Below are 877,724 nucleotides of genomic sequence, written 5' to 3' on the forward strand. Positions count from 1 at the left end.
GGGGGGTCACATGGGAGCGGCTGTTTACCGTCTCCGGACCAGATCGAAAAGGTGTGGACCCCCCTCCCCCCAAAAAAAAAGCTGGAGTCTTCATTCAACAGGTCTGCCTGCTGATGCTGCTCAGGAGGTTTAAGTTAAATGCGGTCACATCAAATCTGGAAAAAAGCACAACACAAACATACCGTGTATCCTCCACGGCGCTGCAAGGCACGCACACTGTGCGGTCCCCACGGCCGCTGCAAGGCACGCACACAATGCTGGCCCCAGCTTTACTTTCGTTCACCCTCTGCTCTCGTCTCCCGGTTCTGTTTTTAATCCGATCAGCACTGTCCTAGCCCCGGTTTGTGGCTTGCCTTGTTGTTGCACTCACTGCCCTTCCCCTGGACACCCCGGGATGCGCGTACTCCAGACCCCTCCCTCCCATCCCCAAACATAGCTCCCCCACCACACACATCCTGCACGCCCCAGCAGAGCCCCCGAGCCCTCCTGCATCACCGAGGCACTCGGTAAAAGCAAAACTAAACAGGTGTGATCCTGCGTTTAAAATGACGTTATTCAGATAAATGGCAACAGCGCAGTGTGACTGCAGCCGGAGCGGGAGATCTGTGCTAATGTAGCGCCTCGATGTGTTGTTTCACTTACCTAGCGCCGCCTTTAAGCTCCCAGAAGGCGGACGTGCAGCGCGTCAGGGCGCCTCTGGTGCTGGGAACCGTCTGAGGGCTCCTGCCACGATCCAGACACCCGGGGGATCCGAGCCCCCACACTTCAGCAGGGGTGAGTGTGAGCAGACCCCGGAGCCCCTCACCCTCAGGGTCCTTCCACAAGACACAGAGACGCCTGGGGGACCCCAAAGTCTGCCGCGATCCTTTCACACGGAGCACACGTGCATGCGAGACCCTTGGAAGAACACACGCACCCTGATATCCTTCCAAGCTCCACGGGTGGGGGGGCCCCAGGATCCGGGAGTGAGTGCACACACGTGAGCACGGACACCCTCGGTGCTTCCTTCAAGGTCCACAGACGGGATGGAGCTCCGGGTGTGAGTGCACTGTGCAGACTCCAGTGAGCACGGACTCCCTCGGGTGCTTGCTTCTTCCTGGGTCCACCGATGCAGTGAGGCTGTGAGTGCACACACGTGAGCACGGACTCCCTCGGGTGCTTCTTCCTGGGTCCACCGATGGAGTGAGGCTGTGAGTGCACACTCAGTGAGCACCCTCGGGTGCTTCTTCCTGGGTGCAGGCGGGACGAGGCTCGGGGTGTGAGTGCACACTCAGTGAGCACGGACACGCTCGTTGTGCTTCTTCCTGGGTCCACCGATGGAGTGAGGCTGTGAGTGCACACACGTGAGCACGGACAACCTCGGGTGCTTCTTTCTGGGTGCAGGCGGGACGAGGCTCGGGGTGTGAGTGCACACTCAGGGAGTAGTGAGCACGGACACCCTCGGTGCTTCCTTCAAGGTCCACAGACGGGATGGGGCTCCGGGTGTGAGTGCACACTCAGTGAGTAGTGAACACTGACTCCCTCGGGTGCTTCTTCCTGGGTCCACCGATGGAGTGAGGCTGTGAGTGCACACTCAGTGAGCACCCTCGGGTGCTTCTTCCTGTGGGCAGGCGGGACGAGGCTCCGGGTGTGAGTGCACACTCAGGGAGTAGTGAGCACGGACACGCTCGGATGCTTCTTCCGAGTTCCACAGATGGTGTGAGGCTCCGACAGTGAGTGTACACTCAGTGAGTAGTGAACACTGGCTCCCTCGGGCGCTTCTTCCTGGGTCCACCGATGGAGTGAGGCTGTGAGTGCACACACGTGAGCACGGACACCCTCGGGTGCTTCTTCCTGGGTCCACCGATGGAGTGAGGCTCCGGGTGTGAGTGCACACTCAGTGAGTAGTGAACACTGACTCCCTCGGGCGCTTCTTCCTGGGTGCAGGCGGGACGAGCTCTGCGGCGGTCACTGAGTCGGAGACGAGGTCGGGGGCTCCGGGGTGAGTGCAGGTCACCCCTCTAGCTCGCTGTGGTGTGACTGCTGCCGGGGGTGTGTCCGGACTGTTCCTCGGGATGGGGGGCGCTCACTTGACCCCTCCCCCTCCCTCCACTCAAGGCTGATAATCTCCTCAGGCCTCTTATCTCAGCCTCTTTCAGAAGTCGAGAAAGATCCCATTGGCAAACCGAGGAGGGAGGCGCCGCGCCTCCTCTTAAAGGGACAGACCGGGTGAAATGCGGAGCCGTTGACAATCATCCACCCATCACCAAACAGCAGGGAACTGCTGAAATGGGCGCTTCAGTGAACGAGGACAATCAAACATAAACAAAAGTAATGAATAACCCACACTAAAGAAACAAAGGCCCCGACTGCCGAGCGCCCAGAAACCAGGGGGAGTGTAACTGATGCTTTCCGCACTGATTCCGCCCCAGCCCTGCAGTCCTTTCTCTGAGGAGTCACTGACATGGCACGGACTCCAGCCCAGCCCTACCGGCCTTTCAGAAAAGAGACGGACAACGCTTGAGTCTACCCCCGCCCGACCACCAGCCTTAAAAGAGTGACGTAGCTAGCCCTTCAGATCTCAGGCTGGCTTTTGTGTGAGTCCATGTACCTGGAGAGAGGATGTGGCCTAAGGTCTAGAGCGGTCGACTAGGAAGCTGGGGTCTGTAATTCCCCATTTCTCCTTCGTGGCAATGGATGCGATTAATGAAACTTTGCGAGGCCCGGCCTGTGACATTATCTGGATGCGCCGGGATTCAAACAGCGGCTGGAGAAAAGGGCGCCCCCTGCTGGAGGAAACTGTGGCTGTGTTTAAATAATACACTATATGGTATAACATCCTTCATATCCTGGCTGTATGTTATTCAATGAAAAAATCCATACTTCTGTCTCGGATGGACTCGTCCGTGGCCCCGCCCTTTCCAGTAGAACAGTTTGTGTAAACTCTGTGCACTGACTGGGCGTGGAAACCCCGCCCCTTTTTGGAATAAAAGAATAAAACACGTGTCTGTTCCTTTCACACTTCTGTGCTCAGACGCGTCTTCGGGCCCGGTCCCATCCTGTGATCACACGATGGTGGCCCTCGCAGGACCTCTTAGCGCCAAGAAGCAGCTCCCGGAGCAGCGCTGCACGTGTGACTGGACTGGAGGCGCTTTAGGAATCATGACGTCATCACCTCGCGGCATCAAACCTGCTTCTGCCTTCTAGACTCTGACGTCTTGCTTCAAAGGCACACAGGCCAGTAGGGCTGGGGTTACTGCACCAGCGCTCGCCCCCTCCTCGCACATTAGTGTGGGGCGCAGAGGGGTCCGTGGTCCTGAAGTAGTCCCTCTCTCAGACCCCTGCGAGCCTGCACTGACGGCGGAAGGATATTAATGTCGGGTAAAGGGCCCCGGTGGAGCCCAGGGGGTGAGGCGGATGGGAGGATCCCTGCGCAACAGGTTCCTCCAGATTTGCAAGTGAAGGAGCTCCTCATTTCTTCCTCGAGCGCCTCCTTTCAACCTCTGGTAAAGCAGCGCCGCGTGGCCGTGGTGGATTAGACGCGTGGGTTCACGGGAAGTGAGTGACTGACCTGTCACGTGGCCTCACCTCTGCTCTCTAGTTGTGACCACGAGCCCCCCCCCCCCCCACCCCCCCAACCCCTGCCCTATGGACACCCAGTGAGCGCTGGACGATGTGTCTGCTGTGTACTCGCACTCACCCTGGGCACTGTGCCTCGGAGACTGGTGAACCAGGACTCACTGTGTGATCTTTGCTCTCTTAGGGCCTCAGAGTCAAGCACTTAAGGCTCACTGAGAGAGGTGAACCAGGACTCACTGCGAGAGGTGAACCAGGACTCACTGCGAGAGGTGAACCAGAAATGAAATGAAATGAAATTTAGGTTTTACATAGCGCATGGCTGCCCATGAGCGTCCCAGCGCTGGGAATTGCAGAACATCTGAGGGTGAAGTCGGAGAAAGGGAGGAGGTTATTGCGGGAAGAGGTGCGTTTTTAGAAGCTTGCGAAATTTCATAAGATTGGTCTCGGAACGAAGATGAAATGGCAAAGCATTCCAGGAGGTGGCCGCTGTAACCGAGAAACGGCGTCCTCCAGTTCGGGCTTTTCTGGTTTTGTGGACTGTGGCCAGATGACCTTGAGCTGAGCGTAGGGGCCTGTTGGGTCTATATGGGAAGATCATAGCTTTTAGCATTGGGGGCCCTTGATTTTGCAAAGCTTTATGGGTGGAACAAAGGGCCTTAAATTTGACCCTTTCGCGGATCGGCAGCCAATGTAGTGCCTTAAGGGCGGGTTTGGCTGAGACTCTACGGGAGGTCCCTGTAAGAATCCTAGCAGCGGCATTCTGTGTTCTTTGAAGAATGTTGATCGTGGATTCTGGGGCAGCCAGAAAGAGAGCATTGCAATAGTCCAGTCTTGATAAGACTAGACCTTGAACGAGCAATTTCTGTGAAGGTCCCGGAAGTAATGGGAGGATCTTTCTGGTGGAACGCAGTAACCCCACACATGTGCCAGCTGTTTTTTTCGCTTGCGTTTTCAGGGATAGGTCCTGTTCAAGCCTGTTGGACAGGCCACATGAAGGGCCGCTCTCCCCCGGCCCAACCAGGCCCGAGTCCAGGCCCACAAGTACCACACACCACCATTGCACGTCCTCTGCCCCCTCAGAGACCCCTGCCCTCGAGCATGTCAACCTCGTGGGTCCAATCCACTGCCGGCCCTCGCGCCCATCCTGGGGCGCCATCTTGGACCATCCACCACGAGGCCGCCTGGCCCCCGATCGACCTCAACCCTGGGCCTGGCCCGACCTCAGACATCCCGGCACCACCATCCACCCAGGAGGTGAGCGGGCTACTTGGCAAGTCAATGGGAGAAAGAGGTGTCGATGGCTCTCCCCCGCCAAGTGCCGCTCGCCCATCGCCTCCCCGGGCGCCGGCTCCACCCCCCTGCTGGGTGTCTGGACTCCCTCATCCCGGACCTCCCGACCTCCAAGTGCGAGGGTCCGGACATCAAAGCACACCAGCCCTATAACTGGGGCAGCTCCAGAGCAGGAAGGCAGTTGTATCTTGGAGTCGAGAGACGCAAAGAAGAACTCATCCTTGACGGACTACCGGCGCTGCCGTAGCTCTGTCTTGTGCACCATCGTCTGGCCTGCTGGTGCTGCCGCAACCTTCGTAACCTTCATATCCTTCATCGTCGTCGGGACCTGCTGGCGTGGCCGCGGACCGTTTGTAACCATCATCTTCATCGGGACCTGCAGGCTCCGCCGCGGACCGTCGTTTCCTTCGTCCATCTCGGGACCTGCTGGCTCCGCCGCGGCCCGATCATCTAGAACGCCGAGCTCGAGGATTGAGAGCTATTTTCATCTTTGTGGTAACAAGACTGTCCCGCTACCCTTTTCCCAAACCAGAGACTAGAATCGAGGGGACCCCTGAGTCCAGACCTCCTTGTACCAGTCCATCGTAAACTTAAAGAATTGCCTATAAAGTCTCGTTGAACTTCAACCTTGTGTGGTGTCCGTCTGTGGGGGGGAAGTTACTTGTCTGTGCGATCGCTGGAGACGGCTCTCCCCGGAGACCTCTCCCCTTATCCTCGGCCGACCCTCCCGGTCCGTCTAACATTGGTGGCCAGCGGCGCGATCCGAATCACCGCATAAACGTACAGAGAGTAGCTCACCCCACGACGAAATCACAATGACAACTAAAGAAAGCGGATCAACCGAGAAGTTCCAGATGGAGAAATTGGATGAGTACAGCCATCATGAACTAAAACAATTCTGCATCGAACTAGGTATCGCTACCACCGGACTAAGTACCAAAGACGATTTTAAGCATGCCCTAGAGTCTTGGGCAGAAACCGGGGCCGCCGGAACCCCCGATCAGAGCACCGCAGCAAAAACCACCCCGGCCCCTGAAGAGCAAAGAACGGGTCTCTCGCAAGACGAGATCCAGGAAAGAGAAAAAACCCGACTACACGAGCTGGAAATGGCCCGACTCAAAATGGACATTGAGCTTAAGTTGGCCGAACAAAAAATCAACTTAGAGCACCTGCGTCTCCGAGAAGAAAGAGAGGAGAAACAGAGACAAAGGGAGCTCGAGGAAAAGAAACTAGCGTACGAACACGAGCGGAACCTAGCTGAGATCAACCTACGCAAGCAGAATAAAGGAGTAGGGGTGCACGAACAACCCCACTCCCCAGGGGCAACAGAGAAAAAGGTACACATCCCCAAGGATGTCGTTCGAGAATACTTCCGAGAGGACGACATCCAGCAATGGTTTAAGGCCTATGAAATCGCTATGACTGCACACCGGATCGATAGAAGCGATTGGGGAGCCGGTCTATGGGGGAGATTCCTCAATGAGGGCCGCGATGCCCTGCTACAGCTCCCGGACCACCAGATGACCTCCTATGACCATATGAAAGCTGCACTCCTCACCCGCTATGGCCTCACACCCGAAATGTACCGGCAGAGGTTCCGAGACTGCACCCGCATCCCGGGTACAACTTGGGTGGACTATGTAAACTACTTTAGCCGAGCCTTCGAGGGCTGGATCAAAGGAAGCAACGTCACAACCTACGAACAACTGTTTAATCTTATGGTATGGGAGCATCTGTCGAACAATTGCTTCATTGAACTCCGCCAGCACCTCCTCGACAGCAAGTTAACGGATCCCCGGCAGCTCGCAGCCGAAGCTGACCGGTGGGAGATCACCAGAGTGGGCCGGAATGGGTCCTACGAACAGAACCGGAACAACAATGGTCAGCACCGTCCCCGAGGGGGAGGAGGGGGCCAAGGACGAGGAAGAGACAACGCCCCGGTCGCCCCCGCTACCAGCACCACCCCCCCGGCCAACCGGGGCAGCACCCCGGCGCGACCGGGATATCGAGCCAATGTTACATGCCATCGATGCCAACGAGTCGGCCACTATGCGAACAACCCAAACTGCCCCCAGTACCAGAGCCCAAGGCCCCGCCAGGTAGCTGCTGCTGCCCTAGGGGAGGAACAGATCACAGAGGAACAAGAGGAATATGAACAAGAGCATCAAGAATGGGAGCCAGCCGCCATGGCCCTAGCCTGCTTAGGGGGGAGAGACATGGTCCCGCGGGTCCCCCTACCCGCTAACACCCAGAAGTACAGCCAATGGGTGAGCATCAATGGACGCCGGGCCGAAGCCCTTCGTGACACCGGGGCCAGTGTAACAGCCGTCCGCTGTCACCTGGTGACCCCAGAACAATATCTACCGAACATTCTCTGCCCGGTACGTTCAGCCGATAACTCAGAAAGTCTGTGTCGGATGGCCTGCGTCCCTTTCGAATGGGGAGGGGTCTCCGGCATGTTGAAGGTAACAGTCCGAGACGATGCCCCCGTAGACTGCCTCCTGGGGAATGACCTTGAAAGCTCTCCGTGGGCAGCCGTAGAACGAAGAGAACACCTGGGGATGTTAGGCGTCCCAGACTGGGCGTGTGTCACCACCCGGTCCATGGCCGCCCGTGCCAACCACCGCCCAGAAGAACCCGAATGGCCGGCACCACCGCCTCCGGTCGCCCCAGCAGAAACCACCGACCATGACGTCCCCCCCGAACCAGCTCAACCTTCCGACCTCGCTAACCTCGACCAGTGGCCTCAAGAGGGGGGGCCCACGCAAGAGCAATTTCGCCAGGAACAGAAGACCTGTCCCTCCCTCGAGGGACTCCGCCAGCAAGCGCTCGCCCAAAGCGCAGGGGATACCTCCGGAACTCACTGGGTCTACTGGGACAATGATCTGCTGTACAGTGAGCAAAGAATCGCAGAGCTGGGGGCCAGCCGAGTACTAGTGGTGCCGCTCCGTTTTAGAGACTTCCTGCTAAACCTGGCCCACGATGTCCCCCTAGCAGGACACCTGGGACAAGATAAAACCTACAGTCGCCTAGTGACCCACTTCTTCTGGCCCAAAATGAGAAACGATGTACACCAGCACTGCCGATCTTGCCCCACATGCCAAGCCAGTGGAAAGAGCGGCCGCAAACTAAAGGCCCCCCTGCAACCTTTTCCCGTGGTCACCACCCCGTTCGAGAGGGTCGGGATAGACATCGTGGGACCCCTGGACCCGCGTACCAAACAAGGCCATCGATTCATCTTGGTGCTAGTGGACCACGCCACCCGCTACCCTGAGGCTGTTCCCCTGCGGACCGTGACAGCCCCGGTAGTCGGCCGGGCTCTAATGGGGATCTTCTCCCGGGTGGGCTTCCCCCGAGAAGTCGTCAGCGACAGAGGCACGAACTTTATTTCTAAATATATGAAATCCCTCTGGCAACAGTGCGGGGTTACCTACCGATTCACGACCCCCTATCACCCTCAAGGGAACGGACTCGTTGAGCGGTTCAACCGCACGCTAAAAGGGATGATCGGGGGGTTGGAAGAGCCCCTCCGTCGCCAGTGGGATGTGCTGCTACCGTGCCTCCTCTTCGCCTATCGGGAGGTCCCTCAGAAATCCCTGGGCTTCAGCCCGTTTGAACTGCTATATGGACACCCAGTGCGGGGACCACTCAGCCTAGTCAAGGAAGGCTGGGAGATGCCCCCGCTAAAGAACCCTCCAGATGCCTTCCGGTACCTCCTAACCCTCCGCAACCAGACCCGGCGGTTCAGGGAGCTGGCGAAAGCTAACCTAGAGGCCAGCCAAGAGGACATGAAAAAGTGGTATGACCGGAATGCCTCTTCCATTGAATTTGAACCTGGCCAACAGGTATGGGTGATGTCCCCCACCGAGCCATGCGCCCTGCAAGACAAATGGACGGGGCCCTTCAAAGTAATCGAGCGCAAGGGCCCTGCCACCTATCTCATCGACATGGAATCGCCCCGGAACCCCCTCCGGGTCCTCCACGCTAACAGACTGAAGCCCCACTTTGTGCGTACAGAACTCAGCCTCCTGATGGCCACAGACAGTGGGGCTGAAGAAGACTCCGAGCCCCTCCCTGACCTCCTACGGACTCGGGAGCAAGACGGCTCCGTGGATGGGGTCCGACTCTCGGGGGCCCTCACCAGAGAGCAACACCAGGAGTGTCGAGTCCTCCTGTCACAGTTCGCCAGCCTGTTCTCCCTCACCCCAGGTGTCACTTCCTGGTGTGTGCACGATGTGGACACGGGGGACAGCCCCCCTATCCGCCACCGGGCCTACCGCGTGCCAGATCGGGTACGGGCCTGCATCCAGGAAGAAGTAGCCAAGATGCTCGCGCTCGGGGTCATCGAGCCCTCAGACAGCCCCTGGGCCAGCCCTGTAGTACTGGTCCCCAAAGCAGCTGCCCCCGGCACCACACCAGAACTCCGGTTCTGCGTTGACTACCGGGGCTTGAATGCGGTCACCAGAACAGACGCACATCCCATCCCCCGGGCAGATGAACTAATCGACCGCATGGGAGCTGCCCGCTACCTCAGTATCTTCGACCTGACGGCGGGCTACTGGCAAATCGGCCTCACACCCCGGGCGCAAGAACGCTCTGCCTTTTCCACCCCCGATGGCCATTACCATTTCACAGTCATGCCCTTCGGCATGAAGAATGCCCCAGCAACGTTCCAACGGCTCGTCAATCAGGTCCTGGCGGGGCTCGAAGAATTCAGCGCCGCCTACCTAGACGACATCGCTGTATACAGCCACCATTGGTCCGAACACCTCCACCACCTCCGAACAGTGCTGCAAGCCCTTCAGCGAGCTGGCCTCACGATCAAGGCCAGCAAGTGTCAAATTGGGCAAGGGTCTGTAACATACCTCGGGCACCAGGTGGGAAGCAGCCTGGTGGCCCCTCTGCAGCTAAAAATTGCCGCCATCCAATCCTGGCAGCCCCCCATCACCCAGACCGAAGTACGAGCCTTCCTGGGCCTCACGGGCTATTACCGAAGGTTCGTGAAAGACTATGGTACGATGGTGGGGCCCCTCACAGAACTCACGTCAAAGAATCAGCCCAAGAAAGTCAACTGGACCCCCGAGTGTCAAGCTGCATTTGAACAATTGAAAGCCGCCATGTGTTCCGCCCCTGTGCTCCAGGCCCCCGACTACAGCCGGGAGTTCGTCGTCCAGACGGATGCCTCCGACCACGGCATTGGGGCGGTCCTGTCGCAATTGAACACCGAAGGCCTTGATCAGCCAGTGGCCTTCATCAGCCGGCGACTCCTACCACGGGAACAACGCTGGAGCACCATAGAGAGGGAGGCCTTCGCTGTAGTCTGGGCCCTCAAGAAACTCCGGCCCTACCTTTTTGGTACCCACTTCCGGGTGCAGACCGACCACCGACCCCTGCAGTGGCTGATGCAGATGCGGGGGGAAAACCCGAAGTTACTACGCTGGTCCATCTCCCTGCAGGGTATGGACTTCACAGTTGAACACCGGCCTGGGCCAGATCACGCCAACGCGGATGGCCTGTCCCGATTCTTCCGCCTCGACGAGGAGAGCCCCCAAGAAGATGGGTAACTCTCCCCGCCTTCAGCTGGGGGGGACGCATGTTGGACAGGCCACATGAAGGGCCGCTCTCCCCCGGCCCAACCAGGCCCGAGTCCAGGCCCACAAGTACCACACACCACCATTGCACGTCCTCTGCCCCCTCAGAGACCCCTGCCCTCGAGCATGTCAACCTCGTGGGTCCAATCCACTGCCGGCCCTCGCGCCCATCCTGGGGCGCCATCTTGGACCATCCACCACGAGGCCGCCTGGCCCCCGATCGACCTCAACCCTGGGCCTGGCCCGACCTCAGACATCCCGGCACCACCATCCACCCAGGAGGTGAGCGGGCTACTTGGCAAGTCAATGGGAGAAAGAGGTGTCGATGGCTCTCCCCCGCCAAGTGCCGCTCGCCCATCGCCTCCCCGGGCGCCGGCTCCACCCCCCTGCTGGGTGTCTGGACTCCCTCATCCCGGACCTCCCGACCTCCAAGTGCGAGGGTCCGGACATCAAAGCACACCAGCCCTATAACTGGGGCAGCTCCAGAGCAGGAAGGCAGTTGTATCTTGGAGTCGAGAGACGCAAAGAAGAACTCATCCTTGACGGACTACCGGCGCTGCCGTAGCTCTGTCTTGTGCACCATCGTCTGGCCTGCTGGTGCTGCCGCAACCTTCGTAACCTTCATATCCTTCATCGTCGTCGGGACCTGCTGGCGTGGCCGCGGACCGTTTGTAACCATCATCTTCATCGGGACCTGCAGGCTCCGCCGCGGACCGTCGTTTCCTTCGTCCATCTCGGGACCTGCTGGCTCCGCCGCGGCCCGATCATCTAGAACGCCGAGCTCGAGGATTGAGAGCTATTTTCATCTTTGTGGTAACAAGACTGTCCCGCTACCCTTTTCCCAAACCAGAGACTAGAATCGAGGGGACCCCTGAGTCCAGACCTCCTTGTACCAGTCCATCGTAAACTTAAAGAATTGCCTATAAAGTCTCGTTGAACTTCAACCTTGTGTGGTGTCCGTCTGTGGGGGGGAAGTTACTTGTCTGTGCGATCGCTGGAGACGGCTCTCCCCGGAGACCTCTCCCCTTATCCTCGGCCGACCCTCCCGGTCCGTCTAACAAAGCCAAAAACCCAAACTTTTTAATTCAGTCTTGGGTTGAGGGAGGGGGCCTAAGCATGCTGGCCACATGGCAGAGGGAAGAGAAGGTATTTTATTTCCCAGCAGCATGAGCTCAGTTTTCGAGCCATTGAGCTTGAGCCTTGAGGTGGACATCCAGGCATGAATTCCCTCTAAACAGTCATGAAGATTTTTGACCTTGTCCTCTTCCAGTGAGAATGATACGATCATTTGGGTGTCGTCAGCATATGTGACGGCTTTTATCCCAAAAGGGGAGACCACATCTTCCAGGGGGGCCATGTATGTGTTAAAAAGTGTAGGGCTCAATGATGAGCCCTGGGGGACCCCACACTGGAGAGGGAGAATGTCGGATCGCACATTCCCTTCGCAGACCTGAAATGTTCTGTCTTTTAGAAACGAAGAGAGCCAGCCAAGGGCTGTGCCCCTTACTCCCAAACTGAAGAGGCGCTTAATGAGAGTTTTGTGGTCCACCGTGTCGAATGCAGCGCTTAGATCCAGGAGGATCAGTAACACTGATCCTCCCGAATCCAAGATGCATCTCGCCTCCTCAACCACTTTCAAAAGGGCTGTCTCCGTCCCTTGACCTGGGCGGAAGCCTGTCTGTGTGGGACGAAGGAGATTGTTGGTTTCAAGGAAGGCAGACAATTGCCGGTTGACCACCTTCTCTGCAATCTTACTTAGTCCAGGAAGGAGTGAAATTGGGCGGAGATTGGTCAAATCCGCAGGGTCCATACCAGGTTTTTTCTGAAGAGCTTTGACAATGGCATGTTTCCAATTGGGAGGGACCACTCCGTGGTTAAGCGAGGCATTAATGAGGTTGGTGGCCAAATGCGAGATGGTGGGTCCAACTTGTTTGAGGATGTGGATAGGTGCTGGATCATTAGGGGAGCCACTTTTCAAGTCTGAAAGGACTTTTAAAAACTCGTCATTAGAAAGTTGGTTGAAACTGTCTAAAGTAGGACCAATGACGGAGGCTGATGGGGCGGTCAGGGGATTATCATCGTTTAAAGGTGGAAGTGACTGTAAAATATTGATGATTTTATTTTGAAAAAAACAAGCTACTTGATTGCATCTGGCAACTGTGGGTTGTTGGTTTGAGGGGGGGTTGGGTATAGTGAGGAGCTCTTTAACTATTTTATAAGTCTCTCGAGAAGAATTAGAGGCAGCTTTGATTTTTTTATCAAAGAAGGAGGCTTGAGCTGCTTTTCGCGCAGCTTTATAAGTCCTCATCGCTGATTTGTATTCTTCCTTAATGGTGGGGTCCCATTTTTTCCTCCATTTGCGCTCATGGATTTTGCAGATTTTCTTTAGGTTCCTGTGAGAAGTTGGCCTGGTATATAATGTTCACTAATTCTAGTGATCACTTTGTACCATGCCAAGCAACCCTTATGATGATGGTTGTAATTCAACCTTGTAGACCAGTTATCCTAGTGGTAACGTGGACAAAGCAGTCTTAGGCTAAACTCTGAAAGGCATGTGAAGCCAGCTGTTATACCATACACAACCCCCTTGAATACCAAATGAAAGGGACACCACACAGATATATATTGAAAATATATATTGATTTATTAACTATAAAATCCCCCTGGACTCTTTATGAGCACAGAAGCACAAGCGTTAAATCACAAGACAGTTTAAAATACACAAAAGTTGCACAATATGGATGAGCCCTAGGGGCCACCTAAACCATATACTAAGAAAGTGGTATAAGAGATACCAGGAGGAAAGTGAAGAGGCCTAGGGCCTTGGGAATCGCTGGAGCTATTCGAGACTGGAGTTAACTAAGTCGGGAAAGGCCCACGGGACTCGGGTGCAGTGTTCAAAGTGCACGCACTTTTCAATGCAAAGTCTATGGTGCGTAAAAAGCACAAAGTTAGAAAGTTAGGAACCTTCCGAGTGACCTACGGAGCTGAAACTTAAAACACAGGCCCTTGGGATGTGTACCAGTGCAGGAGCACCGGCGGAGCTGAGTTACCTCACCCACAGGAAGCGGGTGCACAGGGTCGAAGTTGTGTCGGGTTTCGTCACGCTGGTCGATGGTGCTTGGAGCTGAAGATGCTGCAGGCGGCTCGATGAGAAGAGTTCCGGTGGATCCAAGGGTGGATCTGAAGATGTGAAGACCTGAAAGCAGAGGGGACAGTGTTCAAAGTCACTAGCCAGTGACTACCGTGGAACCAGATTGGAACCAGGCGATGTCGGGTGCAAACAGGCGTTGTCGGGTAGCTTCTTTCTGCAGCCACGTGGATACCCGGGGTCGAGGACGTCCAGGAGTCGGTCACGAGCTGTCCCACGTAGGCTTCTCGCTGTTGGCGGTGTCGGCGACCTGATCGGAGCAAACAGGCCTTGGCAAATGCAAGCCACGCAGAAGTTGAAAGATGCTGTTCACTCGGACCAGCAAGGTCAGAGCGGGTGCTCCTTTTCACAGGAGCTTGGGTAGGTCTGGAGCAACCAGACCTGCTGTTTAAATCTTCGGGTTCGTCGCCAAGATGGCCGCTGGCCGCGTGGCTAGTGGCCGGGATGGCGCGTCGAGTGGCACAATGCAAAAGGGCCCCACGCAGATCGTGGAGATGCTGGAGGGCTGATCTTCGGTGCAAGGGCTGCTCGGTGGAGGGGGTTCTCAATCCCCAAAGCACAACGTCGAGGATGCCTCAGAAGCTGCGCAGTCAGCTTTTCGAGTGTCTTCCAAGAGGTCCGGTCCCACGTCACTCGGTGCCTCCACGGGTCCCTTCTTCGCAGGGACTGTGGATCGGGCTCTGAGAGGTCTGGGAGTCTGGTTCTTGTCGGGCTCTGGGCTCGGTCTCCGACGGGAGGCGGCGGCAAAGCAGACGTCGAGTTGCTGGTTGGTACCTGTGTTCACAGGGTGGCCACTCCTAGGCCACAAGGGAGATTCTCTTCAGTCTTCTGTGCAGCAGAATGTCGAAGTCCAGTCTTCTTCTTGTTTAAAGTTGATTTCGGGATGATCTGCTGTGCAATGGCACTGCTCCCCCTCTTATTCCCAAACTGGGGGTGGATCACCTACTAGGTCCCTCCTCTGGGAGGAACCAGGAAGGGGGGTGGTTACACCCCCTTTCCTTTGTCCAGCTCCGCGCCAGGACTGGGGCTGGAAGGCCCCAGAACCGGTTTGGACTGGCCTATGCACGGGGACACCTTGTGTGCCCCGGGCATGTCTGATTCTATTCAGCCCTGTCCTACCCAATACACAAAATCCTGTCTGGGGTGGTGCTCGCACCTCCCAAGGCAGGAAACCCTTTGTCCAGGCCACCATCTGCCGAGTTTCGGTCAGCAGCAGGAGGCCAGACTTGTGTCTGTGGTGGCAGCGTCCATTTTGTGAAGCTGAGGCTCTGTTTAACTTTAACCGGGGTTAAGGCTACGCACATGTCGTGTCCCTCTAGAAGGGTGGAATGCTATCCCCGTCGCCAGAATTGGCGAGGGGATAGTATTGCAATTCGTATGACACCTTACTCGACATGTTTTGATAAAGCCAAACCAAAGATAGCATTTAACCGCGAGGATTATAATGCACTTAAGAGTATATGGTATGGCAATATCCCGGAACAGCTTAGGGAGTTGTTCCCGACAGCTGCAGACAGGCTCAGCTCATGCCAGAGCACCATCTCACATATTTCCAAGCACTCTGCCTCCAGGATTGATGAGGCCTTCCATAGGAGTGGCTGATAGGAACATATGTGTCCAGTTTAGGGTTAGGCACAGACATACTGTACCTAAGTAAGAGGTGGTTACACCGACTTACCCCAGCTGAGTGATCAGCCAGTTGTGTCAAATATGGAGGCCAGGCCAGGGGTGGCACAATACATGCTGCAGCCCCTGGTAGGCCTTGGATACACCTATGCCCTGGGCACCTAGGGTGCACTAATACAGGGGCTCATAAGGTGAACCAGTTCCAATTCGTAATGCACCTAAAGTGCATTGGCAGTAATTTAGAGAGAGAACAGCAGGCTGTGGGTCTGATTAGCAGGCCCACAGCCACATTAAGTCAGAAACCAGTGAAGCAAAAAGCAAAAATTTGGGGTGACCATAGGATAGCAGACCCTACTCTCCTACATAACCCCCCCCCAAACGCAGGGACATTAGACTAACCTTGACCAGTTGTGTCTTCATGTTCTAAGTGGAAGTACCTGGAGAGACCATCTGCGTTGCCATGGTCAGTCCCTGGGCGGTGCTCCACTGTAAAGTCCATCCCCTGTAGGGAAATGGACCACCTGAGTAGTTTGGGGTTTTCACCCTTCATCTGATTAAGCCATAGGAGGGGCTTATGGTCGGTCTGAATCTTGAAGTGAGTGCCAAATAAGTATGGTCTCAACTTCTTCAGGGCCCACACCACAGCAAAGGCCTCCCTCTCTATAGCTGACCAACGTTTCTCTCTGGGGGTCAGCCTTCTGCTAATGAAAGCAATGGGCTGGTCCTGGCCATCTACATTAAGCTGTGAAAGCACTGCTCCCACTCCCAACTCAGAAGCATCTGTTTGGACAATGAACTCTCTTGAGTAGTCAGGACTCTTCAGGATAGGTGCAGAGCACATGGCCTTCTTCAGGTCTTCAAATGCCTTTTGACAGATTTCTGTCCACTGAACCTTTTTGGGCATCTTCTTGGATGTCAGATCATTAAGAGGAGTCACAATGGACCCATAGTTCTTAACAAACTTCCTGTAGTACCCAGTCAGGCCCAAGAAAGCTCTGACCTGAGTCTGGGTAGTTGGAGGGGACCAGTCCTTGATGGTCTGGATCTTACTCTCCAGTGGTTGAACTTGGCCTCCACCTACAAGGTGGCCCAGGTATACAACCTTGCTCTGCCCTATCTGGCACTTTGTTGCCTTGATAGTGAGGCCTGCCTTCTGCAGAGCCTCAAGCACTTCCTTCAGGTGGATCAGGTGATCCTCCCAGGTGGAGCTAAAGACAGCAATATCGTCCAGATAAGCTGCACAAAAGTCATCCAACCCAGTGAGGACTTGGTTCACCAACCTTTGGAAGGTGGCAGGTGCATTTTTCAAACCAAAGGGCATCACCACAAACTGATAATGCCCACTAGGGGTAGAAAATGCTGTCTTGGCTTTAGACTCCTCAGCTAACCTGATTTGCCAGTAGCCAGCTGTCAAGTCAAATGTGCCCAAATATTTGGCAGAAGCCAACTTGTCAATGAGCTCATCTGCCCTTGGAATAGGGTGTGCATCTGTCCTGGTGACAGCATTGAGTCCTCTGTAATCCACACAGAACCTCATCTCTCTCTTGCCATCTTTGGTGTGAGGTTTGGGGACCAGAACCACTGGGCTAGCCCAGGGGCTCTCTGAAGGCTCAATGACACCTAAATCCAGCATCTTTTGCACCTCAGTCTTTATACAGTCCCTGACGTGGTCAGGTTGCCTGTAAATTTTGCTCTTTACAGGAAGACTGTCACCAGTGTCCACCACATGTGTACACCAGTTAGTCTGACTGGGTGTCAAGAAGAACATATGCCTGTATGCCTGTAGAACTTGTCTGCAGTCATGTTGCTGATGTTCAGTGAGGCTGCCACCTAAGGCCACACCATCAACTGAGCCATCCTCAGGGTTCTGAGTGAGCAGGTCTGGGAGAGGGTCACTCTCTTCCTCCTGTCCCTCATCTGTAGCCATGAGCAAGCCCATGTCTGCCCTGCTGACATATTCCTTCAATCTGTTCACATGGAGCACCCTGTGGGGGCTCCTGGGAGTTCCTAGGTCCACCAAGTAGGTAACCTCTCCCTTCTTTTCCAGAATTGTATGGGGTCCAGACCATTTGTCTTGGAGTGCTGCTGGGGCCACTGGCTCCAACACCCATACCTTCTGTCCAGGCTGAAATTCAACAAGGACAGCCTTTTGGTCATGCCAAGCTTTTTGTAATTCTTGGCTAGCCTCAAGGTTTTTGGATGCCTTTTCCATGTACTCTGCCATCCTGGAGCGGAGACCAAGTACATAGTCCACTATGTCCTGTTTAGGCTTTTTGAGAGGTAACTCCCATCCTTCCTTCACAAGACACAGGGGTCCTCTTACAGGGTGCCCAAACAACAATTCAAAGGGGCTGAAGCCAACCCCCTTTTGAGGGACCTCTCTGTAAGCGAACAAAAGGCAGGGCAGAAGGATGTCCCATCTACGCCTGAGCTTTTCAGGTAATCCTTTAATCATGCCCTTTAGGGTCTTGTTAAATCTCTCAACAAGCCCATTGCATTGTGGGTGATAAGGAGTGGTGAACTTGTAGTTTACACCACATTCCTTCCACATAGCTGTCAAATATCCAGACATGAAGTTGGTACCTCTATCTGATATTACCTCCTTAGGAAACCCCACTCTGGAGAAAACTCCAAGTAAGGCCCTGGCCACAACAGGAGCTGTTGTGGTCCTAAGGGGAATTGCCTCTGGGTACCTGGTGGCATGATCCACTACCACCAGTATGAATCTGTGCCCAGATGCTGTAGGGGGATCCATTGGGCCAACAATATCAATCCCCACTCTCTCAAAGGGTACCCCCACCACAGGTAGTGGTATCAGGGGGGCCTTTGTTGTTCCACCTGCTTTACCACTGGCTTGGCAGGTTTCACAGGAGCGACAAAACTCCTTGGTGTCTTCAGACATGTGAGGCCAGTGAAAGTGAGGGACAAGCCTGTCCCAAGTCTTGTTCTGGCCTAGGTGTCCTGCTAAAGGAATATCATGGGCCAAGGTGAGTAGGAAGCCCCTAAATTGCAGAGGTATAACCAACCTCCTGGTAGCACCAGGCTTGGGGTCTCTAGCCTCTGAATAAAGGAGTCGATCGTCCCAATATACTTTATGGGCACCTTGAGCATTCCCAGCAGCCTCAGCAGCAGCCTGCTGTCTGAGGGGTTCAAGAGAAGGACAGGTTAACTGAGCCTGCCCCAAGTCTGCCCTAGAAGGTCCCCCTGTCCCCAGAAACTCAACCTGATCAGGTTCAAGTTCTTCAGGGACAGTTCCTTCAGGGGTCTCAAGATCAGTTTCCTGTGAAGCCTGATCCTCACTTGTAGGCAGTTGGGAAGGCGCAGCCTTAACCCTCCTGTTCTTCTTCTTGGGAGGTACTTGGTCCATTGTTCCAGGATCCAAGACCTGAGGTTCAGAGAGGCACTTTTTGGCCTGTGACCTGGTCACAGCAAGGACATGTGATGATATCCCTAACATCTCTGCATGAGTCCTGTACTCAACTTCTGACCATAGAGAGTTCTCCAGGTCATTGCCCAACAAACATTCTACTGGGAGATCAGCACTAACCACAACTTTCTTTAGGCCAGTTACCCCTCCCCAGGAAAAGTTAATAAGTGCCACACTATGTGTAGTAGTGACATTGCTGGCATTGGTCACCAGGTAATCATCGCCTGGCATGTATTGTCCAGGGTCCACAAAGTTAGGTGTCACCATAGTGACACTGGCACATGTGTCCCTGTAAGCTTGAGCCACTTTATTGTTGATCAAAGGTGTCTGTCTGTATTTGCCCAGGTTACTGGGACTTATGTCAGGGGTCAAATCTATGTCCCCTTCACAAACCAGAACAGCCTGTGTAAGGGTTCTGACTAGGTCAGAATCTCCTTCAGTTCCCAAAGTGATTCCCACTAATCCCTTGGCTTGAGGACCAACACTGCTAACTGTACTAGTGGGTGCAGGTGCCTTAGGGGCTGCAGTGCTGGGGGCTCCACCCTTTTTACACTCACTTGTCCAGTGAGAGGTGTTCTTACAAGTTTTACACCAGGGTTTCTTCTGACCTTCTTTCTTCTTCTTCTTGGAAGTTTGGGACCCACCCTCTGTCTCAGTTTGGGGCCCTGTTGAAGACTTCTGGTCTTTAGCTTTCTGCTCCCCACCCTTCTGGTCTGTTTTCTTCTGGTCACCACCCTGGTTCTGGTTCTGGTTCTTTTGCTTAACTCTGGTTCTTACCCATTTATCTGCCCTCTTTCCCAATTCTTGGGGAGAGGTCAAATCTGAGTCAACCAAATGTTGATGCAACTGCTGGTTCTGACAATTATTTAAAATGTGTTCTCTCATCAGCAAATTGTACAATCCTTCATAGTCTGTAACCTTGCTTCCCAGCAACCATCCCTCCAGAGCCTTAGTGGCACACTCAACAAATTCAGACCAGTCCTGAGTCTGTGTCTTCTGGGTATCTCTGAACATTAACCTGTACTGTTCAGTGGTTAAGCCTAACCCATCAATCAGAGCACTCTTCAGGACCAGGTAGTTTCTAGAATCCCCATCACTAACTGTGAGGAGTCTGTCTCGGCCTCTACCTTCAAAGGAGAGCCACAAGATTGCTGCCCACTGCTCCTGAGGGATCTGCTGTACTCTGCAGGCTCTCTCCATTGCAGTAATCCATTTATGGATATCATCCCCAGCTTTGTAGGGGGGCACAATCTTACTCAGGTTTCTATTATCAAAAGACCTGTCTTTATCCTTGTGGATATTGCTGCCACCAGTGGGTTCTATTACCCCACTCTCTCTAGGCTGTCTTGCTCTAGCAAGTTTCTCCTTAGCCAGGGCAACCTCTAACTCTTGCCTCTGGATCCTAAGCTCAGCCTCTCTCATCTTGGCCTCATGTTCCCTTCTCTGAGGGCTAGTCATCTCCTTTCTGGAGTGACCATGAGAGCCTCTAGAGACATGGGAGGTATTGGATTCACCTGAGTGATGCCTCCTCCTCCTATGGCCCTGGTTAAGTCCACCTGGGGGTCTGAATGGGTTGTTACCTGATTCATTCCCAAGTTGACTTAAGTTAGCCTGGTTCAGTCTACTGACCAGCACCTGACTATCTCTGTCATCATCTGACTCACTGCTTTCCACCTCCTCCTCCTCTTCTTCTTCCTCTTCCTCTACATCTACTTGAGGAGCTCCAGTGGTGGAGGCTTCCTCATCTACTAGGATGATAGGGGCAGGGGTGTCTACAGTGTCATCCTCTGAAGGATGGCCTCCTTCAGCATCCCCTGTGGGGTTTGTTTTAGAGGTCTTTAGAGCCTCAGACTGATCCAAGAGCTCTCTTAGGTGATCTGTAGTAGGGGAAGGCCCTGTCTTCAGACCCCTTAAGACACAAAGCTGTCTTAATTCCTTAAAGGGAAAAATAGCAAACTGGGATGGTGCCCTTGGAGGGTCACTCTCAACAGGAGTAAGTCCACTGGACCCCTCTGTTCCAGACATTGCTCTAGTGTGGGTGGATGTGTTGCAATCTACCTACACTGGTGTTTACCTACTAAACCTATCTAGTAGTTGTAGCTAGGGTGTGCTACTCCCTTTGCTCTACAACAACTAAGTTCAGTAGAACTTACGTATACTAGTCTCGTTTTATATGTACCTAGCAGGTACCTGTATGATCTTTCAAATGATAATCTCAAAGATTGTAATGGTAAAACAACAGCAAGCTCAGATCCCAATCCGCTGCTCACCAATGTGAGAAGTTGGCCTGGTATATAATGTTCACTAATTCTAGTGATCACTTTGTACCATGCCAAGCAACCCTTATGATGATGGTTGTAATTCAACCTTGTAGACCAGTTATCCTAGTGGTAACGTGGACAAAGCAGTCTTAGGCTAAACTCTGAAAGGCATGTGAAGCCAGCTGTTATACCATACACAACCCCCTTGAATACCAAATGAAAGGGACACCACACAGATATATATTGAAAATATATATTGATTTATTAACTATAAAATCCCCCTGGACTCTTTATGAGCACAGAAGCACAAGCGTTAAATCACAAGACAGTTTAAAATACACAAAAGTTGCACAATATGGATGAGCCCTAGGGGCCACCTAAACCATATACTAAGAAAGTGGTATAAGAGATACCAGGAGGAAAGTGAAGAGGCCTAGGGCCTTGGGAATCGCTGGAGCTATTCGAGACTGGAGTTAACTAAGTCGGGAAAGGCCCACGGGACTCGGGTGCAGTGTTCAAAGTGCACGCACTTTTCAATGCAAAGTCTATGGTGCGTAAAAAGCACAAAGTTAGAAAGTTAGGAACCTTCCGAGTGACCTACGGAGCTGAAACTTAAAACACAGGCCCTTGGGATGTGTACCAGTGCAGGAGCACCGGCGGAGCTGAGTTACCTCACCCACAGGAAGCGGGTGCACAGGGTCGAAGTTGTGTCGGGTTTCGTCACGCTGGTCGATGGTGCTTGGAGCTGAAGATGCTGCAGGCGGCTCGATGAGAAGAGTTCCGGTGGATCCAAGGGTGGATCTGAAGATGTGAAGACCTGAAAGCAGAGGGGACAGTGTTCAAAGTCACTAGCCAGTGACTACCGTGGAACCAGATTGGAACCAGGCGATGTCGGGTGCAAACAGGCGTTGTTGGGTAGCTTCTTTCTGCAGCCACATGGATACCCGGGGTCGAGGACGTCCAGGAGTCGGTCACAAGCTGTCCCACGTAGGCTTCTCGCTGTTGGCGGTGTCGGCGACCTGATCGGAGCAAACAGGCCTTGGCAAATGCAAGCCACGCAGAAGTTGAAAGATGCTGTTCACTCGGACCAGCAAGGTCAGAGCGGGTGCTCCTTTTCACAGGAGCTTGGGTAGGGCTGGAGCAACCAGACCTGCTGTTTAAATCTTCGGGTTCGTCGCCAAGATGGCCGCTGGCCGCGTGGCTAGTGGCCGGGATGGCGCGTCGAGTGGCACAATGCAAAAGGGCCCCACGCAGATCGTGGAGATGCTGGAGGGCTGATCTTCGGTGCAAGGGCTGCTCGGTGGTGAGGGTTCTCAATCCCCAAAGCACAACGTCGAGGATGCCTCAGAAGCTGCGCAGTCAGCTTTTCGAGTGTCTTCCAAGAGGTCCGGTCCCACGTCACTCGGTGCCTCCACGGGTCCCTTCTTCGCAGGGACTGTGGATCGGGCTCTGAGAGGTCTGGGAGTCTGGTTCTTGTCGGGCTCTGGGCTCGGTCTCCGGCGGGAGGCGGCGGCAAAGCAGACGTCGAGTTGCTGGTTGGTACCTGTGTTCACAGGGTGGCCACTCCTAGGCCACAAGGGAGATTCTCTTCAGTCTTCTGTGCAGCAGAATGTCGAAGTCCAGTCTTCTTCTTGTTTAAAGTTGATTTCGGGATGATCTGCTGTGCAATGGCACTGCTCCCCCTCTTATTCCCAAACTGGGGGTGGATCACCTACTAGGTCCCTCCTCTGGGAGGAACCAGGAAGGGGGGCGGTTACACCCCCTTTCCTTTGTCCAGCTCCGCGCCAGGACTGGGGCTGGAAGGCCCCAGAACCGGTTTGGACTGGCCTATGCACGGGGACACCTTGTGTGCCCCGGGCATGTCTGATTCTATTCAGCCCTGTCCTACCCAATACACAAAATCCTGTCTGGGGTGGTGCTCGCACCTCCCAAGGCAGGAAACCCTTTGTCCAGGCCACCATCTGCCGAGTTTCGGTCAGCAGCAGGAGGCCAGACTTGTGTCTGTGGTGGCAGCGTCCATTTTGTGAAGCTGAGGCTCTGTTTAACTTTAACCGGGGTTAAGGCTACGCACATGTCGTGTCCCTCTAGAAGGGTGGAATGCTATCCCCGTCGCCAGAATTGGCGAGGGGATAGTATTCCAATTCGTATGACACCTTACTCGACATGTTTTGATAAAGCCAAACCAAAGATAGCATTTAACCGCGAGGATTATAATGCACTTAAGAGTATATGGTATGGCAATATCCCGGAACAGCTTAGGGAGTTGTTCCCGACAGCTGCAGACAGGCTCAGCTCATGCCAGAGCACCATCTCACATATTTCCAAGCACTCTGCCTCCAGGATTGATGAGGCCTTCCATAGGAGTGGCTGATAGGAACATATGTGTCCAGTTTAGGGTTAGGCACAGACATACTGTACCTAAGTAAGAGGTGGTTACACCGACTTACCCCAGCTGAGTGATCAGCCAGTTGTGTCAAATATGGAGGCCAGGCCAGGGGTGGCACAATACATGCTGCAGCCCCTGGTAGGCCTTGGATACACCTATGCCCTGGGCACCTAGGGTGCACTAATACAGGGGCTCATAAGGTGAACCAGTTCCAATTCGTAATGCACCTAGAGTGCATTGGCAGTAATTTAGAGAGAGAACAGCAGGCTGTGGGTCTGATTAGCAGGCCCACAGCCACATTAAGTCAGAAACCAGTGAAGCAAAAAGCAAAAATTTGGGGTGACCATAGGATAGCAGACCCTACTCTCCTACAGTTCCTGAGTTCCTGTGAGTACCATGGTGATTTAAAGGTGGTACTTTTTTTCTTTAAGTCTATCTTAGGGGCGATTATATCCAAGGTGGAGGTAATCCAATTGGTAAAGTTATCATTGGCTAACACAGGGTGAGGGTCTGCAGAAGGGGTAGATCGTGTCAACTCCTGTGTCCAGTCTTCAAGAGGTATTCTGGACCATAGTCTGTCACGTTCTCTTAGAGTTTGCAAGTGGCCGGAGATTTTGCTAATTTGCCACGTAAAAGGGATGAGAAAGTGAACCAGGACTCACTGTGAGAGGTGAACCAGGACTCACTGTGTGAGGTGAACCAGGACTCACTGTGTGAGGTGAACCAGGACTCACTGAGAGAGGTGAACCAGGACTCACTGTGTGATCTTTGTTCTCTCAGGGCATCAGAGTCAAGCACTTAAGGCTCACTGTGAGAGGTGACCCAGGACTCACTGTGAGAGGTGAACCAGGACTCACTGTGAGAGGTGAACCAGGACTCACTGTGTGAGGTGAACCAGGACTCACTGTGTGAGGTGAACCAGGACTCACTGTGTGAGGTGAACCAGGACTCACTGTGTGAAGTTGGCTCTCTTATGCCCTCAGAGTCAAGCACGTAAGGCTCACTGCGAGAAGTGAACCAGGACTCACTGTGAGAGGTGAACCAGGACTCACTGTGAGAGGTGAACCAGGACTCACTGCGAGAGGTGAACCAGGACTCACTGCGAGAGGTGAACCAGGACTCACTGAGAGAGGTGAACCAGGACTCACTGTGTGATCTTTGTTCTCTCAGGGCATCAGAGTCAAGCACTTAAGGCTCACTGTGAGAGGTGACCCAGGACTCACTGTGAGAGGTGAACCAGGACTCACTGTGTGAGGTGAACCAGGACTCACTGAGAGAGGTGAACCAGGACTCACTGTGAGAGGTGAACCAGGACTCACTGTGTGATCTTTGCTCTCTTAGGCCCTCAGAGGCAAGCACGTAAGGCTCACTGCGAGAGGTGAACCAGGACTCACTGTGAGAGGTGAACCAGGACTCACTGTGAGAGGTGAACCAGGACTCACTGTGTGAGGTGAGCCAGGACTCACTGAGAGAGGTGAACCAGGACTCACTGTGTGATCTTTGTTCTCTCAGGGCATCAGAGTCAAGCACTTAAGGCTCACTGTGAGAGGTGACCCAGGACTCACTGTGAGAGGTGAACCAGGACTCACTGTGAGAGGTGAACCAGGACTCACTGTGTGAGGTGAACCAGGACTCACTGTGTGAGGTGAACCAGGACTCACTGTGTGAGGTGAACCAGGACTCACTGTGTGATCTTGGCTCTCTTATGCCCTCAGAGTCAAGCACGTAAGGCTCACTGCGAGAAGTGAACCAGGACTCACTGTGAGAGGTGAACCAGGACTCACTGTGTGAGGTGAACCAGGACTCACTGCGAGAGGTGAACCAGGACTCACTGAGAGAGGTGAACCAGGACTAACTGTGTGATCTTTGTTCTCTCAGGGCATCAGAGTCAAGCACTTAAGGCTCACTGTGAGAGGTGACCCAGGACTCACTGTGAGAGGTGAACCAGGACTCACTGTGTGAGGTGAACCAGGACTCACTGAGAGAGGTGAACCAGGACTCACTGTGTGAGGTGAACCAGGACATACTGAGAGAGGTGAACCAGCACTCACTGAGAGCGGTGAACCAGGACTAACTGTGTGATCTTTGTTCTCTCAGGGCATCAGAGTCAAGCACTTAAGGCTCACTGTGAGAGGTGACCCAGGACTCACTGTGAGAGGTGAACCAGGACTCACTGTGTGAGGTGAACCAGGACTCACTGAGAGAGGTGAACCAGGACTCACTGTGTGAGGTGACCCAGGACTTACTGAGAGAGGTGACCCAGGACTCACTGTGAGAGGTGAACCAGGACTCACTGTGTGAGGTGAACCAGGACTCACTGCGAGAGGTGACCCAGGACTCACTGAGAGAGATGAACCAGGACTCACTGTGTGAGGTGAACCAGGACTCACTGTGTGAGGTGAACCAGGACTCACTGAGAGAGGTGAACCAGGACTCACTGTGTGATCTTTGTTCTCTCAGGGCATCAGAGTCAAGCACTTAAGGCTCACTGTGAGAGGTGACCCAGGACTCACTGTGAGAGGTGAACCAGGACTCACTGTGAGAGGTGAACCAGGACTCACTGTGTGAGGTGAACCAGGACTCACTGTGTGAGGTGAACCAGGACTCACTGTGTGAGGTGAACCAGGACTCACTGTGTGAAGTTGGCTCTCTTATTCCCTCAGAGTCAAGCACGTAAGGCTCACTGCGAGAAGTGAACCAGGACTCACTGTGAGAGGTGAACCAGGACTCACTGTGAGAGGTGAACCAGGACTCACTGCGAGAGGTGAACCAGGACTCACTGCGAGAGGTGAACCAGGACTCACTGAGAGAGGTGAACCAGGACTCACTGTGTGATCTTTGTTCTCTCAGGGCATCAGAGTCAAGCACTTAAGGCTCACTGTGAGAGGTGACCCAGGACTCACTGTGAGAGGTGAACCAGGACTCACTGTGTGAGGTGAACCAGGACTCACTGAGAGAGGTGAACCAGGACTCACTGTGAGAGGTGAACCAGGACTCACTGTGTGATCTTTGCTCTCTTAGGCCCTCAGAGGCAAGCACGTAAGGCTCACTGCGAGAGGTGAACCAGGACTCACTGTGAGAGGTGAACCAGGACTCACTGTGAGAGGTGAACCAGGACTCACTGTGTGAGGTGAGCCAGGACTCACTGAGAGAGGTGAACCAGGACTCACTGTGTGATCTTTGTTCTCTCAGGGCATCAGAGTCAAGCACTTAAGGCTCACTGTGAGAGGTGAACCAGGACTCACTGTGAGAGGTGAACCAGGACTCACTGTGTGAGGTGAACCAGGACTCACTGTGTGAGGTGAACCAGGACTCACTGTGTGAGGTGAACCAGGACTCACTGTGTGATCTTGGCTCTCTTATGCCCTCAGAGTCAAGCACGTAAGGCTCACTGCGAGAAGTGAACCAGGACTCACTGTGAGAGGTGAACCAGGACTCACTGTGTGAGGTGAACCAGGACTCACTGCGAGAGGTGAACCAGGACTCACTGAGAGAGGTGAACCAGGACTAACTGTGTGATCTTTGTTCTCTCAGGGCATCAGAGTCAAGCACTTAAGGCTCACTGTGAGAGGTGACCCAGGACTCACTGTGAGAGGTGAACCAGGACTCACTGTGTGAGGTGAACCAGGACTCACTGAGAGAGGTGAACCAGGACTCACTGTGTGAGGTGAACCAGGACATACTGAGAGAGGTGAACCAGCACTCACTGAGAGCGGTGAACCAGGACTAACTGTGTGATCTTTGTTCTCTCAGGGCATCAGAGTCAAGCACTTAAGGCTCACTGTGAGAGGTGACCCAGGACTCACTGTGAGAGGTGAACCAGGACTCACTGTGTGAGGTGAACCAGGACTCACTGAGAGAGGTGAACCAGGACTCACTGTGTGAGGTGACCCAGGACTTACTGAGAGAGGTGACCCAGGACTCACTGTGAGAGGTGAACCAGGACTCACTGTGTGAGGTGAACCAGGACTCACTGCGAGAGGTGACCCAGGACTCACTGAGAGAGGTGAACCAGGACTCACTGTGAGGTGAACCAGGACTTACTGAGAGAGGTGAACCAGCACTCACTGTGTTAGGTGAACCAGGACTCACTGTGTGAGGTGAACCAGGACTCACTGTGTGAGGTGAACCAGGACTCACTGTGTGATCTTTGACCCTCTGAGGCATCAGAGTCAAACACTTAAGGCTCACTGTGAGAGGTGAACCAGGACTCACTGTGCGAGGTGAACCAGGACTCACTGTGAGAGGTGAACCAGGACTCACTGTGAGACGTGAACCAGGACTCACTGTGTGATCTTGGCACTCACAGGGCTCAAGAGTCAAGCACTTAAGGCTCACTGTGAGAGGTGTTAGCAGGCTTAGGACTCCGTGTCAGAGATCAAAGCGCCAAACGTTGTATAGCGCTTAGGTGCAAAGGCGCTACGTGCAGTTACATTGAAGTCTAAGGTCGGTGTCTTCGTATGGTTGAGGGAAGCCCATGGAAGTATTTTTTCGGGGTGGGGGGGGGGGGGGAGGCTTGCTGACGGGTAAGTCCGTCTGTCTCTGGGGGGTTGGGGACAGGGCGGGTGGTGGGGGGGGTCGGGGGGGGGGGGGAGGTCAATGAATCAAAGGATAGGCAGGTCTTGTTTAAAACAAATCTTCGACTTTTGAACCCCTCCCTGATTCCATGATTTCTCACGGAGATTGGGTCCTCGCTGTCATCAAAACCGAAAATGCAAGCCCTATCCAAACAAGCATTGTCAAAGGCAGTAGATCTGGGTGTAACATTCCACAGGCATTCACACACAATGGACGCACACACATTCAATCCGGTCTGTTTTTGTCAATACCTGGAAAAAGTAGCAAAAATACTGCCTTCTGTTTCGTAAACATCACACCGGCCAAGTCACACGATGCCACAGTGTGACCCAGGATATCGGCTGCCATCAGACTGTCACACGGTGAGGAGCTGGTATCACACGGTGGCAGGGACTGAGCTCCAGACCACTGGAAATAGGAGTTTTCCAGCTCGTTCTCGAGAGGTTTCGAACTGAGTTCCTTAAAGGGGTGTGAAAACACCCAATGACATGGGGAGGGGGGGGGGGGGGGGGGCTAGGGTACTTCTCTGCACTAGGCCACCCCCCTTCAAGGTCCCGCCCCCTTGTCACACTGTGAGATTGTTCTTCATGCTGGCAGGTATGATTCATAAAGGAGAAACAGACCAGAATGTACCGCGGCACAGGGGAGTCTCTTTTTCAGATAGAATACCGCCCCCCTCCCCCATGCATGTAACGGAAGCACTTTCTGGACGGCGGAATGATACATCACCAGCTGATAGCATGAGGTGAAAGGGTCGGAATCCTGGGCGGAGCCAAGCCAAAGCCCACCATATGCCTATTTCAAAGATTCCAGAGAGGTGTACTGTCAAGCCAGACCTAAAAAGAAAAGTTATCCTCAGCTAGGTAGGCCAACATTCCGAAAATATAGAATTGTCGTGGACTAATATATGGACCTACTACTTTCGGGTCATTTAGAATATCTTGAATATCTTGGAAGCTATCAAAAATAAGTCAAATTTGAGGCGAGTGGCTTTCAATACATTTTTAGGGTTCAGGGAAGGGTAGCGTGAAGGGGTAGTTAGAGCTTTTCCAGTTTCAGGGATGGGGGGCTATTAAGGGATATCAGTGGGATTTTAGAGTTCAAGGGAGGGTAGCATAGATAGGGCTTTTAGGGTTCAGGGATGGGTAGCATTGAGGGATAGTAAGAGGTTCAGGGAACAGGCAGCGTTAACGGGTTTGTGCGGTCCAAGGAAGGATATTGTTAAAGGGTAGGAAGGGTTTTTAGGGTCTATGGAAGGGTACCTTTAAAGGGTAGTATATCTTTTTTAAGGTTCACACATGGGTAGCGTTAAGTAAGGGTTCATTGGGTTTAGGATGGTTAGCGTTAAAGCAGTGTGGGTTGATCAGATTTGGGGAAGGGCATTGGTAACGGGTAGCAAAGGGTATGTCGGGTGCAAGGATGGGTAGCAACAAAAGATAGTGAGTTTTGTTAAGGTTTAGTGAAGAGTAGCATTAAGGGGTAGTAAGATTTTTAGGGTTCAGTGATAGCTAGCGATAAGAGATAGTAAGGGTCTTTATGCTTCACAGAGCAGTAGCATTAAGGGGTAATACGAGATTTTAAGGGATATTACGTTTGCCCAGCTCAGGGAAGGGTAGCGTTAAAGGGTAGCATAGATTCCCAGGGTTTATGCAAGGGTATCAGTAAGGATAGTAAGGGGTTTTAGGGATTATGGGAGGCTAGCAATAAGGGGTGGTAAGCATTTGTAGGGTTTAGGAAAGGGCAGTTGTAATGGGTAGTAAGGGGGTTCTAGGTTTCAGGAATGGGTAGCCTTCAGGGGCGGTAAGATTTTTTAGGGTTCAGTGATGGCAGCATTAATGTATTGATGTTTTTAGGTTCACAGCAGGGTAGTTTTAAGGGGTAGCAAGGGTTTCTTAGTGTTCAGGGATTGGTAGCTTTATGAGGTAGTAATATTTTGGGGGTTCAGGGAAGAGTATTATTAACGAGTAGTAAGGGCTTTCAGGGTAGCATTAGGAGGTAGTAAGACGTTTTTATAATTCAGGAAAGGTAGCGCTAAGGGGAAGTGAGAGACTCATAGGGTTCAGGAAATGGTAGCATTAAGGGGTAGTGAGGGATCTTTAGGGTCAAACAGACTCGATAATTCTCGCCTCGGTGCCTACTCTGACCAGGGAACACACTCGGCAACTCTGGGCATTAGATTGCCTCATCTCTACAACGGCCCCCCACAGACGCCGGGGATGCCTGGTTTCACCTTGGAGATACCCAGAAAGGGACCATCTCACAGGGAAAACCAGGACGGGTTCCCCAGCGGTCTTCAGCGCCAGGATACTCCATGGAGTCGAAGTGCGCTTTACAAGTACACCCACACATTTACAGGGTTAAGGGTAGGGTAGCCATAAGGGGTTGTAACAGGGTTTTTGTTAGAGTTCAATGACGGGTAACGTTAAGGGGTAGTAAGGGGTTTTCAGGGAAGGGTAGCGTTAACGTCTGGTAAGGATTTTTTAGGGTTTAAGGATGGGTAGTGTTAAGAGGTCGTACGAGTTTGTAGGGTTTAGGTATAGGTAGCTGTAAGAGATGGTAAGGGGTTTTTAGACTTCACACATGGATATGATTAAGGGGTAGTACGGTTTTGTAACAGTTATGAGCAGGTAGTGTTAATTGATAGTAAGGAATTTCAGGGCTTATGGTGGTAGTAAGGGGATACTATGGGTTTTTAGGGTTCATGGAGGGTAGCGTTACAAGGTAGTAAGGAGTTTTAGGGTGAAGGGATGGTTAGCATTAGGGGGTAGTAAGGATTTTAGGGTCAAGGTAGAGTAGTGTTAAGTGGTAGCAAGGGAGTTTTAGAGCTTAGGGAAGGGTAGCAGGGTAGCTTTAAGAGGTAGTTGGGTTTTTTAAGGTTCGGGATGGGTACCGTAAGGGATAGTTAGAGGTTTCTAGGCTTCGTGGAAGGGTAAAGTTAAGCAGTAGTGAGGGTTTTTAGCGTTCATGGAACGGTAGCATTAAGAGGTAGCAAGGGATATTTAGGGTGTTACAGATGTGTAGTGGTAAAGTGTAGGAAGGAGGGCTTAGGTTTCAGGGAGAGGTAGTGTTAAGCAATAATAAGGCCTTTTTGGGTTTCAAGAAAATGTAGCATTAAGGGTAGTAAGTAGTTTTTAGGTTTAGGGAATGGTAGCGTTAAGGTGCAGTAAGAGGTTTAAAAGATTCAGGGAAGGGTAATTTAAATTGACAGTATATTAAATAAATGTAATTTACTATAAGAAAATATTACATGCGAAGTGAGTTAAATATATTAGTTAGGTAATAAAAAAAATATATAACACATTTTAATTAATATTTAAATTAATGTTTGGATCCCAAACAGCTTAAAAATAATAACTTCAGCCTATAAATGTTAAATCTAGAAATTATAAAGAAAAGCACTGTTTTCTCAAGAAGAACCATGTTAATGTGTATCTGAAGTTGATGAAAAGGGAAGGGGGTGGTGGCTTGGACTGCGATACAGTTCAACATTCTTCCTGACGCCCTCCTCCCATCTGCAGAGGCTGCCACAGAAGGACACACACCATCATTATCCAATCATCAAGCAGTCACGCTGCATCGCAGAGGGTTGTGTGTAACCCAAAGGCCAGGCTCTGTGGTACCACAATAGCTACTCTTGATGTAGAGCGCTGGTCACCCAACTTGATAAAGGCATTATCACAGCTCTTGGAGGGTCAGCACTGTTTCTGTGCAAGCTTCAACTTCTGCCCAATCAAAGCATGTCCTGCAGTTCATCATCATGTGGGCGGAGCCAAAGCCCACCTCTGTACTACTCCTGAAAGCTCCTTTTTAGGTTGATCACATTACGTATGGCCACTGCTGCGCGGTCAAGCCTGCCCTAAAAAGGGGTCGCGCTGCGTGACCAGGGGTGTTTTAGATTTTTGTTTGAGGTTATATTTTTCAGCATCATTTGGAGTCTTAGCTTTGCATATAAATGCACCACTTTACAAGCACAGACTAACGTAAAATGATTGGTTTTGAAACATGTTCTATGACGTGTAAAAGTGCATTTTCTTAATGATTATTAACTATGCCACATTTCTGTATAACTCATCATCTTGTTTAAGATGGAGTCGCCTCTGTCACTCATTCAGTGTCCCATCCCCAGGTGCATATCTTCTCCTCACAAGCTTCGCAGGACATAGTCAAGCTGTAATGTCTGGAGCAGGCCTGGGCGTAGTTCGCAGAGTTTTGCTCCGCGAAGTTACAAAAAAACTCAGCGAAGTTCCGCAAGTGGCAGAGTGCAGTGCGAATTGCAGTTAGTGCTGGTATTTCTGCCACTAGGGTAGAAATTCTACCCGAGCAGCAGCTCGCCTTCCCGAACTTACCGTTCACGATCGCGAGCTCGGAAAAAACACCCCAGCCTATCGCGAAGCGGAGTTCACCGCCCAGGCCTTGTCCGGAGTTATTTTTCACTGTTTATTTTGTTTGCTCACATAGAGCCTTCCCCATTTCAGCTACAACTTGTAACATGTTTGGTTTTCTTCTGCTGGCAAACTGAGGTCTATTCATTCACATAAGACTTTATTGTTAATGTGCTATATTCTTTTCTAACATCTCTGGTTGACAGTAGCATAGAGGTGTCAATTCTCACCTGTGTTTCCACAGGAGAGATAAGAAACACAAAATGTGAGGTTCCAACTTCCCTGCACCACCAAGACTGCCCCAAAATGTCAAAGCATGTCCTGGGGAGAGGAGGGAGAAAAAAAAAGGGAGAGAGTGATAACCCTGATCCCACGGAGCCGACTCAGAGAGGTAAGTAAGGGCCCAGGCATCTCTGTACTTTCCCTGTATATGAAGAAGGAAGAAAAGACATCAGTAGGTGTTAAACCTTCCTATTTGTGGGCAAGACCAGTGTACTCTGCTATATATACATTTCTTCATGCATTAACCACCTGTGCAATTCACCTCTTGCAAAAATAAAGGAATGACTGCGTACACAGGTTTTGTATACTATCTGTAGAAACATAAACAGAGAAGACAGAGGCATTGGGAACATATGGATATTGGAATAGCTCTAATAGGGAATGAATGAATAAACACCCAACCCTCCTAAAAACATTATGTGCCCCGCATATCAGTAAAGCCCAAAAGCATAAGCAATTTCTAAAAGTGGAATATAAGAAACAATTAGAACATTGGAATGTTGGAAGGACCTCTGAAAACAATGGAGTGCTCTGGGCTTATAATGGCTGGTATAAGCCCGGAGCTCCAACATTACAATGCTTCTTTGTTCTCAGCTCTGGCTGTGAGCAAAGGCTTCAGGGAGCCTGAGGGGATTCCAATCCCCTCGCGTTCACTGAAGCCTTTGTTTTATTTGTTAGAACATTCTGCCCTCTAGTGGCAGAATGTTCTAATAGCCTTATAGCCCTTCGTTGCTGGGCTATACCGGCTATTAAAGTCCCGCCCCTTGTTAAAGTCCCTCGCCTTCGGCTCGGGCCTTTAACGCTGGAGAGGGCCTTTAATAGCCGTTATAGCCCCCTACGGCGGGTTATAAGGCTATAGTGTAATCCTAACAGTAAACACAAAACTAGAGCACAAACATGAGTGTTGGCTACAAATCAGGATGCACTGCAGTCTCATGCGATTAAAGAATCTCTAAAGCAAAGACCCCCTCCCGATGGACTGGACTGGAACCTGCGACCCCCTCCTTCCCCAGCGCCTTGAGATCCTTAAGGGTGAGTAGTCGCGCTTAACAAACACCTGATTGATTTATGAGCATTCTCCTTCCTTATTTAATAGGTAAAGAAAAGGCTGGCACAGTCGAAATGGAACCTCCAACAAGCTGAGAACAATGACAGACAAGTATAGGCAACGAGGCTCTGAAAGCAGCGCAAAGCACCTTACCGCCTGAGAGGTGGGGGAGCTTAAAGGATCTTGTTTGTTCTTTTCTTTTTGCAGTTGTATTCTATTCGGAAAGAATGAACAAGGAGGTCAATGAGAAGGGAAAGGAGCCGCTAACAGCCCGACGAGGAGGGAGGACGCAACGGGAACGCGACTCAGAAGCATAGGAGAGTGGATACAGGGTGGAAGAGATGCATGCAGCAACTAGAACGCCCTCGTCAGCCGGCTTATTCAGGCGCTGCTCCGCTCCTGCCGTACACACGACCAGGAGTGGAGCACACCCGACAAGAGGGTGTTGAATAATTACTCATGTAGTGGGATAATGCCTAGGTGTTAAGATACTAAGGCCCACATGAGTCAAAGCAAAGACCGGTCGCAAACAGTCAGATTCTCAGAATCTGCCCCTTTGCGACCGGTATTTTTGCATTTGGGATGCATCATCCCAAATGCAAAAATCACAATTTAAGTAATCTCTAAATTGTGGTAACTTAAATTGCCATTGCATTTAAGGAATCGTGAATTGAGATTCCTTAAATGCAATGCTTTAAAGTAACAAGCATTTACAATGCAACGGTCTCGCCTTTGCAAAAGTTAGAGCTATTGGCATTGTTTATTTATGTGTTGGCTTTGAAAACAGATAAATAAATGGCATTGTCATTTACTATGCCAATAGCTTAATCTCTCGCAAATGCGAGACCTATTGCATAGGTCGCGTATTTAAGCGAGTTTGAGCTATTGATATTGCAAATAACAATGCGATTTATTTATGTTTCAAAAACCAAAACAAATAAAAGGTTTCTCACACTACTGTCTCTCACACACTGCTATCTCTCACACACCATGCTCTCCCACACACCATGCTCTCCCTAGAACACTCACACTGTTGTCTCTCTCACACTACTGTCTCTCCCACACACACACATACAGAGAACATCACACACACACACACACAGAGCCACACACACACACATAAAGGGGGCCACAGCCACACACACACACACAGAGCCACACACACACTAGAGAGCCACACACACACAGCCACACACACATACAGAGAGCCACACTTACACAGCCACACACAGACAGACAGACACACACACACACAGCCACACACATATACAGAGAGCCACACACACACACACAGACCCAAACAGAGCCACACACACACACAGACACACACACACAGCCACACACACATACAGAGAGCCGCACACACACACACACAGACCCACACACACACACACACACACACAGCCACACACGCAGCCACACACGCAGCCACACACACAGCCACACACACAGAGCCACACACACACACATAAAGAGAGCCACACCCACACAGCCACACACACACACAGAGCCACACACACACTAGAGAGCCACACACACACATACAGAGAGCCACACTTACACAGCCACACACACACAGACACACACACACAGCCACACACAGGAGGAGAGAGTAGTAGAGAGTGAGGAGTAGAGAGTAGTAGAGAATGAGTAGAGAGTAGCAGAGAGAGAGTAGAGTAGAGAGAGAGAGTAGTAGAGTGAGTAGTATAGAATGAGTAGAAAGGTAGTAGAGAGTAGTAGAGAGTGAGTAGTAGAAAGTAGTAGAATGAGTAGTAGAGAGTAGTAGAGAGAGAGTAGAGTAGTAGAGAGAGAGTAGTAGAGTGAGTAGTAGAGAATGAGTAGAAAGGTAGTAGAGAGTAGTAGAGAGTGAGTAGTAGAGAGTAGTAGAATGAGTAGTAGAGAGTGAGTAGTATAGAGTAGTAGAGAGAGAGTAGAGTAGTAGAGCAGCAGTAGAGTGAGTAGTAGAGAGTGTTACACAAACACGGGTTAACCCAAGGAGTCAATGGGACCTGGGCAAAGTATTGGTACAAACAAAGTGGTTCCAGACAAACAAGCAATAAACAAAATCGCAACAAGAGTAGAAACATACACAAGTAATTATAACAGCATTGTTTTTAATCACAACGTGTATTATATAAGAATCATTCATAAAAATTAGTACAGGTTAAATCACATATAGTGCCCCTAAGAATGAAATAGGGAAGGGTAGTGCTGGGAAAGTGAAAGATGAGAACTAAACAAAAGGTCATAAAGACCAAAATATAACAAAATTGATAAGAAAAAACACAATGGAACAATAAATTAATCAATAATTTTAGACAATCATGCCTCAAAGGAAATCAGTAATAATGAATGATGACAGAGGCTGACCACAGGAAGGAGTGTCGACGTTTCGACCCAGGTGAAATGCAGGCGTGGTATAAGCCTTGCTAGAGGGTCTTCATCAGGACAGAAGTGGTGGGGGATGGGGCAACGGATCTTTCGAAGGGCTCGCTCACAGGAGGGGCTTTCTAAACTGTGGATCACAAAGCAATATGTGGGTTCTGCCAGAGGCAGAGTAGATCTCAACTGCAAAGTTAGTAATATCAGTACGTGGGGGACAGCACTGGATCAAAAATGGAAACAGCCCTCCTTGCTTCAAGATGGCAGCAATCTGCCCGTGGCAAGGGCTGTTGCCAAAAGGGACGGTGGAGTTAGAAGAAATGCTTCAAAGGAGTGTGTGCCGTAGAAAAATCTAGCCAAAATATTATTGAAGGCAGTGGGGTTCGATCTCAGGCGTGATGCAAATTTCCCAAACGCCGATAGATAGCGTGATCGTAAAGTCTAGTGAGCTCAAGGAGGGGGACGTAATCGTATGATTTAGAGGTCCGGTACGGAAAAGAAAGATTCCTGATAGCTACCGCTCATAGCTGGTAGAGAGTGAGCAGTAGAGTGAGTGAGTAGTAGAGAGTAGTAGAGAGTGATTAGTAGAGAGTGAGTAGTAGAGAGTAGTAAAGAGAGAGTAGAGTAGTAGAGCAGTAGAGAGTGAGTAGTAGAGTGAGTAGTAGAGAGGTAGTAGAGAGTGAGTAGTAGAGAGTGAGTAGTAGAGAGTAGTAGAGTGAGTAGTAGAGTGAGTATCTCAAACACAGTGTCTCACACATACAGTGTGTCAGTGTCACACACACAGGCTTATAATAATTGTTTTACAAAACTAACCATTGCACCAGCTGGCCAAAGCCAGGCCTTTTGGCATTGCCAGTGCTTAATATAATTGCATTACTCTCTTTTCTTACTGAATCACAAACACGTTCACACAATCCTTTGTTATCCACTTCCCCTCGCAGCCAGGAAAAGGAACTGCTAAAAACTTCGAGCACACAAAGATTGTGATGCTATAGTCGTGTGCGCACACAGACACGTACCTGTGTTTTGGGATATATTTGGCTCAGTTCAGCCCAAAGACCCTTTTAGTATGTGACCATTCAAGACATACTTCCTCTCCGGAGCAAACCATAAGATTGAAACATCTCCCACATACTCTCCTGCCACAAGATGACTGCTGCCAGCTCGAACACTTGCTTCCATTAAGATTATTGAAATTTGCTTCATATTTGGACGACTCACACAAATCTTGCTCTGAGGGGCTCACAGTAGACATTTGTTCCTTCAAATGAGGAAGGGCATGCCTGTTTGTACAACCCTGAGTATTTCCCAGTTCTTTCAAGCTGACTTTTCATCACATCTAGGTGAAAGTCACATCTTTCCTTTCCTTTAACAACAACATTTTCTCGTAGCTGCCAAGGTTTCAGATTGCTAAGTGTGACAATTTTATAATTTCTGTGTTACAACGAGTGACATTTCAATGACTGAGTGACACTTTCTCGCGAGCAAAAAGAAGCAATGACATTGGGTGACCAGATTTTTAAGGCAAAAAAAGGGACATTTCCCAAAAATAGGACTACAGTTTTACTTCAACACAGTGTACAGAAGTCTCATTTTATATTTATCGTTCATGTAGAACAGAAAACGAGAATCCATGCCAGGCACCGACCCGCAATCAGCTGCAGGTAAAAAGCAAACACTCGGCTGGCACTGAGTCTCACAGTGGCACTGTCACTTACATGCGAGGCTTGCCGCAGCAATTCAATGGCCAACCGCCGCCTGTCGCCTCCGACTCCTGGCCGCTGCAACAATCACTCCCTCAGCAAACGTGCCATTGTTTCGCTAGAGTATTCGTTGTGACTAATGATCCGGTATAGCTCGGGTAATGAAATGTACCTCACAAAGATAGGGAAAACGCATTTCTTGGGAAACCTACTATACAACTTTTATAGAGGTAAAGCAAGCAATGCAACGAATACACAGGTAGTTAACAAGGATTGCAACTCCAGAAAAATAAACAGGTAATACACCCACCAAGTATTACTGCTGCCACAAGGAACAAGGAAGTGAATATAACTTCGAGGGAGTTGGTGGGACATCGAATTTGTAATTACTACTTTTAAATTTACCTTTTTAGCTGCTGGAAACTTCATGATATCGCCCTCTTACTCGCACAATAAAAAAACGAATTCACAAACGCACTCCGCTGCTTTAGCGGGAGTTGGGGAATACATCTCACCTCTGCGCCATCTTTGTTAGCGCTCTAGTGTTTCGCTTGCCTGCAACTGCCTTCCTATTTAAGCAGGGCAATGCAGGCGCGCAGAGACGCACCGGAGATGCGCCAAAGATAAGCCTGTCTGCGCCCATCCGCGCGCCGACCGCGCCCAGTGCCAGGGATGCTGCCGGTTTGATCCCTGCCAAATTAAACTACTCAAGGAGGCCCTACTGAGTCTAGGAAAGGGGATAATGGGCGGGCCTCAAAAAGATCCTCCACAGACCTCTGCTATCCTGGCCTGTGGCCTGATGAACAGTAGATCCCTGGTCAAACACCGTCAGGAGGTGTCGGGATTGTTGGAAGATAGGGCCATGGATGCTCTCTTTATCACAGAGACCTGGACCAGTGCCGACTCCTCTGCTGAGTTGGGCTTTGCTTGCCCTGAAGGGTACAAGGTGTTTCATAAACCCAGGTCCCAGGGAAGAGGGGGGGGTCGGAGTCATATTTAAGGAGAGGTGGAACTTTGCTCCCCTTCAGATCGATGAGGTTGCAGGAATAGAACTGCTGGGCTTCACCCTGCAGGAAACTAAAGGAAGGGTGCTAACCGGTATGGTTTGCTATAGGCCTCCAGGCCTAGACACGCAGTATCAGGCGTTGTTTGACATTATCGCCGCCCTGGCCTTGAACCACTCCAGACTGCTGTTCCTAGGTGATGTTAACCTATGGGACAATGGGACCCTAGGGAGTCATCTGAAGGACCTACAACATATATGTGAGAACTGCGGCCTTGATCAGCTGGTTTTGAAACCTACTCAGGTGGACATGTGCTGGATCTGGTGTTTGCTAATCAGACTGAGACAGAGGTGACTGGCATACTACCCCAATGGTGGACTGACCACTCCCTAATCCACTTTAAGATCACTATATCCACTCATGTAAATAAAAATGCCTGTCCTGCAACCTACCGAATGGGAAGAGACTGGTCTAAACTACCAAAAGATAAAACGGATCCTACCTTCACCAATCAGACACCTTTTGCTCCGGGTAATTCGGTGGGTGAGAATTATCTTGCCTATTGTAATTATATCACTGATACCCTTGATAAACTTGTCCCCTTGAAAAAGATAAGGAATAGAGGGAAACCATCAGCCCCCTGGTTCAGGGAGGAGCTGACATTACTACGTAATCAGTGTAGACGGCAGAAAGGAAGTGGCGAAGGCTCTATCTAGAGTCAGATAAGAGACTGCTAAAGATAGCGCAGAATAAATATAAAGGGGCCATCGTCAAATCAAAAGCTCTTTTTTATGCCACTTCTATACTTCAATCACCGAACAGCACAAAAACTCTCTTTAATATTATAAGGGACCTCTCCAACCCGGACTGCACGAGCAACAGGGTGGGTGCGACACAAAAGCTCTGTGACGAAATCTCTATCTTCTTTGAAGAAAAGATTGCCAAAATCTTGGGGGGACTTGCTCAGGGTAAGGCCAGCAGTCAGGACACTCTCCTTTTGACTGTCGAGGAGGAAACATGGGCAGCATCATCTATTGAGAGTTTTCAACCTCTGACAGAAGAGCTCTTTAACTGCCTTGCTCTCAGTGTATCTTCTGGCTCCCCCTTAGACCCCCTTCCTCATAAGATCTGGAAGGAGTATGGGCCAGAGCTATTTCCCTGGATGCGACTGATCTGCTGCCAGTCACTGGAGGAAGGAGTAGTGCCGGAGGTATGGAAGCAGGCAACGGTAACTCCCCTACTTAAGAAACCCTCACTGGACCCACCCATCCCAGCTCATTTTAGGCCCATATCCCTCCTACCCTATAAAAATCTTGGAAAAGGCTGTTAAAAGATCTTTGTCGAGCTATCTTGAAGTTAAGCGCCTACAGGATAAGGATCAGTTTGGGTTCAGCCCAGGCCATGGGACAGAGACTGCGTTGGCTACCATGCTGGACACACTGCGAATGCGAGCCGGCAATGGTAATTCATCAATACTAGTGTTGTTGGATATGTCGGCCGCATTCGACACGGTAAGCCACACAGTCCTGCTAGGCAGACTGGAGAAACTGGGGGTGAAGGGCAAAGCTCTGACATGGCTACAATTGTACCTGTCAGGTAGACAACAGGTAGTGACCATGACTCTGTATGCTTCTCCTAAATCCCTGGTTCACCATGGAGTGCCACAGGGCTCGGCGATCAGCCCTATCCTTTTTAACATATATTTGCGGCCTTTGATCCCCATTATAAAATCTTATGGGATCGACCTGATCAATTACGCTGACGACACCCAATTGGTGTTTTCCCTTGAAGGGAAACGTGCAGTGTCTATGGACACATTCCAGGAATGCATGTGTCGGTTTCTGGTTGGCTCAATGCAAATTCCCTACAATTTAACAAGGGGAAAACGGAGATAGTCTACTGCTCGACTGCGAAATTAAATCAGCAGCCACAGTGTCAGCTTAGGCTCTCCCCAGGGGCTGATTTATGTGTTCCCAGTTAAGACAGTGCGTAACCTGGGAGTACTGTTTGATGAAGATCTTCAAATGGTATCGCAAACTAACAAAACTATCAGCGTCTGCCGTGGTCTGCTAAAAGCACTTAGACAGATTCTCCCTCTTCTCCCTGTCGAGACCAGGCCCCTGGTGGTGAGGAGTATGATCTTATGCAGACTGGATTACTGCAATTCCCTATATTTAGGTGCCCCCTCATATATCTTGCAGGGACTGCAGAGAGTCCAGACCTTTGCGGCCAAGATGGCACTTAATAGACCACGTAGCTCCTCTACCACAATGGCTCTGAGAGACCTCCATTGGCTGCCCGTGAGGGACAGGGTCACATTTAAATCACTGTGCATTGTCTATAGAGCATTGTACAGTATGGGCCCCCTACCAATGCAGGAAAGATTTACATGGTACAAGCCCACTAGGCCTCTTCGCTCCTCTAGTCTGAGTCTAGCAACAACTACCAGATTCCAGACAGCCAGGATGGGCGGTCGGGCTTTTTGCACAGTAGCGTCCCGGCTGTGGAATGAGCTGCTCCAGAACATCAGGCAAGCCGACTCCCCGATAGGTTTTAGAAGGAGCCTAAAGACCTGGCTATTTTCCAAAATCTGATATTTCAGTACCCACTATTCAGCCCTTCCATCGGCCGGCTACATCTGATTAGGTTCTCTCTGAAAGTGCCAGGATACCCGTAGGGTGGCAGTTGCGCTATACAAGAACGATATACAATACAATACAATACAATACAATACAATACAATACAATACAATACAATACCTGAGTATAGGTGGTGAGGCCATGAAGGCTTAATCTGCCTCTAATGCAACTATCGTACTAGATACTTTTTCGTGCCTCCATAGTCATAGAAGGCGGACTGGCTGTCTGTTTTAGTTTGTCATCGGCCAAAAATACATTTTTCTGCCATTTTTAAATGGTATTACCACCGTTGAAATGTCAACTTCTCAAGCAGATGACGAAACTACGCCTAAAGTGTCGGAATTATCACATATTAACTCGCTAAAATGTCTACGTTTCCTATGAACGTGTAGAATTTAATTTGGATCAATATTTTTTGTGTGTATCTGATTTGGCAACATTATTGGTTATTAGCTTTAATTTATCTTCATTTGGAAAATATTATTGATATGAAGTGATATAGGTTAATGCATCTTTTGCGTTCATGCCCATTTTTTTTTAATTTACCCGTGTTTTTGTTCGGCACCTCCCCGCCCTCGGGCTGGCCCCAAAGTGGGCGATGTACTTCTAGCCTTTTGTCGTCATTTTGTGTGGGGTGGGTTCTAAGTTGATAACAAACTGTCCACAATAATCGGTCGCGTTTTTACGGTGATGGTTAGGAATGCTATGTCTTTGACGGAATCATTATTTTGCGTCCAGTTTATCATCTGTTTAACTGGGATGCTTGAAACGTGGGAAATCGCTGCAGTCCTAAGAACATGCATATTATTTTCCAAACTATAGTGATAACGTATATAATTCTTGGTTTTGATACAATTTAGAGATTTCATCGCAAAGCAGGCGGACCTCAACTGTATTTGGAGCTTTGCTAATCCCTATAACGGAGCCATGCTCATTGCCGGCATGCTTCCCTGGTTCTTCCGGGGCCGCTGTCGCCTTCCTTCCCTGATCTCTGACTGCCACCTGCTTCTGAGCTGCCGCTTTTGTGTTTGTGATTGACAGACCACCCCAGTGAAGAGGTTCAGATCGCTGGTCATGAGGATGAGGAGGTCCTTGCTGTGGTGTCCCCTCCGCTGAGCCCCGAGCAGCTCGACCGAATTTAGCTGAATAAGCAGTGGCCGTGCAGGGCCTGCCCACAGCGGGATTAAGCAGCTTTCAGGAGTTTAAAGGGCTGAAAGCAGCTGGGCGCAGCCACAGAGCGGGTAGTCACTCGGTGCGGTGCGTTTGTCCAGTGACTGGAATTACGACCCGCCCGCCCCAGCTCCACGAAAAAAATGGCAGCCGCAAACATCATGAACAAAAAAAAAAAGGAAACACCCATCTCTTCATGATGAGGCAAAGGGGACGGAGCTTAAAAAAACACAGGAACGCCCACGAATCTGCCCTGAGAATGATTGCCACATCTCTCTCCAATGGCTAGCCTCCATTTATGGAACTAGCCAATGGAAGAGAGAGGAGGGTTAAAGCCCCATACTGGAGATCAAAATTTCTCGCCTACGCGACACTGCTTGCGCAGTGAACGCCAGGCTTCGACCTAAAAAAACTAGTGATTTCGCTAATAGGGGAGCAAATTACCATGAATTTGGACTTCATGGTAATTTTCAAAAACTTTAAAAAATGCACTAATGTGCATTTTTCAAAGTTCCATTTTACACACACACATGCCCTGGGGCATGTGTGTGTGCAAGATGTACTCATATGCAGAATTCAGGGGTGCAACAGAGTGTCCTTTAGACACCCTGGCACCCTTGAAATTGCATTCTCAATTTGCAATTCTCTAATTGAGAATCACAAATTGAGAATGTCTTCCTATTCATTCCTATGGGCCTCTAGACCCATAGGAATGAATGGGGAGGTATTCCTTAATTGCGAGTCGCAATTTGTGAGTCGCAATTATGGAATGTTTAGAAATCGCTATTTTTTTAGGGATTTCTACATGCATTGCCTTTTGCTATTCCTTATTAGAGAATCCTTATTTTTCGCTAATAAGAAATCGCAAATGGCATTGTTGATGCATGTGCAAGTTAGACATTTATTTTTCATGGCTGGTTTGCTGAAGAAATGATACATTTGATCGCACCACAGTGAATTTGCAGATTAATTATCCAAAAATAATGTATACAACTCCTCGATTTTGGGGTGAGTCAGAGGTTTCCTTGAAGCTGCTAGGGAGGCGGTCCATTTTTCTATCGATTTTGCTGTGCATTTGGGACTTGTAAATGTAAATTGATACTTGTATAGCGAGCTACTCACCCGCAAGGGTCTCAAGGCACTTGTACGAATACTGCTGTGTAACCCATCCTGGCTTTCCCTGTGAGGCGCCACTCCTGGGCACCCCCAAGGTGGAGGCCAGGCATCCTTAGCATTGTGGGGGCCGTTGTGGAGATTAAGCAAGCTATTGCCCAGAGTTGCAGAGTGGGACCCATGATTCGAGTAGGCACCGAGGCGAGAATTATCAGGTCCGAGGAATTTTGAGCCCAAGACCTGCCGAGGCAGGGAATTGAACCCTGGTCCCGGGCTAGACCTCTGCATCAGGGTCAGCCCCTCTAACCATTGAGCCACACTTCTCCTTGGAATAATGTCTTCATTGTACATCCTTTGTGTACGTCTAGTGTAAGGGAATGCCTCTTTATGCGTCATCACCCCAGGTCTTTGGACTGAAGCTGCTGGTTTTATCAACTCTGAGGGTGCACGGAGGCCTGCTGAGCCGACCTCAGTACCAGCCCTCTGACGGCTTTAAAAGGTATGTGTCTAATTGTTTCACCCATCATTGGCATAGGTTAACTTATTTATAAGTCCATAGTATATGGTACCAGAGTACCCAGGCCAGTAAGTTGATGTGACTCTTGCGGACTGCAGCCCTTCTTGTCCCACCACAAGTCCGACAATGCGAAGTCCGACTCCCAGCCGCCGTTGCCGGCGGCCAGAGCAGGTTTCTCTCCTGGCTTGACTTTGCATAGTAAAAATAATGGCGACGCCTCAACCTTCTTTTTTCATTCATAAGTCACCTGTAAGGCAGGTTTACAGAGTCCTGAAGGCAGGGAGCAGTATTTCAAAAAAAGTTTCACATGTATTTCATCATTTCACACGTCCTCCCAGTAAAAAGCCTGCATTCTTGTTTTAACGGTGGAAATGCTAGTAGCCCCAAGGGCGAGTACAGAGCTAAACGCCGACAGCTCGGCAGGGCGAGCTTCAGAATGCAAGACTAAAAATAGTGCTTTAAAGTATCAAAAGATTCATTGCATTAAACCCGACTTGATGGTCCAGTGGAATTTAATGTACATGTTGCACAAACGGCAGCTTTAGTAATTAACAACTTCTTTGCACAAAGTTTTCGAGTGACTGTTGCGGTTGCTGGCCACGAGTGAGTCTTCCTGAGGGAAGGGGTGAATGACCACCCAGAAGGAATACAAAGGGCCTGAGAGGTGTGACCTCTCCCTGGCAGGACGGCCAAAGAGAGTGTGAGCCCAAAAGGCGAGCTTGAAGGGGGAAGCCACCTTTGAAGGACCCCCGGTGGACACACACGAGAGAAGTTGCTATTTTGTTCCTGCAGACATGTTGGCGTTGAGGATAGGGAGGGACAAGTCAATATCAAAACAGTTTTTCAAGGCGAGTGCAGCCCCCAGGTACGCACACCTTTGGGGGGGGGGGGGGGGCTAGGGAGCGCCACAGACCACGAGGGGGGTTCTGCCATGTTGGGAGTGTACAGAATTATGCATTCGGTGGTAGCCAGATGCCACCCTTCATAGGAAGCTATTTAGGAAACACCCAGCATGTCTGTACTGCGTGAACAACAAGTATGTTTATAAAGAGATTTTTTATTCTGTTTTATTCAAATTTCATTAATTCGTCGGTATGTCTTCAAAGAACACCTTTGTCAAACTAACATTCAGACAAACAATGTGCGCAATATATACAAGAGTGGGAACAGGTCACAATAAATACTCAAATTTACAGACACCAAAACAGAATATACTATGTACAAGTCAATTGAAACATGAAAGCATTTAACAAAACACCAGTCCTTCTAATAATGAACCATTGGACAGGCGGACACACAAATTCAATGAAACTGCCTGCCTGTCTCAATACACCTGTGATTGAATCTTTTTAGGATTAAACAGCTCGGGAGAGTAACAGTGATATTGATTATTCCCTAGCTGAACCCTTCTTCCTTATCACAGGCTGGGGGTCAACGCGTTTCGAACCACTGGTAAGTTGAGGGTTCTCCTCAGGACGTGGACTGGGTGAATCCTTATCTGCAGGAATCGCGCAGGAGCTGCAGCTGTTTTAAGTAGCTTCACACAGTGTGGAATTCCTGGACTTGAAAAAATTCGAAGACATGTTGATTTGGACGCTCACAGGTAAGTAGGGAGATCAGGGGAGGATGCTGCTGACCTTTGATTAGGAATCAGACGGGAACTCGACTGAATCTGTTCCGCAGTCTCCGGCGTGTCCAACCAAGCTTCCCTTGCCCCTGTAAATTGCTCCCTGCCAGAGCTGGTCTCCCAAAGCAGGGCAGTGTAGTAGTTTCCAACTTTATAAAAGTTTTCCAAAGTTTGCCTGCACGTGCAGTCCAGTTTTACTGCTTTGGGTGAAAAAGCAGCCATGTATTTTTCCTTTAAAAATGAATATCTCCAGAATCTTTGAGTGGATTTTTGTAGTTGAGGTCTCATTATAAAGATATAACCTATTTTTATAAATTGGTGTGGGATTTTTAGCGTTTCTCGTTTCTTTCCTAATTGACGGTTTCAGTTTTTCTTAATGCTTTACTCTTGTTCTTTTAATGAAGCCTGACTGTTTAATGTCACACCAACCTAGGTTTGAGCTAGGGTTTTTCAAATAAATCTGGCTGGACCCAGTACAGGTAGTGAGTTTATTCAACGCTGAGGTCTCGCGACCACACCATATCATAAACCCCTTTCCCCACAATCGGCATCTGAGGACATATGTGGCATTTACTCGTTGTTGCTTTGTTTCTTAATTTTTGTAGTAAACCCTTGAACTTTTGATTGACCTAGAGCTCAGTTATTGAGTGAGCCAAATCCATTTCAAATCAAATACATTTTAATGTCTTGTATTTCTCCTGAGTTGATGTTTTGGGAGGTGCCTTGACGCGGGACACATTGCTTCATGAATTTGAGGCTTACCACTGTCACTGTTTCAGGTCAAGTTTGGGGTGTCATGATTTTGGGGTACAGTGTTGAGCTCACACAGATGTTATTCAAAGGAGGTGTCCAATGAACTGGACTCAGCGCCTCCTGGTTCTCTATGGGCAGTCGCAGCGCTTGAAGGGAGTCAGCTGGGTGCCCCACGATGACCCTCGAAGCTCCCTGAGTATTGGGGTTCGAAACTGGATCCTATTTCCAATTGGCACCAAAAGGTTTTGGCAAATTCCAAAGAATTGTATCTCAGATTTGTCCAGTCGTGTCGATGATTGTTTGCAGTCCTTGAGACACCCGGGAATCTTGTAAGGAAGGTGAATTGTGAGCCACGCATCTAGAGGGTGGCATATGGGTTTACACGTTAGAATTCACCTCAAGAGTCTTGTGTGTGATAGGGAGGGGGAGGGGGGGGCATAGTAACCGCCTGCGAAAGGAAACAGGCAGGGAATTACCTTAATATCCATCCTAGCCCCAAAAAACATCTGAGTAGAGAGCAAAAAACGAGGCAAGAGTGAACAGACATGGCTCAGGGGGTGAAAGGGAGAAAAGCACCTACACAGTGAACGAGAGAGAAGGGCAGAGAATGGAAGCAACAAAAAGAAGAACGGAAGGGAGACAGAGGCAAAGTCCGAGAGAGGAACCATAGATGGGGCAAAAGGAAAGAGAGAGGAAAAGAAGGCAACAAGAAGAAAGAGCGAGAAAGATGGACAGGAAGAAAAAGGAGGGAACGCGAAAGACAGAAAGGGAAAGAAGGAAACTGAAAGAAAACAGGATATAGAATGAAGGAAGCGGATGCAATAGTTACAAAACAACGGGAAGGAGACTATAGATGGAGCAATGCACATGTTTATTGTCATGTATACATTTCGGGGTGTATTTAGAGATTGGGGGCAGCCCGGCGCCCACCAGGGGAGGCCAGGAATAATGACCCCCACCGCCCTGGTGGTCTCCGCCGGCCTGCGGAGCTCTCTACTTCAGAGAAGCCGCCGCCGCGACGGCTCCTATCACAGCGCTGAGTGTCGGCTGAGCCGTCGCCATGTCTCATTGGCCGCTCAGCAAACATGTTTACCTTCCAAGAGCAAAGTCCCAACGGGAGAGCTTGTTTTTGTGAAACAAAAAACGAATGATCCAGAAACCCTGGGAGTTTTCTGGCTGGGTGCTGGAGCCACCTTTCGTTGTTTCTTTTCAGGAGGCCAGACTCAGGCTGGCAGCTCCTAAGAGAGGAAAAGTACTTCAGGCTGTGGCATAGACGGGCCCCAATGTGATATTTCATTTATTTCAATGTGTGGTAAATGGGCTAGGTTCCATTTTGAGGTTGAGCCTTCCAGGCAGCGCGAGCGGTCTGGCTGCAAAAGGCCTATTGTGGGTTTACCAAGAACTTAGAGCCGCCCATTGCGTACCATTGGCTGGCTTTGTGGGAGCGATTGTTTTGATTGGAATCATATGTGCATATTAACATGATTTTACTTTAATTGAAACAGAACAATTGAGATGTTTAGAAATGCATTTTTCTGGGTTATTCTGAATTAGGTCTCAACTAGGACTCGCCTCCATCTCATGATCATCGCTGTGTGTTTGTAGTGTTCCGTCTCTTCCGCTGACATTAGGTTAGAAAGCGTTTCACAGATTCTGATTAGGGCAATGCTTCCAAAACTTTTAGAACAACAAACCTTTGCAACCTACATAGCTTTAATAGACATGAGATGTAATAACAGCACTTGTTTGTAAATATCAGGGCTGTGACCACGTTCTTCGATACCAGACTTTGGCCACCACATGGATCTGCCCACAAAAGTGGCGGATGGTGAACTGCGCTGGAGTCTGGAGCTCAAACACTTCCGTCGCGGTGGGGTGCTGGCCTCTGGCATCCATTTTCTAAAATCACAATTCTTGGTGTTGATACCAGTGGCTTTAGACATTTTGAGAAACCCCTTCTGCAGCAGAGTATAGGGTAAGGCCTCATATACTCATATGTATTAAAACGAATGCCCACTGGTGCATTTTGGAGTCCATGCATACATATTTTTCAGTTTTATGCGGCGCAAACACTGACCAAGGGAATTGGAGCACTTCCCATGAGCAATGGTTATATTACACTAGGTCGGGCCATCAGGCCACATCTGAATTTCTCTCTATGAAAGTCATACACAACTGGTATGGTTGGGTGTGATTGTGTATAGCAAGCATATTCTCTGTTATAATGGCTTTGTGAAATAAAAAACAAGTACTAGAAGGTTCACCCAGAGTCTTGCTTGGGAAAACTTGCAAGGGTTTGTTTTAAAACTGGACTTAGGAACATTGCTCAGCCCCTTTGCACTGGTGCACAAACAGGGCTGGTTATTTTAACCCGTTCCATGTTGGCCAACGGGAGCACTTCCTCCCTGGTGCTGTGACGGCCAATGGCCGTCGCAGCCCCGCCCACCTTTCAGAACACCCGCACTGCAGTGGAATCGCCGCTGTGGTTAAGGCGTTAAATATCACCTACTCTTAGACTGAGACTTTTGTAACCTACCCAAAAGTCGCCTTGCGTCTCACCAGTGTGTCCCGACCCACAGTTTGGGAAGTTCTGTATCACGGGACAGTGCTAACATAATCGGTTTATTTGAAGTTTTATAACACGGTACTGCGACTGTCATTGAAATAATTCATTTGCTCACCCGTTGCCGACCGTGGAGTCCTTCATTGCTTTCTATGCTGGAAGGCGCTATATGAGCCCTCAAAAGTGGGGGTGAGCCAGAGCCGGGTTCCTACCGGCGATGCTGCTCATTTCTCTCGCGATCTGCCCCACATTTGAGACGTGGGCTGCTCCATTTCTCTGATTTTGCTCATCACGGCATCTATTACTAATGCTGAGAGCTCATATTGCAATTCATATTCCATGTCCTATGATTTTTTTATGGAACTGAGCTTTATTTTTGTCTTTTATATGTTACTTTAATATTTTAATAAACCCTCGTGGTTTTCCTAAAATGACTGATCTCAAATTCACTTTTCGAGTCAGTCCTTTTCTTTCTTCCTATTGGCCGTATATTTATAATGCTGTTTTGAGTCTTGTCGTTAGGGACGTGTTATCTATACTTGAGGTCAGCACCGTTCCCGACCGTGCAGTCTGAGAGCCACTTTCATGTAGATTATGTCATTGATGGCGTCAGCACGCCCACAGTTTTATTGTCCCTCTCATTGGCTAGCTTTTTTATTCAATAGCTTTCCTTCCTCTTCTTGTGTTTGTACCACCCCTGAGCATGGCCTCTTTACTTGTGTCCTTCAGCTGCTCACATTTAGGGTACTACTTTTTTACTTCTTGCTGAATCACTCCTTGAGAGTGCATGTGTTTTCCAGTTGTCTCCTCCTCGTCTGCATCTCTCTCCCTCCTGCTCTGTGTTGCTCTCTCATCCACTTATTTCTCTCCCTACCCCGTGCTTCGTTTTGCTCTTTTGCAAATGTGCTTCTGTTGTGGACTCTCTGTTGTGCTTCTCCCCTGTTTTCTGTGTGCTTCTTTTCCCCATCCTCCCCTCTCACCTGCTTCTCTGTTATCGCCCAACACCTGTGGCCCTTTTATTTTTTAATTGGTGGTTTCAAGCAAAAAAAAAATATATTTTTAAATTTACTGAAACGAGTGGTGTCCGCCATCTTAGATTGGTCAATACAAAATGAAAACAAATAGCGCTCACGTCATTCCACTGATGCGTGCATGTGTCCTGATGCCTTTATCAGTAGAGCTAAGGAAAAGACGTAATGCTTTAAATCAAAATGATAAAGTTCATATATCGTCTGTACTTTTGTTTGACTTGTGACAAGATCAATATCCCAGCTCATATCAGAAGAGAAACAGGACCAAGATATTTATAAACCGGCACATGTTCTAGCCATACATTCCACAAGCCTTCTTAGCAAATATCAAAGTCTGTGTTTAGTCAGAATGAATAATTAGCTAATGTTCTCTCAGTAATGATACCGAGCTAAAAGTTTTCTATGTAGTCACACCAGACAGTAATCCGCAATATCAAGATCGTTGATGTAACGTAAGCGTGACACGCATCACGTCCACATATTTTGCGGAAAAGAGTTTGTAACTGCCTACGTCACTAGGAGGTCCTCTAGGTAGACCCTATACTGCACTGGTGCCGGACACCGCCATGTTTAGGGCATTCTCCATAGGGGCCATAGCGGCGAGAGCCCTTGGGCCACCAATGACATCACATTCCAGCGGAGCCCAGTTCTGCGAATGCAGCTCCTGGATAAGGGATGAGAACCCCTGGGGTTCTATTCCCATTCACTAGGTTCACCCACAGACACTTGTGATCAGCCAAATCAAACGATGAGCGGAAATCCACAAAGCAGCAGCTCAGCGAGCTGGCCACCTCAATGGACCTCAGTGCTATCGACCAAAGGGAGAAGCAGGTCCAGAGAGTCAGAGGCCGAAGTGGACTGACTACCTGCTGCATGATGTGGTCGGCGGAAGCATAATGTGAGTGACAGTTGAACCGACCAATAGATGAGGGAGGCTGACCCAGTTTCCTTCTATGTATGTGGAGTTGTAGGTATTTTTAAGTCATTTTTTTATTAAATGAGGCTGTTGGAACAGCTAAAACTGTCTCTAGGACCGACCTAACGATGGTTCATTGACATTAAGGTCGCTCATTAATGACCAACTCAATGATCGAAGCTCAGAGAGCAAGAAAGAAACAGAGAATACAAGCGCTATAAACAGGCGCATGTTTCATTAACTCAGAGACCACTCAAAGTCCAAACCTCCTTCCAGGTCTGAGGAGCCTCCAACAGGCCAATGAAGTAAACGAGGAGGAAGAAGCTGTGCAAAGCCAATAGGCCTGGGCTGTTTTGTGGTCGTGAAACCTTTGTGTGTTCAGGGGGAGATGACAAGAACAGCAAAACACACAAGATAATGGACGGAATGTCACACAATGGCAAAACATTCACCCCCTGTCAGAGATCAGGGTTGAATCCATCGTTATTTTGCTCACCAAGGCACCCCAGTTCAGACATGGCCATATGCAAATCAGTCTGACCCTGTGCCTCATGGGAACAGTCCAGCCCGAACGGCCAAGCCATGTCTTCCCTGGACCGGAATCAAGCATCCAAGGACCGGTTTCTGGCTATCAATGGGATAGAGTGGGAAGTTAATTAGGTAAAAATTTATTGTGAGTTATTTAATAAATTCTATACAATTATATGATTGCTAGTTATTATACAAATGATGTACTATTGATTTTTATTTGTGGTAAATGTTAATCGCATGCTGTTGGGTTTGTAGGGGAATAGGAAGCAAAGTTATTTAACCAATAATTACATTAACAATTATTAATTGTTAAATATTAAATAGATTTTTAATTATGGAATTCTTTTTTTAAAGTTGTATTTTAGGTATGAGCTGCTAGGTTTGTAGTGATATACGGTGGGTAGTTAATAATTGAATAATAAACAGATATTGGTTGATTAATTAATTATTTAATTGAATAGTATTTGTGTAAATTGGTTAGTTGTTTTTATTATATATTATGTATATTATGCTAATTAATATTTTTTATTGAGTTTAATATTTTTTCTATGTCCACAGTGTTACTTATATACGCAATATGTTTGAAGTGAAGTACTTTCTGTAAGGATCCAGGTGTCGTTTCCACAGGAGTGTCCCAGAACTGAAGACAAACTCAACCCCTCTCTCCTACACCTAATGCGTCTATCAAACTCTAGACCACAATGGTGATAAGGAGGGAAAGGATGGAACAAAACAAGGAAAGGAAGAGGGAGGAAATTCCTTGGATGTGGTGATTCTCCAATCTGGCTTGTAGGACACAAGTACTGAAAGGAAGAATAATGTCAATACACACTAAGAGAGAGAGACAACACGAATCCAACTATTCTTTGATAAGTTTACCTAAGGTTGTCTTGCAAGTCCCCAGAACACAGGTTAAAAAATCTCCTCACAGAATTCTCCACGAGATGGTTCCGGAAGCTATAATTATTCTAAGTCGCTTAAATGGGTAAAGAAAAGAGAGGTAAGTATGTCTGGACTATTCAAGGTTATACTGTATGATACCAAAAGCCTAAATAAAGGTCTCACCCTATCCAGCTATCTGCAATAGGCGTAGGTCTGCGGGATCCTGGATTTAACAGGTGTGTTCTGAAATATTTACCACACTATGAGCTCTCACGGGTAATTTAACTGGGAAGAGGTAATATAAAAGTTGCGCAAAGCGCCTTAACCCGTTCTTCAAGTTGGTACCGCTGTGACGGGTGTCTGGAGCCAAGACGTCAAGGATATCCAAGGCGGGCAAATTAAATAAGGGAATAAGCAAAATAAATGTATTGCGGACTTCAACTACCACAATGCCCCTTATGAATCTGACGGAACCGCACCACTCAAGTCCGGCTGGCAGGCGGAACAGCAAGTCCGCCGGCGGGCGGAACCCATCAGCAAAAGTCCAGACAGTCCACGGAACTGTGGAGAAAACAGCCGGCACAAAGCCCAAACAAAAGGAGGTGAGTCTCCGTTGCAGCCCAGAGGGCATAAGTGGTCACGCTGCTCTGGAGATTCAAATCAACTGCCAAGGACGCGACTCAAGAAAAAACTAGGAACCGACAGGGGGGGACTCCGGGAAGCTAATACACACGGATTCACGGGGAGCACCGGAACGCAGGGAAGACGGCAAGGACAGAAAGAGGGTGATGCGGCGATGCGGCAGTGACACAACGAAGAGTCGTGCACTAGAGAGCAAAGCACCGCAGTCAGGGGAAGTCAGGCTTTTAATGTTGCCTGACCTCCTCGCACATGCACGATGCGAAGCGACCATCTTTGCTATGAAACGGAAATTGGCAAGCGTGACACTTTCCCTATTGTTGCTCAGACTGCAGAAGGAATAGTAAAATTAACCTCTTTGCAGTTTAACACTTTCTCTACTGTTGCGCTGTTTGCGCTGGGTATACCAAATTTCACCCCTCCAAAGTACAACACTTTCCCTTGTTGGAGAGAAAATGAAACATGAAGAAATTATGCCTACAACTGACATTGGTAGAACATTTTATGAAATTATATAGGGTGAAAGAGCAGTGCAGGCCTAAACCCCGTGCTGATGCCAGAGAGGTGAAGAGTTCACTAGAAAATAGAATGCATGACCAAGGCATTAGTTAAAGGAATACCCGTGTGTAAACTTGAAGGAATTTATCATCTCAGTACAAGCATGTATTCTGTTGTCCCAGTAAATAAAAAACATGATTGAAGATAAGGAGCAGGAGACTGAATTAGACAAAAATTGCACAGAATCTGATAAGAAGTCCTGGGAGCAGAACGATAAAACACACACATAAAATACACATGCAATCAAAAGAAGTAAATACATGGCTTGTTAAGCATTGTTAGAATTAAAACGAAGAATGTGTAGGAAATAGGTTAAGACGTGAGGAACACAAGTGATGAGATGTGTTCTGTAACCAATATGTAACTGCTAACTAACTTATCATTCTATCTTTCTGTAATACACATTATTCATGTTGCTGTATCAGTGGCTGCTTCTGAGGCAGCAAATTGAGACTGGCTGTTTACATGTGTGGACAAAGCTGCTACCCTGCAACACCCTACTGTTGCGTTGACTGGAGTGGCAATAGTCAGTTTTACCCCTCCAAACTCTAACTTTTCCCTACTATTGCACTGACTGGGTGAGAATAGTAAATGTTACCCCTCCGAAATCCAACTATTTCCCTACTGTTGTGCTGTTTGGAGTGGGAATAATACATTTTACCCCTTTGAAAGCCAATGCTTTCCCTACTGTTGCACAGACTGGAGTGGGAATCGGAAATTGTACCCCTCCAAAGTCCAACACTTTCTCTACTGTTGTGCTAACTGGTTTGCGAACAGTAAATGTTACCCCTTTAAAATCCAACGATTTCGCTACTGCTGCACAGATTGGATTGGGTATAGTAAATTTCACGCCTCCAAAATCCAAAACTTGCCCTACTGTTGCGCTGTTTGGAGTGGGAATAGTACATTTTACCCCTCTGAAATGCAATGCTTTCCCTACTGTTGCCCTGTTTGGATTTAAATTAATTAATTGAACCCCTCCCAAATTCAACAGCTTTCCTTCCATTTTATAAAGAAGAGTGGGAATAGTATATTTAATAGTCCTAAACTCCTATAGTTTTCATCATGTTGGTTAATTCGAGTTTATAGCATTACTTGTTTTAATTTTCTATATATTTAAATGTATTTAATGTTTATAGTATGTTTTATAAATCTGTTTTTCAGATTTTTTAGATTTTAATAATGTATTTATTGTCTAAATTAATATAGTTTTTCTTATTACATTTTTAAATGGTTTTATTTTATTTATGTTATATAGATAAGAATTGAAATATATAATATATAATTGTAATATAATATAAATTACATATATTCCACTGTTATTCAATATTATATATAAATAGATAAATAAATATATACTTATAAAACACATACATATGTGTGTGTATATATATGTGTGTGTATATATATATATATATATATATATATATATATATATATATATATATATATATATATATATATATATATATATATATATACATATATATATAATAATTGCTCCAATTCCTCTAGGATACCCGGCCAGGTTAGAAGAAAATACAGCACTCACTGGGTTTTCAGCAATCACCAAAGGATTTATTCACAGAACAAACGCGTTTCGGGAAAGAATCCCTTTGTCAGTGTTGACATCTAAACGCGCTGCGCGGCACCATTATCTGTATTCGCTGGGGTCATTGAAACAAACAACGGACATCAACAAACATTTGCGTTTGCGCGCCATCTTTGTGTTAGGAACCAGGGCCAGTCTGTCCTCCATGGCCATGCTCCACCATCACATGATCAGCACTGGGGGAATATAAGCACCGCCCTCCTTTGAGTCAGTGCTTGGTATCTTTAATTTTGGGTTCCAGGTGCTGGGTTGTTGTTCCTGAGCTATAGCTTTGTCTGGGGTTCACGGGCTCGTGTTCCCTGGTTGATTGTATCCCGTTTTTTGTGGAGCTTCGTTTTTCTAGTCCTTCCCCCCTCCCTCCCCGTTTTACGTTATTTAGCCTTTATTTCATTTTCCTTGTTTGGCTCCTGGCTCCTTTGAGCTCGTAGATTTCTGGCTTTTGTCTGCAGAGCCGAGGTAAACCGGGGCCCCGGTTCACTCGGCAACAAGCTGAAGCAGAAGCGTGTGTTCGCGCTAGAAGAAACTCTTACCGGTGCCTTCGGTATCTACACGGAAGCAGTATACTTGGTTTCCGCATTTTGTGTAGGCAATCCGCCTCTTTGTGTGCCGCTTGGGCGTTTTCTGCCGCGCTGGACAGAGCTGCAGACGCTGCCGATCCCGGAGGAGAGAAACGTAGTTGTTGGAGACTTTTACCTATTGGTGTACGGAAAGACGCTTATGGACAGTAGTTTGGGGGTTTTTTATGCCTATGAACCTGGCTTTTTCCCCCTAGAATCCCTGATTAGCGCACTTGATTCCAGAGAGCAGATTCCCTTTCATAAACCCCTTCTGGAATTGGAACCTCCCATCCACTTTGGAGTTTCCCTCTCCTTGCTGCAGAAACCTCCGAAAGCAGTTCCTGTATCATTCACAAGTAAGGAGATTGTGGGTTGTGTATGGTGGAGTGTGGTTATGAGACAGGGTGGAAAGGGAGGGTACAGAGAGAAATAGGAGAAATACTGATTCTGTGTATCTTGTATTTCTAGATACAGAGGCGTGATACGGAGGTTGGATATCGTAGTCCATTCCAGCTTGGGGGTGAAGCTTTTTTGACGTCCCTTCCCCTTGAATTCCTTTCCGGCCCCCTATCCTAGACTCGAGTGTCTTCTTATGTTATTATATTACATGAGTCGCATTAGAGTCGGGGTAGTGGGTTGGGCATACGTCGTTCCTGCAGTGTCTGGGCCGGTGGAAACCAACAGAATACCAAGCCCACGAAATTAATACACTGCCTGGACGAGGTATGGATGAGGATTTGGGTGGTCCTACGGAGGGAGCCGAACGGGTTCCTACTTTTCAGGATATAATAGGGGCTGTTGCTGCATTGCAGACTCAGGTGCAAGATCTACAGCAGGAGAATGCAGGACTAAAACAGGAGCTGGGAGCAGTGAGAGCCAGAGAACAGCTGAGAGAAAGGGGACATGGTCCTGTCATACAGCCAGCCACTTTTCAATACGGAGGTGGGACAGGTCAGAGAGCGGATGGGGGTGCTCCCGTAGCGGTAACTGTCACAACTCCTGTCCCTGTACCTTTGGCCCCCCCTGAGAGATTCATGGGAGATAGTAATAAGTTTGGGACCTTTATGACGCAATGTCAACTGCATTTTTTGTGCAGGCCGACTGCTTTTCCGGATGACACGGCAAAAGTGGCGTTTACCATCTCGTATTTGGCTGGCACAGCCGCTCAGTGGGCTACCCCTCTTGTGGATAACGATGATCCGGTTATACATGACTATCGGACATTTAAAGAACTAATGAGAGGCCTCTTTGCTAAACATGCGTTTATGCAGGCAAGTGATGCAGAGCTCCTAAAGTTGCGACAGGGCAGACAGGATTTGCTAACATATATATCGACATTTAATAGATTGGTGTCGGAGACACACTGGCCAACAGACAAACGGACATCCTTGTTTTATCAGGGTTTGTGTGATGAATTAAAGGACGTGGTGTCGCAGGTGGTAGATCCCCCAGACGACTGTGCCGCCTTTATAGATCTGGTGGTGAAGTTGAATCACAGGTTGTCTGAGAGGCGGGGCGACCGTAGTCGAGGTCAGTTGTCTAGGTGGTATTATCCTAAACCAGAAACAAGGCCACCTGGTGAACAAAAAACTGCCCCTGAACCCATGGAGATAGGCGGAGTGAGAGGTCCGTTAACCATGGAAGAGAAGAGGCGAAGGAGAGAGTTGAATTTATGTCTGTACTGTGGACAAGGTGGCCACTTTGCCCGTGAGTGTCCAGTTAAACCTTCAGGTCTGGCCTTCAGTAAAAAGATAGCCTGTGTACATGGGAATCGGGGTTCAGAAGTGAGGAGAGGAGCAGTGGGGACCTACGATGTACTGGGAGCGATAGACCAGATTCCTCGGCATTTTATGATCCCGGCACATTTATTGTGGGTAGGAAGGAGCCGTGTCTCCGTGTCAGTACTGTTGGATTCCGGAGCCACTGGAAATTTTATCGACATATCATTAGCGGATACATTGGGGATTCCATGTCAGTACAAACAACAGCCAGAACCGGTGAGGGCTATTGATGGGACGGAATTGACTTCAGGCTCTATCACACGTCAAACCGAACCAATTACATTGTTGTGCGAAAACGGACACTCGGAGTTAGTGGTCTTTGACCTTATAGATGCCCCTTCCTTTGGGGTGGTGTTGGGAGTCCCATGGCTTCAGAAACACAACCCGAGGATAGATTGGGTGCAACGTTTGGTTACCCTAGATTCCAAATATTGTCTTACACATTGCTATAAGGAAGCTAGTGAACAGATCTCTCCTTTGTCTTGTGCTGGAGTAGAAGGGATGACTATCCCTGTACAGTATTCTGCCTTTCAGGAGGTCTTTGATGAGACCCAGGCGCAGGGACTCCCTCCACACAGGTCGTTCGACTGTAAAATTGATTTAATACCAGGTATTCCTTTACCATCTTGTCGCATTTATGCCCTCTCGGAACCTGAAGAAGTGCATCTCAAAGAGTATCTGGACGAGATGTTGAGGATGGGTTTTATTCGTCCCTCTTGCTCGCCTGTGTCCTCGGCGATCTTCTTCATCCCGAAGAAGGAAGGGACCTTGAGGGCTTGTGTAGACTACAGGGCCTTGAATAAGGCTACTGTAAAGAATAGGTACCCTCTTCCACTCATCCCTGTGCTATTAGACCAACTACGCAAAGCAACCATATTTACGAAACTGGACTTGCGGGGTGCTTATCATCTCATCCGAGTGCGGCCCGGGGATGAGTGGAAGACGGCGTTTAAGACCAAATTTGGCCTATTCGAGTATTGTGTAATGCCGTTCGGTTTATGTAATGCACCGGCGGCATTCCAATACTTTATCAACGAGGTTCTCCGGGAACAACTGGACCGAAGTGTCATAGTCTATTTGGATGACATCTTGATTTTCTCGGAGACAAGGGCTGAACACCACGACCACGTAGCGGAAGTATTGCAGAAGTTGCAGGACAACCATTTGTATGCCAAACTGGAGAAGTGCCAGTTCGGTACACAAAAAGTGGAATTCCTGGGGTTTATCATCACAGCAGAGGGTATCCGAATGGATCCCAGGAAAATAGAGGCTATTATCACCTGGCCTATCCCAACCACGGTCAAACAGATTCAGGCCCTTTTGGGGTTCGCCAATTTTTATCGGCGCTTTATCCCCAATTTTTCTGACATCGTGTCTCCTATGACCCGATTATTGAGGAAGGGGGTTTCCTTTGACTGGTCCTCTGAAGTCCAGAATGCTTTCCGTTCGTTGTTGAGGTCCTTCACGTCAGCCCCTGTATTGGTACATCCCGATACTGCTTTACCGTTTTTTGTGGAAACGGACGCTTCCTTGTGTGCGGTAGGAGGGGTGTTGTCCCAGAGGGATGCTGAATCAGGTCTGATGCATCCTATCGCCTTCTTCTCTAAAACCTTGCTGCCTGCGGAGCGCAATTATACTGTGGCAGAGAGGGAGCTGCTGGCGGTGAAATTGTCGTTCGAGGAGTGGCGCCATTATCTTTGGGGCGCTAGACATACGATCACTATCTATACGGATCACAAGAACTTAGAATTCTTTCGCTCTGCTCGTGCGTTAACACCTCGGCAGATGCGGTGGGTCTTGTTTTTTAATGAGTATGACTTTGTCATTACTTATCGACCCGCCGCACAGCAGATAAAATCAGATGCCCTTTCCAGGATCCATGTGGAGGGGAGGGGGGAGAGTGGAGTGAAGGAGGATAGACCCATGATCAGTGCTGAAAAGATTGTAGGGGTGACGCAAGTTGAGGATTTTCCCACTCTAATCAAACGGCACCTTCAACAACTGGATTTGGCCCCTTGGATGGCGGTGCCACAGGTATCGATGCAGGACGGGCTATTGTACCATGGGGACCGTCTGTTTGTGCCCCCCTCCCTCAGACAGAAGGTATTGGAGTGGTGTCATTCCTCTTCATTGGTAGCACATCCAGGGATACAAAAGACGAGGGAGATGTGTCTGCGTTGGTTTTGGTGGGATTCACTGATCAGGGATATCCAGGGTTATGTGGCAGCGTGTCCGGTGTGTGCCATTAATAAACCTTCCCACACCAAGCCATCTGGTCTTTTGCAGCCCTTAGAGGTCCCTCCTGCTCCTTGGCATACTATTAGTATGGATTTTGTGACGGATTTACCTTTGGTGTCAGGACATACCGCTATAATGGTGGTGGTTGATCTGTTCACAAAGATGGCACATTTTATTCCCTTACCCAAGGTGCCTACTGCGAGGGAGATGGCATTAGTCTTCATGTCATCAATAGTTAGACTCCATGGGTTACCATCTGCGATTGTGTCGGACAGGGGAGCACAGTTTGTGTCTCATTTCTGGACGGAATTGTGTTCGGTGTTGAAGATAGAGATAAGGTTGTCATCAGCCTATCATCCGCAATCAGATGGTCAGACTGAACGGACGAACCAGACCATGGAGCAATACTTGAGGTGTCTGGTCACGTCCTTGTCCTGTGATTGGAGGGTGGCTCTTCCCATTGCGGAGTTTGCGTATAATAACAGCTTGCATTCCGCCTTGGGTATGACTCCTTTTTTTTGTTCATTGGGTTATCACCCCAGGGCGTTAGCCATCCAGCCTACGGGGCGTGTGCCAGCCATAGACGATGTATGTAGGTCCCTGGGTGGGATATGGGACAGAGCACGAGAACAGTTACAGGTCTCCAAAGAGTCTATGAAGGTTCAGGCAGACAAACACAGAGTTCCCGCTCCTTTATATAAGGTAGGGGATCAGGTGTGGCTAGCTTCGCGCAATCTTAGGTTGCAGGGCTCTCGTAAACTGCAGCCTCGGTTTGTGGGACCATTCGCCATACAGCAAGTGATTAATCCCGTGGCCATGAAGCTAGTCTTGCCCAATGAATACAAGGTCCATCCTGTGTTTCATACATCACTGTTGAAGCCCTATGTTCCATCAACACAGGTTTTGCCACCTCCCCCTCCTTTGTTAGTCGATGGGGAAGAGGAGTTCGAGGTTCAGACTATTTTGGATTCCCGGCGTAGGAGAGGTCGTCTCTTCTACCTGGTGGATTGGAAGGGTTATGCACCTGAGGATCGGACCTGGGAACCAGCTGGTAGCGTACACGCTCCTCGGCTGGTTCGAGCGTTCCATAGACAGCATCCCTCTAAACCCCGTCCGGTAGGGAGGGCCTTTGGGGGGGGATACTGTTAGGAACCAGGGCCAGTCTGTCCTCCATGGCCATGCTCCACCATCACATGATCAGCACTGGGGGAATATAAGCACCGCCCTCCTTTGAGTCAGTGCTTGGTATCTTTAATTTTGGGTTCCAGGTGCTGGGTTGTTGTTCCTGAGCTATAGCTTTGTCTGGGGTTCACGGGCTCGTGTTCCCTGGTTGATTGTATCCCGTTTTTTGTGGAGCTTCGTTTTTCTAGTCCTTCCCCCCTCCCTCCCCGTTTTACGTTATTTAGCCTTTATTTCATTTTCCTTGTTTGGCTCCTGGCTCCTTTGAGCTCGTAGATTTCTGGCTTTTGTCTGCAGAGCCGAGGTAAACCGGGGCCCCGGTTCACTCGGCAACAAGCTGAAGCAGAAGCGTGTGTTCGCGCTAGAAGAAACTCTTACCGGTGCCTTCGGTATCTACACGGAAGCAGTATACTTGGTTTCCGCATTTTGTGTAGGCAATCCGCCTCTTTGTGTGCCGCTTGGGCGTTTTCTGCCGCGCTGGACAGAGCTGCAGACGCTGCCGATCCCGGAGGAGAGAAACGTAGTTGTTGGAGACTTTTACCTATTGGTGTACGGAAAGACGCTTATGGACAGTAGTTTGGGGGTTTTTTATGCCTATGAACCTGGCTTTTTCCCCCTAGAATCCCTGATTAGCGCACTTGATTCCAGAGAGCAGATTCCCTTTCATAAACCCCTTCTGGAATTGGAACCTCCCATCCACTTTGGAGTTTCCCTCTCCTTGCTGCAGAAACCTCCGAAAGCAGTTCCTGTATCATTCACAAGTAAGGAGATTGTGGGTTGTGTATGGTGGAGTGTGGTTATGAGACAGGGTGGAAAGGGAGGGTACAGAGAGAAATAGGAGAAATACTGATTCTGTGTATCTTGTATTTCTAGATACAGAGGCGTGATACGGAGGTTGGATATCGTAGTCCATTCCAGCTTGGGGGTGAAGCTTTTTTGACGTCCCTTCCCCTTGAATTCCTTTCCGGCCCCCTATCCTAGACTCGAGTGTCTTCTTATGTTATTATATTACATGAGTCGCATTAGAGTCGGGGTAGTGGGTTGGGCATACGTCGTTCCTGCAGTGTCTGGGCCGGTGGAAACCAACACTTTGAATATGCATTTCATTTAGTTTTTACAATGATTGTTTCAATAAGATTGTTCCACCATCTAATCACGCCGTGTATCGGCAGGTGATGTAACACAAAGAATATTATTAAGTGTTACGACAATAATGAGGACTTATAGGTATTATTTACCTGGACATCGCTTCCCTGAGGAATAGACGCTATAAAACTATAGCGTCTCCATAGGTATACGAATAGCGTAGATTAAATTACCAATTTGTATAAAATCTTGCCGTGTGTCTGCAATTGCAGCCAAATGGCCGCAAAAATCTCAGGAAGATGTCGTGAACAGGTAAATTTTAACATGCCTCAGACATTTTTAATACCCAACGTGATTCAAAAGTAGGTGCATTTTCAATTCAAATAAACCCTTATATAGTTTACATACTTCATGTTTCCATACTGTTAAACATTTTCTCTACAATTCATCTTAACATTCATAGTTTTCAGGTATTGTTGTTCTGTAATTATCCCAGGTGTGATGACAATTCCTCTCCCATATTCAGTCCACCCGGTGCCCTGCTCTCCAGATCAATTATGTATCGGGATTCTAATCTCCTGAGTGTCTGCAATTTGTTGCCTCCCCTCGGGCTTTCAACAACACAATCCAAGCAAAAATATCTCAGAAGATCCCTGTTGCTGTCGTGTTTGATCGCAAAATGACGGGCCACCGGATAGGGGAAATCTTTGTTCACGATGGCCCGCATATGCTCCAGCACTCTCAGTTTTACAGGATTGATCGTGCTGCCAATATATTTTAGTTGGCAAGGGCACATTAGACAGTAAACTGCATGATCTGTATGTTAAGACTTACATTTGTTGATTTTCTTACCCCCTTTACAGCCTTTCACATCATATGTCAAGGTTCTCTTACTAGCTGTGCAAGCTTTGCATTTCCCACAGGGGAAAAAAAACCCTACCAAATTTAACTAGGAACCCTGGGCCAATGGGCCTTTATTACCTGCTGAGAAGTGTAAAGGGGCGAGACAACTCATTTCAGTCTATTTAACAGTCGATAATAACTATTGTTCAAATGATCACAGACTCTGAAATCCAGTTTAGGGGTTTATTACAAAGCCAAAAACAACTGAATATACAATCATCTTAAGAAAAATACATGGGAACTAATACAAATCCATATCTATGAATAAGTCAAATCCGATGAATCATGAAGAGAATAAAAAGTTCGAAGAACAGGACACAAGCAAGAACTGCTCCAATATTCAGGTCAGACTTCATCTGTGTCTGAAAATTAAAAGCATTAAATTGTCCCTAATCTATTTCTGAGGTGACATTCCTAATTAGCATCTCCCAGGTAAAGTCAGTTAAAGGTGTCAGCTTGTGAAGACTTCCTAAGAAGTACATTCACAGAATCAATCAGGTAGCCAAAGCTACAAATCTCGTTCTAAGATACTCTTCCCAGATCGATCTCCAAACCCCTTCTCCTAACTCAACCCCAGCGGCACTGTCCCTAATACAAAACGCTAAGATGTGAAAACACGCCCACAGGTCACCTCATGCTAACGGACACCTCTCCGAGGTAGTTTTCCACGGCCTTCCTCACGTGTAGTTCGATGACCTTGGTTCCCAGGCCTCCTCAGCGAGAAGGAACACCGGCTTCCAATTATCGACCTTCTGTTTACAAAGTATCACTCCTCCTCCATGCCTAACTCCTAAAACAAAAGGTGTTAGTCTAACTAACAAAGGCAGCTTCTTACACCTGCAACTGAAATGTGAGAACAGAACATCCTTGCATACACATGGAATGAGCTGACTACCTCCAAATGCGAGAGCTTACCAGGGAATTACATTTCAGGCCTACACAATTCGACCAACATAAGAATAAATGAATAGGCCTTTCATAAACACAACATACATTTTGTTTAGGCCTTTACACATCAAATAATACACTCCTGTTAATAATGCTTTGTGTTGCAAACATCTACAATTATTACACGTTAAGCATAACTCATTATTTCTTCGTGCATTCTTCATCATGGCGGACATTTAACTCAAAATACATTACATCACACATAAGCTTTTCATTAGGCAAGTGCAATATACTAAAGGTTACAGTTTCAGATATAAATTCTCTTTCGTTTCTCTTCTGCATGGCACGAAATACTTTTGCTGTTCGTTTACTTGCACATGTTTGTTATTACAACAGAATTCTAATAATCAAGTTAATACAACACAGAAATATATGTGGATGCTGACTATCCATGATTATAATGCACCCCTACAATTTTAGAGCACCCTCTCGCGCCAGCAAGACCGGGATAGTAATAGGCCATAGTGTCTTTGATACTTCTATAGAGCAAGCAAGAAGGCTGCTTCAGAGCACTATACTAACGTAAGGTAAGGGCAAAACTTAATTTGTAATGTATTCCTGGCACCGTAACATAAGAATACATTGCTTCTTGAAGCTTTTTGTCATTCCTTAAATGGTGTTTCATCATTGCCTGGCAGGTTTAAATGAGTCAATTATTTTATATAAGCATATTAAAGAGAAGTAAGAGTAATGTATGCCCAGACATGTTTATAAGCGTGAGTTATTCAATCATTCATCCTTATAGCTACCAAGTGGCCCTAGGACATTTGACGTGCTCAGCCAATCCAGACTTATTAGCCAACAGGACATTTTAAGGCCGTTTATGTAATGGGAAATTGAGAACTACAACTCCCAGAAGGCACAGAGACAATGACTGAAAAACCAGGTCCGAGTTGCAACACGGAGTCGCTCTCGTGCCATGAGTTAAAGTTTGTATTTTTTGTGTAAGACAAGCATTTTCTCTTGTTAGTTTTTATTTTCAATCTGTGGGTACGCATGCTATTTTCCCACAGGGACGTGTTAGAACCTGGTGGCAGCTGGTTCGCGGCAGCTGCGGTGCTTGTAGGCTCGCTTTGTAATTTTAATCTGTTGCTAATTTTAACCCTCACTCTTGTTGGTCTCCTACCTGGTCGCTGCTGCTCCCTCGCTCCAACTACCGCTCCCCTAGCCCCGGTCCGGCACGGCTAAGTGCCGCTTGATCCGGAGGGCTGACGGGGTTGCGGTCTCCATTTTTGGAGGGGCAGAGCATTCCCTAGGGTAGCGCTCTAGTCACCGCGCACCTAGGCTACAAAAACCACGCCCCATGCGCACGCGCAGCGGACACGTTAGAACCTGGTGGCAGCTGGTTTGCGGCTGCTGCAGTGCTTGTGGGCTCGCTTTGTGATTTTAATCTGTTGCTAATTTTAACCCTCACTATTGTTGGTCTCCTACCTGGTCGCTGCTGCTCCCTCGCTCCAACTACCGCTCCCCTAGCCCCGGTCCAGCATGGCTGAGTGCCGCTTGATCCGGAGGGCTGACGGGGTTGCGGTCACCATCTTTGGAGGGGCAGAGCATTCCCTAGGGTAGCGCTCTGGTCACTGCGCACCTAGGCTACAAAAGCCACGCCCTATGCGCACTCGCAGCCGACGCGCGCAGTGGGCGCGCCAAAGGCAAGCCCGTCTGCGCCGTCCACGGCCGGCCGGGGCAAGGGGCACCTCACTATGCCCAAATATTAACTTACTCCCCATAAGAACTTTATTGTTATCAAAATCATGGAACCCTCAGCCCCACTTCAGCGTCCATTATTTCCAACCTCGGCCTTGCCCTGCCCCTTCCTGTCCTCCCCTCCGTACTCACCTTGCCTTCCCTTTCACCCCCACCCTCCCCCCCATTAGAACCTTGTCAGCTCTCGAGGCCAGTGTCTACCATCTCGGCTTTTCTCCTGAATACGAGATCAGCAGTGAAACACCACCTTGAAATTTTTGTGTTTCTGGACTCCTACAAACCTGATCTTTTATTCTTGACAGAAACTTGGTTCTGCCCAGACTCCCTTCCTAATATTCTTGCATCACTACCCTCTTCTTACTATACCCTGTGGGCTGATCGGCCGTTGGGCAGGGCAGGAGGAGGTGTCGCCCTGATTGTCCGATCGGACCTCCACTTTCAAACTCTCTCCTCTCCGATTATCCAGGGAGCTGAGTGTTTAGTGATGCGATCTGCTTCTTTCCAAACCCCTATCACCTGTGTCCTTGTCTATCGCCCACCTCACCATACCCCCTCCTACTTGCCACACTAGCAGTTAACCACTCTTCTGTGCTAGTTCTCGGTGATTTTAATTTCTGGCCACTTGACCCCGCAGAAGACGGAGTATCCAGAGACTTCACAGACCTTCTTCATAGTTTAAACTTCACCTCACATGTGTCTGTTCCTACTCACATTAAGGGTCACATCTTAGACCAAATTTGGTCTTTGAACACCCCGATCTCTCCTACTACCATCACTCCCTGCTTTTGGTCAGATCACTTTTTGATTTTGTTCTCTTTAGATTTCCATCGGTCCAAGCACCCCACCCTTCCTAGGAATGTCTGGGCCCGCAATTGGAATAAGGTTGACATCCCTGCCCTCTGCCTTTCCCTCCAAGACTCCTACCCGGCTCTAGAAGCACTCCTTTCCTCTTCCCACGTAGCCGCTATCAACGACTGGCTAGGCAGGTCATGCAGTCAAGTGGCCCCCTTGAAACTTGTTGCAGTGAAACGTGCTCATAACGCCAACAAATGGTTCACTGACGAACTCAAGGGAAAGAAGTTAGCTGCTCGTCAGGCTGAACGTGCATGGAGGCGTACCTATTGCCCAATATTGAAAACTTGCTATTCACCCATGCTTAATGCATACAAAAGCGCAATCCTCTTAGCCAAGACTAATTATTATTCTGACAAAGTACTCTCAGCTAAAAATCAGCCTAGAGAAATTTTCGCTTCTGTCCACGAGTTGGCTCTGTCAGACAGAACCTCCCTTAAACCCCCCCCCTTCCCAAGCCCTCTGTGACTCCTTAAATACTTTTTTTGTTGATAAAATTGCAGCTATTAAGGCCAACATACCCCCCTCCCCCTTCCCCTTCCCCTCCGGCTCCTGAACCCCCCCCTAATAGCTTTCATTTAGATCATACACCTCTGCTGACCAGATAAACGCTATCTTCTCTGGCGGTCCGTATCAAATCAGGTTCCCCCTCTGATGTCTGCCCAGCTCCCGTCCTGAGAGAAATCTTTCAAGCCTGCCCCACCCCTCCCTTGGTATTCCTTAATGACTCCCTCGGGGACGGTACGGTCCCTGATCTCCATAAAACAGCTATAATCATTCCCCTACTGAAAAAACCTGGTGCCGACCCTTCCTCCCTCACTAATTATCGTCCCATCTCCCTTCTCCCTTACCTGGGTAGAATTTTGGAATGCCATATCTCCTCTGTCCTTAGCTCTTTTGTGGAGGAGAGCGGTTACCTGGCACCCTGCCAGGCTGGATTCCGCCCCCGTCACTCTACTGAGAAGGTCGTGGTTTCAGTCTTGGACAGCCTCAGGGAGGGGATGGACAAGGACCGCTCCCAGGCTTTGGTCCTTTTAGATCTGTCTGCTGCCTTTGACACGGTCGATCATTCCATTCTTCTCGGCCGTGTCAGGGCAGCCGGCATCGGCGGACCTCCGCTGGCTTACTTCCTTCCTGAGGGACCGTACTCAGGCTTTTCATCTAGAAGGGTTTTCTACTACCCCACGTAAGGTACAGTGTGGTGTCCCTCAAGGTTCCTCCCTTTCCCCCCTTTTATTTAACCTGTACATTTTCCCCCTTATTTTTGCTTTACAGCAACTGGAGGTCACTGTCTTCAACTATGCAGATGACCTCCAGTTAATCTTTAACCTTTCCCACTCTCCTGAATCCATCCATAACTTCCAATCTATTATGATTTTCATCAGGGACTGGATGAATTTTAACCACCTCAAACTTAACCCAGATAAAACCGAGTTGATTTTGACGGGTGGTACATCCAGTCCCTGGACCCCCACGTTTTGGCCCCCTTCACTTGGTCCCCCCCCTCACCTTCCCACTCAGTTAAAACACTTGGGATCACGTCAAATCAAAATCTCACCCTGCACTCCCAGATTAGCATGGTGGTATCCTCTTGTTTTTTCACTCTCCGCACTATCCGGAAAACTTCCAGATTCTTCTCTCCTTCTGCTCTCAAATTTATCATGATGGCAATGATATTATCACGGCTGAATTATGGTAATATCTTGTATAATGGCGCCCCGGCTTATGCCCTTCGACGCCTATAGCTGGTTCAGAACCAAGCGGCCCGCCTTATTCATGGTCTCCCTAAATTGCATCACGTCACCCCTGTATTGAAGAACTTACACTGGTTGCCCATTAGGGAGCGGGCCCTCTTTAAACTTGGCTGTACCGCGTTTCAGGCCCGAGCTGGAACCGCCCCAGCGTTTATAAATACGGCAATCTCAAGCTACATTCCGGTAAGAGATCTGCGTTCATCCACCCAGTCCCTCCTCTCAGTCCCTCGTTTTAGGAAGAAAAGGATGGGGGGGGGGGTAAAATTTGCTGTCCTCAGTCCTACTTTTTGGAATTCTCTCCCCCTTGCCCTCAGATCCATTCTGTCCTACCCTGACTTCCGCAAGGCCCTAAAAACCCATCTTTTCCTGCAAGCTTTCTCAGTTTAAAGTTTTCCCCACAGTCTCCACCCCGGCTCTAACGTTCCTCAGCGCCAAGAAACCGCCAGGTATATGTGCGCTTAATAAATGTTTTTAAATTCAAATTCAAATACAGGTCTCCCCTTGGAGAGGGACTGATGACCGCTTTGCTGTCTGCACCTAAAACATGTTAACATGAGGGTGCCCTCCACTGAGTAGCACGCAATTCTGAAACAGACTTATTTTAAAAAGAGTTTTCGGCTTGTTTATAATGCATTTCAGCCCGATGGAAAGAATGTTGGAAACACAATCTGCGCTGCACGGAGAGGCGTGCTGACGTATTGTATGGTAATTAAGGAAAACAATACTTTCTGTGTATACGCCTTGTTCACGGGACAGCCCCTGTCAAGCAAAAAGAGCAAAACCATAAACAAGCAAAGGCAGGACAAGCAGAATAAAACAAGGTAATCGTCATCTTTTGAGAAAAGCAAACACAAAAGAAAACAGGAGTGCAAAGTGAAAAAAAAGAAGGCGTGGCAAAATAAAAGATTGTTAGCTATAGAAAATAAATCTTTGCAATTTTGTTTGTTCTGCTGGACACGTTTTTGACCGTCACAAGCCTTCTGTGTGCAGGGCACTAAAAGTTAAACAGAACAAAATAATACCTCAATCACGTCGGGAGCAGTGGACAGGCGCTGATGACGTGGAATCAAGCAGTGCTTGGTCCATGCTCGCTCCACTCAGAGGAACGGAAATGATGCTTGGCCCACTATTCACTAGTTAAGTGGGACCACGAAAGTTCCTTGGGTATAACTCTCAACCAATGAGGCGTTGATGCGTTTCAGTGGTAATGAAACAGTTTATACGACCACTTTCTTCAGGACAATTAATAAGTAGTCTCTCCTAAGGTTGACATGAATTCATTACACCTAGTTTTGAAATGATCAGATCCCAAAGGTCAATAAACCCCAAATCTTCATTGAGAATCGCAAAAATATGCATTAGGGGCGGAGCTTCTTTGCTTCCATATATTTATTCATGGAGTCCTTTAAAATGTATACCTTGTTTCTATCGAGACGCATCTATCGGCAGTCTTCGATATTTTAAAACGTTTCCTAGTGATGTTTAATCCAGTCATCGACTTGAGCATCCCTTAGTTTCAATTTGTTTAAAGGCTCCGATGTAGCGTGTTCATTCGCTCCGCTTTCTTGAGAGTGATCATTTTATCAAGAAAGCGAAGCAAATGAACACGCTACATCGGTTGAGAGTTATATTATATATATGTGTTTCTGAATATCTTGACAATTGTTTTTCAGGGTTTATATATATACATATTTGTGTGAGGAATGTGAAAGACCGATAGGTCCAGATGAATGGTTTGAGTATAAGGTTGCTTAATAATAGTTCTTCCAAGAGAATTTTTGTTTAACCTACATTTGGCACCCTGTCTCTTGGTCAGTGGGGTCACTCCCTTTTGTTTCCTACATGAAACAACCCGGGCCAGAAAGGCGGTTAAATATAATATATTTTACATTTTTGCTTTGTCAACACCTTCCTGACTTGTGTCATGTTACTGAAGTGCCCTATGTTGATCTGAGGGTGGTGAATGAACCATCCTCCTGACAGTCTGTCCTACACTCAGAGGTCACTGGGGAATCAGGCAACAGACACAGAGCCTGTCCACATTCAGGGGTACCTGGGACATGAGGGGGTCTCTCTCCCCAGAAGCTCAGTACCGTTCCCAAGTCACAGGAGTCTCAAGGGGCAGGTCCAACAGTAGCCTGAGGGGTTCTACACTGTCCACCGTCCACAGATGTCCGGCACACAAAGTGGCCTTTGAGACAGGGGAAAACCATACTACCCCCATGAAGCCTGTCTTGTTCCTGTAAGTTCTTCGGGGTTGCCTTGTTTCTGGACGATGTGAACGTCGAACAGCATCCCCTAGCCCTTCCCCGCGGCACCTCCGCTGCAAAATGCCTTCTCCCTGAAGCAGTGCTTTCCAGACTTTTTAGAGCCAGTGCCCACTTTTAGTATTTTTAACTTTTGCGACCCAACTACCTTTAATTGATATGAGGCGGGAGATTTTTTCATATAATTAAATATTTGTGTGGTAGCCAATTGTCATTTATGGATGACACATTTCCCGTTGAAGAGGTCACTAAATGTGCACAGACCGACAGTTTTACTGAGAGGACCTTATTGCACACAAAGGACAAACAGGCACATGCATCAAAGGTTTTTGCAAACGCGAACGGTGCGATTCACAAAAATTGGCCGTTAGCGCCCTCAAAAAGGCCTTTTGTGATGCATTGAAGTGTAAGGCACTCACAATTTAAGAAATCACAATTTATTGCGATTTCTTAAATTGCAATTGCATTTAAGGAATAGCAGTTTGCCATTCCTTAAATGCAATGCTAGAAGCACTTAGAAATAACGAATTCACTATTTGGGACCGAAAAATAAAGAGAAATTACTCTGGTCAGTATTTTGCAAAAACTTTGAAAAATGCACTAAAGTGCATTTTTTAAGGTTTCATGTTACACACACACATGTCCTTGGGGCATGTGTGTGCGCAACATGGGTGCACATCACAATTTCAGGGGTGCAATAGGGTGTCATTTTGACACCTTTGCACCCTTGAAATTGCATGCGCAATTTGCGAGTACTTATTGGTACTTGCAAATTACGCATGCAATTTCCCATTCATTCCTATGGGCCTGCAGGCCCATAGGAATGAATGGGAAGCCATTCCTTAATTGCAAATAAGGAATGTTTAGGAATTGCTATTTTAATAGTGATTCCTAAATGCATAGGCTTTTGAGAGTCCCTAATTGCGATTCCTTTATAATCGCAATTAAGGACTCGCAAAAGCATTTCTTGATGTATGTACCCTAGGTCCTCCACCTGGAGGCGTGGCTTCAGAGAAGAGGGCGTGGCTTGAGAAGAGGGTGTGGCTCTGTAGTGCCCCCATTGAAGAGGGTGTAGCTCCAGAGAAGAGGGTGTGGCCCCATAGACAGGCAGTGTGGCCGCATTGAAGAGGTTGTGACCTCAGACAATAGGGCGTGGCTCCAGATTGGAGGGTGTCGCCCAAGAGAAGAGGGTGTGGCTCCAGAGAAGCAGACATGGCCCCAGAGAAGAGGGCGTAACACCACCTTCTTTGTCTTACTGGTGCCAAGCTGGGGGTGAAGACAGGGGCTTCCCTGCCCTCATCACCCACCAGAACTGGGATCCTTCCTCAGCCGGCTCCATGGAAGGCGCCGTTTACACCAGGACAATGGTGAGAGGGAGAGCCTTTCTCAGGGGGGATCCTCGGTGGACAGCTTCCAGCAGTTAATGCCTCATGCCTTTGAAGTTTCTGTGGCTGCCTGGGTTGGTCCTCGGCCCAGAGGTCTCCGCCTAAGAAGGAGGCCTGGAGACTCTCAGATTAGTTCTATCTTTGGTATTTAAACAAACAAAGCTGCTTCGCTTCATCCAGGGCAGTATCTGGGGATGGTTGTTTGATCTCTCAGAGGCAGGGCCTACACTTCATGTGCAACCAGAACTGAACACGACTAAACACAGCACCGAGTCCCGTCCCAGTCTACGGGGTGGTTCAGCGATGAGCCGGCTCCACAGAGCTCCCAGGCCCAGGTCCAGGGCATCTTCAAGGACGTCACTGCCTGGGAGGGAGATGCTGCAGACTACGTCACCTGTAAATGAAGGGGTCGCACCCCTGGAAAACAACAGCATTAACCCCAACCTTAAACAAGCCTTTTCAATGCAATAGGTCTTGCATTTGCGAGCATTTAAGTTATTGGTATTGAAAATGACAATGCCTTCCATTTATGTGTTTTTAAATTAACACATAACAGCATTGCCCCCAGAATAGATCCTTGGGTCTTTAAGAACAAAGATCTAGTTGATCAGATTAGGGAGAGGACACAACTTTATCTTCAGGAAAATGAAGGAACCATAGACTACACCTGCACCTTAAGAGCAGCATTCAAATCTGTGATACGCGGCTACGAGCGAGCACTGCTTGGGAGGCGTAAAAAACAAAAAAAGATGAAGTGGGACACATTTGGATGGAGATGGAGTTAAATTGGAAACAAGAGCGCAAGCCAGGAAAGAAACGGACCCACCACTCCCAGATCAATTCAAGCTTAAAGAGCAGGAAATGAGAGATCTAGCAGACGTCGCGGCGAGACCCTAGCAGTAGCAACGCAAAGAAGGCTGAACGACCTCGAGATAAAGCAAATAGAAGGATCGCATTGCTGGAAAAGAGAGACAGGGAAGGAGCTTGTTGAGTATGAACCACTCATTAAATTGGATTAATCATAAGTTTATTTGGAGAAAAGGAAGCACCACCAGCTACACATCCTGCAGCACCGGTCAGCGCACAACAACTGACTTAACCGTATGTCCACAGCTGAACGGCCCGATGACAGATCGTGCCGTTGCATGAGACATACACATTTGAATGATAACAAACAATAGATTGCACCTTTGAGGTTTGTGCCTCCCAGCATTGGAACAAGCTCCCTCTGGCCCTACGCTCTTCCCAATCAGAAATCTTATTCCGTAAGTCACTGAAGACCCACCTGTTTTCCCTATAACATCCCCCTGTGCCCTCCACCCTCAAAGTTCTCAGCGCCGGGACGCCCCGTCGGGGTAGCTGTGCGCTCTATAAAATACACAAATAAATAAAATAATAATTGCACGAGAATTAGCACGTGAGAAGGCGCGTGTAAACATAACAGAGCTGTGTGGTAGAAATAGAAGACTCCAAGGGGGAAATGCAGATGACCCGGGGGGTATACAGCGTTTACAACAAAGTTTTTACCACGCACTACCACTACAACGCAGGCATTACCATGCATACCATTACAACGCATTGCGCTGGGGGGCGCTCTAGGATAGGGAATAAGTATAATTTTATATCCAACACCTTCCCTAGTGTTAACGGGGACTGGAGTTGGAATATAAAATTATACTTACCACTATCCAGCACCTCTAAGCGCTATGCGTTGTAACGGTATGCGTTGTAAATACCGCGTTGTAATGGTATGCGTGGTAAAAGTATGCGTTGTAACGTTATACATCCACCAGGGAGGGAATAGCGGAGGCCTTCGCCGTGTAATACGAGGGGATATATACCTAGAAACCATTTAGAAGAAGCGAGGATTGCCAAGAGTTACTAGAGGACGTCCTGCTCCCTAACCTATCCGATGAAGCCAGAGGAGAAAGAAACATCACAGTTCAGGAAACTGAAGGGGCCATAAGTGACTTGCAGGCCGGGAAAGCATCGGGACCCAAAGGTGTCCCAACCGAATTGTATAAGGGTACAGCGGTAAGCATGGGCGAATTTTGCGAATCTGGCGTTCGCGAATTTTGCAAATTTGCGAACTCGCAATCCGCAAAATCCGCGAATTCACGGATTTTTTTATTTTGTGTTCGCAAGGATTTCTGCCAGTTCGCAAGGATTTCTGACAGTTCGCGAGGGTTTTGTAACAGTTCGCAATCGCGAACTTACATGTCGGCTCGCAACAGTCACAATTATGTTGTTTCTACGCCTGGTTCATCATCATAGGTTCCCAGCACCCTCTGTTTCACCCCTGCCACCCTCTGTTTTACCTATGCCACCCTCTGGTACATCAATGCCTTATGCCACCCTCTGGTTCATCATCACTGTAGATTATGGGGGGGAAAAGCAAGCACACCTGCCTGCTTCAACTGACATGAATTAATTTGGGGTTGATTTATTAATGTGTCACTGTTTTAAAATTCCAGTCTGGCACCTGCATCCTTATCTGTAATTTGCTTTCTGTTGCAGTGTAATTTTTTTTCCAGGACCTTTGTGGCCTACTTGTAGCTATTCTATGAGCATGCTGTGAGGGTCAGAGCAGGGTCATACAATTGTTGCAACTAGCAACTGAACAATTGTTGCAACTAGCAACTGAACTTTGGAGGGGCCCTTGTCAGGAAGCACTACAGGGAACGGTTACTAATGATGAGTTTGAACTTTTAAACCTGCTTTCACTTTTGCAAAACTCGTTTTTCTGCAGAGCAGCATTACAGCAACTTTAATGCCCCACCAAGCTTAAATGAGAAAGTTGATTTCTAATCCAAAAGTTATCCAAAGAAAATCAAAAGGCCTCAAATCTAAAAAAGTGCAGGCAAATGTCAACCTGAGGAGTTATTCTGATAAAAATAATCATTTTCAGAAGGTCTATGCTGCTTGCTAGTAGATTTCTTGTGCGGAATTGCAATTTTTGTAATTTCGCGAGTGCGAGATTGTTGCTGCCCGCCGCACCTACATGTTCGCAATTGCGAACTTACACCGCAAAGAAAAAAAATCCGCTGCGTGCGAATTTGCGGATTTTGCGGGAAATTCGCGAATCTCGCGGATTGCGAATTTACCGAAAATCTGCAAGCGTAACGGATTTTCCGCCCATGCTTATACAGCGGGTTGGTGGCTCCACACTTGAAGATGATTGAAGAGGCGAGGGAAGGGGGTGCCTGCCAGCAGAGCACTGCACAGCCACAGCAGTGGTAGTTCCAAAGGCGGGCAAACCCCCGGAAGAGTGCAGTTCGTATAGGCCCACACCCTTGTTAAATTCAGAGGCTAAAATTTTGGCCAAGGTCTTGGTGAATCGTATCTTACGGGTCATCACAGCCCTGATACACCAAAAATGTGGTTAATGGTGGCAGCAATGGCGGCTAAAAGAAAAATTGCCAGAGCATGGGGGGGGCAAGCCCCCCCCAAGAATAGGGCAATGGAAGTCTGACTTAGACTGGGGTAGACTGGTGTAGACTGGTGCAGACTGGTGTAGACTGGTGTGTAGTACAATTAAAAAAGTAGCCTACGAAAGCAGGCGCTGCCCAAAGAAATGGGGGAAATATGGAACCACTGGATGGAATACAAGAGGCCCCAGGAACATGGGGGGAGGGAGGACCCAGTAACAAGGGGTGCATGTGAGTTGAATAACACCTAGTAGGGGTTTCTTATGTGTAGGTTTTGGAGTGCAAGTAAGAACATTTGAAAACACATTTTTCATGTCATCCTGTTGATATAAGTCAATACTTCAGTGTCTGAAACGCTGTATGTTGTAACTAACAAAGACTAACTTCCTGGTTTCATGCCAACAAGGCTCCGGTAACGGATGCTCTGTATACTGCAACTGACGAAAAGGTTAATGGAACGACGTTAAAAAAAAACGAAACACATATTTAAAAGGCAGGTTACCGTGAGCAGCGTCTAAACATAGGGGCGTGGCCACTATTATATTGAAAGCGCGTATGGTGCTTTCCCCTAAAGTTTAAAAAAAATTAAATAATTTAAAGCTCTGTACCGCGGCTGCTTAAGTGAAAGCGGCCCGCACCGGTAAATAAATAATTGAATAAGCGCACTCGCTAAAGAGAATGCGAACCGTGCTCTATATTAAATAATTAATTAAATAAGCACAGCTGCTATAAAGCAGACCGCACTGTAATTTAAATACAAATATGTTACTATTTAAAACAAAGCAGTCGGGTCCTCCAATGCCGTGGGTGGAATAGGGGAAGAGCATTAAAGAAAATAGTGCTCACCAACTTATAATAAAGCGTACTGTGTAACAACTGAAGTAAAATGCCCAGTCCTCATGAGAGGTTACAAGTAAAGACAAGGCGGTACTAAGGAGGACTAACAAGCCTATTTACGAATGAGAAGCCAGCATTTACGAAGGGCAATGACATAAGCCTATGACAAATATGGGCGTAGAGTGGGCGGGGCTTCAAGAGCATACCCCAATACAGCATGGCTCGCAGAGCGCGCATGAGCGCTGCCCAGGCTCGACCTAAAAACCTACATTAAATACACAACGAACATGTGTGTGACCTGGGCTCCTTGTGGTACTGCCTGCTGCTTCATGCCCAGGGGTGTGAAGTGCCACAGGGTGGGTCACCTGTGCCTGATGTGAAACAGGCTCATCCTGTGACAGACATGCAGGGGGCCTCTTTGCTGCTCTACAGACACATACATGGGACAGGAAGGGGTTAAGCTCCCTGATATGGAGTCTAGGGTTCCCAAAACATTTGAAATAAGTCCAGAGAAAGGGTGCACACGCCCTTGGGCACACAGAGAGTTAAACATGGCAGACAGGCCCATCCTTTCCTGTCCTCTGCAGCCTCAGCTCACAAGAGCTATGAGTGGGACAAGCTGCTATTCTGGGTGGAAAAGAGACAAATGGAACAGTTTAGAAATCTGCAAATGCGGCCAAAATGCAACACAATGCTCAAGAAATGAGGGACTTTACCACAATGGAAATATTAATAATTCTAAACAAAGGTCTGACAGCCTCTCTCATTGGCTCGGGGTCTTTAAATAGATGCGTGGAAGGCCACACAATGCTGTGTGCTCTGGGTGACGTTTCCTGGGTCACTGGTAATTCTTCAGGCGATGGGCTCTCTGTGGCTGTGACTTCCATACATTGTTTCATTTCTCCTCATGGATTCTCTCTTCCAGAGGTCACAGGACTTTCTCCAGCAGATGTCATCACCGTTTTCCACTCCACGGATCCAAGTGCCTTTAAATTCTTTATATAATTTTCCTTACTTTTATCCAACCATATTGGTGTCCAGGTTAGATCTGGCTTTAGGTGCAGCTTCCCCAGACCTTGTGCTTACAACAGAAAAAGAGCTTTAAGAAGCACTGCTGAGAAAGGAGCTGATACCCTTGACCACGGCATTTGATTGGTCAAAAGATGTGTCCTTCACTGATAGGAAGGGGCTTGGATTGCACTTTGTGCCTTGTGGGAGGGTTTATGCTCAAGGCAGCAGCACTGACGTGGGCTCTGGGCACACAGTGCAACTGGAACTAAGCTATGCCTGGCTGATGAGCTCATAACTAGGGTGAAACCGGTCCCAGGAAGCTTGTTTCCAGTTCCGGGAGGACCTGGCCTGGCAGTCCGGGCTGGACTGGTTCCATTAGGCACAGGGTCAAGACTGATTTGCATAAAGCTGGGGCCGAACTGAGATGACATCGTGAGCAAAATAACAATGGACTGGGATGTGGCCCAATTAATTACTGGTGACTGAGATTAATTCAAGCATTCCACCATCACCTTTTGCAAATTTTATTTATTCTGAAAGGCATTTGTAAAAGCCAACAGACCATTCAAGTGGGATTGGTATGACACTTTGTTAAAGGCTGTAGCATCAGCAGTGGAAGGGTGTAGCTCGTCCAATCAGAAGCAATGTACAGGGGCAGAACAGACACAGGAATAGAGAGGAAAGTAATTGGATAAGCAACAAACAATGAAGATAGACAGGTGAGCCGTCCAGTCATGAGGGAAGGGCTGACCCAAACACCCTCTCTATATATTCTAGTGTAGAAAATACGTCTTCTACAACAGACAGCCAAAGCAGTCTGTAGGTAAGACCTAAAAATATTATGCAAACCCCTTTGTGCCACAGATCAGAGTGACATCATTACTTGCCAAAGGAAACTTTTAAACAAGCATTGGTAAAGAGTAGTTATTCCTTAACCCCTTCCACGCGGGACAATTCCCTTGTGGTGCCGGGTGGGAGGGGACGCGCACAGCGGTGCAGTGCTTGTGACGAGCCCAGCTCATCATGCTGCACAGTGGAGCTATGCTCATGACGAGCTGAGCTCGTCACGACTCCGCCCACTCCAATAGAACCCCAGCACAGGCGGGGAATTAGCCACGAGTGGGCCGGCCGCGGCAGTTATGACGAGCTCAGCTCCTCATGAGCACAGCTCCACTGTGCCTCATGACGAGCTGAGCTCGTCATAAGCATGCAAGGGGTTAAGGGGAAAAGGAAGGGACAGCAAGAAACACATGCCCTCTTATGGAGTGCCCCAAATAAAAACAAGTCTTCTGAGTATTCTGTGGAAGGATGTAACTCATCCAATCAGAACCCAGTGGCACTGAAATACTCCTGGGCAGGACAAACACAAGAAAAGTGAAGAAAGCCACCAATCAAGAGCAAGCAAGTGAGAGAGACAACAAAGCCATCCAATCAGGAACAAAGAGCTGACCCTAAGTCTACTCAAAATATATGATATGTTATGCTTTGGAAGCATTAGGTTTGCTAACGCACAGCTAAAGCAAATTGTAGCCAAGACCTAAAAGGAACCAAAGAAACCTTACTCAAAAAACCAAGAAATGTGTTCAAGCCCCTTTAAGAGTGGGGGGGTTGACCTCTAATCAAACAGCCCATAGAGAGAGATGTAGGCTGGCGATGTCTTTAATTCTCCCTGTTGTAATTACTTATTTGAAAGTTAAAGGATGGTGCAGCTGACAATATCTCTTTTCAGTTTCATATAACAATGGGGACCCGGAGATGGATGTCTGTCGGTGTGGCTGACACTGTGGGATGTGCTTACACATCTGGTTGTGATGGGGGCGGGTGATACAACTGAGGCTGAGGAACCAACAGGAGACTGGGAGGTTTGAACCGACAGGCAGGGGCCAGCATGGACAGCCGGTCTCTTCTGAGGCTTGTCTGAGAAGTGACTGACCCCATCCCAACCCTGCTGGTCTTTCAAAGATGTGCTGAGTCTGCAATTTCACTGGCACTGTTCCAGACCACTGGGCATTCAACTGATGAGCCTGGCATGGGATGAACATTGCCTAAAATTCTATTTGGGATACAAACCATCTGGTCGAAGGTGTGAGTGCAGTCAAGGGCAATGTGAAGGCCGCGAGGTGCAGGCGGAGTGCAGTGAGGTGCAATGTGAAGGCCGCGAGGTGCAGGCGGAGTGCAGTGAGGTGCAATGTGAAGGCTGCGAGGTGCAGGTGGAGTGCAGTGAGGTGCAATGTGAAGGTCGCGAGGTGCAGGCGGAGTGCAGTGAGGTGCAATGTGAAGGCTGCGAGGTGCAGGCGGAGTGCAGTGAGGTGCAATGTGAAGGTCGCGAGGTGCAGGCGGAGTGCAGTGAGGTGCAATGTGAAGGCCGCGAGGTGCAGGCGGAGTGCAGTGAGGTGCAATGTGAAGGCCGCGAGGTGCAGGCGGAGTGCAGTGAGGTGCAATGTGAAGGCTGCAAGGTGAAGGCATAATACAGTGAGGTGCAATGTGAAGGTCGCGAGGTGCAGGCGGAGTGCAGTGAGGTGCAATGTGAAGGCCGCGAGGTGCAGGCGGAGTGCAGTGAGGTGCAATGTGAAGGCCGCGAGGTGCAGGCGGAGTGCAGTGAGGTGCAATGTGAAGGGTGCAAGGTGAAGGCGGAGTGCAGTGAGGTGCAATGTGAAGGCTGCAAGGTGCAGGCGGAGTGCAGTGAGGTGCAATGTGAAGGCTGCGAGGAGAAGGCGGAGTGAAGTGAGGTGCAATGTGAAGGCTGCGAGGTGCAGGCGGAGTGCAGTGAGGTGCAATGTGAAGGCCGCGAGGTGCAGGCGGAGTGCAGTGAGGTGCAATGTGAAGGCCGCGAGGTGCAGGCGGAGTGCAGTGAGGTGCAATGTGAAGGCTGCAAGGTGAAGGCGGAGTGCAGTGAGGTGCAATGTGAAGGCTGCAAGGTGAAGGCGGAGTGCAGTGAGGTGCAATGTGAAGGCTGCGAGGTGCAGGCGGAGTGCAGTGAGGTGCAATGTGAAGGCCGCGAGGTGCAGGCGGAGTGCAGTGAGGTGCAATGTGAAGGCTGCAAGGTGAAGGCATAATACAGTGAGGTAAACTAATTTTAGGAACAACACAGTAGTGAATGCAATTACAAAGCCTAAAACCCAGTTCTTTATTTGTCCTTACATTGTCTTATTTGAAATATAAATTATATGGCACTGTACTTTTTATGTATTTTTATAAAAGAAATCCCAAACAAAAATGAAGATAAGAATATAAATAAACTATAAATACTATTTTGTATGCAAACATCATGTTTGGTTTTCATTAATAATGTCTACATGTCACAATATTTATTGTATTAATTATTGTATGTTTCCTGGGTTTTAGGCTTTGTAATTGCATTCACTACTGTGTTCTTTCTAAAATTAGTTTACCTCAGTCCCTACTAGTAGTGAATTCATTAGGAGTAGGGGTCCCCGATTTTTCCAAAACATAATACAGTGAGGTGCAATGTGAAGGCAAGGCAATGCCGTTAGCATATGTGACAATTTAATGTGACTAACATGGACAGAAGCTAATGCCAGGCCGAAACAAATGGCTGACCGATCAGTGAATGGGTAGTAGGTAAACATATCACAATAGGGCTCAGTACAGGATCTTTAATATTTTGTTTTGTTATGTGGATTTGTAGAGCACACTACCCCGGAAGGGTATCCTGGCACTGAGCCGGAGTAAGCATAGCTAAACCTAAGGCCCAGTGGGACTATTCTAAAGGCAGGGTCTTCAGTTTCTTGCAGAATTCAAGAAGTGTGGGAGGAGGCTCGTATGTGTTGTGGTTGCTCCACACTTTAGGAGCGTTGTGGGAGAAGTACCACCAGATCTGGCTTTCCGTATGCGTGGGATGTGTTAAGGTAGGAGGCTGGAAGGTTTGTGAAAGCAGATGCGATTGTTGTGGTGTGCTAGGTCAGTGTAGTGTAGTGCCTTGAAAATGTGGGTGAGGAGTTTGAATTGTGTTTGTTTGTGACTAGGGAGCCAGTGGACCTCCTTCAGGCTTGGTGTGACCACCGAGTTCTGAATGGTCTGCAGCTTTCTGATTAGTTTTTTGTTGATCCTGGCAGAGAGGGTGTTCCCATAGTCCAACTTGCTTATGAGAAGGGCATTTGAGAGGGTTTTCCAGGTGCTGATTGGGAGCCATTTTAAAATCTTTAAGAGTATCTTCGGGGTATGGAAGCATGAGGCGGTGACGGAGCTCACTTGACGGTCATGTCGAGTTTGCTGTCAATGGCGATCCCAAGTTTCTTACAGTGGCTGGTAGTGGTGGGTGTTGGTCCTATGTCTGTTTGCCACTAGGTGGCGTCCCACGGTGAAATGCTCTTCCTGAAGATCATGGTTTGGTCTTGTCAGTGTTCAGCTTCAGACAGTCGGTGTTCATACAGTGGGCAATTTAAGTCACGCAAGCATGAACTTGATCTGGGTCCTGAGTGTCTTCCCCAGGAGAAAGATAATGAGTTGCATGTCGTCGGCATAGGGTCGGACGTTGTTGTTGTGAGAGCGGATTATGCTGGCTAGAGGGATCAATATGCATTGAAGAGGGTTGAGGGGTACAGAGGATCCTTGCTGAACATATGAGATCATGGGCATCTGAGGTGTACGGTGGCATGTTGACGGACTGGGTCCTTTTAGCCAGGAAGAAGCAGACCCATCGTAGTGTGCGCTTGGATTCCAATGTGGTATATGCGTTGGATGAGGATGGGGTGGAAAATAGGCCTGGAAAGAATTCGCGGAGTTCTGGTGTGCGAAGCTCAGTGAAGTGCTGAAAAAACTCCTCTGTCCTGCAAACGACAGAGTGCGATACGTCCCGATGCTCACGCTGATTTTTAGCGCCAGTAGTTTGTCCCATGCAATAAAATTTGCACAAACTACACCATGTGCAGCACAAGAAGGCGCTTCTTCTTCTGCTGCTCGAGTGGATCTTCTACTCAAGCGGCAGCTTACTCGACACCAGCGGCAGGTTTCCTAACACGAGCGGTAGCGACCTGCTGCGCCTGACCACATTGAGAAATCTCACCCGGAGGAGGACTAGTGTATGATTTTATTCACTCATGCTCGCCAAATTGATGTTGGAGAGCCATGTGAGAGGAGAAACTCAACTCCACGCTGCTTTGCTGAGTTTTTCGGAACTCCGTGATCTACTGTGAGTGCAGAGTGGGCGAAACTCTGCGAACTCCGCCGACAGGGTAGAATCTGTCACCCAATGCTAGTGGGAGACTGTGTCAAATCTCACAGAAAGGTCCAAGAGGATGCGGGCCGCTGTGTCTCCTTCATCTAGAGTCATATGGATGCCATCCGTGGTGGTGATGAGGGCAGTGTTTGTGCTGTGCTCGGGTTTGAAACTAGACTGAGTGGTGTTGAGGGTTGATGGTCATTGAGGTGTTCGGTGAGGTGTGTGTTGATGATTTTTTATAAGACCTTGGCCGGGAGTGGTAGAAGGCAGTTTGAACAGTAGTTGGCGAGCATTGAAGGGTCTGCAGAGCTTTGTTTTAGCAATGGATGGACAGTTACATGTTTTCAAGTACTTAGGAAAGTCACAGAAGAGGTGGAAGCATTCAGAATGGGTGTGAGCATGGAACATGGAACTGATGGGTTGCAGTCCTCAGGAGTCGACAGGGTGGGGGCAAGGGTATGATGGGGCCCCAGAGTGGATGGGCTTCATGGTGAAATGCTTCACAACTGTAGCAGAGGCATTGCTGTGCACTGCAGTCATCACACTCCCCTATAACGAGGAGGAGGAGGTCAGCGCGGAGACGCCGCAATAAAAATAAGTTAGTTTTATTTACCTTCATTTTTATATTAAAAAATATGTATTGAGGGAGGGTTGGAGGCAGGAGGGTCCGGGGCTGAACTCCGCTCCGCTGCGGAGTCGGATGTTTTGCATGAACTTCGCGTTCTCCACGGAACGTGGAGTATGCAAAAATCTGCAAGCTCCGCCAGCAGAGCGGAGTTCCTGCCCAGGGTCAGTTTATAGCCCTGTGACATCCATAGTGACAAACATTAGATCTTCAGACCATGACACCCCTTCAAATATTTGCAGCATGTCTCTACATATAAGCCGGCAAGTTGACCACTAATGACTGCAGAAATGTATCTACATATTGAGACATACGTTCTGTGGGTGAATCAATTCCAGAGATGTCCCGGGGGGAAAGCATCCACCTTATAGATGATTGGTAACATATAGCTACACGGATAATTTGGATCTTTCACCCTAAGGTAGGCATATTCCTCATTAGCCACTTGTTGGTGTGGGTATTACTTACTGGTCGCTCCTTGGTCATAATCTGTCTGGAGTGGCTTTCCTAACACATTTCTATCCTTGGTTCTCCCACCACTTAACAAAACCTTCCTTTTTGGCAAACAAAACACCCTTACCTGAGTGGTTAATATGTACATATTTGTGTTCACATACATGTACTAAATACGGTGGTATAGGTAAACAAATCGTCTAATGTCGACTGTTATGTTGTTGTATATAGTGTTTATAGTGTAACTCACTGTGCGTCTTAGAGTTAACTATGTGTATACATATGTGTACTTTCTAGATGTAGCAGTACAATATGTTCATATATATGTATATATTTGTATTTAGGTGTGTAGTTTGTTTTTATGGCATATGCATTTATTCAACTTACAGCCCTGAAGAAGTCCATTGTCTAGTGGACGAAACGTGTTGGCTGGTCTTAAGAATAGTTATAAGAAGCATATATAAAAGAAGAAGATTACTGGATTGTGCAGCAGTTATTACTACTTGCTTCCTAATAACATTTGTGTTTATTGTTTGTTTATATGTGGTGCACCCCTGGTCTTTATGTTTTGAATCTATCCCCCTGAGGAAGGGCAGCACCTCTTTGGGCAGAAGGTGCATACAAGACCGTGCACACATGACATGAAATATTGTTGACTCTTTGAAATTTGGGCTAATAACATTAAGGGTGCTGTGTTTCTTCGAAGGTCCATTGCCCTTTTCTTGTTTTATTGTCTAATAGTTAGAACATACCAATATTTAAACACTGCTGGAAGAAGAAGAAATCTGGATGCATGCCTGTGTCTGCTAAAATCCAGATTACTCTCACATTATCATACAATCGGAAAGCAGAATCCAATCCTTATATTCAACAAATCAACCCCATTCTATCCTCAGAATAAAAAAGGACATTACCTGCAGGAATTGTTGCACGTTGTTTCCCGTAGTTCACTTTCTTGTTGTCAGACTCAGCTCTGGTGGTTACACACAGCTCACTGTCTTGTTCTTATGCACCGCTCTGGTTGTTATAAACAACTCACTGTCTGGTTCTTACACACAACTCACTACCTAGTTTTTAGACACAGCTCTGGTTGTTCGACACAACTTACCATCTTGTGTATAGACACAGCTCTGGTTGTTAGATACAACTCACTATCTTGTTCTTAGTTGCAGCTCTGGTTGTTAAATGCAACTCACTGCCTTGTTCTTAGACTCAGGTCTGGTGCTAGAAACAACTCACTGTCTCGTTCAAAGACACAGCTCTGGTTGCTAGACTCAACTCACTGTCTGGTTCTAAGACACAGCTCTGGTTGTTAGACTCAACTCACTGTCTGGTTCTTAGACTCAGGTCTGGTGCTAGACTCAACTCACTGTCTGGTTCAAAGACACAGCTCTGGTTGTTAGACTCAACTCACTGTCTGGTTCAAAGACACAGCTCTGGTTGCTAGACTCAACTCACTGTCTGGTTCTAAGACACAGCTCTGGTTGTTAGACTCAACTCACTGTCTGGTTCTTAGACTCAGGTCTGGTGCTAGACTCAACTCACTGTCTGGTTCAAAGATACAGCTCTGGTTGCTAGACTCAACTCACTGTCTGGTTCTTAGACTCAGGTCTGGAGCTAGACGCAACTCACTGTCTGGTTCTAAGACACAGCTCTGGTTGTTAGACTCAACCCACTGTCTGGTTCAAAGACACAGCTCTGGTTGTTAGACTCAACTCACTGTCTGGTTCTAAGACACAGCTCTGGTTGTTAGACTCAACTCACTGTCTGGTTCAAAGACACAGCTCTGGTTGCTAGACTCAACTCACTGTCTGGTTCTAAGACACAGCTCTGGTTGTTAGACTCAACTCACTGTCTGGTTCTTAGACTCAGGTCTGGTGCTAGACTCAACTCACTGTCTGGTTCAAAGATACAGCTCTGGTTGCTAGACTCAACTCACTGTCTGGTTCTTAGACTCAGGTCTGGAGCTAGACGCAACTCACTGTCTGGTTCTTAGACTCAGGTCTGGTGCTAGACTCAACTCACTGTCTGGTTCAAAGACACAGCTCTGGTTGTTAGACTCAACTCACTGTCTGGTTCAAAGACACAGCTCTGGTTGCTAGACTCAACTCACTGTCTGGTTCTAAGACACAGCTCTGGTTGTTAGACTCAACTCACTGTCTGGTTCTTAGACTCAGGTCTGGTGCTAGACTCAACTCACTGTCTGGTTCAAAGATACAGCTCTGGTTGCTAGACTCAACTCACTGTCTGGTTCTTAGACTCAGGTCTGGAGCTAGACGCAACTCACTGTCTGGTTCTAAGACACAGCTCTGGTTGTTAGACTCAACCCACTGTCTGGTTCAAAGACACAGCTCTGGTTGTTAGACTCAACTCACTGTCTGGTTCTAAGACACAGCTCTGGTTGTTAGACTCAACTCACTGTCTGGTTCAAAGACACAGCTCTGGTTGCTAGACTCAACTCACTGTCTGGTTCTAAGACACAGCTCTGGTTGTTAGACTCAACTCACTGTCTGGTTCAAAGACACAGCTCTGGTTGCTAGACTCAACTCACTGTCTGGTTCTAAGACACAGCTCTGGTTGCTGGACTCAACTCACTGTCTTGTTCTAAGACACATCTCTGGGTGCTAGACTCAACTCACTGTCTGGTTCTAAGACACAGCTCTGGTTGCTAGACTCAACTCACTGTCTGGTTCTTAGACTCAGGTCTGGTGCTAGACGCAACTCACTGTCTGGTTCAAAGACACAGCTCTGGTTGTTAGACTCAACTCACTGTCTGGTTCTAAGACACAGCTCTGGTTGCTAGACTCAACTCACTGTCTGGTTCTTAGACTCAGGTCTGGTGCTAGACTCAACTCACTGTCTGGTTCAAAGACACAGCTCTGGTTGCTGGGCTCAACTCACTGTCTGGTTCTAAGACACAGCTCTGGTTGCTGGACTCAACTCACTGTCTGGTTCTAAGACACAGCTCTGGTTGTTAGACTCAACTCACTGTCTGGTTCAAAGACACAGCTCTGGTTGCTAGACTCAACTCACTGTATGGTTCTATGACACAGCTCTGGTTGATAGACTCAACTCACTGTCTGGTTCAAAGACACAGCTCTGGTTGCTAGACTCAACTCACTGTCTGGTTCTAAGACACAGCTCTGGTTGTTAGACTCGACTCACTGTCTGGTTCAAAGACACAGCTCTGGTTGCTAGACTCAGCTCACTGTCTGGTTCTAAGACACAGCTCTGGTTGCTTGTCTCAACTCACTGTCTTGTTCTAAGACACAGCTCTGGTTGCTAGACTCAACTCACTGTCGGGTTCTAAGACACAGCTCTGGTTGCTAGACTCAACTCACTGTCGGGTTCTAAGACACAGCTCTGGTTGTTAGACTCAACTCACTGTCTGGTTCTAAGACACAGCTCTGGTTGCTAGACTCAACTCACTGCCGGGTTCTAAGACACAGCTCTGGTTGTTAGACTCAACTCAATGTCTGGTTCTAAGACACAGCTCTGGTTGCTAGACTCAACTCACTGTCTGGTTCTAAGACACAGCTCTGGTTGCTGGACTCAACTCACTGTCTTGTTCTAAGACACAGCTCTGGTTGCTAAACTCAACTCACTGTCTGGTTCTAAGACACAGCTCTGGTTGCTAGACTCAACTCACTGTTGGGTTCTAAGACACAGCTCTGGTTGTTAGACTCAACTCACTGTCTGGTTCTAAGACACAGCTCTGGTTGCTAGACTCAACTCACTGTCTTGTTGTTAGATGCAGCCCTGGTTGTTAGACTCAACTCACTGTCTGGTTCTAAGACACAGCTCTGGTTGCTAGACTCAACTCACTGTCTGGATCTAAGACACAGCTCTGGTTGCTAGACTCAACTCACTGTCTGGTTCTAAGACACAGCTCTGGTTGTTAGACTCAACTCACTGTCGGGTTCTAAGACACAGCTCTGGTTGCTAGACTCAACTCACTGTCTGGTTCTAAGACACAGCTCTGGTTGCTAGACTCAACTCACTGTCGGGTTCTAAGACACAGCTCTGGTTGCTAGACTCAACTTACTGTCTGGTTCTAAGACACAGCTCTGGTTGTTAGACTCAACTCACTGTCTGGTTCTTAGACTCAGGTCTGGTGCTAGACTCAACTCACTGTCTGGTTCTAAGACACAGCTCTGGTTGTTAGACTCAACTCACTATCTGGTTCTAGGACACAGCTCTGGTTGCTAGACTCAACTCACTGTCTGGTTCAAAGACACAGCTCTGGTTGCTAGACTCAACTCACTGTCTGGTTCAAAGACACAGCTCTGATTGCTAGACTCAACTCACTGTCTGGTTCTAAGACACAGCTCTGGTTGTTAGACTCAACTCACTGTCTGGTTCTAAGACACAGCTCTGGTTGTTAGACTCAACTCACTGTCTGGCTCTTAGACTCAGGTCTGGTGCTAGACTCAACTCACTGTCTGGTTCTAAGACACAGCTCTGGTTGTTAGACTCAACTCACTGTCTGGTTCTAAGACACAGCTCTGGTTTTTAGACTCAACTCACTGTCTGGTTCAAAGACACAGCTCTGGTTGCTGGACTCAACTCACTGTCTGGTTCTAAGACACAGCTCTGGTTGTTAGACTCAACCCACTGCCTGGTTCAAAGACACAGCTCTGGTTGCTAGACTCAACTCACTGTCTGGTTCTAAGACACAGCTCTGGTTGTTAGACTCAACTCACTGTCTGGTTCAAAGACACAGCTCTCGTTGCTAGACTCAACTCACTGTCTGGTTCTAAGACACAGCTCTGGTTGTTAGACTCAACTCACTGTCTGGTTCAAAGACACAGCTCTGGTTGCTAGACTCAACTCACTGTCTGGTTCTAAGACACAGCTCTGGTTGCTGGACTCAACTCACTGTCTTGTTGTAAGACACAGCTCTGGTTGCTAGACTCAACTCACTGTCTGGTTCTAAGACACAGCTCTGTTTGCTAGACTCAACTCACTGTCTGGTTCTTAGACTCAGGTCTGGTGCTAGACGCAACTCACTGTCTGGTTCAAAGACACAGCTCTGGTTGTTAGACTCAACTCACTGTCTGGTTCTAAGACACAGCTCTGGTTGCTAGACTCAACTCACTGTCTGGTTCTTAGACTCAGGTCTGGTGCTAGACTCAACTCACTGTCTGGTTCAAAGACACAGCTCTGGTTGCTGGACTCAACTCACTGTCTGGTTCTAAGACACAGCTCTGGTTGTTAGACTCAACTCACTGTCTGGTTCAATGACACAGCTCTGGTTGCTGGACTCAACTCACTGTCTGGTTCTAAGACACAGCTCTGGTTGTTAGACTCAACTCAATGTCTGGTTCTAAGACACAGCTCTGGTTGCTAGACTCAACTCACTGTCTGGTTCTTAGACTCAGGTCTGGTGCTAGACTCAACTCACTGTCTGGTTCAAAGACACAGCTCTGGTTGCTGGACTCAACTCACTATCTGGTTCTAAGACACAGCTCTGGTTGTTAGACTCAACTCACTGTCTGGTTCAAAGACACAGCTCTGGTTGCTGGACTCAACTCACTGTCTTGTTCTAAGACACAGCTCTGGTTGCTAGACTCAACTCACTGTCGGGTTCTAAGACACAGCTCTGGTTGCTAGACTCAACTCACTGTCGGGTTCTAAGACACAGCTCTGGTTGTTAGACTCAACTCACTGTCTGGTTCTAAGACACAGCTCTGGTTGCTAGACTCAACTCACTGTCGGGTTCTAAGACACAGCTCTGGTTGTTAGACTCAACTCAATGTCTGGTTCTAAGACACAGCTCTGGTTGCTAGACTCAACTCACGGTCTGGTTCTAAGACACAGCTCTGGTTGCTGGACTCAACTCACTGTCTTGTTCTAAGACACAGCTCTGGTTGCTAGACTCAACTCACTGTCTGGTTCTAAGACACAGCTCTGGTTGCTAGACTCAACTCACTGTTGGGTTCTAAGACACAGCTCTGGTTGTTAGACTCAACTCACTGTCTGGTTCTTAGACTCAGGTCTGGTGCTAGACTCAACTCACTGTCTGGTTCAAAGACACAGCTCTGGTTGCTAGACTCAACTCACTGTCTGGTTCTTAGACTCGGGTCTGGTGCTAGACTCAACTCACTGTCTGGTTCAAAGACACAGCTCTGGTTGCTAGACTCAACTCACTGTCTGGTTCTAAGACACAGCTCTGGTTGTTAGACTCAACTCACTGTCTGGTTCTTAGACTCAGGTCTGGTGCTAGACTCAACTCACTGTCTGGTTCAAAGACACAGGTCTGGTTGCTAGACTCAACTCACTGTCTGGTTCTTAGACTCAGGTCTGGTGCTAGACGCAACTCACTGTCTGGTTCTAAGACACAGCTATGGTTGTTAGACTCAACCCACTGTCTGGTTCAAAGACACAGCTCTGGTTGCTAGACTCAACTCACTGTCTGGTTCTAAGACACAGCTCTGGTTGTTAGACTCAACTCACTGTCTGGTTCAAAGACACAGCTCTGGTTGCTAGACTCAACTCACTGTCTGGTTCTAAGACACAGCTCTGGTTGTTAGACTCAACTCACTGTCTGGTTCAAAGACACAGCTCTGGTTGCTAGACTCAACTCACTGTCTGGTTCTAAGACACAGCTCTGGTTGCTGGACTCAACTCACTGTCTTGTTCTAAGACACAGCTCTGGTTGCTAGACTCAACTCACTGTCTGGTTCTAAGACACAGCTCTGGTTGCTAGACTCAACTCACTGTCTGGTTCTTAGACTCAGGTCTGGTGCTAGACGCAACTCACTGTCTGGTTCAAAGACACAGCTCTGGTTGTTAGACTCAACTCACTGTCTGGTTCTAAGACACAGCTCTGGTTGCTAAACTCAACTCACTGTCTGGTTCTTAGACTCAGGTCTGGTGCTAGACTCAACTCACTGTCTGGTTCAAAGACACAGCTCTGGTTGCTGGGCTCAACTCACTGTCTGGTTCTAAGACACAGCTCTGGTTGTTAGACTCAACACACTGTCTGGTTCAAAGACACAGCTCTGGTTGCTGGACTCAACTCACTGTCTGGTTCTAAGACACAGCTCTGGTTGTTAGACTCAACTCACTGTCTGGTTCAAAGACACAGCTCTGGTTGCTAGACTCAACTCACTGTCTGGTTCTATGACACAGCTCTGGTTGATAGACTCAACTCACTGTCTGGTTCAAAGACACAGCTCTGGTTGCTAGACTCAACTCACTGTCTGGTTCTAAGACACAGCTCTGGTTGTTAGACTCAACTCACTGTCTGGTTCAAAGACACAGCTCTGGTTGCTAGACTCAGCTCACTGTCTGGTTCTAAGACACAGCTCTGGTTGCTGGACTCAACTCACTGTCTTGTTCTAAGACACAGCTCTGGTTGCTAGACTCAACTCACTGTCGGGTTCTAAGACACAGCTCTGGTTGCTAGACTCAACTCACTGTCGGGTTCCAAGACACATCTCTGGTTGTTAGACTCAAATCACTGTCTGGTTCTAAGACACAGCTCTGGTTGCTGGACTCAACTCACTGTCTTGTTCTAAGACACAGCTCTGGTTGCTAGACTCAACTCACTGTCTGGTTCTAAGACACAGCTCTGGTTGCTAGACTCAACTCACTGTCTGGTTCTTAGACTCAGGTCTGGTGCTAGACGCAACTCACTGTCTGGTTCAAAGACACAGCTCTGGTTGTTAGACTCAACTCACTGTCTGGTTCTAAGACACAGCTCTGGTTGCTAGACTCAACTCACTGTCTGGTTCTTAGACTCAGGTCTGGTGCTAGACTCAACTCACTGTCTGGTTCAAAGACACAGCTCTGGTTGCTGGGCTCAACTCACTGTCTGGTTCTAAGACACAGCTCTGGTTGCTGGACTCAACTCACTGTCTGGTTCTAAGACACAGCTCTGGTTGTTAGACTCAACTCACTGTCTGGTTCAAAGACACAGCTCTGGTTGCTAGACTCAACTCACTGTCTGGTTCTATGACACAGCTCTGGTTGATAGACTCAACTCACTGTCTGGTTCAAAGACACAGCTCTGGTTGCTAGACTCAACTCACTGTCTGGTTCTAAGACACAGCTCTGGTTGTTAGACTCAACTCACTGTCTGGTTCAAAGACACAGCTCTGGTTGCTAGACGCAGCTCACTGTCTGGTTTTGAGACACAGCTCTGGTTGCTGGACTCAACTCACTGTCTTGTTCTAAGACACAGCTCTGGTTGCTAGACTCAACTCACTGTCGGGTTCTAAGACACAGCTCTGGTTGCTAGACTCAACTCACTGTCGGGTTCTAAGACACAGCTCTGGTTGTTAGACTCAACTCACTGTCTGGTTCTAAGACACAGCTCTGGTTGCTAGACTCAACTCACTGTCTTGTTGTTAGATGCAGCCCTGGTTGTTAGACTCAACTCAATGTCTGGTTCTAAGACACAGCTCTGGTTGCTAGACTCAACTCACTGTCTGGTTCTAAGACACAGCTCTGGTTGCTAGACTCAACTCACTGTCTGGTTCTAAGACACAGCTCTGGTTGTTAGACTCAACTCACTGTCTGGTTCTAAGACACAGCTCTGGTTGCTAGACTCAACTCACTGTCTGGTTCTAAGACACAGCTCTGGTTGCTAGACTCAACTCACTGTCGGGTTCTAAGACACAGCTCTGGTTGCTAGACTCAACTTACTGTCTGGTTCTAAGACACAGCTCTGGTTGTTAGACTCAACTCACTGTCTGGTTCTTAGACTCAGGTCTGGTGCTAGACTCAACTCACTGTCTGGTTCTAAGACACAGCTCTGGTTGTTAGACTCAACTCACTATCTGGTTCTAAGACACAGCTCTGGTTGCTAGAATCAACTCACTGTCTGGTTCAAAGACACAGCTCTGGTTGCTAGACTCAACTCACTGTGTGGTTCAAAGACACAGCTCTGATTGCTAGACTCAACTCACTGTCTGGTTCTAAGACACAGCTCTGGTTGTTAGACTCAACTCACTGTCTGGTTCTAAGACACAGCTCTGGTTGTTAGACTCAACTCACTGTCTGGTTCTTAGACTCAGGTCTGGTGCTAGACTCAACTCACTGTCTGGTTCTAAGACACAGCTCTGGTTGTTAGACTCAACCCACTGCCTGGTTCAAAGACACAGCTCTGGTTGCTAGACTCAACTCACTGTCTGGTTCTAAGACACAGCTCTGGTTGTTAGACTCAACTCACTGTCTGGTTCAAAGACACAGCTCTCGTTCCTAGACTCAACTCACTGTCTGGTTCTAAGACACAGCTCTGGTTGTTAGACTCAACTCACTGTCTGGTTCAAAGACACAGCTCTGGTTGCTAGACTCAACTCACTGTCTGGTTCTAAGACACAGCTCTGGTTGCTGGACTCAACTCACTGTCTTGTTGTAAGACACAGCTCTGGTTGCTAGACTCAACTCACTGTCTGGTTCTAAGACACAGCTCTGTTTGCTAGACTCAACTCACTGTCTGGTTCTTAGACTCGGGTCTGGTGCTAGACGCAACTCACTGTCTGGTTCAAAGACACAGCTCTGGTTGTTAGACTCAACTCACTGTCTGGTTCTAAGACACAGCTCTGGTTGCTAGACTCAACTCACTGTCTGGTTCTTAGACTCAGGTCTGGTGCTAGACTCAACTCACTGTCTGGTTCAAAGACACAGCTCTGGTTGCTGGACTCAACTCACTGTCTGGTTCTAAGACACAGCTCTGGTTGTTAGACTCAACTCACTGTCTGGTTCAAAGACACAGCTCTGGTTGCTGGACTCAACTCACTGTCTGGTTCTAAGACACAGCTCTGGTTGTTAGACTCAACTCAATGTCTGGTTCTAAGACACAGCTCTGGTTGCTAGACTCAACTCACTGTCTGGTTCTTAGACTCAGGTCTGGTGCTAGACTCAACTCACTGTCTGGTTCAAAGACACAGCTCTGGTTGCTGGACTCAACTCACTGTCTGGTTCTAAGACACAGCTCTGGTTGTTAGACTCAACTCACTGTCTGGTTCAAAGACACAGCTCTGGTTGCTGGACTCAACTCACTGTCTTGTTCTAAGACACAGCTCTGGTTGCTAGACTCAACTCACTGTCGGGTTCTAAGACACAGCTCTGGTTGCTAGACTCAACTCACTGTCGGGTTCTAAGACACAGCTCTGGTTGTTAGACTCAACTCACTGCCTGGTTCTAAGACACAGCTCTGGTTGCTAGACTCAACTCACTGTCGGGTTCTAAGACACAGCTCTGGTTGTTAGACTCAACTCAATGTCTGGTTCTAAGACACAGCTCTGGTTGCTAGACTCAACTCACTGTCTGGTTCTAAGACACAGCTCTGGTTGCTGGACTCAACTCACTGCCTTGTTCTAAGACACAGCTCTGGTTGCTAGACTCAACTCACTGTCTGGTTCTAAGACACAGCTCTGGTGTCTAGACTCAACTCACTGTTGGGTTCTAAGACACAGCTCTGGTTGTTAGACTCAACTCACTGTCTGGTTCTTAGACTCAGGTCTGGTGCTAGACTCAACTCACTGTCTGGTTCAAAGACACAGCTCTGGTTGCTAGACTCAACTCACTGTCTGGTTCTTAGACTCGGGTCTGGTGCTAGACTCAACTCACTGTCTGGTTCAAAGACACAGCTCTGGTTGCTAGACTCAACTCACTGTCTGGTTCTAAGACACAGCTCTGGTTATTAGACTCAACTCACTGTTTGGTTCTTAGACTCAGGTCTGGTGCTAGACTCAACTCACTGTCTGGTTCAAAGACACAGCTCTGGTTGCTAGACTCAACTCACTGTCTGGTTCTTAGACTCAGGTCTGGTGCTAGACGCAACTCACTGTCTGGTTCTAAGACACAGCTATGGTTGTTAGACTCAACCCACTGTCTGGTTCAAAGACACAGCTCTGGTTGCTAGACTCAACTCACTGTCTGGTTCTAAGACACAGCTCTGGTTGTTAGACTCAACTCACTGTCTGGTTCAAAGACACAGCTCTGGTTGCTAGACTCAACTCACTGTCTGGTTCTAAGACACAGCTCTGGTTGTTAGACTCAACTCACTGTCTGGTTCAAAGACACAGCTCTGGTTGCTAGACTCAACTCACTGTCTGGTTCTAAGACACAGCTCTGGTTGCTGGACTCAACTCACTGTCTTGTTCTAAGACACAGCTCTGGTTGCTAGACTCAACTCACTGTCTGGTTCTAAGACACAGCTCTGGTTGCTAGACTCAACTCACTGTCTGGTTCTTAGACTCAGGTCTGGTGCTAGACGCAACTCACTGTCTGGTTCAAAGACACAGCTCTGGTTGTTAGACTCAACACACTGTCTGGTTCAAAGACACAGCTCTGGTTGCTGGACTCAACTCACTGTCTGGTTCTAAGACACAGCTCTGGTTGTTAGACTCAACTCACTGTCTGGTTCAAAGACACAGCTCTGGTTGCTAGACTCAACTCACTGTCTGGTTCTATGACACAGCTCTGGTTGATAGACTCAACTCACTGTCTGGTTCAAAGACACAGCTCTGGTTGCTAGACTCAACTCACTGTCTGGTTCTAAGACACAGCTCTGGTTGTTAGACTCAACTCACTGTCTGGTTCAAAGACACAGCTCTGGTTGCTAGACTCAGCTCACTGTCTGGTTCTAAGACACAGCTCTGGTTGCTGGACTCAACTCACTGTCTTGTTCTAAGACACAGCTCTGGTTGCTAGACTCAACTCACTGTCGGGTTCTAAGACACAGCTCTGGTTGCTAGACTCAACTCACTGTCGGGTTCTAAGACACAGCTCTGGTTGTTAGACTCAACTCACTGTCTGGTTCTAAGACACAGCTCTGGTTGCTAGACTCAACTCACTGTCGGGTTCTAAGACACAGCTCTGGTTGTTAGACTCAACTCAATGTCTGGTTCTAAGACACAGCTCTGGTTGCTAGATTCAACTCACTGTCTGGTTCTAAGACACAGCTCTGGTTGCTGGACTCAACTCACTGTCTTGTTCTAAGACACAGCTCTGGTTGCTAGACTCAACTCACTGTCTGGTTCTAAGACACAGCTCTGGTTGCTAGACTCAACTCACTGTTGGGTTCTAAGACACAGCTCTGGTTGTTAGACTCAACTCATTGTCTGGTTCTAAGACACAGCTCTGGTTGCTAGACTCAACTCACTGTCTTGTTGTTAGATGCAGCCCTGGTTGTTAGACTCAACTCACTGTCTGGTTCTAAGACACAGCTCTGGTTGCTAGACTCAACTCACTGTCTGGATCTAAGACACAGCTCTGGTTGCTAGACTCAACTCACTGTCTGGTTCTAAGACACAGCTCTGGTTGTTAGAATCAACTCACTGTCGGGTTTTAAGACACAGCTCTGGTTGCTAGACTCAACTCACTGTCTGGTTCTAAGACACAGCTCTGGTTGCTAGACTCAACTCACTGTCGGGTTCTAAGACACAGCTCTGGTTGCTAGACTCAACTTACTGTCTGGTTCTAAGACACAGCTCTGGTTGTTAGACTCAACTCACTGTCTGGTTCTTAGACTCAGGTCTGGTGCTAGACTCAACTCACTGTCTGGTTCTAAGACACAGCTCTGGTTGTTAGACTCAACTCACTATCTGGTTCTAAGACACAGCTCTGGTTGCTAGACTCAACTCACTGTCTGGTTCAAAGACACAGCTCTGGTTGCTAGACTCAACTCACTGTCTGGTTCAAAGACACAGCTCTGGTTGCTAGACTCAACTCACTGTCTGGTTCTAAGACACAGCTCTGGTTGTTAGACTCAACTCACTGTCTGGTTCTAAGACACAGCTCTGGTTGTTAGACTCAACTCACTGTCTGGTTCTTAGACTCAGGTCTGGTGCTAGACTCAACTCACTGTCTGGTTCTAAGACACAGCTCTGGTTGTTAGACTCAACTCACTGTCTGGTTCTAAAACACAGCTCTGGTTTTTAGACTCAACTCACTGTCTGGTTCAAAGACACAGCTCTGGTTGCTGGACTCAACTCACTGTCTGGTTCTAAGACACAGCTCTGGTTGTTAGACTCAACCCACTGCCTGGTTCAAAGACACAGCTCTGGTTGCTAGACTCAACTCACTGTCTGGTTCTAAGACACAGCTCTGGTTGTTAGACTCAACTCACTGTCTGGTTCAAAGACACAGCTCTCGTTGCTAGACTCAACTCACTGTCTGGTTCTAAGACACAGCTCTGGTTGTTAGACTCAACTCAGTGTCTGGTTCAAAGACACAGCTCTGGTTGCTAGACTCAACTCACTGTCTGGTTCTAAGACACAGCTCTGGTTGCTGGACTCAACTCACTGTCTTGTTGTAAGACACAGCTCTGGTTGCTAGACTCAACTCACTGTCTGGTTCTAAGACACAGCTCTGTTTGCTAGACTCAACTCACTGTCTGGTTCTTAGACTCAGGTCTGGTGTTAGACGCAACTCACTGTCTGGTTCAAAGACACAGCTCTGGTTGTTAGACTCAACTCACTGTCTGGTTCTAAGACACAGCTCTGGTTGCTAGACTCAACTCACTGTCTGGTTCTTAGACTCAGGTCTGGTGCTAGACTCAACTCACTGTCTGGTTCAAAGACACAGCTCTGGTTGCTGGACTCAACTCACTGTCTGGTTCTAAGACACAGCTCTGGTTGTTAGACTCAACTCACTGTCTGGTTCAAAGACACAGCTCTGGTTGCTGGACTCAACTCACTGTCCGGTTCCAAGACACAGCTCTGGTTGTTAGACTCAACTCAATGTCTGGTTCTAAGGCACAGCTCTGGTTGCTAGACTCAACTCACTGTCTGGTTCTTAGACTCAGGTCTGGTGCTAGACTCAACTCACTGTCTGGTTCAACGACACAGCTCTGGTTGCTGGACTCAACTCACTGTCTGGTTCTAAGACACAGCTCTGGTTGTTAGACTCAACTCACTGTCTGGTTCAAAGACACAGCTCTGGTTGCTGGACTCAACTCACTGTCTTGTTCTAAGACACAGCTCTGGTTGCTAGACTCAACTCACTGTCGGGTTCTAAGACACAGCTCTGGTTGCTAGACTCAACTCACTGTCGGGTTCTAAGACACAGCTCTGGTTGTTAGACTCAACTCACTGTCTGGTTCTAAGACACAGCTCTGGTTGCTAGACTCAACTCACTGTCGGGTTCTAAGACACAGCTCTGGTTGTTAGACTCAACTCAATGTCTGGTTCTAAGACACAGCTCTGGTTGCTAGACTCAACTCACTGTCTGGTTCTAAGACACAGCTCTGGTTGCTGGACTCAACTCACTGTCTTGTTCTAAGACACAGCTCTGGTTGCTAGACTCAACTCACTGTCTGGTTCTAAGACACAGCTCTGGTTGCTAGACTCAACTCACTGTTGGGTTCTAAGACACAGCTCTGGTTGTTAGACTCAACTCACTGTCTGGTTCTAAGACACAGCTCTGGTTGCTAGACTCAACTCACTGTCTTGTTGTTAGATGCAGCCCTGGTTGTTAGACTCAACTCACTGTCTGGTTCTAAGACACAGCTCTGGTTGCTAGACTCAACTCACTGTCTGGATCTAAGACACAGCTCTGGTTGCTAGACTCAACTCACTGTCTGGTTCTAAGACACAGCTCTGGTTGTTAGACTCAACTCACTGTCGGGTTCTAAGACACAGCTCTGGTTGCTAGACTCAACTCACTGTCGGGTTCTAAGACACAGCTCTGGTTGCTAGACTCAAGTTACTGTCTGGTTCTAAGACACAGCTCTGGTTGTTAGACTCAACTCACTGTCTGGTTCTTAGACTCAGGTCTGGTGCTAGACTCAACTCACTGTCTGGTTCTAAGACACAGCTCTGGTTGTTAGACTCAACTCACTATCTGGTTCTAAGACACAGCTCTGGTTGCTAGACTTAACTCACTGTCTGGTTCAAAGACACAGCTCTGGTTGCTAGACTCAACTCACTGTCTGGTTCTAAGACACAGCTCTGGTTGCTGGACTCAACTCACTGTCTTGTTGTAAGACACAGCTCTGGTTGCTAGACTCAACTCACTGTCTGGTTCTAAGACACAGCTCTGTTTGCTAGACTCAACTCACTGTCTGGTTCTTAGACTCAGGTCTGGTGCTAGACGCAACTCACTGTCTGGTTCAAAGACACAGCTCTGGTTGTTAGACTCAACTCACTGTCTGGTTCTAAGACACAGCTCTGGTTGCTAGACTCAACTCACTGTCTGGTTCTTAGACTCAGGTCTGGTGCTAGACTCAACTCACTGTCTGGTTCAAAGACACAGCTCTGGTTGCTGGACTCAACTCACTGTCTGGTTCTAAGACACAGCTCTGGTTGTTAGACTCAACTCACTGTCTGGTTCAATGACACAGCTCTGGTTGCTGGACTCAACTCACTGTCTGGTTCTAAGACACAGCTCTGGTTGTTAGACTCAACTCAATGTCTGGTTCTAAGACACAGCTCTGGTTGCTAGACTCAACTCACTGTCTGGTTCTTAGACTCAGGTCTGGTGCTAGACTCAACTCACTGTCTGGTTCAAAGACACAGCTCTGGTTGCTGGACTCAACTCACTATCTGGTTCTAAGACACAGCTCTGGTTGTTAGACTCAACTCACTGTCTGGTTCAAAGACACAGCTCTGGTTGCTGGACTCAACTCACTGTCTTGTTCTAAGACACAGCTCTGGTTGCTAGACTCAACTCACTGTCGGGTTCTAAGACACAGCTCTGGTTGCTAGACTCAACTCACTGTCGGGTTCTAAGACACAGCTCTGGTTGTTAGACTCAACTCACTGTCTGGTTCTAAGACACAGCTCTGGTTGCTAGACTCAACTCACTGTCGGGTTCTAAGACACAGCTCTGGTTGTTAGACTCAACTCAATGTCTGGTTCTAAGACACAGCTCTGGTTGCTAGACTCAACTCACGGTCTGGTTCTAAGACACAGCTCTGGTTGCTGGACTCAACTCACTGTCTTGTTCTAAGACACAGCTCTGGTTGCTAGACTCAACTCACTGTCTGGTTCTAAGACACAGCTCTGGTTGCTAGACTCAACTCACTGTTGGGTTCTAAGACACAGCTCTGGTTGTTAGACTCAACTCACTGTCTGGTTCTTAGACTCAGGTCTGGTGCTAGACTCAACTCACTGTCTGGTTCAAAGACACAGCTCTGGTTGCTAGACTCAACTCACTGTCTGGTTCTTAGACTCGGGTCTGGTGCTAGACTCAACTCACTGTCTGGTTCAAAGACACAGCTCTGGTTGCTAGACTCAACTCACTGTCTGGTTCTTAGACTCAGGTCTGGTGCTAGACTCAACTCACTGTCTGGTTCAAAGACACAGCTCTGGTTGCTGGACTCAACTCACTGTCTGGTTCTAAGACACAGCTCTGGTTGTTAGACTCAACTCACTGTCTGGTTCAAAGACACAGCTCTGGTTGCTGGACTCAACTCACTGTCCGGTTCCAAGACACAGCTCTGGTTGTTAGACTCAACTCAATGTCTGGTTCTAAGGCACAGCTCTGGTTGCTAGACTCAACTCACTGTCTGGTTCTTAGACTCAGGTCTGGTGCTAGACTCAACTCACTGTCTGGTTCAACGACACAGCTCTGGTTGCTGGACTCAACTCACTGTCTGGTTCTAAGACACAGCTCTGGTTGTTAGACTCAACTCACTGTCTGGTTCAAAGACACAGCTCTGGTTGCTGGACTCAACTCACTGTCTTGTTCTAAGACACAGCTCTGGTTGCTAGACTCAACTCACTGTCGGGTTCTAAGACACAGCTCTGGTTGCTAGACTCAACTCACTGTCGGGTTCTAAGACACAGCTCTGGTTGTTAGACTCAACTCACTGTCTGGTTCTAAGACACAGCTCTGGTTGCTAGACTCAACTCACTGTCGGGTTCTAAGACACAGCTCTGGTTGTTAGACTCAACTCAATGTCTGGTTCTAAGACACAGCTCTGGTTGCTAGACTCAACTCACTGTCTGGTTCTAAGACACAGCTCTGGTTGCTGGACTCAACTCACTGTCTTGTTCTAAGACACAGCTCTGGTTGCTAGACTCAACTCACTGTCTGGTTCTAAGACACAGCTCTGGTTGCTAGACTCAACTCACTGTTGGGTTCTAAGACACAGCTCTGGTTGTTAGACTCAATTCACTGTCTGGTTCTAAGACACAGCTCTGGTTGCTAGACTCAACTCACTGTCTTGTTGTTAGATGCAGCCCTGGTTGTTAGACTCAACTCACTGTCTGGTTCTAAGACACAGCTCTGGTTGCTAGACTCAACTCACTGTCTGGATCTAAGACACAGCTCTGGTTGCTAGACTCAACTCACTGTCTGGTTCTAAGACACAGCTCTGGTTGTTAGACTCAACTCACTGTCGGGTTCTAAGACACAGCTCTGGTTGCTAGACTCAACTCACTGTCGGGTTCTAAGACACAGCTCTGGTTGCTAGACTCAACTTACTGTCTGGTTCTAAGACACAGCTCTGGTTGTTAGACTCAACTCACTGTCTGGTTCTTAGACTCAGGTCTGGTGCTAGACTCAACTCACTGTCTGGTTCTAAGACACAGCTCTGGTTGTTAGACTCAACTCACTATCTGGTTCTAAGACACAGCTCTGGTTGCTAGACTTAACTCACTGTCTGGTTCAAAGACACAGCTCTGGTTGCTAGACTCAACTCACTGTCTGGTTCTAAGACACAGCTCTGGTTGCTGGACTCAACTCACTGTCTTGTTGTAAGACACAGCTCTGGTTGCTAGACTCAACTCACTGTCTGGTTCTAAGACACAGCTCTGTTTGCTAGACTCAACTCACTGTCTGGTTCTTAGACTCAGGTCTGGTGCTAGACGCAACTCACTGTCTGGTTCAAAGACACAGCTCTGGTTGTTAGACTCAACTCACTGTCTGGTTCTAAGACACAGCTCTGGTTGCTAGACTCAACTCACTGTCTGGTTCTTAGACTCAGGTCTGGTGCTAGACTCAACTCACTGTCTGGTTCAAAGACACAGCTCTGGTTGCTGGACTCAACTCACTGTCTGGTTCTAAGACACAGCTCTGGTTGTTAGACTCAACTCACTGTCTGGTTCAATGACACAGCTCTGGTTGCTGGACTCAACTCACTGTCTGGTTCTAAGACACAGCTCTGGTTGTTAGACTCAACTCAATGTCTGGTTCTAAGACACAGCTCTGGTTGCTAGACTCAACTCACTGTCTGGTTCTTAGACTCAGGTCTGGTGCTAGACTCAACTCACTGTCTGGTTCAAAGACACAGCTCTGGTTGCTGGACTCAACTCACTATCTGGTTCTAAGACACAGCTCTGGTTGTTAGACTCAACTCACTGTCTGGTTCAAAGACACAGCTCTGGTTGCTGGACTCAACTCACTGTCTTGTTCTAAGACACAGCTCTGGTTGCTAGACTCAACTCACTGTCGGGTTCTAAGACACAGCTCTGGTTGCTAGACTCAACTCACTGTCGGGTTCTAAGACACAGCTCTGGTTGTTAGACTCAACTCACTGTCTGGTTCTAAGACACAGCTCTGGTTGCTAGACTCAACTCACTGTCGGGTTCTAAGACACAGCTCTGGTTGTTAGACTCAACTCAATGTCTGGTTCTAAGACACAGCTCTGGTTGCTAGACTCAACTCACGGTCTGGTTCTAAGACACAGCTCTGGTTGCTGGACTCAACTCACTGTCTTGTTCTAAGACACAGCTCTGGTTGCTAGACTCAACTCACTGTCTGGTTCTAAGACACAGCTCTGGTTGCTAGACTCAACTCACTGTTGGGTTCTAAGACACAGCTCTGGTTGTTAGACTCAACTCACTGTCTGGTTCTTAGACTCAGGTCTGGTGCTAGACTCAACTCACTGTCTGGTTCAAAGACACAGCTCTGGTTGCTAGACTCAACTCACTGTCTGGTTCTTAGACTCGGGTCTGGTGCTAGACTCAACTCACTGTCTGGTTCAAAGACACAGCTCTGGTTGCTAGACTCAACTCACTGTCTGGTTCTAAGACACAGCTCTGGTTGTTAGACTCAACTCACTGTCTGGTTCTTAGACTCAGGTCTGGTGCTAGACTCAACTCACTGTCTGGTTCAAAGACACAGGTCTGGTTGCTAGACTCAACTCACTGTCTGGTTCTTAGACTCAGGTCTGGTGCTAGACGCAACTCACTGTCTGGTTCTAAGACACAGCTATGGTTGTTAGACTCAACCCACTGTCTGGTTCAAAGACACAGCTCTGGTTGCTAGACTCAACTCACTGTCTGGTTCTAAGACACAGCTCTGGTTGTTAGACTCAACTCACTGTCTGGTTCAAAGACACAGCTCTGGTTGCTAGACTCAACTCACTGTCTGGTTCTAAGACACAGCTCTGGTTGTTAGACTCAACTCACTGTCTGGTTCAAAGACACAGCTCTGGTTGCTAGACTCAACTCACTGTCTGGTTCTAAGACACAGCTCTGGTTGCTGGACTCAACTCACTGTCTTGTTCTAAGACACAGCTCTGGTTGCTAGACTCAACTCACTGTCTGGTTCTAAGACACAGCTCTGGTTGCTAGACTCAACTCACTGTCTGGTTCTTAGACTCAGGTCTGGTGCTAGACGCAACTCACTGTCTGGTTCAAAGACACAGCTCTGGTTGTTAGACTCAACTCACTGTCTGGTTCTAAGACACAGCTCTGGTTGCTAAACTCAACTCACTGTCTGGTTCTTAGACTCAGGTCTGGTGCTAGACTCAACTCACTGTCTGGTTCAAAGACACAGCTCTGGTTGCTGGGCTCAACTCACTGTCTGGTTCTAAGACACAGCTCTGGTTGTTAGACTCAACACACTGTCTGGTTCAAAGACACAGCTCTGGTTGCTGGACTCAACTCACTGTCTGGTTCTAAGACACAGCTCTGGTTGTTAGACTCAACTCACTGTCTGGTTCAAAGACACAGCTCTGGTTGCTAGACTCAACTCACTGTCTGGTTCTATGACACAGCTCTGGTTGATAGACTCAACTCACTGTCTGGTTCAAAGACACAGCTCTGGTTGCTAGACTCAACTCACTGTCTGGTTCTAAGACACAGCTCTGGTTGTTAGACTCAACTCACTGTCTGGTTCAAAGACACAGCTCTGGTTGCTAGACTCAGCTCACTGTCTGGTTCTAAGACACAGCTCTGGTTGCTGGACTCAACTCACTGTCTTGTTCTAAGACACAGCTCTGGTTGCTAGACTCAACTCACTGTCGGGTTCTAAGACACAGCTCTGGTTGCTAGACTCAACTCACTGTCGGGTTCCAAGACACAGCTCTGGTTGTTAGACTCAAATCACTGTCTGGTTCTAAGACACAGCTCTGGTTGCTGGACTCAACTCACTGTCTTGTTCTAAGACACAGCTCTGGTTGCTAGACTCAACTCACTGTCTGGTTCTAAGACACAGCTCTGGTTGCTAGACTCAACTCACTGTCTGGTTCTTAGACTCAGGTCTGGTGCTAGACGCAACTCACTGTCTGGTTCAAAGACACAGCTCTGGTTGTTAGACTCAACTCACTGTCTGGTTCTAAGACACAGCTCTGGTTGCTAGACTCAACTCACTGTCTGGTTCTTAGACTCAGGTCTGGTGCTAGACTCAACTCACTGTCTGGTTCAAAGACACAGCTCTGGTTGCTGGGCTCAACTCACTGTCTGGTTCTAAGACACAGCTCTGGTTGCTGGACTCAACTCACTGTCTGGTTCTAAGACACAGCTCTGGTTGTTAGACTCAACTCACTGTCTGGTTCAAAGACACAGCTCTGGTTGCTAGACTCAACTCACTGTCTGGTTCTATGACACAGCTCTGGTTGATAGACTCAACTCACTGTCTGGTTCAAAGACACAGCTCTGGTTGCTAGACTCAACTCACTGTCTGGTTCTAAGACACAGCTCTGGTTGTTAGACTCAACTCACTGTCTGGTTCAAAGACACAGCTCTGGTTGCTAGACGCAGCTCACTGTCTGGTTTTGAGACACAGCTCTGGTTGCTGGACTCAACTCACTGTCTTGTTCTAAGACACAGCTCTGGTTGCTAGACTCAACTCACTGTCGGGTTCTAAGACACAGCTCTGGTTGCTAGACTCAACTCACTGTCGGGTTCTAAGACACAGCTCTGGTTGTTAGACTCAACTCACTGTCTGGTTCTAAGACACAGCTCTGGTTGCTAGACTCAACTCACTGTCTTGTTGTTAGATGCAGCCCTGGTTGTTAGACTCAACTCAATGTCTGGTTCTAAGACACAGCTCTGGTTGCTAGACTCAACTCACTGTCTGGTTCTAAGACACAGCTCTGGTTGCTAGACTCAACTCACTGTCTGGTTCTAAGACACAGCTCTGGTTGTTAGACTCAACTCACTGTCTGGTTCTAAGACACAGCTCTGGTTGCTAGACTCAACTCACTGTCTGGTTCTAAGACACAGCTCTGGTTGCTAGACTCAACTCACTGTCGGGTTCTAAGACACAGCTCTGGTTGCTAGACTCAACTTACTGTCTGGTTCTAAGACACAGCTCTGGTTGTTAGACTCAACTCACTGTCTGGTTCTTAGACTCAGGTCTGGTGCTAGACTCAACTCACTGTCTGGTTCTAAGACACAGCTCTGGTTGTTAGACTCAACTCACTATCTGGTTCTAAGACACAGCTCTGGTTGCTAGAATCAACTCACTGTCTGGTTCAAAGACACAGCTCTGGTTGCTAGACTCAACTCACTGTGTGGTTCAAAGACACAGCTCTGATTGCTAGACTCAACTCACTGTCTGGTTCTAAGACACAGCTCTGGTTGTTAGACTCAACTCACTGTCTGGTTCTAAGACACAGCTCTGGTTGTTAGACTCAACTCACTGTCTGGTTCTTAGACTCAGGTCTGGTGCTAGACTCAACTCACTGTCTGGTTCTAAGACACAGCTCTGGTTGTTAGACTCAACCCACTGCCTGGTTCAAAGACACAGCTCTGGTTGCTAGACTCAACTCACTGTCTGGTTCTAAGACACAGCTCTGGTTGTTAGACTCAACTCACTGTCTGGTTCAAAGACACAGCTCTCGTTCCTAGACTCAACTCACTGTCTGGTTCTAAGACACAGCTCTGGTTGTTAGACTCAACTCACTGTCTGGTTCAAAGACACAGCTCTGGTTGCTAGACTCAACTCACTGTCTGGTTCTAAGACACAGCTCTGGTTGCTGGACTCAACTCACTGTCTTGTTGTAAGACACAGCTCTGGTTGCTAGACTCAACTCACTGTCTGGTTCTAAGACACAGCTCTGTTTGCTAGACTCAACTCACTGTCTGGTTCTTAGACTCGGGTCTGGTGCTAGACGCAACTCACTGTCTGGTTCAAAGACACAGCTCTGGTTGTTAGACTCAACTCACTGTCTGGTTCTAAGACACAGCTCTGGTTGCTAGACTCAACTCACTGTCTGGTTCTTAGACTCAGGTCTGGTGCTAGACTCAACTCACTGTCTGGTTCAAAGACACAGCTCTGGTTGCTGGACTCAACTCACTGTCTGGTTCTAAGACACAGCTCTGGTTGTTAGACTCAACTCACTGTCTGGTTCAAAGACACAGCTCTGGTTGCTGGACTCAACTCACTGTCTGGTTCTAAGACACAGCTCTGGTTGTTAGACTCAACTCAATGTCTGGTTCTAAGACACAGCTCTGGTTGCTAGACTCAACTCACTGTCTGGTTCTTAGACTCAGGTCTGGTGCTAGACTCAACTCACTGTCTGGTTCAAAGACACAGCTCTGGTTGCTGGACTCAACTCACTGTCTGGTTCTAAGACACAGCTCTGGTTGTTAGACTCAACTCACTGTCTGGTTCAAAGACACAGCTCTGGTTGCTGGACTCAACTCACTGTCTTGTTCTAAGACACAGCTCTGGTTGCTAGACTCAACTCACTGTCGGGTTCTAAGACACAGCTCTGGTTGCTAGACTCAACTCACTGTCGGGTTCTAAGACACAGCTCTGGTTGTTAGACTCAACTCACTGCCTGGTTCTAAGACACAGCTCTGGTTGCTAGACTCAACTCACTGTCGGGTTCTAAGACACAGCTCTGGTTGTTAGACTCAACTCAATGTCTGGTTCTAAGACACAGCTCTGGTTGCTAGACTCAACTCACTGTCTGGTTCTAAGACACAGCTCTGGTTGCTGGACTCAACTCACTGCCTTGTTCTAAGACACAGCTCTGGTTGCTAGACTCAACTCACTGTCTGGTTCTAAGACACAGCTCTGGTGTCTAGACTCAACTCACTGTTGGGTTCTAAGACACAGCTCTGGTTGTTAGACTCAACTCACTGTCTGGTTCTTAGACTCAGGTCTGGTGCTAGACTCAACTCACTGTCTGGTTCAAAGACACAGCTCTGGTTGCTAGACTCAACTCACTGTCTGGTTCTTAGACTCGGGTCTGGTGCTAGACTCAACTCACTGTCTGGTTCAAAGACACAGCTCTGGTTGCTAGACTCAACTCACTGTCTGGTTCTAAGACACAGCTCTGGTTATTAGACTCAACTCACTGTTTGGTTCTTAGACTCAGGTCTGGTGCTAGACTCAACTCACTGTCTGGTTCAAAGACACAGCTCTGGTTGCTAGACTCAACTCACTGTCTGGTTCTTAGACTCAGGTCTGGTGCTAGACGCAACTCACTGTCTGGTTCTAAGACACAGCTATGGTTGTTAGACTCAACCCACTGTCTGGTTCAAAGACACAGCTCTGGTTGCTAGACTCAACTCACTGTCTGGTTCTAAGACACAGCTCTGGTTGTTAGACTCAACTCACTGTCTGGTTCAAAGACACAGCTCTGGTTGCTAGACTCAACTCACTGTCTGGTTCTAAGACACAGCTCTGGTTGTTAGACTCAACTCACTGTCTGGTTCAAAGACACAGCTCTGGTTGCTAGACTCAACTCACTGTCTGGTTCTAAGACACAGCTCTGGTTGCTGGACTCAACTCACTGTCTTGTTCTAAGACACAGCTCTGGTTGCTAGACTCAACTCACTGTCTGGTTCTAAGACACAGCTCTGGTTGCTAGACTCAACTCACTGTCTGGTTCTTAGACTCAGGTCTGGTGCTAGACGCAACTCACTGTCTGGTTCAAAGACACAGCTCTGGTTGTTAGACTCAACACACTGTCTGGTTCAAAGACACAGCTCTGGTTGCTGGACTCAACTCACTGTCTGGTTCTAAGACACAGCTCTGGTTGTTAGACTCAACTCACTGTCTGGTTCAAAGACACAGCTCTGGTTGCTAGACTCAACTCACTGTCTGGTTCTATGACACAGCTCTGGTTGATAGACTCAACTCACTGTCTGGTTCAAAGACACAGCTCTGGTTGCTAGACTCAACTCACTGTCTGGTTCTAAGACACAGCTCTGGTTGTTAGACTCAACTCACTGTCTGGTTCAAAGACACAGCTCTGGTTGCTAGACTCAGCTCACTGTCTGGTTCTAAGACACAGCTCTGGTTGCTGGACTCAACTCACTGTCTTGTTCTAAGACACAGCTCTGGTTGCTAGACTCAACTCACTGTCGGGTTCTAAGACACAGCTCTGGTTGCTAGACTCAACTCACTGTCGGGTTCTAAGACACAGCTCTGGTTGTTAGACTCAACTCACTGTCTGGTTCTAAGACACAGCTCTGGTTGCTAGACTCAACTCACTGTCGGGTTCTAAGACACAGCTCTGGTTGTTAGACTCAACTCAATGTCTGGTTCTAAGACACAGCTCTGGTTGCTAGATTCAACTCACTGTCTGGTTCTAAGACACAGCTCTGGTTGCTGGACTCAACTCACTGTCTTGTTCTAAGACACAGCTCTGGTTGCTAGACTCAACTCACTGTCTGGTTCTAAGACACAGCTCTGGTTGCTAGACTCAACTCACTGTTGGGTTCTAAGACACAGCTCTGGTTGTTAGACTCAACTCATTGTCTGGTTCTAAGACACAGCTCTGGTTGCTAGACTCAACTCACTGTCTTGTTGTTAGATGCAGCCCTGGTTGTTAGACTCAACTCACTGTCTGGTTCTAAGACACAGCTCTGGTTGCTAGACTCAACTCACTGTCTGGATCTAAGACACAGCTCTGGTTGCTAGACTCAACTCACTGTCTGGTTCTAAGACACAGCTCTGGTTGTTAGAATCAACTCACTGTCGGGTTTTAAGACACAGCTCTGGTTGCTAGACTCAACTCACTGTCTGGTTCTAAGACACAGCTCTGGTTGCTAGACTCAACTCACTGTCGGGTTCTAAGACACAGCTCTGGTTGCTAGACTCAACTTACTGTCTGGTTCTAAGACACAGCTCTGGTTGTTAGACTCAACTCACTGTCTGGTTCTTAGACTCAGGTCTGGTGCTAGACTCAACTCACTGTCTGGTTCTAAGACACAGCTCTGGTTGTTAGACTCAACTCACTATCTGGTTCTAAGACACAGCTCTGGTTGCTAGACTCAACTCACTGTCTGGTTCAAAGACACAGCTCTGGTTGCTAGACTCAACTCACTGTCTGGTTCAAAGACACAGCTCTGGTTGCTAGACTCAACTCACTGTCTGGTTCTAAGACACAGCTCTGGTTGTTAGACTCAACTCACTGTCTGGTTCTAAGACACAGCTCTGGTTGTTAGACTCAACTCACTGTCTGGTTCTTAGACTCAGGTCTGGTGCTAGACTCAACTCACTGTCTGGTTCTAAGACACAGCTCTGGTTGTTAGACTCAACTCACTGTCTGGTTCTAAAACACAGCTCTGGTTTTTAGACTCAACTCACTGTCTGGTTCAAAGACACAGCTCTGGTTGCTGGACTCAACTCACTGTCTGGTTCTAAGACACAGCTCTGGTTGTTAGACTCAACCCACTGCCTGGTTCAAAGACACAGCTCTGGTTGCTAGACTCAACTCACTGTCTGGTTCTAAGACACAGCTCTGGTTGTTAGACTCAACTCACTGTCTGGTTCAAAGACACAGCTCTCGTTGCTAGACTCAACTCACTGTCTGGTTCTAAGACACAGCTCTGGTTGTTAGACTCAACTCAGTGTCTGGTTCAAAGACACAGCTCTGGTTGCTAGACTCAACTCACTGTCTGGTTCTAAGACACAGCTCTGGTTGCTGGACTCAACTCACTGTCTTGTTGTAAGACACAGCTCTGGTTGCTAGACTCAACTCACTGTCTGGTTCTAAGACACAGCTCTGTTTGCTAGACTCAACTCACTGTCTGGTTCTTAGACTCAGGTCTGGTGTTAGACGCAACTCACTGTCTGGTTCAAAGACACAGCTCTGGTTGTTAGACTCAACTCACTGTCTGGTTCTAAGACACAGCTCTGGTTGCTAGACTCAACTCACTGTCTGGTTCTTAGACTCAGGTCTGGTGCTAGACTCAACTCACTGTCTGGTTCAAAGACACAGCTCTGGTTGCTGGACTCAACTCACTGTCTGGTTCTAAGACACAGCTCTGGTTGTTAGACTCAACTCACTGTCTGGTTCAAAGACACAGCTCTGGTTGCTGGACTCAACTCACTGTCCGGTTCCAAGACACAGCTCTGGTTGTTAGACTCAACTCAATGTCTGGTTCTAAGGCACAGCTCTGGTTGCTAGACTCAACTCACTGTCTGGTTCTTAGACTCAGGTCTGGTGCTAGACTCAACTCACTGTCTGGTTCAACGACACAGCTCTGGTTGCTGGACTCAACTCACTGTCTGGTTCTAAGACACAGCTCTGGTTGTTAGACTCAACTCACTGTCTGGTTCAAAGACACAGCTCTGGTTGCTGGACTCAACTCACTGTCTTGTTCTAAGACACAGCTCTGGTTGCTAGACTCAACTCACTGTCGGGTTCTAAGACACAGCTCTGGTTGCTAGACTCAACTCACTGTCGGGTTCTAAGACACAGCTCTGGTTGTTAGACTCAACTCACTGTCTGGTTCTAAGACACAGCTCTGGTTGCTAGACTCAACTCACTGTCGGGTTCTAAGACACAGCTCTGGTTGTTAGACTCAACTCAATGTCTGGTTCTAAGACACAGCTCTGGTTGCTAGACTCAACTCACTGTCTGGTTCTAAGACACAGCTCTGGTTGCTGGACTCAACTCACTGTCTTGTTCTAAGACACAGCTCTGGTTGCTAGACTCAACTCACTGTCTGGTTCTAAGACACAGCTCTGGTTGCTAGACTCAACTCACTGTTGGGTTCTAAGACACAGCTCTGGTTGTTAGACTCAACTCACTGTCTGGTTCTAAGACACAGCTCTGGTTGCTAGACTCAACTCACTGTCTTGTTGTTAGATGCAGCCCTGGTTGTTAGACTCAACTCACTGTCTGGTTCTAAGACACAGCTCTGGTTGCTAGACTCAACTCACTGTCTGGATCTAAGACACAGCTCTGGTTGCTAGACTCAACTCACTGTCTGGTTCTAAGACACAGCTCTGGTTGTTAGACTCAACTCACTGTCGGGTTCTAAGACACAGCTCTGGTTGCTAGACTCAACTCACTGTCGGGTTCTAAGACACAGCTCTGGTTGCTAGACTCAACTTACTGTCTGGTTCTAAGACACAGCTCTGGTTGTTAGACTCAACTCACTGTCTGGTTCTTAGACTCAGGTCTGGTGCTAGACTCAACTCACTGTCTGGTTCTAAGACACAGCTCTGGTTGTTAGACTCAACTCACTATCTGGTTCTAAGACACAGCTCTGGTTGCTAGACTTAACTCACTGTCTGGTTCAAAGACACAGCTCTGGTTGCTAGACTCAACTCACTGTCTGGTTCAAAGACACAGCTCTGGTTGCTAGACTCAACTCACTGTCTGGTTCTAAGACACAGCTCTGGTTGTTAGACTCAACTCACTGTCTGGTTCTAAGACACAGCTCTCGTTGCTAGACTCAACTCACTGTCTGGTTCTAAGACACAGCTCTGGTTGTTAGACTCAACTCACTGTCTGGTTCAAAGACACAGCTCTGGTTGCTAGACTCAACTCACTGTCTGGTTCTAAGACACAGCTCTGGTTGCTGGACTCAACTCACTGTCTTGTTGTAAGACACAGCTCTGGTTGCTAGACTCAACTCACTGTCTGGTTCTAAGACACAGCTCTGTTTGCTAGACTCAACTCACTGTCTGGTTCTTAGACTCAGGTCTGGTGCTAGACGCAACTCACTGTCTGGTTCAAAGACACAGCTCTGGTTGTTAGACTCAACTCACTGTCTGGTTCAAAGACACAGCTCTCGTTGCTAGACTCAACTCACTGTCTGGTTCTAAGACACAGCTCTGGTTGTTAGACTCAACTCACTGTCTGGTTCAAAGACACAGCTCTGGTTGCTAGACTCAACTCACTGTCTGGTTCTAAGACACAGCTCTGGTTGCTGGACTCAACTCACTGTCTTGTTGTAAGACACAGCTCTGGTTGCTAGACTCAACTCACTGTCTGGTTCTAAGACACAGCTCTGTTTGCTAGACTCAACTCACTGTCTGGTTCTTAGACTCAGGTCTGGTGCTAGACGCAACTCACTGTCTGGTTCAAAGACACAGCTCTGGTTGTTAGACTCAACTCACTGTCTGGTTCTAAGACACAGCTCTGGTTGCTAGACTCAACTCACTGTCTGGTTCTTAGACTCAGGTCTGGTGCTAGACTCAACTCACTGTCTGGTTCAAAGACACAGCTCTGGTTGCTGGACTCAACTCACTGTCTGGTTCTAAGACACAGCTCTGGTTGTTAGACTCAACTCACTGTCTGGTTCAAAGACACAGCTCTGGTTGCTGGACTCAACTCACTGTCTGGTTCTAAGACACAGCTCTGGTTGTTAGACTCAACTCACTGTCTGGTTCAAAGACACAGCTCTGGTTGCTAGACTCAACTCACTGTCTGATTCTAAGACACAGCTCTGGTTGTTAGACTCAACTCACTGTCTGGTTCAAAGACACAGCTCTGGTTGCTAGACTCAACTCACTGTCTGGTTCTAAGACACAGCTCTGGTTGTTAGACTCAACTCACTGTCTGGTTCAAAGACACGGCTCTGGTTGCTAGACTCAACTCACTGTCTGGTTCTAAGACACAGCTCTGGTTGCTGGACTCAACTCACTGTCTTGTTCTAAGACACAGCTCTGGTTGCTAGACTCAACTCACTGTCTGGTTCTAAGACACAGCTCTGGTTGTTAGACTCAACTCACTGTCTGGTTCAAAGACACAGCTCTCGTTGCTAGACTCAACTCACTGTCTGGTTCTAAGACACAGCTCTGGTTGTTAGACTCAACTCACTGTCTGGTTCAAAGACACAGCTCTGGTTGCTAGACTCAACTCACTGTCTGGTTCTAAGACACAGCTCTGGTTGCTGGACTCAACTCACTGTCTTGTTGTAAGACACAGCTCTGGTTGCTAGACTCAACTCACTGTCTGGTTCTAAGACACAGCTCTGTTTGCTAGACTCAACTCACTGTCTGGTTCTTAGACTCAGGTCTGGTGCTAGACGCAACTCACTGTCTGGTTCAAAGACACAGCTCTGGTTGTTAGACTCAACTCACTGTCTGGTTCAAAGACACAGCTCTCGTTGCTAGACTCAACTCACTGTCTGGTTCTAAGACACAGCTCTGGTTGTTAGACTCAACTCACTGTCTGGTTCAAAGACACAGCTCTGGTTGCTAGACTCAACTCACTGTCTGGTTCTAAGACACAGCTCTGGTTGCTGGACTCAACTCACTGTCTTGTTGTAAGACACAGCTCTGGTTGCTAGACTCAACTCACTGTCTGGTTCTAAGACACAGCTCTGTTTGCTAGACTCAACTCACTGTCTGGTTCTTAGACTCAGGTCTGGTGCTAGACGCAACTCACTGTCTGGTTCAAAGACACAGCTCTGGTTGTTAGACTCAACTCACTGTCTGGTTCTAAGACACAGCTCTGGTTGCTAGACTCAACTCACTGTCTGGTTCTTAGACTCAGGTCTGGTGCTAGACTCAACTCACTGTCTGGTTCAAAGACACAGCTCTGGTTGCTGGACTCAACTCACTGTCTGGTTCTAAGACACAGCTCTGGTTGTTAGACTCAACTCACTGTCTGGTTCAAAGACACAGCTCTGGTTGCTGGACTCAACTCACTGTCTGGTTCTAAGACACAGCTCTGGTTGTTAGACTCAACTCACTGTCTGGTTCAAAGACACAGCTCTGGTTGCTAGACTCAACTCGCTGTCTGGTTCTAAGACACAGCTCTGGTTGCTAGACTCAACTCACTGTCTGGTTCTAAGACACAGCTCTGGTTGCTAGACTCAACTCACTGTTGGGTTCTAAGACACAGCTCTGGTTGCAAGACTCAACTCGCTGTCTGGTTCTAAGACACAGCTCTGGTTGCTAGACTCAACTCACTGTCTGGTTCTAAGACACAGCTCTGGTTGCTAGACTCAACTCACTGTCGGGTTCTAAGACACAGCTCTGTTTATAGACACAACTCACTGCCTTGTTCTTAGACAACCCTCTGCTTGTTACAGATAACGTATTGCCTTGTTTTAAGGCACAGCTCTAGGAGTTAGACACACCTCACCGTCGTGTTCTCAGAGTCACCTCTTGTTATTTCATTCAACTACTGTCTTGTTCTTAGACACAGCTCTGGTTGTTAGACTCAACCCACTGTCTGGTTCAAAGACACAGCTCTGGTTGCTAGACTCAACTCACTGTCTGGTTCTAAGACACAGCTCTGGTTGTTAGACTCAACTCACTGTCTGGTTCTAAGACACAGCTCTGGTTGTTAGACTCAACTCACTGTCTGGTTCAAAGACACAGCTCTGGTTGCTGGACTCAACTCACTGTCTGGTTCTAAGACACAGCTCTGGTTGTTAGACTCAACTCACTGTCTGGTTCAAAGACACAGCTCTGGTTGCTAGACTCAACTCACTGTCTGATTCTAAGACACAGCTCTGGTTGTTAGACTCAACTCACTGTCTGGTTCAAAGACACAGCTCTGGTTGCTGGACTCAACTCACTGTCTGGTTCTAAGACACAGCTCTGGTTGTTAGACTCAACTCACTGTCTGGTTCAAAGACACAGCTCTGGTTGCTGGACTCAACTCACTGTCTGGTTCTAAGACACAGCTCTGGTTGTTAGACTCAACTCACTGTCTGGTTCAAAGACACAGCTCTGGTTGCTAGACTCAACTCACTGTCTGATTCTAAGACACAGCTCTGGTTGTTAGACTCAACTCACTGTCTGGTTCAAAGACACAGCTCTGGTTGCTAGACTCAACTCACTGTCTGGTTCTAAGACACAGCTCTGGTTGTTAGACTCAACTCACTGTCTGGTTCAAAGACACGGCTCTGGTTGCTAGACTCAACTCACTGTCTGGTTCTAAGACACAGCTCTGGTTGCTGGACTCAACTCACTGTCTTGTTCTAAGACACAGCTCTGGTTGCTAGACTCAACTCACTGTCTGGTTCTAAGACACAGCTCTGGTTGTTAGACTCAACTCACTGTCTGGTTCAAAGACACGGCTCTGGTTGCTAGACTCAACTCACTGTCTGGTTCTAAGACACAGCTCTGGTTGCTGGACTCAACTCACTGTCTTGTTCTAAGACACAGCTCTGGTTGCTAGACTCAACTCACTGTCTGGTTCTAAGACACAGCTCTGGTTGCTGGACTCAACTCACTGTCTTGTTGTAAGACACAGCTCTGGTTGCTAGACTCAACTCACTGTCTGGTTCTAAGACACAGCTCTGTTTGCTAGACTCAACTCACTGTCTGGTTCTTAGACTCAGGTCTGGTGCTAGACGCAACTCACTGTCTGGTTCAAAGACACAGCTCTGGTTGTTAGACTCAACTCACTGTCTGGTTCAAAGACACAGCTCTCGTTGCTAGACTCAACTCACTGTCTGGTTCTAAGACACAGCTCTGGTTGTTAGACTCAATTCACTGTCTGGTTCAAAGACACAGCTCTGGTTGCTAGACTCAACTCACTGTCTGGTTCTAAGACACAGCTCTGGTTGCTGGACTCAACTCACTGTCTTGTTGTAAGACACAGCTCTGGTTGCTAGACTCAACTCACTGTCTGGTTCTAAGACACAGCTCTGTTTGCTAGACTCAACTCACTGTCTGGTTCTTAGACTCAGGTCTGGTGCTAGACGCAACTCACTGTCTGGTTCAAAGACACAGCTCTGGTTGTTAGACTCAACTCACTGTCTGGTTCAAAGACACAGCTCTGGTTGCTGGACTCAACTCACTGTCTGGTTCTAAGACACAGCTCTGGTTGTTAGACTCAACCCACTGTCTGGTTCAAAGACACAGCTCTGGTTGCTAGACTCAACTCGCTGTCTGGTTCTAAGACACAGCTCTGGTTGTTAGACTCAACTCACTGTCTGGTTCAAAGACACAGCTCTCGTTGCTAGACTCAACTCACTGTCTGGTTCTAAGACACAGCTCTGGTTGTTAGACTCAACTCACTGTCTGGTTCAAAGACACAGCTCTGGTTGCTAGACTCAACTCACTGTCTGGTTCAAAGACACAGCTCTGGTTGCTGGACTCAACTCACTGTCTGGTTCTAAGACACAGCTCTGGTTGTTAGACTCAACTCACTGTCTGGTTCAAAGACACAGCTCTGGTTGCTAGACTCAACTCACTGTCTGATTCTAAGACACAGCTCTGGTTGCTAGACTCAACTCGCTGTCTGGTTCTAAGACACAGCTCTGGTTGCTAGACTCAACTCACTGTCTGGTTCTAAGACACAGCTCTGGTTGCTAGACTCAACTCACTGTTGGGTTCTAAGACACAGCTCTGGTTGCAAGACTCAACTCGCTGTCTGGTTCTAAGACACAGCTCTGGTTGCTAGACTCAACTCACTGTCTGGTTCTAAGACACAGCTCTGGTTGCTAGACTCAACTCACTGTCGGGTTCTAAGACACAGCTCTGTTTATAGACACAACTCACTGCCTTGTTCTTAGACAACCCTCTGCTTGTTACAGATAACGTATTGCCTTGTTTTAAGGCACAGCTCTAGGAGTTAGACACACCTCACCGTCGTGTTCTCAGAGTCACCTCTTGTTATTTCATTCAACTACTGTCTTGTTCTTAGACACAGCTCTGGTTGTTAGACTCAACCCACTGTCTGGTTCAAAGACACAGCTCTGGTTGCTAGACTCAACTCACTGTCTGGTTCTAAGACACAGCTCTGGTTTTTAGACTCAACTCACTGTCTGGTTCAAAGACACAGCTCTGGTTGCTGGACTCAACTCACTGTCTGGTTCTAAGACACAGCTCTGGTTGTTAGACTCAACCCACTGTCTGGTTCAAAGACACAGCTCTGGTTGCTAGACTCAACTCACTGTCTGGTTCTAAGACACAGCTCTGGTTGTTAGACTCAACTCACTGTCTGGTTCAAAGACACAGCTCTCGTTGCTAGACTCAACTCACTGTCTGGTTCTAAGACACAGCTCTGGTTGTTAGACTCAACTCACTGTCTGGTTCAAAGACACAGCTCTGGTTGCTAGACTCAACTCACTGTCTGGTTCTAAGACACAGCTCTGGTTGCTGGACTCAACTCACTGTCTTGTTGTAAGACACAGCTCTGGTTGCTAGACTCAACTCACTGTCTGGTTCTAAGACACAGCTCTGTTTGCTAGACTCAACTCACTGTCTGGTTCTTAGACTCAGGTCTGGTGCTAGACGCAACTCACTGTCTGGTTCAAAGACACAGCTCTGGTTGTTAGACTCAACTCACTGTCTGGTTCTAAGACACAGCTCTGGTTGCTAGACTCAACTCACTGTCTGGTTCTTAGACTCAGGTCTGGTGCTAGACTCAACTCACTGTCTGGTTCAAAGACACAGCTCTGGTTGCTGGACTCAACTCACTGTCTGGTTCTAAGACACAGCTCTGGTTGTTAGACTCAACTCACTGTCTGGTTCAAAGACACAGCTCTGGTTGCTGGACTCAACTCACTGTCTGGTTCTAAGACACAGCTCTGGTTGTTAGACTCAACTCACTGTCTGGTTCAAAGACACAGCTCTGGTTGCTAGACTCAACTCACTGTCTGATTCTAAGACACAGCTCTGGTTGTTAGACTCAACTCACTGTCTGGTTCAAAGACACAGCTCTGGTTGCTAGACTCAACTCACTGTCTGGTTCTAAGACACAGCTCTGGTTGTTAGACTCAACTCACTGTCTGGTTCAAATACACGGCTCTGGTTGCTAGACTCAACTCACTGTCTGGTTCTAAGACACAGCTCTGGTTGCTGGACTCAACTCACTGTCTTGTTCTAAGACACAGCTCTGGTTGCTAGACTCAACTCACTGTCGGGTTCTAAGACACAGCTCTGGTTGTTAGACTCAACTCACTGTCGGGTTCTAAGACACAGCTCTGGTTGTTAGACTCAACTCACTGTCTGGTTCAAAGACACAGCTCTGGTTGCTAGACTCAACTCAGTGTCGGGTTCTAAGACACAGCTCTGGTTGCTAGACTCAACTCACTGTCTGGTTCTAAGACACAGCTCTGGTTGCTAAACTCAACTCACTGTCGGGTTCTAAGACACAGCTCTGGTTGCTAGACTCAACTCGCTGTCTGGTTCTAAGACACAGCTCTGGTTGCTAGACTCAACTCACTGTCTGGTTCTAAGACACAGCTCTGGTTGCTAGACTCAACTCACTGTTGGGTTCTAAGACACAGCTCTGGTTGCAAGACTCAACTCGCTGTCTGGTTCTAAGACACAGCTCTGGTTGCTAGACTCAACTCACTGTCTGGTTCTAAGACACAGCTCTTGTTGCTAGACTCAACTCACTGTCTGGTTCTAAGACACAGCTCTGGTTGCTAGACTCAACTCACTGTCTGCTTCTAAGACACAGCTCTGGTTGCTAGACTCAACTCACTGTCTGGTTCAAAGACACAGCTCTGGTTGCTGGACTCAACTCACTGTCTGGTTCTAAGACACAGCTCTGGTTGCTAGACTCAACTCACTGTCTGGTTCTAAGACACAGCTCTGGTTGCTAGACTCAACTCACTGTCTGGTTCAAAGACACAGCTCTGGTTGTTAGACTCAACTCACTGTCTGGTTCAAAGACACGGCTCTGGTTGCTAGACTCAACTCACTGTCTGGTTCTAAGACACAGCTCTGGTTGCTGGACTCAACTCACTGTCTTGTTCTAAGACACAGCTCTGGTTGCTAGACTCAACTCACTGTCGGGTTCTAAGACACAGCTCTGGTTGTTAGACTCAACTCACTGTCGGGTTCTAAGACACAGCTCTGGTTGTTAGACTCAACTCACTGTCTGGTTCAAAGACACAGCTCTGGTTGCTAGACTCAACTCACTGTCGGGTTCTAAGACACAGCTCTGGTTGCTAGACTCAACTCACTGTCTGGTTCTAAGACACAGCTCTGGTTGCTAGACTCAACTCACTGTCGGGTTCTAAGACACAGCTCTGGTTGCTAGACTCAACTCGCTGTCTGGTTCTAAGACACAGCTCTGGTTGCTAGACTCAACTCACTGTCTGGTTCTAAGACACAGCTCTGGTTGCTAGACTCAACTCACTGTTGGGTTCTAAGACACAGCTCTGGTTGCAAGACTCAACTCGCTGTCTGGTTCTAAGACACAGCTCTGGTTGCTAGACTCAACTCACTGTCTGGTTCTAAGACACAGCTCTTGTTGCTAGACTCAACTCACTGTCGGGTTCTAAGACACAGCTCTGTTTATAGACACAACTCACTGCCTTGTTCTTAGACAACCCTCTGCTTGTTACAGATAACGTATTGCCTTGTTTTAAGGCACAGCTCTAGGAGTTAGACACACCTCACCGTCGTGTTCTCAGAGTCACCTCTTGTTATTTCATTCAACTACTGTCTTGTTCTTAGACACAGCTCTGGTTGTTAGACACAACTCGCTGTCTGGTTCTAAGACACAGCTCTGGTTGCTAGACTCAACTCACTGTCTGGTTCTAAGACACAGCTCTGGTTGCTAGACTCAACTCACTGTCTGGTTCTAAGACACAGCTCTGGTTGCTAGACTCAACTCACTGTCTGGTTCTAAGACACAGCTCTGGTTGCTAGACTCAACTCACTGTCGGGTTCTAGGACACAGCTCTGGTTGCTAGACTCAACTCACTGTCTGGTTCTAAGACACAGCTCTGGTTGCTAGACTCAACTCACTGTCGGGTTCTAAGACACAGCTCTGGTTGCTAGACTCAACTCGCTGTCTGGTTCTAAGACACAGCTCTGGTTGCTAGACTCAACTCACTGTCTGGTTCTAAGACACAGCTCTGGTTGCTAGACTCAACTCCCTGTTGGGTTCTAAGACACAGCTCTGGTTGCAAGACTCAACTCGCTGTCTGGTTCTAAGACACAGCTCTGGTTTTTAGACTCAACTCACTGTCTGGTTCAAAGACACAGCTCTGGTTGCTGGACTCAACTCACTGTCTGGTTCTAAGACACAGCTCTGGTTGTTAGACTCAACCCACTGTCTGGTTCAAAGACACAGCTCTGGTTGCTAGACTCAACTCACTGTCTGGTTCTAAGACACAGCTCTGGTTGTTAGACTCAACTCACTGTCTGGTTCAAAGACACAGCTCTCGTTGCTAGACTCAACTCACTGTCTGGTTCTAAGACACAGCTCTGGTTGTTAGACTCAACTCACTGTCTGGTTCAAAGACACAGCTCTGGTTGCTAGACTCAACTCACTGTCTGGTTCTAAGACACAGCTCTGGTTGCTGGACTCAACTCACTGTCTTGTTGTAAGACACAGCTCTGGTTGCTAGACTCAACTCACTGCCTGGTTCTAAGACACAGCTCTGTTTGCTAGACTCAACTCACTGTCTGGTTCTTAGACTCAGGTCTGGTGCTAGACGCAACTCACTGTCTGGTTCAAAGACACAGCTCTGGTTGTTAGACTCAACTCACTGTCTGGTTCTAAGACACAGCTCTGGTTGCTAGACTCAACTCACTGTCTGGTTCTTAGACTCAGGTCTGGTGCTAGACTCAACTCACTGTCTGGTTCAAAGACACAGCTCTGGTTGCTGGACTCAACTCACTGTCTGGTTCTAAGACACAGCTCTGGTTGTTAGACTCAACTCACTGTCTGGTTCAAAGACACAGCTCTGGTTGCTGGACTCAACTCACTGTCGGGTTCTAAGACACAGCTCTGGTTGCTAGACTCAACTCGCTGTCTGGTTCTAAGACACAGCTCTGGTTGCTAGACTCAACTCACTGTCTGGTTCTAAGACACAGCTCTGGTTGCTAGACTCAACTCCCTGTTGGGTTCTAAGACACAGCTCTGGTTGCAAGACTCAACTCGCTGTCTGGTTCTAAGACACAGCTCTGGTTTTTAGACTCAACTCACTGTCTGGTTCAAAGACACAGCTCTGGTTGCTGGACTCAACTCACTGTCTGGTTCTAAGACACAGCTCTGGTTGTTAGACTCAACCCACTGTCTGGTTCAAAGACACAGCTCTGGTTGCTAGACTCAACTCACTGTCTGGTTCTAAGACACAGCTCTGGTTGTTAGACTCAACTCACTGTCTGGTTCAAAGACACAGCTCTCGTTGCTAGACTCAACTCACTGTCTGGTTCTAAGACACAGCTCTGGTTGTTAGACTCAACTCACTGTCTGGTTCAAAGACACAGCTCTGGTTGCTAGACTCAACTCACTGTCTGGTTCTAAGACACAGCTCTGGTTGCTGGACTCAACTCACTGTCTTGTTGTAAGACACAGCTCTGGTTGCTAGACTCAACTCACTGTCTGGTTCTAAGACACAGCTCTGTTTGCTAGACTCAACTCACTGTCTGGTTCTTAGACTCAGGTCTGGTGCTAGACGCAACTCACTGTCTGGTTCAAAGACACAGCTCTGGTTGTTAGACTCAACTCACTGTCTGGTTCAAAGACACAGCTCTCGTTGCTAGACTCAACTCACTGTCTGGTTCTAAGACACAGCTCTGGTTGTTAGACTCAACTCACTGTCTGGTTCAAAGACACAGCTCTGGTTGCTAGACTCAACTCACTGTCTGGTTCTAAGACACAGCTCTGGTTGCTGGACTCAACTCACTGTCTTGTTGTAAGACACAGCTCTGGTTGCTAGACTCAACTCACTGTCTGGTTCTAAGACACAGCTCTGTTTGCTAGACTCAACTCACTGTCTGGTTCTTAGACTCAGGTCTGGTGCTAGACGCAACTCACTGTCTGGTTCAAAGACACAGCTCTGGTTGTTAGACTCAACTCACTGTCTGGTTCTAAGACACAGCTCTGGTTGCTAGACTCAACTCACTGTCTGGTTCTTAGACTCAGGTCTGGTGCTAGACTCAACTCACTGTCTGGTTCAAAGACACAGCTCTGGTTGCTGGACTCAACTCACTGTCTGGTTCTAAGACACAGCTCTGGTTGTTAGACTCAACTCACTGTCTGGTTCAAAGACACAGCTCTGGTTGCTGGACTCAACTCACTGTCTGGTTCTAAGACACAGCTCTGGTTGTTAGACTCAACTCACTGTCTGGTTCAAAGACACAGCTCTGGTTGCTAGACTCAACTCACTGTCTGATTCTAAGACACAGCTCTGGTTGTTAGACTCAACTCACTGTCTGGTTCAAAGACACAGCTCTGGTTGCTAGACTCAACTCACTGTCTGGTTCTAAGACACAGCTCTGGTTGTTAGACTCAACTCACTGTCTGGTTCAAAGACACGGCTCTGGTTGCTAGACTCAACTCACTGTCTGGTTCTAAGACACAGCTCTGGTTGCTGGACTCAACTCACTGTCTTGTTCTAAGACACAGCTCTGGTTGCTAGACTCAACTCACTGTCGGGTTCTAAGACACAGCTCTGGTTGTTAGACTCAACTCACTGTCGGGTTCTAAGACACAGCTCTGGTTGTTAGACTCAACTCACTGTCTGGTTCAAAGACACAGCTCTGGTTGCTAGACTCAACTCACTGTCGGGTTCTAAGACACAGCTCTGGTTGCTAGACTCAACTCACTGTCTGGTTCTAAGACACAGCTCTGGTTGCTAAACTCAACTCACTGTCGGGTTCTAAGACACAGCTCTGGTTGCTAGACTCAACTCGCTGTCTGGTTCTAAGACACAGCTCTGGTTGCTAGACTCAACTCACTGTCTGGTTCTAAGACACAGCTCTGGTTGCTAGACTCAACTCACTGTTGGGTTCTAAGACACAGCTCTGGTTGCAAGACTCAACTCGCTGTCTGGTTCTAAGACACAGCTCTGGTTGCTAGACTCAACTCACTGTCTGGTTCTAAGACACAGCTCTTGTTGCTAGACTCAACTCACTGTCTGGTTCTAAGACACAGCTCTGGTTGCTAGACTCAACTCACTGTCTGCTTCTAAGACACAGCTCTGGTTGCTAGACTCAACTCACTGTCTGGTTCAAAGACACAGCTCTGGTTGCTGGACTCAACTCACTGTCTGGTTCTAAGACACAGCTCTGGTTGCTAGACTCAACTCACTGTCTGGTTCTAAGACACAGCTCTGGTTGCTAGACTCAACTCACTGTCTGGTTCAAAGACACAGCTCTGGTTGTTAGACTCAACTCACTGTCTGGTTCAAAGACACGGCTCTGGTTGCTAGACTCAACTCACTGTCTGGTTCTAAGACACAGCTCTGGTTGCTGGACTCAACTCACTGTCTTGTTCTAAGACACAGCTCTGGTTGCTAGACTCAACTCACTGTCGGGTTCTAAGACACAGCTCTGGTTGTTAGACTCAACTCACTGTCGGGTTCTAAGACACAGCTCTGGTTGTTAGACTCAACTCACTGTCTGGTTCAAAGACACAGCTCTGGTTGCTAGACTCAACTCACTGTCGGGTTCTAAGACACAGCTCTGGTTGCTAGACTCAACTCACTGTCTGGTTCTAAGACACAGCTCTGGTTGCTAGACTCAACTCACTGTCGGGTTCTAAGACACAGCTCTGGTTGCTAGACTCAACTCGCTGTCTGGTTCTAAGACACAGCTCTGGTTGCTAGACTCAACTCACTGTCTGGTTCTTAGACTCAGGTCTGGTGCTAGACGCAACTCACTGTCTGGTTCAAAGACACAGCTCTGGTTGCTAGACTCAACTCACTGTTGGGTTCTAAGACACAGCTCTGGTTGCAAGACTCAACTCGCTGTCTGGTTCTAAGACACAGCTCTGGTTGCTAGACTCAACTCACTGTCTGGTTCTAAGACACAGCTCTGGTTGCTAGACTCAACTCACTGTCGGGTTCTAAGACACAGCTCTGTTTATAGACACAACTCACTGCCTTGTTCTTAGACAACCCTCTGCTTGTTACAGATAACGTATTGCCTTGTTTTAAGGCACAGCTCTAGGAGTTAGACACACCTCACCGTCGTGTTCTCAGAGTCACCTCTTGTTATTTCATTCAACTACTGTCTTGTTCTTAGACACAGCTCTGGTTGTTAGACTCAACCCACTGTCTGGTTCAAAGACACAGCTCTGGTTGCTAGACTCAACTCACTGTCTGGTTCTAAGACACAGCTCTGGTTGTTAGACTCAACTCACTGTCTGGTTCAAAGACACAGCTCTCGTTGCTAGACTCAACTCACTGTCTGGTTCTAAGACACAGCTCTGGTTGTTAGACTCAACTCACTGTCTGGTTCAAAGACACAGCTCTGGTTGCTAGACTCAACTCACTGTCTGGTTCTAAGACACAGCTCTGGTTGCTGGACTCAACTCACTGTCTTGTTGTAAGACACAGCTCTGGTTGCTAGACTCAACTCACTGTCTGGTTCTAAGACACAGCTCTGTTTGCTAGACTCAACTCACTGTCTGGTTCTAAGACACAGCTCTGGTTGCTGGACTCAACTCACTGTCTTGTTCTAAGACACAGCTCTGGTTGCTAGACTCAACTCACTGTCGGGTTCTAAGACACAGCTCTGGTTGTTAGACTCAACTCACTGTCGGGTTCTAAGACACAGCTCTGGTTGTTAGACTCAACTCACTGTCTGGTTCAAAGACACAGCTCTGGTTGCTAGACTCAACTCACTGTCGGGTTCTAAGACACAGCTCTGGTTGCTAGACTCAACTCACTGTCTGGTTCTAAGACACAGCTCTGGTTGCTAGACTCAACTCACTGTCGGGTTCTAAGACACAGCTCTGGTTGCTAGACTCAACTCGCTGTCTGGTTCTAAGACACAGCTCTGGTTGCTAGACTCAACTCACTGTCTGGTTCTAAGACACAGCTCTGGTTGCTAGACTCAACTCACTGTTGGGTTCTAAGACACAGCTCTGGTTGCAAGACTCAACTCGCTGTCTGGTTCTAAGACACAGCTCTGGTTGCTAGACTCAACTCACTGTCTGGTTCTAAGACACAGCTCTGGTTGCTAGACTCAACTCACTGTCGGGTTCTAAGACACAGCTCTGTTTATAGACACAACTCACTGCCTTGTTCTTAGACAACCCTCTGCTTGTTACAGATAACGTATTGCCTTGTTTTAAGGCACAGCTCTAGGAGTTAGACACACCTCACCGTCGTGTTCTCAGAGTCACCTCTTGTTATTTCATTCAACTACTGTCTTGTTCTTAGACACAGCTCTGGTTGTTAGACTCAACCCACTGTCTGGTTCAAAGACACAGCTCTGGTTGCTAGACTCAACTCACTGTCTGGTTCTAAGACACAGCTCTGGTTGTTAGACTCAACTCACTGTCTGGTTCAAAGACACAGCTCTCGTTGCTAGACTCAACTCACTGTCTGGTTCTAAGACACAGCTCTGGTTGTTAGACTCAACTCACTGTCTGGTTCAAAGACACAGCTCTGGTTGCTAGACTCAACTCACTGTCTGGTTCTAAGACACAGCTCTGGTTGCTGGACTCAACTCACTGTCTTGTTGTAAGACACAGCTCTGGTTGCTAGACTCAACTCACTGTCTGGTTCTAAGACACAGCTCTGTTTGCTAGACTCAACTCACTGTCTGGTTCTTAGACTCAGGTCTGGTGCTAGACGCAACTCACTGTCTGGTTCAAAGACACAGCTCTGGTTGTTAGACTCAACTCACTGTCTGGTTCAAAGACACAGCTCTCGTTGCTAGACTCAACTCACTGTCTGGTTCTAAGACACAGCTCTGGTTGTTAGACTCAACTCACTGTCTGGTTCAAAGACACAGCTCTGGTTGCTAGACTCAACTCACTGTCTGGTTCTAAGACACAGCTCTGGTTGCTGGACTCAACTCACTGTCTTGTTGTAAGACACAGCTCTGGTTGCTAGACTCAACTCACTGTCTGGTTCTAAGACACAGCTCTGTTTGCTAGACTCAACTCACTGTCTGGTTCTTAGACTCAGGTCTGGTGCTAGACGCAACTCACTGTCTGGTTCAAAGACACAGCTCTGGTTGTTAGACTCAACTCACTGTCTGGTTCTAAGACACAGCTCTGGTTGCTAGACTCAACTCACTGTCTGGTTCTTAGACTCAGGTCTGGTGCTAGACTCAACTCACTGTCTGGTTCAAAGACACAGCTCTGGTTGCTGGACTCAACTCACTGTCTGGTTCTAAGACACAGCTCTGGTTGTTAGACTCAACTCACTGTCTGGTTCAAAGACACAGCTCTGGTTGCTGGACTCAACTCACTGTCTGGTTCTAAGACACAGCTCTGGTTGTTAGACTCAACTCACTGTCTGGTTCAAAGACACAGCTCTGGTTGCTAGACTCAACTCACTGTCTGATTCTAAGACACAGCTCTGGTTGTTAGACTCAACTCACTGTCTGGTTCAAAGACACAGCTCTGGTTGCTAGACTCAACTCACTGTCTGGTTCTAAGACACAGCTCTGGTTGTTAGACTCAACTCACTGTCTGGTTCAAAGACACGGCTCTGGTTGCTAGACTCAACTCACTGTCTGGTTCTAAGACACAGCTCTGGTTGCTGGACTCAACTCACTGTCTTGTTCTAAGACACAGCTCTGGTTGCTAGACTCAACTCACTGTCGGGTTCTAAGACACAGCTCTGGTTGTTAGACTCAACTCACTGTCGGGTTCTAAGACACAGCTCTGGTTGTTAGACTCAACTCACTGTCTGGTTCAAAGACACAGCTCTGGTTGCTAGACTCAACTCACTGTCGGGTTCTAAGACACAGCTCTGGTTGCTAGACTCAACTCACTGTCTGGTTCTAAGACACAGCTCTGGTTGCTAAACTCAACTCACTGTCGGGTTCTAAGACACAGCTCTGGTTGCTAGACTCAACTCGCTGTCTGGTTCTAAGACACAGCTCTGGTTGCTAGACTCAACTCACTGTCTGGTTCTAAGACACAGCTCTGGTTGCTAGACTCAACTCACTGTTGGGTTCTAAGACACAGCTCTGGTTGCAAGACTCAACTCGCTGTCTGGTTCTAAGACACAGCTCTGGTTGCTAGACTCAACTCACTGTCTGGTTCTAAGACACAGCTCTTGTTGCTAGACTCAACTCACTGTCTGGTTCTAAGACACAGCTCTGGTTGCTAGACTCAACTCACTGTCTGCTTCTAAGACACAGCTCTGGTTGCTAGACTCAACTCACTGTCTGGTTCAAAGACACAGCTCTGGTTGCTGGACTCAACTCACTGTCTGGTTCTAAGACACAGCTCTGGTTGCTAGACTCAACTCACTGTCTGGTTCTAAGACACAGCTCTGGTTGCTAGACTCAACTCACTGTCTGGTTCAAAGACACAGCTCTGGTTGTTAGACTCAACTCACTGTCTGGTTCAAAGACACGGCTCTGGTTGCTAGACTCAACTCACTGTCTGGTTCTAAGACACAGCTCTGGTTGCTGGACTCAACTCACTGTCTTGTTCTAAGACACAGCTCTGGTTGCTAGACTCAACTCACTGTCGGGTTCTAAGACACAGCTCTGGTTGTTAGACTCAACTCACTGTCGGGTTCTAAGACACAGCTCTGGTTGTTAGACTCAACTCACTGTCTGGTTCAAAGACACAGCTCTGGTTGCTAGACTCAACTCACTGTCGGGTTCTAAGACACAGCTCTGGTTGCTAGACTCAACTCACTGTCTGGTTCTAAGACACAGCTCTGGTTGCTAGACTCAACTCACTGTCGGGTTCTAAGACACAGCTCTGGTTGCTAGACTCAACTCGCTGTCTGGTTCTAAGACACAGCTCTGGTTGCTAGACTCAACTCACTGTCTGGTTCTAAGACACAGCTCTGGTTGCTAGACTCAACTCACTGTTGGGTTCTAAGACACAGCTCTGGTTGCAAGACTCAACTCGCTGTCTGGTTCTAAGACACAGCTCTGGTTGCTAGACTCAACTCACTGTCTGGTTCTAAGACACAGCTCTGGTTGCTAGACTCAACTCACTGTCGGGTTCTAAGACACAGCTCTGTTTATAGACACAACTCACTGCCTTGTTCTTAGACAACCCTCTGCTTGTTACAGATAACGTATTGCCTTGTTTTAAGGCACAGCTCTAGGAGTTAGACACACCTCACCGTCGTGTTCTCAGAGTCACCTCTTGTTATTTCATTCAACTACTGTCTTGTTCTTAGACACAGCTCTGGTTGTTAGACACAACTCGCTGTCTGGTTCTAAGACACAGCTCTGGTTGCTAGACTCAACTCACTGTCTGGTTCTAAGACACAGCTCTGGTTGCTAGACTCAACTCACTGTCTGGTTCTAAGACACAGCTCTGGTTGCTAGACTCAACTCACTGTCTGGTTCTAAGACACAGCTCTGGTTGCTAGACTCAACTCACTGTCGGGTTCTAAGACACAGCTCTGGTTGCTAGACTCAACTCACTGTCTGGTTCTAAGACACAGCTCTGGTTGCTAGACTCAACTCACTGTCGGGTTCTAAGACACAGCTCTGGTTGCTAGACTCAACTCGCTGTCTGGTTCTAAGACACAGCTCTGGTTGCTAGACTCAACTCACTGTCTGGTTCTAAGACACAGCTCTGGTTGCTAGACTCAACTCCCTGTTGGGTTCTAAGACACAGCTCTGGTTGCAAGACTCAACTCGCTGTCTGGTTCTAAGACACAGCTCTGGTTTTTAGACTCAACTCACTGTCTGGTTCAAAGACACAGCTCTGGTTGCTGGACTCAACTCACTGTCTGGTTCTAAGACACAGCTCTGGTTGTTAGACTCAACCCACTGTCTGGTTCAAAGACACAGCTCTGGTTGCTAGACTCAACTCACTGTCTGGTTCTAAGACACAGCTCTGGTTGTTAGACTCAACTCACTGTCTGGTTCAAAGACACAGCTCTCGTTGCTAGACTCAACTCACTGTCTGGTTCTAAGACACAGCTCTGGTTGTTAGACTCAACTCACTGTCTGGTTCAAAGACACAGCTCTGGTTGCTAGACTCAACTCACTGTCTGGTTCTAAGACACAGCTCTGGTTGCTGGACTCAACTCACTGTCTTGTTGTAAGACACAGCTCTGGTTGCTAGACTCAACTCACTGCCTGGTTCTAAGACACAGCTCTGTTTGCTAGACTCAACTCACTGTCTGGTTCTTAGACTCAGGTCTGGTGCTAGACGCAACTCACTGTCTGGTTCAAAGACACAGCTCTGGTTGTTAGACTCAACTCACTGTCTGGTTCTAAGACACAGCTCTGGTTGCTAGACTCAACTCACTGTCTGGTTCTTAGACTCAGGTCTGGTGCTAGACTCAACTCACTGTCTGGTTCAAAGACACAGCTCTGGTTGCTGGACTCAACTCACTGTCTGGTTCTAAGACACAGCTCTGGTTGTTAGACTCAACTCACTGTCTGGTTCAAAGACACAGCTCTGGTTGCTGGACTCAACTCACTGTCTGGTTCTAAGACACAGCTCTGGTTGTTAGACTCAACTCACTGTCTGGTTCAAAGACACAGCTCTGGTTGCTAGACTCAACTCACTCTCTGATTCTAAGACACAGCTCTGGTTGTTAGACTCAACTTACTGTCTGGTTCAAAGACACAGCTCTGGTTGCTAGACTCAACTCACTGTCTGGTTCTAAGACACAGCTCTGGTTGTTAGACTCAACTCACTGTCTGGTTCAAAGACACGGCTCTGGTTGCTAGACTCAACTCACTGTCTGGTTCTAAGACACAGCTCTGGTTGCTGGACTCAACTCGCTGTCTTGTTCTAAGACACAGCTCTGGTTGCTAGACTCAACTCACTGTCGGGTTCTAAGACACAGCTCTGGTTGTTAGACTCAACTCACTGTCGGGTTCTAAGACACAGCTCTGGTTGTTAGACTCAACTCACTGTCTGGTTCAAAGACACAGCTCTGGTTGCTAGACTCAACTCACTGTCGGGTTCTAAGACACAGCTCTGGTTGCTAGACTCAACTTACTGTCTGGTTCTAAGACACAGCTCTGGTTGCTAGACTCAACTCACTGTCGGGTTCTAAGACACAGCTCTGGTTGCTAGACTCAACTCGCTGTCTGGTTCTAAGACACAGCTCTGGTTGCTAGACTCAACTCACTGTCTGGTTCTAAGACACAGCTCTGGTTGCTAGACTCAACTCACTGTTGGGTTCTAAGACACAGCTCTGGTTGCAAGACTCAACTCGCTGTCTGGTTCTAAGACACAGCTCTGGTTGCTAGACTCAACTCACTGTCTGGTTCTAAGACACAGCTCTGGTTGCTAGACTCAACTCACTGTCTGGTTCAAAGACACAGCTCTCGTTGCTGGACTCAACTCACTGTCTGGTTCTAAGACACAGCTCTGGTTGCTAGACTCAACTCACTGTCTGGTTCTAAGACACAGCTCTGGTTGCTAGACTCAACTCACTGTCTGGTTCAAAGACACAGCTCTGGTTGTTAGACTCAACTCACTGTCTGGTTCAAAGACACGGCTCTGGTTGCTAGACTCAACTCACTGTCTGGTTCTAAGACACAGCTCTGGTTGCTGGACTCAACTCACTGTCTTGTTCTAAGACACAGCTCTGGTTGCTAGACTCAACTCACTGTCGGGTTCTAAGACACAGCTCTGGTTGTTAGACTCAACTCACTGTCGGGTTCTAAGACACAGCTCTGGTTGTTAGACTCAACTCACTGTCTGGTTCAAAGACACAGCTCTGGTTGCTAGACTCAACTCACTGTCGGGTTCTAAGACACAGCTCTGGTTGCTAGACTCAACTCACTGTCTGGTTCTAAGACACAGCTCTGGTTGCTAGACTCAACTCACTGTCGGGTTCTAAGACACAGCTCTGGTTGCTAGACTCAACTCGCTGTCTGGTTCTAAGACACAGCTCTGGTTGCTAGACTCAACTCACTGTCTGGTTCTAAGACACAGCTCTGGTTGCTAGACTCAACTCACTGTTGGGTTCTAAGACACAGCTCTGGTTGCAAGACTCAACTCGCTGTCTGGTTCTAAGACACAGCTCTGGTTGCTAGACTCAACTCACTGTCTGGTTCTAAGACACAGCTCTGGTTGCTAGACTCAACTCACTGTCGGGTTCTAAGACACAGCTCTGTTTATAGACACAACTCACTGCCTTCTTCTTAGACAACCCTCTGCTTGTTACAGATAACGTATTGCCTTGTTTTAAGGCACAGCTCTAGGAGTTAGACACACCTCACCGTCGTGTTCTCAGAGTCACCTCTTGTTATTTCATTCAACTACTGTCTTGTTCTTAGACACAGCTCTGGTTGTTAGACACAACTCGCTGTCTGGTTCTAAGACACAGCTCTGGTTGCTAGACTCAACTCACTGTCTGGTTCTAAGACACAGCTCTGGTTGCTAGACTCAACTCACTGTCTGGTTCTAAGACACAGCTCTGGTTGCTAGACTCAACTCACTGTCTGGTTCTAAGACACAGCTCTGGTTGCTAGACTCAACTCACTGTCGGGTTCTAAGACACAGCTCTGGTTGCTAGACTCAACTCGCTGTCTGGTTCTAAGACACAGCTCTGGTTGCTAGACTCAACTCACTGTCTGGTTCTAAGACACAGCTCTGGTTGTTAGACTCAACTCCCTGTTGGGTTCTAAGACACAGCTCTGGTTGCAAGACTCAACTCGCTGTCTGGTTCTAAGACACAGCTCTGGTTGCTAGACTCAACTCACTGTCTGGTTCTAAGACACAGCTCTGGTTGTTAGACTCAACTCACTGCCTCGTTCTTAGACACAGCTCTGTTTATAGACACAACTCACTGCCTTGTTCTTAGACAACCCTCTGCTTGTTACAGATAACGTATTGCCTTGTTTTAAGGCACAGCTCTAGGAGTTAGACACACCTCACCGTCGTGTTCTTAGAGTCACCTCTTGTTATTTCATTCAACTACTGTCTTGTTCTTAGACACAGCTCTGGTTGTTAGACACAACTCTCTGCCTTGCTCTTAGACACAGATCTAGTTGTTAGACACAACTCACTGCCTTGCTCTTAGACACATCTCTGGTTGTTAGACACAACTCACTGCCTTGTTCTTAGACACAGATCTAGTTGTTAGACACAACTCACTGCCTTGCTCTTAGACACATCTCTGGTTGTTAGACACAACTCACTGCCTTGTTTTTAGTCACAGATCTAGTTGTTAGACACAACTCTCTGCCTTGCTCTTAGACACAGATCTAGTTATTAGACACAACTCACTGCCTTGTTCTTGAACACAGATCTGGTTGTTAGACACAACTCACTGCCTTGTTCTTAGTCACAGATCTGGTTGTTAGACACAACTCTCTGCCTTGCTCTTAGACACAGATCTAGTTATTAGACACAACCCAGGGTTTGTTCTTAGACACAGCTCTGGTTGCTAAGCAGACGTGTCTCTCTGCCAAACTGTAATGTCTCTTCCAACTCCCATAAAGTAAGAGATCTGAAGAGAGACAGTTATTTATTCCCAAAGAATGTGTTCAATGTTTAGGTTACGGAGTCTTTTCTGTATACAGGAGTTGACATTAAGAGCGTCCGTCTTGTTTGCAAGGAGCCCTCGTCCCGCACACTTGTCTCCAGAAGCAGCCGGTGTTTACTCCTATTCCCAATAAAGCTCGTGGTGTCATCCAAGGTCTGTTCAGTGTGAATGTATCCGGATTTGTATTTTGTGGCCACGTGGTTTAGGATTTCAGTTTATGCCTCGTTCTTCAAGGCAGCCCAAGCAGTTCTTAAAATGGCCAACCGATTGGAAGTGGTCATTTTTGCAAGAGACAATGAGCGAAAGTGGAGCGCCCAAGATCACAGGGCACACAGCGGAGAGCCAGGACTCCGAGCTGATGGCTTGATTTAGACTTTGGGGTCAGGGTAGGTACTCCTTTGGAAACGCGACAGGAGCACACTGTCTTCAACCCCTTCGTCAGCCAGCCTAATCTAGAGTCTGGGGGGCTGTTAGTATTCTGTCGTCCGAGCCCCCGTTGGCTGCGTGGATGGAATACCTCCTCCTAAGGCCCGATGGAGCAGGGACCAATCGAAAAAGGACTTTTCACCTCTTTGGGAGCTTGTTTTTGAAAGACAAAAGCCTTTAAAAAGTTTGATGGCCGGCCGTCATGGCTGATGGTACAGTCTTGTCAAACTTTCACTACACTGGCAGAAACTGCCATGTCTGTGGCTTCTATCCCTGCATTGACAGGAACCGCCATGTCTGTGGCTTCTATCCCTGCATTGACAGGAACCGCCATGTCAGCAGCTTGTATCTGCATTGACAGGAACCGCCATGTCAGCAGCCTGTATCCCTGCATTGACAGGAACCGCCATGTCAGCAGCTTCTATCCCTGCATTGACAGGAACCGCCATGTCGGTGGCTTCTATCCCTGCATTGACAGAAACCGCCATGTCGGTGGCTTCTATCCCTGCATTGACAGGAACCGCCATGTCAGTGGCTTCTATCCCTGCATTGACAGGAACCACCATGTCAGCAGCCTGTATCCCTGCATTGACAGGAACCGCCATGTCGGTGGCTTCTATCCCTGCATTGACAGGAACCGCCATGTCGGTGGCTTCTATCCCTGCATTGACAGGAACCGCCATGTCGGTAGCTTCTATCCCTGCATTGACAGGAACCGCCATGTCGGTGGCTTCTATCCCTGCATTGACAGAAACCGCCATGTCGGTGGCTTCTATCCCTGCATTGACAGGAACCGCCATGTCAGTGGCTTCTATCCCTGCATTGACAGGAACCGCCATGTCAGCAGCCTGTATCCCTGCATTGACAGGAACCGCCATGTCGGTGGCTTCTATCCCTGCATTGACAGGAACCGCCATGTCTGTGGCTTCTATCCCTGCATTGACAGAAACCGCCATGTCGGTGGCTTCTATCCCTACATTGACAGAAACCGCCATGTCGGTGGCTTCTATCCCTACATTGACACGAACCGCCATGTCAGCAGCTTGTATCTGCATTGACAGGAACCGCCATGTCGGTGGCTTCTATCCCTACATTGACACGAACCGCCATGTCAGCAGCTTGTATCTGCATTGACAGGAACCGCCATGTCAGCAGCTTGTATCCCTGCATTGACAGGAACAGCCATGTCAGGAACGTGTATCTGCATTGACAGGAACCGCCATGTCAGGAGCGTGTATCTGCATTGACAGGAACCGCCATGTCAGCAGCTTGTATCTGCATTGACAGGAACCGCCATGTCAGTGGCTTCTATCCCTGCATTGACAGAAACCGCCATGTCGGTGGCTTCTATCCCTGCATTGACAGGAACCGCCATGTCAGTGGCTTCTATCCCTGCATTGACAGGAACCGCCATGTCAGCAGCCTGTATCCCTGCATTGACAGGAACCGCCATGTCGGTGGCTTCTATCCCTGCATTGACAGGAACCGCCATGTCGGTGGCTTCTATCCCTGCATTGACAGGAACCGCCATGTCAGCAGCCTGTATCCCTGCATTGACAGGAACCGCCATGTCGGTGGCTTCTATCCCTGCATTGACAGGAACCGCCATGTCTGTGGCTTCTATCCCTGCATTGACAGAAACCGCCATGTCGGTGGCTTCTATCCCTACATTGACAGGAACCGCCATGTCGGTGGCTTCTATCCCTGCATTGACAGAAACCGCCATGTCAGTGGCTTCTATCCCTGCATTGACAGAAACCGCCATGTCGGTGGCTTCTATCCCTACATTGACACGAACCGCCATGTCAGCAGCTTGTATCTGCATTGACAGGAACCGCCATGTCAGCAGCTTGTATCTGCATTGACAGGAACCGCCATGTCAGCAGCTTGTATCCCTGCATTGACAGGAACAGCCATGTCAGGAACGTGTATCTGCATTGACAGGAACCGCCATGTCAGGAGCGTGTATCTGCATTGACAGGAACCGCCATGTCAGCAGCTTGTATCTGCATTGACAGAAACCGCCATGTCAGTGGCTTCTATCCCTGCATTGACAGGAACCGCCATGTCAGGAGCGTGTATCTGCATTGACAGGAACCGCCATGTCAGCAGCTTGTATCTGCATTGACAGAAACCGCCATGTCAGTGGCTTCTATCCCTGCATTGACAGGAACCGCCATGTCAGGAGCGTGTATCTGCATTGACAGGAACCGCCATGTCAGCAGCTTGTATCTGCATTGACAGAAACCGCCATGTCAGCGGTTCCTGTCATGAAATCTGTTCTTTTGTAATGTTTCTCATTATGTTTCATTTCTGTTCCTTATGTGAAGCGCTCTGACACCTTCGGGTAAAGTCCGCGCTATATAAAAATGCATAAATAAATAAATAAATAAATAAAAATGTAGGGAGTGGTATGCAGGCTGGGCGACAACCAGGGGCTTAACGCAGGCCTCCGCAGTCCCAGTGACGCAAGGGACTCCAACCCCCCAAGGGACCTAATTCAGCCTATGGTCAATAAATATCTGTGAGATATGGTATGATAGGCTCAGGCGCCTCTTCTCGTGTTCTGCAGGGGGGGCACTTATTTTGCATTACGCCCCTGACAACAACTTTAGATTGAGCAGGTGGGGGTCCCTCGGGCGACGGAGGTATTGTCCTCCTCATCCCAATGGAGAAAGCTCTGTCTGTCAAGCTCTAAATGAGGCCCTGAGTTCTTTCACCACTAGGTGCAGTGTTCATCCTGCTTGTGTTGGCTCATTAATTAAAAAAGTTCCTACACCCACCATACTCTCCTGCAAATGCCAGTTGCCCATGAAGTTCCTTGGATAGAAGTAAGTGTGTCTTATCTTGCAGTGTTCCCTAACATGGCTTCAGGAGAAGCTGTATGCAACACATCTTGAAAGGAGGTGGCGTTACCCATTGGAGAGGTGGTCGATTGGCCTAATTTTAGAACTATAACAGTGTAAAGCATGTGATGTCATTAGTGCTGGCAAGTGTGCCAATTTTTGAACCGCAGCACTTTCTTTTAGTTTTCTCGTTAATGTTACTTTCACTTTTATACTCACCCTTTTTTAGGTCTCGCCTGTCGATGCGCATGCGCATCGAGCAAGCGAGAGTATTGCGACTTATCCACTCTTTATCCACACTGCAAGGAATCGTGGCGATTCCTTGCAGTGCCCGTGACTTTTAAGCTCAATGCGCATGCGCATTGAGCTTATGCGCATGCGCATTGAGCTTAAAAGCGCGTGCACGTCCGTCTTTGTTTACCCGCTCCGCCCCCTCCCCTTCCCGCCGTGTCGCATTTCTCCTCCCCCTCCCCTCTCTTCCCTCCGTCTTGTTTTCTTATGGAGGACAATCCCGTCCACCATGTTGAGCGGCGCGGGTCAGGGGCATTATCACAACAAGCGGATGCAACCCGGACAGCTCTAATCCCTACTTTCATTTTTCACGGCTCGCGCCCACGTGTGCCAGACCGCAAGATTCACAGATTTGTTAGATACTGTGTTATGGTTGTGCTGAGACGAAGGAAACCTCAATGCCTCGTTCGCATTTCTCATCCCCCCTCCCCTCTCCTCCGTCCGTCTTCGACCTAATACTCCGCCCTGCAAGAACCCCCCCGACCACCCCATAAGGTTTAATCAGGGGAAACCTCGCCTGCTGCACTGAATCTACCCACGCACGACAGCGCTCACAAACAGTCAACTGGTGCGATGTGCGCCACTCCTTCCACACGCCTCCAAACTGTATTCAGCTTCCGATAAGTTGAGGATTAGCATGAGGGCAAAAATTGCTCCGTACGTCTGCGGATACTACATCAATGCCAGAAGTCTTCAGGTCTCTCCTTCTGACACCATGCGACTTGCATGATGAACAGGTCAGCAGGGCAAGATAACCATCAGCAGAAATCACATGATTATCCGGCTGAAGAAAGCTGCAGATGTTCATTCAGGTACGTGTTATTTCTATCGTGGAGAGGTTTCTGTATAAGTCGCAGCCACAAATTATGTGGTAAGGACACCGACATAACCAGGTTCATGAATGTAATCATTTATTTTAGAGAAAAACCACCCGAGCTGCTGAGCGCCCAAGCACCGCCAGCCTCGGACTCTCAAGTGCTTTGACTGCCTGAACCGACACTCTATAGAACTTTGACATTCACGCTGTCACGAGCAGGTGTGTGGAGTCTGGAATACTACACTTTGGGGTCGATTAGGATCGCGGTCGGACTTGCGTCCGCCTGCGACCTCAGAGCAGGAGGGAACCTCCGCATGGCATGCGGAGTTCCCTCCTGTGCAATTAGGATGTGACCGCCACCCTGGCGGTCACATCCTCTATTTTTAACATTGCGGCGGGTGCAGCTTCAAGCTGCACCCGCGGCAATGTTAAAAATGCACGCATTGCATTTGCATGCAGAAAGAGGCAGGCACCGCGCGGTGCCTGCCGCTTTCTGCATGCAAATGCAGGGGGGTACCATAGGTACCCCCCATGTGCACCCCCCACCCCCCCTTCACCTAGGGGGCCCGCAACGGGCCCCCGCAGTGAAGTTCCGTATGCTTTTCCACGGCGGAAAACCCGCCGCGGAAAATTATAACTCACTGGCCATCCTAATATGGTGGACGGTGTCTGTAAGACACCGTCACCATATTAGAGCTTTTCCGCCGCGGTTGTAATCCGACCGCGGCGGAAAAGCTGCGGACGGAAACCAGGACCCACCAGCCATCCTAATGTGGCGGTGGGTCTTTGGTCAGTCCGCTGCGGGTTTTCCGCATCCTCGGGCCGGCGGTGGCTTCCGCCGGCCCCGAGGATGCGGAAAAACCGCAATCGTAATGACCCCCTATGTTTGATTTTTTGATTCATATTTCAACCAAAGATATGGAGAACCCTGTTCACCCTTCTTATGTGAGCCTGAGGCAAGGGAAAGAGAGTCCGTACTTACCATCATTTTGTCTAGAAATGAAGGCATCATCATCCTTCCTCACAAACACGGGGCCCATCATTAGAGACATGGCCATTGTGAAAACTCATGAGGTTGATCTAAATCCAAAGGTGAAGGACAGGAACCGGGGGAGGGGGAGCAAGGGAATCTCAAACTTCTGATGCTTTAGGTAAGTGGTGACATAAATTTTCGCAATTTAAAAAAAAAAAATACTCACCCTCAAACTTTCACCCTCAACACCTCACTCACACTCACTCTCACTCACCCTCACTCAGCATCAACTACTCCCCCTCACCCTCACTCACCCTCAACACCTCACCCTCACTCACCCTCCACACCTCACCCTCACTCACCCTCAACCCCTCACCCTCACTCACCCTCAACCCCTCACCCTCACCCTCACTCACCCTCAACCCCTCACCCCCTCACCCTCAACCCCTCACCCTCACTCACCCTCACTCACCCTCACTCACCCTCAACCCCTCACTCACCCTCACTCAGCGCAACCACAGCATCTTCACTAAATATATTTAATACACTTTAAGCTATTGGCAATATAAAAGAAAATCCATTTTATTTACGTATTAATTATTGTTTTTTAAAGCCATTGATTTTTTTTATATCAATACATATAAGTCACATATAAGTCCCGTTAATACAAAACATGTTGCTTTACAAATGCTAGAGGTGTCACATTTAGAAAAATGATAACTATTGGCTTTGTAAAGAAGAAAGCTATTAATTTAGCTATTTAGAAAAAACAACACATAAATAAAAAACAAAAAAATAATTAACACCTATAGCTCAAACTTTCCTACTGCGAGACCTATTGCATTTCCAATGCTTTTTTCATTGGGGGCAGAGTTTGCACCCCCTGGAGATGGATGAGGCTGTCCCTGGTAGATACCAGGGTGATGCAGACATACGGTGCGCGCGACAGAAACACCTTGGCACAGCAGGCTGCACGTGGCGTATGATGGCAGCTTGAAGCATCCTATGGTATGGGATGGTGGTACCCAGGTTTGTGAAGCTGCATTCGACCTGATGGATGAGTCTGGGCAGGTGCTGACGGTCTCTTGGCACATGAGGTCGTCCACGTGTAAATATGATATCTGTAGCTTGACCCTGCACACAATGTATATGGCAGTATATGGGCACCAAACGTGGCAACTATCACAGCAGGGCTGCACGTTGTCATGGGAGGTGATGCTTGGCACATGAGGGCTGCACTTGGAATATAAAGTTATAGTTTGGGAGGAGGTGTGTCCTGGGCATTTGGTGGCTCTGGTTGGACGTGTGAGACTACACCTGGTTTATGGTTGCATCACCTAGACACAGGAGAATATCTACATATGGATCCCCACCGGAACTAGAAGGACGGTCACCCAAGCCCTCGTCAGCAGTAGGCTGGACTACAGCAACACTCTCTATGCAGGAGCCAGGGCCAAACTCCTGAAAAGACTCCAGTGCATACAGAATGCCTCCACACACCTCATCCTCGATATAACCCGCCACACCCACATCACCGCCCACCTGAAAGACCTCCACTGGCTCCCCGTCAACAAGAGGATCACCTTCAAGCTCCTCACCCACGCTTACAAAGCACTCCATAACGCCGGACCAGCATACCCCAACAAACGTCTCACCTTCTACACAACAAAAGTTGTTTATAAAACGATTTTCCCTTTCTGTGATTACTGTCTTTGCCTATGGTTGTTACAGTTTAAAATTGTAGTTTTGACCTGCCTGGGATTGCCTATTTTATCACCTGTTTTCTGTTTTAAACTTGTGGTTTTTCCCTGCCCATGATTGCTTCCATTTAACGTGTTGAATTGTAGGATTTTAGGTCCAACCTCTGTAGTTTATCCCTCTCATGCATGAGGAATGGGACCCCCTCAAAAGGATAATTTGCGACCAAGGAACAGAGGGGAAAAGAGAAATTTGTTCTAGAAAGTTGTTCCTTCAGTGGTCATATATATCTGTAGGCCGTATACATCAGATAATTTTGAGAAAGGTGACAGACTTCCTCTACCTGTGTAGACCGCAACTACTGAGACCACATCTTACCAATTCATTTTGTACTACTGAGGGCATCACCAGCCAATTAAAGGTATATCTCTCCATACATTACGACATTTAGGCTAATTATATTCTGCTTATATAGTGTATGTACATACCAAAAGGAGAAACTAAATACTATATATGGACACTTTTCTTGCCTTATAGTTTTTAATTGACTCCCTGGAGAATAAATAATCGTCTCTGAACAGGTTGAAGTAATCGAACCCTGTCACACAATGAAAAGTGGTAAGAATGTCAGCCTATTGGGTATTATATATTGTATATATTGAGTTACAAATGATAAAAACATGGAATATTGTATTCTCCATGCAGGTGTTTTTTAAAAAGTATCCAATCTGAGAATCTAGCAACTGAGCACGCAAGGAATCTATATTGGCCTACCCTTTCTTGTGAGTACCACTATGTCCTGGCTTACATGATAATAATCCCTGTATTTTAAACTAGCATAGAGGGTCCCCAATCAAAAAGAGCACTACCTGTCTTCTATTCCTAAATAATTGGAACTCTCCTTTCAAGTCCCTGTTAGCCTCTCATTGTAACAAATTAATCATCTACAACCCACGCTCACCAGAGTCAGTGGCTCTGATGCTTCCAAAACTTGTCGGGCATGTGGGGTGCAGCCATGTTAGACCTAGGCAATGTTTTATATTGTTGTAAATTTTTGTATTTGTAAATCAATAATAAGAAGTGTTGGTGACAGATATTTTTTCTTGTTTTTCCTTGTATATAAACTCCTTTTAGGTCCCCTGATATCTTTGACCCACAAGAGAAAAAAAGGTCCTGAGGAAGGTGGTTATCCACCGAAACGCGCGTCGACCAATCATGTGCGGGGGTCTTAAATTTTTCTGAGACCCTAAAACCTGACAACCTGTGAACTTGTCAGTCCACACGTAGTTTTTCTTCCCTTTTTTCCCCTTTTGGTAGTGTAATTGTGGTATGCATGTTTGTATGTTTGCAAATTGAGTTGTGTATGTGTATATCAGGTGGCTTTCTTAAAAATCAATCAATTTCTTTTGTGTATAAATAATTCTTTCTTGTATTTCTGGTGTGTTATCAATAATGTGTGTTTTAAAAACCAAAAAAATTTTTTTGAGTCTGTAAAATGTATTTATGATGAATTATGTAATTTGTATATGAGAAATTGAAATGAAAAAAATTTAAACAAATGAAAATAAAAACTATGACAAAATGAACATGTTTATATAAGTCTGTCACCTTTCTCAAAATTATCTGATGTATACGGCCTACAGATATATATGACCACTGAAGGAACAACTTTCTAGAACAAGTTTATCCCTCTCATTCCTTGGTGACAAATCTGTTTTCCCTCCAAATTTTTTCTTTGCTCCGTGCTAAGACCTGTATGTTAAAACAGTGCACCCCCAGCCACCATGTTGTGTTCACAAGCCAGTGAAACCAGCCCCCCTGCCCCCCCGCCCCCCAGCAACAGGGATTTTCTACATCAGAGGGTGCTTCTGTGAGCTGTTTAAAGTGTGTTTACTAGGGACTGTGCACTTCGTTTTTTGGCCAGCAGAAGGAGTAAAGTTTTATTCAAACAGTATTGTTAGATTTCAAGTTAGTGGGGCCTTTACCTGCAGTAGTCCAACGTTTGGATTGAGCCCGTCTGTCTCCTAGGAGATTCTGAACAGGACAGCAGCTTCCAACTCCCCGGCCAGCAAACCTTGTCTGAGGTCGCTGGGACATTATATGGTCTGCTAGTGGTTGGTACATGTGTACACTGATTGGTGGTTGTATCTGGTATTTGTATTGGATTAGGGTTAATGTCTTCATTGGTTGGGTATTTGAGGGTTCTTAATGGTTTCTGGGTCTGTGATTCTATCATTGTAGGGTTGGAACTAGGGCTAGGGTTAGGATTTCTATTGGAAGTAGGGACTAGGGCTTCCTATGTTATTAGTTGTTGGGAGTAGGGTGGGACTAGGGCTAGGGTTAGACCTTTAATTGGAAGTAGCGACTAGGGCTTCTGGTGTGATTGGTTGCTCGACTAGTTTTGAGACTAAGAGTAGGGTTAGGCTTTCTATTGAAAGTAGGGACTAGGGCAACCTGTGCCATTGGTTGCTTGGACTTGGGGTGGGACTACTGGTAGGGCTAGGGCCTTTATTGGGCATAGAGATCAGGGTTTTTGAACTGATTGGGTGCTTGGACTAGGGCTCAGATTGGCTGTAAGGTCCCGGTCTCCTATTGGTTCTAGATTTTAGGGCTAGTGTTGTAATTGGATAGTGTTAGGGCTAGGGTTCCCATTGGCTGAAGGGGTCACCTGATTACTAGGGCTATAATAGGCCAGGCTTAGGTCGTCTCAGCCCGGGCGTCGAGGCTAAGGGCAGAGAGGACAAGGGCAGTTGCCTGTTTGAGCCTGTTCGAGACTGGTCAAGACTAGGGCCAGAAACGCTGCCCATTTCCGCATTTAGCAATACCCGGCCCACACCATCCACATCCGCAAACAGAGCAACACACTCACACCAAATGTACACCATGCATAACACTATGCACAGATTAATGTACCAGCATGCACCACAACCCCAACCAAACCACATCTACACACCCTACTATCCCAACTACCACACATATCCACCATCACCTACAAACAGTATACAACTCTATCCTATACCACTAACCAATACACTCATCACTAACACAACACCAATCAACCCCATACATAACTACATCCAATTGAGTCAGACTCTCCCTGCTGCAATGACACCTAACAGACCACCTTTTATCACTAACAAACCAACAAACACCCTCTTCTCCCTTCTACCATAATAACTTTAACGCACAACACACACACTGCACACCACCACACTTTGTAACTTGCAACAAACCAGTCTAATATAAACACTTGCACCTCTTCTTCATTCCTTCCCACACACAACATACACTCTACTCATAAACACATCACCACCCCCTCTATGTCACAACCTTGTCTCTCAAACAATACTAATCAACCAAATCCAGTGCATGAAACATATACATCAGCACCACTTTTCACTACTCCTCAAAAGCAAAACATATCACACACCAGCAGAACAAGATCTTCAAAGCGCAGCACCTCATAATACTTACCTCTGAATACAAATATATACCCATCTTTCAAACCACACAAAGGAACAAACTCCAATGCCAAGCGTTCACTCTTCCACCACACCTAACACAGATACCGCAATACAGCACCTCTCTTCTAACCGCCTCTCATCCATTGGACAATTTAGAACATTACTACATTGACCCACATGCTGCACCACCCCCCCTGACTCGTACACCTTCCGCCTTAAATGTATGTATACTTGTAAAGACACACAAACACACACAAAAAATATAAGCAACATGCCACACCTCACAACTTTGCTTCCTCAAGTCTACTTCACAACAATGTTAGACCACAAAAGCAACACAGCACTCCAACTCACTCTCAAACACCATCTCCAACACATACACACGCAGACCCATCAAAATGTATTCTTAGCATGCTGGATGAGGAACACGATACAGAACAGCTACACGATTGCTATCCTAATACAGCTAATACCAGCACTAAAACACACCTGCTTCAAACCCACACAATACTGATCACTCTTCTACAAAACAAAGTCTCACTGTCACCAAAGGCCACTCTCTACACTGTCTACAAATAAATGCTCGATCCCTCTCTAAAAACAAGCATCACATCTACGACCTTCTCACCGATGCAAAACCAGACATACTATTCATACCCGAATCATGGTTGGGAGAGGATAAGGCTCCAGTCCTGCATGAAGCCATTCCTCTCGGCTATCAAATAATCACCCTAAATCGTAGAGTCAAAAAAGGAGGTGGTCTAGCGGTTGTATTCAGGCAAACAATACATATCACTAAAGTAAAGTCTCAGCTTTGCTGGGGGCGCAGGTCAGCATCAGAGATGTCTGGAAGTCCATGTCCTGTGTTACACATTCTTCTGGATCCGGCGGGAGCCTCGAAAATGCAGACCGGCAAAGATGCAGTTGGTGCCTGTTTGAACAGGGTGGTCACTCCTTGACCACAAGGGAGATTTCTTCCATCTTCCAATCGATATGGAATGTCAAAGGTCCAAGATATATGTTGCAGAGTTTCGTCCAGGGTAATCTAAAGTCCTAGGGACTGGGATCCTATTCTTATATTAAGTTTAGGGGTTGGACTAACTCTAGGGTCTCACCTATGGGAGGACCTGGGGAGGGGGTGGTTACACCCCTTCCCCGTTGTCCAGTTTCGCGCCAGAGCTGGGGCAGAGTGCCCCAGCAACCGGTTTGAACTGGGAAATGCATGGAGCACCGTGTGTGCCCCAGGCAGTGTCTGAAAAGCATTCACTGAATGCAACCCACCCTGCCCCAATACACTAAAGCCTGTCTGGGGATGTGATGGCACCTCCCTGGACAGGCAACATATTGTCCAGGCCTCCCCTGTCGTAGTTTCATCCAGCAGAAGGAGGTCAGACTCGTGTCTGTGGCAGCAGCATCCATTTTGTGATGCTGAGGCTCTGTTCAACTTTAACCGGGTATACCAGCGACTACATGTCTTCTCCCTCTAGAAGGGTGGAATGCTACCCCCGAAACCAGAACTGGTGGGGGTAGTATTCCAAAGTGTTTGACACCCCACACGACATGGTTTGATAAAGCCAAACCAAAGTTAGCATTAACTGCGAGGATTATATTGCACTTAAGAGTATATGGTATGGCTATATCATAAAACAGCTATAAGGAGATGGTTCCGAAACCTGCAGATGGGCTCAGCTCATGCTAGAGCACCCTTTCACACAAAACCAAGCACTCTGCCTCCAGGATTGCCAAGGCCTGCCATAGGAGTGACTTATAGGTTAATATGTGTCTATATATGTATATAGATATAGGTATACTATATCTAAGTAAGGGGTGCTTATGCCACCTTACCCGGGCTGCAGGTGCAGACCTGTGGTGTCAGTTTGGAAGGCAAACCAGTGGTGGCATAATACATGCTGCAGCCCCTGGTAGGTGTAGGGTGCACCTATGCCCTGGATACATAAGGTACTATATACAGGGGCTCACAAGGTTAACCCAGTAACCAATCTGGTATGTACCTAAAGTACGTGGTATAAATTGAGAGAGAGAGCAGCTGGGCTGTGGGTCTGATTAGTAGGGCCACAGCCAGACTAAAGTCGAAAAACCAGTGAAACATCAGCAATAAGTGGGGGTGACCATAGGAAGCAGACCCTACTCTCCTACTCTCCTACAATATATTTCAATTCTTGTTGTATTTTGCTCTTTCCATGTGGGCTGCAGAAACAGCGAATCGCCTTTAAAGATTGTTTATGTGCAAGAAGGTGTTCCTTCCTGCACATAAATATTCACCCTGCACCGCAGACACCCTTCCAACATGCCACAAGGGTGCCTGTGCTGCCGCCAGGCCGCTTCTTTAGTGTCAGTGCTAGGGGAAACGCAGCGGGCGCCACATTCTTGTAAATACAACGCATCCCTGCATTTTGAATCTGCCGGAGCAAAGCATTGTCAATTTGTCGTAACCCAGTGCTCCACCAGCTTCTAGTAAATATATCCGTTTGTGGGTGAAAGTACGACGTGCATTTAAAGGATCTGACTCTCCCCATGGAAGACTGAGAGGTGAGTGACAAAGCCAGGTGTGTGAGACGAGGTGTCAATCATGAGACATGCTGCTTCCCACTGGACTCTCCGCATTCCTAGATGTGGCCGAGCCCGAGTGTAAGAGGTGCGGTAGGTGAGGCGTGGAGCATCGCCCAGTTCCACGGGAGGGGTGACATAAATAAGACATTTCTTGGAAGATCACACCCCAGGGGCAATGTTCCTGACCGCACCCTTGATGTGACAGGCGCACTTACCAATGTTGTACATAACCTTACAGGCAAGATGGTGAGGCCATCAGCCTTGCATTTGGTGTGGAGCTCAAGGCTCAGGTTTGAAGGGCGTGGCCTCTCTGCAGAGGTCTTGGATGCCACAGTGGTTGCCAGCCAGTGGGGCACCGGGGATACGTTTTTAGGTTCTGAGGGGGCGATTTACAAGCCCCTTGCACCACTTTTGCATCACTTTTCCCATGTTAAAAGTGACGCAAAAGTGCCGCAAGAGGCTTGTAAATCTGCCCCTATACATGGTGCCATTGGAAGCGTCTGAGCCCGTCTGGGCATCTGAGGATGAGCCGGGATTTTTGTTTGCTCCTTCATCGGTTTTACCCACAAATGGTGTTGAGGCTCCATTTGCCAGGTATTTGCTGCTGCTGCTGGCATGTTGCGGGGTGTGAGATGGTCGCTTTCTGTTGGCACTTCTGGGGCTCAGCACCTGCTTTTGGTGGGGTGGTTGTTGTCAGTTTTGGTGGCACTGTGAACCTGCAGGGTTTACTGCACAGAGAGATGCCAGCAAACTTCAAATGTGATCACTCCATGTCACCAGGGAGGTTCTGCAGAGCGTTGGCATACTGCCATAAATGAGGCCTGAAGGAAAGTATAGCGCTGCGCCATCAACGCTCTTAGAGGCCCGGAGCGCTATGGTACAGCAAACTTTGCTGAAAACACAGCAACTGCCTTAAGCGTCGTGAGTCAAGCACAACACGCACTATGTCAAAGTAACCGCTGTTCTCTAGTTCAACAGCTGAGTTCGTTTCCAAATACCAGCTTATGATGTCATCCGTGACGTGAGATGGCTTTAGAGTTTCCGTTGATGACATCAGAGGGCGTATTACGCATTCTCATTATTTGCTCCGGGCGCACCTTTTAAAAGGTGTGCCGGGCGCAAGCACTGGAAATGCTCCCTATTACCATGAATGCGCTGCCCCCGGGGCCCTTATCTTAACTTTAGGGACTTAACTAAGGACCTAGCAGCTCATTTTAGAAATGTAGAAAAAATCAATCAATCAAAAAATTGACCAACTCAAGACAATTTTTGGATTTACTCATGTGGTCACATATTGAGAGAGTGGTTCCAGCAAATGCAAATGCTTCTATCCCACCGCTGAACTACCAAATGTAGGAAGTTGGCGAGCTGAACAGTGCACAAAAATGAAGTACACTGTGCAGAGAGTCTAGAAAATCCCCAAATTGTTCACCTTCTCGTTTTTAGGTCGATGTCGGGACCAGGTCCAAAGTTCCAGCAGGAGAAGTTGGAGAGCGTCCTGGATCGGCCGGGAGCAGAGGGCTGGAGGTCTTGGAAGCTGGTGCGCTACGATGAGCGGACAACTTTAAAGTATACTTGCACAGGAGGTCTTACAGGTAAGTCCGACGGGACTCCTTTGAGGGAGGGGCGAGGTTGCAAGGGCTTGGGAACCCTGGGAACACAGCTGGTTGGTTGGAGCCAGTGGGGCCGGGTGCAGAGCGAACAGGTCAGCCAGGCGTTGTGCGTCTTGAGGTCCTCTTGGTCAGGAGCAGGCAACTTGGAGATGTGATTTTGGGACAGCCGTGCCACTCAGCAAGGGTGGCTGGGGGCCTCGATGTCCCTCGATATGTGCTTGCTTCTGGTATTTTGGGACTCCAGTGTGGACTCTTCTTCTCAGGGTTTGCTGTCGGGGGTCCGGTACCACGGCTATTGGTAGCCTGCAGCTCCGGTAGATCCTGATGTTTCCAAACTTTATGAGGAGACCGGGGTTGGCACATTTTTCTTCTGCAGCAGGGCTTCAGTTCTCGGGGAGCGGGTCTTCTGTGTCCTGGTCTTCTCTTGTCAGTCGAATCTGGTGTTCAGCTCTTAGGGTGCCACTTAAATATTGAATTTAGGGGCGTTACAAGGGGAGGCAGGTAGTAGCCAAGGGGCTACCTACCGTTAGGGTGTCCACACCCTCTAGGGACCACTTCCTGTGGGAAGGCGCACTAACCTAGCCCTGAAAGGTTGTTTCTACAGCATCCTACGATGGTAGATTTCAAGAGGGCTTCACATTGGTTGCCGTGTCCTAGGGTCGGTGGAGGCTACCAGGGGACCCTCCTCCTAATCTTACTAATTTTCTCACCTTTCCTCCCACAAAAGAGTAGCAGGAAAGGGGCTTGGCTTCTCCCACTATCTGGAGATGCCTGGGTGGATTTCCAAGGCAGAGAGCCTCCTACCGCTAGTCGGAAGCTTTCTGCCCGACACGTCAGTTTGAGTTCTGACCTTGGAGATATGATGTTGGCGGTCAGAGCATACACCGACCTGGTTCCAACCAGCTTTCGGAGTCTTCCGGTCGGCCGGACCCCCACCGTAATCCCCTATGGACAGCGTCTCCGCTGTCAGGATACAAGCTACTTACACCGCTTTCCCTTCCAAGCAGGGTGACTTGGTGGACAATATCACCACAGATCTAGCTCATGTACCAGTGCTCGATCAATTACATCTTCTGGTCGCAGAGATGCTTGACAAAATTGTCAGCAGAGTCACCTCGGGCTCGCCGCTGGACGTGGCTCCGCCCCAACAGCTTAGGGCAGCTATCAAGGCTGTTCAGTCCACCGTTATAGAGGTCCTAAATCTCTCCATCTCCACGTGCACAGTCCCTCTATGGTTAAAGCATTAATAAAAAAACCTAGCTTAGATCCATCCATATTCTCGAACTACCGCCCAATTTCTCTCCTGCCATGGCTCAGTGAGCTGTTGGAGAAACACGTAAATAGTATTCTTGCCAACCACCTCGAATCCAACAAACTGCTGGACGACACTCAAACCGGCTTCCGCCCAAACCAAGGAACAGAGACCGCGCTGTTGTTGGTAACCGAAGAGGCAAGGAGGCTGGTGGATGAGGAAGGAAGGGCTGCCATCATTCTTCTAGATCTTCGACACGGTCAACCATTCCATCTTGATCAACCGACTCAAGAGTAGCGGGGTATCGGGCGCTGCACTGGATTGGCTCACCTCCTTCCTCAGCAACCGCGGCTTCCAAGTCTTCGAGGGAGATGTGGTCTCCTCCAGTATGTCCTTGGAATGCGGGGTACCACAGGTCTCGGCCTTAAGTCTGATGCTCTTTAATGTGTACATGAAGCCATTGGCAGCCGTCATCCATCCATTTGGCATTAAGATCGTCAGCTGTGCAGACGACACCCAGTTAGTGGTATCTCTGTGCCACGACAAGGGATCGTCTGGCATGCTGGCCCCCTGCCTTGAAGCAGTGGCCAGGTGGATGGAGGACTCCTATCTCCGCCTCAATGGAGATAAGACGGAGATCATGTTACTGGGCAAGTCTTCTCCCACACTCTCCATCCCCGCGTGGCCCTCATGCCTAGGTCCAGTGCCACCGCCTAGCCACACATAAAAAGTTTGGGCGTGTGGCTAGATGACAACCTTAACTTCGGTCACCAGGCTACGGTCCTGTATTCAACCTGCTATGGGTTGCTGAGGATGTTACGCAAAATTCTCCCTCTACTTCCATTCGACGCCCGCAGAATTATGGTCCAGGCCCTGATATTATTTAGGCTGGACTACGGAAATGTCCCGTACTTAGGAGCCCCACTGACCACAATAAACAAACTACAGGTGGTTCAGAATAGTGCAGCAAGACTGCTCCTACAGGTTCCTAGGAGACAATCTGCAAGGCAAGCCCTCGGTCAGCTGCACTGGCTACCTTTGGCCGCCAGGATACAGTTCAAGGCGATGTGCATAGCCCATAAAGCTATGTGGAAATCTGGCCCAGCCATTCTTCACCCTATGCTGTCGCCCTATGTACCATCAAGATCTCTCCGCTCCAGTAACCATTTTCTGGCTACTACAAGGAAAATTAAGAAATCAAGATGGAGAGGTCGTTCTTTCTCATATACGGCCGCCAGATTATGGAACTCACTCCCTCAGCCGGTAAGAGAGATCCGTAGTCTGACGACTTTCCGCAAACCTTTGAAGACACATCTATTCGACTGGTAGTTTCGGTTGAGACCTTTGTCTGTGTCGTTATTGGTTCCTGAAGCGCTACGAGGCCTCTGGGTAGTTTAGGCGCTATATAAATATTCTTTAATAATAATAATTCCTGACACGGAAAGGCTGTTGGAATGCGACTTTGGGGGCCCCTATCAATGACCCCTTGCCTTCGCAGCCTATGGTTGGTGGCTGGCGGGGTACCTAGGGTGCCCACCTGTAGATCCCTGCACCATGTGGCAGGCACCACAGGTGCCTGCGACAGGTGCAGGTTTCTACACACACACCCACTTCTTTATAGAAGCCTGTATTATGGCCAGTTTCCGGCCATAGCAAAGCTGCCATAGAGAAATGGGAGTATACGACTGAACAGTGTTCAGTTGCATCGTAATCAGGGAGTCGAAGCCACCAACCGGAGGTCAGTCGGGCCAGAGACCGCGACAGTGTCGGTCGGAGGCAACTCCGACAGACATCGTAATAGGCCCCTAAGTATGTAGTTAATTTTTATAACTTTATAAAAATTTCTCAATTTTAGCAAAATGTTGCCTGATACCAACAGCCAAGCTCATGAGCTCACCCTGACTCCTTACATGGACCTGAGCTGTGCTCAATGTAGGGCCCTCTGTAAGGGCTATTGTAGGAGAGTAGGATCTGCTCTTATAGTTGCCCCCACCTTTTGCTGATGTTTCACTGTTTTTCGACTTTAGTCTGGGTGGGGCCCTGCTATTCAGGACCCCAGCCTAGCTGCTTCCTCTTTAAAGTGATTGCAAGTACCTTAGGTACACTCCAGTTTGGTTACTAGGGTATCCTTATGAGTCCCTAGTATATGGTACCTTAGGTACAAAGGGCATAGTGTCATGTGTTGATATATTTGTGGTTCCAACTGGTGGCGAACCATTTCTTGAGGTGGGCAACTGAAAATGTGCTAATTCTCCTTTCACTTATAGCAACACGTGATTCTGCGACAAACTGGTCCCCTAGCCACCATTGTTTGTTTAGTTTCCTTCAAAGTGCCTGTCTTTCTTAGCCTTCACCTCCTCCCACAGACAGTGCAGGGGTTCCGTACTGGTCCCCCCTCCCCTGGGACTCTCTGCGAAGTCTTTGCAGCCTCTGTTCCTAATTTTATTTCCATGTATTCCCCCTTATCACATGACACATCCATTAGACCAACTTTTCTTTATTTCATCATAGTTTTTTTAATGGAAAGCCAGACAAACATACATAAAATATAAAACAATCACCCTTCACAGATTGTGCATAGAAAATTTGTTCATTCTAATAAAAAAGTTTAAAAACATTTGCAAGTCTTTTGCAGGTACTGTTAGAATGCAGTTATAATCTTGACTTCTGCTGCCAAAAAGTACATATTTACTATCAAAAATAAATATACAATGCACAATGGCTCGTACTGGGAGCTTGCTTGCCAGAGATATCTTATTATTATATGATAGCTGTCCAAGCTCCAATGGCCAGGGAAGCAAGTAACTGCACCAAAATTAACTTAAATCATATCCTGCCTGGTTCTCTTGAAAAGACTCTGTACCATTGTAGCTGATCAATGAGGTCTCAGCCTCTTGATAATAAGTCATAATGTCATTTTCATGTTGAACTTATATTAGGTAATAATGCCGAGCATTAACTGTGTTTGCGGCTAAGTGATAGACGTGGGTCCCGTACACGCTGTGCCACTAGAACGAAGCTACACACAACTGACGAGTCCTAATAAGGGTGAAAACACTCTTAGGTTGCTCGTGGTCCGTTTCAGGGACGACTCGGCCTGGCAGTTCAGGCTGGACCATTCCTATTGGAGAAGGTTCAAGGCTAATTTGCATCTGATTGGGTCCAAACTGGGGTGGCATGGTGAGCAAAAGAACAATGGGTTGTATTGCTCCCCCAAGCGGTCACCAGTGGTCAGACAAATTGCAAGCATTCCTTCCATCACCTTTTGTGTGTTTGATGTACCGCCCTAAGTGGGGCGGGTAAGCTCTGATGCGTTCCACATGCGCTCTGTGCCACTGGCACCGAGCTATACCTGGCTGATAAGCCATAATCAGGGCAAAACTGGTCTTGGGTTGCATGTGTGTGGTTCACGGAGGACCTGGACTGGCAGCTCGGGCTGAAACATTTTCATTGGAACAGGATAAAGGCTGAGTTGCATATGGCTGGGTGCAAACCGAGGTGGCATGGTGGGTAAATGAAGAGGGGTTGGATGCCTACCCTGAGAGATCTGCAGTGGTTAAACAAATTGCAAGCATTCTCCTATCACCTTGTGTCTGTTTGATGCAACTAAGTGACAACAACCTTAGCTTAAGATGTGGTTTAAGGCTGCTGTTTGATACATCTATAAAATGTAGCTGAAATTCTTTATAATTGAAATAAAATAAGTTCATACCTCACTAAAAATTTGGCATGGGCTACACCTGTAACTCCATCTGCTACTGCTTTTGACATATCTAAAATTCGATAATTCCCACTATTTGTTGGTACAGACATATCTTTTGCTTCCGATGTGGCTGTACATTTCTCATTACAAAGCAGTAGATCAGAGGCCAACTCTCCTAGTGTTACAGTAGAAAGGTGATCATTGTAAAGAATTGAGTAGTCTGACGCTTATGCCCTACAATACCCCATAAAATTATTTATCTGTTTGCCTTGAGTTTTCCTTATTCCCCAGTCCCATGTAGGAACCCACCCTGATGCCTCTTAATCCTCATTCAAAACTTATTGCCTGCATTACAGCCCAAATACACAGTTGAGATTTACATATATTACTTTCAATATGTTCTAAAGCAGTCATAATGTTTACATTACAACACGTAACAGAGTAAAGTCACATTGGATGAGTTTTCATCTCGTGGTCTTTCAATGACAAGCGGGCGTACATCAAGCAAAAGAATTGATTCAGATCAAACTGTTCAGCGTAACTCTTGTTTGTAAGTTTTTTTCATATTAGTCCTCCAAATCGAGTTGTCCTTAAACGAAATGCCCCAATATTAGTTGTTCCAAACTATTTTCATATCTTTTTTTCCATCATTCCTTTTGAAAGCATTACAGATTTGATCTTGCTCTGATATCTTAATAAATGTTCTTTATTAGACAGTGGAGGATCAGCGGCTCTCATTCTGTTGAACCTGTCCGTGGCGTTCGATACGGTGGACCATGAACTGATGATCCACCGTCTGAACGATAGAGGGATTAGGGGAAAGGCTTTTACGTTGCTAAAATCCTTTTCATCTTGGAGATCCCAAACGGCTCATCTAGGTAAATTTAAATCCTCACCGTTTACTCTGCCTTTTGAGGTCCCTCAGGGACTTCATGATGCCCTGAGCAGCTGGATGAGCAAGCACTGCTGGAAACTGAATTCAAGCAAAATTGTGGTGCTACTGTTTGGTAACCTCTCTCCCCGTCTTAGTCTCCTCCCTGGTGGCCAGACAGCCTGAGGCCACCCCCCACTCCAGTGATTAAAGCCAAAAATATTGGCTTTATCATAGGCGAGAAACTTAATTACGAGACCCAGGTGTCTAAGGATGTGTCCTCCTCTTTCTATACCATTAAACCTTTGAGGAAAATCCTCCCCTTTATTCCCAGAAACACCAGGAAGATGCTGGTGTCCTCGCAAGTTCTGTCTAAGCTGGATTATTGTAACGGCCAGTAGATGAATCTTCAGGTCAGATTACTTCGGCAGCTTCGGGCGGTACAGAATGCAGCCGCCAGACGGACCCTGGATGCCCTCCAATATCAGCCGATAGCGACAGGCATTCAGGATCTTCATTGGCTCCCGGTGTGCCAGCACATTAAATTTAAGGCGCTCTTCGTTGCTCATAAGGCCCTGCACAGAAAAGGTCCAAGATTTGAATGTTTTTAGTTGGTACTCTCTAAGTAGATCCCTCCGATCTCCCAATGCCAGACTGGCTACCACCGTTGGAATCAGGCAAGCGAGTTGGGGAGGTAGGAGTTTCAGCTACAGCACGACTAGGCTGAGGAACTCTCTTCCACCATATCTTAGGACTATACCCACCCTTCTTGCATTCAGAAAAGAACTTAAGAGCTGCCTTTTCAGAATTTAGCTCTACCTCAGCACAGTATGTTCATGATCCTGAAAGTGCCAAGACACCTAGGGGTGTGCGCACGCTATACAAGTTCCAATAACATGACATAACATCTTTATGGTAGTGCTCATCAATGCTTATCAATCACTGCAAGTCAACTAGGGGACAAGGTAACAATACAAACTCATCTGCATCATTCAGTGCTTGCACCTGTGTATCAGTCAGCTCGGGGGAAGCACTCTGACAGCACCTAAACATCCCGGAAGATCTGCAACAGATATTAAACTCAACTGAGGAGCCAAGGTTTGACCATGGCCATTTAAATGTATTATAGTTTTACAAAATGTCCTTTGGTTGTGGCTGACAGAAGTTCTGCTCACACAGGTCAGAAAAAGCTCCATCGATGATGTTTGTTGGTTCTTATTGCTGCAGACCCTCCAGGCACACTTCAGTAGATGCTCCGACGATGGTGTCTTTATGTTCTCGTTGGTCCAGGTCTTCTACGTAATAGCCAGAAGATTCTCTGTGATGGTGTCTTTATGTTCTCGTTGGTCCAGCCGCTCTACACATACTTCAATAGGTGCTCCGATGATGGTGTCTTTACGTTCTTGTTGGTCCAGCTCTTCTAGAACAGGTCAGAAGATTATCCGATGATGGTGTCTTTATGTTCTCGTTGCTCCAGCCCCACTACACATACTTCAATAGGTGCTCCGATGATGGTGTCTTTACGTTCTTGTTGGTCCAGCTCTTCTAGAACAGGTCAGAAGATTATCCGATGATGGTGTCTTTATGTTCTCGTTGCTCCAGCCCCTCTACACACACTCCAATAGATACTGCTTTGATGGTGTCTTTTGGTTCTCATTGCTCCAGGAAGTCTGTACGCAGTTCAGAAGATGCTCAGTTGAGGACACCTTCTCATTTGCCAATGCTACACGCCAGGTCCTACCTCGACCTAGGACAAAGATATCCATCACATCGAAATATCAGTGCTTTGTCTCTCTGTGGTGGTGCCTCAGCACGCCGCAGATGCATTTTTTGACGCCTATGATGGAATCGGGCCTGGATTTCACATAGAAGCAGACACAGGCCAGCGGAGAATGGCCACCTCCGGCATCAAGGTGGAAGGTTTCATTTAGATAGCGGGAGAGTTTGCTGAGGGAAGTCTGTTCTTGCTCCTCAGAAGCCTGCTCTTCGCTGTACACAATGCCTACAATGGCCGGAGTGACTCCCTTGCACCTCGCCCGGATGTCTTTCAGAATCTCCCTGATCAGCACCTTACTAGTCCTGTCTCTCATGAACTGGAGCTTGAACACTACGAGGATGACAGGGAACGGGAAGGCTTGGGGCTTCTCAAGTTGAGTGCATGGCTTCAATGGTGGCCCGGCGTTCCCCGCATTGGGCTGTTGTGAGGATGTACCATTTCCCTTAGTGCTGTGAGCACAAGAACTGCCCTCCACAGGGCATCTCTTGTCATCAAAAAGGTCCTGAGCCACCTCCTGGAAGAGTTTCACCTTCTCTGCTGTTTCGGAAGACGGGCACAGCATCCCCACCAACAGGAAGCTCTCCTTCCCCCCGACTCGGGCCACCAAATCTTGAAACTTCTTCTGAAGGTCGGCGTCCTGATCCCTGCAGTACTTGCTCTCGGCAGCAATGCTTGGAGGACCTGCAATGAGAAAGATGGAGTGAGGAGAGATGGAAGTGGCTATCATAATCCATGAAACAGTGGCCTTATCTGCTCCACCCAATCACTATCGGTTCAAGCCGTGGGTATCAGACAATCGACAAAAGGGCTCAGAAAGTTGGTGTTTACCCACAACAAAGCCATTTGGGCACACCCACTGCTTGAGCCATATAACAAAACTAAACATCATCAAACGCAGTGTGTTGGATGCATCAACCGTTTACAACGAAACCATGTCTGTGAGACTCACATATCTTAGATTATCATTGTTTCTAAGTAAATATGTGACCACTGCAGCCTCTACAGGCAAATCACACAATTCACAGTCTGCTGATGACACACAAAGGTAATTTATTTTTTGGAAACAAAATGTCTCTGAGTTTTATATAGCATGAACTAGACCCTAAGATATCAGGTATCAGAGCGTTTACATGAGCACCAGTTGCGTTCCACAAGGACACATACATTTTAGTTAGGCACGGGCAGATTAAGTGATTTGCACAAAATCACAAGACATTGAGCGTCCCTGCCGATACTCGAACCCGGTTCCCTAGATTTGAGATCAATCGCTCAAGCCGTTAGACCACATCCTCTCTCAGAAAGTCTCTTGCGCTCTAGACATCCAACCTTCAGATGCTGCTTGTGTGGCGGTGGAGCCGGCGGCCCAGCTCCTGCCTGAAACGTAACCAGTGAAACGGAATTACAACAGGCGACAACTAGTCCACAGCTGGCTCACCAACATGAGAAGGGACAGAGCTGAACCTCAGCTTTCCCCCTGTGCCAAGCCACTTAGTACCATCATGGCGACACTCCCCACCCCCAAGCACACAGCCTGCATGCAAATAAATACACACCACACAAGTTTGTTATGGGAAAAAACTGCTGCAGGTTTATTACATACAACGTTATGTAATATAGGGCCAGATGTAGGTCGGTCGGTAACGGCCGAAAATCTGTATTTTCGCCCGTTACCGATCGGCAAATAGGTGATAGGTATGTAGGGGGCATTATTTTACCGAATCAGTAAAATTACCGATTCTGTAATTTTACCGATTCGGTAAAATAAAAAAATCGGTAAATTTACCGAATGTGAGCCACCCAGATGTAGGTGGGACTCTTCAGAGTCCCAGAGGCCTTACCGAATCGGTATTTTACCATCAAATCCAATTTGATGGTAAAATACCGATTCCGGTGTGCATGCACATGTGTGCATGCACACCTATGCCATGTGACTGGCAGACCTGCCCTTAGGGCATGTATGCCTGCCACATGGCACCCGAGCCTGTTTTGGGGGTGCCAGAGGGTGTCAAAGTGACACCCCCTGCACCCTTGTGAAAATCGGTATTTACCGATTCGGTAAATACCGAATCGGTAATGCCCATTCATTCCTATGGGCTTCAAAGCCCATAGGAATGAATGGGCATTACCGATTCGGTATTTACCGAATCGGTAAATACCGAAACCATCCTATTCGGTATTCCAGTCCATCTGCAATACCTACATGTCCACCCCATAGATTTACCGATTTTTAATTACCGAATCGGTAAAATTCGGTAATTGAAAATCTGTAAATCTATTTCACCTACATCTGGCCCATGGTGGGTTATCTTACGGGCGATCCAAGGGCAGGCAGCATTCTCGCCACCTGCCCGCATGATGAGCCAAGCAGCACTGGGGCGAACCCCATCTGTGCTGCCCCTTCTGGCGATCCTCCTCCCGAATCATGTGACACTTTTTACTCACGCCCCTTTCTGGGCAGAGCCTAGCAAGGCAAGCCCCCGGTTTTTCAGGCCCACAACCGCCCGAAGGACACCCAGGGCGCCGACACGGTTTCCAGGCACCTCCCATGAGGCTCCTGGGCTCTGGCTCTGGCCCCCCTATGTGCCGTGCAGAGGTACTCTTCTGTACCCATATGCTTCCAGATCGCCCTGTAACTCCGCCTGCAACGAAAAAAGTACAAGATTACAATGTTCTCACCAGGCATCCTACCACCGACCACGCAGGATAAGCGGTAGAGTGAGAGACGGCGTGTCCCTGCAAGGCAGCGCCCGCGCGTGTCTGGGCGAGCAAAGAGGTCGCCAGCGTGGTGAGGGGGGCATAAATACCCCCCTCACCCCGCCCACCGGACATGACGCGGCCCTGGCCGCGCCCAGGAGGTGACTCCGCGAGAGTCCCTGCCCCTAGGGGAAATGGAGAGGGGTGTGGAGCGCCCGATGGTACTAGAGGGCCGCCCTCCTGAGTGGCCTCCTGCGGTGGCCTCGGGCAGCCGCATTGTTTCATTCTGAAACCAGCCTCGCCCTCAAGGAACACATTACCAAGAAAACAAAGATTCCCTCGCACCAGCTCTCTCTGCTAAAGAAAGCAAAACAGTTTCTTTCAGGACGAGACTTCAGAACTGCTGCTCAAACCCATGCACTCTTACATCTGGATGGTGTTAACGCTCTGCTGCTGTGCTCCTGGTGTTAACCCTCTTTAGCCGCGCTCCTGGTGGTAACGCTCTGCTGCCGTGCTCCTGGTGTTAACGCTCTGCTGCCGTGCTCCCGGTGTTAACGCTCTGCTGCCGTGCTCCTGGTGTTAACGCTCTGCTGCCGTGCTCCTGGTGTTAACGCTCTGCTGCTGTGCTCCCGGGGTTAACGCTCTGCTGCTGTGCTCCCGGTGTTAACGCTCTGCTGCCGTGCTCCTGGTGTTAACGCTTTGCGGTCATGCTCCTGGTGTTAACGCTCTGCTGCTGTGCTCCCGGTGTTAACGTTCTGTTGCTGTGCTCCTGGTGTTAGCGCTCTACCGCAGTGCTCCTGGTGTTAACGCTCTGATGCCATGCTCCTGGTGTTAATGCTTTGATGCCATGCTTTTGGTGTTAACACTCTGCTGCCGCGCTCCTGGTGTTAACGCTCTGCTACCATGCTCCTGGTTTAATGCTCTGATGGCATGCTCTTGGTGTTAACGCTCTGCTGCCATGCTCCTGGTGTTAACCCTCTGCTTCCATGCTCCTGGTGTTAATGCTCTGATGCCATGCTCTTGGTGTTAACTCTTTGCTGCCGCTCTCCTGATGTTAACGCTCTGAAGCTGCACTCCTGGTGTTAACGCTCTGCTTCCATGCTCCTGGTGTTAACGCTTTGCTGCCGCATTCCTGGTGTTAACGCTCTGCTGCAGCGCTCCTGATGTTAATGCTCTGTTGCTGCGCTCCTGGTGTTAATGCTCTGCTGCCATGCTCCTGGTGTTGACGCTCTGCTGCCGTGCTCCTGGTGTTAACGCTCTTCTGCCTAGCTCCTGGTGTTAACGCCCTGCTGCCTCGCTCCTGGTGTTATCGCTCTGCTGCCTTGCTCCTGGTGTTAATGCTCTGCTGCCTTGCTCCTGGTGTTAATGCTCTGCTGCCTTGCTCCTGGTGTTAACGCCCTGCTGCCTCGCTCCTGGTGTTAACGCTCTGCTGCCGCGCTCCTGCTGTTAACGCTCTGCTGCTGCGTTCCTGGTGTTAACACTCTGCTGCCATGCTCCTGGTGTTAATGCTCTGCTGCCGCTCTCCAGGTGTGAACGCTCTGCTGCCACGCTCTTGGTGTTAACACTCTGCTGCCGTGCTCCTGGTGTTAATGCTCTGCTGCCGCTCTCCAGGTGTGAACGCTCTGCTGCCACGCTCTTGGTGTTAACCCTCTGCTGCCGTGCTCCTGGTGTTAACGCTCTGCTGCGGTGCTCCTGGTGTTAAGGCTCAGCTGCCGCGCTCCTGGTGTTATCCCTCTGCTGCCCTGCTCCTGGTGTTAACATTCTGCTGCCGTGCTCCTGGTGTTAACGCCCTACTGTCGTGCTCCTGGTGTTAACGCTCTGCTGCCGTGCTCCTGGTGTTAACACTCTGCTGCCCTGCTCCTGGTGTTAACGCAAAGCTGACACGCTCCTGGTGTTAACGCTCTGCTGCCACGCTCCTGGTGTTAACACTCTGCTGCCGCGCTCCTGGTGTTAACACTCTGCTGCCATGCTCCTGGTGTTAACGCGCTGCTGCCACGCTCCTGGTGTTAACGCTCTGCTGACACGCTCCTGGTGTTAACAGTCTGCTGCCGCGCTCCTGGTGTTAACGCTCTGCTGCAATGCTCCTGGTGTTAACGTGCTGCTGCCATGCTCCTGGTGTTAACGCTCTGCTGCCATGCTCCTGGTGTTAACGCTCTACTGCCGTGCTCCTGGTGTTAACGCTCTGCTGCCATGCTCCTGGTGTTAACGCTCTGCTGCCGTGCTCCTGGTGTTAATGCTCTGCTGCCGTGCTCCTGGTGTTAACGCTCTGCTGCCGTGCTCCGGGTGTTACCACTCTGCTGCCGCGCTACTGGTGTTAACGCTCTGTTGCCACAGTCCGGGTGTTAACGCTCTGCTGCCGCGCTCCTGGTGTTAAAGCTCTGTTGCCGTGCTCCTGGTGTTAACGCTCTGCTGCCATGCTCCTGGTGTTAACACTCTGTTGCCACGCTCCTGGTGTTAGCGCGCAGGAGTGACGCTCTTGGTGTTTATGCTCTGCTGTCATGCTCCTGGTGTTAACGTGCTGCTGCCATGCTCCTGGTGTTAACACTCTGCTGCCGCGCTCCTGGTGTTAACACTCTGCTGCCGCGCTCCTGGTGTTAACGCTCTGCTGCCATGCTCCTGGTATTAACGTGCTGCTGCCATGCTCCTGGTGTTAACGCTCTGCTGCCGTGCTCCTGGTGTTAACGCTCTGCTGCCATGCTCCTGGTGTTAACGCTCTGCTGCCGTGCTCCTGGTGTTAATGCTCTGCTGCCCTGCTCCTGGTGTTAACGCTCTGCTGCCGTGCTCCGGGTGTTACCGCTCTGCTGCCGCGCTACTGGTGTTAACGCTCTGTTGCCACAGTCCTGGTGTTAACGCTCTGCTGCCGCGCTCCTGGTGTTAATGCTCTGTTGCCGCGCTCCTGGTGTTAACACTCTGCTGCCACGCTCCTGGTGTTAACACTCTGTTGCCACGCTCCTGGTGTTAGCGCGCAGGAGCGACGCTCTTGGTGTTTATGCTCTGCTGCCGTGCTCCTGGTTTTAACACTCTGCTGCCGTGCTCCTGGTGTTAACGCCCTACTGTCGTGCTCCTGGTGTTAACACTCTGCTGCCGTGCTCCTGGTGTTAACACTCTGCTGCCCTGCTCCTGGTGTTAACGCAAAGCTGCCACGCTCCTGGTGTTAACGCTCTGCTGCCACGCTCCTGGTGTTAACACTCTGCTGCCGCGCTCCTGGTGTTAACACTCTGCTGCCATGCTCCTGGTGTTAACGCGCTGCTGCCACGCTCCTGGTGTTAACGCTCTGCTGCCACGCTCCTGGTGTTAACAGTCTGCTGCCGCGCTCCTAGTGTTAACGCTCTGCTGCAATGCTCCTGGTGTTAACGTGCTGCTGCCATGCTCCTGGTGTTAACGCTCTGCTGCCATGCTCCTGGTGTTAACGCTCTACTGCCGTGCTCCTGGTGTTAACGCTCTGCTGCCATGCTCCTGGTGTTAACGCTCTGCTGCCGTGCTCCTGGTGTTAATGCTCTGCTGCCGTGCTCCTGGTGTTATCGCTCTGCTGCCGTGCTCCGGGTGTTACCACTCTGCTGCCGCGCTACTGGTGTTAACGCTCTGTTGCCACAGTCCGGGTGTTAACGCTCTGCTGCCGCGCTCCTGGTGTTAACGCTCTGTTGCCGTGCTCCTGGTGTTAACGCTCTGCTGCCATGCTCCTGGTGTTAACACTCTGTTGCCACGCTCCTGGTGTTAGCGCGCAGGAGTGACGCTCTTGGTGTTTATGCTCTGCTGTCATGCTCCTGGTGTTAACGTGCTGCTGCCATGCTCCTGGTGTTAACACTCTGCTGCCGCGCTCCTGGTGTTAACACTCTGCTGCCGCGCTCCTGGTGTTAACGCTCTGCTGCCATGCTCCTGGTGTTAACGTGCTGCTGCCGTGCTCCTGGTGTTAGCGCTCTGCTGCCATGCTCCTGGTGTTAACGCTCTGCTGCCGTGCTCCTGGTGTTAACGCTCTGCTGCCATGCTCCTGGTGTTAACGCTCTGCTGCCGTGCTCCTGGTGTTAATGCTCTGCTGCCCTGCTCCTGGCGTTAATGCTCTGCTGCCGTGCTCCGGGTGTTACCACTCTGCTGCCGCGCTACTGGTGTTAACGCTCTGTTGCCACAGTCCTGGTGTTAACGCTCTGCTGCCGCGCTCCTGGTGGTAATGCTCTGTTGCCGCGCTCCTGGTGTTAACACTCTGCTGCCACGCTCCTGGTGTTAACACTCTGTTGCCACGCTCCTGGTGTTAGCGCGCAGGAGCGACGCTCTTGGTGTTTATGCTCTGCTGCCGTGCTCCTGGTTTTAACACTCTACTGCCGTGCTCCTGGTGTTAACGCCCTACTGTCGTGCTCCTGGTGTTAACGCTCTGCCGCCATGCTCCTGGTGTTAATACTCTGCTGCCCTGCTCCTGGTGTTAACGCGAAGCTGCCACGCTCCTAGTGTTAACGCCCTGCAGTCGTTCTCTATGGACTCACAGATTCCACACTGTTGCCCCGAGGGGCGTCCTACACACTGCAGTGCATTTCAGCCATGGCCTGAAGAAATATGATGGCATCACCTCCACCCTAGGGGAACTGCGTTGGCGCTCCCTGCTTGACAGCACCATCTTGACAACCAGGCGCATCATTTACAAAGGTCTCGCAGCCGACACCCCAACCTATCTGGCTGACAAGCTCACACTCTCAAGGGGAGCCCTGAACCCCTGCAGACAGGGCACCATCGGACTGCAGTCTAAGGACCTGATAACAATGGGTGGTTAATTCTGACCCGCGCGTACACCCCTTTTTACGCACAGGTGGGAATTACGCGTTTTGTTTTATTCAATGCATCCAACAATTATCTGATGCATTAAATAACTTAACCGTCAATTTTGGGAGGTCAAACCTACTGAAATTTAAAAGGGTAAATTGCCTGGTATTTACAGTACCATTCAGATTTTGGTGCATTAAACACTAAAGGCCATATGTAGGTGGCAAAATACCGGTCGGTAACGGCCGATTTCAGCCGTTACCGACCGGTATTTGTACTTCCAGATGTAGGGGGCCTGAAAATTACCGATTCTGTATATTGACCGAATCGGTAATTTTACCAAATCGGTAAATTACTGAATTGGTAATTTGAGATGTAGGTGGCACTGGAAACAGTGCCACAGGCCCTTAGAAATTCGTTATTTACCATGAAATACAATGGCATGGTAAATAACGAATTTCTGTGTACATGCACATCTGTGCATGTACACCTGTGCCATATGGCACACATACATGCCCTAAGGGCATGCATGTGTGTCGCATGGCACACAAGCCAGAATCAGGGGTGCAACAGGGTGTCAAAGTGACACCCTGTCCCCCTTGACAAATCGGTAAAATTACCGATTCGGTAATATTTAAAGAATTACTACCTACATGGCATTTACCGAATTGTAAATACCGAATCGGAAAAATTCGGTATTTACGATTCGGTAAATGCCATTTACCTACATATGGCCCTAAAATCTGTATCTTATCCCCCACAAACTCATAATAGATGCTATTTATTGCCCACAATAGATAACGTACCCTGTGGTAATGTTATTTGTCATGTACAATAATTAGCACCTAAACTTGTTATCAGGCCCTACAAGGTATGAAAAAGAAATTAAGCAATTGCACAGCCCTTCTCCAGCTGTGCACCTCTGGAACAACATATGCATATCCAGAAGGACCGCCCAAACACTGAGTCAACTTAGGAAAGAGCTGAAGTCTCACCTCTTTAAGGAACCCTACATCATGGTACAGTAACAGCCTCTATTTTCAGTCTTAAACCAGCTTCCCTTCCAAGCACACATAGACTGTGACTGTGCCTTTGACCCTGTACAGTGCTCCGATGTCTATAAATGCAACATACATACAACAACAAACACAAAAAGCCGCCTGACCCATATTTTTGAAGAATGCAGGTTTTCTTCAGATTAGAAGAGAACAATTGGAGACAAGAGGAGTCCAGCTTGCTTGCGTGGATTTGACATAAGACCCCCTCCACCTGCCCCATGGATGTTTAATCATTTAGTTGAATTATTGGAAAATAACTATGCTATGGTCTGAAGGTCCCTTTTTGATATGGTCCCTTTGACCATAGTTTTGATACTTAACCAATAGAAGGTTTAGACTTTGTTTAACCACACATTTACACATGTGTGGTTTTCTCTTTGCGTTTGCCGATGGTTCCTTGAAATCACTTTGCACAATTCACAAGGATTTTTAACTTTTATCTTTAAATTTTCTTTATTGCTGTTTTTTGTCTCATGTTTCAATCTTTGGTGTGGTTCTTGGCTCTCTTTATAGGCATGTTTAGGCACCTATTGAGGAGAGTGAGACACTTTAGTAATAATAGTGTTTCCCTCGTGGTATCTATCTGATTTTATGAGCACTTTGCCTGGTCTTTTTCTTCACTATGTCACATAGACATTGTTCCTAGTGTATGTGGTATTATTATCTTACATATATCAGTTTCATGTTTGTTGAGTAGTAATAAGATTCCTATGTATTAAAATTTCTAGCCCTGAGGAAGTCCGTGGCTTATACCACACAGGACGAAACACGTGTTGGCGGCTAGACCTTTGCTTTGAAGAAGTGCTACGAAATAAAAAAGAAGATTGAGAAGATCAACTTGTCTTTGAGGACTTTTTATTGGGAATATTAGCTCAGGATATACTGTTTGTATGGTCTGAAGGTCCCTTTCTCCTCAGAGTCTTGGATGCCCTAAATTTGGGAAATGTTGGAGCCTCGATCTTGATGCCAGTGTCTGAGAACCTTTCCAAACTAGTTTTTATACCTGCTCACAGCAACGAAGGGCGCCGAGGAAGGGCGACGCCAGATTTATCTTTCGCAAAAGATGGAAGTTCCATCCAAAACGCTTGTGCATATTTATGAGGAGTTTGCGTCATGCTTGCATCACACAACTTGGTAATCATGTGACACAAACCTCTAAGTCAGAGTCATGAAGCCACGGAAAGCCACTTTGCGTGGCTTTGAATGACTTGGAAAATCTGGAGTATGGCACCCCAACACAAATTGCTGCGTTGCCTTATACTGCACAATGGGGGCGTTGCGGTGGGTGTTCTCACGCAAATCACATGTTTTTTAACGCATTTCCAGATTCACAAGGACTTGTAACCCTGGGCATGCACCAAAAAGATATCCCTCTCCAGGAGAGGCGTAACACGAAAAAAATATCTTTATTTCTCCTTGTTTTTTCTTCTTTCCATGAGTCCTGCATTTTGCACCAAAACTGGGGTGGCGCAGTGAGCCAGAAAACAATGGGTTAAACCCAGATCTGTGACTGGGGTGAATGTTTGATTTGTTTAGTATTCCGTCCATCATTTTTGCCACTGGTATAACAGAACCTGCCAGTGGGTTCAGCTCCTCCTCGCCTCACAAGTTCAAGGGATGTCTTGTCTTCTATTTGTTACCCCCTTAACACTCTGCTCCCCAATGATACTGTCACCTGAGCTTCAGCAATGGAGGTCACTTCAGTTCCACTGTCGCAGGGATTCCGTTCTCATACAGAACTGTGCATAGAGACTTGGAACCTCAGTGAATTAGGGTGTCCCAAAACTCACCTTAGTACCCAAAATCCCCTACCAGACCGTGTCTCTCGTTTCTCCTCCCCCCTTCCCCCCTCCCCACTCGCTCATCAAAGGCTGCTCACTCTCCTTCTCCCCCGCCCCCCACCCCATCTGACTTGTCTTCATTTCGCGCCGATTTTTTTGCGGGCCGTGTCTCTTGTTTCTCCTCCCCCTTTCCCCCCTCCCCACTCGCTCATCAAAGGCTGCTCACTCCCCTTCTCCCCCGCCCCCCACCCCATCCGACTTGTCTTCATTTCGCTCCGAATTTTTTTTCCCGGCCGCCAATGCTTGATTTTATTTTCTACTGATTGTTTAGATCTCGCCTATTTCTCCGCAGCTTAATGAATAGTTGCCTCTTGCAATATTACTGTATCAGCCACGGTTCAGGAAATAACACTTCACGCGGAAGCAGACTAGTGCTTGTTTATCCCCTGATGGCATCCAATGTATAATCATTCATTTGTGAATTCATTCTTACCCATCCAAATGTTTATTCCTCTATTTGTGTGCACATTGCCTCGAATATGTGGGCAGCTGTGGGGCAGCTCAGGAGGCTATGTACCCTCACAGGGCACCTTCAAGTCAAGGGTTGGAAACCCGGCACTGCAGAGTCTGCTTTTCATCCTTCCCGAGTCGATACAAAGAACACAATTTCGTTGTGTAGTCATGCATAGCCTTTTATCCTTCGTATCTCGATACGGACTTGGGGTTGTCCATGCAGCTGCTGTTCAGTTTGCGAGGAGTTTTGCACAATCATTATTTTATCATTTGTCAGTATGCATCAGGCCACGGTCAGGAGCTATAAGGAGTTCTGGAAATAATGTCTTACTAGTTACCTGTTGGTTCTGGTGTGACCGGCTTTTCACAGAGAGGTTCGGACCTCAAGCATTAAAAATATTTGTTTTGAAAACGAGGTCAAACTATACATGTTTTGCAGGCAGTTCATCACCAGAATTGACAAACTATTCCCATACTTAACTCCCTTGCATAGGACCTAGGAGCATCGCTTCTCCACATCAGTAAATCCTTTCTTTCCCTATAGAGAGTGTGTCCACTCCATCTGGATGTTCTAGAGCTCAGAGTTCCAGAGTCCATGCAGCACCTGTAAGCAACCTTCTTTCTTTCCTTCTCTTTTTCTTTATTTTCCTTCTATGTTTTGTTGTTGCCTTCTTTCCTATTTTTTCATTCTTTCTTTCTTTCATTCCTTTTGCCTTCTTTTTTCCCTTTTTTGCATTTTCTGCTTCTTTCTTCATTTCTTGCCTTCTTCATTCTTTTTCATTTTTCCTACTTTTCCTCTTTCTTTCTTCCTTTCCTTTCCCTTCTTTCTGTCTTTCTTTCCTTCTTTATCCCTTTCTTCTCTTTCCTTCTATCTTCCTTTTTGTCTTCCTTGCCCTCCTTCCTTCCTTTTTTGTCTTTCTTTTTCCCTTTTTTGTCTTCCTTCCTTCCTTCCTTCCTTCCTTCCTTCTCTCCTACCTTTCTGGCTTTCTTTCTTTCTGCTGAGTTCACGTGCTCCAGCTTTGGTTGGAACTTAAGCAAATCTATTGATCGCCCTCACTCTATCTATCTATCGCCCTCCCTCTATCTATCTATCGCCCTCACTCTATCTATCTACCGCCCCTCACTATATCTATCTATCGCCCTCACTCTATCTATTACCCTCCCTCTATCTATCTATCTCCCTCACTCTATCTATCGCATTACCACAGCATCACTCAGCGCCACCACAGCATCACTCAGGGGCACCACAACCTCACTATACGCTACCACAGCATTACTGAACGCCACAGCATCACTCGTTGCCACCACAACATCACTCAGCGCAACCACAGCATCACTCAGCATAACCACAGCATTACTCAGTGCAACCACAGCATCACTCAGCGCAACCACAGCATCACTCAGAGCAACCACAGCATCACTCAGCGCAACCACAGCCTCACTCAGCGCAACCACAGCATCACTCAGCGCAACCACAGGATCACTAAGCACAACCACAGCATCACCCAGCACAACCACAGCATCACTCATCGCAGCCACCGCATCACTCAGCTCAACTACAGCATCATTCAGCGGAACTACAGCATCACTCAGCACCACCACAGCATCACTTGTTCAAATATGTTCTCTCAATGTTTCAAGCTTTATTACAAATGACACAAAAAAATGTTAAATAATGCTATAGGTGTCACATTTGCAAATTCTATAAATATTGGCATTTACAATAACAAAATGAATACATTTGCTATTATAAAAACATAAACATAACTTAAAAAATTATTAGATTTACAAGACCAATAGCTCCAACTTTTCTAATGCGAGACCTATTGCATTTCCAATGCTTGTCTTTCCTTACTGCTACTCGTCTATCTCAACCTCCGAAGAGATTTCTTTCTCCCATTTTAATACACTCTAAAGCAGTGTTTCCCAAACTGGGGTCCGCGGACCCCCAGGGGTCCGTGACATATGCCCTGGGGGTCCGTAGGCAACAGTTTTAAAAGCACAGAAAAGTTTCTAGTATAATTAGCAGCTTTCCAGCAAAAATAAAAGTGTCAAGATCAAGGCAGTGATTAATGTACCTGCTGGAGCGTGAGGAGAATTTTGTTTAGTGGCAGCTTTGACTTAACTAATGTAGCACAGAGGGTTAATGTGCCTACTGCAAAGAACGTGTAACATGCATTTTAAAACGCAGTATTTTATGTGCATAGGTTCGTGGTTACTGCTTTTGTCACAAAGATTCTTTCGTTACTGTTCACTTCACAAGTGTCAATTGTAATCAAGCAGAGGGTCCTATAAACTGTTCTCAAAGAGCTGATTGCAAACTGCATGGTACCAGTTAGAACTTTTGTTTTCCCCAGTTATTCATTATCCTGATGCTGCTAAAAAGGTTTATTTGGGTGGGAATACATTTTTAATGTTAAAGTCAGTGCTAGCCACAGTGTTATGTTCTGCATCCTGAGTTTGTGCTTTTCCAGACCGAGCACTCTTTAAACATTTTATATACACACTGATTTACATGTATAATTCAATGTCTCTATTTGTGTGCTATGTAAAGTGCTCTCGCATCCTACAATGGTATGAGAGATGCTATAAAACAAATGAAATGCATGTGACAGAGGGGCTATTACTTCAATATAAAATACTAAGGGCCGGATGTATGATCCATTTTTATATGTGCGAACGGGTTCGCGAACCCGTTTGCGCATGCAAAAACCTATTGGGCCATGTACATTGCCTATTTCGCGGGTCGCAATTTGTTTGCGACTCGCTAAATACGTTTTGCAACTTGCTATTTGGAAGGGGCATTTCCTTCTAAATAGCAAGTCTCAAAACCATGTACAAATGTTTTGCGGTCGCAAAACATTTGCAATTACCACCTACTTCAAGTAGATGGTAATGCATTTGCAAATGGGAAGGGGTCCTCAGGGACCCCCTTCCCCTTTGCAAATACATGCAAAATTATTTTTTAAGGGCAGGCAGTGGTCCCGGGGACCTCTGCCTGCCCTTAGAAAATGAAACGAAAATGTTTAATTTCCTTTTTCTTTAAATGCATGGTAAATGGGCTACATTTTCTTTTTAAAACTGCTTTATTCAAAAGCTGTCCCAGACATGGTGGCCTGCAGAGCCCAGCAGGCCACCATACCTGGGAGGGCTGGCATTCCTAATGGGCTCGCAAATTGCGAGAGGCTCATTAATATTAATGAACCTCACAATTTGCGACCCCATTGGGAATCCCAAACAGTGTTAAACACACTGTTGTACATTTCATTTAGCGACTCACAATTTGCCACTTGCCATGTGTCGCCAATTGCGAGGCGCTAAATGAAGTAATCGTACATCTGGCCCCAAAATCCTTAGTACTTTGACTATTTGTTTTGTATGCACACGTGTGTATTTTTTTCGAATTACTGTTTTAATATTTGAAATTTAACCCATACAAATTGCTTGGGGGTCCCGGGCTTCCAGTGGTGACTCAAGGGGGTCCTCAGGAGTCAAAAGTTTGGGAACCACTGCTCTAAAGCATTAGCTCTTACAATATATAGGGGCCCATTAGGATGTCGGGCGGATTACCCCCGCCAGGCTGGCAGGGGGCAATCCGCCCGACATCCTCTCCTCAATGCCCCCGCCATAATAGTATGGCGGGGGGGACTGCAGCGGACGCAAAGACCGTCCGCCGCTTTCCCGCCCCGGTCGCCTTGGGGCCGGGGCGGAAAAGGTTTAATATGGTGGCGGTGTCAGTTTGACACCGCCAGCCATATTACAATGGGCCCGATCTGATGCCTTTCCGTGGCGGCAATGCCGCCACGGAAAGGCTGTGGTCTTCACCTCGGGGGCCCCCTGCGGGCCCCCATGGTGAAGGGGGGGGTGTGGGGGGTGCACATGGTTGGTACCTGGGGTACCCCCCTGCATTTGTATACGCAATGCGGCAGGCACCGTGCAGTGCCTGCCGCTTATGTGCATGACGCTTTGTGTATGCAAATGCATACAGGCATTCTTAGCATTGTGGCGGACGGTGCTGAGAGCACCGCCCGCCACAATGTTAAGAATGCATGATGCGCCCGCCACTGTGGCGGGCGCATCCTAATGTCCAGTGCGGGGCCACCGCTCAACTCATGGGCGGTCCCGTTTTCCGCAAGGGTGGCGGGCGGGCAAAGTCCGCCCGCCATCCTAATGGAGGCCATAGTTCCTTTTTTTCACAAGCTCATCTTCATTTATTAACTCCTATTTGGTATAACAAATCTCTAAAGATTGATAAACAGGCACTTTTCTGGAAAGAATGGATTGATAAAGGTATCATTACATATAATCACTTACTTATTGATAACTCCGTAAGAACTTTCCCAGATATCCGTGACAATTTTCCTCTCTCTAACACATACTCTTCTCAATACCCTTTGCTCATTCGTGCCCTAACCTCTATCATCTTTCATAACAGTTCCTTGACCACTACCGTCCCAACTTTCATATCCCCACCAGATTTTTCTATTCCTTTTAGGGCTGCTGCCATTTATAAATTACTTTCCCTTCCCACTATTGAGAGGCTTAAATATCCACTTGAAGTCTTATGGGAAAGAGACCTACTTCAAGAATTTTCCCTCCAAGTTTGGGACACTCTATGGTCTAAAATACATACTGTCTCCCGTTCTGCTAGCACCACACAGACTTTATACTTTTTTTATAACAGATTTTTTTTTACTCCATCCAATCTACACAAGTTCAAGTTACTTCACTCTAAGAAATGTTGGTTCTGCTCCTATGCAAATAGTGACTTTTGACACATGTTTTTTTACTGTCCCGTGGTTAAATCCCTTTGGTCTAGTATTTAGTCAAAATTGAATGAAATTTTAGATACAGATTGTCCTTTTGAGATTGTACATATTTTTTGGTTGGTTCTTTACCTATATGGAATGTTCATAGTAATGTACGTAAATTTATAGATTTATATATAGCTATATCTTTTCAAATAATTACCACCAACTGGAAGGATGCTTTGAAGATTTCATATAATGCTTGGTGGAATTTGTTATGTCATCACCATAGGCTTGATCGTGCTTTTGCCACCACTATACCTTTATTAATCAAAAAACATTTGTTATGGTTGCCTTTAACTGATTTCCTTTCTAGACATGTTTCTTGAATTGCTCCTTGTTATTACTTTGTTTCCTACCAATATTTTTTATTTACACTTCACTTTCATTTTCTTATAGTAGTTTAAGATATTGAATTTGTTTATTAGTTGCCCGCCTTTTCTTCCCCTTCTTTCCTCTCTTTCTCTACCCTTTCTCTTTGTTTCTCCTTCCCACAAAATAAAATACCTTTAAAAGCTTTGTTCCTTATTATAGTCCTTTTGCATATTGTTATATTGTATTTTACCTCTATATATCTTCATTGGCACTAGTTTTTGTATTGATGTTTAAATGGTTTATCTTCTTTAATAAAGCTTTTTAAACTGAAAAAAGCAGTGTTTGAAGGGCATTAAAAAAGTATGGATACTGCCATTGGGGCGTGGTCAGTGAGCGCGGAGGCGGAATCGAAGGCCAGGCTAAAAAGAGCACAATATTGTGCAACTATTCTGTTGATCTCTCACCGTCAGGTAACTACAAATAAAATAATGCACACCTTGACTGAAAAATAAATAAAGTTACATTTCTTCGTTGAAAATGTTCTATTGTATGGTAGGAAACCTCTATTGATTAATGTGTTGACTACTGATGTATATGGGTGCAAACGGAGGTCCACAGAATTGTATCCTGTTTGGTGAAGCAGGGAAAAGTGACTTGTGTATTTTTAGTGCTAGGAGATCCCTAAAAGCACTGGGAATGTTTAAGTCATTATTTTAAATGAGCAGTGCACACAGTATAATATAGGCTGCCACTAAATGCACATATAAATTTAGATTAAAAATGCAAAGTGCTTCTAAATTATAGATTTCAGTGATATACAGATTTTTACTAGTGTAAACAGTTTTTATAACTGTATTAAAAGCACAGTGAGAATTGCACACATTTGCATTTTTTTGGGTGAATCAGACACTCTGTTAAGAAGGCTTCTTTCTTTTGAGCTGTCTGCCCCTCCCTCCTGACTGTAGCAAAGGAGACCCACTCGCTTCCATTTCAGCTGGAGAATCACAATTGTGGAAGTTGACTTTTGCCCTTCGGTGGGGTCTGTGTAAACATCGCTTTGCCCCTTGGTTCGGCCCCCCCCCCACTCCCCAGGGGGAGGGGGGACAGTGGCTGGACCGGGGGTCTCAGTGGAGGCCACCCCCGGGAGGCAGAGCCCGAGCACCCAATGATTGGCTGGAGATAAGGGGAGCAAAGGCAGGGAAAGAGAAAAGAGCGGGCCCACCAAGCATTGGGGCTGGGCCAGCTCAGCCATAAATTTAAGGTAGGAATGTGTAGGGGGATAAGGGCTATTTAAGGGTGGGCACAGGGCACAAGGCCCTCTTTTCTCCGGGGAATTTTGGCAGGAGAAGACCCGCCCACCCACCCTTGGAGGGACAGGAATTGAAGGGGGGGATATACAAAAGAGGTGAGAGTAGTCGCAGAGGCATATGGGGCTTACAAGAGATCCTGTGGTTTCGGAAGAAGGGACAATAGACGGTACTTACAAAGCGATCCAAGAAGAATACAAAAAGCAGGTGGCGCAGAGGGCTCAGACTACAAATGGGGCAGGCGGGACCCAGGGGGTCACTGGCAAGCTCCCCGAGCTCCCTGTGTTCAGGTGAACCGGAAGTAAACAATTAATGGCGCAACGCGGGCGGGGGGCGGGGACAAACGCCAACCCGGAAGGGAATGTGTGGGCCCCGGAAGTGAAAAGGTCACCCGGCCGGGTGGGAACCGGCTGGTTACCCGGGAGTGATTGGACACCGGTGGCAAAGGGGGCCATCCGGTTTGGGTTAAAGCAGACGCTTACCCAAGGAGTGTGTGGAAACCGGAGGTAAAAGGTTACCCGGTCGGGCCGGAAGCAGAAGCTTGCCCGGAGAGAAAGGAAAAGGTTTGTCCCAGGGAGGGGGTGGCCTGGGCAAGGGTAGCTGCACTGAATGTAGGGCACAGTGCAGAGGCATTGGTGGTTAAGGACGGTGACAAGTCACTTTGTAAAGAGAGCCGCACTGAATGTAGGGCACAGTGCAGAGCTGGTGTGTAAGGACGCACGGTCGCAAAAACAGAAACAATGGCTTGTAAAGGATCGCTTGTAAGTGATAAATGCCTAATAAACTGCGGCCTTAATTCTTCCATAAAATAAACTGGTGTGGTCTGAATTTATTGGGATTCGGGCGGTGCGACCATGTGGGGGGTGCCTCTGCTGAGGACAACGGACGTTGGGGCTAATTTATGGACAGTCCGTGAAAATTACGGTCAGTTGGTCACCCTTCTACCCATAATTCATTGGGCGCCCAGACACGTTTCCTACACATAAAACTGTCTTCAGCTGGAGGAACAAGTAGAAAAGGCGCATGTGCTAATGCAGACACATGCCGCGGTGCTCAGAAGAGGGGCATGCTGGGAACGGAGTGATTTGCATACATTGTCGCGTCGTGGATAGTCACGCCCCGGAAGTCGGACGTCCACCCTAGGTCGTGGCTCTGCTACTAAGAATATCTTTTCTAATATTGTTTGTGCATCTGCCCAGTGTAGCGTAGGGCAGCGGGCATCCCCGCTGGGCAGCTCTTCCCAGTGGCATAACGAACCTTGAGGGGGCCCCCCTGCAAAGAACATGGAGGGGGGCCCCATGCTCAGGACCCAGTCAGGAGCTCTCAGGGCAAGAGCCCACCACCCGTGCACAGTGCCAGAGAGGGCCCGTGGAGCTCTGCCCCCCCTCCCCCGCACTGCAGGGCCTGCAGGGGCTAATGTTACACCACCGTGTGTTCCCAGATGTGGCCCTGATGCAATGCCCTGACATTGGGCTGCCCTCAGGTGGGTGCCCGCACGGCCATCCCGTCGCCCACGTACAGCTGTTTACGTTCAATTCTGCATTAATAAAACTTTATACTCTTTCTAAACTTTGGATCGACCCTATTTGTTTTAATGAAAATTTGAATCAACGAACACAGGATTTAACCTAAAAAATAGGATGTACAAAAACCTGGAAAACATACACTACTTTAAAAAAAACTGTTCTTTTCCAAAACTCTAAAAGGTCCAGAGTTTTTTGAGTATGTTTCCTTTACCTCCACAAAAATCTCTGTGAAAACAGATGTAGTTCTGGAATCCTTGGACCTTCAATGCTCAGTCGTCACGTACAGCTCGTGTGGCCGGTGTTTGCCCAGTAGGAGTGCCCGCAGCGCTTTGTGTCACACAATCAGTACAGCGTGTTCCTTCTGAGATTGTGCCCTCAGACTCGCAAACAACTCTCTGAGCAGGTGCAGCATGTAAAGTGGCACCAAGTCCAACGCACCAAATTATGGCTGTATTTTACTGTCCAGCCAGTGGGTGGGCCTCATTTGTAGGGTGACCAGATTATCAATACAAAAAACCGGGACAGGTCATAGACATAGAAGTAGGACTAACAGAAGTGCCCAGGGCTTTAAGTGTGATGAAAAAAAAGGGTGGGGGAGGGTCTCTCAAGGGGCGTGGTTGATGTAATTAAGGAGGTGGCTTAAAACACATAAGCTAAAACAAGCATTGGCATAGCCAATAGGTCACGCCTTTGAGACCTTATAAGTGTTTAGCCAGAGATATTTACTTTGCCTATGTCTTTAAGCTGTGCTGTACAGAAGTTTGCAGCATGCTGAAAAGTTATAATAAAAAAGTGTCAGAAGCATTTTTGTTACCGTATATATACCCAAGAAAGCTTTATGTACAACTGAACGACCATATTAAAAAAGTATTACCAATAAATAATGTCTTGAGTATTTTCTGTCCTTTCAATGCTGCCATCTTCTATCTGCCTGTCCCAATGTATGTTTGTTATAGGTTTTTTTTCTAATGGGGTGGGCATAAATAACAGTCAGTCAGTCAGTGAGAGAGTCAGTCAGTGAGAGTCAGTCAGTCAATGAGAGAAAGAGTCAGTCAGTCAGTGAGAGTGAGAGAGTCACTCAGTCAGTGAGAAAGAGATTGAGAGTGAGTTAGTCAGTCAGTGGGAGAGAGTCAGTCAGTCAGTGAGAGAGTCCTTCAGTCACTGAGACAGAGTGAGAGAGTCAGTGAGAGAGACAGAGAGGGAGAGTCAGTCAGTGAGAGTGAGCGTCAGTCAGTGAGAGAGAGAGTTAGCCAGTGAGACAGAGAGAGTCAGAGAGTCAGTCAGTCAGTCAGTCAGCTAGTGAGAGAGTCAGTCAGTCAGACAGACAGAGAGAGAGAGAGAGAGTGAGTGAGAGAGACAGTAAGTCAGTGAGAGTCAGTCAGTCAGTGTGAGAGAGTCAGTCATGTAGTTAGGTAGAGGTTAAGACACGGCCTGCAGACTGTGTGTGCTCACAGCACCGTGAGCACCGTCTCAGCCTGCTCGGACCACACCAGCGTCATGAACCTGCCTGCGTGGTCCACACCAGTGCCATCAACCTGCCTGCGTGGAGTCACCAGTGTCATCAACCTGCCTGCGTGGAGTCACCAGTGCCATCAACCTGCCTGAGTGGAGTCACCAGTGCCATCAACCTGCCTGAGTGGAGTCACCAGTGTCATCAACCTGCCTGCGTGGAGTCAACAGTGCCATCAACCTGCCTGCGTGGACCACACCAATGTCATCAACCTGCCCACGTGGAGTCACCAGTGCCATCAACCTGCTGAGATGTGGTTCTGAACTCTCAGCATCTGAAGTTTCTTGGCCCAGACCTGAGATTGAAGACCAACCTCCTTCGTCGTGAGGGCTCCAGACACACATCTCTCTGAGACCGCTGCAGGAAGGGAGGGCTGGGGCAAGTAGAGGTAGCAAGCAACCACTGGCCATGGTTCTCCCTCCCAGATAAGCCCCCTCCTCAGTATTTGGGGTTGGTGAACCCTCTGGAATAGGTTAGTGGGCTGAGGAAGTGTTCACCGTATGAACCAATGTCCACAGCAAGACGCGGGAACACGAAGAGCGAGCGGTGACCATTGACTAGTGATGCGCGGTTGGAGAGCCAGGATCCAGGCATCTCAGAAGCATCGACCACAGACCACCTCCCTCAAACCTCCACACACCTGTCAGGCCTTTTTCAGGCTGAATCATGGCAAAATCCAGACACCTCCTCCATGGTACCTCCGGGTCTAGCCAGCGCTATATAAAACTCTGCAAATAAAATAAATAAAATAAAAAATGAGGATCAGAAACTGACAGTAAATGGGGTTTATTCCCTAGATATTCCCGCCTCATGGCCTGGGGTTGTCGCGTCCAGGCACCGCCCACCTGGTGGTTAGACTGCCTTTGTGTCACATTGTTGCATACCTTCCATCAGATTGACAACAACGCATTACCTGTCGCGGAGTCGCTCAGCGTCTCCCACACGCAGCTCCGCACTCCCAGGATAGACTTAGGCCTTGACTTGGTATAGAGACAGACGCTGACCCGAGGCCCTCTGCTGCTCTCGGGGTGGAACGCGTCCTGGAGGTAGCGCGAGAGCTGGTGGTACGCTGCCCGCTCTTCCTCCTCTGAGACGTCGTCCTCGCAGTACACGATGCCGATGATGGCCGGGGCGGCCTCCTTGGACCTGGACCGGACGTCCTTCAGGATCTCCCTGATGGTCACCTCATTGGCCTTCTCTTGTAGGATGGTGAACTTAAAGACCACCAAGATGGCGGGGTACTTGAAGGCGCGGGACTTGGCAGGTGCAGGGGGAGCGCGTTCCACAGGCCCCGACTGGCCCTTCCCAGTTACAATGTTGCTTTTCCCCATTTCCTCAGGGACTGTGACTCCCATGGAGTCTCCAACTGTGTTTCCAAAAAGATGGTTGGAAAGTTCTTGGAAAATCCCGCCACCTGATGCCTTTCCTGCAGTCACCGCGTCCCCCACAAGCAGGAACTGCTCCTTCCCTCCGACTTGGGCCACAAGACGGCTGAATTCTGCCTCCAGGACGCACAGGGGGCTTGTGGCCTCGCCGTGGACCACCGGGCGCGCACTCTGGAGCACCACGCCGCCATCTGGAGTCAGGTTTGTCAGGGGCTGGCTCTCCGTCAATATGTTAATCTGTGAGTCGGTGACCCTCCTGTGAGAGAAGAGAGTCGTCAGCCAGTTCGTGAGGCCCATGGTGGCCCCTGGTGGCCCCTGGTGGCTCCTGGTGGCCCCTGGTGCCCCCCGGTGGCTCCTGGTGGCCCCTGGTGGCTCCTGGTGGCCCCTGGTGGCCCCTGGTGGCTCCTGGTGGCCCCTGGTGGCTCCGGTCAATCAATCAAATATTTGTAGAGCGCGCTGATCACCTGTGAGGCTGAGATCTGAGCCACCTCTCTTTGGGCTCCAATGCTTGTCTTCAGTTGAGTCGCCGCTGGCCGCCCGGAGTCCGCTGTGGCCCATGTGATGAGTTTTGTCCGTCCGGGCTCCCGTCCATGTATTTTTCAGGTCCTGGTGTCTTTTCGGAATACTTGGCTCTGTTATCAGCGAGTTACTCATTGACCTGACCGCAGGGCTCCAGGCGCGCTCGGAGAGAGAAAACCTTGGCTAATGCAAACAGGGCAGCAGTGTTTGCCTTTTATATCCGAGAATCTAAGAGGGGGGTTGTTGATTTTGTGGGGGGGGGGGGGGGGGGGGGAGGCTCTTCAAATGAAGACATCTGATTAGTGGCTGCCTTTTACCTTGAATTGATTTAAAGATGCGGGTCACGTGACTTGCACTCCCACATAGGTTGACGCAAACTTAGATTGGAAATAAACTAAATGGGTTGTCCCATCATGGGGGTCCCAGTGCACCAGCAGTGAGTGTGACCCCTGTGTTGTGATGCAGCACGTGGGGGATTGGCTGCCCCCTGGTGTGGTCGGCGAACACACGAGTAATGGGGTGAGGGGCTGTGTGTCACCCTGCACACAAGCAATGTGGGGGTGCCCCATGCGTGAGGAGGTGTGTTCCCCGCCCTGGGGGCTTCCAGTACACTGCACGTGTCATGTCACGTGGAGGCACGTGCTTCTTCTCCGGGTGACGTCATCAGAGAGCTCAAAGAGTCTTTATGGAGACATTTGGTGAACGTGTTTTAATATTAAAGCGATGTGATGTGTGTGTCGATCAGAAAGCCCCCCACCCACAGCGTCTAGTTTTAACCTGCAGCGCTTCAGAGATGGAACCAGGTGGGGCTCTCCTGTGGAGCCCCCCCCCCTTCCATGCGGATCACCACACGTGCAGAGCAGACATTATCACACGCCTGTCTCTCCCAAACGCGCGTGAAACCTTCTAGAATCACCAGTTCGTGTCGCTTTTAAACGCGTCGCTCTTTATTTATCTCGATTGTTTTCCCGGCGCACACATATTTTTGATTTTTGTGCTTTAAGCAAATGAAGTTTCCCTTCATGTTTTTCACATTGGTTTGTGCACAAGATGCGCACGCGCGCTTGGAGGGGTTTCTCACGGTGATCAGTGTCCGCGTGCACCTCAGTGTATTATTTCAGCTCTGTGAAAGTCCTTGAATTTCTACATTTCACCCTGAAGGTGTCCTGAACCTCCTGAGCTGTAGGGCTACAGGCGCTGGTAGGGTGACCAACTGGCATGGGTGCAAGTCAGGACGGTCAGTGGAAAAATTCAGGACAGAAATTCAGGACAAAGCGTAAGTTTTATACACACCAGAGGAAGTTGCACGATAGTATAAAAGTAAATAAATAGACAACCACTTAAGTACAAGTCAAAATAAGTTTATCTTAGGTTGAGACAATTGTGCACTTCACGGTTTTTAGGTCTCGCCTGTCGATGCGCATGCGCATCGAGCAAGGCGAGAGTATTGCGAGTTATCCACTCTTTATCTACACTGCAAGGAATCGTGGCGATTCCTTGCAGTGCCCGTGACTTTTAAGGTCAATGCGCATGCGCATTAAGCTTATGCGCATGCGCATTGACCTTAAAAGTCACGGGCGCGTGCATGTCCGTCTTCCCCTACTCTCCTCCCCCCTCCTCCTCTCCTCCCCTGCCTGCCTGCCGCTAGGCCGTGCCTCACCTACTCTCCTCCCCCCTCCTCCTCCTACTCTCCTCCCCTGCCTGCCTGCCGTGTCGCACCTCTCCCCTCTCCGCCCCCTCCCCTGCCCGCCCCCTCCCCTGCCCGCCGTGACGCATCCTGTGGATCGCCTCGCCCCCGGACATCATGGGCCAGCCTTGCTCTGCACAAATGTTTCCCAGCACCAGTCCCAGCATCTCTCAGCAGCTCCGCTCTTCCTGCACTGCTAGAACGCAGAGTCTCCCACCACTGAGGGTAAGACAAGGAAGCGATCCCTGAAGACTGCGTCCAAGGGCCTCCAAGGCATTTTGTAGTTTATGGTTTATCTGAATAAGTTGGTGAATTGTAATCGAATACCTGACGCATGTACTCACATACTCATTGGCGCATATGCTGGATAGGTTCAGGTCAGAATAATGACCTATACGATTTTGTTCAACACATCACACTTGGTATTGTAACATAAAACTAACGGCGCCATGTTGATGATGCCATTTTGTAGTCCGCGAACGCAGGAGTAATCGCGGCAGCGAGTTGGAATCTATTGTGTAAGCCTGCAGATGTTGTTTAATCAAGACGTATATGCTGGATAAGTTCACAGTAGAATAATGACATACACGATTCTATTCTACACATTACACACGTTATTGCAACATAGAACTACCAGCGCCATTTTGATGATGTAATGTTGTAGTCCGGGAATGCCAGAGCAATCGCAGCAGCGATTAGCAAGTTGGAATATATGCTGCAAGCACGAAGATGTTGCTTAACTATTCCTAACAACCGGGGCTGAGCTACCTACGCCTTTGCAGGCAGACCCAGTGTAAAGTAAGGAGCATTTTGTACTTGGTATGCTTATTAAGTAAGCGTGGTAGGAAAGTAGTCCACAACGCGCTGTACTTATACGAGCCTCCTGTCCCTATCGTTGCCTCCCCCAAGACTAAGGTCAGTCTTGAGGCAACGACGGACAGGTAGGCGGTGGGCTAACCCAATAACCGGAGTTGTTTCTTAGGAATAGTGAACACTTTGGCTGAGTTAGGACCTGTCAATTGGGCGTTTGAACTGCAGATAACAAGAGGTTTATTCTGTTTTTATGACTAGGCTAGCATTGAAGTAACTTTCCACATTTGCAGGACTTTATCAAGCTAATGAGAGAGACTGCTTGAAGAGTGTGGCTAAGCTATAATGAGATACGTATGATGCATGGATACACAAACCCTCACATATATACACCATATGAGGGGCTGATCTATCTAAGATGATGATTTTATCTATACATTTGAGTATTGAGTGTTTTTGCTGTGATACACTGGGTGTTTGATAAGGCACCAGTAACTGTCTTTTATTTTACTGCCCTTTGTAGAGGAAGAGTTAGTGTGGAGTGACATAGCGTATTGAGGGAATGGAGGGACTGTTTGATTTGCAGCTCTGTATTTCTCTACTCTATAGTTCCCTCTTCCTCCTTACCTTTTACAGAGCGGGCCTCTTAAAATCCTGAACACGGTCCAGGTGAGGTGAGGTCCAGTCCCCAGGTAAGCTGGGTGAGCACCAAAAAGTTTTTAACATTTACATATACTTTATCTTGTGAACCTAACAAGTAAAACCCTCAACCCCTCACCCTCACCCTCACTCACCCTCAACCCCTCACCCTCAACCCCTCACCCTCAACCCCTCACTCACCCTCACTCACCCTCACTCAGCCTCAACTACTCCCCCTCACTCACCCAAAACCCCTCACCCTCACTCACCCTCACCCTCACTCACCCTCAACCCCTCAAACTCACCCTCACTCACCCTCACTCACCCTCAACCCCTCACCCACCCTCACTCACCCTGACCATCACTCACCCTCAACCCCTCACTCACCCTCAACCCCTCACCCTCAACCCCTCACCCTCAACCCCTCACTCACCCTCACTCTCACTCATCCTCACTCACCCTCACTCTCACTCATCCTCACTCACCCTCAACCTCTCACCCTCACTCACCCTCACCCACCCTCAACCCCTCACCCTCAACCCCTCACCCTCACTCACTCACCCTCAACCCCTCACCCTCAACCCCTCACCCTCAACCCCTCACCCTCAACCCCTCACCCTCAACCCCTCACTCACCCTCACTCTCACTCACCCTCACTCAGCCTCAACTACTCCCCCTCACCCTCACTCACCCAAAACCCCTCACCCTCACTCACCCTCACCCTCAACCCCTCAAACTCACCCTCACTCACCCTCACTCACCCTCAACCCCTCACCCACCCTCACTCACCCTGACCATCACTCACCCTCAACCCCTCACTCACCCTCAACCCCTCACTCACCCTCAACCCCTCACTCACCCTCACTCTCACTCAACCCCTCACCCTCACTCACCCTCAACCCCTCACCCTCACTCTCACCCTCACTCACCCTCACTCACCCTCACTCACCCTCACTCACCCTCACTCACCCTCACTCACCCTCACTCACCCTCACTCTCACTCATCCTCACTCACCCTCAACCCCTCACCCTCACTCACCCTCACTCACCCTCACCCACCCTCACTCACCCTCAACCCCTCACCCTCACCCTCACTCACCCTCACTCACCCTCACTCACCCTCACTCACCCTCAACCCCTCACTCACCCTCACTCTCACTCATCCTCACTCACCCTCAACCCCTCACCCTCACTCACCCTCAACCCTTCACCCTCAACCCCTCACCCTAACTCACCCTCACCCTCACTCACCCTCAACCCCTCAACATCAACCCCTCACCCTCACTCACCCTCACCCTCACTCACCCTCACTCACCCTCACCCTCACCCACCCTCACTCACCCTCACTCACCCTCACCCACCCTCACCCTCACTCACCCTCACCCTCCCTCACCCTCACCCACTCTCACCCTCACTCACCCTCACTCACCCTCACTCACCCTCACTCACCCTCACTCACCCTCACTCTCACTCACCCTCAACCCCTCACCCTCACTCACCCTCAACCCCTCACTCACCCTCACTCACCCTCACCCACCCTCACCCTCACTCACCCTCACTCACCCTCAACCCCTCACCCTCACACAGTGCAATAGGTCTCGGAGCATTTGAGTTAGAGCTTTTAGAAATGTTTATGGCTTTTTTTTTAATTCTTTAGCATTGGCTACAGGAAACAAAAATGCTAAAGATTTACAAAAAAACCCATAAACAATTCTAAAAGCACTAACTCTAATGCTGCGAGACCTATTGCATTTCCAATGCTTGTTCGGGATGTGACTGTGGAGCTTCGAGAAACTGTGCAGGTCTTTTTGTGATATTTCATATGATAATAATCTCAGCGACGGCTCGTGGAGGGAGTTACGGTGGGGCAGGAGGGTGGGGAGGGGGAGGGGCAGGGCGGAGGTTGCTAAAAACCGGCATATGGATAATTGCAGGTAAGTAAACAATTTAATTAATAAAACGAATTTCGTAGCTCGCACTGCATTGCATTTTGCGATGCAAGGCGCACTACGAAATTCGTTTTATTAATTAAATTGTTTACTTACCTGCAATTATCCATATGCCGGTTTTTAGCAACCTCCGCCCTGCCCCTCCCCCTCCCCACCCTCCTGCCCCACCGTAACTCCCTCCACGAGCCGTCGCTGAATAATCTATTCATATGGTTCCTGCACTGGGTTGTTCAGTCTGATATTTTGTTTACAACTCATGGTCTTGAGCAGGCGTGTATAATGAGAGAAGTGGTTGAGAAGATCTGCTCGGATAGACTTTGTTACGAACATCTCATATCTGAGTCCATGGTGAGATGTAAAGCGGCCGCATAGGTGAACTACAGGGGGGATTGCTGTGATGAACCCACTATAAAGAACGCATTATGGGTGTTTCAGCAAGTGGAACTTAAAATATGGAATCTGACTTTGCTTATAGGGGTTTTACAGAGATGCACTGGCTGACGGAAGTCACAAAGGCGCTTTTCCTCGCAGCTTTCTTAAAGAAGGCGCTGTCGATACACTATCACATAGTTTATTTTTTACGCTTTGCCTAATGCTACAAACACAATATACATCTCAAGCACAGCTCATGGCACTATGAGGCTCTCCCTAACACTTTACCCCTAAACAAAGCATGCAAACATTTACAATTACTAGTGTAACATTCACGTAGCAGTTGGGTTTCACTCAGAATGTCGTTTGCATGATCCATAGTTTCTACACATAAGCACACAGCAAATTCAGAATAGTAACCCATATGCAAGGGAGTAGCCAGAAATGTAAAATACCTCTCACTTTGAACTAAAGCTCGTATGGCACCAAAAAAGCAAAGTAAGTTATCACAACCCTCCCCAGAAGAGCTCGCTTGTCCAAGGATCCAGCCATTTATGCTTCCATCAAACCCCTGACATCCACCATTTCAAATGTACTTTCTGTCATCTATTGCTTCTTTCATCCATCTACAATAGAAAACACTACATCACATGCACATAATATTGTGTCTTTCTACACTTGTATATCCTCAGATTGCTGCTGCCTCAAAAAGACTCCTCCCAGTCTGACACTAAAACCCCACATGAAAAATGACCCTTAAAGTAAAGTTATAAGGAGCTTTCCTTTTCGATTCTTTCTATCGAACGACCCAGTCCTTACCTTCATGGAAACGACCCTCTCCTTACCCTTCATGGGATCGACCCTGTCCTTACCTTCATGGGAACGACCCTCGCCGTACCTTCTTTGAAACGATCCTCCCCTTACCTCCATAAGAACGACCCTCTCCCTACCTTAATGGGATCGACCCTTTCCTTACCTTCATGGGAAGGACCCTCGCCTTATCTTCATAGGAACGACCCCCTCCTTACCTTCATGGATACGACCCTCTCCTTACCTTCATGGGTACGGCCCTCACCTTACCTTCAAGGGATCGACCCTCTACCTATCCTTCATGGGACCTGTAAATACCATTGTCCATATTGTAAGCTGTATCTTCCACACTGTGCCCGTGTGTGGTTCACCAGGAGGTTATTTCATTTTTGAGTGATTTCAGTCACATATCATTGGCATCACATTCTTGTGGCATCGTGACAGTGAACCAGGACGCCCATGAACAGATGTAGTGCACTGCAGCAGACAGTTAGTGCATTATATCTTGTTCCCATTACACTGTACAGATCACCTCATTTTATATGTCTTCACCAGTATCCCATAACACCAAGGGGTTTATTGACACGCCTCTTGCGCCGTCGGTACGTCACTTTTTCCCATATCAAAAGTAAAATCACCGGCGGTGCGAGGGACTTGTAAATAAGCCCCCACGTATGCTTGATAATTCGCCGTACGTGGTCTTGATTTGGATAGAATGAATAAATCCTAGTTTCCGGATGTGACGCGACTGGATGCGATGTTATGTCGTCAATCCTCAATAGAGGGAGGTGGCCCTCTGCACTATCCCTTCGTGACGCGTTTCTCTGTGAATTACAGCTCTGGAGCTGTGAATCTTCTGACCAGAGTGGGCACTGCCTTGATGTAACCAGTAGGGCAATGAGTGGGTTAACACTAATTCAACATTTATTATTTGCCTGTTGTCTGCAAACATTGAACCCCAGTGACTTCGTACAGCAGGGCAGTTCCAAGCTCGCTGAGTGTTCCTGACATCCAGGACACTCGGAACTCTCCCTAGGGCCATATCGCATAGACCGCTGGGGTGTAATAACATCTTTGGATATATTTAACATCTATGAGCCTGGGTCTGCCATTAATGAGGCATTTTTAACGGCAGAGCCGCAAAACAGCCTTTGCTTGTCAGTGATGCATGCTGTATTTCCGTTTGCCATACTTGATGGCTCTTTAGACCTCACATTATGAATGAGGTGTGTCAGCACATCACACGAGGAAGGTCCCTCTAGGGTATCCTCTATAATTCCCCTCGATCAGCAGCGCAGCCATAATATAAATAGCGATGTTGGGAGGTGAATCTCTAGAAACCAACAGGTCGCCATTGGTGACTATGAAACATGTCCCACTGTTAAATAGTGAAGGGGTAAAAATTACTATTCCCACTCCAATGAGTGCAACAGTAGAAAAAATGCTGGATTGCAGAGGGATAAACATTACTATTCACACTACAGTCAATTCAAAATTAAAAACAACAGGCAAGAGGAGTTGGTCTAACGGCTAGGGTGGTCGACCTCAAATCTGGGGAACCGGGTGCATAAGTGTATGACGTACAACATCTGGATTTCCGTGGACAAGGACGGTGAGGAGAGAGACGATGGTGAGGAGGAGGCAGCCTGGAGACACCCAGCAGGTTAGTGCCTCTTTTTTATCATTAAATTAGGGTGGGGAGTGGATCAAAGTTCCACTGAGGATTTTTCCAACTCCCTGGAACTCCATGTAGCGGCACTGTGCCAGCTCAACCGGAGCCTGGTTGTTTGCTACCCATGCAAGTTTGGTCACTACCTGTTGTAGCGTGTGAAAAAAATGGCCGGCACAGAAGAATGGGTATAGTAAGAAACAAAAATAAGAATCTATACAGAGCCACCTATTTCATAACAGCTATCCTGCCTGCTAGTGACACTGATAATCTAATCAACTTTTTTATATTTTCTGCTAGTTAGTTTTTATTTATTTATTTTATTTATTGGTTTGTATAGCGCTGGAATCAACTCTCAGTGGAGTATCTCTGCGCTTTGACACCTGTAGAACACCAAGAAATAAATGTGGGAGGAAGCTAAATTTCATTTTTAAACAGTATTGTTTTTAATTGTTTCCGGAATTTTAGATGATCTGTGCATTGTTTGAGTGACAGAGGAAGTTTGTTCCAGAGAGTGGGTCCTTAACCGCAGCACCATCATTATTTAGGATAATTTGAGCAGGGTTAATGTGTACCCTAATTCCCAAGTATCGTACCGTTTCTTCAGTTCAATGCACACAATGTCGATGTACAAAAATATTGCAAATAAAATATTGTTAACAAAAATATCGTCTTCCTATACTTAACAAATAAGTCCACAACTTTGAACGGAGCAATTCGTAACCCAAATTGCATCTAAAATTAGCAAACAACCAAAAGAGTGAACAACATGATACAATTCAGGGGCTGATTCTGATGCGGGTTGGAAAGCTTCCCGATCGAATCGGTTTGGAAATGGTTTCTGACGCACTCGGATTGGAAGAGTCCGACCGACAGAGTACGATGCCTCCGGATGCTTCCCGATACGATTTGGTTGGACTCCCATTGACTTCAATGGGAGCTTATGTTCCTAACAGCATCATAATTGGGCCCTTGGTCGGTAATACATTTTCCCGATCCGATTTGGAAGGAGCAAATGCCGTTAGGAGGCCTTCCTAACCGCATCAGAATCAGGCCCATAGTAGGGAGGTGGTGGTCTGTGACCCTTTGTATACTTTGTTCCTTATTGTTCTCCACCAACTTCAATGTTTACGTGGGAAAGAGGTTGGGAAAGATGGAGGGACGGTTATGTGTTCACTGTGAGCTGATAGGTGCGGTGATGGCGGTGGGAGGGGGAACTCCTTAAAGAAGTTATAACAGACCGGGAGGCTTCCAGCTGGATCAAAGTTCATTGATTTCTATATCTAATACTTACATCAGGCAGCTCATGACAAGAAGTTCAACAAAGAATGGCTCGGGTTAAGAGCCTGGTCGGGTTACACTGCAACTGATAACATGGAATGTTCAGGGACTGAACAACCATAGAAAATTATTACAAACCTTAGCCAACCTGAAGAGACAGTCAATAGACAGGAGATGCACCTTACACCAAACACTAGCTCGGGACTGACACACAAAGGAGGGGAGAATGCGATGCTGCCTCATTCCGTTCTCCTGCTAGAGGAGTCTTGTAGTGGATTAGAAAGGGAAGTACATGTTGGTCCAATGTTGATGCCGATCACAGATATGCAGCTGGATGAATCATCCGGTAGAGGATGATTGTGCTTCTTTGCTTTTATGATTTCCAAATTATGATAACCTTCAATCTTCATTGATCTCCAACAACTAGTGGCTCTTTTTCAGAGCTGCACACAGATCAGGGTGGGAGACCTAAACTGTGTACTGGATCTTGTGCCAGATAGATCACGAGGGCCCTCAAGACGTCGTTCTCCGGTAGCGCAAGTGATCCGTAGTATAATGAAACAGGAGCAATTAGTCAATGTCTGGAAGCACAGGACTCCTGCAGCCACTGAATTTATGTTCCGCTCAGTTGTACCTGGCAAACACCCCTGAACAGACACTCGCTCCTTTCCAGGGACATTGCACTCTGGATCTGGTCAAGCTTACATCTGCCAGGTACTTATTCTCATCATTCGGTGACTGCGGACCTGGTTGTCCCAAAAATGCACCCTACAGCATTCGCGTTGCAGTGCCCCTTCAATCTCTGCCAGATCAGTGCATTGTTCCCAGATAGGTGCTGCTTTCAAAGAGTTTTTCAAACACAACACAGGATCAGTGGAGAACTTTGAAACAGTGTGGGAGGCTTTTCAGGTGTTCCCTAGAGGGGAGGCCATCGCACTCACATGAGTTCTGCAGTGATTGTGTGGCAGTTTGATTCAAGAAAAGGCCCGGCTTGGGCCTAGCCACTCCCACAGTTTAGCTGCTGCACCAGTCATTTTAAGGATTTCTTCACAACTTTCACTCTAGTTTCTCATAAACTGTTAATTTATTTTCAAATGTAATTCTTTCTTCAAGAAAATGGAAAACAAAAATTCTCTTCACAATAATAAAAGGAGACAGCAGATTTCACCTCCACCATTTAAATCAAAAGTGGTAGAGTCAACTAAACCTTCCTTATCTTTAATTCTGGAAGAAATTCAGGCACTTCGTGCTAATACAGATACTATTGCTAAAAACGTTCGTAAGGAAATGGTGAGTTTGTCAATGAAAATATCTGATAACTCAATTAAAATGCAAAATAATAAAGGTAAATTGGACACTTTTACCCCATTTGTGGTGAAAATATCACCTATGTGCTCACTACTATTGGATATGGAAAACGCAATAGACAATATAATCTACGCATATTCAATTTACCAGAAGATGTTGAGGGAGCTAACTTTAGATTACATTTGGAGAATCTAATTCCTGGCATCTTAAATATCAAATTTCCAGAAAAATGTGAAATTGATAAGGCTCACAGGATTCCTTACCATCGCAACCCTCAACATACAAAACCTCGACAAATGATCTTTAAAGTTCTTCGTCACCACCATTTGATTTTGATCAGAAAAGCAGCACGAGAAATCCCTTCATTGATGGTCAAGGGGAATAAAATATTTATTCATCAAGATTTTGCCCAAAAAACTGTTGCAAATTCGTAAGGAATTCACTGCTCTTCGTCTTCAATTAAGAAGTCTTGGATTCAAATATGGCCTTTTTGAGCCATCAACAATGCGCATTTGGAAAGATAATTTCTCGAAATCCTTTTATCGTCCTGAAGAACTGAGACATTTTTTGGATCAACAGTCACACCACTCAAACGATACTCATGACTCTGCTACTTGATTACTACCAGTTTCGCCTTTTCTGACAAATTGATTTGTTTTCTTTCATTGGGCTCCAACAGTTCCAGTCATGCTTGTAGAGCGTGTGTGCATTTCACTTTTCACATTTATGTATTCTGTTTGTCTTTTTTTCCATGTTTCATTTTCTCCTTCCCTTTCGTTTGTTCTGGATCTACTTTTTTCTCATTAGCTTGCTTATTTCTTACTTTTCTCTTCTTGACCCTTTCTCACTTTCTCTTTCTCTTCCATTACGGCTAATATTCATAATATTAAAATAGTTTAATTAAATGTTAAATGTTTAGGCCATCCAGTTAAACGTAAACATTCTTTAGATTATTTAGGTGGTTCCGAAGCTGATATTTGTTTTGTACAAGAGACTCATATAGATGACAAAATCTTAGATTATATTAAGAAAAAGTGGGTTGATACTATTGTTTCTTCTCCTGCTAATGGAAAAATGGTGTGGCTATTCTTTTTGCAAAAAAATTGCATTGCCAAATGTTGAGTAAAACTTCAGATGGGGATGGGAGATATATAATCGTTAAAATTAAAGTTCATGATTCAATCATATTTTTATTGAATGTTTATGGTCCTACTGCGGATGATCCTGTTTTTTGGGCTAATCTTTCAACTGAGGTTCTAAAGTTTGGCAAAGTTCCTTTCATTGTCGGAGGTGATTTTAATGTTATATCTGATCCTTTATTAGATAGATTATCTCTTACTACATTTCACCCTCCTAAGGTGTATTATGCTTTTAAATCATTCTTCAAACCACTAAGTTAGTTGATATTTGGCGACTACATTTTCCTAAGGAAAAAAGTTTTACTTTGTTTTCAAATCCACATAATTCTCATTCTAGGATTGATTAGTTATTAGTCTCCAGGCAACTATTAACTTTGTAACTACTCCTAAGATTGTTAACATTGATGTTTCGGACCATGCCTTGATCTCCTGTGTTTTAAATTTGAATCCAACTTTTGCTAAGCAATCTAGATGGAGAATGAATACTGGTATAGCTCTCAATGAACATAATAAACCAAAACTCTTTTATGCCATTCAAGTTTATTTTATACTCAACCCTGAAGGTTCTACTTCTATGGTTAATAGATAGGATACTTTTTTTATGCTATGAGTTTAATGCAATTCTTAGTAAAACAGCTGGCATTCAGATCTCTAATGCCAAAGCCAAATTCAGTTTTAATGCCAACAGATCTGGAAGACTTTTAGCTAATGATCTACGTATAAAAAAAGATAAAACTCAAATCAATTCATTTCATGGCCCTTATGGTAAAATTGCTCTATCTCACAAAGATATTGTTAATGAATTTTTGGATTTTTATTCTAATTTATATAATAAGCCCGATTTTCATAATGACTCCTTAATTGATTCTTTTTTAGCTTCATGTGGATTACCTAAGATTTCACAATCAGATAAAATCGGGCTTGATACACCCATTACTAAAGATAAAATATTATCAGCCATAAAATCTCTTAAAAAAAATTAATCTCCTGGTCCCGCTGGTATTCCGGCTGAGTTCTACAAAGAATTTCAGTCACAACTTTTACCTTTTTGTTTAAACTTTTTACGTTTTTTGGCTCTTCAGGAATTACCTCAGGTTCTTATACTGAGGCTTTAATTATTGTACTTCCCAAGCCAGATAAAGACCCCGCCCTTGTGTCTAATTATCATCCTATATCTTTAATTAATCAAGATTGTAAATTATATGCTAAAATACTGGCCACTAGATTAGCCCCTGTATTAGATTCTATTTTACATCCAGACCAATCTGGTTTTATGAAGAATAGATATTCTGCAAACAATACAAGAAGGATCTACTTTAACCTTACCTTCAGTAATTCTGGCCTTAGATGCTGAAAAAGCTTTTGATAAACTTCATTGGCAATTTTTATTTCATACCTTATCATCATTTAATTTTGGTTACACATTTATCCGCATGATTTCAGCTCTGTATTTTGCTTCTACTGCTCGTGTATTTATCAACGGCCAAGTTTTGAATCAATTCTCCCTTTTTAGAGGTATAGGCCAAGGTTGTCCCCTTCACCCGCTATTGTTTCTAATTGGTATTGAACCTTTCCTTACTTCCTTAAGAAAATGTGATAATAATAAAGGAATCAATATTAAGGATGTTATTATTAAAACCTTAGCCTATGCTGATGATGTGCTTTTATTTATCAGTGATCCTATATCCTCATTACCCTCCTTTTTAGAGATTATAGCAAAGTATTCCACAGTTTCTGGACACAAATTCAACACTAACAAAATTGATTTTTTTCCCTTAAACATTTATTGCACTACTGATATGATTCCCATGAATGAAATTACTTGGCAAAAGAATACATTAAAATAGCTTGGTAATTTATTCTCTTCATCCATAAAATAAACAAGCATTTACAATGCAATGGTCTCGGCATTATTAAAGGTAGAGCTATTGGCATTGCTCATTACTTTTTTTTATCATAAATAAATGGCACTGTCATTTACATTGCCAATAGCGTAATAGCTCGCAAATGCATGACCTATTGCATTTACACCCACACAGAGCCACACACACAAAGCCACACACACACACAAAGCCACCCACACACACACACACACACACACACACACAGCCACCCACACACACACAGAGCCACCCACACAGAGCCACACCCAAAGCCCCACACACCCAGAGCCCCCCACACACACACACCTAGAGCCCCCCCCACACACACACCCAGAGCCCCACACACACACACCCAGAGCCCCCACCACACACACCCAGAGCCCCCCCCACACACACACACACACCCACACACACACCCAGAGCCCCCCCCCACACACACACCCAGAGACCCACACACACACACCCAGAGCCCCACACACACCCAGAGCCCCACACACACACACACACCCAGAGCCCCACACACCCAGAGCCCCACACACACACACACACACACCCAGAGCCCCACACACACACACACACCCAGAGCCCCACACACACCCAGAGCCCCACACACACCCAGAGCCCCCCACACACACACACACACACCCACCCAGAGCCCCCCACACACACACCCAGAGCCCCCCACACACACACCCAGAGCCACACACACACACCCAGAGCCACACACACACCCAGAGCCACACACACACCCAGGAGAGCAAGCACAGTGAGGGGCAGGGAAGCAAGCATAGCGAGGGGGCAGGGAAGCAAGCACAGCGAGGGGGCAGGGAAGCAAGCTCAGCGAGGGGGCAGGGAAGCAAGCACAGCGAGGGGGCAGGGAAGCAAGCACAGCGAGGGGGCAGGGAAGCAAGCACAGCGAGGGGAGCAAGCACAGCGAGGGGAGCAAGCACAGCGAGGGTGCAGGGAAGCAAGCACAGCCAGGGTGCAGGGGAGCAAGCACAGCCAGGGGGCAGGGGAGCAAGCACAGCCAGGGGGCAGGGGAGCAAGCACAGCCAGGGGGCAGGGGAGCAAGCACAGCCAGGGGGCAGGGGAGCAAGCACAGCCAGGGGGCAGGGGAGCAAGCACAGCCAGGGGGCAGGGAAGAGGATTGCTTAGAACTTGAGAAGTTGAACAAAAAGTCAGGACAATGAAAATGCTGTAACGATGTGCCAAATGACCAACACAGTACAATTATGCAGACTGTCTTAATTAAAACAGACATTTCAATAAATCCCTGCGCAAACCCCAAAAAGTTATACTTTCCGCAGCGGGGGGCTTAAGCCCAAATCAAGATCCTCTTAGTCCTGGAGTCGCGGTAAACCTCCTTTGTCAGGGGACTCTCCCGGAAAAGAAGAGCTTGCATCAGCATGCCCAGAATAGCCCCGCTGAAACACTGTTTTCAAACCCACGATCGGTCCTGGTGGGAGGGCCCAATCGTAATCACTCAAAGTGTGCCTAGATCTTACAGCTGGGAGGATACACAGGCGTAGGGCAGTCACAGAGAAGCTGCAGCTCGTTCGCCACAGCTGTGTTGCACACTCAGCAACCCCCACCAGATGAAGCAGCCTGCCGGTCTCTCACCATCTTTAAAAGCCACAGAGAGTCAGAGTTCCGCCGCCACGCCCAGCACCGAACACAGTCTTGTGTCTAATACCTGTGAGGGGGGCGCTGTGCCCGACCCCTAAGCGATGTCCTCGTTGAAAGAGTCGGAGGAGCAGACATCGCCCCCGGGAGTTGCAGGTGGCCAGCTTACAAGACCAGGGCGAGAACGGGGGAGAAGAGCGGGTGGCTGGGGGGGAGAAGAGCGGGTGGCTGGGGGGGGGCGGGTGGCTTGGGGGGCGGGAGGAGAAGAAGAGGAGAGCATGTTAAAATCAGGAGTCACACGCGGAGGGGACACATGCGTTGGTGAGCACGCGCTGCCCTGGGCCAAGGACTGGGAGGGTGAATAGCACATTGAAACCCCGCAGGCACCCCCATGTCTAAACATGCAAGAGCTGCACAGCGCGCTGCTCTCCTTCCGCCCGTCTGATCATCTCCCACTGTGGCTCGGTCTGCTCGAGCGGGCCGAGCTGCTGATGCCGAGAGTGTACGTTTCCTAACACTCACCTTCCCCTCCTTCTGGACCTCATGGCCACCGAGGTTGTGCGTCGCTTGTGAGACACCTCGCAATGCATTCCCGCAGCGGGCCCATGTCTTCTTTAGACCCACACGTAGCTTTTTGCTCCCGACATCTGCCTCAATCCGCGGCATTCGATCCGCCTCCTTTCTCCGTTGTTGAGAAGGGGGAAGAGCGGGCCCCGGCCACGCCGGGCTCGGGGGTGGGGGGGGGAGTTGCAGGTGGCCAGCTTACAAGACCAGGGCGAGAACGGGGGAGAAGAGCGGGTGGCTGGGGGGGAGAAGAGCGGGTGGCTGGGGGGGGGGGGGGCGGGTAGCTGGGGGGGGGCGAGTGGCTTGGGGGGCGGGAGGAGAAGAAGAGGAGAGCATGTTAAAATCAGGAGTCACACGCGGAGGGGACACATGCGTTGGTGAGCACGCGCTGCCCTGGGCCAAGGACTGGGAGGGTGAATAGCACATTGAAACCCCGCAGGCACCCCCATGTCTAAACATGCAAGAGCTGCACAGGGCGCTGCTCTCCTTCCGCCCGTGTGATCATCTCCCACTGTGGCTCGGTCTGCTCGAGCGGGCCGAGCTGCTGATGCCGAGAGTGTACGTTTCCTAACACTCACCTTCCCCTCCTTCTTGACCTCATGGCCACCGAGGTTGTGCGTCGCTTGTGAGACACCTCGCAATGCATTCCCGCAGCGGGCCCATGTCTTCTTTAGACCCACACGTAGCTTTTTGCTCCCGACATCTGCCTCAATCCGCGGCATTCGATCCACCTCCTTTCTCCGTTGTCAGCCACGCAGAAACCACAGACCAGGTGTCGCCGTGCCTGGCGGGCATGCAGCAGTATTTCCCGATGCCCCCCAAGAATGGGAGCGGGAATGTGGGTGGCAGGCGGAAAATAATAAAAACCATTCTCTTTTCATTAGAAACAGGAAACAAGGCTGCCCCCGTGTGTTGTACACCTCCAATGAGAACTGCATTGGACGGGGTAGGGGAGAAATTCCTTCGGCAGTTCCGCGAGGCCCCACATTCCGCCGCGCTCTGAAGCCCTCGTCATCTCCCCCGCTCCGGGCACAACCAGACTACACTTTCAAAAGAAGTTACTTGAAAAATAAATTATTGAAAATAGATTACAGGCCTGTCCTCTGCTTGCTCTCCGACACCGCGCCTTGCATTGCCAACCGAAGAGAACAACCACAAACAAAAAAAATGGCGGCCGCTCAGCTCAGAATTTTTCGGAATTGGGGGCGTGGTTTGCTGTCCTGAGTGACGGACGACGTCACAGGGCTAAAGAATGCAAAAAATCACGCCCCCAAATCCGAAAAAGACGGGGCTTGTTTGAAGTGACGTATCTCTCCTCCAATGGCTGGCCTCCGTTTAGGAAGCCAGCCAATGAAGGAGAGAGAGGGCAGGGAGGCGGGACCTTCTGCGCTACTAAGAATCATTAAATCTCATGCCTAAGACTGCGCAAGCGCAGCCTTTTAGGCCTTCGACCTAAAAATAACTTTAAACTGTAACTTTATCTTAAATTATATTAAAGACAAAACGTCCAAATGGTCATCATTACATCTTTCATGGTGGGGTAGAATGGATTCTATCAAAATTACTATTGCTCCTAATATCTTTTACACCCTTGTCATGATTCCTAGTCAATTTTCATTAAAGTTTTACAAAGATGTTGATAAACTTATCTCCAAATGTCTTTGGAACAACAAGTCACCTCGTATTAGTTATAAAAAATTAAAAATGCCCAAATGTAATGCTGGGTTTGGTATTCCTGACTTTTTTCTTAATCATAAAGCTTTTATTTTAACACAAAGTTCTATATGGTTTAATTATTCCCTTTTAAATAATCCCCCTACTTGGCTCCATATTGAAAAATCAATTGTAAATCCATTCCCATTACCCACTCTGTTAACTATGTCTAACAAATCATAATTTTTCATACATCTGTTATTCTTAAATCCACTAAAATGATTTTTAATGATCTAGATTCAATTTTTTATCTCCAAATAATATTACTGAAGACTTGTCACTATGGTATAGCAATGTTCTTAAATTGACTAGAAATATCAGTTTCTGGTATTCGTGGATTAAGGCTGGTATTGTTTATCCTAAAGATGTTTATTCCAACATTTCATTCATATCATTTGAGGATTTGCAAACAAGATTTGGTATGTCTCAGTCTGATCTTATTAAATATGAATATTTGTGTAATTCGATTTTAGATTATTTTCCTCATGCTATTCCTTCTAATGCTAAAGCTGACTTATCAGTTTATATTCAAACTGTATCAGCGTCATCTCAATGTGTTTCTATTTTATATAAAAAATTATCTAATACTTAGGAAGCAACATAAATATGATTTCAGCTTTTTGGAATAACAAACTTTCACTTTCCTTGTCTATCGATACATGGAAAAATATTTGGCTTAGTAATATATCTGGGTGGTTACCTGTTTCACTTTATCAAACCAATTCTTATATTTTATTTGGTTGTTTATTGACTCCATTACGTTTGTTCCGAGCTAAACTTCTTCAATCTGCAACTTGTTGGCATTGTAAATTAAATCCTGGTTCGTTACAACATATGCTTTTTGATTGTCCTTTAGTTTTTAAATTTTGGAATGAAGTTTGGGATACATATTTTAAAAAAGATATTAAAGACTCATGAAGATATATCATACAAAATGTTAATATGCAAATCTGCTATCTTGTCACAGAACTTAAATGATCTTGAAGGTAAACTTTTTAATATCCTAATTTCAGCTGCGTTAAAATCCATTACTTTATGTTGGAAAGATGTTTCGATATTATCAATTAATGCTTGGTGGTCATGGGTTATTTTTTACAAGAAGAGGTGCTCAGTTATCCTTGACTGGGATTAATCATAATTTTAACTCTTATCACTCTTTTTGGATACCTGTTGATGTATATTTATCATCTTAATGATATATTTATAGCTAGTTTTTGTTTTTATTGTTATTATATTACACTAATTTATATGATGTAGTAGCTCTATTTATAGTTAATGCATTCGTTTTTTATAGATGTTACCTTCCCCCTCCTTTCCTTTTTATTTTCTTTATGAATATGAATAATTTCTTATTGATTGTAATGAATATGATGACTTTGTAATTTATAAATTGTGACTAGATATTTTCACTCAATAATATTTTTTCTGTATTGTCTGTGTTTACTGTCTATTAAGAAACTTCAATAAATATTTTGAACTAAAAAAGTAGCATTCTTATTCTTATTATTATTGTAAGTAGTAGTAGCAGTATCATTATTACTGTTATTATTATTAGTAGTAGTTGAAATATTACTAACAATATTAGTAGTAGAAGCAGTGTTATTATTATTATTGGTAGTAGTAGTGCCCCAGTAATAGTATTATTACCAGTAGTAGTATTGTTTTTATTTGTAGTCGTAGTTCCAGTATTTTTAATGTTATTATTAATATTAGTAGCACTAGTAGTAGTACTAGTACCAATAATCGTGTTATTATTATTATTATTATTATTATTAGTAGTAGTAGTAGTAGTACCAGTAATATTATATTTAGTGTTAGACCTGACATCATTGGCTTGAGTCTCTCCTCCATTTTTTCTGTTTTGCCTCCACTGTTTTACGATGTTTTGCTGGTATATGCTTTGGGCGCGGTGTCACTGCTGATCAGTGCCACAGCGCAAGTGCTCCCGAGGTTAAATTGATGTATCTATTGTATCCATGTTTGGCTTATTTGGTTTACTGTCAGTCCCTAGTCTAGTGCACCAGGAGTGCCGGGGCTTGTAAATACAAATGCCGCTCGTGGGCTTGCAGCACGTGTTGTGCCACCCACAGGAGCGGCCTCGTAAAAGAATGTCTGCGGGTCGGTCATTGCGAGACCCACGTGCAGCCTAGTGCTGCCACGCAGGCTGCGCCAGTATACCTACTTGCCAGCCCCTCAAACCTTCCCTTGACTTCATGTTAGTCACCCCTATGGTAGGCCCGCGGGCAGGGTGCATTGTAAGTATAAGGTAGGACATGCCTGACCAAGTTGGCATGTCCTAATAGTGAATTACCGCCATCTTCGTTCTTCACTATTGCGAGGTAGCCTGCTCTCCATTGGGTAGAATGGGCCGCCGGGATTATTAATGCTATGATCCTAGCTGGCTCGGGGAGCATGGTGCAATGTCGAGTTTGGTATCCCTGAGCTCGGGGTTTAATTACGCATCCGTTGGTGTGGATGGTTTTTGGACTCTGGGTTTGAAAATAGCACTTTTAGAAAGTGTCTATTTTCTTGTCTAACCATATCTGGTTTCTGCTGGTCTTGCGTGTGTGTGACAGGAGCTGGGTGGCTCCAGAGGTCTGAGTGAGTCAGTGTGGGATGAGTGGGACATTTGCGTTGAGAGTAGGGGGAGAGTAGTTGCTGATAGCCTGCCCTGCCTGATACAATGCTGGCTCTACCTCCTGCCAAGCGGCTGATGGCTCTGTGCCTGCCATGGACGATCCTAGCCCCACCTCCTGCCAGGAGGCCGATAGCTCTGCTCCTGCCAGTGTCAATGCTGGCTCCACCTCCTGCTGGGCGTCTGAAGACCCAGCCCTGCTCAGTGAATACGCCAGGTGCTTCTGCCTGGCTCCACCCACAACAGACCCAGGATGTTGGGAAAGTCCCCGACATGGACAAAGGGATCAAAGCCGGAAAGGGGTATAAGAGAAGGACCCCTGAACTAAGAAATCAGATCACTTCTGACAAGGAACCCTGTAACCAAGGACAAGAGGCCTGCTGATCTAAGGACTTGCCTACCCCTTCTGCCAGTGTGCTGTTTGCTGGGGGGAATCCTGCAGTGCTTCTTTATTTTTGCCAAGGAACCAGGAGAGAGGAACTTTGTGTGTACTCTCACGCTTGCTAAGAAAATCTCCAAGGACTGGAAGAGTGCCAGTCTCCTGCTGAAGTCACAGGGCTAAAAGACTTCATCTGCTAAAGTGCTATTTGCTGGAATCGTGAATCCAGCACCTCTGAAAGAACCAGCAATCTCGACGCCGACGGACGTCGCCGAATCCAGCTCGACGCAGTGGGTAACGGCCCCAGTGTCCCGCTTCCTCGACGACCGGCCGCCGGGCCCGACCGACGCCAGCAGCAACGCCAGTGAGTAGGAGTACGGCTCTAGCTCCAGAGGACCGCGTGTCTGCACCGCTGCTGATCGCATCAACTGTGTGCCCTCTCGACGCCGTGAGCGCTGCTCACTCTGTGCAACTGCATCATCGACGACGCCTGCTGAGGCCTGATCGACACCGAAGATGCGACGCCGGATTGCTCGACGCCGCTGATCATCGTGTGCTCCATTTTCCTAAAGGTACTGTGTTGTTGGGGGTCCGTGTGACTCCAGGCTCGACGTAGCGCTCCTCGCGGTCGACGCCGAACCTTTGGATTAACTTTGCCTCGACGTCGTGTAGCCCCCGTGTGGGTTACCCTGTTGCTAAGAACTGTATTGCCAAGAAGAAGATTTGCTTGATACTAAAGACTTTTTGTGCTAAAGAAGAAACTACCGTTGAACTATCCTTTTCCCTTCCCCAAGTATTTATTAAGATTGTGTATATTTTTGTCGTTATTTGGTCTTGTGCTAAGCCTTATATACAAATACTTATTTTTATAATACTACTGTGTCGTGTCCATTTGTAGTGTATTCACTGTATCACTGTATGCGGTCATAAATGCTTAACACACAGCCTCTGAGATAAGCCTGTTCTGCTCTGCCAAGCTACCAAGGGGGTGAGCAGGGGTTATCGAAGGGTGTGATCCCCTTGCCCTGACTAGAAAAGGTGTGTCCCTATTTGTCAGAAGTGTATACCTCTGCCAACTAGAGACAGCCGGTTCTAACATTGGATGCAGCGGTGAGGATTTGGACCTTGCATTTATGACCAATGTGCAGTGATTAGTGTGCGCTACATAGTGAAAGCAGACCATAGCGCAATCACAATCTAATTGGGAAGGATCCTATTTTTGGTTCTCCGCTTTTCTGAAACTTGATTTTTTGAACACTGCCAGCCTTGACCATGAGTGACAACGGAGTCACTACCCCTGTTGTTGTTGTGGAGGAGTTTGATAAGGAGAAGATGAAGACATACGAGAAGAAGCAGTTGCAATACTTTTGCAAGCAGTTTAAAGTTCCTACCAAAGGCCTCTCCAGGAAGCCAGAGTATTTCAAAGCTTTGGAGGCCTGGTTGGAGTCCAGAGATCCCTCTGATGTGGTGGTGGTACCCACAGAGGAAGGGGATGAGGAGGTGCCAGTGAATGGGCCTGTGTCCTCTCCCGGTAGCAGTGTTTCCTCCAAAGGTCTTTCCCCTGAAGAAAGAGAAGAAAGGGCGAAGGAGCGTGCATACAACATGGAAATGGCAAGGCTAAAGATAAATGGGCAGTTGGAGTTAGAAAATGCAAGAGGTAGAAGGGAAGCTGATTTGGAGATCAAAAAGTTAGAGTTTGAAAGAGAGAAGTTAGCTTTGGAGCGTGAAACCAAGTTGAGGGAGTTGGACATCCAAGCTAAGAAGTTAGAATTGAATCCCTCTGGTGGCAGCATTCCATCTGGGCCTGCAGAAAGTAAGTTTTACTTTCCCAAAGATGTGATAAAATATTATCATAGGAACGAAGATATTGGTCAGTGGTTTAAAACATATGAGTTAGCATTGTTGGCCCACCAGGTCCCTGAGAAGAATTGGGGAGCGGGGTTGTGGGGTCGCTTTGTGAATGAGGGGAGAGATACCCTGTTAGACCTGCCTGTTGCGGATAGGATGTCGTATACTCATATGAAGGATGCTTTAATGTTGCGGTATGGCCTAACCCCCGAGAAGTACAGACAAGCTTTTAGAGAATGTAAGAAGTTGCCTGGTACGACGTGGGTTGAATATGTGTCTTATTTTTGCAGAGCCATGGATGGTTGGGTAAAGGGCAGCAAAGTGGAAAGTTATGAAGCTCTTTATGATTTGTTTGCTTGGGAGCATTTGTCTAATAACTGTTTTCCAGAGCTGCGCCAGCACCTGATTGATAGCAAGATATCTAACCCTAGAAAACTTGCTGAGGAGGCGGACCGCTGGGTCAGTACCAGGGTCCACAAGGGTCCAGTGGGAGACTCAGCCAAAGGTGGGCAGGGTCCCCAGCAGAAGAGTGGGGGGGACAAGGGTAAACAGAAGGAGTCTCAGAAAGGGCCCCAAAGTAATCCCCAAGGGAACCAAGGGAAAGGTTCCCAGCCTCCCCCTGAGAAGAAACCAGGGGCCCCGACGGGTAAACCTGTTCATAGGGGCCCCCTAACCTGCTACACTTGTGGGCAGGTGGGACACCGGTATTACGATCCCCAGTGTCCCATGAAGAAATCGAATGCACTGGCGAGTGCACCCCCCCGTCAGTTGGCGAGCGTAGCCTTGGGAGGGGAGGAGATGGTTGTCCATGGTGGGAGGGGTCCCGCAGAGATGTCCCTGGTCTCGCTAGGAGACATGCAAATGGTCCCTCCACCCCCTCTGCCTAGTAACACTAGTAAATATAGGCAGTGGGTGACCATTAATGGCCATAGAGTGGAAGCTCTCAGAGACACCGGAGCGAGTGTGACAGCTGTCAAGTGTCACTTGGTGTCCAGAGAGCAGGTGGTTCCCCACGCATTCTACCCTGAGATAGCTGCCGACAACTCCCAGAAAGAGTGTGAGGTAGCTCAGGTTTCCTTTGAATGGGGGGGAGTTTCAGGTACTCTTCAGGTCGCTGTGAGGCCCGCCATGCCTGTCGATTGTCTCCTGGGCAACGATTTAGAAGACTCCCCTTGGGCCAAGGTGGAGAGAGAAGCGCACTTGAAAATGTTGGGCGTGCCAGAGTGGGTGTGTGCAACCACTCGTTCGATGACAGCGAGTAAGGGTGTTGATGGGGTCCCGGAGCCTGAAAGTTCGGCCCAGGACCCAGCTATGAAGAGAAGAGGCAGGAGGCGCGGGAAACCGCCCCCGTGGTTCCCGTGGTCCAGGAGGAGGTAGACCCTGAGGGGGATGCCCTGGAGCCCACAGGGGAACAAATTGCCGAACTGGGAGATCTGCCCGAGCTGACCCATTGGCAGCAGGATGGTGGTCCCTCCAGGGAGGAATTCTGTGCGGAACAGAAGGTGTGCCCTTCTCTTGTGGGCATGAGGCAGCAGGCCTCAGCCCAATCCTCAGGTGATCAGTCAGGGTCACATTTTGTGTACTGGGAGAACGACCTCCTGTATAGCGAGCCTAAGGCTGCTGAGCCTGGGTCAGCCCGTGTGCTGGTGGTACCCCAGCGCTTCAGAGCCTTCCTACTGGGTTTGGCTCATGACGTTCCGTTAGCTGGACATCTGGGGCAGGACAAGACCTATGACAGGCTTGTCACCCATTTTTATTGGCCTCAGATGCGTAGGGATGTAGACATCCATTGTAAGACTTGTCGCACTTGCCAGGCAAGTGGGAAAAGCGGAAGGAAGCAGAAGGCTCCCCTCCTTTTCCGGTGGTCAGTACCCCCTTTGACCGGGTGGGTATTGACATTGTTGGACCCCTGGACCCCAAGACAGCCCTGGGCAACAGGTTCATCCTGGTCTTGGTGGACCATGCCACACGGTACCCGGAAGCCATCCCTCTCCGAACAGTGACGGCCCCCGTGGTGGGACGGGCACTGATGGGTGTTTTCTCCCGGATGGGGTTCCCCAGAGAGGTGGTGTCAGACCAAGGCACCGACTTCATTTCGAACTATATGAAGTCTCTGTGGAAGGAGTGTGGGGTAACCTACAAGTTCACCACTCCTTACCACCCTCAAGGAAATGGGTTGGTTGAGAGATTCAACCGTACCCTCAAAGGCATGATCATGGGTCTTGAAGAACCAATGAGGCGGAAATGGGACGTCCTCTTGCCATGCCTGTTGTTTGCTTACCGTGAGGTGCCGCAGAAGTCTCTAGGGTTCAGCCCCTTTGAGCTCCTGTACGGTCACCCGGTAAGAGGGCCTTTGAGTCTGGTCAAAGAAGGCTGGGAGCAATCTCCCAGGAAACCTCCCCAGGATGTATACAGCTACATGCTGGCCTTTCGGAACCAGACTCGGCGCTTCAGAGAACTTGCTCAGGCAAATCTGGAGGCCAGCCAGGAGGAGATGAAGCGATGGTACGACCGGAATGCCACTCTGGTAGAGCTTCAGCCTGGTCAGGAAGTGTGGGTCATGTCCCCTGTGGAACCTTGTGCGCTCAAGGACAGGTGGACTGGACCGTTTAAGGTTGTGGAGAAGAAGAGCGATGTCACCTACTTGGTGGACTTGAAATCTCCCAGGAACCCCTTGCGGGTCCTGCATGTCAACCGTTTGAAGCCCCACTTAGAGAGGTCCGAAGTGGGCATGCTCCTAGCGACAGATGCTGGAATGGAGGAGGAGAGTGAGCCTCTTCCTGACCTCCTGTGTGCTAAAGAGCAAGACGGGTCAGTGGGTGGTGTGGTCCTCTCTGACACACTGACCCTTGAGCAGAAACAGGATTGTCGCCACCTGTTGGGACAATTCCTGGATCTGTTTTCCTTGGTTCCGGGTGTCACTCATTGGTGTGTCCATGACGTTGACACCGGAGACAGCCCTCCTGTGAAGCACAAGGCTTACAGGGTGACTGACAAGGTTAGAGCATACATTATGGAGGAGGTCTCCAAAATGTTTGCGTTAGGGGTGATTGAGTCCTCTAGCAGTCCTTGGGCCAGCCCAGTGGTCTTGGTCCCGAAGGCTGCAGCGCCTGATGCTTCACCAGAACTCCGGTTCTGCGTGGATTACCGAGGACTCAATTCGGTCACGAAGACTGACGCGCACCCCATCCCCAGAGCTGATGAGCTCATCGATCGGTTGGGGGCTGCCCGGTACCTCAGTACGTTTGATCTAACGTCTGGGTACTGGCAGATCGCCTTGACTGATGGGGCAAAGGAGAGGTCCGCATTCTCCACACCAGATGGGCTATACCAGTTCCGGGTAATGCCCTTTGGAATGAAGAATGCCCCTGCCACCTTCCAGAGGTTGGTCAACCAGGTCTTGGCTGGACTGGAGGATTTCAGTGCCGCCTACCTGGACGACATCGCAGTGTTCAGCGCCAGCTGGGAGGAACACTTGCGCCACCTCCAGGAAGTGTTGTTGGCCCTGCGCGGAGCAGGCCTCACAATCAAAGCCAGTAAGTGCCAGATCGGGCAGGGTTCGGTTGTGTACTTGGGGCACCAAGTCGGGAGCGGCAAGGTTGCCCCCCTGCAACCCAAGATTGATACCATCCTGGCTTGGGCGCCGCCCAAAACCCAAAGTCAGGTGAGAGCCTTCCTAGGACTCACGGGTTATTACAGGAGGTTTGTCAAGGATTACGGTAACATTGTGCACCCCTTGACTTCGCTGACTTCCAGGAAGCAGCCACGAAATGTGATCTGGACTGATGCCTGTCAAACGGCCTTCGACACCCTGAAAACTGCAATGTGCACAGCACCTATACTCCAGGCACCCGACTTTTCGAAAGAATTTATTGTCCAGACGGACGCTTCAGAGCATGGCGTGGGGGCTGTTCTAGCTCAGGTAAATGAAGAGGGCCGAGACTTGCCTGTAGCCTTCATCAGTCGGAGGTTACTTCCCAGGGAAACGAGGTGGAGTGCGATAGAAAGAGAAGCATTTGCTGTGGTCTGGGCGCTGAAGAAGCTAAGACCCTACCTGTTTGGGACTCACTTCCGGGTTCAGACAGACCACAGGCCCCTCAGATGGTTGATGCAGATGAGGGGTGAGAATCCGAAACTGTTGAGGTGGTCCATTTCCCTACAGGGGATGGACTTTACGGTGGAACACCGCCCTGGTACAGATCACGCCAATGCTGATGGTCTGTCCAGATTTTTCCGCCTTAGTGATGAGGACTCCCCAGGTCAAGGGTAGTTCTCCCCACATTTCAGCTGGAGGGGACACGTGTTAGACCTGACATCATTGGCTTGAGTCTCTCCTCCATTTTTTCTGTTTTGCCTCCACTGTTTTACGATGTTTTGCTGGTATATGCTTTGGGCGCGGTGTCACTGCTGATCAGTGCCACAGCGCAAGTGCTCCCGAGGTTAAATTGATGTATCTATTGTATCCATGTTTGGCTTATTTGGTTTACTGTCAGTCCCTAGTCTAGTGCACCAGGAGTGCCGGGGCGTGTAAATACAAATGCCGCTCGTGGGCTTGCAGCACGTGTTGTGCCACCCACAGGAGCGGCCTCGTAAAAGAATGTCTACGGGTCGGTCATTGCGAGACCCACGTGCAGCCTAGTGCTGCCACGCAGGCTGCGCCAGTATACCTACTTGCCAGCCCCTCAAACCTTCCCTTGACTTCATGTTAGTCACCCCTATGGTAGGCCCGCGGGCAGGGTGCATTGTAAGTATAAGGTAGGACATGCCTGACCAAGTTGGCATGTCCTAATAGTGAATTACCGCCATCTTCGTTCTTCACTATTGCGAGGTAGCCTGCTCTCCATTGGGTAGAATGGGCCGCCGGGATTATTAATGCTATGATCCTAGCTGGCTCGGGGAGCATGGTGCAATGTCGAGTTTGGTATCCCTGAGCTCGGGGTTTAATTACGCATCCGTTGGTGTGGATGGTTTTTGGACTCTGGGTTTGAAAATAGCACTTTTAGAAAGTGTCTATTTTCTTGTCTAACCATATCTGGTTTCTGCTGGTCTTGCGTGTGTGTGACAGGAGCTGGGTGGCTCCAGGGGTCTGAGTGAGTCAGTGTGGGATGAGTGGGACATTTGCGTTGAGAGTAGGGGGAGAGTAGTTGCTGATAGCCTGCCCTGCCTGATACAATGCTGGCTCCACCTCCTGCCAAGCGGCTGATGGCTCTGTGCCTGCCATGGACGATCCTAGCCCCACCTCCTGCCAGGAGGCCGATAGCTCTGCTCCTGCCAGTGTCAATGCTGGCTCCACCTCCTGCTGGGCGTCTGAAGACCCAGCCCTGCTCAGTGAATGCGCCAGGTGCTTCTGCCTGGCTCCACCCACAACAGACCCAGGATGTTGGGAAAGTCCCCAACATGGACAAAGGGATCAAAGCCGGAAAGGGGTATAAGAGAAGGACCCCTGAACTAAGAAATCAGATCACTTCTGACAAGGAACCCTGTAACCAAGGACAAGAGGCCTGCTGATCTAAGGACTTGCCTACCCCTTCTGCCAGTGTGCTGTTTGCTGGGGGGAATCCTGCAGTGCTTCTTTATTTTTGCCAAGGAACCAGGAGAGAGGAACTTTGTGTGTACTCTCACGCTTGCTAAGAAAATCTCCAAGGACTGGAAGAGTGCCAGTCTCCTGCTGAAGTCACAGGGCTAAAAGACTTCATCTGCTAAAGTGCTATTTGCTGGAATCGTGAATCCAGCACCTCTGAAAGAACCAGCAATCTCGACGCCGACGGACGTCGCCGAATCCAGCTCAACGCAGTGGGTAACGGCCCCAGTGTCCCGCTTCCTCGACGACCGGCCGCCGGGCCCGACCGACGCCAGCAGCAACGCCAGTGAGTAGGAGTACGGCTCTAGCTCCAGAGGACCGCGTGTCTGCACCGCTGCTGATCGCATCAACTGTGTGCCCTCTCGACGCCGTGAGCGCTGCTCACTCTGTGCAACTGCATCATCGACGACGCCTGCTGAGGCCTGATCGACACCGAAGACGCGACGCCGGATTGCTCGACGCCGCTGATCATCGTGTGCTCCATTTTCCTAAAGGTACTGTGTTGTTGGGGGTCCGTGTGACTCCAGGCTCGACGTAGCGCTCCTCGCGGTCGACGCCGAACCTTTGGATTAACTTTGCCTCGAGGTCGTGTAGCCCCCGTGTGGGTTACCCTGTTGCTAAGAACTGTATTGCCAAGAAGAAGATTTGCTTGATACTAAAGACTTTTTGTGCTAAAGAAGAAACTACCGTTGAACTATCCTTTTCCCTTCCCCAAGTATTTATTAAGATTGTGTACATTTTTGTCGTTATTTGGTCTTGTGCTAAGCCTTATATAAAAATACTTATTTTTATAATACTACTGTGTCGTGTCCATTTGTAGTGTATTCACTGTATCACTGTATGCGGTCATAAATGCTTAACACACAGCCTCTGAGATAAGCCTGTTCTGCTCTGCCAAGCTACGAAGGGGGTGAGCAGGGGTTATCGAAGGGTGTGATCCCCTTGCCCTGACTAGAAAAGGTGTGTCCCTATTTGTCAGAAGTGTATACCTCTGCCAACTAGAGACAGCCGGTTCTAACATTTAGCATCAGTAATAGTATGATTAGTAGAAATAGTATTAGTAATAGTAGTAGTAGAAGTATTGTTATTATTATTGGTAGTAGTAGTACCAGTAACAGTAATAGTATTAGTAGTAGTAGTATCAGTAATAGTATTAGTAGTAGTCATAAAAGCAGTTGTGGTAGTAGTATTGTTAGTCGTAGTAGTAATAATAGCAGTTGTAGTAGTAGTATTAGTAGTAGTATTGTTAGTATTAGTAGTAATAATAGCAGTTGTAGTAGTAGTAGTAGTATTTTTAGTAGTAGTAGTAGTATTGTTAGTGGTAGTAGTAGTAGTGGTATTATAATGTAATGTATTGTTATGATATTTAATCTTGTACCACGCGCAGATACTACAAGGAGTGTCCCAGCGCGAGCCCAAAGAGAGAAAGAGTAGATACAGAGAATTGAGGTTCAATAAGTCCAACATGTAGGTCTTTAAAAAAAAATGTATAGACCGAAATCCTGAATACTGCGGAGGGCCAGCGGAAATAGATTCCAGAACGTAGCCGCTCTGACAGCAAGTGAGCTGCCCCACATTCTTGTGAGCCGAAAGTTAGGAGTATTAGCCAAGAACTGAAATGACGATCCAAGGTGTCTAGCGGGGGTGTAAATCAAAAACCTCTTCCGGTGTAGGACGGGACAAGGGCAAACAGAGCATGAGGGGCCAGAGTCAAAGCTTTAAACTTGACTCAATTCACCACCGGCAGCCAATGTAGTTGACGCAGATTCTGCCAAACACTGCTTTTTTTGGGGATATTAAACACAAGTCTAGCAGTAGCATTCTGGACAGTCTGCAGTTTCCGAAGAAGATAAGCCGGTATAGAGAGCATTCGCGTAGTCGAGTCGAGAGAGTATCAAGGCCCGAACCACTGTTTCTTTAGCTGCTCTGGGGAGAAGTGAAAGACATTTCTTGAGGGTTTTAAGTAGCCCAAAGCAGGTCCCCACCAACTTCTTAATCCAGGTAGAGAAAGATAGATTTTCCTCAAACCAAACTCCCAGGTATTATGAAGATTGCCCCGAAGAGGCAGGCACGAGAAACTCCACTTATTAGTAGTAGTAGAAGTAGTGGTAGTAATATTAGTAGTAATAGTAGTAGTAGAAGTAGTGTTATTATTATTATTGGTAGTAGTAGTACCAGTAATAGTAATATTATTATTAATAGTAGTAGTATTGCAATTATTATTCTTAGTAGTAGTTATATTGTTAGTAGTAATAGTAGTAGTAGAAGTAGTGTTATTATTATTATTGGTAATAGTAGTACCAGTAATAGTAATAATATTATTATTAATAGTAGTAGTATTGTCATTATTAGTAGTAGTTATATTGTTAGTAGTAGTAGTAGTATTGTTTGTAATAGTAGCAGTGGTGATATTATAATTAGTAGTAGTCGGAGTAGTATTAGCATTATTAGTATTGTTATTATTATTAGTAGTAGTAGTAGTAGGTAGTATCGTTATTATTGTTATTAATAGTAGTAGTAGTTGTAGTAGTGGTACTAGTAGTGTTTTGGTTATTGAACAGTGTCCTGTGCAATGTTGGCGAAACTCGTGAACCAATTATTAACTATATTTATCTTCTCTAGAACTCAAGATCTGCTGAATATACTGAATAGATGTTTTTGTAACAAATGATAGTTTTTAACTTATTGAACATAAACAACATGTACTGACGTTATATTAATTACTGAATAACATGGACATTGTGCCACTTATTCATCATACCTACGTATCTGTTTTTTTTCTAATATAAATTTTTTTTAAATACTGCTGATTTAAAAATATTCTTGTTATAGTTAGTGATTACTGTCCTGACTTTATTCTGGTTTTATTTATATTTTAAATGTACTTTAATTATCTCTCGCACATTGAACATTTTACCTTATGCAAATATGTATTTTCTTATTTTAGAACTAGGATTCTTTACCATTAATATATTTTTTTAAATACAGTTCTTTAAACAAGAAGCTCATTAAGCTTCAGTGGTGAGTCACATGCGGCTCTTTACACACGTATGTGCTGATGCAGGTGAGTTTACTCCTGCCGCAGCCCTAGGCCAGACCTCAGCAGCTTGAATATATTTCTGGCGGCAGAATTGTAACTGCCAAGCCCCAGTTGTATTTGTTTAACTGACAAATGTATAGACACGTGCATTCCACGTTTGCAGGCTTACCTCTTAGTGGTATTAATTCCATATAACTGTTGGTAAATCATGGCTGCAGTCCCACGAGATGTTGGTGCCCGAGCGCAGTAATCTTGGCGGACCTGTAACTTACCTCTGGCAGGAAGTGCTGTGCGACATCACCCTCTTCTTTCAAATCAAGCGCCCTAAAAACTGACCACCCCAAACCCTACTAGGCGTGTTTGGAAAATTCCAAAGTCCCTGTGGAACAGCCTGCGCCTACAACAGCTCCTTCTGGGGTCTTTCCCCAATCCTGGAAGTAAAAAGCCTGCCGCCTGGTGGTGGGCAGGAGTCCTCACATGATGGAATGATGTGGAGGACTTCCGGTCCAGGAACAGTGGGTACAGTTAGTTCATTTATTTATTTATTAAGTGCAAACCTCACCAGAGACGACTTCTTAAATGAGTTTCTGAAAAGAGGTTATTGGTTGAAAGGTGCAAAGATGTTCGGCACTTCAGGCAAAATACACCTTTGTTGCTGGAATGCTTCCCTTCCGCCAACATAAAGGTATATGTGTGTGTCTTATTTATTCTAATTTGGTGCTCCGCTGCAGTGGTGCTTTAAGTCTCACATCATGCCTTGTGTTAGGAGGAACAGCCCTGCTGCAGGCACAAGCTTGTGAATGTTTCTACAATAGTGCTGAGATACATGGATCTTCCTTCAAAGCGCCAACATCTCAAGTTATCTAAGGAGTGACTCATCCCTGGCTTCAAAAGAGCAGGGGGCGTACAGAGGGCAGCAAAATACCTCTTTGATCAACCTTGTACTTCTTTGGCCAGTCTTGTACCTCTTTGGCCAGCCTTGTACCTCTATGGCCAGTCTTGTACCTCTTTGGCCAGCCTTGTACCTCTTTGGCCAGTCATTTACCTCTTTGGCCAGCCTTGTAGCTCTTTCGCCTGGCTTGTACCTCTTTGGCAGCCTTGCACATTGTAGGCCAGCCTTGTACCTCTTGGGTCTGCCTTGTAACTCTTTGGCCAGTCATGTACCTCTTTTGCCAGCCGTGTACCTCTTTTGCCTGCCTTGTACCGCTTTCATCTGCCTTGTACCTCTTTGGCCTACCTCATACCTCTTTGGCTGGCCTTGCACATCGTTGGCCAGCCTTGTACGTCTTGGGCCTGCTTTGTACCTATTTGGCCAGTATATTGGACCTCTTTGGCCAGCCTTGTACCTCTTTGGCCTGTCTTGCACCTCTTTTGGCCAGTCTTGTGTCTGTTTGGAAAGCCGTGTACCTCTTTGGCTAACCTTGTTCCTCTTTGGCTAGCCTTGTACCTCTTTGGCCAGCCTTGCTCCTCTTTGGCTAGCCTTGTACCTCTTTGGACAGCCTTGCACCTCTTTGGCCAGCCTTGTGCCTCTTTGGCCGGTATTGCACCTCTTTGGCCAGCCTTGTTCTTTGGCCAGCCTTGTACCTCTAGGGCCTGCCTTGTACCTCTTTGGCCAGCCTTGGACCTCTTTGGCCAGCCTTGGACCTCTATGGCCTGTTTTGCACCTCTTTGGGCAGCCTTGGACCTCTTTGGCAAGCGTGTTCCTCTTTACCCAACCTTGTTCCTCTTTGCCCAGATTTGTACCTCTTTAGCCTGTCTTGTACCGCTTTTCCCAACCTTGTACCTTTTTGGCGAGCCTAGGAACTCTTTGCCAAGCCTTGGAACTCTTTGGCCAGCCTTATGCCTCTTTGGACAACTTTGCATTACTTTATCCAGACTTGCACCTCTTTGGCTAGACTTGTGACTCTTTGGCCAATCTTGTACCTCTTTAGCTAACGTTGTACCTGTTTGGCCAGTTCTGTATCTCTTTGGCCAGCCTTCTACCTCTTTGGCCAGCTTGTAACTCTTTTCTCATGTTATACCTCTTTGGCCAGCCTTGTACCTCTTTGGACAGGCTTGTACTTCTTAGGCCAGCCTTGTACCTCTTTGGCCTGTATTGCACCTCTTTGGCCAGCCTTGTTCTTTGGCCAGCCTTGTACCTCTTTGGCCAGCCTTGTTCTTTGGCCAGCCTTGTACCTCTTTGGCCAGCTTGTATCTCTTTTCCCACGTTATACCTCTTTGGCCAGCCTTGTACCTCTTTGGCCAGGCTTGTACTTCTTAGGCTAGCCTTGTACCTCCTAGGCCATCCTAGTAGCTCTTTGGGAAGCCTTGTACCTCTTTGGCCAGCCTTGTTCTTTGGCCAGCCTTGTACCTCTTTGGCTAGCCTTGTACCTCTTTGGCCAGCCTTCTGCCTCTTTGGCCAGCCTGCTACCTCTTTGGCTAGCTATTTGTTTATTTATTATTTTTGACATTTATAGAGCGCAGCAAATACCCGCAGGCGTCTCGGCGCTAAAAATTCATCTGTTTCCTATATGTAGTCACCGCCTCACTGATTAAAGAGCCATGTCTTTAAAAGTTTTCGAAATTGGTGGAGTGAAGGACTCATTCTGATGTACTGGGGAAGGGTGTTCCAGAGTTTGGGTGCGGCCACTGAAAAGCGGCGGTCACCCCAGGACACTGTTTTTGTTTGTGGGATTACTAATTGATGTAAGGTAGAAGAACGTAACTGTCTGCAGGGTATGTAGGGTGTTAATTGGTCTTTGAGAGCATGCGGTCCTTGGTTGTTGAGTGTTTTGTAGACTATGCACAAGGACTTGAACTTTATTCTATTATGGATCGGTAGCCAATGGAACTGCCTGATCGTATCCGAAATAGGACTGAACTTAGCGGTTCCTGAAAGCAGTCGTGCTGCCGCGTTCTGTATGGACTGTAACTTTTGTGTGACCCTGGCCTGGGCGTTGAGGAATAGACCGTTACAATAGTCTAACGATGACAAGACTAAAGCACTAACAAGTGTTTTAATTGCTGCATCAGGTAGAAAGGGGCGAATCTTCCTGATCATTTTCAGTTTATAATGGGCGGTGGTAGCAACTTTGTTTGCATGGTCCAGAAATGTGTACTTCTTTGGCCATCTGTGTACCTCTTTGGCCTCCCTTGTACCTCTTTTGCTAGACGTGTATTTCCTTGGCTTCTCGTGCACATCTTTGACCAGCCTTGGAACTGTTTGGCAGGCTGTGTACCTCTTTGGCCATCTGAGTAGTTCTTTGGCCAACCTTGGACCTCTTTGGCCAGCCTTCTACCTCTTTGGTCTGTCTTGCACCTCTTTGGCCGGTCTTGAACCTGTTTGGAAAGCAGTGGACCACTTAGCCAACCTTGCACCTCTTTACCCAGCCCTGTATCTCTTTGGCCATCCTTCTACCTCTTTGGCAAGCGTGTACCTATTTTCCCATGTTATACCTCTTTGGTCAGGTGGGTCCCTCTTTGGCCGTCCTTGTATCTCTATGGCCAGGTTTGTACCTCTTTAGCCAGCCTTGTTCTTTGGCCAGCCTTGTACCCCTGTTACCAGTCTTGCACCTCTTTTGCTAACCTTGTGTCTCTTTGGCTAGTCTTGTACTGCTTTGGCTAGCCTTGTACCACTTTGACAATCTGTGTACCTCTGTTACCAGTCTTGCACCTCTTTTGCTAACCTTGTGCCTCTTTGGCTAGCCTTGTACTGCTTTGGCTAGCCTTGTACCTCTTTGACCATGTATGTACCACTTTGCCCAACCTTGCACCTCTTTTGATAGTCTTGTATCTTTTTGGCCTGTCTTGCACCTCTTTGGTCAGTCTTGGACCTGCTTGGCAAGCTGTGTACCTCTTTGGCCATCTGAGTACCCTTTTGGCCAACTTTGGACCTCTTTGGCCTGTCTTGCATGTCTTTGGCCAGTCTTGGACCCGTTTGGCAAGCCGTGTACCTCTTTACCCAACCTTGTTCCTCTTTGCCCTGTCTTGTACCTCTTTAGCCCGTCTTGTACCTCTTTACCCAACCTTGTTCTTCTTTGCCCAGCCTTGTACCTCTTTAACCCATCTTGTAACTCTTTGCCCAACCTTGTACCTCTTTGGACAGCCTTGGAGCTCTTTGCCAAGCCTTGGAACTTCTTTGACCAGCCTTATGCCTCTTTGGCCAACCTTGTATTTCTTTAGCCAGCCTTGCACCTCTTCTGCCGGCTTTGTGACTCTTTGGCCCCTCTTGTACCTCTTTAGGTAGCGTTGTACTTGTATGGCCAGCTTTGTACCTCTTTGGCCAGCCCTGTATCCCTTTGGGCACCCTTCTACCTCTTTGACCAGAATGTACCTCTTTGCCTGTATTATACCTCTTTGACCGACCTTGTACCGCTTTGGCTAGCCTTGTACCTCTTTGGCTGGCCTTGTACCTCTTTGGCTAGCCTTGTACCTCTTTGGCTAGCCTTGAGCCTCTTTGGCCAGCCTTGCACCTCTTTGGCCAGTCTTGTACGCCTTTGGCCTGAATCACACCTCTTTGGCCCGCCTTGTTCTTTGGCAAGCCTTGTACCTCTTTGGATAGCCTTGTACCTCTTTGGCCAACCATGTACCTCTTTTGCTAAACTTACATCTCTTTGTCCAGCCTTGTATCTCTTTGGCCAGCCGTGCACCTCTTTGGCCAGCAGCCTTGCACCTCTTTGGCCAGCCTTGTACCTCTTTGGCCAGCCTTTTACCTCTTTGGCCACGCTTGTACCTCTGGCTAGCCTTGTACCTTTTTGGGCAGCCTTTTACCTATTTGACCTGTATCACACCTGTTCTTTGGCCAGCCTTGCACCTCCTTCGCTAGCCGTGTACCTCTTTGGTCAGCCTTGTACCTCTTTGGCAGCCTGCACTTCTTGGCCACAGCCTGTGACTTAGTTTCCTACCCTGTGCTGTATTTAGAAACTGAGTCACTGCATCCAGCCAGTCTCACTGACTGGGTTTGTTCCACAAGTTGTCATCACAAGACAATCTGCAGTGGTTCCTGCAGATCAATCACAGAAGAGGCCTGGAAAAGAAACAGGGCCATCTGGCGTGGGATGATCCGAGCCCTGCTGCTTCTAAAATCAGAGTGTTTAAAGCCTTGATTGGAAAAAGCAGAGAGAGAGAGTCTGGCAAGGCCAAAGCTGTGCCCAGCAGTGATATGTGGGGCTGCTGCGCCACCTGCAGGAAAGTCTGTTAATGACAATTCTAATCTTGATCAACTTCCATGTCCCTGTAATGTTCAATGTAAACAATTATACACTTTTATTTTTTGTAGTTTTTATTTAAAATACACAAAACAGTTGTTGATGCAATTTTTCAAGACTATACCCTCAATTGATTACAAGGTAGCCTATAGGTATATTGTTACTTTGGAAGACAAAGAGTTAACTTTCCGAGTAAGTTCCTTTCTGGAAGTGGCAGCATGTGCTCGTAAATCAATGGGTGTCCTCTGAAATCTGTCTTTGCTAAATGTTATTTTTATATCTCAGAAACATCTTGTCGAGTTCTCTTTTTATTCTGTATTTTTAACTATAATGAAATGTATGATGTATTTGTTGGCGCTCGATCAGAAATCAATTTTCTCACGAGTTGTCCCACTTTTAAATGTCTCCCCTTTTATCGGATCTATGTATTTTTATTCTATGTCGTGATTTTTTGATTTGTGCTTTTATGGATATTTATCGTATCCGAATAAAGATTTTGAAATGAAATGAAATGACACGCCCCTCCGTTTCCATATCTGGGGGTTGCGAAGACTCAGTGGGTCTGTAAATGTCACTAGGACTGCGGCACCCATTGTGCCTTCCAAGACAGTGACAGGGCAAACATGGCCTTAAGACCTGCCATTGGAGTCTGAATGAAGCAATGAAAAAACTGCTACTCAACTTGTCAAAACAAACCCCTTTGACAAGTCACAACCTCTGTTTTAAATATAAGAAAATCACCACCATGTAGGCCTTGCATTCCACAAGATAGGGTGCATGTTATTTAATAGTAGGAAATGCAGGAATATAATGTTAACGTGTCCTTACAGTGACTGGTAAACAGAAGCTATTTTTCCATGTTTTCCATGTACCAGGCCTAGCTGCCCTATGTAGAAAACCAATGTACAGATTAAAATACTAACTCTGTACCTCAGGAATGGGAACAGCTATAAAAAATAATGAAACATCTATTTTGATGGTTATAAAAAATCTGATTCGGTATTCAACCAGTCAATCAGGAATTTATAAAGCACGCTACTCACCCATGGGGGTCTCAAGGCACAGGGGGTAGAGGGAGTGCAGCTCCGGCTCAGTCGAAGAGCCAGGTCTTGAGGCTTTTCCTGAATGTGTACAGGATCGGGGAGAGTCTGATGTTGACAGGGAACTTGTTCCAAGTCTTTGCTGCGATGTAGGTGAAGGCTCTTCCGCCTGCTCTGTTTCTGCGGATGCACGAGGTCTCTGCCAGGGCGAGGTCGGCGGAGCGGAGGTTCCATTTGGGTACATGGAAGGATACTCTCTCGTTGAGGTATTTGGGTCCGATGTTGTGGAGGGATTTGTAGGCATGGGTGAGCAGTTTGAAAGTTACTCTCTTCTCGACAGGAAGCCAGTGGAGGTCTCGTAGGTGTTGGTTTATGTGTTTGTGCCGCGGGGTCCCGAGGACGAGTCTGGCTGAGGTGTTCTGGATTGTTTGGAGCTTGTATAGAAGAGTTCTCTTGATTCCGGTTTAGAGGGCGTTGCCGTAGTCTAGTCTGCTGGTTATGAGCGTGTGGGTGACGGTCTTTCTGCATTCAGAGGGATCCATTTGAAGGTCTTGCAGAGGATGCGAAGGCAGTTGAAACTGGTGGAGGCAACTGAGTTGATCTGGCGGGTCATGGTGAGGGAGGAGTCAAGGATGATTATGAGGTTACGTGCATGGTCAGTGGGGGTTGGTGGACTATCGAGGGCGGGGGGGGGGGGGCACCAGGTGTTGTCCCAGGCAGAGGTGGAGGGTCTCAGGATGAGGATCTCAGTCTTCTCCAAGTTGAGTTTCAGGCAGCTATTCTTCATCCAGGCTGCAACGTCCTTCATTCCTTTCTGGAAGCAGAGTCTGGTGTCTTTGGGGCTCTTCATGAGGGAGTGGATGCGCTGGATGTCATTGGCATATGATACGATGCTGAGCCCATGTTGTCTGATGATGGTGACGAGCGTGGGGCTGAGCGATGATCCTTGGGGTACTCTGCAGTTGATCACTGTGGGTTCTGAGAGGAAGGGAGGGAGTCTGATCCTCTGTGTTCTGCTGGAGAGGAAGGATTGGATCCAGTTGAGGGTGGTACTTCTTATCCCATTGTCATGAAGTCTGGCTGTGAGAGTGCAATGTGAGACGTTGTCGAAGGCTGCAGAGAGGTCAAGTAGGATGAAGGCCGCAGCGTGGCCCTGGTCGAGTAGCATGCGGATGTCCAAACAAGGAAGAGGGTCAGAGCACAAAAGATCCAGGACCAGACATTTATTGAGTGCGATAGCCTCTGAAACCTTTCAAATACCTCGGTGCATTTGGTCTGGGGTGTGACCCACATACACCCCAATTAGACGGTTCATGAACCACTACTAACTAAAGCACAAAAATGTTTCTCGGGTGCTGGGTCAATTTTGTGCTTTAGCATGCGGATGTCATCAGTGGCGGCGAGGTGGGCGGTCTCGGTGCTGTGGTTGCTGCGGAATCCAGATTGGGAGGTGCCTAGGATGCCATTCCCTTCGATGAAGGTGGTCAGCTGGGTATTTATTAGTCTCTCTGTGACTTTGGCAGCGAAAAGGAGGAGGAAGATGGGCCACTAGTTTTTCAAATCTGTAGTGTCGCCCGTGGGCTTCTTGAGGAGGGGTTGGACCGCCGCCTGCTTCCAGTCGTCTGGGAAGATGCCGGATTCAAAGGAGGTGCTGATGGTCCGTCCTAGTTTGGGTACAATGGCGGTGGGGGCCCTGTGGTAGATGTGTGGTGGGCAGGGGTCCGTGGGGGCTCCATAGTGGATGTTCATCATGGTTCTGGTGGTTTATCCATGGTGGCAGGGTTCCAGGTTGTGATGGTCTTCTTGTTGTCTGCGGTGGGGAGGGCGCTGGTGTCCGGCGTCTGTTTGATGAAGTTGTCGTAGAGGGCCTTGATTTTCAGATGGAAGTAGGAGCTGAGCTTGTTGCAGAGTCCCAGGGATGGTGTGACGTCCATGTCTTCGCTGGGGGGTTTGGTGAATTGCTTTATGATGTTGAAAAGTTCTTTGTCGTTGGTTGCCTTGGTGTGGATTTTGTTCTTGATGAAGTCTGTTTGGTGTCTCTTATGCGCTGGTGGTATTCCATCAGGGTGCTCCTATGGTTGTTCATGCTTCCGTGGTTTTCTGGTTTTGCCAGGTTTTCTCTAAGCGTCTGCAGGAGCGCCTGGCTTCTTGGAGTTCGGTAGTGAACCAGGTGGCCTTTTTGGGGCCTTTGTTTGGAGGGGTGGCGGAGGGGTGCGAGCTTGTTGGCCCAGCAGGAGATCCAGCGGTGAAGTTCTTTGGCTGCGGCATTGGTGTTGGTTGTGGCATAGGGAGGTCTAGGAGGAGGGTGGCGTTGAGGTGTTCCTCTGTGATCTTGCTATAGTTCCTTCATGGAGGGCGCGGGGTGGGTTTGGGTGCAGTGGTTGTGTTGAAGGTGAAGTGTACACAGTGGTGGTCCGTCCAGGGGGGCTGGGTGGTGTGGCTGAAGTCACATTTGTTTACTGATTATAGGGTTTCGTACATCATTTTATCATATGTCTTCTCTAGATTACATTCCCATTGAGATCATCTGTATGGTATTTCACCGTTTCTATTCATTGGATCATGTTTTTCCTTTGCACCTTTCAAAATTGCACTCATTTTTCCAGTTCTTAGCCTCCATACACCTTTGTCTTTCCTCGATTTCCAGGCACCTCTAAGCTTTAAACTCTATTGCAGCTACATGCGTCTTTAACGCTCCTATGCTTGAACACACGACCGCTGTCACTGTCTATTTTTTACACTCATGATTTATTACATAGTTGTCACAGTAGATTTTGAAATTATCAGAAACGCATGCTTGATTCATGCTGCCTTGGGGATTCAGTGTTCACGAGCGGTAACAACTTTTCTGTTGAAACTTTTCTACTCGTGTTGTGCACTTTCACAGCAGTTTATCATTTTAACTCACGTTTCACACATTTTATCATGTGCTGTCTACAATTTCTCATATGGTCGATGTAAGCATGGATTGATACTCCATTTGGTCACTAACATGCTTAAAAGTTTTTTGAACATTTGTGTTTTGCACCTTTTTGTCTCTTCTGCGTGCTTGTTTTTAGGTCTTGCCTAGAGACGCAGCGCATGCGTTGCTCGCTTGCGAGATCTATTGTCGTCGATTTTGCTTCGGAAGCAGGGTGGAAGCTCGATCTCGCAAGCGCATGCGTTGCTCGCTTGCGAGATCTATTGTCGTCGATTTTGCTTCGGAAGCAGGGTGGAAGCTCCACCCATGCTTCTGATTGGCGCAGCTCCAAAATGCGTGCTTTTCATTGGAAGGGAGGCATGTTTTGTTCCCTCCCTGTCTCCTGCTCGCCGTGCCTGCCCAGACAGGAGATGTGCGCATGTACAGTGTGCACGCATGGCGCGCTTCCAGTTTCTTTTGCATAGTATTCTCCCCATTCCTGCGGGCCTCTGTTTTCATCACGGCGTTTCAGCGCAGCACATGCATGGCGCGCTTTCACTTTCACGCGCTTCCACTTTGTCTGTTTTCATCACGGCGTTTTGACGCAGCGCACACATGGCACGCTTTCACTTTCCCAAGCAAATACCCACAGGCAGCAGACCACCACCAGCATACACACACTGACGGCAGATCAGGCAATAATCTGCCATCACACACCCACGGACAGAGAATCTCTGCCGGCCATCAGCACAATAACCACAGACAGGACAGCGGTGCTCACCACAAACATACACCAACAGGCAGCAAATCAGTCAATACTCACTGTCGTCCCACATCCACGGGGCAACATACATGTGTTCACCACCAGTGTATGCCCTCAGGCAGGAGACATGTGCTCCCCTGAAAAAAACAACAATAGCCTGCAGATTAGACAAAACCTCGACCACACATCCATGGAAAAATTTAACTGTGTTCACCACCAGCACAGAAACACAGGCAAAGGTCCGCTGCTGATCACCAACAGTGAACAAGGGGATAGTATATTTTGCTCATTGCTACAATACCCATGGGAATCATGTCTGAACTCCCCACCAACACACATGCGGGCAAGATGACCTGTGCCTACCAGTAAATCACACAACCAGGGCTAAAAACTTGTTCTCACCACAACATACACAGGGGGCAGACAATACGTGCTCACCTCAAAGATACACTCTTGTCATATATACTTTCTGCCGCCTGTATTTTCCGTTATAGTAAATGGGTGTAACCTGAAAAGTCGCTGGGACACGGGTAGCTATTTAAAACGAGATCCTTGGGTGCGGCGGCCTCTTTCACCTGGACGCTACGCTCGATTGCAACTAAGGTATGACATCGCCCCTTTCCCGTGCCCCACAATAATTTGTGCATTTTTCCCTCTTTGGTTTACCTGGTCCTATTAATGTTAAATGGCTTTCTCGTCCTGTTAGTATTCTGCGGTTAGCTGCAAGGCACCCACTACCGGTTACACGACGCTTGCATTTTCACCGTACCACTTTCCTTGTCAGTATCCCTCAAGATCCATACCCCACGATAATTTGAGCGATACGCCCTTTTTTGGTTTACCCGGCTGGGCCTCATTAATGTTATATGCTTTATCGTCCTCTGTTAGTATTCTGTGGTTAGCTGGATGGCACCTATTACCGGTGAAATGACGCTAGCACTTTCACCATTCTAATTTCCTTGTAATTACCACCTCACTGCTTCCCAATTAATTTCGCACTGATCTGCCCTTTTTTGTTTATTAAAGTACGCACATTTACTGTCTTTTTAGAATGGTCTGCATTCAGGAGCCTTAGATTAGAACTACCTGGAGACTCATGAATGATACCTAAGGTACTGAGTCTATTTATTTAATTTTTTTATCCACCCCCACCATGAACTCCCTAGATTGTGATTGACCCTCCTTTGGTTGCATTCCTAATTATATTCAATTTCACTTTAGATCGATTGCTCTTCCAGCACCCCCCCACCCCACGTGTCTTGATGAAGACCCTCATGTAAGGGCCAACTTGTTCCTACGTATATATGGGGTCGAAACGTCGACAACTGGATCCCTCAGCAGCTTCCTGCCCTAGCCACAAAAAACTTGGCTCTCCGCATTGGAAGCATGTTTTCGATCTATTACAGTGTCATTTATACGTTTTGTATGTACCTGGCGCTAACCTTAGCCAGTCTCTGAGTATTTTACAAAGGAGTACTTGTGACCTGCATTGTTTATATTTCACTTGTGCACTACTACTCACCCCATCTACCCACACCTTGGCTCCCCCCCTTTTTCCCCCTTACCTTGGGCACTATGACATGCTGATCCATGCATTCATGCTATGTGTGCCACATTTTTTAATGCAGTACTTTGTGATTAAATAACAAATGTACTTCCTACTTCAGTTTACTGTCTCTATATTTTTTTCAATTTTCCACCATACTCTTTGCATTTATCCTGGGACCTGCCTGTATTTTCCGATCCGTGCATTCAGAGTAGGAAGCAGATCTGCCGATTCCAAAGCCCGCTTCGCTCAACAGCGCAAACTCGTCTGGAGTAAACTAAACTCAACTGCAAATACAGAAGGTCTATTTTTGATTATACCTAATGTTGTACTTAAAAAATGCCATTCAGTTTTGGTAACTCTACATGCACCTTAATCTCTATATCAGGGTGTGAGGAGGGAAAAAACGACACAGACAGATAGGACAGTTTTTCGTGATTTCTGATTTATATTATTTGTATGTCCCACTAGTGTAATTTTTTATCATTTTGGTGCTTTGTTGGTTTCTCTCGAAGTTTAAAGAAACAAGGAATAACATTGTGTAGGTTTTACTAAATTTGGTGATTTTATGCATTACCAAGTTTTATAATTAGTAGAAACACCAGTGGTTAAAAGTAGGTGGCAAAAGAGCACCTGCTTTGTAAATGTCACAAGTACTCCAAGATGCCACTGGTGAACAATAAGATACACATAACGTGTTGCATTTTTATCCCATGGCTTAGTTTGGAAAGGCTTGGAAAATGTTTGTTTTTTCAGCCAAGAATGAATATGTTGACTGAAAGCAGGTATGTCAATACTGTAGCATTTTTGATTATCTGTATTCCGTGATAAAATAAGAAAATGTATTAATTTGTTTAACCAGGGGTGCAGTTGTAGTGAAGATCTTTTTGTACTTACATTTCTATTCCGAGTACACTCTCTGGAGGAGGGCAGGGGTGTGGCATATTCTGTTTGTAATGCTTCCATAACAATTGGCGACTGATATTGTGAACGGTCTTTTGCACTGTATTTACCCATTTTGTGAATTGCCGAATTAATTAATTGGTCCCATAAAATGAAACCGTGTTTTGCTCATTAAAGGGGAATACAGTGCAGAGAAAACAAGCATTTGCAATGCAATATGTCTCGCATTTACACTAGTTTGAGCTACTGACATTGTAAATGACAATGCCATTTTTTGTGTATTTTCGTTTTTTTTTTAATAAATAAAAGGCATTGTCATTTATAATGCCAATAGCTCAAACTTGTGTAAATGAGAGAACTATTGCATAGCAAATGCTTGTTAGTTTTTTGTCACAGTGACTTCATAATTTCACTTTCACAATACCACTCAAGATCGTTGGTGTGCACAGGGCTTTTACCCATGGTTTTAACCTTTGATACCTCCAATTTTTGAACACATTGGGTTTATAGGTGATGGGATATTAATCCTGTTTGTCCGGTGTCCGGTATGACATCCGCGCTTATTAATTGTGTAGACACTTCCCCTGACGAAGGGCTTTTCGCCGAAATGCATCGGGAGACATGTCTGAAAGAATAGACAGATTTGTGTTTATTTAACCCCTTCGATGCTCATGACGGAACGGTTCCATCATGAGCATCAGTCGCGCTGTGCTCATGACGGAACCGTTCTGTCATGACCACACCCGCGAATGGAATGTTCAGCACCGGGGGAGAATCGACGCCGCAGGCAAGGTGTTAAATGATTCATTTGGAGATAAAGTAACAATATCTCATGAATAAAGAACAGCCAAACAACTGATCATCTTGCTTATCTTCGTTGTTCATAAACTCTCATCGAGAACTTTGATTCCTGCGCTCCGCAGGCTTTGGGCTGTGCTCAAGGGGATGTCGCTTATTTAAGTGACACTACCTACTCACAGTTGGTCCCACACTCTGATCAGAGGGTGATACTCCTGAAGCACGCCACAACTTTTTACTTTTTACTTTTCTTTTACTTTAAAAAACATTTATAACGCGCACTATCACCATCGGTTTCTTGGCGCTCATTGACAGGTGGCGTGACCCAGAAGCAGGAGGTTTAGTCGTATGCGGCTTGGAAGAGCAGGGTTTTTAGGAGTCTGCGGAAGCAGTCATACTTAGGGCAGAGACGGAGCGAGAGTGGAAGGGAGTTCCACGTAGAAGGGGCCAGGACGGAAAAGCTCAAGCCACCGTGCTTTTTCCTTTTGAATCTAGGGACCTCGAGGAAGTTTAATGAAGCTGAGCGAAGAGCTCTTGTGGGGATATGACGGGACAAGGCCGAAGAGATAAAAACGGGAGCTGCGTCTGATAGGGCCTTAAAGGTGGTGCATGCCAGTTTGAAAATGCAGCGTTTGGATACCGGGAGCCAGTGTAGACTGCGAAGAAGGGGAGTGACATGCTGATGCTTGGGCTAGTGGAAAATCAGGCGAGCAGCCTGGTTCTGCACCAGCTGCAGTCGTTGAAGATGGCATGCAGGAATGCCAGCATAGAGAATGTTCGCATAATCAAGTCTAGAGGTGATTAGCGCAATGACAACTTGGGTCAAGGCTTCTTTATTGAAATACCTGCTGATCTTACGGATCCGCCTGAGATGGAAGAAACAGGCAGATGTGACCGCGTTGATGTGGGGTCGCATTGATAGGTCTTCAGAGATGATCACCCCCAGGCTTTTGACTGATCTCACTGGAGAGGGAGCCAGCCCCAAGGAAGTAGGCCAAAACGTGGCATTCCATGGATGATTGGGGCCTCCTACCAAAACGAGCTCGGTTTTTGTAGGGTTCAGCTTTAAATGGCTGTGATGCATCCACTCCGCAATGGTCAGCATGATACTCTGGAAATTGGTACGGGAGGAAGGGAGGGAGTCTATGGGGAAAATTAACTGAAGATCGTCCGCGTACTTGTATATTGTGACCGGAGAGTTGCGGAGGGAGGCTAAAAGAGGTTGGAGGTACAAATTAAAAAGGAGAGGAGAAAGTGCAGAGCCCTGTGGAACACCGCAGGGAAGGGAAGTGTAAGAGGCGGAGAAGGTGGAAAGATGAACAGACTGCGAACGTTGATGGAGAAAAGATCTAAGCCAGTCAAGGGCCACTCCCTGGATGCCGGCGTTGTGGACACGGTCGATCAGAAGAGCATGATCGACCGTGTCGAAAGCCGCCGAAAGATCTAATAGGACGAGGGCTTGAGAAGTGTTTTTGTCCGCTCCTTTGCTAAGGGTGTCCATGACAGCCCCTATGACCGCCTCGGTGGAGTGGAGGGGTCTAAATCCAGCTTGTTGGGGGTCTAGGAAGGACGATTTCTCTATAAAAGAGCTCAAGCAGCGAGTAACAAAGGTCTCCAAAATCTTTCCCAGGTAAGGTAGGAGAGAAATGGGCCTATAGTTGCAGAGTATTGAAGGATCTGCGTTAGGTTTCTTCAATATAGGGAGAACTGCAGCTTGCTTGAATGAAGATGGAACCTTCCCGATGGCAAGGGAGTTATTAAGTAGTGCCAGAGGGGGACCTGGGCAAGCAAGGAAGGCTTCTTTTAAGACCTGCGGGGGCAGCAATCATTGGGGGAGCCCGAACTGACTTTATTAAGTAGAGTGATGAACTCTTCTAGAGATATAGATGGAAACTCTGTCAGAATACTGGTATTTATGGGGGGAAGAGGAGGAGAATTGGGGGATGCCGGGGAAGGAATATTATTTTTTATAGTGATGATTTTATCTGTAAAGTAGGAGTTGAGTGAATCGCAGAGGATCTGGGTAGGCTGCGGTTGAAGGGTGACTCTGTCTGGCAAGGAGAGTTCATTAACAACTGAAAATATGTCTTTAGTTTTGTTATTGTTAATCTTTGTTAATCTTTTGATTACCTTCGTAGTGCCTGTTCTAACTACTACGTCCTTGATTTATTAGAAGTACCACCTCAAGCATATAAATAGTGGGTATGATTCTGAAAAGTATCTATTCACTCGAAAAAGAACCATTAAGGTTATTTGGACAACGCTGAGTGTGGGAATACAATACTGGCTATATAACCCCAAGTACATATAAGGGGTAAGACAATCATTGGAGTGAGCTACTTTGGACTTATTGGCAACAACTCACTTATGTTCAGCAGATAATGTACTTTTGAATCCTTTCTTTGTTTTGTGTTATGTTGTGCTGTGGCTTGTATGGATTAATTTTGCTGTAGTCTGTCTATAGTTGTGTTTTAACTGTACCAGGTGGATAGGATTATTTAAAAAAATGGCAAATACTAAGAATCATATTCACGACATGTGAAATGAGATAAATACTCAAGCGCACGAGATTGACGTGTATGAATTAATATGTATTAATGGCCTTGTGGGGGTCCTTAGCAGTCTTGTGTCTTGATATTGATCACTCCCCACATATTAGACCTTACCGGATCGAACCCCTTTGCATTTCTACACATTCAGACTGGCCCGCTCCGCTCCGCGTGCACGTAACTCCATGTTGTTTTAGTCATTCGCGTAGTATTACGTTTTCAATAGGCCTCAGGGGCACAAAGGGTGCAAATAGGAACAGTGCAAGGAATATTTGCAACGCAGGCAAAAATGGATGAAAGAAACTGATTTAAGCCGGGTGAGTTCCACCAAAATAAACTGAATTATTCCAAACTCCCAACTACTTCTGAAAATTCCCCATTCACTGCACAACACAGGCACAGCACAATGAATTATTCAAAGAAATTATGGGGCATATTATCAAGCATGGCGTTATAATTATCGCCACTTTAGCGGCAGAAAACTGCCGCTAAAGCGGCGATAATGGGCTTGATAATATGCCATAGAGAATTCCCATAGAAGCCCATGTTCACACAAGGACATGGGCTTCTATGGGAATTCACAAGGGTCTATTAAGAAGCTCATTATCACCACTTTAGCTGCAGTTTTCTGCTGCTAAAGCGGCGATAATTATAACGCTGTTCCTTGATAATATGCCCCTAAGAGACCTGTCCTGCTCTACAAAGTTTTCTTTAAAAAACACACTTAAACTAATTTGTTTCAGTACTTTTGAAACTTTCTTTTTAGGTCTATTCTAAAGATTGTGTTACTTACCTCACTAGCCTCATGCCATCAAAAAAGAATAAATGTAAAAAAACAAACATATGTAAATGTAAATGTAAATGTAAGGTGTTTTATAGCGCGCTCAATTACTACCGGAGTATCCTGGCGCGAATGACCGCTGGGGAACCCGTCCTGGCTTTCCCTGTGAGATGGTCCCATGCTGGGTATCTCCAAGGTGAAGCCAGGCATCCCCGGCGTCTGTGGGGGGCCGTTGTAGCGATGAGGCAAGCTTAATGCCCAGAGTTACCGAGTGTGATCACTGCCCAAAGTGGGCACCGAGGCGAGAATTATCAGTCCGCTGACCCTGGTCCTCGACCCTGCCGCGTCGGGAATCGAACCCTGGTCCCGGGCCGTTCTCAGCCTACGGGTCTGCTGCCTCTAACCAGTGAGCCACACCTCGCCACATATATACATACATAGACGGGTGTTGGGTGAGCCCTGGTCCTCCCATTCTTACGCAGTTGTCTGTCACATTTTGCATCCACCCCCCCACCGCAGACACCATGAGGCAATGGGCCCGCCCACATCAACCACTGAGAAGGATGACATTTTTTCCCGATCACATGTGTGCATCCACCTAAAAAGAAGTGCATTTCAGCAGCTTGGCTGGTAGACAATACTTTGTGTCCTCAACGCTCTTTTTTAGGTCTCGCGACCTATCAATGCGCGCAAGCTCATTGAGCGGAGCGAGAATTCAATTGCTCGAAATCCTCGTCAAACCAAGGGCTTCTTGCGCTGCGGTTTTCATTAAGTTCACGTGAATCACAAGCACGCGCATTCATGGCCGCACAGCACATCAAAGGGCTTCACCCAGCGTGCGCTCTGCGGCTTCTCCTCCCCTAATTGAATCAGTTTCCAAGCCGGCCGCTCTTAACGCTTGTTTTCTTTCTCTCTAGTCTCTACTCCACCCATCCCTCCCACCCCACCTGGCACCACCACCTCCTTCCCTAATTTAATCATGGCTGGCCAGCCGTACTTTCAGTTTCCCGGCCGGCCGCTCTTAACGCTTGTTTTATTAAGCGGAAGTAAAAGCGAACGCTTTCTCTGCCGTTTTTTTTTTTTTTTGATCCATCTCACGCTGACTTCTTGTTAAAACTTGAGGCATGCTTCAGGATAGAGTATGGCGGCTGCGCATTTCTTTTGTAATGCCTGGTTCACCGAAATCTATCAAAGCATGTGAACAATGGAGCCCTCATCCCTATCCCACCCTCGAGCGCCATGCTTTACACTTGAGCACGGCGCCCGCTTTCAGATTAACAACAGCAGTGCGGCTTTCAGATTAAGAACACGGACACCCGCTTTCAAATTAACAACATGGGCGCACGGTTACGAATTAACAACACAGCTGCACGCTTTCAAATTAACAACATGGGCACACGATTACAAATTAACAACACAGGTGCACACTTTCAAATTAACAACATGGGCGCACGATTACGAATGAACAGCACAGGTGCACACTTTCAAATTAACAACATGGGCGCACGATTACGAATGAACAGCACAGGTGCACGCTTTCAGTTTAACAACACGGGCGCCCACTTTATATTGCAGCTCGGCGACCTGTTTTTATTATTGGGCTGCATAGTGAAGCAATCAGCCACCACAACTGTAGCGAACTAACCAGCACTGCACCTCAGTACTCCTTGCCACACATGCCCAGTGCCTTCCTCTCCTGGCCAGACCTGCGCTCCCACCCCTCCTAATGTTGGCAAGACTTGACCTTTGTTACACACTACTATAGCCACATCCAAGCTTTTTGTAGCTGTCTTCACCGCTCACTGTTCCCTGTGCCCGCCGCCCCACCCCAACACCGCATCTCCAGTCCAATTGCCGCTTGTTTACCTAGCCATGTTGTAGTACCATGTGTGGCAAAAGGAAAGTTGGAGCTATTACAATTGCAAATAACAATGCCTTTTATTTTTATTTTCATTTTAAAAACATAAAGGGCTTTGTCATTTACAAAACCAATAGCTCCAACTTTCCTACTGCGAGACCTATTGGCAACGCCAGTGCTTGTTTCTTTTTTATTCTTTATTCTTTTTTGCTAATACGAATCATATGTTCCTGTGATGTGCATTAAAACTAGAAAGGGTTTCTATATCAGTTCAAAGTACACCAACAACGCTGCTGTTTCAAAGCGCTGTAAATAGCACACGTCTCTTTTATGCAGATACACTATTTTATTAAAATCATAAGCAATAGCTATTTTCTTATTTTAAATGTTATTGCATGCATACAGGCACAGGGATTTAGGTGATAGATTTTACTTCTGTGGCATCAATCAATCAATTAGGATTTTTAAAGCGGACTAAATCACCCGTGAAGGTCTCAATGCTGGAGTTGCTCGCTGCTTCATGGCGACAGCTGTGAAAAATGGGGACAAGGAAGAAGAAAGCAGGAAAAACGAGGCAAAAGCAAGAGAAAGCACTCAGAAAAACAGGGAAATGAGTCTAGGCCTGGCGTAGATCACTGTGTTTTGTTACGCGTAGTTACAAAAAAAACCTCTGCGAAGTTCTGCGAGTGGCGGAGTGCAGTGCGAACTGCAGTTTGTGCTGGTATTCCTGCAGCTCGGTTAGAAATTCTACCCGAGCGTCAGCTCGCACTCGCGAACTTACTGTTTGCAAGCGTGGAGAAAATTCCGCTGCACATCGCATAGCGGAGTTTTCCGCACTCCACGAGCTCTGCGGGGTGCAGAAAACTTCGCAAACTCCGCGAACTGAGCGAAGTTCACGGAGAAGCAGTGAAAAAAGAAGCAAAAGCAGAAGAAAGCACTCAGAAAAACAGGGAAATTTTGGAGAAGCAGTGAAAAACGAGGCAAAAGCAGAAGAAAGCATTCAGAAAAACAGGGAAATGATGGAGAAGCAGTGAAAAACGAGGCAAAAGCAGGAGAAATCACTCTCAGAAAAACGGTGAAGAAAAGTGGCGTAACACACGCCCCTGCATTGCCCGTGGTGTGGGGGGGCCACCAAGCAGACAACGAGATCTTCCTCCTCAGGGGCTCTGGCTCAGTTGCACTGGCTCCCAGTGAGGCAGAGGGTGTTTTTTAAGTCCCTCTGTCTGACCTTTAAAGCCCTTCACGGGTTGGGCCCGGCCTGTCTACAAAGGAAGTTTTCTTGGCATGTGCCGGCCCGTAATCTACACTCCTCTTCGGCCAGGGTGGTGACAGTACCGAGGTTTAGGAGATCCAGAGCAGGAGGTAGATCGTTCAGTGAGGCTGCGGCCAAGCTCTGGACCTCTCTGCCCATTGAACTTAGGCAGGTCAACGGCCTTCTTGCCTTTAGAAGGCAGATAAAAAACTGGCTTTTTCCCCTCTATCCCTAATCCTTAGCCTGTTAATAGCTGTCCTCCTTTTTTTTCCTCGAGTCTGCCAGCGCCAGGATGCCTCTCGAGGTGATAGCGCGCTCTATAAGTGAAATAAATAAATAAATAAATAAGCATCAGGGGCCCCCCTCAGAACAGTAGTCAGTCCTGAGAACTCGGAACAGGGGCCACTCCATGTACCTTGCAGGGGGGCCCCCTCAACTTTTGTTACGCCAATGGTGAGGAAGCAGAGTGGTGCAGCCGCACTGGAGAGCTTGTCCTGGGATATAAAAATATCATCTCTCCAGCTTACCAAAGCCGGTCCTGTTAGCTTTGCCGTTGCTTGTTGTAAGGTGTTTCGGTCTGTACTGTTGTAACCTTAAGTGTCATTGAGGTTTCTGGTTTTCGTGTAACCTCTAAAGAACACTACATCAGGATGCAGTAGCAGTCCCCTCTCCTCGTAGGCCCAGTTACCTCTGCAGTCACTCTTGGCACGGCTCGTTTCATTTATGGGGCCAAAAGAAGCGATCACATCACACCCATGTTATCCACCCTCCGCTGGCTTCCCATCGAGGCTAGAGCTATCTACAAGACTGCCTGCATCCCCCACAAAGCCTTGCACTCCTCCTCTCCTCGCTACCTGGCGAATAAACTGAAACTCTCCGGAGGCTCTAGACCATCTCGGAATGCGGAAAATCTACTGCTTGAACCTCCCATTTTCAAGAAGGAAAGATCAATGGCCCAATCCTTTTCAGGCAACGCGGTGAGAATACGGAACTCACTTCCGCCTCAGCTCCGGACCACCTCCTCCTCCCAGGTCTTCAAAACGGACCTCAAAGTTCTCCTCCTCCAAAGACACCTCCTAAAGTAATTCACGCCCTCTCTATTATCTGAAGGAAGACCTTTTAGTATCCGCCTCAGCTCCGGACCACCTCCTCCTCCCAGGTCTTCAAAACGGACCTCAAAGTTCTCCTCCTCCAAAGACACCTCCTAAAGTAATTCACGCCCTCTCTATTATCTGAAGGAAGACCTTTTAGTATAGAAAATGTCTAATCTCCTTGACTATGGAAGTGCCTTCCCAGTGTGTTCTTGTGGTTGGAGTGTTTGCCATTTATTGCAGTATTATCCTTGTACCTGTGGTTGGTTCTCTTTTGTAACATGCACACGTCACTTTTCTCTTGTAACACACTGTTTGCTACCTCTTACATTTTGTTTGCTTTCGATACTTGCACAAGTGCCACCATTGCCTACGTAACGTTTGTTCTTGCGTTTGAGTGTCCTCCATTTATTGCAGTATTTTACCTCTACTTGTACTTTGTACGCTTTTGTAACCTGCACACATCACTTTTTTTCCTCTGTAATGCACCGTTTGCTACCTCTTGTATTTTGTTGGCTCACGATTGTCACTTTTGCCTCATGTAATGTAACGTTTGCTTTTGTAATTTGTTCACTTGTAATGTTCTCATGTATTAGTTCTGTTCCTATTGTGAAGCCTCTGACACCTTCGGGTAAAGTCCGCGCTATATAAAAAAGCATAAATAAAAAAATTAAATGGGCTCTAGCTCAGCCTCTGAGCCCGGATTGCGCCCTGCTGCCTTCCGGCATGGTCATGCTAGGCACATGCGTGGTGTAACTAATATATAATAGCCAGAGTTTATTAGAACACTGATTTTACCATTGTCAGCACTGTAAATAGAAGCGTTCATTCACTAACTCACTGATACCCATTTATCAACCTCAGAAGGATGAGAGGCTGAGCTGTCCATGCTGGTAAAGTTGTGATTTCACACAGATACCGGAAGAAGGCAACATACCGGCAGCTATACCCCTAGATGCACACATGAGTGCAGAGTTTTGTATAGCACTTCAGTGGCATTGGTAGGGCCTCACGGAGCTGTCTGCTTTGAGCACCCTGCGAAGTAATTTGCATAGTTGGCAGAACCTAAGGCCAACAGTACATTCAGTTCCTGTCTCAATAGTGTCTCGCGCTGCTGGTTTCAAACAAAGCAAAACAAACCACGGTTCTATTTGTTTTACTTTCATACACTTTCTTTACATTTATTGGGACAGCGCTCCATTCCCTCGGTCTGTGAGTAGGCACTATGGAGACTTCTGCTGCAGGGCAGTGCGAGCCCGCAAAAAACACACAGCACGCCCCGTAGCACGGGCACCAGCGCCTGGCGCAGGCTTCAAGGCGCGCGAATGTAAATGTTTGTGAATTGAAAAAATGGGAGTAAAGCGCGTCCAGAGAGAGATGGAAATCTCTGCTCGGACTTTAACACTTTGTTTGGTAGTCAGACCCGTTGTCTTTTAATTTTATTTAGAGGGCGCAGGGAACCCCTGCTGAGCACTTGTATTCGTGGATGGGGTGGAGAGGGGGAGGGGCGCACGATGAAGGGACAGTTTCGAGCAGACTTGATGGGAATTAAAATGACAAAACCCTGGAATACTAATGTCTCTGATTATGTTGCACAGTTCCACATAAATGTACTTTTTTACCCATGGTTTAGTCAACCCAGCCACATAATTTGGCCCTCATGGCCACATAATTCTAGAGGCTCTAGGTTGAGACAAGGGGCCCTCTCCTGTCTAAGGTAAGTACAATGAGGATGTGTGCAGAGAAGCCCCCCCCACCCCCACCCCAGGGGCGAAGGGCATCAAAGGGGCATGACTAGATTAGCAGCGAAGACCCCGTCCAGACACAGCCAGTGTGATCCAGTCTGGCTGGACGGGGGGGGGGAGGGGGCGCCGCTGTCCCCCTGCTGCGTCTGTTTGGCTGGCAATGACCTCTGTGCCCTCAGCTAATCCTCTGCCTGGAGGGGTCAAATGTCATCTGAGCAAAATCTCCTAATGGGTGCAGGGACTTTTGTACACAACTGGCACGCTCACACAACTGCCTCATGGACACAACTCTGCCGGGTACACAACATCCTGAAGCACACAACTACCCCTGTTGCACAACTGTGCCAGGGACACAACTACCCCTGTTACACAACTGTCCCAGGGACACAACTACCCCTGTTACACAACTGTCCCAGGGACACAACTACCCCTTACAAAACTGTCCCTGGGACACAACTTCCCTAGGTGCACAACTGCCCTGTTATACAACTGTGCCAGGGACACAACTACCCTACGTGCACAACAGCCCTGTTATACAACTGTGCCAGGGACACAACTACCCTACGTGCACAACAGCCCTGTTACACAACTGTGCCAGGGACACAACTTCCCTAGGTGCACAACTGCCCCTGTTACACAACTGTGCCAGGGACACAACTACCTGTTATGGCTGGATTTTCTGAGTAGGTGGGATCAGCCCCTAGGGGCCCCTCCAACCCAGCCAGAACGTAATCACATCCCTCCTCAGGACCAACTATCCAGGCACCTGAGTACCTACCTGAGGATGGGGAACTCGCAATATACAAGCTCATATTATTAAAAACACCACTAAATCTATAGGGATACTAAGAATACTCACTGATTACTAGGGATATCCATACCCTACACCACACTTATATTCACATCAGTTGGTCTCGCGGCCACTCAGACCCAGACCGGTCTACCCTAGGGCAGATATGACACACAATCCGGTGCGTCTACACATGGGCCTGCAGAACCCAATGCTCCCTTTTCCAAACTGTTTGCAATCCTGCAAAACTACACACTAGTTCGACCTCCTAGTGCTCTCACTTATTCAAGCCACAATCCTGTGGGTATACACGCCGGTAAACCTCCCCGGCGCTCTCACTACTGCCGCATATCAACGACGACCACATTCCTATGAACACCTATATATATATATATATATATTGGGAAGTCTCTTCACTAAGGGTCTGCTACTACAATATTAGGAGTTAGATTATGGGAGGGTGTGGTCCCTTAGTTGCAGGTCTCCTCTCTCCCTCACTATTACTTACCTGATCAGGGGTAGCATCTGTTCAAACAGTAATACCTACCAGGAAAGATTACCCTCACTGTATGGGGACAAAGATATACACACTATGTGATTGAGTTATTTCCTGATTTAAGCGCTCCTACTCCCTTCTGATCCATCAGTGGCTCAACAGCAACTGGCTTGAAGCCAGGATAACTTTATCATAAAAGAACTCATGCACACTAATTCACTAATTAATGGGGTCATTTATTATTAGTACAATATAAACCTTTACACAGAACTGACAAAGACTATAGGTAGAACACACCGCTGAAAGAGAAAAGATTAAACATAACAGGAACACTCCGCTGAAAGGGAAAAGATTTAAACATACAATGGCTTAGGGAATAAGGACAAGATTAAGATGCAAGTGTAAAGTAAACTAATGTGATGAAAACAATATCACCTGATTAGTGTGAAGTCTTGTTCTAGCTGTCATCTGGGTTCCTCTCTCGTCTGTGCCTTGGCTCATCTCAGACTCCCTCTCTCTCCTGCACTCTTGGGTACACCTCTGCGCTGATCACTTTGCACTGGACTCCTCTCCCCCTCACGAACTGTCTCCACCTTCCGACTTCAATCTTAATGGTTCCTGCCGCTCTGATCACCGTTCATTCCACTAGCTTATTCACTCTGTCTCTGCGCCACTGTCAATTAACTCCATCTGCTCCCATAGGTTAGTCCACGATCTCTCCTCCGTCTCTTCTAAAAGGCATTACTTCAGACTCCAGCTATTCACACCTCCTCCTGATAAGCAACTGCTTCTGACTGCTTCCTTCAGTTCCAGCTCACTATTCAACTCAGCTCTTCTCCAGCTTGAACCCTCTCTCTCTGCCAACTCCACTCCACTGCTTTCCACTCCTCCACCTTAACACGACCCTCTGGCTTCGCCACCTCCACTCGACTCTCACTCTGCTCGACTCACTGGCTCCGCCTCTGCACTTCACTGATATAGAATGCTGTTTCCTCATGGAAAGTCCCAGCCAGCAGCTTCCTCCCACCAATCCCATGCACCAGGCTCCTTGCGCTAGACGCTCCCACAGTGACCAGTCTGCTTGTTTCGTCTAGAGACCTGAGCCCGGGAACAATTCCTGATTAGATTCAGCTCTGGCCGGTTCTCTCCGGTCCGCTTAGGGCGAACAACAGTTATAACTATAAACTTTGCCTTTGCCCTGAAAAGCCTCTCAGCTTCATCAAGATGGAGTCCCTCTAGCTCTAGGCCTGTAGGCCTGAAAGGGGTGAAATGCTCCTCAGCTCTGTCAGAATACCTACATAAACCATACCAATGTGTCTAATATGTCAAAGCCAATAGGCAATAGACAGGTTAAAGTCAAGAATAAAGGCATATTAAGCAGCTATCCTCTTCTAGGTCTGGAAAAAGGGCTTAAAAGGGCCAACACAGGCTAAGAATACCTATACTAGATGTGAGCAAGACTAATGATCTATATCACTGCTAAATAAAGCCAAAAACTCTGCCATAACATTCCACCCTTAGATCCTTATCTTGCGAACGTCTTATAAACAATAACATCCAGATAAACAAACATCAACACAATCTATCAACAAATCAAAAACTAAAAAACTCCCTAAAAAGAATGACAACTTAAGGAAATTCCACCTGAAACTCAATGGTAGGAAATACAAACCTAACAACCAACTGAAAACAAATCAAAGCACCCTTGACTTGAATGCCGAAACATATCTGAGATTGGATCTGATAACAACAGAAACTAACCAAAGCATCCTCAAACTAAATGTGCCTCAACTTCTAGTGATAACTGGTGAAATCTAGTGATGTAGGGACTTATGTGTTGAATGAAAACAGCAAGGGGCCTAAATGGGGCCTACTTCGGACAACTTAAGCCTAAATGAGGCCTACCTACTATTGTCAACTTAAGAACTAAATGTGTTTCAACTCCTAATGAGAAAACAAGAAAGGGCCTAAATGAGCCCTACCTACCATAGGCAACTTAAGCTAATGATGACTCATGAAACTATTGGTGTAGGGGCTTGTTTGTGGGATGAAAATAACAATGGGCCTAAATGAGGCCTACCTACTGACATTTGTCAATTTAAAGTGAAATCTGAGAAGTAGACATGACAAACTGTTTCAAGGTCTGGATAAACATTAATACATAATCATACTAAAAGACACACCTCCCAGAACAATCCAAAGTGTAAGGTAACCACCCTTTGATCAATCAAGGTGAAAATGTAAGAACAGTAAAAAAAAACAACCCCATTTCTACAAGATAGCTGGTGTAACACCAAGCCTAGAACATCCATTTTACATCATACTGTGGAACACATGTGTGTAGCACCATTCAAAAAAAAAAGTCCTTCATTGGCAAAAACTGTTTTGAAGAAAACAGGAAAACTATAATAGGTGACATGTTTGTGTTTGCTTTAAAAGTGGGGCCTGCTTGTCCAAGGGATTATGCAACAAAATCCTTGTATGATTCTGTCACAAATGAAACATATTTGTTTTTTTTTCTTAAAAGTGGGGCCTGCTCGTAGTGATGTCAACAAAAAAAATAAATTGCAGGCCAAGGAATTATGTAACCGAGTCCAAAAAAAAAGTCAATCTTAATTCTTCAGTGTAGGCCACCACCCTGCATCTTCGGTATCCGGACACTTCCTCCGATGCAGCCATCCATCACCCTTCCGGTCTGGTCTGGTCTGGTCTGGTCTTGTCTGATTCCATCATCCAAAAATAATAAACTAAAATAAAAACATGAAAGTAAAAAACTAAAACAAGAAAGGAAGTGGAAGGGGGAGGGGCCACGCACAACCACAACCCAGCAATCCTAGGGACAAGAAAACAAGTATCATTATTCTTGCAAAATAAAATTTTCCATTTAAAAAGCACCCCGGGTGCCTTTCATTATTGAAAAGAAAATATCCTAATTAATTAAAAACATTCAAAATTTAATTTTTAAGTTTATTGAGTGGGGCCTAACATACCCTAATCCTCTCTAAGCCAGCCCCTCCCTTCAGAGCAGGAGCCAGGCTACAGTATGAAGTAATTTGAATGACTGCCAAATGATGAGCTCACAGCAGGAGCAGGGCACTGCAAGCCTCCCATTTCCCTGGTCAGAGAAGCCCGCCCAGGCCCACTGCAACTAACTAACTCCAAGGGCAAGAGTCTGCAAGAGTCCCTTATCAGCAGGCAATGAAGCCGCCTGCGTCAACAGCCAGGAAGAGCCAGGTCCCCCCGCCCTTAAATAAACAAGCCGTCCGCGGAAGAAAATTGGATTGTAGCCAATCATACGAACAGGGACGTGATCTGAACCTGCAGAGGGAAGGAAAAAAAAACTTGTCTGCACAAACCAGCTGGTCTGCCAAGGTCGACAAACAAATTCCTTGCTTGTTCCCAGGCCTGATTGTGCTAACCAACGAAAGCTAGCATTTAGAAAAAAAACAATTCAGTTACAGTGTACTGCTAATTAAAAGCTCCAGTTTCTAAAAAGACTTTTGTCTAACTAATTCAGCTAAAGGCAAGACACTTAAAATATGGGCACTTATTTAGAAAGGGGCAGCTAAGTATTGCACACAAGATTATACATTCTGCATTTGAAAAAAAAACGAATTAACATGGACCATTGTAAAGAGAAATAATTTTAAATTAACATAATTGTACATTACAATGTAATTTAACATGTAAGCCATTTAAGCCAACCTAATAAAAGGGCCACATTCATACACTATTAAACAACCTATTATTTTCTAACTGAGTTGGTTAACTTACCAGGAAAGGTTTTGCTGACACATTTTATAAAAGAATACATTTTATTTTACATTTGGGAAAATAATAATGTTACATTTAATATTTTTTCAAAGGCACACGGTTGCCTTTCACTAATTAAAAGCACATGTTACCATGCACTGTCGGGCAAGATTGATTATTCTCAACCTGTGATCATTGCAACCAGCACATTCCTATCCAGATGGAAAACCCTCAAAGAAATAATTAATGAAAACAGCTCCGTAGCGTGCACTCTAACAGGGCCATTTTTTTTTTTAACATTTCACTCATTTTCTCTCTCCGTGCAAACCCTTTATCTCAATCGGACTGGTTGATTTATAACCACATCAGTTCCAAGGCAAACCCACACAAATTCGTAGACGCATTTCAAAAAGAATGTGAAATGAACAAAACCCTTTGCAAAGCACAAGATGTTACCTTCCCGTCAAGAAGTTGTCAAAGCACATAGGCAGCCCAAGGAACCAAAAAAAAAGTCAAAATCAAACCATCAAATAATCCACTGACTTTTATAGTCAGGTCAGATAACCATGCATGTTGACAGCATGTTAAAAATAAAGACTGCCATCTCAACTCAAGATATTAACCCTTTGGCAGCTCAAGCACAATCATTCCCCAATGTCCATGAATACATGGGAAAGTCATGAGCACATTTCTTCACGTTTACAGATAACACGTACACATATTTTCAAAAACGTTATCCCCAAGCACCCGAGAGAGATCCAGCTCTCTCCTGCCAAACGTAATGATAACATGCCCTGTCCAAGCCATGACCACATGGCGCTATTCACAAGCCATATTTACAAGACAAACTTTTCACAAACAATATTTCCAAGGCGCAATGCACAAGGAACACAGCAGATCAACATAAGAACATGCATCTCACAAGCCACAATAATATGGCGCTATTCACAAGTCATATTTACAAGGAGCTATATGCAAAGAACTCCACAAATCATATTACAATGAACACATTTCACATTGCACAGCATAAGCAGATGCAGCAAGCAATTTAATGGGCAATTTAAAAGCATTTTTTACACACATTTATACAATTGGACCATCACAAAGATGTAACTGGCTTCCTCATGTAATGCCATCCTTCAACTCTGACAGTTTAAACACCAAGATGAAAACCATTCCTTCCACCCTGAATAAACCAAATGCCATGATGTAATGCAATCTCCTCACGCTGCAACTGTTCAAGCCCATAGGTCTAACAGGCTACATAAACTGCAACATTACGCCAGATGGAACCAGCGCTCAGGGCACTCCCTCAGAACACATGGGAAACTCTCTAAGCACATGGCCAGATCACACAGGTTTCGTAAACTGTTCGTAGACGCCAGATGTTATGTCTGGCGCTCAGGGCACTCCCAAAAGAATCTAAGCACATGGCCAGGCACACAGGATAAGTAAGCAGTTCGTGACGCCAGATGTTATGGCTGGATTTTCTGAGTAGGTGGGATCAGCCCCTAGGGGCCCCTCCAACCCAGCCAGAACGTAATCACATCCCTCCTCAGGACCAACTATCCAGGCACCTGAGTACCTACCTGAGGATGGGGAACTCGCAATATACAAGCTCATATTATTAAAAACACCACTAAATCTATAGGGATACTAAGAATACTCACTGATTACTAGGGATATCCATACCCTACACCACACTTATATTCACATCAGTTGGTCTCGCGGCCACTCAGACCCAGACCGGTCTACCCTAGGGCAGATATGACACACAATCCGGTGCGTCTACACATGGGCCTGCAGAACCCAATGCTCCCTTTTCCAAACTGTTTGCAATCCTGCAAAACTACACACTAGTTCGACCTCCTAGTGCTCTCACTTATTCAAGCCACAATCCTGTGGGTATACACGCCGGTAATCCTCCCCGGCGCTCTCACTAACGCCGCATATCAACGACGACCACATTCCTATGAACACCTATATATATATATATATATATATATATATATATTGGGAAGTCTCTTCACTAAGGGTCTGCTACTACAATATTAGGAGTTAGATTATGGGAGGGTGTGGTCCCTTAGTTGCAGGTCTCCTCTCTCCCTCACTATTACTTACCTGATCAGGGGTAGCATCTGTTCAAACAGTAATACCTACCAGGAAAGATTACCCTCACTGTATGGGGACAAAGATATACACACTATGTGATTGAGTTATTTCCTGATTTAAGCGCTCCTACTCCCTTCTGATCCATCAGTGGCTCAACAGCAACTGGCTTGAAGCCAGGATAACTTTATCATAAAAGAACTCATGCACACTAATTCACTAATTAATGGTGTCATTTATTATTAGTACAATATAAACCTTTACACAGAACTGACAAAGACTATAGGTAGAACACACCGCTGAAAGAGAAAAGATTAAACATAACAGGAACACTCCGCTGAAAGGGAAAAGATTTAAACATACAATGGCTTAGGGAATAAGGACAAGATTAAGATGCAAGTGTAAAGTAAACTAATGTGATGAAAACAATATCACCTGATTAGTGTGAAGTCTTGTTCTAGCTGTCATCTGGGTTCCTCTCTCGTCTGTGCCTTGGCTCATCTCAGACTCCCTCTCTCTCCTGCACTCTTGGGTACACCTCTGCGCTGATCACTTTGCACTGGACTCCTCTCCCCCTCACGAACTGTCTCCACCTTCCTACTTCAATCTTAATGGTTCCTGCCGCTCTGATCACCGTTCATTCCACTAGCTTATTCACTCTGTCTCTGCACCACTGTCCAATTAACTCCATCTGCTCCCATAGGTTAGTCCACGATCTCTCCTCCGTCTCTTCTAAAAGGCATTACTTCAGACTCCAGCTATTCACACCTCCTCCTGATAAGCAACTGCTTCTGACTGCTTCCTTCAGTTCCAGCTCACTATACAACTCAGCTCTTCTCCAGCTTGAACCCTCTCTCTCTGCCAACTCCACTCCACTGCTTTCCACTCCTCCACCTTAACACGACCCTCTGGCTTCGCCACCTTCACTCGACTGCAACTCTACTCGACTCCCTCTCTGCTTGACTAACTGGCTCCGCCTCTGCACTTCACTGATATAGAATGCTGTTTCCTCATGGAAAGTCCCAGCCAGCAGCTTCCTCCCACCAATCCCATGCACCAGGCTCCTTGCGCTAGACGCTCCCACAGTGACCAGTCTGCTTGTTTCGTCTAGAGACCTGAGCCCGGGAACAATTCCTGATTAGATTCAGCTCTGGCCGGTTCTCTCCGGTCCGCTTAGGGCGAACAACAGTTATAACTATAAACTTTGCCTTTGCCCTGAAAAGCCTCTCAGCTTCATCAAGATGGAGTCCCTCTAGCTCTAGGCCTGTAGGCCTGAAAGGGGTGAAATGCTCCTCAGCTCTGTCAGAATACCTACATAAACCATACCAATGTGTCTAATATGTCAAAGCCAATAGGCAATAGACAGGTTAAAGTCAAGAATAAAGGCATATTAAGCAGCTATCCTCTTCTAGGTCTGGAAAAAGGGCTTAAAAGGGCCAACACAGGCTAAGAATACCTATACTAGATGTGAGCAAGACTAATGATCTATATCACTGCTAAATAAAGCCAAAAACTCTGCCATAACACTACCCTAGGTGCACAACAGCCCTGTTATACAACTTTGCCAGGGGCACAACTACCCTAGGTGCACAACAGCCCTGTTATACAACTGTGCCAGGGACACAACATCCCTAGGTGCACAACAGCCCTGTTATACAACTGTGCCAGGGACACAACTTCCCTAGGTGCACAACTGCCCCTGTTACACAACTATCTCAGGGACACAACTCTGCCGGGTACACAACATCCTGAAGCACACAACTGCCCATGTTGCACAACTGTCCCAGGGACACAACTACCCCTGTGCCACAAGTGTACTAAGCACAACTACCCCTGCTACACATCTATCCCAGGTACACAACACCCTAAAGCATACATCTACTCTTGGTACACAACTACCTCTGTTTCAGAACTGTCCCTGGGACACAACAACCCCTGTGACACAACTGTACCATGCACACAACTACCATGTTACACAACTGTCCGAGGGACACAACTCTCCCCCTTTAACACAAGGTAATGACAATCCATCCTCAGAGGCCTGGTGGCTTTAACCTATGGTTTTCACAATAAATAAGTCAGGATTGTTGTAACTTTTCGTAGTAAACAGAACCGGCCTACCGGCTTGATCAATGCATTCTCACTATAATAAACGGAGTCCTGGTGCGCTGTGCGTAACCTTTATACAAACAAAAAGTTCACTACAAGCGCTCGTATCCAGTGGGAATTTACTCCTGCCCAATCAAAACCTGTCCTCAGGGTGATCAGCATTTGGGCGGAGCCAACGCCCCTCCCCCATTAGAGCTCCTTATGTTGCTGTCACTGGTTATCACATCAGTCAGGCACCTGCAGCGCTCTCAGGCCAGACCTAATACATGCCCCAGTGACATGTCCTTAGTATGTAGGCCTCTGGCCTTTGCAGAATTGATAAGCCTTGAAAGCATGCGCAGTGTTCCTGCCTCAAACACAGACCAAGTGTGCACAGCCGCGTGGACTCACTGTAGGAAGTCCGCCTGGTCTGTGTGGGCTCACCAGGAGTTTCATCTTTATCTGGAGCCTGTTAGAACTCTGTATTGTAAGCGTGGGAGGGGTGCTAGGGACAGTCTCCGGGATAGGAACAGGTGCTGCAGCAGTAAGAGGCTGACTAGTATATTTTTTTAAGCTGGGTTTTATTTTGATAGTACGACGTGTTCTATAAGTTAGTCTCTCCCTCGCGAATACGGAGTTATCCGTGGTGGTGGTCTTCGTTGCCTTTTTATGGTCCCTGGGTACTGGTCTTTCTCCGGGGTCGTCTCTCACTGCAGTGAGGTCTCAGGGCTCCGATTATGGAAAGAGAAGAAGGAGAGAGGGACGCCGTTAGCCACTACTTTCTTATCCGCGTATGCCCAAAGGAACCCGGTGTATGTGCAGGGGGCACCCGTATTCACTAACGTGCTCTGGAGAGGGAGGAGAGGTGTGCGGTACAGGGATAAGGGAAAAGGTACGAGGAGCGGGTAGCGGAAAGAGGGGGTTGGAGAACTGCGGAAGACGGACACACACTTAAGAAGGCTTTACGCTATCTGCACTATTTACAGGGGCACCCTTCCTCCCCAACCAGCCCGCCAAACGCCGCCGTACCTGGCTAAGCCATACTCCTCCCTCGGGAGTATGGCACGGCGGAACGTAGAATCGTTGGCCTCCTGGCTTTCCTCCACAGTCGATTCCTTCGGTTTTCCCGTCCTCGACTCGCGTCTCCGTTTTCCTCTCCTCGCCTGGTCCGGTCCTCGCTGTTCCGGTGTTGTCACACGCCGTGTAGAGGACTTCCCCCGAATTCATCCATCCGGGAGAGTAGACGTCATCAGGAGGCGGGGGCTCCTCTTCGTTGCTATACGCCCACTTAAAGGAACCCGGGGACGCTTCTTCGCTCTCGTCCTGCTGAAGCTCCCACGCATCCCTCGCTCTTTCAGTCTGTAGAGTAGAAGGGGAAATACCATCAGGGGTCCACCAGTCCTCCCGGCCTCCCTTCCCGACCTCGTTACAGTATGTTACCTCCGCGACACAGGAGTAAAGTGAGTGTGCCCCCCTTTAAACATAGTTAACTTGGATCACCCCTAACCAACATATTAACTCGCCTGTAAGTCACTAGTATATAGTGTACAAGAAGCCCCCAGGGCCTACGTTAAATGTGACCTGTGAACACTGCAGCAACTATTGTAACATCCACAGTGTTGGTGTATAAAGCATGGCTGCAGGCCCACCGTTGTAGCCGACTGCTGCAGGCCTACCGTTGAAGACGGCTGCTGCAGGCCTAGCATTGTAGCCGACTGCTGCAGGCCTAACGTTGAAGACGGCTGCTGCAGGCCTAGCATTGTAGCCGACTGCTGCAGGCCTACCGTTGAAGACGGCTGCTGCAGGCCCACCGTTGAAGACGGCTGCTGCAGGCCCACCGTTGAAGACGGCTGCTGCAGGCCTAGCATTGTAGCCGACTGCTGCAGGCCTACCGTTGAAGATGGCTGCTGCAGGCCCACCGTTGAAGACGGCTGCAGGCCCACCGTTGAAGACGGCTGTAGGCCTACCGTTGTAGCCAAGTGCTGCAGGCCTACCGTTGTAGCCGACTGCTGCAGGCCTACCGTTGTAGCCGAGTGCTGCAGGCCTACCATTGTAGCCGACTGCTGCAGGCCCACCGTTGTAGCCAAGTGCTGCAGGCCTACCGTTGTAGCCGACTGCTGCAGGCCTACCGTTGTAGCCGAGTGCTGCAGGCCTACCGTTGTAGCCGACTGCTGCAGGCCTACCGTTGTAGCCGACTGCTGCAGGCCTACCGTTGTAGCCAAGTGCTGCAGGCCTACCGTTGTAGCCGACTGCTGCAGGCCTACCGTTGTAGCCGACTGCTGCAGGCCTACCGTTGTAGCCGAGTGCTGCAGGCCTAACGTTGTAGCCGACTGCTGCAGGCCTACCGTTGTAGCCGACTGCTGCAGGCCTACCGTTGTAGCCGAGTGCTGCAGGCCTACCGTTGTAGCCGACTGCTGCAGGCCTACCGTTGTAGCCGACTGCTGCAGGCCTACCGTTGTAGCCGACTGCTGCAGGCCTACCGGTGTAGCCGACTGCTGCAGGCCTACCGGTGTAGCCGAGTGCTGCAGGCCTACCGTTGTAGCCGACTGCTGCAGGCCTACCGGTGTAGCCGAGTGCTGCAGGCCTACCGTTGTAGCCGACTGCTGCAGGCCTACCGTTGTAGCCGACTGCTGCAGGCCTACCGTTGTAGCTGACTGCTGCAGAACTACCGTTGTAGCCGACTGCTGCAGGTCTATAGTTGTAGCCGACTGCTGCAGGCCTCCCTTTGAAGACGGCTGCTGCAGGCCTATAGTTGAAGACGGCTGCTGCAGGCCTATCGTTGTAGCCGACTGCTGCAGGCCTACTGTTGAAGCCAACTGCTGCAGGCCTACTGTTGAAGACGGCTGCTGCAGGCCTACCGTTGAAGACGGCTGCTGCAAGCCTATAGTTGTAGCCGACTGCTGCAGGCCTACTGTTGATGACGGCTGCTGCAGGCCTATAGTTGTGGGTGACTGCTGCAGGACTATCATTGTAGCCGACTGCTGCAAACCTATAGTTGTAGCCGACTGCGGCAGGACTATCATTGTAGCCGACTGCTGCAAGCCTATAGTTGTAGCTGACTGCTGCAGGCCTACCGTTGTAGCCGACTGCTGCAGGACTATCATTGTAGCCGACTGCTGCAAGCCTATGGTTGTAGCTGACTGCTGCAGGCCTATCATTGTAGCCGACTGCTGCAAACCTATAGTTGTAGCCGACTGCGGCAGGACTATCATTGTAGCTGACTGCTGCAAGCCTATAGTTGTAGCTGACTGCTGCAGGCCTATAGTTGTAGCCAACTGCTGCAGGACTATCATTGTAGCCGACTGCTGCAAGCCTATGGTTGTAGCTGACTGCTGCAGGCCTACCGTTGTAGCCGACTGCTGCAGGACTATCATTGTAGCCGACTGCTGCAAGCCTATAGTTGTAGCCAACTGCTGCAGGACTATCATTGTAGCCGACTGCTGCAAGCCTATGGTTGTAGCTGACTGCTGCAGGCCTACCGTTGTAGCCGACTGCTGCAGGACTATCAATGTAGCCGACTGCTACAGGTCTACCGTTGAAGACGACTGCTGCAGGCCTACCGTTGAAGACGACTGCTGCAGGCCTACCGTTGTAGCCGACTGCTGCAGGACTATCAATGTAGCCGACTGCTACAGGTCTACCGTTGAAGACGACTGCTGCAGGCCTTCCGTTGAAGACGACTGCTGCAGGCCTACTGTTGAAGATGACTGCTGCAGGCCTATCGTTGTAGTCGACTGCTGCAGGCCTACCGTTGTAGTCGACTGCTGCAGGCCTATCGTTGTAGTCGACTGCTGCAGGCCCACCGTTGAAGCCGACTGCTGCAGGCCTACCGTTGTAGCCAAGTGCTGCAGGCCTACCGTTGTAGCCGACTGCTGCAGGCCTACCGGTGTAGCCGAGTGCTGCAGGCCTACCGTTGTAGCCGACTGCTGCAGGCCTTCCGTTGTAGCCGACTGCTGCAGGCCTACCGTTGTAGCCGACTGCTGCAGAACTACCGTTGTAGCCGACTGCTGCAGGTCTGTAGTTGTAGCCGACTGCTGCAGGCCTACCTTTGAAGACGGCTGCTGCAGGCCTATAGTTGAAGACGGCTGCTGCAGGCCTATCGTTGTAGCCGACTGCTGCAGGCCTACTGTTGAAGCCAACTGCTGCAGGCCTACTGTTGAAGACGGCTGCTGCAGGCCTACCGTTGAAGACGGCTGCTGCAAGCCTATAGTTGTAGCCGACTGCTGCAGGCCTACTGTTGATGACGGCTGCTGCAGGCCTATAGTTGTGGGTGACTGCTGCAGGACTATCATTGTAGCTGACTGCTGCAAGCCTATAGTTGTAGCCTACTGCGGCAGGACTATCATTGTAGCCGACTGCTGCAAGCCTATAGTTGTAGCTGACTGCTGCAGGCCTACCGTTGTAGCCGACTGCTGCAGGACTATCATTGTAGCCGACTGCTGCAAGCCTATAGTTGTAGCTGACTGCTGCAGGCCTACCGTTGTAGCCGACTGCTGCAGGACTATCAATGTAGCCGACTGCTACAGGTCTACTGTTGAAGACGACTGCTGCAGGCCTTCCGTTGTAGCCGACTGCTGCAGGCCTATCGTTGTAGTCGACTGCTGCAGGCCTACCGTTGTAGTCGACTGCTGCAGGACTACCGTTGTAGTCGACGGCTGCAGGCCTACCGTTGAAGACGACTGCTGCAGGCCCCGTTGTTTTTGCTTGTGTTATTTTTGTTCCTGTTTCTTTTTTTGTAATCCTTTATCTTGTTTATTGTGCCCTTCTTCTCTTCTTGGTGGATGATTGAAAGTATGTATGAGTGTATGATTTTGGTTGGGCTATCTGGATGTGTTTCCTTTGATCTACATGCATTGTATATATATTTATAAGGAGTGTTCTTTTATGAAATTATTATGTTCTGACTTTAAACAATAAAATCTTATGTTTTTCTAAATAAAATTTGTTGTGTGGGACAATGATGGTATGTGATAATTAATGGATATATTACCTTTAGTTATATAATGTTTGGAAGAGGTTCCTGTGTTTTTTTAATTTGTTTCCCTGCCTCCTCTTCCTGGTATTTATCTTTCAGGGACCCTCTTTTCGTCATTGGCCTACCGTTGTAGTCGACTGCTGCAGGCCTACCGTTGTAGGTGACTGCTGCAGGCCTATCGTTGTAGCTGACTGCTGCAGGCCTATCGTTGTAGGTGACTGCTGCAGGCCTACTGATGTAACCGACTGCTTCAGGCCGTTCGTTGTAACCGACTGCTGGAGGACTATTGTTGTAGTTGACAGGTGAAGGCCTACTGTTGAAGCTGACTGCTGCAGGCCTATCATTGTAGCCGACTGCTGCAAGCCTATCGTTGTAGACGACTGCTGCATACCTATCATTGTAGCCGACTGCTGCAAGCCTATCATTGTAGGTGACTGCTACAGGCTTATCAATCGTTGTAGTTAACTACTGCAGGCCTATCGCTGTAGCCGACTGCTGCAAGCCTATCGTTGTAGCCCACTGCTGCAGGCCTATCGTTGTAGCTGACTGCTGCAGGCCTACCGTTGTAGCCGACTGCTGCAGGCCTACCGTTGTTGCCGACTGCTGCAGGCCTATCATTGTAGCCGACTGCTGCAGGCCTACCGTTGTAGCCGACTGCTGCCGGCCTACCGTTGTAGCCGACTGCTGCAGGTCTACCGTTGTAGCCGACTGCTGCAGGCCTATAGTTGTAGCCGACTGCTGCAGGCCTATCATTGTAGCCGACTGCTGCAGGCCTACCGTTGTAGCCGACTGCTGCAGGCCTATCGTTGTAGCCGACTGCTGCAGGCCTATCATTGTAGCCGACTGCTGCAGGCCTACTGTTGAAGCCGACTGCTGCAGTTTTAACCCGCAGCCCTGCCTGCCACAATAACCCTGGACCTGCTGTCTGGGACCTAATATGAGCCCTGAAGTACTAGACCTGATCCAAGCTGCAAGAGGCCTTTCTTCTGGATTGCCCAGCTGACCAGTATTAACTGGACCTGGACTAGACCTTGCTGGCAGCCTTTGTTGTGAGTTCCGGCACCTACGTGCTCCCCCTGAGGCCCTGGGAGCCTTAGAAGGAACCCATAGGAGCTGCTCTTGAACCCCTGAAAACTCAGGGGGTGAAATCTTCCACCTGGATGAACCTAGCTGGACCCGGCGCCATCGCGGTCGACCTGAAATCGCACCTGTGTCCTGATTCGCTGCAGCCGGAGTCTATCACTGGAGCTTAGCGCTATGTGGTGCTATTCTCACTTAAAACTTTAAAAAGTCATATCTCCAGTTCCCGCTTTTGCTGTCCCTTTTTTATTACCTTCGGCTCTATCATTCTTATTTTGTTTGGGATTTTAATTGTTTGGTTTGACTTTATTACTGTTTTAATACTGCATAAAGACTTACGTGCAACCCTAAGTTACACCTGAATACTCTGAGCCATCGCTACAAGGGGTTCCTTGAGTGCCTTTGGGGTTCACCCTGACAAGTGAGGGTTATTATCTCTTCCACCCCACAAGATAGTTCACTTTCTTATGCACAGCTTGAGAGCAAGCACAGTATGCATGTGTCAGATATAACAAAGCGTGGAGAGCCTCTGGCACGAGCGCAGTATGGAAGCCTTGAAAACATGCACCGCATGCATGCCTCTGATGCATGCACAGACTCTGGCATCTGCGCAGTATGCTCGCCGCGGACACGGACAAAGTATGCACAGACCCTGGTATATAACACAGTATGCTTGCCTTGGATACAGACAAAGTATGCACAGACCCTGGTATATGCACAGTATGCTCGCCTCGGACACGGACAAAGCATGCACAGAACCTGGTATATGCACAGTATGCTTGCCATGGATACGGACAAAGTATGCACAGACCCTGGTATATGCACAGTATGCTTGCCTTGGATACAGACAAAGTATGCACAGACCCTGGTATAGGCGCAGTATGCTTGACCCAGATACGGACAAAGTATGCACAGACTCAGGTATATGCACAGTATGCTCGCCTCAGACACGGACAAGGTATGCACAGTGTTGGACAGGCCACATGAAGGGCCGCTCTCCCCCGGCCCAACCAGGCCCGAGCCCGGTCACGCAAGTACCACACACCACCATTGCACGTCCTCCGTCCCCTCAGGGACCCCTGCCCTCGAGTATGTCGACCTCGTGGGTCCGATCCACTGCCGGCCCACGCGCCCATCCTGGGGCGCCATCTTGGACACTCCACCACGAGGCCGCCTGGCCCCCGATCGACCTCAACCCTGGGCCTGGCCCGGCCTCAGACATCCCGGCACCATCATCCACCCAGGAGGTGAGCGGACTACTTGGCGAGTCAATGGGAGAAAGAGGTGCCGATGGCTCTCCCCCACCAAGTGCCGCTCGCCCATCGCCTCCCCGGGCGCTGGCTCCACCCCCCTGCTGGGTGTCTGGACTCCCCCATCCCGGACCTCCCGACCTCCAAGTGCGAGGGTCCGGACATCAAAGCACACCAGCCCTATAACTGGGGCAGCTCCAGAGCAGGAAGGCAGTTGTATCTTGGAGTCGAGAGACGTAAAGAGGAACTCATCCTGGACGGACTACTGGCGCTGCCATAGCTCTGTCCTGTGCACCATCGTCCTGCCTGTTGGCGCTGCCACAGTCGTCGTAACCTTCATCCTTCATCGTCGTCGGGTTCTGCTGGCGTGGCCGCGGACCGTTGTAACCGTCATCTTCCACCGGGACCTGCAGGCTCCGCCGCGGACCGTCGTCCTTCCTTCATCCATCTCGGGACCTGCTTGGCTCCTCCACGGCCCGATCATCTAGAACGCCGAGCTCGAGGATTGAGAGCTATTTTGTACTCATTGGTAACTAAGACTGTCCCGCTACCCCTTTCCTAAACCAGAGACTAGAACCGAGGGGACCCCTGAGTCCAGACCTCCTTGTATCCATCATCGTAACCTAAGAATTGCATATAAAGTCTCGTTAACCTTCAACCTTGTGTGGTGTCTGTCTGTGGGGGGGGAAGTTACTTATCTGTACAGTCGTTGGAGACGGCTCTCCCTGGAGACCTCTCCCCGTAACCTCGGCCGACCCTCCCGGTCCGTCTAACACACAGACTCTGGTATAGGCGCAGTATGCTTGACCAAGATACGGACAAAGTATGCACACACTCAGGTATATGCACAGTATGCTCACCTCGGACACGGACAAAGTATGCACAGACTCTGGTATAGGCGCAGTATGCTTGACAGAGATACAGACAATGTATGCACAGACTCTGGTATAGGCGCAGTATGCTTGCCATGGATATGACCAAAGTATGCACAGACTCTGGTATATGCACAGTATGCTCACCTCGGACACGGACAAAGTATGCACAGACCCTGGTATAGGCGCAGTATGCTTGACCCAGATACGGACAAAGTATGCACAGACTCAGGTATATGCACAGTATGCTCGCCTCGGACACGGACAAAGTATGCACAGACTCTGGTATAGGCGCAGTATGCTTGACAGAGATACGGACAATGTATGCACAGACTCTGGTATAGGCGCAGTATGCTTGCCATGGATATGACCAAAGTATGCACAGTGTTAGACGGACCGGGAGGGTCGGCCGAGATTACGGGGAGAGGTCTCCAGGGAGAGCCGTCTCCAACGACTGTACAGATAAGTAACTTCCCCCCCCCACAGACGGACACCACACAAGATTGAAGGTTAACGAGTCTTTATAGGCAATTCTTAGGTTACGTTGATATGATACAAGGAGGTCTGGACTCAGGGGTCCCCTCGGTTCTGATCTCTGGTTGAGGAAAAAGGGGTAGCGGGACAGTCTTAGTTGCCAATGAGTTAAATAGCTCTCAATCCTCGAGCTCGGTGTGTTTGTTGATCGGGCCGTGGAGGAGCCAAGCCGGTCCCGAGATGGACGAAGGATGATCGACGGGCCGTGGAGAAGCCAAGCAGGTCCCGGGATGGATGACGGATGGTCGACGGGCCGTGGAGAAGCCAAGCAGGTCCCGATGCAGATGACGGTTACAACGGTCCGCGGCCTCGCCAGCAGATCCGGACGACGATGAAGGATGAAGGTTACGACGGCTGTGGCAGCGCCAACAGGCAGGACGATGGTGCACAGGACAGAGCTACGGCAGCGCCAGTAGTCCGTCCAGGGTGAGTTCCTCTTTACGTCTCTCGACTCCAAGATACAACTGCCTTCCTGCTCTGGAGCTGCCCCAGTTATAGGGCTGGCGGGCTTTGATGTCCGGACCCTCGCACTTGGAGGTCGGGAGGTCCGGGATGAGGGAGTCCAGACACCCAGCGGGGGGGTGGAGCCAGCGCCCGGGGAGGCGATGGGCGAGCGGCACTGGCCGGGGGAGAGCCATCGACACCTCTTTCTCCCATTGACCTGCCAAGTAGCTCGCTCACCTCCTGGGTGGAGGGTGGTGCCGGAATGTCTGAGGCCGGGCTAGGCCCAGGGTTGAGGTCGATCGGGGGCCAGGCGGCCTCGTGATGAAGTGTCCAAGATGGCGGCCCAGGCTGAGCGCATGGGTCGGCAGTGGATCGGGCCCATGAGGTGATCATGTTCGAGGGCAGGTGTCCCTGAGGGGACGTAGGCCGTACAATGGTGGTGTGTGGTGCTTGTATGACTGGGCTCGGGCCTGGTCGAGCCGGGGGAGAGCGGCCCGTCATGTGGCCTGTCCAACATGCGTCCCCCCCAGCTGAAGGCGGGGAGAGTTACCCATCCTCTTGGGGACTCTCTTCGTCGAGGCGGAAAAACCGGGACAGGCCATCCGCGTTGGCGTGGTCGGACCCAGGCCGGTGTTCAACCGTGAAGTCCATACCTTGCAAGGAGATGGACCAGCGTAGCAGTTTTGGGTTTTCCCCCCGCATATGCATCAACCACTGCAGGGGTCGGTGGTCAGTCTGTACCCGAAAGTGGGTGCCAAAAAGGTAGGGCCGGAGCTTCTTGAGGGCCCATACCACAGCGAAGGCTTCCCTTTCTATGGTGCTCCAGCGTTGTTCCCGGGGTAGGAGTCTCCGGCTGATGAAGGCCACCGGTTGATCAAGGCCTTCGGTGTTCACTTGGGACAGGACTGCCCCAACGCCCTGGTCGGAGGCGTCCGTCTGGACGATGAACTCCCGGCTGTAGTCTGGGGCCTGGAGCACAGGAGCGGAACACATGGCGGCCTTTAACTGTTCGAATGCCGCTTGACACTCTGGGGTCCAATTCACTTTCTTGGGCTGATTTTTTGATGTGAGTTCGGTGAGAGGCCCCACGATGGTACCATAGTCTTTCACGAACCTTCGGTAGTAGCCCGTGAGGCCCAGGAAGGCTCGCACCTCAGTTTGAGTGATAGGGGGTTGCCAGTTCTGGATGGCGGCAATCTTCAGCTGTAGAGGGGCCACTAGGCCGCTTCCCACCTGGTGTCCGAGGTAGGTCACCGACCCTTGTCCAATTTGACATTTGCTGGCCTTGATCGTGAGGCCAGCTCGCTGAAGGGCTTGTAGTACTGCTTGGAGGTGGTGGAGGTGCTCGGTCCAATGGTGGCTGTACACAGCGATGTCGTCCAGGTAGGCGGCGCTGAACTCTTCGAGCCCCGCCAGGACCTGGTTGACGAGCCGTTGGAAAGTCGCTGGGGCATTTTTCATGCCGAAGGGCATGACCTTAAAATGATAGTGGCCATCGGGGGTGGAGAAGGCAGAACGTTCTTGTGCTCGGGATGTGAGGCCGATCTGCCAATAACCTGCCGTCAGGTCGAAGATGCTGAGGTAGCGGGCAGCGCCCATTCGGTCGACCAGTTCATCTGCCCGGGGGATGGGGTGTGCGTCCGTTCTGGTGACGTCATTCAGGCCCCGGTAGTCGACACAGAACCGGAGTTCTGGTGTGGTTCCGGGGGCGGCCGCTTTGGGGACCAGTACGACCGGGCTGGCCCATGGACTGTCTGAGGGCTCGATGACCCCGAGCGTGAGCATCTTAGCTACTTCCGCCTGGATGCAGGCCCGTACCCGATCAGGTACGCGGTAGGCCCGGTGGCGGATAGGAGGGTTGTCTCCGGTGTCCACATCGTGCACACACCAGGAAGTGACACCTGGGGTGAGGGAGAACAGACTGGCAAATCGTGATAGGAGGGCTTGGCACTCGTGGCGTTGTTCTCTGGTGAGGGACTCCGAGAGTCGGACCCCATCCACGGAGCCGTCTTGCTCCTGGGTCCGCAAGAGGTCAGGGAGAGGTTCGGAGTCGTCTTCAACCCCATTGTCTGTGGCCATCAAGAGACTGAGTTCTGTTCGCGCAAAGTGGGGTTTCAGTCTGTTGGTGTGGAGGACTCGGAGCGGATTCCGGGCGGACTCCATATCGATCAGATAGGTGGCAGGACCCTTGCGCTCGATTACCTTGAAGGGTCCCGTCCATTTGTCTTGGAGAGCGCACGGTTCTGTGGGGGACATTACCCAGACCTGTTGCCCCGGCTCGAATTCAATAGATGAGGCGTTCTGGTCATACCATTTCTTCATGTCCTCTTGACTTGTCTCTAGGTTGGCTTTTGCTAGGTCTCTGAACCTCCGGGACTGGTTGCGGAGGGAGAGGAGGTACCGGAAGACATCGGGCGGACTCTTGGCCGGAGGCATCTCCCAGCCTTCTTTGATCAGGCTGAGTGGCCCCCGTACTGGGTGCCCATAGAGCAGCTCGAATGGGCTGAAGCCTAGGGACTTCTGTGGGACCTCCCGGTAGGCGAAGAGGAGGCACGGCAGCAGCACATCCCACTGGCGACGGAGGGGCTCTTCCAATCCCCCGATCATCCCTTTTAGCGTGCGATTGAACCGCTCAACAAGTCCGTTTCCTTGGGGGTGATAGGGGGTCGTGAAGCGGTAGGTGACCCCACACTGTTGCCAGAGGGACTTCATATATTTGGAAATAAAGTTTGTGCCTCTGTCACTGACGACTTCTCGGGGGAACCCCACACGGGAGAAGATCCCCATCAGGGCCCGGCCGACCACTGGGGCTGTCACGGTCCGGAGAGGAATAGCCTCAGGGTAGCGGGTGGCGTGGTCCACTAGTACCAGGATGAAGCGATGGCCTTGTCTTGTACGCGGGTCTAGGGGTCCCACAATGTCTATTCCGACCCTCTCAAATGGGGTCGTGACTACTGGAAAGGGTTGCAGGGGGGCCTTTAATTTGCGGCCGCTCTTCCCACTGGCTTGGCACGTGGGGCAAGATCGGCAATGCTGGTGCACATCGTTTCTCATTTTTGGCCAGAAGAAGTGGGTCACTAGGCGGCTGTAGGTTTTATCTTGTCCCAGGTGCCCTGCCAGGGGGACATCGTGGGCCAGATTTAGCAGGAAGTCTCTAAAGCGGAGGGGCACCACTAGTACTCGGTTGGCCCCTAGCTCGGCGATTCGTTGCTCGCTGTACAATAGGTCATTGTCCCAGTAGACCCAATGAGTTCCGGAGGTATCCCCTGCGCTTTGGGCGAGCGCTTGTTGTCGGAGTCCCTCAAGGGAGGGACAAGTCTTCTGCTCCTGACGAAATTGTTCTTGTGTGGGTCCCCCTTCTTGAGCCCACTGGTCAAGATTAGCAAGGTCGGAAGGTTGGGCAAGTTCGAGGGGGATACCATGGTCGGGGGTCTCGGCGGGGGCGACCGGGGGCGGTGGCGCCGGCCATTCTGGTTCTTCGGGGTGAGGGTTGGCACGGGCGGCCATGGACCGGGTGGTGACGCACGCCCAGTCTGGGACGCCCAACATCCCCAAGTGTTCTTTTCGCTCCACGGCTGCCCACGGGGAGCTTTCCAGGTCATTTCCGAGGAGGCAGTCCACGGGGGCGTCGTCTCGGACCGTTACCTTCAGCATGCCGGAGACCCCTCCCCACTCAAAGGGGACGCAGGCCATCCGACACAGACTCTCTGAGTTGTCGGCGGATCGTACAGGGCAGAGAATGTTCGGTAGATATTGTTCTGGGGTCACCAGATGACAGCGGACGGCTGTCACACTGGCCCCGGTGTCTCGAAGGGCTTCGGCCCGTTGTCCATTGATGCTCACCCATTGGCTGTACTTCTGGGTGTTAGCGGGTAGGGGGACCCGCGGGACCATGTCTCTTCCCCCTAAGCACGCGAGAGTCATGGCTGCTGGCTCCCACTCTTGATACTCTTGCTCGTCTGTTTCTTGTTCCTCGGAGATCTGTTCTTCCCCTAGTGCCGCGGCGGCCACCTGGCGGGGTCTTGGACTCTGATACTGCGGGCAGCTTGGGTCGTTTGCATAGTGGCCGACTCGTTGGCATCGGTGACATGTAACATTGGCTCTGTATCCCGGTCGCGCCGGGGTGCTGCCCCGGTTGGCCGGGGGGGTGGTGCTGGTAGTGGGGGCGGCCGGAGTGTTGTCTCTTCCTCGTCCTTGGCCCCCTCCTCCTCCTCTGGGTCGGGGGTGACCATTGTTGTTCCTGTTCTGCTCGTAGGACCCATTCCGGCCCACTCTGGTGATCTCCCACCGGTCAGCTTCGGCTGCGAGCTGCCGGGGATCGGTTAACTTGCTGTCGAGGAGGTGTTGGCGTAGTTCAATGAAGCAATTGTTGGACAGATGCTCCCATACCATCAGATTGAACAGCTGCTCGTAGGTCGTGACGTTGTTCCCTCTGATCCAGCCTTCGAAGGCTCTGCTAAAGTACGTTACATAGTCCACCCAAGTTGTACCTGGAATGCGTGTGCAGTCTCGGAACCGCTGACGGTACATCTCGGGCGTGAGGCCATAGCGGGTGAGGAGGGCCGCTTTCATATGGTCGTAGGAGGTCATCTGGTGGTCTGGGAGCTGTAACAGAGTATCGCGGCCCTCATTAAGGAATTTGCCCCATAGGCCGGCTCCCCAGTCGGCTCTATCGATCCGGTGCGCAGTCATCGCGATTTCATAGGCCTTAAACCATTGCTGGATGTCGTCTTCTCGAAAATATTCTCGGACCACATCCTTGGGGATGTGCACTTTTTTCTCCGTGGTCCCTGGGGTGGACGGTCGGTCAGGCACCCCTAACTCTTTATTCTGTTTGCGCAGGTTGATCTCGGCTAGGTTCCGCTCGTGCTCGTACGTTAGTCTTTTTTCCTCGAGCTCCCTTTGCCTCTGTTTCTCCTCTCTTTCTTCTCGGAGGCGAAGGTGCTCTAAGTTTATTTTTTGCTCGGCCAATTTGAGTTCTATGTCCATCTTGAGTCGGGCCATTTCGAGTTCGTGTAGTCGGGCTTTTTCTCTTTCTTGGATCTCGTCTTGCGAGAGACTGGTTCTTTGCCCCTCAGGGCCCGTGCTGGTATTTTTCGCGGTGCTTTGCTCAGGGGCTTCGACATCCCCGGTCTCTGCCCAAGATTCTAGGGCATGCTTGAAATCGTCCTTGGTACTTAGTCCGGTGGTAGCGATACCTAGTTCGATGCAGAACTGCTTTAGTTCACGATGGCTGTATTCCTCGAGTTTTTCCATTTGGAACTTCTCAGTTGATCCGCTCTCTTTAGTTGACATTGTTGTTCGTTGTGGGGTGAGCTACTCTCTGTACGTTATGCGGTGATTCGGATCGCGCCGCTGGCCACCAATGTTAGACGGACCGGGAGGGTCGGCCGAGATTACGGGGAGAGGTCTCCAGGGAGAGCCGTCTCCAACGACTGTACAGATAAGTAACTTCCCCCCCCCACAGACGGACACCACACAAGATTGAAGGTTAACGAGTCTTTATAGGCAATTCTTAGGTTACGTTGATATGATACAAGGAGGTCTGGACTCAGGGGTCCCCTCGGTTCTGATCTCTGGTTGAGGAAAAAGGGGTAGCGGGACAGTCTTAGTTGCCAATGAGTTAAATAGCTCTCAATCCTCGAGCTCGGTGTGTTTGTTGATCGGGCCGTGGAGGAGCCAAGCCGGTCCCGAGATGGACGAAGGATGATCGACGGGCCGTGGAGAAGCCAAGCAGGTCCCGGGATGGATGACGGATGGTCGACGGGCCGTGGAGAAGCCAAGCAGGTCCCGATGCAGATGACGGTTACAACGGTCCGCGGCCTCGCCAGCAGATCCGGACGACGATGAAGGATGAAGGTTACGACGGCTGTGGCAGCGCCAACAGGCAGGACGATGGTGCACAGGACAGAGCTACGGCAGCGCCAGTAGTCCGTCCAGGGTGAGTTCCTCTTTACGTCTCTCGACTCCAAGATACAACTGCCTTCCTGCTCTGGAGCTGCCCCAGTTATAGGGCTGGCGGGCTTTGATGTCCGGACCCTCGCACTTGGAGGTCGGGAGGTCCGGGATGAGGGAGTCCAGACACCCAGCGGGGGGGTGGAGCCAGCGCCCGGGGAGGCGATGGGCGAGCGGCACTGGCCGGGGGAGAGCCATCGACACCTCTTTCTCCCATTGACCTGCCAAGTAGCTCGCTCACCTCCTGGGTGGAGGGTGGTGCCGGAATGTCTGAGGCCGGGCTAGGCCCAGGGTTGAGGTCGATCGGGGGCCAGGCGGCCTCGTGATGAAGTGTCCAAGATGGCGGCCCAGGCTGAGCGCATGGGTCGGCAGTGGATCGGGCCCATGAGGTGATCATGTTCGAGGGCAGGTGTCCCTGAGGGGACGTAGGCCGTACAATGGTGGTGTGTGGTGCTTGTATGACTGGGCTCGGGCCTGGTCGAGCCGGGGGAGAGCGGCCCGTCATGTGGCCTGTCCAACACACAGACTCTGGTATATGCACAGTATGCTCGCCTCGGACACGGACAAAGTATGCACAGACCCTGGTATAGGCGCAGTATGCTTGACAGAAATACGGACAATTTATGCACAGACTCTGGTATAGGTGCAGTATGCTTGCCATGGATATGACCAAAGTATGCAGAGACTCTGGTATATGCACAGTATGCTCGCCTCGGACACGGACAAAGTATGCACAGACCCTGGTATATGCACAGTATGCTCGCCTCGGACACGGACAAAGTATGCACAGACCTTGGTATAGGCGCAGTATGCTTGACAGAGATATGGACAATGTATGCACAGACTCTGGTATAGGCGCAGTATGCTTGCCATGGATATGACCAAAGTATGCACAGACTCTGGTATATGCACAGTATGCTCGCCTCGGACACGGACAAAGTATGCACAGACCCTGGTATAGGAGCAGGATGCTTGACCCAGATACGGACAAAGTATGCACAGACTCAGGTATATGCACAGTATGCTCGCCTCGGACACGGACAAAGTATGCACAGACCCTGGTATATGCACAGTATGCTCGCCTCGGACACGGACAAAGTATGCACAGACTCTGGTATAGGCGCATTATGCTTGCCATGGATATGACCAAAGTAAGCACACACCCTGGTATATGCACAGTATGCTCGCCTCGGACACGGACAAAGTATGCACAGACTCTGGTATAGGCGCAGTATGCTTGACAGAGATACGGACAATGTATGCACAGACTCTGGTATAGGCGCAGTATGCTTGCCATGGATATGACCAAAGTATGCACAGACTCTGGTATATGCACAGTATGCTCGCCTCGGACACGGACAAAGTATGCACAGACCCTGGTATAGGCGCAGTATGCTTGACAGAGATACGGACAATGTATGCACAGACTCTGGTATAGGCGCAGGATGCTTGCCATGGATATGACCAAAGTATGCACAGACTCTAGTATATGCGCAGTATGTTTGCCATGGATACAGACAAAGTATGTACAGACTCTGGTATATGCGCAGTATGTTTGCCATGGATACGGACAAAGTATGCGCAGACTCTGGTATATGCACAGTATGTTTGCCCTGGATATGGACAAAGTATGCACAGACTCTGGTATATGCACAGCATGTTTGCCATGGATACAGACAAAGTATGCACAGACTCTGGTATATGCACAGTATGCTTGCCATGGATACGGACAAAGTATGCACAGACTCTGGTATATGCGCAGTATGCTTGCCATGGATACGGACAAAGTATGCACAGACTCTGGTATATGCACAGTATGCTTGCCATGGATACGGACAAAGTATGCACAGACTCTGCTATATGCGCAGAAAGCTAGGCTCGGATACGGACAAAGTATGCACAGACTCTGGTATATAACAGTATGCTTGCCATGGATACGGACAAAGTATGCACAGACTCTGGTATATGCACAATATGCTTGCCATGGATACGGACAAAGTATGCACAGACTCTAGTATATGCGCAGTATGCTTGCCATGGATACAGACAAAGTATGCACAGATCCTGGTATATGCACAGTATGCTTGCCATGGATACGGACGAAGTATGCACAGACTCTGGCATATGCGCAGAAAGCTAGGCTTGGATACGGATAAATTATGCACAGACTCTGGCATATGCGCAGTATGCTTGCCATGGATACGGACAAAGTATGCACAGATCCTGGTATATGCATAGTATGCTTGCCATGGATACGGACAAAGTATGCACAGACTCTGGTATATGCACAGTATGCTTGCCATGGATACGGACAAAGTATGCACAGACTCTAGTATATGCGCAGTATGTTTGCCATGCATACAGACAAAGTATGCACAGACTCTGGTATATGCGCAGTATGTTTGCCATGGATACGGACAAAGTATGCACAGACTCTGGTATATGCACAGTATGTTTGCCATGGATACGGACAAAGTATGCACAGACTCTGGTATATGCACAGTATGTTTGCCATGGATACAGACAAAGTATGCACAGACTCTGGTATATGCACAGTATGCTTGCCATGGATACGGACAAAGTATGCACAGACTCTGCTATATGCGCAGAAAGCTAGGCTCGGATACGGACAAAGTATGCACAGACTCTGGTATATAACAGTATGCTTGCCATGGATACGGACAAAGTATGCACAGACTCTGGTATATGCACAATATGCTTGCCATGGATACGGACAAAGTATGCACAGACTCTAGTATATGCGCAGTATGCTTGCCATGGATACAGACAAAGTAAGCACAGATCCTGGTATATGCACAGTATGCTTGCCATGGATACGGACGAAGTATGCACAGACTCTGGCATATGCGCAGAAAGCTAGGCTCGGATACGGATAAATTATGCACAGACTCTGGCATATGCGCAGTATGCTTGCCATGGATACGGACAAAGTATGCACAGATCCTGGTATATGCATAGTATGCTTGCCATGGATACGGACAAAGTATGCACAGACTCTGGTATGTGCACAGTATGCTTGCCATGGATACGGACAAAGTATGCACAGACTCTAGTATATGCGCAGTATGTTTGCCATGCATACAGACAAAGTATGCACAGACTCTGGTATATGCGCAGTATGTTTGCCATGGATACAGACAAAGTATGCACAGACTCTGGTATATGCACAGTATGTTTGCCATGGATACGGACAAAGTATGCACAGACTCTGGTATATGCACAGCATGTTTGCCATGGATACAGACAAAGTATGCACAGACTCTGGTATATGCACAGTATGCTTGCCATGGATACGGACAAAGTATGCACAGACTCTGGTATATGCGCAGTATGCTTGCCATGGATACGGACAAAGTATGCACAGACTCTGGTATATGCACAGTATGCTTGCCATGGATACGGCAAAGTATGCACAGACTCTGCTATATGCGCAGAAAGCTAGGCTCGGATATGGACAAAGTATGCACAGACTCTGGTATATGCACAGTATGCTTGCCATGGATAAGGACAAAGTATGCACAGATTCCGACATAGGCGCAGTATGTTTGCCACGGATATGGACAAAGTATGCAAAGACTGTGGTATATGCGCAGTATGCTTGCCATGGATACGGACAAAGTATGCACAGACTCTGGTATATGCGCAGTATGCTTGCCATGGATACAGACAAAGTATGCGCAGACTATGGTATATGCGCAGTATGTTTGCCATGGATACGGAAAAAGTATGCACAGACTCTGGTATATGCACAGTATGCTTGCCATGGATACGGATTACGGACAAAGTATGCACAGACTCTGGTATATGCGCAGTATGCTTGCCATGGATACGGACAAAGTATGCACAGATCCTGGTATATGCACAGTATGCTTGCCATGGATACGGACAAAGTATGCACAGATTCCGACATATGCACAGTATGCTTGCCACGGATATGGACAAAGTGCACAGACTCAGGTATATGCACAGTATGCTTGCCACGGATATGGACAAAGTGCACAGACTCAGGTATATGCACAGTATGCTTGCCACGGATATGGACAAAGTGCACAGACTCTGGCTTAGGTGCAGTATGCTTGCCCCGGATATGGACAATGTATGCACAGCCTCTGGCATAGGCGCAGAATGCTTGCCTCAGCTACAAACAAAGTATGCACAGACTCTGGCATATGCGCAGTATGCTTGACATGGATACAGACAAAGTATGCACAGACTCTGGTATATGCACAGTATGCTTGCCATGGATACGGACAAAGTATGCACAGACTCTAGTATATACACAGTATGCTTGCCATGGATACGGATAAAGTATGCACAGACTCTGGCATATGCACAGAAAGCTAGGCTCGGATACGGATAAATTATGCACAGACTCTGGCATATGCGCAGTATGCTTGCCATGGATACGGACAAAGTATGCACAGATCCTGGTATATGCACAGTATGCTTGCCATGGATACGGACAAAGTAGGCACAGACTCTGGTATATGCACAGTATGCTTGCCATGGATACGGAAAAAGTATGCACAGACTCTAGTATATGCGCAGTATGTTTGCCATGGATACAGACAAAGTATGCACAGACTCTGGTATATGCGCAGTATGTTTGCCATGGATACGGACAAAGTATGCACAGCCTCTGGTATATGCACAGTATGTTTGCCATGGATACAGACAAAGTATGCACAGACTCTGGTATATGCACAGTATGTTTGCCATGGATACGGACAAAGTATGCACAGACTCTGGTATATGCACAGTATGCTTGCCATGGATACGGACAAAGTATGCACAGACTCTAGTATATGCGCAGTATGTTTGCCATGGATACAGACAAAGTATGCACAGACTCTGGTATATGCGCAGTATGTTTGCCATGGATACGGACAAAGTATGCACAGACTCTTGTATATGCACAGTATGTTTGCCATGGATACAGACAAAGTATGCACAGACTCTGGTATATGCGCAGTATGTTTGCCATGGATACGGACAAAGTATGCACAGACTCTGGTATATGCGCAGTATGTTTGCCATGGATACGGACAAAGTATGCGCAGACTCTGGTATATGCACAGTATGTTTGCCATGGATACGGACAAAGTATGCACAGACTCTGGTATATGCACAGTATGTTTGCCCTGGATACAGACAAAGTATGCACAGACTCTGGTATATGTGCAGTATGCTTGCCATGGATACGGACAAAGTATGCACAGACTCTGGTATATGCACACTATGCTTGCCATGGATATGGACAAAGTATGCACAGACTCTGGTATATGCACAGTATGCTTGCCATGGATACGGACAAAGTATGCACAGACTCTGGTATATGCACAGTATGCTTGCCATGGATACGGACAAAGTATGCACAGACTCTGGTATATGCGCAGTATGCTTGCCATGGATACAAACAAAGTATGCACAGACTCTGGCATATGCGCAGTATGCTTGCCATGGATACGGACAAAGTATGTACAGACTCGAGTATATGCACAGTATTCTTGCCATGGATACGGACAAAGTATGCACAGACTCAGGTATATGCACAGTATGCTTGCCATGGATACTGATAAAGTATGCACAGACTCTGGCATATGCGCAGAAAGCTAGGCTCGGATACGGATAAAGTATGCACAGTCTCTGAGATAGGCGCAGTATGCTTGCCATGGATATGACCAAAGTATGCACAGACTCAGGTATATGCACAGTATGCTTGCCATGGATACGGACAAAGTATGCACAGACTCTGGTATATGCGCAGTATGCTTGCCATGGATACGGACAAAGTATGCACAGACTCTGGTATATGCACAGTATGCTTGCCATGGATACGGACAAAGTATGCACAGACTCTGGTATATGCGCAGTATGCTTGCCATGGATACGGACAAAGTATGCCCAGACTCTGGTATATGCACAGTATGCTTGCCATGGATACGGACAAAGTATGCACAGACTCTGGCATATGTGCAGTATGCTTGCCATGGATACGGACAAAGTATGCGCAGACTCTGGTATATGCACAGTATGCTTGCCATGGATACGGACAAAGTATGCACAGACTCTGGTATATGCACAGTATGTTTGCCACGGATATGGATAAAGTATGCACAGACTCTGGCATAGGCGCAGAAAGCTAGGCTCGGATACGGACAAAGTATGCACAGACTCCGACATAGGCGCAGTATGTTTGCCACAGATATGGAAAAAGTATGCGCAGACTCTGGTATATGCGCAGTATGCTTGCCACGGATATGGACAAAGTGCACAGACTCTGGTATATGCACAGTATGTTTGCCCTGGATACAGACAAAGTATGCACAGACTCTGGTATATGTGCAGTATGCTTGCCATGGATACGGACAAAGTATGCACAGACTCTGGTATATGCGCACTATGCTTGCCATGGATACGGACAAAGTATGCACAGACTCTGGTATATGCACAGTATGCTTGCCATGGATACGGACAAAGTATGCACAGACTCTGGTATATGCACAGTATGCTTGCCATGGATACGGACAAAGTATGCACAGACTCTGGTATATGCGCAGTATGCTTGCCATGGATACAAACAAAGTATGCACAGACTCTGGCATATGCGCAGTATGCTTGCCATGGATACGGACAAAGTATGTACAGACTCGAGTATATGCACAGTATGCTTGCCATGGATACGGACAAAGTATGCACAGACTCAGGTATATGCACAGTATGCTTGCCATGGATACTGATAAAGTATGCACAGACTCTGGCATATGCGCAGAAAGCTAGGCTCGGATACGGATAAAGTATGCACAGTCTCTGAGATAGGCGCAGTATGCTTGCCATAGATATGACCAAAGTATGCACAGACTCAGGTATATGCACAGTATGCTTGCCATGGATACGGACAAAGTATGCACAGACTCTGGTATATGCGCAGTATGCTTGCCATGGATACGGACAAAGTATGCACAGACTCTGGTATATGCACAGTATGCTTGCCATGGATACGGACAAAGTATGCACAGACTCTGGTATATGCGCAGTATGCTTGCCATGGATACGGACAAAGTATGCCCAGACTCTGGTATATGCACAGTATGCTTGCCATGGATACGGACAAAGTATGCACAGACTCTGGCATATGTGCAGTATGCTTGCCATGGATACGGACAAAGTATGCGCAGACTCTGGTATATGCACAGTATGCTTGCCATGGATACGGACAAAGTATGCACAGACTCTGGTATATGCACAGTATGTTTGCCACGGATATGGATAAAGTATGCACAGACTCTGGCATAGGCGCAGAAAGCTAGGCTCGGATACAGACAAAGTATGCACAGACTCCGACATAGGCGCAGTATGTTTGCCACAGATATGGAAAAAGTATGCGCAGACTCTGGTATAAGCGCAGTATGCTTGCCACGGATATGGACAAAGTGCACAGACTCAGGTATATGCACAGTATGCTTGCCATGGATACGGACAAAGTATGCACAGACTCTAGTATATGCGCAGTATGCTTGCCATGGATACAGACAAAGTATGCACAGATCCTGGTATATGCACAGTATGCTTGCCATGGATACGGACGAAGTATGCACAGATCCTGGTATATGCACAGTATGCTTGCCACGGATATGGACAAAGTGCACAGACTCTGGCTTAGGTGCAGTATGCTTGCCCCGGATATGGACAATGTATGCACAGCCTCTGGCACAGGCGCAGAATGCTTGCCTCAGATACAAACAAAGTATGCACAGACTCTGGCATATGCGCAGTATGCTTGCCATGGATACGGATAAAGTATGCACAGACTCTGGCATATGCGCAGAAAGCTAGGCTCGGATACGGACAAAGTATGCACAGACTCCGACATAGGCGCAGTATGCTTGCCACGGATATGGACAAAGTATGCAAAGACTGTGGTATATGCGCAGTATGCTTGCCACAGATATGGACAAAGTGCACAGACTCAGGTATATGCACAGTATGCTTGCCATGGATACGGACAAAGTATGCACAGACTCTGGTATATGCGCAGTATGCTTGCCATGGATACGGACAAAGTATGCACAGACTCAGGTATATGCACAGTATGCTTGCCATGGATACGGATAAAGTATGCACAGACTCTGGCATATGCGCAGAAAGCTAGGCTCGGATACGGACAAAGTATGCACAGACTCCGACATAGGCACTGTATGCTTGCCATGGATACGGACAAAGTATGCACAGACTCAGGTATATGCGCCGTATGCTTGCCATGGATACGGACAAAGTATGCACAGACTCAGGTATATGCACAGTATGCTTGCCATGGATACGGACAAAGTATGCACAGACTCTGGTATATGCACAGTATGCTTGCCATGGATACGGACAAAGTATGCACAGACTCTGGTATATGCGCAGTATGCTTGCCATGGATACGGACAAAGTATGCACAGACTCTGGTATATGCGCAGTATGCTTGCCATGGATACGGACAAAGTATGCACAGACTCTGGTATATGCGCAGTATGCTTGCCATGGATACAGACAAAGTATGCACAGACTCTGGTATATGCACAGTATGCTTGCCATGGATACAGACAAAGTATGCACAGACTCTAGTATATGCACAGTATGCTTGCCATGGATACGGACAAAGTATGCACAGACTCAGGTATATGCGCAGTATGCTTGCCATGGATACGGACAAAGTATGCACAGACTCAGGTATATGCACAGTATGCTTGCCATGGATACGGACAAAGTATGCACAGACTCTGGTATATGCACAGTATGCTTGCCATGGATACGGACAAAGTATGCACAGACTCTGGTATATGCGCAGTATGCTTGCCATGGATACGGACAAAGTATGCACAGACTCTGGCATATGCGCAGAAAGCTAGGCTCGGATACGGATAAATTATGCACAGACTCTGGCATATGCGCAGTATGCTTGCCATGGATACGGACAAAGTATGCACAGATCCTGGTATATGCACAGTATGCTTGCCATGGATACGGACAAAGTATGCACAGACTCTGTTATATGCACAGTATGCTTGCCATGGATACGGACAAAGTATGCACAGACTCTAGTATATGCGCAGTATGTTTGCCATGGATACAGACAAAGTATGTACAGACTCTGGTATATGCGCAGTATGTTTGCCATGGATACGGACAAAGTATGCGCAGACTCTGGTATATGCACAGTATGTTTGCCCTGGATACGGACAAAGTATGCACAGACTCTGGTATATGCACAGCATGTTTGCCATGGATACAGACAAAGTATGCACAGACTCTGGTATATGCACAGTATGCTTGCCATGGATACGGACAAAGTATGCACAGACTCTGGTATATGCGCAGTATGCTTGCCATGGATACGGACAAAGTATGCACAGACTCTGGTATATGCACAGTATGCTTGCCATGGATACGGACAAAGTATGCACAGACTCTGCTATATGCGCAGAAAGCTAGGCTCAGATACGGACAAAGTATGCACAGACTCTGGTATATGCACAGTATTCTTGCCATGGATAAGGACAAAGTATGCACAGATTCCGACATAGGCGCAGTATGTTTGCCACGGATATGGACAAAGTATGCAAAGACTGTGGTATATGCGCAGTATGCTTCCCATGGATACGGACAAAGTATGCACAGACTCTGGTATATGCGCAGTATGCTTGCCATGGATACGGACAAAGTATGCACAGATCCTGGTATATGCACAGTATGCTTGCCATGGATACGGACAAAGTATGCACAGATTCCGACATAGGCGCAGTATGTTTGCCACGGATATGGACAAAGTATGCAAAGACTGTGGTATATGCGCAGTATGTTTGCCATGGATACGGAAAAAGTATGCACAGACTCTGGTATATGCACAGTATGCTTGCCATGGATACGGACAAAGTATGCACAGACTCTGGTATATGCGCAGTATGCTTGCCATGGATACGGACAAAGTATGCACAGATCCTGGTATATGCACAGTATGCTTGCCATGGATACGGACAAAGTATGCACAGATTCCGACATATGCACAGTATGCTTGCCACGGATATGGACAAAGTGCACAGACTCAGGTATATGCACAGTATGCTTGCCACGGATATGGACAAAGTGCACAGACTCAGGTATATACACAGTATGCTTGCCACGGATATGGACAAAGTGCACAGACTCTGGCTTAGGTGCAGTATGCTTGCCCCGGATATGGACAATGTATGCACAGCCTCTGGCATAGGCGCAGAATGCTTGCCTCAGCTACAAACAAAGTATGCACAGACTCTGGCATATGCGCAGTATGCTTGCCATGGATACAGACAAAGTATGCACAGACTCTGGTATATGCACAGTATGCTTGCCATGGATACGGACAAAGTATGCACAGACTCTAGTATATGCACAGTATGCTTGCCATGGATACGGATAAAGTATGCACAGACTCTGGCATATGCGCAGAAAGCTAGGCTCGGATACGGATAAATTATGCACAGACTCTGGCATATGCGCAGTATGCTTGCCATGGATACGGACAAAGTATGCACAGATCCTGGTATATGCACAGTATGCTTGCCATGGATACGGACAAAGTATGCACAGACTCTGGTATATGCACAGTATGCTTGCCATGGATACGGACAAAGTATGCACAGACTCTAGTATATGCGCAGTATGTTTGCCATGGATACAGACAAAGTATGCACAGACTCTGGTATATGCGCAGTATGTTTGCCATGGATACGGACAAAGTATGCACAGACTCTGGTATATGCACAGTATGTTTGCCATGGATACAGACAAAGTATGCACAGACTCTGGTATATGCACAGTATGTTTGCCATGGATACGGACAAAGTATGCACAGACTCTAGTATTTGCGCAGTATGTTTGCCATGGATACGGACAAAGTATGCACAGACTCTGGTATATGCGCAGTATGTTTGCCATGGATACGGACAAAGTATGCGCAGACTCTGGTATATGCACAGTATGTTTGCCATGGATACGGACAAAGTATGCACAGACTCTAGTATATGCGCAGTATGTTTGCCATGGATACAGACAAAGTATGCACAGACTCTGGTATATGCGCAGTATGTTTGCCATGGATACGGACAAAGTATGCACAGACTCTGGTATATGCGCAGTATGTTTGCCATGGATACGGACAAAGTATGCGCAGACTCTGGTATATGCACAGTATGTTTGCCATGGATACGGACAAAGTATGCACAGACTCTGGTATATGCACAGTATGTTTGCCCTGGATACGGACAAAGTATGCACAGACTCTGGTATATGCGCAGTATGCTTGCCATGGATACGGACAAAGTATGCACGGACTCTGGTATATGCGCACTATGCTTGCCATGGATACGGACAAAGTATGCACAGACTCTGGTATATGCACAGTATGCTTGCCATGGATACGGACAAAGTATGCACAGACCCTGGTATAGGAGCAGGATGCTTGACCCAGATACGGACAAAGTATGCACAGACTCAGGTATATGCACAGTATGCTCGCCTCGGACACGGACAAAGTATGCACAGACCCTGGTATATGCACAGTATGCTCGCCTCGGACACGGACAAAGTATGCACAGACTCTGGTATAGGCGCATTATGCTTGCCATGGATATGACCAAAGTAGGCACACACCCTGGTATATGCACAGTATGCTCGCCTCGGACACGGACAAAGTATGCACAGACTCTGGTATAGGCGCAGTATGCTTGACAGAGATACGGACAATGTATGCACAGACTCTGGTATAGGCGCAGTATGCTTGCCATGGATATGACCAAAGTATGCACAGACTCTGGTATATGCACAGTATGCTCGCCTCGGACACGGACAAAGTATGCACAGACCCTGGTATAGGCGCAGTATGCTTGACAGAGATACGGACAATGTATGCACAGACTCTGGTATAGGCGCAGGATGCTTGCCATGGATATGACCAAAGTATGCACAGACTCTAGTATATGCGCAGTATGTTTGCCATGGATACAGACAAAGTATGTACAGACTCTGGTATATGCGCAGTATGTTTGCCATGGATACGGACAAAGTATGCGCAGACTCTGGTATATGCACAGTATGTTTGCCCTGGATATGGACAAAGTATGCACAGACTCTGGTATATGCACAGCATGTTTGCCATGGATACAGACAAAGTATGCACAGACTCTGGTATATGCACAGTATGCTTGCCATGGATACGGACAAAGTATGCACAGACTCTGGTATATGCGCAGTATGCTTGCCATGGATACGGACAAAGTATGCACAGACTCTGGTATATGCACAGTATGCTTGCCATGGATACGGACAAAGTATGCACAGACTCTGCTATATGCGCAGAAAGCTAGGCTCGGATACGGACAAAATATGCACAGACTCTGGTATATAACAGTATGCTTGCCATGGATACGGACAAAGTATGCACAGACTCTGGTATATGCACAATATGCTTGCCATGGATACGGACAAAGTATGCACAGACTCTAGTATATGCGCAGTATGCTTGCCATGGATACAGACAAAGTATGCACAGATCCTGGTATATGCACAGTATGCTTGCCATGGATACGGACGAAGTATGCACAGACTCTGGCATATGCGCAGAAAGCTAGGCTTGGATACGGATAAATTATGCACAGACTCTGGCATATGCGCAGTATGCTTGCCATGGATACGGACAAAGTATGCACAGATCCTGGTATATGCATAGTATGCTTGCCATGGATACGGACAAAGTATGCACAGACTCTGGTATATGCACAGTATGCTTGCCATGGATACGGACAAAGTATGCACAGACTCTAGTATATGCGCAGTATGTTTGCCATGCATACAGACAAAGTATGCACAGACTCTGGTATATGCGCAGTATGTTTGCCATGGATACGGACAAAGTATGCACAGACTCTGGTATATGCACAGTATGTTTGCCATGGATACGGACAAAGTATGCACAGACTCTGGTATATGCACAGTATGTTTGCCACGGATACAGACAAAGTATGCACAGACTCTGGTATATGCACAGTATGCTTGCCATGGATACGGACAAAGTATGCACAGACTCTGCTATATGCGCAGAAAGCTAGGCTCGGATACGGACAAAGTATGCACAGACTCTGGTATATAACAGTATGCTTGCCATGGATACGGACAAAGTATGCACAGACTCTGGTATATGCACAATATGCTTGCCATGGATACGGACAAAGTATGCACAGACTCTAGTATATGCGCAGTATGCTTGCCATGGATACAGACAAAGTATGCACAGATCCTGGTATATGCACAGTATGCTTGCCATGGATACGGACGAAGTATGCACAGACTCTGGCATATGCGCAGAAAGCTAGGCTCGGATACGGATAAATTATGCACAGACTCTGGCATATGCGCAGTATGCTTGCCATGGATACGGACAAAGTATGCACAGATCCTGGTATATGCATAGTATGCTTGCCATGGATACGGACAAAGTATGCACAGACTCTGGTATGTGCACAGTATGCTTGCCATGGATACGGACAAAGTATGCACAGACTCTAGTATATGCGCAGTATGTTTGCCATGCATACAGACAAAGTATGCACAGACTCTGGTATATGCGCAGTATGTTTGCCATGGATACGGACAAAGTATGCACAGACTCTGGTATATGCACAGTATGTTTGCCATGGATACGGACAAAGTATGCACAGACTCTGGTATATGCACAGCATGTTTGCCATGGATACAGACAAAGTATGCACAGACTCTGGTATATGCACAGTATGCTTGCCATGGATACGGACAAAGTATGCACAGACTCTGGTATATGCGCAGTATGCTTGCCATGGATACGGACAAAGTATGCACAGACTCTGGTATATGCACAGTATGCTTGCCATGGATACGGCAAAGTATGCACAGACTCTGCTATATGCGCAGAAAGCTAGGCTCGGATATGGACAAAGTATGCACAGACTCTGGTATATGCACAGTATGCTTGCCATGGATAAGGACAAAGTATGCACAGATTCCGACATAGGCGCAGTATGTTTGCCACGGATATGGACAAAGTATGCAAAGACTGTGGTATATGCGCAGTATGCTTGCCATGGATACGGACAAAGTATGCACAGACTCTGGTATATGCGCAGTATGCTTGCCATGGATACAGACAAAGTATGCGCAGACTATGGTATATGCGCAGTATGTTTGCCATGGATACGGAAAAAGTATGCACAGACTCTGGTATATGCACAGTATGCTTGCCATGGATACGGATTATGGACAAAGTATGCACAGACTCTGGTATATGCGCAGTATGCTTGCCATGGATACGGACAAAGTATGCACAGATCCTGGTAAATGCACAGTATGCTTGCCATGGATACGGACAAAGTATGCACAGATTCCGACATATGCACAGTATGCTTGCCACGGATATGGACAAAGTGCACAGACTCAGGTATATGCACAGTATGCTTGCCACGGATATGGACAAAGTGCACAGACTCAGGTATATGCACAGTATGCTTGCCACGGATATGGACAAAGTGCACAGACTCTGGCTTAGGTGCAGTATGCTTGCCCCGGATATGGACAATGTATGCACAGCCTCTGGCATAGGCGCAGAATGCTTGCCTCAGCTACAAACAAAGTATGCACAGACTCTGGCATATGCGCAGTATGCTTGACATGGATACAGACAAAGTATGCACAGACTCTGGTATATGCACAGTATGCTTGCCATGGATACGGACAAAGTATGCACAGACTCTAGTATATACACAGTATGCTTGCCATGGATACGGATAAAGTATGCACAGACTCTGGCATATGCACAGAAAGCTAGGCTCGGATACGGATAAATTATGCACAGACTCTGGCATATGCGCAGTATGCTTGCCATGGATACGGACAAAGTATGCACAGATCCTGGTATATGCACAGTATGCTTGCCATGGATACGGACAAAGTAGGCACAGACTCTGGTATATGCACAGTATGCTTGCCATGGATACGGAAAAAGTATGCACAGACTCTAGTATATGCGCAGTATGTTTGCCATGGATACAGACAAAGTATGCACAGACTCTGGTATATGCGCAGTATGTTTGCCATGGATACGGACAAAGTATGCACAGCCTCTGGTATATGCACAGTATGTTTGCCATGGATACAGACAAAGTATGCACAGACTCTGGTATATGCACAGTATGTTTGCCATGGATACGGACAAAGTATGCACAGACTCTGGTATATGCACAGTATGCTTGCCATGGATACGGACAAAGTATGCACAGACTCTAGTATATGCGCAGTATGTTTGCCATGGATACAGACAAAGTATGCACAGACTCTGGTATATGCGCAGTATGTTTGCCATGGATACGGACAAAGTATGCACAGACTCTTGTATATGCACAGTATGTTTGCCATGGATACAGACAAAGTATGCACAGACTCTGGTATATGCGCAGTATGTTTGCCATGGATACGGACAAAGTATGCACAGACTCTGGTATATGCGCAGTATGTTTGCCATGGATACGGACAAAGTATGCGCAGACTCTGGTATATGCACAGTATGTTTGCCATGGATACGGACAAAGTATGCACAGACTCTGGTATATGTGCAGTATGCTTGCCATGGATACGGATAAAGTATGCACAGACTCTGGCATATGCACAGAAAGCTAGGCTCGGATACGGATAAATTATGCACAGACTCTGGCATATGCGCAGTATGCTTGCCATGGATACGGACAAAGTATGCACAGATCCTGGTATATGCACAGTATGCTTGCCATGGATACGGACAAAGTAGGCACAGACTCTGGTATATGCACAGTATGCTTGCCATGGATACGGAAAAAGTATGCACAGACTCTAGTATATGCGCAGTATGTTTGCCATGGATACAGACAAAGTATGCACAGACTCTGGTATATGCGCAGTATGTTTGCCATGGATACGGACAAAGTATGCACAGCCTCTGGTATATGCACAGTATGTTTGCCATGGATACAGACAAAGTATGCACAGACTCTGGTATATGCACAGTATGTTTGCCATGGATACGGACAAAGTATGCACAGACTCTGGTATATGCACAGTATGCTTGCCATGGATACGGACAAAGTATGCACAGACTCTAGTATATGCGCAGTATGTTTGCCATGGATACAGACAAAGTATGCACAGACTCTGGTATATGCGCAGTATGTTTGCCATGGATACGGACAAAGTATGCACAGACTCTTGTATATGCACAGTATGTTTGCCATGGATACAGACAAAGTATGCACAGACTCTGGTATATGCGCAGTATGTTTGCCATGGATACGGACAAAGTATGCACAGACTCTGGTATATGCGCAGTATGTTTGCCATGGATACGGACAAAGTATGCGCAGACTCTGGTATATGCACAGTATGTTTGCCATGGATACGGACAAAGTATGCACAGACTCTGGTATATGCACAGTATGTTTGCCCTGGATACAGACAAAGTATGCACAGACTCTGGTATATGTGCAGTATGCTTGCCATGGATACGGACAAAGTATGCACAGACTCTGGTATATGCGCAGTATGCTTGCCATGGATACAAACAAAGTATGCACAGACTCTGGCATATGCGCAGTATGCTTGCCATGGATACGGACAAAGTATGTACAGACTCGAGTATATGCACAGTATTCTTGCCATGGATACGGACAAAGTATGCACAGACTCAGGTATATGCACAGTATGCTTGCCATGGATACTGATAAAGTATGCACAGACTCTGGCATATGCGCAGAAAGCTAGGCTCGGATACGGATAAAGTATGCACAGTCTCTGAGATAGGCGCAGTATGCTTGCCATGGATATGACCAAAGTATGCACAGACTCAGGTATATGCACAGTATGCTTGCCATGGATACGGACAAAGTATGCACAGACTCTGGTATATGCGCAGTATGCTTGCCATGGATACGGACAAAGTATGCACAGACTCTGGTATATGCACAGTATGCTTGCCATGGATACGGACAAAGTATGCACAGACTCTGGTATATGCGCAGTATGCTTGCCATGGATACGGACAAAGTATGCCCAGACTCTGGTATATGCACAGTATGCTTGCCATGGATACGGACAAAGTATGCACAGACTCTGGCATATGTGCAGTATGCTTGCCATGGATACGGACAAAGTATGCGCAGACTCTGGTATATGCACAGTATGCTTGCCATGGATACGGACAAAGTATGCACAGACTCTGGTATATGCACAGTATGTTTGCCACGGATATGGATAAAGTATGCACAGACTCTGGCATAGGCGCAGAAAGCTAGGCTCGGATACGGACAAAGTATGCACAGACTCCGACATAGGCGCAGTATGTTTGCCACAGATATGGAAAAAGTATGCGCAGACTCTGGTATATGCGCAGTATGCTTGCCACGGATATGGACAAAGTGCACAGACTCTGGTATATGCACAGTATGTTTGCCCTGGATACAGACAAAGTATGCACAGACTCTGGTATATGTGCAGTATGCTTGCCATGGATACGGACAAAGTATGCACAGACTCTGGTATATGCGCACTATGCTTGCCATGGATACGGACAAAGTATGCACAGACTCTGGTATATGCACAGTATGCTTGCCATGGATACGGACAAAGTATGCACAGACTCTGGTATATGCACAGTATGCTTGCCATGGATACGGACAAAGTATGCACAGACTCTGGTATATGCGCAGTATGCTTGCCATGGATACAAACAAAGTATGCACAGACTCTGGCATATGCGCAGTATGCTTGCCATGGATACGGACAAAGTATGTACAGACTCGAGTATATGCACAGTATGCTTGCCATGGATACGGACAAAGTATGCACAGACTCAGGTATATGCACAGTATGCTTGCCATGGATACTGATAAAGTATGCACAGACTCTGGCATATGCGCAGAAAGCTAGGCTCGGATACGGATAAAGTATGCACAGTCTCTGAGATAGGCGCAGTATGCTTGCCATGGATATGACCAAAGTATGCACAGACTCAGGTATATGCACAGTATGCTTGCCATGGATACGGACAAAGTATGCACAGACTCTGGTATATGCGCAGTATGCTTGCCATGGATACGGACAAAGTATGCACAGACTCTGGTATATGCACAGTATGCTTGCCATGGATACGGACAAAGTATGCACAGACTCTGGTATATGCGCAGTATGCTTGCCATGGATACGGACAAAGTATGCCCAGACTCTGGTATATGCACAGTATGCTTGCCATGGATACGGACAAAGTATGCACAGACTCTGGCATATGTGCAGTATGCTTGCCATGGATACGGACAAAGTATGCGCAGACTCTGGTATATGCACAGTATGCTTGCCATGGATACGGACAAAGTATGCACAGACTCTGGTATATGCACAGTATGTTTGCCACGGATATGGATAAAGTATGCACAGACTCTGGCATAGGCGCAGAAAGCTAGGCTCGGATACGGACAAAGTATGCACAGACTCCGACATAGGTGCAGTATGTTTGCCACAGATATGGAAAAAGTATGCGCAGACTCTGGTATATGCGCAGTATGCTTGCCACGGATATGGACAAAGTGCACAGACTCAGGTATATGCACAGTATGCTTGCCATGGATACGGACAAAGTATGCACAGACTCTAGTATATGCGCAGTATGCTTGCCATGGATACAGACAAAGTATGCACAGATCCTGGTATATGCACAGTATGCTTGCCATGGATACGGACGAAGTATGCACAGATCCTGGTATATGCACAGTATGCTTGCCACGGATATGGACAAAGTGCACAGACTCTGGCTTAGGTGCAGTATGCTTGCCCCGGATATGGACAATGTATGCACAGCCTCTGGCACAGGCGCAGAATGCTTGCCTCAGATACAAACAAAGTATGCACAGACTCTGGCATATGCGCAGTATGCTTGCCATGGATACGGATAAAGTATGCACAGACTCTGGCATATGCGCAGAAAGCTAGGCTCGGATACGGACAAAGTATGCACAGACTCCGACATAGGCGCAGTATGCTTGCCACGGATATGGACAAAGTATGCAAAGACTGTGGTATATGCGCAGTATGCTTGCCACAGATATGGACAAAGTGCACAGACTCAGGTATATGCACAGTATGCTTGCCATGGATACGGACAAAGTATGCACAGACTCTGGTATATGCGCAGTATGCTTGCCATGGATACGGACAAAGTATGCACAGACTCAGGTATATGCACAGTATGCTTGCCATGGATACGGATAAAGTATGCACAGACTCTGGCATATGCGCAGAAAGCTAGGCTCGGATACGGACAAAGTATGCACAGACTCCGACATAGGCACTGTATGCTTGCCATGGATACGGACAAAGTATGCACAGACTCAGGTATATGCGCTGTATGCTTGCCATGGATACGGACAAAGTATGCACAGACTCAGGTATATGCACAGTATGCTTGCCATGGATACGGACAAAGTATGCACAGACTCTGGTATATGCACAGTATGCTTGCCATGGATACGGACAAAGTATGCACAGACTCTGGTATATGCGCAGTATGCTTGCCATGGATACGGACAAAGTATGCACAGACTCTGGTATATGCGCAGTATGCTTGCCATGGATACGGACAAAGTATGCACAGACTCTGGTATATGCGCAGTATGCTTGCCATGGATACAGACAAAGTATGCACAGACTCTGGTATATGCACAGTATGCTTGCCATGGATACGGACAAAGTATGCACAGACTCTAGTATATGCACAGTATGCTTGCCATGGATACGGACAAAGTATGCACAGACTCAGGTATATGCGCAGTATGCTTGCCATGGATACGGACAAAGTATGCACAGACTCAGGTATATGCACAGTATGCTTGCCATGGATACGGACAAAGTATGCACAGACTCTGGTATATGCACAGTATGCTTGCCATGGATACGGACAAAGTATGCACAGACTCTGGTATATGCGCAGTATGCTTGCCATGGATACGGACAAAGTATGCACAGACTCTGGCATATGCGCAGAAAGCTAGGCTCGGATACGGATAAATTATGCACAGACTCTGGCATATGCGCAGTATGCTTGCCATGGATACGGACAAAGTATGCACAGATCCTGGTATATGCACAGTATGCTTGCCATGGATACGGACAAAGTATGCACAGACTCTGTTATATGCACAGTATGCTTGCCATGGATACGGACAAAGTATGCACAGACTCTAGTATATGCGCAGTATGTTTGCCATGGATACAGACAAAGTATGTACAGACTCTGGTATATGCGCAGTATGTTTGCCATGGATACGGACAAAGTATGCGCAGACTCTGGTATATGCACAGTATGTTTGCCCTGGATACGGACAAAGTATGCACAGACTCTGGTATATGCACAGCATGTTTGCCATGGATACAGACAAAGTATGCACAGACTCTGGTATATGCACAGTATGCTTGCCATGGATACGGACAAAGTATGCACAGACTCTGGTATATGCGCAGTATGCTTGCCATGGATACGGACAAAGTATGCACAGACTCTGGTATATGCGCAGTATGCTTGCCATGGATACGGACAAAGTATGCACAGACTCAGGTATATGCACAGTATGCTTGCCATGGATACGGATAAAGTATGCACAGACTCTGGCATATGCGCAGAAAGCTAGGCTCGGATACGGACAAAGTATGCACAGACTCCGACATAGGCACTGTATGCTTGCCATGGATACGGACAAAGTATGCACAGACTCAGGTATATGCGCTGTATGCTTGCCATGGATACGGACAAAGTATGCACAGACTCAGGTATATGCACAGTATGCTTGCCATGGATACGGACAAAGTATGCACAGACTCTGGTATATGCACAGTATGCTTGCCATGGATACGGACAAAGTATGCACAGACTCTGGTATATGCGCAGTATGCTTGCCATGGATACGGACAAAGTATGCACAGACTCTGGTATATGCGCAGTATGCTTGCCATGGATACGGACAAAGTATGCACAGACTCTGGTATATGCGCAGTATGCTTGCCATGGATACAGACAAAGTATGCACAGACTCTGGTATATGCACAGTATGCTTGCCATGGATACGGACAAAGTATGCACAGACTCTAGTATATGCACAGTATGCTTGCCATGGATACGGACAAAGTATGCACAGACTCAGGTATATGCGCAGTATGCTTGCCATGGATACGGACAAAGTATGCACAGACTCAGGTATATGCACAGTATGCTTGCCATGGATACGGACAAAGTATGCACAGACTCTGGTATATGCACAGTATGCTTGCCATGGATACGGACAAAGTATGCACAGACTCTGGTATATGCGCAGTATGCTTGCCATGGATACGGACAAAGTATGCACAGACTCTGGCATATGCGCAGAAAGCTAGGCTCGGATACGGATAAATTATGCACAGACTCTGGCATATGCGCAGTATGCTTGCCATGGATACGGACAAAGTATGCACAGATCCTGGTATATGCACAGTATGCTTGCCATGGATACGGACAAAGTATGCACAGACTCTGTTATATGCACAGTATGCTTGCCATGGATACGGACAAAGTATGCACAGACTCTAGTATATGCGCAGTATGTTTGCCATGGATACAGACAAAGTATGTACAGACTCTGGTATATGCGCAGTATGTTTGCCATGGATACGGACAAAGTATGCGCAGACTCTGGTATATGCACAGTATGTTTGCCCTGGATACGGACAAAGTATGCACAGACTCTGGTATATGCACAGCATGTTTGCCATGGATACAGACAAAGTATGCACAGACTCTGGTATATGCACAGTATGCTTGCCATGGATACGGACAAAGTATGCACAGACTCTGGTATATGCGCAGTATGCTTGCCATGGATACGGACAAAGTATGCACAGACTCTGGTATATGCACAGTATGCTTGCCATGGATACGGACAAAGTATGCACAGACTCTGCTATATGCGCAGAAAGCTAGGCTCAGATACGGACAAAGTATGCACAGACTCTGGTATATGCACAGTATTCTTGCCATGGATAAGGACAAAGTATGCACAGATTCCGACATAGGCGCAGTATGTTTGCCACGGATATGGACAAAGTATGCAAAGACTGTGGTATATGCGCAGTATGCTTCCCATGGATACGGACAAAGTATGCACAGACTCTGGTATATGCGCAGTATGCTTGCCATGGATACGGACAAAGTATGCACAGATCCTGGTATATGCACAGTATGCTTGCCATGGATACGGACAAAGTATGCCCAGATTCCGACATAGGCGCAGTATGTTTGCCACGGATATGGACAAAGTATGCAAAGACTGTGGTATATGCGCAGTATGTTTGCCATGGATACGGAAAAAGTATGCACAGACTCTGGTATATGCACAGTATGCTTGCCATGGATACGGACAAAGTATGCACAGACTCTGGTATATGCGCAGTATGCTTGCCATGGATACGGACAAAGTATGCACAGATCCTGGTATATGCACAGTATGCTTGCCATGGATACGGACAAAGTATGCACAGATTCCGACATATGCACAGTATGCTTGCCACGGATATGGACAAAGTGCACAGACTCAGGTATATGCACAGTATGCTTGCCACGGATATGGACAAAGTGCACAGACTCAGGTATATACACAGTATGCTTGCCACGGATATGGACAAAGTGCACAGACTCTGGCTTAGGTGCAGTATGCTTGCCCCGGATATGGACAATGTATGCACAGCCTCTGGCATAGGCGCAGAATGCTTGCCTCAGCTACAAACAAAGTATGCACAGACTCTGGCATATGCGCAGTATGCTTGCCATGGATACAGACAAAGTATGCACAGACTCTGGTATATGCACAGTATGCTTGCCATGGATACGGACAAAGTATGCACAGACTCTAGTATATGCACAGTATGCTTGCCATGGATACGGATAAAGTATGCACAGACTCTGGCATATGCGCAGAAAGCTAGGCTCGGATACGGATAAATTATGCACAGACTCTGGCATATGCGCAGTATGCTTGCCATGGATACAGACAAAGTATGCACAGATCCTGGTATATGCACAGTATGCTTGCCATGGATACGGACAAAGTATGCACAGACTCTGGTATATGCACAGTATGCTTGCCATGGATACGGACAAAGTATGCACAGACTCTAGTATATGCGCAGTATGTTTGCCATGGATACAGACAAAGTATGCACAGACTCTGGTATATGCGCAGTATGTTTGCCATGGATACGGACAAAGTATGCACAGACTCTGGTATATGCACAGTATGTTTGCCATGGATACAGACAAAGTATGCACAGACTCTGGTATATGCACAGTATGTTTGCCATGGATACAGACAAAGTATGCACAGACTCTAGTATTTGCGCAGTATGTTTGCCATGGATACAGACAAAGTATGCACAGACTCTGGTATATGCGCAGTATGTTTGCCATGGATACGGACAAAGTATGCACAGACTCTGGTATATGCGCAGTATGTTTGCCATGGATACGGACAAAGTATGCGCAGACTCTGGTATATGCACAGTATGTTTGCCATGGATACGGACAAAGTATGCACAGACTCTAGTATATGCGCAGTATGTTTGCCATGGATACAGACAAAGTATGCACAGACTCTGGTATATGCGCAGTATGTTTGCCATGGATACGGACAAAGTATGCACAGACTCTGGTATATGCGCAGTATGTTTGCCATGGATACGGACAAAGTATGCGCAGACTCTGGTATATGCACAGTATGTTTGCCATGGATACGGACAAAGTATGCACAGACTCTGGTATATGCACAGTATGTTTGCCCTGGATACGGACAAAGTATGCACAGACTCTGGTATATGCGCAGTATGCTTGCCATGGATACGGACAAAGTATGCACGGACTCTGGTATATGCGCACTATGCTTGCCATGGATACGGACAAAGTATGCACAGACTCTGGTATATGCACAGTATGCTTGCCATGGATACGGACAAAGTACGCACAGACTCTGGTATATGCACAGTATGCTTGCCATGGATACGGACAAAGTATGCACAGACTCTGGTATATGCGCAGTATGCTTGCCATGGATACAAACAAAGTATGCACAGACTCTGGCATATGCGCAGTATGCTTGCCATGGATACGGACAAAGTATGTACAGACTCGAGTATATGCGCAGTATGCTTGCCATGGATACGGACAAAGTATGCACAGACTCAGGTATATGCACAGTATGCTTGCCATGGATACTGATAAAGTATGCACAGACTCTGGCATATGCGCAGAAAGCTAGGCTCGGATACGGATAAAGTATGCACAGTCTCTGAGATAGGCGCAGTATGCTTGCCATGGATATGACCAAAGTATGCACAGACTCAGGTATATGCACAGTATGCTTGCCATGGATACGGACAAAGTATGCACAGACTCTGGTATATGCGCAGTATGCTTGCCATGGATACGGACAAAGTATGCACAGACTCTGGTATATGCGCAGTATGCTTGCCATGGATACGGACAAAGTATGCACAGACTCTGGTATATGCGCAGTATGCTTGCCATGGATACGGACAAAGTATGCCCAGACTCTGGTATATGCACAGTATGCTTGCCATGGATACGGACAAAGTATGCACAGACTCTGGCATATGCGCAGTATGCTTGCCATGAATACGGACAAAGTATGCGCAGACTCTGGTATATGCACAGTATGCTTGCAATGGATACGGACAAAGTATGCACAGACTCTGGTATATGCACAGTATGTTTGCCACGGATATGGATAAAGTATGCACAGACTCTGGCATAGGCGCAGAAAGCTAGGCACTGATACGGACAAAGTATGCACAGACTCTGGTATATGCGCAGTATGCTTGCCATGGATACGGACAAAGTATGCCCAGACTCTGGTATATGCACAGTATGCTTGCCATGGATACGGACAAAGTATGCACAGACTCTGGCATATGCGCAGTATGATTGCCATGAATACGGACAAAGTATGCGCAGACTCTGGTATATGCACAGTATGCTTGCCATGGATACGGACAAAGTATGCACAGACTCTGGTATATGCACAGTATGTTTGCCACAGATATGGACAAAGTATGCAAAGACTGTGGTATATCTGCAGTATGCTTGCCACGGATATGGACAAAGTGCACAGACTCAGGTATATGCACAGTATGCTTGCCACAGATATGGACAAAGTGCACAGACTCAGGTATATGCACAGTATGCTTGCCACGGATATGGACAAAGTGCACAGACTCTGGCTTAGGGGCAGTATGCTTGCCCCGGATATGGACAATGTATGAACAGCCTCTGGCACAGGCGCAGAATGCTTGCCTCAGATACAAACAAAGTATGCACAGACTCAGGTATATGCACAGTATGCTTGCCATGGATACGGACAAAGTATGCACAGACTCTGGTATATGCACAGTATGCTTGCCATGGATACGGACAAAGTATGCACAGACTCTGGTATATGCGCAGTATGCTTGCCATGGATACGGACAAAGTATGCACAGACTCTGGTATATGCGCAGTATGCTTGCCATGGATACGGACAAAGTATGCACAGACTCTGGTATATGCGCAGTATGCTTGCCATGGATACAGACAAAGTATGCACAGACTCTGGTATATGCACAGTATGCTTGCCATGGATACGGACAAAGTATGCACAGACTCTAGTATATGCACAGTATGCTTGCCATGGATACGGACAAAGTATGCACAGACTCAGGTATATGCGCAGTATGCTTGCCATGGATACGGACAAAATATGCACAGACTCAGGTATATGCACAGTATGCTTGCCATGGATACGGACAAAGTATGCACAGACTCTGGTATATGCACAGTATGCTTGCCATGGATACGGACAAAGTATGCACAGACTCTGGCATATGCGCAGAAAGCTAGGCTCGGATACGGATAAATTATGCACAGATCCTGGTATATGCACAGTATGCTTGCCATGGATACGGACAAATTATGCACAGACTCCGACATAGGCGCAGTATGTTTGCCACAGATATGGACCAAGTATGCAAAGACTGTGGTATATGCGCAGTATGCTTGCCACGGATATGGACAAAGTGCACAGACTCAGGTATATGCACAGTATGCTTGCCACAGATATGGACAAAGTGCACAGACTCAGGTATATGCACACTATGCTTGCCACGGATATGGACAAAGTGCACAGACTCTGGCTTAGGTGCAGTATGCTTGCCCCGGATATGGACAATGTATGCACAGCCTCTGGCACAGGCGCAGAATGCTTGCCTCAGATACAAACAAAGTATGCACAGACTCTGGCATATGCGCAGTATGCTTGCCATGGATACAGACAAAGTATGCACAGACTCTGGTATATGCACAGTATGTTTGCCACGGATATGGACAAAGTATGCAAAGACTGTGGTATATGCGCAGTATGCTTGCCACAGATATGGACAAAGTGCACAGACTCAGGTATATGCACAGTATGCTTGCCATGGATACGGACAAAGTATGCACAGACTCTGGTATATGCACAGTATGTTTGCCACGGATATGGACAAAGTATGCAAAGACTGTGGTATATGCGCAGTATGCTTGCCACAGATATGGACAAAGTGCACAGACTCAGGTATATGCACAGTATGCTTGCCATGGATACGGACAAAGTATGCACAGTCTCTGGTATATGCGCAGAAAGCTAGGCTCGGATACGGACAAAGTATGCACAGACTCCGACATAGGCACAGTATGCTTGCCATGGATACGGACAAAGTATGCACAGACTCAGGTATATGCGCAGTATGCTTGCCATGGATACGGACAAAGTATGCACAGACTCAGGTATATGCACAGTATGCTTGCCATGGATACGGACAAAGTATGCACAGACTCTGGTATATGCACAGTATGCTTGCCATGGATACGGACAAAGTATGCACAGACTCTGGTATATGCGCAGTATGCTTGCCATGGATACGGACAAAGTATGCACAGACTCTGGTATATGCGCAGTATGCTTGCCATGGATACGGACAAAGTATGCACAGACTCTGGTATATGCGCAGTATGCTTGCCATGGATACAGACAAAGTATGAACAGACTCAGGTATATGCACAGTATGCTTGCCATGGATACGGACAAAGTATGCACAGACTCTGGTATATGCACAGTATGCTTGCCATGGATACGGACAAAGTATGCACAGACTCTGGTATATGCGCAGTATGCTTCCCATGGATACGGACAAAGTATGCACAGACTCTGGCATATGCGCAGAAAGCTAGGCTCGGATACGGATAAATTATGCACAGACTCTGGCATATGCACAGTATGCTTGCCATGGATACGGACAAAGTATGCACAGACTCTGGTATATGCACAGTATGCTTGCCATGGATACGGACAAAGTATGCACAGACTCTAGTATATGCGCAGTATGTTTGCCATGGATACAGACAAAGTATGTACAGACTCTGGTATATGCGCAGTATGTTTGCCATGGATACGGACAAAGTATGCGCAGACTCTGGTATATGCACAGTATGTTTGCCCTGGATACGGACAAAGTATGCACAGACTCTGGTATATGCACAGCATGTTTGCCATGGATACGGACAAAGTATGCACAGACTCTGGTATATGCACAGTATGCTTGCCATGGATACGGACAAAGTATGCACAGACTCTGGTATATGCGCAGTATGCTTGCCATGGATACGGACAAAGTATGCACAGACTCTGGTATATGCACAGTATGCTTGCCATGGATACGGACAAAGTATGCACAGACTCTGCTATATGCGCAGAAAGCTAGGCTCGGATACGGACAAAGTATGCACAGACTCTGGTATATAACAGTATGCTTGCCATGGATACGGACAAAGTATGCACAGACTCTGGTATATGCACAATATGCTTGCCATGGATACGGACAAAGTATGCACAGACTCTAGTATATGGGCAGTATGCTTGCCATGGATACAGACAAAGTATGCACAGATCCTGGTATATGCACAGTATGCTTGCTATGGATACGGACAAAGTATGCACAGACTCTGGCATATGCGCAGAAAGCTAGGCTCGGATACGGACAAAGTATGCACAGACTCCGACATAGGCACAGTATGCTTGCCATGGATACGGACAAAGTATGCACAGACTCAGGTATATGCGCAGTATGCTTGCCATGGATACGGACAAAGTATGCACAGACTCTGGTATATGCGCAGTATGCTTGCCATGGATACGGACAAAGTATGCACAGACTCTGGTATATGCGCAGTATGCTTGCCATGGATACGGACAAAGTATGCACAGACTCTGGTATATGCGCAGTATGCTTGCCATGGATACAGACAAAGTATGCACAGACTCTGGTATATGCACAGTATGCTTGCCATGGATACGGACAAAGTATGCACAGACTCTAGTATATGCACAGTATGCTTGCCATGGATACGGACAAAGTATGCACAGACTCAGGTATATGCGCAGTATGCTTGCCATGGATACGGACAAAGTATGAACAGACTCAGGTATATGCACAGTATGCTTGCCATGGATACGGACAAAGTATGCACAGACTCTGGTATATGCACAGTATGCTTGCCATGGATACGGACAAAGTATGCACTGACTCTGGTATATGCGCAGTATGCTTCCCATGGATACGGACAAAGTATGCACAGACTCTGGTATATGCGCAGAAAGCTAGGCTCGGATACGGACAAAGTATGCACAGACTCCGACATAGGCACAGTATGCTTGCCATGGATACGGACAAAGTATGCACAGACTCAGGTATATGCGCAGTATGCTTGCCATGGATACGGACAAAGTATGCACAGACTCAGGTATATGCACAGTATGCTTGCCATGGATACGGACAAAGTATGCACAGACTCTGGTATATGCACAGTATGCTTGCCATGGATACGGACAAAGTATGCACAGACTCTGGTATATGCGCAGTATGCTTGCCATGGATACGGACAAAGTATGCACAGACTCTGGTATATGCGCAGTATGCTTGCCATGGATACGGACAAAGTATGCACAGACTCTGGTATATGCGCAGTATGCTTGCCATGGATACAGACAAAGTATGCACAGACTCTGGTATATGCACAGTATGCTTGCCATGGATACGGACAAAGTATGCACAGACTCTAGTATATGCACAGTATGCTTGCCATGGATACGGACAAAGTATGCACAGACTCAGGTATATGCGCAGTATGCTTGCCATGGATACGGACAAAGTATGAACAGACTCAGGTATATGCACAGTATGCTTGCCATGGATACGGACAAAGTATGCACAGACTCTGGTATATGCGCAGTATGCTTGCCATGGATACGGACAAAGTATGCACGGACTCTGGTATATGCGCACTATGCTTGCCATGGATACGGACAAAGTATGCACAGACTCTGGTATATGCACAGTATGCTTGCCATGGATACGGACAAAGTATGCACAGACCCTGGTATAGGAGCAGGATGCTTGACCCAGATACGGACAAAGTATGCACAGACTCAGGTATATGCACAGTATGCTCGCCTCGGACACGGACAAAGTATGCACAGACCCTGGTATATGCACAGTATGCTCGCCTCGGACACGGACAAAGTATGCACAGACTCTGGTATAGGCGCATTATGCTTGCCATGGATATGACCAAAGTAGGCACACACCCTGGTATATGCACAGTATGCTCGCCTCGGACACGGACAAAGTATGCACAGACTCTGGTATAGGCGCAGTATGCTTGACAGAGATACGGACAATGTATGCACAGACTCTGGTATAGGCGCAGTATGCTTGCCATGGATATGACCAAAGTATGCACAGACTCTGGTATATGCACAGTATGCTCGCCTCGGACACGGACAAAGTATGCACAGACCCTGGTATAGGCGCAGTATGCTTGACAGAGATACGGACAATGTATGCACAGACTCTGGTATAGGCGCAGGATGCTTGCCATGGATATGACCAAAGTATGCACAGACTCTAGTATATGCGCAGTATGTTTGCCATGGATACAGACAAAGTATGTACAGACTCTGGTATATGCGCAGTATGTTTGCCATGGATACGGACAAAGTATGCGCAGACTCTGGTATATGCACAGTATGTTTGCCCTGGATATGGACAAAGTATGCACAGACTCTGGTATATGCACAGCATGTTTGCCATGGATACAGACAAAGTATGCACAGACTCTGGTATATGCACAGTATGCTTGCCATGGATACGGACAAAGTATGCACAGACTCTGGTATATGCGCAGTATGCTTGCCATGGATACGGACAAAGTATGCACAGACTCTGGTATATGCACAGTATGCTTGCCATGGATACGGACAAAGTATGCACAGACTCTGCTATATGCGCAGAAAGCTAGGCTCGGATACGGACAAAATATGCACAGACTCTGGTATATAACAGTATGCTTGCCATGGATACGGACAAAGTATGCACAGACTCTGGTATATGCACAATATGCTTGCCATGGATACGGACAAAGTATGCACAGACTCTAGTATATGCGCAGTATGCTTGCCATGGATACAGACAAAGTATGCACAGATCCTGGTATATGCACAGTATGCTTGCCATGGATACGGACGAAGTATGCACAGACTCTGGCATATGCGCAGAAAGCTAGGCTTGGATACGGATAAATTATGCACAGACTCTGGCATATGCGCAGTATGCTTGCCATGGATACGGACAAAGTATGCACAGATCCTGGTATATGCATAGTATGCTTGCCATGGATACGGACAAAGTATGCACAGACTCTGGTATATGCACAGTATGCTTGCCATGGATACGGACAAAGTATGCACAGACTCTAGTATATGCGCAGTATGTTTGCCATGCATACAGACAAAGTATGCACAGACTCTGGTATATGCGCAGTATGTTTGCCATGGATACGGACAAAGTATGCACAGACTCTGGTATATGCACAGTATGTTTGCCATGGATACGGACAAAGTATGCACAGACTCTGGTATATGCACAGTATGTTTGCCACGGATACAGACAAAGTATGCACAGACTCTGGTATATGCACAGTATGCTTGCCATGGATACGGACAAAGTATGCACAGACTCTGCTATATGCGCAGAAAGCTAGGCTCGGATACGGACAAAGTATGCACAGACTCTGGTATATAACAGTATGCTTGCCATGGATACGGACAAAGTATGCACAGACTCTGGTATATGCACAATATGCTTGCCATGGATACGGACAAAGTATGCACAGACTCTAGTATATGCGCAGTATGCTTGCCATGGATACAGACAAAGTATGCACAGATCCTGGTATATGCACAGTATGCTTGCCATGGATACGGACGAAGTATGCACAGACTCTGGCATATGCGCAGAAAGCTAGGCTCGGATACGGATAAATTATGCACAGACTCTGGCATATGCGCAGTATGCTTGCCATGGATACGGACAAAGTATGCACAGATCCTGGTATATGCATAGTATGCTTGCCATGGATACGGACAAAGTATGCACAGACTCTGGTATGTGCACAGTATGCTTGCCATGGATACGGACAAAGTATGCACAGACTCTAGTATATGCGCAGTATGTTTGCCATGCATACAGACAAAGTATGCACAGACTCTGGTATATGCGCAGTATGTTTGCCATGGATACGGACAAAGTATGCACAGACTCTGGTATATGCACAGTATGTTTGCCATGGATACGGACAAAGTATGCACAGACTCTGGTATATGCACAGCATGTTTGCCATGGATACAGACAAAGTATGCACAGACTCTGGTATATGCACAGTATGCTTGCCATGGATACGGACAAAGTATGCACAGACTCTGGTATATGCGCAGTATGCTTGCCATGGATACGGACAAAGTATGCACAGACTCTGGTATATGCACAGTATGCTTGCCATGGATACGGCAAAGTATGCACAGACTCTGCTATATGCGCAGAAAGCTAGGCTCGGATATGGACAAAGTATGCACAGACTCTGGTATATGCACAGTATGCTTGCCATGGATAAGGACAAAGTATGCACAGATTCCGACATAGGCGCAGTATGTTTGCCACGGATATGGACAAAGTATGCAAAGACTGTGGTATATGCGCAGTATGCTTGCCATGGATACGGACAAAGTATGCACAGACTCTGGTATATGCGCAGTATGCTTGCCATGGATACAGACAAAGTATGCGCAGACTATGGTATATGCGCAGTATGTTTGCCATGGATACGGAAAAAGTATGCACAGACTCTGGTATATGCACAGTATGCTTGCCATGGATACGGATTATGGACAAAGTATGCACAGACTCTGGTATATGCGCAGTATGCTTGCCATGGATACGGACAAAGTATGCACAGATCCTGGTAAATGCACAGTATGCTTGCCATGGATACGGACAAAGTATGCACAGATTCCGACATATGCACAGTATGCTTGCCACGGATATGGACAAAGTGCACAGACTCAGGTATATGCACAGTATGCTTGCCACGGATATGGACAAAGTGCACAGACTCAGGTATATGCACAGTATGCTTGCCACGGATATGGACAAAGTGCACAGACTCTGGCTTAGGTGCAGTATGCTTGCCCCGGATATGGACAATGTATGCACAGCCTCTGGCATAGGCGCAGAATGCTTGCCTCAGCTACAAACAAAGTATGCACAGACTCTGGCATATGCGCAGTATGCTTGACATGGATACAGACAAAGTATGCACAGACTCTGGTATATGCACAGTATGCTTGCCATGGATACGGACAAAGTATGCACAGACTCTAGTATATACACAGTATGCTTGCCATGGATACGGATAAAGTATGCACAGACTCTGGCATATGCACAGAAAGCTAGGCTCGGATACGGATAAATTATGCACAGACTCTGGCATATGCGCAGTATGCTTGCCATGGATACGGACAAAGTATGCACAGATCCTGGTATATGCACAGTATGCTTGCCATGGATACGGACAAAGTAGGCACAGACTCTGGTATATGCACAGTATGCTTGCCATGGATACGGAAAAAGTATGCACAGACTCTAGTATATGCGCAGTATGTTTGCCATGGATACAGACAAAGTATGCACAGACTCTGGTATATGCGCAGTATGTTTGCCATGGATACGGACAAAGTATGCACAGCCTCTGGTATATGCACAGTATGTTTGCCATGGATACAGACAAAGTATGCACAGACTCTGGTATATGCACAGTATGTTTGCCATGGATACGGACAAAGTATGCACAGACTCTGGTATATGCACAGTATGCTTGCCATGGATACGGACAAAGTATGCACAGACTCTAGTATATGCGCAGTATGTTTGCCATGGATACAGACAAAGTATGCACAGACTCTGGTATATGCGCAGTATGTTTGCCATGGATACGGACAAAGTATGCACAGACTCTTGTATATGCACAGTATGTTTGCCATGGATACAGACAAAGTATGCACAGACTCTGGTATATGCGCAGTATGTTTGCCATGGATACGGACAAAGTATGCACAGACTCTGGTATATGCGCAGTATGTTTGCCATGGATACGGACAAAGTATGCGCAGACTCTGGTATATGCACAGTATGTTTGCCATGGATACGGACAAAGTATGCACAGACTCTGGTATATGTGCAGTATGCTTGCCATGGATACGGATAAAGTATGCACAGACTCTGGCATATGCACAGAAAGCTAGGCTCGGATACGGATAAATTATGCACAGACTCTGGCATATGCGCAGTATGCTTGCCATGGATACGGACAAAGTATGCACAGATCCTGGTATATGCACAGTATGCTTGCCATGGATACGGACAAAGTAGGCACAGACTCTGGTATATGCACAGTATGCTTGCCATGGATACGGAAAAAGTATGCACAGACTCTAGTATATGCGCAGTATGTTTGCCATGGATACAGACAAAGTATGCACAGACTCTGGTATATGCGCAGTATGTTTGCCATGGATACGGACAAAGTATGCACAGCCTCTGGTATATGCACAGTATGTTTGCCATGGATACAGACAAAGTATGCACAGACTCTGGTATATGCACAGTATGTTTGCCATGGATACGGACAAAGTATGCACAGACTCTGGTATATGCACAGTATGCTTGCCATGGATACGGACAAAGTATGCACAGACTCTAGTATATGCGCAGTATGTTTGCCATGGATACAGACAAAGTATGCACAGACTCTGGTATATGCGCAGTATGTTTGCCATGGATACGGACAAAGTATGCACAGACTCTTGTATATGCACAGTATGTTTGCCATGGATACAGACAAAGTATGCACAGACTCTGGTATATGCGCAGTATGTTTGCCATGGATACGGACAAAGTATGCACAGACTCTGGTATATGCGCAGTATGTTTGCCATGGATACGGACAAAGTATGCGCAGACTCTGGTATATGCACAGTATGTTTGCCATGGATACGGACAAAGTATGCACAGACTCTGGTATATGCACAGTATGTTTGCCCTGGATACAGACAAAGTATGCACAGACTCTGGTATATGTGCAGTATGCTTGCCATGGATACGGACAAAGTATGCACAGACTCTGGTATATGCGCAGTATGCTTGCCATGGATACAAACAAAGTATGCACAGACTCTGGCATATGCGCAGTATGCTTGCCATGGATACGGACAAAGTATGTACAGACTCGAGTATATGCACAGTATTCTTGCCATGGATACGGACAAAGTATGCACAGACTCAGGTATATGCACAGTATGCTTGCCATGGATACTGATAAAGTATGCACAGACTCTGGCATATGCGCAGAAAGCTAGGCTCGGATACGGATAAAGTATGCACAGTCTCTGAGATAGGCGCAGTATGCTTGCCATGGATATGACCAAAGTATGCACAGACTCAGGTATATGCACAGTATGCTTGCCATGGATACGGACAAAGTATGCACAGACTCTGGTATATGCGCAGTATGCTTGCCATGGATACGGACAAAGTATGCACAGACTCTGGTATATGCACAGTATGCTTGCCATGGATACGGACAAAGTATGCACAGACTCTGGTATATGCGCAGTATGCTTGCCATGGATACGGACAAAGTATGCCCAGACTCTGGTATATGCACAGTATGCTTGCCATGGATACGGACAAAGTATGCACAGACTCTGGCATATGTGCAGTATGCTTGCCATGGATACGGACAAAGTATGCGCAGACTCTGGTATATGCACAGTATGCTTGCCATGGATACGGACAAAGTATGCACAGACTCTGGTATATGCACAGTATGTTTGCCACGGATATGGATAAAGTATGCACAGACTCTGGCATAGGCGCAGAAAGCTAGGCTCGGATACGGACAAAGTATGCACAGACTCCGACATAGGCGCAGTATGTTTGCCACAGATATGGAAAAAGTATGCGCAGACTCTGGTATATGCGCAGTATGCTTGCCACGGATATGGACAAAGTGCACAGACTCTGGTATATGCACAGTATGTTTGCCCTGGATACAGACAAAGTATGCACAGACTCTGGTATATGTGCAGTATGCTTGCCATGGATACGGACAAAGTATGCACAGACTCTGGTATATGCGCACTATGCTTGCCATGGATACGGACAAAGTATGCACAGACTCTGGTATATGCACAGTATGCTTGCCATGGATACGGACAAAGTATGCACAGACTCTGGTATATGCACAGTATGCTTGCCATGGATACGGACAAAGTATGCACAGACTCTGGTATATGCGCAGTATGCTTGCCATGGATACAAACAAAGTATGCACAGACTCTGGCATATGCGCAGTATGCTTGCCATGGATACGGACAAAGTATGTACAGACTCGAGTATATGCACAGTATGCTTGCCATGGATACGGACAAAGTATGCACAGACTCAGGTATATGCACAGTATGCTTGCCATGGATACTGATAAAGTATGCACAGACTCTGGCATATGCGCAGAAAGCTAGGCTCGGATACGGATAAAGTATGCACAGTCTCTGAGATAGGCGCAGTATGCTTGCCATGGATATGACCAAAGTATGCACAGACTCAGGTATATGCACAGTATGCTTGCCATGGATACGGACAAAGTATGCACAGACTCTGGTATATGCGCAGTATGCTTGCCATGGATACGGACAAAGTATGCACAGACTCTGGTATATGCACAGTATGCTTGCCATGGATACGGACAAAGTATGCACAGACTCTGGTATATGCGCAGTATGCTTGCCATGGATACGGACAAAGTATGCCCAGACTCTGGTATATGCACAGTATGCTTGCCATGGATACGGACAAAGTATGCACAGACTCTGGCATATGTGCAGTATGCTTGCCATGGATACGGACAAAGTATGCGCAGACTCTGGTATATGCACAGTATGCTTGCCATGGATACGGACAAAGTATGCACAGACTCTGGTATATGCACAGTATGTTTGCCACGGATATGGATAAAGTATGCACAGACTCTGGCATAGGCGCAGAAAGCTAGGCTCGGATACGGACAAAGTATGCACAGACTCCGACATAGGTGCAGTATGTTTGCCACAGATATGGAAAAAGTATGCGCAGACTCTGGTATATGCGCAGTATGCTTGCCACGGATATGGACAAAGTGCACAGACTCAGGTATATGCACAGTATGCTTGCCATGGATACGGACAAAGTATGCACAGACTCTAGTATATGCGCAGTATGCTTGCCATGGATACAGACAAAGTATGCACAGATCCTGGTATATGCACAGTATGCTTGCCATGGATACGGACGAAGTATGCACAGATCCTGGTATATGCACAGTATGCTTGCCACGGATATGGACAAAGTGCACAGACTCTGGCTTAGGTGCAGTATGCTTGCCCCGGATATGGACAATGTATGCACAGCCTCTGGCACAGGCGCAGAATGCTTGCCTCAGATACAAACAAAGTATGCACAGACTCTGGCATATGCGCAGTATGCTTGCCATGGATACGGATAAAGTATGCACAGACTCTGGCATATGCGCAGAAAGCTAGGCTCGGATACGGACAAAGTATGCACAGACTCCGACATAGGCGCAGTATGCTTGCCACGGATATGGACAAAGTATGCAAAGACTGTGGTATATGCGCAGTATGCTTGCCACAGATATGGACAAAGTGCACAGACTCAGGTATATGCACAGTATGCTTGCCATGGATACGGACAAAGTATGCACAGACTCTGGTATATGCGCAGTATGCTTGCCATGGATACGGACAAAGTATGCACAGACTCAGGTATATGCACAGTATGCTTGCCATGGATACGGATAAAGTATGCACAGACTCTGGCATATGCGCAGAAAGCTAGGCTCGGATACGGACAAAGTATGCACAGACTCCGACATAGGCACTGTATGCTTGCCATGGATACGGACAAAGTATGCACAGACTCAGGTATATGCGCTGTATGCTTGCCATGGATACGGACAAAGTATGCACAGACTCAGGTATATGCACAGTATGCTTGCCATGGATACGGACAAAGTATGCACAGACTCTGGTATATGCACAGTATGCTTGCCATGGATACGGACAAAGTATGCACAGACTCTGGTATATGCGCAGTATGCTTGCCATGGATACGGACAAAGTATGCACAGACTCTGGTATATGCGCAGTATGCTTGCCATGGATACGGACAAAGTATGCACAGACTCTGGTATATGCGCAGTATGCTTGCCATGGATACAGACAAAGTATGCACAGACTCTGGTATATGCACAGTATGCTTGCCATGGATACGGACAAAGTATGCACAGACTCTAGTATATGCACAGTATGCTTGCCATGGATACGGACAAAGTATGCACAGACTCAGGTATATGCGCAGTATGCTTGCCATGGATACGGACAAAGTATGCACAGACTCAGGTATATGCACAGTATGCTTGCCATGGATACGGACAAAGTATGCACAGACTCTGGTATATGCACAGTATGCTTGCCATGGATACGGACAAAGTATGCACAGACTCTGGTATATGCGCAGTATGCTTGCCATGGATACGGACAAAGTATGCACAGACTCTGGCATATGCGCAGAAAGCTAGGCTCGGATACGGATAAATTATGCACAGACTCTGGCATATGCGCAGTATGCTTGCCATGGATACGGACAAAGTATGCACAGATCCTGGTATATGCACAGTATGCTTGCCATGGATACGGACAAAGTATGCACAGACTCTGTTATATGCACAGTATGCTTGCCATGGATACGGACAAAGTATGCACAGACTCTAGTATATGCGCAGTATGTTTGCCATGGATACAGACAAAGTATGTACAGACTCTGGTATATGCGCAGTATGTTTGCCATGGATACGGACAAAGTATGCGCAGACTCTGGTATATGCACAGTATGTTTGCCCTGGATACGGACAAAGTATGCACAGACTCTGGTATATGCACAGCATGTTTGCCATGGATACAGACAAAGTATGCACAGACTCTGGTATATGCACAGTATGCTTGCCATGGATACGGACAAAGTATGCACAGACTCTGGTATATGCGCAGTATGCTTGCCATGGATACGGACAAAGTATGCACAGACTCTGGTATATGCGCAGTATGCTTGCCATGGATACGGACAAAGTATGCACAGACTCAGGTATATGCACAGTATGCTTGCCATGGATACGGATAAAGTATGCACAGACTCTGGCATATGCGCAGAAAGCTAGGCTCGGATACGGACAAAGTATGCACAGACTCCGACATAGGCACTGTATGCTTGCCATGGATACGGACAAAGTATGCACAGACTCAGGTATATGCGCTGTATGCTTGCCATGGATACGGACAAAGTATGCACAGACTCAGGTATATGCACAGTATGCTTGCCATGGATACGGACAAAGTATGCACAGACTCTGGTATATGCACAGTATGCTTGCCATGGATACGGACAAAGTATGCACAGACTCTGGTATATGCGCAGTATGCTTGCCATGGATACGGACAAAGTATGCACAGACTCTGGTATATGCGCAGTATGCTTGCCATGGATACGGACAAAGTATGCACAGACTCTGGTATATGCGCAGTATGCTTGCCATGGATACAGACAAAGTATGCACAGACTCTGGTATATGCACAGTATGCTTGCCATGGATACGGACAAAGTATGCACAGACTCTAGTATATGCACAGTATGCTTGCCATGGATACGGACAAAGTATGCACAGACTCAGGTATATGCGCAGTATGCTTGCCATGGATACGGACAAAGTATGCACAGACTCAGGTATATGCACAGTATGCTTGCCATGGATACGGACAAAGTATGCACAGACTCTGGTATATGCACAGTATGCTTGCCATGGATACGGACAAAGTATGCACAGACTCTGGTATATGCGCAGTATGCTTGCCATGGATACGGACAAAGTATGCACAGACTCTGGCATATGCGCAGAAAGCTAGGCTCGGATACGGATAAATTATGCACAGACTCTGGCATATGCGCAGTATGCTTGCCATGGATACGGACAAAGTATGCACAGATCCTGGTATATGCACAGTATGCTTGCCATGGATACGGACAAAGTATGCACAGACTCTGTTATATGCACAGTATGCTTGCCATGGATACGGACAAAGTATGCACAGACTCTAGTATATGCGCAGTATGTTTGCCATGGATACAGACAAAGTATGTACAGACTCTGGTATATGCGCAGTATGTTTGCCATGGATACGGACAAAGTATGCGCAGACTCTGGTATATGCACAGTATGTTTGCCCTGGATACGGACAAAGTATGCACAGACTCTGGTATATGCACAGCATGTTTGCCATGGATACAGACAAAGTATGCACAGACTCTGGTATATGCACAGTATGCTTGCCATGGATACGGACAAAGTATGCACAGACTCTGGTATATGCGCAGTATGCTTGCCATGGATACGGACAAAGTATGCACAGACTCTGGTATATGCACAGTATGCTTGCCATGGATACGGACAAAGTATGCACAGACTCTGCTATATGCGCAGAAAGCTAGGCTCAGATACGGACAAAGTATGCACAGACTCTGGTATATGCACAGTATTCTTGCCATGGATAAGGACAAAGTATGCACAGATTCCGACATAGGCGCAGTATGTTTGCCACGGATATGGACAAAGTATGCAAAGACTGTGGTATATGCGCAGTATGCTTCCCATGGATACGGACAAAGTATGCACAGACTCTGGTATATGCGCAGTATGCTTGCCATGGATACGGACAAAGTATGCACAGATCCTGGTATATGCACAGTATGCTTGCCATGGATACGGACAAAGTATGCCCAGATTCCGACATAGGCGCAGTATGTTTGCCACGGATATGGACAAAGTATGCAAAGACTGTGGTATATGCGCAGTATGTTTGCCATGGATACGGAAAAAGTATGCACAGACTCTGGTATATGCACAGTATGCTTGCCATGGATACGGACAAAGTATGCACAGACTCTGGTATATGCGCAGTATGCTTGCCATGGATACGGACAAAGTATGCACAGATCCTGGTATATGCACAGTATGCTTGCCATGGATACGGACAAAGTATGCACAGATTCCGACATATGCACAGTATGCTTGCCACGGATATGGACAAAGTGCACAGACTCAGGTATATGCACAGTATGCTTGCCACGGATATGGACAAAGTGCACAGACTCAGGTATATACACAGTATGCTTGCCACGGATATGGACAAAGTGCACAGACTCTGGCTTAGGTGCAGTATGCTTGCCCCGGATATGGACAATGTATGCACAGCCTCTGGCATAGGCGCAGAATGCTTGCCTCAGCTACAAACAAAGTATGCACAGACTCTGGCATATGCGCAGTATGCTTGCCATGGATACAGACAAAGTATGCACAGACTCTGGTATATGCACAGTATGCTTGCCATGGATACGGACAAAGTATGCACAGACTCTAGTATATGCACAGTATGCTTGCCATGGATACGGATAAAGTATGCACAGACTCTGGCATATGCGCAGAAAGCTAGGCTCGGATACGGATAAATTATGCACAGACTCTGGCATATGCGCAGTATGCTTGCCATGGATACAGACAAAGTATGCACAGATCCTGGTATATGCACAGTATGCTTGCCATGGATACGGACAAAGTATGCACAGACTCTGGTATATGCACAGTATGCTTGCCATGGATACGGACAAAGTATGCACAGACTCTAGTATATGCGCAGTATGTTTGCCATGGATACAGACAAAGTATGCACAGACTCTGGTATATGCGCAGTATGTTTGCCATGGATACGGACAAAGTATGCACAGACTCTGGTATATGCACAGTATGTTTGCCATGGATACAGACAAAGTATGCACAGACTCTGGTATATGCACAGTATGTTTGCCATGGATACAGACAAAGTATGCACAGACTCTAGTATTTGCGCAGTATGTTTGCCATGGATACAGACAAAGTATGCACAGACTCTGGTATATGCGCAGTATGTTTGCCATGGATACGGACAAAGTATGCACAGACTCTGGTATATGCGCAGTATGTTTGCCATGGATACGGACAAAGTATGCGCAGACTCTGGTATATGCACAGTATGTTTGCCATGGATACGGACAAAGTATGCACAGACTCTAGTATATGCGCAGTATGTTTGCCATGGATACAGACAAAGTATGCACAGACTCTGGTATATGCGCAGTATGTTTGCCATGGATACGGACAAAGTATGCACAGACTCTGGTATATGCGCAGTATGTTTGCCATGGATACGGACAAAGTATGCGCAGACTCTGGTATATGCACAGTATGTTTGCCATGGATACGGACAAAGTATGCACAGACTCTGGTATATGCACAGTATGTTTGCCCTGGATACGGACAAAGTATGCACAGACTCTGGTATATGCGCAGTATGCTTGCCATGGATACGGACAAAGTATGCACGGACTCTGGTATATGCGCACTATGCTTGCCATGGATACGGACAAAGTATGCACAGACTCTGGTATATGCACAGTATGCTTGCCATGGATACGGACAAAGTACGCACAGACTCTGGTATATGCACAGTATGCTTGCCATGGATACGGACAAAGTATGCACAGACTCTGGTATATGCGCAGTATGCTTGCCATGGATACAAACAAAGTATGCACAGACTCTGGCATATGCGCAGTATGCTTGCCATGGATACGGACAAAGTATGTACAGACTCGAGTATATGCGCAGTATGCTTGCCATGGATACGGACAAAGTATGCACAGACTCAGGTATATGCACAGTATGCTTGCCATGGATACTGATAAAGTATGCACAGACTCTGGCATATGCGCAGAAAGCTAGGCTCGGATACGGATAAAGTATGCACAGTCTCTGAGATAGGCGCAGTATGCTTGCCATGGATATGACCAAAGTATGCACAGACTCAGGTATATGCACAGTATGCTTGCCATGGATACGGACAAAGTATGCACAGACTCTGGTATATGCGCAGTATGCTTGCCATGGATACGGACAAAGTATGCACAGACTCTGGTATATGCGCAGTATGCTTGCCATGGATACGGACAAAGTATGCACAGACTCTGGTATATGCGCAGTATGCTTGCCATGGATACGGACAAAGTATGCCCAGACTCTGGTATATGCACAGTATGCTTGCCATGGATACGGACAAAGTATGCACAGACTCTGGCATATGCGCAGTATGCTTGCCATGAATACGGACAAAGTATGCGCAGACTCTGGTATATGCACAGTATGCTTGCAATGGATACGGACAAAGTATGCACAGACTCTGGTATATGCACAGTATGTTTGCCACGGATATGGATAAAGTATGCACAGACTCTGGCATAGGCGCAGAAAGCTAGGCACTGATACGGACAAAGTATGCACAGACTCTGGTATATGCGCAGTATGCTTGCCATGGATACGGACAAAGTATGCCCAGACTCTGGTATATGCACAGTATGCTTGCCATGGATACGGACAAAGTATGCACAGACTCTGGCATATGCGCAGTATGATTGCCATGAATACGGACAAAGTATGCGCAGACTCTGGTATATGCACAGTATGCTTGCCATGGATACGGACAAAGTATGCACAGACTCTGGTATATGCACAGTATGTTTGCCACAGATATGGACAAAGTATGCAAAGACTGTGGTATATCTGCAGTATGCTTGCCACGGATATGGACAAAGTGCACAGACTCAGGTATATGCACAGTATGCTTGCCACAGATATGGACAAAGTGCACAGACTCAGGTATATGCACAGTATGCTTGCCACGGATATGGACAAAGTGCACAGACTCTGGCTTAGGGGCAGTATGCTTGCCCCGGATATGGACAATGTATGAACAGCCTCTGGCACAGGCGCAGAATGCTTGCCTCAGATACAAACAAAGTATGCACAGACTCAGGTATATGCACAGTATGCTTGCCATGGATACGGACAAAGTATGCACAGACTCTGGTATATGCACAGTATGCTTGCCATGGATACGGACAAAGTATGCACAGACTCTGGTATATGCGCAGTATGCTTGCCATGGATACGGACAAAGTATGCACAGACTCTGGTATATGCGCAGTATGCTTGCCATGGATACGGACAAAGTATGCACAGACTCTGGTATATGCGCAGTATGCTTGCCATGGATACAGACAAAGTATGCACAGACTCTGGTATATGCACAGTATGCTTGCCATGGATACGGACAAAGTATGCACAGACTCTAGTATATGCACAGTATGCTTGCCATGGATACGGACAAAGTATGCACAGACTCAGGTATATGCGCAGTATGCTTGCCATGGATACGGACAAAATATGCACAGACTCAGGTATATGCACAGTATGCTTGCCATGGATACGGACAAAGTATGCACAGACTCTGGTATATGCACAGTATGCTTGCCATGGATACGGACAAAGTATGCACAGACTCTGGCATATGCGCAGAAAGCTAGGCTCGGATACGGATAAATTATGCACAGATCCTGGTATATGCACAGTATGCTTGCCATGGATACGGACAAATTATGCACAGACTCCGACATAGGCGCAGTATGTTTGCCACAGATATGGACCAAGTATGCAAAGACTGTGGTATATGCGCAGTATGCTTGCCACGGATATGGACAAAGTGCACAGACTCAGGTATATGCACAGTATGCTTGCCACAGATATGGACAAAGTGCACAGACTCAGGTATATGCACACTATGCTTGCCACGGATATGGACAAAGTGCACAGACTCTGGCTTAGGTGCAGTATGCTTGCCCCGGATATGGACAATGTATGCACAGCCTCTGGCACAGGCGCAGAATGCTTGCCTCAGATACAAACAAAGTATGCACAGACTCTGGCATATGCGCAGTATGCTTGCCATGGATACAGACAAAGTATGCACAGACTCTGGTATATGCACAGTATGTTTGCCACGGATATGGACAAAGTATGCAAAGACTGTGGTATATGCGCAGTATGCTTGCCACAGATATGGACAAAGTGCACAGACTCAGGTATATGCACAGTATGCTTGCCATGGATACGGACAAAGTATGCACAGACTCTGGTATATGCACAGTATGTTTGCCACGGATATGGACAAAGTATGCAAAGACTGTGGTATATGCGCAGTATGCTTGCCACAGATATGGACAAAGTGCACAGACTCAGGTATATGCACAGTATGCTTGCCATGGATACGGACAAAGTATGCACAGTCTCTGGTATATGCGCAGAAAGCTAGGCTCGGATACGGACAAAGTATGCACAGACTCCGACATAGGCACAGTATGCTTGCCATGGATACGGACAAAGTATGCACAGACTCAGGTATATGCGCAGTATGCTTGCCATGGATACGGACAAAGTATGCACAGACTCAGGTATATGCACAGTATGCTTGCCATGGATACGGACAAAGTATGCACAGACTCTGGTATATGCACAGTATGCTTGCCATGGATACGGACAAAGTATGCACAGACTCTGGTATATGCGCAGTATGCTTGCCATGGATACGGACAAAGTATGCACAGACTCTGGTATATGCGCAGTATGCTTGCCATGGATACGGACAAAGTATGCACAGACTCTGGTATATGCGCAGTATGCTTGCCATGGATACAGACAAAGTATGAACAGACTCAGGTATATGCACAGTATGCTTGCCATGGATACGGACAAAGTATGCACAGACTCTGGTATATGCACAGTATGCTTGCCATGGATACGGACAAAGTATGCACAGACTCTGGTATATGCGCAGTATGCTTCCCATGGATACGGACAAAGTATGCACAGACTCTGGCATATGCGCAGAAAGCTAGGCTCGGATACGGATAAATTATGCACAGACTCTGGCATATGCACAGTATGCTTGCCATGGATACGGACAAAGTATGCACAGACTCTGGTATATGCACAGTATGCTTGCCATGGATACGGACAAAGTATGCACAGACTCTAGTATATGCGCAGTATGTTTGCCATGGATACAGACAAAGTATGTACAGACTCTGGTATATGCGCAGTATGTTTGCCATGGATACGGACAAAGTATGCGCAGACTCTGGTATATGCACAGTATGTTTGCCCTGGATACGGACAAAGTATGCACAGACTCTGGTATATGCACAGCATGTTTGCCATGGATACGGACAAAGTATGCACAGACTCTGGTATATGCACAGTATGCTTGCCATGGATACGGACAAAGTATGCACAGACTCTGGTATATGCGCAGTATGCTTGCCATGGATACGGACAAAGTATGCACAGACTCTGGTATATGCACAGTATGCTTGCCATGGATACGGACAAAGTATGCACAGACTCTGCTATATGCGCAGAAAGCTAGGCTCGGATACGGACAAAGTATGCACAGACTCTGGTATATAACAGTATGCTTGCCATGGATACGGACAAAGTATGCACAGACTCTGGTATATGCACAATATGCTTGCCATGGATACGGACAAAGTATGCACAGACTCTAGTATATGGGCAGTATGCTTGCCATGGATACAGACAAAGTATGCACAGATCCTGGTATATGCACAGTATGCTTGCTATGGATACGGACAAAGTATGCACAGACTCTGGCATATGCGCAGAAAGCTAGGCTCGGATACGGACAAAGTATGCACAGACTCCGACATAGGCACAGTATGCTTGCCATGGATACGGACAAAGTATGCACAGACTCAGGTATATGCGCAGTATGCTTGCCATGGATACGGACAAAGTATGCACAGACTCTGGTATATGCGCAGTATGCTTGCCATGGATACGGACAAAGTATGCACAGACTCTGGTATATGCGCAGTATGCTTGCCATGGATACGGACAAAGTATGCACAGACTCTGGTATATGCGCAGTATGCTTGCCATGGATACAGACAAAGTATGCACAGACTCTGGTATATGCACAGTATGCTTGCCATGGATACGGACAAAGTATGCACAGACTCTAGTATATGCACAGTATGCTTGCCATGGATACGGACAAAGTATGCACAGACTCAGGTATATGCGCAGTATGCTTGCCATGGATACGGACAAAGTATGAACAGACTCAGGTATATGCACAGTATGCTTGCCATGGATACGGACAAAGTATGCACAGACTCTGGTATATGCACAGTATGCTTGCCATGGATACGGACAAAGTATGCACTGACTCTGGTATATGCGCAGTATGCTTCCCATGGATACGGACAAAGTATGCACAGACTCTGGTATATGCGCAGAAAGCTAGGCTCGGATACGGACAAAGTATGCACAGACTCCGACATAGGCACAGTATGCTTGCCATGGATACGGACAAAGTATGCACAGACTCAGGTATATGCGCAGTATGCTTGCCATGGATACGGACAAAGTATGCACAGACTCAGGTATATGCACAGTATGCTTGCCATGGATACGGACAAAGTATGCACAGACTCTGGTATATGCACAGTATGCTTGCCATGGATACGGACAAAGTATGCACAGACTCTGGTATATGCGCAGTATGCTTGCCATGGATACGGACAAAGTATGCACAGACTCTGGTATATGCGCAGTATGCTTGCCATGGATACGGACAAAGTATGCACAGACTCTGGTATATGCGCAGTATGCTTGCCATGGATACAGACAAAGTATGCACAGACTCTGGTATATGCACAGTATGCTTGCCATGGATACGGACAAAGTATGCACAGACTCTAGTATATGCACAGTATGCTTGCCATGGATACGGACAAAGTATGCACAGACTCAGGTATATGCGCAGTATGCTTGCCATGGATACGGACAAAGTATGAACAGACTCAGGTATATGCACAGTATGCTTGCCATGGATACGGACAAAGTATGCACAGACTCTGGTATATGCACAGTATGCTTGCCATGGATACGGACAAAGTATGCACAGACTCTGGTATATGCGCAGTATGCTTCCCATGGATACGGACAAAGTATGCACAGACTCTGGCATATGCGCAGAAAGCTAGGCTCGGATACGGATAAATTATGCACAGACTCTGGCATATGCGCAGTATGCTTGCCATGGATACGGACAAAGTATGCACAGATCCTGGTATATGCACAGTATGCTTGCCATGGATACGGACAAAGTATGCACAGACTCTGGTATATGCACAGTATGCTTGCCATGGATACGGACAAAGTATGCACAGACTCTAGTATATGCGCAGTATGTTTGCCATGGATACAGACAAAGTATGTACAGACTCTGGTATATGCGCAGTATGTTTGCCATGGATACGGACAAAGTATGCGCAGACTCTGGTATATGCACAGTATGTTTGCCCTGGATACGGACAAAGTATGCACAGACTCTGGTATATGCACAGCATGTTTGCCATGGATACAGACAAAGTATGCACAGACTCTGGTATATGCACAGTATGCTTGCCATGGATACGGACAAAGTATGCACAGACTCTGGTATATGCGCAGTATGCTTGCCATGGATACGGACAAAGTATGCACAGACTCTGGTATATGCACAGTATGCTTGCCATGGATACGGACAAAGTATGCACAGACTCTGCTATATGCGCAGAAAGCTAGGCTCGGATACGGACAAAGTATGCACAGACTCTGGTATATAACAGTATGCTTGCCATGGATACGGACAAAGTATGCACAGACTCTGGTATATGCACAATATGCTTGCCATGGATACGGACAAAGTATGCACAGACTCTAGTATATGGGCAGTATGCTTGCCATGGATACAGACAAAGTATGCACAGATCCTGGTATATGCACAGTATGCTTGCCATGGATACGGACAAAGTATGCACAGACTCTGGCATATGCGCAGAAAGCTAGGCTCGGATACGGATAAATTATGCACAGACTCTGGCATATGCGCAGTATGCTTGCCATGGATACGGACAAAGTATGCACAGATCCTGGTATATGCATAGTATGCTTGCCATGGATACGGACAAAGTATGCACAGACTCTGGTATATGCACAGTATGCTTGCCATGGATACGGACAAAGTATGCACAGACTCTAGTATATGCGCAGCATGTTTGCCATGCATACAGACAAAGTATGCACAGACTCTGGTATATGCGCAGTATGTTTGCCATGGATACGGACAAAGTATGCACAGACTCTGGTATATGCACAGTATGTTTGCCATGGATACGGACAAAGTATGCACAGACTCTGGTATATGCACAGTATGTTTGCCATGGATACAGACAAAGTATGCACAGACTCTGGTATATGCACAGTATGCTTGCCATGGATACGGACAAAGTATGCACAGACTCTGGTATATGCGCAGTATGCTTGCCATGGATACGGACAAAGTATGCACAGACTCTGGTATATGCACAGTATGCTTGCCATGGATACGGACAAAGTATGCACAGACTCTGGTATATGCACAGCATGTTTGCCCTGGATACGGACAAAGTATGCACAGACTCTGGTATATGCACAGTATGCTTGCCATGGATACGGACAAAGTATGCACAGACTCTGGTATATGCGCAGTATGCTTGCCATGGATACAGACAAAGTATGCACAGACTCTGGTATATGCACAGTATGCTTGCCATGGATACGGACAAAGTATGCACAGACTCTGCTATATGCGCAGAAAGCTAGGCTCGGATACGGACAAAGTATGCACAAACTCTGGTATATGCACAGTATGCTTGCCATGGATAAGGACAAAGTATGCACAGATTCCGACATAGGCGCAGTATGTTTGCCACGGATATGGACAAAGTATGCAAAGACTGTGGTATATGCGCAGTATGCTTGCCATGGATACGGACAAAGTATGCACAGACTCTGGTATATGCGCAGTATGCTTGCCATGGATACAGACAAAGTATGCAAAGACTGTGGTATATGCGCAGTATGTTTGCCATGGATACGGAAAAAGTATGCACAGACTCTGGTATATGCACAGTATGCTTGCCATGGATACGGACAAAGTATGCACAGACTCTGGTATATGCGCAGTATGCTTGCCATGGATACGGACAAAGTATGCACAGATCCTGGTATATGCACAGTATGCTTGCCATGGATACGGACAAAGTATGCACAGATTCCGACATATGCACAGTATGCTTGCCACGGATATGGACAAAGTGCACAGACTCAGGTATATGCACAGTATGCTTGCCACGGATATGGACAAAGTGCACAGACTCAGGTATATACACAGTATGCTTGCCACGGATATGGACAAAGTGCACAGACTCTGGCTTAGGTGCAGTATGCTTGCCCCGGATATGGACAATGTATGCACAGCCTCTGGCATAGGCGCAGAATGCTTGCCTCAGCTACAAACAAAGTATGCACAGACTCTGGCATATGCGCAGTATGCTTGCCATGGATACAGACAAAGTATGCACAGACTCTGGTATATGCACAGTATGCTTGCCATGGATACGGACAAAGTATGCACAGACTCTAGTATATGCACAGTATGCTTGCCATGGATACGGATAAAGTATGCACAGACTCTGGCATATGCGCAGAAAGCTAGGCTCGGATATGGATAAATTATGCACAGACTCTGGCATATGCGCAGTATGCTTGCCATGGATACGGACAAAGTATGCACAGATCCTGGTATATGCACAGTATGCTTGCCATGGATACGGACAAAGTATGCACAGACTCTGGTATATGCACAGTATGCTTGCCATGGATACGGACAAAGTATGCACAGACTCTAGTATATGCGCAGTATGTTTGCCATGGATACAGACAAAGTATGCACAGACTCTGGTATATGCGCAGTATGTTTGCCATGGATACGGACAAAGTATGCACAGACTCTGGTATATGCACAGTATGTTTGCCATGGATACAGACAAAGTATGCACAGACTCTGGTATATGCACAGTATGTTTGCCATGGATACGGACAAAGTATGCACAGACTCTAGTATTTGCGCAGTATGTTTGCCATGGATACAGACAAAGTATGCACAGACTCTGGTATATGCGCAGTATGTTTGCCATGGATACGGACAAAGTATGCACAGACTCTGGTATATGCGCAGTATGTTTGCCATGGATACGGACAAAGTATGCGCAGACTCTGGTATATGCACAGTATGTTTGCCATGGATACGGACAAAGTATGCACAGACTCTAGTATATGCGCAGTATGTTTGCCATGGATACAGACAAAGTATGCACAGACTCTGGTATATGCGCAGTATGTTTGCCATGGATACGGACAAAGTATGCACAGACTCTGGTATATGCGCAGTATGTTTGCCATGGATACGGACAAAGTATGCGCAGACTCTGGTATATGCACAGTATGTTTGCCATGGATACGGACAAAGTATGCACAGACTCTGGTATATGCACAGTATGTTTGCCCTGGATACGGACAAAGTATGCACAGACTCTGGTATATGCGCAGTATGCTTGCCATGGATACGGACAAAGTATGCACGGACTCTGGTATATGCGCACTATGCTTGCCATGGATACGGACAAAGTATGCACAGACTCTGGTATATGCACAGTATGCTTGCCATGGATACGGACAAAGTATGCACAGACTCTGGTATATGCACAGTATGCTTGCCATGGATACGGACAAAGTATGCACAGACTCTGGTATATGCGCAGTATGCTTGCCATGGATACAAACAAAGTATGCACAGACTCTGGCATATGCGCAGTATGCTTGCCATGGATACGGACAAAGTATGTACAGACTCGAGTATATGCGCAGTATGCTTGCCATGGATATGGACAAAGTATGCACAGACTCAGGTATATGCACAGTACGCTTGCCATGGATACTGATAAAGTATGCACAGACTCTGGCATATGCGCAGAAAGCTAGGCTCGGATACGGATAAAGTATGCACAGTCTCTGAGATAGGCGCAGTATGCTTGCCATGGATATGACCAAAGTATGCACAGACTCAGGTATATGCACAGTATGCTTGCCATGGATACGGACAAAGTATGCACAGACTCTGGTATATGCGCAGTATGCTTGCCATGGATACGGACAAAGTATGCACAGACTCTGGTATATGCACAGTATGCTTGCCATGGATACGGACAAAGTATGCACAGACTCTGGTATATGCGCAGTATGCTTGCCATGGATACGGACAAAGTATGCCCAGACTCTGGTATATGCACAGTATGCTTGCCATGGATACGGACAAAGTATGCACAGACTCTGGCATATGCGCAGTATGCTTGCCATGAATACGGACAAAGTATGCGCAGACTCTGGTATATGCACAGTATGCTTGCAATGGATACGGACAAAGTATGCACAGACTCTGGTATATGCACAGTATGTTTGCCACGGATATGGATAAAGTATGCACAGACTCTGGCATAGGCGCAGAAAGCTAGGCACTGATACGGACAAAGTATGCACAGACTCTGGTATATGCGCAGTATGCTTGCCATGGATACGGACAAAGTATGCCCAGACTCTGGTATATGCACAGTATGCTTGCCATGGATACGGACAAAGTATGCACAGACTCTGGCATATGCGCAGTATGATTGCCATGAATACGGACAAAGTATGCGCAGACTCTGGTATATGCACAGTATGCTTGCCATGGATACGGACAAAGTATGCACAGACTCTGGTATATGCACAGTATGTTTGCCACAGATATGGACAAAGTATGCAAAGACTGTGGTATATCAGCAGTATGCTTGCCACGGATATGGACAAAGTGCACAGACTCAGGTATATGCACAGTATGCTTGCCACAGATATGGACAAAGTGCACAGACTCAGGTATATGCACAGTATGCTTGCCACGGATATGGACAAAGTGCACAGACTCTGGCTTAGGGGCAGTATGCTTGCCCCGGATATGGACAATGTATGAACAGCCTCTGGCACAGGCGCAGAATGCTTGCCTCAGATACAAACAAAGTATGCACAGACTCAGGTATATGCACAGTATGCTTGCCATGGATACGGACAAAGTATGCACAGACTCTGGTATATGCGCAGTATGCTTGCCATGGATACGGACAAAGTATGCACAGACTCTGGTATATGCGCAGTATGCTTGCCATGGATACAGACAAAGTATGCACAGACTCTGGTATATGCACAGTATGCTTGCCATGGATACGGACAAAGTATGCACAGACTCTAGTATATGCACAGTATGCTTGCCATGGATACGGACAAAGTATGCACAGACTCAGGTATATGCGCAGTATGCTTGCCATGGATACGGACAAAATATGCACAGACTCAGGTATATGCACAGTATGCTTGCCATGGATACGGACAAAGTATGCACAGACTCTGGTATATGCACAGTATGCTTGCCATGGATACGGACAAAGTATGCACAGACTCTGGCATATGCGCAGAAAGCTAGGCTCGGATACGGATAAATTATGCACAGACTCTGGCATATGCGCAGTATGCTTGCCATGGATATGGACAAAGTATGCACAGATCCTGGTATATGCACAGTATGCTTGCCATGGATACGGACAAATTATGCACAGACTGCGACATAGGCGCAGTATGTTTGCCACAGATATGGACCAAGTATGCAAAGACTGTGGTATATGCGCAGTATGCTTGCCACGGATATGGACAAAGTGCACAGACTCAGGTATATGCACAGTATGCTTGCCACAGATATGGACAAAGTGCACAGACTCAGGTATATGCACACTATGCTTGCCACGGATATGGACAAAGTGCACAGACTCTGGCTTAGGTGCAGTATGCTTGCCCCGGATATGGACAATGTATGCACAGCCTCTGGCACAGGCGCAGAATGCTTGCCTCAGATACAAACAAAGTATGCACAGACTCTGGCATATGCGCAGTATGCTTGCCATGGATACAGACAAAGTATGCACAGACTCTGGTATATGCACAGTATGTTTGCCACGGATATGGACAAAGTATGCAAAGACTGTGGTATATGCGCAGTATGCTTGCCACAGATATGGACAAAGTGCACAGACTCAGGTATATGCACAGTATGCTTGCCATGGATACGGACAAAGTATGCACAGACTCTGGTATATGCACAGTATGTTTGCCACGGATATGGACAAAGTATGCAAAGACTGTGGTATATGCGCAGTATGCTTGCCACAGATATGGACAAAGTGCACAGACTCAGGTATATGCACAGTATGCTTGCCATGGATACGGACAAAGTATGCACAGTCTCTGGTATATGCGCAGAAAGCTAGGCTCGGATACGGACAAAGTATGCACAGACTCCGACATAGGCACAGTATGCTTGCCATGGATACGGACAAAGTATGCACAGACTCAGGTATATGCTCAGTATGCTTGCCATGGATACGGACAAAGTATGCACAGACTCAGGTATATGCACAGTATGCTTGCCATGGATACGGACAAAGTATGCACAGACTCTGGTATATGCACAGTATGCTTGCCATGGATACGGACAAAGTATGCACAGACTCTGGTATATGCGCAGTATGCTTGCCATGGATACGGACAAAGTATGCACAGACTCTGGTATATGCGCAGTATGCTTGCCATGGATACGGACAAAGTATGCACAGACTCTGGTATATGCGCAGTATGCTTGCCATGGATACAGACAAAGTATGCACAGACTCTGGTATATGCACAGTATGCTTGCCATGGATACGGACAAAGTATGCACAGACTCTAGTATATGCACAGTATGCTTGCCATGGATACGGACAAAGTATGCACAGACTCAGGTATATGCGCAGTATGCTTGCCATGGATACGGACAAAGTATGAACAGACTCAGGTATATGCACAGTATGCTTGCCATGGATACGGACAAAGTATGCACAGACTCTGGTATATGCACAGTATGCTTGCCATGGATACGGACAAAGTATGCACACACTCTGGTATATGCGCAGTATGCTTCCCATGGATACGGACAAAGTATGCACAGACTCTGGCATATGCGCAGAAAGCTAGGCTCGGATACGGATAAATTATGCACAGACTCTGGCACATGCGCAGTATGCTTGCCATGGATACGGACAAAGTATGCACAGACTCTGGTATATGCACAGTATGCTTGCCATGGATACGGACAAAGTATGCACAGACTCTAGTATATGCGCAGTATGTTTGCCATGGATACAGACAAAGTATGTACAGACTCTGGTATATGCGCAGTATGTTTGCCATGGATACGGACAAAGTATGCGCAGACTCTGGTATATGCACAGTATGTTTGCCCTGGATACGGACAAAGTATGCACAGACTCTGGTACATGCACAGCATGTTTGCCATGGATACAGACAAAGTATGCACAGACTCTGGTATATGCACAGTATGCTTGCCATGGATACGGACAAAGTATGCACAGACTCTGGTATATGCGCAGTATGCTTGCCATGGATACGGACAAAGTATGCACAGACTCTGGTATATGCACAGTATGCTTGCCATGGATACGGACAAAGTATGCACAGACTCTGCTATATGCGCAGAAAGCTAGGCTCGGATACTGTCAGAGCTCCAAGCATACCTTGTTAGTAATCACCTTGACTGGACTTGCGCGGGAGCAGAGATGATTAGGCTCAGGAACTAGATGCCAGTACCCGAATCCCAAGAGACGATGGTGGCAGGTCAATAAGAACCTCCCCACATCATCCTCCGGGAAGGGGGTGTGGATAAAATAACAAACAGAGAAGAGACTGGTCCGGAAAGTTTCCTCAGACTACTTCCTTCAGGGGCGTCTGCGTATTGGAAACCTGTAAGAGGAGCACACCATTAGTTTCTTCCTTCCTACGCTACTCTAACTCTAATGATCTCGGGTTCAATCTAAAACTCACTTAATATTTTTCCGGACCTTGCTTCTCTTCTATGGAATGAGTTGTTTTTTCGTCTAGTAGTTGCTGCTGCAGGGAAGACAAGGGCGAATGGGTTAATTCCCTACTACTGCTATTCTATGGTCACCCCTGATACTACCTTCTTCTAAATATACTCACTTAACTAATTACTTGAGAACGCTGCTTTGGGGGTTCTGTAAAGTTGTTCTAAGTTGGGAAAAAACTTGGACAGGACTTTACTTATAGATAGTCTTTACACCAGCAATGACTCAAGGAGGAATGTTCTGACAATCCTTGTTTCCGACTTTTACACAAAGTTCTGGAAATGGTTTCTCTTCCCCTTTGCCATTCAAGTTCTAGGAAAAAGACTTTTCGTTCCTTTTTTCGTTCTGTCCTCAAATCGGATTTCTCGATTCTCTTTGCTCAGGATTCAAGGAAAGACCTTTCTCATTTCTCCATTTACTTAATGTTCAAGAAAGGGAAATTTGCTTCTTTTCGGTAACACAGGATTTAGAAGTTCAGAGTATGCACTTGACAATGTTAATTATAACACTTTGAATATCTTCAGTTTGGCCAAACACTAGTTATTCGACACTTAGCTCTCTGTTGTTGCCTGACGCTGTTGTCCGCTGAAAATCTCCTACTCCACAGGAATTCACCTTAACTCAGGACCACACTTCGACGATTCTTCGGAGGTTCACTAGACGCTGGAAACTTGGGCTTGGGGAAGGGGGTTGTTATTACGCGTTTGAATTAACACGCCGTAATAACGTTTCCTCGACACTCGCGATAACCGCAAATGGAGTACTTTAAAACTGGACACTTTAATCTAAGGATTCAAGAGATTCGTCAGAGTACGCACACAGGTTCTTCTTCGCTAACGGTTCAGGTGAAGTGCGTAGTTTCTAGAATTTGCGTCCCGCTCATACTCTCCGCGCCAAAACAAGGCTTAAACGACTAGAGCGTCAACCTCACCGCACCACGGCACAGTGGCAGCCATTTTGTCTCTCCAGAGTCGGACTCTCTCCGACCATGATAGCTCTGTGGATCTTCGGGCTTCACTTTGGGTCGAGGTTAAACCACACACCATTGTATTCCCATGACGGGTTCTGACAGTACCCCCCAACAAGGCAGGCTCCTTCCCTCTGGGCTTGGAGGGGTAGCGCTGGTGAAAGGAATGAACCAATCTGGGAGCGTGAACATCTTCTTCCAGTTCCCACGATCGCTCCTCAGGTCCATAACCCTTCCAGTCGATGAGGTAGTACAGTTTCCCTTTGGAAAGCTTGGAGTCCAGAATGTCTTTTACCTCAAACTCCGTTCCCGTCTCCAGGTGAATTGGCTGAGGGGGTGCTTGCATTCTCAGGTCTGCAGAAGTTCTCTTTAGCAATGAGACATGGAAGACAGGATGAATCTTTAGCCTAGGAGGAAGCGTCAATCGATAGGTAACGGGGTTGATTTGTTTCTCCACTGGGTAAGGACCAATAAAGCGAGGTTGAAATTTTCTATTACCTTTTAGTCTCAGATGCTTTGTGTTCAACCACACCTTATCTCCCACGGACAGTGGAGGACCAGCGCGCCGTTTCCTATCCGCATAAATCTTGTACTTCTCCTTAGCCTTTTGCAGATTGTCTGTTGCCTGTTGCTGGATGTGACCCATCTGCGACACCAGGTCCTCGACAGCTGGGACTGCCGTTTCCATTTGTCGGATTGATGCGTTTGGATGTCGCCCATAATTCAAGAAGAAGGGGGAGAAACCAGTGGAGCTGTTTCTTGCATTGTTATGGGCGAATTCCGCCGACCACAGGTAATCGGCCCACTGAATTTCTTCCTTCAGAAGGAAAAGTCGAAGATACTGCTCCAGTTCTTGGTTCACCCTCTCTGTTTGCCCATCTGTCTCTGGGTGATAACTCGTGGAAAACCTAACTTCTGTACCTAGACCCTTCATGAATGCCTTCCAAAAGTGGGATATAAACTGAGTACCCCTATCTGAAATGACCACCTTAGGTATGCCATGGATCCTGACTATTTGGGAGTTAAAATGATCTGCTACTTGTTTAGCTGATGGGGTCCCTTTTAATGCTATGAAGTGGGCCATTTTTGAGAACGCGTCTACAACAACTAGAATAGTGTCATAACCTCTACTCAAGGGTAAATCGGTAATGAGATCAAGAGTTACAGTGTGCCAGGGATAAGGAGGGGTGGGCAGGGGTTGCAGGAGCCCTTTAGGTGCTTGTCTTTCAGATTTTCCCTGCGCGCAGATCTCACATGCCTTGACATATCTCTCAATATCTGTTGACATCCCAGGCCACCAATAGTGTCTCTTTATCAGTTCTTCAGTCTTGTTCTCTCCTTTGTGCCCCGCCAGCTTATCATCATGACACTCACGCATCACCTGTTGCCTCAATTCTGTTGTAGGCACATACAAGGCCTCCCCTTGATATGGCAACTGACGAATGATCTTCCTGTCAGGGTTTTCTTTAACCCAATTTTGCTTGTCCTCCGGACTCATGCTTTCTGCTATGGCCTCTTGGACATTGACCGAAACTGTGGCTCCAATAAACTTGTTCACAGGGATGATTGGTTGAATCTCTATGGCCGTTCTCTGAGGGTCGGTATCCAGTCTGGAAAGCGCGTCGGCCTTCCCGTTTTGCGCTCCTGGGCGGAAGGTAATTACGAAGTCGTAATCCGCAAAGTACAGGGACCATCTGAGTTGCCTTGGCGTGAGCGTTCTGGCGGACTTCAAGAACTTCAGGTTCCGGTGATCTGTGAATACCGTGACTTGATGCTGTGTCCCCATCAAATAATGCCGCCACTCTTTGAAGGCATCCTTGATAGCCAGTAATTCTTTTTCGGTGATGGTGTAGTTAATTTCCGCCGGAGTCAGCTTTCTGGATCGGTAAGCCACTGGATGCAGTTGACCTGTGCTCTTGTGGCGCTGCGATAGGACTCCTCCCAACGCCTGGTCCGACGCATCGGTCTCGACATAAAACGGTTCCGATGGATCGGCATGAAGCAGGACTGGTGCAGAAGTAAAGGCTTCTTTTAAGTTCTGAAAGGCTTCCTCGGCCTCCCTCGACCACTCGAACTTTATTCCTTTCTTTAACAGCCTGGTAAGGGGTAGGATCTTTCCAGAAAATTCTCTGATGAATCGTCTGTAGAAATTGGCAAACCCAATGAAACTTTGGACCTCTTTCACACTCGTTGGAGATTTCCAGGTGGTTACTGCCTCTATCTTCCGCGGATCCATTAAGATGCCAGACGGGGAAAGGACAAATCCCAAAAATTCGACCTGGGAAACGTCGAAGGCACACTTCTCCAGTTTTACAAACAGTTTGTTCTCTTGTAGTTTTCTCAAAACTCCTTTTACCTGTTCGTGGTGTCTCGCCACATCGGAGGAATAAATCAAGATGTCATCAATATATACGATGGCACACTGGTCGATGAACTCCTTCAAGACATCATTAATAAAATACTGGAAGGCAGCTGGGGCATTACATAGCCCGTAGGGCATCACTTGGTACTCGAATAGGCCGAATCTAGTCCGAAAGGCCGTCTTCCACTCGTCACCTTCTCGCATCCTGACCAGGTGGTAGGCCCCTCGCAGGTCTAATTTTGTGTAGACTTGAGCTCCTTTGACTTGGTCTAATAACTCCGATATCAAGGGCAGAGGGTATCTGTTCTTCTTCGTTATCCTATTGATTGCTCGGTAGTCGATGCAGGTTCTCAAGTCCCCTTCCTTCTTTGGCACGAAAAATAGGGGCGACGAGACAGGCGACTGTGAGGGCCTGATGAAACCATTCGCCAGATACTTGTCCAGGTATTCTTTCAGATGTTGGTGTTCCTTCTCGGTTAATGCGTACACTCGACTGCATGGCAAGTTGGCTCCAGGTTCTAAATCAATCTTGCAGTCGTAGGCTCTGTGTGGAGGTAACATCTCAGCTTCCACTTCGTTGAACACCCCTTCGAATTCCTTGTACACCTCCGGGACCAGGCGGGTGTTTATGGCGCACACAGAGTGCTCTACAAGACTCAAGGCATGAGCTGGGTTTATTTCTTCTCCACTATCCCTTGGGACAAAACAGTTCTCACAACAGTAGTTCGAGTCCATGTGAACGGTTCTGGAACTCCAGTCAATTGTGGGGTTATGCTCCGTGAGCCATGGTAGCCCAAGAATTAACTGAAACTGTGGAGCATCGATCAGGTTGAACTGGATCAATTCACGATGACCCTCTGCGGTGGTCAGCTCCATTACCTCTGTATGGCTTACGATGGGCCCCGACGATAGGTTAGTTCCATCCACGGCGCGGACTGGTTCACTTTTCTCCTTTTGAATGGCTCTGATTCCCACCTTGTCCGCAAAACGCAAGTCACAGAAATTTCCCGTCGCTCCAGAGTCTACCATGACGGAGACTTCGGTCAGGACTGTCGATCGGAACATCACCCTCATAGACAGAATCAGATGTGGAGCCGCCGCTTGTAGGGTATTGGCCACATGGTGTTCTTTTGGAGTTTCTTCAATGATCGCACCCACCCGTTCAACTCCAGCCACAGGTGGTGCCGCTAGTTTTCCTTCGGCTTGAAGGTTCCTTTGGGTTTCTTCGGACAGTTTCGGACAAAATGCCCACTCGAACCACAATAAATGCACAGGTTGTTCGTTCTCCTTCTTTCTTTTTCTTCTTTCGTTAGGGGCCCTCGGATGGTTCCGATCTGCATGGGTTCTACTCCGGAGCTTCCTTCTGAGGTTCGTGTTCCCTCTGAACGCGCCCTGTCAAATCTGGGAACGACAGTCCGGAAATCTTTTTTCTTTTCCCCTCGCCGCTCTCCTTGACGAAAATCTATTTCTAGAACTAAATCGATGAGGGCCGATATCTCCGTTGGGCGATTTGGAATTTGGGCCAACACGTCCTTCAGCTCGTCTCTCAACCCACGATAAAACACTGCTGCTCGTTTGCTTTCTGGCCAATCCGTCTCCACCACCAACTTGTTAAACTGCGCCAGATATGCTATTAGGTCTCGATTGCCCTGTCGCAAATCTAATAATTCGTTGTCCACAACTTGGGAGATCCTCCTGCGATCAAATATTCGAAGAAACTCTTGTTTGAAATTTTCGAAGTTTCTCAACAGCGGGTCTTCTCTGGTGACTAGAGGCATGGACCAGGCCGCTGCGTCTCCGCTCAAATACGAGAGAATGAAGGCTACTTTGGACTGCGCGTCAGGGAAAATAGATGGACGGCACAGGAAATGCAAGGAGCATTGCGAGAGAAATATCTGTGCCTTCTGTGGGTCCCCACTAAACCTTTCAGGGGCGGCTAGGGGGATAACTGGGGACAAGGAGTGTATGACTTGTGTAGTTGACCTATTTGTTGCTTCTAACACTGGATTCATGGCCTCCCGCTCTAAACTACTAGTTCTGTGCAACCTCAGGGCTAGCTCGGCTGTTTCTTTCCGGGCGTTCACTACCTCTTGTTTTAAATTCTGATTTTCTTCCCTTACTGCTCCCAGTTCCTTGTGGATTGCGTCTAGGATTGTCCCTAACGATTGTACATCTATTCCTTCGGTCATCTCTGCTCAGGTGCAAAAATTACTTGGGCACTTCACTCTGTCAGAGCTCCAAGCATACCTTGTTAGTAATCACCTTGACTGGACTTGCGCGGGAGCAGAGATGATTAGGCTCAGGAACTAGATGCCAGTACCCGAATCCCAAGAGACGATGGTGGCAGGTCAATAAGAACCTCCCCACATCATCCTCCGGGAAGGGGGTGTGGATAAAATAACAAACAGAGAAGAGACTGGTCCGGAAAGTTTCCTCAGACTACTTCCTTCAGGGGCGTCTGCGTATTGGAAACCTGTAAGAGGAGCACACCATTAGTTTCTTCCTTCCTACGCTACTCTAACTCTAATGATCTCGGGTTCAATCTAAAACTCACTTAATATTTTTCCGGACCTTGCTTCTCTTCTATGGAATGAGTTGTTTTTTCGTCTAGTAGTTGCTGCTGCAGGGAAGACAAGGGCGAATGGGTTAATTCCCTACTACTGCTATTCTATGGTCACCCCTGATACTACCTTCTTCTAAATATACTCACTTGACTAATTACTTGAGAACGCTGCTTTGGGGGTTCTGTAAAGTTGTTCTAAGTTGGGAAAAAACTTGGACAGGACTTTACTTATAGATAGTCTTTACACCAGCAATGACTCAAGGAGGAATGTTCTGACAATCCTTGTTTCCGACTTTTACACAAAGTTCTGGAAATGGTTTCTCTTCCCCTTTGCCATTCAAGTTCTAGGAAAAAGACTTTTCGTTCCTTTTTTCGTTCTGTCCTCAAATCGGATTTCTCGATTCTCTTTGCTCAGGATTCAAGGAAAGACCTTTCTCATTTCTCCATTTACTTAATGTTCAAGAAAGGGAAATTTGCTTCTTTTCGGTAACACAGGATTTAGAAGTTCAGAGTATGCACTTGACAATGTTAATTATAACACTTTGAATATCTTCAGTTTGGCCAAACACTAGTTATTCGACACTTAGCTCTCTGTTGTTGCCTGACGCTGTTGTCCGCTGAAAATCTCCTACTCCACAGGAATTCACCTTAACTCAGGACCACACTTCGACGATTCTTCGGAGGTTCACTAGACGCTGGAAACTTGGGCTTGGGGAAGGGGGTTGTTATTACGCGTTTGAATTAACACGCCGTAATAACGTTTCCTCGACACTCGCGATAACCGCAAATGGAGTACTTTAAAACTGGACACTTTAATCTAAGGATTCAAGAGATTCGTCAGAGTACGCACACAGGTTCTTCTTCGCTAACGGTTCAGGTGAAGTGCGTAGTTTCTAGAACTTGCGTCCCGCTCATACTCTCCGCGCCAAAACGAGGCTTAAACGACTAGAGCGTCAACCTCACCGCACCACGGCACAGTGGCAGCCATTTTGTCTCTCCAGAGTCGGACTCTCTCCGACCATGATAGCTCTGTGGATCTTCGGGCTTCACTTTGGGTCGAGGTTAAACCACACACCATTGTATTCCCATGACGGGTTCTGACAGATACGGACAAAGTATGCACAGACTCTGGTATATAACAGTATGCTTGCCATGGATACGGACAAAGTATGCACAGACTCTGGTATATGCACAATATGCTTGCCATGGATACGGACAAAGTATGCACAGACTCTAGTATATGGGCAGTATGCTTGCCATGGATACAGACAAAGTATGCACAGATCCTGGTATATGCACAGTATGCTTGCCATGGATACGGACAAAGTATGCACAGACTCTGGCATATGCGCAGAAAGCTAGGCTCGGATACGGACAAAGTATGCACAGACTCCGACATAGGCACAGTATGCTTGCCATGGATACGGACAAAGTATGCACAGACTCAGGTATATGCGCAGTATGCTTGCCATGGATACGGACAAAGTATGCACAGACTCAGGTATATGCACAGTATGCTTGCCATGGATACGGACAAAGTATGCACAGACTCTGGTATATGCACAGTATGCTTGCCATGGATACGGACAAAGTATGCACAGACTCTGGTATATGCGCAGTATGCTTGCCATGGATACGGACAAAGTATGCACAGACTCTGGTATATGCGCAGTATGCTTGCCATGGATACGGACAAAGTATGCACAGACTCTGGTATATGCGCAGTATGCTTGCCATGGATACAGACAAAGTATGCACAGACTCTGGTATATGCACAGTATGCTTGCCATGGATACGGACAAAGTATGCACAGACTCTAGTATATGCACAGTATGCTTGCCATGGATACGGACAAAGTATGCACAGACTCAGGTATATGCGCAGTATGCTTGCCATAGATACGGACAAAGTATGAACAGACTCAGGTATATGCACAGTATGCTTGCCATGGATACGGACAAAGTATGCACAGACTCTGGTATATGCACAGTATGCTTGCCATGGATACGGACAAAGTATGTACAGACTCTGGTATATGCGCAGTATGCTTCCCATGGATACGGACAAAGTATGCACAGACTCTGGTATATGCGCAGAAAGCTAGGCTCGGATACGGACAAAGTATGCACAGACTCTGACATAGGCACAGTATGCTTGCCATGGATACGGACAAAGTATGCACAGACTCAGGTATATGCGCAGTATGCTTGCCATGGATACGGACAAAGTATGCACAGACTCAGGTATATGCACAGTATGCTTGCCATGGATACGGACAAAGTATGCACAGACTCTGGTATATGCACAGTATGCTTGCCATGGATACGGACAAAGTATGCACAGACTCTGGTATATGCGCAGTATGCTTGCCATGGATACGGACAAAGTATGCACAGACTCTGGTATATGCGCAGTATGCTTGCCATGGATACGGACAAAGTATGCACAGACTCTGGTATATGCGCAGTATGCTTGCCATGGATACAGACAAAGTATGCACAGACTCTGGTATATGCACAGTATGCTTGCCATGGATACGGACAAAGTATGCACAGACTCTAGTATATGCACAGTATGCTTGCCATGGATACGGACAAAGTATGCACAGACTCAGGTATATGCGCAGTATGCTTGCCATGGATACGGACAAAGTATGAACAGACTCAGGTATATGCACAGTATGCTTGCCATGGATACGGACAAAGTATGCACAGACTCTGGTATATGCACAGTATGCTTGCCATGGATACGGACAAAGTATGCACAGACTCTGGTATATGCGCAGTATGCTTCCCATGGATACGGACAAAGTATGCACAGACTCTGGCATATGCGCAGAAAGCTAGGCTCGGATACGGATAAATTATGCACAGACTCTGGCATATGCGCAGTATGCTTGCCATGGATACGGACAAAGTATGCACAGATCCTGGTATATGCACAGTATGCTTGCCATGGATACGGACAAAGTATGCACAGACTCTGGTATATGCACAGTATGCTTGCCATGGATACGGACAAAGTATGCACAGACTCTAGTATATGCGCAGTATGTTTGCCATGGATACAGACAAAGTATGTACAGACTCTGGTATATGCGCAGTATGTTTGCCATGGATACGGACAAAGTATGCGCAGACTCTGGTATATGCACAGTATGTTTGCCCTGGATACGGACAAAGTATGCACAGACTCTGGTATATGCACAGCATGTTTGCCATGGATACAGACAAAGTATGCACAGACTCTGGTATATGCACAGTATGCTTGCCATGGATACGGACAAAGTATGCACAGACTCTGGTATATGCGCAGTATGCTTGCCATGGATACGGACAAAGTATGCACAGACTCTGGTATATGCACAGTATGCTTGCCATGGATACGGACAAAGTATGCACAGACTCTGCTATATGCGCAGAAAGCTAGGCTCGGATACGGACAAAGTATGCACAGACTCTGGTATATAACAGTATGCTTGCCATGGATACGGACAAAGTATGCACAGACTCTGGTATATGCACAATATGCTTGCCATGGATACGGACAAAGTATGCACAGACTCTAGTATATGGGCAGTATGCTTGCCATGGATACAGACAAAGTATGCACAGATCCTGGTATATGCACAGTATGCTTGCCATGGATACGGACAAAGTATGCACAGACTCTGGCATATGCGCAGAAAGCTAGGCTCGGATACGGATAAATTATGCACAGACTCTGGCATATGCGCAGTATGCTTGCCATGGATACGGACAAAGTATGCACAGATCCTGGTATATGCATAGTATGCTTGCCATGGATACGGACAAAGTATGCACAGACTCTGGTATATGCACAGTATGCTTGCCATGGATACGGACAAAGTATGCACAGACTCTAGTATATGCGCAGCATGTTTGCCATGCATACAGACAAAGTATGCACAGACTCTGGTATATGCGCAGTATGTTTGCCATGCATACGGACAAAGTATGCACAGACTCTGGTATATGCACAGTATGTTTGCCATGGATACGGACAAAGTATGCACAGACTCTGGTATATGCACAGTATGTTTGCCATGGATACAGACAAAGTATGCACAGACTCTGGTATATGCACAGTATGCTTGCCATGGATACGGACAAAGTATGCACAGACTCTGGTATATGCGCAGTATGCTTGCCATGGATACGGACAAAGTATGCACAGACTCTGGTATATGCACAGTATGCTTGCCATGGATACTGACAAAGTATGCACAGACTCTGGTATATGCACAGCATGTTTGCCCTGGATACGGACAAAGTATGCACAGACTCTGGTATATGCACAGTATGCTTGCCATGGATACGGACAAAGTATGCACAGACTCTGGTATATGCGCAGTATGCTTGCCATGGATACGGACAAAGTATGCACAGACTCTGGTATATGCACAGTATGCTTGCCATGGATACGGACAAAGTATGCACAGACTCTGCTATATGCGCAGAAAGCTAGGCTCGGATACGGACAAAGTATGCACAAACTCTGGTATATGCACAGTATGCTTGCCATGGATAAGGACAAAGTATGCACAGATTCCGACATAGGCGCAGTATGTTTGCCACGGATATGGACAAAGTATGCAAAGACTGTGGTATATGCGCAGTATGCTTGCCATGGATACGGACAAAGTATGCACAGACTCTGGTATATGCGCAGTATGCTTGCCATGGATACAGACAAAGTATGCGCAGACTCTGGTATATGCGCAGTATGTTTGCCATGGATACGGAAAAAGTATGCACAGACTCTGGTATATGCACAATATGCTTGCCATGGATACGGACAAAGTATGCACAGACTCTGGTATATGCGCAGTATGCTTGCCATGGATACGGACAAAGTATGCACAGATCCTGGTATATGCACAGTATGCTTGCCATGGATACGGACAAAGTATGCACAGATTCCGACATATGCACAGTATGCTTGCCACGGATATGGACAAAGTGCACAGACTCAGGTATATGCACAGTATGCTTGCCCTGGATTTGGACAATGTATGCACAGCCTCTGATATATATGTTGCATGTTGGTGGGCGTGGCTCCACACTGTACGTCAATTGATGGCACGCAGGACCCTTCCCCTGCATCGCGTCTTCTTAGTCATGCCTCCAACAGAAGTATCACAAGGGACGCAAACATTGGGGTTAAAAGGACCCTAATCACAAAATGTTTTTGTACGGCACACGTGTGGCATACCTTTGTTAAGCCAGGAGAAAATCAAAAGCAAACTAGGAGTCATCCAGGAGTAAGTTGGGAGTATTTCAAGAGTGCATCAGAAGTGAATCCGGAGTAGTTTAGGAGTAAGCCGAAATTAAGTCACACCTAGACACAGGATCAAGTTTGTTAGGCAGGTCCTATGTTTGGAAGTCCACATTTCTGCACTTAAGTGGAAATACTATGTTCTGCCCATGGAGTAGAGGCCGGTGAGTAGGGCCTGGGGGCTTGGCATGAACGTACTTGGTGGCATCTGTCATGCTGAGGCCTGTGTCATGCTTGCCCCCTTCATGTATGTCATGCTCTCCTTGTCAGACTAGCTCAATCGTGAGTGGTGGCAGGTTCACTTGGGCCTCTGACATTCAGTATGATTGGCTGCAGGACCTGCCACTCTGCTGATTGCCCTAGTATGGACTGTTGTAGAGTGGAGTAGATTGTCATAGAGAAGAATGGCATAGAGTGGCATAGAGTGGAGTAGAGTGTTGTAGAGTGCAGTGGAATAGACTAGAGTTGTGTAGAGTGGAGTAAAGTGTCAGAATGGAGTGGCGTAGAGTGGAGTGGAGTGGCGTAGAGTGGAGTGTTGTTCAGTGGAGGCGGTAAGGCACCGGCCCGACAGGGTGTTGTAATTTTAGTTCCAGGGTTTTAGCTTGTGTGTTTTGGGTGTCATTGTGGAAGGTATAAAAAGAGCTTTTGGGGGCTATACTTTCCTAGGGTGGTGTTTTTTTACCCTGTGGTGTACCTTTCTTTGGGCATGGTGTGTTTCTCCCGGGGGTTTGTGTCTACACCTACTTGTGTTTTTTTTGGGGGGGTCATTGTGGAAAGTGTACCTACTCTATGGTGTAACCGTGTTTGGGGGAGGTTGTGGGTGTGAACACCTTTCATTTTTGCATTGATTTTCATTCATCTGAACCATGTTTTGGTTTCACCAAGGGAGGGGGATGGTGTGTGTAGTACAAATGTCTACTTTCTTTTTTGTTTTTCTGTTCATGTTAGTGATATTCCTGATATCTCCATGCTTTAACTCTTACTGTGTGTTTGTGTTTTTCATTTTGTCTTTTGATGGTAAGGGGAGGAGATGTGTTATATATTTATACTTACTTAAATATGTCTACCTGGTGTCTGTAGTCCTTTCTTAGTGTTCCTACCTTCTCTATCTCCCATGTTTCCTATCTGTGTTCTATTTGTGGTGTTGAGGATTCCAGCCCTGGCAATTGGTCTGGTCAGCTGTGGGGTTTCTCTGCTCTGTGTCTTATCTTATCCTGTAACCTAATAAATACATCTTAACTACAAGAAGACGTGTCCTGCTGCCTGCTTAATTCCATTTACAACACAGGGCTCCAGCCAATCTCTTTAAAGATAACATTGACTTTTGGGCACCCCTCTTAACCAACGTCTTGGATGACATTTCTAAGGTTGGCCGCCCCAACGTCTTGGTCGCATTCGGTTATAGTACCGATAATCAAGAAAGAGGATAGAGAATGCTACCGGTTCATCTTTTGGATTAATCCGACAGAAAAGACTACGGCAGGATCATTTTAGATCAGGTCAGAGGTCTGGGCTCAGGAAAATAAAACCGTGTCCGATTTACAGTATGGATTGAGGGCCGGACTAGACACCGCCGAACAGTGCCTAAACCTACAGTTAACTATTGGCCAAATATACTTTGGCTAACCAGGGCAAGTTTATCCAGCCCCATGGACCTAAAGTCTACCTTCGACCATGTGCATTGTACCAAACCTGGAAGCATTATGTTGGAGCTGGGAGTAGATGCTAATAGTGTCAACTCTCTTAGAGGGTCACATAGCGATGTGTCTGCTTCTGTAAGGTTTGGCCCCATGGGGGAAACTCCTGATAGTATTTTACTTTCCGGAGGTGTCCGTCGGGGATGTGTATTTGCACCTTTTCTATTTATGCTTTACTCTGACGGGCTAGAACATCACCTGGCCAATTTAAATGCTGACGTGGCACATATAGGTACTCGCCCAGTTCCTGTACTTCTTTATGCGGATGACGTGGTATTAATTGTCAGGACAAAACTTGGCTTACAGAAGTTCCTGGATAGCGGTGTGAACTTTATGAATGATTTGGAGTTGACAGTGACCTATTCTAAAATTCAAAACAGTTGTTTAACACTACCAAAATTTCACCTGCATAGGCCTGGGCAGTGAACTTCGCTCCGTTCGCGGAGTTTGCGGAGATTTCTGCACTTCGTACTCCGCGGAGTTCGCAGAGTGCAGAAAACTCTGCTTCGCGATGTGCAGCGGAGTTTTAATCAGACTATTCACGATCATCTTTGGAGCTGGACTAGTGATGGAGGCGGCTCTGAGCCGGTTTGATTCTTGGCGGCCTGCACAGTCCTTGAACCCTGGGCCCGCTATGGAACCACGTGTTCCACGGATGTTTAATAACTGCTAACTGACCTGCTAGCCAGGCTGAGATGCAGTGCCCTCCATTATATGTTGACCTTTGCTGACCCTGTCATGCACCCCATGACCCTTGACCCGTCCCGTGCGATGACGTCTCCGCACACTCCACTCTGCACTTAATGCTGCTCTGTAAATTCTACTGCAGTTTTAGGTACATTATTTTATTCCCACTTTTAAAGTCAAGTCAAGTCAAGTCAGAATTTATATAGCGCACTACATACCCAGAGGGTCTCAAGGCGCTTGAGGAAGGGGGGGGATTTTTACTTATCGAATATCCAGGTTTTAAGCTGTTTTCTGAAGGCTAGGTGGTTTTGAGTAAGGCAGAGGTAGATGGGAAGGGAATTCCAGGTTTTGGCTGCTAAGTAGGAGAAGGATCTTCCCCCCATGGTGGCTTTGTGGATGCGCGGCACAGCGGCGAGGGCTTGGTTGGATGAGCGCAGCTGGTGGGTGGGGGTGTAAAAGGAAAGGCGCGTGTTGAGACAATCAGGTCCAAGTTCGTATAGGGCTTTGTGTGCGTGGATGAGGAGACGGAACGTTATCCTCTTGTTGACGGGGAGCCAGTGAAGGTCTTTCAGGTGAACGGAAATGTGGTCTGTGCGGGGGATGTCTAGTATGAGTCTGGCTGAAGCATTTTGGATGTGTTGGAGTTTTTTCTGCAGTTTTGCGGTGGTGCCGGCGTAAAGGGTGTTTCCGTAGTCCAGACATCTTGTAATCAGTGCGTGGGTGACCGTTTTTCTTGTTTCGGTGGGGATCCAGCGAAATGTTTTTTTGAGCATGCGTAGGATGTTGAAGCATGATGATGAGACGGCGTTGACTTGTCTGGTCATCGAGAGTGAGGAGTCCAGGATGATGCCCAGGTTCCGTGCGTGGTCCGTCGGTATGGGGGCTTTTCCTAGGGCCGTTGGCCACCAAGAGTCGTCCCAGGCGGAAGGGGATGCACCTAAGATGAGGACTTCCGTTTTGTCCGAGATCAGTTTCAGACGGCTGTGCTTCATCCACTCGGCAACTTCTTTCATCCCTTCATGTAGTTTGGTTTTGGCGGTGATTGGGTCTTTGGTGAGTGAGAGGATCAGCTGAGTGTCATCAGCGTAGGAGATGATGTTGAGGTTGTGTTGACGTGCGATGGTTGCGAGGGGGCTCATGTAGACGTTGAAGAGGGTGGGGCTGAGTGATGATCCTTGCGGGACGCCGCAGATGACTTCGGTGGCCTCTGACTTAAAAGGGGGGAGGCGGACTCTCTGTGTTCTCACAGCGAGGAACAAGATGATCCAGTCCAATGCTTTTCCTTGAATTCCGATGTTTCTGAGGCGTTGTATCAGGGTGCTATGGCAGACTGTGTCGAAGGCTTCAGAGAGGTCAAGGAGGATGAGGGCGACTGTGTCTCCGTTGTCCAGTAGTGTTCGAGTGTCGTCTGTTGCTGCAATGAGGGCGGTCTCAGTGCTGTGTTTGGCTCGGAAGCCAGACTGTGAGGAGTCGAGTGATTTGTTGGTTTCGAGGAAGGCGGCGAGCTGATTGTTGATGGCTTTCTCAATTACTTTGGCAGGGAATGGGAGGAGCGAGATGGGGCGGTAGTTTTTGAGCTCGGTGGGGTCCGCTGTGGGTTTCTTCAGAAGGGCGCTGAGTTCGGCGTGTTTCCAGCTTTCTGGGAATGTAGCGGAGTTCAGGGAGCAGTTGATGACGTCTCGGAGATGGGGTGCGATAATGGAGTTTACTTTGTTGAAGATGTTATGGGGGCATGGGTCTGTAGGGGATCCTGAGTGGATGGAGTTCATCAGGCGAATGGTGTCTTCTGTGGTGATTGGGTTCCAGTTGAAATGGTTATTCGGAGGAGGTACAGGTTCGGAGGTGAGTGGGGTGGACTGGTCTACGGGTTGGTTGTCAAAGCTGTTATGAATGTCGGCGATTTTGTCATGGAAGAATGAGGCGAGGGAGTCGCAGAGGACTTGAGAGGGGGTGATGTCGTTTGAGCTGGCTGTGGGGTTGGTGAATTCTTTGATGATGTTGAAAAGTTCCTTGCTGTTGCGGGCGTTGTTGTCTAGTCTGTCTTTGAGTGCTGATTTCTTGACTGTCCGGATTAGTTGGTGGTGTTTGCGGGTGGCGTTTTTGAAGGCGGCTTGGGTGATAGTGTTTGGGTCTTTTTTCCAAGTTTTCTCAAGGGAGCGACAGCGCTTCTTGGATTTCTTAAGGTCATCGTTGAACCAGGGGGCGTTCTTGCTTCCTTGCTTGATTTGATGTTTTTTCAATGGTGCTAGTTTGTCGGCGGTTTGGGTTAGGTATTGTGTGAGGTTGATGGCGGCTTGGTTAGGGTTCGTTGAATAGGCAGGGGGTTTTTGAAGAAGCGATGTGGAGATCTGGTCGATGGTGATTTTGTTCCAATTTCTTCGCAGAGTTGGTTGAGGTTGGTTGTGGATCGTGGTCTTATTGTAAATGAAGTGGATGCAACTGTGGTCCGTCCAGTGGAGGGGTGTGGTGTGCGTAAAGGAGATATGCTTGCTGGAAGTGAAGATAGGGTCGAGTGTGTGTCCTGCATAGTGTGTGGGGGTGTTGACAAGTTGTTTGAGTCCGAGATTGGCGAGATTGGCCAGAAGGGTGGTAGTGTTACTGTTGTTGCTCTTTTCCAGATGGAAATTGAGGTCTCCCAGTAGAATGTATTCTTCCGAGGGGAGGGCGTGTGGGGTGATGAAGTCAATGATGTCTTCGCTGAATGGGCTTTGAGACATGTATGTATTATTTACAGTCCCTTCCATCTTCAGGTGTCTGTTCGACCATAGTGAGCTATATACAGCACGGAATTAAAAACAGGAAATGTGGTCTGCAAAGCGAGGATAGGGACATATGTTGACAGGAAGTGTCTTCATGATTTTTATCCCGGATTTCTGCATATTTGTTCATTTACTGGTTATTATTAAATGTGACATGCTGATGCCTTCTTTGCACTGCGCACACGACACTTTATGACATCTTTATATCCTTTGTAATATTGGAATACTGTCTTTTCTTTTTTTTCTGATCAATAGATATAATTCTTCTCACATTGCACAGCTGTGTTTTTATGATACGACTCATAACTGTTTTCCATTATGTCTATTACTTTTATGGCGTTCGGCCAAATACCGTTTTTTTATTATGAAGAACAGGAGTTAAAGGCTTGTTTACAGAAAGTGAGCACTCACAGAATAATACAGTAAATAAGCGATGCTCCACGGGTGATCTAACTCAAGCGGGAAAGCCTAAAACAAATAAAGCAGCAAATAGAAAGCAGCAAGTGTGAGTCGCAAAACACAAAGCCAATGGTAAGCAACGGGCGGATTGCATTCCTAGGGAAGCTTTCAGAATATCCCCAGGATGTCTTCAGCAAACCAGACAGCTGCACTGTCTGCCAGGCTTGAACCTAAAAAGGCATCATAAAGGAAAGGAATCAAATGGTTGTAGATGATGCAACACTGCCATCTACAGGCTAAAATGAAAATTTATATTGAATGACAACAAAGTTCATGCACAGTTTGAAGGGGAATGAATGAGCTCCTGTGGGTAGGATGAATCACTGTTCACCGCCATCCCAAACCTTAGATGGGCTGTTTCTCACCTGTTGCCCTACAACTAAGTATGGGCGAATTTTGCGAATCTCGCGTTCGCGAATTTTGCGGATTTGCGAACTCGCAATCCGCAAAACCCGCGAATTCCCGCGAATTTGCAGATTTTTTTTTTTCATGTTCGCACGGGTTTCTGCAAGTTCGCGAGGGTTTTGTACAATTTCGCAAATTGCGAAATTGTACAAAACGCGTGCGAACTTGCAGAAACCCGTGCGAACACAATGTGCCCAGTAGGGTATGTGCCTCGTCTTGTGTGAATAAAAGGTCAGAGAAAGATCAGTTCAGCAGATGAAGAGAAAGAAGATCCTGGTCACAGGAACAGCACGGGTATTGCGCTCGTGAAAGTCAAGGATGCAAAGCCTATCCAGCATCACAGCTGATTATCCACGGTAGATTTGGGAAGAAGGCACACCTGTCCAGCCTCGACGACGCTCGCGATTGTTTTTGGGCTAATGAATGAGTCACTGAATTTGAGCATCAACTAGTTCGAGCGTCCATGTGTGTGTTACTATGCAATCGTCCCGAAGGGCGCAGGGGTCCCTTGAGTGAGCTGTGAGCTGTAACTATTTTACAATGGCGCCAGCAAGCTGCCAGCGCCGTTGTAAAATAGTTACAAAGTTAGCTTGCACAGGAAGCACTTAGATAAAATAAAGCAGCACCTGCTTCGTTTTATCTAGTGGTTCCTGTGCAAGCTAACTTTGTAACTATTTTTCAACTGCGCTGGCAGCTTGCTGGCGCCATTGTAAAATAGTTGCATGAGTGGGGGTTCAACTTTTGAACCTGTTACGCTCGCAGATTTTTTTTTTGCGGATTTTGCGGGAAATCCGCAAAATTCGCGGATTGCGGATTTCCCAAAAATCCGCAAAATCCGCGAGCGTAACGGATTTCCCGCTCACACTTACCTACAACACGACACAGTACTCCAGCCTCACCCACCCTCTCCTCACTGTGATTCCTTCACATCCACCGTGGATATCCGCGGATGTCTGTATTTCTTTCTCACTGCTCTACTCTTTAAAGCCATGCTCTGCGGCTGCCTGTGGCGCCCCCAGTGGGCTCTGCAAGAGGGCGACCCCTTTAGTGGCACATTAGGCACATCCCCGCGGGCCAGCTGCTAGGACCCCCTTGGCGCAGCGTCTTGCTCATATCCGGCGCCTCTGCGGCGTCATTTCCAGTGCACAGTGGGCTGGGGACAGGTACTTATACCTGCCCCCACCCATTGCCCAGCCTCTTTGTTCCCCGCTGGACACGCTTTCCACGCAGTTGTAAGCCTCAGCAAACGGGGGCTGGCCTTTCAACGCTCTGCCGCTAAAAGGCGTGTGTAAAGTTATTGGGCCATATTATCAAGAGAGGGAGATACATTATCGCCGCTTTTATCGGCAGGAAACAGCCGCTAAAGCGGAGATAATGGGCTTGATAATATGTCCTTGTGAATTCCTATAGCAGCCCAGTTTCTGGGATGTTAACCTGGGCTTCTATGGGAATTCACAAGGGCATATTATCTGCCCATTATCGGCGCTTTAGCTGCCGTTTCCTGCCGATAAAAGCGGCGATAATGTATCGCCCTTTCTTGATAATATGGCCCTTGGACTGCTGGTCCATGGTACAAAAGGGGTGCAGTTAGCTCATCAGGCGGGCTCCGCAGATTAGGTCAGTCACCACTGCCTGCCCTTGGATCGCCCGTAAGTTAACCCAGCACAGTGGCATACTTCTTGTAGGAAATAAACCTTCAGCAAAACTGTTTTCCATCAAAATGTGTGTGGACTGATTCTTTGTGCACCGCAACCAATTACTTCGTAGCGGGGGGGGGTGCCGATATGTGACAAGCAGCGTCTGTACAACTGACTTTCTAAATCTGATCAATAATTTGCTTTTGTGTTTATGTTTGTCAGTTCTAGTAGCAGGATCTTCTCGTTATCTTACACTCCAGTTGATATTGATGTTGGTGTGATTTGTTTGGCGCTCCATAACCCATCCGATAAGTAAATGAAATCCCTAGCTCAGGCAGAACATAGTTTGGGGCAGGCGTGCTGCTTCGACTCGTGGGTGATGCACTTGTGAAGTGGAAGCTGCACACTTGCCTGGGTGCACGCTCTCTCAGTGTCACCTTCAGGATTTTGAGGGCCCCAGAAAAATAACTCTGGGAGCCCCTGTTAGGAAAAACTTGGAATTTCTCTACCCATTTACTGTAGATTCAAGCCTGCATGAAGCCAAACCACTCTGAATCATATGTTAATTGTTAACAGGGTCACAGAAAAGAGTTCAAATATGTCTTGCCAGGGACCCCAAAAATCCTTAAGATGACAATCAATCAATCATGGATTTTAAAGCTTACTACTCACCGGTGAGGGTCTGAAAGCACATTCGGGTGGTGTGAGCAGCTCCGTTGGGGTCATTCGAAAAGCCAGGTCTTGAGGGCCTTTCTGAATTGGTGCAGTGTCGGGCTTCGTCTGATGCTGAGAGGTATTTCATTCCAGGTCTTGACCACGATGTAGGAGAAGGAGCTGCCCCCTGTTCTGGCTCTGCGGATGCAAGGGATTTCGGCCAAGGCGAGGTCTACGGAACAGAGGTTTTTCTTGGGAGCAAAGAAGGAGATTCTTTTGTTGAGGTATTGGGGTCCGGTGTTGTGGAGGGCTTTGTAGGTGTGTGTGAGCAGATTGTAGGTTATTCTTCTTTCGATGGGGAGCCAGTGGAGGTCGCAGAGGTGTTCAGTGATGTGGTCGTGTCGTGGGATGTCGAGGATGAGTCTGACTGCAGCGTTCTGAATGGTCTGGAGTTTGCAGAGGAGCTTTTTTGCCGATTCCTGCGTAGAGGGCATTGTCGTAGTCCAGTCTGCTGGTGATGAGTAAGTGAGTGACGGTTTTCCTTGAGTTGGGGGGATCCACTTAAACGTCTTGCGAAGTATGCGGAGTATGTTGAAACACGCAGAGGATATGGTGTTGATATGGCAATTCATGGTGAGTGAAGAGTCGAGTATGCCATTGTTGTGTGCGAGGTCTGTTGGGGTGGGTGGGTTTCCGACTGCGGGGAGCCACCAGGTGTTGTTCCATGCGGAGGGTGTGGTGCCGAGGATGAGGACTTCTGTTTTCTCCACGTTGAGCTTCAGGCAGCTGTTGCCCATCCAGGTTGCGACAGCTTTCAGCCCTTCATGGAGGTAGCCCCTGGTGGTGTTGGGTTCCTTGGTAAGGGAGAGGATGAGCTGGGTGTCATCTGCATGGGAGACGATGTTGAGCCAGTGGATTCTGATGATGGTTGCGAGGGGGACCAGGTAAACATTGAAGAGTGCTTGGGGTACTCCGCATCTGATCTCTGTTGGTTCTGAGAGGAAGGGTGGGAGTTATATTCTCTGTGTTTTGCCTGAGAGGACACTACCCAGAAAGACAGAATCAGAGTTAGGCAAAGCAGGAGAGAAGTTTAGATAGAAAAATAGAATAGACAGAGATCAAACAGAGAGAAGGTTCACTTTCCCAGGGTGCCCCATGAAAGTTGGGGGTCCTGGGCAATTGCCGGCTTCGCCCAGGCCTTAAAAGGTCTCTGCACTCTTTGCACCCACAGGCTGGGTCAATCTGCGTTGTACTCAGCACTGACATCAGGGCCAAAGATATCCTCAGGTCATTGCAGGTAGATGCACTGCATTCCTAACACGAATGGGCACTAGAGGGCGCCATACTGCAACATATGACTTTGGCAAGACGTCCTTTAGACTTTGAGAAAGGAGGGTCACGCGAAGGACTAAATGGCCTTTATAGAGTGCTTACTAACCCTGACGAGCCCTTGAAGTACTTTACAGTGAGTAGCTCACTACTCCAGAACCTGGGTGTGAGGGTGGGCGTTCTGCGGGCCGGAAAAGCAGGCGAGGAGGCCGTATATAGTGGGCTATACTGTAGGTTTATTTAACAGGAAGGCAGAAGGAATGTCACAGAACAAAGAAAACAAGGGGGTGTCCAGATTCGCTCTCCACTCCGGGTCTTGGGTGTAGTCCTGGGTCTCGGATACTCCAGCGACAGCTCCGATGCAGGGGAGGTCCACGGAGGGCGGTAAGAGAGGAGAAACAAAAGGACCGTTAGTCTTATCCTTGGTTTCCGAAGCTATATACCGAACACCGTCACCCGAGCAGTGATAAAAGGGGGAAGAAGAGAGATTGTGAGGAAAGGAAGGCACGGGAAGTCAGGAACGGAGGGGGGGGTTTTAGAAAGGGTGTCAGGGTGGGAGGTGCGAGGAAGAAGTAAACGATCGTCACTCAAACAGTGCGTGTGCTATATATTTATATTTACAGTGCAGGGGTCGTGATTGCTAAAGAGAAGGGTATTTACAGGGCTTTACAGGAACTCCTAGTGAGTGGGGTTTAGGGAAGGCTTAAGACACTCACCAAGTCCGCCGTAACTCTCCAAGTGAGTTACGGCCGCTCTTCAGCCACCTCCTGTGGGCTCCACCACTCTTCTGTCCACTCCTCGTCGTCACCCGTCTGTTCTCCTTCTCCAGCGCCAGTCTGAGTCTCCTGCCACGATACTCCGACCCTGTTCTCTTCTCGTGTCCTGGTTTTATCCTGTGCTGACTCTGCCCCGAGGGTGGGACTTCCGGGGTCGGAGGGATATCCTTCCTCCGGGCTCGTTGTTCTGGTTGGTCCCTGGGGAAGAGAGAAGGGCGGGGATGCGTTGGTTATGGCTGGACTGTCGATTCCTGTATGCCTCATAGGGTTTGGCTTGCACGTTCGCAGTCCCGGTGGAAAGGACGGAGGTAGGTGCGGGGGAGGGCGGCCTCTGTTGAGGGGCGGCGGGGACGCTGTCTCACATACCCTTCCCCTAGCTGTCCTTCTTGTACAGGATGGGGTATGAGGGTAGCGTGAAAGGAAATCGGCGTTGCCCTGGTCACTCCCTTTTCGATGTAGTGTTTTGAAATGGAATGGCTGAAGGGAGAGAAACCAGTGGAGGACCCGGTCGTTCTGGCCTTTGTTCCGAGCCATCCACTCCAAGGGGGCATGGTCAGTGTAGAGGACAAAGTCTCTGCCCTCCAAGTAGTATCGCAGGTTGTCGATGGCCCACTTGATGGCCAGGGCCTCCTTTTCCACCACCGCATAATGTTTTTCTCGAGGAAACAGTTTGCGACTCACATAGAGGATGGGTCTTTCATTCCCTAAGGCATCCTTCTGGGACAGTACTGCCCCCAACCCATGCTCGGAGGCATCTGTTTGTAGAATAAAGGGCAAGGAGTAGTCAGGGGGTACCAATACAGGGCTTGAGGTCAAGGCATCTTTCAGGTCCGTGAATGCATGCCATGCTTCGGGAGAGGGGTTCCGTAACATCTCATCTGAGCGGTTCGTCTTCTTCAGGAGATCCGTCAAGGCGGCAGCTCTCTGAGAGAAATTAGGCACGAACCGCCGATAATACCCTAGAAGTCCTAAGAATGCTCGGAGGTCTCTTTTTGTTTGGGGAAAGGACAGGGACTGGATAGCTACGGTTTTACTTTCCTGGGGTCTTATCAAACCCTCCCCCAGTAGATACCCCAGGTATTTGACCGTTTTTGCCGCCAGAGTGGTTTTGGCGGGGTTGATGGCGAAACCAAAGGAGCCTAGGGAAGAGACAACATCACAGAGATGCCTCACATGTTGGGGCCAGCTATCGCTAACTATGACGATATCGTCCAGATAGGCGCCTGCGTAGAGTGCATGGGGCCTCAGGACATGATTCATAGCACGCTGAAATGTGGCGGGTGCGCCATGAAGACCAAAGGGCATGACAAGAAATTGGTATAACCCCTCCGGGGTGGAGAAGGCCGTCTTTTTTTTGTCTTGTTCCCGGAGAGGTATCTGCCAATACCCTTTGCAGAGATCTAGGGTTGAAATATATTTTGCTTTCCCTATCCTCTCAATCATTTCATCCACCCGGGGCAAGGGATAGGTGTCAAATGTGGACACTTTATTAACCTCCCGAAAATCTATGCAGAAGCGGACCGACCCATCGGGTTTTGGGACAAGGACGATAGGGGAGTTCCAGTCACTGACTGAGGGCTCTATTATACCCATCTTCAGCATGTCGTCTATCTCCTGCTTTATCACTGCCCGACGGGCCTCGGGGACTCTATAGGGTCTCAATCGGACTATTTTTCCTGGTTCGGTTTCGATGGTATGCTCCGTGACACTGGTTCGACCAGGAGAAGAAGAGAAGACCCCATTAAGAGGCCCTAGGGCTTTGCGTAGTTCTTGGGCTTGTATAGGATGCAGTTCAGGGTCAACACAAGGGTCAAAAGGAAAGACCAGGGGGTTGCTGGTTCCTGAGAACACCGGACGGGGTCCCTCCCATTTTTTAAGCAGATTCACGTGGAATATCTGGGAGGTACCGCGTGTGGCGTCTAATTCCACCTCATTGGTAACCGGCGTCATCTGCCGGAGAATGGTGTACGGACCTTGCCACCTACCCAGGAGTTTCTGGTCGGACGAGGGCATCATGAGTAGGACCAGATCGTTGACAGCAAATACCCTGGGACGAGTGCCCTTGTCGTATTGCTTCTTCTGGCTGTTTTGGGCGCTCTCAAGATTCTGCCGGACTATGTTCCGGATCATGGCTAGGTGAGTTTTTAGGTTTTCCATATATTCCGGGAGTGGCCGTGTTCGATCCGGCTCTGCTTCCCAGGCCTCCTGGGCCATGTCTAGTAGGGTACGAGGAGGACGGCCATACAGGAGCTCATAAGGGGAGTAGCCCGTGCTGCTCTGCGTCTTACAGCGTATGGCGAACAGAGCTAAGGGCAGAATGTCTTCCCATCTTTTGGCTTCTAAGCCCAAGAGTTTTTTTAGTGTCTGTTTTATGGTGGCATTGTAACGCTCTACCAAACCATCCGTTTGCGGATGGTATGCCGAGGTACGGATTTGCTTTATTCCCAGCTCAGCACAGACCCGTTTCATAAGAGCTGAAACAAAAGGGGTACCCTGATCAGTCAGGATTTCCCGGGGAAACCCAACCCGAGAGAACAGGGTGATCAGGGCTTTTGCTATAGTCTGGGTAGTAGGTTGACGTAGGGGTATGGCTTCTGGGAAGCGGGTGGCATAGTCAACTATAACCAAAGCATAGCGACACCCGCTGCGGGAGGGCAGGAGGGGCCCTATGATATCCATACCTATCCTGCTGAAGGGGACATCAATGAGAGGAAGGGGTTGCAAAGGTACTCTCGGGGGTCTATGACGGCTGTTTTTCTGACAGACCACACGTTCGCGACAGTAGGTTTTGACCATCTGATATACTCCCGGCCAATAAAACTTCTCTAAGACTGCTTGACTGGTCTTCTCATCTCCAAAATGGCCTCCTAAAAGATGGCTATGAGCAAGGAAGAGGACTTTGTCTTGGAAGGGGCCGGGAATGAGCAGCTGTGCGCTCTGTTGTGTCCCCCCTCCCCGGTACAGCAACCCGTTTCTCTTGAAGAAGTAAGGACCTACTTGTAAGGGGTCTTCGTGGTCAAGGGCCCTTCCCCAAGCTTCCTGTAGGAGGGGGTCCTCCTGTTGTGCCGCCCTGAACTCTCTATCGGTCTGCCATGGGTGTTCCTCTGTTAACGCGGGGTAAGCGCTGACGTACTCCTTCTTCTCCTTTCTCTTCTGGCTCTTGGGTTTATGCGGTTTGGGCGGTCTATCCGGAGGAGTCTGTCCCGGATATGGAGCGTCCTTCCACCACTGGGTCAGGGACTCAGACGTATCATGAAGGAGCGTAGGCAATCCCGGATAATCACTACCTAGAATAGCCTGCTCAGGTAGTGCGGGTACAAGACCTACGGTTAGGTTGGTTCCGGGGTCCCTCTTATGTTGGACTTGCACTTGAGTAGTAGGGTACCGCTTGGTGTTTCCATGTACACACTGTATGGCTACTACTCCCGTAGGGCTACGGACAGGTTGAGCCAGATCTTGTGGTCTTATTACGCTCTGACGACACCCGGAGTCAGCAAGGGCCATGAGTCTCTGTCCGTTCACAGTCACCGGACAGTGGAACGACGGGGGAGTGGACCCGGGAGGGTTGCACAGGTAGTTCCTTACAAAGCCAATGTCCATGGGTTCCTCCTTCTGGGGACACATCCGGGCGATGTGGCCGAACCCACCACAGGAGTAGCACTGGGGTCCAGGGTTGGGGGGTCGGAACAGGACCGAGGGCCCAAAAGGGGAGATGGTTCCGATCTTCGCACTAGTTGGGGCCGAGGAGGACGTGTGGCCATAGGGTTCGAATTCCGGGTTGAATGTTCCTCTTTTCCCCGCTGGAGCTCGTGAGCCCTGCTATAGGCTGAGGCTATCTCTATAGCGGTTTCAAGAGTGAGTCTGGAGTGTTGCCTCACCCAGCGCTGGGTGGCTGGGTGCAAGGAGTTCAGGAATTTCTCCAGATATATTTTCTCTAGGATATTGTCTTTGGTAGCCGTCTCGGGTCGGAGCCATCTGTTGGCGAGATCCCTGATCCGAAAGGAGAGGGCCCTTGGGTTTTCCTGAGGCCTCTCCTTGGCTTGTCGCAATTTAACCCTATAGGTGTCATCATCAATGCCAAGGCGTTCTAAGATACACTGTTTGATGTCCGCATAAGGGGTGGTGCCTTGTATGTTGGCCTGCTGGTAGGCGGCCTGCAAATCGCCGGTTAAAAGGGGACCCAAGTATTGACCCCAACGGTCCACAGGCCAATTGGCCGCTTGGGCTAGCCTTTCAAAGTTGGTGAAAAAGTAGTCCGGGTCCTCTCCCGGGACGTACTTCTGCAGGACAACTGACGGGAATGAGGTGACCGGCCTTGGTTGTCCCAGGGCAGTAGTCAGCTTTTCCATGGTTTGTTCATGGGTTGCCCCCTGGCCCTTTAGGACGTCGTGGAGCTGTCCCCTGTCGTTTTCAGCGGTCTTTAGAAATTGTTCCATAAGTTTGCCGAACTGCTCCTGGGATTCCGCCATCTGTTTAACCACGGCCTCCATGCTTCCAGCAGATCCCACTTCTGACACCAGATGTGAGGGTGGGCGTTCTGCGGGCCGGAAAAGCAGGCGAGGAGGCCGTATATAGAGGGCTATACTGTAGGTTTATTTAACAGGAAGGCAGAAGGAATGTCACAGAACAAAGAAAACAAGGGGGTGTCCAGATTCGCTCTCCACTCCGGGTCTTGGGTGTAGTCCTGGGTCTCGGATACTCCAGCGACAGCTCCGATGCAGGGGAGGTCCACGGAGGGCGGTAAGAGAGGAGAAACAAAAGGACCGTTAGTTTTATCCTTGGTTTCCGAAGCTATATACCGAACACCGTCACCCGAGCAGTGATAAAAGGGGGAAGAAGAGAGATCGTGAGGAAAGGAAGGCACGGGAAGTCAGGAACGGAGGGGGGGGTTTTAGAAAGGGTGTCGGGGTGGGAGGTGCGAGGAAGAAGTAAACGATCGTCACTCAAACAGTGCGTGTGCTAAATATTTATATTTACAGTGCAGGGGTCGTGATTGCTAAAGAGAAGGGTATTTACAGGGCTTTACAGGAACTCCTAGTGAGTGGGGTTTAGGGAAGGCTTAAGACACTCACCCGGTCCGCCGTAACTCTCCAAGTGAGTTACGGCCGCTCTTCAGCCACCTCCTGTGGGCTCCACCACTCTTCTGTCCACTCCTCGTCGTCACCCGTCTGTTCTCCTTCTCCAGCGCCAGTCTGAGTCTCCTGCCACGATACTCCGACCCTGTTCTCTTCTCGTGTCCTGGTTTTATCCTGTGCTGACTCTGCCCCGAGGGCGGGACTTCCGGGGTCGGAGGGATATCCTTCCTCCGGGCTCGTTGTTCTGGTTGGTCCCTGGGGAAGAGAGAAGGGCGGGGATGCGTTGGTTATGGCTGGACTGTCGATTCCTGTATGCCTCATAGGGTTTGGCTTGCACGTTTGCAGTCCCGGTGGAAAGGACGGAGGTAGGTGCGGGGGAGGGCGGCCTCCGTTGAGGGGCGGCGGGGACGCTGTCTCACACTGGGATCAGTTGTCAGTTATTGTTGATTAAAAGGATGCCTTGTGCAGTCAAGGAAACGGCTCCATACATTTTCTCCAGTTTCCATGTGGTGGATTAAATTAATAGGAGTTCAGTGTAATCATTGGTAGGGGTAGGTGAGTTCACAGTGATAGTGAACATACAAGCTCGAGGAGATTAATCTCCTGATCTAGATCTTGGTGGATGGGTACACCATCGCAACAGTGACGGTGATCCTGCCTGCCGAAATACAAATCACATTATATCACCAGGGATTTTTATTTGTGCGGATTGGGTATCCGTCACCCTGGTGACAGAGTAACCCATCGCCAAGATCTAAATGAGACTCTAAGTCTTCTTAGAACACAAGGGCATGGGCTCAAAGAAGGACAGGGTTAGATGTGTGAAAGGAGCTGTGGGAAGTTTGCAGAAATGCAACAGATACTAAGAGATGAAGGCAGGCGGGCACGTGGGTTGGAGGAGGTTGTATTCCAGAGGAAACAAATTCAAGAATGGGGATTGCTACTCAATAGCATTTTATTCAAATTTTACAAAGAATTTATTTCAAAATTTAATACATAGTACAAAAATTTTTTTAGGACAAACACGTGGGACATTTAGGCATTAACCATACACTCAATCTTTCATTCAAGATTTAAAGCATATCACAAACAACCATATCACATTCACACACTCGGGGGGTAAAATGATGTTGCACAATTTAGAAACAATTGAGGAAAACCCAAAACGGGGGGGGGAGGAGAAAGGTAAAAAGCAAAAAGCAAAAAGCAACCAAGGTCTGCGAGTGGTTTCAAAGAACAATAGAACAAACAATTTTTTAGTAGTACATTCCTATATCTCTAGCAGATTGGTTGAGACTAATTTCAAATTAGTACTGCAAGGTAATGTACATAATAGAGCTCCGGGTTCAGCTATTTCGATGCCCAGATGCTCACGCAGACAGGTTAGGGCGGGGCCTACGCGTTTCGAATCCCACTATAATCGTTGCGGATTCTCTTCAGGGCCTCTATAGATATCTATGACAAATGAAACAGAAAAGAAGAAAAATAGAAAAAATGAGTGTAGAATATTATACGACTTTTAGAACAACCATAGGATTAAACATTGGACAACATCAAGAGCACTGCTTTACGATACTACTGCCAGTCCTGCAAATGGCTTACCCAATGGAGGGGGTCCTAGATGTGTACTAAGGAAAGGGCCTCTTGTGGCTGGTCGAACTCTTTCACTACATTAGCGGGACATCTGGAATAAGAACGCACATCATGTAATGTGAAAAGGTGAGTATTAAGACACACGTAGAGCAACATCCCGATCAGTCCACGCCCAAGCCCACTCTGGAAGTGTGACCCCACCTGAATAGGCGAACACAAACACTTCAGCCAAGCCCTTATTTCAAATTTCTTTATTCCACAGGATAAGACCAGCCACAAGAGGCCCTTTCCTTACAAAAATATTGTTGCTTTTAAATAAACATATAATATGTCACAAATATGTCAAAAATATTGATTCACACAATAGCATCTACAATACTTTTGCCAAAATAATTAAATTGATCATTAATAAATATTTTTAAATCAATTTTTACGTTTACATTAAATATAAATACATTACATCAACAAAATATTTATCATTCACCCCAATAAATGATATACCTAAAATGCAACAAAAAAGATATTAGCATTAACTACAAACATTTAGACAGCAGCCTAAATAGTAATAGATAAATATATAAATACATTTATATTCAAAACTATCAAACTATATATCATATATTATTTTTTGTTAAATTGCATTTCCCATAGAAGGACATAGCTTATTAAGTAAAATCAATTAAAACTTAAACCAACCAATTAAATAAAAGTATAAACAACTTTAATCAATCAAAGCAGAGAAACAATGAAATCAACAATATAAAAGGCACACTAATTTAAACAACTAAGGGCCTGATTACGATGGCGGTTGGACCAGTTTCCGTGGTCCTGTCGGAGGCGGTCTGACCACCACGGTCTTGTTGAAAGTATTCAGTCCGACCGCTGGATTACAATGCATGCATCCTGTACTCCGCCCGACCGCCGAAAGACCATCAACTCTGACAGCCTTTCTCCAACTGTAATCTCAGCAGTCAGAGAAAAACAGCATCCATAGTACAGTACAGGAATCTCGGGCCGCCGTCCGGATTACAATGTGTGTGGTCCGATGACCCGACCGTGGCGGTCTGACCGCCTGCCTCAAGTCATCATAAACAATAGATTTGGGGTGCATACTCACCCAAATCACCACCCAGGAGGTTCGCCAGCGCATCATTCAGCACCGCTCAAGAATCAACAATAAAATCCTGACAGCTCCACTTGTTTCACACTTTTTACAAAAAAAACATTCCAGTCAAGACATCAGATGGACAGTCCTGGCAGTCATCAGGGGTGGCAGTGGAGACCCTGATCTGCGCTTGTCTCAGAAAGAAGCGTACCTCATTTTAAAATTTGACACGTCCAACACTGGCCTGAACGAAATGTCTGAAATTTCCAGTCTGTGATTCACATTTCAATCTCTCGGCTGAGCTTGGCTGTGCTGCTGTCTTTAACTCCGTTTTTTATTTTCTACATGTTGTACATACTATGATTGCTGTTTCATTGCCGTGGCACCCTGTCCCCTTTTTGGAAGGTTCTGAGTATTCCAAACTCACTATGTCTTGTTGATATAGTGCCCAATACGTTGTAAATATGATTGTAAATACCTATGCCCCGGTAGGACCACACGCTGAAACCCCAGCTGCATGAGGCAGCCGTCATCGGCTGTGTAAAATCCAACCGCGACACTTACCCTGAAAGCTTGTCATACTTTATTGCAAAAAATGGCCCGAACTACACGGACCATGATCCTTCACTCACTCCGCCCCCTAGCCACTCCCACAAGCCAACCGGCCCGGGAGTTTTCAAATAATCAGGAAAAACGCTGAGACACACTGACAGACTGTGCGTGCTCCAGTTCGAGAGATTCCAAGTGATTGAATCCTCCTGAAAAAGTAAGTGTACTGCAGGTTCTCTGCAAACCGCGCCACATCGCCATGACCCCCCGCCTCACGGGCATGCTTGGTTTAAATACACTTGCTTTGTTGTAACGCAGGTCCCGGCTCATTCAGATACCAGCCCTGAATTGATTTCTGACATCAGACGCTACACGCTGCACAAGCTACCTATCCAGGTAGGAATTGTTACTCGGCTCCGCAATTCAGATATTTTGTCTCACACAGAAGTAGTTGTCTAATTTCGCGCACCGATTTCTGTGTGTCATTTCCAGCTTGCACAACGAAACATAGTCAATATGTAAGCGGCTCCACTCTCGTGTTTGTACCGCGCGGCGGACAATAAACCCTAAAGAACCAGAACCGGCTAACCACAGGTATGAGCCCCCATTCTTGATGGCACTAGGTGATATGTATCAGCAGAGATCTCGAACGTTCCACTACGGACTAGAGTGCTAAGCTCCAATTTTGTATGTTTTCACAGAAACAACCCCTCCCCCGGCGATTTACCGACACCACGGCACATTCTTTGCCACGTGCAGGTAAAAGTCTATCTCATGGTGTGGAGTCATTGCTAAAGGTTTTTTACAATACTATGGTATCTAACCCTGACACCCATTCTGTATATTGTTACAGACTCACTGTTCCCAGTCCCCGTCCTGAAGAGAACCGTCATTAATCCGGTTCGAAACGCGTCGACATTTCCACCCTGTGGTTATTCAAAAGGGTGCACCTAGGAAGAGAAATTATATACTACCTGGGACCCTAGTGGTGCAACCCAATATAAATATTGAACCACAGTGTTGTCAGGCAGGCAGGCGTACTACTCCATCTGTCCCCGCCTGTCCCTTGGTTTTACATCCCCATGGACTGGTTGTACCCTTGCTTTTTGTATGAATTTTCTCACTGTATATAAATGCAACTAATGTCTGAATATTGAATCACGTTATTGCTTTTTTGGTGTGTCATTTACAACTGTCTTTATTCAATTGTGTTTCTTTCACTTTGTAAATAATGTATATTGGTACGTGTGTATAAATGTAGATATTGTATTCATGTATTCACTGTCGTGACAGACTTTGGTTTGCCCATGCGTTTTGAAAAATCTGAAAAACCAGATAAAAATTAAATAAATTTGTTTTGGTACAGAAGACCTTGGCTACGTAGTACATATTGACTGCGTGACTGATACTCATGACACAAACTTTCCCTATCCAGCCATTCTGTTCTGTTTACTTTACTCACCCAAATGAGCATCTCCCGACTGTCTCCAATGTGGATCCCCCTACACCGTGGCAGCTGAACCCTGAAGACTACGACCCTGTGGGTGCTGGAATGCAGGTAAGTCCATATGTGGCATGTATCCCTATTGACTGGACTGTGCACAGATCTCCACATTTCAGCAATGGGGCACATGGTGCACAAGGCATATCCCCACATTTGTCCTGCCTGTGTGTACATATCACATGTTTTCTGTAATTTTGCAAGCACTTGCAGCAACATATTCATGGATATGTCGACCGCCATAGATGAGACCGCCGTGGTAGCAGTGGTTGCATCATAATACAGCGGGGGGACTTTCCCAGCCTTAGCAGTCGGAACTGGATCACGGCCGAGGTGGTCGGAGGGTCGGTCCAGCATTGCATTTAGGCCTGAAATACAACGAAAGCTGCAAGACGAGGAAACTCTGCCGGTTTCTCTGACTACACCGTTAAAGAAGAAATAAATAAATCTCAACAACAATCTACTCAAGTACTTAAAACTTATATTTAAACTAAAACATACTTGTTATTAAACTTAAAAATGTAAAAGTTTAAAAAAGACTCTCAAACTTCTTTCTCTTTACATAGACTTACTGAAAGAAAAAACTACGCCTTGCAAAAGCGATAAGCTGCTAGAACAAGACAACTATTACAAACCAGCAAAAAGATATAAGAAAGTAAATCTACATCAATTATTAAAAAACTATAAACTCACCCAAATAGTGAGTACAAACAAACCTAACAACCTCCACCGTTAGTTGCTATTTGTTAAATGTGGTGCCTTCCTGACTCGCAATATATTTTCACTGTCCTTGTGTGGCTGTTTCTGATGGTGAGTATATGTGTGTGTGTTTGTGAGCTTGACTGTGTGCCCAACCATTTTTGTATATCACCAACCACCACTGGGCCGTGATGCTTCTTGACGAAAGACTCGTGACTTCCTCGAGCCCACGCCGAGCCGGGACCATCATGCCTTGCCGTTTCAATACCCACCACAACTCCGGTTCAAAGGGATTCCGCATTTGCTGCCTGGGTAGCGATCCTCAACCAGGACCTCATCCCCTACTTGGAGGTCTGATGGGCGGGACAGTTTCTTGGGGCGGCATCGATTGTTGGATGCTTGCCATCACTGGAATATTTGTTGACCATCCAATGCATCTGGCAAACAGCTGGGGTGTGGAGGGGGGTGCCCTCTCAAACCTCTCACCTCACACAGACAAAACTCAAATTGTGCTATGGGGAGTCTCATGATGTTCCCATAGAAAGGGTAGGTTGCCCCCTCTAATGGTTGCTGGTCATGGGGTGCAGTCAGATCCCCTTGTTCGTGGTTTACATGAAACGTTCAACTTCCCTGTTTTGCGTGGGGCCAGCGGGGTATGATCTTTGGTGCATTATTCCCTGGGATTTTTTCAATACTGTGCCATGTCTTGACCTTGGAACGGAGGCCTATTGTCATTTTATAGATCCTGTAGTATGCCATGGGTGGGCATTCTTTCTTCTAGTTTGGGCAGTATCTCAATGGCAGTCGTGGTAGATACAAATTCAACTTTTGGGTAATTTGAATAGAAATCTATGGCAACCTTCATATACCGCCCATCCGCAAGCTCCGAAAGTCCAATCTGCCACATACTCATGGGTGACTAGGTCCTACTTCTGACAAAGGGGGCCATCTCATCAGGCCTACCAGTAGCTTAGCAGGGAACGCAGTGCCTTATAGTATTATCTACTAGCCCACCAAGCAGAGGGAAGCATACCTTTTATCTTAGATGACTTTTCGTTTCCACCATTCCTTGCTGGCCCGCTGGAGGGATTGGGCTACCAGGCTGTTAAAAATGACCAGGCGGCGGCCTTGCAGCAGACTTCCTTCTCTATCACTCACCAGCTCATGGCTTACATTGTATAGGGCTTCTAGAGTCCTCCGAGATTCTGGTGTCCGTTGCACCCAGTGAGACTTCAGGTTCCCTCGTTGTCTTGTGTAAGGCCACTCTCCTCGGTGTGAGGAGTCCCAAATGGTGAATAGGGCGGAACCGATCGAAAACTGATGGGCACCTTTACAATCGTGGGGATACCCTCTGGTACTTAACTGAATTTCCTTCTTTTTTCCTTCTTAGTCTTTTCGCTGTTGACAGGCAGGCTCAATCTAACTTTTTTTCCTAGACCCACAATCACCTTTTTGTGTATTAACGACAAGGAACAACTGCCGTGATGTTCTTTGTAATGTAAATTGTCTACTTGTGTTCTTGAATGTAATATTTCACAATTTTATTTATTATTTTTATTTTATTTCTTCATTTCTCGATATCTTCTTTCCAACTTTTTGATTCATATAATCATTGTTGGTTCATTCTTGTTATATTGATGTCCCTTTAATTTTATCAATATAAAAAAAGCTTGGTTTTAAAAATCTTTGTATAACAAGCCCTGAAGAAGCGACAATTTATAGCTGAGGTGCCGAAACACGTGTTGGCTTTTTTTAGTATTTTGTTTGAATTTTCATTGTAAAATGTACAGGTTATAAACATGAGGCCTCTTCAATCAAGACTTTGGACTTCTTTTTATATTTACACATTTTGGAAGATTTGAAAGGATTCTTGCATCTCTGAAGTTATGCAGGAGGCCACTAAAAGTTCCCCTACGCGTATTATTTAAGTCGTTTATTCTATTGCTTCGTGCACTTTCAAGCTACTTTCGATTCTGTTGATCGAATGTTTTTGTGGAGTAAACGGGTCGAGTGGAGAATACCATGCACTCATTTCTTATAATTTATTTGTTAATACTGATAACAGGGACAGGACAGAGGTTTGCTCATGTCACTGCAAAGATTGCTGTAAAGGCTTGCTGGCCTTCTTTAGCTGACCTTCCTGAGGTCCCTGGTGCTGCAAGACCATTGACACCCAAAATTAATTAATTGCATTGGGATTTCTGCCAGTAAACTCACCCGCCTGCTGCTGCCACATTCACGTTCCCTAATCAACAGGGCCGAAGGCAGCAACTCACCGGACCCGCTTTGCGGGTCCCGCAGCGCGATTCTAACCGCGGGAACAACTGCATTAGGAGGGGCTTGTTTGCATCCGACCGGCAGGGCTGCGAGCAGAAGGCAGGGACTCCGTGGACCAGGAGTCCCTGCGTGCCTGAATTCCATCAGCTGGGCTGCTCTCCCTGCCGGCCCGCCCCTCCGCCAATCACGTCCCACGTTACTAAAAGATCATTGTGTACCCGCTGCGCGGGAGCGCGACCGGGAGAAGCCCGGGACAAGGGCGGGACCGTCTGTGGCCGTCCGGGGACGAAGGAGGGCGGGACGGGCCACCCCTCTTTCATCCATCGAAGACTGCAAGGCTACTGGAAGGTAGGAGTATCCTACCATGTCAACCGACGCTGATATGGCTGCGCCTGCAGGGGGCACTAAAGGTACCCTCGAGAACTATTTTACCAGGGTTGTCATGGACACGGAGAAGGAGAATGTGATGGCGGAGCGTAGGATTGAGCGCCGCCGTTCTATAGAATGTTTGAAGAACAGACCCTTGCTGGACACAGTCCCTGTACTCACCTTGCCTGATACTATTCCAGATACTATAAGCGAGGATCCTCTGTCCTTAGATAAGTTCCCCATTCTTCTCAGAGATACACCGCCCCCATCTGATATTGTAAATATTGCACTTTTATCTGATGTGTTGGCCTCAGGCATTTCTAATGCAGGACCTGCTGCCACTAAAGTTCACTCCCTTCCACCTAGGGACTTAACAAAAAGGAAGGGCAAGACGCTCCACGTACCGAAAGTTCCTGGCCCGCCTCCATCAAAAAGGAGAAGGAGGGGGGGGCCACCCCAGAGGCACAAGCTCAGTTACTTAGAGTTCGGTAAATCCCTTAAAGCTAATGTCTCAGCCGTTCCCTCAACTGAGGCCACAGTAACACCTGCTCTAGTGCCATTGACATCGGTGGTCCCGGACTCTAACATCGCAACTCCTGTTTCTGACCTATTAAGAGAAGTAAGGTCAGCAACACCCCCACTAGAAGAGGCATTGTTGTCCGGTACTCCTTGGGATCCCATGGAAAATCTACTTAGGTCCTTTATGCTCCCAATACTGGACATTTTGAAAAGGGTGGAACATCGGCTTGGGAACATAGAGTCATCGTTTGGCAACAATGTGGGCCCTGGGCCTCTCATGAATTCGGCTAAGCCAGTTCCTCCACTGACGGCCATAGCCCACTCCCCAACTCTCCCAATTCCCCCAATTCTCCCTGTCCCCACCACGGTTGCCCCAAGGGTCCTAATAAAAACATTAATAACAAAAGCAATAATAAAGCAAATAGCCATCTAGCTACTACCCAATTGAGAGCGCCGGCACCACAGCAAGCGCAACAACAGGTTCACCAGCCACCTGCAGAAAAATCAGTCGCCCAAGCTGTTAGTGAACCCCAGAGGGGAGGGTATAATTCCACGACTCACAACTGGCACTCAGGGAGGGGTAGGCAGAGTTGTTCGATGAACAACAAAATACAGGGTTCTCATGTCGAATTACCACCCGATGCAGTGCCCTTCGTGGTCGTACTCACAGGAGTCCCCCCCCCCCCCTAGAGGCTGGGAAAAGGGATGGGTACTCACAGCTAAAAAATAAAACTATGCACTGGCTTGGACAAAATAGACCACTCCCATATCATATTAATGGAGAGATTATCCATGTTAGGCGTCTCCCCTGGCTGGGCAACAGGGAAAAAAAATTGAATGGTGACCTTATTGTAATAAACTTCAGGGACCCTGAGGCTGTCGGCTTCATACTGAATGGGACCGAGGGTAGCAGGACCAACGCCATAGTCCCATACGAACTAACATACTTCTACCCAAGATCCTTGGTGACCCGCCCATTCTATCCTGGAGCACAAGCTCCTCCACAGCGCAACATGTTCATTGCATCTAATAACTGCTACACTGGGTATGTCCCTAGACCCATGGCCATTGGGAATGACCTGGGGTGGAACACGGTTCACGCTAGGAACTATGGCACGCTTCCGGGGAGGCAGGATCATTCACAGGGGAACAGGAGAATGGATCTTTTGATTCCATTCACCCCATTACGTAGACTCAGATGACATCCTAGCGGTCCAGATAGAATGGCCTAATTCTCATAAACTCGTAATAGTTAATGTTTATTCAAGACCTGTGCCCGCATCAAGAGAGTCGAATACGATTGAAGAACTATCCGTGTTTTTGAGTCAAATACCCAGGGAGCTTCCTTACTTGGTGGGAGGTGACCTAAAAGTACATTTCAAGCCATTACCAGGCCTTCTTGATGGACCCTCCCTAGAGGAGGATTCAAGGTGGCTGGTGCCGGCTACCATGGCCCCTCCCACAAGGGCGTGGACCCCTCTCGCCCTGCAGGTAACAGCTCTCACACTCAACCACGGCCTCAGGGCATGCAATGGCCGCACTAAATCTGATGTCCCAAGCAAATTCACCTACAATAAAATTGGAATCAAATCCAGACTGGACTATGTGCTAGCCCAAATGACATCTTGGTCACATATAATCGATTTCAAGATAATTGATAGATGGGACAGCGACCACAATGCCCTAGAACTTGAATACGCCATGCCAGGTATTGCGGACGAGGGAATGATAAATCTAGGGCCAAAGTCAGGACTGGCCCTGGAGAGCAACAGAAGGAGAGTGAGGTGGGAGAAACTTGCCTCATCTGATGATAAGCTGCCCAGACTCTATGACAAAATTACCCCAGTTTTGGAAAAGGCAGCTGCTATTGGGGACAAACCCTTTAATAAAGTTACTAGGGCTCTTCTGTGGCAAACGTACGAAGATCTCATCAATGTAATGGAGGCAGACCTTTTTACTAAGGGGAATGATAGATGCGGCAGGACATGTAAAAAGACCTGGTACAACTCTACGTGCCGTAAGTCCAAACGCGACCTCCTGCTAGCTGTCAAAGCAGGCCGCAGCAGGGAGGAAATACGGCTGAGAAGAAGGACACACAAAAATCTTCTGTTAAATGCAAGGCTGGAGTGGGATGAAGCCCATTGGGAGAAACTCACGAGAGCTCTAGGGAATAGGGACTCCCGTAAATTCTGGAGAATTGTGAATCACGGTTCGGAAGATCTTCCGACAGCTATTGAGCCCAATATTGCCCCGAGCTTGTGGGAGACTCATTTTCAGTCCCTTTATGCTCTAGACTAGGAAGACGACTCGACGCACACCCCATATACCATTGAGACTCCACCAGAAGGCGAACCATTTACGGTAAAAGAGGTCCGGGCAGCCATTGCAGGGCTCTCGGTGGCCAAAGCCCCTGGCCTCGATGGGATACCCAGAGACCTCTACAAACAGGAGCCGGGGATATGGGCCCCATACCTGACGCTAATATTCAATGCGGTCCTTGGAGGAATGGGGGTTCCGGATACTTGGCTGGGAGAAGAGGTGGTCCCTATATTCAAAAACAGATCCCCTCTGCTGCCGGTCAATTACCGCCCAATCAGCTTGATTAACGTTTCCCAGAAGCTCTTTGGGAGGCTGATGCTAGATAGGCTACAGAATTGGCTAGAGGAAACCAACACGCTGAGCCCATACCAGGCGGGATTCAGGAGGGGGGTCTCAACGGTTGACCAAATACTCAGGCTAAATCTCATTTATTGGAGGACAGCGCTGATCGAGGGCGGCACCCTGTACACGGTATTCGTGGATCTGCGTGCCGCCTTCAATCTGGTCCCTAGATCCAAGCTATGGAAGGTCATGGACGACATGGGCATCCCAAAAGACATATTAGCAATCCTCATCAAATTGCATCAAAACAACTTTGCACAAGTCAGGTGCGGAAAAAGTGGTATACTAACTAAAAGATTCCCCGTTCGCAGAGGTGTGAGGCAGGGCTGTGTGCTCGCACCGACCCTGTTTTGCCTCTTTGTGAACGGGTTAATAGAGCACCTGGCCAGGATTCCTAACATTGATGCCCCGAAAATGTGCGGCAGCGGGGTCCCCGCAATAATGTTTGCGGATGATACCCTGCTGCTGTCCAAATACCCTATGGGCATCCAGCGGGTGTTAGATGGGTTCCTGGAATTCTGTGGGGAGAGGGGACTCGAAGTCAACCCGCAGAAAACAAAATGTATGATCTTAAACCCAGTGCCGACTAATAGACCTAACCCGAGGCTAGGTGTTGGACAGGCCACATGAAGGGCTGCTCTCCCCCGGCTCAACCAGGCCCGAGCCCGGTCACGCAAGTACCACACACCACCATTGCACGTCCTCCGTCCCCTCAGGGACCCCTGCCCCCGAGCACGTTAACCTCGTGGATCCGATCCACTGCCGGCCCACGCGCCCAGCCCGGGCCGCCATCTTGGACACTTCACCACGAGGCCGCCTGGCCCCCGATCGACCTCAACCCGGGGCCTAGCCCGGCCTCAGACATTCCGGCACCACCCTCCACCCAGGAGGTGAGCGGGCTACTTGGCAAGTCAATGGGAGAAAGAGGTGCCGATGGCTCTCCCCCGCCAAGTGCCGCTCGCCCATCGCCTCCCCGGGCGCTGGCTCCACCCCCCTGCTGGGTGTCTGGACTCCCTCATCCCGGACCTCCCGACCTCCAAGTGCGAGGGTCCGGACATCAAAGCACACCAGCCCTATAACTGGGGCAGCTCCAGAGCAGGAAGGCAGTTGTATCTTGGAGTCGAGAGACGTAAAGAGGAACTCATCCTGGACGGACTACTGGCGCTGCCATAGCTCTGTTCTGTGCACCATCGTCCTGCCTGTTGGCGCTGCCACAGCCGTCGTAACCTTCATCCTTCATCGTCGTCGGGATCTGCTGGCGTGGCCGCGGACCGTTGTAACCGTCATCTTTCACCGGGACCTGCAGGCTCCGCCGCGGACCGTCGTCCTTCCTTCATCCATCTCGGGACCTGCTTGGCTCCTCCACGGCCCGATCATCTAGAACGCCGAGCTCGAGGATTGAGAGCTATTTTGTACTCATTGGTAACTAAGACTGTCCCGCTACCCCTTTCCTCAACCAAAGACTAGAATCGAGGGGACCCCTGAGTCCAGACCTCCTTGTATCATACCAACGTAACCTAAGAATTGCATATAAAGTCTCGTTAACCTTCAATCTTGTGTGGTGTCCGTCTGTGGGGGGGAAGTTACTTGTCTGTACAGTCGTTGGAGACGGCTCTCCCTGGAGACCTCTCCCCGTAATCTCGGCCGACCCTCCCGGTCCGTCTAACATTGGTGGCCAGCGGCGCGATCCGAATCACCGCATAACGTACAGAGAGTAGCTCACCCCACAACGAACCACAATGACAACTAAAGAGAGCGGATCAACTGAGAAGTTCCAAATGGAAAAACTAGAGGAGTACAGCCATCGTGAACTAAAGCAGTTCTGCATCGAACTAGGTATCGCTACCACCGGACTAAGCACCAAGGACGATTTTAAGCATGCCCTAGAATCTTGGGCAGAGACCGGGGATGCCGAAGCCCCTGAGCAAAGCACCGCGAAAAAAACCAACACGGCCCCTGAAGGGCAAAGAACCGGTCTCTCGCAAGACGAGATCCAAGAAAGAGAAAAAACCCGACTACACGAGCTAGAAATGGCCCGACTCAAGATGGACGTAGAACTCAAGTTGGCCGAACAAAAAATAAACTTAGAGCACCTACGTCTCCGAGAAGAAAGAGAGGAGAAACAGAGACAAAGGGAGCTCGAGGAAAAGAAACTAGCGTACGAGCACGAACGGAACCTAGCCGAGATCAACCTGCGCAAGCAGAATAAAGAGTTAGGGGTGCCCGAGAGACCACACACCCCAGGGACCACGGAGAAAAAAGTACACATCCCCAAGGATGTTGTCCGAGAATATTTTTGAGAGGACGACATCCAGCAATGGTTTAAGGCCTATGAAATCGCTATGACTGCGCACCGGATCGATAGAAACGATTGGGGAGCCGGCCTATGGGGCAGATTCCTCAATGAGGGCCGCGATACCCTGTTACAGCTCCCAGACCACCAGATGACCTCCTACGACCATATGAAAGCGGCCCTCCTCACCCGCTATGGCCTCACGCCCGAGATGTACCGTCAGAGGTTCCGAGACTGCACACGCATCCCGGGTACAACTTGGGTGGACTATGTAACGTACTTTAGCCGAGCTTTCGAAGGCTGGATCAGAGGGAACAACGTCACGACCTACGAGCAGCTGTTCAATCTGATGGTATGGGAGCATCTGTCCAACAATTGCTTCATTGAACTACGCCAACACCTCCTCGACAGCAAGTTAACCGATCCCCGGCAGCTCGCAGCCGAAGCTGACCGGTGGGAGATCACCAGAGTGGGCCGGAATGGGTCCTACGAGCAGAACAGGAACAACAATGGTCACCACCGACCCAGAGGAGGAGGAGGGGGCCAAGGACGAGGAAGAGACAACACTCCGGCCGCCCCCGTTACCAGCACCAACCCCCCGGCCAACCGGGGCAGCACCCCGGCGCGACCGGGGTACAGAGCCAATGTCACGTGTCACCGATGCCAACGAGTCGGCCACTATGCAAACGACCCAAGCTGCCCGCAGTATCAGAGTCCAAAACCCCGCCATGTGGCCGCCGCGGCACTAGGGGAAGAACAGATCTCCGAGGAACAAGAAACAGACGAGCAAGAGTATCAAGAGTGGGAGCCAGCCGCCATGACTCTCGCGTGCTTAGGGGGAAGAGACATGGTCCCGCGGGTCCCCCTACCCGCTAACACCCAGAAGTACAGCCAATGGGTGAGCATCAATGGACAACGGGCCGAAGCCCTTCGGGACACCGGGGCCAGTGTGACAGCCGTCCGCTGTCACCTGGTGACCCCAGAACAATATCTACCGAACATTCTCTGCCCTGTGCGATCAGCCGACAACTCGGAAAGTCTGTGTCGGATGGCCTGCGTCCCCTTTGAGTGGGGAGGGGTCTCCGGCATGTTGAAGGTGACGGTCCGAGACGACGCCCCCGTGGACTGCCTCCTCGGAAATGACCTGGAGAGCTCCCCGTGGGCAGCCGTGGAGCGAAAAGAACACTTGGGGATGTTGGGCGTCCCGGACTGGGCGTGCGTCACCACCCGGTCCATGGCCGCCAGTACCAACCATCACCCGGAAGAACCAGAATGGCCGGCGCCACCGCCTCCGGTCGCCCCAGCCGAGACCCCCGACCATGACACCCCCCTCGAACCTGCTCAACCTTCCGACCTCGCTAACCTTGACCAGTGGGCCCAAGAGGGGGGACCCACACAAGAACAATTTCGCCAGGAACAGAAGACCTGTCCCTCCCTCGAGGGACTCCGCCAACAAGCGCTCGCCCAAAGCGCAGGGGATACCTCCGGAACTCATTGGGTCTACTGGGACAATGATCTGTTGTACAGCGAGCAACGAATCGCCGAGCTGGGGGCCAACCGAGTACTAGTAGTGCCCCTCCGCTTTAGAGACTTCCTGCTAAACCTGGCCCACGATGTCCCCCTGGCAGGGCACCTGGGACAAGATAAAACCTACAGTCGCCTAGTGACCCACTTCTTCTGGCCCAAAATGAGAAACGATGTGCACCAGCATTGCCGATCTTGCCCCACGTGCCAAGCCAGTGGGAAGAGCGGCCGCAAACTAAAGGCCCCCTTGCAACCTTTTCCAGTAGTCACGACCCCATTTGAGAGGGTCGGAATAGACATTGTGGGACCCCTGGACCCGCGTACAAAACAAGGCCATCGCTTCATTCTGGTGCTAGTGGACCACGCCACCCGCTACCCTGAGGCTGTTCCTCTCCGGACCGTGACAGCCCCAGTGGTCGGCCGGGCCCTGATGGGGATCTTCTCCCGTGTGGGGTTCCCCCGAGAAGTCGTCAGCGACAGAGGCACGAACTTTATCTCTAAATACATGAAATCCCTCTGGCAACAGTGTGGGGTCACCTACCGATTCACGACCCCCTATCACCCCCAAGGGAACGGACTTGTTGAGCGGTTCAACCGCACGCTAAAAGGGATGATCGGGGGATTGGAAGAGCCCCTCCGTCGCCAGTGGGATGTGCTGCTGCCGTGCCTCCTCTTCGCCTACCGAGAGGTCCCACAGAAATCCCTAGGCTTCAGCCCATTCGAACTGCTATATGGGCACCCAGTGCGGGGGCCGCTCAGCCTGATCAAAGAAGGCTGGGAGATGCCTCCGGCCAAGAGCCCTCCAGATGTCTTCCGGTACCTCCTCACCCTCCGCAACCAGTCCCGGCGGTTCAGAGACCTAGCAAAAGCCAACCTAGAGGCCAGTCAAGAGGACATGAAAAAATGGTATGACCAGAACGCCTCATCCATTGAATTCGAGCCGGGGCAACAGGTATGGGTAATGTCCCCCACGGAGCCATGCGCTCTCCAAGACAAATGGACGGGACCCTTCAAGGTAATCGAGCGCAAGGGTCCTGCCACCTATCTGATCGATATGGAGTCCTCCCGGAACCCACTCCGAGTCCTCCACACCAACAGACTGAAACCCCACTTTGCACGAACAGAACTCAGCCTACTGATGGCTACAGACAATGGGGTTGAAGACGACTCCGAGCCTCTCCCTGACCTCCTGCGGACCCAGGAGCAAGACGGCTCCGTGGATGGGGTCCGACTCTCGGAGACCCTCACCAGAGAACAACGCCAAGAGTGCCAAGCCCTCCTGTCACGGTTCGCCAGTCTGTTCTCCCTCACCCCAGGTGTCACTTCCTGGTGTGTGCACGATGTGGACACCGGAGACAGCCCTCCTATCCGCCACCGGGCCTACCGCGTACCTGATCGGGTACGGGCCTGCATCCAGGCGGAAGTGGCTAAGATGCTCACGCTCGGGGTCATCGAGCCCTCAGACAGTCCATGGGCCAGCCCGGTCGTACTGGTCCCCAAAGCAGCCGCCCCCGGAACCACACCAGAACTCCGGTTCTGCGTCGACTACCGGGGCCTGAATGAAGTCACCAGAACGGACGCACATCCCATCACCCGGGCAGATGAACTGGTCGACCGAATGGGAGCTGCCCGCTACCTCAGCATCTTCGACCTGACAGCAGGTTATTGGCAGATCGGCCTCACACCCCGAGCACAAGAACGTTCTGCCTTCTCCACCCCCGATGGCCACTACCATTTTACGGTCATGCCCTTCGGCATGAAGAATGCCCCAGCGACTTTCCAACGGCTCGTCAATCAGGTCCTGGCGGGGCTCGAAGGGTTCAGCGCCGCCTACCTAGACGACATCGCTGTGTACAGCCACCATTGGACCGAGCACCTCCACCACCTCCGAGCAGTGCTGCAAGCCCTTCAGCGAGCTGGCCTCACGATCAAGGCCAGCAAGTGTCAAATTGGACAAGGGTCTGTGACCTACCTCGGACACCAGGTGGGAAGCGGCCTAGTGGCCCCTCTACAGCTGAAAATTGCCGCCATCCAGGACTGGCAGCCCCCTATCACCCAAACCGAGGTACGAGCCTTCCTGGGCCTCACGGGCTATTACCGAAGGTTCGTGAAAGACTATGGTACCATAGTGGGGCCTCTCACCGAACTCACGTCAAAGAATCAGCCCAAGAAGGTGAACTGGACCCCAGAGTGTCAAGCGGCATTCGAACAGTTGAAGGCCGCCATGTGTTCCGCTCCTGTGCTCCAGGCCCCAGACTACAGCCGGGAGTTCGTCGTCCAGACGGACGCCTCCGACCAGGGCATTGGGGCGGTCCTGTCTCAAGTGAACACCGAAGGCCTTGATCAACCGGTGGCCTTCATCAGCCGGAGACTCCTACCACGGGAGCAACGCTGGAGCACCATAGAGAGGGAAGCCTTCGCTGTGGTATGGGCCCTCAAGAAGCTCCGGCCCTACCTTTTTGGCACCCACTTTCGGGTGCAGACCGACCACCGACCCCTGCAGTGGCTGATGCATATGCGGGGGGAAAACCCAAAGTTGCTACGCTGGTCCATCTCCTTGCAAGGTATGGACTTCACAGTCGAACACCGGCCTGGGTCAGACCACGCCAACGCGGATGGCCTGTCCCGGTTTTTCCGCCTCGACGAGGAGAGTCCCCAAGAGGATGGGTAACTCTCCCCGCCTTCAGCTGGGGGGGACGCATGTTGGACAGGCCACATGAAGGGCCGCTCTCCCCCGGCTCAACCAGGCCCGAGCCCGGTCACGCAAGTACCACACACCACCATTGCACGTCCTCCGTCCCCTCAGGGACCCCTGCCCCCGAGCACGTTAACCTCGTGGATCCGATCCACTGCCGGCCCACGCGCCCAGCCCGGGCCGCCATCTTGGACACTTCACCACGAGGCCGCCTGGCCCCCGATCGACCTCAACCCGGGGCCTAGCCCGGCCTCAGACATTCCGGCACCACCCTCCACCCAGGAGGTGAGCGGGCTACTTGGCAAGTCAATGGGAGAAAGAGGTGCCGATGGCTCTCCCCCGCCAAGTGCCGCTCGCCCATCGCCTCCCCGGGCGCTGGCTCCACCCCCCTGCTGGGTGTCTGGACTCCCTCATCCCGGACCTCCCGACCTCCAAGTGCGAGGGTCCGGACATCAAAGCACACCAGCCCTATAACTGGGGCAGCTCCAGAGCAGGAAGGCAGTTGTATCTTGGAGTCGAGAGACGTAAAGAGGAACTCATCCTGGACGGACTACTGGCGCTGCCATAGCTCTGTTCTGTGCACCATCGTCCTGCCTGTTGGCGCTGCCACAGCCGTCGTAACCTTCATCCTTCATCGTCGTCGGGATCTGCTGGCGTGGCCGCGGACCGTTGTAACCGTCATCTTTCACCGGGACCTGCAGGCTCCGCCGCGGACCGTCGTCCTTCCTTCATCCATCTCGGGACCTGCTTGGCTCCTCCACGGCCCGATCATCTAGAACGCCGAGCTCGAGGATTGAGAGCTATTTTGTACTCATTGGTAACTAAGACTGTCCCGCTACCCCTTTCCTCAACCAAAGACTAGAATCGAGGGGACCCCTGAGTCCAGACCTCCTTGTATCATACCAACGTAACCTAAGAATTGCATATAAAGTCTCGTTAACCTTCAATCTTGTGTGGTGTCCGTCTGTGGGGGGGAAGTTACTTGTCTGTACAGTCGTTGGAGACGGCTCTCCCTGGAGACCTCTCCCCGTAATCTCGGCCGACCCTCCCGGTCCGTCTAACACTAGGAGATGTAAGCCTGGAAAGGGTGAAGACGTTCGAGTACCTGGGGATAACCCTGAACCAAAACCTGACTTGGGGGGCACACCAAGTTAAATCCACTATGAAATTAACCCAGAGGGCGGGTGGCATCCTAAGAATTGCTAGCAAATCATGTTACCGCCCGCTTGGCCCTGCAATACAAATCTACAAAGCGCAGGCCCGTGGGGCAGTTGTCTACGGAGGAGAGCTCTGGGGCCGTATACCTTCTCAAAGCCTCCTAACTGCCGAAAATAAGTTCCTTAGGAGTTAGCAATCCTCCCTGAAAGCACTCCACTGCCCCTCTAAGACTGGACTTGGACGTGAGGCCAATCACTGAGGAACTTGGCCTCAAACCATTGACTTTCTGGCGCCGCCTGTGGAGTAGCCAAGATCTGATAATCTACAGAGCGGAGCTCCAGGACTTGCTACTAACCCCAAAATCCAGTAATATACTTTGGCTAAGATACATAAAGACCATGTGTGAGTCCCTTGGAATGCCAGGACTATGGACAGACCCGGAAAGAGCCAGCACTAGCATCTCAAGGAAATCGCTTTCAAAAACTTACTATGATTTTATGCTGGCTCGAGCACTTGTGAACGTCCATGCGGGATCACTAACTTCTCATTTCATCCAAGGTAAAGACACTTTTAACATGGAATGCGTCCTGAACGACATCATGCCCCCTCTAACAAGAAAACTGTTCTTGCAGCAGAGGTATGGGACTCTACCTTGGAGGTCCATTGCAAAAGGATGGACGAGACAACCTAGCACATCGGCGTGCCCCGCATGTAATAATTCACAGGAGAATGATGTGCATGTTTTGTTCTTGTGTAGAGCATATCGGAACAGTAGAAAGCATTGGATTGTTCCTCTGCTTAAAAATCTGGGTTTCAGACAGCTTCAACCGGCATGTAGAGTCTTAAAAACTGATCTATCTTTGACAATTGTCTTTGCAATGTCAAAATTATTAACTGCAATGTGGTTCACACGCACAAGGCTGTTAAAGGCGGCCAGGGAATAATGGTAATAGAGTCCCTTCCCAGCAATTATTACTGCTTTTTTAAAATAAAAAATAAATAAAAAACTCATTTGAAATTTGAATTGATTTTAAAAACATGATTGTATTATGGTTTTACTGATGTAATATTATGTGTATATCTTTTATGGTCTTGTGACTGAAATAAAGATTTGAAATGGCAATTACTTATCACGTAAACTGTCGGCTCTATCACGACAATGTATTTGGACTTCACCAAACATCCGCTGTGCTTCAAAGGAAGGCTGATGCTCAGTGCAAATATTGATCAAAATCTAAACTATTAATGGGGAAACACCAAGCTCTTGATGTTTGGTGACAATAAAGTGCCTCCTCCATGGTGGCCGCCACGCGGCGCGATCTCTCAGATAATCTGCGTGATGGAGAAGGGCCCAGCGCGTTGTTGGGGACGGACTTGTCCTCAATAATAGATGAGGCAATGTGTCTTTAAGATAAGATTTAAAAGGGCATTTCAAAATACTGTCAATAATAAAGACGGGTTCAAAAAGGGAGTTCCAGATCAGTAAATAGGAAAACCATGAAGGTTTATTAAAATATTAAAGTGCAATAGAGAACGACAATAATACAGCTGTCTCAAAAAATCAGACATCAAATTCAGAATCAATCCCCATGAACTTGTTTTGCTTTTTAACAGATGCAGCATTTGACAAAATCTGGGAAATAGGCCTGAAAGTGCCGCCAATCAACGGAGGAATGGACAGCATCCGTAGCAGAGACCCCTAATATCTGGGTCACCCCAAACGGAGGTCTTTTTAAAGCAATTTTCACCCCAGAAAGCAATGGAATCTGCAGAGTCATCGGGGTGAGTTATGGTAGCGATGCAATGGCACAAAAGAGTGAAACACTCAAAAACATCATATAAAACCACTGGTGCAGCGTCATTTAGACGCCACCCTCGTACGTCGCAGAAATGCAATTATATATGTGCATTTGACAGTTTATTCACATCTGCCTTAAGTTCATTAATGTGTTTGAAGCATTTAAGCATATTAATGAAACATAACCTGTAATCTCTTATCTGTAGAGACTAGAGATTTATATTTATAAACTTGTGCACTCAAGTTCAGTTTAAAAAGGTAATCATGCATTCTTTATTCACGTTTCATACTTACACTTAAGATTCTATTTGCATATGTGTGACGTGTACTCTTTTATTCACGTTTTACATGCAGTCCTGAAGTTACGCGTGTGCACGTATAATCGAAGTGCACCTTATATGCTTCGTTAAAGTTCACCTGAGTACAGGCCTCAGTTGAAATGCATTTTACTTCGCCAGCATGTTTCATCTTTTCCTTGGAGGTTTATTATCATGATGTTTGTAAGTCAGAGGAAGGGTTATTGTCTGTAGTAGACTGCTGATCGAGGCCTGGAGGGACGCACGTCCGCAAGAGGTCTTTTGTTCCTCCTGTACCAGGATGGGTGATGGTCAAGGGTGAGACCCGCAGTCTCACTCTCAGCTCGATGCGTTGGGAAATCGAAGTGATGTTGCAGATGCAGGTAAGTACAGACTTGATTGGTCCCTGGTGATGTATGGCGTTACAACGCAGGCTATTACAACGCCTGCCTTTACAACGCGGTTTTTACATTGCATACCTTTACAACGCATAGCGCTTAGAGGTGCTGGATAGTGAAAAGTTTAATTTTCTATTCCAACTCCAGTCCCCGTGGACACTAGGGAAGGTGTTGGATAGAAAATTAAACTTATTCCCTATCCTAGAGCGCCCCCCAGCGCAATGCGTTGTAATGGTTTGCGTTGTAATGACCGCGTTGTAATGGTAGTGCGTTGTAAAAGTTTTGTTGTAAAGGCTGTTTACCGTCCCTGGTGGTGTGAAGGAGATAAGGATGTTTCTGAATCTCCAGTTACTTTTAAATTGGTGTTCACGCAGTTAGAGTCGCAGAGATTCCCTTTAGACCTAGAGAGGTACAGTCCTCTCCGCTTGCCTTTTCTTGCAAGTGTGAAGCTTTGGCTAAACACTTTTTTTCCTTTTCCAAAGACTAGTTCTGGAGTCTGATCATGCCGACACCTTCTAAGCTCCCAATTTAGAGACCCTCGGTAGATGACGCTATATCTGATATATGTTTAGAAGAGAGAAGGGACCTTTCTTTATGGAACACCTGTTTCCGTTAACCTGTGTTTATACAATTACGATTGCGGTCATCGCAATTCGATGTGCTAATCTCTTCCATCTAAACCCGCTGGGATGTTTCAGTTTACCTGTTGTATTGCTGCATTTATTGGACTTACGTTTGGTTGCATATATACTGGATTGATTGCAAATCTAAAGTCAAATATAGTACTGTGCACTCCAGCTATTCGCTTTAATTGTAAATGAATCCTGATATTATGCAGATTAGATTTAAATCAAAGCTACTGCGATATCTGCTGTAACCTGGAGAAGGGCGCTAACCATAGACGCCTGCCGATGCTCGTCACTAGAACCGTGTCCTGGAGTCAACACTGGGTTGGGTGAAGGTCAAGATATGAGGTGGGCCACTGAGGGTTAATAAGGGTTAATGCCTTGTACATACAGACCCCTCCGTCGAGCATCATCTGTCACTTTCTTATGGGCCTTGCATTTTATAATGGCCACCTTTCTGGGGAGTGTCAGGGAGATTAGGGGGCCATGTTGAATATTGGTCCCATGGGAAGTAAGGAAATTCATTTCTTTCCATAACCTCCCGAAGTTGTGGCCCACCCCGAAGGAATATTGGCTGTCAGTATAAATAGTTACCGTCATCCCTTTGCTTAACTCACAGGCTCTAGTGAGGGCCACTAATTCTGCTGCTTGAGCAGAGCACCGCAGAATCTGAGCTGTTTCTACTACTCGTCCTAATGTCATGAGGGCGTAGGTGGTGGAGGTGTTACCATCTGGCCCTCTGAGACATGATCCATCCACATACAGTGTACCTTCTGGTTCTGCTATCAGGGTGTCCTGTAGGTCAACCCATCCCTTTGTCTCCTCCTCTGTCCTTAATATGCAGTCATGTGGGTCTAAGCGGGCATCCCGAGTATCCAGTGGGAATAATGTGGCGGGTTTAGTACAGTGTATCTTTTGATGTTAATGTGGCTGGCAAAGAGTGTCAGTTCAGATCCTGTGAGTTGTGCGATAGTGAGGTACTTTGTCTTGGTGTTATTAAGGAGGGTATCTACAGAAGGGGGACCATCAGAGTCAGGGGGGAGTTCATGACGATCCCCGCACTCTGATGGACCATGAGGGCGGCCGCAGCGGTCTCCCGTATGCATCCTGGGAGAGCCCTTGCAACAGGATCTAAGGTGGTTGAAAAATAGGCACATGGCCGATGGTAACCTGCGAACATCTGGGTCAAGACAGTGCATGCACAGCCGTCTGTCTCATGCACAAAAAGAAAAAAATGTTTGTTATAATCAGGAGTACCGAGGACTGGAGCAGTACACAGAGTCCTCTTTAAATCCAGGAAGGCCTATGCATGCTCTCTAGTCCAAGGAAAGGAACTATGTAATATGTCTTTAGTGGTGAGGGCAAGAAGAGGTTTGACCATGGCCGAAAAATTGGAAATCCACTGTCTACAGTATGAGGTTAGGCCTATGAAGGCTCGCACCTGCTTTTGTGTTCGTGGGGCCGTCATAGCATTGATAATGGCTACACGATCAGCGGTGAGCTGCCTTCCCTCCTTCGAGAGGAGATGACCTAAATAGGTCACCTTCTCTTGACAAAACTGAAGCTTTTTCAAAGAGACTTTGTGATTGTGGAGGGCAAGGTAGCGTAACAGACCGAGAGTAGCTTCTTTACACGTTGGAGCAAAATTTGCAGCGATGAGTAAGTCATCAACATATTGTAATAGTGTGAAATTATCAGGGAGTTCCAAGGAATCTAGTTGACTTTTTAGGGCTTGACTATAAATACTGGGGCTCTCGGTGAAACCTTGAGGGGCGCGGCAGAATCTAAAGCTCCGCCCACCAAGGGAGAAACCAAACAAATGTCTGCTGTCAGGATGTGTAGGAATGCTGAAAAAAGCATTCTTTAGGACTATAACAGAAAAGTGTGTTGCGTCAGAAGGGACCATCGTTAAGAGGGCTATAATATCGGGGACAACAGGATATTGGGGGATTGTTATTTTGTTAAGTGCTCTCAGGTCAATTACGTATCTGTATTTTTTAGGGGAGAGAGCATCTCCATTGGTCTTTTTAAGAACCGGAATAATGGGGCTGCTACAGATGTTGCCACGTGTCTCCTCCACTACGCCCTTGCCCATCAATTCAGATATTATTGTCAAAAGGGACATTTCTCCTTCTGTGGGTAGTCGATACTGCCGGAGGCGGGGGAGAAGTGCACCTGGCTGGATGCGTACCACATGAGGGGATATGTTGAGACACCCTACATCAGTGTCTGATGATGCCCAGAGGGAGGAAGGTAAAGACTGCAACTCTGGTGGGAGGGGACCGGACAGGTACACAGGTACATATAGGAAGCTGCGGTGGGAGAAATTGTTAGGGATACACCTTGGGGACTACATGATATGGTCGCATACAGAGCTTTTAGTAAATCCATGCCTAACAAGTTTTCACTGCAACCTGTAGTAAGGACCAAGGGAGCGTCAACATGTGCAGGGCCAATATCGAGAGGGAGGGGTTCAGAAACAGGGCTGGTCATAGGTGTTCCTGCAAAACTCACGGAGACATTCATATTGCCAAAAAGGGGTGCCTCCGGGACTGACAGACATGCAATAGAAGACCTGGTGGCCCCAGTATCCAAAAGAAAATTCTGATTGTTCCCCAAAACTGACATTTTAACATACAGGCCCCTTTGATCCACTGGAATTTGCACTCTAGTAATACCCCTTTCCTGGCTGTCCTATGCTTGATAGAACCCTGTCTCATCAACTTCGTCATAATCATTATTGTAATAAGTGCGTGTTGCTTCGTACCCATCAAACTTTTTTTGGGCCTGGCGTTGCCAGACGGGAGTGTCATCCCTGGGCCTACGTTCTTTATCCTGTGGATGGGGCGGGCAATGGTACCTAGTCAGCTTCACTTCCCTAGGAGCGCGAGGCCGAGTCTTCCCTGTTCGGATGTTTTCAGCTAACACGGGACACTCATCTATCCAATGGCCGTACTCCTTACAATAAGCGCACTTATCTGTTTGGAGGGCTCCCACATGTAGAGGGCCTGAGGGGGTAGACGGGCGAGCCCTCGTAGGGGGTTGGGGTTGTGGTCTGAAATTCCTGCTGGGTTCGGGACCTCGGGGAGGGTAAGCCTGTTGCAGAGGTGCCTTAGTCTTAAGATCCTTAACCTTCTTACTTTCCTTGTGTCTATCTTCATTATCCGTATTCTCGCGATACTGTGCCATAGCCAAGATACCAGTCATAGTCTGAGCAAACCACGTACTTTCAAATTTCTTGAGCCTGGCAGAGAGCTCAGGAAGCAAGTTGCTGACAAATTTGTGGACAAATACTGGGCCAGAGCCGAGGATCCAAGCCACTATGTCCCTTGTATTCGGTCTCAAAACGGGTAAAGAAGTCAGCCACACTCTCATCTTTTTGCTGCCTACGGGCATTTTATCTTATCCCAGTTAATGACAGTGTCCGGCAAAAGTGTTTTCATAAGCGTTATTTTACAGGGTAAAGTTAGGATGGCAGTTTCTGGTTTAGTCCCCCCTACCCTTGCTTCTTCCATAGCCTCTAGGTCAGCCCATTTACCTCCCAATGCCACTTCATGGTCAGTATGTCGAATCTTGTCCCAAATTTCACTGGAGACAACCGTACCAAAAAGTACATCTATATCCTCAAGAATGAGAGTACCTGCAGATATTATCTGACCTAATTCTCTGTAAAAGGCAGCCGGATTCTTCCAGGGATCTGGTAATTGTCCTTTTAGCTGCATTACTTCTGACCTTTTCCAAGGAACATGAACCCAAAGCCTGCGCCAGTGTGCTTCAAAAGCCCCTCTGTCATTATTTTGGGCATCAGTAAGTGCGTTAACAAAGACAGGGGCCGCCTCTCTCATTGGCATAGCTGTTTCCAGAGGGGTGTTGAGAAAAGCTGTCATATCACGGTAAGCCATTAAAGGAGACATAGCGCCAAACATCCCCTCTCCCTGAACATCGCCTCTTTTTATTTGCGACCTAAGGTCCATTAATCCGGTGGGTATCTGCATAAGCGCATTCTCAAATCTTTGCATGACCAGGGTACACATGTACTCAGCCCAGGTGGTCTGTTCCATAATCGTCCACTGAGAAAAGGTGGACCATATTTCTTTAAAGGCATGAATATTCCCGTTATTTATCCAACATTCACACTGTTGCCTCTGTGGGTCATTTTCTCGAAGGGACGAAAAGCTGACTGCAGAGCGCAAGGAGGCTAGTCGGGGGGAATTCAACAATTTATATAAATCCTGCTTAACTGTAGACCACAGGGAAGTAGGAAAAGGGGGGAGTAGGGGTAAAGCCGCAGGGGTTGGGCGGATGGAAACTTGTCATTCCCGCAGCGAGGACAGGGTTAACGGGTGTGGTCGGTGTCATAGGAAAAGTCGGGAGGGTCAGTGTGACAGGGAGAACAGTAGGAGGGGCAGTGGGGTCAGGAGTGGGCGGTGGCGGGGGGACATGCGGGGTGTGAGGCGTCAGGGCAGGGTACATTGGGGCATATGCAGGAGGGCTTCTAGCATGGTATCAAGCAAGGAATCACCTTCTTCTCCCCCTTCCATATGGCTATTTCTATCGATTTTGTCATTTTATTTTGTACATTTTCTCTAGCGTGGTCGGCCATTGACATACGTTCCTGTTTTCTTTCTTGAGCCTTCTGCTTTCTAGCTCTCTGCTCTATCTCTTTCCTCGAAAATCGGACAGATTCAAACATAGACGGGCGCATTTTTCTTTTTAGCAATTGTTCCTCTAAGTTGGTGAGAACTTGGGAATTAAAGGAGCCATAAAGTGGCCACTGTAATTCCGCATTACTTTGTTTTGTATATTTTACCCAGAACGAGGACAACATTATGGCAGAAGGGCCATGCTTAACATACATCGTATGGCATGGGGTCCCTTCTGGAGGAAGCGGACAGGCCGCCTCCAGCTGGGATTCCTGCGTACACATACAACAACATAATCTCTTGAACTTACTACTGACTGGCATGCTTGAAAACAGATAACAGACACCAGCGGGTTTTTAAAACTCACCTCGCTTGCTTGGCTTTTGCAAAAGTCAATAACAGCGGAATCATACAGACTTGGTGAATGAACAGTCCACCCTTACCTTAAACAGATAACAGACAACAGTGGGTTTAAAAAACTCACCTCGCTGGCTTGGCTTTTGCAAAAGTCAATAACAGCTTGGCTTTTGCAAAAGTCAATAACAGCAAAATCACACAGACTGGGTGGATGATCAGTCCACCCTTACCTTACAGGGGTATTTCTCTTCTGCAGACGTAGGGCTATGTCCTGTTCCAGAAATTATTTGCTAGGGGACTCCAGCGAGGACGCAGTCATGTGGCCCAGATCGGATGGGGAGGAACAACGGGTGAGTCGTTCAGCTTACCGTATTGCAAGAATCCCTCGGGTAGGGTGCCTCCATCGGAGTCTCTCCGTGCACCTCCTCACATCCACTGGGTCTGACCTTCGTACTCGTGGAGTCCCTATCCGGGCACCATTTGATGAACCGGATTAACCCACTTACTGGGTGTCGGCGATGGGGGAACCGCCCAAGTCTTTCATACCCTTCATACGTAGTAAAAGGAGACACAGGAGCCTTCGTCTGCAGGAGGAACCCAGATTTATTCAAATAGCCGGGGCAATGAAACAGAGTCCGAAGCTTGTTGGAAACAAGACAGAGGAGGCTGCTGCTTTACTCCGCTGCTTAGAAGCCTTTTATACTTTTTCATTCTAGTCTTTTGGCTGTTAGTCCATTGTTCAATCAGGGCAGTGTTTGCAGTTGATAACCAAATCCAGATGATGTTTGTAGGTGGTGACCTGGTCAAGGCTTGGTACTCAAATCATTGTTCACTCAGTTTGATCAAAGCTCGGTCTTTCAGGTCATTGTTTAATCACCCTGATCAAGGCCCAGCCGTCAGACCATTGTCCAGATAAACTGATCACGGTGTCAAGGATGTTTACAAGGATGGGAGCAGGAGATGGAAAACAAATCATTTACACAGGGTGTGAGTGTCTCATGGCTTTCTGTTGAACTGCAAAGAACAGGGGGGGTTGGGGGTGCAACAGTTCCTGGGTAGAAATGCAGGCTGCAAGATGGTTTTTGTCGAGTCAGTTAGAATTTTCCCAGGCATCAGCAGAAATGACCAGGTGGGTTGTGTGGAAGTGTTTCGTACGCGATGGCAATGAAAACACAATGGAGTCCCAGTACAAATGATGCCGATCAGAATGACACTTTTCCTCAATAGAATTCTCTGACCATTCAAACTTGACTCCTCTTTTTAATAGAGCTCTCAAATGTTGAAATACATTCACAAAATTAAGTTTGAATTTTGAACAAAATTGGGCAAAGGCCTAAAAACGATTGCATCTGGTCACGATGCAGTGGTGTAGATGCTTCCACAAAATTTTTGGACAGGGAGGAGCCAAGATGGCGACCTGAACGGACGCTCGATTCCCGGCTCCGCAAGCTTGTGCATTCCGCACCTACATCCTGCCTTCTAATCCGTGCTTGAGCCGCAGCGGAACGAAGCTACGATCGCACTGACACTCTCAGTGTTCCTCCGAGGTCCCTACCTGCCAGACTCCGGGAGATATCATCGCGCCAGTTGGACGGTCTCCGTATCCCAGGCTCTGAGACCAGCGTCGCTCCCTGTCGCCGTAAACCACCAGACCGGCTACAGCCCGCTGAACCCGGGGTGCGCGGATGCCTTGTTCCACACCGCCGTCGCAGGGGGAATCGGACGGATCCTTTTTGTGGCGCCCGAGAGCCTCGCTCTATGAGGTCGGCTCACAGTGGAGAAGTGGTTGTCCGCAGCGGTCATTCCCCTGAGCGGCGCTGAGGCTGCCCTACGCCGCCCATTATGTGGGTCGCCCCTGGATTGCCCCCGACTTGCAACATGACGGCAGTGGCCTCTCCTGTGCAGCGCTCCAGTATTGTGTGTCATGCCTGCCTGGACTTCAACCCTTCGGTACTGAGCTCGCCCCCTTCTTATTGTGCACCTCCCGACGAGGAAGAAATGGCGGCTGCCATCTCTGATGCGACGAGTGTTATCTCGCCTCGCACCAGTATCTCCCTGCCTGATAGCGAGCTGGGGCTACACTTAATGCAACATCTTGGACTGCAGAGCTATTGTGCCCGCAGCCGGAGCCGACCTGCGGGGACATTTTTGCTGCACTTGCCGAGCTCAGGACTGAATGGCGTGCACTCTCCTGTAAGATGGGCGAACGGCTGGATGACACAGCACATCTGTTGGAACGGGTCCGACCGGCCAATTTCCAGCGCTGCACTGATTTGCCTTTGTCAGTCGCTGAGGGGGATATCGGAGTGCCGAGTGAGGACAGGGAGGTGAGGATTATCTCTCGCCGCCGCGAATCCCGTGAATGGCCGCCCGGCAGCTCTAATGGCGCTACAATGTTTCAGATTTTGACGGGGATTGAGACTTTGTCTGTGGGGATGTTGTTGTTTCCCCAACCTCCGTTCTTGCTGACACTGTATCCCCTTGAACCTGCTGCCTCGCAAGTACCTTTCTCCCAGCGATGGAATGGATGTCGTCTTGTGTGTCTGGGGGTGCTCCTCCTGCTTGGCTGCGGCTCGGCTGATGCCTGGAGACGTCCATTTTGTCCCTACCTCTCCCTTCTTCTTCGATGGTGGCCATTTTGTTCTCCGGCTTTGTTTGGATCGGGCCCTCCTCGGACGCCATGTCTAAGGGGACTGTCGCGTTCTGGCCAGGGCTGAGATACTCCATTGTATGACCTGGGACTGACAGGCTGGCGGGGACTTGGTCTGGAACACTTTTAATATATGTTGGACTGTGCGAACCGGAATGTCTCGCCCCATTTAACACTGTAATCGAGGTTGCTATTGTTTATCCTGTTTATGGGGTGGAGGTAGATTGCATGGCGGGATAGACCGGGAATAATTGAACTTGGCCCTCCTCCGGCTTTCTAGGATGTTCTTCTTTCTTCTTTCTTTCCTATCTCTTGCTCTATATTTCGGGTACTCTAATGGGCGACAGACACACTGCAAGGGGGGGGGGGGTAGGCCGTAGCCTCTGCATGCGTGTAGGGTGGGGGGATTTATATGTCCGTTTTTTTGTTTCTATGGGCCTTAATTTTTCCTTTCTTCAACTTTTTCTCGTCTCATTTCTGTCCTTGGGCTATAGTTTGGTTTGAAGCTGGGTGGGTTTGTGTCGGCATTCGACGTACTGCTTGCTTAACTATCCTGTCGTAAGTTCTGCGATGCCGCTAATTTGATTGCAACGTTCCCTTTGTCTCATGGAACTCGCCTGTTGATCGCTGCATACCTGTTCTGTAGTGGTACTGACTGGACTATGGCTCTCCTGGACCTAACTTTTGTAAATGCCTTTTAAAACTTAAAATTAACCTCATTCCTCCTGCATATCGGCAGTACAGTATGGTCTAGTGTAACTCTAAATGATTGCTTAGTAGTATTGCTATACTGCCGAAGTACCGTATAGCTTGCAACAGTGCTTAAAGTTTTGCGGCCGGCCAGGTGGTTGTGGGCCCGTATTTGTTTGCTGATTGTGCACAATAAAGGTTTCAAAAAATTAAAAAAAAAAAAAAAAAAATTTGGGACAATTCCAACTTGGGACTTATCCCTTCACCAGATGTGGTATGGCCAAGATAAGTGACTGAAGTCACCCTAATCTTGCACTTTTCTTTCTTAAGAGTGGATCCTATATCTCGTAATATATTTAAAACGTGTCTAAAAACCTGCCATGTTCATGTCTATTCTTCCCAGATACCAAGATATCATTCTGGAAAAAATAACACATTCGCAATAACTTCTGGTACTTTCTTCATTATTCTCTGAAAACAAGAACCAAAAAGCATGCACATAAATCTACATACTCCTAAAGGTGTAGCAAAAGAGGTGAGATGTTGAGATTCAGCATGCAGTGGCACTTGGCGATATGCTGAAGACAAATGTATCACACTAAATGATTGCGCCTCTTTGAGTGCAGAAAATGTTTCTGAAATATTGCTTAGAGGATGCCAATCCACACAAATGTGTTTATTTGGAGAACGTAAATCCATGCACATCCTTATTTTGGTGTTACCACCCTTGGGCACTAATATCACTGGAGCCAACCATTCAGAGGACTCATTCTCCTCTACCACAGCAAGTCTTGACAACTTTTGAAGTTCCTCATTAAAGGGAGCTGTCTTCAAATTGGGCACCTTCCCCACTTTGTGTACGGATGGTGTAGTATTCTTCATCAGCACAGTCATATGCACAAACACTTTCAATAACCCTAGTTCCTTCTCGATAAACTTCAGGAAAATGATGCCACTTAAGCCAAGAAGAAAAGCTTGCTCAGGTGAACTGTTTATATCTTTGTTACTTCTTGAGGCTAATTCCCTGGTTCTCACGAGCTTGGTTAGGCACCTGCTTGTGTTTATTGTGTGAATTCTATCTTGTGACCGCTCATGCACACCGGTGTGTGGAAGATTGTAAATGTGAGTGTCACGGTCTGGGTCATTCCGTTGCAAGTGTGAGCTGCCATGTTGGGGCATCCCAGCTGCCTGTGATGAATAAGGGTGTAGCCCCACTCCTCGTTGTCCATGCATGGTGGTGGTGGAGGTTCATAATTGTGGGATGCACCCACTTATTCTCTTCTCCTGGCCCACACCTCCCTGGTCATCCATGGTCACCCATGGTGGCATAGAGGTTCATAATTGTGGTGTGTACCCCTATTTTCCTGGCCCAAATATTCTTGACCGTGCATGGTGGTGTGGAGGTTCATAATTATGGGGTGTACCCCCCCCCCATTCTCCTCTCCTGGCACACATTGTTCGCCACGCATGGTGGCGTGGAGGTTCCTAATTGTGGGGTGTACCCCCATATCCTCTTCTCCTGGCACACATTGTTCGCCACGCATGGTGGCGTGGAGGTTCCTAATTGTGGGGTGTACACCCCTTTTCTCCTCTCCTGGCACACATTGTTCGCCACGCATGGTGGCGTGGAGGTTCCCAATTGTGGGGTGTACCCCCCTTTTCTCCTCTCCTGGCACACATTGTTCGCCACGCATGGTGGCGTGGAGGTTCCTAATTGTGGGGTGTACCCCCCTTTTCTCCTCTCCTGGCACACATTGTTCGCCACGCATGGTGGCGTGGAGGTTCCCAATTATGGGGTGTACCCCCCTTTTCTCCTCTCCTGGCACACATTGTTGCCACGCATGGTGGCGTGGAGGTTCCCAATTGTGGGGTGTACCCCCCTTTTCTCCTCTCCTGGCACACATTGTTCGCCACGCATGGTGGCGTGGAGGTTCCCAATTGTGGGGTGTACCCCCCTTTTCTCCTCTCCTGGCACACATTGTTCGCCACGCATGGTGGCGTGGAGGTTCCCAATTGTGGGGTGTACCCCCCTTTTCTCCTCTCCTGGCACACATTGTTCGCCACGCATGGTGGCGTGGAGGTTCCTAATTGTGGGGTGTACCCCCCTGTTCTCCTCTCCTGGCACACACCTTGTTGACCATGCATGGTTGTGTTGAGGTTCATAATTGTGGGGTGTACCCCCCTTTTCTCCTCTCCTGGCACACACCTTGTTGACCATGCATGGTGGTGTGGAGGTTCATAATTATGGGGTGTACCCCCCCCCATTCTCCTCTCCTGGCACACATTGTTCGCCACGCATGGTGGCGTGGAGGTTCCTAATTGTGGGGTGTACCCCCATATCCTCTTCTCCTGGCATACATTGTTCGCCACGCATGGTGGCGTGGAGGTTCCTAATTGTGGGGTGTACACCCCTTTTCTCCTCTCCTGGCACACATTGTTGCCACGCATGGTGGCGTGGAGGTTCCTAATTGTGGGGTGTACCCCCCTTTTCTCCTCTCCTGGCACACATTGTTCGCCACGCATGGTGGCGTGGAGGTTCCTAATTGTGGGGTGTACCCCCCTTTTCTCCTCTCCTGGCACACATTGTTCGCCACGCATGGTGGCGTGGAGGTTCCCAATTGTGGGGTGTACCCCCCTTTTCTCCTCTCCTGGTACACATTGTTGCCACGCATGGTGGCGTGGAGGTTCCTAATTGTGGGGTGTACCCCCCTTTTCTCCTCTCCTGGCACACATTGTTGCCACGCATGGTGGCGTGGAGGTTCCTAATTGTGGGGTGTACCCCCCTTTTCTCCTCTCCTGGCACACATTGTTCGCCACGCATGGTGGCGTGGAGGTTCCTAATTGTGGGGTGTACCCCCATATCCTCTTCTCCTGGCATACATTGTTCGCCACGCATGGTGGCGTGGAGGTTCCTAATTGTGGGGTGTACACCCCTTTTCTCCTCTCCTGGCACACATTGTTGCCACGCATGGTGGCGTGGAGGTTCCTAATTGTGGGGTGTACCCCCCTTTTCTCCTCTCCTGGCACACATTGTTCGCCACGCATGGTGGCGTGGAGGTTCCTAATTGTGGGGTGTACCCCCCTTTTCTCCTCTCCTGGCACACATTGTTCGCCACGCATGGTGGCGTGGAGGTTCCCAATTGTGGGGTGTACCCCCCTTTTCTCCTCTCCTGGTACACATTGTTGCCACGCATGGTGGCGTGGAGGTTCCTAATTGTGGGGTGTACCCCCCTTTTCTCCTCTCCTGGCACACATTGTTGCCACGCATGGTGGCGTGGAGGTTCCTAATTGTGGGGTGTACCCCCCTTTTCTCCTCTCCTGGCACACATTGTTCGCCACGCATGGTGGCGTGGAGGTTCCTAATTGTGGGGTGTACCCCCCTTTTCTCCTCTCCTGGAACACATTGTTCGCCACGCATGGTGGCGTGGAGGTTCCTAATTGTGGGGTGTACCCCCATATCCTCTTCTCCTGGCATACATTGTTCGCCACGCATGGTGGCGTGGAGGTTCCTAATTGTGGGGTGTACACCCCTTTTCTCCTCTCCTGGCACACATTGTTCGCCACGCATGGTGGCGTGGAGGTTCCTAATTGTGGGGTGTACACCCCTTTTCTCCTCTCCTGGCACACATTGTTCGCCACGCATGGTGGCGTGGAGGTTCCCAATTGTGGGGTGTACCCCCCTTTTCTCCTCTCCTGGCACACATTGTTCGCCACGCATGGTGGCGTGGAGGTTCCCAATTGTGGGGTGTACCCCCCTTTTCTCCTCTCCAGGCACACATTGTTCGCCACGCATGGTGGCGTGGAGGTTCCCAATTGTGGGGTGTACCCCCCTTTTCTCCTCTCCTGGCACACATTGTTCGCCCGCATGGTGGCGTGGAGGTTCCCAATTGTGGGGTGTACCCCCCTTTTCTCCTCTCCTGGCACACATTGTTCGCCACGCATGGTGGCGTGGAGGTTCCCAATTGTGGGGTGTACCCCCCTTTTCTCCTCTCCTGGCACACATTGTTCGCCACCCATGGTGGCGTGGAGGTTCCTAATTGTGGGGTGTACCCCCCTTTTCTCCTCTCCTGGCACACATTGTTGCCACGCATGGTGGCGTGGAGGTTCCTAATTGTGGGGTGTACCCCCCTTTTCTCCTCTCCTGGCACACATTGTTGCCACGCATGGTGGCGTGGAGGTTCCTAATTGTGGGGTGTACCCCCCTTTTCTCCTCTCCTGGCACACATTGTTCGCCACGCATGGTGGCGTGGAGGTTCCTAATTGTGGGGTGTACCCCCATATCCTCTTCTCCTGGCATACATTGTTCGCCACGCATGGTGGCGTGGAGGTTCCTAATTGTGGGGTGTACCCCCCTTTTCTCCTCTCCTGGCACACATTGTTTGCCACGCATGGTGGCATGGAGGTTCCTAATTGTGGGGTGTACCCCCCTTTTCTCCTCACCTGGCACACATTGTTGCCACGCATGGTGGCGTGGAGGTTCCCAATTGTGGGGTGTACCCCCATATCCTCTTCTCCTGGCACACATTGTTGCCACGCATGGTGGCGTGGAGGTTCCTAATTGTGGGTTGTACCCCCCTTTTCTCCTCTCCTGGCACACATTGTTGCCACGCATGGTGGCGTGGAGGTTCCTAATTGTGGGGTGTACCCCCATATCCTCTTCTCCTGGCATACATTGTTGCCACGCATGGTGGCGTGGAGGTTCCTAATTGTGGGGTGTACCCCCCTTTTCTCCTCTCCTGGCACACATTGTTCGCCACGCATGGTGGCGTGGAGGTTCCCAATTGTGGGGTGTACCCCCCTTTTCTCCTCTCCTGACACACATTGTTGCCACGCATGGTGGCGTGGAGGTTCCTAATTGTGGGGTGTACCCCCCTTTTCTCCTCTCCTGGCACACATTGTTCGCCACGCATGGTGGCGTGGAGGTTCCCAATTGTGGGGTGTACCCCCCTTTTCTCCTCTCCTGGCACACATTGTTCGCCATGCATGGTGGCGTGGAGGTTCCTAATTGTGGGGTGTACCCCCCTTTTCTCCTCTCCTGGCACACATTGTTCGCCACGCATGGTGGCGTGGAGGTTCCCAATTGTGGGGTGTACCCCCCTTTTCTCCTCTCCTGGCACACATTGTTCGCCACGCATGGTGGCGTGGAGGTTCCCAATTGTGGGGTGTACCCCCCTTTTCTCCTCTCCTGGCACACATTGTTCGCCACGCATGGTGGCGTGGAGGTTCCTAATTGTGGGGTGTACCCCCCCCCCATTCTCCTCTCCTGGCACACATTGTTCGCCACGCATGGTGGCGTGGAGGTTCCTAATTGTGGGGTGTACCCCCCTTTTCTTCTCTCCTGGCACACATTGTTTGCCACGCATGGTGGCGTGGAGGTTCCCAATTGTGGGGTGTACCCCCCTTTTCTCCTCTCCTGGCACACATTGTTCGTCACGCATGGTGGCGTGGAGGTTCCCAATTGTGGGGTGTACCCCCCTTTTCTCCTCTCCTGGCACACATTGTTCGCCACGCATGGTGGCGTGGAGGTTCCTAATTGTGGGGTGTACCCCCCTTTTCTCCTCTCCTGGCACACATTGTTCGCCACGCATGGTGGCGTGGAGGTTCCCAATTATGGGGTGTACCCCCCCCCCATTCTCCTCTCCTGGCACACATTGTTCGCCACGCATGGTGGCGTGGAGGTTCCTAATTGTGGGGTGTACCCCCCTTTTCTCCTCTCCTGGCACACATTGTTGCCACGCATGGTGGCGTGGAGGTTCCTAATTGTGGGGTGTACCCCCCTTTTCTCCTCTCCTGGCACACATTGTTGCCACGCATGGTGGCGTGGAGGTTCCTAATTCTGGGGTGTACCCCCCTTTTCTCCTCTCCTGGCACACATTGTTGCCACGCATGGTGGCGTGGAGGTTCCTAATTGTGGGGTGTACCCCCCTTTTCTCCTCTCCTGGCACACATTGTTGCCACGCATGGTGGCGTGGAGGTTCCTAATTGTGGGGTGTACCCCCCTTTTCTCCTCTCCTGGCATACATTGTTCGCCACGCATGGTGGCGTGGAGGTTCCTAATTGTGGGGTGTACCCCCCTTTTCTCCTCTCCTGGCACACATTGTTCGCCACGCATGGTTGCGTGGAGGTTCCTAATTGTGGGGTGTACCCCCCTTTTCTCCTCTCCTGGCACACATTGTTCGCCACGCATGGTGGCGTGGAGGTTCCCAATTGTGGGGTGTACCCCCTTTTTCTCCTCTCCTGGCACACACCTTGTTGACCATGCATGGTTGTGTTGAGGTTCATAATTGTGGGGTGTACCCCCATATTCCTCTCTCCTGGCACACATTGTTCGCCACGCATGGTGGCGTGGAGGTTCCCAATTATGGGGTGTACCCCCCCCCCATTCTCCTCTCCTGGCACACATTGTTCGCCACGCATGGTGGCGTGGAGGTTCCTAATTGTGGGGTGTACCCCCCTTTTCTCCTCTCCTGGCACACATTGTTCGCCACGCATGGTGGCGTGGAGGTTCCCAATTATGGGGTGTACCCCCCCCCCCATTCTCCTCTCCTGGCACACATTGTTCGCCACGCATGGTGGCGTGGAGGTTCCTAATTGTGGGGTGTACCCCCCTTTTCTCCTCTCCTGGCACACATTGTTGCCAAGCATGGTGGCGTGGAGGTTCCTAATTGTGGGGTGTACCCCCCTTTTCTCCTCTCCTGGCACACATTGTTGCCACGCATGGTGGCGTGGAGGTTCCTAATTGTGGGGTGTACCCCCATATCCTCTTCTCCTGGCATACATTGTTCGCCACGCATGGTGGCGTGGAGGTTCCTAATTGTGGGGTGTACCCCCCTTTTCTCCTCTCCTGGCACACATTGTTCGCCACGCATGGTGGCGTGGAGGTTCCTAATTGTGGGGTGTACCCCCCTTTTCTCCTCTCCTGGCACACATTGTTCGCCACGCATGGTGGCGTGGAGGTTCCCAATTGTGGGGTGTACCCCGCTGTTCTCCTCTCCTGGCACACACCTTGTTGACCATGCATGGTTGTGTTGAGGTTCATAATTGTGGGGTGTACCCCCCTTTTCTCCTCTCCTGGCACACATTGTTCGCCATGCATGGTGGTGTGGAGGTTCATAATTATGGGGTGTACCCCCCCCATTCTCCTCTCCTGGCACACATTGTTCGCCACGCATGGTGGCGTGGAGGTTCCTAATTGTGGGGTGTACCCCCATATCCTCTTCTCCTGGCATACATTGTTCGCCACGCATGGTGGCGTGGAGGTTCCCAATTGTGGGGTGTACCCCCATATCCTCTTCTCCTGGCATACATTGTTCGCCACGCATGGTGGCGTGGAGGTTCCTAATTGTGGGGTGTACCCCCCTTTTCTCCTCTCCTGGCACACATTGTTCGCCACGCATGGTGGCGTGGAGGTTCCTAATTGTGGGGTGTACCCCCCTTTTCTCCTCTCCTGGCACACATTGTTCGCCACCCATGGTGGCGTGGAGGTTCCCAATTGTGGGGTGTACCCCCCTTTTCTCCTCTCCTGGCACACATTGTTCGCCACGCATGGTGGCGTGGAGGTTCCCAATTGTGGGGTGTACCCCCCTTTTCTCCTCTCCTGGCACACATTGTTCGCCACGCATGGTGGCGTGGAGGTTCCTAATTGTGGGGTGTACCCCCCTTTTCTCCTCTCCTGGCACACATTGTTCGCCACCCATGGTGCGTGGAGGTTCCCAATTGTGGGGTGTACCCCCCTTTTCTGCTCTCCTGGCACACATTGTTGCCACGCATGGTGGCGTGGAGGTTCCTAATTGTGGGGTGTACCCCCATATCCTCTTCTCCTGGCACACATTGTTCGCCACGCATGGTGGCGTGGAGGTTCCTAATTGTGGGGTGTACCCCCCTTTTCTCCTCTCCTGGCACACATTGTTCGCCACGCATGGTGGCGTGGAGGTTCCTAATTGTGGGGTGTACCCCCCTGTTCTCCTCTCCTGGCACACACCTTGTTGACCATGCATGGTGGCGTGGAGGTTCCTAATTGTGGGGTGTACCCCCCTTTTCTCCTCTCCTGGCACACATTGTTCGCCACGCATGGTGGTGTGGAGGTTCATAATTGTGGGGTGTACCCCCCTGTTCTCCTCTCCTGGCACACACCTTGTTGACCATGCATGGTGGCGTGGAGGTTCCTAATTGTGGGGTGTACCCCCCTTTTCTCCTCTCCTGGCACACATTGTTCGCCACGCATGGTGGTGTGGAGGTTCATAATTGTGGGGTGTACCCCCCTGTTCTCCTCTCCTGGCACACACCTTGTTGACCATGCATGGTGGTGTGGAGGTTCCTAATTGTGGGGTGTACCCCCCTTTTCTCCTCTCCTGGCACACATTGTTCGCCACGCATGGTGGCGTGGGGTTCCTAATTGAGGGGTGTACCCCCCCCATTCTCCTCTCCTGGCACACATTGTTCGCCACGCATGGTGGCGTGGAGGTTCCTAATTGTGGGGTGTACCCCCCTTTTCTCCTCTCCTGGCACACATTGTTCGCCACGCATGGTGGCGTGGAGGTTCCTAATTGTGGGGTGTACCCCCCTTTTCTCCTCTCCTGGCACACATTGTTTGCCACGCATGGTGGCGTGGAGGTTCCTAATTGTGGGGTGTACCCCCCTTTTCTCCTCTCCTGGCACACATTGTTGCCACGCATGGTGGCGTGGAGGTTCCCAATTGTGGGGTGTACCCCCATATCCTCTTCTCCTGGCATACATTGTTCGCCACGCATGGTGGCGTGGAGGTTCCTAATTGTGGGGTGTACCCCCCTTTTCTCCTCTCCTGGCACACATTGTTCGCCACGCCTGGTGGCGTGGAGGTTCCTAATTGTGGGGTGTACCCCCATATCCTCTTCTCCTGGCATACATTGTTCGCCACGCATGGTGGCGTGGAGGTTCCTAATTGTGGGGTATACCCCCCTTTTCTCCTCTCCTGGCACACATTGTTGCCACGCATGGTGGCGTGGAGGTTCCTAATTGTGGGGTGTACCCCCCTTTTCTCCTCTCCTGGCACACATTGTTCGCCACGCATGGTGGCGTGGAGGTTCCTAATTGTGGGGTGTACCCCCCTGTTCTCCTCTCCTGGCACACATTGTTCGCCACGCATGGTGGCGTGGAGGTTCCCAATTGTGGGGTGTACCCCCCTGTTCTCCTCTCCTGGCACACATTGTTCGCCACGCATGGTGTCGTGGAGGTTCCTAATTGTGGGGTGTACCCCCCCCCCATTCTCCTCTCCTGGCACACATTGTTCGCCACCCATGGTGGCGTGGAGGTTCCTAATTGTGGGGTGTACCCCCCCATTCTCCTCTCCTGGCACACATTGTTCGCCACGCATGGTGGCGTGGAGGTTCCTAATTGTGGGGTGTACCCCCCTTTTCTCCTCTCCTGGCACACATTGTTCGCCACGCATGGTGGCGTGGAGGTTCCCAATTGTGGGGAGTACCCCCCTTTTCTCCTCTCCTGGCACACATTGTTCGCCACGCATGGTGGCGTGGAGGTTCCCAATTGTGGGGTGTACCCCCCCCCCCATTCTCCTCTCCTGGCACACATTGTTCGCCACGCATGGTGGCGTGGAGGTTCCCAATTGTGGGGTGTACCCCCCTTTTCTCCTCTCCTGGCATACATTGTTCGCCACGCATGGTGGCGTGGAGGTTCCCAATTGTGGGGTGTACCCCCCTTTTCTCCTCTCCTGGCACACATTGTTCGCCACGCATGGTGGCGTGGAGGTTCCTAATTGTGGGGTGTACCCCCCTTTTCTCCTCTCCTGGCACACATTGTTGCCACGCATGGTGGCGTGGAGGTTCCTAATTGTGGGGTGTACCCCCATATCCTCTTCTCCTGGCACACATTGTTGCCACGCATGGTGGCGTGGAGGTTCCTAATTGTGGGGTGTACCCCCCTTTTCTCCTCTCCTGGCACACATTGTTGCCACGCATGGTGGCGTGGAGGTTCCTAATTGCGGGGTGTACCCCCCCCGTTCTCCTCTCCTGGCACACATTGTTCGCCACGCATGGTGGCGTGGAGGTTCCTAATTGTGGGGTGTACCCCTCATTCTCCTCTCCTGGCACACATTGTTCGCCACGCATGGTGGCGTGGAGGTTCCTAATTGTGGGGTGTACCCCCCTTTTCTCCTCTCCTGGCACACATTGTTGCCAAGCATGGTGGCGTGGAGGTTCCTAATTGTGGGGTGTACCCCCATATCCTCTTCTCCTGGCATACATTGTTCGCCACGCATGGTGGCGTGGAGGTTCCTAATTGTGGGGTGTACCCCCATATCCTCTTCTCCTGGCATACATTGTTCGCCACGCATGGTGGCGTGGAGGTTCCCAATTGTGGGGTGTACCCCCCTTTTCTCCTCTCCTGGCACACATTGTTGCCACGCATGGTGGCGTGGAGGTTCCTAATTGTGGGGTGTACCCCCCTTTTCTCCTCTCCTGGCACACATTGTTCGCCACGCATGGTGGCGTGGGGTTCATAATTGTGGGGTGTACCCCCCTTTTCTCCTCTCCTGGCACACATTGTTGCCACGCATGGTGGCGTGGAGGTTCCTAATTGTGGGGTGTACCCCCATATTCCTCTCTCCTGGCACACATTGTTCGCCACGCATGGTGGCGTGGAGGTTCCTAATTGTGGGGTGTACCCCCCTTTTCTCCTCTCCTGGCACACATTGTTGCCACGCATGGTGGCGTGGAGGTTCCTAATTGTGGGGTGTACCCCCCTTTTCTCCTCTCCTGGCACACGTTGCCACGCATGGTGGCGTGGAGGTTCCTAATTGTGGGGTGTACCCCCATATTCCTCTCTCCTGGCACACATTGTTCGCCACGCATGGTGGCGTGGAGGTTCCTAATTGTGGGGTGTACCCCCCTTTTCTCCTCTCCTGGCACACATTGTTGCCACGCATGGTGGCGTGGAGGTTCCTAATTGTGGGGTGTACCCCCCTTTTCTCCTCTCCTGGCACACATTGTTGCCACGCATGGTGGCGTGGAGGTTCCTAATTGTGGGGTGTACCCCCCTTTTCTCCTCTCCTGGCACACATTGTTCGCCACGCATGGTGGCGTGGAGGTTCCTAATTGTGGGGTGTACCCCCATATCCTCTTCTCCTGGCATACATTGTTCGCCACGCATGGTTGCGTGGAGGTTCCCAATTGTGGGGTGTACCCCCCTTTTCTCCTCTCCTGGCACACATTGTTGCCACGCATGGTGGCGTGGAGGTTCCTAATTGTGGGGTGTACCCCCCTTTTCTCCTCTCCTGGCACACATTGTTCGCCACGCATGGTGGCGTGGGGTTCATAATTGTGGGGTGTACCCCCCTTTTCTCCTCTCCTGGCACACATTGTTGCCACGCATGGTGGCGTGGAGGTTCCTAATTGTGGGGTGTACCCCCATATTCCTCTCTCCTGGCACACATTGTTCGCCACGCATTGGGGCGTGGAGGTTCCTAATTGTGGGGTGTACCCCCCTTTTCTCCTCTCCTGGCACACATTGTTGCCACGCATGGTGGCGTGGAGGTTCCTAATTGTGGGGTGTACCCCCCTTTTCTCCTCTCCTGGCACACATTGTTGCCACGCATGGTGGCGTGGAGGTTCCTAATTGTGGGGTGTACCCCCATATTCCTCTCTCCTGGCACACATTGTTCGCCACGCATAGTGGCGTGGAGGTTCCTAATTGTGGGGTGTACCCCCCTTTTCTCCTCTCCTGGCACACATTGTTGCCACGCATGGTGGCGTGGAGGTTCCTAATTGTGGGGTGTACCCCCCTTTTCTCCTCTCCTGGCACACATTGTTGCCACGCATGGTGGCGTGGAGGTTCCTAATTGTGGGGTGTACCCCCCTTTTCTCCTCTCCTGGCACACATTGTTCGCCACGCATGGTGGCGTGGAGGTTCCTAATTGTGGGGTGTACCCCCCTTTTCTCCTCTCCTGGCACACATTGTTCGCCACGCATGGTGGCGTGGAGGTTCCTAATTGTGGGGTGTACCCCGCTGTTCTCCTCTCCTGGCACACACCTTGTTGACCATGCATGGTTGTGTTGAGGTTCATAATTGTGGGGTGTACCCCCCTTTTCTCCTCTCCTGGCACACATTGTTCGCCACGCATGGTGGTGTGGAGGTTCATAATTATGGGGTGTACCCCCCCCCCATTCTCCTCTCCTGGCACACATTGTTCGCCACGCATGGTGGCGTGGAGGTTCCTAATTGTAGGGTGTACCCCCATATCCTCTTCTCCTGGCATACATTGTTCGCCACGCATAGTGGCGTGGAGGTTCCCAATTGTGGGGTGTACCCCCATATCCTCTTCTCCTGGCATACATTGTTCGCCACGCATGGTGGCGTGGAGGTTCCTAATTGTGGGGTGTACCCCCCTTTTCTCCTCTCCTGGCACACATTGTTGCCACGCATGGTGGCGTGGAGGTTCCTAATTGTGGGGTGTACCCCCCTTTTCTCCTCTCCTGGCACACATTGTTCGCCACGCATGGTGGCGTGGAGGTTCCTAATTGTGGGGTGTACCCCCCTGTTCTCCTCTCCTGGCACACATTGTTCGCCACGCATGGTGGCGTGGAGGTTCCCAATTGTGGGGTGTACCCCCCTGTTCTCCTCTCCTGGCACACATTGTTCGCCACGCATGGTGTCGTGGAGGTTCCTAATTGTGGGGTGTACCCCCCCCCCCCATTCTCCTCTCCTGGCACACATTGTTCGCCACCCATGGTGGCGTGGAGGTTCCTAATTGTGGGGTGTACCCCCCCATTCTCCTCTCCTGGCACACATTGTTCGCCACGCATGGTGGCGTGGAGGTTCCTAATTGTGGGGTGTACCCCCCTTTTCTCCTCTCCTGGCACACATTGTTCGCCACGCATGGTGGCGTGGAGGTTCCCAATTGTGGGGAGTACCCCCCTTTTCTCCTCTCCTGGCACACATTGTTCGCCACGCATGGTGGCGTGGAGGTTCCCAATTGTGGGGTGTACCCCCCCCCCATTCTCCTCTCCTGGCACACATTGTTCGCCACGCATGGTGGCGTGGAGGTTCCCAATTGTGGGGTGTACCCCCCTTTTCTCCTCTCCTGGCATACATTGTTCGCCACGCATGGTGGCGTGGAGGTTCCCAATTGTGGGGTGTACCCCCCTTTTCTCCTCTCCTGGCACACATTGTTCGCCACGCATGGTGGCGTGGAGGTTCCCAATTGTGGGGTGTACCCCCCTTTTCTCCTCTCCTGGCACACATTGTTGCCACGCATGGTGGCGTGGAGGTTCCTAATTGTGGGGTGTACCCCCCCCCCCCCATTCTCCTCTCCTGGCACACATTGTTGCCACGCATGGTGGCGTGGAGGTTCCTAATTGTGGGGTGTACCCCCCTTTTCTCCTCTCCTGGCACACATTGTTCGCCACGCATGGTGGCGTGGAGGTTCCCAATTGTGGGGTGTACCCCCCTTTTCTCCTCTCCTGGCACACATTGTTGCCACGCATGGTGGCGTGGAGGTTCCTAATTGTGGGGTGTACCCCCCTTTTCTCCTCTCCTGGCACACATTGTTGCCACGCATGGTGGCGTGGAGGTTCCTAATTGTGGGGTGTACCCCCCTTTTCTCCTCTCCTGGCACACATTGTTCGCCACGCATGGTGGCGTGGAGGTTCCCAATTGTGGGGTGTACCCCCCTTTTCTCCTCTCCTGGCACACATTGTTGCCACGCATGGTGGCGTGGAGGTTCCTAATTGTGGGGTGTACCCCCCTTTTCTCCTCTCCTGGCACACATTGTTGCCACGCATGGTGGCGTGGAGGTTCCTAATTGTGGGGTGTACCCCCCTTTTCTCCTCTCCTGGCACACATTGTTCGCCACGCATGGTGGCGTGGAGGTTCCTAATTGTGGGGTGTACCCCCCTTTTCTCCTCTCCTGGCACACATTGTTCGCCACGCATGGTGGCGTGGAGGTTCCTAATTGTGGGGTGTACCCCCCTTTTCTCCTCTCCTGGCACACATTGTTGCCACGCATGGTGGCGTGGAGGTTCCTAATTGTGGGGTGTACCCCCCTTTTCTCCTCTCCTGGCACACACCTTGTTGACCATGCATGGTTGTGTTGAGGTTCATAATTGTGGGGTGTACCCCCATATTCCTCTCTCCTGGCACACATTGTTCGCCACGCATGGTGGCGTGGAGGTTCCTAATTGTGGGGTGTACCCCCATATTCCTCTCTCCTGGCACACATTGTTCGCCACGCATGGTGGCGTGGAGGTTCCTAATTGTGGGGTGTACCCCCATATTCCTCTCTCCTGGCACACATTGTTGCCACGCATGGTGGCGTGGAGGTTCCCAATTGTGGGGTGTACCCCCCTTTTCTCCTCTCCTGGCACACATTGTTCGCCACGCATGGTGGCGTGGAGGTTCCTAATTGTGGGGTGTACCCCCCTTTTCTCCTCTCCTGGCACACATTGTTGCCACGCATGGTGGCGTGGAGGTTCCTAATTGTGGGGTGTACCCCCCTTTTCTCCTCTCCTGGCACACATTGTTCGCCACGCATGGTGGCGTGGAGGTTCCTAATTGTGGGGTGTACCCCCCTTTTCTCCTCTCCTGGCACACATTGTTCGCCACGCATGGTGGCGTGGAGGTTCCTAATTGTGGGGTGTACCCCCCTTTTCTCCTCTCCTGGCACACATTGTTGCCACGCATGGTGGCGTGGAGGTTCCTAATTGTGGGGTGTACCCCCCTTTTCTCCTCTCCTGGCACACATTGTTCGCCACGCATGGTGGCGTGGAGGTTCCTAATTGTGGGGTGTACCCCCATATCCTCTTCTCCTGGCATACATTGTTCGCCACGCATGGTGGCGTGGAGGTTCCTAATTGTGGGGTGTACCCCCCTTTTCTCCTCTCCTGGCACACATTGTTGCCACGCATGGTGGCGTGGAGGTTCCTAATTGTGGGGTGTACCCCCCTTTTCTCCTCTCCTGGCACACATTGTTGCCACGCATGGTGGCGTGGGGTTCCTAATTGAGGGGTGTACCCCCCCCATTCTCCTCACCTGGCACACATTGTTCGCCACGCATGGTGGCGTGGAGGTTCCTAATTGTGGGGTGTACCCCCCTTTTCTCCTCTCCTGGCACACATTGTTGCCACGCATGGTGGCGTGGAGGTTCCTAATTGTGGGGTGTACCCCCCTTTTCTCCTCTCCTGGCACACATTGTTCGCCACGCATGGTGGCGTGGAGGTTCCTAATTGTGGGGTGTACCCCCCTTTTCTCCTCTCCTGGCACACATTGTTCGCCACGCATGGTGGCATGGAGGTTCCTAATTGTGGGGTGTACCCCCATATCCTCTTCTCCTGGCATACATTGTTCGCCACGCATGGTGGCGTGGAGGTTCCCAATTGTGGGGTGTACCCCCCTTTTCTCCTCTCCTGGCACACATTGTTCGCCACGCATGGTGGCGTGGAGGTTCCTAATTGTGGGGTGTACCCCCATATCCTCTTCTCCTGGCATACATTGTTCGCCACGCATGGTGGCGTGGAGGTTCCCAATTGTGGGGTGTACCCCCCTTTTCTCCTCTCCTGGCACACATTGTTCGCCACGCATGGTGGCGTGGAGGTTCCTAATTGTGGGGTGTACCCCCCTTTTCTCCTCTCCTGGCACACATTGTTCGCCACGCATGGTGGCGTGGAGGTTCCTAATTGTGGGGTGTACCCCCATATCCTCTTCTCCTGGCATACATTGTTCGCCACGCATGGTGGCGTGGAGGTTCCCAATTGTGGGGTGTACCCCCCTTTTCTCCTCTCCTGGCACACATTGTTCGCCACGCATGGTGGCGTGGAGGTTCCTAATTGTGGGGTGTACCCCCCTTTTCTCCTCTCCTGGCACACATTGTTCGCCACGCATGGTGGCGTGGAGGTTCCCAATTGTGGGGTGTACCCCCCTGTTCTCCTCTCCTGGCACACATTGTTCGCCACGCATGGTGGCGTGGGGTTCCTAATTGTGGGGTGTACCCCATATTCTCCACTCCTGGCACACATTGTTCGCCACGCATGGTGGCGTGGAGGTTCCTAATTGTGGGGTGTACCCCCATATCCTCTTCTCCTGGCATACATTGTTGGCCACGCATGGTGGCGTGGAGGTTCCTAATTGTGGGGTGTACCCCCATATCCTCTTCTCCTGGCATACATTGTTCGCCACGCATGGTGGCGTGGAGGTTCCTAATTGTGGGGTGTACCCCCCTTTTCTCCTCTCCTGGCACACACCTTGTTGACCACGCATGGTGGCGTGGAGGTTCCTAATTGTGGGGTGTACCCCCCTTTTCTCCTCTCCTGGCACACACCTTGTTGACCACGCATGGTGGCGTGGAGGTTCCTAATTGTGGGGTGTACCCCCCTTTTCTCCTCTCCTGGCACACACCTTGTTGACCATGCATGGTTGTGTTGAGGTTCATAATTGTGGGGTGTACCCCCATATTCCTCTCTCCTGGCACACATTGTTCGCCACGCATGGTGGCGTGGAGGTTCCTAATTGTGGGGTGTACCCCCATATTCCTCTCTCCTGGCACACATTGTTCGCCACGCATGGTGGCGTGGAGGTTCCTAATTGTGGGGTGTACCCCCATATCCTCTCTCCTGGCACACATTGTTCGCCACGCATGGTGGCGTGGAGGTTCCTAATTGTGGGGTGTACCCCCATATTCCTCTCTCCTGGCACACATTGTTCGCCACGCATGGTGGCGTGGAGGTTCCTAATTGTGGGGTGTACCCCCATATCCTCTCTCCTGGGACACATTGTTCGCCACGCATGGTGGCGTGGGGTTCCTAATTGAGGGGTGCACCCCCCTGTTCTCCTCTCCTGGCACACACCTTGTTGACCATGCATGGTTGTGTTGAGGTTCATAATTGTCGGGTGTACCCCGCAGAGTCTCCTGGCCCAGACCAGTGTTGTCAATGGTCGTCACTGTGCGATGTGGCCTGGGGGCTTCTCACCACCCGAGACAGCCAGAATCAGTCAGGTTTGCAGGGTGGAGAGGTCAGCACAGAGATGGCTGGCTCTGGAGAGTAGGGGAGAGGCGTCACAGGGGAGAGGCGTCACAGGGGAGGGGCGTCACAGGGGAGGGGCAGCCATCGCTCTTTGCCTGGGGTGGGGGGGATCTTCTACTTACCTGGCCCAGTTCTATCCTCATGCAACAACTAGCTCTTATCGAAGCAGTTTGACCTCTTAATTTCTGATAATGCAGCAACGCGGCCTCACCACTAGATGGCAGCAGATACTTGAACTGCCTGATAAGAGGCTTGCATGAAAAAGAGAGTGGGCCCCGCATTGAGGTTTTAACCCGGGCCCCTGAATGTGGCCGGTGGGGGGGTGGAGGTTGTTGCTAATCGCGCCAGTGACTATCGCCCCTGTGCCACTTCTTGCTTCTGCCACCGTGCCCCCACCCTTTTCCCAGGCTTCCATGGGGGGGTGTGGGGAGGGTGCTGCTAGTCAGCCCAAACCCACAGGTTGTGCTAACGTCCTACAAATACCCAGATTTAGGGGGGGGGGGGGGGTCATGGGAGAAATACAGGCTGCCAAATAATGCTGCCGTGAGAGGCGAGAACCAGTGCACCCCGCAGTCACCTCTCCACCGAGGGGGTGAGGGGGGGTCATATCGATGCAAACACAGAGGGGCAGATGAGTCCCACCGCCCTGCCTCCATGTCCCCCCCGCCCCGCCCATGGGTGTACACATCCGTCACCTGCTCCTGGTACGTCATCCGGGGGTGCCCGTTTCACACTTACGATAGGACTTGTGTTACCAGCAGGGGGCTCCGTGTCACGGGGCCATTGTAGATCCACTTCAAACAAGAAAACAGTGCATTCTGGGAGTTGCAGTCCTGTATCACTTGCGCGCTTTTGGAAACCATGACGCGTTCAAGTGAAGACCCGAGGAGGACATTGGAACCGTGACATGGGGGGGCTCTGAACCCCAAGCCGGGCCGCTGGGGGAGGGGTGCTGCAGCCAGTGTGAGTACACGCCTGCTCCGGGGAGGGGGGGGGGGGGGCACCAAACACCCCAGCAGTGTAGGGTGGCTGCCACAGCCGGGGTGGGCGGTCTGCCCCTCCCTGCCACCCTCAGGGCTGCAGGGCGGGTCCTGGAGTGACTCAGGGGGTGAGCTCACGTCTACAGACTCAGTGCCTGGGACTGCCAACAACTTCAGCGTTGCCATGGAAATAAATCACCAACTTCAGAGCAGGATGACGTGCGCCCTCTTTATTCCAAAACACCCCCTTCCCGCCCCTGACTTGGGTGAGTTTTGGGAGACATGATCTGGCCTCGCGCCTCTCCCAGCCTCCACCCGAGCCAACCAATGAACAGCGAGAGCCCGAGCCCACCCTGGCTCGGCTCGGCTCTAACAGCCCCTGCGTGAGCCGAGCCCTAAAAATGCTTACCCTGTAAAACGAGCATCGTGTACAAATATAGTAAAGTTTTTTCAGAATAAAAATATTGAATTTCTTTGGCCGCAGTACATCAGGGCATTGAGAGGCCTTTATTAGAAGGGGCAGTTTGTCAACATGAACTTAGAAACATCCTGTCCCACCTTCATGACAATGAATGAACTGAGAGGGAAGGCGGGGGTCATGCGCGTGGTCTACATGCTTCTTAGAATTTATTCAATCAAACATGTGTTCGTCCAGCACGCGTCGCTTGCTGAACTGATATTTCAAGGTGATCTCGTAGCGATAATAAAGAACAAGGCGCCTGAAATACTCGCCAATGATCACACAATTTGTTCAAAACCTGGGATTGAGCTGGGATTTTCTAGGTTCACGTTGTGCATTTCAGCCACCCACCGGTGGCCTTTCTTTCTCCTGTTTTAATGCTGTGTCATTCCTTCTTGGCACACGAGGTTAGAGCGGGACAGCCGGAGGGAGCCACACGAAGGCTCGGCTCGTTCTGGGCCCGGGGCTCCAAGGTGACCTCGAGCCGAGCCAGAGCCGGGCATCTCGCTCGAGCTTGCAGTGCTTCTCTCGCTTCCCCAGTGCAGCTGCAGGGGCCCTCCCCGACCTCCAGTGCCCCTCCCTGGACTCCAGCAATGCCCTTCATGGTGCCAACCAGTGCAGTTCCAGTGCCCCCGTCTGGCCCCCGCAGTGCCCGCCCTCTTGTCCCCCTCTGGCCTCCACGGTGCCCCCTCCGGCCGTGCCCTCCCCGGCGTCCACAGGCGCAGCCCCGCCGGACCGGGCCTCCCCCGGTCCCGCCTCCCTGGGAAGAGGAGGCCGGGCCTCCATCCTTCCCGTGACACACCCACCCCAGAAGGAGCACCGCCCCCGCCCGTCCTGAGAGCGGTGCCAGCCCGGGAGACTGTGGAGGAGGCGAGAGAGGCCCGGAGGCTGAGCGCCCAGACGGCGGGGAGGAGCTCTGTGGGCGCTAGATCCGGAGAGTAGCGCTGCACCGCAGGAAGGAGCTCTGTGAGCGCTAGATCCGGGGTGCAGGCGCTACACCTGCTGAGAGGAGTTTGCTCACTAAAGCCGCTGTGTGGCGGGGGCCCGCATGAAGTTTCTGGAGGAACCAGCTACTTAAACGCTATTCCCGGAGTGTGGGCGCTATATTGCAGTGGCGACACCTGTACCAGGAAGGAGCTGCGTGGGCGCTATACTGCAGGAAGGCGCTGTACACGAGCTCCAGCCACAGTGCCGCTCTGTTGCCGTGGGAAGAAGCTATGTGAGCGCTACATTCGGCTTGTGGGCGCTATACTGACTGCAGTGCTGGGTTCCACCCGCAGATACGGCGGCTTCACCCCTCTGGGTCACCGCAGGGCTCAGGTAGGTGCCAATTCCTGCTTCGTGTAGCTGCGTCTGGCTTGAACCGACTTTTCAAGAGTTTTCCAGTTGTTTCAAGCTTTGCTTTGTTTAGTTTGGCGGCGCCTGGTCCTGTCGGCTCCGTGCGCCGGAGCCGGCGGTGCCGGGAGGGGGCCTGAAGCCCCCGACCCTCTCTCAACCAGTCACTCTGACCAATGGACCCTGGGATGCTGCAGGGGCCCGCCTCTTCCTCCGACACTTCTGGCAGCTGAACTACAGCACCCAGCATGCACCGCTGGTTCCCACAGTCAACCGCTAACCGGAGATTCCAATGTTCCCCGCAGATATGGACAGTTCTCCGGGGGTCTTGAATGCTTAGCCTTCTGGTACTTGCAGTTTTGTTGGTCGCCTGAAATGCAGACAGTTGGGTCTGGTGGGGCCCCACCCAGCGGTGCCAGGCTCTCGAGCATCTGTTGAGGGCTGGTGCCCCCCAGCTGCCCACCTGCCCTCCATCCTGTGCTTCAGCCTTGAGTGGCACGGTGCCCCTCCCTCTGAGAAGGGCCCCTCTCCCTCTCTTCTCTCTCCATCCCTCCTCTGCGTGTCTGTCTCTCTCTGGGGTGCTTCCCTCCCTGTTCTCTGTCTCTCTCTCTCTCTGCGGTGTCTCCCTCTTCTGCATGCCTGTCTCTGTCTGTCTCTTCCCCTTGAAGGGTCCCTCTCGGCTCTCTCCATTCCTCCTCTGTGTGTCTGTCTCTCTCTTCTGTCTGTCTCTCTCTCTCTCTCCCCCCCTTCTGTCTCTCGCCCCCCCCTTCTGTCTCTCGCCCCCCCCCCTTCTGTCTCTCGCCCCCCTTCTGTCTCTCGCTCCCCCCCCCCTTCTGTCTCTCGCCCCCCCCCTTCTGTCTCTCGCCCCCCTTCTGTCTCTCGCCCCCCTTCTGTCTCTCGCTCCCCCCCCCCCCTTCTGTCTCTCCTCTCTCTGGGCTGTTTCTCTCGTTGTTCTGTGTGTTTCTGTCTCCCTCTGACCCTCCCCTTCCTGTTCTGGGTCGCCCCCCCCCCCCTCTCTCTGGTTGTCCTTCCTGTTCTCTGTGCCCTTGTTTCTCTCCGGTTTTGTTGTCTCCGCACAAAAGGCTCTTGTTTCAAGTCCCTTCCGCCGAGAGAAGTTTGAATTGTAAGGATTACCCCTGACCCCTCCATCCCCCTCACCCCTCCATCCCCCTCACCCCCCTCCTCCAGACACCACCCGTGACGTCATCTACACACCCTTGGGCTGCCGGAGCATCTCCCTGTGGGGCTCTCATCGGGGTCAACAGTGCATGAACTCGCTCTGCTTCAGTGCTTGCCGCCCTAGAACAGTCCTGAGCACATCAAAGGTGTGAGATCTGACATGGTAAAGTGTCACGCCCTGCTGGGAAGTGCTGGTACAGCCCCAGGGCATGTACAGCATCCCTGCTGGGAAGTGCCAGGTCTGCCCCAGGAAATGTACAGCATCCCTGCTGGGAAGTGCCGGGACTGACCCAGGAAATGTACAGCATCACTGCTGTGAAGTGCTGGTACTGCCCCATTAATTGTACAGCATCCTTGCTGTGAAGTGCCGGTACAGCCCCAGGGCATGTACAGCATCCCTGCTGGGAAGTGCCGGGACTGACCCAGGAAATGTACAGCATCTCTGCTGTGAAGTGCCGGTACTGCCCCATTAATTGTACAGCATCCTTGCTGTGAAGTGCCGGTACTGCCCCATTAATTGTACAGCATCCTTGCTGTGAAGTGCCGGTACAGCCCCAGGGCATGTACAGCATCCCTGCTGGGAAGTGCCGGGACTGACCCAGGAAATGTACAGCATCTCTGCTGTGAAGTGCCGGTACTGCCCCATTAATTGTACAGCATCCTTGCTGTGAAGTGCCGGTACTGCCCCAGGGCATGTACAGCATCCCTGCTGGGAAGTGCCGGGACTGACCCAGGAAATGTACAGCATCCCTGCTGGGAAGTGCCGGTACTGCCCTATTAAATGTACAGCATCACTGCTGTGAAGTGCTGGTACTGCCCCATTAATTGTACAGCATCCTTGCTGTGAAGTGCCGGTACAGCCCCAGGGCATGTACAGCATCCCTGCTGGGAAGTGCCGGGACTGACCCAGGAAATGTACAGCATCTCTGCTGTGAAGTGCCGGTACTGCCCCATTAATTGTACAGCATCCTTGCTGTGAAGTGCCGGTACTGCCCCATTAATTGTACTTTAAACCCACAATGGTGGCTGGGCCCAATGGGAGAGAGGGTAGGCAGGGCCACAATAACGTGAATCAAAAGGATTGCCTATGCCTTCAATTTAATGAATTTCAACCCTGAATGATTGAGGATAAACAATACATTTATTAGTTTATCCCGACAAAACTTTTTGTCACTGAATCAATTTTCATTATACAAAAAACAGACAAAGAATTACCATCAACTTCATTTCTAGCCATACGTATTTCAAAAAACGATATGTGCATATTTACAGTGAAAGAGTTTAAATCAAGAACATTGCATTTAATCATACGTACATGGACACAATAAATCAATTAAATGCAATGTTCTTGATTTAAACTCTTTCACTGTAAATATGCACATATCGTTTTTTGAAATACGTATGGCTAGAAATGAAGTTGATGGTAATTCTTTGTCTGTTTTTTGTATAATGAAAATTGATTCAGTGACAAAAAGTTTTGTCGGGATAAACTAATAAATGTATTGTTTATCCTCAATCATTCAGGGTTGAAATTCATTAAATTGGAGGCATAGGCAATCCTTTTGATTCCCATTAATTGTACAGCATCCTTGCTGGGAAGTGCCGGGACTGCCCCAGGAAGTGTACAGCGTCCCTGCTGTGAAGTGCCGGTACTGCCCCATGAAATGTACATCATACCCGCTGTGAAGTGCCGGTACTGCCCCATGAAATGTACATCATACCCGCTGTGAAGTGCCGGTACTGCCCCATGAAATGTACATCATACCCGCTGTGAAGTGTTGGTACTTCCCCTTAAATGTACAGCATCCCTGCTGTGAAGTGTTGGTACTGCCCCTTAAATGTACAGCATCCCTGCTGTGAAGTGCCGGTACTGCCCCATTAAATGTGCAGCATCCCCGCTGTGAAGTGCCGTTACTGCCCCTTAAATGTACAGCATCCCCGCTGTGAAGTGCCGTTACTGCCCCTTAAATGTACAGCATCCCCGCTGTGAAGTGCCGTTACTGCCCCTTAAATGTACATCATCTCTGCTGTGAAGTGCCGTTACTGCACCTTTAATGTACAGCATCCCCGCTGTGAAGTGCCGTTACTGTCCCTTAAATGTACAGCATCCCTGCTGTGAAGTGCCGTTACTGTCCCTTAAATGTACAGCATCCCCGCTGTGAAGTGCCGTTACTGTCCCTTAAATGTACAGCATCCCTGCTGTGAAGTGCCGTTACTGCCCCTTAAATGTACAGCATCCCCGCTGTGAAGTGCCGTTACTGCCCCTTAAATGTACATCATCTCTGCTGTGAAGTGCCGGTACTGCCCTATTAAATTTACAGCATCCCCGCTGTGAAGTGTACAGCATCCCTGGATTATCCTAGGATAAACCAAACCCAATTTTCTGTTTAATTAGGATTAGCTTTATCTAACAGGCTAGCAGGAGGATTAGTGCAAACTTGATAAATTTCTTTTTGAATGTTAGGAATGTACATAAATGTATATATTTGCACCTTGTAGGATAAAGTTCCTTGGTATTTGTAATTTATGTTTGGTTTATTGCATATGAAGTATTATACGGCTTGGGTATGAATGTAGTATGCTTGGAGAAGTCTGTTGGATGTGATTGTGTTGAATTTCTTTGGTATTTTGTACAGTCAATTTGTGGGTTGTCGTGAAATATATTTTGTATATATAAGAAAATGTCAAAGCATCTTTTCTAAAAAATGAAATAAAATTTATAAAAGAATAAAAGCAATTTATAAGCTTGAGGGTATAGTGATGCGCTATTCTTATATCCGCTGAGATTAAGTCTAATAAGTAGCAGCAGTATTGGCAATTGTTTTTGGTAGTTGTATTAAATATACAGCATCCCCGCTGTGAAGTGCCAGTACTGCCCATTAAATGTACAGCATCCCCGCTGTGAAGTGCCGGTACTGCCCAGGAAATGTACAGCATCCCCGCTGTGAAGTGCCGGTACTGCCCCATTAAATGTACAGCATCCCTGCTGTGAAGTGCTGGTACTGCCCCAGGACATGTACAGCATCTCTGCTGTGAAGTGCCGGTACTGCCTTTTAAATGTACAGCATCTCTGCTGTGAAGTGCCGGTACTGCCCCATTAAATATTCAGCATCTTTGCTGTGAAGTGCCGGTACTGCCTTTTAAATATACAGCATCTCTGCTGTGAAGTGCCGGTACTGCCCCATTAAATATTCAGCATCTCTGCTGTGAAGTGCCGGTACTGCCTTTTAAATATACAGCATCTCTGCTGTGAAGTGCCGGTACTGCCCCATTAAATATTCAGCATCTCTGCTGTGAAGTGCCGGTACTGCCCCATTAAATGTACAGCATCCTTGCTGTGAAGTGCCGGTACTGCCCCATTAATTGTACAGCATCCTTGCTGTGAAGTGCCGGTACAGCCCCAGGGCATGTACAGCATCACTGCTGTGAAGTGCCGGTGCTGCCCTATTAAATGTACAGCATCCTTGCTGTGAAGTGCCGGTACTGCCCCATTAAATGTACAGCATCCTTGCTGTGAAGTGCCGGTACTGCCCCATTAAATGTACAGCATCCTTGCTGTGAAGTGTCGGTACTGCCCCAGGACATGAACAGCATCTCTGCTGTGAAGTGCGGGTACTGCACTATTAAATGTACAGCATCCCGCTGTGAAGTGCCGGTACTGCCCTATTAAATATACAGCATCTCTGCTGTGAAGTGCCGGTACTGCCCTATTAAATGTACAGCATCCCCGCTGTGAAGTGCCGGTACTGCCCTATTAAATGTACAGCATCCCCGCTGTGAAGTGCCGGTACTGCCCTATTAAATGTACAGCATCCTTGCTGTGAAGTGCCGGTACTGCCCCAGGACATGTACAGCATCTCTGCTGTGAAGTGTTGGTACTGACCCAATAAATGTAGAGCATCTCTGCTGTGAAGTGTTGGTACTGCCCCATTAAATGTACAGCATCCTTGCTGTGAAGTGCCGGTACAGCCCCAGGGCATGTACAGCATCTCTGCTGTGAAGTGTTGGTACTGCCCTATTAAATGTACAGCATCCCCGCTGTGAAGTGCCGGTACTGCCCTATTAAATGTACAGCATCCCCGCTGTGAAGTGCCAGTACTGCCCTATTAAATGTACAGCATCCCCGCTGTGAAGTGCCGGTACTGCCCTATTAAATGTACAGCATCCTTGCTGTGAAGTGCCGGTACTGCCCCAGGACATGTACAGCATCTCTGCTGTGAAGTGTTGGTACTGACCCAATAAATGTAGAGCATCTCTGCTGTGAAGTGTTGGTACTGCCCCATTAAATGTACAGCATCCTTGCTGTGAAGTGCCGGTACAGCCCCAGGGCATGTACAGCATCTCTGCTGTGAAGTGTTGGTACTGCCCTATTAAATGTACAGCATCCCCGCGGTGAAGTGCCGGTACTGCCCTATTAAATGTACAGCATCCCCGCTGTGAAGTGCCGGTACTGCCCAGGAAATGTACAGCATCCCCGCTGTAAAGTGCCGGTACTGCCCCATTAAATGTACAGCATCCCTGCTGTGAAGTGCTGGTACTGCCCCAGAACATGTGCAGCATCTCTGCTGTGAAGTGCCGGTACTGCCTTTTAAATGTACAGCATCTCTGCTGTGAAGTGCCGGTACTGCCCCATTAAATATTCAGCATCTTTGCTGTGAAGTGCCGGTACTGCCTTTTAAATATACAGCATCTCTGCTGTGAAGTGCCGGTACTGCCCCAATAAATATTCAGCATCTCTGCTGTGAAGTGCCGGTACTGCCTTTTAAATATACAGCATCTCTGCTGTGAAGTGTTGGTACTGACCCAATAAATGTAGAGCATCTCTGCTGTGAAGTGTTTGTACTGCCCCATTAAATGTACAGCATCCTTGCTGTGAAGTGCCGGTACAGCCCCAGGGCATGTACAGCATTTCTGCTGTGAAGTGTTGGTACTGCCCTATTAAATGTACAGCATCCCCGCGGTGAAGTGCAGGTACTGCCCTATTAAATGTACAGCATCCCCGCTGTGAAGTGCCGGTACTGCCCCAATAAATATTCAGCATCTCTGCTGTGAAGTGCCGGTACTGCCTTTTAAATATACAGCATCTCTGCTGTGAAGTGCCGGTACTGCCCCATTAAATATTCAGCATCTCTGCTGTGAAGTGCCGGTACTGCCCCATTAAATGTACAGCATCCTTGCTGTGAAGTGCCGGTACTGCCCCATTAATTGTACAGCATCCTTGCTGTGAAGTGCCGGTACAGCCCCAGGGCATGTACAGCATCACTGCTGTGAAGTGCCGGTGCTGCCCTATTAAATGTACAGCATCCTTGCTGTGAAGTGCCGGTACTGCCCCATTAAATGTACAGCATCCTTGCTGTGAAGTGCCGGTACTGCCCCATTAAATGTACAGCATCCTTGCTGTGAAGTGTCGGTACTGCCCCAGGACATGTACAACATCTCTGCTGTGAAGTGCGGGTACTGCACTATTAAATGTACAGCATCCCTCTGTGAAGTGCCGGTACTGCCCTATTAAATATACAGCATCTCTGCTGTGAAGTGCCGGTACTGCCCTATTAAATGTACAGCATCCCCGCTGTGAAGTGCCGGTACTGCCCTATTAAATGTACAGCATCCCTGCTGTGAAGTGCCGGTACTGCCCTATTAAATGTACAGCATCCTTGCTGTGAAGTGCCGGTACTGCCCCAGGACATGTACAGCATCTCTGCTGTGAAGTGTTGGTACTGACCCAATAAATGTAGAGCATCTCTGCTGTGAAGTGTTGGTACTGCCCCATTAAATGTAGAGCATCCTTGCTGTGAAGTGTTGGTACTGCCCCATTAAATGTTCAAAAGGGGGTGGTGATGGACGGAGCATCTGAACCAATCAAACACTCACACCCAGTCAACAGATCTGGGTTTAATCCATCACTGTTCTTTAGCTCACTCTGCCCCCCCAGTTCAGACATGGCATTATGCAAATCAGTCTAACCCTGTGCCTCATGGGAACAGTCCAGCCCAAGCTTCCTAGGACAGGTTTCTGGCGTACGGAACCAAACGATCTGGGTTTAATCCATCACCTTTTAGCCCACGTCTGACCATGTGCCTCATGGGAACAGTTCAGCCCGAACTGCCAAGCCATGTCTTTCCTGGACCGGAATCAAGCATCCTAGGACCGGGTCTTCAGGCAGGGTAGCTTGACTCCAGTGGTGTGGAGAGCCTGGGACTCATGTCTGAGCATACCCAGCCCACTCGGGGTGACAAATGCAAAAACAACAGTTGATGGACAGACAGCAGAACAATGTCCTACATTCGCCCCAGTACAGAGATCTGGGCCTAAATCCATCGTTTTTTTGCACTTCACACCACCCCAGTTCAGACATGCCATATGCAAATCAGTCTGACCCTGTGCCTCATGGGAACAGTCCAGCCCAAACTACCAAGCCATGTCTTTCCTGGACCGGAATCAAGTTTCCTAGGAGCGGTTTCTGGCTATCAGCCTTCTTCAGCCCGGCTTGCTTGAATCCAGACGTGGGTCCGTGCTTACTTTGCCACTGGAGTCATGCTATCCTGGCTGAAGACGGCTGGAATGCCAGAAACCGGTCCTAGGAAGCTTGCTTCCGCCTGATTTCCCCCCCCCCCCCCCCCCCCCCAAAAAAAAACCCGCCCCTCCCCTTTCACATGTCCATGTACATTTTTTTCCTGTTTAGCCCCCGGTCACAAACATCTTTGCATCAGAAGGTGCGGACAGACTGAGGCCGCTGTTTATTCTGTTTACTTGTTATTGCACTGAAGTCATGGATACTTTCTCCACCTTTTAAAAATAAGAGAATGAGTTTGATGGGAAAATAAATGTACTGTTTCTTTTTACTCAACACTATAATAGGGTGACCAGATTTTTAAAGTAAAAAACCGGGACATTTCACAAAAATAGAAGGACTACAAATTTACTTCAAGTAATGAGAGTGCTCCCCAGCAGAGAATTACAGAATAGGCAGGAAGAACATAGATAAAATGCAATTTTAAAGCCCAGTAGCTTGCCTGTTAATTAAATGGCTTTCTTGAAACAACTGCTAACTATCCCTGCTTTGTAAAACATAAAAAACACATTCCACCGTTTTCAGTCGACCCTCTCCAAAAACGGGGACATGAGCTAAATTTCTTGAAATTTGCTGGGACTGCAAGATAAAAACAGGGACCGTCCTGGCAAAACGGGGACGCCTTGTCACCCTACACTATAAAAAGTTGCGCATCGCTTTCCTTCTTTAGTATTTCAACAAAGGTCCTTCAGGGGTCAGGCGACACTTCTATTCTTGCACTGTTTTCACACCCCGCTTTCGCCCTCCGACTGCTGCAGAGACGGCCATTGTTTAGGAGGCGCGTGGCACACAGTGCAACAGAGGGCGCTGGGATTTGCCCTAGTCTCTGTACTCTGGCCCTAGGGCTCCATCCGGGTCCGGGCCTCTCAAACAGGGGCACTCTGTCGGGGTGGCAAGGTTGGACCCAGGCCGTGCGGAGGATGGCTGCCCTTCTCACCCGCACACCGCCCTTTTATTACTGACCTCTGACCTTTGAACCTGCTCTGTTGCCTCCAGGCAGGAGGGTTCCCGGACCTGAAATGTCTGCTGGCCTCCTGTGCCGCCTTAACGCCCTGGGTGGCTCTTATGGAAGGCTTTCCATATCACACAACGTGGGCACAATATTCCAGTTCGAGGCTTTCCTGTAATAACCCAATGCATTATGGGAGCGGTAGTCCTAGTTCAGCCCCAATTGGGTCAAATATTCGAAAGTTCTATATTGCAGGGGTTTTAGAATTTGGATAGGATTTGGTTCCGATGACCACGGAGCCACAGTAGGCATTGCGTTGATTCTACTGGCTCACATCGGGGCCCCGGTCCTAGTCGGGGCAGGGTCTCGGAGATCAGTGCATGGGACTCCGCGTGCCCTGGTTTTCCGGGCCGCCGGCAGGCGCTGCGTTGATTTCCTAGTCCGCATGGGGCTGGTCGTCAGGAGTTTCTCCCGCATCGAATAAAACAGCTGCCAGAAGAGCATAATGTCGATTTTGCTGTTTATTTTAGTTCTTCACAACTTTCTGTAGCAGGAACAACCTCCAGGGGCCCAGGACTGGCATAGGTACCCCCAGGCCGGTCAGAACTCCCAGCAGTAGAGTCCAGGGGAGTTGTGGGTGAAGTCTTTGTGTCTCTGAGACTTCGGAACAGAAGGCCAGCTCACGCAAGCATGTACAGATTCTTCTCAGGCAGGTTTTACGGCAAAGTCCAGTCTTCGTCCTCTCTTTGGCAAATGCAGCAACTGCAGGCTAACCCAGCAAAGCAACCCACAGAAAAGGGGCGACTCCTCCTCACAGCTTTTCTGCTCTTCTTCCTTGTTTGGGGTTCCTCTTGAGTCCAGTAGTAATCTAAAATTATGGGGTTTTAGGTCCAATACTGATATTTCTTTTCCCTTTTAAGTCCTTGTAAGAAAGCCTCTCTTGCTCAGTGAAAAAAACAGTTATGTCCTCTCTGGTCAAGCCAAGCTACAGGGGGTGGAGCAGCCACAGCCTATACAGGTGCTAGCAACGGCTCCTCCCACCTCTCATGCACAGGATGACCCCTCAGCAAATGCCGGCCACACCTCAGCTCTGTGTCTGTGAGTGTCTGGAGTGAATGCACCAACAGCCCACAAGCAGGCAGAAGCACACAGGATGGTTAAGCAAGAACATGCCCACTTTCTGAAAGTGGCATTTTAAAACACAGAATATAAAAACCACCTACACTTAAAAGGTGTGTTAAGTTCAGAGAGCCCAAACTCCAAATCTCTAGCTGTTCCCTATTGAAAGTTACACTTGTAAAATGTTACAAGGTAGCTTCACTGATAGCCTATGGGAGAGCTAGTACTTGCAATAATGAAAAACGAAATTGACAGTATTCATCAGGACATGTAAAACACACCAGTACATGACCTAGTTTCATATACACTGCACCCTGCCCATAGGGGTACCTAGCTCCTTTGTCAGAGGTGACGTATATGTAAAGAAAGGCATGCTAAGGGCCTGCAAGTAGGTGCACTTGCCAGGTAAACATGTCACTCCAAAACTGCATTTGCAGACACTGCAGTGGCAAGTCTGAGATACCTTTTCAGGGCTACTCCTGTGGGTGGTACAATCGGTGCTTCAGGCCCACTAGTAGCATTTGATTGACAGGCCCTGGCACACATGGTGCACTGTACTAGGACCTTACCAGTAAATCGAATATGCCAATCACGGAGAACCAATCCTAATTTTCAAAGGGAGCAGGTCTACTTTGGCACTGATCGGCAGGGGTAAAGTGCCCAGAGTACCGAAACCAGCTAATACAAAACCCAGCACAAAGTAAAAAATACAGGAGGCAGAGGCAAAAAGTCAGGGGAAACCACGCCAAGGATGCCAGGTCAAAATAAATAAATACAAATGTTATAAAATTGACCAAATATATATCTATATTTATATATAGATGTAAAATCATTCTCCAAAAAGCACCTCTGAGCCTCACTCTTTTTAACACAAAAATGGATATGAGACCTTAGCCCATTCTCTGCTGCAGAACTGGTTTCCTGAATTTACTGAAACCCCTGTCATCGAACGGAGGTTTTTCTGTCGCCTTGAGAGTCTAGTGCAGGGATGCCAGAAGCCAGCACCCAGCTCTGAAAAGTGTTCCGTCTCAAGTGCAGGTCACCACTGTCCCTTTTACGGGCGGGTCAATCTCTACAGTCTAATATCCAAGGTCACGGTTGTGATGTTTACAAACATTGCTGTTATTACATTAAACAGATTCACTGTTTTATGTCCATTAAAAGTAGGTGAGTCACGAAAGTTTCTGTTCTTGAAATTTGGATGTGGTTCTACCATGTTTGGGAATCCATGCCCCCGAGCAGCGATCCTCAAACCGCGGGTTACAACCCACTGGTGGGTCGTGAGATGATTCTGGTTTGTCATGAAAGACCAAGCAAGGATCTCTGCGTCTTCTGACAAATTGCAGCTTCAGTTTTAACACGGGGACTGGTGTCTACAAACTCCTTTCACTTTGCAGTCAGAAAAAGTTAAGTGAATCGTGACAATCTTGCTGGGGCACAGCGAATGTGAAAGGAAAAACTAGGATTTTTTTTGTAACACACAACAACATGTTAATACCTGTAAATGAACCATACGCGTTCAGCAGTTAGGAAAATGAACACATTTGTTTGTAATTGTGAAGTTTGATTAAATTAAAGATTTTAATAGAAACAAAACCAATCCAGGCACTTCCTGTGGAGATGTGCAAATAGTGAATATTCACTGAAACCTGATTTGCACACCTTCTATTCTGGTGCAATTAAGTTTCATCAGTAAAACTATACATCTGTGCAAAGTAAGTGGCCATTGCAATGGAAAATGCGCTGTCTGACAGTGATGTTTAGTGACATTAAACAATCACCAATCATCATTAACCCCCTTCGCTGCGGCGGCTATTCCGCCGCAGCGCTAAGGGGGCGGGGCGCCCGCTCCGTCACCAGCCTCGGTTGAGCTGTGCTGATGACGGAGCGATTACGTCATGGCCCGCCCCCCTCCATAGAACGTTCAGCGCAGGCGCGAAATTCGCGCCGCGCATGAGCGGCGAGCTGGCCATGATGGAACCACTCTGTCATCAGCACAGCGCACCCGCAGCTGATAACGGAGCGGTTCCGTCATCAGCGTGCAAGGGGTTGAAGCTAGGTAGGGTGCGCAGGTTTGTTGTTCTAAAAAGTGAGCTATGGTTCTAAACACTTTAGGAAGCGCTGCCTTAGAGGATGACCACAGATGACGTGGCAACGGAGAGCGAGACGGGGGCTCCGAGGAGCGTGTGGTCTTTGAGAAAGAAAGCAGCTGACGTACACTGCCATGGAGGGCTATACCAGATGCGGTTTGGAAAAATAGTTCCCTGATGTCAGCAGGGGAAGGATACACTCAACCAATCGAAAACAAGTGTGAAATCGAAATGCTCTGGAAGTGGGAGAAGAGAAGGCACCAAATCAGAAACCGCAAAGTTAAGTGGACAACCAAGACTGGAACATGCAAAGCGCCTCTAGGGTCGAAGCATTGATTTCAATTCTGTGTCCCTGACAGACACTTGAAGCGGTCTGTACAGAGGGTCGGTGGACCACTGTAGTGTGCACTCCTTGCCAGACACCTACATCTGGGCAAGCAAAAGGCGAGAGGCTGCGGAGGGGTGAAGACCAGGCATGGGAATGACTGATGTGATGTCAGGGGTCATCATGTGCATGAGGGTATCTCTGCCTTGCTTAGCACAGGCGCCCATGTGCGTCACCTAGAAACATCTGGGGCCAGATGTTTGTGGGTGAGGGTTTGTGATAACTAAATAACCATTTTTGAGATTTAACATTTGGTCATTCATTTGAAACACCTATGTACGAGAGTGTGCTTTCCACTTCTGTGAGTACCAGCGGGTCTCAAGTAGACCTACCTCATGAAGGGTGAAGGTAGAGGCGGCGCTTCCAGGATTGATGCACATGGCCGACATTGCGACTCAGTGAATAAGTACACGGTGGCAGAGGTGGAGAGGGGTAAAGTTTCTCGTACCATACAATCTTGTTTGGATGGGAAGGTCGAGTGGTTCAAACCTGGGGAGATGAGCACAGACACTGCTAGTTATTTTGATATAAAGATGGTGCAGGCATCTGTGCCCTCGCCTATGTCTTCAGATCACAAAGCGTTTAAGAGGGCGTTCGTCAATGACGCTTTATGCTTATTCGCCGCCACTGAAGGTCGGACGTCATCAGACGGGGAGACAGTTCACTCCTTACACAACAGTAACTCTGAAAGGTAATGCCACATCCTTGAGTATTCTTCCATTCCATTATGTCCCACCTCAAGCAATCCTCTATGTATTGCAGTACCCAGATCATATTTTATTCTTGTCACTTCAGAGTCTCCTATAAACTTTTTTTTATTCACCTGCTCCTTCATGAGACTTTCCAAACACTGGTGTGCTTAAAAACAGAACACTGAGCACACGTCCCACACAGGTCAGATGTTCGTATAGTTGAGAATCTCCGAGCTCGAAAGTGTTCCAGCCACACTAGTAAACAATCGTAGTCCACAAAAAACATGTAACAATTGATGGATAAAGAATTACAGTTCCGCAAAGCGATTATGACCTGGTTGTTTAAGCAATACCTCTAAGGCCTGGATAACCCGTAACAGTGATATGACCCCTTAGCGCTGGGAAGCCTTAGGGCAGCCATGCGCTTTATAAATCCGTAATAATAACACTCACCCAGCACAAGTCAAATATTCTATATAGCTGTTTGTTATTTAGTTTGTATTTCACATTGGAGTGTTGAGCCAATGTTCCCGAACAGCTGGACAGATTTAAAGATGAAAAAACTAGTAATACACTCCTGCAGAATCTGACAGCCGACATAAGAGGCAATTCTACCATGTAAAAAAAGAATAATTGTGAGATATAAAAGGCGAGGTAGGAGGGGCTGAGAGGAAGTATGTGAGGGAAGAGAGGCAGAGACGAATGACTAGTGAAGGGACAGGTGGGAAAAGATAGAGAGCAGGGAACCATGAAGCGAAGAGGTTGGATAGGGAGTGAACCGAGAGATTATCTGAGGGTTTGCATTGTAACATTGACCTTTCCATCCCAAATCTGATGCACCATTCTTTTGAACATGTGGCCCTGCTCTGCTCTACTGTTTCCCTCCTCATGCACCGCAACGCAGCAACGTCACCTGCTGTGCTGTGGGAAATGTTGGCAAATCTATCCCTCAAAGATTTGGCACAGTGGATTCTGGAATTAGCGCACATCGGTCCTGTTATGTAGGCATTACTACTTGTGCGCTTTGTTTTCCATTAAGTGGAAATTTTGCATTAGAAATTTTATAGAAACATTAATTACAATAAAATTTGACGCTAGTGCTGTTCCAGAAGGTGTGGGAATATTTGATGTCGTGCCCCCTCAGTAACCCGCTGAGCTCGCCACAGGAATAAACCATTCTTCGATCTGCATGTGGCACATGATGCTTCGCCGGTGGCGCGCTAGCCCTCTGCGCTACTTTAGGAGAAAACTCCAGGCTCTCAAACAATTTTTTTCTCTCCAACAGGATAAAAAAAATGATGTCGTGGTAGCAATCCTACAGCGCAGAGATACCCCTTGGGGGTGATTCAGGCGCTTTACAAATAAATAAATCAAATCAACCGATACATTGATCACCAGAGTGAAAGTGACGTTTTAAGCCTACAAAGTGCTGGCGCACAAGTGATCTTAAGGCTGTGCTTTTAACCCTGTAAGAAGTGTCTAATGCAACCCCCGCCTCCACAGAGCTTGGCCCCTGGTGAGGGGACGGGCCCCTGTCCAAAAGCAGAAGGCCCCGCCTGGCTCTGGCAGGGGTCCCAGCAAATGCTGAACTGCACAGAGAGGCCCGTTATCATTCGGTATGTGAGAATCAGGCCAGCATAATGGGCCGACCGCAGCCTGTGCCAGGGGGGGAGGGGCGGCTGAGGGCCCCTGAGATCACAGCAGGCGCGCGAGCTGGCCCCGCAGTGAGACTTAGAGAGCTCTGGGGCTGAAGCAGGGGGATAGCTCGCTCCAATGTCCAGAATTACGGACAAAAGGCGCCCGTGGAAGACATCCTCATGGCCAAGAGGCCCAAAGATTGGGTGGCAAAGGGTAACACAGGCCCCTGCAGCCCCTGGGGAGCTGCCCCCTCAAGCTCCAGGGGGCCCCTCAGCACAATACTCTGGCTGGAGTGTTCCTTTTTGAGTCTGGAGGGGGCCCCTCCACGTACCTTGCAGGGGGCCCTCCAGTTTTGTCATGCCAGTGATGGCGGTCCATGAAATTTACAGACGGTTGGTCACCTTCGGTTCAGGGAGCGGGCAGAGGTGCCTGGCACAATGCTGCATGTGTGCCAGCTGGGCTGCGGTGGGGGTGACGGGTCACTGCTATGGAAGGGTTGCTACAAGGTGGGGGTGAAGGGTCACTGCTATGGAAGGGCTGCTACAAGGTGGGGGTGAAGGGTCACTGCTATGGAAGGGCTGCTACAAGGTGGGGGTGAAGGGTCACTGCTATGGAAGGGCTGTGTTAGACGGGGACCCAGAGGGTCGGCCGAGTACAGGGGGAGAGGCCTCCGGTGAGGGCCGTCTCCGGCGATCGTACAGACAAGTAACTTCCCCCCCACAAATGGACTCCACACAAGGATGAGATCTGCACACTTTATATAGGGTTCTTGAGGCAAGGTTATCAACGATACAGTGGGGTCAGGACACGAGGACCCTCCCAATTCTAGTCTCTGTAGGGTAAGGGGTAGCGGGACAGTCTTGGTACCGGTCCGGTACAGGTGCGGCCAGGAGGAGCTCACAATTCTCGAGCTCAGGGGTCTGCAAGGTCGGGCCGCGGCAGCGCCAGCAGGCTAGGATGATAGTACTCGGCAAGGAGGGCCGCGGCAGTGCCAGCAGGCTAGGATGGTAGCTTCAAGTTGCAGAGGGCCGCGGCAGCGCCAGCAGGCAAGAGCGATGATTCACAAGGTCGGGCCGCGGCAGCGCCAGCAGGCTAGGATGATAGTTCTCGGCAAGGAGGGCCGTGGCAGCGCCAGCAGGCTAGGACGATGGTTCTCGGCAAGAAGGGCCGCGGCAGCGCCAGCAGGCTAGGATGATAGTTCTCGGTAAGGAGGGCCGCGGCAGCGCCAGCAGGCTAGGATGATAGTTCTCGGCAAGGAGGGCCGTGGCAGCGCCAGCAGGCTAGGACGATGGTTCTCGGCAAGAAGGGCCGCGGCAGCGCCAGCAGGCTAGGATGATAGTTCTCGGCAAGGAGGGCCGCGGCAGCGCCAGCAGGCTAGGATGATAGTTCTCGGCAAGGAGGGCCGCGGCAGCGCCAGCAGGCTCGGATGACTTCACGTTGCAGAAGGCCGTGGCAGCGCCAGCAGGCAGGATGACTTCACGTTGCAGAGGGCCGCGGCAGCACCAGCAGGTCCCGACGAAGATGCACGTTGCAGAGGGCCGCGGCAGCGCCAGCAGGCTTCGGAGAGGGTTCGCAAGGCAAGGCTGCGCCAGCAGTCCGTCAGGGATGAGTTCTTCAAGGTGTCTCTCGACTCCAGGATACAACTGCCTTCCTGCTCTGGAGCGCCCCAGTTATAGGTCTGGTCTCCTTTGATGTCCGGACCCTCGCACTTGGAGTTCGGGAGGTCCGGGATGAGGGAGTCCAGACACCCAGCAGGGGGTGGAGCCAGCGCCCGGGGAGGCTGGGGGCGATCGACACCTGGCGGGGGAGAGCCATCAACACTCCTTTCTCCCATTGACCTGCCAAGTGGTCTCCTCACCTCCTGGGTGGATAGTGGTGCCTCGATGTCGGGGCCTGGCCAGGCCCAGGGTTGGGGTCGAGCCGAGGCTACGCGGCCTCGTGATGTAGTGTCCAAGATGGCGGCTGGGCCGGGGCAACGGTGCTGATGGAGGCCCGGGCCAGCCGATACGGGGGTGTTCGGTAGCAGGCGTCCCGTTTGGGACGGGTTGCGGGTTGCCTCGGTGGGCTGTCGGGATGGTTCCTTCTGAGGATACAGGGAGAGCCGGTGTCCGGGCCCTATCAGGCGGGGAGGGAGCGGGCCTTCCACGAGGCCTGTCCAACATGCGTCCCCCCCAGCTGAAGGCAGGGAGAAGTCACCCATCCTCTTGGGTACTCTCCTCGCCAAGGCGGAAAAAGCGTGACAGGCCGTCCTCGTTGGCGTGGTCCTGGCCAGGACGATGCTCCACAGTGAAGTCCATCCCCTGTAATGAGATAGACCATCGCAACAGTTTTGGGTTCTCCCCCCGCATTTGCATCAGCCACTGCAGGGGTCGGTGGTCTGTCTGTACCCTGAAGTGAGTACCGAAGAGGTAGGGCCGGAGTTTCTTGAGGGCCCACACCACTGCGAAGGCCTCCCGCTCGATGGTGCTCCAGCGCTGTTCTCGAACTAGCAGGCGTCGGCTGATGAAGGCCACTGGCTGATCGACTCCCTCGGCGTTGAGTTGAGAGAGGACCGCCCCAATGCCATGGTCTGAGGCATCTGTCTGGACTATGACTTCCCGGCTGTAGTCGGGGGCCTGGAGCACTGGGGCTGTGCACATGGCGGTCTTCAACTTCTCGAAGGCCGCTTGACAGTCCGGAATCCAGTTGACTGTTTTGGGTTGTTTCTTGGATGTGAGTTCTGTGAGGGGCCCCACAATGCTGCCATAGTCCTTTACAAACTGCCGGTAGTATCCGGTGAGCCTCAGGAAGGCTCGGACCTCGGTTTGGGTGACAGGTGGTTGCCAGGACTGGATGGCAGCGATCTTGAACTGAAGGGCGGCTACCAGACTACTCCCCACTTGGTGTCCGAGGTAGGTCACGGACCCCTGGCCAATCTGGCATTTGCTGGCTTTGATGGTGAGGCCGGCCTGCTGGAGGGCGTGCAGGACTTCCCGGAGGTGGTGGAGGTGGTCTGCCCAGTGGCGGCTGTACACAGCAATATCGTCCAGGTAGGCGGCGCTGAATTTTTCGAGGCCCGCCAGTACCTGGTTCACGAGTCGTTGGAAAGTAGCTGGAGCGTTTTTCATGCCGAATGGCATCACTTTGAAGTGGTAGTGGCCATCCGGGGTAGAGAAGGCGGATCGTTCTTGGGCCCTGGGGGTGAGGCCGATTTGCCAGTAGCCCGCCGTTAGATCAAAGATGCTCAGGTAGCGGGCAGCCCCCATGCGGTCAACCAGCTCATCTGCCCGGGGGATGGGGTGAGCGTCGGTTCTGGTAACGGCGTTCAGGCCCCGATAGTCCACACAGAACCGGAGCTCGGGGGCAGCGCCCGGGGCGGCAGCCTTGGGGACCAGTACGACTGGGCTGGCCCAGGGGCTGTCGGATGGCTCGATCACTCCTAACGCCAGCATTTTGGTGACTTCGTTCTGGATGCAGGCGCGTACCCGATCTGGCACCCGGTACGCCCTGTGTCGAATGGGTGGAATATCCCCGGTGTCCACGTCGTGAAGGCACCAGGGGGTGACCCCGGGGGTGAGGGAAAACAGGTTGGCAAATTGTAGCAGGAGAGCTCGGCAGTCTTGGCGTTGCTCCGGGGCCAAAGCGTCGGAGAGTCTGACCCCTTCCACTGAGCCATCTTGTTCACGGGTCCTCAGTAGGTCAGGGAGAGGCTCGGAGTCTTCTTCCGTCCCACTATCTGTTGCCATCAGTAGGCTGAGTTCCGAGCGTACGAAGTGGGGTTTGAGTCTGTTGGCGTGGAGGACCCTGAGGGGGTTCCGGGGGGACTCCATGTCGATCAGGTAGGTGACGGGGCTCTTGCGCTCTATCACCTTGAAGGGTCCTGTCCATTTGTCCTGCAGGGCACAGGGTTCGACCGGGGACATCACCCAGACTTGTTGTCCTGGTTCGAACTCGATGGAGGAGGCATGCTGATTGTACCATTTCTTCATGTCCTCTTGGCTGGCCTCAAGGTTGGCTTTGGCGAGCTCCCTGAATCGCCGGGTCTGGTTGCGGAGGGTCAGGAGATATTTGTACACATCTGGAGGAGTCTTCTGGGGGGCCATCTCCCATCCTTCCTTGACCAGGCTGAGGGGACCCCGGACTGGGTGTCCGTACAGGAGCTCAAAGGGGCTGAAGCCGAGGGATTTCTGGGGGACTTCTCGATAGGCGAATAGGAGGCACGGGAGCAGCACGTCCCATTGGCGACGTAGGGGCTCTTCCAGGCCCATGATCATTCCCTTGAGAGTGCGGTTAAACCGCTCGACCAGTCCATTTCCTTGCGGGTGATAAGGGGTTGTGAATTTGTAGGTGACCCCGCACTGCTGCCAGAGAGACCTCATGTACTTCGAGATAAAGTTTGTGCCCCTGTCGCTGACGACTTCCCGAGGGAAGCCCACTCGAGAGAAGATCCCCATCAGGGCTCGGCCCACCACGGGGGCTGTCACGGTTCGAAGGGGAATGGCCTCGGGATAGCGGGTGGCGTGGTCGACCAGGATGAACCGGTGCCCCTGCGCCGTTCGGGGGTCCAGGGGCCCCACAATGTCTATTCCCACCCGTTCGAACGGGGTGGTGACGACGGGAAAGGGTTGCAAGGGTGCTTTGATCTTTCGGCCGCTCTTCCCGCTGGCCTGGCAGGTGGGGCAGGCCCGGCAGTAGTTGGAGACATCATTTCGCATTTTGGGCCAGTAGAAGTGAGTTACTAGGCGGTTGTACGTTTTGTCTTGCCCCAAGTGCCCAGCGAGGGGGACATCGTGTGCCAAGTTCAAAAGGAAGTCTCTGAAGCGGAGGGGTACTACCAGCACCCGACTGGCCCCCAGCTCAGCAATTCTTTGCTCACTGTAGAGCAGGTCATTGTCCCAATAAATCCAGTGGGCCCCTGCGGTGTCTCCTGCGCTCTGGGCGAGGGCTTGCTGCCGGAGTCCCTCGAGGGAGGGACAGGTTCTCTGCTCCTGTCGGAATTGTTCCTGGGTGGGATCACCCTCTTGACGCCATGGGGCCAGTTCGGGAAGGTCCTGGAGTCGAACGGGCCCTTCTTCGTTTTGTTCGGGGGGATTGGCCCTCAGGGCGATTCCCTCTGGGACGATCGGGGGAGGAGGCTCTGGCCATTCTGGTTCTCCTGAACTGGGGATGTCGCGGGCGGTCATGGACCGGGTCCTTATGCAGGCCCACTCAGGGAGGCCCAACATCCCCAGTGTTGGACAGGCCACATGAAGGGCCGCTCCCCCTCTGCCCGACCAGACCCGAGCCCGGTCCCTCAAGTGTCCCACACCACCACTTCACGTTTTCCGTCCCCTCCGGGACCCTTGCCTCTGAACATATCGACCTCGTGGGCCCGATCCACTACTGGCCCGCGCGCCCAGCCTGGGCGCCATCTTGGACACTCCGCCACGAGGCCGCGTGGCCCCCGATCGACCCCAACCCTGGGCCTGGCCAGGCCTCAGACATCCCGGCACCACCATCCACCCAGGAGGTGAGCGGACTACTTGGCAGGTCAATGGGAGAAAGAGGTGTCGATGGCTCTCCCCCGCCAGGTGCCGCTCGCCCAGGGCGCTGGCTCCACCCCCCTGCTGGGTGTCTGGACTCCCTCATCCCGGACCCCCCGACCTCCAAGTGCGAGGGTCCGGACATCAAAGGGCCCCAGCCCTATAACTGAGGCAGCTCCAGAGCAGGAAGGCAGTTGTATCCTGGAGTCGAGAGACGCAGAGAAGAACTCATCCTTGACGGACTACTGGCGCTGCCGTAGCTCTGCCTTGCGAACTATCGTCCTGCCTGCTGGCGCTGCCGCAACCTTCGTAAACCTTCATCGTCGTCGGGACCTGCTGGCGTGGCCGCGGACCGTTTGTAACTACCATCTTCATCGGGACCTGCTGGCTCCGCCGCGGACCGTCGCTTCTGTCATCCATCTCGGGACCTGCTGGCTCCGCCGCGGCCCGATCATCTAGAACGCCGAGCTCGAGGATTGAGAGCTATTTTCATCTATTGGTAACAAGACTGTCCCGCTACCCTTTTCCCAATCCAGAGACCAGAATCGAGGGGACCCCTGAGTCCAGACCTCCTTGTACCATTCTACCGTACTTAAAGAATTGCTGATAAAGTATCGTTGAACCTTATCCTTGTGTGGTGTACGTCTGTGGGGGGGAAGTTATTTGTCTGTACGATCGCTGGAGACGGCTCTCCCCGGAGACCTCTCCCCTTATCCTCGGCCGACCCTCCCGGTCCGTCTAACATTGGTGGCCAGCGGCGCGATCCGAATCACCGCATAATCGTACAGAAAGTAGCTCACCCCACGACGAAATCACGATGACAACCAAAGAAAGCGGATCCACCGAGAAATTTCAGATGGAGAAATTGGACGAGTACAACCATCGTGAATTAAAACAATTCTGCATTGAACTAGGAATCGCTACCACCGGTCTAAGTACCAAAGACTATTTCAAGCATGCCCTAGAGTCCTGGGCAGAAACCGGGGCCGTCGGAACCACCGACCAAAACATCGCAGCAGTAGAAAAAAACACCACGGCCCCCGAGGAGCGAAGAACGGGTCTCTCGCAAGACAAGATCCAGGAACGAGAAAGAACACGACTACATGAACTAGAAATGGCCCGGCTCAAAATGGATGTTGAACTTAAGTTGGCCGAACAAAAACTGAGCTTAGAGCACCTGCGTCTCCGAGAGGAAAGAGAGGAAAAACAGAGACAAAGGGAGCTCGAGGAAAAGAGACTGGCATATGAACACGAGCGCAAATTAGCTGAGATAGACTTACGCAAGCAGAACAAAGAATTAGGGGTGCCCGAGCAATCCCACGCCCCAGGGGCAACAGAGAAAAAGGTACACATCCCCAAGGATGTCGTTCGAGAATACTTCCGAGAGGACGACATCCAGCAATGGTTCAAGGCCTACGAAATCGCTATGACCGCCCACCGGATCGATCGAAGCGACTGGGGAGCCGGTCTATGGGGGAGATTCCTCAATGAGGGCCGCGATGCCCTGCTACAGCTCCCGGACCACCAGATGACCTCCTATGACCACATGAAAGCTGCCCTCCTCACCCGCTATGGGCTCACACCCGAGATGTACCGTCAGAGGTTCCGAGACTGCACCCGCATCCCGGGTACAACTTGGGTGGACTACGTGAACTATTTTAGCCGAGCCTTCGAGGGCTGGATCAAAGGAAGCAATGTCACAACTTACGAACAACTCTTCAATCTCATGGTGTGGGAGCATCTATCCAACAATTGCTTCATTGAGCTCCGCCAGCACCTCCTCGACAGCAAATTGACTGATCCACAGCAGCTCGCAGCCGAGGCTGACCGGTGGGAAATCACCAGAGTGGGCCGAAATGGATCCTATGAACAGAACCGAAACAACAACGGTCAGCACCGTCCCCGAGGAGGAGGAGGGGGCCAAGGACGCGGAAGAGACAACGCTCCGGTCGCCCCCGCTACCAGCACCACCCCCCCGGCCAACCGGGGCAGCACCCCGGCGCGACCGGGATACCGAGCCAATGTCACGTGTCATCGATGCCAACGAGTCGGCCACTATGCCAACGACCCAAATTGCCCACAGTACCAGAGCCCAAGACCCCGCCAAGTGGCCGCAGCTGCTCTGGGGGAAGAACAGATCTCAGAGGAGCAAGAAGAATATGAGCAAGAGCATCAAGAATGGGAGCCAGCCGCCATGGCTCTAGCATGCTTAGGGGGGAAAGACATGGTCCCGCGGGTCCCCCTACCCGCTAACACCCAGAAGTACAGCCAATGGGTGAGCATCAATGGACGCCAGGCCGAAGCCCTCCGTGACACCGGGGCCAGTATAACAGCCGTCCGCTGTCACCTGGTGACCCCAGAACAGTTCCTACCAAACATTCTCTGCCCTGTCCGTTCAGCCGATAACTCGGAAAGTCTGTGTCGGATGGCCTGCGTCCCTTTCGAGTGGGGAGGGGTCGCCGGCATGTTGAAAGTGACGGTCCGAGATGATGCCCCCGTAGACTGCCTCCTGGGAAATGACCCTGAAAGCTCTCCGTGGGCAGCCGTAGAACGAAGAGAACACCTGGGGATGTTAGGCGTCCCGGACTGGGCGTGCGTCACCACCCGGTCCATGGCCACCCGTGCCAATCCCCGACCAGAGGAACCCGAATGGCCGGCGCCTCCTCCCCCGGTCGCCCCAGTCGAGAACACCGACCGTGCCGTCCCCCCAGAACCAGCTCAACCTCCAGACCTCGCTGGCCTCGACCAGTGGCACCAAGAGGGGGGGCCCACACAGGAGCAGTTTCGCCAAGAACAGAAGACCTGTCCCTCCCTCGAGGGACTCCGCCAACAAGCCCTCGCCCAAAGCGCAGGGGATACCTCCGGAACACATTGGATCTACTGGGACAATGATCTGCTATACAGTGAACAAAGGATCGCGGAGTTGGGGGCCAGCCGAGTGCTAGTGGTGCCCCTCCGTTTTAGAGACTTCTTGCTAAACCTGGCCCACGATGTCCCCCTGGCTGGACACCTGGGTCAGGATAAAACCTACAGCCGCCTGGTGACCCACTTCTTCTGGCCCAAAATGAGGAATGATGTACTCCAGCATTGCCGATCTTGCCCCACGTGCCAAGCCAGTGGAAAGAGCGGCCGCAAACTAAAAGCCCCCCTGCAACCATTTCCCGTGGTCACCACCCCGTTCGAGAGGGTCGGGATAGACATTGTGGGGCCCCTGGACCCTCGTACAAAACAAGGACATCGGTTCATCCTGGTGCTAGTGGACCACGCCACCCGCTACCCCGAGGCTGTTCCCCTGCGAACTGTGACAGCCCCGGTAGTCGGCCAGGCCCTGATGGGGATCTTCTCCCGTGTGGGCTTCCCCCGAGAAGTCGTCAGCGACAGAGGCACGAACTTTATTTCCAAATATATGAAGTCCCTCTGGCAACAGTGTGGGGTCACCTACCGATTCACGACCCCCTATCACCCTCAAGGAAACGGACTCGTTGAGCGGTTCAACCGCACGCTCAAAGGGATGATTGGGGGGTTGGAAGAGCCCCTCCGTCGCCAGTGGGATGTGCTGCTGCCGTGCCTCCTCTTCGCATATCGAGAGGTCCCCCAGAAGTCCCTCGGCTTCAGTCCGTTTGAATTATTGTATGGACATCCCGTACGGGGGCCTCTCAGTCTAGTCAAGGAAGGCTGGGAAATGCTCCCTCTAAAGAACCCTCCAGATGTCTTCAAATACCTCCTAACCCTCCGCAACCAGACCCGACGGTTCAGAGAGCTGGCAAAAGCAAACCTGGAGGCCAGTCAAGAGGACATGAAAAAGTGGTATGACCAGAATGCCTCCTCCATCGAATTTGAACCTGGACAACAGGTATGGGTGATGTCCCCCACCGAACCCTGCGCCCTGCAAGACAAGTGGACGGGACCCTTCAAAGTAGTCGAGCGCAAGGGTCCTGTCACCTATCTCATCGACATGGAATCTTCACGGAACCCCCTCCGGGTCCTCCACGCTAATAGACTGAAACCCCACTTTGTGCGTTCAGAACTCAGCCTCCTGATGGCCACAGACAATGGAGCCGAAGAAGACTCCGAACCCCTCCCTGACCTCCTACGGACTCGGGAGAAAGATGGCTCCGTGGATGGGGTCCGACTCTCGGAGGCCCTCACCCGGGAACAACGCCAAGAGTGTCGAGACCTTCTGTTGCAGTTCGCCAGCCTGTTTTCCCTCACCCCAGGTGTCACTTCCTGGTGTGTGCACGACGTGGACACGGGGGACAGCCCCCCTATCCGCCACCGGGCCTACCGCGTACCAGATCGGGTACGGGCCTGCATCCAGGAAGAAGTAACCAAAATGCTCACGCTCGGGGTCATCGAGCCCTCAGACAGCCCCTGGGCCAGCCCAGTAGTACTGGTCCCCAAAGCAGCCACTCCCGGCACCACACCGGAACTCCGGTTCTGCGTCGACTACCGGGGCTTGAATGCGGTCACCAGAACAGACGCACACCCCATCCCCCGGGCAGACGAACTAATCGACCGCATGGGAGCTGCCCGCTACCTCAGTATTTTCGACCTGACGGCGGGCTACTGGCAGATCGGCCTCACACCCCGGGCCCAAGAACGATCTGCATTTTCCACTCCTGATGGCCATTTTCATTTCAAGGTCATGCCCTTCGGCATGAAGAATGCTCCAGCAACATTTCAGCGGCTCGTCAATCAGGTCTTGGCCGGGCTCGAAGGATTCAGCGCCGCCTACCTAGACGACATCGCTGTGTACAGCCACCATTGGTCCGAGCACCTCCCCCACCTCCGAGCGGTGCTACAGGCCCTTCAGCGGGCTGGCCTCACGATCAAGGCCAGCAAATGCCAAATTGGTCAGGGGTCCGTAACCTACCTCGGACACCAGGTGGGAAGCGGCCTGGTGGCCCCTCTGCAGCTCAAGATTGCCGCCATCCAGTCCTGGCAGCCCCCCATCACCCAGACCGAGGTACGCGCCTTTCTGGGACTCACGGGCTATTACAGACGGTTCGTGAAAGACTATGGTACCATAGTGGGGCCCCTCACAGAACTCACGTCCAAAAATCAACCCAAGAAGGTCAACTGGACCCCAGATTGTCAAACAGCCTTCGAACAACTGAAGGCCGCCATGTGCTCCGCCCCTGTGCTCCAGGCCCCCGACTACAGCCGGGAATTCGTCGTCCAGACGGATGCCTCCGACCACGGCATTGGGGCGGTCCTGTCTCAAGTGAACACCGAAGGCCTTGATCAGCCAGTGGCCTTCATCAGCAGGCGACTCCTACCTCGAGAACAACGCTGGAGCACCATCGAGAGGGAGGCCTTCGCCGTGGTATGGGCCCTCAAAAAGCTCCGGCCCTACCTCTTTGGCACACACTTTCGGGTGCAGACCGACCATCGACCCCTGCAGTGGCTGATGCAGATGCGGGGGGAGAACCCGAAACTACTACGTTGGTCCATCTCCCTACAAGGGATGGACTTCACTGTTGAACACCGGCCTGGGCCAGATCACGCCAACGCGGATGGCCTGTCCCGCTTTTTCCGCCTCGACGAGGAGAGTCCCCAAGAGGATGGGTGACTCTCCCCGCCTTCAGCTGGGGGGGACGCATGTTGGACAGGCCACATGAAGGGCCGCTCCCCCTCTGCCCGACCAGACCCGAGCCCGGTCCCTCAAGTGTCCCACACCACCACTTCACGTTTTCCGTCCCCTCCGGGACCCTTGCCTCTGAACATATCGACCTCGTGGGCCCGATCCACTACTGGCCCGCGCGCCCAGCCTGGGCGCTGTTGGACAGGCCACATGAAGGGCCGCTCTCCCCCGGCTCAACCAGGCCCGAGCCCGGTCACGCAAGTACCACACACCACCATTGCACGTCCTCCGTCCCCTCAGGGACCCCTGCCCCCGAGCACGTTAACCTCGTGGATCCGATCCACTGCCGGCCCACGCGCCCAGCCCGGGCCGCCATCTTGGACACTTCACCACGAGGCCGCCTGGCCCCCGATCGACCTCAACCCGGGGCCTAGCCCGGCCTCAGACATTCCGGCACCACCCTCCACCCAGGAGGTGAGCGGGCTACTTGGCAAGTCAATGGGAGAAAGAGGTGCCGATGGCTCTCCCCCGCCAAGTGCCGCTCGCCCATCGCCTCCCCGGGCGCTGGCTCCACCCCCCTGCTGGGTGTCTGGACTCCCTCATCCCGGACCTCCCGACCTCCAAGTGCGAGGGTCCGGACATCAAAGCACACCAGCCCTATAACTGGGGCAGCTCCAGAGCAGGAAGGCAGTTGTATCTTGGAGTCGAGAGACGTAAAGAGGATGTTGGACGGACCGGGAGGGTCGGCCGAGATTACGGGGAGAGGTCTCCAGGGAGAGCCGTCTCCAACGACTGTACAGACAAGTAACTTCCCCCCCCACAGACGGACACCACACAAGATTGAAGGTTAACGAGACTTTATATGCAATTCTTAGGTTACGTTGGTATGATACAAGGAGGTCTGGACTCAGGGGTCCCCTCGATTCTAGTCTTTGGTTGAGGAAAGGGGTAGCGGGACAGTCTTTAGTTACCAATGAGTACAAAATAGCTCTCAATCCTCGAGCTCGGCGTTCTAGATGATCGGGCCGTGGAGGAGCCAAGCAGGTCCCGAGATGGATGAAGGAAGGACGACGGTCCGCGGCGGAGCCTGCAGGTCCCGGTGAAAGATGACGGTTACAACGGTCCGCGGCCACGCCAGCAGATCCCGACGACGATGAAGGATGAAGGTTACGACGGCTGTGGCAGCGCCAACAGGCAGGACGATGGTGCACAGGACAGAGCTATGGCAGCGCCAGTAGTCCGTCCAGGATGAGTTCCTCTTTACGTCTCTCGACTCCAAGATACAACTGCCTTCCTGCTCTGGAGCTGCCCCAGTTATAGGGCTGGTGTGCTTTGATGTCCGGACCCTCGCACTTGGAGGTCGGGAGGTCCGGGATGAGGGAGTCCAGACACCCAGCAGGGGGGTGGAGCCAGCGCCCGGGGAGGCGATGGGCGAGCGGCACTTGGCGGGGGAGAGCCATCGGCACCTCTTTCTCCCATTGACTTGCCAAGTAGCCCGCTCACCTCCTGGGTGGAGGGTGGTGCCGGAATGTCTGAGGCCGGGCTAGGCCCCGGGCTGAGGTCGATCGGGGGCCAGGCGGCCTCGTGGTGAAGTATCCAAGATGGCGGCCCGGGCTGGGCGCGTGGGCCGGCAGTGGATCGGATCCACGAGGTTAACGTGCTCGGGGGCAGGGGTCCCTGAGGGGACGGAGGACGTGCAATGGTGGTGTGTGGTACTTGCGTGACCGGGCTCGGGCCTGGTTGACCGGGCTCGGGCCTGGTTGAGCCGGGGGAGAGCGGCCCTTCATGTGGCCTGTCCAACAGAGGAACTCATCCTGGACGGACTACTGGCGCTGCCATAGCTCTGTCCTGTGCACCATCGTCCTGCCTGTTGGCGCTGCCACAGCCGTCGTAACCTTCATCCTTCATCGTCGTCGGGATCTGCTGGCGTGGCCGCGGACCGTTGTAACCGTCATCTTTCACCGGGACCTGCAGGCTCCGCCGCGGACCGTCGTCCTTCCTTCATCCATCTCGGGACCTGCTTGGCTCCTCCACGGCCCGATCATCTAGAACGCCGAGCTCGAGGATTGAGAGCTATTTTGTACTCATTGGTAACTAAGACTGTCCCGCTACCCCTTTCCTCAACCAAAGACTAGAATCGAGGGGACCCCTGAGTCCAGACCTCCTTGTATCATACCAACGTAACCTAAGAATTGCATATAAAGTCTCGTTAACCTTCACTCTTGTGTGGTGTCCGTCTGTGGGGGGGAAGTTACTTGTCTGTACAGTCGTTGGAGACGGCTCTCCCTGGAGACCTCTCCCCGTAATCTCGGCCGACCCTCCCGGTCCGTCTAACATTGGTGGCCAGCGGCGCGATCCGAATCACCGCATAACGTACAGAGAGTAGCTCACCCCACAACGAACCACAATGACAACTAAAGAGAGCGGATCAACTGAGAAGTTCCAAATGGAAAAACTAGAGGAGTACAGCCATCGTGAACTAAAGCAGTTCTGCATCGAACTAGGTATCGCTACCACCGGACTAAGCACCAAGGACGATTTTAAGCATGCCCTAGAATCTTGGGCAGAGACCGGGGATGCCGAAGCCCCTGAGCAAAGCACCGCGAAAAAAACCAACACGGCCCCTGAAGGGCAAAGAACCGGTCTCTCGCAAGACGAGATCCAAGAAAGAGAAAAAACCCGACTACACGAGCTAGAAATGGCCCGACTCAAGATGGACGTAGAACTCAAGTTGGCCGAACAAAAAATAAACTTAGAGCACCTACGTCTCCGAGAAGAAAGAGAGGAGAAACAGAGACAAAGGGAGCTCGAGGAAAAGAAACTAGCGTACGAGCACGAACGGAACCTAGCCGAGATCAACCTGCGCAAGCAGAATAAAGAGTTAGGGGTGCCCGAGAGACCACACACCCCAGGGACCACGGAGAAAAAAGTACACATCCCCAAGGATGTTGTCCGAGAATATTTTCGAGAGGACGACATCCAGCAATGGTTTAAGGCCTATGAAATCGCTATGACTGCGCACCGGATCGATAGAAACGATTGGGGAGCCGGCCTATGGGGCAGATTCCTCAATGAGGGCCGCGATACCCTGTTACAGCTCCCAGACCACCAGATGACCTCCTACGACCATATGAAAGCGGCCCTCCTCACCCGCTATGGCCTCACGCCCGAGATGTACCGTCAGAGGTTCCGAGACTGCACACGCATCCCGGGTACAACTTGGGTGGACTATGTAACGTACTTTAGCCGAGCTTTCGAAGGCTGGATCAGAGGGAACAACGTCACGACCTACGAGCAGCTGTTCAATCTGATGGTATGGGAGCATCTGTCCAACAATTGCTTCATTGAACTACGCCAACACCTCCTCGACAGCAAGTTAACCGATCCCCGGCAGCTCGCAGCCGAAGCTGACCGGTGGGAGATCACCAGAGTGGGCCGGAATGGGTCCTACGAGCAGAACAGGAACAACAATGGTCACCACCGACCCAGAGGAGGAGGAGGGGGCCAAGGACGAGGAAGAGACAACACTCCGGCCGCCCCCGCTACCAGCACCACCCCCCCGGCCAACCGGGGCAGCACCCCGGCGCGACCGGGGTACAGAGCCAATGTCACGTGTCACCGATGCCAACGAATCGGCCACTATGCAAACGACCCAAGCTGCCCGCAGTATCAGAGTCCAAAACCCCGCCATGTGGCCGCCGCGGCACTAGGGGAAGAACAAATCTCCGAGGAACAAGAAACAGACGAGCAAGAGTATCAAGAGTGGGAGCCAGCCGCCATGACTCTCGCGTGCTTAGGGGGAAGAGACATGGTCCCGCGGGTCCCCCTACCCGCTAACACCCAGAAGTACAGCCAATGGGTGAGCATCAATGGACAACGGGCCGAAGCCCTTCGGGACACCGGGGCCAGTGTGACAGCCGTCCGCTGTCACCTGGTGACCCCAGAACAATATCTACCGAACATTCTCTGCCCTGTGCGATCAGCCGACAACTCGGAAAGTCTGTGTCGGATGGCCTGCGTCCCCTTTGAGTGGGGAGGGGTCTCCGGCATGTTGAAGGTGACGGTCCGAGACGACGCCCCCGTGGACTGCCTCCTCGGAAATGACCTGGAGAGCTCCCCGTGGGCAGCCGTGGAGCGAAAAGAACACTTGGGGATGTTGGGCGTCCCGGACTGGGCGTGCGTCACCACCCGGTCCATGGCAGCCCGTGCCAACCATCACCCGGAAGAACCAGAATGGCCGGCGCCACCGCCTCCGGTCGCCCCAGCCGAGACCCCCGACCATGACACCCCCCTCGAACCTGCTCAACCTTCCGACCTCGCTAACCTTGACCAGTGGGCCCAAGAGGGGGGACCCACACAAGAACAGTTTCGCCAGGAACAGAAGACCTGTCCCTCCCTCGAGGGACTCCGCCAACAAGCGCTCGCCCAAAGCGCAGGGGATACCTCCGGAACTCATTGGGTCTACTGGGACAATGATCTGTTGTACAGCGAGCAACGAATCGCCGAGCTGGGGGCCAACCGAGTACTAGTAGTGCCCCTCCGCTTTAGAGACTTCCTGCTAAACCTGGCCCACGATGTCCCCCTGGCAGGGCACCTGGGACAAGATAAAACCTACAGTCGCCTAGTGACCCACTTCTTCTGGCCCAAAATGAGAAACGATGTGCACCAGCATTGCCGATCTTGCCCCACGTGCCAAGCCAGTGGGAAGAGCGGCCGCAAACTAAAGGCCCCCTTGCAACCTTTTCCAGTAGTCACGACCCCATTTGAGAGGGTCGGAATAGACATTGTGGGACCCCTGGACCCGCGTACAAAACAAGGCCATCGCTTCATTCTGGTGCTAGTGGACCACGCCACCCGCTACCCTGAGGCTGTTCCTCTCCGGACCGTGACAGCCCCAGTGGTCGGCCGGGCCCTGATGGGGATCTTCTCCCGTGTGGGGTTTCCCCGAGAAGTCGTCAGCGACCGAGGCACGAACTTTATCTCTAAATACATGAAATCCCTCTGGCAACAGTGTGGGGTCACCTACCGATTCACGACCCCCTATCACCCCCAAGGGAACGGACTTGTTGAGCGGTTCAACCGCACGCTAAAAGGGATGATCGGGGGATTGGAAGAGCCCCTCCGTCGCCAGTGGGATGTGCTGCTGCCGTGCCTCCTCTTCGCCTACCGAGAAGTCCCACAGAAATCCCTAGGCTTCAGCCCATTCGAACTGCTATATGGGCACCCAGTGCGGGGGCCGCTCAGCCTGATCAAAGAAGGCTGGGAGATGCCTCCGGCCAAGAGCCCTCCAGATGTCTTCCGGTACCTCCTCACCCTCCGCAACCAGTCCCGGCGGTTCAGAGACCTAGCAAAAGCCAACCTAGAGGCCAGTCAAGAGGACATGAAAAAATGGTATGACCAGAACGCCTCATCCATTGAATTCGAGCCGGGGCAACAGGTATGGGTAATGTCCCCCACGGAGCCATGCGCTCTCCAAGACAAATGGACGGGACCCTTCAAGGTAATCGAGCGCAAGGGTCCTGCCACCTATCTGATCGATATGGAGTCCTCCCGGAACCCACTCCGAGTCCTCCACACCAACAGACTGAAACCCCACTTTGCACGAACAGAACTCAGCCTACTGATGGCCACAGACAATGGGGTTGAAGACGACTCCGAGCCTCTCCCTGACCTCCTGCGGACCCAGGAGCAAGACGGCTCCGTGGATGGGGTCCGACTCTCGGAGACCCTCACCAGAGAACAACGCCAAGAGTGCCAAGCCCTCCTGTCACGGTTCGCCAGTCTGTTCTCCCTCACCCCAGGTGTCACTTCCTGGTGTGTGCACGATGTGGACACCGGAGACAGCCCTCCTATCCGCCACCGGGCCTACCGCGTACCTGATCGGGTACGGGCCTGCATCCAGGCGGAAGTGGCTAAGATGCTCACGCTCGGGGTCATCGAGCCCTCAGACAGTCCATGGGCCAGCCCGGTCGTACTGGTCCCCAAAGCCGCCGCCCCCGGAACCACACCAGAACTCCGGTTCTGCGTCGACTACCGGGGCCTGAATGAAGTCACCAGAACGGACGCACATCCCATCCCCCGGGCAGATGAACTGGTCGACCGAATGGGAGCTGCCCGCTACCTCAGCATCTTCGACCTGACAGCAGGTTATTGGCAGATCGGCCTCACACCCCGAGCACAAGAACGTTCTGCCTTCTCCACCCCCGATGGCCACTACCATTTTACGGTCATGCCCTTCGGCATGAAGAATGCCCCAGCGACTTTCCAACGGCTCGTCAATCAGGTCCTGGCGGGGCTCGAAGGGTTCAGCGCCGCCTACCTAGACGACATCGCTGTGTACAGCCACCATTGGACCGAGCACCTCCACCACCTCCGAGCAGTGCTGCAAGCCCTTCAGCGAGCTGGCCTCACGATCAAGGCCAGCAAGTGTCAAATTGGACAAGGGTCTGTGACCTACCTCGGACACCAGGTGGGAAGCGGCCTAGTGGCCCCTCTACAGCTGAAAATTGCCGCCATCCAGGACTGGCAGCCCCCTATCACCCAAACCGAGGTACGAGCCTTCCTGGGCCTCACGGGCTATTACCGAAGGTTCGTGAAAGACTATGGTACCATAGTGGGGCCTCTCACCGAACTCACGTCAAAGAATCAGCCCAAGAAGGTGAACTGGACCCCAGAGTGTCAAGCGGCATTCGAACAGTTGAAGGCCGCCATGTGTTCCGCTCCTGTGCTCCAGGCCCCAGACTACAGCCGGGAGTTCGTCGTCCAGACGGACGCCTCCGACCAGGGCATTGGGGCGGTCCTGTCTCAAGTGAACACCGAAGGCCTTGATCAACCGGTGGCCTTCATCAGCCGGAGACTCCTACCACGGGAGCAACGCTGGAGCACCATAGAGAGGGAAGCCTTCGCTGTGGTATGGGCCCTCAAGAAGCTCCGGCCCTACCTTTTTGGCACCCACTTTCGGGTGCAGACCGACCACCGACCCCTGCAGTGGCTGATGCATATGCGGGGGGAAAACCCAAAGTTGCTACGCTGGTCCATCTCCTTGCAAGGTATGGACTTCACAGTCGAACACCGGCCTGGGTCAGACCACGCCAACGCGGATGGCCTGTCCCGGTTTTTCCGCCTCGACGAGGAGAGTCCCCAAGAGGATGGGTAACTCTCCCCGCCTTCAGCTGGGGGGGGACGCATGTTGGACAGGCCACATGAAGGGCCGCTCTCCCCCGGCTCAACCAGGCCCGAGCCCGGTCACGCAAGTACCACACACCACCATTGCACGTCCTCCGTCCCCTCAGGGACCCCTGCCCCCGAGCACGTTAACCTCGTGGATCCGATCCACTGCCGGCCCACGCGCCCAGCCCGGGCCGCCATCTTGGACACTTCACCACGAGGCCGCCTGGCCCCCGATCGACCTCAACCCGGGGCCTAGCCCGGTCTCAGACATTCCGGCACCACCCTCCACCCAGGAGGTGAGCGGGCTACTTGGCAAGTCAATGGGAGAAAGAGGTGCCGATGGCTCTCCCCCGCCAAGTGCCGCTCGCCCATCGCCTCCCCGGGCGCTGGCTCCACCCCCCTGCTGGGTGTCTGGACTCCCTCATCCCGGACCTCCCGACCTCCAAGTGCGAGGGTCCGGACATCAAAGCACACCAGCCCTATAACTGGGGCAGCTCCAGAGCAGGAAGGCAGTTGTATCTTGGAGTCGAGAGACGTAAAGAGGAACTCATCCTGGACGGACTACTGGCGCTGCCATAGCTCTGTCCTGTGCACCATCGTCCTGCCTGTTGGCGCTGCCACAGCCGTCGTAACCTTCATCCTTCATCGTCGTCGGGATCTGCTGGCGTGGCCGCGGACCGTTGTAACCGTCATCTTTCACCGGGACCTGCAGGCTCCGCCGCGGACCGTCGTCCTTCCTTCATCCATCTCGGGACCTGCTTGGCTCCTCCACGGCCCGATCATCTAGAACGCCGAGCTCGAGGATTGAGAGCTATTTTGTACTCATTGGTAACTAAGACTGTCCCGCTACCCCTTTCCTCAACCAAAGACTAGAATCGAGGGGACCCCTGAGTCCAGACCTCCTTGTATCATACCAACGTAACCTAAGAATTGCATATAAAGTCTCGTTAACCTTCACTCTTGTGTGGTGTCCGTCTGTGGGGGGGAAGTTACTTGTCTGTACAGTCGTTGGAGACTGCTCTCCCTGGAGACCTCTCCCCGTAATCTCGGCCGACCCTCCCGGTCCGTCTAACAGGCGCCATCTTGGACACTCCGCCACGAGGCCGTGTGGCCCCCGATCGACCCCAACCCTGGGCCTGGCCAGGCCTCAGACATCCCGGCACCACCATCCACCCAGGAGGTGAGCGGACTACTTGGCAGGTCAATGGGAGAAAGAGGTGTCGATGGCTCTCCCCCGCCAGGTGCCGCTCGCCCACAACCTCCCCGGGCGCTGGCTCCACCCCCCTGCTGGGTGTTAGACGGACCGGGAGGGTCGGCCGAGATTACGGGGAGAGGTCTCCAGGGAGAGCCGTCTCCAACGACTGTACAGACAAGTAACTTCCCCCCCCACAGACGGACACCACACAAGATTGAAGGTTAACGAGACTTTATATGCAATTCTTAGGTTACGTTGGTATGATACAAGGAGGTCTGGACTCAGGGGTCCCCTCGATTCTAGTCTTTGGTTGAGGAAAGGGGTAGCGGGACAGTCTTAGTTACCAATGAGTACAAAATAGCTCTCAATCCTCGAGCTCGGCGTTCTAGATGATCGGGCCGTGGAGGAGCCAAGCAGGTCCCGAGATGGATGAAGGAAGGACGACGGTCCGCGGCGGAGCCTGCAGGTCCCGGTGAAAGATGACGGTTACAACGGTCCGCGGCCACGCCAGCAGATCCCGACGACGATGAAGGATGAAGGTTACGACGGCTGTGGCAGCGCCAACAGGCAGGACGATGGTGCACAGGACAGAGCTATGGCAGCGCCAGTAGTCCGTCCAGGATGAGTTCCTCTTTACGTCTCTCGACTCCAAGATACAACTGCCTTCCTGCTCTGGAGCTGCCCCAGTTATAGGGCTGGTGTGCTTTGATGTCCGGACCCTCGCACTTGGAGGTCGGGAGGTCCGGGATGAGGGAGTCCAGACACCCAGCAGGGGGGTGGAGCCAGCGCCCGGGGAGGTGATGGGCGAGCGGCACTTGGCGGGGGAGAGCCATCGGCACCTCTTTCTCCCATTGACTTGCCAAGTAGCCCGCTCACCTCCTGGGTGGAGGGTGGTGCCGGAATGTCTGAGGCCGGGCTAGGCCCCGGGTTGAGGTCGATCGGGGGCCAGGCGGCCTCGTGGTGAAGTGTCCAAGATGGCGGCCCGGGCTGGGCGCGTGGGCCGGCAGTGGATCGGATCCACGAGGTTAACGTGCTCGGGGGCAGGGGTCCCTGAGGGGACGGAGGACGTGCAATGGTGGTGTGTGGTACTTGCGTGACCGGGCTCGGGCCTGGTTGAGCCGGGGGAGAGCGGCCCTTCATGTGGCCTGTCCAACACTGGGTGTCTGGACTCCCTCATCCCGGACCCCCCGACCTCCAAGTGCGAGGGTCCGGACATCAAAGGGCCCCAGCCCTATAACTGAGGCAGCTCCAGAGCAGGAAGGCAGTTGTATCCTGGAGTCGAGAGACGCAGAGAAGAACTCATCCTTGACGGATTACTGGCGCAGCCGTAGCTCTGCCTTGCGAACTATCGTCCTGCCTGCTGGCGCTGCCGCAACCTTCGTAAACCTTCATCGTCGTCGGGACCTGCTGGCGTGGCCGCGGACCGTTTGTAACTACCATCTTCATCGGGACCTGCTGGCTCCGCCGCGGACCGTCGCTTCTGTCATCCATCTCGGGACCTGCTGGCTCCGCCGTGAAGGGTCACTGCTATGGAAGGGCTGCTACAAGGTGGGGGTGAAGGGTCACTGCTATGGAAGGGCTGCTACAAGGTGGGGGTGAAGGGTCACTGCTATGGAAGGGCTGCTACAAGGTGGGGGTGAAGGGTCACTGCTATGGAAAGGTTGCTACAAGGTGGTGGTGAAGGGTCACTGCTATGGAAGGGCTGTTACAAGGTGGGGGTGAAGGGTCACTGCTATGGAAGGGCTGCTACAAGGTGGAGGTGAAGGGTCACTGCTATGGAAGGGCTGCTACAAGGTGGGGGTGAAGGGTCACTGCTATGGAAAGGTTGCTACAAGGTGGGGGTGAAGGGTCACTGCTATCGAAGGGCTGCTACAAGGTGGGGGTGAAGGGTCACTGCTATGGAAGGGCTGCTACAAGGTGGGGGTGAAGGGTCACTGCTATGGAAGGGCTGCTACAAGGTGGGGGTGAAGGGTCACTGCTATGCAAGGGCTGCTACAAGGTGGGGGTGAAGGGTCACTGCTATGGAAGGGCTGCTACAAGGTGGGGGTCAAGGGTCACTGCTATGGAAAGGTTGCTACAAGGTGGGGGTGAAGGGTCACTGCTATGGAAGGGCTGCTACAAGGTGGGGTGAAGGGTCACTGCTATGGAAGGGCTGCTACAAGGTGGGGGTGAAGGGTCACTGCTATGGAAGGGCTGCTACAAGGTGGGGGTGAAGGGTCACTGCTATGGAAGGGCTGCTACAAGGTGGGGGTGAAGGGTCACTGCTATGGAAGGGCTGCTACAAGGTGGGGGTCAAGGGTCACTGCTATGGAAAGGTTGCTACAAGGTGGGGGTGAAGGGTCACTGCTATGGAAGGGCTGCTACAAGGTGGGGGTGAAGGGTCACCGGCTCATCCTCCGCTTTAAATAAATCCAAATCCGGATTACAAGTGGTGCAAAAGGACTTCACTTGTTTCCTTGATAAAGATTCACCAGGCAATATATGGTGGATTGGTGCAAAGATGCACCGCACTATTCTGAGGAACGCCGCTTGTGCAGTGCAAAGCAGGTGGCATTATGCCACATAATCCGAGGGGCAGAGTCATGTTTCAGCCACACGTCGCCCTGAAACATGAACCCGGCGGTCCTGGAAATGCCCCAGGGGGTATTGAGCATCATTTTAATGGGAGATGAGGCCACCGCAGGGTGATGCGAGGTCTGCCGGGACATGGCCACCTTTGGCACAGGTGGGCGCAGTGTGCTCACAACACTCCCCAGGCCGCGGTGATGACGTCACCTCCTGAGCCCACACTTGTTGTATTCATGTAGAAATCAGACCCATTTCTTGTTTACCATTGCTTTCATGTTCTAGGGAAAGTACATACTTTATTAGGGCTACGGGTCTCTTAGTTATAATAACATTCAATTAATACAATTGCAAGCAGTGGTTATAGTACACGTGAACAGGTCACAGCGAGAAGTAGTGTCATTGTAGGGCGAAGATACCATTGGCAGAGGGCAGGGCGTACGTCATAGATGAAAGGTGGAGCCCTAGAACTACAGACTGGATAAAAGGCGCTGCAGCCTGTAGAAGGCGAAGAGAGGGAGGAGAGGGGGGGGGGGCCTGTTGAGGAACCTTGCAGTTAACTGAGCACCCCCCCATTAGGAGTAACTCACTCTGTGAATCATGAGGTGGAGGGTCCGGGTGGGAGCGTTGGGGGGCAGGCCCTGGTGGAAAATCCTCTCGCCTGGTGAAAAGTGTAATGTTTGAACCTGTAGTGATGCACCTGGCCCGCTCTTGTGCTAAAGGTGTGCAGGGTTCACCCCCACATGCGCGGACTCTTGTGCTAAAGGTGTGCAGGGGTCACTCACCCATGCACGGACACTTGTGCTAAAGGTGTGCAGGGCTCACCCACACATGCACTGACTCTTGTGCTAAAGGTGTGCAGGGTTCACCCCACATGCACTGACTCTTGTGCTAAAGGTGTGCAGGGTTCACCCCCACATGCACGGACTCTTGTGCTAAAGGTGTGCAGGGTTCACCCCCACATGCACGGACTCTTGTGCTAAAGGTGTGCAGGGATCACCCCCACATGCACGGACTCTTGTGCTAAAGGTGTGCAGGGTTCACCCCCACATGCACAGATTCTTGTGCTAAAGGTGTGCAGGGTTCACCCCCACATGCGCGGACTCTTGTGCTAAAGGTGTGCAGGGGTCACTCACCCATGCACTGACACTTGTGCTAAAGGTGTGCAGGGCTCACCCACACATGCACTGACTCTTGTGCTAAAGGTGTGCAGGGTTCACCCCCACATGCACGGACTCTTGTGCTAAAGGTGTGCAGGGTTCACCCCCACATGCACGGACTCTTGTGCTAAAGGTGTGCAGGGCTCACCCACACATGCACTGACTCTTGTGCTAAAGGTGTGCAGGGTTCACCCCCACATGCACGGACTCTTGTGCTAAAGGTGTGCAGGGTTCAGCCCCACATGCACTGACTCTTGTGCTAAAGGTGTGCAGGGTTCACCCCCACATGCACGGACTCCTGTGCTAAAGGTGTGCAGGGTTCACTCACCCATGCACTGACACTTGTGCTAAAGGTGTGCAGGGCTCACCCACACATGCACTGACTCTTGTGCTAAAGGTGTGCAGGGTTCACCCCCACATGCGCGGACTCTTGTGCTAAAGGTGTGCAGGGGTCACTCACCCATGCACTGACTCTTGTGCTAAAGGTGTGCAGGGTTCACCCTCACATGCACTGACACTTGGCTAAAGGTGTGCAGGGTTCACCCCCACATGCACGGACTCTTGTGCTAAAGGTGTGCAGGGTTCACCCTCACATGCACTGACACTTGGCTAAAGGTGTGCAGGGTTCACCCCCACATGCACCGACTCTTGTACTAAAGGTGTGCAGGGTTCACCCCCACATGCACTGACTCTTGTGCTAAAGGTGTGCAGGGTTCAGCCCCACATGCACTGACTCTTGTGCTAAAGGTGTGCAGGGTTCACCCCCACATGCACTGACTCTTGTGCTAAAGGTGTGCAGGGTTCAGCCCCACATGCACTGACTCTTGTGCTAAAGGTGTGCAGGGTTCACTCACACATGCACGGACTCTTGTGCTAAAGGTGTGCAGGGTTCACCCCCACATGCACTGACTCTTGTGCTAAAGGTGTGCAGGGTTCACTCACGCATGCACGGACTCTTGTGCTAAAGGTGTGCAGGGTTCACCCCCACATGCACTGACTCTTGTGCTAAAGGTGTGCAGGGTTCACCCCACATGCACTGACTCTTGTGCTAAAGGTGTGCAGGGTTCACCCCCACATGCACGGACTCTTGTGCTAAAGGTGTGCAGGGTTCACCCCACATGCACTGACTCTTGTGCTAAAGGTGTGCAGGGTTCACCCCCACACGCACTGACTCTTGTGCTAAAGGCGTGCAGGGTTCACCCCCACATGCACTGACTCTTGTGCTACAGGTGTGCAGGGTTCACCCCCACATGCACTGACTCTTGTGCTACAGGTGTGCAGGGTTCACCCCCACATGCACTGACTCTTGTGCTAAAGGTGTGCAGGGTTCACTCACGCATGCACGGACTCTTGTGCTAAAGGTGTGCAGGGTTCACCCCCACATGCACTGACTCTTGTGCTAAAGGTGTGCAGGGTTTACCCCACATGCACTGACTCTTGTGCTAAAGGTGTGCAGGGTTCACCCCCACATGCACGGACTCTTGTGCTAAAGGTGTGCAGGGTTCACCCCACATGCACGGACTCTTGTACTAAAGGTGTGCAGGGTTCACCCCCACACGCACTGACTCTTGTGCTAAAGGTGTGCAGGGTTCACTCACGCATGCACGGACTCTTGTGCTAAAGGTGTGCAGGGTTCACCCCCACATGCACGGACTCTTGTGCTAAAGGTGTGCAGGGTTCACCCCCACATGCACTGACTCTTGTGCTAAAGGAGTGCAGGGTTCACTCACACATGCACTGACTCTTGTGCTAAAGGTGTGCAGGGTTCACCCACACATGCACTGACTCTTGTGCTAAAGGTGTGCAGGGTTCACCCCCACATGCACGGACTCTTGTGCTAAAGGTGTGCAGGGTTCACCCCCACATGCACTGACTCTTGTGCTAAAGGTGTGCAGGGTTCACCCCACATGCACTGACTCTTGTGCTAAAGGTGTGCAGGGTTCACCCCCACATGCACTGACTCTTGTGCTAAAGGTGTGCAGGGTTCAGCCCCACATGCACTGACTCTTGTGCTAAAGGTGTGCAGGGTTCACCCCCACATGCACGGACTCTTGTGCTAAAGGTGTGCAGGGTTCACCCCCACATGCGCGGACTCTTGTGCTAAAGGTGTGCAGGGTTCACCCCCACATGCACTGACTCTTGTGCTAAAGGTGTGCAGGGTTCAGCCCCACATGCACGGACTCTTGTGCTAAAGGTGTGCAGGGTTCACCCCCACATGCACGGACTCTTGTGCTAAAGGTGTGCAGGGTTCACCCCCACATGCACGGACTCTTGTGCTAAAGGTGTGCAGGGTTCCCCCCACATGCACTGACTCTTGTGCTAAAGGTGTGCAGGGTTCACCCCCACATGCACTGACTCTTGTGCTAAAGGTGTGCAGGGTTCAGCCCCACATGCACTGACTCTTGTGCTAAAGGTGTGCAGGGTTCAGCCCCACATGCACGGACTCTTGTGCTAAAGGTGTACAGGGTTCACCCCCACATGAACTGACTCTTGTACTAAAGGTGTGCAGGGTTCACCCTCACATGCACGGACTCTTGTGCTAAAGGTGTGCAGGGTTCACCCCACATGCACTGACTCTTGTGCTAAAGGTGTGCAGGGTTCACCCCCACATGCACGGACTCTTGTGCTAAAGGTGTGCAGGGTTCACCCCCACATGCACGGACTCTTGTGCTAAAGGTGTGCAGGGTTCACCCCCACATGAACTGACTCTTGTACTAAAGGTGTGCAGGGTTCACCCCCACATGCACCGACTCTTTTGCTAAAGGTGTGCAGGGTTCACCCCCACATGCACTGACTCTTGTGCTAAAGGTGTGCAGGGTTCACCCCACATGCACTGACTCTTGTGCTAAAGGTGTGCAGGGTTCACCCCACATGCACTGACTCTTGTGCAAAGGAGTGCAGGGTTCAGCCCCACATGCACGGACTCTTGTGCTAAAGGTGTGCAGGGTTCACCCCCACATGCACGGACTCTTGTGCTAAAGGTGTGCAGGGTTCACCCCCACATGCACTGACTCTTGTGCAAAGGAGTGCAGGGTTCAGCCCCACATGCACGGACTCTTGTGCTAAAGGTGTGCAGGGTTCAGCCCCACATGCACTGACTCTTGTGCTAAAGGTGTGCAGGGTTCCCCCCACATGCACTGACTCTTGTGCTAAAGGTGTGCAGGGTTCACCCCCACATGCACTGACTCTTGTGCTCAAGGTGTGCAGGGTTCACCCTCACATGCACTGACTCTTGTGCTAAAGGTGTGCAGGGTTCACCCCCACATGCACGGACTCTTGTGCTAAAGGTGTGCAGGGTTCAGCCCCACATGCACTGACACTTGGCTAAAGGTGTGCAGGGTTCACCCACACATGCACTGACTCTTGTGCTAAAGGTGTGCAGGGTTCACCCCCACATGCACGGACTCTTGTGCTAAAGGTGTGCAGGGTTCACCCCCACATGCACAGATTCTTGTGCTAAAGGTGTGCAGGGTTCACCCCCACATGCACTGACTCTTGTGCTAAAGGTGTGCAGGGTTCACCCTCACATGCACGGACTCTTGTGCTAAAGGTGTGCAGGGTTCACCCCACATGCACTGACTCTTGTGCTAAAGGTGTGCAGGGTTCACCCCCACATGCACGGACTCTTGTGCTAAAGGTGTGCAGGGTTCACCCCCACATGCACGGACTCTTGTGCTAAAGGAGTGCAGGGTTCACTCACGCATGCACGGACTCTTGTGCTAAAGGTGTGCAGGGTTCAGCCCCACATGCACTGACTCTTGTGCTAAAGGTGTGCAGGGTTCACCCCCACATGCACTGACTCTTGTGCTACAGGTGTGCAGGGTTCACCCCCACATGCACGGACTCTTGTGCTAAAGGTGTGCAGGGTTCACCCCCACATGCACTGACTCTTGTGCTAAAGGTGTGCAGGGTTCACCCCACATGCACTGACTCTTGTGCTAAAGGTGTGCAGGGTTCACCCCACATGCACTGACTCTTGTGCTAAAGGTGTGCAGGGTTCACCCCCACATGCACTGACTCTTGTGCTAAAGGTGTGCAGGGTTCACCCCCACATGCACGGACTCTTGTGCTAAAGGTGTGCAGGGTTCACCCCCACATGCACTGACTCTTGTGCTAAAGGTGTGCAGGGTTCACCCCCCATGCACCGACTCTTGTGCTAAAGGTGTGCAGGGTTCACCCCCACATGCACTGACTCTTGTGCTAAAGGTGTGCAGGGTTCACCCCCACATGCACGGACTCTTGTGCTAAAGGTGTGCAGGGTTCACCCCACATGCACTGACTCTTGTGCTAAAGGAGTGCAGGGTTCACTCACACATGCACTGACTCTTGTGCTAAAGGTGTGCAGGGTTCACCCCCACATGCACTGACTCTTGTGCTAAAGGTGTGCAGGGTTCACCCTCACATGCACGGACTCTTGTGCTAAAGGTGTGCAGGGTTCACCCCACATGCACTGACTCTTGTGCTAAAGGAGTGCAGGGTTCACTCACACATGCACTGACTCTTGTGCTAAAGGTGTGCAGGGTTCACCCCCACATGCACAGATTCTTGTGCTAAAGGTGTGCAGGGTTCACCCCCACATGCACTGACTCTTGTGCTAAAGGAGTGCAGGGTTCACTCACACATGCACTGACTCTTGTGCTAAAGGAGTGCAGGGTTCACTCACACATGCACTGACTCTTGTGCTAAAGGTGTGCAGGGTTCACCCCCACATGCACAGATTCTTGTGCTAAAGGAGTGCAGGGTTCACCCCCACATGCACTGACTCTTGTGCTAAAGGTGTGCAGGGTTCACCCCCACATGCACAGATTCTTGTGCTAAAGGAGTGCAGGGTTCACTCACACATGCACTGACTCTTGTGCTAAAGGTGTGCAGGGTTCACCCCCACATGCACAGATTCTTGTGCTAAAGGAGTGCAGGGTTCACCCCCACATGCACTGACTCTTGTGCTAAAGGTGTGCAGGGTTCACCCCCACATGCACTGACTCTTGTGCTAAAGGTGTGCAGGGTTCACCCCCACATGCACCGACTCTTGTGCTAAAGGTGTGCAGGGTTCAGCCCCACATGCACTGACTCTTGTGCTAAAGGTGTGCAGGGTTCACCCCCACATGCACTGACTCTTGTGCTAAAGGTGTGTAGGGTTCCCCCCACATGCACTGACTCTTGTGCTGAAGGTGTGCAGGGTTCAGCCCCACATGCACTGACTCTTGTGCTAAAGGTGTGCAGGGTTCACTCACACATGCACGGACTCTTGTACTAAAGGTGTGCAGGGTTCACCCCCACATGCACGGACTCTTTTGCTAAAGGTGTGCAGGGTTCACCCCCACATGCACGGACTCTTGTGCTAAAGGTGTGCAGGGTTCACTCACACATGCACGGACTCTTGTACTAAAGGTGTGCAGGGTTCACCCCCACATGCACTGACTCTTGTACTAAAGGTGTGCAGGGTTCACCCCCACATGCACGGACTCTTTTGCTAAAGGTGTGCAGGGTTCACCCCCACATGCACGGACTCTTGTGCTAAAGGTGTGCAGGGTTCACTCACACATGCACGGACTCTTGTACTAAAGGTGTGCAGGGTTCACCCTCACATGCACTGACTCTTGTACTAAAGGTGTGCAGGGTTCACCCCCACATGCACGGACTCTTGTGCTAAAGGTGTGCAGGGTTCACCCCCACATGCACTGACTCTTGTACTAAAGGTGTGCAGGGTTCACCCCCACATGCACGGACTCTTGTGCTAAAGGTGTGCAGGGTTCACCCCCACATGCACGGACTCTTGTGCTAAAGGTGTGCAGGGTTCAGCCCCACATGCACTGACTCTTGTGCTAAAGGTGTGCAGGGTTCACCCCCACATGCACGGACTCTTGTGCTAAAGGTGTGCAGGGCTCACCCCCACATGCACTGACTCTTGTGCTAAAGGTGTGCAGGGTTCACCCCACATGCACTGACTCTTGTACTAAAGGTGTGCAGGGTTCACCCCCACATGCACTGACTCTTGTGCTAAAGGTGCGCAGGGTTCACCCCCACATGCACGGACTCTTGTGCTAAAGGTGTGCAGGGTTCACCCCCACATGCACGGACTCTTGTCCTCAAGGTGTGCAGGGTTCACCCTCACATGAACTGACTCTTGTGCTAAAGGTGTGCAGGGTTCACCCCCACATGCACTGACTCTTGTGCTAAAGGTGTGCAGGGTTCAGCCCCACATGCACTGACACATGCTAAAGGTGTGCAGGGTTCACCCCCACATGCACGGACTCTTGTGCTAAAGGTGTGCAGGGTTCCCCCCACATGCACTGACTCTTGTGCTAAAGGTGTGCAGGGTTCACCCCCACATGCACAGATTCTTGTGCTAAAGGTGTGCAGGGTTCACCCCCACATGCACTGACTCTTGTACTAAAGGTGTGCAGGGTTCACCCCCACATGCACTGACTCTTGTACTAAAGGTGTGCAGGGTTCACCCCCACATGCACGGACTCTTGTGCTAAAGGTGTGCAGGGTTCACCCCCACATGCACTGACTCTTGTACTAAAGGTGTGCAGGGTTCACCCCCACATGCACTGACTCTTGTACTAAAGGTGTGCAGGGTTCACCCCCACACGCACTGACTCTTGTGCTAAAGGTGTGCAGGGTTCAGCCCCACATGCACTGACTCTTGTGCTAAAGGTGTGCAGGGTTCACCCCCACATGCACTGACTCTTGTGCTAAAGCTGTGCAGGGTTCACCCCACATGCACTGACTCTTGTGCTAAAGGTGTGCAGGGTTCACCCCCACATGCACGGACTCTTGTGCTAAAGGTGTGCAGGGTTCAGCCCCACATGCACTGACACTTGGCTAAAGGTGTGCAGGGTTCACCCACACATGCACTGACTCTTGTGCTAAAGGTGTGCAGGGTTCACCCCCACATGCACGGACTCTTGTGCTAAAGGTGTGCAGGGTTCACCCCCACATGCAGTGACTCTTGTGCTAAAGGTGTGCAGGGTTCAGCCCCACATGCACTGACTCTTGTGCTAAAGGTGTGCAGGGTTCACCCCCACATGCACGGACTCTTGTGCTAAAGGTGTGCAGGGTTCACCCCCACATGCACTGACTCTTGTGCTAAAGGTGTGCAGGGTTCACCCCCACATGCACGGACTCTTGTGCTAAAGGTGTGCAGGGTTCACCCACACATGCACTGACTCTTGTGCTAAAGGTGTGCAGGGTTCACCCCCACATGCACGGACTCTTGTGCTAAAGGTGTGCAGGGTTCACCCTCACATGCAGTGACTCTTGTGCTAAAGGTGTGCAGGGTTCAGCCCCACATGCACTGACTCTTGTGCTAAAGGTGTGCAGGGTTCACCCCACATGCACTGACTCTTGTGCTAAAGGTGTGCAGGGTTCAGCCCCACATGCACGGACTCTTGTGCTAAAGGTGTGCAGGGTTCACCCCACATGCACTGACTCTTGTGCTCAAGGTGTGCAGGGTTCACCCCCACATGCACTGACTCTTGTGCTAAAGGTGTGCAGGGTTCACCCCCACATGCACTGACTCTTGTACTAAAGGTGTGCAGGGTTCACCCCCACATGCACTGACTCTTGTACTAAAGGTGTGCAGGGTTCACCCCCACACGCACTGACTCTTGTGCTAAAGGTGTGCAGCGTTCACCCTCACATGCAGTGACTCTTGTGCTAAAGGTGTGCAGGGTTCAGCCCCACATGCACTGACTCTTGTGCTAAAGGTGTGCAGGGTTCACCCCCACATGCACTGACTCTTGTGCTAAAGGTGTGCAGGGTTCACCCCCACATGCACTGACTCTTGTGCTAAAGGTGTGCAGGGTTCACCCCCACATGCACTGCCTCTTGTGCTAAAGGTGTGCAGGGTTCACCCCCACATGCACTGACTCTTGTGCTAAAGGTGTGCAGGGTTCAGCCCCACACGCACTGACTCTTGTGCTAATGGTGTGCAGGGTTCACCCTCACATGCAGTGACTCTTGTGCTAAAGGTGTGCAGGGTTCAGCCCCACATGCACTGACTCTTGTGCTAAAGGTGTGCAGGGTTCACCCCCACATGCACTGACTCTTGTGCTAAAGGTGTGCAGGGTTCACCCCCACATGCACCGACTCTTGTGCTAAAGGTGTGCAGGGTTCACCCCCACATGCACTGACTCTTGTACTAAAGGTGTGCAGGGTTCACTCACACATGCACTGACTCTTGTGCTAAAGGTGTGCAGGGTTCACCCCCACATGCACTGACTCTTGTGCTAAAGCAGTGCAGGGTTCACCCCCACATGCACTGACTCTTGTGCTAAAGGTGTGCAGGGTTCACCCTCACACGCACTGACTCTTGTGCTAAAGGTGTGCAGGGTTCACCCCCACACGCACTGACTCTTGTGCTAAAGGTGTGCAGGGTTCACCCCCACATGCACTGACTCTTGTGCTAAAGGTGTGCAGGGAAATAGCTCTCAATCCTCGAGCTCGGCGTTCTAGATGATCGGGCCGCGGCGGAGCCAGCAGGTCCCGAGATGGACGGAAGAAGCGACGGTCCGCGGCGGAGCCAGCAGGTCCCGATGAAGATGGTGGTTACAAACGGTCCGCGGCCACGCCAGCAGGTCCCGACGACGATGAAGGATTACGAAGGTTGCGGCAGCGCCAGCAGGCAGGACGATGATGCGCAAGGCAGAGCTACGGCAGCGCCAGTAGTCCGTCAAGGATGAGTATTTCTCTGCGTCTCTCGACTCCAGGATACAACTGCCTTCCTGCTCTGGAGCTGCCCCAGTTATAGGGCTGGTGCCCTTTGATGTCCGGACCCTCGCACTTGGAGGTCGGGAGGTCCGGGATGAGGGAGTCCAGACACCCAGCAGAGGGGTGGAGCCAGCGCCCGGGGAGGCTGTGGGCGAGCGGCACCTGGCGGGGGAGAACCATCGACACCTCTTTCTCCCATTGACCTGCCAAGTAGCCCGCTCACCTCCTGGGTGGATGGTGGTGCCGGGATGTCTGAGGCCTGGCCAGGCCCAGGGTTGAGGTCGATCGGGGGCCAGGCGGCCTCGTGGCGGAGTGTCCAAGATGGCGCCCAGGCTGGGCGCGCGGGCCAGTAGTGGATCGGGCCCACGAGGTCGATATGTTCAGAGGCAAGGGTCCCGGAAGGGACGGAAAACGTGCAGTGGTGGTGTGTGGCACTTGCGTGACTGGGCTCGGGCCTGGTCGGGCCGAGGGGGAAGCGGCCCTTCATGTGGCCTGTCCAACATGCGTCCCCCCCAGCTGAAGGCGGGGAGAGTCACCCATCCTCTTGGGGACTCTCCTCGTCGAGGCGGAAAAAGCGGGACAGGCCATCCGCGTTGGCGTGATCTGGCCCAGGCCGGTGTTCAACAGTGAAGTCCATCCCTTGTAGGGAGATGGACCAACGTAGTAGTTTCGGGTTTTCCCCCCGCATCTGCATCAGCCACTGCAGGGGTCGATGGTCGGTCAAGACCTGATTGACGAGCCGCTGAAAGGTTGCTGGAGCATTCTTCATGCCGAAGGGCATGACCTTGAAATGGTAATGGCCATCAGGGGTGGAAAATGCAGAACGTTCTTGGGCCCGGGGTGTGAGGCCGATCTGCCAGTAGCCCGCCGTCAGGTCGAAAATACTGAGGTAGCGGGCAGCTCCCATGCGGTCGATCAGTTCGTCTGCCCGGGGGATGGGATGTGCGTCTGTTCTGGTGACTGCATTCAAGCCCCGGTAGTCGACGCAGAACCGGAGTTCTGGTGTGGCGCCGGGAGTGGCTGCTTTGGGGACCAGTACTACTGGGCTGGCCCAGGGGCTGTCTGAGGGCTCGATGACCCCGAGCGTGAGCATTTTGGTTACTTCTTCCTGGATGCAGGCCCGTACCCGATCTGGTACGCGGTATGCCCGGTGGCGGATAGGGGGGCTGTCCCCCGTGTCCACGTCGTGCACACACCAGGAAGTGACACCTGGGGTGAGGGAAAACAGGCTGGCGAACTGCACCAGAAGGTCTCGACACTCTTGGTGTTGTTCCCGGGTGAGGGCCTCCGAGAGTCGGACCCCATCCACGGAGCCGTCTTTCTCCCGAGTCCGTAGGAGGTCAGGGAGGGGTTCGGAGTCTTCTTCGGCTCCATTGTCGGTGGCCATCAGGAGGCTGAGTTCTGAACGCACAAAGTGGGGTTTCAGTCTATTAGCGTGGAGGACCCGGAGGGGGTTCCGTGAAGATTCCATGTCGATGAGATAGGTAGCAGGACCCTTGCGCTCGACTACTTTGAAGGGTCCCGTCCACTTGTCTTGCAGGGCGCAGGGTTCGGTGGGGGACATCACCCATACCTGTTGCCCAGATTCAAATTCGATGGAGGAGGCATTCCGGTTATACCACTTTTTCATGTCCTCTTGACTGGCCTCCAAGTTGGCTTTTGCCAGCTCTCTGAACCGTCGGGTCTGGTTGCGGAGGGTTAGGAGGTACTTGAAGACATCTGGGGGGTTCTTTAGAGGGGGCATCTCCCAGCCTTCCTTGACTAGACTGAGCGGCCCCCGTACTGGATGTCCATACAGTAGTTCAAACGGGCTGAAGCCGAGGGACTTCTGGGGGACCTCTCGATATGCGAAGAGGAGGCACGGCAGCAGCACATCCCACTGGCGACGGAGGGGCTCTTCTAACCCCCCAATCATCCCTTTGAGCGTGCGGTTGAACCGCTCAACGAGTCCGTTTCCTTGAGGGTGATAGGGGGTCGTGAATCGGTAGGTGACCCCACACTGTTGCCAGAGGGACTTCATATATTTGGAAATAAAGTTCGTGCCTCTGTCGCTGACGACTTCTCGGGGGAAGCCCACACGGGAGAAGATCCCCATCAGGGCCCGGCCGACTACCGGGGCTGTCACAGTTCGCAGGGGAACAGCCTCGGGGTAGCGGGTGGCGTGGTCCACTAGCACCAGGATGAACCGATGTCCTTGTTTCGTACGCGGGTCCAGGGGCCCCACAATATCTATCCCGACCCTTTCGAACGGGGTGGTGACCACGGGAAATGGTTGCACGGGGGCTTTTAGTTTGCGGCCGCTCTTTCCACTGGCTTGGCACGTGGGGCAAGATCGGCAATGCTGGAGTACATCGTTCCTCATTTTGGGCCAGAAGAAGTGGGTCACCAGGCGGCTGTATGTTTTATCCTGGCCCAGGTGTCCAGCCAGGGGGACATCGTGGGCCAGGTTTAGCAGAAAGTCTCTAAAACGGAGGGGCACCACTAGCACTCGGCTGGCCCCCAACTCCGCGATCCTTTGTTCACTGTATAGCAGATCATTGTCCCAGTAGATCCAATGTGTTCCGGAGGTATCCCCTGCGCTTTGGGCGAGGGCTTGTTGGCGGAGTCCCTCGAGGGAGGGACAGGTCTTCTGTTCTTGGCGAAACTGCTCTTGTGTGGGCCCCCCCTCTTGAGGCCACTGGTCGAGGCCAGCGAGGTCTGGAGGTTGAGCTGGTTCTGGGGGGACGTCACGGTCGGTGGTTTCGACTGGGGCGACCGGAGGAGGAGGCGCCGGCCATTCGGGTTCCTCGGGTCGGGGATTGGCACGGGCGGCCATGGACCGGGTGGTGACGCACGCCCAGTCCGGGATGCCTAACATCCCCAGGTGTTCTCTTCGTTCTACGGCTGCCCACGGAGAGCTTTCAAGGTCATTTCCCAGGAGGCAGTCTACGGGGGCATCATCTCGGACCGTCACTTTCAACATGCCGGAGACCCCTCCCCATTCGAAAGGGACGCAGGCCACTCGGCACAGGCTTTCCGAGTTATCGGCTGAACGGACAGGGCAGAGAATGTTTGGTAGGAACTGTTCTGGGGCCACCAGGTGACAGCGGACGGCTGTTACACTGGCCCCGGTGTCACGGAGGGCTTCGGCCTGGCGTCCATTGATGCTCACCCATTGGCTGTACTTCTGGGTGTTAGCGGGTAGGGGGACCCGCGGGACCATGTCTTTCCCCCCTAAGCATGCTAGAGCCATGGCGGCTGGCTCCCATTCTTGATGCTCTTGCTCATATTCTTCTTGCTCCTCTGAGATCTGTTCTTCCCCCAGAGCAGCAGCGGCTACTTGGCGGGGTCTTGGGCTCTGGTACTGTGGGCAGTTTGGGTCGTTTGCATAGTGGCCGACTCGTTGGCATCGATGGCACGTGACATTGGCTCGGTATCCCGGTCGCGCCGGGGTGCTGCCCCGGTTGGCCGGGGGGGTGGTGCTGGTAGCGGGGGCGACCGGAGCGTTGTCTCTTCCGCGTCCTTGGCCCCCTCCTCCTCCTCGGGGACGGTGCTGACCGTTGTTGTTCCGGCTCTGTTCATAGGACCCATTTCGGCCCACTCTGGTGATTTCCCACCGGTCAGCTTCGGCTGCGAGCTGCCGTGGATCGGTCAATTTGCTGTCGAGGAGGTGCTGGCGGAGCTCAATGAAGCAATTGTTCGATAGATGCTCCCATACCATGAGATTGAAGAGTTGTTCGTAAGTTGTGACATTGCTTCCTTTGATCCAGCCCTCGAAGGCTCGGCTAAAATAGTTCACATAGTCCACCCAAGTTGTACCCGGGATGCGGGTGCAGTCTCGGAACCTCTGACGGTACATCTCGGGTGTGAGCCCATAGCGGGTGAGGAGTGCAGCTTTCATGTGGTCATAGGAGGTCATCTGGTGGTCCGGGAGCTGCAGCAGGGCATCGCGGCCCGCATTGAGGAATCTCCCCCATAGACCGGCTCCCCAGTCGCTTCGAACGATCCGGTGGGCGGTCATAGCGATTTCGTAGGCCTTAAACCATTGCTGGATGTCGTCCTCTCGGAAGTATTCTCGAACGACATCCTTGGGGATGTGTACCTTTTTCTCTGTTGCCCCTGGGGTGCGGGGTTGCTCGGGCACCCCTAATTCTTTGTTCTGCTTGCGTAAGTCTATCTCGGCTAATTTGCGCTCGTGTTCATATGCCAGTTTCTTTTCCTCGAGCTCCCTTTGTCTTTGTTTTTCCTCTCTGTAGGAAATGAGACCCCCGGCCGGCCAGGACTTGCACCCCAGCCAGTCAGAGACCACCACTCCTATGTAAAATCGACCCCTGCTCGCCCTCTAGGTAACGCGGCGCGGGCAGCCAGGCCTAACTCGGAGGACATGTGAAGCATTTGCGCACGCACCCACCAACAACAACATCCCCGACCTCCCACAAAAGGAACTCCACACCATATATATATAAAAATAGTTTCTGTATTAAGCAGGACACATAGGAACATACATTGTACAAGGTGCCAGGGGCACGGGCAGGGGCTACAGGGAAGAAGGTACAGCGCAGGGCCAAGGGACCACTGCTAGGAATCACATACAGGGGACATCTGGTATTCAGAGGGGGGGCGAAGGAGGTCAAGGTACACAACATACAGGAGCACCGGTAGAGGTGCAACATAGAATACTTGTAGGGATCACTCTAGTCTTAGTCCATAGCCATCCACAGGCCAGCGGCCTTTCTAGGGCAAGGGGCCCAGAGTCTCAGTGTTCATGGCAGGGAGCCCAAGGCAAACCTAAACGTGGCAGTTACCCACTAAGTGCTGGGCAACTGAGGGACGTCGTGTGGGCCTCGCTGACCCTGGGGACAAGGAGTACCAACTGGAGGAGCCACTCGGGCTCGAGAACGAGTGGGGCATTGACACGGTGGAGCCTCGCAGGGCTCGGAAGTAAATGGGGCCAAAGGGGGAGCCTCGCCGGGCTCAGAAGCAAAGAGGGCCAAAGGGGGAGCCTCGCCGGGCTCAGAAGCAAAGAGGGCCAAAGGGGGAGCCTCGCCGGGCTCAGAAGCAAAGAGGGCCAAAGGGGGAGCCTCGCCGGGCTCAGAAGCAAAGAGGGCCAAAGGGGGAGCCTCGCCGGGCTCAGCGATGAAGGGGGCCAAGAGGGAGCCTCTCTGGGGCTCAAGGAAGGAGGAGCCGTAGGCGAAGCATCGTGGGAGTCCTTCCGGACTCTGGGGCCCAGGGAGGAGGCCTCGCGGACCCACAGCACCCCCCAAGGCAGAGGAGCGTCCCGTAGCCCGCCCGCACTCACCCGTTGTTAGAGGCGGCGGCTCCATGGGGCCTCAGCTCTTCGGCATCGCGATGGCGGCGCTCCCTCCTCCGGGAGAGCCCTCGACTGCCGGGTGCGCCTGGGGAAGCCCTCCAAGGTCGGGCCAATCCCTGCGCGGCCCCGCAATGACGCGGCAGGAGTCCCGGCGGCCGGGACCAATGGCGGGGCGGCAATGCTTTCTCCGGGGCCGCCAATGGCAGCGCGGCCCTGGATAGGGAGGCGGGCACAGCGCCTCCACAGCCGACTCCGGGCTGCAGCGGTGAACTCGGGGAGGTAGCGAGGAGTAGGCTCCCTCGTAGACATGCCATGCAAGGGGGTAGGCGAGGTAGGCACTCGCTGGGCGTCTGGCAACTCCGTGGGGCAGGGCAAATGCCGGGTGGCACCGGCTCGATGAATCCAGCGCTCCCAAGCGCTAGGGTATAGATGCCGCGCTCTCAGCGCTAGGGATCAGGAGAAAAGCGCTCCCCAGAGGCCAGATGAAGGTTGCAAAAGCCCATAGGGAGTCTAGGACCTTAGGTGGAGCGTAGCCGCTCCTCGGAGGGGGAAAACCATCAGGAGTCCAGGAGTAGGGCAGGGCCCAGGGAGGCAAACCAACCCTGAGCCCAAGCAGCAGCAGCTCCTGGTAGATTCAAGTTTGAGAACAAGAACAAACCCAGAGTGTCACAGCACCCTTTTTATACACACATTCTTGGTCTGAAGGGGCAGGCAGGGGGAGAACCAGCTGGAACTGGTTATGGGGGATTCTTTACACTGGCCAGGCTAGGAACATCAGCCGCACCCCAGGGGGTGGAGCCAGCATTGTCTGGGGAAAACCCAGCCTCATTCATGACACTCAAACCAGACAGTCAATCCACAAGCAGACCCAGGCTCACTCCTCCCCTCACATCAGCATGCTAAACACTCCATTCACCACCGGGGCAGACCCTCCCAGATCCTGGGAGCCAGGCTCACCAGCCAGCCCCGGCCAATCATACTCCAGGCACATATTCCACAAATATGCCAACTTCCAAAAGGGGGACTTCTACACTAGACACACTCATACCTCATATACCGTTGCGCAGCATTCAATCTCACGAGTTCATACATACCAGACTTGACCCTGCACACCCTACGCACCGGGAACTACCCAGGACTCATCCATTCCCCATGCATTCCTATGGAAGGGTAGGTCGCTCTCTCCTCACACTCACTCAGAGGGGAAATCACCCTCCCCAGGTTACATAGACCATAAAAACTTCAGGGGCGGACCTGCCAGATGGGCCACGTCCAACACATGCCCCTCCCAGCCCAAACGCCGGGTAGACCAATCACTACCGTGATGGACTTCCCTGCTGCAGGGCGGTAGAACATGGACGTGGCTCGCGCTACCGAGACACCCTCCAGTTCGATGCCTACCTGGGCCGATAGACACACACGGGCTAAAAATCAAGAAAAATAAAAAAATAAAAAAAAATAAGAAAGACATAGGTCCAACCAGGCCACCCCCCTGGCACGCCTTAGTTGTCCGTGACTGGGACCAGGCCCTAGGCCACCCAGATACCACTGGTCCCTGCAAATCCGAAGTGGGGGGTGGTAACCCCGGGCCCACAATAGCCCTTCTCCACTCCCTTTCTCAGGGTAGCCACGACTACCACTGTTCCTTCCACCTAGGGTCCACACCCTCAGGCTTGCCAGAGGTCACGGGCAAGAATGCCCCACCCTACCTCTACTTCTGAGGTTCCGCGTTCTCCCAGGAGAAACACCCTCAGAACACACTTTCCTAACAGTCTTGGAACTTCCTTCCTCCACTGGTCTTCCACCTGGGAACTAAGCGTTCAGCTCTCCCCAAGGCAAGCCGCGGCCGAGCCAGCAGGTCTTCCTTGTCCGGGATACAACTCAACATAAATTCGACAAAACGAGCCGCGGCAGTACTAGCCGGTCTCAAGGTTCAGCTCTCCCCAAGGCAAGCCGCGGCCGAGCCAGCAGGTCTTCCTTGTCTGGGATACAACTAACATGAATTCAACAAAACGAGCCGCGGCCGTGCCAGCAGGTCTCGAGGTTCAGCTCTCCCCAAGGCAAGCCGCGGCCGAGCCAGCAGGTCTTCCTTGTCCGGGATACAACTACCATAACTTAAACAAAACGAGCTGCAGCAGTGCCAGCAGGTCTCAAGGTTCAGCTCTCCCCAAGGCAAGCCGCGGCCGAGCCAGCAGGTCTTCCTTGTCCGGGATACAACTTAACATAAATTCAGCCAGGGCGACACCTGACGCCTAAACCACATTCAGTGGGGTACGGAACGCATGATGCATCAAACACAATTAGCAGGGCAAAAAGGGGGGGGGACACCTGACGCATCAACCACATTCAGCGGTGCACGGAACACATGCTGCCTCCAACACATTCATCAGGATAAGGAAGGACAAGATTAACGTTGATTCAGCAAGCTCCCCATCCCAGAGAACTTATACTCCATTACTCAGCATACCTCAACATTCATGTACATACCGTTCCCTAGACTGGTAGGACAGTTTTCCACCGCCCCTGTTTCCTCAGTCTGACCCTCGGGGCACAGGTACCATTACTCTAGGGCAGGGACAAGGACCATACATATTTGAACTCAATTTTGCAACCACCACTGGATCCCACCCTTCTGGTGAATCCAGAAAACCATATTACACTAGGGAGATGATTTACCCTCCCAAGCTAGGGACACCTAACTCTCAGCATACATGTACATTTTTTTCTACAGAACAGATATTTAAGTAACCCTTAAAACTTTCCACAGGACGGGTATTTCTAACAATCTTTAACATTTTCCACAGACATTTTTTAGCAACCTGACCTGACCCTATGTGGCACAGGTATCATTATTCTAAGGAATGGACAGGGACCATATACATTGAACATAATTATGCTGCCACCACTGGATCCCACCCTTCTGGTGAATCCAGAAAACCATATTACACTAGGGAGATGATTTACCCTCCCAAGCTAGGGACACCTAACTCTCAGCATACATGTACATTTTTTTCTACAGAACAGATATTTAAGTAACCCTTAAAACTTTCCACAGGACGGGTATTTCTAACAATCTTTAACATTTTTCATAGACATTTTTTAGCAATCTGACCTGACCCTATGTGGCACAGGTATCATTATTCTAAGGAATGGACAGGGACCATATACATTGAACATAATTATGCTGCCACCACTGGATCCCACCCTTCCGGTGAGTCCAGAAAACACATTGTACTAGGGAGTTGATCTACCCTCCCTAGCTAGGGCCATCTAACCAGAACACATCTTTCATAGGACGGACATTTACATAAACTCTTAAAACAATAATCTCTTTTCTTTGCGACCATTTACAATACAGAGTTTTGTAGGGAGGCCAGTTATCATTGTGGTACTGCGCAAACACAAGTCCGGATCCCACCGCTAGCCACCAGTGTAGGAAATGAGACCCCCGGCCGGCCAGGACTTGCACCCCAGCCAGTCAGAGACCACCACTCCTATGTAAAATCGACCCCTGCTCGCCCTCTAGGTAACGCGGCGCGGGCAGCCAGGCCTAACTCGGAGGACATGTGAAGCATTTGCGCACGCACCCACCAACAACAACATCCCCGACCTCCCACAAAAGGAACTCCACACCATATATATATAAAAATAGTTTCTGTATTAAGCAGGACACATAGGAACATACATTGTACAAGGTGCCAGGGGCACGGGCAGGGGCTACAGGGAAGAAGGTACAGCGCAGGGCCAAGGGACCACTGCTAGGAATCACATACAGGGGACATCTGGTATTCAGAGGGGGGGCGAAGGAGGTCAAGGTACACAACATACAGGAGCACCGGTAGAGGTGCAACATAGAATACTTGTAGGGATCACTCTAGTCTTAGTCCATAGCCATCCACAGGCCAGCGGCCTTTCTAGGGCAAGGGGCCCAGAGTCTCAGTGTTCATGGCAGGGAGCCCAAGGCAAACCTAAACGTGGCAGTTACCCACTAAGTGCTGGGCAACTGAGGGACGTCGTGTGGGCCTCGCTGACCCTGGGGACAAGGAGTACCAACTGGAGGAGCCACTCGGGCTCGAGAACGAGTGGGGCATTGACACGGTGGAGCCTCGCAGGGCTCGGAAGTAAATGGGGCCAAAGGGGGAGCCTCGCCGGGCTCAGAAGCAAAGAGGGCCAAAGGGGGAGCCTCGCCGGGCTCAGAAGCAAAGAGGGCCAAAGGGGGAGCCTCGCCGGGCTCAGAAGCAAAGAGGGCCAAAGGGGGAGCCTCGCCGGGCTCAGAAGCAAAGAGGGCCAAAGGGGGAGCCTCGCCGGGCTCAGCGATGAAGGGGGCCAAGAGGGAGCCTCTCTGGGGCTCAAGGAAGGAGGAGCCGTAGGCGAAGCATCGTGGGAGTCCTTCCGGACTCTGGGGCCCAGGGAGGAGGCCTCGCGGACCCACAGCACCCCCCAAGGCAGAGGAGCGTCCCGTAGCCCGCCCGCACTCACCCGTTGTTAGAGGCGGCGGCTCCATGGGGCCTCAGCTCTTCGGCATCGCGATGGCGGCGCTCCCTCCTCCGGGAGAGCCCTCGACTGCCGGGTGCGCCTGGGGAAGCCCTCCAAGGTCGGGCCAATCCCTGCGCGGCCCCGCAATGACGCGGCAGGAGTCCCGGCGGCCGGGACCAATGGCGGGGCGGCAATGCTTTCTCCGGGGCCGCCAATGGCAGCGCGGCCCTGGATAGGGAGGCGGGCACAGCGCCTCCACAGCCGACTCCGGGCTGCAGCGGTGAACTCGGGGAGGTAGCGAGGAGTAGGCTCCCTCGTAGACATGCCATGCAAGGGGGTAGGCGAGGTAGGCACTCGCTGGGCGTCTGGCAACTCCGTGGGGCAGGGCAAATGCCGGGTGGCACCGGCTCGATGAATCCAGCGCTCCCAAGCGCTAGGGTATAGATGCCGCGCTCTCAGCGCTAGGGATCAGGAGAAAAGCGCTCCCCAGAGGCCAGATGAAGGTTGCAAAAGCCCATAGGGAGTCTAGGACCTTAGGTGGAGCGTAGCCGCTCCTCGGAGGGGGAAAACCATCAGGAGTCCAGGAGTAGGGCAGGGCCCAGGGAGGCAAACCAACCCTGAGCCCAAGCAGCAGCAGCTCCTGGTAGATTCAAGTTTGAGAACAAGAACAAACCCAGAGTGTCACAGCACCCTTTTTATACACACATTCTTGGTCTGAAGGGGCAGGCAGGGGGAGAACCAGCTGGAACTGGTTATGGGGGATTCTTTACACTGGCCAGGCTAGGAACATCAGCCGCACCCCAGGGGGTGGAGCCAGCATTGTCTGGGGAAAACCCAGCCTCATTCATGACACTCAAACCAGACAGTCAATCCACAAGCAGACCCAGGCTCACTCCTCCCCTCACATCAGCATGCTAAACACTCCATTCACCACCGGGGCAGACCCTCCCAGATCCTGGGAGCCAGGCTCACCAGCCAGCCCCGGCCAATCATACTCCAGGCACATATTCCACAAATATGCCAACTTCCAAAAGGGGGACTTCTACACTAGACACACTCATACCTCATATACCGTTGCGCAGCATTCAATCTCACGAGTTCATACATACCAGACTTGACCCTGCACACCCTACGCACCGGGAACTACCCAGGACTCATCCATTCCCCATGCATTCCTATGGAAGGGTAGGTCGCTCTCTCCTCACACTCACTCAGAGGGGAAATCACCCTCCCCAGGTTACATAGACCATAAAAACTTCAGGGGCGGACCTGCCAGATGGGCCACGTCCAACACTCTCTTTCTTCTCGGAGACGCAGGTGCTCTAAGCTTAGTTTTTGTTCGGCCAACTTAAGTTCAACATCCATTTTGAGCCGGGCCATTTCTAGCTCATTGTTGGACAGGCCACATGAAGGGCCGCTCTCCCCCGGCTCAACCAGGCCCGAGCCCGGTCAACCAGGCCCGAGCCCGGTCACGCAAGTACCACACACCACCATTGCACGTCCTCCGTCCCCTCAGGGACCCCTGCCCCCGAGCACGTTAACCTCGTGGATCCGATCCACTGCCGGCCCACGCGCCCAGCCCGGGCCGCCATCTTGGATACTTCACCACGAGGCCGCCTGGCCCCCGATCGACCTCAACCCGGGGCCTAGCCCGGCCTCAGACATTCCGGCACCACCCTCCACCCAGGAGGTGAGCGGGCTACTTGGCAAGTCAATGGGAGAAAGAGGTGCCGATGGCTCTCCCCCGCCAAGTGCCGCTCGCCCATCGCCTCCCCGGGCGCTGGCTCCACCCCCCTGCTGGGTGTCTGGACTCCCTCATCCCGGACCTCCCGACCTCCAAGTGCGAGGGTCCGGACATCAAAGCACACCAGCCCTATAACTGGGGCAGCTCCAGAGCAGGAAGGCAGTTGTATCTTGGAGTCGAGAGACGTAAAGAGGAACTCATCCTGGACGGACTACTGGCGCTGCCATAGCTCTGTCCTGTGCACCATCGTCCTGCCTGTTGGCGCTGCCACAGCCGTCGTAACCTTCATCCTTCATCGTCGTCGGGATCTGCTGGCGTGGCCGCGGACCGTTGTAACCGTCATCTTTCACCGGGACCTGCAGGCTCCGCCGCGGACCGTCGTCCTTCCTTCATCCATCTCGGGACCTGCTTGGCTCCTCCACGGCCCGATCATCTAGAACGCCGAGCTCGAGGATTGAGAGCTATTTTGTACTCATTGGTAACTAAGACTGTCCCGCTACCCCTTTCCTCACCCAAAGACTAGAATCGAGGGGACCCCTGAGTCCAGACCTCCTTGTATCATACCAACGTAACCTAAGAATTGCATATAAAGTCTCGTTAACCTTCCATCTTGTGTGGTGTCCGTCTGTGGGGGGGGAAGTTACTTGTCTGTACAGTCGTTGGAGACGGCTCTCCCTGGAGACCTCTCCCCGTAATCTCGGCCGACCCTCCCGGTCCGTCTAACATTGGTGGCCAGCGGCGCGATCCGAATCACCGCATAACGTACAGAGAGTAGCTCACCCCACAACGAACCACAATGACAACTAAAGAGAGCGGATCAACTGAGAAGTTCCAAATGGAAAAACTAGAGGAGTACAGCCATCGTGAACTAAAGCAGTTCTGCATCGAACTAGGTATCGCTACCACCGGACTAAGCACCAAGGACGATTTTAAGCATGCCCTAGAATCTTGGGCAGAGACCGGGGATGCCGAAGCCCCGGAGCAAAGCACCGCGAAAAAAACCAACACGGCCCCTGAAGGGCAAAGAACCGGTCTCTCGCAAGACGAGATCCAAGAAAGAGAAAAAACCCGACTACACGAGCTAGAAATGGCCCGACTCAAGATGGACGTAGAACTCAAGTTGGCCGAACAAAAAATAAACTTAGAGCACCTACGTCTCCGAGAAGAAAGAGAGGAGAAACAGAGACAAAGGGAGCTCGAGGAAAAGAAACTAGCGTACGAGCACGAACGGAACCTAGCCGAGATCAACCTGCGCAAGCAGAATAAAGAGTTAGGGGTGCCCGAGAGACCACACACCCCAGGGACCACGGAGAAAAAAGTACACATCCCCAAGGATGTTGTCCGAGAATATTTTCGAGAGGACGACATCCAGCAATGGTTTAAGGCCTATGAAATCGCTATGACTGCACACCGGATCGATAGAAACGATTGGGGAGCCGGCCTATGGGGCAGATTCCTCAATGAGGGCCGCGATACCCTGTTACAGCTCCCAGACCACCAGATGACCTCCTACGACCATATGAAAGCGGCCCTCCTCACCCGCTATGGCCTCACGCCCGAGATGTACCGTCAGAGGTTCCGAGACTGCACACGCATCCCGGGTACAACTTGGGTGGACTATGTAACGTACTTTAGCCGAGCCTTCGAGGGCTGGATCAAAGGGAACAACGTCACGACCTACGAGCAGCTGTTCAATCTGATGGTATGGGAGCATCTGTCCAACAATTGCTTCATTGAACTACGCCAACACCTCCTCGACAGCAAGTTAACCGATCCCCGGCAGCTCGCAGCCGAAGCTGACCGGTGGGAGATCACCAGAGTGGGCCGGAATGGGTCCTACGAGCAGAACAGGAACAACAATGGTCACCACCGACCCAGAGGAGGAGGAGGGGGCCAAGGACGAGGAAGAGACAACACTCCGGCCGCCCCCGCTACCAGCACCACTCCCCCGGCCAACCGGGGCAGCACCCCGGCGCGACCGGGGTACAGAGCCAATGTCACGTGTCACCGATGCCAACGAATCGGCCACTATGCAAACGACCCAAGCTGCCCGCAGTATCAGAGTCCAAAACCCCGCCATGTGGCCGCCGCGGCACTAGGGGAAGAACAGATCTCCGAGGAACAAGAAACAGACGAGCAAGAGTATCAAGAGTGGGAGCCAGCCGCCATGACTCTCGCGTGCTTAGGGGGAAGAGACATGGTCCCGCGGGTCCCCCTACCCGCTAACACCCAGAAGTACAGCCAATGGGTGAGCATCAATGGACAACGGGCCGAAGCCCTTCGGGACACCGGGGCCAGTGTGACAGCCGTCCGCTGTCACCTGGTGACCCCAGAACAATATCTACCGAACATTCTCTGCCCTGTGCGATCAGCCGACAACTCGGAAAGTCTGTGTCGGATGGCCTGCGTCCCCTTTGAGTGGGGAGGGGTCTCCGGCATGTTGAAGGTGACGGTCCGAGACGACGCCCCCGTGGACTGCCTCCTCGGAAATGACCTGGAGAGCTCCCCGTGGGCAGCCGTGGAGCGAAAAGAACACTTGGGGATGTTGGGCGTCCCGGACTGGGCGTGCGTCACCACCCGGTCCATGGCCGCCCGTGCCAACCATCACCCGGAAGAACCAGAATGGCCGGCGCCACCGCCTCCGGTCGCCCCAACCGAGACCCCCGACCATGACACCCCCCTCGAACCTGCTCAACCTTCCGACCTCGCTAACCTTGACCAGTGGGCCCAAGAGGGGGGACCCACACAAGAACAATTTCGCCAGGAACAGAAGACCTGTCCCTCCCTCGAGGGACTCCGCCAACAAGCGCTCGCCCAAAGCGCAGGGGATACCTCCGGAACTCATTGGGTCTACTGGGACAATGATCTGTTGTACAGCGAGCAACGAATCGCCGAGCTGGGGGCCAACCGAGTACTAGTAGTGCCCCTCCGCTTTAGAGACTTCCTGCTAAACCTGGCCCACGATGTCCCCCTGGCAGGGCACCTGGGACAAGATAAAACCTACAGTCGCCTAGTGACCCACTTCTTCTGGCCCAAAATGAGAAACGATGTGCACCAGCATTGCCGATCTTGCCCCACGTGCCAAGCCAGTGGGAAGAGCGGCCGCAAACTAAAGGCCCCCTTGCAACCTTTTCCAGTAGTCACGACCCCATTTGAGAGGGTCGGAATAGACATTGTGGGACCCCTGGACCCGCGTACAAAACAAGGCCATCGCTTCATTCTGGTGCTAGTGGACCACGCCACCCGCTACCCTGAGGCTGTTCCTCTCCGGACCGTGACAGCCCCAGTGGTCGGCCGGGCCCTGATGGGGATCTTCTCCCGTGTGGGGTTTCCCCGAGAAGTCGTCAGCGACAGAGGCACGAACTTTATCTCTAAATACATGAAATCCCTCTGGCAACAGTGTGGGGTCACCTACCGATTCACGACCCCCTATCACCCCCAAGGGAACGGACTTGTTGAGCGGTTCAACCGCACGCTAAAAGGGATGATCGGGGGATTGGAAGAGCCCCTCCGTCGCCAGTGGGATGTGCTGCTGCCGTGCCTCCTCTTCGCCTACCGAGAGGTCCCACAGAAATCCCTAGGCTTCAGCCCATTCGAACTGCTATATGGGCACCCAGTGCGGGGGCCGCTCAGCCTGATCAAAGAAGGCTGGGAGATGCCTCCGGCCAAGAGCCCTCCAGATGTCTTCCGGTACCTCCTCACCCTCCGCAACCAGTCCCGGCGGTTCAGAGACCTAGCAAAAGCCAACCTAGAGGCCAGTCAAGAGGACATGAAAAAATGGTATGACCAGAACGCCTCATCCATTGAATTCGAGCCGGGGCAACAGGTATGGGTAATGTCCCCCACGGAGCCATGCGCTCTCCAAGACAAATGGACGGGACCCTTCAAGATAATCGAGCGCAAGGGTCCTGCCACCTATCTGATCGATATGGAGTCCTCCCGGAACCCACTCCGAGTCCTCCACACCAACAGACTGAAACCCCACTTTGCACGAACAGAACTCAGCCTACTGATGGCCACAGACAATGGGGTTGAAGACGACTCCGAGCCTCTCCCTGACCTCCTGCGGACCCAGGAGCAAGACGGCTCCGTGGATGGGGTTCGACTCTCGGAGACCCTCACCAGAGAACAACGCCAAGAGTGCCAAGCCCTCCTGTCACGGTTCGCCAGTCTGTTCTCCCTCACCCCAGGTGTCACTTCCTGGTGTGTGCACGATGTGGACACCGGAGACAGCCCTCCTATCCGCCACCGGGCCTACCGCGTACCTGATCGGGTACGGGCCTGCATCCAGGCGGAAGTGGCTAAGATGCTCACGCTCGGGGTCATCGAGCCCTCAGACAGTCCATGGGCCAGCCCGGTCGTACTGGTCCCCAAAGCCGCCGCCCCCGGTACCACACCAGAACTCCGGTTCTGCGTCGACTACCGGGGCCTGAATGAAGTCACCAGAACGGACGCACATCCCATCCCCCGGGCAGATGAACTGGTCGACCGAATGGGAGCTGCCCGCTACCTCAGCATCTTCGACCTGACAGCAGGTTATTGGCAGATCGGCCTCACACCCCGAGCACAAGAACGTTCTGCCTTCTCCACCCCCGATGGCCACTACCATTTTACGGTCATGCCCTTCGGCATGAAGAATGCCCCAGCGACTTTCCAACGGCTCGTCAATCAGGTCCTGGCGGGGCTCGAAGGGTTCAGCGCCGCCTACCTAGACGACATCGCTGTGTACAGCCACCATTGGACCGAGCACCTCCACCACCTCCGAGCCGTGCTGCAAGCCCTTCAGCGAGCTGGCCTCACGATCAAGGCCAGCAAGTGTCAAATTGGACAAGGGTCTGTGACCTACCTCGGACACCAGGTGGGAAGCGGCCTAGTGGCCCCTCTACAGCTGAAAATTGCCGCCATCCAGGACTGGCAGCCCCCTATCACCCAAACCGAGGTACGAGCCTTCCTGGGCCTCACGGGCTATTACCGAAGGTTCGTGAAAGACTATGGTACCATAGTGGGGCCTCTCACCGAACTCACGTCAAAGAATCAGCCCAAGAAGGTGAACTGGACCCCAGAGTGTCAAGCGGCATTCGAACAGTTGAAGGCCGCCATGTGTTCCGCTCCTGTGCTCCAGGCCCCAGACTACAGCCGGGAGTTCGTCGTCCAGACGGACGCCTCCGACCAGGGCATTGGGGCGGTCCTGTCTCAAGTGAACACCGAAGGCCTTGATCAACCGGTGGCCTTCATCAGCCGGAGACTCCTACCACGGGAGCAACGCTGGAGCACCATAGAGAGGGAAGCCTTCGCTGTGGTATGGGCCCTCAAGAAGCTCCGGCCCTACCTTTTTGGCACCCACTTTCGGGTGCAGACCGACCACCGACCCCTGCAGTGGCTGATGCATATGCGGGGGGAAAACCCAAAGTTGCTACGCTGGTCCATCTCCTTGCAAGGTATGGACTTCACAGTCGAACACCGGCCTGGGTCAGACCACGCCAACGCGGATGGCCTGTCCCGGTTTTTCCGCCTCGACGAGGAGAGTCCCCAAGAGGATGGGTAACTCTCCCCGCCTTCAGCTGGGGGGGGACGCATGTTGGACAGGCCACATGAAGGGCCGCTCTCCCCCGGCTCAACCAGGCCCGAGCCCGGTCAACCAGGCCCGAGCCCGGTCACGCAAGTACCACACACCACCATTGCACGTCCTCCGTCCCCTCAGGGACCCCTGCCCCCGAGCACGTTAACCTCGTGGATCCGATCCACTGCCGGCCCACGCGCCCAGCCCGGGCCGCCATCTTGGATACTTCACCACGAGGCCGCCTGGCCCCCGATCGACCTCAACCCGGGGCCTAGCCCGGCCTCAGACATTCCGGCACCACCCTCCACCCAGGAGGTGAGCGGGCTACTTGGCAAGTCAATGGGAGAAAGAGGTGCCGATGGCTCTCCCCCGCCAAGTGCCGCTCGCCCATCGCCTCCCCGGGCGCTGGCTCCACCCCCCTGCTGGGTGTCTGGACTCCCTCATCCCGGACCTCCCGACCTCCAAGTGCGAGGGTCCGGACATCAAAGCACACCAGCCCTATAACTGGGGCAGCTCCAGAGCAGGAAGGCAGTTGTATCTTGGAGTCGAGAGACGTAAAGAGGAACTCATCCTGGACGGACTACTGGCGCTGCCATAGCTCTGTCCTGTGCACCATCGTCCTGCCTGTTGGCGCTGCCACAGCCGTCGTAACCTTCATCCTTCATCGTCGTCGGGATCTGCTGGCGTGGCCGCGGACCGTTGTAACCGTCATCTTTCACCGGGACCTGCAGGCTCCGCCGCGGACCGTCGTCCTTCCTTCATCCATCTCGGGACCTGCTTGGCTCCTCCACGGCCCGATCATCTAGAACGCCGAGCTCGAGGATTGAGAGCTATTTTGTACTCATTGGTAACTAAGACTGTCCCGCTACCCCTTTCCTCACCCAAAGACTAGAATCGAGGGGACCCCTGAGTCCAGACCTCCTTGTATCATACCAACGTAACCTAAGAATTGCATATAAAGTCTCGTTAACCTTCCATCTTGTGTGGTGTCCGTCTGTGGGGGGGGAAGTTACTTGTCTGTACAGTCGTTGGAGACGGCTCTCCCTGGAGACCTCTCCCCGTAATCTCGGCCGACCCTCCCGGTCCGTCTAACACTCATGTAGTCGGGTTCTTTCTCGTTCCTGGATCTCGTCTTGCGAGAGACCCGTTCTTCGCTCCTCAGGGGCCGTGGTGTTTTTTTCTACTGCTGCGATGTTTTGGTCGGGGGTTCCGACGGCCCCGGTTTCTGCCCAGGACTCTAGGGCATGCTTGAAATCGTCTTTGGTACTTAGACCGGTGGTAGCGATACCTAGTTCGATGCAGAATTGTTTTAATTCACGATGGCTGTACTCGTCCAATTTCTCCATCTGAAATTTCTCGGTGGATCCGCTTTCTTTGGTTGACATCGTGATTTCGTCGTGGGGTGAGCTACTTTCTGTACGATTATGCGGTGATTCGGATCCCACCGCTGCCACCAATGTTAGACGGACCGGGAGGGTCGGCCGAGGATAAGGGGAGAGGTCTCCGGGGAGAGCCGTCTCCAGCGATCGTACAGACAAGTAACTTCCCCCCCACAGACGTACACCACACAAGGATAAGGTTCAACGATACTTTATAGGCAATTCTTAAGGTACGGTAGAATGGTACAAGGAGGTCTGGACTCAGGGGTCCCCTCGATTCTGGTCTCTGGATTGGGAAAAGGGTAGCGGGACAGTCTTGTTACCAATAGATGGAAATAGCTCTCAATCCTCGAGCTCGGCGTTCTAGATGATCGGGCCGCGGCGGAGCCAGCAGGTCCCGAGATGGACGGAAGAAGCGACGGTCCGCGGCGGAGCCAGCAGGTCCCGATGAAGATGGTGGTTACAAACGGTCCGCGGCCACGCCAGCAGGTCCCGACGACTGTTGGACAGGCCACATGACGGGCCGCTCTCCCCCGGCTCGACCAGGCCCGAGCCCAGTCACGCAAGCACCACACACCACCATTGCACGCCCTGCGTCCCCTCAGGGACCCCTGCCCTCGAACATGATAACCTCGTGGGTCCGATCCACTGCCGGCCCATGCACCCAGCCCGGGCCGCCATCTTGGACACCTCGCCACGAGGCCGCCTGGCCCCCGATCGACCTCAACCCTGGGCCTAGCCCAGCCTCAGACAATCCGGCACCACCCTCCACCCAGGAGGTGAGCGGGCTACTTGGCAAGTCAATGGGAGAAAGAGGTGCCGATGGCTCTCCCCCCGCCCAGTGCCGCTCGCCCATCGCCTCCCCGGGCGCTGGCTCCACCCCCCTGCTGGGTGTCTGGACTCCCTCATCCCGGACCTCCCGACCTCCAAGTGCGAGGGTCCGGACATCAAAGCACGCCAGCCCTATAACTGGGGCAGCTCCAGAGCAGGAAGTCAGTTGTATCTTGGAGTCGAGAGACGTAAGAGGAACTCATCCTGGACGGACTACTGGCGCTGCCGTAGCTCTGTCCTGTGCACCATCGTCCTGCCTGTTGGCGCTGCCACAGCCGTCGTAACCTTCATTCTTCACCGTCGTCCGGATCTGCTGGCGAGGCCGCGGACCGTTGTAACCATCATCTTCATCGGGACCTGCTTGGCTTCTCCACGGCCCGTCGACCATCCTTCATCCATCTCGGGACCTGCTTGGCTCCTCCACGGCCCGATCAGCAACCACGCCGAGCTCGAGGATTGAGAGCTATTTAACTCATTGGTAACTAAGACTGTCCCGCTACCCTTTCTCCTCAACCAGAGATCAGAACCGAGGGGACCCCTGAGTCCAGACCTCCTTGTATCATAACGACGTAACCTAAGAATTGCATATAAAGTCTCGTTAACCTTCAATCTTGTGTGGTGTCCGTCTGTGGGGGGGAAGTTACTTACCTGTACAGTCGTTGGAGACGGCTCTCCCTGGAGACCTCTCCCCGTAATCTCGGCCGACCCTCCCGGTCCGTCTAACATTGGTGGCCAGCGGCGCGATCCGAATCACCGCATAACGTACAGAGAGTAGCTCACCCCACAACGAACAACAAATGTCGACTAAAGAGAGCGGATCAACTGAGAAGTTCCAAATGGAAAAACTAGAGGAATACAGCCATCGTGAACTAAAGCAGTTCTGCATCGAACTAGGTATCGCTACCACCGGACTAAGTACCAAGGACGATTTTAAGCATGCCCTAGAATCTTGGGCAGAGACCGGGGATGTCGAAGCCCCTGAGCAAAGCACCGCGAAAAATACCAACACGGCCCCTGAGGGGCAAAGAACCAGTCTCTCGCAAGACGAGATCCAAGAAAGAGAAAAAGCCCGACTACACGAACTCGAAATGGCCCGACTCAAGATGGACATAGAACTCAAATTGGCCGAGCAAAAAATAAACTTAGAGCACCTTCGCCTCCGAGAAGAAAGAGAGGAGAAACAGAGGCAAAGGGAGCTCGAGGAAAAAAGACTAACGTACGAGCACGAACGGAACCTAGCCGAGATCAACCTGCGCAAACAAAATAAAGAGTTAGGGGTGCCCGACAGACCGTCCACCCCAGGGACCGCGGAGAAAAAAGTGCACATCCCCAAGGATGTGGTCCGAGAATATTTTCGAGAAGACGACATCCAGCAATGGTTTAAGGCCTATGAAATCGCGATGACTGCGCACCGGATCGATAGAGCCGACTGGGGAGCCGGCCTATGGGGCAAATTCCTCAATGAGGGCCGCGATACTCTGTTACAGCTCCCAGACCACCAGATGACCTCCTACGACCATATGAAAGCGGCCCTCCTCACCCGCTATGGCCTCACGCCCGAGATGTACCGTCAGAGGTTCCGAGACTGCACACGCATTCCAGGTACAACTTGGGTGGACTATGTAACGTACTTTAGCCGAGCCTTCGAAGGCTGGATCAGAGGGAACAACGTCACGACCTACGAGCAGCTGTTCAATCTGATGGTATGGGAGCATCTGTCCAACAATTGCTTCATTGAACTACGCCAACACCTCCTCGACAGCAAGTTAACCGATCCCCGGCAGCTCGCAGCCGAAGCTGACCGGTGGGAGATCACCAGAGTGGGCCGGAATGGGTCCTACGAGCAGAACAGGAACAACAATGGTCACTACCGACCCAGAGGAGGAGGAGGGGGCCAAGGACGAGGAAGAGACAATACTCCGGCCGCCCCCGCTACCAGCACCACCCCCCCGGCCAACCGGGGCAGCACCCCGGCGCGACCGGGATACAGAGCCAATGTTACATGTCACCGATGCCAACGAGTCGGCCACTATGCAAACGACCCAAGCTGCCCGCAGTATCAGAGTCCAAGACCCCGCCAGGTGGCCGCCGCGGCACTAGGGGAAGAACAGATCTCCGAGGAACAAGAAACAGGCGAGCAAGAGTATCAAGAGTGGGAGCCAGCCGCCATGACTCTCGCGTGCTTAGGGGGAAGAGACATGGTCCCGCGGGTCCCCCTACCCGCTAACACCCAGAAGTACAGCCAATGGGTGAGCATCAATGGACAACGGGCCGAAGCCCTTCGAGACACCGGGGCCAGTGTGACAGCCGTCCGCTGTCATCTGGTGACCCCAGAACAATATCTACCGAACGTTCTCTGCCCTGTGCGATCAGCCGACAACTCGGAAAGTCTGTGTCGGATGGCCTGCGTCCCCTTTGAGTGGGGAGGGGTCTCCGGCATGTTGAAGGTAACGGTCCGAGACGACGCCCCCGTGGAATGCCTCCTCGGAAATGACCTGGAAAGCTCCCCGTGGGCAGCCGTGGAGCGAAAAGAACACTTGGGGATGTTGGGCGTCCCAGACTGGGCGTGCGTCACCACCCGGTCCATGGCCGCCCGTGCCAACCATCACCCGGAAGAACCCGAATGGCCGGCGCCACCGCCTCCGGTCGCCCCCGCCGAGACCCCCGACCATGGCATCCCCCTCGAACTTGCTCAACCTTCCGACCTCGCTAATCTTGATCAGTGGGCTCAAGAAGGGGGACCCACACAAGAACAATTTCGTCAGGAACAGAAGACCTGTCCCTCCCTTGAGGGACTCCGACAACAAGCGCTCGCCCAAAGCGCCGGGGATACCTCCGGAACTCATTGGGTCTACTGGGACAATGATCTATTGTACAGCGAGCAACGAATCGCCGAGCTGGGGGCCAACCGAGTACTAGTGGTGCCCCTCCGCTTTAGAGACTTCCTGCTAAACCTGGCCCACGATGCCCCCCTGGCAGGGCACCTGGGACAGGATAAAACCTACAGCCGCCTAGTGACCCACTTCTTCTGGCCCAAAATGAGAAACGATGTGCACCAGCATTGCCGATCTTGCCCCACGTGCCAAGCCAGTGGGAAGAGCGGCCGCAAATTAAAGGCTCCCCTGCAACCCTTTCCAGTAGTCACAACCCCATTTGAGAGGGTCGGGATAGACATTGTGGGACCCCTGGACCCGCGTACAAGACAAGGCCATCGCTTCATCCTGGTACTAGTGGACCACGCCACCCGCTACCCTGAGGCTATTCCTCTCCGGACCGTGACAGCCCCAGTGGTCGGCCGGGCCCTGATGGGGATCTTCTCCCGTGTGGGGTTCCCCCGGGAAGTCGTCAGTGACAGAGGCACGAACTTTATTTCTAAATATATGAAGTCCCTCTGGCAACAGTGTGGGGTCACCTACCGCTTCACGACCCCCTATCACCCCCAAGGAAACGGACTTGTTGAGCGGTTCAATCGCACGCTAAAAGGGATGATCGGGGGATTGGAAGAGCCCCTCCGTCGCCAGTGGGACGTGCTGCTGCCGTGCCTCCTCTTCGCCTACCGGGAGGTCCCACAGAAGTCCCTAGGCTTCAGCCCCTTCGAGCTGCTCTATGGGCACCCAGTACGGGGGCCACTCAGCCTGATCAAAGAAGGCTGGGAGATGCCTCCGGCCAAGAGTCCTCCAGATGTCTTCCGGTACCTCCTCACCCTCCGCAACCAGTCCCGGCGGTTCAGAGACCTAGCAAAAGCCAACCTAGAGGCCAGTCAAGAGGACATGAAGAAATGGTATGACCAGAACGCCTCATCCATTGAATTCGAGCCGGGGCAACAGGTCTGGGTAATGTCCCCCACAGAACCGTGCGCTCTCCAAGACAAATGGACGGGACCCTTCAAGGTAATCGAGCGCAAGGGTCCTGCCACCTATCTGATCGATATGGAGTCCGCCCGGAATCCGCTCCGAGTCCTCCACACCAACAGACTGAAACCCCACTTTGCACGAACAGAACTCAGCCTCTTGATGGCCACAGACAATGGGGTTGAAGACGACTCCGAGCCTCTCCCTGACCTCTTGCGGACCCAGGAGCAAGACGGCTCCGTGGATGGGGTCCGACTCTCGGAGACCCTCACCAGAGAACAACGGCAAGAGTGCCAAGCCCTCCTATCACGGTTCGCCAGTCTGTTCTCCCTCACCCCGGGTGTCACTTCCTGGTGTGTGCACGATGTGGACACCGGAGACAGCCCTCCTATCCGCCACCGGGCCTACCGCGTACCTGATCGGGTACGGGCCTGCATCCAGGCGGAAGTAGCTAAGATGCTCACGCTCGGGGTCATCGAGCCCTCAGACAGTCCATGGGCCAGCCCGGTCGTACTGGTCCCCAAAGCAGCCGCCCCCGGGACCACACCAGAACTCCGGTTCTGTGTCGACTACCGGGGCCTGAATGAAGTCACCAGAACGGACGCACACCCCATCCCCCGGGCAGATGAACTGGTCGACCGAATGGGCGCTGCCCGCTACCTCAGCATCTTCGACCTGACGGCAGGTTATTGGCAGATCGGCCTCACACCCCGAGCACAAGAACGCTCTGCCTTCTCCACCCCCGATGGCCACTATCACTTTACGGTCATGCCCTTCGGCATGAAGAATGCCCCAGCGACGTTCCAACGGCTCGTCAATCAGGTCCTGGCGGGGCTCGAAGAGTTCAGCGCCGCCTACCTGGACGACATCGCTGTGTACAGCCACCATTGGACCGAGCACCTCCACCACCTCCAAGCAGTGCTGCAAGCCCTTCAGCGAGCTGGCCTCACGATCAAGGCCAGCAAATGCCAAATTGGACAAGGGTCGGTGACCTACCTCGGACACCAGGTGGGAAGCGGCCTAGTGGCCCCCCTACAGCTGAAAATTGCCGCCATCCAGAACTGGCAACCCCCTATCACTCAAACTGAGGTGCGAGCCTTCCTGGGCCTCACGGGCTACTACCGAAGGTTCGTGAAAGACTATGGTACCATCGTGGGGCCTCTCACCGAACTCACGTCAAAAAATCAGCCCAAGAAGGTGAACTGGACCCCAGAGTGTCAAGCGGCGTTCGAACAGTTAAAGGCCGCCATGTGTTCCGCTCCTGTGCTCCAGGCCCCAGACTACAGCCGGGAGTTCGTCGTCCAGACGGACGCCTCCGACCAGGGCATTGGGGCGGTCCTGTCCCAAGTGAACACCGAAGGCCTCGATCAACCGGTGGCCTTCATCAGCCGGAGACTCCTACCCCGGGAACAACGCTGGAGCACCATAGAGAGGGAAGCCTTCGCTGTGGTATGGGCCCTCAAGAAGCTCCGGCCCTACCTTTTTGGCACCCACTTTCGGGTGCAGACTGACCACCGACCCCTGCAGTGGTTGATGCATATGCGGGGGGAAAACCCAAAATTGCTACGCTGGTCCATCTCCTTACAAGGTATGGACTTCACAGTCGAACACCGGCCTGGGTCCGACCACGCCAACGCCGATGGCCTGTCCCGGTTTTTCCGCCTCGACGAAGAGAGTCCCCAAGAGGATGGGTAACTCTCCCCGCCTTCAGCTGGGGGGGACGCATGTTGGACAGGCCACATGACGGGCCGCTCTCCCCCGGCTCGACCAGGCCCGAGCCCAGTCACGCAAGCACCACACACCACCATTGCACGCCCTGCGTCCCCTCAGGGACCCCTGCCCTCGAACATGATAACCTCGTGGGTCCGATCCACTGCCGGCCCATGCACCCAGCCCGGGCCGCCATCTTGGACACCTCGCCACGAGGCCGCCTGGCCCCCGATCGACCTCAACCCTGGGCCTAGCCCAGCCTCAGACAATCCGGCACCACCCTCCACCCAGGAGGTGAGCGGGCTACTTGGCAAGTCAATGGGAGAAAGAGGTGCCGATGGCTCTCCCCCCGCCCAGTGCCGCTCGCCCATCGCCTCCCCGGGCGCTGGCTCCACCCCCCTGCTGGGTGTCTGGACTCCCTCATCCCGGACCTCCCGACCTCCAAGTGCGAGGGTCCGGACATCAAAGCACGCCAGCCCTATAACTGGGGCAGCTCCAGAGCAGGAAGTCAGTTGTATCTTGGAGTCGAGAGACGTAAGAGGAACTCATCCTGGACGGACTACTGGCGCTGCCGTAGCTCTGTCCTGTGCACCATCGTCCTGCCTGTTGGCGCTGCCACAGCCGTCGTAACCTTCATTCTTCACCGTCGTCCGGATCTGCTGGCGAGGCCGCGGACCGTTGTAACCATCATCTTCATCGGGACCTGCTTGGCTTCTCCACGGCCCGTCGACCATCCTTCATCCATCTCGGGACCTGCTTGGCTCCTCCACGGCCCGATCAGCAACCACGCCGAGCTCGAGGATTGAGAGCTATTTAACTCATTGGTAACTAAGACTGTCCCGCTACCCTTTCTCCTCAACCAGAGATCAGAACCGAGGGGACCCCTGAGTCCAGACCTCCTTGTATCATAACGACGTAACCTAAGAATTGCATATAAAGTCTCGTTAACCTTCAATCTTGTGTGGTGTCCGTCTGTGGGGGGGAAGTTACTTACCTGTACAGTCGTTGGAGACGGCTCTCCCTGGAGACCTCTCCCCGTAATCTCGGCCGACCCTCCCGGTCCGTCTAACAACGACGATGAAGGATTACGAAGGTTGCGGCAGCGCCAGCAGGCAGGACGATGATGCGCAAGGCAGAGCTACGGCAGCGCCAGTAGTCCGTCAAGGATGAGTTCTTCTCTGCGTCTCTCGACTCCAGGATACAACTGCCTTCCTGCTCTGGAGCTGCCCCAGTTATAGGGCTGGTGCCCTTTGATGTCCGGACCCTCGCACTTGGTCGGGAGGTCCGGGATGAGGGAGTCCAGACACCCAGCAGTGGGGTGGAGCCAGCGCCCGGGGAGGCTGTGGGCGAGCGGCACCTGGCGGGGGAGAACCATCGACACCTCTTTCTCCCATTGACCTGCCAAGTAGCCCGCTCACCTCCTGGGTGGATGGTGGTGCCGGGATGTCTGAGGCCTGGCCAGGCCCAGGGTTGAGGTCGATCGGGGGCCAGGCGGCCTCGTGGCGGAGTGTCCAAGATGGCGCCCAGGCTGGGCGCGCGGGCCAGTAGTGGATCGGGCCCACGAGGTCGATATGTTCAGAGGCAAGGGTCCCGGAAGGGACGGAAAACGTGCAGTGGTGGTGTGTGGCACTTGCGTGACTGGGCTCGGGCCTGGTCGGGCCGAGGGGGAAGCGGCCCTTCATGTGGCCTGTCCAACAATTAATACTTGCTGAATGTGTGTCTGTTAGTGGGCTTGATATATTCATGATCTATTTGTTTTATATATTTTAGCCTTTTTACCTTTTTCATCACAATTCAGATAGTACTTGTCTGATTTTTATGTATCGCTTAATTTGAAACTGTATTTCTTTTATCTAAATACAATATAATATTTGAACACATTAAACCTGTGCCCGCGCGCCCACTGCCTCCAGGTCACTCCTGTCCACCCTGCTGTCCATCCCCCTTGCCAAGGATACGAATGCAAGCCTTCCCAAGACTCGCTTCCGGGTTGTGCTCCCTCGCTGGTCCGCACCCTCGACCTGCCCCGTGTGTCGGGAGGGCACTGCCCCCTCTGGCAGGCCTGGGGTCTGCAGGCTGCTCTCACGTGAGGCAGGACAGATGGACACCGGTGCTCGGGACCGGGGACTCATCTGAAGAAGGCGCCTCTCTGGCCTCCTCGGGGCTTCTATCCGCATCCTCTCAGTGTGCACAGACCCCCCCTCCCGTGGCTGCACTACAGACCGCTCCCGAACCCCCCCACCCCCAGCTTCAGCCTGAAGGTGAGTACCTTGTTTTGGAGGGGGCGGGGGGCGGGGCTTGCTGTTAAAGCATGGGAGGGGGCAGCAAGATGACCGGGGCCCTAAAACAAGGGCGTCGTAACGCCCATATCCACTTATATGGTTTGACAAAGTTACTTTTGGGGTGCGCTGCGCCCCTGTGGTCCCAGGGCTCCGGTGCCACTGCACCCGCTGTACTATTGCTGGCTATGCCGCTGCCAGTGCTTGTTCTCTGCAGACCCTGGGGCCCGCTCCGTATGGCCTCTGTGCTCTCCATGGCAGTTCTTTCTGGCTCAGAAACACTGTCCCCGTGTCCACGCCTTTCACCCCCCCCCCCCCCCCCCCCAACCCCGGTGCAGGGAGCGCCTGGAGGCGGCGCAAGAACCCAGGACCGGTTATTCACGTTTCTGTGGATTCACCTCACGCCAGAGACACACTCTCTGGTTTCATTAACCGGAAACACAATGGCTGTTTTGTGTTACTTCGAACTTGTATTTCTTCCACGTTAGCACAGGTTGCACCCCACATCTGCCCCCTTCCCCCCATTCCCCACCACGGCGGGTGACGCATCAGTCGGCAGCAGGGAGCCGTCACTCCACACCCCTGCCGCCACCACAGTGATCACATTCTGTGCACGTCACGAGGCGTGTTCATATAGCGCCTCACCGTTTCCAGCTGCCCTGCGGCGCTTTCGGAGTTTGTGGGTGTAGAGCGGGGCCGGGCACAGAGGTGGGGGCTGCGTTGGGGTCAGATCTTGTGCCACACCGGCTTCCACACGACAATAACTTGCTTCTTATACAGGACTTCACGACTCCCTTTCGTTTCTAGGCGCTGTAAATAGCCGGGATTAGTGGTGTGTTCCAGACTCTTGTCTGGGATCTTTGTGTCCTTAATCATTAATTGAAAATAGAAAATCCACGCGGAATGGGAAGATATTTTTGTACACGTCATCCAGGACATTTAAAGCTAAACCCACCTGGGTCCCCAAGGGAGTCCCTCAGGGCTCCTGTCTCAGCCCGGCTCTTTTTAATATTTATTTTGCTCCATTGGCTGCTTTGCTTAGAGAGATCGGGTTCATTCCAGCCTCCTATGCAGATGATACGCAGCTGCTCCTGGCCTATGATAATAATGCTCCCAATATTCGTGATTTTTTTTCTGAAGGTTGCTTAAAATCAAGGCATGGATGGATCGAAATTTCCTCCAGCTTAATACAACCAAAACGGAAATCATGCTGTTTACGGAGGCAATTACCAGCTGGTCCCCGAGCTGGAGGCCGGAAGCGGCTCCAACCCCCAAATCAGTTGTAAAAAACCTAGGGGTTCTTGTTGATAACAAGCTAAGCATGGAGGAGCTCATAGCATCTACAAGACCATCTTGTTTCCACGCCCTCAGCCTCCTACAGAGAGTCTTTCACTTCCTACCCCTCGCTACCCGTAGGACCGTGATACTCAAGCTCAAGACCTGGCTGTTTGAGCAGTAGCGGACCCCCCCCCCCCCTTCCCCTAGCGCCTTGAGACACTCCGGGTGAGTAGCCCGCTTTATAAATGCTTTGATTGATTGATTGATTGATACATGCTCTGGTGTTAAGTCGGCTGGATTTCAGCAATGCACTTCATATTTCGGCCACAGACTCTGCCCTGCGTTCTTTGCAAGTGATCCAGAACACAGCAGCCCGACTGGTCACCGATGCCCCTCGCCGCAACCCTTCCTTGCCTCTCCTTCACAAATTACATTGGCTTCCGGTCCGTAAACGAATTCATTTTAAAATATGCTGTCTAGTCTTTAAGAGTCTGCACCGACTTGGCCCGTCATATCGATCAAACAAACCGACAGTCTACACGCCTCGACGCAAGCTTCGTTCGGAAGGCAAAGGCCTCCTAATTATCCCCCGTTTCAAGAAAACAAAATGGGGAGGTAGAGCCTTCTCTCATCTTGACCCAAGCTATGGAATCCGCTCCCGGAGACGCTGCGACTAACTCCTAATTATGTTCGCTTCAGGAAGCAGTTGAAAGCATTTCTGTTCTGAGTCAATTGACATTACCTTATCAGTCTTCAGCGCGGAGATACCCCACGTGGGGCGATTCATGCGCTTTATAAATGAGCTAATAATAATATGTGCGTCTTGTGATGTTTCTGTGTACAATATTCTGGTAAACTTCTGCTTCTGTACAGCGCCTACTACCAAGTGTCTGGTTGTATAGTGCCTTCAGAATCTGGGCGCTTCTGCGGGTCTGTGGTCCTAGTTCACTGGAGGGAGAGTTGTCTGTTTGTTTTTATATTATTGTCCCCCCCCCCCCCCCCCCCCCCCCCCCCCGCAGGGGCCTGCATTACGCCAGTGCCATGAACACAGGGCACATTTTGCCGGGCCCCTGTGCCAGTAAAATTACATGCATTGTGTGGTTTTTAGGTCTCGGCTAAGCGAGCGAAGCTCGCTCTCGCCAGAGATCTATTGTTAGCGGCTCAGCTTCCGAGGAGGACAGTCCTGGCCGCGCGCAAGGCGATTTGCGCCGGCCACGCGCGCGCGAACGCGCTGTCCTCCTCGGAAGCTGAGACGCTAGCTATACCTCCCGCTGCTTGCGCATGCGCCGTCCCCAATGGCAGGTTTCGGGCTTACGCATGCGCCTTGCCCCTTACTGCAGGACCGGCCGCGGCAGACTTGGCTCTTGACAAATATTAAAGGGCTAACGACATAAGTAGTTTGTTACCGAAGCCTGGCAGCATTCTTGTCAGGATTCAGGCTCATCACTATTGGATGCCCAACACACGTTGCAAAAGCCTGCAGACCACATACACATGTTTTCAACTCAATCCAGCTGCTGGCACAGGGGCAGCTGTGGAACTGGTATTAAGGAACGCCCGGTTGGTTTTAGACACGGCTGTTCTTAATGTATAAATGGCATGTGAGGTCGATTCGGGTGCTCTCTTACCTTGTGAGAGGGCTGCAGCCGCGGCCAGCAGCGCCAGGATCGCCAGGCAGCTGTTCATGGTGACTTGCTGAGGACAGATGTGTGATGCACGCGGCGTGGATGGTGCAGAGCACAAGGGGCTTGGAAATCTGCCCCTCAGTACATGCTTTTCTTAAATTTGAAAGGGGGCAGAAGTTCCAGCACCTTTTCGCACTGCTGTAAAACGTTTGATGGGAGAGTACCGTGTAGTATAGTGCGTAATGGGTAACTCAGTATCATAGTACATGAACTGTATTAATGGTAACGATCTCGAATTGTAGAATCTTATGATGTAGCAAGTATTCCCTTTGTGTCATTTGACTGCTTGTACCTTGTTCGTGTTGGGTGTCCTTTCATGCGGGGGTTGGAATAAAGGACCTACAAACTTGACACTGGTCTCGAGTCGTCAATAAGATACTACGTACCGCCACTTCTAATTGGTAAACAGGCACCCAGACAGCACCGGCTTTTGGCATGGGCGATCTGGGCTCAGGCCCAGGGCGCCAATCTTCAGAGCGGTGGACGGAGCTGTATGTATTCAGGTTATGCAAACAGCAGCAAACCTTTCTCCAACCTCGGTGCCTCTCCGCTCTCGTTTCTTTCCGTAGAGGATATTTTTAACAGCCCATTAGCCCCCTTCCTTGCCCCCTTCACCCTCTTACCCTTGCTGACATACACCACCACCACCCTACTCGCCGCAGCGTGACGCAATGTAAACTATGGGTGACTTGGGTGAGGTCCGAAGATATCTGTGTTTAGGGCCGTTCACTGGGCTGACAGAGACAGACCTGTGAACACAAAAGCCCAACCCCAACCCCTTTGCTGCCTCATTCTATTCCCTACCACACTACCGTCAGCAAGGTCGCCAATTTTCACTCCGGCCAGGGCACTATCGTAGCAAAGGGTGGCTCTGCACACAGTGGCAGTTAGGACCTGCACTCGTGTATGGTAACTAGAGCTGAAGAAAAGCGCTCGAATGTGGCCTTTTTACCAGATTTGTATAGCGCGAACTCAACCCAAAGGTATTGGAGCGCTTTACACGAGCACCCGGCCCCTTACGTTACATATTCACGCACAGGCAGGGCTTTAAGTGGGCCGGGTCTCACCTGGTCTGAGCACCGGTATTTTTTTAAGGGGGCCTTGAAACGGGTCTCTATCGGGCTCTGTTTTGTGCCCTGACACAGGCAGTCCGTTTTTTTTACCAGACTGCAGTGACAGCAGGCACGTCGATGTGCGCGAGGTGAGAGTTGTAGAGGAAGGGAAATCTTTTAAAGAGAGTCATTTTCTCTCTGGATTTCCCTTCTCTGTTTGAAACTCAGGAGCAGCAACATCGTCGTGGTGTCACCAGGTCTTTAAGTGGAAGTTTTTTAAAAATATTATATACAAGCCATAGTTGCTGCTTATTTAGGTTATGCAACTAATAACCATTGTCAAAGCCAATAGTCTTGACTTGTAGGTATGATGTTACTTGTTGTATCATATACCTGGAGCAATGACAGGAACAGCAAAATCCAAGTCGGGCAGCACACTGTGCTAAACTCAGTTTTTTTTTTGTTGACATGTTTTGTTTTTAAACCACGCCCCTTGGACTTTGCAGGGGGTCCGCTCAAGTTTCGTCATGCCACTGCTTTATGGGGGACTCTCTTGGCTAAAAGACTCTCTTGGCTAAAAGAAATTGGCTAAAAGAAAGGCTAAAACAGAGGATTCATTTTGGGGCCGGTGGGTGGCCCACTGAAATATAGAACCACTCATGAGTAGAATGTGGGGGTTCCTTTTTTAGACAACATTCCATGTGAATATTTTGGGGATTTATGGGTGCAAAGGACTGCGATGGGGTTAAGGACTTTTAATTTGCGTTTAATCTTCAAGAAAGTTTTAGCATATTTGTTGATAGGTGGCTCTTCTCAAAAGGAGCAATACATTTAAATAATACATTTAAGGGAAGACTGCATTGCACATGCAATTACTAACCTTACATAGTGCCAACCAAAACATCTGCTTTGTCAACGTGATAACATAAAAGGAGCGAGCATCCGTGAGAGTGCTCAGTCACAACCAATTTCTATACATAACTTCTGTCAGTACAGATGCATCTGCCGGAAGCAGCTACCTAAAAGCCTTCACACCCTGCTCGTGGGCAGCCCGGTGACAGAGCCTGGATGGCAAACTAGTAATGGATGCCTTATCAAGAGGCGAGCCCCCGCTCACGACTAGGGGATGCAATCGCAGACTGTTCCAACTAAAACAAGAGTTGCAACAGGTAAACCAACTTTAATCTTATATTTTCCCCACAGCTTACTGACGAGTGCTGTAGAAAAACAAGCATTTACAATGCAATGGTCTCGGCATTGTTAAAGTTAGAGCTATTGGCATTGCTCATGACATTATTTTTATTTATGTTTTTGTTTTTAAAACATAAATAAATGACATTGTCATTTACAATGCTAATAGCTCTAACTTTTGCAATGCCGAGACCGTTGCATTGTAAATGCTTGTTCTGTTTCTTTCTGCTTGGGCTGGGGGGGGGGGTGGTGTTTAAATGTTTCTTACTCCATGCCATTGCACGAGTTCTGACAGGCGTAAGGAATGATGCCCCCCCCCTTCCGAAACAAGAAACCATAACAACCCCCACACACACACCCACCCCCTGCCGGGGCCTCAGTTATACCCCTCATTTATTTGTCTTGTTAAGCACCCGAATCACCCTTGAAGGGGTATCTTCGCGCTACAGGAGTGATAAAGTCACGGGGGAGTGGGGGTATGGGGGGGGGGGGTTGTTCAGAAGAGTTCGGTTGTAAGAAACCTGCGTAAATGCAAATAGTTGGTGCATTCCCGGAGGTGTAAGGGAAGTTGATTCCAGTCAGAGGGGGCCAGATGATAGGCCTTCCCACCTGTACGAGATTTCTTTGCACGAGGAACCGTGAGGAGCGATTTAGAGCCAGACCGGAGGGTTCTGGAAGGCTGGTATCGTACGAGTCTGTCTGCGAGATAGCTGGGGGTGTTGCCGTGTAGCGCCTTGTGCTCCATGCAGCAGATCTTAAAACGGATCCGCTTGCGGATGGGCAGCCAGTGTAGACCCAGGAGTAGCGGCGAGGAGGCTGTCCTGGCAGGAGCATTGGAAACTAGACGGGCCTCGGTGTTTTGGACCACCTGGAATCTGTTAAGAGAGGATTCGTTGGCTGAGATCAGGAGGGCTCTCATAGGGAGGAAAGGGAGAACCTTCATCAAAAGACTTCATGTGTGGAATCAGGAACTCACAGTGGTTGCAACTTTCTCTTTCATTGTGCGTTTCGGGTCTAGGTGTACTTCTAAGTTTTTCACGACTGCTTTCGGGACCGTTGCAGGACCCAGGTTGGTGGGCCGCCACTCTGGAGACCAGAGTAGGGGCGCATCTCCAAAAGCATAATTTCGGTTTACTAGCATTTAGCTGAAGGAAGTTATTCCTCATCCAATCCCAGATGGCGTCAGACCTTCAGAGAGAGCTGACCGGGTATTGGTGGAGTTTTTGTCAAATGCCATTGGGAGCTGGGTGTCATCAGCGTAGGAAATCTGGGTGAAGCCCAGTTCCCGGAGTAGGTATGCGAGTGGAGCCTCATACATGTTAAACTGCGTGGGACGAAGGTGGGATCCCTGGGGCTCACCTTTAATCCACTCTGATGTTGGGGAGCGGAAGGTGCCGAGATTGACAGTTCGGGTACGTTGGGTTAGGAAGTTTGACAACCACTGAAAGGCAAGACTATGGATTCCAACGCTTCCTAATCTAGTTAGTAGGACGGAATGGGACATCGTGTCAAGCGCTACTGACAGATCCCGCAGCACCTGTAGTGCGGCCTGTCCATTGTCCAGGGAGGGCCTGAGGTTCTCTGCGACTGCAATAAGTGCTGACTCCGTACTAAATCCAGGACGAAACCCGGACTGCGAGGGTCAAGAACTCCTGTTACTTCCAGGAAGGCTGAGAGGTATTTATTAACAAGTTTCTTCAAAAGTTTGCTCAGATAGGGTAGCAGGGAGCTAGGGCGATAGTTTAACTAGTCTTTCGGAGGAGCATTAGGCTTCTTTCAGATAGGGATTATTTGGGCATCCCTCCATTCGGAAGGTAATTTGCCCTTGTTCAGGGAGGAGCAGAGAATGGGGCAGATCGTGGGTTATGATGTAGCGGGGATACTTTAGCAGGTAAGATATCCTGAGGGGAGCCTGATTTTACTGTTTTCATTAGGGACTCCACCGTGTCAGTTGTACGTGGGGGGAAGCAGTCCAAGGGATGTGCAGTGTGGGGTAGAGGGCGGTGGTGTCTTTCTGAGGGTCCTTATCTTTGGTGATACTGTTGTAAATGCTCTCAATCTTCTGAGTAAACTGGGTAGCCAGCTTGTCACAAAGGTCTTGGGTTGGAGTTACTACATTATGTCAGGTTTTAGGTTTTGTGAATCAGTTAAAAATGTGGTAGAGTTCTTTGGAAGAGTTTCCTGCCTGGTTAAGTTGTGACTCCATGTGAATTATGTGCGCCTTCTTTAGATTTTCATGGTATAGGGCCAGAAGGCTCTTGTAGGCTTCTTTCCCATTTGTATCATGGGAAAGACGCCAACGTCTTTCTAGCTTTTTGCATTGGATTTTTTCGTTCCGTAGATCGGGAGAACCATGACGCCTGTGTTCTGCCGGGCTTGGTAGGGTAGGGTAGGGTTTTAGTGGGACCAGTTGGTCTAATGTTATGTTAACTAAATTGTTATAGTTGGCCAAGTCCTCCTCGATAGTAGTTAGTGTTAAGTTAATATTGGTGGGGCATTCGTGAAGTGGTCGGGCGTGATTTTATGCAATTGTCTTTGCAAGCTGTGGGAGGATATAGTGGGGGTAGAGTAGTAGTAGTATAGCTTTATTTCGATACGGTACATATCATAAAAGCAGTACAAAACATATATAAAATCATTACAAAGATGCATAATAAAAAATACCGTAGGGAATCGTGATAAAAACAGTGAGACACAAGTTACACATTTAAGAAATCCTTGCAGATATTTACAATAGTATGTAGAGCAGGTTACAAAATAACACATTACTGGATCAATAGCTTTCTTGCAGTTCTTATACGCCATGCCCAGCCAAGAAATGTTGCCATGCAGCATGCAAAGAATGGGCGGGCATCAGAGCGCAGTATACGTAGGGCTTCTAGATGGGATCTTGTTCCTAGACTCCTACACAAGGGCTTTAGCCATTTCAATCTAGGAGCTGCATGGACACTGCACTCAAACAAGAGGTGGGCGACAGACTCAACCCTTGAATCACAAAACGGGCAAAACGGGACCGTTTGGAAAGGAGGTTTCCAAGAGGAAGTTAACAATCCTAGGGGGAGAACACCCACCCTGAATTTGAAGTATAGTGATCTGTCTCCGGAGTTGTGAATTAAGTCCAGATAAGGTTCCCTGAGGGGGAGCTCCTTGACTAGTAAGAACTGAGCAACAGATTTGCAATGGTTGGAGTTACGCTTTCTGTTGTTTTTTACCCATAACCAGTAAACGTTCTTTAGGAACTGCTTGGGCGGTGCTGTTTTGTTAACCCAGGCATCTCCTAATCCTAGCTCATAGAGTAATCGTTTTACCTCCCTGAACCAGGGTACCTTATTGCAACCTGGGAGGGACAACAAATCTTTCAAGGCGTCAGCGTAACTACACAATTCTGGGACATTCCATATCCGGGACCAAAGTAGCAGGGGGCGTAATTTTGCTTGCTCACAAATTGGGCGAGTACCTGCATCCAGCAAGAGAGGGATTGTAGGAGTACTGTGGGGTAGCCTCATCAGATCTTTGTGGAAGTTGTTTTCAAGATGGGCCAAGGTATCGACTCTCTGCGTGCCCCACAGTTCTGCGCCATATAGAGCTGCGCTTACAACCCTTGCTCTGTAGATATCTAGCACTGCCCCAATTGGTTTCAAGGAAGAGGCTCGTTGTTCCTTGAGCAAGGCTCCTGTGACCCTTTTATGAGTCAGAAACACCTTTTGGTGGTGTGCCTTCCAACTCATTGAGTCACACAAACGTATTCCCAGGTAATCAAATTCTTTGACTCTCTCCAGAGGGATGGAGTCTAAAACGGGTGGGGCGACGGATTTCTTGGGGGGGTTAAGGACAAGGAATTTGGTCTTGCTTATATTTATAGCTAAACCCTTGGTGTCACAAAAGGATTTAAAGCTAGAAAGCAATTTCTGAATGCCCGCTGGGGATTTCGAGATCAGGAGGGTGTCATCCGCAAACAGGAGGGTTGGGACTTTTCTCCCCGCCAGAGTAGGTGCATCCGCAGGGTGTTGCAGCAGATGCTCCACCACTCCGTTGACATAGAGAGAAAACAGAGTGGGGGCAAGCACACACCCCTGGCGGACGCCCCTGTCTACTGGGATGCGAGATGTTTTTTCTCCCTGGACACCCCACCTGATCTGGGCGAAATTGTCTTCATGGAATTTTTTAAGCAGGAACAACAGGTAGGTGGGTAACCCTAATCCATCGAGGACATTCCATAGTAATGCCCGCGGGACCAGGTAGAGGTAGAGGTGGTAGAGGTGACCCTTACGTCTTTTATATGAAAACGAAATAGAGAGTGGCCGGACCCTGTGAGTGGGCAGGGGGCCTCAGAGCAGATATTTGGGGACGTAGTCAGGATGAGGTCTAAGGTATGTCCTGCCAGATGAGTAGGGCCAGTATTAATCTGCTCCAGTCTCAGAGTGGCTAAATCCGTCAGGAGCATTGTAACGTCCGCATTAGAGGAGCCTTCACTATGGATATTAAAATCTCCTAGTAGTAAAAAATGTTTGGTGGAGATAATATGAGGGGCAATAAGCTCCATCAGCTGTAGCGAGAAGTTCAGGAGGGGGCCGGGCGGGCGATAAACATGTGCGCCTTTCCCACAGTGGTGGGATTGGGAGTCGATTCTGAATATCAGGATTTCTAGTTTATCGTCACTGCTATGTTCTGTAGTGACCTCGATAGCGTCCTTGTCTGCTAGAGCTATGCCTCCACCCATCTTAGATTGCCGGTCACATTTTTTAATTCGGTAGCCGTCAGGGATTGCCACCGTGATGGAAGGGGTGGAGCTAGGTTTTAGCCAAGTTGCCGTTAGGAAGCCGATATCCGTAAGTCCTGATGAAAGCAGGTCCCAGATTTCGATGACCTGTTTGGGTAGAGATCTGACATTCGCCAGGAAGCAATGCCAGTCGCGGCTTGGATTGCAGGAGGGACGGTTTATGGGGAGAAGAGGAGTATTGGAAACCATATGAGGACATTCCTTGCCAGTGGTGGCAATCGGGGGATTACCTGTGGCAGTTCTAGACTCTTGGATTGGCAGGTGCTGCTTGCAAAAGCTCCTTCCAGCACCCGAGGAGCCTTGGCCGTGCACCTGGGAGTGCTTACCCTCTTTGTGCCGTAAGCTCCATGCTTGTATACGTGTGTTTGGGACTTTGTCTGCACCCTGTGTTAAAAGGAGCAGGGGTCCTGGCGACGGCTAGGCGCAGACGGGTGCAGACGGGCGCAGACGGGTGCAGACGGGCTTGCCTTTGGTGCCCCCGGTGCGTGCAGGGCAAAGCATGGGTTTAAATAGAGCCAGGGATCTGCTCGACTGCTGACCCCGGGCTCCCTCCCTGCCTGGAAGTGGAGAAGGTGAAGAGCACACCACCGCAACTCCCTCCACGCAATCGGGTAAAACCTGTGGTGGACCGGGGAGGAGAGGCAGAATTCAACCGGTATGTCCTGTGTTGGTGATGTCGGCTGTATGTTTCCCTTCTCCAGTCGGTCCTGTGTGAGTTGTCTGTCTGTTGCTGCTGGAACTGCTTAAGTTGTAAATCAATAAGGGCCGGGCCCTCGTTAGGAGACCACCACAGCTTGCACCGACCCCTGCCAGCACTGCCCATCACAGTACCTACACAACTACAAACCCTTACCACCCTACAAGTGTGACAATTCAGGCCATTCCAGGCCTCCTAAAGCTATAAGAATGACTTGGTAGAAGTTGCTTTAAAATGTATATTTAAATAATCAACTGTTGTCTTGCTCATCTTTAAATTACACAATCAGCGCCACCATGTGGCAGACTGTCATAAGTGACGGTGTTGATAATGAAGTGCCTCCGGCTCAAATTAAGCACTGGCTGCTGGGTGTCTGTCTTTTCTTTCTTCAGTGGCACTCTCCCTTAGAACAGGTGTTGTTCATGTCAGCTGCATGTTTTCATCCTCCAGTCTGCCCTGTGTGTGTTGTCTGTCTGTCTGTTGCTGCTGGGCGTCTGTCTGAATTTCCTTTCCTTGATGGCACTCTGTGTTATTTGGTGTGGTGTTGACATCAGCTGCATGTTTTCCTCCTCAAGGCAGCCCAGGGTCAAGTATTGCAATCTGACTTCCTGAAGTCCGGGGCTCTTGGCTCGTTTGATATAGTTGCACCACATGTGTGATGTTAGGAATTGTTAAGTAGATGAAATTCAATGTTTACGTCAAACAAGCTGACAGCTGCCAATCTGCCAACAATCCTTTACTGCTTTGGCTAAAAAGTCCTAAAACACTTGAAACAAGCGGCACACACCGTGCCTTGCATAAAACACACCATAGAATAGAAGAAGGGCCACTGCAATTATGCGGCAGGGTTGGTTAAATTGTGTAGCAAGAAAAGGCGAATTATGCGGCATGACATGGCACATTTTGTGACATTACTTGATTATTTTTTCATTAGGTTTTGCCTGCTAAGCGCTTGCTCTGAGCTTTAGAAATCTATTGTTTTTTATGTAAACTTAAAAGGGACTTACAATCCCGCCTCCTCTCTTTCCAGGCTTCTCATGGGTTCCTGTGTATGCCACCTACCTTTCCTCCATTTCTATTGGCTCCAGCATATTTTCCTGCATTTACCATTGCTTGTTCCTTGTCTTCTTCTCTTATCAATTTCCTGCCTGAAATACTGTTGGCCAGAAAGCAAAATAGACCCAATTGATGGACGGAATGCAGAACAAATAAAAACATTCACCCCCAGTCAAGAGATCTGGGTTAAATCTATTGATCTTTAGCCCACTCTGCCACCTCGGTTTAGACCTGGCCATATGCAAATCAGTCTGACCCTGTGCCTCATGGAAATAGTCCCGCCCAAACTGCTAAGCCAGGTCCTCCCTGGTCTGGAAACAAGCATCCTGAGACCGGTTTCAGGGTTTCACCCCTCTTCAACCAGGATAGCTTGACTCCAGTGGCACAGTGAGCCCAGGACCCACGTCTGGGCATACCCGTCACACTTTGGGTGAGAAAGCAAAAGACACACAATTGATGGACGGAATGCAGAACAAATCAAAACATTCTCCCCCAGTCAAGAGATTTGAGTTAAATCCATTGTTCTTTTGCCCACTACGCCACCCCAATTTGGACCCAGCCATATGCAAATCAGTCTTGCCCCTGTGCCCCATGGGAACAGTCCAGACCAAACTGCCAGGCCGGGTCCTCCCTGGACCGGAAGCAAGCATCCTAGGACAGGTTGCAGGGTATGTCACCCTTCTTCAGCCAGGATAGCTTGACTGCAGTGGCACAGACTTGGGTCCCGTACTCTCCACGCCACTGAAATCAAGCTCTGACCACTGCTTTTGTGTCTAGGTTTGTGCTATAGAAATGCCCCATACATACATGTGATGCTGGAGATGCTTTTGAAACCATGTTCAACTCTCAGGGCCACTAGTTCAGATCATCGCACCCATCTAAGCCAGGCTCTGCAGGGTTTGTTTGCTGGTCTTTGGATTTCGGAGGGTTCGATGCCCCCGTATCTCTCTACCATACATAGTCAGACACTGCTTCCACACTGTACATCTGCATGATCGAACTCGGAGTTCCCCCCTAACTTAATCTTGCCATCACATGTGCATTTTGACTCAGACCCGCACCTTGCTCCTTTCTTTGAACCCAGGATCGGTCCTGGTCCATCCTGACACCCACAGAATCCAAGCTGTCGGCTTCTCAAGCTTCACTCCTTTTATAGAGAAGCAGCTTTTCAGGGGTCTCACCTACGTATGTGGTCTTCGAGTCTCACCTACGTACGTGGTCATCGAGTCTCCCCTATGTATGTGGTCTTCGAGTCTCACCTACGTACGTGGTCTTCGAGTCTCACCTACGTACGTGGTCTTCGAGTCTCACCTACGTAAGTGGTCTTCGAGTCCCACCTACGTAAGTGGTCTTCGAGTCCCACCTACGTATGTGGTCTTCGAGTCTCACCTACGTACGTGGTCTTCGAGTCCCACCTACGTATGTGGTCTTCGAGTCCCACCTACGTATGTGGTCTACGTAAGTGGTCTTCGAGTCCCACCTACGTATGTGGTCTTCGAGTCTCACCTACGTACGTGGTCTTCGAGTCCCACCTACGTATGTGGTCTTCGAGTCCCACCTACGTATGTGGTCTTCGAGTCCCACCTACGTATGTGGTCTTCGAGTCTCACCTACGTATGTGGTCTTCGAGTCCCACCTACGTAAGTGGTCTTCGAGTCCCACCTACGTATGTGGTCTTCGAGTCTCACCTACGTATGTGGTCTTCGAGTCTCACCTACGTACGTGGTCTTCGAGTCTCACCTACGTACGTGGTCTTCGAGTCTCACCTACGTATGTGGTCTTCGAGTCCCACCTACGTAAGTGGTCTTCGAGTCCCACCTACGTATGTGGTCTTCGAGTCTCACCTACGTATGTGGTCTTCGAGTCTCACCTACGTACGTGGTCTTCGAGTCTCACCTACGTACGTGGTCTTCGAGTCTCACCTACGTATGTGGTCTTCGAGTCCCACCTACGTAAGTGGTCTTCGAGTCCCACCTACGTATGTGGTCTTCGAGTCTCACCTACGTATGTGGTCTTCGAGTCTCACCTACGTACGTGGTCTTCGAGTCTCACCTACGTACGTGGTCTTCGAGTCTCACCTACGTACGTGGTCTTCGAGTCTCACCTACGTATGTGGTCTTCGAGTCCCACCTACGTATGTGGTCTTCGAGTCCCACCTACGTATGTGGTCTTCGAGTCCCACCTACGTATGTGGTCTTCGAGTCCCACCTACGTAAGTGGTCTTCGAGTCCCACCTACGTATGTGGTCTTCGAGTCTCACCTACGTATGTGGTCTTCGAGTCTCACCTACGTACGTGGTCTTCGAGTCTCACCTACGTACGTGGTCTTCGAGTCTCACCTACGTATGTGGTCTTCGAGTCCCACCTACGTAAGTGGTCTTCGAGTCCCACCTACGTATGTGGTCTTCGAGTCTCACCTATGTATGTGGTCTTCGAGTCTCACCTACGTACGTGGTCTTCGAGTCTCACCTACGTACGTGGTCTTCGAGTCTCACCTACGTATGTGGTCTTCGAGTCCCACCTACGTAAGTGGTCTTCGAGTCCCACCTACGTATGTGGTCTTCGAGTCTCACCTACGTATGTGGTCTTCGAGTCTCACCTACGTACGTGGTCTTCGAGTCTCACCTACGTACGTGGTCTTCGAGTCTCACCTACGTACGTGGTCTTCGAGTCTCACCTACGTATGTGGTCTTCGAGTCTCACCTATGCATATTGTCTCACTAATGTTGATCTCCAGAGTCTTTTCTACACAAAACCGTGTGAACCCCAAACCTAGGGTCAATCGTAACTTTTTCGCTCGAGCACGTTGTGTGATCCCAGGCAAGTCTTTTATTTCACGGCGCCTCCTTTTTTCGCTCTCACACCAGAGGGCCTCTCGTGATGCGTGAGCTCTGATGTGCACTGTACAAAGCCCTACCCTGTTTTAATCATTTAAAAGGCTATACTGTTGCTTCACGTCTAATGAGACCTGGGCCACCTTCGTGCTGTTCTTGGCATCTGACGTCTCTTAGTTCTCGAATAGCCTTGTCGTCGCTGCGGGGACGGGGGTGTCAGAGTTCTTGTTTATAAAATACCACTTTTAATAACCGTCTCCGTCTGTCTCGTCCTGTACTCTAGCGTGCTAACGTGAAACGCTTCTGTATGTGAAAGAAACAGACTTGTTTGCATTTTGACCAGACCTTCTTAGATGTTTAAACAATGTTTCTTGCACAATTTACATTTATTTATTTATTTCGTGTATTTTGTATAGCGCACAGCTACCCCAACGGGGTGTCCCGGCGCTTCTGCACATTTCCCGAGTCTTACACAGAGGAGTTTAGCAAAAAAAGGAAATTTTAGTGCTTTGCGGAATGGTGGCTCCTCCTGAATCATCCGGATAGAGATGGGGAGTTTGTTCCATTGGGAGGAGGCACATACCTGGAAGGTTTTCCCCCAGATCGAACTTTTTTGAATCTAGGGGTAGACAGCAGATTTTTCGATTTGGACCGGAGATGTCTGGCATTGCTGTAGGGGTAAAGGCGGGAAGAGAGATACGCAGAGCCCTTTCCTTTGATTGCACGATGAGCCAGGGTGAGGGCTTTAAACTCCACTCTTTTTTGGACTGGCAACCAATGTAGCCTACGTCGATGTGGCGTGATATGCTCACGTAGAGAAAGGCCACAGACCAGCCGGCTTGCTGCATTCTGGGCTGTCTGAAGCCAATGACAAAAGGCCAAATGCAAGTCCAAGATACAGGCCGTTGGCATAATCTAAATGGGATGTTAAATGGGATGACATGACAAACCTGTTCATGGCTCGGCTCGTACACGGGCTCTGAGAGCCGAGACGGATTCTTGGCTCGGCTCCGGCTCCGGCTCGTCTCGCCCAGTTCTTTAGCAGTTCAGACTGTGCACCCCTCTTGAGTTGGGCCCAAGGCTGAGTTACTTTTGCTTGGTCGGAGCATGTGACGTCACCGTCTCGTCACGTGGGAGTCTGTGATCCCAGTCACTTGTAACCCAAACATAATTAAATATTACTGTGCAAAGCCCAGCAGGCTCTGGTAAGCACCGGTAGCGCAGCCGGGAGCCAGGCTGGTGACTCTGCCCGCCTGCCTGGCTCCGATGCCAGGCTGTGCCCCTGAGCGGGGCACCAGCTGCTCGTCTTGTGCACGGCTGGACAGAGGGCGCCAAGAAGCCACTGGCATTAAAGTGCACACAAAGCAAGCATCGGTCGTGTGAAGCAGCTGTAAGTTGAGGGCAGCAGAGCTCACAGCTACGTCATCATCTGCTGCGCACACCAGCTTCGTGCACTCGGGTGACACAGCGCCTCGGGCTGTGCTTCTGCGGTTTCTAAGCACTGTGAATAATGGCTGGTACTATTCATGTAAATGTACTCCGGTTAGTGACCTTGGAAGAGAGGAGAGCTGGAGCTGCCAGGACTTGCACCTGTGATCTACAAGACACATCGGAACAGCGGCGTAGCAAGGTCAGGTGGTACCAGTCATCCCCCACCCATATTGAAATTATTAAAATAAGGGAAAAAAGATAGTTACACAATTTGTTGCCATTTTGACAACCTCCTCAGTGCCATTTTGTCGCCACCTTCAGTGGTGACACCCTGGGCGCCCCAACCCACCGCCCCCCCCCCCCCCTTCCTATATTCACACAGGCGCGGTTCGTCCATTGGGGCGTGGGGGCAAAGCCTCCCCTGCCCGACACCGCCCGCAGCTCCCTCATGACAATCATGTCAATGAAACAACATGACGTCAGACCGTCGGGCGGGCGTCATGTTGATTCATTGACATGATTGTACAGAAGGCAACACAAGTACGCATGCGTGGGGACGGAGGGTGAATTTTTACCCGTGCCCACGCATGCGCACTTGTGTTTTGACGGCGTTGCGCATGCCCATCAGGAGCCCTAATGGGCGTGCTGCGGGCGAGAGGGTACCTGTGCCCCTGGCGCCAGGATTGGCCAGGGGCTCTGTGAGCCTGTGACGTGTGCGGGACCGGCAGCAAGGTAAGAGTGTGTGTTTTTCGGTGTTCCAGTAAACTAGCTTGCACAAATGACTTGAGATAGTTCAGTGTGTTAAAGCATCTGCTGCAGAAATGTGTGCGTCTACTCCAGGTCGCCCGTTTATTTCACGGCATGGGGTTTTGGAAATGTAAAAATTCTCAGAATTTCTTTTTTGATAGTTGCAACAACAGCCTTCAACAGATTTCATTTTAATAAACATTTTCCAGAAAATGAGTTAACAACTGTCACCACAAATATAATGTACTCTTTGAACTAAGGTTATAACATTTCAAAATGTTAACAAACTGTAGAGGCGGAATAGCATGATATATGCATTTATTATTGCATGCATGTTGGTGTATGTTTGTATGTGAATTTGTATAGTACATACCTAGGGCTTACAGGATGGCAAATACATGGGCGGTAGAAGGTTTCCAGCATAAAAAGGTAGGGGTGATGTAATATGTAAACTGGCACATCCTTCAACATCGATCCTAAAGGCTTGTTAGAGTCCATAACTTATTTTTATATGGTCATAAAAATACATGAAGGATGGATGCAGGGTGGGTGCATTAATGATTGTTCGGTGGATGGGTGGGTGGATGGGTGCATGGATGGATGCATGCATGATGGGTGGATGGATGCATGAATGATGGATGCAGGATGGATGGGTGGGTGGGTGGATGGGTGGATGCATGAATGAATGATGTATGGATGCAGGATGGGTGGGTGGATGCATGCATGATGGGTGGATGCATGCATGATGGGTGGATGCATGATGGATGGATGGATGGATGCATTAATGATGTATGGATGGATGGATGCATGCATGATGGGTGGATGCATGATGGATGGATGGGTGGATGCATGAATGATGTATGGATGCATGCATGCATGATGGGCGGATGCATGATGGATGGATGGGTGGATGCATGAATGAATGATGTATGCAGGGTGGATGGATGGGTGGATGCACGGATGCATGCATGATGGGTGGATGCATGATGGATGGATGGATGGATGGTGGATGGGTGGGTGCATGAATGAATGATGTATGGATGCATGCATGCATGATGGGTGGATGCATGATGGATGGATGGGTGGATGCATGAATGAATGATGTATGGATGCAGGGTGGGTGGGTGGATAGATGGGTGGATGCATGAATGATGTATGGGTGGATGCAAGGTGGTTCGGGCTCGCTCGCTGCGCTCGATCGCTGCGGTGCAATATGCAAATTAGTTTACGCCCCACCACTTTCAAATGTCACCAGCCGCCCCTGTATTCACATACTCATATGTGATGTCGAGCCCGCGCCTGCCTGTTGGTTCCACATCAAGCATTGGAAAGCACCAGAGCACCCGAGAGTACTACTGTCCCTGTTCGTACAGTCTCTTACTTATGGGTTTCCCTTGTTTTGGAAAGGTTATGTCCTTCGTTATCTTGACTTTTATGTTCTCTCTTTCTTAAACTGTCGGAAATATATTACAATTGTGTGCAGGGGAGCTAAAAATGGTTTTTACTGGTGTCTACCTCCCAATCAAAAAAACAGAAGGATGAGTAACAGACCCTGCTTATCTTTTCCATCAACACGTTTCGGCACACACATATTGTCTCCATGCGGTTAGGCACCTTCCTCAGGACTATAGGTATCTCACATCGAATATTGTGCAACAGTCCTGAGTTCTCTAGAGTGTGTTTATAAAAGTGCATTCAGTATCCTTTGTTTTTCATGAGATGGGGCGACAACAGTAGAAACACCGCTCTCCATAGAACAGGTAGACCTTGGGCAGAACCAGTGCACGCTTCCCACCTTCAAAGGACTCGTGCAGGTTGGAAAGCAGCAACATGAGATTTCCCCATCACAGAACAGGTACAAATCAGGCTGCAGCAGTGCAAGCTTCTCTTCCTCGCAGAACGGGTGCAGCCTGCAGTAGCAAAGCAAGCTTCCCTCTCTCATAGAAGGCAGCAAGTGCGATCTTGCATTCCCCGCAGAACAGATACAGCTGGGCAGAGAAGTGCAAGCTTCCCTCATTGGCAGAAGGCAGCCACTCAGCGGCGTAGCTAGGGGGGCAGTGGGGGCGGACCGCCCCAGGCGGCACTATTTAGGGGGTGGCAGCCACGCGGCACTGGTGGCCCGTTGCAGCGGCCTTTATAATTTATTTGGAGACACTCACCAAGTCAATGTCCCCAAATAAATGATAAGGGCCGCCGCAACGGGCCACTAGTGCCACACGGCGCGCGCGCAGCCCCAGTTTTTGAAGTGCAAGCGCACGATCGCAACTGCTGCGGACGTCACATCCTGCTGCTGGAGCGGGTTGGGAGTTTGAGGAAGGTGCGCGCCTCCATGCTGGCTGTTTTGCTGGTGGTGCCGCAAATTGAATGTTGGCGCTGGCGTTCGCAACGCTGCTGCAGGCACCACTGGAATCTATCGAGGTCTCCAAAAAGGCAAGTAATTAATCCACATTTGATCAAATGTTTTGGTATTCCTTGCTGGGTACGACATTTTGTACATCTTTCACTCCCCATTGGACATCGTCATAGCAGCGTCTTCCTTGTGTACAGTATCGAGGAATCCGTTTTTCACCATATCATTCCATGTGCCAAAAAGCTAGACCCAAACCCAGGGATTTATTTTTGCTCTTGCGTAGTGGCACATTGGTCTAACATGGGTCCCAGGACGGAACGGTTTTGTTTTGTGCAGTCCGGAGATGTTGAAAGCGGTCATGTTTCGTCTGGTCTGATGCTGCCTGGGCACGTGTCACATGTGTACGTTGTTGCTCTATGAATATCGGGGCATTTTAGAGGTGTGCTGCCTTTGCTAGCTGAACATGTTCTAGCGGTAGTAGTGTTGCTAGCACTTCTGCAAGTTGCCCTGATCTGTGACCAGTTTGTCTCTGAATTGTGTGTGCAGTCCCATTTGGTGCGCTAGGATATTGAACATACACCCCAGCACCTCCTTGACGATAGGAACTTTCTCTTGAGGGAGGTTTTCAAACACTGGGTATAGTGTCACATTTTGCTTCAATGACACACTCGTGTGTCTGGCCCACAATGGAGTTCATCTTCAAACATCCCTTCTGAATAGCCTGTAGAAGTTGGTGCAGATGTTCTGCGTGTGACTGCATATTTTTGCTAGAAAGGAGAATGTCAACTATATATTGTATGGTCTGCATTTGGGACACCAGGTGGGGAGCGGCCAGGTGGCGCCCCTACAGCTTAAAATTGATACCATTCTAGCTTGGGAACCCCCAAAGACCCAGACAGAGTGGAGAGCCTTTTTAGGATTCACCGGGTATTACAGGAGGTTTGTCAAGGGGTATGGCAGCATTGTTGAACCCTTGACAGAGCTGACTTCCAGGAAGCAGCCCAAGAAAGTGAACTGGACTGACGCCTGCCAGAAAGCTTTGGTGCCCTGAAATCTGCAATGTGCTTCAGGCGCCCAACTTCTCAAGAGAATTCATTGTGCAGACAGATGCTTCAGAGCCTGGTGTGGGGGCTGGGCTTTCACAGATGAATGAGGAGGGCCTGGACCAACCTGTAGCCTTCATGAGTAGGAGGTTACTTCCCCGGGAACAGAAGTGGAGTGCGATTGAGCGTGATGCATTTGCTGTGGTCTGGGCATTGAATAAGGTGAGACCAGACCTGTTTGGGACTGACATCCAGGTTCAGACCGACCACAAACCCCTCAGATGGTTGATGCAAATGAGGGGTGAGAACCCAAAGTTGAGGTGGTCCATTTCCCTACAGGGGATGGACTTCATCGTGGAAACCCGCCTTGGTACAGAACACGCCAATGCTGATGGTCTGTCCAGATTTTTCCGCCTTAGTGAAGAGAACTCCCAAGAGGGTGGGTAGTTCTCCCCACGTTTCAGCTGGAGGGGACACATGTTAAGACTTGGCACCATTGGCGTGGGTCTCCCTTCCATTTTTTTGCTGTTGCCTCCTGTGTTTTTGCTGGTATTAGATGCTTTGGGCACTTTGCCACTGTTGTTCAGTGCCAAAGTGCAAGTGCTCCCTTTTGTAAATTGTTGTATGGATTAGTGCAGCGGCGTAGTTGGGGGGGGGGGGGGGGGGTGGTGTTGGTGGTAGACCGGTCCAGGCGGCACTATTTAGGGGGCGGCAGCCGTGCGGCACTGCTGGCCCGTTGCGACAGCCTTTATAATTTATTTGGGGACACTCACTAAGCCAGTGTCCCCAAATAAATTATAAAGGCCGCCGCAACGGGCCACCAGTGCTGCGCGCCGCCCCATTTTTTGAAGTGCAAGCGCACGGTCGCACCTGCTGTGGACGTCACATCCTGCTGCTGGAGCGGGCAGGGAGGTTTGAGGAAGGTGCGCGCCTCTGTGCTGGCCGTTTTGCTGGTGGTGCCGCATATTGAATCATGGCGCTGGCGTTCACAACGCTGCTGCCGGCACCACTGGAATCTATCGAGGTCTCCAAAAAGGCAAGTAATTAATCCACATTTAGTAAAATGTTTTGGTATTCTAGGGCTTTGGGTGGATTCTCTTCTTTAATTACCTCAGTTGTCACCTCTTGTTACTCATACACATTGTGCAGCCTAGTTGTGCCCAATTGTTAAGAATGTATGCTTTTCATGCGGTAAAAAGTATTGCCAAATCGGAACAATCTGAAAACATTTTCTTATAATTCTCTTGCTTCTTTTTCATATTTACTTTTGAGCCCCAAACTTACGGTTGAGATAGATAGGAAGTCCATACTATGGCATGAAGTTGGCACATACTGTTAATAAACTGTTTGCGCGTGGGCTTGGGTCAGCCATCCATCACTTCTTAGCCTCGAGCCTTCGACTGAACGACATTCTGTTCTAGGCGGTCAGACTGAAGAGTACCTAACAAATGTTTATGTATACACAAATATTTTGACAAAGAATAGCACCAATAAATTACATCAAATGTTTAGCATTTTGAGTGACAGAAGCCCAAGAGGGGTGTGGGGTGTTAAACCATGACTGGTTGCACAGTTGCTGTGGATTTGGGAACAGGAAAGCACATCTGGTTAGCCCTTGGAGCTCTGTCAGATAGCACTACCTATTAGGGACTTTCAGTTAGGCACGTGCAGTTTACCAAAGGTTCAAGCCCCGAGAGATTGTGCCACCGCTGTGGGATATTTTGCTGAAAATAAATGGTTTCTTGTGAGAGACGCGTGGTCCTCAAGCTATAGAAGCCCTGAAAGTCTAACGAGCCAGTTCTGTGCTGGTGTCTGAAGCTCTGACCGGTACTCCTGGTTGGCCATAAGGGATTTTCATTTTGATGGCTACTCCTGCCCCAAAGCAGGACAGGGAAGCAAGCAGGAGCAGAGCCTCCAGTTGAGTGCTTGGAATGTGAACGCCTGTGCAAGCTGTCTGACCTTGACTTTCGAGCCAGGGATGTGCAACCTGTCAGCGGCTCACACCCGAAAGACTGCCCTGCCTGCCTGGCCTTTCAGGACAGTCCAGTGCCTCCAGTGATGGCAGGACGCTTCCAATGTAAGGAAGGCGCAGTCCGGTCTCATCAGTCCCGTTATCCTGCCAATGGGGTTGAAAATAGCTGTTGGAGTGTTTTGTTTATCTAACTTCAGCTACTTCACATCAACATAGGTTGTGTAGATTTCTGCATTAAGTTATGCCTTCTTTCTTTCTTGCAGTCTTTGCTTTCTTTCCTTTTTCCTTCTTTCTGGCTTTCATTCTTTCTTGCCTTTGTTCTTCCTTTCTTTCATTCTTTTTTAGTTTCTGTCTTGCTATCTTCCTTTTTCTTTCTTAGCTTCTTTATTTCCTTTCTTTTTACTTTCTCCTTTCTGGTTCCTTTTTTGAGCCTTCGTTCTTTCTTTCCTTTATGCTTTCTTTTTTCCTTTTTCTTTTTTTCCTTCCTTTTTCTTGCCTTTGTGATTTCTTTGTTTCCATCTTTCTTACTTTCCTATCGCTTTCCTTTGGTCATTTCTTCTTTCTTTCCTTCCTTCTTGCCTCATTTCTTTCCTTCCTTTCTTCCCTTCTTCCTTTCTTTCCTTCTTCCTTTCTTTCCTTCTTCCTTCTCTCTCTCTCTCTCTCTCTCTCTCTCTTCCTTCTTGCCTCATTTCTTTCCTTCCTTTCTTCCCTTCTTCCTTTCTTTCCTTCTTCCTTTCTTTCCTCTTCTTCTCTCTCTCTCTCTCTCTCTCTCTCTCTCTTTCTTTCCTTCTTCCTTTCTTTCCTTCTTCCTTTCTTTCCTTCTTCCTTTCTTTCCTTCTTCCTTTCTTTCCTTCTTCCTTTCTTTCCTTCTTCCTTCCTTTCTTTCTTTCTTTCTTTCTTTCTTTCTTTCTTTCTTTCTTTCTTTCTTTCTTTCTTTCTTTCTTTCTTTCTTTCTTTCTTTCTTTCTTTCTTTCTTTCTTTCTTTCTTTCTTTCTTTCTTTCTTTCTTTCTCTCTTTCTCTCTTTCTTTTCTTTCTCTCTTTCTTTCTTTCTTTTCTTTCTCTCTTTCTTTCTTTTTTCTCTCTTTCTTTCTTTCTTTCTTTCTTTCTTTCTTTCTTTCTTTCTTTCTTTCTTTCTTTCTTTCTTTCTTTCTTTTCTTTCTTCTTCTTTCTTTCTTCTTTCTTTCCTTCTTTCTTTCCTTCTTTCTTTCTTTCCTTCTTTCTTTCTTTCCTTCTTTCTTTCTTTCCTTCTTTCTTTCTTTCCTTCTTTCCTTCTTTCTTTCCTTCTTCCTTTCTTTCCTTCTTCCTTTCTTTCCTTCTTCCTTTCTTTCCTTCTTCCTTTCTTTCCTTCTTCCTTTCTTTCCTTCTTCCTTTCTTTCTCTCTCTCTTTCTTTCCTTCTTCCTTTCTTTTCTTTTTTCTTTCCTTCCTTCTTGCCTCATTTCTTTCCTTCCATCCTCCCTTCTTCCTTCCTTTCTTTCCTTCTTTCCGGCCCAACCCACCCAACAAATACACTGGGAACCCCCGGCCGATGCTTTGGCTTGGCTCTGCGAGCCCTTTAATGAGCAGAGCTATCAAAATATTTCCAAGTGTGCAGAATCCCTTCAATGTTGTTCTAATATCTTCCAACAAAGGTTGATGACGTTCTCAAAAACCAGGTGTGAAATGCTTGATTAAAAACAAGCACTGGCAAAACCATTAGGTCTGTAGCTGGCTACCAGCTTTTGACTTTGGCAGTGCTGGCCAACCCCTACCATAGATACCCCGGCTGCCGGAGTACAGGGGGCCGAGTGAGGTAACAGCTAAGTGGTTTTCAGAGGGGAGGAAAGGATCTTTAGTGGCAGAGTGGCAGACAGTTCACAGACAAGTCCTATAAAACAAGCATTTGCAATGCAATAGGTCCCGCATTTACACAAGTTTGAGCTATTGACATTGCAAATCACAAAGCCTTTTATTTGTGTTTTTAGTTTTTAAAACAAAAATTAAAGGCATTGTCATTTACAATGCCAATAGCATAAACTCACGTAAATGTGAGACCTATTGCGTTGCAAATGCTTGTTCATATAATTTAGCAGAAACTGAAGCCATTTTGTGTTGAGTGTGAAGCAGAACTAGTTTGGGCTCTGGAGCAAAAGAGAACGGTCGCCTAGGTGCGTATTCACAATAGGCAGCAGATTTCATGTAAATACCAATCAATAGCAGTATATTGATGTGCATGTGCGCTTGTGATGTGTACATATGTATGTGTATAAGAAAAGAGAATGGGTATTTAGGTGTAAATCTATGGGCATCTTTGTTAATGGAACAATATATAGATCTATGCTATGACAGTGAAAATCAATGTGGCTAAATTAAATATGCTACTGGGGAGAATGTATACTAATACATGTATGCCCCCCCGCCACTCACATTTTATACCACAGAACAAATGTCATATTTTATGTTATTGCCATAGAGCAACCCATCTGATGTGGAAAAAACACTCTTCTTCCTCAGAGATTATTTGCTGCTCTGTCTTTCGAGTATACGATCTCTCCTGATAGATTGCGTTTACTTGTTGTTTTCTTTCCTGCAATTGAAAAGCTTTCTATTAACTAATAGATACAGAAGCTAAAATGAAGCCAGTTGATTGGGGGAACCATGATATTTGGTCATTTAATATCCGCTGTAGATGATGGATCCCCGAACAGTGTCATGTATGTGCATGTTTGCATTGTGCTGAGGGGATTACCAGGTATTAGAACATTGGAATGTTGGGAGCTCATTGCAGACAATGGAGTGCTCCCTGCTTCTACGGGCCGATAAAGGCCGCAGAGCAACATTCCAATGTTTTACAAAGGCTTCTCGAAGCTCGAGGGGTTTATATCCCCTCGAGCTTTGAGGATCCTTCTAGGACCCTTTGTTTAATCTGTTAAAACATTCTGCCCTCTAGTGGCAGAATGTTCTAATAGCCTTATAGCCCTTCGTAGCAGGGCTATACCGGCTATTAAAGTCCCGCTGTCTCGTTAAAGTCCCTCGCCTTCGGCTCGGGCCTTTAAGGATTAGGCGGGCCTTTAATAGCCGGTATAGCCCACTACAGCGGGCTATAAGGCTATATTAGTTCACGCAGCTCTCTGATGGATGTCACATGCGTTTTTTCTGAGTCCCCAGATAGACCATGCAGTCTGTGTTTTCTCCTTTGTACTGCCGGTCACCGGTGTATTCAACTGTGTAGCCTTGGACCGTGTCATGTATGTGAATGTAACTTGCATGATCGAGGTAACTATTAGCGGCGATACTATGTATCTCTCGGACCTCTTTCAAGTGCTCGCCGTCCTTTTTCCCAACACCTCCCCCCCCCCGGCGGAAATCTGAGGGATTGCCTTGGGCGCCACAAGCTCTAGCTACGCCTCTGCAGCCAGTGCAATCTTCAGTTCCCTGCAGAACAGATTCATCATGGTGGACGAGTACAAGCTTTCATCGCACACAGAACAGGTACACTTAAAGCAAGAGTGACGTGTAGGTTTCAGACGGATCTCTGGAGCGGGTGCTTAGCTCACTGAGCGGAATGTGGAGGCGAATGAGTCAGATAATATGAAAGCTCTGACAACCTTGTTACTTAACTGATAGTCCATGTCCGCTTCCTGAAAGGCCTTCTGCTGTCACTCGGGTTTTCCACATATTTAGAAGTAGCCGTTACCTCGTAGATCATTTTTATCGGGAGCTGCCCAGCCAGAGCCAGGCTAGCTATGCCGTATACAGGTACATAGGCGCCAAATTCTTCGGAAAGGTTTTGAATGCGCACTCACCAGGCGATGGGTAACCCTAGCCGCGGTGTTGCACCTGTTCAAAATGTTGAGGGTTTCCACTGGTGATGGCTAGCCGAGAATTATATTCAGTTATGCTACGTCACCGTGTCCCTCTATGTAATAGGAGTGCTGGGCATACAAAAAAACTGGTGATGACGTCTCTTCCCATCTATTCACTGCTTTATACAGATGTTTACAGATGTCCTGGAGCCCCAGTTATTGCCGGGTAGAGGAATATGCCACAGAAAGAGGCGGATCCCCGAGTGTGCCCGGGGACTCATTCTGGTCGCATGTCGATGGCGCGGTTTCCTGATTCCGCTGCTGACAAGTAAACCACTAACCACATCCCCTCCCGCGGCCATGCCTGCATGCGATGAGTCTGGCTGGATGAGTATTGCTTCCTGTGGCAGTCACTATCACATGAAGGACCGCGCGGCGGAGGCCCCGGTCCTGGTAGCGCCTACACTGTGCCCTCTGTATCTTCAGCATAGGGTGCCACCTGACGGGCTTTCTACGGACACCACTGGTATTTTAATGTCCCAGCCGGTACAAAAATAAGCAAAATCACCCAAACCTGCCATTTTGAGCTCTTATCTGTACATATTTCAAACAGCCAATATTAATAGAAAGCGCTTTAAAATGTGCTCTAGAGCTGCGTCAATGATCCCTGACTAATACTTAAAGTAGAAAAACAACGAGAGAGAGAGAGGGCGTAGCAATGGGGCCACTCTTGTACCCCCTAAACAATATCAAAACAACATCGAAAGGGTGCGGCCAAACAGGACAAAAGAGCCAGCCAGAGGAGTCACTCTGGTTTAAAAGAACCTTCACTCCCCATACTTAGCTGGTGACGTGCTTCATCATTGGGTCCCCACCAGAGAGGCCAAGTGCCTCTCCGATGTGCTACAACGCCTGACTACAGCGGACCTCGGGGCCCAAGGAAGGGAGTATGCAGGTGCCATGCGGGCGGGTGCCTTTGATGAATGTTTGACTCTTAGGCACCACCCCCCCCCCCCCATCTGGATCCATGCTGTGAGGCCATACATTTCCTCACATAGTATCGACTCTCGGAAGTCCTGAAGGGTCGACTAGACAACCGTGAGTTTATTCGGTTCAATCCACCACAGATTAGGGTGTGCCTTAGCGTGCGCATACCGCCGTGGTGTGCTGGTCCTGATGAATGCTTTGCTAATTGCATTTTGAAGCAGAAACATGTCAACCAAATTTGTTCTTCTCGTAATAGGATGTATCTGGTCAATTTAGCCATTTATTAGACGTCCAAACTACCTGTTTTTTTTGGTGCCTGGTTTTCTACCAATAAAGTTTTTGGGGATTAAACTCTGGCACCTTCTAAACTGCATCTTTTCACTCGCACCATTGCACTCACGTCGCACACAAAAAACCTGCTCCGCTGTAGTCAGGCGTTGTAGCACATCGAGAGGCACTCGGCCTCTCAGGTGGGGACCCTATGTTGAAGCATGTCACCAGCTAAGTTGGTGAGTGAGGGTTCTTTTAAACAAGAGTGACTCCACTTGCTGGCTCTTTTTCTGTTTCGCCACACTCTTTCGTTGTTGTTTCAATACTTAAAGTAAACTAAGAAAAGGCAGGATATAAATGAATACATTTGATGTTCATGTATTGGTCGCACACCCAGGCCTTTCCGATTCTTAAAACAATAACAAATGGCCGGTATCTTTCTCTTGGACAGGTGACCCCCTGCCTAAGCACCGACTTACAAGAGAAGCAGAGCCTGCTGGGAGCTATGGAGAGGGCCGGGCCAGACACAGGGGGGGGGGGGGCATGTCTGCCGTGGGGGGCGCATGGGATGGAACCCCTCCCCCGAACCCCTACAATATATCCGTGTCAGACCAAGTCAGACAAGACATAGGGGCACATATGCTTTTGGGGGGTGGGGGGAGACATAGGATGGACCCCCCCCCAAAATAATAGATCCGAGCCAGGCCAAGTCAGACCAAGTCGGACCAGGCGCAGGGGCATATCTGCTGTTGGAGGGGGGGCATGGGATGGGGAAGAGTTTGGGGCTCATCTGAAGGGTCTGGGGCCCCTGAAGGGTCTGGGGCCCTTCCTGCACCGCAGGGGCTGTGATAGACGTCAATCCACCAAAATGTCAGAGGTACAGGAAGTGATATCATACACGCTTTGACCCACTCCAATGACCTCACAGGAAGTGAATCCATATGACCTTTGACACGGACATTACCGGATGCGACACCTCTACAATGCGATAAGTGCTAGATCAAAAAATCAACCACAAAACTAGCTCTGCAGATAAGACCTAGTATACCCACCTCAAGCGTGGTAACCAGGCGGGGGCCATTGTCCCATGCAGTCCTGAACTGTGCCGCCTTGCGGTGTAAGCGTCATTAAACTGTTTAGGGTCGTGTTCCCACCCCAGAAGGCAGTCGGACTCTCTGTTTGTGCGTCTGTTTTTATTGTCTCTGTTCTACCTGCTGCTCTGTACAGATCTCCTGTACACCCCCCTGGCTGGACTGTAGCCCCCAGTGAGCGCCATGGGTTTGTGTTTAACTGAGTCAGACTTCCAAGCTCTGCTCTCTTCCTGGACTGCGAGTACTGGTCCGGGAGCGCCTGACCCTGCAGACTCCTCTAGAGATGCCCTATGGGTCCAAGCCTAGCTTCTCGTTCACCGCTGTAAGGCATTCTGTGACGTCAAGAGCGGGTCTAGTTTAATCGCTGCTGCGATACGGTCTCTTGGAAACAAGGATTTGTGAAAGGAAAATTCAATTTTGGAAAAGTGATGCCTTTCTGTATTCGCGTCAAATGGGTACCCTATGCACCTCCCTCCTTACCCCTAGCAATGGCTACCCTATGCATTTCACTCTGACTCTATGCAAAGGTAAGCCAAAGCACCTCGCTGCTGACCCTATCCGGTTGTAACCCTATGCACCTCCCTCCTGACCCGTTTGCAATGGTTATCCTATGTACCTCCATCCTGACCAGAAGAAATGGTTACCCTATGCACCTCCCTTTTGACGCTATGCAGGGGTTACCCTATGCACCTCATTGCTGACCCTATGCAATGGCTAATCTATGCATCTCTCTCCTGACCCCATGGAATGGATACCCTATATGCCTCTCAAGACCCTATGAATGGTTGCCTTATGCACCTCCCTCCTGACCCTATGCAATAGTTACCCAATACACCTCCATCCTGACCCTATGCAATGATTACCCTATGCACCCACTCCCTCCAGACTCTATGCAGTGGGTACCCTATGCACCCCTTCCCTCCAGACTCTATGCAATGATTACCCTATGCACCCCTTCCCTCCAGACTCTATGCAGTGGTTACCCTATGCACCCCTTCCCTCCAGACTCTATGCAGTGGTTACCCTATGCACCCCTTCCCTCCAGACTCTATGCAGTGGGTACCCTATGCACCCCTTCCCTCCAGACTCTATGCAGTGGGTACCCTATGCACTTCACTCTTGACCAGTAGCAAGCCATGTTATGCAATCTGGATACATAAGAGCTTTCTGGGACATGTCACTCTTGAGCCCTCATATTCTGGAAGTGAAACTGAACCCCGCATACAGCTCTGGAAACGCACTTTGATTTGGGACAGGCGTAGGTTTACATACGTAACAATTCTGTAAATGAATTCTAATAGCGTGTGATTTTTTTTTTCTAAAGAAATACCCTTTTCCTTAAGTCATTCCTTGCACATATCGCTGCACGCATACCCTGCAGGTCCTGCCTTAGGCATGTGCAAGCTGTGCACCTGCACCGGGCCACCAAACCCCAGGGGCCACCACGCCAATATATATCCTTAATATAATAATCCTCTGAGGGTGGATACATATTTGCGTGGCGGCCCCAGTGGGAGGGATTTGGCGGCCTCCGGCTCTGTTCCACTTCCAAACACCCTGACCCCCCCTCATCACTGGCCTCCACGCCTCTTCCGGGGCCTCCCTTTCCGGGGCCCTCTTCCGAGGCTCCCTACCTACGCTCCCTGCCTAGGGCCGCCATGAGCCTAGAGCCGCCCCTGCCGCAGGACTTCCATTTATCACCAGCTCATTTGAACAGGACCTGAGACCACCGTGGTCCGGGCCCCCTCCGGCTCTCTCGACGTGCCGGCCATCATGGGTTCCGGCACGTTCGCTCGCGCCCGGTGACTTCCTGTCACCTCATATCGCGAGATGCGGTTGGGACGACAGGAAATGCAGGGTGCTGCGTTGTTACTTACCAGTAATTGCATTACTCAGAGCTCTATCCCCTCGTTTGCAGCCATGCCCCCCCCCCCCCCCCCCATGGTACAACTGACAATGGTTGATGGTTGGAGCTTGTTATTAACAGATGTGGCAGGGGGAGGGGCCTCTTTATTGGGTTTATCTGGGTGGGGTTGGTGTCTGGGAGGCGGGGGGGCCTCACATGTAATGGCTGCCAGCGGGGGACGAGGCCTCAGAGTAAGGCAAGTATTTCAGGGGGGGGGGAGGCGAGCCCTACTCTGCGCATCTTGTGTACAACAGGTCTCTGATATCAGAGAGCTGAAGGTGTTTGTAGAGCAGACCTAAGACTGCCACCAGGAGAGACAGCAGTGAGGCCTGACTCGCCTCTGTGGCTTTAATAAAATTAGGACTTGCTAGCCAATAAAATAACAATTGAAGTATTATTGAAAAAACACAATTTGTATAATTGAAGTATTGGTTACCGTCTAGTTCCGGGCCGCGACACACGCCTTAGCCCTTTGGAAGTTAGACGTTGTAAATACTCAGCAGCCAGGTGTTGTCGCCTGTACATTGGCAAATATTTGCATTAGACACGTGTTCATTAGGTTTGAGGGTGGAAAGGTTTGGTGGCTGTGTTAACTGTGGGGAAGGATGCGTTGGAAATGTAGAGCTGTAATATCAGAAATAGGTGACTTGGCAGGCGGCGCTTTGACTGTGAGTGGGAACTGATGTAGAAGCATGGACCGACCCACAGGGCAGGGAGGAGCCACAGAAGTATAACCATGGACCGACCCACAGGGCAGGGAGGAGCCACAGATGCAGAACCATGGACCGGCCCACAGGGCAGGGAGGAGCCACAGATGTAGAACCATGGACCGGCCCACAGGGCAGGGAGGAGCCACAGATGTAGAACCATGGACCGGCCCACAGGGCAGGGAGGAGCCACAGATGTAGAACCTTGGACCGGCCCACAGGGCAGGGAGGAGCCACAGATGCAGAACCATGGACCGGCCCACAGGGCAGGGAGGAGCCACAGATGTAGAACCATGGACCGGCCCACAGGGCAGGGAGGAGCCACAGATGTAGAACCATGGACCGGCCCACAGGGCAGGGAGGAGCCACAGAAGTATAACCATGGACCGACCCACAGGGCAGGGAGGAGCCACAGATGCAGAACCATGGACCGGCCCACAGGGCAGGGAGGAGCCACAGATGCAGAACCATGGACCGGCCCACAGGGCAGGGAGGAGCCACAGATGCAGAACCATGGACCGGCCCACAGGGCAGGGAGGAGCCACAGATATAGAACCTTGGACCGGCCCACAGGGCAGGGAGGAGCCACAGATGCAGAACCATGGACCGGCCCACAGGCAGGGAGGAGCCACAGATGTAGAACCATGGACCGGCCCACAGGGCAGGGAGGAGCCACAGATGTAGAACCATGGACCGGCCCACAGGGCAGGGAGGAGCCACAGATGTAGAACCATGGACCGGCCCACAGGGCAGGGAGGAGCCACAGATGTAGAACCATGGACCGGCCCACAGGGCAGGGAGGAGCCACAGATGTAGAACCTTGGACCGGCCCACAGGGCAGGGAGGAGCCACAGATGTAGAACCTTGGACCGACCCACAGGGCAGGGAGGAGCCACAGATGTAGAACCATGGACCGGCCCACAGGGCAGGGAGGAGCCACAGATGTAGAACCATGGACCGGCCCACAGGGCAGGGAGGAGCCACAGAAGTAGAACTATGGACCGACCCACAGGGCAGGGAGGAGCCACAGATGCAGATCCATGGACCGACCCACAGGGCAGGGAGGAACCACAGAAGCAGAACCATGGACCGGCCCACAGGGCAGGGAGGAGCCACAGAAGTAGAACCATGGACCGGCCCACAGGGCAGGGAGGAGCCACAGGTGTAGAACCATGGACCGGCCCACAGGGCAGGGAGGAGCCACAGATGTAGAACCATGGACCGGCCCACAGGGCAGGGAGGAGCCACAGATGCAGAACCATGGACCGGCCCACAGGGCAGGGAGGAGCCACAGATGCAGAACCATGGACCGGCCCACAGGGCAGGGAGGAGCTACAGATGCAGAACCATGGACCGGCCCACAGGGCAGGGAGGAGCCACAGATGCAGAACCATGGACCGGCCCACAGGGCAGGGAGGAGCTACAGATGTAGAACCATGGACCGGCCCACAGGGCAGGGAGGAGCCACAGATGCAGAACCATGGACCGGCCCACAGGGCAGGGAGGAGCCATAGAATCACGGTCCGGCCCACAGGCGGGAATGTTGGGGAGGGGCCATAGAAGTAGAACCATGGACCGACCCACAGGCGGGAATGTTGGGGAGGGGCCATAGAAGTAGAACCATGGACCGACCCACAGGCGGGAATGTCAGGGAGGAGCCACAGAAGTAGAACCATGGACCGACCCACAGGCGGGAATGTCCGGGAGGAGCCGTAGAAGTAGGACGATGGACCGTCCCACAGGCGGGAATGTCAGGGAGGAGCCGTAGAAGTCGAGGGAGATTAGCCGCTTGGTGGGTTTCACGTGTCCTTTCCTTGGTGAGAAGGCCCAAAGAAGAAGCAACGATGGAGGGCATGGCGCCCTCACCGGAGAGTAGCTGTGCAGGTAGGCTCACCCTGGTAGGCCTCTACAACGGGTGCCGCCTTTGAAGCAGGAGGCAGTAGCCGCATTCAGAAGCTATTGTTCTCGTACATTAGTGTTCTAACCGGGTGCATGGACAAGAGAGGGGGGCCCTTACTTGCATGTTGATGATGTGAAGCAGCGATGGGAAAGAAGGCGAACCTTTTCATCCCTTCGCCAATGAGTGGGCATATCAGGTAAGGAGACCTGTGGTGGTGCCTGAATGTGCTAATATTTATTAAATAGATTCACATTTACCTTTTCATGCTATTATGTTTTTTCACGCGGGAGCTGTTATTTTTCAATTTCTTTATAGTTCTAGACAGCAAGCATTATTCAGAGAATTTTTCTGTATTGAACAGATTCACCTTTACTTCAGTCAGAATTTTTCAATGACCACCCCAAAAAAATGACACTGTCAAAAAGCCCAGTCATCCAGTAGCTCTCTTCCTTTGGAGCACCGAGCTGAAGCGCTCTCACGAATACCGCTGTCTGTCTCGTTCTCCTGGCAGAGAACAGATATCCCATGGCAGTAGACAACTCACACCGAGAGGTAAGAACTTGTCTTCAAATTCGTCTGAGAAACTACTACCCCTGTGGTGAGGTCTGTCCTGAGGCATTCAATATCCAGCAGGAAGATCTAAATGTTCGGTCAACGCTCTTGTTGGTCTGGATTCTTGGAGGTTCTTTTCTTCCTCCTCTTCTGTACCATCTTCACAGTCTTCCTTGAATTATGATGAAGCAGAGGAAGGTGTTGAAACTTCCACCTCCGAGATAAAGCATATTCCAAAGGAAGACCTTGAAAGAGGCAGACCTGATCTGCCTTCCACCTTCTTCCAGTTGAAGAGCAGCCAAGCACCAGCAGGGAGTGACGTTGATTGCTCGTACACCCTTAATCCCGAAGCGTCCAATCAATGCTGCCGTTCAGGGCATCTTTAAAAGGAAATAGAGGGATCCTGAGAGAGCTTTGTTTCCAAGATTCAGGACCAGGATGTACCCCAATGCTAAAGCAGACCTTGTGGTACCCCAAGCATTGGGTGTAGATCCTCTATCAGCAATTCTGACCGGTCGGACCGTGGTTCTAGCTGAGGATGGATGTGGTAGACACGAAGGCCGAAGCTTCGGTAAAGAGGGCTTATGCAGGTCTTACACTGGTAATGAAAGCAAAGGTTTAAGTAGTCCACACAGTCCAACCTGCAGTCCTTCGCATCTGTGGCGCAGAATGGTGCCGTTATATATTACAATTACTGGCCTAGATGGAACGTCGACAAGTGTCTTTTGAAATTGATTGTGATCATCTCAAAGCCTCAGCAGCGGTATGTGGTGGTGTGCCGGCCACTCCAAGACACCTGTATTTAGGGGATGAAATGTAAATACCCCATAAGTCTTGTTTACTGATAATGCCCTTTTCAGGAAATCGAGCCTTTGGCGGGAAGCTGAAACTACTAATTTGCGACTCCACCGAAGTGCCGACACACTTGAGACATCACTACAGGCTCTTCTCTGCTGGCCCTTATCATGGACGCCTATGCTGTACTTCTATGGTTCTTGCGACTTGGGAGGCGACTTTACCTCATTTTCCACAACCAATGTTGCCTTTCACCATATAACATTTTTGACCTGACGAAGTTCATCTTTTGAACGAAACGCGTTGGCTGATGTCCTTTTTTTCTGCGCATTTGGACGAATTTGAATAAAGATCGATATCTATGAAGGAACTGATTTTGCTTTATCATTGAATATTACTACACGCCGGTGGTGCACCACTCCATTGTTTTCCCAGTATTGTTGCCTGAGCAGACGGTTTGCATCCATCAACGGCGGATGCAGGAGCAGTTTGTGCAGACCACCCATACAATTGTTACTCTGACTATACTTTGGTTTACTCTTTGAGGCTTGTGCGGCACTTGGAGTCCGCCGTTGAATTTTGCTTCCACTAATTTGCATACCATTTAAAAATCAAAAACCTACCCTTCCATCATCCAGCAAAATACTCTAAGAGAAAGACAAGGTCCTGTGATTATTCCAGACACAAGAAATATGAGCCATCATCAAATACATTTCATTTTCGGCCTTGTGGTCCTCGGGCACAAGAAATCCTCAGGATTTTAAGGAAAATCCGCATCCGTGTTTTTAACGATAATGGATGTAAAGCCTTCCAAGTGGGCTCTGAGATTCTTTGTCTCTGCTTCAGGCTGGGTGGAGAAATTCTGTCATGGGCAAACCGGCACAAAAGATGAGGTCTCAAGACTACTCTATGAACGTTCAGTCGAACCTTCCAGACTCAAGGCAGGACATTTGAAGAGAGAATCCTGTCTATGGATCGAAGAAGACCCGTATGCCAGATCCCATTCAAGGATCGATGCCGGGATCGAATGCAACATGGTTTCAAGTAAGACGTCATCGGACAGTTTGAGACGAATGATAGACTTGAAGATCTCAACTCTGATAACCATCCATTTCAAGATTAAACAGTTTCTAAAAGGCCATGTGTCTAGTATCAAAGGGAGAACGGCTGGACGCATACTTTCAAATCCCCTCACAAAGTCTCCTGAGAAGCTTCTCGACTTCACTGGGGGGGGAGGCACTGGCAATTTGAAATGCTTCTTTTTGGTCTCAAAGCAGCTCCTGGGGGCTTTACCACAATTCTAGCTCCCTTGAAGATGATCTTGCTCCAAAAACGAAGATAAGCTCACCTTTATCCCTATGATCTTAGTGCCGTCTCACGCTCAATAACCGATCTTGGAGTAAACTTTGAGAATGGTTCAGATATTGGAGACGTTTGGGCTTCTGGTAATTTACCCATAGTCTCCTCTCCATCCGCACGGAGCGTCGGCTGTATCATAGAATGGATCTGGACAAAGGAAGACAAAAGCTGCCCGAGGTTTCGTTGGTGTCGATATAAGGCTCAAACTCAACCAGCAGTTGGCGGAGGGTTTACAAGGAAATGGTTTGTATTATTCTGGTAGTTTTTTTTATTTATGGTTGAAAATTAGCATATTTGTTTCAACCTCATTGCTTTTTTATCTGTTTCTTTTTAGACTGCATGCCCGTTTCCATTGCCTTGGGCTTGTCTCCTTAGGGGGGCTGTTTCTCAGATTCTCCAACATTGGACATCCGTATCCCAAAAATACAAGACCCCAACCCGGGAAGACTGACTTGAAAGAGACCGCGGGTGGGGGTTGTTCTCAATCTGGAATCAGGGGAAGGTCTTTTCTCACAAGTTGAAAGATTCTACAAATGCAAGCAGGCGGGGGAGGGAGGGCAGTGGGGGGCAGTAGCGGCCTTGAGTTACCCCAGAGTCGGGGGTCAACCTTAGAAAGGAACCATTATTTCAATTGGAGGGAAATGATGGTCTGGTGAGAGCTTTAAAGAACATCAAACAGGAGGTTCAGGGTTCCGCTCTAATAATACGAATTGACCGATCAATAATATTTTATTCGTTTGGATAGGTGACCATAAAAGCTCAGAAAAAGACAATTTATATACAACCGAGTATAAAAATGTAAAACATGCTATTTAATATCCGTTAAACTCACAAAATCTCACCCTGACAGTTTAAATTCATAATACGTGTGTGTTTCTTTGACTCAGCAATATATAATAAAGGGTCACTAAAAGGACAATTAAGCATCTGATCAGAGCAAATCATGCTAACTCTCAATTCCAATGTAGCTTCATGATGGGTGCCTTATTCTTAGTCTCAGGGACTGAATTATAAAATTTAAGTCGGAGAAACAGATCAATGGGGCTCTAAGCACTGCAAGAAAGTCAAGTCTTCAAGATGTGAGTTAAAAGACCTCTCTTTAAGGATTGTCCGTAAAAATCGTGATCTATAGACCACGTAGAGGGGGCAGAATAATATAAAGTCTTAGCGGTTTGGCAGGAAATCCCGTCACAATGACAAGGCGGCAAGGAGGGTGTTGGACAGGCCCCATGAAGGGCCGCTCTCCCCCGGCCCAACCAGGTCCGAGTCCGGGCCCGCACGTACCACACACCACCATTGCACGTCCTCTGTCCCCTCAGGGACCCCTGCCCTCGAGCATGTCAACCTCGTGGGTCCGATCCACTGCCGGCCCTCGCGCCCATCCTGGGGCGCCATCTTGGACACTCCACCACGAGGCCGCCTGGCCCCCGATCGACCTCAACCCTGGGCCTGGCCAGGCCTCAGACATCCCGGCACCACCATCCACCCAGGAGGTGAGCGGGCTACTTGGCAAGTCAATGGGAGAAAGAGGTGTCGATGGCTCTCCCCCGCCAAGTGCCGCTCGCCCATCGCCTCCCCGGGCGCCGGCTCCACCCCCCTGCTGGGTGTCTGGACTCACTCATCCCGGACCTCCCGACCTCCAAGTGCGAGGGTCCGGACATCAAAGCACACCAGCCCTATAACTGGGGCAGCTCCAGAGCAGGAAGGCAGTTGTATCTTGGAGTCGAGAGACGTAAAGAGGAACTCATCCTTGACGGACTACTGGCGCTGCCGTAGCTCTGTCTTGTGCACCATCGTCCTGCCTGTTGGCGCTGCCACAGCCTTCGTAACCTTCATATCCTTCATCGTCGTCGGGACCTGCTGGTGTGACCGCGGACCGTTGTAACCGTCATCTTCACCGGGACCTGCAGGCTCCGCCGCGGACCGTCGTTTTCCTTCGTCCATCTCGGGACCTGCCTGGCTCCGCCGCGGCCCGATCATCTAGAACGCCGAGCTCGAGGATTGAGAGCTATTTTCCACTCATTGGTAACAAAGACTGTCCCGCTACCCCTTTCCTAAGCCAGAGACTAGAACCGAGGGGACCCCTGAGTCCAGACCTCCTTGTATCATATCATCGTAACCTAAGAATTGCCTATAAAGTCTCGTTAACCTTCAATCTTGTGTGGTGTCCGTCTGTGGGGGGGAAGTTACTTGTCTGTACAGTCGTTGGAGACGGCTCTCCCCGGAGACCGCTCCCCGTAGTCTCGGCCGACCCTCCCGGTCCGTCTAACATTGGTGGCCAGCGGCGCGATCCGAATCACCGCATAACGTACAGAGAGTAGCTCACCCCACGACAAAATCACAATGACAACCAAAGAAAGCGGATCAACCGAGAAGTTCCAAATGGAGAAACTGGAGGAGTACAGCCATCGTGAACTAAAACAATTCTGCATCGAACTGGGTATCGCTACCACCGGACTAAGCACCAAAGACGATTTTAAGCATGCCCTAGAATCTTGGGCAGAGACCGGGGCTGCCGGAACCCCCGATCAAAGCACCGCAGAAAAAACCACCACGGCCCCTGAAGGGCAAAGAACAGGTCTCTCGCAAGACGAGATCCAGGAAAGAGAAAGAACCCGACTACACGAACTAGAAATGGCCCGACTCAAGATGGACGTTGAACTCAAGTTGGCCGAACAAAAAATCAACTTAGAGCACCTGCGTCTCCGAGAAGAAAGAGAGGAGAAACAGAGACAAAGGGAGCTCGAGGAAAAGAAACTGGCGTACGAACACGAACGAAACCTAGCCGAGATCAACCTGCGCAAGCAGAATAAAGAAGCAGGGGTGCCCGAGCGACCCCACACCTCAGGGGCCACAGACAAAAAGGTACACATCCCCAAGGATGTTGTCCGAGAATATTTCCGAGAGGACGACATCCAGCAATGGTTTAAGGCCTATGAAATCGCTATGACGGCACACCGGATCGATAGAAGCGACTGGGGAGCCGGTCTATGGGGGAGATTCCTCAATGAGGGCCGCGATACCCTGCTACAGCTCCCGGACCACCAGATGACCTCCTATGACCATATGAAAGCGGCACTCCTCACCCGCTATGGCCTCACACCCGAGATGTACCGTCAGAGGTTCCGAGACTGCACCCGCATCCCGGGTACAACTTGGGTGGACTATGTAACGTACTTTAGCCGAGCCTTCGAGGGCTGGATCAGAGGAAGCAACGTCACGACCTACGAACAACTGTTCAATCTGATGGTATGGGAGCATCTGTCGAACAATTGCTTCATTGAGCTCCGCCAGCACCTCCTCGACAGTAAGTTAACGGATCCCCGGCAGCTCGCGGCCGAAGCTGACCGGTGGGAGATCACCAGAGTGGGCCGGAATGGGTCCTACGAACAGAACCGGAACAACAATGGTCAGCACCGACCAAGAGGAGGAGGGGGGGGCCAAGGACGAGGAAGAGACAACGCTCCGGTCGCCCCCGCTACCAGCACCACCCCCCCGGCCAACCGGGGCGGCACTCCGGCACGACCGGGGTACAGAGCCAATGTCACGTGTCACCGATGCCAACGAGTAGGCCACTATGCAAACGACCCAAACTGCCCGCAGTACCAGAGCCCAAGACCCCGCCAAGTGGCCGCGGCGGCCCTAGGGGAAGAACAGATCTCCGAGGAGCAGGAAGAATACGAACAAGAGCATCAAGAGTGGGAGCCAGCCGCCATGGCTCTAGCCTGCTTAGGGGGGAAAGACATGGTCCCGCGGGTCCCCCTACCCGCTAACACCCAGAAGTACAGCCAATGGGTGAGCATCAATGGACGCCGGGCCGAAGCCCTTCGTGACACCGGGGCCAGTGTAACAGCCGTCCGCTGTCACCTGGTGACCCCAGAACAGTATCTACCGAACATTCTCTGCCCTGTACGATCAGCCGATAACTCGGAAAGTCTGTGTCGGATGGCCTGCGTCCCTTTCGAATGGGGAGGGGTCTCCGGCATGTTGAAAGTAACGGTCCGAGACGATGCCCCCGTAGACTGCCTCCTTGGAAATGACCTTGAAAGCTCTCCGTGGGCAGCCGTGGAGCGAAGAGAACACCTGGGGATGTTGGGCGTCCCGGACTGGGCGTGCGTCACCACCCGGTCCATGGCCGCCCGTGCCAACCACCGCCCAGAAGAACCCGAATGGCCGGCGCCACCGCCTCCGGTCGCCCCAGCCGAAACCACCGACCATGACATCCCCCCCGAACCAGCTCAACCTTCCGACCTCACTAACCTCGACCAGTGGCCTCAAGAGGGGGGGCCCACGCAAGAACAATTTCGCCAAGAACAGAAGACCTGTCCCTCCCTCGAGGGACTCCGCCAGCAAGCGCTTGCCCAAAGCGCAGGGGATACCTCCGGAACTCATTGGGTCTACTGGGACAATGATCTGCTGTACAGCGAGCAAAGAATCGCCGAGCTGGGGGCCAACCGAGTATTAGTGGTGCCCCTCCGTTTTAGAGACTTTCTGCTAAACCTGGCCCACGATGTCCCCCTAGCAGGACACCTGGGACAAGATAAAACCTACAGTCGCCTAGTGACCCACTTCTTCTGGCCAAAGATGAGGAACGATGTGCACCAGCATTGCCGATCTTGCCCCACGTGCCAAGCCAGTGGGAAGAGCGGCCGCAAACTAAAAGCCCCCCTGCAACCTTTTCCTGTGGTCACTACCCCATTTGAGAGGGTCGGAATAGACATTGTGGGGCCCCTGGACCCGCGCACGAAACAAGGCCATAGATTCATCTTGGTGCTAGTGGACCACGCCACCCGCTACCCTGAGGCTGTTCCTCTGCGGACTGTGACAGCCCCGGTAGTCGGCCGGGCTCTAATGGGGATCTTCTCCCGGGTGGGCTTCCCCCGAGAAGTCGTCAGCGACAGAGGCACGAACTTTATTTCTAAATACATGAAATCCCTCTGGCAACAGTGCGGGGTCACCTACCGATTCACGACCCCCTATCACCCTCAAGGGAACGGACTTGTTGAGCGGTTCAACCGCACGCTAAAGGGGATGATTGGGGGGTTGGAAGAGCCCCTCCGTCGCCAGTGGGATGTGCTGCTGCCGTGCCTCCTCTTCGCCTACCGAGAGGTCCCTCAGAAATCCCTGGGCTTCAGCCCATTTGAACTGCTATATGGACACCCAGTGCGGGGGCCGCTCAGCCTAGTCAAAGAAGGCTGGGAGATGCCTCCGTTCAAGAACCCTCCAGATGTCTTCCGGTACCTCCTAACCCTCCGCAACCAGACCCGGCGGTTCAGGGAACTGGCAAAAGCCAACTTAGAGGCCAGTCAAGAGGACATGAAAAAATGGTATGACCAGAATGCCTCATCCATTGAATTCGAACCTGGCCAACAGGTATGGGTGATGTCCCCCACTGAGCCATGCGCCCTGCAAGACAAATGGACGGGGCCCTTCAAAGTAGTCGAGCGCAAGGGCCCTGCCACCTATCTCATCGACATGGAATCCTCCCGGAACCCTCTCCGGGTCCTCCACGCTAACAGACTAAAGCCCCACTTTGTGCGAACAGAGCTCAGCCTCCTGATGGCCACAGACAATGGGATTGAAGAAGACTCCGAGCCCCTCCCTGACCTCCTACGGACTCAGGAGCAAGACGGCTCCGTGGATGGGGTCCGACTCTCGGAGGCCCTCACCAGAGAACAACGCCAAGAGTGTCAAGCCCTCCTATCACAGTTCGCCAGCCTGTTCTCCCTCACCCCCGGTGTCACTCCCTGGTGTGTGCACGATGTGGACACGGGGGACAGCCCCCCTATCCGCCACCGGGCCTACCGCGTGCCAGACCGGGTACGGGCCTGCATCCAGGAAGAGGTGGCCAAGATGCTCGCACTCGGGGTCATCGAGCCCTCAGACAGTCCCTGGGCCAGCCCTGTAGTACTGGTCCCCAAAGCAGCTGCACCCGGCACCACACCAGAACTCCGGTTCTGCGTCGACTACCGGGGCTTGAATGCGGTCACCAGAACAGACGCGCATCCCATCCCCCGGGCAGATGAACTAATCGACCGCATGGGAGCTGCCCGCTATCTCAGTATCTTCGATCTGACGGCGGGCTACTGGCAAATCGGCCTCACACCCCGGGCGCAGGAACGTTCTGCCTTTTCCACCCCCGATGGCCATTACCATTTCACCGTCATGCCCTTCGGCATGAAGAATGCCCCGGCAACATTCCAACGGCTCGTCAATCAGGTCCTGGCGGGGCTCGAAGGATTCAGCGCCGCCTACCTAGACGACATCGCTGTATACAGCCACCATTGGCCCGAGCACCTCCACCACCTCCGAGCAGTACTGCAAGCCCTTCAGCGAGCTGGCCTCACGATCAAGGCCAGCAAGTGTCAAATTGGGCAAGGGTCTGTAACCTACCTCGGGCACCAGGTGGGAAGCGGCCTGGTGGCCCCTCTGCAGCTAAAAATTGCCGCCATCCAGTCTTGGCAGCCACCCATCACTCAGACCGAGGTACGAGCCTTCCTGGGCCTCACAGGATATTATCGAAGGTTCGTGAAGGACTACGGTACCATAGTAGGGCCCCTCACAGAACTCACGTCAAAAAACCAGCCCAAGAACGTCAACTGGACCCCAGAGTGCCAAGCTGCATTTGAACTACTAAAAGCCGCCATGTGTTCTGCCCCTGTGCTCCAGGCCCCCGACTACAGCCGGGAGTTCGTTGTCCAGACGGATGCCTCCGACCATGGCATTGGGGCAGTCCTGTCCCAAGTAAACACCGAAGGCCTTGATCAACCGGTGGCCTTTATCAGCCGGCGACTCCTACCCCGGGAACAACGCTGGAGCACCATAGAGAGGGAGGCCTTCGCGGTGGTATGGGCCCTCAAGAAACTCAGGCCCTACCTTTTTGGCACCCACTTTCGGGTGCAGACTGACCACCGACCCCTGCAGTGGCTGATGCAGATGCGGGGGGAAAACCCGAAGTTACTACGCTGGTCCATCTCCCTGCAGGGTATGGACTTCACAGTTGAACACCGTCCTGGGCCAGATCACGCCAACGCGGATGGCCTGTCCCGCTTCTTCCGCCTCGACGAGGAGAGTCCCCAAGAGGATGGGTGACTCTCCCCGCCTTCAGCTGGGGGGGACGCATGTTGGACAGGCCCCATGAAGGGCCGCTCTCCCCCGGCCCAACCAGGCCCGAGTCCGGGCCCGCACGTACCACACACCACCATTGCACGTCCTCTGTCCCCTCAGGGACCCCTGCCCTCGAGCATGTCAACCTCGTGGGTCCGATCCACTGCCGGCCCTCGCGCCCATCCTGGGGCGCCATCTTGGACACTCCACCACGAGGCCGCCTGGCCCCCGATCGACCTCAACCCTGGGCCTGGCCAGGCCTCAGACATCCCGGCACCACCATCCACCCAGGAGGTGAGCGGGCTACTTGGCAAGTCAATGGGAGAAAGAGGTGTCGATGGCTCTCCCCCGCCAAGTGCCGCTCGCCCATCGCCTCCCCGGGCGCCGGCTCCACCCCCCTGCTGGGTGTCTGGACTCACTCATCCCGGACCTCCCGACCTCCAAGTGCGAGGGTCCGGACATCAAAGCACACCAGCCCTATAACTGGGGCAGCTCCAGAGCAGGAAGGCAGTTGTATCTTGGAGTCGAGAGACGTAAAGAGGAACTCATCCTTGACGGACTACTGGCGCTGCCGTAGCTCTGTCTTGTGCACCATCGTCCTGCCTGTTGGCGCTGCCACAGCCTTCGTAACCTTCATATCCTTCATCGTCGTCGGGACCTGCTGGTGTGACCGCGGACCGTTGTAACCGTCATCTTCACCGGGACCTGCAGGCTCCGCCGCGGACCGTCGTTTTCCTTCGTCCATCTCGGGACCTGCCTGGCTCCGCCGCGGCCCGATCATCTAGAACGCCGAGCTCGAGGATTGAGAGCTATTTTCCACTCATTGGTAACAAAGACTGTCCCGCTACCCCTTTCCTAAGCCAGAGACTAGAACCGAGGGGACCCCTGAGTCCAGACCTCCTTGTATCATATCATCGTAACCTAAGAATTGCCTATAAAGTCTCGTTAACCTTCAATCTTGTGTGGTGTCCGTCTGTGGGGGGGAAGTTACTTGTCTGTACAGTCGTTGGAGACGGCTCTCCCCGGAGACCGCTCCCCGTAGTCTCGGCCGACCCTCCCGGTCCGTCTAACAGAGGGGAACCACGAACCTGTGGGCGGGCACGCCCCTAAATGATGAATCCTGTTCATGCAAAAACGTGAAAGATAAGACCTATATTGGGGAGTTCGAATCTTCAAAAGATGGGGCTCCGTGACAGAGCACGTGGAAAGAGCTATATACGTTTGGCTGTTACCACGTCAATAGCTTTCTCCGTTCTTCGCTTTTCTTTGCGTTCGAAGAACTTGAACTTAATCTGTGCCTTGGTAAGAATGGTTATGTTTCTTGTGTTTGCCCACAGATCGGCCAGCCCTAATTCTTGCAAGGATAACTTGACATACTTCAACCATGGAATGGTCTGTGCTTTGCTTTGTTTTAAAGAGTTTTCTTCAATATCACACATGAATTTCAGATCCGGAAATAACTATGTTTTGACCCCTAGCATGATAGGAGCTAGCCTCCCCAAATGCTCCATTTCATTGTGTGTGATCGGGCTTGTAATGGGTCTAGTGTGGACAGAAAGGTATTCTGTGTTGCTGTACCCCCATACGCCCACCCCAAACGTAGCCACTGACAGACACGTGCTTCTTTCAGGTGGGCATGTGCCAATCTTTTGGCAAATCTATGGAGTGCCTCACAAGCTGCTTTTTATAAAGTGTGACCTCTAATTTACCAGTCTATCCCAGGTCAGATTTTCCAAATAAAATCCCCAGATTAGCTTAAAGTAGATGTTTTCATTATTGGCGTTCCTCCCACAAAAAACTTCCTAGAGCGGGTGTTTTTGGGGCCACTAATCAGAATAGAAGATTTATTTTGCTTGACCTTAAGCTCCAGATCGCCCATAAAGTTGTTGAACTTGTCCAGTAAAATTTGCAACCCGTTAGCGGTGCGCGATGAAAGCACTGCGTCATCTGCGTAAAGGAGTACGGGTATCAGTCGCCCACTTTGGAAGCGTCAGTGGATAGGGACCTTAAAATGCATCAAGTGCATTAATATAAAATAAAAATAAAATGGGGGCCAAAATAAAACCTTCCCTGACACCCCGATTAACCGGAACTGGAGATGTCCATTCCCCATCCTGTGAAAGACGAAGCCTCATGGTAGTGCCTTGATGTAACCTTCTGAAAACCATTAAAAGGTGGGGATCAACCCCAACTCGACCCATCGTCTCCCACAGTTTATCTCTGTCCACTACATTAAAGGCCGAGGAGCGGTCCATAAAAGCCATGTGCGTGGCACCTCTCCGGGCCTGGACAGACTCATTTAGCATAAGGGAGCGCTTGCGTGCTTGTGCAGAGGTGCCCAACCCTGGTCGAAGCCCATACTGGACCTCCGTTAATAAGGCTCTCCTTTGCTCAGTCTTCCAGTGTCCCCAGTATCACTCACCCAAAACTCTCTGCAGTAGAATCGATGAGAAAGATGGGCCGGTCTTTTGCCGGGTATTTTTTTATCACCCTTCTTATAAATGGGGATTGTCACTGATTCCTTTGAGGAGTCGACCGGTCCTCTAATGACCAGAGGTCTAAAGATTTTTTTATTTTATTTATATAAATCTTTGTTTTATTAACAAAGCTCGAAAGACCATACCATACACAAGCATTACCATTAGAGCATCAGGTATCAGACACAGAGAATTGATGACAGTTTAGCTATAGGTGAAAGAGAATAGCACTGTCGCCTTCTGACCCCCCCCCATTAATCCCCTTCCCCCAGCTCCCTGTAGTTTCGCCAGGGTGTCCACACCTTTTCCCACTTTTAGGCACATCCCCTACTTTTATACACCGTCTCTTCAGCTCTCTGACACCAGTCAAGATCTCGCTTCCAATCCTCTACTTGCGGGGGGTAGGTGCCCCTAGCTCCTGGCAATGTTACTTTTTTGCCACCCCGCCGATGGAGCCAGCCATATTTCCACATATCTGGACCAATCTGCATTGCCCCTTATCAACAGTAGAAGCCATTTCAGTTCCAATGGGACCGTTTCTCCCACCACTTCAGTCATAGTGTCCGTGACTCCCTGCCAGAATCTGGCTATCACTGGGCAACCCCACAGAATGTGCATGAAGGTTCCTTCCTCCCCGCAGCCGCTTACACACCGCGCTGACAGTGCCCTACCCCAGATGTATAGATGAGTGCGAGGATAGTAGGTGCGATGAAGGATCTTGAGCTGCACTCGGCGGGATCTAGAGCGCAATGCAATTTCTCTAGGACTCCGGATCGCCTCTTGCCACTCCTCATTGTCTATGGTCCAACCGATCCTTAACCCAGGCTGGTTTAAGAGTAATCAGCGGGTCCGGCATATATTGTTTATCAGTTTACGATATATTGTGGAAGTTGGTTTCTCCGCGATGGGATCCAATAGTACCCATTCTTCTAGCGGGGAGTAGTCTGGAATTGAATCCCCACTGTGTATGTGTGTGCGGAGAGCATGTATCAGTCTCCGGTATAAGTACCTCTGTGATTGGTGTAAATTATACTCTTTTTGGAGTTCCTCAAATGCAAGGGGTCAGTCTCTATTCCATACATCCCCCAAGTAGTCTATACCGATCAATTTCCACCCTTTAAAGCCCATCAGATCCGCGACCTCGCTTAAAGAGTTACCGCCCCAGAGCGGGGTTTTACCTGTCAATTTACCCGCCCATCCCAGGAGTTCATTGGCTTCCCTCCACCACGGGATGACCACTTTGGTGTGTTCAGGCCATTCCGGGCGTGATCGTCGAGAGTACAGGACAGGTTCACAATTCCCTACAGGCATGACTGCTTTATCCACTCTATAAGCTGGCTCCTCCCTGCCTACATAGAGCCAATCATCCTGCAACGGGGAGGCCCAGTAATACAACCTGATGTCTGGGACTGCTATACCACCATCATAGGCTCCCTTCTGCAGCGTATGCAGTGCGATTCTTGGCGATCCTCCCTCCCACAGCAGCGTCCGAACTTCCTGTGCAACCCGCTTGAATATAGTTGGGGGGGACCGGAAAGGGGATGTTCTGCATGATATATAGGAGCTGTGGTAGTGTCATCATTTTAAAGAGGGCCGCCCTTCCCATGAGACAGAGCGGAAGTGTGGCCAATGATTTGAGCCAAAGAGGTAAGGCCATTCAATGCAGTCGAAGGCCATCAATGCCGTCTGCTGGGTCACGTTCCCACTAGTCGTGTGCAATACTCCATGCAGCCTCTGCAGATTGTGCCGGGTACTTCTATTGTTAAGAAAATGAGGTGCCAGGGCTCGAGTTTGAACCACCAAAGCTTATTTATTCAGCTGGTGTAAGCCTTCCTTTCAATGATTCAAGAAGGTATGCATTTATCATATTTCAACATTTTACAAACCTATTTACATTTACATTCAATCCTCATCGGAAGAAACCTTCCTTAAGCTGTGGACACAGTTTTTACATACATTACAATGCTTTCAAAACATTTCAAACGAGAAAACAACAAATAAAAGAAATTCACACACAATTACACTTTGACTTTCAAATACGAAAAACAATCTATGTACACCTAAGCTTGTTCAGGTACATGTGTTCTTAAATACATTGCCCTATGCTATTGTGCGTCTCTTTCCAACAGCCAAATAGCCGACGCGTTTCCAAACCCTTCTCTTAATCAATGGGGTTCTTCATCAGGGCTGGGCTGCGTACCTATGGTGCGAAATTGAGGGACATTTAGTATCTCCTTTTCCTCATACTTTGTTAAGATTAGTGTGCAGGCTAAACCTCTAAAAAGTTTTACCTAGTTTCACATTACTGCTGGACGCTGTTTTCAGAACGGGGCATCGAGTAAACTTGAGTTTTCACCACTATCTGAATGGGGTGAAGATTAACGATTATTGTGAATATTTCGCCTTTGTTGTGGGCTTATTGATAAATTCTGTGTATTAGGGAGCGCTGACACTTACTTGTGTGTTATTTTCATCTAGGTCTTCATTGCATCAATGCGATCTTGGTTAGAAAACTGCAACGTGTTCTGCGGTGGTTTTTGTTCTGGACAATTACAAATTAGTGTCAGTTCGTGTGCAGTATTCTTGCTCTGATTTTATGTGCGTTAATATTTTAGCCAGCTTACTTGTGCGCTGAGCGACGGGGGACCCGGGTGCTGCTACGATTATTTCGGCTGCCACATTGTTTCCGTTTGTGGGGGCTAGAATTCAAAGATGAGTTAACAATCTGTGGGGAAAGAATCACAACGGAACCTTCCGTTATCGATCGGTCATGTTCATTCTTTGCCTAACGCTTGGGTTCAATCCCGGGGCCCAACCTTACCTTGCTCTATTGCTTCAGGAGCCGTGCTCGGGGGTCTGTCTACCGCGTAACTCTCACTCCATTTGGCAGTGTTCTGGGCGGGTTTCTACACCAGCGGAACGCGATCACTTATTTAAATATGCTGCTCAGCATTGTGGGATTTGTAGTCTGACTCATAATTGACGCTTGACCAAAACATGTCTGGAAATGTGTAGTTTTAAGTGCAACGCTTTGATTCACATTTCCTTAGTATTCATGTTAAGAAGCAGGGGTGGGGGTCACAGGGGGCTCAATAGTTTGATCTCTGTAATTCGGACATTTCGTTCAGGCCATCCATCACGCAATTAAATTTAAGGATTAGATAAGATTCTTTTTGAAGTAGCATGGCATCGATATTTCCTCCTCTAGTGGGAACTTTCATGGCTTGTATTATTGTCCACATGAAATCTGTCTCATCATGATTTTGTTCAACAAAGTGCTGTACCATGGGCGCCGACAGCACTTTGTTTTTAATTCTGGATCTGTGTTGAGCTATTCGTTGATTAGCTCTTTGTGTGGTTTTCCCTATGTACAACTTGGGACAAGGGCACATGATTGCATATACGACGTTGGTCGTTTTGCAATTTGAGAATCCTCTATGCATCCATCTCTCGTTATTGAATACAAATTCATCACCTTCTATTGTATTGGGGCAAGAAACACACGTGCCACATTTATGATGGCCTGTTATGGGTGGTATGCCATACACCAATAAGTTCAAAGCCATTATTCGAAAGAACTGGCATTTGATTAAGAATTCGGAAGTTCCAATGGAGGAGCCATTGCTTGCCTTAAAGAAAAACAGAAGCATTGCACAGCAGATAGTAAGAGCTGATCTGGGTATCAGCCAAGCAAGAACAGACTTACGCACATTATGGAAATTACCACCCATAACAGGCCATCATAAATGTGGCACGTGTGTTTCTTGCCCCAATACAATAGAAGGTGATGAATTTGTATTCAATAACGTGAGATGGATGCATAGAGGATTCTCAAATTGCAAAACGACCAACGTCGTATATGCAATCATGTGCCCTTGTCCCAAGTTGTACATAGGGAAAACCACACAAAGAGCTAATCAACGAATAACTCAACACAGATCCAGAATTAAAAACAAAGTGCTGTCGGCGCCCATGGTACAGCACTTTGTTGAACAAAATCATGATGAGACAGATTTCATGTGGACAATAATACAAGCCATGAAAGTTCCCACTAGAGGAGGAAATATCGATGCCATGCTACTTCAAAAAGAATCTTATCTAATCCTTAAATTTAATTGCGTGATGGATGGCCTGAACGAAATGTCCGAATTACAGAGATCAAACTATTGAGCCCCCTGTGACCCCCACCCCTGCTTCTTAACATGAATACTAAGGAAATGTGAATCAAAGCGTTGCACTTAAAACTACACATTTCCAGACATGTTTTGGTCAAGCGTCAATTATGAGTCAGACTACAAATCCCACAATGCTGAGCAGCATATTTAAATAAGTGATCGCGTTCCGCTGGTGTAGAAACCCGCCCAGAACACTGCCAAACGGAGTGAGAGTTACGCGGTAGACAGACCCCCGAGCACGGCTCCTGAAGCAATAGAGCAAGGTAAGGTTGGGCCCCGGGATTGAACCCAAGCGTTAGGCAAAGAATGAACATGACCGATCGGTAACGGAAGGTTCCGTTGTGATTCTTTCCCCACAGATTGTTAACTCATCTTTGAATTCCCGCCCCCACAAACGGAAACAATGTGGCAGCCGAAATAATCGTAGCAGCACCCGGGTCCCCCGTCGCTCAGCGCACAAGTAAGCTGGCTAAAATATTAACGCACATAAAATCAGAGCAAGAATACTGCACACGAACTGACACTAATTTGTAATTGTCCAGAACAAAAACCACTGCAGAACACGTTGCAGTTTTCTAACCAAGATCGCATTGATACAATGAAGACCTAGATGAAAATAACACACAAGTAAGTGTCAGCGCTCCCTAATACACGGAATTTATCAATAAGCCCACAACAAAGGCGAAATATTCACAATAATCGTTAATCTTCACCCCATTCAGATAGTGGTGAAAACTCAAGTTTACTCGATGCCCCGTTCTGAAAACAGCGTCCAGCAGTAACGTGAAACAAGGTAAAACTTTTTAGAGGTTTAGCCTGCACACTAATCTTAACAAAGTATGAGGAAAAGGAGATACTAAATGTCCCTCAATTTCGCACCATAGGTACACAGCCCAGCCCTGATGAAGAACCCCATTGATTAAGAGAAGGGTTTGGAAACGCGTCGGCTATTTGGCTGTTGGAAAGAGACGCACAATAGCATAGGGCAATGTATTTAAGAACACATGCACCTGAACAAGCTTAGGTGTACATAGATTGTTTTTCGTATTTGAAAGTCAAAGTGTAATTGTGTGTGAATTTCTTTTATTTGTTGTTTTCTCGTTTGAAATGTTTTGAAAGCATTGTAATGTATGTAAAAACTGTATCCACAGCTTAAGGAAGGTTTCTTCCGATGAGGATTGAATGTAAATGTAAATAAGTTTGTAAAATGTTGAAATATGATAAATGCATACCTTCTTGAATCATTAAAAGGAAGGCTTACACCAGCTGAATAAATAAGCTTTGGTGGTTCAAACTCGAGCCCTGGCACCTCATTTTCTTAATAGTATAGTTGTCCAGCCAGGACCCGTAGGACAAAACCCCCCCCTGTTTATAGGGTACTTCTATTGGGCATGAACCCCGATTGGTCCACGTGCACCAGTTCTGCTATTACGGTCACTAGCCTATCCGCCAAGGTCTTAGCCTGGACCTTGGCCTCCACGTTGAGAAGGGAAATAGGACGGTACGAACTGCACTGGTCGGGTGGCTTCCCACCCTTGTGAATTACTACTATTGTTGCCGCCCTCTGGTCCGCCGGCAGTTGCCCTAGGTCTCGCGCCTCGTCTAAATACATTTGTTATCAGTGGGGCCTTGACACCAAGATTATACTTAAAAAGCTTGACAATAACCCCATCTGGGCCTGAGGCGGAACTGACAATAGCATTTCAGACTTTCCCAATTGTAATTTATTTACTAAGATTCATCAAATCCTCACAATTAATTAGTGTTTTGCAAAACCACAAAATAAACTCCCCTGGCTCAGCAGTGAATATTTACGAGAAATGGGAAACCCAGCCTTGCTCTAAAATAAGACAGTCGGTTCCTGAGGGAGTTTTACCAGTAACAAATGAACGTTGCACTATTTCCCAGAAAGCCTTGTTATCGTTTGGCAGAGGGAGTGCGTTCCAGATCTTCCCATGCCTCGGTTCTTATCTCATGTTTTTGTTTTTCAAGCGGAACAGTAAAATTCCTCCTCGCTTATCTAACTTCCCCAGGATCACGGGGCACTTTATCAATTGCTCCTTTCAGGAGTTTGGGGGCCTTAGTGCAGTCTTTATTAAACCGGGATTTTACTGGGCGGGCCTTCAGTGGTTTAATCAAGGTTAACAACCTTGCAATAGAAGTGCAGATTTTCTCAAAATGATCCAGATTTTATTCCAATGTCTATGTTTTCGGTTCGGCAATACATAAACTCATCAATCCTAGTGGAAACCAGTTCAGAGTGAATTTTGGAGGGATCTACCTTTTTAGGTCTCGCCTAGCGACGCAGTGCATGCGCTGCCGCCTTGACGAGATCTGTTGTCGTCTGTTTTCCTCGGAAGGGGGACTCTGGATGTGCACGCGTACGAACAGGAGATGTGCACTCGGTACGCATCTCCTGTCCCACGGCTCTCTGTGTTTTCAGGACAACACGCGCATGGCGTGCCTTCACTTTCCCTACCTCTCCCCCGTGATCTCTTCCCCGTCAAAAAGTCACTGCTTGGCAATTTGAGCAATTGCAAAATGCTTTCTGGCTTCACCAAAGACACCAGCATACTTACGAGTAGTCCTGAGGGGCAACTAGACATGGGAATAGAAAGGAGATGCGATACGTTCAAATGCTTGGCCGAGAATATATATCATACCGCTTGGGACCTCGTACAGGGGAGCTGGACCACGGCTGTGAATTCCATCCGGCACTTACTACATTTCTGTAATACCATCTCATTTTCTCCAATGGGCAGATTAGCCATAGCTAAGAACTTGGTATTAGCCTGGCTCTTGTACTATTTTGCGCCTCTACTGGTGTGGCTGCCTAGAGCCTTTCTCAGGGACCTCAGTGGTTTCCTGACAGACTTGGTCTGGGGCCATGGCAGAAGGCGGAAAGCATTGCAGAAGCTGTATAACCCGCTGGATAGAGGGGGCCTGGGCACACCCAACTACGAGCTCTATTATGCAGCTGCTCAGCTGCAGTGGCCCATGAAGTGGATGTTGTATAACTTACGCCTTGAGACACAGCAATTCGCTCAATGGCTCGAAGGGGTTTCAATCTTGGAGTGGCTGCTAGATCCGGGGCGTAGATGTCATGAGTGTAGGCATAGCTAGTGGGGCACAGCACTGCTGGCAGAAATACACACCCACTGGGTCACCCCACTTGTCCTACTCAGTCCTGCTGCTTTGGGTGCTTCTTGACTTCAAAGCACTCTTCACACACCACAACCCTAGGCATTGGACCCATAGTGGGCTGTCCACAGTAAGGGAAATGTTTCAACATAATATACTGCTCATACTCCCCGAGGTGACCTAGAAATATGGAGTTGGCCCGGGACAGTTCTTGACTTATAATGCACTGCAGTCGTAAATTAGGAGGACTGGGGGGCCAGACCAAGCCAAGCTGTGCCCCTCAGATGTGTTGAGGCTATTGCTGAAGCCCAGTGGGAGTCGGCAAGCGGTCCTTCTGTTCTACAATACATTGCTGGGCACCCACCTTGCTGCGCGGCCGGACCTACGGGGTAAATGGGTGGACATTGTGGAGCAGGAATTGAGACCGATCAGCAGTGGGAAAGGTGATGAGGCATGTTAGGGCAGTGTCTAGTTACCCGAGACTCAAGGTTACACAGTTCGGTTACTTTCATCAGACGTACCTCGCCCCGGTGTAGCTGCGCTGCATGTGTCCGCGAACAGTGCCACTAGCCCTACATGCCCCTCACAGACAGCGGGATTTTAAAAATATGGTTTGGTCCTGCCTGTGGGTGAATACTCTTGGAATTTGTATGACAATAATGTGATTTTTCCACGAAGATCAATAAATAGATACTGGGGGGGGGTGGAGGGGGAGATCAATAGGCTTACTGAAGAAGTTTGAAGATTACGTGATTACTAAATAAAAACGATGGTCTTTGGATCCTAGATAAATTTGTGTATGCGTCATAGTTCAGGGGGTTTTCCCTTCTTCTTTTGTATTTTGTTTTTTTTTTAATTTGATTATGTATGAAGGAAGGAGATGTTTGGTAGTTGCAATTAAGCAGTAAGCATATATTTGCTCAAACCTGTTCCAGCGGTAATAATACATTTTAAGGGTCCAGTGTGCTATCGACTACTCATCATGCATGAAACCAAAACACTTCCCACAAAGGCAGCGCTTTTAACACCATTTTCCACCCAGATACAATGCATTTATTTATGTGCTATGCTGGATGTATTACAAATTTGAATTTTACAATTTCATATAACTTTGCCCATGAAAGGCTGGCTTGCACAGAAAAGACCTTAATGAGAGACATTATATGCTCGGACCAGTTTCCTACCAGTATCTGAAGAGGCTATTTTATGCGAGGTATGCTCGTGCTTGGAAAAAATCAGACAGATCCCACCAATCAATATTCTGCGATAAAAGTGTAATTTTGTGACATTTTCATAGATGACACTAACAAGAAAAGGCAGTAGGGGTATGTAGGTTGCGCACGGTGATGCTACTGTGTATTCGAAAAGCATGCTATCTGTTTTATCTGGAGCAGTGCTCCAAGGAATTTAAACAATGACTGCCCCGTGTTTTTAACAGAGAGCAGATTAATCCACACTCAAATAGCCAAAACGAAAAGAAAAACTCCTGAGCCACATTCACAGAACAAAATGAGAACGTCCAATGAATATTCTTCGTAGTCCTTTTTTGTAATGATTTATTCAAGTTTCATGTATAAGTCCAGTGTACTTCACTCCATCAGTGTAAGAAGTAGCCACAAGTTGAGCCGACACGTGTTTCGTCTAGGCACATCACCTCCGACTTCATCAGGGCAAAAACTCAAAAATCCAACAAATTGCAAATTTGCACGAAAACCCTATATCCAGTCAGGCATCGAAATTGTTGGTATCCCATAGGTTAATAAGTGAAATTACGGCAGTATGCCGGCATTTCACTTCAGGTAGGGGTACTCTCTGCGCCAGTTTCTCCGCTTACGGACAGATTACTTTCTTTGTCGCTGTCCTGACTGCTCACCACTAATACGAAGGTTCTAAAGAAAAAATATTTGAGCGCTTGGATAACTAGTGATTTTTAGGACCTTATTAACTCTAGTAGTTTTCTCAAGGGGCCTACCCAACCAACCTGCCTCGACATAACAATATCCTCATATTCCTTGATGGAGAATGCATAATTTTTTCACAACCAGAGGCAATTTATTTTTTTTAAGACTGGGAAATTCTCTTGCCTTCCCTCCGGCACAGGTAGTATCCCCACTATTACTGCCACATATGGGCAGCATGCTGGGGGAAGATTTAAAGTTTGCCAGGAAAGTTGTTCACCAATGGGACATCTATTCGCTCCTGGGGCGTTCAATGGCTGACCTAAACTAGGGGTAGTCAATCTATAGCTCCCTTTCTTTCCCAGCTGAGATCTTTCGGGTGGGACTGAAATATTTGAGACCCTTTCTGAGAAAGAAGGGAGGGGGGTGCCAGTTACCCTCTTAAAGTTCTGGTGTAAAGAGTCCTGAATTTTACCACTGTTCCGGGCTATGGCGTGTGGTATTACCTCAGAAAAAGGGGGATGATAAGAATCGCAATGACGTCAGTGAATCGTCATTTCGAGACTCGGTCCACAGCTCGGAGTAAAGTGAGAGACACATTGGGCCTTGAGCATAGAAACATCTGCTATTGCTCAAGGAAATACATGCCCAAAGGAAGGACAATACATCAGTGGTCACTCAAACAGAATATCTCCCGCCTCACTGGATTTTGTGTGGTCAGTTCAGTGTTTCAGGGTATTTTGCAAGAGATTCAGTCTGCAGACAGGGGGTCTTTTTGTCAGTTGCACAAATCACTTTTCCTTCATTTCTTCTTTCAGTTTCATGATCCATTCACTCTGGGGACAGATGCATTGTTGAGTCAGTGGCCAAAAGATATTGTGTTTGCTTTTTCCCTGATCCCTTAAATTTCTTGCCTCAGAGACCAGGCACAGGTGACGGTGGTCCTCCTGTTCTGGCCAAGGAGGCAGCGGTTCCCTCTTTTGCTGAAATGGACTGTGCCGCAGACGCGGATTCTTCCTCCGGCCCTCTTTGCTAGCCGTCTGTCATCAGTGGCCATTCGAAGTCTGACTCTGAGGTGGCGAGGAAAGGCCTTATGAACCGAGGTTTATTCCTACCAGTATCTCTATCAATTGAAGCATCAAGAAGACGGTCGACGAAGAGTTTTAGAATCCCCATTGGGGTCATCGGATTGTTGCTGCAGACGACACCGTACGGTGGCCACCAGAAAGGATTGAACAGGTCCTCTGGAAGGGATTTGATAAGGATGTGGCAGCGGCAACTTTGAATATGCGATGGGCGGTTAATAAAGCGCATCACGCTCCCTGGCACTCTTTACTTTCTAAACTGGGTGTCCAGGATTTTTGGGGATTTTGATCTAATAAGAGCAAAAGTACAAAAATGAGTTGTTGCTGGAGTCCTGAGGCTTTGTCAGCATTTCAGAATCCATCGTCTGAAGCTCTAATTGAAGGCATTTTTTGCGTTGTCTTTCTCTGGGTGATTACTGCAAGAGTGAGACATTGGGGGGGGGCGCGGCGGGTTCAATGCATTAAGGCAGACTGCTCCAAGTTTGAAGATCTTTATAGATGGATTTGTTCTTTAATGAGGCTGTGATTTTATTTCTAAGGTAAATTCAGACTTTCAGAAGAATCACGAAATCATTCTTCCTGGTTCAAGCCCCAACCCAGCATCATAGCTGGAAGCAGAGTGGAAGCCATTGGCTGTTGTTGGAGCTGTAAACATATCTCTTCTTATCTTAGATCAGCCACATTTACCTATTGTGAATGCTTTTGATTGTTTTGCCAAGTTTGGTTCAGCAAAAGGGAGTTACAAATCATCGTCAACAGAGTGACTGGATCTTGGACATGTTTCATTATCTTATTCTCAGGCTGGTCGAGCCCTTACTGGTTGCATCCAAGCCGACCCACTGGTTGAATCGCGCCATCGAGGGCTGAATGGGGCGAGTTCTCTATTTCTGATAATTGTGCAGCCTCCACCCGGGCTGACTCGCTCATGTTTTTAATTTCAGAGGTTGAATTTGGGTCAGGGTTGATGTTTGTCACAAAAGTTCTGTTTAATAATTCTGAATTTCAAAAGTGCTATTTTGACAAATTTCAGGTGCATCGGCAGAATGTTTTTTTGTTTTTTGCTGCATAACTTCCATATGTAATCGTGACTTCTTCGTGAAGAAGACATAATGCTTGGATCTTCTTTCAATTAGTAAGTAATAGGACAGCGAATGAGGATGAGAAGGTAATGTCTCGGTTACTTATCAATACTCTCCTGAACTCCGATTTTCCACTCCTCGTTCCAAACCTTAAGTTCTCTCCCAAACCTTCTTCGTGAGGTGGTGAGGAGGACGAGGTCTGGGTGTTGACTCCTTGCACGTGCATGAAAGAGACCGGTCCAACAGGAAAGAAGGAAAGCGGAAAGGTTGCTGGAGCAGACGGTGCTGGTTGGGGCGGTGGAGGCTGAATGTAATAAGTAAATACAGGGACAAGGAATGGAGAAACCGAGGTATGGAGATTACCGGACAGTGATCTAGGCATGAAGGCTATCGCTAGAACTGAAAGTGAAACCTCTTTGCGTGCATGGGCTCCTCCAACCTGTCCAATGCAGGAGGGAGGGCGGAGACACGTCTCACCCATGGTCAGTCCTACTGCAACTGGAGGCTCCAGTTTGGGCCCCGGCGGCAACGGAGAGGGTTGGAGATGAAGCAGAACTTGTAGCGTAGACACGCTGGTGCCTTTTACTCGAGGTACTCCGGTGGTACTCGGCATTAATAAGTCAGGTGGTAAACTCTCCAGCACAACACTGTGCCGTGTCCCTCTCAACACTTGTGTCCAGCGGCCACTGCCCGTGCGTGCTTCTGGCACACTTGTGTTTATTTTCCAGACTCCACATGCCACCTGAGGACCCCTCCAGGGTAGTGGCATGGTTTCTCTTCTGAGTATGAATCCAGCTGTCAACAGAGGAGGGGGGGGGGGTGACTGCTGGCAGATACATTTCTCTTTGTGTGTTTCTCTTTTTTTAATACCTGGCACAGGCTGGTGTTTGTTTAATTTCACTGGAATGCTGCACAGGCTTGTTCCAGCCACACCTCACCGCTTCCCTCTTGTGCCCTGCACTGTGGCTTGTAGCTGCCTGTCGGCTTTCCGTCCTTTATCCACCCTTCTCAGGTGGCCTGAGACCTCTCGTTTGGTGGCTGTCCAGGTCTACACGCAGCTGCACACTTTGCACTCTAGTTTTTATCGCCCGGATGGACAGTGCACCATTTTCTGTGCAAATGTTTATTTTTATTTTTATTGGGATAAGTGATGCAGGGATAGTTTTTAAACATGAGCCATTTATGAAATAAATAAATGAGGCAAGACAGTTGTCATGTAAACCCAGAACATTATCGGGCCGAGTTCTCGCCGTTGCCTGCGGCGAAAAGGCCTGGTAATGGAATGAAGAGTGCTTTGAATATCTGTGCTGGGAGCCAATGTAAACACAGGGAAGAGGTGATGTAGACATAAGAAGGGAGATTGAAGAGACAGATTTTTGGTTCATGTCGAAGTGTAACTGGAATCACACCCCTTTTGAAGTAAATATAAGGAAGGGAACCATCCATCGGGGGTCATATATCCATCGGAGGGTCATACAGCCACCCACAACACAGGTCCCTGTCCGCCACCCCGCACAGCCGCGGTCTCGCCTTGATTTGGATACCTTCTTGCAACGCCCCATGTCGCCTACCTTCCCACAAGTGTCTACTTCATGTGGTAATGATTAAGTTAACTCATGAGTCCAGGGGGAAAGCCAACTGATGGACTCTACTTTGGGGCAGTTACCATCTGAAGGTCCCCCTGTTCTCTCCCACACACTGCCCAAGCTCACACCTGCTGTACGGGGAGCTCGGCTGCCTTCTCTCCACACAGCCTTGTTGCAGCAGAATCGTGGAGCTGGCTTGCAGTTTGTGTAGAAGGGCTGGTGTACCAGGAACGGAGCAAGTGAACAGCCAAAGAAGGGAGGGGAGTCGTAATCTTCGGACCGCCGCCGGACCGTAGGAGGAAGAAGAGAATGTGGGAAGGGAGACGTGCAGCAATAATATTTTGCTTTAAAACTTTAAAAAAGGCGCGATGAAAGAAACTTCGAAAAAATAAATAATACTAACCTAAAGCCCGAAACAAATGACAAAAACTCTGCTGCTCGTGACAGCGCATAAGACGCGGGCCAGGTCTGCGCTGAACCACACACATGTGACCTGCAGCGCGGGAAGCCGCCACCTCGCGTCTGCGCAGACTGGTTTTCTCAACTTCCCATCTGCCTGTAGTCTCTACCCCACCCTAGGGGGGCCAACTACCCCTCCTGTTACCTCTAGTAAGTCCCACACAGCAGGATTGTTGAGACCTGGTAGGAGGCCGCACCTCCTTCCTCTACCATTCTGCATAACGCCTCCTGGTGCACTATTAGAGGGAAGATGAAGTCCCCTTGGCTATTGAGGGTCTTTGGGGATCACTAGCCCTCCTGTTACCTCCGGTAGGTCTCACACAGTGGGATTGCTAATAAGTTGTCAGAGGCCACACCCCTTTTCTCCACCACTTTGAAAATGCGCCTCCTGGCGCACTACTAGTTGGGGGATGAAGTCCCCCTGGCTCTTGAGGGTCCTTGGGGCCAACTAGCCCTCTTGGTGCACTGCTGCTTGGGGATGAAGTCCACTTTAATCCTGAGGACCTTAGGAGGCAAGGGGACGTCAACCCCCCCACCAGCAGTGTGCCGAGAGGTGCATTTGCAGAGTGGGTGAGAAAGGGGGCGTGGCCTCGGTCCACCTCTCATCAATCCCACTGTACGGGACTTACTGGGGAGAGGAGATGGCCTGACAGCTAGGGTGGTCGACCTCGAATCTGGGGAACTGGGTTCGAGTCTCGGCAATGACACTGAACATCCTGTGATTCTGGGCAAATCACTTAATCTCCCCGTGCCTAGCAAAAATGAATGCGTGTCCTCATGTAACGCAACCAGTGCTATGTAAAGCGCTCTGATACCCGATTCGGGTCAAGTTTGCGCTCTGTAAGCTAAATAAAGCAAAACAAATACTGGAGGTAACAGGAGGTCTTGTTGGCCCCTAAGGACCCTCAGCAGCCAAGGGGACTTCCTCCCCGATTGAGCAGTGCGCCAGAAGGCACGTTTGCAACCTTCTTGCTTTGTTTTCTTCTCCACGTGTTTGTCTTTGGTTTCCTCACATTCTTATTTTTTCTTAATAAATCCTTGTGTCTGAAAACAATGCCGGCTTCCGCAGGAGGCTAGGAACCAGCAGGTACCGCGGGAGTCTTGGGACGGACTCAAAAGCAAGAACTCCAGTTCACAGAGGCTTGAAGCAGCTTGGAATCCACGACCAAAGCCTACAATTCAAATTGCAAAATGTGTTTTTCAAAAGTTAGAAAAATGACCGAGGTCTAGACTCGGGAACCTGTTATTAGTGTAGCCACTTTTTCCCTCCATAGTAATTTGGAGGTTTCTTTACTACTTAACTCAGGTACGCCAGCCACCCTCGATGAAATGCTGTGTCTTTTCTCCAGTCCTGTGCGAAGTCATCCACCCCACAACTCCCGCTGTGATGAATCTCCCTTTACCTTTTGGGGTCGGCCTTGATTCAGTGGGAATCCGGTTTGATCACCTGACTGTTGAACCTCATAGACCAACTGCACGGCTACCTGGTTTGGTCAAAGCGTTCAGAAGACCGTGGTCCTCTTGGGTACCAGGTCTGCTCCCTGCTCGAGGCATGGACACCGCTCTTGCACTGGATGCAGTAAGGTCCATTAGTCATCGTTGTGGTTCGGCCGCTCTAGTGCTGCTTGACTTCCCGGTGACCTTTGATACGGTGGACCATTTTTTGCCTCTGGAGCGACCTATGAATCTCCGTCTCAATTTGCAAGTACCTATTGGTACTCGCAAATTGCGCATGCAATTCTCATTCATTCCTATGGTCCTCTAGGCGAGAGGACGGGAAGAGGAGTTGGCCTAATGGCTAGGGCGGTCGACCTCTCATCTGGGGAACCGGGTTCGAGTCTTGGCAAGGACGCTGTACATCCTGTGATTCGGGGCAAGTCACTTAATCTCCCTGTGCCTAACAAAACAAGCATTTGCAATGCAATAGATCTTGCATTTGCGAGAGTTGGAGCTATTGACATTGCAAATGACAATGCCTTTTATTTTTGTTTTCATTTTTAAAACATAAATAAAAGGCATTGTCATTTGCAATGTCTATAGCTCAAACTTGCATAAATGCGAGACCTATTGCATTGCAAATGCTTGTTCTAACCAGATGTCCTAGCCCACTCTGGTTGAGTAAACTGGCAGCGGACCTTAATTAAACTGATGGTAAGAACCTCCCAAAGTACCCGTTGAGATCTAGATTCAGACTTGAATAACATAGTCTGGCTTCTTCTTTCAAGACAATATGCCTCGCGGCCAGTGTATGTAAATGTTAGCGTATGCGAACAAAAAGTGATCAAATGATTTCATTTCGTTACAGAGTGTAGAAGAAGCAATCCATGCCATTTAGTGTAGTGGTCGAGCGTAAGGGTGTGAGCATTTGATGTACCTGTAGAGTGTAAATACCTCCTTGTTCTTAATTTTGCATCAATTTCCGAAGAAGTAGGCCTGTTTTGAATACCTCGGCCTTTGAGGATTTCAGGTCTCTTGCACTTGGATATAAGATTTGTCCTCCATGTAACAGAGCACTTAGAATCCCTCACGGGACTATGAGGTGGCAAGATCAACCAGGCATCTTTGTAACTAGCATGGCTGCCGAGTTGATCCCGATCTCAAGATTTTACAGAACATTGCTAAGAGGCCCCAGATAGAGCATTTGTAACCTATGAGCCTCTGCTAGGGAGTGGTCGCTGTATTTAGCCAATATCAAGATTTGTAGTTGCTCAAAAGAGCTGTGAGATAAAGATTCTGTGAATCAGAGGACCTCAAATCAAGAGCTATTGTGTAATCTTTTTTTTTGGGGCATATTTCAAAAACACCTGAGAACGTTGCTTTTGATGCCATAGGTTTGCCACACTCACTCACACATGCCAGCAGGGGGTGTCGGGTCGATCACTCTCTAATGCCAGCAGGGGGGTGTCAGGCTTGTTCACACTCACTCACACATGCCAGCACGGGGTGTCGGGTTGATCACAGGTACATGCCAGCAGGGGGTGTCAGGTCGATTACTCTCCCATGCCAGTAGGGGGTGGGGAGGGTGTTTGCCGGGAGTATCCACCTTCCTGTGCAGCTACAGCTGGCCGGTAAGGATCGCCAGCAGGAACATCTTGAGCAGCAGGGCGGCCGCGTAGTAGGCGAAGCAGCAGAAGGCCCTGTTCTCAATCATCGTGGCCGTGAGGGCTGCTGTCAGCCGAGGATCACCGGGGAGTGCGGGGCTGCGCAGTGAAGAAGCAGCCACTTAAAGAAGGGGAAGGAGGGAGAAGAATGGCAAGCATAATGAGCTTGAGAAGGAAGGGAAAAAGGCGAGGACCTCCAGCAGGAGAGGGAGGGAGTGGGTGGGCAAGAAAAGTTGGCAAGGGAGAGGGGGAGCGAGGGATGAAGTGAAATTAGAGGAAGAAACAAGGAAGTCAAAGGGGGGAGAAAGGGGACTCAAAGGGCAGGGAGGAAGACAAGAGGGGGTCGAAGAGGAGGGGAGAGAGCAGCAAGGGAGGAAGAGAGGGGGCCACAGTGGGCGGGAGAACCGGAGCGTGAGTTGAAAAGCCGGAGGAAGGGAAAGTGAAAGCATGCCATGCGTGCGTTGACGGGGACTAGTACGCGTGCACTGGCTGAGTGCGGCTGGTGCGTGTGTGTTTGTTGGTGGAGGACGCGTAGAACTCTGCTGGAGTTCAGCAGGTGAGAGTAGGCAGAGGCACAGATTGTTTATCCTGTGGTGGGGGGAGGGATAGCGCGACGGTCTCTAAGAGCTGCCTGGTTTGAACTGTAGGTTGTGGTTTATCTGTGTGGGCATCTTAATTAATCATACCGTGTACAGCGCTATATTAAGGATTTCTTTCAGCTAAACTGTCTGCTGGGATCATACGGTGTACAGCGCTATATGTGTGTGTGTCCTTATTAAAGCGAAAGCAGGGGGGGGCTGGCAGTAAGTGTGTGTGCGCACACTTACTGCATGCGAGCCTAATTAACTGCGCACCAAGGGAAAGCGAAGGCAGTAAACCCTTTCGAAGCAAGCGCGTCCACAGACCAAAATCGGCGCATGCCCCGGTCCGTACCACTTGGCAGGCAAGTCGATAACCATAGATCTCGCTGGCAACAGCGCTTTCGCGCTGCATTGCCAGGCGAGACCTAAAAATGAGTGTGTTCTGTAATGCAACTGATGCTATGTGAAGTGCTCTGATATCCGATACCTTTGGGTAAAGTTCGTGCTATTTAAAATTCCATTAATAATATGGTGGCACCTTAGAAATACTGTCCATAGTGCCTGCTAGCTGTTTCAGTACGCTTTATTTTAGTTACAAGGTGGAAGCCATGCGTGGCACACCCTACAACAAGGGTTGCACAGATACGGAAGGGCACATTTACTCAGGTAGAGAGGGGCACAGGGGTGGAGCTGTATTGAGAACCAGGTCAAGTGCCAAGTCATGTGTTATTAACCTGCTGGACAATTGTGTACAGGCTTTGACAACATTTTACAGTGATAGTTGCACTGACGATCGGTTACAAATCCACATTTTCAATGATAAATCGGCTAAACATAAAAAAAAAATTTCTACAAGTCAGAGGGTCCAAATAGTGGTACAAAAATTCCCAGAATCCCGGTAAAACTACATGCCACTTGTGCAGATCACGAGGCCTGGTCTCTAGTGTTTCACACCTGAGCCTCTGCGCTCAAGACAGCCTGTAAAGTGACTGCGCTGTCCCTGCTCAGTTCATGATGAAGCCTGCAGCCTGTGCTTAATTTGAGCCAGTGGTTGCAGGTGCGGATATTCAGCAGATTGGTTCCATGAGTTAAACACTCACCGCTGAGATCTGCGGGCCATTAGTCGTGCAACACTCACTTTTAAAAACATACAAATCACTGCAGAGTTCCTTGTAAACCCAGTCATTTTTCTGCAACAATAAAAGTCGGACGATTGTTTATCTTCCTGCTGGAGAGAGATTGGAGTTTTGTTTGTTGGCAGTTTTGAGTTTTGACTCATCTAATGTAGCGCACAGGGTTAATATGCCTGCTGCAAGGAACGTGCACCATACAGATGGCAGAAATGTATTTAATGTTCCAAAGTTCTAATTAAAGGATGGGCAATGGTAAAGCTAGAGCAGTAGGTCGCAGCTGTCAATAATTGATTAATGTTGATTAAGCCCATATTTTATACGGACCTCTAAAAAAAACTTATTTTCTGTGAAATACAAAAAACATTTAAAAACGACATATTATTTAATGTATGAAGATAAAATAACCATTGCCGATAATTCTCAATTTTTGGTTCTAAAATGTCAAGCGCCAACCAGAATTGGAATCAATCGCTAAACTGCAGGTTAGTTTGGCCACCGATTGGCCCCTTTGCATATGAGCGATGACTAGTAGAAATTGCGATAGTATTATGGCTTCTGTAAATGAGGTTACAACGAGCAACATCTCTCCGGGTTTGAAAGCGACTCAGTCACAGGACTGCAGAACGGATGATTGCACCCTGCCTTTACTTCTATTCTGTACGGCATGGGCAAAACATTTACAAAAGTGTCTAGGAGTTACGAAAAACATTATTATATGGCTTGTTAGAAAGTTTATGTTAAAGGTGCAAACATCTGCCAAAAAGATTACGCATAGTAAAGCACAGGCAGGAATTGTACAGGAAGGTCAAAAAGGCAAGTGGTCCTGTGTGAGGGTCCTTAGGACTCACATTAACGTGGTTACCTCCGAGGTCTACCGAGAGGCCTTCCTTTTTGTACCAAGCTGCTCATGTGTAGCATTCAGGCAGGAACTCTCTTCAAAGGGTATTCAGGAAGAATCCGTGTCTTACACTAACGGTGATCTGTAATGTTTATATCATATAAGCATACATATCTGCAGTATTGTATTGAAAAAGGGTTCCGCAGCAACCACAGCACCGAGACTGCCCTCATCGCCGCCACCGACGACATCAGGACCCTGCTGGACAACGGTGAGACCGCGGCCCTCATCCTCCTGGACCTCTCCGTCGCCATTGACACCGTCGGCCACCGCACACTACGCACACACCTCCACGACGCAGGGATCCTAGACAAGGCCCTGGAATGGACTACCTCCTTCCTCTCCGGCGGAACCCAGAGCGTCCACCTCCCCCCATTCCGATCCGAAGCCTCCAAGATCATCTGCGGCGTACTCCAGGGATCATCCCTCAGCCCGACACTGTTCAACATCTACATGGCCCCGCTCGCACAAGTCGCCCGACAGCACGACCTCAACATAATCTCCTACGCCGATGACACTCAACTGATCCTCTCCCTCACTAAGGACCCCCTCGCCGACAAATCCAACCTGCACGAAGGAATGAAGGCCGTCGCCGACTGGATAAAGATCAGCTGACTGATTCTGAACATGGTCAAGACGGAGGTCCTCATCCTCGGCACCAACCCTTCAGCCTGGGATGACTCCTGGTGGCCTACGGCACTGGGAGCAGCCCCGACACCAACCGACCACGCACCCAACCTGGGAGTCCTCCTCGACTCAACACTCTCCGTGATCAAGCAAGTCAATGCGACCTCCTCCTGCTTCAACACCCTCCGCATGCTCCGCAAGATCTACAGCTGGATCCCGACAGATACAAGGAGAACAGTCACCCAGGCCCTCGTCAGTAGCAGACTCGACTATGGAAACGCCCTCTACGTGGGAGCCCCAGCCAAGCTCATCAAGCGACTGCAACGCATTCAAAACGCCTCTGCATGCCTGATCCTCGACGTACCATGCCACAGCCACATCACACCCCACCTGAGAAACCTGCACTGGCTCCCCGTCAACAAGAGGATATCCTTCAAGCTCCTGATCCACCCTCACAAGGCACCCCACAAGACGGCCCAGCCTACCTCAACAGACGACTCTTCTACATCCCCAACTGCCAGCTCCGGTCCACCGACCTTGCCCTCGCCACCGTCCCTCGCATCCAAAGAACAACCACCGGGGGCAGATCCTTCTCCCACCTCGCCACCAAGACCTGGAACACCCTCCCCCTGAGCCTACGACAGACCCAAGACCTGGTGCCCTTAAGGAGGCTACTCCAAACCTGGTTGTTCGACCAGTAGTGCGCCCCCCCCCCCTTTTCCCCCAGCGCCTTGAGACCCTCATGGGTAAGTAGTGTGCTCTACAAATTTTTGATTGATTGATTGATTGAACTAGGCCAGACTGGCAGTTCCAGGCCTCAGGCATTTCCCAGGGCGACTGGAAGGGTAGGGGGCCAGTTTAGTTTGTGGGGGCCGGTTTTGTAGCCGTGCAGGAGTTAATTAAAAAAACTGCAAACTTTTTTGTATATTCAACAGGTTTTGGGCAACATTAAATGTGCCAAGATAACTGGAGAGAGATGAGAGGGGAGTTTTGTCTAATGGCAGTTTTGATGCATCTAAGGTAGCGCATGTGAGAAGTTGGCCTGGCATAGATGTCCACTATTCTAGTGGGCACCTTGCACCAGTCCAAACGACCCTTATTGATGGTAGGTTGTAAAGTCAACCTTATAAAATGCTATCCTAATGGTAGCTGTGGAAAGCAGCCTTCAGGCTAAGACTTAGAGGCGAGTTAAGCAAGTTGTTTAACCAGTTATAATCTCTTGAATGACCAAATGAAAGCGCACCACACAAGGTATATATCAAATATATCTGTATGTATTCTAAACACAACCCCTCTGGTCTCTTTATGAGGTCAGAGGTAAAAGTACAATACAAGGAACTTAATTAGCATATGATCAGTTGCACAGTATAAGTTTCGCCCTAGGGGCCTCACAAACCATATACTTAAATAGTTGTATAAGAACCACATGAGAGTTAGAAAGCAGGCCTAGTGCCTGTAGAACTGCTGGGGCTACCAGGAACAACCTATGGTAGGGATGCAGGAGGCCCACGGGGGACGCGTGCAGAGTCTAAACACAGCCACGGATCACCTTTGGCTTTCTATGAAGAACGAACAAGTTATAATTTTAAAGATTAAGGACACTTAGAGGTTACCTACGATGGAACCCTTTTTGACTTAGACACTTCGAGAGTCAAGACCCACAGGAGCACCGAAGTACTCGTGTTACCTCACCCAGGGAAGCCAGTTGCATAGGTGTCTTTTGGTGTTGTGTTTCGTCGTCGATTCAAATGGAGAGCTGCGAAGAAGTACTGCAGGCTACCAGAGGAAAAGTGTCCGGGTGGATCCAAGGGTGGATCGAAGATCTGAAGAACCTGAAAGCAGAGGGGACAGAGTTTGGGTCACTAGCCAGTGACCAGGATGGCAACAGGAAGATACCAGGTGATGTTGGGTACTTTAAGGTGATAGAGATGAATCTTGACTCTTCAGCCACGAGGACCAGGAGGCGTCGACGACAACCAGGATGTCGAGTGCTGCAGCATCAGAATCTGGATTGGATTCAACGAGCCTTGGCAACAGCAACCCACGCAAGTTGACAAGATTGGCTTCATTTCAGACCAGCAAGGTCTAGGGGACTCTACCTTTGGAGAGGAGTCAGAGCACATCTGAAGCAACCAGGAAAGCTCAAAAAATAAATGATTGTCCTTCGTGGGGACACACTAGCCAACGGACTAGAGATTGTGAAGGAGCCTTGAGCAGAAATGCACAAAGCAGGCCCACGGAACACTCGTGGAGTGTAGGCCTCTGAGCTTCAGTGCAAAAGGTGCTCGGGCAGGGGCTTCAAATACCCCAATGCACAACTTCGGGAAGTAGGTGCAGTTGCAAAAATGCAGGATGTCCAGGATTTCCGGTCCCACATCTCACGTGTCAGCTACGGGTCTCAGCTTTGCTGGAATCTCGGGTCCGCTTCAGAGATGTCTGGTAGTCCATGTCCTGTGTCGCAGATTCTTTGGGATTCGGCGGGAGCCTCAAAAATGCAGACCGGCAAAGATGCTTCCTGGTGCCTGTTTGAACAGGGAGGTCACTCCTTGACCTCAATGGAGATTCATCCGTCTTCCAGTCGATATGGAATGTCGAAGGTCCAGGATATATGTTTCAGAGATTCGTCCAGGGTAATCAAAAGTCCTAGTGACTGGGTTCCTATTCTTATATTAAGTTTAGGGGTTGGACTAACTCTAGGGTCCAACCTATGGGAGGACCTGGGGAGGGGGTGGTTACACCCCTTCCCCTTTGTCCAGTTTTTCGCCAGAGCTAGGGCAGAGTGCCCCAGCAACCGGTTTGAACTGGGAAAAAACATGGAGCACCTTGTGTGCCCCAGGCAGTGTCTGAAAAGCATTTACTGAATGCAACCCACCCTGCCCCAATACACTAAATCCTGTCTGTGGAGGTGCTGGCACCACCCTGGACAGGCAACATATTGTCCAGGCCTCCCCTGACGGAGTTTCGTCCAGCAGCAGGAGGTCAGACTCATGTCTGTGGCAGCAGCATCCATCTTGTGATGCTGAGGCTCTTTTAAACTTTAACCGGGTGTACATGTTTTTTCCCTGTAGAAGGGTGGAATGCTACCCCCGCCGCCAGAGCTGGCGGGGGGGGGGTTAGTATTCCAAAGTGTTTCACACCTTACATGACCTATTTGATAAAGCCAAACCAAAGTTAGCATTAACCGCGAGTATTATAATGCACTTAAGAGTATATGGTATGGCTACATCATAGAACAGCTGTAAGGAGGTATTTTTGAAAGCTGCAGAGGGGCTCAGCTCATGCTAGGGCACCCCCTCACATAAAACCAAGCACTCTGCCTTCAGGATTGATAAGGCCTGCCATAGGAATGACTGATAGGTTACTATGTGTCTATATGTAAAGGTAGATATAGGTATACTATATCTAAGGGGTGCTTACACCACCTTACCCGGGCTGCAAGTACAGACCTGTGGTGACATTTTGGAAGGCTTTCCAGGGGTGGCACAATACATGTTTCAGCCCCTGGTAGGCCTCTGGGGGACCTATGCCCTTAGTACCTAAGGTACTATATACTAGGGACTCACAAGGGTAACCCAGTAACCAATCTGGAGTGTACCTAAAGTACTTGCAATCAATTTAGAGAACAGCTAGGCTGGGGTCCTGAATAGCAGGGCCACAGCCAGACTGAAGTCGAGAAACCAGTGAAACACCAGCAAAAAGTGGGGGTAACCACAGGAAGCAGATCCTACTCTCCTACAGCGCAGAGGGTTAATAGACCTGCTGCAAAGAACGCGTACCATACATATCAAAGAGCAATATTTTATATGCGTAGCTCAGTGGGTAACTGATTTTTGTTCACTTCCTAAATGAAAATCTAATTTTGCCTTTTACTGTCAATATCTCTCAAGTTTTTTGTGAGTAGAAGAGTTGGCCAAGAAGGACAATTCAAAAGGTTTCCTTTGCAGGACACTTGAATACATAAGTACTATACTATGTTTGAGCAGCTAGCTGGCTGACATGAATGTGAAGGAGCCTTTGTGGGTTTCCGCGAGTGAGATCAGATTCTCCTGAAGAGTCCCTTTCTCTTCTGAGCCTGCTTAACACATGTGTATGGGAGGAGCCCTTTAATGATGTCCGCAATGTTTGAGACAAAAAATACTCATTGATTTCTGAACAAAGAGGGTTAAAGCGTTAAGGTAACATGTCGTTCCTGCTTATATTTCGCACGCTTTACATAATCCTGTATTCCCTATGAGTGTTTGCTTTTTCCAGAATGATGTAACTATTTTTTCAGGCCGTGCATAATTTGAATGGAGTCGCATCCAGGTGTCTATAACGAACGGGGCAGAATTGGGTTATAGCTGAAGACAGTGCGAGTTTCACTCAATGGGGTAGGAGGGTGCTCAGGGGGATAGGATGTGGCACTATGGCCAGAGCTACCGAATTTGGAACTGGGGAACCTGGTTCAGCCTTCATAACTAGTCCATCAGACCGCTCTCCTGAGTGAGCACATTCCCTTACTAGACCTCAGAAGCCCTGGTCTCTTAGCAACAGCGTGTGGACCCCACTGGTGTCCAGTGTTGGTTAACCTCGAAGACCTGTCAACCACAATTCATTCTGAAGTTCACCTCCAGTCTGGTGGGCAGGCCTATGAAGCAGCACACCCTAGAGCAGCAGTGTTGTCACGGAGGTCACAGGACCCTCGAGGCCAGTCCGCCTCACCCATTGGTGCCTCCATTGGCCTTGTTCCAGCAGGAGTAGTGCAACTCGCCAGGGATCGGCAATGCAGGATTTGCACGCACACCAGAGTAAGGGGCATGTTTACAAGGGCCTTGCGCCATGCTTGCACCATGCAACGTGGTACATGCACAACGCAAAGCTCCAAGTCATTTTTAAAAGCCACGTAAAGCCACTTTGCCTGCCTTTGAATGACTTCATCAATATGGAGCAATGCAGCACAAACTCCTGCAATACCTTTCTGTGTGCAAGGGGGGTGTTGCGGAGGGTGTTGAGTGGGAGACGGGTTTTGTAACTGGGGACCGGTGCTGCAAAATCGGCCCCCAGTAGCAAAACCAGCAGAACTGTGCAGCATTTCTTCAAAACAAATAAATCGCTGCAGCGTTCCTTGTGAACCCAGGAGCCTCCCACGCAAGTCCCAGGGTTTTTGACGCATTCACATATTTACAAGGACTTGTAAACTTGGGAATGTGTCAAAATCTTGCGCCTCCCCAGGGGAGGCCTAACGAGGAGAAAGATCTTCATTTTGCCTTCTTTTTTCAACTTGTTTCTGCAGCACACGTAGAAAGAGGAAAAAGCCTCTCAAGATTGTTTTTGTGCAGGAAGGTGACCGTTCCGGCACAAACATAATCCTGCGGCAACGGAGGCGCCCTTGAGCCACGAGGCGAGGGTGCCTGCGTTAGCGCGAGGCAACGGAAACTGTGCCAGCGCAGGGGGATGAGACAAGAATCCACGACATTGGATAAATACAGTGCATTCTTGCCCTTTCCCTGTGAGACAGGGCAGCGCAGCGAAGTAACTTGATTCGCTGCCCTGCGCCATTATTCCAAAGTCACGTTGTTTAGTAACTTTTGATCCGTTTGAGCTACAAACTATTTTTTTGTTAAAACCATCAGATTATGTGGCAGATGCATCATGTGGCAAATACGGCAGGGCTATAATTATGTGGAAAACATCTGGAAACTAGGATATTTTACCATTCATGGTTGAACTTCTCTCATGCAGTCTCCGTTGGGTGGTATTTCCGAGCACCTACTGTGCTCGTAGTGAGACAAAGGATGAATGTGTCTACTAGTGATTGAAGAGGAAAATAATTTGAACGGGAGGTAATCCGAGGACCACTACCTCCTTCTGACTCTACCAATGTTTGAGTCTCATAATTTCAGAATTGATACCTTCGTAATTTGAGTAGTAATTACACAAACTTCTAATATCATAGTTTTATCTCATTCATCTGATACTACTGAAAGAGTCTGCAAAGCCCACAGGCCTGGGTTGTTTTAGGGGTATATATTCACCTTTGACTGCTATGTCTCGATGCAACAACATGAAATAAGAGGCATCTAATGCTGGCCCCGTGCATGCTCGTGAAGCTCATAAAAAACTGTTTTATTTTGTCCCTGAACTTAGCTATGGAACAATTTACAATTGAGCAGTTCCCATTCCGTAAATACCTGTGCAAAATGATCAGTATTTTCTAGCGAATTCATGTTAACTTTTTTTTAACATTCCCTTCTTTAATTGAAAGATTTCTCAGATCGTGCTGTTGTAGACACTCACCAGAAACACAGTTGTCACACAAACTCTAAAGTAGGGGTGCTGCCTAAATCTCCAGGTACCCTTCCACCTGCTACACAAGTTGCTGCTAATCCAGAAGCTTCGCAGTATTCGGCTTTCTTCAATTAAACATCAAGTTTTAAAGAGGAAAAGCACCTCAGCCAGGTTCTGAGACTATCCAATGTATTCCCTCACATTTATTGGGACCTGCTCATTGAAACAAAGAATGTAACATTTCAATGCATAAGTGCATGTAAGAATATTTTTGAAGTAAATGCCTTAAGCGTGAGCTGGCACATTTTCATTTACACCTTAATTGTCATTGTGGAAGAGGTGTGGCGCAGCGGCCAGGGTGCATGACTCCGGGCCACGGGGTTCACAGTTCAATCCCCAGTACCTGCAGCAGGTCTGCCCAGCCCAGCACAATGTGACTCTGGGCAATTGCTCTATTAATATTACCGAGGGTCCCCAGCACCGGGGAACCACTTCAGAGGTAGCTGTGCTCTTTACAAAATTCAGGGTTATTGTCAAATGGCTAATATTAAATATAGTGTTTACCGTGGTATTAAAAAATGACATGGACTCATTTCTAAATTGTGTTGTGGAAAATCCCAATTTGTATCAACAGCCAGCATTTAAAATAAATCATGAGTTTTGGTACAGAGCTTATTTTAAAACGTATGTATTTACACAATTAATTATTTATGTAGATGCTTCTGTGGCTGCAGAAGAAAAATGCTCCAGCCACATCTGGTGAAACACAATAGTCCCCAGGCTCCAGGTGGGAAGCACCAATGGCAAATGCAAATCAGGGTTTTGAAAAGCAAACAAATGAAAGTGTCAGGAAGCTTGAGAAGAGGTGAAGGGTCGATTCTGAAGATGGTTAGATGGCTGTGGCAGCGACGACAGTCACATACTCCTCCAAGGAAATGTGGTGGAGAGCGTGGATCACCCAGCCTGCTGGTCTTGGGTACAACTCGAAATGAAACGTAAAAAGTATTCATGGCTCTTATTTTCCAAGGGCAAGCTTGGATGTAAAGTATGCAGGAAGGTGAATCTTCAAACCGAAACAAGTCGAGGTGTGCATTTTTCCACGGAATGGGTAGATTACTTGGTCATCCCATACGGCCCTTCTAAAGATTAACAACAAATTTCTCTGTGGAAAAAAATATTTTGTCATAAGAAAGCTCCTGTCATCTTATGGCACTCGCTATTTTAGAACAGAGGGCCCGTGAAAGTATTCCACAGCGCAATTTTAAAATGCAAATGACGGTTCAGGAAGAGACATGCGTGTATTCAGAACTGCATACAAAATAGGCAAATGTGAGTGCCCTTTTTTCTGATATGCCATTGGATATTGATGTTCAAAAGATGAATGGTGCAGACTTTGAAAGAGTCTTGCATTCCGATCACAGCTGCGCTGACGTCACGGACCATGTTGCTGCTACAGTGAGGTCAAGGCAGGTTCATCGTATCTTGCAGAAGGAATCAAAAATAAGCCTCATGATAGATGAATCTACCACAGTCCGGAAAGGGACCACACTAATTATCTGTGTAGGAGCATGTATTGATAAACACGATGAGCCACTGGTTTTTTCATAGACCTTGTTGAGCTGCCGAGCACAGCGGCAGATATAATCTTAGATAACTTACTGGCATGTTTACAGAGAAACGGTCTTACTGATGAGTATTTACAAATGTATTTGGTTCAGCTTGTAACAGATGGAGCTTTCAATATGATAGGTAGGAAACCCGGTGTGGCAACTCGTCTTAAACTGAAATATCTACAGTTGAGTGCGTGGCACTGCGCTAACCACAAGCCGGAGCTTTCTGTGGGTGATGTTGTAAAGAATTCACAGGCATGAATCGGCTCAAAGTGTTTTTTTATAAACTATATGCCACCTACCACGCCTCTCCGAAAAATCAGAGCGAGCTCGGGGAATGTGCTTAGGAGGTAGAAGTAAGACTTCTGGCAATTGGAAAGGTGCTAGATGTACGCTGGGTGTCCTAAAGTGAAATATATGTGAGAGCTTTTTGGAATAACTACAAAGCACTTAGTAAATGCTTCCAAAGACTTAAGAGTGTCATTGAGCATAAAAAATATGCTAATTTAAACCGTTTATTAACCTCACTGGTGGTTGTTGAAGATATGGGCATGTTATATGATGCTCGCCCAGAATTGGGTGACCTATCCGGAAGGCTGCAGCGGCGTGATATGACCGTATACGAGGCTGATCGTTCAATACAGATGCAGATTGTAGTGTTTGAATCAATGGCTGATTCACCTGGGCCCTTTACTACAACTGAATTAGATTCTGCTGAATCCGTACAGTTTGCTGGTATGGGACTCCAGCAGAACAAAGTCTGTGTTAGCATCAATAGGGCACCGTTGTTAGGAGCTTAGCAAATAACCTGCGAAAAAGGATGACGATGACTGATGCATGAAGTGTTTCTAGATGCACAACCACAAACCATGACGAAATAGAATACAAAGACTTGGTACATGGAATGAAACTCCTACAACCAGTTTATTGGCCTGATCCAGTAGACATCTTTTATGGTGAGGGAGAATTACAAACCCTTTGCATCAGGTGCATGTATTTGATACCAGGCAGGACATCCTTGGTTGCAGAGAGTACAAACAAAATAAAAATTGCATCCCTGGAAGCCTGAAACCATTGGTGCACATTATAGACATCTTTCGTACCTCCACTGCTGAATGTGAACGAGGCTTTAGTGTAATGAGTGATGAGCTCACACCGCTGCGGAACAGAATATCAATCAATCGTCTGTCTTCGATAATGTTCATAGAAATTGTGGGGCCTCCTGACATATAATTTAAACCCAAATATTATGTTCAGAAATGGTTAGCAAAAGGGAGTAGAAGTGATGATGAAAAACTGCATGGCTCAGAGACAAATGGCTTACGATTCCACGTATAAGCGTATTTGGAACATTCTGTGATTGGAAACATGTCCCACATTGTAAATGTATTTTAATGCAAACAACTTGTATATTAAACCTCTAATAAACATGTCTATCCATTGTTTGAATTAAATAATGTTATAAGCTGCAACTGGTCAGTGAAATGCCAAACGTACTATAAATTGGTATGTTTTGCTATTTCTAGCCACACCTCTGACTCCACCCACTGACCCAATCCAGGGGTTAATCCCGCCCTATGATTCTCCGCCCACAGTTCCCCTCCTTTTTTTTTTTCCAACTTCGACCACTGATGTCAAATGATGTCTTGAAGTTGAATGGCCACAAACCGGAGGTTCTGCTTTGTGGCAATGACTTTAACCCATGGCTCGAGTCATTCGACCAATCAAGCCGGGATTTATAACGTGCTGCAATTCACCTGTGAGGGTCTCAAGGCGCTGGTCACTGTGCCGAAAGTCCCTGGGAGCTCCTCACCAGTGCGCTCGGGCAGTCCCAGCCTCTGGGCCTTCATGGTTCCACCTCTGCAGCATCCTTTATAGGCCTGGGTCGTAAATTCCGTTGCGCTCGCGGAATTTGCAGAATTTGGGTAATTTCACATTCCGCGGAGAACGCAGAATTGCCAAAAATTCTGCGATCTGCAGCTTGCGGAATTTTTTGCTTGTTCGCTCTTTCAAAATGTGTGTTCGCAAGATATTTCTCCCCGAGCATGCAAACAGCGTTCACGAACAGGAAAAAAGCATCGCGAAAGGGCGGAACAAGCAATTCCGAATGTTCGCAGAACTTTTGCGTGCTCGCAAAGATTTTTTTACCGTTTTGCTGAGCTTCGCCTAGCACGACTACACAAATTCCGCCCACCCCTATCCTTCACTTCAACCTCCCTGACTCCTCCTGCCTGAGCCTCCGAGGAGCACGCATTCTGCAGTCCACGCAGCTTCCAAACTACAAACACATGACCACGCTTCTCAGGCCAGAACCAAATCCCACCGGCTCCCAGTAGAGGAAAACGTTCTATTTAAAACTGAGAGAAAAATAAGAAATCGGCTCTGACTCAATGTCTTACTCGTTCCCGTCCGGGTGGAGCTCTGGTCTGCACTGCAGCTGCGTTTTACCCCACGTGTGGACTCGTCTCGCTGGGAGGACGTCCACCCGTCTGTCCGCGGCCGCAGATCTGGATTCATCTACCATTGCACATGAAATCCTGCCCTTCTGTTTCCACTTGGGAAATCCGTAAAACCTTTTAATTTCCCTGGTCTCATTTCCCGCTTCTTTTCCTTTCACCTTGTTCCTAGCACCGAGATGCCTACAGGCAGGGCTTTAAGTGGGCCAGGTCTCACCGGGTCTGAGCACCGGCAGTTTTTTAAAGGGGGCCTTGAAACGGGTCTCTACTGGGTTCTGTTCTATGCCCTGGCACAGGAGGACAGTTTTTTTCAGACTGCAGTGACAGCAGGCACTTCATGTGCGTGTGCTCAGACTGCCTAGTGTGCGCTGCTTACACTGCTCACTTCTCACTAGTGTGCGCTGCTAACACTGCCTCACTAGTGTGCGCTGCTAACACTGCTCACTTCTCACTAGTGTGCGCTGCTCACACTGCTCACTCTCACTAGTGTGCGCTGCTAACACTGCTCACTTCTCACTAGTGTGCGCTGCTCACACTGCTCACTCTCACTAGTGTGCGCTGCTCTCACTGCTCACTTCTCTCTAGTGTGCGCTGCTCTCACTGCTCACTTCTCACTAGTGTGCGCTGCTCACACTGCTCACTTCTCACTAGTGTGTGCTGCGCACACTGCTCACTTCTCACTAGTGTGCGCTGCTCACTTCTCACTAATGTGCGCTGCTCACACTGCTCACTTCTCACTAGTGTGCGCTGCACACACTGCTCACTTCTCACTAGTGTGTGCTGCTCACACTGCTCACTAGTGTGCGCTGCCCACACTGCTCACTTCTCACTAGTGTGCGCTGCTAACACTGCCTCACTAGTGTGCGCTGCTAACACTGCTCACTTCTCACTAGTGTGCGCTGCTCACACTGCTCACTCTCACTAGTGTGCGCTGCTAACACTGCTCACTTCTCACTAGTGTGCGCTGCTCACACTGCTCACTCTCACTAGTGTGCGCTGCTAACACTGCTCACTTCTCACTAGTGTGCGCTGCTAACACTGCTCACTTCTCACTAGTGTGCGCTGCTCACACTGCTCTCTTCTCACTAGTGTGTGCTGCTCACACTGCTCACTTCTACTGCTCACTTCTCACTAGTGGAGAAGTTACGGCAGGACGTCATGCCAGGTGAGCGTTGTAGGGGAAGGTAAAACCTTTAAAGAGTCATTTTCTCTCCGGATTTCCCTTCTCTTTTTTAAACTCAGGGGCAGCAACATTGTGTAGTGTCACCAAGGGTTTAAGTGGAAGCTTTTTCAGTATTCTATACAAGCCATAGTCGCTGCTTATATATCTTATGCAACGAACAACCATTGACAAAGCCAATAATCCTGACTTGTAGGTATGATGTTACTTGGTGTATTATATATCTGGATGCAATGACAAACAGGAAAATAAAAGTCGGGCGGCACACTAGGCTAAGCACAGATTTTTGATTTACGTGTTTTTATGCCACACCCTTAATTACATTGGCCACGCCCCTTTGAGAGACCCCCCCAGTTAGTTTTTCATCCCATTTAAAGCCCTGCCTATAGGTGGATGTGAGCGCTACAAGTTCTCAATAGTTGTCATCCCGGCCCCCGCCGAGGCGTGGGGCAGGCACTGGACATACAGGGAGTCAGTGGCGCCTTAACTGGAGGGGGCTAATATCCCTGGGCTCCTGTGCACCATGGAGTGGAGGGCACCCCTCTCCGGGTACACACGGGGTGCCAGGACATGAACCCTAACAGTTACCCGCAGCACCATGCTTGCACGGACTGGAGCCCCCGCTTGGTACCCGAGGGCCAGGAGCTCACAAGCAGCCATCCCCCTGCAGACTGTCACTCACACTAGGCCCCGCCCATGCTCACCATGAACCCTGCTGCTGTCCCTCGAGGAGGGGGGGGGGGGGGGGGGAGTCCCCTCCCTCCTCCTAAGCCTGATTGTGGCACCCCTCAAGTGACTGCAGTAACGCCACACCCCGACAAGCACAGGCGTGTTTGATGCACCCCGGGCGTGTTAGTCAGAAGTTTGAATCACAGAGGTGATTCTGAGACAATGTGTCCTGGTCGCACCTTATGATGTCACTTACCTGCAGCGGAGCCAGTCTGCACCACACCTGGTCGCACACGGCCTGCACCGCCCGCCTCCACACCCTACGCATGCTGCGCAGGATCTTCAGATGATTGCGTGACGGCCCGCCTGCTTTTCTGAGGCAATCACTCATCAGCCGGCTGGATTACCGCAACGCTCTGTGCTATTCTGGAATATTTAGAGTGAGCTGCAATAAACATGGAGAGGTCCTGGGAAGGGAGGCGGGAGCTGGGCCGGTGCTAGGCATGGGCAGCGTGGGCAGCTGCCCAGGACCCCGCGCCGGCTCTCAGCCAGGGGGCCTCGCGCTTTTAAAAACTTCAGAGTTTGGAGGCCCAGGGGATTTTGATCAATACATTTTTTTAAATTTATTTATTATGATAACGGAACTCAAAAGAGATCCACATAAGAATTCATAAAGTCATACAACAAAATTCCATAAAAAGTACAAAGAAAATATACATAGTATTAAGTAATCAATATAATGTTAAAAAGCATTTAAAGAAATAAAATAATTTAAAACAAAACATTTCATCGGGGGAATTAAGCATTGCTTCAATGAAATCATAAGCAGTACGAATGCCCAGTTGGAGGCACATAGGTCTTAGCCATTTACGTCTAAATGCCATAAGGGCCGGACAAACGAAAACAACATGGTACATATCCTGGGTATTAAGGTTACAATGATTACAGATATCTGAACTACCATACCATTTGGACAGAAGGCAATTTAACGGCAGCAAATTATACCTTAACAGCAGCATAAATCGCCTAATTCCATGAGGAAGATTCCAGCATATGTATGGTTGGGGAGTTTTTATTTTACAAAATTTACCAATAGGGAACATTCCACTCACCGCTTTACTGGTCCCACTATCAACTCTAAAGCTCAGCTCCCAAGAGGCAGATTTTAAAGATAACTTCAGTTGGGTGTCAGATAATGTGAAAAGACTTTGTTCGTCTAGCTGTAGTAGCGCAACAGCCTGTCGGAAATTCCTCACAATGGAGGAATGAGCGTTAAAGGAACCCAACAGCTCATTTTTTATTAGGTATCTCAATGTGCCAGGCATTCCTCTTGCAATGTTATAGACCCAACGCACCACACTCGCAGATGCCTGAGCCCGAGAGCTGCGCAATCCAAATTCTCGTCTTAAAGAGGAGGTAGAATTTGCGGTACTGACAGAGGCTAAATTGCGTAATAGTTTTCCTTCAGTAGAATCTAAAAAATTCCAGCATGCCATGTCCACTATTTCTAATCCATAGATTAGGGATGCAGGAATTTTTGCTCGGAAAACCTCGAGCAGTATGGAAAAATGCCTTCTGCCAGTCGCTTTGTAGAGGGAAATAAGACTCTTCCCTTGAACAAGGGCTTTTCTGTTATTCTCCGTGTGGGCTTTTTCACTAAGATTGTTCATGACAATCTTACCAAGGAAGGGATAAGATTTCACTACTTCCAATCTTTCACCCCCAATGGACCTGTAGTAATTTTCATATTTGGAGTTTCTCTTTCTCTGAAAGCACATTATTTTACTCTTTGAGATATTGATTTTTAAAAAGTGAGCCTTAGCGTAGGAGGACAGGGCTTGTGAGCGGTTATTCAAACCTTTTGGGGTGAGGTCCAAGATTAAGATATCATCTGCGTACATTAAGCACGCTATTGGAGCTCTCCCCAAAAGTGGAGCAATACCATTACTGGTTGATAGAATAGCTTTAGGGAGGTCGGTGATATATAGGGAAAACAACAGGGGGGCCAATAGACAGCCCTGTTTCAGACCATTATCTGTGGGTATAACCCTAGACAGTCCTCGCTCGCCACCCATTAAAACTCTGCACCAAGTATCTGTATGTAGTGCGATAACTAATTTTAATAAACTAGATGGTATCTCTAATTTGGTTAACTTACTCCACAGCAGGGGCCTATCCACTTTATCAAAAGCCGTAGAGAAGTCAATGAAAGCCCCAAATACACCCCCTCTACGAACTGAAACATATTTTTCCACCAGGATTTGAAGAGCAGTAAGATTATCCAGAGTACCATGCTGTTTCCTAAATCCAGTCTGTTCCAATGGGAGTATTGCAGATTTCGTTACCCAATCATTTAAACTATTCAATAAACATTTAGAAAAAACTTTGCCTATGGCATCTAAGAAGGCTATTTGTCTATAGTTTTGAGGTAAGTCTCTAGCCCCCTTTTTATGGAGCGGGATTAGTAAACTCCCCTTCCAAGAATGTGGAACCGTGCCATTAATAAAGCAAAGTTTAAAGACTGGGTATAAGATTTTTCCCCATAACGTGCTATAGGATTTTAGCACGGAAATTGGGATTTCATCTGGGCCTAGTGCGCCAGATGAGCGTAAAGCTTTGATTGCTGCAACTATTTCTAATTCAGAAGGAGGGTCTTATGGGGTTGAATCCTCCTGCAGTTTATCAGGACAGAACTTCTCATCATTGCTATTATATAGTTGTTGTATAAAATCAACCCATGTCTGCTCGTTAATGGATATAGGAGAGGGTCTGGATCGCACCCCACATCCTTCTCCAATTAATGACCAGAAAGACTTTACCTGCCCATTCTTAGATGCCTCATGAAGCTTAACCCAGAGAGCATCTTCTTTCTCCCGTTTTAATCTAACCTTTAACCTATTTCTTCTTCTTCTCAGAAGAGAAATTCTCTGCCTACGTTCAGGAATAAAGGAAAGATATTGAGCCCTGACTAATTTATTTATTTCTTTATTTAGGTAACGAAGGTCAGGAGGGATTTTAGGAATTGGCTTTCTTGATTGTGGCTTTCGAACTTTAGTTTTTAAAGTTTGTAAAAGAGACGCAAAATAAAATAGCTCTCTACCTTCCCATGAACTTAAATTCTCAGCTGTGTGTTCTAATATATTAGACAAACTTCTAATGGACCCTAAATTCCAATAACATTTCCCTTTATTATTAATGTTCAATAAATCATTACCAATTTTCCATGAATCCCTTTGAGATGATGTTCTATTTAGTGTTAAAAGTAGAACATTATGATCACTAAGATCAGTAACTAGAACGGAAAAATCATCTAAGAAACAAAAGAAGGTACTATCAACTATCATATAGTCGAGGATAGAACCACCATTTCCTAATTTGTGAGTGAAATGGGCGGGAATATCCGAAGGGAACCTTCCATTAATTATAATGCAGTCTACCTCGGATAAACTCTCTAATATTAATTTCCCTCTTTTATTTATTTTAATGCTCTCCGGAAAGATAGCTTTAGGTATCATAAATGCTTCCTCTCTTATCTTATTCCTAAATATCTCAAGGGCATAATTAGATATTTTACCATTTAGATCTCCTAGTAGTAAAATGTGGGGGGGGGAAAGGGGATTCCTGTAAATTTAATATAAAAGAACTAATCATCTTAATACTCGAATTGTACTTTGCTTCTGGAGGCAAATAAGCATTTATTATTACAAACGATTTCTGAGAGGCGTCCATGGCGGAGTTTGTTATAGTTATTGCCTGAAATAATTTATTTGGATCCTGGTAGTGAGTATAGTTCCATTTAACCTTGTTGGACAGAAGGCAGGCTAACCCTCCCTTTGCTCGGCCTCTCATAGAGGGAATAGCACTACTCTCCAAAACATAATTGTGGGGAACGGGGACGGGAGAATGAGAATCGTTACGAGATGGAGCAGGTCTGTAACTATTTTTATTCGGTTTAACAACACCGAGATAAGTTCAAGGTTTTAAAGTATAGTCTCCTGGGAAACAAACAATACACGAGGGTCCTCTCCTTTGGGGACGGGTCCGGGTCTTCGGTTCCAGTCTTGAGGAAGCGGGAGCTGACCACAGGGCTGGAGATCACTCGGAGAAAAGGAAAGAAAAACAGCCACGTTAGGGGCTGGGCTCGACATATACAAATGTGGGAGGAGGGTAGGGTAGTGAGGGTTCACCAGGGTACTATCACCAAACCTATCAGTCAGGGAGTGTAGGCGGCCGGCAAGATACGACAGTAGTGACCACCCTCAGACTACCCCGTCCCACCCCGTGATTTGAACAACCCTTGGAAACGACCCCGTACCTTGTGGAGCCACACTTCTCCCCTGGAAGTGTGGCGGGGCGGCTCGTGGTATCGTTGGCCTCCTGGCTTGTCGTCATTCAGCTTCAGGGGTCCTAGCAGCGGTTCCACGACAGCGGCTCCGTCTTCCTCCGTGGCGTCCTCCTCGTGTTCCAACTGGCGTTCCGAAGGTTTCGCGCCGGCAATCCAGAACGGAGCTTCCTTAAACGCCCCCGCCTCCTCCGGTTGGTCAGTCTCGAGTGACGTCGTTTGACCTGATTGGGCGAGTGTAGTTGGACATGCCTCTAGCGTCACAGGGTCAGGATACAGAGGTACACGTCCCTGAGGCAGAGCCGGGGAGATCCAGGAAACGTCCAAAGGATCCTGCGGACGGGGTGGAAAGGAAGAAGCATTAGCAAGGACACCCCGTCCGTCCGAGTCAGGGAGTTCATCTAAGTCAGGAAGCTCCGCTTCGTGACACATCCCACCCCCAGGATTGACCCGATCGGGGGAAATCGGATAGCGGGACAGAAAGTCAACATTCCCCTGCAATGTACCCTTTCGATGACGGACCTCGATCTGGAAGGGCTGCAGGGCCAAGAACCAACGCAAAATGCGATCATTGTTCCCCCTATTACGCTGAAGCCAGGTCAAAGGAGCATGGTCCGTGTACAACACAAATGGCCTCCCCTCAAGATAGTATCTCAGTTTCTCAACACCCCAACGGACAGCCAAACACTCCTTTTCAATCGTCGAATAGGCCTGTTCTCTCGGAAACAGCTTGCGGCTGATAAAGAGCACGGGCCGTTCAGCCCCAGTCTCATCCTCCTGAGAAAGGACCGCACCAATGCCAACCCCCGAAGCGTCAGTCTGGAGGACGAAGGGTTTAAGGAAGTCAGGGGAAATGAGAACAGACGAGGAAGTCAAAGCGTCCTTCAAGGCTTGGAAAGCCGAAGACTGCGCTAGAGAGGGAGCAGGAAGTGCAGCAGATTTGGTATTCTTCCCAAGGAGGTCGGTGAGAGGAGCGGCCATGCTAGCAAACTGAGCAATGAACCGGCGGTAATAACCCACCAGTCCCAAGAAGGCCCTGAGTTCTTTCTTTGAAGTCTGGTAAGGCAGAGCTTTAATTGCTTCCAATTTCTCCATCTGGGGCTTAATTTGTCCATCGCCCAACAGATACCCGAGGTATTTTACCTGCTGGAAAGCAAACCGGGACTTCTTCGCATTGATGTGGAGACTGGCCTCCCCAAGACTGGACAGTATTTTTTTAAGGTGAGACAAATGGTCCTCCCAGGTTTTACTAAACACTACAATATCGTCCAGGTAAGCAGACGCATATTGTAGGTGAGGTGCCAGCAGCGTGTCCATAACTCTTTGAAATGTAGCTGGCGCCCCATGTAAACCAAAGGGGAGTACCGTAAAGTGGTAATGACCAGATGGTGTTGAAAATGCTGTTTTTTCCATGTCTTTGGGAGCAAGGGGAATCTGCCAGTATCCCTTAGTGAGATCTATGGTGGTGATGTACCGAGCCTCCCCAAGGCGTTCCAATAACTCATCGACTCTGGGTAGAGGGTACGCATCCTGTTTGGATACCCGGTTAACGGCCCTAAAGTCGATGCAAAAACGGATGCTACCGTCAGGTTTCGGTACTAACACCACCGGCGAGCACCAGTTGCTATGGGAAGGAACTATGATCCCAGCCTTCAGCATGTTGTCTACTTCGGCTTGGAAAGCCGAGCGTCTGGCCTCAGGAATACGATAGGGCTTCTGTTTCACCACTGTATTTGGGAGAGTAGGTATGCTGTGTTCCGCTAAGTGAGTACGGCCCGGTTGATCAGAAAAAACAGCTGAATGTGACAAAAGTAGTTTTCTGACTTCTTCCTGTTGGGTCGACGATAAGTCAGGATTCACAGGGGCAGCATCAACAGTATGCTCAGTATGAAGTACAGGGGAGACCACATTGACTGACTGTGGGGGTGGACCTAACCATTTCTTTAGAATGTTAATATGATACATTTGGGTTTTGCCTCTTCCTAACTGTACCAGATACGTGGTACGTCCTATTTTCTTCAGGACTTTATAAGGCCCCTGCCACTCCTTCCTCATTTTGTGCGTAGAAGAGGGTAACAGAATCAGAACCCAATCGTCTACATCCAACACTCTCCACTTCGTACCACGGTCATACAAGGTTTTCTGTTTAGTCTGTGCTACCGCTAAGTGTTCGTGAGCTAGGGTTCTGAGTTTATGTAGCCTACTCTGAAGTTGTCTAGTATAATCCAACAGAGCTTCAGCTTCTTGTGCTCCTTCTGTTTCCCAGCTATCCTTTGTGATCTCGAGGAGCGTTCTAGGTGGTCTCCCAAACAACAACTCGAATGGGGACGTCCCTAAGCTGGATTGTTTCTGGCTACGTAGTACAAAGAGGGCCAAGGGAAGTAACTGATCCCAGTTCTTTCCATCACCCGACAACAGTTTCTTTAGTGTCAACTTAAGGGAGCCGTTGTAACGCTCAACCAAACCATCTGTTTGGGGGTGATATACAGAGGTTTTGATGTGTTTGATATTGAGCTGTTTGCACACTTGCTGCATCAAACGGGACACAAAAGGGGTACCCTGATCTGTAACAATTTCTTTTGGGAAGCCCATGCGTGAGAAGACTTCAACAAGCCTCTGGGCTATTGCAACTGACGTGGCTGACTTGAGAGGAAAGGCCTCGGGATACCGCGTAGCATAATCAACCAAAACCAAGGCATACTGATGGCCGCGGGATGATTTGGGCAAAGGCCCAATGAGGTCCATTCCGATACGGTCAAACAGAACCCCTATGATAGGCATGGGCACCAATGGGGCCGGAGGTGGAGTGTATGGATTCCGTTTCTGACATATTCTACACTCCTGACAGTATTTCTGAACCTGGGCATAAATACCAGGCCAAAAAAAATGTCGCAGTATAGACTGGCTCGTTTTTTCCACCCCGGAATGGCCAGCTAGCAGATGAGCATGACCAAAGAACAGTATCTGCTCTCGAAAGTCAATTGGGACCAGCAACTGGGGTTCAGCGTCAGCCTTGGCAAGCCTATACAATAAACCATTTTTTTCTAAAAACGTGGGATAAGTCCTAGTGGTTGGATCCTGCCCACTCCGTGCCACCTGCCATGCGTTGGCGAGACTTGCGTCATTCAATTGGGCAGTCCTGAAGTGAGTATCCCGGGCCCAAGGTTCTGCGGCCAACAAGGTATCATGGGGCAGGGATAGATGTTGTAGGGTTTCCAACAGCAAAGCACTAAAGGAAGGATTATCAGTCCCTATGATTATGGCCTCAGGTAAACCCGCCATAACTCCCACTACGACTTCCATATTCTTTCCTGAAGGAGTATGAAGGGTGATTTTAGCTACGGGATATTCCTTGACGTCCCCATGGACACAACGGATACTAACCCGTTTCCCTGGAATGTGAGAGTGGTGGTCTACTAACTCTTCCCTTACTACTGAATGTTTGCACCCGGAATCTAGCAAGGCTCGTATACTAGTACCGTTTAATATGACACGTACATAGAAGGTGGTTCCGGTTTTTTGTGCATACAGGATAGACCTGGGAGCATAGCTCACATCCATAGGTTCGTCTTCTCTGTCTTTTTTCTTTCGACAAAATCGAGCAATATGTCCCCATTCTCCACAGTCGTAACATTGAGGCCCTGAATTGGGAAGTTCAGGTCGTTGGAACCGGACTTTCAGGGGTTCAGGAGTGGGTTTTTGAAACCGTTTCTCAGTTTTGACAGGTGAAATGATTTTAGTATTTCTTTCGGGCTCTTTCATGTACGGCTTACCCTGAGCCCGGGCATAACAGGTAGCCATTTCGATAGCATGCTCCAAGGTTAACCCCGCATGTTGTTTGAGCCACCTTTGGGTGCTATAGGGAAGGGACTCGATAAACTGTTCGAGATATATTTTATTCATAATGGCGTCGAGGTTCCCTTCGTTTGGCTTTAACCACAAGTCGGCAGACTACTTTAGTTTAAAGAACAGAGTTTTGGGCAGATCCCCTGGTGACCCCTTCTCTTGCCGGAACCTTAATCGATGGGTTTCTTCGTCTACCCCCAACCTATCGAGGATGTATTGTTTCACAACCGCATATGCAGTTGTTCCATCCCGGTTTACTGTCTGATATGCTGCCTGGGCCTCACCAGTCAGCAACGGTGCCAAATAGAAGGGCCACCTATCACCTGGCCAGGAACTAGCTCTCGCCGCTCTTTCAAAGTTCAAAAAGAAAGCAAGGGGGTCTTCACCTGTGCTAAATTTCTGTAATGGAACGACAGTACCTGGAGGTGGGGCTGTAGCCCTTCCCTGTCCTATGACATTCATCAACTGTGTTTGTCCTTCCGCCAGTTTTAGGATATTATCGGACTGAGTTTGAATGGCTTGGGAAAACGCAGTCCGGTCTGCTTCCATTTGGGACAAGAGATTCTCCATCTTGTATCGGATGGCGTGGTTCACTGGATGATCCGAGTCACGGCACCACTTGTGGGGAACGGGGACGGGAGAATGAGAATCGTTACGAGATGGAGCAGGTCTGTAACTATTTTTATTCGGTTTAACAACACCGAGATAAGTTCAAGGTTTTAAAGTATAGTCTCCTGGGAAACAAACAATACACGAGGGTCCTCTCCTTTGGGGACGGGTCCGGGTCTTCGGTTCCAGTCTTGAGGAAGCGGGAGCTGACCACAGGGCTGGAGATCACTCGGAGAAAAGGAAAGAAAAACAGCCACGTTAGGGGCTGGGCTCGACATATACAAATGTGGGAGGAGGGTAGGGTAGTGAGGGTTCACCAGGGTACTATCACCAAACCTATCAGTCAGGGAGTGTAGGCGGCCGGCAAGATACGACAGTAGTGACCACCCTCAGACTACCCCGTCCCACCCCGTGATTTGAACAACCCTTGGAAACGACCCCGTACCTTGTGGAGCCACACTTCTCCCCTGGAAGTGTGGCGGGGCGGCTCGTGGTATCGTTGGCCTCCTGGCTTGTCGTCATTCAGCTTCAGGGGTCCTAGCAGCGGTTCCACGACAGCGGCTCCGTCTTCCTCCGTGGCGTCCTCCTCGTGTTCCAACTGACGTTCCGAAGGTTTCGCGCCGGCAATCCAGAACGGAGCTTCCTTAAACGCCCCCGCCTCCTCCGGTTGGTCAGTCTCGAGTGACGTCGTTTGACCTGATTGGGCGAGTGTAGTTGGACATGCCTCTAGCGTCACAGGGTCAGGATACAGAGGTACACGTCCCTGAGGCAGAGCCGGGGAGATCCAGGAAACGTCCAAAGGATCCTGCGGACGGGGTGGAAAGGAAGAAGCATTAGCAAGGACACCCCGTCCGTCCGAGTCAGGGAGTTCATCTAAGTCAGGAAGCTCCGCTTCGTGACAATAATAATCTTTTACAACCGGAAAGTTCCCTGCCAACCACGTTTCCTGCAAACAGATAATATCAGCGTCAAGAGACTGCAAAAATAACAGCTTTTCTGAGCTCTGGTTTAATCCAGCAATGTTCCACGATATTATTTTTAAGTTATCGTTAAAACTCTGAATTCATTTTGGCTGCAAAACCTGATTTATCTGATAAGACAGCGGGCAACCAACTCCATTCCTGATCAATATCCTTTACCCTAGTTTGTTTGATGGGCAACGGATTATTAATTATCACCTGTCGGTCATTTTTTGATATCCGTATTTTTAGCTCTTCAGGCGCTGCCGTAAGGCCATCGCGAGGACCGGATTTTATGCCTTGATAAAATGACATTTTTTGATATTTATGATTTCTATTTTAACCGGTATAAAGGGATCAACATCAATTCCTCTTATTTGGAATTCTTCTGCCCATTGTAAGACATGGTTTGTTACCAATTTTGAGTAGAATTTTACCCGTGTTATCCTTCCATTCTCAGAGTTTATTAATGAAATTATGTCTAGATCTACAGGCTGGATCAATTTTAAGCTTTCTATTTCGTGAAAACACTTAACTAAGGCAGATCTATTTAAAATGAGGTCAGGATCAAAAATAGGTATGAAATCAAGATAAAGAGTATCCGCATTGTTTCTGATCTTAGGCACTGTTTTGGATATATGATCAGTTACAACAACATCTGAAAAAGCAATAGCCGAAGGGTTAAGAGGTGGCTTTGGTTTGGAAACTATAATTGAAGTTGGATTTTTTTCTTTCACCACTTCAGTTTGCTCATCAAGATGTTGTTGACTTATGAGCGAATGATAATCTTCTTGTATGTTTGTTGAGTCAAGATCCACTGGATTGGAGTTATCCAGCGAGGGTTCTTGTTCACAGTCAAAAATTATTTTCCTTTGCCTTTTTTTGTAAAATCTACGATTTGGTTTTCTTTTTTTGCATCGTTGTTTTTTTGATGCTTTTATTTCCTTTTTTTCCTCCCTTAATGATGAAATTTTTTCTAAAGTAGTAGGAGGGACTGGAATTTCTTTATTTGATTGTGGAATGAAAATTGGGAAGATGGGGGGTAAAACATTACTTGAATTATCCTCTGGGGGCAATAAAGTCTCGATATCCTGACTAATAAAAGCTACGCAATTACCATTAGATGGATTCTCCTTCCTTTGTACAGATGGTTCAGGAGTAACTGCAGTATTAGTATTAGTTTTAACCAGGCGATCTGACGATAAAAGTGCCTCAGGGGTTATTTTTATATTTTTTATTTCCTCATTTGCTTCCATATTTAAATTATTAGATGGAGTGATTATTTTTTGGTCAAAACCGCCATCTAATCCTATTTTGTTACTCAGCAGTGCCTTTAAAATCAATGTTACTGTGTCTAATACATTATCTGATCCATTAACCATTCTTTCCAATAGCTGTAAAATTGATGAAATAAGCCGTTCCAGAGAAGATAAGGAATTCGAAATTACATTATCTTCTCTTGTAAAAGAATTTCCTAGATCTTTGTTATGGATATGAGTAGGACTGAGAAATAAGTTCATTTCAGGGGTGGAAATCTCAGAATTTTTTGACGGAGTACTACTATACAGATGTAACCTAGGGGTAGTTATAATATCCTGAGCATGAAAGGGGTTCTGTGTTTTTATTGATTCTTTCTGAGATTCTAGATTTATATCAGGGAGGGTGTAATCCTCTGGAAGGATATGCAAGGGGGAAGAGATTTTCGAATATATTTTTTGGCTTACTTTAGAAGGAGAGGGAAAATTGTGTACTAGAGCCACAACAGGAAAGACAGAAGTGCTGCCTAAATCAGCAGCATCCACTGCTTTTTCTTGGGTTTCAAAAAGATAGTTAGTATCTCCCTCTTGATTTTTATTTAGTATATCATCTGGGGTGGGTAAAACAGTAATACCTGACAGTATACTATCATTTTTGACAACAGGAGAATCTTGTACATATTCCTTACAATTAATGTTAGTAGTTTTCGTAAGGGCCCCCTCCTGGTCTACTTTCTCCTTACCCTTATCCTATAAAGAATAAAGTTGACATTTACTCTTTAGTTGTAAAGCAGAGCCATCTTTGTTTCGTAATGGATTGGATTTAGTTTTAGAACAAGCTCTACCAACTAGCACTCTTCCTGATCTCAATTTCAATTTCTTGGTAGTCATGCTATCTAGAGGAACAGTATACAATTACACACTAAAGAGGGGTGGCCCAGCCCAGCCTCAATCGGTCACAGTCGGTCCCGCCCTTGTCCCGGGCTTCTCCCGGCGCCCTCCCGCGCAGCGGAACACCCTAGTTGTAAATATACTGGCTGATAGGTGAGGGGGAGGAGCCTGCAGGGAGAGCGTCCCAGCTGTTACTACTTGGGAGTTGTGGGTGCTCCTGGGACTTGGAGTCCTGCGCCCACAACACGCTCGCAGCCCTGCAGGTCCCAACACCCAAGGGAAGGTTCCAAACACTGGCGCTGTGCAGAAATAGCCTCTGGCCAAGCGGGACCCGCGCAGCGGGTACCGCGAGTTGTAAGTTGATGAGAGGCAGAGAGTTCTGTACTCACAGGCAGCACGTCGAGTTCAAAGTCCAAAAAGCAGCAAGATTGCAGAGAAATCCTCAGGTGCAGGCAAGAGGCAGGTTTTTACAGCGTTGCCTAGCAAGGGGAGGAGCCTGCAGGGAGAGCGTCCCAGCTGTTACTACTTGGGAGTTGTGGGTGCTCCTGGGACTTGGAGTCCTGCGCCCACAACACGCTCGCAGCCCTGCAGGTCCCAACACCCAAGGGAAGGTTCCAAACACTGGCGCTGTGCAGAAATAGCCTCTGGCGAAGCGGGACCCGCGCAGCGGGTACCGCGAGTTGTAAGTTGATGAGAGGCAGAGAGTTTTGTACTCACAGGCAGCACGTCGAGTTCAAAGTCCAAAAAGCAGCAAGATTGCAGAGAAATCTATAGCTGCCGGCTGGTCCATCCCTCTTTTAATCGCTGCATCTGCATGAGGATAGCAGCGATCAGACAAGTAATTAAAGAGCCCTCACCTGTGATGTGTGCCCTGCCCCTGTTTGAATGAAAAGCAGGATAACCTGCAGGGCGCAGAACAAAAGGTAAAATGACTGCGCATCACAATGAAAACCACTCCGCTCACCCAGGATGAGGGAAAGGAGCACAGAGGTCAATGAAAGGGGTACGAAAAACAGAATAAAGTGAGAGGGGGCGGGGGAGCAGACGGTGCGAGTACAGCAGCCAGACAAGTGGTGCACGAAGAGGAGCACAAATGTAAAATTGGATGGACTAGGGCTTGAAGTGTGCTGGGTGCCTCTTCTTTGGGGGTTAATTAAAATGGGCATTGAAACGGGCCCCTATCGGACCCTATATTCATGTCCTTTACTGTACCTGCAAAAGCAATGATCCTGTATCTGCACAATAATTGTATAACCCCGTGGCCGGTTTGGACTGGCATTACGGAAATCGGGCAGTGTGTGATGGTCTAATCTGTCAGGTTAGTATGTGACCTGTTTTTTGAGCAGTTTGGTTGCCTGCTTTATGGTCGGATGAACACATTTTTAATTTTGATTTTCATGATATTGAAACAAACATTGTCTGCACCAAATCAAATGTATGCAGTCTCCCATACCTTACAAAAAAATATAAACAGAATGTCTTTACAAGTTAAAAACTGCCCTAAGTTTGAAACATGGGACACTTTTCTAGCTAACTAATTCACTAATGGGGGCAACTTTTATTTTAGTGCCAGGCCTATTTCCTGACCCAGTCTCACACTGCATGACAGGGTAATCCATGGCAGCGATTTTGTTCCTGTTTATATTTCACATGCTTTACTCAATCTTGCATTCCCCAAGAGTGTTAGCTATGTCCAGGATGTGTGTTTCTGTATTTCATTTCACAGCATTTTACTCTTGTATGGGGCACACGTCGTAGTGAGTCGCCTCCAGGTGTTTATAGCAGGCTACGGTTGAGTGCTGTGGAGTTGAGACTGAAGGCAGTTCAACTTTCACACTGTGCCTGTCTGTGGGTCGAAAAGGTGTCCAGAATACACGATCATTCAATACATGGCCTCTCCGAAGAGCACACTGAGCAGCGGTCCCCTATTCCAGTTGCAGTTGGTATTCTGTGCAAATGTGTGTGAAGGACGTACTAATTGGTAAAAACAGTGACAGGATGAACGTAAAATTATTTATTGTTGTTACTCATTTATCTTAAACAGCCATTGACAAAAAAACAATACCTGTGGCTGTTTTTAGATGTAAGTCAGTTGGTGTTTTATATTTCTTGGTTCAATCACAGAAAACTGAGGGAAAGATGAGAAAAAGAGTAGAGCATTGAGGGGGAGATGGAACTAAAAGGGTCATTGTCAACAAGAAATGGTAAGATGCTCCAGGAGAATGGAAGGGGAGAGGTGGATGTAAATGAAGCAGAACAAGGAAAGAAGTAATGAGGCTGGAGGAGAGATGAGAGTTGAAGGGGGGCGTATGGATACGATGTGTGGTAGAGAGACAGAACCACTGGGTGTGAGTGTTTGATTGGTTCAGATGCTCCATCCATCACCACCCCCTTTTGTACCGCTTTTGGCCGCCATAAGTGTGGCAGGGTATGCTCAGACGTGAGTCTCTTGCTCACTTTGCCACTGGATTCAAGCAAGCCGGGCTGAAGACGGCTGGAATGCCAGAAACCGGTCCTAGGAAGCTTTTTTCCGGTCCAGGGAAGGCATGGCTTGGCAGTTCGGGCTGGACTGTTCCCATGAGGCACAGGGTCAGACTGATTTGCATATGGCCATGTCTGAACTGGGTTGGCAGAGTGGGCTAAAGAACGGTGATGGATTAAACCCAGATCTGTTGACTGGGTGTGAGTGTTTGATTGGTTCAGATGCTCCGTCTATCACCACCCCCTTTTGTACCGCTTTTGGCCGCCATAAGTGTGGCAGGGTATGCTCAGACGTGAGTCTCTTGCTCACTTTGCCACTGGATTCAAGCAAGCCGGGCTGAAGACGGCTGGAATGCCAGAAACCGGTCCTAGGAAGCTTTTTTCCGGTCCAGGGAAGGCATGGCTTGGCAGTTCAGGCTGGACTGTTCCCATGAGGCACAGGGTCAGACTGATTTGCATATAGCCATGTCTGAACTGGGGTGGCAGAGTGGGCTAAAGAACTGTGATGGATTAAACCCAGATCTTTTGACTGGGTGTGAGTGTTTGATTGATTCAGATGCTCCGTCCATCACCACCCCCTTTTGTACCATCAAGGGAACATAAGCAGAGCGGAGAGAGAAGTATTGGTGAGAGGTGGATGGAAGAAAGCAGGACCACTGAAAGATGTCAGAGGTTGGGCGGGATGAGGCAGGAGGGGAGAGGTGGAAGTTAGAAGGGTCAGAAACAGCAAGAGAAAATTGAATCCTAGAAAAAAGAAGTCAACTTCCAAATCTCTTCTATAAAACATAATTTACTCATTAACAATGTGCCGGCTTCTGACAACTCTAGGAGTTTGAAGTAGCATTTGTGCTGTATCAGATGATTTGTGACGGACTCTTGACCGTAGAGTTAGAGCAGCCTTAATACTACTAAAAGTTAGTACCACATTTGACACGGTTTCCCAGCCATTTCTTATAAATCAACTAGTACAACCTGGAATGTAAGTATCCCCCTGGTGTGGTTTACCTGTATGCGATTTGAGAAATCTGAAACCATTCACTCACCACCTATTTTTATTATGTTCTAAACCTCTGAATTGTGGAATTTATTGGGTCTCCACTGCTCAATCTATATCATTCCCAGTTAGTTTTACTCACACAGTACTTTGGTTTCTTGCTGATATCTTGCGCATATTGATACCCAAACACCACTTCCCTCAGTAGCGACCTGTCTTTGCCCAAGAACATATTTGTATTTGGACTTGTATGCTAACTGTTGATTTCTGAATGAAGACAAATTCATTAAAACCTTAAAGTGACAATTCAAGGGTTCTAATTTATAAACGATCTCATACCATATGGTGCTCTCTTTGGTGGCTGGTGGAGCTGGGTCAATCGCCCACATTGGTGGAGTCGCCAAAAACATCTTCGATTTGTTTTCCTGCATCTTCTCTATTTTATTCAGAACAGATTATCCATGTGTACACTTGCTTTACTACATCCATAAGCATTACAAAATCATCCCTTTTCTCCCCTCGCTCTACAGTGAAGCTGTTGTGCAGTCAGTTATCTTCTCATTAGATTATTATGCCCCCTCTCCTGGGCTTCCTGCCTTTTCGCTGTCAGTACCCTTCAAATCATTCAGGACAGTGCTTGGCTCCTCATAGGAGACTGCTGCTTCGCAATGGTATTTCTTCTCAACCTCATGCTGTCTGCTATGTTTTTGAATTGAAACCCATCTGCCAGGCACGATCTATTTGTCACTGTGCACTGCATTAAAAGGGCCCTCTCTTTCGACAGCATTACAAACTGTTCATTCCAGAATCCTATACTCTGTGCCAACCAAACTCCTGTGCCATTCTAAAATTTAGATGGCCCTGATTGGAAACAGTGACAAACTAACATCATATAGACCACAATAGGCTGCTATATTTTTTCCTTTGCCCAGCCGGGCAGGGAATTTATTATAAAACAATTCAAGAATTTCAAGTTAAATACATTCAGCAAAAAACATTTTCTTGCAGTAAGGCACAGTCCTGTACCGTACTGGGAGATACGAGAATAGAGAGGAAAGGAGGAAAGAGTGCTTCAGGTAAAGGGGTGAGCAGTCTGGGCACTGTATTAGAATCAACATAGACAGAGTTTCCCAGAGTAGCACATACAGGAAATAATAATATCCAATAATCAACAGTGTGACTACTAAAGGAGTCGACGTTTCGATCCTGTGCTCAAATCAAATTGGGATCATCTTCAGGACTTAACATTATATTTGCCTGGTTAAACAATCATTACGCCTGTTGAGGAAAAACAGGGGCAAACAAAAGCAATATATAATGAGTATCAAGAGAACAGCAAAGCCGCAGTAACCGAGTGACATTCGGATTCGCAGTGATCAGGAGCCAATAAGAATTTGGAAAATAATCGTGACATTGGTGCATACTTGCTTCCATTTCTTAGTGTGTGAAATGGTGAAAGTGACAGTAACATTAGTGCATAATCCCTTGGATTAAAGTGTGTGTGATGGAGCCTCTTCTAGCGCCCAGATAGTGTTCCCGGTCACTTCTCTTCCTAGGGTCTGGCATCCTCTGTGTCTTTCATGCGGATCTGAGGCGATCGTCTGGTCATTCAATCTGTTCCCTTCTATACTCCGAGTTTTATTCCAGCCTCTCCTACGGGTTTCTTTGCCTCTACATATGTTGTTGCCCATCTTTTCTCCATCTGAACCAAGAGGAAGAAGAGACGGAAAGTAAAAAGAGAGAGTGATGGGGTTTCTTGCTTCTGATTGGTTTTGACCATTATTAAACCACATATGATTCATCTCCCCAGCTTGATGTAGGGTCAGCCCGTCTTTGTTGCTTGTAGTGGAACTTACCAGCTGTGTTAATCCGCGCATGGAGAACGGTAGGTACTTGGAAGGAGTCCAATGCTCTGGTCATCTCCTGCTCTGCACTAGAGCTCGGGTGAGTGAAGGTGGCAGTCTGGGGCCCCCTCTCAGCTGGGAGTGAACTGGGGCCCTCGAGCAGCAGCACAGAGGCAAGGGTGGCAGGCCTGGGGCCCCTCTCGGCTGGAAGTGAACTGGGGCCCTCGAGCAGCAACACAGAGGCAAGGGTGGCAGGCCTGGGGCCCCTCTCAGCTGGGAGTGAACTGGGGCCCTCAGGCAGCAACACAGAGGCAAGGGTGGCAGGCCTGGGGCCCCTCTCAGCTGGGAGTGAACTGGGGCCCTCAGGCAGCAACACAGAGGCAAGGGTGGAAGGCCTGGGGCCCCTCTCAGCTGGGAGTGAACTGGGGCCCTCAGGCAGCAGCACAGAGGCAAGGGTGTCAGCCTGGGGGCCCCTCTCAGCTGGGAGTGAACTGGGGCCCTCGAGCAGGAACACAGATGCAAGGGTGGCAGGCCTGGGGCCCCTCTCAGCTGGGAGTGAACTGGGGCCCTCGAGCAGCAGCACAGAGGCAAGGTGGCAGCCTGGGGGGGCCTCTCAGCTGGGAGTGAACTGGGGCCCTCGAGCAGGAACACGGATGCAAGGTGGCAGCCTGGGGCCCCTCTCGGCTGGAAGTGAACTGGGGCCCTCGAGCAGGAACACAGATGCAAGGGTGGAAGGCCTGGGGCCCCTCTCAGCTGGGAGTGAACTGGGGCCCTCCAGCAGCAGCACAGATGCAAGGTGGCAGGCCTGGGGGCCCCTCACAGCTGGGAGTGAACTGGGGCCCTCGAGCAGGAACACGGATGCAAGGGTGGCAGGCCTGGGGGCCCCTCTCAGCTGGGAGTGAACTGGGGCCCTCGAGCAGGAACACGGATGCAAGGTGGCAGCCTGGGGCCCCTCTCAGCTGGGAGTGAACTGGGGCCCTCGAGCAGGAACACGGATGCAAGGGTGTCAGCCTGGGGGCCCCTCTCAGCTGGGAGTGAACTGGGGCCCTCGAGCAGGAACACGGATGCAAGGTGGCAGCCTGGGGCCCCTCTCAGCTGGGAGTGAACTGGGGCCCTCGAGCAGGAACACGGATGCAAGGTGGCAGCCTGGGGCCCCTCTCGGCTGGAAGTGAACTGGGGCCCTCGAGCAGGAACACAGATGCAAGGGTGGAAGGCCTGGGGCCCCTCTCAGCTGGGAGTGAACTGGGGCCCTCCAGCAGCAGCACAGATGCAAGGTGGCAGGCCTGGGGGCCCCTCACAGCTGGGAGTGAACTGGGGCCCTCGAGCAGGAACACGGATGCAAGGGTGGCAGGCCTGGGGGCCCCTCTCAGCTGGGAGTGAACTGGGGCCCTCGAGCAGGAACACGGATGCAACGGTGGCAGGCCTGGGGCCCCTCTCAGCTGGGAGTGAACTGGGGCCCTCGAGCAGGAACACGGATGCAAGGGTGTCAGCCTGGGGGCCCCTCTCAGCTGGGAGTGAACTGGGGCCCTCGAGCAGGAACACAGATGCAAGGTGGCAGCCTGGGGCCCCTCTCAGCTGGGAGTGAACTGGGGCCCTCGAGCAGGAACACGGATGCAAGGGTGGCAGGCCTGGGGCCCCTCTCAGCTGGGAGTGAACTGGGGCCCTCGAGCAGGAACACGGATGCAAGGTGGCAGCCTGGGGCCCCTCTCAGCTGGGAGTGAACTGGGGCCCTCGAGCAGGAACACGGATGCAAGGTGGCAGCCTGGGGCCCCTCTCAGCTGGGAGTGAACTGGGGCCCTCAGGCAGCAGCACAGAGGCAAGGGTGGCAGCCTGGGGCCCCTCTCAGCTGGGAGTGAACTGGGGCCCTCGAGCAGGAACACGGATGCAAGGTGGCAGCCTGGGGGCCCCTCTCAGCTGGGAGTGAACTGGGGCCCTCGAGCAGGAACACAGATGCAAGGTGGCAGGCCTGGGGGCCCCTCTCAGCTGGGAGTGGACTGGGGCCCTCGAGCCCTGCAGGGCAGGGTTTATAGGACAGAGCCCTCGAGCACCAGCACAGATGCAAGGGTGACAGGCCTGTCCCACTGCAACCAATCACGACACTACCCTGCGTCCTCGTCAGCGGTGCAGACTTCTTCTGACCACCAAACAACGTTTTTACACTGAAAAAACACCCCCGGAGATCACCGTGAAACTAAGAACCAGAAAGGTAAGGCGCCTAGCACGGGCCACTTCGTGTTGAGGCGCTATGGCTGCCCAAGTGTGGTTTCTTCCTCTCGGAGGCTGAACTGAGCCCCCCCAGCTGCCCCCTTCTCTAGGGAAATGAGCCTCTCCTAACTCGCCACCCACCCAAGACCTGCTTGCACCTACTCGCCAACATATGAAAGTTCCAGGTCTCTGTATCCTGATACCTCCTCCTTGTGTAGCGCCTCGAGGCTAGAGCCGCGCCCTGGGCCTTGTGGCGCTAGGAAGAGCCGCAGCTCTGGCACCGACACTGGTCCCTACCCAAAGACCCTGCTCTGTCATTCACAGGCCCCTGGGGGGTCCTATTCACGTTCTGTGCTCTGAAGAGGCCGCCAAGAAGTTTAAGCGCTACATGAAAGCACCCTTTACCTCTGGAATACACCTGCTGCCCCGTGGGACCCTTGCCCAGTGGTACCAGTGGTGCCAGGGCGCCCCGTGCCAGTCTCTCCCCACGGTCTGTATACTCCTCCCCCCAACCCCACCAGCAGGGGGCCTGGGGCTAACCTGGGCGGGGGGCACTTGTGAAATGCTTGTTACATGATCTGACATTTTGCTGCATCTATTTATTGTCAGAAGTCTCCAAAGCCAAGGGTACGAAGAGGACTCCTGTCACCAAGGCCGACGTCAGGGGTTTTGGTTTACCCGCCCAGTGCATGCTGGGATCTGTAGTTTTGGTACACTAGGGTTGATCCATTTCTGCTGTCACCCCTGAAAGCTCTGGTTTGTGAGAGTGAAGCCCAGGGGGCTGCATTGCTACCTTGGGTCCAGGGGGTGCCCTCAGGGGGCAGTATTGCTACCTTGGGTCCAGGGGGCCCCTCAGGGGGCAGCATTTCTACCTTGGGTCCAGGGGGGGCCCGGAGTCCTCGCAGACTGGTAGAGGCCACTGCCTCTGGCCCCTAAGAATGGCCTGCTTCTTTAGTGGGGCCCCTTCCCCGCACCCTCACTGTTGTCTCTCTTTCTCCTTTCACTTTGCGACACCTCTCCCATCCCTTCCTCTACTCACCCTCTTCTGCTCCCCCCCCCACACCTCCCCCCTCTCCTCACACTTCCCCCCCTCCCCTCACACCTTCCTCACCAGTGAAGGTCACTCGGCCGGGCCTCGAGCAGGTGACGTCACTCACTCCTCTGCATGAGGAGCATCTTAAACATGCCCCCTTCCCGGGTGGGGGTGTAAAATGTGCATTTTCCGCCCTCAGCCTGCAGACATAGCGTGCCGAGCGGGCGGAACGCCTCATCCGGGCGTCGAGGCGCCTTCTAGGAAAGACTGACCGCGCTATCCAAGCGCCAGCCGGAGAGCGCCCAGTCCGACCCTACAGGGGCCTCGAGGCGCTTTCTGCAGTCCGAGTGACAACCCAACACGGCCACCGGAGGCCACAACGGGCCGGAGATTGATGCAACTGCGGGAGTCTGTTACAGGTAGGGTGACGCTGTGTTACAGGGTGTGATGCTGTGTTACAGGGAGTGACGCTGTGTTACAGGGTGTGACGCTGTGTTACAGGGAGTGACGCTGTGTTACAGGGAGTGACGCTGTGTTACAGGGAGTGACGCTGTGTTACAGGGAGTGATGCTGTGTTACAGGGAGTGATGCTGTGTTACAGGTCTTGTGATGCTGTGTTACAGGGAGTGATGTTGTGTTACAGGGTGTGACGCTGTGTTACAGGGTGTGACGCTGTGTTACAGGGAGTGACGCTGTGTTACAGGGAGTGACGCTGTGTTACAGGGAGTGACGCTGTGTTACAGGGAGTGACGCTGTGTTACAGGGAGTGACGCTGTGTTACAGGGAGTGATGCTGTGTTACAAGGAGTGATGCTGTGTTACAGGGAGTGATGCTGTGTTACAGGGAGTGATGCTGTGTTACAGGTCTTGTGATGCTGTGTTACAGGGAGTGATGTTGTGTTACAGTTCTTGTGATGCTGTGTTACAGGGAGTGATGTTGTGTTACAGGTCTCGTGATGCTGTGTTACAGGTCTTGTGATGCTGTGTTACAGCTTTTGTGATGCTGTGTTACAGGTCTTGTGATGCTGTGTTACAGGTAACGTGATGATGATATACATATCTTGTGATGCTGTGTTACAGGTCTTGTGATGCTGTGTTACAGGTCTTGTGATGCTGTGTTACAGGTCTTGTGATGCTGTGTTACAGGTCTTGTGATGCTGTGTTACAGGTCTTGTGATGCTGTGTTACAGGTAACGTGATGATGATATACAGGTCTTGTGGTGCTGTGTTACTGGTATTTTGATGCTGTGTTACAGTTCTTGTGATGCTGTGCTACCGGTATTTTGATGCTGTGTAACCGGTCTTGTGATGCTGTGTTACAAGTCTTGTGATGCTGTGTTACAAGTCTTGTGATGCTGTGTCACAGGTCTTGTGATGCTGTGTTACAGGTCTTGTGATGCTGTGTTACAGGTCTTGTGATGCTGTGTTACAGGTAACGTGATGATGATATACAGGTCTTGTGATTCTGTGTTACAAGTCCTGTGATGCTGTGTTACAGGTCTTGTGATGCTGTGTTACAGGTCTTGTGATGCTGTGTTACAGGTCTTGTGATGCTGTGTTACAGGTCTTGTGATGCTGTGTCACAGGTCTTGTGATGCTGTGTTACAGGTCTTGTGATGCTGTGTTACAGGTAACGTGATGATGATATACAGGTCTTGTGGTGCTGTGTTACTGGTATTTTGATGCTGTGTTACAGGTCTTGTGATGCTGTGTTACAAGTCTTGTGATGCTGTGTTACAAGTCTTGTGATGCTGTTACAAGTCTTGTGATGCTGTTACAGGTCTTGTGATGCTGTGTTACAAGTCTTGTGATGCTGTGTTACAAGTCTTGTGATGCTGTGTCACAGGTCTTGTGATGCTGTGTTACGCGTCTTGTGATGCTGTGTCACAGGTCTTGTGATGCTGTGTTACAAGTCTTGTGATGCTGTGTTACAGGTCTTGTGATGCTGTGTTACAGGTCTTGTGATGCTGTGTTACAAGTCTTGTGATGCTGTGTCACAGGTCTTGTGATGCTGTGTTACAAGTCTTGTGATGCTGTGTTACAAGTCTTGTGATGCTGTGTTACAAGTCTTGTGATGCTGTGTTACAGGTCTTGTGATGCTGTTTACAGCTCTTGTGATGCTGTGTTACAGCTCTTGTGATGCTGTGTTACAGGTCTTGTGATGCTGTGTTACAAGTCTTGTGATGCTGTGTTACAGGTAACGTGATGATGATATACATATCTTGTGATGCTGTGTCACAGGTCTTGTGATGCTGTGTTACAGGTCTTGTGATGCTGTGTTACAAGTCTTGTGATGCTGTGTCAAAGGTCTTGTGATGCTGTGTTACAGGTCTTGTGATGCTGTGTTACAAGTCTTGTGATGCTGTGTTACAGGTAACGTGATGATGATATACATATCTTGTGATGCTGTGTTACAGGTCTTGTGATGCTGTGTTACAGGTCTTGTGATGCTGTGTTACTGGTATTTTGATGCTGTGTTACAGTTCTTGTGATGCTGTGTTAGTGGTATTTTGATGCTGTGTTACAGGTCTTGTGATGCTGTGTTACAAGTCTTGTGACGCTGTGTTACAGGTCTTGTGACGCTGTGTTACAGGTCTTGTGATGCTGAGTTACACATCTTGTGACGCTGTGTCACAGGTCTTGTGATGCTGTGTTACAGGTCTTGTGATGCTGTGTTACAGGTCTTGTGATGCTGTGTTACAGGTCTTGTGATGCTGTGTTACAGGTCTTGTGATGCTGTGTTACAGGTAATGTGATGATGATATACAGGTCTTGTGATGCTGTGTTACTGGTATTTTGATGCTGTGTTACAGGTCTTGTGATGCTGTGTTACAGGTAATGTGATGATGATATACAGGTCTTGTGATGCTGTGTTACTGGTATTTTGATGCTGTGTTACAGTTCTTGTGATGCTGTGTTACAGGTCTTGTGATGCTGTGTTACAGGTAATGTGATGATGATATACAGGTCTTGTGATGCTGTGTTACAGGTCTTGTGATGCTGTGTTACAGGTCTTGTGATGCTGTGTTACAGGTAACGTGATGATGATATACAGGTCTTGTGGTGCTGTGTTACTGGTATTTTGATGCTGTGTTACAGTTCTTGTGATGCTGTGCTACCGGTATTTTGATGCTGTGTAACCGGTCTTGTGATGCTGTGTTACAAGTCTTGTGATGCTGTGTTACAAGTCTTGTGATGCTGTGTCACAGGTCTTGTGATGCTGTGTTACAGGTCTTGTGATGCTGTGTTACAGGTCTTGTGATGCTGTGTTACAGGTAACGTGATGATGATATACAGGTCTTGTGATTCTGTGTTACAAGTCCTGTGATGCTGTGTTACAGGTCTTGTGATGCTGTGTTACAGGTCTTGTGATGCTGTGTTACAGGTCTTGTGATGCTGTGTTACAGGTCTTGTGATGCTGTGTCACAGGTCTTGTGATGCTGTGTTACAGGTCTTGTGATGCTGTGTTACAGGTAACGTGATGATGATATACAGGTCTTGTGGTGCTGTGTTACTGGTATTTTGATGCTGTGTTACAGGTCTTGTGATGCTGTGTTACAAGTCTTGTGATGCTGTGTTACAAGTCTTGTGATGCTGTTACAAGTCTTGTGATGCTGTTACAGGTCTTGTGATGCTGTGTTACAAGTCTTGTGATGCTGTGTTACCAGTCTTGTGATGCTGTGTCACAGGTCTTGTGATGCTGTGTTACGCGTCTTGTGATGCTGTGTCACAGGTCTTGTGATGCTGTGTTACAAGTCTTGTGATGCTGTGTTACAGGTCTTGTGATGCTGTGTTACAGGTCTTGTGATGCTGTGTTACAAGTCTTGTGATGCTGTGTCACAGGTCTTGTGATGCTGTGTTACAAGTCTTGTGATGCTGTGTTACAAGTCTTGTGATGCTGTGTTACAAGTCTTGTGATGCTGTGTTACAGGTCTTGTGATGCTGTTTACAGCTCTTGTGATGCTGTGTTACAGCTCTTGTGATGCTGTGTTACAGGTCTTGTGATGCTGTGTTACAAGTCTTGTGATGCTGTGTTACAGGTAACGTGATGATGATATACATATCTTGTGATGCTGTGTCACAGGTCTTGTGATGCTGTGTTACAGGTCTTGTGATGCTGTGTTACAAGTCTTGTGATGCTGTGTCAAAGGTCTTGTGATGCTGTGTTACAGGTCTTGTGATGCTGTGTTACAAGTCTTGTGATGCTGTGTTACAGGTAACGTGATGATGATATACATATCTTGTGATGCTGTGTTACAGGTCTTGTGATGCTGTGTTACAGGTCTTGTGATGCTGTGTTACTGGTATTTTGATGCTGTGTTACAGTTCTTGTGATGCTGTGTTAGTGGTATTTTGATGCTGTGTTACAGGTCTTGTGATGCTGTGTTACAAGTCTTGTGACGCTGTGTTACAGGTCTTGTGACGCTGTGTTACAGGTCTTGTGATGCTGAGTTACACATCTTGTGATGCTGTGTCACAGGTCTTGTGATGCTGTGTTACAGGTCTTGTGATGCTGTGTTACAGGTCTTGTGATGCTGTGTTACAGGTCTTGTGATGCTGTGTTACAGGTCTTGTGATGCTGTGTTACAGGTAATGTGATGATGATATACAGGTCTTGTGATGCTGTGTTACTGGTATTTTGATGCTGTGTTACAGGTCTTGTGATGCTGTGTTACAGGTAATGTGATGATGATATACAGGTCTTGTGATGCTGTGTTACTGGTATTTTGATGCTGTGTTACAGTTCTTGTGATGCTGTGTTACAGGTCTTGTGATGCTGTGTTACAGGTAATGTGATGATGATATACAGGTCTTGTGATGCTGTGTTACTGGTATTTTGATGCTGTGTTACAGTTCTTGTGATGCTGTGTTACAGGTCTTGTGATGCTGTGTTACAGGTAATGTGATGATGATATACAGGTCTTGTGATGCTGTGTTACAGGTCTTGTGATGCTGAGTTACAGGTCTTGTGATGCTGTGTTACAGGTCTTGTGATGCTGTGTTACAGGTCTTGTGATGCTGTTTCACAGGTCTTGTGATGCTGTGTTACAGGTAACGTGATGATGATATACAGGTCTTGTGATGCTGTGTCACAGATCTTGTGATGCTGTGTTACGCGTCTTGTGATGCTGTGTTACAGGTCTTGTGATGCTGTGTTACAGGTCTTGTGATGCTGTGTTACAGGTCTTGTGATGCTGTGTTACAGGTCTTGTGATGCTGTGTTACAGGTCTTGTGATGCTGTGTTACAGGTCTTGTGATGCTGTGTTACAGGTCTTGTGATGCTGTGTTACAGGTAACGTGATGCTGTGTTACTGGTATTTTGATGCTGTGTTACAGTTCTTGTGATGCTGAGTTACAAGTCTTGTGATGCTGTGTTACAAGTCTTGTGATGCTATGTTACAGGTCTTGTGATGCTGTGTTACAGGTCTCGTGATGCTGTGTTACAGGTCTTGTGAAGCTGTGTTACAGGTAACGTGATGCTGAGATACACGTCTTGTGATGCTGTGTTACAAGTCTTATGAAGCTGTGTTACAGGTAACGTGATGCTGAGATACATGTCTTGTGATGCTGTGTTACAGGTCTTGTGATGCTGTGTTACAGGTCTTGTGATGCTGTGTTACAGGTAGTGTGATGCTGTGTTACAGGTAGCGTGATGCTGTGTTACAGGTCTTGTGATGCTGAGTTACAGGTCTTGTGATGCTGTGTTACTGGTATTTTGATGCTGTGTTACAGTTCTTGTGATGCTGTGTTACTGGTATTTTGATGCTGTGTTACAGGTCTTGTGATGCTGTGTTACTGGTATTTTGATGCTATGTTACAGGTCTTGTGATGCTGTGTTACAGGTCTTGTGATGCTGTGTTACAGGTCTTGTGATGCTGTGTTACAGGTCTTGTGATGCTGTTTTACAGGTCTTGTGATGCTGTTTTACCTGCCTTGTGATGCTGTGTTACAGGCCTTGTGATGCTGTGTTACAGGTCTTGTGATGCTGTGTTACAGGTAGTGTAATCCTGTGTTACAGGTAGGGTGATGCTGTCTTACAGGTCTTGTGATGCTGTGTTACAGGTAGCGTGATGCTGTGTTACAGGACTTGTGATGCTGTGTTACAGGTAGCGTAATCCTGTGTTACAGGTAGGGTGATGCTGTCTTACAGGTCTTGTGATGCTGTGCTACAGGTAGCGTGATGCTGTGTTACAGGTAGCGTGATGCTGTGTTACAGGTAGTGTGATGCTGTCTTACAGGTAGCATGATGCTGTGTTACAGGTAGCGTAATTCTGTGTTACAGGTAGCTCGATGCTGTGTTACAGGTCTTGTGATGCTGTGTTACAGGTCTTGTGATGCTGTGTTACAGGTCTTGTGATGCTGTGTTACAGGTCTTGTGATGCTGTGTTACAGGTCTTGTGATGCTGTTTTACCTGCCTTGTGATGCTGTGTTACAGGCCTTGTGATGCTGTGTTACAGGTCTTGTGATGCTGTGTTACAGGTAGTGTAATCCTGTGTTACAGGTAGGGTGATGCTGTCTTACAGGTCTTGTGATGCTGTGTTACAGGTCTAGGCATTTTATCAGACCTGACCCCCCCGCCCAGCCGAGGTCAGCGCTGACGCGGGAGAGGGATTCCCGGTGCAGGCACAGTTCCCGCCCGCCGTGGAGCCACGCCCCTTGAGCTAAGCCACGCCCCCTTCGAGTATTTAGACGCGCTGAATTCGAGCCGCGCCATAATACCTGGTAGACTCCTGAGGCACAGCCGGGAGGTTTTTAACTTTAGAACTTTCTGTTATTACCGGTGTATAATGTGTTTTTAATCCTGCTTACTTGAAAAACGCTGCTACACTTAGGCACTTTATCAGACCTGACCCCCCCGCCCAGCCGAGGTCAGCGCTGACGCGGGAGAGGGATTCCCGGTGCAGGCACAGTTCCCGCCCGCCGTGGAGCCACGCCCCTTGAGCTAAGCCACGCCCCCTTCGAGTATTTAGACGCGCCGAATTCGAGCCGCGCCATAATACCTGGTAGACTCCTGAGGCACAGCCGGAGGTTTTTAACTTTAGAACTTTCTGTTATTACCTGTGTATAATGTGTTTTTAATCCTGCTTACTTGAAAAACGCTGCTACACTTAGGCACTTTATCAGACCTGACCCCCCCGCCCAGCCGAGGTCAGCGCTGACGCGGGAGAGGGATTCCCGGTGCAGGCACAGTTCCCGCCCGCCGTGGAGCCACGCCCCTTGAGCTAAGCCACGCCCCCTTCGAGTATTTAGACGCGCCGAATTCGAGCCGCGCCATAATACCTGGTAGACTCCTGAGGCACAGCCGGGAGGTTTTTAACTTTAGAACTTTCTGTTATTACCTGTGTATAATGTGTTTTTAATCCTGCTTACTTGAAAAACGCTGCTACACTTAGGCACTTTATCAGACCTGACCCCCCCGCCCAGCCGAGGTCAGCGCTGACGCAGGAGAGGGATTCCCGGTGTAGGACACGCCTCCTTTGCTGAGGCCACTCCCTCTGAAATCCCCATAAACACATGTGCCTCCTCCGGACGTGCAGCGGACGGGCGCAGCGGGCGCGCCGTCTGCGCGCCGAAGGCGCGCCTAAGGCAAGCCCGTCTGGGCCCGTCTGGGCCCAGACGGCCCTAGGCCCAGACACCATGCCCGATTCCCAAGACCGTATATCTTACTCGCAGGATAGGCTCCGTGCTTTGAACCCGAGCAAACACCCCAATTGCTCACATATCCTCAGGGAAGATACCCCATTTCTGGGCTGTACCCTATGCAACCCACCGGAGGATCTGGCACACCAACAAACCCTCCGGCTCGGACTTCTTAACTGCAGGTCCCTAGTTAGACACGCCCATGAAATAAACCTCCTCGCTCAAAATCTTCTGCTGGATATATTGTTTCTTACAGAAACATGGCTAACGCCGCACAGCGACTTCGATATAGTCAACGCCGTCCCCCCCGGATACCAAATACGTCTCGCAAATAGACCGGTCGGCAGAGGCGGAGGCCTAGCCATCCTATACAAGGACCATCTCACCTGTAGGATTCAATCTGGCAATATCAAAGACTGTGAGAGCTGCGACTTCACCCTACAAATTTCGCCTACAGTCTCCCTTCCCGGACTGTTAGTTTACCGACCGCCAGGTCCACTTGGGGAATTCCCCAGTTCTCTGATGGATCACGTGACACTAAAGGCATCCATTTCCTCCAACTTCCTTCTCCTTGGAGATCTCAATATCCATTTCCTTGACCCCACGGATCACCCTGCAGCCAACATATTGACAGATCTCTCCTCAGTTGACCTGCATCTTATGAATGCACAAGCTACACACGAAAAAGGCCAGCTTCTGGATCCGATTTTCACGAATCTCAATAACTTTAAAACCGAGACACCCATTTCTTACCCATGGACTGATCACTTTTTGATCCCCATGCACTGGCGTCTCAAATCCACTCCGACGCAAACACCTAAAGCCAGGACCCTTGCGCGCCGCTGGCACAAGCTGGTACCCGAGATATGGGAAGCTAAGCTGAGAGAATCCACCCCCCTCCCCTCTATGGACCCCAAAACTGCGGATAGAGAATTTAACGACTGGCTTACCCATTCCTTAGACGATCTTATCCCCCAAACGAGCACGCTCAAACATGCCAAGAGGATCAACCCCGCCCCTTGGTATACCCCTGCACTAAATGCCCTACGAAAGGAATGCAAAAAGTCAGAACGGTTATGGAGGAAGGACAAGTCTGCGAATAAAAAAGAATCATTCCAGGCAGCCATGAGAACATATAAAATGGCACTTCGCAGAACCAAAAGCGTCTTCTATGATGAAAAAATAAAAAATTCTTGCTGCTCCGCCAGGGAAACTTTCCTTATTCTTAAAGAGCTCCTTCAGGTCCCTGACCCCCCTGAGAAACATCTGAGCCCCAAAGAAGCGGAGGACAAATGCATCAACCTAGCTTCATTCTTTGATGAAAAAATCAAAAAGATTCTCGCCTCCCTCCCTGCGACCGCTGCCGCTTTTAATGAAGGGGAAAACGGCTTTTTCCCCCCGAACCCCCGGAAACCATCCTCCCCTCACCTGCCTTCATTCGGACCGGTCACCAGGGAGGAAGTAGCCACCACACTTGCATCCATCAAGAGTGGCGCCCCTAGCGACCCGGTGCCTATACGGTTCTTAAAAAAAATCAGCCACACCATAGTGCCCCCGCTGACCGCATTGATTAATTCCTCCTTACTTCAAGGAGAAGTACCGCCGAGCTGGAAAGCGGCGGTCGTTAAGGGTCTCCTCAAGAAACCTTCCCTAGATCCAGCAGATCTATCTAATTATAGACCCATCTCCCTCCTCCCATGGGCGGGCAAGGTCGCGGAGAAACTGGTCAACAAAAAACTGTCTGAGTTCTTGGAAACCAACCATCTGCTCAAGAGCTCTCAAACCGGCTTCAGACCAGGCCAAGGCACTGACACCGCACTCCTGGCAGCAGTGGAGAAGGCCAGAGACATTCTGGACACGGGAGGATCAGTGGCAGTGATCCTCCTAGACCTCAGTGCGGCTTTCGACACTGTCAGCCACCAGGTCCTTATCCAACGCCTGGGGAATGTCGGAGTGAAGGACAAAGCTCTGGAGTGGCTTGCGTCATTTCTCGACCAACGTTCCTTCCAAGTCTGGGAAAGTGACAGCCGCTCTCCTACCATCCCTCTCCGGTGTGGCGTGCCCCAGGGCTCGTCACTTAGCCCCACGTTATTTAACGTGTATATGGCCACACTGGAGGAAGTGGTTACTCCATTTGGAGTAACCATCATCAGTTATGCTGATGACACACAGCTGGTGGTAACGCTCTCCCACCCCAAGCAAGACCCCTCGGACCTCCATGGCTGCCTCTCCAAAATTCATCAGTGGATGAATGACTCTGCCCTAAAGCTCAATGGGTCAAAAACGGAGATCCTACTCCTGGGGCACAGAGAGATCTCCCTTCCCCCAAACACCTGGCCTGCCTGCCTCGGTGAACCACCTTCCCCCAAAGATGAGGTGAAGAGCCTAGGGGTATGGCTGGAGAAAGATCTCACCTTTAGGACTCAGGCAAAGAAGACGGCCGGTGTTTGCTTCGGCCTTCTCAGGTCTTGCAGGAAAGTTCTCCCCCTGCTACCTTTTAACTCCCGGAAACTGTTGATCCAGGGCCTGATTGTGTCCAGGCTGGACTACTGTAATGCCATTTACTTGGGAGCCCCGGAAGCAACCTTTTACACTCTGCAGAAAATTCAGAACGCTGCTGCCCGGATGCTCACGGGCACCCCAGCCAGAACATCCGCGAAACCCGCCTTGATGAAGCTGCACTGGCTGCCGGTCAGGGAGAGGGTGGTGTTCAAGGCTCTCTGCCTGGCCCACAAAACGCTTCACGAAGAAGGTCCTCCAATCCTTAAAAACTGCATCACCCCCTATAGACCGGCCAGAGCGCTCAGATCGGACCACGAAAACCTCTTAGTGGTACCGAGAGTGAAGAAAGCCCGGGCAGGAGGACGCCGATTCTCGGTTCACACAGCCAAGCAGTGGAATGCGCTGCCTCTGAAACTTAGAACGGAACCTAACCATCTCCGTTTCAGAAAATCACTCAAAACCCTTCTTTTTCCCAAACCCTCCTAATCTCCTGTTCTGTGCCCCCGTCTGACTACTAGGTATAGCGCTGAGATACTCCCGGGTGATTACGCGCTCTATAAAAACCTTAAATAAATAAATAAGTGATGCTGTGTTACAGGTAGCGTAATTCTGTGTTACAGGTAGCTCGATGCTGTGTTACAGGTCTTGTGATGCTGTGTTACAGGTCTTGTGATGCTGTGTTACAGGTCTTGTGATGCTGTGTTACAGGTCTTGTGATGCTGTGTTACAGGTCTTGTGATGCTGTGTTACAGGTAGGGTGATGCTGTGTTACAGGTCTTGTGATGCTGTGTTACAGGTCTTGTGATGCTGTGTTAGTGGTATTTTGATGCTGTGTTACCGGTCTTGTGATGCTGTGTTACAAGTCTTGTGATGCTGTGTTACAAGTCTTGTGAAGCTGTGTTACAGGTAACGTGATGCTGAGATACATGTCTTGTGATGCTGTGTTACAGGTCTTGTGATGCTGTGTTACAGGTCTTGTGATGCTGTGTTACAGGTAGCGTGATGCTGTGTTACAGGTAGCGTGATGCTGTGTTACAGGTCTTGTGATGCTGAGTTACAGGTCTTGTGATGCTGTGTTACTGGTATTTTGATGCTGTGTTACAGTTCTTGTGATGCTGTGTTACTGGTATTTTGATGCTGTGTTACAGGTCTTGTGATGCTGTGTTACTGGTATTTTGATGCTATGTTACAGGTCTTGTGATGCTGTGTTACAGGTCTTGTGATGCTGTGTTACAGGTCTTGTGATGCTGTGTTACAGGTCTTGTGATGCTGTGTTACAGGTCTTGTGATGCTGTGTTACAGGTCTTGTGATGCTGTTTTACAGGTCTTGTGATGCTGTTTTACCTGCCTTGTGATGCTGTGTTACAGGCCTTGTGATGCTGTGTTACAGGTAGCGTGATGCTGTGTTACAGGACTTGTGATGCTGTGTTACAGGTAGCGTAATCCTGTGTTACAGGTAGGGTGATGCTGTCTTACAGGTCTTGTGATGCTGTGTTACAGGTAGCGTGATGCTGTGTTACAGGTAGCGTGATGCTGTGTTACAGGTAGTGTGATGCTGTCTTACAGGTAGCATGATGCTGTGTTACAGGTAGCGTAATTCTGTGTTACAGGTAGCTCGATGCTGTGTTACAGGTCTTGTGATGCTGTGTTACAGGTCTTGTGATGCTGTGTTACAGGTCTTGTGATGCTGTGTTACAGGTCTTGTGATGCTGTTTTACCTGCCTTGTGATGCTGTGTTACAGGCCTTGTGATGCTGTGTTACAGGTCTTGTGATGCTGTGTTACAGGTAGTGTAATCCTGTGTTACAGGTAGGGTGATGCTGTCTTACAGGTCTTGTGATGCTGTGTTACAGGTCTTGTGATGCTGTGTTACAGGTAGTGTGATGCTGTGTTACAGGACTTGTGATGCTGTGTTACAGGTAGCGTAATCCTGTGTTATAGGTAGCGTGATGCTGTGTTACAGGTAGTATGTTGTTGTGTTACAGGTAGTGTGATGCTGTCTTACAGGTAGCGTGATGCTGTGTTACAGGTAGCGTAATTCTGTGTTACAGGTAGCTCGATGCTGTGTTACAGGTCTTGTGATGCTGTGTTACAGGTCTTGTGATGCTGTGTTACAGGTCTTGTGATGCTGTGTTACAGGTCTTGTGATGCTGTGTTACAGGTAGGGTGATGCTGTGTTACAGGTCTTGTGATGCTGTGTTACAGGTCTTGTGATGCTGTGTTACAGGTAGTGTAACACCGTGTTACAGATAGCTTGATGCTGTGTTACAGGTCTTGTGATGCTGTGTTACGGTGTAGTGCGCTGTGTTACGGATATTGTGTGCTCTTTAATTAAACTGCGGGTGTGTGATGTTGGTGTCAGAGGAGTGGGTCTGATTGCATTGTCAAGTGTTAGTTTGTGTTTGGAGATTCATGTATTGTGTTTCTGGAGACGTGTGGGCGGTACTTATGTCAGCTCGAGATGTGTGGGGGGACGGGGGCAATTCAAGGGACTCCTGTCCGCAGAAGGTGAGGTTGGGGGGTACGAGCCTGTAGATCAACTGTAGATCGCCCACCCCCCCCAAAAAAAAAAACATGCAACTATTTGCTAATCTCTGATGGATAACACATGGGCTGTGACGTTCCTGACAGAAACACAGATAAAGGAGGAATCGAAGCCGGTCATGAGAATTGCTACCCCCCCCCCTCCTCTCGGCTAATAATGTCAATTAATGGAGCTAACCTTACGCAGCATGTGCCCCGGTGCCACGGCACCTGTTGCACTAACCGTAGTGATGGCAATCTCCCCATCCTCAGGGGTCTCTCTGAGAGAGCGGTGTCCGTCCATTTGTGACAGAAACCGTCACGGCACCGCCTCCTCTGGGCCACCGCCTTGAGGCCGTCCATGGACGGAGAAATAAAGAAGAGACCGGCCTCTCACAGGGACCCTGCAGCCTGGAAGGAATGTAAATGTCTCCCATTGGTTCGTCATCCAATGTAAAGCGCGTGGGACAGAGCGCAGCGGTACTAAAGGGGGTGGTGATGGGACAGAGTGCTGGCAGATCACCCTCAACACAAGCAAAACCACAGCAACATTATTCACGAGGAAGCAGAACAGGAAACATCCACAGATCCTCCTCAATGGGGATGAGATCAAATGGGAAAACAGCAGCTCCTACCTGGGGGTGACTCTGGACTCTAAACTCAGCTGGAGAAACCACGTCGAGAAGACCTGCCAGAAAGCAGCAACAAAACTGGCTGAATTATACCCACTCCTGAAGACCAAGTCGATGCCCATGCAGAGCAAGGTGCGAGCAATCACTGCAATAATTCGACCAATAATGATGTAGGCTTCACCAGTTTGGAGCGGCTGCCGCCCGCAGCTTCGGCAAGACATACAGAGACTACAGAACAAGGCCTTACGGATTGCAGCGGGTGCACCTATGTTCACACGAACAGCAGACCTCCACAGAGAATTGGGCATCGAGATGTTGGACGATCATCTCCTCAAACTCAACAGGAAATTCTACGAAGGATTAGATCAAAAGGAAAACCCACTGATCAGGAAACTCGCAGACATCTCTACAAACCCATTTGACCGCTACCCGCGTCCCATTGAAGCGCTAACCTTGCAAAACTGAAACAGCAACGCAGCATCCAAAAACTCATCACTGCCAGAAGGCAAACGCCGGCAGGTACAAAACTCATCGCTGCCCTGATGGCATAATCGCCTCGGCAAGCACCTAAAACTCGACAATATCAGAAGGCACTAGATAGACAAAGACGACGCTCTCTGAGGAAACATGCTGACAATTCTGCAAACTATATTGACCGCTACCCGCGGCCCATCACTGAGCTGACCATGTGATAAAACCCCAACTGTGACAAAGAGTCACACTTCGATAAGACAACCGAAACAGCGACTAAAAAATTCTAAATGAATGTGGAGTAATGAGGTGACTACCTCGGTATCCAAAAACTCATCACTGAAGGGATCTGACAGGAGAAAACAAGACAGACAGACAGAGTGCTGGCCTTCATTTATGAAGTCGCTGTTCTTTTTCAGAGGTGATAGAAGGGGTCAAGGTTTGGGAAGCTTCCTTTTAATGGACTTCTAAAAATGTTTGCACGAGGGACAGTGTACTTAACTCTGCTGCTACACTTAGGCACTTTATCAGACCTGACCCCCCCGCCCAGCCGAGGTCAGCGCTGACGCGGGAGAGGGATTCCCGGTGTAGGACACGCCTCCTTTGCTGAGGCCACTCCCTCCGAAATCCCCATAAACACATGTGCCTCCTCCGGACGCGCAGCGGACGGGCGCAGCGGGCGCGCCGTCTGCGCGCCGAAGGCGCGCCTAAGGCAAGCCCGTCTGGGCCCGTCCGGGCCCAGACGGCCCTAGGCCCAGACACCATGCCCGATTCCCAAGACCGTATATCTTACTCGCAGGATAGGCTCCGTGCTTTGAACCCGAGCAAACACCCCAATTGCTCACATATCCTCAGGGAAGATACCCCATTTCTGGGCTGTACCCTATGCAACCCACCGGAGGATCTGGCACACCAACAAACCCTCCGGCTCGGACTTCTTAACTGCAGGTCCCTAGTTAGACACGCCCATGAAATAAACCTCCTCGCTCAAAATCTTCTGCTGGATATATTGTTTCTTACAGAAACATGGCTAACGCCGCACAGCGACTTCGATATAGTCAACGCCGTCCCCCCCGGATACCAAATACGTCTCGCAAATAGACCGGTCGGCAGAGGCGGAGGCCTAGCCATCCTATACAAGGACCATCTCACCTGTAGGATTCAATCTGGCAATATCAAAGACTGTGAGAGCTGCGACTTCACCCTACAAATTTCGCCTACAGTCTCCCTTCCCGGACTGTTAGTTTACCGACCGCCAGGTCCACTTGGGGAATTCCCCAGTTCTCTGATGGATCACGTGACACTAAAGGCATCCATTTCCTCCAACTTCCTTCTCCTTGGAGATCTCAATATCCATTTCCTTGACCCCACGGATCACCCTGCAGCCAACATATTGACAGATCTCTCCTCAGTTGACCTGCATCTTATGAATGCACAAGCTACACACGAAAAAGGCCAGCTTCTGGATCCGATTTTCACGAATCTCAATAACTTTAAAACCGAGACACCCATTTCTTACCCATGGACTGATCACTTTTTGATCCCCATGCACTGGCGTCTCAAATCCACTCCGACGCAAACACCTAAAGCCAGGACCCTTGCGCGCCGCTGGCACAAGCTGGTACCCGAGATATGGGAAGCTAAGCTGAGAGAATCCACCCCCCTCCCCTCTATGGACCCCAAAACTGCGGATAGAGAATTTAACGACTGGCTTACCCATTCCTTAGACGATCTTATCCCCCAAACGAGCACGCTCAAACATGCCAAGAGGATCAACCCCGCCCCTTGGTATACCCCTGCACTAAATGCCCTACGAAAGGAATGCAAAAAGTCAGAACGGTTATGGAGGAAGGACAAGTCTGCGAATAAAAAAGAATCATTCCAGGCAGCCATGAGAACATATAAAATGGCACTTCGCAGAACCAAAAGCGTCTTCTATGATGAAAAAATAAAAAATTCTTGCTGCTCCGCCAGGGAAACTTTCCTTATTCTTAAAGAGCTCCTTCAGGTCCCTGACCCCCCTGAGAAACATCTGAGCCCCAAAGAAGCGGAGGACAAATGCATCAACCTAGCTTCATTCTTTGATGAAAAAATCAAAAAGATTCTCGCCTCCCTCCCTGCGACCGCTGCCGCTTTTAATGAAGGGGAAACCGGCTTTTTCCCCCCGAACCCCCGGAAACCATCCTCCCCTCACCTGCCTTCATTCGGACCGGTCACCAGGGAGGAAGTAGCCACCACACTTGCATCCATCAAGAGTGGCGCCCCTAGCGACCCGGTGCCTATACGGTTCTTAAAAAAAATCAGCCACACCATAGTGCCCCCGCTGACCGCATTGATTAATTCCTCCTTACTTCAAGGAGAAGTACCGCCGAGCTGGAAAGCGGCGGTCGTTAAGGGTCTCCTCAAGAAACCTTCCCTAGATCCAGCAGATCTATCTAATTATAGACCCATCTCCCTCCTCCCATGGGCGGGCAAGGTCGCGGAGAAACTGGTCAACAAAAAACTGTCTGAGTTCTTGGAAACCAACCATCTGCTCAAGAGCTCTCAAACCGGCTTCAGACCAGGCCAAGGCACTGACACCGCACTCCTGGCAGCAGTGGAGAAGGCCAGAGACATTCTGGACACGGGAGGATCAGTGGCAGTGATCCTCCTAGACCTCAGTGCGGCTTTCGACACTGTCAGCCACCAGGTCCTTATCCAACGCCTGGGGAATGTCGGAGTGAAGGACAAAGCTCTGGAGTGGCTTGCGTCATTTCTCGACCAACGTTCCTTCCAAGTCTGGGAAAGTGACAGCCGCTCTCCTACCATCCCTCTCCGGTGTGGCGTGCCCCAGGGCTCGTCACTTAGCCCCACGTTATTTAACGTGTATATGGCCACACTGGAGGAAGTGGTTACTCCATTTGGAGTAACCATCATCAGTTATGCTGATGACACACAGCTGGTGGTAACGCTCTCCCACCCCAAGCAAGACCCCTCGGACCTCCATGGCTGCCTCTCCAAAATTCATCAGTGGATGAATGACTCTGCCCTAAAGCTCAATGGGTCAAAAACGGAGATCCTACTCCTGGGGCACAGAGAGATCTCCCTTCCCCCAAACACCTGGCCTGCCTGCCTCGGTGAACCACCTTCCCCCAAAGATGAGGTGAAGAGCCTAGGGGTATGGCTGGAGAAAGATCTCACCTTTAGGACTCAGGCAAAGAAGACGGCCGGTGTTTGCTTCGGCCTTCTCAGGTCTTGCAGGAAAGTTCTCCCCCTGCTACCTTTTAACTCCCGGAAACTGTTGATCCAGGGCCTGATTGTGTCCAGGCTGGACTACTGTAATGCCATTTACTTGGGAGCCCCGGAAGCAACCTTTTACACTCTGCAGAAAATTCAGAACGCTGCTGCCCGGATGCTCACGGGCACCCCAGCCAGAACATCCGCGAAACCCGCCTTGATGAAGCTGCACTGGCTGCCGGTCAGGGAGAGGGTGGTGTTCAAGGCTCTCTGCCTGGCCCACAAAACGCTTCACGAAGAAGGTCCTCCAATCCTTAAAAACTGCATCACCCCCTATAGACCGGCCAGAGCGCTCAGATCGGACCACGAAAACCTCTTAGTGGTACCGAGAGTGAAGAAAGCCCGGGCAGGAGGACGCCGATTCTCGGTTCACACAGCCAAGCAGTGGAATGCGCTGCCTCTGAAACTTAGAACGGAACCTAACCATCTCCGTTTCAGAAAATCACTCAAAACCCTTCTTTTTCCCAAACCCTCCTAATCTCCTGTTCTGTGCCCCCGTCTGACTACTAGGTATAGCGCTGAGATACTCCCGGGTGATTACGCGCTCTATAAAAACCTTAAATAAATAAATAAGTGATGCTGTGTTACAGGTAGCGTAATTCTGTGTTACAGGTAGCTCGATGCTGTGTTACAGGTCTTGTGATGCTGTGTTACAGGTCTTGTGATGCTGTGTTACAGGTCTTGTGATGCTGTGTTACAGGTCTTGTGATGCTGTGTTACAGGTCTTGTGATGCTGTGTTACAGGTAGGGTGATGCTGTGTTACAGGTCTTGTGATGCTGTGTTACAGGTCTTGTGATGCTGTGTTAGTGGTATTTTGATGCTGTGTTACCGGTCTTGTGATGCTGTGTTACAAGTCTTGTGATGCTGTGTTACAAGTCTTGTGATGCTATGTTACAGGTCTTGTGATGCTGTGTTACAGGTCTCGTGATGCTGTGTTACAGGTCTTGTGATGCTGTGTTACAAGTCTTGTGAAGCTGTGTTACAGGTAACGTGATGCTGAGATACATGTCTTGTGATGCTGTGTTACAGGTCTTGTGATGCTGTGTTACAGGTCTTGTGATGCTGTGTTAAAGGTAGCGTGATGCTGTGTTACAGGTAGCGTGATGCTGTGTTACAGGTCTTGTGATGCTGAGTTACAGGTCTTGTGATGCTGTGTTACTGGTATTTTGATGCTGTGTTACAGTTCTTGTGATGCTGTGTTACTGGTATTTTGATGCTGTGTTACAGGTCTTGTGATGCTGTGTTACTGGTATTTTGATGCTATGTTACAGGTCTTGTGATGCTGTGTTACAGGTCTTGTGATGCTGTGTTACAGGTCTTGTGATGCTGTGTTACAGGTCTTGTGATGCTGTGTTACAGGTCTTGTGATGCTGTGTTACAGGTCTTGTGATGCTGTTTTACAGGTCTTGTGATGCTGTTTTACCTGCCTTGTGATGCTGTGTTACAGGCCTTGTGATGCTGTGTTACAGGTAGCGTGATGCTGTGTTACAGGACTTGTGATGCTGTGTTACAGGTAGCGTAATCCTGTGTTACAGGTAGGGTGATGCTGTCTTACAGGTCTTGTGATGCTGTCTTACAGGTCTTGTGATGCTGTGTTACAGGTAGCGTGATGCTGTGTTACAGGTAGCGTGATGCTGTGTTACAGGTAGTGTGATGCTGTCTTACAGGTAGCATGATGCTGTGTTACAGGTAGCGTAATTCTGTGTTACAGGTAGCTCGATGCTGTGTTACAGGTCTTGTGATGCTGTGTTACAGGTCTTGTGATGCTGTGTTACAGGTCTTGTGATGCTGTTTTACCTGCCTTGTGATGCTGTTTTACCTGCCTTGTGATGCTGTGTTACATGCCTTGTGATGCTGTGTTACAGGTCTTGTGATGCTGTGTTACAGGTAGTGTAATCCTGTGTTACAGGTAGGGTGATGCTGTCTTACAGGTCTTGTGATGCTGTGTTACAGGTCTTGTGATGCTGTGTTACAGGTAGTGTGATGCTGTGTTACAGGACTTGTGATGCTGTGTTACAGGTAGCGTAATCCTGTGTTATAGGTAGCGTGATGCTGTGTTACAGGTAGTATGTTGTTGTGTTACAGGTAGTGTGATGCTGTCTTACAGGTAGCGTGATGCTGTGTTACAGGTAGCGTAATTCTGTGTTACAGGTAGCTCGATGCTGTGTTACAGGTCTTGTGATGCTGTGTTACAGGTCTTGTGATGCTGTGTTACAGGTCTTGTGATGCTGTGTTACAGGTCTTGTGATGCTGTGTTACAGGTAGGGTGATGCTGTGTTACAGGTCTTGTGATGCTGTGTTACAGGTCTTGTGATGCTGTGTTACAGGTAGTGTAACACCGTGTTACAGATAGCTTGATGCTGTGTTACAGGTCTTGTGATGCTGTGTTACGGTGTAGTGCGCTGTGTTACGGATATTGTGTGCTCTTTAATTAAACTGCGGGTGTGTGATGTTGGTGTCAGAGGAGTGGGTCTGATTGCATTGTCAAGTGTTAGTTTGTGTTTGGAGATTCATGTATTGTGTTTCTGGAGACGTGTGGGCGGTACTTATGTCAGCTCGAGATGTGTGGGGGGACGGGGGCAATTCAAGGGACTCCTGTCCGCAGAAGGTGAGGTTGGGGGGTACGAGCCTGTAGATCAACTGTAGATCGCCCACCCCCCCCAAAAAAAAAACATGCAACTATTTGCTAATCTCTGATGGATAACACATGGGCTGTGACGTTCCTGACAGAAACACAGATAAAGGAGGAATCGAAGCCGGTCATGAGAATTGCTACCCCCCCCCCTCCTCTCGGCTAATAATGTCAATTAATGGAGCTAACCTTACGCAGCATGTGCCCCGGTGCCACGGCACCTGTTGCACTAACCGTAGTGATGGCAATCTCCCCATCCTCAGGGGTCTCTCTGAGAGAGCGGTGTCCGTCCATTTGTGACAGAAACAGTCACGGCACCGCCTCCTCTGGGCCACCGCCTTGAGGCCGTCCATGGACGGAGAAATAAAGAAGAGACCGGCCTCTCACAGGGACCCTGCAGCCTGGAAGGAATGTAAATGTCTCCCATTGGTTCGTCATCCAATGTAAAGCGCGTGGGACAGAGCGCAGCGGTACTAAAGGGGGTGGTGATGGGACAGAGTGCTGGCAGATCACCCTCAACACAAGCAAAACCACAGCAACATTATTCACGAGGAAGCAGAACAGGAAACATCCACAGATCCTCCTCAATGGGGATGAGATCAAATGGGAAAACAGCAGCTCCTACCTGGGGGTGACTCTGGACTCTAAACTCAGCTGGAGAAACCACGTCGAGAAGACCTGCCAGAAAGCAGCAACAAAACTGGCTGAATTATACCCACTCCTGAAGACCAAGTCGATGCCCATGCAGAGCAAGGTGCGAGCAATCACTGCAATAATTCGACCAATAATGATGTAGGCTTCACCAGTTTGGAGCGGCTGCCGCCCGCAGCTTCGGCAAGACATACAGAGACTACAGAACAAGGCCTTACGGATTGCAGCGGGTGCACCTATGTTCACACGAACAGCAGACCTCCACAGAGAATTGGGCATCGAGATGTTGGACGATCATCTCCTCAAACTCAACAGGAAATTCTACGAAGGATTAGATCAAAAGGAAAACCCACTGATCAGGAAACTCGCAGACATCTCTACAAACCCATTTGACCGCTACCCGCGTCCCATTGAAGCGCTAACCTTGCAAAACTGAAACAGCAACGCAGCATCCAAAAACTCATCACTGCCAGAAGGCAAACGCCGGCAGGTACAAAACTCATCGCTGCCCTGATGGCATAATCGCCTCGGCAAGCACCTAAAACTCGACAATATCAGAAGGCACTAGATAGACAAAGACGACGCTCTCTGAGGAAACATGCTGACAATTCTGCAAACTATATTGACCGCTACCCGCGGCCCATCACTGAGCTGACCATGTGATAAAACCCCAACTGTGACAAAGAGTCACACTTCGATAAGACAACCGAAACAGCGACTAAAAAATTCTAAATGAATGTGGAGTAATGAGGTGACTACCTCGGTATCCAAAAACTCATCACTGAAGGGATCTGACAGGAGAAAACAAGACAGACAGACAGAGTGCTGGCCTTCATTTATGAAGTCGCTGTTCTTTTTCAGAGGTGATAGAAGGGGTCAAGGTTTGGGAAGCTTCCTTTTAATGGACTTCTAAAAATGTTTGCACGAGGGACAGTGTACTTAACTCTACCTTTGCTTTCGAAGCACTTGTTTTATCTTCAATGCTGAATCATTTCCTGGCGGCCTGTCCTACGCTCGGCACCCCTGGGACTGCACCATTTTGCAGCTGCAGCATTTTCTGCATAATTCTGGATTTCCTGCATTTGCCGCATAATCCACCGTCTGCTGCTTATGCTGCAGATTTGAACAAATATAAATGTGTTTCTAGTTCAAACGGATCAAACATTAGTAAAAAGGAACAACACGTGTTTCCGCCCAGTGGCACCCCCATTCCAAAGGTTGGCGGTCACCTTTTGTTGTTGCTTATTGCTGAATGTGGGGGCTAATGAGTAGAAACCCATGCCCACCTGGTGTAAAGCACGTGTGAAATTGATACAAGAATGAAGGACCTCTATCACAAAAAATACTGCGTTAAGCTGCATATGTTGTTTTTTTTGCCACATAATTAAAAAATTTAGTCTACTCTGCCTTATAATGATGGCCTTTCCACCGTATAATTCCTGTAGCCTTGCGTATACAGTGTCAATAGAATTTTTAAAGAGTGGCTTGCCTATTCACAGTGCTTTGTTACAGGCTGGGACTTCATAGCACTATAAATACACAAGTCCGGACTCCACACTGTGCCAAGCAGGATTCACTTGTGTGGCTATCAGGTCTGACAGACAACTGCAGTGGTCACGCTAATGAATTGAGGTTTGATGACTTAAAATAAAGCGTTTCCAAGGATTTGTTTAATTCACTTGTATTTTCTGTTTACTGTATGTGCATTATTTTGTATGCAGCTGGCTAAATTTGAAAAAAAACAAAAAAATACTTTTAGAAAATGTGTTTAGGTCTCGACTATTTGGACGCGAGTATTGAGGGCCAAATAAGCTTTAAAACTAAAGTCGGATTTGCCACAGTGCATGTGCTCCGTGCACGTTCACAAACCAGCTACGTCACAAACCACCATCTGTCTCTCAGTGCCTCACACACTTCAAAGGCTCCGCTCCCCACCCCCCGCCTGCACTTCGCACTCTCCGACTTCCCCTCCCGCGGCCGCTCTTCCCATTCACGCGCTAGCACATCAAATGCTGCTGCTCCCCCTTCAATGCACTCCCGCCCCGCCCCCCCCCACAGCAATGCCAGGAGCTTGTTTTCCCCTAGTCCGTGCTTTTCCCTCTATCCTGGCTTACCCACACTTTCTTTCTCATGCACTGACTGTGAATCCATCCCCTCCCCCTAGCCCACCCTTCTCGGGCCTTTATCTCTCTGGCCCTCTCTGTCCAGCACCGGTTCCTCGCTCTAATTCTGACCGAACATGCCCCGCCTTCTTTGTCACTGGTTCCTCTTTCTCTCATGAGCGTGCAGACACACTTTGTCACTGCCTCCACCTTGCTCGCTCTCCAATATTCCGTAGCTTCTCGTTCTTTCTTATCAAGGTGAAAAAAAAGGCAGCACCTGAAAGGCGATTCAGTTCGTGACATGTACTTAAAGAGCAAGCAGCAACAACAACATGCATGGAGGCCGCACAATATCTTGTGCTTCCCAGTTCCAAGGTCGTCATCTTGCGACCGTCTTCTCTGTGCAGCCATTCTTACAATCTGTACTGTTGAATGTCTGTCAGACTACAGGCATGTTCATGCCCTCTGAGCAAGGGCTGGGCCTGTTGCTTCTCTGCCTGGCGGCTGCCCATACTGTCTATTAATGTAATATGCTTTCTGAGCAAAAATCCCCTGGCCCAGGCGTGGCCCTTTTTTGAATGCTTGCACTTTTTAGGTCTCGCGACCTATCGATGTGCGCAAGCGCATCGAGCGGAGCGAGAATTCAAGTGGCGAAAACATCCTGAAACCAAAGGGCTTTCAGCCCCGCGGTTTTCATGCAGTTTCCGTGTACATGCACGCGCATCGCATGCAAGCCCAGCCTCTCCCGCCCCCATCCGGCATCAGGCTTCTCCTCCCCTAGCAGCACTCCTCCCACACCAGCAACTCCCCCCTCCCACACCAGCACCTCCCCTCTCTCTCCCCGCAAACACAGCCTTGCCCTAGCAGCACTCCTCCCACACCAGCACCTCCCCCCTCCCACAACGCAATCACAGCCTTGCCGCACTGCCGAGCCTGTCCCAACAACACAACCCAGCTCCGTCACATGGATTCTGCTTTGCTCACTTGCGCTCTCCTCAACCCTTCCACTCTTGGCAGACCGTTCGTTTTCCCTTTTGATCACGTCAGCCCTAATCACATCCGAACGTCTTTTGGTCCAGTTTCTATATCTACGTACATAACTCTGCCGCCCACATTCACCACTTCACCGGGCGTCACCCTTGGCGGTCCGGAGAATCTTCTAACTTAAGCAGCAGACCCGTGTTTTTCGGTAAGCCACGTCCCTTTACTGTTTTCGACACCTAGCTCACTCCGCAGTAAGTTTTGTTTTTCCTGCAAGCAAACTCCTGCACATCGCGAGCACCACCCCTCGCTCACTCATTTTGTACATAACGTTCACATCAAGTCAGGTAATGCCACATTATGTCATGCAGAGGGGGTACATGGGTCTTCAAGATATTGATCCTTCTGGCCTCCCAGGAACCAGTGCAAGTCTTTCCGTGTAGTTCCTTTCTCAACCCTTCCACTCTTGACAGACCGTCCGTTTTCCCTTTTGATCACGTCAGCCCCACTCACATCCAAACGTCTTTTGGTCCCGTTTCTATATCTACGTACCTAACTCTGCCGCCCACATTCACCACTTCACCGGGCGTCACCCTTGGCGGTCCGGAGAATCTTCTAACTTAAGCAGCAGACCCGTGTTTTTCGGTAAGCCACGTCCCTTTACTGTTTTCGACACCTAGCTCACTCCGCAGTAAGTTTTGTTTTTCCTGCAAGCCAACTCCTGCACATCGCGAGCACCACCCCTCGCTCACTCATTTTGTACATAACGTTCACATATTTCATGATAACACCCAGCATGACGCCTTACTCCCAATTCTCATCTATTCCCATCACCATTGCGCTGTATTTCCTCAAGTTTACTGCTCTTTCATTTTCCCGCTGACCCCAGTATGCAGGCACTCGCATTCCCTTCTTTAACACGCCCATATGCATGCAGCACATTCCTCCGTTTAACCCTCGTGTGATACACCAGCCTCGGTCTCCTGCCAAAGTTTACTGACACACGTTCCTTTGTTTCTTCAGACTTATGACGCCCTGAAGAAGAGCCAGCCTAGGCTCAAAATGCATCGGGGTGAACTAATACTGCTTTAAAATGAAGCCCACGCTTGAGTTATCGTTGGCATGAGACACACGGTTTGCGACAAAGCAAACTAGAATAATAAACTTCTCCAACCCCTGCCCCAAAACCACCGCTCCCACTTTCCACTAACCCCGCTCTCGTCTTCTCCTGCCCCCAGCGTCTCCCCACCACCGAAGCCCAAGTTCTACCCTCACCCTCCAACGCTACTACTCACAGCCTACCCACGACCACCACAGTCATCTCAACAGCGCCAAAATAAAGGCCACTTTGTAGGTATTCACGTTAATTTAATGAATTCACTTTAAAACCGGAGATTTAAGTTGTTTACAATTTTTTTTAACACCACACAACATTTCTGCAGGCACACCATTTTTTTTCCCTCCTTGTTTTGTTTGAGGTCACCACAGGAGCCCACGGAGCTTCAAAGTGAACGCTCTCACCTTCCGGATTGGTGTTGAGCCCTCCCCCACCCTCCGAGCACGGATGCAACGTTTCCCTCAACCCACCCTTCCCCCTGCATAGAGTGCGCAGCCATCCATGTCCTTACCTAGAAGAGGGGAAACTTTTAAGCCCTTTCTGTGGCATCATTGACCAGCTTGCAACACGCACTCATTAAGCTGGACAGGACGCTTTGCAATCAAACTTTTTTAGATGAAGATTTATTTTATTGATAAAGTACCCTGAGCAAAGTTGTATTTGCTATCTATCACTCTATTACTGCATTTGAAGCTTTTATCTCTCCTCCTCTGCGAGCTTTCCAATCGTTCCTGCCCCCCCTCCCCCATTTAATTTGTTTCCTGTCTCTTCATTGCTTGCCCGTCCCCCAAACCCTGTGCCTTGCTACGGTTTTCAGACTGCCGATTCTGCTGTGAAACCACTGTTTTGCCCTGCCTGTGTTTATGCTGCATGAGTTGTTTCTAACCCTGCAACAACCTTAATTGCTGGGGGTTATATACAAGGGTATGGTCGGTGCTTAGGGGCTACATGTCTGTGGCCAGCGCACCATGATTAAAAAAATAAATATTCATTAAAAGGGAAATCACCCACGCAAGCCCACTATCACCCACGCAACACCACACTCACCCACGCAACGCCACTCATCCACGCAACCGCACTCATCCACGCAACCCCACTCATCCACGCAACCCCACTCATCCACGCAACCCCACTCATCCACGCAACCCCACTCACCCACGCAACGCCACTCACCCACGCAACGCCACTCACCCACGCAACGCCACTCACCCACGCAACGCCACTCACCCACGCAACGCCACTCACCCACGCAACCCCACTCACCCACGCAACCCCACTCATCCACGCAACCCCACTCATCCACGCAACCCCACTCATCCACGCAACCCCACTCATCCACGCAACCCCACTCACCCACGCAACCCCACTCACCCACGCAACCCCACTCACCCACGCAACCCCACTCACACGCGCAACCCCACTCACACGCGCAACGCCACTCACACGCGCAACGCCACTCACACGCGCAACGCCACTCACACACGCAACGCCACTCACGTTGCCAATAGGTCTCGCAGTAGGAAAGTTGGAACCATTACAATTGCAAATAACAATGCCTTTTATTTTTTTTTTCATTTTAAAAACATAAAGGGCTTTGTCATTTACAAAACCAATAGCTCCAACTTTCCTACTGCGAGACCTATTGGCAACGCCAGTGCTTGTTCTTATGCGGGCTCTCACACACCCATGTCTTATAAAAGCATTGAAACTATTTGCGCATCCTATTGTCGTGCTTTCGTTAAGCCTCCCCTTGCCAGATCTAACATTATAACACCGTACAAAATGGAGGCCTCTTCGTTTTTTGTTTTTTCGATTGAGTTGTGCACGTTTAGGTGCAGTCGAGTTCTTTTACTGTTCCACGCTGGGTCAGGTGCTACATCTTACCTCATAACCGGTCTGTTCTCAATTTCAGGTAGCGTTAGCTTTTCACATGAAAACAATATGGTGTTAGGTGCCCACAAGGTCATCCCCAATGCTTTTGTAACATGGTGTGCAAACTAGAATCCTGCAGCAGTAAAGGGCTCGAGGTATGTGGCAATATTCACTAAATTATTCGCCATGGAAGGCCATATAGAACGAGTGATTTTCAAAGCCTTATGCCTGGCGCATAAGCTACTGCAGAATCAAGGCCCCCTATTCTTAGGAAATTCATAAAACCTTACAAAGCCCCAAGATCCCTTCGATCGGACAAGGAGTCCCTTATCATTCTGCCCAGATTCAAGAAAGCCCGCTCGGGTGGAAGACGCTTCTCGGTCCACACCGCACGCCTCTGGAACGCTCTCCCCCGAGACTTGAGAAAAGAACCCAACTACTTACGTTTCAGGAAACGGCTTAAAGCTCACCTGTTCCCTTAATTTTAACTTTCTTCCATCTGAAACCTGTCGTCCCCCCCTTTTCAGCCCCCGAACCCACAGATGTAGGAATCTTTAGCGCTGGGATACCTCAGGGTGACTACGCGCTCTATAAAAAATTTTAATAATAATATTATGCAATTAAGTTATGCGCCAGTTTGTGTGTCACTAATATTTGGTGTTTTTTGACATTTTAGTACACTTGTACAAAAATGATAGTATTATGAAATATGTAAAAGAAAGGACTAGTTTAAATTTTAAATCAACACGACATGTGCACACAACAATGGCGCCTGCCGCCCGCAGCCCTGTCCCGCCCTCCGAAATGCTTTCAATCTTATTCAGCCTGTTTCGTTATCCTGTTCAAGTTGTAAACGTGATTACTTTTTCTCCCGAATTTCTGTTCTTAGTCATAAAGTGAAAAACACGCGCTTGTTGGCTGCTAGTAGCCTGACTCCCTTAGCAACAGCTTTACTAATGCCATGAGTCACGCTGTAGCTATAATACATGTGCGACTTGGAGTTTTATTTTTTATTTCGGTTACTGCTATTTAAAGAGGTGGCTTTTTAAATGGACCGAATTGGCTGAAAGAACATGTTGTCTCGAAGCCCCCTCTAACTCCCCTGCACACCACTCACAACCTACCCCGTCCATCTTCTGTGCATCTTGCTGGTACCAATGCGTTTTGCACCAGTAAAGATATGCATAAGGTCTCGCATTTACGCGAGTCTCACCCGCACACTCACACCCCCTCATCCTCACACACCCTCACCCTCACACCCCCTCACACCCCCTCACCCTCACACCCCCTCATCCTCACACCCTCTCATCCTCACACCCTCTCACCCTCACACCCCCTCACCCTCACAACCCTCTTACCCTCACACACCCTCACTCCCCTTCACTCACCCACCCTCACCCACCCACCCCCTCATCCTCACAACCCTCTCAAACTCACAACCCTCTCACCCTCACAACCCTCTCATCCTCACTCTCACACCCTCACCCACTCTCACCCACCCTCACTCACCCTCACCAGCATAGCATAACAAAACATAGCATAGCATAGCATAACAAAACACAGCATAGGATAGCAAAACAAAACATTGCATAACAAAACACAACAAAACATAGCATAGCAAAACAAAACATAGCATAGCAAAACACAACAAAGCATAGCATAGCAAAACACAAAAAACATAGCATTTTATAACAAAACATAGCATAACAAAACATAGCATAGCATAGCATAACAAAACACAGCATAGGATAGCAAAACAAAACATAGCATAACAAAACATAGCATAGCAAAACACAACAAAGCATAGCATAGCAAAACACAAAAAAACATAGCATTTTATAACAAAACATAGCATAACAAAACATAGCATAGCATATCATAACAAAGCACAGCATAACATAACAAAGCCTAGAAAAACAAAACATAGCATAGCATCCAGCATCACTCAGAACCACCACCGCATCACTCAGGGGCACCACAACATCCCTATGCACTACCACACCATCTCTGAACGCCACAGCATCATTTGTCGCCACCACAACATCACTCAGCGCCACCACAGCATCAATCTGTGCAAACATTTAACAACTGGTTCAAATATGTTCTTTCAACGTTTCAAGCTTTTTTACAAATGTCACAAAAATTTTAATATTTCACTTGTTTTTGGATTTTCGTCACAATAAAATCCACTGAACATAATCTTCACAAAAGTTACTTACAAAAGTTTAAGCTATTACCATTATAAATTACAATAACTTTTATTTAAGTATTATTTAAAGAAATTAAAAGCCATTATTATTTGTAATAGCAATACATCTAAGTCACGTAAATACAGCACATAGCATTACAAATGCTAAAGGTGTCACATTTGCAAAAGTTATAACTATTGGCATTGTAAATGACAAAGCTATTAATTTCGCTATGTTCAAAAACAAGACCTAAATAAAAAATGTCATTTACAATACCAATAACTCAAACTTTCCTAATGCGAGACCTATTGCATTGGAAATGCTTGTTTTCGTTTGAGCTATTCAGCCCGGTCATTGACCCGCCACCGCGCGCCAAGAATCAGTTTCCTACAAGCCTTTAGGCGCCCTTTACTTGCTGGACCGGACGTACATAGAGGCCGCCTGGAGACGCAATGAATATAAAAGTCGCCCTCCAGGCCATCTTCATGTACAAAAGTATTTACAAAGCCGCCCCTGGGAACAAGGCCGCCCCCCCCCCCCCCAGCTGAAGGCCCCCAGATTCCATAGAGTTCTATCAGATGCTGTGTCAGTTGTGTTTTTAGGAGAGGCCTGCTGCTGTGCGCCGAGTGCGGCTGCTTTCTAAGTGTGTGTTGTGATAGCTTTGAGGGTTATTCTCCCATACCCTGGAGCGGACACCCACAGACACGTGCATGTGTGAGCCCCCCCACCCCCACAGTGCGCCCTGCTGTGCGTTCTTCCCCCTCCCCCGGAGCAGGCCTGCTCCCCGTGTTTGTTCCCCTGCTCCCCGTGTTTGTTTTCCTGCGCTTCCCGTCCGGCCAGGTTCCGTGCCAGGGCCTCTTGGCATCCGTCCCGGGGCCTGTGCCAGCCTGCCGCCCCTCCCTGCTCTGTATTCTGGGGCGCAGCGCCGCCCTGGGCGGGAGTCCAGCCCCGCACTCTGGAATGAGAGGGAGTGAGCGACATCCCGGCAGCACCTCCTCAGCTGTGCGCCCCCCCACCCAGGTCCAGGGGGGCAGGTGCCGTATCCGTACAGGGTGCCCCGCTAATGCGCCCTGAGAACCAGAGCCGACCCGACTCGCCGTGTGCGCCCCAGCCGTGTGCAGGAGCGCTTCACCCCATAAGAAAGGACTGGGAAAATGAACTTAAATCGTGCATTTAACAGCTTAAAAGGCCAGGGTACTTATTAGCAACACGACAAAACATACAATATTATTTTCTTTGTTTTCAAAATGACCTACGACCCCCAAGTCGAGCAGCCACCCCCCCCCCCCCAAAGACTCGTACCTCCCCCCCCCCCTTCCCCCCCCCCCCCCCCCCCCAACAGGCTGCGACTCTTACCTCCGATCACAGCTCAGGCCTCATCTGCACCACAGACCACATCTGACCACATACCTCTCCACCACAGATCACATGTACAACTTAGACCACATCTGGCCACATCTCCACCTTAGACCACATCCAACCACATCACCCTGGACCACATCTGTACCATAGACTACATCTGCCCATATCCCATGAACCTCATGTCCATGAAAGACCACATCATCATGGACTACACCTCTGCTATAGAGCACACCTGACCACAGACCACATCACCACAAACCTTTCCACCACAGACCACATTTACAACGTAGACCACATCTGACCACATCATTGTGGACCACATGTTCACGACTGGCCACATGTCCACCATAGATCACATCTGCCCACATCGCCATGGACCTCATGTCCACCGTAGACCACATCACCATACACCTCTCCACCACAGACCACATTTACAACATAGACCACCTCGCTACCATGCACCACTTCGCACAGACCACATCTCCACCACATGAAGTCCCGCATCTTACATCTCCCGCCTGAAGTCCCACCTTCCACCATGAATCATGTATGCCCAGACAGACCACATCTCCCACCCATCCCACCTCTGCCACCTCAGCCCACATCACTTGAACTGATAAGTGAAAGGGTGATAAGATGGACGGATGAGTGAAAGGGTGGATGTAAGGCTGGATGAGCGAGTGAAAGGGAGGGTAGATGGACAAATGGATGGACAGATGTGTGAAAGGATGGATGGATGAGTGAAGGGGTCGATGGATGGATTCATGAGTGGAAGAGTAAATGGATGAGTGGGTGGATGGGTGAAGGGTGGATAGAAGGATGGGTGGCTAAGTGAAAGAGGAAAGGAGGTGGATGGATGGATGAGTGAATAGATGGATGGATTGGGTGACAGGGTGGATGGATGATTTATGAGTGAAATGATGGATGGAAGGATAGACAATGGATAGGTTTGCAAATGGTTGAAAAGGTTTGGATGTGGATGGGCACACAAATGGGAGGACAGAATGAATTGTAAAAGATTGAATGATGGATGAAAGAATTAATAGATGACAGAATGTGAATTTGAAATGGTGGCTATCAGGGATTTGATGGAAAGATGAATGGCTCTATCTTTGGACAAGAACCCTCTTCTGGATAGCGCTGTGATGACTTACTTTGCTCTGTTGTTCTTGGTGCAATAAGAGCTTTAGTTCAAAGTGGGAGGTATTTACATTTTCTGGCTCCTCCCCCGCCTATGTGTTAATATTCTATATTTGCTGGGTGCTTATGTGTGGGATCCATACATCATGCATACGACATTTTGAGTGACAGCCAGCTGCTTCTTGAATGTTACACTAGTAATTGAAAATGTTTGCATGTTTTGTTTTAGGTGTAAGGTTTTAGGGAGAGCCTCATAGTGCCATGAGCTGTGCTTGAGATGTATATTGTGTTTGTAGCAATAGGCAAGGCGTCAAAAATAAACTATGTAATAGTGTATCGACAGAGCCTTCTTTAACCCCTTCGCTGCGGCGGCTATTCCGCTGCAGCGCTAAGGGGGTGGGGCGGCCGCGCGGCGGTTACGTGCTTGTGACGGAACCGCTCCGTCACGGCTCGCGGGTGAGCTGTGCTTGTGACGGAACGGTTCCGTCACAAACCCGCCCGCCCATTAATTCGTCAGCGCAGGCACGGAATTCGCGCCGCGCAGGCGCGGCGAGCGGGCCATGACGGAACCGTTCCGTCACAAGCACAGCTCACCCGAGGCTTGTGACTGAACGGTTCCGTCACAAGCATGCAAGGGGTTAAAAAAGCTGCAGGGAAAAGCACCTTTGTGACTTCCGTCAGCTAGTGCAACTCTGCGAAGCCCCCATAAACAAAGTCAGATTCCATATTGTAAGTTCCACTTGCTGAAGCACCCATACTGCGTTCCCTGTAGTGGGTTCATCACCGCAATCCTCCCTTTAGTTCACCGATGCGTGCCGCTTTACACCTTATAATGGCAGGTAGATATGAGATGCTGGTAACAAAGTCTATCCGAGCAGATCTTCTCGACCACTTCTCTCCCAAACACGCCTGCGTAGGACCATGAGTTGTAAACAAAATAGACTGGACACCCCAGTGCAGTAACCATATGAATAGATTATTATCATATGAAATATCGCAACAAGACCTGCACAGTTGCTCAAAGCTGCACGCATACCAAAAAAATCATGAAGTGCACATTTGTCTCAACCTAAGATGAAACTTATTTTGACTTGCACTTATGTGGTTGTCTATTTACTAACTTTTATACTATTGTTCAACTTTCTCTGATGCGTCTGTAAAACTTACATTTTGTCCTGAAGTTTTGTCCTGAATTTTGACCCTTTGTCCTGAATTTTTACACTTACCGTCCTGAATTTGCACCCATGCCAGTTGCTCACCCTAACCCTCCTTGAGGTGACTCGGAAGCAGTCTATTGCCCTGGCCGCCACGGGCTCCTGGGACTGCAGTGGTTGCCAGACAGACTGATGTCCATTCACCCATCCCTCCTCATGGCTGCATTCCGTTCTGAGGTGGGGCTGTCCGATGGGGTTTCCAGGGCTTTTGTACGGAGGAGGAGCATGATAATGGAATAACTAGGACTACAAGTCACAGAATGCAAAGGAGACCCTGGCTGAGCTATCCACGCGTGGACGTTGTTAACTCTACAGGTCTCTATGCTGCGTGGCGAGGTCACCATGCTGGCCCTGGGCACGTGGCAGTGGCCAGGTCTTGTCCTCATGCCAAAGAAAAGAGAGAGAGAGGCCAAGTACAGGAAGTGGAAGACAGTGCAGCAGGGCTGGGCTTACTCTGACATCCAGTAACCTGCATGACCTGGCCATGGACAGTGGTTCAACCAGTCCTGCCTGCTCCCATGCAGCAGTGTCCTAACCCACCCATCTATAATCGAGCGATGAAGAGTGGCGAGTCTGCTGTGGCACATGCCGCGTATGCCTCCGTGCACCTCGCCTGCTCCCATGCAGCGGTGTCCTAACCCACCCATCTATAATCGAGCGATGAAGAGTGGCGAGTCTGCTGTGGCACATGCCATGTATGCCTCCGTGCACCTCGCCTGCTCCCATGCAGCGGTGTCCTAACCCACCCATCTGTAATCGAGCGATGAAGAGTGGCGAGTCTGCTGTGGCACATGCCACGTATGCCTCAGTGCACCTCGCCTGCTCCCAAGCAGCGGTGTCCTAACCCACCCATCTATAATCGAGCGATGAAGAGTGGCGAGTCTGCTGTGGCACATGCCATTGCCATGTATGCCTCAGTGCACCTCGCCTGCTCCCATGCAGCGGTGTCCTAACCCACCCATCTGTAATCGAGCGATGAAGAGTGGCGAGTCTGCTGTGGCACATGCCACGTATGCCTCAGTGCACCTCGCCTGCTCCCAAGCAGCGGTGTCCTAACCCACCCATCTATAATCGAGCGATGAAGAGTGGCGAGTCTGCTGTGGCACATGCCACGTATGCCTCCGTGCACCTCGCCTGCTCCCACGCAGCGGTGTCCTAACCCACCCATCTATAATCGAGCGATGAAGAGTGGCAAATCTGCTGCGGCACATGCCACGTATGCCTCAGTGTCCTCACCTGCTCCCATACATCGGTGTCCTAGCCCACCCATCTATAATCGAGCGATGAAGAGTGGCGAGTCTGCTGTGGCACATGCCGCGTATGCCTCAGTGCACCTCGCCTGCTCCCAAGCAGCGGTGTCCTAACCCACCCATCTATAATCGAGCGATGAAGAGTGGCGAGTCTGCTGTGGCACATGCCGCGTATGCCTCCGTGCACCTCGCCTGCTCCCATGCAGCGGTGTCCTAACCCACCCATCTATAATCGAGCGATGAAGAGCGGCGAGTCTGCTGTGGCACATGCCGCGTATGCCTCAGTGCACCTCGCCTGCTCCCAAGCAGCGGTGTCCTAACCCACCCATCTATAATCGAGCGATGAAGAGTGGCGAGTCTGCTGTGGCACATGCCGCGTATGCCTCCGTGCACCTCGCCTGCTCCCATGCAGCGGTGTCCTAACCCACCCATCTATAATCGAGCGATGAAGAGCGGCGAGTCTGCTGTGGCACATGCCGCGTATGCCTCAGTGCACCTCGCCTGCTCCCATGCAGCGGTGTCCTAACCCACCCATCTATAATCGAGCGATGAAGAGTGGCGAGTCTGCTGTGGCACATGCCGCGTATGCCTCAGTGCACCTCGCCTGCTCCCAAGCAGCGGTGTCCTAACCCGCCCATCTATAATCGAGCGATGAAGAGTGGCGAGTCTGCTGTGGCACATGCCGCGTATGCCTCGGTGCACCTCGCCTGCTCCCATGCAGCGGTGTCCTAACCCACCCATCTGTAATCGAGCGATGAAGAGTGGCGAGTCTGCTGTTGCACATGCCACGTATGCCTCAGTGCACCTCGCCTGCTCCCAAGCAGCGGTGTCCTAACCCACCCATCTATAATCGAGCGATGAAGAGTGGCGAGTCTGCTGTGGCACATGCCGCGTATGCCTCGGTGCACCTCGCCTGCTCCCATGCAGCGGTGTCCTAACCCACCCATCTATAATCGAGCGGTGAAGAGCGGCGAGTCTGCTGTGGCACATGCCGCGTATGCCTCAGTGCACCTCGCCTGCTCCCAAGCAGCGGTGTCCTAACCCACCCATCTATAATCGAGCGATGAAGAGTGGCGAGTCTGCTGTGGCACATGCCGCGTATGCCTCCGTGCACCTCGCCTGCTCCCATGCAGCGGTGTCCTAACCCACCCATCTATAATCGAGCGATGAAGAGCGGCGAGTCTGCTGTGGCACATGCCGCGTATGCCTCAGTGCACCTCGCCTGCTCCCATGCAGCGGTGTCCTAACCCACCCATCTATAATCGAGCGATGAAGAGTGGCGAGTCTGCTGTGGCACATGCCACGTATGCCTCAGTGCACCTCGCCTGCTCCCAAGCAGCGGTGTCCTAACCCACCCATCTATAATCGAGCCATGAAGAGTGGCGAGTCTGCTGTGGCACATGCCGCGTATGCCTCGGTGCACCTCGCCTGCTCCCATGCAGCGGTGTCCTAACCCACCCATCTGTAATCGAGCGATGAAGAGTGGCGAGTCTGCTGTGGCACATGCCACGTATGCCTCAGTGCACCTTGCCTGCTCCCAAGCAGCGGTGTCCTAACCCACCCATCTATAATCGAGCGATGAAGAGTGGCGAGTCTGCTGTGGCACATGCCGCGTATGCCTCGGTGCACCTCGCCTGCTCCCATGCAGCGGTGTCCTAACCCACCCATCTATAATCGAGCGGTGAAGAGTGGCGAGTCTGCTGTGGCACATGCCACGTATGTATATACTAATAAAATAAAATCTTAAAGATCCAATGCTTGATGTTTTTGCATATAGTTGGACTTTATATCTGGGTTACTTGTTTGCTCTGTCACTTGGATATAGACCTTTTCTAAACTGGTGACATGGAATTGGCCTTATAATGTGGGGAGACACATGTAAGGGATAGTCCGTGTGCGTTACTGTATAAACACTCCATTATTCTCATATGGAGACAGAGTATGGGATAATTTCACTTCCCTAGGGCCTACAAACTCCAGACACGCACCAAAGTACGCTGTAAATTGTGTGAAAAGAAGCATTCGGCTCAGTCCAAAGCCTTATCTGTACTGCTTCTGGGTCATCCAGAAAGGGCACATTCCTCTGACTTCGCTCAGAACCAGAGTCTGGCCGGGTGTGACCCTGCCAGGGTGGAGTAAGGACCTTCCTCCCCAAGCTGTAGCATCCGAGACCTGGCCCTTCGCTGCAGGCATCCCAAGGGAGAAGGCCTTCTCTCCAGGAGGGAGAGAGGGGGTGAAGCTGCAGGGCATCAATCCGAGCTGTCACCCGGTGACCTCACCGGGACCACCACAGGCAGTCGGAAGGAGGAACCCCCTGACTGCCTCAGGATCTGGACTGTGCCTCTGAGGGAGTCCAGTGCCAGTGAGAGGAAGCCTGGCAAAGGGAGCCAGTGAAGACCGCTCCTTGCGGACTTCACCCTCTTGGAGGGCAGGAGGGTGTCAAAAGAGTTCCAAGTGGCAAGGGCTGGACACCAGGAGTTAAAAGAGGCCAAAATCATCGAAATCCGCCCCATGGGGGTCGAGATATGCCCCCCAGATGGTAGGCGACCTTTGACCTCTACTGAAGCAACGACAAAGCACGTGGGGCTCTGCCGCCGGTCTCCTATGTGCCCCCGTGCTGGGTCAGGTTCCAGGGACTCCCCCAGTGGAAGAGAAAGCCGGGGAGCGCCGTTGCACCCCCTGTGAAGGTGCCCTCCGGGGCCCACGAGTCCAACCCTGGGTCCAACGAAAATAAAGACGGGGAGCGCTTTCGCACCCCTGTGAAGAGTTCTCAAGGGCCCGGGACCCGATGCCCGGGCCTCGCCGAAGAGGAAGTCAGGGTGCACCGTCACGCTCCCCATAAACGTGTGTGGGGGCCCAAGACCTCACCCCTGGGCCCTGGGTGTCGGCAGACAGGAGAGGGGAGGGGGGGGGGGGAGTGCCGTCGCACTCCTGCGAGGCTCCGCCCAGCCGGCCAGTGTCTGCTGGAGCGGGCGGACCAGAATGAAGGGTCAGCTCCCGCAGCAGCACGCAAGGGTGCTGGCCCGGCGGGGAGCCGGCGAGAGCAGCCCGGGGTGGGCTCCCCGAGCTGCTCCCCAAGTTACCTGCATGTGGGGTGCCCGGGTGGGACCATGCCCACAAGGGAGTGCGAAATGCGGCAAGAGGCCACCAGTCTAGTCAGCACAGCTCTCCCCAGAGCAGCGGGAGAGCCGCTGCTTGAATATGCAAGCTCTAGAGAGAACGCCCCCGTAGTGCCTTGCGGGCCTGGCCCAGGTTAAAGGAAACTTGCTTGTTTTCGACATGTGGTGACCCCAGGAGGATGGGGTCAGTGGAGTGGTGTGGCTCACTGGTTAGAGGCGGCAGACCCGGAAGCAGAGAACGGCCCGGGACCAGGGTTCAATTCCCAACGCGGCAGGGTTGTGGACCAGGGTCAACGGACTCTATAATTCTCGCCTCGGTGCATACTCTAACCAGGGATCACACCCGGCAACTCTGGGCATTAGCTTGCCTCATCTCTACAACGGCCCCCCACAGACGCCAGGGATGCCTGATTTCACCTTGGGGATACCCAGAAGGGACCATCTCACAGGGAAAGCTAGGACGGGTTCCCCAGCGGTCTTCAGCGCCAGGACACCCCGAGATGGGGTAACAGTGCGCTTTATAAGTATCATCATTACATTACATTACATTTATAATAATTACCCGTCAATCCAAGTGATGCTTAGACATTTATTCTTGCTACTGCGTTAATTGAACAACAAGACTGTCAGCTACTGAGATGAACGTGTGTGCATACTGTAGGCTCAGAATGAGGTGCTCTCAGGGTTATATGTCACTATTGCGGGTGTTACCATTATAAATGCTTGTTGAAATAATAGGGTGGGCCGCCACTGGGGTGGTGCCAATGGGAAGGACCCTCGCTCCAGGTATGGTCAACCCGCAAGATGATGGTCATACATGTGAGTGGTGGTACTAGACCCCCCTCTGCCGGGGAGGGGTGGGAATGTTATGCAATGTTAAGAAGTAGTTCCATCCGCTTATGTATATTTGTAAATTGATGCATCGTATTGAGTCGTGTGTGTGTAATAAATGTACTCTTCCTTTTTATATAGAAAGTACAGACTGGACAATCAATTATTGAGTGTTAATTCTGCGTACCTGTAGATGGTGATTACTAGCCCACACCACCTCCCTTGTGTAAGCCTTAGACTGCTCTGCAACGCTACCCTCTGAGAGTCAAGCGCTACAATGGGGTGTTTAGTTCCCAGTGAACGACAAATGTAGACCCATTACTTGTGCAGGCCTCACAACTAATGCCTGGTTTTCCAACATACATGGAAACAATCAATCTGTACGATTGTTAGCTTTCATGAAAAAACTGTAACATCTAAAGCAATTAGTTAGGGAGCGAGGCAGTGGGTCGGCGCCCTGTTGCACCTATACACAAGCCGCCACTGCATATGTGTCTTTGGCTGTAGGGAGCGTGGGGATCCACATGTGATCGGCCACCATTTAGGATAACTCTTATCCATGGGATTCGTCACCCCCAGGGGAGTTATGCTCATTGTGGTGACTGGTCAATCGTTGCCCCGGCAGTGGGTGTCCCCTCCTATTGCTGCTTTCTCTTGCGTGCACGTGGTCTGAGAGACCAATAGAAGTCCTGTTAATCCCCCATTTGTACTTTTGAAAGAGGCGGATTGGGGCATGAGGTCACCACCGGTGGGCTCAGCGATTGGCATTCTTCTGTTCGATGGCAGATGCCAGGAGTGTCTGCCAAGGGATTATCTGGTATAAAAAGGATTAGTCAGTGCCGCCCTGCCTTTCACGCAGCTAGAATACTTCCTGGCAGAGGAACATGGATGAGGAGTGACCCCTCTGGGTAGGTGGGTAGGCTGAGGTAGTGTCAATCACCACTACTGATGGGTAACCAACTCTGCCATGACCTGCCACCATTCAGAAACAGACCACGTGGAGCCTGATGCCAGAAATGGGGGGAAAAGGGAGGTGCAGGCCTGGAGTAGTGGTAGGCTTTGCTGGGGATTTTCATTCAGGTCATGGTTTACGCAGACAATGTCCTGATTTTTTCAGTAGACATTGAATCAGCGATTCCTCTATTTTTAACATTATTCGTGATTTTTATGTTGTCTCTGGCTATACCCTTAAGAAAGAGAAAACTGAAGTGTCGCCCCTGAATCCATTGTGTCTTCCCTCACACTTAGGAGATTCAGGCTTTAAATGGCAATCCGCAGGCATTAAATATCCGGGGATCGGGTTTTGTAGGGACCTTACAGATACTGTGCTCTATAACGAATCCCACACAATAAATACAATTGGAGATCTCTTGTCTTCCTGGTCGCCTAAATATATTTCATGGTGGGTTAGGCTACAAACTTTTAAAATGATAACACCAATTATTAATTTCCTGTCTTCTAAGATCCCTTTAAAACTCATCATCTTTCTTTCATGAAATGTATGTACTCACTTCGAGATTTTTATGGAACGACAAGAGAGCAAGAATTTCCTATAAATACCTTGGGAAACCCTCTACATTTGGAGGTTGTAACCTTCTGGATTGGAATTTATACCAAATATCTTTCTCGGTGGCCCGAGGTGCAGTCTGGTTCTTACCAGAATCCCATAATATACCTCCATGGGTACATATAGAAAGAGACTTGTGCTCTCCTTTTAGCGCTCTCTCCCTTCTCACAAGCTCAAAATTTACAGTAGCGCACTCTCAACGTATGATGTCAGACACGGTTAATGCTTAAAAATACCTTGATAGAAGACTTTCAAAACCCACTCATAAGTCCAGATGGACATCCTTGTGGCTTAATCCTAAGCTCGTTATCGACATTGAACCTAGAATGGCCTCTCAGTGGCGTCTAAAGGTATTTGATTAGTGATGGCTTCTATGACAATAATCATAACCCTTTTCCTTTCCAGCTAAAAATCATAATCTCAGTAACCTGGATTTTTATACTCTTTTCAAATTAAAAGTCAAGTGTTCTAAGGAAGCCCCTTCTATGGACTTGTTTATTGCTTTACTTCTTACCCTGTGGCAACGCTCGGGCCACATTGCATCCAAAATCTATACATTTCTCTCTGCCCCACAGTCGCCGCATTCCACAATTACTTGTGTTAAATGGTCTTATCGTTTTGAAGAGGATATTTTTAGGCACATTTCTCATGGTACCTGCTGTTGATCGGGAAATTATCCCTTCGTAATAAAATTAACCCTTAACCGATTCATTCAAATTTTTTACAATGAATCTCCTACATTGGACTCCTGCTCGCGTACGCAAGCTGAAATTACGAGTAGTGATCTATGCTGGATATTGCAATTCAAAACCAGGCACCCATCAACATATGTTCTTTGAATGCACGTTATTAGATTGTTTTGGGACCCTATTCAGAAACATTTGTCTATCATTTTTAATACACCCATCAATCTCTCATTTCCGATGGTTATGCTGGGTCCGAGGGCTGCAGTTTCCCCTTTACGTCTTGATATATAGATTTGGAGATATTACATTTACTCTTATCCATCGCAGTCAAGATTATACTCACAGAATGAAAATCCTTTCATCTCCTGTCATACCACACTTGATGGGCTTGGGTGTCGTATCTTCGAGGTGCTCATACTCTTATCGAAGGAAAAACAATCTATGCCTTCAATCACTAGCAATGTATGGCAATCTTTGGATAATTATATGCATTTGTCTGCTCGGGGTTTGGTAGCTCTGCATCCTTGTGGGTCCCTCTCTTGATTTTCTCGTCATGTGTGGTAGATGTCCCATTGCACCCTCCTCCCCACTAATATAATTTCCTTCTCATTTCCTTATCTTTCTCTCTCTCCCCTATTTTTTCATCCCCCCTGCTGATATCTTCATTTTACCAAGTGATACACATTTTACCATACATGACTATACCGTGCTATATGTGGATCTCTCACCTGACCCCTCTTTCGTGGGATGATATTTACCATTTGATGATTTTTAAACACCTGCTTTCTGTCGAGACATGTATATGGTCATCTTTACTTGATCCATTAGTATCCTAAGTTTAGGTACTGTTTGTCATGTAGCTTTTTTTTAACTTCTTAACTTTTTACATGTATGCATCAATTTTTGATATTTATGTATCACTGTTACTTTGAAACTGAATGTCTCTTTATCCAAATTCAATCAAATATTTGAACACAAAAAAGGTTATGGTTTGGGTGAAAGTGGTTGTATGAAATCCCCAGATTGGTTACAATTTGGTTTTTTTTCTATTTTTTAGCATTGTTGGCGGTACCAGTGGACCACAGAGAGAAAGAAATGACTGACATTCACCGGGCAGAAACAGGAGTGACCACTGCTTGAAAAGGTCAGTCCAGCTGGTACTCATTTGCTTCATTTGTGACATTGGGACTGCCTTCTCGTCCGACATAACCTGAGTCTGTAGTCATGGTTAGTGAAGGTGAGCGTTTCCGTTGAAAAGCCATTACTCCCCTTATAACTTTGACACCATTTGACAAATCTGCAATAAACATTCAACAAAAAGCGAATCCATGTAAGTTTTGTGGGGGTCACAAAATAGCATTTCCCATTTTAATGCCCACGTGCATTTTTTTTCTAACTGAAAAAATGCTGAAAGCAATTGCACCAAACTTGGTATGAAACTAGAACTTTGCCTAGTTGCTTGATAACTTCATTCAGTTGATTTTGAGAGAAGAGTTAAAAAAAGGTTGAGTATCTCGTTGATTTGTGAGATGAGGCTGCGTTTGCTTTAATTAATATATCCGTATACACCATTTGAGAGTCTTACTGTGTATCCAGATGCAATGACTGGTATTACGCCTTGTTGATGACCTCCTAAACAGCATTTGGTCCCCTCAGGACTGCCTGAGATCAAAACGCGTTGGCAGCAACTTAAACGATGGGGAGCATTTTCCGCGTATAGTGTCAAAAGACCGCCATTTAAGTTGGAAATCCAAAAATGAACTAATATAAGGGTTTTCTAACCCGATAAGCTTAAATGACATCATGTAACATTGTTTACCCATCCTCACGCTATAGCAGGGGAACACATTGTTTGGTTTAAGCATTCATTTGGATTTGTTACCTCTAGCTCGTATATTAAACAAAAGATTCTTATCTTTAATGATGATGTGCCCTTAGGTGTTGCTATTTATTGGCATACGGTATGTGAGGTCATAAGCGTTGTAATTGGTGTACGTGTTCTGCTTTGGATGACTTTTGTTCAGCTTATGCTTTGCAAAATCTAGTGGGTTTTCGGTTTTAAGTCTTAACCATAACTATACTTAAATTGTAGTTCCCAAGTGAATTTCAGAGTTTTTTTTAAACCTATGTTAAGGGCTTGCATCCAGTCCAACCTATAGCTTCATTGTAACTATGGTTTTATCACTGAATGTCTGTTTATTTTACGATATACTCCATCCAACTCTCAACCCTTCCTTGAAAGGAATGTATCCATATTCAATGGGGGTTTGGCCACACGTCCTTTGGTCAGGCCTATCCCCAACCCATTTCTGAATGCCATCCACTGCTATGCACCAACTTATCCCTAGCACAGTGGGAGTGGCCAAACCTACAGTGGCGTCCAAATGCCGTGGGTGGCCTTGCACAGATTGGGAGTTAATTGAGGAAAGCTCTTTATTTAAGTTTTGTGAGCGGCTCTCAAAAGAACCTTTTTTTGAGGAGTTGAGATTTTTGTGTTTTTACTAAGCTTTAGCGCAAGTGTGGTGGCTAATGGAGACTTATGAACTTTATTTATTTTAAAATCAAATGAATTTTTTTCATGCAACATAAGTAAGACTCCCCGTTTTCCGTTTTTAATGATTTTTACATATAAATACATACAATAAAATAAATGTTTTTTGTCAGTATTTATTTTTAAATGTGGATAAAAACGGAAATTGGGTTGCTTTTTGAGTACTTCAAATTACTGTCTGACATGTCTGCCAGACCTATAGCTTTGTGGATTGATAGGTAAGTGGGCGGGGTAAAAAAGAAAGGAATTTTAGCAAAGAGGCTTTAATGGAAGTACATATGCAGAGGTTGAAATTCAAATTTGCATATTTCCATATAAGCGCATTGATTTATCTTCTACAGGTGTTTACAGCATTGAAACCTGGCAGACATTCAAGCATGGGTGCACATTTATCGGTTCAATAAATGTGGAAATGCACTAATTTCAGCTTCTTTTTTTCACAAAACCCAAAATAAATATGGATAAATACAGATAAAATTAGCAAAAAAAATAAATATGGAGAAATACAGATAAAATGAGCAAAAAAATAAATATGGATAAATTCAGACGGAAATGTAAATAAAATAAATACTATACAACCGGGAGCCCTAAACATAAGGCAGTGATTTTTAAGCCCACAAGAGAAGGTTCCAGCTCCATCATCTGCTTCTGGAGAGGACGGTGTGTGCTAGGTAGAGTGCGTTACTGGACAAGGACACCATTGTTTGGGAGTTCTTTACTCCTCCAACAGGAGTAAAAACTGAAAGTGAAGATGTTCACATACAGACTTCGAGACCAGATATAAGAAGGGGACAGAAAAGGTCTTCTGTACTCCCCTAGCACATTGACCATGAATCAACACCTGCAGTCAAAACATGAAAAAAAGCGTAATTGAAGTCCAGTGGGAACACGCAAGAAAAACCGAAATACTTCAAACAAAGCAAAACAGCAACTCCGCAAACGATTCCTGCACAGGTGCGGAATGGAGCAGAACAAAATAACAATCCAGTCTTTCAAATCACTGCCTTATGTTTATTTTCCATGGATATCTACCTCTTGGTCCCAACCCCATCTCTCTCCGTCTTCTGTTATGTTGCCCTTACTCTCCGTCGTTTTCCTAGTCCTTTTTCTCTCTCCCCTGTTACTCTTGCTGTCTCTTTGTCCAACTCCCACCTCCTTCTCCCCTCTTCTCCGTTGCTCTTGGTGTCTTTGTCCCACTCCCATCTGTCTCTCTGCTGTTATCTGTTGCTCTTGCTGTCTCTTTGTCACAGTCCCATCTCTCCCTCTTGTTCCCTGTTGCTTTTTCTCTCTCTCTGTCCTGTTCTTAGTTGTTCTCTCTCTCTCTCTCTCTCTCTCTCTCTCTCTCTCTCTCTCTCTCTCTCTCTCTCTCTCTCTCTCTCTCTCTCTCTCTTCTCTCCTGTTCTCTCTCACCCTCTCTCTCTCTCTCTCTCTCTATCTACCTCTCTCTATCTACCTCTCTCTCCTGTTCTCTGTTGCTCTTGCTCGCTCTCCCTCTTTGTTCCACTCCCATCTCTGTCGCCTGTTCTGCTGCTCTTAATCTCTTTTGCTTTGTCCTACTCACGTCCCTCCCTCCTGTTAAATGTTGCGCTCTCTCCTGTTCTCTGTTTCGCTCTCTTTGCTGCTCTGTTGCTCTTTTTCTCTTTTCTCTGTCTCCCCTGTTCCCTATTGCTCTTTCTCCTTGTCTCTCTCACTCCTGCTCTCTGTTGCTTTCTCTCTCTATCATGTTCTCTGTTATGCTCTCCCTCTCTCTCTTTCTCGTTCTCTGTTCCTCTTTCTCTCTTTGCTGCACTATTGCTTTCCCTCTTTGTCTCTCTCTTTCCTGTTCTTCCCTGTTCTTTCTTTCTCTCTCTCTCCTGTTCTGTTGTCTCCCTCTCTCTTTCTCGTTCTCTGTTCCTCTTTCTCTCTTTGCTGCACTATTGCTTTCCCTCTTTGTCTCTCTTTCCTGTTCTTTCCTGTTCTTTCCTGTTCTTTCTTTCTCTCTCTCTCCTGTTCTGTTGTCTCCCTCTCTCTTTCTTTCTCTGTTCCTCTTTCTCTCTTTGCTGCACTGTTGCTTTCCCTCTCTCTTTCCTGTTCTTTACTGCTCTTTTTGTCTCTCGCTCTCCTGTTCTCAGTTGCTCCTTCTCTGTTTCCCTCTCTCTCACTCCTCTCTCCTGTTCTCTCTCTCTCTCTCTCTCTCTCTCTCATTTTAAGTCTTTGCTAGCACACAGCAGGCCTGTGACCACCATTGGCTCAGAAGCCGTCCCCGCAGCTTCTCACGCTTGGATTTGCTCAGTTGCAAACTCCTCAGCACCCTTGGAGGTAGGAGGGGATGGCAGAGCCTCGCCACCCGAGCCTGGGTTCTCCAAGGAATTTAGGCTTGAAACACGGCCATGTTGAGGTCAGGAAGATCGTTGGAGACAGAACCATGGCAACTCAGACAAAATAACCTATAAGAAAATGATTATGATTTACACAGAGACGATCATTAAAGCTAAAACCAACTGCTGGGCAATCAACAATGGCCCCAGGGAATTATTTACCACGGTTCAAAAACAAACCAGATTGCCTGATAATAAAAATGTAACTATTGTTCAGACCTTAAGCAACACCATAGCGTCCGTCTTCCAACAAAAAGTTTGCTGCATATATGACGCTTTCTCTATGTGACCTTTGACACCGCCCTGTCTTTAAAGCTCGGATCAATGCGACCGCTTCCTCCGCCTTTTACACGTTAAAAATGACGAGAAACCCCTTCCATATGTACCCCAGGAGCTCCTGAAACAGCTGTCTCCGCTCTGACCCCTTCCAGGTGAGACTACGGTAAGGCTCTCTTGATTTACCTACAGAGAGGCCTTCTAGGCAAGAAACAAGTTCTTCAGATGCAGCAGCGCGACCCCTGGCAGAAGCTCCCGTCGGCTAAACAAGCATTGATTGCTCTACACTGGTCACCCGTGACACAAGGCACAGATTTCAAAGCCCTCTGCGTTGCCTTTAGGGCGTTAAACAACTCTGGGCCTGTGTATCTAAGGCACAGGTTTCGCTGGTCCACCCCCAGGAAACCTTCCATCTGCCAAAGCACATCTGGTTGAAATCCCAAGACCCCGGCTGTCCAGATGGGGAGGTGGTAGTTTTTTTCACCTTCCAACCTATGGAACACCCCACCCTCCCACCCGAAGAACTCTTCAGAACTGCCGCCGTTCAGGAAGGCCCTCAAGACCTGGTTATAGTAACCTCATGGCAACAGGCCCCGCACCCCACACATCAGCATGCATCCCGCAAAAAAAAGACTAGACACCAATGTTAGATTGGGAAAAAGCTGCGCAGGTTTATTACATATAACATTATGTAATCATAGTGGGTTAGCTTATGGGCGATCCAAGAGCAGGCCGCCTTCTCGCCACCTGCCCGCCTGATGAGCCAGGCAGCACCGTGGCGAACCACCTATGTGCTGCCCCTTTTGTTAATGATTATACTCGCGCCCCTTGCAGGGCGGTGCGTAGCTAGGCAAGCCCCCGGTTGCACAGGCCCACAACCGCCCGAAGGACTACTGGGGCGCCGACAGAGGTTCCTGGAACCTCCCATGAGGCCCCTGGTATTAGGCTCTGGCACCCCTATGTGCCCGCTGAAGTACAGTGCTGCACCTCACTGCTTCCGGATCGCCCTGTAACTCCGCCTGCAACGAGAAATAAAAACATTGCCGAGTTCAACTTGTCTTCCCCCACGCCAACACACCGGGTGAGAGGTTGGGAGGGAAAGTGTATGTACGGCGACCCGAGGCCACCACGACGCGTCCGGAGTAGCAAAGAGGCAAAGAAAATGGCTAGGGGGACTTATGTACCCCTCGCCCTGCCTGCCGCCCCAGATATGACGCACCGCCCCCTCCCGGACTCCTCCTGTCCAGGGGAGGAGTGGTGAGCAGGGGAAAGGCGGGGGAAGCCCTCAGTTACTAGAGGGCTGCCCTCCTGAGTGGCCACTGGGTGGCCTCGGGCAGCCTTATTCCCCCTGTAGTCATGTTTATAACAGCCCATGTATCAGCTGTTCTCTTCATTATTCTCTTTCCTTTCAGTGCATTTCAGGTTGTAGCGCCTAGACGCCCTTGGGCATTAGTCCGTGCTTTATAAATCTAAAATCAGATCTCTCCCGTTCTCTGTTGCTCCTGATCTCTCGCCTGTAGTCTCAGTTCCGTCTCGCTCGGTCTCTTTCTTTCTCTTTCTCACTCTTTCTTTCTCCCTCTCTCTGTTGTTGTCTAGTGCTCTTTCTCTCTCTCCTGTTCCGTGTTTCTCTTTCTCTTTGTCTCTCTTGCTCCTTGTCTCTGTTGCTCTCCCGCTCTCTCCCGCTCTCTCCCTCTCTCTCCATCCCCCTCTCTCACTCTCCTTTTCTCCCATGCTCCGTCTCTCTCCCCCCCTGTTCGCAGCTGCACTTTTTCTCTTGCTCATATTCTGTGTTGCTTGCTCTCTCTCTCTCTCTCTCTCTCTCTCTCTCGCTCTCGCTCTCTCTCTCTCTCTCTCTCTCTCTTTGGCACAGTCCCTTCTCCCTCGGCGTCTGTCTCCTCCCCTCCCCCTCCCTCTGTCCATGAGCTCCGTGTAATACTCTAATGCTTTCTTGGCAGGAGGTGCCTAGAAGTCTTGCCAATGCTGTCTCATTAGTGCAAGAGTGCTCCCCGCCCCCCGTCCCATCTGCCCCCCCCCCCCTTCACTTGGGGCGCACACTGCCCTCCTGGGCCCCTGAGGGCAGTGTGCGCTTCAAGTGAGTGCAGCTCCTGTCCGGCCTCACTCACTGTCCCATCACAAGTTCCTCTGCCCTTCGCCCCTCCCCCTCTCTCCTCCTTGCCACGGATGTGGACGGATGGACACATCCAGCCCTGGTTACCAGGCAGCAGGGGGTGGGGGTCTCCCTGTCATAGTGCCAATATCAGCAATACTCTCCCTCCCACATGCAGCAGTATCATCAGTAAATAAACCACACGACACGTTGTTTGTGGAGAAAATTGCTGCCGGTTTATTTGCATAACAAATATACCAAACATGGTGGGTTATATGTGACGGACAATCCAAGGGCAGTCGAGCCCCTCCGTCGCCTGCCCGCCTGATGAGCCAAATTACACTGTGGCCGTCGACTATCCGTGCTTACCAATTTTGGGAGGGGCCAACCCTCCCATCAGTGGACCGCCAGTCCACGCCCTTACTCACGCCCCCCAAAGGAGGTGGAGAGTTTCAGGCAGCCCCCATTTGCTCAGGCCCACAACCGCCCCTAGGACTAAGGGGCCGCCGTCGCACTTCCAGGGGACAACACGAGGACATCCCTGGGTACACTTGTCTTTTGCACCCTTCTTGTGCTCCTGCAGAGAGGCCGACTCCCTCCACCCGGCCCTCAGGGAAGCCTCTGCTCCCACTCGCCAGCCTGTCGGGAAGGGGCAAAATAGACCGTTCAATCCCTCAGAAGAGGGGGTGCCTGTGGGATCCTGTGAGTAGAGGTCTCTCCGTTCCAAGGGGTCTCACTCCTGATGGGTTGAGGTCCAAGTGCAGACTCTGGCTGGTGATGGCAAATCCGGGAGCTGGGAATACCAGTAAAGAATCCCCTCACAAAATCAGGGTCTCAGGATGAACAGGATTCAGTTATTCCTCATTCTGATTTCCCTTTTTTCTCCCTTCTTTCCTTCCTCCTAATTTGTTTCTTCTTCCTTGATTTTTTTCTCTTTTTAGTTTTCATGTTTTTTTCCTTTTGCATTTTCTCTTAGCATTTGTTGCATTTATCTTCCTACCATAGCCCCTCTTCCCCTTTTCTACTCCTAATACTTTTTGTTTCTTTTCTTTATTCTGTTTGTATCTTCCTTTATCATCGTTTTCTTTCTTAATGCTATTTTTGCTTTTTTTGTCGTCTGCTTTTCTTGTTCAGACTTTGACTTGCTGTATTCATTCTCGCATCTTTCTCGCTGCCACTCTCTCTCTCTTTTGAGGTTGCCTTTTGGGCATCAGAGCATCTGGCAGTTCCCTGGCACCTCGGAGTAATGTTTCGATGCTCTACCTTGGGAGACGTAACCAACAAACTCCCAGGGTCCACTGCCTATGCTCAGATCTTAAACTTCTCAACAACCGTGGCCCTTCCAGTTTTGGGGCGAGACTCTGGCTGGTTTGTTTTGTTCTTTGGATGTAGTCTTCCTCCTTAAGACCCCCGAATGTTCCTTGTTTGTGCTTGGTCCACACAGGTGGTCTCCCTCTGTCGGAGGGATGGCACTGAACCATGGACCTCTGTGCGGTTCTTCCCCACCTCTCAGCCATCTCCTCATTGGTGGATCTCTGGAGTCCAGGGCTGTTTTTGGCCGCCCGGTGTTGTCCATTTCATTCTGCTCCGCTCTCCGTGGCTTGTCGTGTTTTGCTCAAAGGTGAATTGGAGCCTTAGTGGAATCTGTGAACATTTTATTTCCATTCTCTGTCTCTTTGTGTTCCACCCCTTGGTTTCAGCACATGATCTTGATGTATGTTCTCAAAGGATTATTTCTGTGGTATTTTTGTCACATTATTAAGCTTTATGTTTCTTCTGCGATTTTCGATGTGGTCCTTCGAGGATGGACATAGCGTCTGCTCATTGCCTCCCATTGGGTCCATCATGACATAAACAGCCCGGAAAAATGCAAAAAAGCATGAGATCTCGTTCTCGGGACCGCCACTTCCACCAGATCCCAATAAGTAGCAACTGAAACTGGATCCCAGTCAACTGAATCCCAAACCATGGTGACTCGTCCTGGATCTCAGTCAATGGCCACTGGTACCAGATCCAAATCAAGAGTCATTCCCATGGAATTTCATACGATTACACGTTGTATTGTATCCTGTTCAGTGGCCACTTATACTGAGGCCCAACCAGTGGCTACTGGTATCGGATCCCAGAAAACAGGCATTCCTACAAAAACCGAAACAATGGTGATTCATAGTGGATCCCATGTAATAGACCCTTATACCAGATCCTAGTCACTAGTAAGTCGTACTGTATCCCAATCCGTGGCGACTCTTACTGTATCCCAGGGAATGACCACTTGGACTGGATCTCAGTTAAGAGTACTTATAGTAGATCCCATTCAACAGCCACTCATGCTATATCCCACTCAATGGCGTCCCAGACTGGATCACAATCAATGACAACCCAGACTGGATCACAATCAGTGGCCACTCGCGTTGGACCTCAGTCAATACCAAGTTGTAATAAATCGCAGACAACGGCGACTCGTACTGAATCAGAGTCCTCAAGCACTCCTGCAGGATCCAATCACCTGCCATTCATGATGGATCCGAGTGCTGGGTACTCATGTCGGATCCTAATCCATGCCCACTGGCTACTCCTTGTCGACCACTTGATTTCCGTCAAGGTACATTTGCTCCAGAGCCGCATCGGCTTCCTGGTTACCTCCAAGCTGTGTTAGGTTTGAGGGAGAGGGTGGATCGTCCGTAGAGTTGATAGCCGGGAGTTGGATCCTTACATTGCTGTGTTTGAGAGTTGAGGGATCTGCCAGACTCTAAGATGATTCTCAGATTTTTAACTTGCTAACAAGTGATAGGCACAGCACCAAGACTGATGGCCCGTTAATGGGACGGGCACCGGGAGAAGATCGCCCTGCCAAGCAGAGTTCAGGTTTAGGACCCTTTAGGCAGAGGAATCTGTCCGTCACCCGTCCGTGGATGTGCATGAAGCATTTGGCAATGTTGGGATCCAGACCCCAGGCTCTCAGCAGACCGGTGAGACTCTGAACCTCATCTGCGGTCATCTACAAAAATTTTAAGGTAGACTTGGTAGTTAGTCACTACTGGTGTAAGTCAGTGCATATTCACGCTGAACTGTGATTGTGACAAGAATGAATCTCGTAGCTCATCGCGAGTCACCATACATTTCGAAAACAGCGCAGACCCAATCAGGGCCTGTTGGCCCTGATCTGAGAGGGAGGTCGGACTCCATTGCACAGCAGCGCCCGTGACACCGGCACAATCACTGGGTCTTTTCACCACAATGATGTGATTCAGCCTGTCCCTTTCCACCCAGAGGTCTACAGGTGTGAGGGTACCTTGCTGCTCCTGTGTTGGCGAGGAAGGCTTTGCTCCTCTCGCTGACTCTCATCTTCACCGATGGTCGTGAAGAGAGAGGTTCGGTCCCCCGGTGCCTGGAGCGTGTCCGTGGCCTCCTTCTCTAGAAGTTCGCCCTGTTCAGAGGGATGTGAGATCCCTTGGCAGGTGGATGGAACAGGTCTGCGGTACAGATCTTCTGTTGGTCTCTTTGGAAATGGTGTGATGACGGCATGTTTCAGCGCCACTGGAGCAGGAACCTCTGGAGGTGCTTTGGGGAAGTGTTTCAAGAGTCCCGGGGCATTCCAGGGTTACAGGGCCCAGATTCTAACAGTGGACGCCTTAGAGCCATGGTGGGCTGGGGCGTTACCTTACAGACAAACCCAATACTGAGTCCCATGATGCACTCCTAGGAGACGACCTTTGAGTTAGCAAAGTAAAGCAGCCCAAGGCTTGCTCAGGGGGGAACTGGAAGGTTACAGACTCTACGCCAATAAACCAGCCAATAGCAACCAATAAACCAATGTCCAGAGAGTGATTTGTCTTTTAAGAGCAAGTACTTTATGTATGTATGCATGTGTGTATATGGTATTTGTATAGCACAAACATAACTAAAAAGCACCCCCATGTTGCTACCCCAACCTCTGCGTTGCTTCTCCCACCCCCATGAATCCGCCCTCTGCGTTGCTTCTCCCACCCTCCTGTTGCTTCTCCCACCATCCATGAATCCACCCTCTGTATTGCTTCTCCCACCCTCCATGAATCCACCCTCTGCGTTGCTTCTCCCATCCTCCATGAATCCACCCTCTGCGTTGCTTCTCCCACCCTCCATGAATCCACCCTCTGCGTTGCTTCTCCCACCATCCATGAATCCACCCTCTGTATTGCTTCTCCCACCCTCCATGAATCCACCCTCTGCGTTGCTTCTCCCACCCTCCTGTTGCTTCTCCCACCATCCATGAATCCACCCTCTGTATTGCTTCTCCCACCCTCCATGAATCCACCCTCTGCGTTGCTTCTCCCACCCTCCTGTTGCTTCTCCCACCCTCCTGTTGCTTCTCCCACCCTCCTGTTGCTTCTCCCACCCTCCATGAATCCACCCTCTGCGTTGCTTCTCCCACCCTCTGCGTTGCTTCTCCCACCCTCTGCGTTGCTTCTCCCACCCTCCTGTTGCTTCTCCCACCCTCCTGTTGCTTCTCCCACCCTCCTGTTGCTTCTCCCACCCTCTTGTTGCTTCTCCCACCCTCCATGAATCCACCCTCTGCGTTGCTTCTCCCACCCTCCTGTTGCTTCTCCCACCCTCCATGAATCCACCCTCTGTAGTACTTCTCCCACCCTCCATGAATCCACCCTCTGCGTTGCTTCTCCCACCCTCCATGAATCCACCCTCTGCGTTGCTTCTCCCACCCTCCATGAATCCACCCTCTGCGTTGCTTCTCCCACCCTCCATGAATCCACCCTCTGCGTTGCTTCTCCCACCCCCCATGAATCCACCCCCTGCGTTGCATCTCCCACCCTCCATGAATCCACCCTCTGCATTGCTTCTGCCTCCCACATTTTTCCCCCACCCGCTCACGTAACTTTTTTAAAAATGTTGTTGATCTATCCAACTCGAACCGGTAAACAACAACAAAATTCCCTGCTTGCATCATGTTGTAGGCGTGCGCATGGTCCTGCATACATTATGCGCTGGTTTGTTTCTTGCAGGACTTGTGCGCATGCTGCATAAACGGATATTTCTGGCGAGGCGCCTGTTGCTTTGAGGGATCTCTGGGTACATCTTAAAGTGTGTGGGGGAAGCTGGGTGGGAGTGGTGTTCAAGTGACTCACCCTGGCCAGGCTGTGGGGGCATTGCAGCTGCAGGAGGCGATGATACATACTACAGCTTCCTATAAACGGTTGCAGACCCTCCTACTATCCCGCCCACCGTCCCTCTGGGGCTCGATGGTGCTGCAGATGGTCTTCCCAATGAAGCATTGATGAGTCGGTGGTCCACCCAGTTAACCCGGGCAACGGAGCATTAGGGATAAATCAGGACTGTGCATCTCTGTCCTGCGGGTGGCGAGAGCCCAAAATCCTGTCAGGTTCCACCATGGAGGGTCAAGCATCGACTTGGGAGCCTTGGTCACTCCGGCGAAGCACTTGGAAACAAGCGTAGACGGACGTAGCAACCCGGGTTGTGTTCGGTGGTTAGGGTCTCTTGGGGGTTGTGATGTCCACTTGGGCTCTTCTTGTGTCGATATACGGAGGGGAAAGGACCGTGGGACGGAGCCCGCCGGGGTGTTTTCGGTGGGTAGGGTCTCTTATTTATTTATTTATTTATTTATTTTAGGTTTTTCTAAAGCGCGTAGTCACCCAGAAGGTATCCCAGCGCTGAACCTCTTACTCACAGGGGGGAGAAGTCTCTTGTCCAGTTGGTGTCTTCATGTGTTGATATACGGAGGGTAAAGGACCATGGGACGGAGCCCGCCGGGGTGTGTTGGGTGGGTAGGGTCTCTTGGGGGTTGTGATGTCCACTTGGACTCCTGTGTTGATATACGGAGGGTAAAGGACCGTGGGACGGAGCCCGCCGGGGTGTGTTGGGTGGGTAGGGTCTCTTGGGGGTTGTGATGTCCATTTGGACTCCTGTGTTGATATACGGAGGGTAAAGGACCATGGGACGGAGCCCGCCGGGGTGTGTTGGGTGGGTAGGGTCTCTTGTGGGTTCTGATGTCCGCTTGGGCTCTTCTTGTGTTGATATACGGAGGGTAAAGGACCGTGGGACGGAGCCCGCCGGGGTGTGTTGGGTGGGTAGGGTCTCTTGTGGGTTGTGATGTCCACTTGGACTCCTGTGTTGATATACGGATGGTAAAGGACCATGGGACGGAGCCCGCCGGGGTGTGTTGGGTGGGTAGGGTCTCTTGGGGGTTGAGATGTCCACTTGGACTCCTGTGTTGATATACGGAGGGTAAAGACCCATGGGTCGGAGCCCACCGGGGTGTGTTGGGTGGGTAGGGTCTCTTGGGGTTGGGATGTCCACTTGGGCTCTTGTGTTGATATACGGAGGGGAAAGGACCAGGGGTCGGAGCCCGCCGGGGTGTTTTCGGTGGGTAGGGTCTCTTGGGGTTGGGATGTCCACTTGGGCTCTTGTGTTGATATACGGAGGGTAAAGACCCATGGGTCGGAGCCCACCGGGGTGTTTTCGGTGGGTAGGGTCTCTTGGGGGTTGGGATGTCCACTTGGACTCCTGTGTTGATATACGGAGGGTAAAGACCCATGGGTCGGAGCCCACCGGGGTGTGTTGGGTGGGTAGGGTCTCTTGGGGTTGGGATGTCCACTTGGACTCCTGTGTTGATATACGGAGGGTAAAGGACCGTGGGACGGAGCACGCCGGGGTGTGTTGGGTGGGTAGGGTCTCTTGGGGGTTGAGATGTCCACTTGGACTCCTGTGTTGATATACGGAGGGTAAAGGACCATGGGTCGGAGCCCGCCGGGGTGTGTTGGGTGGGTAGGGTCTCTTGGGGGTTGTGATGTCCACTTGGGCTCTTCTTGTGTTGATATACGGAGGGTAAAGGACCGTGGGACGGAGCCCGCCGGGGTGTGTTGGGTGGGTAGGGTCTCTTGTGGGTTGTGATGTCCACTTGGACTCCTGTGTTGATATACGGAGGGGAAAGGACCGTGGGACGGAGCCCGCCGGGGTGTGTTGGGTGGGTAGGGTCTCTTGGGGGTTGGTATGTCCACTTGGGCTCTTCTTGTGTTGATATACGGAGGGTAAAGGACCGTGGGACGGAGCCCACCGGGGTGTGTTGGGTGGGTAGGGTCTCTTGGGGGTTGTGATGTCCACTTGGGCTCTTCTTGTGTTGATATACGGAGGGTAAAGGACCGTGGGACGGAGCCCGCCGGGGTGTGTTCGGTGGGTAGGGTCTCTTGGGGGTTGTGATGTCCACTTGGGCTCTTCTTGTGTTGATATACGGAGGGGAAAGGACCATGAGACGGAGCCCGCCGGGGTGTGTTGGGTGGGTAGGGTCTCTTGGGGGTTGTGATGTCCACTTGGGCTCTTCTTGTGTTGATATACGGAGGGTAAAGGACCGTGGGACGGAGCCCGCCGGGGTGTGTTAGGTGGGTAGGGTCTCTTGGGGGTTGTGATGTCCACTTGGGCTCTTCTTGTGTTGATATACGGAGGGTAAAGGACCATGGGTCGGAGCCCGCCGGGGTGTGTTGGGTGGGTAGGGTCTCTTGGGGGTTGTGATGTCCACTTGGGCTCTTCTTGTGTTGATATATGGAGGGGAAAGGACCACGGTACAGAGACCGCCGGGGTGTGTTCGGTGGGTAGGGTCTCTTGGGGGTTGTGATGTCCACTTGGTCTCTTCATGTGTCGATATACGGAGGGTAAAGGACCGTGGGACGGAGCCCGCCGGGGTGTGTTGGGTGGGTAGGGTCTCTTGGGGGTTGGGATGTCCACTTGGACTCCTGTGTTGATATACGGAGGGTAAAGGACCGTGGGACGGAGCCCGCCGGGGTGTGTTGGGTGGGTAGGGTCTCTTGGGGGTTGTGATGTCCACTTGGACTCCTGTGTTGATATACGGAGGGGAAAGGACCATGGGTCGGAGCCCGCCGGGGTGTGTTGGGTGGGTAGGGTCTCTTGGGGGTTGTGATGTCCACTTGGTCTCTTCTTGTGTTGATATACGGATGGTAAAGGACCATGGGTCGGAGCCCGCCGGGGTGTGTTTGGTGGGTAGGGTCTCTTGGGGGTTGTGATGTCCACTTGGGCTCTTCTTGTGTTGATATACGGAGGGTAAAGGACCATGGGTCGGAGCCCGCCGGGGTGTGTTGGGTGGGTAGGGTCTCTTGGGGGTTGTGATGTCCACTTGGGCTCTTCTTGTGTTGATATATGGAGGGGAAAGGACCACGGTACAGAGACCGCCGGGGTGTGTTCGGTGGGTAGGGTCTCTTGGGGGTTGTGATGTCCACTTGGTCTCTTCATGTGTTGATATACGGAGGGTAAAGGACCGTGGGACGGAGCCCGCCGGGGTGTGTTGGGTGGGTAGGGTCTCTTGGGGGTTGGGATGTCCACTTGGACTCCTGTGTTGATATACGGAGGGTAAAGGACCGTGGGACGGAGCCCGCCGGGGTGTGTTGGGTGGGTAGGGTCTCTTGGGGGTTGTGATGTCCACTTGGACTCCTGTGTTGATATACGGAGGGGAAAGGACCATGGGACGGAGCCCGCCGGGGTGTGTTGGGTGGGTAGGGTCTCTTGGGGGTTGAGATGTCCACTTGGGCTCTTCTTGTGTTGATATACGGAGGGTAAAGGACCATGGGATGGAGCCCGCCGGGGTGTGTTGGGTGGGTAGGGTCTCTTGGGGGTTGAGATGTCCACTTGGGCTCTTCTTGTGTTGATATACGGAGGGGAAAGGACTGTGGGACGGAGCCCGCCGGGGTGTGTTGGGTGGGTAGGGTCTCTTGGGGGTTGTGATGTCCACTTGGACTCCTGTGTTGATATACGGAGGGTAAAGACCCATGGGTCGGAGCCCACCGGGGTGTGTTGGGTGGGTAGGGTCTCTTGGGGTTGGGATGTCCACTTGGACTCCTGTGTTGATATACGGAGGGTAAAGGACCGTGGGACGGAGCACGCCGGGGTGTGTTGGGTGGGTAGGGTCTCTTGGGGGTTGAGATGTCCACTTGGACTCCTGTGTTGATATACGGAGGGTAAAGGACCATGGGACGGAGCCCGCCGGGGTGTGTTGGGTGGGTAGGGTCTCTTGGGGGTTGTGATGTCCACTTGGGCTCTTCTTGTGTTGATATACGGAGGGTAAAGGACCGTGGGACGGAGCCCGCCGGGGTGTGTTGGGTGGGTAGGGTCTCTTGTGGGTTGTGATGTCCACTTGGACTCCTGTGTTGATATACGGAGGGTAAAGGACCATGGGTCGGAGCCCGCCGGGGTGTGTTGGGTGGGTAGGGTCTCTTGGGGGTTGTGATGTCCACTTGGTCTCTTCTTGTTTTGATATACGGAGGGGAAAGGACCATGGGTCGGAGCCCGCTGGGGTGTGTTCGGTGGGTAGGGTCTCTTGGGGGTTGTGATGTCCACTTGGTCTCTTCTTGTGTTGATATATGGAGGGGAAAGGACCATGGGACGGAGCCCGCCGGGGTGTGTTCGGTGGGTAGGGTCTCTTGGGGGTTGTGATGTCCACTTGGTCTCTTCTTGTGTTGATATATGGAGGGGAAAGGACCATGGGTCGGAGCCCGCTGGGGTGTGTTCGGTGGGTAGGGTCTCTTGGGGGTTGTGATGTCCACTTGGTCTCTTCTTGTGTTGATATATGGAGGGGAAAGGACCATGGGTCGGAGCCCGCTGGGGTGTGTTCGGTGGGTAGGGTCTCTTGGGGGTTGTGATGTCCACTTGGTCTCTTCTTGTGTTGATATACGGAGGGTAAAGGACCGTGGGACGGAGCCCGCCGGGGTGTGTTGGGTGGGTAGGGTCTCTTGGGGGTTGTGATGTCCACTTGGGCTCTTCTTGTGTTGATATACGGAGGGGAAAGGACCATGGGACGGAGCCCGCCGGGGTGTGTTGGGTGGGTAGGGTCTCTTGGGGGTTGTGATGTCCACTTGGACTCTTCTTGTGTTGATATACGGAGGGTAAAGGCCCATGGGACGGAGCCCGCCGGGATGTGTTGGGTGGGTAGGGTCTCTTGGGGGTTGGTATGTCAACTTGGGCTCTTATTATGTTGATATACAGATGGTAAAGGCCCATGGGTCGGAGCCCGCCGGGGTGTGTTGGGTGGGTAGGGTCTCTTGGGGGTTGGTATGTCCACTTGGGCTCTTCTTGTGTTGATATATGGAGGGGAAAGGACCGTGGGACGGAGCCCGCCGGGGTGTGTTGGGTGGGTAGGGTCTCTTGGGGGTTGGTATGTCCACTTGGGCTCTTCTTGTGTTGATATACGGAGGGTAAAGACCCATGGGTCGGAGCCCGCCGGGGTGTGTTGGGTGGGTAGGGTCTCTTGGGGGTTGGGATGTCCACTTGGGCTCTTCTTGTGTTGATATACGGAGGGGAAAGGACCATGGGACGGAGCCCGCCGGGGTGTGTTGGGTGGGTAGGGTCTCTTGGGGGTTGTGATGTCCACTTGGTCTCTTCTTGTGTTGATATACGGAGGGTAAAGGCCCATGGGACGGAGCCCGCCGGGATGTGTTGGGTGGGTAGGGTCTCTTGGGTTTTGTGATGTCCACTTGGGCTCTTCTTGTGTTGATATACGGAGGGTAAAGGACCATGGGTCGGAGCCCGCCGGGGTGTGTTGGGTGGGTAGGGTCTCTTGGGGGTTGTGATGTCCACTTGGGCTCTTCTTGTGTTGATATACGGAGGGGAAAGGACCATGGGACGGAGCCCGCCGGGGTGTGTTGGGTGGGTAGGGTCTCTTGGGGGTTGGTATGTCAACTTGGGCTCTTCTTATGTTGATATACGGATGGTAAAGGCTCATGGGTCGGAGCCCGCCGGGGTGTGTTGGGTGGGTAGGGTCTCTTGGGGGTTGTGATGTCCACTTGGACTCCTGTGTTGATATACGGAGGGTAAAGGACCATGGGACGGAGCCCGCCGGGGTGTGTTGGGTGGGTAGGGTCTCTTGTGGGTTGTGATGTCCACTTGGACTCCTGTGTTGATATACGGAGGGGAAAGGACCATGGGTCGAAGCCCGCCGGGGTGTGTTGGGTGGGTAGGGTCTCTTGGGGGTTGTGATGTCCACTTGGGCTCTTCTTGTGTTGATATACGGAGGGGAAAGGACCATGGGACGGAGCCCGCCGGGGTGTGTTGGGTGGGTAGGGTCTCTTGGGGGTTGTGATGTCCACTTGGACTCTTCTTGTGTTGATATACGGAGGGTAAAGGCCCATGGGACGGAGCCCGCCGGGATGTGTTGGGTGGGTAGGGTCTCTTGGGGGTTGGTATGTCAACTTGGGCTCTTATTATGTTGATATACAGATGGTAAAGGCCCATGGGTCGGAGCCCGCCGGGGTGTGTTGGGTGGGTAGGGTCTCTTGGGGGTTGGTATGTCCACTTGGGCTCTTCTTGTGTTGATATACGGAGGGTAAAGGACCGTGGGACGGAGCCCACCGGGGTGTGTTGGGTGGGTAGGGTCTCTTGGGGGTTGGGATGTCCACTTGGGCTCTTCTTGTGTTGATATACGGAGGGTAAAGGACCGTGGGACGGAGCCCGCCGGGGTGTGTTGGGTGGGTAGGGTCTCTTGTGGGTTGTGATGTCCACTTGGACTCCTGTGTTGATATACGGAGGGGAAAGGACCATGAGTCGGAGCCCGCCGGGGTGTGTTGGGTGGGTAGGGTCTCTTGGGGGTTGTGATGTCCACTTGGGCTCTTCTTGTGTTGATATACGGAGGGGAAAGGACCATGGGACGGAGCCCGCCGGGGTGTGATGGGTGGGTAGGGTCTCTTGGGGGTTGTGATGTCCACTTGGGCTCTTCTTGTGTTGATATACGGAGGGTAAAGGCCCATGGGACGGAGCCCGCCGGGATGTGTTGGGTGGGTAGGGTCTCTTGGGTTTTGTGATGTCCACTTGGGCTCTTCTTGTGTTGATATACGGAGAGTAAAGGCCCATGGGTCGGAGCCCGCCGGGGTGTGTTGGGTGGGTAGGGTCTCTTGTGTGTTGTGATGTCCACTTGGGCTCTTCTTGTGTTGATATACGGAGGGGAAAGAGCCACAGGACGAAGCCCGCCGGGGTGTGTTGGGTGGGTAGGGTCTCTTGGGGGTTGTGATGTCCACTTGGGCTCTTCTTGTGTTGATATACGGAGGGTAAAGGATCATGGGTCGGAGCCCGCCGGGGTGTGTTGGGTGGGTAGGGTCTCTTGGGGGTTGGGATGTCCACTTGGGCTCTTCTTGTGTTGATATACGGAGGGTAAAGGCCCGTGGGTCGGAGCCCGCCGGGGTGTGTTGGGTGGGTAGGGTCTCTTGTGTGTTGTGATGTCCACTTGGGCTCTTCTTGTGTTGATATACGGAGGGTAAAGGACCGTGGGACGGAGCCCGCCGGGGTGTGTTGGGTGGGTAGGGTCTCTTGGGGGTTGTGATGTCCACTTGGGCTCTTCTTGTGTTGATATATGGAGGGGAAAGGACCACGGTACAGAGACCGCCGGGGTGTGTTCGGTGGGTAGGGTCTCTTGGGGGTTGTGATGTCCACTTGGTCTCTTCTTGTGTTGATATACGGAGGGTAAAGGACCGTGGGACGGAGCCCGCCGGGGTGTGTTGGGTGGGTAGGGTCTCTTGGGGGTTGTGATGTCCACTTGGACTCCTGTGTTGATATACGGAGGGGAAAGGACCATGGGACGGAGCCCGCCGGGGTGTGTTGGGTGGGTAGGGTCTCTTGGGGGGTTGAGATGTCCACTTGGGCTCTTCTTGTGTTGATATACGGAGGGTAAAGGACCATGGGATGGAACCCGCCGGGGTGTGTTGGGTGGGTAGGGTCTCTTGGGGGTTGAGATGTCCACTTGGACTCCTGTGTTGATATACGGAGGGTAAAGACCCATGGGTCGGAGCCCACCGGGGTGTGTTGGGTGGGTAGGGTCTCTTGGGGTTGGGATGTCCACTTGGACTCCTGTGTTGATATACGGAGGGTAAAGGACCGTGGGACGGAGCACGCCGGGGTGTGTTGGGTGGGTAGGGTCTCTTGGGGGTTGAGATGTCCACTTGGACTCCTGTGTTGATATACGGAGGGTAAAGGACCATGGGTCGGAGCCCGCCGGGGTGTGTTGGGTGGGTAGGGTCTCTTGGGGGTTGTGATGTCCACTTGGGCCCTTCTTGTGTTGATATACGGAAGGTAAAGGACCATGGGTCGGAGCCCGCCGGGGTGTGTTGGGTGGGTAGGGTCTCTTGTGGTTGGGATGTCCACTTGGGCTCTTCTTGTGTTGATATACGGAGGGTAAAGGACCATGGGACGGAGCCCGCCGGGGTGTGTTGGGTGGGTAGGGTCTCTTGGGGGTTGGTATGTCAACTTGGGCTCTTATTATGTTGATATACGGATGGTAAAGGCCCATGGGTCGGAGCCCGCCGGGGTGTGTTGGGTGGGTAGGGTCTCTTGGGGGTTGGGATGTCCACTTGGGCTCTTCTTGTGTTGATATACGGAGGGTAAAGGACCGTGGGACGGAGCCCGCCGGGGTGTGTTGGGTGGGTAGGGTCTCTTGTGGGTTGTGATGTCCACTTGGACTCCTGTGTTGATATACGGAGGGGAAAGGACCATGGGTCGGAGCCCGCCGGGGTGTGTTGGGTGGGTAGGGACTCTTGGGGTTGAGATGTCCACTTGGTCTCTTCTTGTTTTGATACCACTGCGGGTAGCTGTGCGCTATATAAGCTCAACTACATACATACATACATACATACATACATACATATACGGAGGGGAAAGGACCATGGGTCGGAGCCCGCTGGGGTGTGTTCGGTGGGTAGGGTCTCTTGGGGGTTGTGATGTCCACTTGGTCTCTTCTTGTGTTGATATATGGAGGGGAAAGGACCATGGGACGGAGCCCGCCGGGGTGTGTTGGGTGGGTAGGGTCTCTTGGGGGTTGTGATGTCCACTTGGGCTCTTCTTGTGTTGATATACGGAGGGTAAAGGCCCATGGGTCGGAGCCCGCCGGGGTGTGTTGGGTGGGTAGGGTCTCTTGGGGGTTGGGATGTCCACTTGGGCTCTTCTTGTGTTGATATACGGAGGGGAAAGGACCATGGGGCGGAGCCCGCCGGGTTGTGTTGGGTGGGTAGGGTCTCTTGGGGGTTGTGATGTCCACTTGGTCTCTTCTTGTGTTGATATACGGAGGGTAAAGGACCGTGGGACGGAGCCCGCCGGGGTGTGTTGGGTGGGTAGGGTCTCTTGGGGGTTGTGATGTCCACTTGGGCTCTTCTTGTGTTGATATACGGAGGGTAAAGGACCATGGGATGGAGCCCGCCTGGGTGTGTTGGGTGGGTAGGGTCTCTTGTGGTTGGGATGTCCACTTGGGCTCTTCTTGTGTTGATATACGGAGGGTAAAGGACCATGGGACGGAGCCCGCCGGGGTGTGTTGGGTGGGTAGGGTCTCTTGGGGGTTGGTATGTCAACTTGGGCTCTTATTATGTTGATATACGGATGGTAAAGGCCCATGGGTCGGAGCCCGCCGGGGTGTGTTGGGTGGGTAGGGTCTCTTGGGGGTTGGGATGTCCACTTGGGCTCTTCTTGTGTTGATATACGGAGGGTAAAGGACCGTGGGACGGAGCCCGCCGGGGTGTGTTGGGTGGGTAGGGTCTCTTGGGGGTTGGTATGTCCACTTGGGCTCTTCTTGTGTTGATATACGGAGGGTAAAGGACCGTGGGACGGAGCCCACCGGGGTGTGTTGGGTGGGTAGGGTCTCTTGGGGGTTGGGATCTCCACTTGGGCTCTTCTTGTGTTGATATACGGAGGGTAAAGGACCGTGGGACGGAGCCCGCCGGGGTGTGTTGGGTGGGTAGGGTCTCTTGTGGGTTGTGATGTCCACTTGGACTCCTGTGTTGATATACGGAGGGGAAAGGACCTTGAGTCGGAGCCCGCCGGGGTGTGTTGGGTGGGTAGGGTCTCTTGGGGGTTGTGATGTCCACTTGGGCTCTTCTTGTGTTGATATACGGAGGGGAAAGGACCATGGGACGGAGCCCGCCGGGGTGTGTTGGGTGGGTAGGGTCTCTTGGGTTTTGTGATGTCCACTTGGGCTCTTCTTGTGTTGATATACGGAGGGTAAAGGACCATGGGTCGGAGCCCGCCGGGGTGTGTTGGGTGGGTAGGGTCTCTTGGGGGTTGTGATGTCCACTTGGGCCCTTCTTGTGTTGATATACGGAGGGTAAAGGACCATGGGTCGGAGCCCGCCGGGGTGTGTTGGGTGGGTAGGGTCTCTTGGGGGTTGTGATGTCCACTTGGGCTCTTGTGTTGATATACGGAGGGTAAAGGACCGTGGGTCGGAGCCCGCCGGGGTGTGTTGGGTGGGTAGGGTCTCTTGGGGGTTGGGATGTCCACTTGGTCTCTTCTTGTGTTGATATACGGAGGGTAAAGGACCGTGGGACGGAGCCCGCCGGGGTGTGTTGGGTGGGTAGGGTCTCTTGGGGGTTGTGATGTCCACTTGGGCTCTTCTTGTGTTGATATACGAAGGGGAAATGACCATGGGACGGAGCCCGCCGGGATGTGTTGGGTGGGTAGGGTCTCTTGGGTTTTGTGATGTCCACTTGGGCTCTTCTTGTGTTGATATACGGAGGGTAAAGGACCATGGGACGGAGCCCGCCGGGGTGTGTTGGGTGGGTAGGGTCTCTTGGGGGTTGGGATGTCCACTTGGTCTCTTCTTGTGTTGATATACGGAGGGTAAAGGACCATGGGACGGAGCCCGCCGGGGTGTGTTGGGTGGGTAGGGTCTCTTGGGGGTTGGGATGTCCACTTGGTCTCTTCTTGTGTTGATATACGGAGGGTAAAGGACCGTGGGACGGAGCCCGCCGGGGTGTGTTGGGTGGGTAGGGTCTCTTGGGGGTTGTGATGTCCACTTGGGCTCTTCTTGTGTTGATATACGGAGGGTAAAGGACCATGGGTCGGAGCCCGCCGGGGTGTGTAGGGTGGGTAGGGTCTCTTGGGGGTTGTGATGTCCACTTGGGCCCTTCTTGTGTTGATATACGGAGGGTAAAGGACCATGGGTTGGAGCCCGCCGGGGTGTGTTGGGTGGGTAGGGTCTCTTGGGGGTTGTGATGTCCACTTGGGCTCTTCTTGTGTTGATATACGGAGGGTAAAGGACCGTGGGACGGAGCCCGCCGGGGTGTGTTGGGTGGGTAGGGTCTCTTGGGGGTTGGGATGTCCACTTGGTCTCTTCTTGTGTTGATATACGGAGGGTAAAGGACCGTGGGACGGAGCCCGCCGGGGTGTGTTGGGTGGGTAGGGTCTCTTGGGGGTTGGGATGTCCACTTGGTCTCTTCTTGTGTTGATATACGGAGGGTAAAGGACCGTGGGACGGAGCCCGCCGGGGTGTGTTGGGTGGGTAGGGTCTCTTGGGGGTTGTGATGTCCACTTGGGCTCTTCTTGTGTTGATATACGGAGGGTAAAGGGCCATGGGTCGGAGCCCGCCGGGGTGTGATGTCTGAGTAGGGTCTCTTGGGGGTTGAGATGTCCACTTGGACTCCTGTGTTGATATACGGATGGTAAAGGACTGTGGGACGGAGCCCGCCGGGGTGTGTTGGGTGGGTAGGGTCTCTTGGGGGTTGTGATGTCCACTTGGGCTCTTCTTGTGTTGATATACGGAGGGGAAAGGACCATGAGACGGAGCCCGCCGGGGTGTGTTGGGTGGGTAGGGTCTCTTGGGGGTTGTGATGTCCACTTGGGCTCTTCTTGTGTTGATATACGGAGGGTAAAGGACCGTGGGACGGAGCCCGCCGGGGTGTGTTGGGTGGGTAGGGTCTCTTGGGGGTTGTGATGTCCACTTGGTCTCTTCTTGTGTTGATATACCGATGGTAAAGGCCCATGGGTCGGAGCCCGCCGGGGTGTGTTGGGTGGGTAGGGTCTCTTGGGGGTTGAGATGTCCACTTGGACTCCTGTGTTGATATACGGAGGGTAAAGACCCATGGGTCGGAGCCCACCGGGGTGTGTTGGGTGGGTAGGGTCTCTTGGGGTTGGGATGTCCACTTGGACTCCTGTGTTGATATACGGAGGGTAAAGGACCTTGGGACGGAGCCCGCCGGGGTGTGTTGGGTGGGTAGGGTCTCTTGGGGGTTGGTATGTCCACTTGGGCTCTTCTTGTGTTGATATACGGAGGGTAAAGGACCATGGGACGGAGCCCGCCGGGGTGTGTTGGGTGGGTAGGGTCTCTTGGGGGTTGTGATGTCCACTTGGGCTCTTCTTGTGTTGATATACGGATGGTAAAGGCCCATGGGTCGGAGCCCGCCGGGGTGTGTTGGGTGGGTAGGGTCTCTTGGGGGTTGTGATGTCCACTTGGGCTCTTCTTGTGTTGATATACGGAGGGGAAAGGACCGTGGGACGGAGCCCGCCGGGGTGTGTTGGGTGGGTAGGGTCTCTTGGGGGTTGTGATGTCCACTTGGGCTCTTCTTGTGTTGATATACGGAGGGTAAAGGACCATGGGACGGAGCCCGCCGGGGTGTGTTGGGTGGGTAGGGTCTCTTGGGGGTTGTGATGTCCACTTGGGCTCTTCTTGTGTTGATATACGGAGGGTAAAGGACCATGGGACGGAGCCTGCCGGGGTGTGTTGGGTGGGTAGGGTCTCTTGAGGGTTGAGATGTCCACTTGGTCTCCTGTGTTGATATACGGAGGGGAAAGGACCTTGAGTCGGAGCCCGCCGGGGTGTGTTGGGTGGGTAGGGTCTCTTGGGGGTTGTGATGTCCACTTGGGTTCTTCTTGTGTTGATATACGGAGGGGAAAGGACCATGGGTCGGAGCCCGCCGGGGTGTGTTGGGTGGGTAGGGTCTCTTGGGTTTGGGATGTCCACTTGGGCTCTTCTTATGTTGATATACGGATGGTAAAGGACCATGGGTCGGAGCCCGCCGGGGTGTGTTGGGTGGGTAGGGTCTCTTGGGGGTTGTGATGTCCACTTGGGCTCTTCTTGTGTTGATATACGGATGGTAAAGGCCCATGGGTCGGAGCCCGCCGGGGTGTGTTGGGTGGGTAGGGTCTCTTGGGGGTTGGTATGTCAACTTGGGCTCTTCTTATGTTGATATACGGAGGGTAAAGGGCCATGGGACGGAGCCCGCCGGGGTGTGTTGGGTGGGTAGGGTCTCTTGGGGGTTGGTATGTCAAATTGGGCTCTTCTTATGTTGATATACGGATGGTAAAGGCCCATGGGTCGGAGCCCGCCGGGGTGTGTTGGGTGGGTAGGGTCTCTTGGGGGTTGGGATGTCCACTTGGTCTCTTCTTGTGTTGATATACGGAGGGGAAAGGACCATGGGTCGAAGCCCGCCGGGGTGTGTTGGGTGGGTAGGGTCTCTTGGGGGTTGTGATGTCCACTTGGGCTCTTCTTGTGTTGATATACGGAGGGTAAAGGACCGTGGGACGGAGCCCGCCGGGGTGTGATGTCTGAGTAGGGTCTCTTGGGGGTTGAGTTTTCTACTTGGACTCCTGTGTTGATATACGGAGGGTAAAGGACCATGGGTCGGAGCCCGCCGGGGTGTGTTGGGTGGGTAGGGTCTCTTGGGGGTTGTGATGTCCACTTGGGCTCTTCTTGTGTTGATATACGGAGGGTAAAGGGCCATGGGTCGGAGCCCGCCGGGGTGTGATGTCTGAGTAGGGTCTCTTGGGGGTTGAGATGTCCACTTGGACTCCTGTGTTGATATACGGATGGTAAAGGACTGTGGGACGGAGCCCGCCGGGGTGTGTTGGGTGGGTAGGGTCTCTTGGGGGTTGTGATGTCCACTTGGACTCTTCTTGTGTTGATATACGGAGGGGAAAGGACCATGAGACGGAGCCCGCCGGGGTGTGTTGGGTGGGTAGGGTCTCTTGGAGGTTGTGATGTCCACTTGGGCTCTTCTTGTGTTGATATACGGAGGGTAAAGGACCGTGGGACGGAGCCTGCCGGGGTGTGTTGGGTGGGTAGGGTCTCTTGGGGGTTGTGATGTCCACTTGGTCTCTTCTTGTGTTGATATACCGATGGTAAAGGACCATGGGTCGGAGCCCGCCGGGGTGTGTTGGGTGGGTAGGGTCTCTTGGGGGTTGAGATGTCCACTTGGACTCCTGTGTTGATATACGGAGGGTAAAGACCCATGGGTCGGAGCCCACCGGGGTGTGTTGGGTGGGTAGGGTCTCTTGGGGTTGGGATGTCCACTTGGACTCCTGTGTTGATATACGGAGGGTAAAGGACCTTGGGACGGAGCCCGCCGGGGTGTGTTGGGTGGGTAGGGTCTCTTGGGGGTTGGTATGTCCACTTGGGCTCTTCTTGTGTTGATATACGGAGGGTAAAGGACCATGGGACGGAGCCCGCCGGGGTGTGTTGGGTGGGTAGGGTCTCTTGGGTGTTGTGATGTCCACTTGGGCTCTTCTTGTGTTGATATACGGATGGTAAAGGCCCATGGGTCGGAGCCCGCCGGGGTGTGTTGGGTGGGTAGGGTCTCTTGGGGGTTGTGATGTCCACTTGGGCTCTTCTTGTGTTGATATACGGAGGGGAAAGGACCGTGGGACGGAGCCCGCCGGGGTGTGTTGGGTGGGTAGGGTCTCTTGGGGGTTGTGATGTCCACTTGGGCTCTTCTTGTGTTGATATACGGATGGTAAAGGCCCATGGGTCGGAGCCCGCCGGGGTGTGTTGGGTGGGTAGGGTCTCTTGGGGGTTGTGATGTCCACTTGGGCTCTTCTTGTGTTGATATACGGAGGGTAAAGGACCATGGGTCGGAGCCCGCCGGGGTGTGTAGGGTGGGTAGGGTCTCTTGGGGGTTGTGATGTCCACTTGGGCCCTTCTTGTGTTGATATACGGAGGGTAAAGGACCATGGGTTGGAGCCCGCCGGGGTGTGTTGGGTGGGTAGGGTCTCTTGGGGGTTGTGATGTCCACTTGGGCTCTTCTTGTGTTGATATACGGAGGGTAAAGGACCGTGGGACGGAGCCCGCCGGGGTGTGTTGGGTGGGTAGGGTCTCTTGGGGGTTGGGATGTCCACTTGGTCTCTTCTTGTGTTGATATACGGAGGGTAAAGGACCGTGGGACGGAGCCCGCCGGGGTGTGTTGGGTGGGTAGGGTCTCTTGGGGGTTGGGATGTCCACTTGGTCTCTTCTTGTGTTGATATACGGAGGGTAAAGGACCGTGGGACGGAGCCCGCCGGGGTGTGTTGGGTGGGTAGGGTCTCTTGGGGGTTGTGATGTCCACTTGGGCTCTTCTTGTGTTGATATACGGAGGGTAAAGGACCGTGGGACGGAGCCCGCCGGGGTGTGATGTCTGAGTAGGGTCTCTTGGGGGTTGAGATGTCTACTTGGACTCCTGTGTTGATATACGGAGGGTAAAGGACCATGGGTCGGAGCCCGCCGGGGTGTGTTGGGTGGGTAGGGTCTCTTGGGGGTTGTGATGTCCACTTGGGCTCTTCTTGTGTTGATATACGGAGCGTAAAGGGCCATGGGTCGGAGCCCGCCGGGGTGTGATGTCTGAGTAGGGTCTCTTGGGGGTTGAGATGTCCACTTGGACTCCTGTGTTGATATACGGATGGTAAAGGACTGTGGGACGGAGCCCGCCGGGGTGTGTTGGGTGGGTAGGGTCTCTTGGGGGTTGTGATGTCCACTTGGGCTCTTCTTGTGTTGATATACGGAGGGGAAAGGACCATGAGACGGAGCCCGCCGGGGTGTGTTGGGTGGGTAGGGTCTCTTGGGGGTTGTGATGTCCACTTGGGCTCTTCTTGTGTTGATATACGGAGGGTAAAGGACCGTGGGACGGAGCCCGCCGGGGTGTGTTGGGTGGGTAGGGTCTCTTGGGGGTTGTGATGTCCACTTGGTCTCTTCTTGTGTTGATATACCGATGGTAAAGGACCATGGGTCGGAGCCCGCCGGGGTGTGTTGGGTGGGTAGGGTCTCTTGGGGGTTGAGATGTCCACTTGGACTCCTGTGTTGATATACGGAGGGTAAAGACCCATGGGTCGGAGCCCACCGGGGTGTGTTGGGTGGGTAGGGTCTCTTGGGGTTGGGATGTCCACTTGGACTCCTGTGTTGATATACGGAGGGTAAAGGACCTTGGGACGGAGCCCGCCGGGGTGTGTTGGGTGGGTAGGGTCTCTTGGGGGTTGGTATGTCCACTTGGGCTCTTCTTGTGTTGATATACGGAGGGTAAAGGACCATGGGACGGAGCCCGCCGGGGTGTGTTGGGTGGGTAGGGTCTCTTGGGGGTTGTGATGTCCACTTGGGCTCTTCTTGTGTTGATATACGGATGGTAAAGGCCCATGGGTCGGAGCCCGCCGGGGTGTGTTGGGTGGGTAGGGTCTCTTGGGGGTTGTGATGTCCACTTGGGCTCTTCTTGTGTTGATATACGGAGGGGAAAGGACCGTGGGACGGAGCCCGCCGGGGTGTGTTGGGTGGGTAGGGTCTCTTGGGGGTTGTGATGTCCACTTGGGCTCTTCTTGTGTTGATATACGGAGGGTAAAGGACCATGGGACGGAGCCCGCCGGGGTGTGTTGGGTGGGTAGGGTCTCTTGGGGGTTGTGATGTCCACTTGGGCTCTTCTTGTGTTGATATACGGAGGGTAAAGGACCATGGGACGGAGCCTGCCGGGGTGTGTTGGGTGGGTAGGGTCTCTTGAGGGTTGAGATGTCCACTTGGTCTCCTGTGTTGATATACGGAGGGGAAAGGACCTTGAGTCGGAGCCCGCCGGGGTGTGTTGGGTGGGTAGGGTCTCTTGGGGGTTGTGATGTCCACTTGGGCTCTTCTTGTGTTGATATACGGAGGGGAAAGGACCATGGGTCGGAGCCCGCCGGGGTGTGTTGGGTGGGTAGGGTCTCTTGGGTTTGGGATGTCCACTTGGGCTCTTCTTATGTTGATATACGGATGGTAAAGGACCATGGGTCGGAGCCCGCCGGGGTGTGTTGGGTGGGTAGGGTCTCTTGGGGGTTGTGATGTCCACTTGGGCTCTTCTTGTGTTGATATACGGATGGTAAAGGCCCATGGGTCGGAGCCCGCCGGGGTGTGTTGGGTGGGTAGGGTCTCTTGGGGGTTGGTATGTCAACTTGGGCTCTTCTTATGTTGATATACGGAGGGTAAAGGGCCATGGGACGGAGCCCGCCGGGGTGTGTTGGGTGGGTAGGGTCTCTTGGGGGTTGGTATGTCAACTTGGGCTCTTCTTATGTTGATATACGGATGGTAAAGGCCCATGGGTCGGAGCCCGCCGGGGTGTGTTGGGTGGGTAGGGTCTCTTGGGGGTTGTGATGTCCACTTGGACTCCTGTGTTGATATACGGAGGGGAAAGGACCATGGGTCGAAGCCCGCCGGGGTGTGTTGGGTGGGTAGGGTCTCTTGGGGGTTGTGATGTCCACTTGGGCTCTTCTTGTGTTGATATACGGAGGGTAAAGGACCGTGGGACGGAGCCCGCCGGGGTGTGATGTCTGAGTAGGGTCTCTTGGGGGTTGAGTTTTCTACTTGGACTCCTGTGTTGATATACGGAGGGTAAAGGACCATGGGTCGGAGCCCGCCGGGGTGTGTTGGGTGGGTAGGGTCTCTTGGGGGTTGTGATGTCCACTTGGGCTCTTCTTGTGTTGATATACGGAGGGTAAAGGGCCATGGGTCGGAGCCCGCCGGGGTGTGATGTCTGAGTAGGGTCTCTTGGGGGTTGAGATGTCCACTTGGACTCCTGTGTTGATATACGGATGGTAAAGGACTGTGGGACGGAGCCCGCCGGGGTGTGTTGGGTGGGTAGGGTTTCTTGGGGGTTGTGATGTCCACTTGGACTCTTCTTGTGTTGATATATACGGAGGGGAAAGGACCATGAGACGGAGCCCGCCGGGGTGTGTTGGGTGGGTAGGGTCTCTTGGAGGTTGTGCTGTCCACTTGGGCTCTTCTTGTGTTGATATACGGAGGGTAAAGGACCGTGGGACGGAGCCTGCCGGGGTGTGTTGGGTGGGTAGGGTCTCTTGGGGGTTGTGATGTCCACTTGGTCTCTTCTTGTGTTGATATACCGATGGTAAAGGACCATGGGTCGGAGCCCGCCGGGGTGTGTTGGGTGGGTAGGGTCTCTTGGGGGTTGAGATGTCCACTTGGACTCCTGTGTTGATATACGGAGGGTAAAGACCCATGGGTCGGAGCCCACCGGGGTGTGTTGGGTGGGTAGGGTCTCTTGGGGTTGGGATGTCCACTTGGACTCCTGTGTTGATATACGGAGGGTAAAGGACCTTGGGACGGAGCCCGCCGGGGTGTGTTGGGTGGGTAGGGTCTCTTGGGGGTTGGTATGTCCACTTGGGCTCTTCTTGTGTTGATATACGGAGGGTAAAGGACCATGGGACGGAGCCCGCCGGGGTGTGTTGGGTGGGTAGGGTCTCTTGGGGGTTGTGATGTCCACTTGGGCTCTTCTTGTGTTGATATACGGATGGTAAAGGCCCATGGGTCGGAGCCCGCCGGGGTGTGTTGGGTGGGTAGGGTCTCTTGGGGGTTGTGATGTCCACTTGGGCTCTTCTTGTGTTGATATACGGAGGGGAAAGGACCGTGGGACGGAGCCCGCCGGGGTGTGTTGGGTGGGTAGGGTCTCTTGGGGGTTGTGATGTCCACTTGGGCTCTTCTTGTGTTGATATACGGAGGGTAAAGGACCATGGGACGGAGCCCGCCGGGGTGTGTTGGGTGGGTAGGGTCTCTTGGGGGTTGTGATGTCCACTTGGGCTCTTCTTGTGTTGATATACGGAGGGTAAAGGACCATGGGACGGAGCCTGCCGGGGTGTGTTGGGTGGGTAGGGTCTCTTGAGGGTTGAGATGTCCACTTGGTCTCCTGTGTTGATATACGGAGGGGAAAGGACCTTGAGTCGGAGCCCGCCGGGGTGTGTTGGGTGGGTAGGGTCTCTTGGGGGTTGTGATGTCCACTTGGGCTCTTCTTGTGTTGATATACGGAGGGGAAAGGACCATGGGTCGGAGCCCGCCGGGGTGTGTTGGGTGGGTATGGTCTCTTGGGTTTGGGATGTCCACTTGGGCTCTTCTTATGTTGATATACGGATGGTAAAGGACCATGGGTCGGAGCCCGCCGGGGTGTGTTGGGTGGGTAGGGTCTCTTGGGGGTTGTGATGTCCACTTGGGCTCTTCTTGTGTTGATATACGGATGGTAAAGGCCCATGGGTCGGAGCCCGCCGGGGTGTGTTGGGTGGGTAGGGTCTCTTGGGGGTTGGTATGTCAACTTGGGCTCTTCTTATGTTGATATACGGAGGGTAAAGGGCCATGGGACGGAGCCCGCCGGGGTGTGTTGGGTGGGTAGGGTCTCTTGGGGGTTGGTATGTCAACTTGGGCTCTTCTTATGTTGATATACGGATGGTAAAGGCCCATGGGTCGAAGCCCGCCGGGGTGTGTTGGGTGGGTAGGGTCTCTTGGGGGTTGTGATGTCCACTTGGGCTCTTCTTGTGTTGATATACGGAGGGTAAAGGACCGTGGGACGGAGCCCGCCAGGGTGTGTTGGGTGGGTAGGGTCTCTTGGGGGTTGTGATGTCCACTTGGGCTCTTCTTGTGTTGATATACGGAGGGTAAAGGACCATGGGACGGAGCCCGCCGGGGTGTGTTGGGTGGGTAGGGTCTCTTGGGGGTTGTGATGTCCACTTGGGCTCTTCTTGTGTTGATATACGGAGGGTAAAGGACCATGGGTCGGAGCCCGCCGGGGTGTGTTGGGTGGGTAGGGTCTCTTGGGGGTTGGTATGTCAACTTGGGCTCTTCTTATGTTGATATACGGATGGTAAAGGACCATGGGTCGGAGCCCGCCGGGGTGTGTTGGGTGGGTAGGGTCTCTTGGGGGTTGTGATGTCCACTTGGGCTCTTCTTGTGTTGATATACGGATGGTAAAGGCCCATGGGACGGAGCCCGCCGGGGTGTGTTGGGTGGGTAGGGTCTCTTGGGGGTTGTGATGTCCACTTGGGCTCTTCTTGTGTTGATATACGGATGGTAAAGGCCCATGGGTCGGAGCCCGCCGGGGTGTGTTGGGTGGGTAGGGTCTCTTGGGGGTTGTGATGTCCACTTGGGCTCTTCTTGTGTTGATATACGGAGGGTAAAGGCCCATGGGTCAGAGCCCGCTGGGGTGTGTTGGTTGGTTGGGTGGGTCTCATAGGGTGGGATGCCCACTTGGGCTCTTCTTGTGTTGATATACGGAGGGTAAAGGACCGTGGGACGGAGCCCACCGGGGTGTGTTGGGTGGGTAGGGTCTCTTGGGGGTTGGGATGTCCACTTGGGCTCTTCTTGTGTTGATATACGGAGGGTAAAGGACCGTGGGACGGAGCCCGCCGGGGTGTGTTGGGTGGGTAGGGTCTCTTGTGGGTTGTGATGTCCACTTGGACTCCTGTGTTGATATACGGAGGGTAAAGGACCGTGGGTCGGAGCCCGCCGGGGTGTGTTGGGTGGGTAGGGTCTCTTGGGGGTTGGGATGTCCACTTGGACTCCTGTGTTGATATACGGAGGGTAAAGGACCGTGGGACGGAGCCCACCGGGGTGTGTTGGGTGGGTAGGGTCTCTTGGGGGTTGGGATGTCCACTTGGACTCCTGTGTTGATATACGGAGGGTAAAGGACCGTGGGTCGGAGCCCGCCGGGGTGTGTTGGGTGGGTAGGGTCTCTTGGGGGTTGGTATGTCCACTTGGTCTCTTCGCGTTTGATATACGGAGGGTAAAGGACTGTGGGACGGAGCCCGCCGGGGTGTGTTGGGTGGGTAGGGTCTCTTGGGGGTTGGGATGTCCACTTGGGGTCTTCTTGCATTGCGCCAGAGGTCCCCCGTTGTCTCCTTGACCGGTGCAGCGTCTGGTGAGGTTGGCAGAGGGTATTTGTGAGGAACCCGTTAAATAAAACATTGCTTTAGCTTAATAACTAAAAACCTCTTGTGTAAGAGGTTCAAGAAGTTACAGAAAGCTGGCCTCTGGAATGCTGGAGCCATCTGGAGCAGGGCTGGGGCTGGGCTCATCCCCTAAAGGGAAGGGTCGGTTTAGAGACTCTTGATAAGGTTTCTGTTTGCATCTTCATTCTCTTGAAGCCCACGGCTGGGTTTTGGCCTCAGACTAGAGTAGCGGATGCCAGAGTTTAGCTACGAGGAGCAAACCCCTCCTGTCTGAAACCCTCGTGATGTTCCCTCCTTGCCAGTGGCGGCTGGTGAATGTTCTAACTGGTGAGCCAAAAATATGTATCATGAATTGCACTGAGCGAGGGAGCGACATGAACCAGTCTATCCCCCCCTTTGGGACTAGAGAGGCGTCTGACCTGTATCTGCACAGTGGCACCAGGGGCCCAGCTTTAACAGGGCCCCAGCTGCACCGAATGTCTGTCTCTCGCTGATGCTTCTCCTTTGTAGCGCTATGCTGCCGTTGTGGCCGCTATAGAGTACCGTGCACCTTTACCCATCAGCCCCCTGGCTAAAAGCTCATTGAAGCCGGCACTGGTGTCTGAGGCAGGGCGGGACCCGGGGATGCCAGACTCTGAAGCCCGGTGCAGGGGAGACGAGAGAAAACAGCTCGGTGGAATGTTTCTTATCTGATCTGGTAGACAAAGCAACAAGCATTGGCACGGGGAGAGTGTTCCGCCAGGTTTGTTAAGGGCCGTGCCAGGAGAGTCCGTGTGTACAGAGGCATTAAATGCACCAAGAACATTGGCGAGTGAGTGCAACGTCTGCCACGTCACAGGAAGGAGAATGCGCACAGTTATCGAAAGGAAAGGAAAGGCAGAAGAATTGTAATAGGAAAGCCAGTATTACACAGCACCACAAGGAAAGGGGGTTCAACCGCAAATACAACCGGTGGAACCAGGGTCCGATTAACAGACAATTTACCGAAGCTTCACCTGGAGGTACCAGCGCTTCTTCAAACCGTAAATGTAACCCGAATATATTGAAGTGCTTTATATGTGCACCAGGTACATTACACAGAGTGTCAGACACTGGTAGATTAAGTGATATGCCCAGAATCAAAGGCTGTTGAGGCTGCGCCGAGACTAGAACCTCGGCCCCCGATGTCGGCAGCTCTGGCCATAAGGCCACATCCTCTACCTGTATGAAATAAATACAGGCCTTTTTTTTTTTTTATTTTTTTTTATTTTAAAAGTTTTATATTGCGCTAGCTTAACCCGTAGGTATCGGAGCGCTTTACATACACACAGTAAACAGCAGAAGGACATTACATTACATAGTAGGCCGGCAGTAAGGAAGCAAAACAAGAAAAACAAACCTTGCTAAAGAAATGCCTTAGGCGAGACCTAAAAAGACAGCGTGGGAGATAAATCTGTAGTGCAGCGGAGGAGGAGAGAGCAATACCGGGTGTTAGTTTATGCGCTGACTTTGTTAACTTGTGCACCTGAGGCGGAAAGCCGGGTGTAAAGCTATCTCTTGCCTTTTTAAAAACGGTGTTTGAAATTTACTTATTTTGTTTGTGCCGTAATTTAAAAAATATATTCCCAATTTATGCTGTATTGACCCTTCAACCCCTGTAACAGCCTGCTCATCTGAGTATCTGCAGCCAACTAGGTGCTGTGCTCGAAGACGCTACAAGGAACTACAAGTCCCAGCACTCGTGCGCTGCTCACGGGACTACAAAAGAAAATGGCTACTTCTCCGCACAGCGGATGCGAGCAGCGGGCGCGCCTCTGATGCGCCGAAGTCAAGGCAGAGTCCAGCCCGTCTGCGCCCGTCCGCGCCCATGATGCGGCCGAGGCCAGAGACCCTGCGGGATCTGCCTCCCAACTTATCATCTCCTACGGTAGGGAGACTTTACTTATGTTAAGACCCAAACTCTGAGCCTTTTTCGCATTCCAGGCCATCAGACCTTAGTACTTTCTCCTATCCGTGCATGCCCTGTAGCTTTGGACGGGAATCAGGTAATCCCGTAACTCAATGTTCATTCTTACAGGTGTCTCCCCGGCCCATTCCTAAAAGAAAAAGTTTAACCCTTAAGGCGGGTTTAAATAATTGCTGTTCCTTGGTGAAACACTCCCTTGATATAGCTCAGACCCTGGCAGACCACAAGTGGGATCTTCTTTTCCTGACGGAAACTTGGTTGGGGATGAATCCAACCCAGCCTTGTGTCTGGATATTCCCCTGATTATAACATCCTGTGTGCTAATAGGCAGAGTTACAACCATGGAGGAGGCGTAGCCACAATTTATAGGTCGCAATGGACCATCTCTTCTTTTCCCTATGCCCAAATGGAATCTATAGAGGCACTACCATTCTATATTAAATTGGCGCCAAATATCACATATTCAGGCCTTTTAGTATATCGCCCTCCTAAGTCCAAGGTATCTTTTCTTCGCGCTTTCTTGGACTTTGTGCTCCAGGCTAGCTCCCGCTATGTGAATTTCACACTGCTTGGCGACTTTAACCTCCATGCGGAGGTTGCTTCCGATCTTACCAGCCTTAATTTTCTTTCGACCCTAACGGATGGTGGATTAAACCAATTGGCTTCCTTCCCTACCCATAAGGCGGGACACACACTCGACCTTATCTGCACAAACCTAGTGGACATATCCATTAGTGAGCCCTACCCAGTGATTTGGTCTGGCCACTTTTTCATCCCATTTTCTATTTTTCTATCTCACCAAGTCAGACCGAGGATACCGGCCAAGACGGCTGGCCGTAACTGGAGTAAGAACTCTCCAGATAGTTTAGCTGAACATCTTCCAACCGCCGCCCCTATAGATGCACTTGACCTGGACTCTCATTTGACTAATTTTAACAACTGGATTTCTTCTGCCATTGATTCTATTGCCCCTATGAGGCCCATTAAAACCTTCCGAGCTGCCCCCTCCGCTTCCTGGTACTCTGACTAACTCCGTAGAGTAAATCTGCTTGTAAACTCCTGGAACGACAAGGGAGACATTCGTACTCCCCAGATAGTAAACTGAAATACAAAACAGCTCTTAAAGAATACCGGAAGAAGATAATTGTCCATAAAAGAAAGCACTTGGAGGAGAAAATAAATCGAGCACAAGGCTCTACTAGGGAAATCTTTAACACAGTAAGAACTTTTACCGACCCTATGGCCCTTAAAAGTCAATCCCCGGTGTCCCAGTCCCTCTGCACTCGCCTCTCTGATTACTTTGAGGAAAAAATTGCATCCATCTATGACTCCTTCACTTGCGGCACCAATTTATGTACTGAAGAAAAACCTGTGGACTACCCAGTATCTGCTCCTGTTTTTTCAGAATTTGAGGAGATCACTCTAGATCGTTCTTTGGCAGAACTCTTTGTAGTGTAGTTCCTAGTTTCCCACTAGGCCCTGCGCATTGGAATAACATAAACAGTAGTATCGACGTGGAACTGCGGATATTCCAGGCCTCCACTGACTATGCTAAACTTAATTGGGTTGTGTTACCAACTAGCTCAGAGGTCACTGGAAACTTTCTTCTCTGCATAGGAAGTGATCAGCTTCCCTGGCACAGACAAGAAGGGATTCAGTTTTCCAACAACCGTGCAACATGACAACTTTGCTCCTCAGATCAAGAGTCGATCTCTAGGGTCGTGTGAAACAATAGACATAGATTTCACTCAGTCAGTCTAGTGCAGTTTACTTTCACGGTATGTAGAGAATAGAGAGACGGGCGTTTATCAATAAAGGGTTAACATTTATTGAACAGTCTTTCTTCTCGTACAAGAGAAATGTATTGCCACAATTGCAATAACTGTTATTATGAAAAGTACGTACAGTAAGATAAGTATTGCGAAATAGAACTGTAAAAGCATTGATATGGTTTCTTAGCCATACAATGGTTTAAAAGTAATAAAACATATATACAGTCATATATACATTAGGCTAACATACTCAACTGGTGCTTCTAACTAAGCCTACCCCAGTGTGCCTGACCTAAGCCTAACACGTGAAAGGGGAGTAAGTAAGTAGCTTAAGTTAAGTTGGTTTTGCCAAGGTTTGTTTCAAGAATTCTCGCCTAAGGGTTTAGTCAACACCATACCTCTGAATAGAATGATGGAGGATTGGTATCTCCTTCAGGGGTCTCTCTCGATATCCCAGTCACCTGCGAGGGTAAACTGGAAGCGCCGGGACTGGATTTCTCTGCACGAGAAATGCAGCGGCTTCTCTCAGCGCGTCGAGGAAGGAGGGGTGACAGCGTCCGCGGGCAGCTGGGCTGGATGTCTTCGCAGAGGACGGCTGCTCGGCTCCTCAAGCGTACTGCACCATAGTTCGCGCTGTAGCGGCGATAATGGTAATCAGCAGCTTCACCACCACAGGATAGCAGGCTGCAGCGACAGAGTGCTAGTTTTTACCAACACAGGGTCATGCAGGCAGCTGGCATCAGCAACAGGGAACGAACTCACAGCTCGTATCTTTCTCTCACAGCTCACATTGCTTAAGGCAACGTTGGTAATATTTATACCTGACAGGTGCCGGGTTTGACGCAAGTTTGCTGGACATAAGACGTCAATTAAAGATGTCACTAGGAAGTGACAGTTATCAGTTGCTCATTAGAGTTCCATTACTAATCAAAACATAGCAAGCGGGGATTTCCAGGTTTGCTAAGTTTTTATCTTGTTGAAGAACTCGGAGTGTTATCTAGGAATATCAGATAGTGACTGCTGCTCTGTCATTGCACTAATTGGTCGCAAAGGAAGTAGCAGAGAGTCATGCTGGAATGTGGCTCTGTTCGTGTGAGGCCAGAGATGACTTTTCAGAAAATCGCACTTGAACGGTTATGCCAATATAGGGAATAAATGGTTTTATGGCCGAATAGGGGCATAAGGTCACAGTATCGATCAGGAACCTAGATAAGCACGCAACACCCACTCCACGTATACATGTCCATCAAAATTACTAAAACTAAGCAATTAGATGTATGTGTAACATTGCCCACCCCAAAATACATAAATGCATTCGAAAATAGGCGTACTTGTAATACATGGAACTCAGGTACTGTACGTTTTTTAAAGCATAGTAATCATTCAAAGAATTATTGCATTTGAAACTAATGAACGATTTACGCAAAAGGAATTACACATGAAGTATCTCTGACAGAAGAAAGGCGAGATAAATCATCACATAAAAATGCATTGTAATAACATGTGTGCTAGAGGCTGGTGTTATGTTGTTATGTCTCTAGATGTGTTTAGAAATAGAAGTGTGAAGCTTCTGTTCTCTAAGAATAGTTTTTACGTTAAGCAAAGAATTGTTCGTGCCAAAAAAGGTCAATATTAGAAAAAATTGTCCAATTCAAAGAAAATAGATTTCCAAAGCTCCTGGCAGTTTTTGTTGATCAAAACTGAAGGCCGGATTCAGAGTTCATGGGAACGCTGTGTGTCGGAAAGCTTTCTCAAAAGTTATTGTTTCTCCATGGGTGAGAACATCGTATCAGACAGGCTCGCAAAGAATTGGTCTACAAAATCAGGTGATAGTTCAACCAAATTAGATAGCGCTGTAACTTGGCAGGTGTGAGAATGATTGCTGTCATCGAAGGCAGGACCAGCAATGCTCACAGAACGTTGTACCTGGATGATGTTGCTTTTGTCACTCGCTCCACTGTTACCACTTTGCTGTAGTACAGGAGTCTCCACGAATGCCGTCATCAGGATTGGTAGCCGCTGGGGACAACACAATGCGTGAGCCGTTATTGGACTTAGCAAAGTATCGACGTCCATTGGTACTGCTGATGGAAGTGAAAGACAGATGTCCAACACGCATTCATCGCCGCAAAGCATACACCGTAGCACAGGTAAAATGCAATTTTGCCATATCGGTCTGAATGAAAGGAACCAGGTCATGTTTAGATCTCTCAGCCTGGCCAATCCGAGGACGTTAGTTATCCTGTCCCTGTAGCGCATTGCTAGGATTGTCTCTTCCATTCCCATGGGAGCTATGTCTGAGCCGAGGCTTGCCATAACGTAGCAGGATGGTCAAAAATAGAATCCCTGCGATGAGTCCCAAAAATAGTGGAATGCCGCCAAAAATGGAGTGCACAAAATTAGGAAAGATTCCCAAAATTGCCTGGAAGGGTGTTAGCAGTCCCGTAAAGACTGTCTTAAATATGCCTGGGATGCTTGTTGCACTAGACATGTTAAGGAGTTGGCTGAACATTTCTACGAAATGCACGGGGCAATTTGTTGATAAAAGGTCATGAACTTCAGTAGCCGTCCTTGCGACTAGAAGATCATACGTCTCTTTAGATGACGTTATAGGCACTGTTGTCTGTAAAACCACAGATTTCATTTTGCTTAATGTATCAATTCGTATAGAATAGAGATTCAGACGAGGCCAGAGGGGAGTCACTATGTCTGGAGGCCCGCTCGGAAACAATGCTTGCATACAACATTTGACCATGGACGTTACTTGTATTAGATAACTTTTTCCGGGCGTCAGGCCACAACATCTGTGATCCGTTCTAAGAATGTAACTCCCGTTTGCGAGTTGCATAAAGAAGGGCTCTATCTGAGTTGCAGGTGTGACTAGCTGGTGACATGAAAGGTTGTTCGAATTTCCATCACATGCTCCGTGTAAATTAATACCCTGACACAAAAGTATACCGCTTAGTGAGTGTTTACAGTTGTTACCACTAAGAAATACATTTTTGTCGCTGTCACTATAGCAAGAATGAGTGTATGGTAATTTCCATTCGGATTTAACATATCCTTTACCCAATTGTTCATATTGGCCAGCAGGTATGTACTCAAGGCACTTTTTAAATCGGAAAGTTGTAATCGGAATTGTGATAATTCCGTGTATTATCCATTCAATGACAGGACTCTCTGACATTGTCAATGGTAATCTCTCGAGTTTTTCGATGCTCAGGATTGTATAGTATGCTCCTTTCTGTGCCAAACTGATCTGTTTATCAGTAAGGTTAAAACTGGAAAATAATGACGTCGTGTTGATTAAACGCCAAGGCACATAGCCTGAACGAAGATTTTGCAGCGTCCAGCCTAATTCTATAATAGAGCGTAATTGAGATTGGCCATGTTGTAACATTAGCAAATCTCTGTCTATCACATCAAAGGCAGAGGATACAATATTGTCCAAAGAATATATTCTGGAAGACAGAGTCATTAACCCATTGTCTACTACAGAAAGTGATTTCTCCAAATTAATACGATCAATTTCTCGTATTTTTTCAGCAGTTTCAATTTGCTTTACTTTCCAAGCCTCGTTGTAAGCAGCATAGATACTGGTCGCTATGAAACGCTTTTGACGCTGTTTGCGTGGTCCAAGAATGAAATCGCGCAAATCAGCACCATCTTTTAGTAAAGACAAGTGTTGCTTAATTTCAGCCAGTGTGGATGTAGTTAGCCATTCTAGGCAGAGTTTCCCTACACTGTATGTTGTTATAATCCCTGGATGTTGTCTCTGGGAGTATCTAGGGTCTAATCGGGTCATTTTTAACCCCTGTGTTTTATTCAGGAACCTATCTTGACAGTTATTTGTGTCTGTAGGCCAGATTAACCACTTTTTCCAATCAGGATGTGTTCTGTTGAAATGTAAAATGTTTGACACGTCTAACTCAATATCAGCTGTTGCATTTTCAGGTATTGGCTTCGGTATAGACGGTGTTTTAAGGTCTTTGTTCTTAGCTAGGCCAAGACAAGATGTTTGGTGTATTGTGTCATTTAAAAATAACATTTGTTCTGGTATCATGCAGGTTCTAAACAGTGCTTCAATGCCTTGTACCTGCCAATCTTTTGTACCCCAAATTGTTTTCGTTTCAATATTATTTTTCCAATAATCAAAACCAAATGTCATCATTTTGTCATAAAATGCTTCTGAATATATAAATTTAGAATTTGTCAGCATTGTTTTCATTCCTGTTTTATCTAACAGTTTGTAATAAAACGTTTCTGCATCACTGGTGTTAAACCCTGAGAAGTATTTGAATTTCTCAAAAAATGCTTTAGAACTGCTTTTAGGTGGTGTAGAACAATGTTCCCATTGATTATACATAAAAACATTTCTAGGCTGTGCAGATTTATGCAAGTAATGATCCCCATAGTGGGTGTAACAGAATAACTGCTCATAACTAGATGAACCTTGTAAATAATCATGATCTGTGAATCTAGCTGACATTACTAAATCAGACATCATGTCATTAATACTGTTAAAGTCCCAATCATCAGAGAATGTACTTGGTGTCACAAAGTCACTTAAGGAAACCTTTAGTTGATGTGGATACTTCAGGATTTCGACCGGACCATAGATCTCATAGTCTGTTTTCTCCCATACTACCCCACCAGGTATTGGAATTGCTGTGACATTTACTGTTGACAGTTCTCTTTTCTTCACGTGGGATGATCTGTGTGGTTTCAGGACTAGGTTGATGTTCTGACTTGCTGTGTCCATTCAATTGTAATGAACTTTCCTAAAATTAAAACTAAAATTAGGCAGAGTAGGAGTATGAATACCCCTGAAATAATCCAATGCTCAATCAACGGTGAATCCAGATATAGTTCTTTGATTTGTTGAAGGAGTCCTGTTGTAATTTCTTTAGAATACTTTTTTGTTTCTGGCATCACTTCGGGGTCGTTTAAATCTTCAGAGAAGTTGTCGAAGTTGATGAAATAACCAGAGGCAGTTCTGTCAATTGAAGGGATTGTTCTTTCAATCTGTCTCTCGGTAGCACTTTCTGATGCCACATCATTGTAGACTGGTGTTGTTTCTTGACGAACTGTTTCAATCTGTGTTTCAAGAGGCACGAGTTCCATGGCTGTATTGCATAGTCCTTCATTGTGCACTGCAGGCTGATCGAATGTGATGAGTCTTTCAGTTTGAACCTCTTGGATTGTTGCAAGTTTGGGTATTCTGTTGTTTCTTGGGAGTCCACTGGGCCTACTGTTGATTATAGGCCACATGCTTGTGGTTTTACCAGGTCGATGGACACGACTCTGTTCTCCTTTTTACCAGCAAGGGGCGGTAGCACAACTGATCTTGTTCCGGTGACTGCTAAGACAGGTACTGCTTTTCTGTAAGAAGGCCCAAATTCCTTCTTAACCACGATCTTTTCTCTGACTAGATCCCCAATCTTTGGAATCCAGACAGGCCTTGCTGGGGCTGTTGCGGGTGGTGCCTCGTCAGTGGTACTTGGCTGTTGCTTTAACTTTATGTTGCTTAATGATTTTCTTGTTTCATTCAGTTCCTGTAAAACAGCCAAACGGTCTTTTACATCAAACTGCGTTTTTTCTTCTTGTACCACTGACATCTGACTATCGAGGTCCTGAACGTTCATTCTAATTCCGAACAATAGTTCGTATGGGCTGAAACCTTTTAGAGAATTTCTTGGCATGTTGTTAAGACTAGTCTGGACACTTATTAAATGTTTGACCCACCCAGCGCCTGAACCTAATACCTTCGCAGTTATAGATTGCTTTATATCCCGGTTTTTTCTTTCTACCACACTTGTGCGACGGACAAGAATACCGCAACCCAATTCCCATGCTAGCCATGGCCTCCTTATAAGCTCGAGAGCTGAAAGCAGGACCCTGGTCAGAATGGAACGTGGTAATTGCGTATATGCCGATATGGACTCGCAAATCTTTTATAACCGTTCTAGCGTCAGCCGAGTGCTGGAGGCCTCATTTTTTAAGCGCTTTTCGTCTTAACTGTGTACACTGGGGCGCGCTTCTCATCTTTGATTGCGCAGATAGATCGCGTTATGCAGTCTATCAGGATTTCTGAAACTATACTTGCCGGTTCTTCACTGCGATCTCTGTTGCAGTCCGGACAGTTCTTTGCGAAGTCATGAATTCCTTCACTCATGTCCGGCCACCAGTACTCTGATTGCAATTCTTTCAGAGAGGCTTTGATTGTTTGGTGTCTCAGACCCAACCCCATGTGTGCTTCCAGTAAGAGGAAGCCCCTCCTGCTCCTGTTTGGAATTACTCTATCCCCCACTCCAGGGATTCGAGCAAAAGGAACGGAGTTTGCATCGATTATGTATGCATAATTGAGTGGATAGTTTACGGGTAGTGCTGCACAGTCGCCTTTTACGGTCGTTTTTACTGCCAGCATGGTTTCCCCGTCTATGTATTTATCTGTACGCTTTTTTGTGGCTACGGAAGCCGGGTTAGTTGCTTCCGCTTTGGCTGTATTAGCCAATGAATTCCCTGCAACGTGAACGCCATCACGCTGAAGACTCTGTGCGTGAATCACGTGAGTCTTTTGTAGTTCTTTGTGTAAAAGAGCTACCTCGTTCCAGAGCTTTTTATGCTTTATTGTGGCACCTGTGTCATCTTTGTAGTCGTTTTCGATCCAACTCTGCAGTTTGTTATTGTAAGAGTTGACGCAAAAATGAGAATCGCACACGATAAGTGTGGGGAATTCGCGTTCTGCATTTTCGAGCGCCATCTTTAAACATCTGATTTCAGTTCTTTGAGCCGAACAGTACTTTACTGATTCAGTTTTTGTTATTTTCGGTTTGATTTTACCGCACAGCCAACGACATTTAATAATCGCACATGCTGCATTGTAGGATTTACTCTCTACATTGAAATGCTGTACAAAGCTATCTGTATAGATTATACAGGCGTATTGTGGGAGAGGCAGAATTTCGATTGGCAGAGGATATTCTTCTTCATATTCTAAATCATTCAGTTCTTCAAATTGCGGGGCGAAGTAGTATTTCACATCTTCCGCTCCTAGAGAATCTATGTACTGTATCCATTTCGGATCCAGTGACACTGTAGGCAGGTTTACTGGGCTGAATAGCGCCTCGAAGGCGGATTCCGCTGTAAGGATATTAATCCGTTTGCCGTGTGCTAGTTCTCGTTCATTTGCTAATGCGATTTGCACTGCGTTCACAGTTCTTTCTGTGCGACTGAATGCTTTTTCTGCTTGTGTGTACAAGTGAGATTTAATTGAAATTGGTACCTTTTCTCCCTCATTAGAGGTTAGGTACGTGAATCCGCATCTTCCTGGGATGACTCGGATTACAAGATCGATCGTGTTGTCACGCGTATCTAATTTTGTTTTTGCTAACATGTCTGTTTGCAGTGATCTCAAAATTTCTGTGTGTTTTTGAGTCCAATTGATTTGTTTTAAATCAGGTTTAATTAGTTCATAGAGAGGTTTAACCCTCTCTGCGTAATTTAGAATGTAAGTTCTTCCGAAATTCAGAAAACCTAGTATTGATTGTAAATTCTTCAGCGTTTTTGGAGCTTGGAGTACAGCGCACTTCTCTAAGTAGTTGTCCGCTAGGCTTTTCCCTTCACTTGATAATTTGTACCCTAAAAATAGTACTGTCAGATGGGCAATTCGGGACTTTTTAAAGTTGAATTTGTAACCCTCTGCTGCGAACCCAAGTATAATGGTGTTCACTCTTTTCAAGTGAGTATCCAAGTCGTCGTCTGTGAGATAAATATCATCTACGTAAGACAATGCTTCATCATCATAGATTTGTAGTAACTCTGTTACCCTAGCTGAGAATAGTCCTGGGCTGTTCTTGAACCCTTGTGGGAGTCGACAGAATTTTTTCTGTGACCCAAATGCAGAGAAAGCGGTCAAATATCTGCTTTCTGGTGCAATGTTTTGACAAAAGAAACCATTAGAAATGTCTAATGTCGTTTTATATTTTTTCCTAACTATGTTATTCATTAGGGCTGCACTATGCGAGTTTTGTACTGCAAAAGTTTTGCAACATGTATTAAGATGTCTGTAGTCCAAAACTAGACGATATGAATTGTCTGGCTTGGAGACAGGAAACAAAGGATTGTTCATTTGAGAGGTGCATGTTTCAATCACCCCCTGGTACTCAAGTTGATCTAAGATCTCCCTGACTTGTTTTTTAGCTTCTTGCTTTATGGGATACTGCCGTTGGGCAGTTGGTTCACTTTTTAGTTGGATTTTGTGAGGTGGTGAATCCTCATCCCATCCTACATGATTTTTATACAATGCAGGTGCCTGGGCTACTGCCCATTTCCTTGCATATGTATATTTTTTATGAATCGGAATGTGATTCGAGAAGGCAGGCATAATCACTTCTTCGCCACGAGGGCACTCCCTGACAAACTCTGGGGGCCAATCTTTTTCAGCTAACAGAATATCATAGCCCTTTGAGAGCTTATCCCAAAATAGACCCTTAATTTTCCTAGTCTTATCACCCTCTATACGCAATGTTATTTCGTATATTTTATGGGGCTCGCTAAGTCTGGCGTCGGCAGTTTCAACCTGAATGAATTCATTCGTGTCCACTGTCTCCAGATGACTCATCAAGATCTTGCGCGCTATACTGATTTCTGCTGCACTGTCCAACATTGTCAATGCCCACTCCCCGTTTTTCAACTGTGTCCTCAGTATTCTCGGCATGGTTGATTACTCTAATACTGGCTACCTTCTTTTTCTGAAATTGAGATTTCTTATTCTGAGCAGGTTCCTTGTCTTTGGACTTGGTGTGCTCTCCTGGGTCTGACCGTCCTCTTCTTTCCGAATTCTGTGGAAGAGATCGAGAGGGACGTGTATCAATACTTTGATATCTATCAGGTTTTTTCAGATTATCCCTATTTCTAAGGTTATATCTTTTCTCAGAGTGCTCCCGCTGGGGAGACTGGCGTTCTCGAGTCGGAGTTCTTTCCCTCCGTCGAGGAGACCTTCCTCTGGACTGGAAAACTTTTTCCTTGGGAGTGGATTGTTTATTTCCATCCCAGCTCTTTTTAGGAGTGTTTGAATTATTTTTAATAAATAATTTTTCAGGATTTTCGAGCAGTTGGGGCTTAACTGGTTTTCCACCCAAGCTGTCTCTACCTAACTCTTCATAGCAATTTTCTATGATTTTTGCAAGCTCAACAGGATCTTTTATATCTGTTTCTCTCAACTTCTGGCGAATCGCCACAGATGCTGCTTCTCCCTTTACATTGGCTAATAATATAGCCGTGACCTGCTTGAAGTCTTTCAGTAATTTCATACCTAGATTTAAAGCGGGCTCTGGACCGAATTCATTTTGAATCTGTTTTAGCACTTCTGGTATTACCGCCATAGACGGAACACCGTGTGTTTTTGTGTAAATGGAAGCAAAGACTGTACCCCAAGTGTCACAGTCCTCCACGTGTGGTGCGATTCCCATAGGAAGGCAGATGGTCAAGATTCTGTGTTTCTCAATAGGGGTAGTATCAGGAAATACTGCCTCTATTTGAGTGATTTTCTGGGCTAACCAGAAAGGAATTTGTTCCCGTTTTACGGGTGTTTTACCAAGACATGACTGTATGTTCTGTGGTGTAATTTTATTTGTGTTCCCCTGGTGAGGGGTCAGCTGGTGTGAATTAACAGCTGGCTGGACTGTTGCAGTCCGCATTACATATTGGACTAATTGCCTATGTATTTTTATTAATGTGTTTAGCTGTGCTAACAGCTCTTCTCTAGACATTTTTGCAATGTCAGGATGTGGTGTGTAGCTGGCTAGAACCGGCCACGTGGCTCCTGGTCTACCTAGAGGACCGAGCCTGGTTATGTGATCATTGTGTTTTAGGGCGCCATTAAACCAGAGCAGGTGCTCTTGAAATTTAAGTGGAATTTCAGTCTCCTCGAAAGGAGCGTACTCTTCCGGAGGTTTCTCTATTTTGTAATAGTGAAACTCTTGTGTTATAGCGTTTACCGCTGGAAAGTTTATCCATGAATAGAATACCTCTGTCTGCCGATACTCGTGAGCCTCTATCACGAAAATTACTGTACCACCTTGAGGTGTCAGTCCGTTTTCTATAAGTTTTAAAGTTATAGATCTTCTTAACTGGACCGGGATGATAATAGCACCCGGGTCTGTGTATTCGGGACCTTGCTGAGTCGCATCTGCTGCGGCCCCAGAGGTTCCGTTTTCTGGCATTGTAAAAATGCGAGGTTTGCAGAGTAGGTCTCCAAGGAGACAACGATTAGATGCACAATATTTTGGAACACTGTATCCTTCAACGTTGAATAAACCAGAGCTTTACATAGGAATCTCTTCCTACTAAGGTCGGGCGGATTTTAACCTTTCACCCACTCCAGACGTCTATTGGAGTATTTACGGGAGAAAGGGGTGTGAAATATGCACGACTGAGTTACTCTATAAGTCTTGCGTTAGTTTATCGCCTTACCAAACGTTTGGGCGCCATGTAGTGTAGTTCCTAGTTTCCCACTAGGCCCTGCGCATTGGAATAACATAAACAGTAGTATCGACGTGGAACTGCGGATATTCCAGGCCTCCACTGACTATGCTAAACTTAATTGGGTTGTGTTACCAACTAGCTCAGAGGTCACTGGAAACTTTCTTCTCAGCATAGGAAGTGATCAGCTTCCCTGGCACAGACAAGAAGGGATTCAGTTTTCCAACAACCGTGCAACATGACAACTTTGCTCCTCAGATCAAGAGTCGATCTCTAGGGTCGTGTGAAACAATAGACATAGATTTCACTCAGTCAGTCTAGTGCAGTTTACTTTCACGGTATGTAGAGAATAGAGAGACGGGCGTTTATCAATAAAGGGTTAACATTTATTGAACAGTCTTTCTTCTCGTACAAGAGAAATGTATTGCCACAATTGCAATAACTGTTATTATGAAAAGTACGTACAGTAAGATAAGTATTGCGAAATAGAACTGTAAAAGCATTGATATGGTTTCTTAGCCATACAATGGTTTAAAAGTAATAAAACATATATACAGTCATATATACATTAGGCTAACATACTCAACTGGTGCTTCTAACTAAGCCTACCCCAGTGTGCCTGACCTAAGCCTAACACGTGAAAGGGGAGTAAGTAAGTAGCTTAAGTTAAGTTGGTTTTGCCAAGGTTTGTTTCAAGAATTCTCGCCTAAGGGTTTAGTCAACACCATACCTCTGAATAGAATGATGGAGGATTGGTATCTCCTTCAGGGGTCTCTCTCGATATCCCAGTCACCTGCGAGGGTAAACTGGAAGCGCCGGGACTGGATTTCTCTGCACGAGAAATGCAGCGGCTTCTCTCAGCGCGTCGAGGAAGGAGGGGTGACAGCGTCCGCGGGCAGCTGGGCTGGATGTCTTCGCAGAGGACGGCTGCTCGGCTCCTCAAGCGTACTGCACCATAGTTCGCGCTGTAGCGGCGATAATGGTAATCAGCAGCTTCACCACCACAGGATAGCAGGCTGCAGCGACAGAGTGCTAGTTTTTACCAACACAGGGTCATGCAGGCAGCTGGCATCAGCAACAGGGAACGAACTCACAGCTCGTATCTTTCTCTCACAGCTCACATTGCTTAAGGCAACGTTGGTAATATTTATACCTGACAGGTGCCGGGTTTGACGCAAGTTTGCTGGACATAAGACGTCAATTAAAGATGTCACTAGGAAGTGACAGTTATCAGTTGCTCATTAGAGTTCCATTACTAATCAAAACATAGCAAGCGGGGATTTCCAGGTTTGCTGAGTTTTTATCTTGTTGAAGAACTCGGAGTGTTATCTAGGAATATCAGATAGTGACTGCTGCTCTGTCATTGCACTAATTGGTCGCAAAGGAAGTAGCAGAGAGTCATGCTGGAATGTGGCTCTGTTCGTGTGAGGCCAGAGATGACTTTTCAGAAAATCGCACTTGAACGGTTATGCCAATATAGGGAATAAATGGTTTTATGGCCGAATAGGGGCATAAGGTCACAGTATCGATCAGGAACCTAGATAAGCACGCAACATCTTAAAATGTAGATCAGGCTCCCCACTTGACCCTTGGCCGGCCAAACCATATAAAGTACTGGCCCCTCTTCTCAATCCCATATTGAATGGCATCTGGAATGACTCCCTTAGGACAGGCATATTTCCGGATTAATGGAAACATGCCCAATTAGTTCGTATTCTTAAAAAATCAACGCAGAAACCGGCCAACTACAGGCCCATCTCCCTGTTGCCTGCCCCAGCCAAGGTTTTGAAAAGCTGGTTCATCGGCAACTAGCAGGCTTTATTGAAACCCTTGGTCCATTCCATGACTCGCAACATGGATTTAGACCGGGTTATAGCACCGAGTCTGCCTTAATGGAGATGGCTGATTCCGTGCGATGGAAGCTGGACGGGGGCTCGAGAGCGGTGTTGGTGCTGCTTGAGCATTCGACACCGTCTCACACCCCGTCCTGCTTGACTGCCTCCGGTCTAAAGGTATTCAAGGCAAGGCCTTGGACTGGGTATCCTCTTTTCTATCCCATCGGACACAGGCGGTGTTCACTCCCCCCTACACTTCTAATAGCTGTCTGCAAAAGTGGGGAGTCCCTTAGGGCTCCTCACTGAGCCCCCTCTTGTTCAATGTTTACTTTTCCCCCTGGCCGAGCTTATTGCTCAGTCAGGAATCAAGGCAACCTCGTATGCTGATGACATTCAGCTTCTGTTTTCCTACGATGCTCCTACTCAAACTACTTTTGACCCATTGAAAGACTGTCTTCGCAACATCGCATGCTGGATGGACAATAATTTCCTTCGGCTCAATGCAGGAAAAATGGAGGTTCTCTTTTTCCATCAACCCTCTCCTCTGGATTCGAACCTCTGGTGGCCACTGGACTTGAGTGCGGCCCCTTCCCCTAAGGAATCAGTAAAAAACCTGGGGGTCAGATGGGATACGAGCCTTTCCTTTCATAATCCAGTCCAGACGGTATCTGCTGCCTGTTTCTCAAAAATTAGGATGATTAAAAAATTTCTCCCTAGTAACACCAGGAAAACCATTGTTCAGGCCCTAATAACATCCCACTTAGATTACACCAACGGCCTGTATATCGGACTCGCTTCTGGCCTCTGTCATCGGCTTCAGACAGTCCAGAATGCAGCAGTCCGGCTGGTCTGTGGCCTTTCACTAAGTGAGCATATCACGCCACATCGACGAAGGCTACATTGGTTGCCAGTCCAAAAAAGAGTGGCATTTAAAGCCCTCACTTTGGCTCATCGTGCAATCAAAGGAAAGGGCTCTGCGTATCTCTCTTCCCGCCTTCACCCCTACAGCAATGCCAGACATCTCCGATCCAATTAAAAAAATCTGCTGTCTACCTCTAGATTAAAAAGTTCGATCTGGGGGAAAAACGTTCCAGGTTTGTGCACCCTCTCAATGGAACAAACTCCCCATCTCTATCCAGATGATTCAGGAGGAGCCACCATTTCGCAAAGCACTAAAAAATTTCCTTTTTTGCTAAACTCCTCTGTGTAAGACTCAGGAAATGTGCAGAAGCGCCGGGACACCCCGTTGTGGTAGCTGTGCGCTATACAAAATACACTAAATAATAAATAAATATATAAATAAAAAGGTGAGAATGACATATCCGGTCACCCACTATCTTTGAATGTCCAGGGAGAGAGGAGACAACTCGGATAAAGAAGTCTAGGTAAGTTAACGTTAGTCATGAAAGTATTTGTTTTGGAGATGGAGTTTCAGGTCCATTAAATAGTCCCCCTGCTGCAGTCCCCCTGCTGCAGTCCCTCTGCTGCAATCTCTGCTGCAGTCCCCCTGCTGCAGTCCCTCTGCTGTAGTCCCTCTGCTGCAATCTCTGCTGCAGTCCCCCTGCTACAGCCCCTCTGCTGCAGTCCCTCAAGCGGGGGGGTGACACCTTCCATATTCCATGGGCTTTCTTCATTGTTCACTGGGAAGGGTCCGTCTTCTGCAACCGCAACTTCCCCATTGACTTGCATTGAGTACGCGGCTGTGTTTCCACTCTGCACACGGCCTTCCTGGGTACTTAAATTGGGTGGTTTCTTGGGTCCTCAGCTCTTCTAAGTCTTCTCAGTCCAGTCTCAAATTCGATCACAGTACGCATTCCACTTTATCAGTAAATCGCACTCCACTTTCCTAGTATATGGTTTGGTCTGCCCCTGGAGACCACTGTGTATTTGTGCTACTTACCTGTTCTCTTTTAGAAATATTGTGTGCATTGTGTTTATATATCCAGGTAGGAGATATACCAATGTGTTAGTGAGTGTGTATAATAAATATTACTATATTTATAACTACACAGTGTGGTTCTTTTTTGTTTAACCTGCACTTTACGATTAGTTCTGGTAAAACAAGCTGCTTTACACTCCTTCTGGACTAAGCCTGAAGGCTGCTCTCCACAGCTACCACTTAGAGATCTTTCTACGGTTGTCTAAGACCACTAACATCAGCATAAGGGTTGTCTTGATTAGTGCAGGGTGCTTCACTTAAATAAGTGTGCACCATATACTAAGCCAGTCTCCTACACTTGACAAACCCAATGTGCAGATACAGCATACACGTTGCTTTGTTTTATTTCCTTAATGCTTTAAATCTATTCATAACACTAGATACTATTTAAACATAAACTGAACTCCAAGAAAATTATATATTCTGTCACCAAATTTTAGCAATGATTCCGATTTTTGCCCCAGCCCTCCAAACCCTTTCCCAAGGGCGAAGCTTACTCAGTTTGATTCAAGGGGTGTAAGCCAGTGGTTTCCCAGCAAGCTCTGCAGTGTACCCAACAAAAAACAAGGTCACTGACGTGCTCCTGCATCACTCTTAAATCTGGCTGGTCATCCCCGGCAAAGGAGTATGGAAACCGAGCAGCTCAAGAAGCTGGTTTTAGATCATGTATGATGTAGAGAGATTCAGCACATCCAAAATGTCATCTTCAGCATGTGTGTCAAAAGCAGAAAACAATGTATTAATGTTAACACTTGTGTGCCTCCATAACCTGTGCCAGTTGTGTTGATCAGCATGCCAACATTTTCGATGCACTTTAGGATCTACTTTGCTGCATTTTTTATGTTTCTTCTCCTTCCGTGTCTGCAGCACCAAGTGGGGCACTCTTAACTTCCGTAGTGACATTCCGGGAAATATCTCCTGACCAGTACGCCTCAAGTCAAAGCTGACAAACACTGTCAAACCCAACAGGGCCTATCAGAACCTGATGTTTAGCATTTATTAGGGGGGTGGGATACCCCATAAACCCCTTATGAAGCTACCCCCCTGTCCTTTCCACTTTCCAGATCCCAGATAATTGTTTGCTCACGCAAAGTGCATTGTGGGTGCTGTAGGCCAGATTGTAATGTGATATTCATATGTTTTTTTCCTTCCACAAAGGCTGTTTTGTGGTTGATTGGATGCTCTCTCAAGCCTTGTAACTGCTTGAAATTATGGAGCTGTGTTCTCTGAGTTCCATGACTTGCCCATCGCACCTGGGCATAATTTTCATTGTGTACTCAGATTAATATTGATATGTTACTAGGTTCCCCTATCCTCTTCAAAACTGAACAGAGTTTTTGTGTGGCACTAGATCAAATTTAGACTTTAGGCTCATAAAGGCAATGTAGCCCTAGCTGCTGGTGTCTCTGGCGATGTTCTGGCCGAGATGGAGACGCTGGCAGCTAGCTGGAGGAACTGGGGCCTCGGCCAGAGGCGGACGAGTCCACCTCCTTCAGCGACACCAGTCGATGATATTCGGTCCAGACGACCTCCATCCAGTGCCGCCGCTGCTGTGCTACTATCTCCTGCCGAGATTGTGGTTGTGGTGGACCAACAGGAGTAGTTTTATCAAGAAAGGAAAAAAAAGAAAAAAGACAAATTGTGAACAATGCTTTGTGCAAACTCTTGTTTACATAGTGGCACAGTAGAGGAAGTATTTTTACTACTCAGTATCCTTCGATAATTCCAAGGTTTGCCAGCCCTCTGTGATGTAGAATTATGGAGTTTTGCATTGTTAATCTCAGGTTCGTGTGAGTGTTTGATTCCACTGAGTATGTCTACATTTCAGTCGTTTTTTTTTAAGTAAGATATTATACTTATTTCTCCTTGTTAATTCCTCTTTCTACATGTGCTGCATTCTGCAGCACACATAAAAAGAGGGAAATGCCTCTCACAATTGTTTTTGTGCAGGAAGGTGCCTCTGCCTGCACATAGACAATCTTGCTTATAACGCAGGCGCCCGTGCACCCAAACATTCTGAATTTGTGTCAAAATGTGACGTATCAGAACTCCATCATGATGGAATCAAAGTGGAAAAAAAGCATTCTCTGCTGAGGATACTGCAGTAACTGAGGAAATTAGAGAGCTTTATAACGAATAAGTTCCTAAAGATGGCCGCCAAAGGAAAAAGAGCCATGTGCTGGGTGCATATATGAAAGGATACAGTGCTGGGCAGTGCACGACTATTGAATGCAGTTGCCGGATGTACGTCTGCCTCTGAATGGTACAGTACATGGGGGATTCAGTACTAAGCAGTGTTTATATGCTCTATACATGCACTGAATGTATGGTGTGAGGCGCCCGTGAAAATGTGGGGGTGACTGTAGCTACTGAGAGGGACATGAATCCAACCGCAGTAGTGTTAAATCACCACGATGCTGGCTCAGAAGGTTGAAAAGAACACTTCTGTCCACATGTAGATTCACTCTCTGAGTTCACATGTAGGTGCATCGTTTAAACGCATAGGGAGAAGTAGATTCACTCGATGTGAGTTCACATGCACGTGCAAACATCTACACGCAGAGAAAGGAGTAGATTCATTCCATGTGAGTTCACACATAGGTGCGTTATTTACCCATGGAGAGAGAGGAAAAAAATTCACTCTATGTATGTTCACACGCAGGTACAGTCATCGGCACACAGAGGAAGGTGTATATTCACACCATCTGAGTTCACTCATAGGTGGAGTCTTCAAAACCCAGAGGAAGGAGTAGATTCGCTCTGTGAGTTCACACGTAGGTGCAGCCATCTACACACAGAGTAAGGAGTAGATTCACTCTATGTGAGTTCATACATAGGTGCTGCCATCGACACTTTTAAAATGTCAAAATAAAAGACATTTGAAATTTAAAGTGCGTAGAATTTGAACTCAACCCTTGCCAGATGTTATTACAGAATGTTTGTACAAAACCTTAATGAGATTAATTATTTCTCTTCCTACAGACGAAAAAGTTTATGGAGCCTTATAAAGATATTCCAGATGTTAACTGCTTTTTTTTAAATATCAAGGTTTAAAAGTGTTTTTAGAAACTAAAGTATTTTTTGATGATGCATAAATCAGGGGTGTTGAGACAACCAGAGCTGGTGTTCGCCAGGGATTGAACCTATATTTTTACTCCACAAGCATGGATTTATCTGACCTCCTTGAATCCCTTCTGTCCACAGGCCACGTGTGTGGGTGATATCGGGACACAGATAACCCCGCAGGATGATGACCGCAGATGGGACGGACAGCAGTCTGCTGTCCGGCCCGCTGGACCACACCGATCTGGACTTTGGAGATTATTCGGACAGCTTCTCGAAGGAAGAAGTAGATGATGTGGGTAAGGAAACCGCGCTGTTACATCAATGGGTCCATCCTTTAGTCCGAGGTGTCCCTCTGCGTCGTTATTAGAGACCCCGTTCCTGCACGCTGCCAACGCACGTCTCCTTCGGATTACGAGTTGGCCTCCAATGCTGGACAAGGAGAAGTAGCTCCAGGTCTCCAGTCTGAAGGCCATTGGTCTCAGGGTGCGTAATCAATCTGGCTGCCCCCCTCCTGTATCGCCCCCGACCTGTTCCCAGACACTTGTCCTGAATCTTAACTATAATGTGCACTGTGAGGTCCTAGTAAAAGTTGTCTTTCTATCTCAGCTCAAAATGCTACAAGAAAATGTGACAATTCAACTGTGCAGGGTTTGATTGTTGACACACAAACATAAACATGCCCGGTCGCCACAAGTCTGTGATGACGCAATCTGCTAAGGCATGAAAGGGCCCGTGATTCACCCCCCCATCCCCCCACCCCCTTACACAACAAACACATCTCTGCACTAAAGTTGAAGCCAGAGAGAGGAACATGCTGCCCCCCTCGGGCAGATGCTCTGGACAGTTGTGGTCTCGCTGTGAGGGAACTCTTTCACGATCTTCATGCTGAGAGAAGGAATTTGCTGAGCTAATGAATTCGAAGTCCAGGCAACAAAAAAAAAACAGATGTTGCTAAAATATCCCACAGTTCCTAAAAGGAAGAGTCAGTAAAATTAAATGAAAATAAAACAAAGCGTAACTTAAAGTAAACTAAATAATTTGACTGTAATTATTTGTAATTTAACTGAAATTAAATTAAAATCTACTGAATAAAACAATGTAAATCCTTGTAAAAATGGATTGGTAGTGGTCTTTTTTCTACTTCTACTCCTGTTCCTAGAGCAGGGTGAAGGGCGAAGACTGAGCAGGCCAGGCCGCGAGGGAGCGGGCGTGGGGCATGTGGAGTGAAGGTGGTGATGGTGGGTGGATATTTGTTAGGATAAGGGAGCGTGATCATGTAGGACGCAAACAGTGCGACAGAGGAGGAGGTGAGGCAGGGACTCCTGGATGAGGTAAGGCAGCGTGGTGGCGTAGAGAGGTGCTGGGACCTCCCTGAAGAAGTAGGGTCTAAGAGTAGGCAACTTGAGAGGGACAGGAGGGGAGGACGGTAGTGAGCGACGCCGAGGGAATAGTGGAACCAGCAGGATGGAGAAAGGAAGAAAGGAATATTCATCAAGTTGAGTTCATCAGCCTGCTGAATGTTGCCTTAACCCCTCCCATACTTGTGACGGAACCGTTCCGTCACGAGCCTCGGTGGGACGTGCTGGTGACGGAACGGTTCTGTCACGGCCCGTTCACCGCGCCTGCACAGCGCAAATTCCGCGCCTGTGCTGAAGTTCTAAAGAGCGGGCGGGGCCGTGACGGAACCGTTCCGTCACAAGCACAGCTCACCCGCGGGCCGTGACGGAGCGGTTCTGTCACCAGCACGGGAGCGCCGCGTGGCCCCGCCTCCCCCTTAGCTCTGCGGCGGAATAGCCAGCGCAGAGACGGGGTTAAGAGACATGACTTCAAGATTTCAGGTTCCAAAGTAGGGGATATTGAAGCCACTCTCAAGGAGCAGAGGTTCGGTTTGTGATCAGGATAGTGACAACAACAAGGCTAATCAATCTTTGCTCTTTGTTCAGAGATTAAACATTAACATTTCTAGCGTATATTTCTGCCTGCTCCACCGCAGGACGATGTGTTCTTCAGAGGTGGATAATATAGCCTTATAGCCTGCCGTAGCGGTCTATACCAGCTATTTAAGACCCGCTCCAGTGTTCAGGCCTGACCCGAAGGTGAGGGACTTTAACAAGGGAGCGGGACTTTAATAGCTGGTATACCCCTGCTACGAAGGGCTATAAGGCTATTAGAACAGAGGGCAGAATGTTCCAACAAATAAAACAAAGGCCTCTCGGAGTTCGAGGTGTTTAAATTCCCTCGGGCTCCGAGAGGCCTTTGAAAACAACATTGGACTGGCCGAAATAGCAACTCTTAATTGTAATTTCAGAATCCAGGTTGGTTCCTGCCCTGCACTTATTAATGCCCTTATTAATGCCTCTTCTTCCTAGGGGTCTTATTCGTCCCAAGTTTGGCGATTTCCTTGTGATTTCTGCAGTGCTCGCCTCCTGCACTTCAACCATATGTTGTGTTTCATTTGCAGACAACCTTTGCAGCCGCTTCATGGTTGTGTACAACCTGAAGCCCGTCAAGCAGCAGGGGCAGGTGTTCATGAAGGGCGTGCCCATCACCGCGTGCATGGAAGACACGGAGCGGTACGCCAGCGGCTCCAAGGTGAGGAGCCATGGGTGGTGGTAGGGGGTGGGAGAAGTCAAGTGTCCTCTCAGGACTAGCATGGCCTTGTAGCAGTGATGCTTCGCCTGGCAGCCTGAGGCTGAGCTCAGGGGCATACTTGGAACATTAGCTGCTGGACGGGGCCTCAGGAACCCACAAATATCTCCAGTTGGCTGCTTATCAAGGCAAGAGTTGAAAAAGTCCCACTAAACTGAAAACAGCTGCTTTATATTTACCTCTCAAACGTAGCATGTGGAGAAGGGAACATGGCGTGCTGGGTCTGGCACAAAACGGTTCCGCGTTGACTCCGTTTCATAATACCACTTAAAAATTCTGTGCATAAGTAGGTTTTTGTCTCTGTAAGAACTAAGTTGTGGTTGAAGGACATATCTTTTAGGTATATAAACATTCAAAGCATGTGGTCCTAATTTCAATCAGTGTTCTTTTGAAAATGTATTTATACAGAAATTCGAATTCAGTTGTACACATAGATGGGCAGATGAACAAAGCTGGCTTTTATGTGGGAGCGCCCGTGACCATCCGTTGTCGTGTAGTTCCCACTAATCTCTGCACGTTTGTGGACAACCTGAACATTGGGAGAACTAGTACCTAGACTGACTCTGGGCACCCCCGCAGGATATGTTGTCATAAAGACGAGCTATCTTACAGTTCCAACACCAGCCCCCCTAACCCAAACAAGGAACAAATGATTTCCGGCGACCACTGAACATTACAACCCTGATACCTCCGGGATCGTGGTGACCGATCAGAACCTTTCGCTCAGTCTCTCGTGTGCTCTTGTTCTCAGAGAAGTATACAAAGAATACGCAATGGGACGTTTTCAATATATTTATTGAGCCGTTATTCTTGTATAGAACATACGTGCTGTGATAATCAGTAGACGGAAGCACGCGAACGTGATTACAAACACCAGAAAAGTGAACAGTAGATATAGTTCTACCAGGGTGCTAAGAACATTGTATATATGCAGGCTTATAAAACAGAATAGTAATCAGGCGTACTCCTGTAATGCAATCCCTAACCCCCGAAAGGCTTCTTTATTTATAATAAAAAGCATCCCTGCGATGTAGGCGCAGATTAGAGTTGTTATGGGTACGCAAATAGCCATGTCACCCAATGGATGAAGATAGAACGACATTTGTACATCGTGCGTAAAGGCCTTGTACTCCGTGTGCGAGGCATCGTGATAATGTTGCGCGAAGTGAAGTGTGTAAGGTAAGCAGTTTCAGAGAAACAAATCCAACATTGCCATGCATGCCAATATCTGCAAAAGGTTATCGTAAAATGTTATCGCGCAGAAAGAGTACAATGTAAGGAAATGCGAAGCGTTGCTACGTGGGCCAAACTCCGACACATAACACCATGAGGAACGCCTCAGATTCCCAAATGTGCATCACTGGCTGCATGCAGAGGCAACAGGGGAAGCGAGGTTTTGCTATCGACACTATAAAAGAGCATCTCCCCCTAGTATTAGAGAGCACAGGATTATTAAACCACCATGAGAAAGGCTCCGCTTTACGAGATCACTGGTGCCAACCTACCCCGCATAGGATCACACATGCCTTCGTTAAATGTAACACACCACTAGATGCTGTGTGTGCTCAAACAATCAAATGTAAACCAATTTGCATAATTCTCACATATTTAGTCTATATTTCATCTGAAAAGAATACATTCAGAAATTAAAAATCTCTGGCAATGTTTTTTTTTAACTGGGTTTCTACTATATTACAATTTCATGGGGTAATATCTTAATACATATTCTTGTATACAAATGTTTTTACAGAGCTCAGACTCTGACAGATACAAAAACACAACTATTGATTGATTGAGACCCTGTTGTAGTGTGTCAATGCACAACAGGTCACCTCCGCATCCTCACTAGGATATGTGTCGAATGCTCACAGGTCGTCTACTAAAAAAGAAAGTTGACGCAACGTTTCTGTGCTACTAGATTTTGTTTGGACCTTCCTCAGGGCTAGCACACATAGACTCACCTTTACATAAATAATGCTATTATGAGCATTTCACAGTGGAATAATTCTGGACAATGTCCCCCAACAGTCAGTAGACTATATGAAGTGTAAAGAAACAACACCTCAGCTAAATCACATCTGGCTTGTAGACACCCAGCGCAATACAAGTGCATGATAGAAATTTTCTTCTGGTTTATGAGAAAACTCAAACTTTGTTTCTTATCATTAAATAATTAATAATGTTTACTGGATGACGCAATCTCCGGTAGTTTCTGTTGGCGTGCTCTTGTCGTATACAGGCTTCTACAGGTGAAATTGTTATCGTCATCGGTCGTCCCTAGATTCATAAACTCTCTCCAGAATGCGAAAAACAGTAACACGTGAGGTTGCTTCATTTTTCAAAGAACCCACTCCCTCACTTAAGCAGCCCCCTTCCTCGTAATGTGCATTTCTCACTTACTTTTAGAATTCCCTGTTTCTCAGAAAGGCAGAAGTGGCGGTAGAAACAGAAAACTGCTTTCTATACTTCCTGTCTCATCTAATTCCCTTATGACCCTCATTGTGTAGACGCAAGGCTTCTACGACAAACAGATCCATTGTTCCGGTGTGTAGATGGGACGTACTCGCCATGAACTGAACACACCAACTCTGCGCCATCTTGTTGTGCCCACCTCTCTCGTGTTGCACAGGGGGACGAAAGGCAAGTTACTTTAGGACCTCCTTGGACCTGTGAAAGTGTCATTTCTGTGCTTTTCTGGCTTGTGTAAAATCATGAGCGGAAGTTTACTCACACAGTTTAAAGTAAATTGTGAAGAGCTGTTAATGTCTGCAGATTGGTGGAACCGTGCACTGGGCGTGCGTGCATTCGAAGACATTCATCACGCACTGCACTGGAGTGAGGTTCTGCTGCACGACTCCAGCATCTCCTGGTGTAAAGTGGGTGCTGTACTTCCTTAACCCCTCCTCCAAGTTTAGATGCGCTGCAATGGAGCCTTTCCAGAGGCGAGGAATCTGCAGGAAGAAGTGACCATTGGCAGAATGGGCCATCTGTAGTAATTTCCTTCCTTGGGGCCCCTCTCCTCCCCAGCTAACTCGAGGGGCCTGCTTTCTGATCTCCATAGGGTGGACCACATTGTGTGTGTTTTGTTGATGTGGTTTGTCGCACTGCCTCTCTCTCACCTGAGAGGTGCAGGGCTGGGAAGCACGTATTTCCTGTGGTTGGTGGTGCCTCCTGTCTTTGTCATGACCGTAGCCTGCACTCAAGACCCCCAAACACTGTATGCTTCATGGGCCGAGTCCCTTGTTCAGCCTCTTCTTCCCAGAATACCTGCAACTCTTGTCCAGAACTTCTCGTACCCACTATTCGATTGTGTTGACCTGGTGAAGTTAAGACGTCACCGTTGCTTCTCTGATGGCCTCTTGTGGTTTATCCCAAGATCATACATAGCAAAGCTCAAGAAGCAATAAAGAACTGACAAATGCAGAGAATTGATCTTTGGTCTGTATATATTTGACTCTGGCTCTGAGGGCTTGTGAGATTTCTGATAGGCTTGTGAGGCAATGGGCAGTCTAACACCGGGACCACGCTTACACTCCTAAATTGAAAATGTAATCCAGACGATGGTATTGGAGACTGTCGCAAGGAGCTATGGCCAGATGTACGACCTGCAAAATACCGAGTCGCAAAACAGTATTTTGCGAGTCGCAATTTTGTTGTGACTCACAAAATTCTGTTTGTAGATGGGCGCATGGTTTTTAGCGTGCACGAACGGGTCTGAGTCCTGTTTGGGCACGCTAAAAACCTTTGTGCATCTGACACTATGTCTAATAATGGGGTATATTCAGATATGGCACCCGGTGTATGAGGTCCGCTTGGGGTTCAGGAATTCTACTGAGAATGGCGGCTCATCAGATATCCTCACTTCTGGGAGCGAGGAGGTGAGATCTGATCAATGCATCTGTGGGGAAACCCAATGCACAAAGTCTACCATTTGTAAGTGTTACTAGTGGTCATCTAGTGGTCATCTGCTGGTCTTGATTCATCTCCTTCTGACCTCGTGTTAGCATACGAAAGGTCCGAGTTCTTACCCTGCCTGTCGAGGCCTTCCGTCTGTGGTTTAAGCACCTTCGGTGGGGCACCAGGTCCTTGCTGTGCCTTTGTCCCAATGGAAGACACCGGTTTGTTCTTCGGCTGGCTGGGAACGAGAGGCTAGACCGCATCCAATGGAAGCATTGCTCTTACAGCTGACTGGGTGCATAGCAGTGCTTCGAAACTCAACTGCGACAAGTTCAAGAGCTTGGCCTACAGCCACACTAAGTCTATCTGCTCAGGAGTCCCCAACCCCCCACGCTGCAATCCATGCTAAGGAACCTCGGTCTATCTATAAGAACTTGGCTTTTGATTCTCAGGTAAATATGATTACATCAGCAGGCTTCTTCCATCTTAAACTGGAGATATTTCCATTCTGGACTCTAGAGTCGGACATTAGCCGCACATGCGTTTGCTCGGTTGAGGATGGCTCATTGAGCAGACCCTCTCTACGGTGGCTTGTCCAGACTACAGGTGACACAGAATCCAGCTGTCGGCAGATACTTGGATGTGTGTCTGCTTCCAGTAATAGTTTTCACTTAACAGGAACAATTGACATGACATAAGTAACCCTGATGAATTGTGGGTGTCTCATCATATAGAGCCACTGTTCGGCACTTACACAGCCTCAGGTAAGGCACAGATATACTCCTAAATTGTGGGGAAAGGATGTTATGTTACTGCCAGAGTACAGCCAGAGCTCCTGACTCTGGAACTGGGGACCCAGGTTCTAGTCTCAGCGTCGGCTCAACATCCTGTGATCCTGGGCAAATCACTGAATTTCCCTGTGCCTAATAATATGAAAAATGAAAGTATCCTTGTGTGATGTAACTGGTGCTCATGTAAAGTGCTACAAAAGCTTCATGTCTAGTTCGCGCTATAAAACTGCAAAACAAAAACCTGCAGGTCAAGGCGTTGTAAATGTTAGCGCCTGGTTATGTTACTGCTGCTCCAAGTTCCTAATGGGTCACTTTCCCCTTAAGAAACCATTGTAATCTGGTGGTTTAGATGGTGGGTTTATAAGCCAGACCCTCAAAGTCACTGCCCTTAGCGAGGAGAGCTGAGTCCACCCTACGAAAGACTCAACTTGTGCGCCTCACTGACCCTACTTTTTAACTTCATGGGCGATCGGAGTGACCATGAACCACAGGGACCCTCCCCAGGCGCTCCCAGCACCGGCTTAATGTAGTGCATGTTACACAGACCAGTGAACTTGAGTGTAAACATAGCAGTGTCAATGCCAGCAGATGAACCCGTAAGTATCTGCCCAGCGCCCGTTGCCCCCAGTTACTGCTCCCCAATATTATAAAGCAGTCCGCATCCTGTGAACCAATTCACCGAGGTCTGGTGGACCTGGAGTCTTTGGCGCACGCGGCGTCCATCGCTTCACCCACAATCATCAGGTGGGCAGTAGAGCGAAGGTCCCATGTTCTTCCTGTGTCAAGATTAATTTTACCCAACAGGGGCATTACCACTGCTGCCTTGGGCTCTCTGAAGGCACCACTGCAGTATTTCAGTCACTAACTGGGTGACCAGCGAGGACCGATCTCTCAAGGACCAAGAGGGAAGATGGCCAACCCCCTCTCATCCTCTGCCCTGAGCTAAGCCGGCTTCCTCTCTGCACTAGGGTTGTATTTGTGTTGTAAGGTTTTAATTTTAAAGAAAGTGGCTGGCTGATGTCCAGCGGTGATGGTCTCACTAGCCGTAACCAGGAGAGAAGACGCGCAGCTTTGGGGAGATCAGGAGGAACGTGGAGCTTTGTGTGGCCTAAGAAATGTAAATAAAGAAAAGATAACATTGGTACAAAGAGTGAGTCCTCTAAGGTTCTTGAAATTTTGAAGCAATTGCAAGACTGGCTTGGCAGAGGGGGGAGAGTTGGGCACCACTTGGCAGAGACCGACAAGGAAAAAACTGAGCCCTACTGAGAAAGATGCTCCTCTTGAGGATAAGAAGATGGGGCAGGAGGGTGTGCTGGTGTCACCGTGGTAACGAAGGTTAACTATGGGTGGAAAATTCATCATTCTAATTCTGATGAGATACTAAGGTGCCAATGTTGGCCAATATGTGCCATCCAACCACATCCGTAGAGAGGTGTGGTGCACCGGCCAGGGCAGCTGACTTCGGAGCACAGGGTTCACGGTTCGATCCCCGGCTCTGGCGGCAGCTCAGCTCAGCACCATGTGACTCTGGGCAATAGCTCACTTAATTTCCATTACGGCCCCCAGCACCTTGAGACCCGTAAGGGTGAGTAGTTTGCGCATTACAAATACTGATTTACATTTTTTTACGCTGCATGACACTCTAGAAGGAAACTCAAAGTAAGCTAGGTGTACGGAGTGCCATTGGCAGGGCCCTTCCAAGATCTAGGTTTAGAGTGAGATAACATCCTTGGTTTCTTGATGGCGGTGTCTGTGAAAAGGTCCGGTGCTCACGTAAGAATCTGTCGATATTCATTTGCTGGTTTATTGAGGAAATGTTTCATGTTGCCCTCTGTTGCCACCATGCAGGTGAAGTCCAGCACGCAGTATTCCGTGCGACTGACGCACGGCGAGTTCACGTGGACCATAAAGAAGAAATTCAAGCACTTCGAAGAGCTCCACCGAGACCTTCTGCGACACAAAATCTTCATGAGCTTCCTTCCCTTCAACCCGCTGGCCAGGTAACCGCACCTGATGTAGAGTTCCTTGATGGATAGCCTTATCACTTATCAAAGCAAACCTATTGCTGGCCAGGCAGGGAAAATGTACTAAAAGATGCCATACATGTTTAAATCTTTCCCTTTGGTTGTCATGGTGGATTATAAACATCATGCCTGGGTTCTGGAGTGATGCAGTTGCACCATTCTAATATGGCCTCCACTGTTTACAGTCATGCTGCTGGCTACGGAAGTGCATGTCCTAACAGCGGTCATGTCTTGGTCAGTCACTGCTGGGTCTGCTTGCTCTGTGGAACACGTGATGGCTTGATCGGAATAAGTGGGTGCATGTTTTTTTTTCCCCTAAAGTATATCCAATGTTCTTTTTTGAGAAAAAATGTAGTCATTATTATTATTATCTTTTGGATGAGTTTGGTGCTGGAGTTCTATTGAGTGAAACCTGCTTTTGACTTCTTTACACGCCCCTAATTCCTTTCAGGAAGTAAGTCCCTGGAAAGGTGGATCATCAGATTGCCCTGGGTCACCCTGATGACCAGTGCTTGGTAAACGGAGAGGTGGCTCTTGCTTGTCGGAGTGCTGTCACAGCCCCGTCATCAGTGTTTGATTACCTATGTGGTTCCTCCATCCAGTTGGCACAAGGCTCTGTTGGTGTGAAGCCCCGTGAACATGGTGCACGTCTAGAACAGCATCCAGGCTGTGCTTTCCTCCCACACCTTGGTCATCGAATGGTGTTTTGCACTTACTCGTGAAACGATGATAGGTCACTTTTGCCAGTCCCGCCCTGTAACTGTCTTCACCATAAGTTGATGTTTGCCCATCCCACTGCTCTGCTTCTATTTCTGCTATAGTTTCTCGAACCTGGGCATATCGAGTGCTGTCTTAACATGGGCACGCTGGGCAGTTGCCCAGAACCCCACGGGCATAGGGGCCCCATGCAGTCCAGACTTTAACACTAATTTTCCGGTAAACATTTGTTCGAAGCATATGAGCTGCAGATTGTACACTATGCATTAGATCGCCACCTGGTGTTGGGCTCGGATGATTGCAGGTTGTTGTCTTCTTGGAACAAGTCTTTGTAGTCACGAGATAGGTGACTCCTCCCTTGGACAATACTGCGCATGGGCATTGGCTCCATCCTTAGATTGTTTTTTTCCGCCACTGGGTTCGCATGAAAGTTTCTCCACTCCGGCTAGAAAAAGACTTTTCAGCAACTTCGAAGTATCGAACTTCTTCAAACTTCAAGAAACTACCTTCGACATCGACTACAATACTTTTCGACACCATCAGTTCCATTCCGGTCATCGACGTGGGCCGTTGGGCCTACGACACCGTGCAGCGTACATCACATGGAAAAAACTCAGTTCAAGAGATGCCCGGTATATCAAGCAAAGTTTCCACATAGCGACCACCATGAGGTCTGCAACCTCTGTCTATCGCCAGAACACGAAAAGTCGACCTGCACATCTTGTGCATCCTTCCGATCAAAGAAAACCATCTGGGATCGGAGGGCCCGTCGACACGAAATGAGGAGATCAGCTCCAGCACAGGAAGACATCTTCGACGAAGCGGTTCCCCTCGTTCCCGAAGAAGACTCACCTGATCTCCAGATCGTATCAGAGGCAGACGACTCATTTGACTCCATTCCATTGGGTCAGTGCGTGAGTACTACTGCCCCTGCACCACATATTCTGCCCAAACTGAAGGCAAAGGTCAGCACTTCCGCCCAAAGGGCCCAGTCAAGACCGAATACCTGCTTTGAAAGCCCCGCTCTCCAGCCCGGCTCCGAAGAAACCAACTAAGCCTTCTAGTGCCTCAACACCGAGCAAGCCTCTTCCATCGGCACCGAAAAATAAAGATGCCTCGGCGCCGAAGCCAAAAGACCCTTCGACACCGAAGCCAAAAGACCCTTCGACACCGAAGCCAAAAGACCCTTCGACACCGAAGCCAAAAGACCCTTCGACACCGAAGCCAAAAGACCCTTCGACACCGAAGCCAAAAGACCCTTCGACACCGAAGCCAAAAGACCCTTCGACACCGAAGCCAAAAGACCCTTCGACACCGAAGCCAAAAGACCCTTGGACACCGAAGCCAAAAGACCCGTCGGCACCGAAGCCAAAAGACCCGTCGGCACCGAAGCCAAAAGACCCGTCGGCACCGAAGCCAAAAGACCCGTCGGCACCGAAGCCAAAAGACCCGTCGGCACCGAAGCCAAAAGACCCTTAGGCACCGAAGCCAAAAGACCCTTAGGCACCGAAGCCAAAAGACCCTTAGGCACCGAAGCCAAAAGACCCGTCGGCACCGAAGCAAAAAGACCCGTCGGCACCGAAGCCAAAAGACCCGTCGGCACCGAAGCCAAAAGACCCGTCGGCACCGAAGCCAAAAGACCCGTCGGCACCGAAGCCAAAAGACCCGTCGGCACCGAAGCCAAAAGACCCGTCGGCACCGAAGCCAAAAGACCCTTCGGCACCGAAGCCAAAAGACCTGTCGGCACTGAAGCCTAAAACAGTACTGGCACCGAAACTGAAAGTAGCACCGGCTCCGAATCCGTCCACTTCTACACCTGCGGCACCAAACACTATGCCACAGGACGTTATAACACCTCCCAAGGCTAAAGACACACGGCAACCTCCTCTGGAACCGAAAACATCGACGCTCAAGAAGGTTGTGCAGGAGGAAGAACTTTTTAGACCAGATCCTCGACAAAATAAGATCTACATAGACACAAGGACAGGTCATGTAGGTGCTACACCTCACAAGAAGAGAACAGCAGATGCACCACCCACACCTGTGGTCCCTGCCAAAAAGGACTGTGCAACATCTCCCTTGCACCCTTCCTCTCCTATACCTCCTCTCCTTCTTCTCCTGTTCCTCCTCACATATCACCTCAAATCTCTCCTGTACATTCTCCATTATCATCACATTCCCCACAGCAGAGATGAATACAATTTGGGTGGGGGACATTCAAGAACCTGATGCATACCAGGTAGATGAGGGTAAATGGGACTTTTCAAACCCAAAGAATGTGCCTATATGGGACTTTACAAACCCACAAAATGTGCCTGACATCCCTGAACTGCAGTCATACCCATCACAACCTTCCCCTCTGGAAGATACCATTGGTTTTGGTCATCTGTTAAACAGAGCTGCTGTTTACCATGGAGTCCCTATGCATTCCGATGACTTGAGGAGGATTTTCTCCTAGACACCTTTGAGCAGTCTCAACGGTCTGCTCAAATTCTTCCCATGATTAAAGGGGTCATCAAACACGTTCCAGAGGTATTTAAAGACCCTGTACGCACTAGAATATTAAGCCCTAGAATCGAGAAAAAATATAGACCAGCACCCACAGATCCAGTCTACATTAAGGGACATCTACCACTAGACTCATTAGTTGTGGCCAATGCTAGGAAAAGGGCAAACTCTCGAACTTCTGGCGAAGCACTGCCACCTGACAAGGAATCAAAAGTAATTGACGCGTCAGGTAAAAGAATAGCTGCACAAGCTACAAACATTTGGCGTATGGCAAATACACAAGCCCTCCTCTCTCGTTACGATAGGGCTCATTACGATCAATTAGAAAAACTACTTGAGCACCTACCAGATCAGTACAAAGATCAAGCACATGACCTTATACAGGAAGGCAAGCTAATATCCAATGCCTCAATAAAATGCGCGCTAGATGTCGCAGACATAGCATCTAGAGCTGTAAATACCAGTGTCCTACTTAGGAGACATGCGTGGCTACGCATTTCAGGGTTTAAACAAGAAGTGCAAACCAACATTTTAAACCAACCATTTAACCAGAACCAGTTATTTGGCCCAGAAGGAGACCCTACCCTGGAAAAAATGAAGAAAGATACCGACAACGCAAAGTCTATGGGGGCTTTACCGTCCACACCAGCTAGAAGCTCCTTTTGTCGCTCCTTCTACAGAGGAGGCTCCAAACAAACTGGAGCCGACACTACAACATCTTTCAAATCACAAACATCCTCTAACAAGGGATACTGTAGAAGAGGATACAGAGGCAATAACAACAAAGGAAGAGGTCGCGGTAACAATAGCAACCGATCCTCTTCCGCCACTAAACAGTGACTTCCCTCTGCTCCCCCCACAGCATTCCACTCCTGTAGGGGGCAGACTAACACAGTTCCTGCCTGTCTGGAGCTCCATTACAACAGACAAGTGGGTAAGACAGATTATCCAACATGGCTACTGCCTAGAACTTACAGCAACCCCGCCACACATACCACCCAAGCAGCGTCCAATGTCTACAGACCATCTAACTCTGCTTCAACAGGAAGTTTTATCACTTCTACAAAAAGATGCTATTCAAATAGTTCCTTTAGAAGAACAAGGAACAGGGGTTTACTCGCTGTACTTTCTAATTCCCAAGAAAGATGGAACACTAAGGCCAATTCTCGACCTCAGGCCCCTCAACCATTACATACAATCAGATCATTTTCATATGAACACTCTACAACAAGTGCTTCCACTGCCGCAACAAGATGACTTCCTTTCAACCCTAGATTTAAAGGACGCCTACTTCCATATCCCCATACATCCTGCTCACAGAACGTGTCTAAGGTTTGTATTGGAAGGACAACACTATCAGTTCAAAGTCCTTCCATTCGGAGTGACAACGGCACTACAGTTATTCACGAAGTGCCTAGCAGTGGTAGCAGCACATCTCAGAAGACAACAAATACAGGTCTTCCCTTATCTAGACGACTGGCTCATAAAAGCCAAGTCATTCAATCAGTGTGTCCAACACACACAGCAGACAGTTCAAACGTTGCACGACTTAGGGTTCACAATAAACTACACCAAGTCGCACCTGCAGCCTTCGCATGTACATCAGTATCTAGGAGCTACACTAAACACGTCTATGGCCCTGGCGTATCCCAGTTCAGCCAGGATACAAAGCATTCAAACCATAGTCACTACTTTTCAACACCAGCAGTCTCTGCAAGCCAGAGTGTTCATGAGACTAATAGGCATGATGGTGTCTTGCATCTTCATAGTACCACACGCAAGAATGCAAATGCACCCACTACAAGAATGCCTAGCACAACAGTGGAACCAGGCTCAAGGTCAACTAACAGACCTGGTGTCGGTAGACAGCTGCGCACATCACTCCCTGCAGTGGTGGAACACCAAAAACGTAACAAAGGGGCGGCCGTTCCTCAAGCCTGTTCCACAGTTAGTGCTCACAACAGACGCATCCTTCACAGGATAGGGAGCCCATCTCTTACATCACACAACTCGGGGCCAATGGACCAATCATCAAAAACTGTTCCAGATCTACCATCTAGAGCTGCTAGCAATATTCTTAGCACTCAAGACTTTTCAACTTCAAGTACAAACAAAGCTGTCCTAATCAGGACGGACAATATGGCAGCCATGTACTATATACAAACACAGGGGGGAACTCACTCTCTGCAACTGTCCCAGCTTACACAGAACATTTGAAGATGGGCCATTCCTCAAAACATTTATCTGTTAGTGGAACACCTTCCAGGAGTTCACAATCAGGTAGCAGATCTGTTAAGTCGGCAGTCACAACAGATTCACGAATGGAAACTACATCCACAAGTTCTACAGCCATTCTTCCAAAGGTGGGGGCATCCACACATAGATCTGTTTGCCACCCACGAAAATGCAAAATGCCCAGCCTTCGCTGCCAGGTTTCCACACCCACTGTCTGAAGGCAATGCGATATGGATGAACTGGTCAGGCAGATTTGCGTATGCTTTTCCGCCTCTCCCACTCATTCAACTAGTAGTGCGCAAGCTCAGACAACAGTCTCTCACATTGATCTTAGTAGCTCCCACATGGGCACGCCAACCGTGGTTCACCACACTACTAGAACTCTCTCTAGTTCCACATCAAAAGTTACGGCTCACACCCTCACTGTTAACACAGAACCATGGAGAAATCAGACACCCAGACCCAAATCAACTGAATTTGGCGATCTGGCTCCTGAGGTCTTAGAGTTTGGTTATCTAAAGCTACCACCAGGCTGTATGAACATCATTAAAGAGGCCAGGAGACCTACTACCAGAGCGTGTTATGCCGCTAAATGGAAAAGATTTGCCATTTATTGCAACAATAACCAAATTGATCCCCTGGATGTTTCCATCCAAAATATCATTTGCTACCGTTTACATCTACAAAGGTCTAATTTGGCATATTCTTCCATACGCCTGCACCTTGCAGCAATTGCAGCCTATTTACAAAACAAGCAACATCTGCCTCTCTTCAGAGTACCTGCAATCAAAGCATTCATGGAAGGATTAAAAAGCATAATCCCACCCAGATTGCCACCTTCTCCTGTGTCTAACCTGAATCTTGTCCTTACAAGACTCATGAGGCCCCCTTTCCAGCCTCTACATAAATGTGAACTTCAATTCCTAACATGGAAAACAGCTTTCCTTGTTGCCATTGCCTCTCTGAGAAGAGTAAGTGAGATACAAGCTTTCACTACACAAGAACCATTTTTTGAGATACATCCTAACAAAGTGGTTCTTCGATCTAATCCAAAATTTCTTCCAAAGGTCATCAGTCCTTTTCACCTAAATCAATCCGTAGAGTTACCTGTGTTTTTCCAAAACCCAGACTCTGTAGTGGAAAGGGCTTTACACACATTAGTTGTTAAAAGGGCTCTCTTATACTATTTTGATAGACTAAATCCTTTCGAAAGACAAAACAACTGTTTGTATCTTCCCGAGAGCAGAGGACGGCCCGGGACCAGGGCTCGATTCCCGGCGCGGCAGGTTTCTGGACCAGGGTCAGCGGACTCGATAATTCTCTCGCCTCGGTGCCCACTCTGATCAGCGATCACACTCGGCAACTCTGGGCATTAGCTTGCCTCATCTTCACTAACGGCCCCACCAGACCGCCGGGGATGCCTGGTCTCACACTGGAGATACCCATTAAGGGACCATCTCTCAGGGAAGCCAGGAAGGGTTTCGCAGCGGTCGAAGCGCCTTGGGACCCTCCGGGTAAGTAGTGCGCTATATAAATGCCTATACATTTACATTTACACAAAGGCAACCACATCTCAAAAGGTAGGATTGCAAGGTGGATTGTAAAGTGTATACAAATATGCTATATTAAAGCTAAACGTACATTAACAGTTCCTCCGAGAGAATACTCCACTCGCAAACTAGGAGCCTCTATGGCTTTCGTAGGAAACATACCCCTAGAGGACATATGCAAGCAGCAACATGGTCTACACCACACACCTTCACGAAACACTATTGTGTTGATGTGCAAGCCAAGCAGCAAGCTGCAGGAGGCCAAGCTGTCCTTAGAACTCTCTTTCAAACTACTGCAACGGATACAGGTGACCACCGCTGGAGGAGACACTGCTGCACAATCAATGCATAGTGTACAATCTGCAGCTCCTATGCCTTGAACGGAAAATGTCTACTTAGCAGTATGCATCTGTTCTTGGCATGTAGAGCTGCAGAGTCCTACACGCCCTCCCGCCTCCCCGGGACTTGTATCCGTTCCAGTACTCATCTTACTTAGATGCACACGCATGGACATCCTTTCTCTTTACTTCTACTAACTCCATCATTTCCCATGATGGCGAAAAACAATCTAAGGATGGAGCCGATGCCCATGCACAGTATTGTCCAAGGGAGGAGTCACCTATCCCGTGACTACGAAGACTTCTTCCAAGAAGACAACAACCTGCAATCATCCGAGCCCAACACCTGGTGGCGATCTAATGCATAGTGTACAACTCTACAGCTCTATATGTCAAGAGCAGATGCATACTGGTAAGTAGCATTTTCCTTATTCCTGAGAGTGGTTGTGTAGGCAGGGCCTAGTGCACTGCTTTGCCGGGGGGGCTATAATGCTGTTAAGACAGCCTTGGGCACTTCAACACCTGCACTTCCAGGATCTACCTCCATCGACAGTGACTTCAGGGGACCATTTTTAACCCTCCCTTGTGGCAGGCCGGACTGGTCATTTATTCCATCAGGCATTTTCCCAGGGGCTGGAGCCATTTGAGGCCGGGTTTTGAACCCAGGGGTCCTCCTGGTACCTCCGGCACTTTCTCCAGCTCTCCAAGGTTCATTGTACTGGGCACAGTCGAGCTTCAGGAGAGAGAAGGAAAATTAGAGAGAGAGAAAAAAAACTGGGAAGTAAACTGGGCTGTTTTGGACACCTTTGCCAGGGCTGCTTCTGATTCCCAGCCTGGCTCTGCCCCTTGCTCAAGTAACCCATTTCCTCAACAATCAATCATGTGGCTGCTCCCCATGTGCTACTTACCAACTCATCCCAGGGTTACCTCTGTAAGGTCCGCGAAGGAAGCCGGCTGGACTCCCATGGTGGAGTCTCCCTGCTAAGGACCTCGGCCACTGGCCAATCGTGCAACGCTCCCTTTAAGGCCTTATTATCACCCCACTTCCTGTTCCCCTATTTAGGATTGGTCCAATGCTGGTCTTCCATGTCCCATGTGTGTTGTCTGTGATGGCGGCCACATTACTACTGCACATGCCAGCAAATGCTGTCTGTCTGGGTGTTTTTTATCCTCCAAGCACATTTCACTTCATGTTGGGGGGTTTGCCAGGGGCTCAGTCGGACCCTTACACCTCCGGCCTTGCTTCTTCATTTATTTCTGGATTCTTTGGACAAAAGTCACTTTCTGGTCTAAATACTGTGGACAGCCCTTCTCCCAGGGCAACTGATGCTCCTGTGTGTGTGTGTGTGTGTGTGTGTGTGTGTGTGTGTGTGTGTGTGTGTGTGTGTGTGTGTGTGTGTGTGTGTGTGTGTGTGTGTGTGTGTGTGTGTGTGTGTGTGTGTGTGTGTGTGTGTGTGTGTGTGTGTGTGTGTGTGTGTGTGTGTGTGTGTGTGTGTGTGTGTGTGTGTGTGTGTGTGTGTGTGTGTGTGTGTGTGTGTGTGTGTGTGGGTTTGTGTTACTATCCTTGTGGGGACTTGGGCATGATAACACACTCACGCTGTGGGGACTTGATTGCACTGTGGGGACCTGAACCCAGGTCCCCACAAGGTAATGTCTTCTAAATGATTAAAAATGACTTCAGGAACATCTGTGTCAATTTTTACAACTTTTGAAAAAATTGCCTTGTGGGGACCTGTGTTTCATAAAGTGTGTTTATATTTTTGCTCGCTCTGTCCCCGTAGGCAGGAGGTGGTACTGCAGTCCTAAACACACTTTGCATTTAAACACACATTGCTCACCAGAAACAAATTCTAGCAGCAGAAAGGATGCATATTTCAAAGGGAAAGCTCCATAATCCTTTATTTATCCAAATATTTTAAATGTAAATTAACCTTTTCTCTACATAAAAACTTATTTACATGATGCTGCTACTGAATTTAGTATTTTTGTGCCTGAAAATTGTGGTTTTATGAGCATTTTTAAAATCTATTTGAGTTGGAACACTTCACTATTGCCATGTGATCTTTATCTTCAATTAAAGAATGATGGTGCACTGCACTGTGATATAAAGTACATGATTCTGATCATGGTTTGCAAATAACTTGGACTATTCAGGCCCAGTGTTCAGAGCCCTCGTCTTTTTTCGTTATGACAAAGTCAATTCACTCCAAGACTCTGACCATCCTTTGGTGGACTAGCTAGCCAGAGTCTACTTCAGTGCTGGTGATGCCTGGTGCAACAGTCTTTTTTTTTGCCCCTCATGACCTCCTTCGGCATGACCTCACTACAACCCTTCAAATGTGCCCCTCATCTCTTCATAGCCCCTATCTCACATGCATTTGTTTTATTGGACCACTCATACTAGTGTAGCATTATACATCACACACATTATACAGAGACAATGAATCATACAATTCTAAATTAGTCTGTAGGTAATGCTACAAAAGACACCAAGGATTACGAGGTGTAGGAATCGCATATCATCCATTGAGTGTTTTTTCTGGAGACACACAAACTCAGGATTTAAAACATACCACAGTGGTTGGGATACGATTTTCTAAGCCAAATGTACAACTATCAGAACAAACAGTTTTTAGCAATAATAGGATAATGAAAGTCTGGGGGAAAACATAACATTCTCACCTATATCATTGTAATTTATGAACTGCAAGTAAGAAAAAGATCTCTGCAACAAGAGCAGTTATCCACTGAGCAACTCACATCAAATACAGTCTTTTTGTCTGCATGGTACACTTTATTTGCAGTAGGCATATTAACTAGGCCTGGGCATAATTTTTATCACGCTAATCAGAGTAATTTTTTTAATTCCTTTTTGGTAGGTACTCTTCGACATAGAAATACTGATAATAACGCAATTACACTTGCTCACGTAACTAAGAGTAATTTGGGGGAAAACAATCCTACCAGGAGAACATACTTAGTAAGTGCAAGTGGCTGCTTGAGCTTGCTATTTGTATTCTGCTGCATTTAGTATAATTATGTGGCACTGAGTGGTATTGTGTGGAGTGTGTGTTGCATTCAGTTGAGTGTAAGTATGTGGCACTGAGTGGTATTTGGAGTGTATGTTGCATTGAGTGCAGTGTAATTATGTAGCATATAATTATGTGGCACTGAGTGGTATTGTGTGGAGTGTGTGTTGCATTCAGTAGAGTGTAATTATGTGGCACGGAGTGATATTTGGAGTATGTTGCGTTGAGCGCAGTGTAATTATATAGCATATAATTATGTGGCACTGAGTGGTATTTAGGGAGAAAGAGAATATTCTATTCTTGAAGTTCACAGCACTCATTTTGAAATCATATCCATTTAACCAATGGTTAAACCTATTGCTCTTATTTTAATGTGAGGGTTAATCTATGAGCAAATACTGTTGCTTTGGCTTGTTGTTTGCAAAGAGCACAAATATGCCACTTCAATAAGAGGCATGCTGCATAGAAAAAATTATAAATAAATCACGTGAAGGGTACGCTAATTACTGATGAGTAATGTGCTCACTGTTCTCAGTTTTGCACTTCGAACTGAGGGATGAGGTAATATGCAAAATGTATGTTTCCCCCATTCTTTCCTGATGAAAATTCTGCAAGTAAAAATTCTTGGGATGAGAAATGTGTGCCCCGTTTGCGTTTAAATGAGATTAGAGTTTACATTGGTATGAAGGAAGCGTGTTTGCAAGAAAAGGACATAACTTGTAATTTATCATTTGCACATACAATTAATGGATTCTTTTAACTTGCATTTTTATCTCGAATGGAGTAATAATTTCCTAAAAATGCCCTTTTTAACTTTCACCTTGAAACAGTTTGTGAGGGGCACAGAAAACAATCGTCTATGACATATGTCCAGTGATAAAAGGTGTTTCGTTTTTATTAAGCGCATAGCTACCCTCCACAACTTGTACTAGTGCCGAGTTTAAATTGCAGTGGTATTATTAGGCGGTTTGAAGCATCCCCGACTCCTACAAGGGAGAATTCAGGAACAGCAATGTATGATTTATTGAATATTTGCCTCGCATAATGTTTTGAACATTCAGCGCTTACTTGAAACATGTGTTATTTTTTAAAACAGAGTCCGTGAAATGCATGGTTTGAAAAACATGCCTGTGAACTTTATGCGCAAGGATTAAAGCAAAACAACTTTGCAAGTCTGCTCAAAGAGAAATCACTTTACCCGATTTAAATAGCCTTTCCTCTGCCCCTCGGAATGATAATCCTGGCAGGAAAAGAAAAAAACCCTGTAAGGTTTCAGCACGGCCGGGCTTAGATATGCAGATTCACCTACGCGCATAACAAAAGCGACATTAGCCCGTCAAGAGGCCACTGCCCTGGAATCACCTGAACAGGAAACTCTCCCAGACTGGGGGATGGGCCTTGCTGAAAAGACGGCACCTTTGCAGGGAAAGGCAACATGAGATGTGAATGACTGGGACACTGAGAGCAGAACGAGGTTTAAGCACCCAGAGACTGAACCCAGTCTAACTCTTTTAGCCAGTTTGTAAACATTAATAAAGCAATTTGTGTAATTTAGAAATGCAGGCATAAAGTCATACAGAGGTTTATTTGTCATTAAAATTAATTGGGAGAGTATGTGGCATGTCAGCTCAACATTCTGTGATTCTGGACAATTCACATACTCTCCCAGTGCCTACAAAACAAGCATTGTCAAAGCCAATACATCCTGCCTTTGTCACCTTTTAAGTGTTTAGTGATGCAGCCCGTTTTCCTGGGTGCTCCAACATCTACTGTGATTTCATGTGCCAATGAGGATGTAGGGAGGCTATGTACAACAAGAATGTGTGTATACTGAATGCTAGAAACGAAGGGAACAATTAACATCAATCTGTTTTTTATTAAATAAAGCTGCCTAGAATGTTGAGGCCAGTGTTGTGCACTGTTAATAGAGATTACATAGAAAGCAGGTTTTCTTATTAGAGGTCTGTTCTATAGTTAACTGTTACCTCACGGCCACTTCTACACATTTTACTGGAAAGAATGCATATTGGTGTAGCTGCCTCTTTTGACCATACATGGAGTCACGGGGAGGATCAGTATGCATATGATATGACTGTCAGTTTAGTCAGTCCAGATTCCATCTTGTTTGAGGATTACATCACTTTTCTGTGGCCAGGAGTACATAGTGCTGGGACCTGGGCAAATGAGTTGTGGCAACTAAACCCCAACACTGCGGTGTTACAAATTTCTGCACAAAATGCGATTTTTGATAAAACTTCAAAAGTCAACAGGTGGGGTGCGTGAATGACATCTTAAAAACTTTTGGGATTTATTAAGTCATTGGAACCAATGTATGTTGCCCTTCATAATAGAAGTTTAACAACAACAACTATTGCATCACATCCAATTCCTAAACCGGGCACACAATTAAAAATTACCCATAATAAGCAGTAACAGCAGCCAATCACAAAGGCATTTGTGGTGTAAACACAGTTTACTTTTCTTCTCGTTGTCTTATTAAGTAATTTAGTGGACACGTCTTTACTTTGGTAAGTTTACTGCGACACTTGAAATTATATTGCTCTTCATGCGCGGTTTAAAGGTCCAACACGCAACACCTGTGGCTCAGGGGAATAGAGTATTGAGAGTGGAGCATAAATAACAAGGGGAGTATGATGAATATAGAGCTGAAGGTAAAAGGAGAGAGAGTGTCAGACAGAGCGGAAAGAAACTGTGAAATAGAGAAAGTGAAATACAACAGAATGAGAGAGAGTAAAATGAAAGGAGGAGGAGAAATGAAACATCAAAAAAGAAAAGGACAACAAACACGAGTGAAGAAAGAAATATAGGGATCAAAATAAATAGAAAATGGGAGACAGGGAGATGGGAGAAAGGAGAAATAGAGGTAGAGGAATATAAAGGGAAGAGGGTGGAGTTATATCCAAAAAGAGAAAGGAGGAGGAGAAAGATGCAAAGACAAAGAAGGAGAAAGAAATGGGAGGTCTCGAGAGAGGATAGGAGTGAGCGAGGAAGAAAATGAGACCGAGATTTAAAGTTAAAGAGACTGACAGAAGGAGCGGACGAGAAAGAGAGCAAGAGAATGAGAGGAAAGCGAGTGTGCCTTACAATTGGAACAGTTGCAGAAGTCTGACTATAGGGCTAACTAATAATGCGGGACAACATCAGCCTTGCTTTTAGCCAGCAGCAAATTGTGTTCTGTGACTTGCAGTTTCACTTTTAATATATACAGTTCTCTAAAATGTTAAATGTCTGACTGAAAGTGCCATATCTAGCTTTTCGGCTATCAGCAGACCAAACGCGTTCCTGAATTAAAGGGTGCACTCCTTTAATTCTAAACACATCTTTAGCGCCTGGATACCCTCGAGGTTGATTAGACGCTATACAAGTCCCGATTGATTAACTGTAAATAGATTATTTTTAATCTCTCCTCCTGAAGCTATGGTTATGACTTGATGGGTAGAGTAAACAATAACTGTTCACTAAGTATAAATGGTCAGCTGGTCCGTACTGTAGTCTTTATTGTTTGCTTTTTATTTATATAGCACTTACGAACCCCTGATGTGGCGATACATATGGAAACTAAATGCTGTATTCCATAGATGTGAATTATGTCTCCATATTGCCACAATATATGGCCTAGGCAGCGCAAAACTCGCAGCATGGCTTAGAACTGCATTAGAAATGCTAATGCTCACAAACTAGAAAGATAGCTCAGTGGGCGAATGCGTAGAGCTGCATGCCACCTTCAGCCACGCTCAAAACCAGGTGAGGCATTCAGCAGATCAAGAACAAATGGACCAGCATGGTTGCAGAGGCTATACAAGCTTACCGACTGGACCAATTCCTTCCCCGCAATCTCAGGGGACCAACCAGATCACTACTATACAGAAGCCTTAAAAACAAGCATTTGCAATCCTGCTCCAATTTTGTTTTCTGTAACTCAAGTGGATTCAAGCCACTTCCTCCAAATGCAATAGTTGCTATCCTTCTTTTTCTTCACAAATCCATATAAGTATCACAAGGCCATATCGTACCAAGGGGCATAATATAATTGTATACTTTTGAAAACTGGTCTGGCCTCCAAGTTGAACAGCACAAAAAGTGATACATGGGATGCTTGAGTGAATCTCATTCACTGGTAATTACAATGGTCACATTCCAATGCACCCTTTTTTAACTTACCTCTTCTTTTACAGTCAGGGAATAATCATATATGTAGTTTTTCACATCAGGGCTTTAAGAGGGGGGAGTCTGTGGGGGGCTGAGCCCCCCATTTTTTTTTTGGAGGGCCTCGAAAGAGGGCTCTATTTTCGGACCTCAAAGGTCAAAGTTAGGGTGAGCAGACGTCCCGGTTTTTGTTTGGTGTTACTAGTGTTGGTAACATGTCTTGATCGGGAAATACTGCCAATTTCGTTTTTCACTATTGAAAGGCTATCTTGCCCATAGGATAACATGGGGAATGCTGTGTGACATGTTTACCTGCATAACTTCCCATAACGGCAGGATAGACATATGGAATCTGGTATCCCGGAACTTAGGCGCGCAATACCCATTGGACTCAAAGGGCTTCAGCACCCCCCCGTCGTGTGTGGCAGCCTGGGATGAGACGCTCCCCGGGCACACACACAGCCGCACCCGAGCACTTCACAGGGCTTTATAAAGCCAATTCGCATAATAATTAATAATTGTTGTTGTCTCACCCCTTCTAAGAGCTCCTGCAGCTCTACTCTGACTCTTGCTTAAAGATTCAGCCCCCACTGAATTTTTTTTAACCCCCCTCGAAATTTGGCTCTTGTTGCGCCTCTGCCTGAACTCAGAATTTAATAACACATCCTTTAGTGAAGATGGTTTTTAAATTCTAAGTTTGGAAATAGCAATTTTTTTTTTAACGTGTTTGGTATTTTATGTCTTATACTTAATAAATATATTTTTTGCCTATTTTATTATCCTTTGCTGATGTGACTTCATGATTTTCTTAAGCACACAATGCTAGTTAACTTGATTTAGACCACGCCCCAACTCGGATAGGCCACACCCCTTTAAGAAATTTTCCACGTCCCTTTTAGAGCACCCCCAGTTTTTTTTCCCACTTAACGCCCTGGAAAACATCCCAACATACATCCCTATATGGCAGTTGGAATAAATTGCTTTCCGCTTGTAGGGGCTCCGACCTTTCATCATTCCAAAATGCAGTCTAGCAAGGTAGCATCAAAAAGGGTGCTCCACGAATGCTGATGCCTTGCTGACATCAGGCTTTTCATCGATGGATTGATGAATGAGAGGCAGTTGGGGTATCAGGGAGGGTGAAATATGGCAAGCCATTCGCCCCTGTTGAGTGACAGTGCAGGTTTGAGTGAGCCCCACAGACCTGAAGATGGCCCATTGCTCCAGACTGCTGGTGATTTGCTGCAAAGGCCCCTGTCCTGCTTCAATCCATCACATTTTACCTGCGACTGCTGAGGTGGTCACAACACGGCTGCTGACAAAAGTTCTTATCTCAGGATCATTGAGGCGGTATTCCCCTTATCTGGGAATTGTGGTTCTCATTATGTAACCCAGCAAACACCGACAGCATCTAATGGGACCCGCGGCCTCCATCAGCCCATGCATTTAGCAGCTACTGGAGGGCAGAGGGGAAGAACAGCCCAGAGCGTAAGTGTTTATTTACACTTGACTGAGTCCCAGGCTCACAAAGCACACCTGCGAAAAAGCTCAAAGTGTGGGTGGGTAATTTCATCAGACTTTAAACGTGTGTCCTCCTCACCAGGAAAACCTGGTGGGAAACGCCAAAGCTCGGCTATATATTTACCTATGACTTTAACGAGTGAGGCACACACGTGCACAGTTGCTGATCTTATTTCAGGCATGTGGGCAGCGGCGCTGAGTGCAGGCAAAAAACATATATAAATAAATCAGACGGGAGGGAGTAGAGAGGAGAGGCCATCACACTCTTTACAGTATGATAGCCAAACAAAACGATCTCTTAGTGATCTCTTAGTAAAAAGGGGATGTAACCTTGTGTAATGTAACAGGTAATCATGTAAAGTGCTCCAATACCTTTGGGTCAAGTTTGCACTGTATAAAATAGTTAAAGTAATTCCAGACTACAATGCTGTTGTGAGTTTCCATACACTAAAAGGGATATAGCGCCCTACAAAGACCTAGCACTTTCAGCTATTTATTGCTCATTCAAACCTCACAGTCAAGGCAAGAAAGTAAAGCTCATCAGCACAGCTCCTCTGCACGAAGAGGAACCCTCCACTGTTTCCTTTCCTTCTAGATCATTTTGGCTGCCATCTTTTGGGAGGTGCCTGGCTCCCAGTACAGCATGGGCGTCATACTCAAAGGGTTTACCCCTTTTTACTCATTTTATGTTTTCATTTTCCACTAGCCGAGCCTCTTGCCAAGCCCCCTGACTATGGCAGGCTACTTACTGGGAAGCAAAGCGTGTCCGTGCTGCTGGCCAAAGGAACACCTAAGTCAAGCCCTTCTGCTCCTGTCTGCGCCCACCTCGATGCCCTGTCAGATACCGACATAGCAGCACTTTTCCAAACTATTTAATCTCTTGGCCTATCTCAACCGGTGGAAGGCCCTACTCATATGGCATGACATACTTTAGATGGTATCCTGACCAACAACCACTCTTGGGGCAATGTCAATACTTTTCCCTTAGCCTGGACCGGCCACTGTGCACTCCTATTTGACTTTAAACTCCGATTCCCTGAGCACACCTCCAGAACCACTCCAAACATGATATCCTCTTGTGCAAAATTCAATCAGACCTATTCATTAATATGCTAGAAGAATCATTATCAGCCCACTCAGATGACTTGGACACACACTGGTTAGACACAGATGCTTGCTCCCTGACATCTATACTTACATTAAATATTATCATTAAAACTCCCCTTCGCTCCTGGAGCATAGTGGATATTCCATTTTCGGAAAGGCAAGTTGCCATAAAGGTGCATTTATACCTCACACATGTGCTTTGTGACAATACACACAAGGCACCGTCTTACAGTGTCAACCTTTCTTTCTTACAGCTTATATAGTACAATTATTTACCAACCAAATGGCCTTGAAGTTTATATAATGAAAACGTTTTCCCTAACTTCTACAACACACATCGAACAGGTACACCATTGCAGCAGTAGTGGAAGAGTCACTCGGATATGCAACAGGTACAATACAGACAATAGTAGTACAAACTTACTTTCACACATAGGGCATGTATAGCATGGCCATACATAGTGAAACCTTGAATGTACACATTATAGACACAAGAACTAGGACACTTTTCCTCAAGCGCAAGGAGTACACACTTCCCTAATACACGCAGATCAGGCATCAGGAAGTAGGCAGCAGCTCTGTAAGCATCTCACACCCACACACAGAATTTACAGTGTGGTAAGTAGAAATGCAAGCTTTCCTAACCCACATTCAGATTAAGAGCAAACAGCAGAAAAACATATTTTCCTCAGACAAAAACATGTGCAGCTCATGTTACAGCAGTTTAAGCTGATTACCTACTCAACAGAAGCACATTGGAGGAGTAAGACGGTACAGCCCAAACATTTCAGAACCAAAACCCAATTTTCAGAATGACACACTTTTGAGACTCTCCTAACTTTAGCAGTGAAGTTTCCATCACATTAAACAAGTGCAACATGGGAAGTAGTAGTGACTGACAATAGATGCACACTATAGCGTTGGACCCTCTTCTTCCTGCTAGCTATAGACCCATCGCCTGTCTCCCCTTTCCAGCCAAGATCTTCGAAAAGGTAATGAATACCCAACTTTCAAAATACATCAATGATAACGACCTTCTCAATGACACCCAGTTCGGCTTTAGGCAGGGGCACGGAACGGAAACAGCACTCCTCAAAGCCGCAGATGAAATCAGAGCAACGATGGACAAGGGAGGAGCAGCGGTGCTAATACTATTGGACCTTTCCGCTGCATTTGACACGGTCGATCATGTTACTCTGATCGACCGTGTCTCAGCTTTAGGCATAAGAGGCAAGGCCAAAGACCTCATTGCTTCATTTTTGGCCAACCGCCCCCAGACAGTCAAGATGGGTAACTTCACCTCCCAGACCTTCTCCCTCCCCTGCGGAGTTCCACAGGGCTCCTCGCTAAGTCCGACACTTTTTAATATCTATGTATCGGACTTAGCGAGGGTGATAAAATCACACGGAATTGCCCTCACAACGTACGCTGATGACACCCAATTAGTGCTATCGGTGCACAATGACGGAACATCTATCGCAGCCAATTTCCAAGAGGGGATGAAGGCGATAAGCTCCTGGATGTCATCAAACTGCCTCAAGCTGAATTCCGATAAAACAGAGGTGATGACATTCGGGAACTTGCAGCCGGCCTGGTCCCCCCAGTGGTGGCCATCCCAGTTGGGTACACCCCCCCAGCCAGTAGTCAAGGTGCGAAATTTGGGAGTCACTTTCGACAACAAGTTGACTTTCCTCCAGCATGCCAATGCTGTGGTATCCTCTGCTTTTTACATCCTAAAAAGAATAAGAAAACTACTCCCTTACCTGCCGCAATCCGCAGGCAAAACATTGATCAGTACCTTAGTGTTCTCTAGAACCGATTACTGCAACTCCCTACTGCTGAACGTACAGGAAAAGGTACTAAATAAGCTCCAGACTGTGCAAAATGCCGCGGACAGAATTCTACTATCCATTCCCAAATTCACCTCAACCTCCCCTTACATCAAAAAGCTACACTGGCTTCCTATCAGGAGCCGAATCAAGTTTAAGGCTCTTTGCATAGCCTATAAAACCCTGAACAATTCCGGACCAATGTTCCTAAAAAAAGCCCTCTGTCCAGTGGAACATCCGAGGACATTACGATCAGCTTCAGCCCACCTGCTGAAAGTCCCACGGACAAGAAAAACCAACTGGGGAGACAGATGCTTCACCATCGCAACTGCCAAACTGTGGAACACTTTGCCACTCCACATTAAAACCGCCCCTACGCTACTAAAATTCAGAAAAAGCCTCAAAACCTGGTTGTTTTCATCCTAAATTTTTTCCCCTTACAAGAAGTGAGTATCTGTAACAATAGCGCGAGACACCCGTATGGGTATTTGTTGCGCTCTAAAAATTGCATAAAATAAATAAATAAATAAATAGCCAACTATTGTCGCAGCATCTCTTATACCTAGTACTGTAGTGGCATACATAGAAAGACTCATGGTGATAGGCTCACAGGGAAGCAACCATACCTTGTAGTTACCCGTGGAGGAAAGCAGTGGTGGTTCTTTTAAGGTATAAGGTGGGCTTGGACTATTGAGTGGTGCTACATTTTTTAGGGTTTCGGGTAAATATAGATTTTGGGTGGTAAGGGATTTTTTAGAATTTAGGATGAGTATGGTTTTTTGGGTGATTGGGGATTGTTTAGGTTTTATGGTGTATGGGTTTTGAATTGCAAGGGAACCTTTAGTGTTTAGGGTGTTTATGGGTTTTAGGGTGGTAAGAGATTTTTTTAAGGTTTAGGGAGGGTATGGGTTTTTGGGTGGTAAGGGAATTCTTGGGGTTTTGGGTGGGTGTGGGTTTTAGGTTGGAAGGGAATTTTTAGGGCTTAGGGTTGGTATAGGATTTTGGGTGGTAAGGTATTTTTTAGGGCTTAGGGTGTGCATGAGTATTTCCATGGTAAGGTTTTTTTAAAGGTTTAGGGTGGACATGGGTTTTGTGTGGGTATGGGTTTTTGGATGGTGATTAATCTTTTAGGGTTTAGGGTTTGTATGGGATTTTGGGTGGCAAGGGATTTTTTAGGGTGGGTGTGGGTTTTTGGGTGGGAAGGGATTTTTTAGGGTGTGGAGTGGGTATGCCTTTTTGGTTGGCAAGTGAATTTTTAGAGTTTAAGATGGGTGTAGGTTTTTAAGTGGTACAGAATTGTTTAGGGTGGGTGTGGGTTTTTGGGTGTTAATGAATTACTTAGGGTTTATTGTTTGTATTGGTTTTTTGGGTGGCGAGGGATTTTTTAGGGTGGGTATGGTTTTTTAGGTGGCAAGGGATTATTTAGGGTTTAGGGTGGGTATAGGTTTTTGGTTAGTAAGGGATTTATTTAGGGTTTACGGTGGGTATGGATTTTTGGTTGGCAATGGAATTTTCAGCATTTAGGATGGGTGTGGGCTTTTGGGTGGCAAGGGCGTTTTTAAGGTTTAAGGTGGGCTTGGGTTTTTGGGTGATAAGGAATTTTTAGGGTTTAGGGTGATTATGGGTTTTTTAGTTGTAAGGTTTGCCTTAGTGTGTGGGGTAGATATGGTTTTTTGGGTGACAAGGGAATTTTTAGGGTTTAGGGTAGGTATGGGTTTTTGGCTGGTAAGGTATTTTTTAGGTTTTAGCGTGAGTATAGCTTATTAGGCAAAAAGTGCTTTTTTTAAGGCTTACTGTGGGTGTGGATTTTTGAGGGCAAGGGAAATGTTATGGTTTCAGGTAGGTATGGGTGTTCGGGTGATCGGGGAATTTTTAGCATTTAGGGTGGGTATCGATTTTCAGGTGGTAAGGGATGTTTTAGGGTTTAGGCTGGGTATGGGTTTTTGGGTGGCAAGGGAATTTTTTTATTGTTTAGGGTGGGTGTAGGATTTTTGGTGCAAAGGATTTTGTAGATTTTACTGGATGTATGGGTTTTTGGGTCGCAAGGGAATTTTTAAGGTTTAGGTCTGGTGTCAGTTTTTGGGTGCAAAGGGATTTTTTAGGGTTTAGGGTGGGCATGGGTTTTGGGTGGCAAGGGAACATATAGAGTTTAGGGCTGATATGGGTTTTTTTTTTGGGTGGTAAAATTTTTTTAGGGTTTAGTGTTTGCATGGGTTTTGGGGGCAAGGGATTTTTGATGGTGGGTATGGGGTTTTGGGTGGCAAGTTACATTTTTGGGTTTAAGGTAGGGGTAGGTTTTTGAGAGGAAAGGGATTTTTAGAGTTTCGGGTAGGTACGGGTTTGAAGGGAATTTTTAAGGTTTAGGGTGGCAGCGGGTTTATGGGGGCAAGGGAAAGTTATGGTTTAGGATGGGTATGAGTTTTTGGGTGATAATTAATCTTTAGGGTTTAGGGTGGGTATGAGTTTTTGGGCGATAATGAATCTTTAGGGTTGAGGGTGGTTATGGGTTTTTGGGTGCCAAGAGAATATTGAGGGTTTAGGGTGGGCGTGGGATTTTGGTTGGCAAGGTATTTTTTATGGTTCATGGTGAGTATATGTTTTTAGGAGGTAGGGGCTTTTTTAGTGTTTAGGGTGGGTATGGGTTTTTGGGCTGCAAGGGAATTTTTAGGGTTTAGGATGGGTATGGGCTTTTGGGTGGCAAAGGCCTTTTTAGGGTTGGGGTGGGTATGGGGTTTTGGGCTGTAAGGGATTTCTTAGGGTTTAGGGTGGGAATGGGTTTTTTGGGTGGCAAGGGCATTTATGGGGTTTTGGATGGGTATGGATTTTTGGGTGGTAGGGGATTTCTTAGGGTTTAGGGTGGGTATGGGTTTTTGGGCTGCAAGGGAATTTTTAGGGTTTAGGATGAGTATGGGCTTTTGGGTGGCAAATGCATTTTTAGGGTTAGGGTGGGTATGGGTTTTTGGGTTGTAAGGGATTTCTTAGGGTTTAGGGTGGGAATGGGTTTTTTGGGTGGCAAGGGCATTTTTAGGGTTTTGGGCAGGAAAGGGTTTTTAGGTGGCAAGGGAATTTTGCAGAGTTTAGGGTGGGTATAGATTTTTGGGTGGCAAATTCATTTTTGGGGTTTTGTATGGGTATGGATTTTTGGGTGGTAGGGGATTTTTTAAGGTTTAGAGTGGGTATGGGTTTTTGGTTGGTAATGAATCATCTAGGGTTTAGTGTTTGTATGGGTTTTTGGGTGGCAAGGGATTTGCTAGCGTTTAGGGTGGGTGTGGGATTTTTGGTGGCAAGGGATTTTCTAGAGCTCAGGGTGGGTGTGTCCTTGTGGGTTTTTGGTTGGTAAGGGATTTTTTAGTTTTTAGGGTGGGTAGGGGTTTTGGGTGGCAAGGGAACCTTTAGGCTTTAGTGTGTGTTTTTTTTTGGGTTGTAATGATTTTTTTAGGGTTTATAGTTTGTATGGGTTTTTCGGTGGGTATGAGTTTTTGGGTGGCAAGGGAATTTTTAGGGTTTAGGGTGGGTGTGGGTATATTTGTGTGGTAAGGTTTTTTTTTAGGGTAGTTATGGGTTTTTAGGTGGCAAGGGAACATTTTGTGTTTATGGTGAGTATGGGGTTGTTGGGTGGCAAGGGAATTTTTAGGGATTACAGTCAGTGTAGGTTTTCGGTTGTTAGGGATTTATTTAGGGTTTAAGGTGGGTATGGGTTTTTGGGTGGCAATGGAATTTTTAGCATTTAGGATGGGTGTGGGTTTTTGGGTGGCAAGGGAATTTTTAAGGTTAGGGTGGGCATGAGTTTTTGGGTGATAAGGAATTTTTAGGGTGATTATGGGTTTTTTGGTTGTAAGGTTTGCCTTAGGGTAGATATGGGTTTTTGGGTGATAAGAGCTGTTTTAAGGTTTAGCGTGGGATGGATTTTTGGGGGGCAAGGGAAATGTTATGGTTTCTGGTGGGTATGGGTGTTTGGGTGATAGGGGAATTTTTAGCGTTTAGGGTGGGTATGGATTTTGGAGTGGTAAGGCTTTTATAGGGTTTACGCTGGGCTTGGGTTTTGGGTGGCAAGGGAACATCTAGGGTTTAGGGCTGAAATGGGTTTTTTGGGTGGTAATGAATAATTTAGGTTTTAGTGTTTGGATGGGTTTTTGGGAGTCAAGGGATTTTTTATGGTGGGAATGGGTATTTGGGTGGCAAGTGAATTATTGGTGGTTAGAGTGGGTGTAGTTTTTGAGTGGTAAGGGATTGTTAGCGTTATGGGTGGTTATGGGTTTTGTGAGTTTGATGGGGATTTTTAGCGTTTAGGACGGGTTTAAGATTTTGGTGGCAAGGGATTTTGTAGGGTTTAAGTAAAGTATGGGTTTTTGTGTCACAAGGGAATTTTTAAGGTTTATTGTGGGTGTGGGATTTTGGGGGCAAGGGAAATTTTATGGTTTAGGGTGGGTATGAGTTTTTGGGTGATAATGGATTTTTTGGGTTTAGGGCGGTTATGGGTTTTTGGATTCTAAGTTGTGCCTTAGGGTTGATGATGGGTTTGGGGTTTTTTGGTGCCAAGGGAATATTGGGGGTTTAGGATGGGTATGGGATTTTAGGTGGCAATCTATTTTTTTATAGTTTAGGGTGAGTATAGGTTTTTGGGTAGCAAGGTATATTTTATGGTTTATAGTGAATATAGGTTTTTGCGTGACAAAGGATTTTTCAGGGTTAGGGTGGGTATGAGTTTTTGGATCGTAAGGGATTTCTTAGGGCTTAGGGTGGGTATGGGTTTTTTGCGTGGCAAGGGAATATTAAGGGGCTCATTATGATAACGGGTGGATCGCCACTGCCCGTATGGCGGCGGCGATCCACCCGCCAAAAACCCCCGCCCGCCTCTAACTTCCCCCGCCACATTACCATGGCGGGGGGGACCCCAGCGAATGGGAATACTGTCTGCCGGTTTTCCACAGGTAGGCAATCCACCCGATTGCCTACAGGGTGGAAAAGCAGTTTATATGGTGGCGGTGTCTGGTAGACACCGTCATCCATATTTGTATGCAGGCTGGGATGTGCCTTTCCGTGGCGGCAATGCCACCACGGAAAGGCAGGCAGTTTTTAACATTGGGGGCCCATAGCAGGCAGGCATGCTAGTGATAAATCCTGCTTATTGGTGAAAACAGAGTTAGAAACACCACTTTTAGAAGTGGGTATTTCTGTGTGCTTATGAGTTTTTGCGCCTGCCTGATGTGTATTGACTGTTTGGTTTTGACTGACAGAGAAGGGATGTGCATTCACTCTAGTCCCTGGGGTAGTTGAGGTGTGTCCTGCCCGGGTGACTCAGTGCTAGGCTGAATAGACCTTTCCTGAATTTAGAGTGGCAGGGGGAGTTTTCCTTGCACCTGAATAGGCCTGGTCTTCATTTGGTGTGGTGGGAGGAGTTGCACATGCATCTGAATAGGTCTGTGCCTACCTTCCAAAATAATGGCTCCACCCCCTGTGGTGTGTCTGGTGCCAAGGCTTTCAATATGAACGGCAGTGTTGTGCACTTCTAATATGTGGTTGAAGTTCCCTCAGAACAAAGACTTTGGCACTATAAATACAGGGGCTATGACCCCATGAAAATAAAAAGACACTATGTGGGGCACGTACCCAATGACTGCTGTGTGCCAGGAGGAACCGCAGTTTGTGAATACCTTCTTGTGAAACTAACCTGCTGCTTGCTGGGTGGCTGAAGTGACTGCCTCTCTGCTAAGGAACCTTCCGTGCTAGCCAGCCTGTGCCCTGTTCTCTGTCCCAGTGTCTCCAGGGACGAGGTAGTGCTTGCCTCCCTGTTTGCTAATAGCGCGTGGTAAGCGTTTTCAATTCTGTTGCCCAAGGAGTTGGCTCAATTTGTGCTAACCCCATACAGGAGCGCTTTTACCCTGCAGCATGGGCAGCACAGCTCCCTCATCTAGGGCCTGAACATTGAGAAGGAGGAGGTGAACGGAACAAAACGCTCTCCCTCTCGTATTGCTTGCCTTTGTTTATGTGAGCCAGCAGCCGGGGCTCTGCTACATGGCTGCGAGGTCATGCCCAAGCAGCAAGGAATATCGGCCCGGGAGTTCCCTTGGCTGTCAGAAGATGTGGCCCAGCCGCACCCGGAAGTGACCAGAGCCTCACGTGTCCATTCAGATGCTTCCACACGCAGCCGATGTGAAACCCTAGGTGGCCGATGTGAGCCCCTGGGTGCGGGCATTGCTAAGGAAGGCAAGAGCCTCCCAGCTGCACCAGGCCGCTTGCAGCGAAACATGAAGAGATTCGTACCCATGCCACACTACGGAGCTGTACCGGAGGCATTTGGCTCCCCTTGGCTTCTGGCCCCGTTGTTGTGAATAGTGGGGGCAGGTGGACCCATCACGCTAGATAGTGCGAGCACCCAGGGATAGTGTGCTCGCACCAACAAACAGACCTCCCACTGGGCTGATCTCCAGGAGTAAGATCCTTTGGTGTTTCCTTACCCCGCAGATCACCCCTGTACTTCCGTCATTCCCCTGCTTCCATGGAAACCGGTAGTGTTTCCCTGCAGAGAGTGCAGGCCAGTGGCCCTATCACGCTGGTGAGCACAAGCACCCATAGACTGTGCTCTCTCCCCGTTGTGCAGGCAGGAGATCTTTTGGCGTTTTCTTGCCCCGTAGGGCGTCTCTGTAATTCCTGGCATTTTCCCTGTTTCTACGGGAACCAGAGGAGCATTTTCATGTAGAAGGAGGCAGGGGATGTAGAGGGGATGTAGTTGGGTGTTAACAAAGCTGGAAGCAACTATCTTAAAAGATTGCCCTGTCAGACTGGTGACACCGGCTCAAGCGGAAACATGTTCAACTAATCGTTATTGTCTTGATTGCACTAACTGTAATGTTAGGCCTTATGTTTTCAGTGTGGTGTTCACTTATAAGTATTTACTAAAGTTCACTAACATTGTTAATTATGACAATTATCCAATTGGCAAAAGTGGTGTATGACTATGTGATGTCATGACAAAGTGCCTAGTGGCACAGTGATTTATGTGATTGTGGTCTAACTTTTTAAAAATAAATAATACAAAAGATATTTTTATGTAACCTTGTGTGGAGTCGCTTTTTATGGTGTGCCTAAAGTGTCACTGTTGTGTGAGTGCGTTGTGCAAACGCTTTAGACATTGCCTCTGGGATAAGCCTGACTGCTCTGCCAGGGGTTGTCTTTGATGTGTTACTATCTTACCCTTACTAGACTGATGGGTTCTGCCCTACCATACCTGCATACCCTAGCCAACCAGAAACACCATGTCAACTGGAATACTAAAAATAAAATGATAATCCGGTCCATTATTATCATTTCCTTTTTTCCATTGCCCTGCTTTAAAGCAGTGGGGCGACGCTCTTCCACCTCAGTGGAGCAGCTGTCACTGTTGAAGTGGCTACATTAGTTTGCTAAACCACTAGATTATGACTATCTGTTTAAGTCTTCATAAAACCTATAATCACAGACATCACTGTGGAGACATACTATCTCTGTGGGGACTTGAACAAGTCTATAATCACACACTATCTCAGTGGGGTCATGGATATCGATATAATCAATCAAACACTACCTTTGTGGGGAATTGAACAAGACTGTCATCAAACACTATTTCTGCGGGGACTGTGGTAACGCTATAATCACACACCAACTCTGTGAGGACCTGGATATTTCTATAATTACACACTATCACTGTGGGGAGCTTGACATCTCTATAATTATAGACTATCTCTGTGGGGACCTAGCACCCCTATAATCACACACTATCTCTGTGGGGACCTGCCATCCCCATAAACACACACTATCTCTGTGGGGACCTGGGCATCAATATAACCAATCAAACGCTATCTTTGAGTAATTGAACATAACTATCATCACACATATCTTTATGGGGATCTGCCATCCCTATAAACACACAGTATTTCTATGGGGACCTGCCATCCCCATAAACAAACACTATCTCTGTGGGGACCTGCCATCCATATAAACACACACTATCTCTGTGGGGACCCGGTTTCCCTGTAGTCACACACTATCTCTGTGAGGACCTGGGCATCCCTATAATCACACACTATCTCTGTGGGGACCTGGGCATCCTTATAATCACACACTATCTCTGTGGGGACCTGGACATCACTATAATCGCACACTATATCTGTGGGGACCTGGGCATCAATATAATCAATCAAGTGCTATCTTTTAGTAATTGAACATGAATTTCATCACACATATCTCTATGGCAGAGGTCTTCAAACTTTTCCAGGTTGAGCCCCCCCAGCTGAATTCCCCCAGATGTTGGGCCCCCCCACCACCCGACAGAAACCTCGGGAATCCGGCACACCACATGATCGACTGCCACACGCACACCACGGGCCATATCCGGAAAACAATGCTCAACACAACAAGAGTGCCTAGCAAACTGCAGGCCTGCGAGTGGGTGTGGTGAAACGACAGAGGCGTACCAGACAGCTCAAAACACAATCCTCCAAGACAAAATGTGCGCAAATTCTCCCCACTAGGATGCCCTGCCTTTCACAGGACACAGATCAACAACACCAACATGAATGTGACGGGGGTGCCGGTGCCCAGCCACACCTAGACTCTCAATCTGTGGGCGAATCCCTGCCACTGCCATCCTCGGGCTGTGCTCCACATCCAGTTCTAAACGGTACCTAGTCTTCAACACAGCAAGTGCTGAGAACCCAATCTCACAAACTCCCCAACAAATAAACAAATACATTGTAGGATGTAAAGCACCATGCACAAGTGAACCAAAGGGAGGACCGCCGTGATGAACCCACTATAGGGAACACACAATGGGTGCTTCACCAAGCGGAACCCAAAACATGGAACCCGACCTTGCCCATGGGGGCCCCGCATTCAAGTAGCAGCTGGACGTCACGCAAAATGTCACACGCATGATGCATAGATCCCACACATGAGCACACATAGAATACAGAACAGTAACACATAGGCAAGGGGGCAGCCAAACAATTCAAATACCTTCCACTCTGAACCACAGCTCTCATGGCACCAAGAAAGCAAAGGAAGTCATCACAACCCTCCCCTTCCATCATGTACACCTTGTCATCCACCAACTCCCCCACCATTCATTCCGTCCCTCCATCTGAGCCCCATCCACATCCAAACCCCTTCAACCACTTGCAAACCCATCCACCTTCCATCCCTCCATCCATCATCTCACCTCACCTCTCCATCCCTCCATCCACCCCCTCACCCATCCATCCATCCCTTCACCCAATCTATCCCCTCACCAATCCATCCTCTCTTCCACCCATCCATCCACCCACTCATCCATCCAACCATTCACCCAAGCTATACTCCCACTCATCCATCCACTCCTCCACTCATCCATCCACTCATCCATCCACTCCTCCACCCATCCATCCACTCCTCCACCCATCCATCCATCCATCCATCCAACCACCCACCCTCTCATCCATCCAGCCACCCCCCACCCACTCATCCATCCACCCAGTCACTCATCCGTCCACCCACTCAACCCCCCAGTCATCCATCCACCCATCCATCCCGCTCTCCACCCTCCCCCCACTCATGCATGCACTCTCTGACCCATCCATCTCCATGCTCCTCTCCTCACCCATCCATGCACACACCTGGCCATCCACTCTGCCAATCATTCATCCATGTCATCACTCATCCATCCATCTATCCTCCCCCTCTCTCTCCACTCCCCCCTCACCCAGCCACCCATCCCTCCATCCACCCTTCACCCAACCACCCACTCATCCATCCACTCATCCACTCATGAATCCATCCATTGACCACTCATCCACCCCTTCACTCCTCCATCCATCCCCCCGTCCATCCACCCTCCTCAATCACCCATCCATCCCCACATCCACCCCTTCACTCATCCATCCATTCATCCCTTCACCCATCAATACATCAATACATCCATCACCTCTCTCATCCATCCACCCACCGACTCGTCCACCATCCACCCCCCATCGATCCATCCACCATTTCACTGATCCATCCACCCTTCCACCCATCCATCTACCCTTCCAACCATACACACATTATCCACTCCCATCCATCCCTCCACTCATGCATCCATCCTCTCTCCCATAATCCATTCACCCCTTCACTCACCATCCATCCCCTCACTCATCCATCCACCCCCCACCCATACATCCACCACTCCACCCTCACACCTTTTATGATTCAAATTTGAATCTGCAGACCAACATCCCTGAACACCGGGTGCCCACACAAAGATCCTTATTTATTTATTTATTTATGCGATTTTATATAGCGCAAACTTTACCCGAAGGTGTCAGAATCCTCATGAGTTGAGGACCGCAGACCAGAGCCCACTGTCCCGATTCATGGCCCAAACCCAGATTGCAACCTCTCCCTCCCTTCCCAAAATAACTGAAGGACTCCCGCCCCCCAACTCCTCCTCACTCCCACCCCCCTTGAAAGGCTGGGGCCCTGGACCAGAGCCCACCCTGCCCGTGCCTCAAAACCTCTGCGAAACCTTCTCTCCCTTCTGGGAAGAGCGAACTCTCCCAGGAGGGGGTTAATTCACAGAGCTGACAGCTTCAGCTGCAGTGGGAGGCAAGGGATCTTTTCTGCTAAAAATGAAAGCGTGTCTGTTTTTTGTTTGCTTTTAGCAGAGGAGACCCCTGCCTCGCACGCAGCCGAAGGTGTCTACTCCGTGAATTGGCCCCCTCCTGGGAGAATCACCCAGACAAAGAAACGGGCACAAAAGGAAGATCGAAGTGGAGCTCGCGCCCCCCCTGGGATGGCGCCGAGCCCCCCCAGGGGGGCGCGCCCCACAGATTGAAGAACCCTGCTCTATGGGGACCTGGCATGTCTATAATTGCACTCTATCTCTGTGGGGACGTGGGTTCAATATACTTTAACTTTATGGGACTTGAATATGACTGTCATCACATACTATCTCTTCAGGGACATCAACATGTATATCATAACAGACTGTCTTTAGAGGGATTGGAACTTAACATGTATCACACACTTTCTCTATAGGTCAATAATCACCATCTTAGTGGGCCTCCCTAATCATGCACTATCGCTTTGGGGACCTAAGCTTCAGTATAATCACAACATATCTCAACTTCACTTGAACATGACTGTAATACACACTACCTGAGCAGGCACCTAGGGAACATTATTATCACATACTACCTCTGCAGGAGCCTCAGCATGACTGTTATAACAGCAAGCACCTCAGCATCATTGTTATAACACTCTCTATGTGGGGCCCTGAACATGACTGTAATCACATACTATCTCTGCGGAGATGTAACATAACAATAATCACACACTATATCTGAGGGGACTTGAACATGATATATAATCACACATTTTGTCAACGGGGTCTTGAGAGTGACTATAATTAAGCGCTATACGAATTCTGAATGAATATCAGAATGACTCATCGAACACTTTCTCTACAACACTTGAACAACACTATCATAATACTCTCTATGTGGGACTTAAATATGGTTATAATCACACACTATCTCTGTGGGGGTCCGGGCATTCCTATAGTAACACACTATCTCAGTGGGGACTGGAACATGACTATTATCACACACTATCTCTGTGGGGACTTGAACATTACTATGACCACACAATATCTCTGTGGGGACTTGAACATTACTATGATCACACACTATCTCTGTGGGGACTTGAACATTACTATGATCACACACTAGCTCTGTGGGGACTTGAACATTACTATGATCACACACTATCTCTGTGGGGACTTGAACGTGAATATGATCACACTATCTCTGTGGGGACTTGAACATTACTATGATCACACACTATCTCTGTGGGGACTTGAACGTGAATATGATCACACACTATCTCTGTGGGGACTTGAACATGGCTATAATACCACACTATCTCTGTGGAGACCTGGGCATTCCTATAATCACAAACTACCTCTGTGGTACCTGTGCATTACTGTAATAGTGTTATTTCTGCATGAACTGCAGCATGACTATCATCGTACACCAAAACCACAATATCTGTAGGGACTTGGGCATCAATCTAATCATGCAATATCTCTGTGGGGGCTTGAAAATTATCATCTTCATACACTTACTCTGTCAGCTCTAGAATATTATTATAATATCATGCCATCTCTTTGGGGACTATTAATGCACAGCCATACGTAGATGGTGCCAATTGGTGAGGTTGATGAAAAACAACTAGGTGGTCAGATGGCAACTTGGTTTTGCCATCTGGCCCCATTGCAGGATCTTAAGCCTCTAAATTAATTTAACTATGTGTTGTTTTCATATTCCTTAATGTTTGTGTGCACTCAGTAATAGGCTAAACATCCGTGAATCCCTGTCAATGCACTTTATATATATGATCATTTTCTACTGTAAAATGCATTATTAGACAAATCTCTGTTCTAGGTGCACCTAAGACATAGTGACCTATTCAAATTTGACTAAAGTATCATGTTATGCATGTATGGCACTGAAATATAGCATTTATCTATTAGATAATGAGTGTATTCAATCAGAAATAAGAATTATTGAGTAGGTCCCCACAAGGATGGTAACACATGTCCAAGTCCCCACAATGATGGTTCTGTGCGCGTGACTAAATAACAACATATTTGTAAAATTGAAGCAGGATCCTGTATTATGAATTTTTTCTTAACATTTTTCTGTTATTGGTATATTTTTAAAACATTGGGAAGGGTTAGTCCCCACAAGGCTGGTGAAAACACATAGTCCCCACAAGGATGGTAACACGTGTATGTGTATGTGTGTGTGTGTGTGTGTGTGTGTGTGTGTGTGTGTGTGTGTGTGTGTGTGTGTGTGTGTGTGTGTGTGTGTGTGTGTGTGTGTGTGTGTGTGTGTGTGTGTGTGTGTGTGTGTGTGTGGTCATAGTCCGCTTCTATGCCATATAATAATTATTGTAGGGAGTGAAGAGGTGGCTGGAGGTCCACGGGAGACCCCTCTTCCCCTCTTTCTTGATTCTTTCAACTCCATTCTCTGCCTTTTTTCATTGACTGCACTGTTCCCTTTCATGCTGCAGGTTCGCCATTCAGCGGACTCGTGTGGAGCCCACCTCTGCGGAGATGCCATCCCTCCCGCGTGGCAGCGACGACTCCACCAGGCGGGTCGCCAGCAAACAGGTGGGTGCAGTGTCTCTTACCTGGCGGTGGGGCACTGGCCGGTGTGGGGGAAGCAGAAACAAAAGGAGCCCATTTGCTGAGTGGACTTGGAATGCCAGCGGAGTGGTGTCGAGTGTTGAGTTGAAGGCATGTGGTAATTGATGGATCTTCATACTTGGAGCCGGGTGTATGTGGGACCAGCAGGCAGCCAGCCCCCTCTCCACTGTGCGCTTACTTCCCATCCTCAGATCATCGCCTTCTGTGAAGTGTCCATCCGTACAACATTTGTATCTCTGTTCACGCCTCAAGGCTCTTTCCTGGAGTTCGAGATCTTTCTTCAGCCCGTTATTCCATGGCCGACCTCCTTGCCGCCTCTAAAGACCGACCTCCTGATTCGCCACCAGACGAAATTCAGAAGTTGACGCGAGTTGTGCCCACTTCTATCTTGTGCTTTTCTCAATTCATGAGGTAACTGGTAAGCAGACCTCTTTGGCAGCCCCCGCTCAGGAGTCAGCAGGAGCTGTTTCCCCAGAAGTAAACGATCAGCAAAGCCAGGAGCTTTACACTTATTTCCCTGGACCAATCAGGCAGTTTGTTCCTGCACAGATAATCCTGGCATGAATAAATAGCATAATAATTCTCTTTGACTCACTGGCGATGGGCATAAGCCCCATCTCAACAGCGGGCAACTCGCTCCTAGCACTAGAGATCACTCCTGTAATGTCCAGATATAAACCTACTGTACGATGCTAGGGGTTGGCAAAGAGATCGAACACCACAGCCCATTCCGAGGCCCTTAATGCACCCACTTCTAGGTTACACCCAGGAGGATGAGCGACCAAACTCCGGACGCTGCTTCATGGAAAAGCTAACCAGAGACGGTCATTGTAAGAAAGTGGATTATTATGCATAGTAGACAGTCGCCTGCCTCAAGGAACAATAACATTAGCTTGTCCGGGTGAACCCCAAAGTTACTAAATTAACTTAAGCTCAACCCCTGGTGGCTATGGCACCGAGCAAAAAAGCTTAACTTAGGGTAATGTGTAAAGTATTTATGCAGTACCAAAACAGTAATAAACTCAAAACATCAAACAGTAAAAATCACAAACTGAATTAGGAAAATAGAGCAGATTTGAATAAAACAAATGACAAAAATACAATCAGGGGAACTGGAGACATGATTTTTAAAAGTTTTAAGTAAAAATAACATTAAAAACCACTATGAGCCAATGATAGTCTTGGAAGTGGTAGACCAGGACACTGCGCACGATTGAATACCTGACTGCAGTGAAGCACGGGTCGGACACACCAAGCAGGCTCGTCCCGGTCAAAGATTGTACCTTCCGACTTAGTGTTTTATATCAGAATTGGATACATTTGCCACAAGGTCCCTCCGACGGCGAAGGAGGTCTTGGAAGTCCACAGATTTTCTAAGCCTTGACTATTCAGGGTCTCTGAGGCAGCTCCCCTGAGACCCTTCTTAGGCTGCCAGGCAGTGCTTAATTTGTAAACAATTAAGTGCCGGGCCTCAGGAGGCCACTGCAGCCTATACCACCCGTTTCCCCTGTGAGCGCTGCCAATGACAGTACCAAACCAGCTACTAACCATCACACGTCTACACCTGTGACAATTCAGACTGTTCCAGGCTCCCAAACCTATAAGATTATTATAGGCAACAGGTAATAGTAATTTTCAACTTGTATTGAATTAGCAAACAACTGTTGTTGTATTCACTCTAAATCAGACAAACAGCCCACCTCATGGTAGCTGTCATAAGTGTCGGTGCTGCCAATTAAGTGCCGGTGCCGAGCACCGGAAACCACTGGCTCAAATTAATCACTGCTGCTAGGACCTCATGGACAGCACTTAGGGGCCAGGACTCTCTCCAGCCAACAGCAAGGCCCAGTCCAGAAGGAAAAAGGCCTCTTCCAGCTTGTTTTGTCCCTGTAGTCACATCGAGGGCCATCCAACTGGCAGTTAGTGTCCACGTCTTAGTCCTGGATAGAAGAGGGAACAAGTCCAGAACTACAGGGTTCGCCTCAGTCACAGACCACAGATCCAGTCCACTTCTGATCTTCCGTAGATCCATAAAGTGTTCTGAGGGGAGTGCCTTGGGGGGCCACAACTATGGTTGGCACCAGCTAGCAGATATGGGGACTCCTGGTTCCTCCCTAACCAATGGGGTGAAAGAGCAGGTTCTGTTGCTCTACTGCAGTCGCTCCCACAGTGCCTCTTAATCCTAAAATGCAAGATGGGGAAATACTTCCTCCTTTATGCAGGACCTGTGTGTCCACCCAGAGGTGTGGTAAGAGAAATGAGCAGCCCCCTCCTCTATAGTCAACCTATTCCGAGGGCTAGTGTCAGCCTGGCTGGAGGGACAAAGGGGTGCCTTCTCCAGGTCTCACTTTACATTTGCTAGTGAAAGGGCAGACTCCTTTCCAAGTAAAAGAAGTTCTTTGGTCCACCTTCATTTGCAAGGCAATGAAAAACACCTCCCTACACACAGGCCATTCTTCTGATCTTGAAGGACACCTCATTAAGGGAAACACTTGCAGACCTGTTAGTCGGCTAATTATAATTAGCCTACTTGAGATTCAAGCAGATAAAACGTAACTTTCTAAAAGTTACTTTTCCTAAATGTTTGTTAAAAACCCAAATTTACCATTAAATTGGATTTTTACTGAATGTTAAAAATAGGCTTTGAATTACTTCTGTAGCCATTTACTGTCATAAGTTAAAAATTACAGTTCATAATATGTACTTTAAACTTTTATAAGATTTAGCTGTAGCCTTGCCAGTGAAAATACCTTTTGGGGGCCTAGTCAGGAGCGAAATGCCTATTTCCATTTTTTACAGTTTACACTTTTAAATGTCAGTCAGCGTGCATTGTGAATGAAGATGTAGCTAGGGGTGACTTATTAATATTTAAATGAAGGGATCTGACCTGGCAAAAGAGGTTATTTTGACAGGTTTAACGTCAGATGTTTAAGCTGCTGCAGTCAGGCTACACGCGATATACCTAAAGCACGGTTTTACAGGCCATCTCTGCCGATGGCACCACAAGTGCTGCAGTCTACAAGTGTCTTTACACCTCCAGACCCGGGGTGTATCTCCTACACCATATACTATGGACTTATAGTCAAGTTAAATTTGTCAACCAGGGTTAAGCCAAATGACCCATGTTTAAAGGGGATGGCAGGAATTTTACTCCTATATAGCCTCTGTGAGGAGCACAGAACTGACCAGAAATTTCTCAGACCGTGAACCTCCTAACACCAATCCTACCGTAAAACACATAAACCTGACACTCGAGTGGTGGCTGGACATTTCTGCTACATTTTGCATGAGACTCCTCTCCCGTTCACACACCAGCACTTCATACTTCAGATACCCTGTGCCTCGTGGTCTCCTGTGTCAAGATCCTACTTCTTTGAGGTCTGAATACGGTCAGTTCTCCGCTCCAACTGTCCCGTTCTTCTGATCCCTGTTCAGACTCTGAGTGCTCCTGATGGGTCACTACAGCTCCGCAGAGATGCTCTGCTTTGTTCTCTGTTATCTGACCTCTTAGTCGGTCCACTCTCCTCACCGCCGCTCGAGAGTTATTGGAAATCACTTATGGAGGACGCTGGGGAGCGACTCACGAGTCCTTGCGAGTAGACACTTGACCTCACCAGATCTCCACAAAACATCTTGCTGTCCGACATCTTTTCTGTTGCTGGAAGTTCTCCTGGCATTTCTCCAGGAGAGAGTTTGGATTGCCACAGAGAGCACTATTGTAATGTTTTACGTGCACCAGCAGACGATCACGAGCTCAGATCAGCCGCGTTCCTTCCTCAAGGGAGACGATTTGAGCTCTTGGACAGAAGATGCATTCTTCTACTCCTCTAACTTCTCTAATCTTTCTTTCCACTCCCAGCCTTTTCAAGCACTGGTCACCAGTCCCATGAACCTGGTGACCTGGAAGAAGTTTACTTGTTACTGTCACCTTTGCTTCGACTATACATGAATTCCAGGCTCTCTTCTGCCGTACGTTAAGGGGTTTCCCTTAAACTTAGCATGCTTCCCAAAACCCCCTTTTCCTCAAAAGTCTAACTAGATTTCGTGTAGTGAGTTTTTTTTAGTTTTCCTCTTAAATCCCTCTTCAGAAGCAGAGAGGACGTGGCTTAATCAGGGTTTTTAAATGTGGGCACCATCTTGATCACGCGATGGTCTTTCGAGGCTCTGGGTGGCTCATCGTTTCGGTGGCACAAACTCTGGGAATCCACCTTTGAAAACACCCTTTAACCCACACTGCTGGTTGTACCCCAGCTCCTTCCCGCAGCTCATCAGACACCCCATCTCAGGCTGTGTCTCCCAGTGACAGACCACCAGACCTGTTCTGGTCGAGGGGACCCCGGGGCGCTTAGGGGGGAGCCTGCCTCCTGCGGAGCCACCTGGGTGTGCTTAGGGTTGCTTGTGTGGTCCCTCCATTGGCGGGGGTCCAAGGAGTCAAGAGGAAGGAGAGGGGTCTGTGAGCTGCAGGAGGAGACCCCCAGGAAAGAGAGGGGTCTGTGAGCTGCAGGAGGAGACCCTCGGGAAGGAGAGGGGTCTGTGAGCTGCAGGAGGAGACCCTCTGGAAGGAGAGGGGTCTGTGAGCTGCAGGAGGAGACCCTCGGGAAGGAGAGGGGTCTGTGAGCTGCAGGAGGAGACCCCCAGGAAAGAGAGGGGTGTGTGAGCTGCAGGAGGAGACCCTCTGGAAGGAGAGGGGTCTGTGAGCTGCAGGAGGAGACCCTCAGGAAGGAGAGGGGTCTGTGAGCTGCAGGAGGAGACCCTCGGGAAGGAGTGGGTCTGTGAGTACAGTATGATGTGCGACTACCTCTCAGTATTGCGCTGGCAGTCTTTTTTTCTTTTTCCTCCAGTCACACACTGTTTTCCCTTTTTACCTGTATGTTTTTTAGGTCTCGTAGCGATACAGCGCGTAAGCGCTGTCTCGCCGAGATCTTTTGTCACTGACTCTGCTTCCCAGGAGACAGCACCTGGCAGCGCGCATCTCGCAAAAGGCGAGCGGCGCAGGCCACGCGCGCGCGAACGCGCTCGCTGTCTCCTGGAAAGCTCCAGCGCATGCGCACACAGAGACCCAGTCCCCACTGTCTGCTCTCCCCTGTCGCACGCATCATACTTCTACCATCAACCACGATTCAGTGCTCCACCCTAGCCACACGCTTCCCCGGGCACAGCAGACTCGCTTGCGTCGCTGCTCCTTACCTTCCAGTGACAGCCTGACCCCCGGCGCAGTCCTCGATGTCGCGTTCCTGAGCTCGCGGGATCACGGGCTGAAATCCTTCTCCACCGGACAGAAAGAACAGCGGGGCATCTGTAGGGTCCCCGCTGGACGCTTGCAACCCACAGGGCGCACTCCTGGCCGCGGTTGGCATTTTTTCGGCCAAGGTTTACGTGCACTCTACTGGACCCGTCACGGAGCCGCGGGAGGGGGCGTGGTCAAAGGAGGCGGCCCCGCAGTGATGTCACCACACGAGCCGAAGTACCCGCCCTTTTCCAGCAGGCTCATGGCTCTGAATAAACACCCATTAGGTGGCCGTGTTACAGTGTATTATGAAACTACCACAACATTTATGCAGATGAACTGGTGTGTCCGCTTGTATCAGCCGCGTTTTTTTGTTGTTGTTGTTACCACAAATCCGTATATTTCAGCGCTGTACATGAATATGCAAAGCGTCAGCGGCTGGGGCACGTGCTTTGCTATGCACAGAACTCAACCCATTGTTCCCTCCTGCTTGATGTTTACACACCCCTGTTCAGTACAGCGCTATTAAGCCCTGCCGGATTTATTCTCAGCTCTATAAAATAAATAAATGTATAACCCTGTCCATCTGTTGAAAGCAAAATCCCTCCCGGGCTGTCGTCGAACAAAGAAGCACACGCCAACACCAGCCCTGCAGACTCTTCCCAACCCGAGCCCGGGGCTGCGCCCCCATCACCCCCATGGCTGCCACCGTACAGGTCTGGCCTCTTCCATGGAGTCCCTGCGCATTCTTCGCGATCCGTTCCCTGTTGCTGGGAAATGGATGTGTTCAACACAGGCAGGCCGGCTCGGACAGCGCCCTCCCCCGACTCCCGGGGCCAAATTACAGCCCTTTTCGGGGCGATTTTGCCAGCTCCGTGTCTCTCTGGAGGTAAAACCCATCTGGTGAGAACGAGAACAGGCTGTTGGTGTGGAAACGGGTGCCGAGGAACGGGTCCGCCCTGCGGCCTGCTCCTGATGGGAGGCAGGGGAGGTCTGGGCCACGCACCGCCGAGAAGCACAGTGCGCCCTTCAAGGCTGAAGCTCAGCCAGGCCCTGCTCGAGATCAAGGCTTGCCCCCGGAGGAGGCAGGATGTTTCTAATGGTGAAGTTTGGAGGTGAGTTGGGAAGGGTGGGTGAAACTGGGGAAGGGCAATGAATCTCCCTCGACAGCGCTTCTGAAACCGTGGCAAGCCTGTTACCATCCTCTGTGCTGCAAGCGGCCCAGTGCAGCACACCTCGCACTTCCTATTCAGCATGCGCATCTAAGATAGACCTGGCGGTAATGCACCGGTTGCAGGGACCTGTGTGTAATCTGAGGTTACAGATTCGAATGCATCCACTGTCGAGTCAACCTCTCATCATTCAGCAGCTGATAAAAAAGACGCTACTTTTAATTGAGTGATAACATCTAGTTACAGCGTTGTGTCGGTACTCGCAGCGCTGTATGTGTGTCTGAACATGCCAGTCACGGTGTGCTGGACGCCCGAGTGTACCTGCATCTGTGGTCCGTCCGTGCTCCGATGCGCATTGCGCCTGCCCAGTGCTGCAACAAGACGTCTGCTGGTACAGGCGCATCCATGTACCTGCTTGCTTTATGACTGTAAGTTGCACGCAAGTCACTTGCGACACGCACCCGCAGGAGCAGAGGAGCCCCACATGGCATCAGCTCAGCCCCTCGAGTGCATGCAGGCAGTCTACGCAGCAGAGACACTCTTACACTATACACAGACTTCAGGCACCCTCATAGACACAGCAGAATTCACAACATACCTCAAAGCGGGGGTTCCAGTCTCGGCAAGGACGCTCCACACCCTGTGACTCTCGGCAAATCACTTAATCATCCTCTGCCTAACAAAATAAATGTGTCCGTCTGTAAAGCAACTGGTGTCGACCTTGGGCCGAGTTTGCGCAATATATAAAACTAACAGGAAAAAAAACAGAACTCAACAAAGTGGGGGATGCGAAGCTAGACGGAAAACAGGGCATGTGGTAGCGAATTTTAAATTGCTTTCCTATGCATGCGGCTGTAAGCAGCAGGAGTGAACAAAATATGTCAGCATAAAATAACTTTAAGCTAGTTTCCCCTATATGACTAGGCATATATTATTTTAAAAAGTAGGTGCTCCGCTAAAATAACCAAGACATCAACTTCTGTTGATTCACACATGTATGTAGTAGGTCTTACATTGCGTCATAGATACTTTCAACAGGCATGAACTAATCAAAGGTTTTAGCCTTATTCTGTTAGGCTTGATAGCACAGTTCTCGGCAAAACCTATTTTTAATAATGCTTTAAAATATGCAAACAGTCTTCTTTGGCGCCACCTTGAGGAGTATTTCTCGCTCACCTCAGAGACCCCCATCCTCCCAGCATTGACTGCCTAAACAGCATTTGTGCATGCAACACATGCAAACTTCATTTGTCTGTGTTTACATGCGGCAGCGCGTTAAAGCCAGAACTTGTGGTTTTGCCAATGTTTGTTATAATTCCCATATGCCTGTGCTGCCTGAATTTTAGGTAGGGTCGGAGCACGTGGACTTGCTGGTTTCCTAAGAGGTGAATGTGACACTTTTTCAGCAGAAAGGGGCAGACCCAGCTGTTGTTGGTCTGCCGCAGTGCTCAAAGTCAGGAGCAGAGCTGCTCTACACAGCAACCAATCACTGCTTCTCCCATGCACTAAAGGAAGCAGACCATTCACCTACCAGGCTGAGCTCGGCTTCTTAAGGGGAGATACTGGCACCTCACCCCAGGGTTACTGTAGTTGTGTTAGCCAGTGCTAGCGCGTCTCTGTATCTCTGCAATCATTTCAAAAGGAGGGCTGCCTGCCACTCCCGACGGATAGGGAAGTCTCAGCACTCTCCGACAAGGCAGCTATAACTTTTACTGAGACAATGAGTGAGTGATGTCATTGGGTGCGAACCAACCACATTCTGGTTATAGCAGATGTTTCTTGAGCCGAAAGCGGGTCCCAGTGCCGGGCTTTAAGTGGGCTGGGTCCCTCTGGATCTCAAACTCTGTAGTAAATAAAAAGGGACGTTGAAACGATTCGAATCGGGCCCTATATTCATGCCCCTAACCTTTCTAGCAAAAACACTGATCAATTCATTGCAAAAATCATTAAGAAAATCCATGGCAGCGATTTAGTTTCACACTGTTAACACTCAGGGAATGCAAGGTTAAATAAGCTATTTGCAGGGTGTTGTCTTTCTGTATTTCTTTTCGTGTGGCATGTTACTCTTCTATAGTGCATACTTTGAACTGAGTCGCCTCCAGGGCCCTATTGCACATAGGGCACACTTACCATGTTAGTGCCACAGCGCATCTCAAACAAGCATTTACAATGCAATAGGTCTCGCATTATTAAAGTTTGAACTTTTGGCATTGTAAATGACAATGCCTTTTATTAATTTGCATCGGTGCGTAAACAAGCACTTTGTACTTATAGCCCATGCTTATGAGAAGCAAGGCTGGCAGTCTCTTGTACTGCCAGCCTTGCTCATTGTAAGCAAGGACTGTACGTTTAAGGTGCGTGTTTATACACCGATTGCAGGTTTTAAAAACATATGAATAAAAGGCATTGTCATTTACAATGCCAATAGCTCAAACTTTAAAAATACGAGACCTATTGCATTGTAAATGCTTGTTCAATTAGTTCAGTCACAACTCCCCTGACTCGCTGTTTGCTTTGTTTTCAGAAACAAATGGAGGAGTACCTGAACTCGCTGCTGACCAAGTCTTTCTACCGGAACTACCACGCCATGGTAAGTGCCTCTTTGATTCCCCGTTGGGGGCGCTTCCGGTGCCTCCCGGACTCACTCGCACAAGACGTGTGATCTGTTCGAGGTGCAGAGCTCTGTGCGCGCACCTGCTGTGAACGGCGGCGTTGGCATAGAAGGGTCTCTTTTCCAGCATAGAAATGATGTGCGCGTTCACAGTGTCAATCAATCAATCGATCGATCAGGGGTTTATAAAGCGCGCTACTCACCCATGAGAGTCTCAAGGCGCAGACCTTGTGGTGTGGTGGTGAGTGTGTAGACACAAGAGGACCCCCGGAGGATGTGTGACAGCAGCGTCCCTGCGGACGCCCCCGCTCAAGGGTCCCTCTTCGGTGTTCACTGGGACCCTTGTGATGCATCATCTAGAATATGGCAGAGGTGTTTTATTGTTGATGTGTGAAGTCATGCCAATAAGGACTTCGCTGCCACGTTTTGCATATGTGTGCCATCTTTAAGGTTTGGGTGTACTTATGCGTATGGATCGCTGCGGATACGTCTAGAGCTGGTCAAATGTGTGTTATGGTTGAGGTTTGCAGTTGGAAGCAATGCCAATAAGGACTTCGCTGCCACGGTTTCAGATGGCATAAGTGTGTCATTGTCAAGGTCTCAGTGTACTTGTGAGTGCTGTTCCACAACCAAGTGTATCCCATTGAGAGTGACACTTTCTTGCAAGCGAAGCACAGCCATGAATTCCATTGGAAAAGAGAAGTATACGAAGGGCGAGGCTAGATGAGCCCGCCTTTAGGGCCCGGCGACCCGGCCCACGCCGCATCACCATTGGCCAGAATATCCGGCCGGCTGCCCTATGGGCGGCCGGCCGGGGAAGTCCTTCCGGGTCGGGGGCGGGGGGTGACGCACGTCCGGTGGGGGCGTGGGGGCAGAGGCCATGACCTATATAAGTCAGGGCCACCCAGTACTCGACCTCTTTCCACGCCCGGCCGGCTGCCCTATGGGCGGCCGGCTGGGGAAGTCCTTCCGGGGCGGGGGGGGCGGGGGGAGGGGGGGTGACGCACGTCCGGTGGGGGCGTGGGGGCAGAGGCCATGACCTATTTAGGTCAGGGCCACCCAGTACTCGACCTCTTTCCACGCCCGGCCGGCTGCCCTATGGGCGGCCGGCCGGGGAAGTCCTTCCGGGTCGGGGCGGGGGGGGGGGGGGGGGTGACGCACGTCCGGTGGGGGCGTGGGGGCAGAGGCCATGACCTATTTAGGTCAGGGCCACCCAGTACTCGACCTCTTTCCGCGCCACCACCGGACCTGCTTACACCCCCTTCCGCGACCCATGCCCCCTTTCTTTAATTTAGCTTGAATCTCCCGCCCACCCGTCCCCTTAAGGCAGTAGTTAGATGGGTGCGTTGCGGATAAGAGACATTCAACCACTGATAGACTTGCAAAATGGACGGGAGTCCGCCTTGCGCACTCCCTAGGCCAGCACTGAGGGGAGAGAAGGTAAGCTCTCCGCAGGGGGATGGAGACCACTTGCTGGGGAGGCTAGGGAGACAGGTACGAGCCTCCTAGGCAGCCTTGTGGACGAGAGGTGGGGCCCTGGAAATGGCAGACAAGGACCCGAGGGCTGGGGCCCATCGCTCAGGGGCGCAGGTGGGCTGCACCTTGCGTGGGCATCTCTCCTGAGGGGAGGCGAACCAGAGGGCCCCTTGGTGCTGGGGGGAATGAAGAGGAAGTTATGAGCAAATGTAATGTCAATAATGCATAAAACTAGTTATTAAGATGTTTGAATAATAAAATGATGTGTTGCTCATAATTTGATAATGTTAATAATAATCATATGTCATGTTTATGTGTTTGTTATTAAACATGGCCTTTTTACACCCACCACTTTCTCAAGATTTGATTGTTTGGTGGGGAAAGCGGGCGTGGAGCATGCTGGGGGATCCGGGTCCTATTGGAAACGACACCATTTTGAGCTTGAGGAAGCTCTAACAAGCATTGGAAATGCAATAGGTCTCGCAGTAGTAAAGTTTGAGCTATAGGTGTTATTTATTTGTTTGTTTTTTATTTATGTGTTGTTTTTTCTAAATAGCTAAATTAATAGCTTTCTTCTTTACAAAGCCAATAGTTATAATTTTTGTAAATGTGACACCTCTAGCATTTGTAAAGCAACATGTTTTGTATTAACGGGACTTATATGTGACTTATATGTATTGATATAAAAAAAATCAATGGCTTTAAAAAATTTTTTATAATTAATACGTAAATAAAATGGATTTTATTTTATATTGCCAATAGCTTGAAGTTTATTAAATATATTTAGTGAAGATGCTGTGGTTGCGCTGAGTGAGGGTGAGGGTGAGTGAGGGGTTGAGGGTGAGGGGTTGAGGGTGAGGGAGGGTGAGGGTGAGTGAGGATGAGGTGTTGAGGGTGAGTGAGGGTGAGTGAGGGTGAGTGAGGGTGAGGGTGAGGGGTTGAGGGTGAGGGGTTGAGGGTGAGTGAGGGTGAGTGAGGGTGGGGGGTTGAGGGTGAGTGAGGGTGAGGGTGAGGGGTTGAGGGTGAGTGAGGGTGAGTGAGGGTGAGGGGTTGAGGGTGAGTGAGGGTGAGGGTGAGTGAGGGGTTGAGGGTGGGTGAGGGTGAGTGAGGGTGAGGGTGAGGGGTTGAGGGTGAGTGAGGATGAGTGAGAGTGAGGGGTTGAGGGTGAGGGGTTGAGGGTGAGTGAGGGTGAGGGGGTGAGGGGTTGAGGGTGAGTGAGGGTGAGGGGTTGAGGGTGAGTGAGGGTGAGGGTGAGTGAGGGTGAGGTGTTGAGGGTGAGTGAGGGTGAGTGAGGGTGAGGGGTTGAGGGTGAGTGAGGGTGAGGGGTTGAGGGTGAGTGAGGGGTTGAGGGTGAGTGAGGGTGAGGGGTTGAGGGTGAGTGAGGGTGAGGGTGAGTGGTTGAGGGTGAGTGGTTGAGGGTGAGTGGTTGAGGGTGAGTGAGGGTGAGTGAGGGTGAGGGTGAGTGAGGGTGAGGTGTTGAGGGTGAGTGAGGGTGAGGGGTTGAGGGTGAGTGAGGGTGAGGGGTTGAGGGTGAGTGAGGGTGAGGGGTTGAGGGTGAGTGAGGGTGAGGGTGAGTGGTTGAGGGTGAGGGGTTGAGGGTGAGTGAGGGTGAGTGAGGGTGAGGGTGAGGGGTTGAGGGTGAGTAAGGGTGAAGACACACAAAGTAGTTCCTTCAGTGCCAGGGACTGCTATGGCAATGTGTGCTTTTTGTAACAAAAAAAATATGTATTGCTTTTACCCACTGTTTTCATGTATTCTTGAGGGTCCTGCAGCTCCCCAACAATAACGCTGTATAAAACCTGTGACAAAACAAAACAAGCATTGGCAAAGGCAGAAAGCTGGTGGCCAACGCCAGACCTGTTTTCTTTTCCAATGCTTGTTCGTGTTTCTTTCTGCAGTTTTCACTCCCTCCTCTCACACTGGGCTCTTAGCACAAAATAGGAGAAGTTTGAGGGAGAAAGTGTTAGGTATTGGCTGGGAGGGTGGGATGGAATGTGAACCAATCAATCAATAAAAAAGGGCGACTTGGGAAGTGAACAGGAAGAGGAGGCACGAATGTGGACAAGAGATGGACAGTGACATGCAGAAGGGAGCTTCATTTGTGCTGGTGTTTGCCGGTGCTTTAGGACGGAAGAGAGAGAGATATAAAGTGAAGCACGTGGATGGCTCAAACATTGAGTGGTGGGATTAGATTGATAATGGGCAGGGGGGACACGGATAGGAGAGAAGGAGACATTTCAAGGCTTAGAAGGGCGAGAAACACAAATGTCGGTAACTGGGATGGACAGAAGGGAGAGCTGCGGTGAGTGAAAGCAGGGTCTGGCGCTCGCTCGTGGAACCGAAGAGTTCCCGGCCCCTGACACACCTCTTGGCGCGCCCTGGTTTGTAGCATTAAATCCAGGCATATTGTATTCTAGCCCCGCTTTCCTCGATCTTAACGGAGGCGTCGAAATCACAGCGCACGCAGCTCACTGAAGTGCCTCGGCTGGCTGTGGGCACTATGCGCGTGAGAGATGAAGCACCAGTCCAACTCGGCCGTGCCGCGGGCCCCTATCTTAACTAAATCAACGGGGTCGGAGTTCGGATGACACAAACAGGAAGTAGCAGAGGAAGCCGTATTCTGTAACCTTTTATTTTAAACGACTGGGCCTATTTTTGGAAATCCAAGGAACAATCCCCAGAAGTACGGCAGCAGCGCGTCTTTAACAATACAAAGCGCTTTTCCGGAGGGGGCACCTGGGGCGCTGAGGGGACTCGAGCTGAGTGGACCCTGGGGGGCGGGGGGCTGAGTGGAGGGCTTACAGGAGGAATGGAGGAAGGGGCCATGACAGGAAAGGACGGGCATGCGTCACAGTAAACAAAGGTTGTGATGCTTCTGTTGCTGTATTGTTTTGCAACTGCACGATGCGCGGAGCGAAATCTCCGGAAAACTCACTTTGGTGGGTGAATTGTACATGTTGGTGCTGAAAAATTCCTTTCTTAATCTTAGATGTAAGATATTTTTTCCGCGGGTGAAGTTTTGTGACTCAAACCAATGCAATAACAAGAGGAACACCCAGCACGGCGTCAATGTTGGCATTGGCGGGGGGTTAGGGGGTAAGTGGTGATTTAAAAAAAAATGCGACACGGCGGGCAGGGGAGGGGGCGGAGCGGGGAGAGGGAACAGACGGAGGGAAGGCCAGATAAGGGGAGGGGGGAGGAGAAATGCGACACGGCGGGCAGGGGAGGGGGCGGAGCGGGGAGAGGGAACAGACAGGGAAGGCAGATAAGGGGAGGGGGGAGGAGAAATGCGACACGGCGGGCAGGGGAGGGGGCGAGGGGGGGAGGAGAAATGCGACGTGCGGATGAGGGAACTGATGTGCACGCGCTTTTAAGCTCAATGCGCATGCGCATTGAGCTTAAAAGTCACGGGCACTGCAAGGAATCGCCACGATTCCTTGCAAGTTGGATAAAGAGTGGATAAGCCCCCATAGTCTCGCTTGCTCGATGCGCATGCCCATCGACAGGCGAGACCTAAAAATGTCTTGAAACTGCATCAGATCCCCTGAAATGAAAGGCCATTAACCGGGACGGCTGACCCGACTTCCTAAGGCACTGGCCTTGGGAGGAGGCAGGGTGGAGGCGGGAATGCAGATTCCGTTGTGCCAGGCCTTCCAGCATCCATAATTAGAAGGCTAACGAACTTCAGACAGTGCTGGTTTACATATGACCTTGTATAGAACATGCAACATTTCCCCCCAATTATGATGCGTTCCCTGGTGGAAGGTGTCCCATTGATTATTGGAGGGGGGCATTCTCCCCAAAACTACTCATTTTCACATTTCAATCAGTGCCCTGAATTTACTTAACAGAATAGCCACCAGGTGGCAGGCGCGCACCAATGAAGTTAATTTGTGAATGGAAGAGAGAAACAAACATGTACCTTTGGGGATGCCCCGGTCAAACATGTAACACTGGGGGTGCCCTATAAAATTTGTAACCCTGGGGGTGCCCCCTAAGACGTCCACTAATGCGGGTCCAATACTGCTCTTTCACGGGCCCTGCGGGATTTTTAGTGGTGTACAGCTCTCCAGAGCTTCACAGGCAACACTGGGGGTGCCCCCATCACACATGCAACACTGGGGGTGCCCTATAAAACTTGTAACACTGGGGGTGTCCCCATTACACATGTAACACTGGGGGGGCCCCCGTCAAACTTGTAACACTGGGGGAGCCCTATAAAACTTGTAACACTGGGGCGGGCCCCATAACACATGTAACAACAAAGATTTAACACTAGGAGTTCCTTAATCAAATATTTTACACTGGGGTTCCCCCATCAAACGTAACAGAGGGGGTTCCCCATAAGATGTGCCAATGGGGGTGCCCATAAAGCATGTACCTCTTGGTTAGAGCCAGTTTGCGGCTCGTGTTCCTTACTGGATAGAAGAGCGCATCAGACATCAAAGCATTTGGAAGTGTATTCAGACAGAACCAAGTTATTGTGAAATATTTTCTGCTTTGCCTTTATTTTACACATATGCAGCAGCAGGTGAATAGGGAAGAGTTCATTGTTTGGTGTTTTTGCTAGTAGTCCCAGCTGGAGCGCCTTGAGGTAGGGATAGATGGCTCATGGGAGCGTCTACTATAAACCATTCAGACATTGAGTGCTATAAGCAGAACAGACATCAAATAGCTCCTCGAAGAAGAGAGCGCGAACCCACTCCCTCCCCTATCGGGTGACCATTCCCCAGTCCCACCACAGGGCCCAGCCTGAGCCCCCACCCCAGCAACCAGCCACCATGGTACCTTTAAAGCGTGTCCGTTGCGCCCTGGTGGCTGGTCAGCGAGGAGACGCATCCCCTGGTGCCCGCCTTCATCGCCGTGAGTAGCGTGCTCCTAGACCGGTCACTTCTCTCACTGCCCTCCCTTCTCTTCTCTTCCAGACGGAGTTCCTGGACGTCAGCCAGCTCTCGTTCATCCCAGACCTGGGACCCAAGGGCTTGTAAGTTGTCGCTTGTCTTCTCTCCACCACTAATGTCCCAGAGCAGAGGCTCTCACAGCTGGGGAGCCCAGACTGCATCTTCTAGGGTCCTGCAAAGTGCATGTGATCCGGTGAAGTGTTTCCGCTGCTGCTGTGCACAGCTGTTTGGGTGGGTTTAGACCCCACTCCCTCACCTCTGCTTCTTTGAAACGTGCGCCTCACCACAGTTAACTGTCACTTTGGGATTGAGCCCACTTATTCCCCCCCTTATGTTTTTTAAATCTGCTGTTCTCAGCCTTATAACTACACATTGGTTGTAAGAGGAGGTAGAACCGCTTTCTAACGCGGTCTCCTAGTTGTCAGTGGCCACTCCCAAATGGTCAGATGATCATCGACAAACCAACACAGAGCGCTCTTCTGAGGTCTCTTGCACAGCCTGGCCATCCGCAGATCCGTGCAGAGGAGCACGCTCAGTGAATTGAAATAATGTCTATGCTACTGCTGTATATAATAATGCCTCCTCCTGTCCTTATCGACTCTGCGTTGATGGACGACTGTCTTCCTTCGTTTCATTTGATCACAAATGCAGTTTCATTTGAGGTCTTAGAGCCTTAGTGTTTCGCCACGGTCCCTCTTGGCTGCACTTTGGAGGGGATGTATGACGTTACAACGCATGCTTTTACCACGCATGCCATTACAACGCAGTTTTTACAACGCATACCATTACAACGCATAGCGCTTTGGGGTGCTGGATAGTGAATAGTTTAATTTACTATTCCAACTCCAGTCCCAGTGGATAGTAGGGAAGGTGTTGGATAGTAAATTAAATCTATTCCCTATCCTAGAGCGCCCCCCAGCGCAATGCGTTGTAATGGTTTGCGTTGTAATGGTTGCGTCGTAATGGTAGTGCGTTGTAAAAGTTTTGTTGTAAAGGCTGTTTACCCTTTGGAGGTTGTGGGTCTGACTTTGTTGTGATACAGATGAAATGTAACTCGAACCCTTTTGCTGTTGCAGGGAAGGCGCCATCTTGAAACGGTCGGGTGGACACAGGCTTCAAGGTCTCCAGTGCATCGGCCACCACCAGATCTGCTACCGGTGGTCCAAGAGGTTGGTTTTAGACCCGTATTTCAACACCAGCGGGCTGGACTACGCCAACACTCTCTATGCCAGAATCTCCAAACTTCTCCTCCTCAGAATCCAGACCATCCAGAACACCACCGCTGACTCGTATCTGACCTCTCATGCTGCACCCACATCACACCGAACCTCAGGAAGCTTCACTCGATCCCCATTCACAAGTGCAGCCAATTCAAACTTCTCACAGAGAGATACACAGCCCCACACAACACACAACCAGAATACCTCAACAGCTGCATACAAGTTCACCAACCCACCTGACACCTGTGCTCTGCCTCATCCTCACACGCACACATTCCCAACATCCGCAAAAGCAAAACTGGAGGTCGCTCTTTCTCCGACATCGCACCCAAGACATGGCACGACCTCCCGCCACACATCAGAGCCTCCGACCTCCCTCCACACATCCGAGCCTCCGACCTCCCTCCACACATCAGAGCCTCCGACCTCCCTCCACACATCAGAGCCTCCGACCTCCCGCCACACATCAGAGCCTCCGACCTCCCTCCACACAACAGAACCTCCGACCTCCCTCCACACATCAGAGCCTCCGACCTCCCGCCACACATCAGAGCCTCCGACCTCCCACCACACATCAGAGCCTCCTTCTCATCCTTGAGTTCTGCAAAAAGCCACCTGTCGCTTCTTATAAGCACCTTGGGGCGCTCACACCTACACACCTGCTCAAGCGCCTGGAAGCCCTCTCGGGTGATCAGTGAAGTATACAAATGACTATACGAGAACATGAAACTAATCCAGTAACTCTTTCAGGCGACCATGGGCCTCACTCAAGGGATTGTGTGTAGAACAAACATTTAAAAAACATTAGATTTGCACTACGTTTCCCATGACTCATTCAGTAGCTTGTCTATATTTTGCACCCTTTCTCAATAAATAGGCCTCTGCTTTTGAAAGCGCGGATCACTGTTTGTTTACGCAGCACCCAATGCAAAATGTAGTTGCTTCCATACATGCAACACAAAAAGTTGATGGACGGAATGTTGAACGGTGTCAAACATCCACCCCAATACACTGATCTGGGCCTAAATCCATCGTTTTTTTTGCTCCTCATCCCATTGCAGTTTGGGCCCAGCCATATGCAAATCAGTCTTGACCCTGCGCCCAATGGGAACAGTCCAGCCTGCCAGGCCAGGTTCTCTGTGGACTGGACAGGAGGCATCCTAGGACCGGTTTCGGGTATTACCCCTTGTCAGCCAGGCTATCTTGAAACCGGTGGCAGAGCGAGAAATGAGCCCACATTCAGGCATACCCTTCCAACTTGGGGTGAAAATGCAACACAAAAGCAGAAACGGAGACCTCCTGCTTTCATGGAAACCTTGAGTTATCAGAAGAGACAAAACCAGGTCAGCGGAATCTTAAAAAGATTCAGACTTTGGTGGTAGAAGGGGCAAGTCCTGTTGGCCACTGAGCCGCGTCCAGCAACCATGGAGGAGTGCTCAGGGCCGGTTTTGGTGGTAAAAAAGAAATTGGAATATGGCTGCATCAGGCCCTCGCCCTTACAACTCAAGAGAGGAAACTAATGCAAGTGGGACATGTTCATCTGAAGATGGTTCCTCGAATGTCCTGTCGTGAGTCTCCGACACAGGGCCCAGGAAGCGTTGCCGCTGCCTCTGTGGAGGTTCGATTGAAGTCCGTGTGGGACTGCCAGACTATCAGTGGCAGCACTTCCAGGTGGTAGCGGGGCCGGAAAAGGAGGATCCTGTGTCTCCAGCTCTAGTGTCCCTAGATTTACCTGTTGCTGTCCCCCGAGGGCCTTGCGATCAGGGAATGCCGCGTTTGCTGACGTACCAGGGGGTAGAGCATTAACACATGGTGGTCACACCTCTTCAGCTCTAGCCACCAAGGCCTGGAACTGACCCTTCCCACCCCATGGATTCTGAGACTAGAGGGTCATATGATCAGTTTCTTATATTGTGAAAATCCAACTTTATTAACAGTTTAGGAAATCCTGCCACGATCCTGAGGGCTTCTGTTGATCATCGTGCAAAAACACCACAAAATGGGCTGACATTCCCCAACACAGCATCTGAAGAGAGACTTTGGTAGTATATTGACAATAGCATGGAGACTAGGAGAAGCCGCCATCTTTAAATTACTTCTAGCGCTGTTCGCACAGGCATGGCCGCTTCGGCGCTGCCCACAGCCCGATGGACAGTGCTTATAACACATTAGCTGACGGCCAACAGCCGCTTCTCCTGGGAGCGTCTAGGAGCCAATTCATCAAGGTGGAAACAGCAGCTCCTGCAGCTTTAGAAGTGCTGGAATGGAATGACACTGGGAGAGCAGCCAAATGCAGATGGTTCTAGATGTGTGCCGGCTGTGTCTGAAGTCTTAATCCAGCGCAGGCATCCACCTAACCAGGGATCTCCGCAGAGCCTGTGAATTGACATCTGTCGCCTTTCTTTTCATTTGAAGCTTGAAGATCTGTTCTAGCGCAGGCGCAAGAATGAAGATTCCATTATGGAAAAGGAAAGGTTACTACCTGTAATGCTAGGTCTCCACCCTGGGTACACTCGTGGTATTATCTACCAACACTCTGCTTTCACGGTTCATCCTACAGACCGCCACAGAAATATTGTGTGATCCTTTCTAACCTAGGTACTAAACCAAAATACCCTCCCTGACGCTGCCGTGCATTGGGGGCCTGTAGAGCAGGCTGCTGTCTTTAAACTGCAAGTCTTACCTCACTGCCGCCTTCTTTCTCTTAAAAAGAAAGAATTAAAATGAGTCTGTGCCCAGATCCACACTCGGAAGAGGTTTGTTTCAAGGTGTCTGTGTTTCCGGCTGTCCTTTGCAGGCGTTTGTTTGTGGAAAGCTGCGCAACTCTTTTCGGGGGAGAACCTTACATATTTACCATGTACTGTTTTATTTCCTATTCGTATTTGGGGAGTTCTTAGCGAGCACTAAATCGAGTTGTGCTTCTGTGAAAACCCTGACACAGGGTTATGGGGTGGTAAATGTGGACTCACTTTGCACCAAAAGATGAGCAGGCCAGATATGGCCGCCGCCTGCAGGATCCTGCCTGACTCTGACATGGCGGCTCTCACTGCTTCGAACTTGCTTCTCCAGCGACCCTCCGTCCCAGGTGCAAATGGTGCATTAACACCACCAGGCCTTCATGAGCCGGCACTTTGCATGTGTGCAGAGAGGTCCTTGTTGGTGGTCAGGGTTGTCGTTCTGGCTTCAAGCCTCGCGGTCCATATTGGCGACAGGCGCCCTGTCGAGAGGTCTTTACTTGACGCTCCTGAGCAGGCTCGATGAAGCAAGCTGCGGTGCTGGCTTCAGGCCAGGCTTGGATGTTTACTCTCTAAGTCTGAACTCCTTTGTGTACTTTTGTTGTGGTTCTTCTTGTGTAGCTGTGCTGGGTGCAGAACAGACCGGTGCAGGCATGAACGAGCTGAGTAAGAGCTTGGGCCCTTACGTAGACGTGGCATTAGGCACTGAGCCTTGAGGGTTAGAATTTTACTCATCAGCCTCAAGGAAACCCTTATGATAATGATAATCCCTCCTGAGATCAGCGTAGGGCGAACAAGCCTGCGCGTGCTCACCTCCTGTGAGTCGGCATCTTGTATCTTAGTGGTGTTCTCTTTAGAACATAAATATCATGTGCGGCGAGGGGTTGTCTTTGGACTCTGAGGTAGTAATTGAGAAGGTGTCTCATGAATCGGGCTTAAGACACGTCATACCTGGTGCATGTCGGTGAGCGCAGTGGCGGCAGTCGTTATCTGTCACTCGCACCCATGCATATTTGTATTGTATTGTGTTCTTGTATAGCGCGTACTGTCACCCTACGGGTATCCTGGCGCTTAAACTTATCAGACGGCACCAGCACAATAAAATCCTTTTTGCCAGATGTTATTGTATTCATTGCTGCGTTCCCACTCCCCGGGCTCTTCCAGATTCATGTGAGAGTGCCATGCAATGGGTCTTTCAGCAGGGTTGAGACCTTGGCTGTTGAACTAGATTTGGGTCCAAATCCTGGCGGATCAGGAGGAGAGCCAATGATACCTCAGTTCTGTAGTCCATGGGTCCACGGCTGGCTGGCGCCAGACTCTCCTTTCACCTCTCGGCAGCTTCTGGAAGGCGCAGCGGCTGGTCATTGGTGGGACTTGTTGAGTTACTATAGTACTGGCCAGGAATGTGGCGCACATCACTGGATAAATGACAGGATCCTCTCCCAGGGCTCCAGATACCTCCGCCCCTCTCATCAGCTCTGGCTTCACAACACACATTACATGAACTGGGACCTGTGCTTGGACTTCTGAACTTTTTGTGCCTTATAGTTGAGCACCCAATCATTCAAGATGTGCCTATGCCGTTGGGGGCGGGGAGAGTTCCCTTCTTGGAAATTCTTTCTGCAGGATGTGACATCATAGGCTGCCACCCCACCTCTTTTCACAGCTTTCTATGTAATATGCAAAGAACTGACTTCCGTCCAGGAAGTGACATTCCAAGGGTAGAAAATGTGTTGACGTTGTAGCAGCAAACATCTTTAAAGTCGGTAGAGTCCCAAACCGAAGTTACCCCGCTGGTGCGACCGGATTTCAGACCGTCCTTCCTGAGACAGCTTCGCTGTTGGGCTTTCTTACCTGGCCGATATGATACTCACAGATTTGCAACATAAATTGAACTAGAGCGTGTTGCAGGGTAACTTTAAAAATAAAGAAAAAGACAGAGTCCCCTTGGCAATGTAAAAACAGCGCTTTACTGTCACAACTGGCAGAATTGCAATGTCCCCGCAGCTAAACAGCCTGTCTCAATCTCTTCTTCAAAAGCAGCTTCCTTTATGAAAAAAAGTCAGACAATACTTTATTATAAAATCTTAGGTAATGCATCACTGCATAGCTATACATTAGTAGGGGAAATGCATCATGTGGCCTGTGACCCTGTGACTCAGTCTAAACTTTAACATAATTCTCTACACATCTATACACACTATTCTTCACTCTTGATTGCGTGCGTATTTGTGGCGAATGCATATTTATTGTTGTGTTTACTTTATCATTGTGCCCCTAAGGCCTCTTATCAGATTATGTGTGTTATTGGCTCATTCAATCTCCTGCTCCTACTGTCTGATCATGTCCCAGTCTGTTGAAAACACAGAATACTTGCCGTGTGCTGAGGCCATAACTTCCCTCGAGCTTGTTAAACACAAGTCTTCCTTTGACTGCGGTCTTGCGGGTCCATCGTTCTGCTTTCAAGTGAGCTCTTCACCCCTTTTTCATCAGCACGAGTTTTTGTCCTGCACTGCGCTTTCACCACATACAGCTGTGTGGCGCTCTCTACTGTTCTTGGGCATTGTTTTCACATTTTTCATAAACCGGCAGTGAATTATACTAGGTAAGCACAGGAAACATTGATTTAGAACAGCAGGCTATACATGAATGTTTCTTCATGATTTTTAAATCCGCTTTCTCTTTTGATGCAATGTTTTCATGATGCCACATTGAGAGAAGTGCTGGTGCTGTTGAGGGCAGAGAAGCCTCGGTGCTCCACCCACTCACTTGTGTCTGTATGTTTCAGGTGGCTGGTGGTCAAAGACTCCTTCCTTCTCTACATGAAACCAGAGTCTGGAACCATCTCCTTCGTGCTGCTCTTCGATCACGGGTTCAAAACTGATGTGAGCAAGAGGTCCACAGAGACCAAGTACGGAGTGATGATCGAGAACTACTCGAGGTAGGTAACCCTAGTGTCCTGGTGGAAACTTAGCATGAAAACAGGGAGAGCCCAAAAAAAGACTTCCTTTGAACCTGGGCTTCACACATCACATTCAGCTGTCGGTGAGAGAAACAAAATGCAGTGTTTTATTTACATTGGTCCATTGCATTCTGGCTTTCTGATTGGTGGGATTGGATGATGATCATGTCTACATTTACCACACATTATAAGTCCATGGCCCTTGAACCGCCCTTCATTAAACTGTGCCCGCAGATGAATCAGTCAGTAGGTTTGTAGAGCGGTGCTTGTCACCCATGAGGGTTTCCAGGCGCTGCAGGTCATCGCCTAAGCTGTAGCATCCCCTTGTGTAGCTGGCTGTTCCTTGCTTGGTCCCATCCTCAAATGCCGCTCTTTAGTGACTGGAGGGCATCTTAGTCTCTGGCCGTGCTACCTTTGCATGAGACACATTCCCTTGCAGAACTTCTCCTCTCACCGGAGCTGGTGCGTTGTTATTCACCCGTCAAGCAATGACAAGGCCCATAGGTCTGGGGTTGTATGTAGCAAAGATGATTGATGTTTTCTGTCTCTTCTGGGGTGAGATGCTTCTGTTTCCTCCTAGAAGTTAGAAGTTTCCACAAAATTCATAACAGCAACAGACTGTGTCTTGAAGCCTGAAAGGATGTGTGTGGCACTCGCGTGAGCTTCTAGCAGGGGACCGTGTTGTCCAGTTTCAGGTGTGGTAAATTCTAATTACCTATACGGAATTTATGCGGTACAGTTCAATAAGAATAACTCAGTCAAAATGAAGAGGCAGAATCCGTGGTATCTGAGGTTTAAAGTGGGGTTTTATTCCTTAAAAAGGAATTGGTTCGAACCAATGGTAGCATGACCCATCGCCACGAGGGTTCAGGGTGGGAATTGCAATGGACATGTACAATGATTTATTAACAAGAAATCGTATATATAGTCATTTCATACAGTAATATTGAATGCAGAAGGCGTAACAGCTGAGAGAAACGAGATAAGAACAGAAATGCGTAACAGAAGGCGTGCACTAGGGCGTACACGGAGGTGTGTGCAAGAAACGTCACATGAAGGTGTCATAAGTGGGTGGATCCCTAGAAGGATCCTGCAGAGTCAGCAAGAACATGTGGCAGGGATGCGCGTGCAGCAGCATGACGTATGATTGACGTGGAACTGGAGGGTGAAGGGGACTTGACATTTAGCCCTACATGTGGAGACAGAAGTCTGGAGTGTCAGAACAACCTAATCCCAAATCATATCTAATATCTGGTGTTTGAGGAACTGTATTATCTAGAAGGAAAGGTCTCTTGGGCAGAGGCTATTCTATACTGACTGCTAGTGCGTGTATATGCAACTGCGTGTCTACGTGTAAAGCAGGGGCCATGGGCCTACCATGGTAACAGAGGCTATGAATTACTTGCATGGAGACAGAAAGCCCTTTGCTCTGCAGCTGGGAAGGATGTTTACCTAAACTACTAGACAGGAATGTATTTTTCGAGGAGCGGAGCAGATAACTTGAAGGCTGAATACAGTCTTGGCAGGCCGGCAGGCTGAGCCAGGCACCGCTAGCCGCGCAGGGAGTGAGTGAAAGGTCATGGATACAGATGCAGGCCCAAGCTGCGGCTTCCAGAGGCAGAAGGCAGGAGAAAGCTTGAATGGCAGAAAACAAGGCCCAACTCGCCAGGGCCAGAAAAATGTGAAAGTGCACCATGTAAAGACGTTGGCAAGGCACACTTAGGAACTGAATATCGGACCCATTCATGGTGGATCTGAAAGAGGACATATTAACGTTGGACGCAAATGTATTTGCGTCTTCATAGCTGGTTGTGGAGGGAACTTACATGTACTAGAAGCAGGTACATGGAACCGTTGGGGTCTACGATAGGGGACACAATTGATCAAAAATTCATATTACCTCATTCCCTCCTTGTCCCCTACGGACTCTTCATGATATATCAATCCTCATTAATCTATCAATCTGTTCATGTAACATCATTTGCTCTTCTTTCTTCTTATGGCGTTTTGAATGAGGACTTGAATGAGGAATACATGATGTGGCGCACAAGCCGCAAATCGCTGGCCCACATTGTAGACATAGGCAACAACTGAATACTATGAGAAGGCCAATACCTAGGAAGGATAGGATTTTCCATCCCCAGGCTGACAACGTTGTCCAGAACCAACCGGACCAAGTCCAGGTGCCTGGATTCTGATGTATCAGACTTGCAATTTTATGAAGGCGAGTTATGGCTCTATATACTGATGGCGCGTTTTCTGGAATGAAAACACAGCAACTTGACCCGATGACCTTACAGGCTCCGCCCCTATCGGCCAGGATGACGTCAAGGACGAGACGATTTTGAAGAACAACAATCCGCATAGCAGACTGCTCCTCTGTTAAGTTACCTAGGGCAGAAGTAGTTTCATTCACTACAGCTTCAAGGGTTCTAGTTAATCTTCGTATCAGTTTACTATTAAAGACAGCACCTAAGTAGGGAAAGAAACCTTTATTGAAATCTGTATATTGTTCCCATGCCGTTTCAGTGTAGTCGGCAATCGGGAGATCTCTCTGGGGTCTATTATGTACTAGATGGGTGTTTCTATGATAATCAGGAGGGGCTAGGAAAACAGGTGGCAGAAGGAATGCAATGTATCAGGTGCCATCCCAATCTAGAGGTAAGCGTATATATGCGGTATGACCACAAATGAAGTAGGAATGACGTGAAGCTTTGAAGGTAGACTTGCCCTTATCACTGAATTCGATCACAGTAGTACATCTACTATGACCCAGGTGTACTGAACCATTTTTTCTGACACATAATTCACCCTTGACTGGAAGTACGGACATGGCGGGCAAGACTGGTACTGTTTCGGATTCAACACTGAGAATCATGAGGTTAAGTGTAAAGTTACCTAATCCATATACTTCATTTTCTAGATCAGTTCCTGTCCTTTTGGGGAGACCCTCCTTGTCAGGGAAACAGACTTTATGCAAAACGACGTTCAGGTTTCCCCATACCCAGTTACCCTGGTAAACTACGGAGTCAGAATCCAAGGCATTAATCAAACTAAACCATGCCCCACAGGACCCATTATGTGTGAACGGGTACGGAAAAAGAGGCAGAACTCCCTTGTATTTCTGATAGGGAGGGAGCCGGCCACATATCCAACAATTAGTAGCATTGCTGGTCTGATGGGAATGATGTAACATACTAATGAATGTATTGTTGCGCAGCGCAAGTCTGTAAGATAACTCGTGTGGGGGTAGTTCACTAAAAGAATGCTCGGCAATGACGTTGAAGGGAGAAAGTTCACGCTTGAATATAGGATAGTATATGTGGAGAAGCACACTTGCAGCAATAATCATAAGGCTCAGAAAAAACATAATCAATAAAGTCACAATACAGTGGCTGCGGAGAGATTTGCAATATTCACGTTTCTTGAGCTGTTTCTGTCTATCTCTCTCTCTGTTGGGGTCTAGGGGATACATGTCAGAAAACACGTCTAACCGATTCACCTAGGGGAGGACTTAAACAATTAAACTGTCTGACTTGCTAGACCTCAATTTTTCTTTATACTCCTGCTGTGGAGTTTTCTCTATCAGGGGAAGTTTAGAGTCACTAGAATCTGGACAGTCCTTAGAGGGGGAGGGGGAGTCAGTCTCTGGCAATGCACGAAATTTCTTCACGTGACTTGAGTGCAGCCAGCCTTTTCGGCCCTCCACCTTGATTGCAGTCCTCGTCGTGAGAAGAACCAACTTCGGCGCCTGCCACCTGGGCTCCAGCGGACTTTTCCTGTCGAAATTTCTTACAAGGACGATATCACCTGGAACCACGTCATGCGGCTTCACCTCGGTGTTGTCGGGAAAGGCTGCAGCGACCTGTGAACGACATGATTGTAGTGCAGACATCAAGGAGGCAAGGTAATCTGTCAACATATTACAATCGACATCAGTGATCTTTCTCGGCAAAGGCGTCCCCCACATATTCGGTGGTCTACAAAAGACCACCTCATACGGGGATAGCCCTGTTCTGGAATGTGCGACCATTCTCATATAAAAAAGGGCGACTGGCAAAGCTACGATCCAGTCGACACCCTTCTCTTTACAGATTTTCGCAAGACGAGTTTTTAGGGTCTGATTGTGTCTTTCTACGAGACCTGCTGCTTCAGGATGTCGGACACAGTGGAACTTCCACTGGTAGCCTAGCAGGAGTGATACCTGCTTCATGAGCTCGGACGAGAATGGCTGACCGTTGTCTGAGTACACAACACGGGGCAAACCATATCGGGGGAAGAATTCACGAACCAGCTGCTTGGCAGTGGTCGGAGCAGTGTAATCTGGGACTGGATATGCTTCTGTCCAACGGGAGAGTGCACAAACAACTACGAGGACATATTTGAAACCTCGACAACGTTCCATCTGAATATAATCCATCTGGAGGACTTCAAAAGGGTGATCGGGAGGATGAAAACCACCTTGCTCTACGGGAACGCCTTTACCTGGTTTGAACTGACAACAAATCATGCAAGTACGCACTTTCTGTTTCGCTGCTGCTCGTAAGTGTTTATTGAACCAGAGATGTTGAATACTGTCTAACATGGCTTTTTCTCCTAAATGTGCTGGACTGTGTACGGTATTAATGATAACTTGAACCATAGAGTCGGGGAGAAACCATGTAGATTTTCCCTTCGTCATCCATCCTTGATCTGTCTGGGTCCCTCCTAGTTCAATCCATTTCTTGATTTCATCTGGTGTAGCATGTGTCTGTATGTCAATTACATCTAGGGCGGGATCCTTAACTGTCATGCAATGTGTCGGTGTCGCGACTATTGTCTTTGTCAGGTCAGTGGTGTGAATCTGATTCTGAGCTGTATGTTTTGCGGTTCGGTCTGCCAGGTCATTACCCTGGGAAATAGTATCTGTAACCTTTGTATGTGCCTTACACTTCATGATGGATATCGCTGTAGGCAGATGTATTGCATCTAATAGAGTTTGAATGAGGGGACCGTGTTGAATTTTGGCACCGTGAGAAGTCAAACAACCTCTCTCTCGCCAGAGGACACCGAAGTCGTGAACAACTCCGAATGCATAACGGGAATCTGTGTATATGTTAACTCTCTTGTTCTCGGCTTGAATACAGGCTTGTGTCAGAGCGATGAGCTCTGCTGCTTGTGCTGAAAGAATGTCAATACAATTTGTTTCTATGACTTCAGTTTCTGTTGTGACTGCGTAGGCGGCCACTAATTCACCTGTACTTGTTCTCATGCATGAACCATCCACATAAAGTGTCAGGTCTGGATCTGGTAATGGAGTGTCTGTCAAGTCTTGTCTGGGTTTCGTCGTGATAGTAATGACTTCAATGCAATCATGTGCCAATGGGTCTGTTTCCGTTAATGGCAAAAGTGTAGCAGGATTCAATGTATTACAACGTCTAATCTCTATGTGTGGCTGAAATAGTGTCAATTCATAACCTGTCAATCTTGCTATAGTCAAGTGTTGAGTCTGTGTTCGATTTAAAAGAACTTCCACGGAATGTTGAACCTGTACTGTCAATGGATGCCCTAACACTATTGAATCGCTTTGTCTGATTGCTAGAGCTGTCGCTGCAACTGATTTCAAGCACGCAGGCAGAGCCTGGGCTACTGGATCCAATGTACTAGAGAAGTAAGCACACGGTTTGTGTGAACCTGCTTGATCCTGCGTGAGTACCGACAATGCAGTACCTTCACGTTCTGTAACAAAAAGTGTTAAAGGCTTACTGTAGCATGGTGTTGCTAAAACTGGTGCTTGACATAAGGCTTTCTTTAAGTTGTCAAAAGCTTGTGTATGTTCCTGAGTCCAAGGGAGGACAGTCGAAGACGCTGCCTCCTGAGTTGTTAACTGAATGAGTGGCTTTGCTAGAAATGCATACTGAGGGATCCATTGTCTGCAGTAAGAAGTGAGGCCTATAAAAGCCCGCACCTCCTTTTGTGTCTTGGGTGGTAGCATACCTGCAATTAACTGGATGCGATCGGGCGTTAGCTGTCTCCCCCATTTGGACAGCAAGTGACCTAAGTAAACAACTTGCTGAACACAGAATTGCAGCTTCGAAGGGGATACCTTGTGCCCCTTGTCAGCCAGGAAATGTAAAACCGTCAGTGACGCTAGTTCACATTCAGGTTCACTTCGGGCGGTGATCAGTAGATCATCGACATACTGGAGTAGGGCAGTGTTTTCAGGCATGTGTATACTGTCAAGTTGTCTTTTCAGTGCTTGGCTATAGATGCTGGGGCTTTCTGTGAATCCTTGAGGTGCGCGTACAAATTTGAAGCTTCGTCCATTTAAACAGAATCCGAAAAGGTATTGGCTTTCCGGATCAATTGGGACACTAAAGAAGGCGTTCTTAAGATCAATAACGGTAAAGAACGTTGCTTCAGAATCAATGGCTGTCAATAGAGATGAGATATCTGGGACCACAGGGTATTGTGGTACAATACATTTATTCAATTCGCGCAAGTCAAAAACTAATCGGTAAACTGGTGGTGCATTGGGATCTGTACGTTTAAGAATTGGAATGATAGGAGAATTACATAGATTCGAGTTGGTTTCTACAACCACTCCTTGTGCAATGAGCTCTTCAATGATTTTCAGTAAAGCCACTACAGCATCGGGGGGTAACTTGTATTGTCGAATTCGTGGTAAAACAACACCTGGCTTGAGTGTGACTCGATACGGTGTAATGTGCATACAACCTACATCAGTGGGGCCTTGCGCCCATAAATGTGCAGGTACATTCTGTAATCGGGGATCAATATCTCTCAACACATAGTGACCTTTAAAGTCACGTAGAAACAACCGTACTCCTTCCGGAGAACAGCAAATAACAGCTCCTAGGGCTTTCAGAGTCTTGATACCTAACACGTTTTCTGGACATGACTTTGTGAGCAGTAAATCTGTAGTACGTGTCAATGGACCAACTGCAAGGGGAAGTGGTTGCGATACTTCATTAATAATAGGCTTTCCTGAAAAACCAAGGGAAACATTCTGTGAGCCTGAGAGGGGTGCCCCTGGGACCTCGTCATGACTTATTGTCGTTCGGCTTGCCCCTGTATCGATTAAAAACTTTCTGTCTTTCCCTAATACTTGACTGTGTACATAAGGACCCTCTTGATCTACAGGAACCTCAATGAGAGGCAAGCCAACTTCCCTCTCTAGGCTGTTTCATGTGTATCGCTGATAGTCGGGATAATCAGTCTGGGCATACTGGTACATTTGCTGTGATGCATGTTGAGTTGCAGCAATCGGTTGGGGTTGTGGCACTGCTACTGTCTGTCCTGTCTGTTGTGAGGCTTGCATAGGCTGAATATTCTGTGGTACTTGTTGTTGGACCTGGTCCTGTCTAGGAGGACGCGGTCTCTCTTTAGTTTTTCCAGTAAGTATATTGTGTTTCAAAACTGCACAATCGTTTATATAGTGACCTGGCTGTTTGCAATAGTTACATGTCCCTTTAACAGGAGCTGGTGAGTTATTTGACTGTGTAGTGCCCTTTTTCTGACCGTCAGCTGGAACTGACTGAGCAACTAACATTTTCATTTTTGTGTCTTTCATGCGTCTCTGTTCGTGTTCGTGTTCTTCTCTAATTCTATTCTGGTGATACTGTAACATTTGTAACATTTGTGAAGGTGTATTTGCTTGCCATGTGCTCTCGACTTTCTGTACACGATTCTTAACTTGGGGCAGGGTATTTTCTACTAGCTTCGTTACGAAAAGATGTGGATATGACTCGCTACTTGCTTTCAGGCCACTATTAATACCAAAACATTTCTTAAATCGGGAATAAAAATCGCTAGTGTCTTCATCGGGTTTCTGTTTACAGGCTGAGATTGCATCCCAGTCCTCCTTTTTAGTTGCTAATAAACGTGGCAATACTTGCACTAACAATCCTGGTAATGCTTTTGATTTGTCCCCAAGCCCTAGGCCTGGGGTACGAGTCTTTTCTTCATCTTCTAATGCAGCCCACTCTATCTTTTGGTCTCCTACCTCCCAATCCTTTTCTTTGAGTTTCTCGTAAATACCGGAAGGCATTAATACTTTCAATATTTTCATAATGTCGGGGTAGGTGTAATCCCCCATGAGTAACATGTCTTTGATTTCGCGGTGAAAACCTGCTGGGTCTTTATCGTGACAGGGCACTAATTTCTTCATTTCTAACAGTTCCATTTTCGTTATGGGCGTGTACACAAACACGCGTCTAAAGGAATTATCAGCATTCTGGACTGGATGCACTTCTCGCAAGGGGTTCTGTCTGTCTATGTAATACATTTTTCTGTCTACGGGTGGAGCTGGAACAAACCGTGTATTCAGGAAAGTATTATACCTGTGTCGATGTTCTAGAATTACTTTAATCAAGTCAGTACCTAGACCTCCCCATTGTGGCGAGAGTAGTTCTATGAATATATCAGGTAAGGGACCTGGATCAGAATGTTGGCTTTTGAATAACGTAATGAGATGCTGAACCATATATATGCCAGCTAATTTCTGTTCATCAGGGGAAAGGTTTAAAAAGGTCTGCACTAAACCATCATCACTATATTTATCAGAATCGTCAGTCCATTGCACGGCTGACCTGGCCAGTTCTTGTTCATCCATGGAATTGAGTACATGGTACCCCATTCGTTCCTGAAGTATTCTATCAGCGGCCTGAAATAGATGTTCGGGGTTCTTTGGATTTGACATGGCTGTTTGAAAGATTCTTTTACTTTCCGGCCGTACCGGACGCATTGAATTATTATAGGGTCTTCCTTTACCTATATATGCTATCATTTCTCTAGCTGGTAATTGTGTTTGTCCTGTTGCCGGGTCTGGTGCATCCTCCTCCCCTGAGGATTCGAACTTGCCTGATTCTATTTCTAACTGTCTTTTTTCATGTATTTTTATTACTGCACTTCTGATTCTTTGGTACATGTTTTTTATACAACTCTGTTTATCATGGTTCCCGTCTGCTATATTCTGACCCCATCTATTAAGTGCTTTCATTTCTTCCGGGTCTACACCCGGCCTATCTTGTTCTCTTATTAGGCAGTTTATGAAAAACCGTAATATCTTGGCTTGAGTGTCAACTTTCTGGTGAGCCATGGCCTGGCCAATACTTTCAGGGCCTTCCCCTGTTTGAACAAAATGATATATTCTGTCTAGATGGTCAACCATTCCGGGCAGTGTCAATAAAAAGTTGGTAACCCGTCTTAATCGTACTGATGCGAGCATTAGTCTGTCGTCATTTTTACCGGGTACTGGATCATATCTACAGTCCGAGAGACGTTCTTTAAGTATGACTGATTTAGGTGTACGTTGTTGCGCTAGATCCCTATAAGTCAATCGGAGTGCTGGTGGCGGTGTTTGAAAACCTATCGCACCTCCCGAGGTGCCAGGACCAAAAGGATTGAATGGGTTAGTGATCGGAAGAACAGGTGCAGGAAGGGTTGGGGGAACAGGTGCAGGGTGTCGAACGGGAGAAGGTGTTCGTTGTGGAGGTGGGAGTAGATGATCTCGGGGTGGAGTACCATCAACGGGTAGTGGTAGTGGTTGAGCATGTGGATTTCTATAGGCGGGAGCTACGTCGTCTAGATAGGAAGAAAGGAATATGTCCTTTGTGGTCTTGTGATGTACTTTAGTCGGGAGCAAGGGAGGGGGCAGATCCTTCGGTATTTCCGGGGTGGCCTTAGGTAAACCCTCGGCCAGCAAAGGATACATACCATTCATAAGAGCGTTTCGTTGTCGGTCTACTTGTTCTGTTTTTACTCGTATCCCCTCCTCAACTAATGCGTTTTCTTGGGCCTTGTCTGAATCCTCTTTATGTTTCTCTGCTTTTCTGAGTGCCTTCTCTGTGCGATTCTTTACGCCATAGTTCAATGGCGTCTTTCTGTGACTGTCTGGCTTTCTTTTTCCATAACGCTTCCTCTACTCTCATGATGCATTCGGCATCCCATGTCCCTGCAGCGGGCCATCTTTGGTTCTCTGCTAAATCTTTAGTATAGTCTACCCACAAATCGAGATATAATACAGCGTCTAGGCCGTGCTTGTGGTACATAAAGTGCCCTGGGGTGTCCCTAGGTGGAACGGGCACTGCTTCTTCTAGAATCCCTTTTCTAGTTCCTATCTGTCTTAGTTTGGAGAACAACGGCATGTTTAAGTCGTGCGACTCTGGGCTTGATACTTACTCGAATTTGGACACAACTAATACAGTAAACACAATAATGCAGATCGAACAATCACTCATACCACGACATTTAAAACATACTAAAACATTTCAGAACGAACAATAACAATTAGAATAAAACTAGTTAATTGCATACTGGATGTACTGCTAAACAGTACAGATACACCGCTAAAAAAGTGCAGACCGGGTCTGCGTACCCAAACCCGTCTTGACCGGCACAAATTAATGCGCTCGTCTAGATGCGTCCCCAGCAACGGTACTCACCGGGAAGCACGGAACAGAAGGCCTCGGAAACTCGACACTGGACTGGACTCGACTGGACTCGACTCGTGACGTAAGCACTTCGGAACTTTGGAACTGGTGGGCCTCCGGATACCTCGGACTTTGCTCTCTCAGCTAGGCTCTGGTCGGGATCCTCCGCACTCCTCACCGCCTCGTCTGGGTGTCGATCGCAGCCTCAGTCACCTCCGTTGGCCTGAGGGAGATACAGGAAATCCTGCGGGTACACGTAGTTGTCCGTCAGCGCTGTGGCAGGGGACCGGGCCTGCAACGCACCGCCGGCGCGTGAGGTGGGGGAGGGGTCCCTATTCGGGCGCCAAATTATGTGGTAAATTCTAATTACCTATACGGAATTTATGCGGTACAGTTCAATAAGAATAACTCAGTCAAAATGAAGAGGCAGAATCCGTGGTATCTGAGGTTTAAAGTGGGGTTTTATTCCTTAAAAAGGAATTGGTTCGAACCAATGGTAGCATGACCCATCGCCACGAGGGTTCAGGGTGGGAATTGCAATGGACATGTACAATGATTTATTAACAAGAAATCGTATATATAGTCATTTCATACAGTAATATTGAATGCAGAAGGCGTAACAGCTGAGAAAAACGAGATAAGAACAGAAATGCGTAACAGGAGGCGTGCACTAGGGCGTACACGGAGGTGTGTGCAAGAAACGTCACATGAAGGTGTCATAAGTGGGTGGATCCCTAGAAGGATCCTGCAGAGTCAGCAAGAACATGTGGCAAGGATGCGCGCGCAGCAGCATGACGTATGATTGACGTGGAACTGGAGGGTGAAGGGGACTTGACATTTAGCCCTACATGTGGAGACAGAAGTCTGGAGTGTCAGAACAACCTAATCCCAAATCATATCTAATATCTGGTGTTTGAGGAACTGTATTATCTAGAAGGAAAGGTCTCTTGGGCAGAGGCTATTCTATACTGACTGCTAGTGCGTGTATATGCAACTGCGTGTCTACGTGTAAAGCAGGGGCCATGGGCCTACCATGGTAACAGAGGCTATGAATTACTTGCATGGAGACAGAAAGCCCTTTGCTCTGCAGCTGGGAAGGATGTTTACCTAAACTACTAGACAGGAATGTATTTTTCGAGGAGCGGAGCAGATAACTTGAAGGCTGAATACAGTCTTGGCAGGCCGGCAGGCTGAGCCAGGCACCGCTAGCCGCGCAGGGAGTGAGTGAAAGGTTATGGATACAGATGCAGGCCCAAGCTGCGGCTTCCAGAGGCAGAAGGCAGGAGAAAGCTTGAATGGCAGAAAACAAGGCCCAACTCACCAGGGCCAGAAAAACGTGAAAGTGCACCATGTAAAGACGTTGGCAAGGCACACTTAGGAACTGAATATCGGACCCATTCATGGTGGATCTGAAAGAGGACATATTAACGTTGGACGCAAATGTATTTGCGTCTTCATAGCTGGTTGTGGAGGGAACTTACATGTACTAGAAGCAGGTACATGGAACCGTTGGGGTCTACGATAGGGGACACAATTGATCAAAAATTCATATTACCTCACAGGTGTCGCCGTCGTAACTGCAAACCTCAAATGCACCCATCTTCCTCAACGCTGCCTGTGTTAAGACACCTATCTATTATCAGTAGGGACTCCTGAGTAGTGTTGAAACGGAGGACCGTTGGACTTCTAACTCTGGTCATGGCAAGCACCAGCAGTGTTCATGCCGTATACCCTCAAAGCACCACAAGCAGCAATTCATTCTCACCAGTGGTGGCCAACAACCTCACGAGTCCCGTTCACGAGGGCCCGTTGTTTGCCTCTCCCCTTACAGCTTCACCCAGAGCCCCGGATTCCAGGGCTGGTGCGTAGTTTGGACTTGATTCACTGTGGTCGACAGGTGACTTCTGAGCACTGGTCCTTACTTTGATGAGGTTTGCCACAGTGATGACGACGTTGAAGACGATGACACTCGTGCAGGATCCTTTGTGTTCGGGCGTTTACTTTATTTTATTTATCTATTTTATTTAAATCATTTTGTAAAGCGCGAACAAGACCATTGGGTATCCGAGCGCTTTACATTACATGAGGTAGATTAGAGACACGTCTTGTATAGTAAAGCTATGCACAGTGATATGACGTAGTTAAGTATACATCCATAAAGGTCAAATCAAACTAACAGTTAACACAGTATATATATATAGTGACATGAAGTAGATTTGGGATATAACCATCTATATGGTGAAAATTGGGACTTCCTGATTGAAAAAGGTTTTTAAGTGTCTTTTCCTGTGCCTTCTATATTCTACAATTCTGGGTCCAGGAGTAGTATAGTACCGATCGAGGCTACCCCCGTACAGCTGTAGGACTAGAAGTAACGGGTTAACACAGTATGTACAATGAAAGGAGGTAGATTTTGGATACAACTCAGTGCAAAAGATTTTAGTTGACTTATCATGTATATTCCATCTTCTCCAATCCTAGGTCAGGATTCGTGTAGTACCGTCCTCGAGTATCCCCAACCCAGCTGATGAATTTCTTTTTACTTCCCTTGGGTATATATCTTGGTCATAACAGTGTCCTGGTGCTAAAGATGAGCCCTCCTGTCTATGGGAGGAACTTGCTCATTAGAAATATGTTTGTTTCCCTCTTAAAGGTTGCTGTGGTTGTTATTGTTCTAATGTATGGCAGAAGAGAGTTCCAGATTCCGGGGGCTGCTCCTGAGAAAGCTCTATCATAAGTTCCTTTCTTCTGGAAAGTGGGAGGTCTCAGTACCAGCTCCTTGGCACTCCTAGCTGGTCTATATCCTCCAGATACTTCAATTTTCTGGGCAAGGTAGCTTGGTGTGTTGTAGTGAAGCACTTTGTGGGTGATACATGCCATTTTTAGCTGAATTCTTGCTTCGTACGGAAGCCAGTTTAATGCTTTCAGGTGTGGAGATATGTGGTCGAACTTCCTCGAACCGGTGATAATTCTTGCAGCTGCGTTGAGGCATGCTTTTAGTGGTGCTGTTGAAATTTTTGGCAGACCTGCTAAAGTAGTGCAACCATATTCAATCCTCGAGATAACCAATGATGGGACTGCTAGTTTGAGATCCGCCTTAGAGATGAAAGGTTTCACTTTTCTAATGTAGTTCAAATGAAAACGGGCACTTTTTACCATTGATGTGATGTGTGCTTTCATGTCAAGGTTCTCGTCGAGTGTGATTCCTAGTGATTTTGCAGAGTCAACTAGGGTAGGGGTGCAGTTAAGCTCTGTGATCATTTTAGACCATTCCTTCACCTCAGTGTGGTTCTTTGGTGGTGAAATTAGCAGGAATTCTGTGTTCGAGGCATGTGGGCTGCTGAATTCATATCTGTGCATAGATCGCCGCCTAGTGTTGGGTCCGGATGATTGCACATTGTTGTCCTGGAAGAGTCTTCGAAGTATCACGAGATAGGTGGCTCCTCCCCTGGACTAAAGTGCGCATGGGCATCTTCTCCATCCTCAGATTGTTTTTTTCCGCCATTGGATTTGGATGTACTTTCCTTTACTCGAAGTTTGGAATCGAAAAAAACTTTTCTAAAAGGCCTTCGGACTCGTCGGTGATGTTTCGATCGGTTGAGGATGGAGAGGATGCCCATGCGCACTGTAGTCCAGGGGAGGAGCCACCTATCTCGTGATACTTCGAAGACTCTTCCAGAACAACAATGTGCAATCATCCGGACCCAACAATAGGTGGAGAGCTATGCACAGATATGAATGTCAGCAGCCCTACATGCCAAGAACAGATTCATACTGGTAAGTAACATATTCCTTATTGAGCGTTTAGCTTCAGATAATTGTTAGTTAATCATTGTAATGACATTTTTAGGGCCTCATTCATTAACCTGATGTCTTCCAGAGACGCGATCTTGATGTATATCTGAGTGTCATCCACGTACATGTGATAGGATATTTAGGAATTTCGGAGAATTTCTGTAAGCGGTTCGACATACAGGTGAAACAGTGATGGAGATAGTGTAGATCCTTGGGGGACTCCAATCGTGTTGGGGCCCGAAGGTGAAAGTGATTGGTTGACCAGGAATCTTTGCGTTCTGTTCTGGAGGAAGGATTCAAACCATTTCAGCACATTACCCGATATTCCCATCCTGTCCTGGAGCCTGTTCAGTAATTTTACATGATTTTCCGTGTCAAATGCAGATGACCGGTCTAGGAGGATGAGTAGACATGTTCTATTGTGGTCTAGGGCCTGCAGAGCCCCTCTCCTCAGCCTGAATGTGATCTGGGTCCTTCTTCGTGACGGTGTCTACCTGGCCTATGGGAGGCACCAGAACTGTCCCCGGACAGTGGAGCTGTGACATCCCATTTCAGGGCAGGGTTGTGTCGTCCTGCGCAGGGCTCAAGGGATAGATGAGGCATAGGCTACGCTTCACTCTCTCCTTATGTGTTCTGGCGCTCACGTCTCTCGTGACCTGCACCCCAGCTCTGGCAGGTCGTGTCCTTCAGTATTAATGGCGCACAAGAAGGAAGAGGAGCGCAGAGCCACCAACCAGGAACCCCAGGGGTGCACACCAACCCCCCAAGAAACGCACTGATGAGAACGCACAACGGGATCTGGGACTGTGGGGCGACATGTTGGCGACCATAGCAACAGCAGAACCACTGGAGGATGGCTCCCCAATACCACCCAGGAAATCCCAATGCCCTCCAGGATCCAGAGCCGGGGGATACTGATGCCACCCAGGATCCGGAGCTGGGGGGTCCCAATGCCTCCCTCAATGCCATCCAAGATCCTAGGGATCCTGATGCCACCCAGGATACGGAGGTGGGGATCCCAATGCCTTCCATGATGCCAGGCAGGGCATGGAGCCAGAGGATCCTGAGGCCTCCCCCGATGACAACGAAGAGCTGGAGCCTGCGGATCCCAATGCCACCCAGGAGCCGGTGGACCCCGATGCCACCCAGGAGCCGGTGGACCCCGATGCCACCCAGGAGCCGGTGGATCCCGATGTCTCCCCCAATGCCACCCAGGAGCCGGTGGATCCCGATGCCTTCCAGGAGCCGGTGGATCCCGATGCCTCCCCCGATGCCACCCAGGAGCTGGTGGATCCCAATGCCTCCGCCGATGCCACCCAGGAGCCAGTGGATCCCGATGCCTCCCCCAATGCCACCCAGGAGCCGGTGGATCCCGATGCCACCCAGGTGCCGGTGGATCCCGATGCCTCCCCCGATGCCACCCAGGAGCCGGTGGATCCCAATGCCTCCGCCGATGCCACCCAGGAGCCAGTGGATCCCGATGCCTCCCAGGAGCCGGTGGATCCCGATGCCTCCCAGGAGCCGGTGGATCCCGTTGCCTCCCCCAATGCCACCCAGGAGCCGGTGGATCACAATGCCTCCGCCGATGCCACCCAGGAGCCAGTGGATCCCGATGCCTCCCCCGATGCCACCCAGGAGGCGGGGGATCCCGATGCCACCCAGGATCCAGAGCTGGGGATCCCATTAAGGAGCCGGTGGATCCCGATGCCTCCCCCGATGCCACCCAGGAGCCAGTGGATCCCGATGCCTCCCCCGATGCCACCCAGGAGCCAGTGGATCCCGATGCCGCCCCCGATGCCACCCAGGATCCAGAGCTGGGGATCCCATTAAGGAGCAGTAAGGGGGATGAGTCGCAGGGTGTTTAAGGGTATGTGTGTGCGTGGGGCGCGCTGATGTGGGGTGCAGCCGTTTGTCTCTCCCCCCTCTGCCTTTCCCCTCTTCCATCCGCTCCATCCCCTTCCTGGTGCGGGCTGGGTGTCGGGGGAGGGGTACCACCACAAATGCCCTCTGTAGCTGCTTACTTGTGTAGTAGTTATTTTGTTTGTTTGTTATATCTTTTGTGTAATGCTTGTTTTGTACAATGCTTGTTTTGTATGATGATTGTGAAGGCTCGGGTGCTGCTTAACTGATATTTAAATGGAAAAAGTGTGGATATTTGACGACCACAGCAGGGGAGCGACAACACCCAACCCTGAAAGCCGTAGTGCTGATCTTTATTTTGTAAAGGGTACTACTGACTTGTAATAACAGCTTTACCAAGGGTGACTACTGACTTGTAATAACAGCTTTACCAAGGGTGACTACTGACTTGTAATAACAGCTTTACCAAGGGTGACTACTGACTTGTAATAACAGCTTTACCAAGGGTTCTACTGAATTGTAATAACAGCTTTACCAAGGGTGACTACTGACTTGTAATAACAGCTTTACCAAGGGTGACTACTGACTTTTAATAACAGCTTTACCAAGGGTGACTACTGACTTTTAATAACAGCTTTACCAAGGGTGACTACTGACTTGTAATAACAGCTTTACCAAGGGTGACTACTGACTTTTAATAACCGCTTTACCAAGGGTGACTACTGACTTGTAATAACAGCTTTACCAAGGGTACTACTGACTTGTAATAACAGCTTTACCAAGAGCACTACTGACTTGTAATAACAGCTTTACCAAGGGTACTTCTGACTTGAAATAACAGCTTTACCAAGGGTACTACTGACTTGAAATAACAGCTTTACCAAGAGGACTACTGACTTGTAATAACAGCTTTACCAAGGGTACTACTGACTTTTTCCTTCAAAATACTTTATTCGTTTTACTTATGTGAAACCATAAAAGTTCTTAAGACAAGATACAATTTGGAATTACAAATAAAATACGTAATACAAAATACACCAATTAAAACCATTTTTCTAAAAACTTTGAGCTCCAACTATTGCACATTGAAGAGAACGTCATTAGGTAATTGTACAAAGAGTTACTAATACAGTTGTAGATAAAATAATGCAGGACGACCTTGCACAAAATTCAACTTTGCCCAGGCGTCCCTTCTTACTAAAACTGGATTTGAGATATTTCACCCATGGAATTTTGGTCTTACAATCCAGGCTCAAGGACTCTCTTGAAAGACTATGTGTGAGGCCCAAGTGTTTATTAAGCCAACATTGTAGCCAAAAAGTAAGGGGCCGCAGGGACAGGGTATCACTGATAAAAGGCGTGCCGCCACATATTCGGGGTCCCCATGAGGGTCACTCAAAAGCTGCTTTAAAAATTTGTTTTCAATCACCTGGAGGTCATCTAGGCTTGAGTATCCCCATAGGTCACTCCAGTAACTGGCTATCGATATGCTCTTAGCACGGTAAACCTTTAACATGGCCGCCACCGGTCGGTTACCCATTCTGGAGGCGAAACCAAAAAGCGCTGCATTTGCCCTAGTAACCTCTCCCCTTTTTCTGTTGAGAAGTGTGTACTACTGACTTGAAATAACAGCTTTACCAAGGGTGACTACTGACTTGTAATAACAGCTTTACCAAGGGTGACTACTGGCTTGAAATAACAGCTTTACCAAGGGTACTACTGACTTGAAATAACAGCTTTACCAAGAGCTCTACTAACTTGTAATAACAGCTTTACCAAGAGCACTACTGACTTGTAATAACAGCTTTACCAAGGGTGACTACTGACTTGTAATAACAGCTTTACCAAGAGCACTACTGACTTGTAATAACAGCTTTACCAAGGGTGACTACTGACTTGAAATAACAGCTTTACCAAGGGTACTACTGACTTGAAATAACAGCTTTACCAAGGGTACTACTGACTTGAAATAACAGCTTTACCAAGGGTGACTACTGACTTGAAATAACAGCTTTACCAAGGGTACTACTGACCTGTAACAACAGCTTTACCAAGGGTGAATGCACTGTAATTCCATGTTACCCTCCCAAAACGTTATGTCTTTGAGGTGCTTGCTAAAGCAGTCCAGATTCGTATTTAAACCAGGTCAATATGAATATTTATGAATGTTTACTATCCATACGGAGGGATTGTACCTGGAAGCCATTGGCACCTGTAGCCCCTCCCACTAGCTGTGTCAGACACTCCCCGCATCCTCTACAGGAGAGTGACCAGCCGAGCCTTGGGAATGGACAGTGGGAGTCACCGTCCACAGACACACTAGAATGAATCTTTCGATTGACATTTCATAAACAAGACAGTACAGTGCGGTCCAGTGGCCGGTGTACGGCCTTCGCTGATTGGCCAATCACTGAGGCATACTTTAAGCCAGTTCCTCAAAGGCACTGAATAATTTGGAGTAATGCCTTTACAAGCCAATTAGACCCAAGGTCAGTTTTCCACAATGACCCCCAAGGGTTACACCACCATCCCTCAAAATGTTCTCCACGAGGACCAGATTTTCCCCATTTGCGAGGACAGCCTCTATCAGCATATATAGTTTGTTCCACCAACATGCACCAATCCAGGTCTTTCTTCCAATCAGTCACCTCCAGTGCGCTCTGCGCTCCCCACATGCGATTAGGGTTTTGTTCGTCCACTGCCAGACCCAAGGATAACCAGAGCTTAGCATATCTGGGTGGGGGATCATCCCCCTAAATCCGTAGGATGCCGCATTTGGCCATGTCGGGGACCTTTGCACCCACAACCTCCCTCATAAGTCCTTGAAGCGGTAACCAGTAGGGTGGTATTTGGGGACAGGACCACACCTTATGAAGAGGTGTGCCCTGCTCCCCACATCCCCGGCTAAACAAGACTTCACAACTTATAGCACATTGGAGACAAAGTTGCAAGTTGTTTACAAACACAACACAATTCTGGTAGCAGTGTTGTAAGAGATGAGCGGGCACTCAACGATTGTCCATCAGCCGCATACCTGAATCCCCTTGTGTCCCTCTTGACCACCATCTCCATGTTCCACCTTCTCCTGTGCCCACAGGACCCTTATCCTGAAGTGCAGCAGCGTTCGGCAGGCCAACTGGTGGCGAAACGAGATTCACGAGCTGGCACATGAGCTTGGCAAGGACTTCGTGGAGAAGAACCGCTTTGATTCCTTTGTGCCAGTCCGGTGGAAGACGTTGGCCAAGTGGTAAGTTTGTCTTGTTAGATCCACTGTTTGCGGTGACTTGTGTTTTGTCAAAGAACCCTTTGTGTAGCTGTAGAGACTGCTCTCCACGGCAGTGTATCTTTGCTTTGTGAATATGTGGTGTGCACACTGAATTTAGAAGGAATAAGATGGCGCCAGGTGCACACATACAGCCAGCCAATTGATGGGACATATTTTCTCTGACATATTCCCAGCCAGCCCTACAGATCTGGGGTCCTACCATTGTCCAGCCAAGAGATCTTATGTGTGAAGTCCACTCCTGAACCCCTCATCATTCGAGCCGCCTCATCCCCACGATGCCCAAAAGAGAGGTTGAGAGAAGTGTGTGTCATGATCTCATGCCTGCCTGCCTGGCTATGAGTGAGTGACTTTTCATGGATGTCACTCCACTTGTTCAGTGTTCTTTCGGGTGATGCTTTGGGGCACCTGTTCGATGCTGACTTTCCACTTCTTGCTGCTGTTCTTGCTGTCCTGCTGGCTGACCGTGTACCTGGCAGGGACCGGTCAACATGCAATGTTCTCCATACATGAAGCTGGGCTGGCGTCACACCGGTTCAGATGTTTCTGTGCACCCCTGACTGCTGCTCCCTCAAGAGATGCAGGAAGATAAACCTGCATTAGTTATTTACGCAGAAGCATTTCTCCTTAGCCAGGAGCCAGTTAGATACACAGTACTCTGTGCTCCACTGTGTTAGATACACAGTGTTCGGTGCTCCACCGTGTTAGATACCCAGTGCTCCACTGAGTTACATACACAGTGCTCCACCATGTTTGATATACAGTGCTCCACCATGTTTGATATACAGTGCTCCACCATGTTTGATATACAGTGTTCCACCATGCTAGATACACAGTGCTCCACTGAGTTAGATACACAGTGCTCCACCATGTTGGATACACAGTGCTCCACTGAGTTAGATACACAGTGTTCCACCATGTTAGATACACAGTGCACCACCATGTTTGATATACAGTGTTCCTCCATGCTAGATACACAGTGCTCCACTGAGTTAGATACACAGTGCTCCACCATGTGAGATACACAGTGCTCCACCATGTTAGATACACAGTGCTCCACTGAGTTACATACACAGTGCTCCACCATGTTTGATATACAGTGCTCCACCATGTTAGATACACAGTGCACCACCATGTTTGATATACAGTGTTCCACCATGCTAGATACACAGTGCTCCACTGAGTTAGATACACAGTGCTCCACCATGTTAGATACACAGTGCACCACCATGTTTGATATACAGTGTTCCACCATGCTAGATACAGAGTGCTCCACTGAGTTAGATACACAGTGCTCCACCATGTTGGATACACAGTGCTCCACTGAGTTAGATACACCGTGTTCCACCATGTTAGATATACAGTGCTCCACCATGTTAGATATACAGTGCTCCACCATGTTTGATATACAGTGCTCCACCATGTTTGATATACAGTGCTCCACCACGTTTGATACACAGTGCTCCACCATGTGAGATACACAGTGCTCCACCATGTTAGATACACAGTGCTCCACTGAGTTACATACACAGTGCTCCACCATGTTTGATATACAGTGCTCCACCATGTTAGATACACAGTGCACCACCATGTTTGATATACAGTGTTCCACCATGCTAGATACACAGTGCTCCACTGAGTTAGATACACAGTGCTCCACCATGTTGGATACACAGTGCTCCACTGAGTTAGATACACAGTGTTCCACCATGTTTGATATTCAGTGCTCCACCATGTGAGATACACAGTGCTCCACCATGTTAGATATACAGTGCTCCACCATGTTTGATATACAGTGCTCCACCATGTTTGATATACAGTGCTCCACCATGTTAGATATACAGTGCTCGACCACGTTAGATATACAGTGCTCCACCATGTTTGATACACAGTGCTCCACCATGTTTGATATACAGTGCTCCACCATGTTAGATATACAGTGCTCCACCATGTTAGATATACAGTGCTCCACCATGTTAGATATACAGTGCTCCACCATGTTAGATACACAGTGCACCACCATGTTTGATATACAGTGCTCCACCATGTTAGATATACAGTGCTCGACCACGTTAGATATACAGTGCTCCACCATGTTTGATACACAGTGCTCCACCATGTTTGATATACAGTGCTCCACCATGTTAGATACACAGTGCACCACCATGTTTGATATACAGTGTTCCACCATGCTAGATACACAGTGCTCCACTGAGTTAGATACACAGTGCTCCACCATGTTGGATACACAGTGCTCCACTGAGTTAGATACACAGTGTTCCACCATGTTAGATATACAGTGCACCACCATGTTAGATATTCAGTGCTCCACCACGTTAGATATACAGTCCACCATTTTAGATACACAGTGCTCCACCATGTTTGATACACAGTGCTCCACCATGTTTGATATACAGTGCTCCACCATGTTTGATATACAGTGCTCCACCATGTTTGATATACAGTGCGCCACCATGTTAGATATACAGTGCTCCACCACGTTAGATATACAGTCCACCATTTTAGATACACAGTGCTCCACCACGTTAGATATACAGTACACCATGTTAGATATACAGTGCTCCACCATGTTTTATAGACAGTGCTCCACCATGTTTGATACACAGTGCTCCACCACGTTAGATATACAGTCCACCATGTTAGATACACAGTGCTCCACCATGTTAGATACACAGTGCTCCACCATGTTTGATACACAGTGCTCCACCATGTTAGATATACAGTGCTCCACCATGTTAGATATACAGTGCTCGACCACGTTAGATATACAGTGCTCCACCATGTTTGATACACAGTGCTCCACCATGTTAGATATACAGTGCTCCACCGTGTTAGATACACAGTGCTCCACCCTGTTAGATATACAGTGCTCCACCATGTGAGATACACAGTGCTCCACCATGTTAGATATACAGTGCTCCACCATGTTTGAAATACAGTGCTCCACCATGTTAGATATACAGTGCTCGACCACGTTAGATATACAGTGCTCCACCATGTTTGATACACAGTGCTCCACCATGTTTGATATACAGTGCTCCACCGTGTTAGATATACAGTGCTCCACCATGTTAGATATACAGTGCTCCACCATGTTAGATACACAGTGCACCACCATGTTTGATATACAGTGCTCCACCATGTTAGATATACAGTGCTCCACCATGTTAGATACACAGTGCACCACCATGTTTGATATACAGTGCTCCACCATGCTAGATACACAGTGCTCCACTGAGTTAGATACACAGTGCTCCACCATGTTGGATACACAGTGCTCCACTGAGTTAGATACACAGTGTTCCACCATGTTTGATATACAGTGCTCCACCATGTTTGATATACAGTGCTCCACCATGTTTGATATACAGTGCTCCACCATGTTTGATATACAGTGCTCCACCATGTTAGATACACAGTGCTCCACTGAGTTACATACACAGTGCTCCACCATGTTTGATATACAGTGCTCCACCATGTTAGATACACAGTGCACCACCATGTTTGATATACAGTGTTCCACCATGCTAGATACACAGTGCTCCACTGAGTTAGATACACAGTGCTCCACCATGTTGGATACACAGTGCTCCACTGAGTTAGATACACAGTGTTCCACCATGTTAGATATACAGTGCACCACCATGTTAGATATTCAGTGCTCCACCACGTTAGATATACAGTCCACCATTTTAGATACACAGTGCTCCACCATGTTTGATACACAGTGCTCCACCATGTTTGATATACAGTGCTCCACTGTGTTAGATATACAGTGCTCCACCATGTTAGATATACAGTGCTCCACTGTGTTAGATATACAGTGCTCCACCATGTTAGATATACAGTGCTCCACTGTGTTAGATATACAGTGCTCCACCATGTTTGATACACAGTGCTCCATCCTGTTTGATACACAGTGCTCCACCGTGTTAGATATTCAGTGCTCTACCGTGTTTGATACACAGTGCTCCACCATGTTAGATATACAGTGCTCCACCGTGTTAGATATACAGTGCTCCACCATGTTTGATACACAGTGCTCCACCATGTTTGATACACAGTGCTCCACCATGTTTGATATACAGTGCTCCACCATGTTAGATATACAGTGCTCCACCATGTTAGATACACAGTGCTCCACTGAGTTACATACACAGTGCTCCACCATGTTTGATATACAGTGCTCCACCATGTTAGATACACAGTGCACCACCATGTTTGATATAAAGTGTTCCACCATGCTAGATACGCAGTGCTCCACTGAGTTAGATACACAGTGCTCCACCATGTTGGATACACAGTGCTCCACTGAGTTAGATACACAGTGTTCCACCATGTTAGATATACAGTGCACCACCATGTTAGATATTCAGTGCTCCACCACGTTAGATATACAGTCCACCATTTTAGATACACAGTGCTCCACCATGTTTGATACACAGTGCTCCATCCTGTTTGATACACAGTGCTCCACCGTGTTAGATATTCAGTGCTCCACCGTGTTTGATACACAGTGCTCCACCATGTTAGATATACAGTGCTCCACCGTGTTAGATATACAGTGCTCCACCATGTTTGATACACAGTGCTCCACCATGTTTGATACACAGTGCTCCACCATGTTCGATATACAGTGCTCCTCCATGTTAGATATACAGTGCTCCACCATGTTAGATATACAGTGCTCCACTGTGTTAGATATACAGTGCTCCACCATGTTAGATATACAGTGCTCCACTGTGTTAGATATACAGTGCTCCACCATGTTTGATACACAGTGCTCCACCATGTTTGATACACAGTGCTCCACCATGTTTGATACACAGTGCTCCACCATGTTTGATACACAGTGCTCCACCATGTTTGATACACAGTGCTCCACCATGTTAGATATACAGTGCTCCACCATGTTTGATACACAGTGCTCCACCATGTTAGATATACAGTGCTCCACCATGTTAGATATACAGTGCACCACCATGTGAGATACACAGTGCTACACCATGTTAGATAAACAGTGCTCCACTGTGTTAGATATACAGTGCTCCACCATGTTAGATATACAGTGCTCCACTGTGTTAGATATACAGTGCTCCACCATGTTTGATACACAGTGCTCCATCCTGTTAGATATACAGTGCTCCACCATGTTTGATATACAGTGCTCCACCATGTTTGATATACAGTGCTCCACCGTGTTTGTTATACAGTGCTCCACCGTGTTTGTTATACAGTGCTCCACTGTGTTTGTTATACAGTGCTCCACCGTGTTAGATACACAGTGCTCCACCGTGTTAGATGCACAGTGCTCCACCGTGTTAGATACACAGTGCTCCACCATGTTTGATACACAGTGCTCCACCACAGCCTGTGGTTGGAGAAGCAAGACTACTGCACCATGCACAAGTCGGTGATCAAAAACAGTGAGGTGTGTTGTGTGCGGGCACATACATCCCTTTGAGGTCTGGTCTCTTTTGGGCCTTTGTCGTGCCTCTCCCTTGAGAAGATATTTAAGCCTTTATTGGGGATACTCACGAGTGGTCCTTGATTTTTCAGGTTCGTCAACGGAAGTGGTTATTTTGAAGCTGCCGCCGATGCATTGATGCAGGCCAAGGAGGAGATCTTCATCACAGACTGGTGGTGAGTACCAGTTAAGCATGAGCGAATTTTGCGGATCTCGCGTTCGCGAATTTTGCGGATTTGCGGATTCGCAATCCGCAAAATCCGCGAATTCCCGCGAATTTGCGGATTTTTTTTTTTTTTGTGTTCGCCCGTGTTTCTGCCAGTTCGCGAGGGTTTTGTACACTTTCGCAAATTGCGAACTTACCTGTCGGGTCGCAAGTTTCGCAAACTTGTTGTTTCTATGTGTCCAGCCTGTTTGGGACACTCTTCTTCATCACTGCCACTCTCTGTCACCACTGCCACTCTCTGACTACTCATGCCACCCTCTGGCCCACCCATGCCACCCTCTGTTTCATCACCACACCCTCTGGTTGTCCAGTGTACATTATTTTCGGCAAAGCAAAGCACACCTTCCCTGCCTCAAGTGACCTGAATTAATTTGGGGCTGATTAATGTGTCACAGAATATTTTTTTAGCTGGCACCTGCTTCCTTAGTGCGCCCTGATTAGTGATCTTTTGCACTTGCTAAGTGCTTTCATTGTTGCAAAATTAGTTACAACACCTGCCCTGCCCCAACTGACAATAATGAATTAGGGGCTGATTAATGGATTTTAACTTCCAGCCTGGCTCCTGCTTGTCTCCCTTAGCTGTAATTCAGGACCTTTGTGGCATATGTGTAACTATTCTGAGGTTCAGAGCAGGGTCACATAATAGTTTCAACTGGCAACTGAACTCTGGAGGGGCCCCTCAGGAAGCACTACAGGAAATGGCTACTAATGATGAGCCTGAACTTTTGAACCTGGTAAGTAGTTACTTTCAGTTTTGCTAAAATCGTATTTCTGCAATTTTGCACTTATTCGCGGGGCGCGAACTCACGCGAACTCACGCGAACAGTGCGAGCAAAATCCGCTGCTCGCGGATTTGCGGATTTTGCGGGAGATTCGCAAATCTCGCGGATTGCGGATTTCCCGAAAATCCGCAAAATCCGCGAGCCGAACGGATTTTCCGCCCATGCCTAGTACCAGTGGGGCATTACAGACTGGTGGTGAGTACCAGTGGGGCATCACAGACTGGTGGTGAGTACCCATGGGGCATCACAGACTGGTGGTGAGTACCCATGGGGCATCACAGACTGGTGGTGAGTACCCATGGGGCATCACAGACTGGTGGTGAGTACCCGTGGGGCATCACAGACTGGTGGTGAGTACCCGTGGGGCATCACAGACTGGTGGTGAGTACCCGTGGGGCATCACAGACTGGTGGTGAGTACCCGTGGGGCATCACAGACTGGTGGTGAGTACCCGTGGGGCATCACAGACTGGTGGTGAGTACACATGGGGCATCATAGACTGGTTAGGAGTACCAGTGGGGCATCACAGACTGGTGGCGAGTACCAGAGGGGCATTACAGACTGGTGGGGAGTACCCATGGGGCATCACAGACTGGTGGTGAGTACCAGTGGGGCGTCGCAGACTGGTGGTGAGTACCAGTGGGGCGTCGCAGACTGGTGGTGAGTACCAGTGGGGCATCGCAGACTGGTGGTGAGTACCAGTGGGGCGTCACAGACTGGTGGTGAGTACCAGTGGGGGCGTCACAGACTGGTGGTGAGTACCAGTGGGGCGTCACAGACTGGTGGGGGCGTCACAGACTGGTGGTGAGTACCCGTGGGGCGTCACGGTCGGTGGTGAGCACCAGTGGGGCGTCAGACTGGTGGTGAGCACCAGTGGGGCGTCACAGACTGGTGGTGAGCACCAGTGGGGCGTCACAGACTGGTGGTGAGCACCAGTGGGGCATCACAGACTGGTGGTGAGCACCAGTGGGGCATCACAGACTGGTGGTGAGCACCAGTGGGGCGTCACAGACTGGTGGTGAGCACCAGTGGGGCGTCACAGACTGGTGGTGAGCACCAGTGGGGCATCACAGACTGGTGGTGAGTACCCATGGGGCATCACAGACAGGTGGTGAGTACCAGTGGGGCATCACAGACTGGTGGGGAGTACCAGTGGGGCATCACAGACTGGTGGTGAATACCAGTGGGGCATTGCTGACTGGTGGTGAGTACCTGTGGGGCATCGCAGACTGGTGGTGAGTATCCGTGGGGCAACACAGACTGGTGGTGAGTACCCGTGGGGCAGGGTGGGCATAATAGAAGTCGCTTGGATGGTTCTCATTGCTCTCTGCACAGCGGCTTCTGGGGACTCTAGAGACATGAGGCGCGTCCATCTATGGCCAAAGCTCGGCTGTCTGTGCCACTTTATTAGTCCACACACCAGACTCACCTGTACCATGAGTAGTGTTGCTGGGTCATCAGTGTATTCCAGAGGGTTGCGCTCTCGGATGAAGGGTTGGAATACTCGCGCGTCTAGGGTTGATGGCCCTGTTCCTTTTGACAATGTTAGTCCTTTCCCATCACCAGCTCCTTCTATATGACGAGCCGTCTCTTCTCTTAGGTTAAGTTGGGCTTGTTTTTAAAAGGTTCATCCCCCTCAGGGTTTCGAGGAGGTGAAAGACACCAGATATGGATTGCGATGACGCTGCATACGTTTACGTCTTTGGACATCTATGAAATGACCGTTGATTGATAGGCTGGTCGACTGGTGATAGATAATGTATGTTTGAGTTGAAGAGTCCAGACACTTGTGTAATCTCTCAGACTGCTTGTTTCTAATTAGCCAAAAACATAACCAGGAAACCTAGCTATTCAAAAGGGGGAAACATAAATGTAGAAAGATTTCTAGGCCGGGCAAATGCACTAAACACGACCATTAAATAATAAGGAAGTCAATGTGATCTCACTAGGGATCTCTTACTCCTGCTGCTAGCTGGTCGTCTAATGATACACTCCCCCAAGCACAGACTGTTGCAGGAATTTATTGTGTTCCAAATTAGAGATGAGGTCACCAGGAAGCAGTGAGTCGGCTCGGCAGTGGATTCCAAAATACAAAAATGAAGCAATATTTTCATCTAGAGCAGTACAACAGGTGCCAGGTTTAATCCCCTTAAGAATGACTGATCATAGTGTAGTAAGACCGTAAAGAAGGAGCAAGGGGTCTGCGTCAGAACTAAAAATGACTGATCCCTTTTACTGTTGTTGAGTTTTGCAAAGTTAGTCTGCCTCCACTGAAGAAGGGCGGGTGAACAGGGGTAACCGTGAGGACTCTTGTATAGAAACCTTGTAGAAGGCCAAAATTTGGGTGTCATCTACATGGGAAATAGTTGCCGGCCGAAGAAAACCTATAATTAGCAGCGAGATGTAGAAATGGAACAGGGCGCGACTCCGAGGGGACTCGCTGGTCTCTGCATGAAAGGGGGGCTGGGATGAAGATGAAGGGGGCTGCAGGACTGGTTCTGTCGCAAGAAAAAGAGGAAAGCCAAGGCGGGCGAGTCTTCGGTTTCCATCAGTCACCGGTGGAAGCGGGGGTTGTGGCTCAACTGCTGACCGCTCGCAGACGATTGGCTCCCTTTCTGTCATCCGCTACCTGGTGTAGCCAATCACAGAAGATGGCTGGGACAGATTCCATGTATCTCCCAGGCTGAGCGCCTTGGGCTGCACAGACACCATCATTCCTGAGCAGGGTTTCTAACCCAGTGAAACGGGATCCCCAGTTCGTGTTAGAGCATGCAGGTGGCAACATGCCTATATAGATGCACACAGCACACACTCGGGGAGGTGCAAGAGGCTCAAGATGTGAGCCTCTGAAGGCATGTTCAAGCAGTGAGCTCATAGCCTCCTCCCACAAACCATCACACACGTCTTTCATGGAATACGAAGAGCCTGGATTCCGGAGAAGACCCTCAAACCTAAGATGCTCTGAAGATCGCGACTGCTTGAAGGTTGGAGGAGATCTGCCGGGTCTGCGGGCAAGGGCTGGTGGTAGGAACCGGGCCCTGCTGTCTTTAGAGAACAATGCAGTGTCCGGCATTGCAAAGTTAATATTGAGACATCAAAAATAGCACTTTTTACCCAAGATGCCCTTTGTTGCAAATGTAAAATATCCAACTGGAGACCTTCTACTTTGTTCCCCCCTCCATAGTCCCTCGCCCTCCTCCTTTGTCCCTTCCCCTCCTCCTTGGTCCCTTCCCCTCCTCCTTGGTCCCTTCCCCTCCTCCTTGGTCCCTTCCCCTCCTCCTTTGTCCCTCCCCCTCCTCCTTGGTCCCTACCCCTCCTCCTTGGTCCCTCCCCCTCCTCCTTGGTCCCTCCCCCTCCTCCTTTGTCCCTTCCCCTCCTCCTTGGTCCCTTCCCCTCCTCCTTAGCCCCCCCCACCCTTCTCTTTAGTCCCTCCTAGGCAAGTTGTGCTCATGGCTAAATAAAGAAAACAAGAGCTTTTTTTTCTCAAAAGGCTCAGTATGATGGCTTTGTTTCTGTTTCTTTCGTTGCACCAGGCTGAGTCCAGAGGTTCACATGAAGAGGCCGGCAAAGAACGACGACTTCCGGCTGGACATCATCCTGAAGCGGAAAGCTGTAAGTTCTTCCTCCACCCCCTCCCACTCTGATGCGACCCCTTGTGTGGCTGTAGTTTCAAATGAGGTTGCCCCAGAAGTTTCTAAAACGCCGATCAGGAATCTAAGGACGTTTCCGGAGGCCGCCTGTGCATATTTCGTAAAGTCTGCCTCGTATGTAGCGCTTCAGTTCCTCAGCTTCTTCTGCTGACCAGAAACAATGACGTTTCCCTGTTGTCCTGAGAAATCTGGACATTAAAATGAAGATCCCTAAAGATAAGGCTGTAAGATCATCTTGCTCTGAGGCTGAAACTGTGTGGAAAGTGTAGCTTCCTTCACAAAGTCTCTCTGGGGTAAGAGGATAAGCCCTTCGATGGGTAAGGAACATAACAACACAAACCGTGTCCTGGTTCCCCATCACGCCTGTGCCTTTGTTGCTTTCCAGATGGGAGTGACTTCCGTGGGATGCAGTTGACAGCTTTGCAAGTCTCAATCCCGCCATGCAAAGAAGAGAATCGATTTTCAACTAGAAAAGCCATACTCTCGAAATCTAGAGTCCCATCAGGCTGTCAGAGGCGTACCTTTTTAATTTCTCCAAGGAGACTGCAGTGGGGCAGTTCTTCTTCTTTAAAGCAATGTACTGAGAGCAAAATCACTGACCTGCTCAACGATCTCAACGCGTCTCAATTCAGCATAAACAGTACTTCACGATTCAGGGTAGACCAAGCCACCATAGAACACTGAATGATACAGTCCTTCCAAGGCCTCAAATATAAACATCTAGTCCTTCTGTCTTCAGGATAATCCTGCCCTCTACCTGCCACAGATGACCCGGAAATCATAGATGGAGAAATGCCTATTCAAGTTGGAGGCCAACCCGCACCTTTGCTGCAGTATTTCAAGGAAAAGGAAGTGCGGACCTCTAGAGAAGGAAACTGGCTACTTCGTTCATTCCACACCGTGAGCGCACCTTCCATGTCCGAAAGGAAGTCTTGTCAGTCGTCACCCCTGAGTCCATGTCACATTGAGTTCTTTGATGTTTTTCATGCTTTGTCAGTGGTCCTTCCGTCAATTAAGACACTTCTGAGACTTTTGGTTGAATTTCTGGAGGTTCGGATGGTTGTAACCATCATCTCCTGGCAAAGTATGAGGCTCCTGGATTTGCTGTTTCCTACTTGCAACAAAGTGGACTTTGACCTCGTGTAGATCTTTGAGCTAAACCTTCATCTTGTCCTTGGGAAGTTGAGACCGGTGCATCTTGGGCCGTTCATTCCATCAGAATGACGCCTCCTTCCACTTCTTGAGGAATGAGATGTCCCTGGAGTTTCTGACGGACGCCAGAATAACAAAACGTGAGTTTTTAGATCAAATGCAGGTCTAGGGATCTAAACCAATGCCACACAATGTAGTGGGGCTCATCTGTGCCACCAGTGGGTACATGGAACCCCTCCCGGGATGGCTGGCTGATCAGGCACCAACTCCTGCAAAGAAGATATCCCGTCTTGATGTCCATGTGGAGACCTCCCGTCACCTACAGATCTCAGCAAATCTTTCCATAGAGCCTTCGAAGTCTTTATTTCATGAAAGCCGTTTTAACCCTACGGTCAGAATAGCTCATTGTCCCCTGAAGAGTTTCATTTCTGTCAGTGATTTTCCACTTCTACCTGCAGTCGCATAGGACTAATGTACTGCATTCAAGCGATTCCTAATGTCTGTCGGCAACAATCACAGGGATGTGGAGAAAACCCTGCAGTGAGTGACATCCGAAGTATAGTCTTGACTCCACGTAACACTGCACGCCATCATCCCTGTTGTAATGGTCAATGGCCATGACCCTCTTCAGAGATGGTCGCCGGTCTCAACGTTTATAGGAGACTCCCTGTGACTCGACTAGAGAACCCAATCCTTTGAGGGCCTGGAAATGGTGCCACGGCCCTGAGTCCACAGCGGACTCTACCATCATGCAACTATAGCAGGATTCCCAAATCACCTTGAGTTCCCTTCTCACTGGACGTTTCAAAATGTTGACTGTTCTGGAGGGGGAGATACCCCTTTAATGCACACATTTCACTTTAGGAGCAGTTGAGACTTTGGAATATAACACTGGTAAATCATAATAAAGTGTCCCTCCTTATGTCATTGTTCCAGTCTGGACTATTGCAGACCTGGACGTAGTGATGCAAATATCATGAGACAGATAATATTTTAAGGCCATCAAACCTCCACTTGGAACTTTTCTCACTGCAGACATTAAACTATTTTAATTGCTCCCACGCGTGGGATCCTCAGGATGTCCTTGACGTTAATCCTTCTCTTCCCCGCAGGAGGAAGGGGTCCGGATCTGCATCCTTCTTTTCAAGGAGGTAGAGCTCGCCCTGGGCATCAACAGCGGCTACAGCAAGAGGGCGCTCATGCTGATGCACCCCAATATCAAGGTAGGTGGCCTGGCGGGTTTAGTGCCTGTGGATTCCGTTGTCACGATGTTTATACTCGTTTTCTGTGTCTCGTCATTTCATGATATATCCTGACATCCAGCGTGCCGGGACCAGAGTACACAAGAGCCTCTTCACTCTGCACTTTCAGAATCTCACTTGGTAATGTTTGATAGCTTTCTTAACCTTTTCTCTTCATCTTTATTTCATTATTTTTTGCTCCTGGCTCCTCCCTCCTCATCAAACACGCAAAAGGGGATTGGAGGAATGCTTGCAAATAGTCTAACCACTGGCCGTCGCTCGGGTAACCTTCCAACCCATTGTTCTTTTGCTCGTGGTGCCACCTCAGCTTGGACCCAGTCATATGCAAATCAGTCTTGACCCTGCTCCAGTATCAACAGTCCAACCTGAACGGCCAGGCCAGGTCCTCCCTGAGCTTTAACGCAAGTGACCCAGGACCGGGTTCACCCTACTTGGGCCCCTTCAGTAGGGTGCACTTTGGATCCATTGGTAAAGTTGAAGATATGGATGTGTTTGCCTGGGTCAGCGTCTACGATGACACCTACATTTCTCATAGTGGTGGGCCTGTCCGAGAAGGTGGACCGGTGGGTGGGATGTAAAACAGATCGACAAATGTGTCGAGAGAGAGTGGGCTTTGGTTATAATAGTCAAGATTGGCTCTTCTCATCAGCACATGGTGGTGAACAGGTGAACATGATGTTGAGGGAAATATGTTGGGCTCCTGCTATAGCGTACGTTTAAGGTTTGCTGTTTTCCGTGAATCACAGTGAAAGTACAGATTTTTGTCACACTTTCTAAAAATCATCGGTTATCAGTGTCTCAATATTTTGATGGCAGAAAAAATGGGCGAGCCCATGTGTGCCATGTTTACAATATAGTTTGGGTCAATATTTCAACTGTAGTTCCATTACCTGCCACATGGGGTGATATGCACTGGAGTTTTTACTTGTTTCTCCTTCTGCATAGGAGAGCAGAATGGTGTCCGCTTTTTATACTGAAAAACTGTGATATTGAAAAACGCATTTTACTGCAACAAAGTGTAATTGGTTCTAAGTAGTAAACATACAAAAAGTAATATTTTTACAAACAATTGGTCTTGGATTTAGTCATTGAGTGTGTGTGTAATCATTTCTTGCCCGAGTGTGTACAACAAATGCTTAACACAGTCCTCTGATAAGCCTTACTGCTCGCCCTCACTACCACAAAAGAGAGCAGTGGTATTATCTACTTTCCCCTCGGTAAAGCCTGTGGGGCCCCTCCGGACTCTGTGAACACTCTATCTTACTTTGGTATTGTACATACAGAGCCAGCTTCCTACAGTGCGTTTTAGCAAGGCATGAGAAGATGAAGTTGTTTAGACGGTGCCGCACAAGTGTCATATTGCCATCACCTTGGACTTGCTAATGGTTCCTGGGGTCCCTTCTCTCCCCGTCCCCTCTTGCACATTAGGTCATGCGTCATCCAGATCACGTATCCTCGATCATCTTTCTCTGGGCCCACCATGAGAAGATGGTGGTCATCGACCAGTCTGTGGCATTTCTCGGAGGTCTGGACTTGGCGTACGGCCGTTGGGATAACCACGATTACCAGCTCACCGACGTCCCAGCGCACTGTTTCCAAAGCCTGCACGCCGAGCAGCAGGTAAGAGGAGAGCCCACCAGGTGGGGCAGATCAGAGGTATGTTTGGTGGTGAGGGTTTGCGGGTGATGGTTCTTGCTGGACACAGGAACACCTCGATCACGCCAACCCAGGAGCATGAACTGATGGCTTCACTGCGTGCAGTCCACTCTCCTTCCTTCACATTGAGAATGTGCATTGCATCATATTCGCCACATTGTCCATCTGAGGCCTGTAAAGATTGTTTTACAGAATGTTTTGACTCATGGCTGGTTTGTGAGTTTCATAAACTTTCAGCCACATTCTTGCCTTTTGTTATCTTGACATGACCATCAGAGGTAACTCCTCTTCTGGTGGTGATGGGCTTCCTGATATTTGTCCAATTTAAGTTTCAAAGAGTTCCTTATTAAAACACAGTCCTCAAACATGTAGAATAAAAAATGCAGACTGCCAAAATCTCACTGTTCTATAAATATCTCACTGCAAAAATGTGATCATGTTTTTATAAGACTGGGTTAATTTTATTATTTCAAACCCATTTTAATATTATTTGCCAAATGATTTGTCCAATCCCAGACATTTCAGCAGATCTATACATTTGTCCTGACATTGGCGGACTTATAGATATATTTTTAATTCAGGATTATTCCACATGTATGGCTTCTACCACAGTAGTCCTGATGAAGGCACTGAGAATTGCTCACATGGGTCGAAATGCCGACATATTGTTCTGTTGACTGGCGTTTCTTGTAACATTTGGGAACTGTGCTCTAAATTGGAGTCTTGTTTAAAGATCTTATAATCTGAAGTGGCCTACAGTATTTGTCTTGTATGCAGCACCAGCACACGCTCACCTTTTTCACTATTCCCGATCACTATGCCGATTGTTGGAGCACCTACATTATGCCATTTTTATTTTAAAAGCACATACATGTAACTGTACACATATATGTTTGGTTGTTGAACAATTCTTTAGAAGGCTAATGAAGTGTGGGCTTTCAATCTTCCTCTGAGGGCACCACTGCTGTTTGACATTGCTATTTTGCTCAGCTTCCCTGGAGTAAATGGTTGCCCCATAATATTTTGCTAATAAAATTTGCTGGCAAGGGTTTGATTCTGGGTTTAGGTTAATGCCATACTATTTTGAGGAAACATTTAAGCAGAGTTACGCTTCTGAGAGCGTGTTTTTGAAGTGGGGCGCTTCTGTCTGCTTTCGCAGGTGCCACTGGGTCTCTTCTTTCTCTGCATCTTAGCGACATTGCTCCTTAACTGCTCCCGTCACAGCAACCCTAACCCGCCACCACCAACTAGACTACGCCTCACTCTCTCCATGATACCTCTCCCCCTTAGCTGCATTGCACCTTTGCTGCCCTTGCATTTCCCAGTCACTGAACTCTCTGCCGGTGAAGCGGGGGCATGTTCCCTCTGCCGTCTCCTGCGGCTTCATTTCATGTGAATTTTTGCCTGGCTTCTTTCCTCTTCTGCTTCTGAACTGTCTGGTTCATCTCTTTCCGTCTGTCTGTGTCTGTCTGTCTTTCTCCCCTCTCCTCCTTGCTTTCCAGAGAGCTACTCCTGCCTGAAGTGACCGTGCCTGCCTTGGTTTGTATCCCACTAGACCAGCATGGAGGAAGCCAGCTGCAATGGTGTCTCTCAGCTGCTCAGCGCCGCCTGCCCCCCTCTGGATGAGAACCAGCAGCTCTGGCTGGGGAAGGACTACAGCAACCTCATCCTGAAGGACTGGGTGCAACTGGACAAGCCCTTCGAAGGTGAGTGGCGTCAAGGGCTGCGACGGCGCGGGGTCCCTGAGGGCGGGTTTACAGGTCATTCTTATATTAAATGTCCGACTGCAAAATGGCACAGAGAACTCTAATAGATGCAGCCTGTGTGGATTTCAATCAGGACCTAAGCGCTGCGGTCTGCTCTTCAGCAAGAATTAGACCTTGTTGTCACATGAAGACTCATTATTGCAAGGATTTAAACTTTGTCCCCAACAGAAGGCCCAGTTCAGCAGAGCTTGGGCACTGTTCCCTAATCAATGCTCATTTCAGCAAGGATTTAAACCAAAGGGCTATCTGGACTGTTTAACAACCAGGACAGAAAGTGTGGGTGTTGGAGCCTGAGGCCCCAGCAGCTCTCCAAGACAAGTGGAGTGGCCCTCATACAATCATTGGGCAGAAGAGAGAGGTTATCTATTTGGTTGACCTTGGAACTCCCAGGAGCCCCCATAGGGTGCTTCATGTGAACAGGCTCAAGCCATATCTTGACAGGGCAGACATGGGCTCGCTCATGGCTACTGATGAGGGACAGGAGGAAGAGAGTGACCCTCTCCCAGACCTGATCTCTCAGAACCCTGATGATGGCTCAGTAGATGGTGTAGCCTTGGCAGGCAGCCTCACTGACCAGCAGCAAAATGATTGTAGACAGGTGCTCAATCAGTTCAGACATATGTTTTCTCTGACTCCAAGTCAGACTACCTGGTGCACTCATGAAGTGGGCACAGGTGACAGTCTGCCTGTTAAAAATAAGATTTGCTGGCAACCTGACCATGTCAGGGACTGTATCAGGACTGAAGTCCAGAAGATGTTGGACCTGAGAGTAATTGAGCCCTCAGATAGCCCTTGAGCTAGTCCAGTAGTCTTAGTGCTCAAACCTCACACCCAGGGTGGTAAGACAGAGATGAGGTTTTGTGTTGACTACAGGGGTCTCAATGCAGTCACTAGGACAGATGCTCATCCAATTCCCAGGGCAGATGAGCTCATAGATACTTTGGCCTCTGCCAAATTTCTGAGCACATTTGACTTGACAGCTGGCTACTGGCAGATCAGACTAGCTGATGATGCAAAGCAAAAAACAGCATGTTCGAGGCATATGGGCTGCAGATGGTACATTATGAATAGATCGCCATCTGGTGTTGGGCTCGGATGATTGCAATTTGTTTTTCTCTTGGAGAGTCTTTTGTATCTTGGTGACTCCTCCCTTGGTTGGTAGTGCGCATGGGCATCGGCTCCATCCTTAGATTGTTTTTTTCCGCCATCGGGTTCGGATGAGGATTGAGACGCTCCAGATCAACTTCAGAAAAAAGTGATTTATCGACGCGTATTCCCTTTCCAATTCGACGATATTGTTATCGAACGCGTTTCATTTCCATTCCGGCGCGTTGCGAATTCAACATCGAAGAAAAAACTTTGATCTACGTCGACGAACAGGAGGCTTTTCTCGACGCAGTCAAGCCCGGAGTCCATGGAAAGGACTCCATTCAAGAAATGTCCAACGTGTGGTGCTAAGTTTCCACACAAGGACCTACACGAGGTGTGCAACCTCTGTCTATCGCCTGAACACGAATCCAGGGACTGCGAAGCCTGCGCAGCATTCTCCTCCAAGCTAACGATTAGAAATCGTCGGGCTAGGAGACACAAGGTTCCCAGAATGCAGTCGGAGGCGATCCCGGAGCTGTTCGGAGACGAGCAACTTGAGGAAGAAGAGGATCATGAGGATCAGTCGGGGTCGGAAGGGGACCAGTCGGATGTCGAAGAACTCAACGTGCAACAAACCGTGAGTGACGACGTCCCCTTACCAAAAAACTGACCCCGTGTGGTAACGACCCCGCCTTCGAGCCCGGTCAAACCGCAGAAAAAAGTTTCCGACGCCCCGCCCTCGGGCCCGGCAACGATACCGAAACTTAACCCGAAACACTCGGCCTCCCACCATGTCGGATCCGAGAAACGGTTGACATCGACTTCGACACCGAAGCTTCAAACAAGGGAAAGCTCGGCATCGAAACATTCCATGTCGAAACAGAAACATGATTCGACGTCGAAGACTCACTCGACACCGAAGAAGTCGGAATCGAGTAAACACTCGGTGCCGAAAACACCGAACATTAACGATCGAAAACAGAAGCACCTTTCGGAACCAAGGCCTTCAGTACCGATTCAGGAGCAACAGACAGATCCCAAACAAAAGATTTTGTTTATCGATCCGCAAACTGGCAAAGTAGTGACGAAGAAGAGAAAGAATGAACAGACAGAAGATAAATCTCTTCCTTCAAAAAAGAGAACACTGGGGACAAATATCACTCCTCCTGCTTCTCCTCGACCTAAAGTCACACCCTCTTCTCCTATTCCTCACACTATGCCAGATATTCCTACACCTTCCACACCAAGACCATCTACACCTCAGTCTGATGTAGACAGTGATCCAGGGGAGGGAGAACCTCAAGGGGATGATGAAACCATCCCAGATGAGGGTGACCCATGGGAAAATTATGACGTAGGGTCAGATGAGGACAACGACCCAGAGTTATATCCCTCAAAGCCTTAACCACCTGATGATAACACAGGGTTTGTGCAGCTCATTAATAGGGCAGCAAAATATCATAAAGTAGATATACATACAGAACCTCAAATAGAGGATTTCCTGTTAGAGACGCTACCTAATGCACAGAGAACATCGGGTACTCTTCCTATGTTGAAGGGTCTTCTCAGTCACACAGAAGAAATATTCAAAGACCCAGTGAAGGCTAGGGTGTTAAACCCAAGAAATGATAAAAAATACAAAGCGGCTCCAAAGGATCCAATATTTATCAAAGGGCAGGTACCTCTGGACTCGCTTGTAGTTTCAAACGCTCGTAAAAGAGCAAACTCATTATCTACAGGAGAGGCTCCTCCACCTGATAAAGAGTCAAAATTAATAGATGCATCAGGCAAAAGAGTAGCATCACAAGCGGCAAATAACTGGCGTATAGCCAATACACAGGCACTACTTGCACGTTATGACAGGGCACATTATGATGAATTAGAAAAACTCATCACGCATCTCCCCAAAGAACATCAGAAAAAGGCAGATCAGTTAATACAGGAAGCAAAAATAATAACTAATACTTCCATTAAGTGCGCCCTAGACGCAGCAGACACTGCAGCAAGATCCATCAACACCAGTGTCATGTTAAGGAGACATGCATGGCTTAGAATCTCAGGATTCAAACAGGAAGTACAAACATCCTTATTGAACCAACCCTTTGATCAAAAGACACTTTTTGGTTCAAGCAGAGATGAGACCTTAGAAAAAATGAAAAAAGATACAGAAACGGCGAAGTCAATGGGAGCATTGCAACAGCCAACACAAAGAGGTTCCTTTCGTAGATCCACCTATAGAGGGGGCTCAAAAAATACAGGAACAAATCAGCAATCCACCTCTTTCACACCTACATCACCCAAAGGTAATTCAAGAGGTAATTACAGGGGTAACAACAACAAAGGTAGAGGCCGCGGAAATAATAACAACCGCAACGCCTCAGCCCCAAAACAGTGACTTCATAGAACTCCCCCCAGACCACATAACACCGGTCGGGGGACGTCTATCACAGTTCCTACCTGTCTGGGAAAACATCACGTCAGACAAGTGGGTGAGACAAATTATCCAACATGGTTATTGCCTGGAACTCACAGCTACCCCACCAAACATCCCTCCCAAACAGCGTCCAATGAGTCAGGATCATCTGACATTGTTAAGAGAAGAAGTGCTAGCACTTCTACAAAAGCATGCAATAGAGAAGGTCCCAAAAGATCAACAGGGCACAGGAGTATACTCTCTATACTTCCTAATCCCCAAAAAAGACGGGTCCCTAAGACCAATCTTGGACCTCAGACCTCTCAATGCTTACATAAATTCGGAGCATTTCCACATGGTCACGCTCCAACAAGTACTCCCTTTACTGAAGAAAGGGGACTTTCTTTCTACACTGGATCTAAAAGACGCTTACTTTCATATCCCAATTCACAAAGCCCACAGAAAATACCTAAGGTTTGTAGTGGAAGGACGACACTATCAATTCAAAGTCCTTCCGTTCGGGGTCACAACGGCACCAAGAGTGTTCACAAAATGCCTAGCTGTGGTGGCAGCACACCTAAGAAGACAACAAATACATGTCTTCCCCTACTTGGACGATTGGCTAATAAAGGCCAAGTCACAAGAAGAATGTCTTCACAACACACAGAAGACAATTCAATTGCTGCACCACCTAGGGTTTACGGTGAACTACAAAAAATCACACCTGCAACCAAACAAGATTCAGCAATACCTGGGGGCTACTATAGACACAGAAAAGGCAATAGCATACCCCAATCCGATCAGGATACAAACAATGGTTGGGTTAATACAAAGATTTCAACCACAACACTCACTACCAGCACGAGTGTTTATGCAACTGTTAGGCATGATGTCCTCCTGCATACTGCTAATACCACATGCCAGGCTACAAATGCGTCCACTACAGGAGTGTCTAGCGACACAGTGGAATCAGGCTCAAGGTCAGATTACAGATCTGGTGTTGGTAGACGACCGTACGCATCGCTCTCTGAAGTGGTGGAACACAAAAAACATTTCCAAAGGACGGTCGTTCCTAGAACCAATTCCACAAGTGATGATAACAGCGGACGCATCACTCTCCGGATGGGGAGCGCATATGGACAAATACACAGTGCAGGGGAAGTGGAGTGTGCAGCAAAAGAAACTGCACATCAACTACCTGGAACTATTAGCAGTATTTCTAGCACTAAAAGCTTTCCGAATGCAAATAACAAACAAGGCAGTCCTGATCAGAACAGACAACATGACTGCAATGTATTATATTCAAAAACAGGGGGGAGGGGGACACTCTCTCCAACTATCCAAACTAGCACAGGACATTTGGAGATGGGCTATTCCTCAAAAGATTTATCTGTTAGCAGAACACCTACCAGGAGTTCAAAATCAGATAGCAGACATCCTAAGCAGACAGTCAGAGCAAGTACACGAATGGGAGCTGCACGACCAAATACTGCAGCCATTTTTCCAGAGATGGGGGCAACCAGAGATAGATCTGTTTGCCAATCATCAGAACGCAAAATGCAAAAACTTCGCATCCAGGTACCCACACCACCGGTCCCAGGGCAATGCACTATGGATAAATTGGTCCAACAAATTTGCTTATGCTTTCCCTCCTCTCCCACTAATTCCGTTAGTGGTTCGGAAACTGCAGCAACACTCAATGACAATGATACTAGTGGCACCCACGTGGGCAGGACAGCCGTGGTTCACCACGCTACTACAACTCTCACAGGTGCCACATCAAAAGCTAAGATTATTACCCATGCACCTTACACAGAACCATGGAGAAATAATGCACCCAGATCCCAAACAATTGAACCTAGCGGTCTGGCTCCTGAGGTCATAGAGTTTGGATATTTAGATTTACCACCAGAATGTATGGAAATCATTAAACAAGCAAGACGTCCTACCACCAGAGCATGCTATGCAGCAAAATGGAAGAGGTTTGCTATACACTGTAACAGTAAGCACATCAACCCTCTGGACGCATCCACTAAACAAATCATTTGCTATTTACTACACTTGCAGCAATGTAACTTAGCATATACCTCTATCAGAGTTCATCTCGCAGCCATAGCGGCGTACCTACAAAACAGGCAACATCTGTCACTGTTTAAAGTACCAGCAATTAAAGCTTTCATGGAAGGACTCAAAAGAGTCATTCCACCAAGACGACCACCTTCCCCAGTCTGGAATCTCAACATAGTACTTACCAGACTAATGGGGCCACCCTTTGAACCTATGCATAGGTGTGAAATACAATTCCTCACATGGAAGGTGGCCTTCCTCATAGCTATCACGTCACTTAGAAGAGTAAGTGAGTTGCAGGCTTTTACGATTCAAGAACCATTCATGCAGTTACACCAAAATAAAGTGGTTCTTAGAACAAACCCAAAATTCTTACCAAAGGTAATTTCGGCATTCCACATCAAACAGTCAGTGGAATTACCGGTTTTCTTTCCAAAACCACAAACAGTAGCGGAAAGAGCCCTACATACATTGGATGTTAGAAGGGCAATATTGTACTATATAGAAAGAACACAAACTTTCAGAAAGACAAAACAGCTATTTGTTGCGTTTTCTCCTACACATAAAGGCAATCCCATCTCTAAAGCAGGCATTGCCAGATGGATTGTAAAATGCATTCAAATATGCTACTTAAAAGCAAAGAGAACATTAACTGTTCCTCCTAGAGCTCACTCTACACGTAAACTAGGAGCATCTATGGCATTTTTGGGAAACATTCCACTAGATGACCTATGCAAAGCAGCTACCTGGGTTACACCGCACACCTTCACAAAACACTATTGTGTAGATGTGCACACAACACAACAAGCTAGAGTGGGACAAGCTGTATTAAAAACTTTATTTCAGACAGTTGCAACAGACACGGGCAACCACCGCTAGGGAGAGAACTGCTGTATAGTCTATTCATAATGTACCATCTGCAGCCCATATGCCTCGAACGGAATATGCTACTTACCAGTATGCATCTGTTCTTGGCATAGAGGGCTGCAGAGTGGTACATGCCCTCCCAGCCTCCCCGGAAACCTGTGTCTGTTCCAACATTATCTTATTTAGATACACTTACATGGGCATTCTTATCTGTATTCTATCATACTACTCCATCTAACCCTACTATGGCAAAACAATCTAAGGATGGAGCCGATGCCCATGCGCACTACCAACCAAGGGAGGAGTCACCAAGATACAAAAGACTCTCCAAGAGAAAAACAAAGTGCAATCATCCGAGCCCAACACCAGATGGCGATCTATTCATAATGTACCACTCTGCAGCCCTCTATGCCAAGAACAGATGCATACTGGTAAGTAGCATATTCCTTTCTACCCCTAGTGGACACCACCAATTTGTGTTAATGCCCTTTGGTCTGGAGAATGCACCTGCCACTTTTCACAGGTTGGTGAATACAGTCCTAGCAGGCCTGGAAGACTATTGTGCAGGTTATCTAGATGATATTGCTGTCTTTAGCTCCACCTGGAAGGATCACCTGGTCCACCTGAGAAATGTTTTGGAGGCCCTGCAAAAAGCAGGCCTAACTATCAAGGCCACCAAGTGCCAGATAGGGCAGAGTCAGGTTGTGTACCTGGGCCACCTTGTGGGTGGAGGTCAGGTTCAACCATTACAGAGCAAAATCCAGACCATCATGGACTGGGTTGCTCCAACCACCCGGACTCAGGTCAGAGCTTTCTTGGGCCTGACTGGGTACTACGGAAGATTTGTCAAACGTTATGGAACTATAGTGACCCCTTTAAATGACTTCACTCCTAAAAGAATGCCAAAGAAAGTTCAGTGGACAGTTAGCTGTCAAAAGGCATTTGATGACCTGAAGCAGGCCTTGTGCACTGCTTCCATTCTGCAAAGTCCAGACTACTTCAAAGAATTAATTGTCCGAACAGATGCATCTGAGTTGGGAGTAGGGGCTGTGTTATCACAATTGAATGATGAAGGTCAGGATCAGCCAATAGCTTTTATTAGTGGAAGGCTGACCCCCCAGAGAGAAACGTTGGTCAGCCATTGAGAGGGAAGCCTTTGCTGTGGTTTGGGCTCTGAAGAAGCTGAGGCCATAACTGTTTGGCACTCACTTCACTGTTTAGACTGACCATAAGCACCTCTTATTGCTAAAGCAAATGAAGGGTGAAATCCTCAAACTTTTAAGGTGGTCCATTTCCCTACAGGGGATGGACTATACAGTGGAACATAGACCTGGGAGTAACCATGCCAATGCAGATGGACTCTCCAGATATGTCCACTTAGAACATGAAGACTCAACTGGTCATGGCTAGTTTCATGTCATTGTGTTTGGGGGGGGGGGGGGTTATGTAGGAGAGTAGGATCGGCTTCTTATAGTTACCCCCACTTTCTGCTGATGTTTCACTGTTTTTTTTACTTTAGTCCGGCTGGGGCCCTGCTATCCAGGACCCCAGCTTAGTCCTCTCTAAAATGATTGCATGTACTTTAGGTACACCACAGATTGGAGTCTGGGGTACCCTTATAAGGCCCTAGTATATGGTATCCTATATACCCAGGGCATAGGTACCCCAGAAGCCTCTCTGGGGCTGCAGCATGTATTATGCCACCCCTGAGAGACCATGCAAAATGACACAACAGGTCTGCTACAGCAGCCTGTGTAAGGTGGTGTATGCACCCCTTACTCAGATATAGGTTTCCTATATCTACCTTATCACTACATATATAAACATATACCAGTCACCCCTATGGCAGGCCTTATCAATCCTGAAGGCAGGGTGCTGGGTTTTGTGTGAGAGGGTGCCCATGCATGAGCAGAGCCCCTCTGCAGCCTTCGGAATCTCTCCTCCGGGGTTGTTAGTGATGCAGCCTAGACCATATACTCTGAAGTGCATTATAACCTCGCGGTAAATGCTAACTTTAAAACCCCTACACAGAACCATGTCGTGTTTGGTGTCAAACACCTTGGAATCATACCTCCACACCAGTAACTGGTGTGGGAGATATGATTCCTCCATGGTAGAACCACCAGGCTACCCGGTACCAGCTTTCCTTAACCCTGGCATCACAAAATGGATGCTGCAGCCACAGACACGAGTCTGCCCTCCTGCTGCTGGACGAAACTCTGGCAGGGGAAGGCTGGACAATAGGTTTCCTGTCACAAGGAGGTGTAACCACCTCCCAGACCGGCTTTAGTGTATTGGGGCTGGGTGGGTGCACTCCAAGAGTGCTTTGAAGTCTGCACTAGGGGCACATTTGGTGTTCCTGTGCATAGTCCAGCTCAAACAGTTTGCAGGGGCACTCAGTCCCTGCTCTGATGTGAAACTGGACAAAGAATATGGGAGTAGTCACCCCTCTGTCCAGACGCTCCCTTAGGTGGGTCCCCAGAGTTTGTCCCACCCCTTCCCTGGGTATAAAGTAGGAACTCCTGACTACAGGACTTTAGATTTTACCTGGACAAAACTCTGCTACAGAATCCCAGAACTTCAACTATCTACACTTCGTTGGATGACCAAAGAATCTCCCTTGGAGTAAAGGAGTTACTTCCCTGACAGGCAGGCACCAAAGACGCATCTATTCGGTTTGCAACTACGCAGCTACCGAAGGACTCCGAAGACTTTGCAACACAGGAGGTGGGTTTCCAAGCTTCCCCGAGGTCGATCCGTGCTCTCAGCAAACCTGAGATTCAAAGCCCTCTTGGGAACCATGCAACCCGATTCTCTGGACACCGTGCACATTTGCAGCAGCATATACTTCTTGACCGTCCCTGGGGTTGTGCTTTTGGGCTACTCCTAGTTCAGACCCCGAGCAGTGATTCCACCGAAGATTCCTCTCGAGGTCCCTTCCCGATCCCTTATTCGTCGACTTGTGGGTCCCTGGGAAGGGTACTTTAACTTTGAATGGGCTTACCTGGTTGCTCCAGACATGACCTGACTATCTATTGCTTGGGGAGTCACCAGGACCTTGCTGGTCCATTCCGAAGCCATTTTACTCTCACCGCGTGGGTTGCAATTGCCAAGGTTTGTTGGTCTCCAGTCCGGACACCAACCCCCCAGCACTCAACATCCTTCGTAGGACAGCTCGCTTGCAGACTCTGGTCGTCGACGACGTCTCCTGGACCCCGTGACAGCGGAGTCAAGCTTCTCCTCATCGCACCTGAAACACCCGACATTGGTGGACATTGGTCTATCGTGCCCCTTGTCACCCTGAAGTGACCCAGACTCTGTCCCCTCTGCTTTCAGGTTCTTCACATCCCCGATCCAGGCTTGGATCGCGCCAACCACTTTTCCTTTCCACTGCAGCAGCACTTTGCAGCAACTCGCCATTGAAAACAGAGAAGATTCACGACACCATTTGGCACCTATGCACCCGGCTTCCCTGGGTGAGGTAACACGAGTACTCCGGTGCTCCCATGGGTGCTGGCCCTAGAACCTTCTAAGTCTAAAAGGGTTTGCTCCAAGTCCTCCCCGAAGTGTCCTTAATCTTTAATTTTCCAACTGGGACTTTCCCATAGGATTGTACAGAGCTCGCAGCTGTGTTCTCACACTGCACGCGTCCCCCGTGGGTCCCCTGTGTCACTGCCTTGGGTGGTTCCTTGGGTCCCAGCGATTCCATGTGCTCTAGGTACTGTGTCTAGTCAAGTCATGGTTCTTATACCACTTTCTTAATGCCTTCGCTGCGTTTGTCGGCCAACGGCCATCGGGTCCAGTACCTCCGTAGTGCTGTGAACGTCCGTTGGCCGACGCGGCTCGCCCACTCCGCTTAACCGCTGCACCGCGGCATAACTGCCGCCGCAGTTAATATATGGTTTGGTCTCCCAGTGGTGCCCATTGCATATTGTGCTATTTACTTAAGTTCTATTGTGCTGATATTGTGTATCTTGCTCTATAATCTCATAAAGAGATTACTAGAGAGTGTTTAGTAATAAATACATATATTTTATATATAGTGTGTGTAGTTCTCCTTTCATTTAGACATTCAAGAGGTTATAATCTGGTAAACCAGGCTGCTTTACACTCCTTCAAGACTTAGCCTGAAGGCTGCTCTCCATAGCTACCACTAGGATAGCTTTCAATAAAGGTTGTCTTAAACCTATCATCAATAAGGTTTGTTTGGACTGGTGCAAGGTGCCCACTATAACCAGTGGACAGCATATGCCAGGCCAACTTCTCACAGCCAGGTCTTGAGAAGTCTCCTGAAGGTCAGCAGGTCCTGGGTCTGCCGAAGGTGGACAGGGAGGGTGTTCCATGTCTTGGCAGCGAGGTGGTAGAATGATCACCCGCCGGTGGTCATTCTGCGCAATGCATGGTACGATGGCGAGGGCAAGGTCAGCAGAGCGAAGCTGGCGGTTCAGGGTGTATAAGGTGAGTTGTTTGTTGAGGTATGCTGGTCCGGAGTTGTGGAGTGCCTTATGAGCGTGGGTGAGGAGTTTGAAGGTGATCCTCTTGTCGACAGGGAGCCAGTGCACGTCTCAGGTGGGCTGTGATGTGCCTGTGGCGGGCGATGTCGAGGATGAGGCGTGCGCAGGCATTCTTTATGCGTTGTAGTCGTTTCTGGAGTTTGGCCGTGGTTCCCGCGTAGAGGGGATTGCCGTAGTCCAGTCTGCTGCTGACGAGGGCCTGGGTGACCCTCCTTCTGGTTCCTATGGGGATCCATCTGTAGATCTTGCGGAGCATGCGAAGTGTATTGAAGCAGGAGGAGACGGCGTTGACATGCTGGGTCATTGATAGTAATGAGTCTAAGATGAACCCCAGGTTGCGTGCATGGTCGCTGAGTGTCGGTGCAGCTCCCAGTGTGGCCGGCCACCAGAAGTCTTCCAGGCGGAGGAGGTGGAGCCAGGGATGAGGACCTCCGTCTTGTCTGAGTTCAGTTTCAGACGGCTGTTCTTCATCCATACGGCGACGGCCTTCATTCCTTCGTGGAGGTTGGTTTTGGCGGTGGTGGGGGCCTTGGTGAGGGAGACGATCAGCTGGGTGTCATCGGAATATGAGATGATGTTGTGCAATCGGATGATGTTGGCGAGTGGTGCCATGTAGACGTTGAAAAGGGTTGGGTTGAGGGATGGTCCTTTGGGGTACGCCGCAGAGGATCTTGGTGGATTCAGATCAGAATGGAGGGGGCGGACACTCTGTGTTCTGCGGTGAGGAAGGAGGTGGTCCAGTCCAGGGCTTTGTCGCGGATCCCTGCGTTGTGGAAGCGTGTGCGTGGGGTGTGGTGACAGACGGTGTCAAAGGCGGCCGAAAGGTCCAGGAGGATGAGGGCCACGTTTCGGCATTGTCCAGCTGGGTCCTGATGTCTTCGGTGGCACCTTTGAGAGCAGTTTCAGTGCTGTGGTTGCTGCGGAATCCAGATTGGGACGGGTCCAGAGCGGCGTTCTCCTCGAGGAAGCGGGTCAGTTACCTGTTGACAATCTTCTCAATGACTTTTGATGGGAGTGGAAGCAGGGAGATGGGCCGGAAGTTCTTGAGGTCCTTAGGGTCTGCCTTGGGTTTCTTGAGTAAGGCGTTGATCTCCACGTGCTTCCAAGTCTCCGGGAGGTGGCGGTATTGAAGGAGTTGTTGACGATCTTCCAGAGATGGGGTGCAATGATGGACCTTGCTTTGTTGAAGATGTGGTGCGGGCAGGGGGTCAGATGGTGAGCTGGAGTGCATTGTGTTCATGATTTTGATGGTGTCGACGTCATTGACATGGGTCCAGGAGCGCAGGAGGTCGGTGTGGCTGGGGGGTGGTGGGTCTGAGGTGTCGACGGTTTTCGGGGGGCCTAGTTGTTGAAGCTGTTGTGGATGTCTGCGACCTTGCGGTGAAAGAAGATGGTTAGGGAGTCGCAGAGGTCTTGCGACGGCAGGATGTCGTTGGAGTTAGTGCTGGGGTTGGAGAGTTCCTTCACTATGTTGAAGAGCTCTTTGCTGTTGTGTGCGTTGTTGTCAATGCGTTCCTTGAAGGAGGTCCTTTTGGCAGTTCGGATGAGTTGGTGGTGCCTGCAGATGGCGTTCTTGTGGGCTGCGTTGTTGTCAGGTGTCTGTTCATGGTGCCACTTCTCGAGTCTTCAGCAGGTCTGCTTGGAAGCTTGGAGGCCGGCGGTGAACCAGATGGCTTTTCTGTTGGTGCGTCTGTTTGAGGGTTTCTTGATCGGGGCGAGAGTGTTGGTGCAGTCGTCGATCCATTGCCTGAGGTTGCGGGCGGCAGTGTCGGTGTTGACGGTGCCTGTTGGTGGGTTTTGGGGAAGGGTGGCGATTAGCTGGTCTTCTATGACTTTGTTCCAGCTGCGGCGGGGGGGATCTGTTGTGGGTGGTGGTGCTTGGTGGGTTTGTCAAATGTGAAGTGGATGCAGCGGTGGTCAGTCCAATGAAGTTTGGTGGTGTGGCTGAAGGTGACATGATTGCTGGCGGAAAAGATGGGGTCGAGCGTGTGTCCGGCCTGAGTGGGTGGGAGTCATGACTAGCTGTTTGGGTCCGAGGTTGTCGAGCAGGGTGGTGGAGTTGCTGTTGTAGGCATTCTCGGGGTGAAAGTTCAGCTCTCCAAGGAGGATGTAGTCCATGGATGCAAGGGCATGCAAGCTGACGAAGTCAGCGATGGAGACACTAAAATGTGGCCGGGGTCCGGGGGTCTGTAGATGAGGGTTCCTCTGAGGGTGTTGTTGGGATCAATGTGGATCTGGAAGTGCAGGTGTTCTGCGGCTCTTAGGATGCCTTCGGTGCTAGTCGAGATTCTGAGGGTATTCCTGTGGACAATGGCAATTCCTGCTCTGTTGGTGTGGTCCCTGTGGGTGATCTTGTAGCCAGCCGTCTGGGATGGCTATGGTGATGTCCGGTGCCGAGGAGGGGTTCATCCAGGTCTCCGTCAGAAAGGCGACGTCCGGGAGGATGAGTCAAGTAAGTCCCAGAGTTTGATGGTGTGCTTGTGGGCGGAGCAGGTGTTGAGTAGTATGAATCTGAGGTGGTTGCGTCCTACCCCGGTGGGCAGGGTGGTGGCTTGGAGGCTGGTGAAGCTGCAGCTCCGGCAGGAGAAGGGTCAGTGGTTGCGCTTTGGGGTGGCCACGAAGCAGGTGGATGATCATCCGGCGTTGAGTTTGTGGAGGGTGCAGGCATCGTAGCAGTGGTGGGCGTCGTGGCGGTCGCTGGGGCCAGGGGGTCTGGCGCTGGGCGCGGTCCAGTCACGGACAGGCTTGCCGTTGGCTGGGTGGATATACTCCAACAACTGGAGAGATATACTTCAACAGCTGGGTGGATATAAACCAACAACCGGGGAGATGTACTTCAACAAATGGGGAGATATACTTCATCGGCTGAAGAGATATACTTCAACAGATGGGAGGGTACACTTCAGTAGCTAGTATGTATACTTTAGAAACTTTGGAGAAGTATACTTCAACAAGTGAGGCTGTACATTTCAAAGACAGAGGAGGTATAGATGAACAGGTGGGGAGGTAGACAAGAATAGCTTAGGTGGTGTAATTTAATGACCGTGAAGGTAATATTCAGTAACCTGGCATTGTATATGGTAAGGTATCCTTTCGTAACTAAAGAGGTGTGCTTCATAAGTGGAGAGCTGTACTTCAAGAGTAGGGGAGATGTACTTCAAAAGTAGGGGAGATGTACTTCAAGAGTAGAGGAGATGTACTTCAAGAGTAGGGGGGATGTACTTCAAGATTAGGGGTGATGTACTTCAAGAGTAGGGGAGATGGAATTCAAGAGTAGGGGAGATGGAATTCAAGAGTAGGGGAGATGGAATTCAAGAGTAGGGGAGATGGAATTCAAGAGTAGGGGGGATCTACTTCAAGAGTAGGGGAGATGTACTTCAAGAGTAGGGGAGATGTACTTCAAGAGTAGGGGAGATGTACTTCAAGAGTAGGGGAGATGTACTTCAAGAGTAGGGGAGATGTACTTCAAGAGTAGGGGAGATGTACTTCAAGAGTAGGAGGGATGTACTTCAAGATTAGGGGAGATGGAATTCAAGAGTAGGGGAGATGGACTTCAAGAGTAGGGGAGATGGACTTCAAGAGTAGGGGAGATGGACTTCAAGAGTAGGGGAGATGGACTTCAAGAGTAGGGGAGATGGACTTCAAGAGTAGGGGAGATGGACTTCAAGAGTAGGGGAGATGGACTTCAAGAGTAGGGGAGATGGACTTCAAGAGTAGGGGAGAAGGGCTTCAAGAGTAGGGGAGATGGAATTCAAGAGTAGGGGAGATGGAATTCAAGAGTAGGGGAGATGGAATTCAAGAGTAGGGGAGATGTACTTCAAGAGTAGGGGAGATGGAATTCAAGAGTAGGGGAGATGGAATTCAAGAGTAGGGGAGATGGAATTCAAGAGTAGGGGAGATGGAATTCAAGAGTAGGGGAGATGTACTTCAAGAGTAGGGGAGATGTACTTCAAGAGTAGGGGAGATGTACTTCAAGAGTAGGGGGATCTACTTCAAGAGTAGGGGAGATGTACTTCAAGAGTAGGGGAGATGTACTTCAAGAGTAGGGGAGATGTACTTCAAGAGTAGGGGGGATGTACTTCAAGAGTAGGGGAGATGTACTTCAAGAGTAGGGGAGATGTACTTCAAGAGTAGGGGAGATGTACTTCAAGAGTAGGGGAGATGTACTTCAAGAGTAGGGGAGATGTACTTCAAGAGTAGGGGGATCTACTTCAAGAGTAGGGGGATCTACTTCAAGAGTAGGGGGATCTACTTCAAGAGTAGGGGAGATGGAATTCAAGAGTAGGGGAGATGGAATTCAAGAGTAGGGGAGATGGAATTCAAGAGTAGGGAGATGTACTTGAAGAGGTGGAGAGATGTACTTCAAGAGTAGGAGGGATCTACTTCAAGAGTAGGAGGGATCTACTTCAAGAGTAGGGAGATGTACCTCAAGAGTAGGGCAGATGTACTTCAAGAGTAGGAGGGATGTACCTCAAGAGTAGGGGAGATGTACTTCAAGAGTAGGGGAGATGTACCTCAAGAGTAGGGGAGATGTACCTCAAGAGTAGGGGAGATGTACCTCAAGAGTAGGGGAGATGTACTTCAAGAATAGGAGGGATCTACTTCAAGAGTAGGGGGATCTACTTCAAGAGTAGGGGAGATGTACTTCAAGAGTAGGGGAGATGTACTTCAAAAGTAGGGGAGATATACTTCAAGAGTAGGGGAGATGTACTTCAAGAGTAGGGGAGATGTACTTCAAGAGTAGGGGGGATGTACTTCAAGATTAGGGGTGATGTACTTCAAGAGTAGGGGAGATGGAATTCAAGAGTAGGGGAGATGGAATTCAAGAGTAGGGGAGATGGAATTCAAGAGTAGGGGAGATGGAATTCAAGAGTAGGGGAGATGGAATTCAAGAGTAGGGGAGATGTACTTCAAGAGTAGGGGAGATGTACTTCAAGAGTAGGGGGGATCTACTTCAAGAGTAGGGGGGATGTACTTCAAAAGTAGGGGAGATGTACTTCAAAAGTAGGGGAGATGTACTTCAAGAGTAGGGGAGATGTACTTCAAGAGTAGGAGGGATGTACCTCAAGAGTAGGGGAGATGTACTTCAAGAGTAGGGGAGATGTACTTCAAGAATAGGAGGGATCTACTTCAAGAGTAGGGGGATCTACTTCAAGAGTAGGGGAGATGTACTTCAAGAGTAGGGGAGATGTACTTCAACAGGTGGTGAGATACTTTAATTGGAAGGACTGCTTCAGTAGCTGGAGGAATACACTTCCATGAATGAGGATTTATATTCCAATGAATGAAGGTATAGATGAACAGTTGGGTGGTCATGCCCCAATAACTGTGGAGGCAAGATCCGATAAACGTGGGGTATTGAATGGGGAGGTATTAACTGATGAGGTACCCTTTATTAACTGAAGAGGCGAGCTTCGTAGGTGGAGAGCTGGAATGAAAGAGCTGGGGAGATAGTCAGTGACCCGACTGATAGTGCCCTCCCCTGCACCGAGTTCCTCACGCCTCTTGTGTTTTCAGATTTCATCGACCGGACCAAGAACCCCCGGATGCCCTGGAGGGACATCGGCGTGGTGGTGCATGGGACGGCAGCGAGGGATGTGGCTAGACACTTCATCCAGCGCTGGAACTACACCAAGGTGAGTCCTGGGGGACGGTGGGTAGGAGGGGTGAAAGGATGGGTTGTCCCACCCGCTCATGGGTAACGCAGGCCCCTGCAGCACCACGGGCCCCCACCCTTCAAGTAAAAAGCAAGGCCTAGGAGTCTCATTCTGCTGGGGGGGGCATCATTTTACGTGAAGCCACTGACTGACCCCGCTGCGTTACTCTGCCCCAGGGAGGCTTTCCCACACACCCACCTATGGATTTTGACACGTTCCCAGATGTACCATTAGTAGTCGAATTGGGAATGCGTCAAAATGCTGCGCTGCGGAGCACGAGGAAAGAGGAAAACGCCTCTGAGGATTGTTTTTGTGCATGAAAGTGTCCCTTTCTACGCATAAAACAATCCTGCCTGTAACATGGGCGCCCTTGCAGCAGGGCACAAGGGGGCACAAGGGTGCCTGCATTGGCTCCAGGCAGCGCATTGCACCAGCGCAAGGAAAGAACAGGAATGTGCCGAATAATGTTAAATACAGCGCATTCCTGCCCTTTCACACAACGCAGAAAGGTAGCTTGCTGCGCTGCGTGAAATAATGAGAATTCACCCCTAGATGACAGAATGCTTAATAAAAAGTTTTAAAAAAGGTAAGTAATCTTATCCCAGCAAATACTGGCACAGATGACTTCAATTGTATTTTATAAACTTCGAGTCTATTCCCAAATGATTAATAAAGCAAACAAAGGCAGCTCCTGGTCCTGGCAAAAGCTGAAAGGAGGAACCAAGGCTGGTATTTTTCTCTGACTAACGTGGCAGCCGCACCCCGAGTCGAGCGTAGACTGGCATTGGGGCACAGTGGGGCACCTGGCCGCCCGGTCCTGTTGTCGCGTTTATCCACTGCTGTTGTGATGCCTCTGTAGCTCGGTCCTCCATCTTGGAATCCCACCAGGGGATGGTAAGGGGGGTGCGGACGCTTCCAGGGCTGTCGTGGCACATCCCAGTGCCATGCATTGAAGTACACCACTGACATGCCCATGCTAGACGGAGGGTATCACTGCTCGTGATCTCTCGTCCCAGGTCACAAGCACACATGTATGTCTCCCCGTATGACCACTTGAGGGCCCCAGATGGCTTGTGTCTCCCTCACCTCCCTGCTCGTAAACAGGTATGTGCTGGACCATGATCCTCCCTGGATGCCAGGTGAGTGCTAAAGAAGGGAGTGCCCTGCCCTCTGTTCGAGGGTTAGGTTCAATCTTTGAGGAGCCATGCTTCGTCACCCCCACACACCTGCGACCCATCTCTCCCACACACACAATGCTTGACTACAAAGTGCGAAGTGTGGGCAGTGCAAGCTTAAAGGCAGCTCTGAGCTCCCTCATCAAGCATTACCCTGAGCTCAGTGTCTAAGAGCTTTTTTAGTGTTTAAAATAAAATGTTTGTAGTAAGGTGGTGTGCACCCCGGTTTACCAAACATCCTTTTGTGTACTGCAGATCCACGTCACATACCTGCCAACTCACACGGTGCAACCGTGTGACACACAATATCGGCTCCAATCACACAGTCTCCCGGTGAGGAGCTGATATCACACAGTGGCAGGGAAAACAAGCTGAAAAACACTGCAAATAGTGGTTTTCCAGACCGTTTTCGAGTAGCTTTGAACTGCCGACATCCATTAGGGGTGTGCAAACACCCCAGGACATCGGCACCAGCCTCAGCGAGCTTTTTTTCTTTTCGAGGAGGGGGCTTGGGGCGTGGTGGGGGTTCAAAAGTGCCTCATAGATACTTCTCGGTATGAGGCCCCCGCCCCTTCAAGGCCCTGCCCCATCATCACACGGTGAGATTGTTCTTCAAGTTGGCAGGTATGACGTTGTTTGGTGTTCGCACGCGAGGACCATGGGCCGCAGGCCAGTGATGCTCTAGGCTAGCAGTTGCAAGCCTTCCCTCGTGGACCAGAAACAACAAGGCCAGCCGGTGAGGGACACTCCTCACCAGGGGGCCAGAGCCCGGCATTGGGGCAAGGGTCTGTTTCCCCTGCCCGCCAGCCTGGCTCTAACACTACCTGCTCCTCTCGTTTGGATTGGCTCCCACATCCCTGGAAATGGTAGATTCCCGTCCCTCAGCCCACATGAGACTTCTCTCCTCCAAGAGAGGTGGCCCTGGGAGTACTGTATGCTACTGTGTACTACATGCATGTGATAAACCCATCACATGAGCGCTTGGGCACACGCTGCAGTAGTGCCACTCCAACTGTGCTCCGAGCGCCTTCTAGGCTGATTTAGCTCCCTGGTGCCCTCAGGTGTGGAGCTTTGGCACCTACAGAAGGTGGAATCCATTAAGTGTTCTACGTACCGGTATGATCCACCATTTTGTTGATTCCTTTGCAACCGTCCTCAATCTCAAAGCCAACATGTGCGCTCTACATATGTGCCGTGATCTGTGGGCACGAAGAAGCGCTGTATGCTGTTGGCTCTGTCTCTAGGCACTGCATCATGCAGAGCTCTCCTTGGGGCTGTTCCACTTGTCCAGCCCAGGGTAGCCCAACGAATGCCCAGTCCTCTGCCCACCACAACTTAAGGGCAGCACAACCTACATCTAATCATAAAAATCTGAAAAACTAATTTTCCAATTTCTATGGGCACTATAAGGGAAAATCAGAATAAATGATAGTGAAAAATCATAGCGCTAGATGTACAAAGCTCTTTTGCGTTCACGAACAGACCAATTCGCAGAAACAGGCCATTTGCGAACGCAAAAAAAGACATTTTCAAATGTGTAAATCTCTAATTGCGTTTCGATAATCTGATACCGAATCTTAATGAGGGATTGCATTTCAGTATTTGGAAGGGGCGTGTTTAAGGCATCCCTTCGTAATACCGATTCACATTGGTATGTACAAATGTATTGCGACCGAAATGCGGTCACAAAACATTCACATTTTACCATCAAGTTTAAGTTGATGGTAAGCCATTCGCAAAAGGGAAGGGCTTCCACAGGAACCCCTTCCCATTTGAGAATGAAATAAAATATATTTTTAAGACCGAGCAGTGGTTCCACAGACCACAACCTACTCTTAAAAAATTAAAAAAAGAATTTTTGTTTTTTAAACGCATCCTGTTTGCTGCATTTAAAAATAGAATTAAAAAAGATTTCCTTTATTTAAAAGTGACCCCAGAAGACCCCATCCCAGTGATTTTTGCAATTCACAGTGGATCGCAAACTGAGACCTACCTCATTAATATTCATGAGGTAGGTGTATTTGTGACCCACTCGGAATCACAGAAAATGTAAAACGTACCTTTGTACATCAGTGTTTGCGATTACCAAATAGCGAATCACAAAAATTTACAATTTGGTAATCGCAAACACTAAGCTTCGTACATCTGGCCCATAGTATCTTTTCTTAGACAAAAGTCAACAGTACTGTGAAAAGTACATGAAATGACAGGCTGTGCACTGTCCGTAAACTTGGAATTGTAGAAAAGACGCTCATTGAAATCCATGTGGTCTCTGTTCCCCTCGGACGCATCTCTCCTCCGCTAACGTTTGTGGGTCCTGACTTCCGAGTCTGCACCTCGCTCGCACACCTCGCTCTGTCAGTAAGAATGTTGTAACAGCGGCCTTTATGTGCATGAATGCAAAGCGACCTGCACCTCAGACAGATTTCCTCAGCCCCCTGTAGACCGCTTCCCTCAGCCCCCTCTAAATGTTTGTACAACGAGTGCTTAATTTGAGCAGCTGATTTCTGGTGCTCAGCACTGGCACCTAATAGTCAACACTGGCCCTTCTAACAGTCCACCACATGGTGGCACTGTTTGTCTAATTTCGAAATGCGTACAACAGCCGCTGTTTAAAAATGTATTATACAATAACTAATACTTGCCACTCTAGCCATTCTTTTAGCTGTGGGTGGCTTGGAGTAGTCTGAATTGTCACTTGCACGAATGTGAGGTTAGTAGTCGTGTTGGTTCTGTCATTGTCAGCATTGGTAGGGGCAACGGCGAGTGCCGGCTGTAGTGGCCTCAAGGCAAGGGCCCTGGCAAGTACTTTTTTTTTAGAATTTAACCACTGTTTATAGCTGACAGTGCACATGTAGTTTGTGCATTGAGTGACAGTGGTTAGGAGTCACTGTTCCACCGGGGCTGGGCCCGCTCTCCCCAACGCGGGTGGCCACTGCTAAAATGGGGACCTCGGTCAGTGTCGTCTGTCACTGCAGCTCCCCTCCTTGGACCGGTCGCCCCTCTTTCCTTTCTGGTGTTTCTACACACTTTCTGAGTGTCTGGAAATTCAAGGACAGATGGGAAATCAGAGGGTAACTCCCAGGCTTTCAAAAACCTGTTAAAAATCTGCAAAATGGCCAAAATCTTCAAGAAGCATAGAAATTGGTGGTAGCGAAGACATTTTCAGGGAACACAAACACAATCTCCACAGTATATTTGGATGGCTGCTAATAGTGTGTTTTTATTTCCCTCTTGATTGATGGACATGCTCTGCCTTTCTCATCTCTGTAGACCATCAAGACAAAGTACAAAGACGTCTCCTTCCCCTACCTGCTGCCGAAGTCCCACCAAACGGCCAACAGGCAGCCCTTCACTGTCCCGGGGTCTCAGGAGGCCAAGGTCCAGGTGAGTGACAGTAACAGGAAGAGGACCCCGTGGGTGAGTCCTTGGTGAAGGCTCCAGGCTTGATTGTGGGTGAGTCGAACCAGTGGGTGGCTCCTAAGCAGAGGCATCGGTCCAGGCATCCGGCTGGGTGAGCTCAACAAGTGGGTGAGTCCATAGTGGAGACATTGCTCCAGGCCTCCGGCAGGGTGAGTCCTTAGTAGAGGCATTGCTCCAGGCCTCCGGCAGGGTGAGTCCTTAGTAGAGGCATTGCTCCAGGCCTTAGGTAGGGTGAGTCCTTAGTAGAGGCATTGCTCCAGGCCTCGCGTAGGGTGAGTCCTCAGTAGAGGCATTGCTCCAGGCCTCGGGTCGGGTGAGTCCTCAGTAGAGGCATTGCTCCAGGCCTCGGGTAGGGTGAGTCCTTAGTAGAGGCATTGCTCCAGGCCTCGTGTAGGGTGAGTCCTCAGTAGAGGCATTGCTCCAGGCCTCGGGTAGGGTGAGTCCTTAGTAGAGGCATTGCTCCAGGCCTCGGGTAGGGTGAGTCCTCAGTAGAGGCATTGCTCCAGGCCTCGCGTAGGGTGAGTCCTCAGTAGAGGCATTGCTCCAGGCCTCTGGTAGGGTGAGTCCTCAGTTAAGGCATTGCTCCAGGCCTCGGGTAGGATGGTTCTTTAGTAGAGACATTGCTCCAGGCCTCCGGCAGGGTGAGTCCTTAGTAGAGGCATTGCTCCAGGCCTCGGGTCGGGTGAGTCCTCAGTAGAGGCATTGCTCCAGGCCTCGGGTAGGGTGAGTCCTTAGTAGAGGCATTGCTCCAGGCCTCGTGTAGGGTGAGTCCTCAGTAGAGGCATTGCTCCAGGCCTCGGGTAGGGTGAGTCCTTAGTAGAGGCATTGCTCCAGGCCTCGGGTAGGGTGAGTCCTTAGTAGAGGCATTGCTCCAGGCCTCGGGTAGGGTGAGTCCTTAGTAGAGTCATTGCTCCAGGCCTCGGGTAGGTTGAGTCCTCAGTAGAGGCATTGCTCCAGGCCTCGGGTCGGGTGAGTCCTTAGTAGAGGCATTGCTCCAGGCCTCGGGTAGGGTGAGTCCTTAGTAGAGGCATTGCTCCAGGCCTCGGGTAGGGTGAGTCCTTAGTAGAGTCATTGCTCCAGGCCTCGGGTAGGTTGAGTCCTCAGTAGAGGCATTGCTCCAGGCCTCGGGTCGGGTGAGTCCTTAGTAGAGTCATTGCTCCAGGCCTCGGGTAGGGTGAGTCCTCAGTAGAGGCATTGCTCCAGGCCTCGCGTAGGGTGAGTCCTCAGTAGAGGCATTGCTCCAGGCCTCTGTAGGGTTAGTCCTCAGTAGGGGCATTGCTCTGGCCTCGGGTAGGGTGAGTCCTCAGTAGAGGCATTGCTCCAGGCCTCGCGTAGGGTGAGTCCTCAGTAGAGGCATTGCTCTGGCCTCGGGTAGGGTGAGTCCTCAGTAGAGGCGTTGCTCCAGGCCTCGCGTAGGGTGAGTCCTCAGTAGAGGCATTGCTCCAGGCCTCGCGTAGGGTGAGTCCTCAGTAGAGGCATTGCTCTGGCCTCGGGTAGGGTGAGTCCTCAGTAGAGGCGTTGCTCCAGGCCTCGCGTAGGGTGAGTCCTCAGTAGAGGCATTGCTCCAGGCCTCGCGTAGGGTGAGTCCTCAGTAGAGGCATTGCTCCAGGCCTCGCGTAGGGTGAGTCCTCAGTAGAGGCATTGCTCCAGGCCTCGCGTAGGGTGAGTCCTCAGTAGAGGCATTGCTCCAGGCCTCGGTTAGGGTGAGTCCTTAGTAGAGGCATTGCTCCAGGCCTCGGGTAGGGTGAGTCCTTAGTAGAGTCATTGCTCCAGGCCTCGGGTAGGGTGAGTCCTCAGTAGAGGCATTGCTCCAGGCCTCGGGTAGGGTGAGTCCTTAGTAGAGGCATTGCTCCAGGCCTCGGGTAGGGTGAGTCCTTAGTAGAGGCATTGCTCCAGGCCTCGGGTAGGGTGAGTCCTTAGTAGAGTCATTGCTCCAGGCCTCGGGTAGGGTGAGTCCTCAGTAGAGGCATTGCTCCAGGCCTCGCGTAGGGCGAGTCCTTAGTAGAGGCATTGCTCCAGGCCTCTGTAGGGTGAGTCCTTAGTAGAGGCATTGCTCCAGGCCTCGGGTAGGGTGAGTCCTCAGTAGAGGCATTGCTCCAGGCCTCGCGTAGGGCGAGTCCTTAGTAGAGGCATTGCTCCAGGCCTCTGTAGGGTGAGTCCTTAGTAGAGGCATTGCTCCAGGCCTCGGGTAGGGTGAGTCCTCAGTAGAGGCATTGCTCCAGGCCTCGCGTAGGGCGAGTCCTTAGTAGAGGCATTGCTCCAGGCCTCTGTAGGGAGAGTCCTTAGTAGAGGCATTGCTCCAGGCCTCTGTAGGGTGAGTCCTTAGTAGAGGCATTGCTCCAGGCCTCTGTAGGGTGAGTCCTTAGTAGAGGCATTGCTCCAGGCCTCTGTAGGGTGAGTCCTTAGTAGAGGCATTGCTCCAGGCCTCAGGTAGGGTGAGTCCTTAGTAGAGGCATTGCTCCAGGCCTCGGGTAGGGCGAGTCCTCAGTAGAGGCATTGCTCCAGGCCTCAGGTAGGGTGAGTCCTCAGTAGAGGCATTGCTCCAGGCCTCGCGTAGGGTGAGTCCTTAGTAGAGGCATTGCTCCAGGCCTCGCGTAGGGTGAGTCCTCAGTAGAGGCATTGCTTCAGGCCTCGGGTAGGGGGAGTCCTTAGTAGAGGCATTGCTCCAGGACTCGCGTAGGGTGAGTCCTCAGTAGAGGCATTGCTTCAGGCCTCCGGCACACACTCAGGGAGCACTTAGCAATACCAAGCCCCAGCACTTCACCAAGAGAGTCTTCTTCATCAACCTTCTCGACTCTTGCGCTCTTCCTCCTAGAAGCTGGCCTTGGTTCCCCAAACCGACTCTCAAGGGCCGGCGGTCGGTCTTCCTCCCTTCTATCTGCATGGAACTGGAACAAACGTCCCCTCTCCTTATGACCAGCTCTGTTCCTATGTTCAGGAAAACTCTGGTTATTCCAGGTCAGTGCTCGAGGGCAGTCCGTCCACTAGTTTTCCTTTTCCGTGCTAGGATACTCTGTCCAGGGAAGTGTTAGTGTTACAAATCTAACAACATGACGTGGCTCAATATGATGTGTTGCGAGCTGATACCCCGTGGGGGCCATTTGCAGGGGCACCACAGGGCCCGAGGCGCTGGGAGTGGGGAGCGGGGAGGGCTGCAGCACCCCCGAAATAACCACGCTGGAGTTCAGAGGGTGAACGAGCAATAAAGATACCTTTATATTTTATTTTTATCTTGTCACAATTGTTTTGAGATCAAAGACAGAGGTCAAAAGTAAGGTTGTGGCTTCTGACAAATTGTTCGTATTCTTTTTTCCCTCTAGTTAGAAGATTTTGTAAAGTGACCTGCCTGACAGTCTTATTGGGGTTCAGGGCGTGCGAAAAGAAAGGCTTTAGGATGTCAGCTTTATTCTAACACAAAACAGCATTTAAATACCTTTACATGAACTGTAGAAATATTATAAAATGTATTTGCAATTCGGAAAGTGCAAATGAAGCACACTTTTTGTAGTTCTGAAATATGCTAATTATTTGCTGAAACCCGATTTCTACATGTTATTTGGGTGCTATATGTTTTTTTTTATCAGTAAACCTCCATGTCGGCGCTAATTTTGTGGAAATTGCAATGGAACATAAGCGGCCAGTAAACGGCCGACTCAGAGTGCACCCCCATTGCATCGCAGGAGGGGGCAGTGGCCCCTCGGGAATCATCAGAGGCTAAACGCCCTCTCAAAGACGCGGCCACAGGAACCTGCAAACCTGGGCTCCCTTTGAATCCATGCCCCTCTGATATTCCAACATATTTCGATAAATTACATTTTCATATCTGAAATTTCATCCCCCAAAAATTGGCTGAAGGAAGCAATTATGTTTTAATGCGTCCGTTAAATATTTGGGGCTATTTACTAATTCACTGAATTGCACAATTTATTGTCACCATATAAAAGAATAGACAGCCTGGGGATGGAGTTTTTAGGCATCCCTTCACAGGTGACCTTTGACCCTGCTTCTTTAAGGAATCTAGAAGCTTCATCCTCCCATATTGTGCAGCCATGTTAGTTAAGCGGTCCTTATATTGAGAAAATGAAACTGCAAATCCCAGAATGCGAACTGCGCTTGACTGAAAAGCTAGGACTGACTGACTGTATCATACATGGGTGACGTGAACAGAAGTGCAAAGAGAGGGGGAGGCACAGAGGAGACGAGAAGACTGAGAGGAGAGAGGAGAGGGACATTGGAAATTTGAAATCCAAGATTTCCTGATTTTACCCTGACAGCAGCTAGAACTTCTTCAATTAATTCATTTATTGTTTCACCTAAAAGCCATACAATAGTTTTATGAAGAAATACTGCAATGTTTTATTTTTTATTATGTAAAAGATATAATATAGGAAATGTTAAAGACTGACAGGACTCTCAGGCATGAATTTAGCGCTGTCACCTGTGTTCATATCTTGTGAGATGCCAGCGTGCTTACTTGTACCTACCGCCCCTCCCGGGGTATACCGTATACGCCGTCAACCAGGACTCTCCAGCCCTCTCCGTTCTGGGCTTTTCTTTCAATCTGACTCCAGTGTAATGCATCTCCTTGCAGTCAGCCATGAGGCTTCGGTGCCAGGTGTTTCTTCGCCTTCCTCTTCCCCTTTTCCCGTGAGGGTTCCAGGTCAGGGCTTCCCTGGTAATGTTTGAGGCGGGCTGCCAGAGGGTGTGACCGACACAGTGTCTATTCATGATTTCTTCATGAGCAGGGAGTTGGACACTCTGCTGCCTTAGGTCGTCGTTTTTGCTGATGGTGTTTGACCACCAGATTTGGCGGATTTTCCTCAGACCGGTGTTGGTGAAGGTCTGGGCTTTGATGGTGGTCACTGGTGTCCCCAGGTTTCTGTTCCATACAGAAGGACCGATTTTACGCTAGTGTTAAAAAGCCTGATCTTGGTTTGCAGCGTTAGGTCTTCTGCGCTCCAGATCTTCTTCAGCGGAGTGAAGGCAGCCCTTGCTTTGCAGATTCTTGCCTCGACATCGGCCCCTGTGCTATTCTGCTTGTCTATGACACTTCCCAGGTAGGTGGAGGCCTCAACCTCTTCCAGTGCATCGCTTTCAAGAGTGACTGCAGTTGTACCAGCCGTGTTAGCCTTCAACGGCTTGGTTTATCCCCTGTGGATGTTGAGGTCTAGTTGTGCTGGTGCGGCTGCAGCCTTGTCGGTCTTCCCTTGAGTCTGCAGATGGTTCTGGGAGAGAAGCGCCAGGTCGTCTTCAAAGTCCAAATCATCAAGCAACCCTGGCGGGCGCGGGCCCTCACTTCGAAGGATTCCATGAGTTGTCCTCCATGGACTATCTTGCCGGACATTCTCTCGTACGAGTTTCTGATGAGTTTATCCGGCACACCGTAGTGGCGAAGGAGTTTCCAAAGGGTCTCTCTGTTCACCCTGTCAAATGGCTCCTCCTACTCGATGAAGTTGACATAGAGGGGTGAATTCCATTCCATCGACTGCCAGTGCTTAATTTGAGTCTGTGGTTGACGGTGGGGGTCCCCAGCACTTAATTTTGGGCACTGACACTCCTTTTTCAGCCTGAGATGTTTCCCAAGTGCATTAGCGGGAAAAACACAGAGATCGAAAGAGTGAGAAAGCAAAAGGCTGAAAAACTGTCACAAAGGGAGAAAGCGGGGACCTGCAAGAATGAGAGGACGGGGCAGGGAGTGTCTGGTAGTAGTTGGACGCTTACCATCCTTGGTATGCTGCACGCTGACATTTAATTGCACAGGCCGCCAGCTTCTGAGCAGAGCTTCGGGTAGCAGAACTCTTTCTTTCACAAACTAAGCACTGTTGACTGCTCAATGATGATGCGCAGTGTTGCAATCTTGTCTGCAGGATCTATCTTTGCAGAAGCCAGCTTGTTCGTCTCACAACTGATCGCCGACTTGTTCCTTCATTCTGTTCAGGATGACTCTGTTGAACACGTTTGCTGGGGTTGATAGGAGAGTTTTCCCTCTGTAGTTTGCACAGTTACTCAGGTCACCTTTCCTGGGGTTCTTGATCAGATATCCCTCCTTCCAATCTGGTGGCACCTTTTCCTCTTCCTACATCCTTCCAGTCATGCAGTAGACAAGGTCTACTGATGTTTCAAGTTCTTCCTTCAGTGCCTCTGCATGACTGTTGTCGGGTCATGCTGCCTTTTCATTTCTCAGATGTTTGATGGCTTGTTGTATTTCTTCCTTGGTTGGTTGGCTGCAGTCGGTTGGCACGTCCGTGGCAGCTAGTTGTATGTCTGGGGGAGACAGCAGCACAAGCTGGTTCAGCAGTCCTTCAAAGTGCTCCACTCATCTTCGTGGTTGGCCTTCGTTACGCATAATTGTCTTCCCAGCTTTGTTTTTAACAGGGCTTTCTGGCTTGTCTGTATATGCAGGAGAGTTTCTGTGATATGTTGTAGCGTTCTTTCAAGTTTCCATGGCTTGCAGCTTCCAGGGCTTCTTTGGCAAGACCATCAATGAATCTTTGCATGTCTGCTCTGAAGCTTTTCTTTGCTTCCTTTTTGGTGTTGGTGTATTCACCTTGAGCTTTTGCTTTCTCTGCTCTTGTTCGGCTGGTGTTGACTGCAGCATTCTTTTCCTTTCTAGCTTGGATTTTGCAGAGAGTCTTGGTCGAGATCCATTCTTTATGCTGGGTTTTCTTGGGACACAGTACCTCCTGGCAGCAGATGTCACTATTTCTTTGATCTTCTCCCACTGACTTTCTACTGGGCCTCTGTTGTCCTCTAGCTCTTGTAGGACCTGAAACTTGTTACTGAGGCTGACTAAGTAATTTCCCCTTTTTTTGAGCATCTTTAAGGAGGGTGGTGTTATACCGCTGGTCCTGGTTTGTCTGTTCTATTCATTCTTTCCGCAGCTTTAGCCTGGCCACAACAAGGTGATGGTCCGATACCACATCCGCTCCTCTCATACTCTCTCTTCTATCCTGCCAAGACCTCCAGAACTTCGTGGCAATCCAGACAAGGTCGATCTGATTCTCTGTTGAATGGTTGGTCACACCCACGTTGCCTTGTGTATTACTTGCTCGTTACCCCCACTATGTAAAAAATCCTGGCTACAGACGTGTCAAACAAAAGACAACCCGGCCCTAGGGAGAGAGGAATCTCCTTCATGGAGAGTCATGAGTCGCACCAGAGCCAAATGTCTCAAAGACACTCAAAGCACAATCGGCAAAATCCCATCTCCAACCGCTCCAGAAACGAGCCTGCCTTGGAGCGGTACTCAGTTCAGTATCGGGGACAAAATACCCCAATCCACAAAGAGTTCTCGATCTCTAGAACCAACTTGATCTTTCTCAGCTACATCGTCGCCTACCAGTCAAAACAGTGCTGAGCCTTCTAGGGATGGCGGCTTCTTGCGTAGCAATAGTGCCTTATGCAAGACTACACATGAGACCCCTCTAGGTGCATTGAGCATCGCAATGGTCACAAGCGGGGGGTCATGGAGGATAATAATAATCCACATTCTTAGCCACTTACATGGCTCTCAAAGCATTCCTACCAAACATAACAGAGAAAAGGGTCCTTCTACGCACAGACAATATGCCTGCAATCTAATACAATCAGAAACCGGGAGAGACCCGTTCCATTCAACTGCCACACCCAGCACAGACCATATGGAAATGGGCAAACAGTCACAAAGTCCACCTCCTAGAACAATACAATACCAGGACAACTCCATTGTAGACCTGCTAAGCAGGACACAGTAACAGGTTCACAAGTGGAAAATACATGCTCAGTAACACACACACCCGCCATCCAAGGGGAACGCCCTATGGATGAACTGGCCAAGGCTATTTGCATACGATGTTCCACCTCTCACTCCTTCCTTACATGGTCCGGAAACTCAGACAGACTTCATTAACCTCGATACTAATGACTCTTACAAGGGCTCGACAACCATGTTACACAACACTACTAGAGCTATCCCGAGTCCCTCACGAGAAGCTTCCCAACTACCCAGACCTTCTCGCTCACAGAGGGGGCAGGGTGAGACATCCCAACACTCAACAGCTCAATCTTGCAATCTGGCTCCTGAAGTATTGGAGTTTGGATTCTTAGATCTAATGTCCCCAAACCACGTCGATTTGAAAAGACCAACCACAAGAGCACGCCATGCTTCTGAATGGAAACGTTTTGTTCGCTATTGTGCGCCACAAAATTTTAACCCATCCTCTCTAACAGACCAACAGCTAGTTTGTACATGTTACATTTGCAAAAAGCGCAGTTACCATATACCTCCATACGCCTGCATTTAGCAGCCATTGCAGCGTATCTACAAAACAGGAAGGATCAATCACTTTTCTAAATTCCTGTCATCAAAGCCTTCCTGGAAGGATTACAACGAGTCATTCCATCTTGTACACAACCTGTACCTACATGGAACTTAAACATTGTTTTAAGAAGACCTTTTGAACCACTACAGAACTGTCAAATGTGGTTCATAACGTGGAAGGTGGCTTCCTAGAAGCGATACCCTCCTTACGAAGGGACAGCGAAATACATGCACTCACTATTGAAGAACCACATTTCAAGTGTTCCCAGATAAAGTGTGTTTACGCACGAAGTCCTTACAAACAGTTAGATCACCTTTTCACTTAAATCAAGCTCTGGAGTTTCCTGTTTTCTTCCCAAATCCAACAACTGTAGCAGGACGTGTGTTACATACACTTGATGTTAAATGTGCCCATCTGTACTATTTGGAGTGCATCAAAACATTCAGATCACCCCGCACTGTGCCCACTCCAACTGGCATGCAACCCTTGCCCATGTATATATAATGAAGTTGCCAACACACGTTGTTGTATTGTGGTCGATGTTGGCCGCAGTTTTATTTACATGACATGTACGAAATAGCTCTTACAATACAGTGCCCTAGTCACAATTCTATGACTCTGGCCGTAAATCATTGTCACGGACTGTCCTAAATCATTACTATAAATCATTTTGCTCCTCTTACACATCATAAATCATCCTATGACAGTTCGTTACTTCGCTCCTGTTGTAGTCATAAATAATTTCTTCCTGATTTTTGGGTCATAAATTGTTCTATTGGTTTTTACACTGATTGCGTGGGGGGGTGGGGTGGGGGGGTAGCCTCTCCACTGAGTTGGGCCCCAACCCACTACCTTGTTTGTCCCTTTTGTGTCCTGCCATCTGGTGGGTCTGGGCTGCGAGTGCTGTCTCTGTTTGCTACCCCCTTTTCCGGCCGACTCACCCTGCCGTAAGACATCCCCAAGGGAGTGACCCTCCTCCTACACACCGCCCTGCCGGTGTGCCTCCATAACAAACAAATGTACCCCCTCTCATCCGCCACGCCAAAAGGAAGGCTTCCATCTCCCGGCAGCTCGCCCCTGACTCGTTTGTTGTTTTTTGGGGGGCGGCGGGTTTTAATGTGCAGCCTGTCAATGTCATCACCCCCCAAAGGTTGGCCCAAAACATTTGCATCATTCCTTTGACAGGAAGTGCGTAAAGCTCCGGACACCCTGGGTTGATGAGGCCGTGTCTGAAGCCCTCCAGGCCATTAATCCTGCAAAATTTGCTCACAGCGATGTTCAGTTTCCTCCTTGAGTTTTCAACTGCTTTATTTGACTCAGCGCCTCGCCAAGCCAGCCTGGTGACCAGCTCGGACCATATGATGGTGCTTCTGAACTGCCTGGCCGTCTCCGCTAGGCCTGCCTGGATGGCGTGGAGGAGGTCTGTCCTCCCCAGCTGTGCAAGGTCGTTTCCCCCCAGAGGTATCACCAAGACATCCGGGTGCCCTGCGGCCTCCATCTGCAATTCCTTTAGAGATGTTGAAAGGTGGTTTCCTTTCATACCTGGGTCGCCCACCACCAGACGCACGTGTCGACAGGCCTGCCCCTCTGCTTATGTCTGCCGCACAGCCACCAGGTGTGCATCCAACAGAGATACGAGTGGCCTATCACCCATACCAGCCAGGGGCGCCTTCCTGCTGAGGCAACAATCACATTGTCAGGTGGCACATCTCGTGTGTGTCTGTCACGAGAACGAGGACCCCATTGAGGACCCGTTTCTTCTCTTACCGGACCGCACCTATTTCGTGCTGGCCTGCTCGAGCTAATCAACTGATTCAGGGTTGATCGCCCCGTTACTGAACTGCTGCTGCCTGGGATTTTAAATTAGTCCCACAGCGTGGGCTGTACTAAAATGTTATCTAAGAACATTTTTATAAAAGGCATTCATTGTTTGTCCTGAAGATGAACTCTGAATTTATATAGGGTTCGAAACGTCGTCGACCTATTCACACTATATGCATATTTATCATGCAAATAGTGTGTATTCTTTACTGTCTGATTGTGAATTATGATACACAGACTACCCCAAATTGCCTGAATGTCCTTGTTGTGTCTCTCCCCTGAGTGTGTTAGTCGGGCATCGGCTGGTGTCCTGCTTGTATCACACCATAACCACTTGTGAAATCCTTTTTATGAAAAATTAAATACTGTCCGGCTGGACAATGAATATAGTTTCTATTTAGTCCATATTTATTTTTGTGAATAATTCATCTGTCTAGGGACCACTGTCCTTTGAAAATTTTTTTTTTTTTTACAATAACTGGGGCCTCACACGTATGTCTTATAGGCATTGGACCTCCACCTGCCCATGACCTTGATCCCGGCCTCGGACATCCCCTGCTGTCCTGTAGATGTTGCCGCCCCAATCCTAAACGAATGTGTTCCGAAGGGGGGCAAAGACCTGCCCTGCCCAGGACCTGGCGCATGAAGTCTGCAAACTGAAATTTACTTAGGAGGTTCCCATTTCTGTGTTGGAATAGCGGGCCCTCCCGTGTGGGCTGTATCGCCAAGTAGACCAAGAAGCAGCAGTTTGCGCAGTACCTGGGGTCGTCAATGCAATCCAGCCGCACTACAAGCCCCTCTGCCTGCCTGAACTGTTTTTGACTTTCTCATCAGCAGCTCTACATTTGCCATTTCTTTGAAGTCGGCTGCCGGCAGGCATCTTACCGCCGGGCCACTTTATGCTGGGACTAGGAGTTCACTGACCCGAAACGCCCCAAAGAATGCCGTTGCGAGGCTGCCTTGACCAGTGTTGCCTCAAATGTGTCTTTTACCACCTGCCCCAGCGTGTCCATGTGCAGGGTCAATTTCTTAAAGTCTATGGGCTGCCGGGTGTCCTGTTCCTTCCCCTCCGTGCACTTCCATCCTTTCACGGCTGCCCTGATGTAATGTGTGGCAGTGGGGTCTAGCCCTGTGTTTATCTTTGAAAAATATGCTATTACTGACAAGTAGGCCTGCGCCCATGATCTGGTCCTTTTACTTGTGAATGCCCGCTGTATAAAACGCTCCACTGCCTTTGTTGTCTCCCCTGCGTCTCCCAGTGTCTGGAGCCCCCCTACCTGCATCATAGTTCCTGCGTATTTCATGTATCTCTCCCGGGTGAGAGCCTGGTTAACTAGTACGGACAAGCCTGGGCCACCCTGACCTGGGTGGCATGCAATGCAGACTTTGGTAATCCCTGACAGATGTGACCATGCTCAATTTCACTTCCCCGGTGGCCTCAGCTTAGGACCAGGGAGGTATTGCTGGTTCTTCGCTCTTTTGTTTTTGATTGGTGTACTGAAGTGTGAAGGACTGTCCCTTTACCTTTTCCCCCTCTCCTCGGCCCGGGCGTGCGGAGGGGGTGGGCCTTAATCTGAGCCTGATCCTGGCAAGCCTGCCTGCGTTTTCCCCCCGCCGATTCGCTGCACGCGGTCACCTCGTGCTCGCTCCCTCAGTTGAAGTCGCTAGCTGCCTGTCCGGGAGTCGGACCCTTGGACTCCCTTCCTCTGCTTTCGCTGCTGCTTGCCCCAGATGCATCTCAGCGGCTTGGATCCTCGATGCCAGAGGCGTGGCACTGCCAAATCTCCACTGCCTCCAATCTCCATGGCTGACTTGCTTCCCCTGCTGCCGCTTGCCTCGATGCTCCTCAGCGGCCTGGATCCGAAGGCAGGGGGCGTGGCGCTGCCGGATCTCCTCTCCCTCCGAACCCTGGCAGTTGCTTGCCTCGCTGCTCTGCAACGACCTGGATTGGGAAGGCCGGTGCGCAGCACCCCTGGATCGCTTCTCCTTCCGACCCCAGGAGCACCCTTGCTTGCTGTCGCGCTGGAGGCGGTCCCCTGCTACACGAAATAGGCTCAGGTAAACAACCCCCCCATTGCTCAGGGAGCTGGTAGACGCCAGGCTGGCGGCGGTGTTCTTGGCTGGACTCAGAAACCACACCAATGCTCGTGTAGCCACCGAGGATTGCTTCACATCACGAGCCTCTTCGGCTGGTCGGTCTGTCTCTCAAAGACGTCGCCTCTTGCAATAATTGCCGTGCACACCGCTCCTCAGATCTTTGAGGTGAAAGAAGTGAGCTGTCCTGGGGGAGCGGTGCCTTATAACTCCCTCTCGCTATCCAATTCGGTTGGTGGCGACTTCCCCCATTGGGGGGTTCAAAACATTACCGGGCCCCCGTATTGGCTAGGAATTTTGGCACCCCATCTCATGGGGGATGGGTGCGGGGCGAGCCCCCTCTGTTGTCTCTGGGCGCCCTTTAGCGGCCCAAACTGAATTGTTTGGGTTCCCGGCGGCTGTTATGGTGCCGGCCCGTGAGGCCCCCTTCGGGGGCGGCCTCTGCAAAAACACATCAACTGTTTGTATCTTTCGCAAATCCACGTAAACATAATGTTATCTCAAAATCAGGAGTAGCAAGATGGATAGTTAAATGAATACAAATGTGTTATGTCAAAGCGAAAAGAACATTAACAAGCACGGCAGGGGCTCACTCAAAAAGCAATACAGGAGCAACAATGGCATTTCTAGGGAATATCCCTCTCATTGACACTTGCAAAGCAGCAGCACGGATAAACCCACGCACTTTTACAAAAGACTATTGTGTGGATGTTGAAACAAGACAACAGGCTCTAGTGGGACAGACACTCCTTCAAACATGATTTCAAACAAACGCACCATCTCATGGCTAAAGCCACCCCGTGGGGGGTCCATCTTTACAGTCTATGCATGCATGTGTATCTGCAGCCAACACATGCTACGATTAGAGTATGTTACCCGGTAAGCATGTATTCATTGCGTGGAGTGCTGTAGATTCACACGCACCCTTCCGCCTCCCTGGCAGGTATTCGAGGGTGAGAAGTGTACACACAAACACAGCAACTCAACAGCAAAGCCAACTTATCAGACTATATCCTCGCTCCTTAAATGGCAAGGGGGAAAAAAAGAGCCGTTGAACATGCGCAGTGCCTCGAGGGGGAGGAAAGCCACGCATGACGCCGATCCTAAAAAGGCCTTGGGGAAAAATAACTTGCAACACTGCAAGGCAGGAGTATGCATAGTGTGTGAATCTGCAGCCCTGCACGCTACGAACAGATGCTTACAGGGTACTCCTGGGGTTCCAGAGTTCGTTCAGGGCTTTAGGAGCCGGGTACGAGAAGGCACGGCCACCGGCTCTAGCTCTTTGGACGCAGGACACCGCAGTGATCAGGGGGTGGGAAAGCTGCTGTGCGTGTACAGGTGAGTGGAGTCTAGATTGTGCGTGGCTTTGCATGTGTAATCCGCACAGTGCGCTCCTGTGCGTGGAGAGCCAGTCGAGGTCTGGAGGTGAGTGGAGTTGAGGAGGTATGAAGAGTCTAGCTGCTCCGTTCAGCTTCATCTGAAGCTGCTTTTTGTTTCGGCGGAGATTCAGACGTAGATAGACTGGTATCCGGTAATCATAAGGCAAACGAGTCACCTCTGGGGGTCTCTAGGCGCTGGGGGCCGTCGGGGAGATTAAGTGAGCTACTGCCCAGAGTCACAGGGTGCTGAGCTGAGCTGCCGCCGCAGCCTGGATTCGAACTGTGAACCTGTGCTCCGGAGTCAGCCGCTCCGGCCGCTGCACCACACACCTCCCTAGCTTGCTGGTGATGAGTGCCTGGGTGATTCGCCGGCAGGCGTTGAGAGGAAGGCCACTGAAGGTTTTCCTGAGGGTGTGGAAGCAGGAAGAGGCAGTCGAGATGACTTTGCTCCACATCGATAGCTTGTGTCCTGCTTCGTTCTCCCGCACCCTCATCACAGCCACAGATGCGGGCCTGTGGCACGTGCATAGAAGTGATCATTCAAGCCTGGCACCCACCGCGGGGGGGGGGGGCACCCAAGCTATCGGCCAATGACTTTTGGCAGGAGGGGCGGGCCCTGCACGCGCCCATGGCTGGTACTTTCACTTCATTCCCAGCTGTAACTGGGGACAGGAAACTTACATAAAGTCAGTGCTTTCAATGGGCCGGTACTCACCGCTACTGAGTACCGGCACTTCTAAGATTTTTCCCCCTGAGTACCGGAACTTATTTTCGCTTAAAAAGAGTACCGGTACTCCATGAAGCAGCAGGGCTCAGGCCCTGAAGTGCAGGTGCGTGCAACAGATGCTGCGTGCTGAGGTGCTGCTCTGGCTGGCAACAGGCAGCCTGTGTAGTTCTGCGCTGGGGTGCACCAGAAGTGCCTACACGAAGGGATGAAAGACGTCGCCGAGTGGATGAAGAACAGCCGCCTGAAACTGAACTCGGACAAGACGGAAGTCCTTGTCCTGGGACCATCACCCTCTGCCTGGGACGACTCCTGGTGGCCCCCAGCCCTTGGCGCCACTCCCGAGCCAACAGACCACGCACGCAACCTGGGCTTCATCCTGGACTCCTCCCTCTCGATGACCAGACAAGTCAACGCCGTCTCCTCATCATGCTTCAACACCCTACGCATGCTCCACAAGATCTTCCGATGGATTCCGACCGAAACCAGGAAGACGGTCACCCAGGCCCTCGTCACCAGCCGACTGGACTACGGAAACACCCTCTATGCCGGAACCACAGCCAAGCTACAGAAAAGACTCCAACGCATCCAGAACGCCTCTGCCCGACTCATCCTGGACATCCCCCGACGCAGCCACATCTCCGGCCACCTGAAGGACCTGCACTGGCTCCCCGTCAACAAGAGGATCACGTTCAGGCTCCTCACCCACGCACACAAGTCCCTCCACGACCTGGGCCCCAAGTACCTCAACGACCGCCTGACCTTCTACACGCTCACCCGCCAGCTACGGTCCACTAGCCTCGCCACCGTACCACGCATCCGAAGAGCCACCGCCGGAGGCAGATCCTTCTCCTACCTGCCGACCAAGACATGGAACTCCCTCCCCACCCACCTTCGACTGACCCAGGACCACCTCGCCTTCAGGAGACAACTCAAGACCTGGCTGTTCGAGCAGTAGCGGACCCCCTCCCCCAAGCGCCTTGAGACCCTTCCGGGTGAGTACTGCGCTATACAAGTGTTTTGATTGATTGATTGACAATGAGTATTTACATTATTGGGAACAAAACGAAATGTGCAGACTGTAAGTGCGCTAAGCAAGGTGGCTGATAGTGAAACGTGCACACTATAATTGTGCTAAGCAAGGTGGCTGATAGTGAAATGTGCACACTGTAAGTGCGCTAAGCAAGGTGGCTGATAGTGAAATGTGCAGACTGTAAGTGTGCTAAGCAAGATGGCTGGCAGTGAAACGTGCACACTAAGTGCGCTAAGCAAGGTGGCTGATAGTAAAAAGTGCACACTGTAAGTGCGCTAAGCCTGGTGGCTGACAGTGAAATGTGCACACTGTAAGTGTGCTAAGCATGGTGGCTGACAGTGAAACGTGCACACTGTAAGTGCGCTAAGCATGGTGGCTGACAGTGAAACGTGCACACTGTAAGTGCGCTAAGCAAGGTGGCTGATAGTGAAACGTGCACACTGTAAGTGCGCTAAGCAAGGTGGCTGACAATGAAACGTGCACACGGTAAGTGCGCTAAGCAAGGTGGCTGATGGTGAAACGTGCACACTGTAAGTGTGCTAAGCAAGGTGGCTCATAGTGAAACGTGCACACTGTAAGTGCGCTAAGCAAGGTGGCTGATAGTGAAATGTGCACACTGTAAGTGTGCTAAGCAAGATGGCTGGCAGTGAAACGTGCACACTGTAAGTGCGCTAAGCATGGTGGCTGACAGTGAAATGTGCACACTGTAAGTGTGCTAAGCATGGTGGCTGACAGTGAAACGTGCACACTGTAAGTGCGCTAAGCATGGTGGCTGACAGTGAAATGTGCACACTGTAAGTGCGCTAAACATGGTGGCTGACAGTGAAATGTGCACACTGTAAGTGTGCTAAGCAAGGTGGCTGATAGTGAAACGTGCACACTGTAAGTGCGCTAAGCAAGGTGGCTGACAGGGAAACGTGCACACTGTAAGTGCGCTAAGCATGGTGGCTGATAGTGAAACGTGCACACTGTAAGTGCGCTAAGCAAGGTGGCTGACAAGGAAACGTGCACACTGTAAGTGCGCTAAGCATGGTGGCTGATAGTGAAACGTGCACACTTTACGTGCGCTAAGCAAGGTGGCTTGGCATCCGCCTCACTGTGATGTTTAAGCTCAGTTGTGTGCACGGCGCGAGGGTTCCCTCTGCGTGTGCACGAGTGTGCCTAGACAGGCGCTGTGTGATGGAGCCTCTTGCCTATGCTCGCCCAGGGCATCACATGCCCAGGGTTGGCCCTCGCCGCCCCATGCACATAGACGGGGGGGGGGGGGGTGATAGAGCAGGGGGCTGCCACGGCGGGGGTCGGATGCTGAAGCCAGTCATTGTTTTTAATGACATCAGTAAAATAATGCTTGGAGTAGATTTCTGTAAGTGCCGAGCTGCGGTTGTCATGGAGACCCCGGGTACATAAGACGTGTGCTGTTCCGGGGCTGGAAGGGGGGGTGGGTGGAACACTCAGTCCTGTTCCCTCGCTCCACAAGCTGGCAGGTGGGCACATGCCCACCCGTTCAACTCCGCGAGGGGGGGGGGGGGGGGGGGGCAGCGAGGACTGCTTCACTCCACGCCCCCTTCAGGGGGGTGCTGGGGCACAGGGGGCTATCTGAGGACTCAAAACATGCTTCCGGCCCATGGTGGTCTGTGTTTCAAGGGCTGCAGGCCACAGACCACCCTCTGAAGCATGGGTCTTGGTCGGGCCAGGCCTTTCATCCCTTCCAGCCCACCCTCTGAAGCATGGGTCTGTGGGGCCACGCCTTTCGTCCCTTCCAGCCCACCCTCTGAAGCATGGGTCTGTGGGGCCAGGCCTTTCATCCCTTCCAGCCCACCCTCTGAAGCATGGGTCTGTGGTTCCAGGCCTTTCATCCCTTCCAGACCACCCTCTGAAGCATGGGTCTGTGGGGCCAGGCCTTTCATCCATTCCAGCCCACCCTCTGAAGCATGGGTCTGTGGGGCCAGGCCTTTCGTCCCTTCCAGCCCACCCTCTGAAGCATGGGTCTGTGGGGCCAGGCCTTTCGTCCCTTCCAGCCCACCCTCTGAAGCATGGGTCTGTGGGGCCAAGCCTTTCGTCCCTTCCAGCACACCCTCTGAAGCATGGGTCTGTGGGGCCAGGCCTTTCATCCCTTCCAGCCCACCTTCTGAAGCATGGGTCTGTGGGGCCAGGCCTTTCATCCCTTCCAGCCCACCCTCTGAAGCATGGATCTGTGGGGCCAGGCCTTTCGTCCCTTCCAGCCCACCCTCTGAAGCATGGGTCTGTGGGGCCAGGCCTTTCGTCCCTTCCAGCCCACCCTCTGAAGCATGGATCTGTGGGGCCAGGCCTTTCGTCCCTTCCAGCCCACCCTCTGAAGCATGGGTCTGTGGGGCCACGCCTTTCGTCCCTTCCAGCCCACCCTCTGAAGCATGGGTCTGTGGGGCCAGGCCTTTCGTCCCTTCCAGCCCACCCTCTGAAGCATGGGTCTGTGGGGCCAGGCCTTTCGTCCCTTCCAGCCCACCCTCTGAAGCATGGGTCTGTGGGGCCAGGCCTTTCATCCCTTCCAGCCCACCCTCTGAAGCATGGGTCTGTGGGGCCAGGCCTTTCATCCCTTCCAGCCCACCCTCTGAAGCATGGGTCTGTGGGGCCAGGCCTTTCATCCCTTCCAGCCCACCTTCTGAAGCATGGGTCTGTGGGGCCAGGCCTTTCATCCCTTCCAGCCCACCCTCTGAAGCATGGGTCTGTGGGGCCAGGCCTTTCATCCCTTCCAGCCCACCCTCTGAAGCATGGGTCTGTGGTTCCAGACCTTTCATCCCTTCCAGCCCACCCTCTGAAGCATGGGTCTGTGGGGCCAGGCCTTTCATCCCTTCCAGCCCACCCTCTGAAGCATGGGTCTGTGGGGCCAGGCCTTTCATCCCTTCCAGACCACCCTCTGAAGCATGGGTCTGTGGTTCCAGACCTTTCATCCCTTCCAGCCCACCCTCTGAAGCATGGGTCTGTGGGGCCAGGCCTTTCATCCCTTCCAGCCCACCCTCTGAAGCATGGGTCTGTGGGGCCAGGCCTTTCATCCCTTCCAGCCCACCCTCTGAAGCATGGGTCTGTGGGGCCAGGCCTTTCATCCCTTCCAGCCCACCCTCCGAAGCATGGGTCTGTGGGGCCAGGCCTTTCATCCCTTCCAGACCACCCTCCGAAGCATGGGTCTGTGGGGCCAGGCCTTTCATCCCTTCCAGCCCACCCTCTGAAGCATGGGTCTGTGGGGCCAGGCCTTTCATCCCTTCCAGCCCACCCTCCGAAGCATGGGTCTGTGGGGCCAGGCCTTTCATCCCTTCCAGCCCACCCTCTGAAGCATGGGTCTGTGGGGCCAGGCCTTTCATCCCTTCCAGACCATCTTTCGTCCGGTTGGTGTCTGAAAGAGGCTGTGATCTGGAAGGATGAGTGTGGAATAAATCCTGCACCCTGTATCCAGGTGTCTCAGCGGCTGCATGGGAGGTGGCCCCGGCTGCATGGGAGGTGGCCCCGGCTGCATGGGAGGTGGCCCCGGCTGCATGGGAGGTGGCCCCGGCTGCATGGAAGGTGGCCCCGGCTGCATGGGAGGTGGCCCCGGCTGCATGGAAGGTGGCCCCGGCTGCATGGGAGGTGGCCCCGGCTGCATGGGAGGTGGCCCCGGCTGCATGGAAGGTGGCCCCGGCTGCATGGGAGGTGGCCCCGGCTGCATGGAAGGTGGCCCCGGCTGCATGGGAGGTGGCCCCGGCTGCATGGAAGGTGGCCCCGGCTGCATGGAAGGTGGCCCCGGCTGCATGGGAGGTGGCCCCGGCTGCATGGGAGGTGGCCCCGGCTGCATGGAAGGTGGCCCCGGCTGCATGGGAGGTGGCCCCGGCTGCATGGGAGGTGGCCCCGGCTGCATGGAAGGTGGCCCCGGCTGCATGGAAGGGGGCCCCGGCTGCATGGAAGGTGGCCCCGGCAGCATGGAAGGTGGCCCCGGCAGCATGGAAGGTGGCCCCGGCTGCATGGAAGGTGGCCCCGGCAGCATGGAAGGTGGCCCCGGCTGCATGGAAGGTGGCCCCGGCTGCAAGGCAGGTGGCCCCGGCTGCAAGGCAGGTAGCCCCGGCTGCATGGCAGGTGGCCCCGGCTGCATGGAAGGTGGCCCGGCTACCTGGGCTCAGCAGAGGTAGCCACGAGACCCACTCAGTTATCAATTCAGGATCCTTTCCGGCAGATTGTGCCACCAGGGCTTGTAAAGTGAAGGCGCCTCTTCTCCCAAGGAGCCCCTCTGAGGAGGCTGTGACCCCACACAGCTCCAGGGGGCTTCAGCCCCAAAGAAGACCCCCCTGTAACCCCCCCCCCCAAGATGCCAAAAATCCTCAACAAAGTCTCAAGTGACGGTCCAAGAGGTGCTCGAGTCCAAAGTGCGCACATTTCACAAACTATGGATGGCTTTAGGCAGCAAAGCATTGGCAGAGACTCATGGCGCTTGAACACATGTCCTCGCGAGAGCTTCGCATGGGGTAAGTGGACACTGCAGCAGGAGGGTAGAAATGGCGCCCTCATCTTTGACTGGTGTCGGCCCTCCTCCCGCAGGGCGGTGGGGACGCGAGAGCCCCTAAGTTCCTCCACAGGGGTCGGGGAAAAGTCAGGATCTCTGTAACAGGAAGAAGGTTACCATTGAAAGCGATGGACAAATCTACCTCCTTTCCTTCTTTCGAAGCATAATCTTTGGCCTCCAGCCCGCGCCAGCAATGCCCGTTCGGTAGGGTCCTGCTGGGTGCTGAGTTACCCTTAAGTAGCGTCTCTGCCAAATCAAGCGCTTAGTTGCTTTTAAGGAGCTCTTCACGCCATTACCTTCTTCTGTACTTAATTTGCTCATGTTTAACTCACTGATTGATATTTCAATTTTATGTTTTTGTCCGATCGGAATTATATTTAAATGTTATATATATTGCTTCAAAGCAGTAATATTCGAGTCAGAGCAAACACTATGTCCTTTTCCATTTTTTTTTTTGCTACGTGCCTGATTTAGATCTTAGATGAGTTACGGATTTCCCATCCACAAAAATATAAATCCTACGCGATATAATGGGATTTATATTTCGGCGAAAGCAATATACGTGACCGTTGTGATGGAGTAACCCGTCCACCAAAACCTAAATCGGGCCCTATATCATCAGCCGTTTTGACTGAGAGCTTCTGCACTAACGGACACGTGTTTCGCTCCGTTACGTTGCCTGTGGGATTTTGCCAGTCCTGTCTTAGTAATGGTCAAGTATGTGGCGTAAGTAGTTCATCTCAAGTATAATACAAGTATTGATTATATCCATTAAAGTTCCAAGACGACCCCGCTGAGCAGTTTGAGAGCAGGGGAGAATCAGGGATGAAGAGGGTATGTACTCATGCACCTGAGCGTACAGGGGGCCGCCCCTTGGCCCCCCCCCCATGCTCGCCCAGGATAAGGATGAAAAGGCCCATGGGTCTGTGGCCTGGTTGGGACAGACCCTGGTACCCCGCTCTGCCCACCATGTACCCCAGTCCATTTCTAGATGGTTGCATCATTTGGACCCCTGCACAAGTTGGTTGGTAGTTGTTCTTGTTTTGTTTGAAATGAGTGGCATTCCCTCGAGGGGTCTTCCCAAAGCGGGGTCACATCTCTTTGAAACTCAATCCTTCATAAAGGCCGGGTGATGCATTGCACTGGTACCATTTTTGCTGGCTGCGTCGCAGGCCAGATCGTTGCAACTATCTCGGGTAACATGTTCCTTACGGATCCTTCACATAAATGTTAGGGTGCTTCGATGTATTTAGTTTAGCCTGTGCGAACCTCAGATAAGTGTTAACGTATTGTATTTCACATGATGTCCTGTGCAAAGCCTTAATCCTATTTCCATAACTGCCAATGAAAATATGTTTAAAAATAAACTCCATACGCGTTCCAGGTGTGAGGATAGAACGCGCTCTTGCCTCCATGACGTCACATGGAGGGGTCTCTGTGCACATGGCACATTCCTCTTTCAGAAGACGCCTCTCCCTTTGCCCAAGAAATATTTCAAAAACCAGGAGGCGGCTAAGAAACACCGAAGTGTGAGCATGAGTGAGTGTTTCAAGCTCCAGAGGAGTGGGGAAGCGGGGGGGGTCCTCCGTCAAGAGTCCTGTACCCCAATAGTTCCTCTTAAGCGTGTGCTTGTTCAAATGACAGAGAATGTATCTGCTTTGATGTGAATTCTTCATCTCACAGCGGGGGCCTTCCTGACCGGTGTACGTTGGCATGAGATCGATTTACCCCTCTACATTGTCCTTCTTTTGCTGGGGTTGTTCACCAACCACGCGTGGTCCAGAGGTATCCATGCAATACCTTCGGTGAAGTCTTCGATACTTTGATCATGAGGACCAGGTGCAGTCACCGCCCACCCCTGAAACACCAGATTGCCAGAAATTGGTACCAGGAGACATTAGGGGTCTTGGTTTACATTGGAGGTTGCCATTTTGATTGAAGTAGATGCTCTGATGTCAACCAGCTTCTGGGAAGTGATGTCACCGGCAGTGCTAGAGAAGCTCCCTCTGATGAAAGGATCTCTCCTCATCTGGGTCCTCTCGAACCCCTCACCTGTGGATACTTCACTTAAAGACCCCATGATCCTAGAAACCGGATTCATCATCCGCTAAGAATATCACAGCTCTTGCAGAAGGCTATTCGGCCAGGCCGGTGTGACTCTGTTTTCATGGACCATTAGATAAATACAACCAAGAAACACACATCATTCTAGCAGAAAAGGTGGTAGCGGGATGGAATCTGTCTTAAGAAGGTCAAACCTTGACCAACAAACCAACTTTCTATTTAAAACTTGAAGAGGTGGACTCCAGTCCAAGGTGAAGGCGGAACTGACGCAGATCCACTGATCTGGTTCTCAAAGCCCTGAAGCAGGTTCTCGCGTGGCTTTGACTTTAAAGGTGAAGCCTGGGCTCTGCTTCTGAAGTGGAAGCGTATATGATGCTGATGATGGGCACGTCACTGCAGGTATCGGCCACGACTGTGCAGGTGCGGCGACCGACGAGTCTACTGAGCGCCATGAAACCTAAGGGCGTACGTGCGCTTTATAAGTGCTTACTAACATAACATACTGCACCGGCCAATGTTCAGTTAAACTCTTAAGAACATATGACGCGTGTGTGGCTTCTTCCTCTGCTGTGCTAAGCTCTGCAGGGAACTCTGAGTCATCTGGATTGTAAAACTAGAAAGGGCTCCATGATGTTCACATGGTGAGAGCAGATGCTCTGAACACTGAAGCACTGCACGTGTGAGCATCATGAGGCGGGCGCTGCCCAAACACCGGCATCTTTATACTGAGGGCTTGTCGTCTACTGCCTGAGATATTGTCGAACATTTAGCTTGTCCCGGGTCCCAGCCCATTGGTGGATATCTCCATCTTGACTTGCACCACATTCCAAAAGCATTCTACTCTACCGCTTCAAGACTCCCCAAGAGGTCAGTGGATTACATCCCTGAAGGATCCCGGTGGAGTGTACCCAGGCGGTTGTGTCCTAGAGGGATCCTGGTGGAGTGTACCCAGGCGGTTGTGTCCCTGAGGGATCCCGGTGGAGTGTACCAAGGCGGTTGTGTCCTAAGGGGATCTCCAGTGGAGTGTACCAAGGCGGTTATATCCCTCAGAGGTCCCTGGTGAACTACATCTGGACTGAGCCTTCCCTTCTCAGTGTTAGTGATGATTCGTGCAGGTTTGTGCAGAAATAGCACCTTGAAGACTTCTGTTTCAGTGAGCTTATGATGGGACTCAGTCGTGCAGTCTGGTGAGTCCCTGGCATTACAGTAGGGTGTTGAAGCGTTGAGGCTGGCTACCACTGGGTCCTTGACAGAAGATTGAGTCGAGTCCAAGAAGGCAAAGTCTGGGCGTCCTGTGCTGGTAGCTTTGTGTAGAAGAACCGTCCTTCATGAACTGTTGTGCAGCCTAGGGTTTGTTTACAGCAGTATCCATGGCTGTCTCATGGTGGTCAAGGGCTGTCATGTCCGGGCCGAGTGACCATGTGTCCACCTGCAGACCTGGTAAAGCTGTGCCTTCTCAAGCCTGGGAGTGAGACAGCATATGTCACTTCCCATTACCGTTTTGTTGCTTTCACTGATCTGCTGGGGAGGTTCAATGTTCTAAGCTCTTTGCCCCAAGGGCTGTGTTGATACCTTAAGATAACATGCGGTATAGTGTTTTCCATTGTGAAACACATCTCTTGTTGAACCGGAGCTCAATCCTGTTATTGTTGTGGGCCAGCAATAGGTTCAGCTGTAGCAGGAATGCTTCAGTTTAACATCCCTTTCTGAAACTCCAATCCAAAATGGCCAACAAATGCAGGCTTCATTCTGAAAAGGTCGCTGAACACAAACTCTAATGAAAGAAGGCCACCAAATGCAGGCTTCATTCTGAAAAAGTCGCTGAACACAGACTCCATTCCTAGATGGCCACCAAATGCAGGCTTCATTCTGAAAAGGTCGCTGAACACAAACTCTAATGAAAGATGGCCACCAAATGCAGGCTTCATTCTGAAAAAGTCGCTGAACACACTCCATTCCAAGATGGCCACCAAATGCAGGCTTCATTCTGAAAAGGTCGCTGAACACAAACTCCAATTCAAGATGGCCACCAAATGCAGGCTTCATTCTGAAAGAGCCGCTGAACAGACTTTAATCCAAGATGGCCACCAAATGCAGACTTCATTCTGAAAGAGCCGCCAAACACAGACTCCAATCCAAGATGGTCAACAAATGCAGACTTCATTCTGAAAAAGTCGCTGAACACAAACTCCAATCCAAGATGGCCACCAAATGCAGACTTCATTCTGAAAAAGCCGCCGAACACAAACTCCATTCGAAGATGGCCACAACACATCTACACCATTTCAGTTTGGTTAGCCACATTCTGTCATACGTTCTCATCCAGATATGAAACATCCCCCTTGCAAGGACTGTCCTACATTTGGGGCAGAGCATCTCTGAGGCTTTCTGTGCTCTTGGACATCTTCCTCCGTCCTGGTGCGGTCAGGCACAAGTCATCAGAGAGCATCCCCCCTATAACTCTTGTTGCACCTGGAACAGTGCGACTGCCAGACATGGTTGCCTTTCCAGAGACCCTGTACTATAGAGGCGGTGACGGACCTCCATGTCCAAGCCTTGACCAAACCACAGTTCCCATCTTCTGTTGAAACATTGCCTTCCACAGAAGTGGCTTGTTCACCCTTTGCTATATTTTCTTCACAAATCCTTTCATTGTCATCCATGCATTAAGACACAGGATAAAAAAAACAAAAAACAGAGGGGTCGTCATTTTAACCATGTTGTCCGCAAACACCCAAACAGGTATACTGCTTCTCCTCCCTGGACCTGTTGTTCTGGATGAGCTCTGTGTGTGTCACTGGTTCTCTGGGTCTTGAAATGACGTTCCACTCTCTCTTCACAGGTGCTGAGGTCGGTGGATCGTTGGTCCGCAGGGTCGTCGGAGTGCTCCATCCTCAACGCGTACATCGCTTGCATAAAGGAAAGCCAACACTACGTATATATAGAGGTAATGTCTTCTGAGCACACACACAGGTTTGGGGTTTGTGGAGGTGCTTCAGGGTCCTTGGTTTCTAGACCACCGCCCCACTGGATAGCACACACACAAGGCGATGGGAGGAAAGCTTGCAAAGAGCTCATACTCCACGGTGCCACCCTCGAAAGAGATCCCCCTCTGTGAGTACCCTACTTTTAAGCATTCCTCCCGCCACGTCTTGTGTCTTGGATTTATTTATTTATTTATTTAGTTGCTTGTATAGCGCAATACTCGACCCCCGGAGGGGTATCTCTGCGCTTGATTCGCCAGATGTGCATGAAAACAGAGCTCTAGGAAGGCATAAGAAACTATGCTGTCAGGAACAAATGTGTCTTAAGTGTTCTCCTAAATTTTAGATAGTCAGTAGTTTGTCTCAGGCCGGGGGGAAGTTTATTCCAAAGGGTAGGGCCCATATAGGATAGGGCTAGCCCACCCTGACGTGCCTTTCTGACCGTCAGGATCTGTAGCAATAGTTGGCCGCTGGAACGAAGCAGACGTTCCAGGTTATAAATGTTAAATTTTTCAGTCAAGTATTGAGGGCCTGAGCCAAACAGACTTTTGTGTATGACACAGCAGATCTTAAACTTAACCCGTTGACGAATGGGCAGCCAGTGGAGTCTTTCAAGGAGGGGGCGAGAAGGCGTTCTAGGGGGACATTTAAGACCAGTCTTGCTGCGGTGTTCTGGGCCACTTGCAGTCTGCTGAGTACCTCTTCATTAGCTGACAAGAAGAGGCCATTACAATAATCTAGCCGGCTGACTGCAAGGGCCTGGACAAGGGTCTTTCTAAAAATGTCCGACAAGAATGGAAATACACGCCTCAGAAGTCCTATCATCCGAAAACAGGACCCTGTCACCTGGTTTGCGTGCTCTTTTAACAGTAATCCCTGGTCCAACCGTACACCTAGGTTCTTCACTGTCTGTTTAGGGTCGGGTACAGGTCCCAGATCGAGAGGCCACCAATCCGGAGACCAAAGGAGAGGAGATTTCTCGAAAAGCATGACCTCCGTCTTGCCCACATTACATTGTAGGCAGTTAGAGGCCATCCAGTCAGACACTGCTCTCATTCCCTCCGCAAAAGAATGATTGCGGGAGTGAGGGTCTGGAATGGAAACAGAAGCTGAGTGTCGTCAGCATACGACACTGGCGTGAATCCATATGTTCTCACAATGTCAGCTATATGGGCCACATATAGATTGAATAATGTGGGACTTAGACATGAGCCCTGTGGAACCCCCTTAGTGAGCTCCCTAGAAGTGGAACAGTAGGGGCCCAAGCTGACACTTTGTGAGCGGCCTGAGAGAAAACTCTCAAACCAGGACAGAGCCAGTCCTCCAATCCCCACCTTCTGCAAGCGGGCGAGAAGAATATCATGCAAGACCATGTCGAAGGCTGCAGACAGATCCAACAGCACCAGAATCATAGAGCCCCCTCTGTCTTGTGCCATCCTGATGTTATCTGTGACAGAGAGGAGCGCTGATTCGGTGCTGTAGTTGGGTCTGAAACCTGATTGTGTATGGTCAAGCCCTCCTGATGCCTCGATGAATTTGGACAACTGGGTATTCACATGTTTCTCGACCAGCTTGCTTAAATAAGGCAGAAGGGAAATTGAGCAGAGGTTGGATAGGTCTGTCCATGGTGAGGCCCGGTTCTTATGAATAGGGTTAACTACAGCTCGTTTCCATTCTTGGGGTACCCGACCCTCCCTAAGAGAAAGGTTTATTATTGATTGAATCATAGGGCCAAGCAGATTGCACAAAGAAGCAGCCATTTTGGCAGGCAGGAGATCCAGAGGAGACCCTGTTTTAATATGATTTATCAATGAATTGATGTCATCTAATCCAATCTCCGGGAAGGCAGTGAATGTAGGTGTAGGTATGTCACTATTGTGAGGACTTGATGGTGGAGAAGTACTGACCGCGTTATCCTTGCAGTTAATTACTTTTAGAATTTTTTCCTAAATCAGCTCTATTTTGTTTTCAAAGAATTGGGAGATGTCATCACACAGGGATTGAGAGAAATCATCTGGACTCTCACAGGCTACAGGTTTCACAAATGTCTGTAGAATCCTTTAGAGTTCTTTGGAGGAATTGCCTGCCTCAGTCAACTGTGAAGTGAGACAGTTCCTCTTGGCTAGCCTGATATTTTTGTGGTATAGGGATAGGGCATCAGCATGTTCTTTCCTGCTTTCCTCTGTGTGGTCCTTTCGCTATACTTTTTCCAACCTCCTACATCCCTGTTTCTCTATCCTAAGTTGTTCAGTATACCATATCTCTTGTTTGGATATGGGAAGCTGTTTATGCAATTTCATTGGGGCCAACATGTCAACCGCCTCTAAAAGAGAGGTATTAAACTTAGATAAAACGGAGTCCACATTGTCCGTAGCTAGGACCATGGGTTCTATCCACACTTTCTGTAGGTCATTCAGTGTCACCTTATGCCATTGTCTACGCCATTGAGGCGGAAGGGCCGGCTGTTTATTTGGTTGCAACGCCCTAAGTGGCCAAGGGTTTGCCCAGACGCAGGTCCCTGGATCGCTCTTCCGTAGCTTCCAAGCCATATCACACCGATGAGTCTTAACAAGACCGAAACAGCCTGGGGTTGCCTGTGCTCTTTGCCTGAGGGGTCTGGTCTGTCCGCTTGGGATGGACCGTTCCTATGAGCGGCAGGGTCAGTACTGATTTACATAAGGCGGGCCTTTGTCTAGGGTGGTGCAGTGGGTGAAAAATGGTGGGCTGAAATTCTGCTCAGAGTGACTGCCAGTAGTATGAATATTTGTAACAGTTCCTGCAATCACCTTTCGTGTGTTTGCTGCGGCACCCTAAGTGAGCAATGCTTCATTTGTAAAATAAGTGCTGGTGCCTAAAGTTTCTCTCGGAAGCGTCAGCCTGAGCTGATGAATTCCAGAATTGTGGAACACCACGGCTACGCAGTCTAGATTACGCCTCTCACCTCTTCTTCCACCACCTGGCGCTCCATCCCCTTTATTTCATTATTGAAGGTTCTTTTTCATCTCTGCCTTATCCCTTTGTCACTGTTTTGTCTTCTTTTTTTTACTCCATTCCTTCCTTCCTTCTTTTTTTTTTCTCTTGCTATGCGTCAGTCTGATGAGGAAAGGTAAGTGCCTGTCCCAAAAAATATTGTTTCTGATCACACCTGCAGCCGCCCTCTCAAATGAGCACTGAGCACGTGCTCCTTGCCCGCTGTTCCACAGGCTTGCAAGCGACACCTTACTGACAAAGCCATACAAGGCCGAAACAGGTGTAGGGGTGTGTGCGGTCCCTTCTGCATGGGGTCTCACCTGGCTGTTTGTGATGGACTGTTCCCATGAGGAGCCGGGTCAGTCCTAATTTACATAAGGGGGCCTTGGTCTGAAATGGCACCGTGAGTGCCCAGAATCTTACACAGAGCGATTGCTCATGAATATATTATTTGCAAGCGAAACTCCCATCACCTTTTGTGTGTTCGATGCGACGCCCTTCAAGGCAGGGACTGGGTGAGATGTGCATTAAAGAGGAATCATTAGTTGCTCCAAAAGAGTTATCCTGCCCCAGGATCTCCTGTAATCCAGGGTAGTGTCCTGATTTGTCCTAAAACAGCAGCTCAAGGGTCCTATCATCCACTGCCATGCCTGAACCATGACTGGTTGGCAATGGCATGCTTGCATTGTGATAATCCTGCTTCAGTGAGTCCCACGCTTGCAGCTGCCAGTAAAGAGGCCAGAGAAGCCAGTGCTGGGCCGTTCCTCTCCAAGAATCCGGAGTAGCTGCTTTTCTTCAGCGAGGGACACTTGAGCAGCACCGAGCCGAGAGTCGCGTCTCGCTTGCAGAGGTTCGTGTGATTATATAAGGCCTGTTGAGATGCTGGTGTGAGGTGGAACACAGTTTATTGATCGCTTGGTATCTGCTCCTGCCCCGGCACAGTAAGTCTGTCTCACCAGTTCTCTGTTCTCAATATTTCCAGAACCAGTTCTTCATCAGCTGCGCAGATAGGAAGATGGTCCACAACAAGATCGGGGACGCCATTGTGGAGCGGATTCTAGAGGCGCACAGGTGAGTCCAGGATGCGCGGCAGGGGGGCCCTTTATGAGGAAGTCACTTTAAGCAGGGGTCAGCCAGGTTATGGAAGCTGTGGGGTCTTCTGGGCGGGCTGCTGATGGGGTGGGAAGCAGCAGTTTGACTCACTGGGGTATCTTCCAGAGATGACCCTGCTTCGCCTGTAAAAGCGGGAGGCGGGGTATTCCTTATTCCATGAGGTTCTGATGCTTTATGGTGCCAAATAAGATGACAACGTCACAAATGTTCACTATTGTAATGAGTTCAATTTTATTACCCTTTTTTTTTTAATGTCTTGTCGAGTGGAGGGGGTGGGGCTGGGACCCTCCGCCTTGGACGTTATGGGTCTTAAGCTCCAGGTTTAGAGGTACAGGTGAGCCCGCGCCATGGCTAGGGGCATCTGCAGCCTAATTTCCAGCGGTTGGGGTACCTCCGATGGGAATACACTCCATGCCCGCGTCTTCCTTCACATTCAGCAGCCCAGCTGGGACTCCATACCGGTGCACGCTTCCATGCAAGTGTTGTGCCTCTTAAGAGCTTTGAGTGCCCTCTTTCTTCTGAGCATCACCCAAGCACCGATGCTCATGTGTGATAACCTATGATGAGGCGAGAGGCTCAGTAGAAGTTGTACAAGGCTGCCTCAGAATCCGCATCAAGTAGGAATTGAATGGCAGCTCCTGAGGTGAAAGGGCTTTGCAGCACGAAGTCCTTCTCCGGCTGCTCTTCGAGCTGAACAGGCGCATGCGCTCATATCGCGCTGCTAATGGTTCTAGGAACGCTGCAAGAGCATGAAGGGAACAATTCTCATCTGCAGTGAAAGCAAATCGGTGGAAGGGGCATCAGGTGAGTACAAAAGCGGGAGTCCTGGCTGCGAAAAGATGATGATACCCATCTGGAAGAAGACCAGTCAGTGGCAAACACCAGCACTGCCCCATGTCTGGGGCTCCTCGCGGATAAACCAAGCTCCCAGCGGGACCTGGATGGATCCAAACCTCAAACTATTCCATCAGAAAGCGACTTCAGACCTGTTCAAACATTTGTGCCCTCACCTCTGGATTATGCAGTGAGCGTCCGCGTTCAATGTTTCGTAGACTCCACGCTGGTGCCCGACTAAAGGGCGTACTGCACCCCGTAAAACACCCCTTACCCAGGAGCTGAAGATGCACAAGCACATCACTCCCATCTTGATGGATCTGCCCTGGCTCACGTCCGTGGTCCACCGTTGCAAATCTAGACAAGTGGACACAAGCACACCTCACTGGAAGATGGCAGCAGGTACATGCGTTGAAACATCTATCAATCAAAGACATTTATAGAGCGCACTACTTACCCGTAGGGTCTCAAGGCGCTAAGGGGGGGGGTGCCGTTACTGCTCGAACAGCCAGGTCTTGAGCTTCTTCCTGAAGGAGAGGTGGTCTTGGGTCAGGCGCAGGTCGGTCGGGAGGGAGTTTCAGGTCTTGGCGGCCAGGTAGGAGAAGGACCTCCCTCCTGTTGTCGCTCTACGGATGCGTGGGACTGCGGCGAGGGCGTGGCTGGCTGATCGGAGGTGGCGTTTGGGAGCGTAGAAGTTGATTCGGTTGTTGAGGTAGCTCGGGCCTTGATCGCTAAGGGCTTTGTGTGCGTGGGTGAGGAGACGGAAGGTGATTCTTTTGTTGACGGGGAGCCAGTGCAGGTCTCTCAGGTGTCCGGAGATGTGGCTGTTACGTGGGATGTCGAGGATGATCTATCTATCTATTTATTTATTTATATATTTATTTATTTGTTTATACGTTTTGTATAGCGCTAGCTGGATCCGAGGGTATCCGAGCGCTTCACAGCAGGTACAATTGTGCGCCTTACCGGCGTAGGCAGAATCCACAGCTTGTAAACTTACGACCATTGCATACAAAATTACCATACAGTTCTTGTGGTCAAACGGGAGGGTCGCGGCTGAGGGGTTTGAAACAGAGGAGTTTGTTTGCTGATAGCGGGAGGGGTGTCTATCAAGTAGGGCGAGGTGTGGATGAGGATCCCGGTGATTATAATTCTGAGACGATGTTCTTTCAACTACAACAAGGTTGTGGTGTGTTGTCGAACTTTATCATAGTGTCATGTGTTCTTCCCGTTAAGTACAGGTGCACTCTAGGAAGAGGTCTTTGAGTAGGGTCTTGAATTTCGGGAAATAGGTGGTCGTTCTAATATGGGGGAGGATGGAGTTCCAGATCTTGGGTGCATTTCCGGCAAAGGATTTACTTCTGGTTTTGCATTTTCGAGACTTCAATGGAATGAGAGAGCGTGTTTGAGCTTCTGAGATTCCTGGACTGGCCGGCCAGGTATTCTGGTTTGCCTGTGTGAAGGGCTTTGTGCGTAAGACATGCTGTTCGGAAGTTGGCTCGTTGTTCAATTGGGAGCCATTGCAGCTCCTTGAGTGCGGGAGCGATGTGATCGAATTTCTTGGTTCCTGTGACCATTCTAGCTGCGGCATTGAGGGTGGTTTTTAGGGGGCCTAGGTGAGATTTGGCTGATCCAGTCAGAGGCTGCGATTCAATAGTCCATTCTAGAGAGTTCCAGTGCTTGAGTGGCCTGTTCGAAGTATTTCGGAGGAAGGAAGGATTTTATTTTGTAAAGAAGTTTCAGATTAAGAGACGCGCTTTTGGCGGATCTAGAGATGTATTTTTTCATGTCTAGTTTGGGGTCTAGGGTGATACCTAGGGACTTTACCGAGTCTGTTGGCGTGAGGGTGCAATTGAGGGCATCGACTGCTTTAAGCCATTATTCGATTTGGGGGTTTTCGTCTCTGTTGGAGATGAGTAGAACTTCAGTTTTCTCTTGATTAAGTTTAAGGTGGTTCAATGAGAGCTTTTGTTGAGCGTGCCATTTAGTTTGTGCATGTCGTCCATGGAGGTGGTTTCCAGATAAAGCTGCGTGTCATCCGCGTAAAGCTGGAAGGGGATGTTGGTTTTCCTGAGAAGTGTGGTGAGGGTTCCATATAGATATTGAAGAGTTGGGGAGAGAGTACTGACCCTTGTGGGACTCCTCTCTGATGACGGGTAGTGGGTCGGATTCAAAGTTTTTAATTTGTATTCTATGTGAGCGGTTGTGTAGAAAGGAGGAGAAACAGTTTTGGACCGTCATTTCAATGCCTGCTCTTTCTTTAAGGACTTTGAGGAGCAGGGTATGATCAACTGTATCAAACGCAGCCGATAAGTCTAGGATAATGAGAAGGCAGCAGTGGTCTGAGTAAAGTGATTTGTGTAGATCGTCTATGACATTTAGGATTGCGGTTTCAGTGCTGCATCCCTTTCTGAATCACGATTGGTGTGGGTCTAGTAGCTTGATGTTCTCCAAGTGTTGGGTTAACTGTGGCAGAACACATCTTTCCAGAATTTTGGATAGGAGAGGTAGGTTCGACACGGGTCTAAAGTTGTTCATGTCCTCCGTGTCTAGCCCTGTTTTTTTAGTAGCGGCGTGAATTTGCCGACCTTGAGGCAGTCAGGGATAGTTCCCGAGCTCAGCGAGCTGTTGATGATCTTGCACCAAATTGGGGCTAGGATGTGTTTCAGGTCTTTGGCCAGGTTCTTTGGAAGCTGATCTAGGGAGTGGGATGATGGTTTGACGCTGGCGATCAGATTGACTATCTCTGCTTCCTGAAGGAGAGTGAAGTCAGACCAGTGAGTGGGTGGGTTCACTGGGGTGCTGACTATCATTGCTGGTGTCTTGGTCTCCCTATGAAAGGAGTGATTTGTGCTGAGAGAGAGATCGATCTTGGCGATTTTTTTAGCTGAAAAAGCCGGCAAAGTTGTTGCATTGTTCTTTGGAGGCCACTTACTCGGATGTATTCGATTTGGATGTTGGTCTTCTAATGATGTTAAAGAGTTCTTAGGGTCGTTTTTTTGCATTGTCTAGAGCGGAGCAGAAGAAAGATGTCTTTTTGTACTTAATGTGCTTTCTGTTTTTTTTTTTGTTTCAAGGGCGCCAGGTGGTCTAAGGTGGACGTCATGTTGGAATGGTAGAGAGAGGTGAGATCTGTGGTTGGGAGGTGCTCCGTCGTGTTCGGGAGGAGCGTGATTAATTCTTCTTCAAGGTTGGTCCGTGGGACTTGAGCAGTGTTCCTGAACCATCTGGGAGGAGCTTGTTTTGTGGGTTGAGTTAGCGCTGGTTGGTTGATATGGAAAAGAATAATGTGATGATATAGTCAATAGAGATAGTGTTTCTGTCCGCTATGATTGCGTCCAGTATCGCTCCTCTGTGGTGCGTTTCTTCTGAGCAGTGTTGTATCAGATCATTTTCTAGCAGAAGGCTATTGAGGGATTGGATGAGCGGGTTATTTGTTTCATTCCATCTTATGTTGAGATCGCCCAGGATTATGCTGTTGGCGTTGTTGAGCGCGCAGTGGGTGATTAAGTCCGAGAGCTGCGCCCTGAATTCCTTGGAATTGCCTGGAGGGTGGTACAAGAGATGGCAGAGTATCGATCTGTTTGCGCATTATTTGATGTTGATTGAGAGGCATTCGAAGGAGCTATAAAGGCACAGTGAGTTTTCCGTGATAGAGAAGATACTTTTATGATTGATCGCTAAGCCTCCACCTCTCTGCTTATGTCGGTCTTTGTGGGTTATTGAAAATCCGGGCGGCACCAGTATGTCCATGATGGGATCGGACAAGGTGTTGAGCCAGGTTTCCGTGATGAAAGCTACATCTAGATCATGGGAGAGGATAGCTTCTGCTAATTCTGTTGCATGTTTGGAAGCAGATCTGCTGTTGATGAGCATGCATTTGATGAGGGGTTCTTCTTCGGACTTCGACTTGCTGGGTTGGGCTCTGGTTAGGGAGGTTTGGTGTGCCTGGGGTCTCTAGGGGGGGGATGTTCCCTACCCACTCCTGTAATTACTTGAATCGAGGACTTGGGTGAGGAGTTCAACCGGGGGTCCTGTGTTAAGGCAGGCGGAGTCTCACTCTGTGAAGGCTGTGCGGTGATGTGGTCGGGGTTAGCGGGGTGGTCATAGGATGCGGCAAGTGTGATCGCTTCATGAGGGGAAAGGGTGGGTTTCGTTCTTCTCGGTCTGTCCGCTCGCTTCTCTGTCTCTGGTTTAGTGACGGGCGGACGAGATCTGGGGGTAGCGGGGGTCAAGTTAGGGGGAGCGATTTGTTCGTTCTGGGAAGGGCGAGGTAGGGGGGGCAGCGGGCTGTTGGGTGGGCAAACAAATTTTAGCTAGGGAGGATAGGGTTTCGTTCAGGCCTCGGACCAGGGTTTCGAGCTGAGCTTCCAGAAGGTTGGGGCAATACTACATGTTGTTTGTGTGGGTGGGAGAGGGAAGGTGGGTGGTGCTCTGCGTTGGGGATGAGTGTGCGGTCCTGTCTTGTTGGAAGATGGTGGGCAAGCCCCGTATATCGATGTTTCTAATAGGGTTCGGTGGGGGAACAAACTCTGTGGTTTCAAGCTGAGCTTCAAGAAGGCTGAGGCGATGTGCCAGGTTATTTGTGTGGGTGGGAGGGGGAAGAAGGCTGGTGTTCTGCGCTGGGGAGGAGTGTACGGTCCCGTCTTGTTGGATGTTGGTGGGTGGGCCGCAAGTATCGTTATTTGTAGTAGGATTCAAGGGAAGTGGGTGAGCTAACTCTAGCTGGGTGCTTGGCTGCGCTATGGGTGGTTGTGGGGGCGGTCCGTGGAGCCGTTGGGAATGGGAATGGGGCTCCTCTCTGGTGTGCTGACTATGAATGGTGGTGGGGTAGGGTTGGGCGGCGGTTGGAACCTTCGATGCGGGTGACGGTTGGCGTAGATGTAGTTGGGATGCGGGGGAGGGGCTCTTGGAGAGGACTCGTGCGGGTCCTATGTCTTGATGGGAGTTGGAGTTTACCCGGTTGGGAGGTCCGCGAGTGTGGTGCGATATGGGATGTTGTCCCCTTCAGCGAGAGGAAAAGGAAGTCCAAGAACTCGAGGTTCTCGTTTTATGCCTGTATCAGGATGGTGCCATTCTCAAAAATGGTTGTGGAGATGCAGCCGGTAAGGGTCTGGTGTTTCTGTAGGGAGATAGTTAGTTTGCAGCTGTGAGCTGTGATGGTGGTTTTGGAGACGAGGAGGTGTGAGTTAAGGATGTTGACCCAGTGGTCGGGTCTGTCGGTGTAAAAGATGAAGTCCATTTTCAGCTGCCCTCTAGATGGGCAGTGGTATGCATCTACGACTAGCGTTACAGGGAATTGTCTGATAACTATGAGTTTAAAGAGTTTTTTCACTTTAACAGAGAGTCTGTGGGGGCAAATTATAGCGAAAGCGTTCTGACCGTGGGGAGTTAGGTAGTTAGGGGTAGGGCACAGGTAGTCGTCCGTTTGCATGGCCAGTGGCATCTTGGCTAGGCTGAAGGAGGAGGTGATCTTTTAGTGTGTAGGGGGTGAGTGCCGTGCCGAGGAGGGGGTGGGCTTGATGAGGTGCTAGGTGGTGTAGTTAAAGGGGAAGACACTCTGGAGGATGTTATTCCTTTGGTGGTGTGCCCCCGGTCTCACCCCTTTAGGGTGCACTGCGTGATGAGGGTCCCACTAACCTGATGTTGCTGGGTCGAGGTGAACCTGCTCTCTGTGGGTATTCCCGGTCTTGGGCAGTGCTTCCAGACCAGGTGCTCATCAAGGCTGCTCCATCCTTGCGGCCCCTCGGAGGGGTTCATTCTAGAGTGAGGCCCGCTAGATAGGTCATGCGGCGGTACAAACCTCCTACCAGGAGGATGTATTATCCTGAAGGAGAGAACGGGTGGTAGGGCTATGTTCACCTCCAAGTGGCTAGCCTGCCTGGCACCAGAAAATCTAGGTGCCTGGCAACATCATATCTATGGATTCAATGTTTTCGTCATATGGGCGGCTATTAGCATGGCGATTGGTCAGTCAGTTGGGTAATCAGGAATGTGAGTCACTGCCCTCCCCCATCTCTGACATGTTGTCCATCCAGTCCCTGGGGACGCCTCTCCAGTTCCAGCTGATGGAAACATGACATCAGGACAAGGAAGAGGCTGAGCGAGAAACACTAGATGCCACACCCGCGTCACTGTTAAAGGCAGCAGCATTATTTACAAAGCCATCACAGCCAGGACTGACCCTCCCTGGCTGACGCGCACGCCGCCTCTGCTAGCTCTCAGCGCACCAAGGACACCATCAACCTGGAGGATGAGAAGTGTAAGAAAGAAAAATAATCGGACCAAGTACAAGAGAAACCCAATATATCTGGTGGGAACCTGGGTCACGACGTATTCAAGAAGCAGTGGGTCACTAAAGCCTCAGTTCCACTCTTAGTTTAAAAATGCTCTGTCACTCAGTCATCACTAAAGAATGAATGCCTCAGAACAGCAGGCCTAGCGAAAGACAGATCTCTTTATTATGAGGACCACTTATTAAAAGAAAGAAGCCTTCTTCAGAACAGCAAATAAAGTGTTCTGCACCCACGTACTGACAAATCACCAAAACCTGCTTGCTTTTATACGAAAAACTACAATCGACGTGTGCCCATATAGTCTGTTGTGGTTCACTAATATGGATATACGACACCTTCTCTTATGGTTTAAGCAAGGAGCTAGGCTGTCACGTTGCTGATGATGTTTTGACCTTATTGCCCATTTCAAAGGCCATCATCTGGACATATTTCTTTGGCGAGCACATAAAAAACTGTGCTTTAAGACTAAGCCACCTCCTAGCCATATTTCAGTGGTGCTCACTGGACACAATGCTTTGCTCTGCAGTATCTAATGGCAAAAGATTGATTTGTCTTTCAACTTTGGGGTTCTCCCTCTCTTGAGGTCTCTCAACTCCTGTAGGACAGCGACCCTTTCAGGAGCCTTGTTTTGCTGATGGCGCAATGGAAGGTGCCGCTGTGCGGTGTGGTGTCTATCGCAGAGGTTGACTTATGGAGCAGGTCTGGAGTCCGCTGTAGCTACTTCATCAACAATGTAAGATCCACAAAACGGTGGACTTGCAAAGTTGTATAAAGTCCAAGAATATACTGGTAGAATACATTTTTAATGTGTAAAATAAGGCAAGCCCTATATGAAAGAGGTCATTCCAAGGTACTGTGAGCATGGTATCTGCCTTCATCGTCTTTGTCCTATTTAACAATTTGAACAGGCGGTTGGCGCTCTTCAGGGCTCTGATAATTCCCCTCTCTAGGAGTTACTGGCTAAGAAGAGCGTACGAAGAGCCACGTTTGGTTCTTTGGATACCTGAGAGTTTATTTATGATGGTTTCGTAGAGTGCTTGATCTCATAATGCACTTGTTCATATCTCGCTGTAACTAGGTAGAAACATTGTACAGGCTTCAGAGTAGGAAAAGAAAATGCAGCATTCGATGGATTGATGGAGTCTCCTGGAATGAGGTGAACATCCTCAATCCTCGTATTCAGATTTGATGCCCAGAAGGTTGTATTTATCTGTGTGCTTTCTTGAAGGGTTCGGTAGTAAGAACTTTTGCCAAACAGAGGTTGTTTCGTTCAATCCCCGCTTGCGACTGGGGGGAGGGGGAGGAATCGAAGGTTGGAGCCCCATATTTGCAAGGATCTCCTACAAACGTTAGCTACTAGAATGGTCATTATGGGGTCTGGTGTTGAAAAGCAGAACACGTTTCTGGGCAGGATCTAATGTGGGGACGGTTTTCCTAGTTATGCCGGGTGTAAGCCTTTATAATTCTATGGCGGCACCCACTGGGAGCCAGGAGTGATAGGCTGGACACAAAATCAAACGAAGTCCACTTTATTGGATAACCTCACGCACAGACCTCCGGCTAACAGCAGTCATGATTGTTAACTTCAACAGCCAAAGTCAGAACATGGAATTCCAAACATGTGGGTAAACTAATATAGAATATATGCATATAAAGTAATACAGATTGTATGCCATATACGGTTCTATTATAAACAATGGGGTATTCCCAAATGGTCCCTGGACCTGGGAAGCGGTTATTATAAAGAAACAATGGCCCTGGACCAATTATTCAAGGAAAAGTTAGATTAACAGAATTATCAACTTATTTGAGCTTACATTAATCCGCTCACAAACGTCTGTAAATCCTGAAACAAATTAAAACAAACAGATGTGCAGAAAAACTACTAAGTATTATTGCAATATAATTATTTAGTCATTTAAAGGAACAATCATTAGAGGGTCAAGAAGGTAGGAGAATGTTCTAGGGAACGTGTAAGAAAAAGTGCTCAAGTGTATATACAGGAGTCAAGAGAGCTCAAAGTGTGTAGAAAAGTAAAGGGCCTATATTTACAAGACCGTACAGAACTGATATCCAATAAACAGTTAGATGCAACCTGGCCACATGCAAATGATTCATTTTGTTGGACAGGCCACATGACGGGCCGCTCTCCCCCGGCTCGACCAGGCCCGAGCCCAGTCACGCAAGCACCACACACCACCATTGCACGCCCTGCGTCCCCTCAGGGACCCCTGCCCTCGAACATGATAACCTCGTGGGTCCGATCCACTGCCGGCCCATGCACCCAGCCCGGGCCGCCATCTTGGACACCTCGCCACGAGGCCGCCTGGCCCCCGATCGACCTCAACCCTGGGCCTAGCCCAGCCTCAGACAATCCGGCACCACCCTCCACCCAGGAGGTGAGCGGGCTACTTGGCAAGTCAATGGGAGAAAGAGGTGCCGATGGCTCTCCCCCCGCCCAGTGCCGCTCGCCCATCGCCTCCCCGGGCGCTGGCTCCACCCCCCTGCTGGGTGTCTGGACTCCCTCATCCCGGACCTCCCGACCTCCAAGTGCGAGGGTCCGGACATCAAAGCACGCCAGCCCTATAACTGGGGCAGCTCCAGAGCAGGAAGTCAGTTGTATCTTGGAGTCGAGAGACGTAAGAGGAACTCATCCTGGACGGACTACTGGCGCTGCCGTAGCTCTGTCCTGTGCACCATCGTCCTGCCTGTTGGCGCTGCCACAGCCGTCGTAACCTTCATTCTTCATCGTCGTCCGGATCTGCTGGCGAGGCCGCGGACCGTTGTAACCGTCATCTTCATCGGGACCTGCTTGGCTTCTCCACGGCCCGTCGACCATCCTTCATCCATCTCGGGACCTGCTTGGCTCCTCCACGGCCCGATCAGCAACCACGCCGAGCTCGAGGATTGAGAGCTATTTAACTCATTGGTAACTAAGACTGTCCCGCTACCCTTTCTCCTCAACCAGAGATCAGAACCGAGGGGACCCCTGAGTCCAGACCTCCTTGTATCATAACGACGTAACCTAAGAATTGCATATAAAGTCTCGTTAACCTTCAATCTTGTGTGGTGTCCGTCTGTGGGGGGGGAAGTTACTTACCTGTACAGTCGTTGGAGACGGCTCTCCCTGGAGACCTCTCCCCGTAATCTCGGCCGACCCTCCCGGTCCGTCTAACATTGGTGGCCAGCGGCGCGATCCGAATCACCGCATAACGTACAGAGAGTAGCTCACCCCACAACGAACAACAAATGTCGACTAAAGAGAGCGGATCAACTGAGAAGTTCCAAATGGAAAAACTAGAGGAATACAGCCATCGTGAACTAAAGCAGTTCTGCATCGAACTAGGTATCGCTACCACCGGACTAAGTACCAAGGACGATTTTAAGCATGCCCTAGAATCTTGGGCAGAGACCGGGGATGTCGAAGCCCCTGAGCAAAGCACCGCGAAAAATACCAACACGGCCCCTGAGGGGCAAAGAACCAGTCTCTCGCAAGACGAGATCCAAGAAAGAGAAAAAGCCCGACTACACGAACTCGAAATGGCCCGACTCAAGATGGACATAGAACTCAAATTGGCCGAGCAAAAAATAAACTTAGAGCACCTTCGCCTCCGAGAAGAAAGAGAGGAGAAACAGAGGCAAAGGGAGCTCGAGGAAAAAAGACTAACGTACGAGCACGAACGGAACCTAGCCGAGATCAACCTGCGCAAACAAAATAAAGAGTTAGGGGTGCCCGACAGACCGTCCACCCCAGGGACCGCGGAGAAAAAAGTGCACATCCCCAAGGATGTGGTCCGAGAATATTTTCGAGAAGACGACATCCAGCAATGGTTTAAGGCCTATGAAATCGCGATGACTGCGCACCGGATCGATAGAGCCGACTGGGGAGCCGGCCTATGGGGCAAATTCCTCAATGAGGGCCGCGATACTCTGTTACAGCTCCCAGACCACCAGATGACCTCCTACGACCATATGAAAGCGGCCCTCCTCACCCGCTATGGCCTCACGCCCGAGATGTACCGTCAGAGGTTCCGAGACTGCACACGCATTCCAGGTACAACTTGGGTGGACTATGTAACGTACTTTAGCCGAGCCTTCGAAGGCTGGATCAGAGGGAACAACGTCACGACCTACGAGCAGCTGTTCAATCTGATGGTATGGGAGCATCTGTCCAACAATTGCTTCATTGAACTACGCCAACACCTCCTCGACAGCAAGTTAACCGATCCCCGGCAGCTCGCAGCCGAAGCTGACCGGTGGGAGATCACCAGAGTGGGCCGGAATGGATCCTACGAGCAGAACAGGAACAACAATGGTCACTACCGACCCAGAGGAGGAGGAGGGGGCCAAGGACGAGGAAGAGACAATACTCCGGCCGCCCCCGCTACCAGCACCACCCCCCCGGCCAACCGGGGCAGCACCCCGGCGCGACCGGGATACAGAGCCAATGTTACATGTCACCGATGCCAACGAGTCGGCCACTATGCAAACGACCCAAGCTGCCCGCAGTATCAGAGTCCAAGACCCCGCCAGGTGGCCGCCGCGGCACTAGGGGAAGAACAGATCTCCGAGGAACAAGAAACAGGCGAGCAAGAGTATCAAGAGTGGGAGCCAGCCGCCATGACTCTCGCGTGCTTAGGGGGAAGAGACATGGTCCCGCGGGTCCCCCTACCCGCTAACACCCAGAAGTACAGCCAATGGGTGAGCATCAATGGACAACGGGCCGAAGCCCTTCGAGACACCGGGGCCAGTGTGACAGCCGTCCGCTGTCATCTGGTGACCCCAGAACAATATCTACCGAACGTTCTCTGCCCTGTGCGATCAGCCGACAACTCGGAAAGTCTGTGTCGGATGGCCTGCGTCCCCTTTGAGTGGGGAGGGGTCTCCGGCATGTTGAAGGTAACGGTCCGAGACGACGCCCCCGTGGAATGCCTCCTCGGAAATGACCTGGAAAGCTCCCCGTGGGCAGCCGTGGAGCGAAAAGAACACTTGGGGATGTTGGGCGTCCCAGACTGGGCGTGCGTCACCACCCGGTCCATGGCCGCCCGTGCCAACCATCACCCGGAAGAACCCGAATGGCCGGCGCCACCGCCTCCGGTCGCCCCCGCCGAGACCCCCGACCATGGCATCCCCCTCGAACTTGCTCAACCTTCCGACCTCGCTAATCTTGATCAGTGGGCTCAAGAAGGGGGACCCACACAAGAACAATTTCGTCAGGAACAGAAGACCTGTCCCTCCCTTGAGGGACTCCGACAACAAGCGCTCGCCCAAAGCGCCGGGGATACCTCCGGAACTCATTGGGTCTACTGGGACAATGATCTATTGTACAGCGAGCAACGAATCGCCGAGCTGGGGGCCAACCGAGTACTAGTGGTGCCCCTCCGCTTTAGAGACTTCCTGCTAAACCTGGCCCACGATGCCCCCCTGGCAGGGCACCTGGGACAGGATAAAACCTACAGCCGCCTAGTGACCCACTTCTTCTGGCCCAAAATGAGAAACGATGTGCACCAGCATTGCCGATCTTGCCCCACGTGCCAAGCCAGTGGGAAGAGCGGCCGCAAATTAAAGGCTCCCCTGCAACCCTTTCCAGTAGTCACAACCCCATTTGAGAGGGTCGGGATAGACATTGTGGGACCCCTGGACCCGCGTACAAGACAAGGCCATCGCTTCATCCTGGTACTAGTGGACCACGCCACCCGCTACCCTGAGGCTATTCCTCTCCGGACCGTGACAGCCCCAGTGGTCGGCCGGGCCCTGATGGGGATCTTCTCCCGTGTGGGGTTCCCCCGGGAAGTCGTCAGTGACAGAGGCACGAACTTTATTTCTAAATATATGAAGTCCCTCTGGCAACAGTGTGGGGTCACCTACCGCTTCACGACCCCCTATCACCCCCAAGGAAACGGACTTGTTGAGCGGTTCAATCGCACGCTAAAAGGGATGATCGGGGGATTGGAAGAGCCCCTCCGTCGCCAGTGGGACGTGCTGCTGCCGTGCCTCCTCTTCGCCTACCGGGAGGTCCCACAGAAGTCCCTAGGCTTCAGCCCCTTCGAGCTGCTCTATGGGCACCCAGTACGGGGGCCACTCAGCCTGATCAAAGAAGGCTGGGAGATGCCTCCGGCCAAGAGTCCTCCAGATGTCTTCCGGTACCTCCTCACCCTCCGCAACCAGTCCCGGCGGTTCAGAGACCTAGCAAAAGCCAACCTAGAGGCCAGTCAAGAGGACATGAAGAAATGGTATGACCAGAACGCCTCATCCATTGAATTCGAGCCGGGGCAACAGGTCTGGGTAATGTCCCCCACAGAACCGTGCGCTCTCCAAGACAAATGGACGGGACCCTTCAAGGTAATCGAGCGCAAGGGTCCTGCCACCTATCTGATCGATATGGAGTCCGCCCGGAATCCGCTCCGAGTCCTCCACACCAACAGACTGAAACCCCACTTTGCACGAACAGAACTCAGCCTCTTGATGGCCACAGACAATGGGGTTGAAGACGACTCCGAGCCTCTCCCTGACCTCTTGCGGACCCAGGAGCAAGACGGCTCCGTGGATGGGGTCCGACTCTCGGAGACCCTCACCAGAGAACAACGGCAAGAGTGCCAAGCCCTCCTATCACGGTTCGCCAGTCTGTTCTCCCTCACCCCGGGTGTCACTTCCTGGTGTGTGCACGATGTGGACACCGGAGACAGCCCTCCTATCCGCCACCGGGCCTACCGCGTACCTGATCGGGTACGGGCCTGCATCCAGGCGGAAGTAGCTAAGATGCTCACGCTCGGGGTCATCGAGCCCTCAGACAGTCCATGGGCCAGCCCGGTCGTACTGGTCCCCAAAGCAGCCGCCCCCGGGACCACACCAGAACTCCGGTTCTGTGTCGACTACCGGGGCCTGAATGAAGTCACCAGAACGGACGCACACCCCATCCCCCGGGCAGATGAACTGGTCGACCGAATGGGCGCTGCCCGCTACCTCAGCATCTTCGACCTGACGGCAGGTTATTGGCAGATCGGCCTCACACCCCGAGCACAAGAACGCTCTGCCTTCTCCACCCCCGATGGCCACTATCACTTTACGGTCATGCCCTTCGGCATGAAGAATGCCCCAGCGACGTTCCAACGGCTCGTCAATCAGGTCCTGGCGGGGCTCGAAGAGTTCAGCGCCGCCTACCTGGACGACATCGCTGTGTACAGCCACCATTGGACCGAGCACCTCCACCACCTCCAAGCAGTGCTGCAAGCCCTTCAGCGAGCTGGCCTCACGATCAAGGCCAGCAAATGCCAAATTGGACAAGGGTCGGTGACCTACCTCGGACACCAGGTGGGAAGCGGCCTAGTGGCCCCCCTACAGCTGAAAATTGCCGCCATCCAGAACTGGCAACCCCCTGTCACTCAAACTGAGGTGCGAGCCTTCCTGGGCCTCACGGGCTACTACCGAAGGTTCGTGAAAGACTATGGTACCATCGTGGGGCCTCTCACCGAACTCACGTCAAAAAATCAGCCCAAGAAGGTGAACTGGACCCCAGAGTGTCAAGCGGCGTTCGACCAGTTAAAGGCCGCCATGTGTTCCGCTCCTGTGCTCCAGGCCCCAGACTACAGCCGGGAGTTCGTCGTCCAGACGGACGCCTCCGACCAGGGCATTGGGGCGGTCCTGTCCCAAGTGAACACCGAAGGCCTCGATCAACCGGTGGCCTTCATCAGCCGGAGACTCCTACCCCGGGAACAACGCTGGAGCACCATAGAGAGGGAAGCCTTCGCTGTGGTATGGGCCCTCAAGAAGCTCCGGCCCTACCTTTTTGGCACCCACTTTCGGGTGCAGACTGACCACCGACCCCTGCAGTGGTTGATGCATATGCGGGGGGAAAACCCAAAATTGCTACGCTGGTCCATCTCCTTACAAGGTATGGACTTCACAGTCGAACACCGGCCTGGGTCCGACCACGCCAACGCCGATGGCCTGTCCCGGTTTTTCCGCCTCGACGAAGAGAGTCCCCAAGAGGATGGGTAACTCTCCCCGCCTTCAGCTGGGGGGGACGCATGTTGGACAGGCCACATGACGGGCCGCTCTCCCCCGGCTCGACCAGGCCCGAGCCCAGTCACGCAAGCACCACACACCACCATTGCACGCCCTGCGTCCCCTCAGGGACCCCTGCCCTCGAACATGATAACCTCGTGGGTCCGATCCACTGCCGGCCCATGCACCCAGCCCGGGCCGCCATCTTGGACACCTCGCCACGAGGCCGCCTGGCCCCCGATCGACCTCAACCCTGGGCCTAGCCCAGCCTCAGACAATCCGGCACCACCCTCCACCCAGGAGGTGAGCGGGCTACTTGGCAAGTCAATGGGAGAAAGAGGTGCCGATGGCTCTCCCCCCGCCCAGTGCCGCTCGCCCATCGCCTCCCCGGGCGCTGGCTCCACCCCCCTGCTGGGTGTCTGGACTCCCTCATCCCGGACCTCCCGACCTCCAAGTGCGAGGGTCCGGACATCAAAGCACGCCAGCCCTATAACTGGGGCAGCTCCAGAGCAGGAAGTCAGTTGTATCTTGGAGTCGAGAGACGTAAGAGGAACTCATCCTGGACGGACTACTGGCGCTGCCGTAGCTCTGTCCTGTGCACCATCGTCCTGCCTGTTGGCGCTGCCACAGCCGTCGTAACCTTCATTCTTCATCGTCGTCCGGATCTGCTGGCGAGGCCGCGGACCGTTGTAACCGTCATCTTCATCGGGACCTGCTTGGCTTCTCCACGGCCCGTCGACCATCCTTCATCCATCTCGGGACCTGCTTGGCTCCTCCACGGCCCGATCAGCAACCACGCCGAGCTCGAGGATTGAGAGCTATTTAACTCATTGGTAACTAAGACTGTCCCGCTACCCTTTCTCCTCAACCAGAGATCAGAACCGAGGGGACCCCTGAGTCCAGACCTCCTTGTATCATAACGACGTAACCTAAGAATTGCATATAAAGTCTCGTTAACCTTCAATCTTGTGTGGTGTCCGTCTGTGGGGGGGGAAGTTACTTACCTGTACAGTCGTTGGAGACGGCTCTCCCTGGAGACCTCTCCCCGTAATCTCGGCCGACCCTCCCGGTCCGTCTAACACATTTGAATTATATATTCTAAAGTTGTAAGGAGAGTTTCCTTAAGGCTGTAAACCGGGGTAATGGGGAAGGGGAAATTGGTCTAGGTGCGGTAGGGTATAGCGTCGACGTTTCAATCCGGCTTGTCGGCAAACAAGGGACTTTAATACCTCAGCCATGCGAATCTTCCTTGTCCTGAGAGCCTTTCTGAAGGTGTCCGGGTTGGCCATTCACTAAAACATCATTAATGCCAGAATTGTGGTTTATTAAACCTTTATTTAGCAGCAGCAATTGATGAAAGCTGGGGAAATGCTCAGGCTGTGCCAGTTGGGATCCATCTGACCCGGTTTGTCTTTTCCCTTTCTGAAACATTACTAAAGCTGTAATATGTGAGAACCCTGTTTTCTGTGTTTCTGTTTTTCAGCGCGAATAAGAGATTCCGGGTGTTCGTGGTCATTCCGCTCCTGCCCGGATTCGAGGGGGACATCTCCACGGGAGGAGGGAACTCCATCCAGGCGATCCTGCACTTCACGTACAGGTGAGGGCGTGGGCCGGGGTGACGTGATGCCGCAGGAAGAGCGCACGGAGCGGGGGAAGGGTGTCCTTGAGGGTGGGAGGATCCTACGTTGGCCCAGCTCGACTCAAATACTACTGTTGAGCTCGGGTCATTGAAGGAACATCAGGCTGGAGCTCCCGTGGACAGCACCGTGGACAGGGGGCACGTGGGATGCGCCGGGACAGCTCCGCGGGAGGGAGCCACGCGCTGTATACATATTATTATTATCATTATTATTATTATTGTTGTTGTTGTTGTTATTAGTGCAATAACAGTGCAAGGGAAAACAGAAGGGTGTCCTCGAGGGTGGGTGAACCCTACGTTGCCCCGCGCTCAGGGAGACCAAGAGGGCCTGTGGGGAAAGTAACCCTACTATGAGCAGGGGAGGGTGTGGTGGGGTCAGGGGAGGGGGCTGCACACTCAGGGCACTGCTTGGGGGGGGGGGGGCTGGGATCGAGACAGAGACCGCTCCACCAGCTTGAGTGCGCTCAGCGACAACTGAGACTAAGAGAGCAGGAGGGGAAGGTGGCCCGGGGGAACCGTGAGCAGGTGAAGGTGGCCCGGGGGAACCGTGAGCAGGTGAAGATGGCCCGGGGGAACCGTGAGCAGGTGAAGGTGGCCCGGGGGAACCGTGAGCAGGTGAAGGTGGCCCGGGGGAACCGTGAGCAGGTGAAGGTGGCCCGGGGGAACCGTGAGCAGGTGAAGGTGGCCTGGGGGAACAGTGAGCAGGTGAAGGTGGCCTGGGGGAACAGTGAGCAGGTGAAGGTGACCCAAGGGAACCGTGAGCAGGTGAAGGTGGCCTGGGGGAACAGTGAGCAGGTGAAGGTGACCCAGGGGAACCGTGAGCAGGTGAAGGTGACCCAAGGGAACCGTGAGCAGGTGAAGGTGACCCAAGGGAACCGTGAGCAGGTGAAGGTGACCCGGGGGAACCGTGAGCAGGTGAAGGTGACCTGGGGGAACAGTGAGCAGGTGAAGGTGACCCAGGGAAACCGTGAGCAGGTGAAGGAGACCCGGGGGACCGTGAGCAGGTGAAGGTGACCCGGGGGAACCGTGAGCAGGTGAAGGTGACCCGGGGGAACCGTGAGCAGGTGAAGGTGGCCCGGGCGAACCGTGAGCAGGTGAAGGTGGCCCGTGGGAACCGTGAGCAGGTGAAGGTGGCCCGGGGGAACCGTGAGTAGGTGAAGGTGGCCTGGGGGAACCGTGAGCAGGTGAAGGTGACCCAAGGGAACCGGGAACTGGTGAAGGTGGCCTGGGGGAACTGTGAGCAGGTGAAGGTGACCCAGGGGAACCGTGAACAGGTGAAGGGGACCCAAGGGAACCGTGAGCAGGTGAAGGAGACCCAGGAGAACCGTGAGCAGGTGAAGGTGACCCAAGGGAACCGTGAGAAGGTGAAGGTGACCCGGGGGAACCGTGATCAGGTGAAGGTGACCTGGGGGAACCGTGAGCAGGTGAAGGTGACCTGGGGAGACGGACCGGGAGGGTCGGCCGAGTATAAGGGGAGAGGTCTCCAGGGAGAGCCGTCTCCAGCGATCGTACAGACAAGTAACTTCCCCCCCACAGACGGACACCACACAAGGATAAGGTTAAACGATACTTTATCAGCAATTCTTCGAGTACGGTTAAATGATACAAGGAGGTCTGGACTCAGGGGTCCCCTCGGTTCGGGTCTCTGGTGGGGAAAGGGGTAGCGGGACAGTCTTGTTACCAATTGGGTAGATGGATAGCTCTCAATCCTCGAGCTCGGCGTTCTAGATGATCGGGCCGCGGCGGAGCCAGCAGGTCCCGAGATGGTTGAAGGTAGCGACGGTCCGCGGCGGAGCCAGCAGGTCCCGATGAAGATGGTGGTACAAACGGTCCGCGGCCACGCCAGCAGGTCCCGACGACGATGAAGGTTTACGGAGGTTACGGCAGCGCCAGCAGGCAGGACGATAGTTCACAAGGAGGGACTACGGCAGCGCCAGTAGTCCGTCAAGGATGAGTTCTTCTCTGCGTCTCTCGACTCCAGGATACAACTGCCTTCCTGCTCTGGAGCTGCCTCAGTTATAGGGCTGGTGCCCTTTGATGTCCGGACCCTCGCACTTGGAGGTCGGGGGGTCCAGGATGAGGGAGTCCAGACACCCAGCAGGGGGGTGGAGCCAGCGCCCGGGGAGGCTGGGGGCGAGCGATACCTGGCGGGGGAGAGCCATCGACACCTCTTTCTCCCATTGACCTGCCAAGTAGTCCGCTCACCTCCTGGGTGGATGGTGGTGCCGGGATGTCTGAGGCCTGGCCAGGCCCAGGGTTAGGGTCGATCGGAGGCCACGCGGCCTCGTGGTGCAGTGTCCAAGATGGCGCCCAGGTCGGGCGCGCGGGCCAGTAGTGGATCGGGCCCACGAGGTCGATATGTTCAGAGGCAGGGGTCCCGGAGGGGACGGAAAACGTGAAGTGGTGGTGTGTAACACTTGAGGGACCGGGCTCGGGCCTGGTCGGGCAGAGGGGGAGCGGGCCCTTCATGTGGCCTGTCCAACAGTGAGCAGGTGAAGGTGACCCAGGGAAACCGTGAGCAGGTGAAGGTGACCCGGGGGAACCGTGAGCAGGTGAAGGTGACCCAGGGAAACCGTGAGCAGGTGAAGGTGACCCAGGGAAACCGTGAGCAGGTGAAGGTGACCCGGGGGAACCGTGAGCAGATGAAGATGGAAGCACGCACAGGTACTCTGGAAGCATCAGATGAGGAACTCCGGGCATATTGCAAGCCCCTTCTGTGCTGAGGGATTTCTAACCCCCCCCCCCCCCAGAGGTCCCTAAACCATCAAGCTCCCCCCCCATTCTGCCAAAGGCCAAGGAAAATCTCTAGCATATCGGAAACTCTGGGTCCCCTCATCACAATATGCAGGTGGGGAGGGGGTCGCACCCCATTATACATTACACCACCGAAGGAAGGAACAGATGGCACAGGCTCGGGAGCACTCCGGGACAGCACTGTGAGCAGAGAGGAGGTGTGGTAAGAGCCCCAGGCAATTATGTGCAAAAGCAATGATGTGAGAAAGTGAAGGCCAGGCTGGGGCAGGTGCAGCACACTCAAGGGGTTGTCTTTGTACTACGGCAAATGAAAGAACAGCTCTGTGTTCTCTTGGACTGTTATGGGCAAGAGAGCGGGCAGCAGAGTGCCAGAGGGGATGGTGTGCAAGAGAGCAGGCGGTACAAGTGCCAGAGTGGATGCTGTGCAAGAGAGCGGGCGGCAGAGTGCCAGAGGGGATGGTGTGCAAGAGAGCAGGAGCCAGAGTGCCAGAGGGGATGGTGTGCAAGAGAGCGGGCGGCAGAGTGTCAGAGGGGATGGTGTGCGAGAGAGCGGGTGGTAGAGTGCCAGAGGGGATGGTGTGCAAGAGAGAGGGTGGCAGAGTGCCACAGGGGATGGTGTGCGAGAGAGCGGGTGGTAGAGTGCCAGAGGGGATGGTGTGCAAGAGAGAGGGTGGCAGAGTGCCACAGGGGATGGTGTGCAAGAGAGCAGGTGGTAGTGTGCCAGAGGGGATGGTGTGCAAGAGAGAGGGCAGCAGAGTGCCAGAGGGAATGGTTGCCAGAGAGGAGGAGGCAGAGTGCCAGAGGGGTAGGTGTGCAAGAGAGTGGGCAGCAGAGTGCCAGAGGGGATGGTGTGCAAGAGAGCGGGCGGCAGAGTGTCAGAGGGGATGGTGTGCAAGAGAGTGGGCAGCAGAGTGCCAGAGGGAATGGTTGCCAGAGAGGAGGAGGCAGAGTGCCAGAGGGGTAGGTGTGCAAGAGAGCAGGAGGCTGAGTGCCAGAGGGGATGGTGTGCAAGAGAGCAGGAGGCAGAGTGCCAGAGGGGATGGTGTGCAAGAGAGCAGGAGGCTGAGTGCCAGAGGGGATGGTGTGCAAGAGAGCGGGCGACAGAGTGTCAGAGGGGATGGTGTGCAAGAGAGCAGGAGGCAGAGTGCCAGAGGGGTAGGTGTGCAAGAGAGCAGGAGGCTGAGTGCCAGAGGGGATGGTGTGCAAGAGAGCGGGCGACAGAGTGTCAGAGGGGATGGTGTGCAAGAGAGCGGGTGGCAGAGTGTCAGAGGGGATGGTTGCCAGAGAGGAGGAGGCAGAGTGCCAGAGGGGTTGGTGTGCAAGAGAGTGGGCAGCAGAGTGCCAGAGGGGATGGTGTGCAAGAGAGCAGGAGGCTGAGTGCCAGAGGGGATGGTGTGCAAGAGAGCGGGCGGCAGAGTGTCAGAGGGGATGGTGTGCAAGAGAGCAGGAGGCTGAGTGCCAGAGGGGATGGTGTGCAAGAGAGCGGGCAGCAGAGTGCCAGAGGGGATGGTGTGCAAGAGAGCGGGCGGCAGAGTGTCAGAGGGGATGGTGTGCAAGAGAGAGGGCGGCAGAGTGTCAGAGAGGATGGTGTGCAAGAGAGCAGGAGGCAGAGTGTCAGAGGGGATGGTGCGCAAGAGAGAGGGCGGCAGAGTGCCAGAGAGGATGGTGTGCAAGAGAGCAGGAGGCTGAGTGCCAGAGGGTTGGTGTGCAAGAGAGCGGGCGGTAAAGTGTCAGAGGGGATGGTGTGCAAGAGAGAGGGCGGCAGAGTGTCAGAGGGGATGGTGTGCAAGAGAAGAGGAGGCAGAGTGTCAGAGGGGATGGTGTGCAAGAGAAGAGGAGGAAGAGTGTCAGAGGGGATGGTGTGCAAGACAGCGGGCGGCAGAGTGCCAGAGAGGATGGTGTGCAAGAGAGCAGGAGGCAGAGTGTCAGAGGGGATGGTGTGCAAACGAGCAGGAGGCAGAATGTCAGAGGGGATGGTGCGCAAGAGAGAGGGCGGCAGAGTGCCACAGAGGATGGTGTGCAAGAGAGCAGGAGGCAGAGTGTCAGAGAGGATGGTGTGCAAGAGAGCAGGAGGCAGAGTGTCAGAGAGGATGGTGTGCAAGAGAGCAGGCGGTACAAGTGCCAGAGGGTTGGTGTGCAAGAGAGCAGGAGGCAGAGTGTCAGAGGGGATGGTGCGCAAGAGAGAGGGCGGCAGAGTGCCAGAGAGGATGGTGTGCAAGAGAGCAGGAGGCAGAGTGTCGGAGGGGATGGTGTGCAAGAGAGCAGGAGGCAGAGTGCCAGAGGGGATGGTGTGCAAGAGAGCTGGCGGCAGACTGCCACAGGGGATGGTGTGCGAGAGAGCGGGTGGTAGAGTGCCAGAGGGGATGGTGTGCAGGAGAAGAGGAGGCAGAGTGTCAGAGGGAATGGTGTGCAAGAGAAGAGGAGAAAGAGTGTCAGAGGGGATGGTGTGCAGGAGAGCAGGAGGCATAGTGTCAGAGGGGATGGTGTGCAAGAGAGCGGGAGGCAGAGTGTCAGAGTGGATGGTGTGCAAGAGAGCAGGAGGCAGAGTGTCGGAGGGGATGGTGTGCAAGAGAGCAGGAGGCAGAATGCCAGAGGGGATGGTGTGCAAGAGAGCTGGCGGCAGACTGCCACAGGGGATGGTGTGCGAGAGAGCGGGTGGTAGAGTGCCAGAGGGGATGGTGTTTAAGAGAGAGGACGGCAGAGTGCCAGAGAGGATGGTGTTTAAGAGAGAGGACGGCAGAGTGCCAGAGAGGATGGTGTGCAAGAGAGCAGGAGGCTGAGTGCCAGAGGGGATGGTGTGCAAGAGAGCGGGCGGCAGAGTGCTAGAGGGGATGGTGTGCAAGAGAGCAGGAGGCTGAGTGCCAGAGGGGATGGTGTGCAAGAGAGCGGGCGGCAGAGTGTCAGAGGGGATGGTGTGCAAGAGAGCGGGTGGCAGAGTGTCAGAGGGGATGGTTGCCAGAGAGGAGGAGGCAGAGTGCCAGAGGGGTTGGTGTGCAAGAGAGTGGGCAGCAGAGTGCCAGAGGGGATGGTGTGCAAGAGAGCGGGTGGCAGAGTGTCAGAGGGGATGGTTGCCAGAGAGGAGGAGGCAGAGTGCCAGAGAGGTTGGTGTGCAAGAGAGTGGGCAGCAGAGTGCCAGAGGGGATGGTGTGCAAGAGAGCGGGCGGCAGAGTGTCAGAGGGGATGGTGTGCAAGAGAGCGGGTGGCAGAGTGTCAGAGGGGATGGTTGCCAGAGAGGAGGAGGCAGAGTGCCAGAGGGGTTGGTGTGCAAGAGAGTGGGCAGCAGAGTGCCAGAGGGGATGGTGTGCAAGAGAGCGGGCGGCAGAGTGTCAGAGGGGATGGTGTGCAAGAGAGCGGGCAGCAGAGTGTCAGAGGGGATGGTGTGCAAGAGAGCGGGCGGCAGAGTGTCAGAGGGGATGGTGTGCAAGAGAGCGGGCAGCAGAGTGCCAGAGGGGATGGTGTGCAAGAGAGCAGGAGGCTGAGTGCCAGAGGGGATGGTGTGCAAGAGAGCGGGCGGCAGAGTGTCAGAGGGGATGGTGTGCAAGAGAGTAGGAGGCAGAGTGTCAGAGGGGATGGTGTGCAAGAGAGCGGGCAGCAGAGTGCCAGAGGGGATGGTGTGCAAGAGAGCAGGAGGCTGAGTGCCAGAGGGGATGGTGTGCAAGAGAGCGGGCGGCAGAGTGTCAGAGGGGATGGTGTGCAAGAGAGTGGGCAGCAGAGTGCCAGAGGGGATGGTGTGCATGAGAGCAGGAGGCTGAGTGCCAGAGGGGATGGTGTGCAAGAGAGCGGGCGGCAGAGTCTCAGAGGGGATGGTGTGCAAGAGAGTGGGCAGCAGAGTGCCAGAGGGGATGGTGTGCAAGAGAGCAGGAGGCTGAGTGCCAGAGGGGATGGTGTGCAAGAGAGCGGGCTGCAGAGTGTCAGAGGGGATGGTGTGCAAGAGAGCGGGTGGCAGAGTGTCAGAGGGGATGGTTGCCAGAGAGGAGGAGGCAGAGTGCCAGAGGGGTTGGTGTGCAAGAGAGTGGGCAGCAGAGTGCCAGAGGGGATGGTGTGCAAGAGAGCAGGAGGCTGAGTGCCAGAGGGGATGGTGTGCAAGAGAGCGGGCGGCAGAGTGTCAGAGGGGATGGTGTGCAAGAGAGCAGGAGGCTGAGTGCCAGAGGGGATGGTGTGCAAGAGAGCGGGCGGCAGAGTGTCAGAGGGGATGGTGTGCAAGAGAGAGGGCGGCAGAGTGTCAGAGAGGATGGTGTGCAAGATAGCAGGAGGCAGAGTGTCAGAGGGGATGGTGTGCAAGAGAGAGGGCGGCAGAGTGCCAGAGAGGATGTTGTGCAAGAGAGCAGGAGGCAGAGTGTCAGAGGGGATGGTGTGCAGGAGGCAGAGTGTCAGAGGGGATGGTGCGCAAGAGAGAGGGCGGCAGAGTGCCAGAGAGGATGGTGTGCAAGAGAGCAGGAGGCTGAGTGCCAGAGGGTTGGTGTGCAAGAGAGCGGGCGGTAAAGTGTCAGAGGGGATGGTGTGCAAGAGAGAGGGCGGCAGAGTGTCAGAGAGGATGGTGTGCAAGAGAGCAGGAGGCAGAGTGTCAGAGGGGATGGTGCGCAAGAGAGAGGGCGGCAGAGTGCCAGAGAGGATGTTGTGCAAGAGAGCAGGAGGCAGAGTGTCAGAGGGGATGGTTGCCAGAGAGGAGGAGGCAGAGTGTCAGAGGGGATGGTGTGCAGGAGAGCAGGAGGCAGAGTGTCAGAGGGGATGGTGTGCAAGAGAAGAGGAGGCAGAGTGTCAGAGGGGATGGTGTGCAAGAGAAGAGGAGGAAGAGTGTCAGAGGGGATGGTGTGCAAGACAGCGGGAGGCAGAGTGTCAGAGGGGATAGGTGCAAGAGAGCGGGCGGCAGAGTGCCCAAGAGGATGGTGTGCAAGAGAGCAGGAGGCAGAGTGTCAGAGGGGATGGTGTGCAAACGAGCAGGAGGCAGAATGTCAGAGGGGATGGTGCGCAAGAGAGAGGGCGGCAGAGTGCCAGAGAGGATGGTGTGCAAGAGAGCAGGAGGCAGAGTGTCAGAGAGGATGGTGTGCAAGAGAGCAGGAGGCAGAGTGTCAGAGAGGATGGTGTGCAAGAGAGCAGGCGGTACAAGTGCCAGAGGGTTGGTGTGCAAGAGAGCAGGAGGCAGAGTGTCAGAGGGGATGGTGCGCAAGAGAGAGGGCGGCAGAGTGCCAGAGAGGATGGTGTGCAAGAGAGCAGGAGGCTGAGTGCCAGAGGGTTGGTGTGCAAGAGAGCAGGAGGCAGAGTGTCAGAGAGGATGGTGTGCAAGAGAGCAGGAGGCAGAGTGTCAGAGGGAATGGTGTGCAAGAGAAGAGGAGAAAGAGTGTCAGAGGGGATGGTGTGCAGGAGAGCAGGAGGCATAGTGTCAGAGGGGATGGTGTGCAAGAGAGCGGGAGGCAGAGTGTCAGAGTGGATGGTGTGCAAGAGAGCAGGAGGCAGAGTGTCAGAGGGGATGGTGTGCAAGAGAAGAGAAGGCAGACTGTCAGAGGGGATGGTGTGCAAGGGAGCGGGCGGCAGAGTGCCAGAGGGGATGATGTGCAAGAGAGCGGGCGGCAGAGTGTCAGAGGGGATGGTGTGCAGGAGAGCTGACGGCAGAGTGTCAGAGGGGATGGTGTGCAAGAGAGCAGGAGGCAGAGTGTCAGAGGGGATGGTGTGCAAGAGAGCCGGAGGCAGAGTGCCAGAGGGGATGGTGTGCAAGAGAGCGGGCGGCAGAGTGTCAGAGGGGATGATGTGCAACAGAGCGGGTGGCAGAGTGTCAGAGGGGATGGGTGCAAGAGAGCGGGCGGCAGAGTGTCAAAGGGGATGGTGTGCAAGAGAGCGGGCGGCAGAGTGTCAGAGGGGTTGGTGTGCAAGAGAGCGGGCGGCAGAGTGTCAGAGGGGATGGTGTGCAAGAGAGCGGGCGGCAGAGTGCCAGAGGGGATGGTGTGCAAGATCAGTGCAGTGAGCAGGTGAGGGGGGCAAGAGGCTGGAGAGGGCTTAGCACACTGAGGTATCCCCTGTGAGCTAGCGTTTACGACGGAACAGATATCACAAGCGTGGGAACAAGCAGGCAAGTGGGAGAAGAGCCTCAAGGAATGTTCAAGAGAAACCTGTCCAACAAGGGCAGAAGAGAACATAAAGCCAGGTAAACTAGACATGAGAGCACTGGTCTTAGTGGAGATGTTGTCCTTCAGAACAGTCACTCCAGGGCACATGCACATCACCAGCAGCATTGATAGGGCACCTTAAAAAAAATAATGCAATCCAATATTTCAGCCAGTCGCGAACATTCAGAAAGTTTAGTAGCCTGGAGTTTGCTAGTGAATAAATCATATGATTTGTAAAGCGCACTACTCACCCGTGAGGGTCTCAAGGCGCTGGGGTGGGGAATGCTGCTACTGCTCGAAAAGCCAAGTCTTGAGGCGTTTTCTGAAGGTCAGAAGGTCTATGGTCTGCCGTAGGTGGATGGGGAGGGTGTTCCAGGTCTTGGCGGCGAGGGAGGAGAACGATCTGCCGCTGGAGGTCGCTCCTCAGAAGCGGGGGACTGTGGCGAGGGCGAAGTTGGTGGAGCGGAGCTGGCAGGTGGGGGTGTAGAAGCTGAGTCATCTGTTGTGGTACGCTGGTCCGGTGTTGTGGAGTGCCTTGTGTAAGTGGGTAAGGAGCTTGAAGGTTATCCTCTTGTTGACCCGGAGTCAGTGCAGGTCTCTCAGGTGGGGTGTGATGTGGCTGCGGCGAGGAATGTTGAGGATCAGGCGTGCAGAGGCGTTCTGGATATGTTGGAGCCGTCTCAGGAGTTTGCCTGAGGCTCCTGCGTAGAGGGCGTTTCCATAGTTCAACCTGCTGCTGACGAGGGCCTGGGTAACGTTCTTCTCATTTCAGTGGGGATCCACTTGTAGATCCTGCGGAGTTGAAGAAGGAGGAGGAGACGGCCTTGACCTGTTTAGTTATGGAGAGGGTAGAGTCGAGGATGACCCCTAGGTTGCGTGCGTTGTCGGTGGGTGTTGGGGTGGTTCCCAGGGCAGTCGGCCACCAGGAGTCATCCCAGGCCGAAGGGGTGGATCCGAGGATGAGGACCTCCGTCTTGTCCGAGTTCAGCTTCAGTCGTTTGTTCCTCATCCATTCAGCGACGGCCTTCATTCCTTCGTGAAGGTTGGTTTTGGCGGTGTGGGGGTCCTTGGTGAGGGAGAGGATCAGCTGGGTGTCATCGGCGTAGGAGATGATGTTGAGGTCGTGCCAACGGGCGACGTGGGCGAGCGGTGCCATGTAGATGTTAAAGAGTTGGGCTGAGGGATGAGCCTTGGGTACGCTGCAGATGATCTCGGTGGCTTCGGAGCGGTAGGGGGAAAGCGGATGCTCTGTGTTCTGCCGGAGAGAAAGGAGGTGGTCCAGTCCAGGGCCTTCTCTTGGATCCCGGTGTTGTGGAGGCGTGTTCGTAGTGTGTGGGGGCCGCCGTTTCTTCGTTGTCCAGCAGGGACTTGATGTCATCGGTGGCGGCGATGAGGGCAGTCTCGGTACTGTGGTTTCTGCGGAACCCGGATTGGGAAGGGTCCAGGATGTTGTTCTCCTCGAGGTAGCGGGTCAGTTGTTCGTTGACGGTCTTCTCGAGCCCTTTGGGGGGAACGGGAGCAGGGAGATGGGCCGGAAGTACTTGAGGTCCTTGGGGTCCGCCTTGGGTTTCTTGAGTAAGGCGTTGATCTCGGCGTGCCTCCAGCTCTCCGGAAAAGTTGCTGTCTCAAAGGAGGTGTTGATGACTTTCCGGAGATGGGGTGTGATGGCTGTGCTGGCTTTGTTGAAGATGTGGTGTGGCCAGGGGTCTGACGGAGATCCAGAGTGGATGGTGTTAATGATCTTGATGGTGTCTTCGTCGTAGATATTGGTCCAGGAGACCAGGCGGTTAGTGCGGATGGAGGTCCTGGGGCGGAGGTCTCAGTGGTTGTCGGGGCGGTCATGGCGTTGAAACTGTCATGGATGTCTGTGATCTTGTGGTGGAAGAAGGTGGCCAGTGAGTCGCACAGGTCTTGCGAGGGTGGGATGTCGTTGGTGTTGGACCTGGGGTGGGAGAGTTCTTTCACGATATTGAAGAGCTCTTTGCTATTGTGCGGGTTGTTGTCTAGGCGTCTTTGAAGAAGGCCCTTTTGGTGGATCTGAGGAGGTGATGGTGTCTGCGGGTGGCGTTCTTGTGGGTTGCGTGGCTGTCCGGTGTTTGTTCACAGAGCCATATCTTCTCCAGCTTTCGGCAGGTTTGCTTGGAGGCCCGGAGGTCTTCAGTGAACCAGCTGGCTTTCTTGTTGGTGTTACTGTTGGAGGGTTTCTTGATCGGGCGAGGGTGTTGGCGCAGTCGCAGCGAATGTGATTTTGGTGTCCGCACAACATGGAAAAACCACTGAAAAAAGACCAATGCTTCAGAACAAGGAAGGGCCTGGCCTTGTTTATACCAATATGTGAGTTCAAAACTAGGAGCAGGGACATAGTGTCCAGAATAAGAGGAATCCAGAATATTGAAGGACCCATGCGGCCTGGTGCTGGAGTGTTGTTGTCGCTGCAGGTGAGAGCAGTGTGGTTCAGATGTGACGCAGAGCTCTGATGCCATGGCCTTGGAGAGGTGGGAGTGGCTCAGAGGGGCAACAGGTCTTGTGAGGAGAGAGGTTCAGGGGGTGTAACTGTAAACTGAGCAGCATCCCATATTCAGTGCATTTAGACCTCACCTAGAACTGTTCAAGGGTAGAGGCTTTGCGCCTCACTCATGGACCTTGTGACACATTACAGTTCTGAAGAAGACGCCATGAAAGTGGAGTAAAGTAATGCAAAGGAGGAGGGTGTCAGTGTTTTGCAACCATAGTTATGGTCACAGACCTCTGATTGGATAGAGACACTCAAGAGGGTGGTTTCTTTGTGCAGCTGGAAGCTGGCCTCCAGGTGGGCTCTCCTGTTTTTAGTGTTTATTTGTGTGGGTTTCTGTCTTGGTTTCCAAACCTTTTGCAATCAGTGCCTATGTGTGTGTGTTCAGCTTCCTAACCCCCAAAACAGGCAAAAACTGTGTTTTTCCAATGTTTACAAAACATGTTGGTTTGTGTTGTGATTTCTCTAAAGCACATATTTGATATACAGGAGAAGTAATAATGGGTTTGAGGCGTCGTCACATTGGCAGTGTATCCAATGCACTTATATTAGACTGTTTTAAGTATAGAAAGTCTGTGTAGTGCCCTCTGGCTCACACTCACCTCCCATTACCTCTCACACATCTCAGTACCTCTCACACACCTCAGCTCCTCTCACACATCTTAGTACCTCTCACACATCTCAGTACCTCTCACACATTGCAGTACCTCTCACACATCTCATTACCTCTCACACATCTCATTACCTCTCACACATCTCATTACCTCTCACACATCTCATTACCTCCTCTCACACATCTCATTACCTCATCTCACACATCTCATTACCTCCTCTCACACATCTCATTACCTCTCACACATCTCATTACCTCTCACACATCTCATTACCTCTCACACATCTCAGTACCTCTCACACATCTCAGTACCTCTCACACATCTCAGTACCTCTCACACATCTCAGTACCTCTCACACATCTCATTACCTCTCTCACATCTCAGTACCTCTCTCACATCTCAGTACCTCTCACACATCTCAGTGCCTCTCACACATCTCAGTGCCTCTCACTTTCACTATGTCAGGACTCTTCTAGTTTATGGTACTATTAATAAATTAACAATGTGAGAGTGCTATATTCAAATGTTTCTGTAAACAAATTCCTCTAGTTGGGGGTCGATTCCCTACTCCCTACTAAATATTATGACATTGGAGCAGAGGTCCACCCTGCCAACAGCATAATACCTTGTGAAACATTTAACATTTTGAATTATACCTGCTTATGCTGTAGCCCTGCATTTTACGGCACCTGAGACTTGATGCTTTAAGCATTGTTGCCACTACTTCCTGCTCTCTTGTCCGAATACATTAAGGTGGCGCTGCTGTCGCATGGACATTCATAGCTGCCAGGTGTCCCCAAGGCATATGTCTGACTTAAAGTCACTCCTGACATTTTTACAGACACCACATTGTATTCTGAGGCTTGAAATTATTTTGTTAACATTGTAACTATAAGCTCAAAGCCCACAGCTGTAAAGTGCAGTTGGATAAAAATGCAGAATTAGCTGAAGGTATCGCACCAAACAACGGGACACCTTACAGCTGTGAACTTTGTTGGGTTGGGGAATGTCTTGTGTCCCGGCCAAAGTCATCGAGAAAGCTGTCAACAACCAGCTCGCCGCCTTCCTCGAAACCAACAAATCCCTCGACTCCTCACAGTCCGGCTTCCGAGCCAAACACAGCACTGAGACCGCACTCATCGCAGAAACAGACGACATTCGAACTCTACTGGACAATGGAGACACAGTCGCCCTCATCCTCCTCGACCTCTCCGCAGCCTTCGACACAGTCTGTCATAGCACCCTGTTACAACGCCTCAGAAACATCGGAATCCAAGGAAAAGCACTGGAATGGATCATCTCGTTCCTCACCGGAAGAACCCAGAGAGTCCGCCTCCCACCATTCAAGTCAGAGGCCACTGAAGTCATTTGCGGCGTGCCACAAGGATCCTCACTCAGTCCCACCCTCTTCAACGTATACATGAGCCCCCTCGCGGCCATTGCACGCCAACACAACCTCAACATCATCTCCTACGCTGATGACACTCAACTGATCCTCTCACTCACCAAAGACCCTAACACTGCCAAAACCAACCTACATGAAGGAATGAAAGAAGTAGCCGATTGGATGAAGCACAGCCGTCTGAAACTGAATTCCGACAAAACAGAAGTCCTTATCTTAGGTACCTCCCCCTCTGCCTGGGACGACTCTTGGTGGCCAGAGTCCCTTGGAAAAGCACCCACCCCGACAGACCAAGCACGGAACCTGGGCGTCATCCTGGACTCCTCACTCTCGATGACCAGACAAGTCAACGCCGTTTCATCATCGTGCTTCAACATTCTTCACATGCTCAAAAAACTTTTCGCTGGATCCCCACCGAAACTAGAAAAACGGTCACCCACGCACTGGTTACAAGCCGCCTGGACTACGGAAACACCCTATACGCCGGTACCACCGCAAAACTTCAGAAAAAACTCCAACGCATCCAGAACGCATCAGCCAGACTCATACTAGACATCCCGCGTAACGACCACATCTCTGGTCACCTGAAAAACCTCCACTGGCTCCCCGTCAATAAGAGGATAACATTCCGCCTCCTAACCCATGCACACAAAGCACTTTACGAACTTGGACCTGAATGCCTCAACACACGACTTTCATTCTACACCCCCCCCCCCCCGCCAGCTACGCTCCTCCAACCAAGCCCTTGCTGCTGTACCTCGCATCAACAAAACCACCATGGGAGGAAGATCCTTCTCCTACCTGGCGGCTAAGACCTGGAACTCACTTCCCATCCACCTTCGCCTCACTCAGAACCACCTAGCATTCAGAAAGCAACTTAAAACGTGGATATTCGACAAGTAATTCCCCACACTTCTCCAAGCGCCTTGAGACCCTCTGGGTATGTAGCGCGCTATATAAATTAATTGAATTGAATTGAATTGAATGTTTTCACCATTATCCCATGTGCACGGTGACAGCACTCTTTTCACGCATACATACTCTGCAGTGAATGTTTAAAGCCTGGGATATTTGGCAGGTGACCTGCTATCAGTAATACCTTGTTAAAATAGGGGGCTGATGTGTTAAAGTGCTTACTCATTCCCTGTCTGTGGGTAAATGTAATGGTACATATTTGATACGATTCTTATGAACCAATGTTAGGAATAGCGATTTCCGGTTGGCTAAGGCTTGCGCCAAAGCCAGGCAGAAACCACCATTCTACGTCAGGGCAAGGAAGTCACCCGCCAAGATAACCCCTGCTCACCCTCTTGGTAGCTTGACACGAGCAGTCAGGCCTATCTCAGAGGCGATGTGTAAAGCGTTTGCGTGCGCACCCAGCCACAACACCCAAGGCCCACAAAGGAAACTCCACACAAGGTTATATATAAAAATAGCCTTTGTAATATACCAAACACATTAGATAATAAACACACACTTTACAATGTGCCAACAGGCACGGGCAGAATTTACAGGGGATTATATACATAGGACTGGGGCCACATGGACCACTGTCAGGAATAAGCACTTGGTAGAACTAGCACTTTGTAGAAATAGCACTTTGTAGAACATAGAACTTAGAACACAGAATAATTGTAGCACCAAATAGGAAATGTAGCACACAACCAGTAACCACTGGTAGAAGGTATGAACATGCTATGCAATCCTAAACACCTTAGGCAAATATCACGCAGGGAACCAGGAACTCACTAGCATAACTATACTAGGAAACACAACCTCCTAAGCATTAACACATTTAGAGGTATAAGCATAAAGCATTACACATGATGCAGAAATCACATTAGGCAGGTAATCACCATTGCGCAAAGATTTCATGGGGCAAAAACATGTACCCCACGCAAGGGCCCAACACATAAACTGTCCCCCAGGCCAGCTTGGCCTCTCAGGGGCTGAAACGCCCGGTGTCCAAAATGTTAGGGCAGGCAGCGCGCAAGGGTTCTCAGCCTAAGCGTAGCAGCTGCCCACTAAGTCCTGGGCAGCTGTGGAACTGAGCCTGGCACCAGCGTGCCTCCTGGCTCTCTTCTAGGGTCTGGATAAACAATGGGACCCAAGAACACGTGGGAGCCTCGTGGGCTCTAAAACAAAATGCCCCCTTGGAGCCTCGAGGGCTCGATAAACAGATATGGCCCCCTTGGAGCCTCGTGGGCTCGACGAAAGTGCTGCCCACTGGGGGAGCGACCCGCTGCCAACCAGGGCCGCTCTACCCTCAGAAATGCCCCCAAATATGTAGGTGTGGTAGGAGCCTCTCGGGCTCTAAATAACAAAATGGCCCCAAGCGCTGGAGTCCACCCTCTGGGGACTCAGATAGACAATGGCGCCGGGAGTCCTCGTGGGCTTTGAACCAAATATACCCCTATCGTTGGAGTCCCGCTCGGGGGACTTTGAATCCAACTGTGCCCTTCTCAGGTCAATGACTCCCTCCCGGAGCTTCCCCCCCCCCGGCCCATCGACACTCACCGGGATCGGTTGCGGGGAGGCTCCGACGTCTCGGCCAGCTTCCTTCTGGGTGCGACGGTGGTGCGGGGCTCTCTGCTTCTGCCGGCGCTGCTCCTGGGGCGGGGACGTCCTGGGAGACGAGGTGGGCTCCCGTCCTCCCTTAGTACTACGGACGCTTCTCCTCACCTCCTTTGTCCACCGGAGCGTGGGGTGGGCTCCCGTCGGCTTCCGGTTCCTGGGGCGTTTACTTCTGGATCACTGCGGGCAGCGCGGCGGCCCGCACGTCACTCCTGGTGGCAGGCCATAACATGGGGCACAAAGAGGTGTAGGCTCCCTCCGAAATTACACACACAAGGTCCCTGGTGGGGTGGGCACCCGCTAGGGATATAACAATTGGCAATCCTGCGGGGTGGGCACCCGTGCCGAAATCGGTAGTTTAGATGGCAGGGGAATCTCCACGCTGGGGATCCCCTGCTGTAGAGGATCGCAGCTTTGCGCTGCAGGGACAAATAAAGCGCTCCCAAGCGCTAGGGTCCCCTCAAAGTCCAGGGGAAGTATAGCAAAACAAAAAAGTCCTCAGGAAGGAAAAAGGGGGTGGCAAAGGCTGGGCCCAGGGGCCAGCTCACAGGGCCCTCCAGGCAGGGAGGCAGTCCCCAGTGGCGGTCCTCCTGGCACCCAGCAGCAGCAGCAGGCCCCCCTCAAGGTAGGATCAGCAAGCACAATTTCCAAGGGGTCACAGCCTCTTTTTATCCACACATTTCTGTGTCTGCAGGGTGGAGGGAAAACCAGTCGCAGCTGGTTTGGGAGCACTCTGTTGTGCTCAGCCCCTCCCCCATTCACTGGCCAGGCTAGGGTCATCAGTCGCACCACAGGGGGCGGAGCCAGCCTTGTGGGTGGAAAGCCCAGCCCTATTCAGGTCCCAGGTGCACTCCTCCCACCCATCTGGCTGTCAATCTCTCTATTCACCACCGGGGCAGACCCATCCTGACTCCTGGAGCCAGGCTCACCAGCCAGCTCCAGCCAAACACAAGCCAGACTGTCATTTTACGTTTATTACACAGACATACCAAATTCTAGAAGTGGCACTTCCACACTAGGTACAATAACGCCGCACACATCATCGCGCAGCATTTAATCACACGAGTCCGCACATACCAAACTCGCACCTGCACTCCCCACTCATCAGGAACTAACATGGACACACACATTCCCCATGCATTCCTATGGGAGGGCAGGCCAACCTCACCACACGCACGCACTTTACCCTATGACACAGTGGTAAAGTGCGCAGAAGCGAAAAGTAACTAACACCAGGTCACAATTAAAAGCAAAACGTTTAGGGGTCAACCTGCCAGAAGGGCAAAGTCCAACACCAGCCATTTCACCAATCAGCCATATCAGTGAAAAAACGTACACAGTCAAAAGGTCAAATATGTTTTTACTAATCCCAGACTCTCTATAGTGTCTTAAATAATTAGACCAGATCTAAAACATGCTTCTAAAGCCCCACCTTTATCCAAGCACACAAAACTGGAGGAAACGAAAGAAAGAAGAAATAATATGTTACTGAAATCCCTAAACAACAAAACTCAAGAAGAAGAATCTTAGAGCAGTTTTCTAGCTATTACCAAAGTGACATGTTGGCTCCTGTCAGAAAAAAATACAAATGGTTCATTCTCTCACTGTCCTTCCTTTGAATGGCATTTTAGTTTGTGGTTGTGTAGGTGTTTATCAGTGTTCAAATGTTTACACTGATATTGGCTGTTTCTATTTCAGTGGGGTTTTATTAGTTATTGTAGGTTTAAACCCAAAACAGGATACCCTACTTTCAGGGCATTGGAAGCAGGCAGCATGCCAGGGACAGCTGCTTGCCCCGCAGCATCGTTATAGGATGTCTATTTTATTTTTTGAGTTCCATCCTTTTTCCTTTAAGGAATAAAGAAAAGTTAAGTAGAATCCTTTTGTCCCTTGTAAGCCTTCTTTCAAAGCTGGTTTGGTCGGATTTGCAAACAGAGTTCTGCCTCTTATTTGGAAAGATTCTGCCAATCCTGCCAAACAGCCATTTGAGCTTTGGTCACGTGGAAAAATAAACATCAGGTCAAAAAGACGTCGGTGTGCACAAATCCAGGCTGCTTAGCAACTCCTGCTACATTACCACAGGCTCTTAGATATTAAGGGTACAAATGAGGGCAAAGTTTGCACTGGCATCACATTAGCACACAATGAACACTAATCTCTCCACAATGGTTTATAAAGGCTCTTTATAAATAAAGAAATACAGATCTGAAGGAATCCTGGTATCTGGCGTTGCAAATACTTACAAGTGCTGTGCCGTAGGGAACACACAAAATGCTGGTGTACACATTTGATGCTTTTATTAAGGATTAGTTGTGTGATCCTGTACAAATCGCTATGTTGCTAACCCGGTCTATTCTTATCTGCCAATATTAAGAGCAGCTGTAAACAGGATACCATGCCATATTAAAACCTGAACATTTACAAGGCCCTCCTTCCGAGTGGCTGTACGCAGACAGGAGCTCAGCCCCTGCCCATCCCCTCTGGCACAATGGGGTTGTAAGGTGAGAGTCCCTCACCCTAAACCAACCCTGCACTGAGCCCCAGAACGCCTGACCCTCTTGCTAACATCTCTAAGCAAGCAGAGTCCGGGATTTTCCCTAAATTCAGTCGGATTGGGGAACCCAGTGGAAACCAGTGCTAAAAGAATCCACTGTTCCAGAGTCCATCTGTTGCTCCCCATTCGGAGGATAAAACTTAGAATTTCCAGATTCTGGAATGGAGAAACTCACCTGAATCGGAGATTTCTGCCACCTGGTACCTCTGCACCAAAATCTGGCAAACTCATAATGAGGACCAAACTGTATCGAGAAGATGAGAAGATGCTGAGAAGTGAAACACACCATCCTCAAGTGTGAGCTCGTCACAACTCTGCGGTGCACGAGGGGCACCTCCTCATGCACTGCAGAGTTTGCTTCCATGGGTGTGTCTGAGAAGGGGTCTACTCTCTTCTAAACAGTGGTGACACCACTCACTGAGGCTCACGTAAAGTTACTGAGATGTTCCTCAGTTGGCCAAACCTGATGTGACGATGTCTTTTGACCGGCACCACTCCCAGTCACTGAGAGATTGTACAGACTCTGTGGGGAGCTCCCCGTTGAACAATATAGGCATCTAAAAATGAATGTCTGCATCTTACCCCGTATTACCAGCAATCTTGTCCTCCTTGGTGTCTGACCTTCAAGTGCTTCGCACTGTCCTCCAGGTAAGGACGGCTCCAGTGAGACATTTATCCAAATTGAGGCACCCCTCAGCGAACTGCAGCAAACTTAATGCAGATCTTTCAAATATCTTTACCAGATTAGTTGAGCAACATCGCCCTCTGCTGCTTGCACCTTCATAAGGGTTTGCCGGAAAATGAAAAGCGAACACATGTTACACCCCCGCTTGTAGTAGATGTTATGAATTCCCTTCCTGGCCAGCCAGCCATTAATGCTTGTCTTCCTTTTTAGATTGTCTTAGGGCTTGCAACCATCCCTAGTCCCTAGGCACTAGGTCTGATGCTGTGCTTGTTTCTTTTTTGCGTCTTGTGTTTGGACGGGTGCCGATTGTTTGATTGATGAACTGTGATGAATGACGGGGATCCCCATTAACAGGAGCAGGAGAGCAGCTAACTTTTGAATATTGAGGAGTGACTCCTGGGTGATTAAGTGTGCACCGAAGGACTGTGTATTTACAGATGTATAGTGAGCCCACAGACTGAGTGGCTTGTGCTGACCCTCCATGTATTCCAGGGAACAGAGAGTATTTACTCCGCTCTTATTGAAGTGACATTATACCCTTGTCCTGATGAAGCCTATAGAAATGACTGGCTGAAACGTGATCGCGACTTCGTCAATGCTTTGACGAGGAGTCCCTTAAGTGTTGAGTTGGTTCAAAGCGATTGTAACGCCTACGAAATAATTACTATGGGGTGTTTCACCTCTGGCGCATTTAGGATTTCCTCTGAGTGTACTACTTTTAGTTAGGAGTGTACACTGTGATAGTCTATTCCTATTAAGGGTTTATTCCTTTTGTATACATTATTTTATTTATGTATGTATTGTATATGTTGTACAAGTTGTGTATATAACTTATTATGTATTGTAATATAGATATGAAAGTGATTTAAATGTGATTAAGAGTGTTATGTTTTTGTTTTACATTTATGAAGTGTATATATACATTTATGTTTATTTGTGCCCTACCCCGTCCTTTGACACGTATATACGTTTTTTAACCTATGGATATACAGGATATATAAATAATATTGAGAATATCAGGGTAATTAGTTGTACCTTGTATGAAAATAAATGTTGAATTGATCCCTCTGTACTTCTTTGTTTTTGATGTACATCTTTGACGTCCCTTGCTCATGTATAGGAGGGTGATAGGATAGTTTGTGAACCCCTTATCGAGTTCCTCGTGTTTCTTTCTTTCAGCACGATCTGCAGAGGAGAGTCCTCCATAATCCACCGCCTGAAGGAAGTCGGTAAGTGACCCCAGCAGCATCAGCTTCTCTGACACTGCGACCCAGCTGGCACATGGGTTTTGTAATTCATATGTTTGGAATGAATCCTTGTATGTCTTGTTTTTCAGTATGTATGAGCTCTTGTGTGCAAATTCATAGATGACCAAGTACGCGTGGTCTTCGTAATATGGAATCATGAGAGGCCCTGTGGACTAGGAGTTAAAGTCAACCTGAAGGGAATGTATCTTCTTCCCCCACTTACCCTAAATGGGAGACGAGTTAGTGAACTCAGACACAGCAGCTGGTGGACGAGCTTCATGGTCCCCGTGTGGGCAAGATAGCTGGTATCCGGAGCCAATACTGCACTAGCAACGCTCGAGTCTTCTCCTTCTGAACTAATAATCACTGGTGATGTTACACGTCAGCTGTGGAAGATGGCATTGCAAGTACCTCTTACTCCTTCGCAACAGAGAAAACCTCACTAGTTGCATCCCATCAAACGTGCACATTAATAAAGAGTTATCCCTTCCTGTGTTCAGAAAAGAATGTCTACTCCCATCTCTACTGGATGACTATTCTTCACAATCATAACAAACTTATCAAACAAAACATTTCACAAGACAAGGCCAAGCTTATGGAATAAGCGCATAGTTCTAAGTGATCTCAGGGAACCTCTACTTTATTCCTGGGATGAACAAGTAGGCGTCTGGAGGCAATACTGTTAGCTCAGGTCAGTTGTAATTGGCCAATGATTGTTGTTGGATGTCTTGTGGCAGAGGAACTGATGTCCTCATCCCAGTCTGTGGCGGGAATGTTTCACAATTCCAACGTGTTGGTACCGTTAGCAGCATAGATGGGAAATAATGGGTCCAGGCATGCCGGCAAAGACTACCATCCTACGCAGGGTGGGTCCAGGCATGCCGGCAAAGACCACCACCCGATGCAGGGTGGGTCCAGGCATGCTGGCAAAGACCACCACCCGATGCAGGGTGGGTTCAGGCATGCCGGCAAAGACCACCAGCCATCGCAGGGTGGGTCCAGGCATGCCGGCAAAGACCACCATCTGATGCAGGGTGGGTCCAGGCATGCCGGCAAAGACCACCATCCGTTGCAGGGTGGGTCCAGGCATGCTGGCAAAGACCACCATCCGACCCAGGGAGGGTCCAGGCATGCCGGCAAAGATCACCATCCGAGGCAGGGTGGGTCCAGGCATGCCGGCTAAGACCACCATCTAACGCAGGGTGGGTCCAGGCATGCTGGCAAAGACCACTGTTAGACGGACCGGGAGGGTCGGCCGAGGATAAGGGGAGAGGTCTCCGGGGAGAGCCGTCTCCAGCGATCGTACAGACAAGTAACTTCCCCCCCACAGACGTACACCACACCAGGGTAAGGTTCAACGACACTTTATAAGCAATTCTTTAAGTACGGTGAAATGATACAAGGAGTTCTGGACTCAGGGGTCCCCTCGATTCTGGTCTCTGGATTGGGAAAAGGGTAGCGGGACAGTCTTGTTACCAATAGATGAAATAGCTCTCAATCCTCGAGCTCGGCGTTCTTAGATGGACGGGCCGCGGCGGAGCCAGCAGGTCCCGAGATGGATGAAGGAAGCGACGGTCCGCGGCGGAGCCAGCAGGTCCCGATGAAGATGGTAGTTACAAACGGTCCGCGGCCACGCCAGCAGGTCCCGACGACGATGAAGGTTACGAAGGTTGCGGCAGCGCCAGCAGGCAGGACGATAGTTCGCAAGGCAGGGCTACGGCAGCGCCAGTAGTCCGTCAAGGATGAGTTCTTCTCTGCGTCTCTCGACTCCAGGATACAACTGCCTTCCTGCTCTGGAGCTGCCTCAGTTATAGGGCTGTTGCCCTTTGATGTCCGGACCCTCGCACTTGGAGGTCGGGGGGTCCAGGATGAGGGAGTCCAGACACCCAGCAGGGGGGTGGAGCCAGCGCCCGGGGAGGCTGGGGGCGAGCGGTACCTGGCGGGGGAGAGCCATCGACACCTCTTTCTCCCATTGACCTGCCAAGTAGTCCGCTCACCTCCTGGGTGGATGGTGGTGCCGGGATGTCTGAGGCCTGGCCAGGCCCAGGGTTAGGGTCGATCGGAGGCCACGCGGCCTCGTGGTGCAGTGTCCAAGATGGCGCCTGGGTCGGGCGCGCGGGCCAGTGGTGGATCGGGCCCAAGAGGTCGAGATGTTCATGGTGGATCGGGCCCAAGAGGTCGAGATGTTCAGAGGCAGGGGTCCCGGAGGGGACGGGAAACGTGAAGTGGTGGTGTGTAACACTTGAGGGACCGGGCTCGGGCCTGGTCGGGCAGAGGGGGAGCGGGCCCTTCCTGTGGCCTGTCCAACATGCGTCCCCCCCAGCTGAAGGCGGGGAGAGTCACCCATCCTCTTGGGGACTCTCCTCGTCGAGGCGGAAAAAGCGTGACAGGCCATCCGCGTTGGCGTGGTCTTGCCCAGGTCGGTGTTCCACAGTGAAGTCCATCCCCTGTAGGGAGATGGACCAACGTAGTAGTTTTGGGTTCTCCCCCCGCATCTGCATCAGCCACTGCAGGGGTCGATGGTCGGTCTGTACCCGAAAGTGTGTGCCAAAGAGATAGGGCCGGAGCTTTTTGAGGGCCCATACCACGGCGAAGGCCTCCCTCTCGATGGTGCTCCAGCGTTGTTCTCGAGGCAGGAGTCGCCTGCTGATGAAGGCCACCGGCTGATCAAGGCCTTCGGGGTTCAATTGAGACAGGACCGCCCCAATGCCGTGGTCGGAGGCATCCGTCTGGACGACGAATTCCCGGCTGTAGTCGGGGGCCTGGAGCACGGGGGCGGAGCACATGGCGGCCTTCAGTTGTTCGAAGGCTGTTTGACAATCTGGGGTCCAGTTGACCTTCTTTGGTTGATTTTTGGACGTGAGTTCTGTGAGGGGCCCCACTATGCTACCATAGTCCTTCACGAACCGTCGGTAATAGCCCGTGAGTCCCAGAAAGGCGCGTACCTCGGTCTGGGTGATGGGGGGCTGCCAGGACTGGATGGCGGCGATCTTGAGCTGCAGAGGGGCCACCAGGCCGCTTCCCACCTGGTGTCCGAGGTAGGTCACAGACCCCTGACCAATCTGGCATTTGCTGGCCTTGATCGTGAGGCCAGCTCGCTGAAGGGCCTGTAGCACCTCTCGGAGGTGATGGAGGTGGTCGGACCAGTGGTGGCTGTATACAGCGATGTCGTCTAGGTAGGCGGCACTGAATCCTTCGAGTCCGGCCAAGACCTGGTTAACGAGTCGCTGAAATGTTGCTGGGGCATTCTTCATGCCGAAGGGCATGACCTTGAAATGATAATGGCCGTCAGGAGTGGAAAATGCAGATCGTTCTTGGGCCCGGGGTGTGAGGCCGATCTGCCAGTAGCCCGCCGTCAGGTCGAAAATGCTGAGGTAGCGGGCAGCTCCCATGCGGTCGATTAGTTCATCTGCCCGGGGGATGGGATGTGCGTCTGTTCTGGTGACCGCATTCAAGCCCCGGTAGTCGACGCAGAACCGGAGTTCCGGTGTGGTGCCGGGGGTGGCTGCTTTGGGGACCAGTACTACTGGGCTGGCCCAGGGGCTGTCTGAGGGCTCAATGACCCCGAGCGTGAGCATCTTGGTCACCTCTTCTTGGATGCAGGCCCGTACCCGATCTGGTACGCGGTAGGCCCGGTGGCGGATAGGGGGGCTGTCCCCCGTGTCCACGTCGTGCACACACCAGGAGGTGACACCTGGGGTGAGGGAGAACAGACTGGCGAACTGCAGCAGAAGGTCTCGACATTCTTGGCGTTGTTCCAGGGTGAGGGCCTCCGAGAGCCGGACCCCGTCCACGGAGCCGTCTTTCTCCCGAGTCCGTAGGAGGTCAGGGAGAGGTTCGGAGTCTTCTTCGGCTCCATTGTCTGTGGCCATCAGGAGGCTGAGTTCTGACCGCACGAAATGGGGTTTCAGTCTATTAGCGTGGAGGACCCGGAGGGGGTTCCGTGAAGATTCCATGTCGATGAGATAGGTGACAGGGCCCTTGCGCTCGACTACTTTGAAGGGCCCCGTCCACTTGTCTTGCAGGGCGCATGGTTCGGTGGGGGACATCACCCATACTTGTTGGCCGGGTTCAAATTCGATGGAGGAGGCATTTTGGTCATACCACTTTTTCATGTCCTCTTGACTGGCCTCCAAGTTTGCTTTTGCCATTTCCCTGAATCGTCGAGTCTGGTTGCGGAGGGTTAGGAGGTATTTGAAGACATCTGGGGGGTTCTTTAGAGGGGGCATTTCCCAGCCTTCCTTGATTAGGCTGAGCGGCCCTCGCACCTGATGTCCATACAAGAGTTCGAACGGGCTGAAGCCGAGGGATTTCTGGGGGACTTCTCGGTAGGCGAAGAGAAGGCACGGTAGTAGCACATCCCACTGGCGACGGAGGGGCTCTTCCAACCCCCCAATCATCCCTTTGAGCGTGCGGTTGAACCGCTCAACGAGTCCATTTCCTTGAGGGTGATAGGGGGTCGTGAATCGGTATGTGACCCCACACTGTTGCCAGAGGGACTTCATGTATTTTGAAATAAAGTTCGTGCCTCGGTCACTGACGACTTCTCGGGGGAAACCCACACGGGAGAAGGTCCCCATCAGGGCCCGGCCGACTACCGGGGCTGTCACAGTTCGCAGGGGAACAGCCTCAGGGTAGCGGGTGGCGTGGTCCACCAGTACCAGGATGAACCGATGTCCTTGTGCTGTACGGGGGTCGAGGGGCCCCACAATGTCTATCCCCACCCTCTCGAATGGGGTGGTGACCACTGGAAATGGTTGCAGGGGGGCTTTCAGTTTGCGGCCGCTCTTCCCACTGGCTTGGCACGTGGGGCAAGATCGGCAATGCTGGAGTACGTCGTTCCTCATTTTCGGCCAGAAGAAGTGGGTCACCAGGCGGCTGTAGGTTTTATCTTGGCCCAGGTGGCCAGCCAGGGGGACATCGTGGGCCAGGTTCAGCAAGAAGTCTCTAAAACAGAGGGGCACCACTAGCACTCGACTGGCCCCTAACTCCGCGATTTTTTGTTCACTGTATAGCAAATCATTGTCCCAATAGACCCAATGTGTTCCGGAAGTATCCCCTGCGCTCTGAGCGAGGGCTTGTTGGCGGAGTCCCTCGAGGGAGGGACAGGTCTTCTGTTCTTGGCGAAACTGTTCTTGGGTGGGTCCCCCCTCTTGGTGCCACTGATCCAGTCCGGAAAGGTCCGGAGGTTGAGCGAGTCCCTCGGGAGCTTGTTCTGGGGGGACGGCACGGTCGGTGTCTTCTACTGGAGCGACCGGTGGAGGAGGTGCCGGCCATTCAGGTTCTTCGGGTTGCGGATTGGCATGGGCGGCCATGGACCGGGTGGTGACGCACGCCCAGTCCGGGATGCCCAACATCCCCAGGTGTTCTCTTCGTTCTACGGCGGCCCACGGAGAGCTTTCAAGGTCATTCCCCAGGAGACAGTCTACGGGGGCGTCATCTCGGACCGTCACCTTCAACATGCCGGAGACTCCTCCCCACTCGAAGGGGACGCAGGCCATCCGACACAGACTCTCCGAATTATCGGCTGAACGGACAGGGCAGAGAATGTTTGGTAGGATCTGTTCTGGGGTCACCAGGTGACAGCGGACGGCTGTTACACTGGCCCCGGTGTCGCGTAGGGCTTCGGCCCGGCGTCCATTGATGCTCACCCATTGGCTGTACTTCCGGGTGTTAGCGGGTAGGGGGACCCGCGGGACCATGTCTTTCCCCCCTAAGCATGCTAGAGCCATGGCGGCTGGCTCCCATTCTTGGTGTTCTTGCTCATATTCTTCCTGCTCCTCGGAGATCTGTTCTTCCCCCAAGGCAGCAGCAGCCACCTGGCGGGGTCTCGGGCTCTGGTTCTGTGGACAATTTGGGTCGTTTGCGTAGTGGCCGACTCGCTGGCATCGGTGGCACGTGACATTGGCTCTATATCCCGGTCGTGCCGGGGTGCTGCCCCGGTTGGCCGGGGGGGTGGTGCTGGTAGTGGGGGTGGCCGGAGCGTTGTCTCTTCCTCGTCCTTGGCCCCCTCCTCCTCCTCGGGGACGGTGTTGACCGTGGTGGTTTCGGTTCTGTTCATAGGACCCATTCCGGCCCACTCTGGTGATTTCCCACCGGTCAGCCTCGGCTGCGAGCTGCCGTGGATCAGTCAATTTGCTGTTGAGGAGGTGCTGCCGGAGCTCGATGAAGCAATTGTTTGATAGATGCTCCCACACCATGAGATTGAAGAGTTGTTCGTAAGTGGTGACATTGCTCCCTTTGATCCAACCCTCAAAGGCTCGGCTGAAATAGTTCACGTAGTCCACCCAAGTTGTACCCGGGATGCGGGTGCAGTCTCGGAACCTCTGACGGTACATCTCGGGTGTGAGCCCATAGCGGGTGAGGAGGGCAGCTTTCATGTGGTCATAGGAGGTCATCTGATGGTCCGGGAGCTGTAGTAGGGCATCGCGGCCCTCATTGAGGAATCTCCCCCATAGACCGGCTCCCCAGTCGCTTCGATCGATCCGGTGGGCGGTCATAGCGATTTCGTAGGCCTTGAACCATTGCTAGATGTCGTCCTCTCGGAAGTATTCTCGAACGACATCCTTGGGGATGTGTACCTTTTTATCTGTTGCTCCTGGGGTGCGGGGTTGCTCGGGCACCCCTAATTCTTTGTTCTGCTTGCGTAAGTCTATTTCAGCTAATTTGCGCTCGTGTTCATATGCCAGTCTTTTTTCCTCGAGCTCTCTTTGTCTCTGTTTTTCCTCTCTTTCTTCTCGGAGCCGCAGATGTTCTAAGCTCAGTTTCTGTTCGGCCAACTTGAGTTCACCATCCATTTTGAGCCGGGCCATTTCTAGCTCATGTAGTCGTGTTCTTTCTCGTTCCTGGATCTCGTCTTGCGAGAGACCCGTTCTTCGCTCCTCGGGAGCCGTGGTGTCTTTTTCTACTGCTGCGACATTTTGGTCCGGGGGTCTGACGGCCCCGGTTTCTGCCCAGGACTCCAGGGCATGCTTGAAATCGTCTTTGGTGCTTAGACCGGTGGTAGCGATACCTAGTTCGATGCAGAATTGTTTTAATTCCCGATGGCTGTATTCTTCCAATTTCTCCATCTGAAATTTCTCGGTGGATCCGCTTTCTTTGGTTGTCATCGTGATTTTGTCGTGGGGTGAGCTACTCTCTGTACGATTATGCGGTGATTCGGATCGCGCCGCTGGCCACCAATGTTAGACGGACCGGGAGGGTCGGCCGAGGATAAGGGGAGAGGTCTCCGGGGAGAGCCGTCTCCAGCGATCGTACAGACAAGTAACTTCCCCCCCACAGACGTACACCACACCAGGGTAAGGTTCAACGACACTTTATAAGCAATTCTTTAAGTACGGTGAAATGATACAAGGAGGTCTGGACTCAGGGGTCCCCTCGATTCTGGTCTCTGGATTGGGAAAAGGGTAGCGGGACAGTCTTGTTACCAATAGATGAAATAGCTCTCAATCCTCGAGCTCGGCGTTCTTAGATGGACGGGCCGCGGCGGAGCCAGCAGGTCCCGAGATGGATGAAGGAAGCGACGGTCCGCGGCGGAGCCAGCAGGTCCCGATGAAGATGGTAGTTACAAACGGTCCGCGGCCACGCCAGCAGGTCCCGACGACGATGAAGGTTACGAAGGTTGCGGCAGCGCCAGCAGGCAGGACGATAGTTCGCAAGGCAGGGCTACGGCAGCGCCAGTAGTCCGTCAAGGATGAGTTCTTCTCTGCGTCTCTCGACTCCAGGATACAACTGCCTTCCTGCTCTGGAGCTGCCTCAGTTATAGGGCTGTTTCCCTTTGATGTCCGGACCCTCGCACTTGGAGGTCGGGGGGTCCAGGATGAGGGAGTCCAGACACCCAGCAGGGGGGTGGAGCCAGCGCCCGGGGAGGCTGGGGGCGAGCGGTACCTGGCGGGGGAGAGCCATCGACACCTCTTTCTCCCATTGACCTGCCAAGTAGTCCGCTCACCTCCTGGGTGGATGGTGGTGCCGGGATGTCTGAGGCCTGGCCAGGCCCAGGGTTAGGGTCGATCGGAGGCCACGCGGCCTCGTGGTGCAGTGTCCAAGATGGCGCCTGGGTCGGGCGCGCGGGCCAGTGGTGGATCGGGCCCAAGAGGTCGAGATGTTCATGGTGGATCGGGCCCAAGAGGTCGAGATGTTCAGAGGCAGGGGTCCCGGAGGGGACGGGAAACGTGAAGTGGTGGTGTGTAACACTTGAGGGACCGGGCTCGGGCCTGGTCGGGCAGAGGGGGAGCGGGCCCTTCCTGTGGCCTGTCCAACAACCACCATCCGACGCAGGGTGGGTCCGGGCAGGCAGGCAAAGACCACCATCCGAGGCAGGGTGGGTCCATGCATGCTGGCAAAGACCACCATCCGACGCAGGGTGGGTCCGGGCATGCCGGCAAAGACCACCATCTGACGAAGGGTGGATCCAGGCATGCCGGCAAAGACCACCATCTGACGCAGGGTGGGTCCAGGCATGCCGGTAAAGACCACCATCCGACGCAGGGTGAGTCCAGGTGTGAGGAGGAGGAGCGGCAGGAGCACCCTTTCACCGATGAGGAGGAGGAACAACACCCCACTTACTGGTTGCCAACACTCCAGAACCAGGAAGACTGCAGCAGCACTCTAGAGGTTGAGCGGCGGAAGGGGGAAGAGTCGCGTCATCAAGCGGAAGCAGGAAGAATAAGAGGCGCAGGATTAGAACGGACGGGGTGCAAGGACGGAGAGGAGGTAGCGGAGCACCTGGCAGTGGAGGACCGAAGAGAGGAGAACGTGAGAGTAGCGGAGGACCGAAGAGAGGAGAGCGTGCTAAGAGCAGCGGAGGACCGAAGAGAGGAGAGCGTGCTAAGAGCAGCGGAGGTCTGAAGACAGGAGAGCGTGTTGGGAGCAGCAGAGACCAACGATCCAGACACTGTTTCCAAACCCGGCGGGCTGAAGGGAGAAGAAGCCACGGGTCCTGCTGCTGCGGTCCGAGAGGCGGGCCGCAGCCCAAGGCAAGTGTTGTTGAAAGGGGCATTCTGGTGGGGTGTGTGGGGAGAAGGGAGATAGTATGTTTGGGGAGGCAGGAGGTAGGGCACGTCCGGAGGTGAGCCTTGCACAGAAAACCCCCCTTGGTGACGGTAGCACGACCACTTAAAGCTGAGCAGAACAATAATCCCCGGTTATTTTCTTTTCCCTGAGGCTCCAAGAACCGGGATATACATTCAGACAAAACCCCTGAGGCTCCAAGAATCGAGAAAACCCCAGAGAAGAAAAACGAAGACCGGAACAATACTGACCTGTAGTGTGGTGTTAAAAACAATTGGGCTTCATAATAAAAGTAAAACTTAGAACAAAGTCACTACTCTGGTCTCGTGCTCTGTACACCACTAGCTACTGACACCAGGCATGCCAGCAAAGACCACCATCTGACGCAGGGTGGGTCCAGGCATGCCAGCAAAGACCACCATCTGACGCAGGGTGGGTCCAGGCATGCCGGCAAAGACCACCATCCGACGCAGGGTTTGTCCAGGCATGCCGGCAAAGACCACCGTCCGAAGCAGGGTGGGTCCAGGCATGCCAGCAATGACCACCATCCGACGAAGGGTGGGTCCAGGCATGACGGCAAAGACCACCATCCGACGCAGGGTTTGTCCAGGCATGCCGGCAAAGACCACCATCCGAAGCAGGGTGGGTCCAGGCATGCCGGCAAAGACAACCATCCGAAGCAGGGTTGGTCCAGGCATGCCAGCAAAGACCACCATCTGACACAGGGTGGGTCCAGGCATGCCGGCAAAGACCACCATCCGACGCAGGGTGGGTCCAGGCATGCCGGCAAAGACAACCATCCGAAGCAGGGTTGGTCCAGGCATGCCAGCAAAGACCACCATCTGACGCAGGGTGGGTCCAGGCATGCTGGCAAAGACCACCATCCGACGCAGGGTGGGTGCAGGCATGCCGGCAAAGACCTCCATCCGAGGCAGGGTGGGTCCAGGCATGCCAGCAATGACCACCATCCGACGAAGGGTGGGTGCAGGCATGCCGGCAAAGACCTCCATCCGAGGCAGGGTGGGTCCAGGCATGCCGGCAATGACCACCATCTGACGCAGGGTGGGTCCAGGCATGCCAGCAATGACCACCATCCGACGAAGGGTGGGTCCAGGCATGACGGCAAAGACCACCATCCGACGCATGGTGGGTTCAGGCATGCCGGCAAAGACCTCCATCCGAGGCAGGGTGGGTCCAGGCATGCCGGCAATGACCACCATCTGACGCAGGGTGGGTCCAGGCATGCCAGCAATGACCACCATCCGACGCAGGGTTTGTCCAGGCATGACGGCAAAGACAACCATCCGACGCAGGGTGGGTCCAGGCATGCCGGCAATGACCACCATCCGACGCAGGGTGGGTGCAGGCATGCCGGCAAAGACCACCATCCGACGCAGGGTGGGTCCAGGCATGCCGGCAAAGACCACCATCCGACGCAGGGTGGGTCCAGGCATGCCGGCAAAGACCACCATCTGACGCAGGGTGGGTCCAGGCATGCTGGCAAAGACCACCATCCGACGCAGGGTGGGTGCAGGCATGCCGGCAAAGACCTCCATCCGAGGCAGGGTGGGTCCAGGCATGCCGGCAATGACCACCATCTGACGCAGGGTGGGTCCAGGCATGCCAGCAATGACCACCATCCGACGAAGGGTGGGTCCAGGCATGACGGCAAAGACCACCATCCGACGCAGGGTTTGTCCAGGCATGCCGGCAAAGACCACCATCCGAAGCAGGGTTGGTCCAGGCATGCCGGCAAAGACCACCATCCGACGCAGGGTGGGTCCAGGCATTGCGGCAAAGACCACCATTGGACGCAGGGTGGGTCCAGGCATGCTGGCAGAGACCACCATCCGAGGCAGAGTGTGTCCAGGCATGCCGGCAAAGACCACCATCTGACGCAGGGTGGGTCCAGGCATGCCGGCAAAGACAACCATCTGACGCAGGGTGGGTCCAGGCATGCCGGCAAAGACCACCATCCGACGCAGGGTGGGTCCAGGCATGCCGGCAAAGACCACCATCCGACACAGCGTGGGTCCAGGCATGCAGGCAAAGACCACCATCTGACGCAGGGTGGGTCCAGGCTGGCCGGCAAAGACCACCATCCGACGCAGGGTGGGTCCTGGCATGCCGGCAAAGACCACCATCCGAGGCAGGGTGGGTCCAGGCATGCCGTCTAAGACTACCATCGGACGCAGGGTGGGTCCAGGCATGCTGGCAATGACCACTATCGGACGCAGGGTGGGTCCAGGCATGCGGGCAATGAACACCATCGGACGCAGGGTGGGTCCAGGCATGCCGGCAAAGACCACCATCTGACGCAGGGTGGGTCCAGGCATGCCGGCAAAGACCACCATCCGACGCAGGGTGGGTCCAGGCATGCCGGCAAAGACCACCATCTGACGCAGGGTGGGTCCAGGCATGCCGGCAAAGACCACCATCTGACGCAGGGTGGGTCCAGGCATGCCGGCAAAGACCACCATCCGACACAGCGTTGGTCCAGGCATGCAGGCAAAGACCATCATCTGACGCAGGGTGGGTCCAGGCTGGCCGGCAAAGACCACCATCCGACGCAGGGTGGGTCCAGGCATGCCGGCAAAGACCACCAATCGAGGCAGGGTGGCTGGGACAAGAGGGACACGTTCAAGGGGCCACAAACTCTGCATGTACGCTCTGGGCGACTATGGAACGGAATGTTTCACCCTTTGCAAGATGTTCCTTTACAGCAGCATTCTAGGGGGGGGGGGGCACATGGTGATGGTGTGCTGTACTTGTGTCGCTGTTCACTGCTGCCCTCCGCACTGTCTTGGTCTGCGACTACGTGCTCTATCAGTTTAGCTGGGATGTTATGAACCCTGAGTGCCCACTGCACAGTGTTTTATTGCAATATTGAAGTTTTTATATCAACCTGAGTGTACATCAACTCCACAATGTAGGCCTCAACATATTGTCAACGTAAATAGATGTGCAGTTAATAATAGTAAATCTGTACTGCCCTATAGATGCTACCCATGACCGAGGGCAGGTCAGCAATATTGGCCTTGATTTTGCCACATACAACCCAGCTCCCAGCTCCGATACTAGTGTTTGTTGAGTGTGCTTGCCTCATTCGATGAGTGATGTTTAAGTATTGCTCGGCCATGATTTTTTCTCTTGCCCAAACTCTAGTAAAAATTTGCAAATGGGGACTTGAAGGGCATGCAAAGTTGCTTTTACAGTATTGTATATCTGGAGTTGTGGCTAATTGGTCTTGTCATCTCTGGTTTTGAGTTAATTCTAGGTCTTATCTCCTTAATGTCTATTTTTGTCGGGTAACTTTCTTTCTGCCCCTTTTCCAGTTGGTAATGAGTGGAAGAACTACTTTTCCGTGTGCGGGCTGCGGACCCACGGGGATATGCCGAGCGGCTCACTCATCACCGAGCTCATCTACATCCACAGCAAGATGCTGATTGTGGACGACTGCAGGGTTATCATCGGTGAGTTGCAATGCCCGCAGCGTTATCATCGGTGAGTTGCAATGCCTGCATTTCAGCACACATTGGATCTTCAAACACAGCTGATGATGGTCTGCTTGGTTTAGGATTCATTTCAAAGTGGAGTAGGGACATTACTTTAGCAGTCCTGGCGCTTCATTTGAACCAAGTCAGTGCCAATTCTAGCTTCTTCAGGGCAGCCAATTTGCTCCTCAATGCCTGTTCACTCCCAGAGGCTCATCCCCACAAATTTCAAGATTTTCTCAAATTCTAATGAGAGAGTAACATGGCACTGATGCCCTGTATGTGGAGCAAACCTCCAGGACCAAGATCAGACCGGGCCAGTGAACGGGGATTGACCGTCTTGGGCTTCCAACCTCTACGCTGCCTCATTAGACTTGTCCCTATACTTCCTTATGGGACACGCTCTTCATTCTCCCTCACCCCCACCGCCTTTGCTACACAATCCTTCATGGGACTTATGAACTCCATTCAGATTCAGGGAATTTGCTGTGGTTTCTGATCGTGTCGGGTTTTCAGTCTCATCGCACTCTGGACTTTTGAGATCACATTCTTATCAATGACTTAAGGAAGGTGATGTCACACAATATAAACTCAGTGATCAGCATATTTAGAGTCAAAGCCCCTTGTTTCATGTGTCCGCACCTTGTAGTTCCTTGGCAGTCGTGACCCAGAAGCCTGGTAAGAAAAACACCAAAACCTGCTTGGACTGAGGTTTGTTTTCATATTTTACAAAATGTAATTTTGGACCTGTCCTTCTCTCACAGGTTCTGCAAACATCAACGACCGCAGCATGCTGGGCAACCGGGACAGCGAGTTAGCAGTCATCGTGGAGGACACCGAAACCGTGCCCTCGGTGATGGACGGGGAGCCGTACCAGGCTGGCAAGTTCGCTCACAGCTTGCGACTCGACTGCTTCAGGTACAGGTCTTTGGTAATGAGAACGAAGGGTCTAAAAGTGGTGAGATTGGAGCTCACGTGTCCTTCCGGTCAGCAGATCACAGAGAAACCATGTTTTAATGCCAATCTTTCCACTGTAGGCTTCAGTCTGAAGCGGTGATCTCATCGGGCAAACAAACCCTTGATACAGACTATAAGTAAAAGAGCGTAAATTCACAGATACGGCTCAATGGGGAGTGCACAGACCACAACAATTGTGGCATCGGATGTATCTGGCCTCGCACTTAACACACAACAATCACAAACGAGCCTGCTGGACAAGATCTGTGGGTCCATCGCGTGGGCAGTACGTGGCAGACTGGTTTTGGCGTAAATTACTGCTGCCTGGACACTGTGTTCAATCTGCATTGGTGCCTCTGACTGCACCAGGGCCCCCTCCAAGCACTAAGTGGTGCTTTCAAACAGGATCATTCTCTCCGGGACATTGCCGCGTCATCTGGAGTGTGTTATTGATATGATATTCATCTACATAGTGCTATTAAATACGTTAGCGATGGCTGTAAATACTTGGATACTGTGATGTGAGCCATGGTAGCCCAGAACCTGAGGATGCTTGACTGTGCTATAAATATTGCTTTTAAGGGTTTGGGTATTAATAGCTCCCACTCTTCAGTGGTATCATAAGGTCATTTTAGGTCTTTGAAAAAATATTTAAGAAAGTTAATTTGTCTAATTTATCCTTGCTTTCCTCTGCTGCTGTTTGTGTTGAGGTTGAGCGTGAGGAGTCTTGCCACTGCGTTTTGGATTGTCTGTAGTCTCTTCAGGAGGCGTGCAGTGATTCCTACGTAAAGAGTGTTAAAGTCGTCCAGTCTGCTGGTGACAAGGGCTTGAGTGACCATCCTTCTGGTGTCGATCGGGAGCCACCTGAAGATCTAAGTGTGGCTCACTGGTTAGAGGAGGCAGACCTGGAAGCAGAGGTCAGCCCGGGACCAGGGTTCAATTCCCGGCTCGGCGGGGTCTTGAGTCCTAAAAATGTCCATGGACTCGACAATTCTCGCTCCGGTGCCTACTCGATTCACGGGTTCACACTCTGCGACTCTGGGCAATAGCTTGCTTAATCTCCACAACGGCCCCTCGCGGCGGGATGCCTGGCTTTCACCTTGTGGATACCCTGCCGGGGTTATCTCACAGGGGAATTTCAGGACGGGTTCCCTAAGCAAGCGCTTAGAAACCGCTTGGCGATTTGCGCTATATAAATTCCTGTACATTTACATTTACAGAGCATGCGTAGGGTACGGAAGCAGGTGAACGAGACTGTGTTTACCTGTTCCTGCATAGATAACTTGCTGTCAAAGATGATGCAGAGGTTGCGGGCATTGTCTGTCGGGTGGGGGAAGGGCCCAATTCAGCAGGCCACCAAGTGTCATGCCATAGTGAGTAATTGTTCCCAAAGATGTGGACTTCCGTCTTGTTCGTGTTGAGTTTCATCCAGTTGGTGACGTTCATCATACATCTGTGGAAGTTGGATCTGGTGGTGGAGAGGTCTTGTTACAGCGAGAGGATTAACTGGGAGTTATTGGCATAGGAGATGGTGTTCAGTCCGCACGATCTGGCGGTGTTGGCTGGGGGGGTCAGGTATGTTCTGAAGAGAGTGGGGCTGAGGAATTAACCTTGGGGTACACAGCAGAGGGTCTCCTTAGGCTCAGAGGTAATGGTGAGAGACGGATTCTCTGGGTTCTTCCAGTTAGGTGCTTGGCGATCCATTCGAGGTCATCTCCCTGATTTGGTGGAGTCTGTTAATCGAGCTGTGACGGGAGACAATTTCAGAGGTGACTGATAGACCCAGGAGGATGAGGGCTTCTGTTTCCCCGCGGTCTAGTAGGGCCCTGATGATGTTGGTGGCTTCTATCAGGGCTGCCTCCGTGCTCAGGTTGACTCTGAATCTGGATTGAGGGGGGTCAAGGAGGTTGTGGCGTTCCAAGTGTTTGGTAACATCAGGAAATAAAATCTGTTATTAACAAAAACAAAGACATTTCCTAAACCATGTCAGCTGGAGGGACTGTACGGTTACAAACGAAAACCACTGAAAGGACATTAGGAAAACCGCTGTAATACCCCCTAACTCATTGTTGGGAATTAGTGGTATGTTCTGCCCACCCCTCCTGCTGCCCTTCCTTCTTCAAGTCTTTTAGGAGGAGTTTAGGCCAATAATGAAGAGAGATCAATTAGTACAAATAAATTTACTGGAGTAGTCGACGTGTGCCAGTGAAAGGGCTTCTGGGTCTGCGTTGGGAGCTTTCGTCTTTCTATTGCGCTGATAAGTGTTACATACAAAAGATTAAAGATTAAAAATTAGATAAATCAGCAGTTTGGAATTGTTCTTTCTGGTAAAGGAATGTCTAAGAGCCTGATTTATCTTTGGGCGGACAGGTTGCTCCATCACGAGCGTGGCGCATATCCCGTCCGCCGTATTATAAATGCCACTGGATACAATGCACTTATAATATGACACATGTTATATCCAGCATGTTTGTGACGGAAAAACCTGTCCGCCGAACTCCAACTCGGACCCTAAATATGAAGTCCGACAAATTGCTTTGGGAGACTGTGAATGACAGACGACCATCGAACATGACCGCTGGAGGAGGATCTGGTAACAAATTGGCTACAAATAGAGCCTCATTTTAGCTGAGAATGAGTTGCTTTAGTAGGAAGAATTAAGGGGAAACGCTGGGAAAGATCTTTAGGGTTTTGCTCGAATGCAAATGTTTTAATTTGTGTGGACAAGAGGTTTTTGCTTCACAAAGCGTTTAAAAAAACTTGAACTCGATCGAATGTTTTGAGATCATCAATGATTTGCCACGTTACATCAGGTCTTCGGAGTTTATAAACAGGGTAATGAGAAATCAGGCGTCATTTAATTTACAAACTAGTTTAGTGAATGGTCTCCAAACTTTAAAAGAATCTAGTAGAAAGGAGTGATTGACAAGGCGTAGTGAACATGAAATATGATTAGAACAGATTACTCTAAATGGGTGAGGAGAAGATATGCTTAGGAAATAATGAACTCCGAGGAATTTCATGGTGGTTATGGAGGAAAAAAACATGAAGGGCAACGTTTAAAGGAAAATGTGTCTAGTGCTGTATTCCTATTATTCGAACCTCGCAGCACTGTCGCAGATTAGGAATCTTCATGCCCTGGTCTCAAGTATTTCATCAAAAAATATTCCAAAGCCTATTTTTCAGTGGAAAAATGATGCTGCAAATATTTTTTATTTTGCCAAACATTTCACCTGCAAAGACCTAGTGCTGCGAACTGTCATATTCACTTATGTGCAAAAAGAAGAGTTGATGGACATAATACTGAACAAATCAAACATTCACCCCAGTCACAGCTCTGGGTTAAATCCATCCTTCTTGTGCATGCCACACCATTCCAGTTCAGACCCAGCCATATGCAAATCAGTCTAGACCCTGTACCTCATGGGAACAGCCCAGCCCGAAATGCCAGGCCAGGTCCTCCCTGGACCAGAAATAAGCATCCTGGGACCGGTTTCAGAGAATCAGCCCCTCATCAGCCAGGCTAGCTTGCATCTGGTGGCTTAGTGAGCACTGGCCCCACATATGGGCATACCCTTAGCTACTCAGGGAGACAAATGCAAAAAGAAGAAATGATGGACGGAATGCTGAACAAATTAAACATTCACCCCCAGTCACAGATCTGGGTTAAATCCATTGTTTTTGTGCACGACACAGCATCTCAGTTTCGACCCAGCCATATGCTAATCAGTCTTGACCCTGTGTCTCATGGGAACAGTCCAGACCAACTCCCTGGCAGGTCCTCCCTCGACGGAACAAGCACGCCAGCACTTTTCGCTCTAAGTGGGATGGGCATGCCAGGACGTGTGTCCCGGGCTCACTGTGCCACTGGATGCAAGCTAGCCTGGCTGATGACGGCTGTTAGCCCGAAACCGGTCCCAGGATGCTTTTTTCCGGTCATGGGAGGACCTGGCTTGGCATTTCAGGCTGGATTGTTCCTATGATGAGCAGGGTCAAGACTGATTTACATATGGCTGGGTCGGCTTGTGGTGGCGAAGTGAGCTAAAAAAAGATGATGGAGTCAATCCACATCTCTTGTTTGGGGCGAATGTTTGATTTACTCAGAATTCTGTCTATCATTTGTTGCCGCAGCAAATTATCTTATGTGAGCATCAAGTTTTTTTTTTTTACACGTTATCTTGTTTTACTCATGTTATCTTGTTTGTTACCCCAAAGGACACTACTGGGCGCAAATGCAGACCCGAGCATAGACGTGATGGACCCGGTCTCCGATGCCTTCTTCCACCAGGTCTGGAACGAAACTGCCCAAACAAATGCCACGGTGTACGACCAGGTGCGTATGAGCCACAACAGTAGACCCACCACAAGTTCTCTGGCTTGACGTACAGCAGGAAGCTCAATTGTGATTCAATCTAATTTACGACGAGCGGCATAATAGGATCTGTCGGGTGCAGCTACGGTTAGGATTGAATATCATGAGTGATTACACTATTTTGGTCTCAACAATTTGAGATCATGCAATGGGATTGACGCGGGGTTGATTGATAACTGCTTAACATAAGTTCAACTGGGTATCAATTTGTTCTAATTATTGATCAGTGTCTGTCCGGATTGGGAGCCACAGACTTGTAAGACGTGTCCGAGGTTCTTCTCTGTTGCTCACAGTTTACTAAAATGTTGGGATGGGTTTTGATCCTCAATTGCTGGAGTTCCTGCAATCAAGTAGCTTTATTCAAACATTAAATATGATCATAAAGGCAAATACATTAAAAAAACTCTCATGATTTTAAAACCATTAAAACAGCGCGTTAAAATCCTGGCTGGGTACATTCTAAAACCAAAAGATCACGTGACTGCGAACACAGACGCTTTTAAGGAATGAACTAATACTAAAGCAGATCAGGGGTAAGCTCAGTGACAGTAGGTGCAGTAGAGCGGGCCTGCATCAGTTTTTTGCAGAAGGTCAAACTGTTAAACCACCTGGGGGCATATTACATATACCATGCACTTTACCTGCACCTTTGAATAGGTGCGCCGTGCACAAAAAGGGAAAGTGTACCGCATTACCATGAATGCACTGCCCCCGGGGCAGCCGTAAGCATCTGCTGCCCCAAGGCAGGGCATTCAAGAGAGAGAAAAACAGAGCAGCTGCTTCAAAGCCACTCTGTGTTTCACTGTGCAGGCAGCAACCCGCCGGCACTTTAAAGAGGGGAGAGCGATCCCCTTGAGGGCGGGTGCCGTAGGTTACTGCACCCGCCTGCTAGGATATGCCTGGGGGTGCCCATGAGTACCCTTGTCTACCCTCAAGAGGGTTGCCTTTAGGAGGCGCACTGAAAGTCCGCCACCTTTTTGTGGTGCACTTTCAGTGCGCCTCCTAACGGCATGTTTGCCTCTGCGCCCACATCCATAATACGGCGCGGGTGTAGAGGTAAAGTTATTCCCTCATTTGCATAGAACCACAGCCCATGAAAATAAAGGAACGGCTTCCAATGATGGCTCGGGCTGCGTTTGCGCCAGAGGTGTCGGTATTACAGAAGGAGCCACTCACACGTCTGCAGCCCCTTCTATAATACCAAGGTATCCCGGGGTGCGCAAAACAGGCGCACAGGCCTGTTGCGCCCCCTGGGCACTCTGTGTAATACAGCCCCTGGCGGGACACATACCCAAAGAAAAGTATTTGTGAAGGAATTAAACTCCTTTGAGAAATAGACACTTCACTTCTCATTAGATTGATGTTTTGTTTGCTTGGGCCTATCAGGGAATTCTATGAATTCTCTGAGGCATTTTGTGGGTCTTCTGTTCCAATGTCATAGTCACAGATATGGCAAATGATCGACGACCCAATTGGAAATGTGTGTTTACTTTCAGAAGAAAATCCTGACCCAGACAATGTCTTTTCTCTTGTCCAGGTTTTCCGATGTCTTCCAAGCAATGCAATGCAGACCCTCCGGGCCTTGAAGGAATACAGCGCTGTCTCAAACCTGGCCATCGTGAGACCAGAAATGGCTCGCGAGCATCTGCTGCGGATCCGAGGACACCTGGTGGAGTTCCCTCTGCAGTTTCTTTGTGAAGAATACTTGCTGCCGGCCTTCAACAGCAAGGAAGGAATGATTCCCACTGAGGTGTGGACCTAAGCCGGTCCTGGACACAGAGCGCGGAGCATCGAGCTCTGCCCCGTAGCAGCATGTCTCGTCGTCTTACACCTAGATTACTAACCGAGAACCTGCAGCTTATAAGGAGTTCCATAACACTAGAAAGACGATCAGCGGAGATCAAAAGATGCAACGGTTAACGATTGCAGAGTCTTTCTCCACGAGTAAGCTCATCTACAAGGACCTCTAAGGATTGCACGCTCTAAATCCTGCCTTCATCCCAGAAATCCATGGATCCGCTTCTGTGCCGATTCTGTTGCTCAAGAATTGCCTCTGAGACTTTACTGCCTCTCCGACCACTGAACTAAACCTTTGAAAAAGGCTGGATCAGCCCTCAATTTGTGGGTGGACAAAGAGGATAGTTGAGGCATACCCGGGTCCAAACCCTCGGACTCCTAGCCTTTCATACTGATGTCAAACTGTAATTCTTTCATTCCAGGAAGGATCTTGGGACGCGGGAGGTCATCTCAGGCCTTCACTGCTGGTTGAACAAACCTTTCTGTGCTGCGGTTGAGTGATCTATACGCATGTTTTTACCAGTAGATGTTGAAGAAGTTTAGGTGGTCGGAGGGGTGGGGCTGCCGTCTCTTCTATTGGACCCAATCGAAGTCCTTTTCATGGTTCTTGACCTGTGGTTCTAAGCTCACCGGTGGTTTAGAGCTGGGTTTCTACACTCACATTTGAGTACACGTCTTCCATGGTTACAAGTTAGAGTTGTTGCCTTTGTTATCACAGTTTCACTCTCTTTTATAATTCACAGTGCCCGTGGGTCCCCACGACAACGTGTTTTTGCACCTGGTGCCTTTGCTTCCAGTTGGATGGGAAGTCCAATGCCAGAGCCTTTCTGCCAAGTTGACTTATTGAATTCTGCATCTCTCCTCACTAACCTCCCACCCTCTTGTTTTTTCATGAACATGTGTCCATTCTAATGATCATTGCTGTAAGCGTGATCTGTTGGGCATGTACCACAAGGAAAGCTGACATTTGGCCCTCCCGGTGTCCTTTCTACTTGCACTTAGTGTTGTCCTACCACTTGCCCAATCTGGCCACTGGAATCCTTCGAAGTGGTCCTTTCGGAAGTGTCTGTAATGTGCCCTGTCTACTTGGATGGGACCGCAATGGCCTAACTAGGCCGTGCATCCTCAGATTGTATTCTACCTTCAGTATCAGAAGCCCAGCATCCTGTGTTTACCCTAAGGTGCCTTCGAAAGAATATAGCCTCGCCATGCACTCAGACATTTGACCGCTATTCTCAAGCAAACTCTACTGCAACCTGGTGGATATGCATCTAGTTACTCAACTTGTGAAGGTTTTGTGTTACTCGATACAAAAGATGTGCAGGGCCAATGTCACCCTCATCAAATTGGAGTATATATTTTTTGAGGGAATAATGGTCCAATTGTCTTTTTATGTTTCGTTGCTACATTTTATGTTTGTACTAAATGTGATTGTTGGTCAGTGAATGATTGAGCAACAAAAAAGTACACAAACTTTAGCATTTAAGCAATTTAGATATCTGGGGCTAATTTACAAATGACTTCTTCAATGCTGTTATGAGATGAACATGTCTGGCTTGGATTGGAAACCCACATCCGCCATGGCAGAAATGTTCAAACCATCTGCACGCTGCAGGAAGCCGCAACAAGAGAAACGCCACGGACTCTTTCATGGTTAGGTCAAGGCAGCCCACCCTGCGCTGAAAGCAGCCTTCGAGCCCATAGCCAGCTTGGCCACTCTGAACCTGGGACTAGCGTTTCTAAACCCTGGCTCATTGCGAACCCCAGGACTGATGTGTGTGCTTCTCTTTGCTTTTAGTGCCCAGTGGACTCTGGGTGTAGGTCTCTTCCACCTGAAGAGTGGCACCCTGTTTGGATGGTTGATGTCTCACACTAGGTACACCTGATCTATTGTGTATTACTAGCCCCTTCAGTATTCCTCTGCTACCTCTACAAACCTGGGGTCACACCCCGATTCCCAGTTCTTATCTCTTATTGCTGTCTGCTATCGTAACTTTTAAGGATGTTTGGGATTCGACGCATACTGGCCTCGGATCTAGGCGTGTGGCGACATTTTAAAGGCGGACGGGTTTGGCACCACTTCCTTAGCGCTAATTGAGCCGCCATTTTGAAGCTGGTTGAAGTTGGTCACTGGTCTCGGCCTGCGGCATCCTGTCGTGCTAGAGACTGGTGTTCTTGTTCACTGCCTCGACTCTAGCGATAGATCAGAGCGAGGTCCAAGTAATAGTCGGTGGCTGAGACTTGTGCAAGCATTCCACCCATCACCTTTCTGTTTTTTCTTGATTCCGGATGTCGTCCGTTTGAAGATGGATGTTGAGGTCTCTGGAGCCAGTGGCCTGTATTTTAGAGGCGACTTCTTTAACCCTCTCTCGGGTTAGGACCAAAGGCTGGAAGTTTTAGGTCAAGTGAGGGTGCGCCCTTTAGGTTACGTTTATTTTGTGAAATAATTGTACTGGCCAAATGGAGAAACTGATGTTATATTCTGTGCTCTCATCTTTAGCCCAAATGTCTGCATACCTTATAAATAGGCTTAATAGGTTTTGCTTGATTTTCTTTGTTTTAGATGTATCTTCTGGCAGAATGATGTCGGAGTCTGTTCAAGCCTTCTTTTAAAAGGTGCACCATTGCATCCAACAGGGCCTTCTTTACCTATACCTTTGAATTGTGCCCCTCTCACCTTCAAACTCAAGGCAGGCAATGAATGGCTGAAAATATTTTTTTTTAAGGCATTTGCCTACAAAACCGCTAGTCTAAAGGCTCATGTAAATCTGCCAATGACCACTCTTGACAGAAGTGGACGGTCTAATGGGGAAGTCCAGGGAATTTCACATAGTCACTTCCGAATTGCGACAGGCGTGGAGCCGGACAAGTCAGCCTATTGGCATTGGTCCGGATGCCCTGTTTTCTTGTCACTGTCCCCAGAGCTGTCCATAAATCTCAGCAGACCAAGATCTGCCCATACAGATAATCCCCTTTCAAGGCGCGACAAGGCTTAGCTTTCAGAGGTAGAGGGTGTGGAAACTTGGATGAACGGCAAAGATGTTGGACCTGGAGCCAACAGCTGAAGGCCTGGCTTCACGCAGGGAGGAGGCGTGGAGCACTGACTCCCCTCCCTTGAACTCTCAGCACTGAAGTGATTGTAGCAGACCCTAGATGCAGTGTAGTGGCTCTGATGCCACAAGTCGCCTCTTGGACATGTTTGCAAGTATTTAGCTTCCGGAAGACAGCTACCGCTGCACCATCCGGCCGGCATGCTCTGAAGTTGCATCAGTCTCTTAGAGTGCTGCCCTGCAGGCTTTCCCAATAAAGTTGTTCAAAATTTATGAATTGTCCTCTCTACTCACACTGGGGAAGCGGAGAAGGAACTAAGAGGAGTGTTCGACACTTCACAATGGAATGGCTGCCCTCCCGCGTTCTAGGTCTTCAGCCGAGGTCATTGTGCAGCACTTTCATGAACCACAAAATCATTCTGTCTTTATGCTACATGGCCAGGTCTTTGAAGGTGCCCTTGCTATAGTCCTCTAAACCCTCCTCTTAAAGGTGCAAGTGAAGGAGCAGTCTCTCTCCCCGCGCTCTGATTTCCTTGTGTGCAGGCCTGACACGGGTGGCGGTTCCTGCACTGAGGTGTGCCTAGAGCTCTCTCAGACATCCTTGGATTTCAGCCTTCGACAGGAGGTCTGCGAAGGATCATAAGGTGCAGGATGTCTCGTCTGGGCCTGCAGTAGCCCAAAGGCGTCCTCCAACAGCTGACTGAACTTTCCTTCGCAACACTTGCTGAGACTGCCTGGTCGAGGCACGACCCGATATAAACCCCTACCCTTTCCATGGGTAGATTTAGCCTCAACTCTTCGAAAATGAAGTCTTCGTCTGACCCTCTCACCTGAAGGAAAGCCTTTTCTAGGAATTATCCACCTGAGTTGAAGCCGTGCTGTGTCTGATATTGTATACACATTATCCTGGAATGCCTTGTCGTCTTGTATGTTATTGGGTTCTAGACTACCCTGCTCATGACCTTGAGCTAAAAACTACTGTCTTCCACTTGCAGGCACGCTTGCACTTTTCTATACAACTCTGGTTTACTTCCATTGATGGTTTTTGTCCGTGGAAGTCTTCGTTAAACACCTTTCAGGATATCTCACTTTGTCTCCCTTCGGCATGAACATGTCAGTGATTCCTCCATGTCTGCCCCTTCGAGTCTGCTTCTCAGATAGTCTGGTCTTCTGGTGTTGTCTGCCAAACTGCTGTGTGTACTTCTTCCTCTGTGATCTTACTCCATCATGTCTATTGTTGGGTCCTACTCCATCATGTCTGTCATTTGTTCTTGTTCCATCATGTCTATAGTTTGTTCTTGGTCCATCATGTCTGTCATTCCTTCTTATTCCATCATGTCTATCATTTGTTCTTATTTCATCATGTCCATCGTTTGTCCTTATTCCATCATGTCCATCATTTGTCCTTATTCCATCATGTCTATCATTTGTCTTTACTCCATCATGTTTATCATTTGTTCTTGGTCCATCATGTCTATCGTTTGTTCTTATTCCATCATGTCTATCGTTTGTTCTTATTCCATCATGTCTACATTCCTTCTTATTCCATCATGCCTACATTCCTTCTTATTCCATCATGCCTATCATTTGTTCTTATTTCATCATGTCCATCGTTTCTTCTTATCCCATCATGTTTATCATTTGTCCTTATTCCATCATGTTCATCACTTGTTGACCGTTGACACCTTGTGTAACATTGCGATCTTTGATGATGTTCAGCCCTTACTGTTCTTTTGTTTCAATGAAAATGTTGTCATTTGTATTGTGACCGCTGCACGACCATGACCATGCCTTTTAACTGGATCTTTGGAAAGAGTTTACATTGTAAAATAAATAATGTGCTCCTTTGCAACCCTGGACTGATGTCGTCATTTCCTCCTCAGCTACTCTATTTTCATCTCTAGGGCTGGACGGTGACCAGTGGTATGTTCCTGTTGCTCTGCCGAGCCCTACAACACGCCCATCCTTAGCCGTCCTACGATTGTTGCAAACTCCGCCCTCAGAGTCTGAGAGTGTCAAAGCCTTCCCTGCCTCTGTTGGGTCTCCGCACACCATCCTGTCTTGTTCTTCTTCCGCTCTAGAACACACGGCTATGAGACCGTCCAATGGGAAGCAAAGCCTTCTCACAGCGCTGCTACGCTCTAGTGCTTACAACCTAACGTTAGATAGGTGTTGGAGACGCGGCGTAGGAGCACAGACCATCATCGTCTTCATCGAAACACTTACACCCTCGAGTCCAGACTCAACGACAAGCCAATGAGTGGAAGTACTCCCTAACAAGCACTGGCGTTGCCAATAGGTCTCGCAGTAGGAAAGTTGGAGCCATTACAATTGCAAATAACAATGCCTTTTATTTTTGTTCATTTTAAAAACATAAAGGGCTTTGTCATTTACAAAACCAATAGCTCCAACTTTCCTACTGCGAGACCTATTGGCAACGTCAGTGTAACCAATTTCCTACCAGCAATGCAATAAATGCAAAATGTCCAAGAGATTATTCTAGAATAAACAATAAATCACATCAACGTAGTGTAATACAGAAGTTTCATTCATTCAAAAAATGAAATTATTTGATAAAACTAAATTATTGGTGCTTTAGCGAGGCATTACATGGTGCTCGGATAAAAAGGTGGCAAAATGGCGTCTATAGTTAGATTCAATCTACTCTACGACTCCCTCCAGCACAGTCAGATACCCGCGCCAGTATGATCTCTCTAAGATGTTGGCATCATGCCCTTCACGATGGGTGGGCGTCTGACTGTGGAGCCCCACTATTGAAGGCTCTTGGCTCAGATACCCCACAAGGCCAAAGGGCTTTCACTCTTGTGACCACGAAGGCATCTCCAAACTTGGGCAAGCACATTCAACCGTTCTCATGGGCGCACACGTCACACACAAGGCGCAATTCTTCAAGTATTTCCAGCCACACCATGGAGGCCAAGGTTACACCGATGCCCCCTGGGGGCAAAGGTATACCCCGACTATCCTGCACACTTGTGAACAACTTGATAGATGTGCTCACGACTTGGGTCCATTAGATGCGTAGAACGGGTGGAAGCAAAGATGGCCCCTAGAATCACTGTGGCGTCTGTGAAAAAGAGACTCGTTTAGTCCAAATATTTACACAGCGTTTATTATAGTCCAACCAGACTAAACAGGATAGAGAGCAAGCTAGACCCCGACCGTCTGAGCCGCAAGACCGAACTTGGCACCTTCTATCACACGATCTGGAAATATTGTGTTCTACAGAAATACTGGGTCTCCATTCATGCGACCGTGTTATAGGTAAACTTTTACTGCCTGACCCTAAAATGGCGCTCTTGGGGTTCATGGATGAATGGGGGCCTCGAGCCGCTGAGCTACCTGTGGCAAGGAGTCTACTTGTAGCCAAGAGAGATGTTGGCCATCAGTTGAGAGCGGCAGGGGTCCCCTCACCGGCAGGATGGGTCCGTGGCATCGACTGGGGTGGCAGAGCGGAAGAGTTGGTGTATAAGCCCTGGGGACGCCCACGGAAATGCACCAATGTGTGGGGCGCACGGTGGAAAACCTCTCGCGTCTAAAGCCCTCTAATAGATGTTTACACCTGAAGCTTTTGTGAAACTGTGCATTACTCTATTGCAACAATGTTATGTGTTCACCGATGCACAATGTTTCCTGTGTTATATACAAAACCATACAAACATTTTTTTTTAAAGAAACAGCCGATTCAGACACTCCAAGATCACTGGATTAAGAAAAGGGTCCATCGGGAAATAAAAAGATCCCAACAGGAAGAAGGCCCCATCAGAAAGGTCCCAGGATCTGCCTGTGTGGTTGTCAATGACGTTTCAACCTTTTGAGCCAATGAGCTCCTTCGTTTGGCAGCTTGTACCAAGGAAGCAGGGGCGCTGGGGCTAGGAGTCCACACCCCCAGAGCTGGAGACCAGGAGGCCCTAGAGGCAGCTGTGCACAGAGCAGCATTGGCTGTTTGTTCCAAGCACTGATGGGCCAGTGGTGCCCAACATGAGATCCCTGCACATCTGGTTGTGACGTTTAGCTGAGTTTATTTCATCTGGCTTCAAAGGGAGAGAAGTGCTAGCTTTTGTCCCTGTGATCTGGTTCTATGTAGGAGGAAGACATTAGGCATGTGAAAGGCACCAGTGTTGAAACAACTGCTTTATAAAGTTGAAAAGTTAAGCTCTCTAGAGGAATATAGTTGTGGCATGTGGTGGAGGGCACGGTTGAAGGTAAGGTGAGAAAGTAAACCAAACCTTGTTTATTGGCTAAAACCACTCTGATTAATCGCCTCTATTAAATAACTATTTTCGAATACACATGTTAACAGTTCATCCAGATGTTTAAAAAGATGACATCATAACGCACCAGTGAATCACCTGCTTCCAAAAATGTCTTAGACTGCCAAGTCATCCACTTACTTCCCTCCGACACACGAGCCCCGCCAAAGCCTTAGCATCACATGCCGCTACCCAGCACCCCACCCCCGACGGGATATAATGCCAGCCCCCAAGCAGCAAAGCAGAGCTGCTACGGATCGCTCATGGAAAGATGGTGTGACCATCTGTGGTGCCAGCCTGGAGCACTCTCCCATTTTGTTGGTATTGTTTACATTCAGCTGGTAGGCATCATGATCATTGTGCATGAGAGGTTTGTGAACTAAGCAAAGTGGTTTCAACACAGAATGTCTCACTGCAGGTGGCAGGCACAGTTTTTGCAGGACTGGCGTCCTGTGGTGACTGGGTTGAGGGCAGAGAAGTCTTGGCACAGTTTTAGATTCGTTGGATTTTGTATAGTATAAAGCAGTGGGTGCCATAGCGTAGAGTGTGAGCGTAGTCGAGCATGGAGAAGTCAAGAGTGAGAGAAGCATAGCCTGAAGTGTTGGTTTGTGTCCGAGGAATGGGACAATGTATTGCAGTGTTTTCATTGTGTAGAAGGTTGTCTTTGTGATCTCATTGTCATATGTTGTCAGTCCTTGGGCTCTCACTTCTCTCGATGTAGCTGGGGTGGCATCCGTTTCCTTGGCACATATGTTTGTTGGCAGTATTTATGCCTTTGCCCACAGGTCATGGTCTCAGTCTTTGCTGGGTTCAGCTTTCGGTGGTCGACCATCCTCCATGCATCTAGAGTACAGGGATATTCGCTAAGCCTTGACCTGTATAGGTCTTCTGTGCTGTCCATGGTTAGAATGACTTTTGTATCATCTGCATGGTTGTAACACGCAAAGCTGATGATCCGATCAGGTCCGGGGTTAGATAGAGAGGAGAGACTGAGTCCTGAGGGATCTCCAAGTGTTAGCTGTGGGATATGAGGGGCGGATACACATGGTGGTACAGAAGCAAAGCTTGTCTGCCTTTGAGGAAAGAGGCAATTCATTTTAGCATGATTTCATGTATTTCGCAATGATGGAGTCGCTGTTTCAGTATCTGGAGGCAAACAGTGTGAAACGCTTCCAAATCTAAAAGCAGTAAGACGGCCTTTCCGTTCTTCCCCACTGAGCGTTTTAAGTTAAACCCATGTGGATATAAGGGTGGACTCTGTGCCTCTTCCTGGTTTGAATCTAGATTGTTGATCAGTGTGGAGAAGTGTGGCTCACTGGTTAGAGGAGGCAGACCTGGAAGCAGAGGTCAGCCCGGGACCAGGGTTCAATTCCCGGCTCGGCGGGATCTTGAGTCCTAAAATGTCCATGGACTCGACAATTCTCGCTCCGGTGCCTACTCGATTCACGGGTTCATGCTCTGCGACTCTGGGCAATAGCTTGCTTAATCTCCACAACGGCCCCTCGCGGCGGGATGCCTGGCTTTCACCTTCCGGATACCCTGCCGGGGTATCTCACAAGGGAATACCAGGACGGGTTCCCTAAGCAAGCGCCTTGATGCCTTCGGGTGATACGTGCGCTATATAAATCGCAATACATACATTTCAGAGAGCAAGCTATTTTTCTGAGTAAAATTGGAGGATTGAGAAAAACCTATTTTTCAAATAGTTTCCCAAGACACAGGACATAGGAGATTGGCCTGTAGTTTGCTGGATTGGATGGGTCTATAGTCATCTTGAGGAGTGGTGTGAAGTAGAAGATTTTTGGGCTCAGGTGGGAAACATCCCAACGGAACAGAAGCTGTTTGAAATCATAAAACCTCCAGCTTCCTCTCCCGTAAACACCCATGTTGTTAGATGATGGGAGACCAAAACTAGCACTTTTCTTCTGGGAAATAACACTCAAACAAAGAGAAGAAATCGCAAAGACTATGATAAGTATTCCAGCCTGAGAATGCGCCTAACTCGCATCAGTAAAGTTCGATCTGCTGGATGAAACACAGCAACGCAACATGCTGGTCATCTTCTCAATCCGATCCGTCGCAATTTGGCAAAATCTGTAAGTTCCTCACCACACACTGGATGAACGTGATAAACTCCTCATTGGTCCCAGGTGATGCCCCACTCAGGGAAACACAAAGGTGAGCGGTTGAATGTGTGCGTTAATCTAGACCGATGGAAATTAAATGGACCGTGTTCCTGTCCATTGATACAACTCAGCCTCGGTCCTGCTCAAAACTCAGCAACCCAGACCAAAAAACCAGGCCAGGTCCCCTATGAAAGACCAGTATAGAATCCCAGACTAGTTTCAGCCTCCTTGGGCCCAGCCGGTTAGGTATATCTTAAGTCCTATGTCAAAGTGATCATGGGGCCCACATCTGGGCTTCCTCGTAAAAAGTGAAAAAAGGGCTGTGGCCTTAGACCACCTCTCTGCAACGCAGCTCTGTGGCGCTAACTGGAGGTACCTGGTGGTCTAGTTGGCCCCCAGGGACCCTCAGGATTGTACGGGAATTCCCCAACTTAAAATGCGCCACAGAGCGCGTTTGCATAGTGTTGCTGGGAGGGGGCGGGGCTTCTGGTGTAATGCCAGCTTTTTAGAAAAAAATATTTTATAGAACTGGGGCTGTGTGGCCCCCCTTCCTTTCCTGTTTTTTTGGGCCCTAGGGACCCCATCCCCCAGGGCCTGACCCCTAATTTCTCTTTTTTTAATTTCAAAATGGAAGGAGGCCGATCGGCCCCCCTTTCGAGGCCATTTTCGGCCCCAGGAACCCCATCCCCCGGGGCATGGCAACTATATATTTATTTATTTTATTTTTTTTACAAAGGAGGGGGATGCGTGGACCCCCTCCTGAGGCTTCTTTTAGCCCCATGCATCCCATCCCCCCGGGGCTGGCCCACCTTTTTTTTATTTTGTAGGGGAGGGGGGCTGCAGGGCCCCCCTCCCGGGCCACTTTTAGCCCCGGGGCTGGCCCTCTCCATTGGGGACCGTGGGGAGAGCCCCTGTCGGCTCCTTGCCTCCTGCAGGAGCCGGCATTGCTTTTCCACAAGGGGAGCTACTGACATGCAGCTCCCCATGTGGAAAAGCAGTCTACTTTGCTTCATTGAAACGAGAGTGGGTTTTGCTGCTCTCGCTTCAATGAAGTAAAGCCCTTTTCAATGACCGGGCGGCAGCCACACGGCTCCCGCCCTGTCATTGCAAACAGCAGTGTCCCGGGGTGGGCACCCCGGGACACTGCAGGTGCTGGTCCTGGAGGGTGGCGGTCCCCAGGGCTATCACTGGCTCCAGGAGGGAGGCTGCGCGGCCCTCCTCCCAACATTGACAAAGCCCTGGGGGGTGGTGGTCCCCAGGGCAATTAGTGCCCCGGGGAGGTGGCAGTCCCCGGGGCATGTGGGAGAAGGTGAGCTCCCACAGTTTCCCCCCCCCCCCACCCCCCCCCCCGCACAGGTATTTTTTTTTTAATCCCGGGGGGGGGGCGGACCCCGGGGCACAGTGGGGGGGATTGGGGCCCCCCAACACTTTTTTTTTTTCTGCCCCCGGAACCGCGCTTCTTTTTTTTTTTTTTTTTTTTTCTCAGCTGGATTCGCGCATCCAGCACAATTTCGGCCGCTTTTTTAATATTTTTTTTTTTTTTTTATGCTTTTTTGAGCCCTGAGCAGGCCTAGGGGGTCAGGGTGTTTCTACCTTGCCCCTTTTTCTTGTTTTGCGTGTGTGTTTTACTGTTTTCTTGTGCCTTGGTTCCACAAAGGCACTAGATGGATGCCAACACTATCTGGTTTGAAGTGTTGGCAGCCAATTAGAAAGCAGCTCGTGATCGGCAGGGTGCGCGGATCCACTGCGCCTCTATATATCAAAACTTTTATTTTTTGATTTTCTAAGCAACTACTGAACGGATTTACACCATTTAAGAAAAAGTGCTTTCTGAACCAACCACTACCTTTCTACCAAATTTGGTGTGATTCCGTTCAGCAGTTCGAGCTGTAGCCGTTTCTAAAGTTTCCTATGGAAATTAACATGGAGAATGTTAGACGGACCGGGAGGGTCGGCCGAGTTTACGGGGAGAGGTCTCCAGGGAGAGCCGTCTCCAACGACTGTACAGATAAGTAACTTCCCCCCCACAGACGGACACCACACAAGATTGAAGGTTAACGAGACTTTATATGCAATTCTCAGGTTACGTTGATATAATACAAGGAGGTCTGGACTCAGGGGTCCCCTCGGTTCTGATCTCTGGTTGAGGAAAAGGGTAGCGGGACAGTCTTAGTTACCAATGAGTTCAATAGCTCTCAATCCTCGAGCTCGGCGTGTTTGCTGATCGGGCCGTGGAGGAGCCAAGCAGGTCCCGAGATGGATGAAGGATGGTCGACGGGCCGTGGAGAAGCCAAGCAGGTCCCGATGCAGATGACGGTTACAACGGTCCGCGGCCTCGCCAGCAGATCCGGACGACGGTGAAGGATGAAGGTTACGACGGCTGTGGCAGCGCCAACAGGCAGGATGATGGTGCACAGGACAGAGCTACGGCAGCGCCAGTAGTCCGTCCAGGATGAGTTCTTCTTTCGTCTCTCGACTCCAAGATACAACTGCCTTCCTGCTCTGGAGCTGCCCCAGTTATAGGGCTGGCGTGCTTTGATGTCCGGACCCTCGCACTTGGAGGTCGGGAGGTCCGGGATGAGGGAGTCCAGACACCCAGCAGGGGGGTGGAGCCAGCGCCCGGGGAGGCGATGGGCGAGCGGCACTGGCCGGGGGAGAGCCATCGACACCTCTTTCTCCCATTGACCCGCCAAGTAGCTCGCTCACCTCCTGGGTGGGGGGTGGTGCCGGAATGTCTGAGGCCGGGCTAGGCCCAGGGTCGAGGTCGATCGGGGGCCAGGCGGCCTCGTGGCGAAGTGTCCAAGATGGCGGCCCAGGCTGGGCGCATGGGTCGGCAGTGGATCGGGCCCACGAGGTTATCATGCTCGAGGGCAGGTGTCCCTGAGGGGACGTAGGACATGCAATGGTGGTGTGTGGTGCTTGCGTGACTGGCTCGGGCCTGGTCGAGCCGGGGGAGAGCGGCCCGTCACGTGGCCTGTCCAACATGCGTCCCCCCCAGCTGAAGGCGGGGAGAGTTACCCATCCTCTTGGGGACTCTCTTCGTCGAGGCGGAAAAACCGGGACAGGCCATCCGCGTTGGCGTGGTCGGACCCAGGCCGGTGTTCAACGGTAAAGTCCATACCTTGCAAGGAGATGGACCAGCGTAGCAGTTTTGGGTTTTCCCCCCGCATATGCATCAACCACTGCAGGGGTCGGTGGTCAGTCTGCACCCGAAAGTGGGTGCCAAAAAGGTAGGGTCGGAGCTTCTTGAGGGCCCATACCACAGCGAAGGCTTCCCTCTCTATGGTGCTCCAGCGTTGTTCCCGTGGCAGGAGTCTCCGGCTGATGAAGGCCACCGGTTGATCAAGGCCTTCGGTGTTCACCTGGGACAGGACTGCCCCAATGCCCTGGTCGGAGGCGTCCGTCTGGACGATGAACTCCCGGCTGTAGTCTGGGGCCTGGAGCACAGGAGCGGAACACATGGCGGCCTTTAGCTGTTCGAATGCCGCTTGACACTCTGGGGTCCAGTTCACCTTCTTGGGCTGATTTTTTGACGTGAGTTCGGTGAGAGGCCCCACGATGGTACCATAGTCTTTCACGAACCTTCGGTAGTAGCCCGTGAGGCCCAGGAAGGCTCGCACCTCAGTTTGAGTGATAGGGGGTTGCCAGTTCTGGATGGCGGCAATTTTCAGTTGTAGAGGGGCCACTAGACCGCTTCCCACCTGGTGTCCGAGGTAGGTCACTGACCCTTGTCCAATTTGACATTTGCTGGCCTTGATCGTGAGACCAGCTCGCTGAAGGGCTTGCAACACTGCTTGGAGGTGGTGGAGGTGCTCGGTCCAATGGTGGCTGTACACAGCGATGTCGTCCAGGTAGGCGGCGCTGAACTCTTCGAGCCCCGCCAGGACCTGATTGACGAGCCGTTGGAAAGTCGCTGGGGCATTTTTCATGCCGAAGGGCATGACCGTGAAATGATAGTGGCCATCGGGGGTGGAGAAGGCAGAACGTTCTTGTGCTCGGGGTGTGAGGCCGATCTGCCAATAGCCTGCCGTTAGGTCGAAGATGCTGAGGTAGCGGGCAGCGCCCATTCGGTCGACCAGTTCATCTGCCCGGGGGATGGGGTGTGCGTCCGTTCTGGTGACTTCATTCAGGCCCCGGTAGTCGACACAGAACCGGAGTTCGGGTGTGGTTCCGGGGGCGGCTGCTTTGGGGACCAGTACGACCGGGCTGGCCCATGGACTGTCGGAGGGCTCGATGACCCCGAGCGTGAGCATCTTAGCTACTTCCGCCTGGATGCAGGCCCGTACCCGATCAGGTACGCGGTAGGCCCGGTGGCGGATAGGAGGGCTGTCTCCGGTGTCCACATCGTGCACACACCAGGAAGTGACACCTGGGGTGAGGGAGAACAGGCTGGCAAATCGTGATAGGAGGGCTTGGCACTCTTGGCGTTGTTCCTGGGTGAGGGTCTCCGAGAGTCGGACCCCATCCACGGAGCCGTCCTGCTCCTGGGTCCGCAAGAGGTCAGGGAGAGGCTCGGAGTCGTCTTCAACCCCGTTGTCTGTGGCCATCAAGAGGCTGAGTTCTGTTCGTGCAAAGTGGGGTTTCAGTCTGTTGGTGTGGAGGACTCGGAGCGGATTCCGGGCGGACTCCATATCGATCAGATAGGTGGCAGGACCCTTGCGCTCGATTACCTTGAAGGGTCCCGTCCATTTGTCTTGGAGAGCGCACGGTTCTGTGGGGGACATTACCCAGACCTGTTGCCCCGGCTCGAATTCAATAGATGAGGCGTTCTGGTCATACCATTTCTTCATGTCCTCTTGACTGGCCTCTAGGTTGGCTTTTGCTAGGTCTCTGAACCGCTGGGACTGGTTGCGGAGGGTGAGGAGGTACCGGAAGACATCTGGAGGACTCTTGGCCGGAGGCATCTCCCAGCCTTCTTTGATCAGGCTGAGCGGCCCCCGTACTGGGTGCCCATAGAGCAGCTCGAATGGGCTGAAGCCTAGGGACTTCTGTGGGACCTCCCGGTAGGCGAAGAGGAGGCACGGCAGCAGCACGTCCCACTGGCGACGGAGGGGTTCTTCCAATCCCCCGATCATCCCTTTCAGTGTGCGATTGAACCGCTCAACAAGTCCGTTTCCTTGGGGGTGATAGGGGGTCGTGAAGCGGTAGGTGACCCCACACTGTTGCCAGAGGGACTTCATATATTTGGAAATAAAGTTCGTGCCTCTGTCACTGACGACTTCTCGGGGGAACCCCACACGGGAGAAGATCCCCATCAGAGCCCTGCCGACCACTGGGGCTGTCACGGTCCGGAGAGGAATAGCCTCAGGGTAGCGGGTGGCGTGGTCCACTAGTACTAGGATGAAGCGATGGCCTTGTCTTGTACGCGGGTCTAGGGGTCCCACAATGTCTATTCCGACCCTCTCAAATGGGGTCGTGACTACGGGAAAGGGTTGCAGGGGGGCCTTTAATTTGCGGCCGCTCTTCCCACTAGCTTGGCACGTGGGGCAAGATCGGCAATGCTGGTGCACATCGTTTCTCATTTTTGGCCAGAAGAAGTGGGTCACTAGGCGGCTGTAGGTTTTATCTTGTCCCAGGTGCCCTGCCAGGGGGACATCGTGGGCCAGATTTAGCAGGAAGTCTCTAAAGCGGAGGGGCACCACTAGTACTCGGTTGGCCCCCAGCTCGGCGATTCGTTGCTCGCTGTACAATAGGTCATTGTCCCAGTAGACCCAATGAGTTCCGGAGGTATCCCCTGCGCTTTGGGCGAGCGCTTGTTGTCGGAGTCCCTCAAGGGAGGGACAGGTCTTCTGCTCCTGACGAAATTGTTCTTGTGTGGGTCCCCCTTCTTGAGCCCACTGGTCAAGATTAGCAAGGTCGGAAGGTTGAGCAAGTTCGAGGGGGATGCCCTGGTCGGGGGTCTCGGCGGGGGCGACCGGAGGCGGAGGCGCCGGCCATTCTGGTTCTTCCGGGTGATGGTTGGCACGGGCGGCCATGGACCGGGTGGTGACGCACGCCCAGTCTGGGACGCCCAACATCCCCAAGTGTTCTTTTCGCTCCACGGCTGCCCACGGGGAGCTTTCCAGGTCATTTCCGAGGAGGCAGTCCACGGGGGCGTCGTCTCGGACCGTTACTTTCAACATGCCGGAGACCCCTCCCCACTCAAAGGGGACGCAGGCCATCCGACACAGACTCTCCGAGTTGTCGGCTGATCGCACAGGGCAGAGAATGTTCGGTAGATATTGTTCTGGGGTCACCAGATGACAGCGGACGGCTGTCACACTGGCCCCGGTGTCTCGAAGGGCTTCGGCCCGTTGTCCATTGATGCTCACCCATTGGCTGTATTTCTGGGTGTTAGCGGGTAGGGGGACCCGCGGGACCATGTCTCTTCCCCCTAAGCACGCGAGAGTCATGGCGGCTGGCTCCCACTCTTGATACTCTTGCTCGTCTGTTTCTTGTTCCTCGGAGATCTGTTCTTCCCCTAGTGCCGCGGCGGCCACCTGGCGGGGTCTTGGACTCTGATACTGCGGGCAGCTTGGGTCGTTTGCATAGTGGCCGACTCGTTGGCATCGGTGACATGTAACATTGGCTCTGTATCCCGGTCGCGCCGGGGTGCTGCCCCGGTTGGCCGGGGGGGTGGTGCTGGTAGTGGGGGCGACCGGAGTGTTGTCTCTTCCTCGTCCTTGGCCCCCTCCTCCTCCTCTGGGTCGGTGGTGACCATTGTTGTTCCTGTTCTGCTCGTAGGACCCATTCCGGCCCACTCGGGTGATCTCCCACCGGTCAGCTTCAGCTGCGAGCTGCCGGGGATCGGTTAACTTGCTGTCGAGGAGGTGTTGGCGTAGTTCAATGAAGCAATTGTTGGACAGATGCTCCCATACCATCAGATTGAACAACTGCTCGTAGGTCGTGACGTTGTTCCCTCTGATCCAGCCTTCGAAGGCTCGGCTAAAGTACGTTACATAGTCCACCCAAGTTGTACCTGGAATGCGTGTACAGTCTCGGAACCTCTGACGGTACATCTCGGGCGTGAGGCCATAGCGAGTGAGGAGGGCCGCTTTCATATGGTCGTAGGAGGTCATCTGGTGGTCTGGGAGCTGTAACAGAGTATCGCGGCCCTCATTGAGGAATTTGCCCCATAGGCCGGCTCCCCAGTCGGCTCTATCGATCCGGTGCGCAGTCATCGCGATTTCATATGCCTTAAACCATTGCTGGATGTCGTCTTCTCGAAAATATTCTCGGACCACATCCTTGGGGATGTGCACTTTTTTGTCCGTGGTCCCTGGGGTGGACGGTCTGTCGGGCACCCCTAACTCTTTATTCTGTTTGCGCAGGTTGATCTCGGCTAGGTTCCGCTCGTGCTCGTACGTTAGTCTTTTTTCCTCGAGCTCCCTTTGCCTCTGTTTCTCCTCTCTTTCTTCTCGGAGGCGAAGGTGCTCTAAGTTTATTTTTTGCTCGGCCAATTTGAGTTCTATGTCCATCTTGAGTCGGGCCATTTCGAGTTCGTGTAGTCGGGCTTTTTCTCTTTCTTGGATCTCGTCTTGCGAGAGACCCGTTCTTTGCTCTTCAGGGGCCGTGTTGGTCTTTTTCGCGGTGCTTTGCTCAGGGGCTTCGACATCCCCGGTCTCTGCCCAAGATTCTAGGGCATGCTTAAAATCGTCCTTGGTACTTAGTCCGGTGGTAGCGATACCTAGTTCGATGCAGAACTGCTTTAGTTCACGATGGCTGTATTCCTCTAGTTTTTCCATTTGGAACTTCTCAGTTGATCCGCTCTCTTTAGTCGACATTGTTGTTCGTTGTGGGGTGAGCTACTCTCTGTACGTTATGCGGTGATTCGGATCGCGCCGCTGGCCACCAATGTTAGACGGACCGGGAGGGTCGGCCGAGTTTACGGGGAGAGGTCTCCAGGGAGAGCCGTCTCCAACGACTGTACAGATAAGTAACTTCCCCCCCACAGACGGACACCACACAAGATTGAAGGTTAACGAGACTTTATATGCAATTCTCAGGTTACGTTGATATAATACAAGGAGGTCTGGACTCAGGGGTCCCCTCGGTTCTGATCTCTGGTTGAGGAAAAGGGTAGCGGGACAGTCTTAGTTACCAATGAGTTCAATAGCTCTCAATCCTCGAGCTCGGCGTGTTTGCTGATCGGGCCGTGGAGGAGCCAAGCAGGTCCCGAGATGGATGAAGGATGGTCGACGGGCCGTGGAGAAGCCAAGCAGGTCCCGATGCAGATGACGGTTACAACGGTCCGCGGCCTCGCCAGCAGATCCGGACGACGGTGAAGGATGAAGGTTACGACGGCTGTGGCAGCGCCAACAGGCAGGATGATGGTGCACAGGACAGAGCTACGGCAGCGCCAGTAGTCCGTCCAGGATGAGTTCTTCTTTCGTCTCTCGACTCCAAGATACAACTGCCTTCCTGCTCTGGAGCTGCCCCAGTTATAGGGCTGGCGTGCTTTGATGTCCGGACCCTCGCACTTGGAGGTCGGGAGGTCCGGGATGAGGGAGTCCAGACACCCAGCAGGGGGGTGGAGCCAGCGCCCGGGGAGGCGATGGGCGAGCGGCACTGGCCGGGGGAGAGCCATCGACACCTCTTTCTCCCATTGACCCGCCAAGTAGCTCGCTCACCTCCTGGGTGGGGGGTGGTGCCGGAATGTCTGAGGCCGGGCTAGGCCCAGGGTCGAGGTCGATCGGGGGCCAGGCGGCCTCGTGGCGAAGTGTCCAAGATGGCGGCCCAGGCTGGGCGCATGGGTCGGCAGTGGATCGGGCCCACGAGGTTATCATGCTCGAGGGCAGGTGTCCCTGAGGGGACGTAGGACGTGCAATGGTGGTGTGTGGTGCTTGCGTGACTGGCTCGGGCCTGGTCGAGCCGGGGGAGAGCGGCCCGTCACGTGGCCTGTCCAACAGAGAAAATACATTTTGGAACCCCATTTTTTCTCGGCCCCCGCTTGCCGAATCACCCCTAAACTTTCAATTAGGAGCTGACCGGGGCGCCCCACTAGTTTTGAAAATTTTGCGAAGATTCGTCAGCTGGCGCCAAAGTAATTGGGAAAAGAAAAAATGCTTTGCCAGTAGGCAATGTGTATATATATATATGTGTGTGTGTGTGTGTGTGTGTGTGTGTGTGTGTGTGTGTGTGTGTGTGTGTGTGTGTGGGTGTGTGTGTGTGTGCATATATATATATATATATATATATATATATATATATTCAATGAAAAAAACAAAGGTTGCAGGGATGTTACAGTTAGGAAATAGCGGCGGGCAATACTGTCATCGTTTCACAGCTCTCAAGGCCACGAGGCGGTCTCTGGTTCTTTGTGCTCTCTTTGACAAAAGCAGTATCCAGTTTAGAAATCTTTCATCTCAGAAAACACACCGCAGCAGCACAATTGTGAAACACCCTTTTTCCATGTAAAGAAATGCTTGAAAGCTGCGAAAATAACGGTAAAAATGACTAGTCTCCTAAGTGACTTTTAGAGTATATCCATGTGTATCCCCTCCCTGTGTTGATAGAGATATTACTAGTATAGGCCCAGAGTATATCCATTTGTATACCTTTTTGTAACGCTTGTAATCCTAAATCCGTATGCTTTCAACTGGTTCTTATGTAATGCAAAAATGTGCAATCTTTTTACGCATGTAACCGTCAGTCCTTATGTTTTCAACTGGATCCTATGTAAAGCCCTCTGACACCTTCGGGTAAAGTTCGCGCTATATAAAATTGCACAAATAAATAAAATAAATAAATAAAAGCGGAAACTGGTAAATATAAATATAAAACATTACTAGCAACGCTCCGTTCCTGCTCACTTCGACCTTAGTGGAGATGCGCCTTTCAATGGCAGGACGGTGAAAGAGTGCGTGACTTTGAAAGCCCCCCCCCTCCCCACACCCCCCCCCCCCCCCCCAGTCCTCTGTCCTGACGCTGTGGGATTAAAAGTGTCCACCCTTTAATCCCCGCATTAGCACTTGGATGTGAGCAGAGCCTCTTACGACGCGCCTCGTTTAGGCGCTGCCTTCACCCAGGGATTGAAGTGGGTCTCTCGAAGGGGCGTGGCCGGTGTCATTACGGCGCGGTTTACAAACACTTTAACTAAAAATCTGTGCTTTGTGTAATGTGCCGCCGGACTAGTAATTTACTGCTTCAGACATTGCATCCTGATATGATACAAGTCACATGACACCTACAACAAGCCAGGACTATTGACTGTGTTAATGTTTGTTAGTTGCATAAATTAAATGAGCAACAGCTATGGCTTCGTTTTGTGTAATATTGAAACTGCTTCCGTTCTGACATGACGACTGTGAAAGAACTATGACGAGTCTCCGTGAAGGGGGGGCGGGGGGCGCTGCTGCAGATTTAAGATTCATTTTGCACCATGAGAGTTGGGGCAAAAATGTAGAGACCGGTATGGACCCGTGTAGAACTGTTGATGCTGAGCGCCGGCTGGCCCCGGCCCACTTAAAGCCCTGCGTGCAGGTTTTACATTGAAACATCCCCATGGCCCTGGCGCATTATTACCTTTATA

General features: G+C 49.8%; 3 protein-coding genes and 1 pseudogene across 5 annotated transcripts in view; 2 read left to right on the top strand and 2 right to left on the bottom strand.

The window, feature by feature from the left end:
• C12H17orf114 (chromosome 12 C17orf114 homolog) overlaps positions 1-2,308 on the bottom strand; it is a 102,774-nt gene extending 100,466 nt beyond the window's left edge. For both annotated transcript variants that reach the window (XM_086946229.1, XM_086946228.1), the window contains exon 1: positions 643-2,308. The gene's annotated coding sequence lies outside the window, so the exon portion shown is untranslated. The remainder of the gene's footprint in view (positions 1-642) is intronic.
• Positions 1-39,999, top strand: part of LOC147678780 (uncharacterized) — an 80,989-nt pseudogene extending 40,990 nt beyond the window's left edge.
• A 113,962-nt stretch (positions 40,000-153,961) lies between these two features.
• Positions 153,962-176,565, bottom strand: LOC147678781 (uncharacterized). The gene is made up of 2 exons (XM_086946230.1): positions 175,486-176,565; positions 153,962-154,992 (listed from the first exon to the last, which is right to left on the bottom strand). Exons 1-2 carry the CDS (start codon positions 176,252-176,254, stop codon positions 154,313-154,315), a joined length of 1,449 nt encoding a protein of 482 aa, XP_086802356.1. The 5' UTR covers positions 176,255-176,565; the 3' UTR covers positions 153,962-154,312.
• A 209,920-nt stretch (positions 176,566-386,485) lies between these two features.
• Positions 386,486-862,666, top strand: PLD2 (phospholipase D2). Of its 2 annotated transcripts, none has more exons than XM_086946231.1 (26): positions 386,486-386,624; positions 598,550-598,636; positions 651,650-651,807; positions 653,973-654,103; positions 660,697-660,848; positions 692,936-693,035; positions 701,995-702,060; positions 708,483-708,541; positions 709,535-709,627; positions 715,202-715,354; positions 734,561-734,710; positions 740,327-740,410; positions 744,776-744,854; positions 747,157-747,267; positions 748,735-748,926; positions 750,518-750,668; positions 767,196-767,314; positions 771,784-771,897; positions 796,695-796,799; positions 800,789-800,877; positions 817,537-817,650; positions 838,068-838,117; positions 850,480-850,617; positions 851,403-851,556; positions 855,811-855,928; positions 857,505-862,666. In XM_086946231.1, exons 3-26 carry the CDS (start codon positions 651,693-651,695, stop codon positions 857,727-857,729), a joined length of 2,862 nt encoding a protein of 953 aa, XP_086802357.1. In that variant the 5' UTR covers positions 386,486-386,624; positions 598,550-598,636; positions 651,650-651,692; the 3' UTR covers positions 857,730-862,666. The 2 variants fall into 2 exon arrangements, with proteins under 2 accessions (XP_086802357.1, XP_086802358.1); XM_086946232.1 differs by lacking the exon at positions 386,486-386,624 and adding an exon at positions 459,982-460,260.
• The last annotated feature ends 15,058 nt before the right edge of the window (positions 862,667-877,724 follow it).

The sequence above is a fragment of the Lissotriton vulgaris genome, chromosome 12 (genome assembly GCF_964263255.1).
Source record: "Lissotriton vulgaris chromosome 12, aLisVul1.2, whole genome shotgun sequence".
Taxonomy (NCBI): domain Eukaryota; kingdom Metazoa; phylum Chordata; class Amphibia; order Caudata; family Salamandridae; genus Lissotriton; species Lissotriton vulgaris.

Excerpts from the sequence above, each read along its gene's own strand:
- PLD2 (XM_086946231.1), top strand. The coding sequence starts at position 651,693 with ATGATGACCGCAGATGGGACGGACAGCAGTCTGCTGTCCGGCCCGCTG. Across the intron at positions 702,061-708,482 it reads ACCGGAACTACCACGCCATG|ACGGAGTTCCTGGACGTCAG; the intron begins GTAAGTGCCTCT and ends CTTCTCTTCCAG. Across the intron at positions 748,927-750,517 it reads GCCTGCACGCCGAGCAGCAG|ACCAGCATGGAGGAAGCCAG; the intron begins GTAAGAGGAGAG and ends GTATCCCACTAG.
- LOC147678781 (XM_086946230.1), bottom strand. The coding sequence starts at position 176,254 with ATGGGCCTCACGAACTGGCTGACGACTCTCTTCTCTCACAGGAGGGTC. Across the intron at positions 154,993-175,485 it reads GCTGAGCGACTCCGCGACAG|GTCCTCCAAGCATTGCTGCC; the intron begins GTAATGCGTTGT and ends TTCTCATTGCAG.